General features: G+C 42.7%; 12 protein-coding genes, 4 long non-coding RNA genes and 1 other non-coding gene across 74 annotated transcripts; 9 read left to right on the top strand and 8 right to left on the bottom strand.

Moving 5' to 3' along the window:
- The first annotated feature begins 34,136 nt into the window (after positions 1 to 34,136).
- On the top strand, positions 34,137 to 142,334 carry LOC109444079 (uncharacterized). 2 transcript variants are annotated; one of them, XR_012498421.1, is made up of 4 exons: positions 34,137 to 34,207; positions 39,303 to 39,414; positions 137,477 to 137,613; positions 142,269 to 142,334. It is a non-coding gene; the product is annotated as an uncharacterized LOC109444079 (long non-coding RNA). The 2 variants fall into 2 exon arrangements; XR_002136783.2 differs by lacking the exons at positions 137,477 to 137,613; positions 142,269 to 142,334 and adding an exon at positions 81,652 to 84,128.
- LOC109444078 (uncharacterized) lies at positions 101,055 to 154,667 on the bottom strand. 5 transcript variants are annotated; one of them, XR_012498417.1, is made up of 6 exons: positions 153,038 to 154,667; positions 152,533 to 152,739; positions 150,064 to 150,157; positions 108,211 to 108,355; positions 103,960 to 104,273; positions 101,055 to 101,427 (listed from the first exon to the last, which is right to left on the bottom strand). It is a non-coding gene; the product is annotated as an uncharacterized LOC109444078 (long non-coding RNA). The 5 variants fall into 5 exon arrangements; XR_012498419.1 differs by lacking the exons at positions 101,055 to 101,427; positions 103,960 to 104,273; positions 108,211 to 108,355 and adding exons at positions 112,007 to 112,985; positions 133,427 to 133,556 and having other exon boundaries at positions 153,038 to 154,660; XR_012498420.1 differs by lacking the exons at positions 101,055 to 101,427; positions 103,960 to 104,273; positions 108,211 to 108,355 and adding an exon at positions 149,298 to 149,746 and having other exon boundaries at positions 153,038 to 153,359; positions 154,181 to 154,653.
- On the top strand, positions 152,385 to 184,173 carry HABP2 (hyaluronan binding protein 2). Its single transcript, XM_019725188.2, has 13 exons — positions 152,385 to 152,511; positions 164,385 to 164,421; positions 171,234 to 171,344; positions 172,807 to 172,914; positions 174,117 to 174,233; positions 174,984 to 175,103; positions 175,612 to 175,783; positions 176,903 to 177,000; positions 178,111 to 178,366; positions 179,592 to 179,734; positions 180,434 to 180,568; positions 182,119 to 182,264; positions 183,568 to 184,173. Exons 1-13 carry the CDS (start codon positions 152,443 to 152,445, stop codon positions 183,721 to 183,723), a joined length of 1,668 nt encoding a protein of 555 aa, XP_019580747.2. The 5' UTR covers positions 152,385 to 152,442; the 3' UTR covers positions 183,724 to 184,173.
- Positions 184,057 to 251,127, bottom strand: NRAP (nebulin related anchoring protein). 4 transcript variants are annotated; one of them, XM_019725185.2, is made up of 42 exons: positions 250,832 to 251,127; positions 250,434 to 250,528; positions 249,780 to 249,867; positions 245,352 to 245,456; positions 243,831 to 243,935; positions 242,645 to 242,749; positions 241,849 to 241,953; positions 240,943 to 241,050; positions 240,554 to 240,658; positions 237,604 to 237,708; positions 236,430 to 236,546; positions 233,697 to 233,801; positions 232,129 to 232,236; positions 230,978 to 231,082; positions 225,825 to 225,923; positions 224,486 to 224,590; positions 223,017 to 223,124; positions 222,660 to 222,761; positions 220,444 to 220,641; positions 219,762 to 219,866; positions 217,299 to 217,397; positions 216,060 to 216,164; positions 214,853 to 214,960; positions 213,465 to 213,776; positions 212,187 to 212,291; positions 209,328 to 209,426; positions 207,616 to 207,720; positions 206,789 to 206,896; positions 206,136 to 206,249; positions 204,203 to 204,400; positions 202,705 to 202,809; positions 201,409 to 201,507; positions 199,316 to 199,420; positions 198,860 to 198,967; positions 197,716 to 198,027; positions 192,897 to 193,001; positions 191,999 to 192,097; positions 190,597 to 190,701; positions 187,124 to 187,231; positions 185,949 to 186,260; positions 185,029 to 185,160; positions 184,057 to 184,436 (listed from the first exon to the last, which is right to left on the bottom strand). In XM_019725185.2, the coding sequence occupies exons 1-42, from the start codon at positions 250,901 to 250,903 to the stop codon at positions 184,332 to 184,334; spliced, it is 5,193 nt and encodes a 1,730-aa protein (XP_019580744.2). In that variant the 5' UTR covers positions 250,904 to 251,127; the 3' UTR covers positions 184,057 to 184,331. The 4 variants fall into 4 exon arrangements, with proteins under 4 accessions (XP_019580744.2, XP_019580743.2, XP_019580745.2 ...); XM_019725184.2 differs by having other exon boundaries at positions 237,604 to 237,711; positions 250,832 to 251,094; XM_019725186.2 differs by lacking the exon at positions 233,697 to 233,801 and having other exon boundaries at positions 237,604 to 237,711; positions 250,832 to 251,093.
- Positions 251,128 to 258,993: 7,866 nt separating this feature from the next.
- CASP7 (caspase 7) lies at positions 258,994 to 292,946 on the top strand. 3 transcript variants are annotated; one of them, XM_074339023.1, is made up of 7 exons: positions 258,994 to 259,149; positions 263,802 to 263,905; positions 284,336 to 284,469; positions 284,841 to 284,969; positions 285,925 to 286,100; positions 286,469 to 286,598; positions 289,921 to 292,946. In XM_074339023.1, exons 2-7 carry the CDS (start codon positions 263,802 to 263,804, stop codon positions 290,148 to 290,150), a joined length of 903 nt encoding a protein of 300 aa, XP_074195124.1. In that variant the 5' UTR covers positions 258,994 to 259,149; the 3' UTR covers positions 290,151 to 292,946. The 3 variants fall into 3 exon arrangements, with proteins under 3 accessions (XP_074195124.1, XP_074195123.1, XP_074195125.1); XM_074339022.1 differs by lacking the exon at positions 258,994 to 259,149 and adding an exon at positions 259,769 to 259,892; XM_074339024.1 differs by lacking the exon at positions 258,994 to 259,149 and adding an exon at positions 259,927 to 260,068.
- An 11,478-nt stretch (positions 292,947 to 304,424) lies between these two features.
- On the top strand, positions 304,425 to 326,609 carry PLEKHS1 (pleckstrin homology domain containing S1). 6 transcript variants are annotated; one of them, XM_074339017.1, is made up of 13 exons: positions 304,425 to 304,712; positions 307,804 to 307,848; positions 311,652 to 311,734; positions 311,846 to 311,952; positions 312,572 to 312,706; positions 314,062 to 314,137; positions 314,979 to 315,098; positions 316,873 to 316,998; positions 319,087 to 319,193; positions 319,671 to 319,877; positions 320,607 to 320,708; positions 321,954 to 322,089; positions 324,815 to 326,609. In XM_074339017.1, the coding sequence occupies exons 2-13, from the start codon at positions 307,821 to 307,823 to the stop codon at positions 325,016 to 325,018; spliced, it is 1,431 nt and encodes a 476-aa protein (XP_074195118.1). In that variant the 5' UTR covers positions 304,425 to 304,712; positions 307,804 to 307,820; the 3' UTR covers positions 325,019 to 326,609. The 6 variants fall into 6 exon arrangements, with proteins under 6 accessions (XP_074195118.1, XP_019580260.2, XP_074195119.1 ...); XM_019724701.2 differs by having other exon boundaries at positions 304,426 to 304,712; positions 314,982 to 315,098; positions 324,815 to 326,608; XM_074339018.1 differs by lacking the exon at positions 304,425 to 304,712 and adding an exon at positions 304,735 to 305,131.
- A 36,184-nt stretch (positions 326,610 to 362,793) lies between these two features.
- DCLRE1A (DNA cross-link repair 1A) lies at positions 362,794 to 382,899 on the bottom strand. The gene is made up of 10 exons (XM_019725191.2): positions 382,768 to 382,899; positions 381,146 to 382,237; positions 377,557 to 379,248; positions 375,958 to 376,091; positions 374,751 to 374,869; positions 373,535 to 373,675; positions 371,892 to 372,037; positions 370,951 to 371,105; positions 364,898 to 365,039; positions 362,794 to 363,833 (listed from the first exon to the last, which is right to left on the bottom strand). Exons 2-10 carry the CDS (start codon positions 381,627 to 381,629, stop codon positions 363,673 to 363,675), a joined length of 3,174 nt encoding a protein of 1,057 aa, XP_019580750.2. The 5' UTR covers positions 381,630 to 382,237; positions 382,768 to 382,899; the 3' UTR covers positions 362,794 to 363,672.
- A 140-nt stretch (positions 382,900 to 383,039) lies between these two features.
- Positions 383,040 to 421,479, top strand: NHLRC2 (NHL repeat containing 2). Its single transcript, XM_019725195.2, has 11 exons — positions 383,040 to 383,474; positions 386,412 to 386,564; positions 388,601 to 389,056; positions 392,057 to 392,178; positions 397,106 to 397,235; positions 408,382 to 408,481; positions 411,677 to 411,908; positions 412,620 to 412,742; positions 413,660 to 413,866; positions 414,983 to 415,202; positions 419,538 to 421,479. Exons 1-11 carry the CDS (start codon positions 383,297 to 383,299, stop codon positions 419,789 to 419,791), a joined length of 2,175 nt encoding a protein of 724 aa, XP_019580754.2. The 5' UTR covers positions 383,040 to 383,296; the 3' UTR covers positions 419,792 to 421,479.
- Positions 421,480 to 533,914: 112,435 nt separating this feature from the next.
- Positions 533,915 to 548,936, bottom strand: LOC109444086 (uncharacterized). Of its 2 annotated transcripts, none has more exons than XR_002136785.2 (4): positions 547,939 to 548,936; positions 541,643 to 541,812; positions 539,666 to 539,793; positions 533,915 to 537,057 (listed from the first exon to the last, which is right to left on the bottom strand). It is a non-coding gene; the product is annotated as an uncharacterized LOC109444086 (long non-coding RNA). The 2 variants fall into 2 exon arrangements; XR_012498414.1 differs by having other exon boundaries at positions 539,666 to 539,790.
- Positions 543,398 to 543,504, bottom strand: LOC141573011 (U6 spliceosomal RNA). Its single transcript, XR_012498595.1, has one exon. It is a non-coding gene; the product is annotated as a U6 spliceosomal RNA (small nuclear RNA).
- On the top strand, positions 548,766 to 551,794 carry ADRB1 (adrenoceptor beta 1). Its single transcript, XM_019725196.2, has one exon. It carries the CDS (start codon positions 549,075 to 549,077, stop codon positions 550,470 to 550,472), a length of 1,398 nt encoding a protein of 465 aa, XP_019580755.1. The 5' UTR covers positions 548,766 to 549,074; the 3' UTR covers positions 550,473 to 551,794.
- A 63,560-nt stretch (positions 551,795 to 615,354) lies between these two features.
- Positions 615,355 to 660,088, bottom strand: CCDC186 (coiled-coil domain containing 186). 2 transcript variants are annotated; one of them, XM_019725197.2, is made up of 16 exons: positions 659,889 to 660,088; positions 649,635 to 650,327; positions 644,748 to 644,874; positions 636,435 to 636,563; positions 633,381 to 633,593; positions 632,339 to 632,458; positions 626,776 to 626,880; positions 626,174 to 626,272; positions 625,920 to 626,006; positions 624,930 to 625,072; positions 621,764 to 622,019; positions 620,856 to 621,045; positions 619,614 to 619,694; positions 617,871 to 618,081; positions 616,590 to 616,809; positions 615,355 to 615,910 (listed from the first exon to the last, which is right to left on the bottom strand). In XM_019725197.2, the coding sequence occupies exons 2-16, from the start codon at positions 650,291 to 650,293 to the stop codon at positions 615,827 to 615,829; spliced, it is 2,724 nt and encodes a 907-aa protein (XP_019580756.2). In that variant the 5' UTR covers positions 650,294 to 650,327; positions 659,889 to 660,088; the 3' UTR covers positions 615,355 to 615,826. The 2 variants fall into 2 exon arrangements, with proteins under 2 accessions (XP_019580756.2, XP_074195117.1); XM_074339016.1 differs by lacking the exon at positions 659,889 to 660,088 and adding an exon at positions 653,066 to 653,188 and having other exon boundaries at positions 615,686 to 615,910.
- Positions 660,089 to 667,572: 7,484 nt separating this feature from the next.
- On the top strand, positions 667,573 to 704,979 carry TDRD1 (tudor domain containing 1). The gene is made up of 25 exons (XM_074339015.1): positions 667,573 to 667,897; positions 672,053 to 672,111; positions 677,765 to 677,909; positions 679,369 to 679,474; positions 680,162 to 680,225; positions 681,172 to 681,276; positions 681,505 to 681,687; positions 682,210 to 682,353; positions 682,873 to 683,044; positions 684,123 to 684,209; positions 685,975 to 686,133; positions 686,241 to 686,348; positions 687,219 to 687,389; positions 688,771 to 689,016; positions 689,424 to 689,552; positions 692,388 to 692,498; positions 693,239 to 693,409; positions 694,860 to 695,135; positions 695,661 to 695,780; positions 697,385 to 697,501; positions 700,441 to 700,608; positions 701,466 to 701,693; positions 702,306 to 702,352; positions 702,427 to 702,515; positions 704,642 to 704,979. The coding sequence occupies exons 1-24, from the start codon at positions 667,573 to 667,575 to the stop codon at positions 702,511 to 702,513; spliced, it is 3,528 nt and encodes a 1,175-aa protein (XP_074195116.1). The 3' UTR covers positions 702,514 to 702,515; positions 704,642 to 704,979.
- A 6,555-nt stretch (positions 704,980 to 711,534) lies between these two features.
- On the top strand, positions 711,535 to 755,758 carry VWA2 (von Willebrand factor A domain containing 2). Of its 3 annotated transcripts, XM_074339001.1 has the most exons (15): positions 711,535 to 711,817; positions 721,538 to 721,599; positions 725,454 to 725,528; positions 726,798 to 726,931; positions 732,076 to 732,185; positions 738,555 to 738,749; positions 742,518 to 742,651; positions 743,280 to 743,412; positions 746,149 to 746,204; positions 748,707 to 748,814; positions 749,793 to 750,196; positions 750,308 to 750,365; positions 752,439 to 752,990; positions 753,858 to 753,983; positions 754,836 to 755,758. In XM_074339001.1, the coding sequence occupies exons 2-15, from the start codon at positions 721,548 to 721,550 to the stop codon at positions 754,946 to 754,948; spliced, it is 2,250 nt and encodes a 749-aa protein (XP_074195102.1). In that variant the 5' UTR covers positions 711,535 to 711,817; positions 721,538 to 721,547; the 3' UTR covers positions 754,949 to 755,758. The 3 variants fall into 3 exon arrangements, with proteins under 3 accessions (XP_074195102.1, XP_019580763.2, XP_019580762.2); XM_019725204.2 differs by having other exon boundaries at positions 711,537 to 711,817; positions 749,793 to 750,365; XM_019725203.2 differs by lacking the exon at positions 711,535 to 711,817 and adding an exon at positions 711,907 to 712,517 and having other exon boundaries at positions 749,793 to 750,365.
- A 2,000-nt stretch (positions 755,759 to 757,758) lies between these two features.
- Positions 757,759 to 860,024, bottom strand: AFAP1L2 (actin filament associated protein 1 like 2). Of its 7 annotated transcripts, XM_074338996.1 has the most exons (21): positions 849,939 to 850,268; positions 844,589 to 844,642; positions 793,662 to 793,790; positions 788,646 to 788,720; positions 787,186 to 787,280; positions 779,905 to 779,995; positions 777,173 to 777,256; positions 774,220 to 774,425; positions 772,826 to 773,005; positions 770,278 to 770,367; positions 768,653 to 768,737; positions 767,974 to 768,078; positions 765,077 to 765,288; positions 763,023 to 763,168; positions 762,093 to 762,204; positions 761,185 to 761,421; positions 760,926 to 761,103; positions 760,494 to 760,649; positions 759,706 to 759,899; positions 759,461 to 759,583; positions 757,759 to 758,647 (listed from the first exon to the last, which is right to left on the bottom strand). In XM_074338996.1, the coding sequence occupies exons 1-21, from the start codon at positions 849,952 to 849,954 to the stop codon at positions 758,621 to 758,623; spliced, it is 2,595 nt and encodes an 864-aa protein (XP_074195097.1). In that variant the 5' UTR covers positions 849,955 to 850,268; the 3' UTR covers positions 757,759 to 758,620. The 7 variants fall into 7 exon arrangements, with proteins under 7 accessions (XP_074195097.1, XP_074195098.1, XP_019580758.2 ...); XM_074338997.1 differs by lacking the exons at positions 844,589 to 844,642; positions 849,939 to 850,268 and adding an exon at positions 859,853 to 860,024; XM_019725199.2 differs by lacking the exon at positions 844,589 to 844,642 and having other exon boundaries at positions 849,939 to 850,269.
- Positions 860,025 to 869,645: 9,621 nt separating this feature from the next.
- Positions 869,646 to 1,150,159, bottom strand: ABLIM1 (actin binding LIM protein 1). 33 transcript variants are annotated; one of them, XR_012498397.1, is made up of 23 exons: positions 1,065,615 to 1,065,762; positions 999,681 to 999,815; positions 982,175 to 982,358; positions 978,469 to 978,578; positions 960,373 to 960,499; positions 959,508 to 959,601; positions 919,176 to 919,263; positions 915,314 to 915,372; positions 912,846 to 912,932; positions 904,967 to 905,044; positions 904,090 to 904,245; positions 900,325 to 900,360; positions 897,830 to 897,959; positions 887,960 to 888,064; positions 886,243 to 886,290; positions 883,206 to 883,352; positions 880,921 to 881,012; positions 879,599 to 879,704; positions 877,978 to 878,042; positions 877,275 to 877,335; positions 875,626 to 875,700; positions 874,669 to 874,749; positions 869,646 to 873,576 (listed from the first exon to the last, which is right to left on the bottom strand). XR_012498397.1 is itself a non-coding variant. In XM_019725214.2 (23 exons), the coding sequence occupies exons 2-23, from the start codon at positions 982,279 to 982,281 to the stop codon at positions 873,463 to 873,465; spliced, it is 1,974 nt and encodes a 657-aa protein (XP_019580773.2). In that variant the 5' UTR covers positions 982,282 to 982,358; positions 999,681 to 999,815; the 3' UTR covers positions 869,646 to 873,462. The 33 variants fall into 33 exon arrangements, 17 of the variants coding, with proteins under 17 accessions (XP_019580773.2, XP_019580782.2, XP_019580777.2 ...); XR_012498398.1 differs by lacking the exon at positions 1,065,615 to 1,065,762 and adding an exon at positions 1,021,935 to 1,022,353; XM_019725214.2 differs by lacking the exon at positions 1,065,615 to 1,065,762 and adding an exon at positions 876,481 to 876,488.
- LOC109444095 (uncharacterized) lies at positions 1,016,240 to 1,024,010 on the top strand. The gene is made up of 3 exons (XR_012498413.1): positions 1,016,240 to 1,016,467; positions 1,018,945 to 1,019,571; positions 1,022,959 to 1,024,010. It is a non-coding gene; the product is annotated as an uncharacterized LOC109444095 (long non-coding RNA).
- Positions 1,150,160 to 1,153,433: the final 3,274 nt, after the last annotated feature.

Below are 1,153,433 nucleotides of genomic sequence, written 5' to 3'. Positions count from 1 at the left end.
CCAGGCTTTTTCCTGGGCAGCCTCTGTTATGCTTCTAGTTCTGTGATTCAAAGAGTGAGGCCCCTTCTCCTCCTGTTTCTTATTTTTTAAATGTCCAAGGATTGTAACTGACCCAGGTTGAGTCCTCATGCCACGTGACCAGTCAGAGTCCCCGAGAGTGGAATACGGTTGTCTAGCCTCTGTCGGGCCCTGCGTCTTTGGGCCAGGGAAAGGAATTCTGGGATTATTAGTCCTATGGGTTGAAAGACAGTTCTGCAGAGGAAGTTGGAACATTTTGCAAGTTCTTCCGTAGGATGATTCCGATATAGTCAAGCTCTGGATGTACCAAAACCTCTGGAGAAAAGCTTTTGTCAACAAGAACACAGCCTGCGTGCTGCTCATGGCTTGGGTGGGGGACGGTTTTCTATTGATAATCCCTTTGTGCCCCACTTACTGTGTGTATTTGTGGATATTTATTTTCCTTCCAGGATAAGAAAATGCTGGAAATAAGCATATAACCATCAACAAAGTCCCAGCTTCTAATTGAACACCCAAACCTCACATTTATTCTGTAGCCCCTGGATTAACCAGCATTCATATAGTAAGACAGAATTTGTGAAAAAGATTATATTTCTTTTATTTGTCTCCAAATGTTTCCATTGTGTATGAAAATGAGACAGAGTTCCTTTTGGGGAGAAGAAGTTTCTACTTTGGGTTTAAACCAAACAAAATAATATTTAAGGAAACATTAAATAAATTATTTATCATTTTGGTCGACGTTTTGGGGAATATAGCTTAGATAAACACATTTTTAAGGTCAGCCACTCCAAGGGCTGGGTTTTATAAAAACAGCCTCTGAGGAGCTTTAATAAATCTTTAAAAAGAAAAAAAATATCAAGCGCTTGTTTTCATTACTGAATCATTTGCTATTGCTGAATAATGGTCATTCAAGAGGTAAGCTTAACCGGGAGGTCGTGATAGCCACGCTGGGGACACTTGCACATTATGAAAAATCGATGTTGATGGCGAACACTCGGCCATGCTTGGACTTCTGTTAAAGCAGTCCGGTCCTTTGGTTGCATTTTAAATCAGATAAATGGGCAGAGTCGGCTGATTTGGGTCATAAAAATTGTCAAATGAAGATAAATTCATTTCCACTTAATGGGAAATTTCAGAGTAGAATTAGAATATATGGAAGTAGAAAAAAAATGTGTTTTTATTCCCTCAAATTAAACGCTTACCAGATTCATCAAGTACATTTAATTCACCTCATGAGTCCTTCGTTTTTTCCAATTGCAGCCAAAGGCGTCTTTTGGGCCCGTATCTGTTGCAAAATGGCCAAAGAGATGTATGGGGAGGAGAGAGAGGATGTTTGGATTATAAGTAATGGAAATGGAAGAAGTGAGATGCACGAACGCTCTGGTGAAGAAAAGGGTGGGGGGGGGAGAGCTGCTGCTAAAGGGAGGCTGTGAGGAAGAGAGGGTCAGGAGGAGAAGGAGGAGCGGGAATGAGACCTGGAGAAAACCCACCTTTGCAGGGACTGGGCTGAGACCAGCTCGGAGGCACTGCTCACTGTGGCTCCAGTTTCATTTTTGTGTGGCTCAGAATTTGTCCGAAATGTGAAGGGCTCTCGTAACCACTTCTTATCTCTGCAAAGAGGCAGCCTCCCTGGATGTGGCCCTGAGCTCCCTTTAGTCTTGAAAAGAGAATTGGGCTCATTTTCTGAGCTTTGTCTGTTCCAAGGGTGGAACCTGCAGCAGAATTTCATGGCTTCCAAAAAGAAGATACTTTCTGTTTATAAGCAGGAAAGAATGTCACTAAGGAATTGGAGGAGTTGAGGTTACATTACCATAAAGTGCCTCAGGGCTTAAAAGTTCAGGAGAAGAGAGTCTGACTAACCACATCTGGGGCTTGAGGTTTTATTGAACCGGTAATGAAAATAATCTTTGCAAAATATTCTGAAAATATTTCATAAGCACAGACTGAGGCTGCTGCTTATACACATGAAAAAATAGCCTTGAATTCAGATGAGCAACTTGTTAGCAACCAGCCCGTACTTGGGCTCGGTACAAAGCAGAATGACTAGAAATACAGGCTTTGGAGTGAGGCAGAACTGAGTGAGTTCGAACCCTGGCTCTGCCACTTATCAGTGGTGTGACCATGAGCGTGTTACTTCACATCTCTGTGCCTCAGTGGCTTCATCCATAAAATGGAAATGACTGCCTCTTACAAGGGCTGCCATGAGGACAGAACAAGGTAAGTTTTCTGGAAATACGTTAAAGTCTTTCCTTCCATCATATTTTAAAAGTTTGACATCAACATTCTCAAAGCCAGAATAATGTGCAAAGAGAATAGCAAATACTGAAGCTCACTGAGGTTCAATTATAAGATTGGTCGAAACAGAAAGTTGCTCTTAAACAGTTCTGAAGCCCTTAACCCAGGGAGCCAACTGAAACTAAAAGACTGAACTAAAGGGGATGAAACTGGATAAGAGGAAGGTCAGTGACTTGGAAGAGATCCACATTCTCTACTGGGAGGGACAAGCTTTGCCAACTACCCAACTGTAAAGGAGATAAAAGAGTTTATGGACCAAAGCAAAACGAAGAATTAGCCAGAGAATTTAGGCCAACTGAGCACTCTCACCTGAATTAACCAGTGAATTGTAGCAAAAGTGTGTCTGATGGCTTGTGTTGTCTGGACAGCTGTCACATTCTTCCACTTTCCTTGGAATATGTTATGTTCTTTTGCGTTCCAACTTCCTTTTATTGCTACATTCTTTATCCAGGATGCTGTTCTTTCAGGTTTTGATGGTAAGATGCTTGGGTAAGTTCTAGAAGTGAAATTTTTGGCCTGAAGAGTCCAAACCATTTGTTTATTTAACAAACATTTACTATTCAATTATTAGGTGTTAGAAACAGTACTAGGCATTGAGGTTGCAGCAGTGACCAAAAGAGACAAGACAGTTTGTCTTGCAACTTAAGTCTAGTGAGGGATAAAGGGTCACAAATACATAATCTCATACAATGTGAGAAGTGTTGTGATTGGGGAAGTACAGGGCATCCCTGGAGAATGTAGGGTGAGCATCAGATTCAGACTTGGACTCAGCCGTCAGGAAGCACATCACAAAGGAAGTGGTATCCGCGGTGAAAGATAAAGAACAAGTGTTATGTAATGTAAAGATATAGAGGAAAGAGAGGTACAGGCTGAGAACACGGCATTACATAGCCCAGACTGAGGGGAACTGAAATACTCAGCGTGGCCAAAAGCTTGTAGTAACACCAGGTTGTCAGTGGGATCTCAGGACCACTGAGTAGAATGATGGTGAACCCTAAACCCATGGCCAAAGTATGGCCATAACTTGACTTCTGAGTTCTGCCCCAGGGTTATGGTTCATTTGAGGTGGTGATACTGGTTGGTGCTTTTAACAGTTATATCTGTGCGGCCAGAGTATGTGCCAGTGGAACATGCCAGCTGGCCAACTAGTTATCTGAGTGAGGTCAAACTAAGACAAGTGTATATACCTCACAATACCTCACAGTTAAGTCAGACTCTGTAGCACTGTCTTTTTATTTCAACCAATTTAGATATGAGAGGAGGGTGAAATCCAGAATCCAGAACAATTGTGACTGTCACAATAAGAAGGGACTCTAAAAGTTTTGAACTTTAGAAATCTTTGTAAAAAGTATTGGCTTGTGACCAGAAGCACAAATTCAGAGTGTGAGCTACATATGAAAAAGACTCCTGTATTAGTTATCTAGTGCTGCATAACAAATTACCTCAAATATAGCACCTAAACACATCAAACATTTATTATCTCACAATTTCTGTGGGTCTGGAATCTGAATGCTGCTTAGGCTGGTGCCTCTGAATTATGGTTTCTCAGAAACTTGGAGTCAAACTGCCAGCCAGGGCTGCACTCTTACCTGAGTGCAAGGCATGATGGGGGAAGAGCTGCTTCTAAGCTCCCTCATGTGACTGGATTCAGTTTCTCACGGGCTGTTGGACTCAGGGTCTCAATTCCTTGCTAGCTATTGGCTAGAAGCCTGTCAATTTTTTGTCATGCAGACCTTTCTACTTTACAACTTGGCAGCTGTCTTCTTGTAGAACTAGCAAGTATGCAAGTGAGAAAGGACACCCAAGACGGAAGCCATGGTCTTTTTATAACCTAATGTTGGCAGTGACATCTCATCACTTCTGCTATGTCCTGTTTGTTAGAGACAAGTTGGTAAATCCAGTCCACCCTAAAGGGGAGGAGGTTATTAAAGGTCATGAGTACCAGGAGGCAGGGATTCTTGGGAGCCATCTTATACGTTGCCTACAACAGCTCCCAAACAAGGGAATGATGGGTGTATATTTTTCCTCCTGAATAGAAAATGGGGTGTTTATCCTAAACTGGTCTCAGGATTGGAGAAATCTAGTTCAATCCTTACTTACTGCATGACCACTAGGCTCTGTGCCATCTCAACTTGAAGACCTCTATACAGTTCTCTTTGGGTAGGAAAGGCTTCCTTGTTTTAAGATGAAATATTGCCAAGGGGCCCTGTGCTTGCCTTGGTCAAAATTTTCCATATTCCTTCCCACAATTCCAAAGACAATGAGTTATTTAATTAGAAATACATTTTGTTTCCTCCCTCATGTGTCTGCCTGTTCTCCTTCCCCTCATCTTTCTCCTCATTCTTTCTATTATATTTCTTAAGTTGGTATTGCTGGTGAATAGAATGCGATTCATTTTAGGAGATTGATTTTTAGTCCCAATCCTGACACACGCTCTTATTAGTACTAATAGTTTACAGATTCCTTTGTATTTCTTTACTATGGCCAGTTTATCTCTTCTTCTCCAGTCCTTAAGCGTCATTTCTTTTCCTTGTCTAATGGGCATATGCTAGCACCTCCAGAACCATGTTATTTAGTAGTGGGCATTTTGGTCACTCTCTTTTGACTTCTTACCATCGGGATTATAGGTCTTTGACTCACAAAAGACACAGCCACTATTATTTTTAGGATTCCAAGTGAAGGGAATGAAGAAGGCTTGAGACATAGTCATGTTTTGTTTTGTTTGGACACCCAGGAGGTATAGAAGAGCATTACCTTCGTTCACTTTAGTACTGCACAACTTCCACATGCTATGTGTGGTCCAGGTGCTAGGGACACGTTTTGAATGGAGCTCAGGGTCCTTCCAGGTGAGATTACAACACAACTTACCATTATCATCACAGGACTCATGGACAATGTGCAAGGGAGCAGGAGGGAGGGAGACTCCGTGTCTTTAAGAATAGTCAGAGAAATCTTACCATGAAGGTGCCTCTTGATTGGCTCATGCAGGAGGAGGAGGAAGCTTATCTCTCTTTATTTATTTATTTATTTATTTATTTATTTATTTATTTATTTATTTATTTTGGAGGGGGGTGCAGTGATCCGCTCTTTCTTCCTAAGCCCACTCGGAATTGCTACCACATGGACTGTGTGACTTGGGGTTTATGGAGGCTCACAAAAGAAGCCTATTCAGGTCTTCTATATTGTCTTCTACCTCTTCTCTCCCCTCTTCTCCCTTTTTTTTCTCCCACCTTTCCTATGTCCTTCTCTTTCCTCCTCTCCCCTTCCCTCTCCTCACTTCTCTCTCTGTGAGAAATAGGGATAATAATACTAGCACATTTTTTAAAGGATGAAATAAGGTTAATACCTGGGAAGTTCTGGACACATACTTGTATTGAATCACATTAAATGGTGGGTATTGAGTGGGAAGACAGCTCTTCATTTATATTTAACATAGCCATGGGTTATCGTCACACATGATCTTCCAGTTGAAATTTTTGGATGAGGTAAGTCTCCGGAAAAGCTGATTTGCCTTTTTTCACACAACTGGTAAAAAGCATAGAATGAGAACAATGGTATAGACCAGGGGTGTCCAAACTGCGGCCCACAGGCCAACTGTGGCCCATGATCCATTGCTAATTGGCCCACAGCAAATTCCAAAAATATATTTAGTTTACTTAAATAAACCAGGTGAGGCAATACATACTTCACCTCGAGTGAGTGGCCCGGCTGTTTGTGTATTTTACCGCATATGGCCCTTGGTGAAAAACGTTGGAAAAAGTTTGGACACCCCTGGTATAGAGGGAAAAGAAAGGCACATCAGGTAAATGAGATGTGGAGCTGGGGGTCACATCAGAAGACAGGACCTCTGGTCAGGCTCTGTTTAGATTTTTTTCTCAGGAATGAACTGCAATTTTTATACTGTTTTGGAGTAAGTGGTAGTAACTGATATTTATTGAGCAATTATTTGGTGTCAGGCGTTGTCCTCAGCATTTCACATTGTATTATTTAGCTCTCAAAGAACCCTATGAGGTAGGTGTTATTATCAGCCCCATTGTAAAATTGAGGATGAAGAAACTTGTCAGTGCAAATGTAGTTAGTAAGGGATAAGGGTAGGGTAATTCCAGAAAAGATGCGTACCCCAAACTCTACCAAAACTGTGTTCTTTGGGCCTCAATGTTGGTGGTTGATTTGGAGGACTTTTGATGGGCTGGGCACAGTCTTTTTACCCGTGGGATACTGATGTCCTACCCTCATACATTGTGAAGATGTGTAGGTTCCCCTGATGCTACACTCAGTGACCACCCAGCTAGAGCTCCTCACCTTAGGTTTTTTTCCCAGTCTGCTGAGGAGCTTAGAAAGTTTCTCCCTTCTGACCATGGTTCTTCCCAATACCACTCTTGCTTCTCATGTAAAACCAACAAAACAAAATTAATTTCAGTCATGGCAAAGGTAGTTATTCTCTCTCACAGCCCTCCTGAGGGTCCCTTGTAAAACTCAGCCAGCTCCTCCCTGAGTAGAGCAGAAATGGTTCCTCGCCTCCTCCCATCTCTTCTGGAGTCTCTTTCCTACCCTGTTCCTCCTTGGGCCATGCAGCGTGCCCTCCCCACCCCCACTTTGTTTTTGCCTAGATCCTCCCGAAAGGGCAGCGCAGGCAATCCACCTGGATTTTCATTGTGTTTCCTACTACTGCATCCAACCACCTGACCAGGCTGCCCAACCCATGTCCTCCCAGCACCCCCCAAGCACACACCCTGTCCAGGATCTCTGAGCCCCTGATGTACCTGCCCCCACCCCACCCCACTTATGTGGGAACAATGATCAGATCATGATATCATCTAAGGAGGGGATGAGCCAGCCCAGAGAACCGGAACTCACAACTGCTCATGTCACCCCCTCGTCTGTCACACCCCAAATTAATTACTTTTCAGTTTTCAGGCCAAGGGAACTTTCCTCTCAGGTTCGCTTTTAAAGTAAATGTATGTAGGGCCTAATTATTTGTCTTTGCCTACTTCCCTTCACAAAACCTGCTTTGTAACTGCTGCACCCAGAAAGGTGGGCTGGAGTTGGGAGCGAGATGATATTTTACAGTTTGGAAAGCGTTCCAACATGTTTAGAAATCAGTGACAGAGAACAAGTGTTTCTACCCAGACATTTAAATCTATGCCAGAGAAGTAGAATAGACATGGTGGAAACGTGGAGGGGAAAGTGAGATTAAAAAAAAGAGGACTGCAATTAACATTCAGATGAAGGTTGGAAGAAGCCCCACTGAAAATGTTGGCAACTGGTAGATTTCAACATGAAGGATTAAAATCTCCAAGTTAGAAGAGCAATTTTAGGTTTTCCAACAAGTACCTCTAGGGGCAATAATTTTCAGGGCAAGGTAGCTCATAACACTGAACGTAGTATTGACATAGCAGGCTGCTTGCCCAAACTTATTTTATTTTCATTTGCATTATTGGTTTGAAAACTCCCCTGTGTCCGTGATCCATATCGTGTTGGCACATGTCCTCACAGAAACTGAAATGCTGAGCCAGCATTTTACTCTGACTGTTTTACTTGACTTGGGAGAGGCCCAAAGAAATTTAGGTTGCTACAGGAAGAGTGATAAAACTTTCAGCCTTATTCCTCAACAGATTGTGCCCCCAGGGAGATATTTGGAGGGCTGGATGCTTTTCATTTGAAACTCAAGCACATCAGTGGTTATGCAAAAGCCTAATGTGATGTGTATGTTTGTACATGTATGTATATGCACGTGTGTCTGTGTATATACATACATACACACATGTTGTGTGTTTTTTTGCCAGAGTACTGTGGGAGAGGTTAGTTATAATCACACACAAATGTGGGTAATTGCTGATGGGATGACTCTAATAGCGATAGCCAGATCTATTGGTATGAAGTTTTTTCAACCACATTTGCAACTGACTTATTTCTACCCTGGGAGATCAGGTGTGTGATTTGGCATGCCTATTTTACATAGGAGGAAGCTGAGACTTGCCTTAAGCCATAGAACTAGATGGTGGAAGACAAGACCGGGACTCTGGACTCTGTAAACTTCACTTCTGTGTTCAATTCTACTTCCCTCTTACTCTGAATATCCTGTAGTGGGAAAGAACAGGTGATCTGTGTGCTCTCCTAAGGAAGATCCCAGTCAATATAAGCCCAAGTGTATGCCCGCAGCAAGGCTAAAAGCGTACAAGAGAACTCCCCTTCCCAGACTCACTCCAGCCCAGAGGGGGGCCTCAGAGGCTCCTGGCAGTGCAGCCATCATGCATTGCTTCACAGTGAGACATGGACACATGGTGGCCACTGGCCTGTAAGTCCTCTGGTCAGACCTCGCTTCTACCCTGTTCCCCACCACAGGAGACATTTGTTTTCTGGTTGCCTACAGCACCTTGGGTTTCTTATGGGGAATTACCTCCTTCCCCATCCACCATTATGTGAAATCTTGGCAAAGATACAAGCCTGGGTGCCCACACCCCCTGTGGAAGCTGAGAGGGTGCACTCCTTCCTCTGATTGCCCTCTTATAAAAAAAGCAGGGCCAGGCAGAGGGTGGACAGATGTTCTCTTCTGGCACTTTGACTAGAGGCTTTCCCAGCGTGTGCTACCTCCTGTGTCTCCAGCTTCCTGCTTCTTACTTCTTAGGCCTCTGGAGGTAGGAGACTGCCTGGGGAGCAGAGAGCTTTTCCTGTTTCACTGTACTTCCTAGGTGACTCAGAAGAGCCAAGATGGTGTTTTCTGGAAGCCTTTTATTTTCTGGAGGCTATCTGCCTGACTTCACGGAAGATAGAGATGGTGTTGGAACTTGGAGGCTATGGAAGGCTTTCTGGATGGTTGGAATGGCCTGAACAAAGGCACAGAATGGGAAAGCAATGAGTCTCCTGTGGAGTACAATATACGCACGGGGCAGGGGTGGGAGATGAAGTTGATGCCTCAGATTGGCATCCGTCTTGGGATGGTCCCGAGCAGAAAGTTAGGGAGTTTGGGTGGCAGGGCACGGCGAGGATGGGCACTTCCACCGTCTGTGTCCTGCTTCACTTCTTTCTCTCCCTCAGACCCTCCTCCGCATCCTCTATCCCTCAGCTGAGTTCTGAGAACCAAGTTGGGGCTCCGTGCATGACCACTGCATTTCTGGATGAAAGAATGGACTAGACCTTCCATTTCCACAGGGGGAAGCCGGGAGAACTCTTGCAATTACTACTGAATTGCACCCCATGGGTCACCCTGTGAGTTTTCTCCATTAATACTCTCTTTTCTCTTTTCACTCCCCAAAGTTAAGTCCTGAAAAACTCTACCTTCCAAATTTCTCTCCTCATTGTCACCTCTCCCTCTCTAAGCCATAAGCTCAATCAGCCCTCATCATATCGCCCCTGGTACAATGCACTATGCGTCTAACTGAACTTCTGGCTAGAGTTGTGCTGCCCCTCCCATAATGTGCTCAAGATCCATCCACCACAATCCAGAGGGATCTCTCTAGATGTCAGTCCCATAACGCATCACATAGCCTTCATGTCTGACCACTGCCACATAACCAATCTTGTGAATTTGACACGGAAAACCCCATGTGATGTCCTGCCTGAGACCATGCCTGCTTCCCTCCTCTTTTCTCCACACAATCTCTCCCACATCCTGTGCTCCATGCCTTTGCTCTCTCCTACATAGTCTGTTGTCTCCCCATCCCTCTGACTACCATAGCTTCAGCCTGCGTGATTGTCCATGGAGTGATGCCATCTGCCCTGCACAAACGCCCTCAGCACTTAGCACTTTCAGGCACAACAGTCCATGTTTTAACCGCCAGCACCTATAACCCTTTGTTATGGGGAAGACCAGAACGACTAGGGCATCTGAACCCCTGGAGCAGTCCTCAACCAATAACTGACAGGAGTCGGAGGATAAACGCCCCAGCTCCCTCATCCCTTGGCCACGATGACTGAGGCCTTCGTTCCAGCCTGGCTCTCTGAGTCCCCCAGTAAGATGAAACTCCAATTGCCCTCCATGGAAATGTGCTGCACTGGCTTGCTCCCTTTTATTCTCTTTCCCATTCCCTTCCTAGTGTTTTCTGGGACTACCCCCCAAATAAACTCAAGGGTCTACTTCTGAGGGAACACACTAAAACAGCCCCTAATGGCCCTAGCCCAGTGTTTACAAGACTGTGCAGCTCTAGGATCCACAGTTCACTGGCACCTTCATTCTGTCTCACTTTGTTCAAATTCCGAAGAGAGAGATTAGTGCTCTTTTTGGTGAGAGATAAGCTCATCTTTTTAAGTCAAGCTGCATTCAGAAGTGGCCAGTATGCCCATGGATGGCCACCCCAGGGCAGCTATCCACCCAGTCCAATCATCTTTAGCCAGGAGGACAGGGTCATGAGGTTGGCTTCTCGGTCCACAGGGCTGTATGTACGCAGAAGGCATCTGAGTCTCATCTGGGGCCATTTGCCTTTCAGGCAACTATCACCCAGGTGGCTGCATGGGGAAATCAACAGGAAAGGCTGTTTATTGGACATCAAATAATTATTTCAAACAATGCTTTGATAGGTTCAGTACAAAAGAATTAGAAACATATGGATTAAATTTCCATTGAAACACACGCTTGGGTTTGAAAATTAACAGGATATGTGCTTGAGAAGGGATTTTTCCCCTTTTCTTTTCGCCAAGCCAGGTTATTTAGAAAATAACTCAGGAATTTTTCACAGCTCAGGCACCCTCACTCCCACTCCTCCTCCCTCCTTCCCTTTGCTTTGGCTTTTCCCTCACACAGCGTTAATTAATAAAAGCAACATTTATCAAAGATGACAAGTCAGTCTGCGTGCGTGTCCTATGGTGTTGGGAGGTGGGTGTGACAATCTGCAGGAAGGATGCATTTCAGGGAGACTTGAGGTCGTCAGTGCTACAATGACTAACACCCACTGCACACATAGCATGTGTCAAGCACACTGTGCTAAGTGCTTAATCTGGTCAGGTAGCCCCTGGCAGACCCCTACCAGTAGGTGCTGTCACCATTCCCCATTTGTAGATTAGAACCCCAGGTTTAGGGTTAGAGGTATATTTCCCAGGTATGAACAGCTGGTAAGTGGTAGAGGTAACTCTGTCCTCCTGTCCTTAGAAACCACTCGGTGATCGTACCTTCTCTGTAAGTGGAGACTCATACGACCTCTGAGTTGAAAGAGAGTTCTAATACCACCGCCTTCATTTTACAAAAGAGGAAACTGGGGCCCAGAGAGACAAAAGATCAAGCTAGATAATTATGCTCGGAAGCCTGGTTTAGACAGGAAAGTTGTTCATCAGAAACATTCATCTGATGGCTTCTCCAAGTGTTAAATATTTGAAATACACGAATGTGAAAACCCTAGTTATAGCTGAACCATCTAGTACTCAAGTTCCAGCCCCTCACTCTGTGGGTGGGAAGTATTTGCATGTGAGATATAATCATGAGGACAAGATTTGTTTACCACCAACCTAGTTATAACATTGGGAGTTCCCAGGTCTGGCTCTCTACCTGACCCAAACAGATAACTTTACATCAAGGGATGATTGGTGGGCCACTAATGGCCCATCAGCTCCAAATTATCTCTCCCAATCCCTGCCTTGCTACCCAAAATTTTCAAAAATTGTCCCTCCTTTGTAGTACTGCAGTACTGTGAGGGTTCCCAGGTGGTCCAAGATCTAATAAAAATGTGTTTCAAGGGAAAGAGAGCAGTTTAAACTCTAAAAGTGAATCAACTTAATGGGTTTACCAGCGTTGGAGTTCCCAGTCTGGAGGGAGAGGGATGTGCTTTGTCCCTGTTCAAGAAGCCAGGGCCAGAAGACCGTTCAGCTGACAGCGTCCCTAGCTCAGACGCAGGCCCACACAGAGACACTGTCATTGTCCAAGTTCTTCTGGTTGCAAGGAAGACAAATGCACTTGTTCAGGCCGTTGTTATTTGGGGTTTTCTATCATTCTCAGCCAAACCTAGTCCTGTACGCTACAGGGCATCTAGGAAAGCAAACCTGGGGATATACTCCTTTTTCCCATTTTGTAGTTATAGTGCACACATGGGTACACACACACACACACACACACACTAGTCACCATAGACAGGAAGGGACGTTTCTTTGTCCTGTGCAGACTACATGTTCTCTCTTACCTCCATAGCAAGGCCAATGGCCACTGTATCTACCTCCTTGTGGGCATTTACAGTTTATTGAAGGATTCTTTGGGGAGATATTCAAGATTTCTAGGGGGATTTCCTGCTAATGGGCAGATTCTTTCTCCTCCTAATGATAAGCGCGCTTCTGGAGAGCACCGAGGCCCTTTGTTCTCTGTTCTCAAGGAGACAAACTGTTATTTCTTTCCTCTGAAGAAGCTTCTTACACAATGGGTGAAATATCATGAATAATTAGGCCAAATAGCAACGCAAGCCTCACTAGAAATAATGCATCCATTATTTCATTTTATCCTTGTGGTTAGAGCTTCTGCCTAATTTAAGTTGGTATAAAGATAGCTGTAGGTATTTCCTGCCCAAGAACTCGAATTGTGCTCTTTATTGAATGTTTACCATTTCTTATTTGATTCTTCCTCTCTTGATCCATTGTTTTACAATTAAGAAGTGCTGCTGCTATTTTGATCTCACATAAAACCTCTGTAGTTTCAAAGAAGACTTGTTCCTGGGTTTTCCTTATGTCTGAGAATGAGGTTGAAAAGCTAATGTGTTGTGGTTACTCAGTGCTTTTGGTGGCGTTCACTAAGGAGGGGCTTCCTACAGAGTTACTCGGTGGTCCGAGTGAGTTAGTGAAGCTACTCAGATACCCAGGAGGAGGGCAGGCAGGAAGGCCATAAGGACCAGTGTCTCTTTCTACAGCCAACAAGTGCGGTGGGATCAAGGAGGTGGGGGAATCTGGCCAGCAACTAGCCCCCAACGAATATTTGCTAATGGGATGAAGGAAGCACATTAGATTTTTTGAAAGAAATACTAGCCATTAGCAACACGAGGTTGATTAGGTTCTGGAGAAAGCAGTAACATCAAAAACATACAAAATTTAGCAATGGTTGGTGCTTCAATTCTGAGTTGTTGCTTCTAAGGAACTCCCTGTGATGTCATCAGCCCATAAAAGAATAATGGGTGAGTCCCCACTGTTTGTCCAGCACTTGCCAGATATCATGAGTCGGATAGAAACTTTTTCTGCCTCTATGCGTTGATGGGTGAGAAAGGTGAAGGGAAATAAACTTTCAGTTATAAAATAAATGAGTGGCAGGGATGTAATGTACATCGTAGGAAATATAGTCAATAATATCATAATAACTTCACGTGATGACAGATGGTTACTAGACATATTGTGGTGATCACATCATAAGGTACGTAAATATTGAATAACTATATTGTACACTTGAAACTAATACAATATTGTATGTCAACTATACTCTCGTTAAAAAAAATTTTTTTAAAGATGTATTAAAAAAATACATCTTTAAAAGGGTGGTGGCGGTGATTCCTAATCTAGTCTCAATAAAGGAGTCATATAACAAAGTATATTAGATATGTTTACAAATAATAAGAATGACTCCACCAACCAGGAAATTAATTACCAAATGGTAAGGAGACAGTGAAAAGTAAGGTCAGAAGGTGAAGTTGAGAGGCATGGTCAAGAGCTTTTTAGAGGTAGTAGATCTCACACCAGATAGTATGTGTAGACACTAAATGAGTATCATAGATGAGATTAATATAATATAATGTAATATATAATATAATATAATATAATATAATATAATATAATATAATATAATATAATATAATATAATATAATGATAGCGCTGTAAAGTCAGGCAGACCACGGATTAAACCCTAGTTCCTCTGCACACCAGCTGTGCCTGCAACCTTGATGAAATTACTTAACTTCTCTTCTGAGCCCCAGATTCCTCATATGAAAAACAGGGGTAATAATAAAAACAGAACTTACCTCATAGGATTTTGTGCGGATTAAATGAGATAATACAGATAAAGTACTTGACTTACAGTAATGCCATTAGATTTTAACTATTGTTATATAATAAGGATAGAAATAACAAGCCTAAGGCTAAATGTTGTAGCAAATACACATTCAATTAATCAGCGATTCACTCAACAGTTATTTATTGAGTATCGACACTGGGCCAGGCCTTGGGGATATAGTGATGAGTTGAAAAGAATGAAGACTCTGCTCTCAACAGGCTTATAGCATGAAAGGAGAGACACATGTCAATCAACAAAGATACTAATGGATCTATGAGCATAAACAAAGAGAAATGCTTTACAGGAAGAAACCAGTTTTGTGAGAGCTGAAGCAAAGAAACCTGACCAAAACTGGGGTCTAGGAAGGCTTCCCAGGGGATGTGATGATTGAGCTAAGGTTTGAAGGATGGGAGGGAATTTGTGAGGGAAGAGGAGAGGAAAGAGCACGTTGCAAAGACAGAGAGACAGGCAGAGAGAAAAGCAGGCACAAAGGCAAGGCATGGTCCAGGGTGCAGGACAGTAGCAGGAGGTGTGGGTGAGGGTGTCCAAGGCTCGGTCAGGGCAGGGGGATCAGCAGAAGGAGAGGGGAAGCTAAAGATGGGGGCAGCTGGAGGGAGATATCCAGACTATGGCAGCCCTGGAAACCATGTTAGGGGTGTTGATCTTTAATCTTTCAGTAGAGAGTGACACATCTGATTTGAGTTTCAAGGTCATTTGGAAGCATCCCTCAAAGCTTGTCCTGCCTCCTTTCAGCACATCATCTGAACCATTTACCTGGAGCCAAATTACACTGAATTATGTGGAAGCTGCTTCTCCTGCTTCTGTCTGATGTCCCCCTGGAGAACACACACTCTCCAAGGGCCAGAAACATGTGCTCCGTGTATTACCCGCAGTGACTCACACAGAGTCTTGAAAATAGTAGGTGCTTCAAATGAGCCTATGTCTGAGTTTAAGGAAAACCTAAATAGGAGGCAATGTCTCCCTTCCCAAAGAAAAAACCAAGTTGAATATGTGAGCTTTTATGAAACAGTAAGATGTTTACTTCCGTATTTAATGGATCAATTTATTTTCATATATTACATGTTATATAAAACAGCATAAACATTTAGAAGTATCATTTTCCACAGTCCTTTAAAAAAAGTTCAGGTTAATGAAATAATTGTATTCAGACTCTTCCAGCACTCCTTTATCATTTGCTTTTGTCACTGAAGCCATTCTTGAATCATCAAACACAGTTCTTCATTGCATATCACCTGCACTTCTAAATTGTTCAAGACACAGCCCTTTGAATCCATGTAAGATGCTGTTACTGAAAATTTTATTGTAAGCCCAAGAGGTTCTTTCAATTTTCCTATAGGTGGATATTTATGATCTCCACAAGGTCACCACTTATAATATCCTTCTTTTTTTAAAGAGAGCTTTAGAAACTTGCTTAAAATACCTTAAATATTTTTAATGATGAAGTCATATCTTCAGAAATAACAACCAAATCTGTGTTGAATATTTTTACCCCTCTTTTTTCACTTGATATTATCAGGTGACATTTACAAGCCTCCGCTCTCCTTTCCACCATCAACTATCATCAGTTGAGGCCACTTCAGGCTAATGTCTTTCCCCAAACACTTCCTTGATTTTTTTAAAAAAATAATTGAGAAAGTGTCAGGAATGAGAAATGTTGTCAAGACATATTCTATGGAGAGGTTGTAAGGGAAACAATTTGCTTTACAATCAGACTTTTATAGTAACTACTTGTCCAAATGAATATATTTATTTGCTTACCTGACCTTGTGGTCATGGCTCAGGGGACACAAGATAATCTGGAAACTTTTGTTGGGAGAAGTATGGTGTAACTTTGGAGAATAAATTTCTTTGTACATGAATGAATGAATCCTGAATCAAGGATATGTGTGCACCCAGTCTGGCCTTGTTTCCTCAAAGAAGGTTTGTTCTCAAGGAATGAGAGTGGCTCTTGGTTCTTCCCACCTTCCTCGTCCAAGTGAGCCATAAGATTCATATGGTTCTAAAAATGGGGCAAGTGTCAAGAGAAAGTATGTTGCATTAGAGTCAGTAAGAGCATGAGCCTTGGAGCCAAGGGGTGAACCAGCTCCGTCATTCACTAGCTGGGTGTCTCCATCAGCTCAGGCTTCTAGAACAAAATACCATGGACTGGGGGGCTTAAACAACAAACATTTATTTCTCACAGTTCTCTGGAGGCCAGAAGTCTAAGGTCAAGATGACAGCAGATTCAGGTTCTGGGGAGGGCTGTCTTCCTGCCTTGTAGATAGCTGCTTTCTTACCATGTTGTCACATAGGCTTTCCTTGTGTGTGCATGTGGAGAGAGAGAGAGATCCATCTTCCTTTTCTTATAAGGCCACTCATCCCATCATGAGAGCACCACCCTTGTGACCTCATCTAAACTTAATCGTCTCCTGAAGGCTCCACCTCCAACATACCATCCTATTGAGGTTAGGATTTCAACATACGATTTTTGGGGGGCGGGGGTGGGGGGGTGGGGCACAAGCATTCAGTCTAAAACACTGGGTAACCATGGATGAAACGTTTAATTTCTCCGGGCCTTCCTTTCCTCCTCTATCTGTAAATGGAGATAGTAATGGTACCTATTCCCTGGGGCTTTGTGAGGATTACATGAGATAATGTAAGGAAAATGTTTGGGACAATGTGGAAGGTGGTAAGTACTCAATAGTGCCAACCGTTAGAATTACAGTATTAAACTTGGGGAGATCAGGGACCACTTTGAGAAGATAATCAGAACTACTCCACTCACCAAAAATAGACGTGCATATGCATGCAAAATTTTGCAATCAATTTTTGTGAATCTGGACCATAGAAGACCACCCTAGAGTTCACAATATTCCTGAGTCTGTCTGCTGTACTCCAATTAACAGGATTCTCCTTTCTCTGAAACCTTTCAGAGTATATTGACGATGCTACCGTGTTTCCCTGAAAATGAGACCTACCCTGAAAATAAGCCCGAGTTTAGATCGTCAGCCAGACGGACGCATTTAGTACATTATGACGATGTTCCAGAAGACGATGACATGACTGTATTTGAATAAATGTAGATTGTTGTACATGAAAAAATAAGACATCTCCTGAAAATATGCCCTAATGTGTCTTTGGAGCAAAGATTAATATAAGACCCAGTCTTATTTTCGGGGAAACATGTGTATAAGTTACTCCTCAATTCTACCCTATCTCACATTGTTTGTGAATACTTATGCTGATAGCTTATGTGTATTGGTTTTCACAGCCAGACAATAAACCTCTTAAAGACGGGGGCTGCTGTTAATGCTTCATCATCCTTTGTAGTAATGGGGCGGAGTATTGGTCTGTGGCCTAGGTCAGCTGGGCTGCATTAGACTCACTTGGTGAAGATTTCTGGATCTCACCCTTGAAAGTACCTGGGAATATGCATTTCCCCATATTATGTTGCCTTTCAGCCAGTGTAGTGAACCATTTTTGTTACAGGAAGTAATCACCAAGCACTTCTTGGTTGTGGTTACGAGAAGACAATAGCATATTCTGAGGGCTGACTAGATACCAGACTCTGTGTCAGGTGCTTTCCGTGAGTGGATTTCTAAAAGCTCAATAATCCATTAAAGTAGATGTTATCATCCTATGTCTTGCACATGAGGAAACTGAGGTATGGAGAGGTTGAGTAACTGGAAGAAACAGAGTTCAATCTCTCTGACTCCAGAACCCATGCCCTCACCGCCACCCCACATGGCTTGGGTGCTGGTGCGTCATGAGGTCATTGGTTTGCTTCTCAATAACTCTCCTAGTGGTGAGGCCATTGCTTTGTGCAGTACTCAGAATCCCTCACGAACTTTTGATCACCAGAGTTTGGACTTTCTCTGATGACAGTTTTGCCTGACTTCAGGGCTTATGGTATGACATGAAGGGATAAAGAGAAGGTGCTTGGGGGAAGAAGGATCATGATTGCAAGGTCAACCTCCTCTGAAAGGTGAGCCAAGGAGACCACCCTACAAATCCCTGTGGGGGGATCATTTCACTTCGCCATTTTGTTGCTTCTAACTGGCAATCAAGAAGTGAGGGCTCTTGGGCCAATACTTAGAGCTGGCTGGGGAACAATCAAATAGTCATTTTAAGCACTTTGTTCTAGACTTCTCAGGGCCCCAAGAAACATATTCTTATGCCATAAAAGATATGTAACGCCAACGCCCTACTCTCACCCATGCCCTCCATGTCATGGATAAATGCACACCCTGCAGCCATGAAGGTTGGAACGCTTCTTTCCATATGGACCTGCTTCTGGCTTCAGGCATGGTGGGTGCCTGCTTCCAACCAAGCAGATTTGTGTTAACTTCTGGCTGGCATGTCCTCCACGGTGAACGGTGAACGTAGGGAAGCAGGGAGGTCATCAGTTAGCAGTCTCAGGTTAACCCCCTTTTCATTTTAACACCAGTTGCAGACAACTTGAACATGCTTTGAGGAAATCTTGTCTCGCTCTTTCCAAAATGATTCTGATGTTTTTATGATTAATAATAAAATCTCTGAGACAGAATTTTATGGGCACACAGAGACTCTAAAACATCTTTCTTTGTCTTGAAAAATTGTACATATTAAGGATAATGGAGGAAATTTTTAATCAGAATGTTCAAGTGAAAAGTCAGGGTGTGAAAGACAGAATTTTAAGAATCTGCTGTGCCTCCTTTTAGCATTGATTTGGATTCCTGCACAGGCCTTCATGGGATGTGTTTCCTGAAGATAGGGTACCCCCAGGAAGCGTCTGCCACAAGAATGTCCCAAGTGATGGTTTCAGTTTAGGTGAGGGGCCAGAAGTCTCTTTGGGAAAATGCATCCTTAACTTTTTTCTTTTTTTTTAATCATCTGCCTTGCTCGCTCCTTACCCCTCCCCCACTTCACTTCTGTCAACATTCTCTTTGGAGTTTCATGGATCTGTTCACCGAAACTGTGTAAAATCAAAGTGACTTACAAAGAAACCCTCATTCCTTTTTAACCCCTAAATGAGAATAGGTTGAAAAATGAGACAAATGCGAGGGGCATGATGAGTTAAACATGGATGCACCCTGAATGAACAGGAAGCGCAGAGCGCCCGACATCTGGTTAGAAGTCAGCTTCATAATTCATGCAGATACGTATTGTGAAGGAAATTCCTCGGCAAAGCCTGGAAAAATTTAGCCTTGCTCAATGCAAGCAACAAACTGGCACTGTTTCCGTGTACGGTTCTTGCTCTAGCAATCGAGCGTAGCTGGAAGCAATACAGAGTCCTACCTGCAAATCTCCTTCACTGCCTCCCCATCCCCATTACCTCCCAGCATTGGGACTCCTATCAAATTCTGTATTTAAAACGAGAATCCTGGAGGAGTTGGTCATTACTAGGACATAATGACAGGTAGCTTAATTAATGGTGTGCATTTAAAAATGCGAGTAGGACAAACAAGGCAGCTAATTTTGATAATGAACAGATTTGGAGGAATCAGGTGACAGTGTCCTCTGCATATAGTTCCGCACCGACCATGTTTTTGTTTGGATTCTGTGTTAATTTTAGTAACTGTAAAACACAACATGCCAAATTAGTTGATTGAAATAGTGCTACTTCCCAGAGGCTAGCAATCTGTTCTCTTGCAGGAGGCGGGGAGGTTGTTGCCCAATGAGTGTTGACTCAGTTGTAGCCAAGTCTTATGGAGAACTGAGATGGTTGTCCAGGTAGCTCAGTGCCTCGGTTAACTGGATGCTTTGAGTTTTCTGATTCTGCTTTATGTCTGCCTGTGTATTCTTCCGTTCATGTGTTTATGCTTCTACTCATTGTATAATTGGTTTGATTCTCTTTGCCAGTGTAGACCAGGACTATATTTTGATCTGGAACATTGCCTTTTTAGTCAAAGTTACGTAGAGTATTCTCCCTAAAGAAGGTAGTTAGTCATTTCAAATAATCTACTGAAGGGAAATTGAATTTTTATAGGCCTTTTAAATCCAAGAACGTTCAGTCACTGGGTTTTAAAATGAAAGGAAGGAAAGAATAAAGGAAGGAAGGAAGGGAGGAAAGACGGTGGCTTGGTTTGTGAATTTAAATTTAGAAAACTCTGAAGAAACACTTACCCTTTCTTTAAATAAATAAATACTGACTGCTAAATTATATTGTTGAATTTTGAATCATATGATAAAGTGGTACTTAACGGGGCTATAAACAATAAAGATAAACATTTTTGCTCTCATGGGACTTCTATTTAAAAGTAGGAAAGATGATTTTAACAGAGTATCATATAATAGCAAATATAGTAGCTTATTATAAGATTATAGATGTTAATTTTTCAATCACGTTTTACAAAAGTTGTTGCTGAGCATGGTTATATATGTCAGTTTTTGTCGTCAGTCTCACTAAAAGAAACCATTCACTAGTAAAAGACTCAACACTGAGCATTATTTAATGGAAATTGAAACAAGCCCCTGTTTTCAGGGGAGTTTTTGCTCTAGAGAAAATTCCCCTCAGAATATCAGGGAGATACTTCAGATAAACATTTAGAATTACCTCCTGGCTAAGAAAGCAAGCCAGGAAAAAAACGAAAAAAAAGAAAGAAAAAGAAAAAAGGCTTAAAAAAAACCTCAGCCAAGACCCCCGTGGCAAGTGGGAAGGAGTTGGAACAGCTCATAATTTGGGCTTTTAGCTGTTTTGCTGGGTTGTTAGTATTTGGTTTTATCCGAGAGCAATTCAGGATTTTAAGGCGTCTTTCCTTGTTGCAAAGATAAATAAATAGAAATTCCGACATTCAGGGAGATTTGTACTTTTATTTCCTTATTCCTCATTAGAATCTATTTGGACCCCAGCCCCCACCTTTTTTCCAAGCCTTTCTGTTTCATGCTAACTCTTTAAAGAGAAAGAGGCATGAAACAAACAGCAGTGAGAACCTTGGGTAGAGGTTCCTGTGAATTTATTTAGAAATAAACCCTACTCTTCCTTTTGCCTTAATAAGCATTTAGAAGGCCCAACTATCAGACCAGTGGTAATGAGAAAGAGGCCTGGTTGTGATTTGCTATTGTAATTTAAACAGACTGAGAATCCAGTGAAATTGTTTTGTTCAAATTCTTCAAATCTTTTTTTTGTTTTTTTGTTTTTGTTCAGTTCACTGACTTCTCAAAGAAAGACTTTCCCAAAGTAGTTGGCAATTTCCAAAATGATAAGGTGAAGTAGGGGGAAAGTTTCATTGCTCTTTGCTCTGTCCTGCTTTTCCCCCACTTCAAGAAACTGAGGCTCCGTAGAGATCCTTGGAGAACATTTGGCAAGTATGGGCTGTTATAAGTGAAATAGAAATCAAAAGCATCGTTCCACTGACTCCTTTAGGTTCTTAAGCAGAAGAATGTTCTGATCACTGAAGCCATTTCAGGGCCCAAAATTAGAAAGTAATAAAAAATATCACACTCTCCCTGGTGGGTAGGACATTTAATTGGTTCCCCAGCAGGAGTCTAGCTGAAGCCAGAAATGCTTAGTCTCTAGATCTCTGCTTTGGAAGGACAGCATGCAAACACGACAAAATAAGTAAGAAATCAAGGGAAGGGAAACCAGAAAACCAGAGACAAATGCAGAAGTAAATAGCTCGGGGCTAGGAAGAATAAAGAAAAGAAATGCATTAACCCCAAATTTCTTTAAACACAAAAATTTGCGCACAACACACCAGACCAGATGGCAAGTTTATGCATTTAGATCAGCTTGGACCAAACATCCCTGTTTAGGACTGAAGTTATTCTTTGGATTACAGTCTAGCTGCAGGATGTTTTTTTGGGAGAGAATGGACTGTGCTCCCAGAATTCTGACTGTTTGGGGTTTGCCTTAAAAGACCAGCCAGAGCCTTGATTCGCAGCTCAGGCTTGGCTAAGGAGCAGCTTTCCCGGCTGGGCCGGTTAAATGTTCCCAATTACTGGGACTTGTCATTCTCCAGAAAAACCACTAGGCCCACAGAGCCTGATGCTCTGCTGCCACCTTCTGTCCTAGCCGGGGCACCAAGAGGCTGTTAAACTCCGGGCTGCCCGGAAAATCTGGTGACTGTCCCCTCTGCCTTTAAGAGTCAGGCCGGAGTAACCAGCACACTCCAGAGGCATTATTGCCCTGTCCTCATGTCTACCTGGGGGCTCAAGGTTTTGGGGCTTGGCCCTTTGAAATAGTTTCTTCCAGAACCAACATTAACTTGTTTGCTTGCCTCCCTCTCTTTCTCCCTCCCAGATCTCGAAGTTTCCATAGGTAGAGGGGTCTGGAAAATAAAGTTGAAGGCAAAGACAGGGCTTTTTGTTTTCAAACGTCAGCACACTCTTCTCTAAATCATTGCCAAAGACAAATGGGATGGAGTGGAGGCAAGGAAAAGTGAGATTGAATAGCAGGAAAAAAGCCCTGACAGCAAGATCTATTGCCCTGTGGAGAGGCATCCCCAGGGGTGAGCTATTGGGAGAGATATTTAAAACTTGAGTGGACAAAACATTAGACCCTTCACCACAGGGAACAATTCTGTAGAAGCTCCTGGGACCTGACCCTCGTGAGCACAGAGGTCCTTCCCAACTCTAATTTTTTATGATTTCTCAGTTGACTTCCCGTTCTATATAAAGTATTTGGTTGCCGCTGAGGAATTCGACTGCCTCGACATTCAGTTTGAGGTTAGGATGGTTTCAGTATACTTTCATTTTTGTGTAGCATGAAAAATGCCCCTGTACCTACTCTCTTTGAGCCAAAGAAAAGCAAATTCACATAATTAAGCCTACAAATACGTGTTTTAGGCAGGGAGGGGATAGGGGTGAGTTGGCTCTTGACAAATGGCCAAGAAACAACTTTCAGAGCAGCAGCGGCTTTGTAGTATGACCTTCGGTAAATGCTTACCTCTTCTGAGTCTCCAATTTTGGTTTGTTTGTCTGTCTGTCTCAGAAGTCAAGGTAATGATATCTGATGCCAGTGATGAACATTTTTGGAAGGATTGTGAAGTGGGAGAAATGGCTTAGCTCTGCATCTCATTTCTAACTGCTGCCTCTTTGTGTGGATTTTATACTTCTCAGCTTTCAGACCTTTGATTGGGAGGGGAGCAAAAGGGAAGAGAGGCAGGTGAGACGCACAGTCATGTTCTTTGCTTGCAGGATCATTCTCTTTAGGGTGACTTGGTTCAGCCATCTCACCAATAATTATTAGGCTCCCATTAATTGCGAACCACTGAGCTGGTCAAAGTGGAGGTGAACAAAGACAAGAAAACCAACAGAATCTATGGGATGACTCTCTCAGTGGTTTTTCCCTATTCTTAGCGTCAGGTTTGAAATCCCATATTCTGCAAAGCATCCTGTGATCTGGCCCCTGCCTCTTCTTTGATTCTCTTTCTCCAAGGTCTGATGCACCGGCAGGCTGGGTCTATCGACTCTCATTTCTTTGGTGAGCTCTGTTCCAGTGCCTGCCGGGGTGCTGAGACCAAAACACGACTAACTGGTCTTCCTCCCACCCTTTAACCCAATGCTGCTTCTGATCTCTCAATTCCCAACTGAAAGGTCACTTGCACAGAGTGACCTTCCCAGGCCTCTTGGCTTATGTCAGGTCTCTTGAGTGTGTGTGCTTCCTCGGCCCTTGGCCCATCTCCATCAGAGCCATGATGACACAAGGACAGCCAATGACTACAGGACTGGAGGGCGGTGGTTACTGTCGAGCTCTCCCACCAGAACATGCTCCATGCAAGTGGGCACCTCGACTCTCTTGTTAACCTTTGCTTCCCAGAGCTTCCCACAGGGACTCGGTCGTAGTGCATCTGTTGATTGGATGAACAAATGGAAGCCTGAAAGAATGAAGTGCTGTAATACTGGAAGGCAGAAAGTACTGTTGGATTACAGAAGGAGAGAGAATGAATTCCACCTGGAAGGGCTTCCCAGAGGAATTTATGGCTGAGCTGGGTCTGTTTCTCTCCTCCAGTTTTATTGAGATATAATAGACTCACAGCACTGTGTAAGTTTAAGGGGTACGGCATAGTGACTTGACTTACACATATTGGAAAATGATGACCACAGTAAGTTTAGTTAACATCCATCATCTCATGTAGGTACAAAGAGAGAGAGAGAACATGTTTTTTTTCCTTACGATGAGAACTTTTAGGATCTAATCTTTTAACAACTTGAGCTGGCTCATAAGGAAAATTTTAAAAGTTACCCTGTTGAGAACAGCCTAGGGGCCACTTCCACAGGGTACACCCTCTAGCCAGCCTAGGAATGGGGTCACCTTTTAATTTTTTATTACAAAATAGTATGTATCTGTGATAAGAAATTAGAATGTTGTTGAAATGTGCAAATACTGAACTTTACCATCCTGAATTCCTGCCCACAGCCTGGAGGTATGACCACAAGTCACAGTGGGTGCCCCTTCTTCCTACCCAGACTGTTCTTTACACCTTTCTCCCAGCGATAAAATTATTTAAAGTAATGTTTCATTTCACCCAAAAAGGTGTATCTACATTGTCTCAGGGAACAGCCTCATTTCTTCTTTCACTTAACTGGGATCTTCGGCAAATCTGGAGGAGTTTGTAGGCCACTGCCTACTTCCTAGGAGCTGTGGAAGGTGTATTAGAAAAGATTTTGCATTGTTGTAATAAAGCAAGTCTGGCCTCAATTTCCTACCTCCCAGGAAACAGAGGTTTGGGTGTGAAAAGACCTTTTAATAGGTACACTGACTATTGGGTTCTATTACAATGAGGATTAAAAGACAAGACATATCAGGAAATCTGAATAGAATGGAAAATATGAATAGTTTGAGTGCATTTATATTCAGTAATTCCCAAGTTCAGGGAGCTGACATATGTTGAGTGTCTGGTATTGGGCTAAGTGCTTTACATGTGTCATTTTATTCAATCTTTCTGATGACCTTGCAAAGTGGGTCTTACTATTATCATTCCCAATTTACTGTTGAGGGAGCTGAGAGTCAGAGAATTTAAGTTTCTTGCCCAAGGTCAGAAAAACAAGTAAGTATTAGAGCTGGGACTTGAACCTAGCTAGCTAACCTGACACGAGAGCTTGCAAGCTTCATCACTCGGCTGTTTTGGCCTCTGGGTAAGTCTAAGAATGGGGGACATGGAGTTAGAAGTCCTAGCTGTATCCCCTCTTAGCTCTGGGAACTGGAAATATTTGAATTTCTGAGTCTCAGATTCAACCCTTATGAGTGGGAATAATACTTGTCATCCCACAGGGTTGTTGGGGCTACTAAATGGAATCATCTCTGGAAGTATTTGGTCAGCTCTAGCACAGTCTAGCATTTTCATGAGTGCCTCTTAGCTACTTTCGTAGTAGCACCTTTCAAGATGGCTAAGGTTGGCTGGGACCCCTGAGAAGAATAATGCTGAGTGAGAGGGGTCACCCATGTCAAAGTTGGAGGGGAGTGAAGAATGACAGCTCTCCTTCCGACAGAGCTGTCTGCTCTAGCTCTCAGCCTCATCCCCTCTTGCCAGCTGCATTATCATTATTAATGTAGATTAGTGTCCACTTTTTAAACCATGATTTTATTGTCTTTGTCAAGTAATTTGTGCTTTTGTGAAGTCAAGTAACACAGAGAGTAAAAATAGTCGTTTTAAATGCCCACCTCTGCGTTTTCAAGGTACTTAATTTTTTGATTCTTGGTATGTGAGTTATTAACTCCACATTACTCAGAACAGATTATAAAGTAGCATACAAATACCATCCTGCCCCTGAGTCTTGCTGAGCATAGTCTTGTTGTGAGATGATAGCAGGCGGAGTAAACAAGGCAAAAGAACCTCTTAAAGAAACCAGGTGGACATTCCTAACCCCAGCGGATTGGATCAGATTTTTCTCCTGCTTCAGGTTGGTGATGTTTCTTCAATACCACGGAGGGGGAGAGCTGACCTTGGTTTATAACATGCCCTGTAAAATGTCTGTTTTTTTCTTTAAAAATCCAAACACTCGCAGAAAATGTAAATATGCCTCTTCTCCTGCTGCATGGCCTCTTTCCGCCAGCAAACATGTGTGAAATCTCACACGTCCTCGTGTGCACTGAGGCCGACTGTCTGATCCAAGACGACAAGGCTGTTTTCCATGTGTCTGTCAGTGGCGCCAAACCCCCAAAGCCAAACGAGACCAGATGGGAAACCGCAAGACCAGCCCCCTGCCCTCGGCAGTGTGTTGTCACCTCATTTGCTTGTGCATCAAGTGAGAAGACCGAGGGGGTCAACCCCATTTCTGAGCGGGCCTTTGCAAATGGGATGGCTTTCCACACCTAACTCACCCTGCAGTGCCAGCCCAAAGCTCTCCATGGCTTGACCACCTAAAAGCCACTGGCTCGCTCCCTCCCCCACAGCTCACCGACAGTCTCTTCCCTGATACAGAACAGACACTGGAAAAGAACTCAAGTACACTGTGGGGAAACAGAACAGGCCGTCAGCCATTGTTTATCGTGGGCTCATGAGCTGTCTTCCTGGTTTAAGTTGAGTGAGGTACGTAGAGATCACGCAGGTCTTCATAGCTTTGGCTGTTCTAACATCTGGGTGGGTTCATTGTCCCAGCAGAGAAAGAGACGTAATAATAGTAATCCACAGAATATCCCCAGTGCTTTACAGTTTGCTAAGCACTTTCACATTTGTGACTCCCTTTCACCCTCTCCACCACTGCAAGGAGATCAAGGAGGATACTGTCCCTACCTCACAGAGAAGGATATTGGGAGGTAATGATGGGGGTAGCCTTCCTTCCCCCAAACATGTCTGGAGAGCTCCCAATAACTTAATGTTCTTGGAGCAGAAAATGAACTTGGAGGAATGGCCTAAAGATGCTGGGCTCCTGACTCCCTCATGTTCCCTCTCTTCTTCTGGCCCCATTTTCAGTTCCCTCCTGAGATCTGTGCGGGAACAGAGTGCCCAGTGCCTCGGGTAGCCGAGAAGCCTCCTTTTCCTGCCTACGCTGGAGCTTGTCATGATCTGAGCAAACAGTTGACAGTGACTGGCGGCTGACGTGTCTCTTTGTGGACTGCTGGGTAGCAGGCAGCCTGGCGTTCTTTTTCAGGCTGTCCCAGGTGATATTTTTCAAACTGGTTTTTGAAAAACCGAAAAATCAAGTCTGGTTAGTGTCTCGCGATTCCAGAAGGGGTGGCTGTGGGTAGCATCAGACGAGGTGATCCTGAATTGCCCCAGGGTAGAAACAATCACTGAGAGAGAAACATGGTTTCTGACCTGCAGGAATTTGAAGAAGCGACACACAAGAGTTGTGTTGGCCCTTGGTTCCAGCACTCAGGACTGATCAAAGACCCCAGTGTTTGCTGTGACCCTGGCCACTCATTTCCACTTGGATTGGCTGGGGGACCACACTCAAGTGCATATAATCTTCCTACAAATCTAGCCACTTGGTTGTAATTTGCATAAAATTCTACCACTTGCGATCTGCCTTATTTAAACAGTTTTCAATCTCAAATTCTAGAAGAATCTCACATGCTTTTCCTTTAGCAGGCTTTTCCCCAGCTCCCATCACAGCCATTACTGTGTGCTTCTATGAGTGGCAGGATAAGGACCAGAAGGGTAGTTGGGGTCAGGGCAATAGTAAGCCCCCTAGTGTATTTGTTTGCTGGTTGGCTGAATATGAAACAAACAAGCAAACAAAACATAGTCCTTTTATATTAACAATAATAGTGCCCCAAGCATTATGCTGAGAACTTTAAAACATGATCTCATTTAATCCTAAGACTACTTATTAGGTAGAAATGTGTTACCCCATTTTACAGATGAGAAAATTGAGGCTAACAAAGTTTGTTAACTTGCCTAAAACCATATATTAGCATCTTTTAGCAGGGAGAGATGATATCCACACCCAGAACTCTCTCACTCCAGAACCTTGTGCTTTGAGCCGCTGCCCAGTTTAGGCTAGTGATTCTCAAACTCTAGGAGCAGGCTGGAAGCAGTATTTCTGTTTTGGCCTCACATATATGTACTCCTGCAAGTCAAATGTTACTAATAAGCCCCCTCAGTGACACAGCCCGGAAAGCAAGGCCTTTCTCCCTGTTTACACTGAAGTTAGCCTATTCTGCAGTTGGTAACTCAGTCACATTGGGGGTTCAGCCCTGACTACATGAGGGCTTCATGCTAGCACAACAGGAAATGAAAGCCCTCAAAAAGTACACAAACTCTATGTCCTGAACCAAGGGTTGCCAGATAAAATACAGATGCCAAGTTAAATTTGCATTTCAGATAAATAATAAACAAATTTTTAGAATAAGTATATTTCATAATAATAAATAAATTTTTAGAGTAAGTATATTTCATAATAATATAATAAATAAATTTTTAGAGTAAGTATATTTCGTAATATATTTAGAATAAGTATACTTTCGTAATAAGTATATTGGGATATACTTATCCTTTAAAAATTATTCACTGTTTATCTGAAGTTTAATGGGGCATCCTGTATTTTTATTTGTTAAACTGGATAACCCTATTGGGACTCAAAATAAATATATCTGAACCAACCAAAAAAATATGATGTGGGTCTAGTGTCCATGTGCATCAGAAATGCATAGTTAATATATATTAATAATATACATTGTTATTAGTGGTACTGTCATATTGGTACTTAATGATAATAACAATTATTATTACTATTATTAGTAGTAGTAGTATTAATCACTGGAACACCAGGATTTCTGAGAAGCTTCCATGGTTTATGTGGGATCAATGTGACATACTTGAGTTAGAATTGGCCCAGAAAATCTGGGAAAAATAATTGCTGTATATATAGGAGGTGACTTTTGACTTTTGACTAGTGATTCTCAGTCTTGGCTACACATTGGAATCATCTAGTGAGTTTTAAAAGATGCTAATGTCTGGGCCCCACCTGAGGGATTCTGGGGGTAATTGGTCTGTGATGTGCTGACATGCTGACATGCTGACAATAAAAATCCTTAATATTCCAAGGCTTCACAAATGTTGCGGACGAAATGGTGGTACAGGTGTTTAGAAGTGGGGGATGTTTTATGACTGGGATGGTCCCAGTAGCTTCCATGGAGGAGCAGGGAACCCAACAGGTTGAAGGCTGTGGAAGGTGTGAATAAGCAAAGAAGAGCAAGGGAAGTATGCCAGGGAAAGGGAATGGCTTGGAGCAAAGGGGTAGAAAAAATTGTACAAGTCAGGTGCAGACAACAGATCAGTCAGATTAAAGTGGCATGTACAAGTAGGAGAAAATTTTTTTACGGAATTGTTTTGATTTTTATGTATAAAAAGAATACATGCAGTTGTGGGAGTCTTGGAAAATACAGCACAGCAAGATGAAGAAAACGCCATTGCCTATTAATCCATTATTAAGTGGAAATCACTTTTAAATTTGGCCATTTGGACATTGTTTTAGGACATCCCATTCCACAATCTTGTCTTCTACATTTTTATTTAACATTATATCACATGCATTTCCCCATGTTATTAGACATTCTCCATGAACATTTGTACTGGCTGCAATTGTTGCCATGATATTGATGTAGCTTACGTTGCCCAATCTTCTTCCTAAAGTTAGACATTTGGGTTGCATAGTTTTTCACAAATTTGGGGTTGATTTTAGACTTGTAAGAAGTGAGTGGAAGAATCCAAACACACGGCTTTTCCCAGTAGTCCATGGACTGAAAGAATTTGCAGGCTACTTCTTCACACTGAGCTCTCACAAGCCCAAGAAAAAACCCTTGAAGTCTTCAACACCAAAACCAGACGTCAATTCATTCTCAAAATCAAAATGGCGCCCACCGTGGGGTACTCTAAGCAATGTGTTGGGCTTTCTCTTCTCAGCCCCAAATCACAATTCCTAACAAATAAAGGTGCTGCTTCCCCATATTACAGACTGCCGTCTGGCCAGGAAACTACTGTTGGGACCTCAGATTTTTTTAACACCCAATTAAATTGGTGTAATTGGATAGAATTGCAACTTCTTTGCCTCCAGCTGTGAGTCATAATCTGTTTCACACCCAAGTGTTGTTTTACTTGATTTTTAGTACTTTTCCCAGAGTTGTGGAGAAGGGGGTAGAAAGAGAGAGCCCTTTCTCACTTTTCAATGTGTAGATGATTTTTCCTTCATTTGAAGGAGTCACTCACTGGCAGTTGGACTATCATTGTTAACTTCCCTTGGGCTAAGACTCTACTTTGACCCCAAGGTTTTAGCATCCAACTCTCTCTGAGGCCTGCTGTTGCAAATGGCTAAGCAATATGAAAACAGTGTGATTAGGAAAGCACAATTGGTCAAGCTTGAAACTCAGCTCATGTGCCAGCTGTGGACAAAACAGAATTTTGTTCAAGGCTCATCTGGCCCAATTCCCAAGCTGTGGGAATGACAGGTAGACATGCTACTGTGTTCAATTCTGATCCGTTTTACAAATATAAACTAGATATACCTTTTGTGGGTTGGAAGATAAAGTTAATTGGGGGAGACCAAAGAAGCTTAAAGTTTATACTTAATATTTAATGTTTTTGTAATCAGAGGTCCACAGTTGGATAATAGGGTACATAGAGGGGAGTGTTTTGGGCCTCAGTCCAACTCTATTGTCTGAACCCCTTTTCCCTGGACTCGTGTCTCTCATGTGGAACCTGTGCTCATTCCTGACTTTGGTGATAGTCATCAATTCTGTAGAAGACTTGTGTGGGGACAGAGTCCCAGAGTGCAGTTTCCAGGCTCTTGGCCTCACGTGGAAAGGTGCTGGCTCAGTTATTAGATGGCCATCAGCTGTAATTAGATGACCATCCGCTGTGGCTGGGTGGCCATAAGCTGTTACCGGTTAACCGTTAGCCATTGATACAACTGCCGTGGCTAGGCTGGGGGTTGGTTGGTTGGTTGGCAGAGAAGCCGACAGTGGATTGCAACTAGCAAGTGTGGTTAGCAAGTGGATTGCCGACGGTGCAGATCGTGTGAATCCTACTTCCTGTGTCTTGCCTGGCCGCCAGCGAGACTTGTTGGGGTACAGGCAGATGTTTACTTTTGTGTCTCGACCAGCCGCCAGTGAGAATATAGTGGTATGACCCCCATGTCTATGGCTCCATTTTTCCTTTTTGGTCTCACCATGTCCTACGTTCTTGTGCGGGGAGCAGGAGCTGAGACCCTGCATGACAACTCCTATGTTGGATCAAAAGTTCTCACACTTGAGTGTGCACCAGAATCACTGAGAGGGCATGTTAAACCCTGTGTTGCTGGAGCCCCCTTCTGATTCAGTAAATATGGGGTGAGGTCCGAGAACTTGCATCCCTTACCAGTTCTCAGGTGATGCTCTTGCTGCTGAGTAGGAGGCCAACTTTGAGAATGACTGCGTTAGAGTTTGAATGTTCCTTAAGAAGCATCCAATCTAAGGGTTATATTCCACAACCATTTTCCCACTTTCCTCGTTTCCTAGTCAGGCATCACTGAAAAGAATCCCATTCCTCTTTCCTCCTGGGTCCTGAATAGTCTCCAAATCCTTTCAGTACATTAGTTGAGAACCTTGTTCCCCCAAGTGCTCCATGGACCAGCAGCGTTGGCGTCACCTGGAAGTTTGACAGAAATTTAAAATTTCAGAACCTGCATTTACCAAGATCCCTGTGTACACAATAAAGTTTAAGAAGCATGAGTCTAGGCAACAAGAGTTACATTGGAGTCAATCCCTATTTGCTTAATATTGTCCAACCATTACATTTTAGAAATGAGAAAGCAAGAGCCCACAGAAGTGAAAGGACTCACGTTCCTCTGGGTGGCAGATTTTCCTGGGGTTGCTAAAGTGACAACTTATTTAAGGTGTTAGCTAATAACCTGAAAAATGCAACACCAATCCCAAACCCCATCACCTCTAGTAATGTTATAGCATTTTTAAATGGGTCTTAGAAATGGAAAAGTTTAGACTTGAAGGGGAGATGCTCTAATGATTAGAGGGCAGGCAGTAGGGTCGAGACAAATACTGTTTTCACCAAATCGATGCTGTACACAGGCACTAGAAGCTTCTAGTAATGGGGCTAATGAGTGCCCCCCACCTCCCAATACCCCACCTAATTGCTGGCTGGGATACTGGGCTGGGAGGACCCAAGGCTTGACTCTGCTCATTGCTGCTCTCCACGGAACGAGGCCAGTAGACCCTGCCCTCACTAACCTCCTAATTCTAGAGATAACTTGTAGTTCTTGTCTGAAAAAAACATTCCACAAAGACAGCATTGGAGGCAGATCCAGATAGAAGAGAATATTGCTTTAAGATATAGCAAAAAATGTTTGTAAAACATTATGCACTCAAAGATGAGAAGAGAATGGGCTTGAACTTAGAGCTACCCTGGTCCGTGGTGATGAGCCAATCCATAGGTCCTCAGTCCTGGCCAGCAGAGCCACTCTTCCAACTGAGCGGTCGTGGGAGGATGGTCTTAGAGACCAAGGTGGGTGCAAACCTCAGGGATAGGTGTGGGCTGGAGGGGGTGTCTAAGACTAGGCGTGGGGAATGCACGGTGCAAGCAACCTCGATTTATGTGAGGCAGGCCTGATTTAATCTGTTCCACCATCACCCTCAATTACTAAAGAAGCAAAAAGAGTGGTTCTTTCCTTGGTTTTAATTATGGAGGCCTTAGAGAATCTAATTGAAGCTATGGACTCTCTCTCCTCAGATGGAAGGGCACATTTGGGTCATGGTACATTTGTGCAGACTTTTTCAGAGGTTTCATAGCCCCCCAAAAGCCTCTAAGAGATCCAAAGACCCCAAGCAAAGAACTCGTGATCAGTGGTGTAAGAAGTGCTTGTTCAAAGCCATACAGAGATTGGTGGTAGAACGGGAACCAGGATTCCTAACTTTCCACTCGGGGCTCTTTACAAGACCCCAAAGTCTACCACTGAGAGAAAATTTAAGGAGTAACTCAAATTTAGGAGCTTTATCTAGTTGAGCTTAAACCTCAAATAATCTGTCGCCTGTGCATCTTTGAAAGTCAAATGAAAAGCAAAGGTCTAAGTTGATGTGTTCAAACTATAAATATGTATTAAGCACCTACTACGTATGTAAAAGACGGTTCTAAGCATAGGATAAAGCAGCAAACCAGTCAGATACCGGCCCTGCCCTTGGGACGTCTGTGGTCCGGCCAGGAAGACAGAAAAGAAACAAGTACTAATTATTACAAGTTGCTTCTTAATGAGCACTATAAAGGTTATCTTGAACTCTTGGAGAAACTGTGCTAAATAAATGATTAACTTGAATACTATAAATAGTGTTAAACCCTCATATTTATGAATAATTAAAGGTACTTCCATTATAGAAATACAAAGCTTGGGCACTTCTGTTTAGCTATGGCTTCTAGGAGCGTTTGTCTCAGTCTGCAGCAGCAACTCTAGGGAACGTGTCCCTGTGGGTTTTCCACTTGATGTATGTACACTGGTGCCCGTCTTGCCTGTGGGAGGAACGGGGGCTGAGCCATTTGGAGCCAAAACCAGACTCTCTGATCCGAGTAGTCTGTAAATATTTACAGTGTTCACAGCGTTCCCTTCTCACATCCAATGCCGGGATAATCAGAAAAACTAATGAACCCAAGCCGACCCCATGTTACGCTATGATAAATATTTAGACAGTGCATTTTGGGAGGCTGGCTATGGAGCTGTGGGGAAGTGGCTGTGGCTGCTTTGTCCTAAAGAAGAAATAATGAACATCATCACTCTGTTTGCGAACACCCAGAATGGAGTTGGAGAGAATGAAATATCCCATTTGGTGGATGATCGATGCTCGGCTCCTTCTTTATTTTGGCACTTGGAAGCAGGCTGCTCACGTGAGTTAGTGGGAAGCCCTGCTTTCTGGCCCAGCTGTTGAGTCCATCAGAGATGGACGATCTGGTGAAGGGAATGCTGTGCTCTAGGCTTCTCCAAGTTTATTGTAAATTGCTGTTGGGTTATTTTGTTTGATTGTTTGTTTGTTTTTAGTTCCAAGTGTACGAGAAAGCTGTTGGAGGAACCCACTCCCCGAATTGGTGACCAGCCTACAATGGGAGGTAAGAACTCAGGGCTCTGGTGGACTAAATGTCTTAGTCCAGTTGGGCTGCTATAACAAAATACCACAGACTGGGTAGCTTATAAACAACAGAAATTTATTTCTCACAGTTCGAGGACCAGCATGGTCCGGTGAGGGCCCTCTCTGGGTTGCAGACTTCTCATTATATCCTAACATGGCAGAAGGGGCTAAGGGATCTTATTGGTGTCTCGTCTATAAACCACTAATCGCAGTCACAAAAATCTACCCTCACGATTTACGCACCTTCTAAAGGCCCCACCTCCTAATACCATCACTCTTGGGTCTTAGGATCTCAACATTTGCATTTCAGGGAGACAAACACTCAGACCATAGCTGTCAAGAAAGACCCACAACCCAAAACCTGAGTTGAGAGGCACTTGCTGAGCCACACTATAAAAAGGGTCTAACATTTCAGGGGAGTTTTCCTTCTTTTTAAAACATCCAGGTGAGAGTATGGCTCTACACTCACCTGCCTGCCAGGCTGAACCTCCGAGCTCTTTGGCAATTTGTCTGGCATGGCTGGCTTTCCTCTCCACTCATCACTTGGCCTGCGTTGGGGTTGGCCGCCCTGCGCTACCTGGGAAAGCTGATTTGCTGTGACCTCAATTCCTATCCCCACTGAGGAGGTCACTGTTGTCAGTGTGCTTTCCGGACAGGAACCGGGTCTCTGCTCTCATCTGGTGTCTTGTCTCACATCCGGGAAGGAAATGCTGAAATAACCCAGGAGAGATCCATGTGGGATGGAGCAGAAATGCCATCTCCTGGCATATCTCTTCTCAAGATTGTTTTTTCTAGGAAAGGTGCTCCAAACTATCAGAATCCAAACCTGAGCCTGGTCAACATGGGGCCCAAATCAAGGCAGGTGAGGCAGGTACAAGGACATGGAAAGACACACACCTTGTGACCACAACCCAGTTAGTGACCCAGCTTGGATGATTCATATTTAAATCTCTTCTTCCATCCCAGGAACAAGACAATATCTCTTGCCTGTATTTTTTAAAATTCAATCACTTTTTCATCTGATCCATTCTGATCCACATGTGTGGACATAGGTCTGTGTGTAAGTATACCCAACGGATTTGGTCATTTACTCAGATAATTAAGACATTAGAGAGAAAAGTTGTTTTTAATGAAAAGTTGAAAATAAGTTTTAACTTTTGGGGGACCGGACCAACCCACAAAATAAGGATTGGAGAAAAAGTCAACCATTCTTGCCAAGCTCCAAGAATAAAGAGGTGGCAGGTATTGGCACACATACCTATCCACGGCTTAAGGGTGAAGGAATCACCACTTGGCCAGAGATGCCTCCTTTGATATCATGCTTCCTGTGCTCCATCTGTCTTCCCCAGGTGTGGCTGTGTCATCCAGGAAAACCCATTTTCCTGCCAGTCTCTTGAAGACTTTCAGCTAATGGTCTGTTTTATTGTAACATGTATTTAAAGTTTGCTCCCAGCTTTCCCCTGAATGGCTTGAGGAAGTTCTAAATGCACGAAAGGACTGAGCGTGGCCAAATCAAAGGAAGCCAAGATTATCTCATGGAAGTGGGAAAAAGAGTCATTCCTTTGAGGAGCCCGGCCGAGTAGATTTCAGACTTGGGCAATGACTTAGGCTGGACATTTTTAGCAGCAGAAACCAAAAAGGAAGTGCCCCGGGTGACATGGTGTCTGCCTCCTTATAGCATGAATGGAACCTACCCCTTCATTAGCATCATCTGCTGAGTGGCTGGGGATGAAAATGGAGAAGTCCACAGGCACAGCAAGAATCAGCAGGGACACCAGTCTGTAATGTGGTGGATTGTGACACATTTTCCATGATCACCCTCCTACTGTCCCCAAACTTCAGTGTCCTTTTCTGCAAGCCAGGGTGATTCCATTCTACGTCTGTCTCCTAAACCCTTTCGACTCTGTATGTAACACCAAGTCAGCACCTCTCTGGGGCCAAGCTGTGACCTTTACTGCGGACTTGCCCCAAGATTTTGTGGTTCTGGGCTCCCCAACTCTATTCACCTACTTGGTCACATCAGGGAAGTTTCGTGATCTCCTGAGACACCTACCTGGCACGGAGGGTGATACACAACATCTCCAGCTGGAGGGAACAGGAGAGAGCACTTCTTTGGTTTTTTTCATCTGTAAACCAGCGTCGTTCTCCTGTGGCAGGGCAGGACACCGCACAGTAACCACAGGTGAGGGTGCTGGAGGAAGGTGCAAGGGCCCACGGCCCTGTTGAAGTCACCTCGAGATGGCAAGGCCCAGGGCAGTGCTTCTCAGCCCTTTTTTGGGACATAAACTATTTGAAAAATCAAATGAAAGCCACGGTCCCTCTTCATATTAAAAACAGAAACAAAAACACGCGTAGCAATGACGGCCACGTTTATTGAGCACTTATTATGTGCCAAATACGATGCTGAGTGCTTTCTGGACTAGCTAATCTCTGAACAACCCTAGAAGGCGAATGCTGCTTTTTGTTGCCAAATGTAAATGTTAAGGCACGGAAAGTTAAATTAACTTGGCCGCTGCTATATTTAGTGTTAGTTTCCTAGGGCTGCCATAAGAAGCATGAGTGGCTTAAAACAACAGAAATTTATTCTTTCACAGTTCTGGAGGCTAGACATTTCAGATCAAAGTGTCAGCAGGGCCGTGCTTCCTCAAAGGCTGGAAGAGAGAATGTGTTCCATGCTTGGCTCTTAGCTTCTGGTGTTGCTGGCAATTCTTGGTGTTTCTTGGTTTGCGGCTGAATAACTCCAGCTTCTGCCCCTGTCATCACATGGCATCCTTCTCCGTGTGTGTGTATCTCCCCCCGCCCCCCCCCCCCTTTTTATAAGCACATCTGTTACACTGGGCTAGGGCCCACTTTAAAGACTTCATCTTAACTCATTATATCTGCAAGGACCCTATTTCCAAACAAAATCACATTCTGCGGGCCTGGGGGTTAGGACTTCAGCATATCTTTTTGGAGAATACAATCAACCCATCACATTCGGGGAGTGGTAAAGTCAGGATCGGAACCCAGTTAGTCTAGCTCCAGAGCCTGACTCCTGGACCATAGGACTGAACTACTTCCTTCAACACACACATATGCAAACACCCCCCAAATTGCATACAACGTCAAGTGGTTCTGGGCCCCTCAAAGCCCACCATGGACAATTAGGTGGGTAGAGTGGCCTTCCCTTCCCATCCAGAAGGCATGGGCTCAGGAAGCCTGGGCTGCAGGGACAGTGTGCCGGGAAGGCTGCCAGCAAGAGCAAGGCAGGTGACAGAGGGCAGTGGGACATCTCCTTCCAGAAGCAGGCTCTGAAGTCCTCAGCCTGGTGAATGGTCCTGAGTGTGCCCTGGACACATGGGCACTGTCCTCAGAGGAACAAGCAGAAACCAGGCAGAACTGGTCTTCTTCACTTAGTTTTAAAGCAGCAGCATGGAGCTAGGGAGCAGGGAACCTAAGGTAGATTTAGAAACCATCTGAACACTCCAAAATTTCGGCTCTGGTAGCATGAAAGGCAAGAGATGCCATGAGTCAGAACCTCGGTGAGTGGGCCACAGTCAAGCAGAAAAACACACCCAAGTCTACAGAAGAGGCAGCTCTCCCATCAGAAATAGAGGTCCCAGGACTCCATGGAGGTGATTAGGAAAGTGCACAGAAAGTCAGAATTCGGGACAGCCACGGAGCGGCGAGCTCGGAATGCACCAACCACGTCAGGCGTTGCCTGAGATGCAGGCAGCTCTTCTCAGTTTTTAACCTGCCCAGTCCTTTCATGACTCTGTGCCATTGTACATGCTGTGACTTCAGCATAAAATGCTTTCCCCACACCTCCTTCTATGTCTGGCAAGCTCTCCTTCTTCCTTCCCATTTCCTAAGAGATCGAGCTTCAGTGCCACATTCTGGGATGTGTGGGCAGCTCCCTGCTCTGTCCCCACCATCCTTTGTTCTGTTGTCATGTGGGGCTGTCATTTCCCTCTTTCTAGGCTGCCTCACCTGGTAGACAATGGGACCCTTCTAAGCAGAACATTGCCTTCTTCACTCTTGGGTCACCAGAGTACAGGGCAGGGCCTGTCTCATAGTTAGATGGTTAGTGTGTGGGGATGTTTGTTGACTGGATACATGAAGGCTTTGTAATAGGCACGAGGTCACAGGGAAGAGCAGGGGATTGGTTAGACCTGGTTGAAAGGAGTGGCTGGTGAGTGACAAAAAAAAAACCAAAAAAACAGAAACAAAACAGGTGGATCTGTCTATATCTGTTGCCTCTATAGAACTGAGAGATCTTTCGTTCAATGGCTTCATGGTGAAGGGTACAGTCTGAAAGCACATGTCCCGGGTTCAAGACCTGATTCCTGAACTGACATGTGTCCTTGGACAAGTTACTTGACCTCTTTGATCTTCAGTTTTCTTATTTGTACAGTGGTAATATGAACTGCACTACCTATTGGGCGGGGAGTATGTGGAGGGTGCATGTGAGAGTGAGAAGAAATCGTATGACATACTCAGTACAATACCTGACACGTAAATAAGCACTCAATGAATAGTTATGACCGTGAAGAATGTTATTGTCATCATGACTCAAGCTGAAGGCACCTAAGCAGACCAGAGCTGGGATCGTAGTTGAGCTTAATAAAGAGTATTTATTATTAAGAGCATTTATAATAAAGAATATTTATTATTACAACCTTTTTTGTTGGGTACAGCTCTCAACAACAACTACCAAAATCCGTTCAGGATCAGCAAGAATGTTCTTTCAAGTGATGTGGCCCCTTGACATAGGTATATGTTCAAGACACAAATGTTTCTTGAAAAATTACATTTTCAGGGGTCTATTCCCCTTTCATCAATAGTTCAAGAACCCTGAAAGTGAGGTGCTTGATCCTATCTCCTCAGAAGGACTGGGAGGGGAGATAATATTCATTGTCAGAGTCCGCTGTGAAGGTTGCGGCACAGAAGGAGGAAGGGGTTCTACGGGAGGGCATGCTCCCTGGTGTGGGATGAAAAGGAACCGGGAAAGGATGGCTCGCCCCAAATTCTCACCAAGAGATCCTTGAGACTTTCTTCCTGCACCTTTCAAAGATCTCCTTCCCTTCCACATCCAGGTCTGTATTTCTGAGCCGTAAGAGGTCTGAGGCCATTCAGAAGTGACTCAGCATCGTGCTATAGATCCGAGCTTGGGTCCTCATCCTGTCACCAGGTCACCTGTGTCTCTGGGTAAGTTAACCTCTCTGAACCTAGTTCTCTCCTCTATAAAAGGAGCGTTGGACTAATTGCTGGAACTCTTTCCAGCTCTGACATTTGATGATGTTTGTATCTGGTTGGTAGCTTTCCTCTGGGCTAGCTTTGTGTCTGCTTTATGGTGTGAGACTCCCAGGTCGGCCAGAGCTGGGTTCAAATCTCAACACAACCACCAGGTCAGCTGAGGGACTTGGGGCACGGCGCTTACTGTTACCAAACTTCAACTTCTTCTGCAAAATGGGAGAAACCTGGTTGCTTTGCTGGTAAAGACTAAAGGAAATGGCATCTTAAGTTTCTAGCTCGGCACCTGGCACCAGCCAGACCTTGGAGAAGTCAGTTTCTCTTTTCCTCTCTCTGACACCCATCTTCTCCAACTCCATTTCCCAGGCCAGGTGTTCTAGCCTCTCCCTCCCTATTCCCGCAAAGTCCAGAGCAGGGAGATGAAGGTCATGGAAAACCATTTTCCCCCCATGAATCCTTGGGCCAAGTTGTTTTCCACCCCCTACCCCTAAAGTTGCAGCTAAGTGCCCTTTCTGAATTCATGAATGTTGCGCTTTTGATGATGACGATGATGCAAATAATATCTATTGCATGTGACAGACTCTGTGCTGAGAGCTTTAAGGGGCATTCTTTGCATTCTCTTGGTTCTCACACAATGGGGATGGTATTATACCCATTTAATAGATGAGGAAACCGACACTTAGGGAAGGTTTTGATAACTTGCCCAGTCAGCAGGAAAATGGTCAACATGCTGGGTAAAAGCCCAACCTCTTGATGGACCAGGCACTCTTCCCTACTGCTCTGGGAACATACTTTCTGCCTCAGGACACCCTGAGCCATTGGGTGGGTTTAAGTGAAAGCCTTCTGCCAGGCAGAAAGGAAAAGGACACGCGAATATGGTGGGGTTGGGAGGGTGGGCAGCCAGGAGTGGTGGTGTCTCTGGGCTGGGGGTAAAGCTGCAGCCTGGCGGCCTCCAGCCCCACCTCTCACCCCCTTGGTTCTGTGGCTGTCACAGAGAGAAGGGTGATGGACCAATGGCATTGACAGTGTGTAGCCCAGGTGGCTGCCAGGCTCTGATTGGCGTTTGGGTCATTAGTTCCAGCAGTGCCAAAGGTTGTACATGGGACTAGGCTGGGAGAAGTGAGGCATGAGCCCTGGGGTTACCCAACGGCCAACTGTGACCCCGGAAAGCTCAGCTTACACCTCTGCGTGTTTTTGCCTGGGAACGAGGAGAAATCTGGCCTCCAGGCTGGGAGCTGTCACTCTTATTTGTGTGTGTGTTTTTTGTTTGCTGCCAGGTGCTCCTGAGCCTGCAATGTGAGGAGGGTCTGGAAATGATTGTGGCTCCTCCCTGGCTGAGAAGAGTGGAAAAGAGGAAATAGGGAGTGGGTCCCATTAATCTAGAGGCTGAAAGGAAAGCTGCCTGCTAGGAGCAAGCAGAGCTAACGGGGCCTAGCCAAGGTCTTTCTCCTTCATGTGCGCGTGTCAGGATGTGCCCTGCCAGGGATTCCATGCTCTCCACGTGGTAGGCTTGTCTCCTGAGCCATAAGGCAGAATTTGTCCATTCCAGATTGTTCTTCTCCACGAGATGATCTTGGGGTGGGAATCTCACAGGAATAGAATTTAGGGGTTAAGAGTCTGTTTTGCCTGGTTGAAGCCTAATGCTACAGGGTCAGCTGTATGACTTGAACAAGTTGCCAAAATGCTCTGGGCCTCAGTTTTTTTTTTTTTTTTTACTATTTATTTATTTATTCATTTATTTAAATTTATTGGGGTGACAATTGTTAGTAAAATTACATAGATTTCAGGTGTAAAATTCTGTATTACATCATCTATAAATCCCATTGTGTGTTCACTACCCAGAGTCAGTTCTCCTTCCATCACCATATATTTGATCCCCCTTACCCTCATCTCCCGCCCCCCACCCCCCTTACCCTCTGGTAACCACTAAACTATTTTCTGTGTCCATGAGTTTTTGTTTCTCATTTGTTTGTCTTGTTCTTTTGTTGTTTTTGGTTTATATATACCACATATCAGTGAAATCATATGGTTCTCTGGTTTTTCTGTCTGACTTATTTGGGCCTCAGTTTCCTCATCCGTAGAATGGGGATAAAAATAGGACCTACGTTTTTAGGTTCATGGTATACAAAGATGGAGAATATAAAGCACTTGGCACCCTCTGTGACACACAGTAGGGGCTCATTAATTGTCATTCAGTGTTCAGGATTCTTATTGGTAGCAGATCCTGCCAAATCTCTTAGGTGTGTCTTTGGGTTCTAATATTCACCCAGCTTTGCAATTTTGCAGAAATCTACTGACCTACGCTCCCAGATCCAACAGTGTGCCCTCCCAGATACACAGAGGTTTATCGTTAAACTTTCTCCAAACCTTACTGAGTTCCAGGCACAACAGAACAGCGTGTGTTGTTTGTGAACTCATTTCGATCCTCATTCTAACCCTCCGAGGCAAGCACTGTTCTCTCTTCATCATCCCAGTATTATGGGATGCAGTCATGTGCTCAAGGTTACACAGCTAGACTGAGGCACAGCCAGGATGGGAAAGTAGAGAGCCCTCAGCCACGAGGTGGTCCTGCCTCTTCCATCGTAGCCATGCCAACGCAGGTGACTCCTCATCTTGTAGAGTAGAAGGCTGCAGAAGATTCCAGAAAGGTGGTGAGGTGAAATTTTGTTCAAAGTTACCCTTTGATCTTGGTAGTCCTGAATCTCTTCTGAGGTGGCTTAACTTTTCCCTTGGCCTCAAAGACAAAATGTATGAGTTTCACAGTGCTTGTGGCCACGTGAAGACAAGACAAATGCCAAATTCTGCTTCAACATCCACAATTCAATGCAATGGAAGGAAAATACACAATCTCTGTACTGGATTGAATAGTAGCCACCCCACCCCCTGAGAGATATGTTGAAGTCCTAACCCCTAACAACTATGAAGATGACCTTATTTGGAAATAGGGTCTTTGTAGACGTAATCAGGTTAAGGTGAGTTCAGACTGGATTAGGGTGACCCTGATCCAATGACTGGTATCCTTATAAGAAGAGGAAAATTTGGGCTCAGACATTGATATACAGGGAAGAAGATGTAAAGACAGAGGCAGAAATTGTAGTGATACAGCTACAAGCCAAGAATGGCCAAGGGTTCTGCAACTGCCAGAATCTAGGAGGTAGCAGAGGGAAGATTCTCCCTTGAAGCCTTCAAAGAGGACAGCGCCCTGCCGACACCTTGAGTTTGGACTTTGGGCTCCCAGCATTGTGAGCAAACAAATGCTTGTAGTTTTAAGCCACTCCTCTTGTGATAACTTGTTACCGCAGCGCTCAGAAACTAATACAGTCTGCTAGAAGGGAAAGCCTGGGGTCACCTTGGAAACAAGTTCATCTAAATGTTCCTGAGAGATGAGGAAACTGAAACCCAGATGTGTGCACAGGTCAGTGAGCTGAGGGCACAACAGCCGTCACACTGCGGAGGGCCACTTGAGGACCAGGACAGGTGGCTGCTGGGTGTTCTCAAGTTGTCAGTGAACATAGCTGGTGCTCGGTGTCACCAAACACAATGGCCCTTCTACCCTGTGTGGAGCTTGGGGGCTCCATGATACTACACATTGGGCAAGGGTGCTGTGTGCCCTCTGTGTCCTTTTGGAGAGACCCCACTGGACTTGTCCTGCGTCCTGCCCTCCTCGGAGCACATCACTCCCTGCCTGGGCCGATAGAAGCCTGTGCAGAGCAGGTTTCAAATGTCAAGCAGGCTTTACGGGCTCCATTCTTCATGCTGGGAGAGGGCCCTGGCTGAGGCCAGATAATTTACAATGTGGTTCTGTACGGGAAAGGTTTCCATATGAAAAGATGCAGGACAGTGGCATCGACTTGGCTCTTCTTTCTCCTAGGTTGAAACTATTGAATATCCCTGAAGATTTAGCTAACGATCTTCAGAAAGGAGGCATTAGAAATGTTGAAGAGATTTTCCAATGCACAGAAGACAGACATCAATAACCTTGCGAGGCCACCTCTCCCACCCTCACCCCTCCAGGGCACTGCAGGGAGGACTCCTGGCTGATTGTTCTGCCAGGGGGTCTGACGGAGTCAGGCCGCTGCTGACCGTTCATATTCCTACAAGAACCCTCTAAAACCAAGCCCTCTGATCATTTAGAGAAATGCACTTTGTAGCTCTAATGATCTGAATATTGGGGAGGGATTTGCCCACACGGAGAGTTGTCTCATTTGTTTACCTTTGTAGGGTAGGCACCCCCCATTTCCATGACAACACAGTGTCCACTACCTTTGGGATATGGACCGTTTTATTGACTTTCTGTCTTATGTATTTATGTATAATTATTCACCTGTGTGTTATTACATTTTTGGTTTTTTTTTATGTAAGAACATGAGCTGCTCACTTGAAAAATTCACCGAGTAGTTGAATCTTTGCCTTTTTCTATGATTTTTACCATCTTTTCAAACTATTATGAGTCATTTTCTTCTTCAAAAACTCTCTATTGAAATATATAATTACCGCTATTTTCCTCTTAGTAAAGATTATAGTCAATTCAGTGATTGACCTTAAGATCAGAAACTATTATTTTAGGTTCAGATCACTGTGTGAGACCTGTAATCAGAAAATTAATAGCTCTGAGCATGCAGAGGACTGGGGTGGTTCCAGAAGCTTCTTTCCTGGCCTAGAGAGAGTTTGGGAAGTGGAGGTGGGCAGTGGCACTTTGATGGGCTTTACTCCTTTCTCTTCTCAATTTTACTCTTAAAAAAAAATAAAAAAGATAGCTGCCTTTGCTTTCAATTTGGGTTTAATAGTGTGCTTCCCCTACAGACAGAGGCTGGGGGAAACTTCTAGAAACACAGACATCACATAGGCTGCTGCTTTCCATAGCCTTTTAGGGAAGGACAATCAGTCACCCTGACTGAATGAATTAGATTGTTCAGGAAAACAAGTATTTTGACTGGGTCTGGGTCTTCCCATTAATTGACCGGCTATTTGTCTGAATTGGTTTTTCCAGCTATGTACAGGTGGCTTAGCCTATGAGTTCCTTGGAGGATTTAACATCAAAAAGTTTCCCATAAAAATTATGGATTTCCCCAGAAGTTCCTTCTCCCTTTTCTCCCACTGCTCTCCTTTCCATGGCCACGTAGAAGATGCTTCAGGGAGGAACTGACCCTTGGTGACTCTGGCGACCCCCCAAATAAATCTCGCCTGTCTACCTCCACCCCCAACATATGCATTAGATAAAAACAAAGGCCCCTCTGCCCTTCACCCCCCAAAAAACATGTCCAGCTACCCCCAAGCCTGCTATGTAAAAATTCTGGGACTGCTCTGGAGTTCACACTATGTGCTTGTCAGAACCTGCAAAATGATTTTCTAAGGCAGGTAGGCAGCCCCGAGGGCACTGAGGTGCCAGAGCAGAATAGAGGAAGCACCATCTCTGCTCCCTGCAGCCACTGAACGTACCCCAGAGGCCCTCTGGACAGTTGGCCACACAGCCTTACCAGCTCGGCTTCCTGTTGCAGGGGACCCCAGAAACTCCCCTGGGAGCCCCTTGCCCTGCGCTCTCCTTCCTCCTACTTTCTGAACATCAGGCATTCATTCCCCCAACCTCTGACATCACCACCCCTCCCCCCCATCCTAGAGTTGCCTCTCCTCCCTGAGAGCCTGAAACCTGACCTTCTGCCCCCCAGGGTGCTCTAAATCCCTTCAGAGGCTTCTCTTTCAGGAGCTTCTGAGGCGAGTGTCATCTCTCAATTGCTGGAGAATATATTAAAAATTCTTGGTAACAACGCTTTACTCTTAAATACAAAACCAGCCTTTTTCAAAGGCCCCCTGAAGGGCCGAGAACATGCCCTGACTATAGAGAAGGAAACATTTTATCCTAGTGATTTTTAAGCAGAGAAACACCCAATTGATTGGGCCGACTAAGTGTGAAATCATTTACACAGCGCACTGGCAGGGGTGGCCACGGGCTCCCCAGGCCCAGCTCAGGCCCAGCCAGCTCTTCATAATGGTTGCCTCTGCTCTCAGACTTAGTTCATTAGTGCGTACAGCACTAGTTGGGAAGGGCACTGAACTGCCTCATGCCTGCAAATTAACTGCATACTTTGCAGAAACATCCACTTTGGCTCTAGAATCTTCCTTCTGACCCCTATAGAGAGCTGGGCCTGGCTTCTGGGGTCTTCAGACTACAAATGGAGCAAAATAGGGATGAGGGAATCAGGAAGTAGAGGTCAAGCTGGACTTGGACTACTCATGAATTAGCTGTGTGACTCAGGGCAATTTACTTAACCTCTCTGAGTGTCATTTCCCTGGCGGTAAAATGGGAATAATATTAGTCACTACCTGCTAGGGTTGTTGTGAGGATTAAATGATAGGAGTTGTGTACAGCGTTTGGTACAGTGCATTGCACATGGTGTGTAACTCAGTAAATGTCAGGTATTTGCACCAGCATCGTCTTCTTCATTATGACTCTAAATGTGGCCTCAAGGCTCTTTATGTAGAAGGAGCCAGGAGCCTAAATGATGAACTTGTCTACATCCCACTAACTGCCAGGGCGGGTTGGTTCAGGTAAGTAACCACTGCCATTAGTGCTTTTAAGAAATGTCTATCCTAGAGGTTTTTTCATGAAGATTCAAAACAGCTTTGTGACTATATGTCACCAGAGGTGTCCTCGCAGAGGCTGGGGACACTCATTTTTGACCTTGTAGAGGGAATTTTAGCATGGCAGTGGGAATCTGAGCCCCCTCCTTTCAAACCCCTGCAATCTGTGCAGCTATGGGAACAGTCGCTTTTCATAATGCTATATCACCCTATGAGCTAGAGGCCATTGGTTTTTGTCAATTTATTCCTCTTACAATTTTTGATTGAGTGCCTACTAATGCTATATTAGGTACCAGGAAACTTCCCATGGAGCTCTACTCAGAGAGAAATGCTCTAAAACCGGAAATGTGAATGAGAAGGCCAGAGGGCATGAAATAAGAAGCAATGAGGGAGGATAGGGTTACTGTAAATAGAGCAGGCGGTGAAGAGCTCTCCTAGGAGGTGACATTGTGTCAATGAGAAGGAGCCAACTATGCAAAGAGCAGAGAGAATAAGATCCCAGGCAGAGGGAACAGCAAATACAAAGCTGTGAGGTGGGAATAGTCCCCATGGGGTCAAAGAACAGAAATAAGGCCTGAGGGCTGAATCCTGTACCCAAGGGGAGTGGGCAGTGAGATAAGGCTGGACGCCCAGATGGGACACCCAGGGCCTTGCAGCCAGGGCAAGGATTTGAGATTTTATTCTCAAGCGGTGGGAAGCCACAGGAGGGTTTTAAGTAGGGGTGGCTTCACTGGTTTGACCCAGAGTAAACATCTTCCAGTGGTGGGACCTCCCTTTGTCATTGTCGCTTTCCAATATAGAGAAATGTTTTTTCAGGGGTAGACCAAAGTAGGAAGGGAAAACTCTGCTAATGAGTCCATGGAAGTAAATGTGGAGACCAGAATCCTTTTTAACTATGAAATATGCTTTGAAATGTCGGGATATAGTCCCAACAAATTCTTGAGTCTTTGGGGCGCTTTCAGCTCACATGAGCTGTAATGAAGGTGGCCCTTATCAGTCTGAGCTTGAGCTGCCTTAATTAGACCCAGATTCTCTATCTTTAAATTGGTCTTACATCAAAGCTAGAGTTATAATTGCAGGTGGTGTATTTGCAAGCTGCATTGTTATGTAGAATACGGCTGCCAGCAGGTTGTGTTGGGATTATTGAAAAGCAATTTGCAGGGGAGGTCTGTGGGGGAAAGGTAGATCACCTCTCTAAGCCTAAAAAAAAAAAAGGAAAAAGAAAAGAAAAATAAGCAATAGATAGCTCGAGGTCTTGGGAAAAACATGTTTAACAAGAGGGTTTTTTGTTTTGTTTTGTTTTTTCTTAAAAAAAAAAAAAAAAGACCCTTCAGCATTTTACCAGCTCTATTTTGCATGCACCTCTGGCTTAAGACACTCCTGGCTCTGAGACACGTGGGTGTTTGGTCCACATTGTTAGAGGTCATTGCTGGTCTGCATTCAGTATGGCTGTGGGATTGGCTTGTGGGGTCTTAAGAGGTTATCAGGAAAGCTCAGGCAGCTGGAGGCAATTTTGTGGCCACTCACCAATTCCCCACTCTGAGTTTTGGAACTGGGAGATTTTCGGCTTCCAATGTGTTCAGACAAGATGCTGGACTTGATTTTTTGTTTTGAAGGGAGGTTGTTTCTGGGTGACCCAACACAGTCTCACTGGAAAACCTTTTCTTGTCAGTGAAAGATTGCCACTCAAGCCCTAAGGACACTGTGGATGAGTTCCTAGGTTTTAGAGGAAGTAGGGGGATTTGTGACTAGCTGAGTCTCGTGAGAGAGAAGGAAGTCTTAGATCTTAGAAAAGGCCACCCAAGTTTAAGGGTCATTGAACTTCCAAAGCACAGCTTCCAAAACTGCTGGGTGAAACACCACCAAGGGACAGCTATGTTCATCCATTAACTACTGGTATATATTTCTTTGTGTATTAGCTTAGGATACACAAGAAGAGTGTGTAGGATCTAGTCAAAGAATGGATTTCTGGGAGTCTGCCTAACTCCTTGATTTGCTGTTCAGTGGGACATAGCAAACTAACTGCTCCCTTTACCCTGACCTGACTGGATACAGTCGCTGCTGAATTAGGCACCATGCAGCAGATTTCCCAGAAAATGTTCAGAGGAGCATAACAAGAGACCCTTTCTGTAGCCTCTCCCTCTTTTCCTATATCGTCATTTCTGGAGCTACTTTGTAAACATGAGATAGTTTTTCATAGCAAACTCTGATTCTTGGGGTCACTGAGGACGTTGTGTTGTCTACAGTTGTGTCTATAGCCCACCCAAACAACTGGTCACTTCTGGGGGCTGAGGGTGGGGATAGAGGGTATGAGACAGCTACCTGTCCAAGGTTTGCAAGTACTCCGTTATGTGGCTTTTTCACTTCTCATCTGTCTGTTTAGGCGACCTCTTGTCTCTTAAATTGGGATCATGTCCCCGGGCAAGAAAGCAGCTTTATCTCTCAAGAGTTGAGGCTTCAGGAAAGGGAGGTCAAGTTAGTCACCAAGGACAGGGAATCCAGGCCTTCGTTCCAAACCACATTCACTTTTCTAATCAAACTGGCTCATATGATTTCAATTATTTTTCCATCCTCTCCAAGGGCAGCGGGCCACAGGGTAGGCTGATGACCTGTGAAATTTCAATTTTAAAGCACGAAACTGGTTTTGATTTATTAAAAAGTCAGCCATTCATCTGGTTCTATGTGGATATAGAAAGGGCAAGAAGAGCTGCCAAAAGGCTGGGTGATATCTGATGACTCCCCTTCCCCTGGCCTTGGCAGCCCCCCAGGCCAAGTTTCTATGCCCAGGACATGTGGAAAATGCTCCTCTGACTTCCTAGAGAAGTGGCCTGCAGCCACAGCACCATATGTGCACTCTTGACAACGTCGGCAGTGCAGCCTGGTGGGGTGGTGTGAAGCTGGGCACGGCAGACGTCCTAGAAGATGTGGGTTTTGTGAGAGCAGAAATGAGTGGATCAATATCCACTGTACTTGACCTCCACCCTTTTCTCCCTTCCTTCCCCCATTTCTGTTTGACACTGTTGAAGATGGCGTCTGTGGGAGTCCATTCTGGACTTCTAGGTCAGTGCGTAGGCTAGAGAGAGGACACAGAGATGCTCCACTCGGTAGAAATTTCCCCTTTGTTCTGTCAGACTCCTGCATTGACTCATCAATGAAACAACCCTCATGCCTTGTGTTTACTTGCCTTCACCCTCCGCTTGGAAAACGATCTAGTTGTTGAAATAAACGGACTCAGTGTAGGTAAGCATCCATCAACATAGATGAATCTTTAAAATATGATCCTGAGTGTAAAAAAAAGAAAAAAAGAAAAAGAAATAGAATGAGATAGATAAGACACGGTGATTTACAGAAATTAGAAGTAGATGCATATGAAACAGCAATGTATGGAAAACAAAAAGCACATGAAACACATTAGAAGAACCATCTATGGGAGGAGAGGAATGGAAATGGGATTTAAGGATCAAAGGAAGAAATAAAATGAATGAATGAATCAATCTATCAATGATGTTAATATGCCATGAACAGAAGAGTATGATTAAGTCAACACCCTATCCTTAGGGTGAAGAAAATAACAAAAAGACATGTAATTTTGATAATCTTCTAAATGCTAGACCTGGGGTTAAGGACCCAGGTGGCACCGACATGATCAGCTCAGCCTGAATCCTCCATGTGATGGCTTCATATCCAAATGCAAATGACCCCACCAGAAGACAGGAGACGTGCTCCCAGGGCAAGCGCCTTCCAGAAGAGGATGACAACACCAGAGGGGGCTGCTTCCTCCTTCCCTGACCACAGCCCCTTCTCCCCAACCTGTGGTGCAGGTTATCACGGGGCCAGAAGCAGGCTGGGCTTCAGTTTCACCATCTGTAAAATGGGGTAAATGCCAGTACCTCCCGCGTGAGGAACTGGCTGTTGTGAAGAATGAATGTATAAATGCCTGCTCCACTCTCAGCACAGAGCCTGGCTCACAGTAAATGCTTGTCATCACAATCATAATCATCGTAATACTTGCTAAGAATAATAACAGCAACAATAGTAATAATAAGAGTAAATCTTGTCAGAGGAAGCACTTTTTCTTGTGTAAGCCTTGCTCAGAAGGTCCATTTTTGGAGTGATTTTAAAGCTCTGGCTGGACACCAGACAACATGAAAATAAGGAAGTCAGTGAAGTTTTCTGAGATTCTGGAAGACAGAATATTCTTTGTCATCTCTTCCGTCTCCTGAGGACCCTACAAGCCTGGGGCCACAGCAAAGGAAGTCCTGGCAGCTGTATCAGATACTTCAGTATAAGTGATCTGAGTCCAGAATCTCAGCAAGAAGGGAGAGTTAGGAGAGAGGAGAGTCACGTGTGATGCTGAGGGTGAGTCGAGACTGGCTGGTGGTGGCGGTCTGCTCATTCCTAACAATGTCTTACAACTCTCTTAGAGTTTTTTATTGTCCAAAGTACTTTAATACTTCTTGTCTCATGTGAGCCTGAGGACGCTCTCCTGAGAAGGTATAGAACTCCCGCTTTGCAGATGGGAAAACAAAGACCCAGAGTGTTCCAAGACCAGGATGAATCTTAGCTGTTGACCTGGGCCTAGATCTCAGGTATACTGACTCCCAAACCAGGGCATTATATAGTAATAATGATAACAGTAATGACAATTGCTACTTACAAGTGTCTATATGAGCCAGGCACATTGTAAGGGGTTTTAGATTTCATTTAATCCTTACAATAGGCCTATGATGTGGATGCAGTTACTGGCCTCATGTCACAAATGAAATAGCAAAAGCACAGAGAGGCTAAGTAACCTGGCTAAGGTTGCACAGCCTGAAAGTGGCAGAGGTAGGGCATGAGACTGGGTGTGCATTACTCCTCTTACTATCTTTTGCTGCCATGCTATTGCCAGGCTCTTCTTTGAGTCCTCTCAAGACAAGAAACACTCACAGACCCAAGGGTGGGTTAGTGCCCATCCTTTAATCCCAAGATTAAGAAACAAAATTTTGTGCTATCGGGACCTGGAGTAGGAGGTGGCTGTTGGTTTCTGCAGCAAAGGGCTCTTCTGCACTTGGAGACCTGACCAACCGTATCTCTCTGCTGTACACAGGGCTCATCCCAAGTTTGCTTGGGGATCTAGGAAGCTTTTCAAGGGTGCTAGTGTTTTCCTCAGTGCCTGGTGCCCCTTTTGTTGACTGTCTGGCGTTCCCTGGAGTTCAGTCTGCCACCAAGGCTTCCCTCGCCTGCGGCCCAGTCTTCAGAAGGTGTACACGTCAGACTGGATTCATCACAGGAGCTGGCATGACTGGTGGTGGGATTGGGTGCAGACGAGACTCACTCTGAGGGTCCAGGCAAATCCCCATCGAGAGAAGTCAGGGCTGGGTCAAGGTGCCTTGACCCGCTACTGGATCCTCATTCGTTGCGTACACGTGCTTTGTTTTCTCTCTCTTCCCTATCATCCTATGAACTCCAGCCTGGAAATGCATAGAGATGAGTGGGCAGCAATGCTGTTGGACTAAGGTGAATGTTTGCTGTCCACATCTAAGAGCACAGTTTGTCCGAGGTGCCTGGGAGATGGCAGGGGATGGCCACAGAAGAGTACCCTGCCTGCAGCAGTCTCACCTTTACCGTGGCCCCCGCCGGCTCCCAACAAGTGTACTTTCACTTTGTACCTACACTTGGCTGGAAAGTCTTTGTGAAAGAAAGGAGAGATAGGGGCTAGGATTGACAATGGGTAAGATTTAGGGCATCAGGAAGACTGAGGAAGAGGGCTAACAGGGGAGGGTGGTACGATGCCAGTAGAAGCAAGAGGTGCAGAAGGGCAAGGTGTGATGGGGTTAGAGTGGGCACCAAGTTTGGCTGGAAGGGGAGAGGCGAAGAGCCAGAAAGTAGGCCTAGAATGCGAAGTAGTGTAGACGTTTGACTTTCTTTGCATTTCCCAAAGTATGTGCAGTGGAACTCTGGTTAAGTGGCATGCTTAGAGGGGTTTGGGGAGGAGAAAAGTCTACTCAAAGAACTTTTGGAAATACTGGGTTAAACTCAATTCAATGCTTTTCTTTACTCGCAGGATTTATCAGAGCTTTTATGATAAAAAATGTGCACTGTGAATCTTCACTAGGGGATGATAACATATGCAGCATTTTCCAAATTTATTCTACCAATGAACCCATTTTTTAAGGTGAAGTTTACGGGATTAGTTAAGTTGAGCCCTCTAGAAATGCTTTTCCACATGAGTGGATTATGGAGTGATTGGGGAAGGGAACCAGCGACAAAGCAATTCCACTCTTGTTTTACTGTGAGGCCTGCGTCAGCCCCTACCCTCCTCAAACCCACTATTAGAGCTCCCTTAAGCTCTCCTGATGAGGGCAGAGTTCTATGCTTAGTCTTACCAACTTTGGGAACACCTCTGCTCAGTAAGCAGCAGTAGGACCCTAAGCCTTGACATGTGGGTCCTTGTAGGGAGCAGGCCACTGACTCTCATTTCAGCCTGACGTTACTACACTAGTCAATGGTTCTGACACATTTTGAGGTCATGAAGCCATTTAGAAATGTGCTGTGAGCTATGAATTGTGTTCCTGGGCAGAAGCATGGGGAGAAGGGGCCTCATAGACTCATAATTTGCATTATAATATCAAGGGATTTTCCAAACCTTTTGAGACCTATCGATGGAATACATGCACGTACACACATCGGCCCGTTGGTCCCTCTGATGGGTCATCACCATTTTCCTTAGTGCTGGTTTCACTTGGATGTTTAAATGGATAGCCCAAGTGGCCCACTCACAAAATTAACCCTGTGGCCCCTACGTGACTTCTTTGCCTCGGGAATTATTCAAACTGGCCAGCCAGGAGCCATTTCTGGGGTGGTACTGGGAAGAAGCACGGAGAGACTTCTTAACTTGTTTCTAATTTAGCGTCTTCACCTTTGTTTGGAAACAGAGAGGAGACAGATGGAACACCATCCAAAAGACTTCCGTGCTTCTTCCGACTTCTAAGATTGAAAGGGATGGGTCACTGAGATTGCTTGTGTTAAAGGGAAGCAAGCCACGCCAGTCACACTGGTACCCTACAGCTGACTTCATGCTTTATTCAGATCGACCCTGGGCTTTGCTGTAGAGGAAGGAGGAGCAGCTTTAATGTGGCTCTGTCCTGGAGCTCCCAGTAGGACTTGCTTTCCCTAAGTGCTTTTCTTCACAGTCGCTTTAAGGATAGAGCCAAGTACTATATCTTTTCTAACTATATTGTTTCTCAGAGAGTGGGGACTCTCTCTCTCTCCCTCTCTGTTTTCCACCCTCACTTTCCTGTTGTTTGGGAGCCTGACTGTTTTTTATCACTCCTTCATTTTCCACCTTCTTGTGTCATTTTATTTTAGGTATCGCTCCTAAGTCCCAAGGCTAGGTTCAGGAACAAGCATGTGACTCAAGTGAAGACAGTGCACTCTGAGGAGGGACAGACTGGAGGCTTCTGAGAAGGTCTTTCTTCTTAACGGAGAGTACCTAGAGTGTCTCCTGACAGACACGACAGAGAAACATTTCACCCTGATTGCCACTGCCAGTCATATTACAATCACGAGGGAATCACCCAACTCCACGCTTGCCAGATGGAAAGAGAGGAAGAACGTGGGTCCCTGGTGATCCAGTTAATTGTCCAGAACCAACTTGGAAGCCCAGCTACCTCTGGATTTTGTCACCTTGGGATATAATATATTCCTTAGTACTTAGGCCTGTTTGAATAGAGTTTTCTATTATTTGCAGTCTAACACGTCCTAATGGACACACTAGATAAAACAGAACCAGAAATTTACTTAAATGATTGTACCTCCAGTTGGCTTTGTCTGGGCTTTGGTCCTCCCTAGTGGAAACACTGTTAGCTAAACCCAATCCCTGCTCATCTGACAGCCTATAACGTGCTCTCAGGAGCTCTCAGTCTTGTGTGGATGGAGCCCTACTGAGAATGCAAATTGTGGTGGTATCAACCCTTTAGATTAAGTCAGGTTTAGTAATAGCAAGCAGTTTCCCAGAGCCTGCTATGCATCAGGGCCATGTCTGAGCAGTTTACATACTTAATTTACTCTTCTCAACAACCCATGAATTGGTTCCTACCATTATCTACATTTTATGGATGAGGAAACTGAGATACAGAAAAATTCAGTAACTTGTCCAGAGATACATCTTAGCCAAAGCTAGATTCAAATTCAAGTAGTTTGGCTTCAAAGTCTGGGCCATTAGCTGAATTTTCTCATTTAAGGTGGTTCTATGATCCACAGATAAAAAGTGTATAAGGGAAAAGGCAGACATGATCAATTCAAAAGAACTCACCTGAAATTATCAAATGGGAAAAACACACTTTTAAGATTCCATCCACCTCCAGGGAAGTCACCACAGGCTTTGGATAAGAGTGTTAGTTTTAGGCAGTTACTCATGTTTCTCTTGTCATCCTCTCAGGTCTTCGTAATCTCATCTCTCCATCATTTCTCTATGACTGTCTCTCTTTTCATCTTTTCATCTGTGTTAAGAACAAGTGAAACGACGATCTACTATCAGACAAATTCTGTGACTTCTGACCACAGTTACTTTGGTAAAAATTTTATGTTTTTACCCACCTCACAGGCAGAAAGAAAGTTCTGATGTTAAAAGAAAGCCCCATGCGAGCCTTCCACTTTTCTGCCAAATGGTGGGGCTCACCCCACCTTTTTAATTTTGTGAAACATTTGTGTTGTATCTTCAACTTTCCATGGTATACCGGCAGGCTGGGTAATGGAAGGGGACCTGTGGGGATTAGGTGTCTGGCTTGGCCATACGGTGGGCTGCAGGTGCTTGGGAAGGCTGGCCAATGGGATAGACTTCTTGGAACAAACCTGACAAGTTACTGCTGGCCCAAGTCTAGGGCCTCATCTCCCTCCAGCTCAGCCCCAGGTCACCAAAAGGAAATGTATTTAATTTTCAAATCCCTCCTAGAGCCAAAAAGAATTCCAGCAAAATAGCCATAAATGTTGAAAGAGTCTTGTCTGATTTAGGAAAACATTCCATTGGATTTAAAATGAAATATCCTGTAACTAATCTCATGTAAGACTGGGAACAGGTCTAACTGTTCAATCTGGTGGTCAACGAGGGGACCCCAGAGAGAGACCTTGTCCCTCCCCCACACCTCTTTGGGAATGGCAATAAATCAGCCAGGACTGAGTTTTCAAACAAGGATTGTAAAGGGTTTGCTGTTTGATCCTCAAGACCCCCTTCTTCTCAATTTGTCATTGATTTCCCATCAAGAGAGTTTGTGCAACTGAATTCCCCATGCAATTCTGGCACTTTGTAAGCCAGTAAATAAAACCCAAATGTTAATTCTTATGAGCACAGTATTCCCTGCCAAGAAATGAATAATGCGCTGTGAAAGAAGCAGCATCGTGTATCCTTGGATGAGGGAACAAGAAACAGTGGGGCAGAACTGGGGAGCAGAGAGTTATAAGGGAGGTAAAACCAGAAAGAGAGATGCAAAGGGAAGAGAGGAAGGAACTAAATTACTTTTGAAGGCATTTGTCCTATCTCCTTGACTTGAGCCTAAGCTCCTAGGACCAGCACCAGGCAATGACAGTAAGATTATTTGGTTCCACGTGACCTACTGTATGTACAGAGTACTTTTCACATACATTCATTTTCTCCTTACAATGATCTAAGAGGCAGGTTCTGCTTTTATCCCCATTTACAGACAGAGACACTAAGGCTCAGAGAAGTTAAGCAACTTGCTCCACAGGATAGAGACAGGATGAGGCACGTGCTGGGTACCAGAACTGACCCAACCCCACTGTCCTCTCTGTCCCAGAGGGGGAATGTGGAGTGTGGGTGGAGTGACCAACAGTGCCCAGGATTGAAGGGACTCTGGGAAGCAGGATTTTCAGTATTACAACCAGGCATGTCCCAGAAAAACTGGGACAATTTGGCCAACCTAGGTGGTCTGACACTGAGTAACCTCCTTAGGTACTTAAGTGAAGAGCTGTTTTTCAGAAAACCAGGCACTGTCTCTATATGGTGAACTGACAAGTTGGTCTAGTACCTACAAGCCTATTTCTTGCCTAGAGGGCAATCCCCCTAAAATACCCTTCTGATATATGACAAATGAAGAAGGAAATAACTATAATGACACATGCTACTATTGTTGAACAAGACCAACATTTTCCCTTGGAACAATATTCTAGGCAAAGATGGGAGGAAATCATCTTAAATTCCAGTTCCAGAAAGTCTGTAAGTAAATTATGGTTTCTGTTTATTATTTATTAACCAGCAGGCCATTCTCAAGGCACAGAGGGACTCTATCTGCTTACCCCTGGGACTGAGTAAGGCAGAAGACAGACTTTTTTCCCATTTCTAGATCCCACTTTATATGCTGAGACCTCTTGCTTGTGAATCACACTACAGTCGAGCCTCTGTCTCCTTGAGGAGTAAAGCCAATCTTGGAGTCCATCCAATAATAACAGTTCCTACAACAAACAAAGCAGAGTGTTTCTAAACAGAGTTTTCACACACGTGATCTGACTTAAGTTCCTGGTGATTCATTGAAACAGACAAGGTAGAGGGGATGAGTTCCATGGTCCATGTTGCATGATGAGGGGTCCTGAGTTTAGAAAAGCTAAGCGATTTGTGGAGGATCGTACATGCAGGGAGGGCAGAGTTGGAAATCAAATCCATACCTTTTGACTCCACATTCTACAGGCTCTTTGTGGCACCTTCCTCTTACTGTATCGGTATAGTCTAATTATTTTAATACCAAAAAGACCTATGTGAGCTCCTTGAAGGATGTGGATATATAGAAAGCAAACATATTTTTATATTTCCAAAACTGATCACAGTGCTTGGCGTACAGTAATAATCACTTCCCCACCAGGAAGCAGAGGAGGCAAGGGAAAGATATGGCTATGGCATGACCCAGACTAAAGTTGGAATCTTGGGTCAGCCACCTGCTGGTGAAACTCAAGGCACTGATCTTTGAGCCAACAGACTCTTCCAGGGAGAAATGCAGGTGAAAGTACCCTCAGAGCTGTTGTGAGAGCTTGCAATAATAGCCGAGGAGGGCGTGGCACACAGGACGTGCTTCGTAAGAGGCAGCTGTTGTTCTCAGGTCCCCAGATTCTGGGCACTTCCTTATACCCAGCCTGGTGATGGAAATGGATGACCCAGGGCACAAAGCGCTAATCTCTGGAGGCAGGCACTGGACCAGATGCTTTCTGACCTTCTGTCATGTTTAACTCACCTCTCCTACCAAAATGAGAGGGAATGCTCTTGACTCAGCCAACACACTGGCAGTGCTGTTGGTGACCCCTTCCGTATGTGCCCGGGGCCAAGCTACAGGTGATAATTAGCTCTCCAAAAGTGGAAGGATATTAACTCCAGCATCTTGACTCCATTCCAATTGAGATAATTAAATAAAGTGCCCACAGGTGGATCCAGTTAATGAGGCATCGACTGGGTTGCCACTGCACCAGCCAGGCAGTAGTCATGGAGCTGGGGCATGAGCTTAGCATGGGTGACTAAGCCTTGGGCCTAATCAAAAGCACAGCGCATTCCCCCCTTTTCCCGTCTCCACTCTCAGTTTTTTCCTGCCCTCAGTCCCCAGGCATGTGGGTATGCTGTGCTGGGAGGCAGGGATTTGTGCTCCAGGCTTGACTCTGCCACTAGCTTAATGTATATCCTTGAATAAGTATCTTCACTGTCCCAGCTCAGTTTCCTCCATTGTAAAAAGAAGGAAGCAGTTAAGAGGGCAGCTCAGAAAGCCCAAAGAAGGACTTAGGGACAACTGGACTCAGCCGCATTCTCTCCTCCTTCCCTCTCTGTCATTGCTAGTTTCTGCTTCTGTCTTGTTGGCCCCCTTCTCTCCTCCAGCCCTGTCCCCTCTTTCTTCCACAGCCTCCAGCAACCCCATACTCATATCCTTTCAGTGGTAGGATAGGAGGCTGTCTACCTGTCTTCAGTGGTAAGAAGGTAGGACTTCCTCCTGGGTTCAATTTTTTTAAATCCTTGGGGAGGAACTGATTGGTCAATCCTAAGTTACAGGGTCACCTTGAGGACCCATCGTTGTGGCTGGAAGAGGACAAGAACTTGCATTAATCCAGAGGCCAATTTATTGATCTGTCACCAGAAGCCACTTACATTGGAATCTTCCACGGTGACAAAAGTGTCACTCTCCTCCTTGGAGTCCTTGGAGGACTCTTCCCTCCTCCAAGAAAAAGCAGGTTGTGTTCCCGGTGCGTGTGTGTTTGTGTGTGTGTGTGAGTACTCTGGAACGGGAATATATACTTCCTGATAGAAATAATGCTATGAATGGTGGTTATTCTTCCAGATCAGTCTAAGAAGAGGTCAACTGGATGCCCGAGAAAGTTGCTTTCTCCTTCTGAGCCTCCGTTTCCTCCTCTGGAAAATGGAGAATAATAATAGTCCTAGTTCATGGGCTGTTCAGGTAATTAAATAATTCAGGTAGACTCAGCCCTTAGCACACTGCCTGGGCAAGAGTCAGAGCTCAAAAAACAGTAGCCGTTGTTATTACAAAGTGAAATACTGCTTGTATGTGCTTTTAAGACATCGTGGAAAATGTCACTTATAAAGAAACAAGAGACCCAGAAGGCCCCTGATGACAACTCTTATTTTCTTTCTCCTGAGCCCCGGTGTGTGTGGAAAGGTAGGTTTAATTAAAGAACGGTGAGAAGATTCTGACGTGAATCTTGGAGGTACTTTCAAGGCCCTTAAACAGTTCATGTGCTCGTTGTGGCTAATTTTGCTCGTCACTTTCTTTCCCCTTCCCTGTCACTGGTGTTACTCATTTGCTTTTTCATGGTGTTTGAGACTTTGCAAGAAAAAAGGGGAGGGTTCAAAAATAAGTCTGAGGAATAAGAAAGAGACTAGAAGAAAAAAACAGAAATGAAGGTTTTCTTGAGGGGCCTGGAAAAGAGTGACACAGACAAGGAAAAAGGCTAAATAGTTACTAAAAATCACTGATAGTTACTGTTTGGACCTGGGTGAGACACAATACCGGCTGAGGTGCAATCGAGTGAGTTCCATGCAATGGAAGACAAAGCAGAGGTCTGGAACGTGTACCATTTGCAAGAGGATGGGTGGGGAGCGCATGTGTGAGGTTTCTGGTGCTACCCCCCAAATAGTGCAGGAGGCCAAGAATAGTTTCATTGGTTCTTGAAGATCTCAAGGATGGTACACCTCAAGGGGGAAGCAGCGGCCATGTTAACTGAGGCTTTCTCTATGTTCTATGTTCGAGCTCCTTGCTTTGATTCCGTGAGTGCCCTGTCTGCAGTACACTCTGTCTAGGGAAGTATTGCCATCTTGTCTACCATAGAGCTTGGTACCATGCTAAGTCCCCAAAAGGCAATTGATAGCCATTGGAGGCAGTGAGTACTCACAAAGCAGAGTTGTTTCTAACAATTCTTTCTGTGGCTCAATCAAGGTGTTTCTAACGCTGATACTGCAGGCATCCTAGTTGACTAAGTAGAAGGGAAAAGAAATTCCTTTTGAGTGGATTTGTTCGTTCGTTCATTCATTCATTCATTCATTCATTCATTCATTCATTCATGCACCCATTCACTCATTCAACAGATATTTCCTGAGGGCCTGCTGTTCATAACGCTGTTGTAAGTGATGGGGACACATCAGTGAACAAAACAGGCAAAATCCCTGCCCTCCTGTACTCTGTGTTTCATTGGGGAAGAGAGACAAGCAACCACCAGCTACACATGATATGTGGAAAGTGCTACCAGTGAAAATACAGGAGTGTATAAGAGAGGAAAGAAGGAGTGTCTGAAACTTAACAAGAAGTTAATATCTTGGTCCCTGTTTCAAAATTAAGGTCCCTGTTCTGTTCACTACTTCAGTTATTTTTATTGTCCTAAAGGAAACACAGACTCATTATGGGAAACCTGGAAAACATAGAAAGTGTAAAGATACAAAAATCTCCCATTAACCACTGTTAAAACCACACTTGTTTTATGCCTGCTTGGCATCATATTACATGTAGTTTTGTAACTTGCTTTTTCACTTCAAATTACATGGTGAGTCTCTCCTCCAGTCATAAAAATTTAATTTAAAACATCATTTTAAATAACTGCATGATATGCCATTATATAGTTGTGCCATAAATTATTTAATCATGTCCCTATTGTTGAATGTTTGGTTTGTTCCCACTCTTACAAATATGCTTCAATGACTCTCCTTGTTTCTAAATCTTTGTTTGAGATGCTGTTGGTTTTTTAGACTAGTTTCCTAGCCAGTCAGGTCACAAATATTCATCGAGCAATTATTACGTGCCAACACATTTTCTTTTGCTTTTCGAGCCTGATCCTTTTGGTACTGTTAGAACTGCTTGCCTACGCTACACCTGATTTTGTTCAATCTGACAAGGTGGGCATGTTTGCCCCCATCTTGTCTTGGCCTCAGTTGTACCGCTGGACCCCAGGGCATGAGGGCTCCCCTGTCTTATTTGGACTTCTCTCAACATCAGGTCTGTTTTTCATCTTGATCTTTCATCTCTTGCTACCCAATCTCTCTGGGACTGTCTGCTGTGCTCTCACACCCAGAGTTTCTGTGTTTTACCCGTGATTTCAGGGGCTGAGGACTGTGGCTGGAAGGATCCCCAGAAACCGGACCATGGTCTGTCCTGAGTGTGTGTGCATATGTTGGGGGGTGAAAGAGAGGGGGAGAAGCAGTCAATTCCAAAGTGTCAGTGTGTGGGAAGACAGAAGATGGAAATCCATGGGGAGACAACCAGAAACTGGCCCAATGGTCTCTTGACCATTTCTGTGGACAGAACGAAGGAAGATTGGGTTTCTAGGGCATGTATTGACCTGTCTCACTGACTGTACCGAATCTGCAGGCTTAAAATCCTCTGGAAAATTCCAAGGACACTGTAGTAGATTGATTGCATTGGTGGCTCTAAGTAACGGCCTCCCTTAATCCATGCCTTTGCTCTGTAACTTTGTAGTCTCTTCTGGTTTAGCAGATTCTGGTTTAGCAATGAGACTTACTTGGCCAATGGGATGCTAATAAATGTGATGCCAGTGGAGGTTTAGGAGTACATGCCTTTTTCCACCAGCCCTTTTGTACAACTGGACTCGTTCTCCCTCACAACTCTGACACTGCCTTAAGACCATTGCAGGGCTAGCCTGTGGGCGGACTAAGAGCTATGAGGACTGCAGGCCATCCTAGACCAGCCAGTCCCCTGCCAACCTGCCAGCTGACTCCAGACACATGAGCAAGCCCAGCCAAGATCAGCTGAGGTCCCTCAGATCAGCTGAACGGACCCGTAGACTTGTGAAAAACAAAAGCCATATATTAAGTTTTGGAGTTGTTTGTTACTCAGCAATAACTAACTGATAGAGACATTAATATTGAAGAGTAGAGAAAAGGAGGGCAATGGGTGAAGAAGACAGAGGGTACAGCAACAGAACAAAGCACTCAGAAAAGCCCAGCTCAGAATTCACATTAAGCACTGCTATACAGCAGGAATTCCACCCCTGTGGCTGCCCTTTGACCTCGAGGGCCGAGCCTGGCTATCTCTTCACTGTCGGCAAACTCCCTTCTGAGTGTCCTGATCAACAGTTCCAGGAACAAGAATTGTCAGCTCTTGGGGAGAAGATATCCCCAGAGACTAGCTTGTCCTACTTCTGAGGAAGGTTCTGGAACTGTACAACCATCAGGAGAGAGCACTGGAACCCCACACCTGGGAACACGGGGCCTGCTCAGCAGCGGCCCGATTTCCTTTTGTCCTCATCCACACTTTTGTCTTGCCCCTGCCCATGTGGCTGACCTCAGGTTTCATTGGTCATCCCCCACCCAGCACAACCTGCAAGAGAGTATCCTGTTACGATCGCATTACAGTCCCCCCAAGCCAACAGCACCAGGTTGGGGAAACAGGCAGGTGGTTATGGAGCTGTAGCAGTCCACCTTTAGCACAGACCATCCCATTCCCACACGGCCTCTCCTGTCACGGGTGTGCACAGGGCTGCAAAGGCACCGCTTGAGGAACATGAAACGTCAGGTACAGCTCATTCAGTGAGCACCAGTGGCCATCCTCTAGTTTCTCTTCCCTCCAATCTGGCTTCCCAACTGGAGAAATACAAATCACCCTCCACTCTTCCCTCGCTATTACATGGTGGTTTCTATCTCATTATTATTGCATTATATGTAGCACATCTGTTACTGGGCAGGAGCCAACTATTTAATTCTATTAGATACATCTATACAGCGAAGTGATAATCTACACCAGGTTTGTGGAACAAGCACTTAATACTTGGCAGTGAGCAGCCAAAGGCTTGATGCACAAGCAAGAGAATGTAGGAGGCCCGTCGTAGTGGAGGGTCACGGCGGCCAGAAAGCTCGGCTGCATTCTTCCTGGGACCGGCATTCCAGTGTGGGAAAGAAGTCAGTCATCGGCTTGTTCCAACATCTGCAAGATATTGATGGAAAACCAGGGAGGTGAGGAGGGGAGGGAGAGGGGAAACGTTTACCTAACCAAATGCTAACTCTTCCAAGGGGACTCATGTCAGCACAGACTAAATGATGTGAGAGTTTTAGGAACATGTGGTAGTATTTACCCCCAAGAAATGGACACAGATTCGCATCTTGTTCAGTAACTGCAATGCTTAGACGTGCCTTCTGCAGTTGCCCCTGAGTTCCTACTCGTGTTTCCTGGCTTCATGTCTGCACACCAGAGAATGGGCTCGTTCTCAGCACTGGGGAACAGAAATGGGCTCTGTGTGCTGGGATCTGCGGCCAGGGTTCTGACCTCATGGAAATAGAGGTTGGAACGGCTCTACTCTCTCCCAAACACCCCATCTTACACAGGACAGGACACAACCACACTTAATGGCTTGCTCTTGAATTGGCCACTCTGTGTCAGCATCTCCTGCATTTTTACCCAGAGGGCTAGAGGGATGGGGACAGAATGATATGATCTATGTAGAGTTTCCCCTCCATCCAGAAGGAAGAGTCATTTTTTAAATCTCAAAATTGATGAAGGGAAATGGAGAGGGGCAGGTCGAGAAGAAATCATGTCTCATATTTCATTGATTCCGAGTAAGATGTCATCAATTTTATGATGCGCTGTTATTTTATATACTACTAAGAAAGAAAAAACGTTGACTCGTCAACTATGATACGGCATCAAGTAAAAGACACATCCCAATTGCAGAGATGTTAAAATACGGGGAGAAAAAATGTACGTCTTAGGATGTCCAACCCCGAAGGCCCTCCCAAGGCTGGCGACTTATGAGTTCTGTGATGACAGACACGTTATTTAACCTCTCTGTACCTCAATTTCCTCATCTGTGAAATGGGAATAGTAAAAGCATCCACCTCACACAGCTATTGCAAGGATTAACTATTAATGTACGTAAAGTGCTTAAGGGAGGTGCTATGTGTTTATGAGTTGTGTGACCGTGAACATGTTGCTTAATATTTCTGAGCCTGTTTCCTTAGCTGCAAAATGCATGTAGTAATACCGTACTGTTTATTCTCCTTTAATGTGGACCAATGTCTGGACCTGTACTAACCAGAAGGTGGGTGAATAAGGGAGCTGTTTAAAGGGAAGAGTCCACTGTGGTGAGTGAATTCACATGCCAGCAAGATAACCTGTCCCTGCCCAGGCCTCCCAGTTGTCTAGGCTACATCTGTGGGCACTGCCTTGCTGAACCCACTGGCCACAGCAGGCTGCCCTCCTTTCCAGGAGGTCAGGGGAAAGGCCTGGCTTGTCACTGGCCACCCGTCTTTGCAGTTGGCATGAACTGTGATTTACTTGATATCCCAAGTATGTTAGATTTATGCCTTTTGTCCCTGGGGTGCTTTACGAATCATTCATCAAGAAGTTCCATATTTTGTCTCAAGATTAATTTTCTCAATGACCCTATAAGGAAGGGAGGATAAGTATTATGATTCCCGTTTACTAAATGAGGAAACTGAGGGCTAGAGAAGTAGAATGACAGGTCAAAGTCAGAAAGCTGGTTCAACTTGGAGCTATGTCACGATGCATATATTTGTGTGGTAAATCGGACCTCTGATTGCCCACATTTAGTGCCTCCCCGCAGAATGCTTATACATTCCTACCTGGTAATCCCAGACTTGGCCAGGTGACTTCATTTGCCCAGGGAAATGTGAGCTCTATCCAAGAAGAAGCTCTAGGAGCTATGCTTGATTTGCCATATGCTTTTCCTTCTCTCATAAAGTTGGCAAAGTTCCACATAGAGGCTGCCTCATCAACTGGGTCCCATGGTGTGGGCACCAGGGAGCTGCCGTTGGTTCACAGTAGACTTGTCACTGAGCAAGAAGCAAACCTTTATGGGTATAAGCCACTGAGATTGTGGGGATGTATGTTACCACAGCAAAACCTAGCCTATTCTAACTAATACAGTATATTTTCCAAAACATACCCTCCATGCACAAGACCTATACCTTCTGCCCTCCACGGAACATTTGCTCTCTTAGAGGAAAGCAGCTCACGTGGCCTGATAATGGTGGTCTCTGCTTCCTATTTTAGCACACACCTCTCTTCTTCACATAACCCTGTTTACCTCTCTCTGAGCACAAAATCAAATAATTCTAATCAGGGACTAAAGCAGTACAGTTTTAACAATAGATGCCTCTTGTTATAGGTTGAACTGTGCCCCCAACCCCAACAAATTCATATGTGGAAGTCCTAAATCCCCCATAACTCAAAATGGGACCTTATTTGGAGATATAGTCTTTACAGAGGTAATCAAGTTAAAATGAGATGATTAGGGTAGGTCCTAACACAATATAACTGATGTTTTTATAAAAAGAGGGCATTGGTATACAGAGACATACATTCAGGGAGAATGCTGTGTGAACATGAAGACAGCCATCTACAAGCCAAGGAGAGAGGCCTGGAACAGATCTCTCTTTCACAGCTTCAGAAGGAACCAACCCTGCCAACACCTTGATTTCAGACCTCTAGCCTCCAGAATGAGAACAATGTTCCAGAAGTGTGAGACAATGTTTTTTGTTGTTTACACCAACTTGTGATACTTTGTTATGGCAGCCCTAATAAATACACCTAATACACCTCTCAATTTTTTAAGATTGTGGAGGTGGTAGCAAATTAGGCCAGAATGAGAAGAAATTTGGAAAATAAAAAGTAAGGGTAGGGAGGAAGAGCTACTCCAGGCAAGGATGTGGCATCAGAGAGGTCCAGAGGGTGTTACCCATTTTGTGTGTTTGGGGCCTGGCAGGTGTATTGACTCTCCTCATGTGTAGGGCCAGAGATGGTAGGTCAGGGCCAGATCATAAGAGGAAACCTCGTTCTTGGTTAATAGCTTTCATTTTTGACAAGCAGGAACTGCTATAACTTTCTAAGGAAGAATTCTCTAGTGGGTTTGAGATTTGTAAATGGTCAAAATTTAATCAGGACCAAGTCTAGTGGAACAAAGGAAACCATCAAATTGGGACAAAAAGTAAGAAAGTAATGCACAGTTTTCTAGAGTGGTTGGCTTTTGTGAAGTAAATCAACATCCTTCTGGCTACACAGTTGAGCATATTGCTTTCTTAAGAAGCTACTTTGTTGGTCAGACTTCTGATTTGTCTCCTCACTTGGCGATGACACGAAAGTCAGCATCCCAGGAACTGGCACAGCGACTCTTGGCAAGCCTGGAAGCATCCAGGTGGACCCCTCTCTCCAGATCCTGGCACCAGCCCCACTCCTACGTCAGTCTGCCCAAGTCAGGCGGGATATTTCAGCTTTTGACCAGTCAGAAGGTGGGGGCTTCAATGAGTTGTGCTGCCCTGGACCTGCCAGGGGCAAAGCCCAGCCTCGACCTGATCTTGCGGTGTTTGCCCCATCCATGCGCATGTCCACAGTTTCTGTCCTCCTTCCTGGTTTTCCATTCCAATTTCCTGCCCACTCTGAATTTGGAGCACTGAGTATGAGCCGACTGCCTTAGGTCTTACTGACCCACCTCTCCCAGGTTTTAACTGAGGTCTTCCTTCAGACAGGATGGACCTCGTGTCTGGAGAACTACAGCCACATGGGCTACTCCCCAGACTCAGCTCCCACGGACACTGACTCCATCTAATCAGGGTCCGTTGTGTCAGTTTGTATAATATAAAAGTAGACAATGGGTTATCCTTCTGAAAAGCAGTCAACAGCCTTGCAGCCAGGTCAGGGGCCTGTGGGTTGCCCCACCTGGACCACCGAGGACCCATAATAACTCATGTAAAGCTCCTTCCCCAAGATGTAACCATAATTTTTCCTTTCCGTGGAGAACGGGGCATTGCCAGCTTACTCCTGATCCTCAAATGCATATGGAAGGCTAAATGCCTGTTTTTGAAGGTGTCTGGGGACCTGCAGATAAATGGTGGCACTCAGAAGCCAGGCTCATGTTACTGCGGAGCTGCCCACAACTGGCTTTCTTCACTTGAAGTGCTTTGGCAGCAGGGGCTTTTCCAGCTGCACGTCTCTTCTTAATGGAGAGCCAATCCAGAGCTCTGGAGTGAAGGCCATGAGATCCAAATCCCACTCCCAGCGAGTGAGTGACAAGCAGCTAATTTCCAAAGCTGTGCAGCGGATATTTTTTCTTCCTTCAACCCTCTGGGAGAAAAAGTGATGCAAATGAAATACCCCAAGGGGGAGTAGCTTGTTGTAACTTATGATTAATCTTGAAAAACCACATGAGTTAAGCATTCCAGTCCTGGAGCTAACCTAAAACCAGGAACACGATACCGCTCCCTCACAGGCCTGCTCGCTCCCTCCATCCCTCCATCGCTCCCAGAAATCCTAGGTGCAGTTACACAGTGCAGCTCTCTTGCCACTCAAGCCCGCAGAGGGTCTCTTTGTCGGGATTAGCTAAGAAAAAAGAGGCCTTGGGGTCTGTCTTGGGGGAAAATCTCTTCTAATTGGAATAATAGCCCAGTACATTTTTACAGCATATTGCTCGTTCAGATACTGGATTTTATTGTTCTTCATGACAGCCCAGTGTTGGGGAGCATCTTGTGCTCCCCCAAGTCAAATAAAACTTCCTCTGGAAGTATGTGGGGCCATGGCTGACCAGGGTGACCATGGTGATGGTACATGGTGTCTGGGGACCACCCCACCTCTTCAAAAGTAGGGCATCTAGGTACCCTGAACAGGACTCTCTGCTAGGTGCCCACCTCTGACTGTGAGCAAATCGTCTTCCCCCTCAAGCTTCTGTTTTTTGTCTCAAAAATGGGACTAACGTTGTTTGCCCTGCCTCCACGATCGCTTGGGAAAACAGATACACTGTGCCAATAACCTCATCTGTTTGTGCCTCCGCTCCCTCTGTTGCTGTTTTTATGAAAATTAAATGAGCTAATGCATGTAGTAAAGTGCTCAAGCCCGTGTTTGGCACACAGTAAAGTCCTGAATAAATGTTGGCCATTATTTGTATTGGCTTTGAAGGAAGCCACACTAAAGATGGTAACAAGGAGAAAGTGTGGTCCCAACAAAAGCATGAATTGCCTCCTGTTAGGAGAATTATTAAGATGATTCCCCTGAGCAATCAGTTGGGCAAGAGGTGCTTTATCCCATCAGCAACTGGCTGCTGCCCTCTCACACCTGGGGCGCCTGGCAGTGAAGTAGGACCTTTGGATAGGGTTACTTTGGGTCAGGGGACATTTCGCCATGGCCCTATTGAGGTTGAGCCATCATAATGCAAAAGCACTTTTTAAAAAATTAACAAGTAATGAGGACGAGTGACCTGGAGACTTCCTCCTCCCTGAGTCCAGCGTTGTCCTCGAAGCTGACGCTCTCAGAGTCGAGGAAGAAGTGTTGCTATTTCCGCAGTGCTTCTTACGTAGCAATCTTTTTTTTTTTCTCTTTTTTTTTTCAGTTGAAAGTTTAAGCATTTGTTTTCTAGGCTGCATCAGAATATCCTGGGTCCGTGTGGTGATGTCAGACCTCCCGGTCTTTTCAGACAGTGCTGCTTTTCCGGCACTAACTGCAGCGTCACTGGCCTGGGAAGTTCTGTGGGGGTAAATCAAGGGCAGTGCTGGACCAGCTTTATCCTTAGGAGAAGGAAGCAGCAGTATTGACTACCAGCTTGGGAAAGCCTGAGTTGGGGTACTGGCGTGTCCAGGATTGGAAGGCATTTAGATTAATTGGCTACCATTTATGACTTCGCTCCCAGCTCTGATTTTATTTAGCTGCTTCCGGATTTAATCTCCCACATGTCCCACCTCCGTCCTTGTTGAATCCTGCAGTCTGATGGGCTCTTATTTGTGCATATCAATACTGGTTACAAACATGAAAGCTGCCCAGCAGTGTTTGAACTGTAGGCACCGCCATTGGTTATCAATATAGAACCGCAGCTTTGCAGGTGGCGCATCAATGAAGCCAGGTCAATACTCCACGCACAGGCCACATGCAGGCCTTCTGCACGGGCTGAGGGAGGAGGCCGCAGTTAGCGGGGCTCAGGCCCCCTTGCTCTCTACGATGACCATCTTCTCTGCTATTCTGTGTCCCTCCATGATCCCTACGGAGTTGATCTGGTGACTGAAGAAGTTTCCTGTTGCGGCCAGGGACAAAGCCACCGATTTGGAAGAATATCTTTCTCCCAGCGAGGTTTATGGATCTTCTGGGGTACTGGACTTGGAGTCAGTTTCCTTCCAGTCTCCCACCCTTAAAAGCTGTCTGGTTTGGCACAAGTCAGAGCTCCCTTAGCCTCCCTTTTTAAGTCTAGAAAATATCAGTCTCAATGGTTAAATATGATGAGATGTCCAAAAGTGTGTTTGTGAGCTGTGGAGGGTCAAATGTGCTGTGCAGTGGTTAATGGAGCCAGATAGGCATAGGTTCAAGCTCCAGTTTTGCCACTTACTGGCTGGGTGTCCTCTGACTGTTTATACAATGTCTCCAATCCTCAATTTACCCATCTGATGAATGGGCTTAATAGTGATACTAACCTGGAAGGCTAGTTGAGGACTGCATATGATTAAGAGTGTTGTAGCCAACTACTTGGACCAAAGAAACAATACATATTAACTGTTGCTCCATTACGTTGGCTATTTTTATCAAATTATTACTATCATTATCATTATTACAATTCCCAGGTCTGCCACGTAGCTGAGTGAACTTGGAATATTAATTTCCTTCGTGAGCTCTGGTTTCCTCAGCTGTGAAATCTGATTTGTAGCACCAACCTCTCAAGATGCTCTGAGAAGTAAGTGAAAATACTGTGTAAACCATGGACCCGCGTATTTTAGGTGCTCGGTACATGTTAGTTCTCTTGCCCCCATTTTGTTTTCTTTCTTTTCTTCATGGAGACATGTAAACCTCCTTCCATTTTGCAGTATTCTTAGCAAATCTGAAGGAAGCGTGTTTAACCATTTAATTTCAAGCCAGGGCGAGAAAATCACCCCCATTGGGAAGGGCAAGCTTTCTAGATGCAGGAGTCAGGGTGTGAGAACACGACCGAGCTCCCTCAGGAGGCACCTCTGGAAGGCAAACGTCCACAAGGACCCCACGGGGTTTTTTGTTGTTGTTTTTTTGTCACTTACACGTCTCTTCTTCTCTCTCTGTATTCCGTAATATAACCTGTGGGGAGCGGCTTGGTTAATTCAGGACTTCATTTTCAAAAGTTCCCACATGGGACTCCAACGTCCAAGGGGGGGAGGGGAGGAGTCCCACCACTCATGTTCCGTGTGACTGAGAAATTATGTTTCTAAGATTTCTGCCTTCAGAGCCCCCAAGCCACCTTTACACCTTTAGCATCTGTTGATGTGCTGCGAGGACTCACATTTTTACGGAGTGTATTAACTTGCTGGGTGATTTGGGACTAACGCAACCCACAACTGCGAAGCAATGACTCTGCTAAACAAACGATTCAAAATCCGCCTTTCAGGAGAGTGACCAACTCATCTTGATTTGCCTGGGCTGTCCCCACTTTGAGTACTGAAAGACCGTACCCCTAGGACACCCTCAGTCCTGGGCATACTACCACTTTGGTCACCCTACTGTACAGGGTGGCCAAATTATCTTCCCTTTCAGCTGATGATGAAAAAAAAGAAAGAAACTTGGTATTAATTGTGGGTTTCTCTAGCAGAAAGGAATGGGGACACACAAAGTGACCCTGAGCTCCCTGCCCCGAGAACTGGGACTTAAATAGCTCCTCTTCTCTCAGAGAGGGATTCTGTAGAAAATGCTAGATGGTATGAATGGTATGATGGGGCATGCCATTCAACTTCTTATGAAACATTACCAACCCCTTTTCTCTACTCCCCACCTCTCCTTCGAGTCTAACGGGGGGTAGACCGGTGCCCAAAGTAAATCTGAAGAGAATTTTAATATCTCTCTAGGCTTAAGAGTCATAAAAACTCTAGCCTCTTACAGAAAGAACAGCAGAAGCCACTCTACCAGATATGTTAAAGAAATTTGAGAATAATTTAAACATAAGCAAAGCAAACCAGGTTAAACATATTGATGATAAGTTCCTGCCATAGTTGCTGTTTTTGTGGACTTTAGATTTTTAAAGAAGAGTTGGAGAGAAAAACAAGGATAGTAGCTGATGTTTCCTGAGTAAGTGGTGTACGTCGGGCACTGTGCTAACCACTCATCAGCAACCCTAGGAGGTAGGCACTGTTATTATTTGCATTTTGGAGTTGAAAACATGAGTTTCAAAGATGCTGAAGTGGCTGGTCTAAGGTTGCACAACTAGCAAATGTCAAGGCCAGAATGCGTACGTTGGTCATTTGGGGACAGAGCCAGGGTCTTGTCCGGTGCGCCTGCCCCTGGAATGTCTTCCCAGAATAATCAACCTCACTGACTGTCCCCATAGATTTTTACCATGATTTCCTGAAAACCCTGAAATCAGAGATGCTTTGCTCAGAATGAACCCAAGCAGTCAATGCTATTTCAGTTCTGGATGGTATGTGTGTGTGTGTATGTGTGTGTGCGTGCATGTCTGTGTGCTCACACATGCGCGCGCGCACACACACACACACACACACACACACACACCTACTAGTTAAAATGCAGTAATTTACGTGGAATCACAGTAAAACATGCAGCTTTTCTTTTAACTTGGAGCTTTCCATGCACATGTCTCAGTGACTGTGAGCCAGAAGTCAGGTGCCAACAGTTTAAATTTTGAGGGCTCTTAGAAGGGGGTTGGGCGAGGGGTGGTGAGAGGTGCTGGAGTGTCGGAGGGAGAGCCAAGCAGAAAGAAGGCACAAGGCTCTGTGGGTCATGGTCCTTCCCTCTCAGTCTTTAGGAAAGTTGAAGCTTTCTGTTTGGAGGCCTTGGGAAGAGCAAGGGACCAAAAGTCAGCTTGGGGCCAACCTGAGGCAACACCTCCAGGAGCAGACGCACAGGACTTCCCCAGAAAAGGCTGTGACTAGAAAGAAACTGGGAGGACGGCTCTGCGTTTGGTGGCTGAGCTGGAAGGGCAGACTGGAGACGTGGGAGTGGGAGTCAAGTTCACCTAAATTTGTCAGGAGATGATGGCTATATGTGGTGTCTGGGTCACACACATTCTTCAGGTCCCCAAGCTTCTGGCCACATGTTTTCAAAATCCCATTCTGCTAGCCCAAGACTCTGAGAGTAAGGAGTGCTGCTCTGGGCAGTCTGTCCAAATACCTTTGCCAGGAGCTTGGGGGCTGGCAAAATCGGATTCTGCCACGAAGGTTCTTTGAGTTCCTCTCCTTTCCTTCCCTTCTGCCTCAGTTTCCCTTCCTGTCTCTGCCCATCCTTTGTCTCACACTAATCAAAGAATGCTGTTCATCAGCTAGCTGGGGCTTGCCAGCTCCCAGAAGTACTGTGAACTGGAGGTATGAAGCTGGAACTTTCAACTTCCTTCAATGTTTTCTCCCATAATTGGAAGCAAAAATCAAAGACAATGCCAGGAACACGTGGTTGAGAATTGGGAGATGCTTCTTGGAGAGACTCACCTTCAGCAGTCAATTTTAGAGTCTCCCATGAACAGGAAGGCACTTTATTTACCTTTGAGGAAGGATATTTCTCAGTGGGACAGTGCGGACTGCTCTGTGTCCGGGGCCTGTTCTATGAAATTCTGGAAAAGTTTTTGTAAACTTTAACAAGTCACGGCTGGGCCTGGTAGACTGTCATCACCTCTTTACCTAAATGCAGCTTTTGAAAACCCCATCTTCACAAGGTAATGCGTTAGGCTGCAAATCTGGACTTTTTCCTCATCCTCCCCCATCTACCTTTTGTTTCTTGCTAATTGGCAGGAATTTAATGAACGAGGCACTGATTGAGCAGATGCTCTTCATGGAAAAAGGCGGAATTGGGAATTTTTGTTGCCTGATTTTCTTTTTTTTTCTTTAAACACATCAAGAAGTTAGTAACATGTGGCAGGTCAAGAATTAAGAGAAGGTAACAGTACAGATTGTAAAGGACACAAAGGAGTAGGGGTGTGTGTGTATGTGTGTGTCTGTGCGTTTTCTCTTTTGTTTTAACTTTCTTGCATCTGTTTTTTTAAGCTCATATTCAGCTGTAGCTCATAATTAGCAGCTAGGCCTCTGGGACCTAATTAACCAATTCAATTAACAAAAAAAGCAGACAAGTCACCCTGACATTTGTCAGCCATTAAGAGGGATGTCAGACTGGCAGTTTCAGCCGAAACATTAATGGTGATTAGCTCATTTGTGACTCGTTTGACTCCACTATCGTCCCGGAGAATCAGCCTCTAAACCACACTGCCCAGATCTGTGGACCAGTAGCCTGACCTTCAAAGGTCAATAGAAGGTTCCCTCCTAGTTCTCCCACAGGGTCAAGGGGCCCCTCCCAACCTTAGCTAAGACGTGCCTATACTTCTCCTGAATTCCCACTAAGATATTTTGGATAAACCTGATACTCCTGGCTATTTATTCGGGGGATAGGAATTCAGCAAAGCCTTCTTTATGAGGGATGAAGCTTTTCAAATCTCATCACTATTATTATTTTTGGCCTATTGGTTCCCATGTTTACTTCCTGTGCTTGGCAGGATTGCCGCAGCCAGCAGTTTCTTCATTCAGGTATTGCCTTTGTTCTTGGAGTTGATTAACCTCCAGCATCTTATGTGATGCAGGCAGGTATTAATATAGTAATGTGGCTATGTTTGCCTCTGATGTCTCTTCCTCTAACTCCACTTCCCCAGAAGCCCTGACTTAATAATAAGCAAGGAAGCGTAACTAAATAAAAAAAGCTCAGGTACGTGGGTTGACAGATACAGGGGAAGGTGGTGAGGTCCTGAAATACCAGACACTGGGTGGTATGTCTTCCAGTGTATTCCTGCCCCTTACTTTAGGCAGTCTCCACGGAAGTTTCCAAAGGCTTGTTTTGCCAGTCTGAAGAAATAGGAATCACCAGGTATCATATAGAGATTGTGCTTGGCTGCACGTAAGGGAAAGCTCAAATAATAATAAAACACATGCAGATTTATTCTTACCTGACAAGGGTCCCAAGGGAGGTAGTCAAGGGCTGGCACAGCCGCTCCACAACTTCACCAATTCCTCTGCCCCGTCCTTCTCTCCCACTCTCCATAGCACGTGGAGTTTGCCCTCATGGTTGCAAAATGGCAGCTCCCACACTTCTAGGCATTGAGACTGCATTCCAGGAAGGGACAAGAAGGCAAGGAAAAAGGCAAAAACTTTGTGTAAATTTGTCTCTTCTTTTTGCGAATTAAGTAAACAATAGCTTTCAAGGAAGACTTACCCAACAGATGTCCACTTTCGATTGACCAGAACTATGTCGGATGGCCACCCCAATTACAAGGGACACTGGGAAATCAGGATTTTCTTGGCTGAATACACTGCTTCCCTGAACAAAATTGGGATTGTGTTGGTAAGAAAGAAGGGAAAGATAGATATTGGGACACTAGTAATGTCTGCCATACTCGTTATTGAGTCCCCACTAGGGGGACATATTTTCTTTGCAAGAACCTTGAAGGGAGGCGATCTCCTTGTCTGACAGATGAGGCAGGGATAGTTTTCCCAAGGTCACAGTGTTGGTAAATGACAGTGCAATAATTGGGATTCAGATGTGCTGGATCCAAAGCCTATGGTGTTTTTTCTGCCAGCACCACTGTGTACTAGCTATGGGTTGTTGAAGACTCAATCCATAACCACATAGTGAGAATCTCTGTTGATCAAGATTTTGCTGATGGTGGGGATGGAAAACTCAGAAGATGCTCTTGCCCCTCCAACCTGCCTCTGTGGTTTGCCTAGTTCCAAGCTACATGCCAATAACCACACATATGGGTTTCATTTCCCCCAGAGCTTGCCCAAGTAAGCCCCCAAAGCCACCTTACTTGTCCCTCTCTGCCCCTTCCCTCCAGCCTCCAATTCCCCTAGCTCGCTCACAAAGTTGACCCATTCAAACAGGAGACACCCCAGGCTGTGCAATTAGGCTGGAAGCAAAAACAGACGCTGTTTCAAAAGGTGACCCCCTACCATTTTGAAATAAGTCATCATTAATTGCAGGCCCTATTGATTCATTACCGTGAAACAGCCTGGACCGTTTGCCTGTCACATAACCTTTCTCAACAGAGGGAGCTGGACATTCTTTGCAGGTAATCTGCAGGGCCCAACAGCAAATATCCAGAATCAGGACTATTCATGCAGGAACAATATAGCGGCTCCTTATTGTTACGTCCATTGTTCCCTCACAAAGAGCAGCGGGCAGGTTAAATCTATTTTAGCTGAGAAGGCGCTACAGAAACCCTTGCTACTGAGCATTTGATACTGATCACAGAGTCACATCAGGGAGCAGTAGCTGAAAGGAGAAAGTCATTTTTTATTGCTGAACTTGGGAGGCGACAACCTCTCATCCGCTCCAGCTCCCCAGGAATTAGGCCTATAAGGGGACGTGAGGATTTTGTTTTGTTTTGTTTTTAATGCCACTCAATGAGACTGGGTAGTGGTACGGATAGTCGGGGGGAGGGGGGAGTATTCCACAATGTCACATTCAGGCAACATATGTGAACTCGTGAGTCATCCAATTTTAAAAACACATTCCCAGGGGAATCAAGTTTGTGAGAGTGAATTATAACAAAGGGCGTGGCAGCTTAAGAGTTGGTGGCACCTAAACGGTACCACTTGGCACAATAAATCTAGTGTAGGAAAGCAGGGACTGGATTCTGCCCTGGATTTGCCTCTCTTCAGGAGAGCGGTGGAAGTGCCACTAGCTCAATTCACCCTCCTCCCGCAAAGGGTGAGCCCATCGGCATGATCTGTATAATGTCCAACATGGGTGAGGGCTGGGAGGTAATGGAGAGATGGAACTTGTAAGAAAATAGAGAACCAGGCAAGGCTTATGGTAGGAAAAGACCAACAAGCTTTTATGGATGGCTCTTAGTGATCACCCCCTACCTTCCCACCAACTTGAGAGGGCAAGTTTAGTCAGATTCTCCCAAGGACTGAGGCTCTTCGCAATGCAATGTAGACCATACAAACTATATCAACCTGAAAGGTGCTTTCCTGCAGAAGGCTTGATATCTTCCTCTTTGCATGCTTTGGAATAATGGTCTGTGGTCTTAGCTAACGTATTTCCTGAAAAGGGCTTCAAATATATCTTGTTGGCCTCTCTAAGGTCCTTGAGAACCAGAAGCAGGGAAAGTGTCATCATGAGTAGCATAGTCAAAAGAACTGATCTTCTCCATGGAAGAGACTCTGAATTTCCTCTTTGCTTCCCCATTACTTTTCACTTTGACACAAATACTCAATCAGTGTTCTCTGAGTGAACATATTAACTTGTTTGTTCGAGGTTGTAGAATGAGTTACTGCCTAGGACAGTTTTCCTCAACTATATTCCCAGAAACAACAGGTAGCGACAAGTATTTGAGCAAACAGAATTCTGTGATCAAATGAGCTTTGCACATTAGCATAGTAAAACTCAGAGTAAAGCATAGTAAAGGCTTTGAGTAGTCCTGCAAGAAAAAGCCCATTTAACTTTTTCTAACATGGCACTTCCCAAACGTTTTTGACCACGAGACCCTTTATTTCATGGAGCAAAAGCTTCCACGTTTTGCAGAGCCAGTGTTCCTTGGAACAGAGTTCAGGATGGTGGCCCAGGGTGAGTTAGCGCATGAAAGAAGAATGGAAGAGTGGATTCTGCATGAAGAGGGGAGGGAGATGAGAAATCATGGATGCATGGTAGTGCATGAGGTACTTTGGTGCTGCCAGAACATAAAATAGAGAGGAGAGGGATGGACAAAAAGGCTTGAGAGTAAGTAAGGGTCAAGTCCTGTACAAGGCCTTATCTACCATGCTGTGGAGCTTGGATTTAACTGTGTAGACACCTGGGGGCCCTGATGCTGAACAGTGGAACAATGTAGTCATATTTGAGGTCCAGGTAGATTGTCTGGTGGTTGTGTGGCAGATGGATTGGACAAATAGGATGACCAATTAGGAGGCTGCCTTCATGTTTGGTAGGAGATACCGTCTGATGAACAAGCCGTGCATGAGTTGGGCTATAAGAGTAGATAAACTGCCATCCACTACGTTCCCAACCTCTACCAAAGCCTTTAGAAAATGCTCCCAAACTGGTCTGAAAACCTCTCACCTGAGAGCCTGGTGTCATGGAAAGCAAGGGAGCCCACTGAGAAGTAGCAGCAGGGCCAATGACATCGTGAGGGGACAGAGACGCTTGGACTCTCTTTTATTCCTCTTTCCTCCCCATTACTTTGCAGACTCTGATACAAATGAAATGCTCCATAAATGTTCGTTGCGTGGACGAACAAAAAGACTTGTTTGTTCAAGGTTATTTGCCACCTTGAACAAGTTTGCCACCTTCCAAAGAGACTCATAGCAACAGCCGCCCAGACAAGATGTCCTTGATTACTTGAATGTTTCTTCCAAGGTCTCACTAAATTCCAGCCTAAGATGACTCTGTTCATTTGTGAAGAACTGAGCATGAGTTCAGGGGTCTGGGACTTTAGGGGTGTGCACACGCTGGAACACATGGCCCTGTTACTAAGGAGCAGAGAGGAAGTTGCAAGTCGGACCCCAGGCTCTCCACCCCTCCCTCCCACAAGCCACACTGTCCCAAAGCATTTGTCCTTAATGGCCAATCCTGAGTGTATTTCAGGGGAAATTTAATCCATATGGTTTTGACTCATTTACACTTAACTCATTAGAACATTTACTTTTTCTTGGGAAGAGGTTACTGCTATTTGGGAAGCATTTTCAGATATGATAAAAAAAAGAAAACAACAAAACAAACAAACAAACAAATGAAAAAAACAACCTTTAAAATGCTCAGTGAAGAGGCTGGGAGTTAGTCATGGATCTGACACATGAGGAAACTGAGTGCCCAGCCTGGGCTTTCTTTGCTCTGGTTCAGAGATGGCCAATTTTGGTTACATGTTTCTTCCTTGATCTTGGAAATGTACTAGACTAGAGAAAGATGGAGAACTTGGGAAAGAAGCCCCAAGCTGGAAGGACTGTTTGAGTATGGAGGATGAAGCCCTGGCCCCACACCTTCAGACAGACAGGCAGGGAGCTCCTTTGTAATCCAGCCACCTTGCATACAAATCCTTTCCACATCCAGGTCATGTAGCCTCAGTCACTTTGCTTGCGACAAATGGCTCCAAGCCGTCAACTACTAGATGGTTACAGTGGGAGGGACCTTGGAGGACAACAGTTGTGACCCTCTCAGATGACATATGAGAAGCCAAAGACCAGAAAAGCAAGTAAGTTGCCTAAGGTCACAGATCAGGTTGATGACAGAGTAGATTCTAAAACCAGCACCCCCCCCCCCCGCCCAAATCCTACCCCTGCATCGCTCATTTATTGCAGATATGCCCTGCCCTGAAGTGCAACCAGCTGGTTAAACTCTAAACTCTCCTTCCTCTGTACTTTCCTTAACATTTGTTGAGATTTACTATGTATCAGACCCCATTAGAAGCACTTTGTGTACAATATTATGAGGTGTGATGTTGGCCAAGTCACTCTACCTGTCTTAGCCTTAAGAGATGGTAAACATGGACGTCAGGAGTGGAAGCTCTGAGCTACTGCCTGGGTTCAAATTCCAGCTTTGCCACTGACTAGTTGACTGATCTTAAATAGGTTACTTAATGTTTCCAGCCCTCAGTTCCAGGCTGTTACAAGGCTGGATACTTTTATTATTTCAGCTACTCCTCCATAATGACCCAATGATATTGACCACCATGTTGCAGATGAGGAAACTAAGGCCTATGCCAGTTATGAGAATTGTCCAAGGTAATTGGCAGAGCTAGAATTAAAACTCAGATCTTTCTGACTCTAGAGAAGCAGGTCTCTGGGATTTATTGATAATATTGTGAAGTGCATTTATTTATTTATTCCTTGATCTAATGTAGGCATAGCACAATTCCTCTTACGTCTTTAATATCTACAATACACAGCAATCATGATGGATATTAAGTGTCAAAAACATTTCAAATGAAATTTCCACTGTATTCTCAGTACCCAACTTACTGATATATTTTGGGAATATTTCTACATTAGATGGGATACTTTCAGGTCTAAGAGACAATAACTCAACTCAAACTTACAAAAGCTCCAAAGGAAATATACTAACTCACATAACTGGAAAAAGTCCACAGTTGGATCCTTTCACTCAAAAGATATCAGCAGGAATCTTTATCTCACCATCTCTTCTCTGTGCTTTCCTCCAGACTGGCTTTAGCCACAGGGGCTCTCCCAGCTGGGGGCAACGTAGCCACCAGCAGTTCCAGGCCAATGGGCTCCCAGCTCAGCAACCCCTGCAAAAAGAGTGTATTGTCCCCAAATTCCAGAAAAAACAAAAACAAAATTGACTCTCTTTTGGTTTGGCTGAGGATAGACACTGACCTTTGACACAATCACTCTAGGATCTAAAGCTCAGGGATTGGTCAGCTCTGGTCTTGTGCCCATCCTCAGAGCCTATGAATGGAGTTTGCCTCACTCCAATCAGAAGACTGGGAGTGGGGAAGGGGTGGCCCCACAGGATGCTACTATGAGAAGAAGGGGAATGGATGCTGGGCCGACAGAAACATCAGATGTCCGCTACAACTTGCCAAACAAGTGTTGAGGAAAAAAAAAAAAAAAGAAAAAGTTCACACTTGACATCCCATTGGACCCAAACCCTCAATCCTCAAACATTCTGGTAACACTTTTTCCTTTATCTGAGAAACTTTTCAATCCATGCTTTGCCAGGACATCCTAAAGAACACGATGAAAAAAAAAAAAGAGCACAGTAGCAGCACAGTAATATGTGGGGCTAAGCTGCGATCCGTCCTGTAAGCTGTTTCCACCATCCATAGCTCTGCAGGTACCTGATGTCACTGTTGTCCTAGTCAGATGGAAGAGGTCTGCAGAGATGTTGCTCTTTCCCTTCTCCGCCCTGTTCAGACCCCTGAGAAAAAGGCCCATGGGAGAAGGGAACCTCAAAGTGACCTTTTTCTCAGGGGTCTGAACACAGTTGCCTTCAGTCCTGATTGTCTTGGGACAATGAGATCTTCCTCCTAGAGTTCAGATGAGATGGCCATAGTGACAGAATGGGGCCCATTCAGGGACGCTCTGTCCCACAGATAGGCAATCTCTCCACCCTAGTCAGCTCACCTAGGGGCAGTAGAAGGTGGGCTGGACAGAAGCTGACCGCATCATGTAAGCTGGTGGAATAGCCAGGTAATAATTTTCTAGCATCCTATGTTTGTCCACATGTGGAGTTGACAGATGGCCCACTTGGACTGAATTAATCCGTTAGCCCAATTCAACAAGCATTTAAGTGCCTCATATCAATCAGCCTGGGGAAAAGCTAAGCAGTAACATCCTGGTGAATTCCATCAAATCTCTCAAGACAGCCTTCAGGATTTGGATGGAGTCAGGCCTGACTTAGGTTGAAGCCCAGCTGTGGCACTTGCTTGCTGTGTGACCTTTGGACCACATTTCCTAATCTGTAAAATAGGGATGCTCATACAGGAGTCTATGTCACAGGGCTGCCCAGAGGATGACATGAGATGACATATATCAGGCCCAGTAGCTGCCACTGTGGAAATCATTCCACAAAAGGAGTGGCCTCCCTCCCTGCCGACCTCACTGGTTGGACACTTCCTTTTCATGCTCTGTAAAGATGGACTCAGACCCAGTCCTGAAACCTCAGTGACTGGGGCACAGGCACACTGCCGCTCAGCTGGCATTAGCCGTCTTAACAACCGCTTCAGGTGGTAGGAAGAGGAGGCAGTCACTAGAGGAAAACTGGCCATGAATTAGCTAAACGCACACCTTAATGGGCTCCCTAGGGCTTTCGGTATTACTCCAAAATTCAGATTTAAGCCTTTGTGTTTAACTTCAATATCATGGCTTTAAGATTTAACAATAATTACAGACACCAGGTACTGAGATAAAATACTTAACACTCTTTTCAGACTTGGTTTCATCCTCACAACAATGCCATATGACATCATTATTATTATTTCTTTTTACAGATGAGGAAACTGAGACTCTGGAAGGTTAAGACAAAGCTGCCATAATCAATTGTATGTGTGGTGTAAGTGACTAGCACCCCCTGGAGTTATGAGGTGCATAACAGTAATGAAAGCGACAGGCAGCATTCATTGGGCCTTTACGATATGTCAGATGCTGTCACGAGTTAATTTTTAATTTTTACAATCATCCCATGCAAAATCTCAGGGACCATATGAAGTCCCGTGGCTAAATTACCCAAGGTCAACAGTTAATAACCCCTTCCACAACACCCTGAACTTTTCTTTCATAGAATTTTTTGCAATTGTGATTAATTCTCCATCCTTAACTGGGTGCAAGTTCTTTATTGGCAGGACAGTCATTCTTGTATCCCCAGGATACAGCAGAACACCTGGCTCATAGTAGGTGCTGAGTAAATATTTATTGAAAGTGATGAATGGATAAACAAAGAGAGTATGTAAGACACCAGGAAGAGTTTTAATAACAAAATCTGTGTACTATTTCATGCCAAATGGTGTTGCAGGCATTCAGGTGGTGCGGGAGGTGGGCGTGGAAACCTGCATGGCAGCATTGGTGCCAGACTATGCAGAATCAAGTCCCCAGAATATTCGAACTGAGGTTTGCGCGGATGTACTTTCTAAAACACTACAAAGTTCCTTGGCCTCCACAAAACATCTGGCCAAATAAGCATTCATTTCTCAGGCAAACTAAGACAATCCAGCCCAACATCCAAAGTGGCCACTGGCCAACAGGCACTTGGGTTCAATGCTGATTTTGTTGAAACAGCTGAGTGTTCACCATGGAGATCCAGGCCTCTCTGCTCGGGGCGCTTCTCTCCATCCTCTGGCTGAGGACGGCAGCATGCCAGTTGGGACTCTTAATCCTCCTGACGCTAGGGAGGAAGTGCTTCTGACTGGACTCCAAGCCACGCCAGCTCCCTGAGAGGCAGCCCCTGGGTGGACCTGGAACGTTCAGAAATGCTGCCATCTTGTGGCACCTTCAGGACGGAGCAAGGCGCTCCCTGGCCAGCTTCTCCAATAAACCTGCTTCTGGAAGACTCTCCCTAATTTCACGTTTCCCATTTTTTCTCAGCTTTTTCCATCTTGACATTCCTTCCCCTGCTCCAGAGTGGCAACAACGTCATGTTGGAATATCATTTGGGAATTTGGAATTTTTCTTTCTGAAAAAAGTGCAACCTGGATGCACTTTTGAATTCTTAGCAATGTTTTTGAATTCATTTTTAGGAGAGAACACTTCATTGAGAGTCTGTGAGAAGAGCCCCAGTGTACCCAGTGCCCTCCTGGGCCCAGTTCAGCGTGCAGGCTGTGAAGACTGGAAATGTCATCGCCACCTCTGTCCACCAGAGCTGCTTCTCCTCACGACTCTGTCCAGGACCCCCAGGGTGGCCGTGGGTATTTCCCTCCACCTCTGAAAGCTCACTCGCAAGCTTGATGGCATTCCCACTGAAAGGTTCAGGCTGAGGTGAAAGGCCTTGTTGATCGGGGATCCCAGCAAAAGACCCATAGGACTCCAGGTAGAAAAGCCACTTGCCTATTCCAAGGTGACAACATTGAGACAGCAGAATGCTTGCAGTTTTTCATCCTTCCCATAACCCTGTAGCATCCTGGGCTCCACTTCGAAGGATCTCGCTTGAAATGAAGAAGCAAAGCCTCAATGAGGTGCTTTGAGACTGGTTTCTAGAAGGTGTTGCTCCAAATACAGCCGCATACGATTGTACATGTTTGCATCGCAAAGCACTGCGACACCAGCCTGCCTTGGGTGGATTATCTGCTTCAGGGCCAGCCCTGGGCAAAATTGTCAAGGGGAAAATAATGATCTTTGGCACCTCCCAGCTCTCCTGGAAGTTATCAGATCTGTAGAGGGCAAGCCCTCAAGGGGTGGGGGTGGGACACAGGACAGGAAACATTTTGACAGAAAAGGGAACTGGGTACGAAATATAGGATGCTCCCCAAAAGGGTGCGGGGGGCTGGGCCCTAATGGAGGTCTGCTGCGCCTGAATTGAGTGGTTAGAAGCAAAGAGTGGTAAGCAGCCCCCAGCTGTAGCCCTCCCTCCCTGCCGGGGCAATAGGAGGCTGCAGTGTAGGCACTATGCCCTTGGACTCTCAGATTAGATGACACAAGTTCAAGTCCCTGCTCCACCCCTCAGTAGCTTTCTGACCCTGGACAAGTTACTTCTAGTTGCCTTCATAACCTCAACTACAAGAAGGAGGAAAGTAAAATTATAACCACAAAGGTTATTTTCTTAAGGATTAAATCATTTTTAAACCGTTTAAATAGCATTGGTGTATTATAATTGTTAAATAAGAATTAGATGTCATGTGTATTTGGAAGCACCATAAATTTATTCCACACCCATTTGATTCAGCACCCAAGCCTGTGCTGGGTGTCAGGGGCAAAGACGAAGCACCAATCTCACCACGTACAAACACTGAGGGATCAGAGTTGAAAGCACGCTGAGGTTCCAATAACACTGCCAGGACTGTACTCTGCGGGGTGAGGAAAGGTTTTATAGAGCATGTGGTGGAGAGGACAGGAACCTACCGGGCGGCTGTGATGGGCAACAGTGCTGTTTGCCAGAAGTGTCAGCGCTCTGCCATCCAGGCACATGGTGGGTTTGTACTTCCTTTCCCTCTGGTCTCATGTAGTTGGCTGAAGCCTTGTGATTAGTACCTACCAATGAGTGTGAGCTGCAATGACATGTGACTTTCAGGCCAGAATGCTCGAGCCTCCAAAGCTCTCTCGTGCTTCACGGCACAGTGACCCATATTATTTGAAATGATGGCTGTTCCCTCAGCCTACATCCCTCCATGATTATAATACATAAAAGTCCATGCCTCCCCATGAGGGACTTGTACAGTGAGTGACAAGTAACTAAACCTTGTTATTTTAAAACAGTCTGATTTGGGGGTTGCTTGTTACTGTAGCATAGCTTAGCCATCCTGACTGATACAGTGGACGTGACTGACTGAATAACTGTGGTTATCAGGGAACAAGGTGTGACTTTGAACCACTTGCTTCTTTTCTCTGCACTTCATTTTCCTCTTAACATGATGACTTTGTCCTGGGAGGCCGGCCTGCTAAGAGTCCACCCTCAAGGAAGGGGAAGAAGCAGAACACCTCGCTCTCGTGTAACACTCAACAGTTTATAGCATGGTCCAAATAGACCATCCTGTTTGTGTCTCACAATAACCTAAGGAGGTGGGCAAAGCAGGTTGATTTTATACTTGTTGAAGATGGAAGAGGTTGACTCTTCTGCATTTCTGATTTCCCATCCCCACCCCCACCCAGACCCTCAGCGATACCTGGCACAGTGACCCACACCTTTTCAGGCTCTGGTTTTCATCTGTGGATGTTCATCAGAATGTCTGGTGGAGTGGTTTTTGTTTTACCTTTGTAAGAACTGAAACTGGATTTACATATTTCAAAACAAATTCTGGGCCACGCCACAGTCTTAGTTTAGATCCACCCCGGTGTCCTAAATCTACAATGACAGTCTTCTACAGAGAGAGCAGATGATTGCCACAAGGGCCTGAACAGGATAAAATCCTAAGGTGTCTTCAGAAAAATGAAAGAAAGATATGATTGTTCCTGAAAAATCTCCCGTTAGGAAAGGAATCTTCAAGATCACTAGTTGAATACGTTCAGGTCATACATGAGAAAAAGGAGACCCCAATGATCAAATGACTTGCCCCAGATGACATAGAACTGCCATGAGTGTAAGCATACCACAGAGATATTGAGGGTTTGGTTCCAGCCCTCCACAATAAAGCGAGTTGTAATCTTTTTGCTGGTGGAAGATCTTGCCTTCAATTTGTAAAAAAAAAAAAAAGCAACATCTGTGAACACAATAAAGTGAAGTGCTATAAAACAAGGCATGCCTGTATTGGAAGAAAGCAGACAAAATCCTCACTCCCGCAAATTTCCTCGTGTTCTCTAGTAAAATGCAGACTTAAAGCCAGGCTTTATTCGTTCTATTCATGCTGCTATAACAAATTACTACTAACTTAGTGACTTAAAACAACACAAATTTAGAATCTTACAGGACTTGGAGTGTAGTTCTCTCTGGGCTAAAATCAAGGTGTCAGCAGAACTGCATTCCTTCTGTAGGCTCTAGGGGAGAATCCGTTTCCTTGCCTTTCCCATCTTCTGGAAGCCACTGCATTCCTTGGCTCTTGGCTTCCTTCCTCCAGCTCCAAAGAGAGCAGCACTGCATTTCTCTGACCTATCCTCCATCAGCACATCTCTATATCCACAGCCAGGAGAGCTTCTCTATGTTTAGGGACTTCTGTGATTAGATTGCACCCACCAGGGTAATCCAGGATCATCTCCCATCTCAAGGTCCTTAACCTTCATCACATCTGCAAAGTCCCTTTTGCCAAGTAGGTTCTGGGGAGTAGGGTGTGGACATCGTTGGGGTCATTGTTCTGCTTGCCACAAGGTCTCTACTCTTTTGGCTCCTAATTCAGAGCTCTGGGCCCTACACCAGGCTGGGCATCCACACTTTCCCCCTCCAGCCCTTCTTGGACTCCCCTTGAATGCAGGGAGTGACTTCACCTCAGGCTACATCTGCTTCCTAACTGTTTGCACAGTTCTCACTCACACCTATCATTTGCTTCAGAAATTACACGCAGGATTAATTGTTGCTTGAGGCTACTTGTGAAATGGGGATAGTTTTTAATAACAAAATAAAAAACCAGAACAATGCTTCAAGGTATGAAATGATTTGTTCTGGGAAGGGGCAACACACACACACACACACACACACACACACCATTTGAGACCAATACTATGCCTCCGTCCCAGAACCCATAAAATGCTCCTAATGCTAAGGAAGTGGTGAAGACCACCTTAAAAAATTTTTTTAACCCACTGATAAAATGGAAGAAGAGAGGCAAAGCCAAAAAACAGTGGGCTGAGTCTGGGGCAGTGCTGATTCTATAATTAGAAAGAGCTTGAGCAAGTCATCACCTCTCTCTGGATAGCAGCTCCCAAATCTATCAAAGGAGAGGGTGAGAGCCTCTTCCATGGTAAGAGCTCCAATGTATAGGTGACCCTTGAACAACACAGGTTTGAACTGTGGGGGTCCACTTACATGTGGATTTTTTTCAATAAATATGTACAGTGCTGTAAATGTATTATTTTCTCTTACGATTTTCTTAACATTTTATTTTCTCTAGCTTACTTTAGTGTAAGGATACAGTATATGATGCATATAACATACAAGATATCTTATAATCGACTGTTTATGTTACCCATCAACAGTAGGCTATTAGTATTTAGGTTTCGGGGGAGTCCAAAATTATTTGTGGATTTTTGACTGTGCAGGGGGTCAGCTCCCCTACCTCTGTGTTGTTCAAGGGCCAACTGTAGTTTTCTCGTTATTAAAATGCATGCCTGCTCTCTGGGCTCCTGGGAGAGCTAAATTCAGAACTAAATGAAAATCCCTTAGTGCAGAGCCTGGCACTGGTTAGTGTCAGTAAATCATGGCTCCTATCACCATTCTGTAACTCCTCTTATCCTTGGCTATGTGCTTTGTATTCATCACCATATTTAATTGTTACAACAACCCTTCGAAGTGGGCGTCAGTCTTATTCACATCATCTAGATAAGAAAATTGAGGCCCAGAGGTTAAATAGATTTTGTAGGATTGCACAGCTTTTCGGAGGTAGACCTGGGACATAAACGTAAGGCCCTGGAACTCGGTGCCTCTATTTGCATCCGTAGTGTACCTCTCTGAGAGCTTACGTCATCCCCCATAGCTCTTAGCACGCTTTCATCATAGTAGGTATCAAAACTTGTCATTGAACAGTCATTGTTAGCAGTAAGCAGATTCAAGGAGAACACTGTCTTAAATATATCTTATGGGAAGACAATGCCTCGATTGAACAACTAGATAAGAACAGTAAAAAGCACAACATCTAGAAAACTATTAGCCAACCAAATTCAAGAATGCAAATAAAATAAATATAGCTTAACCTCAGAAAATCTAATAATGTAATTCACCATATTAGCTAAAAAGGAAAAATTACACGGTTATCTCAATATACCCAGAAGATAATTTCAATAAAGTTCAATAGCTAATTATGATTAACTCAGAAAAAAGGTGCTACTAAAAAGCTTTCCTTAAATTGATAAATACTCAATACCAAAAATGTGAGCAAAAGCTAAAGTCAATGAAAAAAAGTCAGATATATTCCGTTAAGATTGCCAATAAGAAGACAAAGATATATGCTATCCTTTCAAACAGTATAACATAGGGTATCCTGTCCAATACTACAATATAAGAAAAAGAAGCAAAACACAGAAATTAAAAAAGACAAGGAAACACTGTCCTTACTTACAAGTGATAATGATCATTGCTGTGGAATCCAACAGAATCAATAGAAAAACTCATAAGACTCATAAGCATTTGGCAAGATTGCCAGACACAAAAGTAATTTATATAACTTAATGGGAAAAAAAGTCATCTCTGACTTCTACTTATGGCCATGTTGAAGTCACTGGGACAGGACTTGCCATCCCACCATAAACAACTAGAAAACAGGATAAAATATATGAAACAGATGCTTTAGGCATTGAATAATAAGGAGCACAGGACTGCAATCTCTGAGGGAAAAAAAGGCAAATAAGTGAGGTAAACCTTACAATCCCTGACCTTCTGCGTGGAGGAACAATCTGGAATGCAGCACAAAGAGGTGGATCTCAAGCCGTTTATGGCTGCCTCACTGAGTTGTGAAGAACGAGGTCAGGGCTTGATGTGACTGGGGAGATGGGAACTTATGGGCAGAGAACCAGAAAGGAAGGAGGTTAGATAGAGAAAGAGCTTCACGAGTTTCTACTGCCTACTAACATGTGCACATGCAGAATAGAACTCCTTGTGGCCAGGAAAGGAATATTGGAAACCTGCAAAGTAAACAATTTACAGAGTTTACACACGGCTGGGAGACACTTGAGTTCTGACCAATTAAAGGAGAGTCTTTCTTGGACATCTGGGATGTTCAGTAAAGTCAGTAAAGGAGCCATACCTGAGTAATAACACTAAAGTAGCCCACGGTAAATGTTACTTTAAATCATTCTTATAAAATCTTTAAAACAACCCTCAAAAGACCAAGCTTATCCGCACTTTACTAAACTGCCTGTGAGCCATATCCAACACACTGGGAAAAACACAACAAAATCCAGAATACAAAAATGTAAAATTTACCATGTCCAGCATCCAAAAAGTATTACTCAAAATGGCAAGAAAGAAGAAAATATGACCCATAGCTAAGAAAGAAGAAAAACCAATCAAAAGAAACAAACATAAAAATGACAGAGATGATGGAATTTACAAACAGGAGCTTTAAAGCAGCTGTTACAAATATTCTTGAAGATTTAAAGGAAACTAGAAATATAATGATGAGAGAGATGGAAGATATAAACATTACCCAATGGAATTTCTAGAGAAGAAAAATACATCTATAATGAAAAATTATGGAATTAACAGTAGATTAAAAACAGGGGGAAAAAAAGATCAGTGAACTTAAAGACATAGCAATAGAAACTATCCAAAAATGAAGCACAGGAAAAAAGACTGATAAAAATGAACAGAACTTCTGTGGGATAAAATTAAGTGGTCTAATATCAAGTGGTTCTGATATTTTGGACATTAGCAAGTAGTCTAGTATATATAAAATTTAAGTTCCAGTAAAAGAGACGTCTGGGAGTAAGGAAGACATTAAGACTATCTGAAAATGTCATAGCCAAAAAGAATCACAGTTTTATAAAATCTATAAACCAAGGGATCCAAGAGCACAATGATTGGCAACCAGAACAGTCACAATGAAAAACACACTGCACATCACATTCAAATTGCTGAAAATCAATGACAAAGATAAAAATCTTAAAGACAGCCAAAGGAAAAAACACACTATAGACAGAATGCTGCTTCACAATGTTTTCAAAATTATTTCCTCCTCCCAGGAGACTTTTGAAACTTTCTTTCCTAATTACATTCCTCCATGAAATTTTAATACCAGAGATGTATCGCTTACCTGTTTATGTACTATGTGCATACAAGATCTGACCATTATGTGTGCGAACTCATCCTAGAACAAGTGCTCCATACCTCATTGCTGAATATCACTACGGTCACGTTTGAACTATTCCCCTTGGGAAGCTATGCACCGACGCCATCGCCTAGTCCACCCTTGAAAGCAATTTTGGAACTCTTCTTCTGGAATGGCCATCAGAGCTGTTGTCTTGTTACCCTTGATATCCTGAATGTCATCAAAATATCTTCCTTTAAGTGTATTTCCTTTATCTTCAGGGAAAGAAAGAAGTCATTGGGGGCCAGATCAGGTGAGTAGAGAGGGTGTTCCAATACAGTTATTTGTTTACTGGCTAAAATCTCCCTCATAGTGCCATATGAGCTGGTGCATTGTCGTGATGCAAGAGCCGTGATTTGGTGGCAACATGTTCAGGTTGTTTTTGTCTAACTTTTTCATGCAGCCTTTTTAGCACTTCCAAATAGTAAACTTGGTTAACTTTTGTCCAGGTGGTACAAATTCATAATGAATAATCTCTCTGATGTCAAAAAAAGCTAGCAACATTGTTTTGACTCTTGATTTGGACTGATGGAACTTTCTTGGTTGTAGAGAATTGGCTGACTTCCATTGTGCACTTTGACGCTTTGTTTCAGGGTTGTATTGGTACACCCGTGTTTCATCACCAGTGATAATATGGCCCAAACCATCATATTGCTTCTTCGAAAGGTCTTGGCAAACTTGTACTTTCCTTTGCTTTTGTTCATCAGTGAGCTCCTTTGGGACCATTTTTACACACACCTTTCTCATGCCAAGATTTTCAGTTAAGATTTTCCTAACTGTTTCTCTATCGATATTTACTTGGACTGCTATGCTTCTCACAGTCAGCGGACAATTTTGACATACAATTTGATGAATATTTGCAATGTTTTTGTCAGTTCTGCTCATTACTGGCTGCCCTGAACTCTGTTCATCAGTGATGCGTTCTCTCCCTTCAGAAAAATGTTTAATCCATTTGTACACTGCTGTTTTCTTCATGGCATTATCCCCATAAACTTGGACTAACATGTCCCTGATTTCATTTCCACTCTTGCCAAGTTGGACAAGAAATTTAACGTTTATTCGTTGCTGTAATTCAAGCTCAGACATTCTCGCGACGGCACACAAAAACATGTAACAATAATAAAAGCCACTCAGCAAGCACTGCCACATGTCGACACAAACACAGCTGTGAGACACTGATATACCAAGGTCACGAGACCTTCCCGAGCTCTTTGTGCAGTGCTGCCAATGGAAGTGCACAGTGGCAAGTTTGCGAACTTAATTGTCACACCTCATAGTCAATCATTTCCAATAAAATTTCCCGTTTTCGACACATGCATGTTCTAAAATTCAGAAAAATAAAGGTACACAAACAGCTAAAATAATTTTGAGACATAAAAAATAACAAAGAAAGTAAACTTTGTCCTATTAGATATCGAGACATTCTACGAAGACCTGAGAATAAAGACAGTGGGGGACTAGTACAGCAACAGACAAATAGACAAATGGAATAAACAAGAATTCAGAAAGAGATCCACGGTCTGTGATAAAGAAGCACCAGGATTCAGTGGAGGAAAAAAAATGAATTATTTGGTGGATTCTGTTGGGGTAAATGGCTCCCTGGATAAAGGTGAATAAAGTTGTGGCTGTAATTCAAACCACATTCAAATGGAAACTCAAAAAAAGACCTAAATGGGAAAGAAAAATGCTACATATTCAATAGAAGAATGTGTAAAAAATATCTTTTTGACCTTAGGGTGGCAGGATTTCTTTAATAAGACACCGAAAACATAAACTACATGGCAAAACTCAGTAAACTTGACTACATCAAAATTTAAAATATCTGTTCAAATATGGCTACTAGAGCCATCGTTAACTAAAGAGCGGCAGATTGAGAAGAGATCATTAACATTGTCTAAAACTAACAAAGAAATAGACTCTAGAATATGAGATATGGCAAATTAACAAAAGAAAGGCAGGAAATCCAACGGGGAACTATGAACAGTTCCTAGAAGGGGAAGCTAAATGGCCAATAAGTTTATGGAAAACTATTTAAGCTCATTAGTCATTAGAAAGATGCAAATGACAATAGCAATGAAATACTGATTGGCAAAAATGTGAAAAGTCAGAAAGACAAAATGTAAGTGAAGATGTGGGGAAAGAGGAATGTTCCAATCAGCTCTTGCGCCAGCTGTCTGCAGCACCAAGCGAGCACCATTCTTTAAAAATACAAGGATTCAACATCCTCAGTGAGCTCTGGGGCTGCTGGCTGGGTGCTCAGGCGGAATGGCAGGGAGCCACTTCACGTGACTCAAGGTGGAGCTGCCATTGAGCTGCCAGGTTATCTCCAAGGGCTGCCTGGATGCAGGCCAACGCAGGAGACCAAGGCGGCAGTCAGGTCCTGGCACTTGTCCAGACCGAATGGGACAATTCAGTGGAGGGTACTTCACTCTCCATGTGTAGTGTCTTTCCATTTAGGAATGCACAAGATAGGGGGTGAGAAAAAGCGGCCAGTCTTTGGGCGTTGGAACTAACACCTACTCCCTGCCCGGCACCACCTCTCATTCTTCCAAGGAGGGAAAGAAAATGGAAGATACGCCTGAGATCCTTAGGTCAGCTTCCTCTGTTGATACTGACATACTCTGGAACCCTGTCTAGAGGCCCTCCGAGCCCCAGAGTCCTCATCCACACCATGCGAGGGGCTCCTACCCCAGCCTACCTCACAGAATAGGTTACGTAAACACGAAGGACTGTAATTTCAAACTGCAAGTGGTGGGCTGGGTCATTAGGGAGCATGTGTTGGGCTGCTTTGAGGTTTGACCTATTTATTTTTCACCAGGAGCTTTTTTGGAAACTCTCTGTTAAGGTTTTTCATTCCTTCTTCCTTTCTTCCCTCTGACTTTGACGTCAGCACAAAAGCCAGCGTGGGCAGAATTGGGGCATTCAAAAACACTGCAGAGCAGTGAGTCCATTCCTGACCCCTGTTCGCTCTAGTCACCGGTCTCTGCTAAAGTGCATTGGACCCCAAGGATGAAGGACAAGGCTCCTCATTCTTTGTCTCCTGGATGTTTCATTTTCTGGTCCCTCTGTTTAGCAGCCCAGGACTGGGGTCCTAAGCAGAAGCCTCAGTCCCAAGGTTTGTCCTGGGCCAGCTAGGCCTAAGGCTTACTCACGCTTCTCCCATCTGTTACTCGAAAAATAGAACTTTCGGTTGGCCAAGTGTGTGCTCTACAGAACATTCAGGAGACAGAATAGACTTACTCATAGCGATGGGATGAGATTCTGGCCACCAGCTTCACATCCCCTAACATTTTCCCTACCTTGGCGACAGTAGTCTCAGAATTTGCCATTAGAACTAAAAAGGAAAACGTGAGCCTCGCCAGAAGTATCCCATTAAGCTTTGTCAGTCGTTTATGCCTCAGTGTGAATAAGAAATTCAGAGCCTTTCCTGAAGTTACAGTAGGAGAAAAAGATTCTAGAGTCTTAGAAGCCTGCCAAGTAAGATAAGAGCTTCTACGGGGGAATTGGGTACAGGCAAACAGGGGAAGGTGCCAATGACAAGTCCCTCCCACTCCTGCTGGCCCTGGTTGAGACTGGTCTGCCCAAAGCCAACCCCCCCTCCCCCCACAACGCTGACCCATCCCCTGGTCCCTGCCAAGCCCTGCTGCCAAGGCTGGTACCCGGGTGTCAGACCCACTTGAATCTCCTAACCCCACTTCTTTACTCGCTCTCTCTTTCACTTTTCTCTGTACAGATCTCTCCATCCCCTTTTCATTTTCTCTTTCACTTTTTATTTTACCCTCTGATTTTTCTTTTTCTTTCCCATTCTCAGTTTTTGTCTTTCACTTTGTCTCATGTTTTATCTTATTTCCTTTTGCCTTGTCTTTCACATTCTCTCTTTTACTTTCTCTCGTTCTCTTCTACTTCATTTTCATTTGCTCTTACTCTTTATTGTAGTTCTCAGCCTGCCTTTCTAGAAGGCAGCGTCTCTCTTCACTTCCCCAAGTCTTTTAGATATTCTTCAATAGGAAAGACGTTTTTGTTCGTGTAAATGCTACACATTGTCAGCATGCCCACTCTTTCTTGTCTTTTTCTGTCTCTCTCTTTCCCTTTCCCCATTTCCATCACTTCCGCCCCTCTCTCCTCTTTCTCTCTCCTCCTTCAATCGCCTTCTCTTCCGCCATCCTTTTCCTTTCAGCTGTGTGAACATCTCAATTGCTCCATGTCGGCAGATCCTTGCTGGTCTGATATTTTATACTAGGTGCGTCTGCTTTAACTATTCCACTTAAAAATGAAACCCATCTGCCCCAAACTGAAAACAGCCTCTCCCCCACCAGGAACAATAAATATTGATGACTTGAGGCCTGATTGGCTTTATGATGTTTGATGACAACTGGTATCAGTTACAGAACTTACATCATTTAATAAAAAAAAAGAAAAGCCCTAGCTGGGATGTTGCATGTCAACAGACATTATTAAATGTCAAAAGAAATACATTTTCTTCAAGAGCCTGAAATCTAAGCAATGTGAGGGTGCCGGGGAGAGGATGGGTGGGGAAGTTTGGACAGCTTTTATGTGGAGTTAGGAATATTGTTTCTTTTTGTGTCCACCCTAATTTGTGCCAGTTGAGTTTTCCTGGAGCCTTACTGTAGCCACCACCACAAAGCCTTTCTGAAGAAATTCTCTTCCTTTTCATTATTTGAAAAGCTGGGCCCATTTGACGTCTCTCTCCTTCCCCCACGTGCTCCAGTGGACACGCTGAAGGACACAAGCTCTGGGACCTGCAGGTGAGGGGAGAACACTTGTGTCTCTCTTTATTTTTTATTGTCAGTACAAAATCAGAGCTGTCTGGCTCTGAAGTTGAAAGCAAATAAACCAAGATCTGGTATGTGAGCCTACTGTGTTTCTATTTATACCCTGATAAGTTAAATATAAAAAGCCTTTTTAAAGGGGTGGCTGCCAACATTTCTATTTGGGGTACATTCAGTCATAAAAAAAAAAAATAGAAAGGTGGAAACATTTACTGCTATTTTAAATGTATTTTGATGCTTTACAGAGTTGGATTCTGACTACCTTAGATACTTCCGGAGACTCATTTGGGTATATTTAGAAGGATCATAAATTCTTGTGGTCTTGAGGGTGGTTTGGTGAATTAAGTCCCTAAAGGCTTTTTTCATTGAAAAGGTTAACATGGCTTCTTCAAGTTCTTAACTGATCTCCCTTCCACCCCCATGGGCTTATGCTGTGGGAGATCAAACCTTCTTACTCATTGCAGTTGTGTTCTTCCAAAGAAGATTCTGGAAAAAAAAAAGAACAGACCTGCAGCAATATGCTACTTGATCCTGCATTTGTAAAACAGGGTTATTATTAATACCTATCTGAAAGGGTCATTGTGGAGGTCCCAGAAATATTGTGTGTAGACATGGTATGAAAATGGAAGAAGGCTGAGAGGTATCTCTCCTAGAGAAGCAGCATGTCACTGGGAGATTACTGGATTCTGGACACTTGACAACTAGGGACATTGGGCAAGTCATGTGCCCTTTCAGAGCCCTTACTGGGTATTAGATGCAAAGTGTCTGAAAGTGTTTCACAAACAATGAAGTGCTGCATTCTTTCCTTCAGAAATACTTGGCAACACTGTGCAAGGCAAGCTGCTAGGAGCTGGGGAAGCAGATAGATGCTGTCAGAGGAACAGTTCTGAGGAGCAGGGAAAACCTGGAGCCACCCCCAGGCTATGGAGGAATTTCAGTGAAGGTGTATATTGTGGGCGGAAAAAGTTCCAAAGAAGGATGTGAAAGAACAACTGGGTTCAAGTGTACAAGATATGGTGGGTGGGGAGTGAGGGCACTGGGGAGGTGGGAGGTTGTCCTTTGTTGGTTGACAAGTTGTCCAAGGCTGATAGAAGCATAGGAATGGTGCTGAAAAAGGAAAGAATGAGATTGAATTTGGATAAAGGAGGGATATGGAGGCTGGAAGGTTGAGTTGCAAGACCTTGGGTGAGGCGAATGGTGAGCAAAATGTAAGGTTCTGATTTTTACCGATGTTGCCATTGTGTTTACATTGACAAGATTTGCCCTGTTTTCTCTTTGACTGGTTATGGTTGGAATGAAATTGGAATGCTTGGAAGGTCTATGCAGGCCCTCCCTGGCCCAGGCCATTACCTGAATGATCTTAGTCACCCAAGTTAGGGGGATGGGGGGCAGACGTTGGCTGGATTCTCTCAGAAATGACTTTCTTGTGATTTTCCAGCAATTCCTTCCCTCAGCCAAACCAGAAAAACCACTGAACCTGAGGTATTTGGCGTGGGTGATGGTGTTCTGGATCCTTTAAAGACGAATGTCTGTAAAATGCAAATGGTTCCCTTAAAAATTCACTTAGTCCTGCAAGTGTGTGTGTGTGTGTGTGTGTGTGTGTGTGTGTGTGTGTGTGCAGGGCAGGGGTCCAATGAGGCTCTCACTTTTTCCCAAATGAACTTTCCCAAACTAACTAAGAGCAAGTGCAAACAGATGGGGAGAGTGTTTCATAATAGAAACAGGCTCTTCCAACTGACTACCATCAAATTAAAAAAAAAAAAAATCACTGTCTCCCTCTCTCCTCCTTTTAGAAGTTGCCCCTTTAAGTGAGGTAGGCAAGCTGGAGTTGTTTACCTCCAAGGAATTTAAGAGAATCAACATGTTTTCCTTTCCTGGTTGCATCTGTGGTTGAATTGCTTAAAATATTTCACTTCGTAAAGTAACCTCGGTTTGTTACGGTGGATTTTCTTGTTTTGTTTTTTATCCTCCTTGGTTTTTTGTTTGCTTGTTTGTTTTGTGGGTTTTTTTTTTAAGGTAGAGAAAACCAGCTCCAGGAAAAGAAAAACAAAAACCAAAAAAACCCCACCAACTTCTAGTTGTCAGAATCGGAATGCATATCAGTTATGCTGGGAGACAATGAAAACATCAAAAAGCACATACAAGCCATAAAAAATTCAGGTCCTCTGAAGCAATGTGGGACATGCTTGGTTGCACTCCTCATTTGCATGTCAGTACCCACAATGCTCTGCAGGCTCCCAGATCTTTCCAAGCAGCCCCAGTGTCTGAGCTCTAGGGAACAAAGTGAAAGGTTCGAGTGGGTTTGTGGGTGAGAGATGTACTTTGGAAAAGCTAGGTATTGTGCGGGAGAGAACGGCTCCGCCGTGGTGATTAGCAGGCAGCCCTTTAGGTTTTAATCACAGACTTGGGAGCTCTACCTTGCTTTGGGTTTTGTTTTGTTTTGTTTTCTGCCTTCCTCTTCTTCCCTTTCCCCAGTATGCTGTGATGGTGAAGGCATACTGTGCAGGGAAGAGGAGAGGGACGCCAACCTTTAGAAGTCCTGGCTGACTGGATTGCTACAGCATATGCCTAGAATTCAAGATTTTTGAGCAGTGTGTGTGTTCTGACGCTGGTCCTCACCCCAAGACATGTTGGCCTTTTCTACATTTTGCGTCCCATGGACAGTCCTGGTTTAGTCAATGTGAAACACTTAGAGGTGCCACCATGATACACAGCTGGAGACAGGGGTTTCCACTCAGCCCTGCCAATGGGGCAGCCTCTGACCTCATTCTTCCCACCCACACACCATGCTTTTCCCTCCAACCCTTGCTCCCCAAGGAGTCCAACAGAGCTGTTGCCTGGACATTCCAAATTCCAGAGGTTGCTTGGGAATACAGGCCTCAAACTAAGAGTAGGAAGAGGACAGACATAAATTTGGCCCCGGCCTAAGGCCCCCTCAGCCTCCAGGGTGGTCTTGGGTGAGTCACTTACCACCCTCTATATCTCCTTTGCTTCCCAAGCCTGTCCTGTCCTGGAAGCTGTAAAGGACCAGTGACTGTTATTCCACTTGTGATTTTTAACATGGCTAACCATTCTGGGACATGACAAAATACATCAAAAAATAAAAATAAAGCTCAATCTTTGAGGCTTCTACCTGGAAGGTTTTTGTCTAGATTTGTACCTTGATTTTTGAGCTTCACACTTCTCCGTGCTGCAGAAGAGTTCTTAGGCTAGATTAATTTAGCGGTAGGAAGATCTGGGCAGAAGAGGGAATTTGGATACATGTAGGCTCTCAGCCCATCTCCTGAAACCCTGAACTTCAGCAGTAACATAAAAGTCAGCCACCACCCAGAATTCAGAAGTGGCTGCCTTGAAAACGATCCAGCAGACAGATTTGTTTGCTCTAAACCTGTACATAGCTTTGTACAATGTGTTCAGTCAGTTGTCAACATTTGAAAATTAGGAGCTTTTATAGTATATCTTAAAACATCTGAAGATCTGACCACACTAGACCCACATTTCCTCACAGTAACCATTTGTCAAGGTTGCATAGACAGCGCCGCCTGGTGGGCAGGAGGCTCTCTCCTCCAGCAGGGCCTGCTGTCTCTCTCTGATCCACCACAGTCCCCCGAACCCTTTGGTCTGAGACCATCCACTCAACTTAGGATGTCCCTCTCTGTCTTTTGCATGCTCAGCCTTGACCAGACTCATAGATTCTTAAGTTCTTGCTTTCTTATCGGTAGCACTGGCAGGGATGCCCCAGTCCTCAAGTTTGACCGCTTTTCATAGTGGTAATAAAGGGGAAGCAGCACCAAGGGCCTTGACTCATAAGCATTCCCAGCTTTTCTGTCCCAATCCCAAAACACACTCTACTTTAGCACATGTGTTCTTCACCTGCTGTATCCTGAGGAGGAATCTGTTCTGGCCTCCCACCTCGTCTTGGTGTATTTCCCTTCACTTCAGAAGCCTAAAATAGTCTAGGGTGAGGGGTGAGTTGCAAGGTTTGGATTTAAAAAAATTCTTTCCCCAAGTTGTTGTGTCTAATTTGGGCTGCAAATGGGTGTTGGTGTCAATGACTAACCACTGTTTGGTCTACGCAGCCATCTCTGTTGAACTTGGATGGCGGCAAAAGCCCAGTTTCCCCAAATAAAGTCTAAATACATTTACACATTTATCCCCATGTGCGTCTTTATGTTTCTACCTGTCTCAGCACACCTCAGACATGTCCATGGATGGGAGAAGAAAATGGGCAGGTAACTTGACCCTCTACTGTAAACTTCATAAAAGAAAAAAATCCAATTGGATGGAGAGTGGTAAAGATGCTCAGAGCAAGGATGTTAGAATAAGAACTTGGATTGCAATTTGGTTGTTTCCTTATGACCTAAAGGACAAATACTATCATGAGAGAGAAGCATGAGAAATAAAACAGTGAGAAAATTAAGTGAAAAGGTTATTTTTAATACTTATTCCTCCCCTGCCCCCCAAACAAAATCTAACTGGGATTTTTTATCAACGTCAGAGCCTTACATATGTTTAATATTCACCAAGTTATGAGGCAGTTATGACAACAGGTGATGCCAGGTTTTAATAATACTGGTGATGACAGTTACCATTTCTTAAGCGCTCACTATATTCTAGGAACAGTCTAAGGGGTTATTATGCATTGACTCCTTTAGTCTTTGTAACAACTCTGTAAGGTTGATATATGTTATCCTCATTTTATAGGTAAGAAAATTGAAACTTAGGTTAAATAATTTGCCCAAAGTCCCAGAGGTGGAAAGGGGTGGAGTTGGTATTCAAACTGCACCAGTCTCCAGGATAACCTCAGCCTGGGCAGCAAGACTGATGCCCCCATCACCAGCCAGTGAGACTCAGGATCATGCTTTGGTCATGACTGGCTTGGAGATTGGCATGTTGGAGAGTTTGAGAAAACTGGAGAAAGACAAATGGTGTGATTAGCTCACAATTCCATTGCTATAAATGACCCCCCAGGGAGGTAGCTTGGAAGGCCCACTGGCTCCTCCCTGATGAAACCCCCGATCTTTAGGGATTATCCATCTCTAGTTCAATTGATGGAATGGGCCACTGCCTGGCAGATTTGATGGTTTCTTCACACTGAATACATGTGGCCAGGCTGGTGGATGTGAAGTGTGCTCATTGTCTGAGGGTACTAGGACCTGGCTGAACTGACAAAGCCATGCCCGAAGCAAGGCCAGAGTGGAGAGGCAGAGTCAGAACTGAGAGGAAGCCCCATCTAGTTTTGCATCATATTTGAAGAGGGTGGTGAGGATGGAATGGGGGTCTGAGCCCCGAAAGCACATGGCTGGAGAAGAGACAGGTGTTATCAGTGAACCCTGAGTCAGAAATGGGCAACTCTCTATACAGTGAGTATCAGGTGTGGGCAGTTGCTTGAATAGGCTGAGCTGCACTGAAGGCTCAACTTTGATACACCCCTGCCATAGACACTGAACATCTATGGGAAAGGCATTGTGCCAGGGACTGTGGGAAAGACCAAAATGAACAAGGCAGGTTCTGTGCCTTGTAGCAGCTTTCACAATTCCTCTGTTGCAAGGAAGCTCTGACAGAGACTCCAAGTTCAGGGGAAGAGAATAGCTCATTCTAATGGGGGAGTGGGGAGCTGTGCTCCCAGGGTCAGTGACTCACTTTTCCATCCCTCCACGTGGATCACTGAGTTGGGTCTACAGTGGACATTAAGTAAATGTCTGTTGATGAGAGACTGCCTCAGTCAATGGTTGAAATTTTTTCTTGGGGCTCTTGGAAAGATTTGTGGGAGAAGTAGAAATTTAATGTATATTGTATCTTTTAAAGTTAGACTTGCTGCTAGAAACAGACATCTGAATTGATAGTTGTAATAAATAATTAAAGGTTGTTTTTTCTGTCATGTGACATGAAGTCTGGAGGTTGGCAAGATGGCAACTTCATGGTCATCAGGCCCTCAGCCTCCTTCAATCTTTCTGCTCTTCTAGCTTAAGCGCATGAATTCCACCCCCAAGACTGCCTCATGGTAACAATATGGCTGCTGGAACTCCATTGATCACATTCATGTTCCAGGTAGAAGGAGAAAGGGGATAAGGACAGCCTTCCCAGAAGCCTCAACTGACTTTTCATTGGCTACTTATAATTGCAAAGGAGACCACGAGATATGTTCTTTTATCTGGGCACATTGTCAATCTGAGTAAAGTCTTGTTTCTGTTAGTAAGGAAGAAGGGAAGAATGGATAGTGGGTAAACAGCTGCAGACTCTGCTTTGCAAGATTCAGCTACCTTTATGGAGAAAGAGAAGGAAAGGAATTCACCAAGGTAATTCCTGTCCCTCTCCTGTCCTGTGAGGGGCACAGCTTTGAAACATTCTTTATTGTGGTTTGATGATGTGGCAAATACAATGTGTGGGTGCCAGGGGCATATAATTAGTTCCTTCGCTATTCAAACCCTATTGCCAAGGGCCTAGTTAATTGCACTGACTTCTCCTTCATTATTTTCAGCTATTTAAAGTGCCTCTAAGAATATTCAGCCTCTATTTCTTAATGATGCTTCTGGTGAAAAATGGAATCTGACAGGTATGTGTAGAGAACTGCCCTGCTGGCAGAGCTGGACGTGTGAGAAGGGCAGGTAGATGAACAGATAGGCAGATCAAGTCTTCAGTAAACACCCAATATAACTCAACAGTAAACTCACTGCCTCTCACTGACTTTAAAAGGCTATTACAGGATATTTAATGACTTCCGCTACACAGAACACTAGAGTTTCTCACTTTTTTTAAGGCTACAAAAATTAAAGCTACTGTGTAAGACAAGTGCCAAATTTCCATTCATGTGTTTGTTCAGCTTTCTTCGCTTTTCCTCCAAGCCCAAAACAAAAAGATGCACTTGGTTTTCCCAAGATGGCAACCCAATAGCCGGCCATGTGTTTCTCAGATAAGGAGAGCTCCCTGGACAGAGTAAGCTTAATGGGGCTGGGATATTTTCCAGTTTTCTTTAACCCAGGGCCAGGGAAGCTGGACTGAGGTTTCTAAAGAGGAGAGGCAGCCATGTGAAATGGAAACCCTTGGAGTTCTGCTCAGTCAAGGATTGCTGAAGGGGTAGACCACCTCCTGGTGAAACCATCAGCTTTTACTAGGCATGGAGGAAAGTACCAGGCCTTGAAGGAGGTTGAGACCATTCAAAACCCCACGTCTCACTAATATTTCAACGTCTGGAAAAAGACATGAAAAGGAGAGAATAATTTCTTCCTATGATTCATACTGGCAATTATTTACAAACATCTTCCTTTCTGGTTTCACTGTAAACTCCATACAAACAAGGAATGTGGCTTTCTTCTTCTCTAGTTTAGCTCCTTGCCTGGAACATAAGCAATACTCCATAAGTATTAGTTTAATGACTATAGAGCTCACGCCACCTATTTCTTTCTGGAACAATGTCTGACCTGGCTTCTCCTATCTCCTTTGTTGCCAGGCTTTTGACATATTTTCTCTTGGGCATTTTCTTTCTTCATTTGTTAGTGATTGAGATTGTATTGTATATATACAAAATTGTATACAATGTAATACGCAATATAATTTAGTATACTGTGATAGATACACAATTGTGTATGATGCTTTGTCAAGTAGTATTATAGCATAAGCATGTTCCTGTGTATGTTGTATAGGCTGAACTGCTGTAATAAAAAGATCTCAAAATACAGAGGCTTAAATAAAATAGAACTTCTTTATTTCTCAAATTACAGTCTAAAGACAGGCTAGAAAGTTCTGCTCTACCATGTAATTTAGGGAATAGACTAGAGGAACAACTCTTTCTTTCTTCTTTAACACAAGGTCTCCAAGCTTGGTCCCAGATGGCTCCTCCAGTTTCCATCATTTCCAAGCCACGGAGAAGAGGGAGAGAGAGAATGGAGGGCAAGCAGCTTCCTCATAAAAATATAATCCAGAATGGGCATACTTTACTTGGTTTTATATCTCATTTGTCAAAACTTAGAATATGACTATATCTAGCTGCAAGGGAGGCTAGTAGTTGTAATCTCTAGTGGAACAATCGTATGTAGAATCAGTGCTTCCAAATACTCAACGGATATTAATCTTCAGGGTTTACAAATGAGAAGTTGGAATTCCTGGGAGTTCTTGGAAATTCCTGAAATCATAAGTTATTCTTTAAAGACTTTCAACATTCTTCATACTCTTTACTCATTACTATGGATATCTAACAATGTTGGCCTGATAAATAAGAAATATTAAGTTTAGTGAATTTACAAACTATATAGCCTGTAGTAAATAACCAAACATTGGAAAATACCAGTGAACATTACTAGGCAGTATTCGAATAATGTAATATTCAAATCTCCTAGCAAAGTTAAAGCATTATATAAAATTACATGTCAGAATTGCCAATTTAAGGACTTATTTTGCTCCCCAAACTTGTTATTTCTGAGAATATCATTAACAAGATATGTATAAAGTATACATGTAAAGAAACTTAATAATACTTATTTTATTTGCAAGAATGACTTGCCATCAATAATAGTCAAGGCCACGAACACACACTTATAACAGGACAAGAGCTACAAGCAAGACTGGCTGATTAGATCTGACATTTTTCTCTCCTATGTGCTCCTGTTCTGGTTTCCAGAAATATCAATCTTAACCTGTTCATGTTTTCTGCTCTTGTTTATGACTTGACATTCGTGGATTGAACATGTAATGTGTCTATGTTGATTGTTAAGCTACAATTCTTGCAGGAGAATGACTATACTTTTTCATTTGCAGTATTACCCCAATTTTTTAAAACTAATTTTTCTTTTAGGATTTAAAAAAACATGAAAATTTTCTCAAGAAATACTGCAAAGAAATTCTCGCATGGAAACCTTAGTCAGGAGAGTATGTATGTGGGTTGGGGTTGGGAAGTTCTCTTCCTAAAAGACAGGAGAGAATGAATACTTGGAGATATCTCTGTTCAGGACCAGCTACATAATTTCTGGACTAAATGCAAAATGGCTCCCCCTTGTTAAAAAATTATTAAGAATTTCAAGATGGTGGCCATGGAATGTTAAACCAAGTGTAGGGCCCTCCTAAACACGGGGTCTTGTTTGACTGTATGGGTCCCACACCCATGAAGCTGGCCCTGTCTCTTGTACATCATGTTATTTAAAAATGTTTGTTAACGTCATTTTAAATGGCTACATAGTGTCCCACTGTATGGATTTACCATAATTTATATAACTGTTTCTGTAGTTTTGGAAATCTTGGTGGCTTTTAACTCAGCAATCTTTTCTCCTAGTTTTACTTACCATTGTATTATTGGCATTGGTTTGGTCTCCAAAAATGCATGGAAACTTTGGGCTTTCTCTTTAGGATGTGGGGCCTTAGCTTTGACACACCCTGGGAGCTACCGACCACTGCTGTTGAGTCACTGCCTCTTACCCACAGGGTTCAAGTGTGGGCAAGGCCAGAGAGGCAGAAACTAGGACCAGATAAGAACTTTGGACAGGAGGCCAGCACAGTCATGAACAAAATCAACAGGTAAATCATGCCAAGTCTGGGTGGAAAGACATCAATAAGAGCAGAATGGCAGGCAAGGCAAATGTGGGTCTGTCCTCAGAGGTAGGACAAGAGATAAGCTCCCAGGAGGTTTTGCTCAGCCAAGGGCAGCTGTTGTCTTTGGCTTGGGACTACCTGGTTCTTCTCTAGTCCTTTCCCAGTCAGTATAGCCCCAAGCTGATCTGGACATTGCAGTGATATCTCTGCCCATGTTGGATGACCCTCTCTCTTGTAAACTCTATGCAAGCTGGGAGCTTGATTGCTAGGATCTGGGAAATGAGCAGGTGGGCTGGGTTATCACGTCGCTGGGCCTCCAGAATCTTTTGCAGTTCTCTGTGTGATGGGCAGCCTGAGACATTTTGTTGGGAGCAAATGAACATGTCCTTCTTGGCTGACATATTTAACAGGGACAGACCAGAAGGCAGTACAGTGCAAGGTGGGGAAAAGCACAGAATAGTTATCGCTGGGGCCAGAGACACCCCTGACACTCATTTATAACCTAAATGATCTTAGGTGACACACTTAGCCTTTCTGTGCTTGTGTTTCCCCATCTGTAAAGTGGGACCAATGACTCATTTCAGGGGTCAGCACACGTTTTCTGTAAAATGCTACCTAATAAATATTTTAGACTTTGCAGGGCATAGGATTTTTGTTGCAACTACTCAACACTGCCATTGTAGAGTAAAAGCAGCCACAGATGACATGGAAATGAATGGTGGCAGCTATGTGCCAATAAAACTGTATTTACAGAAACAGGTGGCTGACCATTGTTTGCTGACCCCTGACCTACTTCTTAGGACTGCTGTGAGAATTAAGTGAGATACTGTGTGTAAAACGCCTACTACAGGCCCTCCATATGAGAGTCACTGGCATGGGACGCAGGGACAGCCAGAGAGGAGCTGATGGGAGACTCAGTCACAGCTCCCCAGGCTGTAAGACCTGGCCCTTCGTTTGTTAACACGATCCTGAAAGGATCCTCGTCACCCAGGTTTTCTTCCTGGGAGCCAAAGTGCCAAAAGGAGGGATTTTGGCGTTCTCCTATCGTAGTAGACATAATGGTACAGGCCTCTTCTGCGTTAGTCACACTGTAATTATTTTTGAAGATGAACGTTTTCTAAGATGTACTTACAGAAATGTGGCTGCAGCCAGGAGAAGAGTCTTTGAGAATTTTCTAGCTCCTCTTCTTTCTGGTAATGTATGTTCGTAAAGAACATCCCTCCTCTTCGATGTTGTCAGTTTGGTCCTCCACGGGGAGCGCTTGCGGAGCTTCTTCCAAGCCTGACTGCCCTTGTTGAGCTGCCAAAGGGTGGAGGTAGCTCAGAACAATGGCGTCTCCAGGTCCGAAACAGAAATGGATTCCTGCAAGTTTTTTCATCATGGAATCTTCAAGAGGAGATGTTAGGGTGGAGATTCTGAATCTAGTTCAGGGTAGGACCTAGGAATCTGTCATTAAATAATAATTTCAATAAAAGGTCCCCAGGTGATTCTGCTGCTCAGCCAAGTATCTGCTTAGCTCTTGGCCAGCCTCCCAGCTGTGCTTAGCTGGCCTGTTATATTCCAAAACCCCATTCCCCCAAACCCCACGCCCCACAGCTGCCTGACGTGCCTCTTTTCTTTGTCCACTGGCTATGTTAGCCAGAAGGCAGAGGGTTTCCAAGGTGCGTGAGTACCCGCAGCGATCTCTCTGCACTCCAAGAAGGAAATGATTTCACACCGGTTGGGCCAGCTGGGAATGCTGGAATGTGTGTGCTCGGCCTGTGGACTCAGGAGAGCTTCAGGCTGGGAGGATTTCAGTGTTTCTGAGTCAACGCCGAAGGCTCATCCACTGTTGGGTGGGAAAGTCATTGATTTTTCTTGATAACTCAAGTGTATTTGTTCAGTGCCTTTCAGAACCAAAGCTGTGTCTGATTTTATTTTTTGTTTGTTTGTTCTGAGAAGAAAAGGCTTGACTAACTAAAGCAAAATCTCAGTGTTTTACAGTTCAGTGGCTGCTGGGATCATGCTGGCCGCATCTCTCTATCAAATACATTGATACTTCAACAGATATTTTATGAGCACCTACTGTGTGTCACGGTGGGTTTTGGGAGAAGCACAAAACATGGCAGTTTCTGAGATGGCTGTCCTGCTCCTGCCTCTCAGTCCTAATCAAGTTCTGTATTAAGAAATGATTCCCAGACAAAAGTATTTTAGGGCAACTTGGACCAAGTGCTCAGTAAAGTGGTAAATTTGTTGTCTGGCCTTGATTCTGCACTTCCTGTGCCCAATTTTTGCCTTCTTCCCAGTAAGCAAGTCTTTTTCCCTCCCATTTATTGAGTGTCTGCCATGGGACATGATGCTAAGGGCTTTCTGATTCGTTCTTCCCACAACCACAGCAGGTAAAAAACATGGTTCCTGTGTGACAGATGAGGAAACTGAGGCTCAAGAGGGATTATTTGCCTACGCTTTGAAGCCAGGTTGTCTGATGCAAAATCTAGTGCTCCCAAGCCCTGTCCTACGTGAAGCCCCAACGTGCACCGTCGCCTCTTCTGTGACTGGGTTTCAATGTGCTCCCAGATCAGTTCCCATCTGCAACTATAGGCCTACGCCCTGGCCTGTAAAAATCAAGTTTCTTTTCACCATAATGTGTTTCATGGGAAAGTGTGACATTCGTATCCAGAAGGACCAGCTGTGTCACTAGAAAATCACTCCTTTTTTCCTCCAGGTTGTCTGTCTTTCTGGAGCTCACTGAATCCTTCTAAACCAGTAGTTCTCAAAATATGATGCCTGCACCAGCACCATCAGCGTGGCTTAGAGACTCAGAAATGCAAATTATCGGGCCCCACCTTGACCTACTGAATCAGCACTTCTTGGGATCGGCCCAGGAACTTGTTTGAGCAAGTCCTCCAAGATGCATGCTGAAGTCTGAGAACCACTGGCCTACGTTTGGTGTCGATATGCTTCAGCGCTATCCTGTGGCCTTACTGCAGACTGGGGCTGTCTGAGGCTCCCCAACAAAAACAGAAAAGGGCAGTGAGGACAGGGGCACTTCTGCGCTCCAAAATTTGGAAACATTGTATATACGATTGCTCTCTTGGAAATTCTTAAAGATACATGATACCAGCGTATTCGAGACCAGGAGGAGTCCTACAGGGCACCTACTGAGGTCCCAAGGAGCTAGCAATGGGTAACACGTTGGGGAGGGTGGGGACCAGTCATCCCAACCCTGAGGTGCATAAGGACCCTCACGTTGAACATGTGCATCAGAATGAAATATCCAAAAGCCCTATCCCAAATTCAGGCACATCAAGAAAACTTGCTTCGAAAATCATTTTTGGATCTACACCAACTATGTTGCACAACTCCAAGGGCCAGCCCTGTGGGAGTGGAGCCCCCTGCAGTTGTGCAGCACTGTGGTCTGGATCTATAGCCAAGTACTGAACTCAGGAAGGGCTTAAGGACGTAAATGTTTCCGTCTGTCAGAAATTATTCAGAATCAAGGAGTTTGGGAGAGTCCAAGGAGAAGATTTCTAAGAAATTTCACCTTTTAAAACTGCGTGGAAAATATGTCGGGATGAACTTTGCCAGTTGTAACTATTCCAATACACGAAATTACTTTGAACGTAGTCATATTTCTGCTCTCTTTAAGCCTAACTCATTTTACATGTTCAAAGCATTTCACAAGAACACTTTGTATTTAGGTAACATCTTTCATCCCCAAGTCTCAAGAATCTTTTAGAGGGAGGATTGGCAAAAAAAAAAAAAAAAAAAAAAAATTCCCCAAAGTGAAGGTCCCCTCTCTCTGGTGGGTAAGTTTCCAACAGTAGCAGGAAACTTGCTGACACTGACGTCATCCGCTAACTATTGAAACAACATCAAAGCTAATCAGTAGACGGAGGAACCAGCCTGGGCCACATGACGACGGGCTTCATATTTCCATGAATTAATTTAAGAAAAATAAAAGGCATAGATAGTTCTTGTTCTCTTTGTGGTGCCCTAAGAACTTCACATTTAATCAGGAGATGCTTGCTATTTTCAGGACCCAGTCATGGCTGAGGAGTGCCCCCAAATTATTTTGCAGTAGATGCTGGTCCCAGATTCAGCAGGGAACCAGAAATGGTAGACACACATAAAAGTTGGGCATAGGGAGAAGGTGAGAAGTGCCAGCTTTGAGTTCCCTTCTGCTTGGCAGGTGACTTCTTTTTCTTTTCTTTTCAAATAAAGTTTATTATTTTCTCCCTCGTGAGAAGAACACATTCTTCTTACAGAAAATTTGGTGAAAATGAAAATGCAAGAAGCAAAGAAACTCCCATCACCCAAAGAGAATCACTATTAGCAATTTACTGTATTTCCCTCTAGTCTTTTTTCTATGTATTTTTTAGAAACGGAATTAAGGTCATTCTGTATGGACAATCCTGATTCTAGGATGTTATAGAACAACTGGGCATGTGCTCATGTTTTTTCAAATCCTGCATAAACAAATGAAACCATACACTCTGCTGACAAGGACCGGCTCTGTCTTTCTCATCATAGGGACCCTGGGACCTAGCAAAGAGCCTGACACACAGTGACGTTATTGAACAAAATAACACTGGGCAATATTTCATTGAGTAGATAGACCAGAACTCTTGTCACCCTCCCTCTACTGTGGGCATTTTTCAGTTATAGGTAATGCTGCAATTCGGTTACGCTTTTTTTTTTCTATGTTAGAATTATTATCTATAGCAGATGCTGTCAACATCCCAGATATTTTCCCTGGGCCTTTGCAGGGAGGCCTTAAGACTGTCCCTAGATGACCTCCTGGCTGCCTATGTCACCTGCCTGAACTTGATCTTTGGCCGTGGGAACATGCTTGGCCTCTGTGTGTGTGGAATAGCCTAGACATGCCAGCATTAATGTACTGGAGCAATGGGGACGGGGACTTCAGAATCCTTCCTTACCGCTCCAGGTGACAACTGAAAGGTGTGTCCTACAGTCTGTCAGGTGGCCCTCACAGGACTGAGCCCCTGACAGTGTCCAGCTCACTACTGTACCCATTGTATTGGCTTTCTTCTCACCCCCGTTTCCTGAATTCCCCACTCCCTCACCATACTTCCTGGGATTAACTCCCAAAGAAACTGTTTGCTTTCACCAAATCCTTGTCTCAGGCTCTGCTTCTGGGAGACTCTAAGTCATTAACTTTGGATAGACTCTCAGAAGTGGAATCAAACTTTGGATAGACACTCAGAAGTGGAGTCAAACAAGATGATTTCTTTAAAGAGTCAGGATCCATATTGATGAGCAAGTCATTTCCATGTCAGGGTTTTCAGAGCTCTTCTAGCAACCTTCAATTTTACTCTAAGAATTTGGACTATGATCTGGACATTTAAGAAAAAGAGAAAAAAAAGTCCAAGAAAGCACTTACCTGCTGGGCCTGCACTGTAGGATCGTTAAGCCGTTTCATTTGAGTTTGTTCTTTTGTTGTTCACTTTTCTCTGTTGTTTGCCTTGCTTCATTTTCTTCGTGTTCCTGGACAGAGGCCAGTAGTTATAGAATCTTCTCTTTTGTCTCTACAAATGGGAAGGGAGGGACCACTGAAGGCAGCAGAGAAAAGAAGTTGGGAGAAAGAACGATTGTCTAGACGCTGCTTTGGAATATTTCAGCCTTGGTTCTCTGTAACAACCAGTGTTTGCTATTTTCAGGGGAAATGAAAAGAAACAGACTGTGCTATGGGCAGGTTTTTGTCATTATTAAACCCCTGCAATCTACGAGGCATGTGCACAGTTGTGTTCCAAAATAAAGCTGCATGTTTGGGGATTGTCATAGTGACCCAGAGAGCACGGTCTCTCCGAGGAAACAGAGGAATGAAGTTTCCTACCGACTTTACTGCTGAGCCATGGCTGCACATGGAAAGAGAACCAAGTCTGTTTTCTGAAAATGGGGACAAATCACCTTCTTTTGCCAAGACTGACAGGATATTCCAAGAAAGTATGGTCAGCCTTAACTGGATGGACATCAAAGATAGCAATTTCAGGAGTTTTAGCAATCACATTTTGTGTCTAGATCGGAAATCTTTTTCCTTCCAATTTTTGCAAATTACATGTGGTGGAGTTTTATTTTTTGTTTTTGTTTTTTTTTTGTTTATTTGTTTGTTTGTTTTTTACAGACGAAAGAGAAGGTTGCTTTCATCAATATCAGTTTAAAGGCAGTTAGGAAATTAGACATGTTCTCCCTCCAAGCAGAAAATGTCAGATGCCTCCCAATTATCCTAGGTCCATATTGCCTTTTTTTTCAAAACTCCCCAAACAAGCTCTGCTCCTTTCTGGAGAATTCTGATTTACTCATAAATCCGTTGTTGGGAGAAAGAGAATAACATGATGCCCACAAACCTGATGCCCGGTTGCCTGTGGGAGCAGCGCCAGCAGAGTTCCAAGTTTGGCTGATACGGGGGTGACCTGGCATTGTGGTGAAGGACACTGTGTGGCAGAGACCGCTTTATGTTTGCTACCAATTTCCTCTTCCTTTTGGACACACCGTAGACGACACACCTCAGCCTCCCTCACAGTTAGGTGGGACCACACGATGGGCAGAGGTACGCTGTACACCATCCCCACGCACGGCTCCTAATCTAGCCCCTCGCCACCCTCTGTCTTTCTGCTGTTCTTGCAACTGGATGTACAGGACTCCAAGGCCTCAGAGGTTGGGAAAATACAAGATGCCTGGTCCCGGAGTCACATCTTGGAGTGGACCAGAGCAGGAGAACTACTGACCAGGGACATCCCAGGAGAGAAAAAACATCTTTCCTTATGTTACGCCACTGACATTTTGGAGCTGTGTGTTATGGCCGTTAATCTATCCTGCCAATATGGGTTGCCTCCTGGCATGTGTATTAGTTCATCTGGATGGCAGAGTCCATGATGCTGCTTGTTCTGCCAAACCCCACCAAGGTTACTCACAGGAAGGTGCATTCAACCTCAAAACAGTGATAGAAGTGAGTGGAAAGCATGTGATCAGCCCCCATTCTACATACCATGGGAACGCAGAATCAGGAGTGTCCAGCTTAACCGGGATGGGAGGATGAGAGGCAATGCGACATGAAAAGAGCAGAGATGTACCGCTGACATGTGCAACCCACGGAGCACCAAACTGAGTTTTGCCCGCCTCTGCCTAGCATGGCACTTAAGGAAGCATCAGGCTGGCATTCAAGAGCAACTCAGACGCGGTTCAAATCTATATTGCAGTGAGTCCCTTAGGTACCACATCACAATGCAAAGCAAAACTTCTTAAAATTCTTTCCTCCCCATCTCTCCGTGATATAGTTCAAACATGCACAGCAGCTGCTTCCCAAGTCTCTCTCTTCCCCTACGCAGGACTCGGTCCTTAAAATCTCTCTCTAAACCTGTCCCAAGCTATCCGTCTCACCCTCCCCAACTCTTCTCTCTTTTCAGACCTACTCCTTTGTTTCTGTAAGTAGCTTCACGTTCTCCTGTGTAAATCCAGCTAGGTTTTCTGCCATTCCTGGCCTCAGCAATTCATGCCTCTTAGACTCAATTGATGAGTGAATCATAGATGCAGAAAGGTCCATAAATGAAAACAGAATTCTTAGCGATGGCCTTGGGGGAGTGACTGTGAATATTCATGAATTATTATTATTATTACTACAAACAGATTTATTGTCAGCTTCACTGCTTGTGAGTCAGGTGACCTTGAGTAAATTCTTAACATCCCACAGCCTCAATTTCCTTCCCTGTACAATGGGGTTTACAGAACTTCACAGGATTCTTGTAGGGAGTAAATGAGATGCAGTGTGTGAAAGCAGTTAGCTAATAATGGGTGGTAAGTAAGCAATGTTGCTTTTCCTGCCCTGTCGGACCTGGCAGTTTCTTTGTTCCATGTGAGGAGAATCAGAGGTGAGAATCCAGCCCAAAGGTCTAAAGAAGGGTAAACTGAGGCCCCAGCAATCCGCAGCACCCGGCCTTGATGCCAGCTGCTCTGGATCTCACTCCTGAGTTTCCTGGTTGACTCTCAAGTGACCTTGAAGGAAGAACTGCTTTTGCCTGTGCCTCCAGCTGAGTGTTCCCACCACAGGGGGAAACATGCCCACCCTTTGTCCCTCAGGGTGGGTTGTGAAGGTTAATGAATTGGTATTTGTGAAGTGCTTTGAGATCCGTGGATGAAAGGCCTTATGAAGTCAAAAGCGTTCGGATGATTATTAAATTGCCTCGCCTGAGGTCAGACAGCGCAGAACTAGGGAGCTGGAAAGGGAAGACACGCTCCCTTTCTTCCACTCCCCTGCTAGAGCAGCGGAGACCATAACCTGCTCTTGTTAAGATGGGCCTGTCCCTCTGTGGGTGGATGTCCTCAGGCCTTCACATCCTGTCTCCTTTACGCACGGCGCCCTGGTTAGGACCAGACGCAGGCTCCTCACCAGCCGGGCTCATTTGAATGCCGAACAGTTCCCTGCTCTCGGGGAGAACTCTGGTTTGCAGGGTTTTTAAAAGCCCAGGGAAGCTGTAGTGGGAGGGACAGAGAATTACACTTGACCCCAAGACCCTTCGTGAGAAAGCTGGGATAGTCCTTCCTATGCCAACTGATCCCCAAAATCCCAGAAGGGCTCTGCCCTGGCTGAATTTGGGGGTTTGATTCCACACCACCAGCCATGTCCTATACACTGTTTCTTTTTCTCTTTTTCCTGCTTTTCCATTCAGCCAGCCTCCTAGTTGCAATATTTGTTTTACAAACATGTCCTCCATACCTTTGTGTTTCCCTCCCCCGCCTTGGCAGTTGGATAGACACCTCATTGCAATTCAGACACCTGTCACTTTTGGATGTCAGCGTGGCTGTTGCCACACTGATTAGTTAAGATGAAGAAAAAAAATACAGTGCCATATAAATAAAAAATTACAGACTGTCATGTTGTGTAAGAAGGGCCCACCTTCCAATGCCAGATCTCAGCAAAGCAGCATTCCTTCTCTTCCGGGATATTCCAGCGAAGGGGAATGCTTATAATGTCTTGTTTTTAGTGATTAAGTGGTTAATGATTTAATGAACTAAAAAAAAAAAATCTCATTTGTTGCTTCCCTTGGACTTGGAAAAAACCTCAAAGAGCTGCTTTTCTGTGTACCTCAGTCCAATATTGCTACCTGCTGGGATCCGAACACAGTCTCTAAATAAATTGCTAGTGGCCTTAGGCGGGTGGAAGAGTCTCCCTTTGATCCTGCTCGAGCGGATGAAGTCAAATGTTCAATCAGTCAATCACATTCATAACTTGCAGCTACAATCGGGCTGACAACAGCTTATTATTTATTTTTAAAATCATATATTTCATTATTGCAAAACACACAGGCTCTCACGAGGGGGAAGAGACTAAATTATTGATAAGCCATATAGATGACGGAGTTTGTTGTTTCTGACATGCTTGTCACTAAGTATTGTCAGGAAGAATTTACTAAGATGTAGAGTCAGGAAAGTTGGCCAGGATTGCATGTCGTGCCAAAGCAGAGATGGGAGAGGGAACTCTAATGGTCTCTCTCTTGCTTATTGAATTCTTGTAGGTAAAAGGCAGCTGAAGGCAGAGCAGGTTTCTATTGTAAAGCAAGACTTGAAAAGTCCCCAAGTTGATTGCTACAGCAGGAGATTTGGTTCTCAAAATAGCCATGCGTCTGGGAAATGAATTTTTGCTGGTGTCTGTGCGTTCCTGGGAATAACAATCGTAACTCTCCAGAATTCCCACATGGACCAGGGCCAGGCATATTTATTCAGTATTGTGTGTCAGGGGGTGGGGGTGGGAGACAACACGTAAACGCAGCCTGAAGAAGGCATGAAGGAGGCTCGTTTTGGGCTCCAATAGTGGGAGAAGAGGGGGCGCGCTCCCCACTGCCTCCCCTGTCCTGCTCTCTGAGCTGCCGAGGCGTCCTCCCTATGGACATGCAATTGAACTTCATTAATGGGCTTAGGAGAAGGAAGAGCAGTCAGAAAATGCTGAGCACTCCTTTCTGTGCATCTTTCGTTTCTGTTTTCTGGGTCACCAGCTGGGGAGGCAGTGGCAGGCTGTAAGCCCTGGTAATGCGTAAAGGCACCACCGAGCCCCCTCGTCCGAAGTGCGGGCTTGGGCTGGAAGATCTCTCAGGATTGTCATCTGTCACTTCCACCATAAGGAGAATGTGGCTCCTGGAGTCACTGGAAGAAAAAGCCCCTGGCCTGAGGGAAGGGAAGACTTCATTAAGGGAACATACAGATCAAATCCTATTAGAACAAATCCCATTTGATTGGATCACAAACCGCTGTGAGACTAAAACCTTCACATACCCACCTACCCCATGTGATACCCCCTTGTACCATGTAAGTAAAATGCAGGCTCCTTTTGGAGGTCCAGTTGAGATTTGACTTGTACTGTGGAATGACTTGCTAATTCCAAGAAGATCTCCCAGTGATTGGGGTGGGGAGAGACAGTGTGACGTGCGTACCCTAGAATCAAAGGTTTCTCAAGGCAGAAGGCAACTTCCAGATAGATCCATTCATCCGCCTGTTCCCTTCCCATTTCATAGGTGAGAAAACTGAGTGTCAGAGAAATTGGCATCAGTCAGTCAGTTAGTGGCAGATGGGGAACAAGACCCAAGGCCTCTCCCCCCTCCCCTAAGACAACTTGGGAAGCTGTTAACAGAACTTGAGTCAGAAAAGAGGTGTCTTGATCCTCAGTCAAGGGCTCGAGCATCTACATGGTACCACCTTCTAGCATAACATCCTAGCCTGTGTTGATTCGGGTTTAAGACCATACATTCCATTTAGAACTCAAACAACCAGAAAGCGCACTTAATTACATGTGTTTTTACAATGCTGACCCCCTGACAATGCACAGACAAGGTTGACAGGACTAGAACTTAGAAGTAACTTCTGGATCCATTGGAAGATATTGGATTAATCTAGGTGTGAGAGCCTTCTCTTCCAGCTTTGGGCCTGCCAGTGACTTTTGGGGGTCACTGTTGGCTGGCATGGCCCCTTCTTGGGCACAGGCTCTGTCCATGATGTGAGGAGTGGTCCACATATTCTTCAAGCCAACTTCTAGCTCCAAAATTGTATATAAAATCCTAGTCAGTGGAATTTTATTTTTAATTTATTTTTTGAACATTTTGCAGCCAAAGTTGGGACATATGGAAACTGAATTGACAAAAGCAATCAATGCACCAGAGTAATAACCATTCCTTATCATCTTCATAATACAGTAGAAATATACTGCATTACAGTAACGAGGAAACCTGGCTTTGTTGGACTTGGGTGAGTCTTGGAATGCCTCTACACCTCATTTTTCTCACCTGTAAAATGGGAATATTTACTCCTACCCACCCAGCTGGGGCACATTGCTGTAAGTATCTAAATCCATTACATAAGTGTGAGGAAGGAAAAAGGAAACATAAAGCGCACCACAGATGTAGAGCAGTAATAGTATTTGGTGATGGGAATTTACTGTAGATGAGAGAACTTGCTGCAAATATACGATTACATTTTTAATTACTTTCAGATGCTGACCTATGTGAATATGCCTATTTTGCTTCTTCGGGAGGGGTAGGAGAAAGGGATAGGGTGGGATTCATTAACTTCCTGGCTTTTTTGCAGCAGTTTCAAGGAAAACATTTAGGAGGGGAAAAAGCAGCTGTTTTTCTGTATATTGCAGTGGGAGAAAGAGGCAGAACAGCCTGCCTCCCATCTTTCCTTCATCCTTTTCTGTTTTCTGGGTTGCGACGTACATTTGTCTACTCACAGCACACTGGCAACTCCCCTTTGACAATGTCTATAAACATTCCAGTCATTGCCTGTGTGTGGCTTTTTTTTCTATTGAAAGCTGTTTGTGGCACACTTTGCTGAGAGTGGCCACCCTACGGAGGGCTACCGGCACAGTGTTGGGTTGTAGGATGCCAGACAGATGGCTTTTTTCCCTGGCAAGATAAGACTATATTAAGTACGATTTTATGAATAGTCTCTCTCCCAACCCTGCTCCCTGTGGGAGCCTCCGTGATTGGTCAGTTGTATGATTACAATGGGTACTAATTATACCTGGAAGCTAAGAAATAGCAGGCATAACTTATAAAGCCCTTGGTGATAAAGGTTTGGGTAAACACAATGAGATGAAAATAACTTCATCCTTCCTAAAGGACAAAGGAAATACTTTTTGAAAAAATGCGCGACTTAGGAAAACTGTTAAACAGAATAGAAATAAAACAGAAATGCTTCCATCTTTTCACCAGTTAGGGGAACACAGGTAATTGTAGATTAACCCTGTGTGGACTACAGTGGAGTCAGTAGAGGACGGTCATTAACTTGTCCTGGATGGATGCTGGGAACTGTCGGAATTCATGGAGACTCCCAATGAAGAACTGGAATTCTTAAGTGTGGAAGCTAAATGGGGTTCTCTTTCTAGACCGCAAATATGTATGTTTAAGCCAAGAAACAGCTGGTCAACCTACACCCTGATACAAAAGGGCTTCCTTTTTAAATTCTAAATGATTTATCAGCAGCTGTGCCCAAGACTACAAATTCACCTTCAGCCTGTGGCTCTTCCTGCAGGATTTGCCAACCGGGACTGCTCAACAAAGTCAGGATGGCTGTATAATAATACGCAGAAGATGTAGCTTGGGCACAGAGAGGAAACACAAACCTCAGAAGGAACCTCCTGGAAAGAGGGTAATGAGGAGCAGGAGGAAGACACCACAGGTGAGGGAGAATTGCTTGTTTCTGGAGAACAGTGGATTCTGGTCTCTGGCACATAGCACTGGACTTTTCATGTATTTCCTCCCAAAAGACTGGCTGGCTTCCCGTGACTTCAGAGTAACCAGGGAACCAGGTGGGGCTGTGGGAGCCGAGAGGCTGCACTGCTCTTTCCCTTTAGAGCTTTGGCCACATTGACTGTGACACACCCAGCCCAAGGGGTTTCAGTCCAGGAGGCAAATTGTTTTGAGGCAGCTCAGCTCATTTGGTTTGACTGCAGAATCAGTGAGTGTGAGCCTAGTTGAATGTTCTTAGACTTTTCCACCAGGCCCTGCATGGTCTGGCCCCTGCTACTTCTCAGTCCTCACTCCTACCATTCTACCATTTGTTCTCTCTGATCCAGCCACATGACCTTTCTGCTATTCTTCAAATAGGCCGAGTTCTTGTCCCAAGACCTTCTGACTCACTCTTTCCTCTGTCTGGAACACTCTTCCCCCAGATATCTACGTAGCTCCCACTGTCTGTCACATTTCTGCTCAAAGACACCTTCTCTGCTCTCCCTTCATGTGGTTATTGTCACAAATTACGTCTTTATACATTGTGCACTCACGAACATAGATTTATAATTATTGTTTTATGCAGTTGTCTGTCTTTTAAATCACAAAGGAAAAGAGAGGAGTTACAATCCAAAAATAGATTAATACTGTATTTTATACTTACCTGTGTAAATATAAACTTTAACGATGATCTTTATTTCTTTTGGTGACTTTGAATTACTGTCTGAAAGACATTTCAGCCTGAAAGACCCCCTTCAGCATTTCTTGTAAGGAAGATCTACTAGCAACTAATTCTCTCCATTTTTGTTTATCTGAGAAAGTCTTACTTTCTCCTTTATATTTAAAGGATAGCTTTGGCAGATATAGAATTCTTGATTGGTAGTTTTTTATTTCAGCATTTTGAATATATTATCCTACTGTTTTCTAGCCTCCATGGTTTTTGAAAAGAAATCAGCTGTTAATTTTATTGAGGCTCTCTCCTACACGATGAATCACTCCTCTTGCTGCTTTCAAGATTCCCTTTTTGTCTTTGATTATACAGTTTGATTAAACTTTATCTCTATGTGGATCTCTTTGAATATACTATTTGGAGTTTGTTGAGCTTCTTGGATATGTAAATTAATGTTTTCATGAAAATTGGAAATTTTTAGCCATTATTTCTTTTTTTTTTTTTTTTTTTTTTTTGGCTCATGCCAATTTTTTTTTAATTAAATTTATTGGGGTGACAATTGTTAGTAAAATTACATAGATTTAAGGTGTACAATTCTGTATTACATCATCTATAAATCCCATTGTGTGTTCACCACCCGACTTGAAGAGACATTTCTCCAAAGAGGACATACAAATGGCAAATAGACATATGAAAAAATGCTCAACATCACTAATCATCAGAGAAATGCAAATCAAAACCACAATGAGATATCACCTCACCCCAGTCAGAATGGCGATCATCAACAAGACAAATAGTAACAAGTGTTGGAGAGGCTGTGGAGAAAAAGGAACCGCCATTATTTCTTCAAATATTCCTTCTACCTCCCTTTCTCTCCCTTCTTTCCTGGAACTCCCACTATGCGTATGTTGGCATTCACGATGGGGTCCGACAGGTCTCTTAGGCTGTTCATTTTCCTTCATTCTGTTTTCTTTCTGCATCCCAGACTGGATAATCTCAATTAATCCAATTTCAATTTTGCCAATTCTTTCCTCTGTCTGCTCAAATATGCTATTGAGCCCATCTAATGAATATTTCATTCTGTTATTGTAATTTTTCAACTCCAGAATTCCTATTTAGTTCCCTTTTTATAATTTTTATCTTTTTATTGATATTTGGTGATACATTATTTTCATGGTTTCCTTTAGCTTTTTGAGCATATTTTAAATAGTTGATATAGTTATTGGTCTAGTAAGTCCAACGTCTAGGCTTTGTCAGGAACAGTTTCTATTGATTGCTTTCCTTCTTGTGCATGGGCCATACGGTTTTGTTTATTTGCATGCTTCATAATTTTTTTTGTTCATACTGGACATTTTGAAAATTATAGAGTGGTCATTCTGGAAATTAAATATTCCTCCTCCCCAAGGTTTGTAGATACTGTGTTGTAGTAGTTGTTTGTTTAATGACTTTTCTGAACTAATTTTGTAAAGCCTGTATTCTGCGTCGTTTGTGACCACTGAAGTCTCTGTTCCATTAGGCTAGTGATCAGCTAGAGGTTGGACCGAGATTTCTTTAAATGTCTGGAACAACAACAACAACAACAATAAATCCCAGTCTTTGTAGATGGGCTGTGGTGTGTACTGGGACATGCCTTCAACACTCAGCCAAGTAGTTCCCAACTCTGCCTTTGCCTTTACTTTCTGCTTGTGCAACACCTGAAGGTCAGCTAGAGGTGAGAGCTTAGGCAGCATGAAGCCTGCCCTGGAAATGTATGTGGCCTTCAAGATTTTCAAGAAAATGTCACAGCTTTTTAAAGCCCTTATTTCCCAAAGCATCTTGTTCCCCAGCTTTTCCTCCCAAACTTGTCAGTAAATCTATTTTTTGCCCCAATTGTTATCTATGTCCAGGAAGCAGGGACTAGTTTATTTGCCCCTGAATGTCTTTGTCAAATGCCCCCTGGATAGCCATCTCAGCACTGGGAGAGTTTTGAATTAGGCAAGATAAAGGCAATTTCTTTGAACTGTTCCTCCCTCCCTTTCTTCCTTCTTCTTTTCTTTCCTTCCTTCCTTCCTTCCTTCCTTCCTTCTTCAAATATAAGATGCGCCAGCCCTGCCTCAATGCTAAAAATAAAGCACTAAAAACAAACCAGACTTAGTTTCTGTCCTCTTGGAATTTAGAACCTGGTGGTTAAGTCAGAAATTTAAAAGACAATCACAAATGATTAAGTACCACTGAATCTAGGTAACCTAATGATTAATTAGGCTTGTGACCTAATCTCAGGGGTCATGAATTGCACCCCCAAAAAAGGACATTTAATATAGAATGCAGGGGGGGAAATAGAGTGATCCAGGAGAAGTAAGGGAAGTATTTAGGAGGAAGGACTGGGCGGTCTGCAAAGGCCCTGAGGCAGGAAGAAACCTGAGAGTGGAGAATGAGAAGCAGGCCAACTACTGGGCAAGGAAAGCGAGAAGAGGCAGTGGTACTAGATAAGATTGGAAAAAGGGTGGAGCAGGGGCTGTGTCATGCAGGGTCTTGTGGTACAAATTTGGGTCTTATCCTAAAAGCAATAGAAGCTCTGTCATAATCATAAAGCCAGTGGGGAACAAAGTGTCCACACTGACACTCCAAGACTCAAATGTGTCCCCAGAATGTAACATTTCCTCTAGAACAAATGTCAAGCTGGTCCTGCACCCTCACCACATAAATTACTTGACATTCTTAATATCTCAGTTGCTTCCAGTTCAGAACAATCTAAGATGAGCTCTTTGGGGTATATTTTGGTCTTTTCAGAATGCGATCTCAATTCATTCTGGATTTTTCTCACACCTCCTTCAGCTCTCCTTCCTGAGGCAGCCTTGCACTCATTGTTGCTGTTTGTGTGTGTGTGTGTGTGTGTGTGTGTGTGTGCGTGCGCGGGGGGGGGGGTCATCTGTTCCATCCTGGCATTGTGGGAGAAGCATTTCCTGTGGTCTTCTCCTTATGCCACCCCTGGGTCCTCACCAAGCTCTTCTGAGATGGGCTCCATCCCATTGTCCCTGGTGGCTGCTACATGCTGATTTGAGGCTGCCCCCATCCCCACTTCCTCCTGCGTGACTCACAGTGGCTCCCCACCAAAGTCCTCACCTTGGTAGTGTCTTTCCCCTCCCTTCTTTTGGTTGGGTGACCACGTTGCAGACATATCTCTTCAGAATTAAAGATGGCCTGTACACGCTAATCGAGTAGTTGGGATGGATTACTTTAATGCACCCATTCTCTCACCCATGGCAGAGTCACCACTGGGTCCCAGTTTGCCCAAGACATTCCTAGTTTTAAAACTAACAGTTCCATGCCTGGGAAACCCTTCAGTCTTAGGCAAGTAGAGTCAATTCGTCACCCTACACCCATTCCTCCTCACGGCCAGTGGCTAGAAGTCAGGGGACCAAAGTCAGGAGTACAGAAACGAACCTACATTGATCCAGGTAAGGAAGCAAAGTGGCCCGACCCCTAGAGAGCCACAGGGCTTCAATGTAGGTTTCATTCCACCTTGGTGAGAATACGAAACAACCTCCTAGCTTATATATTTGTCAAGGAAGAGGTTAGGCCCGACAGAAATGGATTTGATAAATAAATAGAACACACACTTCAAAGTGTAGAGATTAAGTAGCTAAGCCTTATGCCGAAGTCAGAAGAGAAACAAGAATCTTAGCTCATGTATCTCAGTTTGTGCAAACCTCATCTAATTCTTATTTATTTGGTTAACACTTTGGAGCCGGAGAAACAAGTCAAATGTTATAGTTTGGGCATCAAAAACATATGTAAAGCAGCTCTGACTTGCCCACGCATTTGATGGAAGGGGCGCGGAAAAATGCCTTTGTGTTGCTGAGATTTCAGTTCTTGACTTGCCAGATCAAGGACAGATGTGAATGTATTTTTTCAACTTTATAACCAACCCGGAGCACTGCAACTTTAAAGCAGCTGGGGGAGAAAGCTATGCATAGCACAACGTTCTTTCTAGAAATGGAGTTATTTTAATGGGCAAACTGGGAGGCGTCAGGAGTGATACTTTGATTCACTAAGAGAAATACGATTTGGGGGTGCAAGGGAGATCCTAGAGTTTCTCCCGGGGGAAAGGTCCCTTTTTCTCCCTCAGGGAAAAGATCCCTCTTCAGAATAATGCCCACCTGTCTTCTGTCTGAGGCCCAAACCAGGCAGGTGTGTCATCAGTGGTGGTGGTGGAGTAGGAAGGGACTGGGTAAGGAATTACCAGGTGTCAAATCCTATGCTAAGTGCTTTACATGTGTCGTCCCATTTGATTTTCAGAATAATATTTTGAGGAAGGTATTGCAAGTTCTCGGGTCCTTATCCAAGAATGCTTGGAGCCTGTTGTGTTTCAAAATTAAGGCTCCCTCCCTCCAGATTTTAGTAAAGGAATAATATGGGCATAGACCCTATAATACATAACACCCTCCAGACCTGTGGTGGCAGCCTTCGGTCAAGCTCTTTAGTATTTTCACATTTGGTGGAACAAATGAAAATGATAAACTGCTTCACATTCACCTCAAATCAGGTCAGACCTCACCACTAAATGAGTCTTAGTGCCAAACAGTTGGGAGAAAAAGAAAAGTTTTCTGTTTCCAGAGCGTTTTGGATTAGAGTATGACGGGAAGGAAATTTGGACATGTGTTGTCGTACCCATGTAACAGATAAGGAAACTGAGGTGACACGTGTTTGTTCTGTGCAGCTCAGTCTTTTCTAATGTTACACGATGGTTTAAGATTCACTCCATCTCGTTTGGCTCAATACTTGGTCTTAGAATCTGAGTTCTACCCCTCAGCCAGACTTCTCCCTGGGCCCAAGGGCTGGCTGCTGTGGCGGAGTCTCTGGGGCCCTGCTGGGTTCCTCAGTGCATGGGCACTTGGCTCCCACCCTCCCTTTATCGAAACCTGGTTCCCTCTCCTTGTCTCCTCAAGGAGAAAGATCAGTGGACAAACAAGAAACAAAAATAGGAGCATTTTTCAAAAAAATGAGATACCCATGGACTCCCCTGCCTGAGACCCCCCCGCCCCCATGGCTTGGGAGCTGTTCCTTGTGACTCTAGAGCACCCCGGGTGTCTTGAACAATAAACGTTTCTGGAGCAGCAGGAAAGGGCCTCTGTCCATCCGCACCCAGGGACCTTGGCTCAATATGTCGTCGCCACTCACCCACAGGTGGTCCTGGCAGAAAGAAATCGAAGGCACCAGCAGAGTGGGCAGGCATTTACCTGGCTTTGAGGTACACACAGGAAATGAAGGTTTCAAGGCGAGGCGTACGCAAACTCTCAGCAAAGAGAAGGTGGTGAGACTGAGCTGCATCCTCCCACCTGTGTGAGGGAGTATGGGTGTCGCTCTGAACCCCTTTTCAAAAGCAGAAGCATCCCTGATGGTCGCTGCCCTCTTCCTCTTCCCTAATTTCTGGCCAAGGGGTAGCAAGGAGTCCAGAGCAGAAAGGAGAAAGCCATGAGGATTTCTGTGTGCAGTGGGCGGGGGGTGTGGCCCTCCCTGTTCCTGTCACACTTTTCCACCAGCTGGTGGGTGACCAATGGCTCCTGGATAAATCACAATTACAGGGGATGGGCTTGCAGGCCCTGGCTTGTTGCTCTGCAGGGCTCAGTGTGTTGGAGAGCCACCAAATTTGACTTCTGCCTCTTCAGGCAGATCATGAATGTCCTTCAAGAAGGTGGAAAAGGCCTCACTCTTCAAGGAGTGAGTGGTGCAGAGCTGGGGATGCAATAGAGGACTCAATAACACCTCGGCAGGAGGAAAGTTTTGCCTAAGTGCAGACGTTCTGCAGTGTACTTGGCCTCCCTGCAGCCAAGCTTTCAAAGAGCCAGGTAGGGGTCTGACATGCTGACCAGAAAAACAGAGAAAAAGAAATCTTCTCCAAGAACTTTTAAAGCCACTTTCCTTCTCTTCCTTTCTGAAGGGGCTTGGCCTATGTTCTTGACCGGAGAGAAACTGCTCCTGAGAGCTGATGACGTGGGGAGAGACTAGGGGTGACGAGAGGCGAGAAGATGGGTGCCCGTGCTGGGGCACTTTGGAAGATGCCCCAGAGGGCAGAGAGAATCCTGGTGGGGACCCTGTAAACACGAGATGATACGGAAAATGCAGCCTCACCTGGCTCCCACTGACTGGGCGAAGGCTCCATGCCGGGCACTGTACTGAGGGTGGTATATGGGGACCGTAGTCATATGTCACCCATTCTAAAACAGACACCCATTGCATATTTTAATATCACCACAATCTGGGTGTGTCTGACTGATCACGGAATCCTAGCAAAGAGTCATAGTTTAATTGGCAGCATTTTTTGAAAAACTTTTTTCAGTTGTACATAAAATAATGGTGATTCCCATAACCGGTGTCCCCTTCGATATGTACAAATCAGGTATTAGCTTATCTCACAGATGAGGGGATTGAGACCCCGATTGGTTAGGAGACCTGCCCGAGGCTGCACAGCCACTATTTGGACTTGAAATAAGGGCTGTCTGGCTCTCAGCCACTGGCTTCCAGTGGGGCAGAAGCTGGAAGTCCCATCCTGCAGGGAGCAAGATGTCAGCATCCCAGGCAGCCTGAGGAGAAAAAGGGGACATTGCGAAGAGTCCCAACCTGCTCGGACGGGGTCGAGTAGGAGGACAGGAAAACACAGGCCTGGCCTCCAGGTCTGTGGGCCACCTCCCCCAAGGCCGTTTTCTGCACCCAGGTTTTATCACTGTGCATCCCTCATGCATCAGCTGATTTTCAAAATCTGCCTCTGCGTTAGATGTCTTTAAACTCAAAGTAACCAAATTGTTGAAAATAATGACGTGGTCTTTGTCCTTTGGATGAGGACTAATTCTTCCAGAGAGGCAGTGGGCAAACAGAGAGAGGAAGTATGAAGTTAGGTGCATCAGGATTTGAATCCTGGCTTTTGCTGCTTTTTAGCAAGTTGTTAAGTTCCTTAGACTCTCCGAACCTTGGTGTCTTCATCTGTAAAATGGGAATAATGACACCTACTTAGAAATATTGTTGTGAACCTTTCATGTACAGAAAATGCCTGAAAGGTGGTGGGGGCTGAGTTAATTAAAGCTACTGTTTTGTGATTGATTATTGTTGTGATGCTGATGATGGACAGACAAACAGGACCCTGTCCCCTGGGCTCCCCTGTTGCTGGGCTGATATCCCGCTTCCTGGCCATGGGTGCAGCCCTGACACAGTGACTGATGTGATCCCTCCTTCCACCCCGTCCTGCCCACTCTTGAGCTGCCATGGAGAACCAGCAGCTAGCTCTGTGGTGAGGCGGCTGAGAGGGAGGCCGTCATGACTTTCTCCCTAGCACTCCCAGGGGATTGGCTCCCATGTCAAACTCTCTTCTTTGTTCATTTCACGCCCTCTCAGCTCCCAGTTCCCCTGGGCTAAGAGACAGCACGGGAGTAGACAACAGGTTTGGGTCCCTCTGCCCCAACAGTTTCTGGCTGTGGTTTCTTCACTGGGTTTCCCCATGCTGAGGGAGGGAGAGCACCCAACTTCCTTCAGTGGGCTCCCTGGGCCAGTTAACTTATGGCCCTTGCCCAGGGACTCCCGACACCCTGACATGCCCAGTCTCTGCCCCCGAGATGCTCAGACATGCTGGGGTCCACAACCCAGGCCCTAACCTGGGACCCCAGTTCACAGACAGTTACTTCTGCTCCCCATCATCACAAGCCTAGGAGGAAGGGATTATGATGCCTGTTTCCCAGATGAGGAAGTAGAGGCCTAGAGAAGTTAAGTGTCAAGTCCAAGCTCATGCAGCCAAGATGTGGACCTGACCTAGATTGGCGCTCAGGGCTGACGACAATGACCCGGTAACTTCCTGCCCCTGCCTTGTACCCAGCGGCTCAGATCGACTGCCAGCACAGCTACTGTTTGCCATAGAACCCAGACAAGGCCTAAAGCAGGAGAAAAAGGGGAAGGGACATTCTGGAAAAAGAGCTCAGGGAGAAAAAGCAGGGCTGAAAATCCAGCTGCTGGGGGACTTCGGCCGGTTTTCCAGAGGTGAGAGCTGAGCCCTCAGCCTTCCTTCAGCCCAGTCGTGGACGGGGGGCTGGGAGCACCTGTAGGGGTTCCCTCCCAGCATTGCCTCTTTGGCCTTGTTCCAGAAGAGGATCCATGCTGCCCTTGCTGGGAACTCCCACAAAACTGCTCAGGACGAATATGACCACAAGAACTTTCTAGAAAAGATGGCTCCCACTGCTCCCTTTTAGCCAGAGCTGATAGCTCTATTCATATGGATGGTTATAAACCTGACCAAAAGAGATGGCAGAATTTCAGGAATCTCCTTCTGAAGATAGCCATCAAATCCCAGCCATCAAAATCCCTGCCAAGCAGTAAAAAAATTCGCTTTGACTCCAGTGACTTCTGCCACTGCCATTCTCCTGCTCCCTTTTTCTAGGATGTCCTCTCCCCAGTCTTCTCTACCTGGTGAACTAGACCTTCTCCAAGACCCAACTCAAATGTCACCTCCTTTGAGATGCTTTCCTGGACTCTTCCAGGAACATGGTGCCTTTTCTGAGGTTGCAGACACCTTTTAGAATCCTGTACTAGGTTGTCAGTTTACTTATCTGTCATCCTCAGCAGACAGCACAGTGCTCAGAATACAGTAGGTGCTCAATAAACACAGGTAGAACAAACACATTCATGAATAAAAGCGCATATAGTTTAGTTTATGCTGGAAAATACAAGGAAGGCATGGGTTAGGTCTTTGCATCAGCCTGTTATGATATTTTTCATCTGAAGGTTTATGCCACTGGCTTTAATAAAAGAAATGACAACTGCTGCCAAGGTCTCCTCCACTTGCTTCTGGAGGCCTGGATGGAGTCTGGTGGGATTAGGTCCTGGTAGCCTTGTCTTTACTGCCCTCTTGTGGCCAAAAGTTGCTGCTGCAGCTAAAAAAATAGATTTCATTGAGGCCACAGGGACAGAGATCTTTTTGTCTCCTGGAGTTTTTTAGGTTCCCTGAATCATTTTGTGCTCAGTCCCTCATACCCTGTATGTATCTGCGATCCTCCTTCCAGTGCCTTGAAAATATGTTAAAATGATAAAAGATAGATAACTAATAGGACATGACCGGCCTCAAAATGAGCATCAAAGAGACTTCGAATGTCCATCACCTCTGGCTTAGGACTGTGTTGGGTACTTGGGTGTGGAAGGGAAGGATATGACAAAGTCTGGCAGATATCTTCTCTCAAAGACCTGACAGGCTGTTTGAATACCTTCACCCAAAGTGACGTGTTCAGGATGGCACTGAATGACGCTGTCTACTAATAAATAATCATAAAATACCTGACAACCTAAAAGCCAAGGTTGGAATTTAGCTAGCCATGGATGTCTATCTTGGTACCACCACTTACTGGCTATATGATTCTGAACAAGTTACTTCGTTACTCCGAACGTTTTCTCATATGCAAAATTGGTCTAGTAAGTTCTTTCTTCACAGAGTCATGGTGATTAAATGAGTTGATGTGTATCAAGACCTCAGCATGGTGCTCAGCACAGAGTTATTCCTATTGTTGTTAAAAGCAAGGTTTTTCATTGTCTAGGGCAGATAGAGAACAGGGTGGGATGTAATAAAGAGCTGGATAGATACACTTCTAATCATGGCTTTCTCAAGGCAAATATCATTTACAATTTTTTCAGAGCCCACTGCAATCAAGTGTTTATTAATATGATAGTGCATCATGGGCAAGATGATCCATAGGATTGCCTTGTCTCAAGGCTGCATGGAAGAGGCAGGATATCTGACTCTAGTCAGGGTCAAAAAGTTGCTTCACTTTCTCCCTCCTTTACCCATGGCAGACATCACTAATCAATCATGTCTCCCTCCTACACCCATGGCAGACATCACTAATTGATCATACCTCTCTTTCACAAAGACCATGCATATCATCTCAGAGGTCTCATTATGGAGCTCCAGGCAGTTATAATAATTAAGCAGAGTGGGAAAGTGACATACTATCTAATTTACTTTCTAGGTCTTGACACACAGGTAGATTAAAGGAGTGTAGAAGAAAGAGGAGGGCATTTTAGCCAGAGGGAGTAAAATAAGCAGAATTAAGAGTGAGAAGACAGATCTGATAGGAAAAGTTAGAGAGGGGCTGTTTTATGGAGCCCCTTGACTCCTAGCTGACTTGCTGCTACAGGTAAAGGGAATCACTGAAGGTTGTTGGGCAGGTGAGTATGGGGGCAAGATCTCTCTGGCAGCCAGTGCCAGGCAGATTGGAAAGGGGCCTGAGTCCTGAGGAGGCGTGAGGAGGGTTGGAACTCAGGACAGAGTGCCGAAGGAGAAAAATGCCTGGGATGGTGGGAAGGAAGCTTTTGTGGGCACGGCAACTCCTGCCACATCAGGAATGAAGGAAGTGATGCCATCAAAGCTGCTTCTCTGACCTTGAGCTCTGCAGACTGGGAGATAATGGCACCTCCAACAGGAAGGGGGGTTGGGGCGCAGAGCAGAGGATGTGCTTTGTTTCAGACTTAGAGTTGGAAGTGGCTTTGGGACATCCAGTGGCAATTTCCTGTGGGCATCTGGAAATGAGAGACTGGAGTCAGAGCTAGAGCTGCAGATATTAGAAAGGGAGAGAGGAAAAGGTTAATGCTTGCCAGGTCCAGCCTCGCTTTTACTCAAAGCATTTTGGGTACAAAAAGAGAGTGCATTCAGGAAAAAGATGAACTGGATGAAGGTCATAGCTTAATTCACTGCAATTCAGTTATTTCAAAAGATACCACATATCAAAAGTCAAGTGTCCTTTTCACAATATCACCTAGAATGAGTAGGAAAAGATGTGAGGTTTTTTTTTTGGTTTTGTTTTTTTTGTAATAAGTCTCATGCACAGGACCCCTAATTTCCCTATTACTAAGAAAGAATGTGTATATTTAACTGAAATACCCAAGCAATCAGAAGGCAGTTCAGAAGAATGATTCCTATCTGACTCCATTTTCTAAATTCATAACAAATTCACTTGGGCTCGAGGGTCAAACAGACCTTTGAACCTTGGCTCCACCACTTCCTCGCTGTGTGACCTTGGACAAGATACTTAACTTCTCTGAACCTTGGGCCCCTCATCCCTAAAATAGAGATTATAGAGCACCTAATTCATAGGGCTGTGTCGGAAATCAAATGAAATCACGTATGTAAAGGTTTAGTCCAGTACTTGACACGTAATAAGGGTTGAATGTATGAGAGTGATCTTTTTATCTTATCCCCTAACTTTTTTTATGGAACAGATTTTAAACAACCAGCGCATCTTTTTATGGCTGACGTGATTTCTGGGAAGTCCTCTGAGGGAGACAGAGAAACCATCCACTGATATGAAGCAGCAGGTTATGTTTCTTCTGTCTAAGTCCATTGCATTGTCTAGTAAGGGACAAAGTAAGACCGCGCTCAGGAACTGTGCAGATTACAGCTCACTGGCCACCTGTAGTGCACTTGTACCCCAGGGAGGGTCTGAAGGGCTCTGCTGCCTGCTCTCCAGTGTCCTTCTTAATTTCCACCAATGTTTACATGACACAGATTTCCTGAGGGGTCACAAGGACCTGTGCTATAGCCCGCTTGATGAATGGGTGGGGACTCCCTACCAACCCCGAGGAGATGTCCTTGAGCCAAGGCCAGTGAGCAGAAAGAGGGTCTCTACTTGACCTTGGGCCTGTCCTTGAGGAAACCGTTGAGGAATTCCTACCACTCATGACTAGCCGCAGACTAAAAATCTAGAAGTTTCTGGAAGGTTCTGATTCATAGGTTGGAGTTTAGAGTATAAAGGTAATTTGTTGTTGGAAGATTAAACTCTCAGTATAATAATAATACCACTAACATTTACTGAGCAAATACTATGTGCCAGGAATTCTCCTAAGTATGTTCTAACTCACTCCATCCTCACCATAACCCGTGAGGGAGTTATCATCCCCATTTTATAGATGGATCACTGAGGCCAGAGACTTTAAAAAACTTCCCTAGGGTCTCACAGCTACTAAGTGGCAGAAGGAAGATTTGAACCCAGGAAATCTGACTGCAGAACCTGTGCTCTTCACCACCGTGCCATAGCTGTGTCCCAAGGCTAGGGTCCACCCTCCAGGGACGGGAGGGCTGCAGTGTGGGGCCCGACCTTCTGAGGAAAGGCTGTGCTGGGAAAGGAACCTTTTGGAAGTGCTGTTTTCTCAGGCCTGAGTCCACCTTGGTGGAATATTTTGCCCGGTACCAGGCATCCAGATAAAGAGCTTTTCCGTCAGATGCTCCCAGTGATAAGTCACTGGCAGGAAGCCTCTGGCCTCTTCTCGGGGTCCCTGTTCTTTTATCTTCCTGTTCCTCTCCTGGGGATAAATAGGACACAGAGAATTTCTCTAATTCCTATGTTTACTCATATGTTCGTCTCATCCCCAAACAATTGTTAATAGGATCGGAAAAATGTCCCTCTTATATCACCCTGCTCCCAACTAGTGAGGGAACTGGGGAGATGGCCCAGGGGACCCAGCTGCATGGCTCTCCTTGTTGAAAGTGTAACTCAAGGGCTTGACCATCTTTCTTGCTTCTACATCTGCTCTAACGAAGCTGCTGAGAAGGGGAGAGCAAGCGTTGAGGATGTAGGAGAAAAGGCACGATACTCTCATGCTCCCAGGAGAAGGGGCTGAAGGGCTCATTCCTGGCAAGGGGACATCCAAAGAAATGTGTTGGTACAATATTCTCTTGCAGCCCTTGGCATGAAGGTAAGATGGTGAATCTTATAGTCTTAGGACAAACCTCAGGTAGAAATGGTAGAGACAGAAATATGAGAAGGTGACTCAGGTCACAAGGGCCTTTGGAAAATAGGTCCGCAGACCTGTTCTTCATGCTGTCCTATCCCCAGGTCTACATGGAGCCCAGGTCAGGAGCAGGGATGTCACAGAATGAAAGACTGCAGTCCACTCAGTCACAGATTCACTCATTCATTCCACAGACATTCACTGGGTGCTTTCTATGTGCCAGGAATCCGGCTGTGAGCTGGGGATGCAAAGTCAAAATGGACACAGTCCCTTGGAGCCTGACTTCTGGAAAAGAGTGCACCTCAGGCCCCCAGCTGCAGCTCCACACTGCCCCAGATTGTTATTTGTAGCTCAGAGACCCATAGGTCCCTTCACTGCTGATCCCCCACCCCCGCAGGAAGGCACATTGACAAGGTGACCCCACTGAGGGCTTGGGAGGAGGGAGGTGGCAGCAGGCACCACTCAGTGAGTGAGATGCCTGCTGACACTGAACCCCAAGCTCAGCCAGCACCTCATTTTCATCCTCGGGAAGCTTTGGGCACACGTGCGAGGTGGGAATCAGTCAGGTTGCAAGTGTAGAGCCATTCCTGCCTCTCTCCCCCATTTCCACCATCACCCAACCTATTCAAACAGCACTAGGTCGTGGGAAGGGAGGGGACATGGGACACTGCATTGCTCCTGCTTTGAGGGTCGGGTAGAACCTCACAGAGGTTGGACACACAGAGTGGGAGCCAGTGGGGCGATATGCTCTTAGGTTGAATTCCAGCTTTGACCCTGGAACAATTATCTCCATCTCTGAGTTTCAGCTTCCTCAATTGCAAAGAGTGGCTGCTAAGAGGGCCTCCTCATTGAGCTATAGTGACTAGGACATGTGACGATGCCTGCACGGCTCTTAGCATGGCGACTGGCACATTGTAGCCTGCCACGAACGGTAGCTATTCTTAGACCCGTGTTGTGTGGTTTGGCCATCCTCTGATTCCTTGAAAACTGGAATGAATTTAGAGTCAGAAGACCTGCATTAGGGTCTGGGTCCTGACACTTCTTCTCTGTTATGTCCCTCGGTATCTCTGAGCCTCTCTCTCCTCCCCATGAGGGAAAGCATATCTGCTCTACTTCGTTGTGAGGGTCGAATGAGACAACAATGGGAAAGAGTTTTGTAAGTCAAGTGCAGTGTAAATGGAAGTGACTGTGAGCCAAGTGCGCCATCCCTGGCTTCCATCCCACCTCCGAGGTGAACACTACTTGGTCCCCATAGCTTCTTCCCCTCCTCTGAGGCCTAACCCCTCTGGAGAATGGCATATTTCCACCTGGTTCTACATTGCACTTCTTCCCAGCCTCTAATGAAAGTATAAGTCCCTTGAGGACCAGCGCCGTGTTTATATATAGCTAAGAGTCGCCATTCATTGCGTTCAGGACACGCTAAGCACTCGGTAGGCACCATCTCATGTTCTCCTCTCAACAACAGGCAAGACAGGGCTGCTGGTAGCCCCATTGTCTAGATGAGGAAACTGAAGCCTAGAGGAGTTGAGTAATTTGCCGAAGGTCAGTGTGTGACCTTTTCACCAGGACCCACAGCGGATTTTTGAGCCCAGATCAGTCTGACCCCAAGCCAAACTCAGCGCCATGCAGAGTTGGGCCCAGGCAGATACCTAGTACATGCATTTTGCTTGGTCGCGTCTGATTTGTATTTTATTCCCATGTCACATCTGTAAGAGGGGATAGCATACAAGAATTCATTCATCATATCAACAGCCCACTTTGACATTATGTAGGTGCTGAGTTCACCTTGGTGACTAACACAGGTACAGTCTTGGTTCTAATCCAATCAACAGGTTCCTGAGCACCTGTGGTGGCCAGGCTGTATTGGAGGAGCTGTGTCTATAACAAGGGCCTGTCCTGAAGGGCCATGGGTTCCAATGAGGAGGGTGGGCAGCAGATACAGAATGGGGGAGGCGGGGTATAAGTCAGAATAAGAAAGGGCTTAGAGCATTCTACTCAAGTAGAATGGTCAGGGGACAGCATCTCTAAGTAAGTGACATTGGAGCAGAGGCCTGATAAGTGAGGAAATGAGCCATGTGAATACGGGGAAGAGGAAAGGGCATCCCAGGCGGAGGTAAATACGCACACCCTAACAAGGGGGCATGGGGGTACACACGAGGAACAGCAAGCAGGCGAGAGTGGCTGGTGTGCAGTGAGCAAGGGGAAGAACGGCTGGCTCGGTGATCAGGAAGGAACCGGGCCTCTATGGTACCCTTTCTGTGAGACCAGAAGCCATCGGGTTCTGGTGGTCTCCCAGAGAAACAAAATCACTCTGTCTTTCCCAGTATAGACTGGTGCCTCGTGACTGGGGGTGATTTTGCCCTGCCCTAGGGGCATTTGGCAATGTCTATACACTACTTTGGTTGTCACAAGTAGCAGGGAAGAATGTTCCTGGCATCCAATGGGTAGAGGCCAGAGATAACACTAACGTCCTAATATGCACGGGACAGCCCCCTCCACCCCCAGCAAAGAAGTATCTGGCCTAGAATGTCAATGGTGCCAAGGTTGAGAAACCTGGGTGTAGACCCAAGAAAGGGCGATATGCTCTTAGGAAGATGGTGAGGGGCTCACGAATGCAGTGTCCCAGCGCCTCAAGCCCGAATTCCCCCGCGGTAAACATCCCTCACGTTACTGTTGGTATTTCCTTCTCGGCTCTAATAACCACTACACTGGGACACATTCCAGGCCACTTCCTGCTGCTCGGGACCTGCTGTGTGTCTAACCTGAGGATAATGAATTTTCTGTGCTCAGGGCCATCCGTGTGTGTACGCAGCCCTGACATCTTGTGTGCATCCCGCATCCGGAAGTGTAATTTATTAGGCTTAATCCCTGTCTGGGGTAATGGGAAGCCTTCCCTGTGGAAATGCTGGGGAGGGGATATGCCCCATTATTATTTCATTAGGACACCACTGTGTATTCCAGGAATCCCTGAGCAGATATCACATGCTCCTCAGATGATTTAGACGAGGCAGACCCGGCCCCCCCATCCCCAAGCAGGGGCCTCATCCCTCCCAGAACTCAGGACAAGTATCCACAGATTTCCACACATGCCTCCCAGGCTCATTTCTTATTAGTAAATTCCTTTTTATTTTTTTCACCTCCTGTCAATTTTGTCCTTCCACATCAGGAGAATATACCGTGTTTCCCCAAAAATAAGACCTAGCCAGACAATCAGCTCTAGTGCGTCTTTTGGAGCAAAAATTAATATAAGACCTGGTCTCATTTTACTATAATATCAGACGGGGTCTATAATATAATATAATATAATATAATATAATATAATATAATATAATATAATATAATATAATATAATATAATATACAAAATATAATAAATATAATACAATATAATATAATACCAGGTCTTATATTACAAACATTTAAAGGAATGCAATCAGGCATTTACTCCTTTCTCAACTATGCGAGTCGTAGATTGAAAAGCTAATGTCAGCAGCAAAGGTTTCTAACCTCCAAACTTGTGCTTTCAGTTTTCCTCTGAAACCAGCATTGATGGGGGCTGCTAAGGCAAGTTATCATTTCATAAATTCTCTCTCCTCCTCCAGTTCAGCCTGTCTAAACATGCAGAGTGAGGGGAAAGGCGTGGAAGTATCAAGAGACATCTAGCCTCTGCTCCCCTCAAGAACAGTCAACACTCTCTCTATCATCTGGCTTTGCCCTTAATTCCACACCCCTGTTCCACAGGCAGGGTCAGCTCTAACATACCTTAGGTGGTAGGTTTTAGGGTCACTGGATTGTAATTCCCCAACTCACCAAAGTAAATTGTACTTTGCATAGTTATTTCAGCTCAGCGATATTTTCCTCTGGGTCCTTTTCTTTCCCATCCTATTGCAGGAAGTCTCTACTTGATTTGATTTGCAAATGATTCATGGACGTTTCTTTTTCTAATATCACAAAGGGCTCACACCTGGCCCAAGGTCACCCATCATCATCCATCTTGCCAGCTTCACTCATTGCTATGGGAAGCAGCTGGACCAGGAATGGGCCACCAGAGGGCTGCGGTGTCAGAACCTTGAATTCAATCCTAACACTACATCTTACTAACTGAAATCCCTTAAGTCAGTCATTACCTCTCTCTGAGCCTCAGTCTCCTCATCAGGCAAATGGGAACAATTTTCAGTCAGGTCCTGCTTAATGACAAGGATAGATTCTGAGAAATGCGTTGCTAGGCGATTTCATCATTGTATGAGCATCATAGAGTGCACTTACGCAAATGTAGATGCTACGGCCTACTACACACCTCTGCTCTATGGTACCGCCTATTGCTCTTAGGTACAAACCTGTACAGCACGTTACTGTACTGAGTACTGTAGACAACTGTAACACAATTGCAAGTATTTGTATGTATAAACATAGAAAAAGTATAGTGAAATCACAGTATAAAAGATAACAAATGGTTCACTTGTATAGGACACTTACCGTGAATGGAGCTTGCGGGACAGGAAGTTGCTCTGGGTGAGTCAGTGAGTGAGTGGGGAGGGAATGTGAAGGCCCAGGACATCACTGTACACAAATGCAGACTTTATAAACACTGCACACTTAGGTGACACTAAAGTTATAAGACAACATGGGATTAAATCAAGCACAAGAGAAAATGATGTAATTAAGAGCTATGGCAGATACAAGATGTCCAAGGCTGCTGCCACTGTTTTACAGCAAACTTATTTTGCAGGTAGAAAGAGTACCCTGTAAAATAATGATCAAAGCATAGTATAGTAAATGCATGGAGCAGGAACATAGTCATTTATTATCGTTATCAAGTATTACGCACTGTACTTAGCTGGATGTGCTATACTTTCCTTCGACTGGCAGTGCAGTAGGTTTGTTTACTCAGCATCACCACATCATTCGTTGTGCTATGACGTTACCCAGGCTATGACGTCACCAGGCTGTAGGACTGAGCTCCATTAGAATATCAGGGGACCAGGGTTGTACATTTGGTCTGTCGTTAAGCGAAGTATTATTAGGCACGTGACTACTCTCCTCATTCTGCTGTGGTGAGCAGCAGATGAAAGAACGCATGTGAAAGCACTTTTCAAACTGCATGGGGAACTTAAATGTCACGATTCTACTCTGTCCTTTTGCTGTGAATGGTTGGAATGAGAAGCCGTACGATGATGCGAAGAGAAATACAATAGTCCCTGCTTATCCATGGATTCTTTCGCTTTCTGCAGTTTCAGTCACCCGTGGTCAGCCACAGTCTGAAAATCGTCAATGAGAAACTCCAGAAATCAACGATTCGTAAGGTTTACATGGTGAGTCATTCTGAGTAGGGTGATGAAATCTCTCGCTGTCTGGCTGCATCCTGCCTGGGTGGACCCGTCTGTTAGTCACTGAGCAGCCATCTCAGTGATCAGATCGACTGTCATTATATCACAAGGCCTGTGTTCCAGTCACCCTTACTTATTTAATAATGCCACAGTCTCATCACTTTTATTACAGTATATTGTTATCGTTATTCTATTTTATTATTCGTCGTTGTTAAACTCTTACTGTGCCTAATTTATAAATTAAACTTTGTCACAGGTCGGTGTACCCAGGAAAAAACATAGTAGATGCAGCGTTCAGTACTATCCTCAGCTTCAGGCATCCACGGGGGACCTTAGGCTGTATCCCCAGGGATAAGGAGGGGCTCCTGCAGCTCCTCTCTCAGGTATGGTCAGGGCGGCCCGGGCTTCCAGGCTGATTGTCACCATCTTATCAGATGAGCGGGCGAAGGGACAGAGCCCCTCTGCATCTCTGCCTCTAAGGCAGCTTCGAGTTTCCATATTTGAACATTCTTACGGTCAGCCTTTCCCCAGGAAGAAAATAGCTGATAATAGAAAGGAGCCAGAGGACCCTCTCCTTCCCCTTTCACTTGACGTCCGGCAATGCAGTCACGGAGGAAAGTTCGCACACAAAGTTTCGAAGCCATTTCTGTTGAGCTCATCAATAATGGCCTTATAAGAACGATTCCATGCCTAAGAAGCATTTTAAGCCTTTTTAAGCTCCAAAGATTAGGGTGAAAAGGGAGGAGGTGGGAGCAGGACAGATAAACAACAGACTGGAGAGCATTCTCCATGCAGAGAAGTAGATTCTGTACTTTGGTTAGATTAATCCCCAAATTGAAACCAGCCCCGAACCATTCTGAGAAAAGAGAGCCGAGATAAGAGAAAGCCCTCAGCAAAGCCCCAGCATTGAGCTGTTTGTGGAAATGTGGACTGCGTCCTTTCCCTGCAGCCAAAGGACAGAAGATGAGCCCGCAGAGGACAAATAGAGGGTGAGAGTTTCCTTGGACAGTCAGGGGAGGTGGGAGAGGAAAGAGGAAAAGGAGCAGGGGCCACGTAGGTGATGCACACACATGCTGTCAAACCACCGAGGGGTCTTTCCTTCTCACCTTGGGGACCACCCACCTGCCTGTTTCCACACCACTGGGTTCTACAAAGACCAAAGGGCACTTGCAGAGGATCCTAACACCTACCGGAGGAAGCCAACCCTCTCTGTGCCATGCCTGGCTTCCAACCCCAAGACCAAGGCCCACTTAGAAGGGACAGGCTTTGGTTCCAGAGGACTCCCAGTCTATGCAGGAAGGCTGAACAGTGCCACCAGAGGTGTGAATGGGACAGGGCATCTGAGCGTGGGTCCCAGCAGGATTAATGCCGTCTGACTGGAGTGCCTGGCTCTACCAAGAGAGTTGAGAGCTTCCAAAAAGACAGTGCTCATTTGGAGGTATTGGTGACTTAAAAATAACAGTCTCATAACTGGTGCATAGTCACACCTGTAAAGACTGAACCGCAACATCTGTGGACAGGACCCTGCAAGCCCCAGCTGTCAGGAGCAGGGATATGACAAAATCCAGCACGCAGCAAAAGCTCTGCAGAGTGGGGCTGGCAGGGAGAGGGGTTCCCAGGGCAGCACGAGTGACCCGGACCATTTTTGTTAAAAATCGAGAAAGACAAGAAACAGAGTAATAGAAGGGAGGGAGATGGCTCCTTACGAAAGAGACACCTGCAGTTTTCCCTTCTCCTCTGACTGAGGTTTTTGAGGAATGCCAGTAGAACCCAGATGAATCCAGGAGCCCAGTATGTATGCTGGACAATGGGAACATCTGTGGTCTTGATGGGTCTGTAGGAAATGGGACCTGGAGCCCACTTCAAAGACCACATGAGGGAGGTGCCCATCCTCACGATCCTCACCCCTCCAGCCTCTGTGAGCACGAAGGAGGATACCAAGCCGAAGGGGACTTGGGAACCTCAGGGACATTTGGGTTTTCAAGTGCTGCTTACGGACTTGGCTCAGGGGCGCAAGGGCTTCTCTAATGTTCTCTACCCACAACCGTGTGGTGAGTAAGATTGTTGGAATAACGCCTGTCCAGGGTCTGAGATGTTCCCAGGAGCATGGTGTGGGGGTGGGTCAGGGGCACATTCCAGAAAAAGGCAACAGTCCATGCAACTAGCCTGGGGAACCTGGGGAACCTGATGGATAGTTACCGTCGTAACTTGCTTTCTAGGTTTTTAAGCGGCACCCAGCGCATCCCTTCTGACCTATTCCCTTTTCCCTGTTGCATTTTCACTTATCTTCACCTTTGGAATAAGAAAGTCAAATGTATGAATATTTTAGAAAATCTAAAATATTTTCAACGTTTGTCAAAACCACTGAGACACACCTTTTAAAAATAAATTTTAAAATGGTATCAAAGGGATAGGTACATAGGATTTAAAAAGTAATAGCACTAAGTGGCTTATAATAAAAGCCAACCTTCCCCTCTCAAGCCCAGGGGCAACTTCTTTTTAATTTTTAAAGTTGTTTCTGTTTCCAGTTCCTCTGCTGATCACCTCCACTGTCCCGTGTACTCTGCTTCCACCACCACTTCCGGCTTTATCAATGATGCACTTGATCTATGACCTTCAATTTGGATAGATGAGGGTTTCGCTCACTCAGAAATATTCACCCACCTCTCCTTCCTTCTTCCCAACAGAACTAAATCACAGTCCTTAGTTCCCCTGTTGGTCACCTTTGTTTAAATAGTACATGCATTTATATTATTTGAAAATATGTACTAATTACACATGCATGTCTGTGTATGTTGTGGTGTCTTGCTTTCCTGGCTTCCAGCATTTCTCTTAGCATGGCTTCATCTGCATGACTTCAAAATCGTTGAGAATGTGGTGGGTTGGGTGGAATTACCACTCACAGCTTTGTTGCCCAAAGATAAGCAACGTGAAGCAGAGAGTGAATGCATGAGGAGCTGGTGTCCCCAGCCCTGGAAACTGGCCCAGGCAAAATGAAGGGATCTAGGTCCACCCAGCTTTTGCCTACACACACATCTGCCAGTGGACAGTCAGATGTGAAGAGAAAGGCTGCACATGGATGCAGAAAGCCCTGGAAGTAGGGGCAGGCCTCCTCTTGCCCATGTGGACCCCCTTTTATAATATTCCCTCTTCGCCAGGAATCTCCTAGTTGTTGACTCTGCATTGCCACCCCCTCCAGGAACAGTCACCCACACGGGCAGTCGTCAGTTCCCCTCCTCGAGCTCTGCTTCTCTGCTTCCTGCCCTCCTCCAGCCAATGATGGAATCAACGGTATTCATGGAGTAACCACTGTTTGCTTAGACATTGAGAATATAGGTGAGTACGAGACAGACAATGTTCCTGCACTCTGGGACGGGGGGGGGTGGGGGGTGGCTTGACCTTCTCTGCTCTGAAAAGAAATGCCACCAAGCATTTAAGCTAAGACCAGAGAATGCAAAGGAGCCAAGCTTGCAAACAGCAGCCTGAGGGGAGGTCCAAGAAAAGTGAATGTGCAAAGGGCCCGTGGCACTGATGGGGAACAGGGTGTGTTTAATGAAATGAGAGGAGGCCCTGTAGCTGGCGTTTGGCAGACAAAAGGGAGACTGGTCCAAGGGGAGGTCTCCAGAAGGCAAGGGCCAGACCATGCAGGGCCTGGTTGGCCAAGTAAGGAATTTGGATTTTATTCTAAGCACAACAGGAGGGCACTGAAGGATTTCAGCAAAAAAATATGCCAGCCCTTTTTTGTGCCTTAAGATATCCTTTCTGGAAAATGGATGTACGCATCGATGGGGTTCCTCTTTTCCAATTAGAGACAAGGACGCCTCATCTTTCTTGGGGAAAGGGGTCCATTTCCTCTCCGGATGTTATCATCTGTGGCTACCAAGTAGCTCAGGGACCTGGGAGAAAGGAAGGTTCTCAACAGAAAAGCTGTTCCAGCCAAGATGCCTGCTTGGCCATATTTAATAGAGAGTCCCTCACATCACAAACCAACAAAAAGTGCACCGGCTTTGCACAGCATCACCCTGGGGTGAGTGGAGCTGGGTGGGGAAGGAAGGCGGCAGCCTGACAGCATTCTTTTCCCAGGATTTCCAACTGGGAATCAGAAAACTGAATTACAGCCAGATGCATTTCAGTCCTCTATTAACATTTTTTTTTTTTTTAAATCTATCACCTGAACTCTTTCCTTGGTCTCCCTGGCTCCACAGTAGGGATCCCCATGTGATGTCTGCCAGGATCCACCCCCACTTTCAGGGAACGGGGTTTGAGGCGCTGCCCCTCCACTTTTCAAAGCCTTTCCCCTGGTCATCAGAGAGTGTCTGGTTGGGGTTGGGCTCTGTGAAATAGGGGACTTTTTCCTCCCGCCCCCTCTTCCTTCCTCGTTCCTCCCTCCACCCCTCCACTTTTCCCTCTCCTTTATATTGAGTTATCTGTTCAGAGCAAAGCCATCTCCTGGAACTGCCTGGATGGGATCTGGTCTCCCATCAAAGCCGCAGAACCTTTCTCAGGTCCAGTTAGTGATGTCTGTCAAAACTTTAACTGCCGCAGGCTTTGGAGGCAGCTCTTCCCTTCTTGGGGCTGTAAGGGGGAAGTGTCGCTTGTGAAGGTGCAGCATGGGCTGGTGTCAGCCCATGGTTAGGGTTAGGGTTTGCTAATTAAAGTGAGGCTTGAGCCAGCCCTCATCTCTGTAAGGCACTTACCTTGGTGAGCCAGGTGCCCTAGAGTCAGACTGCCTTAGTTGACATTCTGCCTACACCAGTGACTAGTAGTAGGATGGACAGCAGACAGTTTAACTTCTCTGAGACTCAGTTTTTCATCTGTAAAGTGGGGCTAATGATTGTAGCGTGCTCTTCAAAGTGTCGTTGAGCAGATTAAATAAGATTAAAGTACATGTAAAGCACTTAACGCATGGAAATATTCAGAGTTTTCTTGTCATTGTAATTAGTGAAATTCCACCGGATTCTGTGGGTGCTGGGATCATAGAGAAGGCACAGAAGTTTCTAGAGATGCCGCAGGAAGCAAAGAAAGGGGAGCGATATCATAGCTTCTCCCTTTCTTTTAGTTAATCTTTCACTAGCGCCCCCCAGTGGCCAAACCCACTTAGAAGCCAGACAGCTGGAGAGCCTGATAAACATAATTCCTTTCTGTGCAAAACAAAGCAGGGGAAGGGCAGAGAATGGATCTGAGAACAAACACGCATCCCCATGCAGTGTACACATATGTGCATATTTTCACACTTTGGGTATGAGTGGGCTAGGTTGCATGGTCATAAATATAACACATCAAGAAATAACAGCAAAGCACTTTACATAATCTACCCTATTTAATCTTCCCCCCAAACTCTATCAGGTAAGAAAACTGAGGCTCAGAGACATTGATTTATCCGAGATCACACAAGTCGTAAGCAGTGGATCCAAAATGGCAGCCCAGCCAGTCTTAGCCAGAGCCTGTGCTCCCAACCACCGTGGCATCCAGCCTGTCAGTTAACCTGGACTAGATGTTTTGTTAAGACCAGGGTCCTGTCTCACTGTGAAGTGGCTGAAGGTACCCACCCTCTCTCAGTCAAGAACAGGGACCTGCTCCTTCAGGAAATGGCCCAGGGCAACCTCTTCTCCTGCTTTCCTTGTTCATATATACGCACTGTGCCATTTAAAATCACTTCCTTAGCAACACTCAATCTGGTGGTATAAGAAAAGCAAAAAGGACCAATTACCCTCAAATAAATAAATAAACAAATGAATAAAGAGTAGCTTTGGGGAAGAAAATTATTGAATTCTGTACCCGTAAATGCAGCATGAATTCATTTCTGACAAGAAATCTAAATAATTACCCTCCCTGTCACTCTGCTCCCTCCCCAAGGCTCCAGGTAAGTCTGGGCAGGTCCTGGGGTGGGGGTGGGGCAGCAAGGAGTGTAGTCTGTAGCTGCTCGTCACCTGCCTCCATGTCAAGCCAAAGAGCAAGACCGCCAGGGGTCTGCTTCCTCCTCAGCATCCAAGACCAGGGGCTAAGGGGAAGAACAACATTTGTTCTTCTTTGTTTTCCTTGTTAGGGAGACTAGGAGGGTGGCAAAAGGAGGGATGATCTCATGTCTTATTTTTATAATTAATTACTTGGGCTGTACTAGCAGGAAGGCCAGACTCTGCCCCCCTCGAGACCTCCCACTACTGAATTGTGTAATCCCCCCTGGGGCTTACGGAATCCAAAAACCAGGAGGAGAGAAAGCTGGGAGCAGAAGACAAAGGTCAAAAGCTGGCCCACAGATGTGCTGTATGTGACACAGATAAGGTGGCCCACATAGGTTAAAAATCAATTAGAAATGGAAAGAATTCAGGATTTCTGGCTTCTCTTGAAAAAGCCAGCTCTCTGGCCACTAAAGGCCCACATTCCTGCAGGGCAAGGATGCTGGGTGCTCTCCAGCTCACCCATCCCCACCACCCCCTAATGCTCCCCACCCCGAAGCTAAGTGTTAATTGCCATTCATCACCATCCTCCAGCTGTTTTCCTTATATGTTCCCATTCCACTAATTTCAAATTACCTGCCTGGCTCCTGTAGCCATCTACATTGCAGCCCCAGTCTCATTAGCTGGTTATTGTTACTTCTGTCCTTGCCGCTTGCCACAAAGAGCCCCATCTGCCCTTCCAAAGCTAATTCCCACTCTGCTTCCACTTGAGGCTCCCGTGCAGACACATCATTCACTCTCAGTTCCTTGAAAATGCACCACCCTGTCTACCTCCAAGCCTTTCCTCTTGATATTTCCCCTGCACGTGTGCTTCCCCTTTCTGTCCTGTCACAACTAAATTTTAGCCTCACTATTAGTTTTCCATTGCTGCCATAACAATCCATAACAATTTACCATACTTAGTGGCTTAAGCAACACAGACTTATCCTTTTGTAGTTCTGTAGGTCAGACATCGGATCTGGGTCTCAATGGACTAAAGTCAAGGTGTCAGCAGGGCTATAGTTCCACTGATCCCTTTTTTTTTTTTTTTCTGGCTATGAGCTCACGGCCATTTCTCAGCTTCTGGAGACCACCACATTCTTGGCTCATGGCCCGCTTTCTCTATCTTCAAAGTGTAGTCTCTGACACTGAATTTTTCGTTTTTCTTCTGTCTCATTCTTCAGACCCAGTTGGGTCAGAAGGAAAGACTGTCTGCTTTTAAGGATTCATGTCTTTAAGAAATTGGGCCCACCCAGTTAATCCAAGACAACCTTTCCATCTCAAAGTCCAAATCCTTAATCACATCTGCAAAGTCCCTTTTGCATTCTATCGTCTATCTACCTATATCTATCTATCCATCCATCCATCTATCCATCCATCTACCTACCACACTCCCTTAGAAGCCTAGTACAACTCTTACATCTTCTAAAAAGTCTTGCTTAACTATTCTCTTCTAACCTACTGTGCTGTGTGACAATGACAGTCACTTGATCTCTCTTTTATTCATTTCCACTGGGTGCAGTGGTGTGCTGGCGAATGTTTAACAGCTGGCTTTCCTTGGTAGAGGAGAAGCCCTGATCTATAGGGTTTGCCAATTCCTGAGATATAAATATTCCCACATGGCTGATTTCAAGCTACCCATGTGATGTTACTGAATGTAGAGATGGGAAGAGATGTGTACAATCAGATCTTTCAATCTAGTGGGAGCCAGCTCCAGCACTCCACTCCTGTGTGTAAAATGGGGGTTGACTAGTTGATCCAAATGTTATTGAGGAATCAATGATTTCTCAAACACTGGGAAACTTTGATATCTCTCCCTGTAAGTGTCCCTCTCTGGGGGCTGGTGCCTTCTCAGTGTAAATGTTTCAAAGATGTCTCTGTGAAAAACATATTAGAGAACTGGTTTCATGAGAAAAGAACCTCTACCTAGAAAGAGACCGGGACACGTCTGGGCCTCAATACGATCACAAAGTCCTAAATCCAACCACAAAATGAGCTTGGCTTTAGGAAAATACAGGATTTTTTTCCTAGAAACTAATTCAGTGATTTCCTTAGGTACACATAATCAAGTGGAGGAATCAAATGACGAATGCCAGTCCCATAAAAGACCCATCAGGCAGGTAAATAAAGTACATTAATAATTTTCTCTTGCAACATGTCCTTTCATTTGTGGTTATTGAATTTCTTGCTTTTAGGCAGCCCAGGAAAATAAGAGCTGCACTTACTGAATGCTTACTACTTGCAAAGATCTTCATGCATGTTACCTAAATTGATCGGCCTTGTTGATCCCAACTAGTTGAGTAACAAATCAGTGCCAGATCACTCAGCTAGAGAACGGGAGACACTGGGATCCAAACCTCAAACTCCCAGCCCCATTGTTCCTGCCTGTGAACACCAGCCCTCCAGACGGGCTCACAGCAAAGATGTATGTGGGAGCCAGTGGGAGGGGTCAGGCTGGAGCCAGAACAGGCAGGAACACGAGTATTGACAGGAAGGGCAGTCTTTTTCTGAAAGAACCAATTCCCATGGGCCCATTGACAAACTCTCCATTTATTTATTTGCTGTTCCTGCAGCTTCTATTTACTTAGCTCAGACTAGATTTGGGGACCTGCCATCTCCGGCGGGTGCCACTGCTTGATTCGAAGCCTACTTTTATCCCTCTTTCTCCTTTCTTTTCCCTTTTCCAGATCCCTATTATCTCATACGCCCCTAAGGTGACATTTATACATCCATTTCATTCAGCAAACAGTTATTGAGCACCTACTGTGTGTCATCTGCTGGAGATCCAAATATAAGACAGTCACAATCTCAGCCCCAAAGTGTCCCCAGGTATGACACGTCAGGGGCCACATATGCACAAAATGTCGCAGGAATCCTCAGGGTAGAGTGCAGACTCCAAGTTCTAGGGGAATAAAGCTCCCCTCAGGAGGACTCTTGAACTGAGATTTAAAAGAGAAACAGTGGAGTTTTCCAAGCACCAGAGGTAGGAGAAGACTTTGCTGGCAGGGGAACCACGAGTTAAATAAATGAAGGCATCAGAGGGCCTGTGACTGGAGCGTAGGGCGGGTGTATGTCAAGGGAGTGGGGATGGTGGTTGGAAATAAAGCTAGTGGGGAGAGGAGAAAGCAAAAGTCACCGGGGCCAGCTTAGCAGGGCTTCCTATAATCAGTCTGGACTTTGTCCTGCAGGCAATGAGGCACCGATGATGAGTTTTAAGCAAATGAGTGACACAGTCAGATTGGCAGTCATCTGGCACGGTCTGCTGCAGTCTGAATGTGAGGACAGACCTGAGAAGCTGGAGGCTACTGCACAGATCCAGGCAGGGGTGCTGAGGGCTGGAGCCACAAGCGTGGCAGTGAGGGTGGGGCTGAGAGGACAGGCTGACACTAGAGATGGGCATACGCACAGACACACTCACATGCATCCTTTGCAAGGACCCCTGCCCCAGGGTGAGCTAGGCCTGTGAGCTGGAAGAAGCACATTCCACCGACCCCAGCCGGTCAGAAGCGTAAATGAACTCTGGTGAAGGGGGCTATTCAGACAAAATCACCTGTCGCCAGGTCAGCTGATAAGCATGAGTTGCACAAACAATTACAGAAATGGCTGCTAGGTACAAGGCTCGATGACGGCACACCAATCAATAGTCAACATTTCAGGGAAGAGGGAGATCAGCAAGGGAAGAAAACAATCAACGCTTCCGCTTGGGAGGGCACTGTGCTCATGAAGCCTTCTGCCCCTCATTGCCCCATTGGCGGCAACGCTGGTAAAAGGAGCTACATTTTACAGTTGAGAAAACTGAGGCTCAGGGAGTTTGCTGATTTGCCCAGGGGCACCCAGCTGGGACGAGACGGGGTTAGAACTAAATCCCCATCTCCAGAGACCAAGTTTAACTTCTGGCCACACTGTCGTGACTTCCTCCTCTCAAATCCTGCGACTCATGCTGTCTGTTCGACGTGATCTAACACTCGACTAGTCTTTAATTATGTCACAGGGTAGTAATGACTTAACATTTGAGGTCTGCAGCACGTGGCAGGAGCTGTTCGAAACACTTCATATGCTGTGAACGGACCTAAGCCAATTTGTCCATTCAACAGCTGCCAGGCTCTTTGGGAAATAATGGGGCTTTCTGCTAATTAGAGGAGGAAGGGAATACACAGCTTTCCCTCTCAACCTGCTACCTGGTGGCATTAAAGTAAAAGGAGTTCTGCCACATGTACGAAGAGGCATAAAATCACCCACATGTCAGGCCCTATAAGTCCCCACTCTCTGCCTCTTTAGCCATTCTGACACCACTTGCAGGGAAGGGTCACTTTGCAAGTGGTGTCAGCTCAATGGCAGGGTCAGCTGGTCTTCTGGTTGGACCGGGCATCAGAGCCAAGACCAAAAGCAAGTTTAGACCTAGAATATTTCTCTGAAGGCGTTGGGCGGTAGCGTCACCAGATTCTTTTCTTTTGTTTCTGCCAGGGTGAACCAAGGTGCCTGCCCAGTCAACCATCTCTCTCGAACACTGCTCATTTCAACCACAAACAATTTATTGTTAACCTTGCCTATGCTAATCACCTGGGGCCCGGTACTGCTTTCGATAGTAATATTTGAAGCCTCCCTCCCATGGATGCCCGGGAGGGTGGGTCCTGTAACAAATGCTCTTAGCACAGTCACTGTGTGCTGGCACGGTTCCAAGTGCTTTGAACTCTACACATGAGAACCCATTTCATTGTTGTAACAACTCCAAGAGGTACAACCTAATGTCGTCCTCATGTCTCCAATTAGGAAACTGAGTCACAGAGAAGTTAAGGGCTGTTTCCCCAGAGGGGATGTGAGAGACATGAAAGTGGAGACCCGGGGTATGGCCTGTCCTCCCATTTCCATCCACAGAGCCAAGCCCAGTGCGAGGAACATGATAAATACGTGTTGGTAATAGAGAGTTACTGCTGTGTCGGTTGGTTTTACTGACTGGCCTAAGGTTGGTGAAGTATGAGCATTAGCTGAGTGCTGTCCTGTAGTCACCAATGGAACGCACTTTGCATCTTCCTCAGATTTCTATGCATCCTGCGTGGCTCAGAGTTGGCCTCAGCAAGGACCTGTTTTCATAGATTGTGGATTTGTCTACTTGGTCTTCCCTGGATAGATACAGAAGTCTCTCATGAATCTTGGAATGCCATAGTCCCAAAACCCAGTGAATTCTCCTAAAATGAGAAAGAATGCCTGAATCGGGGAGAGAAGTTACACAGCTGTGTGTGTGTTGTTGTTACAACTCTTGTCTAACTCCTTTTATAAAAACTTGTTCCATTGATTATCATGCCACCTTGGAGAAAGATGTAGTTTCCATAATAAACTAAAAATAAACCAACAAATGGAATGGGAAAGGGGAAAAAGATAACACAAATTGAGTATGTATTGTATGCTAGGCAATTTTACACGTATCTTCTCATTCGATCCACACAAAACTTATTTAAGACAAGCTCAGAGAGGTTAAGCAGCTTGCCTAAGACCACACAGCAATTAAATGGCTTTGCTACTGGCTCCATCTGATGCCAACCCAGGCTCTTGCCACCACACTGCAGAGATAGCAAGCAAATGTGTTTAGGAAAGATGTCAATGCCAGGTGGTGTCTAGAAGAAATACATTTTAGAGAGGTACTCAAAGGTCTGTCTTCACCAAAGAGAAAAGGCTTTTGAAAATATCACAGCACACGCTATTCAGAAAGCTGACAAATCTAGACAGAAAGGGACACCCAAATCTCAAGATCCCTTCTCTCTTTCAGGTTTTCTATTACATTGAAGGGAGGCGGGGGAACTTTCCAACATGCAAAACGTACGCAGAATTTTATTCACAAATGTTTAATAAATCAAAGATGCACTTAGAACAGGAAACATCACACAGCCCAGGTGATAGTCTTTTGTGAGGCTGAAGATCCAAGGGGGCAGCCTTGCGTTTCTGTACAACTGATTGATGGGATGGGAACGAGCAGGGGGAAAAAATACACCCTCTGCCATAGACAGTCACCGAACAGAGGACATTTAAAATGCAAGAGGGGAGATTGAAGCCCAATGAAAGATTAAAGAAAGAAAAAAAGGACAAATAGGTAGATCAATTGTTGTGTGAATATCCTGAGGTATTTAATTCACACTGGACTGTATTGCATTTGGAAGTTACACAGTTGTACTGCATTGGTGGTGTTTATATCTTTCCAAACCTCATATATCACAGGAGCCAGAACTACCAGTGACCAAGGACCAGGATTCATTTTGGTGAGAGGGAGGCACCTCTGATTCTGGAGTTCATGGCTTGTCTGTGAACACTTGCCAAGAGAGAGACTTCTGTCGTCTGATCTAATGTGGCTTCCCACTGTCCCTTCATCTATCTATCCATCCTCCATCCATTGTCAAATATTTATTGACGTTTCATACCAGGCCCTAAGCTAGGATATGGCCATCAGCATGACAGACAAAGTCCTTGGTCTTATGGAAAACACTGCATGCCCGATAAGGGTCCACAATAAGGTTGAAGAAATAAGAAGAGGCAGAATCAAATGGGGTCTTGATAAGAATTTGGGATTTTATTCTATGTGCGAAGGGAAAATATTGAAGAGTTTTAAGTAGGGGTGTGACGTAATCTGATTAGGCTTTTATTCGATAAATGCAACTGGATGGTGTAGAGTGAATTTAACAGGAGGCAGGAATGAAAACAGGCAGAGCAGTGAGGGGGCCATTGCAGGAAACTAGGCAGGAGATAGTGTGGGCTTGGACTCGGGTGGGGGCAACAGAGTTGGAAAGTGCTGGAAGTATTTGAGATGCATTCTGGAGGTAGATACATGGTGGCCATTTGGGATTGGGGAAGGAGAGGAAAGGGAGAGACCCATGGTGATTTCCAGGTTTCCAACTTGAAGCCACATGTATACTGGTGCCATTTTCTAAATGGAGAGGATTGGAAGACGGTATTCTAGTCATTCCTCTCATCTTCTAGCTGGCATTTTTTGAGCACCTACTATGTGCTGGAGGCTCTACAACAGCTTCTGAGAAATAGAAGAGCAGCTGCGTCATGGGATCATCCAGACTTCTAGCTCAGCCGGACAGACGGACACCCTTTCTCTAGCTCTGCTCAGGGACCACGTGAAATTCAGGATTGCCAGTGTGTCAGTGGGGTTCCCCGTCCTGTTTACCCACCTCCAACCTGGGCTCATCAGATCAAAAGGCTTTTTAAAAATCAAAATTGATGTGGAATTGACCATAGGAGAAAACACTTTATTTTTCCTATAAGACTGACTAACGTGTGATGAAAAGTGTGCCAAATGGTCAGGGGTTTCTTTTTATCCTTTGGGCAACAGGAGGCTTAGCTACACATTTGTAGCTCCGCTGATAACTGTGTAGAGTTTATGGTTTCCATAATGGCATTTTGGTTTTCTCCTTGATATGGATTATGCCACCTGAACATCTGTCATTGGATGCTCCTGGACCTGGCTGTACCTGGCCACGTACCTGGGCCCATCTCTGATGAGACCGAGCATAGACAGCGAGGACACTCATTTAAAACTTGGCTGAGCCATTTGGGCTTCCTGAATTGGATATTTGCCCTCAGGGATGCAAAGTAAATTCCCAGTTAATAGTAATAGTGGATGCTGTGAGGTGCCATCAGATTCTCTCTTTTTCTCAGCTGCCAGGTGTTGGCTGCCAAAGGCTCTCAGCTGAGTTCCTCTCTGAAAATTAACCCTTGACCAGAGTTGCCTTGTCCAAACTCATATCCATGGGGATTGTCCATATCCAAAGACGGCATGAACTCAGCTCACAGGACCAGCCCCTGTGGCTCATGAGGGCCATAATTTCTGGGTACACCCTCTGAGGGCAGCAGTGTCCCATCAGTCCACGCTCCCCTCCCGTGGTTTCCAATGTATCTCCATTGTTTTTCAGGGCCTCTTAAGTTGTGCAATGCTTTGGCTGCATCTGTATTGCTTTCTCCTAGAACGGTGGCGGCCTTCTTTCTGGAAATATAGTTTTATTGGGACATAGCCAATATGTCTCAACGTGTATATGTATATTTTGTAAAATAGGCATAAGTATTACCTGTGGCTGCTTTTGTGTTACAACGGCAGGATTGAGCAGTCACAACAAAAACTGGTATTGCCACCTCCCACCCACCATCACCGCTATTTCCACCTCCCACCCCCAAGGACTTCCACTTCCCATCACCTTGTTTCATTTTTTTTTTGGGGGGGGGGGCGGCACTCATCACCATGGCCAGAAAAAACTAAAATTTTTATGATCTGGCTCTTTCAGAAGAAGTTTGCTTTTCCCTGTCCTAGAAAGAACAAGTGAAGTAAGGGATTCCCTGCCAAAAAGTGGTCATTTTTTGCCTGGATTGGAGACTAGACACCCTGAGCACAAGGCCCTTTTCATTTCTGAGGGTCTGGGGGGTTCAGCAAGCACCATCCCATAAAAAGATTTTACTGAGAGCAAGACCCTCTGTTTGCAAAGTACGTTCTGTGCCAGCCACTGCACTTAGCACCTTACCTTTAAGCACTCACATATGCCTCTCAGTAACACCAGGAAGTGAGAACTATATTATTCCTATTTTACAGGTGAGGAAACTGAGGCCCAGAGAGAGTAAATGACTGGCCCAAAGTCATACAGCAGGGATGTGGCAGAACTGGGGCTCACCCCGGTCTGTTTTGAGTCCAAGCTGCTGTTTGGGGGGCACTCTGCTGCCTCCTCATACTGAAGGCATAGAAGGAAGACTGCTATCCCTCAAGGGATACAAATAAACATGAAACAGATGGACTGAGGCCCAAGCAGTGGTTGCCAACCTGGCACATCAGAGTGTGGGGCTCCAGTAGGGGGACTGTGTGTATAGAAGGCTTTCCTTAGGGTGGAAGAATCAGCCACTAGAGGACTAGAGCCCCAAGGCCACCTGAGGCAGGACAGGCGTTCTCTCCAAAAGCATGTAACCTAACATGTGACAAAATGTCACCCAGAACTGAGAGAATACACAGACTTGATCCCATCGAAAACCCCCATCGCGATGAGGGCTAAAGGCTCTGTGTTTGAATTATTTTTTCTTTCTTTTTTTTTTTTTTTTTTTTTTTTTACAGGACTTTATTGGGGGAACAGTGTGTACTTCCAGGACTTTTTTCCAAGTCAAGTTGTTATCCTTTCAATCTTAGTTGTGGAGGGTGCTGTTCAGCTTCAAGTTGTTGTCCTTTCAGTCTTAGTTGTGGAGGGCGCAGCTCAGCTCCAGGTCCAGTTGCTGTTACTAGTTGCAGGGGGCACAGCCCACCATCCCTTGTGGGAGTCGAACCGGCAACCTTGTGGTTGAGAGCCCACGCTCCAACCAACTGAGCCATCCGGGAGGCAGCTCAGCTTAAGGTGCCGTGTTCAATCTTAGTTGCAGGGGGCGGAGCCCACCATCCTTTGCGGGACTCGAGCAGTTGAACCAGCAACCTTGTGGTTGAGAGCCCACTGGCCCATGTAGGAATCTAACCAGCAGCCTTCGGCGTTAGGAGCACGGAGCTCCAACCGCCTGAGCCACCAGGCCGGCCCCTGAGTTTGAATTTAAAAACCAGAAATTCCAGGTAAATTTGTACCACCTCCCCAGATGAAGACATATTACATGATAAAGTAGCCTCTTAAATTGAAAGGATTAAGTATCTTTTAGAGAATTCTCTCCTTTAGGGTTACGTGCAGAAGTGTATTCAACTCCCACAGCAGTGATAACAAAACTTTAGGGAAGAGACAATATGTGGGAGGCCTGTGGTTATTCCACAAAGAGCAAAACTGTTCACTTTTTGCTTGTAATAAAGGGAAGATTACATGTCAGGAAAATTAATCCGGATTAAAAAGATGAACAACCAATTTACCTGGGTCACTTCCTGTTCACACCGGAAGAAAAGCTTGTGGTTTGTTTTCTGGGAATCTCTCCACAAAGTCAGAAGGTCACTAGTTCATACAGCGCTGTGGAGGGGGGAAGAGACACGTAAATCATGCGAGTAATTCAGTCATCTGACTTGCCTGAAATTTCCATTTCTACTTTTTACCATCTGTGCAGATGTTACAAAGGCTCCAGCTTTGAATCTGAAAAACAGCACACCCCTCGTGCACGCAGCCTCTTTGGCTCTTGCTCTGTGATCAAATAACCATCAATGGTACCACACCAAAGACCCACTTAGCCACCATCACCGCTATTGCCACCTCCCACCCACAAGGACTTCCGCTTCCCATCATCTTGTTTCATTTTGTTTTGGCACCCATCACTAACTCAAATTAACTTGCTTATTTTTTTCATTATCTGCCTATCTCCCCTCCTCAACCAGAACGTGCGCTCTTTAAAAACAAGTTCATGTTTGCCGCCTCTCACCCTGCATTGCCCACACCGGACTCACAGCAGCTCTTTGGTGAACAGTCGATGAATAGTAATATATTGTTCTTAAATACACTGAAGGTGTTTAAAATTTCACAAATACTTTAGTTTTTCCACAGCCAGTTTTTGGTTTTGTTTTTGTCTTTTCACACTGAGTGGGCTATGCTAGCTTATGTATCCTGGTTATAAAGTATCCAGCTGTCGCTTTCATAAAGTGGTTATTCATTTTAGATATATTTATTGAGAACCTGTCATGGGCCAGGCAAGTGCCAGGCATCCATGCCAGGAATTCAACGGTGAGCCAAACAGAGTGCCTGCCCTCATGAGCTTTCCGCCTAGTGGGACCAGTGGGGGAACAAATAATAAATTAGCAGCACTAGTATGCAGTTACAACCTTGGTAAGTGCAAGAAGGAAAAACCTACCCAGAGCCTCCGAGGAAGTAATGTTTCGGCTGAGATTTGAACAATGCATTAATGAGGTGAGGTAACTAAGTGAACTTGCTAAAGAGTGATTAGGGTTAAAGTGAAGAATAGAGCTATGGTTGGAGTAAGGATTAGGGGAAAGATAGGATGAGGACAGTAAAAACTTCCCAGGAAAAGGGACGAGCCTGTGCATGTGCCATTGGGGGCAGGTGGATGTTGGCCAAGGGTGAGTAAATGGCTGCCCCAAATAGGGTGGAGACAAAATAAGCGGAGAAAAGAAGACAAATTGAGAGTTATTCAGGAGGTAAAAGGTCGGGACTTGGTTTGTCCTGTAAGGGCCGTATGTGGTGGCTGGGCATGGATTTTGTCTCCTGGGCAGGTATTCATGGGACCCTCCATGGCTGGCAACCTGGCTTCCAAAGGTGGAAGCGGCCACTGAGCATCTGAGAGTGTCTGCCAAATAGAGATGGCCGGTGGGTGAGCAGGAGGCCCCGGAGCACTTACCTTAGTTGGCAGCAGGGTTTCAGAAGCTGGATTTAGGATTCCGGAGGGAGGATTTTGCAGCCCTTACATAGATTTACTGTGGGAAGTCAGGTGTTTACAGGAGCTCAAGTCCATGCTTATTCAAGAGATCAATTGTGTTCACGAGAGCCCACATTTAAGAAGTAACTGCTGCTTTATATAGCCCTACCTGCCACCAGTGTAGCTAAATAAGGAACACAGGAAACAACTGGCCCCAAACATGAGCATCATGGGTTTTTTTCTCCCTCTTGATCAAAGAAAGACTCCAATGAAAAGAAAAAAAAAATAATTAAAAAGTAAAAACCTTATGTAATGAAATTTGAAAGAAAACTTTTGAAGCCAACAAGCAACCATGGGCAAGGCTTCAAAGGGCCCAGAATCAATGTTTGTCAATAGCAGTTTTGCATCCTTTAATTTATCTTTCATGAATATAAAGCGTGATGTTATTAGGAGCTCATCCGTGCCTTAATTCTGTTTGAGATTTGATGAATCAGAACTCTATTAACATTCTGTCCGAATCAGCAATGTCAGAGGCCTGTGGCAAAAAGCCTCACCTGAGCCCAGCTTTCATCCTGCAGCTGGGATGCTAGTTAACCATCGGGCCTTCTGCACTGAACACTCAGGAGCCCCCCAGGTGCAGCCAAGAGCTGGGGGGTTTTTTCTCTGCCACTTTCTTTGGAGACTTTCTCCCAGAAAAAAAAAAAATCCAACCACCCCATGATTCAGCCCAGCCCCAAAGTTACCATTTGTTTAATCAAGATAGTTGGTTTGCAAAACATTAAACATTAAACAGTATTTGATGCCTAGTTAATAATTTGCATCCTCTTCATCGGTTCCTGAATCCTTGAAGACTGACATATTCCCCCCCCCCCCCCACCAAAGGCAACAAAAGAAATTGTATGTAGAGCAAAACAAGAGTCCTTAAACTGCAAAGATGTTTGCCAGAATCTCTGATCTCCGTGTTCTGCTGCTAATGGTTCTGGCTGGAACGACAGCCTTCGGGGTAAGTGTTCTTTTCAAATACCTGTAGTTGAGAGACTCTGGTTATTTGGATGACCAAAAGCAGCTGGGTCAGGAGCAACGAGAAACTTTAGCTGTGAAAGACTAGCATTGTCATGTCGGATGCGTCCTGATTGTCAGAGCCAGTGCAGGCCTGTGATGTTGGCTGCTGAACTCCATGAAGCCATGCAGCTGACGTGAGCCCTCTTGGAGCAAAGTCTCCATGAATGCCCTGCAGTGAAGGGGACGGGGGGCAAGAAAATCTGCTAAGGCTGATTGTGGGTTGTGCTCTAGCAGGGATCTCAGAGACCCCTTTGGGAAGTCATTGAGGGCTACAAATTCTCTCTGTAAACACCCCCCCCACCCCCACCCCCATTTTCCAGACATTTGGGTGACACTTGGATAAGTATTCCTGTGCTTTGGCCCTAGAGGAGAACCCTGATGGCTGCCAACGATCCTGACATCCGGTTTACTTAGGTGGATTAGATTAGGAGAGAAGCTTTGTGGGCAGTACGTTAATCCCCCCGTACCTCGTGGCTGTGATTGTAGAGGTGTAGAGGTGAACAGGGGCCCAAGGTAGGTCACGGTGAACAGCAGGGGAGGAAGAGACATCAGAGGATCTCGCATGGGGGACTCAAGACATTTGGGAGCAGATGAGTTGTGGAGATGCCGGCTCCCTCTGTGGGCACGTGAGTGGGGCCTTCCACAGACACAGGGCCTCCTGGAAGTCCTTACTGGGTGTGGTTGGAAGCGTGAGTGAGCTGTGGGGCCAGGATTTGAATCTCAGCTGTGCTGCTTTCGGGCTGTGGAATGTTGGGCAAGTAACAATTCTCTGAGTCTCAGTTTCTTCTACTGCAAAACAAGTGATAATCTCTCACAGATTTGGGGAGGGTCAGGATTGATTAAACAAGGCAATGCATGTGCCTTTCACCAAACGTTAGCTCTTTTCCATTAACATTCCCAGAATGAACATGAGTTGTCCCTAAGAATCAGAAAATCTGCCCCTTTGTTGGGAGACAGGTAGAGAACTGAAATAACAGCCATCGTCTCTTTGTTTCATTAAATACCTTTGCCTTTTATTTCCCATTTTACTCCATGCAGCTTTTCCTGCAGGAAGCAGATTAAAGTCCAGGTTTTCTGATGAGCTTTAAAAACAATAGCTTCTCCTTCGTTTTCAGCAAACTGAACTCAGAAGCTTACCTTAGTCCCGTATTAAGCTTCCAAGTGACTCACCTCTGAAAGAGTTTTATTTTCCAATGCTGACTTGCGTATGTGTGGTGTAGTTGCAGTGACAAATTGTTATCAAGCCCCCCACGTCATTTGGTTACTTGGTGGATGTCTAAGGCTGAAACTTAGCAGAAATATCATAGAGAAAAGCGGTGGAAATTATCAGAGGCCCACAGGGGGTCCAGAGACAGTACCAGTCAGAAAGAATTAGATCTTAACATTTGCAGGCAAGGAGAGTTGATGCAGTCTGTTTGAAGTTCACAAAAAGATAATGGTCCCCCCAAATCCTTTTTTTTTTTTTTTTGGCAAACCCCAGTGAATTTTTAGGGTTAGCGATGAAATTGTAAGTCAATAATGGATAAAAGAGAAAATATGAGAGATAGCCTTCAGGCAATGAGCTTAGTCAATTCCAAGGAGAGGGTTCAGGGCTTTGGAATATTTCTTACCCCAGATGTGTGCCAGACAGGTGGTCGGGACGGCAGCTTCATCTCACAGGCGAGTACACAGACATCCAGGGGAAAGTGGCCAAGTCTCTCAGATGCTTTGGAGAGTTCGGGGCGTCATGGGGAGGAAGGTGCCTCATAGCCAGATGGGCTGGGTGGCCTCTCCTATCCCACATAGCTAAAAATAATAACCAACTGCTACCATTTAATGAGAAATCCTGTGTGCCAGGCTCTGTGCTTTCAATAAATTGGTCCATCTCTGGAAGGACCCTAAGAATTAGGTACTGGATTGCTCCCAATTTACAGATAAGGAGCTGGGTAACTTGATCTCAAGTCATACTGCTGAGAAGTGGCAGAGCTGAGTTCTACTCTATGGCTGGTGTGCATCTGTCTAGACAAGCTCTCTTGCCTGGACCCTGCCTAAGATGAGATTTCTTCAGTCCATAGAGCGTCAGGGTCATAGTCCTTCCTCTAGGGACAGGAAGCTCTTAGACGAGGGGACTGTTTGCTGGGTAGAGTGATGTGGACTCCATGTGACTCTGAAAATTTAAAGAAAAACAATTGTAGGGTCTGTGATCACTACCATTGGAAAGATGCCCGAGTAGCCTCCTATGAACTCAGATCATGCAGCAAACCTTACGATGACAACTCTGTGTGCACATCTTTAACATAGATTTTTATTCAGATATCCACCATCCAAAGAGGTACAGGTCAAATATTACAGTGGACACCAGGGATTCATTCATAGCGTCTTCCTGGTCTGGTCCAGATTTGGTTTTCCTTGTCAACTGTATGAAGGACGTGTCCTGTCTCCAGCGCTTAGAAACCTTTGCTTGCTATTGTCCTTAGGATGATTTGGGGTGCCACTGGGCTGGGCCATGATGGAATTTGACCTCTTTCAGGGTCAAAAGCCAGAGGACAATGCTTATTTTATTAGACCTCATCCCTGGAGAGAAGAGAAGATGATGGTTCCTCCTCTCCCCTGCAAGAGTCCTTGCCATTGAAATGCATGTTTGCTCCCATTTCTGGTCTTTTTAAACCCTAGATTTTAAACCCAAGAACGCTAGAACTCTAGAATCCCTTCAGGTATAGAGCTGCAAAAATGTTTGCATAGACCAGAGTTAGAAGATTGGCAGCTTGGTGTATATTCTGCTCACAGCAAGAGTTTTGTTTGGCAGATAGAAGGTCAATCTGAAGAGTATTTTGATTTCCTTTCAATTGCTTGGCGACATTTAAGAATCAGAACGTTTCACATAAAAATACAAATGTCTTGCAAACCAGACATTCTACTAACAGGGAGTTCACATTCTTGCAAGGCAGGAGGGGGAGGGGAACAAGTTCCTTCCCTCATGAGAAGAAACTGAAGCCTTCCTGATCCCACAGGCCCCACCATTCTCTATTGTTGACACCCTCTCTGCATGACTGATATACATTATATGCCTGGTTCTACCTTGGAGAGAGAGACAGACAGAGAGCGACAGACAAAGAGAGAGACAGAGCGACAAAGAGAAAAAGCAACCTTGTCTGGTTATTGTTCAGAAACACCGTGGGTGTTGAAGTACTGGGGCCAATTTTGACTGGTCAAGTCACTGGGCTCAATATCTAATTAATTTAAGCATCCAAATCTTCTCCACCCCAGGACCAAACCAGGCCTTTGTGGGGAAAGATACAAGCTACCCTTTTCAAAACCTCAATGCTCTAGAATGTCAGTCTCTTGCAGGCTGAGGAGACATCCCTCCTTTTTGTTGTAATCCACACAGAATTTTACAGAAAAGAGAGGGACTGAATTTCATGGTACCTTCTTATAGACTTAAAAAGACAAAAAAGAAAAAAATCCTGGTCCTAAGAACAAGTCCCCCTGGTTAGCTTTGGCATTGTACACTGGCATTTGGGGAAATCAGGTCACAAGAAATTGCATGTGTATCTAGGCACAGATATAGTTGTATTTTAAATTCATTATGGTTCCCTAAATGCAAAAGCAATTCTGCTGTCACAGAAAAACAGCATGGCAGAAAATTCGGCAGCCCAGATTTTAAATAAAATATGCTTTTTCTTCATAATTAATGTAGCAAGGTTTTCTGGCTTAGGACTTGGCAAATAAGTGGTGTTGGGAGTTGGGGGGGGAGGGTGGGGAGTTGGTGTAACCTGCCTGTGACCTGACAAACAAGTTCCAGGAAGAGTTTGTGCTGAGCAAGATTTCCTCAATGGTTCCACAATTTGCAAAATAAAAATTAAAAAATTCAGACTCCCTAATGACAGTGGCTCATAATCATAATGATAATCGTAACAGCAACCATTGATCAGATATTGTATATTTTATGCTTATTGTGTCATGAAAACTTCCTAGCAGCCCTTTGAGGTGGGGACCACTGTCATCCTTAGTTTACAAAGTAGAAACTAAGCTCTGGAGAAGTCAAATAATCTACCCCAAACGGCAGCCCTGGGAAAGTACAGAGCAGGATTCAACCCCAGGTCTGCCTGATGCCACGTTCCATGCTCTGTGGTAAAGGAGGTAAAGGTCACCATGCCAGGTGCTACCCAAACCGAAGGAGACAGTTCAATGTGGTATCGAAGGTGTCAGAAGGGGCAGTGGCCTCAGACTCCAGTTTCTGGCAAGAGATGAAGTTACTCCTTCCTGGAGGCTCCTTCAACGGCCCCTGAAGCTTTTCCTTTTAACACCAGAAGGATCAAGTCTTGTCAGATAGGTGACTATTAGTTCAGTGCTTTCAAAACTTTAATCATGAATGAATCCAACTTCAGAAATTTTGCCAAAACCCAAACTAGTTTCTTAATACTCTTGTTAAGCAGACTCACCTATTCTCTACCTAAATAGGTTTATTTTTAAAGGAAACTACTGTAAATGGAAAATTTCTTTTTTAAATGGGGTCTTTGAATTCTAATTGGCTACAGTTGTCACCCTACAGCTCAGAGCCTGAAGCCTGCTTTCTCCTGGTTAAAAGGGGAGATGAGCGAGAGGTAGAGGATAGAAACCTACCAGAACCACCTGAGTCTTTTTCCTTGATAGGATCAGAAGGGTTGACAGTAAAATTGAGAAGGGAATGACTTTTTCATGCTGCATTTTTGATGTGATGTCACGCCCTGGCTCGGTGCCACACGAATCGGTCTGGGTGTTACCAGTGGTTCGCATTCCACATCACGGGAAGCACAGAAGTGAAGACAGCTTCAGGGGTGGAGTTGGTTTCCATCAGTGGGAAGCTACTTTTCTGAGCCCCTGGGCTGTCGGCTGAGGCCAATTGGCCAAGACAGTCAATATGGGGGCGTGTGCCCACGTGGCAGGCCCCAGACTTGTCTGCTCTTTTGTTGGTTCATTGCCTTTTCAAAAGGCTTCCAGGTACATGATCACATCCAGAAAACAGTGTTTGTTTTTATACAATCTCCTCATCCTGGATGGTGTCACTCCCTAAACTTCAACAACCCCGCCCGCCCCACCCCGCGGTCTATCTGACCCAAGTCCCATTTATACTGATATTTCTCAGCAAATACTTAACCAAAAAGTAATTTTTTTGTAAATGCTATACTCCCCCTGGGCAGCCAAATCCCCTTGAATTAAACAGCAGGTTGGGTAAAGGAACTCTTACTTTTACAATTGGGGAAACTGAGGCACAGAGAGATTCAACAACTTGCACAGGAGCAAAGATAGGTCCAGGAATCTCCTTGGCCAGAAGCTTCATGCCTAAGAGAGGTATAATCAGAGTGGTCGCGGGCAGAGTTACCTGGGTGCTGCTTGAAAATGCATGTTCTGGGCCCATTCCAGAACCGCAGACGTATCACTCTCGTAGGGGGAGCTCAGGGAGCTGCATTTTTATCAAGATCTCAAGATAAAAGTAGAAATTTCCCAGGTCTACCCGGGAGACTCTTCTTTCTGCTCCCTGCCCTATCGCTACTTGCCACATGAAGCTGCAGTCCATCCCTCAGTTAACTGGACAGGGGTCTGAGTGGGCTCTAAAGCGCTGAGCTTTACAGCAGGAAAGCTGCACAGGGACCTCCTGAATCAGGCACAGGTGACTGGCCTCAGAGTGAGGAGACCTGGTCTTGAGCCCCTGCCCTACCCCAATCCACTCATGTCCTCACAGGAGCACTTGCCCCTCCTGGGCCTCAGCTGTGCGGTCTGTAGATGAAGGGTCTAGGCCAGCCCCTTTCCATGATACCTTCTGGCTCATCACTGAGGTTCCAGGCTTCACCCAGGCTCCCAAGAAGGAAACCATGCAGAGGGACCACTGTCTGGTGCCTTTTCCTTTGGCCTCCAAATTTCCCCATTCAAACCTTCCCTCCTTGCCCCGAACTTCATATTAGAGCAAAGCCACCAGGAAGCCACCAATTCTTGGACAGCATTGCACAGCTTGTGAGCGAAAGCGAGAAGGGTGAGATTCCTTGTGACTAAAAAGGATAGAGTGGCACCACGTCACATTTATGAGGATGGCTAGAATTTTAAAAAAGGGAAAATAGCAAGTGTTAGCAAGGATGTGGAGAAATTGGAACCCTTACGCACTGCTGGTAGGAATGTAAAATAGTGCAGCTTCGGTGGAAAAGAGTATGGTGGTTCCTCAAAAAGTTAAACATAGCATGATCATATAACCCAGCAATTCCACTCCTAGGTATATACCCAGAAGAGTGGAAAGCAGAGGTTTTTGTACACCAGAGTTCACAGCAGCATTATTCACAACAGCCAAAAGATATAAATAATCCAAGTGTCCATCAACAAATGCATGGATAAACAGAATGTAATGTACAATGGAATACCACAAGAAAGCATGAAATTTTGATATATGCTACACATGAACGGACCTTGAAAACATTATGCACAATGCAATAAAGCTAGTCACAGAAGGACAGATGTTATATGATTCTCTTTAGATGAGGCACCTAGAATAAACAATTCATAGAGATGCAAAGTAGAATAGAAGTTACCAGCAGCTTGGAGGAGGGAACAGGGGGATTTATTATTTAATGGATTTAGAGTTTGTGTTGGGGATGATGAAAAAGTTTTGGGTATAGATAGTAGTGATAGTTATAAAGCATTGACAATGTAGTTAATGCCACTGAATGGTATACTTACAAATAGTTAAAATGAAGACTATTATGTTATGTATATTTTACCACAATTTTTTAAAAAAGGACTAAGTGGCCTTGCAAAACTGTTTATCTCATGACATAGCTTATGTTTGCAGCATGAGCCAGTGTAGAAGGATGGTTTGAGTCAGCAGCTGGGCTAATGACTGGGACACTGGTGGAGGGGTGTCACCTCCACCCCTCACATTGACTTTGAGCTCTGTGCAGCAGTGGAGACTGGCCCTACTGAGCTGCGCACTGTTTTCCTTGGTCAGTCTTGCAGCCCAGCAGCTGCAGCCTCACTTAGCCGTGGCTCAGAGATCTCTCCTACCCACTACAGTCCTTTCCTGGTGGTAGCAGCATCTGTTCTACCACCAGTTCATGTGAGCAAAAAAGTACATCTGAAGAGGAAGGGATGGCTGAGAGTAGAGTCCCGATATTTTACCTCTCAGGTGAAAGATGTTTTTTGCTTTTGTTTCCTTCTAAGCCAAGCTTCTGGCCCCCAAAGGCAGGACTGGCCCTCTATTGCTTCCCAATCCTCTGAGACCGTTTTCTATCAGCTAATTCCTGGAAATCGTCAACTCAGAGTTTTAGCCTCTGCCCTTTTGTTTTGTTTTCCAAAAGATTTCGAACTCTGAAAGGTAGAGGAAGAACCTGAGTTAAAATAATCGTTACATGAGGACCAAACAGGTTAGACCTCAATGCCCTTCACACTGAAGGAGATTATACTGTAAATCAGTAAGTCTCAGAGACACTTCTCTCTCTCCCTCTGCCTTCCTTCTCTCTCTGCCCCTCCCTGCCTTCCCCACTAACCAACCTTAGCCTATAAGACACCTGACCTTGACATATGCTCTCTGGTCACTGGGCGGGAGTTTCACATTGTTGAGGGCCAGCTCCTAACTGGGGAAGGCTATGGTCCTGAGCCATGGATCCATTGAGAAAGCCCAAGCGTGGAAGAGATGGTCCATCAGTTGGATCTAGAGGGGTCTCCCTGAATCTCTTGCAAAGCACCTCCCTGTCCATGTGCAAGTAGCGGATGTTTCCAGCTCTCTAAGGGGCTCTGGGGCAGTTCTGACCCCATGCTACGGTATTTTAGCCCTGTTGAGACTAGGAACGGATGTGGTGGGAGAAGCAGGCAGGGCCTTACCTGCCTTTGGATCTGGGTGGAGATGTTTACTGAGATGTGTTTGCCTCAGTGAACTGACTGAGGCTCCCCAGTTATCATTGGGGCCTAAGGGCCCTGTCTGTGTCCTGCCAGGACTGGGCTAGTCTAGACAGGATTTTCACAAAGCTTTCCAAGAACAGGGGCCCAATCTCTTAATGGAGCTCAGTGCCCTTCCTCCCTTAGGGTTAGCAAACTCTTCTGTTTCCTTCCCCTCCATCTTTTTGTTACAATGTATATACATCACGGTTCCCCATCCCTCACAGCCATGGAGATTGGGAGTGAGAGGTCTGGTGTAAAACTGGCTCCATTTTATCTCCGCTCCAATACTTACAGAGTTACTCTGGGCAACTTAATCTCTGCAAATCTGTTTTCTTACCTCTAAAATGGATGTACTTACAGTACCTCCATTATCAAGTATTGTGTGCCATCAATGAGACAAAATGCATGTAAAACATTTAGCATAATTCTAGGCACAATGTCAGCTCCTAAGAAATGTGAACTGAAATCATAGTTATCTCCTCCTCCTTGCTCTGCATTCATCTTCTTTTGACTTTGTAAGTCCCAGGAGTAGGACTTCTTCGATCCTTTCCCTGTCTCTGGAAAAACTGAATGGAATATGGGATGCAAGGAGGCAAATCCACTCTCCGCCCCCGCCATCACCCTGGTTAGTCTCAGGACCCAGATGTGTGGCATCAGTAACTGCCTTACTGGCCTAGCCTTTCCCGTGTGTTCCCCCACCTACCCAGCTTGGTGTCTGGGCTGCCAGTTTCCACATATCACCACAGCCTCTCTCTGCTGTGGACTCAGTGATTCACAAAAGGAGTGGGCCTGTTTCAGATCCCCCTGACATGCAGCCCAGGCTGCACAGCTGCGCGGCAGCTGCTTCAGACTCCTTGAGAACCCATGGGATTGCAAGCCCCCCCACCCACACCCCCGCCACAACCCCCAGCCCAGGAAGATCTGGCTTTCTTTTTGTTTGGTTTCCCTCTGCCTCCAGCTTCCAGTTACAGCTCCTGGGAAGGGCACGTCTGCCATCTGCTGGCCATGGGCAGCGCAGCACTTGGCTGACCCTCAGGCTCTAGTTTAGAATTAAGATGTGGGGCTCTGGCCCAGGCTCACGTGTTCGAGGGCCTTTTCTATACTCGGTCCTGGGAAGGATGCTCCCTGAAGTGCTCCCTTCTGTCCTGCCCGTTTCTCAGGGCTGAAGGTGGCCAGGCATGGCCCACACTACTCAGCTCAAACAGTAGAATTCAGGGAGTATCTCTATCTCCTCAGGGCTGGGCAGAGACAAGTAGAGAGGGGGAGGCCCTGCTCTCCAGACAAGCTAAATGGATGGATGATGAGACAGGACAAAGGACCAGGACCAAGGCAGAGCTGACTGGGTGTGACGAGGGTAAGACTGAAAGAACGGCAACATGCATCTGTCCTTGGCGTCCTCTGGGGCCCCATTTTTGGTAATGCCCTGGCACGCAAGCCCAGAGGCGTCAACTTCAGATATTGCCATTCAAGCACCCCAGACCCAGGAACACCCTTGAGACCTGAGCCTGCCTTTCCTCTGCCAGGCCTCCCCGTATCACCCCCACCCATGAACAAAACACCCACCCTTTGTCTCATTTTCTCCAGCAACAGGGTTGTGGGACAATGACGCAATTAAACAGGCACAGTCCAGACAACAAATGGCCTCTCTCCCTTTTGGTGCCTTCCTTTCCCCTCCCTAACTTTTCATTTTGTAATTTTTCAAACCCACAGCAAAGTGGAGAGATTAAGACAATGAATATCTTTTATCCAGATAGTTGCAACAACGAACACTTTGCCACATAGCTTTCTCGCTTGTGCATATATATATAGAGAGAGCCAAAAAATGTATACACATTTTAAGAAAGGAAAATACTGTATTAAAATTGTAATACTCAATATATGCCGATAACAAAAGATAAACACAAGTCATATGTATACATATTTTTGGCACCCTCGGCTCATATATATATAATTTGTTTTGGTTGGTTGGTTGGTTGGTTGGTTTGCTGAGTCATTTGCAGCTAAATTGCAGACATCACCCTCAACACTTCAGCACGCATCTCCGAAGAATAAGAACACTTTCCTACAGAACCCACAATACCATTATCACGCTCAAGAAATTCAACATTGCTACAATAATACTACCTCACATAAGTCTACATTCAAATTCCCCAATTGTCCCAACAATGTCCTTTATAGCTATTTTATAGTAATACAATCTAGGATGCTATCATGGACCACACACTGCATTTGGCTGTTTTGTCTCTTTAATCTCATTTAATAAAAAGCCGTCTTCCCATCTTTTTTGTCTACATGACATTGGCATTTGTGCTGGGTCTAGGCTTGCTGTTGTGCAGAAAGCCTACAACTTGGATCTGTCATGTTCCTCGGGAGGAGATTCAGGATAAGCATTTCTGTCAAGAATGCTACTTATTGATGGGCCCTTGGTATGTCATGTCAGGATACATTCTTGTTTTTTACTTTTCTTTCCTAATGTATCATCTGCCTAGTTCCCCAGATGGTTACGGAGGCCTACAGTAGAACAGAAAGTTAGAAATTCTGCCGAGGGTACAGCAAGCAATAACACCAAGTTGCCTAGATAGATGTGGGTACCGGGAAGGTGCACACACGACCACCAAGACCCAAAGGGAAATGTGGCAGCTGATAAAGGCTCTCATTTGCTAAATCAGAGGTCAGCAAACTTTGTCTGTAAAATGCCAGACAGGCCATATTTGGTGCTATACTGTCTCTGTCACAACCACCCTGCCATTGCACCACAAGCAGTATGGAAGCAAATGGGCATGGCCTGTTCCAAAAAAAACTTTATTTGTAAAACCACAACTGCTGGAGTTGGCTGAAGGGCCTTAATTTGTTGACCCCTGATTTAAGTGAAAGAAAATATTCCCGCTGTTAAGGGAGTAAAACTTTCCTTTTCTGGTGAGCACTGCACTCTAAGAGGTAGAGTTGATACCATTATTTCTTCAGCCAAAACTTTTTGAGGTATGCCATGTGCCAAGCACTGTGCTTGGTATTTGGGTAATGACATCAGTGGTGAAACAGACAAGGTCCTTGCCTCTCTGGAGGACATGTCTGATGTGAGAGATAACATGCAAATAAACAAATACAAAACGACATGCTGGAAGGATGCAGTGACAAAACAATTGGGGTGTGTGTGTCATACTGAGAAGGAGCTAGGGTGGACTCCTGAGGAGATAACTTTTAAGCTGAGACCTAGTGACAGTCATGAGGAAGAGCTTTCCAGGCAGAGGGAATAGCAATTGTAATAGCACCTGAGGTGGATGGAGCATGGCTAGAGCCATTTTGAATCCAGGGATGGCTGGAGATTTGTCAGGGGCAGGAGGAGGGAAGAGTTTGAGAGGAGGCTGATTGGTCGTGGCAGGTGTTTGTATTTTATTCCAAGAAGAAAATGAGAAGTCATTGGAGTGGGTTAAGTATCTGTCCATCCCCAAGCCAAAGAAACTGTCACCCAAGGCAGTCACCTGGACACAGCTGTGTGACCTCTGACCTCAATTTGCTCATCTGTGATCAGGCTAATAGAAGCCTTTTCATAGGGTTGTTAGAAGACTTAAATGCAGCAATGCACAATCAGGCAGAGAGGAGATGCTCAATGCATGCTAATAACCATAGCTAACCAGATGGTCAAAACCTACCTGTACAGCCAGGTTCCAACCTGAGAACAGGTAAGTGCGAGCACCGCACATCCATACCAAGGCAGAAGGGCAAAGCTTCCGCTGGATTAGGATGTCTTCAAATAGGCCCCACCCCCTCCCTCCAACCCTGGCCCCAGCTGCAGCCCTCAGAAAGCACCCAGTGCTCCTGTGCCCTGGACATGACCCTGTGAAAGGCTCCCCTCAGCTTGCAGGAGCTCAGGAAGGCACTCAGCCAGCTCCGCAGACTCATCCTTGCTCTGCTCTGTGTCGTTTTGTTTTTCAGTTCTCCCTGATGTCTTTCCTTCCAGTCCCGGACCCAGGTGAGTGGGCAGATCTTCTGGGAGCTCCTCACAGGCTGGCTCTGGGATGGAGGAAAGGGGGCCCACACATGTGGGTGTTGGCAAGACCTCAGAGTTAACACGGTTCAGAAGTCAGACTCCTTTGAGAATTTCCCCAGAAAAATGCATTCCTGGGCATTTATATGTCCATGCACACACACAATGCTTTACACAATTTTGAGTTGCCTGTGGATACCCCATGCCCAGTCTCAGGACCCAAAGGGAAAAACTGCTGATGCAGTTGAAGCCCTTCATTTTATAGAGGAGGAAACTGAGGCCCAGAGAGGGGAAGCAACTTGCCTCAGGTCACACAGCCCCTTAGTGGCTTAGGTGAGGTGACAGGGCCAAGGCAAAGTGAGGATGTCATCAAGCTATGACTGGCTTCAGGCAGGCCAGCTCTGTGCCACCCCCACTCAGTCCACCCCCCTGGGGAGCCAGCACCTCTTTGCTGAGAGGATGGTGCGAGTGCCATGCAGGCAGCCCCAGGCTGACCTACCTCTGGCAATGGATCCCACCAGTACCCCCACCTGGTTTGTTTCCTCAAGACTCAGTGTGTCCACTCCCCAGCGAGCCCTGCTCTTTCCCAAAGGCTCACTCTCACCCCTCACTCTCTCACCTTCTTTCTTTCCTGTATCCTCTGCCTGGTGCCCCCAGCCAGGCCCAGGTGGAGCAGGACTGCTCCTTCTTGCCACATAATCTGCTCTTGGTCTCTGGCTCTGCGTCTGAATCTCTTTCTTCACTGCTCTGAGACCCAAGGAAGAAAAGTCCCCTCACTGCTCCATCGTAGCAGAGGCCAGCAGTCGCCACTGGCAGCGACGTGGGCTAGCCACCCACAGAGGACAGGAGCCAGGCAGACAGCACACGGAGACTGCTGTCACGTCTAAACTTGGAATCAAGGGTTTATTTGGAGCAACGATGGGATGACTGGCCCAAATTCAGCTTGACAGTCAATATTCTTCCGAAGCAAAGCCTCGGATGAGCAGACAGCTTTGTGCCGACTCAAGGCAATCAGTGCCGCCCCATGCTTAGGGAATGCTTGTGGAATTGGACAAAAATATATGTGACCATGGCCTGTGGGTTTTTGAGAGGATCTCCTTCGCCCAAAGCAAAGGAAAATGTCCAACCCAACAGTCTCCTTTGGAGAATCCTGTTTCAGAGGGCTCCCCCTGCTGGCCACCCCAGCATCTGCACATGGACTCCACGGAGGGTCCAAAGCCAAGAGCTGCCTCTTCCTCAGCTTTCAGCACCAATTGCTCAGGCACCACGAAAGGGGCTCCTTTGGTCTGGGTGTTAGAGAGATGGAGCTGCAGAACTGTGGGGTCACCTAGTGGGAGCCGCAGGAGCACAGAAGACTCCGAGATCTCACTCTCGCATGTATTTGAAAAGCAGCCTCACCCTGAGTCCATGGGTTGGACTTTGTGGTCATAAGAGGTATCTCTACGTCATGACACTTTACTGCCATTTTCCAGAAGGTATGAAAGACATCTACAATGACTATCAGTGTATGACAGCCTGGAATTGTGCAGGGAACAATAAGAACAACTGTAAGCGGTGGCCCTACTGAACAGAGATCACAGAAAAGGGAGTGGATTCATTCTACGTGTCCATAAGGCTTCTAGCTTTAATTAAATAGGTTGGTGATTGACTATAGGCTTGCATTTAATCTGCAAACAGGAAGAACTTTCTAATCATCAGAGTTATCCAAAAATCTGAATGGGCTGCGGGCTCTTGTGAAGTAGTGAGCTTCCCATCACTGGTGATATGTAAGCACAGGCTAAAAAAACAACTTAGTAGGGAGTGGAGAACGTCAGATTTAACATCCTGAGATTTTGGGCTCTGTAAGAACTCAGGCAGTCACTTCTAGATGTTTGGTAATTAAAGGACCCTGGAGCACCCCACCCCTGGACTCCTGAATCCATCTCAAGGGGTTCTATCAGCCTCTGACTGTGGAGCGGGGTGAGAAATAGTGGCTGGGCCTTCCGGCAAAGAACAGGTTAGGTCTGAAAAAACACCCGTATTAGTGTCTGATTTAATTTCACATGGGGGTTGTGCTGTGATGAAATTTGTCAGATCCCAGCAGGCTTATGACCACAGTGTGGCCAAGGAAACACTGTGCTCATGCCCATGGGCAAACTGCTTCTTCTTTAGTTGATCTTGCTGGAGATAGTACACGGTGAGGGTCTTGCTGGGCCAGCAGGTACCCAAGCCACAGTCCCCAACGGGTGGCAGAGGAGGTGGCCATCAAATAGGACAGACTCTGCCTGTCTCCCCTAAGCAGCTGATGTGACAGCCAACAGGCCTGTGGAAATGCCTCTTCAAAGCTGGTTTGGCTCTGCCCGGCAACACAGGCTGAGCCCATCCATCAGCTGTCCTGCTGCCTGCCAGTGAGGGTCTCCACTGGGCTTGCCCTGTCAGCTGCATTGGAAGTGTCAAATGCAGGCCGACAGGGCTGGGGTTTGGGGGAGGCCATTGGAGGAACCGTCTGTGCCACGGTGATGGATGACGCCAACAGGGACGGCATTCCAGGGATTTCTATTCCGTTCCACACATCTGGCAAGCTCTTTAACCAGAGCAGCTGCAAAACTTCCATCACAGGAACTGTGGAGTTTTTCCGAGAGACCGTAGGTATGGACCACCATAATCCTGGTCGAGAGACCTGGGGCATGTGCTAAAGGAGATTTCCCAATGCGAAGTACTTCCTGGAAGCTAAAACCCATGGAGTCTCGTGAAACATAAACCCCCAAGAGGCTCCAGGGCTCATAAAAACACAAACCAGACAAGGAGTTAAGTAGACTTGGTTTCTGATGCCATCGCTGTCTGCCTTCGTTTTTCCTTTTCTTGAAAATAGAAATAATAATACCTATGCCATGGGGTTATTTTAAGGTTAAATAAGATCATGTGCAACACATTTATTTAGTATAATGTCTGATACACAGAAAATACTCAATACTTAACCTATTATTAGGATTATTTGGGTTAACTCAGGATATTTTCACTCTTCTTCCTGATAAATTCTAGAAATAGACTCTGATAAATAGATAAATCCACAAGGATTTCTTTATACCTAATATAATATGCTCCTGACAGCTGCCCCATTCTTCCCCCAAAGCTCTCTCCTTTTTTATAGCCTAGAGAAAGTCTCAAATAATCTGTATTTAAACCTGGAGTGTTTTTCTACAATCTATCAATGGAACCAAATTTTATGTTAGGTTGCCATTCTTTTCTGCCCAGAAAAGTACTTGGACAAGTTTCTAGACTCCTGCAGAACTCAACAGGCATTTTCCTCATCAAATACCTGACCCAACTCTCACAGAGTTTCTCTCCTAAATCCCGTTTGCTCTGCTCCAAGCAAACACCATCTTTGCTTGCAGAGCTGTGTGCAGGCCAATCAGAAGGAAGGGAGGCTTAGCCATATAGGGAAAAACTGGTCTGTCAAACACACAACTGCACATAGGCCACTGAGGGGTAGAGAGAGGAATAGATAGGGCCCTTGCTCTTAAGAAACCAACTATCTAGTCGAAGAAAACAAATCGGAGAGACCAAGTTAAATACAAACCACAAGAAAGGGGTGTCATCTGAGATCCAACAATGAAACCTAAAACTCCATGGCTACCTGGGCCAGCGAGTAATGTTCTAGAATCTAAAATTCTTATCCCACTAGCAACCCAATATCAATCAGGCCCTGTGTGTCCATTTGTTATTACTGCATAATACCCTACCCCAAACTCGGTGGCTTACACCACTAACCATGTATTTAGATCTTAATTCTTTGGGTTGGCTATTTAGACTGAGTCCAGCTGTGCAGCTCTCCTGGTCTGAACCAGGCTCAGCTGGTGGATCAGCTGCACTTTCTCACGTGTCTGCAGCCTTGGCCAGGGCCACTGGGCCTGCTGTTGCCTCATATGTTCTCTTACCCTCCTGTAGAATAGGGCAAACTTGTTCACATGAAAGGCCCAGGGGTCCATGACAGAGAGGACGTGCACAGTGCTCGTTGAGGCCCAGGCACTCTGTCAGCTGGCACATGGTCCTTTCACCATGTGCTGTTGGTCAAAGCAAGTCCCAAGGGCAGCCCAGACCCAAGGGGTGGGGAAATCAACTTCATCATTTGGTGAGAGGAGATGAAAAATCACATGACGAAAGGTGTGGCTACAGGGAGGGGTGGGGAATCAGGGCCATTTTTTGCCCCATCAGATTGGTTCATACCGCACAAGAGAGCCAACATAGAACTTAAGGCTACCAGACCTAGTCTTGGCCACGTCTAGCTCCCCACTACCCTTTCATCTCCTTCCTTGGCTGGCTTTCTTCCCCCACCCAACCCAGACTAGAGGCTTCTTTGATGGAGGCCACATCCCACTCTTATTTGTATGTCTCTCCACTGTTTTCAGTGCCTTCCTGCACCTGGTATAATACTCGGCCCATTGTAGCTGTACAGTACACGTTTGTTACATAGACAATGGGATTACGTGCCAACAGAATAGAAAAGACAAAGTAAGCTTTAAGTTTGGAGGTGGAGAAACCCTCCCAGGTGACGCCCCTAGAAAGCATTTTCAAGCCACGTAGCAGCCCACCCCAAATACAGAGGACCTTAGTGCCCTCCCTAGCACAGCCCTCCAGCTGGATGGCTTCTGGGGACCTGGGGCTGCCGAGCCTCTGCTGTTCTACCCACCTCCACCAAGGGCCCTGAGCCTTGGAGACTAGCAGGGACATATTGCCTTGGTTGGTGGGAGTAGGATTCAAAGCCCACACGTTTTATTCCCACCTTAGCTTCCTCGAGAGATAAGCAGACCTTGGTCACAGGGCTAAATTCAAGTCAAAATCCTCCAAGAGACCTGGGAAAGTCACACCCTTCCGTCTATGTAAAACTCTCATTCTTCAACTATATCTTCAAGGGGTTAATTTTTAATGGCCTAGCCAAGATTAGTCAAGCTGACCCTTCACCTCTGGGAGTGCTGGGAGAAATTATGGGAGCAATCTGAAGGCACTTATCTATAAACGCCTCTTAGAAAAACAAAAATACCTGTCCAGAGAAAAGAGAAATAAATAAATGAGGCAGTCATCTCATTACCAAACCCCATTGTCTCTCCCAAATGTCAGTTGGAAATCTTTTATGTCAAACTCAGAAAAACATTTTTTTTTTCTGAGTTTCTCACTTTTCTTTCTCTGCTTTATCAAACTAGATGGAAAGAAACTTTATTTGCTCCGGGAAGACAATGGCCTTATCTTCAACCTAGATCCTCATCCCTGGAAAGGTGGCCTCCTCTGGGAGCATTTTCATAGTGGGGAAAATCAGCTCGAGAGAAATAATGAGCAAGCAAAGGGAGTCTTGACTTGACACTGTGATAAATGAGGTGAAACTCTGGCAAGGAACCAAAGTTGGCGGATTCAAAAAGGAAATAAAAAGATAGTTCCATTTTAATGGGAACTATAAAACAGCCATTGTGCAAAAGTCGATTTTTCAAAAGCCAAAGAGATAAAGACTATCGGGAATGACTGAGAGAAGAGTAAGATAATGTGGTTGATAATCAGGCTTAGGTAAAGTGCCATCCGCAGAGCCATCAGCTGGCTCTGTGGGAGAGCCTTTTCAAGTCGGCTATCTGCATTTGTTCCTGCCTCATTATCATATGCATCTCTGGATGGCTTCCTTATGCTTCTGCTTGCCATGCTCCTGCCAGCTGGAGAGAGCAAAGTCGACCCAACTTTCTGCAAATCTCAAACTTCTCTCCATGAGCCACAGAGCTCCCAGCATCTCCCAAGGCCCCGGACAACAACAGGCTTGAGTCCAGCCTTACACACACCTGATCTTCCCAGTGGGCGGGCCTAGTGTGAGAGGTACACCTGGAGGCAACTCCATACGCTGCCCCGTCTTTCAGTGGGCAAGATCCATGAACCTTTTCAAGGTTGTCCTTGGGTGATCCCTAATTGGCAAGCAGGGTATTCAATGCGGATGGCTGGACCCCATTCCCAAGGGCAAGTGTGGATGTATCTGAGGCTGTGTCAGAGGCCTGTTAAAGCAGCCGAGCTTGTGCAATTTAGGGGTTATAGGAAGGTAAGCTGTCTTAGTTCAGATGCTGCTGTTTATTAGCTGTATGACCTTAGGCAAGTAACTTCACCTCTTTCCACCTCAGGTTTCTCAAGTTAAAGTAGAGATAATAACACACTTCCTAGGTGTTTATGAGGATAAAATGGATGGTTCATGTCACATGCTTAGCACAGGCCCTGGTATATAGTAAAGGCTCAATAAATATCAGCTGTGGTGACGACTCTGTAGATACAACCTGGGAGTTTGATGCTGTGACCAAGGGGACAGTGATGAGTCGCTTTAACTTCATTAAGCTAAGGTGACCCACAAAGTGCCATGGAAAATGCTCTTAAGGGCAACTGGTATGACCCTGGACCAATCTCGTATAGGACCTTGGAGACCTTTTAGGCCCAATCATCTTCATTCTATTTGTAGATGACAAAATTGGGGCACTGAGGATTCCATTGGCTTGCCCAAGATTGTAGTTAGTGGGAAGCCAGAACTTGACTTCTTGTTCCCATTTTCAATCATCTGCTCTTGACCTTGCCAAGTGCCCAGCTGCTTTGCTGAGTCATCACACTCCCACCCCCAAGGACAATTCATCTTGCCTGATCCTTTCTGTCCACCTCATCAGCGCGAGGAGATGGAAAGACACGTGATTCCTTCTTCAGGACTTAGAAATACTTAGGGAAAAAAAGGTGTTTGGTGAAATGAAATGCTGATTTATTTGAGTCTAATGTTTAGGGTTTCTTTGGTCCTGTTCCCACTTCTGTAGATTGGACTCCTGACAACTATGAGTACAGCTACGAGGATTACAACCAGGAAGAGACCACCAGTAGTGCGGTTGACCACCCCGAGAATCCTGACTGGTACTACACAGAGGATGGTAGGTACCAAAGCTGTTTGGGGGCCCTCCTGAGAGGAGGGCAGCACACCTGGAGGGGAATTTATGTGTCATCACATGCGAGGGCCTCCTTCGCCTCCTGCTTTCTGACTGGCATGGTAAAATAGGTATCAGAGACGCGATCTAGACTGGCTTTTTTTTTCAGTTAGAATTACACACTGTGAGGCCTGGGGAGGGTCCTAGAGACCATCTCTCCCACCTTCAAATAATAGATGAAGCAAATGAGGCAGAGAGGTGCTGACTTAGCCAAGTTGATACGGTGAGTTAGTGCATCACCGTGCAGGTCTCCTGACACTGTGACTAGGAGTCATATTCAAAATCATTCCTATGTCTTTGATTACAAGTTGGTCCTAATGATGAAGAATGTGAGTTAGCAGGCAGCACCAGATTGTAGCATTCACAAATTTGGCGTTAAGACTTTTCCTTTCCTCCCACCGGGGCTGTGGTTTTCTTTTCTCTTTTCAACTTTTCAGAAGCGTTGCTCAGTTGTTAGGATGTGTGTGTGTGTGTGTGTGTGTGTGTGTGTGTGTACTCACACACGTGTGCTTCTACCACATTTGTGTTTGTGTTTGTGGTTTCTTAACCCACGCAGTAGGACAGAAAGGAAAATGAGAAGCTGGGCCCAAGCAAAGCCATGTGACTAAACCAGGGGAAGGAATGGAAAGCACTTAGCAGCTGGAATTAAAGCTGTGTAACTGTGTGAAGTGGCCTGGAAGGCAGGGCTAAGATATGGGGCAACAGGGGAACATCAGAAGGGACCATCAAAACAAGAGCCGGGCCCAGGGATCCTAGTTCCTGAACCAAAGAACAATGTGTGTGAACAGAAGGATAAAGAATTCCCCGAGGGAAGATCCATTCAGACAACCATGAAAAGCCAAAGGCACAGATGAAATATGACAAAATCTAACTGAACAAGTAGTTGAAGAAAGATGAAGGCCACTGGGTCATTTCCTCCTCGCCGTCAATTTTTCTGTCACCCTCTTGCCTTTGGTCTTCTTGCCTGATGTTCAGAAAGCTTGTGTTTCGTTAGGGGTGGGTTTTCTTTCCCCAGTCCTGACCTCCACCCCGGGGCACTGGGAGTAGGGGAGGTCTTCGGGCTTGTGAAATGCCTTCAGCATCAGAGACAGACCCCACAGCCCTCCCAGCGAGACTGGGAGGAGAAAAACACTGATGAGGGAAAAGGGGAGTTTCTCAATGAGAAAGGCTGAGGGGAGTCAGTCCTGATTCCTTCTCGCCTGCCTTTTTTCTAACCTGAAACCCTCTCTCGGGTCCTGTATCTGCAGTTTTCCTTGCTCTCTAAGGACAATGCCAGCTTCCTTCTTTCCCCAGTTACTGGCTAGGCAATGGCTTTCTCATTTGGGCAGGAGACTGAAATTCGATGAGCAAGTGGGGGGACTTCTCACCTGCTGTTCATTGCAAACCCTGACTTCTGCCCGTGTCTTAGATCCATGCCAGCCCAACCCCTGTGAACATGGCGGGGACTGCCTCATCCAGGCGGACACCTATGCGTGCAGCTGCCCAGCCCCTTTCTCTGGAAGCAGGTGTCAGGCAGGTGAGTGCACCTTCACCAGATCCATTCTTACCTCTGAGCGGAATAGGAGGCAGTTCCTCCTCCAACTCTGTGGGAAACAGGAAGGCTGAGCGATCCCATGGAAAGAATTATAACCACACACATTGTGTCATGCGTAATGGATGCCTCAGCATGGTCACAGACGGCGTCTCACTGAATCCTCACCCCAGCATGACAGGACTAGTATGTCCATTTTACAGATGAGAACATCAAGGCTAAGAGGAGAGAAGTACTGGACTCTGACTAAGATGTGTTCCAAACTCAGGACTTTTTTCTGTTGTTGTTTAGACTGTTTAGACTAACTACAACAGAGAAATATTGTTCTCAAATGGGACAGCAGGAAGAATCTCAGGGCACATAATGCCCAACTCAGTTAGAGAAAGGGAGCCCAGAGAGTCCAGGGGACTTGCTCATAGTCACACAGCTAGTTAGGAGAAGAGCGGAAATTAGAGGCCTGGTGCCTAAGTCCTGGATCCATGCTCTTTCTTCCTGCCATCTTCACTAGTGGAGACTCTGATAAAAGCTGTGTCTGCCTTTAGTGAGTTCTTATGGGCACACCATAAAGCTATGTGATAAAGCATGAGGACTAAAACTCTCATGGATTAATGGCACCCTTAGTGAGAACCTGGATTCTGTTCCATGTAGCAACCATCTAGCTCGGATGGGGGAGGCAGTGAGGGTCTTACATACATATAGGGTTTTATGGTTGGCTTCTTTCCTCTGTGTCCTCTTCATTTATTCCTCCTATTTTCAGTCCTACAAATCCTTCAATAAATGTTTCAGGATGGTTTGGGATATCGACATAAAAATGGTATCTAGGTTCACCCCTCAACTTCTCAAAAGAATGGGAAAAACTGTAAACGGATTATAAAATCAGCTATAAAATGGAGAAACTCAAATTGCGGCTCTATTTGTTTGTTGACGGTGTGAAAATTATCAAAATTTTTATTAATATAGACTAATAAAGACTATGAACACTGGAAGCAATCATCCATGACTCAAGGATTAGAGAAAAGCCTTATGGGGTGTGGGGGAGAAGGCATGGTATTTCAGGACTATGGACAAGGGCACACACTCAGCCACCAGGTCCCCAAACACTGTTCTTTACAGGTATCCCTCTAAGTGACATGTGCCCCCAATAATGTCCTGTACTTTGAACCTTCTTCTCTATGGATCTCCTACAGTGAAAACCAAGTGCACGGATAAGCCATGTGGCCAGGGCGAATGTCTCATTACTCAGAGTCCTCCCTATTATCGCTGTGCCTGTAAACACCCTTACAGGGGTTCAGACTGCTCCTCAGGTAAGTGCTGGCGGCCCCTTCTGTGCTAGGCGTTGTCTATCTTGGCTTGTGCCTGGGATCTCTGCATGCTACTGTGTGGCAGTCCAGATAGATTTGATGCTTTAATAACATCCAAGATGGCCATTATAGGTAGGACTTTTTAAGATTCATCATCCCTGGAGAGTTACCGAGAACCGACTGATCTGTGCCCCGTCCCATCCAAAAAGAAGCATCTTGAAATTCGCTTCCTTCAGGAAGTGGGCCCTTGTCTATTCTTAGAGTGGCCCATGTAGGGAACTAAATCTGTATCAATTCACTGTGAGTCAGGTATTGTCCCAGGAGATTTACGTTCTCCCTCACAGTCTTCCTTGCAGAAACACTGCAAGGAAGAGTTTTACAGATGAAGAGATGGAAGTTCAGAGAGGTTGACTAACTTGCCCACAGTCGTACAGCTATACAGGGGCAGAGCCAAGTGTCAACTGAGCTCACGCTGATCCCCAAATTCCTTCCCAGTTCATGCCCCTTGCTGTTCCTTACTGCATAACTCATCTACTTATATACACTTTTGTACATGGGCTCCATCACAGTGCTTCATCTGTTTGTATATGTTCTTAAAATGTATGTGTACATTTACTAGAGTGTTGGTGGGTCTGTCTTTCCCCTTGGGTGACCCACCTTGTGTGAAAGGATGGACACCGAGTGCCATCAGTGTCTCCTCATCATCTCAGATGAGGCTGCCCCTCCTTCTGAAGAGCCTTCCTGTGTTCACAGTGGTTCCTGTGTGCAGGCCAAACCCCTGCCAAAATGGCGGCACGTGCTCCCGGCAGCGGCGGAGATCCAAGTTTACCTGTCACTGTCCTGAACAGTTCAAGGGGAGATTCTGTGAAATAGGTATGAGTCTCTGCCACCACTTCAGCAGAAACTCAGGGCTACAAGCAAGGCCTCTGGAATCTTTTTCTGTTTGGATTTTGTTTCCAGAATGGGATTCAAGTCAAGCTTCCCAAACTCTGCTATTGCCTCAGCCTTCTAACCTGAGGGCATAGGGTGCATCTTGCTCCGTGTGGAGAAAGTAATAAACTGCAATGTAGTGCAGGCAAATCAGATATACCTGGGCATCCCCTGGGCCTCAATCCATCTGCCCCTAGGTCTTAGGTGAGCCAAAATTAAGGAATTAAGTCCCCACCTCACCGCCCCAAAAAACCACTATATTTTATGTTTTTAAGCTGGGTTAAATGTGAAATATTCAAGGCATCTTTTTTTCCTGGGACTTTGTAGTAAAATCTCCAGATGATCAATATTCAGGCCAAATCCTCTCACCACCTGGTACACCTTCAGAGTCCTTTTAGGAGCAGTGTGCTAGCTGCTCGCAGTTCTCACATCCCTGCCTGTTCTCTCTGAGGTCCTGATGACTGCTATGTTGGTGATGGCTACTCTTACCGAGGGCAAGTGAGTAAGACAATCAACCAGCACTCATGCCTTTACTGGAACTCCCACCTCCTCTTGCAGGAGCATTACAATGTGTTTATGGAGGATGCTGAGACCCACGGGATTGGGGAGCACAACTTCTGCAGGTAAAAATTACCTGCTGCTTATTAGTGTAAGAGTTGGCTTGTCTCTTTCCTCTGCTCCTAGTTTTCCTGGGCCAGCTTAGAAATGTTGGGATGGAACACTGAAACTCATTGCTTTTTTTCTAGGAAGATTTTCATACTCAGGACAGGTTAGGTTATGCTGCTGTAACAAACAACCCCCAAATCTCAGTGGCTTGAATACATCAAAGTTTATTTCTTACTAATGCTACATGTGTCATATGGGTTGGTGGTTGGGTGGAGAGGATTCTGCTCCACAAAGTGACTCAAATGCCCAGGAAAGATAAGAAGAGACTAGGAAATGGAACATGAATTTTGGGTTTTGGGGGGTAGGTTTTTTGGTTCTATTTTACTACCTCAACCTGGAAGTGCCATGTCATCTCTGCACACATATTTTATTGGCCAGAAATAGTTATAAGGTACCACATAACTTCAAGGGAGAAATATAGAGGAGAAAACAAAATATCTGGTGAGCTTTACAGTCTCTGCCACTAGGAAGTGCAGGTTTTCCCGAGTAAGATAATGCTGAGTTATCTTCTTCCCCTTCTGCTGCGTTCAGACCATTCTGCTGGCTTCCTGTTCATTGTCTAACCAAGGTCAAGGACATTCATGATCTACATATAAGGGGCTGGAGTTCTTTGTATGTCTTTAAACTGGTTCTATTAAGCAAGAGGATTTCCCTTGCACAAAGCAGAAGTTATCTTCCACTTTCACCCTTCATGGAGCCGTCTTTGGGGTGACCCCTTGGTAGGCTTCCTTAGAGAGTTACCATGCATGGAATTAGGAGTTTGGGGGAGAGGAGCCCTACTCTCACCATATTTCTGTGGCTATTTCATTTTCTTGACAAAGAAGGATCTTCAATAGGGATCACATTTCTTTTCCTACAAAATATTTACTGTGTCCCATGGACCTGGCATGGGGCTTGTGAACTACTCTCTGGTCATTGGAAGTTAAGGTTTTGCTAAAAACTGTAACTGTCTTTATATGCCAGGGTCCATATTTGGTCCCGGGGGTACACAAGAACTCTCTTACCCAAAGGTCCTTTAACGAGGTCAACTGGGTTCACCAAGCCTTGACCCTGGGTTGTTTTGTTTTATATTTTAGAAACCCAGATGGAGATAAAATGCCCTGGTGTTTCATTAAAGTCAACGATGCAAAGGTGAAATGGGAGTACTGTGACATCTCAGCCTGCTCAGCCCAAGGTGAGTTCATGGCTATCTAGAGGCCCTGGTAGTGGGGAGGACGCAGATCCTTAGACAGATGTTCCTGGCACCCCCTCTCCCACCCTGTCCTCCCATCACATCTGCTTTACCAATCCCCATCCCGGTGACAACCCAAGTGCCTGATCCTCTGCTCCCCTCTTAAGATGCTAAGCAGGCCTGGATACCTTTGTCAATTCAGGCCAGTGGGCCACATGTAAACTCACATTTCCTGACGCCAAGTCAGTGCACTCGGCAATTATTTATCAAGTGTGTGTTGTGTGCCAGGTAGTATGCCAGGCCCTCGGTGTACAATGGTGATCAAACACTGGCTGGGCCCCCATAGCCTCCCAGGATGCAGCATGGTCTGAATTTCAGCCTCACAGTCTTCCTGTCAGGCTGTCCTGGTCCACCTCTTTACCCACATCTAGAATGATGCACTGTCTTACCCTGATCAACGGAATTACCTCCTTGGACAGTTGCACGTCCGCGCCTGTGCTCTCATGGTCACCTCTATCTGTAATACTCCATCCATATCTGCTCTTGTCCATATTCAACCATTCCTTGAGAACTAACTCGAGTAGCCCTTCCTCCAGGAAGTCCTTTGTGATCTCCCAAGAGCAGTATTATCTCTCCCTCCTTATAGACCCCTGGAATGGAACAGGGTACCACCCTTATAATACTTATCACTCTCTCCTTTGTATGACAGTTATCTGTGCAAATGATTTATTTCCCCCACTCTACTTCATCTGGGTATCTTTCCCTATACACTGAAAAAGGCTCCCAAATATATCTGTGGATTAATGAATAGCTAAGTACACACTCATGATGGATTTATATTCATATACACACACCTTTGTGTGTGTATACATGTTGAAAAAAGAATGAAAAACCAATGTCTTCACCGTTAATTCTACAGACTTGCTTTATATTAATCAATGTATTCAACAAATGTTAATTGTGAACCTACTACATGACCACCTTGTGGGCACCAGTCTCTTAGCTCTGAATACTTGCTAAGCTGAGGGACTCGGTGTCAAATTTCTGACAAGGTCCTTCTGAGGACCTGGAGGGAGGGTGAGCAGTGTGATTTGTCTTTCTTGTGTCCTACAGACATTACCGACCCAGAGAGGAGCCCCACAGAGCCCTTGACCGAGCTTCTGGGGTTTGACTCATGCGGGAAGACCGAGATAGCAGACAGGAAAATCAAGAGAATCTATGGAGGCTTTAAGAGCACAGCGGGCAAGCACCCATGGCAAGCGTCGCTGCAGACCTTGGAGCCACTGAGCGTCTTCATGCACCAGGGGCACTTCTGTGGGGGGGCGCTGATCCACCCCTGCTGGGTGCTTACTGCTGCCCACTGCACTGAGTAGGTGCCTGCTAGGAGCAAGGCCGGGGTGACCTGAGTCTCTGTGGGTGTTCTCCTCTTCCCATCTGACCAGCATCTTGGCGCGTCTGGCAGGATTCGTGGCTCTGATCTAGCTCCAAGGGCAAAAGAGTGGATCCTTAAAACCAGATGGGAAAGAGCTATGATGTCTAGAATGCTTACCTTTGAATTACATGACATTTAATTCTCAAAGCTATCTACCAGAAGACAAGCTGAGGGAGGACAGGGATTTTTATCTATTATTAACTATTCTGTCCCCAATGCCTAGAACAGGTCTTCGTACAGAGCAGGTGCTCAGAGAGAGTTGATTGTTATTCTCATTTCATAAATAAGGGAGGACCCTGAGTCTTGGGAAGGTTTGCACCTTGCCTTAAGTCCTGTGGAAAATAAGTAGGAAGGTGGGATTTGAACCCAGATCTACCTGCTTCCTTAACCTCTTCAGTCCTGCCCTGGACTGAGAAAATAACATGCTCCCTTTTGATGCCATCTGACCTCTCCAGTCAGGTGTCATCAGTCACAACTCCTGTGTGACTCAGAGTCATCAGAACCTACTGGGAGCCTGAAAACTCACCACCTCCTCTGAGTCCCCCAAGTTCATGGTGAGGGCTGGTCCCATATAGCCCAGGTTTTGATGATGGCTTGAAGGGCTTCCAGTCCACCCTGTTATTAAGCAATTTATTTAGGGATTCTAGGAGGTGTTCCTCAAGAGAGGTCAAACATGCAATCATTAGCATCTACCAAGAATATTTGTTCAAGATGCTAATTGGCTGCTCTTTAGCAAATCCCATGGGGAATGAGAAGTCTCCCAGGAAACATGAGATACATTCAATTTACAGCTTGTATTTAGAAACTGTTCCATTAATAAAGCAGGCTCCTCACCTTATCTCATTTAGACCACACAGCAGAGTTCTGTGAACCAGATGATGGTTACAGAGGACGATGCTAAGGCTGCAGAAGGTCATTTGTCAAAGATCACACAGCTCACTACCGTGTTTCCCCAAAAATAACACCGAGGCTTATATTCAGGTTTGCTCCAAAAGACACATTAGGGCTTATGTGCAGGGGATGTCATCCTGAAAAATCATGCTAGGGCTTATTTTCCGGTTAGGTCTTATTTCCGGGGAAACACGGTAGGAGCAGAGCCAGAGCTTGCCTCCAGTCTCGTAAGTGCCAGGCTAGTTCCTAACCGTCTTACTTTCCCTTGCAGCACAAAAGCCAGGAATCTAAGAGTGGTGCTAGGGGACCAGGACCTGAAGAAGACAGAATCCCATGAGCAGACCTTCGGGGTAGAGAAGATATTCAAGTACAGCCAGTATAATGAAAGAGACGAGATTCCCCACAATGACATTGGCAAGTCTCTTCTAGCGTGGATCTCCCGTGGGTCTTGTCCTGGGTGGATTTCTCTACTGACGGAAAACTGAGGTTTGGTTCTGTTTGGTCCCTCATAGACTCCGTAGAGAACTTATTCCAGAGCTTTTTAATTCTTAAAGGCTAGTGTTGTGGATAAATGTGCACAAGCTCTTAAATCGAGGGGAAGAGATGCTAGGAACATTGTGTTGTGGAAAGAGCTCAGCCTTGAATTCTAGCCCCCCCACTTACTAGCCAGCTTCACTTCTCTTAGCCTCAGTTTGTTCATCTATAAAATGGGAACACTGGCATACAACTCTCAGCTTCCTTTGTGTTAAGTGACATGATGGGCATGTGTCCCTGTGCACGACTTGCACCTATAGGCAATGACATATGTAAGCTGCTTACTGCTCAGCTCTCTATTCATGGTACCTCTTACTCTTTCTCCTTCCTCAAGATCTTTCTTTCCCCTCCTAAAGGCTGTTTTTTAAAAAATGAATTAGGAATGATTTTAAACTCAACTATTATTTCTTGGTATTACTCTCAGCCTGAAATGTCACTCCTCCCCAGGTAGAACTTAAAAGAATGAAATGACAGAGGAAGAAGTTTTTCAGGCATTGGAGGTGGGGCTTTGCTACAACCACTTTCCTTCTTTGACAAAGAGGATATCACCCCCCATTTCCCCTTTCTCTCTATACCTAGCTTTGCTCAAGCTAAAGCCCGTGAATGGTCACTGTGCTCTGGAATCCAAATATGTGAAGACTGTATGTTTGCCTGATGGTCCCTTTCCCTCTGGGACCGAATGCCACATCTCTGGCTGGGGTGTTACAGAAACAGGTGAGTCTGGCCAAGCCTTCTCCTGAGACGCAGGTGAGTTACTTCAACCAGAGTAAAAAGAGTCAAGCTCAACTGCTGTTCTGAACTTGAAATCAGTGTTATATTCAAAGTGTGTTATCGAAAGAAATTGCCTCATCTCTCAAGCTCTAGTTAAATCTCATCACCTCCAAGGAGTGTTTCCTGAGCTCCGTATCTGCCCCTGGCTCGTACCCCTAGATCCTTGACTTTCATCAAGCATTGATACTGTGTTCATGAAGACCTTTTTCCTTCCCTAGATAGATCGGAAAGAGGGTAGATTGGGGGGTGGTAGAGGGAAATGATGAATTTTGGAGTCAGATCTGTTAGATTCTTGGTTTTTCACTCAACAGCTGAGTTTTAGTTCTCCAATATCCCTATTTACCTCCTAGGTTTGGAATCATGCCAATAGGAGATAATAGAATTCTATAGAAATAGTCATTAAGTTAGCCCCTGGAGGGCGGGGGTCAGGTCTCATTCATCTTTGCCTCTTCAACAATGCTTTGATCAGGGCTCTCCACATACCGTGTTTCCCTGAAAATAAGACCTAGCTGGACCATCAGCTCTAATGCATCTGTTGGAGCAACAATTAATATAAGACCAGATCTTATATAATATAAGTCTTTCTCAAATACTCCAAATGGATTTCTCTCCCCCACAAATCTTGTCCTTGATAATGGAAAGGAAGAATCCCTTGAAATAGGCCTGTAGTCATAAAGAAAGTTAAATGTAATATACAAATTTGTCAGAAGGCTTTGCGGAAAGAAGATTTTTGCTTAATTGGATGGAGGGTTAACCAGAAACCCTTTTTGTAGCGATCTTCATTGTAGTCCATCTAAACCTTTCAACATCAGCATACTGACCAGAGCAAATTGAGCAGAATAGAAGCTCTTCAGGGGAGGAAATGTCTGCTCTGGAAAGCAGTCCATCTAGACCAGGGGTGTCCAAACTTTTTTCAACATTTTTCACCAAGGGCCATATGCAGTAAAATACACAAACAGCTGGGCCACTCACTCGAGGTGAAGTACGTATTGCCTCACCTGGTTTATTTAAGTAAACTAAATATGTTTTTGGAATTTGCTGTGGGCCAATTAACAATGGATCGCAGGCCGCAGTTGGCCCGTGGGCCACAGTTTGGACACCCCTGCTCTAGACAATCAACCAGAGATATGCATCCATCATTAAGAATTGCCTGTGTCCCAGCCCTCCCTCTGCTAGGCATGAGAAGTTTAAAAACGGTTTCAGACACCCTCCCTGCCCTCCCGACCTCACGGTCTAGTTGGGGTGACAGAGGAGGGAATCAACGATTCTGCTCCATTGTGACAGCACGTCACGGAAGGACCAGGAAGCCATGGTGAAGGCTGTGGGCGAAGAGCCCCCAGCCTTGAAAGATGAGGCTTCTCTGACCATCTCCTGGAAAAAGTCTTCCTTCCTGAGCTCAGAGCTGGTGGCCCTCTTCTTACCGCTGCTGGCTTCTGGTGGGGTGGGTACCAGCTTGGTCCCCACAATGGTGACCTCCTTTCTCTGTCTCACAGGGGAGGGGTCTCGCCACCTCCTGGATGCCAAAGTCAAGCTGATCGCCAATACTTTGTGCAACTCCCGCCGACTGTACGACCACATGATTGATGAGACCATGATTTGTGCGGGAAATCTTCAGAAGCCTGGGAAAGACTCCTGCCAGGTCAGAGACTCTAAGGGCACCTGGAGAAGGCAAGGCTGGCAGGACCTTACACTGGGCACTGGGGCTGCTAAGACGCAGGTGCAGAGGCCCCCCTTCCGTATTGGAAACAGACAGTCGTGGGTTTAAAACCTGGTTCTATCCTTTACTTGATGACATTCATCGGTCACCGAATGGCTCAGTCATCTTGGGCTGCTACAATTACTGTAGACCTGGGGGCTTAAACAACAGAAATGTATCTCTCACAGTTCTGGAGGCTGGACGTCTGAGGTCAGTTCTATTGAGAAGCCCCTTTCAGGCCGCAGACTGTTGACTGCTTGTGTCCTCACCTGGTGGAGAGAGAGCGCGAGCTCTCTGGGGCACCTTTTAGAAGAACACTAATCCTGTGCATGAGGGCTCCAACCTCGTGACCCAATCACCTCCCAAAGGCCCCACCCTCTAATACCATCACATCGGGGGTTAGCCTCCGACATGGGGGAGACACAAGCATTCAGTCCACTGCACCTAACTATTTCTCCAATCTCAGGTGCTAATCTATAAGATGGAAACGATGTGTCCGTATGACCACAAGGTCGTGGCTAAGATGAGAAGAGAGAACGCATTACAAATGCTATCAGTCGTGGTGCATAAGCAATAGTGCACTTCCATCCTCACTGTCCTCCTCCTCAGCACTTTAATTGGAGGCTTAGTGGGAAGCAGGCCTGTTCTATGTACCTTACAAACATTAGTCCTCACAAGAATGCTGGGAGGGGAGGGGACAGTTCTGTTGCTCTTCACAGTTCACACTGTGAGAAACTGAGGCCCAGCTGGTTAGCAGGTGGTGGGCTGATTTGGGACCCAGAAGATCTAACCCCACAGACCATGCTAAACATCGAAGCCAGGCTGCGTCTGAGTCCCACCTTCCCCATCCTGTGTGTGTCTCTGGGTCTGGGAAGGGCTCTATCCAAATAGGGCCCAGCCCCCAGGTCCCTGCCAGATTGAGAAGCCGAGGGCCCCTGAGAACTCGCAGCAGTGATACCTGTGTTACCAAAAGTTGCGACTGGGTCAGAAAGTCAGGATGTGACTGTGGTGCTGTGGCCCCAGGCCTGTGGCTTCTCTGCCCAGCCCTCACTGACTCAGGGACATGGGTTGGTATTTGCTTCTCTCCCGTCAGAGCCTTGTGTCACATGAGTCACAGGAAGCATCTTATCACCGCTGTCCAGAGCAGCCCACCCCAACACCCGCTGGCATCCCCTCGTAGGAGGTGGGGGTGTCTCCGAATGTGTTCTGACTCACAGAGCTGAACTCCCGTGTCTTTTTCCCTTAGGGTGACTCAGGAGGCCCTCTGACCTGTGAGAAGAATGGCACCTACTATGTGTATGGGATAGTTAGCTGGGGCCTGGAATGTGGGAAGAAGCCAGGGGTCTATACCCAAGTCACCAAATTCCTGAACTGGATCAAAGCCACCATGCAGAAAGCCTAGCTTCTAAGGTGTCTTCCAAACTCCAGAACCCGTCCTCCTCAGCGCCCACACAAGGCAAGGCATTGTGGGCAGCAGCAGACACCCCCCTGGAGTCTCCAGGTGGCCATGCAGTGAAGTGGCCGTGCTCTACACAGAGACAACGGCTGCCCGGCCTGGGGTGTCCTGGACCAGCATTGCCACCATGTCCTAGTCACCCAAGAAACGACAGAATCAACCCCAAATGTATTATGTTTGCTTCCCTTCAAACTATGGTATCTTCTAGAAAATCAGTGTTCAGTGACTGCCTCCACCTCGGACATTTGCAAATGTGGGATTTCAGAACGCCAGCATCGGTGGAAGTTACCTTGATATCTTTATTCCTCAGCCCAGACCTTCAAGGTACACAACAGAATCAGCCATCCACTTCTAGGTATTAGACAGAGGACCCCAAATACAGCATTCTCCATCTGCTTTCACAGAGTTGTTATTTGAATAAAGGCAGATCAGGGGATGGGCTGGGGGGCCATTTTTACAGCTCGCTCAAGCTGAAGCCATCTAACCGTGTCTCTGGTGTGCAACTTTCCTCTCCAGCTTCTCTCTCTCGAGAATCCTGGCTGCACACCACTGGCTCACAACAGCAGAGCCTTCCTTCTTTTGACGTGTAGAATCTCAGAGGCATCGGGGTTCACATCCTCCCTCTGATTGTCTCCAGTCTGCACAACCTCTGGCCCCCCCTGCAGAAATCAAACATACCTCCCTGAGTCAAAATGAAGCTCCCACCCTGCTCCACACCCCCACCCCCCATCCAAGGACAAGCTGTCTGAGATGCCTGGGAGCATTTAAAATGTTCACTCTCCTTCCTTTCCCCTCCTCCACCCTTCCCCAGAAAAAGGACCCTCAAGGCAAGAATGAGAAAGAAGCAAAACCAATCTCTCATTTAGACGCGACGCCTTTCTTCTGAACAAAGTAGAGTTCAAAACCCAGACTGTTGTAGCCAGCAAGTCTCTGACCCTTTCTGCGAGTGTAATGAGCAAGCAGGCAGCCCAGCCTGCGCTGCCGTGGCCCAGGATTGATGTAGCCTCGGCAGGTTCGTCTCTGCCCCACTAATGGCTGTGACTTCAGAGAAAACCCTGCAGGAAGTTTAACCCGCATGTCATTCGCCTGGTCATCTCAGACCCATGAAATTAGGCGCCTTGCTCGAGCTGCATTTCATGCTTCTTTCGAGCCAGCTGATCTTTGGCCAAAAATAAAGTTTGAAAAGACACAATGAGTTTGCCGTTCCCCATGCCCCTGCAAGCCAGAGCAGGTTTGCAGCTTGCTACTTACATAAGCCCCCTGGAGACTCCGGCTCCTTGCGTTGGCCAGTTCTGCAGCCCGCCGAGCCATTTCCACTTTGTAGGAGCCAGGAGGGGTCCAGCCAATACCTCTGGTCAGGTTCAAGTCTGATTTGTACTTGACCTTGGGGGAAGGAGGGAAGCAAGATGAATAAGGCAGCAGGGTTGGGGATGATTTGGCCACAGGGTGGAGAGGCTTAGAGGTGGCTGTGATATGGACAACATATTGTTAGAAAAGCTAGGGCAATGGGGAGCAAACTCATCTAAAGCAGGAACTCTCTGACCTTGAGGACCCCATGTGCTGTGAGCCAGGTCAGCATGTCACTGTCCCTTGCATCTTTCTATTCAAGTGATGGGAACCACAATGGAGGTGCTGGGTAGGGAGACCTAGTTCAAGTCTGAGCTCCTACCTTAACTGTGGCCTTAGGGCAGTGAATTCCCATCTCTGGGGTTCTGCTCCCCCCAAAGAGAAAAGCACAAGGGCTGGGTTAGGTAATTGCTAAGATCCCTTGGAAACAATGTGGCATAGCAATCAAGAATTTGTGGTCTCCCATCAAATCAGATGGGGTTCATATCCCAGGTCTGCTACTCATTTGCTGTGTAATCTTGAGTAAGTTACTTAACCTCTCTAAGCCTCACGTCCCTCATCTGTAAAATGGGCCAATAACAGGGTTGTTGTGAGGGCCACATACACAATGCTTGGAAAGCATTTGCCACAGAGCGTGGCTCACAGTAAGGACTCGATAAATAGCAGCTATTGTTATGATTTCTTCTAGAATTAAAGTAGTAAGTGTCCTGGATTCTCTCTCAGCCTGGCTCCTCCCAGGGGTAATGTGAATGTGGGGTTACGGCCATCTCTTCTGAGGAGGCACCAGAGGAAGGGCCTTGGCCAGGCAGGTGAGGGTAGCTTACATCACTCTGCAGCCAGTGCACCTTCTGTGCGTGCTTCAGGCCCAGCTGCTCCGGGTCGCAGGTGGGCTGGGGCAGGGGCTGCCTGTAACACACGTCGCTGGCCAGCTGCTGGCTCCTCTTGGCCTGGAGGAAGCCGGGCTGGTCTGGGCGGCTGTGGAACTGGGACCGACTCTTTGCAAAGTCCTTCTTGTACTCATTGTCACTCTGGAGTTTGCCGACACTGAGGAAGTGCCTCATCCTTGGGTCATCATAGATGCTGCGGTACCCGATCTGCAGGCCCCGGTCCCGTAGGAAGGCTTCTTTGTACCGGAACTGCAGGTCAGAAGAGCAGAGATGGGTCATGGGTGTTCACCCTTCCCCCCGGGGCCAGCCCACAGGATGCTCAGCAGGAAGGTCAGCAGTGGGTTTAGGGCACAGCTTTGGATTCTAGTAGACCTGGCATCTGTATCTCCCTCTGCTCCCTTCTAGCTGTGTGGCCTTGGGCCAGTTGCTGAGTCTCTCTGAGCCTCAATTTGCCCATCTGATAAAATGGGAGAATAAACCTCCACCCCATTGAGAAAATTCAATGAGATGGGGAATTAGCGTCATGTCTGGCACAGAGTGGTGGCTCCTGGTATTATTGCTGCTGTAATTCACAATCCAGCAGGGAGAGAAGTATGCCAGTTCTCTTAGCAGCCACTCCTCCTTTGATTATCTCTAGCTTCCAAGGACCTAGTCCAGTGGTCCTCAAACAATCTGAAGAAGTAGATTCATTTTGTTTTGCTTTTAAAACTTCCAACCCATCAAAATCCAGTATGTGGTCCTCCTGCCTGAGATTAATACGTGGCAGCACCACATGCAATTGGAAACGAAAACCTAATCTCTTTCAACCCTTTCACCTCAGCTAAAAGAAGTCCCTTTGTGGCAAATCAACAAATCAATCACGTGTTAATTGACTTCTAGGAACACATACAGCAACTTTTAAGAGTGGTTCTTTTAAAAGAGAGGGAGTGGAAATACAACCCTCCCCAAGTCCATATTTCTGGCTAAGATTCTAGAAAGTAAAACCTACGTTCTTCTTTCACTAGAAATACTTGTTCAGTGTTAGTTCCTGGTGGTTTGCCTTTCAACAGAAGTGGGGAAACCAGAGTAAAACCTATCAGTGATAGAGGGAGAGAGAGAGCACGAGATCTTACGTCACTGGCAATCTCCCGGGACGCCCGGGCAGTCTGGAATGGGATGGCATCCAGCCTAAAGTCGTAGCCACCAGCCCGGGTCTGTTCCCAAGCGTTTCGGTAGACTTTCTAGATAATGAAAACAAAGACATGAGTGAGCAGGCAGTGAGTAACTCCATGTCTGCCGCGTGTTGGTTCTGCCGTGGGAGCAGCTCCTAAACATGTACCCACGGCCTTGTTGGTACCTAGAATGGCAAGGTCCACGGTCCCTTGTCCATCCTGGGGACCTCCCCAGCTCTGGGATCAGGGGCGCTGGCCATGAAGGAAGGGCTTCAGCTCAAAGCCCAACCTAAGCATCATGCCCTGCTCTTGTGGGTCGTGGGCTCTGTGGGCCTGGCCCGTTTGCCACATCTTGTTGGGTTCAGAGGCCCCCACCCCCACCCCTTCCTGCGTTTGCAATCACTTTCATGCCTCAGATGTGCAGTTTATAGATGCCAGAACTCCAAGTTCAAGAACTCCGCTACTTCCCACATGCTGAAAGTGCTGCTCCTTGGGTCCTGGTAGCCATGGGTTCATTAGATCCATTGACTTCCTGGGGGCCCCTCGGCTACCTTTGACACCATGTCACCCCATCACTGGGAAGCACGCTGTAGCCCATATGCACCCTCGGTGCCTGCACTGAGTGAGGGAAGAAACTCCACCTGAATTAAATTGGTCGTCAAGAACCTGACCGAGTTCCTGACCCGTGTATTTCACATCTTCCTCTTTCATTTTTTTTCCTTTTCAAGTTGTTCTCACACAGCCGCCAGGAGTCTGTAATCATAACCTCTGAGTCCTCGGGTAGACGCATAACACCAGCAGAGGCATCAAAATCTCCCATGTCTTCATGGCGCTAGGTTTTTGTTTTTTTTTTGCAAGATAAGGGAATGGCTCCATGAAAGGCACCATCTGGAGATCCCAGTGGAGGATCTGTCCTTTATTCAGCCACAGAGAAGGGAGACCGCAGGAGAGGCACATCACCAGCAGATGACAAAGTGACAGCCCCTGATAGTGTTGGTGGCCCGCTCATTCTGAGCCACAGCAGGTCAGAGCGCCCTTAAGAACCTCACTTTTGTCCCTGGGAAATAGAGGTCAAGGCTGGGGCTCTGCTCTATAGGGGGGCGGGGGGGAATCAAGCAAAGGAGCAGTGGCGGATAAAAAGCTGAAGCCCCCACCCATCCTAGCACTGGGCCCGGAACTCGACGGGGCCGCGAAGTGCTCGGGCCAAGCACGGTGGAGCTTATCCTTTTCATCTGCTCTCCACCTTCACCTATGACATCGCCTCTATGCCAACATCCAACACTGCAAATCAGGAGCCAAGTGCTGACTATGTTCAAGGGCCTTGAAATACAGAACCAGTAACCACTGGGATAATCATCTAATTGATGGAGCTCAAACAGGGCTCACGGGATTCGATTTACTGGGTTATTGTGGAGTTTAGTGGGCACGGCTGAGGGCCACACGGAAGGGGAGGCGCACTCAGGAAATGACTGATCGACCATCTACTTTAGCACTGTGCTCCCTGGGTTTTTTTTTGGGGGGGCGGAGTCCCACAAATATTAGAGTAGCCAACAGAGTCATCCCCCTTATCATTCCCTGGAGATCCAGGGGACTGTCGTGCCTTCCCAATATGCGCCTCCAAACCAGGGAATGACACCAAATTTTACGCAGCATCAAACTACAATGTCACCCCCACTTTGGTATCCAACGCACCTCAGCTTCTGAGTCTCTGTAACAGAGGGTCAACTAGAGAGCGTGGCTGCCATTGGGGTTGTCCCCAAGGCGTTGGCTCCCTTCCTCCTGTTCACTTCTCCCTGTATACTATTTGCTTGATTGTCACCACTTCCTCCCTGAGTGTTTTATTCTGTTGAGGTTTGTGCCTTGCCACTGGGGGTCTTTAGATTCCGCAGGCTCTTTGATTTGGAACCCTGGGCATTCCTCTTCTTTATCACAGTGGGCACAGTTTTGTCCTCATCCTCACACATTAGAGTCATTTGATTTTTAGTTATTTCGGCTGCCTGACACATCTCAATGGCTTTCTTTGCCCAGGAAGGTCACTTTCCCTCCACTTCCTTCTCGCAGAGCACTTGATCCAATTGTGGGTATTCTACACGCCCCCAAAGAACTGCTCTTTCAAAAGAGGTTCATGAGTTCTCCACGTCTGCATGCCCTGGTGGCTAATTTCAGCTCCAGGACTCTACAGGCTGGCGTCTCCTGTGACAGGAGAGAAGCTTGTGTCCCCAGCCCAGGTGGCGGTCCTCCTGAGGCTGCACCCCACACGGATGGGCAGCTTTATCCCAGTTTCCAGGGCTGTGTGGGGCCTCCAGTAGCTCCTCACATGGAGGGCTGGCCTTCCCCCCCATCCTTGAAGCATTAACGAGGCGATGTTTTGTCCGAGCTCTGCTGAGGGGGAGGTCCCGCTTCCCCAGAGGGAGGTCAGCCCACCAGAGCTGCTGTTCTAAAATTATCCCTCGCACATCCCTCAAAAGCCTCAAATGGTCATAATAACTCATATTTACAAAGCACCGTCGCATTCACTGCGTGGGATCCCACAGGGCTTTACAAACGCAACAAACTAATACACACGCTAACTAGAAGGAGCTTCTCACCATCCCCTGCGAGGCAGCCACCTCTGGGGTGAACGGTAGCAGCTGTTGATCTGCACGGAGCCCCAGGACACAATGGCCAGGCCAGGGAGGGAAGAATGGCCGACTCTGGGAGGCCCCACGCAGCCCCAGGCTGACACACTCAGCCCGTGTTATTCTGATCTGACAGCATCTTTTGATTCTGCCGCCTCGCTACCTGTTATCCCAGGATCACAGCTTTGCTGGCTGAGCAGCCGCCTATTCTATTACAACCAGGGGCCTCCAACCCCTGCTAACAACAAGCCTGGGTTTAGGAAACATCATCTTGGTTATGCACGCAAAGGGCACACATCCAAGGGAAACTGAAGTGTTGGAGGCCACAGCCCAGCGCACAAAGGAGCAAATTGTATTTAGACCCGATGGGCCACAATTGTAGCATCTTTCCAAAATGCCAGGTGAGATAGAGCCACTCTGTCCCCAGAGTTACCCTCAGAATGGCTAGCGAGGGATGTCCAGGACACAAACAGAGCAGGTATGTATCCCTGCCAGGACCAGGGGCCGCTTCTCCGACTGTAACCCAGCACAGCACTGAGGTCTTTGCAGCCACGTCCAAGACCAGAATTGTAGACTTGGAAAGAACAGGTATTATTAGCCCAGCTCTATCCCCATTTTACAGCTGAGGAAACTGAGACCCAGCAAGGAAAGTGACTCAAAGTCACAGCTGCAGTTTGTCCCACTCTCAATCCAGTATTCTTTCTGTTCCAAGTCTTCCTTCCTAAGACTTTTTTTTTTTTAACAAATAAAATCCAGTTTGGGCACAGGTAACTTGACAGAAACAGGCACACCCTCATGAACTGCTGGTTCACTTACATCGCTCAGATGCAGGGCATTGAGGCGGGCTCTGGTGAAATCAGGATGGTCGGGGATCAGGGTGTATCTGTGCAGAGATTCCGCGTCCCCCGACCTGTACAGGCGCTGCGGGTAAGACAGGCTCATGGTCAAGGTAGAGCTTGCTGAAAGCGCAGGTGAGGAGCGGGCTGATCCCCTCTCCTGCCCCCCCACTCGAGTGCCCACCTGCCCCACAGGAGCAGAGCCCAGCCTGCACTCACGTGAACGGCCTCCCTCCAGAGCCCACCGTCTAATGGAGGGCCCGGGAGGCCAGGGCCAGGTGGGGTGGCTGCTTTTAAATAATCCCTATTTAAAATATTCATCAAGACATGCTCCAAACGGGCCACAAACAACCATACCTGGTCATACCTGTGTGCTCTACAAACAGTACCAGGAGTATGGATACCTCAGTGAATCCTGGCAACTGAGCAGTGTTTAAGCTTTTTACTAGTAACAAGAGGCCTCTCTGCCATTCTTATTTAACATTAAGAAGAAGACACACAGCTACTTAGTCTTTTCTTATAAAACAGCTTAATTGGTATTCAGAAAACTAAAGTTTTCATAGTCCACGTGGGTCCCCGGAAGACATAATTTTAAAACTCAAGCTTTAGCTTAGCTGCTATTTTGAGAGCAGCGATTTAAGGATTGCAAACAATTTTAGGAAGTGTCTGAGTCATCTATTTCTAGAGAGGAAAATTTACTATTTAATATTGTGTGCCTTTCCCAAATTCAATTTGGGCTTTCCAAATGTGAAATGGTCAGCCCAGCATTTGGACTCTGTGTGACAATGGTGCAGCTTTGTCACTGTGTGTGTAGAGTCGAATCCTTTGACAGTTCCAGAGAAAAGATATTTAACTTCTTTTTCTTTGAAATAAATACAGGAGAGAGGAAACGGGGCTAAACCATATAGAGAGTGAAGTAGAAAGAAGCTTTTAATACAGCTGTTCTTTTTTTCTAACTGGGTTATGTTAAACTTCTAATTCCATTACCATCTATCAACATGAAGATGTATCTGATCCAGTGTCTGCTAAGGGGGTTGTCAATAACACTTACGATGGTTACTGCTGTTGTTATGAATCAAGCCATAACAAGGGCATTTATTGAGGACTTACTATGCTCCAGATACTTGCTAAAAGCTTCAAGTACTTTTACTTGTTTAATCCTCATTTAATTCACTTAATCTTATGAAAGGGTTGCTACCCTGACCCGCCTTTCCAATAAGGAGACTGAGGTTAGAAGCAATTAAGTCACTGGCTAAGAGACCCAGGTAGCAGACAGGTGAACTCACATCTATCCTAGCGGGAGCTCCTGGTCCTCAGCGCTGACCACTGAGCCGCATTACCCACTACAGGGTGCTTGGGAAGGGTGATGAGAAAACACCCACCTCATTGCAGTGCATGTAGCTGTTTTTGGCATGAACCAGGTCCGGGGAGTCAACCACCGAGGTGAACTTGATGCTGTCTGGTTTTTTGCGGTATTTGGTCTGTAAGAGGAAGACAAAAATTCCCATGAAATAGTGGAACATCGTGCCTTTTCCCCAATGCAGCTTTACCCTACCTACTCGGTACCAAATCTGCCAGTGAGATCACTGGAAAACAAGTCCTTTTCTTGGTAGGCACGTAATAAGAATACAGAAGAGATGCACGCTACTTCTGTGACAAAGAACATTCTACAGGTATTTACTCTCTTGAAAAAAAGGGGCTGCAAAATACTAGAACTCGTCACAAGGAATTCAGTAGAAGGCAGGATTGAGCATCCATGTGGCCCTGCTGGGACCCTGTCCAAGCAAGAAACTGCAGAAGGCAGGGCCACTCTCGAGGAGAATCCCAGGGCAAGAATCCCCAGGCCATCAATACGGTGGGAGTTCAGTTAACGGAAAGATCAGTATTTAACTTTAAACACTAACTGGAATCAGAGAACCCCTGGACACTGGACACTCTGAGTAAACTTAGAGGGTGAGTAGCAAATTCTGCACCCCACCTCCATGAAAATAATGGGCCAATTTATATCATAATTGTACATAAGGTATCCTTTGAGAACCTGCTAATGCATCTTCCATTTTTCACTGTCCAATTTGGAGTGTGTCTTTAACTCCCCAGCGAGTGAATTCATTCAGAGAGAAGTCTTGTTCCACTTTGGGATTTGGTTACAAATGACACTAGAAAAACACTGGGAGTCTAGGGTCCATGGGGCCCTTTTGGGACCTCCACCCCATAAGCAGCTTCCCTCTTCAGAAGGAAACAGACGCTAGGTTGCATTTATGGTAGTCAGATTGATGGTACCTCACTGATGAGTTCTCCAGCCTTCTTTGCACTGTCAATCTGTGGGGAACTCAGCGCCAGCCATCCGGTTCCCTTCATGCCCATCAGGTCTGACTTATAGCGCAACTGCAGGAAGAAAAGCATTGGCTTGTATCAGGGGCATGTCTGAGCCTGCTGGGCATTCGTAAGAACGCTTCATCACATTTCCACATCTTCATTCAGAGCGCCATCAGCACGTCATTAAGTTAATGTCTGAATTTGTGCAGTCTGCCAGGAATTAAACACTGGATCACACACAAGATCCAAGAAAGCCACACCAGTGGAGTGGCCAGATTGGAAGCAGAGGGTAATGACCTATGAGAATGACCACTTAAAGACAGAGCTGAGACAGGCCCACGCCTGAGGACCAGCTCTGATGATTTCGGTTCATTCCGGCAGTCACGTGACTGACCGGCTACCCACACGGAAACACTAACACTCTCAGCTGATTAAAATCTCTGAGCTCCGGGTCGGACCTGCTGTGACTCAGAGCAAATCACTTTACCAAAGCGTGACTCAGTTTCTCTCTGTGATGCGAAGGTCGTAACAACCATGTTCTGATGAAAACACTGACAGCATTCAGGGGCAAAAGCCACTCTACACATTCGATTATGTTTTTTCCTTGTGGTAGTGGGGGCAGGGGGGACAATTATAGCAGGACTCTAAAAACGGGAAGAAACTTAGATACAACTGGCTCAAAGTGTGTAAGCCATTTTAATCTTTCCGTGCCTCAGTTTAACCCCTCCTCCAGCCATTCATTACTCGTGATTTGCTTATGTTGCAAAAATGGGCTAAGCTTTACCCATTTTTCTCCTTTTAAGGGCTCAGAGGACGAAAACTACAGCATCTTTCTTGGGAGAAAACAGTAAATGATGTTTACTGTTTGATGGGGGGTCTGATGGGGGGTGTCCTAAAACCTTAAATCTTATGACTATTCCTTGATCTGCCCTCCATTACCTATGATGAGACAGTTTCATGAATGCTTTCTTTCTTCTCTTTATGGAAATTAGGCCTTTTTAAAGGAGGAAAACGACTCTCTCGGGAAATCTAAAATTTGGATTTAAACGAAATTGATAGCATTTCTCTAATTTAGATATAAGCTGTGCTGTAACGCAAAATATCGCTCCAGAAATCAGCCTTTTCAGCCTTTTTAGTTTTCTTTCATTTCAGGATTCACAGCGTTCCTCACAGCTGGCCTCAAAGAGAGTCCATTTCTGATCTACTGTCTGCTGGGTAACGCCCGTGTGCAAATCCGACTCTGCTTTCCAACTGGCACATGGAGACACATCAGTCGGGTTCAGGAGCAGGTTTCAAAACCCCATGTCAGTAAGATGGCTTTTTAGACCGCGATCTTTCAGTCTACACCGGCAAAGCTTTTGCCTTCCACTCTGATAAAGAACAGAGAAAATTGGATACATTTCTAAGTTAGAGAGAATAATCCTACAGGGCCTCTTCACAGCCCGGCCTTGCTCCTTTCATAATCAAGATGAAGTGGGGAACGCTCTTTCAACTCGCCTTTTGTTGAGCTGAACAGTACGATCGCAGGTAAGTCAGAAAGCAAGATGCAGGTTCCCCAAAGATCTGACTGCGCCTCAGACTCCCTCACAAATGGATTGTCTATTGATATTTCAGCTCCCAGCCCAGCTTTGACTATTCACGCAGACCCTAAAAACAACACGCCTGCCCCAGACTTCATGATAAAAGAAAGGGAGGGAGGAGAAGAGTCAAGAAGCAGCAGCTACCAAAGATGGTTTGGAAGGATTCTAAGATAATAAGAGACCTTCTTGAGCTGCCCAACTGAATCCCCAAGCGGCAGCCTCGCTGTTTTTCCTTGCGCATATTAAGGCCTGGAAGTCACCTGCAGATTCACACGTGGGGTGTCCCGGCACCTCCATTTTGGAGGACTGTGTGGCAAGTACACAAGCTGCAGATCTTAGACCCTGATTTCTAACAGGAATCATGTAAACAGTTGCGCCCAGGAGGTGGCTGGGGAAGGGAAGGGTATATGGGTCATATTGATAAGAATCATTTAAATCACTACCTTGCATGGGGTGTGCATTGCTTCAGATTCATTATCTCATTCTGTTCACACACCATCCTGCAAAGGAGGGGTTCTTATTGCCATCTACAGAACAATTGTGGTGTTCCAATGATTGTTTAGAGTCTCAGAAGGGCCACCAGCTGCTGTCCTCTGGAGAAGCCACTTTGGTAGTTAGCTGTTAGGAGAGCCCTCAGGAGCCAGAGTACCTGGATTCCTAATCCAGCCACCTGGGGGAGCCAAAGAGCACTGAACCCAGAGTCAGGAGACAAGAGCCCTGTGTACCATTTTTTTTTACATGCTGTTTAGTCTTGAGCAAGTCATTTCCTTGCCAGCTTGTGACCCTGGGCAGGCCACTTAAGATTATAAGTGACTTTGCTGCCGCATCTGTAAAAATGGAAGTACCTGCCTAGATATTACATGAGATAGTTGCTGCAAAATATTTAAACAAATGCCTGGCCCAGAGGAAGTGTTCCATACATGGTGGGGTCTACTGTTCACAGCATCTTGGAATCCGGACCCCCAAATTAACAAAGCTGAAGTTTCAGAAACAGTGCATAAGGCATACTATGGTAATTTAAAAATTAAGCTATAATTTCTCAGCACTCAAAATTTTAATACATGTCTTGTTTCGTAAAATGTTAGCCTCAGTTTGCCAACTACCATTTCTTGGGAAGGACTCTGCTTTTTAGGCTTTTTCTCACTTGTTTTTTGTATTAAAATAACCTTTCTTTTCAGAAATAACAGTGATATAAATGGTAGCTTGAGGTAGTGTTTGTTTGTTTTTTCTTTTTCCTTACTTAGTAAAATAAAAACCTGACATTATGTTGATGCCACCATTTTCCAAACATATACCAGTGAAGCCTGCTTTTCTGATGGAGAAATGGGGACCTAGAAAGTACAGAGACTTCTCAAGGACCCACATCCAGTAAGTGACAAGGCTGGGCTTCCAACACACATCCTCGGGCTCCCAGGTCGGGCCCCCTCCCCTGTCCTGGGTGGCCTCTGTGTCTTCCTCAGGGGCCTGTCCTGTCCCAAAAGGATTCACTCCGCCCCAGAACAAGCCATTAACAAGAGCACTAGAGTTGTGCTGGGAGCTACTCTTGGGGGCGGCAGGACGGCCTTTCTAAGTGGACCGTGCATTGTATGTCAGCAACCACATGTCCTGTGTGCTGCCCGATGAACTCACCCTGCTCTACTCGCCTTAATGGCGAACAACGCAGATGGCAATAGTAATTAGATGGTCATTAAGTTTGTTCAATCACTGTATCATAATTAATCATCGAGTATGTGTTCACCATACTCTGCCTGTGACATAAATAAAGTAAAGGCAGTCACTGCCTGAGGGTGACCCGAATCTGAAGGCTTGGTGCAGAGAACATAGTCAAAACAGCTAGCTCTCCTGTGACTATATATATATGGTGTGTGATATACACATACACATATATATTTACTTACAGTTGACATTTTGTACACCTGAGACTAATATAATAAAAAAGACACTCACGAAAAAATATAAAAATAAAAAAGTCACCAAACATTCTACAGTACGCAGAATAGATCTCCAAAATAAAACCTTATTCAGCCCCCCTAAACAAAACAAAACAAAACGAAACAAAACAACCCCAGTGAGCGCCACTGGCGGGTCTCTACGGCTGGGCACGCTGCTGAGTGCTTCATATAGAACAGTTCTTAACGGAGAGCTGGATTCTCAGGTGGGTGCACTTTTGTCCAGCAGCTACATTTGGCAATATTTTAAGACATTTTTGATTGTCACACTGTGGGGATGGGGTGCTATTGGTATCTAGTGGGTAGAGGCCAGAATGCTGTAATACACAGGACAGACCCTCTACGACAAAGAATCATCCAGCCCAAATGTCAAAGATGGCAGAGTTGAGAAACTCCGATATGGATGATGAGGGTTAATGTGACAACAGTTCCATGGGTCACGCTCTAGAACGAGCGTGCCTCCCTCCAGGGCAGGCTGTGGGGCCTAGAGAGACGACGTGTGCGAAGCCCGCAAGCGTGGACCACACCACATTATTGTCATTACCACATCCCAGCTGAGGAAAATGAGGCTTGGAGGGGGCAAGGGACTGCCTAGAGGAGCTGACTCCAGAACCTTCCACTGCAACCTGGGCAGGGCTGGTCTACCCACCACCTTGCTTGGTGCCCTTGCTCAGAGGAGGGCCTCCTCTTTCTGGGCCTCAGTGTTGACATCTGAGCTGTAGAAAGCATGGCTTCCCTGCCATGAGCTCCTTCTGGAAGAGCAGGACGTTGCACAGTGTGGGTTCTGGAGCCAGTAGACCTGCTTCGGCACCTCCCACATGACCTTTTCTTTAAAACAGAAGTAACAACTGTCCCCATCTCCCAGCACTACAGCAAGGGCAACAGTAACATGAAGCAGTCAGTAAGTGTCAGCTATAGCGCGATTACTCTCCTCTTATCATCATCACTGCCCTGCTTTCTTGCTCTCCATAGCAGGTACCACCCTCCGACACACGAAACATTTTATTTATCATATTTTATCTCCTTCCTATATAACGGAAGCACAGGAGTTCTTCTGACTCTTTTGTTGACTGCTGTATCATCAGCACCAAGAATAACGCATGGTGCATAGTAGCTGCTCAATAAATATTTGTTGAACGATTGGGGGGGGGGGTGTCAGTGTCTGAAAGGTTAAGGACGAAGCAGAGATTTACACCCAGGCTTGGTGGGAAGGAAGGTTGGGGGCTGGCGTGTGGATCGCAAGGCTCTCCCTACCTCACTCTGCAGGGCGTGAGCTTTCTTGGCCCAGGCCATCTTCAGGTCTTCAGGCAGCGCCGTGAACTCGTGGCACCGTGTCCGGTAGTCATAGTCGCTGGCCAGGGCCTGGGCCTTCCTGGCGTGGACCAGGTGCACCATGTCCATGGGCAGGTGGCACTGGGCCTGGCTGCCCACCGCCTCCCGCCTGTACTGGTGCCCGCTCTGCAGCTGGCCCATCCGCTGGCAGTGCTGGAGCCGCCGGTCATCGTGTACACTCCGGGCGCCGATCAGCCTCCCTCGCTCCTTCACAAAGTCATGTCTGTAGAGAAACTGGAAGGAGGAAGCGCAGCCAATCAAGGGCTGGCACTTGGTCTGCTTGAATTCCATCTGTGCGTTTTCATCATAGACCCTAGAAAAATCACCTGTTCTTACACTAGGAGGTGATGATTAGAAGAAAAACCACAGTGAGGTTCGCCGGAGAGCACGCTTCCTCCTGGGGGATGAACAATTAAAGCATCCCTCCATTCCCCCTTTCTAATTACAACCAGATCCTCAGAACTGAAGTAAGGACCCCACGCCCCTTTATGTGTCCTGTGGCCAAAAGGGATTTATCAAAAAGGGTAAAAAAGAAACGTGTGCCTTATCCATGCACACTTGGCAAAACATTAAACCCAAAAGACAAGATCCATTTACTTGAAGTCCACACTTTCTGTGATTTGTTTGTGGGAAAGAGAAAGTCACCTTCATGTCCCAAAGTTATGGCTGCTGTCAACAGAGTGGCTGAAACACAGCAGCCAAATCCTAACACCAACGTGTGAAACTACCGAGAGCCAGAGGGAGACGTGTTAGGGCTGTATTACAATGGAGTTAGACAATAGGCAGTTTACACGTTACAGGGGGTGGTGGCCGAGGCACAGCAACTAGACAAATCTAATCCCCTTCCTGCTGGATGCCTCTGCCTGAATTTAGCTTCTCATTAACAAAAGCTTTCTTTCCCTTCCTCCATCAAAGAATCTCATTCATAACTAATATATTCTGCAGGTGACATCCTGTCTCACATGGTGATAGATTTGCTTTAATTCAGGAAAATCAGCTGTAGACATTGTTTTACATGAAGTTAACAGAAATTAGGCAAGATGGAAGGTCATATCATTCCACTCACATCACTGGCTATATCTCCAGAGACCCGAGCCGCCTGGAAGGGTAGAGCGTCTATTGTCAGCTTGTAGCCTTGAGCACGGAGATTACGCCAAGACTCCTGGTATTTTGCCTACAGTAGGAACACATGTAGATCTTCTTTTAAAAAAAAAAATTACATGAATCAATGAACAAAGGCTACCCCTTTCATTTGTAGTACAGTGTTCCAGGATCGATTTCTGACAAGCAGGAGCTTTCTATTTTGCGAAGAAAATCTCATTAGCGCAAGCTGTAGTGGGCTCTGATATGCATGTATGCAACACATTTGCGAAAAGCTGTATTTAACATGAGCATTTAAAAGACACATTTTTTTTTTTACAGTTTCTGTGAATGCCGGCAGGGTCACTGTTAGATCACATCACAGACACAGACATACATGGCTTTGGAGCATGCTTGAACTTCAGCAACAAGAAAGGCTTACGTCACTCAGATTGGCTGCGTTGGTTTTCGCTCGGACAAACTCGGGCAGACCCAGAGTCATTGTGTATTGGTGTCTTGCATCCTCGCCAGCTGCTTTATAGAGGCGCTGGGCAGAAAAACAAAGAAAGACAGAAAGGAAAATTAAAAGCAAGAAGGTAAGTGCTGTGCATTTCTGTAGTGCTGGAGGTCCCTCGTTTGCCATCAGGAAACACATCTATAAAAGGCCATTTGTTGTGTCATGGGTACAACCCTTCAGCCTTGGGGAGGATGTTTCTTTCAATGAAGACAGTCTTTCATGAGTCAAATTGAGTGATATAAAGGGAATGTGTAAGAAACTGCAAGTTGCTTTTGATAGGGTTCAGGGCGTGTTGCCCTAAAACATAGCACCTTGGCATATTAAATATTTTAGGCTCAAAGAATTTGAGAAACGCAGGTGCTAGAAGGACCCCCTCTCTGACCTTCTCCCCTAAAGCAAGTAGTAAGACCCTCCAGGAAGGGGTGCTCTCGCTACACCCAAGGAAAGGAGCATCTCTATCTCTGAAGGCAGAAGGATGCGGAAGGGAACCTGAGCAAAGAGACCTTGCTAAGTTTCCCCCAGTTTCCTACACTTAGCTTACACCCTTTTGTCCTGTCACATTTTCCCATAACTTTCCACTCTTCATCAAACCTAGTGTAAAAACAAAAATGCTGAGGTTTAACAATTTGTTTGGGCCTTTGTTTCCTTATGAAAGCTCCCGTATCACATAAAGTTTATATTGAATAAACACACCTGCATTTCTCTTGTTAATCTGTCTTTTGCTACAGAGTCCCGATCAAGAACCCAAAATGGGTAAAGAGAAAGGTATTTTTTCCCTCCCCTACACCACGTTCAATAATTGACTGGGAAAGAAAAACACCTTTAGGAATACTATTCCTAAGGAGAGCTTCTTTGCATTGCAGACTTTTTCCTTGAGGACTCAATGTAAAGACAATTCTAAGGCCTGGGGCGTTTAGGAGAAGACATGTGAGATGGAAGGAGGCTCCCAAACCATAGTCTGCATCCTTTACTAAAGCTCGAATGTTTCCATGGGTAAAATCACACCTGTGCTGCCCTGGGTAGTTCGGCCAAGTACAAAAATATCTCTTCTCATGATCAGAAATTGGTCTGTGGTTACTGAGTTCTCCGAGCCCAGAGGCCATGCTAAGAGGTGTTGTTACCCCCCCAGCACCCAGCTCCCAAAGCAAAGGTTAAATAGGAATTGAAAACCAGCAGCCACAACACCACCACACAAGCCCCTTTGGACATTCTTATCTCAAGTTGCTATTTCTTACTTTTTGACTTGGGGTGAGAGTGAAAACTAATAGTATAAATAGCCGTATCTCAACTGACTTTTACAATAAAACTTAAGAGTCAGAAGGAGAATCTTTAAAACTAAAGATGATACAAAATTTAATTCTCTGCCAAGCTCGCTTTCTATTTCAAACTCAGAGAGCCACTAAGAAGTAGAACTGGAACGAGGATGTTATGCAATTAGATCCCTTCCTCTGCGTTCCCCTCTGTTAGAGATACTAAAGTGTGGATTGAGGAAACGGTGAGTGAGAAGATGAGGTAGAAATTCGAGAAGTCTGACAACTATACTACAGAACTGTCCTTGGCTAACCACAAATCCACCTTATAATAATCATCAGAAGGACAATATGACAGTGGTTAGCCAGTATCTGCCTGGAGAGAACAAAGGAATGACAGACCAGTACTTCTAAACTTGAATGTGCAAAGGAAACACGTGAGGATCGTGTTAAATGACCCCGTGGATTCCGTGGGTCTGGCAGGGGCCCTGAGGGTCAGCATTTCTAACAAGCTCCCAGGACGCCCAGAAGCTGCTGGTCTGCGACTGCCCTTGAGGACGTGAGACTATAGGTTTAACCAGATTTCCAACTGGGCCTCCGTTCCATCTGGAAAATGTTTAGACTCAGTATAAGGATGTTGTTTCCTTCTACACCTCCATGGAAACACCCATGCTTTCCACCTGCCTCAACCCCACAAATATTCACATATGTTTTAAACAATCCAGCGGTTTTTAAAAAGCCCGTTCCCCAGCCATCAGGACACGTTACCTCGTTGGTAAGCTGGCTGCTGAGTTTTGCATGAAGGAGGCTGGGAGTGTCTGTCACCGCTGTGTACTTGAATGACTGGGGATGCTGACGATATTTACTCTGCATTCACACACGAGAAGGAAGGAGACTCGGTTAAGTATAAAACCGCATTTGGCAAAGGCTGCTCATCGGTCACGTGGAATCCAGTCTGTCACCTGCTCTTATGAGCTTAGAACGCAACCGGGATGAAAATGCAGAGAGGACAAATATGGTCTCAGATACTTGGCCACAGGAAAGGGAGAGCTAGTCCGGGGCCATGAATATGAACATGACTATTGAAATGCAAGTTGTGCTCCCAAGCTGGGCTCACTAGAGATCCAGGGCTCCTCAGCTTTGGGAATGTGCCGGAAACAACTGTGCAGCTTGAACTACACATGCTCCTGCACACACCCTGCGAGGCCAGGATTCAGTAAATTGTCAGTGGACCCAGGCCTCTGGATTTTTCTGAAAGTTCCTCAGGGGATGCTGATGCACCACAGGGCTTAGGACCACTTGCTTTAGAGATTTCACTGGAAAAGCAAAGCACACCGTTAAATCTAAATTCCCAGGCCAACTCGGCTTGCCCAGAGCTCTCCATCAACGTGCAAGCAAACCGTAAGCCCATCTGATGCACCCAGGCTGGCCACTGACCACCTTTTACTTCCAGTGCCTTGCATTACGCCCTCCTGTCCTTGCATTACCATGAATGGAAGTCCTAGAGCCCCTCAGGGGTGACCAAGATTCCAAGAGCTTGGAATTCTAGGCTTCTGTATTTTTACCAAGAAATTATCGCCAAGCTTAGAGAAACCATTTCATACATAGAGAAGCACAATGCTTAGATGAGTGCAATTCCTCACGAAAACTAAACATAGGCGGTGTGAGTATCCCCATCTGACTGGTTAAAAAGGTGAGGCTCAGAGAGGGTAGGTGACGGGCAAGAGTGCTGGCTTGGAATGTTAGTCTCCATCTGTTGGTCTCCAAAGCCAGTGCACTTTACAATCTCCGAAGGGACACAAGGAAAGTACATCTTATGAGTCAGTAAATACTTCTTATATGTTAATAGAGACACTGACTCCATACTGCAAAACTGTCCTAACTGGCAGTCAGTCCGAATGGAGAATCCAGTCAGAAGAGAGGCCAGGCAAGAAGTTATGCAGTGAGTTGCCCATACTAACCGTGTTTAACATGTAACTCGCTTTTGCAGCAGGAAACACACTCATTGTCCCTCTGCTGTGGAAATATACTCGACACCCCTCACCCGCTCCTGTCCCCAATTACCTCACTGATGAGTTCAGACGCTCTCTTTCTCCCTTCAATCTCTAATGTGCCGGGAATGACACAGGCAACGCCTCGCATAAAGTTTAGGTCCGACCGGTACACATTCTGCAGGGAACAACACAAGGAATTGGGAAAGCCAAGTTCACAGCACCGGGAAGCACAGAGAAGCCATAGGACCCACAACAGGACAGCGCTGTAACCAGAACTCAAAGCGAAGCCAGTCTGTCCAGATGGCTCATACTCAGCAAACACAGAAATGCTTCTCGGTAAATGCTCATTAGGGGAACAAAAATGTAGGTCAGAAGGAAATAATTCTGCTGTCACTTGTTCAATAGCTGTTAGAGGGACAGTAGGTGGATTTTTATTTTAACATGGGCTATCAAAAAATAAACGCTGGAGCAGATTGTGGTTAGAAAGTCAGTTGTCTTGGGGCAAGTATAGAAATAGTTTAATAGGTCTTCTAAAACAAAACCCAGCAGCAGAGGGTGGCATTAATTAATCATGGGTTAAGAAAGAATAAATGAATCCAGAATAATCTGGCAAAGGCCTGTCAGAGAATCTGTGTGGGTAGGGGCGCATATGGGTACCTGAGTGATTTGGCTGACAGTTTAGAGGGTCCCCAATTTCACTCCCCTTCAGCCACCACGGGGCCTTGCTGACTTCCAACCTCCATCACAACAAGAGGTGGGGCAAGCAAGGGCTCTGCTCAAGTGACAAAGGGTCCCTAAGCGGCGTGTGGCAGCTCCGGGTACCTACAGCTGCTCTCAGATTCCTGACAGTTTATGTCATTCAATAAATGCTGTACACAGGCATAAAATTTGAACCGACAACAGATACCCTGATCTGAGCGCCGCTTGGCTTGCAGGTACTGCCAAACCAGGAAGCAGGTTTGGTGCAGTGTTTTCTTTTCTGACCCAGGCCCATTACTTGCAAATCTTACAGGACGAAAACCCAGCAAGCTGGGAAGTAAGGTGTGTACCAAACAGGATGCTGCTGCCTGTCTGGGACGAGACATCCTGTATCTCTTTGGGAGTAAGGAAATCCTCAGTACTCCCACCCTCCTGGGTCTGCCTGTTTCAGGAAACAGGCGGCGTGAGCTGGGAATGCACACCCAGATTCAGCACCCCCTTTCTCCTTTAGAGTTGTGGGGTCTTGGGCAGGTGATTTAACTTCTTCAAGTCTCAGTATAAGTTCTCTGTAAAATGGGGCCAAACACTATTGATATAGGGTCATTTTGAGGTTTAAATGAAATCATGCATAAAAATGATGCTTAAAATGCAGCAGAAATACTCAATAAATTTATTGTTGTTGTTGTTAGATTTGTGCAGTTGTGCTTTTTCAGAGCTAGGCAGGAACACGAGGGGCAGGGCGGGGCAGTGTTTCAAAAGAAACCCCAGGGTTAGGACTCCCAGCCTCCAGAGCCCTCCACAGAGCCAGCAGGAGCTGGCAGGTCACTGCCTCACGGTCACATCAGCCCCGAGAGGTCAGGTCGCCTTACCTCGCTCTGCAGCTGGTGAGCTTTCTTGGCACAGCTGAGCCTCAGGTCTTCGGCCAAGGAGGTGTGCTGGGGGAGCGGGCGTCTGTAGTCCTGGTCGCTGGCCAGGGTCTGAGCCTTCTTGGCATGCACCAGGGTGACCATGTCCAATGGCAGATGGAACTGCGCCTTTGAGTGTTCAAAGCCTTTCTTGTAATTCACCTAGAGGGGCAGACAGATCAACAGTGGCTATTTCAAAGCCACTGCTTGCATTAGGACCATGAAGATGAGCAACTGCAATGCCACTGTCCCAGGTGAGCCCGGGAGACTTTCCTGGCAGGGCCAGGGCTCCTTTCTTGTGGGGACTGGCTTAATAAGCAGGACTCCTCTCCAGGTCCTGACGCTCCCCAGGTCCTGACACTCACCGCCCCTAGCTCCTGGAGGTCACTGATTGGGATGACAATGGCCCATGGTTCCCCAAGTTGGGGAAATACAGAAGTTCAAGGGACAGATAAAATGGCAATGATTTCCTTGCTCAAGACTTGAGCTCTTTCCATTTCCCAGAAACCAGAGGATGCATGGCCAACCTGAGCCCTACCACCATACTTCCTTCCCTTCACCCTCTTAGGTTCAGATTTTAGACACCAGGGAGTTTCCTCTCAAGCTTACGAAGAGCTTCTTCAAAGCATCCGATAACCTATGGGAAATCTGGGAGCCAGGAGCAGTGGATGGATGCTTGGAAAGCCAGTTCCAAGGGGTGGCTATTCCCAAGAGCCCAACATACATCCTGAGGGAGAAAGGGAGAGACCCATTTCCAGACGCCAAGCTCCACTACAGTCGTTGGAAGCGCTGTCTGCAGGTCTGCGAGGCTCACTCAGTGCTTCCTGGGAGTCGGACGCATGATCGCCAGCTCTTGCTCCTCCACCCTTCCCACTGCCTCCCCGAAGCTCCAGCCACTCCTGCCTCACGTCCCAGCCCCACCTCTGCCATTTCTCGCCTCACCCCGAGCATGAAGCCAGGACAATTCCTGTGCAACCCATGCACTTAGGTTGGCCCCCAGAAAAGAAAGGGAAAGACAATGTCAGAAATGGGGACACTGAGGCAGAGACCATGTGAAACTGTGGAAAGAGTGAGAGGTGGAGCTGGTGCTGTGTCCTGGCTCTGCCCCTTTCTAGTTGGTCTTAGGCAAGGGACTGCGCCACTCAGAGTCCAGGTCTCCTTACCAGTAAACCCAGGACGAACAACAAGATGAACTCCCTAGCGATAGTCGGATGGTTAAATGAGACACTGCATGTGAAAGCGTTTGGTCCTCTGTAACAGTGTTGGCCACATATCAGATTTCATCACCGCCATGAGCCAACTTGCATATGTACAAGGAGAGAGTGTACATGCACACGTGCCAGCACCCGGAGGGGTGAAATCAAGGCTTGCAAATTCGGGTGCCTCTGGGAGCCAGACAGACAGGTAGCTCACATGAGTGAAGGGGGAAGTGGGGGCCGCGTGACCAGGAGAGCACACATCCCTTCTCAGGGGAGCTCTCAGGAAGCAACTTCAGCTGTAGCCTGGAGGAATCCAGGTCCAACTTCCGGCCAGAAGTCTAAAACTTTTACATAAAACTATCCATTTTTAAAGGTTTGCAGTTAATTCACTCTGCAGTTCAAACAAAACAGCTCTGCAGTCCAAATGTAGCCTCCAGGCCCCCATTTGTGGCCATTGGTCAAAAATCATAAAGTGCCCAGCCCAGAAGGGAGCTGAGGGGTCAGCTAGCTCAAATTCTCACTTGACTGAGGGAAGAGGTTGAAACCCAGAGAGGCCAACGGACCTGACTGTGCCACAGAGCTAGTTAGGACAGAGCCAGTACCCACAACCAGAAGGACAAATGACATGAGTTGGCTGTGCATTTTTGACGTGTGTGTGTGGGGGGGTGGGTAGCTCCATTGCGTTTTCTCCCACTTACTTCACTCTGCAGCGAGCTCACATACACTGAATGCGCAAGGCTGATATCGTCTTCCAAGCTCCGGGAGCCAAGCATCTGCCCTTTCATTTTCTCAAATGCCTCTTTGTATTTGTACTAAAGGGAAAGAGAGCAGGAGAGAGTAACAGCTCAGGGACAAGGGACGCAGAATGGAAGAGGTGGGTATTGGGCGAAAATGTTTTGTTCTTTTGACAGTAACTGGGTGAGTTAAAAGAAATGCGTGGGAGTCGTCAAAAGGCCTCTTCTTTCATATGCAAGACTCCCAATGACTAAAGGGCTGGGATATGAAATGGCAGGACGAGTTAGCACTTGGGCGGCCCACGCTGGAAGAAGGTGGGTGCATTGTTAACAGACTCTTCACATGGACTTGCTTTAGGAAAACGCTTGGTGGAGGGTGCATTTCATCTGCCCAGAGTCCATATATACAGTCCAGCATCTGGCTTTGTACCCCAGCAAGGGCATTTTTTGTTGTAAAGTATGTTCTTTCTGACTGGTCGTTATCTGATTGCCCTAACACAGTCAGTTGGGAGAGGAGAGAATATGATCCACAGGCAAAAGAAAGCTGGGGTGAGGGGCAAAAGGAATAAAAATCGGTTAGTATTAAACATTGTCACAGTAATGAGGTGGATGCTCACGTCACTTATGATTTCACCGGAAGCCTTTGCTGCCTGGAATGGAATGGCATCCAATCTCAGTTTGTAGCCACCATCGCGAAGTTTGCTCCAGGATTCCTTATATCGTGTCTGTTGGGAAGAGGTGCATAAATAAAGACGGACATGCGACCTGGTGGTTTACCAAACTCCTGTTACCAGAATGGGAATCTGGTTTGTTGTGGAGTTTTTCTCCCATTTGGGAGTCAGAGATCACTGAGGCTTAGCAAAAATCAACAAAGAGCTGGATCTTGCCTCATGCCCACCCAATGATGGGGCCGGGGAGGGACGCATTAAAGAGTAAGAGCTATGGAGTCAAACTAACTCAGATTTCTCCGAGCAGCAAGTTGATTGGAAGAAAGAGGCGTGCGGTTGTATGTGCATGGCTCTTAACGTGGGGTAAAGCGAACTTAGCTGTCTCTATCACAGAATAGGAAAGGGGGTCCCGAGAGAGCCCATGGAGGGTAGGGCTTAAATCCTCCAAGTCTCTCCTTGGCACCGCTGCTGGATATGCTCATCTATATTCTGATGCCCCCATATTCCAGCCCCTCAGTGCAAATGCCCTTGGTATTAAGGCAGTTTTCCGAGTCTCATTCTTATAAATGATCTTGACTCTTCTGCAGGACCAGCTACCAGCTATATAATTTGCAGGGCACAGTGCAAATGAAAATGTACAAAAATACCACAAATTTCAAAATGGTGACAGCAGAGGATCAAACCAAGCGCGGGGCCCTTGTGAGCAGAGAATGCTGAGCAATTGCATCGGTCCCCTGATCTCACTAATTACAACCAGGGCCCTTCCATCAGCTCACCTCACTGATATTCATGGCATTCAACTTGGCCAGCAGGACTTCAGGGATGTCGGCAGTCTGCGTGTAATGATGCTTTATGTTTTCTCCTTGTTCCTTGTACAACCTCTGTGGGTGGAGAGAGGTTTGGCATTAAACCCAGAAGCCTCCCCCATGCAGCTGTCAGCCACGCTAAACTCCAGGAGACAGGGGTGCTGCAGCTGCCACCTCCCCATAGAGACAGATCACGGGTGCCTTGCCCCCACCTAGATTTCACAGCTAGCACGGTGACACCTGCTCATTCTCACCCAAGTTCTACTGCTCAGCTCAGAACATGAGCGGCTGAAACTTTCCCTCAGTTAACGTTCCACTTGCAGCACATTGCTGAGATGGGTGTCAAAGGAGAAATGAGGTCTAGTTAACATCCGGTAATTCTGTTATTAACTATAAGCTATGATAGGAGAGGGCATCAAAATTCAGGAGGCATGAGAGAAAATGGCTCTTCCACAGGTGAGCTTTTCCCTGGACTGACTTCAATCCTTATTCCCCTCTCCCATCTCAAGGATTCTTCTGCTACTCCATGTCTCCTGGGTGGGTCTGGGGCCCTATTGTCCCAGAACTCTGATTTGGGCTGACGATATTCTAGTAGTTAGAAATGACACATGGAGTTGGCATCAGACACCAGAGAAAGTTTCAACGGGGCTTTCTTCCATCCCAAATCTTATCAGATGTGTCCAAGTTTCTACGTATCACAGCAGTGCCCCCTAGAGCTGGTTAGGGTAAGGAAGAAGCAGGTCTTTTGTTTTTCTTCGTATAAAAGTTCTTGTTTCTCAGAATTCAATTTGATTCTGAAGCGCTGATAATCAAGAAAGGATAAATTCCTAAACCCGTAAGTTTGTAAAGCATCCCAGAACACGTTCTGTCTGGCAGGCGTTCAGGCCGTTTCAGAATGCCTGTCAAATACAGCACAACCAGAATAATTTGCTCAATTGAGAAACAAGGGGGAGAATTTTGAAATGCCTCCCCCCAAGGTTTGTAAATTTTCCTTGTGGTAAGCTGAATGGTTTAAAGATATTTAAAAGGCATGTCTGCCCTGCACAAAGGGCTGTGGGCTTCTCAAATTAGCACAACATGGTTAATTCATGTCCTAAAGTGAAATTTTATGGGACTTCGTCATTCAAATTAGTCTCCAATGAACCCTGCGCTGAAAGGACAAAGGCCAGCTCTTGGTTTCACATTAAAAAGGCAATATGGGAAATGGCTTGGAGGTTTAGTCTAATGTGCCTACATTAGACCCAAATCACTTTCAAAGTCTTTGGGAAATTCAGCGAGGAAGAATTCCTGCCCTCAGGTCCCAAGGAGCCCTGAGCATGGCTTCAGTGTTCCAATTACCAAGAATTTCACCCAAAAGTTCCAGTTCGGAAAATGATGGTGTAAAACAAAAGGAGAGGGGGAAAGGGCCCACCACAGACAAATCTCTGCGACATGCAAATGGGAAGGAATAGAGCATCAGGGCAGTGGGGTGGCAGAGCCCCAGTTGGCATCCTAAGAGCGGTAACACCCCATTTGCATCCTAATGAGGAAGCACCCCACTAAGGTGCGCCTCAGCAAAGGACAAGAAGCTCCTTCATCCTTAGAACAACAGAAGGAGCAAGCCAAGAACCCCTCGGCTTCAATCGCAGTGTTGAAAGAAGAGCCCACTCTTAGAGTCATAATGTATATACATTATCGCTTACATCCACTGCTTGGGTATAACTAATTCTGGCCTGGACCATCTCCGGAGTGTCTTTAATACTGGTAAACTTCAAAGCATCTGGATGCTGACGGTACTTCTTCTGTTGAGCAGAAAAAGATCAAAGCTGTGAATTTTATGCTGCTCTTTCATGCCGTTTGAAAGAGAAAATCATAGGTTGCTTGAGATTAGAGTGAATTTGTGAACATAATTATTATTCCGCTTCCTCCATCTTTACATCCTAGGTGCCTTCCGGTTACTATTTGTTTCAATTTAAGAATAACCTCATGTCAATTAACATTAAAGTATTTCTACCTGGTACAAAGAAAATATCTCAAAATTAGGTTATAACAGTAAAATACTGTGGGATGTACGCTTAGGAAAGGATTTTTTAAAATAATATGTATATAGGCTTCAAATACTGTCTCAGAGTTGTTTACATATCTTAGTTTAGGTCTCCCAAGCAAGAAAGAACATTCATAGTTCCATTTATCAATTAAAGCTTTTCATGAAAGGACTTGGTAGAGATTATCGCCATGAAAACCCTGGTGTTTAACAGTTTGTGATCACACACTATCCAGTCACTTTAGAACCTGGTCCCGTTAACATATGCAATCATTCTTTAAAATGTTACAATAACAAGAAAAAGGGTGATATGATTGAAAGGAGTCATGACACAATTGGAAAGATACTGAAACAAAAAAATTCAATTGCGGGCAAAGACCTAAGAACCCAATTTTGATTCTAAAAATCATGCTTACATTAATTCCTCTTTTTTTTTTTTTTTTTCCAGTCAGAGTACATTTCCAGGGGACTGGAACAGTTGTGATGTTAATGGAATTATGAAGTGTATCTTTTCTCAAATCGAATAATTATTTTATAAATACGTTCTCATTTATCAGGTTGGATTTTTGCGTACTGGGGTGTCTTACGAAGACACGGGTCTATATCCAGCCAAATGCGGCCCATCACTTGTTTTTGTAAACAGAGTTCTATTGAAACACAACCACACTCATCCATTTATGTATTGTCTGGCTGATTTCTGCTACAGTGGCGAGTTGAGTAGTTGTGACAGAAACCACGTGGCCCACAAAGCCAAAAATATTTACTATCTGGTCCTGTCCAAAAAAGGTTTGCTGACTCCTGCTTTAAGTGATAGGTGTGTGTGTATTTGCGGCTCTTTCAACAGTACCTTGCATTCTGTCTGAAAATTAAAAGGTCAACGCAATTTGACCCTAAACTGGAGGCACGACAAACTGAAATGAGATGGTTGGAAAAAGTTGCTAAAAGATGCCTTGACTTACTGAAGTTTGAGGACTTGTATGAAGCATGGAAGGTTAGCAAATTTGTTGAGTAAGTTTGCAAAATGAGGTGGAAAATGAAGACCACCGTGGGATAAATGGTTCCAGAAAGAACCCTCGGCTACCAGACTCCGATGCATGAGGGAATCGTCTTGAAGTCTAAAGTACATGTAGAATGGTCTTTATGCTTTATGTCCTTGTATGACTGGGTGCGATATTGAGAGTTTGGGATCATGAACCCTCAAAGCGAATTGTTTGCTCCTGTAAATTTGCCACATTCATCCTCCTAAGAGGAACTTTCCTTAATTACATTGAAGTACCTAGGGTAGTACAGTCTCCACTGAGCTCCCAGGGTCTTCTGAGCCTTGGATGTTGACTAACATCCTGAAAATTAGGCCAATCAGAGTGAGCCCACTTTTGATATCATCTCTGTGACATGTCCGGTAACTGGAATGTTCTCCTATGGGAAAACATCAACACTGCGCAGGTGTGTTTGAAAAACCAAGATAGGTGCCTTTCTTTTCTAACTATACATGCCATCTCCTCCTCAGACTCAAACAAGGTCCCATGGGGCTCACTGCCAAGGCTGAAGTCTTCTGGGGCTATGGCCACTCTGGTCTCCTCCCCACCCAGACAAGTCTAGAAGGACGGGCCTACTCTGAAGGCAACTACACAAACGCTCACTTGCCTTCTGAGCAAGTCCCTCCCCAAACAGCCATGAACAGAGGTGGATGTGGGTGGTTGGAGGGTATGCAGCCTCTTTGTGGGCGTGCGCCAAGGACAGCTTCCTGGTGTGTCTCGTCCAGTGGCTCGCCACCTTTCAGCACTGTCTGGAATTATTGTTGGTTGTCACAACCGGGCACAGGGTGCTACTGGCATCTAGTGGGCAGAGGCCAGAGATGCTGCCAAACATCCCACACGGCCCTGGACAGTCCTCACAACAAAGGATTAGCAAAATGTCAATGGTATTGAGATTGAGAAACCCTGATCTGCTAAATGAGACGGCCCTAAAATGTGAGGATATGGCTTTTTTTATAAGCGGGATGCCTTAGAGTGCAGCTAAGGGGGCTACAAGTAGACAGGAGTGAGATTTGAGTAGAAGTGAGACCCCCGCCAACAAGAGACAGCTGTGTCACATGTTCGATGCCACATGACTATTCAAACACTGTTTACACTGTGGCAGAAAGAAAAAGGGAGAAAGACACATAAGGTCACAAAAGGGCTTTCTGGGAGCAATAAATGTGTCTTTTCATCATCTCTCCTGTGTTGCTTCATTAAAAAGGTAAGTTCATGGGTAGCAATTGAGCTCCCGTTTGATTGCCATTATTATTTATCATATCATTTGTCACCCACTTTGCTTTTGCTGGGGCTCTCTGGGCCCCTACTGGTGTGTGTTTGGTATGTGGTTTCTCTCTAATTACCAGCCTGAGTCTGGGTTTTGAGGCCTTTCATGTAGCGTTGCCTTTTTCTTTGCCTTTTGAGTGGAAATTATTTTAATTTTATACAGAAATGCCACACGCCTAATGCAGCCAGGCCTGTTGCACGCTGTCAGGAAATCTCACCTCGCTAATGAGTTCTCCTGCCTTCTTCGCCTGCTCCACATTTAATGACCCGGTGGCGACCCAGCCGGTGCCTTTCATCCACTTCACATCTGCCCTGTATTGGTTCTGACAAAGGAGAAAGGAGGAAAAAAAAAAAAAAAAAAAGTCAGGCCATTGTTGGTGCACAGACATTTAAAGGGCTATTAACGGGTCCTGAGGTACCCTTGGTGCCAGCTGAGTCAAATGAGATGCCCCTTTTGTCTTATCCGTTTCTGCACAGTCACAGGTGAGGTCCCAAAATGTAAATTAATTTCTTCTTTAATTGGAGCTGTCCTGATGATGGCGGCTTTAGGCCCCGCCCAACACTACTGGGGAGGGTTGGGAGGAGCAGAATCAACCTTGTCCCTCATTACAGACTCATGTCTACCTCGGAAAAAGGAGCGCCCTCATTGTCTGCTTTCCCCATTTTCCTGTTTAAAATGACATGCAGGGGAGAAGAAAATGAGAATTCACAACAGAACCCAGGTGGGGAGCCATTTGAGGGAATTTCACAAGACACCCGAGGCTTCCTGCAGTGCCAATTCCTTCCTACACACCTCGGTGCAGGGCGGGTGTGTGTGTGTGGGGGGGTATTTCTCATTTCTTGACTTGCCAGTGAAGGAGTAGTTTTAATGGAAAGCCATTTAATTGGACACTTTCCTAAAACTAGCATATCCCCTCTCTATCCTGAAGCAGTTCCACCTGGAAGGGTGTGTCTACACGGCCCCAACTCCAGCCCCTGTGTAACAGTCTGGCTGCAGCTGATCTGTGTTTTCAGTTCACCTACTTCCTTGTAGAAGAGTCAACCATAGATGAAAGAAAACGGAACCAGACGGGGAAATATAAGGAAAAAGGGAAGAGCGTTATTGGAGATTAGCGAGCTGATCATTCTAAAAACGGGGACTACGAAAGTTGGACCGAGTATCAGAGATGCTCTCCCATAGGAGGCCACCGTTAAGAATGTCACAAATACATCCCCCACTGCCATCCCGGCAATAAAAAAACAAACATAGAAAACATATGTAGATCAGAATTCCAAGGAGAAAAAAATAGCTTCTGATTTCCTGTTTGGTCATATAGAATTTATAACGAGCCTCGTTTGAATGGAGACTTAAACCACAAAGAAATTAAAATGTTTCCATTTCAAGATCCAGAAATAGGTATCCCATAAGGATAAACTATGGTCTTGCAGGGTCTGGGGAAACCCTTGCACCGATACTAGCACACACGCACGTGCACACACACACACACAGAGCTTACATCACTCTGTAAACTGTAAGCCTTCTTGGCCCATTCCACCTTCATATCCGTGGGCAGAGCTGTGAAGTGATGCGACGCCATCTTGTAGCCTACGTCTGTGGCTAAGTGTTGAGCCTTACGAGCGTGCACAAGATGCAGCATGTCCAGGGAGACGTGACACTGGGATCTGGTGTCCTCGAAGCCCTTCTTGTACTCCAGCTCACTCTGCAGCTTGGACATCTGCAGCGAGTGGCTCATTTGCGAATCCCCCTGGGCATCCTTTGCCCCGATGAGCTTCCCTCTGCCCCTCTCATAGTCTTCCTTGTACTTCACCTACAGGAGGAGAGGACAGCAGGGCACGTGCATGAAGTTCAAACGAAGCCACACAACAGAATCCTATTAGAATTAGTGTCACAAAAGTTCGCCGCCTTTGAACAACCGATGGATTTCCTTTCATCAAACAGTGAAATAAAATATTACTGCTCTTTATTCTCTTTTCACCGCAGCTGCCAGAAAACTCAGAGCCAAACTGAATGCTCAGCTATGGAACAGTCCTCTCCCAATAGTCTGCTGAAATTCCATCTTTTGTCTATATTATTTGAGGTCCCTCTTTCTGGATTTATTTTTCAGTGGCCTGTTGCTTTCATTAAAGGCCACTTTAAAATCCTTTTTGGTTAATAGTTGAGAACATTATAAATAAAAAGTCATGAAATAAAAAAGACACAGAATATCCAAAATACAATTGTTGTTTGAGAAAGGAGCTCAAATTAAAAAACAATGGAGACACATAAATATTTAGGAGTATGAGGAGCAAAAGGGAACGTGTTGACCTAAAAAAAAAAAAAAAAAAAAAAGAAAAAAGCACTAGGCCACGAGTAATGAGGATCAGAAAGAAGAAAGAATACATATGGAAATGCTTTAAAAAGTGTCACAGAGTACCAGTGTGTGGCATTTTTTTCAACATTATCTTTACTGTGGCCGTCAGGAAACTCGGGCTCTACGCTGCAATAACAACGACAGTGTCACCATCTGCCACCGTTCACTGAACACTTACTACTATGAGCCAGGCATGGTATAAACCTGCGCCACTCAACCTGCATCTGAACACCAGGGCTGGTTTAAAAAATGTCACCAGCTGATAACATAAGGAGCTTGTGTCGGAATGTAAACAACGCCATCACCAAGCCACTGTTTAGTTCAGCTGATATCTACATATATTTATGTATATATAATATATATGTATATACAATGTAAATATATAATACATATACATATACTACATAATATGTATTGCATATATAGTCTGTATATATGGGTGTGTATATACATATATGTATACGTGTGTGTGTGTGTATGTGTGTGTACACAGCATAATTCGTGGGGGTTTGTACAGATGGACACCAACTCACCTCACTGGCCAGGTCCCTCTTGGCTTTGGCTGCCAGGAAGCCCAAAGAATCAAGACGCAGCTCAAACCCTTTCGCCTTCTGGTTTTCCCAGCTGCTCTTATACAGTTTCTAAGGGGATTTAGGAGAAGAGAGATCATCCTCACGCGAGAGGGCGCCCCTAGACTCTGTAACGACCTCTCTAGGACCCCAAGAGCCACAGAAACCCTGTAACCGGAATACAACCAGGGCTTCTTGTTCCTGCCTTAAAGCCTCTTCATACACATGGTTTCAATCAAAACAAGCAGAAATTGAACTCCAGAAGTTTTGAAAAATACTAGGAGTCTTCATGGAAGCTCAGAGACATGTCAAAGGGATAACACTGCACAACACACAGCCACGTTTCTAGAAAGTGTTCTCCACTTCTGTCCACACACCCCACCCAGCCCAGCAGCGGCCCCAGCTGCACTCTTTTCTCTTTCTGTCCCCAACCTCTCGTCCCTTGGGCCTTTTCTTTACTCCTCCCATTCCCTGCCTGCCTTCACCTCCGGATTTCAAGTTCTTTCTTCTGGAAGGCTCCTCTCCTTTTCTGCATGTGAATCCATTTAGCCTCTGTTCCTCCTTCTAATTCACCCCTCAACCCATTAGTTGGATCAAGACCCCAAAGACTTGGGAGCTGAGTGGAAGAGCTAAGGCCCCCCTTAGAAGACAGAGATGGAAAGTTGGAACTATGCATACTTCTGTGCCTAAGAGTCAAACTACCCTGTGCACAATCCTCCACGTACTTTCTGTATATTAGCTCTGAAGCCTCATGACAGCCCAGTGAGGAAGGGACTAGTCTTACTCTCATTTAACCAACTGGACACCTGAGAGCAAACAATTTACCCAAAGTCACATACCTAGTAAGTGGCAGAGCCACGGATCAAACCCAGGCAGTCTGGAGCCAACGTCTGAGCTCATACTCACTCCCCTATGACACTGCTCTTATGCTCTTTCAACTCCGACCCTGGAATAACCTCGGCCCCCTACCCCAACACATGGCGGCTCAAGTCCCCACCAGCTCATTCCTAGGAAAAGTGGTCCTCCCTGTAGAACACTGGTCAGGGACGAGGTCTGCTGGATGAGCTGTTTACAATGACCACATGTATGTAAGCTCAGTGGACACACCAGCATGGCTGGTGGGGTTTGCTGACCAGCTGCCTACACGGGGAAGCGAAGCCCGTGGCTGTACCTCGCTGAGATTGGCAGCGTTGGCTCGGGCCTGTAGGAAGAGGGGCTCGTCTTTGCTGATGCTGTACTGATGGAGGGACTGCTCGCTTCCTGCCTTGTAGGCCACCTGTTGGGAGAGAGAACTGGGTTAAGAGCAGGTGGCAGGGGCGAGTGGCTGGCACGGCAGCACTCGTGGGTCTTTACGTCTGCTTGGCTCTTCTGTGACTTGCCTCAGAAGTCCATTACAAAACCGACCAGACCAGACACTGGCCGGCAGGATACAGTAAATGAGGCTTAAGGCATTCAGGTGATGAGAGAAGGACAAGCAGCAGTGAGGAGCTGAGAGAAGAATGTGGCCAGGGGGCCGATCTGAAAACCACTTGAAGGTTTTTGTTCTCACACCTTTCCCTTGGGAAGGCATCAGCTTCCCCAAGCTGTTCTCGCCCACGCTATCCACGGCCTCAAAAAATAACCCACCAGAAGGTTCAGATGAGCAGACTCCCCAAGTAGGAAAAATAAGAAGCATACTCTGCCTCCTGCACCCCCATAATGAATCCTACTGCATTTGTAGGTTCCGACACCTGGAAAGTGGGCAGCGACCAAAAAGAATATGAGTGAACATCTCTGCGGAAAACTTGTCACTCTTGCTCTTTCTCTTCCCCTGCCCTCCCACCCCCTCAACTTGGGTTGCCAAGTTGAGTCTGAGTTATGTTGAATGCATCCTTTCTAGCAGGTATAGCTGGACCTTTAGGATAGAACGCTAGAAAGGTTCTGGCCAGACTGTAGCAACTATATAGCACCTGCTGGGTGCAGGTATACAGCACGTGCTGAATAATGAATGTGGGGTTTCATTGCTCTGCCCCCCACATCTGAGCTCAAGTGGGCATGAAAGGCACACAGCCCACAAGCAAGAGTTATCTTCCTCCAAGATAATTCTCTACTGTCCAGAATTATGGAGTCTCTGGTGAAAGACAGAAGGAGAAAGAAAGAAGAAACTAGGCAATCCTGAAAGCTGCAAATGAATAACATGAGTGGGCATCTACTCCCGACAAGCAGGGGAGAAGTGTGGTGGGTGAGGCAGCAAGGCCTGGTGCCCAGTGCCCAGAGACAGCCTGGAAGCCTGCGGGAAGCTGGGTCCTGACTATTTCAAGGGATGGTTCTTTGGTTCCTGGATTGTGCCTGGGCAGCTCCTGCAGTTGTCCCAGGGGTTCCCAGGCTCGTGACACAGCAGCTTGGTGGAGAAAGCGCAGCCCAGACTCACCCTGCTCTGCAGCTCCTGGCTCTTCTTGGCGTGCTCCATCTGGGAGCTGTCGGCCACACTGGTGAACTTCATCTCGTCTACTCTCTGCCTGTAGTTTTTCTGTTTCCAAAGAAAAGGGAACCAATAGCACTGGGATTAAGCTGCGCCCTCCAAGCCCCCGCTGCCACCAGCACACACATATGCACATATACACACATATACTGTCTGTGGCCCAAGCATCTCCTTGGGGGTGGGGGGATGTCCCAGCTAGTCCTGCAGCTTACACAGGACCACACACCTGAGACGGCCTGCTCTGCTGAGACTGTTCTAGTAGCTGCTACTAGTGAATGGGGACTTGCAGTTCTCCCCCTTAGTCAATCCTGTATTTCACCAGGTGCCTGGGATGTGCCGATTTTGTAAGTCTAGGTCTGACCCAGGGGAGAGTGAGGTGTAGGGAACGTGGACTTGACAACCATAAAGACCAAGGTCCAAATCTCGCCTCCACCTCTTGCCAGCTTCATGACCTTGGTCACGTCACTTAATCACCTGAGCCACTTGTGCTTTGACTGTACAATGGGGAAACCGATGGGAGCGGCCTCACGCTGGGGTGGAGTGGAATCCATAGGCAGGATAAGTGCTCGCTGCGTCAGCCGTCACCGTTATTCATGGTGCTGTCATGATTATCAAGGAGGCGTCTGCGCTAACGACGGGCAATGACAGGAGCCACAGACAGAAGGGGGGCAGCCAGCTGGATTCGCCCTCACAGTGTCTTCGTGTCCCAGATCCCCGAGGTCTTGTCCTCACCGTGTCCCTATCTCACAGCCACAGACTAATTGGCAACATGTCAAATGTGCTAATTCCGTCCCTCACCATGGGACTTCTTGTCCTCAGGGGTTAGTTCCTCTGGCTTTTCCACTGGACTCGCCAAAGTTGATGGCACAGGTGGCCGTTGAGAATGGCTTGTTGAAGCAAAAGCTTCACATGGTGGGGAGATTAGAGATGAGCAAACTCCCCAATGCTATTGGCAAGAGGGTTATAGATACCAACTGAACCCCAAATAGGGACAGGAATATTGAAAATTCTTAGATTTCTTCCCTTTAGGGAAAAAAAAATTCTAGAGTAAATATTCCAGAGCCCTGCAATCTCCGTTTTAATTCTAGTGTGTTGAATGGGTGAATTTTGCCACATAATTAAAGGAAGTTGCATTGTCCTTCTGTGGTTGGAAACTCACAGTGACCCCAGACTCTACATTGGTCACAATACTTAATTGACGAGCCAAGAATCCACCCTGCACAGAACACACCAGGGATATTAAAAAGGGGAAGGAGATGAGGTCTTCCTGGCCTTCGAGGAGCTTAACAATTAGTAGGCACAGGAAGTGAGACAGAAACAGACATTCCTCAGGCTGAATTCATTCCTAAGGCTGGTTGGGGCCCCTCACTGCACCCCTGTCCAAGACAAATGGGGCACCTGGATTTTAGCAGGTCTCAAAGAAGCTAACTAATAGGAAGCCTAAAGCGTCATTGTCTTCTCTCTACCTTCCTTACTTATACATTCTAGCTGGAATGCGTCTGTGTCGGAGAGAAGGGTGAAGGCCACAGGAAAATAAGAGTAAATTACAAAATGGGCTTTGGGGGTACAATATTGCTTAGCTGGGCATTGGATCAAACACTGGATACAGACACCAGCTCTGCTACGTCCTGGAAGTGTGACTATGTCTCACTCTCCTCCTATGTAAAATGGGATATTACTAGAATACTAATAGTGTCACTCACGTAGGGCTGTGTTGAGCAATAAATGAGCAATATGTACGTAACGCACTCAAGGTGGTCCATAAATGGCAGCAATGAGTACATAACTATTATTAGTCCCCAACTGGCCGCTGCAGACTATCGCTATTATTACCATTTGCAAAAGAGATGCTACCTCAGCCTTCCTGGCCCCAAAACAAGAATCCCCTTTGACGATCCCAAACACAGCTCCTAAAATAGTCACATTTCCATATCAAATGCCCTTTAACCGTCCTCCTCTGTCCGCTGCCAAGGCAGCTTTCCACGGTGCAAAGAGAACCAGGCTCAGAGCCACAGGGACTTTGGAGGGTAGCCCGTCCAACCTTCTCGTTTTTATGAGAGAGAAAGGGGATCCAAAGGGTTGAGTAACTTGCGCGAAGTGTGCACAAGCATAATGAGAACGCTGACCTCCAAATGTCCTACACAACAAACAAGCGCTTCCCCCGTGCTAACTGTGTATTGCAACCCTTCTGGACTCTTCTTTGGATGCAACTGGCTACTTCAAGTAAATCGGTGGGCTTCTTGCAAATACCTCCCCAGGAAGTTTAAGGGTGTGGAAGGTTAGTTCAGGGAGCTACAGGTGCAAAATGAAGACATACTCCTCTGAGTCACACCCAAAATAAGTCTGGGGGTTGGGGAGGGGAACCAGAGGAAAAGATCACGGCTAAAAGCCAGGGGCCCAGGCTCAGGTTACCTCGCTGACCAGTTGTCCGGCCTTCTTGGCCTGTTCCAGATTGAGACTGCCCTCTGTCAGCCACCCCACACCTTTCATCCATGCCAGGTCAGCTTTGTACTGTAGCTGCAAGAGAAAAGCAGAGCTCTAATCAGACACACGGACGCAGACTGGGCAAAGTGGAGGGGAATGTTAGGAAAATCCTTGCTCCTCAGTTTGTCTTCCTAGAAGAACGTCTCCCTACTCTTGTATAGTCACATAGACAGAACTCTACTTGGGGTGGAGGGCAGGGGGGAAGCCACGGAGCCCCCTCTGTTACCAGAAGAGCATGTCCTACCTTAATGCTGAAATGGCACAACTTAACCAAAAAGAGGGCTTTGCAGACTTTCTGACCAAGTACTCTCTCTGCCAACCTGCTAAATTTCCAAGATTTACTTACTGTTGCCAACATTTGACTCCTCTGCTCATCTTGACTTTCATCACAGCTCTGAGCCCCAACCCTCCACCCTCTAGTCTCCACTGTCTCAACTATCTCTGTATCTCTACCTCCCCATCCATGCTCCCTGGGCCTGGCACATCACCCGCAGTTCTTCCTCCGCGTTATGTCACAGACTCATGCACAGGTTTAAAATCACTCTGAAAGTGGCCCTGGATCCAATTGCAAGAGATGCATGGGGAGAACTGGCAATGCGTGAGGGCTCACCTCACTCTGGAGCCCATAGGCTTTCTTGGCCCACTGAGTTTTCATATCTTCAGGCACCACAGTGTATTCATGCAGTTTTTTCCTGTAGTCCAGGTCACTGGCCAGAGCCTGGGCCTTCTTAGCATGTGTGATGTTGACCATATCCATGGGCAGGTGGAAGTGGGTCTTACTCTCTTCAAAGCCTTTCTTGTATTCAACCTTGAATGCAGCAAAACAAGGCCCATTACTTAAAGCCTGCCTTTGCAGGAGTTATGTGCAAACACAGGAAAGAAGCCCAGGGTTTCCTGAGAAACTGGCACTCTGGGCAAGGCTACCTGTCTGTCAGAAAGGTGGGACCCAATTCCTGGCTCTGTAAGGAGATGGTGCTGGGAAGCTGAGGTTCTACACTACTTTGTCTCTGGATGGAATACCTCCTACCAATCCTAAATGTTTTTACCTGGCTACCCCAAGAGGCAAACACTCTATCCATGGCTTCTGTACAAGCTTTAAGAGGCAGAATAACAAAGCTTGGGCTCCAGAGCCAGAGTAGCCTGAGTTCAAACCTGATCTGCCTTTTGCCAGCTGGATGACCTCTGGACAGTTACATTACCTCTCTAAAGGCTCATGTTCCTCAAGGGACTATTGTGATACGTAAACAAAAGAGTAGGTGACACCTGCTTGGTGCAGTGATTGGCATATAGAAAATGCTTAACAAATGTTAGCAATGAGGATGGCGATAACACTGGTGGTGATTGATGGTGATGATGGTGGTGGTGGTGATGATGGTGATGGTGATGGTGGTAATGGTGGTGGTGTGATGATAGTGGTGATGGTGGTAATATGATGATGGCAGTGATGGTGATGATGGTGATGGTGATGGTGTTGGTGATGGTAATGGTGGTGATGGTGCTGATGGTGGTGGTGGTGATGGTGGTGATGGCGGTGATGGTGATGATGGTGGTGTTGGGGAAAGGTAGTGTGCTGTAGCAAAAGGAGTACGGTGCCAGTAAGTTAGAGTTCTAGGCTCTAATTCTCTACCTTTCCACCACTATGACTGACTACTGTATGACTTTGGGCAAGACACAATCTTTTTGGCCCTAGGTGTTCCACCTGCAAATATGAAATCCCATTTTGTTCTCTGTCTAAACCAGAGGTGTCCAAACTTTCTTCAACGTTTTTCACCAAGGGCCATATGCGGTAAAATACATAAACAGCCAGGCCACTCACTCGAGGTGAAGTACGTATTGCCTCACCTGGTTTATTTAAGTAAACTACATATGTTTTTGGAATTTGCTGCAGGCCAATTAACAGTGGATTGCGGGCCGCAGTTGGCCCGCGGGCCGCAGTTTTGACACTCCTGGTCTAAACTGAAGCCAAATACTCAATGCCTCTGTATGCTTCACAGCTATGCCCTGCACAGGGCTTGTTCTATAGGCACATCCAGAATGGCAACCCACATGCTAACTCTCTTATTCTAGTCAAGCCATGGCTCCTTAATGACTCATCAGGTAATTATATCCGACTGCACCATAGGAGCAGTATAAGCTGGCCTCCCAGCTTGGGTCAGGCAGTTGTAAAGCAGAAACCTAAAACTCATGTGTCCTTTTTAACTGTTCAGCCTGGGCAGGGAACCAAGTCTGTCCCTTCTAGCAGAACTCTTTTTCGCCAAAGGATTACCAGTACGTGACATTTACCTAGGTTAATCTCCAGCCATTAGAGTTGTTTAGAAGGAGCGTCCTTTTGATTGGTGGGAGCCTGGATGCCCTAGACGTTTGCTAAATATTATGAGTATCATGTGTGTTTGTGACCCCAAGATTCATCCAGGACATCGCCGCAATAAATAGGGTGCTCGCTGTCTAACTCTCCCGGTAGAATTAAGCTCCATTAGGGAGGAACCTGCTATGTGGTGGTCATTCTCACCGCCCAGCGTTTCCCACAGGATCATGCCCATAGTAGTTGCATGGTCAACATCTGTCAAATGAATAAATGTGACTGAATGTCTTTGTACCTTTCTCAGGAGATGCTGGTCACCCTTAGGGGCCATGCTACTTATCTATTTTAGAAGAATAGTATTCCTTTGGCAACATAAAGAAATGGAACAAACATCTCACGTGAGCCAGGAAAGAAATTGTAGGTGGAAGTTAATAAAGATAACAGTCCCAGGTGAAGGAGGCCCAGGAAAAAACCTTAAAGTAACACACCGCTAAGTAAAGGGTGGAGGGGAGAAAAGAACGTACCTCGCTGCTCATCTTGGCAACCTGCAGAGAGTGCAGGAGCCTAGTGTCTGTCGTTCCCATGACTTTGCCTTTGGTTTTTTCATATTCTTCTTTGTATTTAATCTTGAGAGAAAGAAGAAAGTCTACCGTGAGTGAGAGAGAAACTTTGCCATCTCAGGGGCTTTGCTTTTAACAAGTACAAGGGGGACCATTCTGAAAGAAACACCTCCTCGCCTTTCACACCCAGAAGATTAAGGTACTGTGATGTTTACAACATTAACTGTCTTTTTGTGTGTGTGTGTCTTTTTTCTGCAGGGCCACTGACATTTTACCGGAACCATTTCTTATGCATTTCTGAGTTAATAAGAGGAAACCCACATTGCTAGCAAGCTCTCCGGAAGCTTTGGCGGCCAGCAGAGAGATGGCATCCAGCTTCATCTCAAATCCTTTCCCCTTGGTCTTCTCCCAGCCTTCTTTGTATTTAACCTGACAAACAAAAGCACAGGTTGAATAGAGTCACTATTCATATTCCTGTCAAAAGTTGAAGAAAAATTAAGGGGGGGGGGAGAGCAAAGTTGGGTTTTTTTTTGTCTGTCTATAGACCAGAATCTTGGTGTTATTATCAAAAGGATCATAGCAATTATTAAGACACTTAATTGATTCTGTAGCTGTTGGGCCATACAGGGCAGTGGTAATGGGACAGGACACAGAGAAGCCCTGTGTGCGCATCCTAGCTCTGGTGTTTCCTGATCATGTGACCTTGGGCGAATTACTTTATGCCTTAGTTGACCACTTGCAAAAAGACTATCATACCGGTAGTAATGTGTCTCAGAGTTGATATGAGAATGAATCGGATATAGTATATGAAACAGAGCGTAAGCTGATAAAGTGCAACAGAGATACAAGGTATTGATAATGACAATGCCATGGTAACAGCACCTACTGTTTAATGGCCCTTCTCTAAGTGCCTTCTACTCATCAACAACAAATGTTCACATTAGGTCTATGAGGCTCCGAGACATTAAAACCTTACATAGGGTCATGGGTTAAAAATGGTGGTGCCAACATCTGACCCAGGTTATCTGATACCAAAGCCCATGTCATTATGTCCCTACAAAAACTAATTTCTGGGGTTATAACCATTGAATAATTCCATACGCAAATTGCCTACCTCAGTGCCCAGCATGGAACAAGTACTCAACAAACATTAGTTCCTTTTCTTTTCTCCTGCCCCACAAATCCCATCTACAATGAAAGCCCAATCATAGCCCATTTGGGACTCCAGTAAGAATCCGGTGATTAAGATTGATTTTCTTAAAACTTAAATTTTCTCTACATAGCAAAGCTCTGGTCACCAGGATGATGATGATGATGATGACGATGATGATGATGGTGATGATGATGATGGTGATGATGGTGATGGTGATGGTGATGGTGATGATGATGATGGTGATGATGGTGATGGTGATGGTGATGATGATGATGGTGATGGTGATGGTGATGATGGTGATGGCGATGGTGATGGTAAGGATGGTGATGGTGATGGTGATGATGGTGATGGTGATGGTGATGATGACGATGATGATGATGGTGATGATGGTGATGGTGATGATGGTGATGGTGATGCTTGTGTCTATGTGTTCATGTACATGTGCTCATATAATGAGAATTAAATTGCTATGATCAACTTATCCCCAGTGAACTACCACGTGCCAGCAAAATTCAAAGTTATAACATGGTAGGTGTCTTGGATGAACCTCTTCCATTAGCAGAATGGTCCTGGCTCATTGGGACTGCTATCTTCACGTCCATCTCTGTACATACGCCCACCCACGCTGCCTGCTTACCTCACTAAAGAGTTCGGCATTGGTTTTGGCCTTCAGCAGCTGAGGTACATCCTGGGGCAATGTGTAATTCAGCTTATTTTTCTCATAGTCAGCGCGGTAATTCACCTGTTGAATTTAAAATAAGCCCGCAGGGTAAATGCAAGGTTTCTATATGGGCCAATGAGAATTTCTGAGAGAACACTCTCTTTTTCACTTTCCTCTTAGACTCAAAGCAGAGAAGGAGTTTCTGGAAAAGTCATTTTACAAGGAAACCTGTACTTTTATTTATGTTTTAAATTAACAGATTGAAAAATGTCAATGCAAAGTAAAACAACTCATAGATATTTGAAGTTGGGAGGTCACAAAGGATTTCCCTGTAGCCACTTCACCAGCTCCTCTTTGAAGCACATGGGGAACACAACTTAGTTTTTCAACTTGCTGCAGGGCTAAACAGCTTGCCACATGCAGGGTGAATACTCAGAGAGAAATTATCAGATGCCTGCCCACACTGAGAAAAAGCCATCTTAAGTCACACAGAAAGAGCCAACCAGACATTACGTGACTCCCAGTGGTAGAACAGAGCATTGCCTGAGAAACAGTCTTACTCAAAAATTAAACCTGAACCTGATCAAGTCTATAGACCCAACTATTATTTTATAGGACATTTGGAGGCCAGAGGAACACAGGAAGTCCTCATCGGGATGCAGTCGACAAAGCTCAGACTGAGGCAAATGTTACAGGATAAACAATCCAGTTTCTTCAACAAACAGCTTGCAAAAAAAGAGATAAAGAAGAAAACCTAAAGATGAAAAGAGTCTTAAAAAACATATCAAGCAATCACAAAGCGTGGACCTTATCTGGATTCTGATTCAAACAAACTGTAAAAAAAAAATTATAACCTTATGACACAATTGGAATGTTGAATGATAACTGAACATTAGTGATATTGAGAATTACTGGTGTGGCATATTAAAATTGTATAAGTATGTTTAAATTATTTTTATCTTTTAGAGATTCATACTAAAATTCTTATAGGTTAAATTGTATAATAATTGGGATTTTCTTCAAAATAATATAGGAGGGGAACAGAGTGGACAGGCGTGTAGTTGAAGCAAGACTGGCCATGAGTTGATAATTGGTGAAGCTGGGTGATGGATGCATGGGGATTCATTACACTACTCTTTGAATGTATGTGAAATTTTCCTGAGCAAAACGTTTACATTGAGAGGGGTCATTTCACAATTGTAATAAGACATGTGTCACCATTACTGAAAGTCAAATCTTTGAGGAGCCAGATGTCCAGAGGCCACAAAGCAATTACCAGTCCCCCACCCCCAGCAGAGCAGGTCAGGTCACTTACATGACTCAGTTGCTGGGCATTGATTTTGGCTTGAATGATCTGAGGTGTGTTGGTCACAGAGCTGTATTTCAACTTGTCGATGCTTTGCCTGTAGTTGACCTGGGTAAAAAGAGGCACAGGAAGATGTCACTCATACTTCCTCTAAGATTTGCTGAGCTCTCTCCCCCTAAGCCCAACAGAGCTGCAATTCTCAAATTACTAGAAAAAGTATCAAAGATTCCAACTGCAGACCAACAGACACGGCAAGCCCACAGATAGGAACACAGTACATTGAAAAGCAAGTGACTTGAACAGGCAGCTCATAAAAGAAGCCAACTAAACGGCCAGTGAGCACAGGAAGAGGTGCTCATCCACGTCATAAATCAGAGAAACGCCTGGTAACACCGCAGCGAGACACTCCGCCACATACCCCTCAAGAGTAAAAATTTAAACTGAGGACAATACTAACTGTTGGCGAGACTGTGGAGCTGTGGGAACTCTCAGCACACTGCTGGGGGAAGTGCAGGTAGGCACAGCCACTTTGAGAACCTGTGGGGTTCTGGTATGTCTGCATCCCCTGAGCCCCAACAATTCTATTACTCGGGGCATTCCCCCTGGAAATGCACCCCCGAGGTCAGTTCATAATAAGCAAGCTGGATATCAATACTTAGTGTACCTTTCTATACATGTCTTATATTTCAAAAGAAAATAGTTATTTTAAAGGAAAAGAAAACTGAAAGTGAGACAAAAAGTCCAACCAAAGCTATGTGTGTGTCTAAGCGGGAGGTGATGGAGCATGATGGCTGTGTGAGGACGCTCGTACCATGTCTTCACCCTGTACACCCAGCCTGGCCTGGCCCTCACTTCCACCTTGCCGGAGTCTCCAACAAAACCTGTCCTAAGCTTGGCACTATCATAAGAGATGTGGGCTCAGAGGAAAGGAGGGGAATCTCCAGGGCAGCCTGGTGCCTTGACTCTCTGGCTTCCTACTACTTCCAGATATGGAGGGTGAGGGAATTTTATTCTGAAAGTACAATTTTCCCTTCAGAGAGTTAAGGATCCTTAGCCATTTGCACCTGAGGAGATATTCATCCAATCATCTTATTTTCCTAAGATCCACTGCAGTGAGAACGGGAACTTGAACAGAGAGGTAAAGGAGTGTGTTTGGGGCTTGAGGGTAGGTAATAAGGGTGAGGGCTGAAGTGAGCTGACTGAGAGCCCAGAAACCTGTACTGGTAGAAGTGGAGCCAGGGTACAGACAGGTGAAAGAAAAGAGGGGGAGGTTGTGAATGGCGAATGGCCTGTTCCACAATTTAACCAAGGTTGCTCGTAAAGTCACGCAAAGGAGGGAAAATGAACTCATCCCTAATCCTGATCTTCTCAGGGACGTTCCTGATCCCCTTTACGTTATCCTTCTGCTCATTCATTCATACATTCAGCAAACAGCCAGTGTTGACTCTGCAGAGCCAGCAAACTCAGTCACAGCCCTGCCCACGTAGCTATGTGGGTGGGGTCCCTGCTCCATGGACCCCGACCCGCTGGACACCCGAGCCTCCCCACCTGCAGGCTCCAGGGTAGGCCCTGGCTGCGTCCACAGTGATCACATCACCACTGAACACCCCACTCCAGGTCTTCACGCCTCTGTTAATGATTCAAGGAGAGGAGGTTTTGCACATTCTGAGTTTTGGACATGGGGTCTGTAGGGAAAACTAGGAAATCTAAGGCCATCTCAGTGTCAACTATTAATGAGAGTAGAGTACACTGGCTTTCTGTTGTATTGCCCAAAGCCCAGGCGCGCCCCCCCTTCCCATACCTCACACAGCGTCACAGCTGCTTTAGGCTGAGGGTCTAAGAACCCCGCATCTCTTGGCTGCATCCCCCTACCTACTGCCATCTCTGTCCTGACCCCTACCTACTGCTGCTCAGCTCACTCCTTGGGCAGTTGGCTCTGACCTTCCCAGGGACCCACTCTGCACTCTCCTACCATTTCCTTCGGCCTCAACTAGAGTCTCACGTCTTTGCCATTCTGTCTCCCTGCTGCTGCCTCCTATTGCCAGCAACGTGGGGGACGACACAAAGGTGCCGATGTCTGTGAGAGCCAAAAAGACCACTAGCTGGGTACACATGAAGCACTAGCCCAGGCCAGTGTTTGGCCTCGTTGGCAAATCATAAGGAGTGGTGGGGACAGTGGCAAAGGGCAGCCGTCGCTACTCAGCTCGAGGAGACAGTAGTTGTGCATCAATGTGGGGCAGAGTGGTGAGATTTTCCAATTATTCCAAAGGAACCCGAAATCCATGATTATATAAAATCTTGCAACTTTTAAACACTGGCAGATAGTTCAATATTTTTAAAACCCAGTGACCCAAGTGAAACAGACCTATGGGCCAGCTCGTACATGTCTTCCTGTACTCACTCCATTCTTGCCTGTCCCAACATCAGCTAATAATAATTATGGCTTAAAAAATAGCACTTACTACGTGCCTGGTACAAGTGCTTGACGCATAGTAACGTGTTTCATCCTCGCAACTCCCCTGTGGGAGGCAGTGTTATTACCCCTCCCTTACAATGTTGAAAACTGAGGCACAGAGACCTGAAGTGACTTGCTCAAGGTCACGCAGCTCGTGTCAGGGGTAGGATTCAAATCTGAGCACTCTGCCTCCCAGAGTGGTTCTCAGCCTACAAGCCTAGTTTGCCAAAGCGAGGGTACTGGAAACTATCACTAGCTCTTTTTACAGATGGAAGAGGGGTTTCTCACAGCTAGAGCTGACATTGTTTAGACAGAGCAATGTCCTCCAGGTACAAACAAATGACTTACAAATTAATGTGTAGGACAGGATCTAGGAAAAACAGTGTTCCTGACACTGGGCCACAGAGTATTTTGCTGGGTTTGGTGATAAAGGACAGCATCACTTTGGGCTTTGCAGTTAATGATTCAAGGAGAAAAGTTTTTGCACATTCTGAGTTTTGCACATGGGATATGTAGGGAAAGCTAGGAAATACAAAGTCATTTCAATGTCAACTATCAATGAGATCAGACATTACAGTGGCTTCCTAATGTATTAATTCAGAGTGAAAAATTATCACCTCATAATAAAGAGTCTATAAGAATTCAGAATGATGCACGATAAAATGTCACAACACTGTATTTTTTAAGTGGCATATTCTTTCCCGATAATTTGGCATTAAGGATGTGGCAGAGCACAATGACGTTCCTCTGCAGGACAGAATTAACAGTCTCCATGACTAATCACGTCCGTGCAACATCTCAGATACTTGGCCATTGCTTCAATCTACTTTCTGAAGGGTCTCTGCTGAGGACAGAGTCTCATTTTAGTGCTATTAGTGTTTATAAAATCCATTTGAAGGGAACGCGCTCTAATCAAGGACCTGTGCTGGGTTAATTTCATAGCTATTTGACTACCTCTAAGACTACCAGACAGAACGAGAGACTGTAAATGTTCTCATAATGGATTCCCCAAATGTCCTGAACACCAAAGCCCCTATAAACTCAAAATCAAGCAAGAGCCAGGAAAGTAAAAGAGAATCCGATGGCGGAGAGCAGCTGCCACTCAGTCCCAGCCAATTGCTGCCATGTAGGAACTAGGGCCACAGTTCCCAGAGTTTTCTGATTTTTCAAGACAAAGGTGAAAATTTGAATTTTTTATGTGAACTCTCCCAATTTCTAAATATTGGTCCAATTTTTTTTAAACACTTGTGGCCGAACAAAATATACTTCTGCGGTCTGGATCTGGCTCACGGGCTGCCAGTCAGTTTAGAACCACCTCTGCTTCCAGTTGATATTTCTAATCCCGTCTAGTTGAGTTCTTTTCTCAGATTTCCCGAAGTGAGCTGGTTCTATTTCAGGTACCTGGTTTGAGCCACAGTCTTATGTAGGCAAATATAATAGCAAGCAGGTCATGTTACAATAGAACTACACAATTGTAGAACTCTACATCGCTTTGTCTGCATGATTAAACATGATTTCTGCAAGAGCACACACTCAAATTTTAGTGAAATGCTCTTGACTCCCAAGTTTCCCAGGTAATGTATGAGAGCAAAAAAAGAAAGGAAATAACTTTGGCAGTCAAGTTTAATCTTGGGTTTCATTAAGGTGAAATGAAACCAAACTTCCCGAGAAAAAGAGAAGCAAAGTTTAGGCCCTTTAGATCCCTCTACTTCCCATTCCTGACTTTGTTACGTGTTTAAAAAGTCCCTTTCATCCATTAAACTATCATTTGCCAATGATTGTCCTTTGTTGACTATAAACTGTGTGCATTAGACATGGCAGATACCCAACTACATCCAATATTGCCCCCACTCTGAGCAAAAGAGATATGAAGACCTATCTACCACTACCAAAACCCAGGTCAACTACTAGAGTTGGGCCAATTCCAAAGGAATGTGCAGGAAAGTAGCACTGGGAATTTATTAAATATATGTTAAAGTATTATTTAAATTACTGGTTGATTTAAGATAACTTTCACTGACAAAGAATCATGATACCAACTCAGTTGTAAGCTACCTTAAGTACTTTTTTAAGATGGGACATGACTTTTATCTTTGTGCTTTTCTGTAGTTTCTAAATATTCTGTAATAAACATGCAGTAAAATTCCTATAATTAGAAAACAATAAATTTAATTAATTATGCATAATCTATTATTAATTATCCATTTGGGACAAGCCAAGCTATAAATAAATAAAATCATCGATGTAACAATTGTTACAGATTATTCCATATGTTTTTCCCAAGTGCTCCTGAGAAAAGAACTGAGTCATCGTTACCACCTCCTCTCAGAGTATAGTCATTTTATTTTATTCCCTTCAGTCCTTACACATACCACATTCCAAAACTTAAAAAAAGAAAAAAGCTCATCATTGCTAAGGAACAATTACTTAAATGTGCCCAGCAGCCAACACAGTCCACCAAGTTCGAAGAGGAGAAACTGAACCTCAGGTTATTTTCAGGATTAAACCAGGGTTGTCCCCACCTTATACCGAAAGTCTAAGACTTTCCAAACATACATACGTGCTCTTCCTAGTGGAAAAGAGTGCCCCTTTCTCAATACCTCCGTCTCCTGGGAACTGTTGTGTCTTGTTTCTTTCCGTCTTGCTGCCTAAGGATCACTCCACAGGAGGAAGTGACAAGGAAAGAGCAGAAAGGAAGAGGACTTACATCTTTCAAGGGAACCAGTTTCACTGTTGTTTGATACGAAGGAGTCAAAGTCACCGGGTAATTGTAGTCAACAATGTCGTGTTTATAATCAGCTTTGTAGGCGACCTGACACACCAAGAAAAGGACAACGAGAAAGAAATTAGCCCTCATTTACTTTGGACCTTGTTTGAATGTCATAGGAAATAGCTTTTAAAAATAACCAGAAATAAAATTAATTCAGTTTCATCACCTCCAAAGAAAATTAAATTATGTTCACACTTTTGCCTTCAATTAATTTGAAGTCTTCTGCTTAATGAATCCAAAATTAGTTAACTTCCATCTGTAGCACATTTATGTTATCTTTCTTATTATGTATAGTTTTGTTAAAAACTTGTAGTTTTTGTTAAAAAGAAGCATTTGCACATGAGTATACCATGGAATAGCTTCTTGGCTAGAAAAGTCAAGAGTCTTTAGAGTGTTTTAAATTTATTTTAAGGTCACATTTGACATTCTCAAGCAGAAGAAATTTGACATTTGTACGTTTTAATAATGAAATCAGTTTTTGTTTTTAAAGTGTCCTTTACTGCAAAGATTTACAACATGGCATTTGCAAACCTGTAAACTGAATTGATAAAGCTAAAGACAGATGAATAGATTACAGGCTATGGGGAAAACAAGAGCTGGTCTGTTTTGTTTTCCCACTACCTTGTCCAGTGCCTTGACCAAAGAAGGTCTTTGATGGGCACTATCATCAAATAAATGAATGGACCCATCAAACCAACAAACCAACCGACTAACAAATTCCAAAGAAATTACAAATGCTTGGAAATTTGAGGGATTTCCAATAGGAATTCTGCTCATTCACTTCTCTTTATCTTTCGGAAATTGAAAGCTCCCCCGCACTGTATCATCTGCAATACATCTGATTATGCTTCATACCAGAGAAAGCTAAGACAAATAAATTGAAGCTATGGAAAACATTTCCAGGATTTTTACCAGCCTTGGTTGTATTGGTTAACATTTAGAAGCTCTTATGGGTCAGTCTTTACACAATAGAAAACTGATTTTTAAAACAGGGAGGTTGAAAAAGAATTGGCTGAATTCCTTATGCCCCACCTCTCTGCACTCCAACAGACCCCCAGGACCTCTCGGCCCTTCACTGAAGGACTCACGTTGCTCGCCAGACTTCCAACTTTCATAGCATGGAGAGTCCGTCTGTCCATACCAACTCCTTCATAGCGCCCTCTCATGTGGTTCTGGTAGTTTTCTTTATATTTATTCTACATGGGAACACAAAACTTTCAACGAAAGCATTCTCTTCCCAACTTCGCAAAGACTAACTACTCACCTTAATGCACTAAACATCACTGAATAAAAAAAACAAGACAAGCAAAAAAAGTACATTGTTTTTTAATTTCAAGAAAGCACAGGAAGGTGGTGAGACAAGCACATAAGAACACAGGAAAACACGGAATCTGATGAGCAGAGACAGCACAAAACAGGCCTCTTTTTTTTTTTTTTTTTTTTTTTTTTTAACATTTTCAGTTGTAAGTATACCAGATTTTTCCAAGGTGAAAACCTACCATGAAAGCGTGGAGCTCTCCCATGGACAAGCATTGATTGGGCTGGCACCCTGTGCAAAGACCTAGCTGGGGGCTGGTACAAGTCACTACATGCTATTACCTCCATTTCTAAACTGATGAAGCATGAAACCTGAGTTTTGCCAAATTCTGCAAATTTGACGTCACAGAGCCGTCACTACTACAATCGTGTGAAATAATAATGTTATGTCCCAAATGCAGCATACCAAATAAAGAGAAAAACGAAATGGGATGACAAGAAGTCATGAATGGGAAAATGTGGGTGGCTTCTAATGAAACGACATTAAAATCACCTACCCTGGGAGGCCATTGAGTTTCCAAGCACTGAGAGTATTTAAACAGAATGCTATTACTATTTATCAAACATGATTCTACTTACCTCAATTAATCATTACAAGCAGGAATTATTATCATTCCCATTTTACAGGTGGGCTAAGTGGCTCGGAGAGCTTAAGCAACGTGCCCAAGGTCAGCAGTTGGCCCCTTGGCTAATTGTGGAACCAAGTCTGTCAGCTCCAAAGCTGGTGCTGTTAACCTTTACATGTATGCAAAATAAATTCCTCACTGAGCCTTACAAAGTCCCACGTGACTTTAAATTCTACTATGATGGGCAACTCAACAGAAGTAAAATCACATAACCTAGTATACGTCCCTGATGTTCTCAAGGATACATCCCCAGACCTCTGAGAATTTCCAAATTTGCAAATGCCACTCCAGTATATATCTGCTTATCTGTAACATGGGGGGAAAACATCTGGCTCTCCAGGTGTCTGTGTGGATTAAATGAGCAGGTGGATTAATTTAGGAAGCACAAAGCAGCATTGGAAAGGGATGCTGCATGCTCAGCCAGGCCTCCCCACCAGCATGTGCTACTAGGAGCCGGATACTGCTGTACATGAAGAATGCAAGAGGACAGATGCTGCCCTGAGGACTCAAGGTCAAGTGTGTGGGAGGGATGTGACAGAATTAAACATGGACCGGTCCCAGCAGACAATCTTAATCTAAACTCTTATGCTTTTGCGCCTAAAAGGCCATGCTTCTCCAAGACACATAGATACATTCACAGACTACGTCTCAGGAGATCTAGAAATTAAAGTCATAGAAAAGCCCACACAAATGCTGAGGCATTCAAAACTCACATCACTGGTGAATTTGGAGATCTTGCTCACATTCCTGAATTGAGGTGTTTCACAGTAGTTGATACTGTGACCTTTACTACTTTCCAGATCCTTCTTATATTCCACCTTAGAAATCAAAACACCAATTGCACAGTAGAACCAAACCCAACGTCACTCTTGAAAATGTCACCAGGACTTTACTAGGATATTTTTAGAAAACTATCAAGCCAAGATTTAAAAATACCAGGCATAGGATACAGTAGATTAACAATACGTTGTTTTCTTTTCAAATAATAGATCAGTGAATAATCAGGTCCTAAAAGTTAAAAATATATAGTCCCTTTCAAGAAGAAATCGTGTAAGATTCCTTACACTCAAAAATGGCAAAGTTCCATGGGGTGAGAAAAGTTAATTTGGGGAATGTAATCAATAATGTTGTAAAGATTTTGTAGGGTATCTGATGGATACTTGTCTCGTTAGGGAGACCACCTCAGGGATGATGTAGATGCCTGATCACTGCACTGTACACCTGAAGCTGAACAATAATGAATGTCAACTACAAGTTTATATATGTGTGTGTGTGTGTGTGTGTGTGTGTGTGTGTGTGTGTGTGTGTGTACAAGAAGCGGAGTACAGCATTAGGAATAGAGGCAGTGGAAATGTAATGGCTGTGTGCAATGTCAGGCGGATAGTGGATGGGGGAGGGGGTTGACACAGTGTAAATGATAAATGTCTAACTATTACATTGTTTTGTGCACCTGAAACTAATAAAAATTTTTTTTAAAAAAAATGGCAAAGTTGATTTTAGACATCAAGACAGTGGTTACTCTTGGGGACAAGAGCCTGAGGGGATGGTGAGGAGGGTGTCTGGTCTTCTTGTCACGTGCTGTTCCTTGCTCTGGGTGCTAGTTACACAGATGTGTCCACTTGTAGAAATCCTTCCTGTTACACTCATGATGTGTGCACTTCTCTGTATATATATGTCCGTAAAATTGAACCCCAAAAGTCACTCTACAAAGCAGCATAATAAATGAGATCACTCATAGACGCACAGAGAGTCTTCTCATTTGAAATGGGTTGGTTAGTTGAGCTCCCCTGGGTGGATGGATGCAAAATGTGAGGTTAGTTATTAAATAGCCTCCTGGTCATCCCAGGTAATTGGAGAAGGCTCTGAAGGCCGATTACCATTAACAGAGGCATGCATGGCTGATTTGTCTCACTGGATAAACTTAAGAGCAAAAAAGCAACGGAAGGTTCCCTTGCAACCTCTTACCAAAGGAAATACAATTTGCTATCCTTATAAAATATATGGTGGGGATATGCCTTCTAAAGTATGCAAGATGCATATAATGCTCACAATATGACGTCAAATAAAACAGTATACAAAACTACATATGTAGTTGAAGTCTGTGTAACTATGTTTTTATATTCATATACTGGTTTACAGTATATTCACATAGAAAAAGGCCAAAATGGTAACAGAGTTATTCCTGAGTGGTAGAATTGCACTATCAGCGGTCTGGTTCCAGTTCTGTCTCTAAATCTCTCTGAACCAGAACAAGACACTTAACTTGCCCGGGCCTATGACAAAGTGAGGGCCTAAAGACTGCAAAGGACCCATCTAGATCTGAGTCAAGAGCAAGATTCGGCAAACTTTTTCTATAAATGACCAGACGGCAAATATTTCAGACTTTGCTGGCCACACAGTCTCTACATCAACTATTTGACTCTGCCCTTGTAGCTTGAAAGGAGCTGTAGACAATACTTAAACATCATGTGGCTGTGTTCCAATAAAACTTTATTTACAAAAATAGGCTGGGGGCCAGATTGGGCACTCAGTAATTTGCTGACCTCTGGTCTACAGCATCAGAATTATCTGGAAGAGTTATCTAAAACGCAGACCCCTTGCCTTGGCACCCACTACTATTAGAAAGTTTGGGAGGCTCCTGATGAGATCAGGAAAGTATCTCTCCTAGTGACACTGAGCAGCCCAAAGTTAGAGGACAAGGGTTAAATAACAGTTTGGGGTAAAGAACTGACCTTTAGCAATGAGAGAAGAAAAATATTTTTAGGATATCTGCATATCCGTTTCTGAGTTACAAATAACTTGTTGTTGTGAGTAGTTTTAATAGCTTTAATTCCTCCCCTTGGGAGAGGATGCCAACTCAAATGCCTTTAGGGTCTAGATAGGTAGTGCAAATGAGACTCTAGGGTGTGAAACGATGTAGGGAACAAGAGGGGACATTTCCTTGCCAAACAGTCCTAACAATTCTAAAAATTTTAATCACTATGTAGACCAAACAAAACACCTCCTTCGGCAGCCAGTTCAACCTCTAAGGGAAGGGGGATTCATAGGGTACACACCGTTTCTTGGAAACCTGACCACAATATTAAGAGAATGGAAAAGGCTCCGCACTCAAAACAGTTTGTTTTTTGATTTCTGCTCTATAAGAATGACGTATAGCTATAAAGGTTGGTGCGTGCAGTATTCTGGCAACCAGAAATCTATTGCCTGGAACTTTTGAATATCGCAGCCCAGTGAGAATTCAGGAAGAAACTTCTGAACCATCAGAGAAAGGTAATGTGTTTGATTCTGGGCTCTCTTGTGAATTGCTTTTACTGCATATTCATTCTTTTGGGACCTAGGAAGTCGCGTGTAGTTTAGGTGGCATTACACAGAATTTTGTCTGGGGTTGCCCCATCCACTGCCTAAAGGAGGTACAGCATACAGGGGTGACTGTCCCCCAAACGTACCTCACTCACAAGCTTGTGCACACTCTGAGCTCGCTTCAGGACCAGGTTGTCTTGGGCTGGGAGGGAATGATAACGTGCAGCGCCTTTCATTTTATTGAAGTCCTGCCTGTATTTAACCTGAAAGAAACACACAAAGGGGGTCCAGAGTTGTTGTCTTCTGCTCCACAAGGGAAATTACTTCAGCATCACCCCACACTTAAGGTCAACATTTACTTCATATAATTTTCTGAAGGAAAAAAACATCATGGGTTTTTTTTTTTTCCTCCTTGAGATCCATAAACTGCTTGGTCCCTTTTGTATTAAAATTTACTGGCCTGTCTCACATTTTACACTTTAATTTGCATGAAGAAAAGTCTTTAAACAGTCATACCAAAAGGTGTAACCCCAAACCCAGTCTGCCCTTGGTTTCAACATAATTTTTCATCTCACGTGCTGAGGAAGGGGCAAAGGGAACAATGTGTCTTTTATTTTCCCTATAGGAAATAGGGCAAAAGTGCACTTTTCTGGGTAAATAGGTCTAATAACTGAATAATAACTGAATAAAAGAGAAGAGCAAAGGAGATGTGAAACCAATGCGTAGCTTCTGATTGGAGACCAAGTTTCAAGTTGGCATATTTAGTATATGTGCTGCCACAGTGAGCACTCAAGTTGGAGTGTTAGATCTACTGTGTGTGTGTGTGTGTGTGTGTGTGTGTGTGTGTGTGTGTGTGACTTTGCCAAGTTTAACTATAGGCCGTCTCTCAATGACTGCCAGCTGGCCAACATTCTGCAAATAAAAATTTTATCCACTGGGTTACACCTAGTTTAATAGTCATATGACTTGTTTTAATCAGCTGTCCCCCACATGTGCTAGATTTCTAGATGGGTTCTTTTGTGAAGACTCTCCTAACCCCAACTCATCTGGCTGGACCAGTATTTGGCCTTGCTTCAGATGACCTACAGTGAGTCGTACTATTTGTCCTGTCAATCTCCTTTGAAGCAGATAAATGGGGCCACACAGTCTGAACAAAAGAAGTGGATACCAGAAATCTGGAGAGAAGTTGAGGGCTAACATTCTACTTTGGCTCAGTTCTAATCAATTAAGCTGTGCGTAGGTATCGGTAAGCACAACCTTCAAAGTCTCATTTCTCCTCTGCTTCTGGGGCTCTGTGGGTCGTCCTGATGTGGTACTTACATCACTAGCGAGTTCGTTGGCTTTCTTGGCGTTCTGATAAGCCGGGGTGATCATGGCGGGGAAGCTGCCCTTCCCCCTGTGCTGGTCATATTCCTCCAAGTAACCCTGCTGGGTCAATCAGACATTTCAATCAGTAATGCTCTCCTCCCTAAATGGCTGGGGGCTCAACAATGATCTCTCCTAGTGCCTGTTCCCATGGAGGCCCATCGATATCAGACATTCAGTGATGACGCTATAGGAGAGGTACCTTGTGGTGGTTAAGATGGCCGACTCTGAGTCAGGTCTACTTACTGGTGCCCAGCACACAGTCAGCACTGAGGAAATCGTAACTGTGATCATTGCCATCATCATTTCCACCAGATACCCCAAGACACTCTACCAGTCTCCCAGACCCATGTATTACGGAGTATTCACTTCTTAGCCGACACTAGGAAACCCCTCTGAGCAGCCACTATAGTCTTGAACGTTGCCTTTCTCAGGCCCATTAACAGATTTATGCAGAGACATGAGTTGATGTCCCAAATACTGTCTCCCGCTGTGATGTATGTCATTTGCCAAGAAGGAGAGCATTATATAATATGGGGGTTCAGAATGAGTCACTCCAAGATGTGCCTCTGTGGTATGCAGATTGTTTTGCGCTAAAGGTAACCGTAGCATTGGGCTCAAGAGAAACTTCTGCCCCTCCCTTAACTACCTAGAACAACTTGAATCAGGGGCCTTGCCTATAAGAGATTATCAGAGATAGCTTCCTTTGACCTATGTATGGGGCAGGGCAAACTTCTCTTCTCTAAACTGCTGTTCTTCGTATCATCCTACATGGAGCTTGGAAGCCCTCAAGGTGCACTGCGTCATGTTTAGCTCAGGATGTCTTATATACCTCAATCCCCCTTTCTTCTCTGAACCCCACCTGCATGTGGGTTCCCACACATATGTATGCATTAAATTTGGTTATTTTTCTCTTGCTAATCTGTCTCACTTCTGTTTGATTATTAGACCAGCTAGAAGAACCTTGAGAGTAGAGGAAATTTTATTTCTCCCCCATAATAATTATCTGAACTTTTATAATGGGGTGGGCAGTGTTTTCATATTGTCATGAGAGGATCTGCAATGGGACTAAACATATATTTCAGACTAAACATTATAATCTGAGTCTTAATTTCTTCCTTCCTTCTCCCCACACCACGCATGCACTTTCATAAAGGAAAAGCTTTCTGTCATGAGGTCCATCACATCACTTGTGTAAACCTTCCCTGGCTGTCAGATGTACTTCAAGACCCTGTTAGATTCTATATTGTCTCTGGGGAACTCATCCCTCTCTCCCAGTCCTGTGCTGGGCTGAATCAGCTGCTTGCTCATCTGTGTTTCCACAAATATGGAACAGCCTTTAGAGTGTTGACTGGTTACTAATAACAGACTGATTACACGGCAGAGTCTGTTAACCTAAAAAAAACCAGTTACTTATTAAAAAACAGAATGGATTGGTTGGCATTTTAGGCACTACAGTTATTTATAGCTTATCTGACTGTCTGTCTGCTTCTCTCTCATTCCCTTCTACTCACGCCCTGGTGAGTCCTGCTAAATCACACAGTGAAAGGCCACGCAAGACTGAGCCTCTGAACAGCTGCTAGTGGTGTTATCAAACAAACACCCACTTTGATTTTTGCATTTGTTATGATCACAACTGGAAACCACCACCAAAATGTCCTAGTAACTGAGAATCGACTATGCTCCTACGAAGTTACATTTCACTGCTGTGTACAGACACGTCTAGACACACATATGAAATCGTGTGCAGTATGGCAGATAGCACTGTCCACATTTAGAACCAAATAATTTTTGCCAAAGACAGCAACCAAGTATTTTTTTAATAAAATGAAAGTTTGAAAGTTGTCCTGAGCCTTCTACATAACATATTTAAAACATGAAACCAATAAAAACATGTTTTCACTGAGTTTAAAGCATTAAAAGACCATTTAACTAACCATGGAATTTAATAAAATGAACTTTTAAATTCAAAACCAAATATTTTTGCTCAGACCTTTACAAAGGGGTCACAACTATCTTCACACACATCCTAAGTCTCCCATGACTGTACCTTTCTATAGGCAACTTGTTTTTCTGAAGAAGAAAAAGAAATTGTTGTCTTTTCTAAATTATATATATTGAATAAGTCATTTACGTTATAGAGTCTACCTACTGCCAAAAAATTCAAACAACTGTCCAATTAAGAAAGAAGTATCAACTAAGCCCAGTTGTAATTTTCTAGTACACACACACTGGCTTTTCCAATACTCTTTCCTTACGACAGTAAAAAACAATGTTTCTTTTCTCCCCTAAAACAGCTGTCTGGCACCGGAAAATAGATAGGGAGATGCAAATAAAAATTAGCTTGTAGTTGTTATCTCCACCTTTTTATACCCTGACAAGATGTAGCTTATTTAAGAAGTGAAATTGGGAAAATCGTCTGCGTTCTCTGGCATATTGTTTTATCTAGCAACCTAGACAAGAAATACTACTTTGCAAGAAAATGACCTCCACTACTCAGTGAATTGCTCACTATTTTTCATGACATGTATTTTGATCCCCTTTGTACTTATGCAATGGGCTAAAAGTAGCCAGTCTTGGTAGTCCTTGGGACCATTCTTCAACGAATAGATGAGAATGCTTTATTCTTAGCAAACCTGCCATCTTGACATAGTTCCTCTACTTAAAAAAAGAAAAAACGAGTTCTTGGAATTTGTTTCCCTAAGTGGGTCAAGTTGAGCCCTGTGTAATTATTTGCCCACTACTTTCTTGCTTAGAAAATCCAACTTTCGTAAATAGGGCAAAAATAAGCCACAGCCCAACCTCTGATTAAATGGTCACAGGCTGTGTCACAGACTATAGGGTTGCAAACTGAGAACTGACCATTGAAAAGGGCAGTGTCTGAGGAAGTCATTTTATCACATACCTGGCCATACTGATCCACATATTCCTTCGTCAACGTACCCTCAGGTCCAGCGGCTGGACCAGCCATTCCCTTTATTTCTCTTTGATATTGTTGATGGTACCTCACCTGTTTGATGGAAAAGACAAACCCAGTGAATTTAGCCACCTGTGCACACAGGCCAGAAGAGTAAAAATGAATGCCTTGTGGAATGTTCTTTTTCTGCTTGGGTCCAGGCAGCGTGGCTTAGACATAAAAGTGCTAGATTATGGTAAAATTGACTGAACATCATGAAGGAAAGCTACTTCCTGGATCCACAGTGCACGCCAAAGTAGACAGCAAGTTGGACTTGCCAGGCCCAGGTAAGTTCCTGCTTCCCCCCCTAACATGACAATGTTATCAGGGACACTTACATCACTTGCCAGCTCATTGGCTCTTTTGGCTATCTGATAAGCAGGTGTGATCATAGCAGGAAAACTGCCTTTCCCCCTCTGTTGTTCATAGTCCTCTGTGTATCTCACCTGGAAAATGAAAACGAATTTTGAATCGCATGTCACCATGTCACCATCTACCAGGCAATCTGAGTGACAAGCCTAAGTAAGAGCTCCCATAATACCCTGCACATCCCCTGTCACAGCTCTTATGGCAATGTGATTGGCTTATAGCTTGATGACCCCTGTGTATCATATATACCTTTTTATTCCCAATACTCAACACAGTGCCTGGCACATAGAGAAACTCAATGTAGAGTTCATCACAAACGTGTGAGGCACCTGGTGTGGGCCAGGTGGCAGGGCTGGGCAGAGGAATAAATAAAGCTTCTGCCCTTGAGGAGCTGCCAGTCAAGTTTGGGAGTCAAGAGATGCTTCTCAACCCAAGGCGAGTGGAAGCCACTTGTGAGGCTAAACCTGAATTCCTGCTTAACCTTCCCACTCAGAACACCACTAAGTTCTTGGTCTTACTGTGCTATGGAGCAACTGGGCTATGAAAAGGCAAGTGGTAGAAATTCTTTAGAAGTTACGTTCTATAATTTGCAGTGCCCAGGAGAGACTTGATCTGAAATTAATTCTTTCAGATGAACCAGATACATCTGGGTTGTCACTAATATTCTCTAAAGTTTTCTCTCTAAAGGGGAGTGTTCACAAGTTCTATGCTAGCGAACTTTGTGATCCAGCCATCCTTGACCTCAGAAAGTTCTTCCTTGTCCTCGCACAGGACTGAGACGCCGCCTACATTCTCCCGCCCTCCTCCTCCAAACAAGGAAAGAATGGAGACTCTTAAACAAGAACCACTGAGTCTCGGCCTTCATCATTGCTCACATCACTTTGAAGCTGTCCTCCCGCCTTGGCCCGTAGCAGCTCAGGGGTGTCCGCCAGTGTGGTGAACTTGGAGATGCGCTCATCGTGGCCTCTCTTATATTCCACCTGATGAGAAGACAGCATAGAGTCATGGTCATACCCAGCAGCCTTTGTGAAGACCTCTCCTGGCAGCTGCCCTGAAGCTACACCTGCTGGCTCCCCTCGACACACCTATGGGAAGTCTTCAGAGCTTGCTTTATGGGCATTGATGCTAAGCTGTAAAGCCCACGAGAGTGCCAGGCACTGCTAAGCATTAACAATATGAACTCACTTCAGCTCTATAACAATCACAGGAGGCAGAACTGTTATGTCCCCCATTTTTACATATGAGCAGCTGAGAAACAGAGAGGTTAAGCAATTTGCTCATGGCCACACAGCTAGTTAAGTGAGAGAGCCATGATTCAAATCCCAGCATTCTGGCTCCAAAATCGGAGCTCTTAACCAACAAGCTATGCTACTCTTCAGGAGGACCTGCCATCGACATTGTAAGAATAAGTGTGCTTAGCGCTAAAACAACCTTAAGGACTCATTTGGTCCAGTCTTTGGGTGAGCTACACAGTCTCTCCATTTGATGGATGGGGCCCAGTCAAGGCACAGAGGATAATTGATAAGGAAAAGATTTTAAAAATCAGTTTTCTCCATAATACCACACCTACTTCCCAAAAGCACTCTCTCTTGGCTTTTTATCTAAGTCCCAGGTGTACAATAGTGACAAAAATTAGCATAATCGACAGTGAATAAGCACTGGGATACTTACTTGGCTGGCCAGCTGGTTGGCTCTCTTGGCCCTTTGATAAGCAGGTGTGATCATGGCTGGAAAGCTCCCCTTGCCCCTCTGTTGCTCATAGTCTTCTGTATACTCCTGCAGGTCAGAACCCATGTGAGCATGAGAACCAATATGACATAAGATGGGAACTAGTGAAATGACAATCGCGAGCATCATCAGAACCAAAGCAACTGGGTTTGTAAGATACCTGGAAGACAATTCAGTCACCTGGAATAAATTTGAAAATGTTATCCAACTGGTGATTTGAATAACACTTTCAAAGCACATTTCCCAGGTCAAAGGGTTTGCCCTTCAATCCTTACATCAAATTATGTGGAACCTGGCACACCCCAAAGGATTCCCTTTGACTCAAAGGCTTGTATGATAATGTAGCAATTAGGATGCAGGAGACTTTTCTGCAGCTTTTCCACTAGAGATAGTTCTACAGCATTGGGAGTAAAATGTCTGCTATTTTAGCCTCCTTACTTTTTGAATATCTCTGATAATTATTTTTCCTAATGAGACGTAACAACTTAGCATTTATGTTTCTACTGTTTTCTTTCCATTTGCTAAAGGAAAACTCACTGAGGATAAACAATATTTTCCAAAGTGATGTCTTCAAAGAGCAGGTGCCCTGGTGTGTAGATAGGACTAGAGGGTAGGTACTATGCAAATTTTTAAAGGATTTCCACAACCTGGGCTAAAACGGCCTTTTCTACATGATTACCTACCAAGGTCTCTTATAGTGCTGGAGGTCAGAAGTCTACAATGGGCCATTAGGGCTGGTTCCTTCTGGAAACTCTAGAGACCCAGGCTCTTTGCCTTCTCCAGCTTCTAGAGGCTGCCAGCATTCTTTGGCTTGTGGCCTCAAATAGCTTTGACTTCTGCTTCTGTTGTCACATCACCTTTCTCTGATTCTGACCCTCCTGTCTCAGTCTTATAAGGGTCCTTGTGGTTAAATTGCATCCATCCTAAGAATCCAGGAGAATTTTCCTATCTCAAGAACGTTAACTTACTCACATCTGCAAAGTCCCTTTGGCATGTAAGTAACATATACACCGTTTCCAGGGATTAGCATACGGAAGTCTTTGGAGGAGGGGCCAGTATTCTGTCCATCACAATCTTACAATAAAGGAACATTCAAACTAATTGCTAAAGTAATTTCTGGGGCCCTTACCTCACCGAGAGATTTTCGAGCTTCGACCATCCTTACGATTTCAGGGTCTGGCAGCGCTCCTGGGCACCAAGCATTCCCTTCCCCATATCCAGTCCAATAGGCTCTCTATAAGGGAAACCCACAAATACATACAAATACATACCCCACACATTTGGTTGGTAAGATCCCCCTCCCAACCCCAGCCTCCCAGCAATGCTCACACACAATGTTAATATCAGAAAGAAATTCTCTGAAAACCACAAACTCTTATTGGTATATGGCAGGTCTCAGCTAACCCAAATGTTCATTTTTTTTTTTTCAAATTAGGCAAGATCCTAATATTCTAAATAACTGAAATTTCTGAACTTCACTTATATCATAGAAGAATTCCAAATGTAACCGGACATCTTTGCCCATCATTGCACCAAGATTGAGCATCAGAGAGTTGCTGTGGACAGGTAATCTGAGATTAATCATCCTTCAAACACCTACTACCTGGTAGGTGCCTAACATTGGGTTAAGCAATTAACATTGGAAAAAAGCAAAAGAAAAAAGAAAAAGAAAGACCAAGTTCCTCTTTTAAGATACTTATGACCTATCTAGAGAAATAAAATAGAGGAAACAATTAGTGATTAGAAAACGTTTGTGTGCTTCAACATACTGTATCGGAGGTAACTACAACAGGAGTTTTAAAAAGGCAATCTGTAAGGGACGGACCCTGTTTTGGACAGGAAGATGGAATTTGAGCTGGACCTCCAGGGCTGAGGTCAGTTAAGAGATGCAAAGGGAGAAAGAAAGACATCTACGCTAGGAGGTTGGTTCCATGGAGGCAGGGCTTTTCCTCTGTCTTGGTTTCTAATGCATTCCAACAGCCTGGGACAGTGCCTGAGATGGAACAAGCTCAATGTAACAATAGGTAGGTACCTCTACAGAGGAACCTGGGATAGGAGATGGTGGACAAGGGGTTAGCTTTGTCATGTTTGCAATTTTTTACAGTAAGAAAATGCAAGTATTATGTGTATAACTAAAATGAAATGGCTGAGGAATTTTGAAATGATGAGGCTATTAATAGAGTGACCATAAATTCTCAGGTGGTGGGAGGAGCAAGCCAGGGACATCCAGGAAGCTGTGTGACCCACGTCACATGACAGAGGCAAATCCAGGAAAGGGAAGGCCACCTCGGGAGGCCACCACGAAGGTCCAGGCAGGAGATGGGAGAGTGAAATGGAAAGGGGGGGCGGGAGCTGAGCAAAATGTCAAAGGAAGAAAGGGCCGCCTTGGTTTCCAGCCTGGGTGTCTGTTCCCACTGACAGAAACACAGTGGTTGGAAGAGAGACATCAATGAGTTTGGAAGGAAGTAGGTATGGCTGAAGTGATGCTGGGACACGTTGATGAAGGCCTTCCGTAGACAGTTGGAATTATAAACTGGATAAAAGGAAGCCTAGTTGACTTCGTCTAGAACTAATAAGAAGAATACATTTCATCTGCATGGTGTGTCCTTCTTTTCTCTGCATCCAAGCCCATTCATAACCCTTCTCTCACCTCATTCTCCAGGGGTTGCCTGTTTGGTGCAGTCGCCCCTTCCTTGGGTTCTATGTCCCAGGGAAAAACTGATTTAAACCGTTTGCCATCATCTTGCTCGTCAATCTGCACAATGAAAATGTGGTCAGGAAAGAGAAAGAAATAAACAATGTGTCGCTAAATTGGAAGATTTCCCTAGGTGTCAAAGCAGAGCATCTTAACTGCACTACAGCTCACACTGTGCTGTCAGTCTCACTGCGGCTTCATCTGTCCCACCAGATGGGCAGCATGTACAGAGCGCCTGCTGTGTGCACAGCTCTGTTCAGCAATGCAATTAAAGAGACTGAAAGTCTCCGTGAGCTTAGCACGGAGCTTAGCAAGAATTCAGGTTCAAGGAACTTCAGGGCGTTAGAGTAAGGATTCTTTACTTAGTCTGTGCCACAAACACCTGGGGAGCTTATTAAAATGCTGGCTCCCTAAATTCAAGTAGGTGTTCTCTTATGTTTTATAATTTCACCTTTAACATCTTGATCCATGATACACCTTCAGTGAATTTTTGTGGGAATGTGAGGTAGGTATCAAGATTTGTCTTTGGCCATGCAAATATCCAAGCCCTCCAGAATCATTGATTTAAAGATTATTCTCATTACATTGAATTGCAATTGTGTCTTTGTTGTAATTCAAGTGACCATATATGAGCAGCTGTGTTTCTGGACCTCGTATAGTATTTCACTCATCTATTTGTCTATCCCTGTGCCAATACTACGCTGAGTACTTTTGTAGTAAATCTTGAAATCTGTTAACCGAAGCCCTTTAATTTTTTTTCTTCAAGATTTCCTGGTTATTCTAGAATCTTTGTAGGTTCATATCAATTTTACAATCAGTTTGTCAGTTTCTACAAAAATAAACAAAAATCAAACAAACAAACAAAAAAAACCCGCAGGGTGTGGACTGGGATTGCATTGGATGTGTAGATCAATTCTGGAAGAACTAACATCTCAACAATATCTTCAGGACCCTAGGAGAGGCAAAGATTTCCTAAAAATAACATAAAAAGGACTAACCGAAAAAGAAAAACATCAGAGAGTCTTGGGTTCAAACCCAGATATAATTTATGAGGTCCAAACTGGGGCCCCAAAACCTACAATTTTAACAAGCTGAAGTTTAAATCATTAATTTTATAGATGAGAAAAACAGCTCAGGGAAAATAAGTGAACTTACTAAAATCTTTCAATGGGTTTTCTTTCTTTTTTTTTAAATTAAAGTTTATTGGGGTGACAACTGTTAGTAAAGTTACATAGGTTTCAGGTGTACAATTCTGTAATACATTATCTGTATCTCACGTTGTGTGTTCACCACCCAGAGTCAGTTCTCTTCCCATCACCATACATTAGACCCCATTTACCCTCTTCTAGAGCCCATCTCCCCCCTTATCAATGGGTTTTCAGAGTCAGGTTTAGAACCCAGGAATTCTGGTTCCCTATGAAAGCACTTTCTGTCATTTATTTCCTGGGCTTCCCACTGTTTAATGCAGCTCCAATACGTACATTTTTAAATATATAAATTGAGAGAGCTTTACATGTTTTTTCCCGTGGATTTTGAGAAACCGCCATGAGCATCACGTAGACTAAGGAAGAGTTTCTTGGCAGCACTACTGATATTTGGGGCCAGTTAATTCCTTCTTGCAGGGGACCGTATTACGCAATGCAGGATATTTAGCAGCATAGCTGGTCTCTAGCCACCAGACGCCAATGGTATTCCTACCCCAAAATTGTGACAATCAAAAAACTCCCCAGACATCACCAAATGTTCTAGGGGGTGGGTGGTGGGTGGTAACATAGCCCAACTTGAGAGTCACTGACTTAAGGAGTCCGAATCACATGACCCAAGTAGAGAGGAAGCCATGTTTGCTCTCCTCCCACCGCACAAATCCAACACTGAGGAGTGTCTGCCTCCCCAGAGACCTTTCATGAGATTCGGGATTATTCTGAGGAAGTAGGAAGAGGGAAGGAAGCCATAAATGCTACTGGTGCAGTAAGGACACATCGAGGGCTAATGTTCATTCTCTGAACAGAAGAGAACCTACAAGCCTTATTCTTCTAAATCGTTGACTCACATCTACCAACAGGAAATTGTACCTTAGTATATACTTATTTTTAAAAGAGTGACATTTAAAAACAGAAAAACATCAATCTGCTTCAACTGCCAGCTCAAAACCTTCACATTTCTCCTTCATCACCACCACTGAAGCGTCCCTTTCTTTCCTTTTTTTACTTTTGCACATGCACAGTGAAGTTAGATTTTACACACCTGGCAGTCTCTCAGAGACACAGAGGGGTAAAAAGTAACCCAGCGCACTTCCCAGGGTGGTTCTAAGATCTAGGGCCTAGAAGGGACACAGTTGTCCCTTTGAATTTTTCCCTGGTGGCCAAGGAGGAGAAAGTGATCTCAGCAGTCAACTGATACACATGTCCACATATATACACACATACCACATCCACACACAGAGAAACATACATACACATACGCACACACCACACACATGTGGGTACCTATGCATGCATACGTGGCACGTACACACATATGTATACCTATGTACACATACACACACACATACACTCCCCATATGCACAGATACATAATTACACACATATTTACACAGATACAAATACACACACATAGTTCTCCTGGGCAGCTCCCATCACTGTCTACGGCTGGAAACAGAACCAGAGATAATCTCACTCCAGGTCGGGCCTGTCATACACAGATAAAAGAAAGTGAATCCACAACCACCTCAAAGAAAAGTACTATTGTGTGACCTGCTGTATGATTGCAAGGTAGGGACATGCCAGGGGAAGCTGAGCATAGGGTGGAAAAATACAAGTATTACGGATCTTTCTGTAGAGAACGTAATACATACAAACAGCAGTCCGATGTGTAAGTACATCTCCTTGTGTTAATCCGTCAAGTTCTGGCTACACAGCTGCAGACACATCTGGATGTTTGCAAGTATCAACAAGCGCTTTTCCTTCTGGAGTGCTTAACACCCTCTAGGTACACAGAAGCAAGCCAATGGAAGAATTCGGGATGTAGAGTGTAAAGTCAGATAAATCTGGATTTGTCCTCCCTCCACTAACTGGGTAAAACTGGCAACTTACTTAACCTCTCTGAGCCTCAGCCTCCCCAACTGTAACATGACACTATCACAGAGGATTCCTGTGAAGAATAAATGAGATAACACAGATAAAGAGCCTAGCAGAGTGTTTGGCGCTCTGTTTCAGTATGAGCTAAATTCAGTCTTTAGTGCAACTTCATGTAGCTTTCCTTAGACACCAAGAGACGACAACAAAATCCTAAAACATTTAGCCTTCTCAGTAACCTAGGATTGCTTGTGAATTCTTAAGGCTTGTGAATCCTTAGAAATCAATGATATATGAGCAACAGTCAGAGTCCCCGTTTCCTCACCAGTAGAATGAGATGATAATATTGACTTTATTGGATTGTGATGTGTATTAACAGAATTAAGCAATAAATATACAGTAAATGTTACATAAGCTTGTTAAAAATAAGAAATCACAATTGGTGCAAAGTACTTAGCAAAAGTATCTTGGCAGTATGTGTAAAGAGCCACATGGTAAGGATAAGCTTGATTTAATGCACATTTTCTTGAGGAGAAGTGTGGCCTGAGCAGGCAGGAGAGCCAGTATGAACTGAGGTAACATTAGGAAGGCAGATTACTAGAGAGCCTTCCACTTCATGCGTAATTTTCTAATTTTAGAAGGCCACTAGCTCCATCTCACTGAACTTTTTGTGGGGCATGAGAAGTTAAATGATTCATCATTTTAATAAACACAAGCCTTCAATGAATAGCTAGTTATTTGATAAAACTCCATTGCTGGTTTTTCCAAAGAAATTGGTTTATCTACAAGGCCTCCCTATCTACGCAAATATCTGTTCCAAATCAATAGAACTTTGACCTACCCCTGCCCCGTGGAGAAAGAGAGGCAGCAAATAATCTTAAACACTACTGAATTTGGAGAGATTTAGAGTGTGAAACTAGAGGTTTTTATTTTCTATACCAAAATAATCATGGGGAAAAGAAAAGCCTCTTGTAATATTTTCTAACTACTGTGTTTTATGTATTAGACACCTAGTGTACACAGGGCCTTGTGTATAAAGTGTCATCAATGTGTCCAAAGCTGGCAGACACAGAGAGATTACTCTGTATACAACGACCTCAGACATTCAAGCTAGATTATCGTGGGTATTTGGCCCCTATACTGTGGTAGGACCAATAGCAATATTGGTTACTTAAATGTCCTTTGCATGGTTCTGTGGAGAAAATGTGCAGGCTCACATCTAGACACAGACACTTAAAAACATAACAGGTGCCTGAGCTAAGAAATTTTCTTTAAAGGCTATTTTGAAGTTTAAAATTATGTAACTTACCCCCTGGATGTCTCCTGGAGGCTTCCCCACATTTAAATTTAATGGAATATGATAGACACTTGTGAAAGTGTTGTTCTTGGGGTTATGGCTACAAAATAGATATAAACCAAAATTAGAAATGTGCTTTATCCAAGATGATTGAGTGACTCATCTTAAAGATACAGTCATTTTTTTAAATCAATAAATATAAAACTTAATAATTAAGTTCATGATTTTCCAGTGAATCTTAAAGAAAAAATCAAATAAATTCAATATATATAACTTAAATACCAAATTTAACTAGAAATGATCTCCTTAAAACTTTCTGAAAAAACAGAAAAGGATTCTGAAATTATTTACAAGAAAGAATGTTAAAGCTCTACATGCACATATCCATGGCAATTACATTGTTCCACACAATATTTAATAATTTGACATGGGGTTATAGTGGATGGATTTTATCTTTTATTTATAAGAAACATGAAACTTTCAACTTTCTGCCCATTGCATAAAATCCCACCTTAGATCTCATCTATGATGGTATGTAAGCAAAAACTTTTGAGAAAACAGTTCTTGGATACACCCCTGGAGTGTGTGGTTTGAATCTCTGATTGGCTACTTGTGAAAAAATAAACAAAACTCAAGAGGTGGTGGGGAAGGCCACCAAACACTTACGCATGACAGTATGGCTTTTTCTGGTGACTCACAAAGTTATTCACCGATAGCATCATCTTGCAAACTTCACAGTGAAAACACGCTTTATGCCATATCTACAAATCATATACAAAAGATTTAGGAAAAGTACCCTTTTTTCAGATTCAGTATTCTCATATATTGCAGGGTAAAAACTGAGCCTTAAGGATAAAATGCTGATTTAAAAACACGCAGCTATAATATGTTAAATAAATGAGTAACATTTTTTTTTTTTTTTTGAGAGAATACATCGCTAGAAATGGGTAAAACTGAAAAAAGGTTAAGAAATACATGTGGGGTTCAAAATACCCCACAGTCCATAAGTGAGAAGAAAAATTTCCCATTTTGTTATTTCCAAAGGCCAACACATGTCTACTGACCTGATCTAGACAGCTGATTTTCTCAGCAGGATACACTCCATACCCACACCTAGAGCAAGCCTGGACATTCATCTTGACTTCCGAGGAGAGAAGACAAAGACAGGTAACAGGCAAGAAATCCAAGGAGATGGCCTAGTCTAGTTGTTCAAGTCTCCAAAATCCCGAGCACTATTAAATCCTGGGGGCACCTTGATTGTTCAGAATCCAACTTCCACTTTCCTTTGCTGACCTTCTAGTCTGAAGTCAGCAGCTGGATGGTTTTTAAAGCTGCCACTTACTCAAGGGGCTATTCTGGAGACTCACTCAGCACGCATGCGTCTGGGAAATGAGGTGGAGGTATTTCGAGCTGACATGCTTCTCTAAATAGAAAAGTGAACTCACAATAGCATCGTGTTTATGTGGATGACCAAATCCTGCTGTATGATCAGGCAAGCATGTAGTTTCTCACTAGCTGTGATCATAACCCAAGAAAAGAACCCAAAAGAAAACGGCAGCACACCCTTATCTGACGATTAAATTAGAAAAGCTTACTCTGTGAGCAAGATGACTAAAGCAGAAAGGCCAGCTCCCAAAAATATAGGAAATAAAACAGAACTGATTCACTCCATGGGAAGGGGAAAAACTACTTGAATTTTAGCTTTATTAAAAATGTTGATAACAGTCAGACTTTAAACTGATTGAGATATCCAGTTGTGTTTAGCTTCGGCTAAACTGTACAAATAAGAACAAATGAGAACTCTCAGTGTTTCGGCCTCTGTAGGTTACCCTGTTCCAAGACGGCCTGTTATTCCCTTGCCTCCCAGGCCTGACGGGGGCAGCTTGAAAATAAACCCATCTTCCTGGCTTTGCGAAGCCACTCACTGCCTTCAGTGTCTACCTAAATGTCACCTTAAAACAGACCTTCTAAAACAGCTTACAAAAGATGGCGCCTCACCTGTCCTCACCCCTCAGCTCACTACCTGCTAGAACCCTTACTTTGTTTTATGTTCTTTGGAGCAGTTACCACCACCTGACATCTTAAATACTAGCATCTCTACTCTTTAAAATTATCTATCTCCTCCACCAAAATATAAGTCCCATCAAAATGGGACTCTTGGTCCTTGCTGTCATTTCTGTGTCCCCAGTACCTAGAACAAGGACTGACATGGAAAAGATGCTCAATATGTATTCACTGAATCAATTAAATAAGTTTAATACTTTTACCAAAACGCCTAAGGGGCCAGAGGCGAAGTCACGGGTTATGGTAGGAACCTTCCCAAATGGGAGGGCACGTGCCCCAGCCAACTTGTCATAAGAGAATACCAGTACCCAGCATTGCCAATACTCTGATTTTTCCAGAGAAGCCAGATATTGGCATTTGCACATGAAATTCCCTGTTTTGAAAAACACTGGGAACAAAACCATGAAACAGGGCCATGGGCAGTATTTGGTTGGCAGTCTACCAATTGGTGACCTTTGGCCAAAATGTTCTGAGAAGATGATGTTGGGGAGTCTCCAGGTGGAAAGAAATCAGTAGTATTTTGGGGTTACGTTAGGAGAGCCGGAAGGAGGAGGTGGCTGCAAAGCAAGTGAAGAAGAGTATCATTCACATGACACTAAGGAGAGGGTGCAGCTGGAGGCTCCCCATAGACAGACTGAGAGAGGGACTCAGGGCTCTATCTCAGCACCTGGAGGGAAGGATCTTAAGTAGGAACTCCAGGCTCAGGAAGACTCCCACGCTGAAATGTGATACATATGGTGGGGCCACCGGAGTGAATGGGAACAGCAAAGGCAAATTACAAAGGCCTGAAGGCTCCCTGAAGGTTTTGCTCTGTACCGAATTTCTTAAGCTGTACCTGGAAAGTGGGCTGGAAGCCCCAATAACCACCAAAAAAAATTCCATCCCCATCCAAGGGGGATGAGGAACCACCGTCAGAGTTCATCCAAAAAACAAAAAGCTACTTCTTCCCAGCCTACGGTTGTGATTGATTGTCCTCCATGGCTGCTACAAAGTTCTAGGCAACCCTTGTGAAAACAAGGATTGCCACAAGATGTTAAATATGACTTGGGCCATCACTTCTCTTCTGCTTTTAAAAGCCATTTATTAGGTATCAGAAATTGTAAGGAGAAACAACCCCAACGAACTGGAAATGGGACAGTTCAAAGAACTAAAGTGAACATTCACTGCTGGGGCAAGATACACACAGCCCTCACTTGACAGACTCTGTGCCTGGCCTGTGTGTCCATCCCGCCCTCTCACATCTGGTAGCGCCCCTCCCCCCTCACAGTGATGACACCAGGCTGTGCCAGCCTCAAACAAGAGCACATGGGCTCCTCTGGCCTTCAGGATTGTTCAGACAACATCTGTCTTAGCCTGGGTTCCTCAGAAAACAGAACCTGAGGCAAAGGCTTATGTACAAGGACCATATTCAGAGGTGTCCCAGGGAGCAGACGCAAGGAGGTAGGAAATGAAAGGAGGAGAGTCAACATGACGTTCGTTCTCAAAGTAGCCACCACGTGATACAAAGTGCATTGGTTCACTTGATCTCCATCTTCTAAGAGGCCATATAAACAACTGTTACTCAGGAACATGATAGTGGAAGGAAGGATTTATCTGGCCTCTGTCTCCCATTGGTGAAAGTTTTGCCCCATTGGGTGTTAAATCCCCTACATGTCCATGTTATGTATGTACCTAAGGAGTCCCACAGCATCTCGTGCCTCAATAGCAGAGAGTCCAAGACTTGGGCTCCCAGTGGTGATGCGCTAGAGCTAGATCAATGTAGAGCCTTGTTGAGCCTTGATCTGGATACTTCTGCCAACACTGTCGCATGTCGCTTTGGCTTTTCTTTCCTTTCTTTTTTAGTTTTTTACCTCTTCACCCATGGGGAGCTTGTTGTGATCATTGAAAAATTCCACAGCCTTTTGTTTCACATTAATGACTACCATGTTCAGTATGTAAGCAATTGATTTCCTTTTTGAACTTCAATGTAGCACTCATTTATCTCTTTTAAATGTCAACCTGTTGATGGTGGCCCCGTTGCTTCATACCTTGGTTCTGTCATCCAGAATATGAGGTAATTCTTCCTAGCTCTGAATCCTTTCCAATGCCCTCCTGTAAATGTGAAATGGTTTTGAAATTACAGACATATGACAAATGCAAAGTAAGGACTTAAGCTACCAACCCTTCACTCTGTCACTGTCTCTCTGGTTAGATGGGGGTCATCCTTCCAGGCTGGCAGTGTGTGCCTACCTTAGTCTAGGTTCTTCCAAAAGCAAAGCTTGAAGCAAGGACTTGGGTTCAGGAAGTTTATTTGGGAGGTGGTCCCACAAGGCAAGAATGAGGGTTTTAGGTGGGTGAGCTAGAGACAGAGGAAGAGTCCATGAAGGCATATTCTGAGCTCATTACCCTATGGATAAGGGGGGTTCAATCTCACTGAAGACACTCTGAGGAATCGTATAACCTGTTCCCCAAACTATCCCACTGAAGGACGGGAGGCTGGGACACTTATCCACCCAACTCTCATCTCCCTTTAGTTGCAAGTTACTGTTGGGGCATTGACACCTCTAGGGTACACCTGTCTGCACGAGCTGAACATACTTCTGCAGCTTCAGAGAAAGCCCAGGGACAGGGAAGCAGAGGGACACTGCTGTGGGAACTTAAGGAGGGCTTGGTGACGTGCATCAGTGAGCCAAGGGAACGTGGTATAGGGTACCCCAAGAGTCAGTCGCTCAAGGAAACAGAGTGTAGGCAGGGTAAAGTGTTTATATGAGGTGCCATGAACTCCCACTGTCCTGCTCGTCAGGCTGATGGTGTCATTTCTGCTCCATCCTTGCACTCCTCTGCACTGTGCAGGGCTGTGTCCAGATACATGGGGTGGAAAATTCCTGAAGCAGAGCCTAGTTCCAAGCTCTCACGCTTTTCAAGGTCAGAACTGCCACTTCAGCCTCACCTCCATCCCTTGGGGCTTACAAGTGCCTGGAGGGGAGGTTCTTGGGGGTGTTAGATAAAGTTTCATGAGCACTACTGATGAGGAGTCGGTGGCTTCAGGGTTGCTCCCTGCAGTCACAAGGTCTACGCACTAGATGGTGGGGACCAACTTAGGCAAATATCTCTCCTTGCTCTGGGGAAGCCTGAAGGTTGGTGAGGTTGCCTAACTTGTTAGACTGTGCCCTGAGTTTCAGCGAGTGATCTGTTTGTATAAATCTGGTCCACAGGAAGTACTGTGCCCAGGAAAATCAGGGAAATATTTTGCCTCCTCTCAATCGTAAATCTAGTTTGAGGCTACTCTTTAGTTGAAATTACTATTTGCTTTGGAAATGGGATTGTGTCTTTTGGTCTAAGACAGTCTACAAACTTCTGTAAAGAGTCAGATTGTAAACAGTTTAGGCTTTGCGGGCCACATAATGAGCTCAGTTGCACCTTCATTTTCTCCTTCTTCTCCTTCTTCTTCTTCTTCTTCTTCTTCTTCTTCTTCTTCTTCTTCTTCTTCTTCTTCTTCTTCTTCTTCCTCTTCTTCTTTTTTTACAACCCTTAAAAAATGTAAAAGCCATTCTTAGCTTGTATGCCATACAAAAAACGTGGCCCATAGGCCATAGCGTGCCAACCCCTGGTCTAAGAGGTTGCTCACAGGACGTCAGGAGCAAGCAGTCCACAGTTCTCTTGGGGAGGCTGGTGGGGAAGAGGAAGGCAGAGGAAAGGATCAGAAATTGATTCAGCCCCATCTGGTTTGGGCTTTGACTGTGTGCAGATGGGGGTCTTATTCAAGCGTGAACAATATCCAATGGCTGTGGTTGTCTTTTCCTGAGCCAGGGAACCACGACATACCCTGTGGGTGGCATGGAGTGTTTCCTCTGAGTCAAGGAATGGACATTCCCCCTGCTGAAGACCATAGAATCAGAAGTAAAGCAGTCCTTGGTTTGGGGAACACTGACCTATCCATCTGGGTCCCATCAGGAAAGGAAACCACCCAGTAATCTGAACAGGGCAAGGTTAATATAACAAATTATTACCTAGAACAGGGCATTGGACTACCAAGAGATTGGCTAGTAGAAATAAAGAGAACTCTAAAATATATAGCAATTGCAGGCATATTTGCAGATAACATATGTATTAGTTTGCTGGTGCTGCCACAACAAAGTACCACAAACTAGAATGCTAGAATCCACAGTTCTAGATGCTAGAAATCCAAGATCAAGGTGTCAGCAGAATTGATTTCTTCTTAGGCCTTTCTCCATGGCTTGTAGATGGCCATTTTCTCCCTGTAAGCTCACACAATCTTCCCTCTGTGTGTATCTGTGTCCTAATCTCTCCTTATAAGGACATACTGGATTAGGGCCTACCCTAATGATCTCATTTTTATCTCTAAAAACTCGATCTCCAAATACAGTCCCAACCAGGTGGGTAGGACTTCAACATATGAATTTGGGTATGGGGGGAGAGGGGTTACAATCTGGCCCACAACAACATGACATGACATGACATGACATGACATGACATGACATGACATGACATGACATGACATGCCACTACCCCTATAGCTGAGATAGAGAGCCTAGGGAAGAGCCCCCGCCCCGCTTCTCCCTGCTCCAGGGCTGAGACCCAAGTCTTGTTGGACAGAGCGTGGCCTAGATGGCAGAGAAGTCACTGTGGTACTGTGCCAGTGGAATTTGCTAGAAATCTGTCCTCTAGATATTCTAGGTATTTACTCTCTAGGTGCCAAAGAGAGCTTTTCATGGGGAGGTATTTCAGTGGAAACACTCTGCTAGAAAAGCACCTGAAGGGGGTGCCAGGCAAGTTGCTGGCTGCCGAGTGCTGCTGGCCACCAGGCCAACAGGAGCTGGACACTGGGACACCAGGTGCGCTACAAGAACCTGAGAAGCTACCCCTTCTGCAGGGGCCTGATTCGCAGGAGCACGCCAAACACACCAGAACCAGGAAGCAAAACCTTTTCTTCCTGCACTCTCTCCAGCGACCCCTACTGACAAAGCTTAACACCAGGCCACAGGCAAAGGAAAACTCCTTCAAAGGGCCCAACTACATTTTCACAGAACAGACAAAAAGGGTGAATCCTGAGCGTGGAGGCACTCTATCCATACCAGGTGCAGCATGACTTCCTCCTTTCAGGGAAGAAAAGGATACTGCTTGGACCCTGAGCTTCCATTCTTCCTGCTTGAAAAAGCCCGCTGTTGCCTCAGTGAGGGTTTGGGTGTGGATCTATGGGTGTTAAAAGTGACGTTTGATTTAATCGTGGACTATTCTTCAGTGGAGTCCTTTATACAGTCCAAATCTGGCCTGAGCTGTGTTGTGGAGAACTGGAAAAACAATCACTGAGGCTCTCCCTTAGTGGTGCTGTGTCCAGCAGAATGAAGCTGGGGGGTGAGGAGGTCCCTGACTTAGCAGCAACAGTCTGGTGACCAAAAGGAGCAGGCTGGAGGAACGGTCCAGAGGGACCTGCCAGGAACACCCAGGAAGCCAGCCCTTAGGAAATCATTCAAATAGTGAAGTTAGGGGTTTTTCTGGGGTGAGGAGGAAGACGCAAGCGCTAATGATGTGTATATGGAAAGGAATCGTAGAACAAGGAGATGGGCCAAGGCTGGAGAGATACAGGAAATACGGTTAGCAGAAAGCATCATATAAACCCAAAGTGTCAGTACAATTACTAGAGAGGGAAAAGTTCAAAATTATTTCTTCCCTTTCTTATTTCCATGATTGTATTTGTTAATACTAAGATGGTCCAGCCTCATAATGATACCTTTGAGGTTCCCAACACCAGTCCATAATAAAGAACTAAAAAAAGAATGTTTTCCTTTAAACCATCTATCTGAGCCAGCAATGAATTCCTGTGTGTAACACATTTTAACATTTGCATGATATAATTTATGGTAAAGCCTTCTTGTGGATGGGAAATATTATTTTTCTAGGCAACCTGATCCTAGTTCTGCCACTAGTAAGCTTGTGATGTGGGCAACTTCTCTGACCCTCAGATTATCTATACGAAATGAGCAGAGAGGTTAGTTGTTAAGTCCCCTTCCAAATCTAGCATTGTGTTTCACTATATTTCAGGAATAACCTGCAAACACTTGAATTTATAAATTGCGTAAATTAGGAAGTGACTCATTCGCTTTACTAATAGGATTTTCCCCTTCTCAAATGATTCATAATTGAATTCCTTTAAAAAGCACACTGTCTTAGTCACTCCAGTGACTGTGTTTACCCGGAACATTCAGGAGCATGGGTGTTAAATAAAGAGTCCTACAGCCTGTCTTAGGCTGTTATAACGAAATATCACAGACTGAATAGTTTGTAAATAACAAAAATTACTCAGTTCTGGAGGTTGAAAGTCCAAGATGAGGTGCCAGCCTGACAGGTCTGGTGAAGGCCCTCTTCCAGGTTGCAAACAGCAATCTCTCAGTGTCCTCACACGGTGGAAGGGACTAGAAAGCTCTGTCAAGCCTCTTTTAGGAGCACTAATCCGGTTCACCATGGCTCCACCCTCGTGACATAAGCACCTCCCAAAGTCCCCACCTCCTAATACCATCATGTTGGGCATTTGCTTTCAATGCATGAATTGAATGGATACATACAGCCTATAGAACACCCACACTGGGAATAGTGCAAATACCTGTTTAAAATATTCAGGAATTCAGGATTTTCACATAAATTAATAAATTATAATTATGCCCTTACACTTGAGTGGGGCCAGTCTTTCTTAAACCAAGAAAATGTCCTTACCTGGTAAGATATTAGAGATAATATTAAAGTCTCAAGCCCAGAGGAAAGCAAGCAAACAAAAAGACAAGATGCGGTTCTTGGCTGATGTCACAGCATGAAGGCTTCACTCCTTTCACTCAAGGTGTTGGTAACTCTTTCAAAGCAAATATCTGTGGTATGAATAAAACTAATTTCTTTGCAAATATTTATACCTCAGTGTGACTGAGTTAATTAGCTACTCCCAAGGAGCCTTGGAAAGAAAGGCATTAGAGGCCTCGGATGGAGGCCCAAGGATGAAGAAAGCCGTGGGGGACGTGGGGAAGGATGCAGGGGTGAATGAAGTGGAATCCGTGCAAGTGCAGTTCTCTCCCTAAACTAATTCACGGCTACATATCCAGTGGCTGACACCTGGGGGCGCTCAATAAATATTTTTAGGAATGATTCCGGCGCTAGCTACGTCGGGACAAGAGGACTGTTTGCATGAAGGACTTGCTCATGAGAAAGCCGAGTTGGCGTCCTACTGCTTACGTGCACAGACAGGCGCACTCGCAAGTGAAAGGAAGTTCTAGAAGGCCGGAAGACTACAGAAGATTCGACGGTGACCCGAGGGGCTCCGCCTTGGGAAAAGGTAACACCTGGAGAGGCAGGCGCCGAGCATCCAGGGGCCCTGAACCGCACAGGCTGGGGTCAAAGATCTGGCTGGGGAAGAGCTTTAAGGCTATGGGAACTGGGTCTCCGTAGTGGTGCGGAGGCCCAAGTAGACTTGGGGCAGTAGCGGGAGAGGGAAGGAGGCGGGCGCGGGGCTCTGAGGAGAGTCCCATAATTGAGCGGCGGGGGGCTGCAGGGCGTGCTCTTCCCTCCGCGTGGCCCGGGAGGTTTGCAGAGCGCACTCGGGGAGTCACTTTGAGCGCTGCCAGTTCTGCAAATGTGCCCTCCCGAGGACTGAGCGCGGCGGCGGGATCCCATAAATCTCTGCAAACTGAATCCCGCCGCGCGGCGACTTTGTCGAGGGAGCTTTCCGGGGACGATGCGCCTAGTGACCCGGGCCACTTTGCAGGGCCGAGCTCCAGGGCGGTGCTCGCGCCCAACTTTTTAGAACGCGCGACCCATTTTGCCGAGGGCTCCTCTATGAGACCGTGCGCGGGGCCAACTTTGCGGAGCGCGCCATGCTGAGCAGGGGACAGGGCGGTGGGGAGGGACGGGGGCACGTAGCCCCGCCCCCGCTTCGCATCTGGCCCCGGACGGCTCCTCCCCTTCAGCACTTTACTTTCGTTTTGGTGATAGTAGTAGTTCCAGACCCTGGCCGCCGAGGGACGGAGCCCGCTGCAAGCCCTGCCCGCCAAGCCCTGCCCGCCGAGCCACGTAGGAACGGTAACTTCGGCCCCCGCCTCTGCTTTTGCCTTTCCAGCCCATCGGCGGCGCGCCTCCTCGGTGCCTCGTCCGGCCTTCTCCTCCCCCCTCCGCTGCCCCGAGCGGAGTCTGGGGCGGGGGATCGGGGTCCCTAGGAGCACGGCTGAAACTGCCGGCGCTGAAACTTTGGGGGAGAGGTTGGTTTGATCAGCTTGACTTCCCTCCTAGCCAGCGGCCGTCACCCGGTACTATTCGAGGTTTGGAAAAGAAGCGGTGGATTTAAAAGGGAAGGAGCGGTTCGTTATCTCGCAGGGCTAACGGCGAGGGCTCCTGCGTCAAACAGCCCTAGATTCCAGTCCCCTCTTCCGTGCTTGCCCACTGTGGGGCCTTGGCTCTCTCTGTACTTATCCATTTAATGGGAATAATGGTGATTAGGATTTCCAGGGGGGAATTCCCGCCCGTTCCCAGGAATTTTGTTCGCTTTCCGGTTCCCAAATCCCGAGAAAAGTTGGTTGGGAAATTTGGAAAGCCGGCTCCTTGAACCCAGGTGGTTGGTAGTATGGGCCGTCACTTTGTGGAAACAATTCATCGTGTAGAACAGAAAACAGATTATATTTTGGGATTCGGGAAAGCGGCAGAAAAAAATTCCTGAGAACGCGTGGGAATTCCCGACTGGAAACCCTAATTGGTGTTCCTGGGCTGACGAATGCAGCCAGGGTGGAAGGAGGTGATTATATTGCAGAGCAGTGCCTCTTTCAAGGCTTAGTACGCTACATGTGACCTATTGTCATCATTTGGGAACACCCTTGTGCAGGGCTCTTGAAGATCCCTTGAGAAAGTGAAAAAAGACAGGACTCTCAGGCCGCCAGTGACCGTGTAGCCTGTTACCTGTTGCATTCAAGTTTGCGATTTATGGCGCAGTATAATTACGGATGGGTGATTCTGTGAGTCATTACCAAGTCATTGCCAGATCTTATCTCTTGAACTCCTGGACTGGCTGTCTACCTCCCCCCACATTATTTACTTACAGGCTGTTTCCTCCTCAGGGTCTACAGTCTGACCTTCCTCCTCTTCAGGCAGCTACTGCTTAGGTTCACAGTCCACTTCTGCCTCCTCTTAGCAGTGTGGCTTTGGGCAGGTTACTTAACTTCTCTGAAGAAACCATAGTTTTTTTCCGCTTTAGAGGGTGAAAACTCCCGTCTTCTAGCAATGCTGTGAGCATCAGGTGACAGTGGAGTAGTTGAGTGCCCAGCATAGCCCCCTCCTTCTCCAGGTGCTAGAGGTGAGAGGCGGAGGTCCTCGGAGCTGCTTCTTTTTGAGCCTTTTAGAAAGGTTGTCTTCATTTGGCCAAGAGTAGGGTGCAAGTTGTATCCTGTCACTTTTCCGAGGAAGCAGCTATCATGAATTCATTCCCCCCACCGGGGGGGAAAAAAGCTGAGAAAATAAATAGCGGGAAGTGATTTTCTTACCAGATGTATGCCAGCCACCTATTAAGAAATAATGGAAATAATTGGTAGAGGCTTTTTGTTTTCAGTCCCCACAATAGGTGCTTAAAATGTGGATGTAATTTAAAAGTACTGGTAGGGGTTGACAGCTGAATGCTTTCTTGAGTTCTGCACACAGTGGTGATAATAGGGAATAGTAAACCTTTACCATAGAATGTGCTACACAGTGCTTAGCGTTTTGCATGCATTGTTCCATTCAGCCTCACAGCCACCTGTGACTGAGGCATCATTGTTTTCCCATTTTATAGATGAGGAAACTGAGCCTGGGAGAGGTTGAGTACTTTGTTCAAGGTGCTAATAGATAAAGGAGCAAATTTAACCCCTGATCTGTTGGCCATGACTGGGCTTTCCACTGCGCTCCTGGGGTCCCTTTGGTTCTGTTGTGTGTCCCATATCAACAGTTCATTCAGGACACTGAAGGATTAAAAAATTTCAAGTATATTTTAGTTATAACGTTTACATAGAAGTATTTATTGAATGCCTGCTATGTACCTGGTACTTTTCTGTGACTGGAACAAGAAAGGGATGATTAAGTTAAGCTCTTAATCTGCAAATAAAGTTTTAGTGGATAGTAGCAATAATAACAACAACAACAACAACACTAACATAGAATGCCTGGTACTGTTAATGCTTTAGGTGTATCATATATTAATTCATTTGAAGAGAAGGTAGGCGTATTTAACAATTGAATATGCAGTATCCCATGCATGACTGCTCTTTGAGCCTGAGCCCCAAGAAAGGAACACATACAGGAAAAGAACGCCAGGTGAGTCCTCTCTAGGCACAGAAGAGCTAAGATAGACCTGGATTTTCTTAGTGGGCTGTGATGATGCCTGCAAATAAGGGGTCAATACGAAGTCTTGGCTTGACTGAAATGATGCTACTGAGATCAGGCACCCCAGTCGCTCACCATCCTTGTTTTGGGTGAACTTGGTTTTACCCAGAAATCAAGCCCAGCTTCACAGGAATAAGGAAGTCACCAAATGTTTAGCTTTATAGACCAAGAGTCTATATAAAGGAGATGAAATAAAAACTGTTGAGCATTTCTGCCTGCCTGGATTTGCCCTTATTTACTCTAGAGATGGGGTTATCTCTGTTTTCGAGAAACATTTTGAGTCCTAATCTGAAACATCAAGACAGATACAGGGTTTGTAAAGGGAATGGGAGTTGGGCGGGGTGAGATAGGAGTAATCACGGAGGACCTCTCGGTGGAGGTGCCATTTAAGCTGAATTCTGAAGATTGAGAATTAGCCAACTGGGCAAAAATGGCACGTCCAGCAAACATGTGGGTGGTGACTTCCAGAAAGAGAACCATGAGCCCAGATGGAACCCGAAATGAGCACAGTGTGCCCAAGGATGCTGGGCAGCTAGGAGCTAAATGGTGTGATGGTGAGGGGTAGCCTCTGGAATGCTTGTTGCTGGCTTCAGATCTAAGTCCTGCTATTTCCGAGTCATGTGACCTGGAACAAGTTATTAACCTTTTCCAGCCTCAGCTTCCTCATCTGTCAAAGGGCAATGATCAAAGTCCTGATCTAACAGCATTATTGGTCATAGGGATGATCTAACAGCATTACTGGGAGTATTAAATAAAATAATGCTGACAAAACGATAATAAATGGGAGTTTCTATTATGTTGTTACTTCTTAAAGTAGAGAGAGTGGTAAGTGAGTAGGGGATCCTATTGGCTCACAGTGATCCTAGATCAGCATACTTTTTTGCAAAGGGCCAGGTAGTAAATATTTTCCACTTTACCATATTGTCTCTTGTCATAATTACTCGACTCTGTGATGGGAAAGCAGCCACAAACAATTCATAAATGAATGAGTGTGTCTGTGTTCCATTAAAACCTTATTTATGAAACCAAGTGGTGGGCCGTAGTGTAAAGGGCCTTAAAAATCTAAGGAGATGGGGTTAGATTTGACCTTTTAGATCATAGGGATTTCTTGAAAATGATTGAGCATCAAATAGATTTGAGGAAATCAGTTTTGGAAGACCCATGAAAACTCACACAAAACAGAAGGCTTTATACGGCAGATTATTCATTTTATGAACTGGCTTTGAGTGATGCCGGGCAAAGGATGAGCACCTTATAAGCTGTCAGGAATTTAGAGGAGTTTCTTGTTCTTACAAATCTGGATGGACCTTCCACAGCTTCTCATACACAGGGAACATTTAAAAAATCATGCTGGATTAGAAACTCCCTGAGGGCAATAACTTGGTTTTCTTCCCCACTGTGTACCTGTCTCTGGAACAATACCTGAAATAGAGTTGGTACTCAGGTATTTGAATGGTTTGATGGGACAGAAACCCTGGAGACTCAGTATGTAAGACTGCTCATTTCTAGGCTTAAGTTAAAAACTGTGTTACCTAATGAGTGTTATTTGAAAGTACCACACTGGGTACCAATTTTGTTTTCTCTTTCCAGATGGCAGACGATCAAGGCTGTGTTGAGATGCAGGGAGCTGGGGATTCAGAAAGCCAGGATGTAGTTGATGCTAAGCCAGAACGGTTCCCGCATGGATTATTTAGGTAAGTTTCCTGGCCAGGTTAATCAGGGGCCTGGGCCACTTGGCTCTGCTGTGCTTCTGCCATCTCTACCCACCCACGGAGAGGGGGACATTTCAGGAGGGGGTTTATGCTGTGCATGGGAGGTTTGCACAGGATTCTGCTGGCTCTGTGTGACAGCACTTGGGTCCCCTGTGTAAAAGCCCAGGTGTGGGGGACAAGCAAACCACAGGAGTCTTCTGCTCAGTGGCTGTGCACCTGGGTGGCAGCTGCCCAGGAGTGAGGGGCTGTCATCAGAGATGATCTGCAGCCACGCTCCTTCGGAGCAGACCCTGGGTGCACTCCCACCCTGTGCTTTCAGAGGCACTTCACTGGGGAGAAGCCTCTTGTGGACCGAGTCCCGCTTTCTCCTTTCTTGAGTTTGCCTTTAAAATTCTAAATTTTACATTTAATCATCATCGTCATCATTTCATTTATTAAACTGTTGTCTGCCAGCCCAGTATTGCATGTAGTCCTCATAACCCCAGGAAATGGTCCTATCGTTATCACCATTTAATAGGTAGGGAAACTGAGATGCTAAGAGGTTTAATAGCTTGCCTTTCTGATGACAGTTAATAAGTGGTGACGCTGAGATTAGAATCCAGATGGTGCCAGCTCCACTCACTTAACGGCTCAGCTGTGCTTTCCATTTAGAAGGAGGCTGCAGGGATGTGGGGGAGCCCCGTACCTCCCCTTAACATTGGTCATGGAGGGGCAGTGAGTGGGGCTTCCTGACAAGAGGCAGGAGTGATCTGTAAGTCAGACGTATCAGACTTCTTGGTGTCCCCTAAACCAAGCCCCACCTGGGAGGGACAGCCAAGGGGATTAAGCTTGAGGTTAGGGAGTGCTCCCAAGCAGTGCTCAGGAGGGAAGAGGTGGCTCCCTGCAACATCCCGGAGAGAGCCTTGGGTCATACCTCCCAGACAAAACTCAGAAAAGTGGGAAGATCCCAGCATCCTGGACCCGAATTCCACTGGCATTGGCTGCCATTTAGGGTCAAAGAATACCCGGTGAAATGACCAGAAAGTTCAATTCCAACTCCTGAAAACTTTTCAAAGCCCTGAGTTAGTTGGTCCAGGCTGAACCACTTTGCAATGCAAGCCCTTTACAGCAGCGGCCTTCAAAGGTTTTTGCTCACATACCCTCAAATAATGGAAAACGACATCCCTTTGTACATTTTAAGATGACGTATAAATTTCTTGTCAAAATAGTTAAAAAATATATAATAATATGTTGGTTTCTCAACTTGTTGAGTATTTGGGCTAAGCAAGTTGCCTCTAAGTGAAAGAGAAACAGAAATCATGTAAGAATCATTTCATAAGTCTTAGGAAAGCCCTTTTGTGTACTTCCCAGAAATTATGAAAATGAATGATGTAAATATTGCCATATAAAAATCATTTCTTTAAATGTATCCAGTGGAATCTAAATACATAGTAATTTTATAACCACCTTTATTCATTAAAAATGTACCTCAACAAGCTCTCCTTGTTAACAACTAGAATTTTTATGTTGTTTCTTTTCTCCCCCTGAACTTTTTTTTAAATTCTATTTCCTACCACAACAATTTATTCTGATATAATAGATTTAGTTGCTTGAAAATCTTATTGATCACCTCGTCATATACCTCTATGACATATGTATGTACGCATATGAACATATGCATAAATCTTAAGTTTTTTTTCCAGGTATCATGAGTATTAATAGTAATTTTTTCTACACTAAGTCACTATTAATTTCTCCTAGATTAAGTTACTGTTTCAGCTATTAATCCATAGTTGATCTAAACAAATAAATGTTGATAACATTAGCATTATTGTCAACATAAGAAATCTCCATACCTGTAGAGAATTTTTATGAGTTTTTTTTGAGTGAAACTGAGGACATGTTTTGAGGAGCAAGATCTCAATTATCCTGGAGAATAACAGTTTTGCAGCTTCTTTAAGCATTTGAAATTGAGGGAATGTACATTGAGGAAGGTGGGAGGAAGCAAGATGGGGACTGGATTACAGAATAGTTAAAAAGATTATGTGCTCTCTTGAGGGTTAATCAGCCCATCGAGGGGTAAAACTTCTGACATTTCAAAGGTATGTTAACTTAGATGCACAAGAACAATGGACAGATCTGGTTTAAAACCTTTCACTAAAGATGTATTAGCCAGGAAACTTCTGGTCGAAGTGGCGGAGTAGGTAAATGCTGTACTCGCCTCCTTTCACGACCACATCAAAATTACAATTAAACTGCAAAACAGCCATCACTGAGAATCGCCTGAAGGCCAGCTGAACAGAAATCCTATAACTAAGAATATACAGATGAAGCCATATGAGACTGGTAGGAAGGATGGAGGTGTGGAACGGGCTGGTCCCACACCTACGTGTGGTGGTTAAGAATCGGGAGGGATATTTCAGCTGTGGAACGGGCTGGTCCCCCCTGAGGAGTGAGGGGTCCCAGCCCCATACCGGGCTCCCCAGCACAGACTGCCAGGAAGAGAAGTCCCCACAAATTAGTGGGGACTTGGTGCAATGGAGGCCAGCTGGAGTCCCAGGCATTCCTCTTAAAGGACCCACACATGGACTTACTCACACTCGACCTAATCTCAGCGAACGGACAGTAGCTTGAAAAGCACCAGGGACATACAGAAAGGAACTGAATTGTCTGGCTTTAGAGTAGCGGCTTGTGGGACAGCTCTCTTGGGGATGGGCAGGCACCATTGTTCCTTTGTTGAGCCCTCCTCCCACCCAGCCTGCATGTGCAGGCGGCTGCCAAGTCTGAGTCTCCATCAACCTAGCTAGCAGTGCTCTCGCCCCACTGGGGTGATTCCCTGAGACCTCACTGCACCCAATTCACTCACCAGCCCGAACCTCTTTCAGCAGCTTTTCCACACAAGCTGCTGGCCTGAGCCTATGCTGAGGGCTTTCCTAAATATCTCTTTGAAAAGTTCACAAACCCCAAACAAGCAGCAGCTGGCCTCATCCTGCCCTGTACTTCTTCCCAAGTGACCCCAGACCCGACACTAATGGCAGCCAGCCTCAATTGGCAGTGTAGCCTCTCTCAGGCGCCTCCAAACCCAGCACCGGCAGCTACCAACCACAGATAATTTTGTAGCTCCTACCAGTGGCCCACGGCTGAGCACAGGCAGCAGCTGACCTGGGCCTGCACCAGAGCCCCTCCCAAGAGGTCCCAGAATGAACACACCCAGTGGCCAGATTCAGACCACACCAGAGTACCACCCAGGTAGCTCCACAAACAACACCCTCAAAGGGTGGACTCAAAAGTCACCAGAGTCACACTAAAGTGTCCTGCTCTGTGAGGTCAGCCCCTGTACAACAGCTCATCCACTGTAGCCAGTCCTCATAGTCAGACATCCTGAGAATCAGTCCTACCCACTGACATGCTGAAAACAGTCAAGGCTCAACTACAACAGGAGGGCACACACAACCCACATAAGGGACACCATTGGAGCATCTGGCTCAGGTGACCTGGGAGACCGCACCACGGTGCCTGACAGGACATCTACATAAGGCCACTCTATGAAGACCAGGACATGTAGCAGCTCTACCTAATACATAGAAACAAACAGGGAAGCAGCCAAAATGAGGAGACAACGAAACTAGTCCCCAATGAAAGAACAGAACAAAACTCCAGAAAAAGAACTAGACAAAATGGAGACAAGTAATTTGCCAGATGCAAAGTTCAAAACACTGGTTCTAAGGATGCGTAATGAATTTAGGGAAAGGCTGGATGATCTCAGTGATAACTTCAACTAAGAGATAGGAAACATAAAAACGGAGATAGAAAACAAACCAAAGAACAAAACCCAGTCGGAAATGAAGACTTCAGTAACTAAAATGAAGAATGTATTAGAGGAAATCAACAGATTGAGTGAAACAGAGGATCGAATCAGCAAAAAGAAAAAAAGAATCCCAAACATCGAGGATAATTTAATGGGCCTCTGGGACTACATCAAGTGTAGGGTACCAGAAAGAGAAGAGAGAGAGAGCAAGGAGTTGAAAACCTATTTGAAGAAATAATGGTGGAAAACTTCCCTAACCTGACAAAGAAAATAGGCATACAAGTCCATAAAAGCATCGAGAGTCCCAAATGAGATGCACCCAAAGAGGCTCACACCAACACACATCGTGATTAAAATGCCAAAGGTAAAAGATAAAGAGAATCTTAAAAGCAGCAAGAGAAAAGCAGTCAGTTACATGCAAGGGATCTCCCGTAAGATTATCAGCCGGTTTCTTAACGGAAACTTCATAGGCCCGAAGGGATTGGCAAATAATATTTAAAGTGATGAAAAGCAAGGACCTACAACCAAGACTACTCTACCCAGCAAAGCTGTCATTTATTATCAGAGGATAAAGAGCCTCCCAGACAAGAAAAAGCTAAGGAGTTCATCACCACCAAACCAATATAACAAGAAATGTTAAAGGGACTTCTTTAAGAAGAAAATGTAAATAATAAAATCACAATAGCTACATACCTATCAATAATTACTTTAACTGTAAATGGATTAAATGCTCCAATCCAAGACATAGGGTAGCTGAATGGATAAGAAAACAAAACACATACATATGCTGCCTACAAGAAACTCACTTCAGATCGAAAGATAAATACACACACAGAGAAAGTAAAGGGATGGAAAAAGATACTTCATGCAAATGGAAATGAAAAACAAAAAAGCTGGGGTAGCAATACTTATATCAGACAAAATAGACTTTAAAACAAAGACAAGAGACAAAGAAGGACCCCATAATCCCACTTCTGGGTATTTATTCGAAGAAACCCAAAACACTAATTCAAAAAGACATGAATCCCCATGTTCATTGCAGCATCATTTATAGTAGCCAAGATACGGAAGCAACCTAACCGTTCATCCATAGGCAAATGGATAAAGAAGAGGTTTTACATATATACAATGGAATATTACTCAGCCATAGAAAAGAACGAAATCTTGCCATTTGCAATAACATGGATAGACCTAGAGGATATTATGTGACATGAAATATGTCAGACAGAGAAAGATAAATACCATGTGATTTCACTTATATGTGGAATCTAATAAACAAAATAGAAACAAACTCATAGATACAGAGAACATTTTGCCTGATGGGAAGGGGGTTGAGGGGATGGATGAAAAAGGAGAATGGATTAAGATGTGCAAATTCCCAGTTATAGAAACAGTCACAGGAATGTAAAGTACAGCATAGGAAATATAGTTGATAACATTATAATAACTGGTGTCAAGTGGGTACTAGACTTATTGGGGTCATCACTTTGTAAGTTATATAAATGTCTAATCATTATGTTGTGCACCTGAAACTAATATAATATTTACATCAACTGTAATTGAAAAATAAAATATTTTTAAAAAGTTACAGGCCTAGGGCGTGACTACCCACTATGACCTGCCCAGTTAGGAATTTATGATCAGATTACCCTGGGAGATTACTTTCCATAGAACCCCTTTTTTTCATCTACATGGTTAAATCATTATTCATCAAAGTAATTATTTATCCATTGAAATTGCAACTTACAATGGAATGAGTTGGCTTTCAAAGTTAGTTTATGAACAAATGAACAAAGAATACTTACTGCTAGAAAGAAGTTAGTATCACCTCTTTTTCCTATTTTTCATTTTTAAAGATAGAAGCTCTGAGAAACCATGAATAAATACATTGGATGGTAGGAGTTTTGTTATAATAATGTCACTTAATTGTTTGAATTCCTTCCAAGTTCTGTGCCAAAAATGACAACTCAATTAGGTCCCTCTTCAATTGTATTGAAAATCACCTGATATTCAAAGAATCGTTATTCAGCCCTTAGAGACATTTATTTTTTCAGTTTCTGGGAAGTATACCAAAGAGGCTTTATCGAAACTTCTCAGACAACTGTTATTTTAAACCTGTTCCTCTTTTAGTTAGAGACAACTTGTTTAACCCAAAATACTCCAACAGAGATAAGATAATTAAAATAGCATCAAGAAACATTTGTCAATATTCTTTTTTTGGAAAATGCTTTTAAACTATATGCTTTTAAATATATATATTTTGTTAAGACCTTGGAGCTACAAATGTAGCTCATTCATTTGTGGAAAATGCCTGCTGTGCAATCTAGTTGATAAAGCCAGTTCTTGTCAAAGCAGTCAGCCACACCAGACCTGCTTTCAATCAGCAAAGGTCTGATACCATTCTTTTTCGTTCAGTGTGTCATTACGTATCCCTGTGATCACCATCTTGTTTCTGAATTCTAATTGTTGGATAGAAGAAAGGGAGAGAGGAAGAGAGGGAAGGAGAGAGAAAAGGAAAGGAAAGGGAACAAATTCCAATTTTTGGATGGATGGGTGGATGAAGGGGAGGGAAAGGGAGGAATAAGCACAAAGCCCAGTGCTGTGTTTACCTCCTTGAGTCAGTGTTTGCTTTGCTCTCGCATGACTTGAGGTCAACAGCGATATTATCTTTGGGAATAATCAGAAGTTGCAAGAAAACAAGAGCCGTATCACTCCCATTCCATCCTATTTCTATTACATATATTTTTTCTCAATAAATTATTGAATTTGGAACAACCCGGTATCTCCCAAATCGCCCCATTTCTAATGCCATCCTTTACCCTTATCAGACTCGTGTATAAGTAGGAAGCCCCACCACAGTGCCTGATTCAAGGAGACTTACGGACGCTGGTATTTGAATGGTCCCTTTGTTAGATGACGTGGAGGTTTCAACATCATCTAAGGTTCAGGGTGGGTGAGAGATGGGAGACTGGGACAGGGGAAATGGTGTCTCATCCAGACCAGTTTTAGGAAAAAACACAAATGGAAGTGGAGGATCTGGTTAATTGATTCCCTTAAATCTGTCAGTATCTGACCCCTTGGAAAGTCTTCGAGTATCCTGAAGACCTCTGCCTTAAAAACCCATCATAGATGTGGTCTGTGGTGTGGGCTTTTTCCATAAGTCCTTTAAGAAAAGGAAGTAAGCCTGGATAATTTTCTATATTCTGGTCCACTGGGGTTTTTTTTTTGTATCATAGTATGGTTGATACTAACATGAAGCTTCATGTTATCAAAATAAGCATCCTTGTAAATTATTTAAATTAAATTCCCTTTTCTGAATGGCTTATTTTAGTTGCATGAATTGTAAGACATGATTATTTAATTATTAAACGATACTGAGTTATACTAAATGGCAGATTAATGTCTCATCCTTCCAGGTCGTGAAATGTTAGTTGCTTATTTTCTCTGCCTTTGCTAAGCATGTGACTTGAACCCATGTATTAGATGATATACTGGTCTCCTACCAAGGAGGCAGTGAATTTGAATAAAATTCAATCAGGTTTTGTTATGTACCCTTAAAATTTAGGTTTTTCACGTACTTCAGTAAGATGGAAGTTGCTTTCATCTACTAAGGTATTACTGGCTTTAAAATTAGCCGCTTGTGATGCCATTTTTGGTCATCAATTTGTATTTCCTTCAGGAAATATATAAGGGGTGACAGAGTGAAGTTAAGTTCCTTGCACCCAGTGCCACAGTTGATTGATGGCATAGCCAGGATTTGAACCTGCAGACACCTGCCTCAGACGCTCCCGGTCTGGCAGGGAAGGCAGACGGGGAGCCGGTAACTAAGGTGAGATGGTGCCGGGAAGGAGCAGAGCAGGGCCCTGAAGGAGTCACATTCCCAAGGCCCCCTGGAGACAGTGAGGTGTGCTGAGACTCGATGGGGAGGCGTTGGTTGGTGGGGACATAAGGAAGCCTTTGATCCAGGATCATTCTAGCTGGCAGGATTGTGGGATGTGGAGGGATGGCAGAGGGGAGATGGAGGGAAATGGGCAGACACCAGATTTTAGAAGGGCTTATCTGCAGGTCACATTAGGATTTGGAATCAGTCCTAAGAACAGGGAGGTCACTCGGGGTGTAAGCAGTAGAGTCACTTGATCCTTATACCTCCCCACACACACACACATGTACCTGCACACAAATAAGGAACAGCCAAGCTGCACTGCGGAGAAGAATGAATGAAAAGGGGCTTTGTGGGAGAGGAAGCGAGTTCGGAGGCTGTGGCTGTGCTCCAGGCAAGACTGGGGAGTCTGGATGGCAGTGGGTCCAGGCAGGTGGATGGGGCCGGCCAGACTCCAGAGTGCCTGGGAGGTAGAAGCAACGGGACATGGACCAAGTAGGAGAGGCTGAAGAAGGAGAGACGATGAGGAAAGTGGCACTTGGCCCTCAGGGAACAGTTGAAATCGTTTACTCACCACTGAGCCCTCTTGCTAGAAAAAGGGGTGATGAAATTTACATTCCGTTGTCATAATGACAGAACCGCACCAGCATTTGCGACTTTTCATTGTCCCCCTGAACGGTCCCGCTGCCTCTGCTTTGCTGACCCAGACCTCATGAGAAACTTGGATGGCGTCAGGGACTTCAGGTGTAATGGGATGAGACTGTAAGTGTGATTCAGAACAGTGTGATTTGACACAGAGAGTGAGTGTCCATCACCCCACCTGGCCCATGGACACCCTACACGTTAACCTCTGTGCCTCAAGGTGTTCTAACTGGGATTGTTTAATCTGCTAACATGGAACTAATTGGGGTAACCTGAATACAGCAGTACAGGTTGGTTTCCTGCAAATCTGGAAGGTGCAGCAACCCCTTCCATTGTCCACTTTTCTGTGTGTGGGGTGCTTTGTGTCCCACATGTCAGATGTGTGGGTGCAACGTGTCGGAGCCTCACTGGCTACATGGTGCTCCCTGCAGCTGGTGGCAGCACTTTCCTCCTCCAGTCCCGTCCCCAGCTCCCTTCTCCAAGGTGTCAGAATTACTGTCAGGTAAGGCCGTGGAGTGGGGGCACTGGCATCCCAACTTTCTCTAAGGGAGGACAGACTTCGCCCTCTCCCCAACCCCACCTCCCTCCCCAGCCCCGGAGACCTCAAGGATTCTGGGAAAGGGAAAGAAGCCTCCTTTCCGCTCAAAGCCTTGCTGGCCCTAGGTAGGTACTTCAAGCACTCAGACCTGGCTTGGCTTTTTTATCTCCCTGCCACTAGATGGAACCACAGCATCGTTTTATTTCTATTCTATCTGGGCCTTGAATACCAGACTGTTCTTTCCTTGACAAAACAACAATTTATTAACATATTTGCTCATTTTCTGGGTACCTAAGAACATTTGGAAAACACAGAAAACCACAAAGGAAAAATATCCAAGGTATCAATTTAAAATTAGTGAAGTGTTTGGACTTTTAAACAACCGGGTGCACAGTCTGCATTCTTTATGAGCCCTAGTTTATGGCGCAAGGCCTCCTAGCAGCTGTGAACTTGCAGAGGGGCTCCCCTTGATGTAAAGCTCACCCTAGCACCTAGTACAGGTTACCTGCCATCCAAGTTAACTGTGGTCCCTGCCCTGGATATGAACTCAGTTTTTTCTTGAGTGTCTAGGTTGCAGCTACAGAAAAGAGCTAATAACAGAAAAGAGCTAATTACTGAATTGCAGGGTACAGACTGAGCTGGGGACAGAAAGGAGGAGGGGGGCAGCCAGAGGAGGAGTGGGGACTTGCGTTATCGGAGAAAAGGCAGTGGGATTCTCGGGCAGGACTAAGAAGAGCCTGCCTGCCAGGCGAGGTCCATGGTGGGGATACGTAGCCCAGGTTCTGGGAAAGAGAGTGGACACCCTTGGATGGGCTGAGTTTGGTCCTGGTGCCATCACTGGGAGCTCTTGTAGGTTCAAGCCCAAGCCCTGTACAATAAATTAAAATATTTAAATTAAATTCCATCATCCGGCATCCTGGATGATGGCCTAGCCCAGGAACCTATCAGCTGTGAAATCTATCTGAGCTCTGCTCAAGGTCAGTATTAAAGGAGATAAGAACAAAAGTAGCAAATATTTCACACACTCCAATTTCCCCAGGGCCTCGGTGGAGCCTGTGTGTCCCTGCCCAGGGGTTTGTTTATCCTTCCAGTTTCCAAGAGAAGAGGGCAGGAGAAAGGCTCATTTTTAGAACTTGAAATAAACTCCTGATTTTACAGATCTCAGGGACTTGCTCCTCCGTATCATCTTTGCATTCCAACCTTTTCCCTCCTGGAGTGTGTTTAATAATTTGGTTGTAATTCTTCTTTCTCCTGGGCGGCCACTGGGGTTTCTCCACCAGTAAGTGTTATATGTAAACAGGTCCCTATTAAAAAATGTGTTATTTGTGTAATTATAAGAGACATCCAGATGGCCTGCCTTTTCATTTGGAGAGGGAGGGAAAAAGTGTTTCAGAAGAAGCAATGCTTTGGAATTGGAGGAAAAGGAAAAAAAGAACAAAGAAAACAGACCTTAACTCGTTCCAAAAAACGTGTTCCAAGTTAAATGAAAGCCATTCGGTCACACCCATTGATTGAAAGAAGACAGGTCTGGGCCCCCTAAAGGGAAAGGAACATTAAAGCTCACGCAGGGTGTTTACTTTTTAATGAAGGAAGCCTTCAAATCCAGACTCCAGAATACTGGGAGCCTGTCTCCCAAACTTGTGTATCAAGAGTAATAAAGATTTAGCGCTGTATTTGAAGCGGTGATGATGCCACTTGAAATGGCAGCAGTGGTGGAGTGGAGTGGGACAACCCAGGTTCAGATCCTGTCCTTGCCTCCCACTCACCAGTTGAGGGATGATAGTAAGTCCTTTGACCTTTTTGAGCCTCAGTTTTCTCATCTGTATAATGAGGATGTGAACACCTGTCCACTGGATTGTCGTGAGAATTAAAGTAACTGTCAGCTTGCTGAATTACCTGATGAGGAAGAAATCAGCATCGTAATGTTAAAATTGGAAGACTCCTTAAAAGGTCATTTGTGGGTGGCCGTATGGCTCAGCTGGTTAGAGCGCGTGCTCTAAACAAGGTTGCCGGTTCAATTCCCGCATGGGATGGTGGGCTGTGCCCCCTGCAAGTAGATTGAGGGACGATGACTTGACTTGAAGCTGATGGGTCCTGGAAAAACACACTGTTCCCCAATATTGCCCTGTTTCCCAATATTCTCCCATTAAAAAAAAAGGATCATTTGTCCAGTTCCCTTCTGTGATGATCAAGGAAAGTTAAGACCAGAGAGGTAAAGTGCTTTCCCCATAGTCGCCCAGCATGACCGGGACCAAGACCCAAGCCTAAGTTGGAGTGCAGTACTCCCCCCCACCCCCATTACATCAAGGGCACCCACAACTGCAGAAGCGTCAAACTGTTTAACCATGTTAAACCCCCAACAGTGTGGTTTTTTTTCTCCTACCCAAGTGGCTCGGCAAGTTGAACTCTTCATTGGAACTGCTTCCCTTCTGTGTCATTTCAGCTAAGGGATGATATAGGGATAGCGGTTCCTACAGGGCTAGCAGTGGACTTTCTGATATAGACCGCCAAGTGCACATGTGAGGAACAGTGAGCCATGTGGTCACAGGGCTGAGAAACTTGGACATTATATAAATGTGCAAAATGTATAGAATACCTCCAGTTATTTTAGGTGCCAGCTCTTCTGGAGGGAAAAAAATCCGCCCTAAGGTTAAAAGGAAAAATGAGGCAGGGAGGTAAATAATGAAGTTTTCATAGCAATAGAAATTGTAAAACACTGTTAGTATCAAGTCTAGTAATAGAAAAGTACTATGAAAAATAAGACCCGTTGCTTCTCAAGGAATAGGTGCTCACAAGGCAGGAATGTGTACAACGGCCTTGCATGTCCCAGCCCCAACTTGCTGGATGGAGCTTACGGCTCTCTGCCAGGCATCTCTTACGGGGAGTGTGAACACTGATGGAAGTGACGGAGATGGATGAGGTGGTTGTGTAAGAATGAGGGACTGAAGTGTTAACTGCTCTAAATTCCGGAGCCTGCAGCCATCCTACAGACTTCACTGTGTCTGTCACTGAGTTAGAGGCTATTGAAGGAGAACTCAATCCTTTATTTCCCCTGCATTTTTTTTTTTAAAGTCCTCTGTCAATTTTTATTGTCAGAGGTCTCTCTGCTCCTTTTTTTTCAAGGGGCAGAGGGAAGTGTGGAGGGGGATAAGTTAGCATGTTGTAAACGGACATTGTTTCCGATTTCAGAGAGAAATGTACAGAGCCAGTTTTCTCTCGCCTTCACAGACCGAAGCATGGAAATGAGCAGGAAGTTTGCCCAGGGAAGCAGGTTTGCTACTTCGTCAGCTTCACACCTTTCATTGACTGTGACCCTGAACCAGGAAATTGCGAAAAGCTTAGCTGAGTCGTTTGCTTAAATAAATATTTGGTTTGTATGTGTTCACATTTCCCCCTTTGCATTTGGAGGGATGAGATGGGAAACCGTAGTAACTCCTGGATCACTTTGTTCAAAACCATTGAAAAACATCTACATCCCTCATGTGAAAATTGAGGTATCTGGTATGCCTCGCTAGTTGTTTACTGCATTATTTGTATTACTACCTTGAGTATCTTTAAAAGGGAAAAAAAACACAAAAACCTAATGAATCTGAACTGTTTGATTCACCACAGACTCACTTCCTGTTTTTGTTCATTTGCGTATATATCATTTGACATATTTTGCAATTCCTGCATGTGCTGTTTTGCCACCTTATGTAGATTTGGCACTTTGATGGGTTACCTACCTCTGTGCTCACACGTTCAATAGCTGTGTAGGATTTTATTCTAATCCTTGGTCTCCTGCTTAACCATTCCCCTATTGTTTCCAGTTTTTTGTTTTTAAAGATGGTGCCACTGACTGTATCTTGGTGGGGATTAGGGTCTTTTTTCCTTTGGTCCCCATGTTCATAGAGTGTCTGTCTCTTTGTCCCTGGGGTGGGGAGGATGCTGCAGTGTGGAGCCTGGGCATTTCTGCTGGTCAGCAGAGAAGGGGGAGGCCAGTGTGCCTTTCCCAGCCCCAGTGTGACTGGTCCTATGGAAAACTCCAGCGGGCAGCTCACTGCTGATTCAGTCACAGGCCTTCAGGGCCGGGCAGGCTGTGCCAGTCTTCTGTCTCCGCTGAGCTCTGAGCATGTTGAGCTTTTATTATTGCAGAGAAGAGGAAAGCTCGCTGCCCATCATCACAGGGCGAAGCCTCTTTCTGATGCAGAGGCGGGTGCTTTCAGATGGAGACATGAGGTACCGCCTTCCTTCTTTCCTTTCCTCTCAGCTTTGCTCTGTGCCTTGGTATGTCAGGACGGTTGGGGATGCCCTCTGTTGAAATGTTGAAACCATGAATGAATCATCCCAAAAATATTTAGACAAAGCAGCTACGAAAACCAGAGCTCTAGTTCCGAATGAAACATCCCTGGGGAAATGTGTGCCTGGGGGTGTGTTTACTTTCGTGCTGATGAATGCCTGCACATGCTTCCAGCTACTGCAGTCCTATTCATGGAGATGCTTTAGAAAGTAAATCCAGAGCGGTTTGCATGCGTATAGTCTCTTCCAAATATAGAAAGGTATAATTCACGTTTCCAGCAGCCTCCAGGATCTGTAAGAGGATAAAACCTGTATTTATCGACTCTGGTGATGGGGAAAATTACACTTGTACCCAGAGTGGATTATAAAAGTTCATCGTGCACTTTCTGAGCTTTTTCACTTCTTTGGAAAGTAGGCAGAGCATTTTTAACCCTGTCATGTTTTCTGGTACGAGTCGTTTGCAGTAGACTCTTCAAGGAGGTCTTTTTATATAAATAGCCATCAGTTTGTAATATTTTGCCTCCTGACTTCATTGAAATGACTGAGTTGGCCTCGCGCTGTGAAATTTGAGGCTCCAAAAAATGGCTCTCTACCTAAGAAGTTAGGATAATCTCGTGCCTTCCTGATAATCGATGCTGGCATTAGCCATGTTTTTTAGCAGAGATTAGGGCTTATTTGCACGCGTCTGGGAAATGTAGATCATGGTTCTTGCTCAGCAGGAAGCATTGGTTAGGAAGCTCCGTAGTGAACCAGTGTATTTTCATGTATACTTAATGCACGTACTAAGTCATTCTACCAGGCTGTCCTAGTTGTTGCAATCTTGCTTATCTAGCCCTAAACACAATGACTTCCTGGCCAGATTTATTTTCTACAATCTGTAGCCTGTTGTGCAACACATGAGTCTTTAAGAGGATTTAGAACTTTTAATTCACTGGTCTGGTGTATCATGGGCCTTGCTCTTAACAGCAGGTTCCAGAACAAGAATCCTGTGTTTCTTCTTAGCCGAGTAACGTTGGCCACAGTCTTCACAGTGTAAAAAAAAGATCAAGATAAAGGCTAGACTTATCAGCAGAGGATTAGCAAAGGAAGGAGTAACAAAAAGGGGGAGGGTAGGATGGGCAGTGGTAGAATCTGGCTTAAAAAATAACCTGGCCAGCTTTTATTTGCTGTGTCTTTCCATGCCTCTTATCTGGACTTTGCAGAATAAATGGGATAATGATTTTTAACACAACTGTGTAAAGCATAAAACACTACACCAATATTCATGATACTTGTTCCCAGTGACAAGTGGTCCCGCCACCATTTGTACCAATTGTCAGATGTAGGAGAAAAGCTTATTCTCATTGCTCTGGATTTAAAAGAACCTCAATGTGCCCACCTGTCAGGGTCTGTGTCACAGAAGTTGTCATATGTTCCAGCATCTTCTGCAGAAAGGCCATATGAAACCAGGACAGCAAGAACAGCCACTTTTAGAAAATCTTCTCTCTGGGGGATGATTGCCAGCTGAGGAAGTTTCTAATCTGGATCTTTGAAAGCTTCTTACTACCCTTCTCGTTCTCTGCCCGGCCCCTGGCCCTGGGAGCACCTGCCCCGCTGAGCTGTGGACTGCTGCCATCTTCCTGCCATCGGCTAATTAATTAGCACAGTCTCTTTGGAGCCCTTGAGGCCTTTGTCCTGTCCAGTAGCAGTTGTTTATCTGATGACCTGCTTGGCGCTGGCAATTGATTTCCAAACAGACGGCAACTCTTTATGAGTTGCTGGTGGTGAGTTCTCCAGCTCCACCAAGGTTGTGCTGGGGATTCACCAATTTTATGCAAACCAGGGAGAATAAAGATGGCATTGCAGGCTGAGTGGCATTTCCAGGAAGCATTTTGCTTGTGTTGGTAAAGTAATTTCAGTTTAATGTTCAGCTCGACTGGGAGACCGTACAGGTTTCATGGAGAGTCATAAATCTCACACATGGCCGTAAATGCCAGGGGTCTCTCCACAGGGCTTTGCCCATGTGGAGACTGGTGTTGGATAGGGTAGGACGAGCTGATGCTCTCTCCTCTGCCCAAGAGTGGAACTGGCAGGACTTCCAATTCCATAGGCTCTAGAAGTGGCTGGGGGACCTGAAACGGGTGGAGCTAGTAATGCAAGGTTAGAGCCGAGAGGGCCCAGGGAATAGGCAGATAGGCTAGTGCTGAGGCCCTCAAACTTCAGAGGGTGTGAGCTTCTCTAGGAAACGCCCAGGCCTGGCCTGAGACCCTGCTTCTGTAGGTCTAGGATAAGGCCTGTGACTGAATTTTAACAGGCGAGAAACGCTGGACTAGGAGACTTGGTGCTTGGCCTTAGAATAAACCTGCGCTCTGCCTCTGTCTAGCTTTGTGATTTTGGACAAACTAATGTTTTTCTATAAAATCGGGTGAATGCCTCACAGAGTTAGAAAGATTATGTGAGATGATATGAAAAGTGGTAAGAGAGCAAAAGATGGTACATACTTATTCTAACTATTATTGTTATTATTGACACATCGAGGAGGAAGAAGTCTAAAAGGCTGGGGAGAGGGGTAACAGCACCCCGGAAAACAGAAAAATGGGGTGTCCAGGGAGCCCTTTCAACAATTAGCACAAAAATGTAAGAATCCCCTAATCTTAGAAATAGGTTAGATCTTGAAATCCATTTGCAACCAGTGATTTTTTAACTGTTAATCATTTTATTTCAATCTTTTGAGTAATTAACTTATTCACAGATACTAACAAAGGGATACAGTCAAAATTCCTTCTCCCACGCCTTCCTGCTGTGCTGCTTCTGGCCCCCCATCACACATTATTTAATGATCTATAATAGTAATATTAGTAATAATATTAGTAATAATAGTTATTTACCATTTACTACATGCCACACACTGTTCTCTGTACTTTGTGAATATTAACTTGTTTACAAGCTCTGAAGCAGGTGCTGTAATTTTTGTCTTTTTGTGAATGAGGAGACTGAAGCTCAGAGAGGTTAAGTAACTTGCCCACAGTCACTAAGCTGTGTAGTGGGGCAGGGTTTTAAACCCAGATGGTCCAGCCCTGGAAGCCATGACTTTATCCATTACATCATCCTTCAATTGTTTCTTTATGCAAATACAATCAAATATAAAGATGTCATATTTTCCCCTCGTTTTTCCCCCAAAAGGTAGTATGTATTGCTTTCATTGTTCTGCCCTTTTGTTTTGGTCCATACCTAACACTACTTACTGGAAATCACCCCACATCAGGACAGAGAGAGCTTCCTCATTCTTTTTTATGTGATACTCTGTGGTTTTCATGAAAGACCCAGCCCTTTGTGGTCCAACCAGGAAGTGGAGACACAAGTGGGCTTTTGTACCTGTCCCTCTGGTCATTATGGGAGTGAGGGGCTAATTGAATAAACGTGTCTGCCAGCCGGTCTTTTAATTGAGGGATGCTATTGAGGTTCAAAATTGGAAATAAGAGAGGCAAGGGGGAAAAAAGGGAAGAAAACTTGTCAGTCCAAAAGCATTTCCAAATGCTGCTAGATGTCACCCACAAAAGGAATACTTAAGCAAAGCAGTTCTCCTGTGTTCCTGCAGAATCAGCAACTAGAGGCTCCCCTAAAATAGTTGCCTGTCAGAAATCAGTTCCCTCCTAAATGTGAGGCTCTACTTAGCTAATAACTCTGCAGCCGCCTTGCAGCAAGAATTAGCAAAATGGACATCATGCACTACTCTCACAAGAGTCTCCAAGGGAGAAGGGGGTAAAAGAGAAAATCCCCAGAAGCTGCCCCAAAGCCTGACAACTGTTAGGTGGTGGACTCTAGTCTCTTGGACTCTGATTCCTACAGAATATGCTTGTGTGCAGTGGACTTCCGTCGACTTTTTCTTTCCGGGTGCTTTCTCCCTAATGCCTTCTTGACAGTTATTTCCTCCTTTTATTTGTCTCTAGTTACATGTGTTAAGCTGATGACCAGGTTTTATTCCCCCCAAGTTAAGCTGCAGATGGAGTTTTCGCAAGGCCAACGGGAGTGAATTGATCATCGCTCTCTAGTACATACACATCTGTGATGTGGGAGTAGCTGCGTTTAACAAACAGCTGTTTTGGTTTGAAGGGAAAATTAATATTGACTGACTCAAATCCAGAAAAAAGAAGCAGATATTAAGTTCATTTTGAAAATTAAGGGTTCAAGTTGGTGTGAGGATAGGGAAGGGAAATTTTTCTTGACCCCTTTTTGAGACACTTACCAACGATTAGAATCACATTCAATTTCAAGGTACTTTTCACATGGAAAGTATTTTCTTTATAAAGTATGTATATCTTTATTCCCCTAGTATGTTTCTTTAAAAAAAAGAAAACAGTGAAATTTCCAAATTCTATTGTGAATGATAGAAGCAGAGTCCCTTTTTTTCATGGAACATACATCCAAGCCTGTTTTTCTCCTAGAAGACGCTCAGTGTTGCTCATCATTGAGAATGGGCTGATGGGCTAATGACAGCTTAAAACATCACAGGTTATTTATTCCTTGGATATTGTTGTACAGTTTGTGTTAAAATTATTTATATTGCAGAAGATAGAAGTTGAATTTTATCTCTGAAAGGGCTTCAGTGCATAAATTGTCCTCCAACCCTCCAGACTTAGTGCTACTCTTATTAGGGTCTTTGAATGGCCTTAAATGACTAAAGACCCGTCAGGAGCCAATGAGAAAATGCAGGTGAGAGTTTAACAAGACCCCAGCCCATAGTAAGCACTGACAAATGTTGATTGCTGTTATTATGACCTAACAAATGGGTATGATTTGCCCACTCCACCTACTACCTTAGGGGCGTCAACTTGAAGACCAAAGATTCTGTGTGTATGTGAAAGGCTGTGCACAGATATTTCATTAGGGGTCACTGACAAGGCAGCACTAAGGAAGTAAATCCTACTCCTTCCCACATGGTATGTTCTTCAACAGTGCAGAAACTCACTTGGCTGATATTCAACTTCTCTGAGCTTTCGTGGAGGCCTGAGGGGAGAAGGCTGCCCAGGAGTGGCCGATCCCACCGAGTCCCCCGTCTAATTCTGTGAGAGTCCCAGAAGGCTCCATTTTCTAGGAGAGAAAGTTGATGCCCTGTGAAGGGCAGAGGCTCCCTGACCTAGGTCACATGGATGGCTGGATGCAGACCTCTGTCTGACCCCAAGTCCAGTGCGCTCTTCAGTGCTGCCTCTCTTGGGAAAGAAGTGTGAGCAGGAACTCACGTCACCGTTGTAAACAGACAGCGAGAAAGAGAGGGAGAAGTGAGGAGAACAGATGCAGGATATTTCTCTTTTAAAAATAAAATGTCATGGAAGACATTTGGCCTTATACAAGTGGAGGAGAGAGTCACATTGACGTTGGAAAAAGCAGTCAAGGAATCCGAAGGTTCACGTACAGAGCCCGTCTGTAACCTGGAGCAAGCTAGCTTGGAGGGGATAAGGAAAAGGCCATGTCCCTTCAGAGAGTCTGAGAAACTAACAGATAAGAGTCAAGGAAAACTCAACATAAAATACCTTTGGACCCACAGTCGTCAGGTAACAAGCTTAGTTTTCAGTTTCACTTTACTCCTTCCAACTTTTGAAGAGAGCTTGGGGAGCATGGCGGACAAATCATTCTAAATTCTAACACATCTCCCAGGGCGTCGTGCTCGGGAATGCTGACATGGAAGTCAGGTCTAGGCGATGGGCCCACTTTGCCAGTCACAAGCTGGGTGACCTTGGACAATGCCCTGCCTCTCTGTGGACCTCCATTTTCATATCCAAAAAATGAGGGAATAAGACTCCATTCATTCATTCATATAACACATTTTTAACCAAATTCCCGACTAGAACCTCTTGTATTATATAATATTTAATAAAAGTGACAGATTTGACTTGTTCCTGATCTTAGAAGGAAAGCATTTAGCCTTTTATCATTAAGTTTGATATCAGCTGTGAGTTTTTTCATAAATGCCCTTTTCAGGTTGAGTTATTTCCACTGTAATCTAGTTTATTTAGTGTATGCATCCTGACAGGGTGTTGGGTTTTATCAGATGCTTTTTCAACATAAATCGAGTCGATCCTATGGTTTTTGTTCTTTATTTTATTAATACGATGGGTTGCATTAATTGATTTCTGGATGTTAAGCAGCCCTGCATTCCTGGGATCAGTCACACTTGGTCATGATTTATAATCCCATTTATAGATCGCTGACTTTGACTTGCTAATATTCTGTTAAGGATTTTTGCCTCTATATTCATAAGGGATATTGGTCTGTAGTTTATCACAAATACTTATTGAGTAACTTCTATGCCAGGCATTAATCTAGGTATTGGGGATTCAGCGATATTTCAGAACAGTTAAAAAAATCTTCTTTCCTGGAACTTACATTTGAGTGGGTGACTAGCAAGGATGCTATCCCCTTGCATTTGACAATTTTTTCTCTGTCCTCTCAATGATACCCCCTGATCCAGCCTCAGGGCTTACGCGCTAGATTTTTGGTGAACTGGATGTCAGTGTCTGGGGATTAGAAGGGACCTGCTTTCTTTTTTAAACATCCACATAGAAAAGGGCACACATGAATTTTCACTAACTGACACACCCTTGTAGCCAACACCTGTATCGAGAACAAAATAGACCAGCATCTGAGAAAATCCTTATGTCCCTTCTAGTCCCAAACCCTCGCACCATCGGAAAACCACCTCCAACTTCTAATACCAGGTATTAGTTTTTTGAACTTTATAAAAGAGTCATACTCTCGGTGCCCTTTTGCATATTGGTTCTTTCACTGTATTTGTGAGATTCATTCATGTGGCTTCATGTAATCATGGTTTGTTTATTTTCATGATTTTTGTATATACATTGTATCCATTCTATTATAATTGGACGTTTGGATTATTTCCTGTTTGGGGCTATGACTCCACAGTATGGCTGTGCACTTATGTGGCTCTGTCTTTTGGTAAACATGTTTGCTCACTTTGGCGTATGTACCCAAGAGCAGAATTGCTCTGTCATAGGATATATTTCAGTTCAGTTTTAGTAGATTCTGCCGTTTTCAATTCCGGGTGCTATATATGATCACCAACTCACAGTAGCCATTCTGGTATCACATTATGATTTTAATTATCATCTTATAAAACTAAGATTTATGTTCCTTTTAAATGTGACAATTAAACAGAGCCATCTGTTTACCCCAGGTATTTTCTTCACAGATATTGCAGCTATTTACCCCTTTCATGCTAGTGGTAAAATCAAGAGGCCATTGCTGTCCAAATTTCTTCCACAGCCCCTGACTGTCTTTATATCTCCGCAGTAAGAAGAAAAATGACTCTGAGAAATCAATCAAAGCCACCCGGAAGCGAGTGCCTATGTATCAGTATAACATGGATTTTGAGAAAGTGGGCAAATGCATCATAATAAACAACAAGAACTTCAGCAGATTGACAGGTAGGTGTTATGGGCATGGGCTCACCTTTCCTGTTCCCTTCCAGTTTCTTCAACTTGTGTTAAGACTTGTATAAGACGTTCAGCAGAGAATGCTGTGCCCGTCTGTTGGGCAGACAGCCTCTCTGTAGATGGGATTCGCATGTCCAAGAGAAAGGGATGCAGAGAAACTGGGAGCTTTCCGTCTAAAGTCCTACCATGTGCATTAGCTGATGTGGGACTTGGAACAAAGGGCTGAGAATCAAGGGGAGCTATTTGGCCCTGACTGGAGGTGAGAGTTAGCACTTAGCTGCACTTGGCCCCTGACGGGATGATGCTGGCATACGGTGCTCAGCCGGGGTTGCTCATCATGAGCTGGTGCTTGGTTCCCACAGGTATGAGCGTCCGGAATGGAACGGACAAAGATGCTGATGCCCTTCGCAAGTGCTTCCAAAACCTGGGTTTCAACGTGACCGTCTATAATGACTGCACTTGTGCGAAGATGAAGACTCTGCTGAAGCAAGGTGCGTGCCTCCCCACTCGTCCCTCAGTCTTTGTCCTGCCCCAGCTGGTCAGAAGGCTGCTTTCCCAGGACACAGGGGTTTCAGCATGGGAAGCCTTTCCTTCCTCAGGGCCACTGCAGGCCTGTCTCCAGAGTAGAAAACTTTAGCTCTCTCTCTTAGAAAACTTAGATCTCTCTCTACAAAGAGAAAATCAACTTAGATGCCAGCAAGAGAAGTAGGTTCTGTATATACAGAACCGTCTCAATTTCAAAAGGCTGATTCCCGGAGAAGTAACAATCTAGGTCCTTCTGCCCAGAACAGAGTTTAAGGGTAAACTTTGCTCCGGTGGCAGGTAGAGAAGAATAATCCTCATATGCCTCAGAACTACTTTACTCCATCCCCCAGCCCTGGCTACCACCATTCTGCTTTCTGCCTCTATGAACTTGACTCCTCTAGGGACCTCATAAGTGCAATCATCAAGTATCTGTCCTTTAGTGACTGGCTCGTTTCACTTAGCGTGATGTTTTATTTTCCTTAACAAATACTTGCGTGATACTTATTATGTGGCCTGCCTTGCAAATATGAACTCATCTGTTAGGGATATTGTTTCCATTTTACAGACAAGGACACCAAGGCACAAAATGGCAAAGGAACTTGCTCAGTGTCACAGACCTGACAAACAGCAGGGCCACCCCCTTCAACACCCCAAAGTGCCTCCCAGCAGCTGCCTGAACCCCTCCCACACTTGAGGCTCACTGCTTCATGAGGCAACCCCATTCTGGTTTCAGACTGAGTGAGAAGTCTAGAATTCTCTCTCTCTCTGACTTCTCTCCCCTGGTCTCCTCTCTAGAGGGTTGCTCCTGCCCCTGAACACCCGTTTGTCCGTGGCAGCTGCCAGGCTGGAAGGGAATACTACAGCTGAGGACCCACAAGACTTAGGTTTTAACTTTGCAATGTTCAAATCGCTTGCTTGCAGCTTCTGAAGAGGACCACAGTAATTCAGCCTGCTTTGCCTGTGTCTTATTAAGCCATGGAGAAGAAAACTTAATTTATGGAACAGACGGCATGATAGCAATAAAGGACCTGACGGGCCATTTTAGGGGCGATAGATGCAAAAGCCTCTTAGAGAAACCCAAACTCTTCTTCATTCAGGTAATCCCTTTTCAAAGTCAGTACAATTGAAAATTGGAAAGATTACCAAGTCACTTGGATTGTATCCTTTTTACAAATCTACGTGCTGTTTCAATTTGGGTATGAAAATCTGGGTTTTGTTTTTCTACCTCTAAACACTTGGCAGCTGTATTTGCTTCCGATACCAAATCATGAGGGTTTCTTGACTTTGAATACTCTTATTTGCTTGGCTTGCTAATTGAACTCAGCATTCATTTAGGCATTCATCAGATTTATCATTGAGCTCCTAGTACATGCCAAGCACAGTTCTAGGCGCGGGGACACAGCAGTGAACAGCTCACACGTTGCCTTTCCCAACGCCATGGAATGATGTCTGCTTTGATATTCAGGCATGCCGGGGGACAGAGCTTGATGACGGGATCCAGCCTGACTCGGGGCCTGTCAATGACACCGATGCCAGTCCCCAGTGTAAGATCCCGGTGGAGGCCGACTTTCTCTTCGCCTATTCCACAGTTCCAGGTATCACCTCCATTGTCTGCTAACTGGACCACGCCGTTCCACCATCAAAATGCTGCAGTGCTAAATTACTGCAAACATAGTGGCTTAACACACACACATGTACGTCTGATCATACGGTGCTGGAGGTCAGAATTCCAACATGGGTTGGCAGGGCTGTGTTCCTTCTGGAGCCTCTAGAGGGGAAAATCCACGTCCTTGTTTTTTGCAGCATGGTAGACTCTTCTGCATTCCGTGGCTTATGGCCCCCTTCCTCCAGCTTCAGAGCCAGCAACTTCACAGCTCTCTGACCCTTTTTTCATTCCTGCATGGCTCTCTCTGACCACAGCTGGGAGAAGGTCTCTTTTAAGGACTCCTATGATCAGATTGGGCCCACCTGGATAATTCAGGCTACTCTCCTCTCCATAACCTTAATCACATCTGCAAAGTCCCTTTTGCCACAGCAGGTAACATTCAGTCACAGATTCCTCAGTGAGAACATGGACGTCTCGGGGGGCCATTATTCTGCCTAGCACAGGGATATTTTCACTTTTCTCTCCAAGAGAGCAGAATTCTCTTATTATTACTATTCTCATTGGTAATTGGAAGAACAGACATTTCTATAGTATTTTAAATTTATACAGTGTTTTTCATATTTTGTACCTCATACCATCCTTACGATAACTATGTAAGTGGTTAGGAAAGGTGTTACTGCTGTTCTAATTTTACAGATTAAACAAATGAGCTTGGGTGAGCCTAAGTGATGTGTTCAAGGTCACATAGATATTTCGGTACGTAATGGAGGTATAGATCAGACCAGAATTCCTTTACACTGCAAGCTATATAAACAGGCAGTAGAAACGCTAGTGGTGAGCGGCCTGCGCATTATTCACCGAGCTCCGTGTTTGCCTGAGTCAGTTCGATGAAAGGCCTTCCTGTGTTTGGGGGAAAAACCATCACTAAGTTAGAACTCTCCCAGCTATAGTAGTATGTCAAATGCTTTACACAGAGGGCTTGGTTATAGTAAATAGGTCAGTGTGTTTGGAAAACCGTCTCTGGCAGGACCTATATATGGCATGTTGTGAGAATGGTAACTTTACAAATTTTAAGGATTGTTTAAGAAAATAATTTGGTCTTCCTGCTCTTGAGAGCGAAGCAGTGTCATTGGGGCATCTATCTGCGAACAAACCCCGTGGTAGCATTGTAGGTGCTCTGAGCAGGGTCTGGGGGAAGTAAAGGAAGAACCGTGAACTCTCAGGAGGCAGGTGAGAGAGTCTGTCCTAAAAGAGAGCTGCTGTAACTGAGTCTGGAAAAATCAGACAGGGTAGGGGGATGGTTTCACCAGGCAGAGTGCTGAGGGGTCAGCTGCCCAAAGCACTGGTAAAACTCAAAAGGCTGGACCACAGGGTGTGTTAGTTAGCTCAAGCTGCTGTAACAAAACAAAACACAGACTAGGGGGCTTAAACAACAGAAATGTGTATCTCCCAGTTCTGGAGACTGGGAGGTTCAAGATCAAGGTGCCGGCTAGTTTGGTTTCTGATGAGGGCTCTCTTCCTGGTTTGTAGATGACTGTGTACTCACATAGCAGAGAGACAGAGGTTACAGCACAGGGTGTGCCAGGGCATTGGCAAGATTCAAACCTGGACACATGAGCAGGGAGCCCCACTGCGGTGGGCTCTGTGTGCTGTGCCAAGCAGCCTAAACTTCACCTTGAAACAGAGTGCAAGGAACTCTTCTCGATAGGAGAGTCACAGGATGAGATCTGCATATTAGAATCGTTATCACAGAGACCATATAGGATGGGTTAGAGAACATGAACCCAGGGGCAGTAACGAAATAGAGATGGTCGTACATATCTAGCCTCAGCAGGCTATTCCATTGAATGAGATAACTTGTGTGACATCCCCCACAAATGAAATGCATTGTCGTACTGCTTATGCCTCAGTGCCCAGGTCTTCATGCTGGCAGTTGTCAGTACTGTGTGCTGCAGGAAAGAGCTCTGAGTGTACCACGGTCACATTACACAAATAGGTTATTTCTATTTTTTATACATTTATTCAATAACTGATTGCCATAAACAATAATATGACACAGTTCTCATGAAACTGATGTGCCTTATTGACAGCGAGAGGAAGAAGCACAGCTCATCACTTAAACCAAATACAACTTTCTGTTTCACACTGTCTTTTTAAGTTGGGGTATAGAGGTGTTGGGATCTTCCCTGCCCCAAACAAAAACTAGTCGGTCCACAGCTTTGCTGCTCGTGCTAAGAGATTAAATAATATTGCGGTCACTTTTAAAGTCACAGTCACAGTACTTAACCAGGTTGTCCAGTCTGAGGTACCAACTAAAACCCCATACCTGACTTGGCTTTACATTTCTCACAATTCCAGATCAGCCCTGCAATCAGGCTGAGGTGCTAAGGGGCCTTGATCGTTCAGTTTTCTCACATCGTCTCCCACTTGTCAAATCCGTTTTTCAATTCTCCAAAGTCGAAGATGGGAGGGAGGGAGGCAAGTTAAGGTCCCGTGGTCACCTGGCTTCTTGTGCTCTGGACCATTGAGATGATAAAGCCTGGTGCTTTCCTCCTGGGCGTTTTCATGAGAACAGGGTTACCTGGGGCCCACTCTTCCTTGGCCCTTGGATTTGCTTCTGCATTCCTGGTTGTGCATTGTGGCCATCCTCCACGGTACTTGTCCAGCCTCTTTCTGCGGAGGTCTCCTTGCCCCTTCAAGAGATCCTGTTGGACAGGACCCAGGGCAAATGGAGAGCCAGCTTCCTCTGCTATGGACCACCTGTGGTCCATGAGAAGCACACCCTTCGCCCTACTTGCTGGCCCTCCCAGAGCAGTAGGCTCTCCTGACTCTGCCCTAAGGCAGTTGGTTAGTCACCTCTTGCCTCTAGATTTCTTCAGCAGGAACCAGCCTCCAATTCTCCCTCAATAGCAGGGAGAATTCTCTGCAGTTTCCTGCAAACTTCCGAGGCTTGGATTAGAAAGTAGCACTCACCCCAAAGCATGCTGAGGAGTTCCTGAGTTAGGGAGGGGTTCTCCAGCATTTCCTTTGGAAAGCTTCATGTGCCAACTTGTCTCACGCTCACGTAGTTAAATATGTGACATGTATCCATCCCAGAACATCAAAGCTTTTGTTGAGCATCTTCACACAATCATTTCATTCTAAAATGTTTGCTCTCTGAGCACACCATCACCATCCTCATTAGGGACTTGCATGCAGAGTCAGTGGAATCCTTTCAGAAAAGCCCCAAACCCTGAGCGCTCATGCTCAATAGTGAGCAGAGCCTCGGCCAGGTCAGCTCATCTGATCTTCTCTCTCCTCTCCTGTTGCAGGCTATTATTCCTGGAGGAGCCCCGGAAGTGGTTCCTGGTTTGTGCAGGCCCTCAGCTCCATCCTGAACGAGCACGGAAAAAGTCTGGAGATCTTGCAGATCCTCACCAGAGTGAACAACAGGGTGGCCACGCAGTTCCAGTCTCAGAGTGATGACCCGCGCTTCCACGAGAAGAAGCAGATCCCGTGTGTGGTCTCCATGCTCACCAAAGAACTCTACTTCGGAAAATAACCATTCCAGGAGTGTACTCTAGCTCAGATATGGATCATTTATTTGTTATGAATGAGAGTCTCTCTCTTTCTCTCTCAATCTCTTTTTTTTTTTTTTGGATGCTCTTGAAACATCCAGCAGTTCTAAAGGATTTTAATTTTAGGAAAATTTATTGATTCAAGGGGAAAACAAACTCTCTGGTGCTGTCTTAGGGTCTCTGAATTTTCAGAGACCTTTTTTTTTTTTTTTACCAATGGTTTCTACTTGACTTTGTAATTTTCTATTAAGATTATTTTCTGATTATATTATTATTCTTGTTGTCGCACTTAATACATACAACAAAAATGACCTCTGCAGATGACTCTTGGCTGTGTCCACCGTGGTTGGTAAATCATCAGATTCCTATTTGTACCTGGCAAAGAGAGTCGCAGTGCTTGACAAAACACAGCCGAGGGACTGTTCAGTCCCCTGTATTGCAGAAAGTGGGTATTGAGTGAGGTTTGAGTGATTTTTCTTCAGTGGCTGGGGGCAGATTCTCAAGCAGAAATTTCCCAATAAGTTAGGAAAATAGTGTAATGATTCTAATATGTATCCGTCCGGATCCAGTCAGAAAAACAGAAACCGTTCTAGGTGTTTCAGTAGAGGGAATTCACTAGAGGAAATTGACGTGCGTAGATGACAAAAGAGAAGCCAAATAAAAGGCGGGTTGTGAGGAGGTGTGGTTCCCTGAGCCCAGAAGCTGAGGTCACCCACAGGCGCTGGGACTATGGTAGGGGCTGTCTGGTGAGCACTGCGACCACTGACGAGTTACAGAAAATGGAGCCATGGCAGGGACGGAGCCCGGGCAACACCAGATGAGTTAGAAATGGAGAAATATCCTGTTACCACTTCTGCCCTTGTCTTCCTGTAGCACCTTACCCTTCCGCCCTACCTGGAATCCAGCTAAGAAGGGCCCTGGGCAGTGTAAGAGCAAAGCAAGAGACAGTGAGGCAGGGAGGAACGAGGAGTGGATAGAAGCCTGACCATAATGTGAATAGAAGTATCATAATCCTTGATGTGCAGCGATCCCTCCATTCAATCATTTATTCATTCAGTCATCAGATAATCTGTGTACGACTATTGCCCGCGATGTGCAAAATAATCTCTTAGTTTTAAGATACACCTGGAACTTTTTAAGTTATTCCAAGCCTTATCCTGAGTAAATTTTGTGTTGGTGGTGTTCTCTTTTCAATTCTTGATAAATTACTATTTTATTCTCCGAATAACTGGTGAGCAGACAAATGTTCATATTTATTAACGTGGTTACTTAATTCCTAACCTGCTCAGTTTGCTTTCCTTTTGCAGTGTTTTATGGCGATCAGAAAATGAGAAAACAGGATAAGACTTGACCTCAACACAAAATATAATTCACATTTCTTTTGATGTTAGAACACTAAGAAAACAATAAGCAATTTCTTTGGAAGCTGAAACTCTTCATATAAAGGGTTAACCAACTTATAAAACTGTGATGGGCTGCCATTTATTAATTTGGCAACAAAATCAGATGGTATAAAAGTATCTTCTTTCACTAGAAAAACTAATTTAGGGCCAGTGTATTAGACTTGTCCCTGGTTTCCTGCCATCTAAAATATACCCAATGTTCAAAATTTAAGTGGAGATCATGAATCAAGAATGAGCAAGCATCTGTCCTGCTTTTCCCAGAATTCACAGGCTGTTCTGTGGAAAACAGACTATCTAAAGTCCCTATCATAGAAATAAATGTGCCTACGTGCATTGTCATTTGAAGTAAAAATCATAGCACTCTAGTTATTTGCCTTGGAAGCTTTAGTAAAGAGAAATGATCCCAAGCATCAGTGTTAATTTTTTTTTTAAACTCTGACCAGTTATAGGCATTCGGTTTATAAATAATGAATGTTACCTCATGTCCCTTAGTCCAGAGACATAAATCACTGTTAAGAAAGAACCTTCATCCTTGACTCCATCATGGGGCAGACACTTGTTTACCAAAATTAGAAATCCTGTTCCAAGCATGTGTTCAGTCACAACCTTCATTCTTAAACTTGCTGATTTTGTATCATCTGAAATTCTGATGACAAGTTACCCTAATGGAGAACTCCATCCTGGTGAATATACATTCCTAGTTGCCATTCTTGTTTGGAACTCAAGCCCCCCTCTTACCAGAGTAACAGGCAGACAGAGCTCTGTTGTCATGTGAGGAAGATAACAGATCAGTGGTGACATAATGGGTTTAGATCTGTTTCTCTGTGTTTTTTTCTCAGTGCCACTAAACTACTGTTAAGTGTCAGCTTTAGTCCTGCCCTGAGCTTTATCTGAGTAAGTTTTCCCTAAACCATCATAAGCCTATTTTTGTTTATAAATTGCCTCAAATAGGTCTCAAAATAAAGTGCTGAGGTTCAGTGTATCTGTGTGGGTTGCAGCCTCAAGGAAACCCAGGCCTCTGTGAGAAAGAAAATGATGTCCGTTGACCAGGCATGGACACTGGTTGACAAATCTTTATTTTGTCCAATCTTGCAGTGTCATCTGAAATCTTGTCCAGCTACTCTGGCTACCAAGGATTGCCTGTTGACCTCCTAGGAGTATACCCTGCCCTCTAGCTTTTCCTCTGTCAGGCCCTTTTCCAGCAGACTTCTGGCTAGGTGAGAAGCTGTGATGCTCACCAGTTTAAAGCAGCAATTCATCTGTGTATTAGGCAGCGTAACACATACTATTAACGCAGGTATCACTCATTTCTGAAGGAATGAGATCCTTCAGAAATGTTCTTCAAAGGTGTGCAAAGTAAAGGGTTCTTTGACACTTTGCCTCGTAAGTATTTGAGTATCTTCCCCTGGGAGCTTGGCAGAAATGCAGAATCTCAGGCCCCACCCCAGACCTACTCAACCAGAATCTGCATTTTAACCAGATCTCCAGGAGATCCATGTGTTCATTACACCGTGAGAAGCTCAGTTTGGGGGGCGAGGATCACTTGTATACACATTGTTGCTTCCCGGAGCTGATGACGTATATACTTAAAAAGAATTAGTGAAAGAACATACATGTTTTGGGGCTTTCATGAAGACGTGTTTTCAAACATCTCTGAACCTTCAGCATATCCTCTTGTAAAACTACATGATACCCTTAATTTACATGGTATACTTTCTATGCCCTTCTCCATGTTAAATGAGCCTCTGTTGAGCGATGTAATAGGATTGTTTATATGTTCTCAAAGTTTCCACAAATGTGAATTGCAGCCTTTAAAATGTCTTCATAAACAGAACAGGATTAAGGGAGCCATTCCTTGCACGTTTTCATTGGCGGCAGGCGCTGTTATGCATTGAAGCCACAGAGTTTGTCTATTTCCATCTATCCTTGGAGCCAGGAGACACACAGAGAATTATTCTCTCTCCCTGCCAGTGTACTATCAGGCCGTAGATCACCCTTTTGATAGACCTCAGGGCTTTGTTTTAGGATCAGATGGCAAATAATTCCTTTTGATTCAAATCATTAACACACTCCAAGAGCACATTTGGGAGGCCCCAGCGACCACCACAGTCCTGATGTGGCCATACAAACTCCGCTCACTTGCAGGGTCATGTATAAATAGCTCTCTAAAAGTATATGATCAACATCTGAAGACACAAAAGCCAAATATGATGAGTTGGCTTTGGTGTGACTTTTGGTTTTATATGGCACTATAAATATTTATGGAACTACAATTTTCTAATAAATTTGTTTTAAGCATAGAAAAGCCAAACTCTGCCAAAGGATTTAGATTTGGAAGGTGCATGGGGTTATGGCTGCAGACACACAAGGCTGAGCATTTCTTGCGCCTTGATGGTCCAAATCGTGGATGGCTTGGGGGTGAGGAAAGATGTGGGAGAGAGGAAAGTGTAAGCAGTCTGATAGCTTTGGTCTAAATTGCTAGTTCCAGCTTAAATTGTTTAAGGCATATCTAAATCAGCATAGCATCACATTTTTATCTCAGGATCTAGGGTTAGCAGAGGTGTTTTAATCATCAGTACTTAAAAATTCGGCTCTGAGTCCAATCCAAATTCCAAGTCCAGCCCTGCCATTTGACTTTTTAACACCATGTACCTTAGGCAACTCTTCAGTTTCCCCATCAACACATGAGGTTAGTAACACTGTGAAGATTAAATGAGAGAACGTATGTGAAGTGCTTAGCACAATGCCTAGCATAAAACACTCAAAATGTAGGTATCAAGACGACGATGATGATGACCATGAGACAACTACAACAATGACATGAATGGACAGGGCAAGAATAGAAGACCCTCCACCCTCTTTCTGCTTCAAGGACTGTTCCCTTGACCATGTCTTCTAGTCTATGCCCTTCAAGGTGAGGTCTCTCAGAAGTGCAGGGAGACCTGCACCAAAATCTCAATACCAAAGATGGAGTTATGCACCAAACTTTTAAACAGCTTTAGTAAATGCCAGGTGTTGTGTTAGCGGTGGGGCTAAAACGGTGACTCAGAAATGATGCTTTCCCCAGAGGCAGTAAGCACATCACTAGTAAAACAGTGGCTGTAACAGAGTTGTGTGTACAGTACTCTCGAATACAGATGACGGGGGTGTCCCTCTGCTTGGGGAGTCAGAGAGGGATTTCCCAGAAGAAACATCCACTCCTTTTCTATTTTAGCCTCCCAGCAAGGCCGAGAAAAAGCAGAAGAGAAGGGGAACGAAGGAAGGTCATCAGGGAGAAGATGGTTCCTTTACTCTAGTGATTCTCAAACTTGAGGGTACCTGAGAAACCTGGAGGATCTGTTAATGAAACAGATTCCTGCGCCCAATTCACCCCCATTGTAATTAAGTATTTCTGGGGCAGAGACCAGGAATCTACACGTTTAACAAACCTGCCTGAAGATTCTGATGTAAGTGGTCCTAGGGTAGCATGCTTTATACTGATACCCAAGGTTCCCTTGCAGATCAGCCAGCAAAGTGTGAAACTGCGGGAAAAGACCACCAAAGGGCCACCCATGCATTGGTTACTCACAGACCCCATCACTGAATCAGTTTGGGCTGCTGCAACAAATTGCCATGGACTCGGTGGCTTGAACGACAAATTTTTATTTCTCACAGTTCTGGAGGCTGAAAGTCCGAGATCAAGGCATTGGCAGATTCAGTGTCTGGTGAGAGTCTGCTCCCTGGGTCATTGACTTCACCTTTTTGCTGTATCCTCACATGGCAGAAGGGGTGAGGGAGCTCCCTGGGGTATCCTTTATAAGTGCTCAAATCCTAGTCGTGAGGGTTCCACACTTACGACCTACTCACTTCCCAAAGGTTGCACCTCCCAATACCATCACATTGGGAATTAGCATTTCAACATACGAGTTTTGGGAGGACACAAACTTTCAGTCCATAATACTCGACTAGCCATCCTACCCCCAGTTTGGCAAAGGCACAAGTATGCTCAGAACTAGAGAACTCTTGCCCAGAAACTTCCAGAGCCTGAACAGGAATTTCGAGCCCAGGGCAACTTTTGAGGAAATCTGTGAAGTGTAAGGGAGGAGTGGACCAGCAGATAGATTGCAATGAGTGGATCCAGGTGCACTAGCTTCTCCAGCTGGTGTCAGCAGGCACACCTCTTTCCTTTTCCTGTCAAATCACTTAGGCAATCATTTCTAAACAAGACGGGCCACTTACATTTTTCCAGTACCAATTAGGTACCCCAATGCAAAATGCTCCCTTTATCAATATTACTGGTATTTTTAAAGGAACCTTTCATAATTAGTATTAATTAGACCACTATTAAGTAGGGAATGAAAAAAATGATTCCCAAGTGAATGTTTTTTATGCTAGGGTGTAGGACCAACTTAAAAGCTTAGGAAAATCAGCTTTTGTAAATGATCTTTTCTGAAGCTTCCAGCTGTATTAAGTGCTGACAGTTTTTAAGCACTGAGATGAAAGAGACAAAGTCTTTTTCTTTCGTGTTGCTAATTGCAATTTTACTTGGCATTAGAAGCCTGCTTTCCTCTTGAGACATTTGCCAGCACACATTAATTACACAAATATTTACAGACTGCTAAAGCGCAGGGGCAGCTTATACCAAAAAAGATATGGAACACTTGAAAAAAAAAAAAAAAGCTTCTTTGACACATTATATTTGTGGCCAGTTACCCAGAATCAGCATAAACTATTTGCCCCTTCGCCTCAGCAAATGTGTTTAAAGAACATTGTCCCTGGGTTGATTTAGTGTGTCCTTGGCTGGCAATGGCTGCTGAAGTCTTTCTTCAAGAGCTTTGTGGGTGACACTTCTTTTTTTTTTTTTCAGGGTTAAAAATAAGGTTTCCAAAAATACAGATGCATCTTATGGATTGCTATATTGTCAACATTTTTCATCTTCCAGGCCACCCGCATGGCATGGAAGAGGTTTATCCAGTGGTTATTCCAAATCCCAGGAGCTTCAGAAGGCTAACTTGAGCAAGCTGGAAAACATGTACAGCAAAGCCCCCATGCTCAGTGCCATCTTGCTTTCTTTCCATGCTAGTTAAGAATAAAGGCTCTGGAACCAGGCAGCCGCGTTCAGATCCCAGCTTTGGCACTTCCAAGTTATGTGATCTTGAGGAATCTCTCAAGCTCTCTAAACCTCTGTTTCTTCATCTTAAAACGGAAAGCGTTCTATGTCAGTATCTAGGAAATGGTACCTACCTCCAGGGGTCTTGTGAACAGTAAATGAGATATTGAGTGCCAAGCACTTAGCACGAGGCCTGGCACTGGGGAAGTAGTGAAGAGTGTTTGATCGTGTTTTGTAAACCAGCCTGACCTAATAACTAATTGAGGCCACAGGAAGGAGATTAGGAAGGGGGAGAAAGGGAAGTGCCAGAAGATCTAATACACAGAAGCTCTTTCTGAGGATAATGGCTACTCACGTTAAGGAAAGGAAGAATGTGGGCGGCAGCTAAAGCTGTCAGGTTGCTGGGAGATCACAGGGAGGCAGACCCATGAGCCTAAGCTTCAAAAAAGGAATGGGTAATAAGTGTAGAGATGTCCCATAAAATACAGGCTGCCCAGTGTATGCAGGGTCTTAGCTCCCGCTCCTGGCACAAGGACGCAGGATATGGTGAAGCCAAAAAGGAAAAACGGAGCCATGGATAGGGGGTCATGCCACTATGTTCTCGCTGGCAGCTGGGTTGGAGATGCAGGAAGTAGGATCAACACCATCCGCAATCCATAATCCACTTGCTAACTGCACTTGCCAGCTGCAACCCGCCGTCTGCTTCTCTGCCAACCAACCAACCCTGTAGCGTCCACTTCTCTGCCAACCAATCAACCCCCTAGTGTAGCCATGGCAGTTATATTAGTGACTAATGGTGAACCAGTTACAGCTGATGGCCAACTATCACAGCTGATGGCCATCTACTACCCGAGCCAGCACCTTTCCACGTGAGGTCGAGAGCCTGGAAACTGCAATCTGGGACACTGTCCCCACACCCAGTTAAATTGGAATTTCAGAAAGAACAACATTTTCTTAATGTGAGTACATCCCAAATATTGCTCAGTTTAACTGAGCGTTCTGTTTTGGTGAAGTTATTTTTGACTGCTTTGCTTTGTTTTGTTTTATTATTTTGTTTTTGTTTGTTCATTTGTTTTGCTCAGTTGGGCTACCCCAGCCTAACTCTGCAGACCACTGCTGCAGCTGCCATCACCTCCTCTTGGCCCCGAATGCCCACTGCACAGGGCTGTTGGGAAGCACCACAAAAAATGTGTGGGAAAGGCTTTGCAAACTCTAAAGAACTGAAAATCAAGTCAAGAGGCGTTTCCTTGGGTGGGTGTTGTTATGAAAACTCTAAGTCATGAAGCAAAAGCCAGGTTTTTATGAATTTAAGGAGCTGTATGGAAAATTCCAAGAAGTCTAGGGAGTTTATTCAGAAGGGGGGGGGGGTTTCTAGAGACCCTACTGAGAGGAAATACATGGGATGCTTCTCAACCGTGGCTGTACCTTAGAAGTACCTGGAGATCTGTTCCATCCCCAATGCCCAGGCAACACCCCAGACCAACTAAGGAACTCTGAGGGTGGGACCAGGAATCAGCATTGTTAAACTTCACGTGATTCCAATTTGCAGGCAAGCTTGTAACCCAGTGGTAGAATACACTGGAGTGGGGTAGGTTGAACAATTTAGAAACTTTGGAGCCTGTGGAGGGTCCTAAAGGACAACATACTCTTTAGTGAGAATTGATGTAAAAGGGGAGCAAGGGAAAAATAAAATGAGAGGAGGGAATTATAAAGACATATATTCCATCTGCTTAAAAAAAAAAATCTTAAATTTTAAAACATTTAAAAATAACACAGAGTGCCAAAAAATATATATATACATTTTAAGAAAGGAAAGAACTGTATTAAAATTGTAATACTCAATATACTCGTATACTGATAACAAAAGATAAATACAAGTCATATGTATACATTTTTTTGGCACCCCCAGTATATGTACCAAGGGCAAATGAGTATGGCTATTTTTAAAACCAGGAGATGTGGATGTGTGCTAGAAGCCCTGGATTAGGTAAGAATACCAGGTGAGAAATTTCTGTAATTAATCAATCAGCACCTGACAGCCACATACCCAGTGGAACAGTGGCCCCTCTCACTTGAGAGAGCAAAAGATCCATTTGTGATTGAAAAGGGCTGTGTTGGAGAATTTATACTTTCAGTGGAATCACAGTTGGTTCACAATTTCCCTTCTAAGTTATGACAGGACTTGTGGGAGCTGAAGACCAATTTCTCTTTCAGGCATAAAGATATAGAAGGTGTGGGTGGTTATGTAAAAATGCACTAATTAGTGTTCTGAGAAAACCACACCTACACTAGAAGCCATCATTTATCTTTGACTAACCATGTGTGGGGACAGAGTCCCAGAGAGAAGTTTCCAGGCTCTCGGCCTCATGGCCTCACGTAGAAAGGTGCTGGCTCAGGTGGTAGATGGCCATCAGCTGTGGCTAATTGACCATCAGCTGTAACCAATTAGCCAATTAGCCACTGATATAACTGCCGCGTTGGTTGGTCAGTTGGTCAGTTGGCAGGCAGAGAAGCGGACAGCAGGTTGCAGGTCGTGTGGATCCAGCCACCAGTGAGACTATAGTGGTATGACTCCCTTATCTATGGCTCCGTGGGTGTTCCTTTTTGGCCTAGCCATATCCTGCATTCTCATGTGGGGAGTGGTAGCTGAGGCCCCACAGGCCACCTTGCACAACAAATGGCACAGCGAGCAGGGTCTCCCACACAACACCATGGTAGACACCTAAATGAGAAAAATATATATGTATATGGACAGAACAGGTAATAAAACAGTCTTCGTCCTCATAGTCTTTATATTTTAGTGGAGAAGACAAATAGTTAATATAATTTCATACAGTGAGAAGTGTTATGAATAGCAGGATAAGTAGCTCAGGAATGGTGAGGTGGGAGAGAGGCAGGTTAAGTTAGATAGAATGGCTAGGAAGGGAAAGAACTCTCTAAGGCCTCCATCTGAGTAGAGTGAGGGAGTGGACCACGTGGCTATGTGAAGAAGGAGGTGCCTAGGCAGAGCAAGCAGTGAGTCCAAAGGCCCTGAGGCAACTACCACCTGGGCCTGTTTGAGAAACATCAAGAAAGCCAATGCCATGGAGCAGGATGCAGGGAAATAAGGGTGGAAGGCAGTCAGGATCAGATCAGGTAGGGCTTTCAACCATGCAGAACCCCTTGGATTTCATTCTAATGTGATGGGAAGACATTAGGGGGATTTGAGCAGGGAAGTGATAGGATCCAATGAACTATTGTAAAAGATACTTTGGGTAGCAGATTAAAGAGAGAAAGAATAGAAGCAGGGAGCCCAGCTAGAAGGCTGTTGCAGTGGCCTAGGTGAGAGATAATTGGTTGCAGTGGCCATGAAAGTCATAAGAAGTGGTCAGATGTGGGCTTTATTTTGAAGGTAGAGGGAGCAGGATTTTCTGACAAATTTGAAGTGAGAAAGGGCTAGAAATCGGGGATGACCCCTACTTTATGGCCTAAGCAGGCAGATGAAATGGTGCAGGTTACTGAGACTAGGAAGAGGTTTGGGGGGAAGGGAGAGAATGATGAAAATCAAGATTTCTATTTTGCGCAAATTATTTAAGTGACCTATTAGACATCTATGGCAGACTCTTACATTAAGGGTCCACTATCCATTCTCTGTATTAGTTTCCAATTGCTGCTGTAACAAATTACCACAGATTTAGTAGCTTAACACTCATTTATTCTCTTAGAGTTCTGGAGGGCAGAAATATAAAATCAAGGCACTGGCAGGGCTGTGTTCCTTGTGGAGGCCACAGAGGAAGATCTGTTTCCTTGTTCTTTCCAGCTTCTAGAGGCTGCCCACATTCTTTGGCCCTTGTCCCCTTCCTGCATCTTCATAGCTAGCAGAATAACATCTCTCTCCTCTGACCTCCTGCCTCCCTCTTAATCACCTTTGTGATTACATCAGGCCCACCCAGATAGACCAGGATAATCTCCCCATCTCAAGATCCTTAATTTACTCACAGCTGCAAAGTCCCTTTTGCCTCGGGAGGTAATATATTCACAGGTTCCAGGGATTAGGATGTGGACATCTTTAGAGGGAGTGGGGGTGCATGATTTAGCCTACCATATGTCTCTACTTCCCTATCCTCAAAACCCTGATTGAAGGGAAAATAGCAATGTGCCCAACTAAACAAATTACGCTCCACAGACCTATTTGCTGGTAAAGGTGACAAGAGCATCTTCCCAAAGGAGACTGTAGCAGATGCTGGTAATGACCACCCATCCTCCCTCAAACCAACCACTTCAGTGCACTGGCCTGCTCTCAATTGCCAAGACCCACATGTTCCTCTGGACCTCTCTGGTCTCCTGAGCCCACTTTGCTACGTGTACATCAGGCCAGAAGTGCCAGAAGTTAAGGTCTCTCCCTCTGATCATGGACAGAAGTTGGTCTATAAGTATCCCAGCTCCCTCACCCCTGGGTGGATAAGGGAGGTGGGTGTTGTACACCGGCTTCCAGAGTTTCCCAGTGGGATTCAGTTCCAGTTACCCTCAATGGTATCTTGCCCGATATCACACCTTTTATCAGCTGGCTTTCCTTCTTGGTTGTAAAACAGGGAAAACAATATCTGCCCTGCCTCCCTCACAAGGTTTTTGTGCAAACAGAAAGAGATATTGTACAAATGCTTTGTAAAAGGTAAACTGCAGACTCAATTAAGAGGGTGGTATTATGAGACCCATGGATTATTAGGCCTGTTAGGTACCGAGAGGTCATCTGGTCACCTTCCACCCGCTCAGGGAAAGAAAGGAGACAAGCCCAGTGAGTTGAAGGAGGCCAGAAGCATAAACTCAGTGTCCTGGTTCTGAGTCTGGTGTGTTTTAACTCCATCTGATGTTTATTACCAGGTTCTCTCTTAGATGATTTCTGAGCCTCCTGGGGCCTCTATTTACTCCTGTGAAACATGCAAAGAATGACCTGACACCCACATTGTCATATTATATAAAGTACTTTGGAGAGTCTTCAAACTCAAAGGGGAGCCCAGCCCCTCCCATTAGAGGTGGGCTCACGCACAAACTCATTTGTGAATTACAGACACAATGCCCTTGATTTATTTGACAAACACTTACAAAGTGCTTAGTACATGCCAAGCACTCTCCTCAGTTCTTAACAAATATCTGCTCATTTGATACTCATAACAACTTTGTCAAGTACGTACTATTATCATTCCCATTTTAAAGAGGTTAAGTGAGTTCTCCAAGATCGCAGAGCACAACAATGAACCCAGCAAGGCTGACTCCATGTTTGAAAATACAGTGCTGTTCTGAGTCCTCCCCTTCCTTCCTTTTTTCTCCTTTCTCCTTTTTTCTCCTTCCAAACCCCCTCCCCTATCTCTATCCCTGGGAGAATTCCTGATGTTAAACTCACAACATTGTTCAAACAAAATTATTTCCATCTGCGCAGAACAAACAATTTCACGCACACCGACTGAAACCACCAAGAACCATTTTTATTTCCCCTAACAGGGAACTCCAGAGGAAGGATGCAATTCAAGCTTTCTCCTTGCTTCCCGTGAATTCCTAGTTCCAGAGAAACGGTACCAAGGATGCCCAGCAGTGATGTAATTGATGTCAGTTGATGTTACTCTTTCACTGGTGACATTGACAAAGGCATATTCAGTATCCATGTGGTGAATGGGCACACAACATGCGGTGAGACAGCCTGCATTGTTGATGTGTCACTGGCTTTGCGTCAAGGTCATAATCATAATCAGAGTTGGATGGGTACTTTGAGCTCTTTGATGAAGGGACAGCAATGAAATTATGAGTCCCAGAATACTGGCCACCTACGCAGTGTCACACAGTTGGTGACATAGCAAGACAACATCCCAGGCCAACTGATCCCAGCCCAGGACTCAACACAATAAGTGGTATGGAAGAGCATGGGGTCAGGCTTTGGAGTCAAGACAGACCAGAGTTTGATTTCTTTTGGTCACATACAGTATGATTTGAACAAGCTATTTTTTCTCTCTCTAAATTTCAGTTTCCTCCTCTTACAATTAAGGAATCAGAATTCTTATCCTGCCAAGTTGTTGGGATTACATGAGATATTATATGTAAAAGAAAAATTCCCAATCCATGTTAGGTATCATCATGTAATATGAACCGTTCAGTTGTGTTTTGGTTAAGAAGCAGCAGAAATGAGGAGCCCTTTCATGGTAGGGAAGCACAGTTATTAACAAAATCATGGAATAAATCATGCGATATTTCAAATGAACAGCGGATTGCTTTTTTTGTACTAGGTATTCCACTGCTATGTTGTTTACAGGTCACTGGAGACAATAATGGAAACTATGCTTGCATTTCATAGGTAGGTTTACTCTTCACAAGTCTAGTATTTGGTGCCTATGCCAATTTTTGGTTGCTTGCAAGTGTTTATATTATAGGTGGCATCTGCAGCACAAAAAGCTTTCCTAGGCACCTGTAGAATACAATAAACTTCTTCCTCAAAGAGCTTTATAATACTGTTAGGAAAATATCACCAAAAAAATAAATAAATCCTAGAACAGGTGGGCTGAATGAGTGGGTAGGTATGTGAATGGACTCACGGAAGGATGGATGGATGGATGCATGGAAGGATGGATGAGAGGTCCATATGTCTGTCTTACTGGTTTATAGATATCCTTTCCAAAGAAACACAATCTTGAAGCAATTTTATCTCTCCCCCTTTTTGGTTAGGTCTCTGGATTATGACAATGGCTATCGACACACTTCTCGTTCCTAGATAAGTGGAGATCAGCACAAGTTTTATAAACTACTTAGAGCAATAACTAGTAATACCTGGTTAAAAACAAAATGTAAAAATACTAAAGACTATTTCCAGAGTAGTCAAAAGCTGACCTAAAGAAACAGCCAAGGAAATACATTCCAAGAAATTATTTCCCCTAAATCAAACAAAACCTGTCCTGCACAGCAAGTGAATTATAAATTAATCATTTCTACATGTTTGAAGTTCAGCTAGTTTTTCTAAAGAAACCAATAATATCTGTACCCTCCATAGGGTGCCAAAGGGGAAAATAGAGAAATAACCTTTGTTGAATGTTCACTATGTATGAAGTACTGTGATACATGCTTTTTCTATAAAATCCTACTTAATTTTTGAAAAGATCCTGTGAGGTCAACATTATCCACCCCATTTTGCAGGTGAGGAAACAGACTCAGAAAACTTAACTAGCCAGACCACTCGATGATTACTACCTGGCAGAGCTGGTTCAAACCCAGTTAGACTAGTAAAGATAAAGATTAACATTATGTACTTGCACTTCCAAAGGTGATCTAAGAAGGTAAAATTTATTAGCCACTACCTCTTTCTCCCTAAAAAATTTTAATATAAATGAAAACATGCGTAAGATCCTTTGGTGGCCAAATACCAGTCAGCAGGTCTAAGAGTGGCCATTCACAGCAGCCTGCTTATTTTTAAGGATTGTTGGGTGGCTGTGCAGGACAGCCTGCCTAGTGCCACCCTGTTGATGACAACTGCATCACGGATGAATAAGCAAATCTTCCTGGAGACCCTTGGCATACACAAAGGCATTGGAGAAGCCAGGCTTTCGTTTCCTCCTCTGGCACAAAGGAATCTTTCCTACCATCCCCAGGAAGACATTGGGAGGATCTGGATGGGTGGGAAGCAAGGGAATTATTTTAATGGCCATCACTGCAGGAGGTCAAGGCTGGGCTGGCACTGTTCTCAATAAGAGTCATTGCGACTGTGGTCCAAAGTCTGGCAGAATTGGTTTTTTATTTCTTTCCTGTTAGTTTTTTGTTGCTAGACAGCTGGATGCCAAGGGTAATTCTGTGCCAAGCGACAAGAAGAATGAAAGCCCAGGGACTTCCCCTGGGCTACCAGTTTTCAGTTCCACTTGGGACAAGAGTGAAATCTGTCCTAAGAAGTTTGGGAACTTCCTGCTGGTTCACATTTCAAACAGAGCTCATACTTGAATCCTCAGTCTGGTACTCAGAGCTCAGAGGGAGCAGGGGTGCGTCGGGGGACCCAGGGGCAGAGCACTTTGCAGAGAACTGAACCAGTGACCTCCTGGCTTCCGGTAAGTACTGTTTGCTGTGACTAGTTTGGGTTCTCAAGGCTGTAGTGATCTGGAAGCTTTAATGGAGCAAAATTGCTGGTATGGGCTCTTCCTTCATAACCTTTGTGGGATGTACAGTCAGAGGGGAAAGGACCTCTTGATATCACAGCCATCAAATCTCAAATGACATGACAATGATCATTAGGTTAGGCGACAATGACAGTCAGTAGATTCTCCTGAATGAAATCAAAGAGCTAAGTCTGAAGGATTTTTCATTTGGGGGCAATGACAAGAAGTGCAAGCCGACCTGTGAAAAGATTTCATTCTTCTTTTTTAGATGTGAGGAAGAGCAAGTAGTTCAGACACCAACTCTCAAGTTAGAATTCTGACTCTGTTTCTTTTTAATTATGTGATCAAAGACAGATTGCTTAATGTCTCTGGTAAGTTTCATCAGCTGTAACATGGGTATTGGATCATTATAAAAATAGTTAAGCTTTATAGTATTGTTATTTACGTATAAATCTAATGAGATTTTATATATATAACATGTTTGCTTATGTGAAAAAAGTAAACTTTATATAATAGATTTCATATATATATTTCATATATATGTAGACATACTGGATTTCATATATAAAATTTATATAGATAACATGAAATATATTATATATATAAAGTCCAGTGTATGTCTATATATATATATGAAATCCATTACGTACACATATGTGAAATGTATTATACAAATTTTGTTTAGAAGTGCCTGGAATGTATTAAGTACTCAATAAATGCTAGTCGTTATTACACAATAATGGAATCATAGACTATCTGAGCTGGAAAGGACCTAACAAGTACTGTATATTAAGCACCTAGTAGATACTGAATGCTCCTTGCCAGATTATCTAAAGCAATGCTGACAGCAATCTTATGAGGGTGGTAATATTATCACTTCCATTGTACAGATAAATAAATGGAGGTGTAGAGAGGTGTTATAATGTGCCCAAGGTCGCATCCCTCATAACTGATGGAGATGACATTTAAATTCACATTCCAGAGCTAACACTGTAAACTACCACACCCCACTGCCCCATCTCCCATCTCATTTTACGGTGGGTCAGGAGAAGAGGGAGGAGTGGTCCCTACAAGTGACTTTGGAGACTCCCACAGACACTGGGAGGCCAGAAATGTCCTGCAAAGCTCTCTTTCCATCCACAGTGTGCGGCTATTGGGGGGAGTGCTCGTGAGCTTCAGCGTGGTGCGAAGTTGAGCTCTGCCAGGGAACCTAGCCTGTCACCTTGCTCTTCCTCTATCAAATGCAGAATTTCATTTGTAAAACGAGCTACCTCATAGGACAGTTTTGAGACCCAAAACAATGTGATGCAAACGCATTTTGTAATCTGTAAAGGCTTTATAAATAATTGCTTTACCTAGAAAATAAAAAGATTTTTGGCTTTTTAACAAAGAGCTTGCAGTAAACTCACTGCTTTAAAATATCTCACCCTCTGCTGATCTCTGCTGCACAGTCCCCTCATCTGATCTTTGAACTCTATCACTCACGAGGCTAAATATGCCGTGGGAGGGGTGGCCAATTCCACGTGGATGCGTGGAGGGAAGGCTGAGGGGCTGAAAAGCACTGGTCCCCAATTCAACTTCAGGCAGTGAGAAATCCCAGAAATTGAAAAGAACCTAATGGATTTCATGCAAAACCTCAGGGGTAAATTTTTTTTGATGTCCGTGGTTTGTTTTGTTTTTTTGAGGGTGGGTAAGTTTTAGGTAGGTTATGTTTCTCTTTCTTGTGCAGAATTGCTCTTCCAGGAAACAGAGGGTTCGGCCTCGATGACCTGGCACCATTCTCAGGCATTCCAGCTCATTGCACAGAGCTCAGTGTGCCCCTTACGCCAGGAGAGGGCTAATGGCACACGTTCTTCAATGTATGCCTTAAGACACCCCAGAGAGGTCTTATTTGTTGTTTCATTTTTTTGTTGTTTGTTCAAATAGCAACTATCTTTAGTGTATACAGGAATACTTCAACAGAGCAAACCTTCCTCTGATCAGGGAAGGTGTGAGCTCAGGGTCCAGGAAAACCCCATGGATCTTTAAATAGCTCCCACATGCTTCCGACAAATCACCAAAAGTGGCCTCTGAGAACTTGTGCTCTTAACATCTCTGTTTTTTTAAAAACGGCTATATGCAAATATATAAACATGTATGATTAAAGAATTGCTGTGAGTCATTTATGCCTTGGGAGGAAAGAATGAGTTTATGAGGAAGAAAACAGAGAAACCAGGAGAGGAGGAATGCTACCTGGGCAATGGATGGCAATGGCCTTTGCCTCCTGCCATTTCACTGGGACTGTCCTGGCACTGCCTTGTTCAGTGCTTCCTTCTACTGTGGGAGTCTTAGTAATTCAAGGTCACCACCACATGCCTGTTCTAAAGACCTCACCAGCCCTGAGGGCTTTTACCCTGTGGGGGTCCCTGTCTCTCAGGGTCCCGTAATGGTCACTGGATCGCTGGCAGAGCTGTCCAGGAACAGACTCTCCTCTCAGAGTCAGTTTCACCATGTCAGCCTCAGCCCCCAGAGTCAGGCAGCCTGGGAGCAGACCACTCAGCTGGCTCAGGCCGTTTAAGTCTGGGGGTATGTCCTGGTCTTCGCTCTTAGGTTTCCCTCTGGAGAAAGGAAGTTCACGGCGTGGAAAAGGGCTTACTCTTGGACGGAAATGCATTCTCAGCTACATTTGATCCATAGTATATTGCCCTCTGCCCTGTTCTTATCTTTCCTTCTTGTGTTGCTCCCCCCGGAAGCTCTCTTATCATAGCCACATAGAACAGGAACAGACAAATAGGGAAGACAAGTCCTTCAGTCATCTTAGCGACACCTCCAGAGAACTACCACTTGGTGAGAGCACTGCTTGGACGTGTCCTTGTTGTCGCAGCTACCATCAGCCTGGTAGGGGGAGGAGGCAGGGGCCCGGGGGTGGGCGGGAGAAGGAGGCAGGTAACCCATTTTATCAACATTCATGGGCACCATCCTGACACTTAATGACTAAGTGGCTTATCAGGGAAGCATACTGTTGTTTGGGGGACTAACTATGCTTAATCCTTCTTTTTGACAGGTGAGAACAGAGCCACCATGGAACCTGAACTTCAGAAGAGTCCAGGTACCCTACGGGCATATTCTCAGAAGGAAAAACCTTTTTACTGACAATGATGAATAATTCCCATAAAGCTAACCAGGATTCAGAAGATGTTTTTAGTAGGGTTACTGGGTGGCATTCTGGGACAATGATTCTCGGTTTGGGGAATGTAGCAGAGGTTATTGGCTTCAGATAACTACTTCGTAAGCGCTCACCTATCTAGAAACTTGGCATTTTTCTGATTTTCATGGGCCAAATGTTCCATTTGTTGCTTGGAGATGATACTAACAACAAACTATAGCCCAGAAAAGACAAGAAAAGATTTCCTTAATTTTATATGAAATTTCTCACTTGGAGAAACTGCCTAAATTGTCATCAGGGCTTATTATGGGGGCAGCTCAAGGCGTAGTAGTCAAATGTTCTTGCTCATGTTTACATAGTTCATTGCAGGTGGCTAGAAGAGCTGAGTTTAGGATGAAGTAATTTAGAAATCAAATTCTCTAATTCAATTCAAAAAATATTTTTGTGTATTGATTCAACACACCTGTAAGTCTCTGTGCTTCCTACTGCAGAGGACGTATAAGTTAACTAATAAGAGCCATTGTTCTCAGTGAGTTTATAATTCATCGGGAAGTTAAGATAAACACATACAATCAGGCTGTGCTAGGAATCACGACATAAGTGCACAGTGCTATGGGAGTGTGGGGAAAAAAAGCCTACACGTAGCTGTGAGAATCAGAGAGGGTTTATGGAGAAGGCATTTTCAGCTGGCCCCTACAGGATGTGTACGGTTTTGAAAGAGATTGGAAAAGAGAGCACATCTCAGCAGAAAGGAAGGGCATGAACAAAAGCAATGAGTGGGTTAGAGGAGAATGTGGCCATAAGGCAGGACAGGGGAGAGAAGCTGCAGAAATGCAGGGCTACTGTGTTTCCCCAAAAATAAGACCGAGCTGGACAATCAGCTCTAATGTGTCTTTTGGAGCAAAAATTAACATAAGGCCCATATCATATCATATTATATTATATTATTATGAGACCAGGTCTTATTATAGTAAAATAAGACCAGGCCTTATATTAATATTTGCTCCAAAAGACGCATTAGAGCTTCTTGTCCGGCTAGGTCTGATTTTCAGGGAAACAGGGTATATTGTGCTAGACCTTGACCTCATATGACCTCATATGACCAGCAACCCTTTCAGCTTGGGAGTAATCAGCTCCACATTTTAGATTGGTCACGTGTTCTGAAATAGCTTTATTGCGGTATAATTGACGTGCAAAACGGCACATGTTTAAAGTGTACCGTTTGATTAGCTTTGATAGGTGTATGCGCCTAGGAAACCAGCACCACAATCAAGAGAGCGAACATACACATCACTCCCGGAAGTTCTCTTGTGTCTGTTTGTGATCCTTGCCTTCAGCATCCCATCCCTATTGCTCTACTTTCTGTCACTCTAAGAGTGTTTGTATGAGATTCTTTTACTTCAGCGTGTAATAGCTCTTCAAATTTTGTTAGGAAAAAAAATTAAGGACAAATACAATTAACCATTTTAAAGTGAACATTTGGTGGCATTTAATACATTCACAGTGTTGGGCAACTGTCACTTCTCTCCAATTCCAAAACATTACCATCACTCCAAAGTAAAAGCCCCCTTACCCATTAAGCAGTTTCTCCTCCTTCCACTCTCCCCACCCCCACTCCCCTGCCCCCATCAGCCTCCAGTACGCATTCTATCTCTATGGATTTATCTATTCTAGGTATTTTATGTAAATGAAGTCACACGATATGTGACCTTTTGTGCCTGGCTTCTTTCACTCAGCCTAATAATTTTGAAGTTCATGCACATTGTAGCATGCATTACTACTTCACTCCTTTTTGTGGCTGAGTAATGCTCCACATTTGTATGTATATACCACGATTTGTTTCTTCATTTATCTGGTGATGAACATGTGGGCTAGTTCTACCTTTTGGCTGTTGTGAACAGTGCCACTATGACCATGTGTATACATATACTTATTTGAATATCTATTTTTAGTTCTTTGGGGTATATATCTAGGACTGGAAGTAAGGAATCATAAGTAATTTTATGTTTAACTATAAGGAACCACTAAAATATTTTCCACAATGGCTGAAACATTTCACATTGCCTTTGCATCTTTGTCAAAAATCAGTTTTCCAGGGGCGGCCGGTTGGCTCAGTTGGTTAGAGCGCAATGTTCATACCACCAGGGTTGCGGTTCAATTCCTGCACAGGCCAGTGTGAGCTGCGCCCTCCGCAACTAGATTGACTTGATTGGAGCTGATGGGCCCTGGAGAAACACGCTGTTCTCCAATAAAATAAAGTGAAAAATCAGTTTTCCACATATGCATGGATTTATATCTAGACTATCTAATGTGTCTGTCTTTATGCCACGTTGTTTTGATTGCTATAGCTTTATAATTGTTCTTGAAATCAGGTACCCTTAGTATTCCAACTTTGTTCTTTTTTCAGTTATTCTGGCTATTCTAGATTCTTAGTGTTTTCATATGAATTTTAGAGTCAGCTTGTATTTTAAGATTCTGCTAATTCTACAGAATTTCACTAGAGATTTCTAAGACCAAATTTTCATAAAATATCATTTACTGAACCCTCTACTATTTAATAGCACCAAAGAGCACCTCTATTCTAAGGCAGACTGAAGACTGTATTCTGCAAATGACAAAGGCTAAAGTTTCCTCTATTTTTAATAATAGCTGCTCTTCAGTGAGCCCTCCTGTGTGCCGGGCCCAGTACTGAGAGGTTTCCATGCATTAAGTCCTTCAGTCCTCACTACAAATCTGAGGTCAGTGCTAATGTCTCCCTTTTACAGATGAAGACACTGAGGCAAATGTAGTGATTCAAGGTGCTCTACAAATATTTGTTCAGTAAATAAATCCATGAATCTGTCCAAGGCCACACCAGCTGTTAAAGGAGCTGAGACTTGTTACTATATTGTTTCCTTCTGTATTTTTTTCCTTTTTTTCCGGGGTGCGGGGGGTTGGGGGAAGCAGGCAGAGTTGCTGCAGAAGGAGGGGAGGGAAGGAAGGTGAGGATGGTCACCTAAGAATTACTAGATATTAACATAATGCCCTCATCAGCTGTCTTAACTAACCCTGATTCTGTTTTCACGGTATAAAAAGGCTCAAATTCTTTAGTAAAGGCTGCCTTTTCCAAAACAAAGAACACACGAGAACTATAGCCTAAATGTAAAAGCAAAACCAAGCTCTTTAAAAAAAAAAAAAAAAAATTAACAACATTAGTTGTGTTTTGTAAACAACAAAAGTAGTTTATATTTCTTGCAGACATTTTATAAAATATAGAAAAAATCAAAACTGCACATAATTTCAACGCTTACAAGGAAGCATTTAACATTTTGGAGACCTCGGTAACCACTTTTGCCATCTCATTTAAATTAGCAGGTAGTTTTGCTTTTTTTTTGCTAAACCCAAAGGAAGGCAAACTATCTTGCTCCTGGTGCCTGGTGCCTCAACAGGAAGGGAGAAAAAACCTTTGCTCACATCTAGAGAGGCAGCACAATGCTACAGAAACAAAGATGCAAACAGTTGTGAGCTCAAGTAAAGTGCAGACAGGTGTGAGCTGAATTAAGGTGCTTCTGAAAGCCTTCTGGATGAATAAGAACTGCACATTTGGTCTTTGGGGCTTTTGTTTTCCTAGCCTATTTTAGATGTTCGTTTCCATAACTGAAAAATTTGAAAATTTTTCCAGAGGTAAACAATGTTTTCCAATTGAAGCAGTTCTTTTCAGAAATGTACAGGGAATAAACTGAGTCCTGTTCACTTTCGTTTATTAGGCAAACTATTTACATATTCTTATGAAGTCTGCAAACAAGATTACTTTATTAAATCACCACCTCCTCAGCTTTTCTCCTCCGCGGTAAGAATTCACTATGTTTTAACAGGCCTCCCACCAGCCCCATTAGCATTTTTTAAATCCTTTCTCTTCCTCTGAGATTTAACTGAGATGCAGAATGTTTTCATTTTTCAGAACTCTTGGAAAAAGCGGTTTTTTATTCTGTCAAGGAATGGGGGAAAAGGCTTTAATCTTTCCTATTACAAAGACCATCATCGGCGAGGGACCATTGAAATTGATGGGTGTGTATCTAATCAAGAAAAAGTTTATAACAACAAATACTAACATGTTGCATGCAAATTGACATTTAAATTATTGTCTGAAGGAAGCAAGGGCTTCACACTTATTGTATTTGTTGCTGAAAAGAAGCTAAAACGGGGAATATTTGAGTAAAAGATAAACAATTATTTCATATTGCATATTCTAGTTGACAAATTATTAATTAATGAGCATTTAGTTACAAAATACTTTGATTTAGTTAATTTATGGATGAGAGAACGCAGATGAAATGATCATTTCATAAAGCCCAAACAGATTTTTTAAAAGTATTTAGATTGGCCTTTTTTGTCTTCTCTTTCAGTAATTATGTACAAAAGAATATTAGAAAAGATGATAATTTGTGGAACCAAGAATCCAACCGAAATAGGAATTTTTGAATTAAGTTCATGTTGAACAAAGTATTTTTAATCAGTGAGGAACCAGATCTAAACTTATTTTCTAAAACGATTAGATAATTTTCAAAACATTGATCACTCAGATCTAAAGTTTTATTCAATTTGAATCCTAACATAAAACGTCAGTCAGTGTGCTTCCTAATTTTGTATTTGCATCTGTTTAATACTTTATGTCTATATCTAACAGAAATTCCAATGTAGAGGTTGGCATAAGTAGCCATGAAAAAATGCAATCTGTACAGAAGATGTTTAAATGCCACCCTGACGAGGTAATGTCCGTCAGAACCGCTAACAGGGAATACTTCCTCATTGGCCGTGACAGGTGAGTTGTAATATAACACAGTATCTCTTGTGTGCAAAACAAACAAACAAAATTTTAAACCCATGAGCAACAAACATGCTTAAAACAGAAACCCTGGTCACAACCTTCAACGCCATCTTGGCAGTCTTCATTATTTGTGAAAATACCTTGAAAAGCCACAGTATTCATTTCCTAGGGCTGCCATAACAAGGTACCACACGCTGGGTGGCTTAGAACAACAAAATTATATTCTCACTGTTCTGGGGGCTCAGTCAAAATCAAGGTGCCAGGGCCACGCTCACTCGGAAGGCTCTAGGGGAGATCTGTTCCCAGCCTCTCTCCTAACTTCTGGTAGTTCCTTGGCTTGTGGCAGCATAACTCCAGTCTTCATATGGCATTCTCCCTGTGTGCGTGTCTCTGTGTTTAAATTTCTCCTTTTTTTAAGGACACTCATCATATTGGATTAGGATTCCGCCCTCCTCCTACATGACCTCATCTTAACTAATTACATCTACCACAGCCTGACCCAGTTTCCAAATAAAGTCACATTCTGAGGTCCTAGGGAATTGCAACTTCAATATATGAATTTGAGGGGGGTGACACAATTCACCCCATAACAGTCACCATCACCCCAGGTGCCTACCATGTAAAAGAAGCCAATACACGAACATCTGTACAAGCTACGGGTATTACGTAAGGAGGGGCTACATTCATCCCTGAAGGAGCCCCTGGTTGTTAAGAAGGGACTCCTGGAACTAACAAAGGTGCCCAGGGGGTTCTTCATAGATGATTATCTGCTTGACAGGAGAGGCTAAGCTGGCGGGGAGGAAGCTGGGCAGAGGAGGCAGCAATGCTAGAGCCAGAGTATGAAGAAATTTACCTGATTCAGATGAACCCAAAGGCAAAAAGCTTTCTATTAAATTACCACAAGAGGCAACAGAAAAGAAGATGTAACTTATATAAATTTTTTTCAAACACATTCTTCATAAACACATCCACTCCCTCAAAGGAGGCACCCCAGGAGAGCTACACAAAAATGGCGCCGACAGATTACGGGGTTCACTTAAGGAAATGAAAGAAATCAACGTCAAAGCCAAAAGCTCCAAACTCCGATTACCACTGTTATTTTTGACTTTTCTTCCCATTTCTCTGAGCTTTTCTCACAGAGGTGGCATGAGGGTTAATTCTAGTGTGTGAGTGTGGAGGTTGTGAAGAGCCAGTGGGTCATTTATGCTACTTAGAACAAAATCCTTATTTCCCCATTACCTGCTCCCACTGCCTGTTCCAACTTTAATAAAAGAATCTTTCTCTGGTTCAAAAGGAACGCAGGTGCTATTGTTGCCACATGCCAGCTGAAAGTTTATTCCTATCAACAGGAAGAAGATTAAAGACTGGGTCTCCTTCATGTCATCAGCTTGCGGGGATGTAAAAGCAACACACCAGAATACAGAGGTGACTCTCCATCACTAATAAAATAACAGGGCACCTGAACACAGCCCTTTTTTCCCAGGAAACAATGGTAGATTTTCTTTTTCTCCTTAGCAGCTGGCATTAACACAAGGAATAAATAAGTGAGAAAGTGTACATCCTTGTTATTTTTTTATGACTAACAACAGGCAAAAATTTACTTTTGTGTTTTGCAGGAGAGCTAAGCTTCAGGTTTTCATTATTGGGGTAGGAGGAATGAAAATTAACTGTGGCATTTTTTAATAGTAGCTGAAACTATAGTATTTTCTATCATTGTTATTCAAGGTACATAACAGCTACCTTTCAAATGACTAAGTCTAGGGTGGGTTCTATAAAAATGCTTTTCATGTATTGCGCATTTCAAAATAATGTCTCTTTAATGTAAGATTCCTAAGAACCTTGGCTAATTTACACAAGGCCTTTCTTAGGGCAGACTTTTATAAATGAAACTTTAGTCTCTAGATATCGTTTTAATATATTTTCTAGGTTGTTTTATGCTTCCAGTAAAAGCAGAGGCCAAGGAGGAGGGGAAAGCAAGGCGTGTCTCCAAGTTGATATGAAGGATTAGAACAAAGGGGTGGGTGCAAAGGTCCATCGTGTTGAAAAGATAAGTTGAGAGAAGTTCAGGGTGTCTCTGAAGGTCACGCTGAGAGTCCTCGCGGGTTTAGAAGCCGGAGAGAGACAAGATCAGCTCTTCTCTTAGTGAGAGAATGCTAGCCAGTGGTATAAGTGTTAGTGGGGAAAGACTGGTGGCAGAGAGCCCAGTGGTAAGGGGGCTTTTCTTCCTTCCATCCATGCCCTGATTCCCATATTTCTTTTTCATAAGCAGGAGAAACTCTCATTGGGTGAGAAAAGCCCCTCTTCAGCCCTCAGCCCTCTCCTTGGTCCTTCCAGCACGTCAGAGGCTGTCAGCGCCACTTCACCACGCAGTAATCTTCCAGACCTGGTAATCAGACTGGCCTCATTCTCTCAGGATGCCATGCCTGGGAGTCAGCTGATGCTTCACAAGTGTTTCCCATGTCTTTGCACCTTCCTCAAAGCCTAACCCATCATAAGCATGATTCTTAGCTCTACTGTTTATCCTGTATTTATCCTGTATTGGTCTCTTTGCGGTGACACAGATGAGCCTGCTCGCCTCTAAATGGGTTCATTCATTTTGGATGCTACTTAATGTACATCAGGGCACACTGGGAGGACCCCTCACAGCTAAGCATAAGCCCAACTGGCAACCTGTTCCTTTCGTGCGCACACAGGGCACAGATTACCTCTGTAAAAAGATTCCCGCAACACCACTTGATTTCCTGCCATGTCATCTGTTCTCCTCAGGCAGAATCAGAGTTTTTATTAATTTCCTTCATTCACCCAGGTCAGTCTTGCTTCTCCTTAACGTGTGTGCACGCACATGTGTGGCTTCATCTTCATTTCGAATGAAATCCATTTGAGGAAAAAGTACATCTGCCCCTTGAAAGTGATTTGTAATTGTACTCTCAGGTCTCTTGGATTTGCAAACTTCCCAGTCTGCCCACTTGGGATGTTATTAATAATCGGGTTGCGTGTTTTTTTGTTTCGTTTTTTTCTTTTTCCACAAATACTGTTTTGTCCTCAGAGATGTAAGCATTGACTTTCCCTTCTCCCCGGGTACCAGGCATGTCTTAATATGGCATAGCCTCCTGTTTTATCTAGTCGGGAGCTCTTCAACTGTTTTAAAAGCTTTTTCTAGCTTATCAAACTCAGCAGGCCAAACACCTCATTTGGTGTTTGTAGGAAAGGTGGTAGGAAACAGGGTTGGGAAGACTAATCCTTTTCAGTAAATGCCTCTTGCTTTTCACTCCTGATACCCCTTCTCCCCCAAGATAATGTTACTGGTTATCTTGCCTTTTCACACTATGTACTCCAATCCAGTGATTTTTCAATCAGCTCCAGCTAAGAGTACCATCTGCCTTGTTGGGATTTGTTGTTGTTGTTGTTGAAATTAAGTTAGATCCCTGATTCATCCCAGCTCAGCATGATCTGGCTCCATGAGCTTGGAGCTAGAAAAATGAACACAACTTAAATGCATCTATTTTTTTTTTGCAAATCACTTTCTTTCAAGGACTTCCTAGAGAACATTCAGGGTCTTTGCACACTGCCCTCCCCTCACTCCCCCGCCCCACCTCCTGCTGGTACTTTAGTAGAGTATCTCATATCTGTTGGGGAAGGAAGGCAGTACTTGGTTGAACCTAGATCACCCTGAAGCCTACAATTCATACGATCACATGATCAACACTACTAAACTGCATCACTGGGAAAACAACAGAAGTATGTGAGCAGAACACAAAAGAGAAATAATGGGCAGGAAGAGGAAAGTTGCAGTGCCTTAACTCTGGGCTCATTAACTTCTCAGAAGGCACTTGGTGAAAACCAGAAAAAGATGGAGGTGGGGGACTGTGGCCGAGCTCAGTGACTTACAATAACGCCCACTGGAGAGAGCCACTTGTTCTGAGTTACAGGTCCCAATCATAGAGAAAAGCCTGAAAGATTAGCTCATATGTTTACACCATCAGTGGTGACTCAGACTCAAGAGGCAAGTTCAAGTTGTGTGGGATTCTGGATATTGCCCTGGTAAATCCTCTGATCTTTTCAACATAATTAATCTAGTATGGCTTTCCCAGAATGCATGTGGTTTAATTCTCTCCCTTACAAAGAAAATAATTTTGTTCTGTCTTCATCTCTTTATTCAGCATTTAATGGAAAAAAGTCCTCCAGGACTCAGACAAGCGCATCTACCACATGATTTCTTGATGGAGACCACTCAAGATACGGAAGAAAAGAGTTATTATGCTAGTCCTCGAAGTATTCTTTTAGAGGTAACCCCTTCCATCCATTAATCATTCATTTCTTCTACAAATATTTGTTGAGTGTCTGCCATGTACTGCTTCTGGGGCACTAGGCTGGTTCAGTGGAATAGTGAATCAGTGAATCAGACACAGGGAATGTACTCACAGTGTTAAGGCTTGAATAGGAGTGAACCATGATACAAGACAAAGGGCTCCGTGCTGAAGAAAGATGCTTATAAAATGCCCAGAGTGCACGAAGGGTGGGAGGCAGGGGAGCTGACTTCCAGACAGAAGACCAGAGAAGATTCCATGGAGGTGACGTTTGACTTCACTTGGTAGGTAAAATTTGGATTTGAGGGGTTGACTTGAGTCTTTCTGCATTCTGGGCAGAAACAGTAATGAGCACAGGTCCTTAAGTGATAAATGGTGTGTTGTGTATCAAGCAGTTTATTGATCAATTGGAAGGCTTACAGAGTGCCTTCTGTGTGCTAGGCATGGTACTGTTCCAGGCATGATGGTGCAATAAAGGGCCTTACATCACTCTGCCCTTAAACGTCACAATCCAATCAGTTACCACATGATAGAAAATGCTACACAAGAAGCATGGTCAAAAAACTCTGGAAGCAATAGAAAAGGCATGGAGTTTCTCTCTCCCCTGGAATCAGCGAAGACTTCAGAGACAAAATGCCATTTGCTATGTATATGGTGAATAGTTCAGTTAGGCTGTAACACAAAGTGAGGGAATGGCATGGTGGGTAATATGACAGAAGAAAGGGCTAGACCATGGTGGCGAGTTGACTTCATTGTGTAGTCAGCACAGGAGCACTGATGGCTTTTGAGATGGAAAGTGGCAAAACTCAAATTATCTTCCAGTAGTATTAATCCAGCAGCTATATTTGAGGTGCATGAGAGAGAGAAGAGAATGAGATGGAATGTAGGAAGACAAAATCAGGGGGAAGGGGGCTGCAGCATTTTTCAAAGTAGGAGTTTTCTACAAGAGGGTGACTGATGTTCACACAAAAGAGGTGTTCTGGGATCAAATAAGTTCCAGAAACACCAAATTCAAGTAAGTTAAACAAGCCTCTTAACTGCGAAATTCTCAGAGCCATCAGCATGTAGCGATGCATTAGAAATAGCCAAGTGGGATATAACACACCGTATTTCCCAAGTTCATTTGACCAAAGGCCTTCTTGCACCAAAACATTTTCATGCCTGTGTTCCCTGGAACATAATGATGGCAAGTTGTCTTTTATAACAGTCCCACCAACCAGTCAGTTGTACTGAGCATTAGTTGTGTAATTGGAATTTGTTAGCTATTTCATGAGACTCAAAATGTAGTAAGGCAGATAAAACTAAGCCAAAAGGCCAAAAAAATTTTAAGTACAAAACTGCAGTGGAAATTCAGAGAAGGGAGAGATTGGCAGTGGCTGAGGTATCCAAGGAGGCTATGGGATCTCAACCAGGCCTTCACACAACTTCATGAAGCAGAAGAGAAAGGGGCATTCCTGGTGAAGGAAATAGCATGAGAACGGTTTGTATGGGTGTAGCAGGAAGACTGACTCAACTAGAATGAAGGGTTCCAATTATGGGTTAATGATTAATAATTATTAGATAGGCAACAGAAAGTCCTTAGGATTTTGAGCAACCATTGCCTCCAAATGACTATCTGACTTCTGAGGGGCTAGTTGAGAGCCTCCCCAGGGAGAACCCTTACAGCCTCCTGAAGCAACTTGGGCTGCCTGGACAATAGTAGCCAGAGGCCAGCTCTACATTGTGTCAGAATCTTTGACATGGTGAGCCAAGGTGACATGATTCTACAGTAGCACTGGTTGGGGAAAAGAGTTCATGTCATTAAGTGTCTAGTGATGAAACAGAAAAATAAATTGCAATTTAATCCAATAGAACACTTGTATCGGGAGCCTAGGAGATCCAGGAGAAGAAAACAGACTTTGAGTCTGCCAGAAGTTTTTCTGGATCAGTCTCTTAGAATGAGCACCACTGTACATCCAATGGTAGATGTGTTTCCTATTTCAGAGCCCAGAACCATCTGTAAGGGGTAAAACGTTCCCTGGCTTATCGGTAGACTTTTATCCTTTCATTTATTCCTCTTGTCTATAGTTGGATAATATTATTGCATCTGCTGATTCTGATGAACCCCTTGAACCTGGTTGTCCAGATCAGGTCTCCAAGAAAATTGAACGTCATTACATGTCAATGAAATCCTGGTAAGGAAAACTGCCATATTTTTAAACTTGATTTTAGCTAATGCCGTGTTACAGAAAATCACTGTTGATATATTAACATAAAAGCATCACCATAGACCAAGTTCTACACGTTATTCAGTAATCTCAAAACAAGGAAATGTGAGAATATGTTTGTCTACCCACAGAAAACCATGAGTGATGTCCTCGGGACATTTTCCTGTCTCCTGGGCAAGTTATTTTCTAGTTTGTACTTATGTCTCTCACGCTCTCACTTGTCTCCCAACCTGCCCAGTGTAAGGGGTTATTTTGACTCCATATTCACTTTTACATGGAACGTTTGCTGGATTTGATTCTAACTGTGATTCTAATGGTTGGACGTACTTCAAGACCTTGTTACTTTTCACATGGCTGTTAGCTGCTTAAATCTGATTACACACCTCGGAAAGCTGTAAATAGATACGCTAAAAAAAGGGTTTGTGTTCACTTCTTATACTCCAGTGTTTTCAAAGAGACCACTGATGAGTCGGCCGAGAGCACAGAAGAACCCCAGACCCTCCCAGCGACCCAGAATGGGGGGCTCCACCTGCAAGAACAAGGCTCAGAAAGGGACTCTCAACTTTCACCTGCTGAAACCGAAGCACAGACCCCGAGTGACAAAAAGGGGACAACCTCACTCACTGTTGTGCAACTGTCTATATTACTCAAGTAAAGTTCTCATTTCTACAACTTCATGGGCCTTTAGAGCTAGGCAGGCTTCCTTCTTTACTCAAATTTTAAAGCAGTTCCTAAAAATCTCCAGATCAGCCAAAAATCTGACCAGCTTTCTCTTCTCACCGATGTGGTGTCCAAGCACAGAGAGTAACGGAGCTGGAATGTGGTCCCCTGGGCTGTGGGCGGCATTTGCAAACATATGTATTTTTAATTCTCCCTTGGCCAGTCTTTAAGATCCTGGAAATTTGGACCCCACTGATCTGGGGAGCATGTCAACCAGCTTTACTTTTAAAATTACGGGCATGCAAGTCACTGGAGGTTTGGTTTCAGATAAGGAGCAGGAGGATGTTTAGGTTTTAAGTGATGCCGAGAACATCTGATGAGATTGTTCTCAATTTTAACTCGTTTCAGTGTCTTCTTCTATGGAATCATGTCCAGTGCAGAAATGCGCAAACTGACCTGATACGGACAGTGATATAATCAATTACTCCATTTTTTATTCCCTTCCCATTTTCTACCATCCACTCCCACTTCCTGAGGGGGGTGGGGAGGCATTCACGGGTACTTTTCCGTAACTTAAACTCATATTCGTCTCCAAGTGTTTGGATAATCTTTGGCTGGAAAGTACTGCCTCAGAGGTAGGAGGCCAAAGTCTACTCAAAAAGTACAGTTTGAAGCCAAACAGTTGCCTGATATGACTTTTACGTACATCTCATTTCATAGTAACATCCCTGATGAAAGCCAAGTGGAGAAACTGAACGTGTTCCTTTCTCCTTCTGATATCATAAACTATTTGGCTCTCACAGAAGCTGCAGGACGGATATGGTAAGTCAGAGATTTGAGGATTATTGATTATCTGTTGGGGTTGGAAGATATGAAGACAACAATTATATCTAGAAACACTGCATGTGGCAAAACTGACCAGAGAGCTCAGACTGCTATATCGCTCTTGTCACAAAAGGTCTTTGATTGAGGCAGAAATAAGGGTATTGTTGTGTGGGAGAGTCAGGAAGTGGGTGAGTATAGGAGGACCCAAAAGTTCAAAAAGGATCAAATTTCTAATTTTTTAAAGGGGAGAAAAATTAGGAAGGAATACATATGGTCCAATGAAATCATCCCAATCAATGAAAATGAGTATTTGTTAATGAGTAAAAGTAGTGAAGTCAACAAGAATCTAAGGTCTAAAAGAAAAAGACATACCAAGGTCTAGACTTCCAGACACCAGCTAAAATCTGCTGGTCAAGGACGGACACAAAAGACTGTGTAGCAGAGAATTTTCTCAAAACGACCACTGTTTATCTCATTCTACCATTCTTATAAAGACTTTGTAATTCATCTTGGTGGAAGGTTACGTTTTTACAGGGGAAGAAAGCCCTTTAACATAATGTAGGTCTTAGATGCCACTTGTCTTGTAACTTCTGTAAAAGGGCAGGGAAAACCACCTTTCATTTTCCCACATTTCCCACTATCTAAGGCTCCGTAAATACTTGACTAAAACTGTGGGCTTCTCTGTGCCTGAACTTGCTTGTTCATTAATTTATTTATTTCTTCATTAGATATTCATTGTATAATCATTACGTGCTCACTTTCAATAAATACTGATTGCACATCTTTTGTTTACTTGGAGCTATGGGATTATAAAAAAAACTTTTTTTTGAAGGTGGTACCACACTTTTGGTGTCTCCTAGTCTGGTGAAAAAGACAGCCACATAAACAAGTAAATATAAAACATGCATTTTATTTAAATATGCAATAAGTGAGGTGCTCACACAGTGCAATAGAAGCCTGGGGGCAGGAGAAATTAATTAAAGGATGTGGAATGTAGGAGGGCTTTGTAGCGGCAGTGTGATTAGAGCTGGGCTTTGCAGGAAGGCTCAGGCTTCAACAGTAGCGATAAAGACTATTCCAGGCAGAAAAAGGAGTCTCACTACTTCAGACGTGGTGCAACATAGCTAAAGAAACTGGTGGTAGTAACAAGAGGGAGGGGCCCCGTCTGTGGCCCCCTCGGTGTCCTGCACTGCCAGCGAGCGGGGTCTCACGCTTGTGTCGGATGCTGTGTTCCCCTTGCAGTGTGGCTCAGTGGGAAGGCCCCCCACGCTTGGGATGCTTATTTTTCCACGGAGATCACCTTTTGGCCGTGAATGACCTGAAACCCCACAGCCTGGAGGAGGTCTCCTTGTTTCTCAGCCGGTCCAACCGGAAGGAGGTAAGTCCTGCAGACTGGTTCTGTCCAGGGCAAGTCAGTGCCAGAAGGAACAAGATCAAAGTCTTAGATGGAATCTGAGCAGGACTCTGAACACAAATGAGACTCTTCAATTCTCCACCACCAAGTGTAAATAAGAGAATAAGGAGTGTAAATAACACTTCCTACAATAGGTGTAAATAACAAGAATGTTATTTTAGGAGTCTTTCAAAATTCTTTCATGTCAAGTAATTCTGGAGAGAGCACTGGACTTGGAGATTGAACAGTTGTGTTCACGACCTCAGACGCAGCATACTGTGGCAAAAAGAGCTTGCACTGGAATCAAACTGGTTCAGGGTTTGCATCCCACATCCTTGAACCAATCTGTGCCTCAATTTTCTCTAATATAAAATTAAGGATAATGCTAACACTAGTTATTTGTGAATTAAATGAGATTATATATGGAATGAGCTTACAACCCAGACGGGCACATAGTAAGTGATCAAAATAGTAGCTATTACTTTTACTTCTACTGTCTGGGGAATGTTGGACAAGTTCACCTTTTTAAACCTCGGTTTCCTCATCTCAGAAATCGACATAGCCACGCCTGCTTCACAAAGCTTTATAAGAATTGAACAAAACTTGTGAGTATATACTGAGGATGTATGTTTTTAAAGGGCTAGCAATGGTTCTGCCTATTAGTACAGTCTCTGTGTTGTTAACTCCTTCCCTTATCCATGTTCATTTCTAACAAGCCACAAGACCTTGGGGAAATCCCTTTCTTTTCTGGACCTTGGTTTCTTCTCTCTAACGTGAGAGAGTTGGTTTTCAAACTGTGCTTCTTGGTCCCTGAAAATGGGACATGAAGAGAGGAGAGGAAAGGTGCCGTAGGCGGGGCTTCCACTAGAACAGCCTACGCTTATCATTTACCTTTTTCATATGTTGGGACTGTTAACTCTCCTTGAAGAAACAATTCATTGGCTTAAAATTTTTGAAAACCACTGTCATGGATGAGCTCTCAAATTTCTTCCAGCTCTGAGAGTTTATGATTATATGTGTCCTGTCTCTTCTGCATCACACAATATTCTTATTGGTTAGACAAACTGTACGAACACTATTATCTAAATGGGGGAAACCAGTAAGGATGAGTGAGTTGTCTGGGATACTTCATAACTAATTAGTGGCAGAGCAAGGACTCATCCATCCATCCATTCATTCGCTCATTCACTCACTCACCCTTTATTGAACATCTGTTGTATGCTGGATACTGTGCTAGGTCCTAGAATGACCACAACGGCCGTGGCCTGAACTTAAGGAGCTCACAGATTAGTGGATAAGACAGGCATGTTATGTGCTAGTTACAATCCGGTGTGCACCTTGAGATATGAACCGAGGGCCTGAGCCGCGTCAAGGAAGAATGGAGTAAATCTATTTGAGGGAGGCCAGAAAGGTATCTCAGAGAAGGGTTATGTTTGGCTCGAGTTTTGAAGACTAGAGTAGGAGTTTGTGTGACGGAAAAGAAGTAGCTTTCAAGGGCTCAGTTCAACAATCTAGTGGGTCTTTGGCATATTTCCTTTGCCAAAGACCCACGCTGGGGCCAAGTGTTCAATATCATCTCTTTAACCCTTTGGAAAGTTACCAAACAATGGTCTGACCCAAAGACCCAGGCATCAGCTCTGAAGCCAAGAGAAGGATTTGGGTCTGGGAACAGACCCAAGAAAAGGATTTTTGTCTGCGTGCCACGACTGCAGCGATCCAGACTGCCTCTCTACATTGTGGAGTCACCTGCATGGGCGGGGATCTCAGTATTTCTCCTGTGCTCATTCTGCCTGCCCCCTTTCTCTTGGATAACACCTAGATGCTATTGAGAAGTATGGGGTGTTCATCAACGTGATAAGCTGGTCTCTGGAAGGAAAAAGAATGTTGGAAGAGGGAAAATGTGGAAACAAAGGGGAGGTAGCCAAGGGCCCCTAATGTTTTAAGCACCTGAACCAAGCAGGTTCACTTTCCTTCCTTGAGAATGACACTGAGTGGGGAGAAATGGGCGTCTGGGATAGAGATGGGTAGGGACAGTGAGAGGAGAAAATGTGAGATTTTAAAAGGAGGGAGAGGAGATGCTAAATGGTAGGAGAAAACATCAAACTCCAATTTCCTCCCCATTTTGTCAGGGGCTGGTGCTGTCCAGTGGTCTCATTTCAAGTCTCTAGTTTTGAGAACCTTTTTAATTCTTGGTACAAATGGGCCAATCGGGCACCATTGATACTCTTTGGAATCTACCATAAAGGATCCAGCCAGTGGATGCCAGAGAATAAAAAAAGCCATCTTCCTTCCACCTGAATACATAAGTCATCCTGGCTTCCTCTGCCCAAAGAGTCCCTGTTTCCCAGAAAAATAAGACCTAGCTGGACAATCAGCTCTAATGCGTCTTTTGGAGCAAAAATTAATATAAGATCCGGTATTATATTATATTATATTATATTATATTATATTACATTACATTACATTACATTACATTAGATCCGGTCTATATATTATAGCAAAATAAGACCGGTCTTATGTTAATTTTTGCTCCAAAAGACGCATTAAAGCTAATTGTCCAGCTAGGTCTTACTTTCAGGGAAACACGGCTATAGTTCATCACAGGATTTTCTTCAAAACTACCTTTAAAACGTGATAATGAGAACAGACTGAGAACAAAATCTTAAGGGTAATTTTCAGTCATATAATTTTCTTCTTTCTTGTGTTTTAGAAAGTAAAACTCACCATCGGCCGGATCCCAAATTCAGAGAAATTCCACTGTATGGCCTGTACATGCCCCTTAAAATACCAAGGGGTTGTACCTTTTCAGCTGGATAAGTCTGAACAGGAAACGACACTGAAGAGGAGCCCAGCCATTAAAAAGGGTCAACAGAAAACAAAGGCAGAGTCACATGCTGGGACTCTGATGAAATGAGGATGGGACCCCGACTCTGTGCTGGGCGCTGCCGTTTATCGCTGTGTGATATGAGGCAAGTCAGCGCACCTCTCTGAATTTCTACATCTGCATCTTAACAACGGGGTAACTGTGTCCTCTCTGGCTACTGCATCAGGGGTGTGGAGAGGGCCGAGTGACTCTGGAACACAGGGAAAGATGTAAAGCCTTATCTCAGACTTTGTCCCAAACACCATAGACAGAGATTGGATAAGTTCCTCATCTGAAATGTGCTGTGTGTTCTGCAAGGTCATGGTCCGCCCAACACCATCTTTGTTAGGGAAACTACAGTTGGAAATACTCATTCCAGGAAGGCAAGATTGCCAAGAAAGATGTGATAACGTATCAGCCTTCCCAAACATCTGCTAGTCGTGCTCATAGTCCCGAATACGATACAGTGTGGTCTCTTGGAACCAATCATTAGTTGGCTTTCTTAAAGACCCAGTAACTATTTTAGAAGTCAAAGCAGTTTTGTACCATTTCCAGCAAAGTTCTGCTTGCTCTACAAGTAATAAGAGAACTACTTTGCACTCTACGTTTGGAAGGTCTTAACGAACTGATGCATTAAGTAATCAATCCTGGAAGACCAAAAAAAATCAAATCCTTTTTCATACATAGGAAAACAAAGGCAGAGAGTGAAAGAATTAATCAAATTCAGGAATGTTAGAGCCAAAGGGGGCTTCAGAAACTACATCTTATCATGGTGTCATTTTGCATGGGATGAAATCTAGGCCTCAAATGTTTAACACTATACTTTCTTTATGGCTCCCAGTTTCCCAGCTGTTTACTGGCAGAACCAAGAATCTAAAATCAGCCCTGAGAAACTCATGTCCTGATCCTCAGACTGTATTTGGATTCAGATTTGAAAAGACCTCCAAATACAGTTCATTTTCTGTTACCCAGATTGTGCAAAATGTTTAAAATTTTTTCATTTACATGCTCTATTAGACCTACTGTGTGTTTTTTTGTTGTTGTTGTTTGTTTGTTTGTTTTTAAACTGGTTAAGACTCTGCTTTTCCTCCCCAGGTTTATTGAGATGTAATTGACATACAACATTGTATTAGTTTAAGGTGTACAACACAATGATTTGACATACGTGTGTTGACCTACGGTTTCTACTTCTAGAAATTTGCCCTACTACAGAAATACTCACACAAGTGCACAAGTATATGTGTGAAAAATGTTCACTGTAGCACTGTGTGTAATACAAAACAATCCTTTGGAAATTGGTGAATTATGATGACTTCATATAATTGAACACTCTGAAGATGTTACAAGTTTTGTGGTTATGGGGAGATGTTCACACTATATTAAGAATGAGAGAAGCAAATACAGTAGGTATAACACTGTCCTATTTTTGCAAAAATAAATTATTTGTGTGTGTGTACATAAAATTTCCCCAGCCCTAATTAGAGAGAGAATTCCCCACATCACAGGGTTGTTGTGAGGCTTAAATGGATGATGTATGCACAGCACGTAACACATTGCCTGATGCATAGTAAGCAATAAATGTTAGTTATGCTGCTGCTGCTGCTGCTCTGACAATACTTTCTTCTTAAGTTTAGAAAAACATACATCAAATAGTTAATAAGAATCATCTCTGAGAAGTATGATTGGGGTTGGCCATGGAAGGGAGGCATTTCTATAATATTTGATTTTTTAAAAAATTTTTTTGCAATGAGACTATGTCACTTTTATAATGAAAAGGAAATAGAACTATGGGGAAAAATACACACATATATATATTTTAAACCTTCATAAGTAAGAGACCAAGCCACTTCAGTGAAGGTAATAAAGTACCATCAAGATAAACCTGTCCAGCAATCAATGTGGGTGGATACACTGCTTCGAAGCCCAAAGGTCCTGCCTCTGTTTCACTCAGGAGTCTCCACAGCAATGCCAACTGAAGCTAAAATGAGTAGATGGACAACACCAGCCTCCTCACTGATTTGAAGAAGCGCCTGAAGACTAAAGAGTTAAATTATTGACAAGCTCTGGGAAGTGCGGGGAGGAGAACCCAGAGCTCCTAGCTCCCAGCGCCTGCTTTTCCCAGGACAGAACAATAAGGGCAGCGACTCTGCTTCCAGGCCTCCCTTAATCCCAGAACATTCTGTCTACAGCTGAATCAGCTGGGGTACTTGTTATGAGAATCCTGCTCTAAGGGCATTTCCCACCTGGTGTGTTTGTTCTCACAAGGAAGTCTCAGGGCAGAGTCCCAGGTTCCCCCAACAATGATTCTGGTTCAGTAGGTCTGTTGTGGGCCCTGGAGTCTACATTCTAATTACCACGCCCAGGTGATCTAATGCTGGTGGACCAGAAGGCACGTATTGGGTTGCATCCTTGTGGTCGTGTGGAGAGGCACGTGCATCTTCTGAGAGGCTGCAGAACACCTGTTATGCCGACGGATGTTTCTGAGGGGAGAGCGCTGTAGTTTTCAATAGTTCGGGAAGAGCCCACTGACTCACTGCTTCCCTCCCCTCCAAAACAGAACCCTGTTGCTGAGAGGAGAAGCCTGTTTCTCACTCCTTGCTCTCTGCCTCTGGGGAGTGTCATAAGCAGGGCCTGGAAAAAGCAATGCCTTCCTGACTCTGTGCTGTTGGGAAGCTGAGGTGTGGAAAGCATTAGGGTGGAGATAGGAACCTGGTGCTTTGGCTTCAGGCAATGTCATTTCTTCCGGCCGCTTCGCATTGTCCAATTTCATTCCTCTGTGTCTCCCCGTTCCTGGAGCTGGAGGCCACCACTCTTCCCCAGGATTTAACCAATGTCCCAGCCCAACAAGGGGCCTCCCCTCCTTCTAACAATGGTAGTGGCCCCAAGAAAACCTGCTGACCAAACTGGCGAGGAAATCTGGTAATCAACACATTTGTTCCAGGCGCCAGCTTTGGCATCCATTTCTGTGAGTTGGCCGAAAGAACTTTAGGACATCTTGCTGAGAGGTGGGGGCAGGTCTCCAGACCAGGGCTAAACATAACTTTACCAGCCAGAGAGGGTGGGACAGATCGTCTTCACACTGACTCGGCACATAATGCCACCTGTGACCTTCTCCCTTCCAGACCTGTCCTTACTGTTCATTCCAACCAGGTTCCAGGTGGATGCCCGTGCATGAAGGTGAGGCTGAGCCTGCTGAGTGATTGCCCCAGCTGTTCTTTCAAGGGATGGCCCTGTTCTGGGCATATTTCTGGAGGAAAGGAGGTACTGAGAATGGATTGTACGCTATTCTTGGCCATCACATCTGAAGCCTGAATTTGGTGCAGCTCTTCAGTCTTGCTGGGGAAGAAACGTGAAGAGGTTTGCCTGGGCTCCCCAAGCTCCATGCAACACCTCCAGCTCCCAGGCCGACACACTTTCTTCACTTGAACAAAATGTCAGTGGGGCGATTGGAGGTGCCACCTCTCCAGCCGCTCCCTCTTCCTCATGGTTACTCTACACCTTAAGAACAGGCCTCAGAGGGCATCAACCTTCTACTTTATTCTCTCTGCCAAGGGCACAAACTCAATAGCAGCTGGTAAGATATGCAGTGAATGTGCAGGGCCAAATCCATCCATCGTTACTTGAAGCTGCTGCCATGTGAGTATGGATTTCGGAAAGGCATTAGTCTTTATGTAGAGAGTGAGCCCCTGTACACTGACGTACATGTACGTGTGTGTATGCTCATGTAGGGGAGAGGGAGGGAGAAAGAGAGGGAGGTAGATAGAGAGGGAGGGAAGGAAGAGGGAGGGGGGAAGGAGAGAGAGAGAGAGAGAGAGAGAGAGAGAGAGAACGAACAGGTAGGGAACAGCAATAAATCTTTAATAAACTCAGAAGAAAAAGCACCACAACGTCCCCTCTCCCCCTTTCTCTTCAGGTCTTGTGCCAAGTGACTTTCCCTTGGGATGATAAGGAGAATTTAAAGTATCATAAACAGGTTCAAAGGGTGAGGCCTTTCCAATTCAGAACCTGGATTAACTCAGCGTTCTTTGGTGAAGTCTGGCTTTTGGATATGCAAGAAATGTGTTTTATGGAAAAGCTCTTTAAACTGTCTGAGTTAATGAAATCGTTGTCTAATGATCCAGTATCTGGCAGGGTCTCAGGAGACATTCTCACTCTAGCTGGACAATTCTGGGAAACAAAGGCTTTAAGTGAACCCTGCACTCACCGTCCTGGGTTCCTGGGCTATGCTGCCTGAATGCCACTTGCCACATGTGGCTTTTGAAATTGAAGCTCATTAAAATGAAATAGAATTTAGTTGCTCAGTTGCACTGGCCACATTTGAAGTGTTCAGCAGCCCTCCATGGCAAGTGGCTACAGTATCGCACAGCACAGATATAGACTATTTCTATCATCACAGAAAGTTCTGGTGCTCAGCACTGCTCTAGAGCACTAAACCTCCAAGAGGGGAGCAATTCACCTTTGCCGTGTTCAGAAGCATTATTCTATGTTGATGACGTCTTCAAATAAAATCTTCATATCAATGATTCTGGTCACTTCCTTCCCCCCCCTTTGGTATGAGGTCAGATCCAATTAACTTAAAAACCAAGCTATGGGCCTTTTAACTGTAAGCTGTTTTCCCAACAATTAATGGGTTTCTAAGAAGAGCCAATATTGACTGAGGAGCTGTTATGAAGACGCCAAAGAAATACAAGATCTAAAACTCTTTCACAAGAACTTGTGACATGGTGAAGAAGAGAACAATGAGCATACTATGATCTGTTGTTTACCTGCTCTTGCTACGGCAGGCACTATTCTATACATTTAATTTTAAAATCAGGTTAGTCATAGTCTTTCGAAAATTTGTTAACATTTTCTTGCCTTCTTTCTCAGCATCATGGCAAAGGGCATTACTTCACCACACTCTTTAAGTATTTCCTAAAGAGTACTGAGACTTGAAGGACCATTTTCCCCTCAGATGCTCCTGGGCTGCTTTTGCTTGTGCTGTGGGATAGGAAAGCAGAGGATGCAGCTTGTTCTAACTATACAGACACTAACAATGGAGAGGCTATGAGCATGGCCATAAGATTTTATGAGTAGAGTTCATTCGTTTTCAGGACATGGGTTCTGTGATATTGATTTGAGTGCTCGGTTCTCTCGATGGTGGCCTTGGTGGTATTGTCATTTGCATGCCTCTTAGTTTTCAAGTGTGTTCTGGATAGGTGAGACCACTAGAAAAATGAGTGGGGCTAAGTAACATTACTCTATAAGAAAAATTAGACAAAAGTAACTACCAAGCCGTGTGATGATAGAGGAGGTTAGACAGGAAAGAGATGGTGAAGGAAGGGAGTGCTAGTCATGACTAACATTCAGGGAGTACACACTACTGAATCCTCCAACAGCCTTGTAAACCCAGGACTGTCCTTATAGCCATTCCCCATTTCTTGGATGGGGAAACTAAGGTACAGAGAAGGTCAGTAACTTGCTCAAGGCTATGGCTGGTACATGACACAGCCAGAACTTCAACCAGATGTGTTGGCTTTGGAGGCCAACCTGAAAGCTTCCTGGGCGAGGAAGTAAAGTGAAAAGGGGAACCCACACAGGGCAGTTATGCAGATTGGAGCGAGTATGGAACATACTTTCCAAGTGAAAATAAGGAATGGGTGCAACGACTTAGCTTTTTCACATCTCTGATTTCAATATCTAATCATGTTCTGGGCCTCTCGCCCAGGAGTCCCATAAGAGTCCATACCGTATGTTCCAGGAACCAAGGGAATTCTGGGGAAGCTCCTGTTATGACTGCTTCACATGTTTTATACCTTTCCTTCTAGATGGCCATCTGGCTCCATATAACATTCAAGTTAACAAGCAATTGATGTAACAGCTCCAATGATAAAGTTATCAGGCTGGTCCTCTGCACATGAGATGAGTAATAAAGAATCCTTGACTTTGCAAACCTTATCACGTGGGGGTAATCTTATACAACCATATAACCGATAACTGCAAAGCAAGTTCAATTATCCTAAATCTTTTGTTAAAGTACAAATTCAGTGCTAAACGAGTGGAAGACTTAAAGACTAATCCTATCTAGCTGGTTTGGTAAAAGCTTCATAGAAAGAGTGATTTTTTTCCCCCCCAGAGGGTTAGGGGTGAAATTTTATATCTGGAAGGATGAATAGAATTCTCTTGATCTTTTAGAATAGGTGAAACCCCCAGTGCACAGCCATCAGAATGTAATCAGCGGGGCCAAAGAAGTTCTCAAGGGTCCTATAGAATTGCTTAATCCTTATGCAATTCAAACTCTGAATTATCACAATTTCTGAGCACCTTCCAGTTCCGCGCACTGTACCAAGTACTGGTGATATTAACAGAAAAAAAATTCTCTCAGGGAAGTGATAGCCTGATAAAGAATATGGGCACAAAAATTGCTTAGGGTTAGGTTTTTTCCTCACAGAATTGAAATACATATTCATACAAAATCTTGTCCATGAAAATTCATAGCAGCATTATTCATATTAGTTAAAAAGTGGACATGTCTATCAATTGATGTATGGATAAATAAAATGGGATATAGCCATAAACGGAATATTATTTAGCCATAAAAAGGAATGAAGTGCTAATACATGCTACAACATGGATGAAGCTTGAAAACGTTAGGCTGAATAAAAGAAGCCAGACACAAAAGGCTACATGTTGCATGATTCTGTTTATATTAGATGTCCAGAATAGACAAATCCATGGAGACAGAAAGTAAATTCATGGTTGCCAAGGGATGGGGAGAGGGGACAATGGAGAGTGACTGCTAATAGACACAGGGCTTCTTTTGGGAGTGATGAAAATGTTTTGAAATTAGGTAATGGTGGACATACTAAAAAAATCACTGACTAGTATACCTTTAAAAAGTGAATTTTATGGTATATAAATTACTCTCAATTCAAAAAAAAAAAAAAAATATAAAAGAAAAACTTCCCTCATAGCCGCTAAACTGGGGCAGGGAAATTGGACATTAAGGCATCCCCCCAACTTTGGAGACAGGCTTCATTTCACGTTGACGACAAGTAAGTGCAGGAGTAGTCTTCCCTGTGGATTGACTAAGCAGCCTTTTCTAAAACATTACTTTATATGAAGACGGTGAGAGTGTCCCCGTGTAAGAAACAGTTGATTACCTGATTAACAATAATCCCTAACTTTTTCATAGTTGATCATTCTTATTACCATCAAATCTTAAAAGTACCTCAAGGACTTTGACTCTGACTTAAGACTCATTTATATTAGGTTGGTGCAAAACTAACTGCGGTTTTTGCAATTATTTTTAACCTTTTAAACCGCAATTACTTTGGCACCAACCTAATACTAAGGTGTAAATGACTACACAAGTCTTAAGTTAAAGCAGAAGGATGGCAAGAGAGAACAAGAGGGCACTCAGTGCCTAGCAGAGCAGGAAATGTAGAGCTAGGCTACAGAAAAAGAGGAAAGATACCAACCAATAAATTATCAAAGACAAATAACATATTTTTCAACTTACCAATAGGGGAGCAGCGACTAATACCGGCTAAAGTAGCCAGAAATTGTATTTCCACCTTTAAAGCCTTCTTCTAGGAACTGCTGAGAAAACGTAATTGCTAATTTTGTTCAAAGTCATATTTAGGACTGGCAGGATTTTCTTGTGCTCCAAAGAAAGGTAACTCCCTGATCAAATGTTTTTTTTTTTGTTTTTTGTTTTGTTTTTACCCCGCTAATTTAATACTGATTTCTCAGAAGCTGTCTTACAAATCCATTATCTTGCTACAAGAAATCACACAAAATTTAACACCACAGTAAACTGGTCTTGCAAAGCCTAAACAATGACCAAATCATGAGGGCTCAGTAGGAGATCAGAAGCTCTGGCAAATAGGTGAGCAGAGGAGGGGTGAGGGCTTGAACTCAAAAAGAGGGAGACTTAGGAAGAAATTGGTTGGAGCCACTCACAGATGGCTAGCAAGATGCTTCAAGCTCCAATTGGCCTGGATGCTGTAACACAGCTTTTCTTTAATTAATGTCTCACACTTCCAAACAAAGTGGGTGAAATTGCAAAGGACTCTGCCAGGATTCTTCTCGGCTTACACTAGCCAAACTTGAGCTGGGTTATGGATTAGGCCATGCTGGGAACATTTTTAATGCAGTATTTGTTTACTGAGCTATATAAATAGATGTGATGTTAGTGTCACCATCAGTTTAGGAAAGATGCTTCTTATCATGTGGTCTTAGGTTGGCTGTTAGGCATTTGCACATTATCCTCAAAGCATTTTCATATCCACAGACACCCTCCCGTCCTCGCAATCCTTCTCTCCCAATTTGCTGGATTTGAGAGTGTAGATGACAATCCAGATCATTGAAACCAGATCAGAATTGCTTGACTAACTCTCTATAACATAGGAATTAACGGAAAAATACGCGTAAAGCAAATCACAGTGCCGTGAGAACTTTTAATGTAGTATTCACTTACTTGGCAAACATTCGATCCACAAGATCCAGCTCAAATGTCATCTTTCTCTATATCTTTGTTTTCCCTTCTTAGAATTGATTGCCCTATCCATGTTTCCACATCATTTTGTATCCACTTCCTCTGTAGCATATAAATTTATTAAAGCTATTTGTCAATAGATCTGTTATTCCACACAAGTCTGGATTCTTTGCAAGCAAAGTCGTATCTCAATCACTTTCTATTGTTAGTGTCTTTAAGAGCGCTCAGAGTAATAATAAATGCATGTCAATTAAAGTGAAATACAAGTTACAACCTCACAATGCAGAGTCTTCCCTCAAATCCAGCTACAACGCCTACAGCATAACAAGTCTCCACTTGGTTTTCGTTACAAAGATGAGTCCTTAAGACTGTATAGTTTATAGACTCTAGGTATAATAGAGTTCTAACATTTATCATTAGCAAAAATCCTCCATTTTGGGTCAATAAACAAGTTTTTATTCACTGCTGCTTAATACAGCCTTGGAGCTTAGAAGCTGTAGAAGATACCTTCTTTATTTTTAAAGGTATAGAAAGCAATGGAAAGGAGTCTGTTTTTTTGTTTGTTTGTTTGTTTTAACATCTATTCAACAATACTAGGCTCTGCACCAGGGACTTTATGTACATTATTCCATTTAATTTTCTCAACAACTCTTCAACCTAAGTAGTAACTAATGAGGAAAATGAAGTTCAGGGAGAGTAAGTAATTGTCCCAAGGTCACAGATTCAAACCCAGGTTGGCCTGGTCCGAAGCCCGTGTAACACCACGTGAGGCATGGTCGTTAGAGTTCCACTGACTTGTCACTTAGTTGCTGTTTGACCTTGGACCTGGAACATTTACTTTACCTCTCCAGTTACTGCATCTCCAGTTACCTCAATTACTGCATCTGTAAAATGGGAATAATGCCCTTTCTTGACAAATGATCATTTCATCTTTTAAGGAACTCTTGTAACCCTCAGGCCTATCATTCTACATCCATTCAGGGGAATATGACTGATTAACATGAAACAAGTATTGTGCAACAATAAGGAAGTATTTAAGTGCTAAAATCTACCATATAAACAATATGTGAAGCAGGAATTCAGAGGAAGACAACATGCATACAAACTAATATTCTCAGAGAAGCCATCTTGGAACAGAGTGGGCTTAAATTGGGACTGAAAGGATGAATGACATTTGGAAAGAAAAGGGAGAGAGCAGGTTGAGCAAATGGAGAACAATGAGTTTGAAATGAGCGTGATAGTGAAAAGACCGCTGCACATAATGAAAATGAAAACTACCATTTACTATGTGTTTACTATACAGCAGGAAGTGTGCCAAACACTTTGTAAGCCTTATTTCATTTAATCTTCCCATCAACCTTATGAGGTAAGCTGTTTACGTATCCTCATTTTACTGATGGGAGAACTAGGGATCAGAGAGGTGAAGTGATTTGCCCAGCATCACACAGCTTTTATGTTGTAGAACCAGGAATCTGACTCCATGCTCTTGATTAACTAGGAAAAATGGCACATGTTGGAAATAGGCTATGGAGAGGAATATGGAAAGTCAGGTGACCCCTACAGTCCATGAGATTATCAGTCTATGTGAACTCGTTTTCCCCCACAAAATTTTAAGTAAGGCAATACCGTAAAGATAGCTCCCCCCAATTCCTAAAACTTGTCCTACCCTTTGATGGAACCACAAATCCAACTCATTTGATTTTATCTTTTCTGGGTATTTGCTGTATCGTTTCATTTTTGCCAATGTGAACAGATTTCCTTTTTTTCTTTGTTATACCCAGATGTCAACATAAAATCAAGGTGGTTTCCAGTGTTTACTTTTCTTTCCTTTTGAAAATTATCCCTTCTTCCTCTTTCTAGTTAATATCTAATAACTTTTCTTACTTTTTTAACTTAATTTTTCTATTATTCCATGTTGAAAGAACAATGAGAGGTTGGCTGGTCAATGAATAAGTACATTCATTTCCTTAATGTCATCTGATAGATGGCAGCCAATGAAATATTTTACAGAGACACATTTTCCAAGGATTCTTTAGAGGAAGATATTCTTCAAGATCTGTTTTGTAGCCTAAATTTATTTTAAAGTCATTATGTTAAACAAACAGTTCCAAGTTTTGCTGCTATTGTTCAAATTTCTAGACTCATTTCTCATGTACTTATTGGTATTTCTCCCCTCTATCTCTTTTTCTCAGGTTTTTATCTCCCTGCACATCTTGTTGAGCTCTTTATCTAATACAACTCTTTCTATACGTTATTATATCAGAGAATTCCTAGGCTAGAGGCTTTTGTTCTATCATATATTTAGTCCCTGTGCTCCAAGCAATTCAAGAATTTACAGCTAGACCTCTAATATACACATGACATGATATAACAAGTCATTGCCTTGCTGCCTTCCACAAAATGGGACAATCAAATGCGTGACTGTGATTATTCAAGGTCCAGAGTTATAGCAATAGAAGTGATCTGGGGTCAAATTAAGCCACCTTTGATCACTGGCCCTTTCAGGTTCAGAACGCACTACTCTTTAGATGACCACCACAATTTGAAGCATCCACAATGGCTAAGACTCAGTCAACCTGTCACCCAACTTCACGGTATAAATACTGCTCCTTCAAGGTTAGGGTCCCCAGCACTAGGTGGCAGTTTGTGCCCTGAGTGCCTGGCAGGAGGCAACCACTTGCCCCCTCAGTGACCATCAGGGGAAGATAGCACTGCTATACACGGTGTAGACTTTCCTGGGATGCCGGTTATTAAAGACGAAAATGAATACCCAGCAAAAGCATGTCCTTTTCAGATGGGAAATTTCTGGGTCCCATGGCTCTAGATGTGAAGATTGCCATTTGGAAAGGCAGTACATTGTGCTGAAAGTCAGCATTTAATAATAATCACCGTGCTCACTCTAAGGACGATTTACTGACAGAGGGAGGTGTGGTGAGGAGGTGGGAAGGTACAATCCCTGTATCCCCTCCTTGAGTGCCCAGCTCTCCCTGCTGCCCTCATGTGAAAATTCAGCCATGCAGTCTCCCTAGCGGTGTGATGTGAAACCTGATGAGGTGAGGGCAGCAGAAAGCAAGCTTAGCCAATTGATATCAACCTACCCAGCCCTTGCGGGGGCCTCATACTGAAATGCTTAAGTGAAGTATCTTACTACAACATAAATCCATTGTACAACCACATGGAAAATTATGCAGATAGCATTTTCTTTGAAAGTGACTGGCAGGTGGAAAGGAATTGTGCAGCATTTTCCCATATGTTAACTGCTTTTCATTTCAGGTTTGGAAATAGTAAAACGAAACTTAATCATCATGGCAGGATGGAATAACAACATGTCTATGTGTTCAGTCCTTATGTCGATTCTTTCCCAGATTAACAGTTGCCAAGAGAAATAGAAAGGTACACTTAAAACTTAAGTTGCATAGTCCAGTGCAACTCTACAAATGTGCATTGAATACCTACTATATGTAAGACAGACACCTTGAGGATATAAAGATGGATGAAATATAATACTTCTTTCTAGTGCCATCTCTGGCATTGCAAACTATCAAGGTGAACACGTGGCTGCAAACACACGGGCTGAAGATTTGGAAAATCAATGTCAAAGCCAAAATCCCTTCTTATCCCCAAATTGATGACCAAACTTAACCTGAAAGTGGGAATAAGATCCAAGTATTAAATGTTATTTAACCTTGGCAAATTCCCCAAATTTATAGTCCCAGCTTTCTGTTCTCCAGCTTGTGTCTGTTTAAGAAAATCCATTGGTTCAACAAATATTTTAGCACCTATTATGTCCCCAAAATTATTCAAGGTCCAGAGCTATAGCAATAGACAAAAGAAGCAGAAATTGCAGCTCACGTGGAGCTTCATTTTGGTAAAAATAATAGCAATTATAATAATATATGTGTTTTCCATACAAAGTTGATAAAGACTATGTATTTTCTGCCAATATTTTTAGAAAGAATTTTTTTGACTAACATCCGAATTGAAAATAAACTTTCTAAATAATAGGCATACTGGTTACTATTTAATTACACCCTTATTTTAAAAATTAATAGTGTACTTACCCTAAAATTAAGTATAACTATGTTATTGATTAAATATATTTTTTAATTAATCATTAAAAATTTTAAATACATTTAACATGCCGACAATATCAAAACGCTTTGTGAATTTGCAGTTGTTCCTAAGATCTTGGGTCTTGCTGGATTGTGGTTTCTACTGCCAGTATAATCTTGGCTTCCTCCTTCCAACAAATGCAATCCCTTGAATAACTTGTTTTTGTACTGAGACATATTCCACATGTGTACCCTTGTAAAGGCCTCAAATATTTTTCACTTCATAATTTTGCTGCATATCTGCAATGGAATGGATCAGACATTTCCTAGCAACATCTTTTGGCTATCAAGAGCTCTGGAATTTAAAATTCAGATGATAAAGTGCACCATTTGGAAAAAGCAAGAAATTGGTGAAAGACTTGCAGAGGTTTGCATTTATCAAAAGCACCAAAAAGAGGGCAATGTCGCCAAGGAACTCAACAGTGGGGTTCCCAAGGCAGTGGGGTTTTGGGGAACAGCAAAACACCTGGATTCAGTCTGACCTACACCACAGACTCACTGTGAAACCTTAGAAAAGTGACAAATTCTCCGGTTCTCCACCCCACTCTCCATTTTAAACCTTAATGAGCCTTCTCTCCTAAACAATTTGATGACATTGAAATCAAGTCGATTGGATCTCTGTGAGTTCCAACTAGAACCAGGTAGAACAATTCATCTCAGTGACAGCATTTTGGTTGATATTGCTGCCATCCATCTCAGAAATTTAGAACCATCTACTTTACAGTACCAAAGAGGGCACTGAAATTATTTCTTTTCATGTACAAAATGATTTTAACAGAAATTTTAAAATCATATTACCTCCCCTAGATCTGTTCTGAATGATCAGAATTGGAATCTTGGCTAAATCCAAAACAATAATATTGGGATATCCATATGACTATAATCGAATCCTCTTAGTAAAACAAGGGTGAGAGACTGGGATGGTGGGGGTTGTTTTCAAATTATTTCAAGATCACATCTCCCTAGTATTGTAACTCATTTCTTCAGCCATGAAAATAAATAATTGCACAATATTTTCAGGACTTAATTCAGATTGAAGTCAGGCATTCAGACTAAAAACAACTGAATTCACTCTGCTTTTTTTCACATTTCCTTGTTTTTGGTAAAAGCTGTATTTATTGGAAATCTTTTAAGTTCAGTGAAAATTTCAGATTCGTCTTGTTAAGGAATGGGTTATAGTCCGTTACATAAATTTGTTTTTTTTCCGATAGAAATTGCCACTGAGGCTAATAGTGGACATTCTCTCCCATTAGACTTGGACAACACTCCTTAACAAGACTGTGAATTTTTGGTGTGTTCTTAAAAATTTTTAAGCTAAGAAAAAGGCCTAAAAGCCAAAAGATACCAGGTGAGGTTTTGTGTGTTGATTTGGTTTTGGTTTTGCTTTTTTTGTTTCCCCCCACCCCCAGAAATTTCACACAGTGAAGGAGAAAATGCCACAGCTGCAATTTCCCTAATACCATGAAGTCCAGCCCCACAGAGTCAAGGCCTTGTAGGTACAGGTAATGATAAAAGATTCAGACATTCTGTCCCAACAAGAGATAAAGCAGCCCAGTAATAATGAGGACTTATAGGATAAGCATTTTCCTTTGGGCTATTTGAGACTGGGGTTAGCTAGAGGGTAGGGACGCCTCCTGACCTGCAGGCATAGAGAATACCTCCTGGGAAGGCAAGATATACATTTACTTACGCTAACAGATGTCCTTCGGATCGTTGGTTAAATTCAGTTCTAAAAAATCAAACCCTTTTTCCCACTCATTTGTAATCTGTAAATATATATAAGATCTATACATGGGGGGTGTGCGTGCGTGCGTATTTAAAGCTTATTTTATTTTTTCCTTCTGCAAATTTTCGGTTTTCCTTGTAACTGGACATAAATTCAATTTCAAGTAAATTGGCTTTTCAATCTACCTGCTTAAAATAGTAACAAAGCCTCTGATTTCTTAGTCTAATTAGTGGTAATATAATAGTCTAACTAATAGTCTAACTTAGTCTAACTAGTAGACTAAAGTGGTAAAGGAATACTACGTTTACAGAAACATTAACAGGAAAGGCATGCCTACTTCTTTCTGAATTATGCATTTTTCGTAACATTGAATTTTTAATACTCATTTATATCAGAGCTTATATTATGAAATGTGATAAAATAGTAAAAGCTGACTTATTTTAGGCTAGATTCCTATTTGGTCATAAGGAAAATCCTGAAAGTTTGCAGAGGAAATAATTAATTTCAACTTCTCTTAATCCGCAAAAATCACACAGAGTTGAAATGAATTGTATGAAGGGTATGAAATAAATTGGAGTACTTAGTCTAGATATTACAAAATTGAATGCATATTTTTCACGGTTATATTAACTTTATTATCTGTACTAGCGAGATTTGATTGATTAGGTCAGTGGTTCTCAACCCTGGCTACATATTTGAATTTTCTGGTAAGCTTTTAAAAAAAATACCAGTGCACAGCCCCTCCCCCAACCAAATTGAATCAGAATCTCTAAGGGTGGGTCTTGGACATGAACACTTTTGAAAATGTCCCATATGATTTTAATAGGTAGTCGGAGCTGAGAATGACTGACAGCTTAGAGTCTGACTCTAGAAACATTAACGATCACATGGCTTGTGTTCTGGAAGTTGCCAATGCAGACCTACTACCAGCAGGTAGCAGTAGAGGGAAATAAAAAACCAGGCCAGATGCCAGCCCTGGTTAAGAAGCCTGGACAATGCACACTGGGCACCAAAAGGAATCTAAAGATTGGAAAACTTCTTAAAAATTATTCTCAAGGTTGTGTTTTTTGGCTTTTTCTGAAACTTATACTTGGGTCTAATATTTTGAAAGCTCAACACATGCAACCAAGGCCAGGTATATGAAAGCCTGGAAAATGGGAACGGGGATGGGGGTGGGGGTTGGGCTGGGGGGACGGAAATCACAACATAAAAGATCTTTTCTTTTTCAAGGACTTCTTTGCCACCAAGAAATGCAAAGTTATTGGGAGAAGTATGTATCCCTGTCTATATTTATGTCGGTATTTATCTATATTCTAAGCCCTCGGGACTTTGGAAAGAACCATGGAATTTAAAATGGGTCTTTAAAGTAGAGGAATCTTGATGCCATGACAGTGTGGTCTTGAGCAAGTTAATCTCTATGACCCTCAGTTTCCTCATTTATAAAATTGGCTTCAGATAGAAAAATAACAGAAATACAAACCACTTATAAAAGTTTCCAGTATACAAGTGTTAATTATTTTCTTTAAAGTAGGCTTTCGGGTATATTGGGATTTCAAGGTCAATCCTTCAGCCATCATTTTGTGAAGGCCTCCCACGTACAGAGCCCTATAATAAGGGCTGTGGTCTAATGAAGACCCTGACCCTAACAAGTATGGTTAGGAATATTCACCCAAAATGTAGCCATTGTTCTAAATGCCGGTGCACACCTTGACTTTTTCTTGGTGTCCCAAGAATTAGCTATTAAGGAGTTACAGTTCAATGAAAATTACTGACATGTGACTAAAATAGGACATTATCTTCTCAGCAACGGAAAGGAGAACAGCCACATTTTAGAGTGCTGGCTTCTGGATAGTAGCCAAGTTTTAAAATGTTTATATCCCTACGTTCTCCTGCCCCAAGAGGCTTAATAAAGATTCTGGTCGGAATTAAATTTATAACACAGTGACTGGACATTTCATTTTCACTGAGATGCAGTCTAATCCCTTTAGAGTATTATATTTCATCTATGTAAATATCTACCATTTGCAGATGTCTGTCGCTACTCCAACAAATTGCAAAAGCATCTTGATGATATTTGGCCTCCCAAGAGCTCCCAGATTTGTTTACAAACTATATTGAGTATTATTTTCAAGCTTTGCAATCAAAATTGTGAACTTCAGCAGTCGGCTGTTTGGGCATTTCATACCACATAGCCTTAGACTGACACAGTCGTGTTTGCACACCTTCATTCCACAGCTGCACTATGGTCACTGAACAACAGGCACCAGGAGGGCTGGTTCAGGTCCCTCCTCAAGCTCCTATATGTCTCATTCATAGCAGACACTCAAAGCTTCTCCATAAGACATAGCGAGCTGGAGTTGGAAGGCCATCTGATCTAACATTCTCATCCACAGAGTGAGGTTGAAGGACATGCCCAAGGTAATTCAGGAGCAAGACGAGAACTTGAACCTAGGACTCCTAACTTCCAGATTCATTGGATGAATTAGTAAGAAGCAGTAGGCAGCTCATAAAAGACCTGATGGTTTGAAAGGCTGCCATTGAGAAGGAGTAAAAGGTGTGGAGTCATTCTCTCCCCTCCAGTTCCCTGTGATATACGGAAACTAGATAACCAGTCCCAGGAGAACTCACAAAAGTGGAAGCAGTTGCATTTGGAGGGATACGAAGATAGAGAAAAAAAGTAGGAGGGTTTTTCTACCCTGCATCCAGGAACTTTCCCAGCTTGTCCACACCTGGTTTTTATAAGAGAACAAACTGATTTACCAAAGCTCTGAGTAAGGGTTTTCAGGACATCTACACAGACTGGTCTGGATTTGAGTTAGTGAGACGAGTAGGACAAGGGCCTGTAAATAACGAAGCATTAGAGAAACAAGAGGGAGATTACTGCCCATCAGTTATTTTAATCCAAGAAAGACTGGGCTCTTGTTAATACCGTTGGAATTTGGAGTCAGAACAAAACAGTACCGAGAATGCTACAGAATTAATCTTGGCTTTCAAAATGCAGAATTGCCACACCTGTTCCCTTCATCACAGGATAGCCCCAACTTGCTACAAGTGAAGTGCACTCGCAAGCCTCCTTCTAAGGTACATAGGTAGCACATATCTTTTATTGGATTCAAATCCACACACGGCTAATGTTTCAAAGGCTGGCAAAACACAAGAACGGCAGGACAGCTTTACAACTAATCCTCGTGTCATGTCGTAACTCCAGGCGTCCTGGCACATGTAGTCTACAAAGTTAAATAACCATCTCAGCCACGTTACTTGATTCATGACAAGGAATCTCTGGGGATAGTAAAGACAGTAAAACAATTAGAATTGTAATTCACGTCCCCTGGAGTGTGTTGGCACAATGCCTAGCAGAGGAGAGTTTGCAGAACAGTTAACATGGCTGTGTCCTTGATGCTCAGAGAATGCATTGTTTCTCCAACCCGGGGACAGAGGTTATCCCCAATAATGGGTCTCAGGAACCAAAAGCTAATTGTGCAAAAAAGCCAAACCTCAGATACAGATGGAATGACTATCTAACGCTAACATGCAAACTAGCTCAGGCGCATGGATTCAGTCCTAAAATAAATCCAGGTCAGAAGAACTGGAAACTCTAGCAAAGGGTAGGGATAGATAGAGGATTCTTCTCTGAATACAAGCCAAAATAGAAAAGCGTATTTTAAAATACAATTCTGCATTTTAAAAGCCACGGTTGAATTCTATAGAGCTCTTGGTACTGTTTTCTTCTGACTCCAAATTCCAACAGTACAGACGAAAGCCATGTTAATGACCTCGGCATCTGTGCCAGAATTAGTCCTAAATTTCCATAAATGATCCAGAATTGAAATCTCTGAGTTTGCACACCATGCTACATTTTTTTCCCCAGAAGCGTAATGCCAAGGAAATAAGGAAATACGGCAGGAGCGCCTGCTGAGTCCTGAGAGTGGCCAGAATGGAAATAGAAAAGTTTCAGTGTAGGCAAGAGAATGAGGAAGCCATGCTTAAATCATGATAGGATCCAAGTACCATTTAGACTACAGAACAGTTGTCACCGGAGTTTTCTGAGAGTGTGAGCTCCAAGGTTGTAACTAAAATCAAATGCTAACAAAACATACAGGGTGCTCAGGATGTGCAAACGAAAGTCTGTAGAAATTGCAATGCACTCAGAATCTTTCAGGCAATTTTAATGGCCATATTCCAAGACCCATTGGAGAAGGGGTAGAGAAGCGTCTGAAGGGCATGAGGGGCTGCCACATCAGGATTCCTTGAGATGAAAGCGTGGAGATGACAATCTGTGCAGTAAGAGCTGCGGTGGATCAAACGCTGTAGAGTGCTGAAGGCACCGCTCTGGGCTAAGCATCCAGCTTGCAGGCATCGTCTCACTTATCATCCAGTCTCCCCATGAAGTGAGGAGTAATGATGAGCCCACTTTACAGAAGAAGGAACTGAAGGTTAAAGAGATTAAATAACGTGCCAGTAAGGGGGAAGAATTCCAACCTAGGCTACCCCTGTGTCTGCTCATCAGTCCCTTTTCTTACAGTACAGAGGGGTTTTGTTCTCCCTCTCCTTGCAACTTCCCCCTGGAAGAGAGGGTGCTAAGCCACCAAACTGGAGAGCAGTGCACTAGTGACATTTTGAAAGTGTAATTTGAAAGAAGTGAATTTAAGATCAACAAATTTCCAAATGCCTGTAAAGTCAAGGAATGCCTCACCCGTTCAGGCGGTACAGAATGAAAACACAAAGGAGCTCAAAAAGCTTTAAAAAAGTTCTTGGATGATAAACCCAAATGGATTATTAAAGGACATTGGGAGTGTCTGAGGGACATCTCTAATCCTTTGGAAATGACAGAGCATTCAAATCACATCCCTTAGTTTACTCTCCAAGGTCATTTGTATGCTGGATGAAGTAGAGTCTAACTTACTTAGAAAATTTTTACTTAACTTTCTCAGGTTCCTGAGTGTCCACAATTTTATTTGGGAGAGCGTGGGGGCAAAAAAGCGTAGGCCTATAAAAAATTGATTAACTGACTGATTTTCAAAGCAAAGACACATGTAGCAATGACAAGAAAGGGGGGGGAAGTAAAGATGTTTGGAAATACAACAATTTTTTTTCAAAATACAAAAGTTATGAATGATCATCAAAGCCCACCATGTTTCCCCAAAAATAAGACCAGGTCTTATATTAAATTTTGCTCCAAAAGACGCATAAGGGCTTATGTTCAGAGGATGTCATCCTGAAAAATCAGGCTAGGGCTTATTTTCGGGTTAGGTCTTATTTTGGGGGAAACACAGTAATAACCTGGGAAAATAATAAATAGAAGAATAAAAAGCTCTAGTGGTGAAGACCTATTACGAATCATGAACAATGACTTCACACGCTCATATGTCGTTAACGACTCTGATATTCAGTAACTATTTTATAGCAAAGTTTTCTCCTTTCCATTCATTGCAGTCATAATCTCCTTTTGTATCCCTTTTGATAATATTTTACGGAGATCATTGATCTATATTCATCATCTGTCCATTTCCTTCCCAGGCTGATCAGCCTTAGCAATAAGAAAGCTTCAAGCATCTATCAGGTATGAATGGGGGTCCTGTGCTCGTTGCTGACTACATGTTTAGCTAATTACATAGTGTGGTTAATTGTTTTAAGTCCTTATTTCTTTTAAAATAATACAAAGTCTAATCAATGATCAGATTGACCAACCAAAAATCAAGATAACAAAATATGGGCTATTGTGTTTTCCTCTTAGTTTGTATTTATTGCAAATTTTGAGAAACAAATTCTTATCTAGACTATGTGAATCAGGTCGCTCACAGAGCCGTCTACGAGCGTTCCGTCACCCTCAGCAGTCACCTTGCCACAGTCAGCCTGGCCCAGCACGGTCACTGTGAAACTTTGTGTCCCCTGTACTCCAACCACACTGGTTTTCATTTAGCACCTCGAATGCTCTACGTTCTGTCCCACAGCAAGGCGTTTGTAATACTGTTCCCTCTTCCTAACCAGCTTTTTCTTCCTCTGCCTTTGCTGGCTAGGTCTTTCCCATCTGTCACCTCTTTAGAAAAAACAAAAAATAAGTATATGGGGTCAATAGGGAAACAGTATTTGTCAAAACCTATTAGGATTGAGTGAAAAATGGAAAGCTCCTTAATCTATCAATATAAATCTTTATAAATAAAAAACAGAGAATTGTTTTCTATCCAATTCATTCCTCCACAAAATATGCATTTACTCCCACTCAAAGTGGATTATTGACCACCAAAAAAAAAAAAAAAAAAAAAATAATAATCTTAATTCTGGATACCCCAAATAAACAATTATTGACAGGTGTTTTTTTTTTTTTTATTGGAATGTTCAGTTCTTCTACCTCATTGCTTATCTAAAACAATCTCATTTTTGATAGATTTAGTTTGGTTTAAGTTTAAACACACATGGGAATTTCTTCCTTCTACTCCTATCCATTAAAAAAAATAGTTTTGCAGATGGATCATTGCACAATATAAAATGGAAAGCATAGGGGCTATTTTGGTTGTTTGTTTGCTTGTTTGTGCCTTGGTTTATTCTCAGAGACCAGATTTTAGGCGCACCTGACATTTGGTCTTTCACTATACCCTTAGCTGGATTGTCCTCTCTCTGATCGTTACTTCCCTCCCTTCTGTGGGTCATTTATGATCATTCTGGAAGCTCCTGCACATTGAGCTCACAGCAGAGAAAACCCAGCAGCGTGGGTTTGTTTGCATTATGGGGAGAAGCCAGCCACCTGGCTAGGCATGAGATGTGTTTTTCTGCCTCAGATTAAAGTACTATTAAAAGTCAGCTGCATTTCCTGGCACCACAGTATGCAAACGCTGAGAATGAGCCTGCGCCCTCCACGAGGCAGTGAAGAGTGCTTCCAGTGTGGAGAGAAGGCAGCTTGTGCTAGAAATTCACTGCAGTGCAGTCTGCTAAGAGACCCCCAACAAAGCCGCTTCCTTATTCAAACTTTGCTTTCAGGTGTGTCATCTTTTTCCTTATACATACTTATGTTCTTAAGCTATCAGCGGAGGACCTTCCTAATTCTTATTTTTTTCATGACCTATTATTCTGGTATCTTTTATGATATCTGACTGCTGTCATAGCAATGCAGCAACTGTTTTCTCTTTCAGTATTTGTACACACATATTTCTTTAATGCTGCAGGATGCTTAGTGCTAAGCAACACCCACATTTCTTGGCTGATGACTCAAGTGCTAAAAAATTGTTAAATTTTATCTTTTACAGAGCTCTGAGTTCCACGGATTAAAGTAGTGATACACAATTTTTTGTTGGCATTAAAAATCATCCAGGGTCTTCCTCCTCAAACACACAAAAAAAATCACTGTAGGTTGCAAATTCTGACTCCATCCCTGGAAATACTCATGTAGGTCCAGCAATTTGTCTTTGTTTTTTTAAACTAGGGCCCTTGGTGATTCTTAGTGGCCCACAGACCATGCTCTGAGAAACCCTAGAATGAAGAAGAGCTGTTTCAGCTATTCTCACCCACTTATTAAACCGTCGCCTGGAGTAATTTCTTCCGAAGCTCAGAAAGATACCTATGAAGAGTTAAAAAGTCCTTCTGTGAGTGAACCGAACATTCCGCAGTGGGAAGTTACTGGATGTCTCCGGAAGAGATAAAGGCAAATGCTTTGTTTCAAAAAATGGCCTCATTTCGTCATCTGGTTGCCTTCTTCCTCTCCTCCTTTGCCTTCCTGTTCTCCATGTCTTCCTCTTTTTCTTCCTTTTCTTTTGGTTCTTTTTAGGCACTATATTCTTTTCTCCTCTAATATCCAACCTCCTTTTCCAGAAGCTGTTGCAAAGTTGTCAGGTGACTATTTTTAAGAAGATGGAGTAAGTATCAACTGTTAGCAGAACTTAGAGGTGAGATTCAGAATTTCAGAAAAGCCAAGAGGCCACTAACTCCAGAGTCTTGGCATTGGTTGGGAATAAATGACCTTTTTTATTTTTAAAATGCTAATGAAAGGTGTGAGGTAAAGTGGTGGAAAGATTCAGAACACACCACTGCTCAAATCCCAGCAAGGGAGTATTCCTTCCCCCCCTCCCCACTGCACCCAACACCCCCCCGTCCTCCTCCAAGAGAAAAATGACCAGGAACAGGCAAACAGTCCACAGAGGCACCTTGTCCCACCCAATTCAAAGCCAACAGCACAACGGAAACCTCCAAGAACTGATTATCAAGTTTAGTCACCAGGGTCACCAGGGTAACTTCCAGCCTAGGAATAGAGCAGAGCTTTTGAAGCAGCAGTTGGGGAATGCGAGGGTAGCAAGACTAATTTAAGAGTTTGCTAACACAGACAAAGCTATTTACAAGCAAGGTCTTTCATTCTTTTATCGGTGAAGCAAACCAGCTGCCCTGTTAGTCTTGACACTGTAATCTGACCAGTAAAATGGCAGTTGGTTAACAACATCCTCTCCCCAAGCCAGGAAATGATGAAAAAATGTCTCCGTGGACCTCTTTAAGGATAAACAGAGGGACATGCTTAGTATCTTTTGAACATTTAGCTGTTGCAATGGAAGGAAAGGAGTTGCAAAAACGGATGAATTATTAACAGTGGGATTTGTATCCTGGCAGTGTGTATCCATCACCTTTGTGGTTGAAGAGCTGTCTTCAGAGAATAATCCAGAAAAAGAAAAGAGAATGGAACTTTGAAAAGCTGTTCTTTTTTTCTAAAAGTAGAACAGCTCTGTCCTCTTGTGCTCCCATCAGGTGCCAGACCTCAGTCTTGCCCTGCCTAATAGGGAAGTAACCCATCTTCCATTTGGGAACCTGGCTATCATATGCCTGTAGAGGGAATCCTGAATAAGCGAAGCAGGTGGGATGCAACATTTCTCTCTTTTGAGCAGGAAGTGAGCAGTTCTTATTCAGGGTCCCTCAACTTTTGTGTGTTTTAACTTCCAACTCTCCCCGAGGCCACCTCAAACCTTCAAATATATCCTTTTTGTTGATGCCTCGTGGACTATCAATTTATTCTCAGTGCAGGGGAGGAGCAAATACTGAAGTGTATTATCAACTAACGGAATTACCAAAGAGGTTCCATAGATGTACCAAAGCCTGCTTACGTACTGTATCACCAGGTGGACTCCGGGAACTGCAGTGCTGAGCTATAAGCCATTACTTGGCAACTGATGTAACGTAAAGGGCTCACCAATTATGTGTAGCAACACCTTACTTATCAAAATGAATCATCCACATCTGTGGATTTGTTCTGCTCCTGGATGCTCACTATACTTTAAGAACGCTAAAGAATGAAGGTGCTATGCTGACTCACTCTCGTTACGTACTGAGAGGTTGTTATTGGCTCCTGGCCCCATTTTGGAGCTAATACAAGCATTTTACTTAACACCTCTATAAGGGACTGACCTTCCATTGTGCTTCCTCCAAGGCCCTGAACCTAAGCTGGAGGAAGTCCTGCTGTTTATATCCAAGGGAAAAAAAAAGGATAATAAATAAACAAATTAAATTGGCTCAAAACATTTTCTCATCTGACGTATTTTAATATTAAAGAACATATCCATTGTAATAAGTACTCTGATGAAAACCGTCCTTTCCAAGTCCTGCAAAAGCATGAAACACTCGGGTGGGGGGGGGGGGAAGAAGCAACTGACCTAACACACTCATAGAATCATAGAGGCATGACCTTGAGATCAACAGCTCTCTCATTCTAGTGGAAGAAATAGATCTATTTCAGTAATTCAGGGAAGTGAATTAATTTGTTCAAGGTCACAAAATTAGTGGCAGAGCCAGGGATAAATTACAGTCTCTGGAAACTAAGCCAAAAGTTTTTATTACTAGACCTGTTGTATCAGCAATATCTCTTCTCCAAGAGTTCTGAATTAATCACAGGTTTATGATGATGAGACCAACAGCCTTTTTGTACAGCTAACCCTGGACCCCTCTGATCAGCACGAAATAGTGTTAGTATCCCCAGCTCACTTGGATAATTTCACCATGTTTAACTGGAGCTGGAAAAATTTCCTCTTTCTTTGGTTGGTGGCCATCCCAACCAAAAGGTTTTCATCATCACAGAGACATGCTAGGGAGTGAAGGTGCTTTATTCACTCATGTTTATCTCTAAAAGCTACTCAAGACCTGCCATCTATCACTTTATCTTCTCCTGTCTGGGCTGAGATGGCAGGGATCACCACTCCCCTGTGGAATGCTGTCATGGCTTTATCTCCATGGTTTTCCAAGTGTGAGGCCGAATCTCATCTCACATGCTCCCCCAAAACTCCTGTCAGTATCAGTGGCTGCCTGAGGTTTCTCATTCATTCACAGACTTATTGAATAGCTGCTAAGGCCTGTATTTGCTATTGAAATCTACAGCACATACGTGGTACCCACTACCCAGAAGGTACTCAGTAGAGTGTGTTTGGAATGAATGTTTTGATGACGAAACAGGTAGTATACGATTAGAAATATTTTGTTTTAACAAGGTACAAAAAAACAATGATGTCCTTTGTATCCCTATGCAATTTGCCAAATCACTATTGCTTCCGAGAGTTAGTAAAAAGAGAAAATCACGAAATACAAGATGGTAAAGATAACAGAGAGGTTTATGTTTGCTTAAGTAAAAGCAAGAAATAGGGCTGGTTAATTAAGAAGGAAAAGTAATGATATTATGGTGCTGTGATAAAAAGAGAAATAATGGCTTGAGGGAAGACAGATAAAGGGGAAAAGAGCTGTATTCAGAAAATAACCATGTCCTGACAATATCCTTAGCCAAGAAAATTTGGAAAAATACACAATACAAACATTAATCAATAGTCAAGAATATGATGGCAGCATAATTTTTATCCTTTTCTGGATCTTGTGTGTGTGTGTGTGTGTGTGTGTGTGTGTGTGTGTGTCTTTATTCTAGAAAAGATGAACAAGACACACAGAAACTGTGGATGTAATCATAAAGCAAAAAAAGCCAAATATTTGGAGGACTGGTTTTGTGACAGCCACATTCTGAAGCAGCACAAACAAGTCCCTGTCAGCTCACGGATAGTGAACTGATTACAAATGTGACCAAGTGGAAAAACCTCCCTGCTGCCAAACTAGTCATTGGAACTTTGATAAGAAGGTGACAATTTAGCCGTGGGTACAAGTTCAAAGATGCATTAAAATTAAGGGGAGAAAAAAACTGAAAAGGAGAAAAAGGTGGTAGATCACTCCATCAGTCTCCTTAACACCATAAAATGGTTCCAAATATCTAATTCCCCTGTCTATTCTAAACCTCTCCAAGCGATGACCACTAACGACTCGTTTGTTCTAACTACTCGGGCATTTTTCAGACTGATCTTAATGCCTATGGCAGCATGCCTCCCTGCAACTCTCCCTGCTTTGTGACACCAGATTTCCCCTTTCCTCTCTGGTTGCTCCTATTTATTCTCTTCCATGGCCTCTGCCCTTTAATTTTGGAGGTGCTTGGAGGGTCTGTCCTATCTTCTCCTCTCACCCTATGTATATATTCTACTGAAATATTTTTCCCCCTTTGACTTCAAGCTAGCATCTTTATGCTGGTGAGTCTCAAACCTATTTCTAGCCAGGATCTTGCAGCCCTGGAGGTCCGACTGTTCACTGACTGACGTCACGTGAATGAGCATCAGGATCTATAACCCAAGGCGTCCATCTGGTTCCCCTTTGCCCACACTGCCTCTTGTGTTACTGCTCAGGAACAACCTGTTGTGCAGCCAGGTAACCTGGTCAGAATTCTGAGCCTCATTCTTGATTCTTCCTTCTTCTTTAGAAGGACACTCAGCATTTATTGAGTGTCAACATGTCCCAGAAACTGCACTGGGTGGCCCCGGGTAGAGGGGTACATAAGGTCAAAACAGTCCCTGCCTTCAGGGAGCTTGTGGTTGTGTCACCAATCCTGCTAACACTGTTCCACTGTTTTTCAGAAACCCCCTTCTCTCTAACCCTGCTGCTACTTTCCTATTCTAAGTACCATCATTTTTTGCCTTGATTACTTCAATTGCTTCTCAGCTTGTTTCTCTGATTCTGGGCTTCTCTTTTTAAGCCATTTCCACAATACAGGGAGAGAAACCTGCCTAAAACCAGTCTCATCGCACCATCTTTGCTTAACAGATTCAATGGCTCCTCACTGCTCTTAGGGTCCTGGTAAAACTCCTCATTAAATGGCTAAAAGGAAGGGTGTGGCCAAGGCCTGTAGGAACCCTCGAAAGAAGACAACGTGTTCTCCTTCTCACCTAAAGTCTTTACATATTCGTGGTCATTCAACACTGGTAATCGGGAAAAACTGACTCTATTAATAAAAATTGAGTGTCTATTTATGTCTAAAGTTAGGAATTTGCCACATGCTTTGACTATAAGATAGCATCTTTTTTATGCATCTCATGCATGTTCAAAAATAGATCCTGTTCTACATATTGACATGTTATTAACCTACTCTTTTTGTTTTCATGTTGTGGCTATCTTTCCATGTCATTAAACATTCTTTTACCACATTACTTTTATGACCGCATAGTATTTTATTTATTTTTAAATTTCATCTTTTCCAAAGTGATATATGCACAAGGTAAAAAAAAAAAAAAATCAAGTAGCTTTAAAGGGTTTATAATAAATAAAAAAACAATAGCACCCCATTCCCCATGTTACAGACTCATTATGATGTAAATAGTGATTAATGAATTAATCAAAATCAGTGACATAATGCTACTAAAGAACAGAGAAAGAAGAAATGAGAAGAATGGTTAAATTAGTTCCCTGCTTCAGCCTTGGTACCCAGAAGCAGACATTTAAGAATATTTTAGTTGTTGTTTCTCTTAATTTATCTCTGTATTTCCAAATAATATGGGTATGCCACTTTTTTATTGATTTACTTATTTTATCTATTGACTTGCAGTGTAATGTAATCAATCATTCAGCAAATACACACTATTCACCTACTATGTACTAGGCACTGGTCCAGGCAAGAAGCAAAACAAACAAGATCACTGCATTCATGAAACTTAAATTCTAGGAGAAAGTCAATTAAAAAGCAAATAAGTAAATAAAACAATGTACTGCTACGTGCTATAAAGAAAATAAAACACAATAACAGAGATTAAAAAGACAGAGTTCAGGGAGGGTGGTCAAGAAACAGTTCTCTGAGGTGACATTGAGTTGAGCCTGTATCATGGACATCTAGGTCAAGAGCTCCATTAACTACGATATGGGTTGGGTGTATGTGACAGACCCTATAATAATGACTTAAACAAGTGAAGCTTATTTTTGCATCATATAATAGCCTGAGAGTAGGCTATCCAGGGATCTGGGCACCTTCTATATTCTTGCTTCTCATATGTAAAGTCCAAGATGGTTCCACCATATCTATGTGCCAAACAGCAAGATGGCGGAAGGAGAAGGGCACATCCCTTCTCAAAACAAGGATGCAACTCAGCAATTTCCCATCTCTTCTGCTCACATTCTTTTGGCCAGAACATAGTCACTTAGACACACCTAACCTCAAGAGAGACTTGAAATATGGTTTCTATTCTGGGCAGCCATGCACCGAGCTAAAATTCTATTACTATGGAAGAAGAGGAAAATGGGTATATGGGGCCAACTTAGACTCTGCCAGAAAAAAATAAAATAAAAAATTTATGCAGAGTAAAGATCAATAACAAAGGAAAAGACCTTGACTTGATTAAAGAAGAGAAAGAAGGCTAGTGTCACTGAACAGTGGTCAAAGAAGGGGAGAGTGGGAAGATATGAGATTAAGGAGGCAGACAGGGAACAGACAATGTAGGGATTTTTAAATCATGGTAAAGAATTTCACTTTTATTCAAATGACAAGTGGAACCATGGAAGAGTTTTCAGCAGGGAACTGACTTAACCATTCTCTCTCACATCTTCTTCTTTCTCCATTCTTTAATAGCATTTACGTCAGTGATTTTGATTAAATCATTAATCACTATTTACATAATCACGAGTCTGTAAATACAGTTCATTGTAGATCCACGTAGTGTACTAAGGTTACATTTTCTTTCTTGTACAGCTTTCAGTTTGCCTCAAGTTAATAATATGTTTTTCCATTACACAATTATATACACACAAATACACAACTTCAATTCATTCCAGATTCTCCATATCATCTATTGTCCATTCTGTACAGTTCACTTTTTCTGTTTTCCAGAAATTACTTGTTGAAATCTCTCATTCACTAATTCAATTATTCTTGTAAATCTATTCCTTTTTAATACTTTTACTACCATGCTAATGAATCTTGGGATAGAGAGGATAAAAAAAAGAATGTTCTATTCACCAATTTAACTGAAATTCCATTAACATTTTAGCTTAAGAATTCTCTCCTTTTGGCTATCATTAAAAATAGTAATAATAACAAGTGCTGGCAAGGATGTGGAGAAAGGAGGACCCTCATGCACTGTTGGTAGGATTATAAATTGGTGCAACCACTATGCAAAACACTATGGAGCTTCCTCAAAGAAATAAAAAATTAAAGCTGCCATATGATCCAGCAATTCCACTCCCAGATATTTATCTGAAGAAAACAAAAACACTAATTCAAAAAGATATACGCACCCTTATGTTCATTGCAGCACTACTTACAATAGCCAACATATGGACACAACCTAGGTGTCCATTGATAGGTGAATGGACAAGGAAGATGTATACACACACACACTGGAATATTACTCAGTGATAAAATAGAATGAAATCTTATCATTTGCGACAAAATGGGTGGACCTAGAGGATATTATGCTAAGGGAAATAAATGAGAGAAAGACAAATACTGTATGATTCACTTATATGTGGAATCTAAAAAAAACAAAACAAACGAATAAACAAAACAGAAACCGTAACAGACCCATAAATATAGAGAACAAGCTGATGGTTGCCAAAGGGGAGGAAGATGGTGGGGAAGGGTGAGAAAGAAAAAAGATTACACTTAATAGTAAAATAACACTTTTCTCCCTGAGTTCAGGAACAAGACAAAGATGTTCACTATTATCATTTCTATTCAACACGGCTTGAGGTTTTATTCAGTTTAATAGTGCAAGATAAATAAGAGGCATACAGATTGGAAAGGAGAAATAAAACTGTCATTTGTATATGACGTCTATATATGGAGAAAAACTAAAAGAATCTATGGCAAACTATTAGAATTAATAAGGGAATTTAACAAGGAAGTTATCTGCAAGGCCAAAAAAAAAAAAATTCTCTCATTTTACAGGAACTTTTTACGTGGTAATACAGATTGAAAATAAGATTCCTCTTGACATTTTTGTGAGCCTGAAGAAAAGATTCAAAAGGCTTATAATATGTCTTTGTCAAGTTGTTCTTTTGACTGTGACTGAATGTCAGGAGGGGACCATGAGCTGGCTCGGCTTTCATTGAGCTGTACTCCTCGTGTTTCAACTCCCAGTTTAGACACTGCCTCTGCCCACACCATCCTATTTCCCCTATAATGTATTAGGATTTCTTGTTGACTTTGTATATGTCATTAGCCCTGTGAAGGCAGGCATCTCTGTCTTTTTGGTTGTTTTTGAACTCCTTGTGTAGACGCTTAAAATATTTCTTGGATGTATAGATGCTCTCCACCTCTTCCTTAACAGGAAGTTTTACTTACAATCCCTTTTTATTTTCCACTATCATTGCCATTCTTAGCTTTTATCTTCCCCATGAGTATCCCAATTGTACTCATATTTAAAATCCCACTTCAAAGGCTACCTGGTCTCTGAGGATTTCCCTCAGAAACCCAAGCCCCTTCCTCTGCCCAGAACAGTGTCTTACACAAAATTAACATCCAATAAATGTTCCTTGAATGAATAAGTCAACCAATGAGGATTCCAATAAACTTTTTCATGCAATGTATTAAAGAAACTTTAAGTTTCTACCACTAAACACTGAGCAGCTGAAAAGGCTAGCACAGTTAACATCTAGCACCATTCCTAGCTCAGATGCAGACACGGAGCAAAAGGATATTTAACGTTTTCTTCAACTATTTATTTGGCACAGCAAGGGTAATGTAACCAAACCCACCTGTTTCTTTTTGTCCAGGGTTTCAAATGGTGACAAAAAGAACTTTATGCTGACCTTCCAATGACTCTTGACTTACCTCACCTGTTCTTTGTCAGAAACTTGTTAAAATTTTTAACACATATGAATAAATTACTAGGACACAACCTAGAATAAGTGTAGAGTTCTTATATAAAAGTCAACAGCTTTGAAACAAAAAGATAAATTTCTTGGCTGATTCTCACTGGCATGGGAATAGCTGAGTTGTTTAAAACTCTATGCTTTTATTATGTACTTAAAAAAAACTTGATGTTAACCAGGAATTATATAATTATAGGATTTAGGGTTAACAGGACTCAATAACTTACTTATTGCATTATCTAGCATTCAGAGTAGATTTCAAATAGCATGCTGCAATTTTGAAGTCTAAAAATGGGATACAAATTTACATTTATATATTCACATCAACATTGTGGGCCATTTTAAATGACATTGCTTATTCAAGGTCAGCTGGTATTATCTACCTTGATATTTAAAACCTTCCTATTGCAAGTCTCCCTCTCCAACTTGTAAGTCTTGCTTCCTTTCTGCAAGCTGAGGCAGTAAATCTGTCTTTCCTGCCCTGCATATAACCACTTCATGATACCCAGAATGCTGCTATGCATTTTAAATTTATCTTATTATTAATTCAAATAATTTTCATTGAACTAAAACTATAAGCTTGTCATTATTAAACATCATTATCTTCTAGCAAATCAAGGCTAAAGTCTATCAAACTGACTATTTTGCTTAGGTTTAACTAACACATTTTAGGATAATCATTTCATTGAGTTCTCTTTAAAGTGTCCTATTTCAAAACAGACTCAGTGAAAAGATGCTTAACAACATTAGTCTTCGGGAAATGCAAATCAAAACCTCAATGAGATAGCACTTCACACTCACCAGATGGCTGGAACCAAAAAAGTAGAAATAACAAGTGTTGGTGAGGATATGGAGAGATTGAAAACCTCATACACTGCTGATGGGAATGTAAAATGGTACAGCACTTTGGAAAATAATTTGGCAATTCCTCAAAAGGGTTAAACACAGTTACCATATGACCCATCAATTCCACTTCTAGGCATATACCCAAGAGAAATGAAAATATATGTCCTCACAAAAAGACTTGTACACAATGTGAATAGCAGTATTATTCATCATTGCCAAAAATTGGAAACAACCTACATATCTACCAACAGATGAATGGATAAACAAAATGTAGTATTTTCAAACAGCAGAATATTATTTGGCCATAAAATGGAATGAAGTACTAATATGTGCCAAACATGGATGAACTTTGAAAATACTATTAAATCAAAAGAGCCAATCACAAAAGCTCATGCAACATGTTCCATTTATATGAAGTGTCCAGAACAGGTAAATCTATAGTCAGAAATACTAGTTGTTGCCTAAGACAAGGCGTAGGTGGAGGCTGATGGAGCGGGGAGGAGAGGACTGGGGAGTAACGACTAATGGGTAGGAATTTCTTTTTGAGTGATAAAAATAATCTAAAATTGATTGTGGTGATAGTTGCACAACTCTAATAAATATGCTAAAAGCTATTGTATTGTACAATTTAAATGGATGAATTACGTGGCATGTGAATTGTATCTCAATAAAGCTATTTAAAAATCCAAAACATAACAAAACAGAGTTTGGCACTCTTTCCAAGGATAAAAGACAGTATTAAAAAAAAAATTGGCTGATTTAGCAAAACAAGAGTATTTGGCCTTTATTCCCCTTCCAGACACTGTTGCTTTTAGTTCATTTACAATTTATCTGCTTATCCCATGTGATATGTAATCAGAGCTCAGAGCCACAACAGGAAGTCCATAACAGTTCTTTCAAACAAACTTAAAAACACAGTTTAATAACATTATCTAATAGTGTATTAAAGGACTGCTTTGATGCCATTTTATGATCTTAAGCTCATGCTTTCAATTTTGAAATGACAGAAGGGCTTATACAGATGATGTAATTTGACTTTACAAAACTTATTTTTTTCATTGAAGTAAGGTTTATCATATTTAGAACAAAGAGAATAGTGTTCTTAGGTGTTTTTAAACCCCTATGTAATTTACAATAGCTCTATAGGGATTTAAACCACAAAATACAGTCCTAATCATAAGAGAAGCACATATATAAATCAAATTTGATTTACATTAAATGAACTTTTTAAAGACCAGTGCAATTGATCACTCATGAATTGTTTGCATACTGTTTTGTATTTCTAAATTAGTTTTATGTGTATCCTATTTCACGAACCAGCTCATACAATTCCAGCCTACCCCAATTTCTCCTTTCTCAAGATATAAAACCACTCAAATTTATCTCTTAAGAATTTTGTGTATCTTAGCTTTTACTCAGCCCCCTAGGAAAAAGTTACAAGCCACTATTAATACTCTTTCAAGAGAGTTCATCTTGGGAATTAGTACACTTCCTAGTTCCTTAGTCCAGTTACTGATGGTTATTCAGGACCAGATAAGGAAATTCTGAATGCAAATTCACAGGAATATAACTCAACTGAACAAAGCATTAATTTAAATTAGTTGTTCTGAAGACACTAATAAATATACAGTAAGTGATAAATGACTTAGATTTAAAAGGCATTGATATCAAGTGGAAAGTATTTTCCTATTACATCAAAGTCATGAGAACTTGAAATTTGCCTGTAATCATTGCATCTGCTCATTCAATGTTCAATGTCAAATAAGACGGTAAAGAAGCTTCCTGAAAAGTTCCAAATACATATATAGTAAAACATTTTCCCCTATGCTGGCTTAATTCTACTCCTTCTCTATGCATGGTTAGGATGCTCAAGAGTTATTGTCCACTTATTTTGGGATGATGGTAAATTTCTTCTTCTATTTCACTTTAAAATGGAAATTTTTTACCTATCAAAGTGTTAGGTATTGGAACCTAAGAAATTCATATGTAGCACTCAACAGAGCCTAGGAAAGTTAGGTTGTGACTTGTTTACAAAACTATTTTGGATGGTCCCTAAATGAGATTTTGTATGTTCTGCAGCAATAGCAGTAAAACAAAATCATTCTAAGTCGCCATACATGGTACTGTTTGTATAAAAAGATATTTTTGCACTGAAAGCTGTTCTTAAATAACATGCCTGGATTTTCAAAGTAAAACATTCAAAATCATGAAAAATCTTTTTACCAATGAAAATGATCATTCTAAAGAGATCCACGATGGCGGAATAAACACTGTGCCTGCCTCCTTCCATGAACACATTAAAATTACAACTAAATTATAGAACAACCAACCTGAAGAACCACCTGAAGTCTAGCCAAACAGAAGTCCTAAAACTAAAAATATAAAGAAGAGGCCACCTTGAGAAGGCAAACGGGGCAGAAACACAGAACGGACCTAAAACCTCCCTTGCTGGTTGAGAATCAGGAGGGATATCTCGGCCACGGAGGATCCCCTCAGAGGAGTGAGGGACCCCAGACCCCCACACCAGCCTCCCCAGCCCAGAGTACTGGTTCTGGGAAGAAGAGCACCCACAACATCTGGCTGTCAAAAACAGTGGGGAATTCCGACCATTCGGGTGGGATGGAAAGCTGTGGGAAATCCAGACATTCTCTTAAACGGCCCCCACACAGACTCACTCCCTCGCAAGCACTCACCTTGGGTTCCAGTGGAAGGACGGTGACTCAGAGGGCCTTGGAGACATACGGGGGGCAGACTGAGGTATGTGGCTTTCAGGGGAGGGCTCAGAACAGTTGGCATTTTTCGGTGAGGAGTCCACCTCCGTGCAGCTGGCAGGCAGGCACCATCTTTCCTGTGTTGAGCCCACCCCCTCTGGCCAAATCTGAATTTGATTGGCCTGGTAAGTTTTGCTGCTCCACCCTACTGACTCAGCTGGGACTCGTCATACTCAACTCCCGCAGTGCCAGCGGCACTTTCTCCGTGAGCAGCCAGCCCTTCCCATATTACACTCTTTCTTGGAAAATTATCAGAGTCCACAGGCCCCAGGCAGGCAGCATATGGCTTCGGTGTGCTCTGAGACTTTTGCTGAGTCATTCCAGGCGCAACGCTGGCACCAAGCCAGAGTCTACATTAACCTGGTGACCACAACTCTTCCCACTCTAGTGACTCCCTGAGACTCTGCCTCACCCAACTCACATACTGCACAAGGCTTTATCAGTGGCTGAACCTTAAGGAATCTGGTAGGTGGCAGCAGGCTTCCCAGTGTCCTGACTTTTTGCAGTTACCCTAGGCCTGGTACTGGTAGCAGCCACCCTCAGTTTGTAGCATCACCTCTCCCATGAACCTCCAGGTTTAGCACAGGCAGCAAACAATCACAGATCACTTTGTAGCTCCTACCAGGTAGCCCCTGGCCAGTCACAGGCAGTGGCTGCCCTGGGTCTGCACCGGAGCCCCTCCCAAGAGGCCCCAGAACCAACATACTTGGAGGTTGGCTTCAGACCACAGCAGAGCACTATGTAATTAGCCCCACAAGTAACACACACAAAGGGTGGTCTCAACAGGCACCACAGCCCACTGGGGTGAATCCCACTCAGCACTGTAATCCTCCTGCACAGCACCTCATAAGCTATGGATGTGGCCAAACCCCACAGCCATTCAGCCTGAAGGTCAATCCCACTCACTAAAGTGCCAATAGCAATCAAGGCTCAACTATAACAGGAGAGCCCACACAACCCACACAAGGGACACTTCTGGAGCAACGGCTCAGGTGACCAGGGAGACTCTGCCACTGGGCCCCAAAACACCTACTACATAAGGTCACCTGGACATGACTGGGAGACACAGCAGATCTACCTAGTACATAGAAACGTTTGTTCTATGTACCTAGTACATAGAAACAGAGAGGCAGCCAAAATGAGGAAACAAAGAAATGAAAGAACAGGAGAAAAATCCACAAAAAGAACTAAATGAAAAGGGGGCAAGCAACCTACCAGAGATAGAGTTCAAAACAATGATTACTCAAAGGAATTTAGTGAGAACTTCAACAAAGAGATTACAAGTATAAGAAGGAACATAGAAACCATGAAAAAGAACCAGTCAGAAGTGAAGAATACAATAACTGAAATAAAGAATGCACTAGAAAGAATCACGAGCAGATTAGATAAATCAGAGGCTCGAATTAGCAATTTAAAAGACAAGGTAGCAGGAAACACCCAATTAGAATAGCAAAAGAAAAAAAAGAATAAAAAAATAGTGAGAATAGTTTAAGAGACTTCTGAGACAGCAAACGTAACAATATTCACATCATACGGGTACCAGAAGAAGACAGAAAGCTAGAGATTGAGAACCTATTTGAAGAAATAACGACTGAAAACTTTCTTAACCTAGTGAAGGAAATAGACATACAAGTCCAGGAAATGCAGAGTCCCAAACAGGATGAACTCAAACAGGCCCACACCAAGACACATTATAATTAGAATGGCAAAGGTTAAAGACAAAGAGAGAATCCTAAAAGCAGCAAGACATACTCCACTCAGCACAACACCCTCCAGGTCCACCCATGCTGCTGAAGATGGTGAGAATCCATTCCCTTTCATGGCTGAGCAATATTAAGGGAGCTCCCATAAGGCTGTCAGCTGATTTCTCAACAGAAACTTTGCAGGCCAGAAGGGATTGGCAGGAAATATTCAATATGATGAAAAGAAAGGACCTACAACCAAGACTACTTTACCCAGCAAAGCTATTATTTATCAATCAAAGGACAGATAAAGAGCTTCCCAGACAAGAAAAAGCTAAAGGAGTTCATCACCGCCAAACTAGTATTACAAGGAATCTTAGAGGGACTTCTTTAAGACAGGAAAAAAAAAAATCAAAATTATGAATAATGAAATGGCAATAGCTACATATCTATCACTAATTATTTTCAATGTAAATGGATTAAATGCTCCAGTCAAAAGACATAGAAGGGCTGAATGGATAAGAAATCAAAACCCTTATATATGCTGCCTACAAGAGACTCACTTCAGATTGAAAGACATGTACACACAGAAAGTAGAGATGAAGAAAGGTATTTCATGAAGCTGGAAATGAAAAAACCAAACAAACAAAAAGCTGGGTTAGCAATAGTTATACCAGATAAAATAGACTTAAAAACAAAGGCTATAAGAAGAGATAATGAAGGATCCAGTAATCCCACGTCAGGGTATTTATCCTAAGAAATCCAAAATGCTACTTCGAGGGGATATGTGCATCTGTATGTTCATTGCAGCATTGTTTATAATGGCCAAGATGTGGAGGCAGCCTCAGAGTCAGTTGATGGAAGAATGGATAAAGAAGAGGTGGTACATATATACAACGGAATATTGCTCAGCCATGCAAGGGAATGGATTCTCACCATCTTCAGCAGCATGGGTGGACCTGGAGGGTGTTGTGCTGAGTGGAGTATGTCAGATAGAGAAAGACAGATGCAATGTGATTTTGCTTATATGTGGAATCTAAAAACAAAGTTAAGAAACAAAACAGAAACAAACTCATAGATACAGAAAACATTTTTATGGTTGTCAGATAGAAGGAGGGTTGGGTGTGTGGGTGAAAGTAGAGGGGTGATTAAGTACAAATTGATTGTTACACAGTATTTATGGGGATGTAAGGTGTAACATAAGAGATATAGTCAATAATATTGTAATAACTATATATGGTGTCAGAAGGGTACTAGATTTATTGGGATGACAGATGGGAGGGGGTTGGGGGCAGGATGAAAAAGTGAAGGGATTAAAAAGTACAAATTGGTAGTTACAAAATATTCATGGGGATGTAAAGTACAGCATAGGGAATATAGTCAATGATATGGTAATAACTGTGTATAGTGCTAGGTGGGTATTAGACTAGTTGGGGGATCACTTTTAAATTATAAAAATGTCTAACCACTATGCTGTAAACATGAAATAAAATAATATTTAATGTCAATTATAATTGATAAATTTAAAAAGGGGGGAAATTTAAAAAGGAAAGGGGAAGGGGAATAAGAGGTCCAAATTTCCTGGTATAAAACAATTAAGTCATGGGGATGTAACATACAGCATGGAAATATAGTCAATAATATTGTGATAGCATGGGACAGTGTCAGATGGTTGTTAGACTAATCATGGTGATCACATCTTTAAGTATATAAATGTCAGATAATCATGGTGTACCCCTGAAACTAATACGATATTGTATGTTAGCTATATTTTTAATAAAATTCTTAGGAAAAAAGATAATTCTAGAAAAAAAGGAAATGACCCTAAATGACTTGACCATCTCCTCTACGTTAAAATATCAATATTTGTAGACTATATAGTTTTTCATTTTCTAATTATAACTAATTATAAAAAGTTTAAGGCACCAAGCCAAACCAGTTAAAATATTTTAAGTGTGTAATTGAAGTCAACTGAGAACATAAACTGGATTTATTACCACTGTGCCCCTAAAAGCTTTTCCTCCCTTAAATGTGACCCCTACAGCCTTTATCTCCACAACAAAGTAAAATCCAAACTGAAAATAATTTTCCATGAAAATGTTTATTAAGAAATCCCCAAGTCAATTTCATTGCTAGATGTAATGCAAAAACACACATATAAACTCATGAATATATTCTTTATGCTAGCCCATTTTCTTATTTAAACTTCATAAAAATATTTTTAATATGCATTGCATAAAATTTTCATTTTTGGATCAGCTATTTAATCTCTGTTGGAGAGATCAAGATCATACATAAATAATCTAAACTCACTTTTTAAAAAAACACTACAATCTAAACTTTCAGTTATCTGTTATCTGGAATAAATAGTTCAGATAAATATCATTCATGCAAACTTTCCCCTGGCCTTTATTGAGTAATTATCTACACTCTTTGAGTCACCTTCAGAGTAAAATAATAGATTATTTTCATTGAAATTTTATAAAATTGCATGAAAGGCACAGGTATAAATACCAAAAACCAAGACATTATACAGCAAATTTATTTTTTAATTTAAGTATATATATCACATAAAAGTTTTATCTCATAAAAATATGCTCCATGTTAAATGATTTTAAAGACACATAATTACTTATACATAATGCTTTTAATCTAATTATCCATGATCATGAATCATTTTGGCCCCAAAACCTGCCTTTATTTCCCCTCTGAAGACTGGACGCAGAATATCACTGGAGGGACAAACATCAAGGGTAGTAGGGAGACCAGTCCCAGTTATCACCGATGATGCTGAGAGGCACGCAGCACCTTGAACATTTTATTCGAACGTAGATAAGAAAATAAGCTATATGAGCGACCTTCATGAGGTTTTTCACATAAAGTATATTCTGTATCACTAAAGATTTAACTAACAAGCTACACCTAAGTTACTTAATTACTACGGAGTCCTTCGAGGTAACATTAATATCCAGCTTCCAATTTCCATTCTTTAAAATATTTCTCCATTGTGCTCCTAGATTTCAAGGTGCCAACATTCACGGTGGGTATGATTTTCTGGGGCTTCAGCCACTGAACAAAACGTTTCATTTCTAGGTAGCTGCTGTGTTCACTATAAGGAATTCCTGAAACACACAAAAAAAGATATTGCCTACTAAAAATCAAATTAATTTTTAAAAATGCACAAGTCCGAAATAAAATAAAGGAGAAAAGAAAAGCAATCCAGAGTATTTTTGTCAAAAACTCCCTGATTCTTTATTTCTGATAAAAAGAAAATGTTATTTTATGAATAAAAAGTAAACATTAAAATAATATGAAAACTGAACATTAAAAAATTCTATTACTTTTCTATGCAGACAACAATATGCATTTCTATAGATTCTTATTTATAAGTAGGCTTTTCTTTATAAACAATTCTTCCCTTGAAGCAATCTCCTCAGCTGTGAATTTCAGGAAAATCCTGGAAGAAATTTTCTTTTGAAAGAATTCTTCCCTGTAAGCAGTTCACTCAGCTATTAATTTCAGAGAAATCTGGAAGAAATACGAGTAAATTTTGAAGAACAATAAGCAGGAGACTCTTGATTTCCAGAGCAAGGAAGCGGATTCCAGCCCCTAAGATTCTCACACATAAAAAAAGCAAAAAGAGAAAAAGTAAATCCTAAAAATCCCTCTATCTTCTTTACTGAAGATAAAGTACTACATTGAAAGACACTGAGGGGCTTGTCTGACTAAATGAGGGTTTTTAGAGGCTGCAAGTAAATCACTGGCTAGTGACATATCAGCCATCAATAAAATAAGCTCACTTCTGAGGACAATGGTAAACCTCTCTGGCTGTCACCACATCTAATCCATTTTCTTCCTGCTCTCAGTTTCACAGCATCATCTAAACTTCCAGTGCACAACTGCACACTCTCCTTTCAAGCAGTTCTACAGTTTCCTGTACTTATCACTGATCACACAAACGAAATGATCTGTATTAGTCCATGTCTATTTACTACGGTCATACTCCTTTATATCAGTTTACAATGTACGAAAGATACAGGTTTAGAGTACACAGAGCGATTTGAAACTCTTGAATTGTTTAAAGATTCTGTCGCACCTGTTTTTCTTGCATCTTAATTCTACAGCCCTTTTTAAAAAATGTAAAATAATTACAAACATTAAAAGTGAGAACATTTAATAGTTATACCGTATATTGAAATGTTTCCTTTGGTCTTGGGAATAACATCTGCTATACTTGTTAACTTATTCGAGTGTGTCCATCCTGTAGGTCGAAAAGCCAAAATCTGATCATATCTCCCATTGCACTTCTTCAAATGACTCTGTAAATCCTGGTAAATGAAAATAGGATATTGATTTAATGGTCAATAAAGATGGATTATGTGAAATAAAACAGAATGATTAAAGATGTTAGGTCGGCATAGTCACAGGGAGTTTTCACTTGGTAAGCATTAGTGTGCGACAATCTAGTGCCAGGCTTCCGAAAGAATAAAATCACTAAAAAACAAAATATTTCCCTCTTATCTAAAGTTAAACATGCTTAAGTACAGTCTGAAAAAAAGTAACATGGGGTAACTTTAAACATAACTATGTATTAAAACATTACAATTCAGATAGCTACCAAAAAAAGAAAATTTCCAAGTCCTGCTACTATTAGGTTGTTAATATTAGAGATACTAGTATCTAATAGTATTCCTATTAGAGGTTGGCAAACATCAATCCAAACATATCTCCATGCATATACACCAGTAGAGGATTGATGGATAGAAAGATGGAAATAATTTTATATACTCAACACAGACATACATTTTAAAGATGCACAGTGGCTTTCTCAGGTGTTTACTCCACTCCACCTTTAAATATGAACTAGAATAATATTAAAATGTTCAGGCTGCTACAATTGGGAGTACTGTGCTTCCCTACCAAATCAGGGGTAGAATATAGAATTTTCCACACTAAAGTCATTACAAGTGATGACATTTGATTAACATTTTTAGAAAATCAATAACCAAAGTTCAATCTCTGAGAGATAAAGGAAATCCAGTAAAGATAAAAATGGCACAAGGGATCCAAAAAAGTCTAATACTTTTGGCCTTCAGACTAATCCCAGAGTTTCAAAGGCTTAGAGTAAATTTATAATAAAATTTGAATTTTATTTAAAATAATATAAAATCTGAACTGCATGCGGCGTCATCTTGGATTTCCCAAAGACTCCTTTTTCTTCCCTAGTCATACATATTCTGAACTATTCTAGTGTTCTAAAAGGTGCTGGTACCCATTTATGCATCTACCTATTCAAATCACTCATGCAGTATCTGTCTCAGTATTAACGCCAAGTGCTGGTATTGGAGTGGTGGGGGAGAGACGGCCTTCACCTTCGGGAAGCTTACAGCCGACTGGGGAGACAGTCAATAAACCCCACCTTCTGGGTCTTTTTTAATGGAAACTATCTGCCCTTTCTTAACTTTTTCTAACTTTCATCATCTATTACATCATCAGAACCTAGAAGCCTTACAGACTGACCTTTTCATAAAGGACTCATTTTTTAGTATAAATTCCTAGAAATGGAATTGTTGAATTAAAGGAATAACCCTTAATTTCTACTACTATCCAAGTGGATGAGAGTGGCAATTTCTCTAAACATCAGCACAGAAATATTACCTTTTAAAAAATGTTAATTTGGTAGAAGACAAATATACCACTATTATTTTACTCTTATGTTTGATTACTAATAAAAAGCTGAACATTTTGTTTATCATTTTACTGATGAATTAGTAACAATCCTTTCATTTCTCTTTTGTGTCAAACAATAACCTTTTATTATTAATTTGAAGTCAGTACAAGAATAACTACCATTAAACAGTCATATTTCTTCCCAACTCTACTCCCCACCACACACAAAAGTTTAAGTTATGGATGTATCACTAAGTTTTCATTACAATATTCCTGGCTCTGCAAATTTTCAAGTTTTCTGTCTTGCTTAGTCTAGGGCCTAGCAAATGTAATATAATTTGCTCAATTACTAATCCTACTCCCCTTGTCCTCACAAAAGGAAATAATAGGAAACTGAGGTTTAGAGCAATTATACCTGTGATCCCGTAAACTATGAGTCCAACTTTCCCTATGGGTCATCAAACTTATCCATTCCTACCTGTCTCTGCAAAAACACTCAGGAGAATTAAGTGAGAAGCAATTTCTGCTTTTCATGAGACAAATTAGATTTACCACAAAACATCATTAACCTGTGATACAAACAAAACATGTGACACTGTCACACAAGTCAAACATACAGAAAACACTGCCAACAGTCACTAGTTCTTCATTAACCACAACTGGAGAACTACTATCATGAGGCATTTTATTAAGAATGAGTTAGTCAATGCAAAAGACAAATACTGCATGATCTCACGTATATGTGGAATCTAAAGAACAAAATAAACAAAACAGAAACAGACCCAAAGATACAGAGAACAAACAAATGGTACTAGCTGGGAGGTGGTTGGGGGGCAGGGTGAGAAAGGTGTAGGGATTAAGAAGTACAAATTGGTAGTTACGAAAGAGTCTCAAGAATGTAAAGTACAGTATGGAATATAGTCAACAATATTGTAAAAACTATGTATTGTGTCAAACAGAGGTGCTAGATTGATTGGGGAGATCACTTCATAAATTATATAAATGTCTAACCACTATACTGTACACCTGAATAATACTGAATGTCAACTATAATTAAAAACAATAGTCATGGGGATACATAGTACAGCATAAGGAATATCAATATTATAATAACTATGTACAGTGTCAGATGGGTAATAGACTTATTGGGGTTATTACATTGTGAGGTATATAAATGTCTAATCACTATGTTGATTTGTGCACCTGAAACTAATACAAAAATAAATTAATTTAAAAAAAGGAAAAAAAATTTCCCTAAAAAAACAAAAAGGAATAATTTAGTCAATATAAAGCCCCTGATACAGGACTTGTCTCTGTTTACCGGTAACCAGTTTGTGATAAAAATGCTTTTCAGTATATGCCACTAGAATTATTTTTTCCAATATGCAAATAATCATCTCTAAGATTACTGTTATAATGTTTTATCACATTCAGTAAATCAGGTTTAAACCAGGGGTGGTAGTCAACTCTGTATCACACACATAAACTTGGGTTGTTGAACTATTAGATAGATAGCATGAATGGTATTATTTACAGTGTTTTTAAGGCTTTCAAAAATGCCTTAGAAACCCTGGAAATTAAATCAGGCTGTATTTTCACAAAAAGCCATTAGCTCTGATGCAACAAAACTATTTTTGGCTGGTAAAAAGAAAATAGCTTTAAGTACTAACTAAAATATAGCTTCGTGGTAATAACCATCAGCTTCTGCTCCATCTGTGTTTTGAAGATAAGAAATCATCAAAAATGTCATTAACATCTGGTTACTTTATTGGAGGAAGGGGAAGGTCTCCTGAAGGCAATACCAATAACAGATGACAAATATAGAAAAAACAGACAATGATTTCAGATCATTCTGTTTTCAAAAACACTAGCCTCAAAAACAAAACAAAGCAAAACAAAACAAATGGGTTCAAAATGAGTATTTCTGAGAGATTAAAACTGATCTGAAGTCGTGTATAAAACATTATACTTAAGTTTGTAGCTGTTTGAAGTTTTAGTTCTTATGTAAGTCTGGATTTGTAAATATATGATCCCTAAAAGAAGGCAACGTGGACCAGCACAGTTTGTAAAAGCTGTATGCTGCAAGGGAGTTGTCAGACAGGAAGAGGTGGCCCTTTTCCTGCTTGAGGCTAATGAATCTCTCTACCTGTGTTTCTGGATCCTGCTCAGAAACCTCACTTCATTCGTTATTCCCTTCTCTCACACATCTTTAATTTCTCCATATCCCTCACGCTATGAAAACCCTCATCTCTTATAGCTGACAAACTCCCTTTTGTGCACCTCCCTCCCTTTGGCCGTCAACACGTCTGGCTCCTAGTCACAGCCATGCGCTATGCTTCTTGTTTCCCTTTCCTCACCATTCATTCATTTATTTGTCTTCAAAGCAGATAACTGCCAGTCCTTTTTTTTTTTAAGTATAGAGTTCAGTGGTTTTTAGTATATTTACAAAGTTGTATGACCATCACCACTACCTAATTCTAGAACATTTTCATCACTGTACCCATTAGCAGTCATTCCCCATCTCCCTCAAGCCCTGACAACCACAATCTACTTATTGTCTCTATCGCTTTACCTATTCTGGACATTTCAAATAACTGGAATCATACAAAATATAGCCTTTTGTGACCTGGCTTCTTTCACTTGGCATAATGTTCTCACTTGGCAATATGTTCACTCATATTGTAGCATGCTTAGTATTTCATTCCTTTTCACAGCTGAAAAATACTCCTATTTTATGGACATAACACATTTTGTTTATTCATTCATCATTTGATGGACATTTGAGTTGTTTCTACTTTTTGGCTATTATGAATCATGCTGCTATGAATATTTGCGTAGAAATCTTTATGCAGACATATGTTTTCAATTTTCTTGGTCATATACCTAGGACTGGAATTGCTGGTGATATGATCACTCCATGTTTAACTTTCTAAGAAATTATCAAACTGTTTTCCATAGCAGCTATACCATTTTGTAATCTCACCAGCAACGAATGAAGTTTCCAGTTTTTCCATATCCTTACCAACAATTGGCATTGTCCATCTTTTTTATGATAGCTGTCCTAGTGGGTGTGAAGTGGTGTTTCACTGTGGTTTTGATATGCAGTTCCTGATGGTTGACAACACTGCCCACTCTTTTCATGTGCTTATTGGCCATTTGTATCTGTTCTCGTTCATTTGGTGATTTGTACACCTTCTCATTCATTCCTCACCCTCTGCCATTTGGCTTCCTGCAACATCATGTCACTGAAACCGTTTTTGTGCAGGTCACCAAAGATGTCCTAAACGCCCAATTGTCATTCTCTCCTCATATAACCTCTATGCAGCATATAGCACTTTTAAACACTTTCTTGAAAAGGTTTAGTCCTTTCATTTCTATAATAATCTGATTCTTCCACCCCCATTGTGCTCTAAATGGATAATTTATTCAAATGGAACAAAGTTAGCAGGAAATAAAACTGTATAATAAAAACAATAAAAATATAAAAATATGCTATACCTTCCTCAGGTTATCTGTGTTCATTTTATGATCAATCACTATCTCATTAGCCTCCACACAAATTGAACGGCTCCCAAATTTAAAATAAGTTTGCAAGGCTGGCTAAAACACTAATGGACAAAATTCTGACTTGATTATCTCTGAAATTTCTTATAAATTATATACTCATGAAAATAGGTCATAAAAATTTTACCTTAATCTCATAAACAAAGGAGAAGTTATACCAATTAGAATTTCCTTACTCAAGGGATAGACCTCAAATATTCATTTTCTTCACACAATATAAGTGTTATTATTTATAAGACAGATATAGTAATCAGCATCCTAAGCTTTTTCAGAAAGTTCCATAAAAGTAATTTTATGAATGTCACAGCAAAAGTGAAAATATTTTTTGTGCACATTATGTTCTAAATCGTTTTTAATACACAGGTTTGATACATGCCATTGTTAGGTGTAAAAAGATATTAGCAAATGGAGTAAGATTAGCAAATTCTAAGACTAGAATACGAATAAACCTGACAAATAAGCTCCCCAATCACAAGAGGTCATGTCTTACGTATCTCAATTTATCCCCCAGAACTCACACTAGAACTTCCTCTTAGGATGCCCTTCCACTATTTTGTTTAATCCTCACAAGTAAATTTCTAACATATATCATGTTATAAGGGCTTAATAGTAACACAGAATAGACCTGAAAGAAAAGTCAGAATTCTCTCGTTTCCCTACTCATCCAGGAAGAACTGGAAAACGATCTTAAAAACAGGTCTGGATGGCCAGATAGTTGTACGAGCATGCTTTTCTACATTTGTTTCTTCCCTTATGCCAGTTCTCTAGTTCCCAAACTGGGATATGAATGGGCACATGAATTACTGTATAGAGCTGCACACCCAAAAAAACTGAAAACATTTAAAATGCCCCTAAAAATTTTCCTAGGGCAATTTTTAATACTATAGGTGACTTCATTATAATTGAATTCCTCTAGTTAAATGCGGATAAATGGGATTCTAGTTTACAATCATCAGATTACCTTCTCTAGCTCATCCTAAAAAGACATAACTCTTGAATGCTTACCTTAAAATTAATTTGCATCATTGGAAGAAGGTGAACCAGTGAATCGCACATGTCTACAGTGATGAGGGAATTAATTTCTGGTATATTGAGGCACTGTAATGTTTTATATTTTTCTTGAGACATGCCCACTTTTGAACCTAAAACATCAGCAATGGCTACAGGCAAAGGAAAAGGTTAAAAATAGTAAAATAACAGCTTATAAAAAATAATAAAATTACAACTTAATCAAATTTTAAAATAAGAATTTACCAAATAAAAAGAAATTCAAAACATTCACACTTTGCCATATCTGTAAAAGGCTGAATAATTTTGTTGGTTAACTGTGTGGAATAAATTGCGAGAAAACCAAAGAATTTATTTTTAAAAACCTAGTATTTACAAATTGCAAAATATGTATAGAAAAGGGTAGATGATGAGAAGAAACCAAATCTGGAGTTAAAACCCTGACTTCGTCACTTCATATCTTAATGTTTGACGTTATGTGACCATAGTTAAGAAGAAATGGAAAGTACTGTGCAGAATAGCACAATGCTATCTAGATAAACTACAGTTACATATCCAGAAATCATTTAGGAACAAAAATTAAAACTATTCTCTAAGATAAATGACGGTTATCATCAAAGAATGCAGTTATGCAACTATGCACTAGTCATCTTTCAAAGTTGACTGAAATACTAAGGCAGCATGGGCATTTGCTCTATAAACATTTTATAGATATAAAGGCTACCATAAACACACTTATCAAATGTTTCCATTAAGTTAAGCCTCTCAGAGTTTAAATGGATCAGACTCTATCAAATTTTCCTTCAACTTCAAAGGCAATATTGCACCATTTCAGGAAATAAATATCAAGCACAAGAATAAAGACTGAAAGAGCTTTATGCAAAAAGAAGCTGATCTTTATAATATATTAATGTAAATTAGATACAGCTAACACCCACCTAGGAAGACTTTCTCTTTTCCAATAGAGTAAGTGCCACAGACAACAAGAGTTCGTGGGTTTAGAGTTACAGCCTCAAAGGCAGTGTTGATGGCAAACTGGATAACCTCTTGCTGAGACGGAAAGGAGTATTCTGGGCTGCAGTATCTATGATAGGGAAATATGGTACTTAGTAAAAGAGCAACAAGAAAGCCAGAGCATAAAGCTGGATGCTATTTTAGCAAATTTACATTCAACAGCAGTGTAATATACTAACACCACTGCAAGTTATCTCACTGCCTGTGGTTAAAATATTTGTTACCAGGTAATGATAATTTATGATGGAGTTATGCATGTTCAGTATTCTTTTTCTCACTGTGTTTCTTTTATCATCTTCAAATAAAGAAATTGCCTTTTTTTCTTCAAGAATATTTCTAGCCAGGCAGCTATTTTAAGATCTGAATTATAAAGCTCAATATCTTCTTTTTTTTAAATCCCTATCACTATATAAAAAAAAAAATACTGTTGACAGGGATTATCTTTGGACTAAAGAATTCTGATGTACTAAAAAAAATAATTATTAAAATAATGAAACGAAACATGAATTTAATGAAGTAGTTTTAAATCAAACAGTTAATATTTATATGGTTGTTCTCTGTTAGGAGATACAGAAATATATATAGCATTACAGGAATATAATAAATCCATTGGTTCTACCTCAAAACAATAATACCTAATGAAAAACTAACCCTAAGGCTACTATCTATATATATTTGAGATGAAAACTAAGTGCTTTTTCACTAAAAAGGTCAATGTACAAACACCAAAGAAACCTTTTCCCCAATCTTCAAGATTGTTTTTGCTGGTCAACAATCAGAATAGAGGAAAAAAGAAACTTAGTCCTTTCGCCTATAAAAACACACAAAGAAATTCAGAATTGCATGTAGAATAGTACTAAGTAACAAGAAAAGCTTTTTTTAAAACTTATTTGCTTTATTTTTTTAGTATTTAATGTAAATATAAAGGAGTGGAAAAACTAGCGTTAGAAAACTGGATGTGCAAAGACCATCTTTTACTAAAATATGCCGTACAAACTCACTTCTCCTTAAAACAGGTTGAAATAGGTAACATAATTAATTTCTAACAAATTGCTGAGGTATTTTAATATACAATAAAAAGATAATGGCTTATACCATTATGTTTATAGCACTTAGGAATTCAAAGTTGTCACTTATGAACTACCTTTTTGAGAAAGAATACAATTCTGAATGTTCAGAAATAGAAATGTATTCTGGCCTCAGTTTTCTCTTCACATTTATACTTAATAGTTACAGATAGTTTGAAAGGGTAATCTAAAAGAGTGTTTTCCTCAAGTTTGCCCCCAATTTTTCTTCCATGTTTCAGTAATAGGATTCTCACATAAACCGTATTTTCAAAAGGAAACTACAAAAACATTGAGCTGTAGTCAGTTAAGACATGTAATCCCAAACTTGTCCCTAAGCAAATGTGTTTTTTCAAACAGCATCCCTCTGATAAACAGACCTAAAATGACATTTGACAAAAAGCTATCATTTTGATTACCTAAGCAAATGTTCACATTATTCATAATATACAGGGCAAACACTGTCTGTGGGAACAGGAAGCACACCAAAAAGCCTCTCTTACGTGGTATCTAGGTAAAGCGTGTGGATTTTCTGGCCAGCGAGAAGGGAACGTTCCATGCTGGGATCTGCTCGGAAGTCTCCGGTGTGTAGTATGACATTACCATTAGGAAGATAAAAAAGGATCATGACAGCACCTGGACAGCTGAACACAAACATTTCAAAGAAATAATCGTATCATGAGCAAAGCACCTAAAGGAAGAGTACTTATTTCAATATCAAGTTCATACACGTTATTAGCTGACTACAATGACAAAGCATTGTATGAAAGAGAAAATGTCGTACTTTCATTAGGGAAATTTACATCATAAAAAAAAAAATTGGCATGCTGGAAAGGATTAATTCAATAGACCTGGGTTGCTCAAACTCTACACATTCCCAAGAAAGATCTGTGTTTAGGACTAGGCCTTGGGTGACGAGTTCTGAGCCCTTGGAATATTCTGCTGAGAAGAGCACATTTTGTATGCCTGAGGCACTGCACTGGGCCATGTGGTACTAGTGTGATCAGACAGTCTATGCTAACAATGGGATCTATAGTGAATGCCTGTTTTTGCTCTAGGGGACTGGAGTCTGAGTAGCTGAGGTCAGTCACGGGGTGTTGCAGGCGTAAGTGACTGACCCTCAATAAAAACCCAGGACGACGAGGCTCCAGTGTGCCTCCCTGGTTGGCAACACTTCCCATGGATTGTTACACATTGTTGCTGGCAGAATAAAGCACATCTGTGCTACTTCTTTACACGAAGACCCCTGGAAACGTGCTCCTGGTTCCTCCTGGGTTGGCCTCCCATTGGCCTTTCCCCTCTCCTGATTTTAATCTGTATTTCTTCCCTGTGATAAGCTGTAACCACAAGTTTAACAGCTTTGCTGAGTCCTGTGCGTTCTTTTAATGAATCACTGAGCCTGAAGATGGTCTCGGGGATCCCCGACACAAAGGGCTGGGAAAATTACTGCCAAAACACAAGGAACTTTCATTTCGAATTCTAAGAAAACATAGGAAATAATTACATTTGTAAGTAAAACCTTCCCCTTACCTCCCAGCCCAAAAACTTCTTATATTAATTTTTGCTCCAAAAGACACATTAGAGCTGATGGTCCGGCTAGGTCTTATTTTCGGAGAAACACGGTAGTTTCAATAAAAGAATTCTTAAATAACTATGCCAATGTACTTTCCTTTTGAATATTTTAAAAAAGGCGATTATTAAGGCAACTTGAATACTTACTGATTGGCATCAAGCAAAACAATTTTGACACCATTTACCATACATTCAGTGTCTAATGGCAATGGATGGATATATTGTTCTTGCACATGAAGTTTCCTCTTCAACAAATTGCCAGTTATCTGCAAAACAGGATGCGCTTATTGCTGATCCAGTAAAACACTAAATAAGTATTTTATTTCATATCTGGTTTAGAACCCAAGCATCTTAATAATCTCCCTGTTCTCCCAATTACATTCAATGTAAACTCTCTAGAATGCCAGGAAGAACTTCCTGAAATGACTGTCACAACTCTGCTTGGTCACTGACTCTCCCTCACTTGTGATAAGTCCATCCTTAGCATGAGTTATAAAACCCTTCATGTCTGGCCCTGCCCCTTCCTGTAGATTTATCTGCTGTTATTTACTATGTCATGTGTAGCCATTCTGAAATATATGAAGCACCTGGAACGCCTCTATTTCTCAGGTGTCTGTGCTTTTATAACCAACCTTAGTCTCTACCTGCAACGCTCTCTCCTCTTTCCTCTGCCTGGTTCTAGAATCAGACAGACCTGTGTTCAAATTGTGACTCTGCCATTACTAGCCCTGTGACTTGGGGCATATCACTTAACCTCTCCAAGCCTCAATTGTTTCACTAATAAAAAAAGGAGAATTCAAAAATGCCGTGAAAATTAATTCAAACTCTAGCCAAAGCCCTTGGTAGGCATTCAAATGTTCATCTTTTAATAATTAGTTCAAGCTATTTCATCATGAATCTTTTTCCAACGTTACCCTGGGACAGAGTAAAGCACTCCTTTCTCCCTACTTCTATGCATTCTGTTTATGTAACTATTACAATACTGATCCGTTCCTGGTATTATTTGTGAATGGGTCCTCTGAAGGCTGTAGGCTCCTCAAAGTTAGGAATTTTGCCTTGGATATTTTTTTAGGCCCTCAATAAATGTGTATTACACGAAACTTGTTTTTTTTAGTACATTGTGAAGTAGTTTATCTATTATTGTTTCTATATAATAAAACATATTTAAAAAAACTTTTTTAACTGTTGACAATACCTCATTCAATTTTAGAGTCTCAATGTGGAATCTGTTTTCTCATATCTTGTCTAGAATTGTACGTAGTTCTTACAATTTTAATTTTTCTTTTTTTTATTTCAAATTGCTTAGAAATTCACTGCATTCTACAAATTCAGAATTTAGAATACTAAAACTTACCTCACTACAATAAATGGGAAATGTGAAGTTTCTAGACAATCCAGCATAATGATCAGAATGAAAATGTGTGAGAAAATAGGCTGTACAACCTTCAACCAACCCATACTGAAAGGCATCAACGGTAAAGCCAGTTCCTGCAATGAAAATACCAACACTGCTGCTTGAGCAATAGCCAACAAAGGGAAAAATATCCAATTTGATTATAAATACCAAACCCTCTAACAACTTTACATCTCATTTTTAACTTAACTTGATAACTTAATTTAAAACTTACACCAAATGCGTCATCTAAGTTTCCGCTAAATATTCTAGTATGGGCTTTTTAAATGAATAACTATACAAAACATAAATAAATAAAAAATCAAAGTGCTAAGCTACAAAGCAATTATTTGTTTTATTTTGAATATTGTTTCTCTGAATATTTTCAAGATACTTACTGGGAACCTACATTCCTTTACTTCTGCAAAACAGCAAAAACACTAACTTTCTTCTAAAACATAAATTCTCAACGGGGCAGTAGTGATATGCTTCTAAAGGGGGCAAAAATGATTGAAGGCCCCTATGATATTTCAATGGTTTGTGGCCCTCCAAAGGGCCACAGTACAATAACAGATAAACAATATATCAGTAGTATTTGAATTTCATTGCAGGGGAAAGGGAAGAGTGAGGGAAACAAGAAAAAAAGGTCTAAAACAGTCTCCCTACAGGAGCATTAATTTAAAAAGAAAAAGGTTGAGCTGCTCTAAAATGTATTCAAGAAAGAACTACCCAAGTGTTCTGACTGTGATATGCAAGTGAATAAGCAAAGCTTCACAATTTTATTGAGACTTAGTAACACATGTCATACTAGTTTTAGGCTCATTTAAAATACAGGAAATCAATCAAAATAATTATTAAAAACAAAACTAGTGCTATGATGTACATAAATGCTATTCACTGTATAAATATTTTGAACAAATTATAGTTCTAGAACACCAATAAAGCACTTTAAAATATCTTTCTGAAACCAACTGTATTCTGGTAGCTTTATTTTCTTTTTAGAAAAAGAGTTATTTGTTTCTTTAGTAATAAAATTAATTTCACTATTTTTTTTTACTAACTCATGTATAAGTGCATGAAAAATTATAGGAACATGAAAAGGCTGAGAAACTAATTTATGATAGGTTTAACAATGTTTGGCATTTATGATGACCTGTACAACCTGTGACATTTTCCTTCTTTGAAGCTATTTAGTAGTACTTTGCATTTCTTAAGTGCTTAGAGACTCTTTCTTCTATTATACTTACTTTCAGAGAGCCTTTCCTCCTTATATCTTAAGCTGATCTTTACTGGTGTTTGTCAAATCTGTAATACCTACATAACTAGTACATACAGTATCTTCTATATAAAATATGTTTAATAAAACTTTACTGCACGGAGCAAAAAAAAAAAAAGATTAAATACACACAAACAATCAGTATTACAAGTCAATGAAGTATAAAAAAGCAAAGGTAACACAAAAAATTGTTTCATACAAATATATACAACATGGGCAATGAACATGAAATCCAAAACAGTTGATTGTCTGTAGATACATTAAGCATTTATACTTCAACTTACCCGGTATTTTTTTATAGAATGGACATGTCCTTTTTCTTAATTCTGCATTAGATGACTCTGGGATTTTCGTGTTGCCTCTCTGCAGTCGGCCACAAGCTGATTTTATGAAGACTTTCTCTTTACTTAAATTGACTGTTCCAGCTTCTGTCTTGTTAATAAGGTGATTTGACCTCTTCTGAAGTGATCCTTCATGTAGTGAATCAGACTTTTTAAGTCTCTTTCTTTGATGCTGTGACCTCTTACTAGAAAGTTCCACAGACTGCCAGTTCTCATTTACATTCTTTGCTTCAAATTCTAAATCACTTAAAGATTTTTCTGCTTTCCTCTTGCACCGCTGAGACCTCTTTTCATTAGGACTTGCAACTGCATTTAAGTTGATCCCTTCTAATGCACTTTCCCCTATTAATTTCTCTTCTTTTATTTTGGGCGGTAGACCAAAATACACACCTATATCCATTTGTTTCATTGCCTTGGTAGAAGGGTGTATTGCATTACACTTAGGGCCAGATGGCAATGTTTTCAAAGACTTAGCAGCAGTAGGTATACTAGAAAATTTCTCTGTATTTAAAACTGTTACTTTAGTGTCTACCATATCATCTGACGCCTTTCTGCAGAAACATGCTGAGTTAGTACTGTTCTCAGCACTGAAGTTTTTACTTGAAAATTCTCTAATTTTACCCTGGGTTGGATGGAACGAAAAACACCCTCCTCCCTGGCTTTCAAAAGGTTTTGACATTGCACTCTTAAGTAACGGAAGAGAAATTTGATTGTAAACAGCTGATTCCTCAATTACTTGTTTCTGTTTATTTGATTGAGATGAGTGAAATTCTGGCTCACCAGGTTTTACTTTAGTGGCCTGATAACTAGAAGAAGCAAACCCCCCGGCTAATGCCGGAGGAAACAACAGAAAGTCATCATCAGTATATGCTGGATCATGATATAAAATACTATTCTCATTTGGGAAAATAAGTTGAGACGAAACATTTAGAGTTTTGTATTTATACAATTCTTCATTGTATTTATCTTGAGTTAAGAAGCTATTCACTTTGGGGCTGCTCTCCTGGTGTATCAATAAGGGACCATGAATTTTTTTAAACAAAGTACAGCTGTTGTCATCTTCGAGGCTGCCATCTCTAGAGCTTTCTGTAAAAAGTGGTTCCCGTTGTGAATCATCCAGCTTCTCATCTATATTGTATGTTTCTTCATCACTTTGAAGTGGAGAATAGGAGATTTCACAGTCACTAAAGTCATTTTTTGGCAATGGTAAATTTGTGTGTTCTGAGTTGTTTTGGCTGTCTAATTCTTCAGCAAGAGGAAAACCAATTCCTACCAGTTTGTCATTATTAACACATTGTGCAAATTGTGGAGCTTGTTGGGGCGTTTGGATATTTGTTGAAAAGGAAATATTTTTATTTGTTTCAACTGGAAACTGAGATTTTCTTAGACACTGTGTCACCAAGAAATGATCAGCTGATACATTTTTGAAGTTCTCAGTTTGTTCCTGATTTGGATACCATCCTTCCTCAAGACTACAAAGAAAGCTTGAATTAGTCTCACTGAAACTACCAGCTGACCCACGTGACGGACTGCTGGAAGGACCATTACTTGCCCTGCTTTGAGCTAGCAGGAGGTGAGTATATCTCTTGTAATGAGAAGGAATTGTTGAGGTACACAGAAGACCATCAGGACACTCTGAAAATTTTAATAAAGAAAGAAGTATTATAGGATCAAAACACAGACTAAGCTTTGACAGCATTAGCACTATAAATTAACACAAAAGTGGAAAGTCATCAGCCCTACTTGAGGCCTTGGGACAATAACGATCTTTATGAAAATCAAAAGCTCAGCATAAAATAACAGTAGTACAGTATGGTTCTGCAAGGTGCTAGTTATTATTTTTAAATCAAATACTCTTAAATTTCTTTTCAAATAATCTTTTCGCAAAAAAATTTTAACACTAACACCTTTGTCCCTGCTAAGTAACCCTCACAAATATGAGGGTTCAAAATCCATGTATGCTTGCATTTCGTATTTCATAATCGTGTGCTACAAACTGACACCATCAGTTTCACTAGTTCACTATTGCTCAGACAATAAAGAATACAGAAGACTGGTATATCGCTCACACATGTTTATCTTATCAAGCAACAGATTTATGACAATTGTACCAAATTAGATTCCATTATTTAACATTCACACTGTATACAATAATAATAACAATCTTAATTATAGTTGCCCATACCCTGGATAATTTAGATTCTTTTCTAAGATGTGAAATTCAATTTGATAAACTGGTTAATAATAAGGCTTTAATAATCTGAAAACCATTCCGTATCGTACCATTATGATGGAGAAACATTCTGTATACCATCTTGGCATTTCCCCTTGTATGTTCATTTCTAGGTTTGTAAAAAAAATGACCTCCCCCCAAAAAAAAGATGTTACATTAAATTAGAAGACTTCATTGCTTGAAATTTAACTTAAAACCTCTTCTGTTAAAAGTATCTGTTATAGAACAGAGTTGAATTCAAGATGAGTACATCTGAGATTCTAGTCAAAGGAGTTTAGTCAGGAAAAAAGAAAAATCTCTTTGAGGTGGCTTTATCTATAAAATATTTGACCCTGAGGTGGTCACCATGGGACTCCAACTTCCATTTCTGGTATTCAAACCACTTAAAAGCAAATTACTAGCATTTGATGAGGCTATCACTCGCTATACTTTTATAAGAAAGGCTAATGCCAAATTTTAAAGAGTTCTTTTGCATCTTCATGCAGAACTTTAAAATGATAACTAGAGGTTAATAATGAAACGTCTTGTGAATCACATTTAACATGAAAACCATACTGAGTATTATTTTTATTTTACTGAATTTTAATTCTTTGAGATTTAAAAATCTATGTATGGTATATATAACTTTAAAATATACAAATCATCATAAACCATTCTCCATATACTCCAAAATGGATTTTCTACATATTAAACATGACATTAATTATATATTTTAAAACATAAAAATATAGCATTACTTCAGTTACCAACTGAGACATTCTTATTAGAATCTTCATAACCTAAGATTCCCAGTTCCTCTTTCTGTACATTAGCATGATGAATCCAACATAACTATATTTAGAAGACTGGACTATACTCTTAGTTCTGTAAGTCTGTTTCATAAAAAATAACAAAATGGGCAAGTTGTTTAACTTTTAAGAAGCCACATCTATAAAATGTCAATACCACCTACCTTGTGCGAGCGTTGTGACAGTCGAGTCAACAGAGTGAATGTATCTAGGATAGTATGTGCCCAATTAACACTTACGAAAAATAACTGAGATGTTTAGGGACTTTCATGAAACAAAATGCATTTAAACTATTTTTAAGTTTGCAACATGCTTTACAATTATACCATCAACTGTTATCTTTTTATCCTTCTTAAGGGTCAATTAACTACCTTGTTTGCCTCTAGGGTCATTTATACTTACAGTGTCTCATCTCTCTTGGTTTATTGGTGGCCTTGCTTGTTTCACTGGACTGATATGTCTGGCCTAATACAGGCCTATTTAAAGACCACCATCTTTTTTGTAATCTTACCTGTTTCAGAGACTGATGGAGAATCCAAACACTCAAAAACATGCCATCGAGGTGTTTGACCTAACAATGAGGAAAAAGGCATCTGGCAATTTGGACAGTAGCCATCATAAACTGGGCGTATCTTCGGAGACACTTGTTTGTTTTTGGGAGTCCTACTCTGCTTTCTCGGAGTGGTCTCCTTGCCTTGGGACTGCTGGGTACCATCTCCACAACTAGAGTTCTGACTGGAAGCTACAGAAGTCTGATTATCTGTTGCTCCAAGGCACATTTCAGGGTCCTTTGTCTCCTCTTTAGCTTCCACAGTTCTTTTATTTCTGTTTCGTTTGGACTGTTTTTTCCCATCTGTTGCTTTTTCAACAGTTTTTGGAATATTCTCAGAGCAATTATTTGGATGTACTCGTTTTAGTTTCCTTTTGGATTTGTATTCCCAGATGTCTTCTTCCAAAAAGGTATCTTCTGACATGGCAAAAATGATTTCTATCATTCAAGAAGCACTAATCTTTATTACATTGAGAGTCTATTTCTTGTTATAAAAATTTTAAATGGAATTATTTTGCTGAGAAAAAGCTTAACAAAAACCCCACTAACTTCATGGGAATCTAAAACTCTGGTAATGAATATATTGGCAAACTACAAACCTTACAGGCGAGAACACCTGCTGTTTCATTTATACCACAATAAAATTAAGATAACCTACGTAGCATCTCAGAAGTTTTCTATTTTGGCTACTATTTCATTCAGATACCTCGGCCTCTTCCATGACTCGATTCAAAAAAACTAAGAATCAGTAATACTTTGAAAATTAAGCACTAATGACAATCTCAGAACAAGCTTCGTAAAATTGTTATGAAGCCCCTATTCTCTTTCAACTGGACAACTGTCCAAATAATTCACAGTCCCTGAACAACTGGCTGAGCAGGTGTTCTGAACAGTACAATGGCCGCTTCAGTTTGCTAATCACACAGTCACTCCACAATCCAAGTGTGTGATTCTCAATCAACGTAACTGCCCTTCTCCATGACTCGTTGACATTCAACAACTTCAGTTTCCTGGGTCAGGCCAACATCTTCCACCGGCAGCAATGAACAAACACTGCACAAGAAACAAAATTCAAATTTGTGAAGTCATGCCTGCACTGAGGCCACAGTCCTAAGTCCAGACCAGAGAGGACGTCTGCCTGGAGGTGACCAGCCCTTTCTCCACCAGCCTCAAAACCAAGGTTCACCTGCCCGACGCCTCCCAAGGTCTCTACCTTCTCTTTGGACACAGGAGACAGCAAGGACAGCGTGGGGTCTTACCCATGCAGGGCAGGGAGCGAATGCGCTGCTAACACAGCCCGCCCCATAAAAGCAATCACAGCCCTCCCCTTCTACAGGCAGCAGCCGAGCCCTCAGGGAGCCTCGCCGCCGCCCACCTGCCAGCAGCCCCCCAGGGAGCAGCTCCAGCTGCGTCCGCTCCCCTCAGCGACCCCCCTCCTCCAGCCCCGCTGCAAACCTATTCTCGCCCGCACTTTCAGCACTGCACAGCGACGAAATAGTGCATCTGTGTATAAGCCAAAGCCATCGGCCAGTCACCCCCAACTTTAAAAAGCCTTTCCCTTAAGGATATCCCTACTCCTTTACCTTTCTTGACTTGGCGGGAACTGCTTCCCCCGCCAGTGCTGTGTCGAATCGGCTGGTCCCGGTCTAACAGTCAGACTTTATACAGGCCGAAAAAAAAAAAAAAAAAAAAGTGCCCGTTTTTAAGTCCTACGGATTTATTTTTTTTGTTCTCAAACCTATTAATTGCCAAAGTGAAAGGTGGGGGAACAGTATTCTTAGAGCTTCTGGAACGCTAACCCAGAGGCCTTTTCATGTGGAATCTGGCGTTCTGAATGTCCAGGCTCGGCTGTGGCGAGAAGGTGTAGAAGGGGCGGGGTGGTTTGGGGCGGTAGTTTAATTCCGTGCCCGGGAACTGCGGCGATTTGTAGTATTTTAGCGTTTGAATGCATGCTTACGAAAGAAAAAAGTATCGTTAGTGTGGAGTGGGCCTGGTGGAGAGAGTACGGTGAAAGTGACGTTTTGAAACCGAAGGACAGTAAACGCTTCTTCTCTTCCCAAACGAGCCTGTCCCGCGGGCCCGGCGGCCGCCTCCGTACTGTCCGGAGAGAACATGGCGGCCCCCGGAACCCGGAGCTGCAGCCTCTCGGGCCTGCTCCCGGCCCAGACCTCGCTGGAGTACGCCCTGCTCGACGCCGTCACCCAGGAGGAGAAGAAGAACCTGGTCTACCAGTATCTGCAGAAGGTGGACAGCTGGGAGCAGGACTTGCTAGTGCCCGAGTTTCCGGAAGGTGAGGGGCTGGCTTCGGGGTGGGGACCCCTCCCGGAACCTCCCCTTCCTCAGGGACAGTGCCCTCCCCTGAAGCGGTGGGCGAGGCGGGGTTGGGTCCTGCACCCGGGCTGGCGCTTTGCCCAACTTCAGCCACGGCTTTGCAATTCGCAGGTGTCCTCCTGGGGGGCGTGGGGACCTGTATATTCGTCCCTATATCCCGAGTCCCATCCAGGACTTGGGTTCACTAAGTAGACATTCCATGGATGTTTAGTGGCCCCAGTTGGCAATGACTGAAATGTCGATGCCACCCTGTTCTTTCAGTCTGGTTGCCCAACATGGTTCATCGTCCTCATCTTTCATCATCCTAGCTGGCTTTTATTGATCACTTCTTATTTATTGATCACTTATGTGGTACACAGTTCTAAACCCTGAAGGGGTATCTTATTTATCTTATTGAATCCTCCCTACAACCCATTGAGGAACTCATTATTAGCTCTATTTTACAGTGGGGGAAACTGAGGCACTGGGAGGTTAAGTAATTTGCCCAGGGCCTGACAACTAATATCTGCCAGAGTCGGATGAGAGAGACCCCAGATGGGCCGGTTTCTTAATTGTGCCACACTTCCCGGTGAATCCATTGTGGCCCATCTCCGAGGTTTGAATCCCGCTGGCTCTGTGAGTTTTGGGAACGTGAGGGAACTGATGCCCAGCAGTGCTATTTGTGAAGCACGACTTGCTATGATAAATGAAACCCTACTTTACCTTCTTTGGTTGGGACTGTCATTGTTTTGCCTGGTGGTGTTGGCATGTCTCCTGGCATGACACTGAAACCACATGTATAGTTAATTGGTTGGATGTGGCAGGGTTCAGTATCTAATGAGAGGTATATGGGAACCTTACCTCTGACAACAGTCTTGTATGTCTTTCCAAGCCTTTTGCTTCCACCTTGAAAAGTGCTTATTTTTTTCTATTATTAATCCTAGCCTGGATTGGAAAGTTTGTGGAATCCCTACAAAAGAATTGGGTGCATGAGTGCTTATCAAAGAAACTTTAAAAGATTGTATATATATATATACAATTGTATATATATATTCACCTATTGCTGCATGAATTGTATTCACCTATGCACATTTTTTAAAAACTTTGTGAGAAGTTAGTTATATAGTACACTGTTATGAAAAAGAGCAGGTCATCAGCTAGGATTTAGGCCAATGTTTTTATTTTCTAGTCTTATTTGTATTTACAGTGAGTGTATTTTATTACCATGAAATTTGACCTCTGTGACTGGTAAATAATGTTACAAAATATTCAGGCTTTGTATTTGACATAGTGAAATTTTCTGCTGGACCTAATTATTGAGGACAGAATACTGGAGATGAGTGTTTTTCTTGGTTTCTTTATCAATAAACTGTAATCAAGAAGTCATAAACATAACTCTATCTCAAAAACAGTATGCTTTGTTCATTTCTTAAACACGTTTATGGGAACCAGTGTGGTATAGTGGATAGATTCAGAGAGACCTGAGATTAAATCCCAGTGATTCCATTTGTTAGCTGCATGATTTTGAGCAAGTTACTTCTCCAAGCCTACTTTACTCAACTTAGAAAAAGGAATGCATATTTACCTTTCAAGTTTATTATGTGGATTGGAGTTAATATACCTAAAGTTCTTAGTTCAAAGGAGAGCTATATAAATCTTAGCAGCTTTTAAAATTATATTCACTGTATTTATAATTTTAAAACTTATTATTAAACCTGATAAGCACCTAACACAACAACTGACATATAATAATACCTTCCCTGCCCCCATCTAAGTCACTGTTGACTATTTACAGAAAATAAATTTAGAAGACAGATTCATAAGTATTTTGCAATTAGGATGTAAAATATACATTAATTAATTTGAAGTTTTGTATGATCACTTGACCTGGTATACAATTAACACTTTATTAAAGTGGATAACTAAGAGGTCGCTGTACCCTAAAACCTCACTAGATTGGATTGGTAGAAACATTAGTTTCATTTGCAGATTTTTTTTTAGAATTTTGTTATAATTGAGTAATTCCAGTTACTGTTATTAGTCATTAGCTGTTATTAAGCAATTGTTCCACCCAACTCTGGCTTTCAGTTTCTATAAAATATTTCCAAATATCTGTTTCAATGTATAATTAAATATTGTACGTCAACTATACTTCCAAAAAGGTATAATTGTTTTAGTAGCTGCTTTTATTTTCTTATATCAAATTCATTATCGTTCCTTTCTTAAATTTGTTGAATGAAGATGCTGTACCTTTAATATTAGTTTAACAAAATCTTCATAGTGCATAATTAAAATTGTAAATCATGGTCAAGTGGTTATAAATTGTGATTTGCAAAAGTACAGATTAATGAGATTTTATTTTTCTTTGTAGGGAAGGGAATACATTCTTCATCAATATTAATGTTGCTTCCATGAAATCTATAATAGTATATTTTGCTTAACTTTGACTTTAAAATAATTTGCATTTAAGGTTCCATTCAAATACAAAGCATTTTTGTTTTGTCTTATGAAATTGGCTTATGCATTTTGTATGTTTATCCTTTTAACACTTTTCTCCTATTTGATATTTAGTCACGTCTTGCTATTCTTAAGGTTGACCTTCATTCTCAATAGCACATTTGTACCTAATTGTGTACTTAGTCCCTCTTAATATTTGACATTTCCTCTTGTTTTTACCTAAATGTGTTGATTTTACTTCTTTCACACAAAGACTATTATACTATTTCTGAAAGAAATTTAGTAGCTCTATCTTGCTATATTTGCGGACTACCTCATGATAGCTTCTTTCCAATCTTATTCCCCTCATCCCCTCTCCGACCCATCCTCTCCTTAGAAATAACAGTAGTTCACATTTTAGTGGAAAGTTTTAGATAAATTGTCTTTTCCTTTAATCATGATAATTTTGTGTAAATTTCAGGTTTAGAATGGCTGAACACTGAAGAGCCTATTTCTGTCTACAAGGATCTATGTGGGAAAGTGGTCATCTTTGATTTCTTCACCTATTGCTGCATAAATTGTATTCACCTATTGCCTGATCTCCATGCCTTAGAACACACCTACTCTGATAAAGGTATCTGCCCTTTAATTGGTTTTTAATAACAGACTTTCCTGGCAAAGGCACTGGAAGAGTAGCTGATTCGTTTGCCTATAGAAGAGTGAACATTTGGTAAGACTTCAGTAATTCTAAAAGTAATACCTCATTTATGAATTAAGGACTCCATATATGTTTTCATGAAGAGTTAAGCTTAGTGATACTGGTGTGCCTTCTGAAAGAACTAGCATTTAGTATATGGTTTTTCTCTAAGAATAAGGACATAATTTATTTTTTTCATGATCAAGTATTTTTAAAACGTCATTTTATATATCTAGACGTACATATAATTCTATGAAAATTGAAACGTGACTAATTTTATAATCTTCTCACTGACATAAAATATTTAAAGTTAGGAAATGTGATTAGGCCTCCTTTAATTTCAAATGACATGAGCAACAGTGGAATACAAACTATTATAACAGGTACTTTTTCTTTGACCCTACTGTATGAAAACATGATTTATAAAGGTTAATGTCTTCCAGAGCACGCTAAGAAATCCTCTTTTATGGTATTGCAAATTCTGAATATGTAAAAGATTATACTTAGTATTTACTTTAGAAGTTGGAATATTTTTTGGATTTTTTTTCCTGTTTACTTCTTTCTAAAGAGAGTATGGGGGTAAATGAAACTAGAGATTTCATTTGATTAGGTTTAAATTAATACATATTCTATTCTTGGAGTGGATAAAAAGGAGAGATGGTCACTGATTTTGTGAGAGTAAGGATGAGAATAGAGTATACATGTGACAGCTTTACTTTTTCCTTTCCAATTTGGATGCCTTTAATTTCTTTTTCTTTCCCGATTGCTCTAGCTAGGACTTCCATTTTGGGGTCTGTCTCATACATGTGTAGTTTAGGAGTTCAGCCGAGACTTGTGAGTAATCATACTCAGAAATGGGCAATCACCTTCTCTAGCTCCCTTCCCCATTCTTTTCAATTGCCCTGGTTCCTTGGGCCAGAAAGGTAGGGGCGTTTCTAATGGAGTTTTAGCCACATGTATTGCTTGCTCTAAAACTGGGACCCATCCTCAGTGCAAAACCATGAAAGGGGAAGCAAAACAGGAAGCTCACCCTCACATGTTTTGCTTTTCCAAATTTCTAACAGTCTACCTGCTCTGGTTTACTTTTCTGAATCCTTCAGCTGTGTGTGTGTGTGTGTGTGTGTGTGTGTATGTGTGTGTTTTGGTTTGGAGTTAATAGTTGTAAATGGAAGAAGGATGGGCTGTCAAGGAATTACACCCCCCAATTTGTGTGGTTTTATTTCTTTGTGCTGGTTTGTTTTTTGGTGGGTGTGTTGGGAAATTCTAATTTACATGGCCATTATTACCTCTACTACTTGGTAGTCAGTATTGAGTCTTTTTCTCTGAATTCAGCCTAACACTTTTTTCCCTTATACTATCTTTTTGACATACTGTATTAAGTAAAAGAAATACGTTGTTTTTAGTTTTTCAGTTTTCAGCATTTCTGCTATTTATAATAAGGTGTGTTCTAAAATTACATAATAAGAATTTTAAATAAATCAAAGACCCCATATTATGGAAACATCTTATATTGCTCTGTTAATGTGTAATGTAATTAGGTCAGAAAAATGTAAGAGGGTAATGTGACAATAAATACTAACAAAAAACAGTCATAGTCACTGTGAATTTCGAAGGGGCTTATGAAGGTGGGAAAACAGTTAACAAAATACCCATAACTCATATAAAAATAGAATGTATTTTTTTAAAGCTTTGTCTGAATAAAGGACACCAGGCATTTTTAATCCTGAAATAGCCACATGATTTTGACAATATGTGTTTTTATGTAGTTTTCAAGGTTGTCATGAGATTTAAATGTTTTTTATTCACATGTTTAAATGCAGTTGAAGACACTAATTTAGTTCTGCCTTTTTTCTTTCTTTTTTTAAATCTCTGGTCTGTTTATATTTATTAATGACCCAACGTCTAATGCATGGATCGTGATACTCAGACTTTAATACTTCATCCTATTTAACTTACAATTGATTTTCGTTTAGATGGTCTTCTCATTGTTGGTGTTCACTCGGCTAAATTTCCAAATGAAAAAGTCCTGGATAACATTAAAAGTGCTGTTCTTCGCTACAACATCACCCACCCTGTGGTTAATGATGCCGATGCCAGTCTTTGGCAAGAACTGGAAGTTTCCTGCTGGCCAACTCTGGTCATACTTGGACCCCGTGGAAACATGTTGTTTTCTTTGATTGGAGAGGGACACAAAGATAAATTGTTTTTGTATATTTCAATAGCTTTAAAGTATTACAAAGACAAAGGACAGATCAGAGATAATAAAATTGGAATAAAACTCTATAAAGATTCTTTGCCACCTTCACCATTGCTGTTTCCTGGCAAAGTAACAGTAGACCATATTTCTAAGAGATTGGTAATAGCAGACACTGGACATCACAGAATTTTGGTCGTCTGGAAGAATGGACAAATTCAGTACAGCATTGGAGGTAAAGTTTGTTTCTAATTATAACATGTAATGTATAGTTCAAGGAACTGTATCAAAATTGAAATATGTGAATAAGAACTAATTATAGAAGGGCAATATACATTGAATTTTAACTTCATCATGAAATGATGTTAATGTACAGTGTTTCAAGTAATCTCTTCTAACTTCCTCAAAAAACAAAAATACCCACAAAGCCCCATTCAAATCAAAAGGAAGAAATCTTTAAGTTATAATTTTTAAGCATGTTTGTATCTTGTTTTTTTCAAAAAACTGCCACACTTACTGTATCTTATGAAAGTATTATAGTAAGTCCTCACTGAATGTCATCATAGGTTCTGTGACGTCAAGTGAAATGATGTATAACAAAACAAAATTTTACTGTGGGCTAGGTCACATCAAGGTGAGATAAGTAAGTTCCTGTGGCATGTCATGAACATGGTAACAAAATAATATTGAGTGAAACAATGTTATTTGAGAACCTACTTTATATACATTTTGGATTTGGGGCATTTTGAATGGAAGTATTGTGTTTCACTTTCTATCAAAGTATAGCTATATCTTTTTAAAGACCAGAACAATACCCTATGGACTTGAGACTTAGATTATAAAATAAATAACCTAGGATGTGTACATAATTTTACTTTTCTCTCCTTCCATAAGAATTTAAGCATACTTCTGGATTATTTCCTTTTGTGTGTAGCAAAATGTCAGTATCTTTCAAGCATACATCGATTTGTTCCATATCTCCCTGGTCTTAGATCTTAAAAGCACTCTTATTTCCATCTACATAATAAATGTCCATCTACATAATAAATAATAAATTAATAAAATCTTATTTTAAAATAATTAACAGTGTATCAGTCAGGGAGAAAAGTAGTTCATCTCTTTGCAATCCAGCTTTAGTGACACATGCAGCATTAGTACATAGAGATACCTGAGTTCTTAGTGCAAATAAACTAATCATATTCCTAAGCCCTGGTGCTGTTCTTCATGTGCCAAGATACTACTATTCCCTTAGCGCTTGAATTTTTTGGTTTTTGTTAGTATTTGAGTGTTTTATGTTTATTTTGTTTTAGCAACTTCATGTATGGATTTATGACATGAAGTTATGAGAATTGTTTCTCAAAGAGTATCTGTTGTAGCAGCTTGAATTTAAATGGCTAAAAGAGGTTTTAATAGATTCTGTAAGTTTTAAAGTAGTGTAGGTGAGTAGTGTTCTTTTTTGTTGAACAGAGAAACTAGCAGCAAGCTAGCTTTCCCAAACATGTTTTTTAGGAATACTATCTTGTGACAAATTAATAGTTATTCTACAATTTTTTTTAAAGGAGTTGCTGTGCTCAGATATACTCAAGAAGTACTGGGTAGATGTGGTTTAACAGATTTTTGTTGGTGGTAATTTCACTGTACTTCTCATATCTTTTATTCTGCTAATTCACCTCATAAATATCCAAGAGGGGTTTATAGTACACAGTATATTCGGATCTGAAGTGGCCACAGTACTCTCCCTTTCTCCCCCTAAGGGAACTCTCATCAACAATATTATAAATACTAGTAATAATAGTAATAGTAGTACGTATATGCCTGGCATTATTCTAAGCACTTTACCTGTATTAATTTCTTTAGTCCTCACAATGCTATGAGTTAGGTATATTATTAGTTCCATTATACAGAAGACAAATTGAGACACAAAGAACCTGCCCAGGTCATCAGCGAGGGAGATGTCGAGCTGGGATTGAAACCCAGGCTGTTGGGCTCTTGAGTCTATGCTCCTGCCCACCACACAATACTACCTCTCTGACTAACATCTTGCGGGCAGTGGAGTTCTACAAAGCATAGTCTAGAAACACTGCCTTAGAGGCTTGTTCTCTGGTCACCGAAGTAACAATTATAGTTCATTATACTGTGTACTCTCCACCCTTGAATCTTCACAAATATTGAAGAGAAGTAGGCCATGAGAGCAGAATCGTTCTGTCTCTCTTAAAGGGTTTATGAAATATTATAGAACTTTGTGGCAAAGTGAAATAGTAAATATAAAGAATTCTTAACCTAGGGTTCATGGATGATTAAGAAATGCTTGAATGACCTTCAGGAGCTAGGCACCCACCGAAATAGTTTGTCACATTTTACAGGCATGTGTATTTTTTATAAGGAAAGGGTTCATAGTTTTCACTGTACAGTTGACCCTTGAACAATGCAGGTTTTAGGGTGCCAATCCCCCCTCACGCCGTGCAGTGAAAAATCCACATATAACTTGTGACTCCCCCAAAACTTAACTAATAGCCTACTGTTAACCAATAGCCTTACATAAACAGTTGGTTAGCACATATTTTTATATGTGTTATATACTGTATTCTTAATAATAAATTAAACTAGAGAAAAGAAAATGTCATTAAAAAAGTCATAAGGAAAATACATTTACAGTATTTATTGAAAAACATCTGCATGTGAGAGGACGCAACGTAGTTCAAACCTGTGTGGTTCAGAGTTCAATGGTATTATCAAATGAGCATATCTTCCAAAATTATTAAATATCATTCACCTAGGTGCTAAAAGATTAAATTTGTATTTAATTCTTTTTTTTTTTTTTTTTTTTTAAATTAAATTTATTGGGGTGACAATTGTTAGTAAAATTACATAGATTTCAGGTGTACAATTCTGTATTACATCATCTATAAATCCCATTGTATGTTCATCACCCTTATTTAATTCTTTGTAGTCTAGGTAATAGGTAATTAAGATGCTTTTAAAAGTATTTTCTTCTGATATGTTACTTACTATACTAAAGTGCAAAAGTAGCATTATCCAGAGCCCTATCATTAGTAAAACTTGTTACTCTTGAGAAAAATAGGTATCTTAGGAAGAATTTTAGTGTTCAAGTAGAAACATCATGTTAATTTATATTAAAATCCCAGCTTTAAACACAAATTTTATTTTGAAGGGTTTATTTTGAGATAACTTTTTAAGTGGAAAAATTTTGTCTTATGGCTATCTTGTCTTTTAGGACCCAACCCTGGAAGAAAAGATGGAATATTTTCAGAGTCAGCTTTTAATTCACCACAGGGTGTAGCCATAATGAATAATATCATATATGTGGCAGATACTGAAAACCACCTTATAAGAAAGGTAATTTTCCATTTTAAATAAAGTTTTAATACTAATCAGAAAAACTGATATTTGCTTGCTACATATTTAAAGTGAGAGGGTAATGCTTAAATACTTCGAATCATCCTTAGTTGGCTGTCTTCATAGGTACTTGTTTTAGTTTTATTCTTAGGTATCTTGTTTTTCTGTGTATCATCCTATAGTTGTCAAGGAAGACAAACCCATCAATCAAGTCCTTTTTTGGTGCTTTGTTTCAAAATCATGTGACTAAATCACCCAAAGCTCCTCATTTGGAGGTATTTTCCTAACTGCTATTTACGAAGTGATTTGTGTATTCAGATTCTTTGCCAGTTTTTAAATTGGGTTATTTATGTTTTTTTAAATTATTCAGTTGTAAGAGTTCTTTATATATCCTAGAAACAAATCCTTTACCAGATATATGATTGTCAGAAACTTTCTCACATTCTGTGGGTTGTCTTTTCAATTTCTTAATCATGTCTTTGCACAGAAGTTTTAAATTTTGATGATTACCAATTTATTGTTTTTTTCTTTCATTGCTTATGTTTTTGGAGTCATATGTAAGAATCCATTTTCAAATACAGGCCACAAAACTTTACTCCCATTTTTTTCTTAAGATTTTTATAGTTATGGCTCTTAGAGTTAGGCCTTCAATCCATTTTCAGTTGATTTTTGTGTGTGGTGTGAGGTAGGGATCCAACTTCATTTTTTTGCATGTGACTGTCCAATTATTCCAGAACCATTTATTGAATAGACTGTTCTTTCTCCATTGAATAATCTTGGCAACTTTGTAGAAAATCTTATTCACACATGCATGGTTTTATTTTTGGACTTTCAAGTCTATTCCATTGATCGATACCACACTGTTTAGATTACTGTAACTTAATAATTTTTGAAATCAGTAAATATGAATCTTCCCATTTTCTTCTTCTTTAACATTGTTTTGGCTGTTCTGGGTCCCTTACAATTTCATATGAATTTTAGGATCAGCTTCTCCATTCCTGCAAAAACTTCTGTGTGTTTCTTGTACAATTATGTTGTCTGTAAAAAACAAATGCTAGTTTTATATCTTCCCTTCTTATTCTCTTCTATTATATTGCTAGACAGAACCTCAGTTGCTTTTAAGCATTAGCAGTGATAGGGAATGCATATAAATTTTCTCCCAAAAGTTTAATATTTTCTGTAACTTTGAGGAAAAAATATTTATTAAGAAACTTGCTTTATATTCCTAGGTACTAAGAATTATTTTATTACATAGTTTTATGAAGTACATTTTCTACATTCATTGAAATGTGTAAGTTTTTTGCCCTTAGTATGGTGATATGATAAGTTAATAGATTTTTTTTTTTTTTTTTTTTTTATGTCAAACCATCTTTTTATTCTTGGGATAAACCTTAACTAATGATGAGTTGTTTCAAAAGTAAAGTTGGATTTGGTTATCCAAAATTATATTTAGTATTTAAAAATTCATGTTCATAAATTAAATGGCTCTGTATTTTCTTGGACTGTTCTCCCTGATTTTGGAATCAAGGTCATACTAACCTCATCAAATGAGCTGGTTCATTTTCATTTCTTTTTTACTTTTGGAATAATTTGTCTAACATTGGAATTAATGGGTTTTGAACATTTATTAAAATGCCCCTGTAATATTACCTGGACCTGGGGCTTTTTACAAGATGAATTCTTTGACTATCATATCAGTTTCAGTGATACATTTCTTAAATCAGATTATTTCAAGGGCCTATCCTTAGCTGCCTATTGCATGTTTGCAGATTGAGTTCAGTAAAAATATAAAAGGTTACATTGATAATACGCTTTACAATTTCAAGAGATTATAGAGCAGCCACTAGAAATAATGCAAGAGGATATCACTAAAATAAATCAATGTAATTCACTGTGATAACAGAATAAAAGATAATAACCATATGATTGTTTTACTGTATTCAGAAAAACCTTTGAAAATGTTTAATACCCATTCATGATAAAATTGGTAAACTTGAAAAGGAAATGAACATTGTGAACATGATAAAGGGCCTATAGCTACCCTTAATACAAGATTTTGAATGCTTTTCCTCCAAGTTTGGGAACAAGGGAAAGATCCCCACTCTCACCATGCCTGTACTGGAAGTACTAGCCATTGTAATAAGGCAACAAAGAGCAATGAAAGGCATACAGGCTGAAGAGGAAGAAGTATCTTTGTTTGCCAATGTCATGTGCATAGAAAACTCAAAGAGGTCTATGAAAAAGCTACTTCAACTAATAAGAGAATTTAGGAAGGTTGCAGAATACAAAGTCAGTATAAAAAGACCAACTACATTTTTATATACTAGTCACAGTCAATTGGAAAGTGAAATTTTAATTTTCTATTTATAGTAGCAACCAAAAACATAAAATACTTAGAGTAAATTTAACAAAATATATACAAGACCTGTATGCTTTAAACTATAAAATGTTGCTGAGAGAAATTAATCCAGTATTGGATTGGAAGGCTCAGATGTCAGTTCTCTCCAAATAGATTAACAGATCCAGTGCAATCCCAGTAAAAATTCAATCAGGCTTTTTTTGTGGATACTGACAAGTGGGTTCTAAAATTTACCATGAATTGCAAAACAAAGGATTGATTATATCTAAAATAATCTTGAAAAAGAACAAAGTTAGAAGACTGATTTCAAGATTTACTACAATGTTAAGGCTAATCAAGACTGTGTGATACTTTCATAAGGATAGAATCTAGATCAACAAGAAAGAATGGAGCACCTCGAAGAAACCTCAGACCTATACAGTTATTTGATTTTCAAAAAAAGCATCAAAACAGTCAAGGGGAAAAGGCAAGTCATTGCAGCAAATTGTGCTTGAACAGCTAGATTCTTCTATAGGAAAAAAAGAAACATGGCCCCTACCTCACACCTAGTACACATCAATTCAAGATGCATCATAGCCCTAAATGCAAATGCTGAAACCCTAAAGCCTTTAGATGAAAACGTCTTTGTGACTTGCAAGTGGGCAAAGATTTCTAAAGATAGGACACAGAAACATAATGACAAAAGAGAAAAATGATATTCAGATTTATCAAAATTTAAAACTTCTCATTAAAATTTACTGTTAAAAAAATGAAAAGCCACAGGCTGTCAGAAAATAGTCACAAAAATTCATGAAACTGAAAAATGAGAACACAGCCCAGTAAAAAGTGGGTCAAAGATTTGAACAGACGTTTTTCACAGAAGACGTAAGAATGACCACAAGTTCATAAAAAAGTGATCATCATGAGTTTAAAAGGAATTGTAAGTTACGCGTAAAACCACAATGAAATACCACTGTACATCCACCATAATGATTAAAATGTATGTGGTGACTGAGAACACTATAGGTTGTCAAGGACATGGAGCAATTGGAACAATGGTCGGTGGGAATGTAAAATGGCAGACAGCTGGAGAAAACCTGCTGGCAGCTTTTTTATCAAACTAATCATATACCTATGCTTTAACAAGGCAATTATACTGTTATGTATGTACCCAAGAGGAGTGAAAACATATTTACAAAAAGCTTGTACAAGAATATTGATAACAACTCTTATTTAAAAGCCTCACACTGGAAAGAGCCCAGGTGTCCATCAGTAGGAAAATATATGCATGAACTGTGGTATATTCCTGTGCTAAAATATATGCATCTTCAAAAAATATGAGAATACTGCTCAGCAATAAAAAGGAACAAGCTGCTGATACATGAATAAATCTCAGAAACATGTTAAATGAAAGAAGCCTCACACAAAAGAGTCCATACTGTATGATTCCATTTATCTGAAGTCCTAGAAGAGATACAACTACCCTAGGGCTGGAAAACATAATCATACTGTTTGCCTCTGGGGGCGGGAATGACTGGAAAGAGGCACAAGGGAACTTTGTGGAGTGAAGGTAACATTTTATATCTTTATGTAAGTTGGAGCTACACAAGTTTATGCATTTATGAGAATTCATCAAATTATACACTTAAGATTTGTGCATTTCATTGTAAGTTTTGCCTTAATAAAGGAACAAGGAACTCGGAGAAAATACAGAACTCTAGGTGATGATAAGCATGCTGAGATATTTAAGAACAGTGCACTAAGGTTTACGATTTACTTTGAAATGCATCAAAAATACAAATGGATCGAGGGATTGATAGCTGGATAAAATGTGATAAAGCACATAAGTGAAATGTTGATAGTAGGTGGTGGGTGTATGGGTATATGCTGCAAAATTTTTTGAACTTTTCTGTATGTTTGAAAACTTTCATGGTAAAATGTTGGAGGAAGGGTCTCAGGAGATGAAACCAGAGCATCTTTTTTTCAGTGGAATGCATTAGTTTTTGTTTATGCAGTAGAGGCAATATAGTATAGCAGAGCTAGAACTGCCTGTGTTCAAATCCCGTATCCTGGACTTATTAGCCATGGGATCTTGGGAATGTTACATAATTGTCTGTGCCTCAGTTTCCTCTAAAATAATGAAAAACACAATCATAGGGTTATTATGAGGATGGATGGATGGATGACTCCTGGATCAGTGCCTAGCACACATTAAGCTCTATATGTGTCAGTAATTGAAATATATACATTTAATTTTAAATATGCATGTTTCTGGATTTGCTTTTCAAATTTCAAATTTCACTTTTTAAATATTTTATAGGTGAGATGAGATCAGCACCAGTTCTGGTAGAGGCATGATGGGGGTGGGGGGAACAAGAGGAAATTGGGGAAATGGATGGGTGAGGAAATGAAAAGGACTGAGTTTTGTGTTTTTGAATAACAAGGTCACCCTATACTGGGTTAGTTTTTTTTTTTTTTTTTCAAAAAGAGTATTTGTGTTGCAAATACTATGTGTTCTATTGAAAATCATCATGTACCAAAAGAAAAAGAAGAACATGTATTGTATAAAACATGTATTAATTTCTATAGATTGACCTAGAAGCTGAGATGGTGAGCACTGTAGCGGGCATTGGAATTCAAGGTACAGATAAAGAAGGTGGAGCTAAAGGAGAACAACAGCCTATTAGTTCCCCTTGGGATGTAGTTTTTGGAACATCAGGTATGTAAACTTTTAATATTAAATGTAAGTTAACTTTGCTTAATAAATGTAAGATTTAAAAAATACTCTGGGGACATTCATTTAGCTTAATTATTGCTAGTTATTTTATACTTTTATACTTGTGGCTAGGATTTGTTAACTGTGTACAAGCAAAGCCAGCAGTAATATGTACAAGACAGAGTATATATTATTATAGTTAACATCACACATATTTTATACACACAGTAAGGTATATATTACTGTAAACTAATGTTCAGGAATTTCATCTTAGTTGCAGCTTTCAATTAATAGAGTTCTGAATATTCTTAAGTTGGAAGGATTATAGTTTCAGAACTTCAAAAGATTATGAACGATACCATTTAACAATGTCCTTTTCATTCTCATTTGAAAAAGAAATTAAAAGTGACAACTGCTTTTTTTAGATTATTAAAATTTGTATGGAAACATGATCGCTTCTTTTGAGCAATTAAAAAAATTTACTGAATTACGTAGATAGTGATAATGAATAAGGTTTACATTATCGTTACAATCTTTATTACCTGTATTAATTAATTATAAGATAATCCAGGAGCATAAGTATTCTTATTTATTATTGGCCCTCAGTGATGCTAAGATGGTTATCTACATGTCTAAAACCAGAGTGATGCAAAAGTAAGTTAGTAGAATATACTGAAAATGGACTTTGGGACTAACTGGTTTGTACGGTCTTAAAATACAGAGAGTGCCAAAAAAATGTATACATATTTTCAGAAAGGAAAACTGTATTAAAATTGTAATAATATATACCAATAACAAAAGATGAATACAAGTCATATTTGACTTCTGCAATTACAAGAGGTCCTCAAAGTGGTTACCATCAGCATCCATACACTTCTAATTACAGCGAACTACTGCTTGAGCAACGTTGACCAAAGTGTCCACTTATATACATTTTTTTGGCACCCTTGGAATTTATTGAGTGAATAAGCACCAGTTTAGTTGAATGGCATTACATTTGAGATAATATTCTGTGATGAGGCCAATTTGCTTAATAATTCAAAGGCCTTAATTTTTTTCATTATTATTAACTTTTTATAAAGTTTTTAATATTCATAAAATAACTGAATGAACTTCTGGTACTATCTGTAATTAATCTATGTAACTTAGGTATTTTGTGTAAATCATTTTTGAGATTTTCATTTTTGGAATTCTGTATCTTAATTGTCATGAGTGGTTTTAGTAGCTCATACTGGGGAAGGAGGTGGATAGAGGGAGCCTTACGTCCCAGGTGCAATCAGTAGGGGAATATATGTAGAGAATTTAAAAACAGTAGTAAAACCAACTACAACTCAGTCTTCTTTTTATCACCATGCACCAGCAATTCTAAATCATTTCAGGGTTAAAAATACTCATCCCCACTAGCACTTACCACTCCTGCCTCCCTGCCTTTGCTACACTACTGAACTATTTCAACATAAATCTTATAGATGGAAAAATAGTCCGAAACATCTATCAGTAAAATAGTGAAAGTGAAGGAGAATTGTTACTTTGGTATGCTGTTACCCTCCCTCCAGGGAAAAAAGAATGTCTGCCCTTAGTATGTAAGCCCCTAATGATTTATAGCTAATAGTCCATATAGTATTCAGTTATTGATTTTTACATTTTGCAACTTACATCCTGTATTTACTGTCAGTAATTGCCACAATAATGCTTCATAAAAAAATCATCCCCAAACTCATATAAACCTACCCCTTTATTTCTCACTCATATATGGGGTTGAGGTTCTGCTGATCAAGGCTGAGCTTGGGCTTGGTTCCAAGGTGTTTCTTGGGTGCAGATCTGCTTCACTTGTTTCTCACCCTCCTTGGACCAGCACCATCTCAGGCATATTCTTTTGGCAAAAGGCAGGAGCACAGAGAGTAAGCCCAGTTACACGTATTTTAAGCCTTTGTTCAGGTCATATTTGCTTACCTACTGTTATTAAAGCAAGTCACATGACTAAGCTCAAAGGTGTGGGGCAGGGTAGGCACTGCCCCTACAGTGAGGCCGTAGCAAGGGTGTGGATGTGTGCTGCTACTACAGAGGAGTGAAGAACTGAGACCAGTCATCCAGTCTGTCTCATGCATCAGAATTTACATTGCTTGTATACAGGATGTTCTTTCCTGATTGCTTTACTAAGTTGGGTTTATTTAATGGCTAAGGAGTGCTTAAATATTTTTCTAGGCTGAAAGTTTTTCAGTCATACTTCATGGTGTGGAATTTCTACTTGTCTGTCTCTTATTGATAATGCATCCAGATTGCTTTCCAAGAAATTCTTGGCTCTATTGACAAGTACTCCTTCAGCTTCCAACTGGAGTGACGTGCTGTCTGAAGCTTGTATCATTATTAAGCTCAGTTTTGAGTAAAGGAAGGAAGTCCTACCTTACTTAGCTCAACAGATCATTATAAGCATGTGACTGTGTTTAAACAGCTTAAAATAGCTTCACTTTGGGTATTTGGCAAAAGGAGTAATCTTGAATGTACGTAAGTGCAACACCTTTCAAGATGCTGGCTAAGAGAAAGTGGCTTTCAAGCACTGTGTGAAGGACCTGTAATAACAATGAGTGCTCCAGCCTACGAGTTTTTAACCTTGGGTTGTATACCCAAGGCGTTCATGGTTAGGCTTTATGAGGTACTTAAACTTCCCAGAAATTCCATTTAAAATTTGGAGAAATGGGTCAGATTCTCTTCAGAGTTGCAAAGTGGTATGTTAACCCAAAACATTTTAAGAGCCACGGCTTTAAATTAGTCTAAAATCTAATCCTGGATTAATGTACATTGTCAGAGTGTGGAGAAATTGGGTCAGAGAATATTTGCTCTCCTTACAATTATTTTTACTAAACTATGTTTTGGCAACATGTCATTCATTAAAAAATACATCAGTGCATAAGCATCACATTCATTTATATTTATATGTTTGTGTATGTGTTTCATATTATGTATTTCATCAAAACACAGCCCTATGAGACTTGTTTCTGTGTTTACTGTAGGATTTGCTGGTAGTTTCAATTATTACCTTTTAAATAACCTCTCGGTATTATAGGTAGTTACACTTTTTCCTAAGTATCAAATTTCTTTTTAAGTTCCTAGAAAATTTGAATATCATAACTGATTGTGTTTGCACTGTTGTATTGATTGCTAGGAAACTGAGAGGCAAATTTATCTTTAGCAAAGGTTAATAGAAACATGGCATTCGGTTTTTAACACTAGTGTGGCTGCATCTCTTTTCTTCCCTTTTTACCTATTGCTTCAATTTTCTTATTTAAACGTATTGATTTTATTAGGATTTATTTCTTTGTAAGCTACCTGAATCCTTTCTGTAATAAAAGTAGAAGTAAATACGTGTAGTAGAATCCTTTACTGAAGTAATTGGTTATGATAATCTATTAGAAAAAAAATCTATTGTCTGCCAATCATAAGACTAAAAAGCTTTATTTAAAGAACTATAAATGTACAAGTTTTAGCCAATATTTTGATCTAGGACCACACTTAATTCAACAACAATTTGACTTAGCTTCTTGCCTTTATTGAGTCTCTCCAAAATATTCAACTTTGTTTTCATAGAAACAACTTCCTTTTTGCATTCATACTGAATTGGTTCAGATATATTCAAATTACATAATTGTACAACTGGTTTAAACAGATGTGGGTTTAAACGCAACTTGAAGAGGATTGTGGCTGAGAAAATTTGTTCATGTAAACACTTAAGTTTTTTAATACTTTAAGAATTTTATAGACAGTCTCTGAAATTCTACCATTAGTTAGGAATTTGAGAATGGATGAATTTATCAGGAGGAAAACATGAAGAACAGATTAGGTATTATATCTTTATATATTAGGCTGTTCTACAGTGCAAATAATAAAGCACGCTACACCTAGCTGCATGGACAAGTATCAGAAGGAGTCTAATGTGTGAGAATAAATCAAGATTCACAAGACCTACAGTATGATTTCTTTTATAGAAAATTCAGTAGCAAGCCTATATATTGAGAGATCCATCCAGACATAGTAGCATGAAAAAATAAGAGAAGACAGTAAAAAATTTTAGACCGGTGGCTCCTTCTGGAGAGAGTGGGAGGAATGGTCATAGAGGGATGCACGAGGTATTCTAATGTTTTCTTTCTAGAGCTGGGTGGTATGCATGTGGATGTTTAGTTATTATTTAAACTTTATGATGTATCCATTCATATGCATATTTAATTAAAAATTAAACCTTAAAGCAAAATAGGTAAAGAGAATTAAAAATAACAAGGACAAATACACAGTTAAATATACCCTACCAAGAAGCCCGGTTAATAAACAACTTATTTCAAGAAGAGAGTGAGGAAAGAGACTTGAAATACCTCTGATTGTTTTAAACATACATGTAACGTGTAAAGATGTGTGTATATGTATTTTAAATAGTGTCTGAATATTTAACCTAATTATGGCATTACAGTGATAAAAGCATAAAAATAATTAACAGAAAGTGATTTTTACAAAAATGATTGTTTCATCTTTGTTCATTTTTGATTATCACTCTATGGTCAAAACTACATAATGCACTAAAAATAATTACTATAATAAATTCATTTTTTCAGCAGAAACTGTCATGTTTCTAATATTCATGACTTAACTCATGCCAGACAATAATCTGAGAGATTTTTTTATCATAAAGTTTAAAACCCCTGCTAGTCTCTAAGTAGACTTTACCTAATTTAGAATCATTTATGGAAAGGATAATGTACCCGAATCCCATTAACCTTCCTTGGCCCTTTAATCAGTATTTTCTCTAGATAGAAGTTTAGCTGTTCTTATACAACCTTTAATGACTGAAATCCAACTATTTAGTATGCTAGTCTTACAATCTACAGTGTTGGTACTTACGTTCTTAGATAATATGCTTCTCAGAGTTCCATTAATATGCTATAAAATGCCATAAAAAATTTATCCTATGCCACTGAGTTTCCAAAGTGTACCATTTTTTTTTTCACTGTGCTTCAAATAAATAGATAAAATAGTCATACTTAAAAAAAATTTGTCCTTTAAAAATAATCATATGATATGGAATTTTTTGAGGAATAAATTTTATGCAGTGTGACTAGTGTGTTTTTATTTTGTTAAAAACAGTTGTATTTTTATGTCTAAAATTTGAGAGATGATTATACTATCTTACCACACTGATTTGATGTTTATAAGACTTTTTTTTTTTTTTTGGTCAGGTTAATGTATTATTTATAGAAAGTAACATTCATTCTTATTAGGTATCAGTTCTATGAATTTTGACAAACATATGCAATCTTATAACCATTTCTATAATCAAGAGATAGAATATTTTCATCACCCCAAAAAGTTCTCTCATGACCTTTTGTTGAGTCTCCCTCCCACCACCTCCACTATCCACTCCAGCCACTGACAACAATGTATTTCTTATTCCTTAGTATAGTCTTTTACCGTGTTTCCCCGAAAATAAGACCTAGCCAGACCATCAGCTCTAATGCGTCTTTTGGAGCAAAAATTAATATAAGACCTGGTCTTATTTTACCATAATATAAGACCCGGTCTATATAATACAACACAACACAACTACAACTACAAAACTACAAAACTACAACTACAACACAAGGTCTTATATAATATAAGATAAGACCTGGTCTTAATATTAATTTTTGCTCCAAAAGACTCATTAGAGCTGATGGTCCAGCTAGGTCTTATTTTCAGGGAAACAAGGTATGTCTGATTTATTTTGTTTAGCATAATGCTTTTGAGATTCATTCCTGTTGCATATATCAGTAGTTTGTTCTCTTTTATTGTTGAGTAGTATTGGCTGCACCACAATTTATTAATTCATCAGTTGATAGACATTTCGGGTGTCTAGTTTATGGTAATTATGATTAAAGCCTCTAAACATGTATACAGGTTTTTATGTGGACATAGGTATTTCTCTTGGGCAAATGCTGAGGAATGAAATTGCTGGGTCATATGATAAGAGTATGTGTAATTTTATAAGAAACTGCCAAACTGTTTTCCAAAGTGACTGTTTTCTTAAGAGTCCCAAGTGGCCTTCTGGAATAACATTGCTTCTGCCTAAAGAACTTACTTAACATTTCTTGGAGCATATGTCTACTGACAGTGATTTCTCTTGGCCTTTTTTGGGGGGTGGGGGCAGGTGGGGATGGGTGAAGGAAGTCTGGAAAAGTATTTAGCCTTTGTTTTTGAAAGATATTTTTACTCCATTAATGTCTGGATTAACTTTTTTTCTTTGATACTTTAAAAATGTCATTCCATTTTCTTATAGTTCACATAGTTTTAAATGAGAGGTCTTATTTCTTTTCCTAGTTCCTTTGTATATAAAGTATGTTTTTTCTCAGGCTGCCTTCAAGATTTTCTCTTTGGCTTTTAGCAGTCTGATATGTCTAGGAGTTATCCTGCTTAGGATTCTTAAGTCTGTGGTTTGATGTCCTTCATTATCTGTGAAAAATTCTCACCTGTAATCTCTTCAAATATTTTTTCTGCTCCTTTTTGCTCTTTCTGGAATATCATTTTCCTCATATGTTAGACTCTGATATTATATTCAACAATTCTTACATATTCTTTTTATTTCACCTTTTTTTCCGCTTTATTTTTCAGTGTGGATAATTTCTATTGATTTATCTTTAGGGTCGTTGTTTCCTCAGCTGTGTCTAGTTGAGCATGTTGAAGGAATTTTTCATCTCTGACATTTTTTGTAGCATTTCCATTTTCCTATTTCTTATAGATTACATCTATCTGCTGAAATTCCTCACCTATTTAGCTATGTTGGCCACCTTTTTCTCTAGATTCTTTATCACAGGAAGCACAGTAATTTCAAAGTCCGTGTCATATAGTTTCAAATTTAAGGTCATCTCTGAGTCTATTTTTGTTACTTGCTTTGTCTCTTGAAAATGTTTCTTTTCCTGTTTGTTTTTTTCTGCTGGGGTTTTTTGTTTGTTTGGTTTGGTTTTTGCTTACTTTATCTGTGTCTTCTCATTTTTTATCAAATTCCAGTCATCTTGTGTAGAACTATATAAGCTGAGATCTGTAGTATTTATGCAGGTATTATGGGTGGTTGACTCAGTATAGTCAGAAGCTGGGCTGGGTCTGAGTACTATTGCTATATCAGTTCACCATAGTTTCACTTTCTCTAGCAGTGGGCTGGTGTTGCCTAAGCATGGGGGCCTAGGTAATGGAAGGTGTTTCTCAGTGTTAGCACTCCACCCTCAGCTTTTAGTCACCCTGCATGGCAGAGTCACAAGTGGTTATCTGTTCACACTTTAACTCCCTGAGGGATAAACTGCTGTTTCTCATTCTGTACTAGGTTGTAAGGGAGTGTTCTCTGTTGTTCTGATCAGCTTCAATCTTAAGGAGGCCCTGACATCCATGAAAGGAGGTGGGAAGCTTTTCATTGTTCCTATTCCTTCTTTCTCTGGCAGCCAAACTGCCTTGTATCCGTGAGTGGTTTTGAGCGGTGGAGAACGTCTGCTTGGTATCAGTATGGGATCTTTTCCTGTCCCTCCCCAAGAAGTAGAGATTTTTTCTTCTACCCTTCCTCCACTTTTCCTGTGCCCTAGGGGTGACAGGCTTTGCTGCTTTTTCCTAGAGGTTTAAGGCTTTGCTTCGTAGGAGGTTTAGAGACTGTACAAAAAACTATTTACACTAATGGACAATTTCACAGATGCTATTAAGAGGATTCTAGTCAGTGTGATCTATTTTGATCATAGTTGCTTAAAATAACGGAGGATTTTTAAAAGCTGGGTAGCAGGTAATTTTTTCATTTTCATATTTCATTTGCTGATTCTATTCCTGTTTTCTGAAACTATTTCACTAATCCTTATTGTTAATTATGAGGGGTTTTGCCTTTTTAAATATTTCCAAAGCCTTTTTAGTTTTTGGCACTGTTCTTTTTTTATTTTTAATTTATGACTTTTCAAAGTCAGTGATATTAAGTGTACTTTTAATTTAAGATTGAAATGTTCATGATTGCCACATTCTTCTTAGAAGGGACAAAACTAATATCCATACTCAGTGATACAACTATGTGCTTCAGATTTCAAAATCCAGGATGAACAGTGTAAATTATTAATATGACTCTTGTTAGTTTGATAGACATTATCAAGCCATCTTTTAAAAACTCATTTTATTTGTAAGAACACACTCTTCAGGCCTCAGTGAAATGATCAGGCAGGGTGGAAACTTCTTGAGAGGTTGTATGGCAAGATAGTTACAAGCATGGACTACGGAGCCAGACCACTTGAGTTCTTATTAATTTCACATCTTAGTAGTTAACACCTAGAATACGCTTCAGTTTCCTCATCTAAATTGCAGATACCAATAGTACCTACCTCGAAGGCTTGTTATGAGAATTAGTGAACATTAATACATGGAAAGCACTTAGAACAGTGCCTGGCACAGATAGTACTGTAGTACATATCAGTGTTTGTTATTATCAGTGTTACAAGACAGAGTCTCATCGTACAAGTCACAAAGAGAAGTTGCTAAGCTGCACCATCCAAGAATGGAAAGGTAAGGGACTGGGAAAAACACTGGTGAGAGATTCTTCAGCCACACATTATTCCAGAGGCTGTCGGGAGAGAAGGGCAGAAGGCGTAAACCTAGCCACGTATCCTAGAGTAGGAAGCCATGGTTACCTTAGACAAGGTCCTTGTTTCTCATCACACAGGATAGCTCTGGCTTCAAGGCCCCAAGTGCACTGAGTCCATGGGGTAGAGGCAGAAGGAAGGGAGGGGAGAACAAGCCAGGCAGAGAATTGGCCAGAAGAGCAGGCTCCCTTCTGTATTCCTTCATTCTGATCAGAACACTAATAATCTGGAATCAGACTCACTCATGGATTATTATTCCAGGGTTAGCTGTCTGAATTTCAACAAATTATTTAACCCTTTGATTTTCCCTTTCGTTATAAAATAGAGATGATAATAAGACTTCTGAGGTTGTTAAAGGAAATAATCCCTGTAAAGTGCTTATTAGCTCAGTGCCTTAAACATAGGAAGTGTTCTGGATGGTTATCATTTTCACCATCACCCTCATCATCATCATCATTTGGTATGTAGAGTCCCAAATACCTGAATCCTGACCTGACAGAGCCTGTACTTCTATATTTTTTCTCATTTCTCAGGCTTCTAAGGAGATAGATAGATAGATAGATAGATAGATAGATAGATAGATAGATAGATAGATGATAGACAGACAGACAGACAGACAGACAAAGGCCAAACAGATTCTCACACTTTATCACAATGAAGCTTTCACTTTTACACAGTAGACCCTAGTTGTACTACACTGGGCTGTTTGGATAACTACGTAACAGAGACCCGACTCTCTCACTCACATATATACCAGCACAGCTCTCCTTTGGCAAGGTACGGTAGAGGTTTTAAAAGCATGTCATCTCCTAATTATAGTTTTATTTCTGATCTTCATGCTTTTTGCTTCTTTTTCATACTTGCTATACAAATTAGGACCTTATATGATGCTAAATAAGTGTTGATAGCAGCTATCCTGTCTCATTTCTGTTCTCAGAGGAATGTCTTAGTCAGCTCAGGTTGCCATAAAACACCACAGACTGGGTGGCTTAAGCAACAGAACATTATTTTCTCCAGTTCTGAAGGCTAGACATCCAAGGTCAAGGTGCAAGCATGACAGGTTTCTGATGAGAGCTCTCTTCTGGCTTATACATGGTCACCTTCACGCTTTGCTCCTCACATGGAAGGGCCAAAATAAATACATGTGAAAGGCTTTGGATCTAGTTTTAGAGTGATTAAACAGAGACTGAGTCCCCAGAATATGTGGACGCCATTGTCACTTTTAATAGTTTATGTTTATAAAAATATTTGACTGATAAATTAAATTGAAGTAAACTACTTTCGTTTATATTTCATAGGATAGCAATTAAGAATACGGAGAAAGAGGCAACGTGTGAAATAGATTTTTCTGTTGGACTGCCTAGGTTCAGATTCCATTTTCTGCATTTGCTAGCTCTGTGATCCTGGCAAGTTACCTAACCTCTCTAAGCCTGTTTCTTCACCTGTAAAAGGACCTAATTACACTACCTGTCTTCTGGGGCTTTGAGAAAACTTAAGTGATAATCTGTAAAGTGCTTGGCACATAACAACTACAATTTATTGAGAACCATCATCATCATTTTTGTTGTTAAATTGAAAGACTTGAAAGTTAATACAAGTGAAGGAAGAAGAGTTCCTCCTGGATACAAACTACTTCAAGTTAAAGAAAATACAAGTAAAATAGCCTTACCAAGATATTTATTATAGTATAAGATATGTCTGACCAAATTATTTTAGTTAAAATGTCTCACTTACATGTGAAAGTAGCCTTGGAATACATCTAAAATTAAACTGTTTAAATATTCTAACAGTAGAATTAATTTGAGAAATAGAGCCTTGTCACATTGTCATAATTTGTAAATTAATTTTTACAACTATTTATTCGTATTATTTAATTTTAGTAAACATTATTTTGATAAACAGCTATATTGTAATATACCATACTCAGCTTTTTTGTATGTCAACTATATCTGTTTGAAAAAGTTTCATAACCAATTGGTTTATTTTTAAATAGTAGTTGTGATGTACATCTAAGTCTAAAAGTGAATTCTGTGGCAGAAATATACATTTCTTAAACCATTAAAAGATAGTTTTTTTATGGGAAATTATTCAAATAAAGAAGCTGTTACTGAAGCTTATAATTTAGGTGGTTAGTGATAGGTATTTGACTGCCAGAATTTCTTTGGAAACCATGTATTATCCCATTTCTTTTATCACATAGAATACGAGATCAAATATTTAAAAACTTTGTGCCCAGAGATAGAGAGGAACATACTGCTATTAAGAATAGTTTGGATTTCTTTGAATTTACAAGTAAATTGATAAGTAAACAAGTACTTTTCCTTTCACAAGGAAAACAGAAAATTTTCAAAAACAACTTAAAACATTGCAATATTTTTATTTTCTTCTATATTTATAAATATATTGCTCTCTTCCCTTAATTTAAATTTCTCACACCATTGGCATGTTTGTATTACCCAGATATATATATATATCCCAGTAAATATATAATACCAGTAAATATATAATATTTACTCTTCATTTCTATAAAGGTTTAGAGGTCCAAAGAGATGACATTTTGTGGATCGCCATGGCAGGGACTCATCAGATATGGGCACTCCTGCTGGACTGTGGAAGACTACCAAAGAAAAAGTAAGTGGCAGCCATCTCTCTGGGTAAACTGCATGCCTTGGGGTTCACAGAATTCCCTTTCCCAAAGTCTCCATCCTTGCCCCACCCACTGTACTAGTCAGCATATGCTGGGCTGTATTCTAACTACCATGACACACAACCCAGATCCTCCGTGGCTTAAGACAAGGTTGATTTTCTGCTCAGTCACATAAGTTTGCTGGGGAACAAACCTGCTCTGTGCCCCCGGCTGATGAAGCAGCCATGATCTGGAGCTTTGCCAGTCATCCTGGCAGAGAGAAAGACAGGTGGGAAGTCGCTTACTGGCTCGTAAAGCCCCTACTCAGAAGTGACATGTCACTTCTACTTACGTTTCATCATCCAAAGTAAGTCTCATGACCACACCTAACCTGAGAAGCGCAATCCCCCTGAGCATCCAGAAAGAGAACTGGAAACATTTGGTGGGCACTCAGCTTTTAATGTGCAGTTCAGACATCCCCAATTGTTAGTTCAGATATTTGAGTCCTGTACAGCAGAGTGTGAATAGCTCAGGTTTTGTAGTTAGGCCTGAAATTGAATGCTGGCTCTGCTGCTTAACTATCTGTGCGAGCTTTAGGAGAGCCACTTTAACTTCCTAAGCCTTAGTTTCCTTATTTATATCTCTGTTTTAAGAATCAGTACTCAGTGTGAAGAGCTCAGCCTAGTGCCTGGCATATACAGTAAATGTTGGTAGCTTTGTTGCTGCTGTTGGGGCTATAAAGATAAAAAAGTGGTGCCTCTACAGAGTTCCTTACATCTTTTCGATAGAGCCTTTCCTCTGCTTCCTAACACCGTAGTAGAACTGACCGTACTCTTATCTGTGGTTGGCATACAGTGTTATTGCTGCACTGGTAAGTTCGTTCTCGCTCCCCTCCCCACCTCTTTCCCTCTCTCTCTCTTTCTCTGTTCTTGGTTGTACTTGTTTACCTAACTATTTCCTCTTACTAGACTGCCTCTTAAAGGAAAGGACCCTCATTCATTTTTGTGTCCCCTATACCTAGCCCAGTATCTGGTACATAATAGGAGCCCAGTAAGGGTTTGCAGAATAAAAGAAAAAGTCATAGACCATAAAGACTGTCAAGTCACCACAGAAAGTATGTGCCTGTCATCAGTTATTTTTATCAGTAGAAAGGAAGAGATAGATAACCCAAAATACCAGGTATATTTCAAATAGTGTGTATGTGTGTGTGTGGGCGGGGGGGGGGTTTCTGTATGATTTGCAACATTTAATCATCCATCTAACAAATATTAAACATACTAAATGCTAGGCACTGTGTTAGGCAATAGGGATGAAACATGTTCACTAATTAAGAATAAAATGAAAAGATATGGTTGCTGTCCTCAGTGGGCGTAGAGAGGAAGCATCAGATCAGCAAACAGACAAGACAAAGTTGGAAGTACAGGTGCTGTGTGTAAAAGGAATCACGGCAGTCGTCCTTTAAACCAAAATCATCCCTTACGTAAATAAGGAACACCCGGATCGATCTGGTATCAAGGAAAGCTTCCTGGAAGAAGCTACTGAACTAAATCCTGATGGAGGAGTAGACGTGAGACAGGGAGAGTGGAGGTTTTCCGGGGAAGAAACGACACTGGTGATGTCAGGACAAGCAGGATCAAGAAGTGCCTCATGAGCCCTTTTAAGAGATTTGAACATTATTTTACATAGAAAGTGTTAAGCTGGGAAGGAACATGATTAGATTTGTGTTTCTGAAAGAACACTGGTCAGCACTGGGAGTGGGACAAGACTAGGGACAGCAGGAGGAGGCTGTTGGTTTTCTATAGGCCAGAGATGGTAGTGGCCTGAACAGTGAAGTGACCAGTAACATTTCCTGTGAGACACAATGAGAAACAGTAAAAAGAAATAAAAGAGATGGCCAGAATACGCCTTTCTAAGTGATGGCTGTTTTGGATGTAGATAGTCAAGAGTGGACTAAACTTCCAAATAAGTCGAGTGGTCCCTCTCATATTTAATAGGGAAATGTCCACCCAGATCACACTTACCTGTATCATAATTGTAAGGATGCTTTATTTATTACTAATCTTCAACAGGGAATGACTCCTAACATTTTAGAAGTTACTGTTTCTCCCTACCTTTTATTTAATTAAGGGAACTCCTTTTTAACTTGTTAAGACTCCTTATAGTAATTACCTTTTAATTCATTTGTTTGACATGTTAGTTATTACATGTATTTCTCTGACTAGATTATTTTTATAAGTTCCTTGAATAATTGGCCATATTTTATACATTCTGTATCCTTTTGCCTCCATCCTCTGCTCCCTACTAACTTAGCCTTGGGAACATATCCACCAGTAGTGATTGATGGTCATTTTAGTCTTTTACATGTGCCATATTTGGATCTGATATACACATAGTCTCTGATTATTTTGCTTTCTATGTCAGCTTCTTCCCTTCCTTACAATGTATCTGGCATAAACTTAGAAACTAAGGTATAAAACTTACTTTGCATCACAAAAAGAATCATTGCAATAATCCTTTAAATAGAAATTTCCCTAGTGTCTATAAGACATTGATTTGTATAATTGATTAGTTAAAGAAGCATAATCATCCTATGTCAGTTTCATAAAATGGGTAATGCTTGACTGGCTCTCTTTCAAAATAATGTTTTTTAAATTCCTTTTGCTAGTCTCTACTATGTACAAGAAAACAAAACATTTTCAATGAAAATTTAAGCTTTAACTATCAAGAGCTAGATAATCTTTTTAATTCCCTTTCAGAACCTAATATTACATGAGGCTAAGAAGAGGTCAAGAAGTTAAGGTGGAATCCAGCTTGTACTATCTCTGACCATTTGGAGAAAAAAAAAATCTGTCCCATCAGTGATGCGATCATTGTAACTCTAACCTTCTCAGTGATTTCCTTTCTGGCCATTGAGAATAGTTTCAGTTTTGTGTGTCAATAAAAGAAGGAAGGAAGAAAAGAAGGAAAGGAAGGAAGGAAAGAAAGGTCCCTACACAGTGAATAAATAATGATTTAGAACAAGTATCGGGAAAGCTGACTTGCACAATTTAACTAGGCCAAGCTCACTAGGGTTTTTTGTTTGTTTGTTTTTTTTACAATGCTTATCACCACTGATTTCATCGTTTACACTCATTTGTTTAATAACTAAATTGGGTACAATGTAACAGTGTTGACTTCACCTATAAACTTGTCTTTTTCAGTGAGTTAAAAAAAGGAACCTGCCTTCGGTTTGCTGGTAGTGGAAATGAAGAGAATCGAAACAATGCATATCCTCACAAGGCAGGTTTTGCCCAACCTTCAGGTCTCTCTCTGGCCTCAGAAGATCCGTGGAACTGCCTGTTTGTAGCCGATAGTGAGAGCAGCACAGTGCGAACCGTCTCACTGAAAGATGGAGCAGTGAAGCACCTCGTAGGAGGAGAAAGAGATCCCATGGTAATGAAAGTCATGGTCGCCCAGTGTGCCCAGACACTTACCAAGCTTGCAGTTTTCTGAATTGTGAAGAGTTAATAAAATTCAGGGGGGAGAGGGAGAGAGAGAGAGAGACAGAGAGAGAGAGAGAGAGAGAGAGAGAGTTCTTGGACCTATCCATAAGTTAAAAGTGGAAGTCAGACTAAAGGAAATCTGAACATAAAGAAACAAGTAACAAAACCATCTAAGAAAAATAAACTGACTCTACTTGATTATATACAGAGGCTGCCAAAAACATGTATACACATTTTAAGAAAGGAAAAAACTATTGAAATTGTAATGCTCAAATATATACCAATAACAAAAGATGAATACAAGTCACGTGTGACTTCTGCAATTACAAGAGGTGCTCAAAGTGGTTACCATCAGCGTCCAGACACTTCTGATTACGGCGAACTACTGCTTGAGCAACGCTGACCAAAGTGTCCACTTGTATATATATTTTTTGTCACCCTCTGTGTAAATGTCAAGGCTTCAGGGAGAAAGGAAAGATACCATATTGATTATGGAGAGAAGTCTGAATCAAATGCCCAGCCCTGTTTATATGAAATCAGATCTTTTCCCCCTTTAACTGAAGTAGCATATACAGCTGTCTTAATTTTCACTTTATGACCCTGACAAAGCACCGTAAAAATCTTAATACGTGTTTGTTTGTTTTTTCTTTAAAAAAAAAAGAATTTATTTGCTTTTGGTGATGTCGACGGAGTAGGAATCGACGCAAAGCTTCAGCACCCACTTGGAGTAACGTGGGATAAGAAAAGGAATTTACTTTACGTAGCAGACTCTTACAATCACAAGGTGAGTCTTCACAGAATTAAATGATACCCTGCTTTTCATTTGTGGCATTTAAAGTGCTGCAAGATCTGTGAGCCTCCTACAACTGCCACTCGGAAATGTCGAGAGGAATCACAGTCTTTGACAACGATAATACAAGTCAGTCTTTTCTGTTCGTTTTTGGTCCTTTCTTTGCAAGGAGGATATGATGGTGCTCTGAGCTGGGGAAAGCACTGATAAACAATTTCCTAATGGCAGTAGCCAGAATTTTGAATTGCAACCCATCAAAACTGCTTAGTAACAAATTCAGTAAATAAGGAGAAGGCAGGTAGCAGAGAAATTAATATGTCAACTAACAAATGAATATTTTGAGCTATTGAGTAGTTGCAATGCCTGCTAGCAAATAATTCCATTTTAAGCAGCATTTCAATTTCTGTCTCTATTGCATTGACTATTTCTATTTTTATTTTTCACAAAAAACAGTGGAAAATATTGTTTTCTGATGAGAGACTATACATTTAATATAGTTGAGATACATGGGGAATCATTAAGTTTAAAATATGTAGCAAATCCTCAGCCAATGTTAGAAGCCCATGAGAAGAAAGTTCAACTATGTCTCATTGTGAGAAAAAAATAACATTTAAAAAAATTTTAATTTCATAAATAATTTCATCAAAGATTGCTTATAGAGGGTAAGATGTAACTGGGGATTTTACGTAGGTTTTAGCTGTCAGAATGGAGTATCTCCCCTTAGACTTTAATTTGAATATTTGGTTTTTTCAAGCAAATATGGAAATGCCTTTTCTTTTTCTGAGATTTTTTTTTTTTTAAGAATACTAGTAACAAGCAGAAATTCTCTGGCTTGCTTGTTACTATACTTTTCTATACTACTAACATGAGCTTGAACTTCAGGTATACAAATTGTTTTTCTCTCTTTTTAGATTAAAGTTGTGGATCCAAAAACAAAAAACTGTACAACATTAGCAGGAACTGGAGATGCAAGTAATATCAGTTCCAGTTTTACCGAGTCAACTTTTAATGAACCAGGAGGCTTGTGTATTGGAGAGAATGGTCAGTTATTATATGTAGCAGACACCAATAACCATCAAATTAAAGTGATGGATTTAGAAACAAAAACGATTTCTGTGGTAAGTAATCTTAAACTATAAGTTAAAGGAGATTTTAGAAATGCTACTGAGATCCTCACAGCACTGACCGAGGCACTTTTGGTTAGTCCATCTCTAGTGATGAAAGTGAAACATGTAGATAAGAGTCTTAAGGGAATGTCTGTTTCAAGGATATCCTATTATTTCTAAAGTAAAAATTCCATTTGTGCTGAGAGTGTTTGAGAAAGATACTGAAAGATGGAAAGAATTTGATGGAAAGAACTTTCAGGAAAGGAAAAAGAGGATTCAGATCTGTGTTTAAATGTGAAGACATACTGACACACACACTACCCACACATACAATGTGGGTTGGATTGCTTAGTCTTTTTATTGTATTTTTAATGATTCTTAGATTAATGTGTAATCTTTGTTTCCTATGGTAAATCCATTACCAATCTTCCAAAGGAAGTTCTAGAAGCCACTTTCTCAAGACCCTGAAAATAAGATTGGAAACTAAAATAAGTTCTAATCAATTTTTAAAGATATGGACATGGTCTCTAATAAAATTTTCAAGCTCTCCCTTGATGTTTCTCCCTTGATGAAAAAAAATGCAAGTTATTGTTTTTAAAATTATAGGAATTTCTAAGATATGTTTTAAAATAAAAACACGGATTGTCATTATAAGTGTCATTCCTTTCGACATAGATCTTTGATATAAGATGAATGACATCTTGTAGCTGGCAATCAACATTATAAGATGTATATTATACCCACTACATTTAAAATGATAAAGTTTTATTTTAATTTCCTACTATCTGTAAACATATTGAACAATTAATTTAATTCTGTTTTACTTGTAAGTGTTGGTAATGTTTTGGCCAGGATGAAATATTTTTCTCACCCCAATAAATTTAAAAAATAAATAAAAAGAAAAAAGAAATATTTTTCTGAACCTACAAAATAATCATGAGGACGTCTAAGTAAACACATTTTAATTCAGACTAGAATGACAATTGTTTCATTGAGATAGAACCTCATAGAAAAATGAGGCTCTATGACATAAAATCCCATTTTAGACTGAAGTCTAAAAATAAACTCTCAGTCTACAGTTGCTATAAAGTACTTGTGCTTTCGTAAACAGATTTTCTTATTTCCTAGCTGCCAGTCTTCACATCTGAAAATGTTGTGGTAGATGGCCCGTTCCTAGCAGAAGAACAGAAGACGGTACCCAAACTGCCTAAATCGGCTCCAGCCATTAGTCTTCCCCCAGTGGCCACATCTCCAGGACAGACTCTTCAGTTCAAGCTAAGATTAGACCTCCCATCAGGAGCAAAGCTAACTGAAGGAGTAGCCAGTTGCTGGTTTCTAACAGCTGAAGGTATGAGAATAGTCTTAGAAATGCAAATTTTCCAGAACTTCTTGATGTTAAATCTAGCAATCTTTCTCATTTATTATGTGAATTTTGACTCTCTAGTTGGGCAGGATTTGAGGGAGGTCTTGTAACAAAACAGATCCAGCTCTAACCCCACGCTAGCAGTTTTCTTTAGTCTTTGAGGTTCTTTCCTGTTTTAGTAAAGAGCAGTGTAACGCACCCAACATTACCCAATCCTAACTGCCCCTATTTGCTGCCAGACAAGTCCATCAGTTGAGGCAGACTTCTGCAGTCTCAGAAAAACAGGTTCTTGAATGTTAGAGCTATGAAAGGCGCCAAAGGACACCATCTAGTCTAAACCTCTTATTTTATCAACGAGGGCACTAATGGCTCAAAGAGATAAAGTGATTATAATAAATGCTCATTATGATCAATGCTCAAGGGCATATATTGAATTAGGTCAAAAAATGGAATTTGAACCCAGTTCTGTTTGTTCTTATTTAGTGTCTTTTTTACTGTGTATTCCCTCTCAAAATAGCTCTAGCCCTAAAAACGAAATTATTTTTTTAAAAAAGACATATAAATTCAGTGCCACCAGTTACACATTTGGATGTTATAAAAGTTTTTAAACCTTACTCTCAATTTCTGTGCTTCATACATCACGGTTTGTGGATGGGCACCAGTCCACGGACCATACTTGGAGTGGCACTGTTCTGAGACACTCCAACATAGAGATCAACGAGAGGAGGGAGAGCCGGGGAAGAAGCAAGTAGGAACAAAACCAAGAGTGTCCTTTCCTGGAGCCAGCTGGTTGAAGGCGAGCGACCAGCTGTGTCAAGTGCTATTGATGAGGGCTAAGAACTGATCATTGATTTAATGCGAAGGGTTAATTAATGTCCTCCACCAGAGCTGTTTCAGAGTGACGGATGAGGAGGTGCCTGATTAGAGGAGGTTAAAAAAGAGGAGGAGAGGAACTGGAGAAAGCAAATACTGATAACTCTTTCGGGATAAGAGAAAACAGAGCAGCTGCTAGAAAGGGAAAATGGAGTTGAGAGAAAATGGAGTTGAGAGAACAGCATGTTATATATGATGGCAAAGATCCAAGAGAGAAAGGAATTGATGATATGGGTGGGTATCCTTTAGCATAGGAGAGGGGGTGGGATGAGTGCACAAGTAGAAGGCTGGCCTTTGCCTGGACGGGGACAACGTTCGCACAGGAAGGAGAGATGGCCCAAGGGTGACCCAGAGGTCTAAATGGGTGAGTGGGGGAATAGGTTCTTGTGGAAGCTTTTTTCTAAATGCTTGTTTTCTTAGTACATTGGGAAGTAAGGCTATCAATTGAGAGGGAATGAGAGAGAGAGGGAGAAGCTTTTGGAGGTTTGAAAAGAGGGTCATCCAGGAGGGTGGGAGGGTGACTACCCGAGGGAAATACAGAAATACGGTGTGATTGCTGAACAGCTTGAGGCCAGCTGTCATGAACTGAAAGCCAGGCTAGTCCCCCGTTTTCCTCCAGCCAAGTTGAGCCACAGCAGGCAGGCAGTGTAGGGAGAGTATTTACTGAACAGTGCTAAGTAGCAGGGGTGCTACAATGGCAGGTAATTAACTCAGGTGTGGAACACTGGTTTAGTATTAATTGTGTTTACCACTCTACCTTTCAGTAATATAGCAATGGAAATCACAGATTCTATTCTAAAGAATTAAATTGATTTTCCCCTTGAGTATGACATTTTTAAAAAACATATGCCTTTCTTTTAACTGAAGTAACTTGACATAAGCTCTTTCCAATTCAATTCTTCAGTTGTTTCATTCTTATTCTTTACTTTTCCAGATAGCATCTATCAAATGCTTCAGAGCTTTCAATCGCTGTTTATTTCAATGTGGTAGTATCATTAAGACTTGACTTACCAGTTATTAAGCCCGAAGCTGCATTTTCTTCTTTAGAGATGCCAGAGGTAGAATTTGAGCTCCATTCCTTGCTTACTACAAGAAAATGGATTCCAAAGCCGTATCTTAAAAGTATGTCATTCAAGTAGAAGAATAAAACATTGTTGGAGGGTATGTAATTTAAATACAAATGAATTACTATTGGTCAGAATCCAGGCAGAGCCTTGCCCTCACTCCCTAATTGGTGATCACTTAATCTAAGAATGCTTCCTGTTGGAGTCTATTCTCAAAGGATTCAGTTACTGCAAATTATGTACAGATTTGAAGTGTGTTTGAATCACATTGTGAACTTACTAATTTATAATAAGGAGTCAGTATACTGCCTGCCTTATAGCAGTGCTTTCCAACATCTTTAACAGAATGGACACAATTTTAAAGTAAAATATTCATAGTCCAGAAGTAAATCTGACTTCTTGTCTCTCGTGATCTTCCTCTGACCTAGTCTCCCACGCTCTTTCACATGTTCTCACTCAATCTTCCATTTCCTCCCCGACTCCTCCTCCCTCGTGCCCTCTCACACACTTTTCTTTTGTACGTGACTCAGATCCAGGCTTTATGCCGTTTACCTTGGAGCATTCTCAGGGCGGCATCCACACCAAAAGAACAGATCTCCGTAGTCTAGCCAGGAGGAACTGCTCGGTTTGGGAGGCTGGCCCTGGGGTGATTGACTGAGCCTGTGGGGAAACACCCTCCTACTCCCCACAAGGGAGAGGGCTGAGCCGGTGCGGTACAGGAGGATGTTGGGAGCCAGCTTTGTGGACAGAAGAGCACGCAAACCCTGTCATTCCTCAGTCCTCTGCTGGCTCAGAGTCAGTTCTCGACTGCCAGTTCAACGGTTCTGCCTGCGTCCATTAGTCTAAACTATTGCATCAGTTGGAAATCACTGTTAATTTAACTTCTCTGCATAAAATTAAAGAGCAGTGTATTGATTTTTTAAATAGGATATTGACACATTAATGTGTTTATGATAACTCTACTTTGTCAAACACAAATTAATTGATATTGAGTCATTGGAATATAAATATGGATAGTATTAAAGGAGAGTAAAGTAGTATATAGAGCAAATTCTTAGCTATTTTATCACTTGTCCAAGATATTGGCTCCATTTTTATTGTATAGGGACAAAAAAGGTTTCAGGCAAGAATCCTAATTCAGGTTTTTGAAAATTATTTTATAGGGTACATTTATACAGCTACGATTAAAGGACTTTTTCTTCTTGACCAGTTATTTAGAGACAGAAACACTTTAACTAAATTTTGGTCTGTATAAACTTAAAGTTTTCAGCGTATGTGAAGGTTTTAAGCCAAAAAAAAAACAACCGCATAAAAACACCACTAGCATATTATAACCTCACAAATCCCATGTGTGATACATCTGAAAAATATCAGAAGAAACATTTTCTGTATTTTATTTCTAGAATTGGACATTAAAATAGCCCAATTTACTTTCCTGTTTGATGTAAAATATAAGAAGTTCCCCATCAATCTGCTATCTAGAAAAACCAAACACTAAATAAAATGAAACACTCTCCTCAGTCCAGAAATAAGCAAAGGCCAACGAATTTTAAAGAGAACTTTAAAAGAATTGTTTACAAGCTCTTGCATAAAAGCTCTGGACTTAAATTAACTCTTTAGATTCTTACCTTTCACCTTCTCCTGACTCTTACCTGACATATTTTTCTCAAATTGGATTTTTCAATCAACAGAATATTAGAAGCAATAAACTAAAGAGATGGAGAGGACCAGTAGAGGCAGGTACTCTGGGTGATGACTGAGGTCAAAAGAGACAGAAGCCAAAAAGTAGGCATAGAATTTCATCACTATTCAATAGATGGTTCCGTTTTTTATGCAAATGGCCCCACATCATTGATGAGTCATTAGATCTTGTTCAGTGTATTCTGTTTAAGATGGCAGGAGATTATGTGCTGCATTTCAAAATGCTGGCTCTTGATATCTAACCCCCTGTAAAGCTGAATACCTGTAAGTACATGCTTCCTCCATATGACACGTGTGTGCCTTCTGCCAGAAGGCACTGCAGGAATAAAGACATTTAAAATATTTTAGTACTAGAAGATTAAAGATTTTTAGTGGTTTAGTAGACTTTTGTTATATAGATAATCCATGTCCTTAAGTCTTGGAAGAGTTTTATGTATTAAAAAGAGGTAGACAAAATCTCTGAATCTATTAGAATAATATATGCAGTGTTACTTGTTTCTAAAAACTGTTACTTTTTTTATTATTACCTTTTCATATTCAATAATTCATCATAATCTCAATTTGCAAGTCCCTGCAGAGTTGTACATACATTTGTACTCCCTAGATTGTTTTGCATTTTCGTATTATATTACTGAACACTTTTTCTTATACAGTCTTAATAATTTACCTTTTTATTTTCCAGGCAATGAATGGCTTCTTCAAGGACAGACACCATCTGGAGAAATAGAGAGCATTTCCAATCAGCCAACCATCTCCCTGCAGGTTCCTGGAGATTGCTTATCACCCGAAGCCGTTGTATCTATCAGCGTGTTTCTTTATTACTGTAGTGCAGACAGCAGTGCCTGCATGATGAAGGGAATTTTGTTCAGTCAGCCTTTACAGATAACCAGTGCACACGGTTGCTCAGCTCCAGTAGAGCTCAAGTATGTATTTTAGCAAGCTATTAGGGTGGTGCAAAAGTCATTGCGGTTTTTGCAATTATTTTTAATCTTTTAAACCGCAACGACTTTTGCACCCACCTAATAGCTGGCAACGCCTGTGTCCATCCTCACCATCACTGCACCTTACGAAAGAAGCTTTCCTGCTGCCTCTGGGTTACCAAGAAACCCACTGCTCAGTTCTAGCAACTGATACTAAAGTAAAGCTCTGATCCTTATTTATTTATTGTGAACAAATGCCTTCCTTCTGGCTGTGTATCAGCTCAGTCACTGACCATTCTTTGAACCACGATGTTGTAATCTATGCTGCTATTTGGCGTAAGACTTAAGTCCACACTATAGTATAGAATATTATCATGAGATAATTTGCAATGATTACGGATAACAATGATACCAAATATTTTAACTAACGTTTCCTACCTTTATTAATAGCAAGCAGCACATTTGAATGTGTGAATTTCACAATAACTGTAAAGAGAACCTAAAATCCAATCCACATGTTGGTATAAGGACGCCTGACATTCAAGGTGTAAGGTCTATTTTAAGCTCCCCCCAAAAAAAGTCTTTTCATCACAGTAGAAACTAAAAGTGTACCTGGGTGGTAAATATGTTCTTTGTTCTCTTCTGCAGTTTTCACAGTTGAGAGATATATTTAAAAGAGAATTATCTATTTTTATTATAAATTATTTGCTATTTTAATATACCATTATTAACGCCTTATAACTGTACAGGAAAAGGTAAAGACAGAGGCTCTGAGGACATACAGACGCACTCCTTTAACTGTTTTCTGAATGAACAGTCTTACTAAGTAACAAACAAGTCCTCAGAAATACGACTTTCAAGGAGAAAGGGATGTAAGGACACAGTACTGTTTGTGATATTATTTAATGATAAAGAATTAATTGTGATAGCTGAAGCTGATGTGAATGGGTATGTATGTTGTCTTAGAAATTCACATTTCACTTGTAAGCATAAAATACAGATTTTTTGGGTTTTTTTTGGTTCACATATTCAGAATTTAAATTATGATCATTTATGGTGATGTTTTAAAAATCACTTTTAAGCCTTCAAAGTGAAAATTTCCATATGATGCACTTTCATGCTATTAATATATATAGTATATGCTAATATATTCCTCTTTAAAATATTAAGGCTGAAACATGTAGTGATTTGATGACACTGTTTTGGGTTTTCTTTTTAAACCCAAAAGCTATAGTCACTAAAAGATACTGAAAGTTTTTTTATAGTCATAATTTCTCTTCGTAACTCTTTGAAAGCCTATTCTCGTTTTTACTAAAACTTATTCAACTGTTCGTGATTTAATAAGGTTACAAGATTTTTCAAAAAAAATCAGGCGAGCCATATTTATTCAATAAATGTTTATAGACAATATGGCATAATATACCTTTCCCCCTTCAAAAACAGTGCTAAATTTGAAGTGTAATTTTTTAAGCACCATCATCTGCCCAGTTCTTTATGTATTTTTTGAAATACAGTTTTGAACATACTATTCTCTTCTTTTATACAGGTTACCTAAATTTCTGAAGTAAGGAAATGCATACATTAAGACTTGACTTAATTTATAACCTGCTAAAGCTATTTTAAAGAGAAATATAAATGTACAGGAATCATGTTTAAAATTATGTATAATTACCTCATAAACCTTTTCTCTCCACACAAAAAAAATGTTATTCTGTAATAAAAGAATGTATAATGTTAATATTCTTTTTTATGAAGGACAGGCCATAGTCGTTTTTTAATCTCATTATCATATGTCTCATTTCCAGTTGGACAGGATAAGAATGTTTTGGCTTAATCTTTTCCTATTTAAGGATATAAACAGTTTCACTCTCTAAAAGAAGTTTATGCAGTTTTAACTTGCTAACTCAGATGTACCTGATAATTTTTCAATACTGTACACAAACACACATACAGTGTGTATTTTTATGTACATTAAAAATCCAAAAATATTTTTTAGAATCTATTAATGTTCCCTTTGTCTAGACAGTTTTAGGTTAGTATTAAGCTTATACTTCACTTTCAAAGTACAGTCTTAATGAACATTCTTATTCTTACTCAGCCACCAGTCTGCATTTTTTACATTCAGAATATTACTTATATGATTAGTATGATTTTTTTGTAAATTATACTAAAGCAATATAAATAGGTTCCTAGAATTTATGACTAACATAAGCCTCTAACATAAGCCTCTTACATAAGAGGAAGTCCTAGGAAGTTTATTTTTAAAAATTTCTTGATCCTCATCTGCCTTGTTTCCTATAAGAATGTCTGTATTTTTTAACTTTTATGAAGAGTAAGACTTTAGTGTACGTAATTCACCTTAATCAAAGTGCCTGTGGTGTTACACACACTTTGACATAATACCTGGAATCTTTGTCCTAAATTATTGTGCTGGTTTCTATTTTTTCCACCACTCTCTGTGATATCATGTATACTCAGGATTGATATGATCCCTGAAAAGAATTTTGCTTATCTTGAATATGCTGTTTCAAGCAAATATTTAACAACTATTCACAAGGAAAAACTTTACAGCTTAATCACCCATAAGTGTAACTTTGGCGAAGTTCAGTGACTAAAAAAACAATTTTCTCCTTAACTGTTCTAATAATATATTTAGTTTTAGCTTTCTACAGGTCTGATCATATTATAAATCTTAAAACAGCTACAAAAAGGTTTAATATGTATGAATGAGTATATGTACATGTATGTATGTTTGTGACTATGTACATACACAGATACAAAGATCAACTCAAGAATTTCTCACATAAGTTTCTCTTATGGCCAATATATTATTGAGCTAATACCACTGAAATAAGTTACTCTCTGCTTGTTTTTCCATAGTTGGAAAATTTGGGAAGATACGGCACAAAATTTACTATAATTTATATCTGCCAATTAAAAAGACTTCAGTCTGGCCACTATATTTGGCATCATGTTTAAGAACAGTCATCAGAAACTAAATTCCATAGTTCACAATTGCATACAAATATATGCAGAGGGACTCTGTCAACAGCAATTCTCCTGAATGGCAGAATTATGAATATTTTTATTTTAATTCTGCTTTTCTTTTCTTTTTTCAGTGAGCAATGAGTTAATTTTTTTGAAAAAACACAACTAGAAGTGTTTTTTAAAGATTTTAAATGAACTGCATAGTAAACATTTATTATATAATAACTTTTCTAGGGTCACTTTTATTACCAAAGATCAAAACATAGTTTAGAGCTCTTGGATCTCCCGGTTCTAAGTGTGTGGTGTGGTGGAGACAGAAATGATTGTGGTTCTTCTGGTGTCTTCGTTGTGCAGTGTGGTGGTTAAGAGCAGGGACTGTGCACTCACTTAGATTCTGACCCTATAAAATGAGGCTTCCAGCTCTGCCGCATGGGGTGGCTTAAAGATTCGATGAAATGGTGTTTGTAAAGCATTTAGTAACTAATGAAACTGCTAGTTCCTGCCTTAGTTAATAATAATTTATGGCCGTAAGCACATGGCTTGGCATTTTTTCTGCAACCAGTTTCTACAGGAAACTATTTCTCTACCAACTATTTGATATGTTAATATACTTCGTAGAGTTGGGATTCAAGAAGAAAAATAAAGCATATTACTATTTTATAAACAATATTGTAGTTACAAAGAAGCATGCCTACAGTTTTATTAAAAAAATGTCTTTGAAGACCCTCTAGAGTAATTAACGTCCTTTGAAAGGGTCTAGACATACTCATCCTGAATCACATTCCTGTAACATCCTCTGATGGTGCTTCATGGAATCTTCAAGTACCTTTGTGCATTTTGCCTCATTTGAGCCTCAAAGCAACCTGGTGAACCAGACAAGTAGATGTTGTGTCCATTTTGCAGAATAGGAAACAGCTTTAGGAAGTTGGTGACATATCTCAAAATCAGAGCTCCCAGAATAATGCTTGATGCTGGAGCAGTGCCTGGCACGAGCAGTTGTTTGGGCCAATCTTGTTGACTAAAGGGTAAAGGGACTTGAGTGATGGATCTTTTATTGGAACACCAGTCTCCTAATTCCTAGCTCTACTCCTAGATGTAGAGTGAAAACAGACTGCGGAATTCAGAGTACTTAACTTAATTTCGTGAATGCTTTCTTAAGCCTTTCAGTATTTAAATAAAGTCATAAGGATAATAGCTAAATGTATTGAGTGCTTACTATGTGCCTGGCACTTTTCTAAGTGCTTTATACGTGTTAACTTATTTAATCTTCACAACCACTTTATAAGGACCTAATTTCCCTGATGAGGAAACTGAGACACAAAGAAGTTATACGCAGTTACGCAAACATAGTCAAGATCCTGCATTTAGGAATTGGATGAGTCTGCTTACCTAATGTGCTACATTGCCTTTAAAAGTAGTTTTCTTGCAAACATAAATCTTTCATCGTTTTAAGTCGTAGTGAATCAATCCAAAGAATCCAAAAAGTCCTAGTGATCACTGGTTTTGAAATTTAAATTAAATCCATTTAATTGTATTATATTTTTGGACTTCATTCTACACTCTTATCCTTCAGGGTTTGAAACAATCTGATTATTGTTGTTCCCCAAAAGATTTTCTGTACCATTCTTTCTTAAATTCAGATTATTATCCAAAGTTTTTCTTGGCAGATGGGTATATTCAGGAATTAAATATCTTTTCAGTGTTAGTTCCAACAATGAATGCTATTTTAATTGGTCTTCAAAAGGTAATTATAAGACCTTGTCATAAAGTATAACTGAATTCTTAGCACAGAACTGTCTCAAACCCAAAAAGCTTCTTCAAGAAAATTTTGTTTTAATAACCAAAGTCAGCTCTAGAAACATAACATTTGGCCAATCTGTTAACACACATAAAAACTCACTTGCTTCATAAATAACACTGCAGTAGGTGGACCCCACCCCTCACACCCAGGTCCGCCTATTTATTATTCTACTATTAAAAAGGAAGGAAGTAAAATGCCATCTACCACCGGTCATAGTTCCATGATCATCCAGGTGAAAGAATGTAAACATCTTTTCCTTGTTAAACAGTTTGCTAGTTTAAGTTAAGAAACATTAGAATTTGTTAATTTTGTTGTAAAATCCCATTTCTGGAATCCGTAAGGAATTATACGTCAACTTAAAACAGGAATGATAGTGTCATACTTTAGAAGTAGAATTCACCGTCGCTCACCAAGATTTCCTCCATTTTCCTCCAGTGGCACATACATAGTTTATTTAAGTAAAGAATTCACACTAACCGTAGGTCACTATTTCGTTCTGAATAATTAAAAGTTGGCATTTTCCCATTTCCTTGCAATAGGGTAGTAGAAAGATTGGTATTACAAGTTAGAGGCTCAACTGATCTGTCTGGATCCCATATCCAGCAAGCCTCGGCCCTTCACATAGGAGACTGCAGGTGAGGTGGGCCAGCTTCTGGCTGTCCCGCGATGTCACCGTAGAGCCTGGGGAAGTGGGACAGGAGGCAGCGCCCCTCAGCTCCTCTGGCGGCACCCCTTCCATTTCTTAGTGTGCTGATGGCGGTTAATTATTTTCAAAGGTTAGAGCTGGAAAGCGAAAACCCTAGATACTCTCTGTGGAATGTTTGCCTAGTGTAGTTATTCATTGTTTGGTATGTCCCTTTTTGCTGGTATGTTGCTCTCAAGTGTACCTAAGGACAGTTCATTCTGTTGAAAGCTCCACAGTCGAAAGGAAAGAATTGCAAGGATTGCCCCATGCACTTCCCAGCCTGGACCAGCAATCGCACACTGAAAAGCACTTACCCGGGCACAGCGCAGCAGCGCTGAACAGCCTGTAGCTGAGGGCGGTTTTATCAATGTCGGGTGCGGCAGGCACTCCTTCCTCTAAGCACCAACTTCCAGGCAAAATTGTCAGATTATTTCTAATGTTTGGAAATTTGAAACTATGAGTTAGATGGACAAACGGAATGTATTCCCTTTTGCTTTTAATACGCTTGGTTACATACTTATATTTGAAATAAAGGGAGATGAGGCCTCAGAATACTGAGAAGCAGAGGGGAAAAAATAGCCCTGAGATCTAAGTAGGCCCAATTTAAACAGTATTTTTCTGATTACCTACTGTGCTGTGTTCATGAAAAATACATGCTAAAATACATCGGGCAAGACATCAGTTGGTAAATTATGGTAATGAAGAGTAAAAATAGACATGTTTGTTCCTCTCTGAAAATAGTAGGACTCTGCCATGTAACTCGCTTCTAGTTTTAGAATTTGTAGTCATTATTCTTAGTCCCACCAGAAATATGTTCGTTCTGTGAGCATGGATATAGTGTTGATTGTTGCGTTCATTACAGTATTCAAAACGCTAACAAGTTTGTTTGTACAGAGTTGAAATGCATTGTTCCTGCAGGCCTCTGATAGTCATCCAGATTTCTCTGCAAATATACTACCACTTCCTCCCCACACTTCAGGCTTCCCTCTCTTTAAAAACAATAGTAGTTTCTGTACAAGTTTCAGTGAAGAACTCTGGTCACACAACAGAAAAAACAATGATTTTGTTGTAAATTTTTTTTCTAGAATTCCTAATATCTCAATTTCCAAAGGAGGAGAACAGTACCCTATGTGACTTTAATTTCTCTCTACTCTGAGGTGTACTTCCTAATTACGTTTTACATAGGTTAATATAGAAAAAAGAAGTTTGAAATTCTCACTGTTAAGATCCACTGAGAGCCAGTGTAGGTATGTTTTCATTGCTGTCATTACTTTACATCTGGATGATAGACATATCAAAGTTTTCTGTGTAATATTCACACAGAAAACTGATTTATCTTTGATAATTTTATATATATATATATATATATATATATATATATATATATATATATATATGTAATTACTTTCAAATTGTAACATTTCGTAAATTTGTCAAATTTTAGAGACAAACTTCCCCTCTCTTGTGTGGATGAACTTGTGGTTTTATTCCTGAGAATAGTGTTGGTCTGCTATACTGACTTCATATCTGTCATTCCAAAGGTTTGATTATATTTAATTTTTTTCTCCAAAAATAAAAAATGCAATGAAAATCCGATTTACAAGGACATATTGATATTTCTAGACATGGTCTAGTTCTAAAAGAATTTATTTGGTTTGCATTTTTCAAGCATTTCATGTAGACAGATTAATATATTTTTGTACACTTTATTTCTACATTTATTTCAAGACTACTTTCAGTGACTTTTTCAAGTGCATGTGTGAACAGAAGATGGTTTGGAATGAGTGTGCAGTGGTCTTCATCACCAACTCAAAAGAAGTGTAATGTATGTGATTGTAGAAAGCAAGGATGTATTTATACTATACTGTACACTGAAACCTAATGACTCTTTTCTAAAGCTTTGTACATTTTTTCATGAAACAGATTAAATATTTTCTCTCTAAAGCCATGTTTCTGATTTTAACATGCTTTCTGTTTTAAGTATATAATGAGATAATTTTACTGCTTAGAAAACTATAAGTCATGATTTCTTGTTTAAACTTTTGGGAAAATGAGCATAATACTGAGTTTTTTTTAAAAAAAAAATTCTGTATGTAAGTCAAAATAAAATGCAATCATAATTATAACAGATTTTTTAAAAAAATACATTCAGAAAAGGTGATCCATTCACTAAATGGTATTGGGAATATTTGAAAAGAAAAAAATAGATCTCTACTTGAAACTATACACAGAATTTGAATGGAATTAATAACAAGATAAAAAGAAAAAAATGCCAAAAGAAATGAAGGAGAATATAGTATTGGGAGTGAGGATCTAAAACAAAAAAATAAACTACTCGATCATAGATAGAGACTAGATTGGTGGTTGCCAGAGGTAGAGAAGGGTGGAGGCAGGATGGGTGAAGAGGGACAAAAGGTACAAACTTTCAGTGAAAACAAAGCTCTATACCTGTTTACACATACACACATAAATACGTAGACAGTCCTTCCTTTGTGCAGTAAAACCATAAAAATGACCATGCAAGCTGAAACTGCAAAGCAGTGTTAATGGGGAAAACGATTGTCCCATGACCTTAAAAATGTTTGTTAAAAATATTAAAAACTCAGTGCCAAATATAAATGTATGGGAAAATGGAAAAAAAAAAAAAAAAGCTAATATTCAGTACACTGTCATTTAAAACATTACAGTTATTGAGAATTAAAGTTTTGATTTCTTTGTGAGAAAACTCATCGAGGGTATTTGAACAGTGTTTGCTTGCTTCTCATCATAAAATGTATACAGCAGAGCAAGTATCTTTGCCCTGGCAAATTGTCATACTCCTTTCTAAGTTTGGATCAGCTAACATTTTAATCTTCGTCCTTTCAATGTTGTGCTATATTTCCAAGAGTCCCTTTAATGTGAAGTTTTTTGCCAGAGTCACTTCCTCTGGGGACATCATCGTCCTTTTCATCACAGCCACTCTCCTGATTTATGTCAGTAAGTTCACCCTCAACCAAGTTACTCTGGTTGCGCATCGAGCGCCTCGTAAACATTCCCATGGTCAGCTGCTTTAGGTACAACTCCACTTCCATCCAATTCAAGTTTCACTTCCAGTGTTTGGCACTTTCCATTTCTTCGCTGTATTTCTGTCCTTGAGGCCAATTCCTTCTTTTGATTCTCCAGTTTTGTAAAATGGCACGTGGTTCTACCACTAGGAAAGATGGTGACACAACTACACAACTTGCTGTCTGTGCACTAACTGAATAACATGCAGTGACCCGTCACCAACACACTTGGAAAGAAGTGACATTATTTGTCACTGGTCACGGGACACATCTGTTATTACACAGCAGTGTGTGAACTGAAGAGCTAACAGTGACGTTTGTACTTAGGTAATTGCTCAGTTAATATACCGTGGTAACAACTTGAAATTGTGTTGTTGGGGGGCTGGTGTTACTTAAACTAGTAACAGATTGTGCACTTCAGAATTGCTTAAAGCAAGGACTGCCTGCACATATAAAAGAAATAGATAAATGGAAGGACACAAACTCCTAATGAGTATATACAGTTGAATACAGGGGATAGGGAGGGACTAGTTATTTACCTATATTTTGTGGGACCTTTTATGAATTAATAATGTGAATTTTTTAGAGCAAACTAAAGTGGGAAAAAGATATTTCTATTTCCCACAATCGCATTGCTTGCTCTATGTGCATCCTAGAAAAGGTCAGCAGAAGGGTAATGAGAAACAGTGTTGAATAAATAAATGTTTGTTGGGGGTGGGGACAGCCTATGATGGTTATCTCAGAATATGTGAAGAGAAATCTTAAAAATGAGAGTAAATTTGTCACACAGCATAGTATCGCGTCCCAAACATCAATTCCATGCCACCTAACCTGACACGATCACTTCATAACAGAATGGCTTTGAGCAAGTTACTTGAATTCCATCAACATTCAGTTTCCTCATCTGTTAAACTGGATATTAATACCTCCCAATTGTTTCATGATAATATTAGAAAAGCACGTAGCCCAGTGACTAACAACTAGTGAATGCTCCAAACACTGAGTCACGGAGAGCCCTGAGTTCTCTGCCCGTGAGTGTCTTCAAAAAGAGGTTGTAAGATAGCTGATCCAAGTATTTATCACAGTGGGTGGGAAATGGAATTAGATGACCTCAAGTTCTAAGCCATTCGAAGATTCTGTGATTTGAAATACATATGGGAAAATCTGTTTGTTTAGTTCAAAATAATAAAAATTTGTTATGCCTTAAGACTTCATGAGAATATTTTTTTAGAATAAAACACACTACAATCCAACTCAAATGTCCATACATTTAAACATTCACAGATTTTTAAATAAGACTCAGAAAACTATTTTAAGCACTTAGCTAACCAAATGCAGCCTGTTAGTGTAAATAATTTTGTGTAACTCCAATCTCTAGCTAATGCAATTGCATTTTGAACTTCTAACTAGGTAAGAAATGTCTAAGAAAAAGGTCTTGAAGGGGAAAAAAATGGATATTCATTCCCTTTTATTATGAATATGCCACAAAAAAGATTTGAAATATCCTTTAAGTATATAAAACCTTATTTAGGACATTTTTAAACACCATTAAAATGAAGGTTTATAAAAAATCACGGGCTATCCAACATGTAACTGTTCTGTATGATAGATTTGTGACCTTAATCTTAAAACTTTCCAAAAAAATATATGTACTGCTCATTATTATGTGATTTTTTTTTCACAACACATGGAATACATCTAGACGTTGATGATATTTTGTGCTCAATTCTAAGCTTGTCAGATGTTAAGGAGCAGATACAGTCAAGGAACTTGGATAACTGCAATGACAGGCAAATGCATTTCCAAACTTCTACAATCTGAAATTTGCCTTTTAATGTGTAAAGCAACCCAGTGATGTGCTAATTATTTTCCAAAAGGAGTATAAACCCCTCAAAATAAACAGGATTACTTCAAATCAGTTTATCATCTGTCAATTGATCAATAAATAAATATAGACAATTGTGGCATATGCATAATTAAGTGTATATTTGACCAATTGTAGTTTCTAGTTTCCCCTTTTTCACCCAAATTCAATTTCAAATTCTAGTCAATCTTAGAGCCTAATTTTAATAAGTAGTAATTTTGATCATACTTTGCAAATTACAATTTAAATATATGGCCAGCATCTTTTAATTTTGTTGCTAAGAGAAGCTTGACAGTATCACCGTATGTATCTTGTTATTTCTGCCTCTTCTGGAAGAAATCACTGAACTGCCATGAGAAGAGCGGGAGGATCCCTAAGAAAGACCGAGGTCTGTAATCCTGCCAACATATGAGAGCATTTGTTTCCCCTAATACTTTTAAGATGTTAATTTGAAAAGAGCTCATTAAAATAATAGCTATCTCTTTAAATTGAAATCATTCTGTAGTTGGCATTTCACTTGAAATGACAATACAACCAAATTCCCTTATTGGAGTAAGCAAGATAAGGAGGATAAATATTTGAAATATAGTTTATCTCCCCATCTTGGAAAGGGAAAAACAATAGCTTGCCCATGTTCAGGAAACTGACATGCCCTAGGAAGCCAAGCATCACAGGGGAGCTAATGAGGCTGTTTACCCTGTGCCCCAGTCTTGGAGCAGAAACACACCTCAGTCAGCCTTGTAGAAAGTCAAGTAGAAAAGACAGAAGCTTTTATTTGTTTTAACTTTCTGGAAGGAGAACAAAATAATCATCTGCATGGCCCAGAGCTTTATTTGGCTTCCTTGGCACCTTGCTATTACAAACACTCTCGGGTGTTTTGCTGCGATTCAGTGTGGTAGGTGAAAGGTACAATATTGAAGCTACTTTAATAATTGTGTGAATAAAGGGCCTCTGCCAAATTCTATAGTGAATGAGGTCATGGAGAAGCTGCATTTTAGTCACTCGTGAGATCACCTAAAGGATCTAACCTGTTTTGAAATGCGACTCTGCAGTCTTTCTGAGTGCTACATTCTATTATTTAACAACCTTGCAAAGAGACCATTTCTTGCGTTCTAATCTATGTACCTTGCTCTGCCTGTAAGCTTTTCATTTGTTACTCCATGAACACATATACTAGCTCTTTATAACCTTAACTTCTCTAATCAAAGTTCATCATTTCATGTTTTAACATTTTCTTTAATACTAATTCCCCACATACATGCCTCCTAAATTCCCTTTCTCAGTCTTCTGTTTCCTGCCAGCCCTTCCTGAACTGTTCACGGTCACCTAAAGTTATAAAGCCAAGAATTAAGCAACGCATTAGATAAACTAATGCTGGATATTAAGCATACTTCCAGAATGTCACATGAGGAGCTTTGGGGACACTTTTTCCAGTGAACAACTATAATTCGTGAAAATTATTTATAAATAGCCATCTAAAATCTCTGTAAATTGTCCCAAGAGCATACAGCAAATGAAGAAACATGTATTCAAGAAAATCTAAAACCTCGAGAATCTGTGCCACTAGAGGCATTACCCAGTCCGTCTGCACCTGCCACGGATCAGTGGAACAGAAGCTCTGCCCCAGCTGGGTGTGGCGAGGAAGACTAGACTCCCTCCCCCTAGTTCCTTGTAAGGGGCTGCAATAGTTCCTCAAGAGAGCAGGCTGCCAGGATTTTTATCCCATCCCCTCCCCACACTACCATTGTGAGAAAAGGACTAAATTCCCGGTGAGTACAGCCAAGAGGTCAGGGGTTCCCTTCCTTCACCCAGCCCCACTCAGACAATGGAGGCTCTACCCCAGGCACCGCAAGCCAAGAATACCGCGGCCCTGGACACCCTCACTCCACCTCACTCACAGGACAGAGGTTCCATATCAGAAGACTCCAGAGGTTCCGTAGCCAAGACAACCCCACCCAGTACCATGCTCACAAAGCATGAGTGTCAATCCATAGAAAGCAGGGCACAATCCCCACTCCCATCTTCAAAACAGTAATACAGAGAAGCAGACATGAAAAAAGAGATAGTCTTACCGACTTTACAGAAATAAAAAGGATTATGAATGAATAATATGAATAATTCAACTGAGATGAAATGGCAAATCTTCTATAAAGACAAAAATGATTGAAACTGACTCAAGAAGAAATAGAAAATCTTAAAAGATTTCTAAAATAGATTGAGTTAATCATTTAAAAACTTCCCACAAAAGAAATTCCCAAGAACAGATGGTTTCAATGGGAAACTCTACCAAATATTTAAGGAGGAATTAATATCAATTTTTCACAGAACTCTTCCAAAAAGATAACAGAAGACTTCCCAACTCATTCTATGAGCCTAATACCAAACACAAAGACATCACAAGGAAAGAAAACCACAAACCAAAATCTCTTATGAATATAGATGCAAAAATCCTCAATAAAAATATTAACAAGCTGAATCTAGCAACATATAGAGAGAATGACATGCCATGACCGCTGTATACTAACACATTTGCCTGGCCTTTACCCAAGGTTCCTGGTATGGAGCTTCTAAAACCCTTGGAATTTCCTGATGAAGTCTCTTTGTTATTTATGAACCCTTGGATCTTATCTAATTTTACACTAATGCTCAGGATGGGGCAGTTCAGGATGTAAAGACCAACCATGAGATTAGAGAGTTGTATTTTGAGCCATATATCAGCCTGACCTCCTAACCTCCAAGGAGGGGAGAGGAGAGGAGAGAAGGAAAGAAAAGGGCTGGAGATAAAGTTCAATCACATGACCCATGTTAACTAAATCAATCCTGTGAAATGAATTCCTAATAAAAACTCTGGACACTATTTGTGGAGGGCCCTAGTGAACACATCAATATACCAGGAAGGTGACAGATTCCATGGAGATTCTTCTGTGTTTGGGATCCGCCCAGACCTCCCCCTACATATCTCTTCATTTGGTTTCAAGTGTAGTGTTTTCCTGAGTTCTGTGAATAATTTAACCCAAGGGGGTCATAGGAACCACCTGGGCTTATGGCCAGTTGATCTGACATGAGATCAGTCTTTCTGTGGACCAGGCCCTTTAACTTGTGGGGTCTACGCATATACTAACTCTGTCTGGTCAACAGTTGTTGTCTTTGAGCACTTTGATCCATTATTCCGCTGTCTCTGGCCTCGATTGTTTCTGCTGAGAAGTTGGCTATTCATCTTATGAGGATACCCTTGTATGGGATGTTATTTTTCTGTTGCTGTTCTCAAGATTTTTGTCTTATCTTTGACTTTCATCATTTTTATCATGATGGGTCTATTCATAGATCTCTTTTCATTTATAGTATTTGGAGTTAGTTGAATTTCCTGGATGTCTAGGTTATTGTTTTGCAATAAATTGGGGGAATTTTTTCATTTCTTTGGTTATATGATTTTTTTTCTGCTGCTTTCTCTCTCCTCTCCTTCCGGTATTCCTTTGATGTGTATATTGATGTGCTTTATGGTGTCCCCCATTTCTCTGAGGCTCTGTTTATTTTCTTCATTCTTTTTGCTTTCTGTGCTTCAGTTGGCATAATTTCTATTGATTTATCTTCAAGTTCACTAACTCTTTTTTCTACTTGTTCAAATCATCTAGTGACTTTTTAAAGAGATTTTATTTTTTAGAGGAGTTTTAAGTTCACAGCAAAATTGAGCAGGAAGTACAGGTAGTTCCCATATATTCCCCGTCCCAACACATGCACAGCCTCCCCCACTACCAACATCCTGCAACAGAGTGGTACATTTGTTCTAACTGATGAACCTACACTGATGCATCTTTATCACCCCAAGTCCATAGTTCACAGTAGGGTTCACTCTTGGTATTGTGCATTCTATAGTTGGCAAATGTATAATGACATGTATCCACGATTACAGTATCATACAGAATAGTTTCACTGCCTAAAAATGCTCTGTGCTCTGCCTATTCATTCTTTCTGCCTGACTAACCCTTGGCAACTGCTGATCTTTTCACTGTCTCCATGGTTTTCCCTTTGCTGGAACGTCATATGGTTGGAATCACATAATACATAGCCTGTTCAGATTAGTTTATTTCACTTAGTAGTATGCATTTAAGATTCCTTCATGTCTTTTCATGGCTTGATACTTCATTTGTTTTAGTGCCAAATAATATTCCACTGTCTAGATGTATTACAGTTTATTTATCCATTCACCTACTGAAGGACATCTTGGGTGCTTCCAAGTTTTGGCCATTATGAATAAACCTGCTACAAACATCTGTGTGTATGTTTTTGTGTCGTTATTTGGTTTCAACTCATTTGGGGAAATACCAAGGGGCGCAATTGCTGGATCGTGTGGTAAGAGTATGTTTCGTTTTGTAAGGAACTGCTAAACTGTCTTCGAAAGTGGCTGTGCCATTTTGCATTCCCACCAGCAATGATTGAAAGTCCCTGTTGCTCCACATCCTCACCAGCATTTGGTGGTGTTGGTGTTCTAGATTTTGGCCATTCTAATATGTGTATGGTGGTATCTCATTGTTGTTTTAATTTCCATTTCCCTGGTGACTGTGATGATAAGCATCGTTTCATATGCTTATTTGCCAACTGTATATATTCTTTGGTGAGGTGTCAGTTCAGGTCTTTTGCCCTTTTTAAAATTGGGGTGCTATTTTCTTCATTTTCTTATAGTTGAGTTTTAGATACTAGTCCTTTATCAGATACATCTTTTGCAAATATTTGCTCCCAGTCTGTGGCTTATCTTATCATTCTCTTGATTTCGTGGTTTTTTTAATTTCAATCATTGTATTTTTAAACTCCAGAACTTGCATTTGCTTCTTTTTCATAATTTTTATCCCTTCATTTATATTCTCTATTTAACACAACACTATTATCATACCTTCCCTTAGTTCTTTAATCACACTTTCCTTTAGTCTTTTTCTGTTTTTGTTTGTTTTTGTTTTTCTGGTGTATGGCTCATAATTTCCTATTTCATTGCATGCCTCATAATTTTTTGTTGGGAACTAAACATTTTAGATAACATATTGTATGTAGAACTCTGGATACTGGTACCCTACTTGGTATTGTTACTTGCTTCTTTAACTTTAGTGTCTGGCTGTATTATTTTATTGAAGTCACACCCACACACACACACACACACACACACACACACAATTGTTAAGCCTCAATGTTACTCCTCGGAGAGGCTCAGCTTTGATTGCCTCCAGCTGTACTGACTGGGGTATTGGTAGGGGTTTCTTCTTCTATTTCACTGACCACACCCAACTGTTAGACTCACACTGATTTCCAGCTGATTGCTCTACTGTTGTCAACTGTGCCCTGGGTCATAAATTGCTCTACAAATGAACCAAAATTGTGGTTCCTTTGAAGGAATTGTTTCTGAGGTCGGTGTCTGGTATTTGTTCTGACATCAGGAGGACTCCTCCCAGCTGTCCAATTCCTCAGCTCTCGCCTGCAAACTCTCCTGCCTACAGTCTAGGCTATATTTTTTTTAAGTCTAGGCTGTCCATTAAATCTATGAATCAGCTCTCAATTGGCTTTAATCACAATCTCCACTGTTCTTGAGAGTGCCTTTATGTTTGAATGTTTTCACCCTCAGTTGTAAATGAAATCAGTTCCCTTGGGAAGAGATTAGGAGCTAACTGTTTTACAGCCTGCTTCTCCCATCTCCCCCAGACAAAAAAATTCTCTGAGCCAGGGCTCTAGCACTGGGAATGGCACAATGGCAAGCTTCTGTCTAAGTGACATCCCTGCTCTAGGAGCTGAGCGTCCAGTGCAAGGTGGGGAGACAGCAGCCCATGGTCCGCTTGGCTTGCTTCTCCTGGCAGGGAGCCACCACCTAATGAGCCAGGGGAAGGGTGCTCAGGGTCCCAGGGTTCTCAGTGCACTTTATCCCATGTAGAGCCTCCATGCCATGAGCCAGAGCTAGGCAGAAGAGAGCCTCAGCAACAGGTAGCTGGGGGTCAGAAACACTGAAGTCCTGCTACTCCCAGGAAGCAGGCCCTCCAGCGGGGCAGGGCGTTAAGGAGCGAGTCTGCTGCGGGGGAGGCAGTCTGGAGCCGAGTCCTTACCTTGCTCAGCTGGAGGGATGAAGGAGAGAGAAGACATCTTTCAAATGTTTCAACTTTTTACCACATTTTTGCAGATTTACAGTTTGACCTTAGGACTATTTCCAGAGGCTTTAAATTGTTGCTTTTACATAATTTTCACCAGTTTCACTGGGGAGCCGATCTCTTCCATATCTTCTTGTGTTGTGCTCTAGGCAAGGACCTTCATTGCCTGACTTGTATTCATAAGATACTTCTTTCCTTTATGGTTATCCATTGCAGTCATCTCCAAGGTCCTCCTGAATATGTAATGTCAATGAAAGAAGGCTTTTCTCTGATCGCTAATGAAAATATTAAGCAGCACTTGCAGAAATTCCAAAATAGCCCTTCTGAAGCCAAAATCATGACCTAAGCACCTCCTAAAGGCCCCACCTCCTAATGCCATCACATTGGGGTTTAGGATTTCAACATATGAATTTGGGGGGTGGGCAGGACACAATTCAGACCACAGTACTTACATCTCTAGTTTTATTATTTTTATTTGACAAAGGCCAAATTATTAAATTGATGGTTTTCAAGGTATGTTCCAGGATATGCTAATCTGTTCATGAAAAAAGATTCCTTGCTTAATAATTTTCAGGTTACATAAAAATAATTCTAGAGGAAATTTAGCTTTCCAGTCTTACTAGATCTCTAGAAGAAGGCTCAAAGAACGAATCTCATTGGAGAATGATTACTAAGGGACCCATTACACTACAATGAAACATGAATGAGCAATATGATTCTCACTTTGTGGATCTTCAGAGAAGCTGAGCCAGTGAAGTGGTAACTGTATTAAGTTGAATAGCGTACCACCAATTTCATGCCCACCTGGAACCTCAGACTATGACCTTACTTGGAAATAGGGTCTTTGCAGATGTAATCAGTTAAGATGATGCCACAATGTATTAGGGTGGCACTAATCCAATGACTGGTGTCCTTATAAAAAGAGGGAAATTTGGGCATAGATGCACAAGAGAGGAGAGGGCCATGTGAAGACATAGAAACCCAGAGATGCACAGGGAGAAGGCTACGTCAAGACAGAGGCAAAGATTGCAGTGATGCATCAAAAGCTAAAGAATACCAAGGATTTCCAGAAGCCCCCAGAGCTAGGGAGAAAGAAATGGAACCTGAAAGGGAACATGGCCCTGCCAACACCTCGACTTTGTGCTTACAGCCTCCAGAATGATGAGCGAAAACATTTCTGTTGTTTTAAGCCACCAAGTTTGTGGTACTTTGCTACAGCAGCCTTAGGAAACTACTACAGTAACTATTTAAATTAACTCTATGCAAACAGTTAGTTGTTTTGAAAAATAACAACAAAGCAATATTGTTTTCTAACTGGGTAGTACTTACTTACTGGTTTAAATTTTACCTAAAAAACACAGTTGATTTAAAGGTGTCCCAATCCCATTGGTACTGTGTTTATTATTACCAGTGGATCTTTAATTATGTTTTGTGAAAGAATTGTTGAGTATTCATTTCTCATGGGTTAAATGCTCATGAATTTGGAGTAAAACCTATATTCTCTTTCAAGCCTAGATTAATTTTTAAAAATACATATTAATAATAAAGTATTAAACATTTCTTTCAAACATTTCTGCAGTTGACAAATTTCTTTTTCCCCTCATTTTCTGGCATACTGCCAACGTGAGTCCAGCTTGTTCTGAAAATAAGGTCTTTTAATTAATTAATCCTTCAGAGACAACATATGGTGACCAGATTAAAGATTTAAAAAAGGACACAAAATTAGTCTTTGTCGAAGGACTATTAGCTTGCCTCTTCCAAACCTCAAACTTTATCACAAATGAACATAATCTCCTCACCAACATCCCTTGGAAAAATGAGAAAGGCCTAGAGGAAGTTTCATGAGCATTTATCCCACCTACCTCTTTTTTCTAGAATGTTCCTTTGGAGATTGGGATTCTGTCGGGGGAAAGCAGGGTGGAAAGGGAAGGAACCTTTTAAAGACAATTTTTTAGGTCCACCCAAAAAAATATTTTCTTTAAAAATGTGGGTTGTCCTAAAGGCATAGGAATATCGCTGTTCCTCATTTTGGGGAGCAGTAGTGGCTATTTGTTTCACGGAGGGAAACCCAGCAAAGGTCTCTACTTAAGGAAACATCTGATTATGTTTTCTGTAGGGTAAGGAATAGGTGCAGACGACAGTAAATATGGGCAGGGCCAAAAGTAAACACAGCTGCTGGTGAAACTCCTTTTACTTCCAAAGCACTCAGGGATTGTTCCTATCTTCTCCTACAGACACCACCCCCTTCCTAGACTCTCACCTGAAAGACTCACCTACCTGGGAAGAATAAGAGCTAAATTCAACAGCAAATCTTTTCCTTTTGTCTTCTGGGTGCCTTCAGATGTGTAAAATATTCTGGATATTGGGGAACATTAGCTCCAAGTCAAGTTGTTGTTTTCAATCTAGTTGTGGAGGGCGCAGCTCACTGGCCCATGTGAGAATCGAACCGGTGTCCTTGGTGTTATGAGCACTGCACTCTAACCAACTGTGCCAACCGGCCACCCCTGCATAATTTCTTACGTTACTGATATACACTTGTCTCTGTAGTGTCGGTAGAGTTAATGTTTTGGTAAAATGCAGTGAACTGTGTGATTTTGCAAGAAGGAAACCAGAAGGATAGGTTTGGTCCAAATCCATTCCAGAAATCCTGGACTCCTACCTGATTCCAACAGCTAAAGAAGTGTGACGTGAACATCACTGCCATGGGCAGTCACTGTCCTATCCCTGCCCGCCCTCCACCTCTCGCCCAGCAGCACTCAGTGATGCTGGCTGTGTGGTAGCAGAATGATGCCCCCCAAAGATGCCCACATCCTAATCCTGGAACCTGTGAATGTTTCACCAAGGAGTGTGGGTGGCCCTTAGAAGCTGGAAAAGGATACAGATTCCTTCCTAGAGCCTCCAGAAGGAACACAGTCCTGCCGACATGTTGGTTTGGGCCCGCTGACACATTTTGGATTTCTGACCTCCAGAACAGTGAGATGATAAGTTTGTGTTGTTTTAAGCGACGAAGCTGGTGGTGATTTGTTATAGCGGCATAGAAGGCTAACATAGGTGGGAGGTTTTCCTTTATAAAAAAGGAAGAAGGAAGAAGAGAGGGAGGGAGACAAAAGAAAAGCATGCCTCAGAGCCTCTCCCACCTTAGGCCAGCAACGGTGTGAGTGTCCAATCAACCTACGTGATAAAGTTGCTCACCTTGAAAAGGATAGGAAGGTCAGTCTTAACACGTTGCGTATGGATCATGAGAATCTTCGTTTTTTTCTGAGCCATGCGTTAAGGACAGATAACGAGAATTCTCCTTTTTACTGTTGACTCTTTTTACTTTGCATATTTTATTGAATTATTTGTGTTTCGTTAATATCTAACGGACACTGCTTTCACCAACCGGATCCGGAGACAGGAGGGATTACTAACATCATAGGTGAGTAAATCCTAAAAAATTCCATAGAAAAATAATAAATGACATAGAAGCATTTATGCTTTAAAGAGAAGAGTGCATTTTAAAGTAGTTTCTTTTAAAAACCTGCCAGAACAGAGGGGTATGAGGGATTTAAACCCCACCGTACGCAACGTGTTAAGGCTGAGTTATGTGCTCCATATTCAAGCACCTGGCCTGGGCTGAAAGCACTGGTTGATTCCTGGATGGTTTGTCATAGTTTCCCAAGTTCAGTATTTTCTTTCTTACCATCATCCTGCATTCACCCTCACCCAGTACAGATGCTCCTCGACTTATAATGGGTTTACATCCTCATAAACCCATCATAAACTGAAAATATTATTAAGTCAAAAATGCATTTAATATGCCTAACCCACTGAGCATCATAGCTTTGCCTAGCCTACTGTCAACGTCCTTAGGACACTTACACTAGCCTATGGCAGGCCACAGTCCTCTGACACAATGAATACGCTGTAGAATACCAGCTGTCTACCCCGTGATCTCCTGACAGACTGGGAGCTGCAGCTTGCTGCCACTGCCCAGAGCAGTGGGGGAGAGTATTGTACTGCACATCGCTAGCTCGGAAAAAGATCGGAATTAAAAGTAGGGTTTCTACTGAATGCTTTTTACTTTTGTACCATCGTAAAGTCAAGAACTCGTGAGTTGAAGTCAGAGACCATCTATATATACAGGTGTGCCATTTATAACTGCACATTTTATGTTAAATCTCAACACAACTGTAACGGCAGAACCAATTCAGTATGGTCCTATCCTGTTTAATGAGATACTGAGCTGATTTCCAGAGACAATAGACCAAAACCACAAGTCCTGCAGCTGAAGTGTGCACAGAAGAGAGAACTCTGGCCTCCAGCTGCACCCAGAACCAGTCTCCCCCCCACACACACAACCCCGCATGGCACCAAAGAACCGGGACGAAATCAGAACTTGAACATAGGAACCTTTTCAGAAGCAAAGGGTCCATTGTCCAGGAAGATCTGGTGCTTACACTTGTTTACCATAAATGGCCAAGTTCCAAGGTTCTCCAACGAAAACTTGCCCACCAGCACTTCCACATACCTGTTCCCCACTAACCCCTTAAACACCCTTAACCTAGTCCAGCGAGCAAGATGGGCTTGAGGCACCATTAGGTCTCCCATCTTCTTGGCTGACGCCTTCTCGATCAATAAACCCTTCCTTACTCCAAACTCTGATGTTTTCAGTTTTGGCCTTTCAAAGTGTTGGGCACACGAATTTGGGTTGGGTTACACAGACTTTGCTTTTGAAAAATGGTAGATGAAAAAGGCCTTCTTTCTTTAAGCTCCAGTTTTTTAATGTAAAGAGTGAAAATAAGTACAACTAAGAGAACAGCAAGAGCATCACTCACTCTGTGGAAAACAAGCCCCTCATGGCAACAAAGCCTGGACTTCCTGTGGCATCCTTACTACGAATATCATGGTCGCTGGTGATGATGAAAAGAAAGCAGCATGCTTGTGGGGCGAAGGAGGGGGAAAAGGCATTCTTTGTGTGAATTCTCAGCTGTGTGATCAAGCTTTTATTCTGCTTATGTAGCAGAATGATAGCTATACATTGACAAATCATGAGCAATTAAACCAGACCCACGAGGGAACTGATGGCCCATTTCCCAACAAAAGACAGCTTCCTTATCTAAAACCAAGAGCTCCGAATTTGATTTTCAAGTGCTTCTCGTTACAGTGAGTAGACTCTGTTTTCAAGTGGAGCAACCACGACAGTGTTGAGTAAACCCACGTCAGACAGAAGCAGCAGCACGCACTCCCACTGAGAGACAGCTGGCCCGCGTGGGAAATGGAGACCAGGACGTGCAGGCTGGAACTCAACATGGAAAGTTCTACAGCTGCCTGTCAAGACCTTCCATCACTCTGAAGGAGCACGGGGTAACGTATGTGGGCATCTGGATCTTCCCTGCAGACTTGATTCAAGTTGTCGCTTCTCTGAACAGAGCCTTTCTCCCCACTATTTAACCATAGCTCTCATCAACCGGATAGTGGGCAGCGGCCCTGAAAGGAACATCCCCAAAATGAATCCCCCAGGAGCTAGCTGGCCCACCTTGTGTCGTCACCTTAGACCACAGCCAGGTGGGTTCTTTCCTCTGGACATAAATATCTGGGAGGAAAACACAGATATTTATCTTGTCTTGGGCCTTTATGTAAACTAGGTTTTATTAGATGGGTCTGCTCTCACAAAATGCTTTTGCTAACTCCCGAAGTGGGACAGGAGAGCCTGCTGATCGTGAGAGCTGGTTTGAGGACTCGGGAATTCAGAGAGCTGTGGAGACATACTAGCTGAGCCATCACGTTCTCAGGGGAATCTGGTTCACAGAGCCTGCGACTTATCCAGTCCCATTGTGAGTGGCAGAACTGGGCTAAGAACCTAGACATCCAGAATGGCCCATTCAGGGCTCTTACTCCGCAGTGGACACTGTCATGGTCTTATTTACTGTACCACAGGTACGTCTAAGGCTACTAAGAAACTCACGCTGCCATTTTCTCACCCTACACCTCTGAAAGACAGGGAAAATGATGTCCTTTTACCTACTATTTACTTTGTCTGAAAACTGATAAACTGTTTCGGTACCCATAACAAAATCCGCTTGCTTCCCTTGAGATTAAATCTACTATTTACTAAAGGCTTAAACCTGGCCATACGGGAGGTGTCCTGGCTGCCTCGCTTCCTCCTAGGAAGGGTGGTGGAGAGCAGAGACCTTTGCAGATGGAGGCGTTTGCCTGACGAATCAGAGACTCTGCCACTTTTCTCAGAAATCCCTGGATACCAGCTAATGCTCTTACGTATGTGCCCAGCCCTGGTATAAGTGCCTGTGCTCACGGTGTTATCTTCACAATATCACCAGGAAGGGAGGACTGTCATTATCCCATTTACCGATGAGGAAACCGAATCAAGGAGATGTTTAAATGACGTGTCCTATGTCACCCCGACAGTGCCGCCAAGCCAGGACTCAAACTCAGGCCCGTGTGACTCTACAGTCACCGATCCTGCTTCATAGTGGGCAAAAAACACTGTTTATTCAAATGTTGTCAGTTTAGAATCTGACACATTTTAGAGGGACGTAAACCAAAGTATGACAAGATCTTAGGAGGCAGTTGAAATTATATACAAGAACATACTCAAAACGTGTCAGAGTCCATAAAAAAGACAAAGGACATAGTAATGATAAATATTTGTTATTTGAGCAAAACCCCAAAAGCCCTCCCTCTCCTAAGCGATTTTCTATTTCTCTAGGTTGTAAAGCAAGGGGAGCTGCATTTCCTTCATAACAGCCCAATCCTGACTTTGCATGCATTCAGGTCGACCTTGACTTCTTATCTGCAAGAGGACTTTTCTTTAACTAAAAGACAAGAAAAAGTATTAAAGAGTAACAAATAAGATACTCAATATATCCTTTCTGCAGGAAATAAGGCAGCTTCAATAACCGATTCACAGCAAAGTTAGAGGAGGACGTAACAAGGCCACGCCGGGCTCTCATTAAAGTCACTAATTGTCCTCGCCTGAGAAACAAACATAGGGCTCCAGAAAAGCCAGATGTCTTCAATGTCTGTGACTGGCATTTATTGCTGTTTGCCATCCAAACTGATTCCCTCTCTTTGATGTCCCTTTCTTTCCCCTGTGCAAGTACAATGTAATTTAATTTAAGGCATCATCAACCTGGTTTTTAAAACCAACTTCAATCATACTGCCGTAGTCTACAATTAGGGTAGGGCCCTGGACAGAGGACTTAAACATTTCATTTGAAAATTGATCTCTGCAGCGCTTGTTCATAATCCCCATTCCAATTACTGGGGATTTTAAAGGGTTGGGATTGCTTTCTCATTTGGAGGAAAGGGTAAGCTGATTTTCAAGGGCGTTTTAGCTGTATCTGAATATAATGCTCTTGTTTAGCCCGGGGGTGTGTATAGGGAAGGAGAAGTTCTCTGGAGAAGAGAGAAATGTGCCAAGGGGCAGACTAAGGGCCCTTGGCTCTTTCTGCTGATGTACTGATTGGGGCAACGCGGGTGAGAGCTCTGGTGAGAGAGTGGAAAGCCCATCTGACACCAGGAAGAGTTCTGCAGTCTTATTTGTGCTGAGTAGCTGCAGACGTTTTAGAAATCACTGGGGCGACTGGGAGAGTCAACCTCAGAGGACGAGAAGTGAGTGACGTGTTAAAGCCCCACCTAGAAGGTCGACAGCCCAGAGGAATCACAGCACCAGGTATAGTTATCGCATCGCCTTGAAACTGCTCCTCCAAACGCCATGTAACGTGAGGCCATGTCTGTGCGAGCCCGTGAAGCAGCCAGATGCTCAGGCCACACAGAAACCCGCTCAGGACTGGCAGGCGCAGGCAGATGTCCTCATGACCTCAAAGAGGCTGCTGAGAAACGAAGAAAACTAGAACACCCTCCACTGATTCCATCTACAGGGTCCAGCGGGACCTGAATTCTTCTCCTTCATGTCGAGATACAAATCCAAGTGGCTTTAAAAAGAAATTTAAAAATCTTTTTCAAGAACTGCTTTAGAGTCCATAAACCTCGTTGAGTCATGGTGTGGAATGCACCCCAACGGCTGGAATCATTTGAGCAGGACACGGCCTAAGGAAACCCGAGCGTTTACGAAGCGGCCGCCCATAGCTGTCCTCCCTACCAGGCCGCAGGTCGGAATCTGGGTGACTGAGAATGAACCCTTTTACTTGTTTCTCCTCATGTGCTTCCTGACTAGGTTAAGAGAATAAAAACCTCATAGAATGGAAACATCAAGACCAATTACACTTGCAGCTCAGAACTTCATTTTTCTCTTTGTCAAGAACCGTCAGCATTATCATTAATCAAGGTAAAGTCTGCGACATTGCAGCTATGCAAAAGTTTCATAAAATCACTTCATCCTTGATTTTGCCCTCTTTGTTCCTTTTCAATGAACTTAAAAAAGTGTATGTTCCCAAACATCTCACACTTCAGGAAAGACTTTGACAACCCCTCATAAGCCTGCATATTTTGTGACAGATCTATGATTATATTTAAGCAGACTTGTCAAGGGAAGCACACTCATGGTTTTCGTGTTGCCCTGATTTTAAAGAGTGCAGTGAACCTACTGATTTTCTAATGAGAACCTGGTGCAGCTGAGAAAAAGAGGGGACGTGAGTGGGACTTATAGAAGGTGATGCTTATCATTCATAAATAGAAGCAAAATAAACACACATACTGAACTAAGCCACGCTAAAGAAAGTCAGTGTGGACCTAACCCTTCCAGGAAACGAAGGCAGGGCATAATGAAATGGTCTAGTCAGGTGAGGGGAGTGACTCTCTTGAGACACTGAAGGTTCTGGTTTTGTCCTAGTAGCTCTGGATGGCAGTTGTCAGTGGGTGCAGCAGAAAAGCAGATCCCCTCTGATTATACAAAAGAGCTGGACAACAATCAGACATGCCTATAAATGGGATGGAGAGAAAATATCATGCACTTCCCATTGCTGGAAGTTTTCAAGCAGAGGCTCAGCGATCAACTGTCAAAGAGCGTGTGGAAAGTGTTGTGTCTTGGGTTGGAGGCAAAACTAGGTAACAAAAGACGAATGGTGCCTTCCAACTCTAAGAATTTAGAATACCATGGCTTTTGACAATCAACAACCCACTCTGGGTCTCGCTTTCCTTATGTGGAAAATGAGGACCTTGACACAAATTAGGTATCTAAGGTTTTTTCCAACCTGAGATGGTAGAAACATGCGTATGTTGGAGGCAATGGCATATTAAACCACTGTCCAACCTGGACGAGGCCATTGAACGTCTCCAGGCCTAGTTCTGAGTCTTTCCTATGATCTATAGACAAGATTGAGGGCTGGGAGAACACAAGTCCACCAAGGGCTTAAAGCACTGCTGCAAAAAGCACTAGATCAAATGCCTGATGTCCAAAACAATATTTATCAAACAGGTTTTTTTACCCTCATTTCAGACAATATCCATCAAGAAGAGTATTGGGACAATGCCTTAGAGTTTCTTGATGACTTGGCTTATAGAGTAGGTTTTAAATCTAAAGAGGAAACTACCCCCAGCAGGGAGGAAGCACAACTCCTGCTTCATTCTCGGAAGATGGGTGTGCCAAGCCTCACCTTTCTTGGCTCCTCAGCCCCATTAGTTTTCAGTATAAAGTTGGTGCTCAGTATATGTTTGGGTGAATAAAATAAGTTGTATTGAGGGAAGATGTCTCTTTATTACAAATCTATTCTAAATTTATACATCTGCTTCAAATATAACATATTTTTAAATCACCTTGTTAATTGGAGTTGAAACACCAGCAAGTCAAAGTCTTTGGTTGGGGAGGAGCGGGGAAAACATCTGTGAGACTTAGGGACATGTGTCAGGGCTACCAGGCTGGATAAAGCCGTGGATGCCTTGAGGCCATTCTCTGACATGCTTCTTAATTTCTGATTAAATCTGTCCATAATTCAGTGAATAGTTGTCTCTCGGGGAGCCATATGTCCCCATACATAGAGAAAAGGTGTTTGGACTAATCTGAAAAGCAATGTTGACTTATTTTCCTCCCTAAGCTGTTAGGGAAAGAGAGAGCAGGGCTCCCTTTACTTATAAAACTGAAATTAGCGACTTTAAGGACTTTCTGCTTATAACAGTTTGGGTCTCCAGGCCCCCTAGCCAGTGAGCTTCTGCCTTTCAGAGCTGACGAGTGGTAAAGTTATGAAATGGATGAAAGAATCTTTCTCATCGTTTCCTGCTCCCTAAGATCTCCTCATAGTTCCTTCCCACTCATCCCCAGTATTTGCTCCAAGTCCCAGCGTTAATATCCCCTAAGCATTCTATTGGTGTCTATTTCATGATATGATACATAAGATTCTGTCTCCCATTCATCTCCATAGCCTAGTGCTCCCAAAAATGCCTAAACACGTTTGTCTCACCTATGCAGAACCTCGTCCAAAATGGGGCTTCAAGTGATTGATGAAGATGTAGCTGATATATGGCCTAGGGTGTTACCCTTCTGAGAATAAGATACTTTGTAATAAGATGGAAGTCCAAAGAATGACTCTGTCTGCGGCAGAGAAGGAAGGTAGCAGAGCAGAAGGTGGATTGGGCACAGGAAACACTGACTGCATGAAATTCAGCTTTTCCTGACCAACAGTCAACACACCAATTGAAAAGAGAATGGAATACTTTAAATCAGAGATATTTTGAAAAATTCAGGATATATGGTTGCCAAACATAAGTTTCACTAACTTTTACTTATAAAACTAACCATGCCTTCTAGTAACAATTTTTTCTAGCAAATGGTTTGCGAGGTGGGGAGCTAGTCTGTACTCCACTGAAGGAGTCTAGTTGGAGCTCTAGTAACTTGCATTCAAGTTTTATCTCTCTGATTACACTATAAGTTCATTGATAGCAAGAATCTTGTCCTAATAATCTCCACATCCATAGTTTATACTGGTGAAGCCATAACAGTTTGCTTGATAAATATGCAATGGATAGATAGGTGGATAGATGGGTGGATGGATGGCTGGATGGCTGGATGGATACACACAACCACCGGAGCCCACAACATAAACTATAGGTGTTGTAGGGACAAAGACTGTATAGGCAGATGTGGATTTAAGAAGAACAGAGCTGAGATGCAAGTAGGGAGACAAATGGAGAGCAGGGGCCACCTGGTTTGGCAGGAGGACCAGGAAGGTTCTAAGGAGAAGGTGACTGCCTTTGCTTCTCTGTCTGCCACAGGAGTAGCTTTTATGGTAGAAGGCTAAATAATCTCTAAGGTACTTTCCACCTTGAGAGTCTATCGGACCACAAAACTGGGACTTTCTAGTCATTTGGGCCTTGGTGAACACAAGTGGTACAGGGGGTACAGCCACTTTCCCCAGGAGATCAGCTGGAGAGTGCATTTTTGAGTACTTTTTAAGGATAATCTGTAAATGTTAAGCATAATTCACATGATGAGCTATTTGTCTTCCTACAGGAGGAAATTCTTGCATTTCAGAAATCTGCAAACCTGAGCGCAAGCCCTACGCCATGGCGTTGAATCCGAACAACATTCTTTCAGCCTCCCTCTCCTTTTGCACAATGCTGCGGATTCCTCGGTGTGAACCTGCCAACTTGGATGCAAAGCACAACATGTCCCACAGCCCTCCCACCACACCCACTGCTTTTCCAGCTGAAATCTGGCCTCCGCTTCTTAATATAAACCATTACAATTATGAGGCAGCAGAGACTAGCAACAACTCTACACACATACACAGAGCTGCTGTGAGCCAATTGCTCCAAGTGCATTCAAGTTCAAGAGCATGAGGGGAGAAGGGCAGAGGGATTATACTCTTTGGCCTCTCACATGGAAGAAAAAAGAAAATCTCATGTACCAGTGCTTGTATCCTATAATGTTTATCATCTGAGATCACAAGCAATGAATCTATTCACTGTGCCCCTTTTCCTCTCCCAGCTCTCGGTTAGGGTTGCTGGCTTGGAATTAGAGAAGAAACATTGTGCTGGCATGGAGGGGAGAGCCAGGAAGTCTAGACATGGGGCTGGGTCTCACGCTGGGAAGAAGGACGCATTTTGCTCAGTTATTTAAGGAAAAGGGGGTTCAGGGAGCTAAAGCGGGCATTGTCTCTGCCCCTAAAGATGGCAACAACCCAGGTAGGAGGAGAGGTACCCAGGAAATGTACCTAGTAACTATTGCAGCAAATGCTAAAATGTCCATTTCACTGAGCAGAAAAGACAGGAAGTGCTATGAGAATTTAGAATTCAGAGTTTAGAATTACTTGGGCTGGAGTCAGTAGTGGCTCTGGTAAATGTTTAACAACCACCTCCCTGGAAAGAAAATAAAGTGCTACTTTGTAGCATTTGCCACCATCCATGGTGTAAATACCATACTTCCATCATGACCCATTTCAAGTCACCACATTGACTTCAGGAAATGTGGAGCGGGGAAGAGATGCACAGGAGCACACCATTATAGAGTAGTTTCATCATAAAGGTGCAAAAGATATAAATAAATTCAAGCATAAATTATAGTCAAATGTATTATAATAATTCAGAAGGGATGAGTTTTGAACATTTACTACCTTTGTCTTTAATATAATTTCATTGTAAGTTTATATAATTTAATTTTTAATAATGCCTGTGTTCAACAGCCAGCTCTCAAAATTCCTGAAAAATTACCAATTAGCTGTTGTGAACTGGTATGAGACAACTCTAGCTGGCTGGAGTGCCAGGGCAGGCTTTCTGAAGAAGGTGGGAATAGAGGTGGGTTCTGGAGGATGAATAGGAGTTTGACAGGCCTGGCAGAAGGCATCCTAGGCGAGGTAAAAATGTGGCAAAGGTGTGGCCAGTAAAGCAAATGGCTTGAGTAATAATAGTGAGGGTTTCTCTTATTTCTATAATATTTTAAGGCTAAGAAATTGCTTTTTAACAAAAAAACTCAAAAAGGACAAAAAGACCAAGGAGGCACTAAGTATTCATAATATACTTAAAACATACAAGGCATCAAATATTCATGATATATTAAAATGCAGAAGTTATACGAGGCACTCAACATTTATAAGGTCTTAAAATGGCCAGACATTGGTGTTACCCATTCTGGTTCCATATAAAGTTTATAGTTCCTCGACAGGTCATTGACAAACTATAGCTTTGGCCATTAATACTTGCCCCTGCATCTCCCCATGGAGCAAGTACATGTTATTGGCACAGGTACTGTCTGCCCCTGGGTCCCTTTGCTCAAACCATCAGCTAGAGGGTTTGGACATAATGGATTAGAAAATAGCACAGGAATCAGTAATAATTCAGCATCAGACATCACTGCCCTGATATATCCATTCCCATCACCAAGTCTCCCTCTTTGCTCTTTTTTCTTGGTGGGTCCCTCTTCACCAAGACCCTTATCTCCATCTCTGAGGTTTTCCAAGCTCCAGTTTCCTTACCCACTAAGGGCAAATCACAGTTAATCTAACTATTAAGCTAAGAAATTTTCTCTCAATCCCTTCCCAACTAAGGATCCGTCCTTGCATGTAAAAAAAAAAAAAAAGGGATTATGATAAAAATGCTCAACAAAGTAGGTATAGAAGAAATATACCTCAACATAATAAAGGGCATATATACCAAGCCAACAGCCAACATCATATTCAATGATGAGAAGCTAAAAGCTTTTCTTCTAAGATCAGAAATAAGACAAGGATTCTTACTCTCACCACTTTTATTCAACACACTATCGCAAGTCCAAGCCATAGCAGTTAGGCAAGAAAAAGAAATCAAAGGCATCCAATCATAAAGGAAGAAGTAAATTGTCTCTATTTGCAAATGACATGACAGTGTATGTAGAAAACCCTAAAGACTCCACCAAAAACTGTTATAACTGAGAAACAAATTCAATGAAGTTGCAGGATATAAAGTATACAAAAGCCAGTTGTGTTTCTATACATTGATAATGAACTATCAGAAAGAGAAATTAAGAAAACAATCCTATTTACAATTGCATCAAAAAGAATAAAATATCTACGAATATATTTAACCAAAATGGTAAAAGACCTGTATACTGAAAACTATAAGACAATGATAAAAGAAACTGAAGAAGACACAAAGAAACGGAACAATATTTTGTGGTTATCGGTAGGAAAGATAAATATTGTAAAAATGTCCATATTACCCACAGTAGTTTTTAGATTCAATGCAATCCCTATCAAAATTCCAATGGCATTTTTCACAGAAAGAGAACAAACCATCCTAAAATTTGTATGAAACCACAAAGGACTCCAAACAGCCAAAGCAATCTTGAGAAAGAAAACAAAACTGGAGGCATCACACAGCCTGATTCCAAACCATACTACAAAGCCACAGTAATCAAAACAGTATAATACTGGTAGAAAACAGACACACAGAGCAATGGAAGAGAATAGAGAACTCAGAAATAAACTCACGTCTATATGGCCAATTGATTTATGACAAAGCAGCCAAGAATATACAATGGAGAAAGTACAGTCTCTTCAATAAATGGTGCTGGGAAAACTGGACAGACAAATGCAAAAGAATGCAACTGGACGGCTACACAAAAATTAACTCAAAATAAAACAATTGAATGTGAGAACTGAAGCCATGAAACTCCTAGAAGAAAGCATAGGCAGTAAGCTCCTCGCATCATTCTTGGTGGTGATTTTTTGGATTTGACGCCATAAGTAAAGGCAACAGAAGCAAAAATAAACAAGTGGGACTACATCAAACTAAAAAACTTCTGCACAGCAAAGGAAACTAACAAAATGAAAAGGCAACCTATGGGATGGGGGAAAATATTTGCAAATCATCTATCTGATAAAGGGTTAATATCCAAAATATATAAAGAACTCATACAACTCAATTGGAAAAAAAAAAATCTGATTAAAAAATTGGCAGAGGATCTGAATAGACATTTTTTCCAAAGAACACATACAGCCAGCCAACAGGTACATGAAAAGGTTCTCAACAAATCATCAGGGAAATGCAAATCAAAACAACACTGAGACATCAATTCACACCTGTTAAAATGGCTATTATCAAAAGGACAAGAAATAACAAGTGGTGGCAAGGATGTGGAGAAAAGGGAATCCTTGTGTACTGCTAGTGAGAACGTAAATTGGTGCAGCTACTACGGAAAACTGTATAGCTGTTCCTCAAAAATTAAGAAAAGAACTACCATAGTAATTCCACTTCTAGATATTTATCCAAAAGAATTGAAACAGGATCTTGAAGTGGTATTTGCATCGCCATGCTCACTGCAGCATTATTTACAATAGCCAGGAGGTAGAAGCAACCCAAATGTCTATCAACATAAACGGATAAACAAAACATGGTATATACATATAATGGAATATTATTTGGCTTTAAATAAGAAGGAAATTCTGTCATATGCTACAACACGAATGAACCTTGAGAATATTATGCGAAGTGAAATAAGTCAGTCGCAAAAAAGAAAAATATGCATGCTTCCATTTATGTGAGATAAAGTAATCAAACTCATAGAAACAGGAAGTAGAAGGGTGGTTGCCAAGGGCTAGGAAGAGGCAGGAAAAGAGGAGTTGTTCAATGGGTACAGAGCTTCAGTTTTGCACCATGAAAAAGTTATAGAGATTTGGACAACAGTGAGCCTTTCGTTAGCAATACTATGCTGTACACTCACAAACTGTTGAATGGGTAAATTTGTTATTATCTTTTTAACCATAATTTTTATTTTTTTTTTAAAGGGATCAGATGAATCTTCCCATTCTAAAAATATGTGATCCTATAACAGGACTCTAGACACAATACAAGACAATCATAAGTGTGCTTGATGTAAATTATTTTTGGACTATCTATGGTTTTGAAATATCTAGGTCACTTCACCACCATCATTGTGGATAAGAGGTGTCCAAGTGTTTCAGTGAGCCCATTTTCAGCTCTGGGGCATTCTGTACATTGTATAGCCTTTTTACAACTGGAAAAAAGTCTTTTCCCATGTTGTAAATGCACACAGTAGGCACTGCAAAGGGATGGCCTCACACAGGAGCATTGGAGGGAGCTCGTCAGCCATCATCACCACCCAAGGCTGCCCTGGGTCTTGGCCCAGCACCTGCCACTACCAAGCCTCCCTCTGTGTATCCTGAACCCAGACAGCTGCCACTCGCTACATCCAGGCAGAGGGGCTTTCTTTCTGCCTCTGAGGAGCCTGTTGGGGAACCCCACCCTCCTTCAGTGAACTTACAGTACATCCTTCAGAGGAGAGAAAGATCCCCGTCACCTTTTACTCTTTATTTTGTGAATTAAAATTTTTGTGGATAGTGTTTGTGTAAAGCAGAGTTCCCTCTATAATCGCACCGGATGGTTTGTGGAAAGCTCATTCAAAAAGATAGCCACCCATTGTCATGGCTGCTTTGATATTCCACTACAAGAAAAAAACATGTTTTCCCTTTAACTCCCTTTTTTAAAACAGGAGAGCAGCAGATGTTTGCGATGGGGGTCAGATGCTGCTAGAGACCAATTTCTCTGCAAGACAGTTGCCCCATGGGCCTTGTCCTTCTTCCTGACGTCTCCAATAGGGTCTCAGAGTCCACTGGGACAGTTTGGACTCCAACCTATGCCAGTGCAGTCTGAGGTCTGGAACTTCCTTTAAAGGAGTTTTAACATTCTTGACAGACTATCTATTAAAATACTTGTGTCTTCATTGGAGTTTCCAGTCTGTGTTTGCACTGAGCCCCATCCAGCTAAAAAAGGAAAGAAAACACTCAGTGTATTTACTACAAGGTCCAGCCAGATAGGGACCAAACCTTTATTGTCAGTGGCACCAGATTCTGTACCATCTGGCCAGCCCGGAGACTCCAAATGGCTCCCCGAAGCCACGAGCCGCATGTAGACCCAAGGTTTGCAAGAGGTCAATTTGGATCCGGCAAGTGCACTGCTGGCTACCTCCCAAGCCTGAAAACATTTATCAGAATGATTTTAAGTCCAAGATAACATCAGATGATTTTAGCCATGTTTCCTCCATTAATGTCACAAAATCATGCATTTTTAGAGCTAGAAATGATCTTGGAAATCTTCTAGGTCAACGCTCTCAATCTACCAAGGAAAAAATTGGGTGGCTGGGGGGCGGGGGGCAGAGTGGGGGGCAGTGAGTTGAAGAGGGTCATCAAAGGACATCTGCTGTTGGTAACAGACGGGGCCAGAACCCAGCTCCGCCTTCTGACTTCCTATGACTGTATCTTCCCACTACCACCCGTCAGTTTCCAGATAACCAAAACATTGACAAGACCCTGCCAGCAGCCCACCAACATGGTCAATATTTGCTACAACAAAATTCCAGCAGAACCTAGAGATTTTGAAATGTGCATTCATGTGGTTTGATGTGTTCCATTGGAAAAAGATGATTTTTTACTAATCTATAAGCGATCTGTTTATTTAGCTCACCCCAGTTGAGTGTTTTGTACTCCTCTACCAGATTGATGCTCAGTAAATGTTCCACAAACATCCTATTTCTTCTGTTTCTGCACCCCTAGAAAGGACTCATGTGACAAATGCCTTCTGGTCCCCCGAGGCAGGCTGACGGAGGTAGCAGATTAGAACTAGGATTTTCTGGTATTTGGTCTCAGGGACTTCACTTAATGGACCACTGAACCAAAGTCCAGGGACTTGGGTTCAAGTTTGGGTTTGGTCAATCCTGCCTAGTTCCCTCAGGAAGGCTTAGTCCTGGCCTGACCTTTAGAAGCCAGGAGGGATTTAATCTCTCAGCTCCCAGCTTCAACTCATGCTAACTGCCCATATTTCCTAGGTTGGTATCCAAGATTTGCTCCCCCGCAGCTAAGGGGTAACCTACCAAGGCATTCACTACTGGGTTCCCTGCTTTTCTCTTCCCCACAACCCATCTATGACAGACGTCCATAGTGCTGGGTTCTGAATTCCCTGAGTCCTGCCCACCTCTCGGGACCCAGGGCAATCTTAAACTCAACCTCTCCAGTGCCAAAGGCTCACCTGGCTGGGCTGGGGTCAAGTGCCTGGTGATTCTGATTCTCTATATCTGCATACATTCAGACCCCCAAGAGGATGCCCTCCCAGGATTGGGTACCACTAGACTAAACAGCTCTCTGGCTTCCCTCCCAAACTCAGCTAGGTTTGCCCCCGACTGGCCTCCACTCCTCAGGCCCCATTTCTCTTTCAACCCTTGGGTGTGTCCAGTTCCAGATTAAGCCTACCCTGCCTTATGGAAGTCAAGGGGGCCAGGTTAGACACACATGATTTAAAGAAGTGCTGTGCATACTTATAGGCAAATATGCAAGCACATGCATTATTTCTCTGGTTGTTGGCATGAGAGGTATATGGGACAGGGTACGAAGAATTTGACCTTTAGAAAACAAGGCAGCTGGGTCTCATAAGGTAAGTTTGATTATTTATTAATGTCTTTAAAGTGACCTGGTTTAGAAAGGGGGTTAAAATGTGCCCACTGAATAAGGAAGATGGAAACCGAGGATTTGATCATGGTGACAGGTTCATCCTGTCCCCAGGCTCCCATGGATGTCACTGAAACATGGAAACTCATCAGCCACAGGAGAGCTATCAAAACAAGACTTTGAATTTTGAGGACCTATTTTTAAAGCATGTGTCTTTCTTGTTAAAAATACAAAATCTGGTGATATAATGAATGGATGGCCTTAGATTCTATTTAAGTATTGTTGATCAAAAATCTGGGTTCATGGTTTGCCCCCTTGACAATTTGCAAAAGCACGTGCCTTCCTTATACAGCTCTCAAAACTGACTGTCGCCTGGGCCCATGTCCTGAACTCAGGAGTTTGGCTTTCAACTGGAGCCCTGAGAAAGGTCATGCAGGGAGTGTAGTGGGAATAAGCTGACGACCCCTGGGTGGAAAATGGAGCAGCCTTAGCGGACAGAGCAGTGATGGAGGCCCCCAGAGGCCCAGGAGGACGAGGCTCCCGGTTGATGTGGTGATTGGGGCGGCTTGTACAAAGTCAGGAGTGTGCTTGTCACAGAGGCCAATTGTGCTAAATTATAGAACAACTAGCTTCGGCTCTCCTTTGGCCTCTTGCTCTGTCCTCACCCCAATAATTCAGGGATGTAAGATTTATACAGTCAGTTCTGCAGTTACTTCAAATGGTCATTCTTTACAAGTAAGTTTCAGTGGCAAATTTTCAAAATGCTTTTGTAAGCTGTCTTCCGTCAGGGTCCCCAGAAGCCGATTCATGCACATGTCATTTACAATGGAGATGTCCCCATGAGAAACTGGCAGGAGGGGTGGGAGAAGCGGCTCCAGCATCCCTAAAGGAGGTCTCAGGTAGGAACCTTTGGAAGCAAAGCCCTGAGGAACTGGGGGGCGAGCGCACAGTACCAGTGAGGGTGCTGCTCCAAGGAGGTCTGGGTGCAGCACTGACAGTGTCTGCTACATTAAGGCTAGGTCACCTGGTGCTCAAACAACTCGAAGGCAGGAGGGGTTATATCCTCCATTTACAGCACAGAGAAGCTCAGATAAAGAGAAGCTGTACCCAAGGTCACACACTCAATGTGGATAACAAGACAGGCGGAACTCACCAGGCTGTGCTCTGTCCTGCAGGCTCTTCCCTCTCTACCACATAAATGGATTCTCCTCACTGTCCAGAGGCTTTCCCATCTGGCCAAGGTGATGTGCATCCAGGGAGGCAATGTTATTGGGAAGTCAAACCAGCTGGAATTGCTTTTGGATTTGTTGATGTTGATGTTGATTCTGCAGCTTCTTAACCCCCTAAATCAGAGCAGCTAATCAGTATTTGGGAGCAATTTTGTGCATATTAACCTCAACGCCTCTAGAAAATAGACTTCAGAATAGGTGATAAACTCCCCATTCTCCTAACTTACCTTACATGGTTCCCCCCATACCTTGTGCTGTTCCCAACTGTGCGATGCTCTCCCTCCCACTCACACGCTCCTGGCAGCCAGGACCCCCTGGCCCCCCCTTAAGCCTCTGAGCAAGATGCTCCCACTGCCCCATGGGGCCTGACCTCCTTGGACATTGGCTGTGCAGCTTTTGGTGGGATCTCATCCTTCCTACCTTTTCATGGGCTGGCTTCTTTCTGCCCAAAGCGAAGACCTGTTTTTAGGACTGGCTTCTCAGGACGAATGCCACATCTTTGTATCCTCTGCAAAGTTCAGCAGGATGGCTTCAGAAACAGTAGACATCTGAACAGCATTTAGTCACTTGATTTTGGAGATAGATCAATGGAAGCACCAAAGGCACCCTCCACAGATGGATCCCGGGCCACAGACAACACTTGGCTTGGAAACGCTTCCTCTTGACTTTCCTCCTTGGAGCTGGGAAGGACCTAAGAGATCTTGCTCGGTTCAATACCACCCCCTTTTAAGGCTAATGAAGAAAGGGGCGGGGTCTGGAGTCAACCTGCCCACCTGAGCTATTAACGGTGTGGCCTCAGGCAAATTCACTTCACTTGTCTCTGCCTCTGTTTTCTACTCTGTAAAATGGGGTTAATAACAGCACCTGTCTCCTGGGGTTATGGGGATTAAGTGAGGTCCATACATATAAAGAAATTTGAGGGGTGCAGAGTAAGGACTCTCCATGGATTTACCTGTCATTATTATTATTATCACTACCATTATTTTGTAAGAGTTCCGAAGGGTAAGGAGTTTGCTTAAACATCCCATATCTAGGAAGATTGTGCTCACATGTCACCTTCTTGGTGAAGCCTTTCCTGACCACCTATTTAAGTAGTAACCCTCCCTCTTCTCTGTACTCCTTACACACTTCTCAGCTTGTCACTTTCTAACCTACTTTATCATTTACTTCTTGCATTATTTGTTCCCCACACTAGGGGGAAAGCAACAGCAGGGGTTCTGCCCATTTTGTTCACTGCTGTATCCCCAGTGTCTGGAACAGTGCCTGGCACACAGTAGGGGCGCAACAAACATTTATTGACTGATGAAGTGGCAAGTCCGGGATTCAGGGTTGCCTTAGTGGCTGTGAGCAGCACCCCATACTGGCCTGGGCTGATGCGCTAGCGTGGGACTTCCAGTGAACAGCCCTCCCTCTCTAAGCCCCCACTCCCAATACCCACAAATACAGAGACACTTCAGCAGCAAATCACAGCAAGGGCTCTACTTCTACGTGTAGGTGCCGCATCAATTAGAAGGAAACGTCTCGGCTGCCAGTCAAAGGGACATTCAAGCCTCCACTTGGCTGTTATCTAGTTATATGACTTGGGCAAGCAAGGCCCTCTGCCCCTTTGGACTCTCCTCTTGGCCATGGGGGTCTCCAAGCCTTTCCCAATTTCCTCAGTCCTGGCCTCGAGGCTTCCTTACTTGCACAATCCAAGAACCTCCAGGTCTGCCTGGCCTTCCTTGTTACACCTAATCCAAACCAGCAGGGGCGGCTCTGGATGCAGCTGCAATCATGCAGCCCAGGCCCAGGGAGAGGAAGTGCAGCGAACAGCCAGAGGCTCTGGCAGCCCCGCCAGCTCTCCTGGGACTGGCGCTTGTGCAGCCCCAAGCAGCAAGGGCTGGACACTTGCTGAATCCTTTGAAGCTGAGATCGTTGCTTGGGTGGGGCATGGTCTGTGTTGGGTAGTTTTTTTCTTATTGCCAAGAATTTCCGTTTCAACTGGCATTCATCTTTCCCAGGAACTCCCTTCAGCTAAAAGAGAAAAGAAAAAACAAACAAAAGACACCCTCCCTGAACAGGGAGACTTTCTCTCTCTGACTGTGAGTCCTTGATAAGAAAATTGTTCTGCCAATTGCGGCATCCTGTTCTAGACCTGCCCTGCTACTCCTCTCTGTGGCAAGGCCCTTGGGGCTTCTCTGAGTGTGATGAAAGGTGGTGGGAGGTTGGGTGACCTTAGAGTGGTTGCTACAAGGTCAGCAGTAGATGAACTTTTGGGACTCAGGGACGTGAATTCAAGCTGTCAGCCAAGTGTGCAAAATTGCCCAGCTGAGGCTGATAAACTCCTCTCTCTCTTCCCTCTGTCTCTCTTTCTCCCATACTTAATAACAACGTATGCACATTGCTTGCTATTTAAAAAAGATAAAAACAACCATATCATCTTTTTGATTCTAAGATACCGCTTCCTATTTGGTAATAAAATCCACAGGCATGGACCCACCAGAGACTGAATTCTGCAGTACATAAGGCTCTACTGTCCAATATGGAAGCCAGTGGCCCCATTTCAGCCTCTGAGCACTTGAAATGTAGCTAGTCCAAACTGAAAAGGGCTGTACGTGTAAATGCACACTGGATTTCAAAGACTTAATATGATAAAAAAAAATGTACAACAGCTTAATAATTTTTCTATGGATTACATGTCACGATGATAAAGTTTGCGATCTATTGAGTTGAATAAAATGAAATTAATTTTTACTTTTTAAATGACAACTAGGAAATTTAAAATTACTTACATGGCTCACATTATTTTCTATTGGATCGTGCTGATACAGAAAGAACTTGGTTTTCTTAGAATTATTTCTAAGCCTCTAAATTCAAACAAGGAAGACCAACATTTTGACTTGCCCTCCTTCCTTGGATATTCAATTCATTTTTCCCAGGTTGCAAGATAAGCAAGAGCAATCTTTTACTTCTTTTACTTAGTTATTCATTCCAGAAGTCCTAAGAAGGGAGGTGAGCACAGGGCTTTCATCAGTCTGTCAAAAGCTCCAAAAGGAATTGCATTTTCATTTTTCTCTGCAGGCAAGCCATGGTTTCTGCCGGTGGGCGACCTTCATTTCCAGCAGTGCCTCTTACTTAGGAACGTTCATAATCTCAGAATCTTCTTTGTAAAACCACTGTTCTCCTAATTAGCCAATGAACAGAATGCACTGGGACAGCAGCAAAGTTAGGGATCGCTGTGGCAGGAAATGTTTAAGAATAAGTCATATCCTTATTGCTACGTGCTGTCCTTCCTTGAATCTCCTCAGAGAAATTTCTTGTGAGATGTCAATGCCAATACCAGCTCTTTGACCTTAAGAAATCCACCTCCCTGCGCCAAAATGTTGTCATCTGTACGTTGGCAGGTGGCTTCTAAAATTCCTTCTACCTTTTGTACTAGATTTAAAATTCTAGAATTTTAAAACACTGGACCTAAAAACACTGGATTTTTCAGGATTGCATCATTATGATATCAAGTTTAATGACATGTCATAATTAAGAGGCAATAATAAAAAAAAGTGAACTTCTTTGCAGTCAACTTTCCAATATTATGCAGGAGTTTTCTGACCATCTTATAAAGATTTTTCCTCTTCTAAGTCTGGGGTTGTCAAAGCTTAGCAATAGAACGTACAAGACCTTCTACCATGTACCTAATTATTTCATAATAAAAACCCTATCTGGTTTGTACCATCGCCCCAGGGTAGCAGTTTGGTCATGCCTCTGAAAAACTTCAAAGTTCCTGTCCCGTGAGCCTGTAGTTCCCCTTTTGGAAGCCATCATAAGGAAGTTATCAGAAATTTAAACAAAGATTTTACATGGAGAGATAAGCCAGGATACTTAGCATGGAATAATAAAAATAAGAATAAGAATAAAGTCACATATCCAGTAACAGGAGAATGGTAAGATGATAGATAGATAGATGATAGATAGATAGATAGAGTAAATCCATATAATAGAATATTGTTACAGCATAAAATTGCTTTAGACAGCTACTTCACAACATGGGGAAACGTTCCTGATATCTATTTTTTAAGCTGGAAGAAAATTCTTCAAAATCTTAACAGTAGTTTGCCCCAAGTAGTGGCATTTGTGAGTGATATTTATTTTCACAGTTGTACTTTTCTATGTATTTTACAAATTCTTTACTAATTCCAATTACTTTAATCAGAAAAAATGATGACTTCTAAAAAAGAAACTCGTTGCACTTTTCTAAGCCCTACGGTGTTCCAGGCTTTCTTTGGTTCTGTGGCGCATTCATAACTGAACTGGAGAATCTGGCAATCTTGCTTTAGAACAGGACATAGTAGTGCTCAAACAAAGATTTAGTTAATGATTGAGTGAAGAATTGGAGAGAAAAAATAAATCATGAAGACTTAAATAAGTTTGAAGCCTCAGGTTTAAATTTCAAATGCATGGTATAGAAAATAATTGTGATGAGTCGCATGGAAGAATAATTACAATATACTTGAGCTAAAAAGAAAGTCTTTGTGGAAGACATCTGTGTTAGTCTGCTAGGGCCGCCATAACAAAATACCACAGACGGTGTGGCTTGAACAACAGATATTTATTTTCTCACAGTTCTGGAAGCTGGAAGCCCAAGATCAAGGTGTCGGCAGGTTTGCAGTCTCCTGAAGCCTCTATTTGGCTGGCTGTGTCCTCCCATGGCCTGTCCTCTGTGTATGTGCACCCCTCATGTCTCTCTGTGTGTCCAAATCTTCTCTTCTCATAAGGACACCATTCATATTGGGTTAGGGCTCACTTTAAGTGCCTCATTTTAACTTAATCACCTCTTTAAAGACCCTATCTTCAAACACAGTCATATGCTGAGGTACTAGGGAGTGTAGGGCTTCCACTTGAGAATTTGGAGGAGGCACAATTCAGCCCAGAACAATACCCATCCCAATGATTCCACCCACCTAAAATATCTCAGGTGATCCCAATTGATCCTGGTGGAGGAGCAGAGAGAAGTGTTCATTCTCTGGCACTTCCTGTCACCACCCCCCACCCCCAACCATGTCTGACTACCTGAGGAGATAAGAGCCAGTACTTTCATTTGAGACAAGGTCAAAGACTTTTAAATGGAGCCAGGGTCTCCTTAGGGAAGTTTTTGGAGGAAAAGTGAGGTATCAAGTTAGAAGAGTCAGAATGCAGCAAATCCTTTCATCCTTGGCTAAGAAGTTGAACTTGACCCTCTAGGTAATGAGGAATGATTAGACAGTATTGATATAATACTGGTGTCACTTTCTTGTTTCTTATTTGTCTTGTTTTTCAATTCTGGAGGCTAAAAGTGACTATTCTACGTGAGACTACAGAGGTGTTGCTTATTAATATGGAGCATTTAAATAAAGATAATCTTAGCAAACAAATCTTGGAGTTCAAAGAAAAGATAGCCTTTGTTCCATCAAATAAAAATATCACAGAATTGAATAAACACTACTCTGCTTCACTGTTACACAGCCAAAGCAAAAAGGCAAGTCAATTATCCAGATCATCCTGTTTTATTTATGGAGCTTTTAGCTCTAGTGGAGGTGGTCTACCTAGTCTTATAACCTTTTAGAAAAGAATTAAATCCTGAGCCATTTAATGCTAGAGGTAAAATGGATGTTCCTTCCACAATTTTCTTTTGTTGAATTCCTGTATTCTACAGGCAGTTGGATTCTTTCTTAACCTTTGACTTCCTCTGCTACCCTCATGAGTTGCCAACTTTCCCACCAAAAGATCCCTAGAGGAAGGCAGTTACAAGTAAACTGTCAACTGACTGTGATGGAGTCTTATTTTCTCATTGAAATGGAGATTTAAGGTCAGGGAACCAAACAAAAACCAAAACAGAACAAACTCATCAAAATGCAGGCCCCTAAATTGAGACTAACACTGCTTACTCTTAATTTAAAAGAGATGGAACAGAATGACACTGGCTTCCCAGAAAACATGGCATTTTTCCCTACTGCAGCATAATGGATTTAATTTCCCTTCTATTTTAAGGCTTGGCCCAATATTTTGTCCCTATTCTTGTGATTTTTTACCTCATCTCTCTTATCGACTTCTAATGTTTTTATCTTTGCAAGCCACCTTCAATCCTTTTTGGAACAAGATACACATAGAGACACACTCATCCCAACAAATAATATTTGACGGCGCTCTTTGATCACACCACTGCTCAGGCTTTTTTCTTCCTTCCATTTTGCTTCCTGAAAGACTGGAGTGTGAGAAAGGAATCAGCTCAGTCTTAACCCTCTGTATTCTCAACTGGGTGTTGGCAAAGGTGGAGTAAAGAGAACATCCGACAGAAGGTCCATTATCTGTGCCCCAGGAAAGTTACCATGTGTTATGGATGGAATGTTTCTGCCCCACCGCCACCTCCCTACCTCCCACCCCAATTCATATATTGAAGCCCTAACCCCCAATATGATGGTATTTGGAGGTGGGGCCTCTGGGAGGAAATCAGATTTAGATGAGGTCATGAAAATGGAGACCTGTGATGGGATCAGTGCCCTTATAACAAGAGGAAGAGACACCAGAACTTCCTCTCTTTACCCTGTGAGGACACAGTGAGAAGCTGGTATTCTGCAAGCTAGGAAGTGGGCCCACACCAACAACTGAATATGCCAGCGCCTTGACCTTGAACTTCCCAGCCTCCAGAACTAGAGAAATAAATGTCTGTTGCTTATGCCGCCCAGTCTGTGGTATTTTGTTACGGTAGCCAGAGCTGACTAAGACACCATAATCGCACTGGCCAGCCCTTGAAGGTCTAACCTCCCAGTGGGTCTTGCCTCCACCCCCTTGGCGAGTCAAGTGCATCGACCACAGAAAGCTCTGATAGGTTTTCATGGGCTCCTTGCTCAGTGCCTGTGACTGGTGTAGCCCTTTTCAGCCCTGTGGATCCCAGAGCATTCACCATGTCATTTCTTTCTCCCTTAGACAAACTAGAACCACCAGTCCTTAAACATCTGAAGCTCACACCAGCCTATCTTACACTCACAGGATTTGGTGGCGCTTCACAGGAAGTAAAATTTTCCTCTTGTGTGTTTTCGGGAGCTGGCCTTTTCTCTGGCTGCCAATGTTGCAGTTCCCATCAAGCTTCACCATGTACTATCGTTTTAAATTTGGGGCAAATTTACTTTTTTTTTTTTTTTTCTATCCCATTCAATGAAAACCAGTCACAATAAATTACATTGCATTTTAAGGCCCGGGCAGATATTCTAGTTGACAATATGTTAATTACAGAAGTTGGTACTGTTCATCCAAATGAAGGCTGATGAGGCCTAATTGCCTGAATTGCAGGGAAGGGGGAAGCGATTCTAAAACCTGTGCCATTGCCAAAATCTCTGCTCCCTACGACTAAGCAAGCTCATTGTGTGTGTTTCCCTGACGAGCACAGTGGAACAGAGTTAGTTAGAATAATTATTCTGAAACTAATCTATGTGAAACCTACATAAACTCGCATGACATTGGGGTTGTGATCCAAATACAACTCTCGCAGTAGCTCAGGCTTTTCTGCACCCTACAGTCCTTTGGAGGCCCAAGCACAGACTCAATTTGGTAAACAGAATGTTCTCCCTTCCTCCTCATTGTGGAATTATTTTTGGCTGGGAAGCCTGATGGGGAGGGGGGTCAGGGTTGTTCTGATCTTTACTCTCTTTCCACTCACCTGCCAGGTGAGGAGTCGAAGGAGGAGGGGGAGAGAAGCCCAGGCAGAAGACAATTCCTATCGCAATGGGGGCTCCTCAGCTCTTGGGCCTGGCGGAGTTCAGGCTGATATACTTGCAGGGTCCTTGCTGGCTCTTTTCTCCTGCAGCTCTCTTGATGGAACAGACACATCCCTATTCCCAGTGGCCTTCTTCACCAGGCCACCCTGACCTCCTCAGGTTTTCCCTGCAGGCTCCCCTGCTGCTGCCCAAGCACTCATTCCACCGTATCTCATCCTTTCTTTTTCATTTTTGTTCTGGCTGTGGGGTCTAAGAGTTGTGAAACAGTTCCTAGGCTCACGTCCTTTGGAAAGCTCCATACGGGAAGGGAGCTATATCTACCCCAGAGCCCATTGGTTCTCAATCAGGCAGCACCGACCCCTAGGAACGAGGTGGAAGTGTGTGAGGACCTTTAGCAGTACTGCTAAACATCGGGCTGGGGCATTCCTCCCAGCATTTATTTAGTGCCTGGGAGCAGGGTTGCTAAATGTCCTGAAATGCATGGGACACCCCTACACACTGCCCCAAATGTCAGTAGAGACCCCTCTCCTAGAGAAACACCAGTCATCAAAACTAGGGCACAAGAGCCCCATTCTAACAAACTGATATATTCTGGAGACTCTTTTCTACTTAGAGAGCTTCGACTGAAACTGAGTCACCAGGCTAAGGGTGACTTGGGAAGAATCCCCCATTTACCACCTGGGCCCTTTTGCCCAGACCATAAGCACGTGGAGGGCCGATGCATTTCAGACTCTTTAAATGGCACCCTGGAGACAGTAGGTTCCAATAAGTTCTGTTGAATTTGGTGAACTAAATTGCATTCCACCACTTCATAAGAATATGAACAAGGACCCAAACACATAAAATCTGAGAAATAAAGGACAAAAGCCCTAACTGGACAGGAAAAAAAAAAAAATACCGCATAGGCAGTGTATTCACTGTCCCTTACAAAGTATGTTCACTATTCCTTCTCCAGTGGCCTCTATATCCTGACCTGGCCAAGAATTCAGTAAATACCCCAAAATCAATCTCTGGGCCTTATGCTGATCAAGTAATGAATGAAAGCCATGTCAAGTGAGAGCAATGAACAAGATATGCTTTAGAGAAAAAGCAAAAGTGAACATCTTAGAAGGCCAATGGGGAATCTGAAAGGAAGGAAGGGACAAGAAAGACAGACTATGGGCAGAGCCATTGCAGGGAAGGGTTTGGAGAGGGAGAGGAGAAACCCTGCTTTTCCTCCCCCATCCCCTAGCCAAAGCTGCCTAGAACAAGTGTTACATTGGGCTCTAGAACAAACTAATTTAACATAAAGAATTAATCTCTAAAAGTAGAATTTCAGATAACAGCCTGCTATACAGTGAATGTTTGTGTCCACCAAAATTCATACGTGGAAGCTTAATTTCCTTCCAATGAGATGGTACTTGGTGGTGGAGCATTTGGGAGGTAATTAGGTTATGAAGACGGAGTCCTCATGAATGGGATTACTGTCCTTATAAAAGGGACCTCAGAGTGTTCCCTTGTCCCTTTGGCCATGAGAGGACACTCTAAGAAGACAGTCACCTGTGAACCAGGAAGTGGGCCTTCACCAGACACCAACTCTGCCACCGTCTTCTTCTTGGACTTCCCAGCTTCCACACCTGAGAGAAATAAATTTATGTTGTTTATAATCCACCCAGTCCATGATATTCTGTTACAGCAGCCCAAAGGGACTGAGACACAAGCTGGAGGTTGGTAAGGGAGACACAGCAGGCCTTTAGATGTCTGCACAAAGCAATGGGTTCATCTCTGTCTATCTCCTTACGCTTGTAGTCTTCAGATGTAAAACACTTTTGCTTGTGGATGCATCCTAGAAAGAATTCATCTACTGAAGCGAAGGTCAATTGGCAGAGCACTTTCCACTGATGTGATCTGCTGTCTCCTGTTACGTGCTGGAGTGGAGCTGCCACAATCAGCCTCCGCTGCCCAGACAGTGTTCTGGCTAGTGGGAGCTGTCTACGACACCAGGTGAGCCCTTGGCATGCCAGGTTCTTCAGGGCCATGGATGTGGAGACCTTCTGTCTTAGTTCAGGTTCCAGAAGCAGAGCCAGAGAAGGAATTTGAGGCATGTGGTTTATGGAGGGAGTGCCTTTCAGGAAACCCCTATGGGAGTGAGAGAAGGAAGGCAGAGCAAAAGTGGGTGTCAGGTAATGGTGAGCTGTGACGTGAAACACAAGGGTCACTGGAGAGTTACCATATGGCAGTCACACTGTCCTTTGAGATAAGGCCTCTGTGCCCCCTGCAGTGGTGGAACTAGCTGCCCAGGCACAGAGCTGGGTGATGAAGGCCCCGATCTGGTAAAAGGATGTGGCTAGTTCTTTAGGAGGAACATAACATCTGCATGACTCATGCATGCAAACCACCCACATGCTTGAAATCTGAAGTGGTTGCCCCTAGAAACAGAAATAAACTATGGTCCAATTATGAAGAGATTTCCCTAGCAAAGAAACAGCTGTGGCAAAGAATGTTCCAGTGTGAAAACTGAGGCTTAGTGCTGTGGAAGGTAGTGTGGAGCTTCCTCAAAAAATTAAGAATAGAATTACCATATGACCCAGCAATCCCTCTTTTGGGTATCTACCCAAAAAATCTGAAAACATTTATCCGTAAAGACATGTGTGCTCCAATGTTCATTGGAGCTTTATTTATGGTGTCCAAGACATGGCAACAACCAAAATGTCCTTCGATAGATGAATGGATAAAGAAGTTGTGGTATATATACACAATGGAATACTATTCAGTGGTAAGAAAAGATGAAATAGGACCATTTGTGACAACATGGGTGGATCTTGAGATTATAATGTTAAGCAAAATAAGTCTGACAGAAAAAGTACAGAACCATATGATTCCACTGATATTCGGTATATAAAACTGAAAACAACAAAAGAACAGGACAAACAAATGAAGAAAATAAACAATAGTTTAGGGGTTACCAGAGGGTAAGGGGGGAGGGAGGCTCTAGAAGAGGGAAAACAGGGTCTAATATATGGTGATGGAAGAGAACTGACTCTGGGTGGTGAACACACAATGTGAGATACAGATAATGTCATACAGAATTGTACACCTGAAACCTATGTAACTTTACTAACAGTTGTCACCCCAATAAACTTTAATTAAAAAAACAACAAAAACAAAAACTGAGGCTTAGGTTGGAGGTAACTAACGATTTACATAAGGGGAGCACAGCTATTACCTGCCATGTGGTAAAATAAGAGAGAGGGGAAAAAATAACTCAGTATACAAGTTTAGTGTCTGTAAAACGCAACATCAAAAAATTCCCTCTAATAAGAATCGGCACCAGGCAGGCATTTAAATATTTAGCATCTTCTGAGACGTAATTACCACTCTGCTTTGTACATCTGTGTTGGCTGTACTTTCCAATGGAACAGGATGCCATTTCATTGATTTGCCAGATTTATCCACCTGGTTTTTGAGCAGTGGGTCATTTTTCAGTTTGATGGCGAATGTCTTGGCTCCCTGCTCCACCTTCAGCAAACAGGCAGGTCTCCCTCATAGCCCCCAAATCCATCAGAAATTCTCAAAGAGAATCTAACAGGGGACAGCTGATTTTTCCTTCCGTTGCCTGCTTTCTGATCATTCCAGAACCTGCAAAGGCCAATCCACTGTGACATTAGGTGGGCAGCTCAGGAGCCCAGAAATGACGTTGGCCTAAATGACATATCCTGAGGGGTAACACCTACTTGTAGACTAAGTGGGTGGGTCACAATGAGGTGTGGAAGGACAGAGTTGGGCTGGACTTGGCACACAAAACAGAGCCAGCTGGCAGGATGGCAGGGCCACTGCCACCTGATGGAGAGTGACTCTGACCTTCTAACCCAACGAGTCCTCTCATCTGGGTTTTCCCTTGGTTTCCTGCAGGATTTACGTTATCAAGGTAGCAGTGATTTCAAGAAAAGTTCTCTGTTTCTTTGTGGATGAACACTGTGTCAATCAATGGTTTGCCCAGCCCAGAAATTCCAAAGTGACGAGACTGTTCCCTTTAGCATGCGGTGCACACTTCGACCTCCTCCAACTGGCCTACAGATGTGCCTTAGCCTCTGTGGGTGAGTTTCCAGCGCTAGAGGCCAGCCAAGAAGCGTCTAGACCCCCTAATTACCTGAATAAATGAGCCTTCTCCCCGGCCAAAGTTCATCACCAACTTTGTTCCAGGGTCCCAATAGCGCCTCCAATCCCCCGCTCCACCCTCTGGAGTAGAAAGGTGAGTCATAAAGTCTGGGACTGGCAGGGATGCTGACATTATGCAGGTCAGGGTTGGGGGATGGACTTCACATTTGCTTTTGCTTAGCAGTCTTCAAACAAATGTCAGGTCAGGGCAGAGGAAAGACCTGACTCCCTGCTCACTCGCGCACGCCATCCAGAGGCCCAGAGGGAGCTCTGTGGATCACCCGAAAGTCCCCAGAGACATTTGGAAACCACGGAGCCACTGCAACGCCTTCTTCTGTGCATGAAAAATACCCAGGTCTGAAATGGAAAGCAGCACTTCCAACAATGATCTGTGGGGAAGCTGGGCCTTTGTCCCTCCTGAGTCCCCAAGCAGACGGCCTGTCCCACAGGCTTGAGGCTTCTGCTAGGGCCACATCCCTTCCCAGGCCAACCCCTCTCCCTGGTCACTGCTTAGCACTAAGGGCCAGAATTGGTTTTTACTGTTCTCAGACTAAGGTCGCTGCTGCATCAGCCTCACAAACCCAAGGTCCCCCATGGGCCCCTCTGGCCCCTGGCCTCACCCGTGTGTATCCTGGGAGGGAGGCACCCAGCCTGGGGCAGCCACTGTTTGCCTTGTTGGGGCAGAGGACGAGCATGACTTCCTTTGTTTGGTGTTGCTAAGTTATTAGAAAAAAATAAAACCACAGGCTACACACTGAGGTTTCAGGTATGTCTGGGTAGCACCATTTCCCATGGGGGTTGGAGCCAGGGCTGAGGCTGGGTGACGAGAACCATCAGCACATAAAGACAGCAAGCGTGTGACAAGGAGACAGAAAAGTGGCCAGGGAACGGCATTACTCTTCTGAGAGTTTTGGAGTCCGCCTGCCTCCCCTAAAGGTCATTTCTTAACCCCGGAAATGATGCAGGCCTCACACCTCTGAGTCTTTCCTTTGTTCTGTGTCTCGTGCTCCATCTTCTTTTCTGCTGTCTTGTTCACCGCTTTTGCCCTGTCACTTGTCTCTCCATTCCTTGATTCTCACACTCACTCATTCTCTCTGCCTCTGTCTCCACAAATCTCTATTTCTCTGCCTTTTTCTGTTGGCTCTCTTTTCCTTCTGTGCTTCCATCTCTCCCTCTCTGTGTGTTTTTCCTTTGGCTGCATGCATGAACACATACATCCATGCACATGCAATATACACAGGCACATAGAGTACACACAGGCACATATATACAGTCGCTCCCACACAACTGATGCACACACAGAGTCACACACTCACACATACACAGAAACATGCAAACACACACATGCACGCTTCCCTCTCTAGGCCAAGCTAAGTGACCTCAGAAGAAGACTAGCTTGGTACCCACCGGCTTGTTGACACCTCTTTGTATTAAGAGTGATTAGTAACCATAGAGGTGTCTCAGTTAATCAAATAGGTCTAAGGGCCAGTAAGCTGGGGGGCTTCATATATAAAATGGGTTCCAGCCACATCACCCCCTGGAAAGGAGCCTCTTATATCAGTCATTTGAGCACGTGGTGACTTCAGCGGCGAGACTGCTAAGAAATGGAACATCTCATATGCCTTTTGAAGACCATTGTGGTTAGAGTTTGGAGGCCCGTGTGGGTTTAGAAAGGAAGCATTATTTTGACGGGGAAGATCATAATCATACTCGTTTGTTTGATTGGTGATTCTAGTCTTGTTTAAAGGACTCCTAAGGAGAGATACATACAGGCTTTGCTACGTAAGTCCAGAGCAAGATGGTAAGTCACCAGGTATAGGAACAGAGACCTAAGGGACCCTGAGTTTCCACCACGGCCTTGCTACAGATCCACTACTTGACATCACTGCTATTTAACTTCTCATGGCCTCGGGTATGTATTCTCACCATGCCAGCAGCCCAATATGGATGATACTACCAGCTGAAAAATTTGTGCAGAAAATTATTTATCAGGGTTGAAAGGTAACAAACAGGAGACTGCAAAATACATGTTTTTAAATTTATTCAAGGTAAGAGCATGGCTTGGGATTTCCCGTTGAATGGCAGTTAGGGCCATGTATTGTGAAGGCAAGTAGACTTACAGCCATAGTGACCGTGGTAATTGAGCTGAAAATCAGGAAAGGTAATCCAACAAGGATAAGGAAAGTAAGACAAAATATTTAAAATTGGGATCACTCCAGTTTCCCAATCTGCAACATATGATAGCTTTCTAATACTTAGTCATGCCCAAGAGCAATGCTATAGTATTGGGTAATAACTAAGGCTTAAAATAAGAAACTCCCCCATGCATCATGATAATATTCAATAAAGTTTAATGTATTCTGTTTAAGTAGAAAAGAATACATATGTATGTGTGTATGTATCTGTATGCTCGTATATATGAAGGAATATATAAGAATATATGATTTATAAAAGATTTAATCTTTCTAAAGGTTAAAATGTTAAACTTGAATGTGTAACTTAAAATGTTAAAATTTAAACTTCCTGAAAGTTAAAAATGTTCATCTTACAAAATATTTAAGATAAAAAAGTTTTGCGTCTTAAATCAGTAAATCCTCAGCTATTCAGAAAAACTCAGGTATCACTAAAACATATTTTACAAGAGTCCCAGGTAACTGAGATTTCCCCATACATGATTTATAAGCAATTCTCAAGCACCTAATAGCTATGGAGAATTGGTTACTTTCATATCGTGCCAAATCTAGACTACGGTAGTGTATTAGTTATCTAATTCTGCTAAAAAAAAAATTAAAACAAACTTAGTCATTTAAAACAACACACACGTATTATATTACAGTTCTGTAGGTGAGAAGTCCAAAACAGGTCATACTGAATTCCGTGTGTTATTGGGACTGTTCCTTTCTGCAGACTGTAGGGAAGAAACCGTTTCCGGGCCTTTTCCAGTGCCTAGAAGCCACCCACATTCCTTGGCTCATGGTCTCCATCCTCCAGCTTCAAAGCCAGCAATAGGAGGCTGAGTCCTCCCCACATTGTGTCAATCGGACCCCTTCCTCCACAGTCACATCTCATTCTCTCCACAGACGAAAAAGATTCTCTATTTTTAAGGATTCATGTGACTAGATTGGACTCACCTGGGTAATCAAGAAACCTCTTCCCATCTCAAAGTCCTTAACCTTAATCACTTTTGAAAGTCCCTTATGCCTTGTACACTAACATATTCAGAGATTCCAGGGATTCAGAGGTGGATATCATTGGAGGGCAGGTAGTGGCCAGGATTCTAGGCTTGGAATTAACAGAGGTTAAGTCACACTGAAGAAATGTCAGCAAACTGTTGCATGACTAGAATAAAGCATGGAGTTGCTCTAAACTTTCACTTTCTCCTCTAGTCAAATGAAAAAAATAGGAGTGGTTCTCTACTTCATTTACCATGTTAGACAGCAATATGTGGCTGTCATACTCCTGAAGCATAATATGAAATCCTGGGATGAATTTGCTTGCAGGGGAAATGGTACAGAGAGAATCCAAAGCACATCAGTACGTCATTACCAACTAGCTTCTGATAAAATAGCGACCTGATCAATATGTTGGGTTTGACATCTTTGAGTAAGGTGGTAGGTAGAGTGGACTTGCCTGAATTTCATGAGACTTGGGCTCTAGCCTGGTGACAGTGAGGTAATGCTGATGAGAAAACAAGGACGATTGAAACCGCTGAACCCCTGGATTCAAGCTATATATAATTTAGTGAAGGCAGCAGGCACATGCATGGCAGGATGAAACAGGGGAGGAATGTGCTACATGGCTCATGCCTGTGGTCCATCCAGGCCATTTTGTGTCTGTGATAGAGACGCAAAAAAAACAGTTTGGGGGGCAGCTCAGACAAACTGAGGACACCCCCTAAATTTGCCTAATTTCCATCTACTTGTCCATTATGGTTCTATCTTGCTTTAATTTATTTAGTCTCATTTTTTTTAATGTAATGCAGTTGTATAGACCTTTCAGAATCCTAAAAAGATATAGACTGGAGGTGGCGTTTTTTGTTTGTTTGTTTGTTTGTTTGTTTTAACATAGAAAAAAGTTTGTGAAATGCCTTTTGTCTTTGTTCCCACTTGGGATCATGATGAGCTTGCTATCTGCCTCCCAGGGATAAGGAGGCCATGGTGAGGCCCCTGCTTTTTTAGTTTAGCGTTGGCAAACATGACTACTAACCAACTGTCCAGGCATTTCATAAAGTGCCTATACTATGTCCTTAGCAGTGTGCTTGTTCAGCATGTGGGAATAGGATTTTCAACATGGAGTTGTTGTGGGGTTTTTGTTTTTGTTTTGGCACAAACTGTTGTAATGATATAAAGGCAAAGGCAGGTGAACCATCTGAGGGATGGAAGGTGAGTTGGAGGAGAAAGATGGAGGAGGATGGGAATATCAAAATTCCACCTTACAGAGAATCAGGAGATGATACAGATGGTTAATGCACAAAGAATTGGAGGTCTAGATATACATTAGAAGTTGCGGACATAACCAGTGGAGGAACGGAGGGTAGTGTATTTGGCAGGGAGGAAGAGGAGGGAGGAGGTAGAGATGAGGAGGTGGAGTGGAGGGTGGGTGGGGCTCGTGTATGGGAGCCAAATCCACATCTCTCAGGACAGGAAGTCAACAGACAATGTCTAAAATTGATAAAATGAGAAATAGTGGTATAAGCATTTTTATTAAAGATAGGGAAATAACCACCAAACACAAAACAGAAGTGAAAAAATGCAGTTCTCTAGTTCACTCTGGGGAGCAGAACTGGGGTTGCTGAGAGTTGAGCACAGGTCATATGCTATCCCTCTAAGAGCCTTTCTACCCTAATTGATTTTCTGAAAACCAATATGTATGTGTTATTTGATAGGAAAAAAAAAAATGTTAAGCAAATGAACATTATGAAGAGTTCCCCCTTTTATTTTTACGATATTCTACTCTTTCAGAGAGGTTTAATTATTTCTAAGAAAAATGTGCACCATTATACGAGTATTAGCTACATATGGGTATGTGTAGTATAAGTATCATATGTAGGGTGCATGTACATAAACCTTAATCACTACATGAAGTTTTCATTCTTTGCCAGCATTTCACTATGAAAAATTTCAAACATACAAAGATGGTGAAGTTTTACAGTACATACTTACATACCCACCACCTAGATTCTATAATTAACATTTTATTACACTTGCTTTATCACCTACCTGTCTGTCCATCTATAGATTCCTTCATCTATCAATTTATCTTAGCTTTTTGAGACATTTATTACATTGATTGTTTTTTATTGTGGTAAAAAACACATAATATAAAATTTAATAACAAAATCTTAACCATTTTGTTCCATAGTGTTAAGCACATAGAAATTGCTGTGAAAAAGATCTCCCGAATTTTTCATGTTGCAAATCTGAAACTCTATACCTATTAAATAATAACTCCCCTTTCACCCTTCCCCCACCCTTCGTGACCACCATTCTACTTTCTGTCTCTATGATTTTGACCTACTCTAGGTACCTCATACAACTAGAGTCATACAGTGTTTGTCCTTCTGTGACTGGTTTATTTCACTTAGTATAATATCCTTAAGTATGTGACAGGGTTTCCTTTCTTTTTAAGGCTAAATAATATTACATTGCGTGGATACACCACATTTTCTTTATCCATTCATCCATCGGTGGACATATGGGTGGCTTCCTCATCTTGGCTATTGTGAATAACGCTGTTATGAGCGTGGGTGGGCAAATATCTCTTTAAGACTTTGCTTTCAATTCTTTGGGGCATATACCCAGAAGCGGAATTGCTAGATCATATGATGGTCCTATTTTCAGTTTTTTTTACGAACCTCCACACTGTTTTCCATAGCAGCTGTACCATTGGGTTCCCATATCTCCCCATCCTCACAGACACTTACTATTTTCTTTTTTTTTTTTATAGTACCCATCATAATGGATGTGAACTGGTTATTACATTGATTTGTTTAAGTTAATCGTGTTCTAGGTAAAGGAGAAAAATAGGATTCCCAGGAGAAATTGCAATGCTAATTACTAGAAAAAGTTGGATTATTTTAAGTAAACACTTTTCTTAGAAGTGGATGGTAAGTCAGGAAGCTCTCAGGGCAAATCTAGGAATGGAATTTCTTTTCACTGCAAATTTCGTTCTTATTTTTTTAACTCAGTGTCAGTTCATAGACAGGTTTAAAAGGCCACAGGTTTGTCACCATTGCAGCTACTAAGCTACGGAGAGAACTATAAATTCCTTCTCTGTATTAGTGGTCAGATTATGGACCTAACTAAACCGAAGTTGAATTGTTTCATACCCTGAATTTGTAATTGATTCTGAACCATGGTGCTCCTTGCAGTGTTTATACCAGATGAAGGCTTTGCTGTCTGGTGAAAACATCTTTTAGATTAAAATCGTATTGGCTTTTGAGACAGTTATCTTTTCAGGTTTCTGGAACTTTTTGACTTCCTTTTCCTTATATGTAAATGTTTATCCCTCATTCTGGTTTCCTTTGCATGGATACCCTGGTGATCACCTTTTTAATTAACTCATAAAGAACTCAGGGACAGGAGTACACTCTAGGCTCATGATATTATTGCCCTGGAGTTGCATTACAGTAGGCTAATCTAGAATTTAAACGTGCCTTGGGGTAGTTGTCAAATTGTTAAAGAGATTAGCAAACAGGAATCTTGAGAAAAACCCATTTTCACAGAGCTGCATGACAGTTGCTCTGCAAAGACAACTCTGAAAGCAGATTTCTTGTTCTTTCTAGCTCTGTGCTTGCATTTGTGGCTGATTGAAAGGCTAAAAATGAAGTGCGTGGGAAAGTAGGTGATTACTGCTCCCCAAATACCATGTGACACTCAGTCAACCCTGGCAAAGCAGCCGGCAAATAATCCCACCATAATTGGTTGACCCTTGGCTAATCCCGTTTACTTGGCAGCTCATGTCAATCATTTAATTAGCATCCTGCAAGGTTATCCCACCTCCTGAATGGACCCCTTTGGGATGCCATAGGCACTGTGACAGTGGATCAAGGAGCGAGGTGTATGCTTATGGTACCCCTCCCTCTCTTCTTTGATTACTAAATAAAGTAACTAATTAATATTCATTAGCCAAGAGAGCATTTACCATGTTGTCCAGCTCTAGGTGAAGCATTTTAGCAGGTGAGATCTTACTAATTTCACTGTCCTATGACAGAGGCACTTATTCTTCCCACGTAGACAGGCAAAGCAAGGCTTAAAGATGAAACTGCTTGCCTCAGGAGAGCTAGGATTTGAACCAGGTCTGTCTGAGTCTGGAGCAGACATTTTAATGACCACATGAATTGTCTTTCTTTGTGCTCCAGTGTTCCTAGAGCTATCCCACTCCAGTGAGCTAGTTCATTGCTCTTTCTGGTGGTAGTTGTAGCTCCCAACCAGACTGAACCCTCCAGGGAAGGGACTGTGTCTTCTCTTCATCTGGTCCATAGAGCATAGTCCTGGGCACCCAGTAACTGTTGAGTGAAGGCTCTTGTGATTGATCAATGTGTGTTCACATGATCGCTACACTTAAACTTCCTATACCAGTCAGCTCAGCTGCACACAAAACACTGGATATGGGGGGCAACTGTCCAAAAAATAAGAGTAGCTTTGGACAAGCGGCTTAGCCTCTCTGAGCCTTTTTTCCTCTCCTGCAATTTGAGTATGGGTATGTTAGCCATAAGATATCTCTGGAGGTTTTCTGCAATGAAGTGTATTTGTCATATAGCTTGTAATAAAGTGTTGACATGACTTGGGGCCCCAAATGGGTAATAAGGGCCAGAGATGAAAACAGAGTTGCTCTGTACCCCGTCCTCTGAAAAGACGCATCAGGTATGGGACCAGCCACCCCCTCCAGCGGTTACTAAGAAATGGCAAACTCTTCCTCCCTCCTCCCACAGCCAGCCCACAGAGAGTACGGGAAGCATGATGCCACTGTGTCTTCAGGCTTTGGGGAGGCCCAGTGTCTGGGAAAGGTGATTCTCTTCCCTCCTTAGCAGGGAGGAAAGAAGAGTGTTTCTCTCTGTTATGGTCTGATCTAAGCCAGCTTCATAGTTCACAATCACTGGGTTAATTTTCAGGTATTGGTACCTTCTAATAGTTTGAGATGGGGGAGAGCTAACAGTCTCTCATCCCACAATCTGGAAGTCTTAGCCAAATTCTGACACATTTACTAACTTTTATAAGCAAGAAGGCACAACAACACAAAACATAGTCATCTAATGTGTGCTAAGCTTGATAAAGTCCCTGTGCTCTGTCCTTGGGTTCCTTGGAGGCAAATGCAGGAGTCCTCTCCTGGCAAACGTCAGCCAACTGTCTAGGCATCATCAAGAGTCCTATGTTCAGAGGCTAAATGGTTAAGTGGATCTTAGATGCAAGGTGGCAATCCAAAAGGAATAGGCTGCTGAAGTTTCTGGGTTCTTCTATCCTGTTTATTCAAGAGCAGAGATGCCTGTACACCATTTCTAGCCCATTAATTCACATAGCTCGAATACCACTCATTTCAACAATATAAAATCATTTCTAAAAATCCCTATGCTAATAATTAATAAACTCTTTAGTGTTTGTTGGAGATCAACGTATTGCTATCTGTCTGTAGCTAAAGCAGAGGGTTGCCCAACAACTGCTGCAGGCTTAGGTGGAGGCCGCTGCCAACCTGTAGCCCAATAGGACTTGCTTGTGCTGTGGGTGTGGAATAGGGATATATATCCCAGCTTCTCCTTCCAGCCTCCAATCTCCTGCTGTGCCTTCCACTAGCTGAACCCTATAGGAAGCCAGAGGCAAGGGGGCTGGGTTGATGCAAGTCATAAAGGTTAACTCCTAGGGCCCACAGACACCAGTGTGGAGGATGCAATTAGATGTGGAGATCGTCTGGCGTCTGGTTGAAGGCTTGTATGACCTTTAGAGCCTTCAAATGCAAATTCACTATCTCTAGAGAGTGGGTTCCTAATTAGTATACGCTGAATGTTGACTAGGTACTGGAGTTTAATACCAGTATATATCATACTGTGTATGATAGAGTATTTTAAAGTAAATTATAGGTAATACAACACCTTCCCTGAAGTCAAGCAAATCACTCTTGAAAACTGAGATAACTGCACAATGGAGAGATGGGCACATCATTCTTTAATTGGATATCTGCCTGGGCAGCTAATTTGGTGACGTGCTCTGAAACAGCCTATCTCCCAGAAAGCCAAAACAGCATTCTAGAAGTGCAGCTGAAGTGCCAGCACAGAGGGAACCTTCAGAAAGGATAGGTGCGTGCTCAGGATGCAGTATGTTTATTAAGTAAGAGACTCTTCTCTGGCACGTGTCTCCAGTAGGAAGGATATATGAGTCTGGAAACCAAGGTGTAGAAGCAGCATTGGTCCCACCTACCATCACTCCCAACAATGCACTAGGGATCTTGTGTTTCTAGTCCCTGTAACTCTGAACTCTGCCTAGTTGAAGATCCTGGTCTCCCAAAGGGACCCACTCATGACAGGGGACACAACAAATGTCCTGTTAGACTGTAAGTTATGGCTGCCACCAGTGTGCTTTGAACTCCTTATGCCTAAGGGTTAGAAAGCGAGTAGAGAAATCATTAAACTGGCAGCAGTTTTTGACCTTGATAGTCCAGAGGACAGAGGTATAGTTTTACATGATAAAGACAGAGGGGAATTATGTATGAATCCAGGTGATTCACTCAGGGGCCACCTGGTTCTCCCTTGCCTTTCTGTAAATATGAGCAGCAACCCCAACCTGGAAAGACATGTTATGAAGGGTTCAGATAGCCCCAGGAATGAAGGTTTGGGTCATACCACCAAGTGAGCCACCAAGACCTACTAAGGAGATATCTAAGGATGAGAGGAATTTAGAATGGGTAGTGCAGGAGGGAGATGATGGGTATCAATTGTGATGCCAACATCAACCGCATTGAGTTGGCTGTGAGAATGCATCAGTAGACCTCTAACCACAGTGAGTGTAATTAACCAAGGGCAGCATTTGAACTTGCACAGAAGCCACACATACCATGGTTCTGCTCCTGGCCAGTGAATGACATGGTAGTTCCCTTCCTGGGAGACACAAGACTCCTCTCTCTGTTGACTTTGGCTGAGGGACCCGCACCCCAACTCTTACCATTCACAGAGCCTTGCCGAATCTTCCTTGGACTGCACCACAGTTTAAGATGCTTCCACTCACCTTCCACTCAGATCAGACTCACACATTCCTCATTTTCCCACACTCCGGTATTTTCTCTAATAGAATCTCTACATATAGAATCCTATCTTAGAGTCCGCATATTGGAGAACTGGCCTAACACCATGACCACAAAGCCCTAGGTAAAACACTTCTTCTCTCCAGGTCTCACTGTCCCCTCTTGTGAAATAAGAATGGTGGCTCAGATGCTCTCTAAAGGTCCATTCTGCTCCAGACTGACTTTCCAGCTGGAGTTGGGACATGCTATCTGGGCTATCGGCCTCATTCTGAAGATTCCATACCCTGATCTGTAGCAGAAAAAGCACGTAGAATCCCTTTGTCTTGTTATAGGACCTATGCAGAGACAGTGGCTCTTTTCTATATTGCCTGCTTCACTCTTTTAAATGTGACCACTCACAGTGCTACTGTACCACAAGTTAACTCACAGGCATCAAGGGTCATTGTGCATTTCTAGAAAACTAAGTAAAGCCTACAAATACCATCCCTCGAGACACCTTCACCTTTATAAATGCACATTTCAAGTCAAGGTCTAATGTCTTCCTTGCCCCAAGATAAAGAACCAAAATAAGTCTTGGGAAAACTATGATTTTTGCTCAATTGGAGAATTACTTTTGTTTTGTTTTGTTTTGTTTTCACTCTGGGAAATGTAGGCTATTCCTTTTTGCTTCCAGAACAAAGGGTAACTGGCTTTTTGGAAGAGAAAAGACTTATGTTCAGCTCTATATCAAAATGTCTCCTAATCTTGAGATTCTATCTAGGACAGTCTATATTTTCAAGCTTTGGTTCAAGTTCATGTCCTTTGGTTGCCTTAAACTCAGTGTTTGCCCCACTTGCTGACGCAGGGGAAAACATGTGCTTTGCTCTCAAAAATAAAAAGGGAAAAAAAGAAGAAAAAGAAAGTTTCACATCTCAAGGGTTGGACATGTTCTCCATTAGGTACTGCATTCAGAAATCTTTTATTTCAATTAACAAAAGCAATTTGGTTTTCTTTACTTTGCAGTCTCTCTCTCTCTCTCTTTCCCCTTTGAAATTATATAAGTTTTTCAGAGTTTTGCTCACTTAACTAATGTTTATTTAGTTTAAATAACCAAATTTAGCATTTGTTTTAATTCACAACTACCTAGGTTGCAAAAGAGAGAAAGTCCACTTAAATTTGCATAATTAAAGAGAGGAAAGGGGGAGAGAGAAAGAATTTACCGGGTCTCTGAACCAAACAATGGAAAGAACAAGAACCAGGGTGGAATTCACCTTGAGGCTATTAGAATTGATGGCTGTCAAGACACTCCCTCTCAGTGTCTCGTCTTCACTTCTGACTGATTATTTTATTGTTACCTCCACATGATAGAGGACATGGCTGCTGGTAGCTCAGCCTCATAACCCAGCAGCTCCATGATCAGAGAGAAGAAAAGGAATGCTCTCTTCCAGATTCAGTGTTAAAAATTTCAAGAAAGAACTCATGTTGATTTTGTTGTGTCACATGCCCACCCTTCACCCAATCACTATGGCTAAGGAGTTGAGAGCCAATAAGTAGGCTATCCTGAGTCACCTGAACGCTGCTGTGGCCAGAGAAGACACATCTTACAAGAAGGGACAAAGGGTTGCTAGCTAGATAAGAACAGATTCAATATTGATTCATATCGATCTGCATTTAAGTCATCTCTAACTATAATAAGCTCTTGGGAGAGTTCGTTTTATTTTACAAGAAAGGTCAAAAATTGCCTTGCACACTCATACTCCATTCTTTGAGAAATTGCCTTGTCCATAGACTCTGCTGCCTAGGAACCCTATGTTTTGAACCAGTTAACACTGACCTCTGTCCTTCACCTCAGCTGATGACCAAAGTGGGCATCATACTCAAGGACAGTCAATCTTCTGGTTGGCTCATGACCTCTGACTGGGCACAAATAGATGCCCTGAAAAATTCGTTTTCTCTATCTCCCTCCCTCTCAAGAATTTGAACTAATAAATTAATATAGAATTTGTCAGTTACTGGTGGTAGCTAAAACCAAAAGTTCATGAAAGAAAAGAGGATGAAAAATCATAATGAGTCAGGCGCAATCCAGAGTTATGGGAGAAGAAATTGAGTAAGCTGAGGAGCCTGAGAAATCATTTGAGAACAGACCTGATAGAAGTAGAGACAGTTAGCTGGTCATTTAAATGGTGGAGCATAAGGTGACGATCCATGAACTCACTGGACAAAAATACAAGGAACACTTCCTTTGCTCCACTGTCTAGGCTGCTTGTGTGGTCACAGTTCTGAACAAGATGAACACCTCTCTTGTAGCCTCTCAGGAGTATAGAGCTAAATAAACACACACACACACACACACACACACACACCTCTAGTTCATGGTATGAAGAGGAAGAAACCTACTATTAACATGCCTAACATGACTCTTGGGTCATCTCCCATCTCCATTCTCATGCAGCCCTGCTCTTGGACCGCCATGAAATTTTACCATAGGAATCTTTATCTGAGCTCACTTGAGTAGGTCTGTGTTTCTTGCAATCAAGAGTCAAATCAAAAAAACTTAGTCTCCTCTTCTGTTACTTACCTCAATCAGCACAGGAAGAAGTCAATAATCACTGGGTTTTGGATGACTGGAGGCAGTGCAAACTGAGTATAGTCAAAAGCCCACTGCTTGGAATCTTGGAACAGGTGATCTTATTGCGATGGAAAGGGAAGAACTTCTGGTCGCCTCTGCTTGCTGTGCTAACTTCAGCCCTGTTGCAAGATTCTAATACTGTAGTGTCCTATCCATTCAGTACTCTTGGGTCATTACAAGTCCAAAACTATTTTGTGGGCCTTGGTCTTCATAGACCATGCACTAGAAACAGCAGGCTTTTCATTGGGTTGTATGCCATGTGTTCAAAGGGGAGAAAAAAGAGATCGAAGAAGAGCTCCCAAGAGGGAGATGGCACAGTGACAACACATAAGCAGTAGCATCACGGAGTGGGGGGATGGAGGAGGCTGATGCTCTCCTCTGTCCCCTTTGGTGCTAAGATTGTGGTGGACGTCTCTTATTTCTACCCACATTGCTCCTCTTTTCCTTTCTTCTGGAAACAAAAACTGTGAGGGAGATATTGCCTCTTCCCAGCTACACGACCAAATCGATTCAAGTTCCCCACTTTCCCACCCTTTTCATGTGCTTATAAAGTAGTTAAAATTTGGTTTCTGCCACTTGCTACCAAAAGAATTGGGAAGGTGCTCCTTGGTTCTGTCTCTGCCTTCAGGAACCACACGCTTAAATAAAGGAAGCCCAGGAAAGTGTAAGTAGAGGGTTTTGTGGGATTAACAGAGATTGACTTCCTTAGTTGGGAGAGATCTGTGCCCTGGGTGTGAATGTGAGTTTTGTGCAGGCTGTCCGGGCCACGTGTTGACATAAAAGATTAAGCTGCACTGGGATACTCTACTGAAGAGCTGTTTTGATCGAAAGAACAAACCAAATAATAATAATTATTATTACAGCTCATTTCCTTCACTGAGATATATCTTTTTACGAAGGCGACTTGAAAACAAGAATCTCCCCTTTGTGTGCAATTGGAAATGAGATACGAGAAATGAGTGTGTATTATGGGTCACAGCTTCTGGCATTTCCCTGTTCACAGCCTTTATTGCTCTCAAAAGAACAGAGAGCTTACATTTTTCTTTGTTTATATCACAATTCTTTTATCAGTGGTTTACTTTTTTAAAAAAAGTCATTTGGTTTTCTCTATCTATTTTTAAAGAGAACAGTAAATTTCAAAAATCAGCTTGCAACTCAGCTGACCACTAAGCTCCTGCTCATGTTAGCCTGGTCCAACCTCGCATTGGCTCCCAGGTGGATTTTCTCTCTGGTTGCACTCGGCATTTTCACACGGCCAGAGTGGGAAGGGCTAGGCCCTCAGGAAGCCACACAAACACTCCCACACACTGTCTTATAAAATCTCCCAGTGACCTATATGAATTGAAAGTCCAACCTTCATGAAAGATCTCAGTGGTCAGGGACAGTAACCTGCCATGCCCTGGACAGCCCCTCCTGTGACTGATAAAACGTCCCCTTCTGTAAGAGCAGTGGGAATGGCCGGGGGAAATGATTTGTCGGGCCTTCTGGGTAACTCACCGCCTGCTGCTGGGCTGGGCCGGAAGTCCAAGAGGGAGCTCTGGCCACTAGGCCACATGGGGCCTGCAAAGTTATTAGCATGCTCCATGAAAGAGCATAGAGCAACCATTGTCATGTAAAATTAGCCTGGGCAGAGCCCCAGAGAACATACTGTTGGATGTTATCCTGCTCTCCCTGCACAAGGGCATGTGAGAGATAAAAACGGTTCCAATTCCTACTTTTGGTCATCAGCATTCTCCCAGGTCTATACTATCCATCGCCTTCTCCCCCCCCCCCCCTTTCTTCCGCCTCCCCTCCTCACTCTGGTTCAAGTAGTTGTTTCTCAGTCTGGTTTTGTAGGACACAGCTTCCTGGCCCATGCTGGTGTTAGGAGCCTTGCGTTCCCCCAGCTGGGGCAGTGGGTTGCTGGTCCAACCACCTGAGCCACCATCTTTTATTTTAATCACCCTCCTGCCTTGGATTCATTGATTGTCTGAGCCTGCCCAGGAGAGGGAAAACTTTTGTCGGTCATGGAGTTCAGGAAGAATCCAAGGAATGAATCCAGTGGCCTCATATTTGCCAAGTATCCATTGAAACCACACCTATGCTCCAGGTTAGCAAATGGATTTAGCTCCCCTTCCAGGCTCATCTCTGTCCCTCGAATATCTACTTTGCTCAAAATCACCCTTCAGCCTGATAATACAGAATAAGGCCATTGTCTGGTTGTCTTCCTGATGCCTTTCATTCAAAGCCAAGACTACTGACATTCTGCATAACACCTTCCTCCCAAAAATGCTGTCACTCTCTCTCCATGCCTACGCAAACCCCAAACCCAGAGTTTGCCAACAGCAAGTTGTTCTGACCCACAAGAACCAGCTAGAGCTAGGTCAGCTTTTCTGGAGGCTTCTCATCAATTACTTTTTATTTTCCAAGCTGGACATTCCCCATGGAGCAAGGCTGGAAGCCGAACTGTGCTCAGAGAATATCCTGGCAGTAAAAACACCCGAGTGCTAAATGAAAAATCTATGCTCTCCCCACCAACTTCTCCAAAATTGGGCCTCACAAGCCACAGAAAGAATTAACTTGAACACTCTTTTCTTGGAATCTCAGGCTGAATTTTTGAGGACACAAAGGCATGCGGTGTTTCATCATCTTGATCATTTTAATGGCCAGTGGGGAGGTCAAAGGGAACAAATAATGGAATGCAAACTGTAAAATGCGCATGAATAAGTCCTCGATCAAAGTGATTGGCTCTTAGATATGGAAGAAATTTGGCCCCCATAGAAATAAGAAATTCAGACGGCACCTCCAGCAATGGGTCAAAGAGTTTTTCACAGGCTTGAAGAAGTACAGTGTTTCCCATTAACCATCCCACACTCAAGAAAAAGTATCATCTACCTGAAACTGACATAATATTGCATGTCAACAATAATTTTTAAATAAATAAATAAAATATTCATATCAAGTAAAAAAAAAAGAGAAAAAGTAGCATCTAAGAAATTGACTTGGGGTTACAAACTAGGGGGAATATTGGAAGGAAATAAATCAAAACACGCACACTGGTTGTGCTAATGATAATGGGATTACTGGTAATTTTTTTTCTTTTCTCTATTTTCCTCACATGCTATATACCACAATCGTTTACAATTTTTTTTTTTCCTTAAGAGACCTCCCTTTTTCGTTTTTAGCATGTCAGCCACCCAAACACCCAGTTAAAAAAAAATTAGCACTCATTCTTGACTCCTTTATTTTCTTCTGCTCAAGCATCTCGATGCACGCATCCTCTCATCTCTATCTCCACCTCTGGGGCTTTAGACACCTGTGCATTTTGATCCCTTTTCTGATCATTGGCACCTTCCCCTAAATGACTCCCATGGCTGGTCTCACTCATCATCCTGTCCATCCTCCAACAGCAGCCAGAGTGACTTTCTAAAATAGAAACCCTGTCATGTCACATTCTAGCTTAACCTCTTCAATAGCTCTTCCTTGCCTCCAGGAGACAATTTAAATTCCTTTCCATAACATACAGGGCTCTTCAAAATCAAACCTGCTGAGCTTTTCAACTTCATCTCACCCTCCCCACCCACCCACACACCATGGCCACGACCACTGCCAAATCCCCCAGGTCACTTATTCCAGCTACAGACATTTATGCAAGTCATTCCCATTACCTGAGATGCCCCATCGCCCACCTTTGCAGCTTCCCAGGCCTGCGAGAAACTCAAGCATCTCACACCTCCCCACCCAAGCAAATGCGGCCACGCACGTTGTGGTGAGGCTGATGCTGTTCCTGTCACAGCACTGTACACACGGCTTGGAGCTAGGCACCTGTATTTGTCTCCCTCGCTAGACTGTGGGCTTCAGGAGGGCAGGGACCCAGCTTGATTCATTTCTAGATCCTTAGCCCCTGGCATCTATGACTGGTACAGAGAAGTTTGGTAAATACTTGTTGATTTCAGAAAAGGAGGAATAAATCAAAAAATTGAAATGTGGCTTTCTGCCATACTTGTCACATTATTTAGAACTGTATCATCTACTGTATCACAAAATATGTGTATATACTCATCATCCAAAATATTTAAAAAAAAAAAAGCCAAATGATATCAAATGCCTATTGGTTCCTGGATTCTAGGCTTTTTCTCTCTCCCGCTGCTTACCTTCCCAGGTGACCCTCTCACCTTCCAACATGCTTTTGTAAGGAAAATACCAAGAGGTGTAGCTGTGCTCAGGGCCTCCGTGGCCAAAGATTATGGGTGTCGACACTGTATTACAGGAGGGCTTGACCGCAGTTACAGAAGCCCCGACGCAGTCTCCTCTGTACAATTACAAATCGCTAACTCCTTGACAGAGGCTAAGGCAAACTAACAGAGAAACCTAAAGTCAAAGCGGCAGAAGCCACTGCCCAGTGAAGATTAGTTAGCAAAAAAGAGAAAACATCCCTAAAATTAAAATGTGAGTCAGGAAATAAGAATTTGCTTACACACAGTTGGAAAGTCAAGAGTCTGGGTTCCAGCACTTCCAGCCATTAGCTGTGTGACCTTGGGCAAGTCACTCAACCTCTTAGAATCTTGATTTCCTTAGCATAAAATGAGGAGGGATTGAAGTAGGTGTCCTAAGAGAGAACTGTGAAATAGTTTCAGGAAACTAAAAGTCTGTGCACAGCATAAAGGTAAGAAGTGGGCCAGGGAGGGAGAACGCTGGGTTCAGTCCTGGCACCACTAGGTATGAGTACCTTTCCTTGGACAGATTTCTTAAGCTCTTTGAGCTTCTGTTTCCCCATCTAAACAATGAGGCTTATGAAACGAAACTTTCAGAGCTGTTGGGAGGAATAGAAAGTAACATAGGGGTAATAAATGGTAGCTCTGATTATTGTCGGATTTTGAGGCCACAGAGTATAGTAATTAGGAATGCAGACCCACCTGGTTTCAAATCCCAGTTCTGCTATGTCACCTTGGGCCTTTGGACGATCTGCTCACTTTCTCTGAGCCTTTGTTTCTTCCTGTGACAAACAGAGATAACGGCTATACCACCGTGTTTCCCTGAAAATAAGACCTAACCAGAAAATAAGCCCTAGCATGATTTTTCAGGATGACATTCTCTGAACATAAGCCCTAATGTGTCTTTTGGAGCAAAAATTAATATAAGACCCGGTCTTCTTTTGGGGGAAACACGGTACTTCCAGCGTGGCTGTGAGGATTAAATAAAATCAATGTAAATAAATAAACGCCAGGGGAAGCACTCAGGATCTGGCAGACAACACCTTGGCCTACCTTATTTGTGTAACTGAGCTTCACCAGACCAGCCTCTCCTGCCTCTACTCCTGCTCCTTCTTAGCTCACATCCCCTGAGCTCTGAAAGCTCCTTCCTTCCCAGCCTTCCAGGGAGAAGAGGCAAGAGGCAAGGTCACAGGTGACAGGTGAAGGGCCCAAGGTGACCTTGGAGGCACAGAGAAAGCTGGCCTGGAACTCATCTGCCCTGAGAGGCCTCAGGTTCACCCCGCCTCACCTCCCCTGGTTTCCGAAGCTTAAAATAGCTTGAACCGGTGTGGCCACATTTCAGTGTACCACTCAGAGAGAGCCCCTAGGGTGTTTTCAGAGCCAGCTCTGAGCTCCTCACTCGCCAGGCTCCTGTTATGAGTTATTCATACACACCCAGGCTCCACCAGGTCTGCCAGAAAATGTGTTCTGAGTGCTTTTCTGCTAAGGCCCCTCTCCAGGCAGCTCTGCTTGCTCAGAGGGGTCAGACCAATCAGCTCCTTTAATAAACAGAGGCTGGGAAACCCTGCCAGCTGCTCGTAGGAGTGCTGCTGGGCTGAGGGAAGGGATAACAGGTTCTAAGTGGAGGTCAAGGGACCGCGTGATGGTAAAAGCCTGCACTGGAAGTCAGAGGGCGGCTGTTCTAGGTCCAGCTCCACCCCTCACTCTTATGTGACCCTGAATAAGTTGCCTTCCCTCTCCAGGTCTTCAAAGAGCATCATCAAGACCAGGTCTTTCCAGATCTCTCCAATTGGCTCTGTTCTTCACTGCGTACTGGCTTCATTATCAGACATTAGATGATATCAAGATGGCTTCCAGCCGCTCCCAACCTACCTCTTTTCCTCTTCACATCCAGTAGGAAATGGGGAGAGCTTCTGTTCCCCCTCATTGGCCAAACTAAAGTCCCAACTCTTGTTGCCTGAGCTGGGCTGTGTTCCCATCTGTGAGGTCCTGGTAGACTGGCCCTCAGAACCCAATCTCACCCTTCTCGGATTCCTGCCTATGCTGCAAAGGCTGCAAAATGAAAATCTACATCCACAGCCTTTCACTCAGTTAGGGTTCTGGATACAAATTAGGTGCCATCCATCAGATGTCCCTGCTGAGATCTGGAAGACAGCAGTGAGAGAGGTACCATTTTCTTGCTGCTTCAGCTGTGACTCCTGGCCAAAGGTGGTTGTTCCAACATCCAGACTCTAGCTTCCTGGGTGTCAGGAAGCTTCTGAAGCCTGGATTACAGAACTTGGTACATTCTCAAATGTGATGGTTGCAGGGGGGGTCTCTTCCCCCTTCCCCTTCTAGCTCGATCCCTGATGGGCAAACAGGCAGCTTTCCTGTAGACCCCGACAGAGCCTGCTCTTCCAGCCCTTCCAGTGATTTCGTGAGCAGCATTTCCCTGCACTAAATATCTTTCTGTTTAAAAACTGCAGGAGTCATGTCTATTCCCCATGTGCAACTCCTGACCAAGGAACCATCCCTGAACCAATCACTGGGCTGGAGGGAAAGGTATGTGCTGTTTACTTAAGCCTTGGGCACATGCCCATCCACAGGTCTGGCTTAGTCATCTCTGTCAAAAAATATGGACTAAGAAGAATGTTTCCTGAAATTACTATTACTTTAGTATTGCTAAATTACTTTACTATTCATTAAATTACAGTTATCAAAGGAAAGAGGGGAATGGAGATTAGGCAATGAAAAAAACAACAAATGTCCACTACACATCCCAACTCAGATGTCAGGGTAAGAAGGACCAGAGGACATAAATTGATAGCAAAAGACGCCAAGATTCTGTCCAGGGCCAAAGTGTGGCATAGAGAATCCCAAGGTCCTCTTTATTTCCCTTCCTGATTCGAGCATCCATCCCCGGGCCCTGTGTGCTCTGCTTCTGGTCTGCACAGGTGACTCCCTCCAGAAGACAACCCTGGGTGACGACACTCACAGAGCTCACCTTGATCAGGTGGACCCTTGACCAATGACTGTCCTATGTGGAGGGATGAAAGGCCAGCTCTCCTGCCTCAGGTGTGGACTAACTCTGAGGTGAATTGACCAGGAGAGCTCTGCTGTGGGAGCAGGCTGAGGCTGCGACCTGACCAGAGAGCACACCTACACCTGGCTTCTCCCCCTTCTTGCCCTGTTCCACGAGTCCATGGGAAGACTCCTTTAATAAGTCATTTGTACACGAATCCCCATCTTGGGGCCTGCTTCTCAGGAACCCGGACATATTGAAATAGCCAGAGTTGGTTACAGCGAATGAAAACCTCAGCCTCTACTCTGGCTCACTTGGAAGCCGACATAGTCAATATTGAGGTGAGTTCCATTTCTAAGCTAGGATTCTGGGTGCAAAATGATTTCCTCCTTTTTAGAAAAGAGACTATTACATGGGGACCTTCTATAATGCCTTCTTTGCCCTTCAACCAAGATGAAATCCTTGTAAACCTAAGACAGCATCAGTCTTGGTTTTATTTTCACTGCTCCTAGATTAGAAAATATGAACAGTTACCAGAGATGTCTACTTAAACCCCAAGTTCCCAAATAAATATTTTAGGAAAGAATTGCTTTCCTCTCATTAACTCAAGAGAAAATAAAAGAAAAAAGGAAAACCATTCTGGTGGAGAGAGATGCCCCGAGGCATAGGAGCATCTTGGCAGCTCTGGTACCCACAAAGTTTCCTGGGGAGGGGGAGGTAGAGGACACAGCAGAGAGGAAAGTCATGGAGAATATGCAGCAGGACAGATAGGAGGGCTCCTTTCAGCTCTGCTGATGGACAAAGTGAGCCATCATGGTACCACAGGACATTTCCTCACTTATCGAAATGATTGCCTCTTGGGTCCTGGTCCAGCTCCAAAATTCTCATCTTTGAATGTGAATTTTACAGAGCACCAATTGTAATGCTGAATTTTATTTTTTCTTGGAAACCAGAGGGGAATACAAGCGATTTATTTTATTGTGTCTTCTTATTTTTCTGAGAAGTAAGCAAATTCATTGCATTGCAAGCAGACACATAAAGACTAAAGGCTGACCTTACAGCATCCAAGAACAATTCCTGACCCCAGCCAAGATGAACATTGGGAATTTCCTTCTTAAGCAGAGCAGTTCAAGTGTCCAAATCAGTAATGTCTTTGTCTTGGACTCATGCAACCCACAGTCTCTCTACCTCCTACCGAGAGGGACCATTTTGGGGAGATGGTTATATTGTAAGGAAACCTATGTTTGCCACATTGGAGGGTTGGGTAATTACAATTCCAGGATTTCACGTAGGTGGTTTCTTCAAATGCCTTCATTTATTTGATGCTCAGTGTAGAAGAAACCTCATTTATGCTATTTCTTTTTCTCTCAGGGAGGCTAAGAGCTCAGTACAGCTAATGGACTATGTATCACTGACTTTAATATAGTTCTGGGCAACTTAATACTAAAGCAATGTGATGATTTGATATTATAAAAAGCGTCTATTTTTATTGAGAATGGAAGATCAACTACTAAAGTATCCATTCAGAAAATAATGTGGCCACTAAAAGGCTCCATTAATAGCCAAAACATACAATGGAGAAAAGAAAGCCTCTTCACTACATGGTGCTGGGAAAATTGGAAAGCTATGTGCAAAAGAATGAAACCAGACTGCCACCATATACCAAAATAAACTCAAAATGGATCAAAGACCTAAACATAAGACCTGAAACAATAACTGCATAGAAGAAAGCATAGGTACTATACTTATAGTACCTATGGGTTCAAAGAGGATTTTATTAATTTAACCTCAAAAGCAAGGGAAGTAAAAGCTAAAATAAATGAATGGGACTATATCAAATTAAAAAGCTCTGCACAGCAAAAGATACCATCAACAAAACAAAGAGGTCACCAATTGAAGGGGAGAAGATATTTACAAACAATGCTTCCGATAAGGGGCTAATAGTCAAAATACACAAGAAACCCATACAACTCAACAACAAAAAGACAAACAGTCCAATTGAAAAATGGGCAGAGGACATGAACAGAAACTTCTCTCAAAGAGACATACAAACAGCCAACAGATATATGAAAAAATGCTCAACTTCACTACCGTGTTTCCCCAAAAATAAGACCTAGCCGGACAATCAGCTCTAATGCATTTTTTGGAGCAAAAATTAATATAAGACCCTGTCTTATTTTACTATAATATAAGACCTGCTCCTAATATAATATAACATAACATAACACAACACAACACAACACAACACAACACAACACAACACAACATAACATAACATAACATAACATAATATAATATAATATAATACCGGGTATAATATAATATAATATAATATAATATAATATAATATAATATAATATAATATAATAATATAACACCAGGTCTTATATTAAATTTTTCTCCAAAAGATGCATTAGAGCTGATTGTCCAGCTAGGTCTTATTTTTCAGGGAAACACGGTAGCTATTAGGGAAATGCAAATAAAAACCACAATGAGATATCACCTCACACCTGTTAGAATGGCTACCATCAACAAGACAAATTATAACAAGTGTTGGAGAGGCTGTGGAGAAAAAGGAACCCTCATACACTGTTGGTGGGAATGCAGACTGGTGCAGCCACTATGGAAGGCAGTGTGGAAGTTCCTCAAAAAATCAAGAATAGAATTGTCATATGACCCAGCAATCCCTCTCCTGGGTATGTACCAAAAAATCTGAAAACATTTATCCGTAAAGATACATGTATTTTGATGTTCATTGCAGCATTATTTACGGTGGCCAAGACATGGAAACAACCAAAGTGTCCTTCAATAGATGATTGGATAAAGAAGATGTGGTATATACTCGTACACACTATTGAATACTACTCTGCCATAGGAACATACGAAATACTGACAACCTGGATGGACCTTGAGATTATTATTCAGACAGAAAAAGTCAAGAACCATATGATTTCATTCATATGTAGGATGTAAAACTGAAAGCAACAAAGGAATAATACAAACAGATAAAGAAACAAAAACTCATAGACACAGACAATGGCAGTTACCAGAGGGTAAGAGGAAGGAGGAATGGTACAAGAGGGTAAAGGGGGTCAAATATATGGTGATGGAAGGAGAACTGACTCTGGGTGGCGAGCACACAATGTGATTTATAGATGATGTATTATGGAATTGTATGCCTGAAACCTATGTAATTTTACTAACCATTGTCACCCCAATAAATTTAATTTTTTTAAAAAGGCTCCATTATTTTAGTAATTTCTATATATTTGGTAGTTTCTAAAAAGAGAGAGTGGGAAAGGGGAAAGAGAATAAAAGAGAGAGAAAAAAAGAAGAAGGAGGAAGAGAGAGAGAGAGAAAGAGGAAGACAGAGAGAGATGAAAATATTGTTTCAAAATGTGACTAACATAAAAATTATTAATAAGACCTTGCATTCTTTTTTCCCCCTAACTTTTGTAAATCTTCGTCGTCCAGTGTGTATTTTTGCACTTGGAGCACATCTCAACTTGAGCTTGCCACATTTCAAGCACTCTGCAGTCACATGTGGCCCCCATCTTGGACAGTGCAGGTCTGGTCCCTGCCTATGCCACTCAACTGAAATTTCTCATGGAATAGCACCAATGACCCCTTAATCGTCTAAGCCAAATGGCCTCTGCTCGCACCAAGCCTCCTCCAAAATATCTTTGAAGTCTCTGCTAAGTGAGTGACGTTAGATTATACCGACTTCTTGAAACTTTCTCTTCCCCTGGTTTACAAAACCTGACATTCCCAGTTCTCATCCTGTCCTTCCAGTGGCCTCACTGTCTCACTGTCTTCAAAGCATAAGTTGTCTTCCTTTATCTATCTCTATCTCTATCTATCGCTGTCTATCTCTATCTCCATCTCCATCTCCATCTCCATCTCCATCTCCATCTCCATCTCCATCTCCATCTCCATCTCTATCTCTATCTCTATCTCTATCTCTATCTCTATCTATCTCTATCTCTATCTATCTCTATCTCTCTTCGAACAGTTTCCAAACCCGGGCTCCCAGGCTGGACCTGGCTCCTCAGTTCCAGTCACACATTCCCAGTTGCCTGAAGGACCTCGCCATCCAGCACCCCACCAGCACCTAAGACCAAACGTTCTAGACTCACCCTCTCTTCTCTTGCTACCCAAACCAGCTCTCGTCACTGACATCCTGCTTTGGTTCGTGTCACCATCATTACTGAACAAATATTTAACGAGCACTTACTATTATGTATATTATATATAATATACATTGGCTATATGCCCACTGTGAGGATATAGCAGTGGACAAGCCAGACAAAAATCTGTCGCCATGGAGCTGACATTCTAGTGAGGACAGCCAGACAATGAAGTCTAACAAATAATTTAAATATGTAACATGTTAGAAAGTAATACTCACTGTGGAGAAAAATGTAGCAAGATAAGGGGCATGAGAAGTGTAGGAGGTGGGTGGTTACATAGGCCTCAGCAAGAAGGTGACATTGGAGCAAAGATGTGAAGGAGGCAAGAGAGCACACCATGCAATATCTGGGGAGGAGCTTCTAGGCCAAGAGTGAAGACCCCTTGGCTGAGTGTGTCCAGTATTTGAGGTTTAAGGAAACCACCATAGCTGGAGTGGAGTGAGCCACAGGGACACAGGAAGGAAATGAGATTAGAAGCTAATGGGAGCCTTGAGTGGCAAGCCATCTAGGGCGTTGTTAGGGCCGTGGTCACTCAGGCCTGGACTGTAGGGCTGTTCTCTCTCCTTCATGTTCCTGCATTCATTCAGGCTCCAGGGTGACCCTCTTGATTCCTCTTGATTCATTCCCCACTCTCCATATTATCCAATCCCCCACCACCTTAATTTAACATTGGTAGGTAACTTCCCTGAAGCACAGCTGTGGTCCTGTCGTCCTCCACAATCTGCCCCCAGCACCTTTTGCATAAGGTTTAACGCCTCTGGTGAATCAATGAGGGCCTCCTCCACCATCAGCTGTTCCCTGCTACCCCACATATGGCTACTCCTGGCTCTAGGCAGATTCCTTGCAATTCCCTGTGCATATTTAATGAACTCTCTAACCCGTCATTCCCTCTGTTCAGAATATATTGAGTCAGTACTCAGTTCAGTGAATGAACGCTACATCTTCCATGAAGACCTCCCTCAACCAGTCATCATCCCCAACTGGTGCGTAGTTTCTTCTTTGAACTCTCATAGCATTTTGCATTTATCTTTGTTAGCAGATTTGCCTCATTTAGACTTGCATTACAGTTAACTACTCTCCTAAATTTGTCCAGAGAACTTGCCTTTTTTTGGTCTGTGCAGCCTCAATTCCTAGAGCTGTGCCTCCCACAAATGGGGACCATGTGTTTGTTGAATATCCTAGTGGATGAATGACGGAATCACAGTAATATAATTAGTTGCTGTGTCATATGGCTGTGTGAAGACAGTGGAATTAGACATTTTCTTTGTTTCCTCGAATCTCCACACGTCTGTACTACCTATTATTAAAATAAAGTGTTTATAAATTGTTTAAATCACTATAAGTCATGACGGGTCATGAATTATCAGGCAAGAAATGTAACCTCCCTCAGCTGTAAAAAGGAGACAGGATTCTTAACTCGTAAAGTTGTAGTGAGAAATTATATGAGATTGTGTGTGTAAGGTATCACATGCCTAGCCTGGCACATGGTAAGTGCTCAATAAAAGGTAGATATGATGATGATGATGATGATGATGATGATGATGATAAGAATGGTAATGGTGATGGTGGTGGTGATGGTGATGGTAATGGTAGTGGTAGTAGTGACAACAATAATTCTGACTAAAAGAGTTAAAAATGAAGTGCTTAAAGAAGAAAGTTCTGTCCAGGTGGTTGACTGACCACAGCTCTCAATATAAGGTAATTGAGTTTTCCCTTTATCTGATGATGTATGCAAAAGCAAAGGTCATTTGATATATTCATAGACATCCCAAGTATATCAATTATTCATTTCCACATTTGAGATTTTGAAACCAGTAAGTTTCATACTGGTACTACAAATGACTAAAAAGGGGGAAATCCGGTTAGCATGGCTATTTGACATAGTGAACTGTATAAAACTAATTTATCAGATGTATGTGTAATTTTTAAAAAGGATCACATTTTTTCCTAGAATAATTTTGTAGTTTTTGTTTTACAAACATGAATAAAATAATTCATGTTTATTATAAAAAATGGGGAAACAAAAGAAAAAGAAAAAGACCAAAAATAAAAAATCACATATAATTCCACTGTTTAGGGACAAAAACTATGTACATTTTAAGGTATATTTTTCTGTTCTATTTTATTTTTTTCCTTCTAATAATTTGGAAAAAATGTAATCCATCCTTTCTTTACTATGTTACTGGTAACGTTAATTTGAATTCTTTCTTTTTCTAATTATTAATAGTAAGAATCAAATAGCACATTATTACTCATACTTTCCTTTCCACCATTCCCAGCTTTGGTTTATTTAATACGGAATTTTTGACTTCAATTATTATTACTAATAATATGTATCTTCTCTTTCAGTAATTATTTTGATATATACATTAAGTTTTAGAACCATGTTAGCAATAATTATTTAGATTTACTTATATTTAACTGATGTCATAGTTCAAAACCCATACACTTTTACTGGATCTTCTCATTCTTAAATTATTTGTTTTGCTTCATCTGTCGATTGAATTTCTTCTTCAGGTAATTTTTTTAGGCAGGGCATGTAGGTAGTGTCTTTCTGAGGCCTAGAATAGCTGATAATTTTTCAAAATAAACATTAACTTAGCTGAATACACACACACACACACACACACACACACACACACACACACATATACACAAATATATATATTGGTTCGTAAACATTTTCCCTAAATAATGTTGTTCAATTATTTCTTTTGTGTCATGTAATAGAGGAGAAATCTAAAGTCACATTGACATGAGTTTATTTGTAGGAATTTCCCTAGATGTTTATATGTTTGTGTTTTTTCTTTATCCTTGAAATTCAAAATATTCATTATTGATTTATTTAATATATTGGTCTTTGTAATAAATCTTGCCTGGTACTTAATGATCCTTTTCCATCTCTTGTCTAATTAACAGTCACCCTGTTTGGTAGCAGGGTCAGAAATAATGGATTTCAGGGTCTGAAAGCCCTGAGCTATTTTAGTAATTACATAATTGAAAGACAGTGAGATATGGTAGAAGGAACTCAGCCGGTGGTGTCAGCTCTGCAAATGATCTGTTGCACGATCTTGGATGGGTTACCTGATTTCTCTCCAAGGCTTGGTTTCCTCATCTGTAAGTGGGGATAGGAACAACTTCTTGTAGATTGGTTATGAAGAATAGACAAGGCATAAGTGGGCCCTCCATAAATCACGTCTACAGTTCTGCGATATGTGATGAGTCATTCCTCCCCTAGGCCAAGGCCATAAAACTTTGGTTCAAGAAAAAGCCAGATTCTATCTTTGGACTCAGAGTTGCTCTTATTACTAACTGGAAAGGGTCTTGGAGAGGTGGCTCCATCCTGGAAGGATGAAAATAATCTAGAGAAGCAAGGTGTTGGCCAAGGGAGAGAGTGAATATCAGCAGCTCAAATCCAGTAACGGAAGCATGAACTCGAGCCTTGGGAAAAGGAGAGGGAAAAGAAATTTTGTTTTTCTCTTGGTCTCCGACATAGGCCTCTTGGCCTTATCTCAGGTTCTCCTGTTGTCCTCATCCCTTTCATCGTGGCTCAGAACTGTGGACATGGTATTAGTAGAGCCCATTAGATCGTCACCACGTCATGAGTGGTCACTGGCTAGCAGCTTTGGTGTCACCAAGGAGCTTGTCAGAAATGCAGAATCTCAGGTCCCACTCTGGAGTCACTGCATCAGAATTTGCATTTGAACGAGATCCCCCAGGGATACAGGCTCGTGTCAAATTTGGAGAAGTTCTAGTCTAGACCACATGTTGGTCAGAACTAAAGTCTTAGGTGGCTTCTTTGTCAGTAATCAGTGATTTTATTTTCATGCCATTTAAAATAGAAATGAAAGCACAGCTGAAGGTTCTAGAAGAAAGTAAGGTCTATAGAATTTTTTAAATGTAGGATGAAGTCAGTGGTTTCTCATGCACTCAAGTCTACGGAGTCAGGGCAGGGTCTGGTTCTCCTCCCTGAGGGCAACTTAACCTGTTTCTCTGCCCTTGGGCACTTCGCTGGCAAGGATCATTCTTCTCAGAACGTGTTCTCAGCCTCTCTGCTGGACCATAGTAGTGAGAACACAACTTCTGAGAGCCACAATCACACCATCCCATGGCTTTTAGTGCTTCCCTGCACCTGCACCTAATTCTGGGGGATCACACAACAAAAACTTGTGCCTGCTGCTTCTGTAGGTGGCCTGTGGCCCCACCTTGGACCTCACTCGGGGCCCCAGGTCCTCCATCACCTCTTCTCCAGAAATACTCCGGGAATGTACAGGCCCAGTGCAGGCCACCAACCCCTGGCCAGAGCCAGAGCCGATGCAGACGTCAGGTAACAACTCCAACACGTCACCTTGGCTTCTAGGACTCGAGTCCTGCAGGATGTTCTGGGCTTTGTGTCCTCCAAGCTTGTGAGGTGCAAGCTCTTCTCTAGGCCTAACCTATCTGTCCAACTTGAATTCCCAGAGGTAAAATAGAACGTGGCTGGAGGGAGGGACCTACGTCCATTCCGGGATTTTCTGCAGTCCTCACATGGCTTTCCTCATCAGCTACATGCATTCAGGGAATGTGGATGTCTTGTCCACTCTTGTATCTGGAGTGCCCACTAGAAAATCTGGCAATAATAGGCACTTGATATATATTTGAACCTAAACCTCAGTGCAACAAAGAGCTCGCACGATGTTAGATTGGAACAATGCAATCTGAGTTTAGTGAGAAGTAAATCTAATACCCAAATCATTGGTCATGGCCTTGTAGGAGAGCGGCATACTTCTTTTCTGCTATAGACTATTGCTTTCCTCTTGCATCCATGAGGATGAAAATATCCTCATGGGTTTGATCGGCTATTTGGTAGAGGGAGGTAAGGCGCCTTGGGCAAAGTCTGGGGAGGGTGAGCTTAGAAAGCATTGGGGCAAAATGAAGTAGGTGGACTGTGAAGACTTCCAAGTTACCTAGGGAGAGGGATAGGATGGCCTGGTGGTGGGAGGAATGGGAGAGAAGCTGGGAATGATAAACTAGTTGCCGGGAACAAAAGAGGACCCAGCAACAGAGCAGGAGACTGAAAGCCTGAAGACGAAAATCAGGCTTAGTTCAGAATGGGACAATATTCTAATGGGACTCCACCCCATCACTTCTCAGCCTGAAGGAAAGTCAGCCAAGTGCCATCATCTTGTGAAAGGGTGTCTTGTAGAAAGGGAGCTGCATTCATTTGACATTTGGATGAATCAGAGAGAGAGGCAGAGAGAGGGGTCCAGGAAGGCAAGCTCTGAGCAAGGAAAGTCTGAATAAGTCCCTGGGGCAAGGCCAGGTGGGCAGAATGCAAGATTCCATCAGGAACCTACAGAAACCCCAGATTGGATGCAAGATGGTTCCTGAATGTGGGATGGGGTCATGAACCAGGAAGGAAGGAGGGAACCCAAAGGCTGGAAGATTTAGAGACACCTGGTTGCTGTCACATGGGTTACATAAGATTTTTGCCCCATTGATGGAGCCACCTCTGGCTTTAGAGAGAGTAAATCGTTAGCCTGTGGAAGCTGTGAGCACATGACTGAGTTTTAGTCCCAATGTTGTAAAACCTCCCTGGAGATTCCTGGACGAAAGTGAAAACTGTCACTATAAAATAACAAATGCACCAGAATAACCAGGGTTGGATGACCTCCACACGTCGCCTGGGCCGCTTCCCATGATAACAAAGTCCTCCCCCCATAAAGGCAGATGTCCTGATTATCCCACAGGCCTTCTGGTCCAGAAGCCCATCTACCCTGGGGAAGAGGGGCGTTTTCAAAGAAACCCACCTGAGTTGGGCTTTGTGGCTTTATAGAAAAATGGGAATATTTGCAGTGGTGCAATGAGGAAAAATAAATGATTTTAGCACTTGGAGAGAATGATTTCTGAGAAAAATTATACATAAAAAACCAGATGGTTCTTTTGTTTCCAATAGCTGCCTATAAATTCTCTATTTTTCTGTTCTGTGGAATTGAAATTGATTGGAATTGACATTTTTAACTCATGAGTCAGTTGACAAGAAAATTGAGAAAACAAAAGAATGGATGCCAGGTTTTTGGTGTGTGTTTTTTTTTTCCTTTATTTCTTTCCAAATAAGTAAGTCCAGAGGTTCAGATAAGTTTTAGGAGCAAAGGAGGGAGGGAAGGAGGGAAGAGGGAGGGAGGGAAAAAGGAGAAGAGGAGAGGAGAGGAGAGAAGAGAAAGGGAGAGGCAGAGAGAGAGGGAGAGAAGAGAGAAGAGAGAAGTCAATGGTATGTTATTAGAAGCCACCAGCAGCTGTCTTTCTCAAGCTGCTATGCAGATTTGTGGACACACACTTTATCCAGCTGCTGCACATCTGGAATTTCAGACTTGTCCCTCTGGTGCTCCATGCAAAATAGCAAAAAACCACCTTTGGTTTTCTGACCCATATGGTTTCATAGCCTTTTCCAGACTTGAGCTGTGGAAAATTGCTGCTCTTGGCTTGAAAGTTATAGTTTAGCAAGTGGTGTGTTTCAGGGGAACTGGTGGGCCTGAAGATTAATTTGTATTTGCTGCCTCCTGGGGCTCCCAATCAGCCACTTGGCTCCTAGAGTCACCCGTCTGAGTGTTGCAATGCACACCAGGGGCAAGGAAGAATGCGGCACAAATGTCACCAGTGACAATGGCCTCTCTGTCTGGATGTTGTCTGGTTCGTGCATTTCCCCCCAAATCACCATCATATACACAGAAAAGGTGATAGGGGACATTCGTGCCTTCCACTGACCACAAAATGCACCCTGTCTTGGAGACCTGGGCGTGCTGGCACTTTGGCATGGCTGTGTCTTTCTTCTCCCAGCCACATCCATGACCCAGCTGATATGCTTCATGTCAGGCCTGCTGGTGAGCATGAAAAAAGGGTCTTCAGTGACCAGTCGGGAACCCACTGACCGACTTATTGAACTGGACTCATTACTACGAATACAATATACATACAAGGGAAAGGTCACTGGGCTCTAAATGTAGTAAATCAGCTTAGTAAAGCGGCCCTTTCCCACCCTTAAGTACTAATGAGTCCAACAAGATGTTGAATTTTCCATATGTGGTTTTAGAAATAGGGTGGAATTTCGGGTGGAGGTGGAGAGAGTAGTGCATCGATTTAAATCAGTAAATATATATTGTCTGTCTTTGTCCCAAGGTACAATCCTGAGGTCCACGGCACTTTCCTGATCATTAAAGTACTTTACGGCATGGTGTTTTCTTTGATGGAAAGTGGTAAATGAAAATGAAACACGCAGATGGAATCCCAGTCCCCAGCTATGCACGGTGCTCTGTGCATTAGCACGGGTTCCAGCTCCACATCCCCATGGAAGCTTGCCTCAGTTTCCCTTCTGTGAACTCCTGCAAGCATACACCATCTGCGTCCCTCATTTTGCGGAACGTTTGCTGACTCTAATAATAATGACAACAATAATTACAACAAAATTACAATATTGTCATTATTGTAATAATTACAACAATTACAACAACAACCACCACCACCTGCCTAAGTATTTCAATTTTTTCTCAACTCTCCTATAAGGCCTGGAGGGCAGGTTTGTGCCCTATGTATCCCCACTGTCAAGTTCAGGGCCCTCCTCACAGAAGGTCTTAAAATAATTAAATAATGCAGAAAGAGTCATATATGTATGGATATATGGCCCACCCCAAAGGAGGACAAGTGTCTCGCAGTAGGAAACAACAAGGACAGCAGTTCAATTCAGAACACACTTGATGTCTTCTTGGGGTCATGGCTAGAAGGAGTTCCTTCCAGAGGTAGATGGAATTCTGCGGGCACTTAGCCATCTTCACTGTGAACTGTAGGCATGGATACAGGAAGTGGAGACAATCTGAGAAGCCACAAGAATTGGGGCTTTAGAAGTATAACCTAGCTGTAGGTTATGGAGAGAAAAAGGCTGGTATGCTAGAACGAGCTGATACATAAAAAAAAAAAAATTGCAGGAATTTTGAGAGCCAGTTGTTAAATCATTGGTTACTTGAAATGGGCTGTGGTGAGAGTATTTACACCACGGAAATCAGCAAACGTTACAAATTAGGCTCCTCCCACCCCTTCCTACCCCAGAGAGGGGGCTTACTGGAACACTACTGCTAGCATCTGACCATCTGTAGACAGGCAAGAGAAATTGTTGAGCAAAAGCTTCAAACCGACTGTGACCTTAACTGCCTTATTGCACAAAGCACCACCCTCTGCCAATAGCAGTCTATGTGTGGTCCCAGGAGCAAAGACTAGACATTACCTATAGCTGAAAATCTTTGGTCACTCTGGGTCCTGCCAGCTGCATCTTCCCACCTGACATCACTTATTGTCCCAGCTTTTCTTACAAAGGACTGTAATATATAACATGCATTTTGAATTTGCAGATTTCTTGTATTATGGACTCTCAGAGTACTGTATATGAATTAGATCAAGGATGGTTCCCAATAGTGGTCCCCCAATAGGAAAGAAGCAGAACCAGGAATAACTGCAGATGGCCTGAATCCCCCTGCTTTCTTCTTGGGTTTTTGCTGCCTTTGGTTTGCTCTTCTCTATCTATAATGCTTCCCTGGTTGACCTCCTCTAGCCCCGTGACATTAATTACTGTTGTGCACTGATGGCCCCCGAATCCTGCTATGATGTCTCTCCTGAGCTCCGGACCCATATCCCACCTCCTCCATGACATCTCCACTAGGATGTCCAATGGGTGTCTGAAGCCTTTCAAAGGGTTAAGTTGTTGGCTCAGGTCACTCCTCTGTTTCCAGTGGCTTTTCACCTCCACCTGAGGAGAACATGCTATTCACCTACCTGGAAAGTTCTTTCACCAGCTGTCCTTATGGCTTCCTCCCTCACCTTCTCCAAGTCTTTATCAAAGGCGCCTTGTGAAAGAGGCCTTATTTTAAACTACGACCTCCCTTCACACTCCCCACACCTTCCCTTATCTCCTACCTTCCATCATCTCTTAACATTGATATTTTACAGACTTTCCAGTTTGTTGTTTGTTCTCCCACTAGAATGTAAGCTCCCTGAGGGCAAGGGCTTTAGCCCAGTTTGTTCACTGTTGTACAATGCACAGCACATAGTAGGGGCTCAGTAAGTACTTGTTGAATGAATAAATGAAAATCTTGGTTTCTGTCCTCAAAACTGCTCCTCTCCCAGTCTTCATCACTGTTAATGGCCCCATCGTGTCACTCAGTAGCTCAGGATAAAACCCTAAACTGCCCTCATCTTCAATATCTAACCCATGGGAAAGTGCCGGCAGCTCTACCATCAAAATACGTCTTGTATCTAACCACTTGCCTTCACTTCTCCGCAACTACCATAGTCCCAGCCACTCTCATCCCAACTGCACAACTGCAATCACTTCCTACCTGGTCTTCCTGCTGCCAGGCTCACCCCTCCTCCCATATCCCTCATGCCCACCCCTTCACACACACTGCCAGAGTGATCTTTTAAAACGGCCAAACAGAACACATGACTCCTCTACTGAAAAGCTCCCAAAGGCTTCTCACCACATTTAAAACAAAATCCATGCTACCTGACCTGGCCACTGCTGACTTTTCCAGACTCATCTCTGCCACTCCCCAAATTGTTCCCTGTCCTCCAACAGTACGTATTAAGTGCTCATTCTGTGCCAGAGCTGTTCAAGATGTTTGGGACACATGGTGGAACAAAATGCAAAAATATTTATGCACTTATGGAGCTTCAATTCTACTGATGGGAAATAAAGAGCAAGCAATTAAACATGACAATTAATAATATATAAGAAGGTGATGAGTGCTATGGAAAATAAAGGGAAATTAGAGAGGAATTGGAAGTGTTGAGTTTGGGCCAAGAACAGGCTGCAGTCGTTATAGGTCTACCCTGAGGAGACAAGACGTGAACAAAGGTGAGGGAGGTGAGCCGCCCTGGTCCTCTTGCTGTTCCTAGAACAAGCTGTGATGGGCTTGTACCGAGTCAATTCGGCTAAGCTGGAACTCCATTTCCTAGAATTCCCCTCCATGCAGAGCTGTAGGTTAGCACGGTCCACAGTGTGCCTGAGATTTGGAAGCAGCAATGAGCTGCAGCATCATTCTTTTTTCGCTGGGAAGGTCGGCGCAGGGCGCCAGGTACGCTCAGAGCTCACTCGCATTGACGCCCATCTGCGGGCTCGTTTTGTTGGCCAGCAGCTGAGCCACAGCTCCTCCAGCTCCCCCAGCACATCTTCCTTCCGCAGTTCCAGCCCCTGGCCATGTGCCTACTTAGCCCCATGAAAAAGGGCACCAAGGTCCGAGGCCTGAAGGCATTCAGAGACCGATTAGGTTCCAGCGCAGCCCTGCAGCTCCCACCTTAAACTTCCGTCCCTCACTTCACATCCATCTTGCCTTCTTAACTTCCTGTCCTGCGACTTCAGGATGGAACACGAGATGCAGAAACAACCGCCTCATGTCGATTAGTTCATTGTTTTTTATGGAATATGTTACTCTCTGAAATCATATGTTTTATTTAGTTGACTACTTGTTTACTAGGACCTGTCCTATTCATTGCTCTATCTCCAGTGCCTAGAGAAGGGACTGCACATGGTAAGAACTAAAACGATAATGAGTGAAAAAAATGCATTCGATGTCTTTTATTTTTGGTGACTATCGACAGATTGCTAAATGCCAAAGTAAACTAAAATGGTTTCAACTACAACTCAGATTTGTTTTAAATGCAAATCTTACAAGGGCTTAATGGAAAACTGCCAGCATTTATTCATAAAGTCTATAAAGGAAAATACAAAACATTCTATTGATTACATTAGTCAAAATTACTTTTGTCAACAATTTTTAAAAGTCCAACCAAACCTTTTATTGTATCATACTATTCATTTCACCAAAAAAAGTTCCCTGTTTTTCTTAGAGCTAAATATTGAAATAATTACAGGACAATGTCCTTGTTTAGTACTGTACATGCTAACTGAAGGGGCCTGAGTAAAAGTTAATGTTTGGTACTGGCTCTCTAGCAAGAAATTGACCTAACAGTATTTTCCAGCAAGAAAAGACAGAATTAGAAGATTTCTTAAATTATACTAAAACAAGACAATTTTTGAAAACAAATGTCTATGTTTTGCATTTTAACCATTTCAAACCAAAGATATTTCTGAATCAAACTTCATTCGCCAATTCTGCAATGGAATAGCAGTCCTAATTCTTGCCCAGTAACACATTTTAATTATCATTAATTATTCCTATTAGACATGAGACTGATGGATACTCGTCCAACCCCCTTTTTCCCCCTTATAGTCTATTCTTAGCATCCTACCTGGCTGTAGATTTTCTGTACCAGAAGCCCCATTTAAAAGAACTCAGTGCTTTTTGACCATGGCCAATCCTGGCATACCTTCATTTCCCTCCTAAACATACTTGCTTGTTCATTCATGCATTGAATCAATATGTATTGATTATCTCCTGTGTTCCAGAGGCTGTTTTTGTTTTAAGGTCATTGTCTTGGAAGAGTTCTTTCCTTTTTCTGATCCATAAATGTTACACCGTTGACCTGAAGCAACAAGTGTAGCCCTTTCTTGTTTCCCGAACATTCTCCCTGAGACCATTTGGGGTGTAACGCTTCCTGCTGCTATTCCTACAATTCTGTGCCACTGATTTCTATTTGTCCTTGGTTAAGTGCTCTTCCTTCCCATTTTTGTTCCTGCCCTTTGAAAGTCTGAGAATATCAGAGGATTTCCTGTGCAGCCTCTGGTTTTACTAGTTCCCTTCCCTTTTCTTCTGTAGGAGGGTCATTTGCAATTGCAGATTCAGAGTGACATTTCTGAGAATGTCCCAACCCTTTTGAGACAACATGCATTTGAAAGCCCTTGAGGGTGACATCTCGCTTATCTCTTCTCTGATCTTTGGGAAATCTGCTTCCCTAGAGTCTACATTGTGTGTTTTAGCTGAAAAACTTGCCCATCCGTGGCTATCATGGGCTCAGAAATGGACTTTTGGGTTTAGACAGCCGTGGGTTTGAGTCCTGGCTCTACCACTTATTGGTAATTTCACCTCACCAAGTCACTGAATATATTAATAGTACCTAAGTTTTCAAATCTGCATGAAAGAGAGCTTCTCTAAGGATTGTATTTTCCAAAGATGGCCACACCAATAAACATATCTGTGTGTCCCATCCCACACAAGCTTCTTACAGCATGATGTTGATAGTCCCCGAATCTGAGCAGGCAGAAGAATACCTACCATGCAACTTCTGAGGCTAAGCCATACAAGGCCAAACCCCTACCACCTGTCTCTCTCTCAGGGCATGTATTTTTGGAACAGGGCTGCCAGATTTAGCAAGTAAAAGTACAGGACACCCAATCAAATTTGAATTTCAGAAAAATAACAGATAATTTTTTTGGGTAAGTATGTCCTACATATTGCTTGGGACATACTTATACTAAAAAAGCTATATCTTCTTTCTCTGAACATTACATTTTAACTCAGTGTCCCATATTTTATATGAGAACCCCACTTTGGAACCCAGAGCCACCATGTAAGAAGTTTGGCTTCCCAGAAGCCACTAGCTCTTTCAGCCCCTCAGTATTTGAGGGTTCCCAGGCATCAGACATGCATGCAAAGAAGCCTTCAGTTTCATTTCGGCCCCAGTTAGTCTGCCGGGTCAGAACCCCTAGATGAACCAGTCAACACTCAGAACCACAACGGATGATAATCCCAGATGATTGTTATTGTTTTAAGCCACTAACTTGTGGGGTCATTTGTTACACAGCAACAGATAACTAATACAATGACCTACTTTATCGAATTTTTGCATTATTTAAAGACTATAGCTTAGCAAGTCACCTAGAACAAATACATTTTTCCTCCCTCTCCCCTCAAGCCCCACTCAAAACCATCCAGATACATGAGTGATGCCCCATGGTCTCTTTTCCCTAAGACTACTTTCATTTCCATAGAATTAAATTCTCTTTATTGGCCAGAAATGGATCCTGAGCCTATCAGCCGGTTCCCCAAAATGCTTTCTTGGGAGATTAAACTAACATCAAAGTAAGAATTGTCAGGTACTCTGTTTCAGCTATGAGACCCCCTCGCATAATGTGGAGAGCTGAAGTACCCTCACATTCACAGGGCCCTGTACCAATTCTGTGATCGGCTTTGGGAATCTGTGTGTGTGTTTTTGTTTTTTATCTATAAGATGGTCCCACAAAAACCACTTTTGTTCTTTCCTTTTATCTTACACAAAGGCTCTGAGGTGCTCCCACCCACACATTCACAAATTTCCACGATTATTATTTGTGTTTGCTTGTTTTCCTGTTTCCTATCGTGTGCTAATGCCATTCTTTCATGGTGGTTACAATTCCTGACGATCCGGTTCCTCCAGTGCCCCACATATTGCTGCCCAGCCCATCGCACTTCAGTCAGGTCGACGATACCATCAAACCTATTCCTCTTCACGGATATTGAGACCTGCTGGTTTTCACTCAAAGCAGAGGCATAGGATCTTATGGGAGGCTGAATAATACCTCCCCACCCACCCAAAGATGCCCACCCCCAATCCTTGGAAACTTTGAATATGCTATCTTACATGTTACCTTTCAAACAGACTCTACAGGTGGGAGTAAGTTACGGATCTTGAGATGAAGAGATTATACTGAACTACCCAAGTGGGCCCAAAATAATCACTTGGGTCTTTATCAAAGGGAGGCAGGAGAGCCAGAGAGAGATGGAGGTGTGTTGATGGAAGCAGAAGTCAGCATGAGGTGAGGCCGTGGATCAAGGAATGTGGGCAGCCTCTGGAAGCTGGCAAAGTCAGGGAAACAAATTCTCCCCTGGACCCTCCAGAAGGAAAGCAGCTCTGCCAACGCCTTGATTCTTGCCCACTGAGACTGATTTTGGACTTCTGATCTCTACAACCCTAAGATAAGTTTGTGTTGTTTTAAGCCACTACATTTGTGGTAATTCGTTGTAGTAATAGGAAACGAATACAGACCTCTATGAGTCTAATGAAGTAACCCTGAGGGGGAGGGAAACTTTCTAGCCCTGTTCAACCAGAAAGATCATTCACATGTGATAAGTATATTTGTTTATAATTATGACCTCACCTCTTTTCCTAAAGAGTTTGAGCTGGCACATTAAGAAACTGATTCTATTTTTATTTGACCCAAATGAACTATAATTGTAGAGGGGGAAAAAAAGTATGACAACTTAAGTGTGAGGATGGAGTATGTTTAGAAAGAGGAAGAGAAACAAAATTCAACCCCACTGTCTGCATTCGCAGGTTTCTTGCATTCAGGATTAAATCTGCCTCTGGTTCATAGTAAGAAAGACACAAGATACTCATCTGTGATAGAGGCTGCTAGCTTTCACCAAACCCATTTCCTCTTCTTCCTGGGCCCTAGCTAGACAGCATTTCCCAGACCATCTTGCAGTTGGGTGTGGCCTGTGACTGAGGTCTAGCCAACAGAATGTGAATGGATAATGCATATCACATCCAGGCCTGCCATCCCCCAAACATCCTGTTCATTTTATTCTACATTCTTTACTCTTCCATTGGCTTGATGCAGATAATCATGACAACCTTAGAAGCCATATGTTGGATATACCACAAAATGGCAGGGGCATGGGTCCCTGAATCACCGCTTGGAGGAAAATTACCAACCAATCAGGAACACGTTTTGGCTTTATCTTAGTGAGAAATTAGCTTCTATTGTGTTGAGTAATTATATATATTTGGGGTTGTTTATCATAGCTAGCATTCCTTTAAGGTAACACAAAATGTAAATCTCAATATTTTGGGTAAATACAGCCTGTTTTGCAGACAGGCGTACCATGGGATCAATGCCACCTGTATGAAGCTGACTGGAGTTTATGTTTCACTACGAACACAGCAAGTTTTATAAACATGCCTTGAAGAATGGTACTTTGCGGGTTTTCCTGGCTCAGCCCAATTAAAGCCACTGCTGATGCAACAAACCCTTCTCTTAATGCATTACATAACTTGTATTAATAAAAACAGCCCAGTTTTATATATTTTCACTGTGGTCTAAATCTGAAGGAGGAAATCACTTAATTCCCTTTGACTTTGTCAAAACACAGGTCTCTGGACCCAACCATCCAAACATTTGTTAGTGTCCAAGACAAACACTACCCTGCAAGTGTACACTTGTCTCTGGACCTGAGATTAGAGGAGCCAATCACCCCGGTTTGCACAAGACTGAGGGGATTCCTGGGATATGGGACTTTCAGTTTTAAAACTGGGACAGTCCCAGACAAATCAGGAAGACGTGGCCACCCCACAAGATACTATTCTGCTAGAAGTAAGTGGCTGGAAATTCAGAAGAGAACAAAGAAAAGGGGCTTTTTCCCTCCTTCTACCAGGAAGGGCATACTCTCAACTTAGGAAAGGATGTTCTTTGAACTCTTTCACTGAGTTAATTGATTTCAAGTTTTATTTTGTTTTTTCAAAAGGTGTCAGAAATCCACACACACAAAAAAAAGCACAAAAAGTTGATAGTTTGACTATTTTATGTATTTAATAATAACAATCTGAGCTGCTTTGTATAAAAATGACATTATTTTTATGTATGAAAATTTCGTATATATTCATTCGGATATATCTGACCGTCGTGCAAAAGTTAAGGCACCACTAACCACGGTGGAAAATCCCAGAGTCTCTGATTCATCCAGCGGTTATGCTCATGCCCTCACAAAGGCCAAGGGCAAGCGCTGCTGAAGTTAGACTGGTGGGGAATGTGTCCTCAACTTCTCTTGTGTTCTCTCTTGCACAGCAAGGCAAGCCGCTAACACTAAATGCTGCTACAACAGTTCTGAAGTAGAATATTAATGCTACAAAGGGAAGGCAGCTGCCCATGGTAGCAACGAGTGACCCTGTAACAGAAGGCACCAGCTGGGGTGGAGCGTGGAGGGGCTGAGTACAGCGTCATGAGGTGCAACCACCTGCTCGTCTGCCCTGGCTGGCCCCATCGCCCTGTTAACTCACAAACACTTGTCATCAGACTGGCCCATGTCATGTTCCTTGAATGTTTGGCTTTCCATTCATCTGTGTGGTTCCCATCCCACAGTGGTGCCCACCCACCTCAGGGACTTTGATACTCACCTTTGACACCAGCTTATAGGAGTTGATGAAATCAGCTATTAACCTAATGAAAATCATGTCAGGCAACATGAGGGAATGCAGTGTTTCCCTATTCTCAGTCTCTCTTATGCCACTGTCACCATTTTGGTTATGTTCCAGATTCCCTATACTCTTATTTACCACAGATTTTTCTTTACATCGTCTCACTTTTTAAACTCAAATAATCCTATTTTAAAAGGAAATTGCATATCACCAACATAAATGGAAAACCAGTATCGCTCGACAGAACTATAATAATCATAAAACAATTAAGTACAATGAAAGTAGAGCCGTGCTATTAAATTCCTGCTTGATGTAATTTCAGATGGAAAGCTCCAAGTCTGAGGCCTGCTCTCTCTTGATTAAAAAAGGACAGTAATGGAAGTTAAAGTGTTATAGGTGTGCTCTCACCACACTGAGGCTTTCTTCTTAGTCAACTGAAACAGAATTGGAAGAGTTCTCACTCTGAGATTCACTGTTATTGAACCCTGTGTTTTGCACCACCAAAAATCATCTCACAATCATTGGGTAATTTGATTTCACTTAAATGAATGATTTCAAATGGTCCTCAACACAGCCTGACATTTCAATTCCTTCTCTCCCTAGTGAACATATTTCCCACTGAACAAGAAAGATACTATTTGCAAACATTTCCCTCTCTACTCTCTCCACACCCCAGCTCTCAACTGCTAATTTTGCCGCATATATATTTAAAAAACTAAAAGCCATTAGCCAGTTCTCCGCCCCCTCTCTCTGTCTCATTTATCCTCATTAGTGAACAAGTACACTCATAGCCCTAATCTTAAAGAAAACCCCCCTTTTTAGCCGTCTCCAGCTACCTCCCCATTTCTCTGCTCTTCTTCACATCTAAACTTCTCAAAGGAATTGGCCACACACCCACTAAATCTACCTCCCTTTCATTTCTTAACCCACCATAATCCAACTTTCACTCTTATTTCCCTGTCAATCCACTTAAATCACCCTGATCAAGACCTCCAGCTTCTTACCCCCTGCCTGCCTTTCAAAGCATTCTTCTTTCTTGGCTTTCCTTCTACTTTGTGTCTGTCTCTTCTGAGTCTCTTTTGAGAGAGATTCTTCCTCTGTCCCGCCTCTCAATGTCTGCCAGGGGTTGGCCCTGAGCCCTCTCCTCTCCTCCCTCCACACTCTCTCAAGGGGACCTTAGCATTCCCACAGGTGTATCATCCACAGGCTGTAAATTCCTGAAATTGTCTCTCCAGCCTAAATCACACCTTTGTGCCTTCCCTGGCAGGCACATATGCTCATCTACTACTTCCTATTTGGATGTCTGACAAGCACTCCATATTTCATAGATCCAAAATGAATTTGTCATTTCACCTCTTCCCTAATCTTCCTCATCTTAGTGAAGGCCATCCACCCAGTGGCCTGAACCTAACCTGGGAGTAATGCTTGATTCTCTCCCTCTCTCTCTGTCATCTCTCTCAGTTGCACTCCTACGGCCACCCCCAAAATACACCCCCAGTTCATCTTCTTCTCTCCATCAGCAGTCACCTCCCCAATCCCAACAACCTGCATCTCTTTTCTGCATTGTTGCAATGGCCCTATATTTCTAATACTCCAGGGGTATCATCTTTAAATACATCACTTCTCCTTTGAAACCCATCTGGCTTCCCACTAAACATAGAATGGAATTCAAACTCCTTGCTATCAAATCTACAGATCCACCTCTGTCCACCTTTCCATCTTGTTCTCTCTTCTACTGCCTTAAAACCCTCATTGGCTTTCCATAAATAAATGTCTTTGAATAAATGAATGAAATAAATACATGAATACATAAAATGCCAAGATTTATTGGAAGTAACACTTGGCACCAAGTTTTCACATAAAAAGTTTTAAAAAGAATTAAAGGCTTTCACAGGGGAAATACATATAAAAATAAGAATTTAATCCTAGATCTAATGAAAAGTATTTGTTTAAAATTTCCCCAAAGGTACTTGGGTGACATATATACCCATTTCTGAAAATTGCAGAACTCCGTGTTTGAAAAAGTATTCACATTGACCTACCTAAGGAGAGAGTTGACACCTATTTTCAAGTTAATTGGGAGAGGGAGAGAGAGAGAGAGAGAGAGAATACTGTCAATATTCCTAGGAAGGAAAAATGACAGGGATCTATAGCCATAAAGAGAAACATCTTTCTCATAATAAGTTAGGAGACAACCATGTACTGCATCTTTTAGGCAGAGGCGTGGTGACCAGGTGGTCCAAGATCTTAATTCAGTCCAACATAAACTTGCTATGTATTTTACATAAGCAGTTTAACATTTCAGTGTCTCTAACTTTGTCTCCCTTCCTCTCAGGGTTGCTATTACAATACGTAAGATAATTTCCAAAATGTCATATTATGTTATTTTAAAGAGAAGTGTCACATGCATAAATCCAACTCAATGAGAAAACTCTAATACTGAGCAATGAGAGACTTATATGTCCTAGGAACGTCTGAACCAATTGCCTTAATAGGGTGAACTGTAGTTATAATGAGGGATCTAAGGGTTGTCTGCTTGACTGATATATGATACACGCTGCATGAAATAGTTAAGAAAAGTTGTGGCATAATTATAAGCTACTGTTATTCAAAAGGTTAAAACATAGCGTTACCATATGACCTCGCCATCCCACTACTAGGAATATACCAAGAGGATTGAAAACATATTTCCACACAAAGATTTGCATGCAAATGTCCATAGCAGCATTATTCATTGTAGTCAAAAAGTGGAAGCAACACATTAACTGATGAACAGATAAATAAGAAGCGCTATGTCTGTATAATAGGATATTACTTGGCACAAAAAGAAATGAAGTATAGATACATGTGACAACATGGATGAATCTCAACAACTTTATGCCAAGTGCAAGAAGGCAGACACAAAGGACCACATATTATTTTATTTCTATTTATATGAAATGCCCAGAACGGGCAAATCTATAGAAAGTAGATTGGCGGTTGCTTAAGGTTGGAGGTGATGGGGGCAGGGGAAGATTAGGGAATGACAGCTGAGGAATATAGCATATCTTTTGGGGGTGGTGAATATGTTCTATAATTGATTGTGGTGATGGTTGCCACTCTGTGACTATACAAAAAGCCATTGAATTGTATAATTTAAATGGGTGAATTATATGATATGTGAATTATGTCTTACTAAAGTTAAAGGCAATAATCCTATGCTACTTTACCTAAGTTATTTCTTCTTCCTATTTTTAGAGGAGGATTCAGTATGTTAAATCGAAATCAATAAATCAATACTGTCTTGTTAAATGCCATCATCAATATTTAAATGTTTTTAATTACATGGAAATCAATTAATAAAAGATGACTAAACACTTAATGTTTATAACCTGCTGGATTACATTCCTAAGACTTTTATTCGTGTATTATTATTACCCGTGTGTAATTATCTTCTGTGAGCAGCCTCTGGGATGAACTTGTAACATTAGTCATTTGAAGGGTAGACATTTTCTGTGCCTTTGGGGGTTTCCCTGGCTCTTCCCTCTAGAAGACAGAGCACCACTTAGAGGAATTTCACAGCCTCTCCCTACTAGGTATCCTTTTCTTTTAGGTTTTTAAATATTTAGATTATTATCCACTTATGGATAAAATATCACTTTGATTAAAAAGTATGTTCTTACAATGGTGGTGTTCCATTACAGTAGCAAATGGTCTCGATCTTGTTATTTCTTTCTTGTCACCCACTCAGCTGTAGCTAAGCTTCTGGTATGGTCTAAACTTGACCTTGAGACAATGACTGCCCAAGCATGTTGTTAGTTTAATGTCATGCCAGAACTGTGACCAACAATAGCCATAATTGTGTCCAAACAGTCTTAATATTCAACAATGTCAAACTAGACTCTCAAGGGTGCATTGTGCGGGTGAAATCGAATTTGATGACATTGGCGGCTCTTTCTAGCAAGTATTCTAGATTCATTTTTATTTCGAGGTTCTGCTCTTCTAAGTCACTCTGTAGAAGTATTTTACATTTTAATCTCATCAAGTCTCCATTTTAAAGTAGGTAATTATTTTAATGGTCTGGTTGTTTCTATTTTGGCTAAGAAAGTGATGTTTCCAAAATCTCCAAAGAATATGGTGCTTTCTGCCTAGACGTGGTGGCTTTCTGAAAGAATGCCAAAGAACTGTCGTCATTATTTTTAAAACAGAACAAAAAACCCACAATATTCCCCAGAGTCCTTGTGAGCATATATTTCACTTCATGGTTATAGATTTTGGTAACTTTGAGTTAAAGTGTTGCACAATCCCACATTGATTCATGTCATGCAAAACACACACAAATCATACTAGGTATTCTAAATATTCCAAAAGAGAAGACGCGTAGGCCAATGCCAGGGCTCATATTTATGAAATTTATGAAACACAAATGTAGCAACTTCCACAGAATTTTAAGTACTGCTCATCAAGAAAATGGCAATAATAAGTGGTATGAAATGCTACTTGTATTGAATTTCGGACTTAATTCTGACCAGGAAGTATGTCACCAGGAAGTGTGTCACTAGTTTTTGTTTTGTTTGTAGTTTAACTATTCCATACAATAGCAAGCTGGGAACGTATTTTATTGGGGAAGAAGAGCAATCTATTCCTTTCCGCTAAACTCAAACCAAGATGAATCCAAGTGCCCTAAAATAACTGTTCTGTGGGTTATAAACAAGCACTGGAATTCCAAGTATGAATTACTCTTCTTTTTTGAGTAGCAATCAGGAATTCTGAAGCATTGGAGAATGGGGGTTACTGTGGAGTAGAATGTGGGTCTGTGCAACTTTGGATGTAGTACAGTGGACAGGTAATGGAAGCTTCAGAAGGAGAAAAAGCGTGAGTATGACAGTGGGTGATTAACCGTGGACACAAATTCTAGCAAAAGAAGCAAGTGGTTGCATTTCCACCTGCAACCTTTGGCAAACAAACCAACTGATGCACCAACCGGAGGTCTCTAGGAGGAATAGAGGGCTGGAAACTGTCGCTCAGCAATGTGCTTAACACATGTGACAGCTGAAGTTGCAGGCCAAGGTCAAGGGCCAAGAGTCACGGGCCTCTGTGCCTTTAAAACACTGTCCCAGGAGTGTTTGAGTCATTCTACACACCATTTAGTTCTTCTATACACCAAAAGTAACCTACCTCACTTTCAACAAAAATGCAATAAGTTTTGTTTTCCTGAATATAAAAATAACATCTGATGCCATATAGAAATAAAAGTATCAAGAGAAAAATCAAATCACTATAATTTTTCTGTTCTGGAAACTATCAACCAATTAACATGTTAGTGTTTTTCCTTAAAGAAGTTTTCTATACAGATATGGCCATAACAAGATTGAAACCCTGATGAATATCCAGTTTTGTATCCTGCTTTTTCACGTAACATTGTGTTGGGAGCATTTCCCCACATCATTAAATGTCCTAAGAAACAGGGTTTTTAATGGCTGAGGAATATTCTCTCATATGGATATACCATAATTAAACTATAACCCGACCTTCGATGTTTAGATGGTTTTCAACTTTTCATGATTATAAGTCTTCAATGAACATTCTTCCTATTTTTAACAGGAAGTGGGGGAGAATCTTTGTGCTCAGTGTGGGTAGAATTGCTAACGTGGTAAGAAAAACACTACACCACCGCTTAATTAGAACGACGTTTCAAAAGAGTGCGTCCATCTGCAATTCAGGCCTCTGTGCTCCGGGGAAGCAGTTCCAGTGAATAAGCCCAGAATCAGCCTTCATTTTCTCACCATTTTAGGACATGACTCCAGTTGGTCTTGAAAACAACCTTGGTTGTGGCCCAGGCCAGCCAACAAGTAGCTCTGTCTTTTTGGGTCACCAAGTCTCATGTACCTACAGCAGCACTGATTTTCCCAATGAAGAAACATGAGGTGGCATTCGCCAGATGTTCCGTGAGTATGCCAAAATGATGCAGGGAAAGAAGTCTGCTCTCCACTGTCCTTTCTTTGTTTTTATTGCAGTAAGACACATATAACATAAAATCTTAACATTTTAATCATTTTTAAGTGTACGGTTCAGTGACATTCGTACATTCACAATGTTGTGCAACCATCAGCATTATTTATTTCCGGAACTTTTTTTGTCATCCAAAACAGAACTCGGTGCCCATTAAAAAACAACCCCCCATTCCTCTGTCCCCCCAGCCCCTGGCAACCACTATCTATGTTCCATCTCTATGAATGTGCCTTGTTCTAGGTATAATACCTCCTATTAGTGGAATCAGGTAATATAGGTCCTTTTGTGTCTACCTTCATTCACTAGGCATAATGTTCTCAAGGTTCATCCGTGCTGTAACATGTATGAGAATTTCACTCCTTTTTAAGGCAGAACAATATTCCATTGCATGGCAGATCGCATCTTGTTGATCCATTCACGTGTTGATGGACACTTGGGTTGTTTCCACCTTTTGGCTGTTGTGATTAATGCAGCCGTGAACATTCCTGTGCAGGTATCGGTTTGAGACCCTGCTTTCAATTCTTTGGGGTAAACTCCTAGGAGAAGAATTGCAGGGTCATATAGTGACTCCATGTTTAACTTATTGAGGAACCTCTGAACTGTTTCCTCAGTGCTGTATCATTTTGCATTCCCACTCCACACCTTCGTCAGCACCTTTTATTTTCCTTTGTTTAAATAGTGGCCATCTTAATGGGTGTGAAGTGGCATCTCACTGTGGTTTTGATTTGCATTTCCCTAATGGCTAGTGACAGTGAGCATCTTCTCATGTATTCAGTGGTTATTGGTCTATCTTCTGTGAAAAAATGTCTATTAAAGTCCTTTGCCCATTTTTGAATTAGGTTACTGGAGGACTCCGCTTTGGATTGGACAGACAGCCAGACAGCATCAGAGTGCTTTCCACACAGAGTATTTGGTGGCAAGGAACAGATATTGATTCCCCCAGAAAAGCACAAGTCAGAAGGGAGTTATTATGAGGCAAAAGGCCTCTCCTGAGATCCTGGTACAGGAAGTTCCACAGGCCTCCAGGGACCTGGAAAGGCGTCAGGACGCTACCCTGTCCCTGTCACTCTCTGGGGCAGTGTGGTCCTGTCTCTGCCTCTCCTTGCACGTCTGCTCCTGCTCCCCACCCCCAACCTAAGTGACTGGCTTCCCATGATACGTGCCCAAACCTCATCTTCACATGACCTTAGGGCTCCAGGGACCCCCCTGTAGACTACAACTTCATGTCCCTTTATTCACATTTTGTCCTCTGAGGTCAGGAGCCCCTGTGGTCCAATCAGTGGTGGCCAAATGGCCGGTCACATAAGGCAAACACTGCCATATTGGTCCCTGCCTTCAGCAAGGGCTGTAGATGGCGAACTACTTCAAAGAAGGGCATATAGGGGGGTAAGCTGTGATGGTTGCGCTTAGCACCCAGAGGAAAATTTCAAAGCTTTGCAGCCATCTAATATCACATTATTAATTATGCCCATTTCTCAAGCACCCAAGAGTTCTACCCTTGACATTACTTGCCTTCGGCTTGATGTACTTGCCTTTCAGGGTAGAGCAGCTATAACGTTCAAAAGGCACCATTCAGTGTTGATGTGACAGAGGCGTGTCCAATGCTGAAAACAATAAGTCTGTGGCTGCACTTCAGTTCCAAAGGCTGACTACTGATGTAAGCGAGACAAACTTGCTCGATCCAGAATATTTTTATATGAACGTGCTGTTAATGGTCTCCCTGGTGTTACATGCAAGCTATTTCTCGCCCCATCTTTTCATTTGGTTCAGAAGGGAAAATGGCAATCATATTAGTGTTGTATTAGTCAGGATGTGCAGAAGCTGAATAGCGCAGTGTGTAAAAGCAATTTTTAATCTAAAGAATCAGCCTAGGTGGGACCCAAATACCTTTGTGAAACATGAAATTTTAATAATTGTTTACACGTTACTGGTGACCTGTGGTGCAGCTATTAAGAAATGATGACTCATAATTAGAAGAACCTGTCACAGATGAATTTGTGTGGTTGAAATATAAACCAAGGGTGAGTCATGAATGTTCCTCTCAGTCCCTCAGTTTTCGGATGGGGCATCACATTTGTCCCTCTGAGAGGGGAGATGGAAAGGTGCCCAGGAACCAGTGGTCCACTCCCCAAGGAGAGGACAGTCCTGTGTTTCTTTAATGGGTGATGACAGATCTGACCAAAATCCCTTTCCCATTAGATGGCGCCTGTAGAGGGAAACCTTGTGAAGAATAAAATAGGGGAGGTGGACAGTTAGATGATGAGAGAAATTCAAAACAACAACACCTATTGGCAGGTGTACTTGGAGGCTTCGTTTCTCCCAGGATGGAGGGAAGTTAGGTGGAACAGCCCGTCGTATTCAGGTTATTAGCATGCCTTTACCATTTTTTATAGACTTTATTTATTAGAGCAGCTTTAGGTTTATAGAAAAATTGAGCCGATAGTACAGAGAATTCTCACATAACCCCTCTCCCCTCACACAGTGTTTCCTATTATTAACATCCTGTACTAGTGTGGTACATAGTATGTTAGAACAGATGAACAAACATTAATACAGTATTAGTAATGGAAGTCCGTAGTTTATATTAGGTTTCACTTTCTGTGTTGTACATTCTATGGGTTCTAACAAAGGCATAATGTCAGGTATATACCATGACCACACAGAATAATTTCATTGCCTTAAAAATCCCCCGTGCGTCACCTGTTCATCCCCGCCCCCCTCCTTGAACCACTGGCAACCACCAATCTTTTTACCGTCCCTATAGTGTTGCCAGTATGCCTTTTATATAGAAATATCTGGAATAATACGGAACATTGGTCAGGATGGGATTAGAAGAGCAATGGCCTTGGTTTATTGAGCACGTCTTTACTGTGTGCCAGGTAGCCTCTCAAGCACTTTACAAGCATTTGCTCATCTAATTCCCATAATAACATAGAAGCTACTATTATCTCATTTTAAAGATGAGGAATTAAGGCTTAGAGAATAGAGTAAGCTATTTGGGTTACACAGTTAGAAGAGGGTGGACCTAGACAGAACTGTAGAGATTGCACTGAACCCCTACACTGCTCACCCTAATTTCTAAAATTAATATCATTACCATTTTCCTTTTGAACCATATGAAAAGATATGGAGGTGTTTTGACTTACTATTATTATCATAGATTTGTTTCATTGGTCTTAAAATGTTTAAGTTTATTTAGAATATAAACTTAATATGTGGAAAAAATAACCACACTTCTTTTTATTTTAAAATGAAGTTACTTAGCAAAAATAGCCAAATGGCACCCTACTAACTTCAAAAACTTTTGTGCATCAAAGGACACAAACAAGACAGTGAAAAGCAACATACAGAATGAGAGAAAATATTTACAAATTATATATCTAAGCAGGGGATAATATTCAGAATATACAAAGAATTCCTACATCTCAACAACAAAATATCAAATAACCTGATTAAAAAATAAGCAAAGGACTTGAATAAACATTTCTCCAAAGATGACACACAAAGGGTCAACAGGCATATACAAAAATGCTCTACATCACTGATCATCAGGAAAATGCAAATCAAAACCACAATGAGTTATCACTTCACACCCATTAGGATCACTACTATAACAAAAGAAAAACAGAAAATAACAAGTGTCTACAAGGATGCAGAGAATTTGAAACACTCGTGCACTGTTGACGGGGTTGTAAAACGGTGCCGAGACTATGAAAAATGGTGGGGAAGCTTCTCAAAAAACTAAAAATAGAACTACCCTGTGATTCAGCAATCCCACTTCTGGGTATATACCCCCAAAAATTGAAAGCAGGGTCCCACAGCGGTATCTGTACACCCATGTTCACAGTAGCATTATTCACAATAGCCAAGAGGTAGACGCAAACCAAATATCCACCAACAGATGAACAGATAAACAAAATGTGGTATATACATACGGTAGAATATTATTCAGCCTTAAAAAAAAAAAAAAAGAAGGAAATCCTGCCCCATGCTACAATATGGATGCATCTCAAAGACATTGTGCTAAGTGAAATAAACCAGTCACAAAAAGACAAATACTATATGATTCCACTTACATGAGGTATCTAAAGTCATCAAATTGATAGAAACAGGAAGAAGAAAGGTGGTTACCAGAGGCTGGGGCAAGGGGAAAGGGGAGTTATTTTTTAATAGGTATAGTTTCAGACTTGAAAGATGAAAACCTCTGGAGACATTTTTCACAGCAATTTAAATGTGCTTAACACTGAACTATACACCTAAACATGTTTAAGATGGTAGGTTTTAGGTTATGTGTTTTTTACCACACACAAAAAATGAAGCTACCTAAAGAACTCGAACACATATTTGTACACCCATGTTCACAGTCAAGAGGTGAACGCAGCCCAATGGATAGATATCCATTCATATCTATCAGCACATGAATGGATAAACACACTCCAGTCTACCCACACCATGAAATATTATTCAGCTTTAGAAAGGAATGAAATTCTGACACATGCTACCACATGGATGAACCTTGAAAACATTGTGCCTAGCAAAAGAAGGCAGACGAAAAAGGACAAATATTGTATGAGTCCACGTGTACGAGGTGCCTAGAGTACACAAATTCACAGAAACACAAAGTAGGATGGTGGTTTCCAGGGGTTGGAGGGAGAGGAGAATGGGGATTTGTTGTTTAATGGATACAGACTTTTTGCTTTGCAAGATGAAAAAGTTCTGGAAACAGATGTTAGTGATGGTTGCACGATATGAGTGTACTTAATGCCACTGAACTATACGTTTAAACATGGCTAAAACGGCACATTTTATATTATATATATTTTACCAACATTTTTTAAAATGAAGAAAAAAATATGAAGTGACCTACCTTTTTTTCTTCTGAGGGAACAAGCCTGTTCACAAAGCTTCACTGTCATAGGAAATGTGTCCAAAAGAGTAGCTAACGCTGGAGACTAGTGCTCTGTGGTTTTCTCAGAAGTCACATAGAAGCCAGAAGGATCCTAGATCTCACTGCTGCTAAATTTCAAGTTACATATTTCATCAGAGAAGGAAGAAGCAACTGGAAGAAAAGGGAAGATGAGCACAGGCCTGCTTCTAGTGACAAACTGGTGGTTCCTAAGGATCTCGAGATTCGAGGAGTTGTGACAATCAGCTCACTTGACTCCCAGTACAGCCCCATTTTATCTGTGGGCAGACTGAGGCACAAGCACTGAGAAGTCACTTGCACAAAGTCACACATAGCTAGCAAGTAGGGCCAGGTTACAAATGAGTCTGACCCTAGAAGCCACATTCTTAACCACGATGCTATTCTGCCTCAGAGGGAGCAAGGGACCGGCAAGCTAAGGACATCAGTCCGGATAAAGAGACGAGAAAGTGAGGACGTGGCAAGCCTGTGTCAGGTGCAAAGGTCAGTTCATTCAACTGTGGCGGCCACTCTAGGAGGCAGCTATAGTTCTAAACCCAGTTTATACACAAGGAACCTGAGATCCAGAGACTGTTAAATCAGCTTCCCCAGATCCCCAAGCCACTGAAACCCATTTCGACTCACAATCCTGGCTTTTCCCAGTGGCTTGCCTTAGTTTGAAAATTATTGGAAAATAACGGGTTCTTTGCTTTATGCCATTTCTCAAAGGCAGAACTGTTTAGTAGCAGAACTACTAAAGCTGTTTCTTAACTACATTCTTAACTTTCAAATCCCGACCCATCCTAATCGTGGGGTGCTGTGACTGTTTCACCTCTTTCCCACAGACCTAGAGGCCAGTAAGCAACCATGGCCGAAAGGGCGGAGCAGCCAAACCCAGGGAGGGACAGAAACCACCAAGGTCAAAGTGATGGATGGTCCCAGGCTGAGCCCTGTGTTTTTGAAACACAAATTCCTGTCTGGGGTGGAAGAAATTATGAAGCTAGAGGAAAATGTTGAAAATCAGAATCCACTAACGTGGAAGTCTTTACTCACTTTTTTTTTTTTTTTTTTTTTTTTTAGTTAACCGCTGTGGGAAACAGCGGCAGATGGGAGAACATATTGCAGGAAGGGGACTGCACAACTGCCCGCACCGTGGAACTTGGACCAATGCAAGGAAAATCACAGGCTCCAAAATCACTTAAATGCAACTGGGGAAAATGTGAAATAACTTCTTGGGGTAGAGAGTGGTTAAACTCGTCACACACACACTAATGAGTTCAGGATACCCAAGGAAATAGACCTCCAGCCAAATCCGGCAGCAGCCAGAGACGAACAGCAGCAGGGCTTCTCCCAGAAGCAGAATTCAGGAGCAACCACTAGCACGGGGCCTTTTCCAAAAGGGTTATCTTGCATGGACCAGGGAAGGGGTCACTCCAGTCAGCTATGATGGCCAATGCTTTGAGGCCTGCACAGAATCAGCCATCAAGTCTGGCCATGCTCCTTTCTGCATTCACAACCTTCCTCTTTACCTTCCGACCACCACCTTCCTGAGCCAGATGCCCTTCACCACTCGCCTGCTGCCACATGGAGCTTACATCTGCCAAGTGACTCTCCTGCTCAGAAACCTCCAGGAGCTCCCATCTTCCTACAGAATAAACGCCCAGCTCCTCAGCTTAGCTCCCATTGATTGCCCAAACCAACTCTCCACAGCTGCCAGGTCATTCTGTTTCCGGATCATACTGTACAATGCCACGAGCTCTTCCGACAGGGACTATTTCTGTACATAATAGATTCTCGATTAATGTTGGCTGGATCAGTTCTGCCAACTTCATATGCTTTAGTCGGAAGACCCGAGTTGGAATGTCAACTCTACCACTTAATAGCTCTATGATCTTGGATAAGTTAACTAACCTCTCTAAGCCTCATTTTCTAATGGGGGTAAGGGTGTCTACTTCATTGGCTCATTTTGAGAATTAAATGGAACAAAGTATGTAAAATGCTTAGTTAGTAACAAACTCTCAATAAATGCTTAAAAAAAAATTCCTTCCCTGCCTGTCTAAAGCCACCTGTGCTGTAGTGATCGTTACCCTCAAACCCTGTGGTGTCCTAGGGACAGAGAGAATTCCCACCAAATAAAGGATTTTGGTGGCATTTATTGAAGGGAGCTGTTTTGTTACAGTGCCCAGTTTAAGTTATTTCGTAATAAAGACAGATGAGAGAAAACAGGGTAGAAAATAAATTTTTAAAGGACTGGACCAAGAGGAAAGAGAAATAGCCAAAGATATTTATTGACTCAGAAAGAGAGGGAAACACGGCGAGGAGTTTTGTCCTCCAGAAAGACCATAAACTCTGTTCAGTTTTTGTGACTTTTAGTTACTCTAAGAGAAGTTATTATCCAATCCAAGGGCTGCACATTTAGGATAAGTAAGGCACATTTGCTTTATGAAGTTAGTCTAGTTCTATTTGCTGGGAAGGAAGCAAATTTCCTCTCGCTGTCATCCCATCAGCCACCCACCTCTGCTGAACCACAGGGGCTTGGCTTCTTTAAGATACAGAATGTGCTACTAGCATGATTGTGGGCCAACCCTGGAGGAAAGTGGGCGGACAAGTGTTCAGAGTGGTGTCTGTGTCTCTAAGAATGACCCCACACCCATTCTCTAATATTGTATCCATGCCCAGGTCAGCTCCCATTCCATTCTCTCACTCTTATGTCTCCTCTGTGCTAAGCATTGTCTTTTCCTTAATCCTAAGGTGTTAATATTTTAATGAAACTTTTTTAAATTGCAAGATGCAACTCATTAGTGTTGGTAAAATTCGTTGAGTGGGCTGCAATCAACTGTTTCTTTAAAATGAAATAGAAAATAACCAAATGCCTCATATGTGGTAATCATTTTATGTATCGTTTTATGAAACTTTTGTCTCTGTTATGTACATATGGATGAGATGTACATTTTACTGTGGGTCTCAGTCAAAAATGTTCAGCGCAGAATGATTATAATCTTCATGTTTGATTCCTTTTTACATCCACTGTGGCACCTAGAGGAAGTGTCCACTACAGATTTGTGGAATGGATGGGTATGAATGAATCAATGCATGCATGAATGAATGAAGTGCAGGGTAGCTCGAGAAAAGAAATACTTGATGAGTGAGAAAACAGATATAGTAAGGGGGAAAAAAGTAAAAATGTCTTTGGGCATCTTTTTCTTACTTTGGGGGAGAGATGGCTCATTTAAGCCTCTAAAGATCTGGTCCACGAGGCATAACTGGTCTTAATTGGACGAAATATCCACTTCATAATTTCCTACTTTCCAATGCACTTTATCTTGCATGGATCTAATGTAAGGATATTTCAGAACTGGTGCTATGACGATCAATAACTCAAAATCAGGAGTGGATCAAATTGCCATTTCAACATTAATGTCATGTCTTCTTTAAAATGATCAGTGATAGAGTGGGTATTACAGCAAAAACTGGAAAAGCATCTAACTATACATCAACTGATGAAGAGATTAACAAAATAGTCTGTCCATACAGTGGAACACTAAACAGAATTTTAAAAAGGAATAAATTACTGATATATGAAACAACATGAATAAACCTTAAAAAAGCATTACAATTTGTGAAAAGAGCCACACACAAAAGACAACATATTGTATGATTCCATTTATATGAAATGTCTAGACCAAAAGCATATCAGTGGTTGCCTAGGCCTGAGCAGGGACTGACAGCAAATTGGCTCGAGGGCATATTTGAGGTGTTAAAAGTGTTCTAAAACTAGATTATGGTGATGGTTGCACAGCTGTATAAATTTAGGAAAACTCAGACTGTGCACTTACAATGGGTGAATTTTATGCTATGTAAATTACCCCTCGATGAAGCTGTGAGAAAAGTCATAGGTGCTTTGAAATACTTCCCTAGCTTGACCTACAAGAAAAAAAAAATTCCCTATGCTTCTTAATTGTGGCTTTATTTATTAGAAAAGGGTGGGTCTAGACTTCTCTTAAAATCAGATTATTATATAACCTGGCCACTTCTACTTTTTCCAGGAATATGGACAGAAAATCAGTGTCTGTCTATCTGCCTGCTGGTCAACTTCGTGGGCCTTCAAGATGGCACAATACCAACTGGCAAGCCCTTGGGCCTTACTGGTCACTTGCCCACTCACTCAGCAGCGGGGATGCCAGGGAGGAAATACATTCCTTGAAGCCTTTTCTATACTCTTGTGCTTTTCAGTCGACAGGATGTAGGGTCCTATCTATGCTGCCCAAATCAGCAGCAATTATAAAGAGAAAACACCAGACCAGTGTAATAAATGTGTGGGCTTTTTCTCCCCAAAATAACTCATTGCATGCTGAAAGTACAAAAGCAGTTATAATATTTTCAACCTTGTCCCCTAAAATCATACAGCTATTCAAGGCTAATGATCAAGGCCGACAGCATTTTCAGGAAACAATTGCCATTTTCCTCCTGACTTGTTCACATGATGAAGGAATGTGTCTTCACGTCTTCCATATTCTCCTGCTCCGCTTCCAAATAATTCCCTGGAGCTGTGCTAAGTGCTTATGTCCTAGATAAATACTTGTTGATTTGACGGATTCTCTGTCTGCCCCCCGTGACAATGGCCAGATTAGAATTGATGGGACGATTTCCGCAAGCCTGGAATAGAACACCATGTACACTGTGGTCTCCGTAATTTGATTGACGATGATGTGTTTTATAATGATGACTTTCAAATCTCAAACCTCCAGAACTTCTCAAGTCCAAATCAGAAAAAAAAATTTTTAAAGCTTAATGACATTTTTTAGTTCCCATTAGCTCATGCCCATACTATAAAGCAAATCCAAGTAGGTGAAAGTGATTACAACTCCAATTATATGAAAATCAATTTCAGTTTTGCTAATGTTTAGAACAGACAATTTTTTGTTTGTTTAAAAGAAGTGGCACCACCAGAGTTTCCATGCGGTTTGAAATTCTAATTCACAAAAGCCAAAGCATACATGGCTAAGTCTTTGGCAAAAATGTACCAAATACAAACTGAAATGAACAATAAATCACAACTTGACATGGAACTAGGGATGACATTCATGCTAGTTTTTAAGTTTTCTGAGCATTTCCTTTTAAAATACTCCCCATACACACATATCAGATAAAGGGAGGGTAACAAAGATGGCTCTAATCCAGCCCACTCAGCGGGGAAAAGTGAATGTGATTCCTGGGTTCTCTCCACTGGGCTCGGCGCTGATGAAGCATGCAGTAAACGGCCCTCCCTCGCTAAGAGTGAAGACAGTGTGTGGGAGAGAACTGGTTCCATGGAAATCCTCAAGCCACAGAAGTCATTCTTTCTGGAGACGAGAAACGTGGGCTCCAAAAAGAGGCAAGAGCAACCTACTTACTCGGTACAGTTATTCCCCCTCAATTGCCAAAAATCAGGCTCAAAGTCCCTTACTCTCCAATTAAATAATGCAAAAGGAGCTGGAAATGGCATCTCTTGCCACACACCTGTAGCTTCTTTCTATTGTTTTCATTCAGTGTTTGCTAAAAGCCTGCTATATGCTCAACCCATGTATAACTCACTGACTTTTGAGCATACCTCCTTTTTGACTAGGCCTGACTCTCAGTGCTCTGAAAGATCCTTGATGAGTAGAATTGAGCCTTTCCATCTTTGTAGCCTTGGCTTCCAGCCTGGGGCCTGCCAAAGAGTGTGCATTCAATTAATATTGGTTGAACGGATAGATGGGTGAATGGATGGATAGAAATGGATGGATGGGTGGATAGCTAGGTGGGTAAGTAGGCGGGTGGGTAGGTGGATGGATGGATAAAGAAATTGTCTAACCGGTTAGTCACTTTCCCCACTTTCACAGCCCTATATGCCAGGGTGCCCTTGTATTTCAACTGTTATATAAATGTACAGTATTATCATTAAGTTCCAGACATCCACCTGTTTTGATGATAAGTACGGTGGGAATAGACAGAAAAAAGAGTTCCATGCTTCACCAATGCCACCTATGAAAAGCTCTTTGCCAAATGCATTATTTAATCACCTGAAAACTACTCTTCCTGATATCTTATTCCCTTTATAAATTCTGGCTCTAGAGTGTAAGATTTTAGTTTTTGAATTAAAATGTGATAAGAACCCTTTCAGTTCCCAGAGTCTCTTCTCTGTCTGTGGGTCAGAAGTTATTGGCTGGGGTCCCGGCATCTCCCTTGAGCTACAGCTTGCTTCTGCTGACCAAACCTCCTTAGCCTTCAAACCAAATGATGTCATATTCTTTAGGGTGCATTTTTCTAACAGTTGACTTACCTCTATGTATGCACACATATCTTTGATTTCCCACTGCTTACAGAAATTGCAAGCATGTGAGCCAATTTTCATTCTACAAGGTGAGTGCTTCACAGAGGGTTTTGCTGATAATGCTAATGCTAAATGTGTTGACATTTGTTGCACATTACTACTGGTGATGGTGTGATTTTGTGGCATATTATATAATGTGATATATAGTCACTGATGGAACGACATCTCTTAGAGATGCTATATTTCTAATGGAAAAAAAAAAGTATGATAATAAATAATAAATACTATTTAATGAGCACCCACCAAATGCCAGCCATTATGCAGGGTTCTTATACACATCAGCTGATTCATTTCACATTACAGTCCTAGGAAGTAAGGCATGTTACTTCCATTCTGCTGCTGAGATAAATGAATGTTGGAAAAATGAAGTGTACTGTTCAAGGACATGTGATTAGTAAGTGGTGAGGAAGGAGTTAAACCCAGGTCCAGCCTGTGTTCTTTCTACACCACCTTCGTTAGAGAGTTCTACGTAAAACACAGTTCTCTTGCTTATTCTTTTGCTTATTGCACAGGACCTTGTGGTATTGCTCATGTACTAACAACCATGATCAGCGTTGCTGTGGTTTTCAGTCAAGAAAGAAAGAAAGATCAGATGTGTAGATTTGCTTTGACTTCAGTATGGCGTGACCTCAAAAAAAAAAAGTCCTTAGTCTTTCAAGTACCCATTTCCACAAGATGCATATTACATGTACTCCGAAACAATTGGGTAAGCTGAGTCTATTGATTGCCTCTGGAACAATAAGTCTTGTCCCAAGTTACATGGCTGGAAGGACCATGGGATAGGACATCTCCACCTTTGACAATTTACCTATATTTGAGAGCCTGTACTAAGAATTCAGAGCATATTCATAGCAACTCCGTTTGGTTTTTGGCTTTATGGACTTTTCAATGCAGTGGCAAATCAGAAGTGACTGCCAGCTGGCTGAAACCTACAGTTCATCGGAAAGGACAGAACGCCTTTTTGACATGGGCTGTCCCTCCCTATCCCTTTACAGCTTGTGCATTGGTCATCCTGTGAAGAACATGTCTGTTCTTGTCCCCAGTGTGTGTTGTGGTGATGCCGAGGTGCTACGATAGCTTTGGGGCTCAGTTTAAGGTCAGCCTTTCCCATGTTTCATTTCCTGGCCCAATAGGCACAGAGCTTGTGGTTTACCCTCTATCTCTGTGAGCACTCAAGGCCGAGGCAGACTGCCCAAAACTAAGAACAAGAAAACACCCAGTTGCTCAACAATTCAAGAAACCCTAGCCAGCCACCTCTACTCCAGGTAGCAATCATATGCCTCCTGACCCCCACGCACAAACACCCAAACACTCCTCCACGCATGATCCTCCTCCTTCGCCCATCACAGCCCATATTCCCTGAGCCCCCACACTTTCTTTAGTCATGCAGACATTTTAATCTTAAAATACAAGTAATTTCTTCCTTGATGAATTGCTCTCTCTACCCCACCCTATAACCTCACTCTGAGGTAATTTCCTAATTCTCTTTGACAAGACAGTTTACTCTTGATGAGGATTAAAGGTTATTTTTAGCCTGAACCGCACACAAGGAAATGATGCAATAACTTATTTTAGCTGGCTGAATGGTTCCTCTTTTTCAGTCTTTGAATTAATATGATTGTGAACTTGAAGTAGTTTTTGGCTTTGGTGAGTAATTTTGCAATCAGAGAATGAAGTCCTCATCTTCCAATGTAAAGGGTTTGCGAGGAGTGACTGTTTCCTAAATGACTGGCATGTGTAGTAGTTATCAACCACAGTGCTAAAAATCAGAATGATTTTCATTTATCATGTGCTGTCCTGAGGATCTCTTGGCTCCGGAAAGATCTCCTGCACCCTCTTTATCCCTTTCACAAAGCCTGCTCCAATGGTGGCAAAAAGGGTAGGTAACTATGCCACTGTGCTATTCGGATTGGCCTCAAGTTGTTGGCTGCCCCTCCAATCGTTTGTCTAGATCTACTTATATAGCACATGGACATTTCTTAATCCATCACTATCGTAAAACTATTTGTCCATTTAAGTCCTTACATCTTTATCAGGGTTTCTCAACCTCAGCACTACTGAAATTTTGGGCCAGGTAATTCTTTGTGGGGCTGTTCATGCATCATAGGATGGTTAGCAGCATCCCTGGCCTCTGCCCACTAGATGCCAGTAGCACCCCTCCCCACTTATGACAACAAAAATGTCTCCAAACATCAGCACATATCCTCCAGGTAAGCACAATTGCCCCCAGTGGAGAAACACTGGCCTTTATGCTGTTTTAAATTACAAGTTCCTTTTAGATCAGAATTAACCTAATTTGTACAGACTTCCCAACAGGAAGGTACTTAGAGAAGTCTGTTTAATGATGATCACAATCCCTAAAAATGTAACGAGAATTTTTGGCTCACATCGAAAGAAAATGGAAAATTTAAATAGATGGTCAAGTAAATAGTGGATAATTTGTCTTAGTCAGCCCTCCATTCTAATCAATAAGGTTAAAACAATAATACTTAGCTCTCTTTTATTAACTGCACAGAGGAATGGAAGACTTGTAAGAAAGAGTTCATTACCTCATAATTAAACTGCTCCCACAATATGAGGTGAGAGGCAGGTGAACTGAAGTCACCCACAGCAGGGTGAATGATTGCAATCTTAAGAGTGAAGACTCTGCACGGAGATAGACATTCCTCCACAATTACTATTCTGTAAGGCAGGGAGTAAGGTGGCACCCCATCCCTTCATGGGATCTGACCCTTGTAAAGTACTTCAAGTATCTTTCATGGGAGAAAAAGCAAAAGAAAGATATGAACTGATATATCATTATAAGTGCTGCTGTTATTCATCCACGCAAGTGGCATCAAACTGCTGGATTTGGAAAAGAAAAGCTTCTAAATGATCTCTTTATAGCCCTCCCTCTAGGCAAAAGAACAAAACATTTTTATCAGTTGATCTGATGAATTACATGAGTTATTTTTATTCTATTCATAAGAGGCAAGGCATGTAGGTCCTGCTTGTTCTTACATGTGTTGGTTAACAATTCAATTAAGCAAATATTTATTGAAACCATGGGCAAGGCAGTGCAATAATCACCAGTGGACCACAGTGGAAATACCAAGATGAGTAACAAATGAGGATCTGCCCTCAGAGAGTTTACAATTTTTGATCTCTATAACAATTTGCTGTGTGTTTGTATTATATCCCCATACACACTTGATTTTGTATACTTTAAGACCCAATACTGTGAGCTCCAGGAGAGGTTAAAAAATCTGGTGGTGATTCAAAGGTCTGAGCAACTACAGACGATAGGTGATCAAGAAAGAGTTTATGGGGAACATGACTTTTAAAATAAGAGTGGGCAGCTGATCTCGGTTCTCAGTTTAGCCTCTCCCAGCCACCTCCAAGCCCAGCAGGGTGGTGGCCATCTACTAACTGCTCCGTGGCTTATTCCAGGTGGCCCCAGGAAGCACATAGGCTTTAGCTGAACTTGTTACAGAGCCCCTCTCAGGAGGTCCCAGGGCTGGCTCACTTCGTGGCCAGCTTCAGATCAAGTGAGAGCACAACCCAGGTGCCTCCATGGATGACATACCCAAAGGGCAGGCACCACAGCCCTACTAACACAAATCATGCTCCATAGGGTCAGCCCCTGTACAACAGCTCCCCCACTATAGACACAGCCAGTCCTTACAACCAATCAGCCCAAGGGTCAGTCCCTTCCACTGGCATGGAAACAACCAAGGCTCAACCACAACAGGAGGGCACACACAACCCACACAAGGGACACTCTTGGAGCACCCGGCTCAGGTGAGCAGGGAGGCTGTGCCACTGGGCCCCACAGGACACCTAGTACATAAGTCCACTCTACTAAGACCAGGAGACATAGCAGTTCTATCTAATACATAAAAACAAACAGAGGAGGGCAGCCAAAATGGGCAGACATGTCCCAAGTGAAAGAACAGAACAAAGCGCCAGAAAAAGAACTAAACATGATGGAGACGAGCAAGCTACCAGATGCAGAGTTCAAAACACTAGTTATAAGGATGCTCAATTATCTCAGTGAGAACTTTAACAAAGAGATAAGAAAAATAAAAATGGACATAGAAGACATAAAAAAGAATCAGTCAGAAATAAATAATACTACAATGGAAATGAAGAATACATTACAGGGAATCAACAGTAGATTAGATGAAGCAGAGGATCAAAATGGTGATTTAGAAGATAAGGCAGCAGAAAACACCCAAACAGAACAGCAAAAAGAAAAAAGAATAAAAAAAAAAATGAGGATAGTTTAAAGGGCCTTTGGAACAACATCAGTGTGTCAACATTCAGATCATAGGGGTATTGGAAGGAGAAGAGTGAGAACAAAGAATTGAAAACCTATTTGAAGAAATAATGACAGAAAATTTCCCTAACCTGGTGAAGGAAATAGACATACAAGCCCAAGAAGCGCAGAGAGTCCCAAACAAGATGAACCCAAAGAGGCCCACACCAAGATACAACATAATTAAAATGCCAAAGCTTAAAGACAAGCATCAAGAGAAAAGGAGTTTGTTACCTACAAGGCAGCTCCCATAAGACTGCTATCTGATTTCTCAACAGAAACTTTACAGGCCAGAAGGGATTGGCATGAAGTATTCAAAGTGATGAAAAGCAAGGACCTACAACCAAGATTACTCTACCCAGCAAAGCTATCATTTAGAATCAAAGGATAGATAAAGGGCTTCCCAGATAAGAAAAAGCTAAAGGAGTTGGTCATCATCAAACCAGTATTACAAGAAATTTTAAAGGGACTTGTTTAAGATGAAGAAAAGAAAAAGATAAACAAAAATATGAATAATAAAATGGAAATAACTACATATCTATCAACAATTACATGAAACGTAAATGGATTAAATGCTCCAATCAAAAGACATAGGTGGCTGAATGGATAATAAACAAAACCCTTACATATATTGCCTATAAGAGACTCAAACTCAGATTGAAAGACACACAGAGACTGAAAGTAAAGGGATAAAAACAAGTTATTTCATGGGGAAAAAAACTGGGATAGCAATACTTATAGCAGACAAAATAGACGTTAAAACAAAGGCTGTAACAAGAGACAAAGAGGGATCCAGTAATCCCACTTCCAGGTATTTATCTGAAGAACCCCAGAACACTACTTTGAAGGGAAATGTGCATCCATATCTTTGTTGCATCATTATTTACAATGGCCAAGATATGGAGGCAACCTGGGTATCCATCAATAGATAAATGGATAAAGAAGAAGTACATATATACAAAGGAATATTACTCAGCCATAAAAAAGAATGAAATTTGGTATCTGCAACAACATAGATGGACCTAGAAGGTATTATGCTGAATGAAGTATCAGACAGAGAAAGACAAATGTCATATGATTTCACTGTGGAATCTAAAGAACAAGATAAATGAGCACACAAAATAGAAACAAACTCATAGATACAGAGAACATTATGAGGATTGCCAGATGGAAAAGGTGTTGAGGGGATGGGTGGAAAAAAGCAAGGGATTAATAAGTACAATTTGGTAGTTACAAAATAGTCATGAGGATGTAAATTATAGCATAAGGAATATAATAATAATATATTGTAATAATTATGTATGGTGTCAGGTGGGTACCAGATTTATCAAGGTGATCACCTCATAAGTTATATAAATGTCTAGTCACTCTGTTGTACACCTGAAACTAATATAATATTGTATGCCAACTGTAACTGAAAAATAAAAAAGAATTGTTTTATAAAAGAGCAAAATAAAGAATAAAATGAGTAGGTGTTCAAAACAACATTAATGGTGAGGGTTTTTCCTGAGTATAATTTAATACATGTTTCTTGATTTTTACACTTGATCTTGAGAAGCAATGTCTCTTGTTTTTTAGAAAATACAGAAAACAAATCCCAAGGGGAAAATGGTCTCCCATAAGCAGTAGAAGGCTTGTGCAAAGGTGAAGGGCCTGGCAAGCTGGGGATGGCGGCGAGTGTGGGGAGCAATGGAGGAACACAGGGTGGAAGCCTGAATGCCGGACCTAATCAGGAGGGCAGTGGGGAGCCATTGATGATTCATTGTTCTGGGCATGTTCTCCTTTCATCCTCAGAACAACCCTATGAGGTTGCAGTGGTTCTGCTCAATTTTCCGATGTGGAGCTGAAGGATTTAAGGTGTATAGTAACTTGCTCAAGGTCATGCAGCAAGCAGATGGGAGACGTGGGCACTCCAAAACCCCACGCCTCTCATACAAAGTGGGAACTGAGTGGGACAAGAAGAGGACTGTGATCTAGAACATCAAGAGTTTAGCTACAGCAGGTAGTTAAATGTGATCTACTGTGCCTTTGACACAATGAAATGGATCAAAAGACTGCATAGGCACAGGGAAAAGATCCCACTTACTTTGCAGAGAAAAGACCAATTTATAGCCCAGAGACAGCTACAAAGAGCAGGAGGCTCAGCGGTGCTCTTTGGTGGTGGCACCTTCCCTAATGTTCAGGTACCAGCATGGCACGCCACTGCCAACATACCACCTGCATGAGGTCAGGATCCCTTCAGGTCCTTTGAGCAGCTCCCTCTGCACTTTTCATGGGGAGTTTGTGCCACTGACCCATTGCCATTGTTCTGAGCCATTTGGCTAACAGCCAGCCTGCTCACCAGGTGTGAATAAATGAAATTTCTGGCACAAAGCCCCTGAGACTCCAGGATGCATGCCCAGGATCCCATGGCCCTGGTAGACCCAGGCCACACACCAAGAAAGGACATTTCAAAGGAAGATTCCTGAATGTGACAAGGTTAATAGTGTCAGAGGGTGCAGAAGGGACACAGTGCAGCTGGTTTTGACTTTCATGGAGTTACCGGGACTCTTTGTGGAAGCAGTATTGAACAGTCATGGCAGCCAAAACTGGATTGCTCAGGGTTACAGAGGGAAGGAACAATGATGAAATCAATGTGATCTACTCCTTCTAGTATGATCTATCCTTGTAGAAGTTTGTTCGTAAGGAGAGGTGAGAGGTGGTAGTGGGATCAGGAGGATTTTTTAAGGCCCGGTGAGGTGTGAACTTTTCTCCTTCAATAGCATCCAATAAACATGTTTTCTGTGCCTTGTTAGGTGTCAGTCAGTGTCCTAGACTCGAGATACAGCCATGAATACAACCAACAAAATTCCTGTCCTTATGCAGCTTATGTTTGGGGGAGTGGTTAGGGAGGGGAGAAACAGACACCAAACATGAAAATAAACACATAAATATAAATAAGGTTATTTCAGATAATGATGCGAAAATGTCAATAATATAGCAATGAAAAAAAATAGATTGGTGTGTAAGGTGGAGGTTGGCTGACTATGGGGGAAGTAGTGGTCAGACAAGGCCTCCCTAAGGAAGTGACATTTGAGGGGAAGCCTCAATAGTGAGAAGGAACTGGCCATGCAGTTTCTGACAGGGGACAGCGAGTTCAGAAGCCCTGTGGCAGGTACTAGCTTAGGGAACAAAAGGCCAGTGTGATAAAGCACAGGAAGCAAGGGAGGGGCAAGGAGACAGGAGCCAGCACACAGATTCCCGTAGTCCTCAGGCCACGGAAGCCAGTTTGGTGTTAATTCTGAAGGCAATGTGAAGCCAATGAGGAGTTTGAAGCAGGAGGGCTAAGTGATCATGGATGTGTTTGAAAAAAATGACCTTGGCTGCAGAGTGAAGAATGAACTCTAGGAGCAGGAATGGAAGTCGCTGGTGTCTGTTGCCAGGACGATGGGAGATAATGGGAGATGATGCTGGCTTGGACCAAGGTGGCAGCAATGGAGAAGTGAAAACATTGTGGATACAGAGTTGATAGCGCTTGCTGATGGACTGAATGTGGGGAGAGGGAGAAAGAGAGGCATTGATGATGCGTCCTGGGACCCTTGCCTGAGCCCCTTAGGTGAATGGTGGTGCAATCTCCTGAGATGGGAAGACTGGAGGAGAAGTTTGGGGAGGAGTAGAGAGTAACAGTTTCAGTGTTGGACAAGTTAACTTTGACGTACCAGTATGCTGTAGGAGATGTGAAGCAGACAGCTGGGAGAAGTCAGGCCAGGGATATAGATTTGGGGGTCATCAGTCTATAGATTTTTTATTTGAAAAGATTAGTTATACATAGAATTACCATATAAACCAGCAATTCCATTCGTAGGTATTGACCCCAAAGAACTGAAAACAAAAGGTTGTACCCAAATATTCATAGCAGCACTATGTATGTAAAAGAGCCAAAGAGTAGAAACAACCCAAACGTCCGCCAATGGGGAACACATAAAGAGAAACACAGCGGAATATTATTCAGCCATCAAAAGAAACGAAGTACTGATACATGCTGCAGCATGAATGACCCTTGAAAACATCATGCTAAGTGAATGATTCCATTTATTTGGAACATTTAGAAGAAGCAAATCCATAGAGCCAGAAAGCAGATTAATGGTTGCCAGGGGCTGGGAGAGAAGGGGATGGGAAGTGAGTGCTGTGACTGGGGATGGGGTTTTCTTTTGGAGTGATGAGAATGTTCTGGGACGAGACAGAGGTTGTGGTTGAACAACAACGTGAATGTACTAAACCATACATTTTAAAATGATATCGTTTATATGAATAGGTATTTTTACCACACACACACACACACACACACACACACACACACAGAGGCAAAGGGACTGAATGAGACGATCTAAGGAGAGGGTGGAGATGATCCAGACTGAACACCAGAGCAGTCCAATACTTACAGGCCAGGTGGAGGAGGGTTGGCCAGCAGAGAAAGCTAAAAAGGGCGAACTGTGATCTAGGAGGAAAACCAGGAAAGTTGCTATCCTAGAACCCAAATGAGAAACATGTTCCAAGGAGAGTAGAGCGACCATCCGTGTCCAGGGCGATGACGTGCGTGGCTCAGGTAGATAGTACCAGGTTCACCTACCCCGGAGTGGAACCATTCTGAGCTCTGACCAGCACTCCGTGAAGATGCTCACTCCCCAGGGTGCTGCCCGCACAGCGCGTTGTCAAAATGTTTGCCAGTCTCAAAGGTGAGAAATGGATCTCAGGGTAGTTTTCACCCGCCATCCCCTTACTGAGCGTGAGGTTGAGCATCTTTTCAGATGTTCAGGGGCCATTCACCTTCTTTTTGTTGTGAGCTCTCTGTTCATGGTCTTTGGCCATTTTCTGTTGAGCTGCCAATCTTTTATTCTTGATTTCTAGGAGCTCTTTAAGTAGCAGGGAGTTTGGTCCTGGATTATCATCTCCTTTCTTGAAACTGTCATCTCTTTTTCTCCTCAGAAGTACTTTCTCCTCGGTCTTCTCTCACCTTCCAGGATCTCATCTCAGCATTTTGGGATTTTTTTGCCTTCTATGTATAGGGGTCACTCTCCCACTTTGTGCCTTCAAATACTAGTGTCCCCATCTTGGCCACCTCACTTCACTACATACTCTCCCAAAGCATCCGTCCCCTTCTATCTCTTCCTCCACCACAGTTCTTATTACAACTGTGTGCTAAAAATGCCTAAATCTATATGTCACCGGATGTTAATGTAGGACTTTCCTGATGCCTCAGTCTGGGCTGAGACCCCAAAGCTGAAAACAAGGAGTGTCAGGTACCCACGCATTCTAAAGAGGAGGGCAGACACTGCAGGGGGTGACCCAAAACAGCCCAGGGGCTGAGCCTCACCATGAGTGTTGTTAAGGAGACTTGAGTAGTTTTCCTGGGTTCTTTGCAGAGTTCAGGGAGTGCTATGCCTCCTTCCCACCCCCTCAAACCAAAAAGCGGTCTTTAAGAGAATCGTTTGAAGAGTCTGGCTTATGTCTAATGGAATTCAGGGCACACAGGATTCCTACTGGACTCATGCTGAAGAAGATTTAAAGGCTGGCTTGCTGCGTGGGCCCCAAGAGAGATGAGGGTACCCCTGGGAAGCATCCTTAATTCTTGCCAATGCTGTTTCTTGTGGTGGGGCGCCACATAAATGGTTATTTTCTCCTATTGGTCACAGAAAGATGGAACACAATTTTGAAGACATTACAAGGGTAACACTGTTGACTATGCAGAAAGCTGAGAGGCAGACTTGACATACTAGGAACAGTAGAAGAGAGGAAATGCCAAATAGGCAGAATTTGGTAACTCGTGGAGGACCAGCACTAAGCATTCATGAAAAACATCCTTACACATGAAGCTTTTAAAAAAAGCTAAGCATAGAAAAATTCATGTGATATTATAGCATATATTCACTTAAGATTTTTTTCTATCAATTGAATTCAGACCTTAGTTTCAAAAAAATAAGCTGTTCCAACACAGGACAAATGTTAAATCAGGACTCACTATAGAGTGGTGAAGAGCTTTGGCTTGAGAGTCACACAGACCTGGGTTGGAAGTCCTGTTCTGCCACTTACTAGATGTGAAACTTTGGGCAAATCATTCAACTTCTCTCAGCCTCAACTTCCTTATTTGCAAAGTAAAAATAATACCTGACAACACCATGACAAAAAATAAATGAGATATTTTATATGATACCCTTCGCATAGTGTCTGGGGATCAGACGTGGGTTTTGAAAGAGAATGTGACATCCATCACTAATCATTAGGGAAATGCAATGAGGAAAACTACAGTCAGATATCACCTCATGCCTGTTAGAAAGGCTATTATCAAAAAGATAAGACACAACAAGTGTTGGGGAGGATGTGGAGAAAAGGGAACGCTGTGCACTGTAGATGGGAATGTAGATTGGTGCAGCCATTATGGAAAACAGTATGGAGGTTCCTCAAAAAATTAAAAGTCAAACTACCATATGATCCAGGAATCCCAGTCCTGGGTATATATCCAAAGGAATTGAAATCAGTATCTTGAAGAGATATTGCACACCCATGTTCATTGCAGCATTATTCACAATAGCTAAGGTATGGAAACAGACTAAATGTGGATGAATCTGGAGGGCATTATGCTAAGTGAAATAAGCCAGACAGGGAAAGACAAATACTGCAAGGTATCATTTATACATAGAATCTAAAAACAAAACAAAACAAAAACCCATTTCGTAGAAACAGAGAAAAGAACAATGGTTGCCAAAGGGGTTGGGGAAAGGCGGAAATGGAAGGATGTAGGTCAAAGGGTACACCTTTCAGTTATAAGAAACTAGGTTCTAAGGATCTAATGTACAACATAGTGATTATAGTTAATAGTATGGTATTGTATACTTGAAAATTACGGAGAGTAGATCTTAAGCGTTCTCTCTCACACACACAAACAAGAGTTAGCTATGCTAACAGTATGAGGTGATGGAAGTCAATTATCTTGATCTTGGTGGTCACTCTGCAATGTACACGTATCTCAAATCATCACGCTGCACACTTTAAATATAAACTTATATTTATCAATTATTCCTCAATGAAGTTAAAAAAGAAACTCTCCAAAGGTAAACTTCTTGAGGACAGGGTCTATGTCTTTCATACAGACTTACTGTTCTATATCCCATGGCAAGTGGGTTTTCACAGCTATACATAACTATCAAGATGACAACAATGATGATATTTCAGTTGGCAAAAATTGAAAGATGCTTTGTCTGTCATAAGTGTTGCCGGAGGTTTTACATAGCCGCAGACAATGTTTTTAAAAAAAGATAAAAAGAAACAAGAAAAAGAAAGAGCGAATGTGACATAGATCTGTAATATGTTTCGATTGCACTGCGTTGAAAAGAATGCATCCGTCCTCTGATTCTATTTCAAGTGTTTAATTTTGGTCATTTGTTTTGGTGCTTTCTGACGGACGCTGCTGACTTGCATGGAAGCATTATGAAATTTCCAAAGAAATTTCTTTGGAATGTGTTCTGAAGGAAATTGAGAAGAAAACAAAGCAAAAGGAAGTATGAAAACGCAGCTTAGGAGTTCAAAAACACTATTTGCTCATCATAAATTAAGTTAAAAATCTAGCTACACAGTCATCTAAATAATACTCAGACCCACAGATTTGAGCTTTTCTTTAAGGACCGTCTTATATAAGATTGCTCTACTGAACTAACCTCACCATTAAAAACAGTTAGATGTGACATTTAAAAATATATAGTTTCATATACATCTACAGCCATGCTGTTTACATAGCACACACACAGATCTATCTGTAAGGAGGAGTTGGCATCCCAGCACACAGAATGCCATGCAATGTTAGAGACATTCTCGGGTTTTTCCAAGTTAGGCGTCTGGTTCCACAGCTATCTAGGAAAGCTGTGAACCATTCCTAATATGAAATGGCAAAGCAAGTCACCAGATTGAGTTTTTAGACCTTAATTAGGTCGGATTGGGTGAGGGAGGGGAGGGGTTGACATAAAAGTCAGGCTCATTTGGTCCGTGGCCATGTGCAGGTTAAAATATTATTATCTCTGTCATCAGTATCGACAAAGGACAATTTGATATACAACTCAAAGGTACACAAAATTAGGCTACTCATGAGCTTCAGACCCCAAAATAAATCTAAATCAATCTACCGAAGGGAATGATTTCTTAGTCAAACTTCTGCTAGCCAATATTTTAGGATCTGAACCATCCTCTCAATCAACATCATTTCTTCAAGGTCATAAACATCCTGTTTTTCAATAGATTCTGTATGAGTGAGTACCTGGTTTGATCTTGCCTCAAAGGCCAGCTTTGTTCTTCAGTTATAAAGGTTTGTTGTACCTCTCCTATCCAGTTATGTGCTGTCTGTTACACTAATTCTAGCTCAGGAAAAATAACAGGCATGATGCAGCTGTGGAGAACAACTCTGAGTAAGTCTACACAATTTCAAAACAACCTGCTGAAAAGTAGTCTATACAACAAGCAAGTGGATTGGCAGATTTTTCACCTTGCATTTGAATTATTAAAGTGAACCTGAATTTTTCTATTCCATTTGCAAGAAAACGTGAGTTTCTTGGTTTGTAACGAAAGCTATAAAACGGTAGTATATTTACCCCTACTTTAATCCCATACCAAACAGAAATATGCCTTATACTCTCCCCTCCCCCACCCCATGCTAAGACCCAGACTACTTCCTCAGCACACATGGACACTTTATCTGACCACATCAGCCTGTGGCATTCACAACTTTGTGGCAGACTGCAAGCCTACTATACACCTGACTGTTCTCAGGGTCTGGATGCCCATTTATTTGGGGGCCGTCTTTAGTATGAGATATGCCCAGTCATGATGTTTGCGCTCTGTCCCAGGAGACTTATTACAAATATAGCATGTATGAGTGACAGGTGACTAAAGAATGTGCACAAGGTGGTGAGCTTTCTTATAGAGGAACACCTTGTTATGGGTTGAAATGTGTCCTTCTCAAAAATTTATGTTGGAGTCCTAACTTCCAGTACCTCAGAATGTGACCTTATTTGGAGATAGGATCCATACAGAAGAAATCAAAATAAAATGAGGTAAGGCAGGTCTTGATCCAATATGACGAGCATCCTCATAAAAAGGAGGAATATGGGCACATCGATAAACATGCACAGAGGGAAAGCCTGCCATCTACAAGCCAAGGAGAGAGGCCTAGAAAAATAGCTCCTTTCCTCACAGCCCTTGGAAGAAACCAATTAATTCACACCTCATTGATCCAGCACCATTGGAGAATGAAATAGTCCATATAAATTCACTTTCTAAATAACAAAGTGTCCTGGAAAATAACAAGTTCCCAAATTTTCATACTACAATTTTTTTAATAAAATATTCCTAAAATGCACACTCCTTATTCTTAGAGGACAGTAAACATAATCGAAACCTTTCTCAGTGACACAGGACCATCCGTGGCTGCGAGGTACAGAACACTTTGTCTCTGCAGTAAAGGGCATCTGTGGTTTCTCTGCTTTCTCTGCTAATATAAAGTTCCCAGACATCCCTTCTCCCCCCAGCATCATGCTCATTCCTTCACTTCAATCTGCATCTCCTAATCTGTTATGAAAGAACAGAAACTGGACAAAGACGACATTGCAACTGTTTTTGAAATAAAATTAAAAGTTCCGAGTTAGGGTCTGAAAGACTCTCCTAGGGATTAAACCACGCGTACTTGGAGAAACTTCTTTCCTCTCTTCTCAGGGGCTGAGGTGGTCAGGCCCTTGTACTCAGGATAACTTAAGTGCTGTGCTACATTGACACAAAGCAGGTCACAAGAGATTCTTCTGGCCTCCTTGAGATGTTATGAATTTATACCATAAAGAGCAGCAGCTTGGATCAATTATAGCTCGGAAATGCACTTCTCTATTAAGAGCCCAGGGGGGCTTTGTTTTGCCATTGTTGTTGTTGTTTCATTTATTTGGAATAGGGTTATACCATAGGGTAGAACTCTCTGGAATGAACTTTCCATGATGTAAAGTTAGTTTGGGAAATTTTAATTCCCCACACAGAACAATAATCAGATTAAAGGACCACAAAAGAATACACTTGCCTTTGAAATAAAAAAGTACTTACCAAATTAGATTCTTTATTACATCCTCTCACTTTTAAAAAGAACGTTCATTCAATTGTTCAATTTCCGCTGATTGGAAGCTGGCTCCTTAGCCGCCCTTGGTTTTATATAGCATGAAGATTTTTTACTGCTTTATGACCCATCAGTGCTGCTGGTGGTGGTGGTGGTATTAAAAAGGAAAAGAAAAGAAAGCAAGAAAAAGGAAAGGCTAATGTTTATTAAATACTTACAATGAGACATGGACTATGCCAAATGTGTTTATGTGCCTTATCTCATCAGATCTCCCCTAAACACCTCTCAGGTAGTTACAATTATTCAAGTCGTGTCAGATATTGACACTTCAGTCAATAATGGACTACATATATAACGGTGGTCCCATAAAGTTATAGTAAGTCTTTACTTAATGTGGTTGATAGGTTCTTGGAAACTGCAACTTCAGGTGAAACAACAAAACAATACCAATTTTACCACAGGCTAATTGGTATTGACAAGGGTTAAGTTCCTATGGCACATTTCTGATCACAAAAACATCACCAAACCTCTAAATAAAGAACCAAAACACTTCTAATACTTAACACTGAAATAAATGTGAGCTACATATACAGTAAGAAAGATTAACAAAAACAAGTAAGATAATGATTTTTCCAGCCCACTTATTCTAGTTCAGGGTCACCGGTGGCTGGAGTTTCCCCCTGCAGCTCAGGGCTCAAGGTGGGACCCAGCCTGGACAGGCCACCCTTCCATTGCGGGGCACACACACACCCACACGCACACACACTCACACTGGGACAATTCAGACACTCCAATTCACCTCCCTGCACATCTTTAGGGTACGGGAGGAAACCAGAGTCTCTGGAGAAAACCCATGCAGACATGGGGAGAACATGCCAACTCCATACAGACAATGGTCCAGACAGGAATCTATTTTTATTTTTTCATTAACATCATTATGAAATGATGTTAAACTAAACTACATGATTCAAGGACCTGCTGTAGAATGAAGCTGAAAAATGTCCTGCTGCTTGGTGATGTCTCTGTTGCAATGTCATAGCGCAGTGTTTTAAGTGTTTGTGGTGATGCTGGTGTAAATAAACTATTGCATTGCTAATTGTGTGTTGTACACACAATTACAGCGGTAGGTTATCCCACCTAGGTTTGCATAAGTGCACTCTATGATTTTCACACAACGATGAAATCGCCTAACTGCTTTTGTATCCTCGTCATTCAATGGTACGTGACTGTGTTCCCTTTAAGAGACGAAGTGGAGGCCAGCGGTGTTCAGATAACTTGTTCTCGGTGAGTCACTCAGCTACTAACTGGCAGAACCTGGATTTTAACCCAGGCAGTCTGACTCCAGAGCCTGCATTCTTAATCATTATGATATGTAGAGAGAGGTAAATGTCAAAATGTCAAAACTGATTACTAACATTAGTGTGATCTTGCTAAAGCGCCATAATTTGAAATTATGTAATAGAAAGCATCTAAAACAAAAATGCGTAGGCCAGGTATATTTTCAAAATCTCCCATCAATACTGGTTATGCTATAAAATACTGATCATTAGTTTTTTGCAAGGTTAATTATGGGTTTTTAAGTTGCTTAATAAATTACTTTTATTCTAAGTCATCTCCCAGATGAATACTTATGAAAACTATACATATGAGTATATATGTGTGGGAATTTTTCCCCAAGATCATTATCCTCAAGACAGAGCTATGAAAAGGCATCTAATCTCTATTAATTAGTAATAGGGGGAAATGTCAAAAATGCCTGCTTACAGAGTGTCTGGCAGCAGGAGAGAGGAAAGCTAGGGAGTGGGATGGAAATGGTGACAAGTCACAGTAAAATCATCACTTTAGATGCTTTCAGAATAAGAAAAAAACAATATTTTTCAGGACTATGCCAATACCACTTTAATGCATTTCCCAGGCTTTTCAGAAAACTTCAAAGCTTAGTACTAATATGTATGTAACTTAATTACCTGGTCTGGAACAACGCATGTTAGGATGCAGAAATGACAAAGCAAGTAGAGCTTGCTTTTTAATTTTCTGTTTGAAACTCCCAAACAGCTTCATTTGGCTCTTAAATAAAATCCCCAAGCTTGTCACAATTTTTGGGCCTTTGATGCTCAGTAAGGGTCTTCCGTGACATCTTTTTCCAGTTACAAATTAAAAAAAGAAAAAGAAAAACAAAACAAATTACTTAATTGCTTAGCTTTTCTTTGGTGCTCTTTTGTCTTCAAAGTTAGGTTTATGTGGCACTTTTGGAAATTCACACAGAAATGTACTAACAATGAGAATTTCATTTGTGTAGATAAATATGATTATTCTAGTTCTATTATATTTATACCAACTGAAAAATACAAATAAATTTTGCACGATAGAATCTCTTCACTTGTTCAGAGCTAGTCACTTAAAAAATTACTCCATGACCTACTCCAAGCCCTCAAATAAATCATGGAATTAGATTATGCTGACAAGTAGTAATAAGGGGGCCAAAATCTGTAAGGATCCAGGTTCTAGTAATTGAAGATTAGCTGAAGACGCAGGAAAGAGAAGAATCCCTTTCCTTGAAACCTTAAGCACATCTCTCTCCTTATGCTTCCGTTTCTCCATATTAAAATGGGAAGGAGAAACGCAACCATTTCTCCACCAGTGTGAAAAGTAATTTATGTTTAGAAGACGTCTGCAAAGAACGTCATTGCCCTCTTAACATTTAATTAACGGATAACGCTCTGGAAACAGAAAGCTATCATAGGATAAAGATCTCTGACAGGTTTTATTCAAGAAGCTGCAGAGCTGAGACATCATGGAAAATAAATGTCATGTCAAAGGTATGATATTTATTTTCAAAGCAAGGAGCCCGACCACAGTGGTTATCAAAACCAAAGAAGCAGCCAATACTGTCTCCCTAGTGTCTTCAGACTCTGCCCTGTGAGGTCTCTATTTATTGAAGGGTCTGGATGAACTTTCATATAGTAAGTAATTAGTAAGTTAACAACAACGATATCTATGCAATACAAAGAATTGGGAAAACATATGGAAGAAGATACCTGTTTGGTCTCCTCAAAGTTGTGAGTGAAAAGAAAGAAATGTAAATGATTTGTTCTGACATCCAGAGGCAGGGCAGACAACCGGCTTTTCTACTGGCTCCCTTTGGCAGTTGCATTCAGTAGGATGGCCCAGACGCCATCTCCCATGGATGAATGGAAAACACATGTCTTCTTTTATTGTAGAGAATCTACTGAGCATAAGCTTTTAAATGGTTCCTGTTCTGCACAGGAGTTTATGAAGTACCAACTACACGGCCAGAATAAATGGGAGCTAAAATGTTTAAAAGGTATCATTTCTACCCTTCAGGAACTTAAAACAAAGGGTTGGGGAATTTTTGTTGCTACAGATTCCTCAGCTTTGTACGACATAATTGCTTTATCTGTTCCAGTGTCTTCGATAATAAATAAAACCAAGAGTTTTCAATAATTAGCACAGTTTGTTGTCATTACAAGCTCTGGGCTTGGGCAAGCTGAAGAACAACCCTTAACCAAATGTTTTTCACCTGTAGTGATAATGCTCCTACTGCCTCTAGCACTTTAAGAGGTCAACTAATGATCAATCAATTTTTATTCATGATACAGCTGAATAAAAACAGAATTTTTGAAAATTGACTTAAGTTTTATATTACATTGCCTTTTTAAAAAAATTAGTTTCACACGTACAAAACAGTGTACTAGACATTTAAAAATAGGGAAGGCTTCACCAATTTGCATGTCATCCTTGCACAGGAGCCATGCTAATCTTCTCTGTATCGTTTCATTTTTAGTATATGTGCTGCCGAAGCGAGCACTTTTTATTTTTATTTTTTTAAGTTCCTAGTCATGGCACTAAATCATTAACTTGAGGGGGGAAAAATCCTTTATCTGCTGCTACTATGTCATTGTTGAAATACTTTAAAGGAATCTATTTCAGAGAATCACATGAACAAATAGGGGGAAAAAAGAATAGGGCACATACCAAGGAAAGGCACCAAAAAAAGGGGCGGGGCAGGGGGGATAAAACTTTCTTTAAAAGATTTGCAAAAGGTAAAAGCTTTTAAAAATAGTTCACTGTTATCCAGCCTCTGAGTCATATTAATATCTAGTGTGAGAAAGAAAGGAGTCAAACTGATTAATAAAGAGAAGCTTATTTAAGTGAACTGATTCTTCTCATAAAAGCAAATCCTGACACCTGTCATGGTTTGAAATGTCCCGATGATTGGTAAGAGCAGTTTATGAGCTACAAATATATGGTTCTATATGAGATTTCAAGAAGCTTTCACATACATTACCTCATTTAATTCGAGCACAACCCTGGGAGGCAGTGAGTGGCGAGTGCATTCTACAGAGGAAGCCACTGCTGAAGGTCACAGTGAAAAGTGACAAGGCCAGGACACAAACCTTGATCTTCTGCCTCCCAGGTCTGAACACTCTCCAACACTTTCCAAATTTTGAAAAATATTATTATTGGCTCTAGCACTGTTCAATGTACTTGTTAGACATACCAGGAACAGGAGGAGGAGGCAAAGATGGAGGAAGTTTCCAAATAGTCCACACTTTCCTATGATTATACCACTGTCCTCTGTGCTCATTCTTATCATAATGGATGGAGTTGCTTGTCTCTGTGTAAACTATGACTGCAAAACCAGTATATGACCTTAAGTACCAGCCACGGGTACAGGCTGTTCTTTGGTTACTTAGTTCTGGGTGACTGTTTCAGCAGTAGTATTGCTTTATATGAAAAGTTGTCTATCTTGACTCAGAAATAGCCATTTGAGCTCTGATTAACAAATCCCCCCACTGATTATCAGCCTTGAGGCAATCTTGCTTACTTAACATTTATTGATTTGATACATTTATTGGGGCTTTAATTGAAAATTTCCCCCAGATTTCCATTGGCCCACCTTCCAGCAGTTGGCTAGTTACATTATCCCGTTTACTTTTACCTCATTTTCTAGGTAAGTCAACTCAAGAGTGGAAATGTCATCACCTCGCTCACGGCTTACAACCGCAGGCGGGCGGATACCTATTAACTACTGCTGTGTGGGTCTTTGATTGAATCTAAAACTCGAAACCAGCTTCAAGTCATCAGCTATTCTCTGACGGCAAAATGCCTGGATACATAGTACCATAAAGCTAAAAAAAAAAGGTCATTTACCTCAAATATTTATGAAGATTAAGTAGTGCTTTTTATGGCTGTGGACCTGCATGGCCCCTTTGGAAAACCTCTTATGTCCCATTTTATTCATTACCAAGTAGGTATAAATTTATCTCATGAGCCTACCTTATATTTGTAAAGTATTTAAATGCTTATGTGAAAATACTGACTAGACTATAGGGACATAAATTCTTACTGTAAATTCTAAGCATGATGTAAAATTATAACTCTAAAACCACTCAATAATTTCTCATACTAGTAAATATAAAAATATTTTAATAAATTAGACATTATATATTTATGAATCAAAGCTTCATGTTAATTAATATTAAGCAAATGTTAGTAAACATGGGAGATAGAAAAATGTACAGGATAGTCCTGGCTCTCAGTGATCTTACAATCCATATAAGAAAAAGGGAGAGAAACCTATAAAAATTAAATAAAAATATGACAGATGCGAAAAGGCAAAATATTGTTGACACATGAAATGCAATTATCAGAGTAACCACTGTAGGTAGAGGAAGGAGAAATCACTTCCAGAAGCAGGTGGGCAGAAATAACTGTAAAATAAAAAAGATAGATCTTGAAGACTGAATCCACTGAGACAGAGATGGAGGAAGGGATTCTTGATGGAAGGAACCCAATGAGAGTACAAATGCAAGAGAGAGAGAGAGAGAGAGAGAGAGAGAGAGAGAGAGAGAGAGAGAGAAGATCTAAAAGAGGAAAAAAAATTCAGAAGTTCAGGTTAGAGTGACATGGAGAGTTCTAGTCCAAGGTAGTACTGGAAAGGCTATAAGGCTATTCGGAACTGGACCGTGGAAATCTCTGAATGCCAAGCTGAGGAGTTAAGGTTTTTGAACAGAAAAGCATATTGGTCAAAGCAGTGTTTTAGAAATATTAATTGGGTATGGTATGCCAAATTAAATGGAGCAGGGAGGATTAGAGGCCTGGAGATCAAAGAGAATACATACCAAGTTCAGGTGTGAAATGATGGTAGTGGGATGGGAAAGGTAGAGGTGGGGGCAGGGAATACTGAGGAAGAAGGCCACTGGCTCTCAGGTGTGCTGCTTAGCATTGATTGTTGGAGCTTTCTGTCATTTTCTAAAATCCTGTCAAATCCAAGCGTTCCTAAGAAGTGATTCATTTGAACAATTGTGAGTGGGGAATGGAGAAATTATTCATTTTGAACTTGCAACATGTAATACCTGTATAAATGGATATATCGGACCTTTTCTTCTTGATCTTGTATCCTTATCTGAGTACAAAAAATGTTAGCTCAAAAATGTCCGAAGAAGAGGAGGAGGAGGAGGAGGAGGAGGAGGAGGAGGAGGAGGAGGAGGAAGAAGAAGAAGAAGGGAAGGAAGGAAGGAAGGAAGAAGAGTGCCACAAAATGTAGGAATTAAAGGAGATCTGAGAACATTTTATTTTCAAAGAAAGCTGACTCTAGTTGAACCTGGACTATTCCAAACTTTCCCATCAATACCACTGAAGGAAAGCCCCAAGAATCCTGGGATCCCCTGCAGCCCTCTAGTGGAACTCCTATTAAAATAACTTTCTGGTTTTGAAGATTTATGATTTAATGAATTTTTTATCCAGAAATTCAGACAAGCTTGAATGAGCAAGGGGGTAAGTTTCAGGAGAGTTTTTCAACAATTCTCTATACATGGTGTGTTTATACATACTATGTATACAAATACATACATATTTATAGACACAGTAAAGGTATCGGCATCTGGGCTTCTGCACTGAACCTCTACAACCAAGTTCTGGCCTTACTGCTGACAGAAATGCAACCCCTTCATCCTTCAGGGGCACTTGAGCTTGGCACACTATTCCAATAACACCACTTGACAGAAAGATGGCTCTGATAGAAAGCCTCCTCTCCACATTCCCTGCACTTCACCCCCTAGCCCAGCAGCACTCAGAACCCCTTTCCTGGGAAGTGTCAAATTCAACTCTTTCCAATCCCTTGGCTATTTTGAGACTATCCCTTGCAGGCGGGTGTGGGGTTCAGGGGGTACAGAAAGAAGCAAGAGGGGGAGACAGGTTTGCAGTGACTTGGGTAACTAAGACTCTCCAGAGATTATACTTAACTCAGGGTATAGTTTCTATTCCTCCCTCTTTCTAGACCCTCTTCTTTCCTTGCTCCCCTGTCCTCAACCTCTCCAGTTTGGCAGAAATAGGCTGACAGGTCCTAGGGCAGGGATGAACGAACAAATAAATCACACCCCCACCCCCAACACTCCGATTATCAACTCTGGGCCTAAAACAAATTTATATGTTCAGATTTACATAAGAGAAGGTGGTTAAAACTGCTTGACTTTACAAACTGAATAAGCATTGCTTTTAGCTCTAGACATGGGTTGGTGTGGAAGTCAATCTCTCTGCAAGGTAAGAACGAATTTGGTCCAAAAGCTAGAAAGATGCGTGAGCATTACATAACATTTTCATGCACCCATATATGGGTAATTGGAAGCTGTTTACTTCTGAAGGATTCAATTAAAGACTTTTTATTTTCCAGGTTGAGCTGAGGACCTTAATTTGAGAGGGGGCTTGCAGTCCTGCTGCATTGTGTGTTCCTGGTGGCTATCCTGTCTGTTTGTCCCCGCACATATCCCCACACATAATCCACAGACAGCTAGGCACGCAACTCACTAATTTCAAACTGATTCATTTGCCAACTCAGAAACCACTGATATAATTTTAACTGCTATCTGATTTTAATCCTCTTGAGTATTTACATATTTTCTTCTCTCATCCCTCCAAAATTAATCCTAGAGTTCTGAGACTCTGGGAACTTGGACAAAGGAGAAAACCAAGCCCACCAACAAACCTGAAATCTCAGTTCATTACATCAACCATAACTAACAGTACTTTTCTGTTTGTAGTGACCCAGCTCGAATTGTAAAATCATGTCAGTAATAAAACACAAAATGCAGGTGTTATTACTGAATGGGAAAAGTCTGAAATGTAATTAAATGTGTCCTTTCTTCACTGCAGTGTCATCTACTCTTGTGTCTAAACATTTGTGTTTCCTTAAGCCTCTCTCTCTTTATAGCATCCACGCTCATTGTTGCATTATACTCACATTATTCATTAGTTGAGACTGGGGAGTGTCCAACTGGTCCTCAGCACTAGCTGTCAGATGCACAAACCTTAGCTTCCTGTCTGCATCTACTGCACTGGTACAACAGAAGCTCCTTGCAAGAATAGCGCCCCGAGAGCGTTCCTGACAGATGCGTCGTTTGCTCTTCTAGCAAGGCGCTCTGCTGCAAAGTTTCCTCTTACCACTAACACCCGCTTCCGATCCCCTGAGCTGGCAGGACGCAGGCTGGCTGGGTCCCCTCCTTGACCAGGAAAGGGTTTTACACACACTCTGCTAGGCAGCCCGATCCGAGAAACCATCTCCTCCAAACCCATCGGTCAGACTGGCAAAGGTGTCCTGGGGCTGGGAGAACACCGAGCTTCCCTCCCGGCAAAAAGGAGAACTCGCTCCGCTCCGCAGGAAAACTGGGCACTGGAGGTAGAAGGGATGCCAGGGGGTCGGGAGAGCAGGAGGGAGCCGAACGCAGGAGACAGAAAGGGCGCAGAAGGGAGCCGAGCGCAGGAGAAAGTGGGGGCCTTAGGAGAGGGGCAGGGACGCGGGTGGGAGCTGGACGCAGTAGGGAGCTTGGGGGAACAGGGCGCAGGAACCAGCCAGAGCAGGAAGGGGCGCGCGCATAGACACCGGCGGGCGCCCGGCAGGCGCTCACTGCTCGAATCGTCCCGGACTCCCCAGAGCCGCTGAACTGCGGGTGGGAAGGGGTGCGGGGCGTTGGGGCGGGGTGGGAGGGGGTGAAACCAACTAGGGGCGTGCCTTTGTTGGGATTGGCTACAGGAGCCTGACGCGAAGTCCGAGGGGTTGGCTTGCGGGAGTAGGAGCGGGGTGGGGTGGATGCTGGGTGCCTGAGCTGCGGGCTCAGCGCGCTCAGAAACATGCTGTGGTCTCGGCGGCTGTTCCAGCAGCGACAGCGGCTCCAGCAGCAGCGGCGGCGGCGGCGACGGCGACAGAGCTCGGCTCCCGCAGGGAAGGCGCCCGGCGCCCATGCCTCCGGCTCTGCGCAGCGGCTGCCCTGACCTGGCCGCGACCTTCCTCCGCGCGCCCGGCCGCCCCAACCTCTGGGGTGTTCCCCAAACACGGCTCAACCCCGCCACACACCCCGCCCCCGGCCTCCGCAGCTCGGCATGGGCGCGGGGGCGCTCGTCCTGGGCGCCTCCGAGCCCTGCAACCTGTCATCCGCCGCGCCGCTCCCCGACGGCGCGGCCACTGCAGCGCGACTGCTGGTGCCCGCGTCGCCGCCCGCGTCGCTGCTGACCCCGGCCAGCGAGGGACCTGTGCAGCTGTCGCAGCAGTGGACCGCCGGCATGGGCCTGCTGATGGCGCTTATCGTGCTGCTCATTGTGGCGGGCAACGTGCTGGTGATCGTGGCCATCGCCAAGACGCCGCGGCTGCAGACGCTCACCAACCTCTTCATCATGTCCCTAGCCAGCGCCGACCTGGTCATGGGGCTGCTGGTTGTTCCGTTCGGGGCCACCATCGTGGTTTGGGGCCGCTGGGAGTACGGCTCCTTCTTCTGCGAGCTCTGGACCTCGGTGGACGTGCTGTGTGTGACGGCCAGCATCGAGACCCTGTGTGTCATTGCCCTGGACCGCTACCTCGCCATCACTTCGCCCTTCCGCTACCAGAGCCTGCTGACCCGCACGCGGGCGCGGGCCCTCGTGTGCACCGTGTGGGCCATCTCGGCCCTGGTGTCCTTCCTGCCCATCCTCATGCACTGGTGGCGGGCTGAGGGCGAGGAGGCGCGTCGCTGCTACAACGACCCCAAGTGCTGCGATTTCGTCACTAACCGGGCCTACGCCATCGCCTCGTCTGTCGTCTCCTTCTACGTGCCCCTGTGCATCATGGCTTTCGTGTACCTGCGGGTGTTCCGCGAGGCCCAGAAGCAGGTGAAGAAGATCGACAGCTGCGAGCGCCGCTTCCTCAGCGGCCCGGCACGGCCGGCCTCGCCCGCGCCCTCGCCGGGGCCCCCGTGCCCCGCCGCCACCCCGCTGGCCAACGGGCGCACCAGCAAGCGGCGACCCTCGCGCCTCGTGGCCCTGCGAGAGCAGAAGGCGCTCAAGACACTGGGCATCATCATGGGCGTGTTCACGCTCTGCTGGCTGCCCTTCTTCCTGGCCAACGTGGTGAAAGCCTTCCACCGCGACCTGGTGCCCGACCACCTCTTCGTCTTCTTCAACTGGCTGGGCTATGCCAACTCGGCCTTCAACCCCATCATTTACTGCCGCAGCCCCGACTTCCGCAAGGCCTTCCAGCGCCTGCTCTGCTGTGGGCGCCGGGCCGCCCGCGGGAGCCACGCGGCCACCGGCGACCGGCCGCGCGCCTCCGGCTGCCTGGCGGTGGCCGGGCCACCGCTGTCTCCCGGGGCCGCCTCGGACGACGACGACGAAGACGACGTCGGGGCCACGCCGCCCGCGCGTCTGCTGGAGCCCTGGGCGGGCTGCAACGGCGGGGCGGCGGCGGACAGCGACTCGAGCCTGGACGAACCGAGCCGCCCGGGCTTCGCCTCGGAATCCAAGGTGTAGGACCGGGCACCCTCCCCACCTCCCAGCCGGGACGCGGGCTCTGCGCGCCTAGAGGAAGAAAGCCCAGGCGTCCCTGAATGGCTTCCCAGGGGAAAGAGATATGTGTTTACTCAAGATCGAAAGCAGGTGAACTCGAAGCCCACAAACCTCATCTGAATCATCCAAGACAAACAGAAAAGCCACGGATCGTTGCACAGAAAGGAAAGTTTGGGGAGCGGTGAGAGAGTGGCTTGCTGGTTTTTCTTGTGTTCTTTTTCCTGTTTGAGGTTCGACCTTCTTTTGTGTGTGCGCATGATGCATCTTTAGGTTTTTGTTTTGTTTTTGTTTTTGTTTTTGTTTTTCCCCAGGTGTTTTTGACACGTTCTACGAGGACTGGGTAGGGCAAGGGAGAAGCATTACGGGGTAAAAGTCTTATCAACTTGACTTTCCGGGAACAGGAGCGGTCAGCCGGAGCGAGAGGGGGAATGACAATTTGTCGGGACATGTTCCCTTTTGCTTTCCAGAGAAATTCCATTTTAATTCCTGAGTGAGGATTTCTCCTGTTCCTAAAGCAAAGGGAAAGGATTATGCAAAATCCACGTTAGAAGAAATTGTAAGCTATTCTTGGAACAAGCCTCACCTTGCTTTCCTTTTGTAGGGTAAGCCTGCTGCCCCCGTGCGCCTCGGTAGTCAGGCTGAGGGGTTTCTACCTCACACTGTGCACATTGCACAGCAAAATAGAAAGACTTGTTTATATTAAACAGCTATTTATGTATCAATATTAGTTGGAAGGACCAGGCACTGAGCCTCTGTGACATGTGACTGTCCATTGAAGACAGAACAGAAAAAGAAAACAAAGAGGAAACAGTTCAGATTACTAAACGTGGGTAAAAACAAAACACAAAACAAAAAAAAGGAGTGGTTAAAAATGCCATTTTTGCACAGTGTTAGGAATTGTAAAGTCCACAAAAGATGTTACTTGCACAAGAAGAAATTAAATATTTTTAAACGTGGGCGGGGGAGATCTTAAAAACTAAAATAAAATTAAAACTCTACTTCTGTTGTCTATTATGTTATTTAGCTAATGATTTATTGGAAAAATACCTTTTTATACTCTTTTATCATGGTACTGTAACTGTATCCATATTATAAATATAATTATCTTAAGGATTTTTTAATTATTTTTTTATGTCCAATTGCCCACGTGAATCTGCTGGTAAAATTTAGCACCTGTGTGTAAATTCTATTTTCCTCTGTGTGTTTTACCAAGTATTTATACTCTGGTGCAACTAACTACTGTGTGAGGAACTGGTCCACGTGCAATAAATACCAATGAAGCACAATCAAGTTTATGTACCGTGTGTCTGTAAAAGGTCAGTGATCATGGAAAAGACAGTTTGCTTTGTTCAAAATATAGCCTGGATTTCCCATAGAGCTCTTTTAATAATTTTTCATGACTCAATAACATAGAAAAATGCTTCTAGACCAAATAAGGCATGCACTTCCTCGATGTTGCAGACTCACCCTAAATTTTCACAACCGGATTGAAGGTATTCTAGACTAATTGTAGGTGTTCTCAAGAGCCCATCTGCTGTGCTTGACTTAAGAAGTAACGTTTGGGATTGTATATCTCCTAAAGAAAAGTGATCAAGCCAGGTTAACTCAGTTGCAACTTTGCACAGAATGCAGGGAAGAAGACTAACTTGTTGAACTGTCTCCTTGGAATCTGGTAAGTGGCTTCCACTTTTTCTTTTCCAATAGAAAAATCACAGCCTACCGATGAGCAGTGTATGCAGATTGCCATTTAGAATGAAAAATGCTTTCACGGTTAAGCAAAAATTTATAACAAAGCTTTTAAGTAAATATTTTTTTTCCTCTTGTGTAACTGGACCATTTCAGCAGAAGTTCTGGGTGGGCAGGTCACAGGTAAAAGCAAATGTGAAAATTTTAAACTTCCTAACAAAATTATGACACCCAATGGATAGGATAGTTTTCATAAAATTAGTTCCTAAGGGAAGATTAAATTTACATGCTCCAAAATAAGTCGATTTAAGTATTTATCTTTGTATTTTTAAACAAGCTTTTCAATTCATGATCGTGCAGTAAAGAAACCAAAGTAAAGAGCATACAGTTTGGGCTCGTCCTGAACTTTAACGTGAACAAACTATTCTCTACTAAGGAAAGTCGATTCTGATTATCCCTTTTTTTTTTCCTCAGTGGGATACTCTAAAGACCTGAAGACAGTCTTCTGAGAAAGGTCAATTACGTAGCTGTTTTAGAGACTAGCAGAAGGTTGCAGGAACAGCAGCAGTTTCAAGCAAATTTTAACCCCTTTCTCCAGGAAATAAAAAGGTGGGGGGAGAGGCTGGGAGATGGCAACACTTCTTTAAAAATACAAAGATACTTATTAAAGAAACTTATTTTGGAGAATGTAAACTCAATCTCAGGATGAAATCTCACTATCCTTTCCCTTAGGAACTAAATACAGGCATTTCTATCTTCCCTTCCCCTACCACAAGTATGTAAAATGTATTTTGTTAAGGGTTTTGTCCCTCTTTACTTTAAATTCTACTACACAATTAATGGACAATGTCTACAGTTTCATGTGAAGAATAATACTGAAGTACCAGGCTAAAGCTTCACTTTCCCAGTTTCCTGATTATCTACTTATTTTGTCTAGTTAAGTCTTCACATTTGAATAAAGAGAAATTTTCCCAGCCCAAAACATATGTATAGGCCCATCAGACCTCAGGCCTTAAAGTCATGCAAGTCCTTTAAACGTTAATAACAAACATGTATAACTTAACTACTTAGTTAGACAGGTCTAAGCTCTTTCGTGAATTAGGAAACAAACACTATAATCTTGGGACCAGTTTATATGTATTCGTAGGAAAGAAGAAGATGTTTCTGTGTGCCCTGACTTCTCTAACTAAGGATTACAAAGATTCAGAAACAGACTGTATCCATGATTCCAACTACCCATGAAAACTACCTTTTGTTGTTTTTGAAGAAGACAGACGTTAGTTTATCATAGAAATGTGGGAAGCTGGGCTGCCTGTCCAGCAGTGGGAGGAGAAAACTGCCAGTCCTATTTAATCTGGTAAAACAACGTACAGAAGTGACAGGAGGAGTGAATATGCAGAAAATCAACCTTCCTCCATGGGTTTGGGTGTAACAAAGTACCATACAAAGCCTCTAAAATTAAAACAGTGAACTTCAGTATGATCAAGATTCATTGATTTGCTACCTTGGAAATGTTTAAGTTGCACACTGTAAAGTTCTCTAATGTATATTCTAGCACCTGTAAGTTCTCCCTTCCATGTAGCAATGCATATAGTTTCGTCCCTTGGTGAGCTTACCTATATAAAACTTGGCAAACAGAGGTTATTTTTTTGGTCCACACTTTCCTTGAAACTGGAATTATTAATAACTTCTAAGTGGCTATTGTGAAACCTTTCTTTGTTAAGCACATTTTCCTAGCTTATTTTAATTTCGCATTTTGTTGACCGTGCTGACTTCCTCTGGCAACATGTAAAATTGCTAGGCGGAAATTCTGCACCCAAAGGATCAGGATGACATTAACATTTAAGTTTTCTTAGCAAGAGCTTCTAACCAAAGGTCTAAAGGAAAAGTATTCTATTAAGTTTTGCAGCCATTTGAGAAAGGCTGAAAAAAAAAAAAAGTTTTTTTTGTTTTTAACAAAACTGGACCCATTAGTTCTTTGGAAGGAAAAATAAATAAATAAAAACCTTAGCAGTATTTCAAATTAAACACATTGGCACAGATAATTTAGTTTTATTTGGACATTTCTGGCATAATGTGCTGAGAAACTAATTCTTTTGACTCCCTGCCAATTTGCTACTAATCAAAACGAGGAAGATATGCACTGTTTGGATTATACCTAAAAATAGTTGTGCTGCAGTCACATCAGCAAATGGAATTAAATTAATTTCTCTTTCTTCCCCTTCGCATACACCCTCCCACATTAAATTTCCATCAGAATATTGCTCCTGAATCTCATAGTTTGTGATTCAGTGTGTCCCAAATTTCATTGCTACATTACAATGATTTTTAAGCAAATTCCATTGAACTACTTGCTGAGAAATACCTCTCCTGAAATTGCCTTTGACCCTGCTCTCATTTAAAGAGTCTGTACTAAATAGTCCTTATCATGTAATCAAAGCGGTATTAATACTATAAATACGTACTTTATGGATTAATTTACCTCATCAATAGTCTTTTTACTTTATGTGGGAGGAGGGAGATACTTTCTGAATCAATAAGATTTGGTGATGGAGCAGCTACTTGATGGAGCAGTGACTAGGCTTCCAAATCCAGTTGCTCTAAATGACAGACTAGAAACAGCAGACCAGGGAGAGCTTGCATTATGCTGGCAATATGGGAGCATGCTCTTTGCAGTCATGCTAGCATCACCCAAGAAAGCATTGTCTACATCTTTTAAACCTTTGCCTTCACTTGGATGTTGGGCAAAGGTCACTCTGAAGGTCTCTCTGCCTTCTATACCTGAAGCCGTTCTTGTCTTGGACCATCACACTCCCTAACCCTTCTCTTGAGCACTTCTTCAGTTCTTCTTGAATGAACTAGAAACATCTAGGTCTAGATAAATTGTCTTTATAGCAGCATTAATATCTCATGAACAGTTTCCTCAAGCTCTTATTTTCAACATCTCTCAAAGCTTGCATTCCTTTTTCCTCTCTCCACGTTCCCTTGCTCATAGCCGTTAATTAGCAAGATCACAGTTTTCTTCCTATTTATTACACAAAACTTACCTATGATGCATTTTAAATATCTTAAGTTTGGATTTCTTCCTGAGAATTTCAGTATTGCTCATAATTATGACTAGAAAAAACTTTAAACTATTGTTTGTACTTGTCCTATAAAACGTCTTCACATTGCGTTTAATATTGGGGGGTGCGATTATCTTAACAGCCTTGTTATTTTTGTTTCTCTTTATTTTTCAGTTCTTAATCGTATGACCTTGTCAGTCTTTCAGTATCCTGATCACAAAGGATAACATGAGCTGTTCTACCTTCAACTATTTGTAAATCAGTTTTCCTAGTCATTCTTAGGCTAGCTGATTTGTGGGAATTGTGGGTACAACTCTAGGAGAGCAGAAAGCTTGTTCAAGCAGATGGCCCAAAGACTGACTGATTTGGCTCTCACTGTGTTTGTTGCTGTGCCCAATGACCTTGGGGGAAGTCAATTGGTTTCCCTGCTACTCAGATTCACTTGTCACAAAGCTGGATCAGTAGCCTTTGTAAATCCCTTTGAAATGCTCTGATAGAAGGAATTTATTGCTTTGCGAAGTCTATCATTTCGAATACTTCCTCTTTACCTTCTCTTCCCTTTCCTCGCAACTCCACCCAGAAAAATCACTGTTTTTTTAAGTGAAAAGTACAACCAAGAATAGCAAAAATACATATAATACTCCATGCATCCAAACAAACAGTCCTTTTTTATTACACTTAAAATTCCACAGAAACCACAACTGAATAAATAAAATAATCTTTTTCCCCAACATCAGATGGAAAGACCTGTTTGCTGTGTGCTAAGCAAAAGTGCTTGCTTAATGAGTCTTAACCCACAGCGACTTTGAGAAAAGTAACTCAGCTTAGAAAGTTACTCAACTGTACTATTTTGCATTGAGTTGTAAATGCTAAAAGCAACTATCTAGATTGTTCTCTTTTGGATAGCAATTCAGAGATGAAAAGTGCTGAGGGCAATGGGAGTTTGTATTTTTGCTTACTTCTCTTTTGTAGCTTGCAGGGTGTTGGGTTTCTTTGTTCCCATCTTAATAAACAGTGACAAATCTACAGGGAACTTTACTGACTTAAGATATCTGTTATGTTAACTACAGTAACTCACCTACAATCTTGAGGTCCTTATTTAAAAATGCTTTTAAAGAGTAAATATTAATAGATGTTCCAATGATATTTTCGGCACTCCAGGGATTTTTCAAAAGCTATTAAATGTAACGTTTTAGTAAGCTGCTCTTTTTAAAGAATTTCTTGTGCTTAAATGATTCTGTAATCAATTTTGAAATAATGTGGGGTTTGTTTGTTTGGGTTTTTTCTTAAAATAGGTATACCTAAGTAAAACTGAGTCACTCAGAAAATTCCAGAATCTTCAGCATGGGAAAGACCTTGATGTGTGTAGTCTGCAGTACCCCTCAAGCAAGGCTATATACCTAGATCAATGCAGACTACAGAGACTGATGAGATTCATTTTAACATTTAAAGAACTGGTCTACCACTTAATAGCCCATCCTATCAGAAAATGTTTCCAGTATAGCTAACCCAAATCCCTCTTGCTGTTTTGACTTATTGAGTTTAAACAAATAGTCAGATATTTCTCCAACACAATGGGTTTATTCTGGAACAACAAAAAGAATTGCAATTGGGAGACTGGGGTCTAAACCACATGCAAGTCCAGAGAAACAAAGGAGAGGATTGCTCTTTTATGGGCTTAGGAAGAGCTGTTGTAAACAAAGAGTCCATTGGAGAAAACTGAAAGTTTGAAGTATGGTGACTTTTCATTGGCTGAGTTATGGCAGTCTCTCATTGGCTGAGCTGTTACTGAGCCAGAAGGAGTCTTTTCTTCCTTCTCTGAGGTACTAAAGTGGTATTACTTCCTGTGGGAGGTGCAACTGTACTTCTCTTCCTGTTGGGGTCAGTTGTGTGCGTTGAGTGACACGTGCCTGAGATCTCTCTTCTAGCTCTCTACTCCATTTTAAATGAGGTTTCTGTTTATTCACTTTCAGACTCATGACTGATCTCAGTGGAATTTGAAAACTGATGACTGAGGCACTATTCTTTGCATAAAAATCCTTCTGATGATAATATATGAAAAACAATGATCCCTTCCTCAGCTTTCTATGCACTAAGTTGCATCATTTACTCTTATAAACAACTTCAGATTTTTTCATTCTTTCTCTTGTTCAATGGGAATCATCCCCGTTACAGGGATTCCTCCTGGGTGGAGACCAGAATGCAACACAGACCAGCACCGTGTTAAGTGTGGCAACTGGCTTGGTGGCATCAACATGTCACCCTTCCTGGTACTGTGCTGCGAAATTTTTCAATATCACCAGAGCCCCAAATCTGTGAAGATCTGAAAAAATATTGTACAAAGCAACCAAGTGTAATGTGAAAATTAATAAATCCTTATAGCACTGCAGAAAGCATCCTTGCAAGTACAGGACAAAACAGTCAGTGTACATTTTTTTTTTTTTCAAACCAGGCAATGAATAGAACTCCCTCCTCAAAGGACAAATGTTCACAATGCTCTTCAAATCTTTTGAGTGTTAATATACCTACACGGACAAATTTTTTTCACATTAGTGTGCTCAGAAGACACTTGGAGAGCTTAACTATTTGGAGGATTTCTGTGATGAGTCTTCAAGTTGTGATTCATATGTTCCACTGTTCTTAAAAGATTGATGGTATTGTTATACATACTGAGTGAGCGTGCTGAATGGAAGACAAACAGCCTATGACTCTGAGGTTGTCCCCAAAGCACTCACACTCTGGCTGGGGAATTTAGACATCCACATGTGCAAAATGACACAGAATGAGGCAGGTGTGGTTGAGTGCCAGAAACGGGCCAAAAGCAAGGGCTCTAAACCAGTGTTATCCGATAGAAATACAATGCAAGTTATAAATTTAATTTTACATTTTCTAGTAGCCACATTTTTAAAAAAAGATGAAAAATAAACAGGTGAATTCAGTGTTATCTTTTCAACATGTAATTGATATAAAACATTATGAGATTATTAGTGAGATTTGTTTTTTTTTATATTAGATCTTTGAAATGTGGTGTGTTATTTTACACTTATAGCCCACCTCAGTTGAGACTTGCCACATTTCAAGTGCTCAATAGCCACATGGCTGGTGGCTACTGTACTGACATTTTAGCTTTTGAGTTCAGAGGATGGAGAGGGTGGTGTGGTATAATCTAGAAGCTTGATGATGATGTGGATCTTGGATAAGGAGATAAAGTGGCATGAAAGAGACCATTCCATGAGAAGTTTTAAGGGGTGGGGGGAACTGCATGAACAAAAGCATAGAGATATTGGTAGTCAAGATGAATTTTCAGACAAGGAACAGCCAATTGCAGACAGTTCATGTTGATGGAGTAATTAGAAGATGAAATTGGAAAAGTAGTTTGGATACAGAACAGAAGGTTAATGCAAAAATGTTGAACTCCAACCTTCCTAAAAGCATGGAGATTTATGAGCAAGAGTGTCATAAAAATAATGTTTTAGAAAGATCAACCTGGCATCAGAAAATATGATAGGTGGATATATAACATCTTAATCTTTAAAATAAATCTGAGTTAAGTAAATTCAATAGTCACATTTTACAAATCAAAAAGCTAAGATTTATGTAATCTCATATAATAGATATGAACTGATTATTAAATTGGATTTCTGGTTTTTGTATGAGGTCTGACCATTAAGTTCGCGAACTTGTTGCAAAGATATTGCTAACCTTTTTTGATATCAGAAAGATTATTCATTATGAATTTGTACCAATTGGACAAACAGTTAACCAAGTTTACTATTTGGAAGTGCTGAAAAGGCTGCATGAAAAAGTTAGACGATCTGAACTTTTCGCCAACAATTCATGGCTCTTGCATCACAACAATGCACCAGCTCACACGGCACTGTCTGTGAGGGAGTTTTTAGCCAGTAAACAAATAACTGTATTGGAAACCCTCCCTACTCACTGATCTGGCCCCCAGTGACTTCTTTCTTTACCTGAAGATAAAGGAAATATTGAAAGGAAGACATTTTGATGACATTCAGGACATCAAGGGTAATACAACAACAGCTCTGATGGCCATTCCAGAAAGAGTTCCAAAATTGCTTTGAAGGGTGGACTAGGTACTGGCACCAGTGCACAGCTTCCCAAGGGGAGTACTTTGAAGGTGATCATAGTGATATTCAGCAGTTAGGTATGTAGCACTTTATCTAGGATGAGTTCACGAGCTTAATTCTCAGACCTATCAATCTCAGGAGCTGACCCAGAGAAATGCATCCTCACCGAACAGGTTTCTGAGTAAATAAGACAGAAGGCCTGGTAAATGCCCAATGATCATGTCCCCTGTGGACGTAAGGCATATGAGCTCAGGTAATTTGCTCAAGGCAACAGGTGAGCGGTCCAAGTCCAGGTGCCTAACTCCTAAGTCCATCTCTTATTCATGTTAGCAAACTGCTTCTCTAGTCCCCACCAGACTAGAAGCTCCTTTAGGATACTGGCCTTGTCATTTTGTCTTTGACTCGCCAATGCCCAACACCTTGCCTGGTACAAGGTACACCCTGTGAATGTTCATTGACCGAATTCTGGAGTCAGAGAACCAAGCACTTTGGCTTTGGCAATGATCCAAGCACATAGTGATAACAGGCCTAATGAGAGCAGTACCCTCTCTTTCCTTTGCAATACAGATTTTTACTACCAAACATAAAGAATAGTTTCTGTCAGAAAGGGGATAAGTTTCAAATTGTAATGTACGCGTATATGAGGCAACCTCCGCTAGTGTCATAGGAAACAATGGGAATTTTTCCCAAATATTTCTAAGAAATGAGTTTATATCTAGAAATGGCATATAAATTGCTGGAGTTTTGTACCTTAACAACATAAATTCAATGAGCATGAAGGTAGTATACACTGCATGAAAATGTATATTATGATTCTTTAAAAATAGGCATTTCACTAAAATTGTTAAATAAAAACTACATATTCTTGGCTCTAGCTTCAGTTGTCATTGTGTAAAACACTTGATTTATTTGTCACTTATTGTATTATATCCTAAATGGAATTCTCTGTTTTCTAACTGAGAGACCTATAGCCATTTTTCTTACTGGACTCTAGAAGGGAAAGAGCCCCATACCCCACCCCAAGTTTTCTCCCTGGACCCCAACAGTTAACATAGCTAAAGAGAATCAGATTCCATTTTGCTAACATACAGATTTCAGTTTTAAATTTTATTTATGCATTTCCATACTGTAAGAAATGAAAATATACTCACACAAAATCTATTTGGAACAAACGGACATCACAGCCCTCTCAAAATTTGTATTTCCCGCTGAGGTCTTTTCCACTTGAAACAGATTCATCATCATTCTCTTCCCAAGAAATAGAGTTCATGGTGAATCTTTAGCTGTTTCAAGGGAAATTATACGGATTCTTGTCTTTTGACAAAGCAGGCCGACTTTAGCTGGTGTTCTCTTCTAATGTATGTATGTACTCAATATTGCAGAGCTCATTTTAAATAGCATTATATTTTTATTACATTACCGGAATTATTGTTTGCAAGAAACCCAATATTGAGGCTTCAGGCTGGGAAGGTGGAAGAAATGCAGAGGCTGACATGAGGAGACCCCCAGGAGAGGCATGACAGGCCCTGGGCCTCAAACACTCAGAAACCTATTTGGTAAGTGCGTTTCTCTGGGTCAACTCCTGAGACTGATACATAACATCAGAAAGCCAATTTAATAATTTACAACATAGCTGTCACAAGGCTTATTACTCTCCCTTGAGCAAGATCAGACATTCTCTCTCTACACCCAGGGAAGATAACTATAATCAAAAGCATAGCGAACATGGGGTAAGAATAAGGCGAGCTGGTAGTAAAATTTAACATTAAGGACATCAGGCTAAGATTTACCAGTGCATCCATGTCTACCATGGGCGGGAATACTGGAAGTCTGCTGGCTTTATTTGCTTCCCTAGATTGGGTTTGGATGGGCAATGCCAACATTTATCTCTGTGTCTGTCCTTTTTCTATCACCCATAGCCGTTGACCCCACCCCCAACAGATGCACCCTCTCTTTATAGAAATTAAGATACTAGTAGTCTTGTTGATTTGGCTGTCTCTTTAGGAGGACAGCATCTCAGTTCTCATCTATTATTTTTGAGCTAATGGAGGGTGGGAGCGGGGAGGAAATTGTGCTGCCTCCCCTCCAACACTGAGATTAAAGCATATCCCCCCATGGGAAAGTTCCTGGTTCTGTTTCTACATTATGGGAACCCAGGTATTTGATTCTGCTAATCTTGCTAACAGAAATAGCATCGTTTCTATTTCAAACGATATGGTCCTTTTCCTTAAATACATTAAATGTATATCTAGCTAGTCATTCAAACTTTCTTTCTCTGATTTGAATAGCAGATGAATTTGAACTCATACATGTTCTGAAGTGCATGTTTCTGATCCATATCGTAGACACATTTGAGCTAAGTAGGCCTCTGAAAATGTCACTTTTTTAGGTCATTCTAGGCTGGAAGTCTGGATGGATCGAACAGTTGAATCATGTTATTCGAGGGGAGAAAAATGATGGTTTGTGTTATGGCACTGAGAAATTGGGTTCACAACACATTTTAGATTACAATTGTACATTCTGAAGTTTGTGTCAAAAAAAGATGATTAGGTTCTTAGACCTGTTGTTTCTAACCAATGTAATAATATATTGTCCTTTTACTGTATTGCAAAGCAATTTATAATCATTTATTTTACCTACAATGCACTGGGCCCTATAGAGTATAGAACAAGGCACCATCCTCAAAATCAGGCAGCTACTCTTCCTTATGTTTCCTCTACCTGCACTTCCAAAGCATTTGTAGAGACAAAGTGAACAAGTACTTTTTAAAGTCCGTTTATCAGAGATCAGAAATAACTTACTGTATCTCAGTCTAGTTTGGAGACATGAGAAAAGTATTTTGACTGATCACATAGACACATACACACAAACATACAAAACCCACATATTGAAAATATGGAAATTAATATTATATATGATATATACAGAGGGTGCCAAAAAATGTATATACATTTTAAGAAAGAAAAGAACTATTAAAATTATAATACTCAATATATACCGATAACAAAAGATGAATACAAGTCACATTTGACTTCTGCAATTACAAGAGGTGCTCAAAGTGGTTACCATCAGCATAATTTATATATATATATATATATATATATATATAGAGAGAGAGAGAGAGAGAGAGAGAGAGACCTGTTGTTTCTAAATATATATATATATATATATATATATATATATAGAGAGAGAGAGAGAGAGAGAGAGAGAGAGAGAGAGGCAAAATATATGGTAGAGGTCCACAAACTGATCTGAGGCCCTGTGGAGACAGATGTATTTTGCAATTCAGAATTTGGTAGGTTTTAGGAAAGAAATATGGTGCATATACCATATATTACATAACGCCTTAAGCAGGGTTCGGGTCAGCATTCCATAAACATTAATGTCTCTGCAGTGAAATATATGATTATTCATACTAAGTGGATAAAAAGAACTATAAATAGCCTCACACCAATTCAGGTCAGGTTTTGCTGCCAAATGAGTTCACGTCAGGTCACGTTTACTCTCACAAGGCTTATGGAACAACTCTATCTTCAGAGCTTTCTGGATTTGGAAATTGAGAATGAGAAACTGCGGACCTGTAGTATGGTGTTCCTTTGTAGAATGTCATCTGCTGTTTAGGGAAGGCGATGAAACCTATTTAAACCTACCAAATATGTTAAATCGATGAATTTACAAGTACTATTACTCAATAAATACTTGTAAATGGGGAATAAACACAGCTATTTACACAGTAGCAATTGCAGAGAGATTTTGAAATAACTAAGCTGCCTGCAGTTCCCAGACACTAAGAATGGCCAAAGGCATAATAGTAATTGGTGGACAATTGTTTTGGAAACAATCAACAAGAGCCAATACCTTATCTGGCCAGTCTTCTGCTCCTCAGAAGCAAGTATCAGCTAAGAAAACATCCTTGAATGACACATGGCGGATTTCTGAGAATCTCAGAATTGGAATAAACCTTTAAAATGACTATAGTCCAACCACCTCTCAAAGCAAAAGGTCTTCTTCTCTTTAGGTCATCAACCCTTTAAGATTATAAGAGAAAAAAGAAAAGAAAAGGGGGGAGGGGAAAAGGTTATGGATTTCACTCCAGAAAGATGCACATACATAAAAAGTGTCACAATCATTTTCAAGGGGTCTACTGACCCCTGGGTAAGAACTCCTGCCTTAAATGCTTACCATATTTGAAAAAAAAAAAAAAGAAAGAAAGAAAAAAGAAAAAAGCTGATGTTGTATCATTTCACAGCAATCTTGATACCCTAGAGAGCTTCTGTATTTTAAGTAGCCTCATAAATTGACTGTGGTCATATGTTTCAGTGGCTTCTGTGACATTTATCTCAAGTTATCATTTTCTGTGCAATATTTATCTGATAAATATTTTTGAACTTATTGTGACCCTTTGTCTTTATCTTAAGGGTTGAGAAGAGGAAACATAATGACATTTTTTGGCTTTTCTTCTTGTATTTTTACATCCCGTATCATACATAACCTCAAGCTGGTATGGGGGAAAAAAAAAAGAAATCCTCTGAGGAAAAGACGTAAAATTTCTTACTAGTAAATGCATCAAGCATCAATTTTCAATTTGACATAAACTGGGAAAGGAAATGATGAAGTAAATTTTCTAAGTGTTGCGCGGTCACTGAGAAAAGATTTATGTTAGTCTCTGGCATCAAAATCATGATGTAGATTTGTTAGTGTTAGGCACACCATTTCTTTCCCTCGGCATTCTTAGGAGTCTGATCAGAGTGGATTCTGGTGTGCTGCAGTGTATACTTCCTTCTGTGCACTTATCCACACAGTTCACGAAGAGCATCATTTTCCATCTAAGTAGCTCAAAGATACTCACCAACACCAGCGCCTTGACACACTCGGGGAACGAGTGTAAGAACTCCATGACGCCACTGAAAAGCCTGACTTCTGTTTGTGTGAGAAATTAAGAGCAGTGGTTCCCACTAGGCATGGACAGAAAAACTGCCTTGCAGCCTCTCTCCACTGGGCGGGCGTGTGTGTGTGTGTGTGTGTGTGTGTGTGTGTGTGTGTGTGTTGCAAGGAGAAGACCAGGTAGGCCAACAAAGGCAGCACAAAGCAGGATAACTGACTCCTCGCCCTTCCTGCACAGACTTGTTATCAGGCTCAGCCCGGGGCCTGGGGAAAGTGACAAAGAGCTCTCCTTAGGTCAAGTGGCCAAGGGATGTGGAGGGTTTCCCTTCACATTGTTCCCCTGGAGGACCACTTCTCCTCTCCTAGTAGGAGAAAAGCTCTCAGTCATAATGATTCATGTATTTCGCTTATTCAGTGCCAAAAATATACCACGAATATTACAAAACACACAATCTGATAGGACCTTGAAAACATTATATTAAGAGAAAAAAACAAAAACAGAAAAACCACATCATACATGATTTCATTTATATGAAATATCCAGAATAGGTAAAGCCATAGAGACAGCATATAGACTATTGGTTACCAAGGGCTAGGAGGAGGGTGGAGAAGGAAATACTTAACGGGGATGGGGTTTCTTTTTGGGGTGATAAAATTGTTCTGAAAGGAAGAGCGGTGATAATTTCACACCTTTTTGAATGTACTAAATGCCACTGAATTGCATGCTTTAGAATGGTTAAAATAGTGAATTTTATGTCATGTGTCTTTTACCATGATAAAAAAAAAATCTGGTAGGGTTCTTTTTAAATAATTTTTAATTTTTCAATTACAGTTGACATACAACATTATATTAATTTCAGGTGTACAACAGTGATTAGACATTTATAGAACTTATATAACTTACAAAATGATCACCCCAATAAACCCAGTACCCATCTGACACCATATAGAGTTATTACAATATTATTGGCTATATTCCCTATACTATACATCTCCATGGCTATTTTGTAACTACCAATTTGTACTTCTTAATCCCTTCCCCTTTTTCACCCATCCCTTCCAGACCCCCTCCTCCGTAGGGTTCTTTTTTACTAGGCTTGCAATTTATTTAGATAGACAAAATCTTATAAAACAAAAATTAGGGAACTATTTCAGCAAAAGAGGAAGAGAAGGGAAGAAAATTTATTCTGGCTTTAAAAATAGTTAAATTTATTTTTATCGAAGTTGAAAGCAAGCAAGGAAGAATCTTAGTCTTCATGAGCCAATGAGATTTCCTCATTTTACAGCTAAGAAAGTGGAGGCTTCCATGGTAACCTGTTCTTGGAGAGCAAACATCCAGATTTGATTGTGGTTCTGCCAGATTTACAGTCTGTGTGACTTGAGTTGTTACTTGTTCTCTCTGAACCTCAGTTTCCACATCAATAAAATGGGACTGAAAGTACCTCATATTATACCCCCTAAAAGGTCACCAGACCACTTGATACAGCAAAGCCAAATTTATTAGAACTTACTTAGCAGTGTCTCAGAAGGGGAAGTCAAATTGGGTATTTATAGAGTTTTAGAGTCTGGTCACAAGTGATTTACGGCAGATCCTTCAAGGTAGAGCTGACTGAGACAGGGCAAATTTCATAGCATTATAGTGTAGGATCCGTAGGCACAGCAGGGCAAGGGTCTGAAAGCAAGTCTTGACAAGTAAACTTTTTGTTTAAATAGCAAGCTGTTTGCCTGAGGCAAATTAATCTGCAGGCATTTTCTGAAGCAAACCCTACAGTTATTTATCGGTTTATAGTCTTCTTGTTCCAGAGGGAAGGGTTCCTAGAACAAACAACAAGTCATGTTGACATGGGTTGTTCCAGGTCCCAAGAGTTCTGTCATGTTTGATGTAGGGGGCCGTTGGTCTCAGAGGTTCAATGGCTGTATGTCAAGCACGTAACCCAGTGTCTGCACCTAATAAATCTTTTCTTTTCTCCCCAAATCTCACCACCAGTGCTTTCTAGAAACTTGCTCCTGGGTAGTGAGTCTCAGCCAGCACTCGAACCAAATCTTCTGCCTTGCTTTCCAGAACCCTTTCCACCCCACATGATAGGATTCCACTTCTTCTGGCATAGGCCAATGAATTCAACCACAGTAACAAGTCCCAAGTCTTTTCACCACTCTGAATGAAACAGGAAAACAGAGTGGTTATGATGTCGACATACAGACCTGGGTCTTAGGTTTCCTGTCACTTGATTTGTGACCCTGGACCAACTATTTACCTCTTCCAGCCTTACTTTCTCGTCTGTAAAGTGAGGATGACAGGGCTGAGCACTCAATACATATTCAGCTAATGTTTTAAATTAATAAATTCATACCCTCAAATTCTAATTCAGTTGCTTTCTTCAGGGTTGGACAAAAATAAAATTGTTTTGTTTTGTCTTCACATCTCCCTTATCTTCTGGGAGGACCTGCATGTGTCTGTCGGGGCACCGAGAAAGCAGCCATTCCTGTGGAATCGGGAGTCTGACCTGCTCAGAGGAAGAACATGGAATCCCTAGGGACAGACTGGTCATGAGGGTGCCACAGACAGCTTTTTAAACCAACAAGGTTCACATGGTTTAACTCGGCAGCCCAATGTTTCGTTTGATTATCTGAACCTGATCAAGCCTAAAATCTCCCTCTTACAGACTCGCTTCTTCTCCTTTCCAATGACCTCCAACACCCCTTATGGGCAGAGCTGTTGACATTTTAAGCTGCTCCCTTTCAACCTGATTTACTGCCTAGGGGTCCAGTACAACAGTGTTTGCTTCAGTATTTATTTGTGTAAAACAGCAGTTTGTCTGACCTGTGTAATTACCCACATCCATGTGGCAGGTTAAATCCATGACATGGGTGTATTGCAAATAATTCCTATTCTGGATGCTTCCTATTCTGGAGGCCTCAGAGAAAAAAAAGGCCCCTGAACTAGGGATTGGGACCAGCATGGGTTCTAATGCCCTCTGCCCCCCAGTAAAATTGGGGGAGTAATTTTATATCTCTTAACCACAATGTTAAATTTGTAAAGGCTGCTAGTTGAACAGGATAAGAGCTAAGATTTTTTTCCTAGCTCTGATTAACTTTATCTATTCTACTTTTAATCATGGACATGTTCCTGAAAGTTTAGGCTCTCTTTCAAGGCAAACCCAGTAACTTTCTAAAGAGCTTTAAAAGAGCTCAAAGTTAATTGATTAATTTATCTTTTTTTGTCCAGAAACATTTATTGTGCTCCAACTCGTCACCAGGTACCTTCTTACTAATGGAAACACACAGTTGCCTATCCTGGCCCTCAGGGAGTTCACAGCCTGGTAGAGGAAGCAGCCAATCTAAGTCTGTAATTGAGTTATGCAGGGCTTACCATGAGATCCCAAAAGAGGGAACAGATTCAAAAACAGACTGGGACAGTGAGGGAAAGTATCATCCACAAGGTACCAAGTGAGCCAAACTTGGTTGATGAGCACTTGTTGTCAAGGTGAAAAGGGCATTCCAAGGAGAGGAGAGAACTTTCCAAAGGCATGGAGGCAAGAAAGAATAGGCTGGATTTCAAAGACAGCAAGCATATTTGCATGGCTGGAACATACAGCTGCCAAGGCTAGCCCAGTGGGACAAGATTCCCAAAAAACAGGCAAAGGCTAGACGGAGAAGGAGTTTATACCTCTTACCAAGAATTTTGGACTTCATTTTCCAGGGCAGAGAGAGCCATTGAAGGTTTTAAGTAAAAGAACAACTGAGTCACCTTTGAGTCCTATCGCATACACTTCCCGAGAACAGGGAGGATGGGCTGGTGGAGGTAGACCTAGAGAAGGGGAAACTGGGTACCACGTTTCCCCGAAAACAAGACCTACCCCAAAAATAAGCCCCAGTTAAGATCATCAATGGACGAATTTAGTACATTGTGAGGATGTTCCAGAAGAAGAGGACATGACTGTATTTGAATAAATGTAGATTGTTGTACATGAAAAAATAAGACATCCCTTGAAAATATGCCCCAATGCATTTCTTGAAACAAAAATTAATATAAGACCCGGTCTTATTTTGGAGGAAATACGGTATGAGACCTGGTCTTATTTTCGGGGAAACATGGTAAGTGAGTCAAGATGATGAGAGAAGGCTACACACTGCAGAAAGGAAGACAAGACTAGTAGCAGGTTTTGTTGGGGGGAAGTTCAAGTAAAAAGAGTTCGATTGTGGTTTGAGGTTCTCGAGTTTGATGTGGACACCCGGGGACAGATTCCACCAAGCAGCTAAAAAAATAGATTTGTGGCTTAGGGTAGAACTAGACGCAGAGAAGTGGGAATTGTCGGCCCACATCTAAGGAGAAGTTAAAAGTGAACACTTTCTAATACCTCCAACAAAAATACAATAAAACAAGTAAGAAAATAATGGTAGGGAGGGGACAAATAATTTCTACAATTTTCCTTAGGCTTTTTTTCAAGTGACAATATTTCCTGTATCTTCAAGGATAAATATTTCTTCTTTATAGCCAATTCTGTCATTACATAATAATAGGTAAGAAGAGTATAGGTTCCAATACTATTAAATATCTATTCATATGCATACATTTGTGTGATGTGTGTGCATTACACGCGTGTGTGTGTGTGTGTGTGTGTGTGTCTGTGTGTGTATCCTTCCTCATTCTAGGAAAAGATAGTACATCAGCTTCAAGCCAGGTAAGTTGCCCAAGAATAACTAGGCAAAGATTAAGTTCTTGTCTTTATAGTTTTAGTTTGTTGTCCAATTTATGCAGGACTTTCCCCTACATCACTGAAAGAATGCGCTTGGCACTGAGGACTTGGTATCAGGCAGACAACATATTTCTTGCTTTAGAAGTGCCACTGGTAGAATAAAGAGCCTGAGAACCGGAACTGCTGCCAGAAATAGCAGGGTAAATTCACCCACTTCCAAGAAGGTCACTCAGTTTCAGAACAGGGTGCAGGCAGATTGAAGCAGATTCTTGGCGCTGCCAGTGCTGTGTCTGTCTGTTGCATAACTTAGAGCTCTTAGTTCCCTTGATTGAGGGCACTGGTGTTGACCGGGCATTTTCTGTTCCTCTCTGTGATACCATTTTCCAGTTGTGTCAAAATAATCACTATTATCAGGTGACTTTCCCTGATAAGTCAGTCTCCCTTCTGTTTTTAATAGCTACCTGTTGAGAATCCGATGTTTAATGAACAATTAGAACCCCAGAGCTGTCATCTGTCAGGTTTTCAACATTCATTAAAAATAGGAGTCCCAGACATGTAGTCATTAGGCAAGAGAAAACTGTAAACAATAGGAAAAGCAAATGACAGCAGGAGATGGTAATCTCGTCCAAATTCATTACTACACCTCAGCCGAGGAAGGGAGCGCCAGAGTCTGGCAAGTCAGAAGGAAACCGAGGGTTGTCGCCCTTCACAGAAGCAGTTCTGACCCACAGGAAACTACATCCCTGTGGACAACCTGTTCATATTAATAACTAGAGCCATGCTCTTTTTTTTTTGGACCTGTCTTAGAGTAGGAATTTGAAAAATAGGATAGTATCTCAGGAATGATGCACAACACGGGAATGTTTTAAAACAATAGCTAATTTTTGTGTGTGTGTTTCTTATTTTATTTAGCACTCTACTAAATGCTCTTACGGATTACATCACTCGACCTGACAGAACACTGAGACAAGTACCACATTTCACCGATGAGGAAACTGACGCTTAGCGAGGTCAAATAACTTGCCCCAGAATACAAAGCTGGGAAATGGCTGTACAGGGCTGTGGGAACCCTGGCATTCTCCTTCAGAACTCCCTCTAATCCACTCTTACTTACTTGCATGTAATGTTGTAGATTGTCCCCTGCCTAGGACATGAAAATGCCCTTTTATGGACACTGAAATGGGAGCACGTCCCCACCCTGCTGCTGGGCTCTCTGGTTCTCACCATGCTTGGGTTTTGGTCAAGGGAGTAACTTTCCAAGTCACCCTGGAGTTGGGGAGTGAAGGTTGCAGTTTATTTGATGGCCCCCTTCTCCCTGCCTCCATGCTGTGCCATGATGTCCTGGATAATCACAGATACTCAAGATGTCAAAGGTACAAGATTCCAAGATCCATCTGCCTATGGTGATTGAAGATCACATTTTTAATTAGTAGCTTCTTCTATTTTCACTCAACGTTCTTTTCAGACCATGACTTTTTTTTTCTTCTCATGCATGATGGTATATGTGCTTCTCTTTCTGAGCTGTACTCTCTGTAACCCATTTCCATGATTTTACCACCACAGTATTTTTCCACGAGTTACTCTGACTTAGGGAACTTTGAACTGCCACAGCCACAAAACCCTAGAACATAGTAGACTAATTGAATCCGATTGAGCAGAAGATCTTTAAATAGCTGCCCATTGTACATCAGATTATATGTCATTGACAACTGCCTGAGGGGAGGGGAGTAGAGTCCTGGCTAATTAACAATCACCCAGAAATGAATATAAAGCATCTCTGAAAAGCTAATTGCTAAGTGTTTATTAAAACCTATCTATATGCCTGTACTGAATACTAAAATACAAAAACATTTCCAAAGAACTTACAGTCTGATTGCACTCAAAAGAATAATTAGAGGAAATTATGATATTATATGTAATCAAGTGTTAAAATGTGCAGAATGTGATTCAATTGCTCAAATTCTGTTGTATAATCATGTTACACACACACACACACACACACACACACACACCTACAATATAAAGTGAGCTACTATTCTCTTGGTTAAAAACCAGTTAAACATCTGTAATTTTCTATGACATTCATCTAAAGACATCAGTCAGAATTTTCTTTCTGGCATTTAGTTTTCCCTTCTATTTTAACCTCTTTGAGATATGTCATAAGAAATGCAATCATTATGGCCACAAGTAGTATTTTTTTGTTGCAAATAGGAATTGTCTTCTCATTACCTGTTTGCTCCTTAGGTGTTATTTCAAAAATGCATTCTCTAGGATGATACTATTCTCAGGATTTCACTTTTGGAATCTACATAATGATAGCCCTGTCCCTTCCTTCCCCTAAAATGTGCCTGCTGGGAGCCCTGATACCACAGAAAGGATTCCAGAGATCTCCTAAGAGAAAATCCTTCGTAAACTTGACAGCCAACCTCAGACTTTGAAGAAGGGAAGACAAGTGCCGCTGGGAGAGGACCGTACACAGAGGCCTTCTGAATTCCTTTTTCAGTTTGTCGGACTGCAGATAAGTTTTTCCATGAAGCAGTCCAACCCCTGTTGCTGCAAGACCTGTTTTTTTTTTTTTTTTTTTTTTCGTGTTTTTTTTTTAAACATGTCGGTAAACTAACCGGAACTTCTGTCAAGTCTGGTGACTCTGTGTAAATGGGTGCAAATTTAACTTGACACATTCATTTCTTTCTAGAAAACAATTTATATTCACTGAATCATGGAATCCCAGCGTTAAAAGGACCTTAACTGTTATCCAGTCCAAACCCCAGTCTCCTACTTGAATTGTTCATTTTGAAAGAAGTCTGTTTTCCAGAGCAGCTGACCTGAGGTCCCAAAGCCAGAAATTTTGCATGTCCCTGTCCCTTCGGGGCAGCTCAAGTCGAAAATTATCTCATTGGTGATTATTATTGCTCGGTAATGTGGATAGATTCTAAGTGCTTGGTTTGGTAGTTTGTGAGAAGTAGAGACTTTAAAAATCTTATATTTAAAGAAAGATGTCAGTATTATTATTTTTGTCTTCTGTATGAGGAGACAGAGACCCAGCAGGAAGAGCTTGAATTCAGGCCAGTCGGATTCCAACACGTACATACTTTCTACACGCTTTCTACCATGCCACACTACGAGAATATTTGGACAAACCCAAGAAAAAAATAGAGGGAACAATAACTTTTAAAAGGGGATTAAAATGAATAGTTAAAAGGATAAAATAGAAACAGATTTGGGGGTTATCTAGCAGTCTTAAGTATCTCTTCCCCCATATTTCTATTCTTCTTTATCTCTACAGAAAAGTCTATACTTTTGAAAAATCCAGCATGTTTGTTGTTTTATTACAAATCTTCCCAATATATATAAAGATTTGAAAAATCCCTCTATCGGCCACCCATGAAACAGGATGAAGAGTTTCAAATCTCAGGGCTGGAAAACTGACCAGAACAGAATAAATACATGAACTGGCTGAGGCTCGACAGGACGAAAGGCTCAAAAATCAGGAGCTGTACCTGAGTTTATCCTAGCAGACACGTGCTTGGGAAACGGGAAGGCTAAAGTCAAGTAGATTGCTGTGACTAGGAAACTACAGGGTCTAATCACTGCTTGGGGTAAGGTCCTGCCAGAAGGAAGCTCTCACCTTGAGTGACCAGGAGAACTGAGAAAGTCCCGGCTTCACCAGTAGACAGGAGCAGGAGAGAGGAATCTGATGTCAGAATAAATCTGATGTCAGCAAGTTCAAATGAATTAAGATGAATTGGCTAAGGAGGGAGATAGAACCTTACTTGTCATACCTCCCTGTATTTAGTTTGTATTCCCGAGACTGAGGTGGTAGTGCAGTAAAATGTTTTTACTATGAACTGTTAAGTTGATTATGCAGAAAACATGGGGAGGAAGGATTCTGGAAGAGGGAAAAGAATGTACAACAGCAATGAAAGGGAAACTCCGGTCCATGCGGGTGGCACCCAGAAGTTACTAATAGCAGCACTAGCAGATTTCTTCTGTTTGGAGGATTTATTCTCATCCAAGAACTCAGCAGAAGGACCTTACACAAAGGGTTCGATTTGATTTTCTATCACTTGAGTTTATGTTTGTTTTCTTCTGATAACAGCTGCTTCCTTCATGGTTGGCACATCCATAATTAAGTTCAATTGAGCTCAACAGAGTTTTCCTTTTCCTTAAAATTTTACAATTTATTAAACAGAAATGAAAGCAAATAGGAAAGTAAAGATACTCAGAAACAGATATCTATACACGACCACATACTAGAATTAGTTAATATTAACATTTGGACATAGTTCAAGATCTTTGAAAACTAAAAAAATAAAGTTGAATCTCCTTCATTTCCTGCCCAATACGATGGTCCCCTTTCCGTCTCCAGATGCAACCTCTATCATGAATTTAGCAAGCATCCTTTCCCAAGGTCTTATACCTCTACCACATATAAACACGTAGACCCATTGTAGTATATTGTCTTGTTACTTCTAAAATGTTACGGGCATCATATTGTACATATTAATCTACAATTTGCTATTTTCCAGCCAGTATGTTTTCAGCTCTGGCATTCAACATTTTACAGACAGTCTGTGACCAGTAGTTTAGAGAACAATTAAAGAAAAACGCACAAAAAAGATGTTTCTTATAGGAAAAATGCTTCTATTAGATAATGAAAGATTAAAGTGATGATTATTATGGACAAAAAAAGATGTTACAAGCACTCAGTGGCCCCTCCCAGGGTATCATGAGGATCTCTGGTCTATCAAATTAAAAAGTACATCATCACAATGGGATTTATAGATGATGTAATACAGAATTGTACACCTGAAATCTATGTAATTTTACTAACAATTGTCACCCCAATAAATTTAATAAAATAAAATTTAAAAAATAATAAAAAAATAAAATAAAAAGTACATCATTTAAAAAAATATTGCAATGAGTACTAATCAGCCTAGATACTTTGGTTTTTATTTCATGAAGCTATTTTAGTCAAATGAAAGTGCTTTGAAGATGAAAGCACATTTTCCCTCCCAGAATTAAATTATTCTTTCCCTCATCCCACAAAGTTCATTAAAGTAGAAAAAGTAAGTACTTATGTTCTTCCCTTTTTGTAGCATTTCAGCTTACTTATGTGAGGGCTTGCTTCAATTTTCTATCCTTACCTCTTGTCACCGTTTGTCATTTCCTTTACGCTGAGAGATATTCTTTTTCCATTCCTTCAATTCTACATAGTAGTAGTCTGGAGGCAGGGCTCGTTAACCTTATGAGTGTGTGTGGTTTTCTCTCATTATTTCATTGCAAGGAAGTATTTTTTAAAAGACCTCATGCTGGTGAATGGAAGTTGACAGAATAGAGCATAACAACTTCTTTGGAGTCTGAAGGTCTGTGATGTAAATAACCAAGTTTGTTTTTAAAAGGTTTTCATAATCCATTGTATAAATATACATATTTACATAATTTCCAAAACATGTACTTTGAAGCCACAATCCTCCCAGCATTATCTATTAGTAACTAGTCAAAGTGGGATCTGTGAGCTTGAATTCCAGCATGTCAGTTTGTCGTTTTCAAATTTTGTGAGAGTTGGAACTCAGAGGGAGACTTACCCCATCTTGCTTCAAGAAAACATCTTTAGCACGTCATCCACTTTGGAGGAAAGAAGCCCCCAGTGTTTTGATAAACTTGACCTCTGTGGCATTACACCAAAGGGAACAGAATTGAAATAAGTGTTTAGAGGCATTGAACTTTAAACGGTCCTTGGTCCTTCTAGGTAACATTCTGTAATTCTTTCTTAGGTCCACTTTTTATTTTGCCTCCTAACTTCCAGCCAAGGTTGTGGGGTTTCTAGTGGAAGACAGAAAGGTAACACCCACTGCTTGTCAGAAATAAGAAGGGTCTTTCCTATGTTTGAGTGGTTTTATGTGGGCTTGATCTCCCCTGTCTTGGAGCAGAGGAGCTTGGAGAGAGAGGGAGAGTGTTAGCTGAGTTTTGCTTTTCTTTGGCTTGTAGGGGAAAGCACCTGAATGCAAACTCTCTGGGTATTTCCAGCCTCAGATGCATACCTGTGGCTGAAACCAAGGGCAGCCAGAGACCGTTCGGACCAAGCTCTCTGCTAGACCTTGACTGGACCTTTACCTGGCCCTCTAAAAGTTTCTCCTAGAAAGAATCTTATTCTGTGTTTTGCTTTAACACCCTAGATCACTTGTTGGTATCTTCTAGGCTTTCTAATTCAACAGAAGGCTTTTCTCTTGACCCTTGGAGGACTTTTATTTCTTATTATATTGAAAAATTTTTGTATGTTATCTTTTATTATACTTCTCTTATTACAGTTTGTTTTCTCTGCATTTAGTAAGGATAAGGGGGAAGATTCAAACAAGGGGACCAGAGGCCATTAGTCCCCCTGTGAGCTCCACCTCACTCAGCCTGTCAGTGGATCTCTCATTGCAGCCCCAGATGGTCCCCTTAACCTTGAAGACAGGCTTCTGGGAGAAGGTTTTAGGCTCACACCTAAAGTCATTATTCTTGGCAACTCAGTAGGGGATACAAGCTGAAATATTCCCTCTGGGGAGCTGTAATCCCAGCCCTAACGAGGGCTTGGTGGGGCCTGAAACACACTCTCTTATCTCAAGATGAGTAAACTTACCAATTAAAATTCTTGATTTCTCATCTGCATAACTTTCTCACACTGAGGTGATCAAGAGGAACGCTGGATAGTCTCTTTCTGTTTCTCTACATCCACTTTCCACTCTTCTTCCATCAAAATTTTAAACACTCAATGTAGGCAAAAGTATATCCTTAAACTGGAAAAGGACCAGGCCACCCAGTGCCTTGATATAATATCATCATCATGAAATACATATTTAACACCTTCTCTTTGGCAGGACCCCTACCATACAAAGAAGTGTAAGACTCAGGTCCTGCCCCAGAGGTGTCCCTAATAGTATGTGACTATAGGACATGTATATATTTGCATAAAATTAAAACATAAGTTTACAGAGAATGATATGGGAAGCTTCTGCTCAACAATAACACAATAACTGCTGCAGGAGTTCAAGAAAGAGAGAGAAGACGGCATCCTTGGGTATGTTAAAAATGATCTCAGTAAGGAGGGGAATAGCAGGATGGAGATGAAGACAGAGGAAGGCGTTCATTCTTCCAACTAGAAGTGTGTCAACAGAGACAGAAACAGAAAGGAGCCCGACCTGAGGCTAGTTGATAGGCTGGAGCTTGATGCTAAAGGTTTGTGTTACCTGCAGGGCAAGGACTGCCTCTTCTTTATATGTATATTTATAAGCATATAAAAAGTATATAAAGTCCAGGCCACTTGGTGCCCCCGGCAAATATTAAATCACAGTGTGGGCCTTTGCTATGGAAACAAAATTTTACTGTTTGTCTTTCAGCCAGTTTACAAAGAACAGTGTGAGGTTTCAGTTTGGAAAAGATTAAGAACTGTGTGTTTTTTTTAGCTTACTTAATTCTGATAACACCGGCCTATTTTTTTCATGTTTTAAATTAATACACAGAGTAGTGTGTGTGTATTACCTACAGGAAAATGCACCCTTTTCAGCAGACAGCCCTACGGGTTTTGACAAACTCATATATAACCACAACCACCATCAAGATATCAAAGAGTTTCATTACCCCCCAAAATTCCTCTGAGCCCTTTGTAAGTAAGTCTTCTCCCTCACCTGTAGCTTTTGGTAACCAGGGATTGATTTTCTGTCCTTCCAATTTTTCCTTTCCCAAGATGTCATGTAAATGGTATCACACATCCTGTAGCTTTTGAGCCTGGCATCTTTCACTCAGCATCACATATTTGAGATTCACCCACGGTGTTGAGTGTATCAGTGGTTCATTATTTTCTGTTGCTGAGTAGCAGTATTCCGTTGTATAGATATACCAGAGAGTACTTATCCGTATAAAAGATGAGGTTGTTTCTACTCTTTTGGCAATTACAAATAAGCTGCCATAAACTTTCACATACAGGTTTTTGTGTGAACACAAGTTTTCATTTTATTTGCATAACTACTTGTGAGTGGTACAGCTGGGTCATATAATTAGTGTATGTTTAATTTGAGAAGAAACTGCCAATCTGTTTTCCAAAGTGGCTGTACTAGTTTGCATTTCCACCAGCCACGGACAAGACTTCCAGTTTCTCTATATCCTCATCAGCACTTGGTATCATCACTTTTTTTAACATGGCCATTCTTATAGGTGTGAGGAAATACCTCCTTGTAGCTTTAGTTTGTATTTCCCTAATGACTAATGATGTTGAGTATCTTTTCATCCTGTGGGTAGATTTTTAATTCTACCACAATTGTAGGTGACCATTTCACTACAGCAGTGGTTCTCAACCAATGGCAATCTTGTCCCCCAGGGGACATTTGGCAATGTCTGAAGACATTTTCAGTTGTCACAATTGGGGGTATGCTGCTGGCATCTAGTGCATAGAGACCAGGGACGCTGCTAAACATCCTATAATGCACAGGACAGGCCCTGCAACAAACAATTATTTATCCCAAAATGTCAAAAGTGCCAAGGCTGAGAAGCTCTGCATAGGGGGGTGTCAGGAAGACTCAAACATGGGCCACCCTGCAGATTATGGGGGCTCTTCATGCTATATTACATGCATATTAAATAAAAAATGAGTTAGCTACTACCAATTGTCACTCCAATAAACTTCAATTTAAAAAAAATGAGTTAGCAAATAATTTCCAGTTGATCTTGAACCTTTTTTTCAAACTGCCAGTGTGCCCTAGGGGGTCATAGATTCCTGGCCCTCAGCTTGTTACTTCCCATGATAAACTCTCCCTCAAGTTTAGACACACAGTCTTGCTAACTTATGTATTTGGCCTTCCTCTGACCTGAATAAATGTCAAATCATTGAGGTTTTCCTTTGCGACTGAGTTCATTTTAGTGGTCAGAGTTTGTATTATCAAACTTTGGCTAAAATATGTTATGTTTGCATCATAAATCCTTGAAAATGATTACAATTTATAACCAAAAAGGCAAGTCATTTACTCTCCCTGCATCTTACTTCCTCTGCCATGAAATAAGAGAATCCAGGAACAGCTCATTGCCGAGGCCCCATGGAGCTCTCCTGGGCTTTGATTCCTATTAAGACTATAGGGTGCTACTGCTCTCCAGCAACACAATAAAATTGGTCATGGGCCATTTGTTGGCACCACAGGTATACATTTACTTGGGAACCCTTGCCTCCAATCACCTCCATAAAAAATGTTTTAAAGGTAATTAACAGATAAACAAGACCACATGATTTGCTTAGCAAGACTTTGGCTTCCTTTAAATATTCCTTATGGAGGCCAGTCATTTTTAGATTTGGGTTTTTATTGATGTTCAGAAGTAGAGTCATTTCCAGTGCATGGTTGTGACCCCAGAACTTCGTCTTCAGATGGATATTGAAAAAGCAGGGGTACAGAAAGGCAAGAGACCCCCGACGTGTTATAGCCAAATACTGCTATGGAACTTTTATCTCGGTTTTCTTACCACTAATAACTTTCAATGACCATTTTTTAAAGTTTCTGAGGCACTGAAGACCAATGCATTGGTAAAACACAATAAAAATGTGCTTGGTGTCATAACAATGCCAAATTGTTATGTAAGTTTTTAAAGGCTTTATCCTAATTTCTGTGGTGATCTCATAGTAGAGAATTAAAATAGCAAACACAAAACAAAATCACCTCACGGACCAACACCGACTGTACTTTGGTCATAAGAAGAAAAGAAAAAAGAGGCTACACTCTGCCTAAAGTGATCCAAGGTGGCTGAAACCACAAGTCACTTTGATGTCACCACTAAATCTTGAGCGTTGAAACAATCTGAATGAGGCCTCATCCTCAAACCCCACTTTTTTTTTTCTTCCCCAAATCCTCCTTCTCCCTAGTCTGTTTTCTGTTCAGGCAATGGATGAGGGAAGAAACAAAGGCAGAAAGGAAAGAAAGGCAGAGGTGGGATGAGGGATGGGGTGGCTGATACCCATTCAGAGTGAATCAACAAAGGTGCTATCAGTAGCTCACCCTCCCTCACCTCAGTTCACTCAGGCCACCTTGCAGCCACTCAGTGTGCAGACTCAGTTTGATCACACTGCTGTGAGCTGATATTTGTAGACTGGAGCTTCTCACACCTCCCTGATTAGTCACTGGACAGCACCCGTCAGATAACATCACGGTCAGGCCATCCTCTGAAGACATTCCAGCCACTGACCTAGAACCTAATGGCTCTCTAATTAGTGTTTCTAGCTTACTGAAGCATCCAGTTACGATGATCAAAGACTCCTCTGCTCCCCTTCCATCTCACCCATGGCCCGCCCCTGCCAGCTGCCATCACCATAAGGTGGCCATGACTTTCCTTCCCTCTTAGTCTGGCCAACCATAAACCCGTGACCTAGGGAGGAGTCGCCACCTCCCAAGAGCAGTCCTGGGCATTCAGCTGTCTGTGAAAAGCATTTTACTTTAAGAACCAGAGCAAACTGTCATTGTAATAACTCTTCTTGAACTCAGGATGAAACTCTATCACAAAACAAAGTGCCTGTTGAAAAAGGACGGGAATAAGTGATCAGTATTCTTAACGCTATGGCCGGCCAGGTGTGGATTAGGCCATCTCTGCCCAACTGCTGAGAAAAAATGATGTGTGACAACTCCTCTGTCTCAGTACTTCCCTGGCTGCTGCTGGATACTTTGCAGGTCATGGTAACAAGGGGAAGATTTTGTGAAGGGAGCCATCATTGACACCGTTCTCATGAAAGGCTATGGAAAAATCGGCATCAGACTTAGGTCACTGAATGTAGTGTGTAGAGTGATTGTATCGCACTGCATTTTTTTCATTACTCAAGGAGACAGGAAATTAATTTGACCCAGAAACAAAGTTATCTGACAGAGGCACCAAACTTCGTGCTTCTTGACACTTTGGAATAAAACTGACTAAACAATATTAAAGTTGAATGACATTATTTTGAGAAACAGTCCCTGGAATTGCCTCTCAGCTGTTCTTCCCACCTTCACTCTCTTCTGACTTCAATCTACTCTGCATATTAAATCAATCTTCCTAAAATACTTCTGTCCTATCCCTCTTGTGCTCAGGAACCTACAATGGCAGCCAATAATTTATGTCAAAGAGTCAGTGCCTTGCAGAGGAAAGGAATCCTAACCATTTCATCCAGTCCCCTTAGTTGCAAAGTGGTGGAGTGAAGATCCAGAAAAGGTGATTTACTCATGGTGATTTACTCAGCTGGTGATTGACAGAAATAAGAACTAGAGCTTCAAATCCAGGGCATGAAGTTTTGCTTTTTATTTTATTATTATTATTATTATTATTATTATTATTTGCCTTAATTTCTCTGATAAACTTTCAAAGCACAATTGGACCCCCACATTCCTGTAGAGAATCACTTCTCAGCCTGAGTTCCCAGCTGTGCCTCACTAGGGTACAAAAACCTTCCCTTTTACTTAGGTTGGACCTTCAGCCGGAAGTCTCGTCCCTCCTTCCCCATATTCACCCCACCGTACTTCTCCATGAAGCCCAATCCATGGCCTCTACTGCTGCTTCCTGGCTCCTCTCACATTCTTTGGCTAAACTTCATGGTTTAGCACTCTATCGCATACCGTTTTGCTCATTAAGTGTTTCTTGGGTCTTTTCTTCTTAATTAGCATCATATAGTCATAGGAAATTAGAGGTGGAAGGTATCTAGAAGTCATCTAGTTCGATCCTGTGCCGGTCCCACATTCCTGACCAGCTCTCCCAGAACACCACCAAGAAAGAGAAAATTAATACTTGTCTCTAAGTCACTTATTCCAAGTCAGACAACTCTGTTCCTTATGCTGAGACAAAAATCTCCCTCCTACTAATCTCCATCAAAATTGACCCCATGTCTGCTCCACAGCATGACACAAAATAAATTGAATCCCTTTTCCATGTAGCATCTTTTCAGACACGTAAAGATGATTTTTTTGACATCCTCCCGTCTCTTGGTCCCTTCCCCTCCCCAGGAGTCTCACTTCCCGTCCAAATAACTGCATTCATTCCATTCTGCTCACAGTGCTCTTAAATTAGGAACAAACATATTTGAACACAATACCAAAAAATCAAACATCAGAAAACAGTCTGCTGAAGGCCAGACAGAGTGCCCCAATCACCTCCCTTGTTCTCAGTACCATGCCTCCATTAATGTGTCCTGCAACCTCACTAACTTTCTGAAGGCCACATCACACTGTGGATCCATAGTGAGCTTCTTAAAACCAAGATTTATTATCAGGGCACATCTTCCCTCGTTACTATAAGTGCAGTGCCATTTTAAGAAGTTTTGCAGAATGCTGTATTAATTCTTGCTAAACTAATCCCTTCCTTCTTTCATTGAACAAGTCATATTGAATTCCATGGCACACCTGGAAACAAAGAAGAATCAGACATTGGTCCTTCATCAAAAAGTGCTATAGTGCGTAAGGCAAGACACCCATAAATAACTTTATTCTAAGATGAACATGAATGTGCTTTTAATGAATGTCAATTATGGAGCCATGGAAGGTCAGAGAAGAAGAAAGTGCTCCCATCAGGGAGAAAGAGGATAGAAGACTTCACGAAGAAAAGGTAGGGTTTGAACATACTGAGGTGATGGGGAAGGAAATTCTCTGAGACTGGAACAGGGTGGGCAACAAAAGAGAAAAATGATTAAAGAATAGAAATTGAAGCACAGAGGATAAGAGTAGAAATCATGCGTTTCACTGATACCTCTGATTCCAGACCAATCTCAAAGGACTGTTCCTTGCTTTCCTCCATTCCATATTTGCACATCCCTTCGTCCACAGTGAGGACTCTAGCTCCCAAAATATTGACACATTTACTCATTTGCTCAGTTCTGCAACAGCCACTGCCACACCCGTGTTACTATACAAAACAAACTTAACTCAAAAGAGATCAGGAATTGTTGGTAGTTCTTATTTATTTTTTCCTGAACTAAGGGTATATTGTCAACGTGTTATAGTCAGAAATTACTGGAGTTAGTTCTTCCCCTCCCCCACCCCTGTTCAGCACGGTGATGCTAGTCCTTTAAATACAGTTGGGTTCATTTGTTTCTATTTGCATTCGGGTTCCATTTTTTCCTCTTATCTTTTTTGATGTGGCTTTATTTTTCTACTATGGAGATATGTAGAACACTCGTGTACTTGACTAGAGACTTTATTTTATACTTCTTGGGTATCTTACTCGACCTAGCAAACTGGGTCATTCATTAAAGCAGGTGAGTTTTGAGTGACTCCTGACTGAAGAAACAGATAGTTGAAAATTGTGTATAACAATCAGAGATGCTCATTACTGATGGGGTCTTACACTGAACCTCCAGAGCTCCTGTAAGCTCAAGCCTTGGATGTCCAATCCTGGCAAAGTCTGACGTGTCCAAAAAGTCTCAAGGTGACAGAGGGCATACACCCAGATGGCAGCCCTAGGGTGCCCCACAAGAAGTGCTCCACCTGGGATGGCATTCAGTGGTACGCTGGTGAAACCTGTCCTGGGTTTTTTTCTTTGATATAGTAGTAGCTGTTGAAAGATTTTTCGAAGCAGTACCTGCATAGGAAACTACCTCAGACGACTGCTGCTTCTTCTGTGGGCAAGCCTACAGGAAAGGAAAAAAGGTTAACTTTCCTGAGAGGTTAAGACAGATCTGTGTGTGCACTGCATTTCTTGGGTGCAAACAGGGCACCCACTTTTGAGAAACCTGGCAACTGAAATGCAGGCAGTTTAACCTGTCCATGGAGAAATTATTTATTCATTAAATAAATCATTCTGAGCAAAAGGGTCTGGTTAACATAGAGTGTGTTTGCTTCATTTTAAAATTATACATCATTATAAATGTAATCATTAACAAATTATTTAAATAATTGGCCATAACACACAAACACAGGACCATAAGGCAAACTACATGTTTGAGAGTTACCCAAGACTACACTTTGAAATTGCAAAGCTCTTTTTATTCCCGTGTAATTCAGTTGTAGTTGCATGCATTAAGCATGGTTTTCTGCCTTTCCTCTCGGTGGGAAGGGAGGAAAACGTGTGTAAGTTCATTGATAGCATCTAGGAATGTGCTTGGCCAAGGGCCTCACATCAGCACTGCCTGGTGGGTTTCCAAAGAGGGACCAACTCAGTAGCCCGGGGTCTTCTGTGACATGAACCCTTTGGTCGTTCAGCTGGTACCCAGGCTTCTCCTGAAAGCCCTCGAACCATTTAATTGGAGAGGAGAATTTAAGGAAGGAACTAGGTAGACTTCTCTTCTTTGAATGTTGAAAATGCATTTCTGACCTCCTGATGCAATTAGAGGGAAAACAGAACTCCATTTTTACCCAAACTTAATGATATAAGACAAGATCTCCAATCTAGAGAGAAACGTGAGTCACAATGAGATTAAACGCCTAACCCTAATTATTCCATACTATTTTTCATTCTCTTATTGTGTAGCTCCTTAAAGAAAAGCTTTTGGAGGATTTATTTGTTGATCACATAGCATGTGCCGAACAAGGTGCTAGAATGCAAATGTCACGAGACACTAGACAGGGTGTATCAGTTACGTATTGTCACATAATAAACCACCTGAAACTTAGCGGCTTAAAGCAACAACCCTTGTATTTGCTCAGGATTTTATGGGTCAGCAATTTGGGCTGGGCTTAGTTAGTGGTTCTTCTGCTGGTCTTGCCTAGAGTCACTCATGTTGCTGAAGTCATCTATCTGGCAGTTCAGCTCGGGCTGGTGGACTAATATGGCCTCACACGCATGTCTGGAGGTTGATGTTGGCTGTCAACGGGGTCATGTGCCCCTAACAGGCAAGCCTGGGTTTCTTTATATGGAGACAGCATTCTGAAAGGGTAAGCCTCCACCCACAAATGCTTTTCAAGCTTCTTATGTTTGCTGATGAGCCATTGGCCAAAGCAAGTCATAAAGCCATACTTACGGTCACTTGGGAGGAGACTGAGAAGGTCGTGGAGGTGCAATTCTGAAGGCTATTACCGTGGTAACCTAGCACACATGGTCTTGGAAGGAGACAGGCTATAGGAGTTAAAATCAAAACCACAGTGCAAGGCTTACGTGGGCTTCTCAAGCCTCTATGCCAGAGCTGTTTCTCCGCCCCACATTCTCTCAGGCCTCAACCGTCTAGCTCCTACTTTGCAATTCATGTGCCATTCACATCAGGTGTTGGTAGACTCAGGGATCTACCAAAAGACGTAGTCTCGTAGTCTCTGAGCCCGGCACTCATTTTGTTTCTGGCCAGCAATCCCGCTTTGTTGGTTTGTTTTATTTTTATTTTGTTTCAACTCGCTTGAAAATATAGAAACATATGTACCCGGTTTAAAAAAAAAATCTAAGTACAGCATAAGAATAAAAATAGGAGTTCTTCAACTTCAAAAGCAAAGTAGAAGGTCTTCAACCCTATCTCCATAATCTACTCTTCTAGATTTTTCTTTTGAAGACATTCCAGCATTATCTGAGTTTCCAAGTCCTTCTCATTTCTCACTCAGGACTTCAAAGCTACAGAAATTCTCTGCATCTGCAAAAGCGGGTGAGGCCCGAATGGCTTTTCCAGCCTGTGCCGATGTCCTGTGATCTGGTTCTCCCTCCCGAATGGCTCTTAACACATTTGCTAACTTCAGAAGTCCTGAGTAAGGGGTCACCTCCATTACCCTGCAGTTTATTCTCAGAGGGCTGGTGACAAGCCCTGGAGGCTGATGCAGCACTGAGCACTACGTCTGTGCCCACATGAATTGCTCAGTGGGAAACGCGGAGCTGCAGCCAGAAGCGCATTTTAAGGTGTTACATGGCGAATATTGTGGGTTCAGGTCTCGGCCACCTGGGGATACATCTTCACCTTAGATTCCAATTAGGAATTTATTTTCCCCACCAAATAATGCAGAGTTAGCTCATCCCACTGGCATAGGACATGCACTCCATAGAGAGCTAAACATTGCACCCTAGAGCAGACAAACATGGGACCCGGGGTACCAAGAGCACACACACAGGCAGATGCCGCGGGACAGGCAGGCAGACACAACACCTGCTTTAGTGAGAAGACCATAGGTAAGAACTGTGAATGAGGGCATCAGCAGAAACTGAGACCAGTAACGACAGCCCTGGCTCTCAGACCAGCGTGGGACCTGCAGAAGAGGTGCGGCCGTGCCTGGACAAGGGCGGAAGAGGAACTTGGACCAGAACAAAATAAGCACTAGTTTCTCAGCCACGCTAATCCAAGGTTTCACCATTTCCCCTGCACTCAGGAAATATTAATATAATGATCTACATGAGAAGAGTAGGTTACATATGAACAGGAAATGCATATGCACAGCGTAAATTATTCTTCAATTTATTGTAGTAATTCTCATCAGATCGTTTTCACTGTCTTCCTAAAGCCCCCAGATTAGACAACTTTTGCAGGTGTCGTGCAGAGGAAAATGTGTGTGCTATGCAGACTCTCTCCAAGCACTGCTGTCAAGGTGCTCCTGCCTAGAGTGGGCCAGGTGCAGGCCAGCCTCACTCTCGGCTGAATCCTGCTTTCATGGGCTTATTTCCGCCTGTTCTCATAAGGTCTATATTCGCCCTTTCTAGGAAGATCCTCATTCCCCCTAAATGACAGCAGTTCAGAGCATCTTTTCCCCACCCCGTTTTGCTTCCATTCCCCCTTCTACAATTCCCCAATCTCTTTTTGAAATAACATTTACTGTTATTCAACTTGCCCCATAATCTCTTTTTCATTTCTCCTCTGGGTTCTGGGAGAATTTCTCAATCTTATCTTGTGCTTCACTCATTTTCATTTCTGTGGAGCCTCCACTGGGGTTTGCAACTTGGCAGTCACATTCGTCATTTCCGTCCATGCTGCCTCTCCTGCTCTCACATGTCTCCTCCTCGAGATTGTTTTTACCATCTCCCCGGCTCAATGTCCTCGTGGGTCTTACCGAGAACACAGATCAGACCTTTTCCTGGCACTGAGGTTATTTTGTAGTTTATTCTGCATGTTTGCTGCATTCCTCCAACAGGCTCCCCTCGTTAGAACTGTGAGTCCTCTGTGTCTCGTGCATTCTGTCTGAACCGAGCCTTTCTGAGAGAGGCGGATGAGCCATTGGGAGTTGAGGTGCGATCTGTCACAACGATGGGGCCACCTGTTTGAATTTTTCACACAAGTAAGGAAATCCACTCTAGTTTCACTTTGCTGGGTCAGAGGTCCAGCAGCTTCCTCAGAGAGCATGGTGGGGGGTGGGGAGAAAAGAAGGGACAAGGGCAGCGCCACAGGCCCGTGGGCAGAGGGCTTCACCTACATGCCAGAGACCCCTGATCATGTTTACAGCAACGTACATGCTTCTCCTGATGCAACCGTCCTCCGAGCAAGCATTCTGGGGTTCTCTAACTCTGCCTGGCACCTCAGTCCACTCCACATGCTGACACTGGAAATAACTGCTCCCCAAAGATTCTGGAGCGCTGGCAGAATCTCAGTGTTTCTCTCCCTCCCTTGCCTGGCCCCACCGCCCCCCATGTACTCTCCTCTCCAGCCCTGACCCTCACATTTGGTGGATAGAGGTCAGGGTCTAAGCCTCTTCCATTTCCCAGATAAGGGGTTCCTTTACATTGTGTGCAATAAGATGGGGGAAAGTCGGATCTACCAGAATTCTCTTAGGGAAAGCATGGTATTTGGAAGAAATAATTTGACAAGCTGCTTGGGAGAGTACTTGAGACTCCAAAGGCAAATCCTTATTACTAAAGGCGATTGCTCAACTGTAGACCATGAGACAGGGAGAGGAATTTGTTTTGGTCCTAAGGGCGGGGGGGGGGGGGGGGGGGGGACAGAGAGAGAGAGAGAGATTGGAAAAGGGGAAAAGGAAGTCATAGGTAGAAACTCATTCACTGTGCTATGTCACCAGCCCATGACCTTCATTCTCTTCAGTTAAGGCAGTTTCTCAATGTTAACATTATTGACATTTGGTGCTGGATGACTCTTTGTTGTGGGGGAATCCCATGCGTTGTAGGATCTCTGGCCTCTACCCACTAGATGTCACTAAGCACCCCTTCTCCCGTTGTTACAACCAAAAATGTCTCCAGATGCTGCCAAATGTCCCCTGGGAGGCAAAATTACCCCAGTGGAGAACCACTGAGTTAAGACAACTAAAGTCAGAAAGTGCCCGGCCGGAGCGAATTCTTTGTGAAAAGCGTTAAAAGGGTTTGAGTTTCTGGCCAGGCTGATATGGGCCAAGCAGGGGCAACGTGAAGGTCAGAAGGGCCAGAGGAAGAAGGGATCGTGAGAATATAAGCCCCAGGAATTTGCTGATATGGTGGGTTTGGCTTTGAAGTTTTACAAGCTGTGGTCTCTGGGGGCAGGGAGTTTGCCTGCGTCTGTCAGTCTGACTGTGTTGCAGTCAGCCCTGGATCAGATCATCCCTTCCTTTAATCTGCTCGGGTCTGAGATATAGACACAAAAATTCCTCCATGTCCCTGGCATGGGGCAGTTCATCTTCCTTAGTTTCCAGCTCTAACACAGGGTGTTCCTATTTCTTTAGTGGGAATCTGGGAGTGAGCTGGATGTCATTCCACCCAGAAGTTGTCCTGTTAACCAAGCCTCCACATGACATTTATGTTGACACAAATGTCTCACTCGGTAAGACATGCATCGCTGACAGTCACATCGTAGGACCTGAGGACAGTTTTTTTCAGGCTCAGGTGAAGCAATATGTTTCGGTGGCTTTCTTCAAGACAGATGCATCCTGAAAACTTGTGTGTCCAATGGCTTTTTTTAATTTTTTCTTTTTTTTAAATCGAGGCTGATCAATGTTTACCTCCAAGGGATTCAGGGCTTCTTTCTATATCCCACCAGCCTCTATGACCCCCTCTCAGGGGAGCATTTGAGCAGGTTGGTTCTGTGTGGTGTCTGCCTACGTTTCTTCAGCAAGCACCGAGATCCTTAGCATTTTCCAAAACCACCTTCTTCGCTCCTCTTCTGCTGGATTCCTGTTGTCTACCAGGCCCCATCATGGTGGTTGACCTGCTAATTCAAATCAAATCAGCAAATACATTTTGATGGGTTGGAACAGAATGATGAGGATGTGGAAACCATGATGCTGCCATTTATTGAGCAATTACATGTGCCCTCCAGTAGTTTTAGGGACTTGATCGAACAGCAAAATCCCACTTTAAATATTAAAAACCTGAGGTTCAGAGAGGTTAAGTAATTTGCCTGTCATCACAGTGTTAGTGACTGAATGATCTGACTGCAAACCCTTTCTCTTTACAATATTGTAAAAGAAGCAAGTATCAGTTCTAATTTTGTACTTTTTGGTCATGGTTAGCATACACATGTGGGAAAAAAATGTTTGCTTTTAAAAATGGGGCTGTTATTTCCAAAATTCCAGCTGTCAGATAGATTCCAAAAGGTGGAATCTGGGGTCAAAGGTAATGAACATATTTTCAAGGCTCGTGGTACTTATTGCCAAAGTCCCTTCTTTAAAATTTTTGCCCTTTTGACAGGTGAAAATATGCTATCTTTTCATTTTATTATACATTCTTTCTTTATCTCTAAGATTGAACTTTCTTTGACATTTATTGGGTGTCTGTACTTTTGTTTATGTATTTTGTCTATGTTTCTGGTGCACTTTTTTTCTTAATATTTTATAAGGTTTGCTTGTAAAATAAGGACATTAACTCTTTATCATAGTGTTAAAGTATTTTTGCCCAGTTTGTAATTTGCCTTTTTTATGATTTAGTGTTCCTTTAGCTACATAAGAATTTGTTATATTTCATCAAAAAAATCTCATGCTTTTTCATCATAATTTATTCTGCTGACATGGTACTTAGAAAGTACACAATTTTGATATTTTCTTCTGCTTTTAAGAGGCTTTGTATTTTACTTCTATGCTAATCCATCTGCAGTATGTTTTAATATATCAGGTAAGATTGTATTTTCAATCTTTTATAAATAACCAACGTTTCCACCACTTTTTGAACAACCCAATTCTTCTCCCATTGGTTCCTTCATGACCTATTAAGTACTTAAATGTTCTACAATGTCTTTTAGGTTCTGTGTTTCCCTGAGAATAAGACCTAACTGAAAAACCAGCTCCAATGCGTCTTTTGGAGCAAAAATTAATATAAGACCCTGTATTGTATTGTATTGTATTGTATTGTATTGTATTGTATTGTATTGTATTGTATTGTATTGTATTGTATTGTAAGACCCGGTCTTATAGTAAAATAAGACAGGGTCTTATATTAATTTTTGCTCCAAAAGACGCATTAGAGCTGATTGTCTGATTAGGTCTTATTTTCGGGGAAACATGGTAACTATTCAGTTCTGTGGATCCATTTACCAATTCTTACGCCCAGAGCACAGTGTTTTAAAGCAGCTTTCTGATCTCCTTTAATATTTAAGGCTCTTTCATCTCCCTGTTACACTTTCCCCCAACTGTCTTCGCTCTGTTGCATGTTTATTTTTCCAAATGAAGTTTAATCATTATGTCTTTTTTTTTTTTTTTTAAGACAAGCAAAATCTCATTATTATTTTCATGGAGGTTGGTTGGGTTAGTTACCTGCAATTCTCCCAGCCTGCCTCTCGGCCTTTTAGGTCCCTTTGTCTTTGCCTAGAATTCCCTCCCCTCCCCACTCCACCTCATCACCTGAGTAACTCCAGCCACTGGTCCAATTGCTCAGTTGCTCATCTGTCTCTCCCATGTCACCCTCCCCCTGCTGCCACCCCCTTTAAACTATGAGTGTCTTAGGAGCAGAGACAGAATCTTGTTTTAATACTCTGTCCATCAGTCCTCCTTCTAGCAAAGGTGTTGAATAAGAGAAAAGGGCAAAACAGAGCCTGGTGGAGGCGGATGTGGGAGGTGAGCTTCAGCCTTGATCTTTTTTTTTAGTTTCAGGTGCACAAAACAATGTAATAGTTAGACATTTATCGTTTATATCCCTCACACAGTGATAACCCCCACCCCCATCTACTACCCCTCTGACATCGCACACAGCCATTACATTTCTACTGTCTCTATTCCTAATGCTGTACTCCACTTCTTGTATATATAACATTGTAGTTATTATTGTTCAGTTTCAGCTTCAGGTGTGCAGTGCAGTGATCAGGCATCTACGTCTTCCCTGAGGTGGTCTCCCTAATGAGACAAATGTCCATCAGATACCCTACTGGAGTATTACGCAGCCTTGATCTTGAGGAGACCTCAAGGGCACTTAGCTAGGCCTTTCTGAACTCCAACTTCTCCCAGGCCCCTTCCTAACCACCAGTCTCTTCAAGACTCCCCTCCCATCTATGCCTCACTCTGACCTGCAGAGCTGCTGCAACACAACCCACGTGGGAGGGATATTATGAGAAGATTTCTGTTAAGGATTCAACTCAAAAACGTATGAAACTGAATTTTAATTTCAACAGCTCAAAGGGTGAATAAACATTACCATGCCTTATTGCTCTAAATCTGTCGCTAACTTCCTTGCTTCTCTACTAGACCGAAGTCCAATAAACAACTTCTGCAGTGTTTCAAAACTACTGTGACTGTCAATTCAGATATTCTGAATGATTCATAGTCTTTCAGCTGAGCCCAGCCCCAGAAGTACTCTCTGTCTAAAGAATTAAACCTGAAAATCCGTAACTCTCAGGGTCATCGGAAGCAGTTGGAAAATAAGAGACGCTTGCAGGGACATCTGGAGCGGAAACTGGTGAAGGCAGCATCTTTCTACTCGCTGAGCATGAATACTGAGCTGAGGGCTCTTATTTTCATACCTATCCGTGTGCAGCTTCCAATTTCAAAGGTGTAAGGCAGGTCTTGCTTTTGAAATGGAGTGGCTGTCCCATTAGGAATGCTTTGGACTTGAAATAGAAAGGGAGCCACATTCCTCTCTAATTACACTCTCCACCAGAGATGCTTAATTTGTCCTGGGCAAACAGTCGTCACCCTTTCTAAATCTGCACTCCCTTCCCGCGTTACAAAATAAGTGGTAAGATGGTCCCTCGCACGTGTGTAGGCGTGTTAAGTTTTCAAATCCGTACCAAGGTTCTGTGAACAGGCTACTCCACGCTCTGGCCCTATATATAGGCAGACGAACAGGGCACTGCCTGAGTGGTAGGGCTGAGAATGCTGCTTACATTTATCGCCTCGCCTAAGCCCACACGCCCACACCCAACTGTCACAGAGCCTGAAATTCCTACCATTAGAGTTGCTACTTTTGGTTGAGGCAGAGGGCTTCCAGAAAACCCTTGTTCAAATATAAATACAACAGGCTAGAATTGTTCCATGACACTCAGTCGCAAGCAGAATCACATTTCTTTATTTTGCTATTGCAAATAAAAAAGGGTCAGATGGCTTCTAAAGAATAGAGTAGGGACATGGAAATAGTGAGTTTGCAGTGCTGAAACCTGGCAGACACCACTGGCACCAAGTGATAAGGGCCAACATGGTCGGTGATATAATGTGGGTGTCATGTACCCTCTGATGTGACATGATGTGATGAGAAGAGCCCTTCACCCTTGCAGTATTCTCCCCCAACTCCCATCACCCCAGTCTAATCATGTGGGAAAATATGTGATGAACCCAGTTTGGGAGACCTTCTACCAGACACCTGGCCAGTACTCTGTAAGACTCTCAAGGTCCTAAAAAACTAGGGAAGACTGAGAAACTATCATAGACCAGATGAGACTGGGGAGACATGTTGATTAAATGCAATATGATACACTGGATTGCATCCTGAAACCAAAAGGGGACATTAGTGGGAAAACTCGCGGCATCCAAATAAAATTTGGACTTTAGTTAGTATAACGTAGCTATGACGGTTCTGAATTTTGACAAATGGACCATGGAAATATGACATGTTCACAATGGGTCAAATAGGGTGAGGGGTAGACATGAATTTTCTGTACTATCATTGCAACATCTCTGTAAATCTAAAATTATTCTAAGTTTTTTCTTAAGGGTCAGGGAGACCCTTATGTTCTCTGGGTGGAGTTTACCTCCTTCTGTCCAGTGCCATGGTTTCATCTGAAGCAAGCCTCACTTGCTACGTGAGCCCAGGCCAGCCTGGTACAGGTGCCAGTCAGTAGTTAATGTGGAGTGCCACTCCTTCCATGCCAAGCTCAGTACCAGGGCACACTTAACATTGGCTGTTAGGGTCCTTCACATCAGTACCTGATCCTTAACTGGCCTCCAAGAGACCAGCCCTCATCCAAAGCGTCATCTTTCATGAGGTAGTACCTGCAAGCTGGGATGGGTCTTCACCACTTCAGAACCTCACCTTCTTCTGTCTGGCCAGCCTTGGGGCACCATAGCCTTCAACCTCCCCTTGAACCCACAGAGCCCTCATCATTCCAGTGGGTTGAGTCCTGTCTCCTGTAGTAACCAAACTGCTGAAAACAAAGGCATCCATGCTCCCGAGACGGGAGAGGTCCAGACATCCAGAACCTGGCTAATCCTCTCTTGGGAAAAAAAGGGAAAAAAAAAATGCCTCTATTTCCTGATGAGCTTACAGCTGAGGGAAAAAAATGAGCATAGTTAATTCTCAACTGGTTACCTCATCATGTGAAATGTTCAGTATATATGGCCTGGCTCCACTAACACACGGAGGGTGACCCCTTACACGGTAATAAAAAGAATCGGCACCAGGCCTTGTACTGCCCTCTACCGCCAAGAGGGAGATGGAGGAGAATGAAAGGACGGAAGAATCTTTTCCACAGATGGTCAGCCATGAACCCTTGCCAGGGGTACCAATGGGAATAGCCAATAGTGGGTGGTGTGGGTCCTTTACTATCTTGGGAGACTCCAAGGTGATCACTCTGTATAAAAATAAAACTCATTGTCCCTGCAGGAAAACAGGCCTTGCAATATTATACTGCCCCTTAAAGCTGAATTCCCTCCTTTGGAGATACGCATGGGCTTGCTCTAACAGGTCAAGTAGTCAAAGAATCAGGAGTGAGTGCCTGCCATGCTCATGGCTGAATGGGGAACAAGGAGAGCCAACCTAGAGGATTCAGTTACCATGGGGTCTGGACCACGTCTTCAAACATCACTGACCATCGAGCTGAAGCCCCAGGTGCCACTCCAGACAGAATGACCCCAACCTGCAGTGTTGGGGAGGATGAGATCCTTCCATTGGATGTGGCTGGGTTTCCTGAAAGAGGTGGGGGGAGATGTGCTTAGAAATCTCTGGAGAAGGAGGAACCACCAGAGGACAAGAGGAACCTGGTCAGGATTTGGGATCGTGCTGGCTAGGATGGTGGCCACTGTAGCCAGCTTATAGAGGACCCAGAAGTTTTCCAGTGTGAAGAGTGGTCACAGGGCAAGCTGCCGTCTCTTTGACCAGAGAGAAAGCATGGGAGCATCACTCAGAATAGCTCTAGAATTAATTTCAAGGACTGCTGCTGGCTGCATAGCTTCTTAGCTTCATTCTCCAGCCCTCCTGGGATTCTAGAAGTCATCTAATACACTTTTTAAGTTCCTTTCTGCTTTAAGGAACAGACTTGGTCTCAGTTATTTGCTATTAAGAACGCTGATTGTCACATGTGAACAGCTTTTAGTCTAAATTTTCGTAGATGAATGTCACATGGAAATGATTCCCTTGAACCTGGAAAGCGTAAATTAAGTGGACGTAATGTAATCAGGCCGCTATTTAGCAAAAGAGGCTGAAAATGTGTTTTTGTTTCCTTCTTCCATAACGCATATTAAATAGCCCTATCTTACATTACTTTTGAGGCTCCAAGTCTCAAAAACCACTCAGAAGCTCACGAAGTTTGTGAGTTAAATGTAACAGCGTTTCCTCGGTTCAGCCTGTGGTTTTCCTCTTATAATGAAATGTTAAAATGGGGGAGGTGATGAGAGCCTTGTCCTGTGTATTTGCTGCTAATGTTTTTAACCAAAGACTTAAGGCTGTTTGATGTTTTTGGCCTCATCATTCCCACTTCCAGTCCCGTGTTGGAAATAAAGCAAGATTGAAGTCCAAAGAGAAGAAGTTTCTGAGCTACAAAATAGTCTTTTTGATCCAAGGTGAAAAGTTAAATTCCTGAGGTCTCTCTTCTTCCAATTTGAGTTTGCTTTTTTCAGGTAGCAAGCTATATACTTCCCTGATGCTCTTTTTTTTTCTTCCTGCCTTAGTACTGTAGGCTAGTTTCTGCCCCAATTTATCGCAGTATTTCTTTTGTGGCTGTGGACTTCTTCTTCTTGGCACGCCTCCTGTACGATGAGACTTCAGATTCAGGACTCAGCACTAGGAAGAAATCAAGATGCCCCACTTTGCTCTTGGATACCCAAGGAGTATTGCACACATTGCACATCTTGCCCACAGTCCATCATAGGACGTGGAACCCAACAGAGACGGGGTTCCTATCGCTGAGATGGGAGACGTGGGTATTCAAAGCTCGTTCAGCTCCGAAGTTTCCAAATTCAAGAGCGAGAGATCAAGGGCACGTGAGGGTGTTGTTTTACCCTCTATGAATTAAGGGCACTCTTTAGTACAGGTTGAGTATCCCTAACAGTAAAAAATACCAACGCTACTTTCTTTATGCGAGGACAGGTGCAAAAGTTTCTGGCCTCTGTGCCCTCCTGTGTGTGTGCGTGCGTGTAGAATCGGCCCTTGCTTTTCAGAGAACCTAGGTTTGCCTCACTCTATCAGACATTGTCTCTAAGAATAACAGAATCTGAATTTCTTTTCAGCCTGAGTTTAGCACATGTGGCCCCAGTCCCAGACCCAGGGTGACCTCCAAGTTCTGAATCGCTGGACCCTGAGCAGCCTTCTGTGATTGGGGAAGGAAGAGTCAGGGGGAAGTTATTGGAGGCAAGAGATATTTTTGGTGACGCTCCCTGTAAGACAAATGAGGAGATTTCTTCTGCTTAATGAAATTTCCTATTGAATTCAGCCGGTCCACCTGCCATTTTGCGTCACTTTGTGGTATTTAGTTACGGCAGCCCTAGGAAACTAATGCCCCCTCTCCCCCGCCAAAAGAGGTTAACACTCACTAATGGTTAGAGTGAATTTTAGTCCACATGCCCTAATTTGAAAATCCTTCATCAAATAAAACAATTTACTTAGGGGGCAAACCCCCTGCCTCATAGCTGTTAATGCACAATGGGTCCTGATTCACTTACTACTTCATCGCTATTTAATTGCCCAGGGGGTTATACACACACAGATACATTATAACACTCCTTTCATTTCAGGTGACTTTGGGTTCAATTAATATTTACAGCAAAATGTTCCTTTGATCCTAGGCAGCCCTGGAAAATAATTCAGGGGAAAAGCTAAAACACCCTTTCTTCTCTATTCTTATTCATCCAATATTCATATTTCTTCTTTGAGCCACACACAGAAAAATGACAAAGATTCTGAGAAAATGTAGACTTTTTCAAGGAAGACCTAATTCCAATTAAAACAGCCGTTTGACCCAGACTTGTTTCCTTTGGGGACAACTGAAGTGCACTGCCCACCCCCACCCCCTTCACCCAAGCCAGAAGTGACTGTTCACTCAGAGGGGGCCACCTTTTCACTCCTGTTGGGAATGCCTTCCCTGCCTCCTGTACATTGTCCTTGACTCTGGAGAGGTTGGAGCTGTGCTCCCGTGCTTTGCATTCTGAAACGGAACTGAAACTTGAGTGTGAGCAGTGTTTTGCATTATGAGCCCATGTCTCCTTTTCCTCCCTGCCTCTGGAGGGGACGCTCTGGGGAGTCCCAACTGGGCCTGACCTCTGGGGAAATTTCTCAAAGCAGAGGGAACAAGAACCCCTCCATCACGAAGCTGGTTCTGAAACTGGCGGCCCAGGAGCCAAGTTCTATTCTGAGCAGCTCACTCCTCCTGGTGAAAGGGCTAGAAAAGCATTTGTCACTGCTGGGGGGTGGGGCGGAGCGCTGGAGGAAGCGTGCTGCTGACTTTCGCAGCAGGCAGAGATCAGACACTACCTGGCTAAAATAGTAACTGCTGAAAGTGACAATGACATAATCCATGCGTGCAGACTCTGGTGGGGGGGGGTGTCACATTCTGGGTTCTCCAGCCCTGCTCTGGACCTGGCTCAGGACCTCCCTGACGATGATTTTACACCCTGCCCAGCTCCCAGACCAAAACCTAAGTATTCTTGAGAATTTGGGTTCCTGTTCATTAATTTAAGTGCTATGTATTCACTGGATTCGTTAAAAATATGCCTTCATGTGTCCATTGTTTTCATCATTGTAGTTTTCAGGATGCCCATTAGATCCTTATCAATACATGCACAATCGGTGAACATGCCAGTCAGGCCAATAAAGGCCAACCTCAAACCTGTGATCTTCAAGTCAAGTGGGGAAGCTGGCCTCCCACCCAGACTGTGACATGAGGGCTTAGGAGATGTGTGAGTCTTAGACGTGTCAGGCTGTCAGCAATGCAGCCCTTCCCTCTCTCCTAGCGACCCTTGAAATAAAGGCAAATGTAAGTGTGCTGATCCCCAAGCATCATAAAATGAGGTATGGGGACCTTGGGGTGATGGGTGACTGTCTCCCTGCTAAACAGCCACCACAGGAGGATGCACTACTGGTTCCCAACACAGCATGAAAGAGTCCTTCCAAACAAAAACAAAGACAAAAACAAAAACAAAAACAACATTCTTTCACTCACCATGACAAGCAAGTTTGCAAATTTCTAAATACGTCCCCCATTTCTGGATTATCAAAGCTCCAGAAATGTACCTAGCTACAAAAGCAAATATTATCCTACACAAAATGGAAATGACTCCTTGAGAAAGAAAGAAAAATGTCAAATATCAAACCAGAAACCATCTAAAACTGGAGAGACAGAAGTGAGTGTAGTTTGCCTTTCTAGAGAGAAAACCAGTGGGGTTCCCAGGGCAGGAAGCAGCCTGGTCGCGGCACCTTTGGGTTGCGAGGGACCCGAAACCAAAGGCTGACACCCGGACGGCAAGGGCACTGATGGAGGTGAAGCTGAGGCTCTAGAAGCAAAAGGAAGAGCAGGGCACTGGTTCAAGCCACGGGGAATCTGTGAGTGACGATCTGGGAAGTGAGAGGGGACTCACAGCTGCGGGCAGAATTAAGTGGCTAGAAGCTCCCAAGGGAAGCTGTTCCCAGCTCACTCTCCACTTCTGTGGCACTTTTCAAAGCCCTGCCTAGACACTTGGACAAAGAGATGAGAAGGCTTAGAAATGAGGGTGCAGCTCCTCCCCCGCCTTTTAGCTCTCCAAAGCCTTGGCTCTCCGCCTCCGTGCCGCCCCTGACCGTGGGCAGGCTCAGCTCTCAGCTTCCTTTGATTCATAGATGGCTGCCTTGCCAATAACCCTTTATAGAAGTCAAGAGGAACTCAACACCCAGCTCCCGGCTTGCAGGGGCGTAGGGTTTCTTTAAAGAAGGAAATGATTGTATTGACTTAATTTGGAAGCCCCCGAATTTCGTTTGCCCTTCATTTGAAAGCTGGGTTTTCTCTCCCACTTTCTTCCCCAAGCCAAGAAACAGATCCTTTGCTGGAAAGCGCCACTCACAGAAGGAGCATATGGCCACTGTGGCAGTCACTTGCAGAGGGGAGGGGTGGATAGAAAATGCTTTGCCAACATTTCAGTAACACCCGAGGTTAGTGGCTCATCAGTGAGATAACATGCCTACGTCAGAGATGGAAAACACTGAACAGACCTGGACACACAGAGGGTTATTAATTGACAGAGGCTTAGGGCACAGGTAGGTGGAAAGGGGGTCCCGCACTCTCATTCCCCACCAGCAAACCCCACGCTCCCTGTCATGTCAATAAGGTGTCCTTTCAGACTGAAAGGTCTTTGCTATGTCTCTTTACGTGGATCCTTTTCCAGCCACATGCCCTGCAGTCCTCTCAGCTGGCCCTGCTGCAATCTTCAGTCAGCATCTGCCACGTGGGAACACAAGCGGAGGACTTGATTCTTAAACCAAGGACCTCAGTTAACTACCTTGATTTGTTTCCAGAAATTGGAACAATTAATTGGATGGTTATAAAGGTAGAGGGAAGTTTTGTTATTGTTAGCAGATTATATGGAATATGATAAAATTCTAAATCATAAAGCAGAACCCCCTGGATTTCCGTTTCATGTAGTGGTGACATGGCATTAAAGGAGCTCTCTTTCCAGGTGGGCATTTCCTCACTGCTTACAGGGCAGCTTGAACAGTCTCATCCTGAACTTTCTCCAGATAGCACAGAGCCGAGCCAGAGCTCAGAGATAAAAAGAGCACCTTCTAACTCAGACTCAGAAGCTTGCCTTTTAAACAATGAAATATAAGACCCGTTGAGTAAATCACTCAACTTTAGTTTGAAATAGCCTCCCCAAGTTTGAAGTGTGAGAGACTATGTTCAACATTCAAAACAGAATGATCTCTGAGATTAAGAAGTTAAAGATTTTGATAGCAGTGGAGTCATTTGTCCCCCCTAAGAGTGAGTGGGTGGGTTGAGACGTGGCCTGTTGATCTGTCGGATGCCAGGAAGAAAGATGGCACGACAGTGCGTTGGGCTCATCCTCTCCAACAAGTGCCCGCAAGGTGCCCGCGAGAACATTGCCCTTTCTTCCTAGTGTCCAGCTCGAGGCGACTTGAAAATACAACTTTCAAGGTTGGGAAGCTTTTAATATTTTTTTGTTTAAGGATTTGAGCAACAGTAGAATCACACTCGTGATATGCTAGAGCTTGCCAGCCAGGGTCATGCAGTCTTCTGGGGGCTGAGGATGTGGAAAGACAAGCACTAAAGGCCTAAATTACAGGAAAGATCTCTTAGGATCCTGCAGACAGGGCACTCAGTGATGAGAAGAAAAGGGAAATAAATGCACCCATATTAGTCAGTGATGAATGGCTGGTTTCATAACATTCCTCTGCCACCTAGTGGCATTAGAGCCTAAACTTACGTCCTACAGAACTGTGCTAGGAGTTCCTATGGCAGGAAGTACGACCCTGCGAGACTTTTATAAAGATCTTGATGTTTTCCTCAAACACGTTTCAAAAAACCCCCCATGAGGCTCATCAGAGAGAAGATCAAGGAGAACTGACTTCCGGTCTGTGCTGGTGCGTTGAGGGATGACCTGAGACCAGTTTTCCATGGACACTGCCCATGGATCACTTTTAGCAGGTGACAGCTTGTTGCTTCATAATGACATGATCCACAGCACAAAAACCACACACACGCACGCACGCACGCACACACGCACGCACTCCTGCTGTATGTATTCACCACTGGAGACAAGGGGTTCCACAATCACTCCATGACTGTGCCTTTCCCGTTTGTACTGCTTTTGGAATTCTTTATAACGAGAAGGCCACGTCCTCAATTACATCATGCTGTTTGCAGTCCTTTGCCTCGTGCCTGTCGCCTTGCACTATTCTCAAGCCTGGAAGAGCCACGTTCAATGCCAGTGTTCTGAGCTCTACCATCGCAATAGCTAACATGTATTCAGTGCTCACTCTATGTGACAGAACACATAATGTGCTCTGCGCTCATTATCTCATTTGACTCTCACAACAATACTACAAGGAAAGCACCTACTCTTCACCACCACTTTGCATATGTGGAAACGAAGGCACAAGAAGGTCAAGCAGTTTGGTCAAGTGATCAAACCCAAGTGGTCTGATTCCGCAATGTCCACGCTAACCATTACAGCACAGCTTCTTTCAAGTTCCTATCCTATCCCCGCTGTTGGATTTTCTGATGGTCCAAAATTTCTTTTATCTAATTTTTCAGGCTGGCCTAATTGATTGACTAATAGTCCAAGCTCATCACCACATATGAATATAAGGTCTCTCAGCATAAAACAAACCCAGCCTTATTCCAGGAGGTGATTGTTAGATTTTGCATTGCATATCACCTTATGTCAGTGGCTTCTCAGCACAAAAGCAGGGGCCTGGAAGTGAACAGCACATGTGAAAGGCTTGTAGCACATTCCAGACAAGCAAACCTTTGTTAAGATTTCCCAGAACCATTCCAGGGGAAGAGCGTGTCCATGGTAGATGGTGTAAAGAAGTGAAATGAGCCCAGATCCACCAGATTCAAATTCAGACACTGAGACCTTGTATGCAATCAAATGAATTTGGAATCTTTCTTAATTACTAAAACTTTTTTTAAAAATAAAACTAAAAAAAGAAAAAAGAAATAAACACTGAAACTTAAAATCCTAAGCAAAATGTGACAGCATTAAAAAATAGCTCAATTTACAAATTTTCAAGTGAGCATAGCATGATCTTTTAATGATTTGACATGAACAAAATCATTTGGTTTTGTGCCTTTCAACTTTTAAATTCACTTGCAATTTTATGTCTAAGTGTTTCTAACTCTGTTAGATGTTCTTGTTTTCCCAGGGTGCTCCTCAAGTCATTTTAAATTAGTTTTAATTTAAAGAAAAGTACACTCTGCTGAGGATAGAATAATGAGAATGGTGAACATTAAAAATACTAAGGGATACATATACCAGAAAAAAATGTAGTCATGTCGGTTGAGGTGTTTAATTTTTTTCAATTTTCCATTTTAATGATTATATACCAGCAGGCAGTAATTGGTTGCACCTGTATGATTAATTGTATAGATCCCTACTTGAATATTTCTTTGTATCTTCTATGAATCTTTCAGAGCAGACATTTGATTCACATCATTAATTGGATTAGAATATAAATGTCAATAAGCCAGCAATTGTACTTGGCCTTGAAATCTCAGGTCTCTTTGGACAATACTTTTTTTTTTTTTTTTTTCCTTATATAATGGCATTTAACATGGCAAACCATACTCCTTTCTCACCCTGTGAATGTGGAAACTCAGAGAGCTTTTTCTTTGGCTCTTGGTAAGTCAATCAACCAAAGTAGTTAATGCAAAAATCTTTTATATTTTACTAAAATTTTTTAGCAACATTTCTGCCAAGGGAGCTTTTCACCACAGGAAATAAAATTGTCTCAAATATAGAAATATATTTATAAGTAGAGATATATTTTAAAATCTAATTTGAAGCAGTCCCAAGACAATGTTGTTTTCTACTACATATGAAAAATCAATGGCAAAGCTCTGATCCCTTTCAGTGAAAATGTGGCTGACCATCAAAGGGCATTCCACTGCCAGGGCACTTCCTGGTCTTTGCTGATGCCAGTCTCTACTCCCATATCCTGCTAGCTAATAAACTGGCAAAGGGCCGAAAGCTTTCCCAGAGACACTGGCAAGCAGTACATGCCGCTTTTGTATATTATAATAATCCAGGCATGGTGTATTCTTTTTCAGGGACCTGCAGAGTAAATTGTATCATGGGCTGCACAAATTAATCTGAACTACCCAGGGAAAATGTGCCCTGTACAGAGATCTATTGGGATATCGTTTATATGCCTCTGTTAATTTTTCTTTGGCCACTGTGTAATTTGGTCTTGCCAGAGCTCAGACAAATAGTAGTTCAGAGACCACTGAATAATTTATAACTCATTTTGTTTACACAGTCAGTGGTGATTGTGCATTCTCCTTGTGCCTGGGCTGTGTTAGGGGCAAGGATCCTGGTGACTATGAATTTGCTGTCCTGGCTCAGAGCATAAACCCTAAGGTCAGATGGCCTGGGTGTAAATTCTGAGTCTGCTGTTGCCTAGCTGGGTGACCTCAAGCACGTTGCTTTATCTTTCTGGGCTGGTTCATCTCTAAAATAGGTTTTTTTGCAAGTATCAAATGAGTTAATATAAATCATCTCAAATAGTACCTGATGTATAGTAAACATCTGCTATTTTCATGAATACAGCAATAGATTAGCACCACTGGAGAAGAGAAATTGCCTCAGCCCTTAGTAAGTCATCAAAAAAGATAGGTAAATATGTTCTCAATCCCTTCGAAATGCCCATCGGTAGATGACTGGATTAAGAAACTGTGGTATATTATACAATGGAGTATTATGCAGCCATAAAGAAGAAAGAAATCTTGCCATTGGCAACAACATGGATGGACCTAGAGAACATTATGTTACGTGAAATAAGTCAGACAGAGAAAGACAAATACCATATTATCCCACTTACATGCGGAATCTAAAGAAAAGAATAAGTGAATGAACTAATCAGAAACAGTTTTGGAGACATAGAGGAAAAACTGAGGGTTGCTAGATGGGCGGGGGGTGGGAATAAGGGGGAAGGTGAGGGATTTAGAAAATAGTTGGTAACCACAAGATGGCCACAGGGTTTTGAAAATTAATTTGGGGAACATAATCAATAATGTAAAGATTCTGTAGGGTATCCGATGGACACGTGTCCCATTTGGGAGACCATCTCAGGGATGATGTAGATGCCTGATCTCTGTACTGTGCACCTGAAGCTGAACCATAATGAATGACAACTATATATATATGTATGTATATGGTTACAGGAAGCAGAGTACAGCATTAGGAATAGAGACAGTGGAAATGTAATGGCTCTGTGCTATGTCAGACGGATAATGGATGGGGGAGGGGGGATCACACAGTGTGAGGGATATAAATGATAAACATCTAAGTATTACTTTGTCTTGTGCACCAGAAACTAATAAAATTCAAAAAAAAAAAAGATAGGTGAAGTGTGAAATTGCTTCTTGCCTACTGTTCGGGAGGCATTGCTTTGCTAAGATTGTGGAGATGCAAATCAAAACCAAGATGAGCTATCACCTCACACCTATTAGAATGACTAATATCAAAAGTGCAATAGGTAACAAATGTAGGGAAGGATGGAGAAACGGGAACTATTGTACATTGTTGGTGAGAATGTAAATTGGTGTAGCCATTATGGAAAACTATGGAAGTTCCTCAAAAAATTAAAAATATTTACTGATTTTATATATTTATATATTTACTGATTTTATCAAAATGTACCTGTTCAAGGTCACCATCAATACCACTGACACTCTGATCTCACGTGAGTCTCTTAGAGGAACCCGTGTGTCCTGGTGTAATGCACCCAACTGAATTGGCCACAGTCTGTTCTGTCTGGTAGCAGATGTCTTCTCAAAGTGCCTTGTTCTGTTTTACTCCACTCTGTGCCATTTCTTTGAAACGCAACACTTGCTAAACACCATAATTTCTTATAACATGGTCTCCGCTGAACTCATTTGCCTTCTGGGATTTACCTGAATTCTCATCATTTCCCATCATGGTCCTTGAAGTCACTATGAGACGAAAGGAACCTCTGAGGCAGGTTGTGAGTCTCTTCCTCCTGCTGTGTAACCTGGTGACCAGGTTGAATCCCTTATTGCTCCGTACGTCCCAGCCACATTGTTGTCATCTTGTTTGTGACCTGATTTACATTCTGTCTTCATTTGTCCTCATTCCCATTCCCAAATATATGCCACTTAAATTGCAGAAAAACACTGAGCCTTTAGAGCTTACAACGTCTTGGTACACCCATTAGTCACTGAAAGCAGCTCTAGGAAGCACTGCTTGGCATAGGATGATGATACGTTTGCCAACTCAATTAAAAGAAACCAATTCCTCTCTTGAAGGCAAAATATTTCAAAGGAATTTCTCAAATTATTTTGAAGTCATCCTTAATCTGAAGTTACTTGCTCAGGCTAATCTTTTCATCTTTATTTAAAATGTTTGCTGCTGTTATTCCCAGCACCTGGAACATGTGCTCAGTAAATACTGGTTGAATGAATTGAAGTACAGGAGGCATGATTTTAAACATAAGGTTGTTTGGAGAAGAGATGGAAAATTATATCAAGAGTTTCTGATATGAAGAGGATTCACTAAAGTATATCTGGAGTAGAATTTACTCATTCATTCATTCATTCATTCATTCATATTTATTCATTTAATAAACACATTTACAATAGTACTTAATATTTGCCAAGCACTGCTATAAGTGATTCACACAGAGTAACTAATTTAGCTCATATTTCCTCTCTTACAGGGCTGAATAATCAGACATTAAAAATGGAAGTGAAGTTTGAAAAACAGGAGCTGTATAGAGTTCTATGGGTATAAGAAATGTGTAACTGATCATTTATTTCATAGTAATAACAACATATTACAGGCTTACTCATTCTAGCAGACCCCATGCTATGTGCTTTATATAATAAACCCTTTTCATCCTCACAACAAACTTATGTTTTAGCAGATATGAAAACTGAGGCTCAGAGAGGGTAGCTATAGGTCTCAAGTTCAACATCACAATGTTAAGAATTTGAATCCAGATATATATGATTTCAAAGCTTTTCATACTTGAAAATCATCTTGTTCCCTTATTTACTTTCTGCCCTCTTTCTCTTCACTCCCTTCCTAACTAGATTGTAAGCTCTACCCATTGGCAGAGAGAGCCTGTTCTTTCACTGGAGTATCCCTGTGTCTAGATCAGTGCCAGACATTTGGTAGGCACTTGAGACATACTTGTTCTGTCAATGAATAAACAAATGGACTCCAGAATCTTTGCCCTGATACCACATTTCCATCAAAGTAACATATAACTATTTCCAGATTTATTTTTCTAACTTAAATTTTTATTAGTTAAAGCATATATTTGAAGTTACAGACCTCCTTCAGACTTTTTAGGAACCAGTCGTGTTGAAAGAGTACAGGCTTTTTGAGAAGACATACAAATGGCCAACAGGTATATGAAAAAGTGCTCAACAGCAGTGATCATGGGGAGATGCAAATCAAAACCAAGATGAGCTATCACCTCACACCTATTAGAATGGCTAATATCAAAAGTGCAAAAGGTAACAAATGTAGGGAAGGATGGAGAAAAGGGAACTATTGTACATTGTTGGTGGGAATGTAAATTGGTGTAGCCATTATGGAAAACTATGGAAGTTCCTCAAAAAATTAAAAATACAGTTACCATATGATCCAGCAACCCCACTTCTGGATACATACCCCCAAAAAATAAAATCGGGATCCCATGTTCACTGCAGCATTATTCTCAAAGCCAAGATAAAGAAATAACCTAAATATCCATCAACAGACAAATGGGTACATATTCAAAACAGAAAGAAAACCTTCCATTTGCAAAAACATGGATGAACCTGGAGGACATTGTGCTAAGTGAAATAAGCCAGAAAGATAAATACTGTATGGAGTACTTATATGTGGAAACTCAAATGGTCAAACTCACAAAAGCAGAGAGAAGAATGGTGGTTACCAGGGGTAGGGGGAAATTTAGGAGATGGTGGTCAAAGGATACAAAATTTCAGTGATGCAAGATGAATGAGTTCTGATAAGACTGGTCATGTACAGCATAGCAACAATGGTTAATAAGTATTATACACTTGAAATTTGCTAAGAGGATAGATCTTAAATTAAATGGTCACCACACACACACACACACACACACACACACACACACTACAATGGTTAACTATATAGAGGTGGTAAGTTATTTAGCTTGATCTTTTCACAATGTATACATATATCAATATATCAAGTCGTGTACCTTAAATATATATAATTTTTATATGCCAAATACATCTCAATAAAGTTGTTTAAAATAATAAAATTGATAGTTGAACATTAAAAAAAGGAACATGGGGTTTGAAGATAAGCCAACCTGGAATCAAGTCCTGTGTTGTCTTCACCTGTTATAAGGCTTGAGTGGGTCCCTGAACCTAGTGGGATTGCTGCCTATTTGCTGGGGCCCCAGATCAATCTAAGTCCTCTTGACCTGGCAACTCTTAGCTCTCTGGAGATACTGCTCATATCTCCCCAGAGTCTTCTCTTTCCAGACAAGAAAAAGCTAAAGGAGTTCATCACCACCAAACCAGTATTACAAGGAATCTTAGAGAGACTTCCTTAAGATGGAAAAAAAATTAAAAATATGAATAATAAAATGACAATAACTACATACCTATCAACAATTACTTTCAATGTAAATGGATTAAATACTCCAATCAAAAGATAGGGAGGTTGAATGGATAAGGAAACAAGACCCTTATATATGCTGCCTACAAGTGACTCACTTCAGATCAAAAGACACACACAGACTGAAAGTAAAGGGATGAAAAAAGATATTTCATTAAAATGGAAACAAAAAGCTAAAGCAGCAATACTTATACCAGACAAAATAAACTTTAAAACAAAGTCTACAACAAGAGACAAATAAGGACCTAGTAATCCCACTTCTGGGTATTTATCCAAAGAAACCCAAAATGCTACTTCGAGGGGATGTGCTCATCCATTTAGTCACTGCAGCATTATTTACAGTAGCCAAGCTATAAAGGCAACCTGAAAGGTGTCCCTGAATGGATGAATAGACAAAGACGAGGTGGTACATATATACAATGGAATATTACTCAGCCATAAAAAAAGAATGAAATCTTGCCATCTGGGACAACACGGATGGACCTAAAGTGTATTGTACTGAGTGTAGTAAGTCAGACAGTGAAAGACAAATGCCATATGATTTCACTTATAAGCAGCATCTAAAGAATAAACAAACGAAACAGAAATGCACTCATAGAGAACAATTTGATGGTTGCCAGGTGGGAGGGGATTGGAGGTGGGTGAAAAATGGGAAGGGATTAAGAAGTACAAACTGGAGAAGAGAATGATCCAAGATGGCGGAGTAGACACACACTGTGCTTGCCTCATTCCATGAACACATCAAAATTACAAGTAAGTTGTAGAACAATCAACTTGGAGAACCATCTGAAGTCTTGCCAAACAGAAGTCCTATAACTGAAATATAAAGAAGCCACATTGAAACTGATAGGAGGGGTGGAGCCTCAGAACAGGCCCCAAAGATCCCTGTGGTGATTGAGAACCCAGAGGGATATCTCGGCCACATAGGTTCCCCACAGAGGAGCAAGGGACCCCAGCCTCACACCAGGATCCCCAGCTCGGAGATTCCGACCATTCCGGTGGCACAGAAGGCTGTGGGAAATCCAGACATCCTCTTAAACGGCCCACACATAGACTCGCTCGCAGGCACTCACCTTGGGCTCCAGTGGAGGAATGGTGACTCGGAGAACCTCAGAGACATATGGGGGGAAGACTGAGGAATGTGGCTTTGGGGTGTGAGCTGGAAGATAGTTGTCATTTTCCCTGTGTGGGGTCCAGCTTCCATGCAGCTGGCAGGTGGGCACCATCTTTCTTGTGTGGAGCTCTCCCCCTACGCTTACGACTAAATCTAAATCTGATTGGCCTGGTGAGCTCCACAGCTCTACCCTGTTGACTCATTGACTGCCTCACCCACCTCCGTAAACAGGAGGCTTTATCAGCAGCTGAACCTTACTGGAGCCAGCAACCAGCAGCAGGTGGCAGCAGGTCTCAGTGTGTCCTGGTTTTTTGCAGAGCTATCCTGGTATTGGTGGCAGCCGTTTTCAGTTCAAAGCATGGCCTCTCCCACATGCCTCCAGGAAGAGTACAGGCAGCGACCAACCGTCGATTGCTTTGTAGCTCCTAACAGATAGTTTCTAACCAATCACAGGAAGTGGCTGACCTGGGCCTGCACCAGAGCCCTTCCCAAGAGGCCCCAGAACCAACATAATTGGAGGTTGGCTTCAGACCACCCACTGCACAAGAGAATGGGGTTGGGTTGAAAATAAGTGGTAAGTGCACAAGGCACTTTCATTCTTCTACTGTATTTATCTTTATAATACAGCAGCTGCTCCCACCATTTCACCTTCAGCCATGGGATTAGGCTGCAGGTGTCCTCTAGGCAGCTGTCTGAAACTATGCAAAGGTCTGACGGTAGAATCTGGTTATAGGCTTCTCAGGGGATGCTCCTCAAATGAATGTTGCTCATTTTTGGCAACACACATCACCTCTACGTCATTCCAAACTTAATCTCCTTCAAGAGAATGAGACAATTGAACAATTGGATCTTTTCCGATAATCAACATATACGTATACATACTATTTCCACACACACACCCCTTCCTTTTACTATGCACTTCTATGGTGACAGGCACTTGATTCTTAAAATTTTAGAAGTTAATTCTAGTGAATTCAGTTCATACTCATTAAAAAAATGTATTAGAAACAGGAGAATATAAAGTAAAATAGGAAAGTACACCGCTCCTCAGGGGGAACCGCTGTTGAATCTGATATGGATCTGTCCAGAACATTTTCTTACATAGACACATGGATATACACGTAACAGTAGTTTTTCACTTTGTTGTTAAGGTTATTCTATTGAAGCAACAATTTTTACACTACACATATATATGCATTCTTTAACATTTTTGATAATAATGGTGTTTTTTTAAATAGAAGTACCCTTTTATTTATGGAAGTTTTAGCTTATATGTCCAAATCTCAGAACTTTGAGGTTTACAAAGTTCTTTTTCATGTATTATCCTGTTTAGTCCTCAGAATAGCTCTGCAAGGTTTCACCATCCCCATTTGACAGATAAGAAAACTGAAACTCAAACAGGTAAAGTGATGTGCCCATGGTTTCAGTCACTGGAGGGCTGGGGTCGTCCGAGCCCACAGCCAGAGCACTTTGTAGCCCACAGTGTTCTCTGTTTGCCTTAGACGTAGGTGGAGTGAGAAAGGGAGACTCTGTAACGGTCCACCAATGTCGCAGCATAGCAACGTATATCCACCGGAAGTTCAGAAGCTTAAGGAACGCCTATCCATTGCCCAGACTGTCAAGAAAATTATAATATCTTCTATCAACTAACTGTGAGTCCCCCACCAAACCTTTACTGAGGTAAGAGAGAACCAAATGCCTGCTTTCATCTCTGTTCTTTTCTGGCTGCAGTTAAGAAGAGTTTAGTCCAAAGAGAATCAGAAAGAGGAAGAAAAGCACCAAGTCTCCAGCTTAGCATCTGTTAGATCACGTGTACTCACAACACACATCTTCTTTAAAATATTGGTCTTTTTTGTTTAAACAATATTAGTGCAAAGGACAATAATGTAAGTGTGACTTTAAGCCACTCCTGAGGTGTTAGAATTTTCACTATTGAGAGGCAGCAGAGGTTAGTGACAGGCACCCCCAGATTGGGTTCCAGTGCCAGTTTGACAAGCCCTGGGCAGGAAGAGCCTGGGAATGACTTTGTGCCTCTTTCCTACCTCGTGGGGTTGCCTGAGCCTCACTTAGAGCAGTTAATTCGGATTTACGCCCTGTCCTTGCCTTGATGTTTATCTTTTCAATCGGTGTTCCTATCACTCTTAAAATCCGAAAGCAATACAGTACCCATGTTTGATTTCTGACCAGGCTAGCTCCTAAATGCTCCTTTACTTTTTAAGTAAATATAGCAGTGGGTAAACTCCTAAAACACATACTAGCACCTCACAGGACAAACCATGTCCATTCCATCTATGTAGCTACTTTTCTTATGCTGAGTGAGAACAAGTGTCCAGGACACCATAGAACGCCTTTGAACTTCATTCTGAGATGGAACGTGTAGACAGCTGTACCAGGAAGTGAGAAGCCTGGCCCCTGAGCTAAAATATCCATCATTGCAGACTTCACCTTTACTTGGACTTGGTCCTTATCCCATTCCACCTACTCTACAAATTGATAAGGTCTCTGCTTTTCATTTTCACAGCCTACAATTCTCTATGCCACATATTTATCTGTTAATGAGCATCTAAAACAGAGGTCAGTCTAGAAAAACATTTCCATATACTGAGTATCTGTTACCTAAAATAGACCGGCTTCTTAAAAAAATCTTTCCTAGAAGTCAACTTTAAATTACACAATACAATACACGAATATACTTAGAAACTGGAACAGCCCTGTAACCACTTTCCAAAACTCTCTACCCGTTACCCCTTACCCCAACACATGTTCATATAAGGTAACCTTGACAGGACTTTAGTGTTTCTCTCCAAAACCCCCTCCTTTTTAAAAAAAAATATTTATGTACACATATATTAAGCTGGCGCATCTCTAGTTTGACTTATGATTCCAAAAAGACATGAAGTGACACCAGAAATTGCCATGGAACACCCTGTGTAACAGCCACATTATACCGTGGCATACAGCACAGGCAAACCCCTATGAGATAGAGCATTTCCGCCATCAAAACTGGAATTTGACAAATGTGACAAGGAATCCTGAACTTTCTTTCCTCTTTCATCTCTTCCTCACTTGACTGACCTGGTACTAAAAGCACATTTAAGCAGGATGATGAATTGAAGGTTGGAAACCCAGAGATAGCCAAACCAGCTCTGGACAGGTCGTGCTCTGGTTGTTGTTTGGGGTGTACGTTGTGTGTGTTAGGATGGGGTCGGGGGATGGCGGTGTGGGCAGAGACAGACGGAAAGATGGTCTGCTCTATACCAAACTTGTTGCTGCCATGGGCATGGCACCAGACCTGCAGCTAGTGTGTGATCTCTAAAACCACCAGCAATCTTTGTGCTTTCCAGCTTAGACTTTGACATACAAGTTACTCGGATCAACTATGTCAACTTCAGAACCTCTTTGTGAGATCATGAGATGGGATCACCTGTTTCCCAGAAGGCACCTGGGACTTGAGCACGTGGAATCCCATTCCACCACAGAGCTCGGCCTCCAGGACTGCACGTCAACTTTTTTTGAACGTTGGTGCCTTGGAGCTTGGAAAGCATTTAACCACATAAAAGTAGAGAAAGGTAATAAATCAAGCGCACAAAGCCTTTTTTACCCATAATTTTTGACTAGACTTAAGTATACACTATTTAAAATACGTTTTCTATGAAAAAGTGAGCTCAGAATTCCAGTTAGGATACCAGGAACAGACTTTCTAGCCTGCTAGTCCCAGCTGGGTCTCCACCCTTGCCCCAGATTATCATAAAAAACAAAACTCAAAATCTAGGAAGAAGCTAGTTCAGAGCCCAAAGCAGCACACTCCTTGAGCAGGGACTCCTGGAGACCTGGTTTTTTGGGGAAATGGGATCTACTGGAGCTCTCGGGTAGGAGCAGAACTGACACTGAAAGTTTCTTCTGTGGTGGGCAGAAACACAGCTCAAGACTTACCAGCAAGGAAGGCAGGGGTGGTGGGCATTTGGGATGTCTTCCCTAGACAGAGTTCATCAAGAACCTGCCTAACAAATAATAGATAGGATGGCAGGTTTAACATTTCTTGGGACAAGCTGAAATCACTTTATATGCACATTCCTTCCTGGCCTTGGGCCTTGAATGAGTTATTAAAAACAAAAACTACAGAGTGAAACGGATGACATGAAAAGCCATTCTAGTATTTATTTCCCAAGTTAACGTTACCAGAAGTTGACTATGAACAAGCTGTTATTTCAGTGGGTTCTAAGCTTTCAATAGAACGACTTTTGCATGTGGTTAAATGGTAGGGCTTCCTCTCTTTAACAGCCTATCCCTTTTTTGGGAGTGCAGTTAGGGCAGATAGTCTGAAGGGGAAAAAAGCAAGGCCTTTGTGCAATCAAAAAAGTTTTTAAAAAGGCTGAAAATTCCTCAGAAACAGAATATTTCTTAAATATGTGCTTCTTTTAAAAAATGAGAATCAAGTCTCTTACATGTGACTTAGGAATTAATAGGGCGTCTCTGTGAGGGCAGGGGAATGAAGTCTGGTCACACTGCTCTCAGAATCCTTAAAACGGCATTAGTAGTTGGTTAAACAGAGGCATCTTTCCCAAGTTGTTAGTCCTGAGAAATGTGTACTCATTCTACTTTCAGTGATGGAAGCAGATTTTATTAAGGAAAAAAAAAAAGACTTGCCTGTAAGATTTTTGGAATGGTTTTTCCAGTCTCATGACTTCGCACTGGTAAGAACCACAAGCCAAAATCCCTTTCCCAAACTCACCCTTCACCTCATATATATTCCCTTCTTCTGCAAACAAATACACAGGCTACCAAAAACAGACTATTAAGGATGTCAGGAAAGCTTCCTCTATTCTACTGATTTTTACCTTTATTCCAAGGATCCTGATTTCAGGGAATCTTTCCAATAGTGAACTCATTAAGAAAAGTGGTGTAAGTTAAGTATATCAGAACTCTTAGAGAAAAGGAAAACAACTCATCGTGATTTGAAATATCCATCACACACATTAACTTTATGAAATGAATGCCATTTCAATCTGTTTATTGAACATATTAGATCTTTATTATTAAAGCCAGATAATTTGGCCAAGTAAATTCCATAGTTTTGTGGAAAATCTAAATATATCACTGGCTCAAGTTCATTGAGAAATTTTCACATAGGTATGTGAAAATTTGCCTTTTGTGCAAGGCCAAATCTTGCCATCAATAATTTAAACAAAAATTTAAAATACAACCTGGCATTCAACTTAATCTGCTTACTATTGTTCACTGACTTCTAATAATTAATAGAATAAAGACAAACATGGAAAGCAAAAATTTCTAGTCTGGTTTAAAAAAGAAATTCAAGCAATTTGAATCAGCTTTGCCAAAAGTCTGGAGAAGCAGTCTGTTTAGGAAGTGGTGTATGTAAATAAATAATCAAAGATGACATTCAAATACAACTTGGTCAACAGGCATTACCTATTTAATAAGTACAATATATACATAGAATTCTCTTGAAAAGCTTCATTTTATACAGAAACATATTTACAAAATGAACAGTGTAATCAAATTAAAGATTATCTGTACAATGCACATATATATATATCTATATATATATGAACTTTAGAAGATAAACAAGTTTCATCATCGTAATCAAAATGGACAGCCATATTACATTTTAAAAAAGGATTCCATTCCAGAAGAAAAATACATCTGTAATATACAATTATATTTTTCATTTATTTTCCTGACAATTCTTGATGTTTGGATACTTTTTCAATTATTTTCTCTTGTTCAGCCTTGAAAATTTTTCAGGTTTCTAGTGCCACCAACTGGTGTTAAAAATGAACAATCTTAGTGTCAAAATAATTGTAAAAGATTATTGAAAAATAGGTTACTGGAATCAACATTCAGAAGGCAAATTAACCATATTGAATAACAATATGATTGATAAAACAAATATTTTCACCAAGGTAGCATATATAACATTTACAGTATTAATGGTGTGTAATGTGTTTTTTTTCCTTCTACCAGTAAATCTTGGTCTACATTTATATGTAAAAATCTTTAGAAAATATACTGCAAAACAAAGTTTGGAAATGCATGTGACAACATGATTGATCTTTACGAACATCAAATAGGCATACATTTCATAATTTACTAAAATGGCAAAAATCCAATGCCATTTTACAGTCTTTGGATTTTTTTCCTTTTTCTTAAGGAACAATTAAATATCAAACTGTGACAAAAGTATGGAAATGTGCATAACCACCAAGAAAACAGTAATTTGCTCTCAGTATACGTCAGTAAGGATTCATTTCCCAAAGCTTCATGCCAGAGTCAGATTTCTGGGTCACCCTATGAGCTGCCGAGGCTCAAAGAGCACCCCCTACTTCTTCCCATATAGTTTTACTAGATCATAAGCTCCTTGAGGACAGAAACTGCTGTCTGGTCTGTTCACTAATATAATCACAATATCCAGTATGGTGCCTGGCACTAGGTTTTCAATAAATGTGTTTATTAAATGAATAGATAACATGTTGGTAGCCTGATAAAATTTAATTTCAAAATAAATTGCTTTAAATGGTTATGGAGATAGAAAGTTAAAAAGAAAACACCAAAGTTCAAACTCATTCTGCCCACACCCACTATTTCAATCTTTAAAACTTAACAGGCTGAAGTTTGAAGTGGTATGAAAAAAATGGGAGTCACAGTAAGTATTCACTTTAAAATTGAAACCTTGTGAAGTGTATACGTATATACACAGAAAAAAATCATTTCCTGCTCAAAGAAACCAAAATAGTGCTAACTAACCACAACGACCTGTGAGGTGTGTAATTTATAATGAACAGGTAGAACACATTTCCCCCCAGATCTCAGGTTTATCCAGACCATTTTTCTTTTCCACACACCCCATTCTTCTCTCCATATATTCAATATAGGAAGGGTAAAAGGCCCTCTAAATCCTTACATCAGGAGCTGTTTGTGAATCAGTACAGGGATAGAAATATGTAGATTTTTGTACATTATTTTGCTCAGGTCCATATAAAAAAAATGATACAGTAGAAACTAAAGAACAAAAGGAAAATAAATCATTTTCTTCAAAAGTTTTTCATAGTTTCTTACATTTTGGAGGGGGAAAAGTATGTCAAAATATGGCTTATAATAGCTTTCTTCTAAAATTATTCTACAATTAAACTTCTCCAAATGAATGGTGGCACAAATGTCAATATTGGAATGTTTCAATTTTATATGTACTAAATGTATATATATTTTAAAAGGGTATAGACATAGGACACTGTAGAACTGATCACTATTTTGTCTCCATTAACACATTTTGTGTCTCAGAAGAAAAAACAAATGGTGTAGTGTATGAATCTGTATCATGTAAGAAGCTATAAACATTTAGTTATGTTGGCTACTCTAAATAGTCTTAAGGAGTATGTCTAGAAACCAATAGGAAAATAATTCAATTTGATTGCACTTATACCCTCTATTTTTCTTTATTTTGATAAATTACTATTGGTAAAAAGAACAAGACAGATTATGGTACGACTAATACTTTTTATAGCTATTTTAAAAATAAAACGTTTTTAAACTTATATTGCCATTTTGAAGTAAAAAGATTTTGTTTTTGGATGATAAGATGTAACTCAATACATAGGAAAAATAAGATACTACACTGAATCGTCTAATCCTTAGAGTAAACGATCATTCTAAACAATGATGATAAAAAATGTTAAATTAAAACACATTAAGGGGATAGTGCTACCATGAGCCCAGCTTGAGAGCCACACAGTTCTTTAAAGGTTTTTAATCCATCATCCCAAAGCTTACTTAAGAGAAAAAAGTATGCAAAAATGCCAAACAGAAATGAGGCTTGATGAAACATCTGCATATTAGCCAAGGTCTCCTATCATAGAAATGACCTAAGTGTAACAAAATGTGAAAAACCACACAGAGAATTTTTAACAGGTGAGAAACTGTAAGAAGTGAGAAAAAATTCAAGACATAGAAGTACCGATACTATGACTGACAACATTTAACTATTTTAAATAAATATTGTAAAAATCCAATCGGACACATAAATTTGGCTCTAAAATTCCTTTGGTTACAGAGATGTAATTACTTTGTATTTTAAATAAATATATGGAAACATCGTATTTGGGAACTGTACCATCACTCCACTATAATATATATCAATAGTAAAGAACGGTACTTAATTGTACTAGCTAACAGTGCCATATACTGCTTTCTCTTGGGAACTTCATAAATATCTTCAACATTTATTTTTACATTTGATGTTAGTAAAACTAGAGTATTTCAGTTTCAAAGAATTCATCTGTTTTAATAACTAATCCATTTCACGTTTTAAAATATTATTTTATGTAAATGAAGATTTAAAAAACTCAACTATTAACGTAAACAATTTGAATTGGAAAAAAAAAAAATGTACCTTGCACAAATAAGGAAATCTGACACCAGCACACAATGCCTGATCATTGCTAGTTACCACGAACTAGCTTTCCAATGAGCTTCCATTAAATTTAAAACATTTAAGGATCACTGGCATCCCCGTAAAAGACAACCAAATGTTACATTGGAATGTCAAAACAAAAATTTTTATTACTTCTTTCGTTCTCTTTAAGTTGGAGAAATAGCATATTACTGAATGATTAATGAATGATATGTCTTTTCACACATAATTTTTAAAAACTGAATCATCTTTGACAGTAAATATTTTAAAATATAGAAATATGGAGAAGGGGTTTTCAAAAGCCCTTGTTAATGTTTAGCACTTCATATGACTATGTTAGCAAGTTAAATTAGATTGTTTTGGTTCAATGACAGGCTGTGGCCATTACAAAAACAAATTTCATCAAGTTTACATTCTTACAGTATACACAGCAATGCATTCCTATTGTAAAAGGGTACTTTTTTATACTGATGAAACAGAACAAATTTTTTACTGTTTGACACACAAAGCAGGGAAATGTTTCCCACAATCCTGGGCAGTGGCACCTGCCCAGACCCTTGTGTGGTTTCTGTCTCTGCTGAGCAACAGTTTTGTGTTAGGGTTTCTTCATCCTCTGTTCTAGTTCATGCTGGTGTTTAATAAGACGTTCTATTTCTGTTCCAAGTGTTTGTAGATTTTCCTTTAACCATTGGAAAAAGAACAAAAAGAAAAAATAACTATTAAGTACAATACGTAAAAAAAATTCAGTTTGAACTACTTTTGCCTAAACTTCAAAGCTGAGTGACAACTAGTCTTAAATGCTGACGAGATGAATTAAGCATACAGCTGTTTTCAGTAAAGTAGTCCTATACATTTCAGAGTTACACTTAAATCTTTTTACTGAAGCTACAGCAAATTTTATTCCATGAAATTATTATTAGACTTAAAAAATATTTTTAAAATCCATTACTATCAAGGCTCAAACACAGCTCAAATAGAATAGTTGGGCCAGGTAATAGCTGTAAAAAATAAAATAAAGCTAGAAAATACATTAGATAACAAATGCCTCAATCTTAAAAATGTCTCAGTAATCACCTTTAACTAATTATAATAGGTGCCAAAGGGCACCCATTACAAAGTAAACAACTCATCTTAGTGTCTAACCAATAGGTAAACTGATTTTTTGCTATTTCTTTCTTTCATTGCTAGTTTTAAAAATCGTACTTTTCAAAAAGAGAAGAACACAAAAATGGTATCTCTGGGTAAAACGGTTATCATGCATTACAGAAACAATCCAGCTGTGTACCAGATGAAGCTATGAAAGACGCACCATTTTGCCATGTTTACTGGTTGGTTAAGTGAATGAGAAACACAGATACCTTCAAAGTAATATTTTTTAGTAACGTATCCTCCAAAACAGCCTGTAATTTTCGGTTGATCTCCAGAGAGAGTTCCAATGTTAGTCCACTGTCAGCTGGATGGGATGTGTATAAAGATGCCATGATGCCACCCCGTCTACTTAAATGGACTTTGTTAAAATCAGATGCCTCCGAAGAAAGTGTGCCTGATTCTTCCCGTAAAATGTAACTCTGAATTATTCTGCAAAATAAAGCACTATCAGTTAGGTACCTGCAGAATTAAAAATGGAATCTGCAAAGGCAAGTAATCATAAGCATAAAGACGATCAGCACAGATACCTATCAAGTCAGTAACAGAACTGTATTAGAAAATAAAGGAATTCTTATTCAGATGGTTTCTTAAATCATCCTCTTTTTGTTCGAGCATGGTATTTAGATTAAAGGTATATAAACACTGCTTTTCTAGTCCTTTCCTTATTACTTTACTAAAAATATTTGAGCAATTTCTTTATTCCTCCAATTTCAGTTAATATTTTCAATTTTCCTATTATTAAACTTAGAACTGTGTTTTATTCTTTTTCTTTCAAAAGTCATGGGTCAACTTTTCCCTAAGTCTAAAATTATTTCAAAATAAAAATTAAAAGTCCTGGGTCAAGACCACAATATTGAAAAAACTTCTTAAATGAATATGGCATTTGTGAGAAGAATTTGGCCCAGCACAGGCTCTGGACTGTCAGAGCTGGGTTGGGATTTCCAGCTCTTGGTCTGTCACCTACAGGATGACTTGTGATTCTGGAACATTTGGTAATTTGACCTGAGTCCCGCTAACTTATCTGCCAAATTAGAGAACTCATTGTCTACCTGAGTAGATCCAAGAAATCAATGAGATATTGTTAAGTTACAGGCACAGAGCCTTGTACCTGGTAGGTGCCCAATAAATTATCCGACTATGTTCTACCCTACAGGAGGATAATCCACAACCCCATATATGTATCTCTCAGAACTACAGTCATGAAAATGAAAAGCTTTTTTTAAGTCCAAAGTTACTTTAGTATCTTAAAAAAATTAATGTCTACTGAACTCTCTATCACCTAAAGGAAAGATCTGTATTTTCTTTCATCTCTGTATTCCTAAACCTAGAACATAATAAGTGATCAATGAAAGACTGGGAACTAAACAACTATAATTAAGAATTATTTTTTGAAAGATAGGACCTTTGATATGATTACTTCGAAAACAGTAACTTTGCCATCTGAAGAATGGTACTTAGAATGCAGACTACATTACTATAATAATACATACTTAGTTTTTTTCCTAATTTCTTCCACCAGTTGTTTGATGTGATCCTCCATAAATTCTATCTTTTCATTTTTCCGGGCATGTGCTTTTTGCAGCCTTACTATCCTCTCAATCAACATGGCCTTGTCTACTTGTGGAAAGTTATCCACAGCTCCCGATGACCCAGTGTTTTCAGGAGACCGATCTTCTACACTGCTTCGAGCATTAATGGACCCTAAAGACAAAAAAAAAAAAAATTACATATTGTACTTGGTCTAGTTATCTCTAATCTCATATCATGTCTTCCGGTATTATTAATATTTTCCAATAGTCACGCAAACAGAGTTGGGCACAGAACAAATTATACCTGGCCTGAGTTCTTATTTCTGAATACACTGAAGACAGACATATAAAAAGGTCCGCTATGTCTCTCAGAAACAGGATGAGGAAGTGGCAACAGAGAAATAAACTCAAGAAAAAGTCAGAAATAGCAAGTCTGATGTAACACCAAAATTAAACCGAGAGAAAGAGACAGATAGAGAAGACAGAATATAAACAGTGGGTTAAACTCAGAAGCCAGTCTCCCTCAGTTCAAACCCCACTCCTCCAGTTTCTAGCTGTGTGACTTTGGACAAGTTATTTTACTCTCTGTGCCTTGGTCACTTCATTTTAAAATGGGAACAATAACATTGTTTACTTCACAGGATTATTACCCTCATTTAAACAAGTTAATACGTGTGAAGTGTTCAGAACAAAGCATATAGTAAGCTAAATGTTACCTATTATTTTTATCAACATTAGTTGAAAATAATTTTTGATCCTCTTTACTGTACAAAGATAGGGTTTTTTTTCACCCTATGTTGTAGATTTAAGACAAGTAATATATCTTATCTAAGGTCACACACTAATAAATGGCAGAGCTGGGATTTAAATACCTGTGTGTAATTTCAGACCCTTTTTTTTTTTACTACACAATTCTCCCACTATTGTAGTAACTGATGAAGTTTTATCCCCTAATATGCAACTCCCAGGAGCAGTGTAGTGTAGTGGCATGAAAGGACTCTAGAACCTGAGAGTTCGGTTGCTATGGATCTTGGGAAAGTCAGGGAAACACTCTGAATCTTAGTTTCCATATCTGTATAATGGGAATTATAATACTTCACATAACTTCTGCAAAGTCAATGACATGTTTGAAGCATTTAGCATGGTTCCTGGCATTCCAAAAATGATGAATAATGAATACACTGACATTTTGTTAATTATCATTTTCATAATGTTATCAATCAAATTATATAGACTCTTCATTTCTGCTTTAGATCATAGGCATATTTACCATGAGAAAAGCTAACATTAAAAAATACATATGTGTAGATACATAAAAATATGATATGTACTTAGTTCTCAGATGTTAAAAGTAATATAAAAGTAAAAGAAAGAAGGACCACTACAGCAAATCTTTACGTATGGAGGGGTACAAATCTGAATTTAAAAACCAAAGAGGAAATTGTTGCACAGAATAAAGGAGAAGGAGGTAAAAGAAAGGAGGTCAGGGAAATAGATGATGTAGAAGCACATGACAAACCTGAAAGCCTGGGCAATGATCAGAACTTAAACATTTAAATGGAAACATTTTTTACAATTATTTACAGCTACCACCTTTAAAATTAAAAATGAAAGAAAAGCGTATCAGTACCTTTCAAAACAAAAACGCGATTTCTTTTTATAATCAATCACTGAATAACAACTAAAACCATTAGTTTTTTTTACCTGATGAACTAGAACGACTTCCCATGCTGCTGACTTCTTTATCATAGTTTCCATTCTCCACTTGATCTAATTTTCTTCTTGCTGTAAGAAAGAAACGATTCCTTGTGACAATATCATGACCATTTGCCCCCACTATCTCTGATTTTAATTGCTAAAATCACTTAGGCCAAAATGGAAGAAACAGCAACAGAAACTGCTTGAATACATAGTTTAGGCAGGAGGGCTACAGCTGTCATTCATATAAAATGACATCTAGAAAAGTACAGGCCAAATACAAAATAATAGAAACAATAGTATGATAACAACTGACACTGGCATCACTTAGGTACACTGAGGATAATTTTTGGAGTCCTGAAAGTTGTAGAAGAGCACCAGGAATTTCCTCCAAATTTCCCTTCAATTATATCTATAACAACAAATTGAATTCTTATGGCAAATACCTGTATATATTAAGGCTAAGTCTCTTTTATTACTATATTTCATCCTATTCTGACACAAATAAAGCAGAGGGGAATAGTAGAGAATAAGAAGTCAGAATACATATCTATTCATCTTTGTATCCAAGCATATAGCACAGACTCCCAATAATTGTATGAATTTTTAAATTTAAGAGATCTGGGTTTCAGTTCTGGCTGTTAATCATTGTTTGGTTAATTTATAACCTTTCTGGGTCTCAGTTTCCTATAGTATGAAGAGTTAGGGCTCAATGATCTCTAAGTTAGAGGTATACAAGTTGGAGTGTAGGTATCGTGCTACACAAGACAATTCTTAGACATGGGTAGGGAGAAAATATTAGAACTTCTGTTTCTATTTAATCTGATCTTTTAAAATTTCTATTTTTCTTATATTTTCTAAGAATATTTTATGCATAAAATATATAGTAATACATGTTTAAAATTTACAAATAAAAATAAATAAATTGGAGAACAAATGCTTAAATACTTTTTACTAATAGAAGTATGTGATCAAAAAAGTTTAAACACTACTGCCCTAAGGTACTTTTCCAATTCTCACATTTTGTGGTTCTGTGAATAAATGTCCTTTAGCATAGAAGATGCTACAGACGATTCATGTAACTGTAAGAAGTTTAGCAATTTGGTTTATGAATATTAATATATTACAGGGAATATACTGCTCCAATCAATGTGGTAGAAGCTGGTGTAAAATATATTTTTTCTATAAATTCTAATGATCAAAAGGAACAAAAAGCATTCAAGGTATAAGTGTGGAAGAATTTCATACCTTGCTGAAGTTGTTTGGTAAGATCTTTGACACTAGAAGCGAGCTTACGTCTTTGAGTTACTAATTCATCTTTTAATTCTTCGACCTGGGTACTCAATGCTATAACTTCTGTTTGTTTACAAGTAAGTTCTGCTTGCAGCGCTTCGACTTTCTCTTTTCGCAGTTCTTCCTCTTTTAACAATCGACTTTCCTGAATATTAAATAAAACAAAAAACACCGATTTTAATAGGTAACTGTATGTTTCCATTATTTCTCACCTTTTAAAGCATTAAAAACATCAAGAATCCTTGATAGTAGATTCTTCTATCATCACTCCTAGGCTTTGTTTCCTGAGCAACTCAAATTCTTCATATAGCAATGCAAGGGGATACATTAATATGTTTGCCATCTATACATACAAAGCAACATGTGATATAGATCTCCGCATTTTTTATAAGTTGAAGGCACTCTCATAAGTTGGAAATATTAAACCATTTTTTTAACTACAAAAAAATATAAAAATTTAAAGTACTTTAAAAATATATCTATATATATCTATATATCTATCTATCTATATACATACATACATGTGTCTATCTATCTATCTATCTATCTATCTATCTATCTATCTATCTATCTATCTATCTATCTTCATAGTAATTCCAGTTAGGAATGACAAAAACCCTGGTTTTCTTATTTTCAAACATGAAATATTTCTTCATAACCATTTTAGGGAAAAATTTTATTATAAATTACATAAGTTGAAAGGAAAAACTGACACTTCTCACAGCATTTGAAATGACAAGAGCCAGTGCCAATAAAAAAGAGCTTAGATCAACTACCACTAGATTTATGCTTTTTAGGGAAATTTAATCTGAGCTTCTTGCTTTGTGGCTTTAAATGTTAAATTTACATTTATTTATACTTACCAAATTAGTATTTGTCTGTTTCATTTGTTCACATTGGCTTTGTAACTGACTTTCACTACAGGAAAGCTTATCACACTGTGACTGTAAAGAATTGGATTCAGACTGAAGTTGTGCATTCTTACTAGTGAGCTTTTCTGTGAACAGCAGTAGCTCAGATTCTCTTTTCCTACTGCCTTCGATGTCTTTTTGTAGGTCATTAATTAAGGAATTAAGATTTTCCACTTCTTCCTTCAAATTTTCAATTTCTTGTTTACCTCTAAAAAACAAAGTTTATATTGAAGAAAAAAAATTAAACCACTAAAAGACATTCAATTAATGGTTTGGGAATTTTCATCAAATGAAATGCTTTATAAAGGTACTTTTATTCATTCATCTAAATATTTACGACTAATATATGCTAAGAACTAAGAGCTAGGAATATAAGTGAGCAAGATGGATACAGCCCGCTTCAGAGCTTTTAGTCAAGTAGGCAAATTATATGTGTAATAAAACATTTTTGATGATGAAAGTGCAGAGCAGGTCACCTAACCCAGTGTAAGTGACGCTTGAACTAATACTTAAAGTAAGAGTTAGCAAACTTTTCCTGTAAAAGGCCCAGATAGTAAACAATTTAGGCCTTTCGGGGCATATGGCTTTGTTGCAACTGGTCAGCTCTGCCATTGTTGTGTGAAAGTAGCCGTAGACAATACATAAAGGAATGCGTGTGGCTGTGTTTCAAACAGTTTTTATTTACCGAAAGAGGCAGGCAGTGGGCTGGATTTGGCTTATAGGCCATAGTTTGCTAATTCCTGACCCAAAGGCAAACTAGGACTAAGTCAGAGAACAAAATACGTTTCAGGTAGAGGATATAATATGTGCTAAAGCTGGGAAGGGAACCAGAGAATAACTCTTGTTGGTCCTAACAAACAAATGTGCAATATTGATGAAGATAAGGGCGGCACTATATCCCTTGCACATAATACAGGGCATGGCACGTAGGAGACAATCAATCAACATTTGTTAACCAACTATTGCTAGAACACAAGAGTGAAAAAGGAGAAGGCACACTAACGACCTGCCGAGCCGTGGTAAGGCAGCTGAACTTACTAGACAATTCTTGAGGCAATGGAAAATCATTGAAAGGTTTTCAGATTTCCTTTCAAAAAAGATTATGCTAACCACAGTGTAGGAAATGGATTAAAAGGGAAGCAAGATTAAAAAAAAAGCAAAACAGTTTAGAAGCTGTGGCAGCTTTCCAGAGAGCTGATAATGGCTGGGATCATGGTAGCAGCAGAGGGAATATAAAAAGTAAATGGACTTGGGAGACATCAAAGAATTGTTAGCATAAATAGTACTTTGTGGCTGGTTAGATGAGTAAGGGAAGGAGAAAAGGGCGTAGGTGACAGCCAGGTTCCTGGATTGGAAGACCAGGGGGATGCTACACTCATCACTCATCCCAGGAACACGAGAGAAGCACACGTGGATTTATGGGTGGGACATATTAAAGTTCGAGGTGGCTTTGATACTTGTGTGTGTGGAGCTCAGCAAAAAAGGCTGAGCTAATGATATGGAGGCCCTGCAGCAAGCTGTAAGAACAGTTAGGATCACCCAGGGTTATAATAAAATAAGAACAAAAGAGAGTTTAGGACAGAATGGGAAGGCTGCCAAGGAGACTGAGACAAGAGGCCAGCACGTGGGGAGGAACACCAGGAGAGCACGAGGAAATGAAGCCAAAGGCATGCCAATGAGGGTACTGGGCTTAGTGACATTAACATGGAAAATTCAAGCAAGGCTTAGTCTGAGGAAGTAGCTACTTGATTTAAGGCGGTATTAGGCGTTTTTAATGGAATGTTGGGGAAGAAGCCAGAATGAAGTGGAGAGGAATGGAAGAACAGAGAAGTGAAGGGATAAAGGATGAGTACAGATGCTTCTATACAGATGTTTGGTTGTAAAGGAAAGGAGAAAACGTAGGAGAAGGTCACAGGAGTTTTGATGTTTTTAAAATATAATAATATTTAAATGGAGAAAGAAAAAAAACTCAGTACATAGATAGAGCTGAGAGATACGGATAAAGGAGGAATAATCAATAAAGACCATGAGAAGGCAGGAGAGCATGGGATCCACAAATAAAGTAGAGAACAATTTGATTCACATAATACAGGGCATGGCACATAGGAAACAATCAATCAACATTTGTTAACCAACTATTGCTAGAACACAAGAGTGAAAAATGAGAAGGCACACTAACGACCTGCCGAGCTGTGGTAAGGCATCTGAACTTACTAGACAATTCTTGAGGCAATGGAAAATCATTGAAAGGTTTTTAGATTTCCTTTCAAAAAAGATTATGCTAACCACAGTGTAGGAAATGGATTAAAAGGGAAGCAAGATAAAAAAAAGAACATTTCTTCTAGAATAGAAGGAAAATAAAGAATGGTTGCAGACGCAGGCAAGTTCATAGGACTGATACCAAGAGGTTACGAGAACTGTCCCATTTTTTCCGTTGAGGAGGTCATCACCTGCCAAGGGTAAACAGTAAGGTGAGAACAAAGACTAGAAATGTGAAGAAAGCAGTAAGGTCTGGAATAGATGCTAAGAAGATGGGGGAGAAGGCTCTGACCAAGGACATATGGTAGGTTTAGAGGTATTAATATTCCCATTTGAGGGTGCTACCTATGAGTCTGCAGCAGCGTCACTCTGGATAACAGTGAGGATTTCTTTAGCAAACTCAGCAGCTTGGGTATCAGTGTGGTATGAAAAGTATTTGGATTCAACCTGAATCCACACCCTGCCAGGTAATGTCTCGAGGAGAGTTTAACTAAATGGTTTTATAAAAAGAACTTAAGCAACATACATGCAAAGATATAGATACATATCTATCTTTTAGAAGAAAAAGTACTGTGCTTAAGTAACAATTTGAAAGCTAAGGAATGGATAAAGAAACTAACATCCACTCTGTCTCATAAATTGCTACTGCCAATGTTTAGGGAATATAAACTTTGATTTTTAGAAGCCATGATGAGAACTTGGAAGATAATCCAAAAAAAGTTCAAATGAAGACAGGAATTTAAATATTTTTAGCTGGTAAAATTATTCTTATTTAATGCAATAATTGCATTTAAAAATAGAAACCTGAGACAGAATTAAAAAGCTTAATTAGCACGAACAGAAGTTGCTCATTTTATACCTTTGATGCTGCTCCTGCAGCTGATCTGCAATTTTCACTTTGTCCAATAAATTCTGAATTTCAGCTTTTTGGCGATTAATAATTTCCTTATATTTCGATAATTCATCTTCTGTTCTTAATCGTTCATCTTCTAGACATTTTACCTATCACATAAACATAAGCAAGTAAACTACCAACAATATTTTCTTGTTCCTTATTAACCATGTCAGACAGTGGTTATACATTAAGAATCTAGGCTGAATTCTGAACCATTAATTAATGTGAAGAAAACATAATGGGAAGCTAATAGTCCTGGGTTTCAGTCTCAGATTTCTCCTCATTTAGTCACGGGAGTTTTAGTATGTCATTTTATTTTTGTTGAATCTCCATTTCCTCATCTGAAAAGACAATACACCTTCCCAACCTACCTCAAAGAACGGCTTGGAGAACATATAGAAGGGTCCATGGAAAACACTTTGAAAATTATTAAGTGATTGAAAACTCAAGGTAGTTACTTAAAAGCCTATTTCTACATCAATGAATGATATACACTATGTTTCACAGTCATATTAAAACGAATATTATTCTTACAATAAAGACTGGAAAGAATTTAATAGCTTGTTAGAAATTAAAACTGAATACATGACTATTAAATATACCCAGAAGGAATATAAAGAGTCTTTCTATCTTCTGACACAATTCTAAAACCCAACTATCTTTCCAATTCATTTGCTGATAAGACGGCCTATGGATCAGAGGCCCAAGGACAAAGTATAGATACAACGAATGTGGTATAAAACAGAAATGTTTGGCAAACACTTCAAAGGGACTGAAGTGGAAGACATTTTCATTTCAACAAAAGTCTGATATTCTAATTCTACTCCTATGAGTTCTTTTATTTTGGAAAATTTCTAAATAAATATCTTTTCCCCAACATTTTAAAAATCAGAATGAGTCCAAAATTAAAAATATTTACCCTTCCTCTTGCGTTATGACTAAAGATTTAATTACCTTTGTTCTCAGTGTCCGTAGCTCATCCATGCCCTCCTTAAATGTCCTCTTCAGATCTTCTAGTTCCTTTATTTTGGCATGATGCATCTTTTAAAAAGTTGAAAAGAAACCACAAATCATTATGTACTAAACTTATCTAAAATACATTGCCTACTCCTCCCAAAAGGCCTTAAAAGTAAATGACAGTAGGTACTTGTTATTTCTCCCCTTCTGTCTGACACAATGTAGGATAGACAAATAACAAAATCACTCACCTCTAGCTGGTCAGATTTTTCTTGCATTTGTTTTTCAAGTTCTCCTTTTGTGACTCTGAGCTTGGCATCAAGCTCATTTGATTTAATTTCTTCTGACTCCTAATGGAAAGGAAATGAAAAAAGTATGACTTCATTTTTAGTTTTGTATCTTGAAAAGTGAAGACGGCTTTGGCAGTTAAGTGAGAAATAAATAGCTTATGCATCTAAAAATGATGACTGCATTGGAAGATTTAAAATATGTCAATTTTGCATGAACAAGAATAGCATACTTAAGATACGTAACATAACACAGAGTGGTTTTATTTTTAAGCCATACATTGCCTTGTACTCTCCATTCTTCTGACATTTTCTAGTGTTTTTATTTGGTTAAAAACTTCTCTAATGAGATCTCTACTTAACACAGTAGAGTACTGTGGGAAGCTAACAGTGCTGGGTTTCAGTCTCAGATTTCCAAGTACTTTAACATAGGAAATAACCCGTGTTTTATTTAACTGCCCTACCAAATACATTCCACACTTCAAATATTACAGATACAAAAAGTTAATGAAACAGGAGTACTGATATTTGGCATAATTTGTTACTAATCTCTTTGAAAAGTATACCTGATACGTTTTTATCATCTCTTGACAATTTTTTCGTATCTGGTCTGCTTCTTCCTTTGCTTGGGTTAACTTTGTTGTTGTGTCTTTGAGTTTATCTTTGGTTTCCTGCATTGACAAAAAGACAGTGACAAGCTGGCACAACAATGTGATGAACGGTAAGAACAGTGACAAGAGGGGGAAGTTCTTGTCTCAGCACTGCCACTGAGGGGTCAAGTAACTGAAAGCCATTGAATAGTCAAGTTTGATAGCGTTTTCAGCAAATCACTAGAATTTACTAACCTGATAAGACAAGAAGAGCAAATATTAAACATTTTTTTGCACACACACATTAAAAGATAATTCTTTGGTTTGTGGCCATGGTATCTATTCAAAAACTGATTTTTTTATAGATTCATACTGCAATTTGGTTTTTGTTCCTAACCACTCTCCCACAACAGCCATTCTGAAGGTTTGCAGGGACTACTCTCTTATCAATTACTTTCTTTTTGTTGTTTCTTATTCTTGACTTTGCTCTGATTCTGACCACTCCCTACTCTGAATATCCTTCTTCTATTTCCATTACAAGACAGTATACTCCTGTTTTGCCCCTCTTCTTTGTTGCCTTCTCTGTCTCCTACACTGGCTTTCTATTTCCTGTGGTCATTTTCCAAGATACAGCCCTGCCCTGCAGCTCTTTCTCCAAATTCCTTCAGAGTACCATCCGGTCCCATGATTCTGGCTATCAAATGAGAATCATCTCCTCCTAGTAGCCTCCCTTCAGAAAGGGGTAAATGCTGTTATTCCACCTTCCCATCGATAGAATCCAGACATCCCTAGATTATAACTGATACACTGGACTGTAGCTTACATGTTTTCCCCCGTTGTGGATACAGCTTCTGGACAGCACCTACCTCAGTACTTGCCTCATATTAATGGCTCAAGCAGTATTTGTTGAATCAATAAAGGAATACCTGATATAAACTTTCCACTCTAGTTAGGGTGGTCTTTCCAAATACCGGAGACTCATTTCCCTTTTTTCTTGTTGTTCCTCCACTTGGAATGCCTTTCCCTTCATCTCTCAAACCATCTAAACTGCATATATCCTTCACACACTGCTTCTTATATATCATTTCATATAATTAATTACTTAGTTATGTACTTTCAGTTGCTGGTCTCTTAATAATAATTTAACTTGTATTAAAACAGTATCACTTTCAAAATATAAACACTTGGAGACTTTTTCAAATATGTATATATATTTTTAATATTAGAATATTACTTCTACAAGGGGACAGAGATAAGGGAACTTTATCGGTTTTTTTTTACCCACACACAAATTCTATATCATCAACTAAAACATAGTCTGGCACATTGTAAGTATTCACTTCATTCACTCAAAAAAATAGCAACTGAGAGATTCCTATATGCCAAAAAAATATTTATTACATAAATAAATAATTGAATAAAAGAAAAGTGAGAATCACATTAAATGTGTTTTGGTTAAGGTATTATTAACTATGCTTCATTTGCTGATTCATTCATTCAGTATTCATTGAGCACCTAATATGTACCAGGCACTTTTCTATGCTCTGGGGAAGCAGTTAGTCTAAGAAAAAGACAAAATCTCCACTCTCGCAAACCTGATGTTCTAGTGATGGAGATGTCTAATAAATAAAACACGTAAGTAAAAATATGTTATATTAAATAGTGACAAGCGCTAAGGAGTAAAAATAAAGACATGAGAGAGTTTGGGGAAGGTGATCAAAATTTAGAGAGGGTAGTCAGGGAAAGAAAGTGATACCTGACTTGAAAGAAGTGAGCAAGAATTTGCTAAGGGACGGGATATGGTGATTGAGAGAACTCAAGGATAAATCTAACATTTTTTGCCTGAGCAACTAAAAGGATGAATTGCCATTTGTTGAGAGTTGAAATGGTGAAACAGTGCAAGGAAGGGGCACATACCCACTCAGTTTTAGACACGTTAAGTTTAAGGTGCCTACTGAGTCATCCAAGGCGTCAGATGTCAAGCAGGCACTTGAATATATGAAACTGGAATTCTCGGTAAAAGTTCTAAATCTGGGAGTAACTAGCATACAGTTTTCTATCACTATGTTTTTTCAAGTTCACTAATCTTGTCTTCTGTAGTGTCCAGTCTTCTGTTAATTCCATCCAGTGTATTTTCTGTCTCAGATATTGTATCAGTTTGGCCTTTTTTAGTATCTTCCACGTCTCTCCTTAACATACTCATACTTTCATCTATCTTCTCCAATATATGTAGTACATTTATATTAGCTGTTTTAACATCCTTGTCTACTAATTCATCCATGTCATTTCTGGATTTGTTTCTATTCTACTGATTGATTCTTATTTTCTTCTCATAGGCTTTATTTTCCTGCTTCTTTGCATGTCTGGTAATTTTTTATCGGGTATCAGATATTGTGAATTTTATGCTTTTAGGTAGGTCCTAGAGATTTTTGTACTTACTTAAATATTTTTGGGCTTTGTTCTGGGGCATAGTTATTTGAAACAATTTGATTTGAGGCTTTCTTTTAAGGCTTTGTTAGGTGGGTTTGTAACAGACTTTAGTCTAAGGCTAACTAGTCCCCACTGCTAAAGCACCCCTTTCTGACGACCACTGGATGCCCTATGTGTTAAGAGTGCTTTCTCTTGGCTCTAGGTAACATGAGCAATTCCTAGCTGTAGGTAAGCTGCTCTAGGAATTGTTGCTTCTAGTCCTTTCTGTTAGTTCTTTCTCCACCTCTGTAGTGTTTTCACACACATATACTGATCAGTAGTGAGCTTAAGAATTGAGAGGAAGGCACTGCAAATCTCTATCTTTCTCTTCTCTGGTACTCTGCCCTGTTCTCCGTACTTGAACTCTGTCCCCTCAATTCAAGGAGACTGCTGGGGCTCTGGGTTACTCTCCTTTTGCTGCAACCTGGAAACTCTCCAAGTGTTACATCTTGCTTGTTTCCCTTCTCTCAGTGATCACTGCCCTATACTGCCTCTGTTGTCCCAAGGCTAAAATCCTTTGTTTCATATATTTAATTCTTTTTTTTTAAGATGAGAGGGTAAATCTGGACTCTGTTACACAATAATGCAATAGAATATAGTTATATAGCATAGAGATTAAAAAACAGAACATAGAATATGGCTTTACTAAGTGAGATAATAGCACAGCTAACTAAAAGTGAGCCCTCCTTCTATTGTAATTAGTGAAACTTATAGTAAATAAACCACTTAAGAATGAGGCTATTATTGACAAAATGATAATCTGGGAGAATAGTTAAGTGGCAGATCTTGTTGAAGGCATACATCATAGAATATACCAACCTCTAGTCACACATCAGGTCTGCAGTATATTACAGTCTGCTACATCCTGGTCTAGATGCTGTCTTGACACCTAAGACTCCTCTCTAACTTTCTCTGAAGCAAAAATATTGGCAGGCACCCAGCACAGTCCAACCATGGTCTACAAAGACCTACTGCCATATCTCTTACCAGTCATATCTACGCTCCAGTGAGATTACCTTATCCTGAGATCAGGTAAGTAGGTAGCAACCAGGTAGGTGAGTAAGTACGTGAGGTACGCTAGGGGAAAGTCCTTCTTTATTCCCTACACACCAAATGAAAAGATGTTGTTTTTAGAAGCCAGGTGTTAAAAACACATCTCAGTTTAACCTCCAAGGGAGCTTAGGGAAGGTAACAAATATATTGTTTCTATTGTTTGACCCTATTAATAAGTCAATTGATGATTGGGGTATCCAGTCTATCTGTCTAAGACGTAAGTTCTAGTAATATGCCTTGGAGGTCTCATCAGAAGCTAATAATCACAATGAATTCAGTAACTTCCAGGACTCCAGTATTAATACTGAAGACTTGGCGGGAAGGGACTAGAAATTGAAAAGGTTGCCTGGAGAAACATTCAGTGAGAGTCCTGGCTCTTGCCTGCATATTCAGAGGTGGCCTATACTGCCCAGATCGTGACTAAATCTTATATCCCCCCTTGATTCAGACTCCTTCTCACATTTACTTGATAAATACATAAAAGAGGTAACCATGATCCCATCCTAGACATTCTTCAGAAGCACTTACTGTGTCTTCTATGGCTTTTATATCCTACATATTATTTAACACAGTGCTGTGCATAGATGAAGGCCCAGTAAAACACTTGCTGGTTAATAAATGCCTTTAAAATGAACTGGTACATTTCTAATTTCCTCATACCAGGTGAATGTACTTGTGATTTTCTAGCAATCCACACCATGTAACCTTATCATGTCAGCCGTAAGCCATTTGTCTAACCTACTTAGTGTCTGGTTTCATCTGACCTCAAAACTGCCATGAAACATCCATTGTCACCTACTCTTTGAACACATCTGGCTCACAGAAGACCTACAGTTTTTTACTCCTTAATTCTAGTTAGTATGTATTCTAATCAGTTTTAGGATCCTGTCTCTTAGCACTATAGAATAGGATGAGGAAAATGCCTCATTAGACATTAGATTATGTTTAGATCTTGAAGCAACTCAGGCAGTTTAGAAATCATTACCATGCTATAGGATTTGGAATTTTAATTCCCCATTCTGTAACCCAAACTAAAGGGAAAATTTTAAATGATTCGTGGCCCTATGTGAGCTCCAGGGATTGTCGCCTCTTCTCTTTTCTGGCAGTTCTTTCTCTGCCTCTGTAGTTTCCCAACACACATGCACTGATCAGTAGCTGGCTCTGAACTGAAGGAAAACCCACCATTCTCTGACCTATCTTTGACCACTGTTGACACAGAGAATTCTCCCTACAGTTTTCTCCGATGATATTGTACACAAATACCCAAAGGTTATTAACAGTTCTACTGACTTAGAATTATTTAATGAGATAACCCATGCTTATGGTCTTAAACAATATCATTAAGCCTGTTTTTGAAAACTCAGAAATTGTTATAGCTATGACATTGCTCTTCTATTTAAGTCATATTTCGAAGTTGTTCTTTTGTTTCATATTCTATCATCTTCAGATTTTTATTACCTGTAACAACAGTTTAGTGTTTAAAATTATGGCATCAGGTACCAGCCTTTATAATCATTTTTCATTATATTAATTTTTTGATAAAATGATATTCATTAGGCACAATACCAATGGAATTATATTCATAATAAACAGATAACTTATTCTTAAAATCTTTATATTTATATTTAAATAAGAGTTTATATTTCTTGATTATAAGTATCTTAGCATCAGTGATGTTTTTTAAAATTTCCAGAGCATACTTTGAATTTTGATAATCTACAGATTCTCCTCTTCCCCTCAAATTTCTAACAATGTTTAATATACAATATAGCACACCAAAAAATGCTTAAAGAATAAAGACAATTTGGGGGTTGTAAATAATGAATGATAAAATTTAACATTCTATTCAATTTAATATGTAAACCATGCAAGGAAATATCTTTTCACAATCACCAAATACTCAGGCCCAATCTATCCTACAGGAGTCACTACATTAAGCTTTATGCCTCATTAACTATTACTGCATTTGCTCTTAAAACTGATTCTAATAATTTTTCCACTACATTATAGTACTCACCTTGTGTGAATCCATTTCTACTTTTAATTTGTTTTGTGCCCATTTTACTTTAATGATGTGAGAGTTGATATCTTCCTTTAATTTGTCTATTTCTCTGATGAGTCGAGTAGTTTCACCTTCCTAAAATAATATCACTAGGTCATTATTTTGCATTTAACGATCAACCAATATTTGTGTATCTTTATATCTCCTCAAAATAATTAATGCAATAACACTATAATTCAGGAGCTGGCACATTATGGCCTATGTGCCATAAAACTGATTTAAAGTACAAATCATAAGAGGGCAGTAAAATCCTAAATCCAACTAACAGACATAATTAACATACATATTTTAACCAACTAGATATGTTGTATGTACAAGCATACCTTTACGATTCTTCTCAACTAGCTGGCCTTAAGGTAAAATACAAATTAAACTGGTTTTGCCAGAATTCCTGAGGACAATGAAAACATTCCTAAACTAAATGTTAATTAATAAAAAGTAACATTCATCACCAAAAAATAATTATCTACTGGAAGCAAGACCATGCCACAAGGCTGCTACATAACGCAAGGGTTCTGAATAACTCAGTAATTAAATCTCCTTGGACAGCATCTAAGAACATGTTTTTTCCCAAGAAAAATATAAATTCTATTCTATAATGAATAAGTGCTTACATTAAGATTCTGGTCAAATTATACTTATTAAACCATGCATTTTTGACAATACTATGTATATATCTTGCCAAAATAATATCTTCCTTTCAGGGACAAACTCATTTCTTCAACATATTTTATTTAAAAGTTTTTTTAAAAGATCTATCAAGAAAAAGTTATCTAATAAATAATATGTGTCAATTTCTCATCTTTTCCCAGCAAACATTTTTTTGTGGACAAGTAACATGATACTGGAATTACTAAAGTCTCCAAATTCTTAGAAGGTAAACTAAACAACTTTATGTTTAATAGTGGTTTACCCATGTTAAGTTATGACTGTTTGATTAAATAAGAAAATGCAAAAAGAATAAATTTCAAATAAGGTACAACAGCGCAAGGTATACCTTTGTCTCATACAACTGGTGCAACCGTCCTTTCTCCTGAGAAAGCTGCTTAATTCTGTTAGTGTTTTTCTCAGATTCTTTATTCGCATCTCTAAGTTTTCTCTCAAGGATCTCTTTCTCCTTTCGAAGGTCTAATGATTCCTTCTCACCTCTTACGTACTTCATTACCATTGCTTCTTTTTCCTGGCGAGCCTCTTCACATTTCTTATTGGCCTTTGAAAACAATCTAGCATTAATAAAAAATATTTTTCAAATAAAAATAAATCAAAATAAATGATATTTTTCTGTAATATTACCAATGTATTTTTTGGTTTTTGAACATTCCCAGGACCTGCGTCATGAAATTTTTATAAAGCAAAGGAAAAATTCCTAATTATAGAGAAACAATACAATCAACAAATATCACTAATATTTACTTTAAACCTCTCCTGCTCCTTTGATTTTAGCTGACATGGTTGCTATTTTCATTTACTCCTTCGGATCCACTTTCCCACTCTTTCTTGTCCACCCTGTGCTCCAGAAGGAGGACCATCAGAGACCCTATCAAGTTTCCATGCCCTTGTATTTCCAGTCGGGTCCAGCCAACAGCAGGCACCAGGCAGATCAGGAAGGTAGGCAGAGGGTGAGATATGGCTCTTCCAGAGTCACCGCAAGTTGGCCAAAAGCCACTGCTCCTGTCAGGTGCCCTCTCTACACAACTACCTTCTCTGGGTCACAACACCGGTGCCCTTTCCTGTTCCTTTAGCCCAAAGAGTGAGAATGGCTCCTCCTGCAGCCCCAGGAGCCTTCATTTTCTCTTGTTGGGCAACCTAAATCTTACCCATACCTATGTAAAGAGTCCTTTTATTAAATTCTCCTCAAATCAGCAGTTTCTGTTTCCTACCAGCATGGCTGGAAACTGTACGGCTAACAATTTCTAAAATCTATTATATAATGTTTGCCACCTTACAAAAAGTAACAAAATGCTAATTAATGATCATTTAATTTCCTATATGTATATGAAAAGCTTTCTAAAGTATTTTGCACCTAACAAGAAATACTCAACTGGATTAAGTGTGAAATCTATATACTTATTTCCTATTAGTGTAAGCTGGTACTCCATATTCTGAAATTTTATACAATAAAAACTTCTACAGATAGCGCTTCATTTAAGTAAATTCATAGTTTGAAAATATAATGGAACATGCATTTATTTTATAGAAGATGGAAACTTAAGCTTCAGAGATTTTCACTGGCATCTAGTGGTAAACACCAACTGATACTGCAACTGAATTGAAGAAGGTAGAATGTCAGGAGAACCTAGGAAAAGTTTTCCTATGCTCTGATGAAAAGTGACTGAAAAAATGTTTCACCAAGTTCTGGTTTAGCTGATAAGCACATTTAGTAAACACTCAAGATACCAGGCATATACATACAAGTACTTTTTAAATCATCCAATTGGGATTTCTCCCCATTGAAATAACCTACTAATTTTCAAGAGAAATTAAGGAAAACATTGGCATAGGGATGTTAGCGATCCCTGAGGATTTGACAATGCGCTTATGGACAAGGAGAAAATTGTGCTGGAATTGGCCAACGGAATTAGCTAGATTTTTAAATAACTGAATAACTGTACTTAGAAAAACTCTTTTAATGGTAATTTCAACTTTAAAAGAAGTCTTTTCAAGGTAAGTTAATACTCAGATAATGCATTAGCTTTTGGGAATACAAAGTAGAGTAAGTCGTGGTTTCTGCCCTGGAAGAGCTCACTACCGAGTAAGAACAATATATATATGAACAAACGTTATTAATACAATATAATTTCTAGTGGATGAATGTACAAAGTTCTTTGAAAACACAAAAATACTAACATTCCCTGGGAAGAGTTGGCATGAAGGGTGAAAGACGTTATACTTGAAAACTAGGTGCTATACTTGGGCTAGACATTGAAGGTTAAGTAAGAGTCACTAGAATGCAAGGGGTTAGTCAAGGAAAAGAATTCAAGGTAGAGTCATCATCCTGTGCAAATGCCTAAAAGCATAAAATAGCATGATACATTTAGAGAAGAAGGGCTTCTCTTATCATGCTAATGACTTGAGATTTTTATCCTTTGGGCAATGAGAAGCCAAAGAATGATTTATAAATCAGAACCATTTATTAAATGTGTGTTTTAATAAGATAACTGGTGGTGGCATGGGCATGTCATTTAAGAGACAGAAAAACTAGAAAAGAAGACAAGTACAATAGATCAGGTAAAACAAAATAGATGAGCTTCCTGCCTACAGCAGGGAACGTGCACCAGAATGTGCCGACACTCAGGCATCTGTGGATCCGCTGCAAAGCTGTAACCTGGGTGCTAACAGTTCACACTTCTGGGTCCCACCCCGGATAATGGCAACACCTCCTTCATTGGATTATTGGAGTATTAAACAAGTTAATATAGTAACTACTATTTAGGCTTCTATAGAAAGTCAGTCCACTTAAGGCTTAGGGCACAGATAATGGAAGAGGAGCCAGTAAGTCTTTGGATTCGACCAGTTTAAGATGTTTATCTTTCACTTGCATGAACATAAAGCATGAATAAGATGATCAAGAGGATTCAACAGCCAGCTAAAATTATTAGGTATATTAAGTAGGGGGTAAGGTTACAAAAGAAAGATGTACAGTAAGATTCCAATCAAGTAGGGGGAAAAAGTATATGAATATGTACACATAAGCATGATGTGATTTATATATGCATATGTGGTAAGATACATAACCAAAATATCAATAATTAGATATGGAACAAGGAATGGGATGTAAAGGGATTAGGGGCAGGAAAGGAAAAGTACAGATGAAGGGGGACTTTCATTTTTTATTTTATATATTTCCTTAATTTATTAAATTATTTTTTGTGATACCATATATTTATGTATTTCTTTCCCATTTTTTCAAAAGGTTAATTTTTATATAAATAAAATTATGTATTCCTAATACTCCACTGATGTCCAAAATCATCTAACAGGATTAGTTTACTTTAATAAATAAGAAAGAGTTATCAGAAAGTTAAAATAATGATAATGACTTGAAAAATACCTGTTCCATCCGATGGGCCATCTCTTTGTGTAACTGCTGAATTGCATTTTTAGCTGCAACGTCTTGAGCTATTAGTTTATCTTTGGAAGCTTTAACTTCTTTATTAAGTTCCTCTATTCTTGATTCTAACTGTAAAGAAAATTATTTCTAGATTATTTTTATAGCTATACCAAACAGACCACTAATACCTCAAATAAACATAAACAATGTAAATAAACAATAAAGAATGCAATGAACATACTTCAACCATAGAAATCAAAAGTAAATGTTAGCAATGTTCCTATACCTCATTAGAATTAAGTTAGTATAAATCTAAAGCAGATTCTGATAAGACAGATGGCAAGCTCTAGAGTAATTACTAAGGAAGTAACTAAGAAAAAATAGTGAAAATATCATGAAAAGAAATTAAATGTTTCATATTTACTTAATGCAAAAGAAAGCAGTAAAGGAGGCATAGGCGAACAGAATAGATGAGACATAAAAATAAAAAATGGTAGGCATAAATCCAACTGTCATGATTAAATGAGAGTAAAATAATCATATACCAAAAGGCAGAGATTGTCAGACTAGAATAAAAAACAAGAGCCAACAATATGCTGTCTACAAGAGATGCTTTAGATTTAAAGATATAAATAGATTGAAAGCAAAAGGATGAAAAAATATATCATGCAAACAGGAACCAAAAAAAGCAGGAGTGGCTATACTAGTATCAGACAAAATAGTTTAAAATAAAAAATGTTACTAGAGCTAAAGAGTGGAATTTTATAATGATAAAAGGTCCATCCAGCAGAAAGATATGACAATGGTACACATACATGCACCTAGAAACATAGCACCAAACTACATGAAGCAAAAACTGACTGAAATGAAGGAGGAAATACACAATTCAACAATAGTTGGAGACTTCAATATCTCACTTTCAGTAATGGACAGATTAAGACAGGCGATTAACAAGGAAACATAAGATTTGAATAAAACTATGAAATAACTAATAGATCTAACACATCTATACAACATTCCACCCAGCAAGAGCAGAACATACATTCTCATCAAGTGTACAAGGACTATTCTCCAAAATAGAACATATGGCAAATCATAAAACAAATCTCAATAAATTTAATATACTGAAATCATATAAAGTATCTTCTCCAACCATAATGGAATAAAATTAGAACTCAACAGAGAAAGAAATTTGAGAAATTCATAAATATATAAAAATTAAGCAACACAATGAGAGAAATCACATGGGAAATTAGAAAATACTAAGTGATGAATGAAAATAAAGACACCTACTGAAACTTATATGACATATCTAAAGTAGTGCTCAGAGGGAAATTGATAGCTATAAACACCTATATGAAAAAAACAAGAAAGCCTCTCAATTGAATAACCTAAACTTCCATCTTAAGTCACTGGAAAAAGAAGAGCAAATGAAACCTGAAGCCAATAAGAGGAAGAATTAATGAAGATTAGAGAGGGAAATAATGACATAAAGAATAGAAAAATAGAGAAAAATTAACAACAAAAAATGGTTCTTTGAAAAGATCAACAAAATTGACAAACCTTTAGCTAGATTGATCAGTAGAACCTAAATGAAAGGCATACTGACCTTACAGAAATAAAAAGAATTATGAATGAATACCATGAACAATTTAATTTAGATGAACAATTTCTAGCAACACTGTCTCAAGAATAGAAAACCTGAATAGACCTATAATAAAGATATTGAATTAGTAATAAAAACAAAACAAAACAAAAATACACACCAAGAAAAATTCAGGCCCAAGTGACTACACAGGTAAATTCTACTAAACATTTAAAAGAATACCATTTTTCACAAGCTTCTCCCCCAAAAGAAGAAACACTTATCAATTCAGTCTATTCGGTCAATACACCAAAACCAGACAAAGACATGACAGGAAAAGAAAGCTATAAGACCAGCATTTCTTATGAATATAAATGGAAAAATTATCAACAAAATACTAGCAAACCAATCCTGTAACAAATAAAAAGAATTATGCACCATGACCAAAGGAATTTTATCCTTATAAGACTCGGCTGGTTTAACATCTGAAAATCAATTAATGTAATACACCATATCAACAGAACACAAACCACATGATCATCTCAAAAGATGCAGAAAAAGCATTTGATAAAATTCAACACTCTTTCAAGTAAAAACATTCAACAAATTAGGAATAAAAAGGAACTTCTGATAAACAGCATGTGTGAAAAACCCACAGCTAACATTGTACTTTAATGGTGAAAGACTGAATACTTTGTCCCTAGGAATGAGGATACCCATTCTGCCACTTTTACTCAACATTGTACTGGATAGTCCAGCCTGGGCAATCAGACAGGAAATGAAATAAAAAGCACCCAAATTAGAAAGGAAGAGGTAGAAATCTCTATATGTAGATGACATGATCTTGTATATAGAAAATCCTAAGAAATTCACAGAAAATATTTAAAACTCATAAAGAGGTCAAGAAGGTTACAAAATATAATACAAGAAATCAATTGTTTCTATACATTTGCAATTAACAATCTGAAAATGAAATTAAGAAAACAATTCCATTTACAATAGCATCAAAAAGAATAAATTACCTAGGAATAAACAAAAAAACTGCAAAACTCACACTCAAAACTCCAAAACACTGTTGAAAGAAAGATCTAAATAAATGGAAAGACATCCCAAGTTTGTAATTGGAAAACTTGCTATTTCTAGGATGGCAATACATTATTTTTCCGTTCAAGATGATGTAGTAGGTAAATGCTGTGCTCACCTCCTCTCACGACCACATCAAAATTACCACTACAGAACCATCATTGAGTATCGCCTGAAGTCTAGCTGAATCAAAGCCCTACAACTAAGGACATACAGAAGCGTGTAACCATTAAAAATCAGGAGGGATATCTCAGCTGCGGAGATTACCCACCCCGGAGGAGCAAGGGGTCCCAGTTCCACACCAGGCCCCCCAGCCCCACACTGGATACCCCAAGCCCAGGGTTCCATTGATGGGGAGAGAAGTCCCCATAATTACTGGCTGTGCAAACCAGCGGAGATTGTGACTGAGTGAAACTAGGGCAGCTGCAGTCTCAAGTGCTCCGTTTAAAGGGTCTACACATAGACTTATTCACTGATGGACTGACTCACTCTGAGCTCCAGCACCGGGGCAGCAGCTCAAAAGTTGCCAGGGACATATGGGGAGGAACTGAATTGTCTGGCTTCAAGGTGAGGGATGAGGGGCATCATTTTTCCAGACGAAGGAGCAAGCAGAAGCCATTATTTCATTGTTGAGCCCTCCCCTCCTGGTGAGGAGACATAGGCTGCCGCCATATCTGAGTCTCCATCAACCTGGACAACACCATTCTGTTCACTCCACCCTGGTGATTCCCTGACACCCCACCCAATCCAACTTCCAGGTACACCCAATCCATTTCCAGTGACTTTTCTATACAGCCTGTCTTGACTCATGCTGAGGACTTTCCTAAAATCTCTCAAAGGTTCACAAAACACAAAATAAGCAGCATCTGGCTTCGGCATGTCCCGTACCTCTAGCTGAGCAGCCCTAAGCCTGGCACTAGTGGCAGCAGCCTCAGTTCGTGGCTTGGCCTCTCGAGTCACCTCCAATCCAAGCGTGGGCGTAGCCATCTGGGGATTGCTTTGTGGCCTATGCCAGGTGGCCCTGGGCAGGGCACAGGCTATGCTGAACTTGGCTGGCAGCAGGGCCCCTCCCAGGAGATCCTAGGGCTGGCACACCTGGTGGCCAGCTTCAGACAGAACTGGACCATCACCTAACCACCTCCAAGGATAACATACACAAAGGGCAAACTGGGCAGGCACCAGAGCCCTGCTAAAGAGAATCCTGCTTTATAGGGTCAGGCCCTGCACCAAAGCCCATCCATTATAGTCATGGCCAGTCCTCACCACCAACCAGCCGGAGGGTCAATCCCTCCTACTGACATGCAAACAGCAACCAAGGCTCAACTACAACAGAAACGCATGCACAACCCACACAAGGGACACACCAGCAGCACTGACTCTGATGACCAGGGAGACTGGGCCCCACAGACCACATACTATGTAAGGCCACTCATACTAAGACCAGAAGTCAGAGCAGACCTACGTAATACATGGAAACAAACACAGGGAGACATCCAAAATGGGGAGACAAAGAAACGTGCCCCAAATAAGAGAACAAAACAAAGCTCCAGAAAAAGAACTAAACAAAATGGAGACAGGCAATCTACCAGATGCAGAGTTTGAAACACTGGTTCTAAGGATGCTCAACAAACATAGAAAACATAAAAATGGACATAGAAAACATAAAAACCAGTCAGCAATAAAGAATACAGTAACTATAATGAAGAATACATTAGAGGCAATCAATCATAGATTAGATGAAACAGAGGACTAAATTTAGAAGGTAGCAGAAAACACCCAAACAGAACAGCAAAAAGAAAAAAGAATCCAAAAAAATGAGGATAGTTTAAGGGGCTTGGGGGACAACATTAAGTATACCAACATTCACATTATAGGGGGTACCAGAAAAAGAGCAAAAAATCGAAAACCTATTTGAAGAAATAATGACGGAAAACTTCCCTAACCTGGTGAAGGAAAGAACAACCAGGTAGCGCAGAGTCCCAAACAAGATGAACTCAAAGAGGCCCATACCACGACACATCATAATTAAAATGCCAAAGAGAGAATCTTAAAAGCAGCAAGAGAAAAGCAGTTAGTTACCTATAAGGGAGGTCCCATAAGACTACCAGTTGATTTCTCAACAGAAACTTTGCAGGCCAGAAGGATTGGCAGGAAATATTCAAAGTGATAAGAAGCAAGGACCTACACCCAAGACTACTCTGCCCAGCAAAGCTATCATTTAGAATCAAAGGATAGATAAAGAGCTTCCCAGACAAGAAAAAGCTAAAGAAGTTCATCACCACCAAACCAGTATTACAAGGAATCTTAGAGGGACTTCTTTAAGATGAAGAGAAAAAGATAAAAAAATGGATAAAAAAGCAATAACTGTGTGTGTGTGCATATATATATATATATATATATATATATATATATATATATATATATATAAACAATTACTTTCAATGTAAATGGATTAAATGCTCCAATCAAAAAATAGGGTGGCTGAATAGATAAGAAAACAAGACCCTTACATATGCTGCCTACAAGGGACTCACCTCAGATCGAAAGACACACAGAGACTGAAAATAAAGGCATGGGAAAAAGGTATTTCATGAAAATGAAAACAAAATATAACTGACAAAACAGACTTTAAAACAAAGGCTATATAACAAAAAACAAAGAAGGACCCAATAATACTACATCAGGTATTATCTGAAGAAACCCAAAACACTATTTCGAAGGTACACGTGCATGAATATGTTCATTGCAGCATTGTTTACAAGGGCCAAGATGTGGAGACAGCCTGGATGTCTGTCAATGAGGAAGCGATAAAGAGGAGGTGGTACATATATACAGTAGAATATTGCTCGGCCATGGAAGGCAATGGGTTCTTGCCATCTGCAGGGGTATGGATGGACCTGGAGGGTACTGTGCTGAGTTAAGTATGTCAGACATAAAAAGGCAGATGCAACGTAGTTTTGCTTACATGTGGAATCTAAAGAACAAAAGAAACAAATTCATACATACAGAGAACATTTGATGGTTGCTGGACGGGGTGGGGGGTTGGGGTCGTGGGTAAAAAAGGGGAAGGGACAGAAGTACAAATTGGTTATTACAAAGTAGTCATGGGGATGTTGGGTATAGCAGAAGGAATTACAGGTAATAATATTGTAATAACCATGTATGGTGTCAGATGGGTACTAGATTTATTGGGGTGACAGAAGGGAGGGAGGTTGGGGGGCAGGGTGAAAAAGGTGAAGGCATTAAGAAGTACAAATTAGTAGTTACAAAATAGTCATGGGGATGTAAAGTAAAGCATAGGGAATATAGTCAATAATATGGCAGTAACTATGTATAGTGCCTAGCTGGTACTAGACTAGTCAGGGGGATCTTTTCTTAAATTATATAAATGTCTAACCAGTATGCCGTACACCTGAAATTAATATAAAATAATATTGAATGTCAACTGCAATTGAAAAATTAAAAAAGAAGGGAAAAATGTGAAGTGGAATAAAGGTTCAAAATTCCAGGTATAAAACAAGTAAGTCATGGGGATGTAATGTACAGCACAGGGAATAGAGTCTATAATATTGTGATAGTGTGGTACAGTGTCAGATGGTTGCTGGACTTACCAGGGTAATCACTTCTTTTGGTATATAAATGTCAAATAGCTAAGGTGTATACCTGAAATTAATATTGTATGTTAGCTATATTTTAATTAAAATCCTAAAAAACGGGGTGAGTTGAAACCAGTCCTTGAAAAAATAAAAAAAGATGGTAACACTCACCTGCAAAGGAATCTATAGATTCAATGCAATTTCTAACAAAAACCCAGTTGACTTCACTATAGAATGACAAACTGATGGTAAAATTCATATGGAAAAACAAGAAACTGAGAATAGCCAAACAATCTCGTAAAAGAAGAACAAAATTTGAGAACTCACACTTCCCAATTTCAAACCTTACTACAAAATAATAGGAATCAAGACAGTCTGGTACTGGCATAATGAGAGATATATATAGAGAACAAGGAAACAGTATTGAGAGTCTGGGAATAAACTCATAATGTATCAACGGACTTTCAGTAAGAATGCCACGACCATTCAATAGAGGAAGAATAGTCTTTTCAACAAATGGTTCTCTGACAACTGGATAACCATATATATAAAAAAATGAATTTGGACCCTCACATCATACAAAATTTACTCAAAATGAATCAAGACCTGAATATAAAAGCCAAATTATAAAACTCTTACAAGAAAACACCGGAATAAATCCTCATGATCTGGATTTGGCAATGGAGTCTTGCATATGACACCAATTGTATAAGCAATAAAAGAAAAGAATAAACTGGATAGCATCAAAATTTACAACTTTTGGGCTTCAAAGTACACTATCAAGAAAGTGAAAACACAACCCACAGAATGGGAGAAGATATTTGCAAATCATATATCTGACAAAGGTTTGTATTTCAAAACATAAAAATAACTATCAATAATTTAAAAAATTTTTAAATGGGCAGAGGACTTAATTACTTAATAGATATTTACTCAGAAATATCTATTTAAGATATACAAATGACCAACAAGCATAGGAAGAGATATTTAACTTCACTGGTCATTTAGAATATGCAAACCAAAAACCATGACACACCACTTAACACCCCTTAGGATGGCTACAATCAAGAAGTCCAAGAATAGCAAGTGTTCAAAAGGATGTGGAGAAATTGGAACCCTCATACATTTTGGGTTGGAATATAAAATGGCGCAGCCACTTAGCTCCTCAAAAAGTTAAATACAGAATTATCATTTGACCCCAAAATTCCACTCCTAGGTATAGGAGGAGAGGGGAGAAGAAGGGAGGGGAGAGGAAAGGGAGACGATGGGGAGGAAAGGAGACCGGAAGGACAAGGCTCAGGGAGCCAGCTAGCCAGGTAAAACCTGAAGCAGGAGAGCCCGTCTTCACAGTGTAGTTCACAAAATACTGACAAATGGAATCATATTAAACTACGTATAAGCTTAAAAATATTCTAATGCCAGATATAAACATTAGGTAAAAATATTCTAATGCCAGACTTTAATTGGTAAAAGTTTATTTAACCGCCAAATCAAATTGTCTTTTCTTCTCAGATTTCTATTATATATAATAAAATGCAGTCACATATATCACATAAAAATATAAATTTACATAGAAGAAAAAAATCAGGCTATGACTCCCACTTCATAAAAGAGAATGTTTTATATACCAAGCAATCCTCTGCATTTGAAATACAATTTAACTTACAGAACTTCAATTTATACACATATTTTCAGGAATGTATTTATTTTATAAATTGAAGCCCAGGCTTTGTGTTAAATTAAAAACTTTTTTCAATTACAGTTGCATACAATATATTAGTTTCAGGTCACAATATATTAGTTTCAGACATTTATATAATTTCCAAAGTGATCACCCTGATAAATCTAGTACCCATCTGACACCATCCATAGTTATTACAATATTATTGACTATATTCCTTATGCTGTACATTACATCCTCATGACGGTTTTGTAAAAGGCAATTTGTACTTCTTAATCCTTTCACCTTGCTCACCCATCTCCCCAACCCCCTCTCCAATCTGGCAACCTGAAATATAGTCTTTAAAGATTACTATTTGTCTTTTATACCTGTTTAATTGTGTTCATATGCTGCTTCTCTGTTTCTGTTCTTTTTTTTAGTTCTTCTCTTAAATTGTCTTTTTCTGAACAAATGTCTAAGATGAGCTCCTGATGCTTCTTATTTTCTTTAATTAACCTAAATATAAAAAGGGCCATGTAAGTAAAACAATTTTAAAAGATGTGGAATATGATCTGTTTACAGATTAGGTTGTAGATATTTACGATTAATAAATCATCATTTTGTATACTTTGCAACACATTCTCTGGCCAGTCGGACTATTAACTTTTTCCTAGAAATGTGTGTATTTCAAATCAAGTGAAATATAGTAAGATAAAAAAACACCATACTCTTTTATGTCTTTGGGCATCTCAATTACGCACTTCAGCCCTTCAGCACTTGAACTCCTTCAGATCAGTGATTCTCAAACAGGGCAAATCTGCCCCTCCAGGCATTTGTCTGGAGACATTTTTGGTTGCCACAGCAGGGATGGGGGTTACTACCATGTTTTCCCAAAAATAAGACCTAGCCAGACAATCAGCTCTAATGCGTCTTTTGGAGCAAAAATTAATGTAAGACCCAGTCTTATTTTACTGTAAGACCTGGTCTTATATTATATAATAATATAATATAATAAATATAATACCGAGTCTTATATTAATTTTTGCTCCAAAAGACGCATTAGAGCTGATTGTCTGGCTAGGTCTTATTTTCGGGGAAACACGATACTGGCTTTCTGTGGGTAGAGGCCAGGAATGCTGCTGAATATCCTACAATAAACAAGACCAGCACCCCCTCACTCCTGCCCCCAAAGCAAAGAATGATCTGCCCCTAATGTCAACAGTGCTGAGGTTAGGAAATCTTGCTTTAGATTTTAAGAACACTTTATTCTAGTAGTTATGGAAAAGTAATCAATATAAAATAACAAAAGTTTAAGCAGAAGTCTCATTTTCAGTTCCTTAGAAAACTATAAGTAAAACCTTAAAAATTACCTGCAAAGTACTTAGAACTATAAAATACTAAGAAGGTTAACAGCTGATATTTCAGGATTCATAGCCACAGCTATTACTTAACAGTTATTGCACAAATACTATTTACTAAGTTTAACTTTAAGTGCATTATTTCATTTAATATTCAAGTCTCTGAAATTAATGTCTATGAAATTATGTTTTATGAATAATAACAAAAAAACAACTGAAGCCTAGAACTTGTTCCAGGTCATTAAGTTAGTAAGTGGTTGAACTGAGATTTGGATCCAAGTGTCATTTCATAGCCCAGGCCTTTCCATCTTCTACTTTGAAGATCTCTCATTCACCCAACAAATGTTTACTGGGTACCTACCATGTACCTATACCATTCTGTATTCTAAGACTACGTCTGCAAACCGTCCCTGCCCACATGGAACTTATATTCTAAGGGAGATATTAAAACAAACAACAAACAGATATGTAAGAAAATGTCAGGTGGTCATTAAGTCCTATTAATTAAACTAAAGGAGGGCAGGAGGACAGAGAGAACGAGCTGGGATTTTTAGCTAAGGTAGTCAGGGGAGGCCTTTTTAAGGACACAGAAATGCAGTGAGGAAGCAAGCCCTGCAAATGTTTGTGAAAGAGAAAAACTAGCATGCAAGTTTAGTCAAGCCTTTTCTGTCACTAGTTTAACTTAGATTATTTATGTGATTAAGGTGTATACTCAATTTGTTGCAGAAACAGAAGAATCCTGGCCATAGTGCGTAAGTAAACAATTTAGAGAGGGAAAGGTGAAGAGCAGCAAGCCCTCAAATTGTTATATGCCAAACGGACATCCTATACACAAACTGTTCTTAATTAACAATTCTGGTTGGTACACTGGACAATAATATTGATATTAGAAAATAGGGCAATTTAAAAAAATAATAATAATAATAAAGAAAATAGGGCCATGGACGTATAAACAAAGACATTTACTTGGAAATAGACACATTCATGACTATTGAAGCCAAAGAAACAGAAAAGGCAGATATCTTTGCAGAAAATTAAATGAAGGAAAAAGGAAAAAACTTAGTTTTTTTACAGCTGACCTAAGTCACAAAACATTTTAATTTGGAATAAAAAATATTACGTGTACAACAAAACATTAACTTAGATTTCAAATGACAGTATCCGACATTTTTATGCCTTAGTATCCACAAAACAATCCCATCAGGTAAGTATCATCTCCCCCTCATCTGGATAAAAAATCTTTGACTCAGAGAGGTTGGTTTGGCCAATGAAACACAGCTTGCAAGTGGCAGTGGGAATTTTCCAACTCTGGGCTTCTGAGCAGAATTGTGCGTAACCCAGTCCACATGCTGCCACTGTTCAGACAAGATAGAGTGAAAAAGACGAATCTAAAAATATTAGGAATATAGTGGAAAACTAACAACTTGTAAGTAGTTCATTTCAGATAACCATATTAAAAATCCTCTGAAGCTAGACTAATTAGGCTCAGATTTTAACTTTGCCATTTACTAGCACATGACCTTGAACAAACTGCTTAATCCACCTGTGCTTCAGGTACCTCATCCATAAAATAAGAATAATAGTTCATACTACACAGGGATTTTGTGAGGAGTCTATGAGTTAATACATGTAAAGTGCCAGGCACATAATAATGAACAGCATGTTTGCTGCTTTTATTAGTAAATTTACAACATCTTGTAATTTACAAGAGAGGCATGACGTGGTTAAGAGTCCAGATCTAAGGAAAGTGGGAAGAGGCATCAGGGACAATCTCAAAGGGAAGGTCTAAAAGAATAGATAGAGACAGCAGGAAAATGAGGAAGCTGCCCTGAAAAGTAAGAATGGCAGAAACACTGATGGTTAAAGTACAAAGTCATATAGTTTATTCATAATAGAAGCATTCCAGTAAGAATGTAAGTAGGAACAGCAGCCATTAGCTTTAGGTAGTATTAAGAAGGCCTTGGAGTCAAGAGATACTTGTACTCATGTTCACAGCAGCTTATGCACAATAGCCAAAAAGGTGCAGGCAACTCAAATGTCCACTGATGGACAAATGGGTGAACAAAATATGGTACATACATACAATGGAGTATTATTCAGCTTTACAAAGGAAGGAAATTCTGACATATGCTACAACATGGATGAACCTTGAGGACATCTACTAAGTGAAATAAGCCAGTCAAAGGCAAGTTACTGGGTGATTTTATTTATATGAAGCATCAAGAAAAGTAAAGGTCTTAAAAACAAACTACAGTTGACCCGTGAACAGTTTACGGGTTGGGGTACCAACCTGGTACAGTTGAAAACCCATGTATAACTTTTCACTCCCCCAAAACTTTACTAATAGCCTACGGTTGACCGGAAACCTTACTGCTAACATAAGCAGTTGATTAACGGATATTTTGTATGTCATGTGCATCATATCCTGTATTCTTATAATAAAGTTAGATAAAAGAAAATATTAAGAAAATCAGAAGGAAGCGAAAATACATTTACAGTTCTGTCAGTATTTATTGAAAACATTCTGCATAGAAGTCAACCGACATAGTTCAAACACATGTTGGTCGAAGATCAACTGTAGAATAGTGGTTGCTAGGGGCTGGGGGTAGAATAAGGGAGTTTATTATGTATGGTTTCAGATTTGCAAGATGAAAAAGTTATGGAAATCAGTTGCACAATAATGTGAATATAATATACTTAACACTACCGAACTGTACACTTAAAAGTGGTTAAGTTCGTAAATTTTATGTGTATTTTATCACAATTTAAAATAAAAATTAAAAAATAGAAAAGAAAGGAGGCCTCTGGATGACAAGAGATTCAAGTTCATTGCATAAACCAACGAAGGATGAGCTCATTTGGGAAAGACTGATTCACTGAGCAAGCTAATCTGGAAGAGTCAAGACCAGAAGCAAGTTGATCATTACAAGCCAATTACATATCCAGCAATATTTGCATTATGGTATAACTTCTTGTCATCCTCCTCTGGTATGTAGACTTCCTCCTCCCCTTTCTCTACACACACTTCCCATTCCAATTTTTTTTAAGTTTCATTTTTTAAAAAGAGAATCAGTCTGTATTTTAGGGGAGGCTAGCATGTTTTATTTTCTTCTCTTAAAGGTTTTAAGAATACCTAAACATATGCATCACCTTCCATATGTTTATCTAAAATAAAAATACAGGGTGATATAATACTATTAGGAAATGATAAAGTGAAATTATACTCGTTAAAATAGAAATTAACTCCACAAATCCAAGAAGTCTAAAAATAACTAAGTTCTTATCTAGTAAATGATGATCAACCAATTCTTCTGTTCTCTGAATTTTAATCTTTTGACCCAATGAATTTACAACGGGGATTTTAAGAATGATTTCTTGAATTTTATGACTTCTCATTTCCTTCTGAATTTCTTAGTTTTGACAATATTATGCTCTACATTCTTTCAAAACTGAAAACTCTGAGCTGTTTCCAGGAATATTTTGAGATCTTTAATGAACTTACACTAGTTAATACAGTATTTCTTTAGACTTACATATTGACATGTGAAACAGAAATTTTGAATCATATTCAAAATACTGACTTTATATATATACCTATGTTTATATATATATATGTTTATATATATATGGTAATGTATGACAGGTATATAATTCATAATATAGACAAAAACACTGATGCATACTATTATTTCTAAACTAATGAAAATAAAATACCACATTCTAAAAAAATAGACATATATTAAATAACTGGACAAACGTGATATTTGCTCAATTATTCAGTGAATACTATTTTTTGATCAACTACAATGTACATGGCTCTACTGTGGAATTAAAAGTGGACAGCATGATATCTTCCTTTAAAGAATGCCATCTTTAATCCCTGCAGAAAAAAATAACCTGAAAGAATTAAAAACTTACTTCTTTATGGTGTGTTCCTGCTGCAAATACTTATCTTGCACACACTTTTCAAACATAATTATTGCATGTTCTCCCTTATTCATTCCATTTGGTACTTGGTGTTCTGCAAAATCCGTAGATAAGAGTTCAGATTCTATTTCTTCCAACAAATCTTCTGATGCTGAAACAGTCTTTATTTCTGAAATAAGTTTCTTGGTGCAGTCTGTATCATAGGGACTTTCTGAATAAGTCTTCTGACTAGCTGCTTCTGTAAATGTAGATGACCTTAATTCCTCCAATATTTGAGTTACTGTCTGTGCTGTTTCATTTGTTTTTGAAACTTGTTTTGTAAAATTGCCACCAGGAAAATTAGTTATTTGTTCTGAATTTTCTGGGCATACATTTGTTTTAGCACAAGAATCCTCACCTCCACCATGCTCTGCAATATAATTTTCCTGTGCTTCAGTTTGATTATTGTGTTCATTAGGCTTACATAAAGTTTTATCAAAGTTTAATGACAACAATTTGGACTCATTTTCTAAGCTGCTGTTTTCATCACCAGAAAATGAGTTGCTTGAGTCTTCCTTTAATTCAGATGTTTTCCCAATATTTTTATCAGAGGAAATGGCGGCTATATTCTCTTTCTCTGACATGCTGACTGGCACCAATTCACTCTGCATTTCTTCAAATGTGTTCCTGATCTTCGTTTTACATCTAAGAAAGTCAAAACATCAAAATTAAAAAAAAAGAAAAACAAAAAAAGAAAAAGGTTTTGGTTTTTTTTTTTAACCAAGACACCATATATACTTGCATATATTCCATGATAGGGAATAACTAAGGTCACAAATTTTACTACTAATAATTCTTTTAAAAGCCATTTCTTGAGGGAAAAAAAGAATGGGACCGACAATCCAAATGTGCCACAATTAGTGGATACTCCAAAGTCTCATTCTCTTTCCCCCTTCAATTCAGTCATACAACTCCATCTCAGTTGCAGTGTGGCATTTCTCAATCACCCCTATAAGAAGTTGGGTCTGGAATATACTAGCAACTGGAAAAAATTAGTGCCAAAGAATTGTTTAGCTAGAACTCCTTCAGCTCATGAGAGGAAAAGGACTATCTCAAGAATCAGTAAGAAAACAGTGGGGAAATAAGATAGCAATGAAAACACCAGAGAGGAAATTACAAATCAAGATAAAAAAAATGCACATTAACGATGACAAAAATTTACTGAGAAGGAAAACTAAACAATAACAAAACACAGCTATCTATAGTCCGGATACCAACAGCTTAGCTGAAAGAAGTTAGGGTATAAAGGATTCCTGACAGGAACTCGTTTTTCATCTAGGCAAGGATCTAGAAGTACCATGGTGATTCCCAAACATGCTCATCATGAATAAAGACTGTTTAGTGCAATTCAAATGGAGGTCAATATGCACCGCCTACATCATAAAAGCAACATTTACAAAACTAACTCAACAACCTTAATACATTTGTATGCTATTCATGAGGGTTACTATTCTAGCTATTTCCTGAAAATAAGTCAACTTCACAAATTATCCTGAAACAGATAAATATAAAACATTCTACCAATCTTGAAAAAGAATTGTCAACTTCTTTTATCAGGTATTAACAAAGATGTACAGGGTAGATGTTTTACTGGAGTCATATGAGGTTGGATAAAAATGTGCAAATCATAGTTTTGACAGAAACTAGGAAAGAAATAGTTCCAGATGGAAGGTGTACTTCTAGGAAACAAAAGAAAGATTAAATTTTTGAATAACAGAAAGATACATGCTCATGTAAGTCTATGATGGAGGTTGTGGTCAGAGAGGATGGTGAAAAGGGGGTAAGAAGGTGGTGAGGTCGAATTCTCAGCATGATATGCAGGAGTGAATTTCATTAAGGACAATACATCGTGATCGACTTGTATATTCTTGATTACACTATAGAGCTTCTAGCACACAGTACGTTCTCAAATATTTGTTGAACTAAAACACAGAAGTGACAGGATAAAACTAGTATTTGAGGAACACTATTCTTGGAATGCAGAAAATAGGAAGAATAATTCTAAGAAAGGAAAAGAAGACCAGCTTATTTGTCAAATACCGTTTTTTAGTTTAGACTGCCCTTTGAGGTATAAACTAATATAGTCATGGCCTCAATACCATGAATTACATAGTTGTAGAACATACTTGCAAACAACCAACTAGAAATTATCATAATTATTATGTGTGTGTGTGTTATAACTAAGGCAAAACCCACACTAGTAGTAAAGGTTTGCATTAGACAATACAAATAAATGCAGTTAAGTTAATAAGAGACCTCACAAGTATGCTGTATTCCAAAGTCTAGGACAAAGTAAAATCATTCTCAAACAGGGGCATTATCCACCTACATTAGCTTCCCCAAAATAACTCACTTTAAGATATAATTCGAGACTCTGTTGCTGCTGAATTTGACATCTTAATTTAGAAATCAATTTCAAAACTAACCAAAGTAGTTTTAAACATAACTAGTCTGTGCTGTATCAATGTAAGTAGAACTCAGCGCTGACCAAAACGTAATGGTTAGCAAATAAAAAGATCTATTTAAGAGAGTAAGTCTACACATGCATTGTGACTCTCCAGCAGAGAAGTGAGAAAAAAACTTTTATCATTCGAGAACTTTATGAATCTTGCCTGTGTCTGTCAGAAAAGCATTAAGCAACTGTTGGTTATTAACCTCTCATCCAGCTTTCATATTCCCCAGGGTTTTCCCTCCCAGAATTCATCTACTTTGTAACTGGAATCAATAACTCAGTTGACACCCACATTAATTATTTTCAGTTCCACGTTGTTACAGGTAATGAATTATCTTTTTACCTTCGTTTTCACTCTGTATGTCAAAATCTCCACCTGAATATAGGTATTTCCATTGAATGTTCTACCATAACCTCACATTCAAAATGGCTAAATCCAAAATCATAATAGCTCCTATAACTGAGTAACCCCAGCTAATCTTTTCTATTTCTGCCGATGGTATCATTTTCTTTAGTCGTGACTCCTTCCTTTTCTTTGCGCTCTTGTTTACCAATTGCATGTCTCCTACACTCATACCTACTCTTTCTACTTTCACTGTCCCCTACCTGCAACCCAGCCTCGCCTTGTCACTTCATGCCTGAAACAGTGGAATTGTTGGTTTCTCAATCTCACTCCATTCCCCCCCCCCCCCGTTTTCCTTCCTGCAACTCCAAGTGAAGAAGCAAAGAGGTTAATGAAAGGGAAAGTAACTTGACAGCCTTAGGGCAAGTGTCACCCAATCCAGAGAAGGGGTCCAAGTGTGTACTACGTTGGGTCTACAAAGGGAGAACAGGGGCTGCCCTATGAAGTGGGTCCTCAATGGCAGAAGGGGCCAGGAAGCTACAACATTACCCCTAAAAAATCCACACACCCCACTTCCACAAAACCCACCATCAAATGCAACCAGATGAACTAGAGGTCCAGGGCTCTCTCTTCCCTCCTTAGAGGTTCAGGTAATGAGAACTCTGTCCCCACTGGCTGGTCTTCTGCCACTAACTCCAAAAAGAGTTAGCTAGAGAAAAGAGAGGGGACATATTTTAGAGCCAGATTGTACCTCCTCTTCTACATTCCAAGCCGCTGGGAACTAACAGCTTCAACCTTTCTTCAAGGGAGAAGAATGCGTTTGTTTTTTGTTGCTTGTTTTTTTTCTAAATGATTGAAACCTCTCTTAATTTCTGGAATGTTTTCTCTAATAATCAGAAGTGGAAGAAAAGTTATGATATCAAATTAAGACATTATTCCTCTGCACTTCAGAAGAAAGTGGAGGGGAGATGGGGGCATTTTACACAGTATGATAGGAGACCCATTAAGGAAAAAAAATAAAACCTTTTCATGTTTATACCTCAGAATTGTGATTCCTCAGTAAACCAGTTGTACTACTTTTCCAATCTTATCTCGCAACACATTCCTAAAATCCTAACACTTCACTCTATTCTCCTAGTCCCAGATTAGCCTACTCAAGATTCCTCCAATTTGCATATTAACATTTTCATGGCTTTGCTCATATCCAAAAGGTCCTTCCCTTCAGTCTATCTAGAGCCCACTTACCGTGTTTCCCTGAAAGTAAGATCTAGCCGAACAATCAGCTCTAATGCGTCTTTTGGAGCAAAAATTAATATGACCCGGTCTTATGTTATATAAAATAAGACTGGGTCTTATATTAATTTTTGCTCCAAAAGACGCACAGAACTGATTGTCCAGCTAGGTCTTATTTTCGGGGAAACACGGTATATTTAAAGGACTGATTCTAATGCCACATCTTCCTCCCAATTTTCCCTCATCACAAGTACAAAAATTATCTCATGTTAATGAAAACATACATTTATACTCATCAAGTACACAGTCACAGCCTTTCTTGTGACATTTCTTTTAAATGATCTTTACTTGCAAGGAGAATGTTCATCCTGAACTGACTCAAACTTCTTAAATCTCAAACAATAGTAAATAGATAAATAATCTAACAAATACATTCTCCACTCCACTTACACTCATTCTTGCACATGCTGTTCAGTGGTTCTCAATGAGGATGGGACCCACTGGGTTTACACAATCTGGGGGACAGAACAGCACATTTAGCGGGTGGAAATCAGGCTGTAAGAAGACTCACAATGTGCAAAACAGTACAGAGCAACAAAAATCTGTCTCATTGTGTTGGATATTCACTTGGATAAAAAAATAAAACACCCGACTTTACAATTACCTCAGTTTAGATTCTGTTTTACTACTTTAATCTGTTTTACTCCTGCAAATTAAAGACTTACTATAACCTCAAAACACAAGTACTTTCTATACTGCTGCTCAGTAATAAGCCAATGACCTTTGAAAAAGTCTTCATGTAAACGGGCATCTGATAACACTTTAGCTTTCAAATTTAGTTTTCTGATGCTCAAATGAATACTGATTAGAGGCAAAAGGAAAAGGAGAGGGGTTAACGAAGATCTATGTGTATATGTGTAACAAAGCCATCATCAAAGGTTAAATAAATATAAGAACAGCGGGGGACAGGGAGCCACAATGAGCTTGATTACGTCCAGGATGAACCAGGTGGAAAAACAGTCAGCTGAGTCCTCGCGTGGGCCTCCAGTGGACAGGACAGCTGCTGATGTTGGCCAATTTGGTTGCTGTCCAAGCGTTTTTGGAGAAGGGGTTGGGGGTGGGGGGCATTGCCATCGAAGCTACTACAGATGAAATAGTCTAGAAGCAGACTGAAGAAGCTGGATGTAAAACTAGACACTTGTTTACAAGACTGTTTTAATTAAGAAGTGCTTGTATAAATTAAATTCACACTCATATATAGATATAGTGATTACAATTATAGATTACAATGTAAGTTGCTTTTTTGAGGTAAAGAAATAACACAGGTTATTTGACTTTAGCAACTATAACTCATTAGGAGAAAATACTGTATTTAAAATTTTAGCACAGACACAAAATTCCTCTTAATTCAGCACTCCCCCCCTCCCCCCAGAGTTATTTTTGTTTCTGACACAATACTACAGGACCAATTCACACTTCAAAATTGTTTCAGTGGAGTGAGAACTGGTTTCGCTCTTACTGGAGCTCATCAGCTGTAGGCAACTGGTCAAGAAACATTTGTTGTTTGCCTTAAAGAAACCCAGTATCCACCTTGGACTTTATTTCTTAATGGAAGAACTCGTATGTCTATAAAATCATTTCCATACAAGAGCCATATAAATGAAAACACTGTCTTTAACAGCTTTTAGAACTTTTTCTTGTTTTCCCAGTAAATTAGTAGTATAAACAACAAAAAACTCAAAACCCTTGTTCAATAGATTACAAATACAAATGAATCCAATCCACAAATATTTGGTAAAAGGTTATCAAACACGCTTCATACAAAAGTACCAAGTCAGAAATACATTTCCAAACCAGGTATTAACTCATTCACCAAGTATATATTAAGCATGTATTATGTGCAGGTACTGTTTTTTTGTGTTGAGAGCACAGCAATGAATAAAATAGTCTTCTTTTATGGAATTTACATTCTGGTATAGTGGATCAATACATAAAAACTCTTGTTAAGTTTTTTACTCTGTGTTTACATTATTTTAACTGGAAGGTCTGTCAGTGTTCCATCAGAAGCTATATAACATATGCATGAGTTTTTTTTAAGTCCAACAGAAAAATGCGACTCAGTTCAGCACAATATTATTTACAACAAACTGTAAATGTTTAAATTACAAACTATACCATTTGAGTCTTAAATAGTACCAGCTCTATATTCCTCCAATTATTTCCATTAAGACAAGCAAGTTAAGTGTGTGACAGCATTCCTGTTCTTCAATATAATGGTTTACCATTCTTCGAAGGACAAGTACACTGAGAACGTTTTTTACATATTCTCCAAATACACTTTGAAAGCAGCGTAAACAAAAGAATACCTTATCTTGCTGACCAGTTCTAACAAGGTCCTGACATGGCAGTCAGAAGGAATAAATTAAATCAGAATTTGCAATTACAGTCAGAAGGAATAAATTAAATCAGAAAAGCATCCACAGTCCAACATAATCATATCATGGCTCCCAAGTAACTAATTTTTAATAGACATTAACTTTAAAATACAGACTTACCTGGATAAAACTTTAAAATATAGAATAAAATTAAAGAACAGAAAAGAATCTTTGTAAGAAACATGAAAACCTTGTTTCACATGACGAAAATACCTGACACTGAAGTTCATAGAAGGTGAATTTATGCAAATCAAATTCTACTTTTAAAGATTAAAAACTGAGCTGGCTATTTCAAAGAATCCTAGACTAGTTCAATCAAAGGGAAGAAATATTTTGTAAACTTGTCACATTCTAATTAAGCTTTTGGGTAAGATTTAACTTTAATATATGGTTTCCTTTACATGAAATATATCACTAGATTTTAAAAGTTGCTTTTAGTTCACCAGTTTAAAATGTATGTTATATGAGGCCAAGGTCAATTATCCCTGTGGGGAGTTGTTAATCTTTGCACCCAAGACTAAGGGCAGAGTGAATTTTACCCCACACACACACACACACACACACACACACACACACACACGATGTTAAAAAGACAGACTTAGGGCAACAGATGCAGCAGGATCTTCCCCACCCCACAATAGTACCAAAGCCTGTGACAGAATAACAGAAGAGAAATTATGGTCCATCAAGAGTCCAGCAAAAGGAGGTAAGTGACCACATCGTGTATTGTATTACCAAGTTATATGTCATAGTATGTTTGGCATCTTAGATCCATGCAATTTTATATATCTCTAATAATAAGTTTTTAATAAGTTTTAAAGCAGGAAGTTATTAATATAAAAATCTTATTTTGAAGCTACATGTATAGAGCTCACCATTTAAATTTTAATGGGTCTAAAAAACATGGAAAGTATTTTCAGCTAATTTTTGTTTCCAAACCTGAAAATTAAAAGAAGGAATTGACCTGCAGTTCCCTTTTCAAAAGGAAGGCTAATCACTTTTAAAAAATTTAAGATAAGTTGTAAGTCTACCTTATATTAAGGAGTTCTACCGTGTTTCCCTGATAATAAGACATAGCTGGACCATCAGCTCTAATGCGTCTTTTAGAGCAAAAATTAATATAAGACCCAGTTTTAAAATAAGACTGGGTCTTATATAATATCAGACTGAGTCATATATTAATTTTTGCTCTGAAAGACGCATTAGAGCTGATGGTCCAGCTACGTCTTATTTTCAGGGAAACATGGTATAATGTTTAGATTTTAAACCACCTTTGGCTTGGGCTTGGTTAATCTGATATGACGTAATTTACCAAAAAATGTATTATTCATTAGCACTTACTACATAATCATCCTTACAGTACACTGACTATCAGTTCATGTATCTTAATGACAAATACATTCATGATCCAATCAATACTTACCATTGCGGGGTCTGATTTCCACTTTGTATCTATTGCCCCTTCACCCCAATATTTTTCCTTTTGTTTACTTCTTAGCCCAAATAGATTTTTAAATCTCAGTAACTGAGAAATAAAGTTCAAAGGACAAGTTTGAAATAATATAAGAGTAGAGGGTTATTTGTAAATTTAAATTATCTATGCTCCCACTGTTGCCCTGAAATTAATACTAACTATATCATTCACAGTACTGTAAGCTCAGTGACATGTTTATGAGAAATTCAAAAATCGGCTTTCAATTAAAGCTAGAGATAAAGCATAAAGGAAAACCCTAAATTTTATTTAAAACAAAACAAAACAAAACACCCCAGAACTTCAGGTCAAGGATTTTCTAACATGAAACTCTTGGATGAATTGGGAAAACCAGTGCAGATTACCAGACATTCTTCAAAGGGAAAGATGACTTTTCTAAATCTGCAAATAAGGCTGTTTTGTCCTATCATCTCTCCCTGAAGAGCACGAATACTACTGCACTGTTTTATCTTCACTCCATAATGTCAGCATGTAGCTATAAACAGATGTTTTTAACTTAAATATAGTAAGCAATCATTATCAGTTATGCTGTCACTGTATAGCCTCAAAGAACATCTCAAGTTTATTGAAGGAATAAAAAGGTAAAGGGTGGTTACTGTGCTATATGCTTCTTTTGTGTTAACAATTAATGACTGAAATACCAATGACACTCTGGAATCACCACTGTTTAAAGAAACCTTCAAGTTTATATGCAGGTATTGTGAATTAGACAAGGCCTTAAAAACAAAATCAATATAAACACAATCCAGGCATTTCCAAGTACATTCTTCAGTAATTACATATGCTCGCCTATATATATATATATATATATATATATATATATATATACACACACACATATATATAACGCATACACACATATATATGTATACTTGTATATGTATATATATGTGTGTGTGTATATATGTATGTAAAAAGGAGTTTTAATTCTTTATACTACAAGACTTCTGAATTACTCAATACCTTCACTGCATTTAAAATAACATGAAAAGACTAGAAAGGAAGGGGGGCCAAAAGGCCAATCATCACTGTTTTCCATTTGTGTAATGATGGATAAAGAACTGAAAAGTAGCCGTACAGAGAACAGTATACTTTATACCCAGGCAGACAGTTCATTTTCACTGTCAGTGTCTCTAGAACCTTAATCTTTTCCACAAGATCAACAAAGCAAATATGAGTGGTTAGTTGAGAAGGCTACACCCGAAGTGTTTAGCATACCTGAACACTTAATAGATCTGTTTTTTGAATGACACCAGCACTCTTGAAATACTGTTGTACTGATTTACTGCACATTTTCCTCAGACAAAACCCAGCCTATCGTTTTCTAAGAAATAAAAAAGCTGGGCATCAAGGAAACATGACACATGCACGGAGAAAACTGCCAAAATGCCTGGGACGTACAGCGTGTTTCTACGACGCTATCTAATTTCCATAGGTAAGAAGACTATCAAGTTGGAAGAGGCCGTTTGTAATCCAGATGTTATGACTCCAAATGCAGGCCTCTTTCTCTAAAAATCAAGATGTCATTATTAGCTGTAGTTATTAAATTGTTAACAGCTCAGCAATACCACACCTGCCCTGTTCCCGGGGATTGATACTACAATACATGCAGAAGTAGCTTTACCATTTTACACGTTTGATAGACACAAATGTGAAATATCATCCTTAGTAGGCAACGTTTCAAGGTTTATCAAATCCCGTGATGTCCTTGGGAGAAAGGGAACATAAAAACCGAGAACATCTCTCTCACATCCATAATCCCAAAGAATCGTTTCTAAGTTACTGAAAATCACAGCAGTGGCAGTGTTCGCAGGAGGGTAAAAAGTCGCTACAACAGTAAACACAACATACACACATACATACACACACACACACACTCAACTTGTACAGACGAAAAGAAATAAGCGGTTGAGTTTACGAAAGATCGCCGAGCAGGTAGGGCTGAGCTGCAGCTCACAGTGCGAGACCAGGCCATGGGCCCAAATCCCGCCGCTCTCCAGGCACCGCTCTGGAGGCGCAGACCCCACGACCCGCGCCAACCCCTTTCGGCCGCCTCCTCCCCGGGTGGCCCGGGACCAAGGCAGTGAGGCAAGGAGAAAAAGGGACCGCGAACTCCGTGCTCCAGCGCCCGCCTCCCCCCATCAGACGGAGAGCTGCCCAGGGACTTGCAGGGCGGCGCGCGAGGTGGGCAGCCCCGCCGCGCCGACACCGAGACTCCCCGATCGGCCCCGGGAGCCCCTCAGGCACTCACCCCACTTCTCCGAGCTTCAGGCCGCACCCCTAGCGAGGGAGCTGGAGCTCCGGCCGAGGGACCAACTTTTCCATACCGGCAGAACGGGAGACGTGGGAGGCAGAGGTGGGGAACCGCCAACACCGCGCTGTCTCCACCGCGGCTTCCCCAAACCCCCGCGGAGCTGACACATCAACAAAGATGGCGGCGACGCTGAAGCCGGCCCCGCTACAGCTGAGGGGGCGGAGCTCCCGGGAGAAGCCAATCAGCGCTGTGCGACCGGTGTGACGCAATGCTCCTTGGGGCCAGTGTAACCTGTCTGCCTGGGAGAGCCGGCGCAGCACCGCCTCCAGCCCCCGGAGCGTCCAGCCGGGCACTTCGATTCGCTGGCGCACACGCCCCCGCGAAGCCGGCTTTCGTGCCGCAAGTCCTGCCCTCTCTGAAGCCCCTCCGTGACTCCAGCGAGTTCTTTCTTTCTGTGGGACTCGCTCCTCGTACTTTGGCCTTTCCTCGTATTAGTCAGGAGCATAAAGCAATAAAAGAGAAGTCGAAATTATGACTTCCCAGCTCGGATGCACAAACCTTACACCTGGCGTAGGCGGCGTCAGCAGGAGTAGAGCAGCCTACCGGCCCCTCTAACAACTCATCCCTGGGAGAGACTCGGGGTTTCCATAACACCGTGAACACCTGCTCCAATTGTTTAATAATAAACGGTTGGGGCGTTCGTCTGTGGCCCCCGACTGTGAGCACCTTGAGCGTAGGCAGTGTCCTCTCCTGGATGGGGTTTGGCGCTGCTCGCTCTTAGCCACAAAAGTGTATGGGGGCGGGGTGGGAAGTGTATCGAATACAGTTGCCTAATTCGGTCGGGAGAAGTCAGGTGAGCAGTTTCCGTCTGTGGAGGTTTTGCAAACCTGCTCTGTCCAGTGAAGTAAAGTTCTTTTGGTTTAGGATTTATTCACAACTGAAGAGTGAAAATAGTTAATTCTGAGGAGTCGTCAGTACTATTAAGTGTTCGTAAAGAAGAACTTGCTACCTTTCTGTTACGCTTCGTTACTAACTGCTGGCAAAGGAAAGAGGGAGAAACTGAAAGAGAGAAGGAAGGAGGTGGAGAGAAAAGAAAGAAATCATTTTTTTTTTTAAAAAGTTGTGTAACTTTCTTCCTCTTTCCTTTTCAACAGGAAATGGCACCCCCTACTTGAATGAAGATATTACATGAGAGCACATTTGTAATTACATGAGAGCACATTTGTAGTTAGTCTGTGACAGTAAAAAAATAATGACTTTAAAACAATAAATTGACCAAACATTTCAAGTGAGATGTTACTCCAAAGGGAAAAAAAAATTGAAGAAACTTTAATCTTTTTTCAGTGCTCATGTTGTCAGTAATAACATTCGCACTTTTATTTCTGAAATATATATTAGTATAAAGCATATAAGTAATTATAATCCGGGAACCAAGATTATCAGGATCAGAGAAAGGAAATACAAATATAAAAATCAAATAAGAAAAAAATCTGCAATCCTAAATTTGAATTTAGAAATACCTGTATGAACTCATGGGGCATTTTTTTTGTTTTTTTGGTCATCAAAAAAAAAAAGTCTGTCCATTATAAAGACCAAGAACAATGACCAACCAAATGCACACTCCTATTCTCCAGACTATCATCTCTAAATATAATTTCCCACGAAAAGTCATCTGAGCTGCTCTTGGAGATTAAGGGCTAATTCTAAATCTGGGGCAAGAAATCTGAAATAAACCTTGGGAAGAGGAGGTTGCACCAGAAGACAAAAAAGAAAGCAAAGAAAGATAATAGAGGAGATGTGTCAAAAAAGACTCAGGAAGCAACTCAAAAGATTCAGGAGGCTCCAGCAGATCAAAGATAAAACAATTTTAGCATTCAAAAGTAATAACAACAGAATTGACTAAGACACATGTACTATGTTAAAAATCAATATGTGATAATTTTAAATACATCATTGGTCACCTTTGGAGGATGCCAAGGAATCATCACATTTTTAAAACCTAAAAGAGTCAAGCATCCTACCTTTACTGTTACAAAGTGAGTCTCAATCAAATAGTTAATGTATGAAAGTTCTTTATAGAGTCCAGGAAATAAATGCAGAAGAAAAGATAGACTACCATTATTTTGCAAACCCTCATGAACTAATGGAACTAGGTAATGATCAGCACTGAATCTAGAATCACTAGACGAGAAGCGGATGGGAAACTTGATAGTGGATGGAGGGGGCTGAAAACACTTGAACCTGCTACACCTGTTTTAATATCCCCTAAACAGCTAGATATTAAGTGTCTTCTGATGTGATGCAATAAAGGATCACACCACCACCTGTTAAGTATGCTTGCCAGAGGGGATGCAATCAATAAAATCCAATGTGAGAAAAAAAAACTGCAGTTACTTCAATACTATAATTTCCAAGAAAATGAAAGGGTTAAAAGAGAAATTTCCTTCACTTATATGTGGAATCTACAAAAGAAATTAACGAACAAATAAAACAGAAACAAACTCATAGATTCAGGGGGGTTGGGGGGTGGGGGGCGGAAGGGGAAAAAAGAAACTGGGGGGAGAGTGAGAGAGACAGAGAGACAGAGACAGAGAGAGAGATTACAGACCCAGAGGAGATTGTGAATTGACAATGGTGAATCTGAGCGATGGGTACAAAGAGGTACAAGTTTTCTTCTGAATTTGTTTGAAAGGTTTATAGTTTTAAACGAAGTCTTAAAAATGTTCTCTTTGGGACCACACAGACGCATAATGATGCTCTCAGTGAAGGAAAGAGGTTACGTGTGTTTAGTTTCCAAGACCAGACAGAAGCAGTGGTTAACTTGAAAAATCTTTTAAGATTTTAAGCGGTTAATGTAACCCAAGTGACCTTCAAGGAGCCAAGGTGGGCGTCTTTGAGCTCAAAATTTGCCCTCAGGTTTCCAGGGACACCTTTCTAGAAGCTGGAACCGGCTCTGCTACATTTTCGCGGAGGAACTCCCTGAGCCCACAGCCTTAGTACCACCCTTGGAGCACAGACTCGCCACGGAGGCCAGAGCGTAACTTCCCCTGTACGGCGCACGCGGAGGACGCGCGGGCGTTATGGGGCGTACGTGGGCGCACACTGCGCAGGCGCCGCCGGCTGGGCATTGGAAGTGACCGGAGTGCGGGGAGTGTGGCTGGGCTGCGGGGCCCCAGAGCACCAGCAGGCGCCACCACGGCCAGGCTTCAGAGTCAATTCGGGGTCAGCGGCCCTAATCTCTCTTTTCAGGTCAGGGTTCTCAAGCACATGGGGCAACCGAAGGGACTCTGTAAGGGGTGTGGGTCTTTGGTCGTTGGGAGCCAGACGTTGGGCACTAGACGTTGAGGTCAGGCGTTGAGATCAGGCGTTGAGTGGGTACAAAGGGCCTGTAAGCGGAGAGAGGATGGAAGGGTGGAGACGACCTTGGAGCCTTGTCTGGGAAGAGCAGGCCTAGGGGTTGGTGGAAGGTTTTGGTGTGGGAGGCGATCGTACTGGGGGTAGGAGTGAGAGACGTTGGAATTGAGTGGGCGAGGACCCTGCGGTTTGGAAAATAACACTTCCGGGCATGACTCTCCAAAATATGAATGTCCAGTTGCATTCCGTTAGGGGACCTTCGCCTTTTCTTTCTAAAAAAATTGGTTTGTGGATTCAGTGCCTTTGTTTAACTCAAAGCTACAGTGCAAACAAGATGAATACTAGACTTCTTTCACCACCTGCTACTTCCTGTAGGAAAGGAAGGTGCACCACAGTATTGGCTTAGATACGGATAAACCAGCACTGGTTTCTTCAGCAAGTGTTTATAGCATGTTTGCTGTGTGCCAATTCTTTTCTTGGCACTTGGCCCCTGCAGTAAATGTGTTTGCCCTATCGGCCTCTGGAATAAGGAAGATGCTTCTGGTTCCCATATTGAGTCGTCAGTGTATTGAATGCAAAATTGCAAGGCCTAGGGATCTGACCTAGATGTTGATCTCAGCCTTGTAAGGCACTGGGTGGCAGAGTGGCATAAAAGCGAATAGTAGAAATAACACTTGCCTTTTAAGTACTTAGTAAGCACCAGCCACTGTACCAAGTCATTCACACACAGTCTCGCATTTAATCGTCGTGATTAGAAGTTACAAGGAAGTTACAACTGTTGGCCACGTTTCACAGGCACCGAATCCTAGAAAGATGAAGCAATTCCATTGAGATAGCACAGCTAAATGAGGAATGTGAGACTGCTCAGACTTGGGTCTGACCAACTTGAAAGCTCCTGTTCTAGTGAACCATTGAGTTTCATAGCTTTAAAATAATGTTTCCTTTTGAGTAGCCATTATCTCTGAATGCATGGGTTACCAGGAAGACCGAAGCAAACTTGAGAGAAAGAAAAAAGTTACAGCCAGCTAAGTATGTGCTGCGTGCATTTTTGGTATTAAAAGAATTAATTCATGGGTTTAGCCTCTAGGCTGTGGTCTCTTGGAAGTAAAGGAGAGGGCTTACATCCCTGCAGTATATCCCAGGATGCTCCCCGCCCTGCAATGTGGGAGGAGGAGCAGAATTCCAAGGGAGTGAAAGAAAGGATTTGCCCTTAGGGAACATCACAGTTAGTTTTGTTTTCCTAACTTCTTTTTTGCCACCTTAAATGGATATTTACACGTGCAGGATTTTTTGATATTTACGTTTACTAGTGTAGTGCGATAATTTCTAGAAGTGGAGTTACCAGACTTTTTAGCTATATATGTATGTATATTTATTGCCAAATTGTTTCCCAGAAAGGGCGTGTTAATTTACATTCCTTTCAGTAATGAGTGTTTTCGAATTGTATCCATGCTACATAGTTATTTCGATTTCAAAAATTTTAATTACAAATGAGGTGGAATACTTTTCTCCGTGTTATCAGTCTTCATCCTTTGTCCATTCTGTTCATGACTTTTGCTTATTTTATTGGTATCTGTATTGACTGGGCCGCAAATAACAGAAAACCCATGGGTTTATTTGTATCAGACAAATCTATGCAAGTCTATGCATACGCAGATAACAGCTCGTGCTACGACTAAAGAATACTGCGAGGGACACCAGGTTCTTTGCAGGGTTTTTGTGTGTCTTTTTCTTTGCGGGGGTTTTTGTGTGTCTTTTTCTTTTTTGTTTTTTTGTTGTTGTTGTTTTGTTTTGGTTTTTTTTTGCTCCACCATCCTTAGGGTTTGCCTTCTTATTATGCATGTTGATTCCTGATTGCAATATGGGTGATAGATCTCCATACCCCAGGTCCACTTTGCAGGAAGAAAGGGGTAAAGGACCTTGCTAGCCAGATCTGTCCCTGTTTGTTAGAAAAGGACAAAGCTTTCTGAGAAGCCCCACTGAGGAGAACTCAGAACACGGCTAATTTTGTCTCTCACTCACACTGGCAAATCAGAGGTAGAAGATGGCATTTGGGTCAGTTAACCAGTGTCTGCTACTGTATCTGGATGTTTTTATATTTATCCCACTTTTTGAAAGGTATCAAATTCTTCATTTTTGTGTTAATACTTACTTCCTGGATGCTTTAGTACTTGATGTAAGTTTTTAACTGTTCATATCATATTTGCTGTCATTTCCTTGGTAATATTTTGTCGCTTTTAGAGTAAAACGAAAAAACAAAAACAAACTCTTCACCCTCTAGTGAATTGCAGGCTGATTCTTTAGGAAGCAGAATCTGACATGGAGATTTGTGTATAGTGTGATGAGTGAAAGTGGTCTACATGATACTCGTTTTTTTGGAGTTATTAAGGGTGGCTTAAGTCCAGTACATGCTCGATGTTGGAAAAATGAATATTCTTGGTTGTTTGGTCCCTATGAGATCAAATTTGTTACTAGAATACTTGCTGCTTGTTTTCTCTGTGTGACTAGTGTCTAAGGCAGGTTGTCCTTACCATGGCGGGTTGAATTTCTCCTCCTTCCGTCAGTTTTAGCTTACACATCTCAAAGTGACACGGTGAGTCAGAGATTCCTTTGAACCCTTGAGTTCTAGTTTAGTGGCTATTAATATTAGCATTCCACCTTTATATTGGTTATTTGTTTAGCACGATTTAGTCCTTTTATTTTCAACCTCACTATATAATTGTTTTCATGTGTGCCTTTTGTGCATAATGTCAAGCTGTTCTTCTTTCTGGGTCTTTTTCTCAGTTCAGTGAGACAAAATCATTGGTACTTAGATTACTTGTACTTGGGCTTGGTTCTGTCATATCATTTGATGTTTCTATTTACCATGCTTGAATTTTTAATTTTTTTCTGTCGAATTTTCCCTCTAATTTTAAAGTTATACATTCTATTTCTATTCTTCTGGTAGTTACCCTGATATTTTAATGCACAGTCTTTATATTTCTTGTACAGAGGCTAGTTACTCAGTGTTCATATCCCCAGCCAATTTCCCCTGTAATGTCACAATATTTCTCTCTTTTCTTACTGCATCCAGCATTGTAGTTCTCAGTCTGATCTTTCCGTTTAGGTGTGCTTATTGCTGCAGGTATGCTCTCTCCCTGGTAGCTGCAGGTTCTCCCACCATAGCTGCTGCAGGCCTATTAGGGTCTTTCCAGGATCTGATCCCCTGAGAGTTCCCCACCTTTGAGTGTGCCTGTGTATTTCTTTTATTATTTCATTCTTTTCTGGATTGTCATTGAATTAGGCAAGGCCTCATGTAAAGCAAGAAATAAGATGAAAATTTTAGAACACCCAGAGGGATGATTTTTATGCTATTTATCTTCTATTCAGAACAATGTTAAACAACATGTAGATATTACTCAGGCTAGTTTCAGCTTTCTGACTTTTTACCCTCCTCTGAGAAGTTTTGGGAGGATGGGTAAAAGTTTTGCCTGCAGCCTACAGACTAAGCTGTAGGTCACTACTCCAAGAGTTGTTCTCTACTTTTATTACTTCCTCTGGGGAGAACACAATATTCTGGAAGAGTAAAAGGAAACCAACAAACCAGCATAATTGCTGGATAGAGGTTTATCAGGCATTTTTGCAACAATGTGGATACCTTATTTTCACAGAAAAGTGCACACAGATAAGTCTTTAAAAGCAATAGATACAAGTTACAATTTATGGAAGCTCAGCTGGAGATTATCAAAACAGAGGATTTGGGAAAAACACAAGACTTAGGTTTCAGCTGAGGAAAATTGTGAAGAATGGCTAGGAAGGAAAGCATTTATCTGACAGATGAGAGCAAGGGCATTCTGGGTAGTGGGTTCAGCATATTCAAGCGACATAGGGTAGGACACAGAATGTAGGCGAGGGTGCAGGGATTCTGAGAGGCTACAAAGGTAGGTGATGACCTGATTTAAACAATAACCTCTATCATATTTCACCATTAAGTTGTAGGCTCTAGATTGGAAATACTTCTTTTAAAACATGAAATTCATTTTTTATTTCTGTTGTTTCAAAACTTTTTAAAGTAAGGGATGGTGTCCAACTCTGAGGTTACACTTTTGATGTCTCCTGAGTTAATCTTTTGTTGTCTTGTTGAATTCTGTTAAACTTGGAGTTTGTACTTACTGATAGTCATTTTTTCCTTGTGCCTGTAGGACAGGCTTTGGTATCACAGTTATATCTGCTCTGGAATTGTTCATGAGAATTATTTGTTACATAAAAAGAAATCACCTGGTCCCGCAGTACTTCTACTTTTGTTAAAAGTTGCCTTTTAAAAATATATTTCTTCCCTTAGACTTCTATGAATGTTCAATTGCGGCTTAATATGATGTCAAGAAATAATTTGGAGGCATCTACTTGTAAAATGACAGAGACATTTAATTTTAAGGAAAATGAGAGCAAGCTTCCACCAGATGATTCTTTAAGAAGTCCTGGAAGACCTCCTAACCATCCTAATTTCAGGTTGAAAAGCCCAGAGAATGGAAATAAAAAGAACAATTTTTTGCTTTGTGAGCAAACCAAACAGTATTTGGATAGTCAGGAAGACAATTCACTATCTTCTTACCCTAATGGCATGAGTGGAGAAGTGGTTGGATCCAAAGCAGACAGGAAGACATTGCCAACAGGTGAGTGAAAACTACAGGCTTTATACTACTGCATTCTGATAGTTTCTTTGACTTTTCACAAGTACATATAGCTACACACCAGTGGGTTATTAACATGAACCAAGTGGTTACCATACGGTATTTGCATTTAAATACTGATTTAGAGGAAAAAGCCAGATACCAACTAGCCACCTTTGGCTGGATTAATCACAGAAAGGATTCTCGGGGAGAGAATGTCTGAAGATGAGGTTTTCTTTTTTCCCCACAGAGAGCTGTACATACTAGGAATGTAGAAAGGAAACATTTATGGGTGTTCTAAAGATTGGCCATTAAAAAAAAATACAGTACTATGCAGATTTTATGCATGTAATAATAGCGCACAAAGATGTTTCTAAGACATTAACTTGTTTCATTTTACTTAAAAAAAAAATTCCTTTAGTCCTCATTCTAAAAATCTGCTATTTAAGGAGGCTGGGCCCTGGTGGAATGTAGCCTCCTTGAACCTGTCTGAGATGTGATATTATGATGATGTAGTTCTCAGAGTGTGGCCCTTGGGCCTTTGGGGTTCCTGAAAAGATCAGAACTATTTCTCTAGTGATGTTAAAACATTATCTGCCTTTTTAGCTGTGCTGACTTTATACTGATGGTGCAAAAGCAAAGATGGATAAACTGCTGGCGCTTTATTAGCTCAGCTGTAGGCAGGGGTACCAATCTGGGCTGGTTAAACCAACAAGGCCAGAAATGCCAGCTTTACTTAAGAATGTCCTGACGAAGCAGAAGATTAATAATCTTGACCCTTGTGTACAGATGTTTTTAGTATTTTGTGTAATAAGGTGGGAATTGCCCCTAATTCCTGCTGCATACTGAAGTATGAAAAGCACTCTGCAATTGTTTGAGTTGTGAGCTGAATGAAAACCTTTTTTTTCTGAACATCATTTTCACTTGAAAAGAATGACAAACTATGGTCATTTAGACTTAGATATATGGCAGTCATTTTCTCAAAAAGGAACAGTGAGCCTGTCACTTTAAGGAAAACAGTTGGGCGGTAATTGTTTCTAAAGATAAAATCCAAGCTTTCAAGCAAAAATGAGAATTTCAGGAAACTTCAATCTATCACTCTGAGTTTGACAGCCTCTCAATACTTACAAGACTTTTTTGGTGAGATGCATGGTGATATTAACACCTTTTTTTGATATTTGATAATGAAATGTGTCAACATTTGAAAGATTGGCATAACTCAGAGTTGTTTAGTCTTTTCCAAAAGACCGATGTATGATGTTCCATAGTCAAACATGGATAAAAAACAAAAGTGCAAGCTACCTCAATGGATTCTAATGTAAGTATGAAAAATCTATAGACACGGTTTTAGATTTCACATTGCAACTAACCCTTAAACTAACACTTGAGTTTCAGTGTGATATTAAAGGAAAAGATCCACAGTTAGCTGAGAAGACCATTAAATACTTACTCTTTTTGCAACCACATATCTGCATGAGGCCAGATTTTCTTTAGGTAACGTCAAGCAAAGTAACGTACCACAACAAATTTTTTTTAAATGTTTTATTTTTCAATTACAGTAGACACACAATATTATAATAGTTTCAGGTGTACAACAGTGATTAGACATTTATATAACTTATGAAGTGATTGCCCCAATAAATCTAGTACCCATCTGACACCATGCATAGTTATTACAATATTGTTGATTATGTTCCTAATGCTGTACTTTACATTCCTATAACTACCAATTTGTACTTCTTAATCCCTTCTTCTTTCTCACTCATCCCCAACCCTCATTCCATCCGGCAACCGTCAAAATGTACTCTATTAGTTTGTTTCTGTTTTGTTTGTTTATCTTGTTCTTTAGATCCCACAGTGAAATCATACAGCATCTGTCTTTCTCTGTCTTAGTCCACTCAGCATAGTACCCTAGAGGGTCCATCCATGTTGTTGCAGATGGAAAGGTTTCATTCTTTTTTATGGTTAATAGTCCATAGTATAAATGTACCACCTCTTCTTTAGCAATTCATCCATTGATGTACATCCAGGTTGTCTCCATATCTTGGCCATTGTAAATAATGATGGATGCACATGTCCCTTCGAAGTAGTGTTTTGGGTTTCTTTTAATACTGGTTTGGTGGTGATGAACTCCTTTAGCTTTTTCTTGTCTGGGAAGCTTTTTATCTGTCCTTTGATTTTAAATGATAGCTTTACTGGGTAGAGTAATCTTAGTTGTTGATCCTTTCTTTTTATTACTTTGAATATTTCGTGCCAATCCCTTCTGGCCTGTCAAGTTTCTGTTGAGAAATCAGCTCATAGCAACCACGTAGGTCACTCATTGCATTTCTCTTGCTGCTTTTAAGATTCTCTCTTTGTCTTTAAGCTTTGGCATTTTAATTACGATGTGGCTTGGTGTGGGCCTCTTTAGGTTCATCTTGTTTGGGATTCTCTGCACTTCCTAGGCTTGTATATCTATTTCCTTTACCTGGTTAGGGAGTTTTCCATCATTATTTCTTCAAATAGGTTTTCAATTCCTTGCTCTCACTCGTCTCCTTCTGGTACCCCTATAATGCGAATGTTGGTATGCTTGATGTTGTTCTTGAGGCCTCTTAAACTATCCTCACTTTTTTAGATTCTTTTTCTTTTTGCTGTTTTGATTGGGTGTTTTCTGCTACCTTATCTTCTAAATCGCTGATTCAATCTTCTGCTTCATCTAATCTGTTGATTCCCTGTAATGTATTCTTAAATGCCATTATTGTGTTCTTCATTTCTCACTGGTTCTTTTTTTATGTTTTCTATGTCCACTTTATGTTTCCTATGTCTTTGTTGAAGTTCTCCCTGAGTTCATTGAGCTTCTTTAGAACCAGTGTTTTGAACTCTGTATCTGGTAGATTGTTTGTCTCCATTTTGTTCTTTTTCTGGAGCTTTGTTCTGTTTTCTTTTTATTTGGGACATGTTTCTTTGTTTCCCCATTTTGGCTGCCTCTCTGTGTTTGTTTCCACATATTAGAAAGGAGTACTATGTCTCCCTGTCTTAATAGAGTGGCCTTATGTAGTAGGTGTCCTGTGGGGCCTAGTGGGACAGTCTCCTGAGTCACCTGAGCCAGGTGCTCCAAGGGTGTCCCTTGTGTGGGTTGTGTGTGTCCTCCTGTTGTAGTTGATCCTTGCTTTCTATTTGCATGTCAGTGGGAGGGAATGATCCTCCAGCTAGTTGGTTGTGAAGACTGGCTGTGACTAGAGTGGAGGAGCTGTACCGCAGGGGCTCACCCTACGGAGCAGGATTCTCATTAGCAGAGCTCTTAGTGCCTGCCCAGTTTGCCCTTTGGGTGTGTCATCTTCACCCCACTGGTTCTGAAGCCAGTCACAGGGTGTACTGGTCCAAGGATCTCCTGGGAGGAGCCCTGCCAGAGGCCAAGTTCAGCTGCAGCCTGTGCCCTGCTCAGGGCCACCTGGAATGAACCACAGAGCAGTCTGCAGATGACTGCCACCCATGCTGGGCTTCAAAAGGTGCCTGGGAGAGGCTACACTGTGAATTGAGGTTGGCTGCCTCTAGTACTTGGCTTGGGGCTGCTTAGCAAGAGGTATGGGGCACTCCCAGGCCAGATGCTGCTCATATCACAACAGACTGACTGCAAAAGCAGATACGCAAATGCACCTGTCATTGGTTATGCCAGAGATGTATAAAAAGGTATAAACATCTCACAATTTTATTTTTTGCTTTGGAAAATAGTCTTTTTTTTTTTTTTTCAAAAACTTATGTCAACCTGTGATTAACTTACTATTTTTAAATTAAATATGTTCGAATTTTTAGATGATGTTTCTAATACTTAGTTTTCATTTCTAGTAATAGTAAATATTGACAAACGTGAGCCATATAAGTAAAAGCTCTTTGAGGTCTTTAGTTATTTCTAACCTTGTAAACAAGTCCTGAGTCTGAGAATCGCTCCCTTAGTGAATAGAGAAAAGTTCACTGTGAGAGTGGTTAATAGTCAAGGAAATTTCAGATAAATTCTTAATTTTCCTCTGGGAAAAGTAGGCTGTTGCTTATTTATAGTGTACCTTTATGACTGTTTTGGTATAGCTTTATTATTTGAACATTACCTTATTATGGTATTTTATATTTTCTGGAATAAAGTAATATTTGGCTTTTATTATGCTTTATGTTTTTTCTCCCCAGGAAACTTAGTGTCACCATTAAGTGTTGGAAATAATTCACCATCCAAAGAAGTAAGTAGTGTAAGGTACGGGTTGTTTGTTTGTTTTCTGTTTGGTGTTTTTATGTGGGTAAAAGATTCTAAACCTATTTTTGTATTTCATTAATAAAGACTTGTTCAATAATGCATGTATTTAAAGTCAAACTTCTTTAACCTAGTACCTTAAAAAAAAAAAGTCAACTTTTTTCTTTTTAGGATGATTGTAGATTGACACACAGTTCTAAGAAATAATGGAGATCCTGTGTAGCCTATACCCAGGTTCTCCTTGTGGTAGCACGCTGCAGAACTCTAGTTTAATATCAAAGGATATTGATACTGACACTCACGATACAGGACATTTCCATTGCAACACGAATCCCTTGTGTGCCTTTTTATGGCCATATCCATTCCCTCCTGCCCCGCCCCTCCCTTAACTTCTGACAGCCATGAATTAATCCATATTTCCAAAATAGTGTCATTTCTAGGATGTTATATAAGTGGAATCACTTTGGGATTGGATTTTTTCTTTCAGCTTAGTTCTCTGGGTGTTCTTCTAGATTGTGGTACATATCAATAGTTCAACTCTTTTTATTGCTGAGTAGTATTCCATGGCTTGTTTAGCCATTTATCTATTGAAGTATATCTGGATTGTTTCTAGTTTGGGGATATTACAACTAAAACTGCTATAAACATTCGTTTGCAGGGTTTTATGTGAACATACGTTTTGTTTGGTTTTGGTTTTTGCTCTAGGATAAATGTCCAGTAGTGCAGTTTCTGGGTTATATAGTAGTTCCACATCTAGTTTTTTAAGAAGCTTCCAAAGTGTTTTCCAGAGTGGCTATACTATTACACACGCCCCTTGAGAATGTACTCATATGAGTGATCCAGTTTCTCTGCATCCAGCATCCTCACCAGCATTTGCTGGTAATAGTAATTTTCATTTTCCCCATTCTCCTAGGTGTGTGGTGATAGCTCATTGCAGTTTTGTGTTTCCCCAATGGCTAATGATAAACATCCTTTCATGTGCTTATTTGCCATCTGTGTATCCTTTTTGGTGAAATGTTTCTTCATGTCTTTTGTCCATTTTCTAATTTGGATTATTTGTTCTACTGCTGAGTTTTGAAAGTTCTTTATATAGTCCAGAGTCTAGTCCTTTGTCAAATATGTGATTTGCAAATATTTTCTCTCCATCAATAGTTTGTTTTTTCATTCTCTTAACGGTGTTTAGCAGAGCAAAAGGTTTTTAATTTTAATGAAGTCCTGATTAAGTCTCCCTTTAATGGATTGTGCTTTTGGTGTCAAATGTAAGAGCTCTGCTACTTCAGATTCAGAAAATTCTGAGTTTTTTCCCCTAAAGCTTCTCCAGTTTTCCATTTAAGTTTATGGTCCATTTTGAGTTTATAAGACTTGGGTTGAGGTTGATGTTTTTTTCGTGTTTTTTTTTTGGCCTAAGGATGTCCAATTGCTCCAACAACATTTGTTGAAAATAGTATCTTTCCTCCACTGAATTACTTTTGTCAAAAATTATTTGGGCATATTTGTGTGGGTTTATTCTGAATTCTCTATTCTTTTCTATTGAGTATGGGTCTATCCCTCCACCAGTACCACAAAGTACTGGAGCTGTGGAAGGGGTCTTGAAGTTGGGTAGAGTGATTTCTTCACTTTTTTTTTTCTTTTTCAAAACTGTTTTACCTAGTCTAGTTTCTTTGCTTTCTGAAAAATATTTTAGTATAATCTTGTCTATGTCTACAAAACATATTGCTGGGATTCTGGTAGGAATTACATTAAATATATATATATCAGTTTGATTATCGACATCTTTGCAATCCATGAACACAATTTGTCTCTCCATTTGTTTAGGTCTTTGACTTCTTTCACTTTGTCGTTTTCAGCTTATAAGTCCTGTGACTGCTCTGTTAGGTTTACACCTGAGTGGTTTTTTAAAAATTTTTTTAGTCATTGGAAATGCTGTCATATTTTTTATTTTTATGTGTCCTCGTGTTCATCGCTAATATATATATGGTTGATTTTGCGTGTTCATCTGGTATCCTGTGATCTTACTGAAGTCACTTGTTAGTTCTAGGAATTTTTTTGTAGATTCCTTGGGATATTTTACGTAGACAATGATATCATCAGCAAATAGGGACAGTTTTATTTATTTCCAATATACATACTTTTTATTTTCTTGTTTCACCTTATGGCAATGGCTAGAACTTCTAGCACTATGTTGAATAAGAGTGGTGAGAGTAGACATTTTGCTTTGTTTCCAGACTTAGGGGGAAAACATCAAGTCTTTTGCTGTCAAGTATAATGTTAGCTGTAGGGTTTTTGTAGATGATCTTTATCAAGTTGATGAATTTTTCTCCATTCCTACTTTTCTGATAGTTTTTATAATGAATAGATACTGAATGTTTAAAATTCTTTTTATTCATCCATTAATATTTTTTCCTTTAGCATGTTGACTTGGTGGATTACATTAATTTTTTGAAAAATATTTAACCAGCTTTGCATCCTCTAGACTAAACCTCGCTTGGTCATGGTATATATTTATTTTGATATGTTGTTCAATTACATGTTATATTGTGATAGGGATTTCTACATCTTTTTTCATGAGATCTTGGTCTATAGTTTTCTCTTTTTTGCTGTCTTTCTATGGTTTGGATAGGAAGGTAATATTAGCTTCCTAGAAGAGAGATTGTATGGAATAGGCGTTAATGCTTCTTTAAATATTTGGTAATATTCTCCATTGAAAAATCTCTAAGCCTGGAGGTTTCCATTTTAGGAGTTTTAAAATTATTTACATTATTTATGTTTAACATTTATTATAGGGCTATTTAAGTTATCTGTTTCATATTATGGTAATTTATGATTTTTGAGGAATTGGTCCATTTTGTCTATGTTGTAATATCTCTCTATGTAGAGTTACTCAACATAACCCATTATTATAATTTCTATGTTTTCAGGGGCTTTAGTAATATATGCCTTGTTTCATTCCTGTTATTGGTAATTTCTATCTTCTCTGTTTTCTTCATTGGCAGTCTTGCTAGAGGTATGTCAATTTTATTGACCTTTTCAAAGAACTAGGTCTTTGTTTCATTGATTTTTCTCCCAAGTTTTTGTTTTTAATTTTATTGATTTCTTTTTATTGTTTCCTTTCTTCTTGTTTTGGGCATGTTTTGTTCTTATATTTTAGGTTCTTGAGGAGGGAATGTACATTACTGATTTGACGCTTTTCTAATGTGTGAATATAGTGCTATAAATTTCCCTGTTGGCAATGCTTTAACTGTGTCCCACAAATTTTGATATATTATCTTTTCTTTTCTTTTTGATTCTGTGTATTTTTTATTTTCCTTGAGAGTTTCTCTTTGACTCGTGAATTTTTAGAAGTGTATTGTTTAGTTTACAAATGTTTGGAGTTTTAAACTTGACAATAGTTGCACTAGATATTAATTTATATGTACAAAACTTACCACAGTCTACTGGTGTCATTATTTTACCAGTTTGGGTAAAGTCTAAACACCTTACTTCCCTTTACATCCATTTAGTCTCCCCCATTTATGTCTTAAATATTTTCTCTGCATAAATTTAGCACCATTTCAGATAATGTTGTGATTTTTGCTTGAACTGTAAAACGTAATTTAGAAAACTCAAAAGAAAAAGGTCTGTTGTACTTACCTATATTTTTGTTTGTTTTTCCTCCCCTTTTGTTCCAACATTCCTTTCTTTATCATTTCCTTTGTGTTTAGAGAACTTCCTTTAACCGTTGTTTGAGGGTAGGTCTGCTGGTGACAAATTGTCTTAGTTTTATTATATTTGGGAATGTCTTGATTTCATTTTTGAAAGATTTTTTTTCCTGAATAAGTTTCTTAATTAACAGTTCTTTTCTTTCAGCACTTGAAAAATGTTGTGCCATTTCCTTCTGCCCTCCATGGCATTTGATGAGAAGTCTATTCTCTTTTGAATGTTTTTCCCCTCTTGGTAAGCTGTCCTTTCCCTCTTTCTGCTTTTAAGCTTTTTTCATTGTTTTTAGCTTCAAGAAATTTAACTAAGGTGTGTCTCTGTGTGGATTTCTTTGAGTTTATTCTCTTTGAGGTTTGCTTAGCTTCTTGAATTTTTTACATTTATATCTTTTGCCAAATTTTGGAAGTTAGGGCCATTATGTATTTGAATACTTCTTTAGTCCTGCCTTCTTTTTCCTCTCCTTCTGGGAAAGAAGACATGAATGTTAGATCTTCTGTTTTGGTCGCATAGGTCCCTGAGGCTCTTCTCATTTATTTTTTACCCCCACTCTGTTTTCTCTCTGTTGTTTAGGCAATTTCTATCGTTCGATCTTCAAGTTCACTGATTGTTTCCTCTGTCTCCTCCATTTTGTTATTGAGCCCACCCCTTGTGTCTTAAATTTTTGTGATTGTACTTTTAAGTTCTGAAAGATTCATTTTGTTCTTCCGTATGTCTTCTGTTTCTTTTCTGAGACTCTTTTCATTTGTTTCAAGCATATTCATTTAAAATCTTTGTCAAATAAACTTAACATGTCTTTTGTCTTGATGTTGACATCTTTTGATTTTTTTTTTCATTCAATTTTGATTTTCCTGGTTTTTAGTATGGCAGGTAATTTTTTATTGAAACTGGGACATTTTGGATATTCCATTATGAACCTGTGTATCTTATTCAAATTTTCTGTTTTATTCAGCTTCCTCTGACACTGTTCCATCAGGGGAAGGGGGGTGCTGCCAGGTAGGAGGAGATGTCCAGGTCCTCCACTCAGCCTCTGAAGACACCCAAGGGGGTGCTCTTCCTTGCTGCTGGGCGGAGGTCGGAGTTCCAGCTTCCCAGTAGGCCTCATCTGATAACCTCTCTGGGAGTGTTGAGTGCCTTATTACTGCTCCCATGTACTCTACTGACACGGATGGGGTGAGGTAGGGAAAGAGTGGGCAGACCAGAGGGAGGATTGGAGGTGGGAGGATTTGGAAACACTCATGACATTTGAATGGTGGTGAAAAAGTCCTGACTGTCTACTAGGTCTCCTCTTACACCACCCCAGTTGTGCAATATCTTTCTAATGTTGCTCCTCTTTACTGCCAGGTGGAAGTCCAGGCTCCCCACATGGTCTCTCGCAGGGATGGAGTGCTGGCTTCCTATTCTGTTGGCCTTCTTTGATACCACCCTGGTGGGAGGGTGGGGTACCTCATTGTAGCCTGGTGAAGTGGAAGTCTAGGCTCCCACTCTACTTTTGCTGGTGGGAGTGGGGCCACTGTTTTTTCGGTGATGTTTGTCTAGAGTAGAGAAGTTATTGATCAAAGTTTTCTGTCTTGCTGGTCTGCCTCTTCCCTGGTCTTCTGGCGAGAGAGAGCAGGCTTTTTGTTGGGGATTTTATTGTCTGCGCCTTTTGGCGTTTCTGGGTTTCTGGGTTTCTGGCTTTTCCAGTACCCTGCCTGGGATATGTGTGGCAAAAAGAGAACTCATATAACTCATCGTCATGTCCTTTTGTGGGTCCCAAGGTTCCTAGCCTGTCTGCTCCCTCTTTCAGAGTTGGTTTATGTTTGTTTTACAGATAAGACCAGGGTTTTTAGTACTTACTGAAAAGGATAGGGGAAAATCCATCTACTGTATCCTCCCAGAAGAGGAAATCCCAAACCTAGTATTTCTTAAAAACATTATTACCGAGTGTTAATACTGCTATTCTCTTTTCTTAATAGAAGCCTATAAATAATATGTCTCCTGCAAAATCAAAAAAAATACACAAGTTGGTTGAGAATTCCTTGTCCATAAGTAATCCAGCGCTCTTCAACTCCTTAGGACCGCCTCTTCGGTCGTCTACTTGCCATTGCTGTGGCCTGTGTGGTAAGCATGTTGCTCTCAGACGTCTGTTAGATTGCTCCTCTACACATTTGAAAAACATGTTTATTAGGGAAAACTTAAAAAATAGTAAATACAAGCAATGGTAATATACACCATATACCCATCGCTCAGCTTCAATAGCTGTCCGCATACTACCATTTGTTCTTCCATACCTTCTCACTTACTGCTCCTTTACTTGATTGTTATAGTTTTTTTTCCAGATAAAACTTCCATGCATTGAAATGCACAAACTCACACCCCTTTCAAGATGTAGAATATTTCCCATCTTCTCAGAAAGTTCCCTCACGTCCCTTCCCAGTCACCATACCCCCTAGAGGTGACCACCGCTGTTTTTTCACCATAAATTAATTCTGCCAGGTACAAAATTTCATATAAATGGAATCGTACAGTGTGGACTCTTTTGTATAAAGTTTTTCTCATTTTGAGTAATATTTTTGAGATTCATCTATGCTGTAGCATGTACATTAATAACAGGGTTTTTTTTTGTTGCTGAGTAATATTCTGTCATATGATTATACCACAGTTTATCTGCTCTTTTGTTGAACATTTTGCTGTGCCCAGCTTTGCACTATTATGAATAGATCTCTCTCTATATTTTTGCAACAAGTCTTTTGAGTGGACATATGTTTTCATTTCTCTTGGGTGTATACCTAGGGCTAGAATTGCTGAGTCAAAAAGGGGAGGTATATGTTTAACTTTATAAAAAATAGCCAACCATTTTCAAAAGTAGTTGTCTCATTTTGCTTTCTGATTGGTAGTGAATTCTGGTTGTTCCACATCTTTGTCAACTTATGGGTTTTCAGTCTTTAATTTTAGCCCTTCTCGTGGGTGTCTGGTCTCTCACTGTGGTTTTAATTTGCATTTTCCTCATAATCAGCGACCTTGAGCAGTTTTTCATGTGCTCACTGACTATTTGGATAGCACCTTTGTTTTTTTCCCCCATTTCTTTTAGAGTAGAGGTATTTGAGGCCAGCCTGCTTTTGTTGTTTCTTTATTTGTTTGTTTCTTTTTAGACAATTAGTTTCTGCCTGGATACTCATAGGATTTTAAAAAATACTTTATTTCAAAAACTTCCTTGGTTTTTCTAGGTGTGATTCTCTTTCTTGGTTCTGTTTTGTATTTAGTGGCCCAGGTAAGCCATGTCAGTCAGCTTGCACAAATCTGTATTCACTGTCACAGGTTTTTTGTTTCCTTTGGTTCCTTTTAGAACATGTTTTGGGCTCTACTTTAGGAAAGTAAGTTGTGTTTCCAATCTGTCCTCCCGCTCATTTTCATCTTCTCCTTCCGCTTTCTCTGCATTTTGAGAGAGCTGTGAAAGTGTAATCTTAACAGCATAATCCTCTTTACATAATCTTGATGTGATTAATAGAATGGTTTGATGTATCTGGTCTTTGAAAATATTTGAAATCAAACCATGGTGATGTTATGGGCTGTCGTCTAGGGTCGCTGCGGTGCTCACAGTGCAAGCAGACGTGTTATTGCTCCGCCGCCTGCCAGAGAAGAGACTGGTCAGCACACAGCAACGTGTGCAAACCTGTGCAGCAAAAGTAAGTGTGAGTTTTTCATTCGTTGGAGAATATTTAAACGTTTTTTTTCCTGATGGTGTAAGGATCGAATCAGGTAAGCAGGCCATAACTATGTGGAAGTTAATTTTTTACTTATGTGTTGAGGTAGAACAAAGTGTACACATCTGAAGTGAATAGCTCTGCCAACTTAGTTTTCGTGAATGTAATTTTATTGGATAGTACATGTTAAGAGTTAGAACCTTAAGTGAGTTTGTTTCTTATAGTGATTACAGCGTTAGAAGGCCTTACGTTTAATTTTAAGCATGTATACCTTACTGATTTTTAATAAGGTAGAACTCTCACAGTGCTTCTTGAATTGTGATTCTGGAATACATAACTCTTACTTGCATGGTATTTGCTAGTTTACAAAACAGTTTCACATATATAACCTCGTTTGATCCTCAGAACTCTGTTCAGGTGATGTAGGGATTATCTTCATTTTACAGATCAGAAGACTGAGGCTTGGAGACTGTGGCTGTCTCCCTGTGCACAGGGCGAACCATTGCATAGGCAGCATTGAATTGTTTAATTTGTTATTACAGTGATTCTGTCTGGAAGAAGCTGTTTTGCTCATTCTGGATTTTGTTGATTGAGAATTTAACATAATTTTGGCCCCTACTCTTCCTTGGCTCTGTACTATAAATATTATAATCAATTGCTTTATTTCAGTTTCCACAAATTTAAAGATAATAAATCACCTTTTGAAACAAAGAACATGGAAGTGAAAAACGAGGTATGACTTATTTCTACACTTCACCTGTGTTTAATAAAGAACAAAAGTTTTCTGCTAAATAAACCTGTGCACCTTAGTGATTAACTGGGGAACTAGTCTGTTGGGGGTCACTGAGAGTTGTTTATGCCCCGCCTTTGTCAGGAAAGGACTCGTGATGCTTGTGTGTCAATGTAAAATCGCTTGGATCACGGAGAGAGTCCTTTCTTTGTAGTCCCTGCGTGCACATGTCCTCTAGCTTGTGTACTGGCTTCTGATGGGGTCCAGTTAGCTAAGCGAAGGAGCTTGTCTGTTAATACCTGTCTTATGTTTAGATAACTATATGTGCTAAACCATTGGTAATCTGAAAAATATCCATTATGTCCAACTCCTTTATAGATAATTTTTAGACTTCTCTGGCTAGTACTTAAAAAAATGGTCTTAGTAGGGTTTCTGGGACTTCGTGCTGTGCAGGGTCAGGGGTAGTCGGCATTGTTCCCAGACAGGACAGCTGTTTCTCCTGTCTTTAGGGACGAGTCCCAAGGTTAGGGGCCAGAAAGGCAGTCTCCTCCCAAGGGCTGCTGTGCTGAAGTGTTACTAAACCGTGAATTCTTAGACGCTGTCAAAAAATATTCACGTGTAGTGTGACTTCCTCAAATAGTTATTCCTCCAAATATGTTACCAAGTGTAAACTTAAAAGACTACCCCCCTCCATATACACACTTTTAAAAACATAAAGTCAGTACTGTCTTCACCATCACGACATGATTCTTGGGTGATCCCAGAGCTGTGTACACTGCCTATGGACAGTGGGGTTTAGGGACTCTTGAAAGTGAATACTATTTCTCTTCTCTGTTGTTCAAGCCTAAGAGTTAGGCTGTTTTAGCCTTGATTCCAGCAAATAATGGCCACAGCATCACTGAAACATTTGCTTGTATGTAAGTCACTTACGTGTTTTTTTCCAAACCAGAATGACTATCCACTTGGAGTTACTGAAGAAATAGCCATTTGTGCTGATAAAATAATGTTTTCTGATTTGAGAAGTCTCCAACTCAGGGAAACCATGGAAATAAAGGTATTTGTTGTTTAATCTCCATAGACAGAGATCCATAGAACTATGGATTTTAATTTCCTTGTTTGCTATTTTGAGTTCATAAGATAGCTACAAAATATACTCTCATGAAATTGATAAAGATTGCAAAAACTGTTTACAATACTTGTTGTATCTTAGTTATAAAGTTTTAAGAAATTCACATTTGCTTGTGTTCCCAGTGAATTAGTACATCTTTTCTATCCTTGAAAGGTTACAGTTACTGAATTCAAACACCCAAGTGACTTTTACGTGCAATTATATTCTTCAGAAGTTTTAGAATATCTGAACCAACTCACTGCAGACTTAAAGGAAACATATGCAAACGTGGTGCTTGAGGAACATTATATTCCTGTTAAGGGGGAAGTCTGTGTTGCCAAGTACACTGTTGACCAGGTAACCTCTATGGAAATGAATTATTGAATAGGATGTTTTAATTTACTTTGGTCATTATCAACTCGACACCAGAGCTTTAATTTAATGATGCATTAGATGGGTTAAAAGTGAGACTGTGGTCGCACTCCTGTTTCTCTTTCTGGGTCAGTATTCCAGGCTCTATTCGCTTGCTTCTCCCTGCATGAGCCCTCTCCAACTCTGCTGATGGGCTCCTCAACTGCTTGCTTCCAGGCCCATTTCTAGTCTTAAGCTTGTGTTTACATAGGTAGCTGAGACATTAGTTTCAGAGTCTACTTGGCTAGAATAGCTTGGCAATAGTTGTGCATATTAAAGTGGCCTAATTAGACAACTTTAGGAATTTCTTTGCAAGATTCTTAGAAAATTATGTTAACTTATTGAGTGCCTTGTAATAGAACAAGAGCCTTTTCTTTGCATGTTCAGTAGATTGGTTGCGAGTTTTTAAAACCTGAGGTTGTGAAATGCTATTTTGAAGCAGAGTACCATTTCTTTTTTCATTTTCAGACCTGGAACAGAGTAATAGTACAGGATGTTGATATGCTGCAGAAGAAGGCACAAGTCTTATATATTGATTATGGAAATGAAGAAATAATTCCAGTAAACAGACTTCACCAACTAAAGAGAAACATTGACTTGTTTCCTCCTTGTGTGGGTCTCTTTAACTTTCTAAATTCCTAATAGTGTCTCAAAGGAGCTGGTTTTAGTGTTTTGCTGGGCACACTAGTTGCTTGTTCTGTTCTGCCATGGTTATTATTAAAAAGTACATGTTGGTGTATCTTTTTCTATGTAGATAAACAGTCATTGGCTTTCTTGGCTAAGTACTGCTTCAGGTTGAGATACTGTACACATTTTTAGGGACCTCTTATTAATCTCTTCAAAAACAACCGTTTCTGTATTTATTACCTTATTTGGAAGTAACCTGAATTTACGTGTGAGGGATAATTATTATGCTTTCATCAGCTTCTCAAGTCCCAAAAGTCAAAGCATTGTGGATAAAGTACCCAGAGAGAAAAATAATTATATAAAATTGTTTATCTGGTTATACTTGAAGATTTTTGGTAAATGTTCTGCATGAAACACATCATCTTTTAAAAATCGTCACATAATTAGAAAAACTCATTTTCAAATACTGATTTTTCAAAAAATAATTTGTGCAAAATCTTTCAGGCCATAAAGTGCTCTGTGGCCGGTGTTGTCCCAGTGGAAGGGAATTGGAGCAATGATTGTATCAAAACTATTAAATCACTGTTAATGGAGCACTACTGCTTTATAAAGATTGTCGACATCTTGAAAGAGGAAGAGGTTACCTTTGCCGTGGATGTTATGCTGCCAAGTTCAGGTGAGATCCGAATCTTTCTTTTTAAATGAAGTGCTTAATAAGTTATTTAGTCTCCACCTGTTACTCAGAGAAGAAGTAGAAACATGAAGTACGGCCAAGTAAGCTCTGCTCTGGGGTCATTTAGACTGTGACTGGAAACGTGGCCCTGCTCTTGGAATTGGCAGTTTGTCAAGGACATGGCCCCCATTTGTAGAATTGGGTGGATTAAAAGGCTAGATCTAGGCTTAGGATGGGGACAACTATATTATCCTTTTCATGTAGCCATAGTAATATCCACTCCTGATTTCTACTCCTTTATTGAGAAATTCAGGAGTTTCTCTAGGAATTCATTCATCCTTAATCATAACTCTTTCTTTGAACAACATTCACAGATCTGTGATTTGTTAGTATTGAGACCATGAGTACTTAAGTAGTATTCAAGTTCTAGAAATGGAAACACTTAGAAATCCTGTTCTTTTATACCTGTTTGTAAAGTGACTTCTTACAGTCTGCTAATAATTGCCTCTCAGTTTCCAAGGTTTACTCTTCTATTTTTAGAGTCCCCGTGTCGCTGTGTCTGTCAATGATTTGGTAGAAAATGCAGTTAATCCTGTTGCAAAATTAAGTATAAAATCTGTATTTGTTTCATTGCTGTTATGTTTCATGTTATGACTTCAGCTTTGGGATTATTTCAGAGGACTTGAAGTTCACATCAGTGCCGGCTAACCCTTGTTTCAGCCACACTTCATGTCTGAGAAAAAGAAGTCTTGAGTCTTGAATTCATTTTTCCTCATAAACGGTGGTCTTTCTAAGCATGCCAGTGAGGTGGTACTAAATCTTTCATGTTAATCAAAATTTTGAAGTGAAATCTTTTCATTACATTTTCTTTCAAGTGATGGTGGGAATTTTGCCTCAATTTATAAAGCTGAGCATTACTAAACCATATTTTGCACATAGAAACTGAACTGTAAGAAATATACCAGTGGATTAATAGCTGTAATCTCTAAATCATGTGAGTATGACTCATTTGTTTTGTATTTATGCTTTTAATACTTATTATAATATCTCAGTGTAGATCTATTTTCTTAATCACTTTTAGGAAAACTCTTAGACCATGTGCTTGTAGAAATGGGATATGGCTTGATACCTAAGGGACAAGGTTCTAAGAAGCCAAGTGCAGACCACTGTGAGTATACAGCTTAATATTGAGCAGTACAGTGACTCCAGTTACTGAAGAGTATCTTCTGAACCAAATGAAAAAAGTGCAACTGTCACACTCAGATGAATGGAAATGCTAATAACCATTCTCTCAGCTTTACAGAAGGAAGATGCTGCTTTTCTGTTTAGTAATTTATTTTTTCTAATCTCAGTCTCCCCTGTCTTTTTCTTCCCTGTCTTCCAGATTAATACTTGACATGATAATTATCAGAGATTACGAAGTACTAAATATCATGACACTTTGTGTGGAGGGATTTTAAGATAACATTTCCTTAGTTTAATTTGTTTTTCTTCCTTGTTTGGGTATCCCAGCAATAATAAACAGGGCTGTAACATTCTGTTCTAGTAGGATGGTGTTTCTTAAATTTTAACTTTTTACTTAATTGATGTATACTTTTCATTTAGTCTAAAGGGAACCAAGAAGTTTTGCTATCGGCATTTTATTTTCTCATTGCCTAGTCTTATGTCTTGTTTCTTATAAGTCAGCTTTCTCCTTTACTTTCTCTTTTACCAGTTACAACCATGTGCCCCACTTAACAATGGGATTACGTTCTGAGAAATGTGTTGTTAGGTGATTTTGTCACTGCAAACATCATAGAGTGCACTTACACACACCTAGGTAGTCTAGCCTGCTAGTGTAATTGGATGTGCTATGCGGGCAACTCAGCATCACTGCAAACACGTGAATAATGCTGGGCGGCATCACTAAGCAATAGGAATTTCTCGGCTTCATTGTAATCTTAAGGGACCACCGTCGTATGTGGGATCTGTCGTTGACTGAAGGGTCATTTTGTGTGCTTCACTGTCCTGTAGATGGAGACATACATCATTGTCTCTGCTCATCTATCCAGAGGTGATTGCCAGATTAATGATGCCATGATTGAGCGCATCTTGTCACATAAGTAAACTTGATTCGTCCTTAAATCTACCTTCTCCTTCACCAACCATCTCTTGCTCTAATTGGTTGCCAAGTCTTTATTGATTAGTCTTCCCAAATATCCTTTGTATACGTGTTTTTTGTTTTTCTTTCCCTAATACCATTTTTTTTTAGTTCAAGAATCTTTGTCTTTCATAGATAATTGCAACAACCTTTTAATTTTATCTTTTTGTCTCCTGTCTATATTCTTATGCTGCTGTCCATATGATATCCCTAGAATACAAATCATGGTGTGACAGCATGCTGAAAAGCTTTCAGTAGTTTTTGCCATCTAGAGGAGAAAAACCAAACTCTTCCTGGTCTAAACACAACCGGAAGTGTTGGTGGTATCTTAGGGAGATTGTGGAGTGAGGAAAAATAGTGAGGGGCCTACAACATCCATGAGAAGCTGTGATGGGAGAGGTGGGAAGAGAATGGGGAAGATGTTGCCAGAGCAACAGAAGGGTAAATGCCTCTAGGAGGGAGCCATCAGTAACAGCAGATGCTGCACAGGTGTCCAGTGGAAGGAACAGAAACCCACTGAGCAATACCTACCTCACCAGGCTCTGGGAGGTTGAAGGGCAGACACAGAAAAGAGATTATGTAACGGCGTGATGGAGGAAGTGCAGGGTGTATGGGCACCCAACCCGGGCTGGGAGGGAAGCCTTTTCAACATGGCACCACACTGAGCAGGAAATCATCAAGTTGCTGGGGAGAACATCATGTGTTAAGGCCTAGAGGCACGAAAGAGCATGGTTAGGACTGAAAAATAGGATTAATGAAATCAAAATGACTTCTTTTTCTGTTTTCTAATAAGGTGATTCTGAAGATGTTGGAAAAATGACAGTTGAAATTGTAGACAGAAGTGACTTAATTCCAAAAGTGTTAACTTTGAACGTAGGTGATGAGTTTTGTGGTGTTGTTTCCCACATTCAGACTCCGGAAGACTTCTTTTGTCAAAAACTACAAAATGGATGTAAGTAAATTTTCTCGATTTGTGCTTTTAAGAGACTCAGCATGCAAAAATGAAGATACTGTGTAGATTTATATTTCTTTTGTTTAAAATGTGGTATGTGTCTACAGGTAAGCTTGCTGAACTTCAGGCATCCCTTAGCAAGTACTGTGGTCACCTGTCTCCACGCTCGGATTTTTATCCAACCATTGGTGACATCTGCTGTGCTCAGTTCTCAGGTAAGGAAAGAGTATTGTTGAATTTTTTACTTTTATAATTAAGTAAAAACATAAAACAGAACCTTCAATTTACACTGAGTGGCTGCATTTGAAACTTGAGTATTGAAGTGCACCAATTATGTTTTTAAATATGTCCAGTTAAACTGTGTTGAAGTGTGTAAGGGAGGGGGCCTGTGAGTGCAGGGGGTTGGTATAGGAGGTTTTTATTGTTTTACCAGTCCTGTAGTTTTTGCAGATAATTCTGTTCACATCAGAATGCAAATGTGGAACCTCCCAGGGTCATGTCTTCACCAGTTTTCTTTGGAATAGCAAGAGGGCCTGGATGCACAGAGCTGTCACGGCACAGCCTCGGTAGCTGCACAGGTCTGGCCTTGGTTAACTGGGCTCTGATACTCTGCAGCAGGGAGGGCCAGTGGCCTCACAGAAGGGGAGGTACCTGTAGGCCTCCAGTAAAACGATTGCTTGGTTTGTGGAGTCTGGTGGACTCAGACCGCCAGGTATTGTAAAATCAGCCCTGCTTGATGTCTTAGCCGGGGTCCCCGTATTGAACACGATCTTGTGGACTCGCTTGACCAGGACGTGTGCTTTATCCTAATGGGCTAACTGTCTACTGGAGAGAAAAGGCATGGAAATAAAGAATGACAGCAGATGGCATGCGTAGTCTAGTAAGGTAAAAATAAAGGTGACGTTTTAGGAGTTGTAAAGCTTCTGTTAAGCAAAAGCAGCAAAACCGAATAAGCATTCGTTGATCAATAAAGCCTGATACTCAAGTAGAATGTGCAAATGACCGTTTCTAAAGTTGGGAGGAAAAGCTCTTGTTTATATTTACATGGAAAGCTCACTTGAGATGGGGTCTCTTCCTTTTTGCAGAGGATGGTCAGTGGTACCGCGCCTCCGTTTTGGCTTATGCTTCTGAAGAGTCTGTGCTCGTCGGATATGTAGATTATGGAAACTTTGAAATCCTTAGTTTGAAAAGACTGTGTCCCATAACTCCCAAGTTGTTGGAACTGCCAATGCAGGCAATAAAATGTGTGCTGACAGGTACGAAGTTTTTATAGTCCCCACTTTCTTAAAATGCTAAAATCTAAAGTAGAAGCATTAGAATTGAAATTAAACAACTGATAAGATAAAGGACTATGTTTAGACATAACTTATTTTAGTGCAAAAATAATCCTTGATAGAACATTTAGGAAATACTATCTGTAATAAGTCAAAATGTAATGTACCTGTGGTTATGAAATTGAGTGTCCTTTTTTGCCTTCTATGGAGCCTGCATCATTGAGAAATATCATAGAAGCCTATTAACTACATGAAGTAGTGAAAAAGTTGCTTGTAAAAGCAATAAGAACATTATGATCATGTGCTTAGAAGTTGCTATGTATGTAGTTTGTCCCACTAGCAGCCAGGACTCCTTTCCTTATCAATAAATTGGCTTCTACACCCTTCATTTAAATGTACTATAATTTAATATCCAAATTATAAGAAGGGTATTTCCAAGTCTTTGCTATTAGCAATGTTCTTTTATCTACATTTGCCACCTATCCAAGATCATTTACTTAGGATAGTGGCAACATGTAGTTTTACTGCAAAATACGTCCTTAGGTAGAATAGAGGTGTCAGTGAGTATGCTTGTTTTCATGTTTGTGCTACGTACTGTGATTGTTCTCCAGAAAGGGCTGAACTAGTTTACACAGGAAATGTAGGAGGTAGTCAGTTCCTTGATACATGGGTACACCAAGTAGATATTTCTATATTATTTCATGGTGGCCAATTTTGATAAGCTAAAAATGAAATCGTCTTAATTTACTTCATTACCAGTGAGGCCAACTGTTCTTTTTTACGTTACTTGGCCCTTAACAAACTGAGCATAATCTTGGGGGTTTTGATTTGTAAGTACCCTTTCAGTAAGTGCTACAAATGTTTCATATATTAATGTAAGGTACCAGTATTTTTTCCTGGATTGCTTTATACTTTGGTTTGTGATTTCTTTATTGAGGTATTATTTACATACCACAAAATTCAGTGTCTTAGGTATACAATTCAGTAAATGTACCAAGTTATACAACCATCACCATAATCCAGTTTTAAAACATTTCCATCAGCCCAATGAGATCTCTTATGTTCATTAATAGTTAATCCTTGCTCCCCAGGCAACCAGTAAGCTACTTTCTGTATTTATGGATTTGCTTTTCTGGATGTTTCATATCAGTGGAATTACATAGAAGCATAGCTTTTTACAGGCTCTTTCTTTGTAATTTTGTCTCTTTTTCATGTTTAGAAAATCTTTCTGCACAGGTGGAACCTTTCGGTTCTAATATTTGTCACAGATTACTTAAATTTAACGTTGTGGAAATTAGGAGCTGGATTGCTAAATGTTTGCCGTAAGAAATATTTTAATATTCTTTTAAACGTTCTTTGTTAGGAGTAAGGCCATCATTAGGAAATTGGACTCCAGAAGCTATTTATCTGATGAAAAAAAATGTACAGAACAAAATGATCACAGTGAAAGTGGTTGACAAGTTGGAAAACAGTTCCCTGGTGGAGCTTATAGATGAATCCGTGACACCTAACATCAGTGTTACTCAAGTACTCCTCGATTCAGGCCTTGCCGCCAGGGAAGAGGGGGTCCTGGTGACAGATAAACCCAGTGATGCACAGGAAGCCAGTGGTGAGTAAAATGTCAACCCGATGATGTCCATGCTGGACTTCAGATGGTTTTGTGAATGTGTCGGTTCCTATGCTTTCAAACAGAATTGATGTTGACTACCTGTTGTTGTTGTTGTTGTTGTTTTTAAAATCAAGCATTCGTCTAAGTACATTTAAGAGTGTGTTTGAGAACTGAAAATTTGTTGAAAGTTTTGTGGGTCACTGGCAGTTGAAGCTCAGTCAGAAATGTGAATTTGAAATTCAGTGAGGGTAGTAATAGTTAATTGTAATACTGATAAACTTTCCTGTAAAGTCACTAAGAAAATCATTGAAAATTCAGTTCTTCTTCCAAAGAAATTTCCTCAGCAACCCCACCTCCCACTCCCACTCCGGCCATTTGTTTTGTAAAATATCCATTTATTTTCACAGTTCCCTTGGGTGCAGGCGCAAAATTGGTGTGGAAGTGGGTTGCACTTGCTGTTGACCAAACAGTAGATGTTGTGGTCTGTATGGTATATAGTCCTGGAGAATTTTACTGTCACGTGCTCAAAGAGGACGGTAAGTTGACTCTTTCATATATATTTCTTTTTACAGATACGTTAGTATAAGCTAATAACTCAAGTAAGTTTACTGAGTGGTAAAAGTACCCCCTTTCTGAGAAAGGCCTAGTGGATATTTGTACTTCCAAGAAAGATTTGGTTATTAGTTGTCATTTACTACATTTTAAGTCCTTATTTCTATTTCCAACAATCTCCTTGTATTTAAACCAGTTTAGATTGCACAGAATGTCTCCTAGATTTATTTTTGAAACTTAAATTGTTGATGTCATTAAAGTATAACATACATACAAATACGTACACAAATAAGAGTGCAACATAAATTGCCACAATGTCAAAACACTTGTATAACCAACATCGAGACCAAGAAATAAAACATTACCAGTAACCCAGAAGTTTCCTTCGTGTCTCTTCCTATCACTATCCCTTTTCTCTTTCAAAAGTAAATACTATCTTGCCTTCTAATAGCGTAGATTAGTCTTTTTCTGGTTTTGGACTTCATATAAATGGAATTGTACAATATGTACTCTTCTGTGCCTTGCTGCTTTTTTCCACTTTATTTGTGAGACTGGGCCATCATTTTCACATGTAACTGTAGCTTGTTTTCTTGTTGCTGAATGGTGTTCTATTGTGTGAATGCACTGCGATTTACTGTTCCTTTCTACTGCTGTGCGTGTGGGTTGTTTCTAGTTTTGAGCTCTAAAATGATGGTGGTACGAACCCTGTCAAACAAATTTAGTTCACATGTGGAGGATGCCTTTCTATGGAATACACATACCTAGGAATGAAATTACTGGCCATTTCTTAAAGGGTATGTATATTTTCAGCTTTGATCAATGAATGCCAGTTTCCAAAGTGACTATGACAGTTGTCAATTTAAGTGTTCTAGTAGTTGCTCCACTTCCTCCAAGAACTGTATTTTTTTTTTTCCATTTGAGCCGCTCTGGTAAGCATAATCAGTTTAACTTTTTGAATCTTGGTTTTTCTTTCTGTCAAACGAGGATGTCAAACTAGATAACTAAGCCCCTGTCTGGCTCCCAATTTGTGAGATTTGTTATCCGTTCAGAATCATCTGGTACGTAGGCCACCATTTTATATAGGAGAAAATTCAAAAATTTTAAAGTCTTTATTTTCATAGGTGATTGTTCAAATATATGGTACAGAATTCAAAAGTTACAAGAGTATGTAGTGGAAAGTAAGTTTTCCATTCCCTCTTCTCAATTTTCTAAATATCTTTTCAGAAGTACATACTCTATACATCTGCTTGTACAAAGGTACATATTCCTTTTTATGTATACATAAATGGTAAAATACTGTAAATGTTTCAGTCTGCTTTTTTCCTCCCACTTTATCTTGGGTGTCGGTTCACATTTCTCTGTTCTTTTGTAATACACCTTCTATTTTGGAATAATTTTAGATTTACAGAAAAGTTGCAAAAATGGTACAGAGAGTTCCTGTCTACCTCTCACCCCCTCTTCCTCTGTAGTTAACATCTTACACAATTGTGGTACATTTGTTACAACTAAGAGATCAACATTGGTACATGAACTAAACTCCAGACTTTATTTGGATTTCATTAAATGTCTTTTTCCATTAAAACTAACCTTTTTCTATTCCAGGGTTCAATCCAGATTACACATTGCTGTTTAGTCTCCATTCTTTTTCATGGTTACATGGTATTTCACTGTGTGGATTTATCCTAATTTAATTATCCTCGCTATGGATGGCTAAAGGATTAGTGTTTCCAAGCTTTTATTACTGAAACAGTGCTTGTATTCTGTGACTTTCTGAGAGTATATCCATGGGACAGATTCCTAAAATTGTAATTATTAAGTCAAGGATGTATGCTTGTGCTTTTGAGAGGTAGTGCCCTTCAAGAGGTTGGATACTTCCCACCAACAGTGTATGAGAGAGCCTTTTCCCACACCGTTTCCAATAGGTGTGTCCTTAAACTTTATTTTGACTCGTCTGAAAGGTGATCATTCTAACTCTTAATTTCTGTTTCTGTGAATGGGACTTTGCCACATATTTAAAAGATCCTTTTGTTTGGCTTTAAAGGGCTCTGTGGTCTGTCTATTCAAGCCCATCTCTGGTGTTTGCCTTCCCACTTCTCTGTTTGGCCAAACTGCTCCCACCGATTGTTTCTTCTGGCTGCTAATTGTGTAATTCTGGACTTTACCTCCTGCCGTCTCTTCCTTCAGATTTCTCTATGAAACGTTTAGCAGACCAAGCTCATCTCTCTGAATTTCCTTAGCAGACATGATCTGCGCCATCTATTTAGTAATCACTACGTGTGTATTCCTTGAGGACAGCTTGTATGTAATTTTCTTTTCTGTACTGACTTGTACAGTTTGTGTCCAGATGCAAAGCTCATGCTCTAGTGTATTGACAGCAACATCATAGTCATGTCACTGTTCCCAGTAAATCATTGGTATGGGGTCTAGTGAAGGTATTCACTAATCATGACTTATTAGCCCAGTTTTTAATAAGGAGAAGGAAAAAGCATTTGGTGTACTACATAGTTATTTAGGGATGTGGCAGAGATTTTATGATGAAAGCGTTCTTCAACTTGAAAGAAAAATCTGTATTCTGCATGACTTTCTTTTTTTTTATGTATATAATTTATTTTTTAAATTTATTGGGATGACAATTATTAGTAAAATTACATAGATTTCAGATGTATAATTCTGTATTACATCATCTATAGATCCCATTGTGTGTTCACCACCCAGAGTCAGTTCTCCTTCCATCACCATATATTTGATCCCCCTTACCCTCATCTCCCACCCACTGCATGACTTTTAAAATAAGTGCTGCGTTTGTATTGTATTTTCAGCTGTAAAGAAACTCAATGATTTGAACAGGTCGCTAGCAGAATATTGTCAGCGGAAGTTGTCTGAAGATTTTAAGGCAGAAATAGGGCAACCTTGTTGTGCTTTTTTTGCAGGTAAGTTGCATTTGGTGCAATCTTGACTATGTTTTTTGACATTCATCCCTTATTAATGTGTTTTTCTTGCTGATGTTTAAGCAAATATTTTTCACAATTGAGATTAAATGAATGCTTAAGATCATTTTTTTCTTCTCTCTTTGTAACAAGGAAGCTCCAAATGATACTTTGGTATCTAAACTTTATTCAGTGCTTTTCTTCCCAGAGTTTCTGGTAATATTAAAATAAGTTAGTTAATGGAAGACCAGCTCAGTGAAGATTTGTTGTTGCTTCTGGTCACCCTGTACATGTTTATTTTGAAAATAAATTTGATGAAACAACATTAAACAACATTAATTTCATTGCAAGATGTTTTCTAGTATTTATTTTTTGTATTATTTTACCAAGTGTCAAGTAAAACAATCTGTCAGTACTGGTGAGAGCATTATAAGTCTTCCAGATTGACAAGCATGTTTAAAATGAAGTTCATTGTCTTACTTTCACATTATGCTTATTTAAGGATAGATGACGAATGAAATCTTTCTATCTGATGTAAAAGTGTGCTGCTGTAAAAATTACGGAGATATTCTAAAAATTGATTTTGAGTATACTAGGGATTTCTGAGTGAAAAACTAAAGGCATCATTTGGGGAAGAGAGCAAATTTATTAGCTGCTAGACAAATGATGTTTTTTTCAAGATAAAATTTCCAGTGTTAGTAGAAGGGAAATAGTTCATGTTATAAACTTTGTGTTAAATCTAGGTGATGGCAGTTGGTATCGTGCCTTAGTCCATGAAGTTGTACCAAATGGAAACATTAAAGTACATTTTGTGGATTATGGAAACATGGAAGAAGTTACTGCAGATGAACTCCAAATGATCCCATCAAAATTTTTAAATCTTCCATTTCAAGGGGTGCAATGTTGGTTAGCAGGTATGGTACAGAGTAAGAAAATTTCTCAGCTGTCTTCTGATACTTAGGGTACATAAACTTCTAAGTACTAATATCTAAAATGTTAATATTTTGTGTAAAGTAGAAGATCTTGCTTTATAATATAAAATTTAGAAACGTATTTTTAAAGATACTGGCCAGAATACCCTGTTGAGGTCAAAGTAGGGAAGTAGCAGCTTTTCCATACTTAGGATGGGAGTGGAAACCAATGCCTTTTCTTGAAGGAATTTTGCAGGATTCCTTAAGAGCCTCAAGCATTCCTACCTTTTGTCATAGCAATTTTACTCCTGATAATTTATCCCAAAAATATAATCCTGGAATTTCACAAAGTTTGCCTACAAGGAAACTCATTACACTGCTGTAAATAATAGCAAATCAACCTAAATAATCAATAGTAGAGGAGTGATTAAATGATGCTCCATGTAATGGATAATGGTAGTATCTATTTCATAGGGTTGCTTTGCGGATTAAATGAGTGTTTAGAACAGGGCCTGGCACTCACCAAGTTCTATTTAACTGCTTACTGTTGTTACACAGCCATTAAAAGGATGTTAAATATATGCTATTGGTAAGAAAAGTCGCTCATGATTTAAGTGAAGAAAACAAGTTATAAAAGAGATGCTGCATAGCGTGGTGATTGAAAGGACAGACTGGAAGCAACTCTGCTACTTACTAGTTGTGAGACCTTAGGCAAATTATCTTAACACTCTGCTTCCATTTCCTCATCTGTAAAATAATAGTGCTTTCCTCAGAGTCATTAAGAATAAAGGAGATAAAAATATTTAAAAAAAATAAAAATATAAAAAGCACTTAACAGAACCTGACATTATACCCATAGTTGTTTTTATAAAAATTTATAAAAGTAATGTGAGTATATATGTGCATGTATTATATGCACATAACGATTGTGGAAGGTTGGATACAAAAATAATAGAAACCATGTCTGGGTGCGTAAATGCTTTTCAGTTTTTCTTTTACTTCTCTGTTTTCTTTCTACTTATTTTGCACTAAGTGTGTTTTCAGATTATTGTTTTTTAATTACCATGTTTTATGTCAGTGCTTCTTAAAATGAATGTTTAGAACAGGGCCTGGCACTCAGAAAGTTCTATTTGGCCTCCAAACCAGCAGCAGCAACATGAGAACTTTTTACAAATGCAGATTCTCATTCCCTACCTAAGACCTACCACAAATTGGAAGTTCTCAGGTGGGGCCCCAAAATCTGTTTTAACGAGCCCTCTAGATAATTCAGATGCACAGTCAAGTTTGAGAATCACTGTTGAAGCAAAAAAGCAGCTTGGGCACAGAATTCCTTTTTTTTTTTAAATTAGTTTCAGGTATGCAAAACAATGTACTAGACATTTACACCCCTCACAAAGTGATAACCCCCTTTCCCAATCTACTACTTCCTTTTAATACTGTTCTTGTTTGCCAGATATACAGCCTAGAAACAAACACTGGACTAAAGAAGCCACAGCAAGGTTTCAGATGTGCGTTACAGGAATAGAACTCCGAGCCCGAGTGGTTGAAATCACTGAAAAGGGAGTGGGAATTGAACTCACCGATCTTTCCACCTCTTATCCCAGAATAATTAGTGATGTTCTGATTGATGAACATCTGGTTGTAAAAGCTAGTTCACCATGGAAAGACTTAGCCAAAAACAGACCTGACAATAAACAGGATCTTCAAGTTGACACCCCAGAATGCCAAGGTAACATTTTTAAGCCATTTATTTGTTGCTTAAATTTATGTTGTCCTTCGCTTTTACAGGCGATGAAAATTTTTTCTATCCCGAATGACAGTTTTCCTATAGAAATATGCTTTGTGGAAATAGGTTAATACTAGACTATTAAACTTAATTTAATATTAACTTGTTGAAACATGGTTTATTAAACACTACTCATTTTTAATGTAGTTAGTTATCATACAGCTAGGTGTTTCTTAATGTTTAAATAAATTTTAAGAATTATATTAAATATACTACAGAAGTGGAAATACACTAGAGGAATGCAATAGTTGAAGGATTCCCACTATAGATTGGACTTTTTTTTGTAATCCCCACAAAATCCCTCAAATTAAATAGATTGTTTCGTGAAAAGATGGGTTTTCATTTTGGGAATTTGGGAATGCTGATAATCAGCAGTTGATGAAAAAATCGAGTAAATAAATACATTACTGGGAAAGGACACGAAATTGGATCTGCTTCAAGTGAGACCTGTGTTTTGTATGTTTTCAGCCATCTCTTCAGCTGTGCAGTGGAGGACACTAGAATTGCCAGTTAATAAAACTGTACAAGCGAGCATATTAGAAATCATAAACCCAAACTTATTTTACGCTGCACCAAAGGAGATGCCCGGTAAGAAACGTTTGAGATCTCCTTATGCTAATCTTTTAACTGTATAATGTAAGTGCTTATCTGAGTTCATGAGGAAGTGAGGAGGGCGATGACTTTGTTTCATTCAAGGTTTTAAGGAAGAATTGATCATAGCAACACGTAAGGCAAATTTACTTATAAAAACACAAATGTTGAACGAACATGAAGGAAATGCTCTGCATTTAGCACCAATCAACCCAGTCTCTATAATCTACAGCTTTTTATAACAAAGCACTCCTTAATCACTAACTTCTTGTTTAAAAACGTATCCTGTCTATATTGAATTGTATTTACTTACTAAATTAACGTTCTACAGCCATTTAACAGAATTTGAACCATACTGTTTTAGATGTATTGAAAGAGAACTTTGTAATCAGTCTATGATCATAGTGTTACTATATCTTCAGAAGCTTAGAGAAATGTTTTACATTGGACCTAATCATAAAGAAAAGTAGCATGTAAATATTTTTAATTTTCTTTTTTTGTTTCATCGAAGTTTATAATTAAGGCTTCTCTTCAATGTATTTGAGTTTATTCTTGTAGTGTAGAAGGTAAGTTATTGCAAGTTGAGTGGTGGCTATTCAAAATGATTGGCAGGTACTTTAACGCTCAAAAAATGAACTTTGTTTCAAATTGTCAAACCTAGAATTGTGGTGATACCAGTAACTGCTCTTAAATTCATCTCCACTATTACAAATAATCATCTTTAATTCGTATAGTAGAAAGCAGGGATTTAGGATTATTTGATCCTGATGACCACATATGGTGTGACAAATTGGAAGTACTTGATTTTGTTAACCATAGGCATAGGCATAGGCATACCTCTGAGGTATGAGACAGTGAGGGTTCAGTTCCAGACCACTGCAATAAAGCGAATACCGCGATAAAGCAAGTCACACAAATGTTTGGTTTCCCAGTGTACATAAGATTTATGCTTACATTATACTGTAGTCTATTAAGTGGACAATAGCATTATTTGTAAAAAAGACAATGTACATGCCTAATTGAAAAATATTTTATGAAGAAATGCTAACCATCATCTGAGCTTCAACGAGTCGTAATCTTTTTGCTGGTGGTGGGTCTTTCCTTCTTCAATTTGTAAAAAGTGCAGTAAAGTGAAGCACAATAAAACATAGTATGTCTATATAACACACTCACTGAAAAGCACACCAAACAATTGTAAAAATGCAGCTTAATAAGTTTTTATAGTGTGAACAAACTACCATGTTTCCCCAAAAACAAGACTGGGTGTTACATTAATTTTTGCTCCAAAAGACGCATTAGGGCTTATGTTCAGGGGATGTCATCCTGAAAAAATCATGCTAGGGCTTATTTTCCGGTTAGGTCTTATTTTTGGGGAAATACGTAGTATAACAACCCCAGAAGTTAGTCCACCGTAACTTCCTTCTTGGCCCCTCCCAGTATTGCATAACTTCGGCACAAGGTAACCAATAATGGTTTTAATTATTTTTTAAGTATAACTGTATTTTAATATAGCTTTTTGAGTGATTAGACAATATTTTGTACACTGTAGTTAAATAGAATTGAAATTTTCTTCACAAACGATTGCTTTTTATATATTTTAGAAGATCAGGAGAAATTGTGTATATTGACAGCCGAATTGTTAGAATATTGCAATGCCCAGAAGAGTCCATCGTCCTATAGACCAAGTATTGGAGATGCGTGCTGTGCCAAATACACAAGTAAGATTCTTTTAGGTAAAATTTTAAAGGAAATATTTTGTTCTCTTTTATATGAGATTATATGGATCTTTTTATTTCAGATGCATATTTCATTTGCTTAGATAGAGAACGTAAGAACGACAAGGTCATGGGTTTAATTCACATGTTGGGGTCATTCAGCTTTTCTGTTCCATAGCCATAGATTATATTTAGGCAGGGATATGGGTAGAAATGTACAAATCTGCCAGTAGTACTTCTAGATACGCAGCTCTAGGTAACGACAACTCTATATGGTGGGTCAGTGATGTTATACGGCTATATGGAGGTATTGCAAGTAATTTATAGAACTCTGAATGTACCAAAAGAACAGAATGCCTTCGGGAGTCAGACTTGTTGAACTGGGTATACTTCAACGATTCTCCTGTTGTTTAATAGTTCATGTTAACAAGTTTCTTTTGCTAATATAAATAACACTTGTAGTGAACATTCTTGGGGAGAAATTGGGTAACTTTCAGTACTTTAGGTTGAGTTTCAGGAATAGAATTCTGGAGTCAAAGGACACAAATTATTTTGTAAGTTCTGGAAGCATATTGCTCCCTGGGCATCTTAAAGAAATGTCCATATATGCCAAAAGTTTGTGAGCGGGCCAGTGTCGTCATCCCCTTACTAACAAGGGACTTAAAATGCTTTTGGTCTGTTGCCCAATAGTGTTCATTTTAAAATTTAGATTTATGGTTTTAAAATGTATTATCTTAATTTTTCTCTCGCACGACAACTGGATTGACACTTTCCCTCCCTTTCTTCCCAATTGCAATATGTCATACAATTTTGGGTTAGGTTAAGTATTCTGTATTATTTCATTAAGATTGCCTAAACACTGTCCACAGCCTAGCCATGTAGTATACTATAATTACACTTCTCTTTTGCAGGCTTTTTTGTTGTTACTGTAATAGTATTCTGTATACTTTCACTATTGAGCTCCAATTCTGTGCACTGGTGTAAATTCTCTCAGTGAACAGTTCATGTACTTTATCAACTTTGATCGTGCTGGAGGCATCTTCAGCCTTCTGACCTGCTCCTATCTAGCCTGCTTGTCCTCCAGACCTGAGCTGTCATCCTGGAATTTTTCTTTCATCATCATGCCAGGGATTGTTTCAACACCAACGCACTGTTTCTTGGATATTTCTCCCACCCCACCTCGTTTGCTAGATTTCACCCTCTCTCATCTCACGTTTTCTGTGTCTCTTTTTATTTACTCTTACATTTGAGTCCATATCACCCTCCAGAATCTGAGAAAAGGTACATGTAAGATAAATTTTCTGTTACCTCCCACGTTTGAAAAAGTCTTTATTCTACCCTAATAGTTAATGGATAGCTTGCCTCGATATAGAATTCTAGGTTGGAAATCATCTTTCCCTTAAAATTTTCAAGGCATTGCTTTTATTTTTTAGCTGTTAGTGTTGCTGGTCAAGAGATAGATGTCATTCAGATTCTCCAAACTTTGTACGTATATATTTTTTTTCCTTTCTGGACTGTTCAGTAATCTCTTCATCCCATGTTTTGAATTTTATGGTGTGACTTAGTATTGGTTTTCTTTTCATCATTGTATTAGGCACTCAGTGGGTGGGTCCTTAACTCTAGAAATTAATGAGTTTTAGCTTTGTGTAATTTTTCCGAATTACTTTTTATTTCCTTCTTTCATTTTCTGTTCTTGTAGGAACTCCCAAGTAATTGAATGTTAGACTTGAACTCTTCTGCCAAATTTCCTCTTGTTTTATCTTTTTTATTCTTTTTTTCAAGAGATTTCCTCAATTTTGTCTTCTAACTTTTCTTCATTTTTGATTATCACATTTTCAGTTTCAGTAGTGTTATTGTTATCTCAAGTGTGTGTTTTTAACACTGTCTTGTTCTTGTTTCAAGGATAGAAGTTCTTTTCTCCAAGGATGTTAATACCATTCTTTTAATTTTCATGGTCTCCCTCCCTTGTCTTTGTTTTCCTGAGTTCCTGTTTGTTTTGGTCTTATCTTTCATGTTAGAGACTCTCTTCAAATATTTGGTGATCCTTTGCTGTTCACTTCCTTAAGATGAGGCACTCAGAAGTTAGTTGGACATTTCTTTGATATGAGCAGAGCTTGTCCTCTGGTGGCCTTCACTGTCAGATGACCTGGCTCTGCCATTTCACTGGGGACTCCTGATGTGGTATCTTGAAGTGCCTTCTCTTGGGATGGTTGTCCCCTGCGTGGAGCGTATGGCGCTCCTGACTGTCTTTCTGGTTGTCTTCCTCCTCCGCTCTGCCTCATGTTCCCCAGTCCACAGTTGGTCTGGTTCATCCTCTCTGGGGAAGAAACCGCTGGTCTTCTGCCCATAGGTAGGAGCAGGTGCCTGGGAAGAGAGAGTGCATTCTAAGTTTTACAAAGACATGTGAACGTAAAACTGGTCATTCTCTTTAGCAACTTAAAAAAATAAGTACTATAGGTAAACGTATAAACTGAAGTGTGTCACATGTTTTGGGGAAGTAGCTGTTTCCTTTACCCATTCATCATTTCAGCTCCTTCTTTACTCCTACTTTTGAATGGGTGGCACCAGTTACTGAACCCTGATTGCTTGGGATTTGTGATGCAAACTGGGATGCTTCTTGGCTTTTCTGTGGCCAGCTTTGAGCTCTGCTAAATCATTCTCACTCATGCATCTGCTTTCCAGCTTCCAATATTTCATTGTCTTCTCTTGTTCTCTAGCCTTGTGTTTTTATGCCTTTTTCTTCTTAATCCTGTAATGCTCTTTTTATAAGATCTGGGGAAAGTAGAGGTGATGCTTGTATTTAATCTGGACATCTTGGCTTGAAATTAGATATCTTGGTGTGAATTTTTAAGTGATGTGAATGTAACTGTGAATAACCATCTTAAGAGATGGAGGGGGTCATTAATTGTAACTGCTTACCTGAGATTCCCTTATATTTTCAGATGATGATATCTGGTACCGTGCCATTGTTCTAGAGACATCAGATGCTGAGGTGAAAGTGCTCTATGCAGACTATGGAAACATTGAAACTCTGCCTCTTTACAGAGTACAGCCAATCTCTGCCAGCCACCTGGAGCTTCCTTTCCAAATTATTAAATGTTCATTTGAAGGTAGACAATTAAGCCACTTTCCAATTTGGGTGCCTCTGGGTTTCTTTCCTTGTTTTTGTTTTTTCTCCTGTTTGTTTGAATCAAATGTGTATTTCAAGTAACTACCCAGATTTCTAAATATCGAGCAGAGTTTACAAAGAATCTCATATCTTTTATTCTTCCGTTCGTTCTCACTTACACTATATTCCATTAGTCCATCATTGTTTTACAGCTTAGTTTCAGAGGGTCAGCGTTCAGGTTGCAGAGCTAGGAAGTGGCAGGGCCAAGATGAACTGGGGTCAGCTGAACTCGCATGTGGCCATCTTTCTGCTGTCACCGCTCTGTCTTTAGAGACTAGAGACATTCAGATGACACCGTTTGTTTGTTTTTTTGTTTTGCTTTTTGTTTTTTGCTACCTTACTATGCGTACTATTTTCTACATATTTTCAGTTGGAATTTGGATACAGTGCATTAAAATATTAAAGTAGCTTTTTACTCTTACTCCCGATTTCTTTCCCAGAGGTCCCAGCAGATAATAACACACTGATTGCCTCAGAGCGTGTGCTTTAGTTTTGACTCAGAGAGTGAGTTGGAACATTATCTTTATTATTTTTTTCCTTCATTAAAGTTATGTCTATAAAGGCAGCCATTTGTTTGTTGCCCTCTAGACCTAGATTAGTGCTTGACACGTAATAGGGATCAATGAATATTTATTAAGTAAGTTGATTTTTTAAAAAGGCAGCAGTAGCAGTACATCAAAGCATACCTAAACCTAGCTAAAATCAATGAGCCTTTTTCTTATTATCTTTAGAAAATTTAAATACTACCTTTTTTAAGGGACTTGAAGATTAACTCTAATAGTTCATTTTTTCCCCCAGGACTAATGGAATTGAATGGAAGCTGTTCTCAATTAATAATAGAGCTGCTAAAAACTTTCATGTTGAATCAGACTGTAATGCTTTCTGTAAAAGGAATTATTAAGAATGTCCATACAGTGTCAGTTGAGAAATGTTCTGAGAATGGGGCTGTCAGTATAGCTGATAAGCAGAAGATGTACGATCTGGCAAAAAACATCACTTCGAAAAAGCAAAGTACTTTACATACAGGTATTTTTTTTCCAAGTTGAATAACAAACGTAAGTGTAATTAAGAACAGATGTAGTCAGTTTAGATCTTTCCTTACTCCCCAGGGCCACATTCCCTTCATCCTCCTCCTCTATAAACCCAGCAGCAGGGCTCCTGTTCCTTTTGCCACCTGAGAGGAGCTGCCTGGATGGCAGTAGGCCTTCCCGTCCAGGTTTCCTATAGGTCAAGCTCAGCAACACTGTTTATAGAATTAATGCTGAGGGCTTTAGAAATGTCAACCATTCAGAGTTCCTTCCAGCTTACTTTTGGTCCTGATCAAAGTGAGGAGAACTCATATATTTGAGATTGGGTCTTACTGGTATTTTGTAAGATGATTATTTGGCAGGCCTGCCCTCAACCAAAAAGAGATATCCCATACATGCTGGGCAGAAGACCTAAAATTTGGAGATGAGGGCATTAATTTAGTAAGATCTAGGATAGTAGCAGATAACATGAAAGCCCAAACGAAAAGTTACTATAATTGATCAAGTCCTTTGTGGTTGGAACCCATGCCTGAGCTGCATGTGTTCAGACTCCAGGATTTTTGTCATTTATATTGTATGGCACCTGATGACTTTTTGTATTTGCTTCTAGAAAAGACATTGGGGATGAATTGCTGCTGCACAGACTTACGGAAACAAGTGAGTAAAACTTCCTTTAAGTTGAAATTATCCTCAACATTTTGAGAAATTACATATTTCTTTTTCATCCATAGGTTGAAAAACACGAACAGATTCTTCTCTTCCTCTTAAACAATCCAACCAATCAAAATAAATTTGTTGAAATGAAAAAAATTGTTTAAAAGTAAGTTAAATGTGATGTTTTTGCCACTTCACTGACCCTCAGCAGGGCATCTCCAGTCATGTTGTCAGGGGAGAGCGGGTGGAGGGAATCACATCTTTTTAAGGCTCTATTTTGTGACTTAATGATCTGAAGTCTGGTTGTAATGTCATTTCCTGTCTTTGTAAATGTTACTTGATCATTTTCCTTTGACACTACGAATGGGACTGAGCTCGGGTGCTGAGGTTGCACCCACCTTTCCTTACTGTGGTTTGCTTTTTGAGAATACTCCTGCTGTTGGGATATGGAGGGACTTGTAAAAATTGTTGTGAGGGAAAGCTTAGCCTGAAATTCTGTGTGTCTAGATGTGAGATTAACTTGCACCTGTGTGCATTGCTGTAAAACTGTTCAGCACTTTCTGTGAAGAGGTTCTAAGGGGCCAAAAATGGGAAATGAGCGGCACTGACAGTATATTTTATTGCAAAAGAAAACATACTCTCTTCATTTGGCTGTGGTGATTCTAGTGGTAAAAGACGATACTGGTGGGTTTTAAACAGTAGTTCTCCTGCTGTTGTCCCCTGCTAGTCTTGTTCCTGTCTGGCATCCTTTGTTCTAAGATAGCCCTCAGAAAATATTTTATGATTGATAGCCAATTAGAACTTCTGATCAAAGTGAAGTTGTCCTTATCACTTTGAGTTGATATAATTCCAATCAAAAGCAAAGGATCTGACTTATTTAGAACGTGTACAAGAATTGGCTAAACTGTTTGCAAATCGCTCGTATTGGTCTCTGTGGGCATGGCAACTCTCAAGGAGCTACTTACTGGGTTAAAACATTCTCCATGTGGTAATGTACAGTTGTTTTGTTTCTAAGAAAGTACAGCTACGATCTAAGTGAACGTCATTAATGCAAGAGCAACAGTTTCGATTCTCATGATTTATTTCCTTTACAAGTTTTGTGTTATTTTTAACAAATGCTGACTTAATAATTATAATTACACCTTTCAGTTTTTTGTCACATTGTTTTAATACTGACTGCTGTTTTGTGTACTTGAGTTTAAAATCTTAAATTTAATGGTAATTTTAATTTCATAGATGAAGGAACATGCAATGATATGAACTTCTGGAATTTAGTGCTAGTGCCAAATTATATTTTTAATCAAGTTGATTAACTTATATGTGCTTCTGTCTTTTTTATCTGTGTAATAGGCTTTTTTTTCCCATAAAGATGTTGAGAGTGCTTACACACACAAGTTGAGATGAAACCTATATTTTCTTTCTATTGCTTCTAAACAGATTGAAGACATTAAAAACACACTTGATTTAAAGCGTAGTAGTTGAACTGGCTTTTTCCCTTCCAGGGGAGCACATACATGTTTTGTCCACATTTGACTACAGCGTATACCTTACATTTGGGTAGTGCCTTATTTAAAAAGCACTTTTTCATCTAGTCTCATAGTTCATCTTCATAATACCTTTGAAAAGAAAAGACCCATTTTATAGATGAAGAGGCTGAGGCTCAGAGAGGTGAAATGCTTGCCCAAAATTGCACACCGACTGGAAAGTAGGACTTACAACTCAAAGCTGAGTTCTGTACTGCCCCCTGCTGTTTGCCTGCGTGCTGTGCTACAGTATCTTTTAATATTAGATCAACTCTGAAGGGCAGGACACTAAGGGGTTTATATTATTAGAAAAAAATTATATACACGGTTACTTAAGCACACTTCCTTAATTGTAGTGAAAATGTAGTTGAATATTTAGGACTTGAAGTTATTCTTCCTAGAGATAGAGAAAATGCTTTTCAAATTTGTTTCATCTCTGGAGAAATTTGTTACTAATTTAATTGTAAAATGGCTAAACTAGGAGTGATGTGATGAGAACATAAAACTTTGTAATCTGTTGCTCAAAAGTGATTACTTCAGCATACAAGTTAATATAAAATACTTTTTATATTTGAAGGAAAGCGCAGCTGTAATTAACATAAAATACTGTTATGGTGGTTGTTGTTTTTTTAACTGGAAGATGTGACTTAAATGTGTAATTTCAGTTAAAAGTGAATCTTTGGTTTGCGTGTACTTAAGCTAGAAATTAAGAACCATGGGGACTGCCTTTTTATAAAAGGCATAATGGTAGTTGATTTTTCTCTTTCAGAAGCAGTCTCTTGGAAATAAACACGTATGAGAGAGGAAACAATGAAGACTAGACTTAAGAGAGAAAGGACAGCACCTTGTGTTTTTGTTTACTGGAATCTTGTCTACGTTTTCTTTAATGACCTTTCATGCCCCCATTTTTGTTTGCTTGCCATTCTTCTGTTAGATTGGGTAGTTTTATTTTTTTCTCTTAAGTTCTTCCTCCCAAATAAATAAGCCTTGCATAAAAGATTCATACCAAATTAATGGGGAATATTGGGAAGGGATACATAGGGGCTTTCTACTGTATATATAACTTTATTACTTAAATGTACAGAAGGAAAGATGACTCGATGTTAATACTGGATAAATCTAATTGATGGATACACAAGTCCTACTTTTTGGACTTTTCTGTATGTTTGAAACATTTCATAATACAATGTGCCCTTCTCTCCCTGTCATCTGCCTCTTACGCATAATAAATGTTCGTTGGTTTATTGTTGCTTCAGTCTCTGCTCTTTTTTTCCTGTCCACTCTGAGGTCATCAGCTTCTTTTTCTCCATCGTGACTAGGATCACTTTTCCTTTGGCCTTTGTGCACAGTCTGTCCTTGGGCTCTGGACCACTCCAACTGGGGAAGGGACTTTCTATCCTGCCATCCATAGCCTTCCAGGTCTGTAACCACTTAGATTTTTATTGTAGATAGAATCTGCCATTTTCTGAAACACAAATACCGTTAACAATTGAAGTTAAAAATCTAAATTAGAGTATATTATGTTTCTTGAAACACATGATCTTAAATTCTCCTAAACTCACATGTGCAGAATTACAGACCAGCTGACTTTCCTGCCAGCCCGTAAGTTTCTATTTGGGAATTTTTCCATGATTTAAATACCAGCCTATGACAACCTGAGAAGAGGTCACCAACTCAAGAAACTTAAAAGACTTTTTCTTTCTTTTTTTGCTTTCACTGATAATGTGTGTCAGCTAATCTGTTAGAGTGAATGGAATTTTTCCTCATGTAAAGAGTTCAAACATTGATATGCTTCTAGTAGAGAAAAATTTATGCTGTTTTGCCCGATAAAATCCTTTCACTTCGCAGCCAGATTCCTTTTGCAATTGCCAGCAGTTGCTCACTTTCTTTTCCTATTTGCACATACTGGGAGCACTGATGCTCGGTTTGTTCATACTAGGTGCAATTCCAGCCATAATGAAAATGCAAGTGAAAACCATGGCATCACACAATCAGCCTTTTGATTATGGAAAATTAGGGAAGCATGACAAAGAACACATAAGAAATCTAAAGTTCAGCAGATTCCAAGGTTTTATCTTACGGTACTGGAAATTTGAATGCAAACGGTTTTAATTAAATGGGGTTTAATATTATGTGGTGCTTCAGTCATTTGCCTTGTTCCCAAAGAAACTAATTGTATACAGCACTAGTCTCACAAATAGAGATACGGGTTAAATGTCCCCTGGGTTTATTCAGCATATTAACTAACATCCCAGACCACCAGGTCTTCCTTCTTAGTAGGTTTAAGACATTTCCTATTTTAATGAACATTCGTTAATTCAAGGCACAGTGAGCTCCAGCTGTGTGCCTGACGTTGTCACAGCTGCCGTGTGTATTGTTCAGTAGGGCCTTGTGTGGCCCATCACACCTGCCAGTCCCCGTCTTCAGGTTCCCGCAAAATATCTAGTTCAGTCAAGAACACTAGATCTGAGACCACATAGCTGAACAAATCGTGTGTGTATTCCTTGGCAGCGGCCATGTAAATACTGAGACAAATCAGATCCATTGATTAAATAGCAAACAGGTTAATGGGGACAAAAGACATTTGATATGCCTTTTCTTTTGGTAGAATTATTTTGCTGGGGCAGCTAGAAATGTCAAAGGTTCAAAATTGTGAATGAGGGTGGTTCATCTTCTGAAAAGGAGCCCTCTTGCTGGGTAGTACATGCTGCAGAAAACCAGTGACGTGAGGATCCTTACCAGCAGGGCCCTCCGCTGCCAAATTCCAGGAGAGAATTAAGTCATTGCGAGGCTCGCTGCTGGGAGGCTGCCAGCCCAGAGCACTGAACCATTACTGTTACTAGTGGGCTCCTCACCAACACTACTACTGTCTGGATTTGGCAAATTGAGCTCTTCTGGGATTATCGGAATGACACGTGGGTTACCACCAACGCTGGCGGTTCTGTAGCCAGTCTGGGACCCAAGCAGTGCGGACTCATTAAACACGTCAGATTTTCAAGGGTGGCTTTTGTTCTGTTTTTCCAGATGAAAGGAATTGGAGGGCAGCCTGTGGTTCCAAACGTGAATTGTTTATGGTAGGATTGCTTGTTGGAATTAAAATGAGCTTTATTTACAGTGAAGACTGCTGCCCATCTGCCCAGGGTGAGTCGCAGAAGGCTCTCTGCGCAGAAGCAGACCCAGAGAACTGCTAACGCTTTTTCGATTGCCCTAAACGTTCAAGATACCTTTTGGGCAGCCTAACTTCCCCAGGAAGTTTCGTGAATCTTGGTGCTAGCTTTCCGATAACCTAAAATTGGTTTCATTTAAGGCTTTTGCAGCCGCCCACCCTCAGCCATTTTCCTGTGCTTTCCTTTTACCTGAGACCCTGAGGTGATGGTGTTTTTAAAACCTTGTGGGTAATCATTGATGAGGTGTCCACCTCCAGTGATGTGAGCCTTCCAAGAAATGAGATGGACTGTGAAGCTTATAAATCAGGCAGAAGCCTACTCTGCCAGCTCCACAGTGCACCAGGATTCCTCTCAAAATGTATTCAACAAATTTCTGCTAAGGCATAACGTGTGTGAAAAAACAAAGATAATTTGGAAGTATTGACAGTTTGAAGTGGAGTGCTTGTGGGGACAGAGTCCCAGAGAGCAGTTTCCAGGCTCAGGTGGGAACATCCTGTGACTGGTTGGCCGTCAGCTGTAACCAGTTAGCCAATTAGCCACTGATATAACTGCTGTGTCTACGCTGGTTGGAAAGTAGGCAGGCAGGTAGGCAGGCAGGCAGAAAACTGGATGGTGGATTGAGGCTAGCAAGTGGGGTTAGTGAGCATGGATGGTGGATTGCGGATCGTGTGGATCCTACTTTGTGTATCTCGCCCAGCTGCCAGCGAGACTAGGGTGCAGGAACAACCCTTATTGAGGTACTGGCAGATGCTTGCTTTTGTATCTCCAACACAGCTGCCAGTGAGAATATAGTGGTATGTCTCCCATATTTATGGCTCAGTTGGTGTTCCTTTTTGGCCTCACCATATCCTGTGTTCTTATGCAGGGAGCAGAACCTGAGACACTGCATTCCAGTACTTGTGCAGTTTGGGTCGTTGACTGAATGACCTACTTAGATTACCCAAGGGTAGCCTCTGCCTTGTAGACATTCCATGCTTACTTGATTCACCAGAAAGCATCACATTTCCCAAAAGCAAATCCAGTAAAACCTTGTTCATAATTATCCTCAGTCTGAAGGATTAGAATATTTACTTTAACCCTTAGAACAATCGGTGTCTCCCCCAAACCTAAGGGGCTTCAGCTTTGAAATGGCAATATTTCTTTTCCTCATGTCTGTGCACCCCCACCCCTGCCCCCGGTTTGGGCTATGGCTTAATTTGCTGCCCATGGAGCACTTTAGAATGGGGCCCTTTGTTTTCTCTGGGATGTTTTCTTTGCCATTTAAGATGCATTGTTTCCTGTCCTTTCATTTCTCAACTAGAGGGTTCTGGTTACTGGCTGCTCTGTGGGTTCTGGGAAATCTACAACTTTTGTGGCTCTGTTTGGCATCCCACTTTGGCCCTTTTCATATGTGCTTTAGTTTCCTTTATCACTGGGCGGGGGGCTGGATATAAAGAATTCGAATTGGGTGTCCATCGAGTTGGGAACCATTGTACCCGTCAACCTTGAACGTTATAGGCCAGGAAACAGCAGTGGAAAATTAAGCATCTTTTTCTGGCAGGAAGCCAGCAGGCAGGAGAACTGAAGGGGGGACCCCAGAACACCTTATCTCCAAAGCATCTCTAAAGCAGTAGTCATTCCACCACACTGGGTGTCTCGTGTTTCATGCTGAAGTCTCCATTCATCTGCATGGAATTCAGAGTCATCTTCATGCCTTGTGTGTTTAATATTGAGACATCCTGTACAGGGTGCTTCATGAATGAATTCACATTTTAAACGGGCACTTTCTGTGTAGAGTTCCCAGGCACTGGGGCCACAAAGATGAAGAAGGCAAGTCCTTGGAAGCAAGGTGCTCACAAGCCCTTTGGGATGATGTTCCTTCATGGTGACTTTTTAAAATTTCCACAAATCTTCACCAAGATTTGGATGACAGTACTAGCCACCCAGCTTCCCTCTGTATAAAAAGCTTCTACACCTGCTAGTTTCCCACTCACCACGCTCCAGAGCCTGTGCCGCCTGCCTTTCCCTGCTCTCTACCTGCACACCTGCTAAAGACCTTCTAGGCACCTGGGACAGATTACACTTTGATGTGAAGGAGTTTGAAGCTACGGGTATCTCTCCAGTATTTATAGCTTAACCTTTTACTTCTTAATCACGGAATGAAAATTTATCGTCAATTAAAGATGTCAAACTGTCACAAACATCCAGAATTGAAATTTGGCTTCTCTAAGGTAAATTTGAGTAGGCAAAAATGTGATGGGAAATGTTAATAATCATCACAGATTGGGGAGAGAGGGTTGTCAGCTCTGAAATTTCCACTTTTATTACTGTTTCCCTGAACATAAGACCTACCCGGAATATACGCCCTAGCATGATTTTTCAGGAGGACATCCCCTGAACATAAGCCCTAATGCGTCTTTTGGAACAAACCTTAAGATAAGACCTGGTCTTATTTTCGGGGAAACACGGTAGGACTTGAGATCTGCCCCTCTCAACCCCCTGCTCTGTCTAAAGCAGCACAGGACTAGCCACATGTAACTAGTGAACACTGAAAGTGTGGCTAGATCAAATTCAGATGTAAATGTAAAATGTAACAGAATTTTGAAGACTTGGTAGAAAATATCTCTATATTGATTACATGTTGAGATAATATTTGGGATCTCCTGGGTTAATATTAATTTCTGTTTTACTTTTTAATGTGGCTACTAGAACATTTAAAATCACCCATGTATATGGCTTGCATTTTATTTCTATGGGACAATGCACATCTAGAGGCACAGACCACCCCTGCCCCCCAAGCATTTGGCTCTGCAATCAAGCTCCCCTGCACAGGTGTTCGTGCATTACTTACACTGTTCTGGCAATGTTGGGAGGGTTGGAAACCAACTGTGAACCACAGACAGAAAGGCAACACTTTTAGAATTTTTTTTTTAAAAAAGGAAAGGTGTAAAAAAAATTGTTGTAAGTCTATCAGAATTGACATTTATAAGAATAATGGAGGGAAGGTCGTGGAAAAGAAGAAACAGGTCAACCTTCCTGGAAGACAATTTGTTAATACACATCAAAAGCCTTAAGTTGCATAGCCTCTGTAGCCTAGAAATTTAACTTTCTTGCAATTAAGGAATAATTGGGCAAAAGCACAAATATCTAATTGCATGATTAAAATTAAGTTAGTTTAATGTTCAACAATAGTAGATAGGTTAAATATGTTAGAATATAAAACAGAAAGATGTTCAAGAAGGGAAATGGAAAAGCTGGTTATGAGTCAGTATCTATGGAATGAACTAAAAAGAATGTAAATTTTTATATAGAATGACATGACACTGGAACAACATCCACCATAGTGTTAACAGTGATTATCTCTGGGTGGTGGAATAGGTGTTGTCGTGTGGGGCGGCCTGCGGGGCCTCTAGTCCCACTCCTCACATAACGCAGGATATGATGAAGCCAAAAAGAAACACCCACGGAGCCATAGGTAGGGGAGTGTGGGGACAGAGCCAGGAGTGCGGTTTCCAGGCTCTCGGCCTCACGTGGAAAGGTACTGGCTCAGGTAGTAAATGGCCATCAACTGTGATTGGATGGCTGTCAGCTGCGGCTAGTTGGCTGTCAGCTGTAACCATTGAGCCATTGGGCACTAATGTAACTGCCATGGCTACACTAGCAGAAAAATGGGGGCTAGCAAGAAGATGGTGGCTGAGCCTGCAGAGGCGCAGTGAGGGTTGCGAACAGTGTGGCTCCCTGATTCCTGTGTCTCCAACCCAGCTGCCAGCGAGAATATGGTAGTATGACTCCCCTACCTATGGCTCCGTGGGTGTTCCTTTTTGGCCTCATGGTATCTTGCGTTCCTATGTGGGGAGCGGGAGCTGAGACCCTGCAGGCCCCCCCACACGACAGGGAGTCATACCACTATAGTCTCACTGGTGGCTGGAGTCACACACCTGCAACCTACTGTCTGCTTCTCTGACTGCCAATGGACCTACTGGACTGTCCACTCGACTCACTCTCCAACCAGCGTAGGCCCAGCAGTTATAATCAGTGGGTAATTGGCTAACTGGTTACAGCTGACAGTCAATTAGCCACAGCTGAAGGCCATCTACTACCGGAGCCAGCACATTTCCACGTGAGGCCGAGAGCCTGGAAACTGCTCTCTGGGACTCTGTCCCCATAGGTGTGGAGTGTTTTTTTTTTGGGGGGGCGGGGAATATCGGGGAACTGTGTTTTTCCAGGACCCATCAGCTCCATGTCATGTAGTTTTCAATCTAGTTGTGGAGGGCGCAGCTCACTGGCCCATGTGGAGATTGAACCGAAGACCTTGGTGTTAAGAGCACTGCGCTCTAACCAACTGAGCTACCAGCTGCCCTGGTGTGGTTTTTTAACTTGCTTACTGGTATTTTCTTTTTGTGCAATGAGCACACATTATGTAATGACACTTTTTTGATGAGTATGAAAATTAGATTACGCAATGATAGCCACCATTTGTGGAGGGCTCCGTATACCATATGTACGGAGGCATCCTGCTAAGTAAGCATTGTGCTATTTTGCATGTGGCCGTTTGATTTTTAAAAGGCAGGCACCTTCTGGCCTTCAATGGGGATACTGGCCAAGAGGGCCGCTTATTATCTCGCAACTGCAATGATTGGACAGCCAGGTAAACAAACGGCAATTGCCATGACAAACAGAAGCGATGCCAAAGCCAACATTTTCGCATGAGTCGGCGGAGCAATAAATCCTGCGGAGTCGCCCGCAGGTGGCACAACTCTCGCTACTGCACGGCTCAGAGGCTGGGACCTCGCGCAGGAGTAAGTACTTTTCGTTTATTTACCGACTTTGGCTAGCAACGCCTTGTTTAAACCGCGAGAGGCGATGCGGACCGCATTCCCAGAAGCTCCAAATGCACCTCCCGCGCCGCGCTCCCCGCCTCCCTCTGCGGAGAAACACAGGTGTCCCACGTGGCTCCCACCCCGGGCGCCCCTCTTGCGGGCCTGCAGCGCCCCCTGGCCCGAGCCGCGCCCATGCGGGCCAGTAAAGTCAACTCGGCTCCGGGGTCCCACCGTGCGCACCTCGCCACGCGGGTCCCGGGAAGTCAGAGCCCAGAGTTGATTCAGCCCCGCAGGACCCGGCGAGTCCCGGGCCTCGCTAGCGGCCTCGGAAGAAGAGCCGGTTACTTATTCGCCCTCCCAGAAGTGGAGCCGGCTGGGCCCCCAGCCCTCCCGGTCCCGAGCACGGAGACCGTGCGGCCCCGCGTGGACTGGGCGGCGTTGCGGGCTTTGTTCGGCATTGTTTGCGCTTCCCTGAGCGCGGTCGCGAGGCCCGCGCGTCTCTCGGGGCAGTCGGTGTCTCCGGGAAGAGGGCACCTGGCGCACGCCTCCTCGGGGCTCCCCGCCCGCAGCCCCGGGCGAGCCAGCCAGTCTTGGGAAGGGGGCGCGCCGCAGGCCTCAGAGCTGCCCCTCTCTTGGGTCCCGGGCACTGGAGCGCCGAGTGGAGGGGCGCGGACCGCAGGTAAGAGGAGAGGGACTCGATGGCTGTGGGTGGAGGAAGGAGCCACGTATTAAACCCGAGCTGCTTGGCGAGCTAACCCAGCGGCCGCAAAAAGGGCTTGTCTTCTGAATAAAGGCTTTGGGGACATGCCCAAGGCCCATCTGCCTTTTACAGGGCATCTGCAGGTGTTATGGTTACTCCTGCGCAGCTTTCCCAGGCAGCTAAGTGCCTCCAGCGAAATGTCTGCAAGCAGAGCCCGAGAGGGGTCTGCTGCCCTGACAGATTTGCCCTTGGGCCATTGGGAAGTCCAGGGGATTTGTTCTCTGTGGTGATTTCACATGGTTGAGACCCAGGACACACACGCACGCGCGCGCGCACACACACACAAACACACACACTTGACCCAGCCCTTCCTGCACTTCTGCCCCGGGGAGGGCCCCGGCCACCTGCTGGAACGGTAAAAGCGAGGGTCTCAGACTCTTTGAAACTTACCAGGGGGCATCATTAAAAAACTTGGTGGACATCCAGGCAGAAGAGAAGGGAGGAAGGTACCTTGCTGCCCTTTCATTGTGAAACCAGTGGCTGTCCAGCTGAGGGGACTTTCAGTGGGGACACCATGCAGTGTGTTTGGTGTCTTGGAACTGAATAATTAGAACCTACACTTTTCAAACTATGGGGTCCTTTAATTAAAAACAAAAACCCTAGAACCTCTAAGTGTTTTATAAATTGAGGTCTAAAAATTCAAGCTCTGTTTGGCTTTCAGTGTGATATTGTGGGGGCAGAGCCCCAGAAAGTAGTTTACAGGCTCTCGGCCTCACGTGGAGGGGTGCTGGCTCGGGTAGTAGATGGCCATCAGCTGTGGCTGATTGGCCGTCAGCTGTAGCCATTGAGCCATTGGCCACTAATATAACTGCTGTGGCTACGAAGGAGAGCCGAGGAGAGTGAAAGAGAGTCGTCGGTGGGTTGCAGACAAAACGGACAGCAGGTCGCACGTCCAGTGAACCCAGCCTCCAGTGAGACCGTAGTGGTATGACTCCCCTACCAATGGCTCCGTGGGTGTTCCTTTTTGGCCTCACCATATCCTGCGTTCTTGTATGGTGAGCGGGAGCAGAGACCCCGCAGGCCTCCCTGCACGACAAATGGCGCAGCGAGCAGGGTCTCCCGCACGACAGATATATATTAAGAAATGTGCATTTATTGAAAAAAGAGTCAGAAAAGTCAGAGGAAGCACTGCAGTTGGCGAAGGCAGTGGCAGGTGGTTGTTCATTTGTAAGTGCTCCCCACCTTCAGTGGCTGTAGCCATTCTCTTCTTATGGCTGTTGGGGGTACAAAGTGCCACTGGGCTGCCCTTCAGGTGGGATATGGCCCTGTGGGGGCAGAGCCCCAGAAAGTAGTTTCCAGGCTCTCCACCTCACATAGAAAGGAGTTGGCTCAGGTAGTAAATGGCCATCAACTGTGATTGCATGGCCATCAGCTGTGGCTAGTTGGCTGTCAGCTATAACCAGTGAGCCATTGGCCACTAATATAACTGCCGTGGCTACGCTGGCAGGAAAATGGGGGCTAGCAAGAAGATGGTGGCTGAGCTGGCAAGAGCGGATTGCAAAGAGGTAGATGCCGCCAGACAGAATATAATGATATGACTCCCCTACTTATGGCTCCGTGGGTGTTCCTTTTTGGCCTCACCATATCCTGCGTTTTTATGTGGGGAGCGGGACCAGAGACCCCGCCTGGCACCCTGCACGACACATGGCGCAGCGAGCAGGGTCCCCCACATGACACATTGTGCAGCGAGCAGGGTCCCCCACACGACACATGGCGCAGCGAGCAGGGTCCCCCACATGACACATGGCGCAGCGAGCAGGGTCCCCCACACGACAGGCCCTTACTCTTCTTTTGTAGAAATCCAGCTCAGAGCCATGTCCCAACCATGTAAGAATTTCCCAGACTAGGACCCCAGGAAAATCCCAGGGGGAGAGGGGCATTCTTTTCTTCATCATACCTGTCTGTTTGACGGAAAACTGTCAATGACATTTTTCTTCAAATCTGGTTTTGGGTCTGCCATCCAGAGTTTAAAGTAGCTACTGGCATACCTTGTTCTATTGTGCTTCACGGTTGTGTTTTTTACAAATTAAAGGCAAGATCCTCCACCAGCAAAAAGATTGCAACTTGCTTTATTGTGGGGGGCTGGAACAGAACCTGCAGCATCTCCAAGGTATGCCTGTTTTTTCCCCGTCCCCTCAATAGGCTTGGCTCCTCTGGAATGAATCATAGTCAGATGCCTATGTGTTTACAGATGAGAAAACTGAGACTTAGGGTGGAAGACTGCCTGAAGGTGAATGGGAGAGCCTCCCAGGAACCTGGACTCCTGGGTTTTTAATGAGCTTCCTAAACGGCACAGTCATTAATTGGCAAGTGATGACACTGGGGATAAATTACTGGTGAAAATGTAAAAGCCTATTGTTAAGAATGTCCCCACCCGGTGTGCATCTTAAAGAGCATTTTCATGGCTTCCCAACACCTGGGAGGGTGCTGGGCACAGGCCAGATGTGTAGTGGTTTTCGTTGAATAAGTGAAATTTCATATAATTATATCAGTGGGTCAGTTGCATTAGGAGGTGTTTTAGAACAGTGGTCCTCAAACTTTTGTACTTCACAGATCAGTAAAAAATTTTTAATTGGGAGGACTGTAACAGAATGGCTAATGTTTAATTTTATCCCACAAGGATATTTAAAAAAAAAATCCCTCCCATCCTCTACAAGGCTCCTGGAGGTCTGTCTCTTGGAGACTGCACAAAGGAGTATCTATCTACCTGTGCAGCACCCCTGCGTCAGCATCACCCCAAGCCAGCTCCCCGAACACTGAATACAGCCGCATACACTTGAAGTCCTTCCTTTAGTTTACCCTTTCATCTTCTAAGCAGCTCCAGAATGCTTTTTCTTCCTCTTCCCCCTGCAAAATTCCCTGCGGGGAATGAAGTCCAACAAGTAAGCTCGTGAACTTTGTTGCAACGATGTTGCTAACCTTTTTTGATATCAGAGGGATTACTCATTATGAATTTGTACCCCCTGGACCGTTAACCAAGTTTTCTCTTTGGAAGTGCTGAAAAGGCTGTGTGAAAAAGTAAGACGGTCTGAACTTTTTGCGAACAATTCATGGCTCTTGCATCACGACAATGCACCAGCTCACACAGCGCTGTCTGTGAGGGAGTTTTTAGCCAGTAACAAATAGCTGTATTGGAACACCCTCCCTACTCACCTGATCTGGCCCCCAATGACTTCTTTCTTTACCTGAAGATAAAGGAAATATTGAAAGGAAGACATTTTGATGACATTCAGGACACCAAGGGTAATACGATGACAGCTCTGATGACCATTCCAGAAAAAGAGTTCCACAATTGCTTCGAAGGGTGGATTAGGCGCTCGTGTCGGTGTATATCTTCCCAAGGGGAGTACTTTGAAGGTGACCGTAGTGATATTCAGCAATGAGGTAGGTATGTAGCCCTTTTTCTAGGATGAGTTCGCGAACTTAATTGTCTGACCTCGTATGATTATCCTTGATCCTTCACTTCCTTTCCTGATCCCGAGTCCCTTCTCTTAAACTGGATTTCCCTGTTCTCCATTTAGGAAACTTTGCCCTGGCCCAGGGGGCTCTTGCCAACCTTTCCAGGTCAATAGGATGGGTGATTTCACCCCAGTTTTTGAGAGAAGGAAATTGAGAAACTGAAGTAAAGGACTTTACTGGAGAAGCTCATGCTCAGGTCTCCTGATGTCCAATTAGTGCTCTTTCCGCGTCATCTGTGTACTGCACGCTTCTTGTCATGGCCAAGCTCTCTGCCATCAAAAGACCTGGGCTTGAATCCAAGCTTGTGCTTTACTAGCTCTGTGATGTCAGACCCCAATTTCTCCAAGACCATTTTCATATATAAAAATGGAAATGATCATGTGTATCCTATAGGGTTATGAGGATTGTTAAATTAATAAGCGTAATCTTTTATCACACACTTAGAAAGTATTTTGCCAGTGGGAGGGGTGCTCACACATTATTTCACCGGATATTTATAACACTGTGTGAGTTTATGAAACTGAGATTCTCCTCATTTGACAGGTGAATAAACCGAGGTCTGGGAAGTTGTTGTTTGCAGTCACCCAGCTGGTTACAAGCAGAGCTGGACTGGAGTTTGGTGTCTGGGCTCCCTGTCCTGTGTGTCCTGTGTGCGTGCTTCCCAAAGTCCCAAGGAGTGACTTTGGGTCTTGTACAACTTAAAAGATTTTCAAGTATCATCAAACATCAAAATCTCTTTCGGCTAAAAATGTCTCTTAGCAGATGTGGTGCGTGTGGGAGGCCCTGTCTGCCCAGTTTTCTCCCCAACCATCCAGGGAATTGTTTGTCTCTTGGTGCTGACTCTGGTTGTCAGACCGCTGGGTTCTCACAATTTGTGATTCTCTTAGGGGGACCAAGGCTTTACCGGGGCAGCTTTTAAAATGGTGTCCCTGACTCATCAAACTAGAAACGTGTTGTCCACTTCCCTGGACTCTGGGCCTGTGCCAAGTGTTTTGCCAAATGAACAAGAAAGACAATTATTATAGCAAAAGACACCAAGGACTTCCTGGCCGGAGACTTCTACCTCCAATTTTAGTCTTCCTGTTCAGGCATTGACTGTTCTTGTAAAGGGCTCAGGTTTCCATCCCACTGACTGAGAGGAAGGAGGCTGCCAAGGGCGAATGTAATATTAGGGGTTGAAATTGCGTTTTGTAAGGAGGTGGAAGTGGTTTCCTCTTTCATTTCTGACCATAAAGGAGAAGGCAGGCATTGTCCTGTAAAACTGCCTTTAGCTCTCGCCAGTCCGGCCCTTCTTTTTCAAAAGTAGCCTTGTTTGGGCCTGGGTTTCTTCCTGTGTCGTGGGATATGTAATCCCAGAGTGCAATGTTTTGTGGTGCCCTGCAGCAGACCCCACTCTCCTGCTGTCCCAAATGCCCCCAGTGCTGTGTGGAACCAGGATTTGAAGACAACAATCAGATGAGAAGATTGGGGGGTAGGGGGGATCTAGTGCATGTGGGAAAGTTTCAAAAGCCAAGGAAGAATACCTGGAAGTAGCATGAGTAGTGGAACAGAAAGGAACAAATGTGATGAGCGAGGCATTTGTGATGGAAAAGGCTTGACAAGGTATATACCTGGGGTGAATGGTCTGTTTCTGCCCCTGGGTTGCAGGCTACTCCTGACTACTTTGTAAAAGAATGCAGAAAGCTCTGGAAATCTTCTCATGTGCTCCAGTGTGGGAATTGCTGGCAGGTTATTAGCTGGGTGGAAAACTGCCACACGGCAGGATCCTGGGTGGTTGACTTTTAATTATACTTCTGTCCTCCATCCTGATTCCCCAGAATCAAGAAGGTGATGGATTGAACTGATCACTGGGCAGGCAGAATGGAGTCCCGTCTACTTATTAGCTATGTAACCCTGGGCCAAAACACTTAACTTCTCCATGCCTCAGTTTTCTCATCTGTAAAAGGGGATAATACTTTCACTGGCTGGCTGTGCGGATTAGGAGAGAGAAAAACATAAGTCTGGAGCCCGGCTCTAGGCACACAATCAATGCTCACTACTACGTACCAGGGGATGGTAGTAGCTGTTGATTTTTACTATGGACTTCATCCTTTTACAAACATTTACAGAGATAAGGTTGTGTTTAAAGTGTCGGATTAGTATTTCAAGGAAGTTTTGATGTGTGAGGAGCGGGTAATAAACTGAACATTTGAAATGATTGGGTGGGAACAGATGCTAAGGAGTACTGTCCATCCTTCATCAACATCGCAATAGCATTCGCTGCTTTTATCTTGGTATACAGAAAGAATGCAGAGAGTGCTGTGAGCACAGAGATTCATCTGAAAGTGTCCCATCTGTGTTTAGTTTACCCAGCAGGCACCTGTCTTACCTACTGTGTGTCAGACTCACTCAGCAGGGGCCCCAGCAGAGACAAGACTGCAGTCCCTTGTCCCTGAAGCATTTGCCACCTGGCAGGCAAGATAAACATATCCGCAGGCAGTTCTAGTGTGGGCTGTGTGACAATAGGCGTTGTGTTAGGGGACAGGGGAGGGAGGTGCTGTAGAGGCCCCACAGCGAGCACCATCTTCTCCAAACACGAGGAGGCGTTTGACGTCTTGTGTTGATGTGCAGATTGCCCACATACATTGTGTTTTAATGAGCAGAACCTTAGGAGACTCTGGAAAAAAACATTCACCTGGGCAAGCAGGGGCACATAATAGAGCGGGATGAAGCTGCTTCGGGAGGGAGGAGGCCCATGTTTACTGAGTGGTAGGCGACAGGAACCTTCCGTACGTTTTTCCACCTTGTCCTCATGGCAGCCTGGGGAGGCTGCTCGATTCCTGGTTTTATACAAAATTAATAGGCCTGAGCCTCATGGTCTTGCATGTGCCCAAGGTCAGAAACTGTGACCCCAGAAACCATCCTGAACTTAAGGACGAGACAGCACTGAGAAGTCCTTTACCTCTGCCCGGCCTTGCCCCTCATCCCCAGGCCTTGCCCCTGGTGGCAGGTGGGGACTTGTCCTGCTTCTGTTGTGTGGAGTAAGAGGAAAGACAGTGTGTCCTTGGGGGAAAGACAAATCCCTTATTGTCGTGAGCCAGGCTGCAGGCTAGCAGGAAGAGTGGGACCCTCAGCCCCTCCAGTGTCCGCTCTGTCTAGCTTTGTCCCCTGGATCATGTCTGGGGAGCTCCTGACTTCCCCGCTCTTTCGGTGTTAAACCCCTGATTTTCACCTAGATTAGGTGAAGCTATGAGCCTCTTAGTCATTTGAAGCACAAGCTGGTTGGGACATTTCATTTAGTTTGTTTCAGAAGTGTTTTGAAATCCAACGAGCTGAATATACAGTGGAGTAAGGTCTGACCATCATAGGTCCACGATAGAGGGGAGATCAAAGGGGATGTTTAAAACCAGAAGACACCTTAGCAGCGTCTGGTACAACCTCCTTGTTTTGTGAGTGAGGAACCACGGCCCCCCTCAGGGTCACACTGCACGGGATGAGAAATGGGGTCTTCTGGATTCAGAAGCCACCACAGGGCCACTTACAGATGTGGATGGAGTTCTGAGTGCTGGCTCAAGGTCCCTGAGCTGACTCGGCTCCAGAAGTGGCATGGTTAGGGGAAAGTGCATTGGCTTAGGAGCTGGAAACTTGAGGTGTGTGACTGTCCAGGACCCCTCCCCTCTGAGCCTCAGGGACCTCTCCTTTCATCTCCGAGGAGTGTATGGCACATTCACTGTGAGTCTCCTCTTTCGCATCATCCTGTGATCCCCTCATTCCCCAGCCCCCTGCGAGCGGGGATGCAGGTCCCTGGGGTAAGCACTGACTCACCGTAACACATCCTCCTGTTGGTTCATCTTTCCAGCAGTTCCAAGTAAGGTCTGGCCATAGCACGTGCATGAACACGAGTTGGGGCACTTGGAACTTTTCTGAAGAATCTGCATTTCCAGGGGCGGACTGCTTTTGCAGGCTGCCATTGCTCTCAGCCTGCACAGCAAATCCTCTCTGGATTTGCAGTTTTGCTCTTGCAGTGGGGAGGTGTGTTTTTAATGCCCTTGCAGAGGTGATAAGGCAGAGGTGGTTAATGCCTTGCAGAGTGAGGGTTTGTCCGAGAATTGGTTGTAGTGCAGGTCAAGTCAAGGCACTTGGGTGCATTGCTAGAGATGACTAGGAAATTCCTGCCCTGTTGTTTTGGAGAACTGGCGCCCCCCGGTGGAGGTGGGGAGGTCAGAAGGCCCAGGATACAGAAACGAAGATCTGGTGCTCGGGTTTGTGGTCCGTGGTCTTAGGTGCAGAAGAGCGCTTCCTTAAGACGCCCAGTTGGGTGAAGTGAGTTCACACGCAGTGTGTGTACCACACGCAGTGACTGAGCACTTCTTTCCCTACCCTCGTCTCTAGAACCTGGGGTTCCCCTGGCCCCCGGCAGTGTTTCCCTTTCCCTATCGCTGCCAGGGGTTCTCTCTTCAGAGTTCTCTCTTCCATGAGTGTCAGTGTTATTTGTTTAATGGAAGGAAACATTAGTAAAACCCACGTGTGGCATTGCCTCACTCTTCCAAGTCTTTTCTTCCTAGGCAAGTTTCATGCAGAAAAACTGTAGGGTGAGATCTTGAATATATTGGATCCCAAAGGGCAACAAATAGAACTTCTGGAACCTCTTACCAAGATATTTTCTTAAATAGTTTCCTGTTAAATTATTCTGGGGGTGGGGGGGCGGAGTCTAAATTGCAGTTCTTACGGTACAGGTGCACTAGCTGAAACCTAAGATTGTCTGAACCCTGATGCATTTCCTGGGCCTCACAACTAAAATTAGAAGTACACCCCAGGTGTGCGCCCTCATAGAATCAGAGTTACAGCCATAGTTTCTTATCAAAAGTGCTCACTCTCCACCCTAATACTTCCTTCAAATATTAAATAATCAGGCTCCATGGAACTGAATGAGATTCATACTGTAAGCATTACTAGGCAATAAAAAGCTTTAAAAAAACCACAACTTTTATTTCTTTCTCAGCCATGTTGCTGTTTACAAATAATTTAGAAAGTACAGGCTTGGTGACCTTGCTAGGTTTCATAAAAAGAAGATATTGAAATCAAATCTTCAACCTGTTAGAATCTAACTGCTCATGAAGAAATGGAGACGCTGAGAGGGAGGGGATTTCCTCAAGGTCACGTAGCTAGTCTGGGCCCAGAATGAGCTAAGACCCTCAATTCTGGACCTAGAGCTCCTTGCCCAAGTCTGTGAGGGAGCTGAGGGTTTGGGGGGGGGGAGGCAGATGTCTGCGGAAAAAGTTAGACTGTGCTTTGTAACCCAAGTCATTGCAGTAGGTCTCCAATGTCTTTTGAGAATTGGGACTTCTCCATGTTACTGTAGTTATTATGGTGAGGACGGGCCTCTAGGGTCATATTTGTGCCCTGGAAAAGGTTGAGGAATCGACATCTTGTTTGAGGGTGTGACCTGGGCTCACAGAGCTCATTGCTGTTTGGTTTTTTTTCTTGTCCTGGCCCTATAGTCACATCAACATGCCCTCTGTCCTGTGGCTGGAAGCCATCTGCATTTTCCTGTTTGCTGGAGGTAAGTTTTTGTGGTGGAGGTAGATGTTGAGGGGTTGGTTTGCCTCACATCCTGTCAGTTTTCACTTCTAAAGGTCTCTCGAGTGCATTTTTGTCTCTTCAAATCCACGGCCACCTGCCTAGTCTAAGCCCCATCACCTCATGCTTAGACCACTCCAATAGCCTCCAGATGGGTCTACCTGGTTCTCCTCCAGCCGATTCTTCACCCAGCAGCCATTGCGAAATGCAAATCTGATCATGTCTGGACCCCTCTCCACTTCCACCCCCTGCCTGAAACTTTTAAAGAATGTCCCATTGCTCTTCAGAGGCCCTGCCTGATCTGACCTCAGAGCCACATTTCGTTCACTGGTGCCCCCTCCCTTTACCCTTTGTGCTGCAGTCCATACTTCTAGTCTTGCCCAGTACCCTTGCTGCCTCCCACCCTGGGAATTCTCAATTATGGTGGCCCCTCTGCCGGGATCACCACCTTATCCCAACACTGTGACCCTGGTAAACTCCTACTCATCCTTCAGGACCCAGCACACCTCCTCCTGAACCCCCAGATCATGTCAGAGCCCCCTAGTAAAACCTCTTATAGTCCTGGTCCCTCTGCTGTGTAGCACTTAACACAAAGATGAGCTTATTTCTGTGTGAATTTTTTAAAATTAGTGTCCATCTTCTCCATCTTCTTTACCAGATCTAAGCTCCATGAGGAAGAGACTACATGTTCTTTATTCACTACTGTGTAATCTGGATGCCTAGCACTGGGCTTGGCATATAGTTAGTGCTCAAGGAGTAGATTAATGAATGAATAATGGAGCAAATCAGTTTTCTTTTTACTTCCTGTTTCATCACTCCCAGGTTCTAGCCTGTATGAAATGTGAGATGGTAGAAAGGCATAGGTGTGTTTCATGATTGTCGTCCTACAAGTACGAACAAGTGGACAGGGTGGCCAGCTGTCCGGGTCTAGCTCGGGAGCCTCTGGCCATCTGAGAGTCTCTCCTGCAGCTCCTCCCTGGTCTGTGTTTCAGTGAGTAGGTGTACTCTCTCTCCTGAGTTGGCTGCTGTCACCACCTATCTGTTCCCTGGAGCCTGGGGGAGATAAGAGAGTCTGGAAGAAGAGTGGTTGCTTAGCTCTCCTATCCCCACCTCTAAACCATGCAGGTGGACAGTGTGACACAGTAGCTTCGTGGTCTGCATTGGGGAGCGATGAGAGGTGTTTGGGGACAGGGCCTGAATGCGGTCCCTGGAGGCCCAGGTACAGTAAAGCTTGTGCTCCAGCTCGTCATGGAACTTCACCTTCTGTAGCCCTGTCCATTTTACAGGGCACTTTATCTGACCAACCCTGAGTTGTACTGATGAGGCAGGGGAGGCCCAGAGAGAGTGTGTAACTTGCCCGGGGTCACACAGGTATTGATAGTAGAGCTGAAATGAAATCCCAAGTCTCCTGACTCCCAGGCTGGCCCCACCACTCTGGGCTCCTCTGGGGGAGGCAAGAATGTACAGGAATTTTCTCTCCAAACTTTGGCTGTCCTATCTGTAAAGTGAAAGGGTTTCACTAGATGAGTGATTCTCTTTAGCACCACCCATCCCCACTAAGAGATTCAAGTTCTGGAGCCCAGAGAGGTCATCTTCAGAGGCTGGGCTGACTTGGTTAGAAGAGGAAGCAACAGTCACACATTCGTCAGCTCCCTCTTCCAGGGGGATCCTCTACAGAATCCTGAGGGTATTTCACAGGGGAGCAGTGGAAATGTCATCCAGGCACAAGGAGGGCTCACCTTAAGCCTGGCACCTGCTGAGCACATGGCACAGAGACACGTTATTTGAGTGACACTTTTCAGGAGTGATCTCTGGTCACAGAGCCCCTGTCCCATCTGGGGAGACAGCTGGCCAGTCTCCAGCTGGAGACTTTGCTGGTAAGACATTTAAAAAGGAGCAGTATTTTCCTATAGGGCCTTAGGGAGTCCTCAGCTCCTGGGCCCTTTGCCAGTAATTCATGGGCTTGGTTAGGAATCCTTAGTGCCTGCCTGCTGTGTGCAGAGAGCTGGGCGAGGCCCTGTGAAGGATGGGTAGAAATGTCCTGCCCACAGGGAGCTTCTGGGGGAGCAGGGCTCATGGGAACACCAACCTCCCCAGTATGGGGTGCAGTGGGACCCCACGAGTTGGCAAGATCTTGTTGATGTCTGAATGCAGTGAAGCTGAAAGCCTCTATTTCAGAAGAGCAATTTGCTGAATTATTTCAGTGCCTTTTTTATTTTTTATTTTTGGGGGTGGGGGTTGGGGTTGGGGAGTGGTGCCCCTACCTCTGTGCCAACATCTGCCATTTTTTATGGAAGTGGATGATTTTTTTTATTGTCTGTTTTTGTAGTTTGTCCTGTTTCTGCCTCTGATGGCAGAACAGCAGTGACAATTGCAGATTGTCTCAGACCTCATGGAGATATTTGCCTGACAGCTTTTTGACTGCAGAGTGAATTGTAGGTCAGCATACTGGCCTAGAACCATCTTCTCTGAGTAGAGACTGATGGGAGGGCATAGCAGATGAGCAGAAACTATCTGCTTAAAGATACGGTGGGGGAAGAACTAGAAACTAGTTTGCACGGGGAAGTAGTGAAAGGAGCCGTAGAGATGGATCTGGGACCAGCCAGGGAGTGGTTGGCTGATAACTAGGGGGTGCCATAAGTAAGAGGCATCCTCCCCCCTACAACCTGACATCTGTTAGTGTCTCCCTCACGATCACTCTCCTGGCAGTTGCAAATCCCCTTGAAAGCAACTTCCCTTCCCTGCCTTGTGTGATTGTCCCGTAGCCCCGGCTTCCTCTCTTTTGCCTCTTTCCCCAGCAGCTACCCCCCCACCCCCATGCTCACGTTCCTTTTTCTGCCCATTTTTTGGCCCAGCCTAGCTTGGTTTCTTCTATGCTTACCCACCAGATATCGACATGTATAAAGCACACGTGTGTATACTTCTGCCTTAAATGTTGACCGTGTGCAGTTGGCTTTTCAGATTCTCTCTCCAAGTGGCACCCTCATTGCCCTCCAAGTTAATTTTGTAAATTGTTAGTGACTGCTCATATGCCATTATGACAGTTTTACTAGGTATCATGTAAAAGAATAAAAAATATATCCACGAACTTCCTACCCCCAAAACTTTTTCATGTTAATTGCATTGAACGAATATATCAGCATTTACTCACAGTCCTGTCTCTTTCGATGTTTGTTATCTCCAGCATTCCTCTATCACAAATAATGTTGAAGGGGCACATTTCCCTTCCCTAAAATTGTTTTTCCTTCGGATCAATTCCCAGATCTGATACTACAGGGTCAAAGGGTGTAAACATTTTTATGACCCTTTATTCATTTCATCAAAAGGGTTGTACCAATTTACACGGCCACCACTGGAAATTATTTTCCTGAATTAAGCTTTCCCAATTACAGTGAAATGTAGAAATTTCACACTTAAAATGGTATCTCACTGTTTGAGTTAAAACATTTTTATCACCTGCTTAAACGTTTTCCCTCATGCTTTTCTATGAATTCTGTCTGAATTGTCTTTTCACAAGGTTCATTTTTATGGCAAGGTGTGGCACCACAGCAGAGGACCCAGTTATTATACCTAACCAGGGGCAAAACTCTTCAGAATCATAGGCTCTCTGTAGCCCCTCTGTGTACATTTTTAATTTTACTCTTCAAATTTAATTACAGAAGTACCTGATAAAAGTGGGGTAATTGGGAGGGTTCCTTTATGCTAGCTAGCCTCCTAGTAATTTTTGACGGGCAGTATCATTAAACTCCCCCATCTCTTATTACCTGTTCCTTCTGGAGACTAAGACTCCTCCCCTCTCTGCCTTGTAATGGCTGCTTCTGGTGTCTTCTCTCCTAGCGCCCCCATCCCTCCCACTTCAGGAAGTCCACGTAAGCAAGGAGACCATTGAGAAGATTTCAGCTGCCAGCAAAAGTAAGCCCATGTTTTTATTCAACCCTCCAAACACTCATTTCAGTCTCTGCGTGTCGGACCCAAGGGAAATCATGTTACTCCAGACAGTTTCCACCGCAGTCTCGTCTTCCTCTCACGCTGTGGCCAGAGTCATTTCCCCAAAATGGGGGCCTGACCTAATCCTTCTGCTGGGTGAAACACCCTAGGTAATTCCCCGTGGCCAAAGTTCTTGGCCCACACCTCAAGATCCACTGTCTACCCAAGCAGCCTCGCCTGCCACCATATTCCTTCCTCCTCCACCCTACTCGGCGTCCCCTCCACATGCTCAGGCCACACCAGCCTGTTCCCAGAGCCGCCTCATATCTCCTTCGTGCCTCTCTGGTGAATTCCCCCTCATTGGCTCCTTCCCACTGGTGCTTCTCTGACTTCCGCCTTCTCACCTCTTCGTGGTGAGATGACGACTGTGGTGCCACACAGCCTGGAACTGATGCTTGGCCCCACCACGTCCCCGTACTTAGGATTGTCACTGAATTACCCTGTGCCCTGCTTTCCTCATCTCTCTAGTGGGGATAAAAATTGTAAATGTACACAGGGGTGGCGGTGGGGGGCTATGGAGCTGACAGCAAAAGGGTGCAGGGTTTCTTTATAAAGTGTTGGAAATGCTCTAAAATTGACTCAGGTGATGATGGAATCTGTGAACATACTACAAAGCATTGACTTATATATTTTAAGTGGGTGAATTAGGTGGTGTATAAATGATATCTCGATAAAACTTAAATTTTTTTTAAAAAGTCATCTACTAAAGGTGGTTGTGGGAATTAAGTAAATTAGGACATTTAAAGTGTGTAAAGCAGCCGCTGCATACGTGCAAGATTCAGTCAGTGCTGGCTGTTATTCGTTGAGGTAATTTGACCTCATGTGCCACGGTGTCTGGCTGTGTCCTGGATTGGATGGTGGCCCCCGAGGGCTGGGACCAGGGCTCTCCAGCGTCCCGCCCTGGCCCAGCAGCCCCTCTTCTCGTGCGGCTCAATGAGTGTTGTTGCATTAGACACTTCCATTGTTAGGAAGACTTTCATGTAAGGGCCTCTTTGTGAGCATGGTACCCATGTGGAGGTGTGTTTCCTGCTGCAGGGGATGGCTCTGGCCAGCCCTTCTCCATCGTGCTGAGAGGAGCCACCCCTGACCTACCACAGGGTCGTTTGTGCCTCCCCTCTGCTCTGGGTGTGAGCCCCGCTTGGGACCAGACTGCAGGGAAGCTGGTGGTCACCCATCTGACTCCATCTCTCCTAGTGATGTGGTGCTCGGCGGCAGTGGATATCCTCTTTCTGATCGACGGCTCTCACAGCATTGGGAAAGGAAGCTTTGAAAGGGCTAAGCACTTCGCCATCAGGGTCTGTGACGCGCTGGACATCAACCCCAAGAAGGTGAGTACAGTCTTACTGTCTATTAAGGTGTCTTTGGTGGCAAGTGACAGAAATCCAATGTACAAGCAGGAGAGGGCATTTACTGGCTTGCAGAACTGGGAAGACCAAGAGGGTGAATCCTGGTTCCAGGCACGGTGGGATCCACTGGCTCAATCCCTCTTTTTCTCCCTCTTTCAGTTTTGCTTTCCTCAGTTGGCGTCCTTCCCAGGCAGGTTGTCTGCACATAGCAAAGCTGGTGACCGCAGTAAAAAGACAGTGGACTTCTTTCTTTGCAGATCTGGCAGAAGTCTGGTGGGGGATGGGAGGTGCCACTTGAGCAGGTGTCGGTCACATGACAATCCCTTGACCAATCACAGTAGTCAGAGGGAAGAGATGATCTGGCAGATGGGATGGTGGTGGACACAGGGATTATGTTTCCCCCTAGGAAGAGGTTGTGTTTGTACGACAGTGGGAAAGGGAAAGTGTATCACTACCACCCAAGACTAGAATCTCCATAGGAAGCACAACTCCTACCCTCTGTTCACTTGAAAGGAACTCCTGCCTGAGTGAATCCAGCCAGTATGTTCATGTCTTGTTCTTCCTGGCTCCAGATGGTAGGTTTTAAATATCAGCAGAGTGTGCTAGCTGTGCTCTTGTTGCTAAAAGGGGCATTTGGGGGAATAACTCATTAGAAAGATGGACAACACAGACAGTTCCCAGAAAAAGAAACATGAATGGCCCTTAGACATATGGAAAGATGCCCAACTACCTCAGTCAATTTAATAGCAAATCGCCGACTGATATACCATTTTTCACTTACTGGATTAACCAAAATTCCAGTTTGGTGACATGCTCCATTGTCAAGTCTACAGGAAACTAGCATTCTCATGCAATGCTGGCGGGAGTATGCAACCTCCCCATGGGGGACTGACAGTATGCGTCAAAGTTACAAAGGCTTGAACCCTTTCACTCAGCACTTTATTCTAAATATACTCCCACAGATGGTTTTCCAAGATGACATTCCTGGGCTAATCCTAAGAAAACCACTAGGATTTAGGAGCAAAAGTTGCCTTCTATGAGGGCCAGGCTTTCTACAGAATGACATGCCATTTGGGGAGAATGAGCACAGTCTTGCACAGTTATCTGAGGACACCATAGCCAACCTCATTCCATCTAGGCATGTGCAGCCCTGAAGCTCCAGATGTGAAGTCAGCCCATCACAGACCCTAAAAGGGCCAGGGCCAAGGACTGCTGAATCTCCACCCTCTTCCACACAGCTCTCTGCTTTTAAAAGGAAATGATTCCCTGTAAAATTTCACTAGTTATTCATGGAGTTCTGAGGAACCATAACGATCCAAGACTGTCAGCCTTGGCATTGATGTAGTACGTCCTAAAATGGGTGGCTGGGAGATCCCAGCGGGTGGCAAGTTGGGAGAGAAGAGCTTTGTGGATTATTAGAGGATGTTTACAGATGAGGAAACAGGCTCAGAAAGGTTAAATGGCTGCCTAGGGTCATATAGCAATCTTAGAAGAGAGCTAAGTGTGAAAGAACTGGGGTTCTTGACTCTCAGCTCAGAACGTGTTCCATTAGTTCATTTGTTCCTACCTACTGGGCTAGGATGAGGTGATGACCCTCATAATTCACATCCTGCTATCACATAGCAAGTGGACCACATGGCCGTGTTGGATGTCGGTGGAAGTGGTGCATGCTGGTGGAATTCAGCATCCTCAGAGGGAGGCTAGGAAAACTGTGACACAAAACCTCATAGCTGGTGCTGTCGGGAACAGCTGTCGTGATTCCCAGAGTTCAGGGAATTTAAGGTCAGTGTTGCCGGACCACATCTAGAATGTGGTGTTTTTAGGTTCCGTGTTGGCAAACCCGACAGTGCCCACAACAGGCAGGCAGAGCAGTGAGAGGCCTGGCAATTTCCGTATATGAGGGAACCTGATCATCATTTTCAGGTGTAAGCCTATAGAGTGGCTCCATCTTCTGAAGACGACAGAAGCTGGGTGTTTCAGGAGGTTCGCGGGTGCTCAGCCCAAGAAAAGCTTCCTCACAAGCAAGACTTGTTGAGCAAAGGAGCTGGGTGTCTGCTTCAGTGAGCCAGCCAGCATCTTGACCTCCAGGGAGCTCCGTCACCCTGGCCGGAGTGCCACCGAATGGGGTGTTTGCATCAGGGCCATTTCAGACGGTTCCATCTGATATGGGGCTTCAGGTTTCTGTTTTTGCTGGTACGTTTTTGTGTCTCCCTTCTTCTTACCTCCAGGTACCAGGGATTAGAGGTACATCTCATTCTTACTTTCTGTAGCTTTGGTGTGCAAGAAGGAATTTTCAAGGAGCTATAAATTAAGGCTTTTTATGAAGGGTCTGTTGTTGAGGTGGATTTAAAGTGTTTGAAGTCTTCCTCAACACTTAAAAGCTGAGAGGCTCAAAAACTGAGTTCATTTCCTGGCTGTACTATAATGATTGCAGCAGAGTGATTACAGAGGGGTGAGAAATCTGGGCAGGATTGCCTCTGAGTATACAGTAAACTGAAGATAAAAGGCAACTCCTTTGTTCCCAAGCCACCAATTAAATGAAATGTCTTAACTACTGGCTCAAGCTGTTTCCATCTTGTTTTGTTTTGAAGTTGTAGTCTTCCTGTTTCATTCAACTAAATGTACCCAGCTGTTGGTCTCGAGGGAGATTTTATTAAAGTAGGTAATTCATTCACATGGTTCAATAAAAAGACATTCAGTGAAGAGTGTCCCTCCTATGCACTCACTTTCCATTTATTGGCCCAGTGCCCCACCCATTTTCTTGAGCATCTTTACAGAATCGCTTCATGCAAATGCAAGCAATATGAATACAGTACATTCTTATTTCCCCCATTTTTATGCAAAGGGTAGCAAGTGATACACACTGTTCTATTCCCTGCCTTTTCCCCTGTACATTGTCTTGGAAGTCTTTCCATATCTAGGTAATATAAGTATTAATATAGGTATATATTATGTTTTATAGCTGATTAGTGTTCCAGTGTAAGGATTTACCAAGGTTTAATTAACCAGCCCTCAATTAACGGACATTTGCTGTTACAAATGTACTGTGAGCTTGCAAATGTCATTTCACACATGTGGAAGTATATCTGTAGGATATGTTCCCAATAGCCTTATGCATTTGTGATTTTTAATAACGATAGACAAATTGCTTTCCATGGATGCTGTGACATTGGTGTTCTTAGCAGTAATGTTTGAGAATGCTGCTGTCCCCCTGCAAACATTATGTCTGGCTTTTTGCTACATCTCAGTATGGTGCAGTCAAGCATCTGTTAGTATATTAAAAAGCCATTTGTATTTCCTGTTCTGTGATCTCTGTTCATATCCTTTGCCTGTTTTTCTGTCGGATTCTTTGTCCTTTACATACCAATTCCTAAACAGCCTTTATATATTGGGGAAACTAACCCTTTGTCTCAGACATGACTTGCAAATAACGTTTCCATTTTGTGTTCGTTTTTTGGTTGAATCATGGTATGTGTTGTCCTCCAGAAATTTTCTTCACGTAGTCAGATTTATCAACGCTTTATGGCTTCTGTATTTTTAGTCATAGTAAAGTCTTTCCCACTTTGAAGTCTTAAAGGAACTCTCCCAAGTTTTCTTCTGGAACTTTTATGGTTACAGTTTTCACATTTAAACCTTGAATCCTTTTGCAATTTATCTTTCATTCTTTTGCAGGTGGCTATCCAGTTGTCCCAATATCACTTACTCTCTGGATCATCCTTTCCCCACTGGTTTGAGATGCCCCCTTTATCACAGGTTAAGTTCAAGGGATGTTTCAAAAGTGTCTCTTCTCAGAAACTTTTTTCCAGAGTTTCTCTACTGCTCTGCTTCCCAGTGTCCATCTCCCCCACGTGCCCACTGAAGACTTAAATTTCTTCCTGCTTTTAAGATGCCCAGCGACTCGTCCTTAGAACTTCCTGTGGGAGGAAAGTCCGATGGGTTGTGCTCATTGGGAACAGATGCAGCTGGCCTGGCGTGGCGAGTGCTTTGATCTTCTTCCAGGCACCAGGCCTGTTAGGGCATCAGCAGTGAAGGAATTCAAGTAGCAAAAAAAATCCATTGCTTAAGTGTGAATCACTTGGCTTATTTGCAATCTTGGCCAGAATTAGGCTTAGTTATGAGAATGTAGCTTCTCCAGGGGTTTTGGAGAGTCAGTGATTAGAGTCAGGGCTTGGACCCTCAAGAGGAAACCTTGTTTATAGCCTTCTCTGCACGAGACATACTGGTGTCTTAAAGGTTCAGAGAATGACTTTACTCAGTTTCCCTTCTCCAGTCTTGCAAGGCATTGGGTTTTCTCATATCACTTCCTCAGTTAGGATGCAAAATCTGTTTGGAATCACCAGGGCCTCTCACTCCCTCCACTGCGAGGAATTTCAGCTCCAGTATTGCTTCTCTTGTGTTAGGGTCAGACTACGTTGTCCCCCATTCTCACTGTTCTGAGAGCTGGCCCTTTCCTAACATGGCAGGAGCTGGCCTGGAAGGGCTGTCCCCCTCTTCCCCCAACCACCAAGGATGGGTGTGTGGTGGCTGTGGTTAGTGACAAGCCACCAGTGATGATGGCCATGGTTAGCTTCTGTTCCACCCCTAGTTGGGTCAGTGAGCATTTTGCTGAAGGCCTGAGGGAGCTGCTGAGAAGGCAAGTGATATAGCTGAGCTTTGTGGCGGCCGTGGGCACAGAGTCCAATGCCTGGCTCCCTTTCTCACTAGTCCTGTAGCCTTCCTGCATGTTCGTTTCTCCAACAGTAAAGCCGGTGTGAATAGTGTCTCTGTGGATTCAGTGACATCACGTGTGCGATTGTGTAAGACAGTGCCTGCACCTGGCAGACGTTTGGGACATCCTGCCATAAAGACGCTCACAGCTCAGCTGAGCGCGCTGCCAGATGGGGGTCGAGAAGACTGAATTGGGGGTTGTCAGTGCAGAACACAGGCAGATTTGACAATTTCCTTCCAGATTCTTCTCCTGGTTTTTGGAACCTTTTTTAAAAGAGACCAGAGATAGCTCCGGCACTAGAATTTGTTGAGTGGGCAGGAGGAGGGGTCGTTAACCTTTCTCATCCCATCTTTCCTCTTAGTGATGTTTGTGTCCTGACCCTGCTCTCAACCCCTGGGCCCTCTGTCTTTTACTGCAGGTCAGGGTGGGAGCATTGCAGTTCAGTTCTGCTCCTCGGCTGGAATTCCCCTTGGACTCATTGTCAACCCAACAGGAAGTGAAGGCAAAACTCAAGAGGATGGTTTTCAAGTATGTATGCTCAGATACTGCCACGGGGAGGATGTAGCTAGCTGCTCTTAAAATTGCCCTTGAAGGGTTTGGCCCTGCTCTTGGCTTCCCAGAGAGGGCTGTGGGCATTGAGACCCCAGCTGTGCTCAGTGGGTAATGAGAATTCCCTTCCCAAGGCTGCCGCTTGTCATTACATGATGTCCCAGGTGGGAACTTAAATGCAAGTTGTTGTTGTTTTTTGGTTTTTTTTTAAGTGTTTACTGGTATTATGTATAGTTGTCAGTTACCTGGGAGAAAGGGCTAGTGAAAGTCGGGACTGAAGTTAAGAGCAGGACGTGGTGGGAAGAATCCTGGGTCTTTCTCCCAGTTCTGTCCCTGGTGACCACTGCAGCTTGGGTAGTTTGCCACACTTCTTGAAACCTTCTTTTTGTTGTCTAAAAAGAGTAAGTGCTCCTCTGTTATTGAGAGTGCTTTAAAAATGATGAGTAGTCGTTTGTGTGCACACACACACACACACACACACACCCTATAAATGTATGTATGTAGTGGGGTCCGAAGTTTACTTATAAGTCAGCTGATGTGTGTATATGCACATGTGTATATACATGTACTTGTTGTGTAAATATTTTTATGTGTGTATCATAGATACCTGTAAACATGCATCTCTGTGTATGAATGTGTTATACACCCATACATATATATACACAACACACAGACACACGTAATATTCTGCACAGGCCCTCACAGAAGAATGTCTGTAACTTGCCACTCTGATCTCTGCTTCCTCTTGCACTAGTGTCCTCTGAAGTCAGTGGTCCCAGCAATTTTGAGCTGTCACCTCCAGTTGCAAAGGTCCTGAGCACTGAGGTCCCTTTTCTAGCTGCTGGCCTCTGAAGTCCACCAATGCTCTCAATAAGCCCGAATCCCCACACTGGGCACAGCAGGAACTCTGAGGGTCCTCCAGGCGCCAGGGGCCCCTAGTGACTTCCTCTCAGACTATTTGTCCCAGCCCTTTCCTCTGACCATGGGTGCCCTGAACAGAATGAGGGGCAAGTCAGGTACAAAGAGAAAAAGCCCACGGATATATGGTTTTAAAACAGCACTGGCCTTTCCTTGTTCCCTCAGAGCCCTCTGTCCTTGAGACCCCTGAGAATGGTTTTCTGTAGAGAACAGTCACAGCCTTGCTCCCATGTCTTGGGCCCTCTCACACAGAGCAGCACTTGTCACAGGGAGATCGCAGAGCCACCTGGAGAAGAATTGTCAAGCAAGTACATTAAAAGCAGGTGTTGGGGCTCCCTCCCTGACCTACTGCCTCACGCTCTGGGCACCTGCACTTTTAAAAGGTCTCTCCCCACGGCCCCCACCTGCCCTAGGCCTGGGTGATACACACTAACTTTCGTTCAACGGCTTCATTGAGGTATCATGTAAATACCTTAAAGTTCACACATGTGATGTGTACGATTCAGGGATTCTGAGTATATTTTCAGAATTATTTTATGGAGGAGGATACTCAGGTTGAGAAGGAGCAGGTGACTTGGCCAGGAGCACAGAGCCACCTGCTCGTCCCGTAGGCCCCACCCAGCTGTCCTTTCCCACCTCTCCCACCCTCCCCCACCACCTTCTAAATAGTTGGTGAAGCCTCTTCTCAGCTGTGTTCAAAGTCATCGCTAAGGGCTGGAGAGTATTATTCGTGACATATGAAATCCAGAGACACGTTAAGAATGTGCCAGATGAGGACACAGAGGGTGGAGAATGAAGCCTCTTTATGGTTCTGAACAAAGGCGGCTCCTCTTCAGGGGACATGTATGGTTAGCACTGTGTATCCTAGCATGACTGTAAAACAACAAACAAAGCAAAGGGGCAGCAATTAACTTTTTGGCCCCAGATGCAGGGTCACTGAGGACACTAACCATTAAGACACGATTATTAATCAGAACAGAGGAATGTTGGCCGAATGAGAGTGACAACCTCCCAAGGCCCTGTACCCTTTTTCTACAGTGAAGTTTTAAATGCTGGACCAACTAGAACAGCTTCGCCTAAAATCCAGAACGTGTGCCTTTGTAGACCCAGGCAGTTCCCTAAACGTATTTTGAGGTGGCTAAGAAAGCATTCTGACAATCACCTTATTGCTATTTTGCAATAAGAAGTTTAAAAAAATTCCAGTATTGAATCCCGTGATAACAAAAAAATCAGATAAAAAATGGCCAGCAATTGGCTGCAAATGTCCAGAACTCCTGGCCAGCGGGCTGTGCGATCTTACTCAGTCACTTCACTGATCTCACAGTCATGCAACTCTGAGTTTTCTGTGATTGAAATTTTGGGGACCCCAGCTACCGCTTTCTCAGAGTTTTACTATATTTAGATAGCTCTACAGAAATGGCACTCACCACTTTCCCTTAGCACAAAGCCTCTTAGAACCTTCTCTGGCCTCTCTCAAGCCTCAGTAACATTTAAACATAGCTTTTAGAATAGTTATACTTACAAAGAATTTTTTTGCTCTTTAAATTTAACGTTATTTGGTGTGTATTTTTCATAAAGCTGCATCATTTTTCATGTTGATCCCTTCTAATGATTCTCTAATAATCCAATGAATCGAACTATCACAAACATATCAAATCATTCCTCTAGAAGGACACATTTGGGTTGATTCCAGGATTTTTGTCTATTGCTTAAAAAAATGAGGAGAAAAGAAAAAGCTGTAACCAACTTCCTATACCCACAGTAAGTTTTGTTATGAAGTATTTTTCAAAGTCTGCTCCACAGACTAGAATCCCTGAAGGCGGGGAGGCCGGTTCAAATGTCGGGTCTCAGGCTCGGTCACACGCCTACCAGTATGGACTCTCTGAGGCTCGGATCTGAGAATGTACATTAGTAAGTCTCCTGAGGGATAGTTATACTCACCGGAATTTGAGACTAACTGAAAAGACAAAGTTCTTGGACTAGGCTGCGTAGTTCATTCTGATAATTACCAGTGATGGAGCTCATTAGGAACGCGGAGGCACTGGGCAAGGCATTTAATCCTCAAACAATACACTTCCTTTCCCTACTTTAACAGGGAAGGAAACTGAGTCTCAGGTTAAGTACCTTTTCCAAGTTTACCTGGCTAGTATCTCACAGGACTAATATTCAAGCCGCACTGACTCCGGAGCCTTTGTTCTTAATCACTTGACTACAGTGATGGCAAAACATTTAGCTTCTAGGCCCCCCTCCAAAAAAGAAGGAAAGCCTGTGCTTTGCCATCATAGCTCTCCCAAGACAGCAGTCTGTCTGTGAACCTTCACTTTCAACTTCGTTTAGTCCCGTGAGAGGAATTAGAAAAATCTTGGTGAAACATGGGCCTTAGATCCCTCTGTCTGGAGCCAGACCCTGAGCTCAGAAGAGACGCAGAGACAGAAATGCTCCATAGAGTAAGGAAAGCAGAGGCAGCAGGGCTTCTTGATTTCCCAGAGTTCAAGCCATTAGGATTCTCACCTGACTTTGGTCAGAAGCCAGCAGTGGTCCAATGGGAAAGGCCCGTGAGGAAGTGGACATGGTGGGTGGCCAGGTATTTGTGTGCTGAGTGGGGTTGGGGACCTGGGCTCTCATGTCCTTGAAATTTAATTTCTCTCTAACCACAGGCAGGAGGCTTATAGGACACACTGCCATGGACATGAAGGCCCAGGGAGCTCCATGGTCACTGGAGTGCTGGGCTGTTGGTGAGAAGAGAGTTTTGTGAGCATTTAGGTAGAACCATATAGAGCAGGTGTCAGCACACTTTTTCAGGGAAAAAGCCACAGAGTAAAAATTGGAAGCTTTGCAGGCCATGTGGTCTCTGCACAGACAATATATAAATGAAAGGGCATGGCTGTTTCTCGATAAAACTGCAAAACTGGCAGAAGGCTGGGTTTGGCTGGCACACTGTAATTTGCTGACCTCTGGTGAGGAAAGACCATTGGCTTTGCAATCATCTTGACTGGGTTTAAATTCCAGTTCTGACCTCCACTAGCTGGGTGAGAGGCAGGTGATTATTGTCTGATTGTATAACATTAAACTTAAGACCTTGGGCCCTGGAAGTGGAAGGTCCAAGTCCTGCCTCCACCACTCATGAGCTGTGTGACCTTAGATAAGGCCCTTCCCTGAACTGCTCTGTCTCAGAGAGCTGTGAGAATTACATGAGCTAAACACTTTTATACAGACACTCACACACACACTCGCTCACACTCAGCCCAGTGGTACCTGGCACATGGTAAGTGCTCAGGAAATATTAGTTGTTATTACGATTCTCTGAGCAGGGTTTCCTCGTCTATTAAATGGGGGTAATGTTAGCACTTTTTATCATAGTTGTAAGGGTTACACTCAGTAACAGGTAGGTGAAGTGTTTGGCTAAAATGGAAGCTCAGTATGAATATTATCCTTGAGAAAGAGGAGCCTGGAGGAAGACTGTGCAGACACCAGCACGTCAGTGAAGGTAGTAGTCTTCTTGGGTGTCAGAACCCTCTTGGCGGCCTTGGTATCTAATGTGTGGTCCAGCACAGTGTGAGGGGAGTTAGCCATGTTGGGGTTCATGGAGGGTGGCACACTCTGTTCCTCTCTAATTAGCCCACTGTGCAATCCACGCTCTACTCACCAATGTCTGCTTGCACCCCTCCCCCTGATTGGCACGGCTTTCTCTTTTCCTCGTCTGGTGATTCACTGAGACCCTATTCTCTTTCCCCTCTGAAATCTGCTCCCTGATAGTCCCTCTCCACAATGAACTCCTCCTCAGAACTCTTATTTTTTGTCCTATCATTGATATTTGTTATTTGCTTGTAGGTCCTATTTCTTCAACTAAACTGAGTTCTTTCAGGAGTGAGATCATATGCTTCCCGGTCTCCCTTTCACTGTCTTCCGTCTGGTGGGTCCACAATACATACTAGTGGGTTGGAATTAGTCAGTGGCTTTTTAATGGACCCTGGTGCTGATATATAGTAGACTAAGAGTCTTAATTCTAGGACTTGTCCACCCTTGTTGACATTTATTAACTTAATGGAGCTCCACAGAGAGAATTGCCCTTTAAGAGCTCACTGATGAGAGAAAGCAATAAAAGTGAAGAATCTTCTAGACCTGGTCCATAAATCCTTCCCAGGCACACACTGTGTTGCTCTTTCCTCACATCTCTGCTGAATGGAGAGGACTTTGAGGGCTGAGAGGATGGCAGAACCACAAATGAAAGGAGCCTGGATGTAGAGTGGCTGCTGCTTGGAGGAGAGTCAAACAGGACAGATGCCTAGGCAGGAAGACCCACATGAGACTTGCATGAGAAATCAACACTTTAATTGTCTAGTTAAAAAAAAACAAAACACTTTCATACGTGCATATATACATGCGCGCACTCGTGCGCGCACACACACACACACACACATAATGCCTGTTGTCAGTTGGATATTTTGCCGTTAGATGAATAGCCATAGTCTTCTCTGAGAGGGCTGAGGGCTGCAATAAAGGCAGTCATTGTCTTAATTTATATTCAGTACAATGAGTCTAAATGTGCCCCCCACCAATCTGTAGTCTGTGAATTGTCATCATTTCAGAATGATCTAACGGTTTTCTCTGCATAAAGTTAATAGCCATGCTGATTCCATCAACCTCCACATTGTCAGTCAGGTTTAGATGTGTCATCCACTGAAAGGTTTGGTCTAACATTCTTTATTTTCTGCCCAGCTGACACTGAAAACCAACAGTCCCCGCTCTGAGGACACATGCACGATCCCCCTGTTGTGAGATTTAGTAGAGATGCTGTATCGGGATTCCAAGCTCAGTCAACATTCCCTGTGACAGGGCCGTAAAGTTAGAGAATCTTAGCATCTTGATGAGAGGGGACCCACCGATCTAGAAGCAGTCAAACAGTTGAACCTTGCAGCACTCAACCCTGCACTTGGAGGTGAGCCAGAAAAGCCTGATCACTGGAAAGCCCCTCAATGGACCCTTGCACCAAAGACCTATCCTTCACTCTCATGGATTCTTACTAAGCTTCGTTACCTGCCTTTCCTACCCTAAGGATATGTTGAGCCATAACAAGAAGGAAATGACAGAGGAATGGGGAGGTGGGAGGTGGATGTTAGACAAACTATGAGAATTGTCAGCCCAGAGCCATCACAGAGGAAGAGAAAGTAGAAGCACACAAATACAAAGAATGACATTATTACATGAACAGAGCTGTTAGGGCTGCATCTAAAGTTCACAGAGAAAGTCCATTTCTGTTCTTCACTGTTGTGGTTTAGATGGTGTGAAAGTGCATCTCTCAGGGTGGCGTTGTCACTTTGAGCCTCTACCAGGAGAAAGTGGCCGAGTCCACTGTTTTAGGCTGTTTTCCAACTTCCGCTGTCTGGATCACTCATTCTTGCTTTGTTTTTTCCTTCCGGGTGAGCTCAGAGGAGGGCGCACCGAGACAGGCCTTGTTCTGAAATACCTTCTGCACATGGGGTTTCCTGGGGGCAGAAATGCCTCGGTGCCCCAGGTTCTCATCATCGTCACTGATGGGAGGTCCCAGGGGCATGTGGCACTGCCGGCCAAGCAGCTGCAGGAAAGAGGCATCACTGTGTTTGCCGTGGGAGTCCGCTTTCCCAGGTAAGAGACTTGGGCCCTCTGGGTCAGCCTGGGGACCATGGTGCCGCTGAGAGACTTCACAGCCACGGGAGGGGACCGGAGCTGGAAAACCCACCCTGGTCCTCCCAGGATCTGTGTGCCCTTCCCTTGTTATATTGCTGCTGGAGCACAGGGGGCTCTGAGTCTGGAAGTCTGAGAGTTTGCACTATCTTTCATCTAGTCTGAACACTTGGTTGTAAGTGCCACAAACGCGACTTGAATTTATTAGGGAAGAAGTGGAAATTCACAGACTCATCTAACTTCACCGGGAGGGTCCAGGGTCCCTCAGGGTGAGCAGGAGGAGCCAGGGACTTGAAAGCCATTGTGATTCTGTCCCCCACACAGCTCGGCTCTCAGCCTGGCTCTCTCAGGAAGCTGGAACTATGGCCGCAAGCAGTGTCCGGCTCACATCTTTCTAGCTCCATCCTGGAGAGAAAAGATTCATTTCCCCGGTTTCAAATTCAATAACCCCAGAATGCATTCTGATGAATCTGAGTCATAGGCCCACTCCTGAGGCCAGAGGGTGGGGGTCTGTGACTCGTTGCCACCCTCCAACCACATTTCTCTGGATGCTGGAACATGCCTTCCTAGAAGAGAGGCGGGCACAGGTCCTCAATGCTTTCAACCCTAAAAATGGAAGTGACATCTATGGGCCCCTAGTTGTTGTAGGTATTCAGTCAAATGATTCTGGTCTGGGTGCCATGCCTTCACATAGAAATCCCTTTATTAATTTTTAGTGCATTGTTTTCTCAATCGATATAGGTTGTCTTCCTCATGCCAGGTACTATTCTGCGTTCTGGGGATACAGAGACAACAATACAAAGTCCCTGCCCTCATGGAGCTTCCATTCTAGGACAGGAACTAGAAAATAAGTGAATGAATAAATAAGTAATATAATTTCAGGTGAAAATAAAAAGCAAATGAGAAAAATAAAGTAGGGTAAGAGATTAAAGATTGATGGGAGTAGAAAAGATAGCTATTTTAGCTAGGGAGGTCTGCCAAGGCTTCTTTGAGGAGTTCATTTTTGATCAGAAATGACAGGCAGAGCAGGTGGATAGCACGTGCAAAGGCCCTGAGGCCCTAGGCAGATTAGTGTGTGATGGAAACAGCAAGACAGCCAGGGAGTGACTGGAGCCCAGCAAACGAGGAATGAATTACGAAAAGTGAGGTATAGGAGGTAGGCGGGAATCAGGTCTAGAGACTTTGTGCATCACAGGACACTTCGGAGTTTGTTGTGAGTGGTTTGTGCAGTCTTTGGAGGGTTTTGAGCAGGGAGATGACATGAACTGGCTTCTATTTTTAGAAAACCACACTGGCTTCTAGGTAGGGAGGGTATAGACTGGCATGGCGGGGCAGAGGGAGAAGCAATAGTAAGTTAAGTGGAGAAACTAGGAGACCTTTGGAGTAGCTCACACAGGAGATAATGGTGACTTGTCATTGGAAAGCAGCTGTGACCCTGCTGAGGCATGTTTCGACTGAGGATGTATTTGGAAAGCAGAGCAATGAAGTGGCTGGTGAGTTGGATGGGGTGTGTGAGAGAAGAATCAAGGATTTTGGCCCCAGCCCCAAGGAGAACGGTGGTGCTCTTGAAACGAGAAAGACTGGAGGAGAAATAAGGAAATCGAGTTCGCTTCCAGACACATCAAACCTGAGATGCATGTGACTATCTACACAGAGAAACTGAGTAGACAGTTGGCAGTTGGCTGTAAGCGTCTGGAACATAGGAGAGAGGACGGGCCTAGAGATTGAAACGGGGGATGGTATTTGAAGCCTAAAAAAAGATCAGTAGGGAGTGAGTGCTGAGAGAAGACGGCCCAGGGAAGTGCAGGTCAGAAAGAAGAAGTTAGAGTGAAGGAGACTGGTCCCCGGCACCATGGGGATGTCCCGGATTGTGCCGTGTCCTGGTGGCAATGATGCCCACCGCCATCGTCCTCATTGTTGTCCTTGCCAATAAGTTGGTATTGAACACGGGCTGCTTTGTTGTTGGCTCTCTTGAGAGGACCTTGCTTCATGACTCATGGCGCCCACCCTCCGCATTGTGCCAGAGTGCCTGGAACACAGGAGTTCCAAGGCCCAAAGTTTTGTCCGTGAGAATGGAATCTCACATGGTAGCAATACATGGTCCGTGTGGGGGGTTCTTCTCCAGGGGCTAGCAGGAGCAGCGCTTCTCAAATGATCTGTGCTAAAGGTCCAGTTTGTTTTGTTTTTCTCCTGATCCATCATGGATTGATACTATACAAAAATGCAGCAGAAATGAATTACTAGGGGAAAAAAGACACAATGTAAGCTCAACTGTGTATCATGCGATGTGGCAGACATAAAATGACTCTGTCAAGTTGCTGTATAGCAAGGTTCTCAATGTCTCTGTCAGCTTGTCTGGTTTTAGACCGGGGTGAAACGGGGGAGCTGCACTGGCCTGCAGACCAGGCTTTGGGCATCCCTGGCCTAAGCCTCAGACACAGGAACCTCTAAGGACGCCTTCCAGGCCCACCTGACCGCCTCCCCCACTCCTGGTCAAGGGTCGGTCACTTGACCAGGGGTCCTCAGAGTACGTTCTCTGGATATTGGTATCACCTGGGAGCTTGGTACAGATTCACACACTTGGGACCCACCCTCTCGAATCCATCACTGTGGGGCGAGGCGCCTCAGTCTGTGGTGTATCTGACCATCAGTGGTCCTAATGCCCACTGACGTTTGAGAATCACTGCTGTGGGCAGCATGAGGCTCTATCGAAATGACTCGTTCCCCCTTCTAGTATATGTGGAGCCCTTTCTTTGATAGGTCTTGACTCTGGCTAAGCATCTGAATTAGCGGGGAGCTTTTAAGGAAGTTTGCTGCTGGGCCAGGAGAGCTGGGAGGGGGATGGGGTACAGGCAGAGCTGCCCACTGAATGCTGACGTCAAGTCAGGGCTGAGAAACCCCTGTTGTGGGTGCGAGGCCCTATCCTAGGCACGGGGAGAGATGTCTGGTTTATGTGGCTTCAGAGGAGAACGGGGAGTTGCACATAAGTGAATTTTAGAGATAAATGAAATTTTGCCATATTGCCAAACCTTGGCCTATTTTGATGAATTTTTGATGGGTGGGATTCTAAATGCATTACTGACTGCCCTGTGTTTTTTTAAAAGAGGTTCCTCAACATCATGTAACCCTTTCTTCATGCCCCAGCATCATCTTGTACATGATTTTGTGTGTGTGTGTGTTTTTGTTTTGTTTTGTTTTTTTGTCCTGGGCACTAAATGATGCCCTCTGGCCAAGTGTGCTATTCCTTCCTCTAGACGGGCTCATTTTGCTGGCCTTTGAGTTCTTATGTTCACTGTTTCTAATTCTTCCATAATTCTTTTTTCTATTACTAGCTGTCCTTGTTTTTCTTCTCTTACTGTCACCGAGAACCACTTGCCATTGTTTCCTTTCTGGTTAGTTCTTCTCATCAGCTCTGAGGTACAGAACCAGACAGCTAAATCTGTTAGGACCACGTCTGAAATAAGAGCCAACAGCTCGAATGTGAGGCTGTCTCGTGGGGAAGTCTGTGCCCTGTAGCACGCACACATTGTGACCTGTGGCTGAGCGTCCGTGAGGCGCTCCTGGACCTTACCTGCATCCTAGGTGAAAGAGGATGCAGGTAAGTGGCTTCTGGATCGGGGGGGGGGGGGGGTATTGCTGTCCACCAAGAGCCCATGTTCTTGGTGGGCAAGAGGAGGGTGGGTGTGGGGCGATGAAGCCACGTGAGCTCTCTGCTGGCCTGGAGTGCAGGTGGGAGGAGCTGCACGCGCTGGCCAGCGAGCCCAGGGAGCAGCACGTGCTGATGGCTGAGCAGGTGGAAGACGCCACCAACGGCCTCTTCAGCACCCTGAGCAGCTCTGCCATCTGCACCATTGCCTCTCCAGGTAAGGCCTTCCGGGCTGGGAAGGAGGGGACCTGCCCATATGGAAGTGGGGTATGGGATGCGGAGGGTCCCCCAAGGCAGGAGGTCAGGACTCAGGAGCCTCCCCAGTGAGGGAGGGCGAGAGGAGCGGGGTCTGCCATCTCAACCCTGGGGCGCTCGCTCTGCTCTGTCTTCCTGTGTCAGGTCCTGTGGGTTTCTCAGCTGGAACCCTGCACTTGTCTCTCGGGTAGGGGGTCCCAGGGCTTGGGATGCAGATCTGGTGGGGCCCTCATGTCTGTCCCCTTAGGAGGAAGAGACAAGTCAGGTCCCCTGCTGTGATCAGCGAAGGGACGCTCTGGCTGGGGGTGAGATCCCTGTGTTCCTGGTCGTCTGTCGGGGTCTGTCCAGTAGCTAGCGTGAAATACATCATAGAAAACATACATGTGTGTGTACAGGATGTCAGAGCTGTGCGGGGTGGGGCCCAGCAGAGATGCTCAGAGACTCCCTGCCCAACAAGGGGCAGAGTGGGGCCCCTCCCAGGGTGCTCTGCCCTGAGAGGCAGAAGATAGCCACAGCTGAAGGTAGTGGAACCACGAGTGGGGGAAGGAGGTGTAACCCTGTCTTCTCCATTGGGTGTGTGCTGTGGACAGACTGCAAGGTCCAGCCTCACCCCTGTGAGCACAAGACTCTGGAGACAGTGAGGGAGCTTGCTGGCAATGCCCTGTGCTGGAGAGGATCGCGGGGGACCGATGGTGTGCTGGCTGCACTCTGTCCCTTCTCCAGGTTTGTCCACAAGGTCTGGGGTCAGAGCCGGAGGGCGTGGCTGGGGTGGGAATGGAGGTCCCTGCAAGGCCGAGTGCTCACATGCTGCAGGGAAAACAGGTATCGGAGGAGGTGTGGGAGGGAGCCAGGGACAATGTTCCCAGGGTGCAGGGAGGGTCACAGCTACTCAGTGTCAGTCTCATTGACTGACACCACCCAGGCGCCCAGGGTGAGCGAGGGTGGCAGGTCACAGCCGTTTTGGAGGCTGGTTAGTGAGCCAAAAGCTGACCCTGCAGGGTAGTGGTCTGCACGTGGGATGGTGGTCTGGGAATTTGGTTCCTCTGAGCACCAGTTTCCATATTGACGGGGCTCAGTGAGGCAAGAGGCTTAAGATCTTGGATGAATTCCAGTGTAGAGGTCATGGGGGACGCTGGAAGCTCTAGGACCAGAGCTCAGACATTCTAGAGCGCCTGCAGCCTGGCTGGCAGCTCTTCCCTCCAAAGGCCCTAGACGGTCCCTTGGATGTCCTCCAATTCAGTGCCTAGTCAGCACTGCCGATCGGCTTCTCTCCCCTTCCGGGGGGCCAGCGTAGGATTTGAACCAGCTGTATCTTTGGCTTGCCCTCTGATGAGATCAGAGCAGGCACAGCAGTGAGATGGGTAGGTTGAGAAGCCGTGAGGACCATGCAGGAGTGATGGAGAGTCCCAGGGCTATCTTAGCTGGAAAGGGCTGTGCCCCACACGTGGGTCAGAGGATATGGGGCCTTGTGCCATGTCAGAGGCCACTAGAGGCTCTCTTCAGAACCCGAGCTTTCAGGTGAAAGGAGGCACCTTTTCCTCCAGTGAACGTGTTCTGAGTGCGGCTCTGAGCCAGGCAGTGTGCAGTGAGGAGACTGGCCGTCACTACCCCCAAGACACTTGTGGTCGAGAGGGGACATTGGACAAGGTGTCCCACGTGCCAGGGTGGGGCCTGTCCTCCCTGGGATGTGGAATGCACTAATACTTCAGGCTCCTAAAATTATGCTTGCGTTCAGTAAGCCCTTCATCCGTTCCCTCATTTCAGAAATCCTGGGGGCCTCCTGTGTTTCTGGCACTGTCCCAGGTCCTGGGGAATCAGCATGAACATTTCAGAAACAGATCTGCCCTCACCTCCTGAGGTGACATTCCAGTGGCAGGAAGCAGCCATAAACAAATGAATACAAAAAAAAAAAAGAAAGAAAGAAAGAAAGAAAGCTACGAGGTAGTGATGAGTGCTATAGAGAAAAAGAACACAGGGATGAATTTGGTGGGGGTGGTGGGGTGGTGGGGAGCGGCGTGGCAATTTGAAACAGTGGACCTTGCAGAAAATGTGGCATCTGAGCCCAGACCCTTGGGGAAGTTGGGGACAAGCCATGTGCAGATCCTGGTGGAGTCTTGTTACCAGTGTCTGTTCCAACAATGCCCACTTCTGGAGGGTGGGGCCGGCAGAACTTCCTGGGTTCGGACTTGTGGTTTTATGGGGGCGCTAGGAGTGGACAGAGAGAGGGAGAAGATTTCTCTTTAATGAGCTGGCAGCTTGACAAACTTTTGATTTTGGAAACTCTGTGAGTTGCTAATTGACTTGGCTTTTGTCCCAAGTGGATGTTTTGCTCCAGGGTAGACTCGGCTGTAGCGGGGCCCATTAGTCTGCTTCTGCTCTAGGCAGCCCTGGGTGGGATCTGTTAGAAGAAGCCCTCTTTGGAAAACATTCGAGAACTTTTTTGCTGCGGCCCAAATCGGAGAATCTCCTTAGCTAAGGCCATCCCTGGAGCTGCTGCCAACCAAAAGGAGGGCTTTCTGCCCACGGATATACAAGGAACCGTTCCCACTGCTGCCGCCCTGTCACCCATGGACTCAGGCCGGCCAGAGGCGAGGCCCCGAGAGCTGAGTGCAGGGGCGGTGGAGTCTGGATCCCAGCTCTGCTGTGTTCTAGTAACCCAGTGACTTTGGGCGCCCTAATTCAGCCCTCTGAGCCCGTATCTCCATCTGGAAGATGGAGATAACTGTCTCTTCAGGTAGCTGTGGATACAGGGTAACGGTGTGGACACTTGGAGCAAGGAAGTCACCACCATAATGGTGTCCTTGTGTTGTCACAGAGTCTCAGTGCTCGAACGGACCTCAGAGGCTGTCGAGTCCAGTGGTTTGAAAGTCCTCTTGAGCTGCACAGCCTCATGTGGACACTTGTGCAGACCAGAAAAACCACATTTGGGATGAAGGGGCAGGGCTGTGGCACTGGGGGAGGCCTGGCACCCTGGACACCCAGTCTCCTGCCCTCTCCATTGAGGCTCCAAGGAACACAGTTGAAAACTACAGATAGAGTTACTATATAGAAGAGGGAACTGAAAACCAGAGGAGGAAAGTAACTTGCATGGGGTCACACAGCCAGAATGCAATTGCCTAATTCCCTGCCTGTCCCCCCCCATTGTGCTGGCTCCAGGAAGTAACTTGTAACAGAAAACTTTTTCCACAGTTCAGTTTTGAACACAGACATCTCTTACTTCTTACATGATGAACAACCTTCGTTATCTTTTGTTTTAAATTGTCTCTGGGTTGTTTGAAACATTCCCTGCTGTGTGCAGACAAAAGCTGAGGTGGAAACAAGAAAGAAAAATAGGGAGTCTTTCTTGAACTGCTTTTGCATTGAAATTTTATGTCAGCTATTAGTGTTTTAAATAACCTTCCAGGCTTCTGCCCTCCTGGTAAATGTTGGGTCTCTACCACTTGTTTCCTTGGATTGTAGCTGGAAGAGAGTGTTCTTGACCCACCCCACCACCTGCTACAGGACCACCTGCCCAGGTACAGTCTGCCTCTTGGATTCTCCTGCTTTTTCCGGGCCCTGGGACTGGGCTGGCTTCTAAGGGACATTTGTACTTCTGGGGCAGAGAGTGGGCAGTTCAGAGGCAGAGAGTGTTCATGCTGTATTCATTCCTCGCTTGCTCAGTGGTATTTTTTTCACAAAGCATGGACTGATGGCTTTAGGACTTTCCTTACCCGGTGCCCCTTACGTTGACATTGACCAAAGGCAGAGAAGGGGATGTAGCGATCACCAGCTTTGCAGACAGCCTCACACCCAGTGCTGAATTCTGGACAAGATACTGGAGCCTCAATTTCCTCCTCTATAAAATGGGGTTAGTGCTTGCCCCAGGTCTGGAATCCCCGTTTCCCTGTTCTGTATGACAGAGGGCATTAACATGGGACCCAAGTGAAGACTCAGTAAGTAATACCCACTAAAGTGCTTCATCAGCTGCAAAGTCCTAAAGAGACAGTAGGACTTAACCCCACTAAGTGTCATTCAGCCTGGCTCCCTAATGAGCCTCGCTGCTCCTCACCCTGGGGTGTAGTGCATCCCACTGACCGAGGAGCATAGAAACTGCAGTCGAGTGTGTGAGCGTTAGTTCGCATGTGGATTTGCTACTTCTGGTTACATGCAGGCAGGTGGCACTTCCTACCCAGGGTGTGGTGATCCCCTTGGCATCCTTTTGTTTTTAAAGTTCCAACCTTGAAGCACAGGAGAAACTGACAGTGCAGTTGTTTCTGCTCACAAATTGAAGTTTGAGGACGTAACGGTTTTGAAACCTGAATGACCTGGGTTTGAATCCCAGCTTTGCCCCTTTGCAACTATCTGACCTTCAGCAGGTCATTTCTAGTCATTGAGCTTCAGCTTCCTTGTTTGAAATAGGGGTCTTATAAGGGGGTGTCCATGCATGTGTGGTACTTAGCACAGGACCTGTCACAGAGTAGCTGCTCAATTAAAGGCTTCTGTTGGTGTTGCTAATAAGCACCCAGTTATTTCCGATACTATAGCTGACAGTACAGCAGACCGAGATGCCCAGAGTTAGCCTAGGTAATTTCTGCCTTCGATAAGTATACACTTGAATTACATTGATGTGACTACTGAGAAATGTGTGAATATTTTTAAGCGACAGGAACATTAATCACCAATTTCACTGGTAACCACACTCAGCTACTTATCCGGGCTTTGAATACATGATACATGAATTCATGGAGATCCTGTCTGTGCTCTGTAACCCTGGGAGGGAGGGGGTATTATCTGCATTTCAAAATGACCGATAAGGAACTTGAAAAGGAGCTTAGATACTGACCCCAGGATATTCATACGTAGATTGATGCTTCAAAATGGGCCCGGTTTTGACATGAGCTGTGGTTTCCTGGGTGAAATAGCACCTTCGAAAGAGGCATTATTCATAACTTGCACTTTGCGTGCAAAAGCAAACACCGTCTTACCTGCATGGAATGCTTGCTTCATGTGAGGCTTTGCTCTAAGCCTTTCCGTGGAGCAGTTCATGCAGTCCTCGCAATAACACTGGAACCAGTTCAGCTATTATCAGCCCTTTTTAGAGGAGGACACCAGGGCTTGCAGAGCCTAATGAGGGTGCCTGCGTAAGTGGAGGAGACCACATTCATTGACTGCAAGATCTAAAGCCTCTGTCTCTCTGTGCCAGCCGGCAGAGGCTGTTAAGAGAAGCAGCACCATCCATACCACAGCCGTTCCCCGAGTTTCACAACACCCCCACTGTTGCCTTGATGCTGCTGACAGCGTCATTTTTATCCAGGTCAGGTCCAACACCAGTAATCATTATGGCCGCCTGGAGCTGCTCCAGGCCTTCTTAGCAGCTGTGGGTTACTAGGGTATGTTGTGTCAGTTCCTAGGGCCACCGTGACAAACACCACAGACGGGGTGGCTTAACCAACAGAAATTTATTTTCTCCCAGTTCTGGAGGCTGGAAGGCCAAGATCAAGGTGTCAGCAAGTTTAGTTTCTTCTAAGGCCTCTCTCCTTGGCCTGCAGATGGTCATCTTCTCACTGTGTCCTCACATGGCCTTTGCTCTGTGTGCTCTGTGTGCCTCGTCTTATCAGGACACCAGTCGTATTGGATCAGGACACACCCCGTGACTTCATTTAGCCCTAATTTCCCCTTTAAAAGCCTTCTCTCCACATGCAGTCCCATTCTAAGGTACTGAGGGTTAGGACGGCTGCAAAGGAATTGGAGGGGGACACACTTCTGTCCACAGAAGTCCAGTCCCGTGGGCACATCCCCAAGTGAGCCTGGAATTCACGCAGGGCCCCGCTGAGCTTACCACTGAGTGTTCTTTGTCACCCACACCCAGCTCCTCTTTACATACCTCACCTGCTTTCTGTCCTTTCTTTGCTACAGGTGTTGCAGTTTCCTAGTGGTCCCTGGGGGAGGAGGGAGCTGGGCTGTGGGAGGCAGGGTGGCCTGCCGGACTCATGCCTCTGTCTCACGTGCTAGGCTGTTAATGGGTATCTCTCTGCTAGGTCCTTGTGACTCACAGCCCTGCCAGAATGGAGGCACGTGTGTTCCAGAAGGACTGGACAGGTACCGCTGCCTCTGCACGCCGGCCTTCAGAGGAGAGGCTAACTGCGGTACGTATGTGCAGGGCCTCTAAGATGGACCGACCACTGGGGACCGCTGGAGCCCAGGCTCCCTGTTCTCACCTCCCACCCTTCTAGCCGCTGGGTAGAAACGGGCCCTTGAGTTTTAGAGCCACTTCCTTACCAAGTACACCTCTGCTCGGATGTCTCATGTCATACGACCTCTGAGTGCTCCGTGAAGAAATCACTCAGGTGGTGAAGCTCTGGGTAGGACAGCAGCTCTGATTAGCTTGAGAATGACTTCTGCTTGACCTTTGAGCATCGCTGAGCCAGGCCGCAGGCTGGAGCCAGCCCAACTCGGGGTCCTGGTTCTGGCCGAGCCTCTTCTCCCCTCTTCTAGGGTGAGGCACCACGAGCTTCAACCCTTTTTGGTTTTAAAGATATGAAATGAAGATTATAGGGTTTACCCCCTAAGGGTGTTGGGAAGTTGATATCAGATTATGTATATAAGGTGTTTATTTAGCACAACGCTTGGCACATAGTAGGGGCGAGTTAACTTTTTAAACAATATAGTACTGGGTCAATTGGAGATTTATTTGGAAGAAATCAATCTCGACCCCCCTAGCTCACAAGCCTCACAAAAAAAATCGATTCCAGGTGGATCATAGATCTGAATGTAAAAGGCAAAGCCGTGAGCCTTCTGGAAGAAAACATAGAAGCATATCTTCATGAGTTTTCAACTAGGACACAAGAAGCACTAACCATAATGGGAGAAAGTCGTAAAAATAGATACATTTTAATTTTTAAATAGTGGTTGGGTGGAGACCCTTAGCGACAGCCAGGAGGGAGAGCTGTGTGTCTAGCCTGTCTCACTGTGACGATGTGCTCTGGCCACAACGCCCTGGAGCCTCAGTTTCTCCACCTGGTCTCCCTCCTGGGAGGGAAGTTTCTCCTGCCCCATGTGGTGGTGGAATGGTGACCCGCATATCCCAGGTGGCCATGGCATGATGGCTGCTGTGATTCTGACAGCCCCGGCACTGAGCCTGGAATGCAGAATTGACGTCCTCTTCCTGCTGGACAGCTCAGCGGGCACCACGCTGGAGGGCTTCCTGCGGTTGAAGGCCTTTGTGAAGCGGTTTGTACAGGCCTCGCTGAACCAGGACTCTGGGGTCCGCGTGGGTGTGGCCTGGTACAGCAGGGAGCTGGTGGTGGCGGTGCCTGTGGGTGAGTACCAGGACGTGCCACATCTGGTCAGGAGCCTCGATGCCGTCCCCTTCAGCGGAGGTGCCACCCTGACGGGCAGTGCCCTGCGGCAGGCAGCAGAGCGTGGCTTTGGGAGAGCCATCAGGACAGGCCAGGACCGTCCACGCAGAGTGGTGGTCCTGCTCACGGAGTCACGCTCCCAGGACGAGGTGGCCGGCCTAGCACACAACGTGAGGCTCCGAGAGCTGCTCCTGCTGGGCGTGGGCAGCGAGGCCCTGCGGGAAGAGCTAGAGGAGATCACAGGCAGCCCACAGCATGTCATGGTCTACGCCACCCCACAGGACCTGTTCAACCAAGTCCCAGAGCTGCAGCGGAAGCTGTGCAGCCAGCTGCGGCCAGGTAAGGTCCCCAAGAGCATTACCTCTGGACTAACCTCAGCCTGTCCCAGGGCCACTGATCAGTGGCGGGCCCTTCCTTCTTTTGTTACCAGTTAACCAAGGCCTATGCTAGGTGCTGGAGCCACAGCCCCCTTTTATGAATTAGTCACATGACGAGTAACTGCTCAGTTTACTGGTCAATACAATGGGACCAATAATAGCACCTCCTGAAGGGCTTCTGTGAGGATTCAGTAAGACAGGCAATGTGCACAGTACAGAGTATGCACTCAGAAAATTTTAAGTGTTGTTATTTATTATTACTAATAATGATTGTTAGTAAGGAGTTCTGAATCTAAGCGTGCCCTAGACGAGCAGCTTTCCAGCTTCTTGGATGGCAGCTCATAGAAAAGTACATTTCCCAGTACGCACACACCCATGCAACTGAAGCAGATGTTTCATGAAATGATACTTTTCCTTTCTTCCTGAGATGTGTTTTGATATTTTCTATTGAGTTTCACAACCCATGAAGTTGATTCTGTGACCCACCACTGGGGGGCGCTCTAGAGAATGCTGGTCGCAGAAGTAGACATCCCATCTGCGGGCAGGGGCCTTAGCCGGCGGCCAGAGATGTAGTAGCCGAAACACATCCTTGATGGGCTCCAGAGAGGTGGGAGGTGCGAAGCTGCATATGGAATTCAGCGCCTCAGCCCCCATGTCACTCTCACCAGAGCTGGGACCTTCCTTTCTACAATGGGGAAGGACAGGGGTTGGCTGCCCACGCCCACCTTGCCTCTCCAGTCTAGTTTCCCCATGGCAGCCAGAGTGGGTTTTTAGAAATAGTTTTAAATTCACAGAAAAATTGTGACAAGAGTTCCCCCGTAATCCACACGCCGTCTCCCTCTTGTAAGATATTAACAAGGTACATTTGTCACAATTAATGAACCAACGTTGATAGGTTATTGTTTGTTAAAGTCTATACTTTAATCAGATTTCCTTAGTTTTGACCTAACGTTCTTCTTCTGTTCCAAGCGTTCCATCCAGGACCCCACCTTACACTTAGTCACCGTGTCTTCTCAGGCTCCTCTTGGCTGTGACAGTTTCCCAGACCTTCCTTGTGTTAAGAGTGTTTTTTAAAAGCCAGTAAATCAGATCTTCCTATTCTGTACTTAAGCCTTTCCAGCAGCTCCCCTCTGCCCTTGGAATTAAACCCAAACTCATTCCGCTGACTTCTGAGAGCTCCCTGCGCTCTAGTCCCTCTGGGCTCTCTGGAGCCCCTGCATGGGGTAGGGATAGGGGAGCACCTTAGAAGCACCCCCAACACACACACACACACACACACCTCTCCAGCTCACACTTACTCCACCTGCAGGTCTTAGCTTAAATGTCACTCCTCAGAGAAGCCCTGACCCCTTCTCCCAATGTACTAATGTTGCTTCTGCTGGCCCCTCATCGTACCCTGATTTTCCTCTCATTGCTGCTCATACAATTTGTAATTCTATGTTCGTTTCATGTCTGTCTCCCTGTAGACTGTGAGCCCATCAAGGGCAGACATGAACCCATTTTGTCCACTTGGTATAATTAGTGCCTTGTATATAGTACATGGTTCATGCAGGGAGCTCAGTAATGGGATGGATGAGGGTGCAGGGGAAGTTGCTGTCACAGAGGGTCCCCAGAACTCATATGATAGACGTTTATTTCTCTCACATAACAGTTCAGAGGTGAGTGGCCTGGGCCAGCGGGGTGGTTTGGCTACCTTGTGGTTCTGCCTCCAGGTTCAGGATCACTGATTTTCAGCCAGCAGGAAGGGTGGGGAGGGGATGGCAGTGGAAGGCAAGCAACTGCCTTCTGAAGACATAACTTGGAAATTGCACATTTACGTCGTCTCATCCCTTTAGATAGCTTAGACACATGGCCACACCTAGCTTCCAGGGAGGCTGGGCGTGTAGTCTAGCTGGGCAGTCCTGTGTTCTGCTAATATTCTAGGAGAGGATGGACACACAGTAGACAGGCTGTCCGCGTCTTGCTGGCCTGGTCCAGAGGAGGGGTTCTGCCTGGCAGAGCCTGCCCCTGAGGCCCACCCTGCTTGCTTCCACAGACTGCCAGACACAGTCGCTGGACCTGGTCTTCATGTTGGATGCCTCGGCCTCTGTGGGGCCTGAGAACTTCGCCCAGATGCAGAGCTTTGTGAGAAGCTGCACCCTCCAGTTTGACGTGAACCCTGATGTCACACAGATTGGCCTGGTGGTGTATGGCAGCCAGGTCCAGACTGCCTTCGGGCTGGACACCCATGTCACGCGGGCTGCCGTGCTGCGGGCCACGACCCAGGCCCCCTACCTGGGTGGGGAGGGCTCAGCGGGCACAGCCTTCCTGCACATTTATGACAAGGTGATGACGGTCCAGAGGGGCGCCCGGCCTGGCGTCCCCAAGGCTGTGGTGGTTCTCACGGGGGGGAGGGGGGCAGAGGACGCGGCCGTCCCTGCGCAGAAGCTGAGGAACAATGGTGTCTCTGTCTTGGTGGTGGGTGTGGGGCCTGTCCTGAGGGACGCGCTGCGGAGGCTGGCAGGTCCTCGGGACTCCCTGATCCACGTGGCGGCCTACGCAGACCTGAGGTACCACCAGGACACGCTCATCGAGTGGCTATGTGGAGGTAAGGGAGGGAACCCACACCTTCAGGGCTGCCTCCAATGGGGGCACCTCAACCTGAGCCTTCACATACATCTTTATAGGGATTCCAGCGCCTCCTAGCTACTGAGCACTTTCCGTGTGCCAAGTTCTGTGCTACATCCCGTGCTCACGTGAAACCCTGTGGTGGGCACAGCATCCCCATTTGACATTCAGGATGCAGAAAATTTAACACAGATGCGCCTCCCCAAAATTGAGAATGTATGCACTCCATTTAAACAGAAAATATCATTAGGATACCGACAGATCCCCCCAAAGGGTCTAAAGACCCCGAGTTAACACTGACCTTGGTGGTGAATGACAGAGCGAGGAGCAAACACAGCCAGACCAGCCTGACTCCAAGGCTTCCTTTGGCCAGTGACATCCCTTCTGCTTTTTTAAAAGTGTGTGGTTGGGGCGGCTGGTTAGCTCAGTTGGTTAGAGCGCAGTGTAGAGCGAGGTGCTGTTAACAAAGTTGCCAGTTCGATCCCCACATGGGCCACTGTGAGCTGCGCCCTCCACAACTAGATTGAAACAACTACTTGGAGCTGATGGGCCCTGGAGAAACATACTTAAAAAAAAAAAAGTGCATGGCTGTCCTAATAATAGTGAGCACTGCTACTGTACAGCACATCCGAGAGAGAGTCTCCATATACAGGTAGCCAAGCAGTGTGGGGCACCAACCACGTGCTAGCCTGTGGCTTACGGCACCAAAGGAAGCCCTGAGATGTGTAAGACAGTAGTGTCCTAGTGGCCTCACCTGTGCCCTGGGTTTCCTTGGGGGATGGGGGGTCCTTAGGGAGTCTTTGGGGCTGACTCAGGCTGGGCCTGCTGGACACCTTCTATCTTATAGAAGCCAAACGACTGGTCAACCTCTGCAAACCCAGCCCGTGCATGAACGAGGGCACCTGTGTCTTGCGGAATGGGAACTACCACTGCGAGTGCCGAGGTGGCTGGGAGGGCCCCCACTGTGAGACCCGTAAGTGGGGCGCTTGCTCTGCGTGTGAGCTGCGGTGGTATTCTAAGACCTGCCAAGCCCGGGGAACTCAGCTGAAGGCAGGTTCTAGGGTTTGCTCAGTGGAAGGAAATCACGCCCTCATTTGTTCATTCATGCACAAAACATGGCGTGGAGGCCTCCTACATCCAGGTGTCACTCTGGGTGTGGGGAATAGAGCAGGAAACAAGCCAGTAGGAATCTCTGCTCTCGTGGAGCTCCCGTACTAGTGCGGGAGCCAGTAAATGAGTACAACGTGGAGTGTATTAGATGGTGCTCAACACACTTGAGAAAAATCATGGCAGCTGGGAGGAGGGCCTCTTAGGGGGGCCTCAGTCAGGGCCACAGTGAATCCAGAGTAAGTGGAAGTCAGGACGTGGGCACAGATGCAGGTCGGTGGGAGTTCTTATTTGAGTGTTTCTATTTGCTCAGTGAACACGGGAGGAATCAACTGGGAGTGAGGGTGGGGTGGAGGTGCTGGAGGTTGGAGGAGAGAGAAGGGAAGGAGAAACTGTCTAGGAGAGAAGGGGACTAGACTAAGGACATAGAGGATGATTGTTGGGCAGTGGTATGGGCCCACCTGGGGTTGCTGTTCATGAACTTAGAACAGCCAGCAACCCGAAGACGAGTCCAGACGGAGCCTTAGGTCTTCAGCCACCAGCAGAGGTTGGCTTTCGGAAGCCAGGGAGTGGGTCTGAAGGGCCATCAGATAGGGCCTCTGATTTGCCTTCTTCTGGTGGAAGAGTAAGCACAGCACATGCAGGGGCCCACGAGGCTGCTGGTTGGGTGAGAGGCCTCAGACACTCTTCATGCCCTCAAAGTTCACTTCTCTCCCAGGGACCTTGAGAGGAGATACCCCCACGGCCCGGGGCTCCCGCCGACAGCCTGCAGCAGGGGAGCAGCAGGAGTCTTCCCAGCAACTACAGAGGCCTGAGCAGCCTGGGCACTGACGGGGCGCCTGCCCTCAGCGGAGCACCCTGTCTTGTGGGCGTCCTCTGCGCGTCCGCCCCCAGCTGTCTAGAAGCCTCCTGCCCGCTTTCCTCACCCAGGGAGACGAGATGTACACAGTGCTACTTAGGGACATGGTGGCAGTTGACTTCACCCACTAATGACAATGTTGAAAATTCTTGACATGTAAGTAAATATTTACTTTCTGTACTTAGTTGTGCCTTGTTGAGCTTGTGTCACCTGCCACCTTTCCCCTGAGGAGAAACAAAGGAACCTGGAGACTTTTCATGGTCCATTTGAAGCTCTCTCTGCCCACAGCAAATGCTGAACAAAATGTTGTTGGGACAGAATGCTCAAAAGAAGGCAGTGACTAGAGTGTCATTTCAACCACTACAGCGATGGCATTTCAAGATGGAAAAAGTGTGGACCTTTTCACCCATCTTTTCCCCAAAGATGTCCTAGATGCATTTTAGTTTGCATAGGGGCTTGAGTGGCACTTGTGACTTCTTCTGGTGACTGCATCTGTGTGGGAGACAGACTTGGAAAGACCCCAGACTGGAAGGTGACTGATCAACTAGCTTGTTTGGCTATGGGGGGGACGTGGAGGGGCCGCGTGCAGTTGGCCTGGGTAGAGGGCTACATTCTCTGGGATGGGCTTCCTTTTAGAGTTTACTTAGGAAGGGTTAATTGCAGGGTGTTTTGAATGCTTTTCTTACTCTCCTTTTAGTGGGGCAAAAAGGAGAATTCTGAAACTCAACAAATAGAACATAAAGAAACTTAGATGGGTTTTGCTTTATTAAACATAGATCTTATGTTGTCTTGTTCTTGTTTTGCTTTGTATGTGTAGTTCTTAAACAAGTGTTTCAAGAAATGATGTTGGGCATTTATTATATTTAACAGGAGTGTTTATACTGATATGGTAAAGAGGCTTTAGTTGGGCTATTTTCTGGCAAACCAGGTACTTCCTCACCCCTGCAGTATTTAGGTAGCAGTTTTTTCCGGTGGTGATGCTGTTTTGAATTCAGTTTTCAGTAGGAACTGTTGTAGAGCTCTGACCTAAATCCAGACACTTTATCATAGCTTCTCTTTATGTAAGTAATGTAATGCTTAATGTGCAAACTTCAAGGCTACTTGGATTTAAACACCACTTAGCTTTAAGAACTTCAGGTGTAAAGCACTGGAAAAGGTTGTCACCACAGTATTGGCAGATGTTAAAAATGAAAAGGCTGATGGACCAAAACTGTATTACAATGACCGTCATTTGTGTCCAAGGGATATGTTCATGCCTGTGACTACGCTGGCCTTGGCAGAAGGTGACGTCAGAGCAGAGTCACATGTCTACCCAGCAGGTGCCAAAAGGTGATGTTGGAGAACTGACATGAAGCCACTGTTTTTAAATTTACAGCAGTGTAATCATTTTATAGTGTCAGTTGTTTGTCTGGTTCAGGGCTGGTATTTGGATGTTCTATTTGAATTGCTTGGACTTAAAACCCCACACAACAGTGGGTTACATATTGATAGCTTCACTGTTTCTAGTTTTAGGTCCCAGCCCTTGAAAATTTATCTTTTCTAGTGAAGGCGCCACTGACTAGTTCAACCCTTTCAGTTTCCCCAAAGCAGCAGAGGGAATGCCTGTCTTACTGTCTCAACAGCCAAGCCTTTTCCTTTCATTTAAACAAAACAGGCTTTTAATTATACAAGCAATATAAAAATATATTCTTCTTGTAAAAATTAAAACATTGCAGATAAGCCATAAATCTTTTATTTTCTCTGAATGATCTTGATTTCATCCTATTTACTGAATGCTCTAGTCCTCATAGTTAATTGATTCTCTTGCTTTTCTAGAAAAGTTTCACTCACAAATGACAGTTTTGTTTCTTCCTTTGGAAGTTTTATACTGATTTTTCTCATAATTTTGCATTATCGAGGACCTGCAGAATCATGTTTTTGAAAAGTAGCGTTTTTAAAAATGCAACAGCACATACCTGCTTCTGGACTTGAAAGAACTTTTTCATCATTATATGTTCTTCCCTGCAGATCACTTTATAAAGGTAGCAATGCAGATTATGAAGTGTTTATTAGGAATGTTGAGGTATTCTTTTCTGCTTCACGTTTAATCTGTTCATATGATAAATTACCTATTAGTATATTTTAAATTATTGAACCACCTTGATTCCTTGGATAAGTGCTATGATCTTTAAACACTGCGTAAATGTGCTTATTTTAAAAATGGCAAAGCCAAAATCTGGTACAGTAAAAAGACAACCTAAAGCAATTATTGAAGGCAGAACTGAAAAGGAGGCCTTAAGGACAGCTACTGACAGGATTTTTTAAATCACAAGAAAATGCTATGACTATAACAGCATAGTTCTGATACCAAAAAGCCAACACATATATTGCAAAAGAAAAAAACCAAATCTCATTTTAGGACCTACATGACAAAAAAATCTTTAAAATAAGCACCTTTATGCTAGAAACTTTAATTACTACTTAGGCAGCCTTCTAAGTATTGGCATGTTTCTCCCCCCTCAAGAATTATTTAGGAGTGTATTTAACTTCTAGAATTTTCAGACACTTTCTGCAGATGTTTCCTACACCTTTGGTACATTGTTAAGTTATACTATTAAAATCCTTTCAGTCTTATATCTCTGCTACTTTGATTTAAGAGGCTTAACATCTCACCTTGTAGGTCTACCAGTTTTTTACTGCATACAGTTTGAAGTTCAGCTTGTAAATAACCAAGATGTTTCCCCCTGGAGGTAGAAGTCCACCAGGCCCTGCTCCAAATTATACCATGAAATACAAGAAAAACCCAAAATACAATTAACATTTTATTTTTTAAAAAATCTAACTCACCACTTGGTAAAGGGACACCAAGTGTTTATGACAAAGGAAATAAATGCCCTGGGATTAGAAAGAGGGTAAGAATCAAGACCTTTAGTTCTCAAGAACCAGGGTTAGAGAACTCAGAACCCCCAGCAATGAGGCAGAGATGACAGATGAAATGTTTCAACCTGTGTTAAAAAACAATGCCATCAGAAGAAAAGAGAGGAGCAACACAAATATCAGCACTGCCCATTGTTAGAGACGAGGGAGACCACCCAAAACAAAACACACTACTTTTTCCCTTGGGCATTAGACACAACTTCAAAAACAGGGACTAACGTAGCAATCTTTTAAATAACTCTTCCCTTAAGAATGGCCCGGCCAGGGACTGAATCTGTAAACACAAGGTAATCTTCCTCCCCCTCTCCCCATGGTAATGTACAGTCAGTTAAATCTCAAAAGACACTTCACTGTTCTAAATTATAGGATTTTAAACATTTTTTAAAAAATATAATACAGCATCCCTTTAAAAAGTCCTTAATTTAGGGTGGACAGTGCCTCAGCTGGGTCCCAAATATTTTCTCCTCTGTTACCATTTCTCAAAAACTGTGTCATAGATGGTTTTACACAGGCAGGATCGTTAACCGCAACTTTTGTTGTTGTAACAGCTCCTTTGGCTCTGAACAGGGACAGAGCCTCTTCTTAGCCGACGCTTTCCATTCGTAGCTCCCCAGTCCTTGCTTTTGCTTCTAAACAGACTCACCCTCTCCCAGAGTTGCTGCTTTAATGAAGTGAGATTGTCACCAAGGTCCATCCTGACAGGAGAGTCTTTCGATGAAGCTTGTTTCCTAACTGGTTCCTTTCTTCTCCCATTCCTAGGGCACCATTCAAATACCAGCACACACACCCCAAAAAATAAAGTTATCCTCTGTAGCTATCTCCATATGCATAGAAACAGCCCATTATTTTTCAACCCCTGTGGGTCCCTCATTGTTTGGGGCACGTGTTATGAGATTTTTGAGGCTGTGGTACAGGAAAGAGTGTCGTGACTGAGGCATGATGCCTGGCAGGGCAGGGAGCGAGCCGTGGCTCCCCTGAATTTAATAGTCCTGGGTGCCGGTGCCTCAAAATTTCTCCAGCAGGTAATCAGGATAGAAACAAGGGGCCGACTTTTCCACAAACACAGGCAGCTCTAGGCATGTTCTCTACTATACCAGTGAGTCAAGGATTAACAACACTTTTCGTCTAGCCTAGGGGAAAACTCAGTAATGGCAATCCATTCCTCACTTACACCTTCCTCAGCCTTTCGCCAGCTTTTGGCTGTGCAACTTCAGGCAAATCACGTCACCCATCTGAACCTCTTAAGTTTTCATGGCAGAAGTCCTTTAGAATCACTGACTCTTTGCTTTGAAAACTGTCCGCTCAGTCTGTCTCGGGACTGTGTCCAGGTGCCCCTGGAACCAGGTATGTCAAGGATTCCAGTGTCCCCAGGCTGATTGCTAAGAGCCTTTCTGGTTGGTCAGTGCCAAAGACTGAGCCGAAGGGACAGTGAAGCCCCAACCCCTGTGCCTCTTCCTACTGAGAGTGACACCTAAGGCAGGAAAACCCAGGTCAGTAGAGGGGCCCCAGCTTAGGGACAGTCCTGCTGTCTACTGGTGGCCTCGGTGGAGGCCGGAATGACCGCTTACCTTGGCTTTCTGGAGGACGGTTCCTTTCCCTGTCACCATGACGGAAAGAGGCCTGTTCTTGAGTGCTGTTGCAGAGTTGACTGGGGTACAGTCTGGGGCACGGGTGGGGGCAGCAGCTTTGGGCTGTGGTGACAGGAGAAGAGCCAGGCCTGAGCCAGTGGGAGGGACATGTGACCCATTTCCCCTGACCCTGGCCCAGGAGGCCCTGCCAGCATCTCAGAGGAACCGTGGCTCCTGGCACTCACTCGGGGGCTCACAGTCTCCAGGTGGGTGGTGTCCACGGTGGTGCCCAGGGTCATGGGCCCGGCCTCGGCCTTCTTCAGGTTGTCCTTCACCTCCACGATGCTGAGCTCGAGGTCCACACGCCTGCTCTCCTCGTTCCTGCACTCCTCATCGATTTCCTTCAGCTTCTGCTCCAGGCTGGCCAGGACGCCCTTGTCTGGAATGAGAAGTAAGCCGGCTGCAGTGAGCAGTGTTTCAGCCAAGGCCAGGAAAGGGCCTTTAAAAGGCAAGTTGCTAGAACATGGCTGACGAATGCTAGGAGGAGGATCTGGAAAAGAATCTGGAAGGGCTCAGAGTTCTTTGCAAGTGTCTTAAGTTTTTGTTCACTTTAAAGCAATGAAGGCTAGAAATGGAGGATGATGGAGGACAGGTGTGATTAATGCAAGGCTGACCTGGGGTCTCAGGAAAAGGAGTTGGCACTTCCTCAAAAGATGGACCAAGGAACATGAGTACATTTAAGTGAAAATACAATACTGAAGGTCTAAATTCACAGCATTTAGAGATGTTTTCCTTCCACCAGTGCTTTATACTCCCTCCTGGCCCTACTGACAACAGGTCAGAGCGTCTCTCTGCCCAGGACAGCACCTTTCAGACAGGATGGAGGGGCGAGAGGACTTCGAGCAGGCACATTCACCTGCGCCAAAGATTGGCAGGGGCTGTGGGCCAGGTACAGACTCACCCCCAGAAGCCCAAGCCCATGTACCCTGATCCGAAGGTGCCTCTGGCCCTCTCCACCTGGGAGGCCCCTTACCTGTACACTTTAACAGGGTCTCTTTCAGCTCCCGTTTCTCTTTCCGGAGCTGAGCCAGGTGCCCCCGGATTTCTTCCTTTTTCTTCTCAAGCCTCTCCTTCTCCTCTGTGTACCGCTTCACCTCGGCTTCTGTCCTGTTCTTGCCAAGTTTGATCTCTACAAACCCAGAGAGGGGAACTGCCAGGTCAGCCAGGCTGGAACATGAGGGCTGTCCCCAACCCACTGCACAGGCTCAGATAGAACCCAGGGCTCTGACAGTAGCTCAGAGCTGGACGCCAGGCCAGCTCAGTAGGGACGGAAAAGGCAAGGAGGCCCACACCTTCTTTACTGGGTGGCCTTGAGCAAGTCCCTTCACCTCTCTGAAAGGGAAAGAATTGGCCTCACTTCTCTGACCCATTTCTAAAACATCCAACTCTTATCCAGCCCAGGCACCTGCAGAGGTCGCCCTCAACCTGTCTTTCACAGGTGCGCTGGCCTCGGCCTGGGTGACAGCCACAGGGTCGGGACAGCTTGGTGGGAAGGAGATTTTCTGCTGTTCAGTCTGGATTTTGACGGTCGTGATTCTCAGGGAAGGCTCTTCAGGCTCCAGACTCTCCCGCTGCTCGATCGGCTTTGGGAGAAAGCAAACATGACTCAGCGGGCCAGGCCGAGGAAGGTGGGGCCGGCTCACCTGCTGGGAGACAGCCTGTACCTGCAACTCTGGGGTCTCTGCAGACTTGAGGAGGGGCTCCTCTGGGGCAGGGACCGGGTCTGCAGGGAGGGCCACAGCTGGAGGGTCCAGGTGGGATGGTGTGGGGGAGTGCTCCTGGGCCTGGGCACCCCCTGAGCTGTACAGGAAGGACTTGACAGGCGTGAGGTCCAGGTACACGCGGTCGGGGTCTGACTCACTAGTAGCTTCTGTGGCAGGGGCTGCTTCCTCGGGGTCCAGCTGTAGAGGAAAGAGAGTCAGGTGGCTTTCACCATTGCCTGTACCCCCTGGGCTGTGGAGGCAGTACCTGCTGTGCCTCATAGCTCTCGTCCCCTCCCTGTGCTGGAGTGGGCAAGGACCCTCCCCTGGGGAAACGTCCTGTTGATCTGGAGTTAGGCCAGAGTTCAAGTCCTGGATTTGCCACTCGAGGTGGGAGACCCAGGCGATAGTACTAAGTTTCCTGATCCTTATTTCCTCATCCGTAAGAGAAGAGAGTACCCCCACGTAAGGTGGTTAGGGTTAAATGAGATAATGTACAGATGCCCTTAGCCCAGCAGGAAGTCCAATGTCTGATGGATGGAACCTGCTGCCAGTATGATGATTCCATCTCCACTTTCAGTTTGGGCTCAGAGGCTAAGGATGTCTCTGCTCCCAATCCCAACAGCACACTCCCACGCCCAGCACTCACTGACCAGGGCAGTTAACTAGCTGTTTCATTTAGACAAGTCCCCGTGCCAGGCAGACTGCACACGCCAGTATAAAAGATGACCTTGTTGCATCTAGGTTTCTGCACTGATGGCCCTGCAGGTACCTTGGAATCCACTCATCTTAGGGCCAATCTGGGATGGCATTGAGGTTTAGCAGGCGGAGGACTGGACAGCCCCAGGCCACTGCCCCACCAGCGTCCTTACCGCAGCCGTCAGCTCTGACATCTCCACGTCATCATACAGCAGCTCCTGGAGATTCTGGCTGGGCAGGCCATCAATGTAAGTGTTTGGCTCTGAGAACTTTCTCTGCATCAGTCTGGAAGTCACAGGAGGATTAGCACCGGGTGGGAAAAGCCACGAGTCTCAAAGGATTTGTAACGAGAGGTGCAATGAAAGCTGCAGGCTGTGCGGGAGACCTGAGGAGGAGCTGTGGCCTCATTTTAACACAATTTATTTGGGGGTGGGGGGGGCTGCTCCCTCTCCTCCCAGAGCCTTCCTACTAGGACTCTAGTTCCAAATTTCTCTTCCAGAAAAACAAACTCCCCTTGCCCCACTCCCCTCCTCTTCACATCCTTTTGCCTCTTCTGACTCCCTTTCGGGATCTCCTTCAACAAAAGCCTCTCGTTTCATCTTCACGATACCCTTGGGACAGCCCAGACCAGAGACTTGCCCCATTTTCTATATAAGAAAAGGGATTCTGATTCATGGGCTCGGCCAGCTTCCAACAGAGCTCCTCAGCCACCCGGCCCAGGATCGCTTCTCCCTGAGAGCGCCCCACTTTGCTCACCTGGAAAGCAGAAGTACCACCTCTGCCTTACTTATTCCAGGGTGTGTGCTGGGGAGCCAGAGAGGGATTCATGGGGAAGTGCTGAATCAACAGCAGGGAGCGTCAGGAAATGCGCTGACTCTGCCCTACGTTGCTGGAAAGCGTCTAGCCCACGCCAAGGCTGCTGCGGCTGCTCTGGGCCTAAGGCCTGGCCAGGACTCCCTGAGGGTGGCAACCTGGCCCTGGTGTTCCTGTTGCTGGTAGAACAGGGCTGGCTGACCCTGAGTTCTCAGCTGCCATCCTGCTCGACTGGCTAGAAGCGTGCCTGGGAATGGGAGGGCGCAGAGCTGAAGGCCCTCCATACTCACAGCAGAGAGGTTTTGGCCGCATTCACAATACAGGAAACCCGATCTGCGTCCACATAGTCATAGGTGAATTCTTCTGGGTCTGTCTTGGAGCCCGATTCCAAGAGCAGGAGGCCTAGCCAGTGGCCCATTTCCTCAGAAGATTTGGCCTGGGGTAGGCAGAGAGGGCCATGAGCAGGGCTGGAGCGTGCCCAGCCCCTCAGTGGGCAAGAACGGCACCCCTGCCCTGATTCTTACCTGGGCAGGGCATCTCAGAGAGCCTGGGGCCATGCTCTTTCATTTTTACCAGCATACCCCATCCCTCAGGGACCCCAACTAACATTTCCTGCCACATTGCCAGTGATACTTGGATGCTGCGGACATTTATACATGTCCGCACCACGTGTGATTTATGTACATGTATTTCTAGAAGGCTAATGGACGAGGACAGAACTATTAAAATTATATGCTTTTTAGGTTGGCACCTCTATGTTTTGCACGGTCACATGTCAGGGTATCACCCTACTCCGTATGTACGTAACTGCATGGATCCCCTGCTAAGAAATAATGAAATTCAAATTTATTTTTGTTTCCAGTTTCAAGAGTCAAGATGTTTTAAATATCTTGCACCAGGGCAACAATCCCTGCTAAACCATGAGCTAAATCCCATGAAAACTGGTGCTTGGGTTTTTTCCCCCAGGGGACAATGCATTCTAATCAAATACATACATTGGGTATTTCTATTAAAATGCCAGTGTTATTTCTTGCCGTTATAATGAGAAAAAACTGGGAATTCTATAAATACGTCCAGTTTAGTTTCGTGAGGAAAAACAGCTACCACTTCGTCTTATACAATACACACAATACCTACTGCTGTGTTCTCTTAATCCTGGACGCAGCTCTGAGCTGAGTTGGACATTTAGCTGGTTTCCCTTTCCCATTTATTTTCAAGTGGGTTTTTCAATAAAGCTTTTCACGGGCATCCCCTAGTTTCTGCTACCACCATCTCTGCCCTGGGCAACAGGAACAGCTTCTTGTTTCATTTTGTCCCTTGCCTCCCTCCCATTTGCTCCCCCCAACCAACCAACAGCTGGAGGAAACATCTCAAAATACAAATCTGAGCTTGCCAGCCTCGCTTGATACCCTTCAGGGTCTCCCCTTGCTCTCAGGATCAACCCCGCTTCCCTCCCATCCTGGTCACACACGCTCCCGCCCATGCCTCCACCCCCAGCACTCTGGCTTTCACTCATACCCACGGCATCCACCCTACCGTTTTTCAGCAACTGTTATTATGTAATCAATTGGGTAATTAATTGAATAGCATCTCATTCTCATACTAGAATGTAAGTTCCATGAGGGCAGGGAGCATAGCTGGCTTGTTTACATATTATCATACTAAGCAGATATTAGTCTACGGGACAGATGTACAAACTTGTCCCTGAGGAGCAACTGGGATGTGGATCTTTTAGCCTCCAGAGGGCAGTATTGAAGCAAAATTTGGATGAAGACCTCTGGAGTAGATGAAAGGAGTCAACTGGGGAGTGTGTCCTTCTGTGCTTGTGAAGAACTCTGGCTGGGGCCCAGCCAACTCAAGGCAAGGCATGATGTCACCTCTTATTTTGTAAATGTGACATTACATCAAACAGAGGGTGGGGAGTGGGAAAAATGTAATTGTATCACAAACCTGATTCTTCCCCTCAGATAAGCCCTAAGAGTCGTCATTTTTATGTACTGGGCTCCATCTGGTGATACACAAACTAAATCAAACCCACTGTGAATCCCCAGAAGGTTTTTCCAGCAGCTCAGGAGTTATAAATACTCCTTCTGCCCTAAGTGCAGGAAGTAGCTCATTGTCCGCTCCCATAACACAACCACCCTGAGGTCAGAAAGGGAACGGAAATTTTTCAAAAATGCAAACAATCTCAGGCAGAGGAAACAAAAATAAATGCACAACTACACCGGATCTCTAGGACTTGCAGCAAACAGCCTCGACCTCCCCTCCCTGGCTGTGCCGGGTTCCCCACTCTGCTGTGCACCATCCATTCCCCCCACTTCCTGCCACCACGGGCCCACAGTACCTCGAGTTTGGCCAGCTCCTCGCCATTATGGAGGATGCGGAAGGAATAGAGGTGGTCTGGGCTCGGGTCTGGGACCACCTCACAGCCCACCAGGCTGAGGGGCTGCTGGGCCACCTTGCTCCGGTTCCGGTCCTGGTAAAAGTGCAGGTGACTGTCCCTGACGGAGCACCAGCGTGACTTCCACTGGCTGTTCACCAGCACGTTCAGGTAACCTGCAGGAGAGGATGCGGCTGCAGGAGGGCCTGGGGGGCTGAGGGGTGTCCAGGCTGCCACCACCTCTGGGCCTCCCAGGGGCTCCCCCAGAACCTCAGTTCCAAGACTTGTCATGCTTCGCCTGAGAAATGTTCTGAACTCATAGAGGCTATGAATTTCCTAGTCTGTCTCTTCCTGCCTTCGTGGTAGCAGCTACACCCTCGGGAGCTGGGCAGCACAGCTCCACTGGTTTTTGCAAAAGGTGTGTCCAGAGGGAAGTGAGTCACATCTGGACTGGACCAGGTGATGATTTATATGGACAGGACGGAGGATCCCCCGCCCGGGGCCCTGTCTCCATGGCAATAAGGGCCTAGGCTGCAGCACCTCCCCTGCCTCTGGTCACTTAGGCCCCATGCAGGAAACTCGCCCCAGAGAGGGTCTCAGCAGGTGCAATCCCCTGGCCTCCACAGCCTTAGCTTTCCAGCTCCCGGGACGGCCCTGCCATCCCTGGGTCATACTCAGTCTCAGCCTGCAAAGCCCTCCTCCCCTTGGCCAGATCCATCATCCTCCCTGATGCAGCCGGCCTTGGCCTCCCTGGGTCCTGTACTCCCTGCTCTGCCTGCCTTCAGAACACGTGGACCTGGAACAGTGAGACTCTGCTCCCAGGTCAGCCTCCCCGCTGGACACAGAGCTTGTCAAGGGCAGGAACGTGCCATGTTCATCTCCAGCAGCCAGGCACTGTTCCCTGGAGCCTCTCCAGCAGGGAGCCCCTCTCTGTCAGCATGCAGAGGCTGCCAGCACCCACCATGCAATCCTTTACTATTCTCTAATGGTCGCATGTGTTGGGTTCAGTTCCCAAGAAGAGGACGAGCCTCCCCCCACTTCCCCATTAGATGAACACTTAGGGACCTGACACCATGTGCCAAGCACAGCCTTGTTCCTGGGGCTGCAAAGATGAATAAAGTCCAGTCTTCAGGATGGTGTCTGCATGCCCCATGTGTGGTGACTGACACCTCTCGGTGCCGCTTACCTTCCCAGGGACACTGGCTTACAAAGCAGATGCCTTCTCTACCGTAAGGGCCTGGCAGCTGCTCAGAACGTTAGCTGGGATGAACTAGATTCACGTAGCAGGGTCCACGTGCACGGCCACCTTCCCACCCACCCAGTGCTGGCCACACAGTGTGGATCACGGATTTCTCAGAGTCTTGTGAACATCACAACCAGATCGCAAAGTGGAAGAATTTGAGTGCAGGACCTAGGACTTCTGGCTCATCTGGGCAGGCACCCCACTCGCCCATCACAATTCAGTGGATCAGAGAGAACTCTGGGTCAAGAGAGGCAGGAGCTCTGATGCTGGCTGAGTCCCAGGAAGGAGAGCGTATGTGTTCTCTCTGGCCATTCCCCAGCCACGGGACAGGAGCATGCTTCACTGCTGAATAACTTCCAGCAATAAGCCAGCCACAATTCCCAAAGTGACTCACTGGGACCAGCCTCCCCTGCCCAAAACCATGCCCTGCGGCCACAGGCACTGGCAGAGCCAGGCCATTACCCGGTACCTTGGCTGGAGAAGCTGTAGGCTCCAAAGATGAGGCCCTGTCTGCTGCTTTCCCATTCCATATGGTGGCCTGGCAGGCCTCAGAACAGAACAAACTGGGACTCATGAACAGAGCCCAGCAGGGACATGGGTTCCATGAGGAAGAGGAAAGGGCCCCAAGGTGGGTAGCAACAGCCTTCAGGCCCTGGGGAGAGCTCCAGCAATGAGCCCCAGATTGAATGCCAGGATCCAGGATCACCCCCGGATATTTTCTGAGAAAGGTTTCTCTCTCTCTCTCTCCTGGCCTTAGTTTCCTCAAGGCTGAGTGAGGGCAGCAGAGATGACCTCTAGGAGTCTCCTAGCACCCGTACACACCCTCTGCCCCCGCAAGATGGGCTTTTGTCGGCCCCTTAATGCGTCTCACCAGTTCGCACCGCAGAGACTTTGCTCCTGACCATGGGCGCCATCCCAGCCCATTCAGCTCCTGCCCGACCTACAAGGCTCAGGTCCAGGAAACCACGTCTGCCCAGAGTGGGAAAGGTTCTTTCTGTCCCCGAGTCCTTCAAGCTACTAAGACGGCAGGGATGTGGTCACAGGTATAAAGCTATCATCTCTCTTGAGCTGTCTGCTCTCAGGACTGTGTCCTCTCTCTGCCTGGTCCCCTTTCCCTGACACTGTGCCTGCCATGCCCCATAAACATTGAGCAAATGCACAGATTTTTGAAGACCATTAGGAGGACAGCAATCAGTTACCCTTCACTCCCACAAAGCAACCTGCACTGCAGCAAGAGAGGGTCCGGTCAGACATAAGAGCTACTGTGTTTCCCCAAAAATAAGACCTAGCTAGACAATCAGCTCTAATGTGTCTTTTGGAGCAAAAATTAATACAAGACCCGGTCTTATTTTACTATAATATAAGACCAGGTCTTATATAATATTAGACAGGTTCTTATGTTAATTTTTGCTCCAGAAGATGCATTACAGCTGATGGTCCGGCTAGGTCTTATTTTCTGGGAAACACGGTACCGGCAGTGAAGATAAACAGTGCACTGCAGGCTCACCATCCTAGAGATGTTTCAAGCAAGACCTAAGACCCCTGCCTTGACCATCTGAGCTGCCTTCCTAGAGACAGGCTCCATCCCAGTGGACAAGGAGGCAGCTACAGTTCTTACTGGATGTCTCGAGAGACCTCTCCGGAGGCTCCAGCGAGGTTGATTTCTTCCTGCCAAGGTTCATTAGGTTGCTCAGTTTGAGGCCAGGAGAACATTTCTTCTTGACTGTCAAGATGAGAGAAAAAGCCATCAGCATTTTCCCCCTTGTCAAAGGGGGAAAAAATAGTAGATCCCTCCCACCACATCTGGCGCTCCCTGCACGCAAACGTGCATGCGCCCACACACACACATGTACACACACACACACACATGTACACACACACACACACGCCTGCTCCCAGACCAGGATCCAGAGGCCAGAGTCAGGTGTCTCTACAATCACACACTCGAGAGGGGCACACCAGCTTCTTTTATAGAATGCACAGAATGTGTCAGCACTGGGGCATCTTTATAGACTATATTGGCTCAAAGAGATTTGAAATTTGAAAAACGGTTAGCAAATAAGAAGAGATGAGAGAATATTCTACCCCCAGCAACTCATGAAACTTCAATTTGGTCATCTCTCCCTCTTTCCTGGATCTGTCCGTTGTAGTATTTCCAAGTAGTTTATAAACTGGAGACATGTTGGAATTAGCTATTAAAACTCATTAGGGTTGAGCCAGACAGCCGAGTCTCAACCCTAATGGGTTGAGATCCCATCCCCTCCCCATCCTAGGCTGAGGGCTATAATCGTTGGTACCATCTTTGGTCTCTGGGACCTCAGCGTGGCCATCTACGGAGCTGCCATATTCTGAGGCTGACAGGTACTTCTCAGTTACATCTGGCTGTGGAAGAGAGAGAGAGAGAAGTGGGTGGTCTGTCTTGGGAATAGCTACCTCAGAGATCACAGTTTAAGAGGAAATAATAGGTTACTCTTGATTGTAGACCAGGGGTCAGCCTGGAGTCCAGGTTACTGGGGGGACATTGGCCGGGCTTCCTTCTGGGGTTCTGTGGAGGACCTGCCTTCACACGTCCTTCCTGAGGTTCCCTGCCCTGTCCCAGAGCACCTGCCCATTGTTCAAAGTTCCCAAAGTGGCTGCTCAACCTGATGTAACAGTGGCCCTGGAGCCAGGGGGGAGGGCAGGTAGTCAGCCCCAGGGATCCCAACTGAAGCTGACGTCAAGCGAGAACCACCCACAGCTGGAGCACGAGGGAGTCTTTTGAGAACTGACTGTGCTGCCAACACATCGGGCTTCAGAGAAGGGCCACCTCGTCTGCACAGGGTCAGACCATGATTTGAATGCAGGCTGGAATATTCTCCAGCCAGGTGTGCTCTCGGAGCCCACTCTGCCTGTGTGTAACACAGGGACAAGATTCCCACGTGTATTCCCTGGGGCTGTTGGGGAACGAGAGAGTCCCTATAGGAGTGGAGTAGGTGCTGCTGCTGTTAGAACGGGAAGCACTCAGATTATTCCAGTCAGGCATCTTTGAGAACCACTCACTCCACATCTCTGTAAAACAAGCTGAGGAACCCCCAACCAATGGGACCAGCTTAGGCGGGACCAAGGACTGGGGTACCCAGCCAGGGAATACAGCATGCCAGGTCATTAGGGAGAGCTCTTGTTCCTCACCCCAATGTGAAGAAAACCAAGTTTACTCCAATTTTTGTTTCTTGTCAATGACCAAGGAATGAGTGAGACAACTCAAACAGCCCCTCTTGAGTCACTCCAGAAGGGCTATGGGTTTTCTCCATCGGGGATGGCCTGTGCCTTCCCAAAGAACAGAGGACTTCCTCCCTGCGCAAGCCCTCTGCGTACCCTCTATTTTCCTCCCTGCCAGGGACAGGGACCCCAAGATGAGACACAGTGACCCTCTGGTTGCTCTGTGTATGCACAGGCTTCAGGCCACCTACCTGCAGATACTCGGGGACATGGAATGGGACCCTACGTGTGAGGGCCCCCCACGGCCACCACCCAGCCCAGCTGCCTTGACTTTGGGCCTTGAGCAGGAGCTGCACAGCTCCATGCAAATGAGCATTAGAGCCCTTTGGTTGGGATCAACATGGAGACAGTTCCCCCAGCCCCGGAACCTCTATGGGGCAGTAAGTGTGGAGAAAGAACCTCGGAAAGTAAATCTCCCCATCGAACAATGGAGGGCAAAGTGACTTGTCTCGGTAAAGCTCCTTCCCTCCCACCCAAGCAAGGAAATATTGTAGGTCTGTATCGATTTCATCAGTTTCCTGCCAACCTGAAGCTACTGCCCTTATCCAAGCACTGCATGTTTCTTACTAATTGGACTGAAATGCAAAACAAAGCTCCCAGTTTTATATAATTTTTACAGAGAAAAATGGAATTGAACTGTCCTTCCAGGCTGAGAGAGACCTACCTTCTGACAGTTCAGACGCTGGGCATCTGGGGTGTACTGGTTTCCCTCGGACGTGCCTTCTGAAGGCAGGCCGCTCACCTCCTGGATGACCTGAAGGGAGAGGCAAGTTGGCAGCAGAGGCCCAGGCCCCCAAGGTCCTTCTGGCCTGGTCTGCACTCACGGCCAGACTGAAGCTGGAGCCCCCAAAGTCAGGAGAGAGTGGTGGAGGTGAGAGAGAAGATGCGTGATTTCCGAGGCACAGAGAACCACCCCACCCCAACACCTGGCCCACGTGTGGCCTGGGACCTAGCTGGGCAGGCTGCACTGGGGTGGGGAGTAGGGCTTGTTCCTAGGCCCTCTCTCCTGCAGGCCCCCACATGTTCTGGGGGTGGGCAAGAGGGAGGGCTTTGACAACAAAGCCCAAAGCTGGCTAGAGCAGCCAGCCCTCAGCACTGCAGGCCTAGGGCCACACAGGTCAGGGGTGACTCAGGCTACTAAGCAGCACCCCCGCTCTGAGCCAGGGGCCACCTGGGGGATTCCCAGAGGCTGACAGCTCAGGGTAGCCATAAACACGCTGCCCCGCCAGAAGCCCTTTGGAGATACGGACTCAGCAAGCCTGATTTCAAAGACCTTCTTTTTCAGGCTCTGCCTAGAGCAGTTTATGGAAAGAGGTTAAAATCTGAAAAGCCAAAGAACATAAAGGACAAATGGCTCTGGGGACGAGGAAACTTAAGGCATTTCTCACTCCTGAGATTGACTTTGGGTCTGAGCCTCGGTCACCAAATCTGTAAGATGGGATAACACGTATGCCACGGGCAGCTGTGAGGCCTCGTGTGAAGTACCCAGCATAGGAGAGGCACGTTCATTCCCATCCTTGTCAGCTGGGGCCTAGGTGTGTGGTCGGCCTTCACAGGGGAAGCATGCTAAGTCAGGTGAACAGGCTTGAGGGTGTGGGGCCTTGCTTCTCTGCGAGAGCTCTGCCTGTGCCTTCCTTTTCTGGACACTTGTTCCATACTCAACATTTCCCAGTGACTGTCATATACCTGTTCCTCCCTGCAGGCACCGGTATGACTATGCAGAGTTGAGATACAGACACCCAGGGCAGGAGGCAGATTTGATAAAACAGATGCATCTGGTCCAGAACCCATTGGACAGGCCAACCAGTCCCACCCAACTGCAAGTGTGGGCAGCTTCTCAAGAGTCAGGCCCTACGGCCAAGTTCACCTCTGCATGCACCTGACCAGAAAGGAAAGGGTGTCTCTGTGGAGGCCAACAGCCATGCTGTGTCTTCTCCAAGTGTTCTCGTCTTTAAACCACTAGCAAGATAGGGCGGGGCACTGAGGAAAGGGTCTCAGGAAGAGCGTGTGAGAGTTGGGGAGGGCAGATGGGGGTCAGGGGAAGACAGGTGGGTCTGAGCAGTCAGAGGAACAACGCTGGGAACGGGGAGTGCGAGCAGTGTGCGTGTAAATACTTGTGTGTGTGTGTGTGTGTGTGTGTGTGCTAAGCAGTGTGTATGCATGCAAGCATTTGTGTGTGTGTGTACAGATGGGGTGAATGGTATATAATGCCCCTGTCCTGGAAATGCATCAGTGTGGCTCTGACGAGGGTGCAGCAAGAAGGAGGGAAGGGACTCGCTCTCTCTGGCCTCACCAGGGGCCCTGCTGGATCTGGAGATCCCTCTGCAACCGTGGGCCCTTTCTTGGTGCAAACCTTATCCCTTCTGGAATCGTCAAGCTCATCTTTAATATGGGACAGGCAAGCGTTCCGAGGTGCTACATCACGGTGAGAGCAGGCCAGCTGACCGTGTCCATTGGTGGGGGTAGAACACAGGACTCTGGCCACACAGTTCTAGGTTTGCAACCCGATGCTGCCACTCTCTTGCCAGGTGACCATAATCGGTCACCTCATCCCTCTTAGTCTTCCTGGGTATTGCTATCACCCAGCTAGCTCCCTGCTAGCTTAACCTTAGGTGGGTTAAATTTGCTAAAAGTGCATGGCCCATTGTAAGTACCGTGTTTCCCCAAAAATAAGACCTAGCTGGACAATCAGCATTAATGCGTCTTTTGGAGCAAAAATTAATATAAGACCCGGTATTACATTATTGTATTGTATTGTATTTGTATTTGTATTTGTATTTGTATTGTATTATATAGACCTGGTCTTATATTAATTTTTGCTCCAAAAGACGCATGAGAGCTGATTGTCTGGCTAGGTCTTATTTTCGGGGAAACACGGTACTTAACAAGTGGCAGTGGCATCTGCTCTTCTTTTGTAAGGAGGCTGCTGATGCCTCACCAGGGGCCAGAAGGCAGAGTGATCTCAACCAGAGCCCAAGTCCCGGTGACCGAGAAGCACACAGTCCCGGCAGCAGACACCCAGTCCGTTTCCCTAACACCGACTGCTACCACTGAGAGCACAGGAGGCCCTGGGGACTGGAAGGCTTGTAGCCCCTCTACCTTTGACAACATCCACCCCTTTTGGGAAAAGCTGGAGCTCTAGAACTGCAGGGGCCCCAGGAGCCCTAGTGGGGAGCAGGCCTGCTTCCCCAGCGGCCTGGCGGCCCCCTCACCCTGAGCCACTGCTCGGCCTGGTCCTTGCTCTGCAGGCCCAGCACGATGACGTCGGCGTTCATCGGCGTGATCTTCAGTTTGTGCTCCTTCTTCCGCACCTGCTTCTCCTTGTGCACGACGCTGCTGCCCAGCAAGTTCACGTCCAGCTGAGGGCTGTGGTCCTTGGAGGACTTGTAACACTGGAAGAGACGACACGCTGCTTTGCCCGGGGTGCCAGGCCTCGCCCGAGGAGGCGCTGCTGGGCACGCTGAGGCCCACCGAGAGCTGGGCTATGCCCCAACAAAACCAAAGCGCTGGACATCGTAGGCAAGTCCAAAAGCACAACCTCCAATATCAGCAACGCTCGATCTCAGCATCAGACCAGGGAGGTTGCGTCTTTCTCCATCAAGCCTTTCTCATCAGCTCCAGCACCTGCTTATCTGAGCTGCTCTGACCTCACGGCAGGCCTGGGCTGGCTCCTAAAATATGTCCTCTGCGGGCAGCTCTCCCGTGTCCAGGGTGGAACACACTTGCCCCATTTCTCTGCCTCTGCACTTCGTGCTCAGCTCCCCCAGAAAAGGGGTCTACAGGGAACGAAGACTAAGCTTATCATCTGCTTAGTTAGGAAGATGACATTGTTAGCAAAGAAAGAAGGGGACTTTCTCCCCCTACCAGAGGAAATATTCTGCCCCTCACTTTCTCACTTGTAAAATGGGGGTCCTCACAGGGCCGCGTGACAGGATCACCCAAAGGCACATCTGCACAGAACAGGGCACGTTGTAACCAGTGAGAAAAGGGTGTTTAGAATGATGCCATGGAGCTTCAAATTGGGACATCAAACTGTGAATTTTAATTTAAAATCATAGGAAACAGGGCTGTGGTCGGAGTAATATCGTCTGACTCCTTCCTGGGTCTTGTCTTATAACCAGTGATTCAAAATATTGCAACTTCTGAGAAAACACCTAACCTATGGTTCTCAGGCTGCACAAACGCAGTAGCCAGAATCAGGGCTGGGAGGCAGGTTTGACCCCAAACCTCCCGTGGCCTGGATGGGAGGAAGAATGGGCACTCAGACCAGGACAAAAAAGTCCCAGGAAAAAATGTGTACGGGATAGGATGGGGAGAGGGGTGGTAATCACAGCCCCCTTTGACAGTGATGAAAACGACCAGACTTTTCTAGTTAGAAAAAGCACAATCTTAGAAGCTTGACCAGGTTTAATTATTTCTTTGGCAATAATCATAAAAATCAAAATTTTTAAAAAAAGTACATTCATTCATGCACGCAAAATTCTACCTACAATGTCAGGTTAGGGAGCGGTGAAAATCTAATATTAAAGGCTCTCAACATATAGTATCAGGGGCCATCCCCTCCCCCCGAGAGAGGCGACCAGAACACGACATGAGGCCAACTGACCAGGAGTCTGGTGTCCTTGATGACGCAGAGCTGCTTGGCCCACTGCCCCAGCCACTTCTTGCGCCACAGGAAGGCACAGATGCGGGCATCACGCATCAGCTCGATGCTGGCCTCGGGTGAGGGCCACTGGTAGGGGGCCGACTTGCCCTTGCTGCTTTCCTCCTCATCATAGGACTCGTAGGAACTGCTCACGGCCTCTCCATCCTCTGCAAGGAAGACCCACTTGGTCAGAGCCCCGCCAGGCAGAGGATGCTCCTAAACGTGCTGGTTTGGGGGGGGCAGCAAGCAGGAGCAGCCGCTGGGCCCCAGGCCACCACCCACCTGCCCCTCCATGCCCTTCAACCAGCCCCACAGCTGCCAACCGCAGACCCAGGCAGACTTTCTGACCAGAGTGTCTTGGATGCCTCCTCTGGCCACAGACACAAATAAAACCAGGAGTCTCTCCCTTTTCCTCCTCAAAGCCTGTCATCTCAGACTCCACAGAAACCGCTCTTAAGCCGCTGCCCTCAGACAGACTGTATGCTCTGGAAAAGGCCAGTTCCCCACTTGAGGCCTGTTTCCTCAGCTGAAGGATGAAGCAGTGGGGTGAGGATCTTCCTGGGTTCTCGGGGCCTCATACTCTGTCGTTCCCAGGGGCCAGGAGGAAGGGGTGGCCCTCTAAGCCGAGAGCCAGGCATGTGACAAGCCTCCACTAGCTGCCTGCCCAGCTGGGCCTGCTCTGTCTCTGGCTCTGTCCTGGGAGCAGGGAGGGGATGTGGCTCCTCAGAAATAAAATGCAAAATAAACCACGGCAGGAAATGGCTTCCTGGGGAAGGGGCCACCTTCCCATTTTCCAATGCCCTCCTCCTAGTCATAACCCTTTTCAAAAGCCACCCTCATCCTCCACAGACTCTATTCTCTTTCCTCCACACTGAACACCTCTCAGCACAAGCTTATCTCCTTCTACTTCTTTCCAACCCATAAGCTTTCTCTACCTCTGGCAACGCACCAACCTTACATTTTTGTTCTGTTCAAAAGAATCCCAAAACCCACCAAGCGCAAACTGCACCCAAATCTATGGACACTCCACACGCCTCAGTTTCTGCCCCTCCACCACCCTGTTCTCCAGGCCTCACTGTGCTATTCAAGGCCAACAAAAAATATGTAAAGAAAAAAATTAAATCAATAAAATCCCCAAAAAGCAGGGCAGAGAGCACCCCAGGATCCCTGGTCCAACACCTGGCTCAGCACAGGAATCCTGTCTATTGTAACCTTGATAGTGCTCCAGCCTCTGCTTGAATTCTCCATGGACGGGGAGCTCACTACCTTACAATTGCTTCCACTATGGGGCAGCTCTAACAGTTAGAGTCAGTCCACTATCTACTTACTTCCCTGTCACTTCTACAGACATGTTCTGTCTCCTGGAGCCACGGTAAATGAAACCTCTCTTTCCTCTCTATGATGCCCTTCAGAAAAGTGACAGCCCCTTGTCTTGCCTTTTCCAGAAGCCCCTTCTACTATCTGCCTAGCTAAGTTCCTGCAAACTCAGAAAATAGAACCACATTTCGTTTTGAATATAAGAACATGGAATGAGGCCAATGCCACAGTTATTCGACGTAGCTACAACACCAATGAAAATGTGTTTTACGTTGTTGTAATATTTCTAAAAATAACACTTTAAATATTTTAATATCAGTTTTCTTTAAAAGCAGTGTGGTACCATTCCCCTTCATGGCTTAATAAAAACATTGCACAGTTCATAACTTTACACCTATGAAGTAAACAAAGATTGAAAATAGCAGTGCTAGCCGGTGGGGGTCCTTGAACTCGCCTATTGCTGGTGGCAACATAAATTAACACAAGCTTCTCAGAAAACAGTCTGGTAGTCTGTTGTTTCAAGAGCCATAAAAATACCCATACCCTTTGACCCAGCAATCCCGGTCCTGGCAGTTTATGCTAGGAAACCAGTTTTTAAAAATGGAAGGAAGGGGGCAAGATTAAGATATTAATTCAAGTGCAATTTAACAGTCAGCAGAGGAGAATGGGGAAAGTATGATTTCATCCACTTAGGAGCATACCATGCAACTGTAACCAATGAAAACTCTGAAGACTAATCTGCAACCCGATAAACTCGATAAATACAATGGTTAAGTGAGAAAGCACATTTAAAATTATGTATGCAAACACATCAGCACTGAAAACCAACAGGGAGGGCTCACGATAGTTGAGTTGATCGGGTGGAAGGGTCAGGGCGATTTTATTTCTAAAAAGTCCTTATTGTATTATCTGTACAATCAGGGAAATGAGAAGAATGATGCAATGTTACTGCGACTCCTCCTTCAGCAACAAAAATTAATGGTGGAGGCTATGAAGTTGAGTGTGAAGACGGTGGCCCAATCCCCTCACTACTTCGTGTTTCTAGGGCTGCCCCACGGGTTCCATGGAGAAATCTAATACCTGCTCTTCCACCTCTGAGGGGTGTGGGGAAGCTGAGAAGAAATGACAAACCATAGTACCTCAAGCTACCTGGACATTTAGGGCAAATGCATTAATTTTATTTTTCCCTAAGAGCAATCACACCACCACCATAATTGTAGCATCTTCTTAAAACAGATACTGGGATTTCAGGGTAAACAGGAGAAAAGGCGGGATGAGCTGATAATTCCACCCCCATTTTTGCTGTCTCCAGGTGGGCTGCATCCCACTGTGTCCTGAACCTGTCTTCAGGGACAGAGGGCAAAACAAGCAGGCAGCACTCTGAGTCCTTCAGCCATGCTTTCAGATGCCACAGGCGGGGGTCTACGGAAAGCAGGGTAAGTCCCCCTTGGCAGGACGACACATGGCATGGCATGGCATGCAGTTCCCAGGCACAAGGACAGGCAGAGGACAGAGGCCATGCTCGGGGCACACAGCCCGTCTCAGAGCCAGGCAGCAGGCACGGAATCAGCATTCCAGACGTGGGGACAAGCAGTACCTAAGGTAATCGTGGCATAAATGACTCCTTCGGGCACCTGCACCCATCTGGGGACTCCAGTGGGGGGAAATCTGCCAGAATGACCTGTGTGACATCCAGAATCACAGACAAAAGATGGAGAGAGACAAGATGAAGAGAGGGACAGACCCAAGTGCAGAGACACCGAGAGAGAGACCCAGATGTGGCGGCATGGCTGCCTGCCCACCAGAAGTTAGTGCTTTCCCGTTGGAGGTGTGGGCTTGGCAGGGAAGACCCCAGTCCAGCCAAGGACTTCATTTCCTAGCCCGTTCGCAGCCAGAGATGACCATGTGACTACTTGTCACCGATGGAATGTGGGTAGAAGCAGTGTGTGTCACTTCTGGCTGATGCTTTTAAGAAGCACATAGGGGTTCTCCATTCTCTTTGCAGAGGATTCTGTGGCCTCAGAGGGTGGCCGAACCCACACTGGAAGGAGGCTGAGTACCTACGCTTCCTGCTGACCAGTAAGACCTATACTGAATTGTCTCTGAATGAGAAGCAGATTTGTGTTGTGTCACTGTGAACTGAAAGACAGTTACTTGTTACAGCAGCTGTCATTACCCCAACAGGAGACATGAGCGAAGGAGCTGGTATCTTAGACAAGCAGGACAGACACTATTATCGCCTACACACGTAGACAGGGCACTTATTAAAGTTTTCCTCAGTGAGAGGAACCTGACACTGTGGAGCAGTGTGGGGACAATGCTAAAAAAGCAGGACAAGAATCCCAGACATTGGTCTTTTGCAGGAAGTCAGCAAAATCTCTGTTGGCCAATGAGCTAAAGGGGCCGGAGCCCAACGGTCATTCTTCCTGTTCTGGCCTGCATTTCTCGTTGCTCAAACAGGTATGGGAGACAACAGGTAGGACCTGGGGGCAGGCCGGTTTATATCACAAGGGAAGCCCCCTCTTTGGGACAAGTGTTGCCAGTTCTTGTCCTGGCAGGAGAGGAAAGACCATCTGGCATCTTCCCAAACTCCTTGCTGCAGTCACGCTGCCCTTACGATGACTCCCAGTCTTGACTTAAATCAATATGAATTCACAGTCCAGAAACAGACACCAAGAAACTCAGGTCCTTCTGACCACTTGTTTGTGTCGAGATGAAGGATCTACCACACAAACAGGCCCCCGGGAGTGTCTGGGAGGCAGGCCCCGGCTGGCACGGGCCACACCCTAGAGACAGCAGGGCTGAAGATACAGTGGAGGTGAGGTGCTCACCCGGGTGAGTCACTGCTTCCACCTTCCAGACGCAGCCAGACAGCAGCACCACACCCTCAGCTTTGGTCTGAAATCACAGCTCAGCCGGTGACTCGGCAACACCTCACGCACTCAATAGGTTCAACTGACAGCTGCCCACTAAACCAGCCTCTTAGAAGAAAATAACCTCAGACCAAACAGGCCCTCACCTCCCACATAGTTCCCGGGGCCACAGACAGTAGGTGAAGTGTGAAGAAAAAGAAGAATTCTACAAGGTGACTGGTTCTATCTCATCCCTGGTCCCATTCTTTACAGAACCAACAACGCCCCCCTTCAGCCAAGTTCATCCCCACTACCAGGGACCCCCATCTCTTGCATTTGCAAATTGCTTTATGCTTTCATAGAACTTTCACTGACAAAGGAAGGAAAGAGGAAATAAGAAGGGGAGAGTGAGAGGACCAGAGTCCAGCTGCCCAGAAGAATAGGGTGACAATCATGTCTTTTCTTCCAGAACCTTTGGGGCCTATCTGTGTTAAAGAATTCCTACCCCAAGAGCATTTCTGATGTGACTTCCTCAGGCTGAGAACCACCAGCCAAGGACAGACGGCTCCAGTGTGAGCCCTGCCCTCAAGCATAGGCAATCTTTTTAATACCTACATTAGCTCAGCCACCAGCAACCCTCCAAGAGCTTGGGGTCTCATGCAGAGAGAAGCCCCAGTCCTCACGTGGCCTGCAGCTGACTTCTTCGTCCCCATCTCCTGTCTCTCCCCTCCCTCCATGTCACCTGCTCCTGCTACACTGGTCCTCTTGCTGTTCCTCAAACTTTCCAAGAGCTCTCCTGCCTCAGGGCTTTTGCATGTACTATACTATCTGGAAAGTTCTTCCTGCAGTTCTCTGCCCCACCCACTTCATTCAAGGTCACACTAAGGCCTTCCCCATTTAAAATAACACCCCTCTCCTGCCTCAACCCAGCCCCTGCTGTTTTCCAGTCTTTATCACCACCTGACACACCCTAACTTTATTTGTTGTCTGTCTTTTCGCACTGAACCGAAGGGCTGTGACTGCTGAGCTCTACGAGCACTCTGACTTCCTGACTTCTAGAAGCGTGCTTGGCACTCAGTGGGAGCACAGTAACTGTTAGTGCCATGAAAGAACCCTGGAAACTGGGCTCTGCCTCCGCTTGACCACATTTTCCTTACTTACAAGGGCCTGGTGTCCCTTGGCCAACACACCTCTCTTCTGTCACATTTCTGTGCTGAATCCAACATCCAGGCCGGAACACCAAAAGCATCAGAGACATAGACGGTTGTGAACCATCCTGAGCCCCTCCGTGCAGGCGAGCTGCGTCTGCTGTAGGTCTCAGCTCCCCACCAGACCAGAGGCCCAGTGCTCTGTGGCCAGTTCTCACTTGGGCCTTGCTCTCTGGTAACAGCAGCCCCTCTGCTTCCAGTACACGCCTCTGTGCAGGAAGCACTTGGACACCCCCCCTCAGAGCCCCGGCCCTGCCCCCGGGATGTACCATTGAGGGACATGTCATATGGCTCAGCCTCTTCATAGTAACCCTCTGGAGACTCGATCTTTGGGATGGAGAACTGTTTCCGTTCTGGAATCTGTGGTATGAACAAATAAAACAAACGTTTTCAGATATGACACACTGGCAACAACATGGAATTAACACTTTGGGTGGAAGGAAGGGGAAGTTCAGAAGAAAAAAAATGCCTGGCTGGACTTCAAGCACATTGGGAGGGAGACTATGGAATACCAGCACTCCCGCCGGCCACTGCGCCCAGAGTGTTTGCTTTGCATCCAGAGAAGGGCTGTGGGCATGTTGCTTAACCTCGCTGAACCTCAGCTTTCTCCTCTGCAAAATGAGGCACAGATCCCACCGCACACACCAAATATCGTTGTGCATGTGACACATAACACACTTAAAGCCCAGATGGTGTCAGGCTGCTGCGGTAGCTATCACAGATTCTAAATAGAATATATGTTCTAAAAAGACAATGGCTATCAGAGGCACACAAAAGATGATGACCAGGTTTCTAAATCTCAAACTTGTACCATAATAAGTTCAATCATTCATTCAGCAAATGTTGGATGGCTCCCGCGTAGTAGCTGCAAGGGACGAATCCAGGCCATCAGGAGTCAGCCCTAAGAAAGACTGAACGGGCTGGTGAATGCTCATTGCTCCTGATCAAGTGTATCGTGAGGAGTGCTACACTAAACGAGGTCAAAATTCTGGGGGAAGCAGGAGGGTGTGAGGAACATTTAGGACTCAGGAAGGATGTTCAGAGGACAGGATCTTTGAGCAGAGTCTCAAAGATGACCCTGAGCTTCTTATGTGCCATAGGGGTGGATGAGAACAATCTGAATAGAAAACATAAGCAACTGTGCAGAAGCGAGGAGCGTGAAATCATCTCTATTCCTCCATTATTCCACCTGTAACATGGGCACCAGACTCTGAAGCTAACCTTACAAGCAATATCAGGGGAGAACAAAGAGGCAGATTGTTGCATGACTATTAGTATATACAGGTCATAAATGTGTAAGCATCCACCCCTATGAGTCTCCGGTATCTTTCTAAATCATGAAACCCTGAGGAATATTCATAATGAGCTGAGAACAGAAATGAGAAAATCTGAAGTGGGAGCCCACTCCTGGAAAAGTCCTTGTGTTGGGTGTCCCCGTGACGGGCAGGCCTGGGCCTTTGGGAAATGCCAAGTGAAAGCAGAGGAAGGTTCTTAAGATAAAGGGAGAGGAGGCAGCCAACGGAGGGACCCCATGAGCTCAGATGCATACCTGCTCTGCTGGGAGGAGAGAAGAAGGGATCCAGAAACCACTGCCTTGGGAAACGAGCTTATCTGTGGAACCTGTGACAGAGACAGCTCCACTAGTTCTGGCCCAGAGGATGGTGGTAGAGTGGTCAGCCTGGTCTCAGGTCTCCATGGGACAGTTCTCAGCACGGATGACAAGAGTGTCCACTCCCAGCTTCACCAGGGCACAGTAATGCTCCTGCAATTGCTTCACCAAAACCAGGGGCTCCAGGGCCAAATCCTGTCTGGCTTGGCACCGAAAGTCTATTTATATGAACTCTGGAGTAAACAGATTGGGTTCGAATCCAAGGTTTCAGACTCCACAGACTTCACCGTGGGTCTGTCTCAGAGCCTCACCCTCTCCGTAAGACAAAAATCGTACTGGGCTTGTCTTGAGGATTCCATGAGCCAAAACGTGATCGTGTTTCTCCAGGACCTGGCCCATATCAAACAGAGGAGGCTGAGGTCACCTTTGTCTGGGGGCCTCCATGACCCAGGGGTCTGCAGGAGCCAGGTTACTGGACTGCTGTCTGACAGGCTGAGACGGGTCCACAGGAGGGGTTGACAAGGCCACATCTGGGACCAACACGGGATGCTCCTAACTTCATCTGGCCTCAGACCAAGAGAGCTGAGACAAGCCCCAGAGGCAGGCTGTAAACAGCTTTCAGCCCAGCAGGTGCAACACCCACCATGCAGAAAGGAAGAGGATAATCTGTTCATTTCCTAAGCAGACCAACGGCTGCACGGGGCTGCCAGGTATGGCTGCTGCAGGCGGACGGCTGTGAGCGGCACCTCGGACCCGGCTCCTTCCTAGAGGCCAGGGCCTTGCACAGTGTCCGTTGTTGGTCGTTGCCACTGGATGACCTTTCACCTTTGCTGCTATGAACATGGCAAGATGTCTCTGTTCCTCTCAGCTATTCCTGGCCCCTTGGTCAGCTTGAGAAAGGGCTGCCTGAGAGACCCAGCTGCGGTTCTCTGAGAGCCAGCTTCCCGGAGTCTGATGGTACAGTGTCCCTCACCTGGGCAGCAGCAAGATCTCCGCAAATGGGTCCTGGGGGCTCCCGCTTCCTGAGCTGGCCGGACCTCTAGCTCCAGCCACCAAGGAACCCTACTGCCATGAGGTGGTGCTGGGACTCTTCTCCTGGTGAGGAGGCGGGTCCAATACAGAGGGAGGCTCCAAGCACCCACGATTGACCCCAGGCTGGATTCCCATGATTAGAAAGGGGGAATGAAGCCTTCTGTGGGAGCTCGTCCTGGCTCATTACCACCACAGGGGCTCTACTGTCTTGTCTAGGGATGGGGAACCAGGGCGTGTTTTGTGAGGGTCTCCCAAGCCTCTCACTGTAAAATCACCTGTAAAATAGATCTTAGAGAGAGGCAGTCTAGGGCAGTGGTAGGAATCCGACCTTCAGGGTCTAGGGTTTAACTCCTGACACTGACATATCTGCGCTATGTGGCTCTGGGCAACTCACGTGACCTCTCTGGGCTTTAGTTCCTCACTGTAACATGGGGAGAGTTAAAACACCTGTCACATGGGGTCGTAGTAAAGATTAAACTGTGCTCAGCATTACTAAATACTCAGTAAATATTAGTTCTTACTAACCTAAAAAATAAAATGTAAAAGTATCAATGAAAGAAAGAAAAAGTGCAACCTGTATACATGTTTGGTGGTACCCTGGGGAGACAGAGGAGACCTTTGGGTTTGACCAGGCTGATAACAAGCTCTGCCTCTTTGAAGAAGACAGTCCCTGCTCTGAAGGCTGCCCAGGCAAAAGGTAAGAACCTGGGTCAAGTTAAAAGATAAAATAATGTACATGGCAATTCAGAAGAGAATCACATAATTACACAGATACAAATGGCCTATTATCAGAGGTCAAAGGAGCAAAAGATCCTAATTTCCCAGGGTTAAGAATAAAGGATTATTATTTTAATCACCATCAGTATAATGATGAAGATTGTGAATATTAAATGAAGATGCAGAAGAGACGTGACTTCAAAACCTGAAATGACTTTCTAAAGGTTCACGGAAGGGACAGGGAAGAAAGCCACCCCACTCAGCATGATTTGTGAGGTCGGCAAACGTTTTCTGCAAAGGGCCAAATAGTAAATACTTTGGGGATTTGTAGGCCATTCAGGGTCTCTGATCTCAGACATTCAAGGCAGCTGATGTAGCACAAAAGCATCCATAGATGATACATAAGGGTGGCCGTGTTCCAATAAGACTGTCCTTACAAAAAAGCAGGTGGCTGTGGACTTGGCCAGGGGGCTGTAGTTTGCCAGTTCTAATTAAGATTAGAGCTGAAGATGAGGGGTGGCCCCGATGCCCTGACGTGTCCCGGCAGTTCAGAGTGCACTGTGGAAGGTTCCTGGGTGGGGTTCGTGGGTCTGGCCAGCCCCAGCTCCCCAGACTGACCATAGTGATGTCCTTTTGTGGAGTAAACTACTTCCCCGACAGAGCAGCTCACTTAAAACCAGCAGCAATACATGTTCAGGCCTCAAAGGGGAGATAGGGTGGAGATGGCTGGGCTTGTCAGGAGCACAAACAGTGCCAGCAAAACATCTGTTTCTCCTGCAGTGACCGCAGCACCTGGCTGTGCAGACAGGGGCCTGGAAGTGCCACAGCTGGCCTCCATCACAGGCCACACCCACAAGGGTGCTCCAGACCCCTGGCTGACCCTTCCTTTGCTGGTGGGTCTGCTGTCTACTGACTCTGTGGGGGATGTAGAGGTAACCAAGTCACCAGAGAGAATCAGGACATCCTGGACCTTGGACAGAGGCCATACTCCTGGCCCAGCCATAGGCACTGAGGACCCCAGGCAGACATCCAGCTTCTGCCACGGCCACTAACAAGCCCGGGGCCAGGCATTCAGTGGGCAACCCACCATGGCACCCTGAAGCTGCGGGGTCAGGACGGGCACGCTTTTCTGTCTCTGAAGAAGAGAAGTCCCATGGTGGCTCCAAGCTCAGGCTGCCACCATCACTCCCTCCCTCCCTCTCAAACTGCTGCTGCTGCTCTGGTCCTCCTTCCTCAGAGGCAGGAGACACAGCTGTTCCCCTCTCCACCCTGACGCCACTTCTTTGGGGGCCTTGGACCAAACGTTACGACCACTTGAGCCAGACATATCCAGAGAGAAGGCCCGAGGGAGAGCAGACGTGTGTGTGCACGCGTGTGTGGGCAGGGACGGAGGGGAGAAACCCTAGATTACGCCAGCCACCCCCTCCCTTACTCCACACCTGAAGCCCCTGGGGTGGGGGGTGGGTGCCCAAGACAGAATGAGGAGGGACCGAGGAAAGGGAGCTGCAGTCAGCACCCCTTGTCCCCCCTAGCAGAGACATTCCACAAGGAGGGAAGACTGTAGAGTCAGCTGCTTTGCTGGAAATCTCCGCAGGGCCTGGAGTTTGTCCATAGGAACAACTACCACAGGTCTGGAGGCCACCCTGGGATTGTGTTATTCTTGGGTGCTGGTATTTTCCGTAATTCCAGCCCTAGGTTTCTCTCCAATGCCGACAGACCGCTCCTGGCCCCAAGCGGTCCCCAGTCACCTCTGACACAGGAAGTCTGCTCTAGGGGAGGCCCCTGGCCCTGACTTGCTCGCTCGCAGGCCCTGCATCTCATACCCCAGAGCCGTGGGGGTCTTTGTACCCATGACACAGGAGACTGGCAAAGGAAGCGTAAAAGCCAGCGTCAGAATCCCAGGGGCTGCTGGGACTTGTGGGACCGGATTCCTTTATAACCACAGCTCGGCCCCAGACCCCGGGCCTCTAAGCCCACCGCCACGTTTGTAAAGCGCCACAGATTTCCAGAGCCAGTCAGCACTACCCAGCACTCAGCGCCTGCTGAATGGATGCCCCTCCAACCAGGTGCTGGCCCCCAAGCAGTTGCTGCAGGAGCGGCCAATGGTGGCACTTCCCTTACACAAAAGCCAAAAGCTTTGGGTCAGAATCAGATGCTGAATTCAGGACGGGAACATTCCTGCCCAGGCTCAGAGTCACCACCTTTCCTTCCCCACCACCCAGCAAGTGGTACCTGGAACACACCAGAAACCACAGCATCTCCTGCCTGGTTACAGCCAGCAGCAGTTGGGTGGGAGCAGAAGGGACATGCGGTCTCCCCCGAATATTGGGGCAGAAAGGAGGGGAGCCTGCAGCTGGGAGCAACACAACCTGTGCCTTTACTCTTCTAAAAGGACCAGCTTAAGCCCGGAGGCCACACGGTGGCCTGGAAGCCAAGAACCTGCATTCAGTTCCTGGCCCTGTCACCTCCCAGCGGAGGGCCCTTGGACAGCTGTTTTAACTCTCTGTGCCTCTGTGTCTTTGTGTGAAAAACTGGCAAAAATAGGCAGGCACCCCTAGAGGGGCGGTGAGGAGAACCACAGTTGTGTGCTTGAGGGAGGGAGCAGCTCAGGGTGTGGCAGTCCTTAGCGTTGTCAGCAGAGTGGGGGACCCCAGTGACTCAGTACGTCAATCTCACCTGGCCTGAGATGGTCTCTGCCAGCTGTCACCCAGCTCGAGGGGCCTCATGCAGTGGGATGGTGTCCCAGACACTCCAGAACTGCCCCACCCAGGTGGCCACAGGACAGCAGCTTGAGGAACTCTGCCACCCCTCAGGACGGCATGAATGAAGGGGGCAGGCCTGGGGTGGGGTCCCCCTCAGCAGGAACCTCAGTCCTCACATCCCAGGATGGATGGTGTGGTGGGGCAGTATCCACGGACTCACACACCTTCCTGCTGCTGTGGACTCCATGAAATTCCTTCCCAGCCCTCACCTCAAACCTCTCAAGCCTCCCCAACTAGATCCGATAGAGGAAAGAGCGTGGGTTCAAGTCCTGGCTCTCCCACTTCGAGGCTGTGCAACGTTCAGACATTCGGAACCTGCTGGTTCTGGTTTCCTCACCCATAAAATATAAACACTACTACTTACCTCACTGAGTACTAATACAGTATGCCACACACAGCCTTAGCCCACTGAGTAAGACAATCTTACCAAAGAGATGTTCACATTCCTTCCATTTAAATGCCAGGGAACAAAAGCCAGAGACCTGAAATAACTAGCTCTGGGTCCAACAGCTATTACCTGGCAGAGCTGGGATCTGAACCCAGGCCTATGATTCCATAATTCCATCCATTCTTCCTCCCCTCCCTCTTCCTCGCCCTCCCTCCCTCCATGTGTGGCTCACTATGTACAGACACAGGGCATGAAACACTAAATGGGAGAGACAGTCCCTGTCCTAGGGAGCTTATATCTGGCCTGGGAGGTAAATATTAACAACACAAAAGACCATTTCAATGGTGGCAAGTGCCATGGAGGGGGTCACTGGATGGTGGCGCATAGTACTGTGGTAGGGATGGAGGTAGGACGCCTCATGTAGGCAGGTCAGGGAAAGTCTAACAACGTCTAAGAGATGAGGAGGCAGCAGCCACTGAGGAGCCAGGGCTCAGGAAGGGCAAAGGCCCTGAGGCAGGACGGACCCAATGGCACAATCCAGGAACAGCAGGGAGGCCAGCCAAGAGCCAGGAGGCTGGAGATACAGCTGGGCCACACCAGTAGGCCCTGGGGCCGTGTGAAGAAACATGGATATTTTTTCCTAAGTTCAGTGGGAGCTATTAGAAGATTTCAAATGGGAAGAGCTGTGTGATATGATTTATAATTCTAAAAGTTTACCGTAGCCTGCCTGGGTGGGTGACCACAGTTATACATGGCCCCACTCACATGGCGCTGGGTCAAAAGCCTGGTGTAGCCTCGCACACATGGTGACACTTGCTAAAGGTGACTTCCTTATCTCCCACGCCCCTTACCCTTAGCACCCCGAGTACCATGGCCCTGAGCAAATGATGTCACCTGCAGACAGGCTTACTTTTGCTCTGTCTCTCCCAGTGCCTTGCTCCATGTTCAACACATAGTAAGAACTTAGAAAAAGCCAGATGCTTGGTGAATTCATACCTGGGGCCCAAGTCACGGAAATCAGGGGTCTTAGACCCACACTTACGATCTTGGGGGGTGGGAGATCCGGAAGGCTCTTCTGAGGGGCTGAGGAGTGCTGGCTGGGCTCCCCGTTGGTCAGTGGGCTCTGTCCCTCGGGCACTGTGGGCAGGAAGCAGGAGAAGGCTTGGTGAGGGGCACCCAGCCTCACAGCAGGGTCTCATTATCCAGGAATGTCTGGTCACATGTGCCCGTGAGTTCTATTTGAGCAGGTGTTAATTACCCAGGCAGGCAGTTCCTGGGGCCAGTGTTGTTTTCCCTCCGAGAATAGGGTGCAGTGGTGCCTCTGCCACAGGCAGATTCCTCAGAAGGAACTGGTTTGGGTTTCTGGCAGGTTCCCAAACTCTCCTCCACTTGCCCCATGTCAAAAATGGCCTAGCCACAGAGCTTCAGCGAGCAGAGGGCCTGCCCTGTGGTCGCTATATCGAGCTGCTCTTAGCTCCGACCCTGTGATTACTGCTCTTTCCATCCCCCAGTTTACCCGGAAGGCCAACGACCCTGGGCAAAGCGGCTACTTCTTTGAGGATGGGTTTTGCCGAGCCCCCTGCTTGGCGGTGTGGCAGGAGGCAGAAAAGCCACTCTGGAAAGCTTGGCCACCAACCCTCCATGTGCTTTTAAGGAAAAGGCACCAAAAGCTCTTCTGTGTCTGAGCATTTCAGCCACTGGCCCAGCTCGCCCCAGGACAGACAGGCTCAGGCAGACCTGACCTTGGGGTTTTGGTGGCTGATGTCTCGAAGCCAAGCTTTTAACGACTGAGGGCTTTGTGGTGCTGTGTCTGCCTCTCTCTAAGCCTGTGCATTTGAGTAATAGGCTTGGGAGTTGGGAGACGGGCTTCTAATCCCCCCTCCTCAGAGACTAAGCAGCTCTGTAAACCTCTGAGCCTCCCTGGAGTCCTGCCAGACCCACTCCTGAAAGTTTTCAGAGAAAAGGAGAGTAAAACAGAGTAGAAGAGTAAGACAGCCCGAAAGACAAAGTCCTTCCAATGGAAGATAAACTGTTCTGCCAAAGAGAGCACCTTTGCACAAAACCTTTAAATACTGAAGCAGTTGCTGACAGTACCGTTCCCTCCTCCCACCACCCCCCATACACATAAAATCCAGACTTCTGTCAAAAGACAAAAGCTGAAATCATGGGATCGGCTCCATCCACAGCTGCTTTTTTTAAAACATCTGAATGATGACTTCCTATTCTTGGGACGATGCTGGGAAAAGCTGAGAGATTTTAGGAACAGATTCCTTATCCATGAAGAGGACATGAGACCTTTAAGAGGCAAGGAGGCGGCCCAATGAAACATCCCAAAATATATCAACTGAAAATACCATCAACCAAAATGTGACTTCCCAAAATATCTGCACCAGGCCTGTCTGTGGTACTGGCTGGGAGGAAGGAGGGGTGGGACAGGACCAAGGCTTATCCCTTCCCCCGTCCCGGGAGCTGGCCACGCCATTCACAGCCCCAGCCTCATACCTTTGTCTTGGGATTCGACATTCTGTTGCTTGTTGACCATCACTTTGTTCATATAAATGTACTCCTCATCGGAACCTGCAGAGGGGGGATGGAAGATACAGCTTCGTGTGATTCCATGAAGGGAAAGGGCTTCCAGAGAGAAACCATGTCCCCTAGACACATTGTCATCTGCTTGGGTTCCAGTACAAACACACAACATTTTGAGTGGATTAAAAGATTCCATTATAGAGAGAGTTGACAGATATCCAAAAACAGTTTACTGTTACGGTAACAGAAGTCTTACGTGCAAAGGCACCCATACCTCTAGGATCTGCCTCATATTCTCATAAATCTCTCCAAGCAGAGATTTCTCTGGGTTTCCTGGCATCTCATTTAAACTCTAAAGCATTTCCTATCAGTCATTCTCACCTTAGTCTGAATTACGTGCATGGGCTAGTCACAGCATGGATTTGGAAGTTTAGCTCCCAGGTCTCTAGGTGAGGTGCTGCTGTGGGGGCCTGAGACATCTAAATCATGAGCTCTGGGTTTTGAGGGGTGAGTGTGCTGGGAATTGGAACTGGAGCACTGTCAGCCACCTGCTCTGCCCTGCCGAGTGTACCCTACAGCAGCACAGCCCTTCCTTCCTTTTAGAATAATTTCTGAGCAGGTTGTCAGTTTCCCAGTGCCTGTCTGGACAGAGAAAGGCTAGCCTCCTAACACTCAAGTTTCTAATGCCCCAAGGACACTTTTTACAGAAGCCTGCAAAGGAAGCTCATCCAAGTGTTTTTTTCTCTTAGAAACCCCCCTGCATGTCTTTCGTGGCCCTTAATTTGCATTTCCTAGAAACTTGTGGCTGATAAATTCCAGTGGTTGGAGACCGTGTTACTGAGCGAAGGGATCCAGTTCAAACCCCTGGGGAAGGAGGCGATTCAGCTCCAGTCAGTGCCTCGCCACAGACCATGCAGCCAACAGGCCTGCAAACACGAAGTTCCGGGGACTCAGAGGAACGGGAGGAGGACACATCTGGATCTGGGATCTGTCCTCCACCATCAGCCCATGGGACTGCCACCTTTGTGCCCAGCCCCGCCAGGACCACTCAGCAATGTCACCCCTACACCAAGGGCTAGAGCAGTTCATGGGAGGGAACTGAGGTCCAAATACAGGAAGCCCCAGTCTGCACACCTCCCCCGACGGAGGCCCTGAGGACTGAGTCAGTACCTTCTCCAGAGCACGCATGAGGAAAATGCTGTGGGGGAAATAGGAGATGCGGTGTGGGCAAGGCTCTGTCATTAACAGTGTGATTCTGGGCAAAACACCTATCCTGCATGGCCTTGGTTGTGTGGCCTGCATAGTATGAGAAACACACATGATGAAATATTGCCTGTGTCTACCTACCTCTTAGGTTTCCACGAGTACAAAGCCTACAATATTAGGAAGTTAGAAAAAAATTGAGGCAACCTTATAACTAACAAAGATTAAAAACGACAGCCTAAAACATGGGAAATAACTCAAAGTCTTAATAATCGGAAAACGGTGAAATAAACCATGGCACATCAACACACATTAACAGCGTGTCACCTTGAACAATACATGGGTTACTGAAGTGTGTAAATTGGCACAACCATCTTAGAAGTGATTTTGGAGGATACTTTAACTTGTCAGTGTTGACTGTCTTTGACCCAGCATTTCCAATGCCAGAAATGTCTCCTGAAGATAAACTCCAGCATGTCAACAAAACTTTATTTGAGCATGTTCACTGCAACATTGCATGAGGTTTCTTTTTTTAAAAAGAACGAAACTTAAATGCCCACTAAGAGCGGACTGGCTGAACAATATTGGTCATCCATCAGAGGACACTGCCCCACTGAGAAAAATAAAGTAGCTCTATGCTTGTTTACAGAGATATCCAAGACTTACAGTTAGTTAAATCAAGGGATCACATTTCAGGCTAGCAAAAACAGAAGAAGTATGTGCACTGTCAACACATAGAAATGTGCAAATGCAGCAATTACGAATGTAAAAATACTGTAAAGCAGACTACAGAGGCAAGCCACTACTGCTCAAGAATATTCAGATGACCCTGATAAAGATCAGAAACGGAATCCAAGAAACGTAAATAATGTCTCATGTTCATTTTAGGTTTATCCTCTTTTCATACTGTTGACTAAGCCGACATTCTCATACGAAAAATAAAAGGCGAGATATTGTTATTGTTTGAACTGTTGGATTCTGAGCAGGTGCTTCCTCCTCAGAATGGCAATTTGTAAGTTACAGAGAAAACGCCCCCTGGCCCCCCTCAAGGGCTGGGTCTCCAGCCTTGGGCACTCTGCAGGCCATGGTCAATGAGGTTTTTATTCTCAGAGGGCGGCTAATCCAGTACCATCGGGGTTGGTAAGTAAGAGGCTCCCAGGACCATATGTAATCATGGGAAAAACCCAGTGAACTTGGGCCTCCAACGGGAGGCTGCTGAGCTGTCCACGACTGGCAGCCAGCGGCCTGGGGATGGAGAACTCTCTCTCATTCATTTTCTGATGGGCACTGAGCACCAGTACTGTACTAGGTACTGGGGATATAGCAGAGAACAAAAGGGACATGGTCTCTGCCTTCATAAAATCAGCTGCCTGAGGGGGGTGTTGAGGGTGGATAGACCTGAATGGGAAAGTTACACAGGTGTGTGGGAAAGAACAACAGCCACAGGTGTGGTTGGAAAGGAGCGTTCGTCATGCCCTGAGCGTGTGCGTGACTGCTGGGGCAATGGACATATCTGCAGAGGGTGGCCCTTCCCAGAGAACTGGCGAAAGGTGGGGAGGAGGAACACGGACCCCCTTGGTCACAGTTGGATAGAACATGAAGCTCATCAGAGGGGCAGCCCCTGAAACTTCCCTACAGTCTCTGACCAGGATACTGGGGGGCCCAAGGCAGGAACAAACAGCAGGTCCCCGGTGCACAGACCTCTGTCTATGTCTTAACCTCACCATCCAGACAAAAAGCAAAGATTTGTATGACAGGAATGAAACACAAGATGAAAAAACCCAAATGGAAAATTCTATTTGAAAAGTGTAAACACACACTCACACACTCACACTCTGCCCCAAATGTGTGGGAGACACAACAGCTCAGCCATTGTAGACTACAGGCTATCTCAAAACGATCAGCCTGCCTCTACCTCTAAGTTCTGTTGGGCTGAGTTAATTTTCTGGAAGACACACAGTGAGGCAGCCCTGGGAGGCTAAGGGAGGAAGATACACGCTTTCATTTCAAGAGGCTTTAGATTCTGTCCTGTGTGGCACAACAATTAATCTGGTATAGATTAACGCGAAAGGCTGGGAGGGGAGGAGAGCATCAAGGTTAGATACACCTGCCGAGACCTAAGCCCTGGCTCGGTCATTCACAGCCATATGCCTCGAGCAAGTGACTTTCCAAGTCTCGGTTCCCTTGTGGGTAAAATGGGGGTAATATCAACTCCCTCACTGACTTGGGACAAGAATTAGATGACGTAATCCATTTCCTTTCATACATTAAGCACAGTGCTGAGACACGGTAAATGCATGAAAAATGTTAGCTGCTGTTGTAACTACTTTGCCGTCTAAGAGGGTACACAGAGGACTAGGAGGGAAGTTCTCAAATGATGGCTATTAATAAGTGGACGTCAACCTTAACAATAGAAGTGGCAGCCACAGGCCTCGGTATGGCTGTGCACATTTATTATTAGCAGTCTGGGGGTGCTGCACCCTGGGGGGCCCGTGGACTGGTTCTCAACAGTGTCCTGCAGCCCTGCAAGCCACAGAGACCAGGGGTGGGAAGACCTGACTTTATAAGAGCAGAACATACGAAGATGAAGGGTGAAACAAAGGTCATCCTGGGGAAGCAACATAGCACTTTAAACCAAAAGGGGGACCCCATATGGGGGTGCTGACAGAATGGTTCGCACTAAGAACCACGGTTCAGACCCCATTACAGAGGTATTGTCAAAATCCCAACAGAGGTTCCTTATCACTGAATATCCTCAAGTCAGAGCACATCTCAAAGGGCTGGGGAATAAATGTGCTTTTTAAAGGATCCCACTGATGAATCCTTTCATGGGTGATTCATCCCTAACTTACCTGCTTTGTAATGTGGCTTTCCCATCTGCCATTCCCACCTTTGATGAGCTGCTGACCTACACTCGCTGGCAGGCCAGCAGACGCTCACTACAAAGCCAGGAGGAGCCTGGGAACCAAGGCGAGGCCTGGAAAGCTGACAGGCAACCGAGGAAAGGCAACCAAAGGGCTCAAGGAAAATGCCTCTGATGAAAGGCTGAGGGAGCCTGGATTATTTCACCAGAAGAGAAGGCTGCTGGGCATATAGCAATATGCTTCAGCTTTACGACTTCTCTGTTATTCACAGAATAGAAACTAGTTCCTCTGGGGACAAGGAAAAGGAAAAGGAACCTTGAAATGTAGCCTGGCGGATTCAGGCGGGATGTAAGGGAGAATTTCCTGAGTGTGACGGCCACGCAGGTGCACTTCCCTTCCCCGGCATGGATTTTGGCTGCTCCTGCCGAGAGGCAGATGGATTGGATGCACCCTTATGCTCCCTTACTGTCCCCACCTGTCACTTCCAAGTCTCAAATATCCGATACAAAAATAAACTCAACTAAAGTGGTATGACTTCACAAGAAGGCTTTTCTGTCTTTCAAAAAACATCTGAATGTGCTAAAAAGGAAACTATACGTTCACAAGAAGACATGTCCAAGAGTATTTCGAGCAGCCTTATTCATAATGGCCCCAATGTCGGACAAATGACCATCAACAAGTCAGTGCATAAGCAGATCATGGTAGATTCGCAGAATGGACTACTGCTCAGCAATAAAAGCAACAAATTCCTGACATACCGCATAGCATGGACGAATCTCCTGAGTGGAAGAGGCCAGGCATAAAGCACACCCTGTACGAGTCCACTGAAGCTCGAGGAAGGACAGTGTTAATCTAGGGTGGGAGAAATCCAAACACTGGTTGCCATGGTGTGGGGGTGGGAAGGCCCCTGGGCCACACTTACTGCTGCTTCTGGTGTACAGCCGGAGGAGCTCGGCCAGACCACTCTTCTTCACCACGGCTGTGCTGCTCAGGTTCTCCTGGTCGAGAATCTTGAGGAAGTCTTCCAGCTCTGTCAGTAGCTGCTCCAGGGCTAGGGACAGAACGGGAGAAACATTTGCAGTGGCTGCCTTGTTTGTAAAGGCCCAGCTCAGATACTCCTCCGGGTCCTGCAGCATCCCACCGTGAGGGGTTTGGGGTGAGGTCTGGCCGCACGTGGGAGGCCCAGCCAAAATGCAGGATTCCCAGTGCCAGAGTCTTGGGGAGAGGGAAATAAGCCCTTAGCTTTGAGGTGAACAACCTCCGCCAAATACACAGGTCTATCATTTGCTGGAGTGTGGCAGTAGCCAAGGTGGCCCAATCAAACCCAGAAGGCCATGAGAGTTTGGAAACAGAACATTCTTCCTTGATAAAAGTCAATCAAAACAGCTCAGGGTCTGGGGAATGTGAACACAGCTCAACCCCACAACCATCAAAAGAAGTGCTGCGGTTGACCAGTTGTTCATCCTTTCCCCAAGGGTGGGGAAATACAGCATTGTTCCAAGGAGATGACACAGTGATTGTTCTGTCTTCACAGAACTATGGACAATGCATCAAAAGCCATGCTTGGGCAAACAAAACCTTCCCCTGAGTTTCTTCAGTGACTGAGCCACCTCAATTGCCACCAAGTCCAGCATCACTCCCAAGTTGGTTGAGGCCCCTGGTCTCAGATACAAATATCAAATACTCTCTCGAGGACCACCACCATACAAGTACTTGTCAATTTCTAGCTGGACCCACCCTGCAGAAATGCTAGTGCAGAGGGCACCAGTCTAGGAGAAGGGCATTCACCATTATTGTTGCCATCATCATTAGTGACCTAAATCTCTACTAAGAACAGGACATTGCATTTACTGACAGGGTTCATCGCCTTGGCTGTCCGTGCCCGGCTGGCTCTCCAGAACATGCTCATTGATGGCAGCTGGCTCCTTGAGGCTTGAAACACTGTTTTTTAACCATTGGAATCACCTGGAGAGCTTTTAAAAATCCTGATGCCCCAGCCGCATGCCTGATTGATGGCCAGAATCTCTGGATGGGAACCCAGGGGTCAATAGTTCTGAAACCTCTGCAGGTGATTGCAATGTGCAGCCAACAGAGAACCACAGGTCCAAACCCAGTGCCGGGAGCCACACGGGAGGTCCCTGCTCCCAAAGACAGCAGCAAAGAATGCCCTACATTTGCCTGGTGAGGGAAGTCGGAGCAGTCACACAATCTCTGCAATCTCTCCAAGCTTGGTTTCCATATCTGTAAAGTGGAGATGACCATCTCACAGGTGGTAGTAAATGACAAGAGCTGTGAAGCTTGTCTCCACTGTGCATGTGAAATGCTACACTAACAACACAGAGAGTGTTGTCATCATCTTCGCATATTGATTTTTCTTCTCACTGTGTGGCATCATTTGTTATTTCTTACTTTTCGACCAGTAACAATCATCTCTAAGCTCTCCTTTCTAGGAAAAAAACCCAGAATTTTGTGATACGTCATTTGTCACTGCACCACGTAAGGGAGAGGAGGAAAAGGTCACCTCCTCAAAGAAGCCATCCCTGACCACCCTATCCAAAGTAGATATTTCTTGTTATTTTTTTAACTCCTGCCTTCATAGCCCTAATCACTACTTATTAACAATATGAACACCAAATAGTTTTAAAAGTTTAAAATGAGCAAAATCAACAATGAATAAAAATGCTTTATTTATTTAGCTCCTTTTAAAGTTATACTTTTGTCTTTCCCACCCTAGTCTATTCTGTTAACTCTGAGAGTTGGGACCACATCTGTCTTGCATCTTTGGTACCACACACTGTTTAAGTAAGTGCTGGATAAATGTTTGTGGAATGACTGAATAAATGAATAAATCAACTTATTAGGCACCTCCTAGCTGACAACAGCTCTAAGAGGTAAGTATCATTATGCCCATTTTGCAGCTGTGGACCTGGTGGCCCAGAAGGCCCAGAAGGTCCCACATGGCCCATGGCAGAGAGATGACTTTACAGTCTGAGTCCAAGGCTGAGCTCTTGGCAACACCCCACCAAATGGCTCTGTGTAGGGCTTTCTTCCAGCATCCCCCAAAGGCCTGGCTCCCAAGAACTGAACAGAGCCTTAGATTATCCCCTAACCCCCCTCATTAGAGAAAGAAGCCCTCACGATCTCCTGGTTCTAAGGGCGAGCCCAATGGCCTGTTTCTGTTCAAACACCCCTTTGGATCTTAGTGGAATACAGTAGCCTCTGAACTCCATTCCTACAAAACCAAACTCCCTAGAATGAATATTGCCACTGATTGTGGGAGCGAGCTGGGGGAAAGCAAGGGGAGGTGGTGAGGATTTGTGTTTTAGAAGAAAGCAGTGATGCCAGTACCAGCATACGTGATTGTCAGATCAAACATCGGGGTGTGCCAGCTCCCTCAGATGAATGGGCACTGCCTGTCACAGATCAGAGCCCTCTTTCCCCAGCAGGGGTACTCCTGAAAGAATTTGCAAAAGCTGGAGAAGCAGCAGAGAAACCTCCCCTCTCCTTTCTTCAGTGTCCTGGTAAAGGCTGAAGATCCAAGCAGGTCCCACAGAGTTCTGTGTCCACTCCCCTCCGGCTTGTTGAAAGCCAAGTACAGGAAAAATGCAGCCAGTGGCCCGAACGCTGCATGTGATAAACGCTGGCCCACGTGCCTAGAAGTGGATGAAGGGTGGCCCTCATTTCTGCCGGAGACGAGACAAGTAGATGGTAGGTGATGGCCTAGGTGAGGCAAGAAAGAAGCCATGTTTGGGTAGTTCTGCTTGGGAAAGAGCCCGTGGGCCAAAAGCGGTGTCTTGCCCTGTCCTTAAGTCCTGGAAGGAATGCCACACGGGGGCTCCAAGAGGCCAATGGCTTTTACCCAGGTTACTTAAAACCGATTAGACTCTTAATAGAGTGGGTTTTGAAAGGGCACCCGCAGCGCTCCCAGAGTCCATCAATAAGTATGTGTTGGGTGAGACCTCTCAGGACTCTGAGCACTTGGCTAGACTCTCAGCCTACACTTATTGGGAAATCCAAAAGCAGAGTCAGTACAGCGTGATTCCTGCCTTTTGCAAGCTCACTGGCAGGATGAGACCAGTACAAGTGAAGCAATTTATAGACCAAGGCACACTACCAAAAATTCAAGAGTCAAGTGGGTGATACCAGCATCCAGACTAGAAGATGTGTGACAGAAGATCAGACAATAACATAGTCCTAGGCCTGGGAGGCTTCTGGGAAGAGGAGGTGGTAGGATAAGGGACTTAGGTTATTTTTTTGTTGTTGTTGTTGTTGCTTGGTTTGGTTTGGTGTTACACAGCTATTTATGAGTTTCCTGTTGGCTGCAGGAACTCAACAAATAAAAAGCAATGAACTTGAAGAAGTCAAACCAGGGGAAAAGGATAAATTTGAGGAAAATGACACTGAACCATAAAACTCTACACTGGAGAAGGAAAAGTGAAAGGGCCTGGAAAGGCAATTAGGGTCTCAGCTACACTTTTCCTGACCTTCTGAACTTCTTGGGGCTGTTCTACTGCTGCTGCTTCTGGAAAGAAAAAAAAAAAAAAGCATGAAAACCGAAAGGTCTCTTCACTTCCACATCCTCGGCTATTCCCAAAAGCTGCCCGATTCCTGGAAAACAGCCTTTGTTTATCTTCACATCAGCAATGTGGACTAAGCCAAGGGTAATTGGTGTCTTGCCTGGTTCTGGAGAGATAGAGGCGACCTGCACAGGGTCCCCAACCCTTCCAGAGGCCCCATATCTGGAGATAGGGGCCCAGTGAATATGCAGGGTGAGAAGAAGTAATTCAGGAATGTCTCTAAGGATCAGCAATGCACCAAGGAAAGAGACCAACTTTGGGGTTATCGGTGAGAGGAATTTATGAGCCGACCCTGGAAGAATGAATAGGAGTTCACCAGGAGGAGGCAGAGGCACTTCAGGAAAGGGAATGAGATGCTCAGAGACTCCAAAGCTGAAAGCACACAGGTTTGAGAAACCACAGGTTTGAGAAACTCTGGATCTCAGGGACATGAGGAGCATGGGACAGGGTGAGTTGGGCCTCAAAGGGGAGAAGGTGGGCTCTGAGGCCCGAACTATGGGATTAGATCATGTGGGCAGGTCATAAGGGCTTTATCTGTTTTGCAAAAGAGTTAGTACCTCATCCTGCAGGGCCTCTAGGCAATGCAATGGGGAAGGCCGTGTAACAGTGTTCTTCAAACAGCCTAGAGACAGAGTAACACTGCAAACAACAGAGGACAATGGAAGGAAGCCAGTTAAATGACTGCATCAGTGCAGCTGAAAATGGTGAAGGGCTGATCTAATCACCGCTGCCAAGGACCTCGTTGGTCGCTGCACCCCAGCCCCCCAACTACAATTCTCTCAACCACCGTGTAAGTGCACAGCGTGGAAATGGGCTCCTGAGGTGGAATTACCGTGTATCCCTGAAAATAAGATCTAGCTGGACCATCAGCTCTAATACGTCTTTTGGAGCAAAAATTAATATTATGTTATACAAAACCAGGTCTAACATAATATAATCATATAATATAATAATATAAGACTGGGTCTTATATTAATTTTTGCTCCAAAAGACGCATTAGAAATGATGGTCCGGCTAGGTCTTATTTTCGAGGAAACACGGTACCACCTCACTTAGTCACATCCAGTTAGTAGTGGTACTGGGGCTCAAATTCAAGTATGTCCAAGTCCAAGGTGCTTGCTGTTGTCTGTGGCCATTCCCAAGAAGCCAGGGAGGTTTGTCAGGATCATGGCCTCTGCTTCCACCCGCTCCACCACAGTCCACAAGGCAGAGGAGGTGGAGAGGAGGGGCTGGACTCGAGGTATGAGACAGGGAGAGCCAATGGGACCTGGTGATAATTCCATTAGATGTAGGGACCGTAGGAGAAGATGCCCCTAGGTGACTGAGAGATGTGGAACGTCATCAGACACAGGCCTGGGGACACTGCCATGAACTGGGCAGCTGTGATCCCGGCCATCAGGGAACTAATGGGCCAGGGAGACGGGTGGAGGAGCTCTGAGAAAGCAGAGATCCTCTCTGTTGCTTCAAAGCAGTTGTGCTAGGTAAACAGTAAGCACCAGGGTTGCAGAAACGAGGACTGGAAACCAAACAGTCACAAAGCCAGGATGTCACCTCCCTTGCTGTCTGAATCTGTATCACCTTTCAAGGTGCATCCAGGTCCCTTCTCCCCAAAGCCGCCCATAACCAGGGCACTCTGCTCTCTTGCCATCTTCTGCCTCCGCAGATTTCTCACTGTCAGAGTCACTTGTTTACAGTCATCTCAGTGTGTGCCAAGTCTGTATCTCGGGCTAGGCAGAAACTCTTTCTAGTCAAGGGATCAGCCTTGTTAAGTTTGGGCCTCTGACAAGGTACTAAGCATAGCAGGGGCCAGTGATTTTGCTCCATCACACCCTCTCGGGGCCAGCTACAGGATCTTGGAAATAACAATCAACAAAAGCCAGGCCCCAACTTGCGCCAACCCTGGTGACATTTTTCAACCCTCAGAACTCAGAGGGGCGCGTAATGCCTCAGAGAAATGTGGCTATTTCATTGAGGCTCTGGAACGCGTTCCCCCCAGTCCCCTTCCCCACCCCCACCCTCCACCCTCCTCATTTTGGTCTCTTCCTCACCCTCCAGCGGACGGAGGGAAAAATAAGCGTGTTGTTCATTCTGGAAACTGTAGGCCCTTGTGTGGGCTTTCCATCCTGCCTCTGTTAAAGTTCAGGGTTGTCTGCTCAGGGTCTGAGAGGCTGACAAATCATCAATAAGATTCTTGTTCAGGGTTTCCAAGGCCCACACAGAGCTGGACGGTTCAACTGCTCGATTCACTGCCCTCGGCCTAGAAGCTATGACCTCCTCCCCCAGCTTTTCTCATGTGGAGGCAGTCTCGCTTTTTGGTCACTAGGTTCCCAACCCTAAATGTCTTCCCAACGTGCTGAAAAAGCCGCCATTCATGGTTCCCCTGCTGTTTTATCCACACATTTTTATTTACTCAGCTGCATTTGCCAAAGACCCATGATTGAGCATGATTTTCCCTCCAAACATGAAACTACGCAGACCTATTCTTTCAGTATAAAGACACACAACCCCTCCAAGCCCCAGCGGTTCCCAAGATCAAGCCACCGGGCGTATAATCCGCATGACCCTGACCTCTGGGGACCAAAGTTATGAACCTGGTAAAAGTTTCTGTGACAAGCAACAGAATGGAAGGTGGAAAATGCCACGTAGATTTCTTCCTGATCATAGAGAATTCTCAAGAATGAGCTTTTGAAAACCAGGCCCCTTCACTCCACCTAAGAAGGGAGACATCAGGCGAACGCCCCTGTTCTTTAAACGTGCCAAATACCGGGCCAGCCTTTACCAAATTCCGGCAGTGTGTGTGGCGTGTTAACAGAAAGTGGGGTCTTTTCTTTCTTTATTCTCTTTTATGGTGGTAATACACACATCACATAACATTTACCATTTTAACCACTTTTACGATTCAGTGGCATTAAGTACATTCACAATGTCACACAACCATCGCCACCACTACTTCCAGAACTTTTTTATCACCTGAAACAAAAACTCATTAGGCAGTTGCTCCCATTCCCTCCTCCTCCAGATTGGGACAACCACAAACTGGCTTCCTAGCTCTATAAATTTGCCAGCTCTGGAGATGTCATGTAAATGGAATCACATAATCTGTGGCCTTTTGTGTCTGGCTTCCTTCAAAATGCATAATGGCCCCAAGGTTCATCTGCACTGTTGCATGTATCAGCGCTTCATTCCTTCTTACGGCTGAGTCATGTTCTGTTTATCCCTTCATTATTAAGGAGGAAGTGAGTTTTTTAAACAAAAAAAAAATTATTTTAATTGGGATATAATTTACATACAGTCACATCCTCTGTTTTTACTGTACTGTTCTAGTGTTTTGACAAACGCACTCAGCTCTGGTAACTATCACCACAATCAAGATAGAGAACATTTTCATCATTCAGGAAACATTCCTTTGTGCCCTTTTTCAGGCCAGCCCATCCCCACTCCCAGGCCCTGGCCACCTGCATAGCCTTTGGAGTCTGACTCCTTTTACTTAACACAAGGCCTTTGAGATTTATCCATGTTGTTGCATGTATGAGAAGCTTCCTTTTGAGTGTTATGTAGTATTCCATCGTATGGGGTAGGAAACCCAGATGTTTCCATATATGTCCTCTGTCAGGTGCTTCTACACTGCACAGCAGGTTCCTGTGTCCTCACACCAGTTGTCATGCTCTCGAAGGCACCTTCCTGCTGACTTTAACGGGCATGGCTGCCTTCATACACTTAGTGGATGACCACTCAGGGCCACGCAAACAAAACGTAAAGCAGTGATTCTCAGCAGTGGCTCCTCCCTGAAATCACATGGGGAGTTTCTGAAACCATTCCCGATGCCTGGGGCACCCCCAGACACCCTGTTGTAATTTCTCTGGGTGTGGTCTGGGCCTCAGGAGTTTTCCAAGCTTCCAGGTGATTCTAACGTGCAGTTAAGGTGATGAATCACTGAGATAAAGTTGTGAGTATTGCTTTGTGAAGTCTTTTTACTTTATACAACTATTTATAAGATTCCTTAAAAAAACAAATGTCCATAGTGCTTCGATGTGACTCAGTTCTTGTACATGTAGAACCTTGTAGGTTCATGCCTGTTATATAAAGTCAGATACACTTGCCTTCCCACTCCTACTGTCCCTTGTCTTCTTGATAGCATGGGTGTGGATGGCAAGAGGCAAGATGTCTACCTGCCTACACATCACTGAACTCAGCTGTTCGCCTTGCTTGAACAGGTGGATGCTCTCATCCCTGACAATCAGCATCCAATCAGAATCCAAATCAGAATCCAAACGATTCGGTGATCCTGCCTGCTTGGATCCCAGGAGACTGAGCCAGAAATGTAAATAACTTTCTCCAGGATAAATGCTCCAGGAGTTTCGCTTTACTCCCTCTCCAAGAAATGGTGAGGGGGCGAGGCTTTTGCTTCATTTACTGGCACTGTGAATGCACGGCTCCCAGCTGAGCCTGACCTTAAGGTCAGCTTGTCAGCTTTTTTGCAAGATCTGGTTTTTCTCACCTATCTTAGAGTCTCATCACTTAAAACTTTCTCCAACAAGAAGCCACCCTCTGCCTTCCCAGATTAGCTGTGCAGGCTGAAGCGATGGGACAGAGGCTTTGCTGCTGCACTACTGGAAAAACAAGTCGAGTTGCTCACTGGTGACCCATCCATGGAACAAACCTCCCCAAGAGCAGAATTCCAACCATAGCTACAGAGCCAGCTGAAAACAGAGCTGCTTAGATAGGGCCCTTCGGAAATTCACACGGTCACAGCTGAAGACATCAAACCAAGCCCAGCCCAGGGCGACCTCCACTCAGCTGTGGCCTGCCCAGATGCACCCCCGTCCTTCCAGTCCAATAGCACATGAGCTATGACTTGGTGATTCTCCCACCTTTACTGTTTTCTATTCGTCCGATGAGTGCAAATCCGTTGACCCCAATTAAATTGAAAGCTCTGTGTAGGTAGAGGCCACATTTCTGGTTTGGTTTTCCTCACTGTGGAAACTATGTGCAGTACACAAGGCCTACACGCTTACATGCTTACACACACACACACACACACACACACACACACACACTGAAAACCCCTCTTAAGCTGCCTCCTACTAAATAAAAGGGTTTGGGCTGCTCTGACCAGTAGGCCTGGGCAAAGGGCTCACCAATCCCTGGCCATAGTTCTGGTCCCCATGTGGGCTAGTTACCATCTCTGCAATGACCACTCAGAGGCAGCCCTTGGCAGCTGTGTTGGGAACACATGAGGTATCTCACACCTGGAAGACACACTGGTGGGGCTTTCTCAAGGGCACAGGTAAGAAGGGCTTGGAGGCAGCTGTTCCTCTCTGGACCAGGAACCCAGCGCCAAGAAGCTCGACCCCTAGGGCACTACAGTAGTCAGGGGGCACAGGAGGGCAGGGGAGAGATACCCCAGGTTCTAGCTGTTACCAGGGTAGAGGCCAGACAAAGAGGCTTTGGGGCCCTGGAGGCATTTGTTCCTTGGGCCCAGTTAGGACATTCCTTACATGCAATCTGCCAGAAGAGTGGCTTCATTCAGACTCAGGCGGAGGCCAGTTATGCGGGTGGGAGGCGCAAAGGTTCAGCTGGGTGACTCCCTGCATGGCAAGTCACACAACTGGCATAAACCATTTTAGTCTCTGAACTAGAGGCTATAGGGGGTCACTTAAGTTCACACTGGAAAATTGTGAAGTACTGTGTGATAGGAAAAAAAAAAAAGGAAGGCTGGAAATTACTGTGTTTCCCCAAAAAACCGGGTCTTATACTAATTTTTGGTCCAAAAGGTGCATTAGAGTTGATTGTCAGGCTAGGTCTTATTTTTGGGGAAACACAGTAACAGTGGTTATCTCTCAGTGGAGGGGGGTTATGGGAAATGTTTCATTCCTTCTTTGTACCCTCCCTATTCCTCAACACAAAAGAGCAATGAGTTATTACATGGAGAAAACACTGGTACAATGGCTGCTATGCCATCAGTTTTGGATGCACATTTAGGCTTGTCCCTATTCACTAGCTATTTGTATTAGAGAAAAAAGGCACAAACTAAAGATGCACTGAAAGAAAAAAAAATCACCGTACAATTCAGATTTCCTGTTTTCCCCCCCCAACATTTGGCAAAAGTCATGAAACACCACTGGACCGATATGCTGGGGGGGCCTCTTCATCCCATTCAGGCTTCGGCCTCCAAGGAGGTCAAATCAGCCCCAGCGATCCAAAACCACCACCTGATTCCCTGCACACCAGCCCACACAGGCGAGAGTCTTTCCTTGGGGCTCCAAGGAAGCTGGGCTGGGGAACAACGGCCTCCTAGCCTCCCAGGCCTCTTTGCCTATCTGGCTGGATCCTGGTCGCTGCTGGGATCTGGAGTGTCTTACTCCAGCCATCACAGGCGTGGAGTGTCCTGTGGGGGGTGGAGGGGAGGTGGTGTCACACTCCTCTTGTCCTGGGTTCCCTGGATTCCTGGATTCCCTGGAACGCAAGGCTCATGACACCAGCATGGGCCAGGGAGCTGTGTCCTTTACAACTAGACTGAGAAACAACGGCTTGAACCAGAGTGGGGAGGGGGAAGGGAGGAGGAAGGAAGGAGGGGTGGTGGAGAAAAGCCTGGGATAAAAATGCCCAGGGTAAGGGCAGACGGCAGTGAAGACAAATTTTGGCCAGCCTTGGGAATAAGACAGGAGTGGAAACTGAAGGGTGAATTCCAAAGGCTCAGAGAGGAGATGCAGAGCAGGGCATGACAACTGGGGAAATGAAAGGATCTGAGCAAAAACCTTCACTTGTTCCAGGCAGTGCTAATGGATTTCAAGATTGTCCAGCCCTCCAGGGCAGCCTGTGGGGAAAACAAGGGTGGAAGTTGCAACTCTTGACTCAGGGAGCAAAACAGTTGTGGACAGAAGGCCATCCCTAAACCTCCATGCCTGACCCAGGGGCCAGATCCAGAGGACAAAACAGCTGATGAAATGGGTAGGTGTGATTGCTAAGTTATGGCAGAGTTCGAGAAAAGGGTCTGCCTAAAATGGTCCTTATTAGGGAGAATGGAGAAGCAGAAGCCCCCACACAAAGGAGCAGTTTTAACAAAGTGGGCGGTTCTGAGTGGCTGTCTAGCTAGACTAACCCTGTTTCTGCTGATCAGAACATCTCTAACGGACAAGCACTGATAATCGGGCCGACAGCCATATAGAATCCCTCGATGTGGACCCCGTCAACTTGCAATCAGCCCTGTTAGTGGCCTTGCAGGAGTCAGAATCAATAATAAATGGGAATTAATTATTTTGCTCTACTGAGCACTCTTTCTCCCGTCTTTTGGTAATGGGATGACCTATTCCATATGGTTCAGATTCAGCTGACGCCACGTTAGCTGTAGGAGGTGGGGATGTAGCTGAGGACTCGCCGTCCTTCGGGCCCCAGGGGTTCAAGCAAGGCCAGAATTTCCCCTAGGATTTGCTCTGTGGCCCTTGGGAGAAAGCGGTTTTTCTTCTCTAGACTATCAGCTATGAGGATGAATACTTGGAGCTCAGTAGACCCTTCCCTTTCCAGCCTGAGGATAAAGCCAGGGAACAGAGTGGGGGTTAGAGGGAGCAAAGCTGATAACTAGAGAAATAGACAGAGTCCTACCCACGTTGCCAGAGAGAAGCTAACGTGCACTTGCCAACTACATCAACCAATGAATTCCCTCTCATAAGCTGCTGTTTCCTCACAAATGACCAGAAAGTCCTTATTAATATGGAAACGAAGGTTGAATCAATGATGTTTCCATGTTAATCACCCCCTTTATCAGGCATACTTCTATTTCTAAAGCCATTAAATGGCCCAATAGTAATCTTAATTTCCTGTTCCCCCTGAAATGTCCAAGCACAAAGCCTTCAAGGTGGGGTAATTTTCTTGAGTGACTCACAGACAATGATCAACAAATACAGACCGAGGGCACAGCTGTGGTGGTCCTGTGTGAACCACAATGGAGAGCAACACTCCTGGGAATGGATGGGGGAAGGGGAGTGTTGCCTCCTGGCCAGGAGCCCATCTCCTCTCTTTTTTTTTTTTTTTAGTCTCTAATTCAGGGCCCACAGCAGTGCTTTTCAAACTGTGGGCATGACCCTTTAGTGGACCGTGCGGTCAACTCAGTGAGTTAGCGCCAGCAGCCTAACAAAAAAGTAGTGGCAAATATCAGAATGCACTGCACCTAGTAGAGGAGTGTAATCTTTCCTAAAACCTTCATCTTAGGGGTGCATGTGTGTGTCCTGGGATTACAATACGTTTGCAAAATGCATTTCTTACCATGGTCCCAATCTAAATGTCTGAAAAACACTACTGCAGCCCCAGGATCACTTACCAGAAACCCACAAAGCCAGAGGTGTTTTGAAGTTCTGTGTGTTTCAGATTCTAGAGAAGGAATATGGTGCACATCCCCCCAGCAAGGTCTAGGGAAACCCTCAGGAATAAAAGACATTCATATTTCTATAACAAAATACACAAATGCTCATGCTAAGTGGGCTCCACGGGTTATAAGTAGCCTCACATCATTTCAGACACCTCCAAATTAATTTGTACCAACCTTATTAATAAATAAATAAATAAATAAACAAACAAACAAAAAACTTCTGGTTTTCCAAGTTTGGGGATTGGAATCAGGGAGATGAAATTGTGGGCCTATCTAGGGATTCTCAGGGCCTTTTTCCTTCTTCTGCCTCAAAATTGACTTAATTTACCTATTTTAAAAAGAGACCTCATCGATGGCGGCAAACCCACATTAAGTTCTGAATGAATTAATGCAAAACCACGAGGCCCAAGAAATCCACGGGGCTGTGTGACCTTTTAAGGACCATCCTCCAGTTAACTTGGCTTCTGAGTGGGGCTCACTCAGTGACTGATGGTCCAAATGGTACTGTCCAATGGTACTGGCCAGCAGCCACATGTGGTTATTGAGCACGTGAAAGAGGGCTGGTCTGAAGTGGGATGTGCTGTAAGTGTGAAGATGGAATTTCAAAGAATGTGAAATACATCAGCAGCTTTTTAAAATATTGATTACATTTAGAAATGCTGGTATGTGGGATGTACTGTGTTAAATAACATACATCCTTAAAATTAAGTTCATCAGTTTTTTTTAAGTTAAAAAAATGTTAAATGTGTATGTTTTGCTTCTTTATGTCATTTGGACAGCACTGGTCTGAAGCACCTATCATAGACTCAGCATCATCTCTGTGCTGAAAACAAAACAATGTCCAGAGAGCAAGGGACTCCTTCAAAGTCACGGGGTTCATTAGTAGAAAGCTAAATTTCCTATATCTGCCCAGGGCTTTCTCAACCTCAATTCAAGTGTTAGGTTGGTGCAAAAGTAGCTGTGGTTTAAAAGCTTAAAAAGAATTGCAAAAACCGCAATTACTTTTGCACCAACCTACTTTTGTATCCTAGAGAGAAAGAAAAGAACCTGGGTCATTCTTTAATGAAAGCAGCGGACAAAGGCTTGGAAAAGGCAGAGTCTTCTCAATGTGCTGGCTGTGATTCACCAAGGTGAGAAGGGGTGGCAAGAGGGGAGGTGTCTCTCAAGGAGAACAGCTGTGACCTGGGTGAGAAAGATTTGGTTACTCAGTGTGGGAATCCTCATTTACATGAACAAGGGCAAGTTATTCATCATAGAAATATTCTAAATTAAACCCTTGAAGCCCGAATGGATAAACAGTATAAAAGGTATCCCAGAGTTTTGCATTGAATCATTGTTTTTGTTTAATGTTTCAGCCAAAATGTGTCCAAAGAAACTGCTGATGTACAATTTCTGACTCTTCCAGTGCATTTCAGTTTTGGGGAACATTTTTAAGTTTGCCATTGGCTCTTTCTTCAAACCTCCTTTTCGCTCCCTGGCCCATCTCAAAGGGATCTTCAGCATCTCATCTCCTCTCTCTGCCTCCTCTCTCCATTCCAATTTCTCCAACACTGTGGCCCCAGCCTCAAATACCCTGCAACTGTCTAGCTACCTTTTCACTGGCATAACCAAGTTCTCTGATGCAACACCTACACACACCACACTCTCTCTGAACTATCACCCCCTTGACCCTCAGATCAGGCTTTAAGGGCACCTCAACGGGTGGTCATTTTATCCCAGTGGTACATCCTGCCCCATCCCACCACCTCCCAGCCCTGTCTACAAACACCAACTGCTCAGCAAGTCTTTTCCGGGTGCCGGCTGTACATCAACAGTCTCTTTAAGATGTACTGAGCGCCTACTCTCTACCAGGGCCACGCTAAGAGATGCCATGGGGAAGACAAATGGGCAAATCCCGATTTCCCTATTTCTAATCATAAAATAAGAATGCATCTTGCAACTCTGTGTGTGTGTAATGTAGTAGTGTTTCCTTTATTCCCTCCCCTCCACTGGGGTGCTACTAAATTGAGGCTGCTTCTTAGAATCAGGGACACCTTAAAATCGATCATTCCTCAATCAGCTCCTCTCCTTCCAGCCACAGTGATTTTCCATTCTATCATAGTAAGGGAGCTAGTTGCACTGTGTTCAGTTTCTTTGGACAACAGATTATTTTCTAATGTTTTCAAGTCACATAAATGCTAAACTTGTGCCTGTCTCAAACTCCCAACCAGATTTCTATAGTACAAGCGGCAGGTCTTGGAATTCACGTTACGTATCCCCTCCTGCACCTGGTTAGGTCCCTGGATGGGTACCTATTAAGCACCTGGTCAGCCACCAGCCCTGAGCAGGAGTTCACAGGCTTCACCTATGAAGGTAGTGATGGGCGAGGGTGAAGAATCCCCGTCTTCCAGCCCACAGCTCTGAAAATCCCTGTCCTTTCCATTTAAAACTGGTTGTTGGGACCCCATCCGGCAACTCCAGAACAATTCCCAGCTCCGAACCCCACTCTTGGTTCAGGAGGTGCTTACTTAGAAGTGAGGCTTAATTAGAAAAACCTGGAAATAAAGGAGCCTTCCTTTGTCTAACCATTGTTCTGAATGTAATTTGGTGCAAAGTAAAGCAAAAATACACTGAACTCTAAATTCCGCAACAAGGCTTAATAGACTTTTATGCTAGGCCATTTTCTACTGAAACTTAAACTATGAAGGTGAAATTACAGTTAAACAAATAACAAAAAATGCTATTAATAAACCAGTAAAAGAGAAAGAATACAAACCAAAAGAAGGAAACTGCTTTTTTAAGAATAGTCAGCCAATGACTGACAAAGTTTATCACACTGAGCTCTTTCAATGACCCTATACAGTAGATACAATCATCCCTTAGATAAAGAAACAGGCTCAGGAAGGTTATGCATCTTGCCCAACTCACACAGCTAGTAAATCCAGATCTGAATTCAAATCACTCTGACCCCTCCCACCAACACCTTGGCTGGCCTCCCTTGCAATTTCTTCTTTCAAGTCCAGATAGTACAACACACACACACACACACACACACACACACAGAGTCATTTGAAAATAGAGTGTAGCAGGGAAGGCATATCTAAGGGAATATTGTTAGCCTAGGTTTAAACACAAATATGGAAGAACTCTGCTAGTATATTTCAACCCTGCATACCCTGTTTCCTCGAAAATAAGACCTAGCCAGGCAATCAGGTCTAATGCATCTTTTGGAGCAAAAATTAATATAAGACCTGGTATTATATTATATTATACCCGGTCTTATAGTAAAATAAGACCGGGCCTTACATTAATTTTTGCTCCAAAAGAAGCATTAGAGCTGATTGTCCAGCTAGGTCTTATTTTCCGGAAAACACGGTATTATTTACTACAAGTCTCTGTGACCAAATCATATCTTATGAGAATATAGTAACACAGTGAAAAAGAACAGCAAAAGACTCAGAAAATACATTTAACTTACAATAGGTGCTGAGAACACTGTTATATTAAAGGTTCTGATATGTGACATTGAGTTGTTCAAACACTAGACAAGTTTACCAGTAAATCTTACATTATTTTGCTAATGCAATAATTGCTACACCTGGGTGGCCACATTGCAAAATGTATCAACTTTATCACTGGGTTTTAAATGACTTTGGGTTTTAAAAAAGCTAAATGCCTTCTCATAAAGTTAGCTCAAATGTATTTTGTGAGCCTTATGTATAAACATGCTTTGGACTTCTCATCACAGCAACTGGGAACTGAAGGTGAATGAGCATCCATGGACCGATACGACTGGAGGCATTGATCCAAGTCCCCTGGAAATGAATAAACTTTCCTTGCACTGTGCACAGCAGGTTTACTCAAACTGGGTTCATCTGTTAACGGGAAGGAAAAGGAAGTGGTTGGCACATTGTTTAATAGAAGCCTTCCTCTGGCTACTAGAAAAAGGTTTCAAACAAGTGATCTGGTGGCTTAGTGTAGACCTGGTCAAAAAAACCCCAGACAGCTCTCTCCTGCACTATAATAACATATCTTATCCACTGTTTCATTTATGTAACAAAAGATACTGGCATGGTCAGGATGAGGCAAAGGAGACTGACGGAAATTTAGAAGACTAAGAAAACATCCCATTTTACTAGCTTCGGATTTGGATTTCGGCCTTGACCCCTATACTCCTATTTAAACTGCGTATAGCTCTGCCAAGGACACTAAAAAAGGTCATGTATATGACCCTGCCACCTTACCAGAGCTAAGAATGAACAAATGGCATGGAGCTAGAGAGTGGTGGTTAATTTTAGGTGTCCACTTGACTGGACCACGGACCACCATAATCACATGAGCCAATTCCTTACGAGAAATATTTTTCTATGGATGGATGGATGGAAGGCCAGACGGATATCCTATTGGTTTTGCTTCTTTGGAAAACCCCGACTAATACACAGAACTTTTGCAAACCAAGGCGATGTCCTGATTAAGTTGAAAGACATTTAGAGAAAGGCAAGAAAAATTTTGTGTGGTTGGGAATTAAACATTTACCACTATTGTCCTGAAACCTCAAACCTCCTACGTATGTTTCTCTCCCCAATTCATTCCAGCAAACATGGTGCAAAACCCCACTCACATGGACACTCTCCTGGATGTTGAAGCTTAGAAGTCTGCAGAATTTCGGATGTGCATTTTCTTTTCCAGGCAAAATTTCTATATCAGTAAAATAATTTCACCCGTTTACATATATTCCATGAGACCAAGTGTCAGGAAATGAATTAGGGCAGAAAATGGTGGGCAAGTTTCTGTCTGGGAAGGTGTGGAATTCTGTGGCATTATTGTGATGTCTCAACTAGTCCCGGTCTAGAAATATCAATGAGATAATCAAGATTATTCTCAAATGCCTGACACCTGACTTTTAATCCAGACTCCTACCTCAAGGAATTCTGCCAAATATTAAATGGAAAACCTAAGGCCAGTGTTCACTTGAGAAAAGCATTCCCATCTGACATGTGACACCTGAACAGAGAGGCTAGGGCGACTCTGGTGCAAAGAGTTTGCAAAGCGATGAAACCATCTCGACATCGCTTTGGTCACTTGGAGGTCACATCTGACAGTGGGGTGTTGCCTCCAGTCAACACTGCATTATCCTTATCCTCACAAGTTCATTTCTTCAAGCATTCATTACTTCACCGAAAATTGAATGGACCACATAATGTGTTAGGCCCTTGGGTTCGACCTCTCAATAAAATGGGTATGGCCCTCTGGGAGTGCACGTCGACAGTGCATTGTATACGTTGTCTTGCTACTTTTATGTTAGCTTTTCCGTACGTCTTGGATGAATATCAATACAAAATTCCTGCTGTTCTCAATGTCCCTGTATTCTGTGATTCTTCATGTATAAATGGGTGGCAGAAAATATTTGTATTTTTTCTACAGCTATTTTATTACAGTATAACAGCTCTTAAATTCTTTCCTTCTTGTGATAAAAGATGACCCCAGGGTAGTGGCAAGAGCTGGGATCGACTTCAGTGGCTGCACTAACAAGCTTTGTGAGCTTCAGCAAGTTGGAGAACTTCTTTGAACTTTAGTTGTCCCACCTATAGAAGTGTGAAGAAATTGTACCTATTTTGCAGGGTTGCTATGGGGGTTAAATGAAATAACACATGAAAACCACCAGACACAACGCATTATTCAATAAATGTTATTAGCCCTTGTAGTGGGTTGACGAGTGGCCCCCAAAAGATACGACCATGTCCTAACCCCTGGCACCAGTGAACGTCGCCTTTTTTTGGAATTGGGCCTTTGCCGGTGTAATTAAGGATCTCAAGATGAGATTATCTCGGATTTAGGGTGGGTTCTAAATCCAATGACTGGTGTCCTTATAACTGGAGGGAGAAGAAGCACTAAGATACAGAAACACAGGGAAGGAGGCCGTGTGAAGACAGATTGGAGGTCATGCTGCCACAGCCAAGGACAACCAGGCACCACCAACAGCTGGAAGAGGCAAGGAAGTAACATGCACCTGCTCACACCTTGATTGTGGACTTCTGGTCTCCAGCAGGTAAGAGAATAGGTTTTTGTTGTTTCAAGCCACCTGGATTGTGGTCATGTATGGTGGCCGCGCTAGGACATGAACACAGCCCCCTTGAGCTCATGGAGCTAGAACAGAATATTCATACATAGCTTAGGAAGAAAACAAAGCACTTAGTAAAAAACAGACGAAAGATTAACCTGGTTGGGAAAGGTCTGATTTTCCACTGGATTATAAGCGCGTGATTAGTTCTACAATCAGTCAGGACCAAAATTTCTGAATTCGAAAACATCCATTCTGGTGAAACAACGCCTTTTGTTTTTGCCATAACTAACTGTGAAGAACTTTCACGAAAAGCTGAGCGGGTGGCGGGCCCACGGCTTCTAGGCAGGCGCGTGACAGGTGCAGGCGGGACAGCTGCACAGAGCCCAGAGGAGAGGAACGCGCCCAGGCTGCCCTCACTTGGCCACAGAAGAGTCCGAGTCTGCCACGCACCAAGAGCTGTCTTACAGGAGTAGGTGGTGGACAGAGCAGCAGCGAGTTAGGAAAGCAGGTATCTGGGAGTCAGAGTGAGCCAACTCTTGGAAAGTACAGCAGACTCAGAAATCCCAAGTTGGGTCTCTTGACAGGTCCCTTGAGCTCACTGGCTTCCCATCCCATGAGCAGCCTGCAGAGTGTATGCCGCACACGTCACAAGGCCCAGCGTCATTCAGGCCAGCTGTCCGCCGTGCTGTTCTAGAGTCAGTGCCCTGGGCCCTCAGCAGCCCCAAGCCACAAGAAAGAGGTTAAGCTCCCGCTCTGGTTCTGAGCCCTGGTCCTTTCCGTCCCCTCATTGCTTGGATTTCCCGTATGAGCCTCAAACCAGTGTTCACTGAGAGCCATGCATCGGCTGGACACTTGCCTAATGTCATTCATTTCACTTAATCCTCCACAATCTTATAAAACAGACTTCATTAATGAACCTTAAAGTGGAGGACACTGAGTGAAGTAACTTTCCTAAGGTTACAGAGGTAACCAACGGCAGAGCTCAAACCAAAGCCCGGGTTTTTGGTGGGGCATCCAGTGCTCAGCTCCCTAGCAAGGAGGCCGTCCCTGACCGGTTCAGGAGGCTTTTGTCCTCCAATAGTCATCCTGGTCTGTGCATACCACCAAAATGACAGTGTTGTCATGTGACGGTCTGCCTATCACATATGTTCTACCCACATTGTTTTACTTAATCCTCCTGACAACCCTATATGAAATATATCATTATCCCCATTTTTCAAAACATTTTTTTTATTTGAGTGTGTTTTTCCAGGACCCATCAGCTCCAAGTCAAGCAGTTGTTTCAGTCTCACATTGGCCCATGCGGTGTTATGATCGCGCTCTAACCCACTGTGCTAACCGGCCGCCCCCATTATCCCCATTTTAAAGACGGAACACTGAGGTCTCCAAAAGAAAAAGTGCCTTACCCAAAGCCACACAGCTCCTGTGATGCAGAACAGGATTTGAGCCAGGACCCCAAAGCCCATGCCTTTCCTGCCACTCAGAACCCGAGTTGTGCTGCTGACTTGGTAATGAAGCAGCAACTGCTGCTGGGGGGCTAAGTAAAGATTGGGGTGAGAAGCAAGCTGTCACTTACATGTTGTTCTTGGAGTCCCTTTTGCCTTGCTGACATCCTCCTGTGCAGCCTGCTGCTTTGTTAAAAACTCAGGAAAGTCACAGCTGTGACAGCTGCTGAGGGTTTGCCTCTGGACTCCTGCTGCCCAGGTCAGGGGAGGGCCTGGCATCACCCTTCATGTGGGAAAGACCTTGGGGGCCTGGATTAGTGTCCGAGGGCAGTCATAACAAAATACCATAGACGGAGAGGCTTATCTCAACAGGAATATGTTGTCTGGCAGTCCTGGCGGCTAGGAATCCAAAATAAAGAGTCAGCATGGTTGTGCTCCCTCTGAAATACCTGGGGAAGAATCCTTCCTTGCCTTTTCCTAGCTTCTGGTGATGGCCAGCGATCCCTGGCATTCCTTGGCTTGCAGCTGCAGGGGTGCAGTCTCTACGTCTGTCACGTAAGGCATCCTCCCTGTGTCTCTGTATCCAAACGGCCCTCTTCTTATTAGATAAGGGCCCACCCTAATCTGGTATGACCTCATCTTAAATGGATTACATTGGCAAACACCCTATTTCCAAGTCAGGTCATATTCCTGGAGTTGGGACTTGAACATATCTTTTGGGGGGAAACAATGCAACCCACAACAACGCCATGGAAGTCCAAACAAATAAATCCCCTTCTCTGAGCCCTCTCACCTGTGGCCCCAGCACTGAGCAAGGCCCTCCTGCCTCAGGTATAAGGGGCTGAGCAGACTCAAAGGCTGGCCACACAGGGGCAGGTTGGGGGCCCCTGTGGGCCCTCCTGCTCCCCCTTGGACCGTGAGTATTGTTTTGTCTCAATATCCATGCCCCAGACCATATAAATCAGATTCTCTCTTGTTGGGTCCAAGCATTGAGAAGATCCCCAGTTGATTCAAATGAGCAGACAGGATTAAGAACTGGAGTCTTGCGACATAAGTTTACTAAACCACTGGTTCAAGAGGGGTAGTAAGTCGTATGCAACATGGCTGACCCTTCTCTGCGATGCGTCTCCAGGGTTTCCTCAGAGCCTTCGATCAGAATACTCCTGAGCAGTCCGTGAAGGCTTAAGGCCTCCCTCTCCTTCCCCCACTCCCCTTCAGCCCCCAAGCTTGTAAGCCGCATGAGGTATATTTCCCCATGTCTGTCTGGAACACTGCTTACTCACAGTGTCGAGTTTGGTGGCTGATACACAGCAGCTGCTTAATACAAGTTTGTTACGTGAATGAGTGAGTGAGTGAATGAGTGAACAAATGGATGTAGGTACTGTGAAGGGCATTTTAGAAGGAGACAAAGTCACATCAGGAGGATAAGTTGAATCCTGCCATCCATCTAAGAGTTCACAATCCAAAAGGTGGGGCAAAACCACCCAAATCACCACCCCACATGATTGCTAATCTACGGGGGAGGAGAGGAGAGTGCCAAGTGACTGGGTGATCAGAGGGGCAAAATGGTGCCTGGGCTGGGCTTTGGAAGATTTGAATAAATGGAGGTGGGGCAGAGACAGCATTCAAGACAGTGATGAGTAGGAAGACAAAAGCTTTGGGGACTGCTGAGGGCAGCTGGACCACACGCTCAGGCAGGCAGCGAGATGCCACTCCGATGGGGTGGGTGACCAGGCAGGCCTGAGACAGCCTTGCCAACCAGGTGAAGCCACCCAGTAACAGGAAGTCACAGATGGCTTGACGCAGACAAGTGACGATGAAAACAGAATTACGGAAGATTTAGCTGGCTGTGGTGTGTGGGAGACCAGCAATCTGAACCCTGTCTGCTCCAGCCCAGGCACAAACTCAAGTTCATTATTCAGAGGCTGAGCACTGGGGACTGTCTGGTGAACCCTACATACTACCCAGAAACTCCTAACAAGATATATTTTACAAGGCCAACGGCCTGAAATCAGAACTTCAACGCTGAGGGTTTTCAATAGAAAAGAATTCCCATCCCCGCCCCTTCTCAGTATACACAATTATTAAATCATTGTGAGCACTTTGCAAAAAAAGCCACTAACTCCTCCAAGGCCTGCACGACTCTCAGGAACATAACACTGCCGTGTCATACAAGTACAATGGTTAGAACTGTCCAGGCGTGTACATTGTTCTCTTCCATTCCCAAGCTAATATATCACCCAGGAACGCCCATGCATACCTGTGGGGAGCCCCCGGGGAGTCCAGTTAGTATCGATATTTCTAGTGATCTCTCGGCACCCATCTGACAGTAAGTGTAAATGACGCTTCACACTGTGAGTCCTAATGTGGCCATCCTGATGATCCAGAATAGTCTTCACATTGTAATTATTACCGAAATGAAAACAGAAAAGTTTAAATCATCACAGAGAATCAAATAATATCTAGGGCCCAGTTTGAGAAACAATCTCTACGCAATGTAGAAAACCATCTACAACAGCTTGCAAAGAACTAGTCCCCATCCCCCACCACAGGCCCCACGGAGCTCATGAGCCTCATAAGTGCCTTTCCAGCCAAGCCCATCCAAACCCACTTCTTACAATCAGTTTAAGGGGCAACCTTCCTTTGAACATCCTTGATTTTCCAAATGCCCATCCTGCATTTGTAACTATCTCTATCTTTGGGGCTGAGATTGATGACAGAGGTTAAGTGTGTCCCTAGCAGGAACGTTCAGTGAGCCGATTCATTAGTGACAGTTAAGAGCCTTGGGTTGCATTCCCCAGGAACAAGATGCTAACCTTTAGCAAAAGGGAAAACTCTCAGATACAGGCATACCTTGGAGATATGGTGGGTTGGGTTCCAGACCACAGCAATAAAGTGAGTATAGTCATGAGATGCAGAATGACGTTTCGGTCAACGACAGACGGTGTATAGGACCCATAAGATTCTAAAGGAGCTGAAAAATTCCTGTTGCCTAGTGATGTCGTAGCCATCGTGACATCACAGTGTAAGGCGTTCCTTGCATGTTTGTGGGGATGCTGTGTAAACAAACCTACTGTGCTGTCAGTCGTAGGAAAGTAAAGCATGCACAGCACATAATACTTGATGATGGGAATAAATGGGGATGTTACAGATTTACTGTATTTACGTATTTACTATACTTTTTATGGTTATCTTACAATGTACTCTTTCTACTAATAAAAAAAAGTTGGCTGTAAAACTGTATGCCTGCTACACTGGCAGCAGCCTCATACGTCTCGTGTTTAGCACATCTCTTGGTTGAATCATTTTCTCTTGTGCTTGATTTAATCTCATGTTGTTTTGTGCGGTGACATACTATACAGGCGTGTAGCCGAGGAGCAATAGGCGTTGCTTTTGTGTGAAGCTCACTCTATGCTGTTCACACCATGATGAAATCGCCTAGCGACGCGTTTCTCAGAATGTATCCCCTTGGAAAAGCGGCAATGACTGTCCAGACGTACCTCGGAGATATTGCAGGTTCAGTTCCAGGCCACCGTAATAAAGTGAGTTTTGCAATCAAGTGAGTCATGATCTTTTTGCTGGTGGAGGGTCTTGCCCTCCATTCATAAAAAAATGCAACACCTGTTAAGTTCACTAAAGTGCAATAAAGCGAGGTACGCCTGTGCTCATGAAAGATGCAACTGAGGCAGGCTTGGGCTGTGAAAAGGCAGACCTGGCAGGAATTCTATCAAGAGGAAGCACATGGCCCTCGGGGGGGGGGGGGGTTGGGGGGTTGGGAGGGCTGAATAAGGTCCCCAAAATCAAAGGACAAAGCAATGATCAATGGAAGAGGAGCACCGGATCACAGGTCACTTATTTGTGCCCTGCACACTTCCTAAAGGATTTCTGAAAATGGAAACAAAAAGTCAACACCCAAGCAGAAAGGAGGGGAAAGAAAATATACAAATATACCCCAAACCTAAGCTACAATTGTCAAGAATATGAAACATGACCTCTGCCTTTCAAGGTAGTCAAAAAAGTTAGGTAAAGGAAGGGAGGCAATTATTTTTATCTGATCAAAGGAAGCATACCAGTTCTTCAGGAGGGACAAGCCTTTCCCTCATACTAAGTTGGAAGAGTAAGTTCTCACATTTGACAGATCAAGGCTCCCCCAGTATTGTTTCATATTAACACGTAGCGGCAGGAGCAAGCTGGTCAGCTAAGATGGCCAAGCCACACCACACCCAAGAACCAGGCCTGAAATGTGTGGGAGGTGACAGCCCACACATCACTTTCTGGCTAGCCAAAAGGGAAATAGAGCTTTGGGTGACTTCCCATCTCTTCTGTGTAACAGGAGGCTTCTTGACAAAAGGCGAGAAGACAAATAGCCTTCTGGAAACATGGTGTCTGTGCCAGGGCAAAACCTCGTCAGCTGTTTGCAGATGGACACTGAGGGATTAAAACTTGTATCAGGTCAACCTCATGTTCTCTGAATACATGTTCCAGAGAGCAGATTTCAGGGTGCGTTCCATCTCCAAAATTCCAGGGGAAAAAGGACTCAGTGATCCCATCCGTCTGTGGTAGCTGTCTCCATCGCACGCCCCTCCCCACTTGAGCTCAGGCAGCCCCACGTCAGACGGTAGTAAAGGGACCGGATGTGGCTGTGGGCAAGAGCTAACCGTGAAAAGGGATTTTTCTGCAGAGCTACAAAAAACTGACCCATACTGAGCCCAATCCCCCAGGCAGCTGATAACAGAAGGCCAGAGGCCGTGCTAGAAGGTAACCTCCAGTAAATCACTGTTCATTGCCAGGCAGAGAGGAATGAAGGCTCTGCTTGAACTTGCAAGTTTATTTCAGGTTATTCCAAAGCCTTCCCGGCTGCCTGGCAAGGAGGCAGAGGCGGGCAGAGGGGGTGGAAGAAAGACTGCTCTCCACCCTTCCCAAACTGTGGGACAACATTTGGCAGCACTCACAGCAGCAGCTGATGGCTACGGGAAGGCACACACACACTGAATACAAACAGAAAGCTGACTGATTCTTCCCACCCTTGCAGGCCAGGCTGAAGCGTGGCATTTGAGATAATTAACTGCAGGGACTCGTTAATGACTCTACATGCAGACAGGCAGCAGAGATAAGCAGCATGAGATTCCACTGAGAAGGCGTTGGTGCAACGCGCTGCTCCGTGAACTTCAGGCGATAGGAGACTGCACCTGCCTTCCAGGAGGTGATGGCTCAGTAACCAATGCCACTCTTTCAGAACTCCGGCACAGGTGGAACAGGGAAAAAATTCCTATCTTTCACAAAAACCAATTATGGCCAGCAGCCACAGCTTTCCCTTGTGATGGTGGTTTCCTTGGCAAGGCATGAAACATCACTGCTGATTTTTAAAAACTTCTTTAAGAAAAACTTTAAATGAAAAACATACAAAGACAAGACGAGGAAAGTGATCGGTCGCATGAACCCATTACTGAGCTCATGGGTTCCAACCATCTTGTCATTCTTATTTCATCTCGGCCCCAGCTTTATTATGCTGAAGTATTTAAAACAAATCCATTCAAAATGTAGTATGTTTAAGTACGGCCATTATCAAAACCAATGATCGTACCCCACAAAAGTAACGCCCAAACCATATTCTTCAGTTATTTTGGCACCTCCTGCCCAGGTGCAGAGGGTGGCAATGGAAGGACTCGACATTCCCTGTCCTCTTTTGCTGCCACCAAGCAGGATGACGCTGGGCAGGCTGATCTGACACTTTAGTTTCCTCACTGCTAACAGAAAATCAGAAAGATTAGTCTTTACGTTTCCTACAAACTCCAAATACCGCTATTCTCAGGCCTCCAAAGGTCCTTGTATAATAGATTAGCTGTAATACTGGCTGTAATTCACTGTAATACCCTTCTTTGAATAATGCAAGATATATGTGCATGTAGGTTCACTGAAATCCACCCTCAGGGCAGAGGCGAGGAGGGGGGAAGCTAAGATTTAAAGTACCCTAATCAGATCACACACACCAGTGGCCGCTGATTAGTTAAAAGACTGCAATCAGAAGTCTACATCCCAGAGGCAGCTACTACCAGGCTTCAGACATGTTTATGGATGCCAAGACTGTGTTATTGCCGAAATGAGTGGCTGGAAATCCTGTTCTGGCACCTCCACCCTTGTGTGAACAGATTAAGAATCTAGGTAAGCCCATCAGTGGATACCAGTCACATCCCAGGCCTGGGATAAAATGCAGTGCAGTGTTGACGCATTACTGGAAGAGTCTGTTGTCTGATCCACTAGGGTAGCTGAATTCTGCCACTAGCATTTTCTTGCACCTGCCGTGAAGGCAGAATACCTGAATGCCAGAGAGCTGGGGCGTCATCAGGCCCAAAGAGCAGACTAAGACTGTTCTGGTATCTGCTTGCTCATAGATGTCTGGGGTGCTCCTGAATTCGGTCTGAAACTTGTTTTCACTCAACTTATCAATGGGGAGTGAAATTGTGCGGGCGGGGACCTGGGCCCCCCTTCTACATCTGACCATTGGACGTCACCGTATTTACCCAAAGCACCTACGGTGTGGCTATCTCCCCCCACTTCTAAGCTTTTACTCACGTTATTTCCGTCCACCAATAATTCCCTCCTTCTCCCTCCCATTCTCTACGACTCTTTGCTATCTGTTAAAGTCCAGTTCACGTCCCTTCCTCCAAAGAGCTCTCCAGCATCAGGACTCACTCAGGTGCCACAAGACAACATTAAACTGATTAATATATCCTATGACCACGAAGTACATTGCGGGACTGCAGGAATAGTGGGACTTACTGTGACAGGCTGGTGTTTACTGGGCCTCCTGCAGGGCCCCATGGAGAGGACGCCCCGTAACTGCCCAGCCATTGGCTGGCAGGGGCCAAGCTGGCGCTCACCCCTTCTCGTCCGTCTCTCCCCAACTGCTACTGGGCAGAGCTGCTAAAGCAATGCTGAGAACTCTTCCCCGTCTGCCTGTGCACACTCAGTGCTCAAGGGAGAAAGCCAGGTGGGTTTGTGCTGAGAAAACGTGGGAAGGGAAGGGTGGGAATTTGGCCACCACGTTGGAAAGAAGAAATTCGGCGTAGCTGAGAACAGGCAGATCACAGACAAAAAAAGCTTCTGATGTGGATTCTTGTAAATGCTGATTCTGAAGAAAGCAGATAGGCAGGGCAAGACCCCTCATCAATGGGGGTGGGAAGAGATGATTTACCAAGGTCAGAATGTGGACCACAGAAAATTCCCTGTATTTCTTTTTTAACAGCACAAGCGCAGAGGGAAGATTATTTGGGGGGAGGGGAGAAGGGAGAGAAAGGCACCCTTTATAGCTCTTAAACCTAGTAAATTAAATAGGATTCAGCATGTGGGTAATATGGGTGAGTTCTACTATATTTTATCAGGGGGAAAAAGATAAAATGGAATGTCTCTCCTCATGAGAACCACTGCATTAACTTCTCCCCGGCAAGTCATATCATGCAGAGACTGCAAAAACAAAGGTTTATCTCCCTTAACTTGGATAAAAGAGCAAAATTATTTTCTGATTGGTTCCAAATTGAAGTTCCTCCTTGGGCTTGAGGAGTGATGCTGTGGAGAATGTCAGGATGGCTGGAGAGTTGAACCCCCAGAATGACCACTGGTCTTGTCCCTTGGGCCCTGGCCCCAGAGCCACCCTGGGAGCCCTCCCTCCCAGTCCAGAAGCCTCAGTTGCCTTTCTTCATTCCAGAGGGTTCCCAGGTTTTCCCTCTGTAAACACCAAGCCCAGCCTTGGACTTGACTCACCATTGTTTGTTCCAGGATTTATGGCTCAGATAAGGGAAGCGGCATCTGGCTGGGTGGGGTGGGAGGGGCAGGGATTGGCACCAGTGAAATAACCCAATATTTTCTTTCACTTTTTTCTCCATATCTCAATGTCCAGAACAGGCCGAGGGTGACCAGCTCCGGAAGCTTTCATGATGCCAAATACCTTCTCAATGACTTCTTTTGTGTATTCTCTTCTATTTTTATTCATTTAAACTTTTACTGGAAAAATAATGGAATGTATGCAAATGGTGATTGATAGATGATAGATAGATAGATAGATAGATAGATAGATAGATAGATAGATAGATAGATAAAAAGAGCAGTACAAATACTGGCAATGAAAATTTTCCTTCCCATCTCAGAAGCCCCAGCATCAGCTCCCATCCTGGCAACTACTATCAATGGACTGTGTATCCTACCAGGAATTTCCTATGCACAGTATTCAATTTCTACATACATAGAAAAATACAGATAAAGCTCTTTTATACTAGTAAATTTACACTACATTCTGAACCTTGCTATTTTCACTTGCCAATGTCTCTGGAAATCCACTTTGGGCAACATACGGATGTATGTCTCATTCTTTTTAACAGCTACATAGTATTCCATTGAATGGATGCCATCCATGTTTAAAAATGTATCTTTTTGTTTATAACATACAACATAGTGGTTAGTTTGCAAAGCCTGCATTACAAGAAAAGCATAATAATGAGGAAAATCTCATTAACCCTTCTTCCTCTTTTTTTTTTTTTTTACTTTCAACCTCAGCACTTCCAAGTCCCCCTGCCCCATAGACTATCTTGAAATGATGACATGGGACATTCATTTGGTGACCAGCAGAGAGAACAGGGACTGGGAAGATAAAGGCCAGGCCCCCATGCTTCGGTCTCCACACCTGGTCTCCCTCTTGGACACCTCCAGGCTTTTGTCACCATGGTTACCTGCCAATCCCACCCCACCCCCCGCCCCTTCTCTGCTAGTAACATCAACGAGACCTGGGTTCTCAATGGACAGAGACGCTGACTGGGACCCCAAGAGCACACCTGCCTAGAGTTTGTGTGAGACACAAAAGGTAGGAGTCTCCGCGTCTTGACAAAGAGTAACAGGACACCATCCCATTGATTAAAACCACCTCACACAAACTCTACGCGCCCAGATCATGCTGGTTCCTCTCACTGTTGCTTCAGCATTCTGAGCTGGGAGGACATGTTGTCCATTATTTCACAAACCCGAACATGCCCACTCCTTAAATCTCCTAGGCAACGTGACCCTAAACATCCCAACTAAAGTTACGGATTTGAAACGCCTACACATTATCACTGGATTTTTCTGAAACTTGCTCATTCGTGCAGAAAGGGAAAAAAGTGGATTTGGAAACTCTATGAGACAAACGGCACAGCTGGCTGAACCTCTGGCATGGAACCATGATGCCAGGGACGACAGGCCTGCCAATCAGGACAGTGGTCTCATTTAAGCAGCGACAGAGGTGCTTTCTTCCCTAGAAGGTCTTCATAGATACCCCTCTGAGCAAGAGAGTCCTAGTGGGTCTCTGAAGACCCTCCACAACTCAGCGCTGGCTCAAAATAAAGGCAGATGCAATGAGCCCTGGCTTTGGTGAGGCTCTTCCCACTGGTTTGGGAGCAGCCGGTTTGCTCCACATTTGTTTCCAGATTTGTCTTTAACAGCTCAGCATTTACACAGGAGCTGCCAGAGTCCTTAACTCACCCCCTCACTGGATGATTCTAGAAAAAAAAAAAAAAATCATGCAGCTGTTTCAGCTTCTCCATCCTTGGAAAGACCTTCCAACTAGGAGCTGGAAGGGGCCCAGGGCTGACGTTGCATCCTGAAGAAACTCTTTCCTAGACAGATTTTGGAGAACTAGGTCTGCGGGACAGACAGGGGTAGAGGTGGGGTAGGGAGTGAGGGGTTTTAAATCCCTTACACCAAAGACTGGGGTGTGGGAACAGGAACATGCCTCGTGGCTGTGGTGAGAAGGGAGTTTGTCACTAGACCAGACATTACCTGGTCTAGTGTTAGTTCAGGTTCCCTAGGGTGTCCGAGCTAACTTAGGCATGTCACGCATTACCGGGGGGCTACTGCTTCATCCTGTAGAACAGGGGTCACCAAATTATGGCCCACCAGCCACATTGAGCCCACCACCTATTTTTACATGGCCCTCGAGCTAAGACTGGCTTTTACATTTTTAAATGGTTGAAAGAAAATCCAAAGAAGAATATTTCGTGACACATGAAAATGATATGAAACTCAAATTTCAGTATCTGTAAATAAAGTTTTACTGGCACACAGCCACTCCCATTTGTTTACGTATCCCCTATGGCTGCTTATACTCTATAATGGCGGAGTCCGGTCATTGCCACAAAGAGCACGTGCCCACAAATCCTAAAATATTTACTAACTGCCCTTTCCAGAAGAGTTTTCTGGCCCCTATTCTAGAGCAGGCCCATAGACAAAATCAAGGATATTACGTGAGATGAGAAAACACACATGTCCCTAAATGTCCTATGGACAAAGTTCAAAATAAATTAATAATAAAAATGTGCAATGTTATGTGCGATAATACAGATCTACTAATGACAATGGAAATCTGGTTTTTGAGGGGAAAACATTTTCTTAACTGGAGTTCAAAGGTAGCATTCCCTACCATCAAACTAATTACGAATGTTCATCCGTAAAAGCTATCCTTAGCTTGAAGGCCACTGGCCAGTACAAAAGGGAAGGTGACTTCAATTTTCTGGTTCCATACTGCAGTCCCATAAGAGCCTAACTGGGAACAAATATAAAAATTTTTCATTAGATTTGGGACAACAAAGTATGACATGGCCAGTTGTTCCTCTCCCCTGGCTGCTGCTCCCCTGCAAAAGGAATCCCACACACTAAACTTTATTCGAGAGACTGGGAGATCTTTCAAAGGAAGGGTCACGGGTACTCACTGGAGCATAATAAGCACTGTGACTTGTGACATGAACCAACAACATAGCTGGAGCATCAACTACCTTGTTTTCCTGAAAATAAGACCTAGCAGGACCATCAGCTCTAATGCGTCTTTTGGAGCAAAAATTAATATAAGACCTGGTCTTATTTTACTATAAGACCAGGTCTTATATGAAATAATATAATATAATATAATATAATATAATATAATATAATATAATATAATAATATAATAATATGTCTTATATTAATTTTTGCTCCAGAAGATGCATTAGATGCATTAGAGCTGATTGTCCGGCTAGGTCTTATTTTCGGGGAAACAGGGTATGCACTTGGATCTGGTAAAGGAGGGGGTGGAGCAGATGTGGTGAGTGCACTATGAAGAACTATGAAATACTATTGACATATATATGAAATATTACCTACTTTTAAGAGAAGAGAAGGACTAAATGCCAGTTAGGTAACAGAACTAAACACGGACACCAGCACTGCTGCTACAGTAGCATGACCAGCTTGAAAGCAGTCTTCACTGGATCCCATCTATGGGACTTTCTTTAAACCCAGGGTAGAGAATATTCAGTTTCTCTCACTCAGAACTGAAGAACCTCAACAATCAGAGCTCCTCTCAGAAGACCATTGCAATCACCTAACTCAAAAACCATAAAGGAAGAGCATTTTGACACAATCATGTGGGCTGAAACGATGCTGCAAATTCAGACCCTGATAATGCAGTTAGTTGCTGAGCTTGTTATATCCAGAACTGTCGACACTCAATTAAAAACACACAACCACTTCAATACTACCCAAGGAATAGAAATACGGAAGACATAAGAATAGAGAAACATGGAAAGACTAAAAGACCACCCAGGCAGAATCGGCCAGAGATGGAGAAACCATTGGAGCTTTCAGGCCTCCCTAGAAGTCACCACCCACAGAGCCATGAACCAGGAGGAATGGGAATGAGATGGTGAAGAGACCCCAGGGGACTGGGCTTGGCACATCCTTCACCTGCCTTCCCAAAGCCCTCATTTGCTGTTTTCAAATATCACTAGGGACATTACACAAGCCAAGGTCGTAACACACATATAAAACATCTCCTGTGGCCCAAGCTTACTAACTCACACTGACCCCTCTGATTCCTACCCCCAGACTTCCCAAGTCCGAGAACACCTCTGAACCACCAAATGTGAGATGCTGTGAACTTCACCATCCCTAGCACACGAAGCGTTATCACACGAGTTCAGCAGATGGAATATTTTACAGATTGTCTGCAAAGCCTAGCAGAGATATTCCTTTCCTAAGACTCTTCCAACAGGCCAGTCAGTTTCAAAGCAAGGATCAAACGGTGTCAAAAAGCACAATGTGGACATTACGCTGGGTGAAGCCCAACCCAGAACAGTGATGTGCTTCTTGTAAAGGAGCCGTCACTATGCCCATCAAGATAGAGTGGACTGGTAGACAGGAAGGACACAGACATCTCATGACAACATCACAGACAATGTGTCTGCCATATGTATTTAATCAAGTGAGTGTAACTGTGACAGGAGTGGTCAATGCTAGCTAAAGAACCAAGGTCGTGGCAAATTATGTAGCCGTTAATGGATAGAATGGTTACTGGATTTCCCCATTGTAATGACGGAATTATTCAATAGTTATTTATTGAGCTCCCATACAACAATGAATAAGATGCATTTCTGCCTTCATTTCAATTCAGCAAGACAGCAATGAACCTACGGCTGGCGAAGCACAGAGGAAGGAGTACCTACTGGCCTGAGAGGCTTAAGGAGAGAGTATCACATAAGTGGTGACTCCATTTCAAGGGGACACTGACAGTCCTTTCCACCGCTGAGGGAGTCTGTAGAGGGCTCAAATGTGTTTTCTGCAATATTACTCAGTCAGTTGCTTCCAAGAAAATGAATCATGGTTTTTCTGGGTCTTCACTGGTGCCACACCAACAATGTGCTGTGCCCCTATTTGCCAGGAAGCCTCTCAGGCAAGGAGGGTGCCAACCCACAGCAAAAACAGAGCCCAAGTCAAGGGACAGGGCCTTCAGAATGAGGGTACGAATCGCCAGGTGCTCCACCACCTGCAAATGGAGTGCTCTGCCAGCAGAGCACATGAAGAAGCATCCTTCTTTACACTGTTCATGGAATTCACAAGACAGCTGCTTAGGATTCTTTCCTGTTTCCGTGCTAAACATGCTTCTAAAATAAGCATTAGCTTTGTACTAACACAGCAAATTGACTGGAATTTTCAGTCAATCAAATGCAAAACTGTCTCATATCAGGGAAGTTTGTATCTATTACTTTATTAATCCTCACCAGTTGACACCCTTCTAGACACCTGGATGGAATACAGAAAAGGTTGGAACATACACTAAAACCAGAGCTCCTTCCAGAAGCTTTCTATGAACAAATATTAAAAGTGTTGCCATTATTTTCATTATATCCCTAGAGGCCAGGAGATTTAGAATGTAAATGAATATTGTAGTATGACAGATTATGATTTCTACATGAGAAATGGTCTCTCTCCATAAAGCAATGCTGTCTTGCTTTTCCTGCAAATGTACCATCTTCCAGATTGTCAGAGACCTCTGCTTCTAACATGATGCCTGAAATCAAATTATCCCCCAAAAGACTAAAGGTAAGGGGTCTGGAGGATAAGTAATGGCTCAATCCTCTAGTTTCCCAAGACCCTACAGTCCAAGAAGTCTCCAAAGGGGATGCACGGAGGAAGAAGCTCGGTCTGCAGGGATATTCTGGCCATCATGGAAGACCAAGAATGTGTCATTGGCCATCACTAAGGGGGGCTGGGCCAGGAATCCCAGACCCATCAACCGTGAGGAGGTATGTGGTCTTAGTGTATCACCAGACAGAGAAGGGACTCTACCAACCACAGATATACACACCACCTGTACCAGCTCCCCTGCAGTGGTGCTGTCTAAAACCAAGCGAGCAGAACCAGGATCTTTAAAAGCAGGTCACACTGACCCGGCCTAAATGTCCTGACTATTTTCCCCACAATAAAAAATAAAGAACAATTACCTATCACCCGGGGAACAGTTAAAAAACTTGGGAAAAATCTTCCCATAAAACCAATGTCTTCGGGGGATGATAGGGAGAAGAAGGAAGAGACAGACAGACAGACATTTTTCTCCTTTAGAACAAGTTATAAAATATTGAAGCAACTTGGACTGCATTTTTATTGCCATTTCTAGGCAAACTCATTTTGAGATTGCTTGTTCTGCATGGGTATATTCCCACATTCCCGCAAGTGAATGCTTCCAGGCAAGTCACATGACTGCTCTCTTAATCTCACAACCCCCAAACCCCAAGTGTTTGAGGAAGTCTGAGGAAGTGAAAGTTAAGCAGGTCTCTTCCTTGAGTCGATCAGTTCCCTTGCCTTACAACTCCCCAGAGAGTGAAAATCAGCCAAGGTCAGGACAGCGAGTCTGCCTGGGAAGAGATGACGATTTCATTGGTTCAGACTTTATGGGGTTTTGTATGTTTTATGTGGCAAATACTTTGCTCTCCTTTGCAAGGGGGAAAAAACAAAACAAAGCTCTATTCCTGGCAGGGATTTGAGTCACACAATCTGGGAAGAGAATGCAGCCAAAGGACTTCACTTCCCCACTGTCTGGAATCTCAATGGCAAGTTCATGCTGGCGGATGACCGAATGTATGTTCCAGAGGCTTCCCTTCCAAGGTGCGGGGCTCTCCTCAAAAGGCTCACTGAGTTCAGTCATTCCACGAGGGCAGACCCTAAGTGGGATTTCCCACCACGGTGCCCTGGACAGTCTCTCCACAGGGCACCCAAGAGCACCGGACCCAGAACTCTTTGAAAGGCAACCCTGTCTGTCTTCTTTCCGTCTCAGGGTTGTCTGTCTCAAAGCCTTGGTTTCCGTTTGTCTACAATGGACATGAAGACCTCTACTTACCCTCACAGAACTGCAAGGTTAAATAAGATAATTCATGTAACGTGTTTGGTAGAGGGTACGGCACTGAGACCTTACTACAAGCTTCTCGATGGCAGGGACAAGGTTAGATTTGATTGGCACAGTCTCTAACTTTGTACTAAATACAGGTAAGATTTAAGGAATGTTTGCGGAGTGCATTTTTAAAAAATTGAGAGTGAGGGACCATGTCACAGTGCTACAAAAGTTAAAGAAGCGTTACAGTGGCATAGGAATGAGCCCACAGCTCAATGGAAAAGACTAGACTATACAGAATAGGCCCCAATAGATACAGTGATTTCATTTATGATACAGACATGGACCCCTGTGTCATACCTCATGAAGAATTTCAGATTGCTGAAAAAGTTAAAATATGAAAAAAGGAAAGATTACAAATGTACTAGGAGAAAACATAGCTGGTGGGTATGTAAAATGATGCAGTTGCTTTGGAAAAAAGTCTGGCAGTTCCTCAAATGATTAAACTATTCCTGCCATCTAGAAGCTTGTAGAGTTACCACATGACCCAGAAATTCTACGCCTGGGTATATACCCAAGAGAAACAGCAACATATGTCAACCCCAAAACTTGTATACAAATGTTTATACAGCATGATTCATAAAAGCCAAAAAATGGAAACAACACAAATGTCCAGCAACAGATGACTGGCGAAACAAGGTGTATGATGTATCTATGCTTATACATACCATGGAATATTATTTGGCTATAAAAAGAAATGAAGTACTGGCAACTTGCTACAACTTGGATTAAACCTCAGAAACCTTATGCAAATAAAGAAGCCAGTCATAAGAGTATATATTATGTGATTCTATTCATATGAAAGTCCAGAAGAGGGAAATCTATAGAGACGGGAAGATTAGTGGTTGCTTAGGGCTGGTGGGGGGCAGGGAGAGAATGGAGGCTAGGGGGTGACAGCTAAAGGGCATGTAGTCTCTTTTTGAGGTGATGAAAAATGTTCTAAACTTGACTGCAGGGATGGTTACACATATCTGTGTCCATACTAAAAACTGAATTGTACACTTTAAATGGTGAACTGTATGATGTGTGAATGATATCTCGATAAAGCTGTTTTTATAATAAAAAAAGGAAAAAGATGTTTTAAGTTTTAGGGAAGACTTGCTAAGTATCAGCAAAACCTGAGCCATTAAAGGAGATAAGTTTGACAGAAACACACACACACACACACACACACACACACACTCCTACTTTGGAAAAGTAAACATAAAAACAAGTCAAAAGACAAGAAACTGGGGGCAGAGGGTAAATTTGCAACTCACAGCCAAAGGGTAATTTCTTTCACATATAAAAAGTACCTACAAAATTAATTTTAAAGGACCAACAATCCAATAGAAAATGGATAATGCATATGAACATAGTGTATCTTATCTATCTATAGATGTATATATATACATGTGTGTATATAATATATATATATATACACATATATACTCACACACAAATGGCTTTTATACATACGAAAAGGTGTTCAACTCCACTTATAATAAAAGATACCACAAAGAGATACGTTTGCTCACTCTGACAGGCAAAGATGAAATACTATAGTAATAATATATTGTATTGACAAGCGTATAGGGGAATAGATACGCTTGACATTTTGCTGATGAGAGTAAAAAATTCACAACTTCCCAGAAGGGCTTTTTGGTAATATCTAATCCAACTGTAAATGCACACATCCTACCCTTTATCCCAGTAATTCTACTTCTGAGATTTTATGCTACAGATATCCTTCATGTCACTGAAATGATCTACATGCAAGGAAATCCATGGTGCACTGTTTGTTATAGCAAAGGACTGGGAAAAACGTAAATGCTCCATGATTATTTTACATAAATTATGCCATCCCCACACAAAGGAAATACTGAGCGGTATTACCAAGAATGCGATAGACCTCTCAGCAATGAGCTCCAAGGAACTTCCTTAACTTAAGAAGGTTACCAGTGAGTATGCGCCACTTGGGGCCAGGGGGGAAATTATACATATATGGCCCCTGATATATGGACTATTTTTTTGAAGGCTACATAATAAACTGGGGCATCGCTTGCTTCCAGTGAACCGAAGTCTGAAGGGGATTTACTTTTTATTGTACCCTTTGCTTTTTAAAATTTATACCATGGGTGTTGGAAAGAAGAGGGAAAGAGACAGAGACAGGAGGAGAGAGAAAGGATGAAGGGGAGAAAAGGAATGGAGGGAGGAAGAGAGAGAGGGGAGAAGCGAGGGCGAGAGGAAGAGAGGAAGGGAGGGGAGGAGAGAAAAGAGGGAGGAAAAGGACTTAGGATTATTGCAGAGGAAGGAAAACATTTGGACAAATTGATCCTCGACAGATATTATCATTGAGGGTGGAATTCTAGGGATTTTCACGTTCCATGTTCTAAATTTTTGCTACATATACATATTTTATAATAAGCATGTATGACTTTTGCCATAAAAAATAGATGTAAAATTACCGTACTGAGTTCCTTACAGAGTGAAATAGCAATTTGAAATGTGTAGCTGTTATGCTATTTTAAATTGTTTAAAATAACTCCATGTGGGGTGGGGAAGGGAGAAAGAAAAACTGAGTTTGCCCAGTTGGGGCCTACCAGCTTGGAAATCTGAGCTTTGATCTTTATCCTGGAAAGTCAGAGGAGACACAATCGGAGAGGGAGGATGGAAACAGAATTTGGTGGAAGGGGGGCTTGGACGCCCAGCCTGAGGCTGATGGCACTGAGACCCCTCCTCCCAGAGGTAGCGTAGCTCTGATGCCAGAAGCCCTCACTGGCTCTACCTAACTCCCCAGCACATCTTCTCCTTCTCTCCATCATCTGTCCCACCTGGTTATAGGAAGAATGAAGCAAACAGATTCAGGCCAGGAGGCTAGGGTCCTGGCTTTAGCCCTTCATCTCTCTTAGCCTCACTACCCTCACCCATTCAACAACAGTGATTGTGGCAACACACTCAGCCCTGGAAGGACTAGACCCTCCAAAACTCGATGATCCTATAATGATTGAAAAGGGTTTTGCAAATGTATCAGGAGGAAGAGCCATCATCCCATGAGTCACCTTCTAGAAGACAGCACTTGAGAGGTAAAATCATTCACTCTGATTATCAGGGCCTTTATCGGCAGCCATGAATCCCATCTTTTCTCTGCTTCTTTCTGCCTTCAACCTCTCTATCTCCATGGCTGTTTGGGGCCTTCCTCTCCGAATCAATGGCATCTTGTCTGTGGTCTTGACCCAGCTCCAAGTGATGAACCAACTTCACTGGGAGCGTCTGCTGAGGGCTCTCTGAGAAGGGCCATTGTTTCCCCCCACACTTGTCCAAAGCCTCCATTTAGGGACGGCTGTGAGCGTGGATGGAGGACATTCATCACTGGGAACATTTGCCAACAAATGAGAGACAGCTGTTGGGCTCGAATGGCGTGTGGCCGAATGTTGCCCGTGGTGAGATTTATTTCCCAAGTGAGAACACCCTCACTTATCTTTTCCAAATCGTACGAGATGGGGAAATGCTCACCTTCCCCCTGCCAAGCCAGAGTCCATATCACAGGCCTCCTGATGCTGCTTAAACACCTGCCTCAGGCCCACTAGGAGCAGCGCCCAAGGCATGCGAGCTGTGCCCATCCAGCCAGGCACCGTCTCTTGCCTCTCCACCGCCACATGCCCACAGCAGAGCCAGGTCCATACGCAGCAGGGAAACTGGACAGAAACTCCTGGGAATTACCAGGAGCAAAGGGAACGCCCACCTGTGTGCCAAGCACTCTGCTGTGCATTTTAGGGGCGATAAAACTAGCCGCCGGGGACACGACAGGGCTATGAGGCACGGAGCCACCCAGATGAGCCAGCACAGGCGTGCTGACTAGGTCCCCCGTGGAGTAGGAGCAGCTTGGGCCTGATGTCATCAATGAAAGCTGGCTTTCCGGAGGAGGGGGCAGTGGACGACGGTGGGTGTGACTGAAGAGGATGAAGGGGCGGGACCACATTCCGGTCACAAAGAGCAGCATGAGCAAAGGCCTGGCTGCACCAGCTGGGGACACGACAGGGAGCCAGGCCACCTGAAGCCCAGGCACACAGAGAAGCCCCCTTCCAGAAAAGGCGATTTCATCCTGCCAGGGTTCCCCTCAGAGACAGCCTCAGCTGTGAGCAATGTTGGGGAAGCCTCCTTCCATCCCAAAGACACACAGCACGCTGGCGGGACTGCAGCCAGTAGACTCAGCACCTCATTGAACATCAGACTCAGATACAGCTACAGGTCACGTTTGAAGCCACTGAAGGGTGCAGATCAGGTCGAGCTTGATCAGGCTGTCAGGCAGCAGAACGGGCTCGCGAGTCCAATGGAGCTGGGTGTGGAACCTGCCGGCTGGGCTGGGAGCTTTTGCTTGAGCTGCCTCTAGCCTCAATTTCCTCCAGCCACAGAAAAAGATAGCATTTCCTGCTGGATTCTTGCTTTCCCACCCTCACACCCGGTCCTGACTCTGCCGGCCTGGGATACAATGAAAGCAAGTGTCTGTTAGCAAAGTGTTGGGAGGCCTTTTAGTAACATTCTTAGCTCAGCCAAGCTCAGGGGAACAAGCCCCTGCATTCCAGGGGACTTCTCCAGTGAAGCAATGCCAAGAATGTCACTGCAAGATTCCAAGATGCTTTCCCTGTTCTAACCCTCCCTAGTAGTGTATACGGCTATCCCGGGGGGCTCCAGGGACGTGGTGAAGGGGGACAGGAAGTATTTCAGGTTCTCACCACCACGCTCTGGAGTCTGTAGGGCTTAAAGGAGATGGTGGGAGTAAAACACCCAGGGGAGGGTTGCGGCAGATAAGCCTGTGAACATGGTCGCCCTCAGATGTCGGCAACAAGGTTTAGTCTCGGCGGAGAGTCTGAAATCCCACCTCCTGGTAGAAACAGCTTCCTAGTCAGTAGCCATGTGACAGTTCAGTTGAAAGGACCCCCAGAGAAAACAGCCATCACGAGACTTCTGACCCATCTCCCTGTGATGTTTGTGAAGGGAAAAAAATGGAACATGTATTAAAATTAAGAGTAAAAAGGACTAGTATTAGTTATTATTTTTAATAATCACTTTAATTCATGATGCTATGCTTAATATCAAGAAGGTGGCAGCAGCTGCAGAGCAGGGAAGATGAAGAAAGTCCGGGTTGACAGTGGAAGACTCTCCCCCAAACAGAGGTAGTGCTGGAAGTCAGGAGAGGCAAGATGAGTGTGTCCCAAGCAGCCCAGCCCTCCCCGGGCAGCAGCTGCCAGGAGGCCAGGAGTCCCTTGGACACAAAGGACCCCACAGCCAGCCCAGGAAGGGATGGCCTGTGAAACGCGCCCAGCAACAGCATGTCCCCAAGCACATGTCTCCCTGCGGTTAGGCCCAGGGTTTAGACCCATGTGGGCCCTGCTTCTATGACTGCAGAGGGCTTATCATGCTCTGTATCTTGCAGGTGGGAGTCCAGGCATGGAAGGATCCATTGCCTGCAGGACTGAAATGCACTTTATCAGCCTAACCGAATCTCTTATTGAGACTTGACTTCATTGCGGGTCATGATCCTGCATCTAATTGCTCATGTCACCATCCCATCTCAAACATTGATTCCACCCTACCATGGGTTCCCATGACCAGGAAAGCCCGCCCTCTGGCCATAAATAACCCAGGGTTGAGAATCAGTCTGGAGCGAATGGGCAATGACTAGGGTAGCACTGCGGACTTCCCTTTGCCTGGAATTGCAATTCCTCATCCAGCACTGAAGTAATCACCTTTCTATGTGTTCAGTGCTTTGTAGTTTCCAAAACACTTTTATGCGTGGTTTTTCACTGAACGTCCCGACCAGCCTGTGACACGAGTAGAGGGAGATTATTACAGATGGGGAAAACTGAGGCTGGGGTGAGAGAGGACTAATGAGGCACCATGTTCTCACACTGATGGCTTCAGAAACAGGAAACAGCTCTTCTTCACAGATCAGCGTCCCCTCCCCACACACAGCCTAACGGCAGCATGACTGGCAGCACAGGTTGTAGGCATTAGAAAGAAACATGGCAGACCGATGGCAAATTGAGCCCAATGTCTTGTTCCACTACCACTAACTAGAATTTTGGGGCTCTGACCACACAGTCAGAACCTACTAAAAAGCTCTCTAGGTATGAGATTTCATGCAACCCTTTCAAACCTTCAAGGAAAAGTGTAATTGGCCTCTTTCAGATGAAGAAACTCAAGCTCAGAAAGAAAGGGTAGTCACCCAACATGGAAAGTGTCCAAACTGGATATGAACCAGGTCTGCATAAACCCTACAACATTCAGCCATTATTACATTCCCTATGATCTGAACATTGGGGGGAATAGAGCATTCAATGCCTCTTAAAGGGAGAAGCAATTCAGAGACCTTGGGCGGTTCATAGGTCAATAGCTGCCTTCCTTCCCTGGCTTTGTCTGATGGGAAGGACCTGGGACCATCATTCAGGCACCTCAGACAATTGTCCCACACCTGCTACAATGAGCTGTGTGCCTGAGGCTTACCCCACACCCAATCTCACCCTCAGAACCCTCTCCTATAAAATGTAGAAAACACCAATGGGTCTGGAGCACCTCAACCTCTTCAGAAAAGTATGAAGGTGAATATTCTTTTAGGATGTGCTTGGATTGTTCTTGTGGGGGAAAAAAAGACCATTTCGAACCCAAGACCATCCATCTGGTGATAACCTGCTCAGGTAGCGAGGCAGCAGCCACCTGGCTGGGTGGCCAGGAAGCTAAACTTCACTGCTTGTGAAGTGCTCTCAGAATACGACCCAAGCTTTCTGCATGGCCCAGCCCTCCTACTTCATCCCTCTCCACCCTCCCTGTGGCTAAGCTCTGCCCCTGCCCCCCACCCCTCTACACCCACACCATTCTAGCTCATGATGGCCTCAGAAGCTCTGCCCTTGCTGTTCCCTCTACCTGGAACTCTCAAGCCTGGTTCTCCACATGGCAGGTTTCTCCCTTTCATTCAGGTCTCAACTCAAATGTTACCTCCTCAGAGAGACTGTGCACGACCACCCTGGCTAATGTTGGGAATGCCACCATTCCCCCCCATTCCCTCTCCCCTCCCCCCATTACTCTCACAACATCCTATTTTCGTTTTTCACATAACTTACTACCATCTGAAATGATCCTTTCCTGAAACTGTGTGTGCTAGTTCATGGTCCGCTTTCCTCCTCTTGCATATCAGCTCCATTAGGACAGAAACTTCATTAACACTGTGCCCAGCATTACCTCGGCACCTAGACAGCGCCTGGCACACAGTGAAGCTCAAAAAGTGCCTATTGTGTGAATACCTGGAAACTGTCCCATGCAAAAGGGCTACCTAAGGAATCAGCAAGTTCATTACAAAATCACAAATCCCTCAAACTGGAAAAGGACCCTGGGGCTGACTTGAACTTAAGAAAACAGAAATGAAGATCTTTATTGTTCCATCACTGAGGTATCCACATTCCAGTGGACCTAGGAATTGGAAGTGCAGGTTCAGAGATAGGCAAAACTTAAGTAACATGGTCAGTAAACAGATCTGATGAAGAACAGCTTGGAGAGATGTCAATAAACAATGATGGGGAAACAGTCAAACCAGCAGAGCCAACCTCAGGGTTTTTTCATTTTCTGAAACCATAAGCCTTAGTTCTTGGCTTTCCACACCCACAGATTTGCAGCCCACCGGCTGAGACACACCCGAAGTGTTAGCTCTTCGTGATTCCTGACCCTGCCCACGGGGCCCAGGCAGCCGCAAGCCTGCCATCATGCAGAGCAAAAGCAGGAGGTAGCCTCCATGGTCCCAATGGCTCTTCCCCCCACACACCTTTAGTTCTCAAAAAGACTTAAAAAAAAGAAAAAGAAAAATAACTATTATTTCAAGTAGAAATAGAGATGGAACAAAAAAATGTTAGGGGCCACCTCTTTGCAGATCAAGCAGACCCAGGTAGGACAGGCAGTTTATCTTGTTTGGATGCACTGATTTCAAGTGAATATTCCCATCTCCCAGGTGGAGAGGAGCAAAAATGAACGGGTGCACAGAGTCTAGAACTTTCCTGTCCAATCAATCAGGTCCTGGAAAAATTCAATTCGGATGCATTCTACTCACTCCGATAAAGCTTTGGACATCATCTCTTGGCCATGACCTGTACTTAGTCATGTGGACCCAAAGATGACTCCAGGTTCGCCAAGTGGCTGGAGGTCCACTGAACGATACATGACTTAGAAGCCAGCGCTACCCTCCCAGACTTATCCGAGAGGGGCTATGAGCCTCTGCCCCCTCATGACAATGGGGGCCTGCTAATCACCACTACAGCTCTGACAACGCCTAAGCTTTGGAGTCAGATGTAAAGGTGGGCTGTTAGCACAACCTCACGAGCAAAGGGGCTCGGACAGCCCAGCGATTAATAAGAAGGAAGACGGCCTCCCCATTTACTCCTCCCCAAAGAGGGTGCAGGGAGAAGAGTTCCTACCCCTACCCCCAACTTCCTCCAGCACTCGGCTGGAGGTCCTGGGGCTGCCCTCACTCTGCCAAAGTCTGCTTCCAGTCAGACCTGCAGGCTTCTGGTATCACCAACAGACTATAAGTAAACTCTTACAAATTCCGGTTCATCCTCATAGCCCATTCCCTGCCCCCAACAGAGATGACCTTTCTACTATGTACCTTTTTGTTTGTATGTATATTTGCTTAATGCATACTGCTGCATGAATTTGTAATGGCTGTAAATGCTATGGTCAAATGTCCTGTTCTGCTTCTTCTCCCTTCGGTCAGTGCTATGTCTTCAAGAGCCATCTATGTTGCTGGATGACATCTAATCCAGTGCTTCTTACTGTTGCATAATTCTCCAGGATGACACGGCATCCGACACCACAGCTCACCTGTTCCCTCTTCCAGGTGACATCGCACTACTTCCTGCTCTCCACCACCACAAATGCTGCCGCGAGGATCATGCACCAACCTGCCCCATGTGGACCCATGCAGTCATTTCTGCACGTTCTGAGAACACTTGGCATCCTGCAGCCTCTCATTTCTCCCAGCCAACTGGGTGGTCGTTTTGGTTGTTTTGTCTCTGACGACTAAACGAGCCCAAGGGTTTTTTTTTCAGATGCTCATTAGCTTTTTGGAGGCCCCTTCATCTGTAAAGTCCCATTCATACCCTTTATTCATCTTCTTTTCTATTGCGGTGTCTGCCTTTCTCTGGCTGATTTACAGGAGTTCCTTGTATATTCTAACTTGTTAATCCCTTGAAGGTTTTAAACACTGTAAATATCTCTCCCCTTTTTGACAGCTGCCTATTAACTTTGTCCAGTATGTCCATTAGTGAACAGAAGCCCTTTGCTATAATCAAACTCTGAGAAACCTTGAGGACAGCAACCATTTCTCAGTCATACGATTCCAGTTTCTTGAGCACTCCTGAGTTACCACCCCCGCGATGAGGTGCTGTGGATGCAAACAGGAATAATGGCTTTTGACCCTTAAGGAGCTTACAGTCTCCTGGGAATATAGACTTTCCATCAACTATAACATTGACATAATTGACCTTGGCCATGGAGGGTTGTGCAAGGGACAGTGAAGGGTTAAAGGCTTCAAGGGGTCAAGGCGTCATGGCTGAGTGAGCCTTGACAGAGAAGCTTGCAGGCAGCCCTGAGGGGAGTCCATGCCAGGCAACGGAATAGCATATGCAAAAGCCCAGTTTGGGAAACCACAAGGAATCCAGCACGGCAAAGTGAGGAATGGCCACAGAGACTGGACAAATAGGAATGGGCCACAGACAGAAAGAGCTCAGATTTTTCTCCAGTGCAGTACAAAGCGAGAGTATGTTTCCTCGCTCTCCCCATAGCCACTGGCGAGCTGCCCTCGACACCGAATGGACTCGAGGAAGAAGGCCTGGTGCAGGGGCCTTAAGAAAGCCGGGCTCACCTGAGTGATAGTAGCAATGTATTGAAGTCTTCAGAGAAACACCATAGAATATTCTAGAAAGAAAAGGGTTTGTGAGCACCCAAGCTACGTTACCGAGGCAGATGAGAAACATTCATTGGACAGGTCTGGACTGTCCTGAATGAAATGACTTCCCTCCCTGGCCGCCGCTGGGAGCTGCTCCTGCTGCTGCTGCCGCCTTGATGAAAGTCCTCAGACACAAAACTTCCCAACTGCCAAGCGTGCTTGGGGTGGAAGTGTACCACATAAAGTCATTAATAACAGCAGAATCATACCCAAGACCCCAGCAGGATCTCTGCCAGCCAGCTGTTTCCTCCGGAATCTAAACCATTTTCACATTCAATAATGGTAATTTTGTAAAGGGAAAAAGAAAAGCCATTCGTAGAAAATATTTTGCTCCGAGCTATTGACTGCCCTTATATTTTCCAGCCAGAGGAGAAATCTGTATGTACAGAAAAAAAGGCAGTCGAGTAGGAAGATAAGAAGGCATAGACGGGGGCTGTGCAAGGTTCCATGGGGAGTTAGACTTCAGGGGGTCAAGGTGTCAGGGCTGAGTGAGGCTGACAGATAAGCTAGGAATCTGGAAATCGCTCCATCACAACAGATCACGGTAGGTATCAAGGCACTTTCACTCTCTCTCCTGCAAGCTGCCTTAGCCTCCCCAGGGGAGATAATAAATCCTGCTGTAGGACAGGAGTCTTATCCTTTGAGGGCACTAGGTAAATTGCTTTAGGAAATTTCAAGAAACTGGGGCTGATTGTTCCCTGATATCTCCTCTACACACAAACAAACACACACACACACACTGTCCCAAACATACCTTGTATCGGTGAAGTGAATGCACTTACCGTGTTTCCCTGAGAATAAGACCTAGCCAGACAATCAGCTCTAATGTGTCTTTTGGAGCAAAAATTAATAGAAGAACTGGTCTTATTTTACTATAATGTAAGACCGGGTCTAATAACATAACATAACGTAACGTAACGTAACATATAGAATAAATATAACAAATACAATATAAAATATTAGTATACTATAATACCGGGTCTTATATTAATTTTTGCTCCAAACGATGCATTAGAGCTGATGGTCCGACTAGGTCTTATTTTCGGGGAAACACAGTATTAGCTTTTCCCGTTCACTGAGGCCCCATCAGCTAGGTATGGTTAGGGCTGCAAGGATGCAAGGAGGGAAGGAAGTCAGAACCCCAAGATTGGTGCCCCCCACATCTCTCCAACCTACCAAATGCATTTTCCAACACAACCCCTGCGACAACTCCCAATTCTACTGCTAGGGAAAGGTAGGTCATTCAGTTCCCAGAGCCACCTACACACCCTAGAGGCCTCCTGCTGAGAACAAGAGGCTCCCGCCTGCCAGCTGCCATGCCTGAGTCAGGAGTCCAGCTGTACTCCAGAAGCGAGGCTGAAACGGATCTGGGCCCACACTCTTGCCCTGAGTATGGGGCCGCACGTTCTCACAGGGAAGGCAGGCTGCTGGTTTGCTCTTACTCTCAACCTCAGCACCCCAGGGCCCCCTGCATACCTGAGAGCCCTGGGGCCCTTACATCACAGTCGGAGAAGCAAACCTCCCCACCCCCATGCTAAGAGATTTACTAATGAATTAGAGCCCCCAGAGTCTCCTTCAGTCCTGAGTGGGGCTGGGGAGGGCGGGGTGAGAGGGAGTCATGCTTCAGAAGGATTTGATCTCAAGAGCAACAGACTAACTTCACCCTCTGAGAACAAACGGCCTTTCCCACTCTCGAGGGAAACAGTGCGTGGCAAGAGCTGGGAGCGACACCTGGATCCCATAACTCTCAGAGATTTGCTCGCAGCCTGAACTGTTTACAGTTACACGCACCAAACCAACATCAAATGGGTGGGAGATGGACGCCTGCCCACTGAGAGGCCAGGAGGTCAATGGGAAAAATTATTTTAGTCAATGTTCAGCCTTCATGTTTGGAACTTTCATCCAAACTATGGTGATGTTCTCATGCTCCCCCTGTGTAGATGCCAGGCCCTCCCCAATGCTCATTTCCAGGGAGCTTGGGATGGCAGGGGGAGGAGCCCAACACAGGCCAAGACTGTTTCTTCCACCCCTTGGAGGTTAGCAGGTCACAGGGCTGTTTAAGGACCCACAGAGAGAGGATAAGAACTCTGTCCTGAGAATCCTAGTCCCTGTGACACCACCCTGTACTAGGGCAGCTGGGAAGGCTGGCAAGGTCCCAGGGTAGCAAATGGCTCGCGCCATAGGGGCTGGGGAAGGTGGCCTTCTTTGCAGACCACGTGCGGCAACACTTTCTAGGGCCTGACAAAGCAGCAGGGACCACCCCAAACAGATTTTCACTCAGGCCTCCTCTTCCAGGAGGGAGGGAGATGCTCCTGGTCTGGCTGACCACAACCCCACCCTGACGCTGAGGTCATTAGTTCCTCTTGGGAAACCTGGGATTCCAGCCACAGCTACTAGAAATGAGAGCCTGGGGTGACCAGGGAACTGGGGGCCAAGGGAGGCTATTCCTTTCTGGGTCTTTCTGGCCTCCTGTTGTCAGGGAAAAGCCCTTTTCTAGACTCATGCCCCAAGAGACCTGACCAGAATTGGCAGAAAAAAAGAGTGAGAAAGTGGGAGAAAGTCAAGAGGGGAGAATAAGTGAATGCAAGAGCAGGTAGAGAGCGAGCGAGAGAACACTGCACGTTCAGAACCAGGTGTTAGCCTGTGTGCACCGAAGTCCACACACACTCATGTGTGATAGTCTTGTCATCAACCTGACCTGCCTTGCCACAGGCTAACTTCCAGGGCATCTGGGACACTACCGACTTGAACCAGAGACAGGCTTCCACTCTCTCCAGTGAGACGGGAGCCTCTCCCAGCTGAAGTATCTGCAGTGGCTTTCTCAGGAGATTCCCCACGGGCCCCAGACACCTGGAGCTGTCACAATGCAACTGTGTTGCAGCCTTCCAGACAACCACACTGGACCCATACACATCCCGACCCTCAGCCGCAATTACACCGAGTCTAAAATATGTTAAAACACACGTAATCCAACCCTTCCATGCCTGTCAGAGACCAGCCACACTGCATCAGACATTTGAGAAGTTCGTGCGGGGCTCATCCTTGCTGCTTCTGCCCAAGATCTGCCACATCACCACTCTTTATTCCCTTCCACTTGTGCAGGAAACTGCCAAGCAGAAGCCACAGAGGTCTTTGTTAACTGTAGTACCAAATGGTGGTGTCCATCTGTATTTCTTCAAAGAATGTACTGGAAGGGGATGCCCCCAAAGGCCTGACAATGCAAAGGGCAGTAAGGTGGTGACCCTCTCAAGCTCATAAGGCAGTTGTAACTGAAAATATCTGCTCCCAAGAGACCCAAGACCATAAAAATGAAGATGAGATGCCCTAAGCCAACTCACCACCCAGTAAGTCCCAGCACCCTAGCAGAGTTCCTTCCAAAACAACCATATTTGAATTTTAGTGAATCAGCTCAATATGTTCTAGGACTGTGGGTAGTAAATAAAAGAAGTCAGTGAAATTGCTAAACAATAAACTCCATTCAACACATTTTTTTTTAATCCCCCATCTGGGGAGTTGAATACAGTTAACATGAATAAATCCTGTTGTGTAAAAACTGGAGGAGAAAAAAGGGGAGTGGAGGATGGAAGGAAATGGCAGGATTCCCACTTGTTGGTCTAACAGGAAGGCTGACAGTCCCCAGAACCCAAAAGGATGCCAGTGTGCCAGGCTGGCCCTGGGGAGATGGTGCCAGCAGTTTGCAGTCCAGGTAAGGAAGTACCTGGAATTACCCCACCCATGCACTCCCAGCTTCTCCTCTGAGGCCCTGCCATCCTGGCTGGCACTCAAACTAGAAGTGGACCTTTGTGCTGCCCCAAACTCGACTCTTCCTAGATGGACCATCCACAAGCCAGGCCTGACCATGCCTCAGGGAAGGTTCCCGTCAAATATGCACAAAAAAATATTGTCTCCCTTCCCCTCCCCAACGTCCGGCAACAAAGTCGAGACAATTAGAACTAAGGGTTGCACCAGCTATTACTATTCTGCAATTCTTCCTGAATACCCCCCTAGAACAGGTGGAACAGACCTGCCTTTGACGGTGACTAGTGGCTTGGACATATTTGCAGTTAAGAAGAGTTGCACACGTGCAATGCACAGCTGAAAGTGATATGGGCCCATAGGGTCCTCTGGGTGGAAGTTCTACATCCTTGTAACAGCTGTACTTAAGAAAGATGGGAAGGCAGATCCAGCATTCCGGGTCATAGCGCCAGGCAAAGCTCAGCTGAAGAACAAGCCCATTCGACATGATTTTTGATTTAAAAAAAATAAAAAATGGGAGCCACCAAGATCTTCAGATTGTACTAGGAACAGCAGCGTGATGCCCCTTCATTCTCATGGGATTCCACATCCGGTCACCTGGCTTGGTGCAGCAAGAGCCGGTGGCTCTGCCCTGGCGACACGAGGGTTTCCCCGACCTAGAAACAGGAGCTCTGATCCCTTACACCACTGGGACTCAGGGCAGTATTTTGCTAAATCATGAGTTTTCCCCTGTCAAAATCAAAACCAATTCTAGCTAGCATCGACAGGCAGGACTGCCAACAATAAAAAGTCAGCCAGGAAAAATTATGGTGCAGACTTGGGTACTCAATTCCAATTCAATAACTTTATTGGTGGAAAAAAAAAAAAAAAGATTTGCAGAAAGACTGCCAAAGTCAATACATTAGATCCATGTGTGGGTCTCATGTTCCCAGGGTGGGAACTGGAACTGAGGCTTCAATATGTGCCACGACCCTCCTGGGCTCTTTGCTGCCAGGTTTTAGAACTGTGTGTCCTTTTCTCTAAGTAGAGGGAGAGCTTACGCCATCACGCTGTGTGTGCCTAATGGAAAAGTCTCTTGCACTTAAGACACTGTCAAGCAGTCAGTCCTTTTGTTTTATACCAAAATGCTTCACCGTTTTCTGCTGCAACTCCAGACCACTGCAGGCATGACCACACCAGGAGCTCAGATTCTATTAGCAACCTGTGATGGCCACCTATGAGCAGGATGGGGTCTTCACCACAGCATCACAAACTGCTAAGCCTTGTTAACCACATAGTTCTGCATTTTCAGAAATACCCAGGGCTGTGTGACCACTACCACCATAAAGATTCAAAAACTAAAGATTTCTATTATTCTAAAAATTTCCCTTGTGCCCCTTTGTGGTCAAAGCCCTCCTGTAACCCTAGCCCCAGAAACTACTGACCTGTTATATTTCTCTATAGTTTGGCCTTTTCCAGAAAGTCACATAAATGGACTTGTGCAGTGCGTAGGCTTCTGAGTCTGGCTTCTTCCACTTAACACTGCTGTGTACCACTCGTAGTTAGTTAGCAACTGGTAGTCTCTAAGTCTTGGACTTTTGCTTTCTTGTCAAAGAGACTAACAGCTACGGAGAAACCAAATTCTTGATTTAGGGCCTTTTAATAAAGCTGAGGCCTGGGAATAGGGTGACCTACCACCTCTGTGTGCCCAGGACTAAGGGGTTCCCTGGGATGCCAGACTTCCGGTGGGAAAAGCAGGTTACGCCCTGGCAAACCAGGATGGTCGACCACCCTCCTTGGAAAAGCTACTGCGGAGATTCCTCCTGGCGAGCAGCAGGTTGCTCCTGCTGAGCTAACAGCTAGCTCTCCTTTCCGGGTTTAACCACCAGCGGAGGCCCCCGGTTTGCAGTCTGTTGGATGTGAGCCCCTGTTCAGACTCCACTAGGCCTGCAGTTCCTTTGAAGTCCCTGGGAGAGGCTCAAGGAAGTGAGAGCAGAACTCCACGGTCTGTTTAGAAAAGAGCAGAGCTTCTGTGGGTGTCGACACCCCTCCCCACTTGTCACTAAAATTTTAACACCCACAGAGAAAGATGTGACATGTAGGTACTCTCATCTCTTCTGGTTTTGTGCCCGTCTGATGCAATGCATCCAGGGTAACGTCAGCTCCTACTGTTTCTATACATTTTCCCTACTCCTCCTTCTCAATGGGGTTTGGGGTTAGTTTGTTTTGAGACTAACTATGGAGAAGGTGAGAGCCAAGTGATAGAAAATTAGTAAAGAGCTTGAAGTTCTTGTTAGAACGTAAGGGGCTTTCCTAGATAAACTTACGGAGACATCAGAGAGAAAAGTCATGCGGTACCAGGAGGTGGCTCCACACATCAGAATTAAGAATGAGCACTTGCTTGCCCACCTCCTTTCCAGCCGGCATCCAGGGGAATCCGTGGATGCTCTGAGAAACTAGGTTGCCTGGGGACAGGCTGAGCATCCCCAACTCAGAGCTCCCAATAGCTTCAAAATGCACATGATGGCATAGCCAGTGCCCAAGTTAACTGTGAGGACCCCGTCTCCCCCACCCCCGTACACACACACACCCAAGAAGGCAGGAACTGGTGGGGTCAGAACCACGTCAGAGGTTTCGGGCATCTGCTCCCCTGAATTAATTTAACATTACCCCTTCTTGACGTATATACCAGTAGTTCTTACAAGTTATCCCACCAAGCAGCCAGTGGGGCAGGTTAGTAATCAGTATCCTCCTTTGCACAGACGAGGAAACAAAGCCCAGAGATTAATTGACTTGCCCAAGGTCGCACAGCGAGTTAGTGGCAAAGGCCAGATTAGAACCCTGAGCCCCGGAGTGCCCAGCCCGGCGCCCAGCTCCACGAATTCCCTCAGCCTTCCTTCCAGAGCATGGGCAGAGCCAGGTCTGTGCCCTCGGGAGCCCTGGAGGCCAGGTGAGCTGCTGCAGAGGGCACAGGCAGGCTCATACTCACAAGCAGAAACCTGCAGGATCCTTCTCTGTACCACCAGACAGCAACACCCCTGTGCTGGAACAGACAGAAATAAGGCTCAAGGTGGGAAAGCCCAGGGCGGCCACTGCGTGCTTCCATCTCCACTTCTGGAATTTGGCTTTGACCCTGTGCTTCATTTCCCTTAGTGACCCAGGTCTGCTCTTGAGGGCCAGAGCATAAAAGGATACATGCTCCTCCTACCTGGAATTCATTCATTCATTCATTCATTCCACAACCATGTCCAAAGCACCTACTACGTGCCTGGCAGTGCATTACTTGGAGGAGACAGATCCCTGTCTTGAAGTTCAGTCTCACACAGGAAACAGACATATGTATATATAAGACAATGTGACATTAATTCGACAAATATTTGTTGAGTACCTATGATGTGACAAGCATTGATCAAGCTGCACCTAAAAACACAAGAGAACATAGAGGACGCAGGGGAGGCTTCATGGAAGAGGTGGCATGGGGGCTACATCCTGAAGACTGAGGAGTTTCACTGAGCAGCAAGTCCCTTCCTAGCTAAAGGGACACTGATAAGGAATGAGTCTGAAATTGCTTTGATTGCTTCTTTCTAAATAAACCCTGCTGTTGTTAGCACAGGAATTCTACCCTTTAGAAACTCAATTCTCAGGGATATTATATCGTTTCTGACTTTGAGTTCTTGCTTAATCTCTGTAGGCCTCAGTTGACATGTCTCTCAAATGGGGGTGACTAATCCTGTGTTTCAGAAAGTGGTTCTGGGCTTCACTAATAATCTTTGGAGACACATTCATACAGAAATCCTCGAGAAACAAATTCCGAGCATGGCCGATGGCATTCTCTTTCCCACTAAGTTTGCTGCTCTCTGCTCTCAACAGGAAATTGGTTTTATTTTTAAGAATCACAATTCTAAACTGACCTTTGTTGGGCTATCCACATTCCCTCCCTCATTTCCTTCTCTTCCTCAAGACATCCTCCTCCCTCCAAAGATGCCTCAGTGACCACAGAGCAACTAGATTTGAAGAGTGCTCGGAAAGTCAAATGGACAAATACTGGCAGTTGTTTTCTAGATGGGGAAACTGAGGCCCGGAGAGCTCAGTGACGGGCCCAAGGAAAGAGCATATGTGGGTGCCCTGGTTCCCAAGCCATTGCTTTCTTCATTGTACTGTGACTGTTTTTCCCATGTCTCAGGCTGGGCTCTGGGCAGACGTGCCATCCTCCCTTGGCTTGGGGAAAGTCTCCCTTCTCTGAATGACAGAAGTCTTTAGAGAAACACTCCCCTTCATTACAGGGATTTGGAAGAAAACTGGCACAGCTTCCTTAGCTTTGAAGCTCACTGGCCTCTCCTCGCCCTTTAATTGTGCTGGGAACTAGCCCAGTTCCCAGAGCGCCTACCCCTTCAGAAGAGGGGAAGGGCCCAAAGCAGAATACCCCCACCCTGCCTGGCCTTTCAGCACCAAAGGTGACCTCTCCATATTTCAGACAATTTTACTGCCAAAGCATCAATGGCTCCCACACAAAGAACTTCAAAGTCAGAAGGGCTCAAGGTCAAGTACAATCATGAGCAAACCCTGAGCTTAGGATTCTGAAGCATTACGTTTGAGATTGTTTTAAAGTAGTGTTCCCACAGCCTTGTAAAGCCTGTAATAGCTTAAGGTAAATTACATTCAATTTTTGTGGGTATGGCAAGATTTAGTGAAAGCACGTCATGTGAGTATAAAGAGGGTATCCATTTCACGCCCCACTTGCTGTTCCAGGTGAGGAAGGTGTGTATGTAATTATTTTCTCAATGGTTCTCAACTTCGGTTACATGCTAGAATCACCTGGAGACCTTTACAAACTACAATGCCTAACTAAGTTGCACCCTCAGACCAGTTAACTCAGACTATCTTGGGTGGGGCCTACACATTCACGTTTTTTAAAGCACCCCTGATGATTCTCAGATGTGGCTAAGGTTAAGCACCGCTGCCTTAGGTAGTACTTCCCAGGGAAAAACCCGAGCTCCAAGGCATAGAAAAATAACAAAAACACATGATTCCTCTGAAGGTAAAATGAATATTATCAATCAACCCATCTCTTTTAATTAGACTTTCTTTTACAGACCTTCTGAGACTCGATCTCAGGAGTCTTATACAAGCTTTCAAGTTTTTTTTCCTTGACTTGCTTCTTCATAGCTCACCTCTCCCTTGCAGTACCCTAAAACTAAGTGCCCTCTGTTGGGAATCGGGTGATCTGACTCAGAAACAAAAACACAGGAGAGTAGTTGCCCTTTCAACCAATTACCATGATCCAAATTAAAGCGACTCTCTCAAGTGTGCCTGTTTGGTCCAAGGATGAGGCAATTTCAGGAAGCTTAGGCATGGACATTCCAAGTGCAATCCACAGATAGTAGGTCAGTCACTTTTGGCCCTAGACATACTCACCAGCTGGAAGAGCAGCAGGAACCAGAATCCTTGACCACATGGTGAGTTCAGCCAATGGGCTCACGCAGTCATGCATGATGCCCGTATGAGAATCACAAATATGTAAACATCCAAGGATGGAAACCTTTTCAAGGCACCCCATAGAACTCAGCACTGCTTATACACCCCCAAAGAGATTCACATACAAGATATAGCAACTCTACATCACTTTTAATGACGACTCTCATAAAAGCTCCATCTCTCTGGGAACATACCCCCACCCTTGTTTTTGCTTGAGAAGCCATGCTGTCAGCAGAATGGCTTAAAAAGAACAGGGAGAAAATCTGGAAATATTTCTGCATTAGATATTGGGTGATATTTCCACCATTCTTACCATGTTTCCCCAAAAATAAGACCTACCCCAAAAATAAGCCCCAGTTAAGATAGTCAGCCAGACAGACCCATTTTGTACGTTATGACAATGTTCCAGAAGATGACATGACTGTATTTCAATAAATGTAGATTGTTGAACATGAAAAAATAAGATATCCCTCAAAATATGCCCTAATGTGTCTTTTGGAGCAAACAATATAAGAACCGGTATTATATTATATTATATTAATTATATTATACTATATTATATTATACCTGGTCTTATAGTATAATAAAATAAGACCAGGTCTTACATTAATTTTTGCTCCAAAAGACACATTAGAGCTGATTGTCCGGCTAGGTCTGATTTCCCAGGAAACATGGTTATTCAATCTACCTTAAAAAGGGGCGGACCTCAATGTCTGACAAGCAAGAGGAGACTAAGATTCTAGGTAGAGTTGTACTGGTGAGTTGAAGATTGGGCCCAACATGCTTTGTTTTGCACAGACCAACATTTTGATCCAGTGAATGTTCAAAGCACAACTCATCTGCGTCTCAAGAGAACGGGGAATTTTACATGGAGGGGGGTAACCCCAATTCCTCGGCTGAAAGGTATAGTAAACACATTGAAAGCATTCACCAGTGAGACTTGAAATGGAGATTTTTTTTCCCCCAGAGCAAACACTAAAAGATGAGCTGGATCAGTCTCTGCAATCCAGATAATTCTCAAATGTATTCACTTATCACTCTCTGTGTCTGATTTAGTGTAAAATGATGAGGCAGATGCATGTGTTAACCAAAAACATAAATACTCTGAACTGGAAACTAAGTTTACTTCAACTGGCAAAAAGCCCCTAACTGATCTTCCAGAGTGGGAGGATTTTAAGCTCTCAAGAGGAAAAGATAAGAAAGAAGCCTTTCTTAGGTCAAGGGCCAAGTGAAAACCTTCTGACAATAACTGGACATTTGGGTAGAAGATCCCCCAATTTGCCCTAATTTAGGAAGAATAGTATGCTGATTTGAGAAAGTAGCGTGCAACCTGGACCTTCAGCCTGGAGCTAACACAACTCAGGAGTGGCAGACCCTGAGCTGGAAGGGACCCCAGGGGCCAACACTTCGGGTCAGAGACTGTTCCTTCCTCAAGTGTTCTGGACTACATAAGGACGCAGTCATTCAGGCACAAAACTGACGTGATCTCAGCAGAATTTCAGACAAAAAAAAAAAAAAAAAAAAAAAACCAGTTAGAAATGTGAGAGAGGCTCCAGGGAGGGTTCACAGAAAGAAGCCAAAGGGTGCTCGCTAACTTAACTTTGTCCCCCAGCCAGCGTCCATGCTCTTGGCAAAGACCCTTCCTTTATACATGAAGCCTATCTAGGATTTAGGTCTTTCGCCCTCACCTGTAACCAGGTGACCCAGATGAGAAAAAGCAAAGGGAAAAATCAAAAGACACGACTAGTTTAGGGAACTAAAGCCCGTCCTCAAAGTTTCCTTAATCTCAATTTCAGAGAGAAACTACTGGGAGTGTCATTCCTTGGGAATCTGAGCATTTGCCTTTCTTATTCTCTCCCAGGGGAAAATAAATACAGAAACAGTATTTCCTCTGTCAGGTTTGGCAAACACGAGTTCAGGACAAGAAAGTGGAAGAGGCTTTCTCAAAAGAAGGGGAGGTAGGAGGCGCCCTCAGCGTTCCGTTTACGGGGCAGCTCTTTAAATTCCTTTCCCAAAACATCTGCAATCCGAGGCTTCTAGACTTCAGTCCCAGGGTTCTGAGCACGGGTGCGAGCTGGGCACCGGGTACAACCTGGGCCGGGCCGGCCACCAGGGTTTGGCCAGGATCCCGGGCCCGAGCCAAATCAAAACCTTGCCCAGCTGCGCACTGAGCTAAGCCTCCGGCCCGAACGCCTCCACGCTCTACACCTGCGAGGCACCCACTTCGGCCCCCAATCCCTACACCCGTCCCCTGCTTGAGGGTGGGAGCGGGAGGAGAAGGGATGAGAGAGAGACGTTACCGGAGCGGCGGGACGATTGAGGCGGCCTAAGGTGGGAGCAGGGCTGCGCGCCCACCCCACCGCCCAAGTGCATCCCCGCGCAGGCTCTTTCCCTGGGTCTGCAGCAGGCCCTCCACTCCGGCTGGCGCCCAGGCGACAGGACGCAGCAACTCGCCCCTTTGCCCCAAAGCCGCCCCACACGGTTCCGACCTCATTCGGGGCCTCCCCCAACCCCAGCATCTTTCCGAGGCGGCCGGGACTGGGCGGTGAGTTGACAAGCACACCCTCTTTCCTCCAACAGGTGAGAAGCTCCGCCAAGCGGACCCCCGCCCTCCGCGCCTGGGAGGATCAAAGGGCTCGGGACACTGCCGCCACCTAGGAGCCACTAGCCCTGCCCGCGGCGCAGCTGTGGCCCCGGGTCTTCGGCCCCAATCAGAGCTGGGCACCGGCAGGCGGCTCTGCTCACCTGAGTCCGGGCGGGACCTGAGGCGCACGCGGTGACGCCCCCGCCATCTCTAGTTCTGCTCACCCGTGCGGTGCGGGGCGAGAAGGAAATGTGCGTCGCGCAGGGACCCGTGCCCTTACCTTTGTACCGCTCCATCGGGGCCTCGGGTGCACTCCTCGCCGCTCGGCTCCCGCGCTGCGTTCTCCGCCTTCGGCTCCGCGCCCCCAGCGCCGCGCTGGCCCCTCCCCGTGAGGTCACGCTCGCGGCCGGACCGCCTGGCGCAGCTGCCTTGCCGGGGGCTGTCGGACCCCGTTCCCTCCCGGCGCGCCGCCCCGGCGGGGTAGCTCTGCGGTCGACACGGGCGGACCGTCAGTGCGCAAGTCCGTGCGCACCCAGGCTCGCTCCCCGCCCCGTCGCCTGGCAGCTCCTTCACCTCTGGGCCCCGGGGGCGGCGGGAGGGAATGAGACCGGGATGTGCCCAAACCCTGGGGGAGGCGCCAGGGAGGGGCGAGCTAGGGCGGGCCGACAAGAGCTGTTCTTCCAACGGCAAAGATGCCAACCCACTGCCCGGAGGAGGAGACTGAGGCCTGAGATGAGAGGCACAGATGTGCCTAGAGCGCCTCCCGCTTGAACCACGGCCCAGCGCGCTTTTGCCCTTGGCCTTCCTCGAGGGACAACCGGTGTGTGTGTGGGGGGGGGGGGAGGTGGGGACAACCAAGCCCTGTTCCCGCTTCTGCCCCAGTGTGGTGCAGGGTGTCATGCGGGGTCTCTACTCCTGCTCCCCACATAAGAACGCAAGATGTGGCTAAGCCCAAAAGGAACACCCACGGAGCCATAGGTAGGGGAGTCATACCACTATACTCTCTCTGGCGGCATCTGCCTTTCTGCAATCCGCTGTTGCTAGCTCAGCCACCATCTTCTTGCTAGCCCCCATTTGCTGCTAGCGTAGCCACGGCAGTTATATTAGTGGCCAATGGCTCACTGGTTACAGCTGACGGCCAACTAGCCACAGCTGATGGCCATCAAATCACAGCTGATGGCCGTTTACTACCTGAGCCAGCACCTTTTCACGTGAGGCCAAGAGCCTGGAAACTGCTTTCTGGGGCTCTGTCCCAACACCCAGTCCTTCGTGAATAGTTCCCACACTCCTGCAACCTCTCTGGGCCACCGCTGCCTCACACACAGGAGGGCGTGTGAACCGTCTGCTTGCTGCCTTCTACTGGCGCCCAGGTTTCCCGGGAGCCACAGTTCCAGACTCTCCTGAAAAGGGTTAGAATTTCTGAAGCCGCCTCCACAAGTCCGGGAGCACGGATTCCTGGGTGGGGCAGCATCCGATCGCCCTGCGGGAAGGCATCTATCCCATAGGAAGCCCGGGCGTGGTTCTAACTCCACACCGCGCCGCTGCCACCAAGCGCCCCACTTCTGCCCTTCATCTTTTGCCATCTTTCTCCAGGGTCTCCACATGCCCAAGTCCTCCCCATCTGCCCGCAAAGGAAATCCATGGTTTTCTTTAAACCATTCGATTTTGATTTTAAAATCTCAATCATGGCTTGTGCAAGACTCCTGGTTTTTCAACATGTCTCCCCCAACTTCCTTGAAGGAACAATTAAGAGAGATTTGTTGTTATTCTTGCTGCTGTTTTCCAAAAGAATTCATTCTTCTTGGAACAGCAGATTTAGCTCTGATGTTTGGAGACCTTTGCCCCAGCAGTCTCAGAAATATTTTTCTTAGTTGTATTAGCAGCTAACATCCAGGGAACCCTCTCCACATGCCAGGCATGGCACTAAGGACTCTACATGCCCAGCCTTTAATTTCCCCAATAATTCTGTGATGTGGAGATTATTATTATTATGTCTATCATATGGTCGAAGAACCTGAGATTTACGGAGGTTAAACAACTTGCCCAAACTCCACCACTAAAAAAAGAACAGAGCAGGGCTGCTGCTTCCAGATGTTTATTTACAAAACTTTCCTGGCACTCCTAGGAAATGCCATCTCATGGAGCACACAGAAATGCAGACAATGACGACATAGCCAGGTAGGTGCTCTAATATGAGGGAAGCGCAAGGGATTCTGGAAACCCAGCAGAGGGCCCTCAACCAGCCTGGAGGAGCCTCATACGTCTTCTAGAAGAGGTGATGGCTTAGCTGAGTCTTACAAGATGAGTTAGAGCTAGTGAGATGACAGGAGAGTCTGTGAGTTCAGCCTTTCAGGCAGGTAGGACAGTGGGGACAGAGGCAGAGAGGTGAGCCATTTCAGGCTCAAAGTGTTCTGTGCCGTTGAAGCCACAAGGGAGCAGCCAGGAGTGGAGGAGTTGAGGCTGGAGAGGTGGGCACAGGCCCAGAATACCAAGTGATCTGAAAGCCCGGGGAATTGGGCAGCACCGAAAAGGGAAGGTGCCTCAGGGGTCCCGCAGAGGCTGAGTGGAGGGTGGAGTGCAGGAGGCAGTTGCACCAGCCAAGTGAGAAGTCACTGGAAACCCCGATGGGGAGGAGGGCAGAAATATGCCGAAGTTTGGTGCCAAGGCTCTGTGCCAGAGCACAGGGTGTGAGGGACAAAGGAGAGTCACGGTTGACCCTGTGGTTTCCAGCAACGAGGGTGACTGGGTGGAGAGTATACCACTCACACGCTCAGTCAGCCCTCAGAAATTACCTGAGGCCCTGTTAGGTGCCAGGTGCTACCAGGTACTGCACAGGGTACGAGCGAGATGGGCAAGGCCCTGTTCTCAAGGGACTGCTGGGGGGGGGGGTACAACAAACAGGAAAAGAGGTGAACATGCCTGAGTTGGATACAGAGAAGTGGCAACCGGTTGGGGTGCTTCGGGGCGAGAAAGAGAAGGGGCCACAGTGCCCCCTGGGGAGTTAGAGCCCAGGTTCGAGCCCCCAAACTCATCCGTGTGTGTTATTTCATTTCATTCTTTCAGCCACTCTTCCCAGTGGGCTGGACTCATGTGGGTTCAAGAAAGAAAATAAATGAAGGCTGTGGCACAAGTGCTGAAATCTCAGGGAATCAGAGGACACAAAATGGTGTTGAGCGGGCCTTCTGCAAGCTGGAGCTGGAACCTGGTGGGGAAGAGGGTGCTCTTGCCTTTTTGTGTTTTCTTTTTCTCTCTTTCCTCCTCCCTCCCTTTCCTCATCGTGCAAATGGCTTGGCATGGCCCCCACCCCCAATCTATTGTCCCCTGAGACTACCGTCAATGGGTCCCGGGTTTCCTTTCAAATTCTCAGAATCTGATTCTGTAGCTTGTCATTTTGAAACCAGAGTCAAGTCTGGCGGTTGGTCACTCTTGGCCACATCCAGCTCTGACAGTCAGCAGGGGCCAGGGGGATGAGGTTACAGTCTAGCCCCCCTCAGCCAGGGCTTTGTTAGAGCTGACCCACCCAGGGAAGTTAAGGTGGGACAGGCTCTGACTGAGGTCACTAAGAGCAAAAGGTAGGGCTTAAGCTGTCCCCATCTTACAAATGAGGACACAGAGAAGTTAGGGGCCTTGCCAAAGTCATCAAGTAATTTCTCTTGCAGAACTCAAAAATCAGGTTTACTAATTCCAAACTCTGTGCTGTGTCACACCCCTCAGCTCTGGCTTTCCCAGGGCTCTAACTGGATGGGGCTTTACCCCAGTAAGTCCTCTAGTGGCCATCTCTGAGAGCACTTCCTGTAACTGCACCCCCTCTCTGCAGGCTGGGGGGGCGGGGGCTCATATCTCTGTCATGCCTGTCCCTCTCCCATTTCCCCCACTGGCTCCAGCCCTTTAATTACCTCTTCCTAAATCCTCTCTAGTTTATTGATGGAGACTTGGCAAGTCTCAGAACCTCTAGACAAACAAAAATCAATCAGAAATGTATGCAGAATGAATGTAAAATGGGATTTCACTGCCCTTTCCAAGAACAAAACCAAAACATGACTTGAAACCGTCAAAAGCACTCGTTGGTCTCTGGAACGCTCAGCCCTGCTCCCCTCCATCCTCCAACATGCACACTTCCAAGACCTGGGTGCTATTTCATCCTGTGCCTTTATTTGCTTTGCACCTTCCACAAAAGGGCCACTCACATTCAAATTCCAATTCACTGAGTTTCTGGCCTCTGGGATGAGATGATCTGGGTTTCAGATGATTCTCAGCCTTCTGAGTGCTGACCCCATCCCAGACCCACAGGATCTGAAAGTGGGCTGTTCTGCTGCAGACATCTTTGGAACCAAATTGAGTACCCGCATCCTGGAGTCTAGGCGGTGGCTATTCCCACCAAGCTTAGTGAGTTGGGGGTGCATTGAGCCCTCTGGGTGTAGGAGTGAAGGTGTCAGGGACACTGAACACTAAACTCCAGAAGGGCTCGTTCTCCTGTACTTCCTAAACCAGTTCTCAACACCAGAGGTGTTCTCCAAGCGGCCTTCTCCAGCTGAGGCCATGAGGAGGGGTGCCCGCTACAAGGCAGTTGCTTTACAAACTTTATTCTGTTTAAGTCTCACAATGATCCAAGCAGCAGATACTATTTCCCCTCACCTCACATACGGAGACCTTAAGTAACTTGCCCAAGGTCACCAATGTACAAGGCCAAGTCATTTGAGCAGCATCTCTGACCTGACTTCCTACCCAGGCTCTCTTCTATAATCATGTTTTTGTCAAAAGCCGTCCCCACAACTCTTCTTTACTTCATCCCTACTCTTTCTTCAGCAGCCAACCCACCGCCTCTGCGGACAGCCCCCTTCTCCATCACCCTCTAGCCTCTCCTCAGCATAGTTCTAGTCTGGTTCTCCAGGCCGTCTGCCATATCACAGACCTCTGTGCTGTGTGCCGCGACTCCATCCTTGGGTATGGGTGGGATGAAACAGGAGGAAGCTGGCATTTGAACCAAGCCTCGAAGAAAAGAATTAATTTGCTTCATTGTGGTAAAATAGATATAACATAAAATTTAGCCTTATAAGTGTTTTTAAGTGTACAGTTCATTTGCATTAAGTATATACATGTGGTTGTGTAACCATCACCATCATCCATCTCCAAAACTTTTTCATCATCTCCAACAAACTCTGTACTCATTAAACAATAAGTCCCCGTTCTCCCTCCCCCAGCCCCTAGAAGCGCAACCACTATTCTACTTTCTGTGTCTATGAATTCGACTACTCTAGGTGCCTCATATGGGTGGTGTCAGGCTTATTTTACTTAGCATTAATGGCCTCAAGTTTCATCCATCTTGTAGTAGCACATATCAGAATTCCATTCCTTTTTAAGGCAGAATCATGTTTCACTGTATGTATAGACCCCATTTCCTTTACCCACTCAACCGTCAATGGACATTTGGGTTGTTTCCATCTTTTGGCTACTGTGAAGAATGCTGCTGTGAGCACTGGTGCAAAAATACCTGTTCCAACCCCTGATTTCAATTATTTTGGGTACATACTTAGAGTAATTGCTGACTCATACTGTAATTCTATATTTAACTTTCTAAGGAACCACCAAAAATGTTTTCTGCAGTGGCCCCACTGTTGTACCTTCCCACCAGCAATGTATCAGGCTTTCAATCCCTCCACGTTCTCGCCATCACTTTTATTAGGTTGGTGCAAAAGTAATGGCAGTTTTGGCAATTTTTTAACCTTTTAAACCGCAATTACTTTTGCACCAACCTAATGTTTTCTTTAAAAAAAAAAATTATACCCATCCCAGTACGTTTCCTTCCTTTTTTAGGACTGGAAAGTCAATATGGCATAAAGCTGACATTTCTTTAATATGCGTGGTTGCCACATGAGCGTTTTTTAACCATTCTCTGGACCTCCTCGTGGTCTTGCCTGCACATCTCCCCAGGCACGGCCAGCGCAATGGAGGGTTACAGGCATACAAACTGGGGTAAGATTGCTTTCAACTGCACCTCTAGGAGATTTTCAGCTTAGAAAAACACTCCTAGTCTATTCTGCTCAATATTTCTATAATGATTTAATTGCTGTGAAGGTGCTATTTGTTTTTCTAAAGTCCCTTTAAACACGCCTATGAGAAAGCATAAATGAAAGGTAAGTCTCTAAAGACCTACATCACTGAAGATTAAGGACTCCCAGAATGTCAGTTTTGGTTGGTAGTGGACATGGACCCCTCTGTGCACAGAGGTCAGGGAATCCAGGGGTGGGGGTGCTAGTCCAGGTCACACTGTGGGTGACGGTTCACAGCCCAGAGTGCAAGGCTCCTTCCGGCCTCCTCTCTGAGGTCTGAGCCTCTCAGGCCTTCCTGGTCCCTAGGACCATAGATGGGCAGGGCTGCGGGTTTCTTACCTCTGTGTGCAAAGGTTACACTCTCTTTCTCAAAGCTCTGCAGTGCTAGCTGGGCCCCCACCCTTTCTCTTCCACTGTGGAAAAACATCCTGGGAGCTTTCATAAACCACACTTCCACCCTCCAGACTCCGACGTGCCAACCCCCACTCTCCAGGAGAGATCAGAATTGACCCGCCCTCATCACCTTTCTCATTTTCCTCCTGAAATCACAGGTAGGATGCTCAGTCTCTCAGCTGGGTCTTCTGTCAAGGAGGTTGGGGTTGGGGAGTGAAAAGACAAATTCTCCAGGCGTCTTCCCACCAACATCAAACGTCCTGGAACTCGGTGGACAAAGGCATCCTTGTTCTGTCTTCTTTTGTGTCCCCATTTTGTCGTTGCCTAATACTTTCCCTGGTCCATCTCCAGGCCCTTTGCCTCCAGTTTCCTGCCGTGCTTCCCACCCCATCAACACAGAATATTTCACAGCTGTTTGAAAATGGGGAATCAGTAGCAAATCCAACCTTGAGACCTGACATTAAGGATGCAGGAAGCCAGAGACACACGCACACCTGCCCAAGAGTACCCACAGTTGGCAGTGGCACCAGTGCCCAGACACAGTATCCAGCCAGAGCTCTGCTTCCCTCTGCTTTTCCTTGGGGCTCGGCTGCCCTTTCTCCCTGGGGAGGCCTAGCCCTGCATCATCCTGAATAGGTCATACAGCACCACCACAGTTTGCCCAAATTCCAGTGCCAGGACAGCCGGCAGGGTCTAGATCTTGGATTCACTTCCTTGATTGATTTTGCTGACTCTTCCAGTGATTGCTAAAACCATCACTTCTCAGAAGAGGCTCAGGCAGATATGCAGGCTGACCAGACATGGCAGCTCCACAAGTTCTTCAGCGTCCCCGGACAAGGAGACCTGGATGACAGGAAACAGTCATTCATTCCTGCAGGCACAGAGCACGTCCTGCTTTTCGCCTTCCAGAATGCCCTTCCCACCTTGGCAGAGTCCCGTCTGAGCCTTCCAGACCCAGCCCAGGGGCCTTCCTCCTCCATCAAGTCTTCCCTGAGCGTCTTGTCTTGAAAAGATTGAAAGGATTCTCGAAATCCTGTAATACTTTTTTTCCAAAATTCATTTCTTACTTAATAACAGGAAATAATGACCATCTCTACAAATAGAATATAGGATCCTGTGAGCCGGAATTCAGGATACTCCCGTGGTAGGCAGTGAGAGCTGGCAAATGCTGGGTGTTTGGGTTTATAGACTTGTGGGTCCGCAGAACCTGCAGCCACTTATGCTGAGTCACCCCTTCTCGGTAGTAGGTGCTGCACTGGGATGAGCTCGCTCCCCAGGTCCTCGTGGGGCTGTCAGGCCCCATACCAGCCCCCAACAGCTCAGCCTCTTAATCCCTGTGCGTTTGACATGGCTGAGCCTATTCTCTCATTCTGGGTTTCAGACACCACCGTTTCCTGATGGACGTGCCTGTTACTACTCCTTCCAGCTCCTTTGGACACTCATGTTGGACCCCTTTCCAGTGGTTGGATGGATGGAGTGGCATTTTAGGTCACCTTTTCCCCAAGTCATTGACTGGGGGAAGGGTGGAAACGGGAAAAACTCATTTGGGGATTGTCCCAATCTTGTAGAAAGAAGAGATCATTAATATCTAAGAAGAAGTAGGTGGGCACTGATGGGGTGCTGGCTGAAGCAGCCCCTGGGGCAGGCAGAAGCGGAGTTGAAGGCTGTCTGGAAGGTACAGGGTACATCTTTCCAAGGTCCTTCCCCAACAGGTCCAGTGTGCTGTTTCCATCTCACCAATCTGCCAACTGTTAGACTCTCAGTGTGGGTTTTGTTTAAAAGTATGGATTTAGTTCACACCCCTCAGTTTCAAGGTTGGAAATAGAGATGCTGAGAGAAGACTGACTGACCGGTAGCCATGTGAACAGGTAGTAGCAGGACTGGGGCTGGACTCTGGGTCTCTGGGTTTGTAGCCCGGGGCCATTCCTGCAGCAGCCACTGTGCTGAGGATAAACCTGGTCTTACCCATGTCCTCCCAAATGGGAAATGTTGACGCATCTGGCTGAGACCCCTGGTCCTGTTCTTTGGCTCAGAGAGCCTTTCTAAAGCCCCACAACAGTCTCCTTGCTAAGAGGTCAGCCTACACATAGTAAGTGTCCACAAACCATTCAAGAAAGAGGGAGGCACTCTCCACAGAATGACTGCATGCCAGCGAGGACAAAACATCTTTCATACGGTCTATAAACACACACACATATGTAATATAGACACAAACACACAGTATATCTGTGGCATTAAAATTTCATGGGCGAGTAAAAGCCTGGCCACCAGTTATGAGTGTGGGTTTTCCCCACACCGTCAAAAATAAGTCTCTAATACCAGCTGGGTGTTCTACTATTCCATTCAGTTCTGACATTATCTATCTGGAGAGGGTCCTATCCCACAGGTTGAGGGCTCAGTCCTACAGGACTGCCCACCTCACCCGCCTTCGGATGTCAATGACAAGTCCAGGTTGTCACCTGTGCTTCTGACCTACTTCTGGCTATAGATTGGCTTTCAATGACCACCTCCTCAGGTTCAATTAATTTGCTAGAGCAGCTCATAGAACGCAAGAGAAACATTTTACTTACTAGATTACTAGTTTATTTGAAAAGGACATGACTCAGGAACAGCCAGAGGAAAGAGATGCAGTTATGGAGGATAGGGCACGGAGCTCCCATGCCCTCTCTGAGCACATCACTCTCCCCAAATCTCCACGTGTTCACCAACCCAGGAGCTCTCCAAACCCTCTCCTTATGGGTGTTTATGGAGGCCTCATTGCATAGTCATGATTGGTTACAACATTGGTCCTTGGTGATTGATTCAACCTCCAGCTCCTCTGCCCTTCCTGGAAGTCAGGGGTGGGACTGAAAGTTTCAACCCTCCAATCATATGGTTGGTTCCCCTGGCAACAAGCCACCATAGTTAAGGTGTTTCCAAAAGTCCCCTATTAATACAAATGCAGGTGTGGTTGAAAGGGGTTTGTTTTGAATATTAAGACACCTCTATCATTCTTATCACTTAGGAAATTCAAGGATGTTAGGCACTCTGCCTGAAAAGGGATGAAGACCAAATAATATATTTCTTATTATAAATTACAATATCACAGGATGCAATTAGGACAAAATGTCTCAAAAAGCTCCCAGAGGGAGGCAACAATGAAAAATAAGGTTGAGAAAAACTGGAATATAAGCTCTGGTGAGACTCTCCCCTCCACCTCTTTCTAGCTGGGTGGTTTTGGGTAACTTACTTAACCTTTCTGTACCCCAGTTTCCTCCTCGGTCAAACGGGAATAAAAGTTACACTCACCTCATAGGTTGTTGTGAGGATTACATGAAATACACAAAGAATTTGGCTCAGTGTCTGGTACATAAGTTCATAACAGATGTCAGATGCAATAATTATCAAGATGGCTGAAAGTGAGGACGTCCTCCCCTCAACACGATAACATAATGAGAACCACTCAGGGCGGAGAAAACAGACCCACCAGCTCGTCGTTTCAGCAATCACTACATACAGAAGGGTTCTACTCAGTGCCAAGGACTGGAATTGGTGCTATGATTTCAACCACCCACCTACTCTGGTCTCCACCCTCCACCTTTCTTTGTGTCTGATGCCAAGCACGGTGCCAGGTGCTTTGCTGGATAATATTAATAAATTGCACAAAGACCTTAAAGGCTCAAGGAGGAAACCAGAAACACCATTGTCACCAGCAAAAGAGCCTGATCTACTGAGGCAGTGCTTCCTAAACATTAAGGGCAATAGGACTCACCTGGGGATCTTGTTGCCATTCAGATTCTGATTCAGGAGGTCTGGGTTGGGACGGGAGAGTCTGCATTTCTGACAAGCTCCCAGGTGGTGCTCATGCCGCTGGTCCAGGACCACAAATGGAGGAACTAAGTATCAAAGAAGCTAGCCTTCCCCACAGTTAGCCAACCTGAGCACACAGCGTTTTCCTTTCTCTGTTGATGGCCGCACAATCTTTTGACATCTCAGGGGGCCCACAATGAAGTGTCTAGAAAATTTCATGCTGGTAAATTCTGGAACAAAATCTTCAAGGCGAGTTCGTCCTGCGATCTGGGGTCATGACGGGTCTTTGAGTATTTTGGACACTGTGTTACAATGAGCTCTCTTCCGTGTTCCTGCTGGATCACACGGTTGTACTTGTTTTTCTTTCAAGATCAAAATATGTAAGGGGAAGGGAGGGCAAAAGATGAAGATGGAAGGAGAGAAAGGAGCATCATTGTAATGCAGCTTCCCAGCTTCCTTTTGGAATCAGCCTCAGGTAGCCACAATTTCTTCTGGCAGAAACAACTGAGAGAATGTAAATGGGAATCGTTCGTAGAGAAACCTCCAGCAGGGCAGAACCTCTGAAACCAGGCCACTACAACCATACAGTGTCTGGGGACCTTGTTGAGTCACTCAGTTAGAATTTTTAGTGTAATTTAAGCAGTGTTTACCGATAGTCCCAAAGCAGAAGGGCTGGGGGTACAGGTTTTGAGCCAAGAATGGGCAGGTACCGGATGGCAAGGGACAACGGGCTTTTTTTTAAATGAATGAGTTTGAGGAGCAGTTTCTTCAGAAAAAGAGTAACCTGTTAGCACATAAAGACATGGCAATTTGGACCTTTCAGAGAATGGCCTCACAAGTGTGTTTAACTGGTAGATTTGGTCTTTGATCTGCCTATAGTAGGGCTCATATCGTACCACACACAACTCTTGTCAATTCAAATCACAACTGGGGACGCCACAGTGGTGTCTTAGAATCCATGGTTTAGCCAGCAGGTGCTTGTAAAAGTGGGACAACTTGGGAAGCTGTGAGAAAGGCTTTCCTGAGCAGGGCCATGTTCTTCAGACTGAAGAGACAGCGTCTGGTTAGAAGCCCAGCTCCATCGCTTATGATCTGTGTGACACTGGGCGGCGTTCTTCATCTGTAAAATGGGATAGCACTGACTTCATACACGTGTTGTGAGGCTGCTGAAGGATAAAGCCCACAAAAAAACTGAGTATAATATCTGACATTGAGTAAGTGCTCAAGTCTTGGCGGGAGAGGGGGCGCAGAGGAACGGGTAGAGTACAATTTAATGGGTTTAATATATTATCAAAGTTACGTAACCATCACCACAATTCGTTTTAGAGCATCTTCTTCACCCTAAAAGGAAACCTCATGCCCATGAGCAGTCACCACATTCTCCCCATACCCCAGCCTCAGGCAACCACTACTCTACTTTCTGACTCCATGGAGTTGCCTGTTCTGGAAATGTCATGTAAATGGAGTTACACAGTATTCCCAAAGACCAGTCATTCCATTCCAAGGTCTTTTGTGCCTGGCTTCTTTCACTTAGCATGTTTTCAAGGCTCACTGTATTGTAGCATCATCAGTGCTTCATTCCCTTATATTGCCAAATAGTAATCCATACTATGGATATATCACATTTTACTTATCCATCCATCAATTGATAGAGTTGTTTCCACTTTTGGTCTATTCTGAATGATGCTGCTCTGAACAGTCACGTGCAAGGATTGGTGTGGACGCACCTGCTCATTGCTGTCGAGTCCACTGGTCACATTAGTCACACCCTTAGTCAGCTGTTGCTCTCTCCGGTTCAACGCTGTTCCTCTGTTGACCTCATGATCGCTCTGCCCCAAATCTGCTTATCCTCTGAAGTACAGTACAGGTTCTGCCACCTCTCCTCTTGCACAATCCAGAAACTTAGCCGTGATCCTTTGCACCTTCCTCAACTCCTTCGTCCTCCACCTCACTGCAGCCACGTCTGTCCAGCCACAACTACAGAAGCATTCCCTGGAAGGGCTTTGCTGAAATTCCAGAATCAGTCAGAATTAATTCTTTACTCATTTACACCCCTGTTTATATTAGGTTGGTGCACAAGCAATGGTGGTGATTGCAATTATTTTGAACCTTTTAAACCGCCATTACTTTTGCACCAACCTAATATTTGTGGGATTATTTGATTAATGTCTATTTGCTCACTGTTTTATCTCAAGTGCTTAGCTACTTTAGAGCAAGGCTGTAAGCCTCCCAAGAGTGGATATATATCACATTTCCTTTATAACATTTCACAGATCCCAATACACTAGTATTGTCAATAAAAATTTGTTGACTTGAAGTATTTTTATATATTTTTATCATTTTTTATTACATGTAGCATAATTCACCCTTTTTGGTGTGCAATTCTGTGAATTTTGACAAGTGTATCCAGTCATGTAATCATCACGATTAAGACATAGAACATTTCCTCACCCTCTTCCCGACCAAATTTCCACACGACCCTTTGTATTCAAACCTCCCCCTCCCCTAGCCTCTAGAAACTTTTGATTTGTGGTTTTCTGTCCCTATAATTATGCCTTTTCCAGAATGTCATATAAATCTAACCACACATTATGTAGCTTTTTGATTCGAGCTTTTCTTTCACTGAGCATAATGCCTTTGAGCTTCACCTATGTGATTGCGACAGCTCATTCCTGTTTTAGTGCTGACGACTAGTCCACTGTATGGAAGAACATTTGGGATGTTTCCAGTTTGGAGCAATGTGAATAGTGTCAGTATAAACACTCACGTGCAGATTTCTGTGTGAACCAAAGGTTTTACTTGGATAAATACCTAGGAGTGGGGTTGTGGGGTCTTAACGATAAGTGCACGTTTAACTTTATAAGAAACTGTCGAACTGTTTCCCAACGTGGTTGTACCTTTGCATCCCCGCCCTCTCGTCTCCGCCCCCCCCCCCCCCAGCATGTTTGAGAGTCCCAGTTGCTCTATATTCTTACCAGCACTTGATATTGAGAATTCTTTAGTCTGGATTCCAGTCCTTTATCAGACACGTGATTTGCAAAGATTTTTTTCGCAACTGATTTTGTTGTTTCTCTTGACAATATCTTTCAAAGAGCAAAAAGTTGTTAATTTTGATGAAGACCAATTTGTCACTAAAAAAAAAAATTGTGGGTCACGCATTTGGTATCATACCTAAGAACTCTTTCCCTAACTCAAGGTCATGAAAATTTTCTATATTTTCCTCTAGAAATTTTATAGGTTCAGGGTTTACATGTAGGCCTTTGGTTTATTTTATTTCTTTTTTATCTTGTGAACTTGTTCATCTACTTAGGCCCCAAATCTAAGTTAGGATTTCCCTGTCTATGCTGCTCTCCAACCATTACACTTCTTGACGGCTGGGACTGTGTTTTCTCAGTGTCGGCATTTGCATGACCTTGAGAGTGAGCTGTGTTAAACTGTGAGCCCTTAGCACCTCACTTACCTCATCTGAATCCCTGCCTCTTACTCTCTTCACGTTCATATTTTTCCCAACACCAAGCATCATGTCTCTCACTTTCTATACCCCAATTTAAAATGAGATATTAGAATGGCTTCGGACTACTTATCCCATTGAGAATTGAGGAAAATATGTACAATTAGAACACATCATTTCTAGACATTCAACAAGCACTGACTGTAGCTGTACACCTACTATGCACGAGACACTTCCATGCCTCCTGGTGGCCCAGACCTCCAGAGAGTCACTTCATCCTACGTGACCTTATTATATAATAGGGTTTATCCCATGACCCAGAAACCAGGAAGGCAGGGTTGTACGACCAACCAAAGCATTCTAATAGGATGTTTTAAAAATGTGAAGCACATTCAGGTAGAAAGTAGCCATTGATACAATGAATACTGGTGAGCCCTAAAAATGAAGACAACTTTCTACTGGGAGTTGGAGTAGGAACATGTGGAAAGACAAGGCCAAGCTCTCAGGCTGCTTCTCTCTAGTGTTCCTTCTGGATGTACCTTTTCCCCCACAACCTGAAAGCGTTTTGTTATTCTTCATAAGGTCACATCCTGAGGTTCTGGGTGGATATGTCCTTTGGGGGGACACTGTTTCAACCCCCTGAAGAAGCTGTCATATATGAGTTCAAAAATAAAAACCACCACTTTTATGTAAAAGAAGAGTTTGCAGTCACAACTCCTGGCCTTCTTACTCTCCCTCCAGCCTGGCCCTGAAGAGTTACTAAAATCCCCTGGAGTGACTGTCTCAATACAAAACTTAAAACTGGAGCTTTTAACGCTCGCCCTCCCAGCAAACAACAATAGACCAAAGAAACAGTGAGCACACTGGGGAAAAAGAATATGTTGTCTGGGACAATAACAGGATTTCTAGGCTATTTTTCAACCTTCAGAGGTTTCTCAAGGTTGTGAGTGGAGAAAGGGAGGAGAAAGGATGCCAGTGGGTGGTTTCTCCTTTAAGCAACTGTATACTTGACTGCTTCTCTGTCATCTCATGCTCCTTTAAATGGACACAATCTCCTTGCAAATGAGGTGACATTTGAGCAGCTTCTGATGGAATCTGTTCTTCTGAGGGTTGGATGCCCTGCTCTGCTGAAGGAAGATGCTAGCGATTTCCTAGGGAGGCCATGAGACTGCAGGCCTCGCTGCAAGGCCAGGCTTCCTAGGCCTGGTCTGACTTCTGGTCCCATGAATTAGGGTGACAGCGAGTGACAAAGCCTACTAATGGATGCTTGGTTAGTCACGGACTAGTTCCACACTTGGCTGGAGACCACACCGTGTGGGGCAGGGCTTCCCAAACTTGGCTGATCAACAGAATCACCTGGAAGCATTTACATTTTTGTTTTCAGATACAGCTTCCCAGCTCCTACCCCAGACCTACCAAATCAGAACCTTCTTGAGGACTGAAGCGTGAGCTTTGCAATTAGACCCGGGTCCACATCTTGGCTCCTCCCCCAACTCCCCATGTGAGTTGAATAAGTCAGGAAACCTCTGATCTCTGTACTGAGGACGACACTTACCCAGGTTGCTTGTGGGGGTCACATGCGATGCTTGCGAAAGTGCCACATTCACGGGAAACCACTTGATTAAAGTAATGATTAATAAAGACTAGCAATTTACTCTGCCTTGTCCGAAATGCCTTGGCTGTATGTGAAGGACGGGAGTATTTGTTCTATTAAAAACAAGCAAACAAGCGAACAAACAAACAAAACAACACAGGGAAATCCAGCTGACTCTTACTTCTATCTGATGGGCATGCAACTGCCATCAATATTGCCTAAACTTTTCACTTATGCTTCCTGTGCCAGCACCTGTCCAGTTTAGAACAAAATGTTATTCATGGGCAGAGTCCACTTTGCTGAGAAGGGCTGGTATCAGTCTTTGCAAAGATGGTCCTTTGGGCAAATTGTTAGAAAACCAGGTGCTGAAGTCCAGACCCCAGAGAGCTTAGGTAGCCCTGGAGGAATGTGGCTTTTGGATGTGGTGGGAAGAGTGAGAATCCCACTCACTTTTCAGTCCTGGGTTTACCCGTCACAGATTAAATGAAATAATCTCTACAAACTCCTGAGCCCGGCACCTGGCACTCCAGAGGCCCTCCAACAATGTTACCTGCTGCCATCGTACCACCATCATCCCTCCTCTTAGCATCTGGACTCACGGAGTTCAGAGCCTGATTCCCAAGCTCTGGGTCTGACAGCTGAGAGGCTCGGCCCTGCCTCCAGCCTTGTGGGATGTCCTGGGAGAGCCACCTGTAAACCACCTAAGGACAAGGCAGAAACAGCCTCTGCTTTGGAGGGAGGGCTCTGCAAGCCAACTTTCTTTTTATCTGAAGGGAAGGGCTGAGTTAAGAGGCAGCAGCAGGGGTACAGCACAAATAAACACTGAAAAGCCTCTCCCGGGGCTGCTGTTGTGCTCAGTACAATGGCAGGCCCTGGAGAGCAGTTTTCATCAAGTTGAGATTAAAACAGTAAAATAAATATGGTCATGTTACACCCTCCTCCAGAGCCTAACCTGTGACAGCCCTCCCCCTGAGCACTGTAGGAGTGGAAGGACGCTTTTTTTAAAAAAAATCATTGTCCTGGCCTAGTGTGGGGGAGAAAGGAATTGAGACTGTGGAAGCAGGTCATCAACAGGGGAGGGGAGCTGTTGCGAGTCCCAGAAGCTGTGGGCACTAGTCTTTCAACCAGCATGGGCTTTCTTAAAAGCTGCCAGCAACAAGTCTCCACCCTTCCCAGGGCTTTCCGGACAACAATGGGCCACGTCCAGCAGGGCAGGGCTGGCGACATACCCAGGCACGGCTGTTGGGCTCTGCAGGAGAAGGCGCCCCCTTCCAGAGATGGGGAGGAGGGGCTGAGTAGGGATGGTGGCTTTCTGGACCCTAGGAAATGTCCCCAATAACTATGAGGACTGGTAGCTCCGTCTCTGCTGCCTTTGATTGCTTTGAAGTGAGTTTTACAATTGGAAAGATCTTTCTGGAACCAAAGCCATCTTTCATGGGAATGAGTCCCACCGGTTCTTCAGCTGCTGTTTCTAAGGGTCCTTCACATAGGCTAGGGAAATGCTCCCCACCCAGGAAACAGTGGGCCCGAGTGCTCTAGAATCCCTCAGGAAGAACTGAGTCCCAAGCCGGGAAACCTTGGGAGGTTTCCATGTTGAGCAGACTGCCACCCTGGCTGGCCACAGTGCCTGTGGGGACAGCTGAGCCCTTCTCTGCATGACACTTACCCATATGCTGAGCTTGGAGCTGGGGAGGTGGAGGTGGGTGGTGGGTGAATGTAAGGAGCTATGTGAAATAAGCCATGTAATATACGAGGCTCAGGACTGGACATATAATGTCTTTATTACATGGCAGCATCTTTATTAATAAAAACCAATGTTTGAGTGCTTACTTTGTATCATGCTGGGTCCTGTTCTACGTGATTCTCACAATAACCCTTTGAGGTAGGTATCATTATTATTATTCCTATTTTATAGACATGGAAATTGAAGCTTAGAGAAGTCACTAGTTATACAGCTAATTATTGCGGAAGCTGGACTCAAACCCAGGCAGTTTGACTCTATAGCCTGCACTCAATTGCCATGTAATACTTTGTTACTCTTACGAATTCATTAGGATACCTTCAGGGCAGCTCAATCTTAGACAATTATTGCGCAGAGAGAAGGTTGTTCTAGAAGTTGTGGGCTTGCTTTATGCTGGAGTATTCATATAAAGGCTAGAGGGGGGAAAAAAGCCCAGAACAAAAATTAAAATTCTCAAATGATTCAGCTACTTAAAATGATACCAAGAAAACCTTGTTACCCCATACCATCTGCTAACATCATGTTTTCCTGGGTCTGAGCACTCACCTGACTTCACTTGGCCTCACAACCCTGTAAGACAGCCAGAGCAGGGTATCCACTCCTCATTTGCTGATGAGGAAACTGGAGCTCAGAGAGTTTATAGAGCTATTCAAGTCTAAGTGGCTAATTACTCTTAATAAAGATCAGCAAATTTCTGGAGCAATTACTTTGTGCTGGGTCATGCACTGCGCTCAACATGTTATCATAATTTAGCAATGATGTTCTTTCGGGTATTATTTTGTCCATTTTGCAGATGAGCAAATTGAGGTCCAGAGAGGCTAAACAAACAGCCTTAAGATGCACAGCTACTGAGTATCCCCCAACTGTGTCTTGGTGGTAAATTCTCGTGGCCAGACTAAAAGGAACAGGCCAATCTCATCCTGAGAACCTACTCTGTGAGTGCATCCTGGGAGGTTTAGAATGTGGGCGACACAGTCCTTGCCTTTGGGAGGTGAAAGGCAGTGGGGCGTAGAGAAAAACAGCATGGGATTTGAAGTGGGACCAACCGGGGTAATCCCAGCTCTGTGCTCACTGGCTGAGTTACTGGGCGTGTTTAATTGGCCTCTGAGCTTTGGTTTCCTCACCTGTATAGTGGGACGACAATGATCTGTCTTGCAGGGCTGTCATGAGGGATACAGTTAACACAAAGCCCTGCACGCGATAGAGAGAAGATCTCACTACAATTCCACGGAGGAGCAGAAACACATGCTAAGCCAGCAGTAGTAGGCAACACTTGCAAAGTGTCAAAAGTGATGTCAACCACAGACATGCAAAGAATGTAGTGGGCAGGTTGGGCTGGGCCCATCAAGACAGGCTGATAGAGAGGGTGTGGACTCAGGCTTGTCTTTGAGTTAATATACGGGAGCCCCTGGGAGAGCCATCTGGTAACTCCAAAGAGCTTCGGGCAAATAGTCAGATTCTAAATAGTCAGAGTTGCCATGACCTCTTTCCTGGGGGCGAGATACTCTCTGCTCTCCACCTCCTTGAAGTTAGACGCTGTACAGAAGAAATGCCACTGGCAAAGCTGCAGAGGTGGGAGAGGGCACAGTGTGTTCCGGAACTGAGTGGGTTGGAAGAGCAGGAGAGGAAGATGCGAAGGTGGGGCGTTTGGGGAGGGGACGCTGAGCAGCGGGCGAGGCAGGGTGGGTCATGAAGGGCCCTGGATTCCCAACAGAGTCTGGAGAGCTTGCTAACCAATGAAGTGAGGCAGGAGCCCATTTTCAACGACATGGTGATCAGTTGCGGCAAATGCCACAGAGAGCATGAGCTAAGGACTAAAGATGGACACTGGCTGCGGTCATTATGGACCAAAGTGTGATGCTGGTGTGGGCAGAGGCTGAGTGAGTAGGACACAGACCTCCATCCGGGCCTCTTGATGCGTTTTCAACAGTAGTGAACTACATGTGCCAATTGTCTCCAGAATAACCTGTTTCCTGCTTCTGGGTGAGGGTCTGCATGAATGCTAGTGCTAGCACCACTGACAGGTGTTTGGACTGCATGCCCCCCAAATTCCTATGTTGAAACCCTAACCCCCAATAGGAAGGTATTAGGAGGCAGGCCTATGGAAGGCAGATATGAGGGTGGAGCCCTCACGGTGGGATTAATACCCTTATAAGAAGAGATGTGAGACAGACTGCTTCCTCTCCGGGCTCTCCACCACATGGGGACACAACCAGAAGACAAGAGGCCACCTACAAACCCAGCGGGCTCTCACCAGACACCACATCTGCCAGCACCCTGACTGTGGACTTTCCAGCCTCCAGAACTGTAAGAAATAAATGTGTGTTGTTCAAACCACCCTGTCTATGGGATTGTTATAGCAGCCCGAATTAACTAAGGCAGTAGGCTTGACAGACACACAGGAGAACGGCCATGAGCAGAGTATGCCGTCTAGAATACAAATAGATCCTTTCATTTTCTGGCAACCCCCAAATCTTGGCAGTGAAGATCAACTAAATCAAAATCTAGGAGGCTTTCTTCATTTAAAATGTGATAATGCAGGGGAGGTCCAAGATTTGAAAGATGGTTTCCTCCCATTGTGTTCTAGTTTCTTAGTAAAATGGCCCACACTCATGGCAGTTCAGCTTTTGTCCTCAAACCTCCTGAACCCCCCAGCCTTGTCTAAAAGATGAGATTGTGTCACAGACAAAATCAAACACCAGCCAGTGCGACGGCTCTATTCAATTCTTTTTCTTCAGTCGACTTCGTCACTGGGGTCCGGATGATTGGACAGTCCTGGAATACCCCATGATTATTTTGTTGTGTTTCCCCGTTTAACCGGCCTTCCTACGTGATAACAACACATTCCCAAGGCTTTGGTTTGATGCTGATTTTGTTTGGGTTACTGGAAGCAGGGCTGGTACTTCTTCAAATGGGACCAACCTTTCAAGGGAGCAGGGGAACAAGAAAGGAAACACAGCATGGAGGCATTTACGAATAAAGCACACACTTTATTCCGAGTTGTGAGCACAACAGAACGCAGAGGAGCGGCGAGCGCTACTTGCAACAGGAGCGTGGGGCAGGTCAGAATCGTAAGCGCGGCCACATGGGCCCACTGGCCGCCTCTGCAGACTAGCATTGTGGTAATCGGGGTGCAGATGGACACCCACTCACTTCCACGGGGGACACAACACATCTTTTACACAGCAGTTCTTCCAAATATTTGCTTTCATAGTTCGGAAAGGGGAGGGAGGGCAGGAAGGACGGTGGGTCTTCCAACACTTGAAAAAAAATTCCATAAACCCAACTGAAAGTAAAAGAACTGAGAGAGCTTTGATGCAGGATGGCCAGCCACTCATAGAAACCACACACATTCATTACCGGAGGAGTCTGTACATAAACCCCCACAGAATCACAATTTTGTGGACCCCTGTTTTCTCTTCCCTAGGGTGAAGAAACATGCATATGTGATGGTTAAGCGGCCCCCACCTTTCTCCCACTGATACTAGTCAGTGTACTAGTATCGTCTCCTTCTGCCTTTGGTGAATGGGCCTGGAAAGTGACTCATGGGATCTTCACTCTTGGGAGAGATGCTCTGGGGAAGAATTTCATTTAATGATAACAATCGCCACTCAATTACACTAAGCATCAGAAAATGTTGGATTTGTTTAATTTTGCTGTGGACACATGTTTACAAAGTTTCTTTCAGTTTAAACTGACCTCCTCTTCCTTCCTTTTTGAGTTTGCCGTTAATTAATCTTGCCCAAATAAAAACAAACAATCCATATGCAAAGAGCATCTGTCACCTCCGCATAGGTAGTTTCCTAGGCAGAAAATGGAAAGGTAATGATTTTTTTTTTAAATGCCAAAGTAAAAGTTTCTCTTTCTTTTCAAAAAAACAAACAAACAAGCATAGTTGAGTCCCTTAATGTACATCCCTATAGGGTGGTGTTGTTGCAATTCTCAAGTCCAAAATGATTTATTTTTCTGGGTAGAACATTCTTCAAGAGCTAATGAGTGAGTTTTAGGGCATATTGACAAACAACAGAAAATGCTTTTAAAAATCAAATACAATCAAAGCTGGCTTAGGAGGTACTGATTAAACAGTGGCCAGAAATACTGAAGAGGTGATTTGTAACAACTGAACTTGTTTTAGAGGACACAGACGGGCCGGTGACATGGGGTACAATATCCTTCCACCATCTTTCCTGTCAGAGAGAGGGCTCTATGAGGCCACCTTTGAAGGGTCGCCTGCCCCTTCCACACACAGGAGAACGCTCACACCAAGTTTGATTAAAAGAGTTTTGATCAAAAGTGGTTAATTTGAATGTTTTAAACTTGCAAAAGCACATTGATTTGATACAATCACCTGGGAAGTGAGACTTCTCCAGGTAGAGTTGATTGACAGAACTAGATGGAGAGGGTGAGGGCAGAGAGTTGGTCCAGCCTCACCTCAGAGGAGGAAACTCAGCTTGGGAACAACGCAATTGGGAGGAGGGGGAGAGACTAGAGGACATGACAGATAAAAACTACTCTTTTTTTTTTTTTTCTCTTCACCTTATTACCCATTAACTCTAGCTTCTCTGTTCAAGGTTTCAGAGAACAGGCAGTTTATCTTGAATTATTGAAAAAAGTCACATTACAAACATTTCCTAACTAACCCAAACCAAAATCTGCACAGCTATCTGTACAAGCTTCCCAGGGCGCTTCACATGTCACCATAAATCACACAGGAAGACTGAATGGTGTGCTGGCTTTTCCGGAAGAAACTTTCAAGGAAGCTCCAACTTTCCTGTTGCCACAGAGGCCTCTTTTACTCCCCGTAATCAGCGTGCCGTGTGTCGGATTCCTTTCCTAAACAGTCCGCGTTCATTTGACTGTGTTAACTGGAATTCTTTTGTGCAGTGCAGGGCGGGGTTCAAGCAGAGAACTCTGACCCCTGGTGCAGCGGCCTGGACGTTTTGAGAACAAGCATGCTGAGCCCAGTTTAACAAAACGGATAGTGCGTGGTAGCCCACGTACTTTATTTGGCAGTTAGGAGAAGCAGGTGGCCCCATGACCCATCCCTCCAGCTGGCGCCTTCTGCTGGCGGTGTGTTATTTAAATTTGCTAATATGCTTGATATGGAAAGAAGCTTTTCTTTCCTCTAAGTTGGATGCAGAACTGAATTCAAAAGACACAAGAAAAGCAGAGTTTCATTTGAGGGAGCAGATTTGGGGTTTTAGGTTTTTTAGTTGCAATTCTTCTTATATTGATGTTTGCCCTGCATGGGGCATCCCTCATCAACCAATGAAAACATTCAGGGTCCTTTATTAGCCCCATAATGAAAAGAAGCCTAGCGCTGGGACCCACTTGGCCATCCTTGCCATTGATTGTGGGAGGAAAACACTGGGAATACACAGGGGTCCCCACCCCACACACCTTGCCAGAGCAAAGCAAGGGCTGGGACCCACAGGCTGCCAGCTGCAGGAGAGGTCAGAGAGAAGATGGGACAGCAGAAATACCGAATGAAGCAAGAGGCAACTGACATGTGAAGGCAAAACTGCAAGCTGCAGTCTGGCTGCAGACCAAGGAAGAGCTGGCGTCTTCAGGTCCACCCCATCCGAGCCGTTTGCAAAATATGTCAGTGGGTCCAACGCACGCACGCATGCGCACACATACACACCATGAGGTCAACAGGGCCAGCGAGAAGGAAAGCTGAAACGGCCAAATTAAATCAGTTCGAGGCCATCTACCTTGGAGTTGCAGAGACTTAAAATAGAAAACCATGCCTTTCCTTAGCCTATTACTGAAAAGGCCTTAAAAAGACCCTAAACCAGCGTGGACATGATCTGATTATGAGGATGTTAGAAGTAGAGCAGAGGCTATGGGGAGGATGAATTTGCAATGGGGGGACACAGGACTTTCTTTTTGCCTAGAGTGCTATGGCCCCTGGGCAAAGATCATCTAACAGCATGCAACTGGATCAATCTGGAGACAATTTTTCCCTTTCCTTTCTTTGCAAAGTGGGGGGGGACCTGAGACAGCTCCTGTTCTTGGTGGGGAGGAAAAATGAAGCATACTATCTGAAGCAGAAAAAGAGTTAAGGGAGATTTTCCTTTCATTCCCTTTCCTTCTCTTTCTCTTAAAAAACTTTTTTTGTTGTTATTAGTAATACCTAAGTAACTTGTGAACCAGGTTCTAGTAAACAGTGGAGAAGAAGGAGCTTGTTAAAAATGATTCTGGCTGCTATTCTGGCCACTCAGACTGAGCCACTGGGTTCCCCAACTCTGCTTTCCGTCCTGCTGGAGCACAGGCAGAGCTGCAGGAGGCAGTGCGGAAAGGCGTGTGCAAAATGGCTGCTCCCACATGGATACGTCCCTCGGGCTCTTCCTCCTTAGCCACAGTGCTACATAATAAATATATTCATACTTTGGAATTAGGACAGCTGTTGTGTTCCATGCGGCATCCTAAGGACACTTGCGGGCTCTTATCCATAGTCAGCACTATTGTTGGACAACAGTTAAAGGGAAACAAAAGAAGTGGCTCCTGTTGGGTACATTAGGTGACGTAGAAAGGTCGCGTGTGAGCACTACTGTCGAGTGTGGGAACATAGAAATTTCTACCCCATTGCTTCTTGGCAAGTGTTGCCGTTGGCTGGCCCAATGTTTGGCCCATGAGTGTTTTAATCAGATTTCCCCTCTTTGCTGTTGCTGAGGGACAGGTGTTGGCAAAATCTCCAATCAAGTTGGGGCCTTAATACAACATCCTATGTGTCCCCGCCATTGTTAGTTAGTCCTTTTTCTAATTGCTGTCTACGCTGGGACCTTAGAAGAGTTTTGCTTTTTTCTTCATGTCGTTGCGTCTCCAAAGAGGTAACTTGTCAAACTCCTGTATGGACATTCCAAAGATTTCCCGAAACACTTCTGGGGCTAAGTGGCGCTGCAGGGGGAGAAAAGAACTGTGGTCAGTCCTGAGGTCCACACGGATGACTTTGAGAGTTGCTCCTCTGTTTACAAGCAATCATTCTGAAGAGCAAAGCAGAATGACAAAAGAGGGGTGTACCTCTGAGGCTGGTTAACAGGCACTGACTGGACCCAGTTATTATTCCTTTCCTGGTCAGGCCAGGTGAGGCACCCTCCCCACCAAACAAGAGAGCTGGCAGAGTACTAATGATTATTAAAAGGACACAGAATGGTGATGGGACGTAGGAAGGTGATTTATTATGCTGGAGGTGACTCTACTTCAGGTCTTTGGGACGTTGAGAAGATGCAGAGAAAATGGACCATAGCAGTAAGAAAGCCAGAGCAAGAGACTTTCAGAGGGGTCCTTCGGGAGCCCCCGGGCTTCCTCCTGGCTCAGCCACAGGAGGTGAGGTGGATGGATGCCTGGCCTACTGAGGAGAGCCTCCATCTGTCATCCCTCCTAGAAAAGTTCCCTTAGAATACTGGCGCCTTTATTCTCTGTGCCAGGCTGACCTCATGTACAAAGGTACTGCTTTTTGTTAGGGAAAAATAGTGATTCTTTATGAGACTGGCAGCCAGAGCTTTTCTTAATTAAAATCATTCAGATAGAAAAGTACAAAGATCAGTCTTCCATGTCTAAGGAGGTCTTGGATGTGTCAGATAACCCTCAACGAGGAACGCGGAAGCAGCCAGGAGAGAAACTTGTCCAGCACAAACCTCTTTATTGAGCACTCCCTCCCCTCTCAAAGAACTCAGCCCAGGCTCGGGGAAAGATAAGGATCTGGGGCTATCTAAAGAGGCATAGAGACTCCATTCTACACCACCAGCCATAATGGTGGCAGCATCACATTTCCAAACAAAATGGCTGAAATCCTGCTGTGTCTCCTGGATTTTACTTATGCTGATCTTTTTAAGTGTAAATTTGGGGTTTCCTCCAAAGTTATCTCTTAATTCTACCTACAAAACGATCTTCTTCATTTTCTTGCCTTCACCGAAACATTTCTTAGGGGAAATGCACAGGGATTTGCAGTTGGGACTAGATTTATTTTATTATTATTATTTTTTTTACCTCCAGCCTGGTTCTGTCCACATCTCTCAGGATTTTGTTGCGCCCTCTGTTGGTCACCATGAGCATTTCATATGGAAATATCTGAGAAGTAAAGAAAAACACTTCTTCTAGAACAAGGCTGTCCATTTTATTAACAAGCAGAATCTGCCTAAAAGCTGGTACTCCCAAGACAGAGCTTCTAGAGATCCTATTTAGAGAACCTAAGTGATGGGTGTTCCTCTCTCGAGTTTCCAGTATGCAGGGCTAGGTTCTTAACATATTCCGAATGAACTCCCCACCAGTGTCTCACGCACTGTGCCTTGGGAGAGGTCTACAGTGTGAAAGAATGTAAATTACTACGTCTTGGGGATGAAATTACCTGCCATTGTTAGTCGTTTATACGGCAGGATACCTTTATTTATACTTTGACAATCTGCTTCCATGACTGGCTCTCAGACCCATGGAGCCAGGCAGGCCCAGGGCAGTGTTCTGGTGGATGATACACTGAACTAAGCACCAGTTACGGTCCCCATGGAGCATGGCCCTTGGACACCTCTGGAGGTATGGCAACCGACCATTCCAGTTTGCCCAGGGCTGAGGAGGGTCCTGGGATGCAAGACTTCCAGGGCTAAACTGGGAATGTCCTGGGCAAACTGGGATGTGTCGGTCACCCAGTCTGGAGTGGTCTGGGCATGGCTTGCAGTGCTCATGGCCTTGAAGGGCCACATTAATATCGAGGTCATAGGAGATGTGCAGGTACTTCACTGGGAAGCCCTGTGAGGGCTTAACCTTGACTTGGTGTGACAAAGCCAGCAGGGTGGCAAGGTGCTTTATGACATGGCTTGTCAAATGCCCCAGCCTAGAGCCCAGGGGGCCTCACCAGGCTGAGAATGGTGAAAAGACAGAAGACCAAATCTTTTTAGGGTTATATCCCGGCTGTCATCCCCATATGAGAGCAAAGAGAACAGCAGCACTTGCCTTTGGTTCCAACATGTTGGGCATCGACACTCCTCGGTCCATTCTCATTCCAGGCATGTGGCCATCCGGGAGAGTCTGCAACACAAAAGCTGGTTCAAGGAGCACATGGCAGCAGGGAAGCTGGCGCTCCCAAACCTCCCTCCTGGGGTCTCATGGCCTCATCGCCATTTTATAGAGATGCCATCTTAATTACTACGGGTTTTTCAAAACAAGATCCTTGCTGAGTAAGAACAGGGATACTGCTCTTTTATAATCAAGTTGCGGAGACATCCTGGCTTATTAGTACTAATCCCCGAATTTAGGGTCCATGTATGAAGAAAGCGTAGGGTATCTCAAAAAACACTGCCAAGTTTATGCTTGTTAATTCCTTATTTTTATCTTAGGTTTCTTTGCATCCTTTTCCTTTCCGCATTCTCCATTATAACGCTGCAAGGTTTCGGTTCTAGGAAAAAAGGAATAGTACCATAGCAGCTCTTTCCTTTTGGCCCAGACAGGAGTTTCTTTTCAAAGGAGGGAAGGCCTACCATGCTGAGTGACTGCAACTAAAAGAAAATAAACTGTCCATGGATGGACCCTTGATGCTGGTCCACTTCTACCCCAGAGAGGACACTCCAAAGCCAGAGCAAGAGAGTCCTCCGACACCTGGCCTGGCTCATGCCATGTCCCCAAGGCCTGCAGGGAAAGCTTGGTCTGTACACAGGCATCCCTGCTCCTCACGGCTATGGACTAATGATGACACAGTTCAACCAAAATCAGCATCTTCTAAACAGAAGCCCTGGGGCAGCAACACACATCTGGATTGAAAAATGGCTGTTGTGCTGGTGTGACCAACTCAAGAAAGACAGTGTTCCATACCTGGTAGTCTGGAAAGGAAAGAAAAAGAAACGATCAGAAGGAAAAGACCATAGAAAGACAAGCAAACATGCAGAGAGACCACATCCTGTTGTAATTCCCCAATGACCCATGTCCTTTCCCCGCTCCGGGTCTCGGCACACCCTGCCCATCTGCCTCCCTGAAGCCAGCATGTGGCTGCTCTGGTGTTAGTTATCAGTTAAAACACCTTTTCCTTTCCCCGACTTTCCCAGACACCCTGAAGGTGTTTCTGCCTTCAATCTGCACCTCCAATCAGAGCACTTGTGACACGGAGCTTCTCTCTCTCTTTTACTCTGCCTTATGCATTTTTGAAGGTAGAGGCCATCGCTGGACCCCCACTGAGTGCTCAGCACATAGTAGGAGCAACAAATTCATTCTTACAAACTAGCTTCTCGTGGTCTCATTTCACTAGAGATCCTCTGAGATTTTAATAAAGGCTCTGTGAGCTCACAGAGGATAGACGTGATCCCACTTCAGAATGGACTAAGGCAGGGCTGTCCAAACTTTTTTCAACATTTTTCACCAAGGGCCATATGCGGTAAAATACACAAACAGCCAGGCCACTCACTCGAGGTGAAGTACGTATTGCCTCACCTGGTTCATTTAAGTAAACTAGATATATTTTTGGGATTTGCTGCGGGCCTATTAACAACGGATTGCGGGCTGCAGTTTGGACACCCCTGGACTGGAGCATGAGCCCAGCTAATGTACTTCGGATCACACAGCCTCTCCTCCCCTCAGCCATCGTCGCCAACAGTGTGGCTGCAGGCCCTCACCTCGCATGCTCCCGCTCACGTCCCCGTAGCTGTTGTACTGAGCAAAGTCTGTAGAAACAGGCTGAAATGAGGAAAAACACAGGATTAGAACATCTACCCCACAGTGACCGTTTTGGAGTCAGGGGAAGAGGAAGAAAAAATTCACAAAACCTAAGGGTTCTTCCCAAGCTGAATTCCTGGACGCTCACAATTGTCTCTCCTATTTCTTCTTTTACTACTCTGAAAAATCTCTTTGTCTTTGGTAGTACATTCAATGCCACTGCTCAGAAGGTAAGCAGGTACCTCTTGCTGATAAATTAAAATACATTTCTCCATGTAATGACACCATTACTTTTATTCCACACCTTATGGGGAGGGCGGTTTCAACAAACTTTCTTCTGTCTTTTTACAGCAGAGATCATGAGTCAAGTAATTACTTTTTGCTTGATGGTAGAAATATTTGCCACCATATTACTTAATCTAGTCTTCCCATAAACTTACACAGGTTATTCGCTTACCTAAAGTCAATTTCTCTTTCTCTCAATAGAAATAGTTTATTTTGCCCGTGACTCAAAGCGATTTACCAGGAGATCAGGAAGATTGTAATTTTCATTATATTCCAACACTGAGATCATAATATCAGACATATTCAGACAGTATGTCAGCACTTCAACCAGGACTGAAGAAGGAATAAATTCAGAAACCACTGATCAAGAAATCTTACCCGGTGAAGCCCGTTTCTTCCATAGCCTGGGAGGGAGGAGGTTTTAGATGACAGAACATGAGAAGCTAAATGAGAAAAAGGTAAAAAAGCCATGGTTAGGAAACCGGAAGTTTGATCCTTTAATGAAGTTGGCAGTGTATTTTCTACCTTGCAGAATAGAAGATTTAGAAAAAAAAAATCTAAATAATATTGGGCTCAAATGTTCACCAAATGCCACCATACTGGGTGTGCAGGAATGGGTGGGCAGTGATACTACCGAGGAGGGGAGGGTAAGGGAGAAGTGCTCTGCCTACTTTCTCTCTGAATCCTCAATACAACACTAATAACACTGTTACTATTTCCATTTTAAAGAAGAAGACATAGGAGCTAAGAAAAGTTAAGTATCTTGTCCAAGGTCGCTCAGCTTGTAAATAGCTGAGCAATGATTTGAACCCAGGGCTATCGGGATGCATAAGCCCATGCCTCCGTTGGCATGGTGGCAATCACTGACCCAAAGGCAACCATGGAAGTTATCAAGACCTACTGGCCATCCACAGCTGGACCCCTGGGGATGCCTGGGGTAGGGGGTCTCATCGACCAACAGCATGGACGCCTCCCAAACTGCTGGGCTTTGGGGAAAGCAGACCTGGGCTCTGCTACTTAACACCTGGGCATCTTGGGCATCTTTGGGTATGGTATCTCATCTTTTTAAGTCTTCATATTTTGGTCCTTGTAGATCTAGTGCCATATACTCTTATAGAACAGAACCACAGAATTAGACGGAACTCTAAAGATTAGTTCACCACCTAATCCAAGATCAATGCCAGGGAGGCGTCTATGAGAAGCAGCAGGACATCCAGTTAAGAGTGCGGGTGGGCTCTGGGGTTATAATATTTGGACTCCTAAATCCGAGTTTTGCTGGTCATTGGTGGTGTCACAATGGGTAAGTGACTTAAACTTCCCGAGCTGCAAAACGGGATGATAATAATATCACCTACTTTGTTGTCACAATGTGAAGATGAAATGAAATCATGTTTAGCAAAAATGCTTGCATATAGGAAACACTAAACACAGTTGTAAAGGAACGCTCAGGAAATTATGCACTAGTTCAGAACACCGGAGAAGAAATCTTGTGGGTTAAGAGAGAATTGGCTTCTGACAAATATAAGCAGGGGAACCCATCCTGATAGACTATTTCGGCCCCAGTACCTAAGTAATCGCCTTTCAAAGTACCACGAACACAGTTTGTCTTCAGCTCTTGTATTGACTATGTTAATATAAAATCATAATGCTTCGAAGACATTATTCACGCTCTCTACAGTCCAAAAGCATCCTGTTCTCTATCTGGAGTTCCTTTACGCTGCCTCCTTCTGAGACGACTATTGCCAACTGATGTGTATCCTTGAGGTCCTCTAAGGGCTCCCCCATTCCCAGAAGGACGGAAACATACATTTAAGGAAGAATTATGACATACATATAAGCCAAGTTGACGTGAAGTCGGTTTCCCACACTTTTTTTCCTGTAGCGTGCTCTGTGGGTTCCAGCAGACGTGGCCCTGCCTTTCCTGGAACAATCAAGGCTGGCTCCTTGCAGGCAGGTGGGCTGCCCTCGGCTCAGGGGAGGCGGTGGGTCTAATGCTCACCTGAGTTGATGGGAGAATCATAGCGCCTGGCTGAGAGGGATGACCTCTCCCGGCTCTCCTTCTCCATTTCTTCTTTCAATATCAACTGCCCTAGGCCTGAGTTGAGCTGGTCACAAAGAAAAGAAAAATGAAAGTAAAGTCTGCAATTACTTTCATGGAAATGCAATTTCTTTTTTGAAGGTCTCACAAGAAATTCCTGGCTCGGGAGACTGCTGGATGCAGATAGTCCCAGAGTCTGGTCGTTCCTGAAGAGGTGGGCCAGGTTTTGGACCTTTAACCCCTCAGCCTTTTCAGTGTCAAGGGTCCATTTCCCTAAGTCAGGCACCAACCATGTCAGAAGAATGTTCTCCCTCCCTTTCCTCCCCCAAAGTGCCAGCAGGTGACCTCAGGAGGCATGTGTGAATATGTGCAGATTTGTGATGTGGAAAGGGGAGGCTGGGCATAGTTTTTAAAAAGGAATTACACTGATTTGTTTAAACACAAAAAAAGTAATACGTGCTCATTGTAGATTTTAGCAAATTCATATGGAAAGAAGAGCAACCCATAATCCACCACTCAGAAATAACCATTTACATTTTGATTTATATCCATCACTTTTCCATGCGCATGTTATATAAAACCGGGATCATACTGTACATGCAACTTTGTATCCTACCCCTCCACATAACTAGTATCAGGTACATTTCCCATATCATTATCTTTGTTAAGTGTCTTATGATGGGATTCATCAGTTCTTTATTGGCGGGAGAGTTTACAATTTCCTGGCTCCCCCTACCCAAGGCCATAATTGGCTCTCCTTCTATGGGTCTTCTGGGATGTTGCAGGCTCATGTCAGAGGTGGGAGGGTATAATGAGGGCTGCTTCGTGGCAGTCTATTTTATCCCTTCTCTCCTGGCCTAGCTATACACACAAGGTCCTAGGAGTCCCAAGGAAAGACTTGGAGAAATGCTTGATCCCAAGGGAAAAATGTCAACAGAGCCTACAGGAGGGAAGGCAGGCGTTGCACTGCCTGGGTATACACCTTGGCTCTGTCTGGCCCTTTAGCATCCTTTCAACACACACACCACTCTCACACATGCCCTACACAGGGTCTCACTCTCCTTGCAAAAGCCCCAACACTCCGCGCCCGTCTGACTTCCAACCTCCAGGTGATCTCTCCCAGAACCTACTGCGTACTCTGCTTTGTTATGGTCACTAGTTGCAACCCTTGAGCACTGGGACCACTGCTTGCTCATCTTCGTGGCCTGCCCATAGTAACCGTTTAAAAAATATAGACTGAATAGGACTGATGAAGACTGCCGCAAAGTAGTTTAAGGACAAACCTTCATTAATTGCTCTTCTTGAAGCTGCCGGCGTCTCAGGAGTTCCTCATCATCTTCCTCTCTCCCACTAGATCTGCGTCTCATGTCAGCTCCTAATTCCACAGCAAAGACAACTTCTCACATCAGCCCCACGGCAAGGGGTTCTTAAGGGACTAGTCCACCTGCACTCAACTTGTCAGGCTGGCAAAGTCAGCAGTGGTCTTGAACATGAACGAACAGCACAAGGGAAAAAAGAGCCTACTACCAGTTCAGCACTATTGGCTGATTTCTCGAGACACTGGGTCTCTTTGACAAACCAGTTGAATGTGTGATCCAGTAAGGCAGCATTTTGGCCTCTCAATAATTTGTCTGCTCGATTAGAATGCAGGGCTGCCACTGCGATTGGGTCAAGGTCATCCCACTGAGGACTGGTTAGTGCTCTCTGTAGTAAGTGGGAGGGGCATCTACACTTACTATTTTGAGGTCCCTGCGGTCAATTATTTTCAAATAGAGAGACATTCAGATTCATCTACATGCCTTTAAATAGATAAGAGAGTCACTCTCATGTGACGAGTTTTCAAATCTTATAGTTTCCTCTTTTTCTGAATATAGAGACTTGCCATCATAATATCACCCTGTCTTCTACCCTTCATAAATTCATTAACAAGTATGCTTTTTATTTTTCTCTTAAGGGACGGGTCTCTCATGTTTCCTTTTTCTCAATCCTTTGAAAAGTTGTCACAAAAAGTTTTCTGTTAATCAAACTCAATAAAAACTGTTATAGCAACACAGCTAAAAAGTTACTTCAGTACAATACAGCAAACCATGTACAATTTTTAAGCTTCCTGGTAAAAAAGAGACAGGGATCACAACGGAGGAGTCTATGGTTGGAAAATTAAGATAATTATTGTTTTTCCTAAATTGCTTGGATGAATCTGGCTATGGGAGGAAACAGGAAAGCTTGTTAATCTAATCAAAACACACTTTAACTAATAGTCTGTTTTTCTTATTTTGATTAATGGACCAGAAATTGTCTACATTTTTGTGATCCAAAAGAGCTTTCAACTATTTAGTGATGACAGTTTCAAAAACAAAATATTAATTCTCCCCAAGAGTATGGCTGCTGTAGTGTCCCCACTTAACAATGTGACTGAGTTGGGAACCTCAAAGCTCCCGAACTGCCAGGAGGGCACGGACTGACACGGCAAAGCTGATGATGGCTCCTAAAATCATAAATCTCAATGTGAATAGTCTCTCTTTATTGTACACTAATAAAAATTAATAGACAAGTTTGGAAGAATTCAATATATGTCTCAAGTCAAAGTCATGTATAGAATACTTGTGAATAAGGAACCCAAGAGGTTGATTTTCCTTCGACTATTTCTGTCTATACAAATTGCCTTAAAATCCACTTATATGGCTTGTAAAAGTTTATTCCAAAAATAACTTAATGAAAAAATAGCATGATGAAGAAAACTTGGAACGTTTGGAAAATTGAAGGCCTTTTAGGTTGTCAACGGAAATGTGATAAGACAGCCATCTCTTTGTAAAGCCGACTCGCTAAATTTTCTGTATTAGATTCTGAGTTTGCTTTTAGGTCAAGTGATTTCATGACTGACAAAATGGTAAAGACAGACACAATTCTAAAGCATAAATTTGTGGTTCAAAGCAAAGAATGAAAGACTCAAACGTGACATTTTAGCACAGAATTCATGGAAATGATAGATGTAACATCACGTAACTTTACACCAGGAATAAATATTTCAGAACACCCACCGCTCTGTAAGAGCCCTCTTAGTAATGGAGAACATAACCTAGGAAGAAAAGTGAAAGTGCTTCACTGTTAAGATTGGTTGTTAAGAGAATTGTAATTACAATTCAGAAATAGTCTAAAACAAATTCAACTGAAAGAAGTCACGCTTCTGTGGACACTCGGTAAATTCACCCACTAGGTTCTAATTATATAGACCATGTTCTTGCCAAGAGGCTTTGATTCAATGGTGTTCACAAGAGTTAATGATTTTGCAGTGATAAATTTGAGGGTCCATGCACGTTATCCATTTTAGACCAGTTCTGTATCTTGGTGGTTTGGTTAGAGTAAGGCTCTGGTGATTGGGTGTTTGTAACTTTGAAGCTTTTTGTACACACATTAAAACCACATCAGTTCTATCCACTATTCTACCTCTTGGTCATATTTTTCTTAAAAATCTTTACGATAGGACACATTTTCTCGCATATTTTTAAGCATTTCATTTCGAGATCTCCTAGCAATTTGTCCATTTGGCTTAGCTGTAAGAGTCGCATACCTACGGCGGCAAGTGAGGGGGGACCAGGCCAGTGGTCCGTCTCAATCTTTGGTATCTCGCTGGGGTCTGGAGCCTGGGCTGCTGGGAACTTGGAAAACTTGATGATGTCTTCTGAAGACTTGCTCTGGGCTGCCAAGGCAGCTGCATCTAGGCGGGAATCAGGGGGATCTTAGCTACCGGTCTGCAAGGCCGTGGTGGTAAACCCACTTACACAGTTTTCTTGTGCTCTGGCAAAAGTTTCAACTCCAGAAAGCTCTGGGGCTCGCCCTTCGCGATTGCCCAGCCACTCAGTGGTGCCTAGAGACACCTCAGCTCATTTTCCTGATGTTCTGTCAGAAGCTAAGCTTCCTTTTACATCTAGCTGTTCTATAGCTGCAAAACCTTGTTCTAGAGCTGTGCTGTCCAATAACAGCTACACGTGGTTATTTAAATAGGAATTAATAAAATTAAATGAAAAAATTATTGAAATTAAAATGCAGTTCCTCCGTTGCACTAGACACATTTTAAGTGCTCAATAGCCATGTGGGGTCAGTGGCTACTACATTGGGCAGCACATTTACGGAGCATTTCCATCATCCTAGAGAGTTCTATTGGGCAATACTCTTCTGGAGCAATTAGAAATTTGAATCAGTAATTTGAAATTACAGAGTTAAGTTAAAAGCATGACACTGTCATTTGACTGTAGTTGTTAATCATAAAAGGGCTGGCTGGCTTTGTCTTTGTGGCTTCTCTGCTACAAACATATTGATCCAGTTCATTTTAATCCTTACATGTGATATATGTGTCCTTGAGTCTGAAGAGAAATGGAAATGGGAAGACCCACTTGCAGGAATTTCGCATCGTGACTTAGGTTGGACATACCCACTCTCTGTTTGGTTCAAGGGTCTGCACATACAAGTGACTTATCCAACTTTAAAACAACAAAAGCCAGAAGAGCAGCAGCACCGTTCAGATAGTTCTTAATGGCTTTGCTGGAGGAGGAGTTATGGGCTTAGAGACCCAAATCTAACGGAGATGGAGCAAAACAAACCAGGATAAATGGTCGGCTCCTGATTCCAGCTAAGCGTGCACACTGACCTGGGATGCTACTAAACGTTTAAAAACAAACATATTTATAACGCTTCACATAAAACTTTCCCCCTCAGTGGGCTCACAGATTTTTAAATCTGGAAATAACTTTTTGAATCTTCAGTTCCCATCCTATTCCCCTTTCTTGGAGAAACTTTGTAGGTCTCAATTTGCCGAAGCAACTTGACCAAGGTTGCCCTTTATAATAATAAGGAATAAAATCGTGGCCAGGCATGGAGCGGTGTTTCTCTGAATTTCTAACCTCATGAGAAAAAAAAAAAATCAGCGTGGAAAATACTGCATACTTTATATCCTCTTCTTAAAGAAGGACAAAATGTGTTAGCAGATTAAAGACTGAGTTCTGCATTACCAAAAAAACAAACAAAAAAACCCCCCAAAAAACGTGATGTTATTTAAATCTAGCATCATCCAAATGCATCAGGGCACAGCTACCAGTTTTTGGTATAACATCTATTTCTATCACATGGAACTGCTGTTTTGGAGACTGTCCTTTGGGAAGTGCTGCTTTGGTTGTGCTACTTTTAACTAATTATAACAGTCTGAAAGAGAGTAAAGAATAAAGTCAAAGTAAATTTCGAGAAGCCAATGAATCCCTTCTAAATAAGTAATTTAATATTATCCTATCTTTAGTTTTAATTACTCATTTTTGTTTAGAGAGGCAGGGCCTAGAGATTTGAGAATTTAAAAAAAAATCTCTAAATTGATAAATCAAACTGAGAATTTTATTCTTAAGTTTAAAAAAAAAGCATGACTTCAAACAGTACTTACGCATTAGAATTGGTGAAGTCAGTAAACATTCACATGTTAATGAGTGGGTGAGAAGACATTAAACCATAAAAAACAAACAAAAACAATGTTAACAAACTTAAAAAGCAAGCACACGGTGTAAAATATTAAAAAAAAAAAAAAAAACAGATGGGGGAAAACATCATAGTTCTAGAATCATTACAATATATACATTCTCTGTTTTTCCCTAGAAGGTTGGCCTGAAATATTTTCCTTCTGCATTTTCAACTTTATTTGCTTTTCATATATCCTACACTTTAAGGACTCATTAATGTCAACTGCCTTCAAATTTCCAGGCACAATTTGTGCATAATTTTCTGATATCACCTGAAGACCAATCTTGGCTTTCTATCCACTCACAAAGATGTATGGCAGATAAATCTTTAGAGACCTAATAATGGTGGAGGAAAGTGTGATTTACATATAGGAATATGATATCCTGGATTTTAAAATTCCACATTCCCAGAAAAGGAAAACAATTATAAATCCGTATCAGTGATTCTCAGTTTGCAGGAATTTCAGAGACAAACTAGCCTAACTCATTGGTTTTTACAGATGAGAAAACTGAGGGACAGAGAAATTATGTCCGTGATATCCTAAATCACAAAGCTGGTTAAGTGAAAAGATGGGACGAGGGCTAGGACTCTGTTCCAGCATGTGTCACGTCCCCTCCACCATCAGGGCACAGATGTCTGAATGCCCCCTAAGAAACAGGACAGCCAAGCTGATGTAGGCTTAGTCAAATTAATTTTTCTAGGTAACTGACTTTCACTAGTTTTAGTTAAACAAATTATAAGTTGATCAAAGTTATTATCGAGGTTAGTTAAATTATTTAGTAGCAAAGGAAAAAACAAAAAACTCTTGGTAGGGTGTTTGTGAATTATTGTGTGGCTTCTACTGCCCTTTCTCTATGAATGGAATGATACATGGTTTGATGGGCTCAGAAATGAGCTAGAAGCTTCCTGACCAAGCTAAGTGTTCTCCATCTAGGAAAACCAATTGCACAATATTTGCAGCTTAGGTGAACATAAAGGCATAACACCCTGGGCGCCCCGGTTTGAGTCTTAAAAGCAGCAGCAGATAAGCCTTTCAGATGACAGCAAAGAGAGGTTCAGCTGAGGCTGCTACTTAACATAGCTACACGGAGGAAAGCGGGTTTTACCATGCTGTTTGTAGATGGGTGGTTTTCGGTAAATGTTGGTCCCTTGATCTGTGGAAATGAAAAGCAAAGGTGTGTGATTATGGGAAAAACAGATCAACCAAGAGGCAAACCAAACTGAAGACTCTTGAACAGAAAGAACCCAGAAGATTAACTTTTGTATTACAAAGATTGAAGTTACTAGAAGAAATTACAGGAATGAGCGAATTACTATAGACAAGTGATATGAAATCCTTTGTAATACATCTTAGGATATATAGAGATGTAATTAATTCATGAGCCATTTATTTCAAATACATACTTCACTACAAGTGAAATTAAAACAGGAAAAAGTGCAAGCAGTGGAGGTACTTTCATGGTGAGGAAGACGTAACCAGTTTGGGGAAAATCCCCAAATTGCTACTGTCTAGAAATTGAGCTTCTGGTAAATACCAGTGGCTCAATTTACTTTTCAACTAAATGAGTGAAACAGTGGAAAGCAATGCAGTCAAATTAAGAGTCCTTTCTAAAACACAGAAACGCTTTTGTGTGCAAGGGTAGTCAGTCTGATGTACCACTTCAGAAATCCTGACTTCTACTGGCCAAATTTTAAAAAAACAACAAAGAAAAGAGATGCCAAATATTCATATGTTTATACAGGACCCCATTTGATTATGCTACCATTTCACTTTGAGTGCAGATAGTCAGGAAATTTTAAAAGCTTTGTTTCTCCAGAATCTTGGCCACTGTATCTTGGTGGGGAATTCTAAATGCATTCTTTATGTTCTAATGTGTAACACTGATTTTCAAGGTTCAATGAAACTTAAAAAAATAAAGCAGTCCTATCTTAGTGGTATGAATCTCACTGACGTTTCCTCTGTTTTATTAGGTAAGTTCGGAATGCAAAAGAAAAAACTATTACAGATTCCAAAAAATGTACACTAATGTTAACATAATAGGTAATCTATTAAACCCTTTTCAGTAGCTGAAAGAAGCAAAACTATGTACTTCTGATGAAAAAGTCATATCGTGACTTCTGATGGCCAATCTTGTCCTAACAAATAAAGGTGACCTTCAACATTAAGACGTTGACGGGTTCTGATTTTTCCAGTGCCTGATGCAAATTACTATTTGTACAGTGACAGCAAATGTTTGTGACTACACAGCGAAGCTTGCAGCACCAAGCCTAAATTGCAAGATATCTTTGTGGGCTCGGGAGGTGGTTAGTGAGTTAGACACTGCAGAAGAAACACCTAATTGATCCCATTTTATATCTCTCTGAAAAGTCCATGGAAAGATTCTCCACATTGGAGACAAACAGGAAAAATAAAAGTACTCTGAAGTGACGCTATGGTTCAGTCTTTAGAATGAAAAGAAAGGGAACTAGATTGTCATTGAGATAATTGATCAATGACACCAAACCACAGAGTGATATCTTAGAAGGCACTACTATAAAAGGGAAAATTAAAATTTTAGTACGAACAAAACAACTCAACCCTCATTCCTTCACTCTCTGCCTCCCAACCCCCCCTTCAAAAATTTTTGAAAAAACTCAAACCTTCAGTACACTCCTGGCATTTCACACACAAAACTTTTGAAAGGTCAGATCCTGCAATTTAGGGTTTGTCAACGGTGTGACTCCCAATTGAAAGAGCATGAGAAATGGACACGAGACAGAGGTGACAAGGCTACATTCTACACTGTGACAGGACACCATGACATAGACCGTGTCAGCTCCTACCTGGAACATGGAAATGTTTAGGGGCCTGAGCGTAAGTTGGAGTTAGAGGGCGGCTGTCTGGCCGGTAGGGGAGAGGGGAGTTCCGGCCGCTGGACGGCTCATTGCCTCCAATGAGAAGAATGGAGAAAACAAAATGAGAAAAGGGAAAGCGATAAAGGAAACAAAGCAAGCGTAATAAAAATTCAAAACAACAAACCAGAAGGAGGTACATCAAAAAGGAGAAACGAAAAGAAACAAACTCAATTTATCAACTTGGCTCGCAAAGGTGACATAAGGTTTAGTTTTCCCAAAGAGAGGTTTGAATTCAAGTGGAACGAGGTTAAAGCAGCGAGCAGGAAGATGCGTCATTCCAACGGCATGCGGTTGAAGGAGCACGCTGATTCGATGGAAAGTTGGTTAACAGGAATGGAAAGCCACCGGCTAATGAGTCAGGAGCACTTGTTAGAAGGTTAAGTCCCAAGCATGTAAAGGAGGGGGATATGCAAACCCAAATACAATCATTTCCAAGCATGATGGCAGAGGCTGGCAGCTGGAATATATTTCTTGGAATGGAAGGGAAGTCTGGGAACCTGTGTGGTCACCAGTCCTTCCATTAGCAACCCAGCGGGCCTTCATTGCAGCATGTTTCTGTTGCCTCACTTTGAAATACACCAGATAGAGTCAGACCCCTTTCTTCCAGGTCCAGGGGGACCACTTATACCTCTCTCCATCTTTCTTTTCAAAGCTGAGGCTCCACCCAGTCTAACAATCCATCAGTGAAACATTTACTGAACACGTCCTATCGCTGGGCACTGAGCTATGGCCGAGGATAAGGAGATGAAAGGTAGATGCAAAATTCTATGACACGCAGATGAAGGTGTGTGTCATCAAGTCTTCAGGACAGTTACAGAAAGATGTTAGTCGAGCTGGGCATGGAAGAGGAAGCTCGCCAGGTGGATGGTGGGCAGAAGGGTGGGAAGGGTCCGATTCCAGAGGGCTGGAGTATCATGAGGAAGGCAGTGTGGAAAGGCCCTTGTGGGTGAGAGCAACTAGACTGGCCGTCTTGGCCAGATGGCATGGTGTTCTTGGAGGAGAGAATGGGGAAGAGGCTGGAAAGGACGGCTGGGGCTTGGCTGCGAAAGCCTTGCGTGCTATCGTAGCCACCATCAGTGCCTTCTGACCAGGAGAACTGCAGGGATGAACTGAGACTTGTGGCAAAACCGATAAGGGATCAGTGATTGCCCTAAATTGTCCTTCTTCCTCACATTTCAGCAAACATCTGTCCCCAGAATACCCCAGAAGATGTAGCACTATCGAAAGTTAATGAATTAGTAATATAATTACTTTTATGATTAAGTTGTAAGACTTCTTTACATATTCTGGATAATAGTCCCTTCTCGAATATATGCTCTACAAATATTTTCTCTCATCCTGTGGGTTGTCTTCTACTTTTTTGATAGTGTCCTTTGAAGCACAAAATTTTAAAATTTTGATACAGACCAATTTATCTATCAATTAATACTGACAATTTTAAATACATCATAGATCTTCAAAAAACAGAGCATGAACCAAATTTTTTTGCACTTTGTCTTTTTTTACATTTTTGTAAAATGAGATAAACTTGACATTTACTCTATTAGTTTTGGGTGTATAAGAGCCAATTTCTTCAAGTAAGTCAAACTGTTTGAAATCTGGCCAACAAAATATGAAAGATGCCAGTTGTTGGAGTTTTAAAATGACATGTTTCGTCGAGTTTTAATTTCTCAATATGTGTATTTTTAGGTACCCAGAGCACAGATCAGTACTGAATAGGCAGAAAGATTCCAGATATGAGATCTGAATTTGTTAACTGGCTCAAATTTATATTCTAGGTTTTGATTATCACGTACTAAAACTTTTGTCTTTTTTTTTCTTGAGTTGCTTCAGCATCTAGCTCCCAGTATATTAAAATACAGACTTTACTATCTAAATTAGATGTTAGCTTCTAAAAATTATGAAGCTTCACCCTAAACTGCTGATCTATGTAAAAGCTTATTTCAAAAAAATGTTATCTCATTTACTATTACTCTCCTAAAGAGAAGTAACCAGTTCATGTCGGAAAAAATAAGTATAATAAACACAGGCAGAGGCAAGCAGAGGAAAGGGGAATGTGATTTATGTTTAGAAGAAAATCCTGTTTTAAATCTAAGGCTGAATTAGAACTGGGTCTCATTCATCTCTGTGTTAGCACAGTGTCTGGCCAAGAGTGAGTGCCTAGTAAATGTCTGTGAATGAATGATTGAGGGAGGCCAACTCATTAACTCTACAGCGGCAGATAGCCTAATTTAGGAAGCACCACTGCAGGATTAACCATCACCTTTCTCTTAATTAAAAGCAGCCGCAAGCTAGTATATAGCACTGGGATCACAACCGCACCCCGTTTTCATAGCTTTCCCAAGAGTCAATCCTTGATAACCCCAATTTAATGGTTTCACTTCAGAAGAATTCTCTACTCCTGTAAACATTAGAAACTATTCAGAAGAGCAATCCATAATTGAAAAACAGAAGAATTCTTATGGGTTATTCTCTAGACAAGTTCTAGAGAGACTCAGCTCTCTCGCTTTAGTTGGGGTTGTCTTTCGAAAACTTCCTACGGATCCTGAGCCCTGGGTGCTACTGCTTCTGAACCACAGGGGTCCCTGCTCATCACCCTTCACCTTTAACCTTCCTGCACTTGCAGAACATCAAATATTTCAGGGAAGTGTTCTCACAGGTTTGGGTTATAATCCCCAATCAGAGGAAACGCTACTGAGTTTGTTTTGATAATAATTAGCCAGTGTCCCCCCCACACACAAATATCAGCATATACGGGACACAGAGGTCCAAGGTTATTAGAATTGGCATTTGCCCAAGTATTAAAAATCTTTCTATCGCTAGGATGCTCCGCTGGCAAGTGGCAGGAGAAGCCCATCACTTCTCGGGTGTGGCTAATGACTCTCAGGGGCTGGGGAGCGGCCGTCTGAACCCCCCGGTGGTGCGTTCTAGCTGAACGCCGGCCCCAGTTGGGCACAGTTCTTTATTTGGCTGCATATCTTGACCAACCATTGACCTCTCTAGTTGCTAGAAAAAACACTAGTATGTTCAAGTCTTGTAGGTAGATTTAACTCTATAATCATTTAAGACTTCCCACAAACCTGTTTAAAACACTTGGTAGAGAGACTCAGTCACACACCCACACCACAGTCATGAGGGCTCCTTGGAAATGAGGTCTCAGGATGCACAACATCGGTAGGTACCAGATTCTTAGCCCTTAAAATACCAAAAGGCTTTACAAATACTTGGCCTTTTTCAAAGAAAAACAAAAATTCTCAAGATGAGGCCTCTTTCCCGTTTTGAACTTAAATACCCTATCTTTAAGGAACAAAATTTTAGCGCTATCCTAGAAGGAACTAACTGATGAGGGCCCTAAAAAGGTGATTTTTGTGCTTCATTCATCACTTAGGCAAAGTAATGTATGAAGCATCAGATAAAATATCTTATGTAGAAGGTGTCATCACCACCATCACCATCATCATCATCTATCAGCCCAGAGTTAAGACATTGCTGAAAAATGTATATATCATATAATATTGTATATATCACACTCAGAGACATTTTGTTCCTTTAAATATGTCCTGGTATTGGTTCACTCTGTTAGTGATCGTAACTAGTATAAGAAGCTACTATATGTATGTGTGTGAGTGTGTGTGTGTGTGTGTGTATTATTTATATATTTATATTTCTTGGCCTTTAGTTTTAGCTCCTTCCATGTCCACCTAATAAGCCAATTTTTAGTCCTTGGGAGATCATACATACACTCGCAGGATTCTCACTATGCTTAACAAACTCAAATGCTCTGTCCTCACTTTCATTTTTCTTTTTGGCATCCTGAGAGTCTAAGTGACAAATTCTAAGACAAGTGAGTTGAAATGGCTCTGCTTGTGTCTGCTGGGGAACCAGCTGGAACACTGCTTAGCTTTCTGGACTCTAAATGCTTATATTTCAAAATATAAATGGATATTTTGAGGGGGCCTTAAAGTTGGCAGCATCTAGAATTTCATGACAGAGTTTCAAGGTTGTTGGTTCTTCCCTAAAGCTTCAGTAAGTGCTATGGTTACCTTCGGCAAGTGTAAAGTACATATTTGCATCCCAGCAACTCATAGCTATAGCAAAACAGGGAAGATTCCTTTCAAAGAGACTTCATATATGTCGCCCTCCTGTTCACAAATCTGACTTACACTTCACCGACACAAAACATAATGACTCACAGTATTTCAAGGGGAGGGAAGAGAAATTCAGAAAACAAGGCACTAACAGAACGCAAAACAAAGTGGAAATAGTTTTTCCAAATCTCTAGGCATGCACTTGTCCAAATGGTCCAACAATGACATACCAGTGTAAAATGAGGCTACAAGAAAGGTCAGAAAACAGAAATAAAAACACCCTGAAAACAAGACGGACGTTACAGAAAATGGAAGCCAATGAAACAGAGCCAGCCTGCGATGTGAGTCCCAGCTTTACGGCCATGCAGGCATCCTCAGCTCAGGGGACCCTGGGGCCTGTGTCACATGCATGAGAAATAAGGACCAGGAAGTGAACTTGGGCAGTGGGAGGCTGGGCTTCTGGCTGCCCGAGTGGCAAGGGCCCCCTGCTACTAGCCACATGTTCCTGGGGTGGTCCTTCTACCCTGGGCTCCTCAAGCTCCCCAGCTTACATTTGTTTTAAAAATAACTTCCCCGAAACCACAAGACAAGCTCCAAGATAAAAAGTAAATGTTCAAATGAGGGGCCATGGAAAACTCTGGGAGACTTTGCCCCATTTTAACAATCCCTTAGATGTATTTCTCAAATGGTTGTAAGTTCCCTCCGTGCTGAAATTTCCAAGTGCTGCAGAAGGCTTCCGTGCACATGGATACGTGTTTCTTCAAAATAACCGAGAAGTAATTCCTTGGAGAATCAGCATTTAGCCATTTAACTCTATCAGGCTTTTTAAGCAACATCTTTAACATGCAAATTCTCTGTGATTCATTTCGTAGTTTAGCAAAAATTTCATCTGATTTTTAAAACTAAGCAGATACTGTTATGTACATTACATTTTGTATCTGAAGTATATGCTTGTAAATTATTTCATATGAACCAACTATAGGCACATGTCTGGTAAAAAGAAAACGGAAGAGAGACTATTAGATGTTTTTGAAGTACAAGCTCGGGTTCATGCTACTCTCTCTGGCCTAATGCTTTTTATAACTGAAACCCATAGTATCTGTGTGAAAAACTTCAAATTCAGACTGAAAACAGAAAAGAACGTGTATCTACATTTTTAATAAAGCACTACTTAGGCACGGAGAGGTACTATAATTTCCATAACCATTTGATAATTCTACTGACAAGTAAACATGTATTTATTTTGTAATCTAAATGACTGAAGCAGCTGTTGGTCTTACTCTTGATAAGAGTGCAACTGTCTCGTTAAAAAGAGATGGAAAATAAAAGTTTGCTTTAAAAATTATACTTCACGTATATTGATACTGAAACACACACACCTAAGCTGAGTGAGGGATGAGAAGGCTTAGGGTCTGGTCCAGGGGCTGCCACCTTCCTAGTTGGGAGTCCGTGGCCAGGGCACTGGTCCAGGCCTCAGCTTCCTCACCTCTGCCCTGGGCCTATTTCACAGGGATGCTGTAAAGAGCAAACGGAATGATGCAATAGAAAGTGCTTTCTGAGCACCGTGCCAGAGGGGAACCACAGATGGACATGAGCTCAGAGCTTACTACACATCAGGCCACTTTACCTGCCGTGCCCTAATGGCCCAGGAGAGCTTTATAGATGAGGTAAGCGACCCTCAAAACGCTAAGTCAACAATCCAAGATCCCATCGTTAGCAAGTGACAGAGATAATATTCAAACCCAGGACCCAGCGTCCATATGGGTGTTCTATCTCTCCATAAGGCTGCTTACAAACATCAGGCATGGTACGTCTAGACATTTTATGATGTGTTATTTGTACAAACTTTGTATAACTTCACAGGGCACGTGACATTTTTCTTTCTACAAAAAGTATCTCTTCTGAAAGATGAAACATATAATAACCAAACAAGGCAGTTTACATTTTAATTTACAGTTTTGAAAATAATTCAAAATGTATTTTCTCTTGTATTACAAACAAACAAACAAAAAAACTTAATTTGGTCAAGGGCTCCTATATTAAAGTCTCTTTAAAACATATCTCTGAAGCTTTTTTCAATAATTTCTTATGGTTTTATAAATAGTCTCTAAAGGATCATCTTCATAGCTAGATAGAAAAGTTTTTTCCTCCAAAATACTAATTAGCAATAATATTTGAAATAATCTGTCAAGATTTTTAGAAAGTGCTGCATTAACCAAAAAAGACTGATCCCTTTGCTAATGGCAAATGGCGTGTGTCTTCAATAAGCATGTCAGCAATATTATTTTCACAGCACAGAAAATGCCAAAGTAGCACATATAAAATTACTACATGCTGATACGTACAGTGCATTTATATTTGAGGATACAGATGCTCAAAACTTCAAATGAGCAATAAGAAAATAGTTTGGGTAGACTTCAAGTGAAAGTTCAAGTACAACAACGCGTAGGACACTCCATAGGGTGTTAGCAATGTGTGCACTGGAAGGCAGGGTGAGAGTCCTTTGGGACCATCTTCAGACCCTTGGTGCCATTCATGCTTGCCTGTTACTCCCTCCTTCAGCTATTTTCATGGGTTGATTTGGTTCAAATCAAGACTACGGGAAAAATTAGCGTCCTTCTGGGAGCTTATACTTATTTTAAAATCATGGCCCCTTCCTAACTCCTTCGGGGCTCTTGGCTCCCCTAACACACAGAGGGGACGAGCCCCGAATGAGGACTGCTACAGAAGCATAATGGACAATGAAGGAAACAATGGGAACGCCATAGAGGGAATAGGCAGAAATGTTGGGGGGGAGGGGGGGCAGGAACAGAAAACAGAAGGCAAAGCCCCTCTTCTCCATCATGCACAAATCAGGACAAGTCCGAAGAACAGTATTCTGAGTTCTCTCAAACAGAGAAATTTAAGTCACATTGTCACAGATTTTTTTTTTTTTTTACTGTTCATTTTAATATTGTTAGGTGGTTAAGAGGTTTAGCACCAGTAAGACACCTTTGGGGTATTTGTTGCTAAATACTGTTGGGTTCTGCTGAGCCATATCACATATTAAAACCAGGCAAATACCCCCCTATATATTATATTTTGCTTTTGACCCACAGAAAAACAAAATAATAATATATATATTTTTAAGGAGTAGATAATAAACTGTATGGCCTCAAACATACTTCCTGTTTCTTCCTCTAGAGCCCTTAGAAATGACATATTTCTCCTAAGGAGAGCCGCTATGCCAGTTCTAAGACACTGCTGGGTGGAGTCACGGCACACGCAGGCATGCTGAGAGGTCGACAGCTCCAGGACCTCTCGGAGATCGCCTTATTAGCCTTCCCAGGGTGCTAATACATCTCCACTCTGCAGGGTGCTGCCTGGGGAAGCCTGCCCCCTTACCTTTGACATAGGGAATGAAGTGGTGTCGGAAGGGGGAGTTGGGGCGGGAGTCGCTGTGGGCGGAGCTGAGGCTGCTGGTGCGCAGATAGGACAACCTGTGCACACCAGGAGACAGCAGCTCTGTGCAGCAAGGAGTCGGGGCAGGACAAGGTGGAAACAGAAAAGAAGAACAGAAATTAACACAGGAGCAGGGACACCGTCATTGTTCCAAGGGAGGGGGGTGGTGGGAGTAAAGACCGTTAATCAGGAGTCTGAAAAAGGAAGGAGGAAAAAGGGTTAAGAAATGCACCTGCGAAGGGTTAGGCAAGTGGGGAGAATTTGCAAATGAATAGGTTCAGAGTCTCTCGCAGAGAATAAATGGCTTCAGTGAGAAGGAATGGCCACCAGGACCCGCTCTGTCAGGGGGTCACCAGCTACCGTTAAGCCAGTACCAGGCACAACATTTAGCTGTTTTTAAAAAGCAGCTGACAAAACAGAACCCTCTGAAATACATGGGAAAAAATGACAATCATTTCAAGAACCTTGAAAAGAAGTACTTCTATGTAAGGGTCAGATTCTTATGCTGTAAGCTGCAAACTTCTCCCACTGGAAGTTTAATTTTATTTTGCCTACATAAGAAAAAAGAAAAAAAGAAATAAAACCCAAACCTGCTTGTGTTCCCTGGGTGTGAAAGAGATACTCATGATCCTGAGAACTGTGTAGTGGCAACACTGGGTAACTGAAAACTTAGTTATCTGGGAAGAAGATGGACCGTAACAACTAAACCCAGAGCTAGGGGATTTGCATGCTCATAACTTGAGGTGTTCCATATTGATCACAATTATGCTGTCAGAACCCCACCAGCTTCACTTTACAAGGGAAGAACCTGGAAAAAATATTTATAAGCCCTAATAATTAGCGTCACGTGTATCCGTAATACAGGTATTGTGAGGGAAAGGAGGCGGAATGCTCAGAATGGGGGATGTCCTGAGGCCCTGACATAGAACCATGACTGGAACAGATGAGAGCTTTCTCGTGCTCAACAAGGACATAACCTTTCAGGGAAACAGTGCCCCTGAACTGACCACTCCCTCACTATTTCAGAGATCTCCGGAATAACAATTTCTCCTCAATCCCAAGTCATTCTGACAAGGTCATGGGTGGGGACTCAGTGACCTCAGCATATGCCCAAACACAGGGGAGGTGCCATAAAGGATTTCTTGTCACCCAGATAAACAAGGTCTTAAATCCAGACTCAGGTTCAGAGCATGGATAAAATGAATATAGTTGTACATGGAAAAAAAAAAAAGGAATTCATTTCTTGAAAATTCTCATTAACTGTAAAATTAATGTAACTCAACAAATACTGAGTAAATATTTATGAGTCTAGAGAAAATGATACATTATTGAAGGGTCAGATAATAAAAATTCAATCTTCTACAAGCATCATTAAATCTATGGCTTGAAATAAAAGATGCAGCCTTTTTACATTCTGTTCATTTCCTTTGGTTTTGTTTTATAAAATAAGTTAGCATATGAGTGGGATTGTTTTATCAGCCTCCGCAGAAGCAAGCTTAAAATGAAGTTTACACAGATGCGTGTTATAACCACCAAATTGGTTTCAAAGGCCCAAGTCTTCCTCTGTGAATCCATTTCTCAGGGAATCCTGGATCTGTGCTGGGATCCCCATTCCTTCTCTACTCCACATATGAGACACCCACTCTTAGTAATAAATAAATTAAATCCTGCACAGATAGAAGTCAACTGAAGTCCACTACTATTTCATATTCTTTATCACAATACATCTCCAGCGTTTCTATGTTTTCCGAGTCTGATTCAAAATTTTAGGGTTGGAATGGATCTGAAAAGTTGTATACAACCCTGAGCTGTGTCCAATACTTCCTTCTAAAAGGCACTTAACCAAGCCTGCTTCGTAACACCACGTGCCTGGATAAGGGAAACATAATAAACCCATCAACAAGTCGCTAATACTAGATGGTACATGACGCTGATGTGCCTAAAAGGCTCATCAAAATATTTTCTTTTAGAGATCTTCATTTTAAGTCTAAAAGTGATGAGATAGTCTTCAGGTCTAAAAAAGAAGTCTCCCTTGCTTCCAGTCATTTGCTGTAAAAATGGAATTATTTCATAAATCACAGTGCATATAACCATAGGATGACTCGTTTCAAGAAAAGATATAACACAAACTATAGTTGGATATGAGTTTTCTTTTTTTTTCTGGGAGTGGGGTATGTATTTGGCAGCCAGCTATTAGTGATAGGGGAAAAAAATCACATAGAAACACAGACTATCATATGGAGTGAATCCCGAGAACAGTTGCCCTTACCAGGTCTGTGGAAATGCTGGGGCGAGCGAGACGTGGTTGGAGTGTAGCTGTGGCGACTGTACACGGGGGAGTTGATGGAGCCCTGGCTGGTGGACCGGTGGATCATCCGGTCCCGAGCGTCCGGGTAGCCCTGGAAACAGTGTCAGAAAGCATGAGCACCGACCAACGCATTCGGGCTACCATCATGTTCAAATGATTACCAAGTTGCACGAAAGGTGCTCAGGAACTCTCATGTCCACCTGCTCACATGTCCATTTTAGGGCCAAATCCCTTAGGTATTATGCAAACGAGCACTCCGTGGTTAATGCATTTTGTTCAAAACCTATACAGTACTTGCATTTACCAAAATTTTAACATGTAAAACTATAAAGTCCAGTGTTGATCAAGATCTCGGATAAGAGGGAATCATTCCAATGAGCATCTCTATATTATGCTTTTGAGTTTTATAGTGTGTGTTCACGTACATCGATTCATCAGATCTGCATAATAAAGAAGGTAGGACTTGTGCTATTACCTCCTTTTTGCACAAATGCAGAATGTTTCAGAAGGTTCCAAGCAGGTAAGAGACCTGTGTGTAAGTGTGTGGCTCATCCAGGCAGAGCCCGCCTCCCAACTCGAATCTCACCCCTTGTTCTGACTGCCAGCCCATTCTGTCCGTAACATGGATCTGGTGACATTTTAAGTTGGTGTTCCTGCAGAACAAGCTGGTGGTGGCTTGTTCTGTAAACCTACTTCCAGTAAATCTACATTCCACTTTGGAAAACATATTTCAAGGAAGTAATAAAAAATGATCTTTAAATTGAAAAATTTACTCAAAGATGTTTATAATACCACCATTTATAGACAAAACATTGTATCACATGCTTAACAAATTGGGGAACAATTCAGTAAATTATGGCATATCAATTCAATGAAATACAATAGCACCAGTAGCATGTCACTATATCTAAATCTAGAAAATGATACATTAGGTATTAAGTACAAAAAATCATATACACATAGACATAATATAAAACTGTTAAAAGAATTAGGAGACTATAAGAATGTATTACATTTTGGGGATTTATTGACCTATGAAGTTTCTACCAGCACAATAAAAATAAAAGTTTGAAAGCACACATGAAACATGACTAAATTAAAACCTCAGTTACCATGGCTGTGTGAAATTTCAGAGCAAACAGCAAAGAAACTTTGGTTTGATCCTAGTTGGCTATGACAATAAATTGCATAAAACCAACAACAAAACAAAAAGTCTCCAAATAGTGTGTCTAATCTTGCAATTGGTCAATAGAAGTTAATTCTTCATAACTTCAGTTGTAATTATCAGAATGCTAATAGAAATTAACTATTCACAGAACTCATTCATAAACCATCAGAGTACTACAGACTTCATACTGTCTCAAATTATAGCAATTACCTAAAATCAGTCCAGTTTTATGGAGAATATCCAGAAAGTTATTTGGCTTTAAGACTACTGATTTTGTTTTTCACTTTTATTATTATTTTCTAAATGGAGGTATACCTAACTCCTGAGGAGTTCGCTCATCGGATATGTAAGGATATACAAAACAATAAGAATCGTGCTAAACCTACAATCCCTTGGTTGTTATCTGTAGCAGCTGAAATGAAAGAAAGCATTGGGGAGACCTTGCTGCTGGTCCATGGTCAGATCTGGGTTGGTCTGAACTTATTAGGCCACCAGCCTCAAAGCCACCGGGTCCTTCACACACAGGGACAACAAAAAGTACTTCCAAGGTCTCTGGTCACCAAGTAGGTAGTCAACGTGGGGGAAGGGCAAACCAAGACACTACGGGGGTGGAGGGTACAGTGTGAAGGAGTTGTTTCCTTTTGAAGAACGGTATGATCAGCTTCCTGAAGAACCTCTACTAAAAGGGGTCATGAGAGGAACTCATTGAGGGTGTGTCCTTGGTTTTGAATGCAGCAGAGTAGAAGAGCATTTTGGGGTTGATAAGGGACCCACGGCTCACTATGGGATCATCACGGATAGCTCTATGGCATCCAGACACACAGGAGGTTATTCCCCAGGGAACAGCCAGCCTGGCGGACTGGATACAAGCCATTGCCAGGTGTGTTGACAGCATGGAGAGGGCTCTGCTTATAGAACCCGCACCAAGCACTGTTGGTCATTTCAAATAATCTAGTATGTTAGGATTCAGACCAGATAATTACAGACGAGGGGAGAGAGCCCCACATTGGGACATGTGGCTTTACTTCCTAAACCCTTTCCTACCACTTAGAGGCACAGGCTCAGATCAGTATAAGGCTGTTTTTACCCCCATAGTCTCCACTTAAAAAGAAATTTATTGCTGTACCTTATAGTTGTATTTTACATGTAAGGAATCTCACATTCACCATAATATTGCACACTGTTTTTCTGTTCTTTTATTTAAAGCTTTCGCCCCAAATTCCAGCCTAAGAAACGTCCAACTAACTCTGCGATTCCACCCATTATAACTTTCAAAAATGGGACTTACTTCTGCTGATGGGGTAGGAGACAAAGTCCTTGGAGACTAGAAAAATAAAAGAGAATTTAAAGTCACAACACTTATTATCTTAGTTTTAATTAGAGTTGCTTAGCAGCACCACCTGGGAACATTATTCAAAATACACATGATAGCACCACTTGCCCATCCCCCGTCTTCTGATTTGAGTTGAGTTGGGGCTTCTCATTTGAGAGTGGGGCTTGGACAGGGACAAATAACAAAGTTCCTGGGAGATTGTGGTGCACGTCTCTGCCTAAAAACCGTGGGTTTTGATAAATATGTTGAGATGCTTTAGGTGACTAAGCTAGTCAAATTGGAACTATTTCCCCCATATGCTCCAACTATGCTCAGTTCACTACTATGCCTTACAGTGCCTACTGAAACAGAAATTTGTAAACATAGTTATTGTCTAAATTATAACCACAGCAATCACATAAAATAGTTCGATGACTGAAACAGACATGTGATGACCAGGTCTGTAGCATCCTACACTGGTGGCCTTGCCAACTTCACCACCATTCACCTTCAGGTTTCCGTTCTTCCAGGCACACAAGCTTCCTTGGGGCCATCAACACGCCAAGCCCTCTCTTACCTCAGGGCCTTTGCACATGCTGTCCCTCCCACCAGCCGTGCTTTTCACTCAGACACCTGCAGGTCTCACTCCCCATCTTCACTGAGGTCTCTACTCAAATGCGCTACCACACATGCTTTCTCCTTATTCTGCTTCGTTTTTCCTCATAGCATCATCACCCTTTAAAATTATGTTATATATCTGTCTATTGTCTGTCTCTCACTTTATACTGCAAGCTCCATGAGGGCAAGGCCTCCGTTCATTTCCAACTAAGTATTCCCAGTGACTAGAGCAGGTCCTGGCACACATTAGGTGCTCAGCAAATATTTCCTAAATGAACGAATGAAATGTTTACAATTAAAATGCAAAAAGCTTTCTAACAGAAAAGAAATGCAAACAAAGCATTCCAAAGAACATGGCTAGTGGTGGATTTCTCAGTTCAGAATTTGCTCCTTTCTCCAAATTGACAAGAAGCTGCCGTGCTCTCTTGTACTCCAGACTGCCTCAAGCCCCATGGTCCGGCCGCAGCTACAGCCTGTCTCTGGGGTTCCTTGAGGGCAGGAGCCAAGGTCGGACCCCGCTGACAGTAGGTTCTGAATCCACCCTACTTATGTTTTCTGAAGGCACAAATGGCTACACGGCATTTCAAGTTTACTGCTCCAGTGTTTATACAATGACAACATATGGATTATATGAAAGAAATGTAATAACTAAAGGAATAATCAAGTAGCTTGTAAAGTTCCTATACTGCAAGAGCATGTGATGGGAAAAGTTCTGATTTCTGAGGTGGGTGCATCCTCCTCTCTCCGAGATTTTCTGCTCAGAGAAATCCACAGGTCATCATTCCGGGTTATGACAGTAACGATGCTGATCATGACAGCAGCCAGCATTTTTGTCGAGCGCTTATCATGTGCCAGGAACTGTTCTAATCTAAATATTGCACTTAATCCTCACAGAAAACCCCTAAGGTCTTACTATCTTGAGTTTACAGAGAAGGAAACTGAAATATGTAATTTTCCCAGTCAGATGGTGAGTAAATATCAGAATCTGGTTCTAAACCCAGAAATGTTCACTTCAAAGCCCAAAGTCTTTAGTGCTTATGTTTTACTGTCCAAAATGGCAGCACTGGGAAACACACAGAAACATACATACACCCTAAAACCCATAATACCATAAAACAACTCACTTCCTTCTTGCTTGTATGACTTGAACACTAGGAAATTCTCATCCACTCGCTTCAGGTCCAGCCCCTGTGCACTTTTTTCAGGAATCTCCCTTTGCCCTTTATCCCCTATGAAACTCTCCAGGGCCCAATGGCAACTGAACAACCTAGGCCAGTCAACCTGCATTTGAAAGCGGCCATAGATGCAGCTACAGCTACGTGGCCACTAGGTGGCACTACGTGAAAACGGATATCGTGTTCTGGGGTAAAACCCAGACAGGAAAATAAATTTAAAAAAACAAAACAAAACAAGTTACAATAATAGATAAATATACTTACAAAACAATAAATATTAATATTATATAATCTTGAACAAATTAAACAAAATCACCACATTTTCATGCCTTGTCTTCATTCATGTAAGATCTCAAAGCCCTATGTTGTTACGGATAGTTTCCAGTCTGTTTCAACCTTGGTTGCACGACCAAGGTTGATTTTGGACCACTACTTGATTAGCATCTACCTGAGTGGACTCTAATCAGTTTCTAGATGATTCTAGTTTAGAAAATAAAAGGGGTAAACACAGAGTATGCTAAAAACACCAGGGAAAACAGACTAGAGATCATGAGACCTGGGTAGGATGTGACAACAGGGAACTCCCAGCCTTGAAAGGGGTGAAGAGGGGAGACCGCCCCGCCCCCCCAAGGGGCTGAGAGGCACTGCTCCAGCAGCGGGATGGGTCTGTTGGGAGGGCATAAATAAGCCCCAAGAGGACAGGTACAAACCATAGTAGTAGCTATCATTTGCTGAATATTTACCACGAGTCTGGCTCATTGCTAATTGCTTTAATAGATTAGTTAATATAGATTAGCTTTAATAGATAATAAATTATCTAGATGTTATGTAGACATTAATCCTTAACCGATAGTTTATATAATCCTAACACCCTAATGAAGAAGATTCTGTCATTATTCTGTTTCACAGATGAAGAAACTAGGATCAGAATGGTTGTTACATGGCCGAGCAACCAGCATGTGGAGTCCCCTGGTTGAGCCCAGGTAATTGGATTCTAGAACCCTGGCTCATACTCCTGTACTATATACTATGGTGCCATGTTCTCTATTTTTCTAATTTTGCACATTCTAACTATCTTACCATGCTAAAAACTGCAGCTGTCAAAATTCAGGGGGTGCACTTTCTCTTCTCATGATCCCCATACATAGTGCAGCTTACCCCAAGATCAAGACCCCCCCCCCCCATACACTCTAGACCCTCCCTCCCTTATTCTCTCTTCCCAGCTCACAGAATCTCCCCTGACAACCTTGGCGTCCTTCTGTGGACAAAAAAGGGTGCTGTAATAAATCACAAATTCCTAACTGGGCAGGTCATGGTGGGTAGTCACGCCCCAGCATATGACTTCTTTAATAAAAGGCTTATCTTTGCCTTAAGCAGCCCTGTTCATTGTTTCTGTGCATCTAGGTTCACAAACCTTTGAAATGCCCCCCTTTAGACCCCTCCTTCTAAAGCGTGAGCCTGTAACCCAATCCCCGCCCTGCTTTCTCCCACCCTCATATACTCTTCCCTGGAGTCCCTCCTTGATTTCAAATGCATATAAGCAACTGCACAAACTGTTCTTCTCCAGAGCATTTGATATCTCGCTCCCCAGCATATGTCATCAATTTTAGCTCAAATAAACTTATAAAAATTCTCGACAGGTTTGGACGTTTCTTACGTCCACACTTCTCAGTATGCCAGCTCCACTATCTTGCAACCTGCTATGAACTCTTATTCATCATTCACTGTTGTTTTGTGTGGTTGCTCTGCTCTCCTTCTTCTGTAACTTCCTGAGGACAGGGATGGTATGATAGGTTTTTGAATAGCTCAAAGCCCCTGCTATGGAAGGCTACAAATACCGTGCAATCAAAAGGACTCTCTGATTTATCTGGACTCTAACTGGTAGTTCTTGTACATGTAACAAAAGAGAAGTAAGCTGTACAACTCACGACTCCTAGGAATTTATTACCTCGCCCAGGCTCTGTCTCTCCTGTTTGTCGTCATAGCCTGAAGTGTAGAAAGGCTCATAGGTAATAAGATCTGGACGCTCAATATCATAAATTGCCTTAACCTTGGGAATGGCTGCTAAATCCTTGTAATCCAGGATTTCATTGTCCACTTTTGCCTGGCAAAGTTAAACAGAAAGAAAAGTTATTCGGCTGTCTCATTTCTTTGGGAACTATTGTTAGTGTATTTCATAGGTTGCTTAAAAATAAACAAAAACCAAAACACTTTGCTTAGCAAGGTCAAACTCTTTAGAAAGTTGCCCAATTTATGTTAATAAATGTTAACCATATGTTAATCATATTTAAAAACATAAGTCACCAAAAGCTTAGGAAAAAGTCTATGTAGAATTCATCAAGTAGAGAATCCCGTACACCTACAGGATAATTTCCTAAATCTATTACAGTGAAGGAAAAGCTCAAACAGATGGTCAAAAAAGCCTCCCAGGTGGCTAAACACAAGAATTGCGTATGTAATAAACTAAATATTTAAATACTTTTGTGGCAGAATTTAAGAACACTCAGTATCAGCATTATAAAATGTATAACTAATCCCCAAATATCTATATGTAAGTTAGGCTCAAGAATTTTTAAGTCCTGCATCAGATTACTGCATTTTACGGGTCATCTGCTTGCTCACTCCACTGATAGTCACAGCTACATATAAATTCAATTACCCGAAGGAGAAACTGATTGAGAAGGCTGGCCTACAAAAGTGAAAACTGGATCTCATAACAGAACTAGAAATCATTTTGAATGACTCTATTTTGGATTAGCTACTGTACTATTACAATCTGCTACCTTACCTGTCCCAAAGTGTCTCTTCCAGAAGTATATACTTACATAGATAGTGTGACCCGGGGAGCCAGGAATACTGGAGCCTGGTCTAGAATAAATGCTTTCAGAAGAAGTCCTGGTAGGCTGTAAAATAAACAGTGACTTGTAAGGTTTTAGACCATGGCTTTAGAATCAAGACTTGGCCTGAGTCCCTAAGCTTTACTAAAAACTAAGTTGGTTAAAAAAAAAAAAAAAAAAGATTTGTGACTTTTTTTGAATAAGGGAAAATATAACTTAGAGAGGAAGGTAAATGAGAACTAGTTGTGCCATCAGCCTTGCAAATGCATTTGGGGCTTTTCTTTTTACCTTCTCTTCCTAAAGAGCTTCTGGCTCTACCTTCAAGCACATTTCTCTCCATCGCCACTGCTGCAATCCGCAATCCCCAGTTACAACCTCCCATTTTATGGGTTGTTTAAAAGTAAACAAAAACCAAAACACTTTGCTTAGCACAGTCAAATTCTTTAGAAACTCTGTACCCTTTAGAAAGGATTCATATCGGAGAGGTTATTTGATAGATGTACATTAGGAATAGGACCTTTTCCTCTTCGGTACTGTTTCTACTGATATGCAGCACCTTGAATGTGAGTGTAACTGAGCCAAAGAATGTCTGAAAACAAGGACGTCGCATCACTGAGTCATTCACATCTAAAACAATGAGAGCGAACCCACCTGGCCATCTGGAGTCAGGCAGTGATCAGACTCACTCTAACAGTAAGAATTCTCGGGGGAACTGTGATCGGTCATCTCAGCCAATGTCGCTGGTATCTTTGAGATACCCGCGTGGACGGGGTCGGGGAGCTCATACTGTGTACCGGTGGAGTTGTGCCAGGCTCATGGCTTCTGACCCCCTCCGCAAGGGCTGCCACATACAAGTACTCTCCTTCTAGAGTTACAAGTTTCCAATCACAGGCATATCTCACTATGAGAAAACTCCCAATTCTGGGTATATTGAAAAAGAAAGGATTCACATAATAACACTCCTCAAAAAGACCAATTCCTTGATCCATTTCCTAATGGAAACATAGAAGGGACACAACCAAAGTTCAGCCCTCCTTTCAAAAGAGATGACCTGTTAACGTGGGGCCAACATTCAGCTCTGTGGGATAACAATTAACTACGGGTAGTCCTCACCTTCAAGTGGCCAGGGGCTAACACTTGACAAACCCAATGTCAAAATGAAACCTCTTAAGTGACAACTGAAGAATGCTAATAGCAGCTACCATGTATTGCCCATTTACTACGTGACAGGCCTGTGCTGGGCACTTCCCAGGCATGTCTCATGTAATCTTCTCAATAACCCCACGAGGCAGGTTCTGTTACTACCCCTATTTTACAGCTGAGAAAAAAGTATGCATGCTACAAGCCACACAGGTGGGCAAATATCAGGATTTGAACCCTGGAGACAGTGCCCAAGCTCTTAATGAATCCATACACTAAAATTTCCCCCATATTGTAAGGTAAATGTGACCATTTGTTTCCCATCAACATAGCTGTGGAACAAATGAGGTGAAAATAAAAGACAAATATTGAGATCAGCTAGCAGAAAACAGTGTCTGCAAACTGAAAATAGTTTTATTGCCACCAGCTCTTATACGAACCCCGCAAGAGCTCGCTGTGTTGGGCTGGGGTAGGAGAGGGTGCAGGACAGTCAGACATCTTCAGTTACTGGCGTTGCTATGACAATGGCCTGTTTTCATTAACAAGCAGCTAGGACATTGGGTGAATACCAGTGTGCACTGAGCTTTAGGGTCTCTCCCATTTACTCATCCTGATTTTTGCCAAATGTGGGTCAGGGATACTTCCTGCCTTTCCTGTAAAGATGCACCTGAGGTTGGCTCCAAAGTGTTTTGTTCTCTGGTGTACTGTGCGTGCTCGCAGGAATAGAGCTGGAGAACACAGAAGCCAACGTCGGGAAGGAGATCTTTAGTGCTCTCTTCCAGGGATGAAGAACTCCATGGACAGAAAAGATCTTTTGGCTGAACTAGTTTGTTGCAGCTCAGTCTCTACCTGCCTCCTTCACTGGATCAGAGTATCCTGTGAGTTATGCATTATGCAGGCTTTCTCGGAAACATCTATCATGATGCTCATTTACATGATTCATTTACATGATTAATACTGTTGGGCTGAAAAGTTTTAAGAGTTACCCGACAATCTGAATGTTTGTCAAGTCCCATTTGCTTCTTTAAAGGTTTTCAGATCCAAATCACCTCCCATCTGGTTACCCCGGACTTGCGTTCTCTGGTTCTAAAATAAGTATTTTAGATTTTTAGACTCAGACAGTTTTCAAAGTCAAGTCAGTATTCACCAAATCCATCCATGCTCTGGCTCCTGTTAGAGAGACCACTGTGCCATGTACATCTTCAGACAACAGTGTTATTTGAGAAATGCTCAAGACGACCCTTGGAGACTCAGAGACGGCTCTTTCTCTCATCGCATTCACCATTGTTTGCTTCTGCTTCCTTCTGACCTCCTAACCTTACTGTAACATTTACTTCCATAGGCGTCTTGTGTATGGGTTGAGTTACATTCTTGCTTGCCTATTTTCTTACAATGGTCCTTCTCTGTCTTCCTGTCTAAAATGAAATAATGGAATAAAACACAACTCTGTATAATATAATACAGTGGGGTTACAAGGCTGGCTTTGAAGTCAAATAACTTGGTTCAAATCCTGGTTCTACTGGTTGTGTGACATTACATGAGTTTTTCTTTTTTTTCTTTTGACTTCCTTGGGCTTCAGCTTCTCCATTTATAGAAAGGAGGAGAGGATACTAACAGCCAGTACTTCATAGGGATAATAGAGACAATACATAGAAAGCTTCAAGCACCTTGCTTAGCACATGGCAAGTACCCAGCATCTTCAAGACACTTGGCATTAGACTGGATTACTTGGCCACTTCATCTCCAGAACTGCCTCTGTTTTGATTTAAGCTGCACAGACTAGCCTTCCCTACCACACTTGCAGGCCTCCCCATCAGACCTCAGATATGGGGCAGCAGTCCCACCTGGACTTGACAAATGTCCTTCTCCTTCTTGAGAACTCTGTTCTGAAGTGGTTTGGCATCCTCCCGAGACAGTGACTTCCTGCCTAGGTCTCAGTGTTAGTAATGAATGCCCTTCCTCGCCGTTGGCCAAGACCTTGCCCAGACCTGTCTTATTCGCCAGGACAATTCCTGGTTTGCTGCCTCCTGACCTGTGCTCAAGGCTTAAACAGTACACATGGGTCGCCTGCTTTTTGTCACATTCCCTAACGGCTCTCAAAGTGTATTTCGCTCAACCTGCAGAGATTAGAGAGGTCTCTCTCTCCCTTATGAAGATAACAAAACTACTTTTTAAAACTGAACTATTATTTTAGAGGTTTAGTCTTAAACTATTTGGAATTTTACATTTCAATTCTAAACATGGTGAATTTTAAATGAACATCTTGTTTATTATTGAAAGAACCCCTTTCATTCTTCCAGCTGTATTTTTACCCCGATTAAGACACAACTTGCTGAGGGTCTCTAAAGGTCAAGACATCTTCCACAGGCCCAGAGACATCTTCCAACAGAGCAGCTCAAAGCCACTCACACCTGAACCTCAAAAGCAACAACTTACTGACATGCCGTCCCTCTTCCAAATCCCACTGACAGTCTCCTTTACCATTAACTTAACTCTAGTGTCACCCCATTGGACTGTGACAAAGTTTTACAGACGGCCCATATGTATTTCCACAGCTGATCCTTACATGCAGTTATTTAACCTAAATTACTATTTCCACCCATTGAGATAACCAGGAGAACAACAGTGACCCATAATTACCAATTGAATTCAATAACATAATTGGTCAACAGCCTTAGGGTATGCCCACTTCTGTTCTACAGAGAAACAAGGACCTGTGATTAAGCTGTTAAAATGCGTATTCAATTTACTTACTTTCCTTTAAGTACCTTTCCTGTTATCCACACAGAAAAAAAAAAACCATTGGAAAGCACAGTTGGAAAAATTCAGTTCTTTGCAAAAAAAAGAAAGGGGAGGGTAGGGATTGGGGAAGCAAAGGCAGGTAGATATAGAAAGGATTATGGACTGGTTGTGATTTCTCCAGGTATTTTGCCTATAAGATTAGGTAAATAGTTTTATCATTATTTTGGCAACACAAGGAAAGGAGTCTTCAGTAAGAACCTTCTAGTTATATGTGGCTGTCCTCATTCAATCTCTCATGAAGAAGGGGCCATATGACCTACATTTATTTCCTCAGCACATCTGTATGTACTCACTTTTGATTTCTATAAAGTTTTTCAGTTTCCTCAAAAACAACAACAACAAAAAATCAACAGTCTCACCAGAAGACTAATAGCTCATCAGGAGAGAGAAAAAATGGCATTTGATCACTAACAGTAGATGCTTGAAAATGCATGTCTATTTGTTTTTGGTATGAAATATTTTTAAAAAGCCCTCTAACCACATTTCGGTTGTTTTTTTCCCTATGCCCTGACTTTGTCCTTCTGTCCTACCATTCAGAAGGCACAGTCACAGAATGAAAATTACACGGAAGGGATCTTTTTATGTTTCCACTCCAGCTTTCATCATTCTTCAAATATTGACCATTAAGAAAAACTTACCAGCGCTCTGCCTGGCGAGTAAGCAGAGAAATGACATTTTCCATTTACTTTCAATTATGGGCCACCTGGTCCCTTCCTGAAAGGAGAATTCTGGAAGGCACTCTGCTGCCCTCCCTCCCCCCGTCCTGCCCCCACTCAGCAGGAGCAAGATGCAACAACTACATTCATCTAATTTGCATTCATCCAAAGCCATGCTCTAAGAAGGGAGAGAAACTACAGGCAACTGGCAACCAGATCCAAAAGATCTTATGAATAGCTACGGACAACTACAGCTACAAGGTGACTGACAGCTTATACGAAGTGCTGCTGAGGTTGACAGTACCTGCCTGGGGTTTTTGTAGAAGTTCACTAGACAAGGTAGTGATAATAGCTGCAGAAGAAGGACTACTTTTAAAATCTGTATACACTGAATGTTCCCTCCTAAGAAAGCGTGAACAACTCCTTTGGAAAAAGGAGAGTGTGTTTGAGAGGAAGGGGGAGGCGCTGACAGGCACCCACCCCCTTCTGTGGAGAGTTTCACAAACGCCATCAGTCTTTTCTGTGGCCCAGAGACCTTACTGTCTTTCCAGCGTAAATCTTAATACCTATACATCCTGATGAATTGTAAAGACCAAAAAGAATAAAATATTCAAACAAAGTGAAAGCTGGGAATAAAGCAGTATATATTGTAGCGACATTAATAAAACAATAATCAACAACATTATTTCCTTGTTCTAGATGTACGTAAAGCTCCACCTAACTCCTTTTTAAATATATACACATGGTTATTTGTTTGGTATATTGTAGGTTTGCAAGTGCATATGTTATAATAGGTGAATGTTAGTTTCAAAAGAAAAAAAAATCTCACACGTTTGGTACGACAGCCCTTTCATGCTCTAGCCTCCAAAAACACAGCAGAGAAGCCCCCTTTTTAGAATGAAAGCAAGTGATCCACTCGAATTATTACAAACTTGGTTCTGGGAATATCATATGCTTTGTTTACAATGAATAACAAAAGGAATTACAAATGCTCAGGACTGAGTTTTACCTAGAGACACAACGGGCTATTCATATAGAACTCCTCCAAGTTAGTAAAACAGGAATATGTTTTCCTTAGGTAATTCTATTTTCATCATTTTCTTTTACCTGTAATTCAGCAAGAGGAACGGAGAAGCAATTTTAGAAGCTAAATACTAAAATGATTTTCCTCCGATAAATATGACCTTCCTCCACAACAAAAGCAAGGCTGGCTTCTGGGACAGAGTGCTGAGTATTCCTGCAAGGCATATGGTCAGTTTATCTCACAACTAAGGTGTCTGAAACTGTCTGGGGAATGATTGCTGTGTAGGCCACAGTGTTTAAAAAAAATGGAAATATCTGTGTAACTTGAGAATGGCTTTGGAGTTTTCAGGCTTCTTAAAGGTTCGAGTGAGCTGCCCTTCTGTGGCCAATGAGTGAAGGGGACCATCTCAAATGGCCCGTTTTCTCTGCCAGGTCCCAAGCTGTTTACAACTTTCTGTGATGGAGCTACAGCTGACTTCATTGATATTTACTGCTGGATAATGGGGATCAGATGTCTCTCTTGAATAACAGGATAGGAAGAGAGAAGTTATTAAAGACAGATCTCTTCTCTCTCTGTCTCTCTGTCTGTCTTAGACATAAGTGTCTGGAGCAAACCAAAATATTTCACACTTGATTATGGTGTTTTTCTTCAGGTCATGAAAATGTATCAGTTAGACTCAGACTAATAAAATACCCCAAAACTATTTTAAAAAGCTACTTCTTGCCAAGTAGAGGTACAAATTGTGAACAATACTCATTTGCAGTAGGGATGCTCTTTGGCTGTTCCTCTGCATTCATGAGACTATAATTTCACTTTATGTGGCATCTCTGCCACTGGAACTAAAGCTTTAAGACAGAATGAAAGTCCTAAGACACACACAAGTTATCATTTAACTCAGCATCACGGGAAACGCTACAGACCTGAGATCTGGCACCTGCAGGTAAGTCTTGCTTCTTACAACCTGTGTAGCCCTGGGCTGGTTTCATCTCATAGATGAAGAAACTTAGGGGGTTGACGTCTAACAGGTTTCTTTCCACTCTAAAACTCTAGACTTCTATCTTTCACATCATTAGAAGGTGAAGTTTAAACCAAAACTCCTCTCAGCCTTAGTGCGGTTCTGGCCGGCAGAGAAAAAAGGCATAGGCACAAAGCCCAGACTAAAGTGCTGGTTGCAATCTCAAATTGTCAGCAGAATGACAAAGTGGGTTTTATTTGGGCAAAGATGGGATTGTGGAAAGTCACTTGCAATTTAACAGGGCAAGGTTTCAACTGATTCTCAGAGACCCTGAAAGAAGGTCAAGTATGTGCCAGGAACATAATCTCCTGCCTCACTGCTCATCTGGAGAGCTGGCCCAGTATGCTTCCTGCTTCTGTAGGATGCCCTCTTCCTTAAACACCATCAGACACAGCCAGTATTTAATGCGCTCCCCTTTCTGTCTTCTGAGGTTTCTCCCTCTCTCCTCTTGTAGAATAATGAGAAGAACGTGAGGAATGGGCTCATAGAGACAGGGGTGAGCTCTTGCACTTACTGGTGGGGTCACTCTGAGGAGGTTATTTAAAGGGTCTCTGTCTTTCCACCTGTTAAGTGGGCATAAGGATAGCTATCTCATGGGAATTCGTAGAAGGAGCAAATGACAGTGTATGTATATGTCCCAGCCTCTGCAGAGTGGGTGCCTTGTCTCATTTGTTTCCTTTCCCACCTCACTACTCCCTTCGTGAGCTAACCCCTCCCTACCCAGGCCCTGCTTTTCCCGCCACCCCTGTCTTATCATCTCCACGTGTTCAAATCCTACCTGGCCTCCAGGAAGTGCCCCTTCAGACCCTTTCTTCATCTGACATGTCCTGATCTGTGTGATCATATTCTGTGATGTGTTTTTTTAATCATTCCATAATTATTTCTCTGTCTTCTGTTCCCTACTAGCCTATGTCTACAGCATCCAGCCTACATATATTGGCAAATATATGTTCAATGAGCACACATGTGAACAAAGGATCAAAAGGGTAGCTTCTAATGTGCTTGCTTTAATCAAGACAAGGCTTAGCCACTGCTGTAAATCACAAAACACTGATCAGAGAAGGAAACAGCCAGAATCAGAATGTGAGATGCACTCTGTGGGGTGAGGAAAAGCATCTGCCTCTGCAGGAGTTGGATAGGTTACATGGGGAAAGCAGCACATGGAGAAAAAGCGACAAGAGCCTGGGCCCAGGACAGCGGCTTGAGCCTCAGCCTAGACACAGCGCCAACCTTCAGTGACGGAGACCGTCCTGTGCGTCGAATCAGACTTTTGGGATAAAAGAAATCGGATTTCGAAGAACGCTGAATGTTTGGCAGCTGCCGTGAAACATGAAAAAAGGGAAGAATGAACAAAGAAATAAACTCAATTTAGAAACACGATCAAAAAATAAAAAAACAACTTTGGGAAAACTAATTTGACAATAAACGCCAAGTGTCATTGCTTTACTTGATGTATGTGTGAGAATATGTTTTGGGTTCTGTGTGTGAAAGCATATTAACTGGTCTCAAGTTATAGTAGATTTCCCACATTCCAACTCCTGTGATTCCTTTCCATTTATTTTGGCTTAGACATTCTATATGAAGAGTAAGAAGCCAACGAAGCCACTGAGAGATGTTCTTTTAAGAATCTGTTGTTACAAACACCCCATGAGTTCTTAAATATCAAGAATGTGAATTACTCAGTGGCATTGCCAAAAGAGTCTTAAAACATTTTCATTTTGCTATGGTAACTGCACTAATGTGACGTGTGGAGTAAGGCCCAGAAATCTTGACTCAAGATTTGTGATCTGTAGACAGACACACCCTTAAGAGAGCACAAGAATTACTCTTTTATTCAAAAACCGATTCTACTTTAAATCCCACTAGGTCAGCATGTACCCCCACGTTTCTCCACTTGGGGCACATCAGAATGTGTATCCTCTTCCTCAATGTTGACTTCCCAAAGGTGAGTGAGCCCAGGGCTGACCTGACCTCCTAAGTGGCAAATGTTGGCATTAGGAGAAGAGCTTTGGAATTCTCTGGAAAGCTTCACTATAGGAAGAATAAAACAATGGCTTCTCTTGGCCAGAATGAGTGGAAGTATTACACGAGTTGTTTTCATAAGCTTGCCCAGAGAGTTCCATCAAAATGTGATCAACAGTGTTGATTTAAAAAAAAACAAAAAAAAACATTTTAGTAACACCATCTGTAAACTCAAGCAATCCCTCCTTAAAGAGAAAAGACCCCATTCCATGCAGTGTGACCTCATTAACATTCTTCTCTTCGTTTCCCAAAAGATTTCACAGGGGATGAAGTAAACATAATTATTCAGAAGTCTAAAAGCAACACCACAGAGACAGTGCAAACCACTGGCTACCTGGGTGGTTCCTGAGCAACGTCCCCAAGCTATATGGTGAATTTTATATTCTTGTGATAAAAGTGACCATAAGCACTATCTTTCATGTTCTAGTATTTTATAAAGATAACCCATTTCCAAAGCATCCGTGGTTTCTCAAAAACCCCAGAATCTGGTCTAGACTCAGATGACTGTTCCAGTGTGTGCTTGCTGGTCAATGGACTTATTCGAGTTGAAGCTGCACGTCAAAATAGACACCCAAGCCATCCTGATCTTGGTGGGCAAATTCCTTTGTAGTTTGTCTTATCTTTACTCAATTATCCTAAGGAAAGTGGATATTTTTCCAGCATGCTACCACGCTGGTTATATACACAGCTCCTTATATCTGCTAATAGCAGATCAAGAAGAAATAAGACGACCCTCTAGAGTCTGGCCTCCAAAATCAATTCAGTCCATTCTTTACTCTGACATGCCAAGTGGAATGCGGTCAAATTTCAGTTTTTCCAAGGGTACCACTAAGTTAGTTAAACAGAGAGATTATAGACTGGCATCTATAGGCTAATTATTGCTTTGAAAAATACTTCACAGCCCAGGTGAAAAACTGGAGGCATCTGAACAGGACATAGATTATGATAATGACCTTACAACTCTGTACTGCTCTTTGCCTCTGAAACAGATAAAATATTGCCATCTGGAGGGGCTCTGAGAATGGATAAGACCAGGACAAGCTTCAGAAGGCAGAGAGATAAAGAAGGTCTATCCTTTTTGCCCGCGTGCTCAATGTTCTAGAATAGTTACTACAACATTGTGACGCTGCCTGAGAGTAAAGTTCTAAAACCATCCAGGCTGCCTGTGCACATTACATGTCTGAGCTCATCATTATTTTCTCAAGACGTTCTATCTGATAAACCATCAGCTTTTGGAGATGGAAGCTACTGAGTACGTTTGGATTTGAGAGGGCCAACAGCTGAGTGCTGGGTGCAGAGTTTGGATGGGAGTGGTGCATTATGGACTAAGCAGGACAAAGTCTGGTGAGGAGGTCACTGGATGCTGGACCTAGAACTTCATGAAGCATTTTTTTCACATTGGTATAGTTTGACCTTCCCTTAAAGGCTTTCCTAATAATCAGACTAGGGAGGCAAGACTTACTTTGTCCAACACAAGCACTGGGAACAAAAACCACAATCAATTTGAGGTGGGAGGGAACCTCCTTCCCTGGCTCAATGGGCTTTCAACTTGGTCCACGAGAGACAAAAAGTCAGGAGAAAATAATTTCATCCAAATTCCAGCCCCAAGAATTAGTCACTACGAAACATTTGGCCTGCAAATGCACCTGCCATCGCAGCTCTAATTATTTCCTTACCCGCAGTTTTTCTTCTGTCTTGGTAGATTGCTTACAGTCGGGATGCCAAACGGTAGAACCTGGAAAGAAACAGCATACCACTAAGATCAAGGGAAATGCAACGAAACCACAATCCTGTCAGATAGAACTTCTGAGAACGGTTCATACCCTCTCCCCCAGCACAGGGGAGTGAATCATGACAGCTCCAAGTGAATCATGACAACTCCAAACTCCAGGGTTTTCCTCTGGTCTAAGCTTGTTCTGTAAAGGTCATAATTCCGCACCACAGAACCCACTAACTGGGCACAAGAGTGTTTTGAAGCAAGAGCTATTTTGCTCTTGACTGTGTTTTTTTTTTTTTTTCTTTTCCAACCATGATTGTCCTTTAAAAGTAATGTTGGTGTTCTGCATTTAATTTCAGAAATCTGAGCCATCAGCCAGGGATATATAACATCAAAACAACCAGGCAATTTGGAAGAGGGAAATAAAGTCAAACCAGAGAGTCTATGTTTAGAAGCAAAATTCACTGAATTTTCTGATGATCCAATTACACATCGTCATCTACATGGATATGGGAAATCAGGCCAAATCGTAGGAAGGTTGAAAGTGACTTTACAAATCCAAAAGGTTCCTTTAACTTTCAACTTTTCAATTAACTGAAAAGGAAGTCTTCACCTTTAAAGTCAGGAAGCTACTAGTTTAAGTGACATTTTTTGTTCCTGGGTCAATGCCTCACTGTGGAGGCAAAGCCCCAGAAAGTAGTTTCCAGGCTCTCAGCCTCACATAGACAGGTGCTGGCTCAGGTAGTAAATGGCCAACTGTGATTGCATGGCCATCAGCTGTGGCTAGTTGGCCGTCAGCTGTAACCAGTGAGCCATTGGCCACTAATATAACTGCTGTGGCTACGCTAGGAGAGAAGGGAGGAGAGAGAAAGAATGGGGTTAGCAAGAAGATGGCGGCTGGGCTGGCAAGTGTGGATGGCGGTTTGCGGATAGTGTGGATCCAGCCTCCAGTGAGAGTATAGTGCCGCCAGAGAGAACATAGTGGTATGACTCCCCTACCTATGGCTCCGTGGGTGTTCCTTTTTGGCCTCACCATGTCCTGCGTTCTTGTGTGGGGAGTGGGAGCAGAGACCCTGCAGGCCTCCCTGCATGACAAATGGCGCAGCGAGCAGGGTCTCCCGCACGACACTCACTTTCTCAGGGTATGAAGCACTTTCGTGGATGGTACCAGCATCACAGAAGTACTAAGCAAAGCACTTATATCCAATAGAAAGCCCTTAACGTGCAAGAATCCCTGCCTGCCTGTATAATACAGTGGTACTTTGGTTTTCTAACGTAATCCACGAGCTCTGAGATTCGAAAACAGCCGATAGCTAGGCCTCAGGATCTTGCACTCAGGGGAAGCGTGTGACATATTCAACTTCTGAGTCGTGTTCGAAACCGAAGCATTTGCTTCCAGTTTACAATATTCATAAACCAAAATGTTCGTCAACAGAGATGTTCGAAAACTGAGATACTACTGTATATGCCTAAATATGTATGTCATTTATACCTTATGGATAAGCCCTATATGTGAGTCCTATGTTCACAGAGGGTGTGTTCAAACATGGTGAGGGGCAGCAGAACTGGCGGGGACTTCAAAAGATTAAGTTGAAAGTAGTGAGTAAATGATATGAATTGAATAAAAGCCTCAGTATGAATATTAGACGTCCTACATTGTATTGTTCAAATTTTGCTCTCTCCCAGCAGCAGTCTGCATGTATTTGAAAAGACACCAAATTAAAATAATTCTTGAATTATTTTATGCCACTGAGCTAAAATAATCTTAAATTAAGGACAAGGAAAATACATTTCATATCAGAATGGTACTTTAATCCCTGTTTAAACAATCACTTCTATATTACTTAACCCAGAGGCAGAGAGAGAGAGAGAGAGAAGAGAGAGAGAGAGAGAGGGAGGAAGGAAGCAAGGAAGGAAGTCAAGCAAACAGAAAGCAGACAGACAGACAGTCCCATCAGCACTAACGTTTACTCTGCGGCTGGCTACAAAGCACAGGAAACCCTCTGAATGGGGAGAGCCAAGGCCGAGGGGTCAGGGCTGGGCCCAGGAGCAGCGCTCTCTGTGAAGGTTCTATTGAGCGGGAGTCCTTGGCCAAAACACCAGGTCTGCACACAGTGTCACATTGTTCTCCAGAGGTCAGGCACACAAGGAATGTGACACAGAGAGAACATCAGATGCTGAGGAAGATGAAACTGCGCATTCTTCAAGGACGTGCCCAGAGGGCAAGCGAAGAGTACTGAAGCTCAAGCAGAGATTTACAACAATCCCTGGAATTCTGAATGTAGCCCCCTCTAACAGACAGATAGGTGGCCCTTTGTAGCAGGAATGCACTGCGTCTGTGCACAGCTTGAAATCACTCTGGCTATGCAGCTTCCAGACCCACAGGAAGGTGCAGAGAGATACCCTCCGAGCCTCGGAACCTCCGTTCCCTGCAGACACAGGGGCTGGCAGGCACTCTTGTATCTTTGTTTTTGAGTGCTGGAGCTGACACACTACAATCTAAAACAAAGCCTGGGGACCAAATGAAGAATAAATCTGCTCCACTCTGAAAATGCAAAGTGACACCTGCCTATTGCAACTGCAGATTTACAGCTTGTCCTCAGGGAAATGTGTCACGGAAAGCCCACGTGGGATCGTAGATTCCAGTTCTTGTCACTTGCCTTTATTGGGTCCTTTAGAATTCAGTGATTTTTATTTTTTATTTATTTTTTTATTCATAGCTTTTCAGAGTGATCATTCTACTGTGACAAGGACGTTTGGGGCTGTTAATTTCTCACACAGCCAGCATGTATTAAAGCTTTGCTTTAATATTCCAGAGTAATTTCTGTAGACTTTTCTTGGTTGCATAAAAAAACTGAGAGCAAAGCAAACCATTCATTAAAAATACACATAGTGTTATGTGCAAAGAGAAAGGAAGAAATGACATGCGAAGGCAGATGAGACCCAGTAATTACCAAGTTGAACCAGCAATAGCTCTTACGGTTCTTGCTAATTTTACTGATAAGCTCTTGTCTATTTAATGATGCTTTTACAGCTAAAAATAGTAAAATGCTTGCACAGATGGTGCTGGAATAGAATCTTTCCCTAAAGCCTCTCTGAGAAGCTTCAGAATTTTAGAGGAGATAAAAAAGTCATAGTTCTAACAGTGGGAAAATTTCTCAGAATTATTTTCAATTGAAAAAAAAAAAAGAAATCGAATGGCCCCCTAGTAATGCCACCAGAAACTTCTCAATTTCTCTGTCAGAGACTTGGGGTGTGTTCTCTTTCACACATTCTCTCTCTCCTTTAATATGAAAGCTATGTAATCTTAGTGGGATGAAATACATCTGTGATGCAATTCACCAAATATGAGATTTTCTTCTTCCGAAAGCCTGGTTAAGAGCAGCCTGGGAGGCCTCAAAAAAAGTCCTTCTGGCAGAATAATGAAAGGGGAAAATCTATCCAATGAGTAGCATTTCTAGAAATGCTTTCTCGCTTTTGATCTTCTGTTTCTCAAGCATGTTCCTGGGGAGGGTGAGGGGAGGTGTTCCTCATCTTCATTCTTACCTTCCACCCATGGCATCAAACTTCCAGTCCTCGTCATTCATTCCAGCAGCAACACCTTTCATTTGTTAATAGTCTTAGGGGCTCACTGCCAGCATGGCAATTGCTAGGCTGATTAATACTAACTGATTAAGTAACTTTTGGCCACATTCATTTTGGATCTAGGTAGCCTTGCAGCTCATGAAATGTCTCCTCTAAAAACAATCAAAGAAGCAAACATAGCAAGGTTTTCTTTCCCCAGGTAGGGAGAACTAATTGGGTTCTCGAGTCCACCTTACCTTGAAGATACATTTCCTCTCCTTCTGTGAACATCTGGTTGCACCTGCTGCATCGTGCACAGCTGGGGTGGTAATGTTTGTCACCTGCCTGCAAGAAAAGAGGTAGGGAACATTTAATCTACTCCTGGTCATTGCCCCCGGCCTCTTTTCTGCACTTGGGGAATTCAAAGAAAAGAGAAGAAGCTGAGGCAGTAAAACGAATTGTCCAGTTGACCAAACTTCCTACACCAATAGCCCTAGACGCTGAAGCTCACCCCATTGGAACTGGAGGGACTCAAAGACCAGCTACTCGTTCATGCCTGTCATGATGGGGCCGCCTTGCCTCTTGGGGTTTCTGCCTTTCATTCCTCTCTTGGCTTGGGCTCTCCTAGATGGTTGCCAGTTACACACCACGTGCCTAAGGTGGGTCCACTCCATCGCCCAAAAAAACCCCATCTCAAAAACATTAACACATGAATTGATGTCGGAGGCTAATGTTGGTTTGTACTAAAGCAATAAAAAGAAAGGATCCTATTAGCAGGTTCTTGCTTTCGTAGCTAAACAGTCCAAAAAATAATAAAACAGTAAAAGACATCATCTACTGCTCATTCTCAAAAGGAGCCCAAAGTCTTTCCTATGCTTTTTACAATTGTTGGCCAAAGTCTTATATTAATTGTTTTCTGAAGAAGGTATTTTACTTAGGTGGCTCTGCATTATCCCTGGCCATTCCATGTTCCTAAATATGACAGATGCCATCACAGCAGGTGTTGACTTCCCCAAAGCAAAATGTCACTGGTCACAGAGATAATTCTCTAGACAGGTGCCAAGTCACATTAGAGTCATGCTCCAAATGTGTGCCTGACAAAATGAAATATTTTTCATAGCTTAGCAAATAATCTCACCACCTAAAAATTATCAAATGTACTCTGCAATTAAGTTATTTTATCAATCAACTGTGAAAACATCTGTTTTGCAATAACAATGTGCAAGGCAGTGCTGAGAACCTAGAGAAGTAGGTGCATGGGTGCACCCTGCGCCTACACAAAATCTCAAGAGGAAATCAGAGGTCAGGTACTGATTCCTTTCTCACGCTCTCTTGTAGAAACTACAGAAGCCACTTAGCAACCGGAGTGCAAGATGGTGCTCAGCTACTTAAGATAGTCAAGTGGAAAAAAACGGAACTTCTGTAAAAGTAGAAGCCAGGAATACATTCTTTTCAGTGGTATCTGCCAGAAAACCCCAGAAGTGGGGCTCTTGTTCTTGACCACATGGTATGTTTAATTTATTTTTTCCTGGCGGGGAGAGTGAGGGGAGTGTAGGAAATGTCAACAGAAAGTAGCTCCTTCCCTTAGACCGTCCAGGGTCCCATGTGAGTAAAAGGAGGAGAGAGAAGATATTACTAAATTCTAAACCATGTTGGCTCAGCTGGGACGTCAATGCTCGGAGGTGCCAGTCAGTTAGGACAATTTCTGGGTTCTCAAGGAAAATGTAAGGGAAAGAGTTAACGCCCCTTGACAGGAAGCTAGTGTAGTCTGCAGGGAGAAGCATACTCCTCAGTAAGCTAGGAATAGAAAGAAATTCCTTCAAGCAGATAAAGTGTATCCATCATATTTAGTGGTATAATATTAGAAACATGCTCATTAAAGACAGGAACAAGACAAGGAAATGTATACTTTCATCAGTGTTTATCTGCATTGTTTTAGTCCTAGCCAATGTGATAAGTCAAGAAAAAGAAATAACTATAAAGGTCATTAATAAGAGTTCAGTCAAGTAGCTAGATAAAAAAACACATACAAACCAATAGTTTTCACTAGCAATATAAATTAAGTCAGTGTAATGGGAAAATGGGACCCCATTTGCAATAGCAACAAATAAACACTTCGTGCAAGATCTACATAAAGAAAACCATAGCACTTGACTGATGGACATAAAAGATTTAAATAGAGACACAGTATTTCTGGATGGAAAAGCTAAATATTGTAAAGATACCAATTTATCTAAAATGAACCTATTAATACAGTGCGTTCTCAATCAAAGTAATCATAGGAGTTTCCTCTATAGAAGTTGACAAACTAATTCTATAGTTCACATGGAAGAAAAAAAAGCACAAAAATACCAAGACATTTTTTGAAAAACAGAGCACCAATGAAAGGGAGATTTTCCCTTCCTGATATAAAAAGTTATTCTAAGGCTGAAATAATTAAAGTACTTTATTTTGTGTGTGTGCAGAAACAGAAAATAGACCAGTGGAACAGAAAAGAGAGGAACCAGTTACACAGCCGGATATACAAGAGAATTATGACAAAGGTGATGCTTCAAATGAGTTGAAAAAACGTATTATTCAATTAATGCTGAGAACAACAGGTTCTCCACTTAGAGAGAGAAGTAACAGACAGGGAGAAAATATTTGCCATGAGTTTCAGACTAAAGATTATCATCCAGAACATATAAAGAGCATCTATAATGAAAAACAAACAGCAATATGGGCAAAAGGCAATTTCCAGAGGAAACACACATGACTCTCAAAGTAAAGAATTAGCTCAGCCCCATCACGAATCAGGGAAACCCAATTTAGAAAAATACATTTTTCTTCATGAGTTGGCAAAGATAAAAAGAAAACCAGTGTCAGGAAAGAGGCATTTTCACACACTGTTGGTGAGAATACTCTTTTTGGAAGGCAACTTTGGCAATATTTATAAAAATGTAATATGTTCATACTCCCTGACATACAGATACCACCTCTAAAAGCTATCCTACAGAAATTCTCACACATGTGCCCCAAGGTGTATATATGGAAGCTATTCAGTACTGTATTATATAAAACGGTAAAAGACAAAGAAACAGAAAACCACCTAAATAAGAGAGTGGTAAAACATCGAATCATATGTAGCCATTGAAAACATGCAGTACGTAAACGTATATATGTACTTACATAGCAAAAGTTCAAGCTAATGTTACTAAGAAAAAAAATCACGTGGAAGAATAATATAATATGTGACTATAATATAGTCACATAAAGTACTAGTCAATAGTGTGGAGACTCTGGGGTAAGTGTGGCTGGATTCAAATCCAGTTTCAGCCCTATATGGTCTTGTGATGGTGACAATCTAACCTCCAGCTTCCACATCTGTGAAAGGGGTAGAATAACTGCACTACCTCATGCAGCAGATGAGAGGACCAGCGTATTGGCTGGCACCTCCCATCAGTCCCTTGAGTCAGTCACTGTTGCTATTATTTATGTCAGAACACACATGTGTACATATATTGGCATTACACTTGTGTCCTGCACGGAGAGGAGACAATGGGAATACACACCACTCGTCTGCTGTGACTACCTCTGTGGAAACAGGAGCGGGTAGGGGTCGCACCCTAACATTTTCCTTTGTATGCTTCTGTATTGTTTCGATCCTTTACAACAAGAATGTGTTGTTGTGTTACTGTGTAATAAGAAAATGCAGACCGAGAAGAACAAAAGACATGATGCCCGGGTTTGAGTTTTTACCCCAGACTGTACTTGAAATATGATCCGGAGCAAATAACTCTTGGAACCTCTACTGCAAAGTCAAGAGGATGTTGTTGGTGGTGATAACAATAATGAAAGTGAGTGTTTTAATTGTGATTATTCTATGTCAGTCACTGTCCTACACACTTCATAGATATTTAGTCATTTGTTTCATAATAACCTGATAAGGTAGGAACTATTATTAGTCCCTATTTTACAGGTGAGAAGCTGAGGCTTGGAGAGATTCAGTAACTTGTCCACAGTCACACAACTAGGAAGCTGGGCCAGGATGCAAACCAGAAGTCTGGTCTGGGGTACATGTTCTGTTTTTTATTCAGTGATCCCCCCGATAAGTCTAGTACCCACCTGGCACCATATATAGTTATTGCAATATTATTGATATATTCCCTATGGAGTACATGTTCTTAACTAATACCGTAACTCATAACCATGCAGTACTCAACTGCTATAGCTACCCACAGTGATACTGTTGGAGTGAATGATCAAATGACACTTTGAAAATGGCGTGATGCACGGCAAATAACAATAGGAATAACACGATCACCGTCTGCACAGAGATGGGCTGAGGGCCATTCATAAAAAGACGGCTTGTTAGTGCGATTTGGGATACTGATGAAAGGTTCTCTGAATGCTGCCCTTTCCGAGCAACAGGCACACAGAGAGAACTGTCTTACATGAACTGTCAGACAAGATGGATGGAAGATCCATCAGGGCCCTACGTGACAGGGCTGTGCTCTAAAAATCAGGAGCGACAACATGGCTAAGAAGCAATCCCATCACAGTGCCACGGACATCGGTCTGGACCCTCGCACTTGATTCTTCTCACGATGCTCAAGTGTCAAGAAATCCAGGGAGCCAGAATCAAAGGGGAGTTTCAAAGCCATTCAAAGTCTTTGTTTTGGTAGCAGTGCAGTCCTGGGGGGCCACTGGGTGAAGGACTCAAAAATAAAGGAGCCCCTCCTTCGCATACATGAGCCACCCCCTCTGTTTCATTTCTGCTTACACAGGCACCCATGACGGTTCACAGACAAGCCCTGTGCACAGGGCCAAGAAAAGTACCAGAGCTGAACACAGACCTGGGGTCATATGCAAACTAGCCAAAAAAAATAAATGGAGCTCAATCAAAATTATTTAAATTGGAGCTATTTTTAGAAGAAGGAAAAAAATTTCAGATCATGAGAAAAAGACTAAAGAGTGCCCATATAAGAACAGATAATGAACACATTAACTCGTTGTGAAGAAGAGGCTTTTGGTTACAAATTTTAAAGCACAGTGGGAGCTTTGTTGGGACAGGTGATCTCATAAGCGGTGGTTACCAGTTACCTGGCTCCAGGCCCACACCCTGCAATTCTAGCTCTGTTGGGGTGGCCAGGAGCACCGCTGGGGCTCGCCAGAGCTGTCATCACTATTCTCCATCCATCTTTGTACCCTGCTACTTAAAACAGTTACAACTTTGTTTTCTTCATTTTCACATATTTAAAACGCATGCGTTAAAAGTCTGCATTCCGGCTGGCATTACACTCTATGGACAATAAACAATTTGCTTATTTAGTTGAGTTCTGTAAAGCAGCTGCAAAGCACATTCAAAGTGCTAAACACTGTTTGCCTTTACTAGTGCTGAGGAAGTCAGACTTGGGTGGTTATTATTACTATTTGGTTACTCTCTGAATTGAAGTATGAACTTTAGCATTTGGGTAAACGTCACCCACCCTAAGGCAGGATTTGGTGTAAGGCACGACATTTTTTATGAAACCCATTGTCTAGAAGAGAAGAAAGTAGCTTTGAACTCTTTGTGGAAGTGGGGTGGTGGTGAGTGTCCCTGGAAAAGGGATATAATATTTGGAATCAGGAGATTTGGGTATCATTCCTTAATTTCTTACCACGAGAACTCAATTATGTCACTACTTATCCTCTCCAGCCCCAGGTCCCTTATCTGTAAAAAGTGAAGGGCTGGACTAGACGATTTCAAGTTCCATTCAGCTGTAAAGTTGGAAGATTCTGTGTGAGATTCCCTACCTCTACGAGCTCACATAGAAGTGTGAATAGAAAAATAATTTGGGTAGAGAAAAGAAATTCTTGGTGGCATGGAATGGAGTTTAATGACTCCATAGTGTCTGATACCCAACAGCAATTCTGGTGCCCTGATTAAACCCTGTGCCTGCTTTACTAGGCCACTGGGAGGAGAAAATGAGGACTGTAAATATTGACTGTGCCCTTGGACAGATAATGTGCTTGTCTGATAATGTGCTGAGCTCCTGGACAGCGAACTGTCCTTTGTAGTTTCTCTTCACCCACATTCTCTTGGAGTGCTCTACTCCTGACATCAACCAAGGACACGCAGAAGATGGCTTCTCAGGTCAACCTTCAGCCACTTATAACTTACGTTTGGCCTAGTTCCAGGACCGATGGATGTTTATCAGAGGAGGCCATGAGCTAAAAACAACTGAACAAAAACTTGGGAGGAAAAGAAAAATCAGAAGACCCCAGACTTAGGTAAACACATTTGTTATGAGCTGAGCATCCTAGTAGATGAGCACAAAAGGAAAAACAGGCTACCATTGTCTCACTGTATGAAAAATGGCCACAAACACGTGTCACCAAAAAGTCAAGGCTGCCTGATTCTAAATTCATGACAGTCATTGTAGGCAGAAGCTCCACAGGGCCAGACATTGTACCAAGGACTTTAAGTTATTGGTTTTGAAACAGTCCTGTGAAGTAGATGCTCTTTTACAGTCTCGTTCTACAAGCAAAGAAACTAAAGCTCAAAATAAACAATTTAGCGAAAGCCCCCAGTGCTTCCAGAAAGCGGAGCTGGGCTTTGAATGCAGGTCGCCTGACTCCCTGCCTACCCTTGCCGAACTGCCTCTAACAAGCACCAGAGAAATTCTCGCAGAGGCACCTCAACTCTGCACAGAAAAACGTCTTCCATACTCATGGCGCTGATGGCTAGAAACCTCCAAATGATTGTTTCTTACGTAGACCCTTGAGAAAAATCAAGGGCATAGCACTGAAACACAATTGAATGAAGTCATTTCCATAGGGGAAGTTAAACTATCAAGTTCTAGGGTGGTTTTTTTTTTTGTTTTTTTGATAAATATAACTTGATTCAGAGATGCTGCATAGAATAGTCAAAGGAATAAATAAATTGCTTTCTTGTCCCTGAGACTCATGGACACAGCTCTGGATGATGCTGATTTCAGACTAGGGACATGCAAACACCGGAGCTTGGTGTGTTGAGCTAGATCAGGAGTTTTCTAAATTTACTGCAAATAAGCAACACCCAAGGGATGAAATAGGACCATTTGTGACAACAAGGATGGATCTTGAGAGTATAATGCTAAGCAAAATAAGTCAGATAGAAAAAGCAGAGAACCATATGATTTCACTGATGTGTGGTATATAAACCAAAAACAACAAAAGAACAAGACAAGCGAGAAACAAAAACTCACAGACACAGACAATAGTTTAGTGGTTACCAGAGGGTAACGGGGGAGGGGGGTGGTAGATGATGGTAAAGGGGATCAAATATATGGTGATGGAAGGAGAACTGACTCTGGGCGGTGAACACACAAATGTGATTCATAGATGATGTAGCACATAATTGTACACCTGAAATTTATGTAACTTTACTAACAATTGTCACCTCAATAAACTTTAATAATAATAAAAAAAGGGTTCAATGGTCCTAAGGTGGGGCCTAGAAGTCAGCTTCTTTTTTCATTTGGAAGCACTGAAATGAGTCTGTGAAGATCATCCCCAACTGAGGAAACACTGATCTGGGTGGTATGCAAACCCCAAACCTGATGGTAGATGAGGAAACCAAAGGGAGTAACAAGGAAGCACTGCTTACGTGGTGGGTGCATGGGTGGGGAGGGAGGGGTGCAATCACACCAGCTGCCTGTTTCCCTCCTGCAGAAAGGCAGTGTGTGGCCTGACTCAGCCTACTTTGCATTTGCTGTTTTCCCCCTTGAAGTGGGAGAGGTTTCCAATGCGACTGGATCAGCTTGATCTCCAAGCTGTACACTCACTTGTTCCAGGAGGCTTTTTTCCTGATGCAGCATCCTGAGCGGTCAGGATAGTGAGGGTGTGCCTTGGCCCAAAGGGTATATCCTGGGCAATGGGGAATAAAGCAGTCTGCTCAGGCAGCTTTCACTAAGCCCAGAGGGCTCTACACAAGTCTGTGCAAGCCAATCTGTGAGTATCCCAAGAGCCTCCTGCAGCCCCTCCACCTCATCAGCTGCCACCCCTGCTCCAAACGTGTGGTATGTCAGAGGGAGCGGCGGCAGCTTGTCTTCCCCAGTGAAGATGCACAAAATAGCGCAAAGAGAAATACACCACTGCCTTACATTGCTCTGGTTCCCTTTGACGAGATGCACAAGACATAAAAGGCAGTGCACCAATTCCCTTCGTTTAATGACGGGTAAAGAATGAAACAAGTGGCCACATCCTTATGTAAATGTGTAATGGCTTTTTGCAGACGGTTCCTGCTTTCTCATCTCCTTCCAAGGAATTAAGTGCAAAAAACTTTAAAGAAGTCTTTGCAATTTAACAGTGCTATCTAAGTGTTATCTACAAACGTGTGCACTCCTGAAGGACCTAAATAGTCTCTTTAAATTGATCTACAGAATCGATGTAATCTCTACCAAAATCCCAGTTGGATTGTTGGTAGACATTCAAAAGCTGATCCTAACTAAGTTTATATAGCAATGCAAAGGACCTAGGACAGTAAAACAACTTTGAAAAAGAATAGATAATAAAATTGGAGGACTTAAACTACCTGACATCAAAACTGATGATAAATCTATAAGTAATCAAGACAGCAAAGTCTGGCATTGGAGTAGAATAGGTCAGTGGCACAACAGAGCAAGTTCAAAATAAACCCACACACTTACAGTCAACTGATTGTCAATAAAATACCAAGGCGATTTGTTGGTGAAGGGATAGTCTTTCCAACAATGATGATGGGACAACTGGATATCCATATCCAATTAAATCTCTACCTGCCACCATACACAAAAAGTAACTTCAAGTGGATCACAGACCTAAACAGCATAAAAAGTAAAACTATAAAACTTTAGACAGAAACATAGAAGAAAATCTTTTTGACCTTGGTTTAAGCAAAAATTTCTTAGATATTATACAAAAGCACAATCCACAGAAGAAAAAAAATGATAAGTGATAAATGATAAATTAGATGTCATCAAGATTAAAAACTTTTTCTCTTTAAAAGACATCATTAAGAAAATGGAAAAGACCTGCTGCAGACCGAAAGAAATTTCTGCAAGTCACTAGTATCCAAGCTTATCTCCTATGACTTGATGTATCATCTTTCAATTTCTCTCTCTTTTTTTTCTCTAAGAATACAAGTAAAAGTTTCTTGTACAAAATGAAGGTCTTCATATTTTACAATTTGCTAAGGCGAAAGAAAAATTAGATAATTTTTTAAGTTCTTAACAAAAATTTTACTTTCACTATCCCTCCTGCCCCCAACTATTGAAACGGTGTGATGAAATGTTATTCTTAAAACCACCATAAATAACACCAAGTCCTTCAAAGACGACTATCCCAAGTGTTATTTCTTAACGTGAGTGGTCCTCACATACGGGACAGTGTGATCCTGAATCCTAAAGCAGCCCTGCCCTGTCATTTTTCAGATTCAACAACAGAAACATCGTGTCTCCCAGGTATCAAGTGTACTTCCTTGAAACCAGGAACTGATTAAAGAGCATGGATAACATCATCTTCCGGTTACTCTCTTCCGGTAAGTCATTAAACAATACAACAGAATTTGTATTACGCATGTTAGCTGAATTTGGTATCGCCTGACCAGGCATTGTGTTTGTGGTTTTTACAGTCTGTTCCACAGTCTGGCTTTTTCTCTTTTCTTGTCATCAAAAATGCCATGCATTTTACATATTAGAGTATTCTTGCTCACAAGATAAGAAGTTTTGAATATATATATATATATATATATATATATATATATATATATATATCTTTTCAATAAATGGTGCTGGGAGAACTGAAAGCCACGTGCAAAAGAACAAAACTAGACAGCTATTTGTTGCCATATACCAAAATTAACTCAAAATGAATCAAAGACCTAAATATAAGACCTGAAACAATAAATTGCACAGAAGAAAGCATAGGTATATATTCCGCCCCCCCTTCTTTGGAGTAGGTAAGAAGTATGCCTTTGTTTTTTCTTTTAAGCAAACTTCTTTATTGAAGTATAACATACACAGATCGTAAATTTACACCTCAATGAGTTTTCATCAACGCAGCACATTCCGCAACTAGCACCCAAATCAAGAAAGAGAACAGCATCTGCATCCAGAAGCCCCGCTCCTGCCCTCTTCCCGTCTATGCCTTCTAGTCGCTATGCTGACTTCTAACTCCATATGCTAATTTACCTGTCTTACGCGACACTATGAAAGCTATCCATGATGTGCAAGCAGCTGTTCTTCACTGTATCATGATTGCATGGTACCCCTTTGTGTAAATATACTACATTTAGCTACTCCACTCTTGATGAACATTTGGGTAGTTTTTAAATGTTGGCTGTTTTGAACAGTATTGCTGTGACAACTCCTGCCGCTGTCTTCTGGTGAATTACATGCACATTTCTATCGTACAGATACACAGGAGTAGACTGTAAATGGCAAGTCCATTGGGTATGTTTGTTTATGTTTAGCATCAGTAGCTACTGCCAAACAGTTGTCCAAAGTGGTTTTTGCCCTTTATTACGATTTTAATCTGAGAGGGATTTGAAGGAATTACATAAGAATCAAATTAAGAGTGCTTTGCCAAATGGATTCCCAAAGTGTTTTTCCAACCTCTGTGAAATGAATGATCTTTGATTTAAATAAAATCGTCTCTAAGTAAAAGCTCTGTCGTTTAATCCCATCAGGTATCCATTATTCTAGGACCTCCACAGCACTGCTGAGCCATTTTCAATCCTCCTTTCACCCTGGCCCTTCTGTTGGTAGTATCCTTTGAACTGATGGAGCGATGGAGATGGAATGCAAATAACGCTCATATTTAATTCCTAAATGGACTCCAAATCAGCAGGCGATGGCATCACTTTGCAGGTCTTTGCCGTGAAGCCTCAAAAGTGGCTTCTTCTATCTAGTTAGGCCCAAAGCCCACTGGAAACGGTAGAAGCAGATTGGGTTTGAAAGATTGAGGACTTCAGTGGGAAGTACTGAAAGATCTAATTTCCCCCCAATGATTGAGCTTCAACATTACTTATTCGTTATTTTTATTGTTAATAATACCCTTTGCATTTGTTCTGTCATGGAATGTTTAGAAAACACATTCACATTTAAACTACCTAAAGCTTCATGGGGCAGGTACCCTATTATTCCGATGCCTATTTATGGGCTAAGAAAAGTCTTCAAAATTACAGAGCTAGTGTTCAAATCTAGAGTTTTTGATGAAGTCCATTCTCCCCTCCCCCATCATCCTGCTACATATCAAGGGTCAGACAGACTGGAAATTACTTCTGTAGCTCGCACAGCTTAGAAATAATAAGTGTTCTTTTCCCTTCTTCTTCCACAAATTATCATGGAGTGCAGGAGCCAACTACTCAGATAAGATCCAATGGATCTCTCTAAGGCCGTCCCTGGCACAATAGCAACTCATCCGAAGCAACGATACTTTGATAGTGTTGATAAGAAAAGGGTCCTGGTTCCCAGGGTCTTCTTAGGAGGGTCCAATTGGCCCATTTGCAGACGTGTTGTTAGGCTGCCCCAGTTTCTATATGTGTAACGTCAGGAATGACAAAAAGGTTTGAGAAATCTGTTAGGTTGAACAGTGTACTGCATTTTCAGAATGACTGATTCACTGGAACTCAACGCTTTATTTCCCCCAAGTCTATGAACTTTCTGAAAAGACTTATATGTTCTGTAGTGTTAAAAGGGTATAAAAGTAGTGGTTCTCCCTGGCTTACAAGATTACTGTGTAGGCAAAAGAAATGTTACCTACATATGAATTCACTGTGAGGAATATGACATAGGAAGAGGAAGAACTAGGTTGCCAAACACCAGATGACTCTAGGCTGTTTTCTTTCCAAATACACACTGAATGGAATTTTAAAGGGGTCTCCTCAGGAAGTTGGATCTGAGAGGGAGAGACTCCCGGAAGCCAATGGAAAGTTACTGTGAATCTTGAGCAGGACGTCAAGCCAGCTGCTGCTCTGCATGTGGTAAGAACTATTAGCATCGTTCCAGGGAAGGAAAAAACGAGAAATTCATGCTTCTGCCTTCATCCGACCTTCCTTTCCAAGCGTAGACACCACCCTACAGTCAAGGTCAAAGGTCTTATATCCTTTCCTTTCTTAACACCAGAAGATAAATATTTGCCTTCAAGTTCAACACTCTTGAAACCTAATCCCAGTTGGATAATTTTTGTCTCTTGTGCAAGGGCAAACACTTAAGGTTTCTTATTACTCATGACCTCATTCCTGGGCTCCTTCCCGACATAAGAGCACGTTGGAGTCAGGAAAGTACAATGACAGCAGTCCAGAGGGTCTCTTCCATGTCTGCTGCTTCAAGGGAAATCAATCAATGATCAATACACATGTCCTGGTGGCCAAAGGACACAATTAAATGCGAGGGGGAGAGGGTGGGAAGTAGGGCAGTATCAGAGTGTGGGAGAGGTCCCCTTCATTTAATACCTTAGTAATGACATTGTAACTTGTAGGAAACATGCAGACGGCAGGGGGTTTTCTTAAATTAAAAATATTTAAACTTGTTATACCGTGTACAGCAAATATGTCATCCTAATTCAGTGACATTCCAGTTTGTCAACTGCTTTTCTTCACCAAGTTGCTATCTCTAAAGTACATTCCCGTTCTGAGATTTCTCTCCTTCTCAAGGCGTTATAAACATTTCCCCATCTCACGCCATTTTTGCCTTCCTCCGCATTTCTACTCTAAAATGGCTCTTAAAAGATTTCACAGGAGTCGGATAAGACATGGAGCCTTACACGTAGCCCATGCCTTGCTTTGCAGTCTTGGGCGACCCCTTACAAGCTATGTCCACTGAAACCATCGCCCTGAGTTATCAACTCCCTTACAGATGGTTCAGTTCTGGCCTGCCTATACAGCATACTATCAGACTAAAAATATTTTTTCTTCCCCAGGGTTAGAGGAGCCTTCGGGGTGGGAACCAATACCAGAGCAGCCAGAAAAACACAGCTTGCTTTTAAAAACATCCTTGTCTGATTTCCTCTCCCATTGTGGCTGGACTTCACCCGCCCCCCCTCCTTTAACAACAACTACGCCCTCCTGCCCAGAATCAACAGAGCCCAGACTCTATGGTTTCACTGGGAGCAGCGGGGTGGGGTGCTTCTGAGCCAGCACTGAGTATCAGTTCTTATTGTCAGTAGGAAGAAAAATAGAGTGAAAAGTAAATTCTAAAAGGAGGGGAGATGTATGGAAGAACTCAGGACCCCCAGGTTTGGCAACACCCCAAATCAGAGCACACTGAAGACCAGGCGTGTGCCTTTGGATGACAACCAAAGCATTTCTATATCCTGCAAAGAAACAGATACTCGGATTCACATTCCAGAGTCCACATGCGGGGTGGGTGCTTGCCCTGCCTCGAGCCTTTTGGATTCCTCTGCAAGGGCAGGCCTTGGGGCCTGGAGCCAGAAGCGGGGGGTGCAGTGCAGATGGGTGCCCTGCCAGCTGCACCTGCTGTACCTCCCGCTAGGTCACAGTCAGGAGACAGGGGGACCTATCTGAGGAGAACCAGTGACCCTGCCATTGAAACAGGGCCCGGTTGGGACCCCCACAGCAGAAGCCTCACAGCATCCGTGGACTCACCTTTCCTTGACTTAAAGCTTAGTAATTGATTATCTTCCTGCAGCTTGAGCTCCAAATGTCCCGTCTCATTTCCCTGTTTTAGAAAATTACTCTGAAACTTATGATTGTTTGCTGATCACAATAACCCGTGCTCACTGATCACAATCTTTGTGGCCTGGCATTCTTTCCAGGTCACTGTCATCACTGCTTCTGGGTTGATGACCATGTTGGAGCCATAATGCCAGAGGGAAGACTCCATGCAGACTCATCACATGGCCTCTGGAGGAATGTCCAGATTGTCCCTTAAACATGGCAGGCGTGTCTGAGATTGTGAAGGCAGTTTTTGGAGGTGTTAACCCGCTGCCTTTTCAGATCACCGATGCTCTGATAATAAACGCTTATTCTGTGACCCAACTCCTGTGTTGGTCTATTGGCTGATTGGCGCAGGCAGCAAGAGCCACGGACTCTGGACGCTGGGACCCAGATGGCCCCCTCAGCCACGTATGCAGACAAGTGATTTTTGTGGAATCTAGCTTCCCTTTTTGTGCAGTCCCAAAGTCTGTCGCCTTCAAACTGTTAGACTGTGCAATCAGAGCCGATGCTAAGCCTGCGTTTTGCCTCTGGGTAGCAGACTGGCCTGAATTCTGAGGTCAAGGCATCCAAGTGAAGTCCACTGAACTCTGTCAAAGCCAGCCAGCTCCTCTGATCACACACAGAGACAGACAGACAGACAGACAGCAGGCAGGCAGCCAGGAAGGAAAAGCCCAGCTGCCCAGGCGAAGCAGCCACTCTGCACAGAAATGCTGGTGGTGCCTCTGGGGTTGGTCCTGGCTTCCTACCAATCAGCACCCCGGACTCAGAGGCCTGTGAGCAAGCTAAGGGCATTTAAACACCAGGTTGATTTGTATTAAATACCATGTGGATCACGGTCAGGATAAGAAGTCTGTAATGTTGTCCCATCGCCTACTGACAAAAGTTGAACTTCCTAACCTTGGCATTCAGCAACCTCCATAATCTGGTCTCAACCTACCTGTCCAGCTTTAAAAAAATTATAGGGACCCCTTGAGAAGGTGGAGTAGGTCTGCGGAAGGGCTTGTGGGTCAGCACCTTTCAAAAGCTTCCCAAGTGATTCTCAGGTACAGCCCAGGTTGAGAACTTCTGGACTAGAACAAGCCTCCTCCTGCCCTCGAGGCTTAGGTATTCCCTTCCATTTGCACTGATTTCTCGTCCCAAATACACACTTTTTATACATTGATATAAAGTACACACCACTTATTTAATGCAATAAATTATGTTATACCTGCTGGTTACTCAACCGGTTTTCTCACTAGACTTTAACTTCCTGGAAGCAAGAACCATGTCTTACTCATTTTTGTATTTCCAGAGTCCAATATGTGTCGAGCAGATATTAGGTATTTCTTTTTGTAAAAATTGTTTATGTAATAAAATACCACTGCTCCAAGCTTGGTTCCAATGCTGCTTTCTCTGGGGAACCTTTGCTTATCAGTCTCACCCGAACACAATCCCTCCCTCCTCTGAACTCTTATGACATTTATTTATTCCACCCATATAGTGCCTTGAGCTTGTAGATATTTATGTGTTTTATGACTTCCACTAACTATTAAGTTCCATAAAGGCAGGGACTGTGTCTTTTATAATTGTATATTATAACTATAATTATGCAATCAGCTAGCATGAAATGTTAAATTCTTGCTTAAAGAATGAATTATACATCAAACTAGTAGACTCAAAATACACAAGGATAGTGCTGAGAAAAACTATAATGCTGCAGAGAAATGGCAGAATAAATTTTCAAGAGCAGGCTATTTTAGTGAATCCACATTTGGATTTTATTTTATTCTAAGCTATGTTTTCCTTTTAAACATTCTTTTCAAATCCCCCTCACCTCTTTCTAGAATACTTCCATTTTTTGTAATTTTGCTCCTAGTGCATTTCTTGGCAAAGAGTAATTTCTAATTCTTTCAGTAACAAACATGTCACCTGCACAAAACACACCCAACTCTCAGCCCCCAAACCACTGTCTATACAAGTATTCTCCAGGATGGCCTTCCAGCTGTTTGGAGCATCATAACGTTTAAAGATCTCCCTTTCCTGTTGGCCCAGGCAGCTCTTCTCCTGCCACTCTCTCAAACTTGAACACAGTGGCATCATTTCCCTATCAACAAACTATCTCAGGTGGACAGATGCTGTCTCAGCATCTTCCTGGAGCAGAAAGGCCAATCCAGGCAATCCCTACCCGAGACAAGTCAGTTGCCTTCTGTCCAATTAGGACAGTAAAGCTGCTCCCACTTCCTTGCTGCAGGCCAGCCAAGGTGAGCACAGATGAACCAGGTGAATTTGGAGGTGGGGGGGAGATACTTATCCCTAAAATAACAAGTCTATTAGAGGCAGGAGCCTGAATGAAAGACTTTTCTCCTGTGTAGAAAGAGGACCAAAATGAGCGATCTGGCAAAGAAAATGTGTTACAACCCAAAGCAATACACACATGCTGAATACCTAGTATATACATTAACGTCACGCTGTGTTTGTGTGCAGGAGGCCTGTTTGCAGGAGGCCAAAAGCCTTATTCATCTCTGCATCCCCAATTTGTGCAAACAGTGAATGCTCAATAAGCACTCATCGACTGAAAGACGCTGCCCCGGGATCAAGAGGAGGCGACAACGGTTAATTATGATTCACGGAAGCAGAGAAGACTTCATGGAACATGGACCTAAAAGTTGAGGTTAGAAAGATAAGCAGCTCTTCCTTTCCGTACTCTACATACCAAAACTCAAGGATTTTTTTCCCTATCAACAAAAGCCAACCCAGAAAACCAGACATTTCTTTGTCTAAAGTTATTTTCCATATAATTTCCATATAAATGATCAGTTGAAAGTTTATTTCTTACCCCTTGTACATTTAGCTGATCCAATAGGATGAATTTAGAGAACAAAAAATTAAAGAGGGGCTAGAAAGAGAAGAATAATGGTTCTTCATTGCAGAAAAGCAGCTATCTTAGGAGAAAAATGTGTGTCAAACGTCCCTCTCATACAACAGAATCGCTCAGAACAGGAAGAAATTAGCTATATTTTAGTAACGGCCGGTGTTCTACCACCTCTTAAATCAAGCAAAAATAATTACACACACACACACACACACACCGGCAGGCCACACCTGATAGTAATGATTTCACACTCAATTTATCCTGAGCAGGTTTATAGCACATCAGGTCGACATGCTTCAATTCACCCCTTCCTCATCTACAGTAAATGACTGACTATAAAAGTCCAGCTTGGCCTGGGGCATTCGTGTGCTCGGAGTCCACATGAATTTAAGTCCCCCACTAGTTCTGGTGGCTGGTGAGAGCAAAGGGCATCCCTTTAACCAGGAACAGAAGGATCATGAAATGGGGTTAGTACTTTCAGTATAGTCCAGAGCTTATAGATATAAGCAATTGGTTTTTCCATGAAAGGCGGTGCCCTCCGTGCTACGAAGAAATACATCCTTTACCAAAGAGACAGCAAGGATTAGTGTTCTGAAAGAATCTAGTTAGCTACCAGTTTGGGTCATGTTTCTAATTTTCAAGACAGAAACTCTTGAAAATGTCATCACAAGCCTGAAAGTTTCCAAACGATGCCATCCCTGAAACGAGTGTACCCAAGGAATCACTATGTCTGGCTGTGTGGCATCTCTTCTTGGATTATCTATCAGGAGGCTTTTCCTATGCTGCTCAGAGTAAAAAGTTACTTTTCAGAATTAGCTATAGGCAAACATAATAAAGAAGTGGAACGGGCATTCTGAATTATGAGCTATTTTGATAATAATTTATGCAGCCATTCTCTTGAATTAATTTTTACAATTGAAATGGAGTAGTACCTTTCCTAGCATGGAATGCAAGAGAATACAAAACAAGGCTTTCAGAGAGGACAGGAAACAGGCTTCCCACAGGCCATTTAGCAGAGTCTCAAACCGTTTCTACACTAGTGTGATCCTGTTGAGAAGTTTAAAAGCTTTAGTTTGCAAACCGAAATAAGAGGCAAAAGCACCTGTTGCTGATATCTGCCACCATCGCATCCTTCAGGATCAAAGATTAAGTGACTAGTTTCCATGTGCTTTCGACCTGAACACAACTGCACTGACCTTTCAGAGAAATGAAAAATCTAATAACACATCTGAAGACATCTCCCAGCTAGGAAAGTGGGTTGGCCCAGGTTAATGCACAGGGAATGAAAAAGAACAAATCCACGCACAAGATCACGTTAGCCGCAAGTCAAAACAAAGTTAAAAAGAACACGTGGCTGTGCTGACACGAAGCTCACAATTCCCTACAGTCCCTAAAAGATATGTCCATCTGGAACCTCAAACTGTTCCTCTGTTTGGAATAAGGGTTTTTGCAGGTGTGACGAAGGATCCTGACATGAGGCCATCCTGGGTTAGGGTGGGCCCTAAATCCAACAACACATCCTTATAAGAAAAGAGAAGGGGAAACAGATCCAGAGACACAGAGGAGGCCGTATGAAGATGGAGCGAAGATGGAGAATGATGCATCCGCAAGCCAAGGAATGCTTAGGATTGCCAGCAGCTATCGGAAGCTAGGAGAGAACATGGGATGAGTTCTCCATCAGAGCCTTCAGAAGGAACCGACCCTGCTGACACCTTCATTTCAGCTGTCTGGCCCCCACAACTGTGAGGAAATGCATTCCTGCTGTTCTAAGCCACCAAGATTGTGGTGCTTTTTACAGCAGCTCTCGGAAACCAACACAGGGCATCTCTAAATGCGCGGACTTTAAAGGGAGGCAGGGCATGTGGTGTGCGCCTGTTCTTGTTCACAACTCACACTCTGTGGCTTTACCAAAAACTTGGAATTTTCAAGATCTCACAGAAATCTCCTCATAATCAACTATGATGATAACCCTACAATTTGCTCTGAGCCCTTCCTGGCCATGTGAAATCATCTACGAGCTCACCACTTGCAGGCAGTGTGTGGCTGGGAGGGAGTTAGGCTGAAGCAGTCCCCTCTTTAGCAGTCTGGGAGTGCCCCCCAGACACACGGGGCGATGTGAAGCAAACAAGACATCATCTTTGACTGTCGGCCAGTAATTACTTACATGCATTTGGTATTATTTCTTGGTGGAAGGTAAAGAAACAGGCCGCTCTGTGGCCATTAAAAATAATGTCATAAATCTATAATCCCTGACACTGAGTTATTGCCAGTGGAGAAAAGGAAACCATAGAAAAATATGCACAATATGGTCCTATTTGCATAAAAATGAATATGTATCCTCCCACATGTATCTGTGCACAGGAAACAGGAGAAAAGCATAATACAGAACTATAGAGTCTGCATGACAAAATGTATATGAGTAAACTTCATATTTGTTAACATTTCTGTGCATGCCAGGGAGAATATAGACAGAAAATAGCCACCTCTGGGAGTGGGGCTGGGGAGTGAGTGGAGGATGTTTACTTTCACCTTATCCAGGGTTGGCAACCTGCAGCCCGTGGTCCAAGTCTGGCCCACAAATTGCTTTTGTCAATAAAGCTTTATTGAAACACAGCCAAATTCATCTATTTACATGGTGTCCATGGATGCTCTGGGCCCACAATAGCAGAGTGTAGAGTTGAGACTATGGTCCTTGAAGCTGTAAATATTTACTGCCTGGCCAGTTACAGAAAGAGTTTACTGCCCTCTGGTTTATATGATTCTATACTGTACACTTATGTATTTATTCATGTATTTATTTACAATGTGCAAACATTACTTTGTAAAGAAACCTTTTAGAAATCGCCTGCTTGGACCTAACCCTGGGCAATCATTAGCAATCTCCCTGGAAGCAGGTGGAAACTCAGGAGATTTTAGGATGAGAAGAAAGGATCGAATGGCCTGGGAAAGGAAAGGTGTTCCAAAACAAAGACAACATGAAATAAAGGTTTAGCAAAACTTTCTTGGCTACCCACTGAATGCCCCACAGAGAAATTCACTCAATTCCCTAGCACTTTGCTTGCACATGATGGTTTTAATACTCCAAAGGCCTTTGGGAGATACCTGCTCTTATTGTACAGTAAGCAGAGAAGTAGCTGAAGAGGGTAGCCTGGGGGGTGTGGGGGTGGTAGAGCAATGACCCACTCTGAGCTCTCCTTCTGGCTTTCTCACCAAGGAGCTGTGCCTTTGTGTTTTCTGGGTCTCGGGGTCCTCAACTTTAAGAAGGTCAGACAAGAATAAATCTACGGAACTTTCCTGTCATGATAGTTCCAGGAGTCTTGAGGAGGAATTACCTTTAACAAGAAAAGCAGGTAGAAATCACCCTGGCTGGTGCGAGGCCAGGTTTGGGAACGAGCTGAGTTGCAGCCTGTGTTGGTGTGAGTTCAGAGTAGGCAAGGTCCCAATTACCGCACGGTCTGGGTTGGGAGTGCCACAAGCGAACAATCAATTAATCAGTCAGAAAGTCTTTGCCAATACTCTCATCGCACAGTAAGTTCAATTGCAAATCACAAGATATTTGATTAGTGAGTCTATCTAAGGCCATTACGCCATTAGAGGAATTGTGTTAAAAAGTCGAAGTCCCTCTAACCTTGCTCAGGGTGGTTAAAGGGCCAGTAAGTGGTGACGTTCTTTGTGATGGACACAGAGAAGCTGGATGACACGTTGGGGTTCACCCACAAATTCCTCACACATGCCACTGCACACTTCTGACTGAACACTTCTTGGCAGTCCTACCCGCCAGTGCTGGCGGCCTCTTGAGTTTTCTTACATCCACAAGCAGCACGTGGGTACCACTGTCCTGCTCACCACCATGCCTCCCACAGAGGAAAATGGGAAGCAGGTGTGTTGGCCCTAAACCTGCGTGCATCCTGGGTATGTGCCAAGGAATGCTTTGACAGACCAGCCTGACCAGACTGTAGACTCCGTACGGTTAGAGCTGTCATCAGGACATGTCCTGTGCTGGAAAATCAAGCTGTCAGACGAGGGTCAGCACCCGACACGCCAGCACACGCTGCCTTGCTCCCTCCCGAAGACTCACACCGCAGAGGGCATACCACAGATGTGGACACCTCTGGGCATGAGCAATTTCCACCTCAACTCGAAGTAAAGACAGCACTTTCATCATCTTTGAATTGGCTTAGAGAATTACATCGGTGTGTCGGCAAGGGCTTCTGATCTTGGCTTTTGGCTTCAGCAATGCAAGGTCCTGGGGCCCAACTCAAAGACTTCTGCCACGGAGAGGGAGGTGATTAGAAACACCTGGTTACGTCAGACACATAGAGGAAACGTTGAGTTTTTTTGTTTTAATTTGGAGGCTTTTCCCTGATCTTTTCCACTTGAACTTTCTACCTAAGGCTGCTCTGGTGCTTTTCTCAGTATAAGCTCTGTTTCTAAGAGAAATTAATGCTGGGAGCTGATTCCTAGGGCCGCCCCGTGGCACCACCTTGGTTCAAGTATACATCTGCGACTCAACGGCAGCTGAACTTTTTACTAATAGATGTGCTCACGTAAGAAAAATGCGAGTTGAAACAATTTAAGCCCTGTTAGTTAAAGCAAAACCAAAACAAACACTGACCTAAGATATACCGGCAGGTTGAACATAGAGATGAACTAATAAGCTCATATTTATAGTATTTATGTAATGTTAGATATTATAAATAATATTTAAAAGCGAATAATACGGAAGAGAGGGAGGAGGTGAGTGAGGTCTTAGGTTTCATGCATTTGGCAAAGGCCTGCGGCAGGCCTGTGGGTCAGGCACCAGACACCATATGAGGAAAAAAAGGCCATCAAATATGGGTTTTGAAACCAGACATCTTGGATTCCAATCCAGGCCCTGACAGTGGTCACCTGTATGCCTTCTGGCAAGCTGCTCTGAGCCTTGGTTTCTTTATTTGCAAAACAAAGAGATAGGTTTATAAAGTGCTAAGGAAGTGAGAACTACCAACAACTACAACCATCATCACTCTTTATTAGACATTCCTGCCCTTAAGAAGCTCACCCTGCAGAGGCGTGAATGACACATAAGCAACTGGTCATACAGGATAAGACGGCTGGTATCATGTACCAAGTGAGGAGGGTACAGGGCAGAAAACTGTCCACCACTACAGTGCAGGGGAGTCAGGGAGGCATCACACTTAGACTAAAAGGAAGTAGGAGTTTACTGGGCAGACAGCTCCACCCTCGTTTCCTTTGTCTCGCCCTTCTCACTCATCCACACACTCATCCATCGATCCATCCACACATCCATTTATGGAGCACCCAGCTTCTGTCAGATAATGTTTTAGGTGCTGGGACATGGCAGCATGTGTCATGAAGTTGACATTTTAGCAACAGGGGACAGTTAATAGACATGTACACAAATATATAAAAGTTGCAGATTTTGGGGGGAGGGGGGTGAGTGCCAGGAAGAAAACAAAACTGGGCTGCAATACAGAAGATGACCTGGGGTTGGATGGGTGGGGTGGGGGTAATTTCAGCTAGTGTGATGGGGGAGGCCTCTCCAAGGACCAACAGGAAGGTTGAATACTGAGGACACAGACCTGGGGGTGGAATGTTCCAGGCAGGGGAACGGGGAGTACAGACACCCTGAGATGGCAAAGAGTGAATGCTTTCCCACAGGAAGGCAGGTGGGGCCGGAGTGAATGAGGGGGAGACATGCAGGTGACCAGGTTGGGTGTGTGTTTTGGGGGGAGAGGGCGGGACTGCAGGAGTTTAACCACAGAAAGCTATGTAAGCCAAGATAAGGTTTTTTTCAACAGGTTTTCACAATTCTGAGGTTTAAAGTCAAAACAGAAAACCTAGTCAAGTACATTTTTTTTCTCCTTATGCTTTAAAACTCTTTAAAACAACACAAAGGAAGACTGAAAACCTACACCCTCACCCCCCACCCCACCCCGGTCGTTAGGCCCTAAACTTTGTTATGTAAGAACAAACCCCTTCTTTAATCTGTTGCCAGATCCAGATACACTTTGCATCCTAAACAAGCTGCCAAAGCAAAGCACAAAGCTGGGCTTAAACTCTATCGGAGGATGTTCTAAACTTGGCAAAATACATTTCTCTAGCTTTTCAAGTGTGTTTATTTGGACAAGGTATACGGATATAAGCACATATAAGCACGGATGCAAGGAGCCAGCTGCAGAGAACCAAGACAAACCAACGAAATGATTATTTAGCAGTAAGGAGAGATAAAAGCAGTCTGAAGGATAAGCAAACATTTCTGCTTCACCTAATGTTTATGAGCAAAGATCGACCTCAGTGTGAACCCCCAATGCTTAAGAGGCCTCAGTCACATATTTGCCAAAAACATTCTGGGCTTGGCGAACAAGAAAAGCAGCAGTGTTTCTGTCCCCTTTTATGAGGCCCCCTCCTCGCAAGGCCACACCTTAACGGCCTGCAGCTTCAGGCACTGGTTAGGCTTCTGGCTCTTGCAGTCCTACCCAGCGGCCATGCTTAGAAAAATGGAGACAGGGGTCCGTGAATTTCAGCTTTTTCATCGGGCTTCTTTCTCACTATGGCACCTTTACATCCTGTATATTCCAGGCAAGTTCCCATTTGAAGTTGTCTCCTCAAGGACCTGGACGCCCCTGTCCTGATACCTGGTTCAGGAAATGTGGGCTCTTGGAGCAGCACCATCCTGATTTCCCAGTAGACATGCCCAAACCTCTAAGACTTCATACTAGGAAACACAGAGTAAATAAGGGATATTTTCTCATCTGTGATCTCCCAGTGCTTTGTTTTGACGGGATAATTTTCTTAAAAACACGGAGGTTGGGAATGCTTTGTCTCTGGGTCAAATCCTAGGGTTGGTAGGCTCTTTATTTTATTGAATCCATGAGGCAGCTTTGGCATGTGGGGCTTTAACTAGTAGTAGAAGTTTAATTTCTGGGCATCGGGAAGAAAAATTTATAAAGCTTCCTCTCTCCAAATTCTCCAACTTGCAGGCCCACTATCTCTGCACCCTTAAAAGAGTCTTCTGGTAGTACCTTAAGCTTTAAAAGCTGCTTGGATGGGGACAGGATTTGTCCATTTGAAAAAATACACTGGATAAGACACAGGCTGCATGCGAGCTTCTGGGTGGTCTTTCTATAGGAATCATTGATGTTCATTTGTTGATTCATCTACTATTGAGCAACTGATACGGGCAGGCACTGTGCTACACCCTGGGGATAAAATGGACCAGAAATACTAGCAAATGCTGGTGGGTCTTAGGTCTAGTCAATGAGGGGGTGAATTTTAAAAATGAGGAAATGTTTCTAATGGAGCACATGGTATATGATACAATGGTACATCCAGGTAGAGGTAAAAGGAAGGTTGGTTTCACAATCAAACAGAAAACGTAACTCTTTGATAACACCATGGGCCAGTCCAAGAATGGACACCAACAAGTAGGGGCATTTCCCAATATGTTTGGCCAAGGCCAAGTGCCACCCTCTGCCCCAGCTGGGCTTGAGGAGACCCTACCCAGTGACCTGTCTCATCCCATTTGGGTGGCAGTTCCTGGAAGCTATGGCACTAAGTGCAATGTATCATGTTCTTAGAGAAGTACCACGAAAACACAACATATAAAACTTGTTTGTAAGCGAGAACTATTTTATGAGCTCATGAATGTGTACTTATGAAATTTAAAGCTATCACTGGAATATGGGTCCACCAAAAGAAGTAAAGTGGATCTAAGCAAAACTGGCTGGTGCACATGTTTTGTACCAGTATTTGTTTGCTACAACTTCCTTCATCTCATAATCCGTTAACCTTCAAAAACAAACTAGCAGTGGCATATGCTAAAGGTGTAAGAAAAATTTTAAGTGGAAAAAATTCTAGCCCTTGAATTATTATCTGTAAATTGCAAAAAAGGCTGTGACTGTTCCATTTCATTGACAAAATGGGACCCAATTCTTAGAAAATGAGAAAGTTGGAAACCCATTGGTAGAGAGGGGGACAGGAAAACTGAAATGAAAGTACTCAGCTGTAGGCCCCAGAAGAAAAAAACAAATAGGTGTGTCCAGATTTACTCAAAGCTCACAAATCAAAAAAAATCAAAAAAATCTATATTTACAGACCTGATAAGTTGTAGGTAATTATTTGCTTTATGAAATGGGCTATTATATGAGATCTGTTTTTTTTTTTTTTTAATAGTACACCCCTGGGATGTACTTAAGATAGGATTCAACTTAGAGACGTTTGATTGCTATACAACCAAGGCACCATATCAAATCAGGCTGAATAAGGCCCATAAGGGACCCTGACGGGAGAGGCCAGGAGCAGGTGTATATCTAGAATAGCACTTAACCCTTTCTTCCTGCCCAGCCCAAGATGTGATTTCAAACAAAAACCAAGCAAAATAAAAACCAAAATGGTCAAGGCAAAATACTTGTCCTGTTACGGTTCCTTGACTCAGCCACTCTCCCGTGGGGTCTGGTCTCTCCCCTCATAGCCCTCTTTTCCTCATGGGCAGCAGGAGGACTCAAAAGTGTTTTTTCTTTTTTTTTCACAGCAGTGGCTCTCAACCTGGGGGATGGGGGATGGGAGGGTGGCAATTTTGCCCCACAGGGAACATTTGTCAATGTCTGGAGACATTTTTGGTTGTCACAGTTGGGGAGGGAGTGTGCACTGTCATCTTGTGTGTAGAGGCCAGGGATGATGGCGAACACCCCAAAGGACAGTCCTCCACAAAGAAACATCCCAGCCAAAATGTCCTTGCGCCAAGGCTGAGGAACCCTGGCCTACAGGAGGGGAAATCATGACTGTCCCTCTATGGACCTGTGGTGCAAATATCAAGTACTTCATACTTTCCCATCCATTTAAATTAGCTATTATTTAGTTGGAGGGAAAACCCCTCACAGACCTCTGTTGTCATGTGTAGTCAGTCCCTGAACCAGCTGGATAAATCTCTGGTGTAAGGGTTAAACCCATTGACATATGAAAATGCCTAAGCAACCCAGTTGAAAACATTTGGTCAAAACATGCATTCAAATTGCTATACAGAGAGCTTGGCAAAGCCTCACACTCAATCTTAAAAAGCCTTCCAAAAGTAATTTATACCAATGAGCCGTGGCAAATTCACCTACTCTGTAAGTACATCTTGATTCAACAAGCCTTTTGATCCATTACAGAATGGCAACAATTATATTTTAATTAGTTATTTTCACTTACTTGTCAGAACCTGTTTGTATAATCTAAATAACTTCACATCCTCTTAACATTCCACATGAGACTGCCTCAGAGAAAACAGGCTCAATTTTCTTTTAAACCCCCAATCCCAGTTAAGTGATAGATGGAGCAGCTATGGTGACAACACTCCTGCTGGTTTTTGGCTAGACTCACTTTTTTTTTTTTTTTAACTTTCCCAAATCGTAAATCTATTTCTTTCACAGTTGAGATGATTTTTCTTGTCTCATTCCTTTTTTAGTGCTAGCACAGCCTACTTTAAAACTTTTTTTTACTAAAAAAATAAACTTTAGAGCATAGTTTGATTAATAACCAGGTTTTTAGAAAAATTCATTTCTTTACAAAGGCAAGACTCTCTCAATTTCTCTCATTTCCTCCCCAAAGATGGTAAGAGAAGCAACAATCAATCTCTTTTAGCTTGTAGCTGGAACAAAATATGAATAACAAAACATTTTGCTTCCTCATTTTCATTCATGGGGAACTTCATTAAAAAAAAAAAACCTCACACATTTATAGTAACATAAATCTACTCAATTCCCCATGCCATTTTTACTACCAAATCCCCTAAATATGACTCTAAAGTCTTTTCATCTCAAATATAAATTCCACAGAGCTCCACAAACCACAGACAAAACAAAACAAAACAAATCTGGAAACCACACTCTGCTTTCAATCTTGGCTGTAGCAGCCTAAGAAAGCACAAACATTGTTTAAAAGGTCTCTAAACTAGAACTCTCAAATAACCCGCCTTTCCTGCCCTTTACTCTAGTACTGTATCAATGAAGAAAAGCTCCGTAGTTCATTTTGTATCCTAAGAAAAACACAAAGGTTAGGTAAAATGTATTTCAGGCCAGTGTAAGTGGCTTCTGTCGCCGGCATCTGGCAGACCACATCTGGAGGACCCTGGAAAAGGGTAGCGGAGGGAGCCAAGAATTTCATGTCTGCCCTGCAAAGCAAAGGCACCTCGTGCAATGCCGGCTTTACCTGCTGCCAGGGCTCCTTCCACTTCTGTTCCTTGGCTGTGCTCAGCAGGGAACTCCTTGGGGCTTCAAACTCAGCACAGTGGGAAGAGGCTTGCAAACCTCAGCCCCGCCAACTGGGGCTTCCCTGCGCGCCTGGGTTACCTAAGCAGGTTCCTCTCTGCTGATAGGACAGCAAATGTGCCTCTCTCTAGAGATACACACCGGAAAAAAGAGCAGAGTGGGGCAGGCGCTCTCACGCCTCCCTCTCCTCACTGCACCTACCAGTTAAACACACACACACCAGTAACCACAACGGGCTAGTCCATGTTACCAAAAAGGAAGGGGGGTAGGTTTCCTTTCTTTAAGGCGGATTGGGAAAGTACCATTTCTCCACAGTCACTCTCAGTGGTCTGCAGCATAACTCTGACAGTAATTGTCCCCAAAGCAGAGGCTCGAATTGAAGCCAGAGTCTTTTGCTTTTTCAGTTTCTTTCTTGGATTTGAGACGATGCAAAGATGCACAGCTGAGCACAGGTCTCATCTAATAGCTGGCAGCCTTCTCTCCCAAGTCACTGTTTCTGAGACCCGTGTTACGAATATTTTATGGAAGTGTAATAAACTGAGTGCAACTTGATTTTGATTTCCATGTTATTCAAAATTTTCTTATTTTAGAATGTTCGTATTCATAATTTTTCAGGGAAATGTGACACCCAAAAATCTTTGCTCATCAAGCTTCCGTGATTCCTATTGTGAGTATATTTTGTATTGTGCTCTTTTAGTGCAGCAAAAAAATTATTAGATGCCTACATTCCAGATACTTTACACATATTGCCTCATTGTCAACCATCCTGCAGAAAGCCCAGATGGACCAGCAACCAAAGGCGAAGTCACGGGATCTTCATAGATGGGAATGGAGAGGAGCCAGACACCTTCTACCACGACAGCACAGCACCTTTCCATGGACCCTTCCTTAGGACCAGGGCAAGATTCTGTTACAACTGTTGCAAATTTTAACAAGACTGAAGTGATTTAGGGAAATCTGTCATGGAGATTATTTACCCATAAAGATCAGCTAATAGAAAGACCGTTTATGGATGTATGTAATTGCTCTGAACTGGTTTGGAAGCACTCCCAAAACACTGCTCAAACAAATGTACGGTTTTTAACAACAAAACTGTGCTTCTAACATGAAAAGGAAGTGACTGGATTGCACATTATAATAATTACAGGCAGCATCTAAATTTCTGGTGCATTTTTCTCCCGAGGAGTCAAAAGTCTCCAGGAAAGGGCCTTTACTGCACATTTGCAGGGCCAGTTTCTCCAACTGTGATCTGTAGGCTTCTTCCAGCCACCCACACCAGAATCACCCAGAACAGGGTAGCATGTAACATGCAAATGCCCAGCCCCAGTGTGGACCCCCGAACCCGAGTCTCTGGGTGAGCCTGGGAATCCATACTTTAAACACGATATCCAAATGATGCTTATGCCAGTGGACTCAGGTCCGCAGCCTTGGACTGTAACATCCTGGCAGTTAGGGACTGAGCCTTTTGCCTCTGTCATCCCAGAGCTTCGCCTCCTGCTTGGGACATCAGTAGGCAGTCCACTCTCTGACAGAGAAGTAAAGGAGTCCCTGCTTACAAAGGCAACAGGGAAACTCAACTAGGCTCCCAGTCACGTGGCTAGAGTTACGGGAGCGTCCCAATCAAGGTCACTGCTCCTCAGGCTTCATCCTTTTTCTACCCTCCTGTATTTGGAGTCTCGGCTCCTTGTTCAGATTTTATTTAGCCTCTAGGTCTTCCAGGATGGGAAGAAAGAAGATGGTGTGTTTTCAGATTTACCAAGCAAATTCCCAAATTTGTGAGTTTCCCAATGAAAAGGGCCCCACATCACCACCATGTGGAGTCAAGACATTCAAGACTCCTGCCTGCTTGGTCAGTCAGGCCCTGGTGAGCCTTTCTTGTCCATTCATATGGACGTCATTTGGGGCAAGACAGTGAAGAGTAAAGAATCAGAAGGGGGCGGGGAAGCGCCAAAGGGGGGAACACAGATTTCTGTGTGAGACCATGGCAATGTTCTAAAATTGGATTGTGATAATGATTGCACAACTCTGTAAATGTACTAGAGATCATTGAATTGCACCCTTAACCTAGGTGAGTGGTAAGGTATGTAAACAAAGGTGTTACTAATGAAAGTGGCAGCTGGTAAAAATCTGTGCCAAAGGGACTCAGTGCTATTTCTTGCACGTGGAGGGCCCCGGGTGAGCAAGGAAAGAACCGAGACAGATTTGGCGAGCTGTGTTCAAATTCCCCCTCTGAAGTTGGGAAGAGGACTATTTCTTTCTCAGAGTATATTATTTTTACAGTCCAGAGAAGCCAAGAGGCCTCTTTGTCATCATCATTAATACTGATGAAGGCCCTATATGGACAAATGGGCTGGGCATTATATTAAACAATAAAAGAGAATAACATGAATCCTGACACAGATCATACTCGGGTGGATGCAATGCAATAAGGCATTAACAGACAGGAGAAAGGCACGTGGGCATTTACTTCCCAAGCGAGTGAAAGGAAAAGGTATTTAGTAGGGTGGTGAGAATTTATGTCCCCCAAATATATGGACTCTTTAATATTTTGGCTCAAGGCCATGGCAAAAAATTCCAAATGTGAAAAATAATCATTCATTCCCACATCTTTACTTAGCAGCTGTTAGATGCCTGGTAAAAAGTAATAGACAAGTCTTGCTGAAATGATGGTAGATTGAATTTGTGAGCACAAATGCATGTGAATACAGCTCAGCGAGCTAAGAAATTTTCAAGCCAAAGCATCAACATGACTGTAAATATGACTGTTAACTTGTGCATCTGAAATAATCACATGTAATTATACCTGAGAGTAAAAATGACAGGGGTGAGCCTGAATCCTTCATTCAAACAGGAAATCATGAGCACATTCAAAACACTGAACTTTCACAAAATCGGTTTCTTCATTTATAAATGAAGGACATGGAAAAATGTTTCTTGGTGCCCTATTTATTACTTATTATTAAAAAGGAAGGGGGGTAGGTTTCCTTTCTTTAAGGCGGATTGGGAAAGTACCATTTCTCCACAGCCACTTGCAGTTGTCTGCATCATAACTCTGACTAATTGTCCCCAAAGCATATAATAAATTAATATTATTAATTTATTGTTATTAATTAATAAATTATAATAAATTAATATTATTAATTTATTGTTATTAATTAATAAATTATAATAAATTAATAATAAATAAGTAGGGCACCAAGAAACGACTCATTTATTATTATCTGACGTATGCTTTTAAGAGGTAGGTATCATTATCCACAGTTCATAACTGAGGGTGCTGAGGCTCAGAGTTTAGGCAACACACTAGCCAGTTCTCAGCTCCCCATGTAGCTCATGGAATCATATCCTGGTGTGCCTGGCTGTATTGATTCATTCTGCAACCCACACTTCTCTCTCTCCCACCTCCCCTAAGGCCACTTCAAGATCCAAAATTCCAGATTTTATCTCTGTCTCCAAGATGCTTTTGCTGCAGGGCCATGATAGTGTATAAACAGTTTGCATTGGCAAGGCCACTCTGAAGTGTCCTTATGGGGGAAGAATTACTGCACCAGTTCATTTGTGCTGGGCTGGATGGGCACCAGCCCTAACCGTCACTCCTCCTGGCCCGTTGGCAAGCTCTAAGCAGGTCCATCTGCTGGAATTGGCATAACATCCCTCACAAGGTGGGAAACCATGAGGTCCAGGAAGCAAGCACATTCAGGTGGAAAACAGGACAGGACGCAGCCTGCTCCTAGTAGGACAGGCAGCAGGGCAGCATGGTGGCCTGGGGCCAAGGGGACAAAATACCTCCATCTCCCCCGGAACACTGATCATCTCTTGGGCCTTGTGGAAAGTTTTACATCATTACCTAGAGAAAGCTGTGCCCAGAATAGAAGTTGTCCTGGTGATCTTTGGATGGGGCCATTTTTCAATGTGTCCCCCAAGTTAAGTGCTCACTGAAAGAGGTTAAGTGGACAAAAGCACTGGGACAAAACAGAGCTGCGGTAGCTCGAGGTAACCTTGTTTTGTCTGAGTTGTCACGAATCTAGTAGCTAGAGAAGATGGCGTGAGACCCAAAGGGCTGTCCTAATGCCCACCACAGACACAACCCAGTATCCAGGAGAAAGGCCAGGTCTGAGGGTAGAGAGCCACTTGCCTCTCTTGCCACCCACCACTGGCCAGGTGCACAGATCAAAGTGGATGGCAAGTAGTTTCTAATGGGGATGATCTTTCAGATGGAGTATGGGTCCAGGTGAACCCACAAAGCCAGTTTATCTCATAATTAAACTAAAATAATGCTGACCTATAATGGGAAACGTATTTTTTTTTATTTTAAAAATTTACAACCTGGTTGCTTACAAAAATGATTTAAAGTGGAAAATCGCACATGATGAGCATGGAATGAAACCAAACAGCAAAATCAATCACATGTTTAAAATCAAAGGAAAAAAACAAGGTAGTAGGAAAAAAACTGATCGAAGACCTCAATAAAAGCAGCAAATAGAGATAAAATGCCCACGCTCACCTGCCTATAACTACCTACTCCTTAAGATCCAACGCCTACTTCTTTTCTAACAATTGACAAGAAATCTCTTTTAAACCCGAGGCATTTACTGTGTGTGCCTCTTACTTGGCCTTCATACACCGTGGGCCCCCAGTTACCTTCTGTGTACTGAGATACAACTCTCTTTCTGCTCCACCAAAAGGTCATGAATACTACCTTGGAATTCCCTGAAGGGCACCTCTGTAGGGCAGGTGAGGCACCTCAGAATCGATCACTTAGAAGAAGGGATATAATCATTTCCTTTAGGTTTGCAGGGGTAAAAGAAGATCTGAACCGAGTCAGGAATGGGAGCAGGTAGGGGACAGCAGGAAGGAAAGCGATTGGTGCTCTGGGCCCATGAGAAAGCAGACACATGAGCCCCTTTGAGACCCAGGATGTGCTGGGTCCTGGAGAGTAGAAAGGACAACTCTGAGGGGTCATCACTTCTGTGTCCAGAACAGTGGCCAGACCAGGAAATCTATCCCTTCAGTGTGCTCGGCAATAACTTGTCTAGGCAGGCTGTCTCTCTGCTGTGGGGTCCTACTTATTTCTAAAGGTCAATACCATCACTGAGAATCACCGTTAGGCTCAAGATGCTGCAATAGCTTTGGGCACTCCTGAGCCCTTGGAGTGGGGGGGGGGGGACCCTGAACACTACAGAGGGTGTAGTTTTAGCCTTGGCTACCCTATTACTTTTAGAAATGCATGCCTTATCTATCTGAGAACAAGTCCTAAATCTTACATTTTCTTCTGTGGCCCCCAATGTTGGGCCACAAGCATTTGCTCTGTGCTACTGGTTAGTTTGTCTGGAAGCGTCCCATTGCAACACTTAGTTCAATTGTCACCCCCTCCTCCCCATCTCATTAGCAATCAGCTAAACTCTCTGAAGTTAAATAATTAATTATTAATAACACTGAAATAATTAATAACACTGAAAAACTTCTCTAGCTTCTAGATTCTTTTAAACTCAAAATACAAACTCTTTTCACAATGTCATTTCCGGAGAAGGAAGCCCTTCCATTTGGCCTGGCAGGAAATGGGGTGATTTTTCATAAATACCGAATCTTTACTGCCTGTGAACAGTCTTCTGTTACTCTGGCAACATATTTTCTCTTGTCATTAATGTAGGAGAAAGTGTCTAACATTGGATGAATCAGACAGATTTTCCTCAAGTCATTTTGTACCAATGTGCTTATGTGCTGCTGGGCCAATTCCCAATCTGCTAATGATGAAGGGGACAAAATATGAGCACCAGGCTATTCTTTGCAAATAAAATGTTGCAATGAACACATCATGAACCCTGTGTTGAATTTAAACGTTGGTTCACTTTCCCACACTGGGAATATTTTAGATTAATCAAGTCACACGCTATGATGAAGAGCACAGTTCTGAGCAATGGCAACCTGTGGCCATGCAAGAGCATGAAAGTTTAAATGCCCACAAGGCAGGCACCTGGCATACAATCTTGCATTAAGACATTTACTGACTTGAATCCCACCGTTGTTCTTTACCCACTTTCTTATACCTAATAAGTTAAACTGTCAAAGACTGGAAGGAAGGAGAGGAGAGGGAGAGAGGGGAGGGACGTAACCGGCTACTCATTATATCAGCGGCTTTGCATGCCTTTTTTTTTCAAATCCTGCAGCCCTATGAGGTAATGATTAGTATTCTCATTTTAAAGATGAGGAAACAGAGAATGACAGGATTACAATGATCGCCTTGTATATCAATCTCTGCATAGATAGATTTGTATATATGGATGTACATATATATTTGAGACGTAATCCACATTATAAAACTCACCCTTTTAAAGGGCACAATTCAGTGGGTTTGTTCGTATATTCACAGAGTTGTACCATTACCACTATCTAATTTTATAACATTTTCATCACCCCAAAAGAAACCAATACCATTAACAGTCATTTCCCCCTTCCACAGCCCCTGGCAACCACTAATCTATTTTCCTGTCACGATAGGTTGGCCTAGGCTAGACATTTTATATAAATGGAATCATATGTGGTCTTTTGTAATTAGTTTCTTTCACTTAGCATAATATTTTCATGGTTCATCCATGTTCTAGCCTGTATCAGTACTTCATTCCTTTTTAAGGCTGAATAATAGTCCATTGTATAGATAGACCATATCTGGCTTAACTCCTTTTTAAAATTAGTCCATTTCTACAGTTTATTGTTAAGCTACAGTTTTAAATTAGGAAAGGTGACTGGTATCCCTATATGTCCCTGCTTCACAAAATCTACTAGACTGTCACTGGGCTGGGGAGAGTCCTCGATTACAGCTCTGTGAAGAAAGTGTGCTCCTTACTCTGGGACAGCATCATCCATCTACCATATTCTCTAAGGACCACGCCAGGGGCCCTTGGGAAGCCCACGCTGATTGAAGGAGAAAAGACGGTATGAGGCATGACTGCATGGTCATACAATAGGCTCTCCCAGCAGTGTCACGGGTGAAAAGGAAACCAAACAAGCAGCAAATATTTCTTGTCCTGAAAAGAGATATAACAGGGCCACTAAGGAGGTAGGCTTTCTCCATGGCACCAGGAATGGGAAATTTTGGTCCTTCAGTAAGCTATTTGGGGAGGCAATTACTTGTTTTCAGCAATGATTACTGCCAGGTAGATCGTGAAGTAGTGTGTGAGTGTGTGAGAGTGTGAGTGTGTGTGTGTGTGTGTGTGTGTGTGTGTGTGTCTATCTTCTGAGAACTGAGAGATCTGACTTCCCATCATGGTTCTAGAACTAATTAACCCCCAAGTCTCTGGCACTCTGTCGCATTATCTGTAAACGAGGTCGGTAGGAAAGGCCTTGACCACTTTATAGGCCTGTTGTGTGAATTAAATATTTATGAGATCCTTTGAAAATGTTAAAAATATTATATTATACAAGAGCAGGAGATTGTAGTGGTTCATTGTCCACTAGGACACAGACCATCTCAACCATTACTACTAAGATGACTTGATTCTTTTCTCTTCCCTGATCCTCCAAAATATTTGGCTCCACAGTTAAGTGGAAGAAGACATGAATTCCTCTGAGCAGTGAGAGTGGGAAGAACACAATTCATTTTCTGCGTGAACATGAGTTGTTATTCTTGCTTTGCATGCATATGATATTCCACAACATAAGAAAGGTGGGATGGCATTTCAGCCTGTCTTTTGCAAACGACATCTTCGATGGTGACAGAAAGATTACATGCCATGCAAATGCCTTGGGATAACCTCTGTTTCCCCTCACTAGACAGAACACGTTTGCCCAGGACAAGACCTGCTTGCTGCTTATGGCTATTACCACATAACATGCTCAAAATACCTACAGCAAAAAGAAGGAAGGGAACGGGGCCTCCAATTCATAACGTGAGCTAGTTTCACAGGGAACATCATCAGGATTTGCCCCTGGGCTTGATGAAAAAGCAGTTCTAGTCAAAAAGTAAAACAAAGCCACCTGTTTTTTTTCAATCCTTCAGAGAACCAAGGAAAAGGATTTGGTGGCATCATGTTGTGATTCTGTTTCCTACACTGCAGGAGTTCAGCAGGAGGGGGTCTAAAGCGAGTCCAAATCTTGTCTTTTTGTCCATTGTTTTCAAGTCAACAGATACAGACAGGGTGTGTTGCCCCTGTAGGTATGAATGGAAAGGCATCAGAGGGGCAGGATTTGCCACCGGCTACATTGAGGTGTCTCTATCCTGTCGTGTGGTATACGTATTGTTACAGAGACCATCACACCTTCCTCCCCAGAGAGCACAGCGGCACAGTAAATATCACACCACATAACGACGTGTGCTGCTAGCCTTTTTGAAAAACAGGATTGATTTCTTGGGTGTGGTGAGGTGAGGAGGAAGGGAAAGAGAAAGCCTATGAGACCGAGCGAGAGAAGCATTCTTCCTTGTCTGTAAGAATGCAGACAGTGCAACTTTCCTTTGTCTCCGGGAGAGGACTCACAGGAGGACAGCTCCAGCCTGCAGTCGGGCAGGTGCCTGCTCAGGGCGGCACCACTGCAGCGGAGCGGGCTCTCTGGGGAGCCAGTGGATGAGAACATTTGTCTTGAAGGAATCAGTGGAGTGCTGAGTAAACACAGAGCCCCTGGGCGGCAGCAGGGAGGGAATTGTGCAAGAGAACAGCCAAGCTGAGAGAAATCCGCCCTGGGTCTGCGGAGAGAACAGCTCAAGACTAGGGGAGCGGACACGGGACACCCCATTTTCCTTTACCCTCAAGACTTCTGCCTCCAGTGTGACATCTGCTTTGCTTTTCTGTGCTGCCTTCATTTTGGAAATATTGGCAGGCAACAGTCTGTGTCCAGGAAAGGAAGTCAGTGGGAGTCAAAGATCTCCTAGGACCATCCACTGAAGATGGAAGAAATTCATATCAAAGGGATGCCCCCTGATGTCTACTGACATCTGTGACCTGAGTCTCAAGTCTCAGGAGCTTCCGGTACCATTAGGCAGCTAAAGCAGAAGGGGGAGAGGGGCAGGGGAGTAAGGGAGGGCGACAAAAGTTGTTTCAGAGAAGAGTTCAGAGGTGGAGAAGGAGAGAGAAGGCTGTCGGAAAACTCGAATACCTCACACTAATTTGCTCCTGGACTTCTCAATTACGAGACATGTTGTAAAACTCTTCAGAACACTCCTGAATTTACAAGTTCATTAGCACAAGCTTTTAAAGATGTGCCATTTATAGGAGGATCTCTCTAAAAAGAGAATATTGTTGTTAAAAACCAAAAGGACGCTAATGGTAAATAAAGCTTCAATTTGAGTGTATGCTATGTGCTGGTGTTACTGCCAGTTTCTAAATGGTCTCTCAAGAGAGATCTGCTGGCTGTGATCCCTTAGCTCTAAGACATGAGAATTACGGAATTCACATCCTTGGAGCCAAAGAGATTGGAGGAGTCCAGTGGTCCATGGCTTGGATTTACATACATATTTTTAATGCTTGTATTTAAGGAAAAGCTGAGGCTCAAAGAAATTGCGAGCGTTACCAAGGGCAGCCAGCTGTGAGTTCCAGAGCCACGGGGATCAGAGCAGATCCCTCATTCTCTTATCGTCTGGAGCCCTTTTCATTGAAACACATGAAGGTTTTCCTCCCCATCCTTTGGGGACAATGTGATAGGGTTTATGAGTATTAAGGAATAACAGAGGGAAATAGGCGTTTTCGATCAGGGTAGAGTTGCAGAGTTTACTTGTGAAATGGGGATAGTCTGAGAGGCTGAATGACCTTTCCAAAATTACTCAGGCATTGGTGCTGTGTCTGCAGTGTCTTGCTCATCACCCAGTGACTTTCCCCCTTCTCAAAGCTCCCTCAGGTGTCTGGGGGCATCTCAGGTGACACCGCACCCAGAGAAACGTCCTTAGGGCACCTCTGATGCTTGGTTCAATTAAAACCACACTGGAGCTCCAGCCCTCACTGGGATGATATCTGTGCAAGTCACCAGGCTGACTGCAGTAGGCTGAATGTGGACCCCAAATGATACATGACAAGTGTCCTCACAGAAAGGCAGAGGGAGGATTGACACGGACAGAAGGGAAGGCCATGTGATGACAGAGGCAGAGGTCAGCGTTTTGCATCCACAGCCACCAGAAGCTGGGAGGAGCAAGGAAGGGCTCTCTCCTGGAGCCTTGGAGGGAGCATGGCCCGCTGACACCTGGATTTTGGACTTCTGGCCTTTAGAAGTGTGAGAGAAGAAATTTCTGTTGTTTTAGGCCACCACTCTCACAGCAGGCACAGGAAACGGATACATTTACCATCTCTATGGATAAAATAAATCAAGAAACGAAAACACACAAAGATCATAGAATGGATAAGCAAAATGTATATCTATACAAGGGAATATCATTCAGCCGTAAAAAAGGAGATTCTGACACATGTTACAACATGGATGAACTTTGAGGACGTTAGGCTAAGTGCAATAATGCAGTCACAAAAAGACAGATATTGTATGATTCCACTTATATGAGATTCCACTTGGAATTATCAAATTTGTAGAGATGGAAATTCATAGTAATTTCCAGGGGCTGGGGGGAGAGGGGAATGGGGAGTTGTTATTTAATGAGCATAGAGTTTCAGTTTTATAAGATGTAAACAGTCATGGAGATGGATGGTGGTGACAGTTGTATAACATTATGACTATATTTAATACACTGAACTGTTCACTTAGGATGGCTAAAATGGTAAATTTTATATTATGTGTATTTTAGCACAATAACAAAATACTGTAAGCAAGAAGGACAGTATTTATAATAAATCTGCAATCATAATGTTTCTCCAACAATGGGGTCAAAGAACGAAAGGCAGAGAGGAGGAAGGTGGACCTTGTGGAGCTCAGTCCTGACTGATACCGGAAACCAAGCCAAACTGGCCCCCGAGCCGCACATGCCAGGGTACTAACCCTGCCCGACATTTTTCTAGATCACACACCCATCTGAGGAGGGCACCATGACCACTGGGTGGAGATTCAATCTACCTAGAACCCTGGTGCAAACTGCTCCCAGAAGTCCCAGCTCTGAAGGCCGTGTGGAAAGTGTCCACGCCTTCAACCTTACAAATGGCCCCCGAAGAAACCTGCAGCCAATCTGCTGAGGGCCCTGCCGTCGCAGTGAACACGGAAATACTCGGGCCTCTGTAAGTAAGCAGATGTGTCTTCAAAACGGCATGTTCTTGGACCCAGTTTTACTTTAGCTATTCCTTCCCACAGCTGTTGAACTAAATCTGAAGGTAATCAACACCCCTCGACCCAAGCCCTTTGCCTCCCCGACTCATTCTGGGGAACGCAGTTCCATATGTGGACTGAGGAGACAGCTATTTTGATCCTCGCCTTCTGCAAACGTGGCCGCCTCAGAGCCGGGAGCCGTGTTCAGTTCCTTCCCACATCTCTTCCTACAGCCAAACATCTGGAAAATGGTTCTGGTGCTTCCTTATTATTGTTTTAAAATGAAATTTCCCAATTGCTCCCAACTCAACAGGTTTATTTCAGTCCGATGCGGCAGATCAAACTGGGGAAAGCTGTGGGCCCCCCTCAGGACTCCTCCTGACTGTTCGAGGGCTCCGTGGAGGGACAGGCAGGGGAGCTGCCACTGTACTTTGAGTCTTGTGACAGGGCAGCTGGACTTCAAACTACCCTTTGGGTGGGTCACATCCATTTTCCCCAGTAGCTTTCCTGGGATGTGCTCCCCCCGGTCCAGAAACCCAGCCCTGATGTACACTTGGGCTGACAATGAACACTTTTTGGAAGGCCGTGAAAACGCCTCCTCCCACACTGATGGTGTGTGTGCAGGGTGGGGGCCCCTCTCAGGCTGCAGGGCGGCCGTAGTCCCCTGACTGGCCTCCCGGTCTCCCCCCTTCACTCCTTTCCCAAGCATTAAAAAGAAATTTTTGGTGAAATTCACATAACATAAAATCTACCATTTTAAAGCAAATAATTTCGAGGTATCTGGGGCATTCACAACGTGGTGCATTCACCACTTCCGTGTAGATCTAAAACATTTTCATCACCCCAATTGGGTACCAACAGGAAGTCACTCCCCATTTCTCCCTCTCTAGGCAACCTCCAACCTGCTTTCCATCTCTATGGATTTGCCTATTCTGAAAATTTCATCTAAATGGGATCTTACAGTATGTGGCCTTTTGTATCTGGCTTCTTCCACTTAGCATGATGTTTTCAAGGTTCATCCACATTGCAGCACGTGTCAGAATTCCTTCCTTTTAAAGGCTGAATAATATTCCATTGTCTGTATATACTATGTTCTGTTTATCCATTCACCTATGGACACTTGGGTTGTTCCCACCTGGCTATTGTGAACTGCTGCTATGAACATGGTTGTACACGTATGTCAGTGCTCCCTTCCATTCTTTATGCAACAATCTGATCCAATCACATGACGCTCCAGCTACTGTCACCTCAATGGCTTCCCACTACTCAGGATAAAGAGCAAACGCCTGAAGGTGACTTTCCAGGTCCTCTCGCTCGACCCGTCCCTACTCCTGCAGCATCATCTCACACACCTGCGCTCCTGCCCAACTGACCTTCTGTGCCTTGCTGGTGCTGTGCTTCTCCTCACCTGGGTCTCTGCATACGCTGGTCCCTCATCCTGGAACTCCCTTCCCCTGGGGAAGAGGCAAGTGCATTGACAATGCTTCCTTATCTCCCAAATCCAATTAGCTGCTTTTGGAAGGCTGTGAAAATGCCTCCTCCACACTGATGGTAGGTCCTAGCACAGAGCCCACCATGCTTTGTATTGTGGACAGAAAGGCATCACAGCTCTTGCTGTGAGATGAGGAGGGCTACGCTGGATCTTGTGTGAAATCCCATGGAAGCTGCCAGAGGCACCTGGGGGGCCTCTGGGATTCAAGTCCTGTGTCTCTGAAACACACCCTGCTGGGAAGTTTGAATGTGATCATGTGGATTCAGTGCCCTGGTTCTGCTGAAGTGACGTGACAAGCTGCAGGACCAGTCAGTTGCCTTCCCAGTAGCTGTGTGTCCTGACTCACCTCTGCTCGGTACTCATGCTCCACCCTGAAATGTAGGATGGCTCTGAGGCAATCTTTACTTTTTCAGTCAGAATTGGTCAACACCCCACAGGCCTGTGAGAAGTGGGGCAGTGACTCTGGACTCCCCACTCCCCCAAACCCCCCCCCATAATTCCACAGATGGCCTCCAGCTCAAGGTAGCTATGCTCAGCCCAGAGGTTCCAGAAGCAGTTGGGACCACTGCTCAGAAGCAGGAACTAAGCTGACTGGGGTGAGGCAGTCACACCTGAACTTGACAGGCTTCGAGCTTGCTCAGCCTGGGCCACACAGGATGTGGATTTCTAAGGGTGGGGAAGTCCACGCCTTCACCTTTCAGCCACCTTCTTTTCTCAGCTTCAGTTCTGAGCCTCTGCTCCCTGAGTCTGTACACTTTCACACACGCACACGTACGCATCAGAGCACACACCGTGCTCACTCCCATGTATACATGCACATGTACTCACACAGACACGCGGCTCTCGCCAGCTCTTCATTTCCTCTTTTCTAACTTCCAAAAATAAAAACAGTCTAAATAACCCCCTTTTCCACATAATAGCCCCTTTATTATTATTTTTTCCCTTCAAATTCTCCATCATTCCAATTTCCACATGAACATTTAGTAGAAACTGCCTGTGAAGACAGGACAACACGTTAATTCTCTAAGAGATTTGTCACCTGCAACTACTTTCTTTCCCCCATCGATGAGAAAAAGATGGGAAAAATGGCAAAAGAGACTGTTATGTGTTTCTGGGGCCTCTGAGGAAAAGGACGGTGGCTTTGAGAGAAGCCCGTCTGTCACTTACCTCCAGGACTTTGCCTGTGATAAACTGCTGACAGGCTTCACATTTCACCCCAAACAGCCCCTGGTAGTCCTTTTCGCAATACGGAGCGCCGTCCCTACAAGACAAAAGTGTTCAGTCCTGAGAGGGGGCCTCGGGGTCGGGAAGACCCTGCAACCACACTTCTCTGACCCTTTCCCACAGGATGGCAGTAGAACGTCTTTCTCGCTCACGCAGGCTTCACAGGCCTGGCAGTCTAGTCAGACATGGTTAAAACCCACGCAACCAAATGAACCAGAGAGAACACTGTCGTTCTCCAGGCTTAACTCAAAAGGAAACCGTTCAAACCATTTTCTCCAGGCTACGTAACAAAACAAAACAAAAACAAACACAAAAAACTGTATTTCATTTACTCCAGTTATCATCCAGCCCAGCGTCTGACTCTAACGTTAAAGAATCCATTACTTGGAGGGATGCTTTGTGTTTTAGTCCCAACAGGCTCAGAGCCCAGGACCCTGTGTTTTTTGGGTGGGTGAAGGAGGGGGGTGGGGTCTACAAATATGTTTAAGCCCTGGAAGGAGGACAAAGGTTTACTAGTTCCAAACAGAGAAAAAAAACATTAGTGAAGGGAAAATTACTAAATGCTTCATCGGTTACGACATATAGCATAACATTACATCAGCTTTGTTAATTGTTAAATTAGGCAATGATTAACATTTCATTACGTTTCTAATAGGCAAACTACGGCAGAAGAATAAAATTCTTTGCAAGTTTTATAGCCAGAAGTTCTTATTGGTTGTGGGATTCATTATGTCCCATGGGGTGGGGTGTGGCCCCCAGAGCAGGGCTATGGGGGGGGGGCAGCTCTCAAGGTCCCAGCCACACTTACTTGCTGATGTATTCCCCGGTGAGGACCTTCCCGCAGGACTTGCATTTAAAGCATCCCAAGTGCCACTGCTTTTCCAGAGCCAGCAACGCCTGCCCGTTCTTGATGTCTCGTCCACAACCAGCACAGTCTGGAAAAAAGCAGCAGCCAGCAGTTACTATGTTTGTGTTGCTAAATGCAAGCACTCAGGCTAGCGCTGAACCCCTGTGTACACCCACTGCACACTCACTAACTATTTACTTAAGCACCATTTCTTTCCGCTCTCTTGCCCTGCACAAAATCTTTTCCAGCAGTCTCGCAGGCCCCATCCTCACACAGCACGGAAACTTCATGAACCACAGTGGGTCCAAGGGAATGGATGTCCTTCATCTGTACGTCCTTGGGGGTTATTTAAATACCCTCTGAGCTCCAGCTGGCCCAGAGAATATTTAATTAGAGTGTCTTAGCTGTGATTTTCAGAATGCTCACACAGGCCTTTATTAACTGAGGACACATGGGAGTCGCGAAGCTGGATGCCTCACTTAACACTGTATATGTGATTCCTGGAAGGCGGCCCACGAGTCTCATTTTTGTACACAGGACTCCACTTCCTTCTCAGCCTAAACCCGGCTTTTGAAGATGATTTGCAATCATCAACTCAATGGCTCTTAACGCCTTAGCTTCTATATTCTTGAATCTTCCCTAAAATTAGTCAGCACAAGCCCAAATCCGATAAAACTTCCATCCAGAGAGGGCTCACAATTCTTCTGGTTGTCTCCCTTGCTGTGGTTTGTTAAGCAAATTTGACATCATCATTTTCTTCTTTTTTCTTTTCAAACTATATAAATGTGTTTGTGGTGATCTCTGGTCTGTGGGTATTAACATAGCACTTTAGACCCAGCAATTTCATATCTCAGATTTTATTCTACAAATAAATTTGCAAAAGACGGTGTCCCTGAAGTATACATATACACTTTCTGCAGAATTTCTGTAACAAAACTGAAAATAGCCTACATGGTGATTGATGAGGGACTAGTTATTTATAGTATACTCAATAATGGAATAGTATGTGCTGTTAAAAAGAATAAGGTAGATTTGTGGGTGGATATGGAAAGATGCCCAAAATAGAGTAAGTAAAAAGAGCAAGCTGGAGAACAGTATGCATAGTATAAGCTCACTAGTAGAAAATAGTAAAAAAAAGAAAGAAGGGGGGTATGTTTGCACACATGCTTGTGTATGAATAGAACATTTCTTTGAAAACATGAGAACTCTTACAATACTTTCCTCTGAAGGAAGACTTTACTTTTACTTCACATCCTCTGTGTCGTTCAAATTTTTTGTTTTGCCATGAGAATATAAAAAATGAGTAAATAAATATTTATAAATATTTATATCTGCTATATAAGTTATGGCTATTGCATATCAGAATTTCTTTAAGTATAGCCCATTATAAGCTGAGAGGGTATCATGTGGTCGCAAAGCATTACATATTTTTTTAAAAGCTCGGGTCTAAATATATTCCAACATCTCACCAAAAATCTTATACAGGGGATCGCATACCTAGTAGTTCTCTATAAATATAACAATAGAAGGCCACAATATTTGTTCATAAACACAATTTTTAGAGGTTAGGAGCACAGAATGCATGTAAGATGAATTGACAGGTTTTAATCCAAGTTGAACGCAAATTTGTCTTTATTAGTCTGCTTAGATCATGCCCACTAGATGGCAGTAAAGATTTAAAATAATAAGGAAGATGCTGGTTGATAGAATTTTTTTAATGCAGAAAATAAAATTTAGAGATGGCTTTTCCATTCTGAAGACAGTTGGGTTCAGAGAGGTTGGCATAGCTGTTCAAGGTCTCCTCTGGTACAGAGGTGAGGTCCAGGGAGATGAAAGGCTTGTGAATGGTAAGAACATGGGCTTTGCGATCAGGAGGATTTGGAGACTAACATGGGTCAGTTACTTTCTCTGAACCCTAAATACTATGTTTCTGGGCTCTTAATGCCCAGATAACCCAGAGCTCTAAAAGCAGCTGAGACACAATTTAGGAGCGGTAATGACCTCTCTGGTCTTCTGCACTGAGGGCTTTCAATGAACCAGGTACTGTGTGGTTATAGAGGTGGTACCATTTCTTCTTCACAGTCAGTTAGCCATAGTGCTTTGCAGTCTGGGAACCTCTGACTCACAGGTGGTGTCCTGTACTTCTCAGACCCTCTGCACTCTGCAATGTCCTTTGGAGGGCAGATGTTCAGCAACTGATTTTAATAATGGTGTCCAGAAAAGCATTCACCAAATGCTGACTGCCTAGCGCAAGCTAGCCAGTAAGGCTGGCCTGGAAGAAGAGGCTGGCATGGGCTCCTGCTTCCCGACCCTTAAGACATATATCAAACAAGTCAACAAAGACCACCTCCTGGAAAGTAGAATACTGGCCCACATCAGCTGATGCAAAGTGTTCTGGTGCATTCCACAGAGGCTACCCATTCCTCTCTGGACAAAACCATATTCTGCACTTAAGGCTGGTGTCATGCTGGGGAAAGTGGAAAAAGAACGCAGACAAAGGTTTGTGCTGGATGGTTCACTCCTCTGTGCTCACTCCAACTGACTCCTTTATAAAGAACAACATGTCCTATTCTTTATCTTCATGGTTTTCAGCTGTTGAGAAAATTGTTTCCACATCACAGAAGCAGCTGCTGATAAATATAGAAAGCTGGTGATTGGCACTGGAATTATTGCCAAAGTCAGGAATAGGTGAATATGGAGCAGGGTCAAGGAAATCAAACCCTCTAGCAACTAGCCAACATTCTACCATGGACAAAAAATCACCAGTGTGAGGGAAGGAAAACAACAACAACAAATGTGAACACTTCACCCCTAGCCTTGCATTCTCCATACCAGCAGCCAAGAGTAAAGCAGGGATTCAGCTACTCGTTTAAGCTCCATCTTAAACATGGATGTCCAGCTCCATCTGAACACCCAAGTACACATCTGTTTCCATATTTATATCATTTTGTTCAAAGGCAATAAATATCCCTGAGAATAGGCATCCCGCCTGTCTCCTTTAATATACTTTTTTTTTTTTTTTTTGGCATAGGGCCCTGGACACCTGGGCTTCTAAACTATTTAAGCTGAAGAAAGGGACAAATGGCTCTCAGCAAAGAAACCGGTGTTCCCAAGCTAAGAAAGATGTCATCACTTGGGCAGCACTTAAGGTCCTGTTGGCCTGAATACCTATGTTCTCCTTGAGAACTATTTCTGCCTTCCTAGAATTTCCCATTTGGGAAGAGTAGGGGACAAAAAGATGTCTTATTCTGTGAAGATGCCACTCGGGAGAAGAAAGCTGAGGGCCTGCAGCTCTAGAAAAGGGAACCACGTAGCTACGGAATTCCCATTCTCCGCCGCCTTCCCAGGCCTGCTTGCTTCAGTCTCACCTAGAACCATGAATAAAGCTGGAAACTGCCATTTAGAGTAGCTACACAGCTGGGATCAAAGTTTCCAGAATACGGAATGGGACTTTCAGCAGTGTCTTGGAATTTTTGCCTATAGTCTTAGAGCTGAAGACAGTGGTGATAAATAATCCACCTTCCAAAGATGGATGCTAGGAATCTCCTTGCCGGATGTACCAAAAAATAGTAGAATCCACCTGATGACTCTCAACCCCTATTGCCCACCTACCGTGTTTCCCCGAAAATAAGACCTAGCTGGACCATCAGCTCTAATGCGTCTTTTGGAGCAAAAATTAATATAAGACCCAGTTTTATTTTAATATAAGACTGGGTATAATATGATATGATATAATATAATATCATACCGGGTCTTATATTGATTTTTGTTCCAAAAGATGCATTAGAGCTGATTATCCAGCCAGCTCTTATTTTCAGGGAAACACGATACCTATGAAATCAGAAATTAGAAAAGGCTTAGAGGGAGTCAGCAGGGAGCTGTCCACACAGCAGGAGTGTGGTGATGTGCCCTGTCCTGTGCTGTGAGAAGGATCAGAGGCCCGAGGGAGGGGGAGACTGGCTTCCTGCTCCCTACCTAGATGTTTACTGAGTGGGGACACTCAGGCCCTAGTGCTGCCATGGAACCCAAGAGAAGCTTGATGTTAGATTTTTGGGACAAACTGACTGGAGCGCCCCGGAGCTTGGAAGCATTCATGAACAAGAAGTCTGGAGACCGCTGACCTTGGAAGATCTGGAAGGTAGGAAGCGGGCAGGCTAAGACAGAAGACAGAAGTGGGAATGGTGTGTACGTCCACCGTTTAGCTCACTGGGGATGCACTGTGTTCTGTGGCTGGTACCCACACCCAAGCACCTTGAATGAATGCACTTGAGAAAGCTGCCTGGCAAGGGTGGGGGACTTCGTTAGTAAGAGGCTATGAGGTGACCTTGAAGGAGTAGGACCTGAGGCTAGGAAGGAGGAAGGGGTTTCTTACAACAGGTTAGCCAGAAATTGTTTGCTTTTGTCAAGGATCTCAAAATGTGCCTCAGCCAATGTTAGCTGAAAGCGAAGCATGACAGTGTCAGAGTTATAACACCTTGTCCCCTTTACCTCTAATCCCCCTGTCCATGACTCAGGCCACAAAGGAGTCACAAGTAAGACAGGAAGGAGGTAAAGAAGGAGTGAAAGACACTGTGCCCACTTCCTCAATGCAGGTCTCCAATTTGGGTTGCACCTGAGCTGGAAACAGGATGCAGCTCTGAAATGGAAACGAGAATCAAGGTTCCAACTAGACTGGACTTTTACGAGCTGAAAGTGACCAGAGCTACAGGATGTGCCTGAGATACTATTAAGGATGGGAAAGGGAGCTCTGATAAAGGATAATAAATGTAGCAACGGTAAAAAATAAGATTCTTCATTGTTTTGTCCTTTGTATGTTTTGGTCCATTCTATACACTACTTGTACACTAATTCGATACACTCATTGTGAGTTGCACAACTCACAGTGATTAAAGACTTTGGAGGCAAAGAAACCTGGAGTCAAGTTCCAGCTCTCACACTGAGCAAAGGAACCTTGGGCAAGCTAGGTAACCACTGGGCTTCAGTTGCTTCATGTGTAAAATGGGCAGGTTAACAATACCTACCTTTCAGGGCTGTTGTGAGGATTGGAGAGAATATGCACAATTACTGAACAGAGTGTCAGGGACACGGTAAACATTTAACATCTGTTCTCACGGTTGTAGAAATCTCCTAAAACGTGCATTTTCTCCTCCCTTTCACAAATAACTACAGCCCACTGTCAGCCTGTGGGGAAGCCATTTTGGTTTCTCTGGTTCCAGCATCATTATCAACATCATATTAACTTTATTATTATTGTTATTATTCAGCGTTTAAACTTTTTAAAGGTCTTGCACTTCTGTTATCTCTGTCCACTCTCAGGGCTCCCACCAATCTGGAAGGACAAGGATTATTCGCGTTTTACAGCTCACAGAACATCAGAGCGCCAGAAGGGCCTTGAAGACCATTTGATGGGAATGCCTCATTTTACCCTCAGGAGGCTAAGGCCCAGGGTGGTTCCAGGCTTTGCAGAAGGCCACACAGCTAAACAGTGTCCAGTTAACTGCAGACTGGGTATCTTCTCTTCTCAGATACACACAAACCCAGGCCTCGACAGCTTACCAGGCATCTCTGGATTTAAATCTTTCATCATGGGTTCATTTCCCTGGTTATTGTCTCTTTTGCTGTCAATGCATGGAAACAGCCATGCTGGAACTTGAGCATGAGGTTCACTTGAGGGTAAAGACTGTATAAGCAGAGAATTATCATGAAAATAATATAAATCACAACAGGGACCACAGAGAGTTTACTAATTTAACCGATGCTTCTGAGATACTGAGATGTTATAACATGTCCATAGGGATTTTCAGTCAGGTCAGAGTATTTCCTTCCTTTACTGTAAAATTTCAACAATGAAGAATAAAAAGATAAAAATAAAATCAAATTTCTGTATTGAAATTGTTGCCCACATAGTTCCAGAAAATTCAAGCTTTCCCTGAAATCCTTTTTTTATAAATAAAAATAAAAAAGAAACTCTTATCAGTCATCAGCAAAGATTAGCACCTAAGTTCATGGCTATACACGTGGATGAAAAATAGAAACAAAATCATACCAGATTTAGGTTGTTATTAATAGAAAATGAAATAAGACTTTGGAGACCCTATAAAATATTCAAGTGGTGCCCTTTTAATAGACTGTTAACAAGAGGCACTTTATACCTGGCCAGGACTCAATCTATGGAGTTTCAGGGAAAACAAAACACAAAAGACAAATTTAAGTTTCAGGGTTTGGCTAATTTGAGGTCTTGCATTTAATGGCATCGCATCTTGTCATTCAGCTGTTCCTGCAGGACATGGATTTCCCATTATCTTGTGTGATAAAATGGTGAAGGTAGAATGCTAGAGAATAGCTGCTGTATCTAAAAGGAGAGAAAGAAGCGACAGAGAGAAGGTTGACCTGAGCTTGGGTCAGACTCTGTTTGGTTAACAAGCTGCCTTCGATACAAGCCTTCAACACATGTCAGATCAGCTTCTGACACATGGATCCCTTCCTGGGAATAACTGTTTGGAGGCACAGAGTGGCTGTCCACTTTCTACAGGGCAGATATTTCTAGTCTGCTGGGGTCTAAATGTTAGTTGGCAGCTGTTGTCATGCTTGAACTGATTGCATGCACCTATGTTATCAGCCTGACCTTTTTTGTAGGCCTTTCAGTTTGCAACTCATGGATTAAGAAAAAAAATCCAGATATTCTTTATGTTAATTGTAATAATAGTTGGCCTAGCGTTATACCATCTTTAAGATCTAAAAGATTTGGGTATTTGCAAACCTTTCCTTGACCAAAAAGACATCATTTGGTAATAATAAGAATGCTGATCTAACAAGTGGATATTGTCGAATGTTGACTCTTTCATCTTCACCTGGGCTTTTCAATATTGTCAGGTTCCAAACCAGAAATGTATGAGCTAACAAATTTTGACTGGCCACAGTCCATTTTTTTTTTTTTTAAAGTTTAAATCAAGTCACTGAAATAAGTCCACAGTTTTCTTTTTTAGCATGTCCTGGCCAATACCCAGGCATCGAGGTCACAATGAAAAAGGGATAGGTAGGGAAGGTGAAAAGAATGTGAAACTGCTCAGGTGTTAGGCTAAGCGCTTTTCAAGAATTAATTTTAAAAAGGTACTTTTTAACTTCGGAAATTCTATGCTGCTATTAGCTAAACAAGCAGTAGGACACCACAAGACAAATACTGGTGGGGGCCAGGGGAGGGTCAGAACATTCACATAGATGCAACGTATTTGCCACTCTATGGCAAAAGGGATCTCAGTGCTAAAAATAATTTATATCTCAAATACACTAAACATAGCCTGGAATTATGCTCAAAGGTTTATATGCTGCCTGAGTCTGTAACCTTGAACCAGACTTTCCATAGTGACCCCTGTCCCTGTTTAGGTCAGTTGCTCCCTTGGCTGTCTTGATGGCCACGATGGAAACATCGCCAGCCAGAGTAGCCTCTGACCTGCTATTTTAAGGAAGGTTCTTGTTGTCTTTGGAAAACAAATACTATACAACAAACAAGCTTTCCTGAGTCATAATAGCAACAGATGAGCAGCCTTCATCAGGACAGGTGACGGCAGGCCTGGCAAGCAGCCCTTTTCCGAGTCCTCCATAATTTCATATTTGGCAAAAAAAAGAAAAAGAAAAAGAATCCCATATTTCCTCCTTTTAAAGTGTATGCCCCGTATGTTTATACAATTTCAGTTACTTTGGTCATAATATTCATAAATATAGACCATTTACACACCTGAAACTTCTAATTCTGATCCCTACACCAGTGCTCACAGAATTCTGTTAGGAGTATTAGGGATTTTCAAGGTCAAGATACTCTGCCCTTCAAGTAGTATTGGGTGTGTTCCCCCCCCCCCCCATAGTCATGACCAGGATTTGAACGGGAAATTAAAAGGAGCCAGACTGTGCTTTCCCTCTCCATTTACTGATTACGAGGTTATTAAGCAGGAATCCCATGGCTAGTGGTGCTGGGCACGAGGGTGAACAGCAAAGAGATGGTCTTGGTACCAACCCAGACCCGACCCCAAAGGCCTTACAGCTGAGTCTGAGAATCTCTGCTGTTTACCGTTGGAGGGTGGCTCTGATGGGCCCACGAACATGCACAGCATGAGGACTGGTCTGAGTAACTGATTCCGACGTGCCAGTGGAGGCTGAGTTTCTCAGGGCCTGCTTGGAGCGGGGTGGATGACATGGGTGCCTTACACACAGTAAGCATGCCGCGTATTTGAGCGCGTACAGTTCTGGAGCAGAACATATACTTTAAAAAGGCTGCTGAAAACTGGTTAGGAGCTGAGAACTTTAATATCTGCTTAAAGACAATGCCCACTGCCTTTCAAAAGAATCTCTTGAACAGATGCTCTTCCATTTCCACAAACAACAAATAATAATAATAACACATCTCACAGAGAATATAGTCAATAATGTTGCAACAACTATGTATAGTGCCAGGCAGGTACTAGACTAATTGGGGGAATCACTGCATAAACTACATAAATGTCTAACCACTATGCTGTACACCTGAAGTTAACATAAAATAATAATATTGAATTGTCAACTGTAACAGAAAAATAAATAATTTAAATATAACAATAATAACACACCTGTATTTCCTAGGGAGTAATAGAGAGTCTTTAATGGCAAAAAATGATAGCATAAAACATTAACACTATTTTGTCACCAGCTCCAGTTTTCAGGTTTAAGGTCCTATCAAAGGGAGTGTGTGTGAGTGTAAGTGTGTATATGTGTGTTCTCACACACACATTTTCAGAACTACTATAAAAGAAGAGGCTAAATGTATGGAATAAACCATCATCCTAACAAGTACATTCAGAACGTCAAGATTCCCAGCTAACAACTCCAAAAGCCCAGCTGCTGGAGGACGGGCCCAGAGGGTCATTGCTTTTTGGGCCCCGGCCTTGCACTGTCAGTCCGCATTTGTCCCACACTGTTGCTCAGCATCATTTCCGATGACGCAAACATCCCAAGGATTGATCCAAGAATAAAAGTAGGATTGTGTTGACTGAAAATGCCACCAGGACAGCAAGAGGAAGATGGGAAGTTATGAAACCAGAGCCAAGCACCACCCAATCGTGGGATGCTCTCAGAAGAGGCTATGGTCTCATGACAACCTTAAGGATACTGATTTCCAGTCTGCATGCGTGAAAAGCTCCAGTCACAGCTTCAGTGCACAGGGCGTTCTTGCCCGGAGGCCTCCCCCAGGACAGGGCAAGTGGCCACTCACGTAGCACCGGGCTCTACTAGCACTTCTCTGTGTGCTTGGGGCAGTTCTCCATGCTGATTACCATGTCTGATCCAGACAGGGCTCGCAAACATTGTTGGATCCCTGAGCCTCCCCTCAAAAGGGCAACTGTTAGGCAGTTGCTGGAAGACAGAACTAACGTGTCCTAAGCTCAAAGCCTGAGTCTGCAGCACTCTCATATCTTTTCTGGACAGGGTTTGGAAAATTTGGGGTCACACTTCTACCAGCTGGCAGTGCTCAAGTAGTCTTCTGCTTAAGCTATGGCCAGTAGTGGAGGAGGAGAAAGGGTAGAAAATAGAAAGGAAGGAAGCAAACAAGGGAAGAAGACACACGCCCCAGATGAAGGCTGCCACCTGCAATCACAGGGGGCCATTCACTTGTGCCGATGCCACAGGACACTAGTGGACACTGACCCAACAGTTTCCAGGGGAGGTTTAGAAAATTGGCAGCCCCTGCTTTCAAGATTTGGGATAGTTCTAGCAAACCCCTCTTAAAACTATACAAAGACCCAAAATAGGGACTTAAATACTCGTACACGCATGCTCACAGCAGCCCTATTACCAATAGCCAAATGGTGGGAATGACCCATCTATCCATTAACAGATGAATGGATAACCAAATTGCAGTCTGTCCATACAATGGAATATTATTCAGCCATAAAAAGGAATGCAGCACTGATGAATGCTGTAACCTGGATGAACCTTGAAGACCTTACGCTAAATGGAAGAAGGCAGAAACAAAAGGCCATGCTCTTCTGTATCCCACTTATACGACACATCCAGAATAGTTCCATAGAGACAGAAAGCAGACCAGGGGCTGGGCGAAGGTGGGCACAGGGAGAGACTACTTCATGGGTATGGGGATTTCTTTTGGGGTGCTGAGAATGTTTTGGAACTAGACAGAGGTGATGGTTGTACACCATTATGAATGCACTAAAATGTTCACTTTAAAGTGGTTAATTTGATGTTATGTGAACTTTACCTCAATTTAAAAAAATTGTATCAAGGTTTGTTTTTGCACTGATTTCCCTAATTTTGTTGTAAACTTTAACCAGGTGAAGAGTTGTATAATAAATCTTTAACTGGCGATGGTCACCCAGCACACATGGGCTTTTGCCAAAGAGGAAATCAGGCTTGAATTCTACGTCAGCTCCTCAGATTCAATAGCCATTAGCAAACATCAGCTTATTCCCTCTATTCCAGAGACAGGAAGAAGAAAAGGGGGAGAACGTCAGTTTCAGTACCTTCATCATGTGACCAGCCACTTAATACACACACAGCTGAAGGTCATAGCACGGGCAAACTGCAGTGAGACTTTAGCCTGGAATGGGCCTTTCATTTTGTAAAATTAGCGTTGTGCTATTTTTAATGTACTTTGGTTTTAAATAGGTAATACACACACAGTTAAAATTTTTTTTCATATAGTAAAAATAGTTTGCTTTCCTGCCTGTCTCCCAGCCACTCGCTTCCGCTCTGCTGGAGACAAGTGCTAAGAGCAATTTCTTGATATCTTTCTGGGATACTCTATAGGAATATACAACTACAGGTATACACAGCAGTCCTTTGAACAGCGAAAGCTTTACTGCTACTGAAAAGTTAAAAATAAACTGAGGAATGACTGCTATTCCAATCATTAAAATTCCAGTTTTACTGATAAGTTAGAAGGTGTGGGTCTCATTACGTAAGAAGCATACCTGGTGAAATGAAAACAGCAAATAACAAAGTGCCGTTAACTTTCCATCCACTGAAAACACTTTTTATAAACACTTTCGCTTTTTGCCCATTAGTTATACCCTTTCCCTATAAAGCAGAAAAGTTGTCTTCCTTTCTTGCAACTAAAATAATTGATGCCCGGCTAAATGAAACGATGTGCCGCTCTGGGATCTTTCGGTCTGACTCCTAATTTTTATATATTTCAGTGTGAAAAATCTGAATAGTAATAATATTCCTCTTTGCAACATACCCTGTCTGTCTGCAGTAAACCTCTGGCTACTATGTAAATCCTAAATTCTCTTCCCACCCCACTCCATAGATACTCAGTAGAGTAATATCGGACCTGTCACGCCTGGTTGGACCCCTACCACTCCAGGCCAGGGGCTGGCACTTAAATGCTTAGACAGGTGAGGCCTCCCTCTAACCTCAGACTCAAAGCTGGGGAAATACATTCCCTGACATGTCTACTTTGTTAAAAACAAAACTTGTGATTCTGTCACTAATAAATTTGTCTGAAGCAATAACTGCTTCCCTTTTTATTGAATAAGGGGGAAGGCTTATAAATACGATGAGAAAAATGCAAGTTTAAATACACCAATACATCTTTCCTCCCATGCATTCATACTGTCCCTATGTACTCTGACAAAACCACTACATTTAAGCAGCGGGTCAGAACTCAACATTCCAGACGTTGGAGCTGAGATTTACTTCCTCAAAGGCTCTCCTGGGATGGTGTCAATTCATTCATTAAAAGAACATTGCATACTTGCTATGTGCACAGTGCTATTCATAAGGACAAAATAAAAAATACAGTCCTTGTCATTAAGCAGTTCACAGTCTGGTTGGAGAGATAAACATACAAAGCACGAGCAGGGCTACACGGTAATAATGGCCATAATAGAAATGCAAAGCCCAGCTTTGGCCAGGACACCTGTGCGCTGGCCCTGTTGCCGAGGGGCCTAAGTGAACTCAAGGCTTTCGGCCTTTTGTGTGACACTCAAGAGAATAGATGGTTTTTAATGAGGAGAAGAGTGAACAACATGCTATGGGGAAGAATTTAGGTAAAATTGTGCACATGTCTATAGCACTTACAGCGATATCCAGAGAATGTTCACCAAAATATTGACAGACGTGGTCTCTTGGTGACAGGATTCCAGTGATTTTTATCTCCTTCTTTGTACTTTTCTGTAATATTTACATTGTTTTACAATGAACACTTAAACCTGTTTTTTAAAAAGGCGGTTATTCACCCTATTTAGAGAGAGAGATGGCTTTGATTCAATTTCCAGAATGTTGCTCCAGGCCTTTATGCGCTAGACCTTGTATAAGAGAGAAAGGCAACAGGGTCCTTACATTTAATAAGTTGATTATCTTGGTGGTGGAGCTGAGCATGCATCGGAACAATTTAAAGGCAATGGGCCATGCACCGATGTTGGTTTCTTAGTTGTGACACATGTATCAGAATAATGTGTAATAAAGGATTTGGCTGGCGTTGGGAACATAGATGCCCAAAGAAATGTTTGTTGAATGCCTAAATGACATCCTGTATCTTTTGTTGACACGATCTTTTCATTCACCTTCCTCAGCCTTCCTCACAGCTGTTACCTGTACCCACAACTAATGGTCTCCTGCACCCTGATCACTGCCTTTGCATAGCACTACCGCCATTACCAATTGATGTTTCTAGGACATGGTTTTCATCAGCTCACCTGCTAAAACTTCTCCCCTGGAGGTCCACACTGCCAGACTCCTCAGGGCCTCCTGTGCCCTGGCTCCATTGCTTCATCTTCCCAATTTCGCTTCTCAGGACACAGAACAACAAAGCCTCTGTTCTGTTTGGGTTTCCCCCTGCACTGTTTTCACAAGTGTCCTCGCCACATTTACACTGTTCTCCTATGTAGTGTCTCCTTTAGTCTCACAACAACCTTTGGAAGTAGCTATTTGCCAATCTTTAGATGAGGGCACAGAGATTCTGTGACTTCACATGACTTGCCCAGGCTCCTAGGCGAGGAAGAGGTAGGACTGGGATTCAAACCAGGCACTCTGAAATGTAGAGCCCACACTCCTAACCATTATGCTATGTCCTCTTCCTTCTTTCCTTTTGGAGTCTTAGGATCTCGAAGCTCAAGTGCTAGTCTCATAACTTCCTTAAAGAGCAGCGGTTAATATACAGATGTGCTTACTAGAGGTCATGACTCTTTTCAGCACATGACTTATGTTAATCCCCAGAATAACCCATTGAGAAAGGAACTATTATTGTTTACCATTTCATAGGCAAAAAAACAGAGGCATAGAGAGACTGAGTTTTCAAGGCCACCCAGCCTGTAAGTGGTACTGTGTTTCCCCGAAAATAAGACATAACTAGGGAAATAAGCCCTAGCATGATTTTTCAGGGTAACATCCCCTGAATGTAAGGCCTAATGCGTCTTTTGGAGCAAAACTTAATATAAGACCTGGTCATATTTTTGGGGCAACATGGTAGGACTAGCATTAGAACCAGTCACCAACCTGTCCAGAACCCACACTCTTTAGCAGGGTCCCAGCAAACCTCCTCTGCCATCCTATCCTAAGGAAACACGTGTCTAATGAAGGAGGGGTAGATCTGTTTTGGAGATCCTACCATAAAACACATCCCCATAAGTCCAACTTCAATAATCTGTGGGCTATATGGGTGGATGTGTTCCTGTCTTTCTTGGTTTTTATATTGGTGGGAAACATATAATGAGCAGATAAAGACAGCGATAATCAACAGGAGAGTGAAAAGGGCAAAGTCACAAAATGTAGGGATGTCTCCACAAAAATTCAGAAATCAATGCCTGAAGAGTAAGTTATTGTTTTATAAGCCTACAGCACTGTTACCTATTTACTCATGTCACCTTACAGGGTAGGCACTCTGAAATGTAGAGCTCACATTCTTAACCATTATGCTACGTCAGCTTCCTTCTTTCCTTTCCAATTCTATTCTATTACCCTCCCATTTTACAGATGAGGAAATAGAAGACAGAGGAGTAAAGAGACTGCCAGTAAGTGGCCGAGCTAGGACCGGACGCAGGCAGTCAGATCATCACTCCTCCACCTACCTTTAGGTGCTTCAACAGACAAGTCTCACTCAACTGGCAAATGACTTTTTGAGAAAGAACATAAAGAAAAAATATCTTGCAACTCTGAAAAACTATTGCACCAAGTAGAAAAGTAAAATAATTGAAAAATTCTTCCTCCCCTTTGAAAACATGCACATGACTCTTTATCGGAAACAATTTCAATTCAGTCCAGGTAGAGCCTTTGTGTTGATACCTACAGGAGTTCCAGTGACACTCAGAATAATGGCAATACAGGGCAGAGTGGAGAAAGGAGGAAGGTGGCTGCGGATGTGTTTATGTGTGTGTGTCCCCGCGTCTATCATCCCATATGCAATCAGACACTAGTCAGACACCCTTTGAAATGGAAAGGGTGGTGGTAGACAGCAACCCACGCCTGCTCAGGTGCCTGAAATAGACAGGAGTCACGTAGGAAATGACAATCCAAACCCGATTCCCCACGCTCTAGGTTGTCACACACAGACTCCCCCTCACACGGCTCCTTCCCTTACGGGATTCGGTTCCGCACTTACTGGCAAATACATGGAGCATGGAGTAGAATGAAGCCTTAGAGGAGTGTGTGTAACCTTCTCGTAGAGCCTAATGTCTTCTGTACTTACATTTTTGTTTCTAATTGTGGATCAGCTAGACACAGGCCACTGATTTTTTTTTTTTATTATAGTAGAAGCAGTCATCACAACCCTGTGAGGTAACTTACTATCATCTCCCTGTTATAAAATGTTTATTGCTTATTGAATTCAAATTGTATTAGACTGCATGCAGCAAGAGTTTTAATTAATTCAGCGGCAATAACCCTTAATTGAAGTAGTTTGTTTTATAACTTCCTGACGGTTTCCATTCACCAAATCTTGCTACAACAAGGGAGGCAATTGTGGCAGGTAGAAAATGCACAACGTGTGGAGGCAGAACACATGGATAAATCTGCAGACAAGTCAGGTCACCACTCCAAGCCTCAGCAACCCCATCTTTGAAAATCAGAGAGTGATACCAACATTGTAAACTAAACGTCGGGGACGGTAGCACGGCATCTGGGGCCAGACAGCCAGGGTTTGTGTGCCAGCGCCACCACTTCCTGTCTGTGTGACCTTGGGCAAATCATTTAACCTCTATGACCCTTGGTTTCTTCATCTGTGAAACGGGGATAGTTTTCATTCCAAAGCATACAGTGGCTATGAGGATTAACAGAGGTGAAATGTGTAGATCAGTTACACAGTGCCTGATACACAGGGAGTACTATGTGAATGTTTGATAAAGAAAATGAAATAGATACAAAGGTTAGAAGAATTCTTGTAAGGTGGAAGGAAGCACAGAGCCGAGTGCCCAAGACGTCATAGGCTCTTCACTGGGAGTTCTCCATCCCAGCAGGACAGACATGGCAACCCCTGAGCAGCCGAAGTACAAATTGCATCTCTACCTAGTAAGTCAAACCGAGACTGTTTTGTGTAAATTCTCATCCCGTCATCGACTTGGCTTCTGCTGGCCACTCTTTGCTTCTCTCCCTCTCACACGGTCTTCACCTGCCATTCAGTGATTGTGGAAAACCAGCCACAGTTTGGGAAATAAAACTGTGGTTCAGAAGAGCAAACTCGTTTTTGAAAGAACGTTTCAAAGGAAAGAGAGGACTTTGGCTCTCTGATATATTTCATAGATTCTGAACATTAGTAAAGAAGAGTTTCAGTTTTTCCTTTTATGTAGGAAGCTTTGCCAAGTTTAAATTTATTTTTAAAAAAATAAGAATCAAAGTCACATCGGAATAGTTTTAAAGTACGAGGCAATTCTTCAGGAATTACAAATATCAAGCAAATGTTTTCTAATTATGCTCCAGTGAATTTCAGAAACTTGCTAAAAATTCCTTTGCTCTAGTATTTGCATGCCTGCCTCGTTTGGGTATTCTGCATGTGTGTATCCATATATAAAAGCTCTCTTTTTGACAGACATTCATCCCCATATGCCCCATAAATACTATTTGAGTACTTATCTAAATAGACAAGTGCTTGTTGAAAATAACAATGAACTGATCAAAGAGCATTTGCAGAGAATTGAGATTCCATCCATTGGGAGCAAAGGAGAAAATACGATTTGTTCTAACAATTTGCACATGAGCAGTAATTATCACCTCTAGCATTGGAGATGTAACGCATTTGAGTATGATACGTTTTTACACTTAACATTTTTCTTTTTTATGTGTATAACATGTATGTCATATTAAAATAGAAAATACAGACAAAGCAAACAAAATGAGTAATAAAAATTGGAATAGCCATTTTGGTAGAGCCATGACTAGGAAACAGGTTTCCAAATTGCACAGATGGCGAGGACTGGAAGCTTTTAACAATATCCCGCTTCTGTTTCCTAATGCAAACAATGAATTCTCCTAATGAAACAAAAGGAGAACCTCAAAACTGGAGTCCAAAGCCTGCCTCTAATCCGACCTTATTATCAGATAGCTTGTGTGACCTTGAGCATGCTCGTGGGACATAAATCCTGGGACTCATAAAATCTTCTTTTTCTTAATTAGTCTGAAGAATTCCTCCAATGTCTTTGGTAATGTTCTTGGTAAAGCAAGCCCTCCCACACTATGGGTGACTATTCCCACCCCAGGTCACCTTCCCCGTGACATGCTTTGGGCAGGGTAGGTAAAGATAATAAGGGAGTCAAAATCCTAGTAGGGGTGTAGGATCGTGCGCTGCTTTGTAGCCACTGCCCTCCCCAAGTGGCCAGTATTTATTGGCAGGACGTACAGATCCAGTTGTGTTGAAGAAGATACTCGAACACATTTAGTTTCTTCTTCCCTCCCAATGGTCAAAATCCAATTTCTATGCAAATGATTTGGTCAGAATATTCTTATTTTTTAAATAGGTATCAGGATTCTTTTGCTTTAACAGGAAGATTTGGAGTCATGGTTACAAATGGCGCAGAATTCCTCTGGAGCAGAAGTAGCTTATCTCATTGTTATGTGCTGAGAGCAGCAGGGCTTAAAGGCGGTTGTTCCAGGTCTCCCAAGGACTGGCACATCCACCGAGACCAAAGCAAGCCTCCATGCCACTTCCTAATGCCCCAGGAAAGAGATGGAATACAGCTTCCTTGCTGGGTGCCCAGAGTTCAGAGTATATCTCACTTAAAGGTTAACTGGTTACTAGAAGAAATAGTGCACCTGGCCACTATTTTTATTTTGGGAAAGATTCCCACAGATCAGACAAAAAGCCTTGTCACACAAATTCCACCATGTATGTATAGCTGGTTCCCACACTTTTTTCAGTTCTCTCTTTAGGTGTCACCTTTTAAGAGAGCCCCCTCCCCCTGAACTGTCCCATATAAATGACGCCCCTTTACCCTTTTTCTTACTACTTTAATTCTTTTCACATTATAGGTATTTTTGTGTATGCACGTATGTCTATCTGCTCTCACTAGAAAGTAAGCTTCTTGAGGATGCTGAGTTTGTTCTGTTCACACCTATGTCACCAGTGTGAACAACAAAACACACAGTACGTACTCAACAAATGATCTGCACAATGAATCAACATCAGAAACCCTCCAGGCGAATAAAGAGTATTTAAGGGTAAGAAAGAATAAGCAATTATTTAAGGATAAGCATCAATCATCATATTGGCCCTAGGCACAGTGGGGACCATTTTATTTTTAATACACAGAGATGTCAGTCACATTACCACCAAATGCTCTCATATCTCAACCTCCACGACTAGAGATGGCATTTCTAATCCTTCTAATGACGGCCTTTATCCTTCTTTTCCCCTCACATACTGTCAAAACTCACAGTATAATGTCCAATTCTATTGATATCTTTTTGAAATAAGGGAGGTGCTTCTCACGGCATGGGTTTTAGTCAAGGCTTCATGTTTTACAACTGAGAATACCTTATAGGACTCCTCTCGGCCCCACCTAACCGAGTTTCCCAAAAAGGGAGGCACCTGCCTAAGCGACCTTTGAGCTACGAGGAACGCATGTCAGCAGGAGGCTGGGCACTTACTGCTAGAGCAGGAGGCTTCTTTAGGGCTGGACGACATGGGCTGGGCACACAGTTGACAAAGGCAGTCTCTCCCATTGAACGTGACTCGGTCTCCGGGTGGAAACGGGCGCCTGGAGACAGAAAGACATTGCCCTCCAGATTATTCCAGCAATTTTATTCCATTTCCTAATTCCTTCTGCTTGCTGCCCTCCAGTGCCAATTCATTTCTTGCAGGAGCACCAGCCAAAATGTCTGAAATGCAGTCTTAACCGAGCCAGCCAGCTGGAGGTGGTCCAAAAAATAAACGTGCCTCTTAAGAAGAATGCACTGCTTCAACGGGCAACCAGATAGTAAACGGGAATGAGTCGCCTCTCCGTACTAGAGGAGGGATGTTCCAACAAGTCACTTACTGGGGCACACGCAGTAAAGTTTTCCATCTTCCAAATGGAAAATACTTTATGAAAAAAAACATTTAAATGCCATAAATTCCTATTCAAGCGGAAGGCCCCTCCCCACGAGAACTGGTTACAGGTCAAACATTAACTCTTTCAGTTCCCTAGACCTATGCAACAAAGTCTGTTCAACAAGACTTGTCCTGGACAGCTGCATGGGTGACCTGAATGTATCATACAGCTGGGACGGTGTCCCTTCGCAGAAATGTGACAATGCTGTAAATATCTCTTTAAAAAGTAGTATTATCTTCTTTTCAGAAAGATAATTTCCTTTCACATGAGACATTCACCAATAATCGCACATTTTGCAAAAATACTGCCTTCTCCATGTGTGCCACCAGTTCAGCAGGCAGATAGCTGTGAACAAAAGTCATTAGTCAGGAGCCACACGGCAGTGTCCAGGCCTACTTACCTGCAGTTGTCCAATTTGCCCATGATCTTCAGCAACATGAGTTTTCAAACGTGAGATTGTGTCAGTTGGAAATGGAAGGCTCATAACCAAAACATCTCCACACCTCTGAGTCAGAGCAATTACTTAAGAACAAATTCAAGCTTCTTGATGTGAGTTTTGCATTCACAACTGCTCTCCCTCCTTTAAGTTGCCCTTCGGCTGCCTAGCAGTCGTCATTAACTGTGATGCACACACAGGTAGTACATTTGGAGTGAAGACACCTCCACAGATGTGCTTGGCGCCAGTCACCAAGGAGCGTTTTCAACTCTTGCACCCCCCAACTTTAGAAGTACTGAGTTGAGGTGCTCTGCTATCCTCTTGTGGTGCTGTATTATTTTCCATTGTTCAGATAAGGCCCAGAGAGGTTAAGTGACTTGCCTGGATTGACCAGCTAGGGAGACTAGGCCACAGGCAGGTGCAGGTAACATCCATCCACTCAGAACTTGCTCTGTCTTTAATAATCAAAGTCATACTTTGCTGGACGCCAGTGGGACGATTTTATCACACCCATTAATTACAGCTGACCAAGTGCCCAGTCTGCTCTGTGAGGAGGGCATGAGGAAGTTAAGGGTCCACAACAAACAAGCGCAGGTTCTTTGCCTCCCATCAGGGCCAGTGAGCAGGAAGGGCACGGAATTAGGAGGCTGTAACTCTCAGGAGCGGACCCTGCACTGCATGACCCTGAGTGAGAGCACCTCTAAAGTGTGCCCCCCAGGGCCCTCACATGCCTCACCCTACTCCAGGCCCTGCTTCTGATCTAAGTTTGGATCTTTAGACTTGAGTCCTATATGGACTCACTATGGGACAAACCGGAGTCCAGTTCTCAACACTGGGTCTGGTCTTTTGAACTCTGAGTTTCGTTATTTCATAAATGAACCCTTTTCAAGGAGTTTCCCCTTTCCCTACATCCTCTGCCCACATGGGTCCACTTCCTTCTGTTATTTGCACGGATGTGCGTAATACAAAGGGAACTGGATATAGAGTCAAAAAACCTGAGTTCCAATCTCAGGCTTGCAACGTTAACCTGGGAAAGTGCCTTAACCTCTGAGACCCAGAGTCACTCAACAATAGGAACACTAATGCTGGATTGATTTCGTGGAACTGCTAAGAGGGTGAAATTAAATTCTACAGAAATGCATTTGTAAGCCATGAAGGTGGACTCCAAGGTAGGTAGCATTACTGTCATTTAGCAGTCGCTGTAGCAGCACTCTGGCAGCAATAGTGAGCCCCTCTCGCTGGCTCAAACGTCCAGGGACAGGGCTGTCTGTCTGTCCAGTGTTACCAAATTAAAACAATGAGCTCTCAGGGCCCTGGTCAGGAGGGCTCTTAGAGTTTACCTGGGCCAGGGCGTTCTGACCTGCTGAGTCACGTTACACTTGGGAACCCTCCAGAAACTACTTAATAAGCATGTGCGTTTTTGGGGAGAGAAGGCTAGAAATGGCTCTTTTTAAAGAGACGCTTCCAGTGACCATCCAGGTTTGGGGAATCACTCGCATCTAGTCCACAGCCTCTCATTTTACAGATGAGGCAGTTACCTTGGAAATGTTAATTCATGTAAGTCTCAAATCAGCCTTGGAAACGATTGGAACTGGGGTCTCCTGAATGCCAGCCCAGGGCTTTTAACCGGGCTGTGGGATACAACCTGTAAAGGGAGAGGTCAAGAGGGAACTTTGCTTTTGATTAAATATGGAAACAGTTTCAGCTCATGAATCCAAAACTTTTAACTTTTGCTTTTAAAAATGTATTGAGAAATGGGCTCATCATTATAAAAATTATTAAAATAACTGCGTTATAAAATCTTATTATGATTCATCTATCAGTATTACCTTGTTAATTAATTACATGAAATTAAATTTACCCTTCGAGAGTTTACATCTCTCTGGCCCAGCAACATGAAATGCTGAAAAACAAAATAAAGCACCTTCTCTGAACTGTAGTTTTTAGAAACATGGAGCCAATGGCAATCACCAACCGTCATGTGGTTGCCCAAGTAGAACTGATCAATAAAGAAGCTGACCCTTGTTGGTGAATCTCATTATAGGAATTAAGCCCAACTTAAGTTCTCTAATGAGTAGCAGTCAAAGCACAATAATAAATACACATCTTCCCACTCACAGTTCACAGAGTTTCCTTCTCTATGACTGATCATTCTAATCAAGCTGGCTTGTGCAGTTAAGATTTAACCTTGCAGATGACAGATGGCCATAGAGCAGGGGTTGGCAAACTTTTCCCTTGAAAGACCAGCTCATAGATATTTTTTAACATTTTGCGGATCATATGGCTTTTGTCACAACTACTCAGTTCTGTCACTGTAGCTTGAAAGCAGCTATAGATGCCTCATAAACAAATGGGCGTGGCTGTGTTCCAATAAAACTTTATTTACAAAAACAGGTATTGGGTCTAGTTTGGCTCATGGGGCATAGTTTGCTCACTCTAGCTATACAGTAAATTAGACTATTTTACACACACACACACACACACACACACACACACACAAAGAACTACTTCCAAATAAGCTTTATCTCTTGAAGCAGTCATGCCATGTCCTCCCAATGTTTCGCTGCTCAAAATCCTTCGAGATCTAGAGCTGCTTTCAGACTTGGTTTCAAGCCACTTGAAAATCAGTCATATTATTTAGTAGAGGACATCATAAGTTACTTTTTTATTACAACTGATAATAAAGTAGAAAGATAAAGATATCTAAGGACTCATCAGAAAGAGAATATTTTAAGGCTAAGTACAACTCAAGACTAAAGGTGTACGAGTATATCCCAAGATTTGACAGCAGAACCCAGCGTTGCTCTGTTGGGAAGCCCTCACTTACTTGCAGATGGTACAAGCAAAGCAGTTGGGATGGTAGGTTTTGCCCAGGGCAGTCACCACCTCTCCTTCCACGAATTCCCCACAGCCATGGCAGCGTGTCCCATACATCCTCTGGTAGTCCAGGGTGCAGAGATACTCCCCGTTCTTTATGAAGAAGCCACCTTGTGCCAGGTCGCAGCCACACACTGTGGAAAGATAAGTTCACATCTGGTCATGATCTGCCAAGTTGCTGGGCAGCAGCTGCCTTCTACCTCATGCTGTTAACTTACTCTATGATCTCAGCGGTTTGGGGTTAGGGGAGGGGACTGGTACAAAGAGCTATTTATTGTTGGGCTCTGATTTCTCTCTTGCCTCCCTCCCCTTTTATTTCCCTTCCTTTGGGAGCTATGCAATATCTCATACAAGTAAAATCCATTGGCCAAGTCTCAATGACTTTTGTGGTATGTCTAAGATTCAGAGATAATCAAACAGTCTTTGATGGAATGATACCCTTGGTTCATGCTGTCTCAAATATGAACAGAGCTGTCGCTGGCAGTGCTATTTAGGAAAGGTACCCCCTGCTTGCCCACACAACTCCTTGGTTTGGGCCAAGATTGTAACCAAGCTGAGTAATAAATTCCCACTATACTAAAAGCAGCAGCTGAAATGTCCAATGTCTATTTTTTCACACTCTGGAAATACTTTCCCATAGCTATAAAAAAATTCAGACGTTTAATTTTCTCTTTGGGCAGTAAATACGATGAGCCAATTATTTATATATTATAGAAAGATAGAGATAAAAACGAACAGGCAAAACGGGAAAGAAAAGGGATCTTGTCCAAGATAAAAAACTATCGTCCGGAACCTCAGTACATGCCAAAAAGGATGCTTTGCTGTGTCTGGATGTTGGTGTCTTTTTCAAAACTGTGCAGCTGTGGATCATGGAGATAGTTCAAAGGAGAAGGTCCTGGGATTCCAGGGGCTTTGGTCTGTCCTATGTGTTCAGACAAGACCAGAGGAGGACAAAGCAACTTGTCCCAAAACAGAGCCTAAGGCAGCCCCTGAGAGTAAAGATTTTCCACTGCCACAGGAGTGGGGAGAAACAGCCAAAGCTGGAAACCTCCAATCTTAACTTCTCAATTCCCAAGGCTAGGTGACTCCTATACCATTAAGGGTCCTAGGCAAAGAATTCAGCATTCTTCTTGATTATTTCCCCAAGCTTCTGGAATAGGCACTCAGGTGGGGTTGGAAGGAAGTGCATGCGATTACTAAATTGCTTGCCTAAGGACCTACTAAAACTCTTCCAGCGTTCCTCTGATTAGTTCCCATGACTCATCAATCCACCTGGATGAACTAGTATTGATTATAGCAAGACTCTGAGTGGGGGAACTGCTCCCCCACCTTCAGTCAGCAGTCTTTACTAACCGCCAACTGTTAAAGACATTCAAGGTGACAAAGAACCGACAAACAAGCTTTCCACTATCGTTTCCTCAGTCTTTGTTTAGCTCAACACTCCACAGCTATGACCTCCCTTTTTGCAATTTACAATCAAGTAACCAAAGATGATGGCCTGAGTCCACCAGGCCCGAAAATGACCACCCTATAAATACTACCGTGATCATACCACCTGGAAAACAGATCATTCGTCACCTGCTGCCTCCTCCAACCTGCCAGTGTCCCCACTGTTCTCACACCTGCTTCTTCCTTACCAAATGTGTCCGGTGGGCGGAAGGAATGCAAGTGTGGACTCCCCTTTACTCCAACTGCAAACTCCTTTAACAGCAATAGATACAATCCTGGGGGTCACAGAACACCTTAGAGATTTTTCTTCAATAGTCTTCTATGTACATATCTTATTTTCCCAGAAAATGACAAAGGACTTTATTGGCGAAGTATTGTATTGGAAAAAAAAAAAAAAAGAAAGAAAGAAAGAAAAGAAAAAGAAAAAAGAAAATCACACCCAATAACCTGGAACCAACCTGCATTTCTATCAGTAGAGTGATAGCGAAATAAATTACAGTATGTCCAGCCTATGGAGCTGCTATTAAAAAGAGTAGCTTGGATCAATATTTACGATCCAGAGGCCTGTCTGTGATATATTGTTAAGTAAAAAGAACAAATGTCACAGAGTAAAGAATTTTAATAATCCTATTTTTAAAAAGTCTGCTTATGATTTTACAAGCAGAACAAGGAAAAATGAGGTAACACAAACAGAGAGTTATTTAAATTGGTTGTCTCGAGAGGATGAAGAATTAATTTTTCTTCATATACCTATGTATCAGCTCACTTTGTAAAAATGCTTAACTGTTAAAATAAACAAAATTTACCATTTTAACCAATTTTGAGTGTATAGTTTAGTGGCATTAAGGACATTCACATTGTTGTGCAACCATCACCACCATCCATCCACAGAACATCGTTCATCTTGCAAAACTGAAACTCTGTGCCCATTAAACAATAATGGGTACATTGCTCCTTCCCCCAACCCCTGGGAAACACCATTCTTCTTTTTGCCTCTATGAATCTGACTACTTTAGGTATCTGATATAAGTGGAATCTCACTTTAATAATAAGATATTAAGAAAAGTTATGCAGGGGCGGCCAGTTAGCTCAGTTGTTTAGAGCGCGGTGCTCATAACACCAAGGTTGCCGGTTCGATCCCCGCATGGGCCACTGTGAGCTGCATCCCTACGACTAGATTGAAACAACTTGGAGCTGATGGGTCCTGGAAAAACACACTTAATTGAAAAACAAAGAAAGAAAGAAAAATTATCCAAAACTTGTAAACAAAGTAAGGGAGAGAAGCATTGTCTTCAGTGTCAGAGTATTAACAGCTCACACAGGATTATTTCCTTACCCAGGGGACTGGATCTGTGTTTGACAAACTCTTCACTATTGATTAAAAGCCCAGACTTTGAAAGTGAATAGTAACTTGTAGATTCTTGCCCAGTTGACATGCAGATGATTTCTGACCTGTTTTACTACACTGACTGCTAATCAGTTTATAGCTAAGCCTGGCGTCTTATCCTGACATCCTTTCCTGAAAGCCAGAAAATCTTTATAACCGATTTCTTTGGTTCTTCTCTGAACCAGCTTTTAACAACCTACTGGCTCCCTCATTAATGAGTTGAATAACTCTTTGATACATGTTCATTCTATATTTGTATGAGTGTCGTATATTTAACTTTTGAAAATTACACTTTGACAAAGGGGTTATTCTTTTTATTGAAAAATATCTAATGGTGAACATTTAAAACATTTTTCAAGCTTCGGTCTGTTTTATATTAACAGCTTAGCAAATATTTTTAACTGATGGCACAAAGCAAAACTTTCACAGTTAAGTGATCACACAGTCTCATTTAGTAAGGTCAAACAAACGTCAGTAGATCTTTAAACATATTTAGATTTTCAACTTTGGATGCTCTATTTGTCTTTGCTTTCTTTGAAAGTTAACATATGCCCAGGGAAAAACATAGATTCCTTTCATTAAAAAAAAAAAGATAGAGCTGCCAGTGAAAGAGATGACTCGCTTTCTTCTCAACGATCAATTATGTAAAACATGCCCCGTTCCAGGCCTCTCTGAATCTAGCTGTTTTGCCATCACTGAGGCATGGCTACAAACAGCAAACCAAATACTATTAACTAGGTAAGTAGGAATATGCACATCTGTGATTTTATATAAAGTTGTGAAATTAGAAACAGGAACATTTAAAAATCTTAGAAAAAACAGGAGCTGGCCTGTTGTAAAAATACCATAGAACAGGAGGGGAACAAAGTATGGAGGCGTCAAATAAGGGTGAACACAGAACAGTATTTTAGTGGTGTGAACAGGGCTGCAGTAGCAACTATTTCCTCCACCTTCTAAAAACAGTGGTGAACATTTCATGTTGCAACTGAATTCATCTCAGCGACATTCCGTCTGCCTGTCAATTAGTTCACATTGCCGCAAATTTAGGAGAATAGGTACTACTTGAAACTCTGCCCAAAGGTGGGTTTGGGGGTAAAATGCGAAAGACATTTTCTTCCCTTACATCAGTAGACTGAACATCTCTGCCGAGTTGCTGCTCTCATTTGTGTTTTAATCAATTCATACCAGCAAGAGAGGGAGGGGTGGTAAGCAAACGTGATCTATGTTTTCAATTTAGTTTTGAGCAACACAAGATTTTAATTGGGGGCCAGAAGCCTTGGGTGGGTCCTGTCTTCTCTTTTCTTGGGCAGGTGCTGGTGTTTTGATCCGGCACAATGCCAGCTGGTCAGCCCATCGCAGGGCACAAGGAGGCCTTTGAACTTGCCCCAGAGAAGTGGAAGTCCTGCATGCCTGGGACCTGGGTTACCCTGGCTCATTGCTTATGATCAGGCCATGTGCTTTAGAAGGGCTCCCTTCCCGATAGGCCAGTCAAAACCTTGCTGTGCTCTGCCTGGGCCAGCACCATCCCTGCCTCCTCCTAGGGGTGGGGCATGGAGTGGGGTGGGGCATGCAGTGGGGAGGGGGATAGACGCAGACTGTGGAACTCACTGGCAGACCAGCACTGTGACCCCCAAACACTTTCCATTCTCTTCTTCCGCGCTCTACTCCAACTAAATTGTAAAGAATTTTATTTCATCCGAGATGTTATTCTATTTATTTCCTCAAACCCTTTCTTCATAGAAAATACAAAGGTGGAGTTTGACATAGTATCTTCCCAAACCACCAAACATTCCATGATGGTGTGTGTCTCACTGAATCAGTTCTTGCTCTGAAACCCAGAGCAGTGTGTTTGAAAGTATCACGCACGGAAGCTCAAAAGTATACTCCAGGCTGAAGCTCAGAGCTCAGAATAGCTGAACAGAGACTCATAAACAATAATGTGAGGGGGCAGCTTCCTACCAGGAATAACTATTTGCTAATGCATCATCCTAGAAGCAAACGCTAACCCTCAAAAAACATATTGAAACAGTTTTTCACATTAACTTCTAAATGCCCATCAAAATCAATGATCATTTCTGGGAAAGAAGATATTTAGAAGTCCAACCAGATGGCAAAAATGGGCCCCCAAAGCAACGGTTGTATTTAATTCAGAGTTTGAATTTACATTAAGTAAAGAGAATTGGTTGGAAGGGAATCATTTTGGAATCTCTTTTGTTAATAAAATCTTTGACTAAGTATGTAGTAAGTTTGTTTTTAACACTAGTAAAACTTCCTGTGCAAACAAGTATATATAACCAGATCAAATAACCCAGAATAATATCTCTCCCTCAATGTACCTTGTTTTTTTGCCATCTACGATTTGACCCATAGCACAAAACAAGTATGAAATCCTCCCGTGCTAGCATAGATTACTGTACTCATCAGAACTGTCAGGCATACAGGCTGAACATGTGTACAAGGGAGGAATGAAAGGCCGGCCATGCTTCATAGGACCTGGCTCACCCAGGTAAGCCTATCTCAAACCAGCCACATGTTTGAATGTTCGGCCCACGGGTAAATTTTATTAAGATCTATATTCTCTCCAACCTCTTTCCTCCTTTCAGTCCCCAGAAAGAGCTGGGTCATGCATCTTTGCCTTTTATGAACTTCTAGGCACCAAGGAGACAGCTTCAGTGAGAATTACATGTGTGTCTATATGCTGACCCTGGGAAAACAGATGAAGACACACATGCTTTGCTGTTTCCACCAGACACCAGAGGGTCAGCATGGGGTCTACTGACCCTCCTGATGGGCTCTTTTCCTCTAGTTTCTCCCCTCCACACCTCCAAATAAGAGACCACTTTTATCAAGTGGCTCTCCTGCTCCACTCTGCCAGATGCTTTGCCCTTGCATAGAACGCCCCACATCTTCCAGATGTCCATGTCACCTTTCACGAACCCAGTACTTTACTCCAGTCAACCTGACCCTCCCACACCCCTGCCAGATGGACACCTCCTGTCACCTCCTGCCAATGCCAGCCCTACTCCATCTCCCTGGCTTCACTCAGGTTTGACCCCCTGATGGAGCTGACAGTGTCTTCCAGTTCCTCCCAGCTCCGATTCCTCAGGGTTCAGAACACTTGTTGACACTTGACTCATACTTCATATACGTTGCTTTGTACCTTATATTGCCATTGTGATTTTCTCATCTCCATGCAAGTTTACTAAAGGCAGAGACCGCTTCCTGTGCTATTTTATATCTTCCACAATACTTAGAGAGATGGCAAATCATTGTCCCTTTCCCAATTCCATATTGCTTTAGACCAGGCTGGTGTCTGGACAGTGCGGGTGGGGCTAAGTTCCTTTGGCACAGCACAAGGAAAGGGCTGTTAGGCATGACTTCGAGCCAGTAATCCTGTCTTTGCTTCAGAAAGTCCCTAATTGGCATCAAGATAGTGGTGCCAAGATAGTAACTCTACCCCCTCCCAACTTCTCCAGTCTTTTAAGACTCTGAGCTTCCTTAGCCACTGAAACTGACTGCAACTCAACAACTCCACAACTCAAGAGACCATTGCAATTCACAAGTGGGTGTGTCGGCTCCCACAATGCTCTATGTTGTGGTCAGCAATACCAAGAAGGCCGATTACAGAGACTAAGACTGCGACTGGTGAAGTGCTTTACGGTTGAAAGTGCATGAAAAGGAACAAAAATGGGATCACAGGGTAGCAACAGAATAATTAAAGGGCTCGGAGAGAACACTTAAGAAAAAGAAAAGTAGACGGAATTGGGATTAGACCACAGAAAAAGAGGCCAGGGTAATTATGGTCTTCAAGTCTACAGTGGGTTATTTTAAGGAAATCGATAATCAGCTCTTTTCCATCTAAGGAGGACAAAAATGGGGGAAAGTTTGTTCTACATATACCAAGAGACAGGGGTTAGATAAGCTTACTGCTATCACCTTAGAGGTGATTACAAATGAGAACAGGCTTCTGAAAGAGACTGTACCACATCTATGGTTAGGAAATATTTATGATAGCGTAAATATTCTATTCAAAATAGCAAGTGCGCTTATCCTTTTGGATAAGGACAACATGTTAATGTCACTTTCCTGACCTATATATTGAAGTCAAATAAATCACAGGGATTATGTTGCAATGAAAAGAACATCAAATTCACCATTTTACCACTTTCTAAAGTTCCATTTTGGAAATGAGATATAAACAGAAAGGGCTCTTATAACATATAAATCAGGTAACACAATTTTACTTTTAAAAAACCATCTGAACACAGAAAACTCTTAATCTTACATTCAACCCCTCCACCCCCCAAATTTCATCCAATTTATTCCATAAAAATCCTCGCATTTTATAAATGCACACATTCTACATGGAATGATCCAGACCTGGTAAACATCTTACAAACCTTAAGATGGCAAAAATGGAAAGTGATCTTGGAGAAGGGATGCTTTCCCCAGGCCCCTGCACAGAACCTGATCTTTCAAGACTAGTTCTTGAAAAACATAGTATAATTCATTGACACCAATAGATGCGGTAACTTAAACCTTCCAATAGTTTGAGATAAACACTTAAAAAATCATTTTGACGTTCATGGGCTCTCTTGATGGACTGTACGTTATAGAGGCCAAGGGATTTTTAACAGCTATCTACAGGTAGCATTTTCCACACTTTCTAACACATACTAGTTAAGATTCACATTGCTAAGTGGCAACAGTCTCTATTAAAGCATAATTTTCCGTGAGGATTTCTGCCAATGCAACGCTACCTTGAGTGAAGAGTTTACATGACCTGATTTAAAACATTTTCCACAGGCACCCAATATTCAGAATTCTTTTTTCAAATGATGTGGCTATAAATAACATAAAACACTAAGTTCCATTTTTGAAAAGGAATAAAGTTACTATAATTAAAGCTTAAAATGCCATCTTTCAAATGACAATGGGAACATCACGGTCCTATTCAGTTTTGGTAGAAAGCTGTTTGCCCAAATGAAGGCCAATGTCAGCTCCAGCCACACCCCTGTCGTCACCACCCATTGTCTTGAACAAAGCAGCCCCTCCTCCAGACCACACTTTTTAGTCCTGGGAAGGTTATTAGAATTTTCTGGAGCATCCATGCTTTGTCATATCTTGCCCCTTCCTTGGCAACAGCCCCAGACCACTGAGCTCTAGGTGGACACTGCAGCCTCTGACCACTCGTGTCCACTTGTCCTGCGACCAGCAACGGTTCCACTAGCCAGCACACTGCTGGCCACCACATCATAGGTTTTTCAGAGATTGGTACCGTGTCCTATAGACCTTCCAACCCTCCATGGCCTAGCAGTGAATGGACAGATGATAGATGCTCTATAAACTTTTCACATGGTAAAGATTTAAAGGCCATCAAGGGTCAATAGTCCCAGGTTGATTTGTGCAAAAATTAAGTGAATTTTAGGAAGAAAAAAATGCAAATCTGCTTTTTGGAATAATGAAGTCCATTTAGTTGACTTTTGTCATTAAAATTAAGAGACTGTATTTTCATCCTTTGTCAACTCAAGCTTCTCTTCCTGAAGAGGTGGGGGGAGGGGCTTTCCCGACCACCTGCCCTTCTTCCCACCACAAACCCATGGAGGTTCTCCTGCTGCAAGCCCACCTTGTTCACGCAGCTTTTTATTATCCCATTATTCCACCAATCACAGTTGGTAAATCATACTTGTGTGATTATTTGGACATCTTATTAGCATCCTCAGTCCATTCGGGCTGCTATAACCAAATACCATAGATTGGGGTGGTTCATAAACAACAGAGATTTATTTCACATAGTTCTAGAGGCTGGGAAATCCAAGATCAAGGTGCTGGCAGGTTCAGTGTCTGCGACACACCATCAGCATCTGCATTTCCTAAACTTTCCCAATTTCACTCATGTGCCACCTTCATTATCATTGGCCATCATTTTGATCTACCTATTTTGTTTCCTACTTTTTTTAAAAATCACTTCTATTAAGTACAATTATTTCAAAAGGCAAATGTATACCACAACTGTAAATCAAAACTTCAGTGTCACTTCCCCTATATATATATATACAGAATCTATAGAAATAAACCATAAACAGTATAATTAAATTTGAGCTTTGATACCATTGCTTGATCAAGGCATTGGGCCTGGAAGCTGTTTTCTCTTTGTTATAAAGACCTTCTGCTTCATGAAATAAGATGGATTGAAAAACGGATTGAAATAACTTTTTCGCTGTGTGAGAAATTTTTTGTCTGGGAACCACAAAAGTCAAGTTCTTTCTTCTCGCACATAGATAGACATTAATTGAAATCAAGTCTTAGTGACCTGAATTTAATATTTTGGAAATAATGATCTATAAGTAGTGTACCACTCAATGATAAACCTTTCATTTATTCAGTTAACAAGTATTGACTGTCTACGGGAAGCTAGGCTTTTTTCTTAGGACTGTTGATACAAACTTCCTGCCCTATTGGTGCCTACATTTTAGTGAAGGGAGATAGGCAATGAACAAACAAATAAACCATACACAATTTAAACTGTATATAAATATATGTATTTATATATACACAGATACACACATACACATCTGTACATATCAGATGGTGTCAAAAGATGACCTCACTGATAAGTGACACGAGAAGAGACCCAAAGAAGATGAGGGAGGGCACCAGGCACATATCCAGATAAAAAGGAACAGTAAGTGCAAATGTCCTAAGGCTCTTCGGTGCTTGGTTTAAGAATGATCGAGCAGGCCGTGGAGCTCAGCAGAGCAAGCCAGGGGTGAATAGTGGAGGGATAGCGGGGAGGGGCCTTGAAAATCAAATCAAGGTCTTTGGATTTCATGCTGAAAGACTAGGATATTCTTTGGAAAAGTGACAGGATCTACCTTTTTTTTAAGGGTCACCTTGGCTATTGCATAGAGAATAAACTGCAGTGGGGTACAAAGACAGATGCAGGGAGACCTGACAAAATTATTGATCCAGGTAAGACACGATGGTGGCTTGAAGCAGGGTGATATCTGTGGGATAGTGATAAATGGTCAGATTTTGTACATACAATGAAGATAGGGCTGACAGGATTTGTTGGTGGATTACTTGCGGCATGTGAAAGAAAAAGAGGAGTTGAGAAGGACTCCAAGGGTTTTAGCCTGAGCAACTGGGAAAAAGGTCTTGACAGCTGCTGAAATTAAAAGACTGGAGAAGAAGAAGGTTAGGCGTGGGGATGGTGCTAGTAATGAGGAGTTTGGTCTGAAATGCCTGCTGCAGGTACTGAGAAGGCTTTGAAGAGACCAGTCAGGATTGTAGGGGAGAGGTATAGAGTTGGTAATCATCAGAGTACAGATAATACTTAAACCACGAGACTGGATGAGGGCACTAAAAAGTGGATATAGAGATGGGGTCTGAGCATAGGGCACTCATAGGAGACAAAGAGAACCAGCAATATGACTGGTTAAATACTTGCTTAAAAAATGTTACACTCCTCTATAGTGTAAACACTCCCATAACCTTTGTCGCAACAAATCATTTTCGTAGAAAATTAGTTCTTTCGTGATTGAGTTGGGTGAACTTCAGCAAGAAATAAGCTTTCATGGACATAAACTTAGAGTTGTCAAGAACTGTAGAGAAGCTGAGCTTTTACTTGCAAACTAACAAGTTAGCTGGTCCTAGGTTTATGAATGCTGGCAGAAGACATGAAACTCCTGGGTCAGAAGCAAAAGAGTTTATTACTCACAAAACAACAGGTACCACGAGCTTCATATTTGGGAGTGGTTCCCCATGTCCCTCAAGTCCCCCAGAGGCAAAAGATGCAAGTCTGGCTGGATGTTGCACTTGTAGTGGGTTTGTGTCACAGCTCAGGGACCCCAAGCTTAGGAAACCCCCATCTTTTATGATGAACTGCAAGCAAACCTGTCCAGCCTTTGTTCCAGAGGTAGATCTTATCTTTATACTAGTAGACAGCGAACGAATCGGCCGTCCACTTTGGTGGGAAACACTAGCTCTATCTTTTAAGGCTGTTTGCTGTTCAAACATCACTGAAAAGATAATTCAGAACAAAAAGCTACCAGTGCCTCTGCTCACAAGAGACCCATGGATAACTATTTCCAAACAAGAGTAAAAATTATTAAGCAGTGTATTTAGGAGAACTTATCAGCCTTTATTCTGTTCCTCCTTGGAATTAAAAACCTTAACTATTTAAAATATCTAAATTGTATTTATTTGACTAGGTAACATTTTAACATGTTACAAAATTTAAAAGAAATATTCAGGATTATCTTTTCATAAACAAAAGATGGCATGAAAGTGGTTTCTCATTTGCTAGGAGACGGGAGCATATTTGTGTCACACTTATTTTTCTTTTACCCTGGTTAATTCTGCCTTTTAAATCAACTTACAAATGACTAAGATTCTCTAACAATGTAGTAAAAGCCTGAGCTCAACTCTTAGGGGACATACTTGTAAGGAACTACTTCCTTTTTACTGGAGTTTTATCAATTTTCTATTGGATCCCCCAACTACCCCACATCTGGTCTGCCAAGTCCAGATGACAAAGTGAAGGGTCTAAACCAGCATAAAAAACGAAGTAACAGAAGCAGCTTAGCTAAGAGCTGCCTGAATGTATCTCCAGCACAGTTCTCCTATCTGTTATATCTGCCAGGCCGACATGTAGCTCTGTGTAATCAGGGATAGCTTTTACACTCTTTCTTTTCAGAGGATTGTGTTCCTGTCTAGTACACATTTGAGGACATAGATCATAGCAAGTACTAGTTATACCATAGACTAGTTATACCATTGGAAACATTTACTAATATTCATGTTCCAAAGAAATAGATGCTTATTGTTTATTCATTCATTCACCTTATTGAACACCGACCATGTCATTCATTGTTTCAGGCACCAGGTATCTAGTTAGTGAACCAAACAGACAAAAATCTCTGCTTTCAAGAAGCTTACTCTCCCATAGAGGATAAATATAAATGAATCAAGTATGTCAAATAATGGCAAGTGTTAACAAAAAGACAAAGCAGGGAGAGATGTAGTTGAAATCTTATACAGGATAGTCCGTGAAAGGCTCATTAAAAATAGAAAATTTGGCTAGACAGTCCTTCTTGATTCTCTGGTCTTTTCTAAGTGCTCTAGAACTTTCTGGCAGAAAAAAAATGGATCTAGTACATTATCCAGAAAAAATACTCAAGATAAACAATTAATTCTAACAAACAATAAAATGCATCACTATAATAAACAATATATAATATATATTGAATTGAATTGAACGGTAATTCACACTTAAAGAAATACTTAGAAGTGACAGACATTTATAGTTTTTCCCTTGTTAGAAGTCATTCCTCCATGGAAGAAACCGGCACAAGTACCAACATGCCTACATCCAAGTTGAGACGAATGCCTGTCATTTGTTTTCAGGTTTCTTATTCTCTCAGAGAGCATGCAATACAACCATGATAAAGACAAGGTGATGCATTAAAAAAGTATCACATCACTGGAACAATATCATAGCATGAATGGATAGCACTAAAAAACTCCTTTAGGTAAGGGGGGTGGGGGTGGGGGTGGGAGATGAGGTAAGGGGGATCAAATATATGGTGATGGAAGGAGAACTGACTCTGGGTGATGAACACACAATGGGATTTACAGATGATGTAATACAGAATTGTACACCTGAAATCTATGTAATTTTGCTAACAATTGTCACCCTAATAAATTTAATAAAAAACAAAAACAAAAACAAAAAATTCCTTTAAATTAGTGGGATGATTGCCACTAAGGGGCAAGGATGAAAAACAAAGCTACTGAGCACTGAAGATGAAGAACAGCTCCATCCAGAACTCTGGAGATATATTTTACTCCCATTGAGCTATTATAAAGAATAACAGAAGCTTCTGGGATCGCCTTTTCTTTTAGCTATATAATCCCTCCATTAATTAAACCACTTTCCTCATCTCATTACTAGATGGGTACATTTTCCAAGGTTACAATGGGAATTAGGTTCTACTTCCTTCAGATATTGACATTCTTTTTATTTTTTTTTAATTAAAATTTATTGGGGTGCCAATGGTTAGTAAAATTACATAGCTTTCAAGTGTACAGTTCTATAATACATCATCTATATATTACATTGTGTGTTTGCCACCCAGAGACAGTTCTTCTTCCATCACCATATATTTTGATTTGACCCCATTTACCCTCTTCTACCACCACTGAAGTTTCTTTTTTCTTTTTTTTTTTTTTTAATGAGGGCACAGCTCACAATGGCCCACGCAGGGATGGAACCAGCAACCTTGGTGTTATCAGCACCACGTTCTAACCGACTGAGCTAACCGGCCGCACCGCCACTGACATTCTTTATTGTTCAGTTCCCATCTTTTGCCCTTCCCCAGGGAAATTTCACACGCAATCATATAACTTCAGCCATTGCCTAGATGCCAAATACTTTCAAATCCTTCTTCCTAATGTAGCACCTCTTGACGGCCAAGCCTACTCAACTCTGGATGTACCATGTGTATTCAGCCTCAGTGGATCCCAAACTGAACTCTTTCCCAGCACTGCCTGTCTAGTGCTCCCCTATTTCCTCAGTTGGTGGCAACCGTCTACCTACCAGGCAGTCCAAATGGAAACCTAGATTCTAATTCACTCCTCACATATAGTCATCAAATCCTATCAAGCTTAACTTGAATGTCTCTTAACTCTGTCCTATATTCTCCATCACACCTGCTGCTACCTTACCTGATTTCCACTTTATCTCCCATACGGAAGTCTGCATGTTATACGTCTCTCCATCACAGCACTTGTGAGTCAGTACCATAAATACTGCTTATTTATATGTCTCTTGAAATCCCTCATGAGTTCTTTGAGGACAAACGTGGTGTGCTGTCTTTTTCTATTCTCATCACTTAGCATAGTATCTTGCATAGAGTATGTGTTCAATTAACATTTACTAATTGAATAAATGACCCCTGGACCATCAGATCCTAAGTTGTCAGACATTTCAGGAAGTGAGATGGATTTACCAGCAAAATTCCTGATCACCGACTCTGATCCTGATTGCAGCTAAATCTGTGAAGTCATGGTCTGGTCACTGGTTTCAGTTTGTGCTATGAACTCTTATTCCTCTGCACCAACCCCTTCCCACCTTTGTGTTTGTCTAGCTCTTGTGTAAGATAGATACTCTTTTCCTTCCCCTTGCAGAACCCATTCTTAGTAAAAGAATTCATCTCTGCTTTTTATTCTCACAGGTATTTGCATTTTAGGACTTTCTAATTGTGGAGAGCAACCCCTGGTACCATTCAAGAACTATGAGGCTTTGGCAACATGGTATGTGTGTGAAGGAGAGCAGGCTGGGAGGGAAGAGGGTTCTGGCTGGACCCCTAATCACAGTCAGAACCCACAGTTTCCTTCTTTGTACTTAGCCAGCTGGGACCAAAAGCCCAGGCTTGTTTTAGCAAGTGCTCTCCACCCTAAATCCTCTGTCGCAGGACACTAGGACACTAGGTCACTATCTGAGCATGACACCTCTACTTTAGCTGTAACAGGAAGAAAACAAAAAGAGATGTTTTAAGACTTAGCCGGACACTTAGGCTAGAAGGAAGATTGCATTCTTTGAAGGGAAGACTTGTTTCTTGGGGGAAACCATCCTGGTAGACTTACAGAGTAGAAACCCTGGGGAAATTTAGAGTCCGGATCTGACAGTGAGGGAGAAGGAAACTGGGGTCCTTGGGACAGAGGGGAGAAGGGTCTTTGTAGACAGAGGAAGCCCTGCTAACATGGTGGCAGGTGAGGTTTTGCATTAAGTATGAGAAATGGCCCTGGTCTGTGCTTTCTGCTCGATTTTCCTGTAAACCTAAACCTGCTCTAAAAATTAAAATCCATTAGTTTAAAAAGAGAAAGAAAGAAAGAAAGAAAGAAAGAAAGAAAGAAAGAAAGAAAGAAAGAAAGAAAGAAAGAAAGAAAGAAAGAGAAAGAGTCCTGGCCAATGAGAAATTTCTTCTGCTGGACATGGCCTGAGAAAATTAGAGCAGTTGTCGCCTATTCTGTGCTATAACTTCCCTCTATTACCCCAAACCTTCACTAAATTGTGCTCAAAATAGCTGCCTGTGTTAGTGACACTTTGGGAAAAGGAGGAAGAGAAGCCGTGTTCAGCGTCAGGTGAAGCAATGCAAAAGACCAAGAATTCAGTGCTGGAGGAAATTTGGAGCCAGAGAGACCCACAAGAATGAAAATCACGAGGAATCTCCAGAACACTGCTGTCCTATGCTGTGGCCACTCACTACATGTGACTATCAAACACCTGGCATGTGACTATGCCAAACTGAGGTGCGCTGAAAAAAATCATAAAGAATGCCAAACATTTCAAAACTTTTTATATTAATTATATGCTGAAATGGTAATATGTTGGGTATGTAGTGATACATAAAATATACTATGAAAGTGGACTACACCTGTCCCTTTTTACTTTTTAATATAGCTATTAGAAAATTTAGAATTACATATATGGCTCATATCATATTTCTGTTGGACATCAGTGCTCTAGAATCTTTGGGAAAAGGCATGAACTTGCTAGAATAGAAGGTATGAGGAACTTAAATCACCTTCTCTGGATATTAAAGAAAGGGGTGGCCCAGAAACTGAAGACATCAGACAGTAGACATTGACAGATTAAATATGACAAAATACAAATTTACAAGAATAGATGACATTTCTTTTAGTAAAGTTTTGTTAAATTAAAAATAATTCCTACTATAAGTGCTCTCAAACTACGATGCAATTTATGCAAAAATTCAACTTTTCCGGTACACATTGATAGCATGAAACAGAGTATATGGTACAACTTTCCAACATAAATAAGTCCTTGAACTTACACTCAGTCATTGAATTTAAACTAGAAGAGAAAATAAGCAAGGAAGCTTCCACCCCACAGGGGCTAAATGAATATGTCTTCTATACCCTGCTGTGGTGAAGAGTGATGACCCACACCTGACACCAACACTTTGTACTTTCAACAGAAACACAAAATGCATACAGGGCTGCAACCATTTACAGATTGTATTTATTTCACACTGAATTTCCCCCTGGAGCCATGTCTCGGGAAATTTATGAACAAAAAACTCAAACCAAATAGAATGCCTGACTCCAAGTTAGCCAAACTGGACGTAATCAGAAAATGCTTTTTCTCTGACATGCTACCTAAGAGGCTCCCATGAAGTACCTCTGGGCTCTATGTTACACATATCGATGGGTGTATGTTTGTGGAATGTGCAAACCTCAGACCTGGGGAGGTTTAAATACCACACAGTCTAGCCTAGTCTCTTTATTTGCCAAAGATGCGGAACCATAGAAACACAGGTAACTTGTCTGAGTTCACAGAGCTGCTTAGTGGCAGTGGCCGGACTCAAGCCACACAGAGTCGCAGAGCAGTCAGTACCCTGTCTGTGATGCTGATGTTTCCTGATGACCAGCTTGGGTTGTCTGAAGACTGGGCATTTATTGTACTTACTCAGAGGGGCAAAATAAACATGATGGCCTTTGTAATTTGTATCATGCTCAATGGGATTTAAGCTTATGCCTGCCCTTCCTCTTACATCTTCTCACCCGACCTATACACTAGTGATCTTTCTCCTGAAAAGTTTATGCTCAGTGAAGGAAAGAGCCATGGACATCATAAAAGCTCTACCCCTCCTTTTTTTCATGTACTTGAGGGTGTCTAGGACGCCTGGAGTCTATTTGACAGCCCCTGTGGTCGTGGATGGATGGCTTAAGATGGCAATGCTAAGCCTTTGAACCCTCAGAGACTTAAAATAAAACACGATTTCCAGGCATGAGGGTGGGTACCATGTGCAGAGCACCGAGGAAAGCTACACAGCAGGCTCATAGTCTCGTCCCTCATCCATCTCTCTTCTTCCCTCCCTCAACCCCACCCTGAGCTCCTCAGACATGCCATCAGCTCAAGTAACCTATTTCTCAAGTAAACACACAGAAACTACTCTCTTTTTTTTCCTCACTCAGCCAGGCCCTGGCTCCAGGATAACAGGTCAGCTTATTTCAAACCGAGATGCCAACAGTTATAAACTCCAGAAGGGACGCTTGTTAATGGAAATCAACCTCAAATTGGTAGCTTCTTGGATGGGAGGTATTTTTATGCTTGGAGGTCTTCCAAGTGCTCTGGCTTAATTCTTATTTCTCAATAACACACACACACACATGTCCGACAGGAACGAGTGACTAAGCACCTCAATATTACAAGTTTTCCAGCCCTCCTATAAATAATGGCTGTTGGGACAAGGTGGCTTTGTGGTAGGAGTCTTCCATTTCTGAGGAAAAGAAATATAAAGTACAAAACACAGAACTGCATTTTCACTGCTCTTCCACAATTAGTTCCTCCTCCTAGGATCAGGGACATCAGTCAACACCCAAAAGCCTGTGCACCATTGGTCTTGGGGGGACTTGGTTTCCCCTTTGAGTCTAGTCCAATCCAAAATTAGGGAAGATGAGTGATTCCTGGGCTTTTGAGTGCATTCACTTATCACCTAGTGACCTAATGTAGAGTTAGGGGATGGGGCAGACCCCAAGGCAAGCACTGATGGTGACACGCCACTCAGCCAGGAGGCTGGACACACCATACCTTTGCAGGTGAAACATTTGATGTGGAAATGTTTGGTCTGGACCCGAAGCACTTCACCCTTGCAGGGCTCTCCGCACTTATGGCAGTGAATGACGGGCTTCTCGGACGGGTGGTGCGGGTCTTGAGGGTGGGCCACTGAAAGAAAAGCAACGAAAGATCTATGTGAGCAGACAGCATTCCTGCAAAAGAGGTCATCATAGGCACGCAGAAGTAGCCCCATAATGTTTGTACCAAATGAGCCACATGTCGATTCAATAAGTGCATTGAGTCCCACCCCCTCATGCCATAATCATGGGGATACGCAGATAAATAAGAAAGTTGTGGCTTTAACAGGCCAGTAGGGCAAACACTGGGCATGTTCCTTTGGGAGCCAGCCGTTCTCTTTCTTCCTCCCAAACTTCTCTAGGACGATACAACTGGGTCATGAAACATATGATCTTGTTTGGTTCAGTGTTTTGTAACATATAGTTGCAACATGTCTTTATCTTGATTTAGAAAGCACCTTTCAGCAAGGAGTTCACTGCACTGTAAATTCCTTGAGGATGGGGACCGTTTCTTAAAGTTCATATTTTTCTCCCCATTTGCACTTCTCCTTCCTTTAGCTCCTCAGAACCCAGCGGAATGCTCAGGCACCAAAGGATTTAGCAAATGTTTATTTACTGATTAGTGAGTAAATGCAGGCTAGTTTCTCGTCTATTCTACCAGAGTCATTCCTACATTTATCTTAGCCAAAAGGCCGACACAACATCAGAGTCATTCCCGATTTTAATTGGCAACTCCTTTAACCGTTGGCTGGAGGCCTATTACGAGTCTCCTATTATGTGCACAGTTCCTGATACACACACTGCAGGCAGTATTTTTTTAAAAAAATGAATTAGGGACCACATGACTCTCTCTGAACCTCAGTTTCCTCTCCTGTAAAACAAAGGGGATTGGGATATGATTTCAAAGGTCTATTCAGGCTCTAAAATCATGTGATAGGGCTTACAGGGACTATTCTCTCAGTATCCAGAGTATGTCCGGCAGAGAATATCGCCAGTGCCATGCAGAAATAGGATTTACAGCCTCCCCTTCCCAGAGGGCTGAGGGAGACGTCAGCGCAAGGACACCTGTGGCCTGAAGCTAACCAAGGGTCTTCATTCAAGTTGCAGTTTCTCCAGCCAGAGAAGGCGGAGGCCCTTTTTGCTATTAAGTTAATTTTCTGATCTGGGTCCCCCGAAGGTGGAACCATGTGATATATAAAAACGTATTACATAAGTAGCTATGTGAGCGTGATATGAGACAATACTGAACCTAAAATTAATCAACCAACACAAAGAACAAAGATGATTTTTCCCCCTCTCAAACAGTAACACCGAGGTGGGCAGGGGGAGATGTGGGCAGATGTTGCTGAAACTCCATTTCGAAAAGCACCTACAGAAGGAGTTTGCCGTACACCACAAGCACAATAGCGCATTGTTTCTCGCAGACCACTGCCACACTCTCATTTCGCCTGGAAAGAGTTTGAACAGGACAGTCCAAATAATCCATTACCAGCTAAAGCCCGAGAAACAAGGTTCTTCTTGTGAGGTTGAGACTAGGAGCAGATATAGTTTCGGGTTAAATACCTGATCCGAGTTCTCTGCTGGACCCCAGGAGTGTCCGGCAAAGGGACCAACACTGCAATACACCTGCTCTTCCTTATCTAGCTGCTGGGATCTCTCTTGGAAACCTGTGTTTACAAGAGCCAGTATATCTAAAGGAATGAAGGAGGGGCATCCTTTCAAGATCTCTAAACAACCACCGACTTTTAAAGTGATGTGTAAACAAGGCCAAAAATCTATTCACCTGAGCATTGAAAAAACAGCTTTACTTAACAATATATGCTTCAGGTGCTAGTGGAAATTATGTGAGTTTTTTTTTTTAAGTTAATCCCTGCTTTCTATAAGAACAGAGGAAAGTAATATTTACTGAGCATTACTAAATGCCAAGTATGGTGCTAGGTGCTTACACACAGCCTCTCTCTCTCTCTCTCTCTCTCTCTGTCTCTCTAATATTGTTCCCATTTGACAGATGAGAAAATAGAGCCTGAGAGAGGTTGAAGAGTCTACCCAAGTAACGGTAAGTGGAAGCTCAAAGATCTACACCCAGGCCTTCCTGACCCAAGCTCATGTGTCTCCCATGCTATTTGTCTAAATCAGAAAATTGTTGTAAGTCAGGTGACGATTCTTATGAGTCAGGGAACAATTTATTTAGCCGAGCTCAAGTGCAGTTCTAGAAGCAGCAGCTAGGACCCAGCTTACAAAGGGAACACACACCGTGTGTGCGATGGCGTCACTAGCTGGGCATGGTGCCCACGTGGCAATCCCCAAGGTGGCTCTGCCTATGTCCCCATCTGAAGCCCCATGCCTGCCTCGTATTGAAATGCAGATTCTTCAGCCCTGCTGACTTGAGTTGGGTGATCATTTCAGTGAGTTCCTCAGGTGAGTCTTATGCATACTACAATTTAAGTGTTATTTCTTAGAATTTAAACAATAAGACGCAGCAACTTACAGACCAGAGTGAGAATGAAAGAAATGATCCTCAAGACCATCCTCTTCAGAAACAACATTGAACATAATGGATCTCTTGACTATAAGGGAGAACTCATGTTTGGATGAGAAACTGCACTGCAGTTTCCTTTGACACTTCAATTTTTTATAGCTAAGCGAACAAGCCATGCTGAGTAATGATGAGGGAAGGAAAATATCATTTCACTTCTTGGCTCTTCGCTTTGTCTGAACGAAGGTGCCAGTATAATTGCTGGCACCAGCCACAAAGGTCAGCGTTGGGATCAGCATCTGTATTTTGCAAGCATCTCCCTTTGGAAATATAGATTGCATTGCAAAGTCCTCCATGCCCAGAGACGACCTTTGCTTTCACCCCAGGATGGGCAGACATTCCGTTGTGATTACTTGCCTTTCCATCATCCATCAGCCTAGGCAGACACATGTCAGGACAACCCACTCGGAAGACATGGGTTGTTCTTATTAGAGAAGGACAGAACCAAAGACCAAAAGAGACTCTATGTTTATTTCATCCCAACTCAAACCAGCATAGACAAAAGAATCTCTTTATTTTTAAAGGTTAATAAAGAGTTTCATTTTACATAACAGCTTTTGGCAGTTTGGTTAAGACCGAATGTATGTTCCTTGGCTCAATTCTACATTTTTGAAATATGCTGAGTTAGTTGCTATGTAGCAATGACAGTAATTCCACACTGCTCGTATTTGCCAGCTGGCTCTGTTGCTAATTTTTACTTGGTCACTCCATCTTTCAGAGCCTGGGTGGTCCCCATTTATTCTACTGATAGAGAAACTGAAGTCCAAAGAGCTTACTTACGTTCTTTACCCAAAGTTACTAGCAAATTCATGGCAGGGGCCCTGGGGCTTCCCAACTCTTTGTACTGGACCACGTGGTCAGTGATTTACCCTGAAACTTGGGCTGACATGGTTAAACATCTTCCATGGCTCATCAATTCATTGGTTGTTTTTTTTTTCTTTTCCTTTTTTTTAAAAATTTTATTTTATTAAATTTATTGGGGTGACAATTGTTAGTAAAATTACATAGATTTCAGGTGTACAATTCTGTATTACATCATCTATAAATCCCATTGTGTGTTCATCACCTAGAGTCAGTTCTCCTTCCATCACCATATATTCGATCCCCCTTACCCTCATCTCCCACCCCCCACCCCCCACCCCTCTTCAATTCATTGTTAAAGCAAGAGTGTTGCAATGAAAACCAAAAGGCATGGTTGCAAACACTCTGAATAACGAGGAAATACATGAAGAACCAAGGGCCGACATGCCTGAAAAGGTAAAGGGATACCTTCACTGCAAAATATCTAGTTTGGAGGGTTCCTGGCTACTCAGATAAAATAGCAGATTGCAAGGCTGAGAAGCTACACAGTGTTTTTCACAGTCAGGCAAAGCAGGTCATATCCCTGAAACTCAGTGCCGGACAGGAACCGAAAGTTCCATTTTGGATGCATTACTTTTGAAATGCCTGTGAGATAGCTCAGGTGATGAGACTGGGGCATTGAAACCATTAAAGAAATCCCAGTAACCTTCAGTGCCCCCAAGCGGAGGCCATTACAGGCTGTAAGAGGAAGGCCACCAAGATTAGGCAGAGTCTTTCCTTCTCATACAGAAGCAGCCACATCTGGCCCCAGCTACCTCCGTCTGAGGGACAGACAGGGAACTAGAGCACCAGAAACACAACATTTGAGCAACCATAGTTGAAATAAAAATCTCCTTAGCAGGTGACAGAGTACTCAGTATGAGTGAATTAGAATGTACCCCAGGCGATATGCATCTCCCAGATAATTTCCCCTCTCAGGTGCCCCTCTCTCTCAGTAGCTCCATCATTCCCTCAGTCGGCCTTTGAAACTACACCCTGCTGTAGGTTTGATGGCGTTCACAGCCCTTACCTCGGCACCATCTCTTTTCACTCTCCCAAGAGCTCTGTGACGTAGGAAGAACAGGAACTGTCAACTTCATTTTCCAAGCAGACAAACTGAGACTCAGAGGAACAAAGCGACTCATCCAAGGTGACAGCCAAGCAGTAAACGAAGGCGGTGCTCTTCATACCCAAACAATCCCCCAATCACCGACGTCCGGACCCTCGTCGTCATGCTTGATCCCACCCTCTTTTTCTTCTCCCACTAAATTCTATCCTCTCCTACACCCCTTAGTCATCCCTTCTCTCACCACCGTGAATCCAGCCCTCACCGCCTTTTCTCAGATTGCTGCTGGCTTCCTACTCCCTGGCTCCTTCTTCTCCAGAGCAAAGAGTAGGCCACTCCCCACTCCTCAAGTGTGGGCTGCGCTGGGTGACGTCTTTCCAAAGAGGACAATATGGAAAGGGGGCGGACAGGTAACTTTACAGTGGACAAATCTGACAAATACTCCCTCGGTCAGGTGATCAACGTCTATAGGGACAGTCATGCTGGTAGTGTGTAATTTGATATGATGTAATAAAGACTGGCACTTTGCCTGTGGGATCCTCCCCAAAACCCCATAATCCGAGTCCCCATCATCATGAGAGAATTCCCAAGGTGAGGGACATTCTACAAAAACCTGACCAGCACTCTTCACAGTTGTCAACATCATGAAAAACAAGGAGGAAAATCCTCTTCTGACATGACGACTAAATGTAATGTGGTATCCTGGATGGAATCCCAGAACAGAAAAAGAACATCAGATGAAAACTAAGGAAATAGGAATAAAGTACGGACTTTCGTTAACAATGGATCGATATTGGTTCATTAATTATAAAAAAGTATGTTAATGTAAGCTGTGACTAATGTGGGCAACTAGGTGTCGGGTATATGAAAACTCTGCACTACCTTCTGAAGTATTTTCTGTAAGTCTAAAACTGTTCTAAAAAAGATAAAGTTATTAAAATAAAAACAAAGAAACTTCTGGTAGTTCTCTCAGCCCCAGCCCATCAAGTCTCAAGTTCTCTGCCTCGCTTCAGAGATCTTCAGTAACACGGCCCACACTAGCTATTTAGGTATCTAAGGAGGAACTCTCCTCGTTGAGTACTTGTCACTGTGCTAAGTGGTGTGAAAGCGTGCAGGCCAACCCTAAAGCACGCACACTAACACACCCTATTTGTGCCATGTCCAAGTGCCCCTTTCATTGGGCCTGCTGACCACGTCCTGGGCTGTGACCTTCATCTCCCCAGTGCCTTCACTCCCGTGCTGTGGCTCCGAATGGTTTCTCCTTTCACCTACCCGTCCAGATCAAACTAGACCCTCAGGGCCCAGCCCACGTCCTGGCTCTTCTCTGAAGCTTTCACTACAGCTTCTGTTGATACAATATTTTATTCTCCCCCAAGCCCTTCAGCACTAAATACTGTACTATACTGTCACCCAGCATTTAATTCTCTCTTGTTTTGTGTTTATTTTGCTTTTGTTTCACAATGCATCAACCCTGGCGCTACAAAATCACACGCCCAATGGTCAGTTGCCCCACATTTCTGGGATACTTCTGATTTCACATATGAAACGATCTGAGTGGGTACCTCTGTACGTCTCAGTTCAATGTTGGATCAGGGAGAATACGGTCACCACCCAATACCACTACTGAGGCATCTCCCACACGAAGCTACAGAATCCTGAATTTATGGCATCTCAATAAATAACTCCGAGTATAACACCATTATTGTACTATTATTGTAACAGGTACAATTTGTTGAGCACTTATGTCCCAGGCATTGTGATAGCTACTTTATATCCACAATCACAGATAATCCTCACACAGGCCTATTGGGGGCGCTGTCTTATCATTCCTGTATTGCACATGAGGACATCAAGACTGTCTTGAATAGCTTGTTCAAGTTCACACAGTTAAGCAGTGTGACTCCAAAGCCCACACTCTGAAGCACTGTGTAGGGGACTTCCACAAGAAAGTCTTATCCAGCACAGAAGGAAATCAAACTCGTGCAATGTACTAAATTCTGATTATACAGCTGAGAAGCAGTGAACACTTGGCTTGCATAATCCCAAAGGTTACACCTGCCAGTAAATAAGCAGATGGGAAATAACACTTCTAATAGCTAAAGAAATGATTCCAGGCTGCAGCAGTTTATGGGAAAGGGACACTTACAGGGTAAGGGCGACACAGCAAGAAAACACAGCCCTCTGTGAGGAGGACCCACCCCAAAGCTCCACCCTGAGCAGAGGCCAGGGCTGGAAAACTCTGGGTAGGACTGGTCTGGATTGGCAATCACAGAATGATATTCCACTGGTAAGGATGGTTTCTGCTTAAAGACTGGAAACGCATTCCCTTGAGAGTCTACGTTTCAGAGAGACTGCCTCATTAACAGGATATTTTCTATGCTTCTACCTCACTAGTTCCCATTTAATTGTAAACACATCAAATCAGAGACGTGTTCTCCCCACTCCCACTGCTTCTCTCCACCTCCTACTACCTTTCTTTATGCTAGAATTGTACTAGTTTGGAGCCCAGGAAACAAAAAATTCAAGAGTTTAAATAAATGCACAGAGTGCTTAATTTGCAGTTTACCTGAAAGTCCATTTCCTGCTGTGGCAAGTGGTAGTTACTTGGAGCTACACACTGTTACCCTGTCATTAGTTGTCCAAAATGCTCCCTCTCTTTAATTGGCTTCCACCACCTCACTTTCTTATACCCTGTCAGTTTGGGAATCAGAATTATTACTTGGCACAAAGCACAGGGCTGCCATGGTACAAACACTCCCAGCAGGTAAGCAGTAGGGTGACTGGTACAGATTCCTTGCCACTTGTGGCTTTCCACTTGTAAGATGCTTGCTTTGTCTTTTCTGAGGCAACGCCATAGGTCTTTGCTGTTGCTCTACACGTAAAAGACACGGTCAGCAGTTGGTCAGCTGGGCTCCTGATTATAGAAACAGCCCAGGCTCAAATCCAGTTAATCTGATTCTCCCAAGGCAAAAAGGTACTAGGCTTATAATAATTCGACCAGGAAATTTCCTCCTTGGAAATCACATGACACATTTGCCCTGATGTGTTACACATGCCTTCTCTCTCTGAAGGTTAATCTCAGACAGGGATTTAAAAATCAGTGTGGTGCCTTCTCCTCCTCCTCAAAGGGTGACTCCCTAGCCACACCTTTGACTCGATGACTCACTGACACAAGTCCTTCCTTGACCTTCCCTAGCCTTTCTCTGACAGCGCTTAGTAATGCGACCCAGGAGTACAGTCATTTGTGTAAAGTCCCACCTCACCTCACCCACAGTAACTAGAAAGCATATCGGATTAGGAGTTCAGAGAGCGCCTCTGGCCCTGCCTCTCCTGCCCCATGCCTCTACCTCCCTGAGACTGTAAAGAGGCTAAGAATGCAGGTCCGACTGCACTGGGTGAAGTGGAGACAATGTGAGGTCATCTCCTCGTGGGCGCCTGTGGGGACAGAGCCCTGGAGAGCAGTTGCCAGGCTCTTGCCTTCAGGGGGAAAGGTGCTGACTCAGGTAGCAAATGGCCATCAACTGTGATTGGATGGCCATTAGCTGTGGCTAGTTGGCCTTCAGCTGTAACCAGTGAGCCACTGGCCACTAATATAACTGCCGTGGCTACACTAGCAGAAAAATGGGGGCTAACAAGAAGATGGTGGCTGGGCTGGCAAACGCGGACTGCAGTTAGCATGGCGGAGTGCGGGTTGAGGATTGCAGAGAAGTGGACAGCAGGTTGCAGACAGTGTGGCTCCTGCTTCCTGTGTCTCCAACCCAGCTGCCAGCAAGACTATAGTGGTATGACTCCCCTACCTATGGCTCCATGGGTGTTCCTTTTTGGCCTCACCATATCCTGCGTTCTTATGTGGGGAGCGGGAGCAGAGACCCCGCCTGCCACCCTGCATGACACATGGTGCAGTGAGCAGGGTCCCCCGCACGACAGCGCCCCTAAGGACCAACCTGGCACACAGATGCCTGTGTCAGCTGAATGTCAGCAAGGACTGCCCCTAAACTATATGAGCAAGAATTTCTGAAGTATAACAAAATCCCTTCTGAAATTTTCTACAGCTTTGGAAGGTCACCCAGGATCTTAAATTGTCACTCCACCAGCAATTCCATTTAGAAATGAATCAAGTCAAACAACTGGGCAGAAGCTTCTGTCTGAACCTGCTGGCAGAACACCACACCTTCATGGACTGCTGGAGAGTCACCTCTGTCCTGATTCCAAGGGGGGCAGGTCCCAGTGGAGCCATTCATAGGAATGCAAGTTCAGAGACAGGATCACCGTCCATTGGCATTTAGGCCTCAGGACCTGACACAGGGTTTAGCTTATGCAGGACCCCACCATTGCCTACTTCCTCACTAACACAGGAAGTCCTGCTCACTACGGTATATGTTTGTTTTTCACCAACACTTCTCCACCCTGGCAAATGTCCTCATTATCATTTCATCTGTGCTGGTCTCTTGGGAAAGAGCCCATAAAAAAAAAAAAACACAAAAAATTTTTGAATAATACCATCAGACCCAATTCACATCTAATGTGAAAGTTTTCACAAACAGGACTTGTCTAGAGATATGTCAACCCCAGTCTCAACACCAGTCTCAGAGATTTGCCAGAAAATGAGAAACAACAGAATATGCCTACCCCTCACCAATTAGGGTATTAGGAGCAGATTACGGGATAGTTAGGAAGAATACAAGGAGTCTATGTCTTCAAACAGTGTGGGCTTTGGACTCATTTGTTCCAACCCTTTGCCACACAGCAACCAGAATGATCTTTTAAGGATGTAATTCAAGCAGATCATGTCACAAATTAAGCCCTCCAAGTAGCTTTCACTGCCCCATCCAAGATGTCCTACTGTGGTCACAGAGCCCAGCCACCTCTCCAGTGGCTTCCCATGTGCCCTCCACATGTGCCCTGTCCCTTCCCAGAAGGCTGTCTCCTAACTATTTGCAAGGCTGGCTCCTCCTCAGTCCAGTCTCACCATAAAGCAGCTCACATGGCACCTCTCAGAGAGCTCCCCCAGAACCCCCATATGTGTTTACTTTCATTATACTTACCGCCATCTAAACATTCTATCTTGTCTACCACAAGGTAACTGCCATTCTATTCCCAGGGTCTAGCCAGTTCCTGGCAAAGGGCTGTGATCTGTAAACAAACCTATGTCCAATGCGCTGATTCATTTAACACACTACCTTGGCTTTCTGTTTCTCTTCCACAGCCAACAGCCTTTGGGTGAAACTGAAAGTTGGTTGACTACCTTGGGTTTACCAACAGTATCTATCAATTAGGTAATGTTGATGATGTCAGTAAACTCAACTAATGAGAGGTGATACAAGAGTTGCTTAAGTCTCTGACAGAAAAAAAACAAAACCAAACAGAAAGCTGCAGGAATAAGCTTCCTGATGCACCAGTCTCAAATGAGCTCTGGCAAGCTTCTCTCTGAATGAGAACCACACAATGAAGCAATTTCCAGCTGAACTGACCCATGGTGAGTAGTCGAGGTGGCACCAGAGCCTTGGTAAAGCTACATACAGTGTCCCTAGAGCATGACATGATGTGATATTCAGCAGGGGCTGCAGCTGTGTGGGTACACAGCTTCTCCGGGAAGAATCCTGAGCCCACCCGACTTCCGCCCTCCAATACTTTAAAACTACTCTTCTTATAAGGTCCACACATACCCGCACCAAATCATTATTAGACATCTCATTTCATTCCACAGCGTAAAGATGAACTAGAGTCATCCAGCAGCTTATGTGCCCAGGAGATGTGGCAACAAGAACCCAGCAGGTAGGATTCCTCGGTGGCATCCTATCACAGGTGTCATGTGGGAGACCCTGCTTGCTGCGCCATGTGTCATGCAGGGTGCCAGGCGGGGTCTCTGGTCCCGCTCCCCACATAAGAACGCAGGACATGGTGAGGCCAAAAAGGAACACCCACGGAGCCATAGATAGGGGGTTCATACCACTATAGTCTCGCTGGCAGCTGGGTTGGGGACACAGGAAGCAGGAGCCACATGATCCGCAAACTGCCATCCACTTCTCTGCCAACCAACCAACCCCTTGCTAACTGCACTCTGCTGTGCTAACTGCAATCCCTTCTTGCTAGCTCAGCCTCCATCTTCTTGCTAGCCCCCATTTTCTGCTAGCGTAGCCATGGCAGTTATATTAGTGGCCAATGGCTCACTGGTTACAGCTGACGGCCAACTAGCCACAGCCGATGGCCAGCCAATCACAGCTGATGGCCATTTACTACCTGAGCCAGCACCTTTCCACGTGAGGCCGAGAGCCTGGAAACTGCACTCCTGGCTCTGTCCCCACAACAGGACAGGAGGAATTATTGGCCAGAGGAATCCACTAATGTGGTCCTAACGTAGCGTGGCATGACAAAGCTTAACAAAGTCTTGCTATGTTGGAGGTAAACTGCAAAGAGACCTCCCCGAGGAAATGGGTGGGCCTTCCCTGGTTCCCCAACTCACCTATCCCAGTTCTGTTTACTTGCCTTGGTCCTGACACTAATCTGATTACTAAACTCCATATCAATAAACATATTGCCCGGGTTTTACTCAGCCAAGAGGAATTATTATCAGCAAACAATTACTGAGCACTTGCCAGTGCCAGGCACAGTTTTAAATGCTTTCCATGTGTTTATTGATTCGATTCTCACAACCCTACGAAGTTAGTATTATGAATATCCTAATTTTCTGATGAGGAAACTGAGGCGCAAGGATGTCCAGTGACTCACCCAAGGTCACACAATGACTAAACAGTGGAGCTGGGGTGTGAACCCAGGCATTCAGGCTGCACAGCTCCCATGCATCAACACAACTTGTTTTCCAGGCGAACCTATAAAATCCTAAAGGCTTAGGGGATAATGTTAGAAAGCCACCAAAGCAAAATGGAACCACAATTTTACCACAAGGGACAAATGAGAAAGAGATGGGCATATATGGGGAAGGGCTTTAGAAGTTCAGGCTCTGAACTCGTCTCTTCTGTAAATCCTAGCTGAAGGCAGTTTGACACTGCCTCTCCTAGTTACAAGGTTAGTTCTTCTCACCACCTACCATCTTCATCTTACTTTCTCTGGAAGGGATCTTGGGCCCTTCCCGCTGGCTCTGGGCTGTGCACCTGTCCTGCTACTTGAACTCTACTGATGAACATTTATTCAATTAACATTTATTTAGCACCAACTGCATGGCACGAGCCCCGTCTGAAGCTTTTCCACATTTTATCTCATTTAAATTAATCCCGACAATAAAGATACGAAGAGGGTAGTATGGTTTTTCTCCCATACATTTTTATTGTTATCAAAGTTTAAGAAACAAAATAGGCTTATATGCATAAAAAGCGAATGTCTGTAATACATGATGGCAAATGCCTACCTACTCCTCCCCACTCCTCCATAGGCAGATGGGTTCAACTTTTGGTGCTTTTTTCCAGTCGTCATCACTGCATTTCTTAACACTGTGCTTCCAAAACTCAGCCATTGCCTATTAACATCCTGCTCTTACTAACATGGCTACCCCGCAATTTTCAGTTATCTCTGGTCAGTGTTTACACTTGGAGAATGTAATTATTTTTCTGCTAGACTGTGCAGTGCATCCCGTGAATAGATTCCCTTTCTTATACAACTTTCCCTTGCCCTGGATTTCATCGTTTCCTTTTCTCCCACTTGCCTAGTTTCTGAGAAACAATCCATCATTTTTTAAAATTTTTATTGTAGCTCTACCAATAATTCTTTCCTATGCTCAGACTTATCAGGTAACTTATCAAACCTCCCCACCTGAAGAGAAAAGTGGGTGTTCTCAGTACCATTTTCACTGAAGAAAAAACCTGAATCTCACACAAGTTAAGAGCTTGGCTCTGCGTCCTCTGGGAAGTGGCAGAGACGTGAGTCATCTGATCTCAATCCCAGCATTCACTCGCTGGCAGCACAGCCTCTGTGTAAAGAAGACATGCAGGCCACAGGCTACACAACTCCAGAGGGGGCTGCTCCCCACGCAAAGATGAGGACGGTGGCCTGGAGGGAGGGAATGGTAAAAAAGGGGGCTTCCCCTCCCGTCTCCAAACACCACCCCTGATCACCTGGCACTGTACTGGTCCCCCCACACCACATAGAGTTGTGCGGCTATGCTCTGTCCTAGCTAGCTGCCACTCTGTTTGGCTTCCTTGCTTGACTCATGTTCAGTAGCTGGCTTCTCTGCCTGCTTATTATGTAAAACCACCAGAGCAGAGCTGCCTCCCTGTGGTCCTGTGGGTTTTTTTACGGTTGCCATGGCCTTTCCCGAAGGGTCTCTCCATCACAGCAGCTCCTTCCAAAGGTGAGAAGCCACTCTCAGGCTCGTTTCAAAAGGCCAAGCTCCTTTTGAGTCCTGTTGCATGACTCAAGATAGAGGTGATCGCAGCCATGCCCTGGACCCAAAGAACGGCCTTTCCTTTCCCGCTGCACTAGAGGCTCACTATGACCACTTGCCTCTGACATTCCCGAGGGAGGGGTGACCTGTCTCCAAAGCCCCTACATTGTAAACTTTCTGGAAATGCTCTGTCACAAATGAATACTATCAGCACATGACGCCCAACAGATGGAGGCTGAGAGCTGCTGCACTGATGACAGATGAGACGGTGCAGGACAGACCGCCCAGCTCTGAACTTGTTCTTCTATCTGTGGCTGTGATGTAAAAGCCAGGGGACCAGGTGATGTCTGAAAGTGATGATGCAGAATCATAGGGAAAAGTTGTTCTCAGTGAAAAAGTCGTTCCAGAAATATCACACTTAGGACTGACGAGGCTTGGACGGGGGTCCCCTTGGGACTTCCTGCTGAACTTCAAGAAGCAGCCTACTCTGAAATTAGCAGCGAGGTCAGTTCTGAAGTGTATCCAGCACCCAAAAAGATGACACCACATTCTGGCCAACTTCCATGTAGGATAAAGTGATCAATGAGAGATTCTGAAATTATTTTGTCAAAACTTTTCCAGTTGCAAGTGAAGAAATCCAACATAAGCAAATGTACGTATTAAGCACTATGAGTGTCCAGGATGGAAACATGGTTGCCTAGCAAAGTACCTTATTCTGTTTTCATCCAACAAAACTTTAGTGCAGACGTTCTAAACCAGTGGTTTTCAAAATTCAGGTCTTGACCCACTGAAACATGAAATCAGACCAATGGTCATGACCATCACCTTTTAACAATAAAAGAAGAAAGAAAATAGCAGACAGTAAAGGCAAGTTGTTTTCTGTGACTTTTGTTATAGCCATTTATATGCGTATGTGCACCAATCACGAGTCTTCATGTGTGAAAATGTGTTTGTTTTTTTACCATGGGTAGGTTTGGTGAGCGCTGTGTTAAACCTCAGACCACAGGCCCTTCGCTAAACCCTGCTCACAGGCATGTTTTGTTTGGTTTACACAAAGAGTTTTTTGAAGAGAGTTGAATCATTTGCCAACATTGAAACATCTGGAGATTTACATAATAATCACCATTTCTAGTAGCTCTTGAAACTTGGAAGGTCTGGTCAGTTGGCCCATGTCCCTCCATGGGACCTAGGATAGAGTGACACAGTGACTTCTCTGTTTAGAGAGGGCCATGATGTCCAGTTTGCCCCAATATCCACTACTTTAGGTTACCTGACTGGTTCTTAGAGGCATCTGTATGTGCAACCTCCAGTTCTAACCATCCTCACCTCATCCTGACCCTCAAAACCCTCTGTTTATCTTTCCTCGTGTCCATTGCTGGACTAAGCTCCTACCAAACCCATTTTGGCAGCATTTCCTCAGATAGAGGTTGTATTTTACTGGTTCTGTTTTGCCTACTTGACCACCTTTCTGTCATTTCCTCTTTATCCACTTGTTGTACTCCTAGTCACCCTTCAAAGTCTAACCTGCCATGACCTTGCAGCAGAATTAATCACTCCCTGCTCTGTGGTCCCATATTACTTTAGTCGTCCCTGTTGAACACATTTCACATTGTACTGTAATTACTTATTTATGTGTCTACGTTCCTTGCTAGAATGTGAGTGACTTCAGGTCAAGAACTATATTTTATTTGCTTCTTTATCTAGATTGTTTATCTTTTATTAGTTTCTGAATGAACATTTAAATAAGGATAACCATCTCCCCTACCCATACACATCATTCATTCACGTATTAGTCCATTCAACATTCGTTGAGCACTTATGATGGAGCAGACACTATGTTAGGGATATAAGTGGAATCAAAGACGATCCCTAACCATGAGAAACGTATAGAACTTCTCAAAGCCAATCTTAATGCTCCCTTTTCTATAAATCTTTTTTTAAAAATTGCTTTGAAACACTGACTCTTCCTTCCTTGGAACCCCCACAGAATATAGTTTATACCACCTCTATCACCTTATGTCACCTCTATTTGCATTCTCAACCAGCACCCCTCCTGACACTGGCTGATTCGTTAACCTACTGAGGGTACACACTTTTCAGTGTATCAGGTTATCTGCAAAATGTTTTGCAGAGAGTAGACCTCAATAAATCTGTGACGTGATTGAGAAGCCCACTGCTATGGCTGTCTCAGGCTGGGACCTTTACACATGGCAGAACCAGTAGTGTTTTCCAGACGAGGAAGAACGGCATAACTGGACTCCAGCCCAGTTGTTACCAGTCCCACTGCTGGCCCTAACACTGACAGCCTCAATGGCTGTCCAGACAGGGTCCCATGAGTGGCCCATAGACAGAAGTCCAGTAGACACTCATCTGTCCCATGCATCACTTCATGGACCTGGGACCCCACAGCCCCTGTCATTTTTCTGAGAGGTACTTAGTCCTCTCTCCCATTTCCCTTTAGATCCTCCAGTCTGGAACAACATTGCTATCTTTTTCTACCATTCTGTTTTAATTTTTCTGAAACTTCTCACTTCTCAATGTTTCAAATAATGAACAACAATAGAGCATCAACAACAGAAAAAATATGGACAGCTAGAATATAGACCCAATACAGTGGTAGTGGGTAAAACACTCCAGGTTTCAAATAATATACTTTAGCTCCTCAAAGATGAAAGACGGAGTTGTAAGCCAAGATATCTACTGAAACTATCTTGTACCAAAGAATACCAAAGAGCTTTGTGAACCCCAGTAAAAAGGCTCACCTAACCCTTCGAGAATTAGGAACAATGCCTAGAGAATGGCACACCTGTACCTCGACTCCAAATCAGTGCTGCCTTCCCCAAGTTAAGCTGAGCCCCAACTCATTCCCAAGAAAAGGTGCCTTGTAACTTCCTCCCCCACGCACCTGCCCCCTGTCTGCACATGCAGTGTCATACAGTATAGCAGTGTTTTGGCCGCTGGGGTCTCATACCAGGTCTGTTTTATTATGAACTACAGCTTTGTTCTATACTGCAGGAGAGTCAGAGAGAGAATGACGCTCTTTGCCTTCTCTTTGTCATCTCTGCATTGTAAGTGAGATAAAGTTCACAAAAGGGAATGGAGAGGCTACTTATATAAAAGTTCTCACTTATTTGCCTGGAGGGCTGATCGTTTTACCCACAGAAACCATGGATTCCCGAGACAGTGATAAAGTGTGGACTCTGGACCAGAAGCATGGACATCACCTGGGATTGCAAGAAATGCCAAACCTCAGGTCCCTCCCCAGATCTACTGAGTCAAAAACTCTGGGAGCAGGGCTCAGGAAGCCATGTTTTATCAAGCCCTCCACATTGTCCCAATGCCTGCTAACTGCTAACGTCTGAGAACCACTGCCCCAGATAGCAATTTCCCTGGAAGTATCAAGAACACCAGCATCTTCATGGTTAAGTCCAAGTATTCAAAGAAGTCAAGCTATTTGATTGCAACGAGACACAGAAACTTACCCCTGGTACCCACCAGGGCACCCTGGGCCATAATGGCATTAATCACATCAGTGTGAACACAAATACAATGTTTCAGCAAAAAGAGGTCATGCATACAAACATTCACCCTCCCCACTGTTAACAGTTGCCCTTGAATACACAGCTCCTGCCAGTTTGGGATCAACATACCTCTCAGTCTGAGTCACCATCAGACCAACACACAATGAAATAAGAAACTGGGCTGGTATCTGTCGTGGTGAGCCCACATCAGGCAACCACAATGGGAAGAAATCCTGCACCATTCACCCGTCACTGAACCTTCGGCAAACTCCTCTGGCTCTCTACTGCTGGCTCAGGAAAACATGTTGATTTTGGTATATGAGAGGCAAGCAATATCGGGACCCTCTTTCTTGCCCCCCGCCCCCAGGGGCTATGAAAATGATGACACAGATGGGCCCCCTCCTCAAAGTGAATCAGATGCCGAGATCTTCTTCTTGGTAAGGTGAGCCTAAGTTGGGATGTTTTTTTCTGTGAGAATTGGAAAAGTCACTGTGTTATTCTTTAAAGGAGGGTTTCTGTGATGCAGTAGGTTGTTTCATCCTTCTTGGTCACCTGACCAGGTAATTGGGGAGGTAAGAGGCAGGGCCACCTCTGAAAGACCGCGAGTAACTAACAACAGGGCTGGCTCAACCCCAGCTTAGATGACCGCAGACTCCACGTTCTTCAGTTTACCCCTCATCAAAAATTGCTCTCCACAGCTCGGGTAAACTTAAGTCAATGAGTTCCTTCTCTCAGATTTATTTCACACATCCAGCCTGACCTCTAACTGTGGAAATTAAGCCTTTTTTTTTTTTTCTGAATAAACATTTTTTAGACATCAATGAGTAAGTGGCAGAGGATTTGTTATAATGTTGTTGTTTTTTTAAATGTGAAGTTCTTTCCTTTAGCCTTGGAAATCCCATCATCGAGACAGCCCTTTTGTAGTGAAGATAAACTGGGCAGAGCCCTACTTTCAGTGAGAGGAGCATGTTCATTTATAAAACAGACAGAGCAATCTATGCTGGGATTTTTTTCTCTCAAGAGGACTATGGGGGAATAAAACCGGAGCTCCCCTCCTTCCCAAGATGCAGAACTCAAACTGAGTTGTGTGCCTAAGTCACTGATCGAGACAATTTATTCTGCAACTTGCAGCATTGTGATGTCTCCTGTAATCGATAGCTTCCCATTAGAACTTACTTAGGAAATGTCCTTGTCATTGGTGTCCCCTTGAAAAACTTGGGGCTTTTCAAATTCAGGAAAAGATGAAGAACCTAGAATATTCCAGGAGTAAGTAGGGGTGGGACATTAAGCAACAATCTGGGAAGTTGGACTGGAAAACTGAATCCAGGAGTGGCTATTACACATTAAAGAGGGGCCCTGAAATGTGACTTGGCCTATGAGGAATTATTACACTGCACAGAAAGACCTACTGTCCTCAGACTTCCCCGAGGATGGAATAGAAATGGGTTTCGATTACCTTAGGCAGAGTGCACACGCCTGCCTGAGTGGGTAGTGCCTGTGTGGGTGTGTGTTTTGGGAGGAAAGGGATTGGTAGGGGGTGGGGGTGGATATCACTAGAGGCAGCAATACTCCACACCTCTAAATGTTGCTTTATCAGATCACGTATGAAGTCAATAAATACTTGAGAAGAGACAGAGCTCTTTCTTAAGTTCCACAGGTGACTGAATTGTTTAATTTCTCTGGTGTTGACTTAGCTGCACAGAGTAATTCTAAAAGAATGCACAGAAGGGAGAGGCCTTTGAAAAGCATTATAAGGAAGCAGATCTTGAGTTAGGTCTTGGACAAATACAGAAGAGGAGAATATATATTTCTCACGAGGGCAGGAGGCGTAGTACGAGAGAGACTGGAGAAGGAAAATGCCCTCCAAGACTATTCAGGTAGGAAAAATGGGGCCAGAGGGAGAGTACAGTACAGTTAGCACAGGCTTTGGAGCCAGATAGAAAATTTGCTCTTCTCCTTTGTAGCTAAGTGAGCTTTGGAGAGTTTCTCACTCCTGTGAGCTTCCGCCTCCTCATCTCCTAAAGGAGGGAAATACAACCGACATTGATGGGTTAAAAAATTAGAGATAATGTATATAGAGCTCTCAACACAAAGCCTGCCACTTAGTATGTGTTCAATAACCAGCAGATTGAAGAACATTGAAAATAAAACAAGATTGGCTTAGCTAGGCATGGGGAGGAAGTAATTTAAGAACTTGGGGCGAATCCTCGATGATTAGCAGGAAGTCTTGAACTTTATACCTTGTCACTCATTTAGGTTTTTGAGCTGGAAATATGACATCAATGTCCTAAGAGGATTACTCTGGTGCCAGTCTGTAGGGCGCATTTGAGACACAGTACACCACTATTCTCAGAAGCCACCAAGAAACAAGACTGCCGTGTGTGTGTGTGTGTGTGTGTGTGTGTGTGTGTGTCCCATGCACCTGAGATGGAGAGTGAATATCTCTCCTTCGAGGGTGAACTGAAATGAGTTTCACAGGGTCCCACTCTATCCTAAAAGCAAGTTGGGCCATCCAACAGTGTCAGAAAGCTTCCAGGAAACAAACAAAAAAACAAAACAAACAAACAAAAAAATGATGTGTCTAAATGTAAAACTCTATTTACCTTGCTGTGTCCCTCGCTGCTAAATTCTCATTCTCTCACATGGCTTCTGAGCCATAAGCATCCTTATTATTTACATTAGATGAGGTTTACATAACTTAATCTCTAGTATTTGTTTATTTTGCTTTCTCTAACAAAGAGAAATAAATCCCTTTTGTGTGTATTTTTACAACTTGTACTAGAACACACTTAAGCGAGACAATTACAGCTTTTAAATGACTATAGTGGGCCTCTGGAGTTTAGGTTGATGAGCATGTATTCAGGAAGACAGATATTGACTGATAAACCCACAGAAGTCTCTCCTGTTTCTTTGTTACAGGATATAGCAAGGATAACGTGCCCTTGAACACATCAGAGAAATAACCATTTCATCAAGATTCCCAGGTCATTAAGTGTCTGCCACTGGGAGTGAGTGGGCGCCTGGGTAGGAGAACAAAAGATAACGCGGGTCAAAGTGTGTTAACAGATGCCATTCCACACTAGCAGCGGTGAGATCCACCAGCAACCTTTCCCGCCAGTCCGTGTCAACCCCAAAGCAGATAGATGCCTGAAAACTTTATCCAGGAGAGAAAATGATGGCACAAAGCAGTGGGAGTGAAATCACCTCTAAGTGGTGAGCACAACAGGGAACCTCTGTCACTCCCTCAGAAGATCTCTCCTGTTCTCAGGGTGGATGCTGCCATGATCTGAGCCCGCTCGGGGGTGATCCGTGTCAGCTCCAGGAGGAAGGAGCAAGGCCTCTCAGAGAGCAAGAAGAAATGGAAAGGACTGGAGAGGTCTCAGAATTGAGAAGACCTAGTTCCAGTCCCAGCTCTGAGAACAGGCCAGCCTGTTCTGCAATGGGGCAGACACTAACTTAGGCACTGGATATTAAAATTGGTGACACAGTGCTGCTTCCGAGAGGCTCGCTGTCTAGTGAGGGAGCCAGTGGATGTCAACACCCTCGGTAAGTGCAGTCACTGCTCCATGTGCACCTTTGATGGAACGCAGGATGATGGGCCAATTATCTCCTGTGTGTCCCTGAGCAATTTATTTACCCTTTCTAAACCCCAGGGTTCTCACCTCTAGAATGAACGCCCACCAGTACTACATGCTCTCCTGTGCCCTTCTCACTTGAAAAGCTATCATGAAATTCATTTCTTTCCATGGCAGCTCTTGTACCTGCCAAAAACACCTGTCTTCCTCTGCTGTTGGCTGAGGTCAGTGCGAGCAGTGAGCTGGGAGGGAGTGGGATGGATTGACACAGACCTCCAAATAAAAAAGGAACAGCCTTTTTTAATCAGTGGCTGCGGGCAAAGATAATACTAGTATGTGACCTTTCAGTGGCCTGTTCAAAGTGTTCCAGTTAGAACGAGGCTACTGACTTGTAAAGCAAAAGTGAACCCCAGAAAGTCTGCGATGACTTAGAAAAAGAGTTGCTATTTGGGGATTATTGATCTACAATACATACCATGTTTCCCTGAAAATAAGACTGGGTCTTATATTACTGTTTGCTCCAAAAGACGCATTAGAGCTTACGTCAAGGGATGTCCTCCTGAAAAATCATGCTAGGGCTTATTTTCTGTTCAGGTCTTATTTTCGGGGAAACACAGCATACTAACACAGAGCAAGTCTGTGGCTTTCGTGGCCCCACAAAGTGGCTTTTGTAATCCCTTTCCCATCACTCATAAATTACTCACATGGGGGAAACAAACTGAAAAATATTAGCAGTAGAGATCAGGACGAAGTTGTTCCAGTTGGGTGGGCAGTAAAAGTGAAGAGTGTTGATTTTTATTAAATGTCAACATCTGTATTTGTTATTCTGAGGGTTCCTGGAAGCACCCCCCAAAAGAGAGGAAACATTAGAAATGCCTTTCTATACACCAAATAATTTCACTCAATTACCACTTACTCAGTGAAAGATGAAAGCGAAAGCAAGTGATTATTCAAGATATCCAGGAACAGAAGGGAGAGAGAGAGAGAAACCTGCTTCTCTTTGTCCTAAGGCACAGCCGTAGTGGCACTGTTAGCTGTCATGATCCTGTTCTTCACCTAGTCATTAGGATAGTAAAACCGAACCGAGTTTCCAGCAACAAGAATCAATTTGAGTTCAGCATGTTCCCGTCAAAGTTATTCCCTGTAGGGGCTTTGAGAGAAAGTAGATATAGATGTCACCGAAATGGTTTCAGGTAACCCCGAAAGAGCAGAGGTCCATGTGTGTGGGGAAAGTTATGTCTCACAGTTAGAAAATGTGGCAGAAGAAATCCAAGTTTACCAAAGAGCAAAACTAAACAGTGGTTGCTCATACTATAAAAACCTTGTGGTGAAGGTCCCTAAGATATTAAGAGGAGACAAAAAAAAATCAAGTCTCAGAAAAAATGGTCTTAGAATGATCCCATTTGCATACATCTATCTATCTACGTATCTAATTCCTGTCTAGAAAAATACACATATAGTAACAATCTTACCTCTGGAGAGAAGGGGAAATGGAGGTTGACAGGGTAGGAACAAGGGGCTTTCACTTTGCACTATCCATTCTCCTGCAACACTTCACTTTCTTAACATAAGATGTATTTATTATATTACTTGGATAATTAACATCCAACACTGCTGCGTTCTTTTGCCTTTCCTGGATAAACCAACGAGTCAAACTGTAATTCAATTCTGAGAGCGTTAACTCACACTCAGGACCACGCCCCGTACATAAATGCTGTGTCCCTGGCAGAGGACCCCCCTCCTTTTTACATGCTCCTTCTGAGGTGATCTGGCACCTTTGACACATACCACATCCTTTAACAAGATGTTTGCAGGACTGATTAGGGACACAGCGGAAATGCCAGGTTATTAAAGTAGCATCCCTGAAACCTTTAAAACAGTCTGCTTCTCCTTCCAGCCGGTCCCAGCTAGTCTTGGGCAGGTTCGCAAACAGCGCAAACCTGGTAGAAGGATCCTTTCATTACACATCTTAATTAATTGACTGATTTGGGTGGCGGTGAGTAAGAGATTGAAGGCTAGGATGGGGGCAGGTAGGCAAGTCTCAAACACAACCCAAAATTCAATATGCAATAACAGTTCAAAGAGACACAGGCGCAGGAGCTCAGCTGTGCAAACAGTCCAGAAATAGGATGTGCTTCAGATGCCGTAGCCAAATGAAAGGTCCTTAATGAACTCTCGGTCCATGGAAACCCCAGCTTCACTCACAATACAGAGATTCTTGCACCAAGAACATGTCTGCCCGGTCTCCACCGATCATCCCCCATAAGGTAGCCGAGCCCTGCAGCACCATTCCAACTTCTGCCACCGTGAACAGTGATCGATATTTATAATTACCTTTCTCCTTCACCATGGCAACCGGGTCCTCTGGCGAGCAGCACTGAAGGAAAAGGGAATGAAGTCGACGAGGGGAAGCGCGCCTGGGCAGACAGACCCGCCGCTGCAGAGGCTGCGAGGAAAAGCCCCAGCATCCACTCGCCAAGTCCCGGGCTTCTTTCTAAAATCCCGCCCCCAGCTCGGAGGGCCGAGCTCCGGTAACCGCCCCGGCAATCGCCACCGAGCGGTGCCGCGCCCTGCTCGGGGACTCTGCCCTTGGGCTGAAACCACTCGCTACAGCTGCTGCTGTAACAAATGCAAAATTCCACTGCCCTAATCTCTGGTCACTGCCACCACCTTGCATTCCTTGCGCGAAGCCCGGGGAAAACGGGCGATGCCATGCTCCCGAGCCCTGGCCCCTCCCGGGGTCTGATAAATGATTGCCAGCAGAGAGGGGCCAAAAACAGCCAGGGACGGTTCCAGTCGGTAAAACTAGTCAATTGTTAGCTTATTCGTTTCCTATTACTGCTGCTTTCATTCTTTCTAGAGCTCGTTTCAGACAAACTGAATAAATAAAATTAGCCTTAGTAGAAACATAATGCTAGTGGCTCCTTCGGGTTCATTTTATTCCTCTTTAAGGTCCTAGAGGCTCAATTACAAATGAAAAAAAACACACATAAATAATGACATTTGATTTGCCCGGCTGCTCCCCCCCTGTGGTTTACCTGGATGGGGGTGGGGACTGAGGACAGACAGTGAGAGACAGCCTGGGAAGAGGCTCTTTTCAGGTTTCAATTCCTCACCCAAGATCAAATTCTGGATCAAAGTAAAATTCTGACTTATCCAGTTAGGTAGGATTTTGACATCCACTTTCTCTCTGCTTCATTAGAGTTTTCTAGACAAATCCCTCGGATGCGTATATGTGAGGGGGAACCCTAGCTACAAAAGAAGGGGCTGTCACCACCGTACCCCTCACTAGCCTGAGGGTGACCCTGCCTCAGAGGCTCCTAACAAGGCTTTTGATTTCTGACCCCCCGAGTCACAGGTAGGCCCTCCTGGGAGCAGAAGACTGCTGGGTTCATAAAGCCAACGGCCACCGTGTGTTCAGTCTCCGCCACTCCTCACGTACATCCACCATGTGGGAGAAATGTGATGAGCAAGAGACAAAAAAACAGACGCAGCACCACTCCAGGAGCAGCAGATGGCCAACACATCTTTGCGAACCAGAATGCACAGCCAGTATTAGACTGTATTTACTGCAAATATTGTAACGTGTTGGGTCTAAGAGAGCCAGGGGAACAGAAAGGAATGAAGTCAATCCACCTGCCTCATCTTTGACTCCGAGGGTGTTTGTAGCTGAAAGTACGTTTCTGGGGCTGGGCCAGGCCTTACTGCTGTTTTGCTGATGGGTAACAGTAGCAGTTCTCAAGCAGCTGTGACATTCCTACATCTGTGACTCAGGGTTTTACTATTAATAGCTTGGGCCTCTCCGCCTGTAAGGAAGGGCTAAGTCCTCTCCAACCCCTGGGTCGTCTTTTCTATGACACATACTTCACCCACACCGCTCCGGGTCTCCTCTGCAGCCCTGTAGGGCTGTGGCTTTCCTAAGTCAGCGGCCAGTTGGAGGATAAACACTGAAGAGCCTTTTAGCAGCTTCTCTGCCCTCCATTCATAAATAGGAGAGCACCATGACCTCCAGTCCAGAGGGATGGGCAGGGTTGAGTATGAAAGACATGAGCCCTTCCCATTCCCACATTTTCATGGCTGAAACTGCCCTGGTCTACTCCGTCCACCCCTAATCACCCTGAGAGAACTGACGGAGACGCTGACAAGCAAAATGAACCTCGGCGAGCAGAAATCAGTGTGGGGTTGTGAGCCTAAGCAGGTGAATTGAATTTATTATGTTTTTGCTGCATAAATAGATAAGCACCGCCCTCAGACACTTCCCTCCCAGGCCTTCAGCTTATTCAGCTCAAAGCCAAGGGAACAATGTTCCCTCCCTCCCTCCCTTCCTCCCTCCCTCTCTCTCTCCTTCTTACTCACTGCCCTCTCCCTAATGGAATGTGACAGTGAAACACCATTGGTTTTCTATTAGTCCAAACCCAATCATACATAAGTGTTCCAGATACTATAAATGCAATTAATTCAATTTATCTTTTACTCAGGACGACAATTTTTAATTCTGAGACTTATTAACTAAACTGGTTCCTTATTACAGCTCTGAACCTACCTGTCTACCTTCGTGGATAAGTTCCCAGAAACCCCGGTTTAGAAAGGCTCTCTGGCAGCTTTGGAGACTCGGCTAACAGAGTAACAGCTGGTGCCTATTCATTTTCAGGGAAGCCTTTTCTAAAGGAAAATACTACACAGTGGTTCAGAGATTCCCCCCCTCCTGTGTTTTCCATGGAAAGAATTTTCCTGTACTGCCGTCAAAGTGAATGAGTCACCAGCATTTAGTTGCTAAATAATAGTCATATGGCTAAAGTCCCCCCCTCCACCCCCCCCAACAATCAGACACTGCTACTTTAGAATAAAAACAGCCACTCTGCACTTTTAAGATAACCAAAGAGGGTATTACTGAAGTTATTTTTGGAATGTGGGAGAGTAAAACTAAATTGTTTTTGTCTCCTTGCCTAGAGCCCAATAGCTCAGAGCTTTCAGAAGCAAAGCATAGAGATTTTCTACTTTACGGTTAAAGCTACAAGAAATGCAGCAAAATAAATCAAGAAAACAATGAAACATGTACGGTTCATAAGATGGCAGGACATTTTATTCTTATTTCTACAGATTATTTCCAAAGAATTTATCTCAATCTCATTCCAACTCGGATGAGCTAAGACTTCATAATGAAGACACCAACTCATGATTTTATTCGTTGCTTCATTCCCCAAACTGACTCACAGCCACCTTTTCATACACTCACAAAATGAAGGCATGGTTGTCCACAAGTGACCAAAAGACAGAAACCATTTTGTTGAAGAGAAAGCTCGGTTAGCATACAGCCGTTCTTGGCAGAACTCCAAGCGTACGTCATTTCAATAGAAGCCATGACAATGAAGTTACAACCTGGAAACAAGCAACCTGACAGAGTCCACTTCCTCACTGCTCTCTCTCCACAGAACCAAGGATTGTCTTCTGCTTGTGCACTGCAGAGCAGAAAGTTTGGGACCTCTCTATGGCCACAGACACCAGCTTTCCAGATAGCACACATCCCTCCACACCTTTGCGCTCACTGGCAAAGGAGCCCTCCATATCCTTTCTAGCAGAATTCAGCTGAAAGAAGACTCAAGAATGAGTCCCTTGTTTGCCATCTATTTAATGTTTACATCTATCAACCTCACCTTGACATTTACGGAGCACCTACTGAATGCCAGGTATGGGGTTGGCAGTACAAAAACAAGGAGAGAGAAAGCACTGCTCTGGAGATGCCTACCACCTGGTGGAGGAGATGCATACGCACTAATATTCTCAAGGAAATTAGGAGGGTGCTAAGACAGAAGAAGCGTGCATAGGGTGCAGGGCAGTGCTGAGCTCAACAGGAAGCCCCGGAGAGGAGACAAGGCAAGTAAGGCCTGCCAAGGTCATTTCAAGGGTAGGTTGTGGGATGAGAAGGTATCAAGTAGTTCACTGTTCATGGGATACAGGGAGGGGCTCAAGCTAAGGCTGGGGTGGTCGGTCACAGAGGGCTCTGAAAGCCACGCTAAGGAGGGGGGGCCTTAGAAGTGACGTGGTTAATCTCAAATCTGAGCCATCAGTTTCTCTCCAAGTTAAGATCAAAAGACTTTGGATGCGTTTCAAAGTCCACCATGTTCTGTTTCCAACCATATTGCTTCCTTTGTGCAAACTGGGTTGTGTTGGTTTGTGCATGTCCAGTTTTTAGCAGGCTGCTGGACAAATAATAGATGGTCAGGAAATGTCTAAGTTTATTAGTTTATCTAAATATTTCCGATCAATAGAATAAAATGACAGCCATGCACATCCCACACACCGCACTTTGAGTCGCACAAACCCATTGGTTTATCCTTCTGTAATGTAGTGGCTTCATCTCCAGAACTAGGCTGTGAGCTCCAGAAGGCAAGGAGGGTTTCTGGCTTTTCTAGACTCCCAAGACCACAGTCTACAGAACTACTAGGGGTGCTTTACATGCAGACACCTAGTCCCCACCCAAGGTCTGACGCCTCAGATTCTCTGGAGGTGAAGCCTGCGCCACAAGCAGCTTCGTAAGTGACTAAGGACCACTGGCCTAGCACACTGGCCTGCATGTCAGGAGGTGAATGAACATGAGATTTACAAACAGAGCTACATACCATCTCACCACTTCTGAAAAACAACCCCTATTCTCTCCTTGGCCAAAATAACAATTATCTCGACATTCACTGCAATCTTACTGACACTGATTGGAAGTGATGATTCTAAAATTTCCCACAGTCTGAGGAAAATTCCTAAGTGTCTGAGCCCTCGTGATCCTACTAATTCTCTTGTCCTCAACTGATAATTCTTAGGATTTTTTTCCATGTGAATCTCACAGAATCAATGGCCAGCAAAGTTGTTTTCCATGAATTCTTAAAGTAGAATTATTTTACATTTGGATCCAAAACTTCTGCATGGTCCTTCTTGGAAGCCACTTCTGAATTTGGATCTAAGGAATTGGTTGCAGCTTGAGAAAATGACAAAAATTACTGAAGTATATTTAATGTTCCCTATAAATAACCCACTAAGGATAGAAAGTATAGAGTGAGCATAAAAGAAGCCATTTTTCTACAAGTGTACTGGAATTCTATTACCAGAATTCAAAGGACCTTTTGATTGTAAAGAGAATTTCATGGATTTTAGCCTAATTTCGGGTACATGAGAAGTTCACATGGAGTACAGAAATAGCTCTAAATTATTCGGGAAGAGGCCATTTGTTTCCCTGGAGTTTACTATTAGCTTTACCCTTTTCCTTAATATTTTCTAGATAGAAATACAGCGATTAGGATAGAAAAACGGCCCCTTTCCATCATTTAGAGCTGCAGGCCTTCTTTTGCAACACTTCCACCTTTCTCGTGCCTGACTGCCACCGGTGCTTTGAATTGTCTAGCCAAGGATGAGCCCACAGGCCAAGACTAAGATGCTACTCACCTATCTTAAGGAGTCCAAGAACTAATGAACAATAAGATATCAAGAGAGAAGATACTGTGATGAAGGAGTTGCATGTCTGCTTTGGCAAGGGACTGTGGACTCTTTAAGGGAAGGGTCACAGGTGACTATCTGCAGTCACATAGTGACAGGCACAAAATAGGAATGCAATATTTGATGACTACTAAGGAATAAATGTCACTGGCTTAATACAGTAAGTCAAAACACTACATAAGCATTCATTCTTATAGTCAAATAGACTGATTTTAAAAAACCTAAGAAACAAATTAGAAGTCAATTCAGTCTCCTATATAAATCAATTTAATGATTGCTTGAAAATATTTGCCAGGATGGAAACCAGTAATTCACCTCGGAGAGGAAGCACGCTGAAAAGGAATTTAATCAGGGAGTCATTTTACGAAGTCCCCATAATAACTAACCCTCACCACCACTTCTATCACCATGTATAGTGTGCTTATTATGTCAGCCAGCACTCTAGACTCTTTACATTTATTACCCCCATTATATCCTCATAACAACTGGATGAGATAATATTACACTTTACACATGAAGAAACAACTAGGTTTGCTAAAATTTAAAAGCCACAGGACCTCCTTTTGATTGGTTGGGTCTTCCCTTTTACAGAGGTCACTAAAGATCCCCTCTTCCCTTTCCCCAACCGCTTAACACACACACATACACACTTTTTGAGTCAAGATGCACTCGACGTACATTGACTTTTTTGGCATTTCCAAAGGACCTGGAACAATGGAAACGATATTCCATTTGGCCTTGTCTGTGTAAAACGATCTTCTCTCCTGGTACCTTATCCTGTGTTAGTTCTTAGACTTCTGATCACAGGACCTGCCACGTGAACAGCATCATAACCTTGGCCTGCTGGACTCATCCTTGGCTGGACAGAAGATGTCCCCAGGCCCACATATCAAGTCTTTTAAGATGCAAGTCCGTCATCCACCATGACTAATCATTCTCACGGAGTAGCATTCCTGTGGTTTACAGAGAGACACATGAAAATTGGGGGTGGGGGTGGCACAGCAGTTTTGTAAGGTGTACAAAGCCTACGTTTGCTCTCCTCCTTCCTGACAACTCTCATTATGCCCTGCCACACTCCCAGAAAATAGCCTCTCTCTCATTCTCCTCGAACATTTCAGCCATCATCTGAGGAACAGGCCAAAATAAGCATGCAAAGTACACAGCCATTACTGGCTGGTGTGTTCAAAGCAGTGAGGAGGCCAGCGTGGCTGGAGGCAGGTGAGGGCGGGAGAGAAGAGAGAGAGGCGAGAGTTAGGGTCCTCTGAGTCATGGCAAGAACTTTGGCTTTCACTGTGAGTGAGGTGGGAAGTCACAGGGAAAGTCACATGATCTGACTGTCATTTCCATGGGATCCTTCTGGCTTCTGTGTGGTGACTAGAATGAAGGGGAGTGGCCACCAATGCAGAAGGTTGAATTAGTGCATGAAATTTACAAAAGGTCAAGGGTGAGATGATGACATAACAGAATGAGATGAGGAAAAAGATTATAGATGAAACAAATAAAAACCAAGGACTAAGATAGTATCAATAGTAATAAATGAAACATCCAAGAACAGAACAGATACTGATAAAATATCTAGTCCCTAGCATAGAACAAAGTTTGAGATGAACTCAATGAATGCAGAAGAAAGAGCCTAAAACAATGAGAGAAAACCAATAGACGTGCAAAAAAAATAAATAAAATAAAAAATAAAGAAAGAAAGTAATACTTTAAAAAGAACTTATGTTCTAGAAGTCAAGAACCTAAGAAGCAGAAAAGGTATTCAAAGATCAAATACACAAGAATTTTCCTGAAATGAAGATAGGTTTGAACTTGCAGATTTAAAGAGTATAGGTATAATATTTTGGCAAAATTGAATACAAAATGCTAACTCCAAGTCCGGTCCTAAGCTTTTGAATTTCAAAGGACATCATTTTCTATCTATGAAGACAGAAAAAAAACCTATCACCCACCAAGAGAGAAAAATTCAGGCTAATCTCAGACTTCTCCACAACAATATGGATGCACAGAAGACCATGGAGCAATACCTGGACGTCTTCAGGGAATGCAAGCGGATCCCAGAACCTTACAGCCAGCCAAAATGTTGTTCAGACAGAAAGGCAAAGGCAAACCACCACAAGCACAAAGGTACTCAGGAATACAACACTGCAAACCCTTCTCAGGAAAACCTCTTGACCACAACATTTAGTCAATGAAGAGACACATCAAAATCAGTAATGCAAATAATGTAGTAAAAGGATTGGCAGTGAGCAGTGAATTCTATTAAATCTGAAATGGATACCCCAATTACTGCATTATGGTTATAGAAGAGAATGGCAAGGTTTGGAGTAACAGAAGCAAAGAACAACGAGCAAACAGTATTATACCAACAATAATCGAGAGGTGGGTTGGAGAGAAGCACAAGAGTGCTTCTGTCCCTGTTTTCACAGCAGGAGACGAGTGATTTGCACCCGACCATCCAGGATTTTTACTCTAGGCATCTCACAGAAGAGCCTCAAATCACATCACTTCATTGCTTTACCTCTGATTAAAGATTATATGTTTTTATATTTCAACTCCTGTTTCTCAGTCTTGGGAACACAAAGGAATCTCAAGGCAAATATATCTTTAAGAAAAGGGAGATGATACACCTGTACCTTTGTACTGATTGTATCCAGATTCTTCGTGTAAGAACCAAAATTGTCGCTAATTTATTCATATCTAGGATTCCCATAGCATCTTTCCTCCAGAGAAGTTGCTGAATGAAAAGGAGATGATACACTGGCACTAGGATAATCCCAGGGGGGTTGATTTTTCTTTCTAGTTATTCAGCCTACATAGTCATGCAAATGCCATGGAATTCCTCGTGACAAGATTTCCGTATATCAACATAGAGTCTTGCCGAGGTATAATGGTATGCCTCGGGGGTACCTTGCCCCATCCAGTCTTCCTCTGTCCCTGTGCTACCCCTCTTTTGAGTAGGCACTGAGCCATATGACTTCTCACCTTGTCCGTGGCTGACTGAATTGTTAGTAGACACTGGGGAGGGGGCGGGGAACCCATCCATCAGAGGGCCAAACACTTGCAATGTATACCCTGTCTTGAAAAACATGGGCTGGCCAATTAGGATTTTACTCCTGGGAATCTGACGAAGAGACACATACAAAGTCCCACTCAATGGCAGGTACTTACATTAAAAGATCAAGGAAGACCAGGTCAGGGGCAGGCTTCACAGAGACATGTGGATACTAAAATTCCAAAGGGTAGTGTGTCAGAGAAGCCAGCTGGGAGGGAGGAGAATAGGATATTCCCCAAAACTAAACTGATGGTCCTGGAGAAGCCTGGAATTCTGTGCTTCCCGAGGCCTGGCTGTTCAGCATTTCTTGGGTTCCAATGAGACTGTCTAAGATCTTATTCATACGCATATATATACATATATATATATATATATATATATATATATATATATATATATATATATATATATATACAGGAAATCAAAAGAGGGAGGAATATAAATATATATGTATATATATATATATATTCCTCCCTCTTTTGGTTTCTTGTACCTCTTGGACATTCACCTCTACAAGTCAAGCCTGGTAACTAGAAACATCACAATGAGTGAGTTAATGCACGTGAAGTAGCTTGGGGAGGTGGTAGATAAATACCCCAGCTTCCTCCTCCCTTGGCTGGAATATCCCTGAGGCATATCCTACACTATCTCCCACAGTTCCCAATCATTTGAGCTTTAGCTGCCCACACTGGTAACTAGTTTGATAATTCACTTTTTATTAGTTTCACTCCCCCACCAGTGTTTTCTAGGATCACCTTCCTAGTAAATGACGTGCCCTTGAATCCTTGTCTCAGGGTCTGCTTTTGGGGGTAGTTCAACACAAAGAGAATCTCAGTTATCCATAGTATTATGCTTAAACACAAAGGAAAATTTGTATCGGTCCACTGACCATTTCTAACTAGTCCTTACTTTAGATTTCAAAGACAGATTTGAAAGAGAACAATACCCTGAAGAGACCAAATATGCTCATCAGACAGAATATTTTTTTTCTCAAGAGAATCAATAATGAATGGGATAATTTTATTGTACAAACACAATGGGATTTGTATGCACAGACACCATGCTGAAGTGCTTTCTCCTTTAAAATATGTAAATGAGCCTACTTGGATTAATTCTGGTCACAGAAGTCGGAACTACCAACTGCCTCATAGACAAATATGCCCCCAAATGTCTTTTAAGCTTGAAGTTATGTTTTAGGGGCAAGGATGTCATTTATGACATTTATCAAACTCTATAGAAATGAGTCATTTTATAATAATGTTCTATTGTAGTCACATACATTCCTGGGCTCTCTTTAAAAATTTTTTAAATAGCTACACATTGCTGCAATTCAACCAAACATTGTGCTAGTACAATATGCCATGTGCCAAGTTGGCTATATTTTTGGAAGAGGTATAGAAGGTGATTTTGTTCCCTTCATCCTTTCTCACCACTCCCCAGCAAGATGGAAAACACTCTGCATATGTATTGGATTTGTTGGCGCTTGGAGAAATTAGAGGGTAGACAGGTAGGGAAATATTTAAAACATAAATTCTTCTTGGTTTGGGATCTGGATTACACAAAATTTTTTTCCCCTTCCTCAGTAAAATGTACTAAGAATGCTGAGCATTTACCAATATGCTTCAGTGGCTGTTAACTGTACACACAGAAAAAAGCAACTAAACCACAAACACAGCATTAAGTCATAGCATCGCACAATTGAAAGCAAAGTGAGCAAAAATCAGGAAAGAATGAAGAGAAATAAATTACTGCTAAGAGAAAGAATTATAGCTGACAAGTATTTACTGAGCATCTACAATACACAAAACCTCACTTTGAGGCAGACAGTGGTGCACAGATCAAAGATGCATGGGGTACGCCCTCAGTGAGTTTACATTCTAGTAGGGCAAATAGCCCAAGTACCTAAATAACTCTGAAGAGAGGTAGAAAGGGACGAGTCAGAGATCCTGAGAAAATACTATAAAGTTTTGAAGGAAGGAATGCTTGCCTCTTAACTAAAGAGATAGAGGAAAGTTTCAAGTAGAATGTGGTCCTCCCCAAATACAGAGAGTGGGTTGGGTTCAACAACTTTTCACCAGCTACTACAGATAGAAAATGATCTAGCCCACTCCTGGTATCTAGATAAAGAAGCTAACCAAGAAATGTGTTGGAAGTAGCTGCTTGTATCCTCTTTAAACTCTTAAAATAGACCAATGGAACCATGAGCTAGGCTAGATCAAGTTCAGGTGAAGTATTACTGAACAAAGTAACATCACATAGGATTTCCATCCGTGATAATGGTGGAGCAATTGATGACCTCAGCGATCTGGCAGTTACTTATTAAGTAGCTAAAACCCCTGCCGACGTGCAGGCTACCAAACGACTATAGAGTTGGACTGTACTCTTCAAGGACAAGTCTGGCCTGAGGAAAAGATAACAGATGAACATATCCAGCTCCATAGTAGAATCACATGCTAGCACTTCGGCGAAAAGAGTGATATGAAACAGAGCTGGGATTTGTCCTACAGGGAGAGCTAATGTTAAACACCCCAGAATATTCTAGTGATAACAAAAATGACCTTACGAAATCATCCAGGTGATGACAAACAGAAAGGGAGAAGCCTGGGTGCTGGCAGTGGCCCCAACCATCTGGGACTTTTCTTCTCAACCCCATCTTTATCCCATGAGGATGCAATATGTGTCATGAGAATTCTCCCTCTCCACTGGGCCACATGCAAACCTCTGCGAGCTGGAGTTTTCTGGGCACCGTGAGTCAGGAGGTCTGGGAGGTCCTCTGATTCATTTCAGTTGCTATCGATGGCAACAGAACTTGAATGAGAAAAGATCTCTAAACAGCAACCAAACACAACTTGGGGGCTATAGTAAGACACCTGCAGCAGGAACAGAGCAACCAACTAACTAATGTTTCAGCCAAGACCTTACCTTCCTTTACATAATATGTTTGCAGACCTTTACGTCATAGGGATATAAAGAATAAGATACAGGATGCTGATAGACATGAATGTACATATGGGATTTTTCATTGTAGTGAAAACTGGTTATTTCACTTTGAGGGAATAGCTTTAACTTAATTTAAAATTGTATTAAGTGAAATTTTAATGCAAAATAATGCAGCCCCTGCGGAAAATGGCTTGTCAGTTCCTCTAAAAGTTAAATGTAGAGTTAGCATATGACCCAGCAATGCCAGTCTTAGATATGTACCCCAAAGAGTTATAAACGTACCTCCACACAAAACTTTTACACAAATGTTCACAGCAGCATTGTTAATAATACCCCAAAAGCAGAAAGAACCCCAATGTCCATCAGCTGATGAATAGAAAAACAAAATGTGGTCTGTCTGTACAATGGGATATTATTTGGTTGTAGAAAGGAACAAAGTACTGACACATGCTACAACATCAATGCACCGTGAAAACATGTGCATTGCTACGTGAAAGAAGCCAGACACAAAAGGCCACATGCTGTGTGATTCCATTTATATGAAATGTCCAGAATAGGCAAATCCCTGGAGACACAAAGTAGGTCAGTAGTTGCCAGGGACTGGGGAGTGTTGGTGACAGGGAGTGACTGCTAATGGATACAGGGTTGCTTTTAGGGGTGATAAAAATGCCTTGGAATTATATAGCGGTGATGGTTGCACAACTCTGAAAACCACAGTACTGTACATGTTAAAATGGTATATTTTTAAGGCACGTGGATGATAGCTTAATTTTGAAACTATATGAAGTACCTTTACTTACGAAGACCTGTGTTATACACTGGAGAAGCAAAGATCATTTTCCTGACAATAAGAATCTTACTACCTGGTAGGGAGAGACATGCAGACAAATAGATATAACCAAGCATAAAGGTACTTGGATGGGCATTTGTGTGACTTAAGGAAGGGCCTTCAAAGAGTGGAAGTCTGGAGAGTCTTCACAGGAAAGTATCACCTGAGCTGAATCTCAAACTTAACTAAAAAAAATGTTGATAATCTTTCAGTCGTCCCTTCTGCAATGGTAAAGAGGGAGAAAAAAGGCTAATTCTTCATCTAAGTCTGCCTGTAATATATATGGCAGTGCTGGGGGAAGTCATTTTCCTTCTGTGGGCCTCAGTCTCCTACTCCCTGTAGGAAGGTGTTGATATGAAACTTTTATTTCTATCTTTCAGAAACAGCTGGAATTCTAATGCATACCATTGGCCATCTGAAGTTCTGAAGTATTTAAATTTGAAGGTCCCGTGAATTCTGATTCTGTGAAGAATTTCTCTAATGCATTCTGGGTGGGGAGCCTTCTGGAATCTGAGAAAGTAATCACTTCTCTCCTGGCTACTTAACATCATCAGGAATCGCACACAGACTCTGCTACCTTTCTGCCGGCAGCCTTCGTCTTGCATCTCAGGGTCATTCCAGACCCATGGCTGATTCACTAGTAAGTTAACAGGGCTGTAGAATCATAAGCCCTGAGGCATGCCCCAGAATCATTAGGATCAAATAATGCTACATCAGGGCTTTCTGTGAAGGCAAGCTACTCTTAGTAAGAATCAATTCTTTTTTTTTTTTTAGCCAGGATAAAAACAATGCCAAACAATAAACTTAGACTGCCTTGCTCTCTGACTTGAAATAAGATTAGTTTTTCAGTACATATGGTGAAAACTAATGGGGTATTTCAGCATATTTAGTCACTCAAGGAAATAAATTAGACGGGAACATTCCCTTGAAAATGGTTACTTGTTCACATGCCTGGGCCTAAAAAAATAAATAAAACCAAAAACAAAACAAGGCTGGACCAGGCACAGTCAGGCAGTGGAAGAAGGTGAAAAATGTCTTATCTTCTATTTTTCCTTTCTACTCTCATACCATCAGGCTATTTTTCCTTTACTCATATTTACTCATATTTTGGGTAAATCTTATCTATTTTGCAGCTCAAATCTTACTTCCTCTTTCCCTGGTTGCATCACACCCAAATTATCTTTCCTTCCTTTGAAAACTAATTATATTTATTACCTAACCATTTATTTAGCTTCTCACACATCTGGAGTGGGGAGAAGAAGAGGAAAAGGGAGAAATATTTATCGAGAACCTACTAAATGCTAGTATATTTTCTTCTTTTATATTCATATTTTCTTTTAGTCCTTATAGTATTACTGCAAAGTAGGTAGTATTATCCACATTTAGAGGGGCTAAAACTGAAGCTCAGAGGTATTAAGTAACATGTTCAGGTCACACCGCTAAAAAACAATGGTGCTGGACTTTGAACTTGGCAGGGTAGTCTGACTCCACAGCCCTGAATTTGCAGCCACTACACCATACTGCTTCTCCAAGCTTCAGCTACCCGAAGGCAGGGAGAAAATTTTATGTCCACTGTATTCTAACAGTGATTTGATTTCTGAAAACATTCATTCATTCACTTACTCACACATTTATGGCCTATTTCCATGCCAGGTACTATAATGGAACAATAATGTGAATTGGGTCCCTCTGTACCATCAGAAAGGAACTCTGTGGACTGAAAGACAGAAGCTTAGAAACAGGCAGTTCTGATGGTGACATGCCTAGGATGCTTTGGAAGCACAGAAGATGGGGAGGCAGGAGGGAAGGCAAGCTTGCCCAGAGGAGGAAAAGCTTAAGGTGAATCCTGCCTGAGTCAGAGGAACCGGGAAGGGTACGCCAGGGAGCAGAACTGCACATACAGAGAGAGGCCCAAGGTGAAAGGGTCCTTCAAACATCTGTGACAGAGAAGTCTGGTGTGGTGCTGGTGCTTGGGGGTTAATGGTAGGACGTGATAGAAAGGCAGGGCCTGACCGTCAAGGGCTTAAAACTATGATCCTGGAAATATGATTAAACCAATGGAATGGGAAGCCTTGGGGAGGTAATAGGCGTTATTGATCACTATAAACCAAAGAAAACAATACAAACTAATGCTTTACCACACAGCTGAAATCTCAAATCTCTCCTGTTCTCCCGAGATGTGGAAGAAACTCTCCACCATGTACCATTTCCATCGTCCGCAGAATAAAAGTCAAAGTGAGACTGCTGTTTTGAGGGAACCACATTCCATCAAGAAACTGGATGTGGCCCTGGCATGTGGAGGAATTGAGGCCACGAGGTTGCACATCTCCCTGCAAGCACCGGATTCCTGCTACGACTTGGTGTTCAGAAAAGCCACTAGTCTAAGCCATCAGTCAGGAGAGCAGGGCCGCGGGAGGAACCAGACACCCCTCCTTGCCCTAGCTCCCAGGAGATATTGTTTTCAAGGCCTTCTCTCACATTGAAGGAGGGTCTTCACCGTGGTGTCTGGGGTTTACAAAGTATGCAAAACGTTTTTCCAACACAGCATCTCAGTACCACCGGGAAGATGTAGTAGAAAAGCTCCTAGAGCCCTCAGTGAGTAGATAACAAAGTCCTCTTTGGCCCACGACATCCAAGACCTTCCTAGCCCTCGTACCTGTCTGATCTCGGGGGTGGGATTAGTGGGAGTGAATGAGATTAAAAGGGTCATGAAAGGAAAAGTGAGAGAATCGTAACGGTGTATGTTATGAACATATAACAAAACAGGTTGGTATCACTTGAAGAAACAACAGTGTACAAACACTGCTGAGGTTCTCTCAGTTATGTGGTAAATCTGACTTTTTGGGTCTTGGGGAGAGCACCCCAAGCGAAGACAGTCCCTAGGGGTAACCTGAATGTATACAGGAAGACACAGCAGCTGTTTGAACCAGAGCAAAACCACCTTTCTATCTTCAGAAATATGAACTGCTTTTCCAGGGAGGGGGCTGCCAAGACTACTTTGGTCCCTGGTCTCCAGTCCAGAACATTCTGCTTTGGGATTTGGACTCAGCTGACAATATAATCACTGAACCCTTTCCAGATATCCTTAGGGCTTTTGATAAGAGGGCCAGTCTCTTCTTGTTTGTTTGTCAAGGAGGTAATTGACCTAAATATGCTCTTTAATTTGTACTAGACTCAAAAGCTCAGAAGAACAAAAAGAAACACAGGTTAAAAAATTTACTATAAGTTCCTATAGGAGGGTGAGGAGAAAACCCCATACACACAACTGCATTTATGAACTGGGGAAAAGAAATGTTTGCTAATTTTCCTGGCACAAACAATTTATTTTACAAGAGAATCTTCAAATTTGAATTGCTAAAGTACTTAATAAGCACTGCTATTTACACATTTTAAGTGTGCCAATGCTCAGCAGGTTTCAGGGATGACCTATCCGCGCGCTCTGAGGGTGAGGCCTTACAGCATCCTGGTTAAGCCCATGAACTTGGGTGTCAGGCCAACCTACGTCCAAATCTAGCACTCCTACTCACTACCTATGTGACTTGTGGTAGGTTTCTTAGCCGCATATGCCACAGTTTCCTCATTTGTAGAATGAGGATAAAAGTAGTACTTGCTTTGTTGAATTATTAGGAATACTAAACGGGGAAATTTATACAACACTAGGCACAATGTTTGAGACATAGCAGGCCCTCAGTGAATGACAACTGTTCTAGAATGGCACGGCATCCACAGTCATCCCACAGAGATAGAGTTACATCCACACGCAGAAGCTATTTTTTATGTTCACTGATGCAGTGGCTTTGTCTACATGTTCCAGCTTCTTGTCAGTTCCTCTTTTTGTTCTGAAACGGGGAAAACAATTCCTTCCCTACTGACTTCCGAGGGTTGTATTGAGCATGACAAAGGACAGGCACACGGAGAGGCACTTTAAAAAGCATGGAGGCCAGCACAACGCAAACAGGAGCTGAGCACCAGACAACAACAGGAAGTGGCAGCATCTTGAGATCTTTCTGGCAGCTGCAGGAGGCCTTCGCCAAATAACCCTGAGTGTCCTGCCAGGAGCCGCTCCTGAGCACTCTGGGTTTTCACCAGCACAGGAGGGCACGCTTCCTCCAGGCACCTGTCCTACAGGGCATACTCCAAGCACACACAGTGGCTTCCTGGGAATCCTACTTCCTGTGCTGTGTTGATAGTCCTGGGTTCCAGAAGCACAAAAACTGAACCTCTATGGCTTCACAGCGGTGGAAGGCAAACAACAGAAATCATTACTTTTTAAAATAACAAACTATTTTATTGTAGCTCAAATTTAGCGGACACTTGTGTGTGTCACTCTGGAAAACACTTTCAATATGCCTGTTCTTATTTAATCCTCATAATCCATACTTCCCTAAGACCTGGGCAGGTAGAGCCCTTGGCCCTAAGCCACACCTTCCTCAAAAATGTCTAAGTCCCTTTCTTAGGACCAGCTGGGGCCAGCAGGGCTGTTGGGGGTGGGGGGGACACTCCAGCCTCCTCTTTGGAGCTCTCTCTGAGGATCCTTGCTGGGCAGAAGGTTGACCAGATGCCCGGAGGAGCTCTGGGACGCTTGGCAGTGGGGCTGTCTCAGAGCCCCGGAGCCAGTTTGAGTCCAGGAGGAGAGTTTGGTGAACAATCCACTTTCTCAGGCTGGTGTGGTATTTCTTTCCCACGATTGAGTAAGACTGGGCTGTTGACACACTGATTTGGAGTGACTCAAATTGTTTATATTGACAAGGATCCCATAAAAAAACAGTTGCTCGGGAACCCATATATCCTAGGGGCAGACCTGCTCACAGCAAGCACATAAGGTGTGCATTCTTTTGCGTACCTTACAGATGGGGAAACGGTGACTTGGAGACACTAAATTCCCAAAATAACACATTTAGCATGTAGATGAGCTGGGACTTAAATTCTGGAATATCCAACCTTAAAGCCACACACTGAACTATTCCCCCAGATTTCCTTATCTGCCTCCATTAAGCTAGGGATGTCTCAATGATGGTCGCCTTTTCCTTTACCCAGGACTCTCTTTGATACTGTTTATTCTCTTGTTCTCTTGTGATTGAAACCACTGACAAACCATTGTCCACCACACTCTCATTCAACCGCTGTTTACCTGGTCTCCCCTTGACTTCCTGCCTTCTCCTACGGCAGAACTTATCTCTTTCATGAGCATCAACAGCTCATTCCAAAGAGGCTGATTGGAATCTCTTTCAGTAGAAGCACCAAACTCATTCACAGTAGTGTTAGCTCCAGCAGAAATCCACGTTCAGTTTTTACCCCTAATTGTGGAATGACCTTTTATTTATTTCCCTTCATAAGGGGATTTCAGGCATCTGCCTAAAGCATACTAAGCTGGTATTTGAGAGAGGTGCCCTCAACTGCAACAGGCCGGGCCAGCCGGTTCTGAACAACGTTTTTCTAGGGTCACTTATAAGGAAGCCAGGGACAGAAGTCATGTTTTCTCCGTTGCCCATTCCTCGCTCCTCTGCTCAGGACAAAGTGGAGGCTGTTGGAGAGTGAGAGCCCAGGAGCTGTCAGCATCCGCATTTGCAGACAGGTAGCCTGCCCTGCCTTGGCACTGATCGGCCAGCCAGCCGCTCCCTGTCTCAGCCAGAGCTCAGTACAGCTTGAGATGCTGCCCTGAGATGCTACTTTGTAACCACGAGAATGGCTGGAATTCAAAAGTCAGATAATAACAAGTATTGGCAAGACTCTGGAGAAATCAGAAACTTCATATGCTGCTGGTGGGAATGTAAAATGGTGCAGCCACTTTGAAAAGCAGCCTGAGAGTTCCTCAGAAGGTTAAATATTAGGGTTGCCATTTAATCCAGAAATTCCATTCCTAGGTATATGCCCAAGAGAATTGGAAACTTATGTTTACACAAAAACTTGTATATGAATGTTCATAGCTGCAATATTAACAAAAGATAGAAATAATCCCAATGTCATTAACTGATGAATGAGTCAACAAAATATGGCCGACCCCTACGATGGAAGATTATTTAGCCATAAAAAGGACTGAAGTACTGAGACATGGTACAACATGAATGAGTCAAGAAAACAAGGTAAGGGAAGGAAGCCAGACCCTAAAGACCATATATTATGTGATTCTACTTATGAAATGTCCAGAATAGGGAAATCTAGAGAGACAGAAAGTAGATTAGTGGTTTCTTAAGGCTGAGGAGTGGGGATGGAAAGGTTGGGATGGGGGTGGGGTGACAGACGAAGGGCACAGGGTATCTTTTAGACACAATAACCATATTCTAAAACTCACTACGGTGATGGTTGCACACGTCCGTGAATATATAGAAACCTCTGAGTTATAGACTTCAATGGGTAAATTCTATGCTATACGAATTATATCTCAATAAAACTATTAGAAAAGTTAATTGGAAAAAAACAAAACAAAGCACCCCAGTACAGGTTAACTCTCCTACCTCACCTAACCTGCATCCAACTCTGCCCTCCTCTCTCACTGTCTAAGAATTATCAGGCATGTATTCTGACTCCTGGCTCATTGGCTCATCGTCACATGTTTGTAGGGACCATGTCTAGTAGCTTTCTGTCTCCTGTGTCACTTCCAGGACTGATTTTGACAAGGAGTGAGAAGTTGAGTAGGTGTCATCGTCATGAATAAAGGCACCATCATAACTTCAGAGTCTGAAAACTTGGAAGTGTAATCACTTTGTCCTCAGACTGGGCTTTCCCCGCTTCTTTCCCAGGCAGATGGACAAGTCTCCACATTTTAATGAGCTTCACTGGTTCTTTCAATATAATAAATAATAAATAATAAACCTCCTTTTCCTCCTCCTCCTTCGTCATCGTCTTCATCTTCTTCTTCTTTTTTTCCCCCACAAGATGAGCCCTCTGTAGGCAGTGAAACAATTTAGACCTGAATTTTACCTCGGTCATTCTTTACTCCTGTCAATCTGCTGCCCTGAATATTTCTTTCCCACTCATCCTTTATCACATGAAAGAACAGCATCTATCGATGGAGATCTTTCTTTTCCATCATACCTCCTATTTTGACAATTATTAGTACCAAGTTTGGAAAGAGACACATCTGTTACTGAGATTATAAAATCATAGACAAACGTACCCTCAGAATTAACTCCAGAGCTGTACTTATGTGACATTCTCCATTCCTCCCACACTCATCCGATTAATTATATATTAAGAATAGTGTTTCCTTTGAAGAATACATTATGGAAGAATGGTTCCAGATAATACTTTATTATTAGGCCAATCACACAACAAAGAGCCATGTCCAGGGTAGGTAGGCTCTTTCACTTACCTGGAGAAGCAAAATGATTAAACAAGTGCTCAAATGTGCAGCAGACCTCTGGATGTAGATACAACAAATGGGTGATGGTGGCACGCCTGTGAGCGGGATAGGGGCTCCCAGTGACACTCACATCCTCGACAACCAGCCTCCTTCTGTATGAGCGCCTACAGCTGGTTCTTTCAGATGAGGTGACTTTGCTTTTCTCAGAGCTGCACAATTTCCCCAGACACTTTAACCCAAGGAAGGAAGGCATCTTGGCATGGATTATAGAGAAATGAGAAACGGACACCAGAATCCCGAGCAGCTTGCTTCCCCACAACTCTTCTGGCTCCTTATTTATTTTTTTCCCTTCTCACTGCCAAGCTAAGAAGATTAAGGAAGATGTATTTAAGTGATTACCCTCAAGAGCTTAGGGCTCCATCTACGTAAATGATCAGGTATAAAAAACAGCTGTTACGGGGAACTCAAGACTATGTCAGTCTGAGACACGAATGAATATTCAATAATCAGATTAAGATCCAGAGCAAGAGAAAGGACACAGCTGTTATATCTAAAGGAAATCACCTGCAATAAGCCTAGTAGATCCAATATTATCTGGTATGTATACACATATTGTATATAATCTAAAAATACAAATCAGAAAAAACTCAAGATAATAATTCCAAGCTCTCACAGAGTGGAGACCGCAATTAAAGTTCTTCAGATTCAATTAGCAACAAATCCAGCTCCAGGCCACAGCAGACAATCTTTTCCATTTTCTAGAAGGAAACCCCTGCCCTTAGTGCCATAAAAATCTTTCTGCCTCACCCCATTAATCCAACACTAATGCTATTATTATATGTTGTTTCACGGGCTTTCTACTAATGCAGAATCTCTAGCAGAATCACATGATGGAAAGAGAATTACCGTGTAGGTAGCTGTGTATGTTCACAAAGTTACAAGCTAGCAGGATCCTCATGGAATTAGGATGCTGGCATACAAAAGACAACCCTGGTAATGAGCATTTACCCTCTGACACCCACTCAGCAAGGTTAAGCACAATATGTGACAGTCTATAGCCACACAACAGTCACATCAGAGTGCATAAACCCACACTCTTTCTCCTGTCATTTGGCTTTTATGGTCTAATACAATTTCTTTTTATTAAAACCCTTGCATACGTTCAACAGAATAGAATTACAGAGCTGGAAAGGACTTCGAAGATAATATGGTCCAGTGGTTCCCAAATATCGCTGTGCATAAGAACCTTCTGCAGAGCTTTTGAAAAATATAAAATCTGGGGCGCTGGCCCAGACCTCCAAGCGAGATTCTTTGGGGATGGAACCCAGGAACCCATATATCTCAAAGTTCCCAGACCAGGACCAACATTCAGGAAGCACGGGTCTATGCCAGTCCTTTAACTTTAAGGTGAGGAAGTAGGTCTCAGAGAAGCTAAGTGACTTTCCCATGACGACACATCGAGCCCATGGTGGAGCCAGGTGTCCTGACTCCTAAGCTATGACCGTTCCTACCACAGTCATCAGGTCCCTTCACAAAGCTGTAGACAGGTGAAGGAGAGCAAGGATATCCTTACTTCGATTGTTACTAGTGCCTAATCTTTAACGCAACATTCAGCAACACAGTTCAAGACCTAGAGAATCCAAATTTTCCAGAATGATTCCAGCCCAAAGGGAAGCACAGTGGGACTGGAGGGGACGGACTCTGTCCCAGAGGCATCCAGACTTGGGTGGAGCTTGGGAGAGTGGAAATATGGGAGCCGTCTGCTACCTCAGTCACATTGTAAAATTTCTGTTGTCAAATTTTGGGAATTAAGCCCTGTACCAACAACATTGCCCCCAGAAAAAATCCTTCCAACGCCTTTCTCTAAAAACACTTTACAAAGCAGGAAAAACACTCTGTAGGTGTCCTTCTTCTTGCTTGTCTATTTCGAAGAGCCTTTGCATATACAATGGAAGATATTCTGTTGATGTTTCCCAAACTGTAGTTCCAGGATCAATTTGTTTAAACACCGGTGCCTGAGGCCCATCCCAGACCCACACTGTAGTGTGGGAACCTCTGTTTTTACCATTAATTCCTTCTTCCTGTGACTAGTTTCCTCCAGCTCTGCTCTTCGCACACTGAGAACATGTGAACTCTATCTGCTTATGTGTTCCCCTGCCTTGTTTGTGAAACACATGTATGTGTTTATATAGAAAAACTGGATGCAGACACATTAAACACAGGCTCTGATACACACTAAAAACACATACAGAATTTAGAAAGATAAGATCATAATTTTCTTCAAATCCAGCATTTCCTGAACAAGAAAACATGTTACTATTCCATGACTAAACCATCTGCCTTCTTGGTCCTTAAGCTTGTCCTTAAGCATTACCCACTAAAACGAATTCTGTAACACTGACTCTACCACAACACTTAGCTGTAGCATCAGCAGAACACACTCAGCCACCCCTAAATTTTTTGACAAGTTTATAGATCCATGTATTTAGTCCAAGTAGCAATTGTGTTCTGATAGACTGTAAAAGAAAAAATAAATAAATTCTTCTTCAATAAAATAATTATATATAAGAAGTTTAATATATTTGATGAATTTTAGGTTAGGATAGCGGGTCCACTAAAAGCAGATCATAAAGAAGGCTGATGAGATAACAGAAGTTTGTTTACGTTTAAAGACAATCTGAATACATTTAGATGTGAGGGGCTGACTCCATTCTTGGGTGGTGGGGAGAGCTAAGGGTTCAGATGCCCGGTGCTTGCGGGGTGAAGCCAGCAGTGAAGACGGGCACCCATGAACTAAGCTTCTTAACCCAACTCTTTCACATCGTACAGGGTAACCACCCAGCGGAGGCCAAGCCTCCAATCTTAGAAATATACTTTCAATATATTTGAAATATACTTTTCAATATATTTGCCTGACAGTAAGCTCTTTGTCCATGAAAGCACAGTATGGAGAAGATCCCTAAGGAAGCACCAGTGGACCCATTTCTTCCACTGCTGTGTGAACATCAGCCTCTTGCCACAGCCCACACAAAAGTACAGTCACAGCATTTACAAAGGAGGGTAGTGGTTTTCGGGACAGTTTGTGTGGTTATACAACAAGGTGTCACAATGCACCACACTACAAAGCCAATGCTAATTACAAATGCTTAACTTTCACCCAGGGCTTTGCTGGATGCATATTTCATCAGATAGGACATTACTAATCCTGCTGGTGCCATTGCACCCAAACAAGCTCTTCTTCTATGACAAACTCTGAAAGGAAACAGTCAGTAGGTGAATGCCCCAGAGGACTCTAGCCCTGAGCACTCTGCCTTTTGCATCCTGCAGGAGCTCAAGAATGGAATGAACCCCAACCTCAGAGCCAGGCATTTTGGGGGGGGCTACCCAGTGCTCATCAGATGCCTCAACTACTGTTCTTAGTTCTGCAGTCACAGGTCCATCCCCACAGCAATTCTCCACAAATGAACTCTGACTTCAATTGTATTCTGTGTAATGATTTAGGTCTTTTTTTTTTTCAGACAAATGTCCCCCCACCCACCCCTTTAAATCATCTGGTAAGATCTTCGTGCTTCTTGCTAAGAAAACAAATATATTAAGAGAGAAAATCACCACCTTTAAATTGCAAATCTTTATGGGATTTAGTTTTCTAAGGAAATGATCTGAATTTACAGCCTGTGGCTTCATCAGTGACCATGGGATTACTTGCTTTTCAGTTTTGGCTTTTGTTTTCATTGAAATGAGCAAACAAAGAGGTCAGCAGGCCCATGGACAACACCTCACAATACTCAGGATGGTATTGTGGTGCGGAGCAGAACAGGTTAAGCAGAGAAATAGCAATTTTTTTTTCGTGGGAGGGCTCAGAGGAAGGGGAGCCACGGGGCTCTCAGGCAACGATGCCTGGGCCGTTGGAGGTTCTCCCGCTCCAGCAGCGACACCTGCTCCCTGCCACCAGCAAGTCATAAACTGAGTCCTTCTCTTTGTCTGCACCATCAACCCGGGGCATCTCCTCTGCAAAGCCCAATGCTTAAGGGGTCTTACCCATCCCTCCAAAGCAGGCTGTGATTTTCTGAGCATACTGGCACAGGCTCCTGTCTGGGTAGGCTTCCTTTGAAAGGCCTGCTTCGTCCATCACTCTGCAAGCAGCTGCCTCTCTTCCCGGAATGCCACCCGCCCAAGACCTGCTCAAAAGGGAACAAGCAGCCAAGCCCCCTCTTCCATATCATCTCCATTAATAATTCAGATACTACATAAAATCTGCTGAGCTTTCAGGATTGAGAGCACCAAGGCACTCTGACGACTGAAGCATAATTAGTTTAACAGAGAGCAACGGTCTCACATTACACTCTGACAATACCCTCCATAGGCAAGATTTCCAAATGGCAATGGGAGTCACCCTTGGAATGCCTTCAAGGAAGCAGCCAGAGACGGAATCAGCTGGGGGAGGGTCACAGGTATCCCCCTGGCTCAGACCCCACACGTTAGACAAGGCTGCCCCACGAATCTGTTACATTGCATCAAGCACAGTTACTGACTACATATCACCCCCTACCCCTGTACCACCCCCCACTCCTGACTGCAGTCTCACCCAGCTGCCACACCTTCCCTGTGTCCTGAACACACCTCATACTCCCCAATCCGCATCCTTTCCAGGCTTCTTTCTCTTTTCCTGAAATTCCTCAGGCTTCTCCCATCTGATCCCTCTGAAAATCCACCTGTGCTTTCAAATGACACTCAACTGTTATCTCCTCCCTCAAAGGTACCAGAATCACTCCCATTAGAATCAATTTCTTACTTCTTGTCCCCAGTGGCAGCTCTACTATGGCATTTACTATATCCTGCCTTGTAATGTGGTTACCTGGAGACTGTCTTATTTCCCCTGCTAGCTGGGAAGCTTTTAGAGAGCAGACTCTTGCCTTTGTCACCCTGTTTCCTTCACATAGGACTCTAACTATGCTAGGTGCTCAATGCTTTCTAAAGAGAATTTGACCATTTTCAATTTCACTCTGTGAACTGTGAGTACCCAATATTTGGACAAAAGTCTGATATCAAAGACAAAACATGCTTTCGTCACTAGTAACTGCTTTCATAGAAGAGGAAAATGTAAACATTCTATACCAGTGGGTCTGAGAATTAGTCCCACATATGCAGCTATAGGATGTAATTATCCACCTGCTGGTCAGAGCTGAGCTGCAAAGCACTAAGTGACAGGCACATGCCTGAGAGGGCCAAGCCAGCTGCGGCCATAGGAAGCTGTCCCAGTGGTTGGTCATTAAGGGACAGGCTGTCCTTGCTGGTGGGATAAATAGCTGAGTGTGGACCCGGAAACCCCAGTGTCAGCACTTCTCCCACCTCTGCTGACAGAGGTGCTCGCCCTGGAGCAGGTGCGTGCTGCCTGCCTGCTGCAGCCCCTTCCGCGGTCCCCTCCGGAGGAAAACTGCAGAGAGAAGCGTTTCCGGTGGACCAAGTTAAAGTGTTTATAATTCATCTATCTCAACACACCATAGCTCCGACTCACTCGGCCAAACCTCACATTCACTGTCAATTTACCAGAAAATGTCAGACACCCAGAAGATCTATTTCCTGACTGTGCCACAATCCGGGCCTCTTGCTCACTAGTGTCTTTTCTTGAGGTCATTAATCTTTGGACTTAAAACTCTGACTTCAAAAAGATGAACTCCCTGTACTTGACAGTCGCAGGAAATATGTAACGTAGATAAGGAATATAATAGGAGCCCTGATTAAAATCAGCATCAGGCTTTTCTCCATCCTTTGGTTAAGAGAGTGATCTTCATTGAACAAACATTTACTGAGCGCCTGCAATGTGACAGGCCAGGTGTTAGCTGCCTTACTGATAAATAAGACAGGGGCCCTCCAAGAGCACGTGAATCAGCAGGCGACGCAGGCATGCATACGCCTACCTGGAGTGCAACTGGCTAACTGCCTCCCCAGCGTATAGTTACAGCAATCAACGGTTGGTTCAGAGATTTTGGATATGGTTAGTGGTACCTCTTAATTTTCTGTCTCAATGAAAGAAAGTGTGTTTCGGAATGAGAAGTGGCTTGTGTTTCACATCTGACCTGGACAATTTTATGTATTCCTGTTCTGTTCCCAACAACGACACTGTAGGGGGTGTGTGTCAATATCAACATGTTCCCCCCACCACACTCTCAGTGCCACGTCTGATATTACGAAAGTGCAGACGAAGGAAAGACGGAGTCAGCCCGGTGCTGGTGGGATTATGGAGAATATGAGGTTCAATCTGGACCTTGAAGAAAAAAAAAACTTACTATAAAAATAAGAGGGTTAGGGTAAGGCAGAAAACAGCAATCTAAACAGAGGATGCTCCAGAAGAAAACTGTATTCGGATCACACATAAGGATGGGAAGGGAAGTCAGGGAAGAGATAAGGTCTTAGGAGGAAGAACCTATCCATCCACATAGAACCAAACAACTCTGTTTAGAGAAATAACGTGGCATTACCTTTGAGCAAGCACAAAACATGCCTGCCTCCAAACCGTCTGCTCATTGCCATCCTTTCTTCAGTGTCAGAACCCTGGAAAACCCTGGGCCTGTACCCACAAATGCCTTGCACGCTGATTCATTAAGAACAGCCTCTCTCAGAGTTTGATTTCACCCAAGTCCTTTATAACCACACATTTGTTCATCATGGCAGCGGTCCTGTGAGATGAGATGGTGGTACACGCCACACGGAGCCCCCAGATCTCAGACTGAGCAACGGACCTTGGAGAATACTGCTTCCTGCGAAACTAAACCCACAGTCAGAATTAGACGTTTGAAGAGAAGCTAAACTCCCCAAAGGCAAATCTAAGGCTTCAACATGAATAAAAGACGCCTTTCACTACTTTGAAGTTCGGGGCTGTAGAAGGTTTTAGAACACAGTGTTTTAATGGGCTACAGATGGACAACTATTTTTTCTAACAAAGCATTTTCTCTGGTCTTTCCACAGTCTGGGCTGATCTCGTGACTTTTCTACTGCATCCTTTATCTAGAAAGGACAATTTACTGGATACAAAATTGGAAGTCTGACGTGAAAGACGCTTTCAGGCAGAATCATCATCCATGCATCATTTTATCTTGCCAAAATAGGGTATAATTTATTGCAGTGTAGAAAGAAAATTCTAGATCATATATATATATATATATATATATATATATATATATATATATGGCTAATTTATATATATATGTATATACATATTTACATTCTTTAACATTTAAAAATATGTGTATACGTTACAATGTACATAATATTAACATAGAGTAAGTGCCTTATTTATCAGTAAATAATATACATAAACATGCTTTTTTTTTTTTAACTGCTAGGGATGTACAATCAAGAGAGTTCAGAGATCAGGGATTATTCTATCAAAATAAACCATACGGAAACCAACAAGAACTCAACTAACCAGAGATAAGTACTAAATAATGGATGAAACCAAGGTTAAAAATAAAGAACAACAATGTGTTGGGTAAATGCTTGGGCTCTGGAATAAGAAAATGTCATTCAAGTCCTGGTTTTGCCCTCACTACTGGGCAACCTAGGTGAGTTCTTCATGTATTTAAACCTTCAATACCTTGTCTGTAAAATCAATATAGTGATAGTATCTCCATTAGGTATCTATCAAAGCCTTTAGTAGTTCCTAGCACATAGGAAGGATCTATAAATTTTAACTCAAAGGCTGCAAATTCAAATACTCACAGGACTAAAAATAGAAATTAAAACAATTGAGATAGTAGGTTGGTCCTGTGATACCTGTGAGTAGCAGGATAAGTGTGAAATACCTTCCCCACCTAAAGGAGGGGCCACTACTCAGATCCAGGCAATTATTGCTGTTTTGGAATGCAAGCCAAGTATTGCCAAGATATTCAGGTGTTTATGTGAAACCTCCCAAGTTTCAAACATTTGCAACGAATTAAATAAAAAAAAGCTAACACCTCCCCATATCACCACCCCCACCGTCCACCACCAAATAAAAAGAAAACCTAAGAAAACATGTTCACAGACTTGCCATGGCTTGCGGACTACCAGTCTGGGACTTATGGGTTAGTTATTTCAAACCTGTGGTGGAACCCTCCCCCCCACCAAACAGTTGTGATTTATTGCAGGTACTGGAGACAGTGGGGTGCAAGGTTTTTAGAAGCATTGGAAGGTTTCATGAATTTTAATTATGGCATCTTTGCCGTAAACCACTGAAAAAAAATGGCCTGTATTCCCAAACAACTGAGGAGCACCTCCAGAGCAAATTTTACCACTTTCTTTCCTTTGCCACAAGTACAAGACCACGTCCATCCTCCATTGTATTATTTTGTTTATACCTACATTATATGATCTTTTATCTTGAATCACTAGTAGGATACTATTATACATATAACTCTGCAGTTTTTTTCCCCTTAATTTTGTCTCTTTCATGAAATTAAGGTATAATTTCCATACATTGAAAAGCACAGCTCTTAGGTTAACAATTTGACAAATGCATCCGCCCATGCAACCCACATCTCTATCAAGATGTAGGACACTTCCATCACCTCGGAAAGTTCCCCTGTGTTCCTTTCCAGTCAATCCCCACCCCAACACCAGAGGCAACCACTGTTCTGATTTCTATCACCATTTTTGCACATTCTAGAACTTCATATAGATAGAAATATCGAGTATGTACCCTTTTGCCTGTAGCTTCTTTTGATCAGCATGTTTTTGAGATCCATCCATATTTCCCCACTAAGTTTTACCTCTTACATTTCCCCCAATGCAAAAATCATAGCTTCTCTGCAATATGCAGCAAATCATAACCTGGGTGTTATTACCTCATGGTAAACACTCATTTCATGAACTTTTGGAAATGAGAACAAATGCAATACCTACTTGTGGAGTACCAAAGCATACCCGTGTTGATATCATATCAGACTGTGCCAAATGAGAAGGGGCAGTGGTTGGGGGAGGGACTCCACTGGAAGAGTTATTCTCTGGAAATACTGACTCAAAAAGGGAAATAGAAATGGGGAAGTAGTCAATTATGCATCAGCATTGGGGAGGAGGAAAAAGGAGAGCGCCAAGCCGAGGCTGAGGTGGGAAGGGAGATGATAAGTTTGACAAACAAGGGCAAGTGGACTAAGACAAAGTTATTAGTAGCTAAGCAAAGCAAGATAGTTCTAAGACCTTTCCACAAGTACCAAGTACCCCACTGAGCCATCCCTTTCTTGCATGGATTCATACACCCAGTTGCAATGAGGATGGGCAGTGTTTATGGGAGGTGACTCCAATGGACAAATGGCCAGAATGAAAAGATATAGATGTTTACTATAAGGCGGAACTCTAATACAAGAGGTTTGCTTAGAACCCCAAAGATTAGTGCTTAAGTGACTAGAAATAAGTAAAGTCATGTAGTAATTAAACTCAATTACATACTTGAAGGACCTCAGAATCCATGAAGTGGATAGAAACAAAGTCAGACCAACTTGGCTGAGGAAGACGGGCCCAAGGAAGCATCACAGACCCAAGGTGAACTGACCAACCCCGATCCCTGCCTTCAACACACCCTCCCCTAAATACTGTCCCAAGAGACATAGGAAAGAAAATTATTTTGGTGGAAAGAAGTGATAATGAGCTAATTTCAGATGTAATAAGAAGTTGAAGATGTCATCAGAACATCACGGCATGGGGTCCAGCAGTCAACTGGAAATGCTGCTCTGGATTTCAGGGAAAACGTCAAAGTTGAAGATGGCCACTGAAGTATGGGCTGGAGGAAAGAAAACAAATCACAGGACCACAAATTTCTTGAAAGCAAATGTGGTCTCCCTCATTTCTGTGTCTGCTCCCGGAGAGGTGCTTCATTAACATTTATGAACATTGGACCTTAAAATGAATACTTCATATAGGTTATCTAGGAAAAAAACATTAAAATTTCCCATCTAGACTCAGTGTACTCCATCTGACCCTCCGCACATAAATGCTTGAACCTCTTAGCATTCTGCATTAACTAAATGGTCTAACTCAGCAGTACTTCCTAGCATTCTAATTAACGACACATACATTTTATTGATTGAAATTTCCAGTAACGCAGCATAACACTATTACTTACCCTGCCAAGAAAAGAAGCAGTTAAAAACAACAACAACAAATCACAGAGACTTCAATTCAACAAACAAAATTTGAAAATGTAGTAATTAAACTCACTGACAGGATATAGGTTTGCAGAGAACAGATTCAGAAAAATATTGAAGTCTAAAGAATATTACCCCTTCCACAACCTACTTCATAATTACCAGTGTGCACCCATCAGTGACAATGTGCCCAGAAAACTCTGAATGTGGTATGGACAGTGATCTGTACAAATGCAATTCAATCAGCATTTATCGAGCATTTCTTTGCACATAGCCGGGCAATCGGTATAAAACAGAAGAACAAAATGCTTTGCTTTTTATTTTCTGATGGAAACCAAAGTACTCTTTAAAGGCTTCCAATATAGGAGCTCTCAAGACAAAGTAAACAAAAATAGCCTGTACCAGGATGAAGTGGGTGGTGGATGTCTTCAACAGGACAGATGGATCCTTTGGAGCTCCGTGTGCGTGTGTGTGTATGTGTGTGTGGGGGTGTCCTTTTATTTATTTTTCAGGAGGAGAGAATAGCTTGGCACAATTAATTTTTAAACTCACATTGGCATATGGAGAAACAGCGGGGGGTGGGGAAAGTGGGAGCGGGGAATGCATCCTCAAAATAGAGAACAGAGTAAATGGTAATGCCTGAAAATATAAAAGGATATGAGAAGAGCTTTTTTTAAGAATAAAAATTACAAATGGCTTTGAAAAAGTCATGTTAGAGTTGAAGACAAGGCAATTACATACTTGAAGGACCACAGAATCTGTGAAGCAGGTGGAAACAAAGTCAGATCAATTTAGGCTGAGGAACAACACAGGCCCAAGGAAACATCACACAAGGTGAACTGACTAACCCCCATCCCTGCCTTCAAACACTCCCTTCCTTCCCTAAATGCTGTCCCAGCTTCTCTTGTGTTTACTGCTCTATGGAGCCTTCTCTAACTCACAACCCTATGAATTTGCCCCTTTCTGAATTGCTACTTTATCCCCAAATTTTCAAACTTGATTTCTAATTGAGGGTCAAGTTATATCAAATATCTTTTTAGCTACAATTTCTTCCATTTCATTTTCTGATATTGAAGTAATATATTTCATTAAAGAAAAATTCGAGAAACACTGAAAACTATAAAGAAATGGAAATAACACAAGCCTACCATCCAGAAACCACTGTTAATTCTTCAGTATATTTTCTTTCAGTTTTTTTCCATGAAATCTTTTATGTAGTTTAGATCATATTACATATGCAATTTATAACTCTCGTTTATCAAAACTTTCACCTGTGCCATTCAAACCTATTGAATTAATTTTTAATATAAAATTTTTTATTGAAATATATCTTACATGCAGTAAAGTTCACAAATCTTGAGCACATGGCACAGTGAATTTTTACATGTGTACAACCAGTGACCACCTCCCAGATCAAGATCTAGAACACTTTAAAAAAAAAAATTTTTTTTATTGGGGAATATTGGGGAACAGTGTGTTTCTCCAGGGCCTATCAGTTCCAAGTTGTTGTCCTTCAGTCTAGTTGTGGAGGGCGCAGCTCAGCTCCAAGTCCAGTGGCCATTTTCAATCTTTAGTTGCAGGGGGGGCAGCCCACCATCCCATGCGAGAATTGAACCGGCAACCCTGTTGTTGAGAGCTCGCATTCTAACCAACTGAGCCATCTGGCTGCCCCTCCTGAAACTCAGCGGCAGCTCATTGTCTTCAATCCGGTTGTGGAGGGCGCAGCTCACTGGGTCACGTGGGAATCAAACCGGCAACCCTGTTGTTCAGAGCTCGCGCTCTAACCAACTGAGTCATCTAGCCGTTCCAAGATCTAGAACATTCTTAACACCCCAGAGGTTCCTTTGTACCCAGTCAATACTGCATAACCCTCCCTCTAGGCAACCCCTATTCTGACTGAGCAGAGTGGATCAGTTTTGTCTTTTGAACCTCAAGACAATTCATACAGTATGTGCTCGTCCATGTTTGGTTCTTTTCAGTCAGCATGTTCAATTCACCCATGTTATTGTATCAGTAGTGTTTCTGTTGTTTGTTTTTGGTTTTATTTTTTCGGGGGGCATAATATTCCATTGAAAGACTATACCACAACTAATTTATCCATTCTCCTGTTTGGGGACATTGGAGTTTTTCCAATCTGGGCTATTATGAATAAATCTGCTATTATTGTACAAGTCCATTAGCAGACATACACACTCCCTTTTTTTGATCATATTTCTTACTGAGGTAGAGTAGATGTATGTTAACTTCTGAAGTTACTGCCAAACATTTTTCCAAAGTGATTAGTTTACTTTATATCCCCACTAGCGACGTAGGAGAATTCCAGTTGTTCCACAATCTCATCAATACTTAGTATTATCAGTCCTTTTAATTTTAGCCATTCCAATAGATAATAATGGTGTCTCATTGGGGTTTTAACTTGCATTTTGATTATGACCAATGATGGTGAGACAATTTTTACATGCTTATTGGTGATTTGGGATATTCTCTTTTGTGAAGTGATATCCTCATTGTTTCTCAGAGAGAGGTATGGATTTGTGAAGTATGGATTCCTAATTTTAATAAAATTCAATGTAACAACAACTTTTTTTTTTTTTTTTTTTTTTTTTTACAGCAAGTGCTTCTTTTGGTTCTTTTGGGAAAATCTTTGTTTCATTTATGGTTATGAAGATATTCTCCTATATTTTTTCCAGAATCTTGATTGCTTTCACTTTTATGTTCCATCTCAAATTAATTTTTGTAAATGGTTTGAGATAGAGATCCAGGTTCATTCCCCCTCCATCCCCACCCCACCCCCCACATGGATAGCCAATGGCTCCAGCACCATTTAATGAAAAGTCCATCCTTTCTGCATTGAATTGCAGTGGCACTTTTGTTGTAAGTCAAATGACAATATGTGTGTGGGCCTATTTCTATACTCTATTGTCTTTCGTTTCCCTATTTTTCAAAAATTTTTCCATCAACACCACACTGCCATTCAGATTTACTTGCAATCATTTTTTTCCCCTTCTTCCGCCCTTCCCACCCGCACTCTGGTTCAAGCCGTTGTTTCTCAGTCTAGCTGTGGAGGACACAACTCCCTGGCCCATGCTGGAGTTATGAGCCTTGCGCTCCCCTGGCTGAGGCAGTTGGTCACTGGTCATCGGTTGGCAGCTCACAGCAGCTCACGGCAGCTCACGGCAGCTCTCACCGGCTGCCGGCCATTCATGATGGCTACCGGTCGCTCACGACGGTTGCTGGTCACTCATGGCAGCACACGGTAGCCCATGGCAGCACACGGTAGCCCACGGCAGCCCATGCCAATCTCCGGCTGCTCACAGCAGCCCAGCTCCAGGGAGAGCTGTTGTTCACAATCTTAGCTGTAAGGGCGCAGCTCACTGGCCCGTGTGGGAATCAAATTGGCGACCTCGACATTAGGAGCACGCGCTCCAATCACCTGAGCCACCGGGCCAACCCTGCAATCATGTTTTTAATTAAAAAATCTTTACCATATTATTTGTACATCAATCCTTCAATATTTAGACTTTAGACAATATAATCCAAAATTCTTACCGCAGCACGCACTGACAAGCATCCCTGCCTTATTCCTTGAAGCCTTCATCCTCACTCATTATGCTGTAATCATGGTGGCCTCCTTTCAGCTCCTTGAATGTGCTGAACTTGGGTCCCATGTCAGGGACCTCATACACACTCTTTCCTCTGCCAGGCAGTCTGTATGGCTCCCCTCACTGCCATGTTCATTCCTATTTATCAAATAGGCGCCAGCCTAAAGGTCACCTCCTCTGAGGCTTTCTAGCCTCAATGAAATTCTCTTAGTACACTGTATACTTCCTCACGACACCAAAGTTATGATTATACAACTATCTGTATAACATCTGTCCTTCCCCAAACCTGTAAGGAGCACCCTAAGAGCAGGGACCATATCCACTGTTTCCCCAGTTACCTAGCCACTATGGCCTATAGGAGGTGTTTAAAAATTACTTATTGGATTCCTTTTTATTTTCATTAAAGAGTAAATTCCTAGAGTGGTTTCTAAAAATGTGTTACAAAGGGCATTACAAGCAAAAAATTCAGGCAAATGTATTGAGAAGAAAACAATTAAAAAGGTAAAGCACATGAGCTGGTTAGCAAACCATGGCCTGATGGGGGACCTTCTGTATACACCTTTGGTCTCAGTCCTTAAGAATAAGTTGAGTAGTTGGTATTTCAAACGTACATTTTAACTATAAAAATCTTCTCATTGTGTTAGCTACTTTGTGTCAAGGTTGCCAAGAGGCAGTAAGAGGAAAAACTTTGCAATTAGACTTGGGTTCAAGGTCTGAATCTGCCCCGATATTGGGCAAGACCCTTCTGCAAGCTACAGTTTTCTCCTTTGTAAAATGGGTAATAGTGTCTCCTTCCCAGAGGTGTTGAGACCATTGAAGAAGATAATCTAAAATAATCTGGCATGTAAAGACTTGGTATATGCACATGCCACAGAATCAGCACTCAAAAAATTGTAGCTTTCTTAATTATTGTTATTTTTAATGTTACTGTGGAAGTGAAAAAGGGAGAAAAACAACAAACTGTTAAAACCTTCAAACTCAGAAATTGATATGAATGCTCTGAGAGCCGCACAGAGACTGCAAGTAAACTGTTCTTTTCCATGAAGAGACAGAACATCAGCAAGTTTATTGGAAGGCTGGAGCTTAGGCAGTTTCTTGGCAGATCCCTCACTTGATTCTTCTTGGCTTACTCCCTCCCGGGGGCTCTCTGGCTATGTGAACACACAGCTCTTTCCATGGCTCTCACATGATGGTGGCAAGTCCTCTTTATCTGCTTGGTGATAACTAGATGTTCCCTGTGTCCCAGATGTACACAGGTAACCACAGTCACGGAAGAGCTGTCATCATTGGTAAATGGTCCCCTGTTGGTGACTCCCAGGCTGAAACCTACGCTGTAATAAAATCATCCTATGAGACGGCCACTATTCTTCGCATTTATTTGCATACATTAATGCCTGGCATGCTTACAACTACTTTATGCATTAGATAAATGTTTTCATTTCCTGGAACTGCCTTAACAAAGGACCACAAATTGGGTTGCTTAAACAACAGAAATGTATTGCCTCACAGTTGCGGAGGCTGGAAGTCTGAGGTCAAGGTGACAGCAGGGTTGGTTCCTTCTGAGAGCTGAGAGGGAATGTCTGTTTCAGACCTCTCTCCTCGCGTCTGGTAGTGTCAAGTGTTCCTTGGCTTGTGTAGCTGGTTCTCTCCCTGAGTGTTCACATCATTTCCCCTCTGTGTGTCTGTCTCTGTGTCCAAACTTCCCGTTTTCCACCATTCATATTGAATTAGGGCCCGCACTAATGAGCTCGACTTAACTTGGTCACCAGCAAGGACCCAACATCCAGATACGGTGACATTCACAGGCACTGAGGGTTAGGACCACAGCATCTTTTGCAGGCACACAACTCAACACATAACAGTAAGAAAGGAAATGAACTGAAATAGAGGGAGGAGAACTTCCCAAGGAAAGAAGAAAACATATGGTACATCACAAATGAAAAGAAAATGTAAGGTAATCAGGGAGAGTGGATTTATGTGATGATGTTACCTGGGAAATGGCGTTTGTCCATGAAACTCAGGGGATTTCAAATTATTGTGTTTGTAACACCTCCCAAGAATTCCTTTTAATTTTATTGCTAATCTCAGGTATAGTGACTAGGAATGGAGAATTCTAAGTCCTTTCATGGTGCAGTTTTGTTCTAATTATATGTACGTAAAATCAGGAGGGAGTTTAGTTACCTTGGGGAAAATCCTCTTCCTTCCAAGCACACTGGTTCCCTCCCTCTGGGACCCCTGGCACACTGACACACTGTGGTCTGTTGGCTACAGTGGCTGCTGGCCCCTGCGCGCCGCAAAGAGAAGCATAGCTGTCTTTTTCCTGTTGTATCCCCAGGTCCTGGCACAGTGACTGGTGCAAAGCAGGAGCTCGGTAAAGAATAGTAAAATGAGGGAAATAAAACAATACCCCCTTTTTTTGTGTGTATTTTGACATCTCCACCAGGAGAGAAAAACAAAGAAAAAAACCCTGAGAAAAATACGAAGCTTTAAGAAACTTTTGATAGCGTTGAGACTCTTATCCAAGGGACATTCCTCCTTTCCTGCTTTCCTAAAGCTACACGCTAAATTCTTCAGTATCTGGATTAAATCAGCAGAAATCTGTGGACGGGCAGGTTCCTGATGACATGCTGACTGTAATTACCAGGTAGGAAAGATTTTGAGCAAAACAATGCTTTGTTTTCCAACAGTATTTTGAGTTTCTTTCTGTTTTCAAATTTGGGGGAAAACATGAAGATCGCGACATAAAATCTAAGTGAAATACAACTGAGGTGGAAAAATACCCACTTGAATCCTGCATGTTGTTTCTTATTCATTAAAAATAAATCATCCCGACTGATCCCTTTAGTTCCTTTACACAAATCCAGGTCACGTCAGATAAATAAAAATTTTTAAGTGGCAGAAAAGCAAATCATTTTGATTAGGTATTTCTTTCATTATATTTCCAAGCCTTTTTTCCCTCATTCCCCAGCTAAGCAAAAACATTCACATTCTTAGTAAATATGTTTCAAACAGGCTTTTCACAAGCAGAAATAATCTGTAGCAAGTACTACTTTTGAAGAGCGATGAGTTTTCATTCTTACTGAACCAAGTTAATCTGTTGGAAAATTTATCTATTAAGTGATCATACAGTTTTTTTTCTGATTTCATCTCTAAAACATATCTTGGTAAGCTAATTTTCCTTGCCTTTGAAACCAGTGTTCCTTTTTCAAAAAGTCTTCCACAGCTGACTCTTTTTCATTTCTTTCAATAGTTTAGGCCAGTGGTCTATAAACTAATGCCTGCTGTCTGGTTTTATAAATAAGTTTTAATGGAACACAGTCATATCCATTCAATTATGTATTATCTATGGCTGCTTTTGTGCGACAATCACAGTTGAATAGCTGCAACAGATACCATTTGGTTCACAAAAGCTCAAATATTTACTATCTTGTTCTTTATAGAAAGAAAGCTTGCTTTAGGCTAGTCACACAAAGTATTCAAATCTTCTATTTTGTAGTTTTTTCCTCTATAAGCTTTGTATTCATTGGTTTCATCTGTAGATCGCTTCCTCAAATATGATTACTGGGGTCCCTGAGGGTCAGAATTGTCTTTTAGTTTTTTAATCAAAAATGAAAAATGTCAGGTTGACGGGACATAAGACTTTTATTTCAGTGAATTTCAATCATCGTTCATTCATGCTGATGCTACTCCCACGGCATAGAAGCTATGGCAGATTGCATCGGTGGCCCTAACTTATCACCCACCCGTCCTTGTACCTGAGCCCTTGGCCCTGTGACCTTACAACACCCTCCCACTTTGAGACTGGGCTTGATCATGTGATTTTCTTGGGTCTATACACGAAGCAGGAAGTGACAGTGTGGTAGTTCTGAGTTTAGGCCTCGAGAGAGCAGGCGTATTTCTGCTTGTTCTCTTGTCCTTCTGCTTCATTTCACCGTGATGAGGACATGGCTGGGACACCCTGATGGTCCCAAGAGGAGGATGAGAGATGTGGGGAACAGAGTGATCCCCAAACATGAATGAGTAAGCCCATCAAATGGCCCATCAATTCAGCCTAAAGCAGCCGACCTCCAGAAAACCCTGCAGAATGCATGAAAAATGATTTTTGTTTTAAGCTTCAGAACTTTGAAATGGTTCATGAAGCAGCAATACCTAGTTCATACAAGAGTATCTTGTCTGGAAATACCACTAATATGTTTCCTTGGAATATAAAAGGGGACAATAAAAAGTTGCAACATATTTTTAGTGACATAGTTTTTATGGGACTATACCCTTAAAGGTAATGTACATAAATGTCCTCTGTCAGCCAAATATGAGAAGAAATCAAGTGATCAGTAAGAATTTAGTGAGTACCCACCATGTGCTCATAACTGAGCTCTCTGAAAGATAAAAATCATAGCTTCTACTACCAGTGAATTTATTATTCTATTGTAGGAGACGAAATAAAACGGGAGATAGAGTATAAGACAGTAACTGAGTGCCAAAACCTACAGAAACTTTGAGCTTCTGGTGAAACATGGTGCTGTGAACATGTGTTTATCTCTGTGCCTTCACAAAACCTCAAGCAGAGCAAGAGATGTCAACACAGTTTTGGAAGCTAGAAAGTGAATGAATGACAAACGCAAAGAAGAAAAAGCTTAACCTTAAACTGAAGGGAAGATGTCAACCTGTGGGACACAGGGAAAGGCCAGATGGAGGAGGTACCAGGTGCTGCTGAAGTGAGGGACAAAGGATGAGATGGTGAACAGGAAGACGGGAAAGAGGGAAGCCTCCACTTCCCCGCCCTTTCTTCTCCCTGCCAGGAGACTAACCCTCACCGACCATCACCAGCTGAAGGTGACATGAGGTGCTGCACCAACCTGGAGGATCTCTAGTCCCTCTCCCTGGATGTGGACATGGCCTCCTCTACGAAAGAGGAGGCCACCTCTTTCAACTCGTTTTAGCTGTTTATTCTGATACTAAACTCCATCTCTCTAAATAAGATGCCTACATGGCCATCTCTTGATATATTTTTAAAATCTCATTATAGACATAATCTATTGACTTATGACAAAGAAAGCTTAGGCTGTAACTCTTCAACATTCTTCACAATAGATAATCTCTAAAATGCAAAGTCTAGAAATGGCACGCTACACCTTTAAAAATCATGTGTCATGTATCAGAAGAAACCATTGAAATAAATGAAAAAGAGCTGCACTAAAAACAGGGAGAGAGGGGTCAAGGGACTGCCTATTATCTAACGGAGCCTTACAATAACATTTGACTTTTTCATTTAATAAAGTCACCTATGTGTCAGGCACGGTACTAGAATGATGTTGACATACAGTGATGAACGGTTAGATAGTTTCTTCCTTCATGGCACCTACACTCTGGTGGATGGTTAAGCCAGGAAAAGGGAATTATCAGTGATCTCAAGCAATTGAATCATTTTTATGTGACTATTCATTCCGTACTCATTGCTCCTCTACAATTCTAGGGCAGGAGTCAGCAAACTATGGTCCACAGAACATTTCTGTCTTACTCCAAGCTAAGGGTGGTCGTGATTGATTGATTTATTCATTGATTTCCTTCTTTCCTTTTTATTTTTATTTTTTTTCTTTAAATTAAAGTTTATTGGGGAGACAATTGTTAGTAAAGTTACATAGATTTCAGGTGTACAAATCTGTAATACATCATCTCTATCTCACATTGTGTGTTCACCACCCAGAGTCAGTTCTCTTTCTATCACCATATATTAGACCCCGTTTACCCTTTTATAGAGCCCCCCTCACCCTCTGGTAACCCCTAAACTATTGTCTATGTCTATGAGTTTTTGTTCTTTCAGTTGTTTGTCTTGTTCTTTTGTTGTTTTCGGTTTATATACCACATATCAGCGAAATCATATGGTTCTCTGCTTTTTCTGTCTGACTTGTTTCGCTCAGCATTACTCTCTCAAGATCCATCCATGTTGTCACAAATGGTCCTATTTCATTTTTTCCTTCCTTTTTAAAGGATTGGAGAGAAAGTGGGGGGAGGGAGGAAAGAAGAAAGGGAGAAACAGGAGTAGTAATGACATGGGTCTCATATTCAGTAAAACCTAAAATTTTACCCTTGGCTCTTTATAGAAAAAGTTTGTTGACTCTTGTTTTAGGGGATTACCAGACCTCTCTCGAGTACTTTTAATTATCTCTTCCAAACAGGTCAAGTCATAAATATTTTAAACCTTTAATTGATTGCAAGTTTATTCAGCCATAAAAAATAAAAAGGTAGAAAGTCTCACTTAGAAAAGCCACATTCTGTCACAGAAATGCCACAATTTCAGCCATCATAGAAGTCAGGCCAGGAAAACTCTGGACTCCTTGACTCTCATTCCTTTGTCTCCCATTCATGGGAGAAGACACTATTTGACCTTTAAAACTAGGAACATGCATTACACTGATGAAAATAAAATGAATACATGAAACCAAGAGTAATTACCCCCAAGTTTGGATGGTGGTCCAGGGAAGCTTTCTGCCTTTCATAAGCTGTTTGAAATTTTTACAACCAAAGTTTATTCTTCTATGATTTGTATAATTAAAAATAAATAAAACACACACATTAAAAAAAAAAAAAAAAAGCAAACTAGAACCAAGGCCTTGGATTCCAAAGCACTATGCAACAATATAACTAATTTGGAAGCATCTGGATTTCTCAGGTGGAACTATAATTGCTAATTATATAACCTGTTCATTACTACGTGCGAGGCACTGTGCCATGGGGTTTACAGACACCCTCATTTAATCTTCACAATCTTATTAAGCAGGTATTACTATTAGCTCCATTTTATAGATGTGGAAACTGAGGCTTGGAGAAACTAAGGCACTTGCTCAACATTCCACAGCTGGTAGGTATCCAAGCCTAGAGATGAACGAAACCTCTCAAGAGCTTATTTAACATTGTGTCCAAAAGGAACACACTTTCCTTCTTCAAGTCCATAATTATACATTTATATTAGAAAACAGAACTTGGAAGTTCACCAAATAGTCATTTTAGCAAGGGGAAAATAAATCCCCAATCCCTGGTGTCTCTGGCAATGAGGAAGGAGCAGAGATGGTACCTGAGGCCCAGAGGCACCTTGCCCCCATGTTGGAGCCGTGGTGAGAAGTGACCTGTGGTCAGATTGTGCCCCTGGAAGCCTGTGGGGTCATTTATAGCCCAAGGCACCCCCAGGCCTTCCCTAGCCAGCATCCCAACCCCCACAGGTGACTACATCCTCTTACACCTTATATTCCAATACTTCCATTCTTCACCCTGCCCAGGAACTTACTAATTTCTCGTGTTGGTTAGTTGCCTAGCACATCTTTGGCACACATGCCGGTGATCCTCCCAAGACTATAGATTCTAAATGACAGAGATTTATTCTGAATAGTATCTAGCTCAGTGCCTGCCGCCTACTGAAAAGATACTTAGGCAATTAATGATAACAAACAGAACGTTAATGAGCTGCTCCAATGCCAAATCCAGGGAGGGCTCTGACACATGAGCACACCCTCCCTGAGGAAGCTCCCAATTAGAGACAGACTATTACCGTGAGACTGCCCGTAAAGTTAAACAAATAAATATGTAAGTAAATAAATAAAGCCATGGGTGAGGCCAAGAGCCTCAAAAGTAAATGGCTAATTAAATTCATGAAGCTGTATGTGCCCCTGAGTGTTCATAGAGCTAGAAACATCTTACATATGAAAAAAACGGGAGCACAGACAATTTAAACCATTTGAAAATAGTCCATAGAGATGTGTTTCCCACAAAATAATACCACTATGCAAACATGGCAGCCTTTTCCCAAGAGCACTGTGTATCCCTGGTCACCTTCTAACTCTCTAAATCACTTCAATTCACACGTCAGCATGAGGTATGGTTCCCACCCCATTATAAAGGAGAGTAACACCAAGCCTGGGGAGTTTCTGTTCTGTTAAGATCTTCAAGGTTCCCCAGTGTGGTCACAAGCCTGGGAAGCCTGTGAACATGGACCCTGGGGGAGGGGAGAAGCAAACTGGCACTCTCAAGGCCCATGCTATCCTTAACTGTTTTCTGCAAACCCAAAGTTCAGTGCTCCTGGGGTCTGCTCCCACTGCTTGGGCATGTCCCTGGAAATGTCATGTTCTAATTGACCCACTGGTCTCTGACCTTAGCAGAGCTCATTTGCAGTGGCAGCTGTGCTTGCCTGTTAAAGCAGAAAACCCTGCCCAGCATTCTGTCCTCTCACAGGAAACCTAAAAGGAGTGTTCATCATTAGCATGTTGCATTTTTTCTTTTTTGGAAATGAATGGTTTTTAGAGAGAAGTCTTGCTAAATTCCAATATTCTGAATTAATATTCTAAGTATCACTCCAACCTTTAAAGTATATTAACGATGGAGAAGTACATCTCAGCAGTTAGATTTCAATATAAAGGACTAGAAGGCTGGATATCTCAGATGCCTAAGTTACTATTAATTGTATGTAAGCATTAGCTCTCAGTACACCCTTTAGAGCAGATGCGCGTATATCCTTATATCAAAGTCTTATATCAACAGTCACCTAACTAGCTAATGTCCTCAAGGTGTGCCAGGAGATAAAGGACAGGAGGATGGACTCTTATTAACGAGGGATACAGGAGCCAGTGAAAGCATTCTTGTTTTAAAGCATCATGGACTCAGCTACAAGAATCAGAGACCAATTTAAACACTGTCAAACTTATTCATTATACATCCTTTCAAAATATCCTTCTATTAAAAAAAAGTAATTAAACTATATTGTCAATATTCCCCATGGAAAGTACTTTTAAAACAATGCAGAGTAAACCCCTTATGTTTCAAACATAAGGTGTTCCTATTTTAAAACCTCAGTGTAATTTGCCAAATTCCAATTTAATTACGACGGAGAGTCAAGTCAACTGTTGGGTGTTCCAGGTATGCATTTTCTGTGGTTCCAGCTGGCTGCATGTGGAAAGATTCCAAACACCTTAAAAATACTCCATGGAGTCGAAAGGAGGATAGTAGCAAAAAACGGAGAAATGAAATTCCTTGTGTTTCCACTTGGCTCACTTAAAAAAAAAAAAAAATAAAATAAAAAAAAAATATATATATATATATAACCTGATACACGACTTACTCTGTTTACTTATAATCTCTCTGTCATGTAAGATTTCCCCAAACCTTCCCTATCTTTCCAGGACATCAAAATTAAAATCTACTCTATTTACAGTGTAAGGAAAACAGGATTTCAAATTTATTCAAGTAAAGACATACAGGCATCTTTAGATATTTTGATTTTATCTCTAAAACCCCTTTCAGTTAGGAAAAGCCATCAAATCATAGTTTCCAACTGTAAATATCAGTAACACATTAATACTAATTAATACGCAGAGCGCTATCATTACAATTCAGAGTCTATCTTCCAGGAGAGCCCCGAGAGTGTCCAAAAACGTAGAGGCTTTTTGTCAACATCAGGTGATGTTACACTTCAGAAAGAACAGGGGAGGAAGAAGGCGGGGCAGAGTTCTTGGCTTATTGCCCACACGGGGGCCATGGTCAGCTTTAAATTTTATTATCCTGACGTTTGTCAACTTTTGTCTTCCCAGTGAATGACCGAGGCAGATCAATAAATACAAAAGCACATTTCCAGATTTTTCAATCAGCATTGCCTTTCAAAATAATGTTCCTTTACAGGAGAAAATGTTACGGCCCAAGAAGCCACCATGAATTATTCATCAGTTACTGAGTGTGCCAAGCTCCAATTCCTTTGTACCTCTCCACAAGTGTGAACATGTGAAGTGTAGCGTACCTAGGCTCCCAGTTCTACCTGTCCTGGGTAGGAAAGCAAACCTGAGCTCACTGCAGGCCCTGGTAAACTGAGAAGAACAGGCGCTCGGAAGTGAAGGCGGGAGGGTTAAAAGCGTATCTGCCTTACATGGAAGGACCGGCCAGCTGACTCTCCAGAAACCAAAATAAGTGACAATCGCTTATCTGACGGGGTCTGATATCAAAAGGAACAGCATGAATCCACACAGTCTGCGGGTTTCAATGGAACAGCTGGCAGGATTGTGTTGGGCTACCTGTGAAGCTGTGGTGTTGGCTGCTGGTCTCTGGGGAGCAGAACAGGATGCAGGGGACCACTCCTGAAGCCAGCCTCACCAGGGAACGGACTCTGCCATCAGACACAACTGTAGGGGACGCATTCTAGGGACTGAATCCAAATCCAAACAAAGTTCCCAGCCTGCCCTTCCCACGGAGACAAAAACCACATCGTAAGGAGGAAGAAAGCATTCATCTCAAAGCTGTTAACACAGGCACTGCCATGGAAGTGGAGGATGAAAGCAAAAAGAGCACATGAGCAGAAAATCCCAGGGATTACCCACAGTCACTGAGACTCCTTGTAAAGTGCTCCGATAGGCCAACCGACCGAAATTTAATTTGATTTAATTTATCTCCACTCCTGCCACAAAACAGTCACATCGATTTTTAAATCCTATTATATTAATGGTTTCTATAAATATGTTGATACGTAAGATATGCATTTTGTACAAACATGTTATGCACATAAACAGATTAGGTGTTAATATGTTAGCATATAATAAGCGTAGAACAATTGTTACCAATTGAAAAGTCCCCGCATCCCTTCCCATCTTTAACGACATGGTCCATGTCTGACAGCACACAGACCGAGTTCCCCAAATGGACAGTCAGACCTTGGTTGTGTTCGACCACGTGATGAGGGTCCATGAGCTCAGTTGGTTCCCAGGTCATTGCCAGGCACAAAATTCTGAGATGTCAGGGTTTCTTCACTAGGTAGCTGACACACGTAAGACTGCATCCACTCCTAAAAGAAAGGCTCGGGCCCTGGCTTTCCTCCCAGGAGTTTGTGGGCTGAGTTGGACTCGGGAGAGGGGTGTGCCACCCAGAGGGTGTGCCATAGCCAGCTCCGGAAGAATGAGGACTTTCCTGTGTGATTCAAGGTCTTTCCTCCTGTATAGAAACCTCAAACTCTATTCTCTTCCCCCACTCTGTCTCCTACCAATTCTAAAGACCACTCTTAAGAACACATGAGCTCACGGAGAGCATACCTGCAGAAAACGGGCCTTTTTAGGAAGCCACTATTAAAACACACCCAGAATGTTCCTGGGATTCTCCTCCACTCTGCACAATCCAGAATCCAGATTTTGGTCACTGTCATTTCATAATAACTCAAACATATGAGAGAAAGAAAGAAAAGGATCGATTTTCCTAAGCCTTCTGCCTCCTCTTTTCACTTAATGAATTACCGTCTCACCAGATGGGCTTTTTCTTACTTGTTTTTTAGTACTAGGATATAATAAAAATAGAATAACTTGGGGAGGCTTCTTTTACTATCGGCTTGGCTATTTGTCACGGCTTTGGACGTTGTTCCCTGACAAACAGCTCAAGTCTTGGACTTTGAGCCCTTTTATATTAGGTACAGGCGGTCTGAAAACAATGACCTCATCCGGAAAGGCTCAGGAAAGAGGCATTTTTTTCCTTTAGTCAGTAATGCCCTGATGCCAGCTTGGATTACCGGCCCCCCACAGTGCAACTTTTCTCCCAGTTATTTTTGAACACCGGGGCTTTTGCAAATTGGAAACATTAGCAAGACAGTTTAAATGGGAAGAGACACTTAGCACAAATCTCCCCAGCATCAGCTACATGTATTGGCTAAGAGGTAGAAGGAAACTGGCATAATTGTTTTAAGTGTGAGGGTGGGGCATTTAATTCCTGCAATAAAGACATAAACCCAGCACCCATTCTGAGATATTAATGTAATACGAAGCCCATAACCTACCCATTGAAAGCAAAGACTATATGATCACACGGTTTAAATATAAAGTTTGATTAATCGAACATTCCCGGCTTACTCTCTTCCCATCTAGATGGCTCTTTTAGTTTTGCTTTGAAATGGCTCTGGGGACAGCCAGACGCATGGGTCACCCATCCTCCCTCTCTCTAGTCCAGGCCACTGCCTGGAAGTTTCTGCTCCTGATAACGTCCTCCTGACTTGGCTGAAGCACCAGGCGCCAGACAAAGGACCACAACTGGAGTGCTCATTGATAAAATGCTTGGCATCTACAGAGCTGTCATATGCTCACTGCGGCCAAAGGGCGTTGCATCTATTGAAATCTTCTGATTACACCTAATGCCCAGCAATCTCATGACAGTGATTCCGTTTTAGCCCTAATGTTTTTTTTTGTTAGTGTCTCAGGATTCTTACCATAAGGATGGAACAGAAGTCTTTTATAGCTGTATTTTTTATTTCTATGAGCCTTCATTTTGAATGTCATGGATGCTAGTTTTTCCTACTCCCTTGAAATCTCAGATTATGATTCATACTTGATTTTAAATGAAAGGTGGAAGAAGAAACCACGTGTAGTGCTGTAGCTATTTTCTGGACCTAATACAGAATTCTAGTTTAAAAGCAACTTGCATCAGTTCCCTGCCTTTTATAAGGCAAGTCGGCCCAGAGGAAATATGGGGGTAGGCAATCCAGTATTGAAGCTGACTTTTTGAATAGTTAGCCAATACAGCAGTTCTCTCCTAGTCATGATTCTCCAAATTTGACTTCTGTTAGTTGGGCCAGAGATAATAAGATGGGCAATTTACTAGACTCCAGAAACCAACTGCTTAAAAACAACTATTGCCTCCTCAAATGGCAAGGGTACTTCAACAGTGTCATTTGAAAATCAGAGATACTATTCTGTGTTCTTCACCTTAGGTAACTCAGTCATCTTAGGAACCTGAAGAAGTATTTCCCAAACCACGTACCTCAGAACTCTTCCCAGGGAAGCAACTGTCAGTCAGCAAAATTAATAACTAACAAATGCTTTAAATTGCATATTCGCCTACACTTGAGAAATGCTTGATGCAATGTTACTGCATTGTTAAACAGGTTTCTTAACCATGGACTTGTCAGAGACATCATTATGCATGACTCTGTAACTCTTTAAGAGAAGAATAAAGGAAGAAGCATTTTCCAAATTCGACCAGCAAACTCCCAACCCCAGCACAAATACGAACTTACCACAAAGCAGTTTGGAAAATGCTGTTCTAAGGAAGAAGGGATTTTAGAGATAATGTACTTCTTAGTGTCAGAGATGAGAAAGCTTAGAGTCAGAGAAATTTAGGAATATCCCATTTAGGGTCTAGATTCTTCTTCCTTATTGAATATGACCTTTTAAAAAATTTAATTTTTATCTTTTCTAAAGGAGTCATTTTTCTTACGGAATTTGATTCAAGTTTCTGTCTCTTCTGCTTCAATGCCTCACAGAATGTATATGGAGGACAATTCTGCCTGGCAACAGTTAGTTCTGCTATTCGGATGGTCACCATAGGCCACCGTGCCTGGCTGTATTTGCAAGTAGTGTCTGGTCCATGTGATGTTCCATACCCCGGGAACACAGATGCCACATGTTTTTAGGCACACAGCACATCGTACAAGCAATTGCGTTAAAGGACCTGGCCTAGGTCTGCTTTGCAATTACAGAATAGGAGACAAAGCCTACCATGACGTCATTTACGACAAGGCTGAGAGTGAAAAATAGCAGGTATCAGTAACAAAACATGCACAGGGCCCTCGCCCCATCCTTTAAACTAATCAGAAGAGACAGAAACTTCAAGCAAATTGAATTTTGTAAGAAAAAGGATGCCATTGGGAAAAATGAAAACTAAATTTCTTAAAAGGTCATATCCAGTATGATAGAAGGATCTAGACCCTAACTAGACAGGCACAGGAAAAACATTACATACTGATGTGCCATTTCCCTTGAACTTGTGTTCCAACGACAGTCACTCAGTTATAAGCCCAGATAATTGGCCCCGCCCCAAGCTCAGCTATGTGACTCCACGGGAGAGATCAATTTCAAGAACTAAAAGAACTTGTAACTCACCACACACTTAAACAGAAAGCACTCTTGATGGTGGCTTAATCTAGAAATGGCCTTTGACAGCAGACAGCTAATCTGTGTGCGATGAGATCGAGTTTTTGCTTGTGATTCCCAAATAGATCCCATGCAATTATTTTGTAACTGGAAATGAAATGTTCTGGACTTTACTAAGATAATATCAACGCCTACTGCATATGGTCCCTCTAATATCTCAGCTTCATAAGTTACCTATAGAACATTCTCATTGTTATTCATAATTCACATGTGCTGAGAGCACTCTCTGTGGGCATTGAACTAAGACTCCCTCGCTGATTTTTTACAACCCTCTGAAGCAGGTGCCATTATCATCTCCATCTTAAAGATGAGGCAACTGAAACAGACAGAAGTTACAGAAATTGCCCAAGGTCACTCCGCTAACGAGAGAGGCAGCTGGGACGTGGGCACAAATAGACTGAATCAGAGACCGTGACCAGGATGTTAAAGCTCCCTCAAGAATATTAAAACAGCTCACAAAAATCATGAAGTTGGAGAACACGCCAAAGCTATCTCAATGCCTTTGGGTTTTACCGGTAAACATGAGTTTAGCAGGACAAAAAGTTAGAATATACCCAAAGTCTGCTGCTAACGCTCGCTACAAAAACTCTAAATACTGAAGACTGTATGGGGCGGGGGGTTAAATCATAATGATTTACTGTAGTCTGAATTTTTATAATTTTGACAGTAATTATCGCGTGACCTATGACAACAGCAATTGCAAAATAATCCACACTTAGCTTCACCCCTAGGGAATGAATGAGAATACTTATTGATTGTGCTATACACAGAAGACTACATTTTATATGGAATTATTTATTGTTGGAGGGTAGGAAAACAAAATAAACTTCTAGAAGACACATACCTGCCTGGTAAATGTTACTACATCATTCCATCTCACCTGGATCTTTCACTCAGTGGGTACCACTACCAAGCTGATCTACCACCGTCGTTTTGGAAGCTGCATTCAAAGTTAGGGGGACGAGAAAATGCGCCACATTTTCATGAAACTGAGACTGCTACTTCAAATCGCTAACTCTCATTCAACTCTCCAGTTTAATTTGGGGACTTTTAAATTTAATTTAACATTCTGCATTACCCTGCCTACTTAACAATTTATGGACAGTAAAACATTCCTACATAGTCTCTAATGAAAGCAACCATTTATTTGTGGCCTCATGCAAACTATTATTCCAAAGACTTTCCCATTGACTTTTGAAAATTTTAATGGCTTGTCTCTGCCTGCTTCCAACGTTCATCTCTTCCAAGAAGAGCATTCATTACTTACTTCAACAAAGGGTGTTGGGCTAGTCTGTAACTGTGTACATCACAACTTTATAAACCCAGTCAAAACTCAAAAACAACACAAAATCTTTGTACTCTCTTCCAAACTCAAGAAGATAAATCTCGTTTAAGGTGCTTTTAATGATAGAGGGGAAAAAAAATGCAACATGCATTTTAAATCTTTCAAAATAAGTCAACACTTGCTAAATCTTTCTAGGGTCCCTAATAAGTAACCTCTGGGGTCAAGGCAAAATTGCCTTAAGCGGTCATGTGCCTCTCCCAGTGACCTTCGGGGACTCCACGCTCTATGCCTTGAGTGGCCGGCACAGACCAGACAGTCTGGAAGCTAGAAGGAGCCTTCATACCATCTTTGTTGTTTTCAAGTTCATTTGGACAATGACGAGACTTCTCGGGGACTCCTCATTCTCCTTCTCGGGGAGAAGGGTTGACTCTGGGCTCCACCCAACTTCCCACCAGAGAAATTTCAGCTCATCTGTCTTATTTTTCTGGGCTTCCAGATGAGCCTTTATTTGAAGGAAGTGTTCCACAGCTAAAAACAGACACACACTTCAAAAAATTCCCATTCTGTCCAATCTTTTCATTTTAGAAAGGAGGAAAACAAAGGCCAGGTGAAGTCAGTGACTGGTCACAGGTCTGGAATGAGTGAGCGGCCAAGACAGGGTTCCAACGAGTCACAGGCTCTGAGCAATATGGTCATTGCCACGTACACAGTGCCTGAGAGGCGCGGCCCTTGCCCTCATCGGGGAAACGCCAGGTCCTTCCACTGCTGCTCTACCAGCACGGCACAGGCTGGGCCTGCGGCTGCAGGGCGTTGTTGTTGTTGTTCTTCTTCTTTTACACATTTAAAAAGTACTAGACAGAGAGTCCAGGGGCAGAAAAGCAGCAAGAGGGCTGCTAATTAGGACAAAAAGTGAAAAATTTCTGAAATTTAACATGAACCAACAGCAATAATAGTTGGTTGATAAAAATTGAATTTACACTCACAGGAAAAGATGTGGACACGCTACAAGGATCTGTGCACTTGCTGCAACCTCACTCTTACAAGCTCTGCTCTTAACGTTTTATTTAGCAAACCACAGCTGAGCACACGGTGGGGTCCAGCCACAGGGGCCACTCTACGTGCGCATCACGGGGTACCCGGCCTCTGCAGATACATGGATTGCACTCTGGATGAACACCACAGTCACTGGCTCTTGGAAGACGGACGCTATATTTTATAAAATGTGATGACACCACACTGGAAGGAACAAAAACTGATAAATTAGAGTGGACAGTTGCAGCTATCCTCAGGGTCTCTGATTTCCAAAGGTTCCTTTCAATAAATGCCTAAAATGATCCAGGGTGCCATGCACTAGTGGACTGATCTGAGCAAGTTATTTTACCTGTATGTGCCTCAGTTTTCTCACCTGTATGATGGGGATAAATTAATTACAGCACCTACCTTATGGGGGTGTTATGAGAATTTAAGTAAAGAGTTTCTGTTACATAGTAACCTCTATATAAATACTAGTTGGCATCATTGTTGTTCTTCGTCTTATCTAAAAACAAAAAACATTAAGTAATAGAGAGGCCAGGGCAGAAAAGTAGCAAGAGCCCTGCCAATGTAAGGTGAAATACAAAAATGAAATTATTCTGAAGTTTAATGTGAATCAATAGAAAATAATAATTGGTTGATAAAAGCAGGATTTACAAACAAATTGGTATCACAATCAGCTGTACTCGGGGACCTTCCTGGCCGCTCAAAGCTGGGCCTGGAGCAGCTGCATCGCCACCACCTGGGAACTTGTTAGAAATGCAGAATCTCAGCACCCAACCCACACTGCAGCCAAGGGAATCAGAATCTGCATTTCAACAAGGTCTCCAGGGAACTGATGTGCATATACCACACAGCCTTTCTCCAGCTTTTCTCTCACGGTATGGTTACATCTCCATACATTATCCTAAATCCTATAGCCCTTTTCATTGGTCCTCATGTTAGGTAGTTTGCAACTAACCTGAGTCTTAAAGCAGATCCTCCTTTTATGGGATAGAATCATGCTTGGGGGGGGGGGGGGTGCATCCAAAGCAATGAAACCACCTCTTGTAAGTAACGTCAATGATTTAAAAATGTCCCCCAAATGAGCTCATATTTAATTCAATAAAAATAGATAAAAAAATGTCATCATAATGATTATCATCCATGGCCAAGTTACTGAGCTCTTAAAACATGTAAGAATTAATGCAAGAGGCTTTCCCTGTGTTCTCACTGAATACTCACAACACACTTTCCAGAAGGTATTACTATCCCCATTTTATGGATGAGGGAACTGAGGCTCAAAGAGGCTACATCACTTTGTCAAGGCCAAGCTGAACAGGAAAAAGCCTTTTTGAAGTCCACTCTCTTTCTGTACATTGATGCCGATAACATCAAAATCTTATCTTCGTGAGTTGGGGAGCAGCAGTTATCTCCCCTTTTAGGTAAGGAACACGGAGACACAGAGACAGTGAATGAACGATGCAGAGTCAACAACCTGAGACTTAGGGCAGAATCAGGATTCTAGTTTTTCAAACTAAAGACTTCTGTTGCTAGAAATGCCGATGATTGTGTAATGGCACTGAAGAGACGAGGGAACTCACAGAAAAGAAAGGTTCCCATTCATGAAACTTTGTACAACCAAACCAAGGAACTTTAAATTTTAATATCCGAAGTCGAGATCTTATTGGGGCACCAGATTCTCTGGCAAACCAGAACTTCCAGATTTTTATTGCCTTCACTGTCGCTACCGATGCTTATCAGCATATGTCAGCTAACACCCTACACGATATTACTCTTGCACACTTGGGATTACAGTCTCTCTGATTTCCCTCCCTACATCTCTATCCACGTTTGATATCAATGAGTTCAGAACTCGCCTAGATTAGTCAAAATCTTTCCTTGACAGCACCCGTGTCATCCAAAGACACAGGTTGTAGAATCAAGCGACCAGGGCTACTTGCCCAGGCCCACTGAGTGTCTTCCTTCTCTGCCCCTGAGGATTGTGGGAGAGAATCAGATGTGTTGACTAAAGATTCTGTCTTAGTCTGCTCAGGCCGCCACAACAAAATATCACAGACTGGGAGGCTTAACAACAGAAATGTATTTTCTCACGGCTCTGGAGGCTGGAAATCCAAGATCCAGGTGTCGGCAGGTTTGGCTTCTGAGGCCTCTCTCCCTGGGTTGTAAACGGCCACCTGCTCACCGTGTCCACACATGGTCACCCCCGTGTGTGTGCATGTGTCTGGTGTCTCTCTCTCTCTCTCCCCCTGCACCCAAATGTTCTCTTCTCACAAGGATACCAATCATACTAGGTTAGGGCCTACTCGCATGGCCCCATCTTAACTGAAGTACATCTTTAAAGCCCTGTGCCCAAATGCAGTCATATTCTGAGGTACTGGGGGTAGGACTTCGACATAGGAATTTGGGGAGGACACAAATCAGGTCAGAGCAGAAGATGAATTGATCTTTTCATCCATTATAACCAAGTCCTAGAGCTATGCTGAGGCCTCCTCATCCAGTCTGAGCTCAACAGAACAAGAATTCAGAATCGGACTCTCTCAGACCCATGACTCAGAGCACTCTGGAGGAGGAAGGAAGAGAATGGAGTTCCAGGTCAGACCTTTTCTTTTCTGGTCTATGGGATCAGAGAAAAACAACTCTCGGCCTCACTGTACACCAACACAACCTAGCTTCTTCCCCACCCCCACTTATCACAAGCTTATGTAAGGTCACTCGGAGGTGGATTTTTTTTAACAAAAATTAAGTGGCACTTATAAAACAGTCTGAGTCAGAGATAAGAACAGTTACTAAAAAGTACAAACTGGAATGAAGAACTGGAATCTGGCAGCCCACAAGGCCGCTCGTGCCCTGGGGCAAACTCTCCTGAGCTGGGAGGTGATGAGTCCTGGGGAGCTGGCACTGGCTTCCCAGACAGCTGTCCTGTGCAGCAGGACAGCCCGGAGGGAAGAGCCAGCCCTGGCCAGCCGGCCCACTCAGTCCCGGGCGGCAGCACCAGAAAATGTCAGGGAGTAGGAGGCAGGAGAACCAGCACAACTCCAACATGTCAGGAGGTGCTGGTTCACAGGGTGTGTGCAAACGGCTCCTACCAACCAATGAGACATGTGTTCATGGGCCTCTAAATAGAACAGAACAAGACGAGAGTAAGAGTGACATTTACTATGAAAAAGAAAACCTACATGCATCGCTCAGTCTAACAAACCTCATTAACTTAAACTGCACGAATGTTCAGTTTTAGTAACACAGCTATTCTTTACATCGTCACTATGTGAGCTTGGTTCTCAAAACCTTTTCAATATAAAATTCCATAGTCTTCCTTGGGGTGTTAAAAGATCATTTTGCCATTTCATTTGCTATATAATAAGTGTTTTAAAGTAAAAATTATTTTGGCTCAATATATTATTAAATGTACGGACGATCATACTTTAGAGACCTCTTGTGCAAGCAGATCAACTGTAGAGGAAAAACACCAGCAAGGAAATAGACTCTCGAATAGAAATCTCCTTATTAACTCCCCCTATTAATTCATTAACACATGTGAAGAACACTAAAAATCATTAGACTTTTAAGGAAAACCAACAGCACAAAATGAGACCAAAATGAGAATACAAACACATGATTCTAGAGAAAATAGATAATTCAGTCAACAAAAAAGAACCTAAATCAAAATCAAATTTAATTCATACCCTCTAAGGTATTTGAGAACACATTGTATCCATGAAATAAAAGTGGGGAAACATTGAAGAAGCAATCAGAGAAAAAGAGAGTTTTAGGACATTAAAAATCATTATGAAAATAAAAAGAAATTTAATAAGTAGGCTAAGAAAAAAAGGTCAAGGAGATATCCAAGAAGACAGAACAAAATAAGAAAGAGACAGAGAATGTGAAAGAAGAATTAAGATATGGAATACATCCAGAGTCTCCTTAACAGGAGTCTCAGAAAGAGAACAGAGAAAGTAAAGGGGAGAAAACAGTAAAAGAAAATTCCCCAGACCGGAAGAAAGACACAGGTCTTCATATTGGAAGAGCAAACCAGCTGCTGAATAGGATGAAGAAAAAAGACAAACAGCAAGCCATATCCTGGTCAGGAATTTCCGACACCTGAAGATACAGAGGAGATCTCCAGAGCTACCAGAGACCAAATCAGGTTACCAAGAAACGAAAAGGACTCAAGATGCCATCAGGCTTGGCAGCCATTCTGGGTGTCAGAAGACACTGAAACAAAGTTTTCAGGAAAGCACAGCTTTGACTCTGGATATCTATACCAGATCAATCAAGCACGGGGCAAAATCAGATATTTTCACACCTGCCAGGATTCCATTGACCACCCAAACACCCACACTGAAAAGAGTTTCTTGAAGATTGATTCATACAGAAGGAGAAATTAATCATCAAACATAAAGCTATACATACCAAGAAAATATAGAATTAGTTTAAGAATAAAATAACAGGGGTGGGGGTGGGGTGGGGTGGAGAGAGGGAGTAGAATTCCCACAATGACAGTTATGCAACAGATCCTAAAACTAGTGAGTCCAAATTAAAGCATTGTCAGAGGGTTCCAAGAAAGCACCTTTGAGAAAGTAGATTTCATTCTTAAGAGGGTGGAAGAGCTTAGTGATGCTATTAATACATTCCTTTGCTTAGACCACCCCTCCAAAATAATTTGGAATTAAAAGTTTTATGTAAATTAAAAATATGTATAAGAAAATCATGGTCAAAATATGAACCAAACTAAAAAATAACATAATTTTGAGCAAAAAATTTTTTTTGGAAAAAGACACTTTGATGAAGATGTTTTGATAATACTTGAACATTCTCTTAGAGCAAGACAGATTTAGCGCCCAAAATCATAATCCCAGCTCTACAGGGCCAATCACAGCACTCACTTCTGCAGTTAAGAATATTTATGTAACTTTTATGGTATAAATGTTTCTATTGGTTTTCAAACCTAAAAATCAAATGATAATAAATAAGAAAGCATTAATGGTAGAAGATTTAAAATATTTTAAACCTTGACAATGCAAAAGTAAGGTATAGCTGAAAATAGTCAGAAGGCAGAAAGAGTGGGTGGAAGAGAAGGGAGATAGAGGGGTGATAATTTCCTCATTTTTACATCATAGGGAGTCAGGGGGTATTATCCAAAAGTCAGACAAAAAACTAGCAATATATCATTTAGAGTTATAAACTTAAAATCTAAACCTATAAAGCTTTTAGAATACAACATTGAATACCTTTGTTCCCTGGGGTTAGGCAAATATTTCTTAGATAGGATACAAAAAACCACAAACCATAAAAATTGATAAATTAAACCTCATCAGTTAAAAACTTCTGTTCTTCGAAAGATACTATTAAGAAAACAAATGGTCAAACCTCGGGCTGGGAGAAAAACATTTGCAAAACATAAAGTAGACAAACTTATATTCAGACTATAGATACATATTTAAAAGTTCTACAAGTCATTAAGAGAAACAATACAATTTAAAAATGGGGGAGGGGAAAGATTTCAACAAGAACTTAAGGAAAGGTAGGCAAAGGATCACTACGTACATGAAAAAGTTCTTAAATAATTAGCCATCAGGAAAATGCAAATTAAAATCACAATAAGATGCTGCTTTACCAAATGAAAATACTTAAATGTTGGTAAGGGTGTGAAATAACCATTGCTAGTGAGAATATAACATGGTACAACAATTTGGGGAAAAGGTTTGGCATTTTCTGATGAAGTTAAGCATATACCTACCCTATCACCTAGCAATTTCATATCTAGACGTTTATCCAAGAGAAACATAAATCCACAAAAAGACTTTCCCGTGAATGTTCATAGCAGCTTTATTCATGCTAGCAAAAAATTAGAAACAGGTCAAATGTCCATCAATAGTATGGATAAAAAAATTGTGGAACAGCTATACAATGGAATATTACTCAGCAATAAAAAGGGATAAACTGCTCCTGTACACAACAACATGGGAATCACAGTCTTTATGCTTAACAAAAGAGTGCATAAAGTATGAATCTATTATCTATGAAGCTCTAAAACAGGTAAATTTAATTAGAACTATGGTTCTCGGGGGGGGGGGAAGAGAGTTCACTGACAAAGGATACGGGGAATATCTGAGGGTGTGGAAATGTTCACTATTGTGATAGAAACATAGGTTACATGGACGAATCCATTTTTAAAAATTATATAACTAAGATTTATACATTTCAATGTATGGCAATTATACCTTAAAATAAAATAAAAATAACAGAGGGAGTGGAAGTTTAGATGAAACCAAGTTTAGATGGCAGAGTGCTGATAATTGTTCAAACTGAGTGATGGATAGGTGAGGTTCATCATACTACTTTGTTAATCTTTTATTATACAAATCTTCAAACACATGCAGAGTAAAACATGGACACTGAATTTTAACTTCGTATTATGGCAACATGATCAGATGTTTAGAAGTTTAGTATTTTGAGCTTAAAACTTCAACTGGCTGATTTTTATTATTTTATTATTATTTTTGAAGGGTAAGCTAAAAAAATAAGATTTCAGTCTTCTATTTTCAAGCTTTTCTCTCTAAATACCACACTGCAAGGAAGGGAAGTTTTTATTGCTAATAATCAAAAGAACAAATTGCAGAGAGTCATTATCATGTTATCTTTCTGAAATATTGGCTTTTGAAATAACATAGATGTTCCAATGAGTTACAGAAGAATTTTAGTTAGATGAATGAAACTTTTGAATTTGGGGAAGCTCAACCTGAGAATAAGAGTTTGCAAAATCAAAAAAATTTTAATGATAAAAATGATCGGCTTGCATTTTAACATCAATAATTTTTATATTTTTTGTCTTTAACCAATGGTCTGTCATGGTTATACCCTGAACAATATATGAGTAACAACAAAAACACTTTCAAGTGGCATAACCCTCGATATCACTAGATGTGCTCATGTAAATAAGTTAACTCCGCTGTTTAAATACAACCTTACTTAGTAGGCATTCAGAAGCTCTCAAACCATTCGTTCTTAAAAATACAAATATTTAAATAATTATTTCATGTATTGATTTTTAAAACTAGAAGTTGTATCACATACCATTATTGCTTTTAAATACATGAACTTCAGCAGCATCTAGATGAACTAATTCGGACATTCATAAACCCCTTAGAGGAAAATTCTATGATACATAATTTCTGCTGAGTAAAACTTAGTACTTACAATGCATGGACTAGACTTTGTGAAATAGCCTTACCTTATCTGTGTTCCTTCAGCCTGGAATGCCCGTCATACCCCCTCACAGACATACTCTCCACCCACTGATCAAAATAATTTGACCCACCTTCAACACTCAGCTCAAAGACATTTCTTCCTCGCAGCTGTTCCTTCAAACCCAGTCTGAATTCATCACTCTTCCCTCTGCTTCTACTGCAGTTAGTCTAACCTCGATCACAGCACATTAGCTTTATAGAATTACTTGTCTCTGTGTGTCTTCCAACAGGTGTATGTTTTTACTAACAGTGTTAGTAGTGGTAGGCATTATTGTACCCATTTTACAGATGAGAAACCAAAGACTGAGAAAGATGAACCAATTTCCCCTAAGGTCCCATACCTACAGTGGCAGCACCAGGGTCCCCATACAAGCTGTCTCTCAGACCCACACCACACTACAAGAATACAGCCCTCAGAAACACCAATGCAGTTCAGGGTTTAGGCACCTTCGTTGCCTCCAAAGTACCTGGTCTGTACTTTATATATCGCACACTCTATAAATGCTCCTTGAGTTTGGTCTTAGTTTAGGATATGCTCTGTGAGAAGAAGACATTCAGTGAAAATAGTTTACCAGTTTGCTCATTTGAACAGAGCTCAGAAGCTCCCAGCGTGGGTGGAGGGCATGGTCCATCACTACCCCCTACTGGAGAATCCGCTTCTCTCATGAGACTTCTTGCCTTCTCACTAGTCTGAGCTTGACTCCTCTTCAGAGTCACCGTACTCACTCAGTCTTTATTCCTGGAGAAATCTGTGGATTCTCTTTGTAGAAATAGTATGCAAAGTGCCCAGGGATGGCTGAAAAAAAGATACTAAATTTATGCTTTCATGAAACATGAACCACTTCCTATCAGTGTGGTTAGACTGGCAAGGACTGACTTTTGAATACCATGGATACTGTATGCCTGGGAGACCCTCCGTTTAAATCCAGGCTGCCATCTGCCACCTGTAATTTACTTGGCATTTCTGTGGCTTGGCTTTTCCAGTTACTCTGTAGTTTTGAACAATCTCTATCTCTCTTTCCTAATATCTGTGAGGTAGCTTGGAGTAACAAGAGCTTACGCCACATAAAGTAAACAGGTAACCATACAGTGCTTCTCAGTAGAATATTTTCATAAATGGGGATTATCTATAAATCGGCTTTGGCCAGCTAGTAACCTAGAATTTAGGACGTGCATTGCACACTGCCAGAGATTTCCTAATGCCCAGTTTTAAGCTTCCCTTAAACTGGTTATAGCTCATTTATTTTTCACATCATTTTCAATAAACTGATTTATAGGCAAAGCCTGCCTTTGGTTATTCTGAGGGGAAAAAAAGATTTACTAAATGGACAGGGCAAATCAGTCTCTCCATTCCTGAGTGGCTGTGGGGTCCAATGTCTTTTTCTCTGGCAAGCTTGGGAATGTGAAAGTACACTTTGTTACAGGCTATTTTGACAAAGAGAATCCACAGATTGTTTCCAAGGATAAAGATTTAGTGGATCGTTGATTCCAAAATGAGTCAAGGCCAATGTCACTGAATTCTGATTCTCAAAGACAAACTAATGAATAGTTCATAAGCTGAAGTGAAAAAGTTGCTTTATAATTCCTTTCATGTACACCACTCTTAAGACTTTTTTAAACGCTTGGGTAGTTGTGCCAAAAATTTCTAAGTTCATTGAAATACCTTAAGCAAAATGGTGAGGCAGGAAGAAAGAAAAGTTAGAATTCTCCTTCATTAGCATCGGTCTAGTTCTTAAATTAAACACATGCAGAATGAGCTCAGAGACAGGGCTGAGAAGTATCTGTTCCATGCCATGACCTCCAGGCAGAAATGTACATCTTAGACCCAGGGATATTTGTTCTCGTGCTCAAGGCAAGCGCATAGGAGCTTTTTAAACGCTAAAATAAAGCAGCAGGCAGAATTCTGACTTTAAAGCACTTACTAAAATGTAATTTATTGAGGAAGACTTAAGATTAGGCTACGAATCCAACAGGTATGCTTGCTGGACATCATGCTATATCCCAAAGTCAAGTGCGGGTGTCCACCAGGCTCTTGCCATGGTGCATAGGGGGGTCACCAGTGGGCAGCATGCAAACTAGGAAGGCAAAGAAAGACCTCAAATAGTGGAAACTGGAGGGAATGTTCTGAAAAACACTGTGTGCAGAGGTTGAACCTAATGAAAAAGGATGAAGGAAAAGAGAACTAGAGATAGTTTGGGGATTAGCAAGCACAGGAGACTGATAGAAAGAAAACAGAAGAAGTCATTCCTGCAACAAAAATGGACTCAGACCCTGGATAAGAAAGGTTCTTACCATGATAGGCACAAAAGCAAACGCAATCTCTCTAAATTTAGTGCCATGCTAAAGCAGAGAGGGCAAAAAAATACAGCCAATGTATCTTCCAAAGCATAAGATATCATTTTAAGATATCATTTTAACCTATGCAGGTAGCCTCAGCACAAAAGATCATAACAGAAAGTGTAAAATTATATACAATATCTTGTTTTACGTGCAGAAGACTGCAGTGAAAAAACAGAGCTGTGGGTAGTGGAAAGGAGGTGTGAATCCTATTGTTTGTTAATACACGTTATTGGGTTATTTCCGAAGACAAATAGCCAACAAGTCAGGTTTACCCTAAAACCTCTAATACAAGGCAGTCACCACTCTTATACAGGACTGGATCCGTGGAAAAATCACCAAGTCAAACTCAAACACTCAAACCTGAATCTGAAGTGCAAGACTACACTCCTTATTGTCACCCACAGAATCTGACAACCAACCAGAATCTGTTGTGTATCCACTATGTAGAAAGTAATCATACATAATTAGATAAGGAGATAAGAAAACCACACACAAGTAAGTTCAAAGGATGCGGAGGCCTTTAGGAGTTGAATTGAATTAGGAATAGGCCCTTTTTCTAGGACAAACTTTATAATGTTTCTTTACAAGGTTCATTCTGTCATCCAAGCTACAGAAACAACATGGTATTAGCAGCAGCAATACCATCTCGATTCCCAACTGATTGTCAAAGTTTTGTGGGATACCTTCAGTAATAAATAAATTCTAAACTGTGAGTTATTCTCACAAAAGTCTGCTGGTAACAGTGATATCAAAGTTGACCCCAAGAAACAAGTCAATGCACCTTCCAATATGGAAGCACAAACAACAGGCAACTCAAATCCTATTCCCTAATTTTTTCCTGGAGGCACACATCGAGTATGGCTCGTAATGGAAAGGAAGAGAGAACTCTTTCTCTCTCTAAACACCAACGTGATGAAGTCTGAAGCTAAAGACACCCAAGTCAACTCATGAGTTATGACGGGCAGAGGCAGGGTGATAGGAGATAACCTTTGAGGGAAATATTTTCCTAAAGGCAGAAACTTGTTCTGTTGTTTGGCTTGTTACATGCCCCATGGGATTTTATTATCCCAACTCCCATTCACTAGCAAGAGAATGGCCTGCTACTTTGATTCATTATGTTTCAGAGTTTTATTCAACTCAAAAAAAAAAAAAAGTAAAAACACTGCCCAGTTCTGTGGAAAACCAAAACAATCTCTCCCTGGACTTCCAGGAAGATTGCAAGGCATCATTAATATACTTTCTGGCACACAGGATGGCATATTAGAGACCAGCACTGTCAATAAAAATATAATGCGAGCTACATATGTCACTTAAATTTTCCAGGTAATCACATTAAAAAAGGAAACAGGTGAAACTAGTTATAACAATTATTTTATTTAACACAATATATAAAACATGTTATCCTTTCAACAAGTGCTCAATAGTCACTTGTGGCCAGCAGCGACCACAAGGAGAGTGTAGTTAGGGTTTGCGTTTGGGTCTGTTCTTAATGACAAAATTACTTAAATATCAGTCCCACTGCCCTGGGCTTCCTGAATACTAGTCACTAGAAACTAATTACCCACAGACTTTCCCACGTTTTTCCTAAGCTGCTTTGCTAACACTGTTTGGTGAAGCCTTTTTTGGGAGCAGGTCCTTAACTGGTTACATGTGGAGGTGCAGACACAACGCGCACAGCTCAATAGTCTCGGTGATGAGAAACCTTCTTAAAACCTTCCTTAGCCACAAGGAAAAGAGCATTTATAAAAGAAACCACCGCGAGAAGGATGGCGAGGGTGTAATGCATGCTGAGCCCTCTCTAGATAAAGTGATCCAGCTACATTCTGAAACCAAATAACCCCACAGGCACCGGTCCAAGGCTGTCATGTGACAGCAAAGCAGCTACACCCTCTGAAGTCATCACAATACCTCTTCGCCTAAAAACAACAACCAGCATTATCCTGAAAGTGCTTTCTCCTACAGGTCATGCCCTCCCTCCAGACTCAGCCACAAACCTCTGCTTGCCAAGCATGCGGGAGAAGTGAGGGACTGTCCTTTCATGGGACCCCGAAACCAGGGAGAGCTGATCATTGCAGGCAGTAGCAACACCCATGAAAATAAATGGTATATTTCTGGTGAAAAAAGGTCAAGAGAGGGTTGAGGAAAAAAGTGGAGAAATGCAAAGAAAGAGGATGAAAGAAAAACACATGAATTAAGTAATTAAAAAAAGGGATACCTATTCTCTCCCTGAAGTTGGGGGAAAAAGGGGAAGAAAAAAATGCAGGAAGGAAGGAAAGAAAAAGAAACTGAAGCAACAAGATCTACCTATCCTAAAAGTCGATTCTAGGCAGTAATAAAATCTGGGGTCCGTTTCTGAATACTAAAGAGAGATAGCAGACAACCTTTCCAAAATAATTAACAGAAGTGGATTTCCATAAAGCTAATGAGGCTTACGCTTCAGGGACTCTCACTTGCAGGGACCCCTTTCAAAGTCCTTGGAGTAGCCTTAACATTTGTGCACGTGGCCATATGCCCCTAAAATTGGTGCACATACACAGAATGTATTTTAATCACAATCTTTTAAGATAACCATCTCTTTCTATTTTGATGCCCCCCCCTTCCTGGTAGGTCAGTATTGGAATAGTAGAGGGTATATTTTAAGAATCTGGCTGAGGAGAAGCTGAGTCAGGAAAATCTTTAATTTGGGGTTCATGGAATCTATTTATGGGGTTCATGGTCACGTCTGTGTATAGTGAAGTTATTGCTAGCTGTTATTGCTAAGTGTAAGAATGACTTCCCAGGAACTCTCCTACTGCTTACTATGCTGACTCACCTACCGTGGTTCCCCGAAAATAAGACCGCATCTTATATTAAGGTTGGCTCCAAAAGATGCATTAGGGCTTATGTTCAGGGGATGTCATCCTGAAAATTCATGCTAGGGCTTATTTTTTGGTTAGGTCTTATTTTCGGGGAAACACAGTAGTGTTATGCCATGACTATGTGAGAGCAGAGGTCCCATGATAAGAATGTGTCCCTGGGCATCCAGTATAAGAATTATGAGGGTACTAGAAGAATAATAAGGTTTGAATTACACAAAGGAGAAAGCTGGTCTATGGAAAGATCTTCCAACCATACTTGATAACGAAGCAGATATCATAAACGCACCACACATTTTTAAGTGGGCACTTCGTGAAATAGAGATGATCAAAATTCCAGTATTTGTAGACCCAAAACTGTAGCAGTGAGCACAATTGTGTGCAAAACTGCCTGTTTTATGTATTCCAGCTAGCAACAGTTAAAAAATAAATTTCAATAAACTATGCTAGAGGAAAGGTTAAAGTATCTTTCTTTCCTCTTTATAGAAAATATTACAAGATTATTGTCATGTAAAGAGTCAATCAAAGAGCATGCCATTAAAAACATAGCAGGAAAAGTATTACGAAGGTATATCATATGTTTATTGTTTAACTGCCGATTTTTATATTTGGTAATTGTCGCTTTAAAAATTTTGACATCTTGTGACCTTTTTTCCTCTGCCTAAATAAACACTCACTTTTCTACCAATTTTGTATTCATAAATTTTCATTCTTTTACCTAAAGAGAGCTCCCCAAATTATACAAGCTTCAGGCTCCATAAAACCTGAATCTCCCCCAAACTGACAATAATAACTACACATACCACTGTTCCCACTGTGTGTATACATGTACACACACATGTACACACAAGCATGTACATGCACACGTTTAGTTGGGGAAGAAGAACTGCCATATAACTAAAATCAGTGACTCTAATGTACATGGCCAAGGATACACATTGAACTTCCCATCCATTCCTTTCAAAGGTTCAACTGCCCAATAGATCCAGAGTTAGAGGGACTCAGTAGGGTTTCAGCAACTACCAGAATTGTATTAACATGCAATCTTGACAGAAGACACACTTTGGTTTTCTAGACAAAAATGCATGGGTCCACCTTTGCACACCAAGTGTTTGAATTCCATTATCTCACTAGAAACGGTGAGGTTCTGGGACATTTGCTCATCCTTCACTCGTCCCTTAAATTTCCAGACATTCTGACGTGTCCCACTGACAGCTGACTTATGAGCTCATTCATACCTGTTTATATGCAAGCTTGAAAAGGCCGGTCCATGATTATGATAATATTCAGGACAGTCTGACTCCATTAGGGGGTCTACAGTCCCTATATGGTGTCTCTGTCTGGGACTCTACATTTTCACCTGTCACAAGAACAACATTAACAAAAGCCATCTTACTTGTGCTTATTATAAGCAAGGCAATGTATACCGCTATCCTGTCTCCCATTAGAAATTTGGTTTTATATAATTTTCTTCTGCCGATTGTCTTGTTTGCAGTCATCCCACTTCAACTTACCATGAGCCCTTCTGTTACTATACGATAGCCTTTTATAGGAAATGGGTATGTTCCCTGTCTTTGATGTTCAATTTCCTTGGTGACAGTGTTGAGACTATTGAAGAAGCCAAGTGCAATGTTTATGATAGACCCAAGTCTCACAGTCACACATACTGCTCTAGGACCAAGCGTGACCAGCCCTCATGCTAGACCTGCATATCTGTTAGGGTTTTGGCAGGAAACAGATGGAACATTCAAACTGGGTCATTTGAAGAGTGGAACAGAGGGGATATTTACAAAGGTGAGGTAAGGAGGTAGGTAAACCTACAAAGGACATGCAAGTGGACAGTAGCCACAATGGAAATCTGTTTCTCTTCTAGGCCTAAAGAGGCGAGGGGTGGAGTAGATGCTAGAATGTGAAGTAGGGAGCCCAATGGAGAGGGACTACCTGATAGGAGCTGTGGCCTTTAACAGAGGGACATATAACCAATAGTGACCTGGTCGGGAAAGAGTCAGGGGCATAAACACCCTAACCACATTCTCCTCCCACTCTCAGAACTCGCACCAGGGCCCCCCGTACACTGGACCCAAATCGAGGCAGAAGTCAAGGGAGCCATTGCTGCAGCTGTAGAGGTCAGTCTCCTGAAGCAACAAGCAGGATGAAGGGTGGAGAGAGTGGAGTTGAAGGAACATACGGAAGAGATTCAGCACATCCTTCAGAATGCAAGAGAACATATTATCACTACACAGTGTATTCATGCGATAGTTAAAAGCTATAATAGCTCCTTCATAAGACCTAAAAATTACTGTTTAGAGGGATAAGATGGTTTTCAAACCATCATAATAAATGCATAAGATAGGAAATTGGAAAACAAAAAGATTGCAGCCTATTATGAGCTACACTTGGTCAGATTCTCTACACCTAACCAAGGCTACTTTCTATTTGCTGTCCTCCCCAAGACCATGCTGGCTTTCTTGGCTTGGTTTTCCACTCTACTGTCACCATATGGTGAGATACACATGCTAAGTGGATAAAATCTAAGCAGATGATAGCTCCCACTCTGATGCCACTAGTGAAAATTTTTAGTGATATGTGGAACAACCTGGTATAGGTTGGTCTATGACACGGGAATAGTTTGAGCTTTCTGGGTCAAGGTTGAATCTACTCAACAAAAGTGTCAATGATTTTTTTTATAGGGACTTCTTACTTATTACAAACTAAACCCTAAGGCAATGGATTGCCTCTTTTCCCTACAGTTCAATCTAGTAATGAAACATGAATCTTCTTGCCCAGGTACTTCTGCGGCATAGCTGGACAGGGCATTCTGATACCAGACTCAGGATTTAATAAGGGAGAGAAGAGAAGCTTGAGCAGACATTATTCTGGAATCAGAAAATGCCTGCGGAGGAGGAAGCCAATAATTTCTACTGTGTTGGCTTTTCCAGAGAAACATGTGGTAGCTGCCAAGGACGGCAGAAGAGCAAGGGTGAGGTCCCTGCTCTGGAACTAGGACAGGACAATCCCCTTCAGATGGAATTGCTTGCATTCTGTTATGAAGAAACAAGGGAGCTATGTCCCCAAAGGACAGTGGTTTTTAAGTACACAATAATAAGATCTGGCAATAAACTACACATCCAAGAGAAATTAAAAACTAAGTGAGAGATGAAGGGGAAAGGGAAAACAAAAACCAGAGACTGTCAAGAAGCCATTCCTCAGTGTTTTTCTTACCCAATGAAGGGAATTACAAGGCTTCTAACCCCACATTTCCTACCATTGGTAGTTACTTTGAGAAAGGATAGCCTTTCATTTGTGTTAGGTTTTTTTTTTTTCCAGTAATACTTTAGAAGTTTCAAAATTATAACTCGTTTCCCATTTTAATCTGCCAGCTTCATTCAATAGGATTGTTTCCCTTCACGGGGCAGGTTTTAAGAAAACTTCACTCCTTCCAGTAACAGAATAATAAAAACAATATGCAATTCACACACATCTTTCTCTAAATGCAAACAATAGTAATTGAGAAATATCACTATTGCAGAGAACAGCGTGTCTCCTTGCTTAAAAAATATACACAATAGATTGAGTGACAGCTAAAAGGGGCTCGAGCTCAAATGAGACAAAAAATAGGAAGCTGACTTGGTCCTCCTCTGTGTTAACTTCCTTCTGTACTTGGAAGGTGCTGCACTTTCAGGGTCAACACAGCAACTTGGACTTGAAAAATCATCTCATAGAAATGCTCAGGGAGGGACATCAACACATATATCATAATTAGCCTCACAAACGTTTTACTTTCTAGAACATTCTTCCCCAAAAAGTATTCTCTGAAGTGGCCTTCCTATATCGTGTAGCCTGGGATGGAGTGGCCTTCTCTTCCTGTTTATGAACCACAGCGTTGGAGCTGGTTTTTGAATTAACTTTATTTAGATCATGAAATCATCCCTTTGGCACCTCCCACCTCACCTCTCATTTTACAGATGAGAAAACTAAAGTTCACTGAGGCGAAGTGACATGCTGCAGATCAGACAGCTATGAGATTGAGCCGAGAATGAAGGTCTTTGCACACGGAGTTGAGGGCTTTTCCTGCACTGGTACTTCTGGGTCCCTAGCCAAACACAGACATTCAAGAAGAGGCTGCCAACAGCCAGCCCTGAAAGAAGCCAGAGGTCCCGGCATCTTAAGCTTCGAGCTGCATTTGAAAAAGATTTGGGGACTCCAGAGGTCTGTTGTCCCTTGTGACTCATGGTACCCAAGATTCCCAGGTCACAGCTGGGTATGTCCAACCCCTACTGACGTGCTGCCTCTCTCCAACCTCTACCCCAGTAGGCAGTGCCACAGAAGAGCGTAAAGCTCTCCGTCCGTCTATCCTGCGATTACACATACACACTCAGGGTGGTCTAGTTTGGTTTGGTGTGGCCTGCACAGAAGTCAGCAGTAGATTATTTTATGCACACTATTTACAGATTCAGAAAACTAAGGGAAAGCTTTAAGAAGACAATTATCCACTCACTGTAATCAGAATTAAATAAATTGACCCCACATTATGTTCTTATATAGAGAAGGACTTTTACTAAAAAAAAACTTCAAATGTCTCTTTCTCTCTTCCTCCTCCCTCTCTGTTCCCCTATTAAGCAATGAAGGCAGAAGTGACTCCAGTGTTGACCTCTGAGTTCTTAAAGAAAGAAGGAAAAGAGAAGGAAAACACCAAAACCAAAGCTGAAGCCACATCTAACATTGCAATACTTTGAAAAGTTACTATGGATAATATAATGTTGTTCTTAATAAACTTACCAACTTTCATGGAACCAAAGACTGCCTTTGATGCAGAAGAAAAAATGCAAAAAGATTTCTTAGACAGGCCGAGGGCCAAGGGAATTGGAAGACAGAGCCAAGAATGAAAATTCCAGGCAGCTTAGTTGCTGTAGGAGTATGTAGGGAGCATTGCCCTTTCCTCCTAATTACCTAGCCAAACACCATTAGTTTTCACAAACACAACTACGATTAGTAGCCAACCCTCTTCCTTCAATTCTTTCCAAGTGAAAATCAGTTTCCAGAATAGGACAAGCCTGGGAATTTGGGAATCTTCTGCTCTTTTTCTACTAAGAACACATTTAGTAAAACAAACAAACAAAAAAAAACTAATTACATTCCTTAAAAGACACGTATTTCCTAACAATCTCCTCCCTGATAAGCAATCCAGGCTGACACTGCAGCTAATTTGCCCTCACTGAGCCCAGTGGGTAAAAACCATGCTGTTCCTGACCTCAGCCGTGACCTTTCCTTTCCATAGGAAACATACAGTAACATATTTAATACCTAGAGGTTTGGGGGCTATTTAAGCTTAAAATTGAAGTCTACATATCTAAAAGAAAAGATTTCTTCTGAACACTAATATTTTTCATTTTCAACCAAATATTATACTTCTGAATTCTTTCATTCGCATACCAAGAATAAGGAAAATGTTAACAGAAATATAATGTGGAAAGAAACATAAATAAAAGGAATGTGTTATAGTTTGCCCTTGAAATTAGTCCTAAGAGTTAGGCACACAGGTCAGACCGATCAAATTCTACTATGTTGTCATTTGGAGCCATGTCATAGAAGTTCTGTCTGTTCTTTCTGTCCCCACTTCTCCTATTTAGCAACCCAAACAATCTAGTGCTCCTACAAAAATGATAGTATGACAATAAAGCAGAAAATCTCTCTGGTGCTATCAGACATGCATTTTCCATCTACACCGAGAGTCAATATTTCTCTCTCAGACCATCCTCCGGAGTCCTCCAGGCCAGGGGAGTAGCTATCCAGTAAGAAGTGAAGATAACATTTCATCATCAGCTGGTATGTCCTTCCACGTAAGGAAATGCTGATTCTTCTGCCTTTTATGGCCAGTGTTAGAATTGTTTCTCCATCTCTGGCTACCACTTTGCAGCTATCATAATTAAGTATGGTAGGAAGATACACGAGGTTGGACAATTAAGTTCACGAACTCATCCTAGAAAAAGTGCTACATATCTCATTGTTGAATATCATCACAGTCACCTTCAAAGCCCTCCCCTTGGGAAGCTATGCACTCATGGCAGTGCCTAGTCTACCCTTCAAAGCAATTTTGGAACTCTTTTTCTGAAATGGCCATCAGAGCTGTATCATATTATCCTTGATGTGCTGAATGTCATCAAAATGTCTTCCTTTCAATATTTCCTTTACGTTTGGGTAAAGAAAGAAGTCATTGGGGGGCAGATCAGGTGAGTAGGGAGGGTGTTCCAATACAGTTATTTGTTTACCGGCTAAAAACTCCCTCACAGACAGTGCTATGTGAGGTGGTACATTGTTGTGATGCAAGAGCCATGAATTATTGGAGAAAAGTTCAGGTCATCTAACTTTTTCATGCAGCCTTTTCAGCACTTGTAAATGGTAAATTTGGTTAACTGTCCAGTTGGTACAAATTCATAATGAGTAATCCCTCTGATATAAAAAAAGTTTAGCAACATCATTGTAACAAGTTCACGAACTTAATTGTCAGACCTCGTATGTAAGTTCTAATGGTTTTTCACAGATAGGGGCTTAAAATTGATTTTTTAAAAAAAAGAAAGAGGGGGAAAAACCCACAGCCCCAAAAAGGAAAGAGAAACTATGTCAAGGTAAATATGTTACGATTTTCTCATGTGGAAACCACTACCTCCTGAACTTATAAAGGATGTTTTCTTAAGGATGATCACTTTCCTTCTGAATAATGGACTTTATCTTGGACATACATGACTGTTAAGATCATGCAAACTTTCCAAGTTAGAATCTTCCTGTCTAAACTATATCAGTGGTTTGGGAATCCAAGGGAAAGTGAGTCCTTTAAAACTCCAAGAACAAGTGGCCCTCCCCTGGATGGTTTTTGTGCAAGTCTTCAATACTGAGTTCATCGCGCACTGGCTACTTCTGCAGATGACAGTTATGTGTACATTTCTTCTATGGTTGTTTGCGCTGCTTGGAATTGTTCATCAACAGGAGTGGCAGGAACACGCAGGAGAAATGATGACTTCCATTGGTGGAAACTACCCAATGAACGGAGCTGTCATGGAAGCCAAAGTCACCGGGAAGCCAAGTAATCACAGGTGTCAAGTTTCTGCTCAGACCACTGTTGCAAGCCCATCAGCTGATGCCAAAGCATCACATTATCTCATTCATTCATTCAACCAATGTCTACTGGGTCCCAAGTATGACCTGGGGCCGGGAACATTACAGCAAATGAGAAATCTCGTCTGTGAAAGATTCAGCAGTGGGATAATTCTTGCCATCGATGTTTGTCAGGAGCAAGTAAATTGCTTCGCTTTATCTACTGATATGAAGAGATTCTGAGAATCTTACAGCTGGAAGTGCTATTTGCCATCCTAAGAAATATACAAACACAATAAAATAGATTCTGCACAGTGAAGAAAACCATCAACAAATGGAAAGGCAAACTAGTGAATGGGAGAAAATATCTGCAAGTCTTATATGTCTTATATATCTTACCAGGGGCTAATATCCAAAATATATAAAAAACTAATACCACTCAATAGAAAAAAAAAACAATTAAAAAATGTGAAGAGGATTTGAATAGACATTTTTCTAAAGAAGACACACAGATAGTCAACGGACACATGAAAAGATGCTCAACATCACTAATCATCAGGGAAAGGCAAATCAAAACAACAATGAGACATCACCTCACACCTGTTAGAATGGCTACTATCAAAAAGATAAGAGACAAGTGTTGGAGAAGATGTGGAAAAAAGGGAACCCCCATGCACTGTTGGTGGGAATGTAAATTGGTGCAGCCCCTATAAAAAAACAGTATGGAGGTTCCTCAAAAAATTAAAAATAGAATTACCATATGATCCAGCTATCCCTCTTCTGGGTATTTATCTGAAGAAAATGAAAACATTAATTGAAAAAGATACATGTGCCCCATGTTCATTGAAGCATTATTTTCAATAGCCAAGAAGATATGGAAAAAAAACCTAAGTGTCCATTGATGAATGAATAGATAAAGATGTAGTATGGAATGGAATATTATTTAGCCATAAAAAGAATGAAATCTTGCCATTTATGACAACATAGATGGACTTTGAGGGCATTATGCTAAGAGAAATAAGTTAGAGAAAGACAAATACCATTATTACTCATTTATATGTGGAATTTAAAAACAATAAACCAAAGAACAGATTGGTGGTTGCCAGAGGTGGAGAGTGAGGGGTTGGGGGTGGTAAGAAATGGCGGAAGGTAGTCAAAAGGTACAAACTTCCAATTATAAAAGAATCAAGTCATGGGGTGTAATTTACAACATGGTGACTATAGCTAATAATACTGTATTGCATATTTGCTATAAGTTGCTAAGAGAGCAGATCTTCAAAGTCCTCACTCATCACAAGACAAAAGTATTTTGTAGCTATGACGTATGGTAACAGACGTCAATTGGATGCATTGTGGTGATAATTTCATAATATATATACATATCCAAGCTTTATGCTGTACATCTGAGATTAATATAATGTTATATGTCAATTGATGTCAATAAAAAAGTAAAAGAACCCCATCACCAACAAAATTGAATTATGCAGAGAGAACATTGAACTAGATCAATTAACTAGGATTCCTCAACCTCAGTACGTTTGACATTTTGGGCCAGAAAAGTCTTTGTTGTGGGATGGCTGTGCATTGCAGGATATTAAAATGCATCCATGGCCTCTGTCTGTTAGCTGCTAGCAGTACACTTACCCCAGTCATGACAACCAAAAATGTCTTGTGTCTTATATCCCCTGGGTGACAAAATGGCCTCCAGTTGAGTACCGCTGAAATAAATAACCACTGACATCACCTGAAACTAGGATTTTATATTTTAAAAGGCAAGAAGCTGGAAAGAAGGGAAATAAGTGTGCACATAGTATCCTTTTGAATAAAACTTCCAAATAATCAATAGGTGACCCCAAAGAGTTAAGTAATTTTCTGCTCACCCTACACCACCCCCTCCAACACACACACACAGATACACACTTTTCCCCCCTTTATTTTATGATAGGAAGCCCAATATGGAAACACCTTTATTACAATCTGTTGTATATTCTTAAAAAGAACCACATGTGGTTCCATTTTGTAAGAAAATTTTCCCTCTCCTAAAGCTACTGGTAACGAGGACAAAGAATGGAACATTCTCTCCTGATTCAGGCTGGATGATTAATTACCTGTGAGGAACAGCAATGCAGCAGCTGTGTCTGCCAAGTGTCCCTGGGTCCCCTAATTAACCCAGAAGGTCTTCCAGAGGGAATCAGACTGGAAGCCAAAGGAATATAATTAAATCCCTTGCAGTTTTAATGGCACTCAAGTCCTAGATTCTCAACAATACTCATTCTTTGCCTTGACCACCGATTCTCCTCCCATTTTTGCCCAAGGTCTTCCAAATAACCTAGCTTTATATTCCTCAATATCAACGTAATGTGAAGTAAAAAAACAGTCAGGCGCAGAAGAGTGTGTATACGCTGCTCTCATGTGTATAAAGAACAAGATGCCTATGTGCTTATGTAAAGGAAAAATTTTCGGGAAGGAAACAAAAGAAATTTAACATTGGCTACCTCTGAGGAGTATAAGTGGGGTCACAGGAAGCTCAATTCATTGAATAGCTTTTCATGCTCTTTGAACTTTTGTTCACAAACATACCATATTATGTAATAATGACCAACCATCACAGGGCAAACTTGGTAAGAACGGCCAGGGATATAATGAAAAGTAGGAAAGATAATGTGAAGCCCGTATATTCCATGTCATCCCTAAGAGACCATTGATCTCCCTGCTTTAAATGACAAAATTTATGTTGGCTATAGTTACAGAGTCTGAAAATTAAATATCTGGGTTTTCTGCATAAAAAGTATAATAAACATTCCTTGACTACCTACTATGCCCAAGACACTATACTGGGCAGTGCAGTACAAACGACCTCAGTTGAACCGTAAACAACCCTAAGTAGAATTTCTTCTCTCATCTGAATATCAGGACGTTGCCCAAGGTCACTCAGTTGGTTCAAGTTGGTTAAATGTTCACAGTGAGGCTTGAGCTTGACGCCAAATCCTGTCTCTCCACTTCACCACCCATCTTTACAGCACTGGTGAAAGTAACTTATCAAGCCCATCCACCTCACCTTTCCTTGGACTTGTTGTAAGAGATCAGTGGTCTTTTCATGGCTGGTGTCAGGCACACAGTAGCATTTCGGGTATTGCAGCTATAAGCGCGTCCATCCTTGTCGAAGCATGCGTGTGGTAGGGCAGACCACAGGAAAGAGCAAGGCTGATGTTTCTTCTGCTAGACGGTCCCCCAGCTTTGTGCAGGCTGCTCTGCCTGAAGTCTGGCGCTCCTCAGTCTTCTGGTGGCCTCCATCTGCAGTCGCATTTTCTGAGCTAAAACATTGTCAGAATCTCCATTCTTGAATCGAACCTGCCTTTTCTTCCACTTCTTCAGAATAATTCTCTATAATTAATCCTATAAACTAAGCCATGAAGGAATGTCTGTGGAAGGTCCACACAGTCCAATGAACGTTTTTGAAATAATACGTTTTCACAGGACTTCTAGGAGACTCAAAGGCCACGCTTTCTGATTGTCTTTGAGTCACAATAATTACTCATCCTGAAATCGCTTTGTGGAGCCCTTCTTCCCAGGTCCTTACGGAGGGAGCAGGACCAGGGGAAATGCATTCAAATCAGAAACAGCAAGCACGAAAATGTCGATCTTAAAGAAAACAGGACTACCAAAGCTACACTGCACACAACATGAACCATACAAGTCGTCCTCCCATTCCTGTCAGACATTTGCCTGCCACTTGCCTTTAATCTTGACAATTCCAACTGTGCAAATAAACAAACAAACAAGGATCACCAAGGAGTCTAAATGAAAACCTTTTTCCAGTGGTGGCTCAAAGCCAAACAGAATGTCTGAGACCCCAATCCTACTCTGCTCCTCAAGGGTCCTGAGCCAGGGTCGGCCCCCCTGATAAATCTGGCTCATACCAAAAGTCAATTATTCTAGAAAAAGCTGCTCTGGGAATTAACTGGAAGTTGTGCTCAGTTAAGATAAGGTGGATTGCCACACTGTTTATTAATAGATCGAGTAGCTTTTCAAACTCTCGTTGGGTGGCAATGGGGATTAACTGTGTTCTTTCCAAGCATGGTACTGGTTGATCTCTTTGGGGACAGCTTCCTTAGTTAGCAGTAACTGCCTCACAGGTGACCTTTCCCTCTCGGGAGCAGAGGCAGCACAAGGAAATCTCCTGGGTCTCAGGAATACACTTTTACAGTTCCTGTGAAGATGGCTTGTGGACTCCTTGGGGTAGCAGGGTCCACCGAGCATATGCGTCTATGGAGCTGCCCAAGTGATGTCTCCCTGCTTTCTGCAGACAGATCAGCCTGGAGGGACGTCCTTGGTGAATACACAGAGAGGCCCAGAGGATAAATAAATGCCCTTAGAAATAATTTTAAAACCTTACAATTAGATTTTAACGTCCCATCATATTTTCTTCTGATAAAATCCTAGAGATCTAAATTTCTAAATCATTCCATCAACTTTAATTAATAAAAAAAGTCATAATTTACTCAGTTTCCATCTCATGTTTACACACACACACACAATTTAAGAGACAAGAGGAGGAAGAAAATTTGCTTTCCTGGCATTTCTTTTATCCCAGATCATTTTGCTTACAGGAATCCCACTGGTACCCAAGGAGGTCTCTCTGAGCAGAAGATGCTCTGTCCTTGCCTGGGCTCAGAGCCCTTGAGCTCCCTGTCACTGGCTGACCAGGAGAGGCAGTGGGGCTCAGCACCTGAATTGCTCCTTTCCCCTTTTTCTGACCAGCAAAATCCCACTCAGGCTTCAAGCTGAGCTAATTGCTCCGTCTTGTGCAATCATAGCCTGAGGTGTGCACACCTCTGCAGCAGCACTGAGCACAGTGAACCATAATGGTCATTTACACGAGCATGCCAATAGACCACAGATACCCACCCAAGCTATTGTACCGCCAGCACCCAGCACAACACATCATTGTCAAGTAAATGAATACTTACCCCAAGGTGATGTGCTTATTTAGTCCTTTCTAAGTATCTGACCAGATTTTGGTGAGGAAGAAAAAGTGACAAATTCAAAGGACAGGAATACTGGGGGAGGCAGGCTCAGGAGAGGACTAGAGCCGCAGCGAGCAGGGGAAAGCTGTGGGAATAGGAGGGACATTCAATGACAGAGGGATAGGCACCTACATAAATACTCAAGTATCTGAAAGAGCCAACTGTCACCTGGCCAAAAGCTGGGATCTTGGGAAACAGAATATGGGGCAGGTAAATCTGAACGGCTGAAAAGGGACTAAATGGAAGCACTGACTACCACCTAGCAGGGTAAGTTTGGATGGGATCATACTGGAGGACTGAGCCAGGCCAGCATGAAAGGACTGGAGGGAAAGGTCAGCAAGATCGTGACCTTTTCAAAGTCTTGGAAAACATTGTCAATCTATTCTTGGCCAACTCTTGCCCACCCTCCTCCCCACCAATCTACCATGAAGGCCGCCTCTCTGTCTTGTCAACCTCTCTGACATGCCTACGTAAATTGTATAGAGATAAATTTGTGTTTCAGTGGAAAATTATTCCTTGTCTACATACAGCACACACTTCAGGGTTATCTGACTCTAGCCCTGTTCCCCGTCTTTGAGTTATTTTGCGGCTTTTTGTATTATAGGTAACCGAGAGATACGCAATCTCTGTCTCGTCTGGCAGCACTCAATTATTTTCCCTCACACTCCATGGAAAAATCAGTTGGCCTCCATTTACATATTAATTTCAATATTCCCAATCTAGAAACATATCTGATTTTCAATTCTCTTTTTAACTGGTTATAACACCTGCATGGTTCCCTTGTTGATTAATGAGTAAAATAAAACCTTGGCATGTGCTCATTTTGATCACTGTAGGAGAGTCGTGACATGCCTCTACTCCAAAATTTCAGTCAGTTTCTTAAAAAGGGCTCCCTCATTTCACATCTGGAAGGTTATTGATGATATTTAAATTGCACATTCTTTATTATTTAAATTGCACATTATTATTAATGACATTTGTTATTGATGATATTTAAATTGCACATTATTATTAATGATATTTATTATTGATGATATTTAAATTGTATTCTTTATTATTGTTCAATGGAAAGGGCCCTTGACAAGAGACTCCTAGGGTCTTCTGGTTCTGCCACTTACTAGTTGTGTGTCTGTGAGTTATTTAATTTTGCTGGGCCTCGGTTTTGTCATCTGTAAAACAATCACTGCGAGAACCCAAGGAGAATGTGTATGAAAGTACGAGCCTGCGTGTAACGCACCTCAAACAGGAGCTATCACCGCTGTCGTTATCTCTGTTGCGGAAGGAAGGAATTCTTAAAATTGGAACAACTCAGCTCCCCTCCTGCTTCTGCCTAAGGACAAAACAGGCAAAGTGGCCTTTGGCAACAGACATTCCCCAGCACCAGGCCTGACCTTCTCTCTTCTCTATCTCTTCTCCTTCACATCCATCATTCCCTAGAAGCTACACTGAAAGGTATCTATTTTGTACTTAACCCTTTCACGGCCTTCCAAGGTGGAGAGAAGCCCCAGGGAGCTCCAAGAAGTCGAGAAGTCATGCCTTCCTTCCTATCACGTGCATAGCAGGCACGTTTTACAGAGACCTTCCAGGGCCAGGCCCTTACCTGGACTATTCAGCCCTAAGGAGAGGGAGGCAGTGAGGGCAGTTACCTCATCCTCAGGGGATACAGACTCCTGAGGCACACCAGGTATTAGCTATCACACACGCCTGTTATGCTTCTGTCACTAAAGGAAGCTGCACGTTCTCTTACTGCATAGTGAAGCGTAGTAAGTTAAAATATACTTCACATTTTCATATATTTAGATACACCCTGAGTAAAATTGTGTTTCCCTTTTCCCATCTCTCCTTCCACCTCCAGCCACACACAATAACTCAATGTTGTTGTTGTGGTTTTTTTTTAAAGAAAGCTTCCTCAACAAGCTTCACGCCTTCACTCCAAAATTAGCAGTTGGAAGTATATTTTTTAAATCTCCAGTATTAAAATTGAAGAATTCAAAGAGCACATAATCTGTGAACTAACAAATTCCACCACTAGCAATGAACCCTATGGATATACCAGCAAAAATAGCCCCCACAGGAGGTTTCCTGCAGCATGACATGTATAAAGCAAAACAAAAACAGGAACACCTAAATACCCATTAATAGGGACTATGGAACTATTTGTTGTTGTTGTTTTTTGTGTGTGTGCATGTGGTTTTTTTTTTTTAATGCAGACCATCTATACAATAAATATGGTACTATTTTTTATACCTCCAAAAAATTTGTGTGTGATATGTAAAAAGTTTTAGGGAATAGGCTTATACATTTGTTGTTGTCATTGTCATTATAAAACAAAACAAAATAGATGGTATGAGTATATGGGAAAGGTATTTTCTCCAGTTTTCATAAAAATGCTTTTTTGAGCTATAGAAATTCAACTCTGTCTACTTTGCGGAAACAATGTTAAATGTGAATTCATATAAATAATAGCAATATAGCAACTAAAAAAATTCTACAGAATCTCAAAATGTCATCATCAAAGTTATTTACCTCCCTTTGGAAGCTGACATGCCCCAGGACAAAAACAAACCAACAGGCCCATTTCATGTTCTTGCCATCTCTTCTAAAGTGGGTCTGCTAGCACACTAAAATAAATGTATGATGTCACCTGCCAAAACAAACTAACAAGTATTTTTAAAGCTCTCACCAAGAAAGAATAGTTTCACCTTAGAAACAAGACAAAATTCAATTGACAATTCAAAAATTTGTTTGTGTTTTGATACAATACCAAAAAAGTAGAATATGGAATTTTAGAATATGTAGGGAAGAAAAATATCTTTCCTCTACCCATCTTAGGTTCTCGGTTAGGTCTCTGTAACAAAAGACAGATTAATAGGAGGAAAGCGCACAAACTTATTTCACATAAGTTTTACATGAAGCAGGAGCTTTTGCAAGGAAATGAAGACCCAAAGAAACAGTTAAACCTGAGTATTTTTTTATCCTAGATTTTTAAAAATATAATTGACATATAACTTTAGTTTCAGGCGTACAACATAATGGATCAATATTTGTATGTATTGCAAAATGATCACCACAATAAGCCTAGTTAACATCCATATCACATTTTGTGTGTGTGTGTGATGAGAATGTTTAAGATCTCTTGTAGCAACTTTCAAATATACAATACAGCATTACTAATTATAGTCACCACGCTGTATATTACATCCCCAGGACTAATTTATTTTATAACTGGAAGTTTGTACCTTTGGACTACCTTTACCGATTTTACCTACCCTTCACTCCTGGCCTCTGGCAACCACCTATCTGTTCTCTGTATCTCTGAGTTCGGTGTTTTGGGTAGGTTTGATGAAGAGCGGAATGTTGTGGGAAGCTAAGTTTAGGAAACTAGGGGAAAGAACAAGGCTTGTTTGTTCAGATTCCTCCCAGTGTTCCTTGTCTTGGAAATAAGGATACTCCTTTCCTCTGGGTCCAGGGAGCGCACCTCTCACATGAAGGTCTTACGACCTGCTTCAAAGGAATGTCAGAAAGTCCTTCTGACACCTGCTGTTTCTCAAATTCTTTCAGCTTGAAATATTCAATATAGCAAGGGACCATATTTTGGGGTAGCATGTCCTGAACGCTGTCAAAAATCTAAAACAAAAAAATTATTTCTCTTTATTATGCATAAATTGAGAATTTCCCCAAAGGTACATAGTGATCTCTTGTCAATTGGTTGCTCATGTGGGGATAAAAGGGGTTAGAGGCCTACTTTACGACAAGCACAAATAAATTCTAAATGAATTAAAAATCTTAATAAGAAAAGAAAAAACTGTAAAACTTTTAGAAGTGAATACAACATAGCTTTAATGACCTCAGGGTAAGCAAGAATTTCTTAAACAGGGGTCAAAGAGCACAAGTCATAAAGAAAAAGTTTGATAAAACTGATTACATTAAACTCAAGCCAGAGAAAATGAGACAGTACTACATACAGTGCTATGGGAAATAGGGAAACGAATATTTTGATGGAACAGAAGTTTGCTATGCAAAACTCCTTTCTGATTGTTTTGCCTTCTGGTCTATTGTTCTGCTAGAAAAAGCCATGTTATTGGGCTTGGTTAGTACAATCACTGGGTAAAATTATAAGCCAATTAAAAAATAACTGTTTCCTCACGCTTTAAGCCACTTCATTAGAATATAAACATTTTGAGAACAGAGGTATTATTATATCAGCAAACTTTCACCCAAATAAATCAGCCTAACTCAGTGGCTTTTCATTCTTCTTTCAAAAACTGTTTTACTGTTCATACAGCTGGATTATGTTTCTTTTCTCAAATAACGTGTATACAAAGAATGTATGAAATACAAATAGCTGGAGTGCTGTTTCCTCTATTGAAATACAGAATTCTACCTAGAGTGAAATGACTGAGTAAGAGACGCTCAGTCACCACGATAAAATCCTGAGCCATTGGCCTAATGACGCTCTGAATTATGTAACTGATCCATAAATTACACAAATTAGAGCTAAATTCATAGCCAATAGCAAGTGTATGTGCCTTTACAGGATACTAGTTTTATGCCTGATGCTTTTTATATCTGTATACTTCTTTCAATTTTCTCACCTACTTTGTTTTTGAGATAGAATACACATAGCATAATTCACCCTTTTAAAAAGTGTACAATTCAATGTTTTTTAGTATATTCAAAAAGTTGTATAGCCGATCACCACTATCTAATTCCAGAGCATTTCATCACCCATAAAGAACCTTGTATCCACTAGTAGTCACTCCCCGTTCGCCTCTCCCCGCAGCCCCTGGCAAGCACTGATCTACTTTCTGTCTCTATGAATTTACCTATTCTAGACATTTCACATAAATGGAATCACACAATATGTGTCTGGTTTTTCCACTTAGCATGTTTTCAAGGTTCATCCATGTTGTAGCATGTGTCAACACTTCTTCACTCTTTTGATCGCTGGAAAATATCATTCTATGAATGTACTACATTTTATTTATCCATTCACCAGTTGGTATACATTTGAATTTTTTGCACTTTTTGGCTGTTATGAATAATGCTGCTGTGAACATTCATGCACAGGTTTTATGTGGACATTCATGTTCAACCCCCTTTGTTATACAGCTCAGAGCGGAATTGCTAGGTCATATTGTAAATCTGTATTTAACTTTTTGAGTAACTGCCAAACTGTTGTTCAAAGTGGCTGCATCATTTTACATTCATACTAACAATATATTAGGGTTCCAATATTTCATTATCCTCGCCAACTCTTGTTATCTGTCTTTTATATTATAACAATCCTAGTGGGTATGAAGTGGTATTTGTTTTGATTGGCATTTCCCTAATGACTAATGATATTGAGCATCTTTTCATGCATTTGTTGCCTTTGTGTACATCTTCTTTGGAGAAAAGTCTATTAAAACCCTTTGTACATTTTTAAATTAGGTTATTAGTAGTGTTTTGCTTGGGTTGTAAGAGTTCTTTATGTATTCTGACTAATAGACCCTTATCAGGCATATGATTTGCATATATTTTCTCCCACTTTGTGAGTTACATTTTCACTTTTTTGATAATGTCCTTTGAAACATAAAATATTTTCATGTTGATGAAGTCCATTTTACTTATTTTTCCTTGGTTGTGTGTAGTTTTTTTTTCTTTTCAATTTTTAAGCAATTGAATCACAATTTCATGTTATACACGTAGACACTACATGTATACACACTTTCTTCCACCCATAGTATACAATGAATGAATGTCATTTGGTATTCATTTTCCTAATGGTTTGCTCTGGTAATAAAAAAAGGCAGCTTCAGTTTGGTAGTGATGGTAGTGATGGTGTATCGCCAAAAAGTTCCACTTTAATGGCTGTCTGTTTCACAAGAGATTACAAAGCTCCCTTTGTACTTCAGAGAGCTTGTATGTTTCTCAGATGTCACTGTGGCTGCTTTGAAGGTGTGCTCCCTTCATCTCTTAAAACCCATCCTTGAGGGGTGGTCCTTGTTTCCCTGTCACATCTTGGGTGGGTTGCTTGTAGTTTTGGTGTCATATCTAAGAAATAATTGCCTAATCCAAGGTCATGAATATTTACACCTATGTTTTCTTCTCTCACCTACTTTGAATTATGCTATCTTGGTATATTTAATGCATCATTATAAACTGCCATAAATTACTTCTAGAAAAGAGCAATACATTAATGAATTCATTTTTTAAAAAGTTATAATCACTGAAAAGGACAACTATGTTGATTATGTTAATGTATGGAAATATCTATGACGAACAAAAAGTAAAATATTTAAAACTCAAAATATGCAAGTTAATTTTTTACATTGACTTGGGCTCCAATGAAACTTCAGGTGTAAACTTATATACACCTAGTTTAATGTTCAGATTCTCTAGTCTATATTATTGTGTCCCTTTAGTATAAACACAATAACTAAGAATATGCTGGAATCATTGATTCCTTATTATGAATCCTAAAAGTGGATTAGGCTTATATATGGAGGGCCATGAGTATAAGGTTACAGAATTTGGACTTTGCTGTACTAATAAAACCATTGGGAAGGTTTTTGCGCAAAGAATTGATACAATATCAGTTGCATTTTAGGAAGATTTGGTGGGTTGCCAGGTACCGTGTGAATTAGGTGATGGGGCTAGGCTAGGAAATAGAGGAAAGAGCACCCTGTATAAGGGCTATGTGAAAAACTGCAACTATTCTCAATCCTTGGTCTGAATTGTCTAGTAATACAAAGAAGGTCAAAAAATTACCCATTAGAACAAAAATATGTAACCTGCTACTCACGTGGCTTGATCATATGTAACTCAGCCACTGCAATGCTATACTTGGAGCGAAAACATGCTCTTTGAAGATCTGAAGTTTAGTCTCTGGAATTAATTTAATCGACCATACTAAACAATTTAAAAGTCAGCTTTCTCATAGCATGCTGGGCTGAAATTATTTATTTATGTACTGAGCTGGAACCTGCTGAGATAAACCCTTAGAGATGTCACACCCCATTTTCTTCTGTACCCAAGGAACACAAGTGGCCCATGGGAAAATTGATTTACAACATCCACATTCAGCCTCCTTATCATTAGATAAAGGACTCGTGTGTGCCCAATATGTAACAGATCAGGTACTTATGCCAAATGCCATCTCTATATCAGAAACGTGGTCCCTGCTGCTGTCTTGTTCTACTAAGATGTTTTTGGCATCTCATTCTTCCTTGTTATTCTCACTCCCTATTTCAGGACCTTGGGAACTTTAATAGGTGGATGCAGTTAATTCTAACTAGTTCTCCTGCCTCTGACACCTGCCCCAGCCTCCTGCTACCTAATCTAGTTCATTCTGTACCTGGCTCTTCACCAAATCTTCCCAAAATACCACTTAGATTATGTCACTCCCTTGCTCCAAAACCTTCTAAATGGTTTTTTGTTCATGCAGCAAAGTCCAAATTGCATAACCTTACACTATGTCTCTCCATAATATGCTCCTAACCCATTTTTCCAACCTTATCTAATGATTCTCCCCAAGGCTCCATTCTAGTCCAACTGGCTTTCTTCAGTTTCTCCCAAACACATCCTCTACTCTCCCCAACTTTGCTACCCTCATCCCCCTTCTCTGCAAGGCCCTCCTCACACCTCTGTTTTCCAAATCCCTCAAATCCATTGAGACACAACTCAATTCCCCATGGGAGAAAGCCTCCCCAGACCACTGGGCACATAACAGGGTTATGTGCTTTCTTGTCTTGTCGGTGACCTGACTTGTCATGGCGTCCAATCCTCATTCGATTATTTCACGTGGACTATTGAATTTTCAAGAGGGTTAAGTCTTTGCTTCACAACCAAGTGGTAACTTTCCTGAGCGTAAGGTCTCTTTTACTGCATCTCCCACATGCCCAACCCAATGCCTTTCATCTAGTAAACACTCAGTAAATATCTAATAGTTAAGTAAATATACTCAAGAGGTTAACAAAGTTCATGCCTGGGAAAGTTTTTAAGTGAGGACATGCTACCTACACTGGTTCTGGAAAGGATTCAAAGCAGATTATAAGACTGTCTGAAATGCAGCAATTTAGCAAGTCCAACTTGGAATTCTTTTTTTTTTTTTCCACTATGTACACAATGCTGTTGTAGGTACTGCAAAGATTTACCAGGATAAGCTAGATGATGAAGAGTTTGCCCTGAAGAAGTTTGCGATCTACTAAGCTAGCTCAAGCCCCCACGTCATTCCCATAATGTGTTTCAGGTAGAGGAACAGCAGGAAGGGAGGAAGCCAGGCTCATACTTGGAGTCAGACAGAAGGAGCTCAGTCTCAAGAGCAAGGATTTCCCCTAAGATGATTTATGTTGTTATCTGCAGAGCCAATAAGCACTGTCCTTTGCTTCTTTTGGACACAGACACGACAAAAATTTTTTCATTTCATGTATCTTAGGGATTTGGAAGCCAACTGGAATCTCATTTGCCTTTTCTTTAATTTATATTTTTATTATATTAATACATACAAATAATTGGTCTTAGAATGAAAAAATGTTTTAGTCAAACTGCTGTGGTCAATTCAAAGTTGTAGTTGCAAAGCTGGAAGAGGAATCCAATGGTCAAATATGACAACATAGTATGTATGTCTCTGTCACTAGGGAGACTGGGTGAAGGAACACGGATAAGTAATCAGAACTCTCTAGATTACTCTTAAAATACCTCACTACACATTCTTTACCAATGGAGGGCCAGGAGAGCTCCCTGCCTCACCATTTGTGGAGCAGGGTGACATCTAAACTTGCTGACAAAGGAATGTTTTTACATAATACAGTCACAAAAAGAGAAGAGTTTCTGCAAAAAAGATTTTGACAGGTGGTAGTCTTTTCTAGAACCATTTCCATAATCCTAACGTGCCCCCAGGTACCAGAAGGCACTGCCTTTGGAAAGCCGCCATTATAACATCTGTCATCTGTGAAAAATAGCCTGGCCCTAGGACATGAGATAATACATAGATGCTGCTTGTGTAAACTAAAGACCTCATAAATAATAATGTAATAAACAGGCAATAGTGATTTAATCCCCCTTGCTATTTGGGGTTTGATTATCAAGCCAAGGCAAACAGAGGCAAAAAATTAGATGAGTGTGCTGGCTGACTGGGCTGTATATTAAAACACAACAATCCTAAGGTACCATTTCAGTCCCTGCTTAAAAAGTAATAAAACAGACAATTATACATATTCATTAACCATTGTTTAAAAATAATAAAGGAGATATTTGTGCTGGGAAAAATACAAATGGTACGTCCAGTGACAGGCATCTAACCATGGATCCGGGGACAGCACTGAGATGAACAGTGCATGTAACATGGTGGCCTCTAAAAACATAAGGTGCCCTTCAATCTAATGGCTGACATGATGGTAGAAATATTATTTTAGTTTTGTGCTTTTAAAATGCCTACTTAATATAATGCTTTAAATATACCTATCTGAAATAGTTTCAAACTATACGTTGCTGAACATTCTAGTAACTCCAGAAGAAGAAGGTACTCTGGCATGGTCCAGATTTATCTGTGGCAGTTAGCATTAGCAGGAAATAAAAAGGGGGACAGAAAATGCACAGTCTCTGACCAGAGTTTGGGAGAACTACTTACTTTTACAAATCTTCTAACCTGATGAACTCTAGTTTCTTTCCATCTCAGTCCTTGAGACTTGCAAGGGACTTCCTGGTTTCAACACAATAGCAGTTCTAATTCCAAATCCCTCTTAACCTGAACCTGACTAGCCCCTGGACCTCAGATCCTGACCCTGTAAATGGGCACCTTCATATCGTGTTGAATCCTTATCCTAACTGAAAGAAGATTCTAATCTTGTATGATCAACAGGTGCAAATTTGCTAAAAAAATTTTTCAAGAACTCTTATCTCACATTTCAAGATGATGTACTAAAAACCGAGTTCAAAGCCGCCAGGTCAAAACTCTCTAAACTTGTTGCTACACAACACAGAGAACCCTCAAACAGATCTGAATGATTACGGTCTTAGGAGATAACGGCCAGAATGGAATGATTGCACTGGCCTTGAGTACAATGGATGGACTCCTTTCTTATTCTCAGCTGGGATAAGGACAGCCATTTCTAAAATAACGCCAAACCTGTTAGCATCCATTTTTTAAAGTCTTAATCTGAGCATACAACATGCAATTATAGAACACAGAGAAAGAATTGTCACCAAAGTGATTTAAAAGCATCTCTAAGCAATAAATGGAGAGTCTGTTACAATGCAGTAGATAGTTTAATACACATTTATACAATTCTTAACTAAGTCTAGAAAATGCTAGTATGTGCCTCAAAGTTTTAATAACACCCATTTTGCTAGTCATTTGTAAGAACGCCTTTTAAGAACAGACATTTTTAGCTCTTCATATATGTAGCTTATACTGCATATAAAAAGAGCAGTAACACTAACGAAAAAGGACAGTCACAAATTTTAGCAGAATCTTTCCCCTTTCCTACATTCTCTTCGGGAAATTTATTGTTCCTTTGCTTGGGACTGCATAGAAATAAGTAACCCTCGGGGACTTCCACCACTTCCCTGGGAAGTTTTCTTATTCGACCTAGGAGGAAATCTGGGCATGATTACCTCCCAACTCCTACACATCCTCCTAGGAAACTCATTAAAATGGAAAATTGTGGGTCTGGAAAGGAAGTGGCTACAGCCTCAAATCTACACTTACAGGAAAATTAGCACTATCTTGATTAGAAGTGGATAGTCGCTTGGATAGAGCTTGTATGGAAACAGATGTTTGAAATAAGAAAAAGTTCTGCTTTTCTGAGGTGATGGAGAGACTGCAAATCAGGGAAGATACTGTCTTACCACCGGAAACCACTTAACAATCGCGGTACAGCGCTGGTTTCAAGTTGCCCTAAAGAATTCTACTAGACAACACCTTGATAGGCTTATTCTTAACATAAATCCTTTAAAATAATGAAAGAGCACTAGATTTCAAATCAAAAGACCTGTCAAGAACCCCCACCCTAAAAAAAGAACCAGACAACTCACAAGATGAAATATACGGGAAAAGGTCAGAATTGTTCCTCATCAAAATCATGTAAGTTCAAATAAAATTATTTTTGGTCCCCACAAAAAACTGACAGAGATTATTTTAAGTTAAAATCCAGAGACTGTCAAGGTACTATTATAAACTGTTAGTGGAAATTTAAAATGATACAGCCTTTCAAGAAAACAGGCTGGCAATATGTCTTTGTATTTTGGGACATTTGTTCATGGCAATAGTATGTAGTCATGAAAAGAATCCTGTAGAAGTTTTTATAGACATGGACAGTTGTTTATGGAAAATAAGATAAAATTCAAGTCCAAAAAACTTACCTTTTTGTCAAATACATGAAAGACAACCAATTTACAAGTTGTAGACTTTCCATATTTAATAAGAATGTTTAGGGTTACTAGTATGGCAAAGCAGGTTGCTTCTATACTCTTAATTCTCACAGATTTTGCTAACTTTGGTAGAAAACTAGCTTATTTTCAGCTGATTCCCTTACTATGAAATATTAGTGTTCTAAGACATAAATGTACTCAATTTTTATATTTTGCATTATGAAATAAAGGCTCTACTAAGTGTTATTTGAACCTCCCTGAATATTTTATAATTGCTATTTATTTTAAATGTTATAAAAGCAGTTACATAATTTCAAAATGCTTAAGCATCCCTAGTAACTAACAACTGTTGAAGCACACTTTGGTTCCACAAGAAAAATGTGGAGAGACACAATTTATCTTTGTGTCCCATCATGGCATTATTTGAGTTTATTACCAACCATTTGTAAGCAAAACAAAAATACCATCATCTGCCCTCTGTATATCACCTGCTTCCCCAAGGAAAACATCCAGATCAGGAAGGTGAATATGGAAAAAAAAAAAATCTCTTCCTGTTTCAGTAACTTTGACCCAGTTACCTGATTTCACTGTGCCTCAGTTTCCTCATCTGTCAAATGGGGTCATGATATTATCTCCCTTGCTATGTTCTAACTGTTTGTGTCCCCACCAAATTCATGTTAAAATTATAACCCTCAAAGATGATGGGCCTTGGGAGGTGATTCGGGCACGAGGGTGGAGCCCTCATGATGGGATTAGTGCCCTTAGAAAAGGGCTCCCACAGAGCTCCCTTGCCCCATCAGAGAGCACAGGGAGAGCAAGTGCCAGCTACGAACTGGGAAGCGGCCCTTGACCTGAAGGTGACCTTGATCTCAGGCTGCCCCACCTCCAGAGCCCTGAGCAAAACAATTCAATTTATGAGCTACCCAGTCTGTAGTATTTTGTTAGAACAGCTCAAATGAACTAAGACATACCTCAAGGATTATAAATTAATTAATCTGTGTAAAAATTTTAGAACAATGCTTGGCACATAGTACCACAAGAAATGTTAGTTTTTATAATTATTACCACTACTACTGCTATTAAGAAGTAGCAGACTTTTAAAATTATTTTTATTACGATTATTATTATATGTGAGATCTAAATAGTAGCTCTACTGGGATTAAAGTAGAATTAAAGCAACTGAAACAAGCAACTTCAAGGTCATTCTATCTAAAACTGAAGATTTAGACTAGCTTCTAGAATTCAGAATTTTTATTCCATTGGTCTTGATTTAGGGGCAATGAGACCTGGATAGTTCTAGGGTTACAGGAACGTGTCTTGAGTACCTATGAAAACATTCTCAGAGTAAGTGACTCAATTAGCTATTAAAGGTAGCAAATATGTTAGAACTCAGGAAAACTAAAGGTCAATAGTAGAACCACTTGTACTTTATGAAGTTCAAATTGCCAAACTCAATCAAATACACTGCCAGGTTTCTTGCATACATTAGATATAACCATATTAAATCTTTCTGTGAAATAATAATGTTTTTAAACTCGATTTTAAATCAGCGTAAGGGGCAAGATAATAAATGTTTTAGTTCTTTGTCTTCTCCTTATTTTATTTTTCCATAGCATGAGGAATTCTTAACCTTCTAAAAATCAAACTAGTCCTTTTCAAAACTATCCCAGGGAAGTAACTGTTAATCTGTAATACATTAATGGTAAATAATAAAACCCCTAAGTTTGTGTTACAGATCAAGGCTGGTGGGGTGAGGGCTATCAGCTGCCTCTGCATCCTGTTCCCCCATCATGTACTCTTATCTATACGGGCTGATATGCAGGAATGATGGTGGGTCCTGGGAAATGGAGACCCGTGGCCCTGTTTCCCAGCTCTGCCACATGGACGAAGTCTGACCTCTGTAAAAAGAGGGGCTGGCACTTTCTGTGGGGACTTTATAAAACATAAAAACCTAAAGCATAAATAGGGTCCCTCTGGGGACCCACGGGACAAAGTGAGACAAGAAGTGGGGGAGAAGATCCTTCTCATTTCTCTGAGGACGGATGGAGATACAGCCCCTATTGGCAGCTAAAGCTGGCCTCTTAGGAGACCAGGAGACATCACCAGAGCACAGCAGCAGAGTCTCATAACGGGATCACAGTGCTGTTGGTGTTTTATCATGGACCTTGTTCTGGTCACGCCCTAGGGAAGAAGGCAGTGAGAATATAATCGCAGGGAAGCTCCAGTGCTTTGGAGTCAGACAAGCTGGGTTCAAAGCAAAGGAAAATCAAAGTCTTCCTTCTACCTCATGTGCCATTTATTCTCAGGCTCTCTTTCTATCTCTTCCTTCTCTGCTCAGCCTCCAAACTTCAGGGCGGGTGTTCCTCCACCGTCTAACACACACATCTAAGCCAGGTGTGTTAGGTTTAATTCACAATCCACTGCAGAACGATGTTACTGTAAAATGCACTAAAAATGAATTACCAAAACAATGAAATCAAAAGGCAGACAGAATACAGGCATTTGCTGTAATTGCTATAAACGTTTCTGAAATGTACTCTCCATCAGGTCTCCCTGGGGCCCAGTAACGGGGTGTGGGCGGGCAGTGCAGTGCATCACCTTAGGGGAGCACTGCTCAGACAATGCCAGTGTCATCTCCATCTACCTGGCTTCCTAGGTAATGTGCCCAAGCCGTATGCTGACAAATCCCCAATTGAAGGCTCTCGCTTGACCCTGCCCTGAGATAGAGACTCAGATGTCTTGACTGCCCCAGCTGGATGTCTCAGAGGCACCTTAAATTAACGCCTGCTAACAGAACTCGGGATGTTATCCCCCCTGCAAAACCTGTTTTACCTCCACATCTCCCTAAACAGAACGAGGACCCTCACTCTCCTGCAGCTGCTCTCTCTCTCTCCCTCAGAGTTTAACTCCACTCCATCAGTAATTCCTGTCAACTGCCCTGTAATTTATTCCACAAATCTGTCTGCTCATCTTCCCGCCACTGCCCCATCCTCCTCCAACCCACCATCCTTTCTGCCCCACATCACTGAAAAGGCTTCCCAGTTGTTCTCTGGATTTCTTCCCGGCCTACCTATAATGGACAATCCACAAAGCAGCAAACGTGAAGTTTTAAAATGTGAATCAGATCGCATCATGCCTCTGCTTAAAACCCTCCAGGGGGGTTTTCACTCCTGTCAGAATAAAATCAAACACTGTTACTATGGCACCCAAGACCCTACCTGGCCTCGGCCTCCCCTTCAGCTTTCTCTCTGATCTTATTCCGCCTACACAGACCTTCTTTCTGTTCCTGAAAGCTCCTTTCTGCTTCATCCCCTTTCTGTTAGCTGGTCCTCTGCCTGTAACACTGGTTTTCAAGATCTTCAGGTGGCTGGCTCCCTCTTTTCTTTCTGATCTCAGCTCAAAGGTTTCTTCTCAAAGCAGCTTTCTGACATCTCAAAGGTACCCATGCACAGTCGTTGTTCTCTTTCCCATAACTGTGGTTTTCTTTCATCATAGTCCTTATCACTATTTGAAATGATCTTGTTTGTATCTTTGTCTCCATCTCCCCTGGCCCCCAACAGGGGCCCCTCACTACACGGTTCACTGCTACCACCCAGAACTTGACCAGTGCCTGAAACATAGCTGGTTTCCAAAGAATATTTGTCGAATCGATAAGTGAGTGACTCTCAGGAATGCCACTTGATAACCCCATAAACTTTTACTCTCAGCATCTCTCTTTCTTCATCTGTCAAACAGAACGGCTAATGCCTCCCCCATCTAACGGTGCTGGGAAGCCATCCATTCATAAACGAGGGCCTGGCAGGAACATTCTGAATGGTGGCTAGAAAGTACAGCTGACCCTTTAACAACATGGGTTTGAACTGCACTGGTCCACTTATACATGCGTTTTTTTCAATATCTACAATATTGGATATGTATTTTCTCTTCCTTATGATTATCTTAATAATATGTTCTTTTTTATAGCTTACTTTATTGTAAGAATGCAGTACAGAATACATATAACACAAAATATGTACTAATCGACTATTTATGTTATTGGTAAGGCTTTGGGTCAACGGTAGGCTATTAGTAGCTAAGTTTTGGGGGAGTCAAAAGTTATACGTGGGTTTTCAACTGCAAAGGGGTATCGGCACCCCTAACCCCCATGTTATTTAAGGGTCAACTGTAAATTGTGTGCAGTGACCAATGATAAGAAGCTTATGCTAGAACGTACTACGTGCACTCACAGCACATATGAACTATCTCCTTGGCTCTGCCAGATAAGGTGTGGAGAGACTTTCATGGAGGAAAATGCTGAGTTCTCCCAATTTTTCATGTGAGGGCTACTGAGCCAGCAAAATTTGGATACTGAACTTGCCCTCATTTGTAGGACAGGTAGGCCCTGGGGAAACTTGGTTTGCATTTGTATTTATACATCTTTCACACAAAAATGCCAACCTGGGTTTGCAGATGTCTGGGTGGGAACTGCAATCCCATTTAATTTTATATTTAGAAGGAACCTATTTGACAACCCACCAGTTTTTCTCAAATACGCCTATACAGAAATATGACTCCTATTTTAGAATCTTTTTTCAAAGGAAACGGGTGATAAACAATCATGCTCTTTTGTGTAACGTCCAAATTATACTGACAACAGTAGAAACACAGAACACGTGGTCTCTCATCAGTTCCCTTAATTCATCCTTTCATAAAGTTCATACACAGAGCGCGTTAGCATCGCATCGCTACATCTAAACCAAGAGTAATAAATTTCACTCTCCAGCATTATTACTTACTCACCAGGGTTTTCCCTCCTCAACCTATTTGATCCTGCCAACCTTTAAGAGTATATCAAACCAAGGGCCAGCTTATTTAATTCAGTGACATTGCACTGTTCAAACGATCCACTTTACTTTTATATTTTGATGTATTTTTAGTATGTTCTTGTAAGTCTCTTTCTCACTAACTTTAGTTGAATGAATAGGGAATTAGACCAGATTAGAAGTCCCTAGCTAATGTGGTTCCTAACATTACATCAAAGATATTAGAGAAGGGATGGTGATCGCAATTCAGAAATTACCTGGAGCGCTGAAGCTCCTCCTGTCTAGCCCCTTGTTTGATAAATAGGAAGTTACAGTAGCTCAAGAGCCAACAAAGAACTAGGCCTGCGTTTGTGCAAGTTAGTTGGGGTTTTTGTTTTTTTCTATGCCTAAAGGAAAGAGAATGGGAAATTATGAGCATTTGTAAAAATTCTGACTGCCTGGCTTATTATTTCAACAAACTGTACTTCGGCCTCCCAATCCAGACATTTCAACATGATCGATTCCACTAGATCAATTACTCAGAGACACGAGGGCACAGGCCTTCCTACCCTTCAGCCTACAAGTACATCAGACAGAAGGAAACACCGGCCCCGCTGGCTCATAAAAGGTTAGCAGTTGACATGTTAAATCAGAAGATACTGAATGAAATTTGATGATGTAGCAGAATCGTTACAGAATGTGTAGATTCCAAGGAGAAGGAAGAAGTCATCCAGACTCTTCCACTGCTATCTTTTAGTTTCCGGAAAATAAGACTGAAGTCTAGACTAAGGCGTACATTTATCGTTGCTTTCATGTTATTATGAATATTTAGAAAGCAGCAGATTTTAATCACAAATAGTATTGTGTGTCCCTATTTCAGGAAGGAATTGTTCCTGTTAGAAGGATTTGTCGCATGAGATCAGGTTGGGGAAGACGCTCAGTGTTGCAGTCAAATATTACTTACGGGCCAATAATCCAATCTGGGAGTCATTCATCTCTTTTATAGGTCCCCCGTCACTGTGCTCCCGTATGCTGTTTAGTTCCTGTTTAGGCCCATCTTTGCAGCTTAAAAACAACTTTGTTATCCTGCTTCCTCCTCCAAACCAAACCTTTTTCCTCAACGCTGGCCTGATTCAAGCTACGTCCAAAGAGAAAGAATCATATTAAACTAACTCATTTATGAGACCTTGCCACGACATTGAAATTTGAAAGAGGATACTGGCTAACAGTTCAATCTTCTATCAATATACCTTGAGGCAATGTACAAGGGATATTTTCCAACTTCTAAATCATGGTCAGGCACTGACATAAGACAGGCCTCTTCATGTTTCATGACCATTACTAGAATAACAGTGACCAGCATTTTCTTTTTGAAAGGTTGATACGACTGCTTTAGTCAGAATCATATCTCTCACCCTATTTTAACTTGACAAATATAATGATGGTAATTAAAAAACAATAATAAGGGAAGTGAGGGAAAGAATTCATATGCATCAAGCACTTTCCAGATATTAGGCAGTGGACACTGGTTATTTCATTTAATCTGCACATTTGCTCCACTGAGTCTATGGAGTAGTTATTACTATTATCCGTTTACAAAAGAGGGGAATCTGAGGCTAGGGAGATGTAAGTATATCCTGAAAGTCACATAGTCGGTAAGAGGCAGAGGTGATATCGGAACTGAAAAACCTAGGCTTTTTTTGTCATCTCTGTTCTCTTGTCTCATAATTTCACCTCAAGAAATACTTATTATACTCCTAGTAGGCACGTGGCATGGTGCTAACATTTTTCAAGCGGGCAAGACACATAGTGCAGTCAAACAGACCAGAGTCTGAATCTTAGTTCTGTCATTTCCTAGCTGGGATGGCCTTGGGCAAGACGCTTAAGTTCCCTGAGTCTCACTCACCTCATCTTTAAAATAGGGCTAATATGAACCTCATCGAGTTTTTGTTAGGATAAAAAAATTATGATGTTTGCGAAGAGTAACTGCTAACATTAACTGGGTGTTTACTATGTGCCAAGCACTCTATGAACTCATGTAATTCTCTCAACAACTCTATGAGACACTTGCTGTTTCTGAGGGAATGGGCACAGAGAGTGAGGGCACTTGTCCAGGATTGCCCAGCTGTAAGGGGCGGTGCTAGGATACGAACCCAGGCGGTCTGGTTCTAGACTCACCTTCACTATCATGCCGTACTGCCACTCATGTAGTGAGGACTCAGTCAATGGCAGCTTCAGGGATGTTTCCTTTCTACGTACGACAAATGCAATTAAAACAAGCACATAAATCTCCATAATACAAAGAAGATTATTACTCAAGAGACTCAAAAAAAGCAGTTCTCTCTCTCTCTCCCTCTCTCTCTCTCTCTCTCTCAAAGGAAAAAAAAAAGTCTTCACAGCACATAAGATGCACTTTAAAAAAAACAGACACTATTTTGTCAGAAATTAACAAAGAAAAGGGTGGAAGTAGAGTCAAAAGCACAGTAGGAAAGATGAATAGTCTAGCTTGACCTAAGCAAAGGTTTCAAAGACGAAAAAGTGAAGTGGGCCGCCCAGGTCATGAAGAGCTTTGAGTGCCGTTTGAGAGGACTCTGAAGACAATTCAAGAGGCAATGGGAGTCTTGGAAGCTTTCTGATAGGGGAGCCACGCAATCAATGCCAATCTAGAAAATTAATAGGCAGTGACACATAGAAGTAAAGGGGTAAGAGTGATACTGGTAACAGTTGTCCACTTGTACAAATGACTCAGTTTAAAATTCTGATGGCTTTCTTTATATACTCTCAATATTTAGGAAGAGCACTGCCTGAAATAAATTACTTAAAAAGCTTTATTAGACATGCTCACACTTGAAGTGCTGAACTGCCAAAATGATGGAGGAAAAATTATAAACGATGTGAAGTCCTGTGCTTGAATAATTCTCTTTTTAATGGGAATCATGAACTAAGTTTGGAGAATTGGGCTAACTATATTTTTAGCTATCATTTTGTGTCTATTATTTTTCAGTTCTTAAAACACATACATAGTAGTAAACAGACATGAAATTAGATGCCGTCTCTCATTGGGCAGCTTACAATATGCAATCCATACATAAGAAATCAGAAGGAAAAGTGCAGTTCAGTTCTGAAATTATGCTTCTACTGTCAGACATGCAGAGACAGACGCAAAGGCAACAATGAAAACGAACGTTAACGTTATCTGTGCATGTTTTAATAGAGTCCCAGAACTTTGGAGGTCATATCAGCTGTGTATGCCCATCTCTCCCTCTGTTCAATGTGTGTGTGAGTCCAATAAATTCATCTCTTCCCTCCAGTTTTTCTGCATTCAAAAAATAAAACAAAACTGAGTCAACCTGGTGCATATCACAGAACACCAGGCAAGAATGGCCGCTGAGAGTTTTGACAGCAGTCATCCCTACCCATAATCTCTGTCCTAGGGGATTGGTCGCTATCTCCAAAAACATGCGAGAATTAATAATTTAATTAATGTACCATTCCAAAATTCACGACTACACTGAAAATATAATGATTTATCATCAGATATCTTGATTTCTAAGCTTAGTCACACCCTTCACTGGGTGGTTATCTAGTTGTACAGCTTTTCCTCTCTGAAATCACAGAAGGAAGGGGGTTGCCTTCCTCTAGTAGTTATTCTTCTGGACGCTATCAAGTGCTCTAAGCCAAATGTCAGGCAATGGCTCCCCATTCGCTGTTGGCTACATTTGTTTCTTTCTTGTCCCAACAATGTAAGTGGTCTGTGGTCCAGGATATACACTTTGTTTGCTAGCTACAAATGGTAACAGTAGCCAGAGCTAAATTTTATTCATACAGTTATTCACAAATTAAAACAATAACACACAAGGGGGGCAGGAAGAGGGCGAGGGGAGTGAGGGGTCTAGAGTGCAAAAGTGAAGGAGGCATCGCTCTCAGGGTCGTGCCTTACTCCCCTCACCCTTGTCCTGGCCCTGCATGCTTGCGTGCACACGTATGCACATGCCACAAAACCCAAGGATGGCCAAACACTGCATAAATAAAGCTAAAGCCACGGATCAGGGTTTCTCCTTTTTTCTTTAAAGGTATATTCAGTTCAGGTCAACATTTAACAAACGTGTGTTTGTTGTCTCAACACCCTCCAGTGGTTTCAGCCTCACTCAGGTAAAAGCCAAAGTCGTTATGTTAGTTCACAAGACAGCACATGACGGATCCCTGATCCCCAACATTCCTCTGTCCTCCCCCTCCTGCTAGCCTCACTGTGACTCAGGGTTGCAGTGGCTCTTCTTACTCTAGATACTTGCATGACTTGTTTTCTCCTTGTTTAAATGTCATCGTCTCCATGAAGTCTTCCCTGATTGCCCCATCTCACACTGTCCATCCCCATCCCTGCTTCATTTCTCCAGAACACCCATCATCATCTGATATGCTATACATTTTACTTACTTATATTTCATAAATATAATCTTTCCATAAATAAAAGAACTCAAAATATAAGCTCCCATTGGCAAGGATTTTGAAAAAATCTGTTTTGTGCATTGTTTTATCTACTGCTCCTAAGATAATAGGGGCTGAATAAATATTTGTGAAATGGTTGTAGTAGGTGCTAGGTCGACAGATTTGACTATACTATTTCAAATAGCCTGTATAATAAGTGCACATATATGTATACTCTATTTGAAGCAGAATACAAAACCCAAAGACTAGGAAAGAAAAAATGTTGATAATACTCTGAACCAAGCTGAAGGTAGACAGAGTACATCCCTTCTGCCGTAGCTTTATGTTGTCAACAGTCAAAAACTCCAAAAGCATGCTACCAAATTTTAAAAGTATATTACATATGACAATAATTTCCTATAAAACGTCTTCCTTCTAACATTCTATTAATGAAATATATTTCCACTAAATGTCATTTCTTTTATATGACCTAGTCAATAAGAGAGTAAAATAATTTTTCAAAAACAAAATTGTCCTAAGAGGCATTAAAGTCATGTTTTATAGATTACATTTAGCATGCCAACATCAATTTCAAGAATGTTTTCTTCTGCAATGAATAATACAGAAGTATAAATCATTGTGTGTACTATTAAGAAAAAACAGCCAATGTATGTATAAGAGCCTTTCCTCCTGACTTATCTATCAATACTTCCTTTTCTTAATTGAGAAAGATGTTGTATAATTTGACTGTCATGATTCTGAAGTGCTTGTCGGTGAACCTGACAACTACCAAGTTCATCAAAAGGAAGAGAAAGAAAAAAGCTCAGTTAGTGACGCTTTACTGAAAAGTCAAAGAACTATATAAGGTAACCAGGTGCTGTTCTGAATGAAGACTCACAGAGGTAATTCTCATTTCTCAAATTTGCATCTCCTCTTTGCCAAGTAAACATTTGGTATTTTTGTTTGTTACCAAAAACAACAAGGAAGAGCCAGGGGGAAAAAACAAAGATACTAACATTTCTCTAGTCCGTTCCATTCCCCACAAAAGTTGGCATTTAAACTCCTTTATAAATTAGACATGACATTCTTATATTAAGACTTATCAGCCAATGCTTCCAAATAAATTCATCCAATAAACCTCAGGAATATCAAATGACCCTTTCTAAGAGCAAAGTTGGTCCTCTCATTTCAGCTCCTTGAGCAAAATATGTTATAAACAGCATGAAAAATGGTATACAACAAGCAACCAACTCAAGAAGGAGTTTCATTTTTGTTGGCTTGAGAAGACCACACCCTTCACAGGTTTCTCGGAAATTGTATCTGCTCTCCTAGTTAACCTGGAATCATATCTCGCAAAAACAAATGTGAAAAACAGCCTCAAATTTTAGTGCCATGACTTGAGATGGCAGCCAGCCCCTTCCCCAACCCCTTTGTCCAATTAACATTACATAAAATGCTGCCAATGTCTGCGTCTATCTGCCGAAACTCGAGCCAAGAGTTAAGCATTACAGGAATTTAGCCAAAGTAAAATTTAGTCATCTGATCTGGAAATTCATTTCTAGTTTCAGGACTTGGAAGTGGAGGGTCTTCCAAGATCATCTAGAGAATAGATGGGAACAGGGAATGGGCTCCCAGAGGAGGGTCTGCTGTATGACGAGCCCATGATCACAAGCCGGAGGAGAATTCAAGTGTCCCAACTGCTCATCCAACTCTTCCCACTAGAATCACTGTCTTCTGAGCAGGGCCAGCCATTTTGATTATTTTTGTTTAAGTGGGGACATTTGGACTCAATCTAAAAGATAATTAATTTTCAGATTTTATTTTCTAACTGAGGGTAACAAGTGACTGTGGATAAGAATAAATAATGTAACCTTTGGGAAAAAAATCAGCACCAGATTTTTTGGTAATATCTTGTCCTAAAAGCAATGGATCATTCTAGAGCAAATTAATCCCATAACAGGCAGTGAGGTTGGCTCTAGATGAAGTGAGAGAAAATATTCTTCTTTTTCTCTCTGGGCTAGAAGTGGTCTGTCCCTTGGCACAAACGAAGGAAACTTCTATAACATTTTCCAGTGCTGGAGAAATGAGGTGCTCCACGCTGGGCAGAGGCTACGTGGAGAGAAGGCAGGAGACAGCACAGGAGAAGGCCCCGGGCAAGTCAACCACAGAGAACTCTTTGGACCCTTCTGTGGACCATGTTCTCTGACATTTACTCTGAACCATCAGTAAAACCCCATTGAAAGTTACGGTCTAACACCTACGGCTATGTTCTATAACCCTCAGCAAAATACATGCACAAAATGTTTGGTGCATCCCTGTCTATAAAAGCAAACAAAATGTCAACAAAGGCCTGTTAAATCAGCTATGGTTCAACCATTTGGGGAACACCAGGCAGTCAGAAAAAAACAAGCTATACCTGTGTGTACGGATATGGCAAGATCTCCAGATATATTATGTGAAAAAGGCAATGTGGGATTTTTTTGTGTGTGTTTTTTTTTTGTAAAGTAAGTAGGTAGATAGTTTCATAGATGATAAATGGATTAATGTGAGTGACTTAATATACATATAACTTTTCTCTAGAAGTCAATCTCAAGAAACTAAGAATAGCGGTTGTTCAGGGGATGGGGGCCTTTTATTTTTCATTTGTTATGAAATGGTTCTGTTTGAAATTAACTGTATGCGTAGATTCTTCTTTTATCTCAATAGGGTTTCCCTGGACAGTGAGATTATAGCTCTTAGGATTGGGGGAAAAAGCTTTTAGCTTTTTAGCTTTTAGTTAGTTTTCTAAATTACACCTTGATATCGTTATGCTGTGGTGAAAAGCATCTGGCCAAGGCAATTCAGAGAGACCAGTGGCCAGGCTGGAGGGGGGTGGGAGAGGTGGCCAGAGGCTCCAGCAAAATATGAATAGATTCATATTATGTTTTAATATACAGTAGGGGTCAGCTCCCTTCATTACACTTCCTTTTTAAAATATCATTTTTCCATGACTCTAAAAAAATTCTGTTGGCATTTTCATTGGAATTTCACTTCTTATATAGAGATATTTATAGAAAATTAATATTTTTGCCAGACGAGTATCATGTCATCTTATCCAAGAGCACAGTGGGTCTCTTTAATGACTTAAATCTTTTATGTTCCTCAGTGTAGTTTTAAAATTTTCCTCCTATTGTTCTTGTATGTTATATTTAACTTCAAATGTCTTACTCTTCACGTTTAATATGCTTAATTGCCACTTTAAAAATTGTAAAAACATGCTGTTTCCTGTGTTTGGAATACTTTTCTACCATTTCTCCATTTGGCAAACTGCACTCATTCTTCAAGTCCCCATTCCAATACCACTTGCTTTGCAAAATCTCCTTTGGCCCTGTATCCATCCAATCAGGATGGACCACAGTCCTTCCTCTGTGTTCCTGCAATACCTTGTATGGACCGCCGTCACGCCAGGTCACAATGTGCGGCAACTTCTGTGCACAGACTCCCACCTTCATTATTAGTCTGGGAGCTCTGTAGAGGAGCTAGTACTTTCCAAGCCTGGCTCATAGCAAGCACTCAGTGATTACACTGAATGAATGAATGAATGAATGAATGAATGAATGAATGAATGAATGCCATAATCATAGACTATGATTTTTCATGTTTCAAAAGTGTTTTTGCAATGCTAACAATGATAATAATGATAAGTGGTAGAATTTGGAATAATATGACAGGTTTTTTCCCCCTTAAACATGTTTAAAAGTGTAGGAAATTATCTCATGTAATGAGAAATCATCAATAATTAAGAAATGAGGGCCGGCCCGGTGGCTCAGGCGGTTGGAGGTCCATGCTCCTGGCTCTGAAGGCTGCCGGTTTGATTCCCACATGGGCCAGTGGGCTCTCAACCACAAGGTTGCCAGTTTGATTCCTTGAGTCCCACAAGGGATGGTGGGCTCCGCCCCCTGCAACTAAGATTGAACATGGCACCTTGAGCTGAGCTGCCACTGAGCTCCCAGATGGCTCAGTTGGTTGGAGTGCGTCCTCTCAACCACAAGGTTGCCAGTTCAACTCCCACAAGGGATGGTGGGCTGTGCCCCCTGCAACTAGAAACGGCAACTGGACCTGGAGCTGAGCTGCACCCTCCACAACTAAGATTGAAAGGACAACAACTTGACTTGGAAAAAAGGCCTGGAAGTGCACACTGTTCCCCAATAAAGTCCTGTTCCCCTTCCCAATAAAATCGTAAAAAAAAACAACAACAAAAAAGTAGATTTCAGTTTAAAAAAAAAAAAGAAATGAAAACCAGATATATGATTTTCCTGGCATGTATTTCAGCCTAATGTAAAGAGGCAGTTTTGTGGTGGATAAAACATACTCTGGCATTAACAAGACCTGAATTTAAATCCTGGATCAACCACTTATTAGCTAAATGATCTCAGGCAAGTTCTTTACTTCTCTATGTTTCATTTCCTGTATTTGTAAAATGAACAAACTTAATATCTTCATAATAGAATGGCTAAGAGGCATCTCAAACCTAAATGTCCAAAATGCTTGATTCCCTCATATCCCTTCTACACTCTTTCCCATCCCAGGAAATGACATGCTATCCTCCCAGTTGCTAAAAAAAAATGGAGTTACCCACAATTTTCTTTCTTTTACTCTGCACTTCCAACCCATCAGAAAATCCTGTAAGCACTTTCTTAGAAATATTTCCCGAATCCAATGACTTCACACCTGCGGCTCCCCTCCCATCTGGTCTAAGCCACCACCTTCTCTGGTTTTGACCCTTACAATAGCTTCCTGACTGGACTCCCTGAGTCCACCCTGCTCACTGCAGTCCATCCTCCACATTGTTGACTGAGTGATCCTTTTAAACGACATCAAACCATGTCACAACTCTACTGAGAACTATTCTAGGGTTTCCTCTCTCCTTCAGTCTCACTGGTCTACTTACGTCCTCACAAGGCCTACAAGGACCAATATGCCAGCCCCTTCCCCCTAGCTCTCTGACTTCATGCCCATCCCTCTCTCCTGTACCCTCTGATCCAGCCTCACTGGTCTCCCTGCTGACCCAAGGACACACAGCAGGACAGATCTCAAGGCTTTTGATCTAACAGGATCGAAAACCCTTCTACCAGAATCCGCATGACCCTGTCACTTCCCTGGGGTCTCTGCTCAAATGTCACTTTATCAAAGAGGCCTTCCATTGTCATCTCATAAAATAGCACTTTCCCTGTCCTCTCATCTCCCCAACTTTCTCTCTTCCACCTGCTCTTCTTCATTTTTCTTCACAGCACTTTGTCACCACCTGTCGCCTTGCATGTTTATTTGGTAAGTGGCTACCTTACCTCAATATCTAGAACAACTTGAGCACTTAGTAGGTGTTCGACTAATGCATATTGAATTACGGGATAAATGAACACATTATTTACAACTATAATTCTACAATTTACATAAAGTGTCTACCCAGAGAAAAGATTCTCCTAAAACACATGGTAACTAAGGAACTGATGAGTAAATTAAACCATCATTGATGCTCATGCACATTACTCACCCAGATGCTTAAATGAATCAAAATTTAGATTCCCTTGTTTTACAAAGAACAACACAAACTCCCTAGAATCCATTAGAGATTGCCAACCCTAACCTCTTCTCAACATTTTTTTTAAACATTTAAAATTTATGGCTTTCCACCCCCCTCTTTCCCCCAGACTCTGGGACTCCTCTCCTTCTGTTCATTCCTATTTGGAGCTGAAAGCCAGAAATAGCTGTTTACTTCATTGTCCTCGTTTCCCTTCATTGTTACCATTCAGTGGCTACCCTGTTGTGGATGTGCTTCTTTAAATGAATTCTCAATAATTTGAGGAAGAAAACCATGAATAAAGACCTTGGACACTGTTTTACGCAAAACATATTTTAGGATATTTCTTTAGTCTATTTAGAAATTGATTCTAACATAGTTACATATATGCCATCAAATAGTATTCTTATATGAAATAATGCTAAAAAGCTGGAGAAATAACACACTGTAAAACATAAAGAACTTTAATTTATTAAAATGTGAATAACCATAATTATGCAGACAGAGCCCTTTCTCTTATGAACCTAAAAAATAATTCTCTAACCAAGACCCAAACCATATGACTTCTAATCAAGCAGCAAGTAATTCTGAGAGCTTGACCCACAACTCCTGCTTTGATTTTCATTCTAATGCAGGGCTCACTAATACAAAAGATTTTATAAATACTATCTACTAAATAATGACTTGCCCACCCAATAATTATAAAACAAAATATGGACAATTTCCTTAGTGTGGTAAATGCATGTTAGATAATTTTCTCAGTACAATAATACAAGGTGCTCGGGAACTAAATGTCAAACACCTTGGCAGACAGTCATTAAGCAGGTAGTGAGTCCAAGGACAGCCACAGGTAAATTGAACTACAGATTTTAAAGCTGCTTTGCTAGTGCATTAACTAGAGGGAAAGAGTCACTCATTCAAAATGACTATGGTGGGACCCAAGACACTAACACTTCCTTCCCACAATAGTTTTTCTCTATATCATGTGAATTACCCAAAAAACAAAAAAAACACACACAAATATTCCAAAACATTCATTTGGGTTTGACTTTGTGCTAAATGTTACCGTTAATCTATCCCAGTAATTACACCTGAGCATACCAACTTCCCATGAGCAAACAACCCAGAAATGTGCTAGATTAAAGGGGAGAAAACAGCCAGCCCAGGATTTAAATTTTAATGTAGATAATATACAGTGCAGCTGATGCTACAGGCAGATATTTTTAGATATTAACCAAAATTCTACCTTTTAAGAACAAGGAATACAATGACACCAAAACATGCTTGCTAGACTCGGCAAGTTAGGAAGGCCACTGTCCCATAGGCCTGGGATGGCCCCACTAAACACCTGCCGTCCTAGCCCAGTATCGCATCAGATTTAGCATCTGTCCTAGACAGAATTATCCCACTTGGATAATAACTTACATAGTACATGTGAAATGTATTGTATATTTAAATGTGATCAATGAATGTTAATCAGACCCTATTTGCCCCCGCCTCATTCAATCACAAATTCTAACACCTTTTAATATTTCTCCTCCCCAAACTCATAACAATTCTCACCCAGAGCGCTCAATAAATATTTGTTAAATGACTTCATTAATTGCTATATTAGCATCTTCAGTCCAGGAATGGATTTGGAATAAATCCGACTAGTCTAGGCAAGAGATTCAATAAATACTTAGTGGTTGAATCTCAGTAAGGAAGGTCAAAAGATCAAAGGAGTTAACCATCATCCATCACACTGTCTTCTTGCTTGCTGTCAAATAAATGGCTGGCATTTCTAAATGTTCTTAGGGGAAGGGGAGAGAAGAAAGCATGTATTTTCTCATCTGTGGAATCCCTTTTATACCTAATATAGATTGCAACTCCATTCCCTTCTATTCCATGCTCAGTAAAGAAAAATGTGATCATTTAATTTACACTAGCAAATACTTAAGTTATCGTCAAGTCCAATGTCTCTCTATTTTCAATTTGTAATAGTCTTGTTTGTTTCAATCCCTCTATTGTTTTCACATTCTCTCTCTCTCTCTCTCTCTCTCTCTCTCTCTCTCTCTCTCCATCCCCCAAAATGTTTCCTTTCTAGTTTGTAGGTCAGTTGATGTTGCCCCCAGGCTGTTGTATGTGACAGAAGGATGATGTTTGTATTCTAGTCCCCAAGGTATTCACAAAAATAGCAAAGGGTATACCTCAGTTCTTGCTGGGGAGAAAACAAGAGCTGAAAACGGGAGCACCTGGTATAGTCTACAGGAAACACAGTGTTTACTCTGTCCATGGAGTAGAGTCCTAGGTACCTTGTTGGCCTTGCCACACTGTCACCACATGGATAAACAAGGTGAGCTGCAGGAGAAGACCACAAAACTTCAAAATGCCTCTCAAGAAGTACTTAAGAAAAGTGAACAAAACAGGTTCTTTTTGGCACAAGCTGCTACGTATGGTTAGTTCTGTCTGTTTTGAGTGAAAACAACCCCATTATACTAGTCTAGTGAAGGCAACATATGCTGTCAATTCCTAGAGATATAGCATTTAATGAGTATAGACAGCTGGGTTTTCAGTGATGTGTATTTGATTACAAACTCTAGGAAGGCTGACGAAGATGCCTATGGGAAGGCTGGATGGATGGGTGGATGATATTCATAGAGACTGTTGCTTTAACCAGGGCGAAATGCTGACCACTCTCTTTCCTTTCCTTTTTTCTACCCAAAGACATTAGAAACCAGTGAGTAAGCACACAAGGGTAGCAGCAAACGAAGTACAGTTCAAATCTTAATAAGCAGCTTCTTGTGAATGGAGCAACAAAATGTCAAGTAGCATCAAGTGACTCGTACTACTTATGTCAATGAACATTCATATGAATTAGGTTCGAAAAGAACCTGAAACCACAGGCTCTTGAGAGAGAAATGTTTCTCCCATAAAAGATGATGACTAATTTACCATCGCGAAGATATTGTGCTATAAATTTTACAAAATTTCATCTTTCATTTTAAAAGGCTCTGTGAAGTAGTGCTGTTTTGTTCCTCTCCAGAACTGAGGGAACTAGTAATATGCATGTAAAACTAGGATCAGTGAAGAATGCACACTTCTTCCTGGGGGAATGGCCTTACTCCTTCCCCTTACTATAGCGAAGCACGTGGTTGGGTTGCTGTGCATTCGACCCTCCCATGGACCAGCATTCTTGGTGTTGCAATGCTCTGGTGTTGGGTACGAAACTAAAGATACGGCTCAGACAGCCTAATCTGCCATGTGAAAGGAAACATGGGAGGGTTTCTGGCAAGACTTCTACCTAAATGAGAACTGTGGTCGTGGACAGGATAAAATGTAACTCACTGCAGCATAATTTGGCAATAAAGTGCCATGTCTAACAATGTGGGTAGTTGAACAAGCAGAGGTGAGTTTTTCTGAGTGTACCGAGGACAGATATACTCTCACTTCCTTTCTATACATCTGTACGTCTCTGTTTGGGAAAAGCCTTTGATGTAAAGGCTTACTGGTTTGATCCATCATCATTCCCTCATCTTCCCCATCCTTCTTTCCCTCCTCACTGCAAATCTGGCACCCGCTCACACATCACAGATTCCTTCCTCCCCACATATCCTGCACGGTCACTCCTGAAAGGAAAGCACGGCTTTCAGTATTCCGCCTCGCTAATTCCCACTCATCCTTGGAGATGAGTAGGAATTCAATTCAAAGTGAAGCCGTTCTTGTTATCACCAGACACAATTAGCTGACCATTCCATGCCAGCAAAATCATTTCTATATGATAACCTTTATCAGCTGCATACATTGCTTTACACACACACACACAGTTCGAGTTTCTTTGGCAGTCAGGTTAATCTTTTTTCATTTTGTATACCTAGTCCCTAATAGAATAAGGCATGCTATTGCATTAAGCGACGTCAACTTCCAAATAAAACCAGAAATTCATGTATGTTCATAAAATCAGTTATCTAAACAAGAATTTGATTAATCCTTGAAACACACACACATACACACACACACACACACATAAGATGACTTGGTACTTATAGCTTTAAATATAAGAACTGGTCTAAGAATTGATTTTACTACAAATTCAAGGATGCATATACCGTGTTTCCCCCAAAATAAGACCTAACCAGAAAATAAGCCCTAGCATGATTTTTCAGGATGACATCCCCTGAACATAAGCCCTAATGCATCTTTTGGAGCAAAAATTAATATAAGACCCAGTCTTATTTTTGGGAAAACACATCAAATGTATTAGAATCACTGCCTATGGGAAAGGGGAATGGGATTGGAGGATGAGGACAAAAAATGTATCAATCAATAAATTAAACAAGAGATGGGTCTGATGAACTGAGAAGTATGATTAACTCAACCTTCTCTACACGACGACTCAAAATTAAAAAAAAAAAAAAAGTACTGTTCATGGATACCATGTGGGAACAATTCAGCCTTCTGAAAATCTTTTCTGAAACATGATTGTCCCCCATGTGAAATACTGATGTCAAACACTATTTCTTTCATGTAAAAAAAAAATCTTTATTGAATTGTAATCTATTTATTTTCAATGCAAAAATAACAGACTTTCCAGAAGTGCAGTGTGTTGCTGTTTTGATTTTATTTTTTAATACCCAAACTACTAATGACTAAACTTGGCTTTGAAATATATCTTCTCTTTTCAGCTTGATAAACTGCTTGAGAGTTCTGTAACTCGAAGAGAGGAAAAACTGTAGCTGCTAGAGGCCAGAAAAATGCCCCCCATATAACAAGAAATAAGAACTCTTGGTGCATTAATCTTTACAACATCACTGTGCAAGAAACTGATAAAGGTATAGTGATGCAACTAGTGGTATAACAAGCAAAGAGTTACAAGAAGAGAGCAAAGCAGAAACAGAAAGGAAGTCTCTCCTTTATCAATTACCAGAGGCATGTTTGTTGAGCTCTCCTGGAAGCAGGAAAGCTGAAGAAATCAGCAAAAACCAGCAGCTCTGATTCCTATAGTCTTTCTGCACCCAACCCTATAAAAGAGCCTCTGTCCAGCAGAGGGCCTTGCTGCTACTCCATAAAGCTGATGACAGCCATCACCACCTCTCTGCCTTCAGCGGATACTGCCTGGGACTCAGCGTGGGCTGCAACTAAAACTCTTGCAAAGTTAGGACACTTGAGGCCAGTCATGCCCAACCATCTCCCTCATTCCTGCAATCTCACTCACGGAAAGGACAGAGGGCCCCCACCCCTGTTCATTTCTTCTCTGTCATTACCAAAGGTCCATGGAAATGTTTCTAAACGTACTGGGAATTCCAAATTACTTACAAAAGCCATTTCCTTTAAATCTCAAGTATAAGGCATTTTCTCTCTCTTCTTAGTGAATCAATGATTGTGATGTTCACTGTAATAGTTAAAAGATTAATAATAGAGAAGCAGCAAGTGCGGCTGGACGTGATCAGGAGTCAGACAGACCTGGGTACAAATCAGCGTCTACTATTTACCAACTGTTCGAGTGCAGGTAAGTTATATAATCTCTCAAAACCTCAGTATAGATGAAGGCATCTATAAATGGGGTGGTAATAAGAGTATCTACGTACCTCAGTTACTGTGAGGATAAAATAATAAAATACATGTCAAGTGCCTGACAATAAAAAGCAAGAAATAACGGATAGTTATTATGATGCTTTTCCCCCCTGCAAGATTAGTCAAATTTTAAACAGTTAAAGGCTAATTATCAACATGGGGTTTGAAGGGGAAACAAGACAGCTGAGTAAAATGTCTATGTTTGGCTCCAAGTCATCCTGCTTGAAACCAGGTTCAAGAAAAAATGTTTGAGAACTCGGCCCCAATTCAGGACTCTACCCCTCTGAATCACTGGGGCCCTCTTCATATCATATCCTCCGATAAACCAGAGACCCTGTAACAGGAGAGGCCAAAGACCAGGTGAAACTGGGAAGGTTACCTAATGAACTTGATGCTTCCGAGGACAGACCAAGGTTCCCAGTAGTTACTTGGCTCCTATGCTGTGCAAGGCTCCGTACCAAGAGGTTTGTGTGGTGTAGAGGTGGATCGGAAATGGATTCTGACCACAGAGTTTTACAACCTCTGAAGAGATATTCCCCTTATTTTCTTTGTGGTACTTTGGACAGAGGTCAGGATGGAAAGCCTGGGTCTTCGAACATAGTTCAGAGATTGTACAGCTGGACTCACTCAGAAGATCCCACATACATACCCAGTCGCCTAAAATCATATCTGTTCCACCCTACTTTATCCTTCTCTAATACGCCCAATTGTTAGGCATCATTAGTAGCCCGGTATCCGCAAATGTAAATTCTGTCATTCCGCCCAGCCCTTACCACTTCACGTCCAGATACAGAACCAACCACCCATATTGCCAGATCAATAAAGACTGGTTTCCTTAAAAAGGAATTTAAACATCCTGGATAGAAATTACTCTATTCATTACATACTTGGAACTGAACCCTGAAAAGGAGCACTTGACTATCCAACACATGTCATTAAATTCCTAAACCTCAGGGTTAACCCTTCAGAGTTAAAAAAAAAAAAAAAATCGTCAACACCTCTTACAAGTATCAGGTTACCCAAAGGGTGGTACTTATTGCTTTGGAAATACACTTTCTAAAAATAATCAATATTTTCCTTAGATGCTCATGGCAAAGCAACCAAATCACTTTGTTTTAATTGCTGGCAAGCTGCACGATGACTTGATGTCCCTAATATTTCACTCATAGTAGCAGCCACGGAGCTATGACTAACCCACTCTCCCCAGCATCACCACTGGCTCTAGATGGTAAGAAATACATTCCCTTCACTCTTGCCTGAAAAACCATTCTCATTTTTTTTTTCATTCACCCAGTTTCACCTGCAGTAATTGCTTCACTTCAGAAAGAAAACGTGTGTGGGGGGGGGGGCGGTGAACGAGGAGAGATTAACACAAATGTGAGTACAGGTAGGGAATTTACTTTTTTAATGGTGTGTAAGCACTGCAGCTTTAAATCTTGCTGCATCAAGCCCTGGATTCCTTCCATAACCGAGCTGCAAAATGGTAACAAGAAAAGAGGAAAAAAATACCTCTTCCTCCCTCCCAGCCAGCCCTTCAGGCGGTTCCCCAGCCGGACAGGCAGCGAGAGCCCATCCCCCACACACTCCCAGCTCAGACCTGCAGCTTGTGCAGGTGAGCCGGGCACCGACCTTGGCCCTTAGGCTTCGCCCACATCCGGGGATCAAGGTCATGGGCGAGGGCTTCCTTGCACCTCCCAGAGCCCAGGGATCCGATGGCAAAGTTTCAGGCCGGGTTGGGGCCAGCGCAGCTCTTGCAGGCCCTCGCCCTCTCGCACCTGCCTGGCCCGCCCTCGTTCGTGCCCTGCCCTGCCAGGCCTGGGCGTGGGGTCCGTGGACGGTGCCCACCTGGTGCCTACTCACCTCTTGCGGACATGGTTCAGGCAGCAGGAGCCAGAGCAGCAAGGGCAGAGGAGAAACCCGGCAGGGTGTGGGGAGGAAAATATCCCCGAAACGCACACCCGCGCACAGGGACCCTCCGTGGGGAGGCGGCTCGCAGCGCGGGGACGCCTCCCGCAGGACACCTGGATGCCCCAGCAGCCGCAGGGAACCGCCGCCGTCCGGGCGAGGCAAGGCTGACAGCTAGTGGCCCGAGCTGGGCGGGGCCCGGCTCCCCCGCCTCCCCAGCCCGCCCCGGCCCGCCCACCGGGTCCAGCAGCCGCCGGGGACACTCCACTCGCTCTGTTGCTGCTTCAGGCGGGGCTTTTGTCCCTGAGCGCCGCGGGGCGTGCAATAAGGGTCTGCGTCTCCTCCTTCCCCGACCAGTGTTATTAATTAAAAAGAATAACTAATAATAATGTTATTGCTATTATTGGTGGCTTTCCAGCCTCCAGCTTTGGCCCCAGAGAAAGAAAAGAGCTGTTCTTTTCCCTCTCCTAAGTGATGCCCTTGACAAGAGGGAAAAACCTCTGTTGCCTGAAGGGGTTTGGCCGTTAGTGGGAAGAAGGCCTTGGGCTGTCCACACGCGGGGTCACAGCAAAATTAGAAGCAATGAGCCCCTTCAAAGTCAACCGGGGGGGATGGGGAGGGCCTTTTCTTCTAGCAACCACTATTAGGTGCGTCCTGGAGAGCAGGGATGCCCCACGTAGTGTCTTAAGTCAACAGATACTCAGCTAAACTATGTAGACACACTTGATTCACTGTATCAACTCTGAAGTGTCAGGGCTGGGCTGCCCTGGAGAGCAGGATGAACACCCTACACAAATCCACTTTTTCTGCATATCAGGGTCAAAAAGAGAAAATACAAGAACAATCTGCGACTGCCTTGGAGGGTTATCAACTAGAGCTTGATGTTACTAGGCAATATAACAAAAGCTACCAGATCCAGAAGTTTTAAGCTAAAGAAGCGGGATTCTAAGCTTTGGGAGAACAGGAGCAGTATCTTCAACATCTCAGACTGATGGAAGAATTCCCAGTGTCAGGAATTCACACTATTCCCTTCTCTGTTGTCCATTCCTCTGTACACGCTCACAATAGATGTTCCACTTATTTTTGTGTAGGTACTGCCCAAATCTATACTTGTATGATGGGAATTGTATAATAGATCTGACAAATCAGAAATACCTCAAAGAATAGGGAGACACAATAGCTCTATACAAAAATAACTGGTGGATAATTGAGCACCATTTTAAAAAGCCCTATCAAATGATCTTCTGGGGAAGGAAATACTGGGAAAAAAGATAAGTAATGAGAGCGAAAATTTTCAAATTTAACTACCAACTGCAAAAATTAACTTACTATTTATCCATTGAGATAACATCACAATCCAGTTGCTTCAGTCTCAAAACAACTCTTTCCCCCCACTGTCCTCAGTTCACTATTAGCCCTTTTCACCCAAAGGATGATTACATGAATAGTCTAGCTGTTCTCCCTCCATTCCGTCAAGTTTATTCTGCCCATTGCCTTGAGAACAGTTTTTATAAAACACTATAACATGACATACTCCAGAACCTCCAGTGAATCCCCACTAATCTCCAGATAAATCTTCAACATTGCATAGAATTTTCATCCTTGCAATTTATCCACTCAACAGGATTTTACTGAATATATTCTATGTACCAGTCTCTATGATAGGTACTAGCATTACAGTGGTGAACAAAATAGACACTGTCCATGTCCATATGAAACTTGAGGTCTACGGGGATTTTAAGGTCTTCTGCGATCTATGTTCTCCTACCTCTCCAGCATCATCTCTGGCTACTCCACTAAGCAGATGCTCTGCTGTAGACAGACTAATAGCATAGTATCCAGTCTCCCTCACTTTCATTGTGCTTCTCAAATGCCCTCCTCCCCACCCAAATTAATTTACATACCACCACCTCATGACAAGTTTGCCAGCTACCTAACCCACATTGATCTCTTTGTTCCTTCAATTTCTATAGTGTGTCATATTTTCAGAACCACCTATTTTTACTTAACATACTGTTTCGTGTTGCTATTTAATAGTTTTTGTTGTTACACTTAGTTAATGTTTCCTGTCTCCCCAACTGATTGAAAGCTCCTCAAAATCAGAGAGACTTAGATAGTCTCGTTGAATTGAATTTGTTCTGGAAGTACGTATATTATAGAATGTATATGATTCCAGACATCATATTATTAAGATAGAGAGGTCTCAGAATGGTGTGCCTTTCTACTTTTATCCTTGCAATTGATATCCAGTCCTTTTCTCTAGCTGCCACAATAGTTCTGAGGTCCTCGTAACCACACACCAGAAGTATAGGCACAATGCAAAAGCTTAGTAATGAACAGATCTTACTCTTATCCTTAATACACATATAACAGACTACACAGATGCTTATAAGACGCACTCATACGTAACTGTAAGTCTGAAATAAGACACCTTACACAATACTGTTAGGTACACAGATGGCACTCAGTATCTGACTGATTGGGCAGTTGGAAAATGCTAACTTATTATCAAAGATCACCTTTGGCTAAAGAAAGGTTTCCCTATGAATTTAACTTTAGTCTTTCTGAGGTTCAGTATCAGTTCAGATTTTTAAATATATATATATATATATATATATATGATTTGCTTATATTTTAGAGTTATCGTACTTTGAAATGCTTTTTAGGCTCTCACTCATGTCATCCCAGAATTTCTTCCCACAATCTTAGAAATCTAAAACTAACTCTTCCAACCACATAGCAATCAAGTTCTGTTTAGTAGCTTGAACATCCTAACAAATTTCTCATCTAAAACTCACTGAATATACTTTAGAAATCACTGTGAAAGCAAATGTAAGGGACAAGGCATTTTATGAGAAATGTTAAGTTCAACTTTTTTGAAATCAGAAAGTAAAGTATAGTTTCTTGGTTGAAATTATAAAAAGGAGTTTTTATAGACCAATGGGAAGAAACACATTGCAGACTGTGTTTTAAAAAAGATGTTACTATATGACTCTTGCCAAAAATACCCTTTCGACTTCCAATGGAAGGAAACAGTATATATCATTAGTGTTTTCTACTCTTTATTGATTTTTTAAAATAATTGAATATGGATTCTTACTCCCACAGCTTTTCAACTGCTGACTCACCATCACTTCTCATGCTGAACCTAAACTTCTCATGAATAGTATGAGAATAATTCTGTTTTCTACACAATGTCAAATTTAAAAAGACAGAGTAAGCTACTCAATAAATTTTCAGCAAATACCTTTATAATATTGATCATGTAATAGGCAATGAGAACGACCTGGCAAACAAGCTAGATAAGGTCCCTGTCCTCATAACACTTACATTCTACTGGGGAAGTCAGACAATATAGGTGGAGAAACTAAACCTGAGACTCTTCATTAATTCAAGACACTAAAGGGAGGTAAAATGATCCCAGGTCAGTAGCAACCCTGATGCCCCCCCCCCCAATTTTATTTTGATGAAAGAATTCTAAATTTAGACCTCCAGGATTCTACAGATAGTGATCAAAAATGAGGTCATAATCAGAGACTACCAAATACACAAGGAAACAAGTCATTCTGAGTCAGCAGAAACAACACAGATAACATATGGATACTAAGTACTTCAAATATTGCAATTCCCAGATAACAAACATAAAATAAGAGATGACATACATAAATAATAAGTTAGGTAATAAAAGGTACACATCACAAAAATGAGCCAGAAAGAGATGATCAAAAATGACCAGTAAGTTTCAAAAAGAACCAAATAGAAATTTAAAATATCAACTGTTAAAATTTTTTTTTTTAATTCAATGGGTAGGTAAAACAGAAAATTAGTTAGAACCAAAGAACGAAGTAGTGAAATGGAAAATAAATATTTAAAAATTGCTAAGCATATAGCTCCAAAATATTAGGAGATGTATAATGCAAAAGAGAGGATGAGATATATAGAGAGGGGTGAGAAGGTCTAATGTATAATAGGAGTCCTAAGAGAGCCTAGAAAACATAGAGGAAAGACAACATTTGAAGAAATAACAACTGGGGACTTCTTTACGAAAAGACATAAATCCATAGACAAAGGAAATACAACATATCTCAAGCACGATGAATAAAAAGAAATGTAGACCTAGACACATTGTATTGAATTGACATTGAACAACACTCAAGACAGAGATCTAAAAAGCCTTCAAAGGGAAATGACATAGCCTACAAAGAAATAACAGACTTACAACAGATTTCTTGAAGGAAATGATGAAAGCCAGAGACAATGGAATCCTGATTAGACTGTTACAGGCATACCTCGTTTTATTGCTCTTCACAGATTCTGCATTTTCATCAACATCGAGCCAAGACCCTCCACCAGCAAAAAGATAACGACTCACTGAAGGGTCATATGAGAGTTAGCATTTTTTAGGAATGAAGTATTTTTCAATTAAGGTTTGCACCTTGTATTTTTCAGACAAAATGCTATTATTGCCCACTTAATAGACTACAGTAGAGTGTAAACATAACTTTTATATGCACTGGGAAACCAAAAAATTCATGTGGATTGTTTTATTGCGATATTTATGTCAGTGGTTTGGAAAATCTCCAAGGTATACCTATAACTATTCACTTAAAATTGTGTAAAAAGCAAAAAATATCTTTCAAAAATGAGGGCAAAATAAAGCTATTTTAAGATAAACAAATATTGCATTTACCACTAAAGGAATTTCTACATTATTTATATATAAGTATATACTGGGGGTGCCAAAAAAGTGTATACACATGACTTGTATTCATCTTTTGTTATCAGTATATATTATTACAATTTTAATACAGTTTTTTCCTTTCTTAAAATGTGTATACATTTTTTGGCACCCTCTGTATCATATCTAAATATATTTAAATGACCCTTGTTAAAAGGTCTGAGAGGTGGAAGAAAGAACGAGGGGAAATTTTTGTTTAGGTGTAAATAAACCTAACTAAAGATTGATACAGTCAAAATGACAAACTAGAATAATCTTTTCTTTGAAAAGATTAACAAAATGAATAACCTTTAGTGATATTAATTAAGGAAAAAAGATAAGGCAAAAATGAACAAAATTAGAAAGAGACACCTAATTACAGATAGAGCAGATGTTTAAAAGAGGCTGTGGACTGGAATTCTGCTTCTGGCCATTATAACATAACAAGAATAGGACTTACCTTCCCAACACCAAACAACTAAAACTCTGAATAAAATACACAAAACAACTATTTTTAGGGATTCGACAATCAGAAGCTCAGAACAGTGATCCTTTAAAAAGGGGAAGCAGGACGGATGGGTGGCTCAGTTGGTTAGAGGGCGAGCTCTGGGCAATGGGGCTGCCAGTTCCATTTCCACATGGGCCAGCAAGCTGTGCCCTCCACAACTAGAATGAAGTCAATGAGCTGCCGGTGAGCTCCCGGGTGGCCAGATGGCTCAGTTGGTTGGAGCACCTGCTCTCAACCACAAGGTTGCCGATTCGACTTCTGCAAGGGATGGTGGGCAGCGCCCCCGCAACTAAAATTGAACACAGCACCTTGAGCTGAGCTGCAGCTGAGCTCCTGGATATACCATGCTGTGAAGCAGAAGAAACTATGTAGAGAAAGAGTTCCAGGACTGCACGTCCTCTAGAGACATGGTGCTAGGCTATGTATATATATATATATGGTGAAACTCCACAAGTATAGGTAAAATGATCAAAATGTTGAAAGCTGAACAATTTGTATGGTTTACACAGGGTTGGGAGATAAATTTGAGTTCTGGCCACGCACAGTGGTGATTCATTGATGATAACTGAAGGCATTCAGTGGAGACCCCATATGGGCCACACCTTAGTAGGGAGGCCAAAAATGCTAGTAGGGAGTAAAATGGACACTCCATCCACCCTAGCAAAGCTTAAAACAGGCCTTGAAGGGATTGAACTGATCTGTAAATAACTAATTGCCTATAGAATGGAGAATAACCATTTTAAAGGAAGACAAACAAGCGAAACTAGAAAATACATCACTTAAGGATAAATTCTTGTACCATATGATAAATTATTTTCTTAAGCAAGAGAATTCTTTAGACCACACTGTAACTCAATGACATAGCAGTCTCTGCTATGGCAACAGCTGCTGGACTGGAGTCAGGACCTGGACACAGGCTAGGCATTGAGTTCTTTCTCTAGAGAATTTGGATGGGAACAGAGGTCACTCATTAGTCACTGTGAGGCCTTTGACCTGGGAAATGAGGTGCTTTGAACTGAATTTTATGTCCCCAGCAAAATTTGTTAAAGTCCTACTCCCCAGTGTGATGGTGTTCAGATGGTGTTTAGTGCCCTTATAAGAAGAGACACCAGAGGACGGGCTCTCTCTCTCTCTCTCTCTCTCTCTCTTCCTCCCTTCCTGTCCCTCTCCCCTTAACATGTAAGGACACAGCAAGAAGATTGCCATCTAAAGAGAGCTCATCGTGCTGGTACCTTCATCTTTGACTTCTAGCCTTGTGAACTGTGAAATAATATTTTTTGTTGTTTAAGCCACCCAGTCTATGGTATGTTTTTGTGGCAGCCTGAGCTGACTAAGGCAAATACAGAACTCTGTGATTATACTAAAAACCATTGAATTGTATGCTATGTGAATAAAATTGTTTTTAAAAAGTTTAATTAATAAAATTACTATTGTTTGCTGGCTTCAAATTGCACATGATAAAAATAATATCTACTTCACAAGGTTATTATGAACTGTAAGTACAATAATGTGTATGAAAGAACTTTTTAATATAGACCATTGAACACGTGGTAATTATTTACTTGGTTAATAACGGGCACGTTTTGTGGGCCCTACCCCTCAATATCCAATTAGGATCCCATTTTTCATCTAGGGAGCTTCTCAACTAATGCTTGAAGACACCAATCTAATTGTCCACAACTTCCATTCCGAAACCTGTGTTCAATTCATCTGAGCCTCCTAACTATGCCCACATCTAACCAGCTTAAGTCATTCCACACTTAAAATGGCTGTTTGGAGGTAGAACATACTGCTGCATTTGATGTCAGGTAACTTCTTAGGAATTATGTTCTGAATTATTTCTATTCTATCCTTTGGTAAGTAGTAAATTCTTTACTTATTATGGAGGGGACTTAACATAATGAAACCGTTAGCTGGAAGCAGAGGATTAAAGGCGGGTTGGTCATGCAGCATGCTGGAAAAGTTACATAGAAGTTGGCAGCAATTTGGGGGAAAATTGGACTGAAAATGGAGAGATAAAGTCAAAACATTGGAATGAGTAATCAAGTTGAAATGCAGGCCCCAATGTGAAACTTGAAAGGTGTCTACTCTAGAAATGAAGGCCAGTGGCCGGGTTTGGTAGAGCAGAGCAGAGATGTTAAATATTTCAGATGTAGAAATATAGATTTTAGGGATGTTAAATATTTCAGATGTAGGCTCCATCATGAAAGGAAATCAGCACAAGGCAATCAAAGCAGAGATAAGAACAGATTCTAGCCCCTAGCAGGAGTCAGAAAAAAAGTGCCAGCTGTCCAAAGGCACCCAATCCAGGAACCAGTGCCTTGAAAACAAAATAAAACAAAACAGAAAAACAAGAAACACAAGGTAGTCAAGCAGCCTGAAAAGAAGGAATCTGGATGTTCACTGGCACAGTTGAGGGGAGGGGAGTGGCAACCAGTTCATTCTAATTGTCCGGGACTACCGTCTGCTGCTGGCTGGGGTCTCCTTAGTTCCAGGAGAGAGGTGAGACATCCAATAAATACCGGACGCCCATTCCAAACACCGCAGTTAGGCCACAAAGTGCACAGGAGCCACAGGAAGTTCTTGCTGTTCTGTTTCACTTACGATGCATTTGTTGGAGTATTGAAGACACATTTTGCAAACCCTCTCAGTCATTGTTTAGATATGTTAAATCTCACCAAAAGGAACCTGCAGCCCGGTGATGGCATGGCTGCCTGGATGACTGAACTGTTCTATCTGTCTCCACTCTGTGACTGTAGGGAATTCCTAAATGACATGAAAAAAGTGACCTGGTCTATAGCTTGTGACTAAACTCCAAATCTGATATTTCTAATGGCCTAAAAAATGTCCCTAATCACTAAGACTCAACATTATATGCTACAGAAATTAGAATAGAAATTTCTAATATTAGCAATATTCCTAATATACGGGTAGGAAGCTCTTGCTAATAGGATCAAAGGAATGTCAAGTGCTGATGAGAAGATTACATTGATGCTATGATTTGGTTGCAGAGCCAAGCTAGTGGAGCACAAAAGTAAATATTACCTGAAAGGAGTATGAAACTCCAGTTTACATAGTCTGGCATGGTGATTTTTACACCACATAATTGTGAAGCCCCACATGATACAATATTGAGAGGGTGTGAGGCCAAGTAAGTCAGAATACTAAAGAGTGTTTCAAAGATCCCATAAATGTGGACAACGAATCCATTTCTGGTGTAGTTAAAATTACTAGTGACATCTTTTATAACATCTTTTTTTTCTCTCAGCAGTAAAGATTTTATTCCATCATCTTTTCCCATAGTTTCTGCTGAAAAGAATGCAGTCTTACTGCTGACCTTTAAAGGTAAAATGTCTTTTCCTGTCTATTATCATTATCTTTAGTTTTCAACAATGATATACCTGTGTGATTTTATTTTATTTTACCCGGCTTGGGTTCAGTGGTCTTTTAAAAAAATTTTTGATAATGTCTTCATATATTTCTTCTGGCTCATTCTGTTTTCTCTCTTCTCTTTCTCGCTTACTCACTCTGTCTCTGTCTCTCTCTCTCGTTACAAATATGTTAGATTGTTTTTAGACTGTTTGTGTTCCACATGTCTCTTATTCTCTGTTCTTTTTTTCTCCTTAATTTTTTTTCTCTCTGTCTCAAGTTGGATAGTTTCTGTTGACCTGTCCTTAAATTCACTAACTGGCTTTGCTGTGTCTTCTCTGTTAAACTCATCTAAAGTGTTTGTTAATTTCAGATAGCATGTTTTTAGTTTTTAGAATGTTCATTTGATTCTTTTTTTACAGATGTTAATTCTCTGTTGAATGTATCTAGCTTTTCATCTATTTTTCCATATTTACTTTATTAATCATAGTTTGATTTAAAGTCTTTGTTGTTTAACTCTAACATATAACCATCTGTGACTTTGCTTGTATTGTCTGGTTTTTATCCTGATTATTGGCCATAGTTTCCTTTCTTTTCCCACATTTTGTAATTCTGATTGATGCCAGACATTGTATGTAAGAGAATCCAGAGGCTACAGATGATATCATCTTCCACCAAATAGGCAGATCCCCTCAACCCAAACAGAGATTACTATTTGGACCTATTTCTCAGGTGTGGCCCTTCTGGCTTTTCATTGAAAGCCTGCTGTGTCTCTGTCATTTCATCTCTTCAGAGTCAGTTCTGCCTTTCAGAGGTTTTGAGTTAAACTTTTTGCCCTCTGATTCCAAGCAGTTTCAATATTGAGGAAATGTCTTGAGTGAGTAACTGGCTATTTGTGGCAGGGCCTCTCCTTCTAGCAAGATTTTTGTCTCCTAAGCACTATGAAACTGGGATATTTCACTCTGCCTGTTAGAAGCTTCTAGCCAAGTCCCCTAGTGTCCTGCATCACCCAGGAATCAGCAAATGCTCCTTTGTATTTGATTCTCTACTAGTTTACAATCTGTCCAGCCAGCCCCACACAACCACCAAAAATTCCACTTGTTTCTCTTTTCCCTAGAGGGGTCCCTCTTCCAGAATTGGCAAAAATCCCCAGAGAAGAGAATGGCCTGAAATTGTCACCTAGGAAAGGCTCTTCCCTCTCTGGAACTTTAGTTCATATAGTACTCATTGTTCCCACAGCTTTCTTGATACCTTTTAAACTATGACTTTTGTAACTTATGCTTTCCTCTCCTAGTTTTATAGCAAAAGCACTGGCCTGCCATGAGCCACCTAGAAGCAGAAGTCAGAAATTGGCCTGTATTGTTTTTCGAAAGGTTGTTCGTCAAAGTTGAGACCTCATAAATAGAACCCCTTAATCGGTCCGGATAGGAGGTTGTCTTCAGTCATCTCCCCATTACAATGGTCCTTCCCTTACTACAAATACTGATGCTACATCATTAATGATTCACCTTTGGTTGTCACTGTCTTTCCTAATGTGTTACTCTTTGCTTCCTCCAAACCATTCTTCCCATTTCTCCTCCCATTCACCACCTAAAGACTCACACACACACACACACACACACACACACACACACAAAAACAAATACATACTATGTTTCAACAATATTACATGTAGGTCCCTCAAATAAATCATGATTTCCTCTGCCTGGAATGCTGATTCCTTCCTTATTTTTATAACTAACTGTTCCCCAGGTTTTCAGAGTCATCCCCCTTACTGGAAGCTTTCCTTGTTCCCACCCATTCCTTCCTTCTCTAATTCCAATCATTGTTCTGTAACACTGTCAGAGCACCACCTTGTGTAGAAATGATGTTTACAGATTGGATTTGATTCTTCCCTGTATCACATCCCCCATCACACAAAATGGGCTCCTTAAGAGTGGAAGTTTGGCCTCATTGGTCTTTTTTTTTTTTTGATTTTTTTTTTTTTATTGGGGAAGGGGAACAGGACTTTATTGGGGAACAGTGTGTACTTCCAGGACTTTTTTCCAAGTCACGTTGTTGTCCTTTCAATCTTAGTTGTGGAGGGCGCAGCTCAGCTCCAGGTCCAGTTGCCGTTACTAGTTGCAGGGGGCACAGCCCACCATTCCTTAAGGGAGTTGAACCGGCAACCTTGTGGTTGAGAGGACACAATCCAACCAACTGAGCCATCCAGGAGGCAGCTCTGCTCAAGGTGCCGTGTTCTATCCTAGATGCAGGGGCGCTGCCCACCATCCCTTGCGGGGCTCGAGGAGTTGAACCGGCAACCTTGTGGTTGAGAGCCCACTGGCCCATGTGGGAATCGAACTGGCAGCCTTCGGAATTAGGAGCATGGAGCTCCAACCACCTGAGCCACTGGGCCGGCCCCTCATTGGTCTTTTTGTCTTCTGCACCTCATGCAATGTTTGGTATTAATATTGGGTGGACTTTACTCTCTCCAGTGTTCCATGCTGCCTTGTTCCACTAGAATAGCAGGGCCATTAGAAGCCTCATCTCCAGGGCTGTTTGACATTGATTGTTTTAAGGTATATTTCCTAAGGTCACACAAGTGCCAAAACATGAAGAAAGCAGTAATTCTTCTTGGAGTAAAGTGGAATCACCAATGATTTATTCTTTCTTAATGATAACACTAGCTAACACTTACATAACTTGTTTCATCTTTATAATCACCTTCCGAGGGAGGCAGTATTGTTTCCCCCATTTTCCAGGGGAGTAAAGTGAAGCAGAGAGAGGTTAAATAAGTGCCTGGATATGGGTTGTCTGGTTCCAGGGACTATGAAATTAACCACTGTGCTATCCTTCATGCCTTCCTGCCTCCCTTGTCCCTTTCTCTTAAATTTTAACTACTAAGTAAGATATTAATATATCCATATTATAAAAAATTCAGAAACGAAGCAAATGACCACTTTAATCCAACTTTCGCCCAAGTCCAACTTTCTTCCCCAGAGATAATCACTGCTATTTGTTTGATGGGTATCCTTCAAGATCTTTTTTCTTTGTTTATATACATATATAATTGTATGTATGTGTACATATACAGAGAGATATTTTTCTACAGATTGCTGTTTTCATTTAACAATTTGTCTTAAAGACCTTTCCATATTAAGCCATATAGGTCTATTTTATTCTTTGCTGCAGAGTATGGATGTATCCCATAGTATGGATGTGTCATAGTTTAGTTAACCATTTTTCCTTTCTTGATAAGTCATGTTGTTGTTTTTTATTTCACTGTTATAAACAATGCTACATTGAATATCCTTGAATGTGTCTCTTCATGATTACTTGCAAATGTATGTCTAGGAAAGACACTTAGAAATAAAATCGCTGCAGCTGAAGGTTGCATCGATTTTTTTTTAACGGTAACTCACAAGTTGCTCTCCGGTGAACAGTGACTTTTATTGATTGCCACTGACAGACTGCAAGAGTTGAGGCTGCTGTGTTTCCAGGAAATCAATGCTGTATATAAGCACTCACACTCTAACACGGGACGGAAAGCCCAGGTCTTCTCTGGTCATGACTTCATCTTCAGCAGGGAGGAGTTTTGATATAAGTTGTAGAACAGATAAAGTCCTTGAGAACACACAATGAGAATTTCCCAAAAAAGGTGGCAGTGGGTCAAAGCTTTCTTTCTCCTCTTGAGTCTCTCTTTTCTGTATTTTGTAACCTGTGTGATCAGACCAAGCCTACGGGTGTCCCCTTATCCCTGAAAGGTCACACTGGACAGGGCAGGGTTCAGGGTGAAGAGAGCATAGCGTGAGCAGTTCGGGAAAATTCTGCTCGAATCCTTTAAGGAAGATGAGGGCAAGAGACCAGAGCATATGAGGACTAAAGATTTAGCTAGAAGTAGTATGCAATTGCCTGAGGGTCCCTTGTATACACTTCTCATAACTCTAGAAAAGTCACAGTAGTAGTGGCTAGTGGTTTTTAGTGACATCAGAACCACTCACTTCTCATGAGATACAACCAACAAGTATTTGAATAAATTCCTTTCCTTAAATGATTTTCAAATTTGATGCAAATACTAGTGTTATTTTATATAGGTTATTTATGTTATTTTCAATGCTATGAACATATATTACTTATGTTATTTTAAATTTTGTTTTACTTGAATGTACTCAGTATCGTAAGTTGATGTTACTCTCTGAGCCCTTTTTAAATAATAAATGGAGCTCAATTCTTGCACTTTCACTGGGTGTTCTAATGATAAACAAGCTGCATTTTAAATATAAGATTAAAACTGCGGAACTCACTGATATCAAACTAAGTGACAAAATTTATAATCATATAACCAGAGATTAGCATCACAGTGTAACTTATTAAATTTCCAAAATCCAAATATGCTCTTTCCATATGTGTTTGTTCAGGGAAAAACAAAGGCATTTATGGCCTAAAAATTTTATTGGTGCTTTTCTCTGTTATCCTAGTTAGGTTACCATAAAGATTTCAATTGTTATCAGCAATTCTAGCTCTTTGTCTTACTAGTACATGCTTAGTATTAATAATTCAAAGCATAAATACTAGGATGTTCTGCGTAAGTTAAGGCTACCCATTTGTGAAACTAGGAAGTGAGAATGTCCTGAGTTTTAATACTGCCACCTTCAGGACGAGTCTTTATTCAGGAATTCTAGAAAGCTAAAAATTAAATAAAAATTTTAATTTAACTAAATTTAATAAATTTAATTTAGTTGCCCTACCCTTCCCCCCAAAAAGTTGCCATTTATCACATACTCTAGACCAGGCCTTATGTTAAGAACTATTTAATACTTCTTTCACTACTCCTATAAGGTAAATTCTTATTTACAGATTCATTCACTCATTTAACCAGGAACTAAACAAGGGGCTGAGATAAAGAATAATGAAAAGGTAGATTTTAATTGATTTGATAATTCAAGGAACAGAAGGCGCTCACCACAGAAAGAGCAAGGAAAAGATTACTCGGACACGGGGTGCAGATACAAAAGCTCTATATGGGGGGGGGGGGGAGCGTTGACATGTTCAGGGACAAGACACCCAACCACTGTGGCCCGGAGCAGAACGTAAATGAAATTGAATGACTATACCTCAAGTTGGACAGATAAGCGGCAACCAGATCAAAATCCTGAAATTTTATTTTTAAACTAAAGGTAATGAAAGAGCATTTAAGAATTTTAAGCAGGCAAAGGGTGTGATCTGATTTACATTTTATGATCCTTTCTTTGCTGCTACATGGAGATGGACTGGAGGGGAGAAAGAATGGAAAGAATGGAAGTGCCTAGATCAGTTTGGAGGCCGTTAGAGTAATGGAGAGATGATGGTAGCCCAGAATGTGAGGGCAATATGAATGGAGAATAAAAGTAAGCGTCAAAAGATGTTTTGAAGGTATAATTGACAGGATTTGTTGCTGGATCGGTCATGAAGATGAAGGACGAGGAAGAATCCTGGATGACCCTTAGGGTTTGGGCTGGGATAATCAAGTACAGAGAGGTTCCATTTACTGAAATGGACAATGTGCAGATGAAGAACACAAGCAAGAGGAAGGTTTGTGCAATGAAATCTGGAACTTGGTTTCGGCCATGAGTTTGAGCAGTCCACAAGACATCCAGTATAAATTTAAATACGTGGCTTGATGTGTGAGTTTAGATCTTAGAGGGGAGGTCTGTGCTGCAGATAAAGTCTCAATCGATCAGCATAATGGTAACATTTAAATACACGGAAATTAGTGAGAGTACTTTAGAAACTATTATAGTATAGGAAAGGGAGAAGTGAGGCTCTTCCTTTAGGAGTGCTAACATGTAGTAGCGGGATAAAGAACCAGACAAGGAGAAGATGGAGGAGCTCAGATGGGAGGAAAACCAGGAGAGAGTGGTATTGAGTAAACAAGAAAAAAAGAGAGTTCGGGGAAGGCAAAATTGGTAACCTATAGGCAACAGTGTGCGAGTAAATGTTTAACAAATGGCTGTGGTGGGGAAAAGGCTGATTTGTAGCATTTGTGGATCTCCACGGTATAACTACTCTCACCTTGGCTAATTTCAAGCTATCAGCATACCTTCGCTGAACTTGGTTTGGGGAAAGATGCACACAAATAGCTATCAAGCAGCACGACTATCGGACTCAGGGACAACACAACTGCTGAGGCGGGCATGAGATGAAGACAGGAAAATGTGCGTTGAATTGGACCACAGGCAGGTCTTCAGACCCTACTAAGAGTTATCTCTGGACTACGGGGGCAGAAGCCGCACTGAAGTGGGATGAGGATGAAGGTAAGAAAGGAAACACAATGTATAACTTTCCAAAAGAAATACATGGTAGCTGGAGGGAGGCGTCAAGATTTTTTTTAAAATGAAATCTCAATGAGATTAAGATTTCTGCCCTGAGAGGCATCAAATAAATGGTGGGGATAGGATTTGAACCTTGGATTGTCTGACTACAAAATTTATGCCTTATTCAGAGTTTCCTGGACCAAGAGGAAAATATTTATAATTACAAATTACTCTTATAATTATAAAAAGACTTAACAGATTTTCTATTTGCAGAGTAATACTGGAATACTACAGCGAAGCATATGGAAACCGTTAGCTAGTCAAGTTCAACACAACAGCATATGACCAGACAGTGCCACCTAGTGCAACGTTTACTTGGCAGATAAACTTCCATTCCATTTTACAGCTTATAAATGAACACACATTAAAATACCTGAGAACTAAAATACCTAAAGGTGCTACCTTCAAAACTCATGATTTCATAGATTCTGATTCTTAGGTAGTTTCACAACATTACATATGGGAAGGGCCTGCGTCCTGTGTTTTGTATAGTACTAAGTAAATACAAAGCTCAGCAAATAATGAATAAGGGTAGGAACCAGAGAGGGATGTCACTTTTCTGTAAAAAAAATTAAAGGCTCTTGCATTGAAACTTAAAAGAAATTATAATTATTCTTCCCTAGAAAACAGTGTGCAATGATGGAATAAGAAAGTTACTTAGGGACTTTATTGGATTTCCTGGGGATGTTTTGCCTTTGGCTTTGTAAGAAGACAGACCTTTTTGATAAGAACAATCATTCTTAGCAGAATGGGTGAGGGGTGGAGTGCCTAAGTGTAGATGCAATAGACATTTGAGGTTCTATTTTTATAGTATAATTCTATCACCATGAATAAATCACCATGTGTAAATACATATATGTAAATATATAAAATATATATGTAAATACATATAAATATGCATATCACCATGTGTAAATACAATTATAAAGTTATAGCTATATTTGGGGATTGTAACATTAAACTATCATAATGATAATAGTTTTGAGTGAGCAAATACAAAATCTTATCCTAATAGAAATAACTCTCTAAGAGCATCAATGTAATTATTTCTTTTTCTTCTTAATACTTACATTATAGAATTATATTCAGTTTTTTAAAAATAGGAAAAGACTTATTGCTATTTTTTAAAGAGAGAAAAATAGATTACTTGTAGATAATTTAACTGTCTGTTAGAAAACCCAAGTATAGTAATACTACTTGAACTGTAGAGTATATTCTAAAACAAAAATAACCATACAAAAATCAATAGCTATATTACACATCAGAAGTAGTCTGTTAGAAAGTGTAAGGAAAAAAGATCCTACTTACAATATCCTAAAAAAACCCACAAAATTCTCAAAATATCATTAAAAGTATAAAAGGCACTGTAGCTCACTAGAATTGGACCACAGGTGGGTTGTGGAAAGATGAGGACTGAATTATATTTAGTTTTGAGCCACTTCAAAATATATCTTTCTCTTGTGACAACTTCATTTATATAAGAAATAATATTAAACAAAATTTTAAATAGCCTTATTAAACAATGGAGGATAAATAATACAGTATTAAACTTAGATTTACCAAACAGCACCCATGAAATTATTTGATCAGACTGCCACCTACAGGTGGCAAGAAAAGCCACGTGGCCCTTGTAAAATGTCATCAGTACTAAAGAAAAAGGGTAAGGCTGCCAGATACAACAGAGAACCCTCACTTGAAATGGCTTTCCGTTAATAACCAATATTTTTGTAGTATGTCTCAAACATGTCACGTGACATGCCAATACTGAACAATTATTCATTGTTTACTTGGAATTCAAATGTCACTGCACATCCTATAGTTTTACTTGCTAAATCTGATAACCCTTAAAAACGGAGATAATAATGCTGGCCACACTCTGCTGCTTAAAAGCTTTCAAAGGTCTCTCCCTGGCCTCAGGAGAAGGCGGGAGCATCTTAACATGGCAGATAAAAAACATTCAAGTCTGCTCCCATCGTGCTCCTCCCTGTCTTAGCGCCAGCTTCCCATCAACATCAACAATCCTCGTTTTGCTCAGGCAGTTGGCTTAGGCTAGAATATACAGGTTCCTGGTTTGTCTGTCTTTTAATATTGTTTATGATAATTTTATTATATAGTTCATATCCTACCTTCGGACTTATTAAATGAATGTCAAAATTATAATAGCAGACTATAATTAAATAATGCATTACTTCAAGGAGATAAAAACTAACGAGAACACATAACTTACACAAAACCATAACCTTGAAAAGACACATTGGAAAATATTTTATTTCCAGCAAATTTTGTGGTCTTATTTAAATGTTAATGAAAGAAAAATCCTAGTGAACTTAAATTGTGAGTGTGTGTGTGTGTGTGTGTGTGTGTGTGTGCGTGCGCGTATCTGGCTATATAATTTCCAGGGCCCCATGCAGTATGAATATGTGGAACGTTTTATTCAAAAATTATTAAGAATTTCAAATGGTAATGGCACAGCATTAACCCAAGCATGAGCCCTTCTAAGAGCAAGGTCATGACTGCACAGGTCACATGTCCTGCATATATATTATTTTCCCTAACTGAATTGATTTAGAAGTGAAGCATCTCTCAGGGAAGTTCTTTTTTGCTAAAATTAGAAGTATATGAGTGAGTTAAAATGGTGACGTTTTGAGATCTTGCTAAGTGGATCTACTAAATAACCAAGAAGAAAATAAAGGTTATAAGAATGCAGACTCTGTAATTCAAGGCCTGGCTTCATGGCTGCCTGAAGGACACATGGGTTGGCTTTAGGGATCTACATACTCCTTCTAAATACAATCAAAACACTGTGTGTGTGTGTGTGTGTGTGTGTGTGTGTGTGTGTGTGTGTGTGTGTGCATGTTTCAGAGGAAAGCTTTCACCTTATTCCCAAAGGGGTCGATAACCCAAAAAAGGCTTAAGAAGCACTGTTCTATGAAATTATTTCTCTTTATTTTGAATTTATTTCTCTGGACAGCCATGCTCTGTTTAAAGAAGCCTCTGCTGGTAACTAGTTGAAAAACTTTAAATATAAAAACGTTGTGCAGATTTTTAAAACTACTTTATTTCAGAATATGGAAGAGAAATATAAAAAAATATATTACATTAGGATACCTGATGGTTTAGTAGGTCCCCTTAGTAAGACATTAATACATCACAGAAATTTCATTTACTAGGTATCAAGACTAAAGAAGTAGAAAACTGAAAATGTTTCCTTCCTTAAAACGTTTTTCACTGGGCTTCCAGGACACCACTCCTCTGTCAGTCTCCTCCTACCTACTACTGACTGCCTCTGCTTCAATCTTTTCGTGGGCTTCTCCTCTTCTCGCTGTCAGGCCTTGAACCTCTTCTTCCTTCATCGCTATATACTCCTTAGATAATCTAATGCAGTCCCGGGACTTCAACTGCTGTCCACATGTTGATGATTTTCAAATTTACATTTCTAGTTTGCAACGCTCCCTTAAACCCCAGACTTCTGTATTCTGCTGTCTTCTCAATATCTCCATGTGGGGGATTTAATCGACATCTCAAAGTAAAAACGGCCAAAATGAGCATCTGATTTTCCACGGTTACGACTCCCACAGTCTTCTCTCCATTTCAGCAAATGGCAACCCCATTCTTCTGATACTCAGAACAAACAAAATCTCGGAGGAATCTTTGTCCCTTCTCCCTCCATATCATCCATTGGCCGAAGAGGTCAGCTTAACTTTCAAAATACTTCCAGATGGATATATAGTCAAAATTCATCTACATCCTTAACCCGAGCCACCATGATCTCTCTTACCTGGATTATGGCAAAAGTCTCTGTGATGGGAATAAGCCTGGCAGTGAAGGAGCCAAACTGAATGGTGGCCCAGTTGCTGCACTCTAGCATCCATCCCTCTGTTCACACTGAAGCCATGCTTCCCAAGGTCTGCTTCCAGCCAGTGGCAGCACGGCAGGAACACTGGGGCAGGCCCACTGCTGAGAGATGGGGGACTTCTCTGATGGGTGGCTTTGGCTCAAGGACTCCCCATCGGCCTTACCAAACTTTCATAGAAGAGCACTGCAGCTTCACTCTTCCATCGAACCCTTCTGTCTCTTTCTATCCACCACCTAGGTTAGAACTTCATTTCAGTCTGAAGACTCTCAGCACCTATTCTGCCACTCCCTCCATTTCCCCTCGTAGGTGTTCCTCTTAACACATCTCTTACACATCTAATCTCAGTCTGGCTTCTCAGAGGACCCGGACCAACACAGTCTACTAACTGGTCCTCCTGTTCCCATAATTACACTCCCACAGTCTCTTCGCACAGCAGCCTGAAGCGATCACATTAAAACCAAACCCCTCACCCTGGCCTGCAGACTACAGACCTGGCCCTTGCTTCCCCACAGATCTCATCTCCTCTTTGCTGGCTCTATGGCGACACAAGTCTCCTGGCTACTTCTGGACACATAGGTATGGTTTGCTTGCTTGTCTTTTTCTTCGGAACGCTTTTGCCCCAGACATATACATACCTTGATCTCTCTCCTCGTTCACACCTGTCACTCTCTACCCTCTTATCTTGCTTTATTTTTTTCTTCATAGAATGTAATCACCATTTGACATATTGTATATCTATTTTATTCATTTGCTTGTTGACGCTCTTCCCCCACTATAGCACAAGTGCCATGAAAACAGAGATTTTGTATGTTTCATTCACTCTCATATCACCAACACAAATAAAAGTACCCGGCACATAATAAACAATAAATGTTGAATGAGTGAATTCTTACTAAAAACCATGTATAGGGTCGTACAATTCAAAGGAATTCATAAACACAAGTTTGATTAGAGACATCTGAGTTTTCTGAAGAATGAACACACAACTCGAAAACTTAGTACTATCACTAATTAAAGACACATATTTTTGTTTTCTTATTTTTGCTGATTATAGAAAAACAATGCTAAATTTTTATAAAACAATATTCAAACTACACATTAATCACTAACCTAATACAACATATGAAATAGCATTTTATCTCAAGCAAGCTTAAGCCACACGTAATTAGCTGAATTATAACCAGGAAAGTGCTAAAATGTCAAGGGAGTGAAAACTGTCTTTCTATGACTCTCAAGAGAGTAAGTAATACTGGCAAATCTATTTTTTCAAGTGCAGTGAAAAAAAATACAAAAACGTTCAACAGTCTCCCTAATGCTGAGAATATATGACAGCAAATTAACTTACTGACTGTAATAAGGAATAATTGGAAATACATCTGAATTTTTGTGGGAGTTAATAGAACTAGAGCCTTGAATACATTTGAGATTAATTTTTAAAATAATCATGTTCTAGTGAAACCAAACCTACTTTTCTACTTCCCCCCTTATTTTTCTAGCTATGTTCTTAAGGAAAGAAAAAACAAAATAAGAACATTGTATAATTACATTTTGAATATCCAGACCTAAACCATAAGTCAAAAGGGCACACAAAGCTTCTCTATTACGTACATCCAAAGGGCAGACGCTATGGCATGGAAATAGAAGCCACAAAGTGCCTTTCTGGCATTCTGCCTTTCTCTGAATATTACATTTAGAGACAACAGACAAAAATGCAGACACTAGATCCTGTCACTGATTCACTGCACAGGAAAGTCAGAATTATTGAAGTATTTAAACGATACAACTAATGCCGGGTCCTCTGTGTCATTCTTGTCAAGTGGTTAAAAGAAGCCAAGTAGAAATTACGTTTCTCGTTTTACCCCTAAGCTATTGCACAAAATTGAATCAGTCATCTCAACCCTTCTAGAAATTGTGGCAAAAAGATAATAAGCATGCTTTAGAAATGCTTATGCATTACTTATATGGTGAGGACAAAGAAAATATTTACCTTACTGAATCTTATTCTGCATTCCATGAAGAAGCATGGCCCGTTTTTCATTTTATGTTGCCTATGAACAAAACAGAATTACGATCAATTAAACATTTTTAGACAGTGACTAACACTTCCTGAGGGCATGTGTGTCCGGTACAAAAGAAGTCCAAGGTATACCAGCATCCAGTGTGATCTCATAGAACACTGAGTCAAGAATCAGGAGCCCTTTGTTCTCATTGTAAATCAGCCACTCACTAGCTTTGTGATCTTGGGTAAGTTACAAAAACTTGCAGTCTTATTTATCTTTGCTGCTTAATAAATTATCTCAACCTTAGTGGCTTAAAACGACAAACATGTATTATCTCCATTTCGGTAGGTTAGGGATTTGAAAGTGGCTTAACTAGTTCTGGCACAGAGATTCTCATGAGGTCACCATCAAGATGTCACCTAGAGATGAGTCATCTGAAGGCTCAACTGGGGCTCAAGGATCCGCTTCCAAGCTCCCTCACATGGCTGCTGGCAAAGGTTTCAGCTCCTCACCATGTGGTCTCCCCACAGGGTTGCTCATGATATGGCAGCTGGACTCCTCCAAAGTGAGTAACCCGAGAGTGAGAGAGCCACTAGACAGGAGCTGCAATATCCTTTACAACCCAATCTCAGCAGCAACATACATCACTTCTGCTGTACTCTATCGTTCCTGTAAACCCACCTTGGCACACTGTGGGGAGGACTGCACAGAGTGTGAATACCAAAAAATGGGGATCACTGGGGAACATGTTGGAAGCTGGCTACCACACTCTCTGACCTCAGTTTCCTCATCTATAGAGTGAAGTCTTTTCATTCGATGATCCTAGAGGTTGGTTATCTCCTCTCTCCCCAGTCCAGACCTTGCTTTTCACTCTTATGCACAAGTTCCTACTTCTTTTAGCGTTAAGCCATACGGCAATACCGACTTCCACCCCTCCCTGGTGCTGCCATTTATATGCTTCCTGGTCACTGTTACCCCATCACCGTGATTTAACACCTGGCATACAGTTGTGCTCTCACTGCAAGTCCTGTCATCATCCTAAGACTTCCATGTCCTCATGGATGACCCATCTTCACCACGGCCTTTCAGTTCCTAACCTTCTTATCTCCAATGCCCTTCTCATCCACTCCATTTCACAACCCATTCCACAGCAACACCCTGAGGTCAGCACCAAAATGGTTTAACTTTGCAAACAATAAATTCAATCATCACTCTTTCACTGTAACTTCCTATCTTTCTAATTCTCTGGTTAACTCATTCTGAGATGGGTCCCCAGACCTGGTAGGAACCTCCAGGAAACCGTCACATCTCCTTTCTCTCATTCCTCCTATTTTTTCACACTTCACATTAGATTTTAAAGTCCACCCCTTGACCCACATTCTGGATAGAGTCCTCAGCTCCGTTGTCTCATGATCTTTCTGTCACACCTGCCGGGGAAAGCCTTAATTCTTATTCATTTCAACTGACTACCCTGTACCTTCTCTTTTACCTAAAACCAAGTTACTGAGGCTGCTGGTGAAAATTACATAACAGTAGAGACTAGATTCATGGTCCTCACATTAACACAGGCTTCCAAAGTTGTTGACCAGCTCCAGAGTCAACGTTTCCTTAGTCAGCTCTCTCTCTTTCCAGTCCTCACAGAGGTTATTTCAAATAGTCTCCATTTTTCTCAAGCTCCAAACACACACACACACACACACACACCCCTCCCATCATCTTCATTCGTTCTTTTACTTCCCAAAGAAGATAAAATCCATTTACCTGAAGACACTTTGTGTCTGGACCCATTCTTTCCTCCTTTCCTCTGGTTACACTGAAAGATGAATTTAGCCTTCAATTTGAAGTCAGTCCCTGCTCCTGTGCTTGAAATTTCATTCCTACTCACCTTCTCATAAACCCTGATATTTTTAAATATATCTCACTTCACCTTCCTGTCTTCCTGCTATAGTCCCTTATTTTATTCTACTGACTTCCCCCTTGGTCTAAAACTGTGTAGTCTGATATGGTGGCCATGAGCTAGCCACATGTGGCTACTGAGCACTTGAAATACAGCTAATTCCAACTGATAAATCCTCACCAGGTTTCAAAGAATTTCTATTTTAAAAATATGTATATATAAATTATCTCATCAATCACTTTTTATATTGATTACATGTAGAGTGTATGGCTCTCTAAGGATGAGAAGGTTAGGTGGGACAGGATAGTCATCTTGACCTCTAATTCCTGCATCTTCCATTATGTGACCTGGCATTATGACATTATCTGGTCTACTTTATCTGAATGACACAATACGTTTTCCTCCGTATTTATACAAGGTTAAATTTCTCACACCGTTGAACTTATAAAAAATGTGACCTTTATTTGTGAAGTAAAAGAAATTATTTGCTATTTTAATATCAATTGTGTTCATAAAGTAGGTAACAGTGTAATGACTATTTTTTATCCAGGGAAGTTAAATGCAGCTACTTTCAATCTCCTTTATATAATAATGGTCTACCGTATACTTTACTATATAAAGTATGTAGTATCATATACTATACAATGTATACTAGTATTTATATGTGAGATTAATAATTCTGCTGATGCTATTCATTTTTTAATATGGGGCATTTTTGGATTTCAGCCAGTGAAACCCATTTTGGACTTCTGACCTGTACAACTATAAGATAATAAATTTTTATTGTTTTAAGCCACTAAGTTCGTACTACTTTGTTAGAGCAGAAATAGGAATCTATTACACCAATTTTCAACTTGGAAATCTTTTGATAGTTGTGACTTATCTGTTAGCTTTTACATGATGTCTACTCCTGAACAGACATAGTTAATTTTGATACAGTAAAATCCCTCAATCTTTCTCTTTATGGTTTGCCTTTTGGGGTCTGTTTAAGAAATCTTGGCAGAGGATATCCATCTCATCCTGCTACTGCCCAAGATGTCATCCTGCTACCTCCTTTGTAAATTCCCTTAATAAACGCTTGATATAATGAAAAAAGAGAAAAAGAAAATTTTCCCAAAGACCCTGCAACTCCTATTCTTGAGTGTACCCCCAAAAATTGTATTCCATTATGCAAAAGGATTATTGAGTAGAAGTATGAGAGGGGAAAATATAAAGAAGCAATAACTAGATAAAAAGGGTTTATAGCATTAATATTATTTTAATGATAAATGCAAATGAGGAGTGATACAAATTATGATTTTGTGATTAAATAACGTCTAAAGGGAAAATCTTAGACCATAAATATACTGTCCAAAACTGACCAGAGAAGGTAAAATACATTAAATAAAATTAGCAGAGACAATGCTTCGGAGAACAATGAAAATC

This window comes from Rhinolophus sinicus, linkage group LG07, assembly GCF_036562045.2.
Source record: "Rhinolophus sinicus isolate RSC01 linkage group LG07, ASM3656204v1, whole genome shotgun sequence".
Classification (NCBI taxonomy): Eukaryota; Metazoa; Chordata; class Mammalia; order Chiroptera; family Rhinolophidae; genus Rhinolophus; species Rhinolophus sinicus.
This window is presented reverse-complemented; position numbering and strand designations above follow the sequence as displayed.

What these genes read in the sequence shown, in the direction of transcription:
- HABP2 (XM_019725188.2), top strand. Translation starts at nt 152,443, where the DNA reads ATGTTTGCCAGAATCTCTGATCTCCGTGTTCTGCTGCTAATGGTTCTG. An exon ending in GGGGAGCACAACTTCTGCAG is followed by an intron (nt 175,784 to 176,902) that starts GTAAAAATTACC and finishes TTTATATTTTAG; the next exon opens with AAACCCAGATGGAGATAAAA. An exon ending in CTCAGCCTGCTCAGCCCAAG is followed by an intron (nt 177,001 to 178,110) that starts GTGAGTTCATGG and finishes TGTGTCCTACAG; the next exon opens with ACATTACCGACCCAGAGAGG.
- NRAP (XM_019725184.2), bottom strand. Translation starts at nt 250,903, where the DNA reads ATGAATGTCCAGGCTTGCTCTAGGTGTGGGTATGGAGTGTATCCTGCT. An exon ending in TTGCCAAGATGAGCAGCGAG is followed by an intron (nt 220,642 to 222,659) that starts GTACGTTCTTTT and finishes GCTGCATTCAAG; the next exon opens with GTTGAATACAAGAAAGGCTT. An exon ending in CTGGAGATATAGCCAGTGAT is followed by an intron (nt 198,028 to 198,859) that starts GTGAGTGGAATG and finishes TCCTCCTTCCAG; the next exon opens with TTTCTCTACAGACATGACTT.
- CASP7 (XM_074339023.1), top strand. Translation starts at nt 263,802, where the DNA reads ATGGCAGACGATCAAGGCTGTGTTGAGATGCAGGGAGCTGGGGATTCA. An exon ending in GAACTTCAGCAGATTGACAG is followed by an intron (nt 284,470 to 284,840) that starts GTAGGTGTTATG and finishes TGGTTCCCACAG; the next exon opens with GTATGAGCGTCCGGAATGGA. An exon ending in CCAAACTCTTCTTCATTCAG is followed by an intron (nt 286,101 to 286,468) that starts GTAATCCCTTTT and finishes TTTGATATTCAG; the next exon opens with GCATGCCGGGGGACAGAGCT.
- PLEKHS1 (XM_074339017.1), top strand. Translation starts at nt 307,821, where the DNA reads ATGGAACCTGAACTTCAGAAGAGTCCAG. An exon ending in CTCAGCTTTTCTCCTCCGCG is followed by an intron (nt 311,735 to 311,845) that starts GTAAGAATTCAC and finishes TTCATTTTTCAG; the next exon opens with AACTCTTGGAAAAAGCGGTT. An exon ending in CAACACACCAGAATACAGAG is followed by an intron (nt 314,138 to 314,978) that starts GTGACTCTCCAT and finishes CTTTTTCATAAG; the next exon opens with CAGGAGAAACTCTCATTGGG.
- DCLRE1A (XM_019725191.2), bottom strand. Translation starts at nt 381,629, where the DNA reads ATGATAGAAATCATTTTTGCCATGTCAGAAGATACCTTTTTGGAAGAA. An exon ending in ACGCTTTACCTAGATACCAC is followed by an intron (nt 372,038 to 373,534) that starts GTAAGAGAGGCT and finishes TCCCTATCATAG; the next exon opens with ATACTGCAGCCCAGAATACT. An exon ending in AGGAAACATTTCAATATACG is followed by an intron (nt 363,834 to 364,897) that starts GTATAACTATTA and finishes TGTGTGTTTCAG; the next exon opens with GAATTCCTTATAGTGAACAC.
- NHLRC2 (XM_019725195.2), top strand. Translation starts at nt 383,297, where the DNA reads ATGGCGGCCCCCGGAACCCGGAGCTGCAGCCTCTCGGGCCTGCTCCCG. An exon ending in ACACACCTACTCTGATAAAG is followed by an intron (nt 386,565 to 388,600) that starts GTATCTGCCCTT and finishes ATTTTCGTTTAG; the next exon opens with ATGGTCTTCTCATTGTTGGT. An exon ending in GAGGAGAAAGAGATCCCATG is followed by an intron (nt 411,909 to 412,619) that starts GTAATGAAAGTC and finishes TAAAAAAAAAAG; the next exon opens with AATTTATTTGCTTTTGGTGA.
- ADRB1 (XM_019725196.2), top strand. Translation starts at nt 549,075, where the DNA reads ATGGGCGCGGGGGCGCTCGTCCTGGGCGCCTCCGAGCCCTGCAACCTG.
- CCDC186 (XM_019725197.2), bottom strand. Translation starts at nt 650,293, where the DNA reads ATGCAGAGTGAATTGGTGCCAGTCAGCATGTCAGAGAAAGAGAATATA. An exon ending in AAGTCGTTCTAGTTCATCAG is followed by an intron (nt 618,082 to 619,613) that starts GTAAAAAAAACT and finishes TTTTGTCTTTAG; the next exon opens with GGTCCATTAATGCTCGAAGC. An exon ending in TAAAAAATATTACTTTGAAG is followed by an intron (nt 615,911 to 616,589) that starts GTATCTGTGTTT and finishes CAATGGTTAAAG; the next exon opens with GAAAATCTACAAACACTTGG.
- TDRD1 (XM_074339015.1), top strand. Translation starts at nt 667,573, where the DNA reads ATGAATGTTCAATTGCGGCTTAATATGATGTCAAGAAATAATTTGGAG. An exon ending in ACATGGAAGTGAAAAACGAG is followed by an intron (nt 680,226 to 681,171) that starts GTATGACTTATT and finishes TTTCCAAACCAG; the next exon opens with AATGACTATCCACTTGGAGT. An exon ending in TTGACTTGTTTCCTCCTTGT is followed by an intron (nt 682,354 to 682,872) that starts GTGGGTCTCTTT and finishes AAAATCTTTCAG; the next exon opens with GCCATAAAGTGCTCTGTGGC.
- VWA2 (XM_019725204.2), top strand. Translation starts at nt 721,548, where the DNA reads ATGCCCTCTGTCCTGTGGCTGGAAGCCATCTGCATTTTCCTGTTTGCT. An exon ending in CTACAGGACCACCTGCCCAG is followed by an intron (nt 746,205 to 748,706) that starts GTACAGTCTGCC and finishes TCTCTCTGCTAG; the next exon opens with GTCCTTGTGACTCACAGCCC. An exon ending in CATCGAGTGGCTATGTGGAG is followed by an intron (nt 752,991 to 753,857) that starts GTAAGGGAGGGA and finishes TCTATCTTATAG; the next exon opens with AAGCCAAACGACTGGTCAAC.
- AFAP1L2 (XM_074338996.1), bottom strand. An exon ending in TGTCGAATCCCAAGACAAAG is followed by an intron (nt 787,281 to 788,645) that starts GTATGAGGCTGG and finishes TCCTGCCCACAG; the next exon opens with TGCCCGAGGGACAGAGCCCA. An exon ending in TGGAGACTGTGAGCCCCCGA is followed by an intron (nt 759,584 to 759,705) that starts GTGAGTGCCAGG and finishes CTGTCACCACAG; the next exon opens with CCCAAAGCTGCTGCCCCCAC.
- ABLIM1 (XM_074339003.1), bottom strand. Translation starts at nt 1,079,102, where the DNA reads ATGAGAGAAGCGGATTCTCCAGTAGGGGGTAGTGATGGACCATGCCCT. An exon ending in CTGTTCAAATGAGCAAACTG is followed by an intron (nt 999,816 to 1,079,008) that starts GTAAACTATTTT and finishes CTTTTCTTTCAG; the next exon opens with TGGCCCACCCTCAAGACCCG. An exon ending in CCCCGGGTCACACTATCTAT is followed by an intron (nt 904,246 to 904,966) that starts GTAAGTATATAC and finishes TAACTTTGCCAG; the next exon opens with GCAAAAGTGGACAATGAAAT.